The sequence below is a fragment of the Mastigoproctus giganteus genome, chromosome 9 (assembly GCF_048544385.1).
Source record: "Mastigoproctus giganteus isolate SK-2022 chromosome 9, ASM4854438v1, whole genome shotgun sequence".
Taxonomy (NCBI): Eukaryota; Metazoa; Arthropoda; class Arachnida; order Uropygi; family Thelyphonidae; genus Mastigoproctus; species Mastigoproctus giganteus.
In genome coordinates this window covers 101,511,766-102,662,621 of record NC_143583.1, presented here as the reverse complement: position 1 = coordinate 102,662,621, position 1,150,856 = coordinate 101,511,766, and the positions used below count along the sequence as shown (strand labels likewise).

Below are 1,150,856 nucleotides of genomic sequence, written 5' to 3'. Positions count from 1 at the left end.
TTGAAGATCACTCCTGAAAATTAATTCAAGATAAATTTATTATTTAATTTTCAGGTCAATTAATTCCCACTTTGACATGGGGAGATAATTGAAGTCTTTTGCAACATAGCTTTTTTTCTAGAAACTGAAAACCATCTGAGAAAACCTGGAAATAATCTTGTCTTTCCCCTGGAGTGCCAAATATATTTATTGATATTACAAAGAGGTGTAATATCATATAAAAATATTATACCTCTTTGTAATATCATATAAAAATATTAGATCCATTGCCCATTCATCATCTTCCAGTTCTAAATAACTTTTTTTTTTCTTTGTGCAAAATGTTGGAGAGCACTGAACAATAACAATGAGCATGTTAAATTTTGCTTTAAATTAGAAAAACTACAAGTGAGACACATGATCTTAAAATAGCATATGGTAACTCTGCAATGGGTTATATATAAGTTTAAATTGGCATCATAATTTCAAAGAGAGGGAGTCCATCAAAAGTAATCTGCAATCTGGATGGTCTTCAATAAAAGATGGAATCATGTCTCAATGCGCACTTTGCTACAAAATGATCACGTTCGTTTGTGAAAATTTGTTGAAGAAACTTTTATCTCCCTTGGATCATGTCATTCCATTTTAATGAAAATTTTTAATATGACACTTTTGCAAAGTTTACCAACAGCAAGTTGGTAATGCAAAAGTTTATTTTCCGATTTGTTTGAATGTGAAACTAATGAAAAGTATCCTAATTGGAAAGAAATATGGATTTACAGGTATGACTCTAGAACCAAACAGCAGTCATCCCAGTGGAAGACTCACTCACTTCCCCCACCCCTTACTAGACGTTTCTCCAAGATAATGTGCCGTTGCATTTGTTGCTATTTGTAGGGAGTTTTTTTGGTCTGAATTGCTCAAGTCCAAAAACCTGCCAACTTAATGACTAGCCAATATAATATATTTACTCACAGTAAAGAGCAATATAATAGCTCAGCTGCTTCTCCATGATAATGGACCATTGCATTTGTTGCTATTTTTACAGAGTTTTTTTTGGCCTGGATTACTGAAGTCCAGAAAACCCTTGTAATTCAGCCAATTTATGACTAGTCAATATGATGACATATTGACACATATTGATAAATAAATTTTCTGTTTATACTCCGGCACGACAACCAAGTCAGTAGAGTTTACAATAAATCGTCAATACAAATATTTATCGTATTTAGTAGTCACGGGCTTGAACCCCGGTCCACTCAAGGAACGCGTGCTATGCACTGTCGCTCCTGACCACTGGGCTACGTCAGGCCTCATAACATATTTACTCACAGTAAAGAACAATATAATGGCTCAGTTTTGTGATTTCAAAATTGTGTTTCCAGAAATGCTTTCAAGGTGAGAAAATCATTGAGCTAAATCATCTCAGGACACTAATTTGAAGGTGAGGATACTCAGACCCTGTAAGTATTAAGTATACTTACAGGCTGTCAACCCTGTAAATATGCTTAATTTTTAATATATCACAGCAGTCCAGACACTTTTTTGTTTAAACAGATGGCACAGAGGAGACAGCTTGCAAACTGCAGTTTGGTCTGTCCTACAGTTGTTGGTTATATTTTAATATTAAAATGGAAAAAAAAAATGAAATAAGAAAACAGAGAACAACTATGTTGTATCGGATGTTTTTACTCATTACAACATATTTACAAGAATGAATGAAAATACACGTACACGGAAATTTTTCTAAACAAGTGCATGTGATGACAAAACCAATTGTGATTCCAAAATTTTAGCACTTGAGAAACCAGAATGATGCACATGTTGATTGCTGCAAGGAAGTTAGGGAAACAGTGGAGACAAAATTGTTTTATACCATGCAAGTTGGCTCATAATGAAAAGGATGATGTGGGAACTGCAACTTCACCTTTATAAGCAAAATCATTGCTGAGACAAAAGCATTTATTTAAAAAGGCATAATCACTTCCTAATAAAAGGACTTTAACTGATATAGCATCATTTTCTTTTTATATGAAATATATACCTACTATGACAATCCAAATAAAATATAATTTGAATTAACTATTTTTCTATTATCTGGGCTATATTTAAATAAATAAAAAAAAATATATAAATAATAAAATAAAATATCTTTATGGCTCCCTTCTCACTTAAGCGTCTATCCAACTGACCTTTGAATTTCCCCAAGTTATCAGTCTCAACCACCTGTGGAGTAATGTTTTCCGGTAATTAACAACTCACTGGATAAAAGAAAACTTTAAAAACACAACTCTTCCCTCCATTTAGCACACATAATCAGCACTCTACTGTACTATATATGAATGCCACACTAATCTCGGTATTATCTTTGTCACTAATGTTGAATGTGCATGCTGATAAACTCCATCTTGAATGGTTTGCTAAGCAGCAATTGTTAAGACATCAGCAATTCATCTCTGGTAAGAAAGTACATTTACACAATTTTTATTCTTTTATCCTCTTTATGCTTTTGAAATCTGTGCATCAAAGCATTGACCAATGGTAGATAAAAAATTTAAAGTAATTTTTTTTTGTCTGGGCACAAAAAATGAAATCAGGGAGAGTAAAGATGCATAAAAAAGGTCCTTCCATTTCATGTTGACCTAAAAAACCATGGAAAATGCTACTAATTTTTTCCATATTTTTGTAAACTGTTGCAAAATAAAATAAGCCACTGATCATTATCAATAACTGCTTTCATTGTTACAATTTTTTTCTTAACTGCCCAGGACCTACACATAAAGATGTACAAATGTAAGTATATATATAATATAAAACTGACTGGAGAAATCAAGGTCTGAAAAAGGCCTACAGTTTCGCATGAATATGAAAACAAACCACTAAAAAAATCTTAATCAAAAATAAATGACAACTCAATTCTAGATGTTATACAACTTTTTACCTGGTGCCAAAGCAGCCCTGATCATGCCCATGATATGTCTCCTTTTGAGATGTTTGGATTTAAACAAATTAAACACATGCAAGGTAATACCTTCTGATGAAAGATTTGCTGACCTATAAGGAGATAAAGACATGTTTGAATTTAGGGATCCTTCTCTGCACTGCAGCCAAAAACAAGCAGTGTACAACAGAACTTCACCATTCATCTACATGAATAGCAAGACTCAAGATGTATGGAAAAATGGGAATTATATTTCTGGCTTGCAAGGTATCAATATTTTTGTACAGAATATATTTTAGTGCATTAAATCCTGTTACAACAAATACTATTTTGATCAAAATTTCACCATAATGACTTCTTTTATTAACCCTTTCATGAGTGAGCCTTCCAAATGCATCTGAGCTAGAGTGAATTGTTGATAGCAGTGGAGTGAATTTCTTTATGGAATTCTGAACTCTTGTAAAAATGAAACTTTGTATGTAAATACTTTTAGACATTACTTTGTTCTTATTTTAATTGGATTTCCTAACATTAAAATTAATATCAAACACTGAATCAAAAGGAAAAAAAAAAAAAAAAAATGGCCTTATTATTATTTTTTGTAGTAATAATTGTAGTAATTATCTACATATATTTACATTTTGCTTGATTCAATTTCATCAACTTCTGGATCTCAAGTCCAGAGAATTTATTAAATTTCAGCTTTTGTAAGTCTCAAAATCAGACAACTGATACTAATAAAGGCAATTTTTCTCTTCTGATACTCAAAGCTATTTTTGTACAGCTACTTATTAACTGGAAACACATAAGTGATAGCAGCATATCTTGTAAGATTTCATAACAATACATACATAAATGAACATGTTATTTGAAATGACTTTCAAAAACATATACATATGTTCTCTAGAGAGCCCACATATGAAAAGTGTGTGCGTGTATATATACACAAACATACAAGCATGAAAGGATATCTTATTTGAATAAAACAGTTCTGATGAAAAATTCAGTACAATGAATTTATTTTGCAGCAAAGTCCATCTGTCATAAAATCTGTTGGTTAAAAAAAATAGTAATGTTCTGTTTATACTTTGGCATGACTGACTTTTATTCAACAAAAATATTATCATCAACCATATTTAGCATCACATGAAATTTAAACATGGTCATTTTAAATGTTTACTACCGTATATTTCTGTGCAGGAATTAATAAACAATAGTTAGTCAGGTCTGAAACTACTTAAAGCATTGCCAAATATATCTGTTATGTGCATATGGCTAAGGAAAGAAGAAACAAAGAGGTATAAATAGCTTTTCCTCAAAGGGGGAGATGGAAGTTTTAAAAATGTAGCAAATGAATTCAGGACTACAATTTCTACATGTCTGATCGATCCCGTTCAAATCTAAGGCTTTTTTTTTTTTTACCAGTGGTATGCAATGGCGAGCATACCAGTACTGTTTCATAAAAATAAATATATAAAAATTCAGATGCTGTGTGACGATGCAGTCTGTGAAATCACAAATTTACACACTGGTACTTGTGTGCAAAGGTGTAAAACGAAAAAAATACTGCTAAAAAAATAATAATAAACCGATATGGGATCACAATGAGAGAAGCCTGGTGTTTTCATTATATCAAGTCTAAAAACAGACACATTCCTGCAAGTAGTTCATTCACTTATTTTCATTTGGCAAAAAGAAAGCATTAGAATTAGTACAATCCACTTTAACATAATCTGAAATCTCACATTTTAAATAACACTAAAATTTAATTTTTGTATTAGTGCACAACAAATAAAACTAAACACTGAAACAACAAAAAGTAATGTTAATGTAATATGCAAAAGTTAATGATAATTTTTACCAGTGGTATTCAATGGCAAGCATATCCTTTAATAAACTACACAGAGAAGTACTACTTCTCTGTGTGGTTTATTAAAGTTTTATATGCTACTATATTCTTATAAAAAAAAAACATGCTTTTGAAATCATAATTTTTGTAACATATTTACTTTTACTTATTACTGACAATTTTTAAAAGTTGTTATTTAAAGAAAATAAAGCAGCAATTGCTTCTGTATGTTAGAAAAGAAAAAAAAAAAAGAAAAGTAAAACAGAACTATTTGAATAAATAATAGTTGTTTTAAAATAATCTTGAGTAATATTCAGAGAACAAAATGATTCACATTCTTCTTAGAAATCCAAAATGGATGGCATTATAATACTATACGTGTTGTAGTGTAAAATAAAAATATATTTTACAACATAACAAAAAGTGTGGTCATTCATTCACTAAATGAGTGATTAGTAAGCCAAGAATTCATTAAAAAAAAAAAAAAGGCAAGGTAAGGTAGAATTGAACCTGATTGTGATAATAGAAAATGGGTTGAAGTTTATCCAAAAGAGATTGCTGACATGGTGATACTAGGAGAGCGAGATTTGGACTCCTAAATCTAGTGATGCTGGCTTCAGTTGAATTTCATTTATTTCTTTTTAGGAAGGGATTTATCACAGCTCAAAGTATCATTTGAACTTTAGACTCCTCTCCATCCATCTCAAATAGTCTGTTGGTGGATATTTCTGCAAATTGAAGAGCTTTTGACAAAGACTTGGTAGTAAACTTAAGCTGAGATATCCTCTGTTGATGTAATTCACTTTGTTATATTTCTACCAACACTCACTGATGGCTTAAGGATTATGCTCCACTGCATTCAAGATGTGCCGGAAAGTATGTATAGTACAGTTTGAATGTGGTTATCATTTTCTGGTCTAGTGGCAAGAATTAGAGCAAGGTATTGCTCAAAACATCAAAGGCAGATATTGTTGGGATATCAGAGACTTGGTGTCACACAGATATAAGGAATGCAGAACTGGAATTTGGGGAGTACAACGTCTACAGAAAAGATAGACTGGATAGGAAGGGAGGAGGGGTTATGCTATTAGTTAAGAAATACATAAAATCCAAGGAAGTGAAGCCAGTGGACATCGCTGGACAGTGCAGTGTCGAGTCAGTTTGGTGTGACATAAGCATTGGGAGATCAAAATTGAGAGTAGGAGTGTGCTATAGGCCTAATGACTCTGATGAGTATAATAAGAAACTGTACAGGGAAATAGAGTGAGCCAGTAAATCAGATAGTCTTATAATGGGAGATTTTAATTTCCCAGATATTGACTGGAATTTGTGGGCTGGTCACTCACACACTAGCAAGGCTTTTGTGGATTTTTTGGATGATTGTTTTCTACATCAGCATGTTCGGGAGGCAACTAGAGGGAGTAATACTCTTGATTTGATTATCAGTAGTGATTCTTCATGCATTAAGAATCTGCAGATAAATGAACCACTAGGTGGCAGTGATCACAGTGTGCTGAAGTGGGATTTACTCAAAGAGGTAACTACCATTAGGGGTAAAGGGAAGGGTTATTGCTTTCGTAAAGGCGACTACGATGGACTGAGACAGTATTTAAATTCTATACAGTGGGACCAACTGATGATGTTACCAACAGTAAATGCAAAATGGGAAGCATTCAAAGAACTTATCTTGGAAGCTACTAGACTTTACATACCAACTAAGAAATATTGTTCAAGGTTTAGGCCTAAATGGATGTCAGATGAACTGATGAGGCATATGGCAGAGAAGAAACATGTATGGGATACATACAAATTAACACATGACACAGAAGCCTACGATAGATACAAGTTGATCTGTAACCAAGTTACAAAGGAGGTTAGGCAGGCGAAGGCAGATTACGAGAAATCTTTGGCAAGGGATGCAAAGAAAAACAGCAAAGAGTTCTTTACTTATGTAAACTCTAGAAGGAAGGGGATGAATCAGATTGGTCCACTTGATATCGATGGGTCAACTGTTGATGATCCTGCTCAGGTAGCTAACAAACTAAATGAATATTTTGCATCGACATTCACACATGAGGAGTTATTCAGCGAGGGGAAAGCCAGAGGTGTATTCAACTCTAGCAGTAAGCTAGAGAATCTTGTAATAACTGAGAGTAAAGTGGAGGAGAAATTGTTGAAGATAAACACAAGAAAGGCACCTGGGGTGGATGGGATCTATCCAGTTATATTAAAGGAGGCAGCAAAGGAAGTAAGCAAACCCTTAGCCATAATTATGAGAGCTTCCTTGGACTCAGGGGAGGTACCCATAGACTGGAGATGTGCAAATGTGACCCCAATTCACAAAGGAGGATCAAAAGCTGACACAAGCAATTATAGACCTGTGAGTTTAACTTCTGTTCCAGGAAAATTAATGGAGGCACTGGTTAAAGAAGCACTGCAGGATCATTTAGACAAGACTTCAGTTATAGCTCGGACACAGCATGGTTTTGTTAAGGGGAAGTCTTGCCTGACCAATTTGATTGGATACTATGATGCAGTCACAAAGGAACTGGATGCAGGGAATAACTTTGATATTATATACTTGGATCTTAGAAAGGCTTTTGATACTGTTGCATATGGTAGACTGCTGCACAAATTGGAGCAGTGTAACATTGGAGGCAAATTGCTGCTGTGGGTAAAGGGGTGGCTGAGGGGGAGAAGACAGTGGTAATCAACGGACGCTGCTCGTCGTGGACTAATGTTATTAGTGGAGTCCCTCAGGGCTCAGTGTTGGGTCCATTATTGTTTTCTGTATTCATAAATGATATTGATGATGGTATATCAAGCTTAATGTCGAAGTTTGCAGACGATACAAAGGTAGGCAGGGTTGTCAAGGACACTACTGACACTATGCTGCTGCAACAGGATCTGGAAAGGTTGAGCAGATGGGCTGAGAGGTGGCAAATGAAGTTTAACATTGACAAATGTAAAGTACTACACATGGGAAACAGCAACCCCAGAGCAACGTATCAACTCTGTGGTACTACACTGACAGTGGTAGAGAATGAAAGGGACTTGGGGGTGGTTGTGCAGGCAGATATGAAGTTCTCTGAGCAGTACAGACGGGCTGCAAGAGTAGCTCATGGTGTATTGTCAATGATATATAGGAATTTTTCTAGCAGGGATAAGGAGGTGATTATTCCCTTGTATAAGGCAATGGTCAGGCCACACCTAGAGTACTGTATACAGGTCTGGAGGCTTCATTTCAAGAAGGATGTAGAGCTGCTGGAACGAGTACAGAGAAGGGCAACAAGATTAGTGAATGGAACAAAGGGGTGCTCTTACGAAGAAAGGCTTACGATTTGCAAATTACAGTGTCTGGAGACTAGGCACCAGCGAGGTGATCTGATAGAGGTGTATAAAGCATTGAATGGTTTGAGCATGCTCAATGCTGATGAGATTTTTCCTCTAGCTCAGAATAATCACCTGAGAGGGCATAAATTCAAATTGAGGAAAGACAGATGTAGGATAGACGTGCGGAAATTTGCCTTTAGCCAGTGAGTGGTTGGTTGGTGGAACAGACTTCCATCCCTTGTCGTGGAAGTTGATAGCCTAAATAAGTTTAAGGCTCCTATCCCTTGTCGTGGAAGTTGATAGCCTAAATAAGTTTAAGGCTCAGCTGGACAGGTATTTTGAACGAACAGAGGGGTGAAGTGGGAGTGGTTTTTTTTTTGGCTGATGCTGCATAAGCTTGCTTTCTTGCATCAAATGCCTCTACTAATGCTAATGCTAATTACATTTCCTCCAACAGATGAGCATACTGGATGTCCTGGCACATTACTGAAGATAAAGAGTATCCTAAAATCCAAAATTTTTGTTATGTAGTAAAGCTGGACCTCATGCACAAAGAAACAGTTAAACCATTACATAGACAGATGGTCAATGTCTTCTTGGCCCAATTCTTCTTGTTAGCCTTCTTAAAGATTAGCAAAAGTTGCTCATTTTTCCCTTTCAGTGCACAGAGAATAAAGGAGAGACTGATTATGAAGATCCCTGTGCCACCAGAAAAGTTACCCAATCCTTATCCAAATTCATTTTTCACAACAAGCCATGGATCCAGTCTGTAGCCTCCCTTTTTTTCCAACCTTCCAATTGTACTTATATTGAGAAGGTTTAGCAGAAACTCTTCTGCTGCTTCTCACAGTCAACTAGTGTTAATTACTCCTCCGACTGAAGTTAACCTTTTCTTAAAATGATAAAACCACCCTTACTGACACAACGTACTGGCACTACTGACACCTTGTCTGTGATAAATGTTCAGAGAGGAACAAAGCTTTTCATCAAAACATTAACCTACTAAGGGAAACTGATTCTGTGTGATTGGTTCTCCATCCACAAAAGCAAACATGAGCATCTGCTAAAACACTAGTCCTTATTCTATTTTCACCTTTTTTAATGCACCATATAATAAGTTGCATTTAGGGCTAAAGCCTCAAACTGCAAGCAAATTTAGACTATGTATATATTAAGTGCAATTATTGCACTTAATATATGCACCACATACTTAATTTCTTCATGCCAAAATGCCTGCCTACTAGTGCTACAGTCTCAACTTGAAAATATCTAGTAACTACAGGTTTTATGTATCAAAGAAATTACTTTACACTTATTTATGCCAGAATTTAACACTCTCTCCCTCTAAACGTCATGGTTACAAACTTAACAAGGAGACTCACACAATGTATCACTTGTATATACAGACCAAACTTACGTAATGATGACAATACATATGATGGAGCGCGTAGAGCTAATATACATATTATTTAATTGCACATTCCAAATGTTGATTTAGTAGGCAACTAAGGTTGCCTATCTTAATCATGCTAGGAAGGTTACCTAATAATTCTGTACTTATTTTTTTCCAGAAACAACAATTTTGGCTGATTTAGATATGCATTATGCAAGGCATTTCATAATGTGGGCTGTACTTTCAGGACTGATTCAGAACAGTTACAGAGGTATAAAAGCTATGGAGGAGAAAGTAAAATGTATGAAGGTAAAATTTTCACTGTTTAAAATGATTCTAGAACTAGGGACCATAAATTCAAATTACAAGCAAAATTACTTTAATGAAGTCTAAACCTCTTCAGTTTAGACCGGATTATAGGAAGTTTTCTTTTTGCCAGTTAGTTGTTCACTACTGGAATAAGTTACTTTAATGTGGTTGTGGCTGACATCTTGGGAAGATTCAAATGTCAGATTGATAAGTACTTGAGGAGAGATTTGAATGGGTGGTGTGTTTTAATTTATTTAATTTATTATTTATTTTGGCTGGTACCTGGCATCCTTGCACTATACAGCTAATATAATACTATTGCTGTTTGAATTTTAAAAAATGGTCGTGGAGTTTTCAATGGGGGGGAAAAATCACAAACAAGTATCTAGTACGAATAAACATTTTATGTGTATCTGCTTATTCTTAATTATTACCATCGAAAACTCTGTAGCCATTTTGTAAAATTGAAACAACCATAACTGAATTCTGATTCTGAATGTTTACTTTATAACCATTGAGAATCAGACATGTTTATATAAATTTTTTTCATTGCTTTCAGGTTCTAGAATCAATCCTGAAAGTATGGCCCATACATTATGAATCACCCTGTATGTCTCTCTGGAGTGAAATCAGATATTTTGATTTGTATATTTATATTTTCATTATTATATTTATTAATTTTTATTGTGTTTAATATCCAATTTGATTTTATGTTTGAATTTCTCTTTGTTATCATATTTACATAATGTTTTTTTTTTTTAATGAAAACTGGAATTATTTCACCTTTTTTGTGATGTTTTTTCTTGACTTTTAGTTTTTATTATGCTTAAAATGCAAGTTGATTTTCACTAAATGTCAAGGTATGATCTCAAAAGTATCTTTTCTGTAAATGATCGAAGTGTAAATGACAAATTAATGAAAAGAGAGATACTGATATATACTGAACTTGAAATAACAGCAGAATTCTAAAATCTTAAAAATTAAATGTGGGAATTCTCTCCAAAGTAGTTTCAGAATGTGCACTTGATATATCCAAATTCAATATCTTAAAAATAAGCATTGAATACTGTTGTATTTGTACGTATCTGTGTAAGTATTCACTCTTTCTGAGGGCTCTATACAAAAATTTTACATTTAATACCAGTAAGTACAGAATTTAATAGCTGCTTGTATTTATTATTTCATTTTAGTGAAATGAAATGTTTTACTAAAATAAAATTTATTAAACTGTTTTAGCATAGAACAGTGCAATATCTCTCTCAATTCAAAACTATATTTGTAATAAGGGGCTCACATCTAGTGAGTATGGGCTTGGCACACCCAGGTCCTGAGTTGGATATCATCATTCTTCTCTTTCTTGGTGATTCCCTTCTACTTTTGACTCTCTCTCTCTCTCTCTCTCTCTCTCTCTCTCTCTCTCTCTCTCTCTCTCTCTCTCTCTCTCTCTCTCTCAGGGTAACTCGGGAATTTTTTTTTGGCTGGTGCAGCATAAGCCTCAGGCTTCCTTGAACCATATAGCTAATAATAATAATAATAATAATAATAATATAATTTTGAATGATATACATTGACACAAAAAAGAGTCAGTATATAATGTATATATAGTATAACAAAAGTGAAAGGTGTATTTTACATATTTTATGCAATTGTCACATGATTTGCAGTTAAATATGCTTTTTTAAGGTATTAATTAATATAGCCACTAATGTATGTTTTTATTATTGACCAGAATCAACTATGACTGGAAATAAGCAAGCAACACTGCAAAGTTCCAATAAAATTTGATTCTGCTTTTCTATTTTCAGTGTTTCTGCCATATATTACTGATACAGAGAATATAAAGATGTCAGAGATAATTATGTAGAGTTAAAAAGCATTAATGCCTCTTTGTGAACAAAGAAGATATTCCACAATTTATCATAATTCTGCCTATTTTCATTAGATATTACTCACAATCTATAAGCAGGGTGATCTATAAGTCAAAGACAACTTGAGGCCAATAATTCTAATGCACTATTGATGCCAAATTGTTGGTATGTAATTACTCTTATCTAGCTTTCAAATTCTCATTATACTATAATCATTCTTTACATGCTGCTGCCATACATAATGCCACTGCAATGCCCTCCCCACAACCGAAAATACAAAAGTTTTTTTGGGATGCATTCTTGGTAATCAGTAACACCAGTCAAATTCAGAACAAACCTATAACCCACACAAACTGAAGCATTCAAGTTCTTAGAATTTCATTCCACAATTCCTCATTTCTTTTAAAAAATCTGTTTCATAGCACCTCTTCCCCTTTCTGCAGTATCATTGGTCAGCTGGCTAGTTACCAGTTAGTCAAGCCAACTAATGTAATACGATGTCACAAAATGTTTTAAAAAAATAAATAATGTCCCCTCCCAGTCACTAACTGTATGAAATTTTTTTTTGAGCTTGTTTGTCTGATGTGTTAAGTAGCCTCAGGTAGCAAGCTTCTCAATGGGAAACTTGTCTGCAAAACATATAACCTGATACTGTTCATATGATTAATTTAAAAGTGAATAGAAATTGAGAGAGAGAAAAAAACTATTATCAAAGAATTTTTTTAAATATATATATATATTTAAAAAATATAAAATTTATATATATAAAAGTTTTTACTATATAAACACACCAACAGTTAAAAAAGTTATATTTTTAATTGTCTCTTGGCTTTCAGAATTTCTGCTTCACTTTACTGATGTAGAAATTACATGATTTCAAAAGGAAAAAATTAAATTATACATCCTAACGAGCTTTAGCCACATACAGATCACTATGTTAGATGAGACACTGCTGAGTAATGGAAAGCCATGAATTCAAGTTATATGTTCTTCAGTTAAACTTTGATAAATACTAAGCAAACCTTCAGACTTATAGAGAATAAACTTTTTAAAAATAAAATATTGTCAGAAGAAAGACAGTGTGCCATATTTCTGATGACTTGAAAATAACAAATCAGTTCTGTTGCCATTTGTTATAAAGAAATTAAAACTTCAATTATTTAATATAGCAGAAGCTATGTGGCCTAAGAAATAAATTTAGTAACTTGAGGACTTTCTGTCCTATACATTTGGCCAGCAGCCTTTTGAATGCCATAGTTAAACAAAAGATTATCATTATATTACTGTTAACCCCATTTTTATATCAGTGTTTTCAATCATTATTCTGCAGAACTCAACACTGTTGGATAATGGAGAATTGCTCAAGTGTTCTGTGAAAATATTCTACTAAAAATCAGCACCTACCCATTTTGATATACAGTAGAGCATCAGTTATCCGGAATAATTAATGTCAGACCTCTTCCGGATATCAAAATTTTCTGGATAATCAAACATAAGGTAAAATTCAATAAATTTTGTTATAATGTATTAAGGTAAAAGAAAAAGACTTTAAATAGCATGAAAAAAAAAGAATTTAATTTTAAAAATAATAACTTATACATAAAAATTCACACATTTACATATGTATATTCGGATAGGTATTTTAGTGCAAATTTTATGTATAAAAAATTTAAAGTAATTTTTTAAATAATGTTCAATTGTTTTTTGTTTCATTTGTTATAACCTATTTTTTGCTGCTAAATCTCTCAAGTTCCTTAATAATATCGATTTGATTATATTGCATTCTTCCTGGTTTTCTGCCCATTTCAGTGCTGTTTCTTTTTGTTGACATTTTACCATAAAAAAGCTGAGAAAAATAATAAATTACACAGTTTCGGACCGATATTATTCTTACCGAATCTGGAGTAAACTAAACGTAATATGAAATGAAGAGAATAAAATATACCATGGAAAATTGGATTCATGGAAGCAAATGACTAAACTCTATCACTCATGGTTTCTGAGAAAACTAATCCTAACCCACCCAACATTTCACCAGATATACAATGTAAAAAAAAAAAAAAACCAGACAGAAATACTCTTGTAGCATAATTGTCTCAAAACATTTGTCTCAAATACTACCATTACTACCATTTTGCATTCTCCACAGTGCATCTGGTCTACCAGATGCACTGTGGAGAATGCAAAAGCATTATGTCCGACAAAGCAACAGTTATCTACAAACACAAAAGCAATGTCAAGCAAGGAAGGATCACCACCTTAGATCAAGTTCTTTATTTAGTTGAATCCAGGTATCCCACAAAATTTCACCAAAGATGAGGTACAAGCTCTAAAGGAATCATTTCATATGTGGGTCATTCTCAACAGTATCAACAGAAGCAAGGGCCTTCTGATCAGTAATAATCACGTCTGAGCGGGGAAGGGGGGGTCAGGAAACTCAAGCAGAATTACCACAGCCATGCAGTATCTCCCCATCCTGAACTCTAGAGGCAGACAACCAAGCGGCAGAAGTCATTTTAGGACCCCCTTCCTGCAATTCTATGACTGAACTATCCAGATATATCTGCTTTGAACAAGTACACTACTGGAGAAGAACATCACTTCATGAGGCAAACATATGGATGAGTGGACAAAAATATAAGCATTTATTCCCTCAATAAGGCAGTCTCAAAGACATATTACCTCTCCAAAACAAACATATTTAGTCTCCATATAAATCCAGCTAAATCTGCACTAATTATCTTCTTGTTGAAACTGCATGCAACAAAACCTCTCTGGGTGTGATCTTTGATAAGATGTCCTTCTTAAAACACACTGAAAAATTAGCAAGAAAATTTTGTTCTCTCCACATAAAGGATAAAGTCCTTACAAGATATCACACATCTATCCCACCATCCTTCATGGAGCTGAGGGCATCAGCAGACCCAAAAAATATAAAACCGTTCTACATTGCAAAATTCTGGTACCTGAAATGGGCAACTCACAAATTCCTCCTTCCAGCCATCTGAACTACCAATATGGCAGCATGCTTAATATTTCATAGCTGAAGTTCTTCATTCAGGACTGGACTTCGTTTGTGATGCAGATAATGGCAGGACAGATCTCAAATCCAAACAATGAGGGGGGGGGGTTGTCTGGAGGGGTCCCTCTGCCAAGCCTATGCTCGTGATTTTGCCTCTGTACAATAGATATCTACCTAGCTTTAGGAGATTGGTTTCTACTCAAGGAGATGTTACCCATTATAAACACAGTGAATGATGACCCTCTTTGACCTAACCCCAGGGGCTCACATCTGGTGAGTAAGGGCTTGGCACACCCAGGGTCCTGAGCTGGATATCATCATTCTTCTCTCTCTCTTTCTCTTCCCCCCCCCTCCAGGGTAACTCGGAAATTTTTTTTGGCTGGTGTAGCATAAGCCTCAGGCTTCTTTGCACTATATGGCTAGTAATAATAATAATAATAATTAAGGACAAGATGAGGAAATGTCAGCTACTGAGTTCCCTGTATTTCTATGTTTCAGTGGTAGACCTCAGGATGTTGCAATATCCAATTATATGAAATTTTCACAGTTATAAATGATTCTAGAACTAGAGGCCATAAATTTAAGTTATGGGGAGAGATGTTTAGACTGTATTGCAGGAAGTTTTATTTTAGCCAGTGAGTTATAAATTACTGGAATAAGTTACCTACATGGGTGGTAGAGGCTGACAGTTTGGGGAAATTTAAAGGTCAGCTGGATCAGAAATACTTCAAACCTATGGAAGGAGGGAAATTCATAGGTTGTCCTATTTCCTTTTCTCTTATTATTATTTATTATTTTATTTAATAAGTTTTTTGGCTGGTGCAGCATATGTCTTAGACTTCCTTGCACCATATGGCCAGTACTATGTTCTCCAGTTTCTCTCCTGTTCTAAATCAGACTTATCTGTATCCACATTTTTGTTACTTTAGACTTGTAATCATCTGGTATTCCCTTTGCTGTGATGCAACATTGCATATAGTTTTGATGATACAATAAAGATTATTTATTTATATATATTTGTATGAATATTTTTATGAATCCAAGGTTACTGCAAGTAGTAATCTTCAGTAGTTTAGTTATTTGATATTCACTGACACTAGAAAAATTTATGCTCATGATATGTCTGAAGTATCAAATACTTCAGACATGTCATGAAGTATTTAAGATAGTTAAATACTTCAGAAATTCCACTCTTTACCTTCACCAGCAATAAAAAGAATTTTTCAAACACAGAAGACAGCAGCACCTTCATTCTCATTCCCAGTACTTTGAATTTTCGTAGTTGACTTTATAAACATGAAGTGCTCTCATACTAGAAGTTTAATTGACAATGGGGGTTTTCAGGTGTTGCAACAATTATGCCTGCCTACAGGCTGTTAGGGGAATAAAAATTTTCAAAATACAGTACACATAATAAATAGAGCAATTCTGTTTTTTAGTGGTACTGACTACTTATAGCACAAAAATAAAGAAAATAAAAGCAATATCCTAATAATATGAGAGATCAATATCAGGTCATGTACAAAAGGACATTTGTCTTTTTCAGTGAAAAACAGCTGTACTTCTGCTGTATATAAAACAGCAGAAGTAATTCGAATTTTGAAGTAAATCATTTAATGCTCAAAAATTGAAATTACAGAACAATATGTAAACTTTTCATGCTTAATATTTTTAATGCTTTAACTTAGGGCTGTGTCTCCCTAATTTCCTTACAAGTCTTAAATATTAAGAAGGGAAGGGAAAAGGTGCTACTGCTATTTTTAAAAGTTTTAAAAGAGAATTCTTGATTTTTATATAATGAAGACACAAATAAACATCACATAAAAATTAGATAAATTTTCTTATAAGGAATGTGATTTTGTTACTAATGAAAATTTCGCCAGATAGAAATAACCCACTGGCAATTAATTAGTTAACCCTCAGCAGATGAGCGAGAATAGTAGTTATCCCTAATGTTAAAAATACTTTTCTGCACAAAAATTTTGTGTATGATTCCAGAGGAACCTTTTCTATCTTTCAGAGAACACAGTCAGGGTCAAAGATAGTAATAATGTAATTGTGATTTCTGAAATTTGTTCCTCTAAAGGAGCATAATTTCACTTTGATGAAGAGCCAATTACACTATAGCTATTTATATAGTACATTAGCATCTAAGGGCATACTACTGTGTGTATTATGTCAGTTCAAATGTGTGTTAACAGATCCATTCTACCTGTTGTGCAACTGAAAAATCCAGGGCAAAAATGTAGTTCCTCCACAAATCATGCAATAATGTCAGAAACCTTCAAAAGAAAGTCACTCACTGTTCATATTCCAAAGTCCTGACTTAGTGGAAGGTTAATGCAAGAGAGTGAGGTATGTGTTTGTGATTCACCCCAATCCCTCTCCCCCACAGTAAGACAAAGTTGATTCTTGTTCTCATGTTCTAATTAGTTTATAAACAGGAAAATGTATTCTTTGATAAAATTACAGATGTATACTTAGTGAAGAGACAGAGTTTTGATTTTGTGCAAGACTATTAGATTTAGTAATAAATTCAAAGCGCCTCCGTAGCCAGGTGGGAAGGAGCAGCAGTGCATAGCACACGCTTCTTGATTAGACCTGGGTTCAAGCCCGTCACCACCAAATACGGAGAATACGGAAAGGTCAGGGAATGACCACCGCATATCCCGGAGCAATATGGCCTTAGTTGCTAATGCTCCTAAAAACCAAATAACAAACAAACAAACAATAAATTCAAAATATATGGCTGAAACAAACTGTTGGTTTAAGAACAATGCTTACCTTTAACAGGCAGTAACAGAATTATGTGTGTGAGAAGGCAGGGCTTACACAGCACAAGTGAAGAAAGAAAAGCTTAATAAATGATCCTGAGCTGCCAATTGTTTCTCTTTAGTATAACACTTTGGCTTTCAACAGATTATTGTAGTTGGTGAGAGTGAAAGAAAGTGAATACATTCAGTGTGGAAAATCTCTTAAAGGAAAATATAACTGGAATGAATGTAGTAATATATGCAAAAGCTCGACAAAACAACGGTGCATCTCCAGAAGAATCCCCACCTACTACAGATGAGCAATGGTTTGCACTATCCTTAAGTGCATGATTTGTGATGCACTACTTATCCTGAAAAAGCAAATGAGTCTGCCAATAAAAAAAAAAAAGAGTTATATATATATATATATATATATTAAGCACAGAAAAAGAAGGGAACTGAGATACGAGAGGAATATAACTATGAAGAATAGAGGGGGGAAAAAAGTATAATATATAACTAATTATAATGAAGGAATTACACAGAAGGTAGTAAGGTGTAATGGTCTTTGTACACATTACTAGTATTTAGAAAAAGTGTAAGGGAAAAAAGAGGAATAGGAAGAAGGTAAAGAATGAAATAAAAAAAAAAAAAAAAAACTGAAATATTATAATGAAAAGTAAGATAAAATGCAAATTATCATAAAGAATTAGATTCTAGCATTAATGCAAAAGGAAAAAGAGAAATTTAATAAAAACAAAAAGTTTTTATTGAATTGAAAACCACTTCCAAATGATAGAGGATATCTTCAAGTTTTTATTAACCCACCAAGCTATCTATCTACTACAATTTCTGCTATCTACTACAATTTGCACATTGTAGTAGATAGCAGAATCGCAAAACTGTAATTAAGTTGAAATTTACCAACTCCAAGGAGGTGTAGTGCATACTCAATTCAATGAACTGCAGTCTGTCACAGCTGTTATGTATAAATTTTGAACATGGTTTAAAAAGAAGCCACAGAGTAGACCTACAATCCCTGAAATAGAGTACAGAAAATTCATAAAGGATTCTTGTTTGTGCAATCATCCCAGATGAGGTGGTAGCTAAACAAAAGTCAGTGTGGGTGCAGTGGAACTGGTTTGAGGAAGTTTTATGCAAAGCCTAAGGAAATCCATATGACATATCTGTTGTGAGTTAACATGTGAAGGCCAACAGTGTATAATATGTTACATTGCCATATGAGGATGAAACCATAATACAAGTTACAGCACATACAGAAGCTGTCAACAAATGACAAAACCAAGAGGATAAAATTTTGCTGGTAAATTCCACCATGATTACAGTTTGCAATTATGCTGCCATCTACTGCAGTACATACATTTTCTGGTTGGTGAATTGAAGATATCCTCTATCACCTATGCATCAATTACCTTATTCACACAATAACATTTTAGTTTTGTAAAGGAGGTTTGTGGACATGCTATATAAATGTATGTACGTGTGCGGCAGTGGTGTATTCGGGCTGGAATGCACCGGAACAATGATCCGGTACTTTTTTTCTAAATGTCATAATAGAAAATCATTAAATTTATACACCTAATATTATGAAACAATGGCATAATCAAAGGGGAGGGAGAAATATTTATTTTACCCATTGCTACTAAAAATATATATTAATAGTAATCTTTAAAATTAATAGATTTCTTTAAAAATATATTTAAAAACAAAAATATAAATTTTGCAATGAAACTTTGAACGTTTCTTACTAAAGTACAATGTGTTAGATAAAGAGATCCAATGAATGAGATATACTGTGATGCATGTGAATGCTGCATTTTGATTCGCCATGAGCTGAACGCTAGAACTGGTTGTTCTATGAACTGTGAGTCTGAAGTCTGATTCAGTTACTGTACAGTCGATGTGGCGTTATCATATAGACTTCTGTAGAATGAGTGTTCCAGTACTATTTTTTTTAGCAATACACTTCTGGTGTGTGCTCAAGCACACATACACATATATATTTATTCATTGATTCTAATATAAGAGCATTCAAGGCGAATATTTTAGGGACTTTCAAAAAATTTTTTACTTGAAATTGAGATGGGGTCAGGATGTACAGGGGCACGATATATTTGTGCCCCTGTACATCCTGAACAAATACTGAACCACAAGTAAATGATATGGGAACTTAATGTAGGCTGAAATTTTCTATGAAAATTATTCATTTCAATCCATTCTTGCCTGATTTTCAACCAGATAAATATTATTGTTATGAAGTACTGGTTTTGAAAATTTGAAGCCATCAAAAAATCGCAACTAAAATCACATAAGCACATGCACACAAATAAACAGCAAACTATATGATTTTTATGAGACAATAAAGCTGAATCAAAATTGTTTCTTTGCAAAAAAAAAAAATAAATAAATAAAAAGTCATGCAATGATTTTTTTGTAATGTAACAAATTACAAACTTTACAAAGGGTGGACTATTTTATCTTCATTTCAATTGAACTGTGTTTTACAATTTTTGGCAGTTTAGATAGGGCTGGCTCATGGGATAACATAGGCACTATCTAGATTCAGAAAGTGTTAATTTAATGAATTTGTTATATATATTCCAATTATGGTTTGGAAAACTGCTAAAATATCCTTAAAACTTAACTTTAATCATTATGAAAAGTTATGATTAAATTTAAGCTTCATGGCAAGATAATTCTCTACCGGAGGATAAGTAAATATTAAAGTAATTAACAATATACATGAAAGAACAAACTCAAAAAAAAAAAAAAAAAAAACAAGGACAACACTAATTTATAGTACAAAAATCGAAAATTTTGTACAACATATTTCAAATGCATATTGCAAATATCTATCAAAGATTTCAATTGCAAATAATGTTAAAAAATAAGAAAATAAAATAGAGAATTCATTTCATTAAACATTCCTAAACTAAAAATCAATGTAAAAATTCATTTGTTTTTATGTTAATTGATAAGTTAATTACATAATCATGTATAAAAATCTATTATACTTTTTTTTTGTTTTTATCAGTGAACAATTTTACTTTGCCAAGAGTTTTTAATTTTAAAACTGGACTATAAGGGAAAAGAATTATATTTCTCCCTCAACTCCAGGGATACCTAACTCTGAAATATCTCTTTTAGTAGACCAACATAAAGATAACTAAAAGAGATGCTTTTATTCCTATACCATCCAGTTACAATCAATTCAGCGTGTGTGAGTGTGTGTGTGTGTGTGTGTGTGTGTGTGTGTGTGTGTGTGTGTGTGTGTGTGTGTGTGTGTGTGTGTGTGTGTGGAAACTATATTCTTACATGACTAACTTTAGTGCAGTTTTACTGAATGAATGCCTTTATACCTTTCATTATAAAAAGAAACTTTAAGGATAAACTTTTACACCAAAAGAGTCTCAAGAATTTCCTGAGAAATCCCTGCATCTTTCATTCTCAACATCATTCTTTCTTTGTATTCCTGTGTTTCTTCTTCGGTAATGGAAGTTTCCAATTCTTTTTCAGTCTCCTCTTTTTCTACTTTATTCCACTGAACTCCTTTAGCAAATATTTCTTCTGCATCACTCACACTCACTCCTTTCACTCTTGAAATAGCTTTTACAATAGCCTAAAAATCAAGCAATAAGCCATTCAATAAAAACACTGATAAACAGCATAATTTAAAAATCTACTAAAATAAAATTAATTTATTTATTAATTTTGTTATTATTCAGCTTATTAGTTTTATTATGAATAAAAATAACACCATAGTTTGCAACTATTGTTCAATGAATAGATTAATGAATAATATAAGCAGTTTGATCAAATTGTTTAAATGCAAAATAATTAATGTTTTGCAACTTTGCTAATTAATTCATGTGTCACTTTGAATTATGATAGCCACTACAACATCATTTGTTTGAAAAACATACTTGTCTGGGAGATTTTTAAACAACTGCCACTGCATGTTGTTTCAATGGCAGTTGAAATTTTTATTTAAAATTTTAACTGTTTTAGAGAAATTAATATGACATCAATCATAAAAAATTACAAAGAGTATAAAATTAAGGAGAAATTTGTCTTATTCAGGTTCATGGAAAGTCACAGCAAATGAAAAGCAGCAGAGAATTTTGGAATAACCAAGCCTACTGTTAAATTTGTTAAACTACATTTAAATAATCACAATATTAACAATCAGTGAAACATTTTATTCAGAAAAAAAAAAAAAAAAACTCACATGGAAGCATTATAAGCTTCAGCTTGCCAATATTATTAGCATGTATGTCTGAAAATCAGCACTTAACATTATGAAACAAAAATAAAAATTATAATTAATAAAAAATATTTTCAATGAGAAATATGAATTATCTGCAGTGTAAACACTTTAAAATATACATTTTTCACCCCACGTTTCAGACTTTCACACCCACTTGAAGGAGTTAAAGAAGGGCTGAGTACTGGAACTGTTTTGGAAAAATGAATCATTGGAATTTACACAGAGAGAGAGAGAGATATGCATTTTTCTCATCATTAGAAAGATATGCATCTGCAAACAGAATTTGATGAAATGCAAGAGGATTAAAGTAAGAACTGCAGAAAGTAAATTTGAAATTTATTGAAACACTAAATTTATCATATTTTGAAACGTCATCTGGCTGGCTTAAAACCTTCGGAAAAATGGAATAACATATAGAATTTCCAAAAAGGGGATCCATATTAATGTGAAGGTATGCCAAAAGCACTGCAGGTTTGTTTACAGCTAATGCAAAAGGTGAAAACCTTGAATTACCGATTATAGGAAAATCAACAAAATACTTCCATATGCTTTAAACAATTACCTGTAGTATGGATAGCTAAAAATGCATGGATGACCTTGTAACTGTTCACTAAATAGATGTACAACATTAATAACAAAATGAGAAAGCAGAAAAGACATTTTAATAACTGTTTGACAATTGCCTTGTCTACTTATCAATTGACCCTTTGTCAGAAGGTGAAAAACTTGAACCACTGATTGCAAGAAAATTTGTATGCTTTAAAAACTTCCAAATGGACAAATTACCAGTAGTGTGGATAGCTAAAAATGCTATGGCTAGCTAATTTGCATCCATTACCACCATTTTAGTCCAACTTTTGGAACAAAGCATAATAAAAAATTTTTATGTACATGCATTATTTTCAGAAACTGTGGCAAAAGCAAAGGTGAAGTATTAGAAGATGTTTTATTGATAGCAGTAGGAGGTGCATGGGAAAAAGTGATATACAAGAACAAAACTATCACTAAATGCCAGACCATGACAAGACTCATAAGCACTTGATGCAAAAAGGAAATACACCCCTCCCACAAATACAGATAGGCATCAGTGTTAATTTCATTAATACTACCTCCAATTATAAAAATGTCTGAATGCGGCTACTTACAAGATTCCACGATACTATGATCTTGGGGAAACACTTATGGAAATCCAGGATTTTGAGCTATAAGACTACTCAATCCAATTCAGACAATAGCATGCAGTATTGATATAAGAATGATATAGGAATACTTGGAATTTTCCACATAGTTTTGTAGGAGTGTTATCAATAACAGTGTTTTTATTAGGTTCACAAACTATAAATATATAGCAATACAAATAAGATTTTATAAAGTAACTGTATTACACAGTAAGTAATGTAATTTAAAATAGCACAGTTTTTACTACTGTCAAATAAATGAAATTATAGTGTATGTTAAATATAGTGTATGTTATTAGTGTATGTTAATTATAGTGTAAATTAAATTTAGACAAAAATCATACCACAGACTAGTGCTGCAAAGCAAAGAGTTCAAGTAGTGGGAATGTTTTTGTTTGAGGGAGAACTGTCAAAGGGAAAAAAGACAAAAAAAAAACTGCAGCCATTATCAACCCACTGCAGGGTGGAAGCCTCCTCAACAATTCATGCTGAGGGAAATGGACCATAATCTGCTACGCTGGTCCAGTGTGGATTGGCAGATTGACCATATTTAGCAGTCAGGGGCTTGAACCCCGGTCTACTCAGAGCGTGTGCTACTGCACTCCTGCTCCTGACCACTCGGCTATGGAGGCCTAAGGAAGTTCTCCTATAAATCAGGATTATATTATGTGTATTACTTGTTTCCTCTTTGTGATTTAGTGGAACACATGATACAGTGTGTGTGTGTGTGTGTGTGTGTGTGTGTGTGTGTGTGTGTGTGTGTGTGTGTGTGTGTGTGTGTGTGTGTGTGTTGAAAATAAAATGAGAAAGTTAAACACAAATTCAGCATTCAGATGGGCTTATATGAAGGCTTGAAGAATAGGACTGATGCTCTCAAAAGATTAAAAGGGAAGGGCCCATAAGCACTCTGCTGCTGCCCAGCCCAACACTAGTTCATGCTCCAGCATCAGAAAACAAAACAGACAAAAACACTTTCCAAATATTGACTGAAACAACACACACACACACACACACACACACACACACACACACACACACACACACACACACACACACACACACACACACACACACACACACACACACACACACAGAAATTGTCTGGATTTATTGGATGACTTATCTAAACCAGCACGTTAGAAAGGAAGTGAAAGAAAGTATTATTCTTGATCCCACTATCAGCAATGAATCTTCATGCATTTAGAGTCTGCAGATCTTTTAAAATCTTTTTATTGCACTGCAATAATACATTCCTTCATGGCCAATAACCAAGGGGTTTTACATTGAAAATTCAAATAAGGCTAGAGGGCTCACATTGAAATCTTGAGTCTCTAGGCTTGTGTAATTCAAAATACAGGTAGTTCTCGACTTTACGAGTTAATTTGTTCCTAGCATGTGCTCGTAAAGTGAAAACTCATAAAGTGGGAATTAAATCCCATATACACATAATGTTAAAAATAGAGGTTACATTCCCAACATTGAGATTAGTTAGCCAATTAGTTTATGTTTAAACAATGATTGATTTATCCAAAGAAATTAAAATGTAGCCTGTAAAATCAAGCAAATTATAATAATAAAGAAATTATTTATGACTTACAAATTTTAAAGAATGTTTATTCTTCATCATTGACTAAATGCATACTCGTTGATCACTTATTATTGGCTCGGCACTCGTGGGTTTGTTGCACCAGGAGTTGTCTTCTTCAGAAATGCTTCAAGAGACATTTGTTTCCAAGATAATCTTCTATTTTCTTTATAAATTTCAATAGATGCATAAGCATTTTTTTACGTAATGCACAAATTGCAACTAACACAATTTGTGCGGAGTAACAAGTTTACGATGCTTAAAAAAAAAAAAAAAAAAAAGAATGAAGAGACGATTCTGAAAATTTATTTGTTTCTTATATGATTGAAGATCATATAAGAAACAAGTAAAGGGGAAACAAGTTTCACCATAATAACGCAAAAAATCACACAATTCCAGATATCGGCATTTTCGCAAATGCAAAAATATCAAGTTTACTACCCGTTATTAATTAGATGCAATAACAGAAAAGCCCAATAAACTGGAAAGTGCAAATTGTTTTTATTGTTTTATGGCCGTGACCTCCAGAAATGTGCTTTTGAAAAATGTCACAAAGGTGTTTAAAATTGGTTCTTATAACAGAACATATGATAACGATGAAAGTGTAGTGCATTTTAGTGGTTTTAACTGGTAACTAATAGAATTTGCACTATAAAAATGACCTTTTAGAGAGTTATATAGCGAAAATTTGAACTTCCGAGGTCGTTGAACGAATTACCAAAAAACAATGTATTATTCATTGTTTTTTGGTAATTCGTTCTTTTGGTAATTTGGTAAAGCTGGGTACACTGTATTGTATAGCCATGCTCATGGTTTGAAATGTGGTATTTATGAATGTTTAACATTCATTTTTTGTAATTAATGTTAATATTTTCGATTTTGTTTATGCTTGATATGTTGGGGAAAAAAAAAAAAAAAAACCCCTTAAACCCGGGAACTCATAAAGCGAGAACTGCCTGTATTACATAAATTGCAGAGATGAATTAAACAATATATTAAAGAATAAAGTGAGATAAAATTCTGCATCCAGGTTCTGTACAGTCTGAAGCATGCTCATGGGAATGAAGCAGTCAGTTAGGTGGAGCCTATTACAGTTGTGGAAAGAGGGAAAAGTGTTGAGCATTTCATGTGGAATCTTCCAATAGCAAATGTCTCAGAAATCAGGAGAGCTGATATAGCCTATAATCAGTGTTATAATGGTAGTCAGTCAGTTTTATAATGGTAGAGCTGCTGTAATGGTGGTAGTGTGGATGACATTTGTGAAGTTATGTTTATGAGAAAGCCATGTATCATCTAATATTTGTTGGATTGAATGCTGTGGAGTATAGATGTGGAAGTTGAAGCCCTGATCTCTGATATACCAACTAAGAGATAGCAGATCCTGGGTGGCAGTGATCACAGTAAATCCTACATCCACTGATGTGGAATTTACTTAAAGACGCAATTACTATCAGGGGCAAAGAGGGGGACTTTTGCTTTTGTAAAGGTGACTACAGTGGTCACAGGCAGTTTTTAAATTCTATACAGTGGGACCAACTGACAATGTTACAACCAACGGAAAATTCATAAATGGTAAGCAATCAGGGAAGTAATTAGAAACTATTAGGCTTTTTATACCAACTAAGAGATAATGTTTGAGGCTTAGACCTAAATGGATGTCAGATGTACTGATGAAACTAATGTCAGAGAACAAGAATGCTTGAGATGCATATAAATTATCAGGTGATAAAGAAGCATGCAGCAGATATAAACTAGTCTTCAATGAAGTTACAGAGGAAACTAGGTAAACTAAGACAGATTATGGGAAGTCTCTAGCAAAGAATGCAAAGATAAAAGCCAAGACCTCTTTACTTATGATAACTTTAGATTGAAATGCATGAATCAAATTTATACGCTAGATATGAATGGTATAACTGTTGATGATAGTGTTCGGGTTGGTGAGAAACTGAACAGATATACTGCCTCTACATTCACATGCGAGAAATTTTTAAAGAGGGGATGTCAAAGTATGTCAAATTCTAACGGAGCTGAATCATTTTGTGATAACTAAGAGAAAAGTGAAAGAGAAATTTTTGATGCTAAATGGAAAAAAGGCAGCTGGAATGGATGAGATCTATCAATTATAGTAAGGGAGGTAACAAAAGATGTCCCAATGGACTGGAGATGTGCAAATCCTGTCAGCTTATCTGCAGAAAATGGAAATGCTGGTTAAAGAAATAATGCAAGACCATTTAGACAGGAGTGCAGTTATAATGCAGTCAGCAGGGACACAGCAGTACATACAGGCTGCCAGCACAGATCATGGGGTTTTGTCAATGATATACAGGAATTTTGCCAGAAGGGATAAGGAGGTGATTATCCCATTGTACAGAGCAATGGCCACAACTCGAGTACTGCATACAGATCTGAAAGCCTCATTTTAGGAAGGATGTGGATCTGTTAGAATAGGTGTAGAGAAGAGCAACGAGATAAGTGAGGGGAGCAAAGGGTGCTCTTACTAGGAAAGGCTTCAGCTTTGCAAACCAGCATCTGGAGACTAGACACCTGCAAGGAGGTTTTATTGAGGCATTTAAGGCTATGCATGAATCGGGTAAGGTCAACCTGATGGAATCCTCCCTCTTTTTCAGACTATATACACGAGGGGGGGGGGGTATAAATTCAATTTGAGGGAGAATGGTTGCTGAGCAGACATGCAGAAATTTACCTTCAGCTGGCAGGTAGGTGAATGGTTAGATTGAATAAATTCAAGAACTAGATAAACTAATAGAGGGGATGTACAGATGATATCTTAAGTTGTTTTTTTTTTAATTTCTGATGCTGTATAAGCTTTCTTTCTTGCAATTTACCAAAACTAATACTAAATAATTATATTACTACATGTTAATGACTACAACTTTGATGCGAAAATGTTTTTCAGACAGTGACAAAGACATCCAAAACTAAGTTTCAATACACTGCCATACATGAAGCAAAAGCCAAAAATTTCCTCTCCTCTTCTCGATCTTCGATCTTCTCTGGCTTAAAATCTCTCTACCTCATTGGGTCAAATTCATCTGTTGTCTCTACCATTCTCCCAACTCCACTAATCACTTGGAGCTCTTTACCTTCCTCTCTTTGAAACTTGACTTTCTCCAGTCCAACTTTCCTAACAGTGAAGTAATTTTCCTTGGTGATTTTAATGTTCACAACTCTAGCTGGCTTCCGTTTTCTAGTCACACCGACCCAACTGGTTGAGATGCTGAGGCTTTTGCAATTTCTAATGACCTTGCACAGATTGTTCATTTACCTACAAGAATACCGGACAATCCTAACCATGCAGCCAACACGCTTGATCTTTTTCTCACAAACAACCCTTCTAAGTACACTGTCGAAGTGAGTGGTCCTTTAGGTACCTCAGATCACAACTTGGTGATTGTCTCTTCTCCAATGGACCCTTTATCTCATGGCTATTCCCAACCTCGTATGTTTGGCATTACAAGAATGCAAAATGGGATGACCTGTGAGATTTCTTTTCTTCTTTTCCTTGGTCTGATTACTGTTTCAAAACTTCTAATGTCAACGTTTGCTCAGATCGTGTCAGTGAAATTATTCTTGTAGGAATGGAATCCTTTATTCCACAATCTACTTTAACATCTCGTCCTTTATCTAAACCTTGGTTTTCCAATAAATGTGCTAAGACTGTTCAAGAGAAGAATGTTGCATATCGTAATTGGCTTGTTTCCAATTCTCCAGTTTCATTTTCTGACAACACCAAAGCTCGCAACAATTGTAAAGCAGTCATTAATCAGTCCAAACTAGATTTCGAACAGGCTAAGAGAAGAAAACTTGCTTCTTGCCATAATGGTAGCCGAGCATTCTGGTCTCTTGCCAAAGCTATTGGCTGCAACTTTTGCCCATCTCTGCTCTCACCTCTGTCCAAACCAGATGGTTCTGTTGTCACTTCAGCCAAGGATAAAGCTGACCTGCTTAGCATCCCATTTTCCTCCAACTCATGTATTAATGATCTTGGTAAAACACCTCCCACCATTCCCAACAAGCTCCATTTAATGCCTCCTGTGGTCTTCCGTCAAAAGGATATCAGAAGGATTTCGACAAATCTCGATGCTAAGAAAGCTCCAGGTCCTGATGGTATTTCTCCACTTGTTCTCAAAACCTGTGCACCTGAACTTACTCCTGTCCTTTGCTGCCTTTTTTCACTTTCTTATTCCAAAGGTATTTTTCCTTCTGCTTGGAAATTTGCTCATATCTAGCCAGTTCCTAAAAAGGGTGACAAGACCCACCAATCCAATTATCGTCCAATTGCAATTACTTCTACTCTTTCTAAAGTAATGGAGAAATCAATTAACTGGCAAATGTTAAACTACCTAGAAACCTTCCGTCTGATCAACGATCGCCAGTATGGATTCCATCAGGGTCGATCCACTGGTGATATTCGGGCTTATGTTACCCATTTATGGACAAATTCAATGGAAACGTTTGGTGCAACACAATCAGTTGCTCTTGATATCTCAAAGGCTTTCGATCGTGTTTGGCATAAAAGTCTTCTAAACAAGTTTCAATCTTATGGTTTGCCAACTGTTTTTTGTAATTGGTTATCCAGTTTTCTCTGTGATCACTCACTGAGGGTGATGGTGGACGGCTCTCTGTTTTCTAACTTCTCCACTAATGCCGGTTTCCCCCCCAAAATCGAGTTCTTTCCCCCACTCTTTTCCTTTTTTTTTTTTTTTGTTAGTTGTTGGCGCATCGGCTTCTGTGGCCATAACACACCTCCCAAAGTTTTTGCATTTTACTGTGATCCACGCCTGAGGCAGGATTCGAACCCACGACCTTTGGGTTGCCAGGCAGGCACTTTACCCACCTGGCTAGCCAGGTCGGCACTCTTTTCCTCTTGTACATTAATGACCTTCTTACATTGGCTGGAAATCCTATCCATAGCTTTGTTGATGATAGCACATTGCATTCCACTTTCCATTTTCAAAAACCTTGCCCTGCTCAATCAGCTTCAACTTTTCGAATATCTGCTACCAATTCCTTAAATGCTGATCTCCAGGTAATTCTCCAGTGGGGCAAAGCCAATTTAGTTGATTTTAATACTTCTAAAACTCAGTCTTGTCTTATATCTCGCAAAAAGGATTCTTCTGCTCCTATGCTTATCTTTTTGGTGACACTCAGATTTCTAGGCAAAATGATATATCTCTTTTGGGGATTACCCTGACTTCTAATCTCTCTTGGTACAAGCACATTACAAATACTGCTTCCTCTGCATCTAAAAAACTTGGTTTTCTCTTTCGCTCTCGGCGTTACTTTTCTTCCAAACAGCTGTTCACTCTGTACACATCGCAAATCCACCCTACCATGGAATATTGTTCCCACATATGGGGCAGTACCCCCAAAACCTCTCGCAGGCTTCTAGATTCCATTCAGAAGAGGGCAGTTAGGATAATTAATGACTCCTCTCTAACAAAGTCTTTCCTCTTTCTGTCTCATAGATGTACTGTTTCTGCTGCATGCCTTTTTCTACAAATACTTTCACGGGCACTGTTCTTCTGAATTTAGCTTCTATAATTCCCGCTCTCTTTCTTTCTCTCTCTCTCTCTCTCTCTCTCTCTCTCTCTCTCTTTCTCAAAATAGTCTGAACACGTGCCACCACCAGTCAACATCCATTTACTGTCCAACTTCAAACTCACAGAACCAACTTTTCATCTTCCTTGTTCATTCATTCAACTGCCGTTTTCTGGAACTACCTTCATTCATACGTATTTCTTGAAAAATTAGTTTCAGAAGTTCAAGTCCAATGTCAACAAATATCTTCTTTCATCTTCTCAACCTCCAACGCAAGCACGGTACTAAGTACTATAGGTTCTAATACCTCCCGTGTTTGGGGTTTTCATAAAAAAAAAAAAAAAAAATGATTGAAGGGGTCGCCTTAATTCTAATCTAACGGTTCTAACCTCAATGATGTCCATTTCCACTTACAGTCTGCCAAACTGTAAGTTACCAATTGAGTCAACCACTGCTCATCTCAGTTGTCCGAATTATTTGTTGAATGATTCTTTTCACTTCAAAGGTGATACTTGTGCATATGTCCGTTCTGATATTCCCTGGCTTATCAGAATGGACATATGCACAAATACAAGACAGTAATTTGAAATCTCCTCTTTTCGATCTTCTCTGGCTTAAAATCTCTCTACCTCATTCTGTCAAATTTATCTGTTGTCTCTACTGTTGTCCTAACTCCACTAATCACTTGGAGCTCTTTGACTTCCTCTCTTTACAACTTGACTTTCTCCAGTCCAACTTTCCTAACAGGGAGGTAATTTCCCTCGGTGATTTTAATATTCACAACTCCAGCTGGCTTCCGTTTTCTACTCATACAGATCCAGCTGTTCAAGATGCTGAGCCTTTTGCAATTACTAATGACCTTGCACAGATTGTTCATTTACCTACCAGAATACTGGACACTAACCATACAGCCAACACATGATCTTTTTCTCACAAACAACCCTTCTAAGTACATGGTCGAGGTGAGTAGTTCTCTAGGCATCTCAGATCACAACTTAGTAATGGTTTCATCTCCAATGGAGCTTTCTCTCAAGGTCATTCCCAACCTTGTGTTGTTTGGCATTAAAAGATTGAAAAATGGGATGATCTGTGCGATTTCTTTTCTTCTTTCCCTTGGTCGGATTACTTTTTCAAAACTTTTTACATTTGCTCAGATCGTGTCAGTGAAATTATTCGTGTGGTGATGAAATGCTTTATTCCACACTGCACCTTAAAATCTTATTCATTATCTAAACTTGGTTTTCCAACAAATGTTGTTGTTATTTGGTTTTTAGGAGCATTAGCAACTAAGGCCATATTGCTCCGGGATATGCGGTGGTCATTCTCTGACCTTTCCGCATTTTCCGTATTTGGGGGTGACAGGCTCGAACCCCGGTCTAATCAAGAAGCGTGTGCTACGCACTGCTGCTCCTTCCCACCTGGCTACGGAGGCAACCCAACAAATGTACTAAGGCTGTTCAAGAGAAGGATGTTGCATATCGTAATTGGCTCATATCCAAACCTCCAGGTTCATTTCGTGCCTACATCAAAGCTCGCAACAATTGTAAAGCAGTTATTAATCAGTCCAAACTAGATTTTGAACAGAGTAAAAATAGAAAACTTGCTTCTTTTCCAAATGGTAGCCAAGCATTCTGGTCTATTGCCCAAGCTTTGGTCCTTGATGTTGTCACAGACATTCTCTCAGATATGCCAGACAAGCTGTTCTTCCTACCTGGGAGTCTAAAACACTGATGGAATTGATATTAGGGTGACACTTAAGTCAAGTGGACCCAATTTCGGTGAAGTCCAGACGGTCTATGACAGCCAAATCCTCTGCTTGCACCTTCACGATGGTGGGACTGTTAGTAATCCTGGGTATAACCTCCATGCACAAGTACATGGTGGGTGACCACCCAGGTGTGAACCAACGTAAGCAGGGGTCGAGGTGTGGCGCCCACACCACATGGAGGAACACCGCCCCTCTATGTTACCAGGCAGTACTAGGTGGTAGATGACTCTCATCAACCGGTGAAATACCACCACTTTGCTTATTGGAGGCTTGAAGTGGTGGAACCCATGTTTAGTCTCTAGAGCTAAGTTCCGGCCAACCCTTCCCTATCTCTTCCATCATGCAGTATGACTGATGATTTTTGAGGTTATGATGAATGTCGTGGCGAGATCCAATATTCCTTACATTTCGAGGGTACAGCTCTAAAACGGTGTTCACAGGCCGGCTGCTAGATAGTACACCAGACCAAACCTATTGGTAACTCTCTAGGAGGCTTCCGGATCAGGTAGTGTATAATCTTGCTACCTCTACTCTACTACTGGAGGGAGTCCTAGTAGTGTGTATGCGGGGAGCATTGTCGAGGCCACGTTATGTCAAGGATCTGGGTATATTCTTACCACATGTACGCCATATCCAAAAATTTCATTACTTCATACAGCATGTCCCACCCACTTTTTCTTACCATTGAATACACCATGAATTGTCCAAATAATAGAGCAAGCTTATCTGCGAAAAGATCTAAACCTCCCAAGGACTTCCTAATTCATTTCACAAATATACGTGGTCTCAATTCCAATCTCAACGATGTCCATTTCCACTTGCAGTCTTCCAAACCCCATGTACTTTTTCTGACTGAATCTCAGTTATCAGTTGATTCAACTACTTCTCATCTCAGATGTCCAAATTATTTGCTGTGTGATTCCTTTCGCCTCAAAGGTGGTACTTGTGCATATGTCCGTTCTGATATTCCCTGTCAGAGATTTGGCAATTTGGAATCTCCTCTCTTTGATCTTCTCTGGCTTAAAATCTCTCTACCTCATTGTGTCAAATTCATCTGTTGTCTCTACCGTTCTCCCAACTCCACTAATCACTTGGAGCTCTTTGACTTCCTCTCTTTGCAACTTGACTTTCTCCAGTCCAACTTTCCTAACAGTGAGGTAATTTTCCTTGGTGATTTTAATGTTCACAACTCCAGCTGGCTTCCATTTTCTAGTCACACTGACCCAGCAGGTTGAGATGCTGAGGGTTTTGCAATTACTAATGACCTAGCACAGATTGTTCATTTACCTACAAGAATACCGGACAATCCTAATCATACAGCCAATACGCTTGATCTTTTTCTCACAAACAACCCTTCTAAGTACAAGGTCGAAGTGAGAGGTCCTTTAGGCACTTCAGATCACAACTTGGTGATTGTCTTTTCTCCAATGGAACCTTTATCTCATGGCTATTCCCAACCTCGTATTGTTTGGCATTACAAGAATGCAAAATGGGATGACCTGCGATACTTCTTTTCTTCTTTTCCTTGGTCTGATTACTGTTTCAAAACTTCTGATGTCAACGTTTGCTCAGATCGTGTCAGTGAAATTATTCTTGCAGGAATGGAATCCTTTATCCCACACTCCACTTTAAAATCTCGTCCTTTATCTAAACCTTGGTTTTCCAATAAATGTGCTAAGGCTGTCCAAGAGAAGAATGTTGCATATCGTAATTGGCTTGTTTCTAATTCTTCAGTTTCATTTTCTGCCTACACCAAAGCTCGGAACAATTGTAAAGCAGTCATTAATCAGTCCAAACTAGAGTTTGAACAGGCTAAGAGTAGAAAACTTGCTTCTTGCCCTAATGGTAGCCGAGCATTCTGGTCTCTTGCCAAAGCTATTGGCCGCAACTTTTGCCCATCTCTGCTCCCACCTCTGTCCAAACCAGATGGTTCTGTTGTCACTTCAGCCAAGGATAAAGCTGACCTGCTAGCATCCCATTTTTCTTCCAGCTCATGTATTAATGATCTTGGTAAAACACCTCCCACCATTCCTAACACGCTCCATACAATGCCTCCTGTGGTCTTCCGTCAAAAGGATATCAGATGGATTTTGATGAATCTTGATGCTAAGAAAGCTCCAGGTCCTGATGGTATTTCTCCACTTGTTCTCAAAACCTGTGCCCCTGAACTTACTCCTATTCTTTGCCGCCGTTTTTCACTTTCTTATTCCAAAGGTGTTTTTCTTTCTGCTTGGAAATTTGCTCATATCCAGCCAGTTCCTAAAAAGGGTGACAAATCCCTCCCATCCAATTATCGTCCCATTGCAATTACTTCTACTCTTTCTAAAGTAATGGAGAAATCAATTAACCGCAAACTCTTAAACTACCTAGAAACCTTCCGTCTGATCAACGCTCGCCAGTATGGATTCCGTCAGTGTCGATCCACTGGTGATATTCTGGCTTATGTTACCCATTTATGGACTAATTCAATGGAAAGGTTCGGTGAAACACAAGTAGTTGCTCTTGACATCTCAAAGGCTTTTGATTGTGTTTGGCACAAAGGTCTTCTAAATAAGCTTCCATCTTATGGTTTGCCATCTGTTTTTAGTAATTGGTTATCCAGTTTTCTCTCTGATCGCTCACTGAGGGTGATGGTAGATGGCTCTCTGTCTTCTAACTTCTCCACTAATACCGGTGTCCCCCAAGGTTCAGTTCTTTCCCCCACTCTTTTCCTCTTGTATATCAATGACCTTCTTCCATTGATTGGAAATCCTATCCATAGTTTTGCCGATGGTAGCACATTGCATTCAACTTTCCATTTTGAGAAACCTTGTCCTGCTCAATCAGCTTCAAGTTCTCGAAAATCTGCTGCCAATTCCTTAAATGCCGATCTTCAGGTAATTCTCCAGTGGGGCAAAGACAACTTAGTTGATTTCAACCCTTCTAAAACTCAGTCTTGTCTTATATCTCGCAAAAAGGATTCTTCTGCTCCTATGCTTATCTTTAGTGACACTCCGATTTCTAGGCAAAATGATATATCTCTTTTGGGGATTACCCTGACTTCTAATCTCTCTTGGCACAAGCATATTACAAATATTGCTTCCTCTGCATCTAAAAAACTTGGTTTTCTCTTTCGCTCTCGGCGTTACTTTTCTTCCAAACAGCTGCTCACTCTGTATAAATCGCAAATCCGCCCTGCCATGGAATATTGTTCCCACATCCGGGGTGGTGCCCCCAAAACCTCTCTCAGGCTTCTTGATTCCATTCAGAAGAGGGCAGTTAGGTTAATTAATGATTCATCTCTAACAGAGTCTCTCCACTCGCTTTCTCATAGATGTACTGTTTCTGCTGCATGCCTCTTCTACAGATACTTCCATGGGCACTGTTCTTCTGAATTGGCTTCTATAATTCCCGCTCTCTCTTTCAAAACAGTCCGAACACGTGCCGCCACCAGCCAACATCCATTTACTGTCCAACATCAAACCCACAGAACCAACTTTTCATCTTCCTCATTTATTCATTCAACTGCCGTTTTCTGGAACAACCTTCCTTCATACGGATTTCCTGAAACTTACAATCTACAGAAGTTCAAGTCCAATGTCAACAAATATCTTCTTTCATCTTCTCAACCTCCAACCCAAACACGGTACTAAGTACTATTGGTTCTAATACCTCTCGTGTTTGGGGTTCTCATAAAAAAAAAAAAAAAAAAAAAAAACTATTGGCTGAAACTTTTGCCCATCTCTGTTCCCACCTCTGTCTAAACCAAATGGTTCTATTGCCACTTCAGCCAAGGATACAGCTGATCTTCTGGCATCCTATTTTTCTTCCAACTCATGTATTAATGGTCTTGGTAAACCACCTCCCACCATTCCCAGTATGTTTCATTCAATGCCCCCATGGTTTTTTTGCCAAAAGGATGTGAGAAGGATTTTAAACAATCTTGATTCTAAGGAAGCTCCAGGTCCAGATGGTATTTCTCCTCTTGAAAACAAAAGGAGAAATACCAACATTTTGTTCTCAAAACCTATGCTCCTGAACTTACTCCTGTTCTGTGTAGCCTTTTTTCACTTTCTTATTCCAAAGGTGTTTTTCCTTCTGCTTGAAAATTTGCTCATATCCAGTCAGTTCCTAAAAGGGGTGACAAATCTCTGCCATCCAATTATCATTCTATTGTAATCACCTCTACTCTTTCCAAAGTAATGGAGAAAACAATTAACCGCCAACTCAAACTATCTAGAAATGTTCCGTCTGATCAATGATCACCAGTATGGACTCCGTCAATGTCGATCCACTGGTGATATTCTGGCTTATGTTACCATCTTTGGACAAATTCAATGGAAAAGTTTGGCGAAACGCAAGCAATTGCTCATGACATTTCAAATGCTTTTGATCGTTTAGCATAAAGGTCTTCTAAATAAGCTTCCATATTATAGTTTGGCAACTGAATTTTGTAACTGGGCATCCAGTTTTCTCTCTGACCACTCACTACAGGTGATAGTAGATGGCTGTCTGTCTTCTAACTTCTCCACCAAAGCTGATGTTCCCCAAGGTTCAGTTCTTTCTCCCACTCTTTTCCTCTTGTATATTAATGACCTTCCATTGACTGGAAATCCTATCTGTAGTTTTGCTAATCATTGCACATTGCATTCCACCTTACAGTTGAAGAAACCTTGCCCTGCCCAAACAGTTTCAACTTCTCGAATATCCACTACCAATTCCTTAAATGTTGATATCCAAGTAATTCTCTAGTGGGGCAATGATAACTTAGTTGATTTCAATCCTTCAAAAACTCAGTCCTCTCTTATATCTCACAAAAAGAATTCTTCTGCTCCTATGGTTATCTTTGATGACATTCAGATTTCTAGACAAGATCACATATCTCTATTAGGGATTACCCTGACTTCTAATCTCTCTTTGCATAAGCACATTACAAATATTGCTTCCACTGTATCTAAAAAACTGGGTTTTCTTTCACTACCAGCATTACTTTTCTTCCAAACAGCTGCTCACTTTGTACAAATCTCAAATCTGCCCTACCATGGAATATCATTCCTACATCTGGGGCGGGGCCCCCCAAAACCTATCTATGGCTTCTAGATTCCATTCAAAAGAGGGCAGTTTTTAATTAATGACACATCTCTAATAGAGTCTCTCCACTCTCTGTCTTATAGACGTTCTGTTTCTGCTGCATGGCTTTTCTTTAGATACTTCCACGAGCACTGTTCTGAGTTGACTTCTATAATTCCTGCTCTCTCTTTTCCAAACCAGTCCGAACGTACTGCAACCAGTCAGCATCCTCTTACTGTCTGACTTCAAAATCACAGAGCCAACTTTTCTTCTTCTTCATTTATTCCTTCAACTTCAATTTTTTCTGGAACAATCTCTCTTCATATGTATTTTCTGAAAATTATAATCTACTGAAATTCAAGTCTAATGTGAACAAGTATCATCTTTCATCTTCTCAACCCTCCAACCCATGCACAGTAATAAGCACTATAGGTTTTAATACCTCTTGTGTTTAGGGTTTTCAGAAAAAAAACCCTTTTAAGGATCCAATGCTTTAACAAATTATTTGACCAGTTCCCAGCTTAATACAGAGTGGTGCAAGCAAGACTGTCTCAAGGACTCAAGAGAATTTTTACTGCATTATATCTGCCAAGCTGCACCTCAAATCTGGCAGGTCATTCTCTTCTCCTGTAGTGTTGATCTACTGCTCTGTAGTTCTGGAGGCAGAGTAAGTAAGTGAACATAGTGAAACCACCTTTAAAAATCAAAATGAATCCCAGCACTATGAAGCTGCTAGAGTCATCCCATTTGTAATGGTCTTACTTGATATATTCTAACAACTGATTCATACACTGGTGTTCAAAGAAAGTGCATCACCCCTTAAAATTGTAATTGTCATTTGTTTGTTTGTTATTTGGTTTTTAGGAGCATTAGTAACTAAGGCCATATTGCTCCGGGGATAGGCAGTGGTCATTCCCTGACCTTTCCGCATCCTCCGTATTTGGTGGTCACAGGCTCAAACCCCAGTCTAATCAAGAAGCGTGTGCTAAGCACTGCTGCTCCTGCCCACCTGGCTATGGAGGCGCCTGTAATTGTCGTCCGAACAACGCAATTATATGGCAATATTTCTTAGAGATTGCATCAGATAAGACTGACACGTGTAGGTGATGATACAATATTGCATTAGCTGTTACTTTCAGCGCACACTGCAAGAGTTGCGGTCATTCCTTGCTTGTGTCAGGATGGCAAGTTACATGCAGTTGACGACATGAAGAAAAGAGTGCTATTGTTGCTTTATGTGAGGAAGGATGTTCTTCCTGTCATATTGCTTACAGAGTGTCTTGTAATCAGTTGACAGTGAGTAGATTTCTCTCCAAACTCAAAAATACTGAGATAGGAAAAGAGGAACCAGATGCAAACGAGTCTCTATGCCAAAACAGGACCGCATTTTGAAGTGCTTATGCCTTAAAAACCATAAAGCTTCTTCGTCTGAGCTGAAAAGAGAATGGAAACAACATACAGGAGTTGTAGGAAGTGCAGAAACAATCAGAAGACACCTCTTCAAAAATGGACTTGTAGCCCGTCATCATAAGAAGCCCTTCCTCACACAAAAAATGAAAAAAGCCCGATTGGTGTAAGGCGCATGTGAAATGGATCCCTGAGCACTGGAAGTCAGTTATTTTCTCTGATGAGAAGAAATTTAATCTGCATGGCTCTGATGGGAGACAAACGATTCACCGTAGACGTGGTGAAGAATACCATCCAGACTGTACGGTGTCTACAGTGAAATTCCCTACCAGCCAAATGATATGGGGGTGCATTTCTTATCGCAGAGTAGGTCACCTGCAGTTTATAAAAAGTTCCGTAAATGCCAATGGATACCTGGCTACATTGGAAGGCAAATTGCTGTCAACCATTAGAGGCCATTTCAACCTGCCAAGTAACTGCATCTTTCAGGACTTTCAGAACGACTCTGCTCCTTGTCATCGGGCAAAAAGTGTAAGTAGGCACTTTTGTAGTTACTTTAGCTTCATTTCTGCATTAGAGGTTCAACAGTAATGTGTTTACATTTGTTACAGGTGAAAAAAATGGTTGGTAGATAGGCCCATTTCAACTCTTAGCTGGCCAGGAAACAGCCTGGACCTGAATCCTATAGACAACCGGGCATCGCCTGGAATCTGCAGTTGTCAGAAAGAAACCAAAGACCCTTTGTGAACTTCAAGAAGCCATAATTTGTGTTTGGAACCACGAATTATCAGTTGATTATCTTCAGAAATTGATCTTGTCAATGCCTTGATGGTGTGCTGCTGTCATCAGGGCCAGAGGAGGTTCAACTAAATATTACTTTGCACCTGGTGAACTTTTCATTTTGTTTTCCATTTAAAATGATAAACTGAAGCAAACTGAGGGGTTCTGATAACATTTCAGCCATAATTGTTGTGTTTACCAAAACTGTTGTATAAAGGTTACAAATGCTCATTCTGGAATATTTTGAGAGCACCTGTCAAATATTACTTAGCTTTGCCTTAACTATTAATAAATATCTTTTGTTTATATTTCTATTTGTGATGCTAGTCATTAATGTAACATACCATCGTGAAAAAGGGTTAGAAATGTGAATTTCTAGGTGATGCACTTTCTTTGAACACCAATGTATTTCTCTAATTTTTTTAATATGAACAAAGCGTGTAACAGTAATTGAAGGACATATATTCCCAATGGGAAGCAACACTGCTTTCAAACTTTTACTTGAAGTGTTTACAAAAAGATGCTATTATTCTGGATTATGACTAATAACAATTTCTTTATAAAGAACAATGAAATCAAAACAATAGCATAAGGATTCTGCGACAATATAAAACCATGTGTAAGTGACATATCATTTTTTGTACATGGGAGTCCTTCAGCTGGAATCCAGCTGCAAAACTCCCACATACCAGTCCCTCTCTAAGTAATCCAATCCTTGATGATTAGGGAAATGTGGCTCTTTACTTAAACAGGCATCCGAGGTATAATTCCAATTACCTGTTCATATCAACTAGTTCTGCAAGGGATTCCAAATCGGCAGTTCTTCATTTAGTGACACCTGAGCAACAGAGGATATGTTTGGATACACTACGGTTTTTTGATCTGCAAGACTTTTAAATTTTGCCATATACAACCATAAAAATGTAGCAGTCATCATGATGGGTTGTGAGCTCTCTCGAAATTTGAGGTATGGCAACAGGGACATATACTTACAACTACCACAAAATCATCTTCCTATTGTTGACCTGTGACTAGCACAGCACTTCATTTCTGCTGGTAGTTATGGGTCAACCTGTTCTGATATATGCACTGCAAAACTTGGTGCCACCAATGAAGTGCTTCATCTTTCGGACCTATACAATAGCCACAAACAAAGCAGAATGAGTCTGGAGATAAATAACATCTTCATATGATAGAAAAAAAAAATACAGGCTTTTATTTACACTCATGTGATGTGCATAAAGAAAAACATAAAACTTTAAATTTCTTATAAAGACACTAAAGAAAACTGAATGACACTGATGGATTGATTCAGCACACAAAACAAACATAGGAAATAATTATACACAGTTAAACACAACGAACTTTTTTTTTCTTTTTTTTTTTTTACATAGTGTATGTATTTGTTCAAACTTTTAAATGACTGTAACCATCTTAATCTATTGAAAAAAATTTCTGTGAAGAAAACAAATGGAATGCATTATGCATAATATAATCACAATATGGCTTTGGAGGCTAATGAGCTATGAAAATATAACAGTGTAAAATTAAAAAAAGAAAACTTATCAGAGGGTGCATTCAGAACTTTTGTTTATAAACAGTTTAATTAAATACCATAAGAGAAAATAAAATTACAAATTTATTCATTTAATACATAAAGTAAAAAAAGTAAAGTGCAGCCATTATCAACCCACTGCAGGATGAAAGCCTCCTCAACAATTCATGTTGAGGGAAATGGACCATAATCTGCTGCGCTGGTCCAGTGCGGGTTGGCAGATCAATCGTATTCAGCAGTCAGGGGCTTGAACCCCGGTCTACTCAAAGAGCGTATGCTACTGCACTCCCACTCCTGCCCATTTGGCTACATATACTCCATATAATGCATAATTTACACATATAACTGAATTTATTTTACTTTTATTGCAATTATTTTATGTAATAAAAGTTATGTTTCTATTATCCAAGGAAACCTAGTCCCCATTCATCTCAGATAATCAAGGTCCTACTACAATGAAAACATTCAAGATAGCAAGTATAGAGGTGAAGATATACTGCCATTAAAAGAAACTAGAAACCCCAACCTGTACACAGGCAACTTGATTATATTAGCATTAGTAGAGGCATATGATGCAAGAAAGCAAGCTTATGCAGCATCAGTCAAAAAAAAAAAAAAAAAAAACCCACTCCCATTTCACCCCTCCGTTTGTTCAAAATACCTGTCCAGCTGAGGCTTAAATTTATTTAGGCTATCAACTTCCACAACAAGGGATGGAAGTCTGTTCCACCAACCAACTACCCGCTGGCTAAAGGCAAATTTCCGCACATCTATCCTACATCTGTCTTTCCTCAATTTGAATTTATGCCTTCTCAGGTGATTATTCTGAGCAAGAGGAAGAATCCCATCGGCATTGAGCATGCTCAAACCATTCAAGGCTTTATACACCTCTATCAACCTCCGTCCCGGAAGCTGCACAGAGTGATATCACAAGTTAAAGACCCCATATCAATAGAAGTTAGCAATGGGGTGGTATATGAAATTAAGTGCCCGGATTGTGGGGTTTGTTATATTGGTGAGATGGGGCGATGACTCAAAGAACGTCTGGGTGAGCACATGAGTGCTATAAGAATGGCAAATTGTGCAAAGTCGGCTGTGGCGGAGAATTTTTGGGAGAAGCAGCACCAGATCTCCCCTGAAGCTGCGGTCATCACTGACTGGGCTCAAGGGTTCGGGGACCGTAAATGGCTTGAGAGTCTGCGCATCAGGGCGACTAGCGGTAACACCATCAACAGGGATAAGGGTGTCTGTATGCATCCTCTCCTTGAAGCCGTTGTTCTTGAACAAGATGATCGGTTTTTATTGACGCGCTCCCGAGCCATTTCCAGTTCCAGTACACAGGTGGGAAATTCCAACCATATTCCTGTGAAACCATGTGATGACTGCCGTGAGCCTGCTATTTAAGGATGTTGTCTCACAGCAGAAGCGTACTATTGAGAAAGGAGTCTGTCATCTTCGAAAGCTACAATTTTTAGTGTTTTTATTACTATTATATTTTATTATTATTTTAACTTCCATTTTAGTCATATTTTAACCGTCATATTTATTGTAAATATCTGTTTTTACCAGTTTTATTTAATTCATGTATTTTAGTTTGCAGTAAAACTTACAATTCCTGGTTGGTGTGAAGTATAATTTTTCAACATGAATTTTCCTAACCTCGTAGGCCTGTTTGGATGCATTATAGTATACAATCAAATTGGTCAGGCAAGACTTTCCCTTAACAAAACCATGCTGTGTCTGAGCTATAACTGAAGTCTTGTCTAGATGATCCTGCAGTGCTTCTTTAACCAATGCCTCCATCAATCTTCCTGGAACAGAAGTTAAACTCATAGGTCTATAATTACTTGTGTCAGCCTTTGATCCTCCTTTGTGAATTGGGGTCACATTTGCACATCTCCAGTCTATGGGTACCTCCCCTGAGTCCAAAGAAGCTCTCATAATTATGGCTAAGGGTTTACTTATTTCTTTTGCTGCCTCCTTTAATATAACTGGATAGATCCCATCTACCCCGGGTGCCTTTTTTATGTTTATCCTCAACAATTTCTCCTCCACTTTCCTCTCGTTTTTACAAAATCATCTAGCTCACTGCCAGAGTCTACTTCACCTCTGGCATTCCCCTTCCTGAATAACTTCTCATGTGTGAATGTAGATGCAAAATACTTGTTTAGTTTGTTAGCCACCTGAGCAGGATCCTCCACTGTTGAACCATCAATATCCAGTGGACCAATCTGATTCATCCCTTTCCTTCTAGAGTTTACATAGGTAAAGAACTGTTTTCTGTTTTTCTTTGCATCCATTGCCAAGGATTTCTCATAATCTGCCTTTGCCTGCCTAATCTCCTTTGTGACTTGGTTAATCTCCTTGGTTACAGACCAGCTTATATCTATCATAGGCTTCCATGTCACCCATTAATTTATATGTATTCCATGCATTTTTCTTCTCTGCCGTATGTCTCATTAGTTCATCTGACATCCATTTAGGCCTAAACCTTGAACAATATTTCTTAGTTGGCATTTAAAACCTAGTAGCTTCCAAGATAAGTTCTTTGAATGCTCCCCATTTGAATTTGCTGTTGGTAACATCATCAGTTGGTCCCACTGTATAGAATTTAAATACTGTCTCAGACCATCGTAGTCGCCTTTACGAAAGCAAAAACCCTTCCCTTTACTCCCAATGGTAGTTACCTCTTTGAGTAAATTCCACTTCAGCACACTGTGATCACCGCCACCTAGTGGTTCCTTTATCTGCAGATTCTTAATGCATGAAGAATCACTACTGATAATCAGATTAAGAGTATTACTCCCTCTAGTTGCTCTCAAACATGCTGATGTAGAAAACAATCATCCAATAAATCCACAAAAGCCTTGCTAATGTGTGAGTGACCAACTCACAAATTCCAGTCAATATCTGGGAAATTAAAATCCCCATTATAAGGCTCTCTGATTTACTGGCCCACTCTATTACCCTGTAGAGTTTCTTATTATATTCATCAGAGTCATTAGGCCTATAGCACACTCCTACTCTCAATTTTTATCTCCCAATGCTTATGTCACACCAAACTGACTCGACACTGAACTGTCCAGCGATGTCGACTGGCTTCACTTCCTTGGATTTTATGTGTTTCTTAACTAATAGCATAACCCCTCCTCCCTTCCTATCCTGTCTATTCTTTCTGTACACATTGTACTCCCCAAATTCCAGTTCTGCATTCCTTATATCTGTGTGACACCATGTCTCTGATATCCCAACAATATCTGCCTTTGATGTTTTGAGCAATACCTCAAATTCATCAAATTTATTTACCAAACTCCTAGCATTGGTGTACATGCAAGTATATATGCACCTGTTCCTATTCTTAGCTACCCTAACACAACCCATGTGTTTACTTGTACCGCAATGACTCCCAGCAGTCTCTGAAATATCCTGCATCTTGTTTTCCAGGCTGCTGCTCATTCCAATAGAAGCAGTGCAAGAATCACTTTCACCTCTGCCAGTGGATACTGTTAATTTATTAGTCCTTGTATCCCCCAAGCTAGCAGTTTTCCGACCCACCTAACTCTGCCTCGATAGCATCAGCAAATATTCTTGCATCCTTTCTATTTAAGTGTATCCCATCCCTGTAGAAGCAGTCTCATCTGTTAACAAGTACAGACCAGGCTGAAAAAAATTCTACCCCTTGAGCCTTGCACAATCTTTCCAGGGCCGATAAATAACTAAACAATTTGCCAGTCAATCACTTTGATGTGTAATTTTTCACAAGACTCGTTGGGAATATTTTAACCTCATGTGCAAATAAATGAATGACAGGTGAGCCCTGTCAAAATGATTGTTCATTGGAAAAGCATTTTTTTTTTGACAGACCTTCACAGAGTTTTAAATATGAAGTCTCCTTTAATGCTTCTGATCTCAAAAGAACCATTAATAATCTGCTACTCTGTAATGCTACCGGGCTTGATAATATGACTGACTTTGTTATAAAACTTGCTAGTGCTTACATTTTAGAATTATTAGTCTCTTTATTTAGTGGATATTTAAATTAAAAACTTTTTCCTCTCCATCCTGGTGTGTGATTACTCTATATTTCTCATTCCCAAAGTCTGTAACTCTAAACTATTAAAACAATGGCAGACTTCTTATTCCTAGAAGACCACCAATACTGTAAGGAAACTGTTGATACCATTCTATCTTCTAAGCTGTAGTACTGTGTGTGTGTGTGTGTGTGTGTGTGTGTGTGTGTGTGTGTGTGTGTGTGTGTGTGTGTGTGTGTGTGTGTGTGTGTGTGTGTGTGTGTAAAACTTACTCCATCTAAATATGATTCATATCATTATTATTTATGCATTGCTTTTATCCGTTATAAACCCTTCTGACCTTGGCTCTAATGGGTATATTGACACAAGCTAATGGTTACATAATTCTTTGATTCAACAAATAAATATACATTTATGTGTATATAGCCCATGTTGTTCGAAACTATATGCTTGATTTGCTGTATTTCAATTACATTATTTTTCTGTCAATCTTTTTATGTTATATAAATTATGTACTGCTTATTACATTACATATTAAACATATACAACGATATGTCCTATTCTTTTTTTTCTTGGCCATATAACACTTCTAAAATAACTTTTCTGTACGAAAATGAAAAACTGTATAAAGCGACCAATTTTGAGTGGTCCCATGAGTGGTCATTTTATGTATCTCTTACTGCAAATATAAGAAAATAATAATAAAGTGATTTTGAATAAATAGCATCTACTATTATTCTTTTATTACTCTAAAAGCCTTAAATAATACATAAATGATAGCTTACCTCAGGAACCCACACTTCAAAAACATAGGCAACAACATCAAATGTTTCGCTATACTGAACACTGCTCTTGAATAGCTGAAGACAATACTCATAAATTTCTTCTTGCTACAAATACATAAACAAAAATTGTGATATATTAAAAAACAATATTGCAGAATTTGTCAAAAAAAAACAGCATTCATAATGTGAATTTAATTGTGATATTCATCCATCGAAATGTCCTACCCACTATGGATGGATATGCAATATATTATTCTTGGATGTATATGATTCCTAGGCTGTGTAATGAATGAAAATTTCTGTATAAATAAAGATTAGTCTGATTTATTAAGATTGGCTGATTTATATACATTGTCCTCCAGCATGTATTAAGATACGAAATGGAGAGAAAAATTAATACTGAATATGACTCCCAAGCGATTAATTGATATTAGTAACCCTATAGGGAATACTTTTCACAAGCATTTGGCACATGGAGAATAGAATCATTATCTACTCCTCTTATGTTTGGTGCAGAGAGGGTGAAGCAATTAGGCACCAACTCAGGGTGAGCTAATACAACAAGATCAAGGTAAATTGGAAAACTGCTTGATAAGTTGATTACCGCCCAGTTGATTACTGCACATGGGTAGCAGTAATCAACTCAGGGCAGGGGAAAATGAAAGACCTGGAGATAATTGTGCAGTCAGATATGAAAAATTCTCTGAGCAATGCAGACATGCTGTCAGGACAACTCATTGGGTTGGGGGTTTTGTCACTAATATACAGTAACTTTGCTAGCAGGGATAAGGAGATGATTATCCCTTCGTACAAGACCATAAGTAGGTCACATCTTAATTATTGTATACAGGTCTGGAGGCCTCACTTTAGGAAGTGATGTAGATCTGCTGTAACAGGTACAGAGAATGGCAATCACATTGATGAAGGGACCAAATGGGTACTCTTACCTAGAAAGGCTTCAGTTCTGCAAACTGCAGCGGAGACTAGACACCTGTGGAGGTTATCTGATGATTGGATTGAGTAAGCTGATTGTGAATAGCATTCTTCCTTTTGCTGAGACTACACACATCAGCAGGCATAGATTTAAGTTGAGGAAGGATGGTTGCAGGATTGATATGCTCAAGTTTGCCTTCAGCCAGTGGGTGGTTGATTGTAGGAACAGGCTTCCATCTTTTGTTGTGGAGGTGGATAGTTTGAATAAATTCAAGGAAGAACTATAGAAATTCTTGGAGAATATGGATGGGTAAAGTGCATTGTGTGTGTGATTTTTTTTTTTTTTGTCTGATGCTATATAAGCTGGCTTTCTTGCATCACTTGTCACTACTACTACTAACTTAGCATTCTGATGGGCATTTATGGCAGCTTGATTGAAGATTGTGTGGATGCCCTTGAATGAATTAAAATTTGACGACCCTATCTAGCTCTCAGCTGCCCAAATCAATGCCAGAGCTCACACTTCAGCATCAGGCAACACACAGTGGCAACTCCCAAGGCAGGATGCACTGGTGGCCACAGGGGTTAGTTATTGTAGATGACTCCATTGTTAGGGAAATTGTGCAAAAAGATTGGTGGAATAAGAACAGGGTATGTCTGCCAGGGACAAAAGTTGATGAGCTGTACAACAGATATCATTTTTTAAGGGCACAAAAGATGGTACTATTGTCCAAAGGTGGTGGTAATGTTGGCATTAATGACATTAACAGTAGTAGATCTGCGGAATTACTTAATAAGTACAGTCCAATGTTGAAAAAAAGTCATGATTTATAGTTAAATTTGAAAGTGTCTGCAATCTTGCCCAGACACGACAGAAAGGTGTATATGATGAGAGCCTTGTCAATCAATTCGATCTTGGAGAGATTGTGCAAGGCTCCTGAGGAAGAATTTTTCTCAGTGTAGTATGTATGCTTGTTGTATAGAATTTAAAAATTGTCTGAGACCACCGTAGTCCCCTATACAAAAGCAAAACCCCTTCCCTTTATCCTTGATAGTACTTACATTCTTAAGTAAATCCTACAATTAGCACACTGCGATCACTGCCACCTATTGGTTCATTTATCTGAAGATTCTTAATGCATGAATTATCACTGCCGATAATCAGATCAAGAGTATTAGGGCAGAAACACTATTATCACTTCACGAGGCTTCACTCGTATACATATCTAACATCAAATGTGGGGGAGTATTATTTTATTGCTAGGAGATGCAGTGTTGTGATTGGCTGTATTCACAAGATAACACGTCGGGCTTCAAGGGCGAATGACATTGTCAGGAAGTCAGATTTTTCTGTTTGAACAGAAATTTCATTAGGCGTGACTGCACGACAAGAGGAAAATGGAGGAAATGCTAAGAGAAAATTAAATTAGAAGTAAATAATCTGTTTTGAGTGCACAAGTAAGAATATCTGAAAACAAATAACAACATCAAGGACATTGCTCTTGTGTCTATTCTGAAGCAGCCTCCACTTCGACCAGCTACTCAGCATACTCATCGCAAATGTCTAGTCACAGGGACGCTCAAAAATGGCAAAAGTAAAAAAAATAAACCAACAGAATTACAAATTGAGAGGACGAACAAGTCGATCATTTCAATTTGCACAACTCATAACAATTTCTTACAAGTTGAATTTTGTTTTTATTAAATTTCATTAAAAATTTTTGTTTCGTATTTTGACAGAATAAGTCCTTATTCAAAATTAAACTTGCAGTATTTTAACTTTCCTTAAACATATAACTAATTTTTCTTTAGCGCTGATTGAATTTTGAAATTGCATATTTTGCCCTTGAATGTCATCCTTAATTAAAATATACAGTACAAGAAATTAAATTCTTCTTTATTCATCCGTAAGTACATCCTAAAACGATTTTCATCTTCTTCAAGTCCTGCAGTAAATAACGGAATTCGCCTTTTTCTGTTCTCTTCCAGTTGATGTTGTGTATCCATTGCATACTCTTTTGTTTTCTCAGCTATTAAGAAAAGTGCATGCATTTTCTAAATCTTCTTCAAAATCTGAAGAGGAGGATGAACTGTGGCAATTCATTTCGCTTCAGCTTTCCTCAAAGAGAATGACACATACACAACATTACAGGTTGCCAGACGTACCCCTTTTGGAAGTATAATAAAATTTCCAAGATACCCCTTTTTTAACATTTGAAAAAAGCAGAAATCATAAAACCCCCTGTTGAGTTGATTATTTAGGAAGAAAGAATTAACTGACGATAAAGTTGTTGTTGAAATGCACCCTTAATTAAAGACTCAAATACGACATTCTATCCTATTTACAAAGAGAGTTGTAGAATATTTATATTATGTTTACTTTGTAACCTTTTACATTCTACTTGACTTCTTTTTTTATTTCGTTGTAATGTTTTAAGGCTCAGGCAACAAGCTTTTTTTTATTTAAAATTCCCAATATCAATATCGATTTGCTGTATGAAGAATATGTTCTGTTGAAACCATTCCGTAGAAATATTGCAACAAAAGACCTCAAAATACCACAGATGGTTGGATAAAAATTTTAAATGCGTACAAAGTATGTAATACAGAAAAAAATATTAATTTTGTTTTTGCTTTGCCTCAAATGCAATGAATGAGCGAGTATTTAGCTCAATGTTTAACATGTGGAAAAAGGATAGAAATAAGAATGTCGAAGGAGAACTGTTGCAGAGAACCAATCACAATATGTTATGCAAAGAATTTTACACATATGCACTAAAAAATGAAAAACTTAAAGAAAATTCACTCAAATGAAAAGTATTGCTAGGTAAATATTTTCTTTGATATAATAAATCAGGTTTATTGAATATGTATTATTGTAAACAATTATGTAAAACATTTGATGTTAATATTTATAAAAGTTTCCTTTGGTGTTTATAACTTTTGCAATAAAATTTTCCGAATTAAAGCACGGGCTATAATTTGGTTAATTTTATTTAAATTTGACTAATTTTGAATTCCACGAACTTGTAAAATTCAACAAAATATAGAAATAAAATGGTTGTTATTAAAATTGTTCGGATATAATGCGAGTACCCCTAAACGAGGAATGAATACTCCAAACATAAGCATGAGTACTTTGTATTCTTTAGGTCTTCCAGCATTTCATTTCTTGCATGTGGTGATAATACATTCACAGCAATAGCCCTACATTCTGTTTAAGCATAGGTAAATTTTTTGTTTAGAAATGTTTTTAAAAGAGCTGAAGTACAGTTCATTGACTGGAAACTATGGTTGTGTTTGATAGTATGATAAACAAATGTAGTCTCTTTTGCAGCTAGTTCTCTTTCTTCGTCGCCCAGAGTTTTTTTCCCTAAAAATTACATTTATCATTGACTAGAGGATTTTGCAGCCACAGCAGCTTTATGTTTTTTTGTGATGACACAATCAAATATATCTGCCTTTCCTCCATGACCAACACTAAACACAGCATGGAACAAGGAACACACACCACTTTTGAGGAATCACCACTAACACTACTTTCTTTTATAAATGGGAATTGCTCCTTTAAACTGTTTGTAAACATGCATTTTCTCTTTGGCATTTTAAAGAAGGATTATTTTTATATTCAAAATATAAAATTATTTATGTATTCCAAATAATGAAACATTAAAAGTACAACACTGAGAAATCAACATGAACACTGCAGTGCAGACAATGCAAACTGAGAATATCTTGGTACTGGTCATTCCATGTCACCACTATAAAATTAACTGTGGGTATGGGCTACTTTGTTTTAAGATACTTGTATAGTAGAGCTTGCCTCAATATTGCTAGGTGTCAGGTGAAAACGTTCGAGAAACAGTGTTGTTTCTCGATGTTTTGATAAAAAAAAAATGGTACATTTGACATCCCGGGTCGACTTTGTTGGGACACCGACACAGTGATCCGTAAAATCCATAAATCTGGGATGCATGGGATCCCTATTTTTGTGGACTAATAACATTAGTCCACAAAGGGTTTGGTGCTGGGCCTATTGTTGTTTTCTATATTTATTAATGATACTGATGAAACCATATCCTGCTTAATGTTCAAGTTTACACATGATACAATGGTTGGCAGGGTGGTTAATGAAGCAATGACAGTACGCTATTGCAAGAGGATCTAGAAACATTTGTCAGATGAGCCGAGAAATAGCAACTGAAGTTTATCATTGACTACTTTTCATTGACATATGAAAAGTAGTTGATGTTAGTAGTCAATGCTAGTACGTTACTGTGGGTTTACAGCTATCCATATGTAGCCGTAGCCAAGTGGTCAGGCACGGAGTACATAAGTACATGTGCTTTGAGTGTCCAGGGTTTACACCCGTGGCTGCTAAATACAGTGCAGTTTCTTGTATTCTCTCAATCTTATAAACTCCTCTGACCGTGTAATCATCCCAGAGTATAAACAGAAAATTTGTTTATTTATTTACTTTTCATTGACAAATAAAAAGTAGTGCATATGGATAGCAGTAACAGCACAGTAACATACTAACTGTGTGGTATTACACTTGGGTTAGTGGAAAATGAAAAAGACCTCAGGGTACTTGTGCAGTCAGGTTGCCAGGACAGCTCATGAGGTATTCTAAATTATATACTTTTGTCAATGATATTTTGCTAGCAGGGATAAGGAGGTGATTATTCCATTGCATAAGGCAATGGTCAAGCCACACTTTGAGTACTGCATACAAGTCTGGAGGCTTAATTTTTGGAAGGATATAGGGCTGCTGAAGCAGGTACAGAGAAGGGCAATAAGATTGATGAGGGGAATAAAAGGAAAGGTTTCCTTTCCTGCTCTTACCAGGAAACGTTTCAGCTGTTCAAACTGCAGCATCTGGAGACTAGGCACCTTCTGGGTGATCTGATTGAGGTGTGTTTAAGGATTTGAATGGAAAGAATTTCGACAATACACAAATGTACCTTGAGTACAGATAGTTGCATCTATAGTTTCATCGATAACTAGTGGATATATTCAAACCATATAAAGCATGCCTATATCATCACACTACCATAACATTGTTATCACCGAACTTCACTACTGGTATAATACAATCTAGTTTGGCCATATACATCTGATGGCGTATGTCAAAAACCATGCCAATGTACAAATTTTATGCTCAATCTTTGTGGTGCAATTTATCACTATATCAGATTCTGGAAGCTGTCATAAAGGGACTTCTTGACTCATTTCTTCCCTATCTAATGTTGATTAGAGTCCTTTGGTTCAATATTTACATCACGCTTTGATGTATCTCTGTTGCTTGATGAAATAACATTGCTGTTAAAAATAAGCAATTTGTCTACCACACTCTTTGTTTGACTGGATGATCATGTGTGAAAAGGAGGCTTTGAATGGGTTGGAGCAACCGACTCACCTGCAGGAATCCCCCATGTATGGCTGAAAACTGGGCGAACTTAACCTGTATGAATAAACAATCAAAAAATGTGTCATGTCCATACTGAGGTGCTGTGATGAGTGAACAAGAATGTCCTAATTAACTGTTATGAATGTGCACTCCTGGAAAAAAAAATCAATGCAGCTGCAGGTTAAGATGGGCAATTATGATATGAATGAAGTCATATGTATAAACTGTGCAGTGACCAAGTGGATACTATGTGGTCCATTAAAAAAAAAAAAATTGTGTGCGTGTGTTCATATTCAGAATGCAGTGATCCTGTCTGTGCACAAGGTTGAGCAAAATAAGGCAAAATGGTGAGTCCGTATTATCAAGTTACTCATCTCATTATTATATGTGCCCTAGATATACTTCGAGAAAAAATAAATGAATAAAAAAAAGCAATTTGTGTGCTTGTAAGTATAACAGGTGTGTGTACCTTGTTTTGCTGATTGTTTGTCTCCCAAAATTCTCTAGTTGCTAATGTTCCTAGAGAATTTTAGGAGCATTAGCAACTAAGGCCATATTGCTCCGGGGATATGCGGTGGTCATTCCCTGACCTTTCCACATCCTCTGTATTTGGTGGTCATGGGCTCGAACCCCGCTTGTTTTGCTGATAGGTGTCATAGGTACTAGAGGATGCAATCTACCTGGACATACCCCTCATTGCCTGCACTGATGCCATGCTGATTCCTCTTCTTAAACAGCATGGCATGAGATGCTAACACTGGTTGCAGCTGGTCTGATCAGTGGTCCGACAGTCAGAAAGGACTGTCAGACCCTTCTGACTCATTACAGCAAGGATGGCAACCAACCCTCCCACACAGAGTATTCTGGTCTTATGATTTAACTCCCAAACCACTCCCAAGGCATTGCCTATCTTCTTCCCCACCAAACTTTAACCTGGTGGGCTCTAACACCCTAAATACTTTATGCTATTCTTATCAGTCCCCCATGCAGGGGGGGGTTGTCTCAGAAGGGGTGCTCCACTGTCCCCCCCACCATTCAAATTCTTGGTGGAAGTCTTCCAATCACCAACCATCTAAACCTTCACGCCTATCTGATACCCGCATGATGAAAAGTGTCACCCCCATGCACTTTTTCAACAAAAACTTTATTTTCTTTTTCTTTTATTTTTGGCCCTCCCAGCTAAGCTCAGGCAACACCAGGATTTTTCCTGCTAGAGAATCTAATCGCTACTACCTGGACTGGCTCCCTAGCATCTGGTATGGTAAGTAGGTTAGTGGTGCCAGGTAAGAAGACAGACCCTATATTATACCATGCAAACCACATATCACTCACAGTATCTGGCCTTTACAGGGTACTGTATTCAACACATGAGAAGTGATCAAGGAGTTGTGAGATACGATCTGCTGTTAGACCCTCAACACTATGTGCTATGTCATCTTGTTTTCCATATCTAATTTACATCTATTAATTATCACCACAGATTTTGAATAATCTACCAAACAGCTATTCTTAGCAAAAAAGATTTTGTCCCAGGAAAATCAGTGGTCCTTGTGTATGCTTATAGTCAACCACCAAAGTATTTACAGGCAATGTAAATGATTGAAAGCTGATTGAAATTCTGCCACTTCCTTTTTGCTGTTCTTTCTGAAAACATGTTAAGTACAGAAACATGGGCCTTGCCGGGAAATTAACTATCCATCCAGCATTGCATAGAGCCTTTAAAGTTTCCCTATCTATGACTGTGCACCAGTATCAAGCAGAACTATAATCTGCCTATCAGCCACAATGACATCCAAAGTTGTCACAAATGCAGATTTAAGCAACTGACCTGATGACAGATTATAAGAACTGGGATTAAGGGATAGTCTGGTGGAGTGCACTGAGTAAAATCCTTCTGAATGAGCACATAGGTTGATGATGCTTGATCAGACATTCCTACTTCAGCTTTTTTTTTTTTGACAGACTGACTCTGATTCATTTTCACCTTGTTCATTGAATCTTGAAGTCAGATAACAAATACAATACCTTGCATACGTAACAGGGCAGGTATAGTTAACTGTTTCTTAAGCATGTCTAGTGGTTCCTCCCTAACCTATGCACTACTACTTTTTTGAGATGTAAAAGGGCAGCCCCTAGAATATAATGTCATAGCTGATTATAGCTGCTCCCTAAATCTCATTGTACAATTTTATCCCCACCTTTACACTCTCTTCAATCTCTCCCTCCATTCCCACTGGCTCTCTTACTATTATCTAAATGTACAAAGTGAAAAATGTTGGGGAAAGACAACACCTTAGTCACCCTCCTCTACCCATTTCTACTTTCCTTGTATTACCCACACCTGTTCAACATAACCCTCTGACCTCAATGTAGTTCCTATATCAATCTACTATCTCTTAATCATTTTCCATATTCTTCAGTATCTCCATCAACATTTCCATTTTATCCTATCAAATGCTTTCCAAATCCACAAAACAAACATAAATATCAAATAAAATTTGTACACTTCACTGTATTTGTTTTTTGATCATGGGGGATTGTTCTGTTCCTGCTTAAAAAGACTTAAGTCAAATTCTCAACACTAAGACTTGGGCTTACATTCAACTTAGAGACAATGTTATTCACTGTTCTAAGTTACTAATCTTTTTAAATTTTACATCACCTGAATGAGTGAGCTATACATTTAAAAATCTGATACACCACAAAATAGCTAATAAGAAGCTAGTAACTTCAAAAATTTTGGCTCAGGAGGCTATACAAAAAAGGTCCTTTCTAATATGTTTACAGCCTTTAGGTATCAAACATAATCACGATTTATGGGTCAGCGACAGCCACACGTTCAGCAGTCTCTTTTCCTGTCTCCTACTTACCGTGTTTTTCCTCTTCTTACACCACAAGCTACTCCCATCACATGATACTCATCTCTCTACTCCTTTTCCATCCACCCTTTAAAAATATGCAACCACCCACGTCAAAGTGAACCTGCCAAGCTCCCATACTTTTTTTTTTTTGTTTTATGAAAACCCCAAATGAGAGGTATTACAACCTATAGTACTTAGTACCGTGCTTGGATTGGAGGTTGAGAAGACGAAAGAAGGTATTTGTTGACATTAGGCTTGAATTTCTGTAGACTGTAATTTTCAGGAAAGACACGAAGGAAGGTTGTTCCAGACAACGGCAGAAACGAGGAATGTTCAGACTGTTTTGAAAGAGAGAAGGAATTATAGAAGCCAATTCAGAAGAACAGTGACCATGGAAATATCTGTAGAAAAGGCATGCAGCAGAAACAGTACATCTATGAGACAGCAAGTGGAGAGACTCTGTTAGAGAGGAGTCATCAATTACTTAGTACCGTGCTTGGGTTGGAGGTTGAGAAATAGTACGAAAGAAGGTATTTGTTGACATTAGGCTTGAATTTCTGTAGACTGTAATTTTCAGGAAAGACACGAAGGAAGGTTGTTCCAGATAACGGCAGAAACGAGGCATGTTCAGACTGTTTTGAAAGAGAGAAGGAATTATAGAAGCCAATTCAGAAGAACAGTGCCCATGGAAATATCTGTAGAAAAGGCATGCAGCAGAAACAGTATGTCTATGAGACAGCAAGTGGAGAGACTCTGTTAGAGAGGAGTCATTAATTAACCTAACTGCCCCCCCCCTCCCCGAATGGAATCTAGAAGCCTGAGAGAGAGATTTTGGGGGCACCACCCCCAGATGTGGGAACAATATTCCATGGTAGGGTAGACTTGCGATTTGTACAGAGTGAACAGCTGTTTGGAAGAAAAGTAACGCCGAGAGCAAAAGAGAAAACCAAGTGTTTTAGATGCAGAGGAAGCAATATTTGCAATATGCTTGTGCCAAGAGAGATTAGAAGTCAGGGTAATCCCCAAAAGAGATATATCATTTTTTGCTTGCCAAAGATAAGCATAAGAGCAGAAGAATCCTTTTTGTGAGATATAAGACAAGACTGAGTTTTAGAAGGATTGAAATCAACTAAGTTGTCTTTGCCCCACTGGAGAATTACCTGGAGATCGGCATTTAAGGAATTGGTAGCAGATATTTAAGAAGTTGAAGCTGATTGAGCAGGGCAAGGTTTCTCAAAATGGAAAGTGGAACGCAATGTGCTATCATCGGCAAAACTATGGATACTACAGTAAGACGAATATCACCTACCAATATAATGAGACTCGCCTGGATGATAAGTCACTATTATCAAGAGTTTACAATGATTTCTTTTAACACTCATGTTATTTTAAAGTATGATACCATACTCATAAGTATGGTAATTTCTGAAGCTCAAGCTTAAATTTATTGATACATCTTCTATTTAATAAATATGAATCAATAGAAGTTTCAATTCCAGGAAAATCCCTGAAATACAAGCACAGAAAACATGAATAATAAGAGATATTTATTTACTTTATATTTGACACTAAGATTAATCAGAAGATGGAATTAAAAAGTGATCAGTAATTGAAAATGTGCATAATTAGATTACAAAAACTTTTTCTGGAAACTAATCTTACTTGTTCTTCATCATCAATTGGACCAAACCATAGCTGGTGCTTGAGCTGATTTTTTTCAGAAGGTATAGAACTGTTGAACAGCCTATGTCGATCACTGTGTATAGTGCTCCTATATACACCTAATAGATGCGTCTAAAAGAAAAATATAATAAAATGAGTACAAGTAATTGTACAGAATCCTATTCTAGCACTCTTTTTGTTGTTTTTTTGCAATAACCATTTTATATCTTTCTATCTGTAAGAAACAAATGACTTCATTAACTCAGTTGAGCAAACATTAAACTCAAATCAAATTTGTATGCTTTTTTTTTTGCATTCAATTTCAATCATGGGGATATTTTTTGTTCCCATGGCAGAATGTTCTTGACCTTACAGTTGAGCTTACATTCAACTTAAGAAACAAGTACTGTTATTTGCAGTTCTTCATAAGTTGCTAATATCTTTTTAAATTATACACTGAGTGGACAGAAATCATGGGATACCTACCTAGTAATGGGCAGGCCCACCTTTCCCTGGATAAGGGCAGTCACACAGTGAGGCATTGAGTCCACTAGTTCACGAAAGCATTCCACAGGTCCATCCATGCTTGCTGCACCACTGTCCATAATTCCGTCGCATTCCTGGGTGGAAGATCCAAAGCTCGAATGGACCTTTCCACAGCATCCCAAAGATGATCCACAGGGTTCATGTCCAGTGAACGGGGAGGCCATTCCACAGTGGTAAAATCTGCGGAATGCTTTTTGAATTATGTTCTAGTCACCACAGCTCTGTGGGGAGGTGAATTGTCCTGCTGGAAGAGTCCATTGCCCTGTGGGTGCATGATGCCCATGAAGGGATATGGATGGTCTGCAAGGATGGGCACGTAACGTGGACCATTCACAGATGCATCTAGACATACCAGAGGTCCCAACGTGTACCAGTTGAACAAGCCCACGACCATTACCAACCATCCACCTGCCCGAACAGTTCCTTGTTGACATGATGGATGCATAGCTTTGTGCAGTTTCCGCAAGGTATGCACCCTCCTGTCTGCTCGAAATAACTGGAAACCGGGCTCATGGACCAGGAGACCAGCCTCCAATTGTCCAAGATCCAATGCCCATATTCTTTTGCCTAGTTCAGGTGTAGAATCCTGTGCAGTGGTGATAGCAATGGGACTCTGGTGGGTCTGCGGCTCCCATAACCTATTGCGTCTAATGATAGCCCGATGGTCTTGGTGGAGATGTTTCTGGCACCTTCCTTGTTGAAGTCAGCGGTGATTTGTACCACTATTGCTCTCCGGTTGGCTGAAATAATGAGACAAACATCGACAGCCATGTTCATCCACCACCTTTCTCCACCCACAGCACTGTCCATGATGAGATGTTATTCCAGAAATGGCATATTCCCCATACAATCTTGATACTGTTGAAAAAGATAGTGCAATTTCTGTACCACTTCCGTGAGAGAGTAACCGATGCATCAGGCACCCAGTACCATCCCTCTTTCAAAGTCGGTTAACTCACAAAGTTTATCCATACTGAGAGAGAGTAACCGATGCATCAGGCACCCAGTACCATCCCTCTTTCAAAGTCGGTTAACTCACAAAGTTTATCCATACTGACATCAAATTACCATCTATGTTAATGCAGTATACCTATATACCTGCCAAACGGTGGGTTTGTTCACTAGCGAGATGGGTGACAGCATCACGTTGTCCAGGAACCAGGTATCCCACGAATTCTGTCCTTTCAGAGTATAGCATCTGCTAAAAATGAAAATCTAATATACATTTAAAAATCTAAGCTTACTGGCATCTCACAGATGGCAGGTGGCATCTAATAACAAATGTATGCTGAACTGAACTGTACATAATGTACACTGTCTAAGTGAGCAGCTGAGCACCTAACCTATTTCAAGCACAACTTTTACATGTACCTCGAACTCCTAGAACTCTGGTTGTGTTTCCCACACAGTAAAATATTATGGGATAGCTTGATTGATTGATTGATTTTGATTTTTGTGGCGCAAAAACAGCAGGGTTATAGTGCGCCAGGAAAAAGTTAAAATATAAAAAGGTAAGACTGGCAACTTGTAAAAAGCTACTTCGTCTTAAGGTGCATACAGTCATAAAATCAGTACAATGACAAAAGCAAATTGTTTATTTCATATGACTGTATACAAATTGATCGACTTTAAAAATTTAAAAACTGCTGACACATTGTCGTTGTCATTTAAAATCTGACTGAGTGTATACGGATCAGTCAGATGGGTAAAAGCAGTAAGACGAGCATTTATAAAACTAGAACAATCACATAAAATGTGTTCGACGGTTAAAACGGTGTCGCATTGCTCACACATAGGAGGGTCATCAGCCCTCAGCAAAAAGGAGTGTGTCAAATAACAGTGTCCTATGCGGAGCCGAGCAAGAACAACTTCCTCTTTGCGATCCCTGCAAAAGCTGGACCGCCAAGGATGGATCACAGGCTTAATTCGACATAGTTTGTTTGTAGTAATCAGTCGATGCCACGAATCTTGCCACTGAGATTGCAGGTTACTACGGATCACTTGCCTGTAGTCTGTATAGGGGACTAACAGGTCAAGATTATCCGTCAGGGCTGTCGATTTGGCTGCAGTGTCAGCCAAATCATTTCCTCTAATCCCGATGTGACTGGGGATCCAGCAGAAGCGGATATCGAATCCGCTTGCATCGAGGCTGTATATTATCTGCTGAATTCGGGACAGGGTTGGATGATTGGTGTGTGACATCGCTGATAAAGCCTGTAGTGCACTCATTGAATCGGCATATATAATACACCGTTGGTAACGGTGTTTTCTTATGTGATCTAGAGCTAACTCTATGGCATGCAGCTCTGCAGTGTAAATGCTGCAGTTAACAGGTATCTGCTCTGATATGGTTTTATCTGGAAAAACAGCAGCAGATCCTACATATGATTCCGACTTCGAGCCGTCTGTGTAAACTGGCAAGAAGTCAGAATGTTCTGCACGGTGTTTTGAATAGAGCTGAAAGTAGACAGAGGGCGGAGTATTAGACTTCGTCGCAAGTTTGAGCGAGAAGTCACATGCTGGTGTTTGTGCATGCCAGGGTGGAAGGGGCTCCTGTGATGATCGAGCAACCTTGTCTACCGAGATGTTAAGCTCATTGAGTAGCTCTTGAACACGAATGCCGAATGGCCGATTGGCATTGCGTCGTGTGTTATAAAGATTTTCCCATCGTGGCTCGAAAACGGATGTCCACGTGGGGTGGTCCGGCAGGGACTTCAGCTTGAAGGCATATTGCAGAGACAACTGCATTCGCCGAAGCGACAAAGATGGTTCATTTGCTTCGGCGTACAGACTTTGGACAGGCGAAGTTCTAAAAGCACCGGTAGCAATGCGGATGGCTTGATGATGGACGGGGTCAAGCCAACGAACAGCGCTATTTCTGGCAGATGCATATACCTGAGACCCATAGTCCAATTTTGAACGTACAAGTGCACGGTACAGACGTAGAAGAGTGCATCGGTCTGCACCCCAAGAGGTAGAAGAGAGAGAGCGGAGGATGTTAAGCCCTCTCGTACACTTCGTACGTAGCTGACGAATGTGTTGAACAAATGTCAACTTTTTGTCAAAAATGAGTCCCAGGAATTTCGCCTCTGATACAACTGGAATGGTGCTTTGTCCAAGTCGTAATTCAGGCTCAGGGTGGAGGTTACGTTTGCGACAAAAATGGACGCAAACGGTCTTCTCCGGTGAGAACCTGAATCCATTGGCCGTGGCCCAGGTGTTAACGCGGTCAATAGCTTGTTGCAGTTGTCTCTCAATAACCCTCATATTGCATGATTGAGAGAATATGCTGAAGTCATCGACATAGAGTGCACTGTTTATAGTTGGAGGAAGTTGTTCAGAAATAGAATTTATTTTAATGGCAAAAAGCGTAACACTTAAGACAGATCCTTGCGGTACCCCCTCCTCTTGATAAAAAGGCCGTGAAAGGGAGGATCCTACACGAACTTGGAAATAACGGCAGGATAAAAAGTTTTTAATAAAAATGGGAAGGTGGCCTCTCAGACCGAGATTGTAAAGGTCTTTTAAAATACCAAATCTCCAAGTTGTGTCGTACGCTTTTTCCATGTCAAAGAAGATGGACACCAAGTGTTCTCTTTTTAGGAAAGCATCACGGATTGATGTTTCCAGTCTAATTAAGTGGTCCAGTGTGGACCTGTTTCTTCGGAAGCCGCACTGAAAGAGGGAGAGAAGGTCGTTCGATTCTAAATACCATAAGAGACGAGCATTGACCATTCTCTCCAATATTTTGCACAGACAGCTGGTCAGAGCAATAGGACGATAGTTTTTTGGACATTTAGGATCCTTTCCCGGCTTAGCAAAAGCAAGTATAGTTGCCTTGCGCCAGGTATCCGGAAAGTGCTCTTCAAGGAAGATTCTGTTATACATGAAAAGCAAACAGTCCATGGATTCTGGTGAAAGATGTTTGATCATTTCATAATGGATGTTGTCTGGTCCAACAGCGGTAGCCTTTGTATGGGCAAGTGCTGTTTTTAGCTCGTGGATAGTAAATGGCCCATTATATGGGTGGGAACCCTTCGATGTGAATTTAAGGGCCTGATTTTCAGTCTTGCACTTTAAGACCAGAAACTCTGGGGAGTAAGATGACGTTGCAGAGATCTTAGAAAATGTTTCCCCAAGAGCATTGGCTATTGCAGTAGAGTCTGCAATAGTACATCCATTATATTCAAGGACCGATGAGGGGTGTGCTGTGTATTTACCCTTCATTTTCCGGATTTTTTCCCAGACTACCTTAGAGTTGGTAGACTGGTTAATAGATGATGTAAAACGGATCCACGATTCCTTTTGACTCTGACGACGGATGTAGCGTGCTTTGGCTCGTGCACGTTTAAAGGCTATAAGGTTGGTCGTGGTAGGATATCGACGGAATATCCCCCACGCTTTGTTTTGAGCCTTTTTGGCTGCTGTGCATTGTGAATTCCACCATGGTTTGGGAAATGGTGGAAACCGGGCAGATGTTTTTGGAACAGCATTCGCAGCTGCTTGGACAATATTTTCTGTGATGTACTTAACTGCATCATTGATAGGCTCCTGACTGACTGTGCTACGATCAAAATTTGCCTGATGTTGGAAGGCAGTCCAGTCAGCCTGATCAATCTTCCACCGCGGTAACCTGAAGGGAAGACATGGTCTCCCACTGTGTAACAAGGTTATCACAGGGAAGTGATCACTTCCGTATGGATTCTCCTCCACTTCCCAAGTGAGTGAAGGGAGTAGAGAAGGGGAGCAGATAGAGAGATCAATGGCAGAAAAAGTACGGGTAGGCATGTGGAAGAAGGTGTTTGTTCCAGTATTTAGAAGGGAAAGGTCATTGTCATTGAGCATACGCTCTATGACTCGTCCCCTTCCGTTGATGTTAGCACTACCCCACAGGGTATTGTGTCCATTAAAATCCCCGAGAAGTAAGAAAGGGGGAGGCAACTGCGTTAGAAGATCATCAAGGTCTTCCTGGGAGATATCAGTCCCAGGTGGCAAATAAATAGAGCAGACCGTTAATAGAAATCCCACTGTAAGGCGAATTGCAACAGCCTCTATGCTGGTTGTAATTAGCAAGGGCTGAACTGGAGTCTGATTATTCACAAGGATAGCCACTCCTCCATGAGCAGGACCATCCGCAATTCTATCCTTACGAAAGATTGTGATGTTATGCATGGTGGGATCATCATTTGCCTTTAGATAAGTCTCCTGCAAGCAAAAGCAAACTGGCTCGTGCTTTTGCAGGAGGGCCTTGATGTCATCTGTATTTCGCCGGAATCCACGACAATTCCATTGTAGGAATTTAGCCATTATTTTGGCTTGGTGGGTCCATCAGGCGGTTTCCGAGGTGCTGAGGGCTTACTTTTATCAGTCTTGGCTTTATCTTTTTTGGGGAAGAATGGACGCTGTCCGGTGTCCATTTCTTCCTCCACGAAGAGTTGCAAGACTGAATCGTCCGGTACCTCCTTGTCCTCTACATCCATTGATTCTGTTAATTTTGGTTGCTCTTTTTTACCACTTGGTTTTGTTAGTGGTGGGGCACTAGGAGGTACGGATATTGGAGTAGCAGCTGATTGTGTTTTTGTGGTGGGCTTTTGTGAACTCAATAAATAGCGGGCAATCGGCGTGAATGACTCTCTTGGTGGTATAGTCATATCTGTTTGTGTACCGATAGTGCACTTCGCAGAAACCTTCTGAGCATATGAAGGCTTCCCGCTATTTATTGGTTGTATGCGTTTTCTAGCCTCTGGGTAGGAGATGTTAAGCTCCGTTTTTAACTTTTGTATCTCCTTTTCGTCCTTCCACCGCTGGCATGCTCGAGAGTATGCAGGGTGCTCTCCTTGGCAGTTAATACAGTTAGGCTTAGGAGCTATACATTCCTTGCTCTCGTGATCTTTAGCACCACATCGAGCACAGGCAGGGTTACCACGACAAGCTGTTTGTGAGTGGCCGTACTTTTGACATTTAAAACACCTCAGTGGGTTTGGAACATAAATCCTCACTGGGCAGTTTAAGTACCCTGCCTTGATGGAACTTGGAGGCCTTGGGGTGTTGAATGTTAGGATGAGAACTCGGGTAGGGACAAGATTCCCATCCTTACGCATGGATATTCGCTTGACAGCTGTTACTCCTTGTTCTTTTAATTCAGAGCAGATCTCTTCTTCAGAAACATGAAGGAGATCCCACTCTGATATGACACCTCGTGAAGAGTTCAAAGTTTTGTGAGGGGTTACAATAATGGGTATTCCCCCTATAGATGTGGCTTTCAAAATTTTTTCTGCTTGATTTATATTCGATGCTTCAATAAGAATATCTCCAGAACGCAGCCGTTTTACGGATTTGGGTGAACCTGCCATCCCTTCTAATCCTTTCTGGATAAAGAAAGGTGACATTTTCCCTATTGACTGCTCTCCTGTGGAATGGAGAATGAGGAAAAGCGGTGTCACAGATGGTGTTTTCTCCTCAGTTCTGGCTCTTTTAGCAGAATTGCTCTCACTTTCTTCCGACGATCGATTAGGTAGGGGCCTTGTTGGGGCCCCAGAAGAAGAATTTAAATTACTCATAGGAGTAAATATGGGATAGCTAGGAGATTTTTTAACACAGTCAAAATCAAATAAAATTTGCACACTACACTATTCTGCATTCAATTTTGATTATGGAGGATCCTTCTGCCATGGCGCCTCCGTAGCCAGGTGGGAAGGAGCAGCAGTGCGTAGCACACGCTTCTTGATTAGACCGGGGTTCGAGCCCGTCACCACCAAATACGGAGGATGCGGAAAGGTCAGGGAATGACCACCGCACATCCCCGGAGCAATATGGCCTTAGTTGCTAATGCTCCTAAAAAAAAAAACCAAATAACAGATCCTTCTGCCCCAACGAAGATTAAGGACAAGTACTACTAATCACCATTGAATTTTTTTCACTTCAAAAAAATTTTTGCAAAAGCATGGGGAAACTGCTATGGAAATTAGTATTATTAGGACCAGGGTATGTCTGCCAGGGGCAAAGGTTGATGACGTTGTAGAGCGGATATCATCTTTTAAGGGCACAAAAGGTGATATAGTTGTACACGTTGGCACTAATGGTATTAAGAGTAGGAGACCAGCGGAATTACTTAACAAGTACAGGTCACTGATGAAAAAAAGCCATGAATTAGGGTTGAATTTGAAAGTGTCTGCAATTCTGCCCAGACACAATAGGAGGGAGTATATGACGAGAGCCCTGTCGATCAATTTGGCCCTGGAAAGAGTGTGCAGGGCTCAAGGGGTAGAATTTTTTTCAGCCTGGTCTGTACTTGTTAACAGGAGAGACTGCTTCTACAGGGATGGGATACACTTAAATAGAAAGGGTGCAAGAATGTTTGCTGATGCTATCGAGGCAGTGTTAGGTGCTTCGGAAAACTGCTAGATTGGGGGGATACAAGGACTAATAGATTAACAGTAGCCACTGGCAGAGGAGAAAGTGATTCTTGCACTCCTTGTATTGGAATGAGCAGCAGCCTGGAAAATAAGATGCAGGATATTTCAGAGACTGCTGAGAATCATGGGGGTACAAGTGAACACATGGGTTGTGTTAGGGTGGCTAAGAGGAAGAGCAGGTGCACATTATACTTGCATGTACACAATGCTAGGAGTTTAGTAAATAAATTTGATGAATTTGAGGTATTGCTCAAAACATCAAAGGCAGATATTGTTGGGATTTCAGAGACGTGGTGTCACACAAATATAAGGAATGCAGAACTGGAATTTGGGGAGTACAATGTCTACAGAAAGGATAGACAGGATAGGAAGGGAGGAGGGGTTATGCTATTAGTTAAGAAACACATAAAATCCAAGGAAGTGAAGCCAGTCGACATCGCTGGACAGTGCAGTGTCGAGTCAGTTTGGATTCTTCCTCTTGCTCAGAATAATCACCTGAGAGGGCATAAATTCAAATTGAGGAAAGACAGATGTAGGATAGATATGCGGAAATTTGCCTTTAGCCAGCGGGTGGTTGGTAGGTGGAACAGACTTCCATCTCTTGTCGTGGAAGTTGATAGCCTAAATAAGTTTAAGGCTCAGCTGGACAGGTATTTCGAACGAACAGATGAGTGAAGTGGAAGCGGTTATTTTTTATTTATTTATTTTACTTTATTTTTTTTGTTTTTGGCTGATGCTGCATAAGCTTGCTTTCTTGCATCAAATGCCTCTACTAATGCTAATGCTAAATGATCCAAGAAAGCTGCATCAGCCAGACAAAAAATCTACCCACTTTATTTATCTATCCCTTATAACAATTTGTCTAATCCTTTTTTAAATTTATTCAAACTATCAACTTCCATACCAGCAGATGATGGAAGTTTGTTCCAACAATCACTCTCTGGCTGAAAAGAACTTTTCACACATCTATCCTGCAACCATCCTTTTCCAATTTAAATTTATATCCCCTTACATGTGTGTTATCCCATAAAGAATAAGCATCCCATCAGCATTTAATTTACTTAATCCTTAAACACTTCAATCAGATTTCTTCAAAGGTGCATACTTTCCAGATGCTGCAATTTACAGAACTCAAGTCTTCCCTGGTAAGAGTAGCCTTTTGTGCTCCTGATTAATCTTGTTGCTCTCCTCTGCACAAGCTCCAACAGATTCATCCTTCCTAAAATGAGGTTTACACATCTATATGCAGTACTCAATATGCAGCATAGTCATTCCCTTATACAACTGGTTGATAACCTCTTTGTTCTTGCTGGAAAAGGGCTATATAAGGTGATATCAATTTAACTACTGTTGAAATAGAAATATATCTGTGATATCATGGGTTTGAAATCAGACATTACAGACTTTATGCAAACTTCCTTCCTTCCACTTCCTTCTTCATTTCACAAATATACATGGTCTCAGTTTCAATCTCAAGGACGTCCAATTCCATTTACAGTCTGCAATATCCCACATACTTTTTCTAAAAGAATCCCAATTATTGGTTCATTCAACCACTGCTCATCTCAGTTGTCCTAATTATTCACTATATGATTCCTTTTGCTTCAAAGGTGGTACTTGTGCATATGTCTGATATTCCCCGACAGACACTCAGTAATTTGTAATCTCTTCTTTTCAATCTTCTATGGCTAAAAATCTCTCCCCCCCATTCTGTCAAATTGATCTGTTGCCTCTATTGTTCTTCCAACTCCACTAATCACTTGGAATTCTGACTTTTCTTTCTTTGAAACTTGACTTCTCCAGTCCACCTTTCCTAACAGTGGGATAATTTTCCTTTGTGATTTTAATGTCAACAACTCCAGCCAGCTTCCATTGTCAAATCACATGGACCCAGCTAGTTGAGATGCTGTGGCTTATGCAATTACTAATGACCTCACACATTGTTCATTTACCTAACAGAATACCTCACAATATTATTCACACGACCAACACTCTTGATCTTCTCCCAAACAACCCTTTAAGCACATTGTTGAGGTGAGTGGTCCTCCACTCAGGTCACAAATTGGTGATAAACTCTTCTCTGTTGGAGCCTTCCTCTCATGGCTGTTCTCAACCTTGTGTTGTTTGGTATAACAAGAATACAAAATGGGATGATCGAAAAGATTTCTTTTCCTTGGTCAGATTACTGTTTCAAATCTGATGTCAACATTTGCTCAGGTCATGTCAGTGAAATTATTCTTGTAGGGATGAAATCCTTTATTTCACACTCCACCTTAAAACCTTGTCCTTTATCCAAACCTTGGGTTTCCAATAAATGTCTAAGGCTGTTCAAGATAAGAATGTTGCATATCACACTTGGCTTTCATCCAAAATTCCAGATTCATTCTCTGCCTATATGAAAGCTCACACCAATTGTAAATCAGTTATTAATCAGTCCAAACTAGATTTTGAATAGGCTAAGGGTAGAAAAATTGCTTCTTTTCCAAATAGTAGCCGAGCATTCTCTCTCTCTCTCTCTTGCCAAAGCTACTGGCTGCAACTTTTACCCATCTCTTTCCCGCCTCTATCTAAACCAGATGGTTCTATCACCACTTCAGCCAAGAAAATACTGACCTACTAGCATCCTATTTTTTTTCCAACTCATGTATTAATGATTTTGGTAAATCACCTCCATTTCCCAGTACACTCCATTCAATGCCTCCTGTGGTCTTCCATCAAAAGGAGATCAGAAGAATTTCAAATAGCCTTGATGCCAAGAAAGAACCAGGTCCTGATGGTATTTCTCCACTTGTTATGAAAACTTGTTCTCCTGGGCTTACTCCAGTTTCATGTTGTCTTTTGACACCACCTTATTTCACTAGAGTTTTTCCCTTCTGCTTGGAAATTTCTTTGTACTCAGCTGGTTTCTAAAAAGGGTGACAAATCCCTTCCATCCAATTATCGTCCCATTGCACTTACTTTTACTCTTTCTAAAGTAATGAATAAATCTATTAACCACCAACTCCAAAACTATCTAGAAATCTATCATCTGATCAATGATCACCAGTATGAATTCTGTCAGTGTCGATCACTGGCTTTTGTTACCCATTTTTGGAAAAAGTCAATGGAAAGTTTGATGAAACTCAAGCAGTTGATCTTGACACTTCAAAGGCATTTCATGATGTTTGGCATAAAGGCCTCTTAAACAAGCTTTGATCTTATGGTTTGCCAACTGTTTTTTTTTTTTTTTGTAATTAGGTATCCAGTCTTCTCTTTTACTGCTCACTGCAGGTGATGATAGACAGCTCTATGTCTTCTAACTTCTCCACAAATGCAGGTGTTACCCAAAGTTCAGTTCTTTCTCCCATTCTTTTCCTCTTGTATATTAACGATCTTCTTCTGTTAACTTGAAATCCTATCAATAGTTTTGTTGATGATAGCACATTGCATTCCACCTTCCAGTTTGAGAAACCTTGCCCTGCACAAACAGCTTCAACTTCTCAAATATTCACTATCAATTCCCTAAATGCCAATCTCCAGGTTATTCTCCAGTGGGGCAAAGGTAACTTAGTCAATTTCAATCTTTCTAAAACTCGGTCCTGTCTTATATCTCCCAAAAAAAGGTTGTTTCTTCTGCTCCTATGGTTATCTTTGATGACATTCAGATTTCTAGACAAGAACACATATCTCTATTAGAGATTACCCTGACTTCTAATCTCTCTTGGCATAAGCACATCACAAATGTTGCCTCTTCTGCATCCAAAAAACTGGGGTTTCTCTTTCAGTTTTGGCATTACTTTTCTTTCAAACAGCTGCTCACTTTGTACAAACTGCAAATCCAACTTAGCATGGAACATTGTTAAATCTGGGGCAGTGCCCCCAAAACCTGTCTCAGGTTTATAGATTCTATTCAAAGGAAGGCAGTTAGATTAATTAATGACTCATCTCTAACACAGTCTCTCTACTCTCTGTCTCATAGATATTCTGTTTCTGCTGCATGCCTTTTCCATAGATACCTCCATAGGCACTGTTCTTCTGAGTTGTCTTCTATAATTCCTGCTCTCTCTTTTCCAAACCAGTCCGAATGTGCTGTAACCAGTCAGCATCCTCTTACTGTCTGACTTCAAACCCACAGAACCAACTTTAACTTTTCTTCTTCTTCCTCATTTATTCCTTCACCTTCTGTTGATAATGAGGAAGAATCTCTCTCTTCATATGTATTTTCTGAAAATTATAATATACAGAAATTCAAGTCTAAAGTCAGCAAGTACTTTCTTTCATCTTCTCAACTTTCAACCCATGCACAGTACTAAGTACTATTGGTTCTAATACCTCTCATGCTTTAAAAAAAGATGAGAAATTTTTACTCAGACTTAGTTCCTAGTAGAGTTCTAGGTGTGGTGCTGGTCTGAAAGTAAACTGGCATTCCCTTGCATGATTCAGGCATTCTATTAGAATATGCTAGATCGTCAGAGTAGGTCTTCTGAACCAAGAAGATAATTATGTGTAATGTTCATATGTCTTATATGAACATTATATGTTCATATGTACTTCTTGTCTTTTTGGTCTCAGGCTTGCATTCTCTGGTTTAGTCTCTGTGGTTTGTTATTTCCTTGAGTTTGCCGAATTCAATGCCAGTGTTTTATGCGGTGCACTCTCTCTCTCTCTCTCTCTCTCTCTCACTGCCTTTCTGCAGTCGTCACATGGTATGTGTTAGTTGTTTTCAATAGGTGTTGTGACCAAATTGGCTGCTTAGTCTTCTAATTAATTAATTAATTAATTTCTGGAATTTCAGAATTCCTAGAATTCTTAAATTCCAGGAATTTAGTAGGATTGGATACCTTTATTTGCTTCAGTACACATCTTTAAGGTATTCTGGATTTTCAATAATATATATGTGGTAGCCATCAAGAGGATTTCTTAGTGCAAGGCTCACTGAGTCTACTATGACTCAGTAAGCCTTGTAACATATAAATTATTTTATATTTTTCAAGGCGGCCTGTACTGCCTTCAGTTCTCCGAAATATATTCTAAGTTTCCTTAGGAGTTGTGCTATTATGACAACTGGGAAGACAGCAGCAATTCATACTTTCATATCAGTTTTGGAATCATCTGTGTATATGATTCCAAAACTGATATGAAAGGTATAATTTGGGTATTTCACATTAACAGCAGAATGTAATTACAGCCAGGCCTCGCATAATGTGAGTTCGATTAACGCATTTTTCAGTTACTGCTATTTGAAAAAATTATACCACTTTTCACTTTACACGATGCAAATTTCCAGTTAACGTGACCTTTTTTTATGTGATAGTTAAAAAATATTTGAATCGCATTAAGGTTACCGCACATCGGACAGGCAATAAACAAATGTTTGCCTGCTGCCCGCCTCAGTGTGTTCCATCAACCATCGGAAGAAGACGTATTACTTGTTTGTCTCCCGCTAATAAAGTCAATGCAGACTTGCATTTAAAAATTCTAATTTTTAAATGAGCCAGATGAAAATGTTACCACGAAGGAGATAACGGTAAAAGAACTAGATGAAATCTTTCGTATTGCAGAGAACCTTTTGTTCGAGGTTCTCTGCGATATTTATTTCGCTAGGGCCCAGAGAAGGTTGTTGTTGGCTATTGGAAATTGATTGATGAAAAGAGAAAGTCAACACTGTTCAAATATTTCCGTAACAAATTGTTTCTTCATTGTGTACTTTATGTCAGAGGTTCCCAAACTTTCTCGGTTCACAGCTCAGTAATCAGTAATCTTTTCACAGCGCACCTAGACCAAATGAAATACCTAACAGTTCCGTTTATTAAGTAGTTAGATCCAAACAACTTTTTTTTTTCTTTTTTTTATTTGGTTTTTTTTTAGGAGCATTAGCAACTAAGGCCATATTGCTCCGGGATATGCGGTGGTCATTCCGACCTTTCCGCATCCTCCGTATTTGGTGGTGACGGGATCGAACCCCGGTCTAATCAAGAAGAGTGTGCTACACACTGCTGCTCCTTCCCACCTGGCTACGGAGGTGCCTCCAAACAACTTAATAAGAAATGTTGAAACTGTGAACTACCTTGAGCTAGTAGTTTGCATGGTGTCTGACAGATGTTGAGTATCGCTGTGCTTCAGTTGAAAATTTAAAATATTCTGCTGCGCACAATTTGGAAACTGCTGTTTTATGCAATAAACATTTAATTCCATAATTATTTTCATTATCTTTTACATGGTATACAGTTAAAAAGTTATTTTTAAAATTCTTTATGGACAATTCCTGAAGGTCAAGGACCAATTATAATTTTTCCTATTGATTATTATATTCGAATAATGCGTTTCCGTTTTACTCGCAGGACGAATTATCATGTTAATTGAGGTCAGCCTGTATTGGAGATTCTCTTTCAGACTGGATGTTTCATCCAGTCTGAAACATCCAGTCATGTTTATGACAGTCTCTTTAAGCCTTATACCTAAAGGTCAGTTGATATGCAGACGGGCTTTGTGGATATTTCTCCATTGCGGTGCAAAAATTGTTGGCCATATTGAGTGTCTTGACATGGATTTTATTTTCCATGCATAACGTAATACTGATTGTTATCTTTTAATTGACAGTGATAGTTTGTGGGCTTTGGCAGATAAGCTTGGTATTTGTGATGTTTGATATACCTCAAAAGCAGTGAAGATGACATTGTGATGCTTGCTGATGATGTATGAGATCAGCCACTGTATCCTCACATCACGTAAACATTATCAGTAACCGCACATCATCAAAACTATAGTGTTCAGCTTAGAGTAGTTTTGTTTTTAAAGAAATTATTTTTATTATTGTTATTTTTTATTTTTTTAAATTTTTTTAAAGTAGTGCAATATCATGGCAACTCGTCGTGAAGGCAGAGCACAATATGAGAAAGAGCAAATGATGCCTACCACAACTACTTTGTAGCTTATTAAGAGTTATCTATGGTGTATTTAAACACCGATATTATATAGATACCAAAACTCTTAAAGTATTATGCCTTGTGCATTTATTTATTTTAAATATTGACATCTACACCTCTTGGCATCTCTCATATTGTGTGATTAACTTCACATCTGGGTCGTCATGGTTGCATTACCAGGGTACCTGCCCACCCACTGATGATCGGCCAATAGCCGTGAAACAGTGCTGTCTGGGTGGTGGTACTCAACTGAGAATAAGTAACAATAGCCTTCTCTATTAGTGAAGAGTTACTTATTCGAAGTAGTGCAATATCATGGCAACTCGTCGTGAAGGCAGAGCACAATATGAGAAAGAGCAAATGATGCCTACCACAACTACTTTGTAGTTTATTAAGAGTTATCTATGGTGTATTTAAACACCGATATTATATAGATACCAAAACTCTTAAAGTATTATGCCTTGTGCATTTATTTATTTTAAATATTGACATCTACACCTCTTGGCATCTCTCATATTGTGTGATTAACTTCACAACTGGGTCGTCATGGTTGCATTACCAGGGTACCTGCCCACTCACTGATGATCGGCCAATAGCCGTGAAACAGTGCTGTCTGGGTGGTGGTACTCAACTGAGAATAAGTAACAATAGCCTTCTCTATTAGTGAAGAGTTACTTATTCGAAGTAGTGCAATATCATGGCAACTCGTCGTGAAGGCAGAGCACAATATGAGAAAGAGCAAATGATGCCTACCACAACTACTTTGTAGTTTATTAAGAGTTATCTATGGTGTATTTAAACACCGATATTATATAGATACCAAAACTCTTAAAGTATTATGCCTTGTGCATTTATTTATTTTAAATATTGACATCTACACCTCTTGGCATCTCTCATATTGTGTGATTAACTTCACAACTGGGTCGTCATGGTTGCATTACCAGGGTACCTGCCCACCCACTGATGATCGGCCAATAGCCGTGAAACAGTGCTGTCTGGGTGGTGGTACTCAACTGAGAATAAGTAACAATAGCCTTCTCTATTAGTGAAGAGTTACTTATTCGAAGTAGTGCAATATCATGGCAACTCGTCGTGAAGGCAGAGCACAATATGAGAAAGAGCAAATGATGCCTACCACAACTACTTTGTAGTTTATTAAGAGTTATCTATGGTGTATTTAAACACCGATATTATATAGATACCAAAACTCTTAAAGTATTATGCCTTGTGCATTTATTTATTTTAAATTTTTTTTAATGAAAACTTCAAACACAAAACATATTAGGACCTGTACTTAGTATTGCACACAGGTTTAAGGCTGAGAAGACAATAGATACCTGTTAACATTACACTTGAATTTCTGTAGACTGTAATATTTGGGAAATACGCCTCAAGGAAAGTTGTTCCAGAAAAGAGAAGTAGAAGAGATAAATGAGGAAAAGAAAAAGTTGGGTACTGTGAGTTTGGAGCTGGACATGGTATAGCGTTACAGGTCCTGCAGCCCTGGGAATTCCCCAACTAAGCAATGATCTTTTGTGAACCAGCAGAGACTCTGTAAAGGATAGAAAAGTATGGATCACAGTGTAGTGTTGGAGTGTGTTGTATATTGTTCATCTGGCCTCTTTGCCATTGAGTCCTTGGAAAAACCAAGGTTCCATCGTTGCCCATCCTTTACTATATGAAGGGTGGGCCAGGTGTTAGGATTGCATTGGTCTCTAACAGGGTAAACCCTGACATTGCCTAGGCTCTTCAGGGAAAAGCCAAAACCTGGAGCTATATAGTGAATGGATGCTGACTGCTTGTGGAATGTGTTCAGAATATTTTGGAAAAGTGGGGGAATTACAGTTGCCAATTCAGGAAACAGTGCCAATGGAAGTAGCTATAGAAAAGGCAAGTGGTAGAAACGGAATGTCTGTGAAACAGAGTAAATAGACTTTGTAAGAGGTAGGTCATTAATTAATCTGACTACCTCTTTCTGAACAGAGTTTAGAATCTTGAGAGAGGTTTAGAGGGGCACCAGCCCAGATGTGAGAACAATATCCCATGGTACAGTGGGTCTAAGATTTGTACAAAATAGCTTTTATAAGAAAAGTAGTGCCAATAACAAAAATAAAACCCAGTTTTTATTTTAATGCAGAGGAAGCAATAGAAAAGTCAGGGTATTTCCCTAACTTTTAATCCCTATGTGATGTTGTCCACAAATCTGAATGTCAATAGAGATGAGCACAGAAGCAAAAGATTCTTTTTGTTGCAAGAAAAATAAAGGAATCAATTTTAGAACAGTTGAAATGAACTAAGTTTTCTTTGTCCCACTAGAGCATTACCTGGAGAGGTGCATAATTAACTCATACTCTTTGATATGTCTGTTATCAAGTCCTAAAGGAGGTTAGGCAAGTGAAGGCAGATTATGAGAAATCTTTGGCAAAGGATGCAAAGAAAAACAGAAAAGATTTCTTAACTTATATATAATACCATGTCAGAGTATCCAATTTCATTGGATACTATGATGTGGTCACAAAGGAGCTGGATGCAAAAAATAATTTTGATATCATATATTTGGATCTCAGGAAAGCTTTTGATACTGTGCACATTAGCATTAACATTAGTAGAGGCATATGATGCAAGAAAGCAAGCTTATGCAGCATCAGCCAAAAAAAAAAAAAAAAAACACTTCCATTTCTCCCTCCGTTCGTTCGTTCGAAATACCTGTCCAGCTGAGCCTTAAATTTATTTAGGTTATCAACTTCCACAAAAAGGGGATGGAAGTCTGTTCCACCAACCAACCACCCACTGGCTAAAGGCAAATTTCCACACATCTATTCTACATCTGTCTTTCCTCAATCTGAATTTATGCCCTCTCAGGTGATTATTCTGAGCAAGAGAAAGAATCCCATCGGCATTGAGCATGCTCAAACCATTCAAGGCTTTATAAATCTCTACCAGATCACCTCGCTGGTGCCTAATCTCCAGACACTGTAATTTGCAAAACATAAACCTTTCTTCGTAAGAGCAACCCTTTGTTCTATTCACTAATCTTGTTGCCCTTCTCTGTACACATTCCAGCAGCTCTACATAATTCTTGAAATGAGGCCTCCAGACCTGTATACAGTACTCAAGGTGTGGCCTGACCATTGCCTTATACAAGGGAATAATCACCTCCATATCCCTGCTAGAAAAATTCCTGTATATCATTGACAAGACATCATGAGCTACTCTTCCAGCCCGTCTGCATTGCTCAGAGAACTTCATATCTGCCTGCACAATTACTCCCAGGTCCTTTTCATTCTCTACCACTGTCAGTGTAGTACCACAGAGTTGATAAGTTGCTCTGGGGTTGCTGTTTCCCATATGTAGTACTTTACATTTGTCAATGTTAAACTTCATTTGCCACCTCTCAGCCCATCTGCTCAACCTTTCCAGATCCTGTTGCAGCAGCATAGTGTCAGTAGTGTCCTTGACAACCCTGCCAACCTTCGTATCGTCTGCAAACTTGGACATTAAGCTTGATATACCATCATCAATATCATTTTTAAATACAGAAAACAATAAAGGACCCAATACTGAACCCTGAGGAACTCCACTAATAACATTAGTCTACGATGAGCAGTGTCCATTGATTACCACTCTCTGTCTTCTCCATCCATCCCTTTATCCATAGCAGCATCCTCAACCATCCCTTTATCCATAGCAGCAATTTGCCTCCAATGCCACACTGCTCCAATTTGTGCAGCAGTCTTCCATGTGCAACAGTATCAAAAGCCTCTCTAAGATCCAAATATATAATATCAAAGTTATTCCCTGCATCCAGTTCTTTTGTGACTGCATCATAGTATCCAATCAAATTGGTCGGGCAAGACTTTCCCTTCACAAAACCATGCTGTGTCCGAGCTATAACTGAAGTCTTGTCTAGATGATCCTGCAGTGCTTCTTTAACCAGTGCCTCCATTAATTTTCCAGGAACAGAAGTTAAACTCATAGGTCTATAATTACTTGTGTCAGCCTTTGATCCTCCTTTGTGAATTAGGGTCACATTTGCACATCTCCAGTCTATGGGTACCTCCCCTGAGTCCAAGGAAGCTCTCATAATTATGGCTAAGGGTTTGCTTACTTCCTTTGCTGCCTCCTTTAATATAACTGGATAGATCCCAACCACCCCAGGTGCCTTTCTTGTGTTTATCTTCAACAATTTCTCCTCCACTTTACTCACAGTTATTACAAGATTCTCTAGCTTATTGCCAGAGTTGAATACACCTTTGGCATTCCCCTCACTGAATAACTCTTCATGTGTGAATGTTGATGCAAAATATTCATTTAGTTTGTTAGCTACCTGAGCAGGGTCATGAACAGTTGACCCATCGATATCAAGTGGACCAATCTGATTCATCCCCTTCCTTCTAGAGTTTACATAAGTAAAGAACTCTTTGCTGTTTTTCTTCGCATCCCTTGCCAAGGATCTCTCGTAATCTGCCTTCGCCTGCCTAACCTCCTTTGTAACTTGGTTACAGATCAACTTGTATCTATCATAGGCTTCTCTGTCACGTGTTAATTTGTATGTATCCCATGCATTTTTCTTCTCTGCCATATGCCTCATTAGTTCATCTGACATCCATTTAAGCCTAAACCCTGAACAATATTTCTTAGTTGGTATGTAAAGCCTAGTAGCTTCCAAGATAAGTTCTTTGAATGCTTCCCATTTTGAATTTGCTGTTGGTAACATCATCAGTTGATCCCACCGTATAGAATTTAAATACTGTCTCAGTCCATCGTAGTCGCCTTTACGAAGGCAATACCCCTTCCCTTTACCCCTAATGGTAGTTACCTCTTTGAGTAACTCCCACTTCAGAACACTGTGATCACTGCCACCTAGTGGTTCCTTTATCTGCAGATCCTTAATGCATGAAGAATCACTATTGATAATCAGATCAAGAGTATTACTCCCTCTAGTTGCCTCCCGAACATGCTGATGTAGAAAACAATCATCCAATAAATCCACAAAAGCCTTGCTAGTGTGTGAGTGACCAGCCCACAAATTCCAGTCAATATCTGGGAAATTGAAATCCCCCATTATAAGACTTTCTGATTTACTGGCCCACACTCTATTTCCCTGTACAGTTTCTTATTATACTCATCAGAGTCATTAGGCCTATAGCACACTCCTACTCTCAATTTTGATCTCCCAATGCTTATGTCACACCAAACTGACTCGACACTGCACTGTCCAGCGATGTCGACTGGCTTCACTTCCTTGGATTTTATGTGTTTCTTAACTAATAGCATAACCCCTCCTTCCTTCCTATTCTGTCTATCCTTTCTGTAGACATTGTACTCCCCAAATTCCAGTTCTGTATTCCTTATATTTGTGTGACACCACGTCTCTGAAATCCCAACAATATCTGCCTTTGATGTTTTGAGCAATACCTCAAATTCATCAAATTTCTTTATCAAACTTCTAGCATTGGTGTATATGCAAGTATACATGCACCTGTTCCTATTCTTAGCTACCCTAACACAATCCATGTGTTTACTTGTACCGCAATGACTCACAGCAGTCTCTGAAATATCCTGCATCTTGTTTTCCAGGCTGATGCTCATTCCAATAGAAGCAGTGCAAGAATCACTTTCACCTCTGCCAGTGGCTATTGTTAATCTATTAGTCCTTGTATCCCCTCAAGCTAGCAGTTTTCCGATCCAGCTAACACTGCCTCGATAGCATCAGCAAATATTCTTGCACCTTTTCTATTTAAGTGTATCCCATCCCTGTAGAAGCAGTCTCTCCTGTTAACAAGTACAGCCAGGCTGAAAAAAATTCTACCCCTTGAGCCTTGCACAATCTTTCCAGGGCTGAATTGTTCGATAAGGCTCTCATCATATACTCCCTCCTATCGTGTCTGGGCAGAATTGCAGACACTTTCAAATTCAACCCTGCCTGACCGATTTGATTGGATAATGTGATGCAGTCACAAAAGAACTGGATGCAGGGAATAACTTTGATATTATATACTTGGATCTTAGAAAGGCTTTTGATACTGTTGCACAAATTGGAGCAATGTGGCATTGGAGGTAAATTGCTGCTATGGATAAAGGGGTGGTTGAGGGGGAGAAGACAGAGAGTGGTAATCAATGGACACTGCTCATCGTGGACTAATGTTATTAGTGGAGTCCCTCAGGGTTCAGTGTCGGGTCCATTACTGTTTTTTGTATTTATAAATAATATTGATGATTGTATATCAAGCTTAATGTCCAAGTTTGCACACAATAGAAAGGTTGGCAGGGTTGTTAAGGCCACTACTGACACTGCTGCTGCAACAGGATCTGGAAAGGTTGAGCAGATGGGCTGAGAGGTGGCAAATGAAGTTTAACCTTGACAAATGTAAAATACTACATATGGGAAACAGCAACCCCAGAGCAACGCATCAACTCTGTGGTACTACACTGACAGTGGTAGAGAATGAAAAGAACCTGGGGGTAATTGTGCAGGCAGATATGAAGTTCTCTGAGCAGTGCAGATGGGCTGCAAGAGTAGGTCATGGTGTCTTATCAATGATATAAAGGAACTTTTCTAGCAGGGATAAGGAGGTGATTATTCCCTTGTATAAGGCAATGGTCAGGCCACACCTTGAGTATTGTATACAGGTCTGGAGGCCTTTTCAAGAAGGATGTAGAGCTGCTGGAACGAGTACAGAAAAGGGCAACAAGATTAGCAAATGGAACAAAGGGTTGCTCTTATGAAGAAAGGCTTAAGTTTTGCAAATTACAGTGTCTGGAGATTAGGCATCACAGAGGTGATCTGATAGAGGTGTATAAACCTTGAATGGTTTGAGCATGTCAATGCTGATGGGATTCTGCCTCTTGCTCAGAATAATCACCTGAGAGGGCATAAATTCAAATTGAGGAAAGACAGATGTAGGATAGATGTGTGGAAATTAGCCTTTACCCAGCGGATAGTTGGTTGGTGGAACAGACTTCCATCCCTTTTTGTGGAAGTTGATAGCCTAAATAAATTTAAGATTCAGATGGACAGGTATTTCGAACGAACGGTGAAGTGGAATTTTTTTTTTTTTTTTTTTTGGCTGATGCTGCATAAGCTTGCTTTCTTGCATCATATGCCTACCCTAATTCATGGATTTTTTTTCAACAGTGACCTGTACTTGTTAAGTAATTCTGCCGGTTTAAAAGATGATATCTGCTCTACAACGTCATCAACCTTTGCCCCTGGCAGACATACCCTGGTCTTGTTCCACCTATCTTTTTACAACGCATGTTCCCCATTTTCCTGACAATAGAGTCACACATGGAAGACTGCTGTACAAATTGGAGCAGTGTGGCTTTAAGGGTAAGTTGTTACAATGGATAAAAGGATGGTTGAGTGGGAGAAGACAGAGTGGTAATCAATGGACACAGCCCTTCGTGGGCTAATGTTATTAGTGGTACCCCCAAGGTTCAGAGTTGGGTCCATATAAAAGAAAGAGGATGAATCAGATTGGTCCACTTGACATCAATGGTTTGACTGGATGATCATTCTCAGATAGCTTCCAAACAAAATGAGAATTTTGCATCTACATTTACACACGAGGAGTTACTCAAGGAGGAGAGGGCAAGATGTTTATGAAACTCTAAGAGCGAGTTAAATGATTTTGTAATAACTGAGAACGAAGCGGAGGAGAAACTGCTGCAGTGAAATGTAAGAAATGTACCTGGGGTGGATGGGATCTATCCAGTTATATTAAAGGAGGTGGCTAAGGCAACTAAGCAAACCCTGAGCCATAATTATGAGAGCATCCTTGGACTCAGGGGAGGTCCCCATGGACTGGAGATGTGCAAATGTATCCCCAATTCACAAAGGGGATCAAAGGGTGACACGAGTAATTACAGACCTGTTAGTTTGATTTCTGTTCCAGGGAAAATAATGGAGTCACTGGTTAAAGAAGCATTGAAGGATCATCTAGACAAGACTGCATTAATAATTCAAACACAGCATGGGTTTATGAAGGGGAAGCTTTTGTCGGACCAATTTGATTGGATACTACAACATGGTCACAAAGGAGCTGGATGCAAAAAATATATTTGATATCATATATTTGGATTTCAGGCAAGCTTTTGATACTGTTGCACATGGAAGACTACTGTACAAATTGCAGCAGTCTGGCATTAAGGGCAAGTTGTTACAATGGATAAAAGGATGGTTCAGTGGGAAAAGACAGAGAGTGGAAATCAATGGACACAGCTCTTCATGAACTAATGTTATTAGTGGTGTCCCACAGGGTTCAGTGTTGGGCGCATTCTTGTTTTGTATATTTATCAATGATATTGATGTAGGTATATCACGCTTAATGTCAAAGTTTGCAGATAATACAAAGGTTGGCAGAATTGTTAACAGTAATAACAGTATGCTGCTGCAATAGGATCTGGAAAAGTTGGGCAGATGGGCTGAGAAGTGGCAACTGAAGTTTAACATTGACAAATGCAATGTATTGCATATGGGTAACAGTAACCTCAGAGTAAAATACCAACTGGGTGTGTTACACTCAGAGTAGTGGAGAATGAAACAGATCTGGGGGTAATTGTGCAGTCAGATATGAAGTTTTCTGAGCAGTGCAGGCAAGCTGCCAGAGTAGGTCATGGGATTTGTCAATGATATATGGCAATTTTGTAAGCAGGGATAAGGAGGTCATTATTCCCTTGTATAAGGCAATGGTCAGGCCATACCTTGAGTACTGTGACTATAGGTCTGGAAGCTTCATTTTAGGAAGAATGTAGAGTTGCGAACAAGTACAGAGAAGGGCAACAAGACTGGTGAGGGGAACAAAGGGATGCCCCCTAGAAAGAAAGAAAGGCTTAAGTTCTGAAAATTGCAGCGTCTGGAGACTCCTAGTCTCCAGACGCTGCAATTTTCACAAAAGTTGTAAAGATGCTGCAAAGGCACCTGATTGAGGGTATAAGGCCTTTAATGGATTGAGGAGGCTCAATTTTAATAGGATTCTTCCTCTTGCTCAGATTACAAACTTGAGGAAAGACTGTTGTAGAATAGATGTGAGGAAATTTACCTTTAGCCAGTGGGTAGTTGATTGCTGGAACAAACTTCCATCTGTCGTTGTGGAAGTTGAGAGTTTAAACAAATTCAAGGCAGAACTAGACAGACATTTGGAATGAATGGATGGGTGAAATTGGAAGGGTTTTTTTTTTTTTTTTGGCTGATGCTGTACAAGCTTGCTTTCTTGCATTGTATGCCTCTACTAATGCTAATGTTTGAAGAAAACTAATTCTTTGTCAAGTAGAATACTAAGTAAACATAAACTTGACTGTACAGGTATTAATTGTCCATGTAGTTTAAATTCTGGATCAGGATGAAGGGTACGTTTTTTTAAATTTTTAAGAAAAGTTAATGCAAGTCGTTTTCTGTGTAAAATGTTTGTTTACACATGTTGATACCAATTTGATTAAATTGTTTTTTTAATTGTTCACATGTTTTGAGAGTAAAAGGAAATATTGAGGTTGTCAACACACAAAGATTTATCTACTATGACTGTTTTACTGTCATTTAGTGTATAAGCATACAAGTTTTATTATCATGTAGTGGTATCTTATTGTAAGGTACGTAGTGTTATTTTCATGTAGTGGTATCTCATGATAAGGTATGTAGTGGTATTATCATGTAGTGTAATCTCATGGTAAGGTATGTAGTGTTATTATCATGTAGTAGTATCTCATTTTGTCTGGACCTGTTGTATTTTGTCTAGATGCAGCTATGGCTGGTATAGTTTATGCATCATAAACTATACATTGGATGATTATTTTCTACATTAGCATGTTCAGGAGACAACTAGAGGGAGTAATACTTTTGATCTGATTATCAGTAGTGATTCTTCATGCATTAAGAATCTGCAAATAAAGGAACCACCACTAGGTGGCAGTGATCAGTGTGCTCAAGTGGGAGTTACTCAAAGAGTTAACTACCATCAGGGGTAAAGGGAAGGGTTTTTGCTTTCGTAAAGGTGACAATGGAGGTCTGAGACAGTATTTAAATTCTATACGGTGGGAGAAACTGATGATGTTACCAATAGCAAATTCAAAATGGGAAGCATTCAAAGAATTAATCTTGGATCAATCTAAGAATTAATCAAAGAATTAATCTAGGCTTTACATACCAACTAAGAAATACTGTTCAAGGTTTAGGCCTAAATGGATGTCAGATGAACTAATGAGACATGTGGCAGAGGGAAAAAATGTATGGGATAGATATAAATTAATGGGTGATGTGGAAGCCTATGATAGATATAAGCTGGTCTGTAACCAAGACACAAAGGAGATTAGGCAGGCAAAGGCAGATTATGAGAAATCTTTGGCAAAGGATGCAAAGAAAAACAGCAAAGAGTTCTTTACCTATGTAAACTCTAGAAGGAAAGGGATGAATCAGATTGGTCCACTGGATATTGATGGTCCAACTGTTGATGATCCTGATCAAGTGGCTAACAAACTAAATGAGTATTTTGCATCTACATTGACACATGAGGAGTTATTCGGGGAGGGAAATGCCAGAGGTGAATTAAACTCTGGCAGTGAGCTAGATGATTTTGTAATAACTGAGAGGAAAGTGGAGGAGAAATTGTTGAAGATAAACATAAAAAAGGCACCCGGGGGTGGATAGAATCTATCCAGTTATATTAAAGGAGGCAGCAAAGGAAATAAGCAAACCCTTAGCCATAATTATGAGAGATTCCTTGGACTCAGGGGAAGTACCCATGGACTGGAGATGCACAAAGGAGGATCAAAGAGCAACACAAGTAATTATAGACCTGTTAGTTTAACTTCTTTTCCAGGGAAATTAATGGAGGCACTGGTTAAAGAAGCAGTGCAGGATCATCTAGACAAGATTTCCATTATAGCTCGGACACAGCATGGGTTTGTTAAGGGGAAGTCTTGTCTGACAAATTTGATTGCATAGTATGATGTGGTCACAAAGGAACTATTATCTCTAAATAGGCCTACAAGGCTGGGACAATTCATGTTGATGATTAAACTTCACACCAGCCAGAAGATAAATAAATTTTCATTACTGTAACTAAAAACACTTTATTTACAATAAAATAAATATAGAACAGATATATATTTACAATAAAAATAAAAATAAATAACACTGATAAAATATACTAAAAACCTTGAAATTAAAAGCGATAAAATTTGCTGTAGCTTTCAGAGGCAGCAGTCTCCTTCCTCAGCAGCATATGTCTACTGTGCGGCACATCCTTCAATAGCAAATCACATCACACGTCACATGGTTCCACGGTTGGAATTTTCCATTTGGGCACCGGAACTGGAAATGGCTCGGGCATGCGCTAGCTGAAACCATTCATCACGTCCAAGAACGACGGTTTTCAGGAGGGGGTGTAGATGTACACCCCTATCCCTGTTAATAGTATTGCTAGCTGCCCCAATACGTAAGCTCTCAAGCCATTTACGGTTCCAGAACCCCTGTGCATGATCTGTGATGACAGCATCCTCCGGGGAAATTTGGTGTTGTTTCTCCCAGAAATGTTCTGCCACAGCAGACTTCCCATAATTTGCAGACTTTATTGCGTTTACATGCTCCCCCAGCCGGTCTTTCAGTCGCCGCCCCATCTCACCCACATAACACACCCCACAATCCGGGCATTTAATTTTGTACACCACCCCACTGCTGGCTTCTTTGGATATGGGGTCTTTAACTCGAGATATCACTGTGTGCAACCTCTGACCTGGGAGTTGCACACAGCATATCTGACACCCCCCGAACTATTCGTGCAATGTGATCTGAAAGGCCCGGATAGTAGGGAATGTATGCGGTGCTCACAGGTGTGAACTGCTCATTACGGGTGGACTCCATTCCTGTAATGGCTCTGTCTAACACCCTCTGGGGGTAGCCGCACTTCTTGAGGTCTGTTGTGACCCGAACAATTTCATTATCTTTATCCTCTGAGGTGCTGCAGTGGGACCCCACCCTGTCTATTAAAGCCTTGACCACACTGTTTTTGTGTTGGCTGGCTTGTGCCGAGGTATAATGGGTATATTGACCCCGGCCCATCGGCTTTCTAAATACCTTGGACTTAAGCCTACCATCTTCCTTAATTACCAACACGTCAAGGAATGGTAAGGTTCCCTCTGCTTCCACCTCCGAAGCAAATTTGATAAAAGGGGAGAAACTATTAAGTACATTAAGTACCTGATCCTCCCTCCCTCTTTGTATAATGGAGAATGTGTCATCATGGGAAATTCCAAATCCTCAAAAATCCTGACTTCTAACTCTTCCACAGCTAAATTTCCCCTGATGATGCTGTCATCACAGATCATGCACAGGGGTTCTGGGACCGTAAATGGCTTGAGAGCTTACGTATTGGGGCAGCTAGCAATACTATTAATAGGGATAGGGGTGTACGTCTACACCCTCTCCTGGAAACCGTCATTCTTGGACGTGATGAACAGTTTAAGCTAGCACGCTCCCGAGCCATTTCCGGTTCCAGTGCCCAAATGGAAAATTCCAACCGTGGAACCGTGTGACGTGGATCTGCTATTTAAGGATGTGCCGCACAGTAGACATATGCTGCTGAGGAAGGAGACTGCTGCCTCCGAAAGCTACAGCAAATTTTATCGATTTTAATTTCTAGGTTTTTAGTATATTTTATCAGTGTTATTTACTTTTATTTTTATTGTAAATATATATATCTATTCTATATTTATTTTATTGTAAATAAAGTGTTTTTAGTTACAGTAATGAAAATTTATTTATCTTCCGGCTGGTGTGAAGGTTAATCTTCAACACAAAGGAACTGGACGCAGGGAATAACTTTGATATCATACAAAAAATATTTGGATCTTAGAAAGGCTTTTTTCTTTTTTTGGCGCCTCCGTAGCTAGGTGGGCAGGAGCAGTAGTGCATAGCACACGTTTCTTGATTAGACCGGGGTTCGAGCCTGTGACCACCAAATACAGAGGATGGGGAAGGTCAGGGAATGACCACCGCATATCCCCAAAGCAAAATGGCCTTAGTTACTAATGCTCCTAAAAACCAAATAACAAACAACAAAACAGAAAGGCTTTTGATACTGTTGTACATGGAAGACTGCTGCACAAATTGGAGTTGTTGTTGTTGTTGTTTGGTTTTTAGGAGCATTAGCAACTAAGGCCATATTGCTCCGGGGATATGCAGTGGTCATTCCCTGACTTTCTTGCATTATATGCCTCTACTAACGCTAAAACATTAACCGAAGCATCATTCCACCTAAAAAACTGCTCAGTACAGTTCAAGGTTTAGGCCTAAATGGTTATCAAATGAACTAATGAGACTTGTGACAGAGAAGAAAAATGCATGGGATGCATATAAAGTCTCAAGCGACTCAGAAGCCTATGGCAGATATAAGCTAGTCTGTAATCAGGTCATAAAGCAGTTTAGGCAGGCGAAGGCAGATTATGAGAAATCTTTGGCAAAGGATGCTAAGAAAAACAGCAAGGATTTCTTTACTTATATAAACTCTAAAAGGAAGGAGATGAATCTGATTGGTCCACTTATATCAATGGTTCGACTGTTGATGATCCTGCTCAGACAGCAAACAAACTGAATGAGTATTTTGCATCTACATTCACACATTAAGGTTTGAAAATAGCAGAAGGTTATCAAATTGTAGCAGGGTGCTTAATGATTTTGTAATAACTGAAAGCAAAGTGGAGGAGAAATTGTTGAAGTTAAACATAAGAAAAGCAACCAAAAGTTCTGCAAATTGCAGTGGCTGTTGACTTGGCACCTGCACGGTGATCTGACTGAGGTGTATAAGGCCTTAAATGGGTTGAGCACACTGAATTCTGATGGGATCCTTCTACTTGTTCAGATTACGAACCTAAAGGGGTATAAATTCAAATTAAGAAAAGACAGATGTAGAATAGATGTGCGGAAATTTGCCTTTAGCCAGCAGGTGGTTAATTGCTGGATCAAACTTCCATCTGCCGTTGTGGAAGTTGATAGGTTAAATAAAATTAAGGAGGAACTGGACAGGCATTTGGAGGGAATGGTGTGGGTTTTTTTTTTTGGCTGATGCTGCATAAGCTCATGCACTTGCTTTCTTACATCACATGCCACTACTACTACAGTGTACTTTTTTTGAAATTTAATATTAAAAATATTAAAATTAAAACTGATATGAATATATAATGCCCTCTATATTCATATAATGGTAAGAAAAGCTAAATATATTTCAATGAGCTGCCCTCTAACCATGTCATATGCGGGTTAGCTAAAAGTGTACTGAACAATGCATTTCTTACTTGGTGGAATAATTTAATTTGAAAGAATTCATTAAACAACATTTACAAATAAGTAATAACTGATTCCAGCAATAATAACTGCCTTTAAAAATCATAATTACCTCAACTTTCCCATCTTTGATGCAATGCAACAATTTTGCATTTTGATTTCTCCTCCGTTCTTTTCTAAATATTAAAAAAGATAAAATATTGTTTAAATATGCAAAACAATCAAATGAGTTTATGATGTAAAAAATATATATATATATATGTGCCAACTCAGTTCTATTACATATTACATACAAATGAAATGAATAACAATTCATTTCATTTTTTTTTTAAGTCCAAAAAATGACCTAATATATAAAACAAATTCTTCAAAATCACCAAAAACGTCAACTTTGTTATACCCAGTATATGTCTCTGCAAATTTTGTATTAACCATTCTCTATCTTCTCCCACTCAATCACCCCTTTATCCATAACAGTAACTTTCCCTTAATGCCACAATGCTCCAATTTGTGAAGAAGTCTTTTATGCAGAGCAGTAACAAAAGCTTTTCTGAAATCTAAGTATATGATGTCAAAATTATGTTTTACTTTTGGTTACTTAGTATTCACATTAGTAGTGGCAAATGATGCAACAAAGCAAGCTTGTAGGGCATCACCTAAAAAAAAAAAAAAAACCTTTCTGCATCACATGTCCATCTCCTACAACAGTTTATTAAGTTCTTGTTTAAATTTAATCAACCTCTCCATTTCCACAACAACAACTATTCCAACCATAACCGAAATTAGAACGTGAAGCTAGGTTTCCATTTGTGCATTTTTCAAAACCAATTCACTCTTTTCTTTAATAACATTATAGACTACACCTACAGTTAAAAGGCTAGTTAAAAGTAGCAAATTTCACAGATAATGTCGTATTAATTTTGTTTGTAAGAAAAGTTAACTAGATGTGGTGATAAGTTGTGACAATCAATACTTAAAATCACTAGGGTTAATGCTCTTACTAATACATATATGCCCATTACAAAACATATTACAATGCTTTGTAATGAGCATATCTAGAAGTTTTAACAGTATTAAAATGCGAGGAATGTGAAGAAATTAGCACTTACTTTTTGGCCTAAACCATATCCACACATTTGGTTTTTGTTAAAAAGAAAGCTAGTCAAATTTGGCCACTATATTTCATTGTAACAAAATATGCTATCATTGATACATGCTCATTGGCTGTTTTAATTGTCCGTGCCAGCAACCTCAAACTAACAAAGACTCACATGACAGTATAGAAGAGACTATAGTTTCTACGGTAGAGAAATGCATTTGGGATAAACAGCTGTTTTCAGAGGAAGAACATATTGTAAAAAGAGGTTATATAACGTTGTTTAGTAGTGATTTCTCATTGTTTTGATATAAAGTTTTATAAACAGGGTTGGGCAAAAACAACTGACTATTTTAAAAATGAAATGGCTAATGTACAAAACTGAAAAGACATTTATTATAACAGTTTAATAATATACATTAGAGCAGCGGTTCCCAAACTGTGCGCCGCAGGATATTTTAAATTTTCAAGGGAGACACAGCCATACTCGACATCTGTTGGATGCCGTTTGAACTACTAGCTCGAGGTAGTTCACAGTTTCAACATTTCTTATTAAGTTGTTTAACTACTCAATAACTGGAATTGTTAGGCATTTCTTTTGGACTAGGGGGTGCATTGAAAAATTTACTGAGACACTAAGGGCACCATGAACTGAGAAAGTTTGGGAACTTCTGCATTAAAGCATTTATGTTACACTTTTCAGTTTTTGGAAATGATGTCCTTTAAATGGCCACCATCACCACAGTGAACAAATTCCTCTAGTCATATTCTCACATTATCCATTGTTCTCTGTAATGTTTCTGGAGGTATTCTTTCAGTTTCATCACGAATGTTTTGTTCCAATTGTTTAAGTGTCTGTCGATGGTTTACACAGACTTTGGATTTTAAGAATACTCATAAAAAGAAATCACGAACAGATAAGTTTGTTTGTGATTGTGGTGACCAGTTTATTTTACCAAAATGAGGCATAATGCAATTTCAAAACATTATGTCAACAAATTAAACAGAATGCCATAGTGTCATTCTGTTTAAACCAGCCATTTCATTAGTAGCCTCCTTTTTGGTGAAGATTCTTTCTTACAAATTCTTTGCAGAATGTTTATGTATAGATCTAATGTTACTGTGAGAGCTGAACTATTAGCATTTTCATAAAAGCATGGATGATGTTGAAGCCTTTAACCAATGTTTTAATTTTGTTATTGAAAGAAACAAAATCCAAACACTGGTTTTCTTGTTGGGGTGGGGCTAGAATTTTAATTCTCAACATGCACTGTGCTTTTTAACAGGAGAGACTCTTTTTTTTACAAAAAGGGCACATATAAATAGGAGGGCAAGAATATTTTCTGATGTTACAGAGGCAACATTAGAAGTCATAAAACTGCTAGTTTTGTGGAATACACAGACCTAACAGTTTAACAGCAGCCGCAAGCACAGGTAACCACCTGATTCTTGCGTTGATTCTATTGAAACACACAGCAGCCTGGAAAACAAAGGTGTTGGGAATTATAAGGCCTGCTTGTGGGGGGGGGGGAATCAGCATGAGCAGTGTTAATGTTACTAAGAACAAAAAAGAGGTACACATATACATTCTTATGCACTAGTTCTTCCTTGAACTTTTTCAAATTACCCACCTCTGCAACTCTAGATAGGAGTCTGTTCTAACAATTAACCACCCACTAGCTGAATGAAAATTTCTGCATATCTACCCTGCAATCTTCCTTCCTCTATTTAGACCTGGGTTCGAGCCCGTCACCACCAAATACGGAGGATGCGGAAAGGTCAGGGAATGACCACCGCATATTCCCGGAGCAATATGGCCTTAGTTGCTAATGCTCCTAAAAACCAAATAACAAACAAACAACAAACAATCCTTCCTCTATTTAAATTTATGCCCCATGATGTGGGTAGTATAAGCAAGAGGAAACATTCCATCAAGCACTAAGCTTACTCAATCTATTCAAAGCCTTAAATACCTGAATTTCTTGGCAAGTGCCTAGTCTCTTGACATTGAAATTTGCAAAACTGAAGCCTTTCCTGGTGAGAGCACCCATTTGCTTCCCTCACTAAACTCACTTGCCCAGCTGTGCATCCATTTCAATACACATTCTTCCTAAAATGAGGCTTCCAGCATTGCATGCGGGACTGAAAGTTGTGGCCACTGCCTCATACAATGGGATAATCACCTTAAATCCCTTCTGGAAAAATTACTGTACACCACTGACAAAACCCCATGGGCTGTCCTGGCAGCCTGTTTACACCATTAGGAGAACTGTTTGTTTGTTATTTGGTTTATAGGAGCATTAGCAACTAAGGCCATATTGCTCCGGGGATATGCGATGGTCATTCCCTGACCTTTCCACATCTTCCGTATTTGGTGGTCACGGGCTCGAACCCTGGTCTAATCAAGAAGCATGTGCTACGCACTGCTGCTCCTGCCCACCTGGCTACAGAGGTGCCTGTTAGAACTGCATACCTGACTTCACAATTATTCTCAGGTCTTTTTAATTCTCCACTACACTAAACTGAATGCAGTAGCATACAGTTCGTACATTAGTCTGGGATTACTGTTACCCACTTGCAGTACCCTTCAGTTGTCAATATTAAACTTCAATTACCACTTGTCAGCCCATCTGCCTACACTTGTCTACAGTAACATATTCTGATTAACCACCCTACCAACCGTCTTATATCTGTAAAACTTAGACATTAAGCCTGGTATGCCTTCAACAAATATCATTAATAAATATAGAAAATAATAATGGGCACAGCACCAAACCTGGAGGAACTCAACTAATAACATTAGTCCAAGAAAAGCATTCCCATCGTTAACCATTCTCTATCTTCTCCCACTCAACCATCCCTTTATCCATAACAGTAACTTTCCCTTAATGCCACAATGCTCCAATTTGTGAAGAAGTCTTTTATGCAGAGCAGTAACAAAAGCTTTTCTGAAATCTAAGTATATGATGTCAAAATCGTGTTTTACTTTTGGTTACTTAGTGTTCACATTAATAGTGGCAAATGATGCAATAAAGCAAGCTTGTAGGGCATCACCTAAAAAAAAAAAAAACCTTTCTGCATCACATGTCCATCTCCTACAACAGTTTATTAAGTTCTTGTTTAAATTTAATCAACTTCTCCATTTCCACAACAACAACTATATTCCAACCATGACCGAAATTAGAATATGAAGTTGTGCATTTTTCAAAATCAATTTGGAATATAAATATACTGATAATTTCTTTACAATTGCTTGCACACTTTAGTACTTGCATAATGGGATGCACCACTACCATGCATAATCACATGCATGGTAGTGGTGATGTTTTCCATTTTTTAATTGGGACTGTTTCCATTCATTTTTTGGAATTTTTTAATGAACTAAAAAGGAAAATAAAAACATATAAAAAACTTTTAATTGTTTTTTACCTTCTAACAAGAGCTTCAGATTTGGAAGATTCTGAATCATCTATGAGGATTCTACTTTCATTTCTGGAATCATCTTCTTGATTCAATATCGGAGAATTTGAGCGATCACTAGTAATTTCAAAAAAACTCTGTTCATGAACTGACTTGCTTGTTTCAGAAGGTGTACCAGTTGAACTGCACACATCTGACAGGTAATCTGGCAAATCTAAAAATAAGATGACATATGTAGCATTTAAAATTAACCAAAATGTCTGTAATATAAATTAATCATTTTATATACATACCTGCCAACTTTTAGAAATCAAAAAGCAGAACTTTTAACAGAGATTTGGCTTTAGGCTGAACACTTCAGAAATGTGTTCTGACACTGTCAAAATGGCAATTCCAGCCTTTTTTTTTTTTCCCCCCAAATCAATGATAACTAATTAATGTATGTTATATTGTTGCAACAGGTAAATTACGAATGTCCTCATTATTTGTTCTCCTCCTTCTGTTCATAGTATTGGCTAATGCAAAATCTTTACACTCCACAACCATGCTAAGTTGACTACAGCACAGCAACACCACACCACACCACACCACACCACACCAATTTATGCGAAGCAACTATCACAGAGCAGTCACATAATTCAACAATTTCAAACTAACATAATGTCTTTTGTAAATAAATTCAATTAAAAAAATTAAACACTCATATATTTAAATTAATCTAACCAACTATTAACTACTACCTATACATCTATAATCTATCTATACATCCATAAAATGGACCTCATGGCCCTTCAAGAGATCAGATGGACAGGAGAAGGAAATACAAAGAAAGACGATTACATGATTATCTATGGAGGGATCAGATCCAATAAACACAAACTAAGTACTGGATTTGCAGTCAGCAAAAAACTTTGTAACTCTAAAAAATTTTGAAGCCTTAAATGAAAGAATTTGCAAAATTACTCTAAAAACAAATTCATTTAACCTCACTTTAATAAACACATGCATCCACAGAAACTACAGAGGAAGAAGAAAAAGATGAATTCTATGAGGTTCTAGAAGAAATAGTTGATAATATCCCAAAAAATAATATTATTGTACTCCTTGGGGATTTTAATGCAAAAATTGGAAAAGAAGATATTTTCAGGCTGACTACAGGAAAACAAAGCCTACATGAAACATCAAATGGAAATGGTCTCAGACTAATAAATTTGGCAATCTCAAAAAATATGATACTTAGTAGCACAACGTTTATGAGAAAGAACATATATAAACAAACCTGGAAGTCACCAGATGGTCTAACATTCAATCAAATAGATCACGTCCTAATCAATAGAAGACACAGAAATAATATTCAATCCATAAGAAGCTACATAGGAGCAGAGTGTGATACCAACCATTTCTTAGTATCAGCCTTTTTGAAAATCAAGCAAAATAAGTAATTTTTCACTAGAAGTATGAAACAAAAGAGATTTAATATAAATGAACTAGAACAAAATCTTAATACCCAAGGAAATGGAATGGGCCAAGATGTAGAAGAACACTGGAATCATTAAAAGTAGCTGTTTGTTTGTTATTTGGAGCATTAGCAACTAAGACCATATTGCTCCGGGGATATGCGGTGGTCATTTCCTGACCTTTCTGCATCCTCCATATTCGGTGGTCACGGGCTCGAACCCTGGTCTAATCAAGAGGCGTGTGCTATGTACTGCTGCTCCTGCCCACATGGCTACGGAGGCACCATTAAAAGTAGCATCAAAGAAACAGTGGAAAATATCGTTGGAATTCAAAGAAAGCAAAAAAAAAATTAACTGGTTTAACAATATCTGTGAACAAGCTGTGAAGAAAATGAAGGGTGACAGACTAAACTGGCTCTGAAATCCATTAGTTAACGAAGCTGAACAAAGATACAGAGGCAGCTGTAAGGAAACCAGGAAGGTAATTAGACAACAAAAAACACAATTTCAACAAGATCAACTGAAGGAAATTAAAAATCAATATGCTTTAAATAACCAAAGAAAATTCTATCAAGCAGTTAAAAAACAAAAATCAGGAATCCAAATGCCGACTACTATAATTAAGAATAAAAAGAACCAGATACTATCTACTGATGACACAAATGCTGAAAGATGGAGAGAGTATTTTAGTCAACTGCTAAACTCTGAAACACCTACTCTAACCTTTGAGAAGAGCCATATATATACCTGTGATGGAGAAACACCTAAACCTACATTAGAAGAAATACAAGAAAACATAGAACTGCTAAAAAATAATAAAGCTCCAGGCCCGGATGGAATTGCCTCAGAATTAATTAAAATGGATGGAAAACTCTAGCCAAAAAACTATATGAACTAATCATATTAATATGGGGAAAGGAAGAAATACCAGTGGAATGGAAGTACTCACCAATATTACCAATTAATAAAAAAAAGGAGATATAAAGGAGTGCCATAACTATAGAGGAATATCTATACTTTCTTCATGGTACAAAATTCTTTCAAACATTCTACTAAAAAGAATTACTCCATTCGCTGAAGATAACATGGGTGAATACCAAGCAGGATTTTAAAGGAATAGATCTACTATAGACCAAATCTTTATATTAAGACAAATATTGGAAAAGAAATGGGAATGCAACCAACCAGTAGATAACCTTTTTATTGATTTTAAAAAAGCTTATGATAGTATCCATAGAGAAAGTTTATGGAATATACTAAAAGAGTTTGGTATTCCACTAAAATTGATAAATCTGATAAAGATGTGCATGGATGATAGTAAGTGTATTGCACTTTCAAATGGAACCAAATCAGATGCATTCAATATCACAACAGGTTTACGACAGAGTGATGTCCTCTCACCAATTCTTTTTAAGCTTGTTTTAGAGAAATGTATTAGGGGAAACAAACGAAGAGGATACAGATAGAACAATGATCCTAGGATTTGCAGACGACATAGATTAGTTAGTGACAATCCGGAAAATATACAAAATACGTTTAAAAAATTAAGAACAGCCGCTGGAAAAATTGGACTCCAAATTAATCAAGAAAAAAACTAAATATTTAAAAGTTGCAAGAAGTGATAATAACCAAGACAAATTTTATAACTGATAATTTGAACCTTAAAAATGTAACTTCATTCAAATATCTAGGTTCAATGATAAATACTGATAATAATACCAGCATAGAAGTTAAGGCTAGAATCCAGGCAGGAAATAGCATATTTTTCAATTCAGCATCTTCTGTCCTCTAAAATATTATTACATAGACTTAAAATAGAATTATATAAACCTGTATTAGACCCATAGTGCTATACAGAGCAGAAACCTGGAGCCTAACTATCCATGATAATAATATGGTACAATGATTTGAAAACAAAAGACTTAGAAAGATATTTGGGCCCATTAAAGACAATCAAATGGAGGAATGGAGAAGGAGACATAACATAGAACTGTACCAAAATTTTAAATCACCACTGATCGTTTACGAAATGAAGGCGATACGACTTAGATTGTTAGGACATACTGAAAGAATGGAAGACTCCAGTGGAGCCAAACAGACATACCAATATATACCAACTGGTAAAAGACCAAGAGGACGCCCCCATCAATGATGGAAGGACAACGTTCGGCAGGACCTTGAGGAGCTTGGAAAAACAGACTGGACAGATCGAGTGAAGGACATAAAGGAATGGAGGAAGATTGTGCTTGCAGCCAAGAATCTTGGAGGTTCGCCGAGCTGAAGAAGATCTATTAACTACAAAAACAACTACAATATACAACACACACCATGCTAACTGACAACCAGTAACAACAATGGTGCATGAAACTTCATCTGTCATTAATGCTATTTACAAAAAAGTAAATAAATAAAATAAACAAACAAATGTCAAAATTAAAATATAAAATTGTATTAAAAATTATTTCTTTTATTATAAAAATCGGATATGTAAACAGACCTGTCAGAACATGTGGTCACTGTACTTGGGCCTAAAAATGAGCAGAGCCATCTAATATCTGCTTTTAAATGCTTATGAATTCAGTAGGTCCAAAATTTTAAAAATAAGATTTGTACATATGAAAAATAATAAAAACTTGACCATAAACCAGAAGAAAACTATACTTATTGTGAAAGTATATTTTTTACAATAATCAAAAAACAGACCTGATTACTGTAAAAAAATTCAATAAGTCAGAAGAGTTGAACAATATATATACAGTGGATTCCGGTTATTTGGGACACCAGTTAATCGGGGCAGCTGTTTATTTGGGGCAAATCTTAAAAAACAGAAACCAATCGAGAAAATAGCCAGGGTTTACTTCGCTTAATTGGGACAGCATGCCGTCTAATCGGGGCAGGAGACCGCAGCACTGGAGATTACCCTACGATTGTCTCCGACGGTACCACATGGTTCAGTCGAAATTCTGGAGGTCACAACCATAAAACAATAAAAACAGTTAGCAGTTACCTGTTTATTGGGCTTTTCTGTTAGTGCATAAACGGATAGTAAACTCGATCTTATTGAATTTGTGATAATACCGACAGCTGGAATTCTGTGGGTTTTTATGGTGAAATGTGTTTACACTTCCATGGAATCTTCAATCATATAAAAAAATTAATTTTCAGAGTCTTCTCTTCATTCTTATTTTTAAAGCTTTGTAACTCGTTACTCCGTTCTCACTTGCACATATTGTGTTACTTGCAATTTGTGTGTGTGCCGTGTTCTTTGTTATTGAGTGCTTATCTTTTTACTGTTTTCAATTTTAACCCCCACCCAAAAATGTCAACTAGTTTAGTTAGTATGTACATATTACAGTATGTATTAATTATTCCGATTATCATGTATATTCTTCCGATATTCACGTATCATTTAATTTTTTTAATTGGTAAGGTAATAAAGGGTAAATTTGTGCTTAATATATCTTTACTTTTATAGCCTGTGGATAATATTCCTCCTATTTTCTCTAATTAGAATCGCTGTTTAATAGAATTAAAATTCAATTCGTAAAAGTGATCACAACGACCGGCACTTACTACACATCGTATAGTGAATGGTACTTTACTACGGTGAGTTCGTTGTAACATGATTTGATTGTACAGTGAACTATTTGTAAAGGGGGGGGGGGGTGTATGTCGTATTTTTAACTATTTACATGAAACTTCGGATAATTGGGGCAGCCGCTTAATCGGGCCAAAATGCACTAGTCCCAATGTGTCCCAAATAACCGGAATGGACTGTATATATGATGTGTGGCAATAAAGTTCCTGGACTGGTGCAATAAAAAGAACACAGATAAAGTGAAAGAGCTCAAAAATGGTTTTATTTTTATTAAAAGTAATCACCACCTGATTGAATGCAGTTATTATGCCATTCTAAAAGTTTCTGAAAAGAGTCAGTAAAGGCATCTATATAGATGATGTTTAGTTTGGTGGTTATATTTTTCTTTATGTCCTCAACATCCTGAAATCTCTTTCCTTTGAGGCCAGTTTTCACCTTGGGAAAGAGGAAGAAGTCCACTGGTGCTACATCGAGAGAGTACAGTGGATGGCTGATCTGTACAGTGGCATGTTACGTCACAAATGTCTTAACAAAAAGTTCAGAATGGGGGAACGCATTGTCGTGCAAGAAGAACCAGCTTTTTATTCACTTGAAATTGTGGCCTTATCCAGGAAATGTACTTCAATAGTCTATGAAGCACATGTACATAGAATGTAGCATCAAATCTTTTCCTTTCAGGTACAAATTCCTTGTGAATCACATCCAGTTTGTCAAAAAAAAAGATCAGCATCATCTTCATCCTAAAGTTCAAACTTTTTGGGCTTTAGTGATGATTTTGAAGTCCACAGTATGCTCTGATGCTTCATCTCTGGATTGTATTGAAACACCCAACACATCTCCAGTGACAATACTGTCGAGGCAATTAAGATTGTTTTGACAAGTCTGGATGAAGACTTTGCATGATGACATTCTTCGTTGCTCTTCTGCTCATCCATGAGGCTGTGCAGCACAAATTTTGCAGGCCTTCCTTTTACTTAAATCTTCATGCAGAATTTGGCAAATTGTCTCCTTATTCATGCCAACTCATTGGCCATCATTTTGAGGGTTAAAGATGATTTCTTGTCACAATTTCCTGAACTTCTGCAATTCTGCCCTCATTTCAGGTGGTTGATGGATGCCCGCTTCTTGGGTCATCATGAACATCCTCACTTCCATGAACTGCTTACACCATTCAAACACACTGGTATGACTTAAATGTTTCATCACCATAAACAGTTTTTAATAGTTAATGTGTTTCTGTTGCAGATTTTCCCAGTTTAAAGCAAAATTTGATATTCGTTCATAGACCCATTGCAAAATTGTGACTTTAATGCTACTAACAAAAACTGGTTGTTACTTTCAAATTATCAGCCTACTGGACAATCTATGTACCAACATTTGGGGGAAGGAAGTTTGAACTACAATATACCACTTCCATTTATTTTCAAACTCATTGAACATGACTGCAACAGCAACAATCCAGGAACTCTATTGCCACACTTTGTATAAAATAAAACATGGTAATAAATTTATTTACTGTATAATAATTTTTGCAGAAAAATATTTCTTCCCACTTCACTTTAATTTCTTTTATTTTTTCTTAAATTGATGACCTTCCTGATCTATAAATCTCGTCTGCACGTATATGAACAATATAAAAGTCATGACATTCTTCAACAGTGTTATGAAAGGACATTGATTTACAGACTTCAATGTCCAAATAACTATCAAGGTTAAAGTTTAACAAGTTTTGCCACTCTTATCATTAAACATACTTAGTGCTGAAAAAATCAAAACAACTTTTGCTATGTTTTGTACTTTTGATGAATTTCTGTAAAATCGAATTACAGTCAGTCCTCATATAGCACGATAGTTATATTCCTAGAAACCCTCGTGCAATATAAACAACAGACCCTATGGGAAAAATAGGGTTAGGTGCCGACACAAGGTTGAACACACATTTGTAATCAAAACATTACCAAACACAATAAATTATCGTAATAAAACATGTAAGTATTTTATTATGACTATTACGTAATAAAATATTGCTAATGCTTTTGCTTCTATCGTAAGCAAACTTGTTTTTTGTTTGATTTTCTATCGAAACAGATGACAGCCGTTCCATCTCTTCCACTTCTTTGTGTCTTGATCTAATGGATTTTAATTACACTTTGAGTTGTTCCTGCTATGAAAGTTGTTTTTATGCATTTTTCTAATTCTCGGCAATGCCTAATTTAGGCCTGTAGCACGTGCAATATCACATGGTCTTTAATTTCGCTCAAAGCGTTTCACAATTTCATATTTTTTCTTTATCGACAGAGGCGGCATGGCCATAAGCCTTACCGGGGAAACCCCGGTGGGCCAGAGGCTGGTGTGATTTTGGCTATAAACCATAGTATGAGGCCACTACAAATTTTCCCGGGTAAGAATTTTTGACCCAGTTCCGCCTCTGTTTATCGATGTTGCTTTTATTTTTCTCTCTGAATCTGCAGTGTCTCCACCAGGTCGCTTCCTTTTCACACCTTTTAAGTATTTTACTCGTTTTTAGGGAATAAAGCACAATTACAAAATGAGGAGGCACGCTTGATACACATAAACAAAGCTGCGCGCATGTAGCAACTGAATAAACAACACCGTAAAGGCAGAGATACACTACTAACACCTCACATTTTACTAAAGCATATTTCTGGGGGTTACTACCATAAAAAAAAAAAACTATTTCCGGCTGCGTTTCTGATAGCGGAATCTGTTATAAACTAGTAGTAAACTCGATCTAATTGCATTTGCGATAATACCGATAGCTGGAATTGTGTGGGTTTTTACCTTATTATGGTGAAATGTGTTTCCCCTTCACTGATATAAAAAAAACATAAATACATTTTCAGAATCTTCTCTTCATTCTTATAGTGTTGCGTTCACTTGGGGTGATTCCGCGTTCAACTGCCATTTCTTGTAAACACAAAGGCGAACCGTGCATAAGCGAATTCGGTTCGTGTTATATACAATATCATTCCCCTATTTATAAATTGTGTATGATCGAATTCGTGTAGTGTAAACACGTGTTATACGAGGACTGACTGTATTTCAATTTTTAGGCAGAAATTCAAGCATTAGGCCTAGTGGTTTGTTATGGAGTCAAACCATCTCTTTTGAGTCTCCCTACTGATCTCTTTATCACTTTAACAATAAAATAAAATTCTCATTGGTATTCATTTTTTATCCATTCTTTCTAATTTCCAACGACATGCAATAAGTTCTAATATGGTCAAGAACAGGCCAATCATCAGTTCTTGCAATACATCTTGATTATTTTTTTATCTAGAAAAAGAAGTTATGACATAATAGAACAAAGGCCTATTCTTTTTTTTTTTTTTTTTTTTTATGTGAACCCCAAACACGAGAGGTATTAGAACCTATAGTACTTAGTACCGTGCTTGGGTTGGAGGTTGAGAAGATGAAAGAAGATATTTGTTGACATTGGACTTGAACTTCTGTAGATTGTAAGTTTCAGGAAATCCGTATGAAGGAAGGTTGTTCCAGAAAACGGCAGTTGAATGAATAAATGAGGAAGATGAAAGTTGGTTCTGTGGGTTTGATGTTGGACAGTAAATGGATGTTGGCTGGTGGTGGCACGTGTTCGGACTGTTTTGAAAGAGAGAACGGGAATTATAGAAGCCAATTCAGAAGAACAGTGCCCATGGAAGTATCTGTAGAAGAGGCATGCAGCAGAAACAGTGAATCTATGAGACAGCGAGTGGAGAGACCCTGTTAGAGATGAATCATTAATTAACCTAACTGCCCTCTTCTGAATGGAATCAAGAAGCCTGAGAGCCGTTTTGGGGGCACCACCCCAGATGTGGGAACAATATTCCATGGCAGGGCGGATTTGCGATTTATACAGAGTGAGCAGCTGTTTGGAAGAAAAGTAACGCCGAGAGCGAAAACCAAGTTTTTTAGATGCAGAGGAAGCAATATTTGTAATGTGCTTGTGCCAAGAGAGATTAGAAGTCAGGGTAATCCCCAAAAGAGATATAACATTTTGCCTAGAAATCGGAGTGTCATTAAAGATAAGCCTAGGAGCAGAAGAATCCTTTTTGCGAGATATAAGACAAGACTGAGTTTTAGAAGTGTTGAAATCAACTAAGTTGTCTTTGCCCCACTGGAGAATTACCTGAAGATCCGCATTTAAGGAATTGGTAGCAGATTTTCGAGAAGTTGAAGCTGATTGAGCAGGACAAGGTTTCTCAAAATGGAAAGTGGAATGCAATGTGCTATCATCGGCAAAACTATGGATAGGATTTCCAGTCAAAGGAAGAAGGTCATTAATATACAAGAGGAAAAGAGTGGGAGAAAGAACTGAAACTTGGGGGACACCGGAATTAGTGGAGAAGTTAGAAGACAGAGAGCCATCTACCATCACCCTCAGTGAGCGATAAGAGAGAAAACTGGATAACCAATTAATAAAAAGAGTTGGCAAACCATACGATGGAAGCTTGTTTAGAAGACCTTTATGCCAAACATGATCAAAAGCCTTTGAGATGTCAAGAGCAACTACTTGTGTTTCACCGAACCTTTCCATTGAATTGGTCCATAAATGGGTAACATAAGCCAGAATATCACCAGTGGATCGACACTGACGGAATCCATACTGGCGATCGTTGATCAGACGGAAGGAAAAACACCTTTGGAATAAGAAAGTGAAAAAAGGCGGCAAAGAATAGGAGTAAGTTCAGGAGCACAGGTTTTGAGAACAAGTGGAGAAATACCATCAGGACCTGGAGCTTTCTTAGCATCCAGATTCATCAAAATCCTTCTGATATCCTTTTGATGGAAGACCACAGGAGGCATTGAATGGAGCTGTTGGGAATGGTGGGAGGTGTTTTACCAAGCTCATAAATACATGAGCTGGAAGAAAAATGTGATGCTAGCAGGTCAGCTTTATCCTTGGCTGAAGTGACAACAGAACCATCTGGTTTGGACAGAGGTGGGAGCAGAGATGGGCAAAAGTTGCAACCAATAGCTTTGGCAAGAAACCAGAATGCTCGGCTACCATTAGGGCAATAAGCAAGTTTTCTACTCTTAGCCTGTTCAAAATCTAGTTTGGACTGATTAATAACTGCTTTACAATTGTTGCGAGCTTTGGTGTAGGCAGAAAATGAAACTGAAGAATTAGAAACAAGCCAATTGCGATATGCAACGTTCTTCTCTTGAACAGTCTTAGCACATTTATTGGAAAACCAAGTTGAGATAAAGGACGAGATTTTAAATTGGAGTGTGGGATAAAGGATTCCATTCCTGCAAGAATAATTTCACTGACACGATCTGAGCAAACGTTGACATCAGAAATTTTGAAACAGTAATCAGACCAAGGAAAAGAAGAAAAGAAGTCTCGCAGGTCATCCCATTTTGCATTCTTGTAATGCCAAACAACACGAGGTTGGGAATAGCCATGAGATAAAGGTTCCATTGGAGAAGAGACAATCACCACGTTGTGATCTGAAGTGCCTAGAGGACCTCTCACTTCAACCGTGTACTTAGAAGGGTTGTTTGTGAGAAAAAGATCAAGCGTATTGGCTGTATGATTAGGATTGTCCAGTATTCTTGTAGGTAAATGAACAATCTGTGCTAGGTCATTAGTAATTGCAAAAGCCTCAGCATCTCGACCTGCTGTGTCAGTGTGACTAGAAAACGGAAGCCAGCTAGAGTTGTGAACATTAAAATCACCAAGGAAAATTACCTCACTGTTAGGAAAGTTGGACTGGAGAGAGTCCAGTTGCAAAGAGCGGAAGTCAAAGAGCTCCAAGTGATTAGTGGAGTTGGGAGAACGGTAGAGACAACAGATGAATTTGACACAATGAGGTAGAGAGATTTTAAGCCAGAGAAGATCAAAGAGAGGAGATTCCAAATTGCCAAGTCTCTGACAGGGAATATCAGAACGTTCATATGCACAAGTACCGCCTTTGAGGCGAAAGGAATCATACAGCGAATAATTTGGGCATCTGAGATGAGCAGTAGTTGAATCAACCGATAACTGAGATTCAGTCAGAAAAAGTACATGAGATTTGGCAGACTGCAAGTGAAAATGGACATCGTTGAGATTAGAATTGAGACCACATATATTTGTAAAATGAATTAGGAAGTGCTTGGGAGGTTTAGATCTTTTCGCAGATAAGCTTGCTCTATTAGTTTGACAATTCATGGTGTATTCAATAGTAAGAAAAAGTGGGTGGGACATGCTGTATGAAGTAATGAAATTTTTGGATATGGCGTACACGTGGTAAGAATATACCCAGATTCTTGACATAACGTGGCCTCGACAATGCTCCCTGCATACACACTACTCGGACTCCCTCCAGTCACTATCTGGCAGAGTAGAGGTAGCAAGATTATACACTAGCTGATCTGGAAGCCTCCTAGAGAGTTACCAATAGGTTCGGTCCGGTGTACTAACTAGCGGCCGGCCTGCGAACACCGTTTTAGAGCTGTACCTCAAAATGTAAGGAATATTGGATCTCGCCACGACATTCATCATAACCTCAAAAGTCATCTAATCATACCGCATGATGGAAGAGATAGGGAAGGGTTGACCAGAACTTAGCTCTAGAGACTAAAAATGGGTTCCACCACTTCAAGCCTCCAATAAGCAAAGTGGTGGTATTTCACCGGTTGATGAGAGTCATCTACCACCTAGTACTGCCTGGTAACATAGAGGGGCGGCATTCCTCCATGTGGTGTGGGCGCCACACCTCGACCCCTGCTTACGTTTGTTCACACCTGAGTGGTCACCCACCATGTACTTGTGCATGGAGGTTATACTCAGGATTACTAACAGTCCCACCATCGTGAAGGTGCAAGCAGAGGATTTGGCTGTCACAGACCGTCCGGACTTCGCCGAAATTGGGTCCACTTGACTTGAGTGTCACCCGAATATCAGTTCCATCAGCGTTTTAGACTCCCAGGTAGCAAGTACAGCTTGTCTGGCATGTCTGAGAGAATGTCTGTGACAACCTCAAGGGAAAATTATATATATAAAATTACTAAATTAATATGCTCTAAATCAGTGTTGCCCAACCTTTTATGGCACTTTTATATTTGAAACAGAAACGTGTTGTAGTTCATGGCTTTATCTCAAATATAAAAGTAGGCTATAGCTGTATATATTGTTTTAGTATTAGTAGTGGCAAATGATGCAGAAAGCAAATTTATACAGCAACAGCCAAAAAAAAAAAAAAAAAAAATCCCATTTCACCTGTCCATTTCTCCAATAGAATCTAGTTCTTCTTTGAATTTACTTTAAGCTATCCATTTCCACAACAACAACAGATGGAAGTTTGCTCCAGTAATCAACCACATGATGGCTAAAGGCAAGCTTTCACACAATCTGTTCTACAACCATCCTTCCTCCATTTGAATTTATGTTCCCTCACGTGCATAGTCTCAGCAAGAGGAAGAAAGACAACAGCACTGAGCTTGCTCAATCCAGTCAAAGCCTTAAACACCTTAATCAGATCATCTTGGAGGTGCCAAGTCTCCAGATGCTGTAATTTTCAGATATGAAGCCTTTCATTGTAAGAGCAATCCTTTGTTCCCTTTACCAACCTCATGCTCTACTCCAGCCGTTCCCAACATTTTTTGACTCGCGAACCCCTTTCAACGTAATATTTTTTTATCGTGAACCCATTTCAACACAATATTTTTAATGCAAACCACTAAGCATATATTCTATGAAATTGTATAATATTTCTGAATTTTTATTATAAAATATTTCCAGTACTACGTATTTATAAGCAACGTTGTGTAATAATCAAAATTATTATTAAGTATTATTTATACTTAGTTATGGTTGATTTGAGTGTTGGCATTCGAGGTGAGTGGGCACGCTTCATCAGGGCTCTTCAGTTTAGCGGATTGGATTACTGTTGATTATTGCTTTTAAATATTTGATTTATTTAGTATATTGTTGGATTATTTTGTTATAGGTTTTCCTGTAACAGTTTGATTTTTATAATATTATAGATATCATTTTTTAAAGTTTATTTTCATTGATATTTAACTAATTTTATAATGGTATTATAAGATCTTCCTTAAACACGTCACAGGGTGTCGTGACTCACATGGAAATAGCCAATGGCAATTTACGTGTGAGTCATGATTTAATCCGTTGTGGAACCTGTGGAATGTCTTCCACAGTCGACCTGGTGACTAATCATAGCTCACCTGGGTCATTCCCTGACCTTTCTGCATCCTCCGTATTTGGTGGTCACAGGCTCGAACCCCGGTCTAATCAAGAAGCGTGTGCTACGCACTGCCGCTCCTGCTAACCTGGCTACAGAGGCGCCATCTGTATGGTGTGAGATAGTTGGAAACAAAGGTATAATGCGAGTAGGAGTAATCTACAGACCAGGTGATTGTGAAGATTATGACAAAAGCCTCTACATGCAAATGGAATGGGCAAGTAAGCGTCGATGTCTTATTATGGGTGATTTCGATTTGCCTCTAATTGATTGGAGAAAATGGGAAGGAAACTCAACATGGGGAACAAAATTTTTAAATCAACTAGATGACTGTTATTTGTATCAACATATCAGGGAAAGTACTAGAGAAAAGAATATCTTAGACCACATCATTACCCATGAATCAGATGACATAACATTGCTGACAGTAGAGGAACCAGTAGCAGGAAGTGATCACAGAGTTCTATGGTGGATAATGATGAGAGAGGTAGCAGCAGTAAAAGGCAAAGGAATGGGTTTTAATTTCAGAAAAGGAAATTACGATGCCTTAAGGTGCTACATGGCCTCTATTAACTGGGTAGATATCGCACAGAGAACGAATACAATTGAACTGTGGTATGCTTTTAAAACATTAATCACAGACACCTTGAATGCATATTTACCATTAAAAAAACTCCACGAGGGTTCCAAGTTGGATGAATAGTGAAGTTGCCACATTACTTGAGCAGAAAAAGGTGGCATGGAAAAGTTACAGAGCAATAAAAAGTACTGAAGCCTATAACAGCTACAAGATGATCTGTAATAGAGCTACAGAAAAGGTTTGACAGGCAAAGGCAGTTTATGAAAAATCACTAGCAAACAGAGCAAAGAGGGAGGATAAGGAATTCTTCACATATATAAATGCTAAGAAAGACATGACAAACCAGATCAGACCTTTACATAAGGGAAAGGGAATAGTATTAAATACACCAGCTGCCATTGCAGATGAACTCAACAGTTATTTTTCATCAATATTTACAGAAGAAAAACATTTTGTGGCAATGGGAAATTGTGGGAGCGAAGTTGAAAAATATGTAATTAATGATATTGAAATTTCGCAAGATTATTTAATGAAAAAACTTTTGAGCCTACAGGCCAGTAAGGCTCCTGGAGTTGATGGAATAATACCCTATAATCTTAAGGGAGGCGGCAAGTGAGTGCACTGAACGACTGAGGCTAATTATGCGAGCATCACTAGACTCTGGGGAGATTCCGTTGGACAGGAAAAGTGCCAATGTATCTCCCATACATAAGGGTGGTTCTAAGAGTGAAGTGGGAAATTATCGACCTGTCGGTCTGACTTCAGTGGTAGGGAAAATTATGGAGGCAATGATCAAGGGTGGAATTCAGGAGCATTTGGATAGAATTGAAATTCTCAAGGGTACTCAGCATGGTTTTGTAAAGGGAAAATCATGTTTAACAAATCTGGTTCGCTATTTTGAAAGGGTCACTCATGAGCTGGATTTAGGGAATAATTTCGACATTGTTTATTTAGATTTCAGCAAAGCTTTTGACTCAGTCCCACATGAGCGGTTGCTTTATAAGCTGGAACAGGTTGGAATCACTGGGAAAATCCTTAGATGGATAGAAGGATGGCTTCAGGGCAGGAGGCAGAGGGTTGTGATAAATGGCTATTCCTCAGATTGGGTTGATGTAAGAAGTGGGGGTTCCCCAAGGATCAGTATTAGGACCACTATTGTTTTTAATTTTCATAAATGACATTGATGAAGGGATAGAGGGCGTGATGTCTAAATTTGCAGATGACGTTAAAATTGGTAGAGTAGTTAATGATCACTGTCAAGCTGAGCTTCTTCAGAGAGACCTAGATAGACTTCAGGAATGGCCAGAAAAATGGCAGCTATGCTTTAATCCAACAAAGTGTAAGGTATTACACCTGGGAAACAGTAATCCCAAAATAACTTATTCACTTGGTGGAGTTCAATTAAACCCAGTACTGCAGGAAAGGGACTTGGGTGTTACAATACGGTCAGACATGAAATTCTCTGAGCATTGTAAACAGGTTGCAAGGAAGGCCCATGGTATCCTATTGATGATCTAATGAACTTTTGCAAATAGAGATAGGGACGTGATTATCCCATTATATAAGGCTTTTGTTAGACCACACTTGGAATACGGTGTTCAAGTATGGAGACCGCATCTAAAGAGACACATTGAGCTTCTTGAAAAAGTGCAAAGATGGGTAACTCGCCTGGTGAGATTGGCAAAAGGGCGTCCTTATGAAGAAAGACTTTGAATATGTGGATTGCAGAGTTTGGAAACTAGACACCTTAGAGGAGATTTGATTGAGGTGTTTAAGGCTCTGAGAGGCATCAGTAAAATGAATGAGGATGAAATTTTCAAGATTATAAATGATGCTATAACTAGGGGACATCAATTCAAGTTACAGGGGGAGATGTTTAGATTGGGCTGCAGGAAGTTTTATTTTAGCCAGCGAATTATATATTACTGGAATAAGTTGCCTACATGGGTGGTAGAGGCTGACAGTTTGGGGAAATTCAAAGGTCATCTGGATAGTACCTTCAGGTGTGGGAAACGCATAGGATGATAGGTTTAATTTCCTTTTCTTTTATTAATCATTAGTTGGGTTTTTTTTTTTTTTTTTTTTCTGGATGGTGCAGCATAAGCCATAGGCTTTCTTGCAACAATGTGGCCATTACTAATACTAATACTTTGTAAAGCAGTCATTAATCAGTACAAACTAGATTTCAAACAGGCTAAGAGTAGAAAACTCGGTAGCCGAGCATTCTGGTCTCTTGTCAAAGCTATTGGCAGCAATTTTTACCCATCTCTGCTCCCACCTAGGTCAAAACCAGATGGTTCTGCGGCCACATCAGCCAAAGATATAGCTGACCTGCCTTAGCATCCTATTTTTCTTCCAACTCATATATTGATGATCTTGGTAAATCATTTCAATCCTTTTCCAGTACACTCCATTGAAAGCCTCCTGTAATTTTCCATCAACAGGATGTCAGAAGGATTTTGATGAATCTGATGCTAAGAAAGCTCCAGGTCCTGATGGTATTTCTCCACTTGTTCTCAAAACCTGTGCCTGTCCCTGAACTTACTCCTGTTTTGTGTTGTCTTGTTTCACTTTCTTCCAAAGGGATTTTTCCTTCTGCTTGGAAGTTTGATCATATCCAGCCAATTCCCAAAAAGAGTGAAAAATCCCCCCCCCCCATCCAATTATCATCCCATTGCAATTACTTCTACTCTTTCAAAAGTAATGGAGAAATCTATTAACTGCCAACTCTTAAACTATCTGGAAACCTTTCATCTGATCAACGATTGCCAGTATAGATTCCGTCAGTGTTGATCCACTGGTGATATTCTGGCTTATGTTACCCATCTATGTACAAATTCAATGGAAAATTTTGGTGAAACTCAAGCCATTGCTCTTGACACTTCAAAGGCTTTCAATTGTGTTTGGCATAAAGGTCTTCTAAATAAGCTTCCATCCTATGGTTTTCCAGCTGTTCTTTGTAATTGGGTATCCAGTTTTCTCCCTGACCGCCCACTGAGTGTGATGGTAGACGCCTCTCTATCTTCTAACATCTCCACTAATGCTGATGTTCCCCAAGGTTCAGTTCTTTCTCCCACTCTTTTCCTCTTTTATATTAATGACTTTATTCCACACTGACTGGAAATCCTATCCACAGTTTTGCCAATGATAGCACATTGCATTCCATTTTCCATTTTGAGAAACCTTGCCCTGCTCAAACAGCTTCAACTTTTCGAGTATCCACTGCCAATCTTAAATGCTGATTTCAAGGTAATTCGACAGTGGGGCAAAGAAAACTTAATTTTAATCCTTCCAAAACTCAGTCCTATCTTATATCTCGCAAAAAAGGATTCCTCTGCTCTTATGCTTATCTTCTATTACACTCCGATTTCTAGGCAAGATCCTGGGGATTACCCTGACTTCTAATCTCTCCTGTCACAAAACATATTACAAATATTGCTTCTTCTGCATCCAAAAAAACTGAGTTTTCTCTTTCGCTCTCGGTGTTACTTTTCTTCCAAAAAGTAGTTGACTCTGTTTGGAAGAAAAGTCCTCCACAAATCCTCCCTACCATGGAATATTGTTCCCACATCTGTGGCGGTGCCACCAAAACCTCTCTCAGGCTTCTAGATTCCATTCAAAAGAGGGCAGTTAGGTTAATTTATGGCTTATCTGTAACAGCAACGTCTATTAGACAGTCTCTCCACTCTGTCTCATAGATGTTCAGTTTCTATTGCATGCCTTTTCTATAGATTCTTGCATGGGCACTGTTCTTCTGAATTGGCTGTTGTAATTCCCGCTCTCTCGTGCAAAGCAGTCCGAACACGTGCCGCAACCAGTGAACATCGTTTTACTGTCCAAGTTCAATCCCACAGAACCAACATTTCTTCTTCCTCATTTATTCATTCAATTTCTGTTTTTTGGAACAAACATCCTTCAAACGTATTTCCTGAAAATTACAATCTACAGAAGTTTAAGTCTTATGTAAACAAGTATCTTCTTTCATCTTTTCAACCTATGCATGGTACTAAGTAGGTTTTAAAAAAAAAAGTATCCATACATAACAATGACCCTTGAGAATGAAAAAAAAAAATTAGTATGGAAAACATATTTATTTAAAAAAGGTTGTTTATGCATGGGTAATGCACGTCCATCATTTCTACTACCCAGGTAGTATGCATACATCTTTCGATTATATCTCATTGTGAATACCTTCACAGGGAGTTGCCAAGGTATTGCACTTCCTCGAATAAGTAACGCTTTAGCTATGGAGAAGTCTTATTCTATGGAGTTACTTATTCTCAGCAGATACCACCACCCAAACGGCCCTGTTTGAAGAATGGTATGGGATAAGATACTCTGTTATCCACATACTATCCCTATTAGACTTTGGAAAGCAAAAAAGGTGTAGGAAAGTGATAGCAGAAGAGGAAAGGAACAGTTACTCCTCAAACATTCATGAATCCCCCCCGAATAGGCAATGCTTCCCCATTAGGGAATATTGTTGTTACCTATTTGTGGTAATGAAGGCCTCACATCAAGACCTCCCCCCAAAGATGTGCAATAGCGACAACCCTGTTATGAAGTATAACTCCACAATATGAGAGATGCTTGGTGTGTATGATTTAATCTAAAACTATTTCTTGACTAAATATGTAAGAGTATGAAAAAGGTTGTTTATGCATGGGTAATGCACTTTCATCATTTCTACCACCTAGGTATTATGCATGCATCGTTTGATTATATCTCACACTACCCATGCATAAACAACCTTTTTCATACTTTTAGACATTTTGTCAAGAAATATATTTAGATTAAACCATGCACACCATCAAGCATCTGTCATATTGTGGAGTTATATACTTCATAATTGGGTTGTCACTATTGCAACAACAGGGTACCTGCCCACCCACCGATGAGTACGTCAACAAGCTTTGAAACGGTGCCATCTGGGTGGTGGTATCCTCCAAGAATAAGTGACATTAGTCTTCTCCCCAGGTGAAGCGTTTCTTATTCAAAGCAGTACAATACCTCGGCAACTCATTAAGGTATTCATAATATGAGATGTAATCAAACGATGCATGCATACTACCTGGGTAGTAGAAATGATAGAAGTGCAGTACCCATGCAAAAACAACCCTTTTCATACTCTTAGACATTTAGTCGAGAAATAATTTTAGATATCTATTTAACATGATATACTAAGGTAGTAAAGTAATTATAAGGAATTGTGTGAGATGTGGTTTCTTTCCTTGGCAATCCTTTAATTTTTATTTAATTTTATTTTACTTTATTGTTTATTATTAGTTATATTTAGTTGTTTACAATAATATACCTATGTAAATCTAAGCAGACGCCATTACAGAATTTTTAGTGCAAACCCCCTGGAATACTTTCACGAACCACTGGTTGGGAACCGCTGCTCTACTCTATACCAATTATAGCAGCTCTACATCCTTCCTAAAATGAAGCCCTAAACCTGTATGCAGTACTCAAGATGTAGCCTGACCATTGCCTTACACAATGGGATAATCATCTCCTTATCCCTACTAGCAAAATTCCTGTATATCATTCATTCCTGTATCCAGTTTGTCTACACTGCCCCAGATATTTTTCATTTTCCACTGCTCTGAGTGTAGTACAACACAGTTGGTATGTTACTCTGGAGCTGCTGCTGCTGCTGCCCACATGCAAGCACTTTACATTTATCCATGTTAAATTTCAATTGCCATTCCTCAGCCCATTTGGAAACTTATCTAGATCCAGTTGAACACTGTCATTATTGTTATTATCCAAACTTGACATCATCTGCAAACCTGAACATTAATCCTGATATGCCTTCATCAACATCATTAATAAATATAGAAAACACCAATGGACCCAGCACAGAAATGCTGGGTAAATTTGGGGTTTCTGTGCTGGGTCCATTGGTGTTTCCACATTAGCCCACAAAGAGCAGTATCTATTGATAACCGCTGTCTGCCTTCTGTCATTCGACTAGCCTTTTATCTATAGCAGTAACTTGCCTTTAATGCCACACAGCTCTAATTTGTACAGCAGTCTTATGTGCAACAATATCAAAAGCTTTTCTGAAATCCAAGTATATGATATCAATATTATATTTTTTATCCAGTTCCTTTGTTGTTTTTAATTTGTTTTTTAGGAGCATTAGCAACTAAGGCCATATTGCTCTGGGGATATGCGGTGGTCATTCCCTGACCTTTCCGCATTATCCGTATTTGGTGGTCATGGGCTCGAGCCCCAGTCTAATCAAGAAGCGTGTGCTATGCACTGCTGCTCCTGCCCACCTGGCTACGGAGGCGCCCAGTTCCTTTGTATAGAATTAAACTGTATAGAATTAAAAAATGTCTGAGACCACTGTAGTCTCCTTTTTTTGAAAGCAAAAACCCTTCTCTTTTTACCCTTAATGGTAGTTACTTCTTTAAATAAATCCCACATCAATACATTGTGATCACTGCCACCTAATGGTTCTTTTATCTGTAGATTCTTAATGCATGAAGAATCACTGCTGATAATTAGATCAAGAGTATTGCCCTCTCTTGTTGTCTCTCTAACATGCTGCTGTAGAAAACAGTCATCCAATAAATCCACAAAAAATCTTGCTAGTGTGTGAGTGACCAATCCACAAGTTCCAGTTGAGATCTGGAAAGTTAAAATTGTCCATTATAAGACATTCTGATTTACTGGCCTACTATTTTTCTACACAGTTATTCCCATTTGAGTCATTAGGCCTACAACACACTCCTGCTCTCAATTTTGCTTTTCCAGTGCTTATGTGCTTATGTCAACACCAAACTGACTCAACCTTGCACAGGCCACCCATGTCAACTGAATGCACTGCTGCCTTAGATTTTATGTGCTTCTTAACTAAGAACATAACCCTTTCTCTCCTGTCTGTCGTTTCTGTACACACTGTGCTCCCCATATTCAAATTTCACATCCCTTATATCTGAGTGATACTGGGTCTCTGATATCCCAACAATGTCTGTATTTAATGACTTGACCAGCACTTCAAATTAATCAAATTTAATTATTATACTCCTAGCATTGGTGTACATGCAAGGATACATGCATCTGGTTTTACTTTTAGTTACCCTAACATGCCTATGTATTTACTTGTTCCATGATGACTCACAGCAGGCCCAGAAATCCCCAGCACCTTGCTTTCTAGGCTGCTGCATGTTCCGATAGAAGCAGTGGAAGAATCACTTTCACCTCAGCCTGCGTCTATTGTTTCTATTAGTCTGTGTATCCCCAAGCTAGCAGTTTTCTGACACCTAACTAGATAGCATTAGTCTAGATAACATTAGCAAATATTCTTGCACCTTTTCTATTTAAGTGTATCCCATCCCTGTAGAAGCACTCTCTCCGGTTAACAATCACAGACCACATTAAGAAAAATTCTACCCCATGAGCCTTGCACTATCTCTTTGGGCTGATATGATTGATAAGTCTCTCATCGTATACTCCCTCCTATCGTGTCTGGGATGAATTGCAGATACTTTCAAATTTAATCTTAACTCACTTTCTCTTTTTTTTTTTTTAAACACTGCCCTGTACTTTTTAAGTAAGTCTGCAGAAGATTGTTGCCTATATAAAAAAAGTTGTTTTATTATTCAAGTCACAAACCACAGGTTGCAAAACACTGTCTAAATGAACATTATAAAATTACTTATTTCTTCTGCTAAGTAACTATTGATTCCTGTATCCAGTTTAACCATTTAGTGGAAACAGGTAAAAAAAAAAAAAAAGTTATATATATAGCCATGCTGATATATAATACTGATTGACTACCCTAATGGTAGTCAATCAGTATTATTATTATTATTATTTATTTATTTTTTTTTTTGGCGAGGGAAGTGGGCTTCAAAATTTTATTATTTATTCTCACAGTAGACTGAATAATAGATGTAAATAAATATAAGTAAATAATAAAGGCAATCTTGTTATGATAAATAAAAAAAAATAATAAAAAAAAACCAGCACATGTCTGTTTTTTAAAGCAAGGTTAAGGAAACAAAACCAAAACACTACTGAAAATTTTTTACAGTTGTACTTTACCGTATATAAAATAATCAGTGATGCAGAATAACACTGAAAACAAAACTGAAGGAATACTAAAAGTCATGCCAAGGAGGTGATTATTGTATTATAAAATGCAACGGTTAAGGTGGAAACACACTATATCACCTCGTGTAAGCTCACATGTAAACATGTTAAATGTGTGAGAGCTATATTTCCTATTTAATGTATTGGTCGGAGACTATGCACACTTATGTACATAGCTTAACCGATGCTGTAATATATATATATATATATATATATATATATACACTAACTGATATTTCTGTTCACTGACACATTTTTTTTCATCAGTATTATAGCAAATGCAATAAGATCGAGTTTACTACCTGTTATAACAGATTGCTCTAACAGGAATGCCCAATAAACAAGAAACTGCAAACTGTTTTATGGTAGTGACCTCAAGAAACGTGCTCCGCTGCTCACACTATCCCTCTCACGAAATTTCTGATTGAACAGAAAAATGTGAGCTCCTGAAAACGTGAGTCAGCCTTCAATATCACGTGTTATCTTTTTTATTACTATTATTACCTTTATTTCACCCAATTACAGCCATTGATTCAACCACTGATTAGGCTGTATATACATATTCTACTATGCAACAGAAAATAATATTATATACAATTTTACATTATATGTAACAATTGTTACTAAATTATACAATACATGTAGTACAGTACTTATTATCAGAATTATATGATATATGCAATAACTTGTAATCTGCTTAAGACTTGCAACAAAATGAGAAATATAGCTCTCAGACATTTGATATGCTAACATGAGCTCATGTAAGGTGATAACAGTGTGTTTCCACCTTTAGGCTGCATCTTGAGTACAGCATACAGGTCTGCTGGCCTCATTTTAGTAAAGACATAGGTCTCCTGGAATGGGTGCAGAAAAGGGCAATGAGATCGATGAAGGAAATAGAAAAGTGGTCTTACCAAGAAAGGCTTCAGTTCTGCAAAGTGCAGCATCGGGAGACTAAACAACTGTGAGGTGATCTGATTAAAGCATTCAAGGCTTTGAATGGATTGAGCAAGCTCAATGCTCCTCAGAGCATTAGCATCAGTTGAGGCACACAATGCGAGAAAGCAAGCTTATGGCAGCATCAGCCAAAAAACCCTTCCCATTTCACCCATCCACTCACTCCAAATGCCTGTCTAGCTCAGCCTTAAATTTATTCAAGCTATCAATTTCCACAACAAGAGATGGGAGTCCGTTACAACAATCAACTACCTGCTGGCTAAAGGCAAATTTCCACACATCTGTTCTAGAATTGTCTTTCCTAAATTTGAATCTATGCCCGCACAGGTTCTTAATCTGAGCAAAAGAGGAAGAATCCCATCAGCATTGAGCTTGCTCAACCCATTCAAGGGAGCAAAAGAGGAGGAATCCCGTCAGCGTTCAGCTTGCTCAACCTGTTCAAGGGCTTATACACCTCAAACAGATCATCTCGCAGGTGCCTAGTCTTCAGGTGCTACAATTTGCAGAACTTAAGTCTTTCTAGGTAAGAGCACCCTTTTGTTCCCCTCACCGATCTTGCTGCCCTTCTCTGTACTTGATCTAGCAACTCCACATCCTTCCTAAAATGAGGCCTCCAGACCAGTAAACAATATTCAAGGTGTGTCCTGACCATTGTCTTGTTCAATGGGATAATCACCTCCTTGTACCTGCTAGCAAAATTCCTAAATCCATGACTTGCCATGCAGCCCGTCGGCACTGCTCGGCAAACTTCATGTCTGACTGCACAATTATCCCCAAGGTCTTTTTCATTATCCACTACCTGAGTGTAACACCACACAGTTGGTACATTGCTCTGGGGTTACTGTTTATGCAGTACTTTACATTTGTCAGTGTTAAACTTCAGTTGCCACTTCTCAGCCCATTTGCCCAACTTATCTAGATACTGTTGCAATAGCATACTGTCTTTACTGTTGTTAAAAACCCTGCCAACCTTTGTATCATCTGCAAACTTCGACAATAAGCCTGATATACCTCAATCAATATCACTGATGAATACCCAAAACAACAATGGGTGCAGCACTGGACCCTGGGGGACTCCACTAATAACATTAGTCCACGAAGAGCAGTGTCCACTGATTATCACTCTCTGTCGTCTCCCACTCAACCATCCCTTTATCCATTGCAGTAACTTGCCCTTAATGCCATAATGCTCCAAATTATACAGCAGTCTTCCACGTGCAACAATATCAAAAGCTTTCCTGAAATTCAAGTATATGATTTCAAAATTATTTTTTGCATCCAGTTCCTTTGTGACTACATCATAGTATCCAATCACATTGGTCAGACAAGACCTCACTTTAACAAACCCACGCTGTGTCTTAACTATTACTGCAGTCTTGTCTAGATGATCCTGCAATGCTTCTTTAACCAGTGAGTCCATTGTTTTCCCCAGAACACAAGTTAAACTAACAGGTCTATAGTTACTTGTGTCAACTTTTGAACCCTCCTCTGTGAATTGGGGATACATTTGCACATATCCAGTCCATGGGGGCCTCCCCTGAGTCCAAGGAAGCTCTCATAATTATGGATAAGGGTTTGCTTACTTCCTTTGCCGCCTCCTTTAATATAACTGGATAGATTCCATCCACCCCAGGTGCCTTTCCTGCGTTTATCTTCAACAATTTCTCCTCCATTTTACTCTCAGTTATTACAAGATTATCTAGCTTACTGCCAGAGTTGAATACACCTCTGGCATTCCCCTCACTGAATAGGTTTGTTTGTTACACCAAATATTGCATGCATTCAAAGCTATTCCTAGAAGGTCAAAATACTGCCACAGATGATATTTTGTGTGTTATAAGTACAGGGAGAGGAAAGAAATTAAGTGTAAACTCAGTGTTTTGTTGGATGAGACTGGCTGCATGAAGATAAGATTTGAAAAAGCTATGGCCCATCATAAAAAATAAATCAGGGAACTTATCAGACACTAAGTGTTCAACTCACAAGAGGTGACACCCAACAGAAAGCCAGAGCCTTCTCTTGGGTGTCAAGCTGTAGGTAGGGAACACCAGGAGTGAAAAAGCACTGGTCAAACAGAAAGTTGGACAACTTGGATATTCTAGGTGAAAACTATCACAGATACAGTTAATACATTATTTAATAAGGATAGGTGGAATAGGACCATGATATGCCTTAGACACACTAGAGAGATTATGAAAAGTTTTTAGCAAAGAAAAGAAGCTGAGAATTTTTTAATTTATTTAGCAGTGGGGGAAATAAATCAACCACATCAGTCTGCTTGCTTATGGTGACAGTATTGATGATATCAAATTGGTTGCCAACAAGCTGAAAAATATTCTACATCCATATTCACAAGGGAAGAAGTTTTTAAAATTGAGATACCAGTATGATATCTCAATTTTAAAAACTTGGTTTAAAAACTCAATTTTAAAAAGTGGTTGATACTAACTGGGAGCTGAATGATAACTGAAAAGGGACTATAAGCAAAATGACTATAGCAACATACCAGTGGTTGATGGAATCTAATTACATTAATAGAAATAGCAAAAGAGGCCATTAAACCTTTATCTATTATAATGAAAGCCTCCTAGAATTCAGCAAAGTCTATAAAGATTGGAGATGTGGAAATGCACACTTGTTAACTTTTAGAATTTGAAAAATAGAACACTTTTAACAGAGATTCGGCTTTAGCAAGAATGCCCTAGAACTGTGTCCCAGCACTGTCTGAATGGTGTTTCTAGACTTCTCTTACTAATAATATGCTGTATCAGGTAAATTAGGCAAGCTATCATGAATTGCAATAAATTGTATTTTAAATTTCTGTTTCATATATTTATTTATTTTTCATTTCTGTTCAATAACACTGAATTTAATAATGAAAATTCTACGTTCTACATCCTTCTTGAAGCTGACTACAATGTATCAAATCAGCTTTTGTGAATCAATTATTACAGTGCATTCACATCACACAAAGTAATCTAATTTTCTTTTGTAAATAAATTTTTCTTAAAAAATTAAACAACTACATATTTAAACTAGCCCAAACTTCTTTTAACAACAAACAAAAATACAAAACAGAACAAACTACCCAATGATCAGCAACAACAATGGTGCACTAACTACACCTTAGCATTAATGAAATTTAAACAAAAAAAAAAAAAAAAAAACCACCAACCAAAAAAAAAAAAAAAAAAAAAAAACAAATAAAAAAAAATAAACTAATGCCATCTTCTAAATTAAGATACTAAAAGTGAAATCTTTATTTACAAAAATCAAATATGTATGCATATATATACCTGTGAAAACATATGATATACAAAGTCCAGATAAATTTTAAGACCTAGTGATATAAATACACTTATGCTAGTATAAATATGTATTTACAATGTAGGGTGAAAACATTGTTCAAAATTTAGGTTAAGCATAAGCAGAACCCCATACTGTTGGCTATTGAATGCAAATTGTTAAATTCAGCAGATCCATAATTAAAAATAATAACAAAAATTTTAAAAATTTTAAAAATGGAATTTCCATCTTTGAAAAAATAACACAAACACAGCTGAAAACCGGGAGAATACAAAAGTCATTTAACATACAATTATTGGAAAATTCCCAACTAAACTAGAAGAGTTGGCAAGTATGCAAATGTCTCTCCTATTCATAACTATGGCTCAAAAGGTGAAATGAGTAACTACAGACCTGTAAGTTTGACTTCTGTGCCGAGGAACATTATAGAGTCCATAGTTAAGGATGTAATACAAGATCATCTGGAAAGGAATGGAATTATAAGGAAATCACAGCATGACTTTGTTAAGGAGAGATCAAGTCTGACTAGTCTAATTAGCTATTATGAATTTGTCACTAAAGAAATGGACGAACAGATTAATTTTTACATCATTTGTTATAATTCAGTAAAGCTTTTGATATATTTTTGATAGAGCCCCACATGAATGATTATTGTATAACTTGGGCAATATGACATTAGGGGAAAGTTACTATAATAGTTAAAGGAATGGATAAATGCAAAGTTATAACCTGCCACTACTCTTCATGGGATCATGTTGTTGTTGTTATTTGGTTTTTAGGAGCATGAGCAACTAAGGCCATATTGCTCCCTGATATGCGGTGGTCATTCCCTGACCTTTTCCGCATCCTCCGTATTTGGTGGTGACCGGCTCGAACCCCGGTCTAATCAAGATCATGGGATCATGGAGTAATATCATGACTGGTATCTCACAAGGTTCAATACTTGGTAATTTACTGTTTCTGGCATTTCTTAGCAATACTAACAGGTATTTCAAGTTTATATTCCATCATACATATATATATATATATTTATGATGCAAGACTGATTTATATGAGAATTATTATTATAAAAAACATCAATGAAGCAAGAAAAAAAAACAAATGACGAATGTGAGAAATCACTTGAAAAGACAACTATGAATGGGGAGAAGGAGTTCCCCTTGTAAGTGAACACAAAAAAGAAGAGAGTGAATCAGATAATGAAAAAAAAATAGGCTCCATACATGAGTGAAGTGGAAGAATCACAGAAAGTCTTACATAAGTGGCAGGCAGTTGAATAGGTACTTTGCAATATTTACAGTTGAAAAAACATTTGAATCAAGAGGGGTCAAGATTGTTGTAAAATAAGCAATATAATCATTTCAGAAAAAGAGCCTATTAGAAAAGTTAGTGAAGTTGAGGGAAAGTAAAGTTCCAGAGAGAACATTATACATCCTATTATGCTAAAAAATAAATGTCTGCATGCAAGTGCCTCAGCCCAATGTTAATGGAATCAACAGATTCTGGGCAAATCACCTTAGAATTGAAAAATTTCTGTCTCAGCACTCTATAGTGGCAAGTAAGTACATGGTGTGGATAGTTAAGAATACAATACAATATGGCACCATCCCAATACGAATGATATCCTTAATGGATTACAGCATGGTTTTGTGAATAGGAAATCTTGCCTGTCCAATCTGGTTTATTATTATGCATCAATTAATTAGTTATTACCCCGACTTGCATTAACTGGATGCAAAAAAAAAACAACACTGATATTATTTACCTTGACTTCAGTAAAGCTTTTAATATGGTTCTGCATGAAAGGCTATTATATAAACTGAAGTGAATTGGAATTATTGGTAAAATTATTCACTGGATCAGGTACATAATAAAAAATAAGAAACAAAGGGTAGTCATAAGTGAACATTCTACAGAGTGGACTGGCATAGTATGTGAAGTACCTCAGAAATTAGTGCTGGGACCCCTCCTATTTCTAATTTTCCTTAATAATGATAACAAGGAAATATAGGGGAACGATCAAGCTTGCCGATGATTTTTAAGATAGGAAGCATAGCTAATAACCAGAGTAAGACCATGTTGCACTAAAGTGACTTGGACAAATTGCAGATGTAGTCTGCAACTCATCAAAGAATTGGATAGCCACTTTTTGATAACTGGGAAAGTACAAATGATTGGATTAGGTTTTTAATTTATTAGCATTAGTTGAGGCATATAATGCAAGAAACAAGGCTTATACAGCATCAGCCAAAAAAAAAAAAAAATAACATTCCCATTTCACCCATCCAGTCACTCCAAATGTTTGTCTAGTTCAGCCTTAAATTTATTTCAGCTATCAACTTCCACAACAACAGATGAAAGTCTGTTCCAGCAATCAACTACCCGTTGGCTAAAGTCAAACTTCCGCACATCTATTCTACAACTGTCTTTCCACAATTTGAATCTATGCCCCCTCAGGTTCTTAGTCTGAGCAAGTGGAAGTATCCTGTCAGCACTGAGCCTGCTCAAACCATTCAAGGCCTTATACACCTCAATCAGATCACCTCGTAAGGTGCCTAGTCTCCAGACGCTGCAACTTGCAAAATATAAGCCTTTCTTCATGAGCGCACCCCTTTGTTCCTCTCACCAATCTTCTTGCCCTCTTCTGTATTCTTTCTAGCAACTCTACATCCTTCCTAAAATGGGGCCTCCAAACCTGTATACAGTACTCAAGGTGTGACTTGACCATTGCCTTATACAAAGGGATAATCACCTCCTTGTCTCTGCTAGCAAAATTCCTATATATCATTGACAAAACTCCATGACCTGCTCTGGCATCCCATCTGCACAGCTCAGAGAACTTCATATATGACTGAATGATTATGCCCAGGTCTTTTTCATTTGCCACCTCCCTGACTGTAGTACCACAGAGTTGGTACGTTTCTCTCTTGAGTTACTGCTACCCATATGCAGTACTTTGCATTTGTCAATGTTAAACTTCAGTTGCCACTTCTCAGCCCATCTGCTTAACTTTTCTAGATCCTGTTGCAGTAACATACTGTCATCAACAACCCTGCCAACCTTTGTATTGTATGCAAACTTGGACATTAAGCCTGATATGCATTCATCGATATCATTGATAAATACACAAAACAACAATGCGACCAACACCGAACCCTGGGGGACTCCGCTAATAACATTAGTCCAAGTAGAGAAGTGTCCATTTATTATCGCTCTCTGCCATCTCCACTCAACCATCCCTTTATCCACTGCAGTAATTTGCCCTTAATGCCATACTGCTCCAATTTGAACAGCAGTCTTCCAATGTGCAACAGTATCAAAAGCTTTCCTTAAATCCAAGTATATGATATCAAAATTATTTTTTTCATCCAGTTCCTTTGTGACCACATCATAATATCTAACCAGATTGGTCAGACAAGACTTCCCCTTAACAAACCCATGCTGTATCTGAACTATTGCTGCTGTCTTGTCTAGGTGATCGTGTATCACCTCTTTAACCAGTGACTCCATTATTTTTCCAGGAACAGAACTTAAACTAACAGGTCTATAATTATTTGTGTCACTCTTTGAACCCCCCTTTGTGAATTGGGGATACATTTGCACATCTCCAGTCCATGAGGACCTCTCCTGAGTCCAAGTCCAAGGAAGCTTTCATAATTATGGCTAAGGGTTTGCTTACTTCTTTTGCTGCCTCCTTTAATATAACTGGATATATCCCATCCACCCCAGGTGCCTTCCTTATGTTTAACTTCATCAATTTCTCCTCCACTTTGCTCTCAATTATTACAAAATCACTTAGCTCCCTCTTAGAATTGGATAAACTTCTGGCATTCCCCTCTTTGAACAACTCCTCATGTGTGAATGTAGATGCAAAATACTCATTCAGTTTATCAGCTGCTTGAGCAGTATCATCAATAATCGAACCATCTATGTTAAGTGGACCAATCTGATTCATCCCCTTCCTTGTAGAGTAAAGAACTCTTTAAGTAAGGAACTTAAGTAAAGAACTCTTTGCTCTTTTTCTTTGCGTTCTTTACCAAAGATATCTCGTAATCTGCCTTCGCCTGCCTAACCTCCTTTGTGACTTGATTAGAGGCTAACTTATATCTGTCTTAGGCTTCTGTGTCGCCTCATAATTTAGATGCATCAAATGCATTTTTATTCTCTGTCATGAGTCTCATTAATTCATCTGACATCCATTTAGGCCGGAACCTTGAACAGTATTTCTTAGTTGGCATGAAAAACCTAGTAGGCTCCAAGATCCTGAAGTAATGTCCCCGAAATAAGTTCCTGAAGGCTTGCCATTTAGAATTCACCACTGGTAACATCATCATCAGTTGATCTTAATTATAGAATTCAAAAACTGTCTGAGACCTCTGTAGTCACCTTTACAAAAACAAAAACCCTTCCCTTTACCCTTGATCGTAGTTACATCTTTAAGTAAATCCGACATCAGTACACTGTGATCACTGTCACCTAGTGGTTCCCTTATCTGCAAATTCCAAATGTATGCATCATCACTGCTGATAATCAGATCAAGGGTATTACTCCCTCTACTTGCCCCTCGAACATGTTGCTGTAGAAAACAATCCTCCAATAAATCCACAAAAGCCTTTCTACCGTGCGAGTGACCTACCCACAAGTTCAAATCAATATCTGAAAAGTTAAAATCCCCGATTACAAGACATTCTGATTTACTGGCGCATTCTATTTCTCTGCACAACTGTTCATTGTATTCATCAGCGTCATTATGTTTATAACATACTCCTACTCTCATTTTTCCCTTTCCTAGTGTTTATGTCACACCAAACAGACTCAAAATTGCACTGTCCACCCGTGTCGACTGGATGCACTTCCTTAGATTTTGTGTGTTTCTTAACTAACAGCATAATCCCTCTTCCCTTCCTACCCTGTCTGTCCTTTCTGTACACATTGTACTTCCAAAATTTCAATTCTGCACTGCTATATCTGTTATATCTGTGTGACACCATGTCTCTGATTCAAATTCATCAATTTTATTTACTATATTTCCAGCATTAGTGTACATGCAAGTATACATGCACTTGATCTTACTCTTAGTTACCCTTACACAGCCCAAATATTTACTTATTCCATGATGACTCCCAGCAGCTCTTGAAATCCCCAGCAACTTGCTCTCTAGGCTGCTGCTCGTTACAATCGAAACAGTGCAAGAATCACTTTCGCTTCTCCCGGCAGCTACCATTAATCTTTTAGTCTGTGAATCCCCCCAAACTAGCAGTTTTCCGACTCACCTAACACTGCCTCGATAGCATCAGCAAATATTCTTGCACCCTTTCTATTTAAGTGTATCCCATCCCTGTAGAAGCAGTTTCTCCTGTTAGCAAGCCCAGACCATACTGAAAAAAATTCTACCCCGTGAGCCTTGCACAATCTCTCCATGGCCGAGTTGACTGACAAGGCTCTCATCATATACTCCCTCCTATCGTGTCTGGGCAGAATTGCAGACACTTTCGAATTTAACACTAACTGGCAACTTTTTTTCAGAATTGACCTGTACTTGTTAAGTAAATCTGCAGATCTCTTACTCTTAAGGTCATTAGTGCCAATGTGTACAACAATATCACCTTTTGTGCCCTTAAAATATATCTGCTTTGAAACATCAACCTAAGCCCCTGGCAGACATACCCTGGTCCTGTTCCACCTATCCTTTTTGCATTCTATATTCCTTGTCTCCGTGACAATAGAGTCACAGACAATAACTAGTTTCTGTGGGACTAGCACATTCTGCCTTGGACATTGAGGTTGTCACAGACATTCTCTCAGATATGCCAGAATACTTGCTACCTGGGAGTCCAAAACGCTGATGGAACTGATATTCGGGTGACACTCAAGTCAAGTGGACTCAATTTCGGCGAAGTCCGGACGGTCTGTGACAGCCAAATCCTCTGCTTGCACCTTCACAATGATGGGACTGTTAGTAATCCGTGCGAATGACCTCGCACAGATTGTTCATTTACCTACAAGAATACCGGACAATCCTAATCATACAGCCAATACACTTGATCTTTTTCTCACAAACAACCCTTCTAAGTACACGGTCGAAGTGAGAGGTTCTTTAGGCGCTTCAGATCACAACTTGGTGATTGTCTCTTCTCCAATGGAACCTTTATCTCGTGGCTATTCCCAACCTCGTGTTGTTTGGCATTACAAGAATGCAAAATGGGATGACCTGCGAGACTTCTTTTCCTTGGTCAGATTACTGTTTCGAAACTTCTGATGTCAACGTTTGCTCAGATCGTGTAGTGAAATTATTCTTGCAGGAATGGAATCCTTTATCCCACACTCCACTTTAAAATCTCGTCCTTTATCTAAACCTGGGTTTTCCAATAAATGTGCTAAGGCTGTTCAAGAGAAGAATGTTGCATATCGTAATTGGCTTGTTTCTAATTCTTCGGTTTCATTTTCTGCCTACACCAAAGCTCGCAACAATTGTAAAGCAGTCATTAATCAGTCCAAACTAGATTTCGAACAGGCTAAGAGTAGAAAACTTGCTTCTTGCTCTAATGGTAGACGAGCATTCTGGTCTCTTGCCAAAGCTATTGGCTGCAACTTTTGCCCATCTCAGCTCCCACCTCTGTCCAAACCAGATGGTTCTGTTGTCACTTCAGCCAAGGATAAAGCTGACCTGCTAGCATCCCATTTTTCTTCCAGCTCATGTATTAATGATCTTGGTAAAACACCTCCCACCATTCCCAACACGCTCCATTCAATGCCTCCTGTGGTTTTCCTTCAAAAGGATGTCAGAAGGATTTTGACGAATCTTGATGCTAAGAAAGCTCCAGGTCCTGATGGTATTTCTCCACTTGTTCTCAAAACCTGTGCTCCTGAACTTACTCCTATTCTTTGCCGCCTTTTTTCCCTTTCTTATTCCAAAGGTGTTTTTCCTTCTGCTTGGAAATTTGCTCATATCCAGCCAGTTCCTAAAAAGGGTGACAAATCCCTCCCATTCAATTATCGTCCCATTGCAATTACTTCTACTCTTTCTAAAGTAATGGAGAAATCAATTAACCGCCAATTCTTAAACTACCTAGAAACCTTCCGTCTGATCAACGATCGCCAGTATGGATTCCGTCAATGTCGATCCACTGGTGATATTCTGGCTTATGTTACCCATTTATGGACTAATTCAATGGAAAGGTTCAGTGAAACACAAGTAGTTGCTCTTGACATCTCAAAGGCTTTTGATCATGTTTGGCATAAAGGTCTTCTAAACAAGCTTCCATCTTATGGTTTGCCAACTGTTTTTAGTAATTGGTTATCCAGTTTTCTCTCTGATCGCTCACTGAGGGTGATGGTAGATGGCTCTGTCTTCTAACTTCTCCACTAATGCCGGTGTCCCCCAAGGTTCAGTTCTTTCCCCCACTCTTTTCCTCTTGTATATTAATGACCTTCTTCCATTGACTGGAAATCCTATCCATAGTTTTGCCGATGATAGCACATTGCATTCCACTTTCCATTTTGAGAAACCTTGTCCTGCTCAATCAACTTCAACTTTTCAAAAATCTGCTACCAATTCCTTAAATGCTGATCTTCAGGTAATTCTCCAGTGGGGCAAAGACAACTTAGTTGATTTCAATCCTTCTAAAACTCAGTCTTGTCTTATATTTCGCAAAAACGATTCTTCTGCTCCTATGCTTATCTTTAGTGATACTCCGATTTCTAGGCAAAATGGTATATCTCTTTTGGGGATTACCCTGATTTCTAATCTCTCTTGGCACAAGCACCTTACAAACATTGCTTCCTCTGCATCTAAAAAACTTGGCTTTCTCTTTCGCTCTCAGTGAACAGATTTATACTGAGTGAGCAGCTGTTTGGAAGAAAAGTATTTTCTTACAAACAGCTGCTCACTCTGTACAAATCGCAAATCCGCCCTGCCATGGAATATTGTTCCCACATCTGGGGTGGTGCCCCCAAAACGTCTCTTAGGCTTCTTGATTCCATTCAGAAGAGGGCAGTTAAGTTAATTAATGATTCATCTCTAACAGAGTCTCTCCACTCGCTTTCTCACAGACGTACTGTTTCTGCTGCATGCCTCTTCTACAGATACTTCCATGGGTACTGTTCTTCTGAATTGGCTTCTATAATTCCCGCTCTCTCTTTCAAAACAGTCCAAACACGTGCCGCCACCAGCCAACATCCATTTACTGTCCAACTTCAAACCCACAGAACCAACTTTTCATCTTCCTCATTTATTCATTCAACTGCCGTTTTCTGGAACAACCTTCCTTCATACGTATTTCCTGAAAATTACAATCTACAGAAGTTCAAGTCCAATGTCAACAAATATCTTCTTTCATCTTCTCAACCTCCAACCCAAGCACGGTACTAAGTACTATAGGTTCTAATACCTCTCGTGTTTGGGGTTCACATAAAAAAAAAAAAAAACATTGCCGCTGTGTTGCCTGATGCATAGGAGTGAGCTCTGGCGTTGAGTTGGGCAGCTGAGAGTTTGACGGGCCCCTCATATTAATTTCTTCGAGGGCATTTACCCTACACCTCAAACTCTGATATACAACCATCAGAATGGTGAGTTGGCCTAATTTCTTCACAGTCTCTGCACTTAGCACACACAAAGATTATCTTCCTTGGCTAGATCACGTACCATTGTAGACAGGTATCCAAACATTTCACATTGTTTTAGACTGTGATGCATGGGAGAATCAAATAGCCCCCTTTGGTTCTCTTGCAAGCCACAGCACTCTGGCTATTCTGTGAATGCTGCTTTACTGCTCTAGTCTGGGTCATGATTCCGTTTAAGTATAATTTAATTAACAATGAAATTTAATAAGATTAATAAATTTTATTGATAATACTATACTAATCTAACAGATTTCTAATACACTGCTACGTATTTTGCTATCTAGTTTTACATTAAACCTTACTCCATTCTATATCATATAACAAATTATTTTGGCATATGTGGAAAACAATTGCCTCCCTGCATTGTTTTAGCCATTTTAATATTAATATTATACTGACACAAAGGTAGCAGGGGGCATTTAATGACAGTAGTCACAGTATGATACTTCAACAAGACCATAATATACAACAACAACAACTAGAAAAATTATTTGAGCAGGCTGAGAAACAGAATTTGAGGTATAACACTGAAAATGCATGGTCCTTCGTGTGAGTAGCTGTAAAGCTAGAGTATCATACTGCTTGGCTAACATCACACTCAAGATAGTTAGCAGACAATGAAAAGGACTTTGAAATAACTATACAGATTGGTATATAGTTTACTGAGCTCTGTGAAGAGGTTGCTGTGACAGTTCTTGCCATTATTAACAGCATTCAGTAAATTTACAAGTAGAGAAAAAGAGTTGATTATTCCTTATAGGAGGGTTAGCACTACTTATTCCAAACGTATGATACTTGTGAAAAATTCATGATATACATTTTAAATTGTATGCCACTTGGTTTCAAAATACATTGTGTATAACTATAAGAAGCTAGAAGATACACACAAATTAACATGTGATATTTAAGAAGTGACACTTTATTTTAAGCTATAACAGTAAAGAATAAATTGTCAAATAAATAAATCAGAAAATTTTTAAATAAAACAATAAAGTGCATTAGCAACCTTTAACATAGTCTCTGTTCCATGCAGTTTTCACCCAATGATGTGAAAGTTTTAAGATGAAGTTGTAGTGCCAGTGCTGTTAATGTTACACAATTCTCATTGAACAGCCATAATAATTTCACCTTCTGTGAATGCTTTCGGAACAGTTTCTCCATTAGTGTTTTTTTAAATTTGGGGATCAAATCATAGTCACATGCACTAAAGTTTGGGGAACCCACACCACTGCAACAGTGACCTGACCAATTGAGCTGCATGCTTTGCAGAATTGAGTTGCATTGTTGCAGAATGACAGTATTCTCCAACAGTTCCAGCCACTTAATAAATTCTTGACAGTCTGAATAGCATCTCTGTGAATGATATATATGATATGTGCTACCCAGGAATCTGCCTTCTTCTAACAGATTCCTGGGTAGCACACACACACCATAAGCCAGACATCTCCTGCGATAACATTCACACAATAATACTAACAGAATGGCCCACTGCATAAAAAACAGAAGAAGGATCTTAATATGTGAAATAAAGGATTTGAAGAACCTCATGCCAAGGAACTGCACATATACTAAATACAATAACCATGCAGCATCCCAACAAGGTGATTCAAGACATCTGGATAGCAGGACAAATAAGCTATGACTAAAAACTGATTTGCATGGGAAGGAGGAGAAACAGTAATAGTGCATCACAAACCTGCGAGAAATTCAGATTATGACATATATAACAGCATTTGCAATTTTTTCAGAAAATTCATAATGGAGCATAATCATGCCTGGTCAAGACAGTACTATATAATGTGGTTCATATATATATATATAATATAATATATAATGTGGGTTCAGTCTGTGTGTTACACAATTATATGTGGGTTTTTTTTGTTTTTTTTTTTTATTTCTTTTTTGTCATGTAGCATCTAATCATACTTTCTTGTATAAAATGATCGTTTGCTGTACCATCATTTCTATAACTGATGAAGAGGCAAATCCCTCAAATGTTACTAGTGTGTATTATGTTATTTTATCACTTTTAGTCTATTCTTTATGTTTACTTGTTTTTATACTTTTAATTTTATATTTTAATTATATAATTTTTTTGAACAGTTCTAGTTTATTAGTTTTATTTCTGCAGTTTATAGGTGGCAACAAGATTTGTTCATGATAAAAGTGAACATAATCAGAGACTGCTGAGATACTGGAGAAGTGACATCTTTATAAATAACAGACTTCCTATATATAATATAACCCTCAAATAGCACAATCAGGGGCATATTCGGGGGGGGGGGACACAAGGAGATATATGTCTCCATTAACCATGTGTATAAGTGTTTCTAGGTCTATCTAAAAAAAAAAAAAAAAACCACACTCAAAAAACCTGGTCATATTCTTCTTATGTATTTCCTGGAAACTACAATTTAAGGAAATTCAAGTCCAACATATAAAGCATCTTACGTCTTCACAATTCTCAATGTATATACAGTACTATAAGTTCCAATAAACATCCGAGATTACTATATATATATATATATATATATATATATATATATATATTATGTAAGATAAAAGTTAGGCAAAAGTGATAAAAATAAATAAATATGGCTATGTAGCTATCATTAGAGGCAGCAAATGCACATCCTCCACATGATGCCTAATTATATCTGATAATTAAAATAAATATGATATTTAAAATAAAAACATCAGCCAGTAGTACGGCAATAATGCAGAGCGAAACGAAACGTAAAATAATAAAAAATAAACAAACAGGGAAGGGAAAGTAGCGGTAGTAGGACAAAAGGTAGTCGATAATTCCCTGTATAATTTAGTCAATTATGTCATTAAACCCAATTAATAAAACATGATATAAATTTAAAATAATGCCAATTATACATAATTTAGCGGAACCCCCTCGAAAGGTACCATTTCCAAAAGTCGTGAAATATCACCAAAAAAGGGTTAAAGAAACTACCAAAAAACTAAAATATCAAAATAATAGACTGACCATCATGCCCCATATCGACAGAGGACCACGAGGCCAATAATGGTCATGGAATCGCTGCATTTCAATCGTCATACAAATCATTGCAAAGGCGGAAATATCGAAGAACCAAACCACACCTCCATTCTCCGATAGATCAACCAATGCAGAGGATTTGCATGGCGGTGGTCCTTATGCAGCGAAAAATAATCTATAGAACAGACAGCACTCTAGATCAGAGCCACACCACTGACATAATGCAAGCTTAACCAGCTTATATAATAGAAAGGAAAGAAATATATATAGTATATATATTAGCGTATATATATTAGATAGTAGCGGGTTGATATGCTAAATAAGCAGCGCCTGTGCCGCCATCTTTTTCTTTCCTTTCTATTATATAAGCTGGTTAAGCTTGCATTATGTCAGTGGTGTGGCTCTGATCTAGAGTGCTGTCTGTTCTATAGATTATTTTTCGCTGCATAAGGACCACCGCCATGCAAATCCTCTGCATTGGTTGATCTATCGGAGAATGGAGGTGTGGTTTGGTTCTTCGATATTTCCGCCTTTGCGATGATTTGTATGACGATTGAAATGCAGCGATTCCATGACCATTATTGGCCTCGTGGTCCTCTGTCGATATGGGGCATGATGGTCAGTCTATTATTTTGATATTTTAGTTTTTTGGTAGTTTCTTTAACCCTTTTTTGGTGATATTTCACGTCTTTTGGAAATGGTACCTTTCGAGGGGGTTCCGCTAAATTATGTATAATTGGCATTATTTTAAATTTATATCATGTTTTATTAATTGGGTTTAATGACATAATTGACTAAATTATACAGGGAATTATCGACTACCTTTTGTCCTACTACCGCTACTTTCCCTTCCCTGTTTGTTTATTTTTTATTATTTTACGTTTCGTTTCGCTCTGCATTATTGCCGTACTACTGGCTGATGTTTTTATTTTAAATATCATATTTATTTTAATTATCAGATATATATATATATATATATATATATATATATAAAAAAGACATAATAGAGAATAAATACATGTTAAAACTTGACAACAGAAAACTGTTCCTCATCAACCCTTAATAGATAAATATTTTCCATAAGACTATATATCAAGGTCATTAATAATTGATTAATCTGGTGCACTAAACTATTTCTTAAAATGAAGAACAAATTAGTTGATCTCATTTTTAATTATTATGATGACTTTAATAACATTAAGGTACTTATCCTTACCATCAAAACTTTCAAAAAACTGGGCAGCATTAACATTAACACCAAGGCACCGTTTGCGAAGAAAATCTTCTGCCTTCTGTACAGCTTTTACTAATGCTTCACCAAATGATGTTGCTCTCCCTTCTGTCTAAAATTTAATATACAATGAAAAGGAAACCAGCTGCACATTAACAGATGTTCTTATTTATGTAAAAAAGATTTTTAAGAAACTATCTCCAGAACTATAAATGCAGTGCTCAAATGGGTAAATATTAACAAATGGAATGCTAACAGTCAGTAACAAAAGCAAAACGGGATTTGCACAAATGATAACAAACAGAACAATTTTGAAATTAATTTTAAAAGTAAACTCATCAACCAAAATGACATGCTGTCCCAATTTGAGCACTGTATAAATAATGAATACATTTTAAATGGAATGGTATCTTTTAGCAATGATAACAGAACCGAAATATTTACCATCCAGGTGGAGTTTTGCAAAAACTACATAAAAATATTATTTTTTAAACTTTTGTGCTTAATATATAAATCTTTTGATTTACATAATGATTTGGTCAGGGAAATCCACGGAGACTTGAGCAGCAATGAAAAAAGTAACAGTTTTTGATATGTGTTAACAGTTAGTTATCTTTTAAGTACAAGTATTTGTTGTCATTTCGGTTGCCTACAGGTGGCAAAGAATGAATTGCCCAGAGATGAAATCTGGAATTGAAAGTGTCTAGATGGTACAGAAATTAAAGGCACAAAATATTAATTTCTGTTTGAAAACATACCCAGGTGAATCTGCTTTCTGGCATGCAGCCAGAGAACCAACAAACAGCACAGTTTATTTCATCAAGTTAGAGTACGGTATGAGAATGTTACAGGTTACAAAAATAAAGCCACTTGATATGATATCCATTTGTAGTAAATTTGCTGGAAACATAGTACAGTATGGTCAACTGTTACATGGGGCATATCAGAGAGTGCCAGAAACAATGCTTTAACATTTATATAATTCTGGATACGTAGAATTAATATTATAAATGTGTTTATAAATCTATGAAAAACACATAACACATTACACTTCAAATGCATTAGATTTTTATTTCTTAAATTAACTGAATTTTTCTGTAATTAATAGCAGCAAAAGGTAAATAACTAATTATCTTGTTATCAATTACTTACTAATTCATTAACAAAACATATACAAAAGTAATTCTTTCACTTTATTGCATATACCTCCAATATCACTCTATGTTTTGCAATACTTAATAATTGACAGTATATGAAATGCAATATGTATTCAAAGTTCTGTGATTTTATAAATTAAACAATCATACAAGGGGAGGGTATCAAAAAGTTCATACCCTGACCTAGATAAAACATCAGTAGGAAGAAGCTGTTTTTAATATAAGTTGTCTACATATTCAATAACTAACATGTGAAATTTCATTCTGTAGGTGATCGTATAGCAGAGGTGAAGCCTGGAATCTGAGGAAGGACACTACGGTTGACAAAGTGGAGTATTGAACAGTGATCAAGTTCCTGCATTTATAGGGCAAGAGCTCAGGAAATTGACAAAGAAATGAAAGCCGTGTAGGGGCAGAACTGTCCATTCTATGACACTGTAAAAAAGTGGAAATGGGAGTTCCAGTATGGTCGTACAAGTGCCTTTGACGAGCCAAGAGAAGGAAGGCCATCAACATCCACAGACAGTGAGACGGTTGCAAAGGTTGAGCAGCTGGTGCTGAGTGACAGACATGTGACAATTAATTTAATCATAAATGCAGTGGGAATTAGTTATGGTTCTGCCCACAGCATTTTACATGATCATCTGTATGATGGGTTCCAAGATTGTTGATGCCTTTGCAGAAGCAATGTTGAATGCAATGTTCTCATCAACTGTTGGATTTGCGTAATGTGCATGTTGAGAACTTTTCTAGGGTGAGCCTACATTATTCTCCTGACCTAGCACTGTCAGACTTCTTGTTTCGAGAAATGAAGAAACCATTGTGTGGATGCCGCTTTGATTCGTCACAGGAAGTCATCAATGAAGTAGAATTGTGGTTTCAGGCAAAGAGTGCGGACTTCTATGATCAAGGCATTAAACAACTGATCGATAAATGGGAGAAATGTGTTACTATACATGTAGAGTACACAGAAAAGGATTAAAGTTCCTGTGAAGTTTCACCTTTCTAGGGCTATTATTTCTAGGTAAGAGTAAGAACTTTTTAATACCCCCTCATATTTCTTTGGTATCTTACTGAAAGGTATTGTTAATTAGCTTCACACCACAAAGTCAGATGAAGTATCACAGATTAAAGGGAACAGCACTATCATGGTGCACTTCTATTTTGCAACACAGACTATCACAGCACATCTGATAGCCAATTTATTAATATAAATAGAAATCTGAAAATTTTTTAAAAAATCTGATTTTTTAACATAGTTTTATTTTTATTTTTTGAGAGGAAAAAAGAAAGAGAAAAAATTGGGTTTCTACAAAAAGTCAGAGAACTTTCTATTACCAACCATACGATGATAGTGAGATGGAGAAGGGTCGAAACAGTTAAAAAAGATGGACTCTCCATCGCACATGTGGGGAGTGCCATCGTATGCCTCAACTAATGCTAACACCGCACACATTAGCATTAGTTGAGGCATACGATGCAAGAAAGCAAGATTAGGCAGCATCAGCCAAAGAAAAAAAAATATATAGTGTATGTGTGCCAAGCACGCAGAGCAGAAGTTAAATGAAACTTCTTTAGGCAAACATTTACCACTTGACCGAGGATCAAGCATTGCCATATGAATACCGCAGGTGATAAATCTGCATGAATGGGAGCCTCGGAGATATGAGACATTCTGTTACCAAATCTAGTTTCCGCAAGTGTTATGGCATCGGATGATATTTGACTTCAATAGAGCCGGAATCACTTTGTTCTTGAGAGAGCCACGACAGCTGTTACAGGCCGACATTTGACTTACATCCTCATTTGGAAATGCTGTTTGAAGAAGATCTCAGGCCGCTACAATCTTCACATTGTTCTTGAACCAAACACACGGAACAGACTGAACCGAAATCATTATCCTGGAATGTACGTTTAGACTGTTTGGATGCTTCGGTGTTTCTGAAAATCCTGTTGCTGCTCCTGTTGTGTATTACGCCTGCTACTTGTTGAACGATCTGATGGAGTACTCCTGACAGTCAGTTTTGGCTTCTTCACTTTTTGTTTACAACTGGGCTGTTCATCGAGGACTCTTCATCATTTTCAGTTACAGTATCAACTTCGATGATTCCTTTCAAATTCACTTCTAACATTTGTGGGGAGATGTCAGGCTCTAAAGATGTGGAGGGGCTACTCCAGCTTCTTTGTTCAACTCTATCGCATGCTGTAATTTCTTCCGCTTTCGAAATAGCTTAGATCTCTCCTTTATACTCAATGGTGGTGGTTTTGGTGGTTGCTTTGCATGTACACATGCTCTATAGGCCTTACCACATTCACTATTAGTCTTTGGCACATTGAATTATAAATATTTTCCTTCGAAATTTTTTATTAAATACAGTGGAGAATGACGAAAGAAATAGCATGACAATCAGTAGGGGTACTGATTTGGTCATGCATTGCTTGTGCCTGGTACAGAGTGGTACAATAGTAGGGGGGAGGAGATTTATCATTTCATGTCACATTTTCTTGGCCATTTTTGTCAATCCACGGATGCACTCACTGTACGCTTTACAACACTTTCTACAGTGGACCCCCGCTTTACGATTGGTTCACTGTAGAGAGTGTCGCTGTGGTCGCGGAAGTGTACGGACGCATCTGCACGAAGCTCCACTTGATGTAAACGGCGGACGACGATATTGCGCGATCTTCGATTTAGGCAAGTATTAGAACATGGATTTTTCAGGTTTGAAGAGTATCACAGATGAAGGTAAGTAAATTAAGTTGGGCAAGAATAGTTTTTGTGATTGTATTTGCCTATTTTTGCTCTTTTGAGAGTGATTTTGTCCAGCGCGATCGCTACAGCTTCAGCGGTAGCGAGCCCACTGGCATAGCCACTGATTTGAATACGTCTCAAAAGTCGAGAAATTTGAATATATTATACTTGAAACGGCTCGTGATAAGGTTATTTTGTATGGAAAATATAATACTCCTGACAGAATTAACTTATACTTAGCTTATAAAATAGTTTTCTTTGTCTACAGGCGTTTCCCGCCAAAACCTGAAAATCGCGATTTCTGATTTCTAGTGGGCCTACACTGGAAATAAGTACCCCAAACCACTACTTAAAACGTCAGAAAATTGCTAAAAGTGAATTTAATGCAGAAATTATGGCTGAAAAATCAAATAATGACAAAATTCTGGACAATGACCTAAAAGACTCCTCTGAAAATGAAGCTAGAGTGCTCAGGGAGAAAGTCCCTGTTAATGAGGAAAATGGTAACGAACTGGATAGCTGGCCTCCTGGCCCCCTCAGTATTAAGAAGGGCAGGAAAGGAAAAAATCAAGAAACTGTAGAAATTCCAGAGATGCAACAAAAGACAGAAGAAGAACTAAAACTAGACTACCTAACAAATTTGACTGACCCTATCAAACAGGCAAAGGAAACCAGAGTGTATCTAGAAGAATATATGCACAAGCAAACCAACAGGATTACTTCTGCAATTAGGCTGCAGATAGTGAACTATTGGTCACTGCTTGAGCAGCGCCTGATTGAATTAAACACAGAGAACCAAGTGTTAAAATCAAAATTAGAGGTTACAACTGAGGAGAAGAACAACTATAAAACAATGAACACACTAACCTATGCCCAATGTGCAAAGGCTAATAGCAAACAGGACATAACTAAAGCAAAACAAATAGCTACTAAGCAACCTAATATAAACAAGGAAAGCAACATTGTTATTCTGAAAGCAAAAAGTGACTCTACCCATAAAACCAGTGAGGCAGTTAAGGACACAGTGGTAACAAAGCTGAGGCCTCATCTGAGAGAAATAAAGATAAACAACATGCGGAAAATCAGGAATAATGGAGTCCTGATCGAGGTAGCAAGCAAAGAAGATCTAAGAAAAATAGAAAACCATCCTGAAATTGAAAAACTGGGCTTGCTCCCTGAAAAACCAAAAGGGAAAAACCCTAATATTATAATCTTTGATGTACCTGTGTCAGTAATAGAAAAAGAATTCATGATGGATATCTACTTCAAAAACTTTAACAATGAAATGACAATAGATGAATTTGCTGCTGAATTCCTGCTGAAAAGAGCAACAAAAAACAAAAGGAATGGACACTTAGGTGGGTCGGAAAACTGCTAGATTGGGGGGATACAAGGACTAATAGATTAACAGTAGCCACTGGCAGAGGTGAAAGTGATTCTTGCACTGCTTCTATTGGAATGAGCCGCAGCCTGGAAAATAAGATGCAGGATATTTCAGAGACTGCTGGGAATCATTGGGGTACAAGTAAACACATGGGTTGTGTTAGGGTAGCTAAGAAAAAGAACAGGTGCATGTATACTTGTGTGTACACCAATGCTAGGAGTTTAGTAAATAAATTTGATGAATTTGAGGTATTGCTCAAAACATCAAAGGCAGATATTGTGGGGATTTCAGAGACGTGGTGTCACACAGATATAAGAAATGCAGAACTGGAATTTGGGGAGTACAATGTCTACAGAAAGGATAGACAGGATAGGAAGGGAGGAGGGGTTATGCTATTAGTTAAAAAACACATAAAATCCAAGGAAGTGAAGCCAGTTGACATCGCTGGACAGTGCAGTGTCGAGTCAGTTTGGTGTGACATAAGCATTGGGAGATCAAAATTGAGAGTAGGAGTGTGCTATAGGCCTAATGACTCTGATGAGTATAATAAGAAACTGTTCGGAGAAATAGAGTGGGCCAGTAAATCAGAGAGTCTTATAATGGGGGATTTTAATTTCCCAGATATTGACTGGAATTTGGGGGCTGGTCACTCACACAGTAGCAAGGCTTTTGTGGATTTATTGGATGATTGTTTTCTACATCAGCATGTTCGGGAGGCAACTAGAGGGAGTAATACTCTTGATTTGATTATCAGTAGTGATTCTTCATGCATTAAGAATCTGCAGATAAATGAACCACTTGGTGGCAGTGATCACAGTGTGCTGAAGTGGGAGTTACTCAAAGAGGTAACTACCATTAGGGGTAAAGGGAAGGGGTATTGCTTTCGTAAAGGCGACTACAATGGACTGAGACAGTATTTAAATTCTATACAGTGGGATCAACTGATGATATTGCCAACAGCAAATTCAAAATGGGAAGCATTCAAAGAACTTATTGTGGAAGCTACTAGGCTTTACATACCAACTAAGAAATATTGTTCAAGGTTTAGGCCTAAATGGTTGTCAGATGAACTAATGAGGCATATGGCAGAGAAGAAAAATGCATGGGATACATACAAATTAACACGTGACACGGATGCCTATGATAGATACAAGTTGATCTGTAACCAAGTTACAAAGGAGGTTAGGCAGGCGAAGGCAGATTACGAGAGATCCTTGGCAAGGGATGCGAAGAAAAACAGCAAAGAGTTCTTTACTTATGTAAACTCTAGAAGGAAGGGGATGAATCAGATTGGTCCACTTGAGATCGATGGGTCAACTGTTGATGACCCTGCTCGGGTAGCTAACAAACTAAATGAATATTTTGCATCGACATTCACACATGAGGAGTTATTCAGCGAGGGGAATGCCAGAGGTGTATTCAACTCTAGCAGTAAGCTAGAGAATCTTGTAATAACTGAGAGCAAAGTGGAGGAGAAATTGTTGAAGATAAACACAAGAAAGGCACCTGGGGTGGATGGGATCTATCCAGTTATATTAAAGGAGGCAGCAAAGGAGGTAAGCAAACCCTTAGCCATAATTATGAGAGCTTCCTTGGACTCAGGGGAGGTACCCATTGACTGGAGATGTGCAAATGTGACCCCAATTCACAAAGGGGGATCAAAGGCTGACACAAGTAATTATAGACCTGTGAGTTTAACTTCTGTTCCCGGAAAATTAATGGAGGCACTGGTGAAAGAAGCACTGCAGGATCATCTAGACAAGACTTCAGTTATAGCTAGGACACAGCATGGTTTTGTTAAGGGGAAGTCTTGCCTGACCAATTTGATTGGATACTATGATGCAGTCACAAAAGAACTGGATGCAGGGAATAACTTTGATATTATATACTTGGATCTTAGAAAGGCTTTTGATACTGTTGCACATGGAAGACTGCTGCACAAATTGGAGCAGTGTGGCATTGGAGGCAAGTTGCTGCTATGGATAAAGGGGTGGTTGAGGGGGAGAAGACAGAGAGTGGTAATCAATGGACACTGCTCATCGTGGACTAATGTTATTAGTGGAGTCCCTCAGGGTTCAGTATTGGGGCCTTTATTGTTTTCTGTATTTATAAATGATATTGATGATGGTATATCAGGCTTAATGTCCAAGTTTGCAGACGATACGAAGGTTGGCAGGGTTGTCAAGGACACTACTGACACTATGCTGCTGCAACAGGATTTGGAAAGGTTGAGCAGATGGGCTTCGAGGTGGCAAATGAAGTTTAACATTGACAAATGTAAAGTACTACATATGGGAAACAGCAACCCCAGAGCAACGTATCAACTCTGTGGTACTACACTGACAGTGGTAGAGAATGAAAGGGACCTGGGGGTGGTGGTGCAGGCAGATATGAAGTTCTCTGAGCAGTGCAGACGAGCTGCAAGAGTAGCTCATGGTGTATTGTCAATGATATATAGGAATTTTTCTAGCAGGGATAAGGAGGTGATTATTCCCTTGTATAAGGCAATGGTCAGGCCACACCTAGAGTACTGTATACAGGCCTGGAGGCCTCATTTCAGGAAGGATGTAGAGCTGCTGGAACGAGTACAGAGAAGGGCAACTAGATTGGTGAATGGGACAAAGGGGTTCTCTTACGAAGAAAGGCTTAAGTTTTGCAAATTACAGTGTCTGGAAACTAGGCACCAGCGGGGTGATCTGATAGAGGTGTACAAAGCCTTGAATGGTTTGAGCATGCTCAATGCTGATGGGATTCTTCCTCTAGCTCAGAAAAATCACCTGAGAGGGCATAAATTCAAATTGAGGAAAGACAGATGTAGGATAGATGTGCGGAAATTTGCCTTTAGCCAGCGGGTGGTTGGTGGGTGGAACAGACTTCCATCCCTTGTCGTGGAAGTTGATAGCCTAAATAAGTTTAAGGCTCAGCTGGACAGGTATTTCGAACGAACAGAGGGGTGAAGTGGAAGTGGTTATTTTTATTTATTTATGTTACTTTTTTTTTTTTTTTTTTTTGGCTGATGCTGCATAAGCTTGCTTTCTTGCATCAAATGCCTCTACTAATGCTAATGCTAATGCTAACTCAACATAATTGCAGAAATTACACCAAAAATTTGGAAGGTATTGCAGGGACAACAGAGAATCTATGCTGGCTGGACCAGTCATAGATTTAGAGAACATTTCCCTATCCAAAGTTGCTTTAACTGCCATAAATATGGTCACATTGCCAGAGACTGCACTCAGAAAGAACCTGTCTGTGGTCACTGTGCAGTCACTGGCCACGATTACAAAAATTGCAAAAATAAGTCTCAGCAGCCAAAATGTGCTACCTGCAAGGCAGCACGGCTGACTGACTATACACATAGTATCAGGGATGATAAATGCCCCAGTTATAAAAAAATGGCAAAACTTATACAATCTAGGACCAACTATGGGCCAGATTGAAAACATAAATGTGACTAGGGCTCTAAATCTTGTCCAATTGAATGCTCAAAGAGCAAGAGCCGTTGTAGATCAGATCAAACTCAAATTGGAAGAAAATAATATAGATATCTTGGTACTCCAGGAGCCCTACGCACATATGGGTAGAGTTCAGGGATACCCAAGAGACTATAAAATAATAGAATACACCTCAGGTGTCCCTTCCACAGCAATAGTAGTTAAAAATACTGACCTTACAGTCACAAAGGTGGGTCACCTCTGCTCCCCAGTGGGAGTGTGTGCCCATATTACCAGTGCTGTAGGACAGTTTTACATTATTTCACTAGATTCCAGACCAGGTGAAGATATAAATCCAACTATTGAATACCTACACGTAGTCACAAACTTGCTACCTACTGCAAATATCATAGTGTGTGCTGATGTCAACTGCCGGTCAGCCTTATGGCATAGCTGTACAGAAGACAGAGCAGGCACACACAACGGCCAGATACTTTCAGACTATATAGCCACCTCACCCTTTCAAGTGCTAAACCAACCAAATAACCTCCCAACTTTTAGCAGTACCATGTGGGAGAGTGACATTGATATCACTCTTGCCACCAATTCAATAGCTTATAAAATCACAGACTGGTGTGTCCAGCCAGCCTGGACCACATCAGATCACAGAGCCATTTCCTTCAAACTAAACAGGCAATTACAAACAACCCAACACTCTCTGTTGGATATCAAAAGGTATAACCTTAAAAAGGCAAACTGGCAGATTTTTGCAGAACATACAGCAGCTGAGCTGCAAAAACAGGAAAATGAGTGGTCTAGATCAGGCAACTGTAGCCCGGACGAGCAAGCACTGACTATGACAAACATTTTAACAAAAACAGCAACCCTGTCTATCCCACGGAAAAAACCGAGGAAGCAGACAGTTCCCTGGTGGTGCCCCGAACTGACTATACTCAGAAGTAGGGTACACCAGGCACGGAGACATTTTCAAAGAGCCAGAACATCTTGGTCACAAAATGAGGTGGATGCACTGAGAGATTCTTATAAAACTAACAGGAATCAGTATACAGCCCTCATAAGAGATAAGAAAAAGGAATGCTGGAAGCACTTGGTGGGAACTACTGGAAACAATAACCCTTGGGGAGTTGTCTACAGAATAGTGACCAACAAGCTGCCAAGAGGAGATGTCTTAGAAACTACTGTCAAACCAGATGGAACCCCAACCCTATGTTGGGTGGATTCTGTAAATAACATCCTAGACAGTATCATTCAGACTGAAACTGGAAATCATTCCCCCACCCAGCTCGACATTATAAAAGAAAACACTGAATATGACAATGCCAATATTGAACCTCTGTTCACTATACAAGACTTAGAAATAGCACTATCTAAAATCAAAAACAATAAATGCCCAGGTTTTGACCTCTTAGAGGTTGAGATTATCAAAAAATTAGCAGAAATAGCACCAGATAAATTAATAGCACTATATAATAACTGTATGACAGAAGGTATATTCCCAAAAATATGGAAACAAGCTGTGTTAAGGTTAATCCTGAAAAACCCTGAAAAACTCCCTACTGATCCCAAATCATATAGACCAATAGCCCTACTCCCTGTACTAGGGAAAATATACGAAAGATTAATATACAGCAGATTAGCTCAATATTACACAGAAGCAGGCTTGCATTCCAACAATCAGTATGGTTTTAAGCAGGGCAATTCTACGGAGGATGCCATGCACCACCTACTGACAACAGTTAAAAACACAGAGGAGAAATATATGCTGGCAATCTCCATTGACTTTGCTGGGGCATTTGACTCACTGTGGTGGCCTAGTGTCCTTAGGAGACTTCGCCAGGCAAATGCCCCACAAAACCTCTATAAGGTAATAAACAGCTACCTTACAGACAGAAGTGTCTCAGTACGCACAAGGTTCCAGGAATTGACACGCCCTGTGAATAAAGGCTGCCCGCAGGGATCAATCCTTGGCCCTTTCTTTTGGAACATTGTTCTGGATGAATTTCTGGCCTTGGATCTGGGCCCCGTGGAAAGCCTGGCCTTTGCAGATGACATGATTTTCCTTGTAAAAGGCAACTCACGAGTGGTTGTAGAGCAAAGATCAAATGCCGCTCTCTTGCAGCTGCAGGAGTGGGCACAAATGCACATGCTCAAAATATCGCCTGAAAAAACCAAACAAATACTTCTAAAAGGTAATTTGGACATGAGAAGACGTCCACAAATCAAAATTAACACAATCACTATAAAAATGGTAACAGAACTAAAATATCTTGGAGTGGTCTTTGATTCAAAATTAACTTTTTACCCCCATTTGATCTACTTGGCGAAGAAAGTGCGAAATTATGCAGGTATGATTGCCAGGATCAGTCGAGCAGACTGGGGACTCAAAAGAAAGACCTTGGCAATCATATACCGTGCAATGTTCCTGCCTGTTATCACCTATGGAGCCGGTGCGTGGTTCATCCGCTCGGCCATAGTAAGAAATAGGAATAAATTAGAATCGATACAAAGGACAATACTACTCACTATTACCAGAGCATGTCGCACAGTAAGCACACCTGCACTACAGTTGCTGGCCGGAACTCTCCCACTTTACCTGGAAGTAGCCAAAAGAGGCTTATATTATAGATTTAAAAAGGGCATACCCACAGAATTTCTGGGGATAGCCCTTGATACAACCAATACCTTCAATGATGAAAGAAAAAGAATAGCCACAAAGCTCCACGAGCTATGGCAAACAAAGTGGGAGCAGGAAACCAGAGGTCTGGTCACCAAACGGTTTCTGCCACTGGTGTCAATGGTTAGCCCAAAGCCACCTAAGTGGTATGCCCCTGGACTTTTTACAACATTTATATTGACAGGGCACGGCTCCCTAAAGGCGAAACTAACCTCCTTAGGCCTGACCGATGACCCAAACTGCACCTGTGGCGAAAGTGAAGACTGGGCACACATTCTCTATGAATGTATAATATATGACATCCCCAGAACAGAGCTAATAGCACAGATTGGTCCCCTTCCCAGGGGAGAAGAACATCTCTTCATCATAGAAGAGCAAAATTATAAAGCTTTTACATCTTTCACACAGAAAGTTTTCGAAATGCGCAGAGCAATTTCAGCCCCCCAGCAATTAAACAATAATCAATAGTAAAATTGCCCAAGTTTCCCACCACGCCCAGATGATGACTTAAAAACTGTTAGGATAGCAGTATTCTGCACCCTGACATAACAAAACACCCCATGACTACCATGCCATGTGTAAACTGGAACCTGGGGCCCCAAACCAATGTAGGGGAGGGGGATGGGAATGCATGCAGAGAAAGTGAATGGGAGTGAGCAGAAGAGCAAATGTAATTGGCCGAAAGAATACAAAGTTAAAAATAACTTACATTACTTTATATATACTGTACCAACAAACATTTACAAATCACATAAACACTATCACTGCATTCTCCCCTGGCCTGCAAAAAAAAAAAAAAACCTTGCAGCTAGGCCTGCACCACAACTGAAGAATAACAGTAAGTTGCGGTGTCCAGAGAGTGCAGTGCAGAAAGAAAGAGTCGAATAAATGAGATGAGAACTAGAAGAATGAATAAAAGTGCAAGCGTGAGAGAAAAGAACACAAATGCTAAGTACACGCTAACCCTGGTTTTAATTAGTATTTAAATTTACGCTACCCATCACTGCATCCCCTCCTGGTGTGTGAGAAAAAGATGAATGAGTTGAGTGAAAAAAAAAAAAAAAAAAAAAATTATAAAATAAGAAAAAAGTATAAAAAAAAAATAAATAAATAAATAAAAAAATTATAAAATAAGAAAAAAGTATAAAAAAATTATAAAATAAGAAAAAAGTATAAAAAAAAATAAAAAAAAGAATGCAAGTAGAGTGAGAATGCACATTCCGAATGAAGTAAATGTGTGCGTCTCCCCCCTTCACCTGGTAGGTTCCCCACTGCCAGCTAACATATCCCACCCCCAGAGCGGGATGGGCAGCTGGACCTTCATACCGGATTCGACACTCCTTGGACAAGACACCGACGAAGACATTCTGCGGCTTTGCTGCCAACACGCCATATCCGAACTGGGTACTCTAACCTGGTTCCCTTTAAAACCCCATCCCCAGGCAGGGAATGGAGGAGACGGACCTCTGTCTCCTCTCCTCCCTGCCTACCCCCCATATTTCGCCTGGTGGGGCTCGTCTCCACTGACCTCTTTGGGGATGCCTACTCTATCCGTCCCTATTCTTCTATCTGTTTCCTCCCCAGTCTTCAATCTCCCCCCCCCCCTCTCTCACTAAATCGACCGAGTATACCCCTTAACAATGCCGCCAAATTATAACCAACGTCTAAATTTTACCGGTTTTGTGCAAATCTCTAAGATATCTAACACTATCAGCTTTTATCTAGCGTTACATGTCTAAATTTAATAAGATCAAAATTTTGCCCGACCTATTTGGCCTTTAACACATCTCTTTAGTGTTCAACCCTAACCAGCGATTTCCTAACAGCAATCCCATTAAGCATTAATGTCAAATGCATAAACTTTTATTTTATTTTATTTTATTTATATTTTTTTTTTTTTTTTAAATAGGCCCTAGCCACTGAAATCCCAGGAAACTAGGTGGCAGGACCTGCCAGAGCAAATTGTTGTGATACTGGATACACCCGGCTAGCCTCCACGTGGCAGGGTATGGGCAACGTCGGGCCCCACTAGGGGCCTGGCGGCCAATAAGCCGGATAAACAATGGGCACAACATATCACACTGCACAGACACGACCCACACACTTTCAAGTCTCTGGCTTGACAATGTACTGTCCTCGATACAGCGAAACACACGCGGAGATGGGAGAAATCCCAGGTGCCGTCTGACACGAACATACCTTATGTACGATCAAATCACTTTGTGATGGACACTCCATAACAAATTACCGTTCACTATACGATATGTAGTAGTACGTGTCAGTCATTGTGATCATGTTTACAAATTGAATTTTAATTCTATTAACAGATATTTTAGCTTACTGTAATAAGCTAAAATTATCTACAGGCTGTATAAGTAAAGATATAAAGCACAGATTTACACTACCTTACCAATTAACAAAATTAAATGATATATTGAAATCACAAGAATATTTTCCACAGGTTAACAAAAGGAAAAAAATAAAGAAAGGCAAAAAGTCAATTACGCCGTGTATTCTCAGATCTTCTCCCTCCCAATTACTAACCGAGCCTAACGCTGCTTAACTTCGGTATCATATGAGATCGTATGAGAACCGGAGCACTTAGCCTAGTATGATAGTTGGCGGGTCAGAGTGCCTGTAATGCCTTTACTTATGGCAACGGTTGCATTTTTGTTGCATTTTTTGTCAATCCAGGAACACAAGTTACTCCCATCTGAAAATTGCCTAGAGTGTGCCTAAAGAAGTTTCACTAAAAAACCCTCCCATTTCAACCATCCATTCACTCCAAATGCCTGTCCAGCTCACCTTAAATTTATTTAAGCTATGAACTTCCACAACAAGAGATGGAAGTCTGGTACAGCAAACAACTACCTGCTGGCTAAAGGAAAATTTCTGCCCATCTATTCTACAACTGCCTTTCCTCAATTTGAATCTATGTCCCCTCAGAACCGTAATCTGAGCAAGAGAAAGAATCCCATAAGCAATGAGCTTGCTCAACCCATTCAAGGCCTTATACATCTCAATCAGATCACCTCACAAGTGCCTAGTCTCCAGGCACTGCCATTTGCAGGATTTAAGTCTTTCTTGGTAAGAGCGCCCCTTTGTTCCCCTCACCAACATTGTTGCCCTTCTTTGTTCTAGGAGCTCTACATCCTTCCTAAAATGAGGACCCCAAACCAATACACAAGGTGTCTTGTACATGGGATAATCACCACCTTGTCTCTACTAGCAAATTCCTATATATCATTGACAAGACTCCATGATCTGCTCTGGCAGCCCGTCTGCACTGCTCAGAGAACTTCATATCTGATGACAGAACGATCCCCAGGTCTTTTTCATTCTTTACTTCCCTGAGTGTAGTACCACAGAGTCAGTACATTTCTCTTGAGTTATTGCTACTCACATGCAATACTTTGTATTTGTCAAGGTTAAACTTCAGTTGCCAATTGTCAGCCCATTTGCCCAAGTTATCTAGATCCTGTTAGTTTTAGCATTAGTAGGGCATATGATCCAACGAAGCAAGCTTATATAGCATCAGCCAAAAAAAAAAAAAAAAAAAAAAAAAAACACACCCTTCCCATTTCACCCATCTGTTCACTCCAAATGTTTGTCTAGTTCTGCCTTGAACTTTTTTTAAGTTGCTGACCTTCACTACAACAGATGGAAGTTTGTTCCAACTATCAACCACCCACTGGGGCTAAAGGCAAATTTTTGCACATCTATTCTACAATTGCCTTTCCTCAATTTGAATTTATGCCCCCTCAATTGAGTAATCTGATCAAGGGGAAGGATCCCATTAGCACTGAGCTTGCTCAATCAATTCAAAGCCTTATAGACCTCAATTAGATCAGCTTGGTTTGGTTTGTTTGGATTTTACTGACGCATCAGCAATTAGGGCTATAATGCACCAAAACAGCGTCCCATACTAGATAAGTAAAAATTGTAGTGACGTAATTACTTACGTAGTTAGATCAGCTCGCAGGTGCCTAGTCCCCAGAAGATGTAATTTGCAGAACTTAAGCTTTTCTTGGTAAAACAACCCTTTTTCCCTTCACCAATTTCGCTGCTCATCTGTATACTCATTCCAGCAGCTCTACATCTTTCCTAAAATGAGGCCTCCAGACCTGTAAACAGTACTGTAGGTGTCGCCTGACCATTGCCTTATACAAGGGAACAATCACCTCCTTATCCCTGCTAGCAAAATTTCTGTATATCACTGACAAGACACCATGAGTTATCTAGTTCCTGTTAGCTTTAGCATTACTAGGGCATATAATCCAAGCAGCCTTATAGCCTTATTGCACTGCTCAGAAAAATTCATAGCTGACTGCACAATTATCCCCAGGTCCTTTTGATTCTTCAATACCCTGAGTGTAGCACCACCCAGTTGATACATTACCTGGGGTTGCTGCTATCCATATGAAGTACTTTACATTTGTCAATGTTAAACTTCAGTTGCGACATCTCAGCCCATCTGGTCAACTTTTTCAGGTCCTGTTGCAGTAACATACTGTCAACCTTCTATCATCTGCAAACTTAAACATTAACCCTGATACATCTTCATAAATATCATTGATAAATACTGCAAACAACAATGGGCCCAACGCCGAACCATGGAGGACTCCTAATAACTTTAGTCCATGTTGAGCTGTGTCCATTGTCAACCACCCTCTGTTTTCTCCCACACAACCATCCTTTTATCCATTGTAGCAACTTGCCCTTAATGCCATACTGCTCCAATCTGTACAGTATTCTTCCATGTGCTACAGTATCAAAAGCTTTCCTAAAATCCAAATATATGATATCAAAATTATTCTTCACATCCAATACTTTATAAACACATCGTAGTATCCAATACAAATCTCTCAGACAAGAGTTCCCTTTAACAAACCCATGTTGTGTCTGAACTATAACTGCAGTCTTGTCTAAATGATCCTGCATCGCTTCCTTAACCAGTGACTCCATTATTTTCCCTGGAACAGAAGTTAAACTAACACTTCTGTAATTACCCATGTCACCCGTTGATCCCCTTTGTGAATTGGGGACACATTTGCACACCTTCAGTCCATGAGTTCCTCCCCTGAGTCCAAGGCAGCTCTCATAATCATGGTTAGGAGTTTGCTTATTTCCTTTGCTGCCTCCTTTAATATAACTGGATAGATACCATCCACCTCACGTGCCTTCCTAAATGCTTAAATTCAACAATTTCTTCTCCACTTTCCTCTCCAATATTATGAAATCACTTAGCTCCATGTTAGAGTTTGATAAACTTCTAGCATTCTCCTCATTTAATAACTCCTCTCTGTGAATGTTGATGCAAAATACTCATTCAGTTTATCAGCTACCTGAGCATGATCATCAATAGTCAAATCATGTATGTTTTGATGATTTGACTATTGATGCTCAAACCTGAGCTGCTCAAACTGAGTTTGACATGCTCGAACCTGATGGGATTCTTCCTCTCGTTCAGAATAATCACCTGATAGGGCATAAATTCAAATTGAGGAAAGACAGATGTAGGATAGACGTGCGGAAATTTGCCTTTAGCCAGCGGGTGGTTGGTTGGTGGAACATACTTCCACCCCTTGTCGTGGAAGTTGATAGCCTAAATAAGTTTTTAAGGCTCAGCTGGACAGGTATTTTGAACGAACAGAGGGGTGAAGTGGATTCTTTTTTTTTTTTTTTCCTTTGGCTGATGCTGCATAAGCTTGCTTTCTTGCATCAAATGCCTCTACTAATGCTAATGTTAAGTGGACCAATCTCATTCATCCCTTTCCTTCTAGAGTTTACATAAGAAAAGAACTCTTTGCTGTTTTTCTTTGCATCCTTTGCCAAAGATTTATTGCAATCTGCCTTCACCTGCCCAACCGCCTTTGTTCTGTCTTTACTGTCGTTAACAACCTTGCCAACCTTTGTATCATCTGCAAACCTGGACATTAAGCCTGATATACCTTCATTAATAACATTGTTGAATGCACAAAACAACAATGGGCCAAGCACTGAATCCTGGAGAACTCCACTAATAACATAAGTCCACGAAGAGCAGTGTCCACTGATTACCACTCTCTGTCGTCTCCCACTCAACCATCCCTTTATCCATTGTAGCAACTTGCTCTTAATGCCATACAACTCCAATTTGTAAAGCAGTCTTCCACGTGCAACAGTATCAAAAGCTTTTCTGAAATCCAAGAATATGATATCAGAATAATTTTTGCATCCAGTTCCTTGGTGACCACATCATAGTATCCAGTCAAACTGGTCAGACAAGACCTCACTTTAATAAATCCATGCTGTGTCTTAACTATTACTGTAGTGTTGTCTAGATGATCCTGCAATGCTTCTTTAACTAGTGACTACAATATTTTCACCAGAACACAAGTTAAACTAACAGGTCGATAGTTAACTTGTGTCATCCTTGAAACCCACTTTGTGAATTGGGGATACATTTGCACATCTCCAGTCCATGGGGACCTCCCCTGAATCCAAAGAAGCTCTCATAATCATGGCTAAGGGCTTACTTACTTCCTTTTGCTACCTCCTCTAATATAACTGGATAGATACCATCCACCCCACATGCTTCCCTAATGTTTAACTTCAACAATTTATTCTCCACTTTGCTCTCCATTATTACACTTAGCTCCATGTTACTTACTTCCTTTTGCTACCTCCTCTAATATAACTGGATAGATACCATCCACCCCACATGCTTACTTACTTCCTTTTGCTACCTCCTCTAATATAACTGGATAGATACCATCCACCCCACATGCTTCCCTAATGTTTAACTTCAACAATTTATTCTCCACTTTGCTCTCCATTATTACACTTAGCTCCATGTTACTTACTTCCTTTTGCTACCTCCTCTAATATAACTGGATAGATACCATCCACCCCACATGCTTACTTACTTCCTTTTGCTACCTCCTCTAATATAACTGGATAGATACCATCCACCCCACATGCTTCCCTAATGTTTAACTTCAACAATTTATTCTCCACTTTGCTCTCCATTATTACACTTAGCTCCATGTTAGAGTTTGATAAACTTCTGGCATTCCCCTCCTTTAATAACTCCTAATGTGTGAATGTAGAAGCAAAATACTCATTCAGTTTATCAGCTACCTGAGCATGATCATCAATAGTCGATTAATGAGATTGGCCGACCTAATCATTTATGTTAAGTGGACCAATCTGATTCATCTCTTTCCTTCTAGAGTTTTCATAAGTAAAGAACTCTTTGCTGTTTTTCTTGGCCTTCTTTGCCAAAGATTTCTCATAATCTGCCTTAGCCTGCCTAACCTCCTTTGTGACTTGATTACAGACTAGCTTATTTCTGCCATAGGCTTCTGCATCGCCTAATAATTTATATGCATCCCATAAATTTTTCTTCTCTGTCACGAGTCTCATTAATTCATTCGACATCCATTTAGGCCCAAACCTTGAACACTATTTCTTAGTTGGTATGAAGAGCCTTGTAGCCTCCAAGATTAAGTCCTTGAAGGCTTCCCATTTAGAATTCACCATTGGTATCATCAGTTGATCCCACTGTATAGAATTTAAAAACTGTCTGAGACCACTGTAGTCATCTTTATGAAAGCAAAAACCCTTCCCTTTACCCTTTGATGTAGTTACACCTTTACGTAAATCCCACATCGGTGCACTGTGATCACTGTCATCCAGTGGTTCCTTTATCTGTAAACTCTTAATGCATGAATAATCACTGCTGATAATCATATCAAGATTATTACTCCCTCCAGTTGCCTCTGGAACACATTGCTGTAGAAAACGGTCATCCAATAAATGCACAAAAGTCGTGCGAGTGATCAACCCACAAGTCAATATCTGAAAGGTTAAAATCTCCCATTATAAGACATTCTGATTTACTGGCCCCCTCTATTTCTCTGCAGAATTGTTCACTGTACTCATCAGCGTCATTAGGCCTATAACACAAACCTACTCTCAGTTTCCCTTTCTAAGTGCTTATGTCATACCACACTAACTCAACATTGCATTGTCTACCAATGTCAACTGGATGCACTTCCTTAGATTTTGTGTTTGTTGACTAACAGCATAACCCCTCTTCCCTTCCTGTCCTGTCTATCCTTTCTGTACACAATTTACTCCACAAATTTCAATTCTGCATTGTTTATATCTGTGTGACACCGTGTCTCTGATATCCTAACAATATCCACCTTTGATGTCTTTACCAGCACTTCAAACTCATCAAATTTATTAACTATACTTCTAGCATTGGTGTACATGCAAGTATGCATGCACCTGTTCCTACTGTTAGTTACCCTAATACAGCCCATATATTTACTTATTCCACAATCACTCCCAGCACTCCTGGAAATCCCCAACACCTTGCTTTCCAGGCGGCTGCTCATTCTAATAGAATCAATGCAAGAATCACTTTTGCATCTGCCAGGGGCTGCTGTTAATCTTTTAGTGTGTCAATCTCCCCAAGCTAGCAGTTTTCTGACATACCTAACACTGCCGATTTGCTGATAGCATCAGCAATTATTCTTGCACTCTTTCTATTTAAGTGAACTCCATCCCTGTAGAAGCAGTTTCAGCATGGTCTGTTAACAAGCACAGACCACATTGAAAAAAATTCAACCCCATAGATTGTGCAAGTCTTGCACAAATCTCTTCAGGGCCGAACTGATTGACAAGGCTCTCATCATATACTCCCTCCTATTGTGTCTGGGCAGAATTGCAGACACTTTCATATTTAACCCTAACTGGGGGCTTTTTTTCAACATTGAACTGTACGTGTCAAGTAAGTCCGTAGATCTATTCTTAATGTCATTATTGCCAACATGTACAACAATATCGCCTTTTGTGCCCCTAAAAGATGATATCTGCTGTACAATGTCATCAACTTTGTCCCCTGGAAGTCCCCATGGAACTTTGTACCATGGTGTTGTTCCACCTATCCTTTTTGTATAATACATCCCCCATCTCTCTGACAATAGTCACCAACAATAACTAGTTCCTGCGGAAACAGCACATTCTGCCTTGGAGACTGATGCTGTGTTGCCTGATGCACAGGAGTGAATTCTGGCATTGTGTTGGGCAGCTGACAGTTTGATGGGCCCTCATTAATTTCTTCGAGGGCATTTACCTTACACCTTAAACTCTCATAGACCCATCAGAATGTTGAGTTGGCACCTAATTTCTTGATACTCTAGGCGCCTAGCACACACAAAGACATCCTCCTTGGCTAGATCATGTCCTGTTCCAGAAAGATCCGCAAACATTTCATGAGACATGCGTTGGAGAATCGCCCCTTCATTTCTCCCCCGAGCCACAGCACTCCCACTAACCTGTGCACGTTGCTTTGCAGCTGTGGCCTTGGTCATTATTTCCATTTAATACAATTTAATTAACAATGAAATTTAATAAGATTAATAAATTTTACTGATTAATTGATAATACTGTACTAAGCTGACAGATTCCTAATACAGTGCTATGTAGTTTTACGTTATACCTTACACTGTCAGTTTGAGATATACGTTATGCTATTTCATATCGATCTAGTATACTACTAGATCGATATGAAATAACAATGACAGTAAGTTCAACAATATTGGAGCCAACACCGGTACAAGCGGTGAGTCGCAACTTACAAAAATCACTAGTTAAATTTAAAAAAAAAAAAAAAAAACTCTCGAACACCATTAAGCCAAATTTTCTCTGCAGAACACAATGTAATATGTTCCTTAACGAAGAATATGGTAAAAATATCAAAACTACTTATCCGTTTTCAGCAGCTGAAAATCCGCTGTCTGTTCACCTTCGCGACCCCCAACCTCTGCACATGTAACATATGCACAGCTACCTATATAATGTACCTAAAATACATATCTTAAGTTTACAACATAATACAGGCACATTATAGCCATAGCAGCTTATGTGCCATTAAACCTCCATAACAACATAATACATAACTTAAGTTTATAACATTATACATTATTTTGTAACATTTGCATTAGCATTAGTACAAGCATATGATGCAAGAAAGCAAGCTTATACAGTATCAGCCAAAAAAAAAAAAATCCCATTTCACATATCCATTCGCTCCAAAAGTTTGTCCAGTTCTTCCTTGAATTTATTTAAGTTATCAACTTCCACAACAACAGATGGAAGTTTGTTCGAGCAATCAACTACCCACTGGCTAAAGACAAATTTCTGCATATCTATTCTACAGTTTTTCCTCAATTTGAATTTATGCCCCTTCAGGTTAGTAATCTGAGCAAGAGGAAGAATCCCATCAGCATTGAGCCTGCTCAACCCATTCAAGGCCTTACACACCTCAACCAGATCACCTCACAGGTGCCATCTCCAGAAGCTGCAATTTGCAGAACTTAAGCCTTTCTTGGAAGAGGACCCCTTCATTCCTGTTTGTTATGTTGTTTGTTATTTGGTTTTTAGGAGCATAAGCAACTAAGGCCATATTGCTCCGGGGATATGTGGTGGTCATTCTCTGACCTTTCTGCATCCTGTGTATTTGGTGGTCACGGACTCGAACCCCGGTCTAATCAAGAAGCGTGGGCTATGCACTGCTTCTCCTGCCCGGCTGGCTACGGAGGCGCCCCTTCATTCCTCTCACCAATCTTGTTGCCCTTCTCTGTACTCGTTCTAGCAACCCTACATCCTTCCTAAAATGAGGCCTCCAGACCTATACACAGTACTCAAGGCGTGGCCCAAACAATGCCTTATACAAAGGGATAATCACCTCCTTATCCCTACTAGCAAAATTCCTGTATATCACTGACAAGACCCCATGACCTGCTCTGGCCGCCTGCCTGTATTGCTCAGAAAACTTCATAGCTGACTGCACAATTATCCCGAGGTCTTTTTCATTCTCTACCACCCCGAGTGTAGTACCCCACAGATGTTACATTTCCCTGGGGTTACTTCTACCCATATGCAGTACTTTGCATTTGTCAATGTTAAACTTCAGTTGCTGCTTCTCAGCCCATTTGCCCAACTTTTCTAGGTCCTGTTGCAGTAACATACTGTCATTAACAACTCTGCCAACTTTTGTATTGTATGCAAACTTCGACATTAAACCTGATATACCTTAATCGATATCATTGATAAACATACAAAACAACAATGGGCCTAATACCAAACCCTGTGGGACTCCACTAATAACATTAGTCCTTAAAGAGCAGTGTCCCAGTGATTACTCTTCTCCATCTTCTCCCACTCAACCACCCTTTTATCCATTGTAGAAACTTGCCCTTATTGCCATACTGGCCCAACTTGTACAGTAGTTTTCCATGTGCAATAGTATCAAAACGTTTCCTGAACTCCAAGTATATGATATCAAAATTATTTTTTGCATCCATTTCCTCTGTGAGCATATCATAGTATCCAATCAAATTGGTCAGACAAGACTTCCCCTTAACAAACACATGCTGTGTCTGAATTATTACTGCATCTTGTCTAGATAATCCTGCAATTATTCATTAAACAGTGACTCCATTATTTTCCCTGGAACAGAGTTAGTTAGTTATTTGATTTTTAGGAGCATTAGCAACTAAGGCCATATTGCTCCGGCTAATGCGGTGGTCATTCCCTGACCTTTCCGTATCCTCCGTATTTGGTGGTGGTGATGGGCTCGAACCCCGGTCTAATCAAGAAGCATGTGCTATGCACTGCTGCTCGTTCCCACCTGGCTACGGAGGTGTCCCCTGGAACAGAAGTTAAACTAACAGGTCTATAATTCCTTGTGTTATGTGAATACATTTGCACATCTCCAGTTGATGGCAATCTCCCCTGCATCCAACAATGCTCTCAAATTATGGCTAAGGGTTTGCTTACTTCTTTTGCCATCTCCTGTAATATTTCTGGATAGATCCTATCCACCCCAGGTGCCTTTCTTTATATTTAAATTCGACAATTTCTCCTCCTGTTAGTAATAACTGCTCTTAGTTATTACAAAATCATTTAGATCCCTGTTAGAGTTTAATAAGCTTCTGTCCTCCACTTTCCTACAAAATTCCTCATGTGTGAATGTAGATGCAAAATATTCATTAAGTTTGTAAGCTATCTGAGCAGGATCATCAACAGTTAAATCATCGATATCAAGTGGACCAACCTGATTCATCCCCTTCCTTCTGGAGTTCATATAAGTAAACAAATCTCTGCTCTTTTTTTTTTTGCATCCTTTGCCAAAGATTTCTCGTAATCTGCCTTCACTTGCCTAACTTCCTTTGTGATTTGATTACAGACTAGCTTACATCTACCAGAGGCTTCTCTGCCGCCTGATAATTTATATGTATCCCATTCATTTTTCTTCTCTGCCACAAGTGTCATTAGTTCATCTGACATCCATTTACGCCAAAATCTTGAACAATATTTCTTAGCTGGTATGAAAAGCCTTGTAGCTTCCAAGATTAATTCGTTGAATGCTAATAATAATAAATAACTTTATAACAATTACTAAGCTATGAATAAGGGTCTTGTTTTTGAATTTGGTAATTGGTCTTGATGGGCTGGTATTAATCTGCACAATTCAGCTATAGTCTGGATATTTTTTTTTTTTCTCCCCCCAGATCAGATCTTTTATTTATAGAGTAGGCCAGATAAGAGGTACTGTTCTGAAGTATTGCCAGGATGCTTGTCACAACATGTGCAATATAAGATGATTTTTGGATTTTTGCGACTTCCTCAACTGATTCACTGTGCTTCCTTTTTAATGGATTAATGAAGAGGATTGCAGTATATATTGCGATTAGTTATGATACTTTTATTGAAACAATATTAGCTCACTGTATCAACCAATTTGGATGATAAGACATCAATTTTCTGCACTTTTAGGACCAGTGAGGATTATTGAAGCCTTGCATTTGCCTTCACACTCATGTTGACTTTATAAGATCAGTGACTCCTTGTCACGTTTCTTCTTTCACGTTATATGGCTCATTGTGCCATATGCTTTGTCTAGTGGTTCCTTGCACCACAGATTATATTTCTGACTCTATTTCTAATGTCTCATGTGATTTGTCATCTGGACACGTGAATGTTGATTGGGAATGACTACTTGAATTCCCTCGGCTTGTAATTTATGATCATTTGTATATAATGTGTGTAGTAAGTATAGCAGAGTTTATAGTGGAGTTGCCAGTTTCTGGCTATGGGCCACTTTTTAATAAAACATTAAAATATGTAGCAAAAGAACAGAACCATAGAAGGTGACATTGCATGTTTTTGATGTAAAGAGAGTGAAGAAATTAAGCACCAACTGTGTTTTGATGAATCAATTTGAGTGTTTAAAGAAAAAGGTTGCTGCCCTTGAGCAAATTAACACAGGAATACCCATCAAGTACTAAGCTGCTCAAGTCAACCCTAGAGCCCACTCTCAGTCATCAGGCAAGCATGGCAAGATCCCCAAAAAGTAGACTGTGCTATTCCCACATGAGATAACTATTATTGGTAAACCTACTGTCAGGAAAATGCAAATATATTAAGCAAAACGGCTAGGTGAAATGAAAACAGGGCATATCTGCCATTGGCAAAAGTTAATGATATTGCAGAACAGTTATCTTTTAAGGGGCTCAAAAGGTGGTATTGCTGTACATGTTGGTACTAATGACATTAAGTATGGGCAGTCTAAGGGCATTTACTTTATTGTGTGAAGCAGCGTTGAGTAAAAGCGAAGAGTTAGAGTTAAATTTAAAAGTGTCTGGAATTCTTCTCAGACATGCTAGGAGGAAGCATATATGATGAGGGCCAAGTTAACTAACTATGATTTATGGAGATAGTGCAAGGCTCATTTAGTAAAATTTTTCTTAGAATGGCCTATATTTGTTAACAAGGGAAAAACGTTTTATAGGGATATGATAAATCAATGAGAAAGAGTGCAAGAATATTTGAAGTTGCAGTCGAGGAAGTGTCAGGTGATTCAGGAAAAAAAAAAACTTATTTTGGAAAGCAAAGGCTAATAGTTTAATGACAGCCATAAGCAGAGGCAAAATATATAATATTCTTGCAGTGCTTCTATTTAGACATGCAGCAGCTGAGAAAGCAGTGTTGGAGGGAATATACAAGGCCTGCTATGAATCCTCATTGGACAAACAGGAACATATCCACCAAGTGACCACTTTATAAGGTAAACCTACCTAACAGCAAGTAGGACATCCCCTTTGGGTTTCAACCGCATGGATTCATTGTGGACTACACTCAACACAATGTTGAAAGTATGCCACAGGAATGCCGGTCTATGATGACCAACTGCTCCCATAGTTTCTGCAAATTGGATGGCTGAGATCTCTACTTCAAAGAGCTCACTCAATCTCATTGCACAACTAGATTGAGATCTAGTCTGCTGACTGGATAGGCCACTGCAGTAGACTGAATTCATCCTTATGTTCCTGAAGTTCTGCAAAAATCTGGTCTTGTGACATGTTGCATTATCCTGGGCAGGAACTTTTAGTCTATGAAGAGGAGCAGAGGGCATTTATCATATACGCTGTAATGACTGTAATGTGAACTACATCAGTGAGGCGATCCATAGATTGGAGGATCAACTTAAAGATCACCATGATGTAATTAGCTGATTTTGTCCAATCAGCAATAGCCATGCATTACTGGCCAAAGGGGAAGCAGGGGGCGCTAGTGCCTCGATCAGTGCAATCATGCAATAAGTAAGTTCCATTAAAAAAGTTATAATTTTTATGAAAAAACATCGAATTTTGGAAGGCAAATGGTACCAGTTGAAAGAGGAAATTAAACTGGATGTGTAGGTAACTTTTTTTGTGACATTTGAACAGCAATTTTTTGAATTATGACCGTTTTTGTGATCACCTATGTAAACCCATAAACTAACATGATGGCAGTATATATGTAAGCCTATGTAATACTATAGATGCTTTGATTGGAGTGGACCTAGCTTTTGGGAAGCCTCAATAACCCACAAAATAATTCCTAATTATTATCCCTATAAGGTTCAGTAGTTGTGCCACAAAAAAATTATATTTTGAAGTCTAGAGTTATTTTATATGCCTTATTCATGCGGTCCCGATCTGCTACTATTGCAACAATAGCGACGCCATATTGGCTGCCATCTTGGATCGGTTACGAGCAAACTGCTTTAAACCTGCTAAATACTGCATGTTAGGTGATAAAAATTGTCAATAAATATTACTACTGTATTGTTGCTGCATACTTTTACTAATTATTTGTCATGTGTAAAATGAATTACTTAATGAAATCGACGGTACCCTAGAGTCACATGGTCGTAAACCGATGTCTAGAACTATCGTAACGGTAAAAACGTGAGATTTTCGGCATACTTTTTAAAAGGGAAATTATAATCAGAACTTGGATCCTTATACATCGCTTAACAGAGAAAGGTCCCCTCAATTAAACGAACCCTTGATAAATTTTTTTAGACAAATTTTGGAAAGACCAAGAAATGGATAATACAAAGGGTAAAACTTCAAACATAATTTCTGAAACGCCAGAACAACTTCAAACATGGCCTACAGGTGCTGATAAAGATGACTTACTGGTCAACAAACTCACAGACAAGACAGAAGACCCCAAGCTGACCCCTGCCCTGAAAAAAAAAAACTTTAAAGATTTGTTGCTCCAAAACTGATTGGGAAACAAGATCTCAAACGGGGGCAAAGGAACAAGAGGAAATCCAACTTACCCAGACAGAAAACACTGATGAGTCCAGCAAACAATTTGACTCCCCAGAGATTGACCCTGCTCTACCTAAGGGCCCCGTTCTAGACCAAGTTTTGAAACTCAGGATACAACTTGAGAACAAACTTAAGGATTCCACAAATAGGATTACTGCAGCTCTCCGTGGTGACCTGGTTGGACTCTGGACAAAACTGGAAACAATACTCCTGAAGGCCCACTACCAATTGGAGGTAAATGCTGCCAAATTAGATGCATTCATGCAGTGTAGGGGCGAACAAATGCCACATCGTGCCCCTACATACGCAGACGCACTGAGGAAACCAAACCATAAAAACCCAACAAGAGCTAATACTACAACCACGCCAAAAAGGAAGACCCTCCTCCCAAAACCGCATCTGGTCTTGCTTAAACCAATGACTACAGATGCCACCCAAACAAGCGAACTACCAGACCAAGTCACGAGATGGAACCTCAATGAACTGGGTTGTGGAATTGTCACCCAAAGCCTGGCAGCCATAAATCACCAAAGCAGAATATACATAAACTGGGGAGGCCAACGCTTCAAAGAGCACGTGGCTGTTCCCAAATGTTTCAAATGCTGCCGCTTTAGCCACACCAGTCACACGTGCACTCAAAAAAGAGCCCACTTGTGGCTATTGCGCACAAAAAGGCCATGAATTTCACACATGCCCAAATAAATCTGAAGATCCAAAATGTGCAAACTGTACGGCACAAAACATCCAGCACATCCCATAAGGGACAGCAATTGTCCAATTTATCTAAAAGCAAAGAGTCTACACCAGCAAAGGATCAATTATGGAACCACACCATAAACAGCAAATTTAAAACAGAGTATGCTTCCTACAAAATAATGCACAAAGGGCAATTGCAGTTGCTGGCCAACTCTACCGCAAAGCGGAAGAAGAAAATATAGACCTACTACTGATACAAGAAACCTATACCCATGCCAAAGAAGTTAAGGGATACCCCACTACCTATAAGATCGTACAGTGCCTGGTCGCCCCGGCAGCTATATTAGTTTGCAATCCAGATTTCACTACAACCAAAATCAACCATTTCTGCCATTCCTGGGCCGCCTGCGCCCACATTTTTTGGTGAATTCTACGCTGTATCCATATACTCCAGATCTGGGAATGACATCCTTCCGGTTATAAATTATTTCCAGAATCTAACTGCTGAACTACTGAATGCTAGGATACTTGTCAGCGTGGACATGAACTGTTGCTCTCCAACCTGGTATACCAAGTCCAGAAGCAAAGCGGATCCAGAAATGGACAACAACTAGAGGAATATCTGGTCAACAGCCCTTTCACAATATTAAATTGCCCAAACAACCTTGCCACCTACTCAAGCACACTCTGGGGGTCTACTATAGCCATAACTCTGTCAACTAGATCACTCGCTGGGCATATCTCAAACTGGACAGTGCAGGATGGCTGGTCCACTTCTGACCACCATGCCATAACCTTCCAGATGACCAGAGCACTTGATCGCGGTACCCTTCCAAGAATACAACTCCAGAGATTTGCCATCAGTAAAGCAGATTGGCCACTATTCCAAACTAGTATCACTGCCGCGGCCCGAGATTTCCATGCCCAACGTCAACAGATCAAAGAACCCCAACTGGCATCGAAGGGCCGTAACAAGAATCATTACAAATGCAGCCTCCACAGCCATCCCAAGGAAAAAACCTCAGTCAAGAACTGTCCCATGGTGGAACCGAGACCTGCAGAACCTTCAACAAGAGGTGAACGCCAAAATACGAGCGTTCCAATGTGCCCATAGGACACAACCAGAACCAGAAGTTGACGCCCTTAAGCAAAGCTACAGGGAAAAGAGGAAGGAACCAATACACAACATTGATATGGCAAAGGAAAAAACTAGCATGGGAAAACCTAGTCTCTACAGTGGGAAATGATAAACCCTGGGGGGTGGTGTACAAAATCACCACAAACAGACTTCCCAGGGGTGAAGTTATTCACTCCACCAAAACCCAACTAAATCAAACAACCACCAACTGGAGAGAATCCATAAACAACATCCTGAATACTGTTTTTTGCCCAGCAGTAAATCCTTCAACACTGCAGCAAATCCAACTGAAAACTACTTCACAGTTCAGACTGAAGAACCCTTCTCGGAACAGGACTTACACCTCGCCACCCATCTAACAAAAAATAGAAAGACTCCAGGCCTCGACCAATTAGAACCTGAAATCATAAAGAAAGCCATCGAATACGTTCCGCAGCTCTTCTTAAACCTGTTCAACCACTGTCTACGAGAAGGCTGCTTCCCGCTCGACTGGTGTACAGCGAGTGTCCGGCTAATCCTAAAAAATCCATCCAAAAGACACGACTCACCAGAATCTTACCTTCCAATTGCCTTACTATCAGTCATAAGTAAAGTATTTGAATACATGTTGAAACAAAGAATTGAGAAGTATTACTCTGCAGCAAATCTATTCTCTGACAACCAACATGGCTTCAGGAAAGGCAGATCTACTATTGATGCCCTGGATCAAATTATAAATGCATGTGAACAAAAATATTTCCTTGTCATCTCTGTCTACTTTTCCGGGGCGTTTGACACCCTTTGGTGGCCGAGCGTCCTGGCAAGGCTCAGAAGGGCAAATCTCCCTACAAATATCTTTAAATGCATTGCACAGTATCTTTCGCACAGGAAAATCACTGTGATAGCCCCCATATGCTCAAGTCACACGGCAGATGCACAGAGGCTGTCCACAGGGCTCAATTCTCAGCCCCATGTTAAGGAACATGGTACTTGACAAGTTTCTGCAAAAAGACCTAGGAAATGTTACATCTTTGGCTTATGCCAATGACCTGGCCTTGATGCTTGCTGCAGGCAGCAGGACACAACTGGAAGCTTCCGGAAACAGAGCCCTCGAAACACTACAGGAATGGCAACTGAACACAAACTACAAATCTCTGCCGCTAAAACATGCTCAGTCTTACTAAAGGGACATCTGCACCCAAATAGACCACCACAGATAAAGATTCAAAATAAAACAGTGTGAATGGATACCCAGCTTAAATACCTGGGTCTCCTACTGGATAATAACCTTACTTTTAAACCACACCTCAAGTACCTGCAGAGAAAAATTAAAAACTATGCTTCACTGTTTGCCAGGATTACCAGGAAAGACTGGGGGGCTCAAAAGAAGAACCCTCAGTCTATTCTACAAGACGGTCTTTCTACTCGCTATTACATATGCCACTCCAGTCTGGTACAACAAAACCACAATGGTCTCCAATCAACGGAAGCTAGAAACTATCCAGAGGACAATACTACTGACAACTTCTTGAGCCTGCTGCACGGTCAGCACTCACGCCCTGCAGGCCCTGGGGGGGGGGCTCTCCCCCTGGACCTGGAGGTAGTGCGGTCTGGCATCCTAACCAACCTGACCAGAGGAAAGGCTACCACCTTCCGAGACTTCACCTCAAACACAGCAAACAACCACAAAATGGAAACCCGACGTTTGACCGAATACTTACATGGCCTCTGGCAGCAAAGCTGGAATGACAGCACAAAGGGCGCCATTACCAAAAAATTCATTCCAGACCTCAGAAAAACTCATCCAGAAATGCCGGTCTGGCTTTCCCCAGGCCTACTGTCCTCATACCTACTCACTGGGCATGGGGCCATCAGAGGAAAGTTAATAACAATGAGATTAACAGACAACCCCCTATGCTTCTGTGGGCTCCCAGAGACCTGGGAGCACCTAATGTATACTTGCCCAATCTATGAAGACCTAAGATGTGTATTAATTACCAAAATACACTTTAATCCAAAGGACCAAGAGCACTACCTCTTGAAATTAAGCGAAACCTATAATGCCTTTACCAACTTCGCACAGGAACTCTTTTACAGGTGAAGGACCCTCCGACCACCATAATCTTGGCTTATATTACCACTATACATCAGAATGAGGACAGAGCACAATCCCGACAGCGAATACCAACACAAAGGACTCCATATACGAGGACCCTAACATGGGACCCCTGATCCCATGAATGTCACATCGGAACAGACACACGTCTACTGGTGTCTGATGTCAAGCATGCAGGGATGGGCTCCCTCTGGTCCCTCCTCTAAAGACTAAAGAATAAACCATTTTAAAAATCACAATATGAAACCAAAGGTGGGACTTTGTCCCAAAGGAAGGCACAGACAGGACAAGAAACAAATGGCTCACTCCACCAACAAAAACTCCAGCAATGAACTGAAGTACAGAATCCTGTTTTTCCCACGGAATACTGGACTATCTCCGAACCTAACCTCACTACTATTGACTCTCGGATGGGACTCCCCAGTCTCTCCCCCCCAAATGGACAAAACCTGGACATAGATTACTATGGTGGCCTTGATATAGAGACAGCCTATTAGCGACTCTCAATCCGTTCTCTCTTGAGCGGATCTTTCCTTCCAACTCCCCTGGGTGGAAGGAGAGGTTCCCCTCTTCTCGCCTCCCCAAATTTTCACTCTGGTGGGGCATGGGCATGCCCCACTGAAGAAGAAGAAAAAAAGAAAAAAAAACAGGGAATCACCTTCACTATCGACCCCCTTCTTCCTACTTCAACCCCCCAGTCTTCAGTCTCCCCTCCAAATACTTTCTCTTACACAGCATTCGTCCCACATAAATTATGACAAAATTTTGCCCAACCTTTTAGGCTCCTAAAACTTGTCCTTTCGGCGTACAACCCCACGCAGCACTCTTTAAAACGAAATCTTACCTAAATCAACCACGATCACGACAACCTTCTTTTTTTTTTTTAGGTCCTTGCCACTGAAATCCCAGGAAAGTAGGTGGCAGGACCTGCCTGAGTATACTTACTGGTAACACCTGGCTAGCCTCCATGTGGCAGGGTATGGGCAACGTCAGTTCCCAATAGGGGCCCAGCAGCCAATAAGCCAGAGGAACAATGGGCACAACATCTTACACAACCCACGACCCACACACTTTTAAATCTCTGGCTTGACAGTGTTCTGTTTCCGAGACAATGTGCATACGCGGAGATGGGAGAAACCCCAGGTGTCGTTTGACCCGAATATACCTTATCCTGTTGGATGTACCCATTTGCAGATGGATAGACTATGGCCATTAAGGGATGCATCTGATCAGAAGCAACTTTCAGATAACTTGTGACAAATGTTGCTCCACTGCTATCAAGGGCACATTTATGTGCATCACAAAAACATTCCCTTCAACATTACACTGCCACTAGAAGCCTGCACCCTTGACACATGACAGGATGAATACATTCTGATCTTCACATCAGCAAGAAACAGAAGGAACTGAGATTTGTCAAACGAGGCAAAGTTTTTCTAATCCTCCACTGTCCAGTGGTAGGTGTTCTGAGTCCAATTTTAACTATGCCTTCTATTTTGCTAGCAACAGTGAAACTTGCTTTGGCTGTCAGCTGTGATAACCCATCAATCACATGTTACAAGTTGTGCATTATGAAACCACCCTTTTCTTACAAATTGCATTGGATTGTTATTTGGCTGACTATAGTCTTTCTGTTATCCTTCAAAAGTCTTGTTAGCCTTGTTAGCCTCTTGTATCAATGAGTTGTTTCTGATTACAGGATCACTGTTGGTTGGATATTATATGGTTATTGGATACAGAAGAACATGTAATCCCCAGCAACTCTGCAGTTTTTAGATACTAACGCCAGTGCTATCTTGCCAAATTCAGACTAACTTAAATCTTTCACCTTGTCCATTCTTGAAACTGAAATGGATATGCACAACATCCCTAAATACAAAGTACATATCTGTCAACCAGCTATATATCACTTGTTATTAATACATGATACTGTTACTCAAGGAGCACTCTATTTCATGGAAAGACTACATGCATCTAATAAAGCAGCCACTCACTGTGTTTTATTTTATTAATGAAAACCCTAAATGAAAAAGGTATTATGACCTGAGGCATTATCCAACAACAGCAGCACCATCAATGGATTTTCATTGCAGTAGTGATGCACCATTGGACAAAAATTACCTGTATACCAGTCTATGAAGACATCAAATGAAAGTTCTTGAAGGTAACTACTTCTTATTCACCTCCCTCTACAAGTGGCTTGAAGTGCTCAGGATATGCTCTCTGCTTCTTCATCAGCACTGGCAGCCTCATCTGTTAATTTTATATTGTAAATTTGAGTTCGCTGCTTGAAATTAACGAACCAGCCTTTGCTTGCTATGAAAGTTCCGTCATTATCTTCCTTTTCTTTTATCTCATCAAACAAACTCTTTGCTTTATCACAAATAACACTTTGTGTGAGAGAAATGTTTCTTTGATTTAACTCATCAGTCCACAATGAGAGTAACTGTTCCATTTTTTTCAATCACAGGACTACACGAGTATATGTATTGTAGCGGTTTTCCTTCTTGCAGTTTCCATTATCTTTTTAATCTTATCAGCATTTTTCATGATTGTTGTTAGAGTGGAGGGAGTGATATGTAGCTCCCTAGAAACAGTAGGATGTGATTAGCCACCTTTCAATCTTCTAATAACTTCCACCTTTTCTTCTAATGTTATAGATTTGTATGGTCTTTTAGCCACATTTTAACTGGCAGTTGCACTTTTGCTCTAACAAGACATGGTTCCACTTTTACTTTTTATTTTAAAGAACAAATTTATAAAGAATTCTAAAGCACAATATTAAAGTTACACAATAAACCCTGATAAAGTTAGAAAAGATAATTATAAACACAGTATTCAACTTCAGAAACCGAGTTTTATAATAAATTCACTGTTAACTAAAGAGCTACTACCACAAACAACAATGTATAGAGAATGGGTATATGTATACAAATGTATTCCCAAATGCAGCATTGCCATTAATACGTGCCCAGTAGTGCTACGCAGTGACATTTTTAGTGAGGATAACACAGAATAGAAATTTACAGAATATTTGGGAAAACTAAGGAAATTATTAGAAATCTTTCAAACCAACCGATATTCAAATCGGTGTAAATCAAACCATCATAAATCAAGGACCCATTGTACTTGGGTAGGAGCAAATTTAAGGTAGTTCATAAAAAAGGCCCAAGGGTAACTCTAAACGGACATATCCTATGAGCAGTATAGTAAGATTGGTAGGATAACTCATGGGGGTTCTGTCTTATCAATAATATACAGAAATTTTGTCAGTAGGAACAAAGAGATGATATAACTCTTTTTATAAGGCAATGGTTAAGCCATATCTGGAATACTGCATATAGATTTGGAAGCCTCATTTTAGGAAGGATGTAGATCTATCAAAATGGGTGAAGAGAACAAGGAGACTGATCTGGAGTACAAAGGGCACTCCTACTAAGAAAGACCGAGGTATAACTGGGTCTTTCTTAGTAGGGTTTGGAAACTAGGCACCTTCAAGGAGACCTAATCAAAATGTTTACTGCTTTAAATATGTTGAGTAACCTAAGTGCTGATAGCATCCTTACTCTTTTTCAGCTGGTACACATACACAAGGGGACAAATTTAAATTGGAAAAAGATAGTTGCAAGATATGTGGAAATTTGTCATGAGCCAGAGAGTAATTGATTTCTGGAATAAACTTCCATCTGATTTTGTGGAAGTGGTAATTTAAATAAATTTAAAGGAGGATTGAATAAACTAATGACCTGGAAGGGATGGGCAAATAGAAGCAGGTAATTTATTTATTTTTTATTTATTTTTTTTTTTTTTTAGCAAAGCTGTGTAAGCATTGCTACATTACAGCATTTTGTCATTAGTAATAGTAACACGTTATGTGATGCTTTCCTTCAGGCCAGCCAGTGGGTAAATACTGCATTGATATATCCCCTCCTTGAAATAAGTCCATTTCAAAAATTCACAATATTTAAGGTCTGAATAACAAAGTGGTCAACACTGGCAAAATTCTAGAAAATGTAGGCATCATCATCATCCTACATAAAAGTAATAGTGACTAAACATCCTCTCACTCTTCTAGAGCATGTTAGCATTAGTAAAGGCATTTGATGCAAGAAAGCAAGGTTATGCAACATCAGCCAAAAAAAAAAAAAAAAAATTATTATCATCATCACTTAAACAGCACAAGAGCTTGTCACTCATATCTATATGAGTGATTTTTATGTAGAGGTGTATATTTGTGGACTGAGTTGCACATAGTGGGGGGGGGGGCTGAAAAAAATGGAAAACTCACAGGGGTTCCAATGCCCTTTACCAAAGATCAGTACACTACATCCTTAATTAAAGAACTTCAGAAATTCCTCCAGTTGTCAATGGGATCAAACCCATACCTCTCCAAAGGCAAGTAGTGAATCTTGGCAAACAAGTAATCTTTCATGCAGGACTAAATGATTGGTTAAATACAACTTTTCCTTTACAAAATCATGCCGAATGTCCTTCAGAATTCCATTTATATCTAAATAATCCTGATTGCACTCTTAATCATCACTTCCATGATTTTACCTAATTCTGATGTCAGACTGGCCAGTCTATAGTTCCATACTGTCATTATATATTGGTGATACACTAGCACTTCTCCACGTGAGCCTCTCCTGAATTGAGTGATGCCCTCATAATTAAACTTAATGGTTCAATGCATTTTTTGAGGCCACTTAATTACAGCATATATGCTATCAACCCCAGGAGCTTTACTCACCTTTAGGCTCAAAAGTGTTTCTAATTTTCTAATAAATAATCTGAAATTTCAATATCTATAATTTCAGCATAAAGAATCTTTCATCTGTAGACTCTTCATACCAAACTCAACAACATGAAGAGTCTTTCATTCTGTAAATGTTGATACAATGCACCTTCTCAATTCATCAGTAACATCGACTCGATTATCTAAAACTTTCCATATACAGGAATTTTGCTAGCAGGGATAAGGAGGTGATTATCCCCTTGTACAATGCAAAGGTTAGACCACACCTTGAGTACTGCATACAGGTCTGGAGGCCTCATTTTAGGAAGGATGTAGAGCTGCTGGAATGAGTACAGAGAAGGGCAACGAGATTGTTGAGGGGAACAAAGGGTTGCTCTTAACAAGAAAGGCTTAAGTTCTGCAAACTGAAGCATCTCGAGACCAGGCACCTGCGAGGTGATCTGATTGAGGTGTATAAGGCCTGGAATGGTTGGAGCAAGCTCAATACTAATGGGATTCTTTCTCTTGCTCAGATTAAGCACCTGAGGGGGTATAAATTCAAATTGAGCAAAGACAGTCATAGAGTAGATGTGCAGAAATTTACATTTAGCCAACAGGTGGTCGATTGCTGGAACAAATAAATTCAAGGCAGAACTAGAAAAATGTTTGGAGCAAATGAATAGGTAAAATGTGAAGTGGTTTTTTTTTTTTTTTTTTTGGCTAATGCTGTATAAGTTTGCTTTCTTGCATCATATGCCTCTACTAACGCTAACTCCTTGTCCCTGTTTTTTTCTCTCTTAGCCAGTGATTTCTAATAATCTGCCTTCGTCAGACTATGCTTTTCAGTGGTATTATCATAGATCAACTTATAGATGTTATAAGCTTCAATCTTTTTCATTGCTCTGTAACTTTCATATGCCACCTTTTCTGCTCTATTAAAGTGGCTAGCTCATCCTCCTTGTGTCATATTTTCTTGATGGTATGTATATATATATATATGCAGCCAAAGCTTCTGTGACTATAGTTTAAGGCATATCATAATTCTAACATACAGGTAACCCTCGTATAACACGGTACTTCTACAACACGGTTTCGCTCTAACACAATTGATAAACTGCGGAAATCCTCGCACAATGGTGCTTCTAAACAAGGTTTCGCTCTAACACGGATTGAGAATTGCTAGAAATCTCGCATAACATGGTATTTTTGAGCTTTTGTGCTGGGAAAACCCTGCTATTATGTTAGATGTAATTTTAAACGTTTCCATTCCTTTTTGTGAATCTCTGCTGTTGACTCACTAGTTATCATCTTCATAGTATTTTTCTAAAGCACATTTCTGGAGGTCACTACCATAAAACAATAAAAACAATTTGCACTTTCCGGTTTATTGGTCTTTTCTGTTAGCGTAATCAATTATAAACAGGTAGTAAACTCGATCTTCTTGCATTTGCTATAGTACTGATAGCTGGAATTCTGTGGATTTTCATGTTATTATGGTGAAACGTGTTTCCCCTTCTATGAAATATTCAATCATATAAAAAACATAAATAAATTTTCAGAAACTCATTACTCTGTATAGTGTTTGTTGCAATTGTGCATGCCATGTTCTTTGTTAATAACTTCAGTGAACAGAAATATCAATTAGTATCTACATATTACAGTACATATTAATTAAGCTATGTATGTAAGCATAAATTTATTTTTATTTTGCTAACTGGAAAATATTCTTCTGATTTTCACGTATCATTTAAAGCGAGGTCCACTGTATTTTGTTGGAAAATCCTTGGGTTAGGTTGTATGCTATTGAACTTGTGCTTATTTGAGATCATAAAAAATAATTGCGATTTCAAAGAGTGCGGCTTGTGACTTAAATTGAGCAGGAGGTACACAATGCTGCAGAAGAGATTGTGCTTAGCAGCAATGAAGAGGAAGAAAATTAAATGAACATACATTATCCGACATATAAGTATCACAGTTTGTAATGTAAGACGTTTGTTCAGTTATTACTATTTAAGTTATTACTATTATAAAAATAAAGTTAAAATATTAAGATATTACTACTATAAAAATTAAGTTTCTGATAGTTATAAAAAAAATTATGTATTTTTGTTAGCTCTTGGAATGTAACATCCCTTTTTGTACTGGTCCTTAGTCCCATATAACACGGTTTCGCATTACACAAGATTTTGTAGGAACCAAACTACTGTGTTATACGAGGGTTACCTGTATTTGCACTCTGTGGGCTATTTCCCCAGCTGACAGAGTCCATGAAGCATCTTAGGTTGTCATAATCTTGTATCCTGTAATTAAAACTCATTCCTTTGCCTTTAACTGCTATCTCTCATCTCATCATGCAACTTAGAACTTCATGATTACTCTCTGCTGATGGTTCCTGTATTATCAGCCCTAGTATGTTATCTGGTTCACGGGAGATGATCAGATCAAGAATATTCTTTCCCCTAGTACTTTCCCTAACATGCTGATACAAATAAAGAGTCATCTAGTTGATTTCAAAATATTGTTTCCCATGCTGAGTTTTCCTCCTGCTTGCTCCAATCGAACAGGGGCAAACTAAAATTACCCATAATAAGATAGTCACTCTTGCTAACCCATTCCATTTATATGTAGCGACTTTACCCATAATCTTCACAATCTTCTGGACTGTAAATTATTCCTACTCTCATACCACACAAAGTCTAAGCTAGCATGCTAACTTCTGAATCTGCAAAAGCTTTTGACATGCTTAGCTTTTGATAAAAAAACATCTGATCTTCCCCTATTTCCAGGTGACATCTCTGTCAGCATTAGTTGACCTAACAAGGAGTCTGAATTCACTCATTTTATTTACGACACTCCTGAAATTACTGTATATACAATAAAGATTGTATTCATGTATAACTTTCTACCCTGAGATACCTTCTGAAGTTATTTTACGCTTGTTTCCCCTTAACATTAGCTTCTTGTTCATCTGATATGTCACTTCCCTCAGACGATATTGCCAATACTGGCTGTGGTGGCAACATCACTCCCTGAGATGTACGCAAGCATTAATTTGATCCGTATCATCAGATAAATGTGTACCTATATTATCCCCATTTCCTGTGACCTGTAAAATTGATCCCTTCTGCGGGTATTGCCTGTACTGCAAAAGTTATGCCTTCTGCAGGCAGTGTGGAGGCAAAGAGCACTCTTATAAGGAGTGTACAAAATTAATTGGTCCTCCCAGGAGTGCAAACTGCTGCAAGAGGAGGCTCCCCTCAGAACATGTTGCTGTAAGTAGATCATGTCCCAACTTTGAACATATGCTTGATGCAGTCAGAAGGAAGACGGACTTTGCTTAAGGTGCCCTTGGGGGTAAGGTGGCCCGGAATTCCCTCTGGGAGAGGTATTACAGGCTGACTGACATGATTAATGCTGATGTAGTTCTGGTGAGGGTGTTATCTGGCTGGAAATCTAGCCTTGGACTGTTTGTCCTTGTTGTGGGCTGAGTGTTCCCAGCCCTCTACGGAAACTAATTGTTAAGACTTAACAATAATTAGAACTTATGCTACATGCAATTGTGCATAAACAGTTAGTTATTGTGAGAACAGGATAGTAGTAACCTACCTCCTTGTGGGTCTTGTTCTTGCTGCGAGGTGCCAAAGATCGCTCTCTCTGATTGAATCTCTTTTTCTTTCATTTTTGTTTAAACTGGCCCAATGAGTGGGGTCTGTGCTTTGTTGTTTTTAATAAAACTATTGATCTGTTATGTTTTATGCTCTATAAGCAGATGAGGTTCAATTGCATGTGTGTGTGTGTGACAGCACAGGTGGCAACTAGCTTACTGGCCTGTTCAAATGAAATGAAATAAAATGACTGGCAGTTTCCCTGAACCCTTTAGGTATCCTCAATGATACTGGCAAAAACCCTTGCACCACCTTTGTTCAAAAGTATTCTGTTTCTAAAAAACAGATTCCTTCCACTTACAGGTGAAGTAATATGTTGGATCTGACTCTGAAGGAATCTGGTGAAGGCAACACTGATAAAAATTTATTCCCAAAAACCTTGCACAGTCCATCAAGTCTTGAGTTAACCCACAATGCTTTCAGCATATAGTTCCTCAAATCATTCCTGGGCAGAATTGCAGACATTCACATTCTGATCAAACTAGCAGCATTTTCCAGTATGATTCTATATTTATCTAACAAATTTTCAGTTTGCGTGTGCTTAATAGGATTAATCCCCCACATGAATAATAATGCTCTCTTTATTTCCCTTAAAATCCGACAATTTGTTGGTAATATCATCAATTGTTGTCTTAGTAAACAAAAGCTGTTTCCAGTCCACCTCTCCTTATTACAAAAGTGTTATCCATTTCTCTGACATTGGATTCTACCAATAAAACTAAATCCTCTTGAACCAGAGCAGTCTGCACTTCACTATTCTGTTCTGGAACCCAATTCAAGGGTGGTTCATCTGGTATGTCACTAGACACTTGAGTCCCTAATAAGTTCTCAGTTTTATTTGTCTACAGTGACTCAAATTCATTTGTTAATTATAAAAAAGGATTGTATTTTACCTGATTCTCACTTTCTGTGGGGGGGGGGAAGATTTAGTTATGAATCTTCAGTAAGAGCTTTGGACATGGCAATAATCCAATGAACATTGTTTTGATTAAAACTTTTACTTCCAAGCTGAAATTTACACTTCCTGAAGTGCAGTTTTCATTACTGGCACTTTCCCACACTCTCAGATTAACCTCTACTTATACACACTGGCAAAAAAAATACGAACCTTTATTCAGTATCGAATCAGGTCACCTTTTTTCGAATAACAGCAAGTGTGCTGCACAGTACAGATTCTATAAGATGTTTTAGTGCGTTTTAGTCTAATTGTAACCATTCTCCCAGCAAATTATTGCACAGCTACAACAAAGTTGAAGGAAGAGAAGAACTTTGTTGCCGAATAGTTCCCTCCAGCATATCCCATTCTCAATAGGACTGAGTTCAGGCGAATGTGGGAGCCAGGGCAGATGTTGGAAATCCATGTCATGTTCTTTGAACCATTGTTACATGATTCTGGCATGATGCACTGTTATCCATAAAGTAGCTATCACCTTTGAGATAAAAGTGTAATATTACAGGACACAGTATATCTGACAAAATTCAGGTACTCCCTGGATGACATTCAACCTTCCACTGGTATCAACAAATCCAGTCTGTGACAAAAAAAAAATTCCCCACACCATGATACCACCTCCAGATGCTTGGGTTGTTTTAACAACTCGAGCAGGGGGGTGGTCCATTGCTTCGGAAGGTTCTCACCACACCCTCTGCCTACAATTAGTGTAAAACAAAGTGTATCGCAATTCATCAGACCATGTGATTTTCTTCCATTGTTCCACTCTCCAATCACGACGTTCTCAGCACCCAGCAAAAGTGAATTTTTCTGTTCCTTGGAAACAAGTGGTTTCCGAATAGGCAGGTGACTACCAATATCCAATTTTTTCAATTCCCCAACATGGTATGGGTTGAAATAGGACAGTTCAGGGCTTGGTTGAATTTTGGATGTCCTATTTTTGCATACAATTCTGCTTAGAGTACAACAGCTTCACTCTTGAAGTATAATTTTCCTGCCACATTTACACCTTTGAGATTTGGAAAAACCAATTTCATTCCAGTCAACCTTTGAGATGTGGAAAAACTAATTTCATTCCAGTCAACCTTTGAGATGGATGCTGTTGAGAAACCAGTTATGTTTTTAGTTTTTTGAATCATGGCTCGTGCTAAACTTGCATCCATGAAAAATGTTTTTCAGTCTCTTAGATCATATGTTTTCCCCCTTCTGGCTTCAGATTACTGCAGTCAAACAGCCTGTGCAGCTTTATACTCAACAAGGAAACAAGTCATCACAGTTCTCATTTCTCCTGTCCAGTGTGTATATATGAGTTATATATATATATATATATATATATATTTTTTTTTTTGGAAGAAAATTCCCTATGCCCTTACGAGCTATTCATGGCTTGCTGCAAGTGAGCATAAAATGGGCATAACAAATGGAATGAAGCAAAAACATAAGAAACTTCAAAAGGTAAAACGATTATCAAGCTCAGACATTTTTTCAACCTAAAAGAACTTAAAAAGCTTAGTAAATCGAACAAAATTTATAAAAACCTTTGCTCCCCCCTCGTCCCCACAAACTAAAAGCAAGTCTGCATTTACTGAACTAAATTTCTTATCTTTAAAATTTGCAAATTTCACAAAATGATACCATTTACACCAGCTCATTAGTCATTTTTGATGTGAAACATCCTTGAGGGCACCTACAAAAATTTAAACCGAATAAATCTGTTTGGTCATGAAAAATGTGTCACAGAAGTGATTACGTCATCTGTGGCTTCTGCCAGAGGCACTTCCCATGCTCCCATCATACCACGCACTCACTAGTAGTGTGATTAGAGCATGCGGCGCATTTTTCGTGACTGGTATGACATCTCGAGTTCTAGTGAACTAATTTACAAAATTCAAACAGCATTCGTTTGAATTTCGTCAAACTGCATTAGAAGAACACAATTAAAAAAATAATTTAAAAAAAGCACGTGCCTTGTACGCATGAAAGATGTTAGCGAAATCCAAGCCAATTGCCCAATTATCTATTTGACTGTAGCCATTTGTTGAATAGTATGATTTCAACAAAACAAATACTTGAATTTGTATTGTTGAAAACAGCTGGGGAAGTGGGCAGCACATATGAGTGTAACAATACAAATATTCGTCAACAATTTCTTTTTTCATCTCGCATTTTCGTTACATCCCATTGTTAGATGCTGCTATAGATATTTTCATTGCAACAATGTAAAATATTCCATCTAGTAGAAGGTATTTAATGCCTGCTATGGACGGTTGATTCTTATTCATTATCAGTGTGCTCATTCATTTCGTTTTGCTGCTGTACTCAATTCAAGGTGAGGTGCTGTTAAAGAAAGATTTACATAAAATAACCATGATAGTGAGCAGCGATATCAATGTTAATTTCAGATTGAAAGAAACTAAACCATTAATTACTTTCCTGCAAAAAATGTTCAATCTAACTCTAACCACTAATCCCTCAATTTCAACTACAAGATCAGGTACCTCAATATCATAAGTCCATTGTAGGTGTCCCCAAGATGTTTCACATAAAACCACTACCGCACGTGCTCGGCACACATGCCAATTTTTTTTCAACTTAAAAGAACTTAAAAAGCTTGGTAAATCAAATGAAATTTATAAAAACCTTTGCCCCCCCTCCTCCCCATAAACTAAAAGCAAGTCTGCATTTACTGAAATAAATTTCTTATCTTTGGAATTTGCAAATTTCACAAAAGGACAGCACTTACACCAGATGTTCTTAAATCCTGCATCAGAAAGATCAAATACTCACATCCCAAATAAGGAAGTTTTCATGGCAACCAAATCAACTTTATTAAATCAATATTAAATTGAGTATGAAAATGAAAATGCTGATCTATTCAAATTATAGAGAGAGTTTTAAATGAATGTTTAAAAAAAAAAGAGAAAGACATTTAAAATATTCTACTTACCAAGTATTTCTTATTTCTTTCAGCATTGCTGAATGTATGTATCCTTTTCACATTTACTTTTATCCTACAATAATTATAAAATAATAAATTTGTTATAAAGAAAACAAAATAGCACAAACACTGATAAAACATACAGAATTAAAAGGCGATTAATACAGGGGTTACATAAATTGCTTTTTATGCAACCCTACATTAGCACTTCATTCCTCAATTTAAAAAGGAATTTACAAAAGAATCAACACAGTTATTTTTGTCTACCGAGTCCATCAAATTACACCCAACAATCTTTTTTATATCTCTGCTATAATACATGTTATTCCGGGTCCCCCCCCCCATGTATTTTTAATAAATTATGAAGTGTGATCAAAAAGTTCACTTCAGGGACTCACTAATATTTGGAAAATGATGCTAACTGAACATTCAATTCAGATGGATCTCGTTCAAAGTAGCCTCCTTGACACTATACACTGATTCCAATACTTCTGCAACTTCTGAAGGCATTTCTGACAGACTTCTTTTGGAATTGCTAATAGTTCTTGTGTTGCATTCTGATATCTTCAATTGTTGCAAATCTGTGACCTTTCAAGGAGGCTTTATACTGAAAAAAAAACGAAAAAACAGGCAGCTAAATCCAGTGAGTATGGCAGATGGGGAACTACAGTGATGGAAAGTGAAGAGTGCAGATGCATTGTCATGATGACAATAATTCCCTGAAGCCCACTTTCCCCAGCTGTTTTCTCTAAACAGCATCACACAATCATCAACAGGACTGGTTCACATTTCTTGGTTCACTCTTTCACTACCTGGGATAATTTCATAATGAACAATTCCCTGAGTCAAAAGATATGATGAGTATGATCTTCACATTTCAACAAGACTTAAGTCTTCAAATTACATATGCATCTTTTCCAAAAGTTGTTTTTAATATTTTGCAGGTTTCTGTTGCATTGTTCTCAAATTTGAAGCGTATTTGAAGTCTGTCAGTAAAATCACTCATCTTAAAATGTGACAATACACATAAAGCACTGTCTATCCAACATGCATTAATTTAGATTGACTGCAGATATATGGGCATTTACAAGTTACAATGTCTAGTTGGACATGTTGTGGCAAGGTGCAACTTGCAATAACATTGCAATTTCAAGATACAAAGTCACATCCCAAACTTTTTGATTACATCTAGTAACCTATATTGTTTCACAATAACTAATAATATGTGCTGCCTTGCGTTTTTAGCAAAAATTATTCAAGAAGAAAATTTGAATTTGGATCAAATTCACAATTGTGACAAAATGGAGCTAAATTATAAAATGCTCCCATCCAAAACACTTGCAGGAAACTAGAAAAGAAAAATAAGCACCCTGGTTATAAACGAAGCAAGGAGGGAATGATGGTACTGGCATGTTCAAATTCATCAGGAGGCATAAGCTTAAACTAACTCTCTCATTGGAAAGTCAAAGAACCCCCAAGCTTTAAAAAATGTAAAATGTTTGCCTGTTAACTACACAAATCAAAAAAATGCACAGATGGATTTAAGTTTGTTTAAAACATGGTTTCATGAAGAATTTGTCCCTAGCACAAAAAAAATATTTGAATGAAAAGAAACTTCCCCATAGAACAATTTTAATTTTAGACAATTCTCCATCCCATCCAGACAAAAGTGAACTAGTGTTTGGTGACAGAGCTCTGTTTTTGTCACCTAATGTGACATCCCTTCTTCAACCTCTAGATCAAGGGGTTTTGGAGACTTTGAAATGCAACTATAGGCAATGTCTCTTAAAACGTCTGCTTCAAAATCTTGAAACAGGGACCAGCGTTGTTGAGAATCTTAAAAAAATAAATATCAAGGATGTTATTTACTGGTTGGCAGAAGCATGGAACGATATTAAAAAAATCTACTCTTATTAAATACTGGAAAAACATTTTAAGCTCCCAAAATGAAGCCAACAAGAACGAGATGGCAAATAAAAATGAAAGAGGTGAGGAAACCCTTTTAGAACTGACCAATAACCTTCCTGTTTTGGACATTCTTACTACAGAGGATATTAAAGAGTTGATGAATTCTGATGAACATCTGGAAATGACTGATGACATGATTGGAAAGCTTGTTGAAGAAGAAAATGAAGATGATGATGAAGAGTGCACAGAAACTACAAACAAAAATTACACACATGGAAGGTCTAAGAGTCAGCTTTACATTATATTGTACAGCAGGAGGATATACATCCACCAATGTTTTGTTACTTAGGCAGCTACAAAATATAGCAGCTAAAAATTGAGGAGCTTCTATGAAGCAGAAACCCATTAAAGAATTTTTTATATGATATTAAGGTGTAGTGCTAAAACTGTAAGTGTACATTATTCTTGTCCACGACTTGTAATTTTTTTACATGTACTATTTTTTAAAAAAATTTTGTAATAAAACAGTTGTACATAAAATTAAAAGTGTTTTATTGTATAATTTAATATTATCATTAAATTATATGTTCAATAAGCAGGTCTAACCTGAAAATAGTGTACATCATCACATTAATGTATTCAAATCCACCAAACTTTCCATGTTATCTGAGTTTTTGATTATCCGGGTTCGCTCGGTCCACATTACTTCAGATAATCAGGACTCAACTGTGTATGTATGTGTATATACACCGATGAGCCAAAACATTAGGACCAGCGAGTCGTTATGCAAATCGAAGCAACTGCAGGTGAACTACGGCACTTGCGCAGGTCAGGACATGTTATAAAAAACACCGGATACTGAACTCCGTTAATCGGTGTTACTCTTGTTCTTCAGATGGGAAAGACAGTGGACTTAAGTGAGTTTGAAAAAAAGGCCAAACTGTAATGGCCAGATGACTGAGTCAGAGTATATCCATAACGGCACAGCTGGCGGGGTGCTCACGGTCAGCTGTGGTTACTACCTACCAAAAGTGATCCGAGGAGGGAAAGACCACAAACCACCGGTGAGGTGCTGGACGACCAAAGCTCATCGATGCTCGAGGTGAGCAAAGGCTCTCCCTGATGGTACGTGGCAACAGAAGGGTGACTGTGGCACAGCTCGCCGGTAATTGGAATGCTGGTGACGGGGTAATGTGTCACAACACACACACAGTACATCGAACCCTGCTGAAAATGGGGCTGCGTGGCCACAGGCCATTCCGAGTGTCCATGCTAACGCCTATAGCACAGAATCTGTGTAGTGTGAAGTAGTTGGATGCAAGATACACCAGGAACAGGGCCAACAATGGGCGAGCGAGCATTGAAACTGGACCTTGAGTGATTGGAAGGTCATCTGGTCCGATGAATCACATTTCCTGTTGCACCACGTGGACGGCCGGGTATGTGTGTGTCGCTTACCTGGGGAAGTGATGGCACCTGGATGCACCGTGGGATGAAAACAAGCTGATGATGGCATTGTCATGCTTTGGGCGATGTTCTTCTGGGACACCCTGGTTCCAGTCATCCACGTGCCAGACACTCTGATGTCTACTACCTACTTAAACATCATTGCTGACCAGGTACACCCTTTCATGGCAATGGTCTTTCCCTCTGGCAGTGCCATCTTTCAGCAGGATAATGCAACAAATGCCACACCACCCAGATTGTTCAAGACTGGCTTGTGGAACATGAGGAAGACTTCCAGGTATTGGCCTCCAAATTCTCTAGACATCAATCCCATCAAGCATCTGTGGTTTGTGTTGGAACAGCAACTCCAATCTGCGGCATCTCAACCACAGACCTTATAGGAGTTAAAGGATCTGTTGGTTACATGTTGGTACCAGATACCACAAGACACATTTAGAAATCTTGTAGCATCCATGCCTTGCCAGGTACAAGCTGTTTTGGCTGCATGTGGAGGACCAACATCATATTAGGTAGGTGGTCATAATGTTATGGTTCATTGGTGTATATATACAATGCATTTAAGAAAGATAGACAATATAGATGGAGTGGGAATGCTTCTTATCACAAGTGCTGGAATGCAACAAAAGCTTCTTTCTCAGATTCATAATTTATGAATGCTAGTACAGAATCTGTGTAGTGTGAAGTAGTTGGATGCAAATGTAAAAATGAGCATTGGGGTGGGGTAGGATATGGGGTATGCTCCAGACCAGAAGATTGTGAAGAACATTATGAAAGCCTCTGCATGCAGGTGGAACAGGCAAGCGAGTGGGAATGTCTTATTACAGGTGATTTCAATTTGCCCCTTACTGAATTCAGAAAGTGGGAGGGAAAATCACCATATCATTACCCATAAACTAAATAATACCTTAGGGTCACAGTACTCCTAAGAAGTACAAATGTATCAACAATACATAAAGGTGGTTTTAAGAAGTGGGTAACTACAGACAGGATAATCTGACTTCATTGGTTTGAAAAAAATCAGAGGCAATGATAAAGAGTGCAATACAGGAATTAGATAGAAAATAAAATTCTGAAGGCCAACATAACATGGTTTTGTTAAGGGAACATCATGCTTACCTAATCTGATTATTTGACAGTTACTCGTGATCAGATATAGGTAATAATTTCAACACTGTTTATTTGAATTTTTGCAAAGCATTTAACTCAGTCTCTCAAAAACAATAAGATCACAATTGAATCTCTACGATGGATCACAAACCTCTACTGCAGGACAGGCAGTAGAGGTTTGTAATTAACGATTACCCCTGAGATTAACTGATGTTGGAGGTGGGGTTCTCCAAGAATCGGTTCTGGACCATCATTGTTTTTTATTTTCAAAAATTACATCAACGAGGGGAAGAGAATGTGTGACATCAAAATTTGCAGGTGATGTGAAGATTGGGAGAATGCTTGTTCACCCCCACCAAACTCCATCAGGATTACTTTGATAGTCCATGAAGATGGTGAAAAAAGTGGCAACTATGTCTTAGTGCAAGAAAATGCTAGGTCTTATACAGGCATAAGTGATGCAAAATTTGAATACTGTGAGGTGAGTACGTGTGTGCAGAAAGGGCATATAGGGGTTATGGATATGGTTAAGAAGAACAGATTCTAAAATGGTATATTATGTGAAATAGTACAAAGGGTACTAGGAAAGTTTTGCAATATGACGCAACAATGAATCACAGGAAGCTGCTTGTTGCTGCATGTTGAGACATGTTCATACGTGCATAGTAGCCGCCACGCCAAGTCGATGGGCTCAGTTATTCATTAGTAGTGAGAGCGCAAAGTGCTTGCGATGGCATCGTGGTCACGAAATGAGATAAGGACAGTTTTGCGGTATAATTTCGTGCGTGGTTTAACCATAGACCAGTGCTTAGAAGAAATGACTCTTGCACTAGATGATGACTGTCCACATCGTACAACGATATTCAGGTGGTATAGAGAATTCCAAAGGGGAAATTTCACTCTGGAGGATTCTGAGAGGCCGGGAAGGCCACGAACGTCAGTTACGGAGGAAAACGTTACTGCTGTGAGGAAAATGCTTGACGAAAACAGGCGAGTGACCTACCAACAGATAGAGGATACTTTGGGCCTAAATGCACCAGCAATTCGTTCGATTCTGCAAGATCATTTGCACGTGAAGAAACTTTGTTCTCTCTGGGTGCCGCATCAACTGACTGAAGAGCAGATGACACGATGTGTGAGGTGCCGGGAGATGTTAAAAAAGTTTGATAAGGGACAATCTCGGTATGTGAACAACATCGTGACAGGTGACGAGACTTGGCTGTACTATTACGATCTGCCAACCAAGGCTCAAAACAAAGTTTGGGTCTTTGATGATGACGACACACCCATAATTGTCAGAAAATCCCGATCTGTAAAGAAGAAAATGATAGCTGTATTTTTCAAATCGAGTGGAATTGTGGAACGTGTCGTTTTGGACACGCAGAAGACAGTCACAGCTAAGTGGTACACTGAACAATGCCTGCCTAAAGTCATTGGATCTATGAAGAACCTGCGGCCAAAGTCAAGAATGGACACCTGGTACCTCCATCACGATAATGCTGCAGCTCACCGCGCCAAAGCCTGCACCGAATATTTGACCACGACAGGACTGAAACTTCTCGAGCACCCTTCCTACAGTCCAGACCTTGCTCCCTGCGACTTTGCACTGTTCCCGCATGTGAAAATGAAGCTAAAAGGGAGGCGGTTTTCCAGTGATGAGGACCTTCTATGGGCTTGGGACAACGAGTGTGCTTTACTCCCTAGTGAAACTTGGCAGAACTGGTTTAAAGATTGGTTTCGGAGGATGGAGAGGTGTATTGAATGTAGAGGAAATTACTTTGAAAAAATTAAATAAACAAAGCTGTATTGCAAAACTTTCCTAGTAACCTTTGTACATAGTAACATAAACTGGGGAAACAAATAATGAGAATGACAGTATGTTAGTGACAATAACTTATCAGAGCCATTTGGCCAATAATACATGAGGTACCTATGTGAGGAGGGAATCAAATTGGTAGTTTATTTTGTTTCATTTAATCATATCCATTTAATATTTTTGTATGGTTGGTACAGCAAAAGTCTCAGGCTTTCATGCACCATATGACCAATACTACATTCCAATTATCATTCCACTGCAATTACCTCAACTCTTTTCGAAGTAATGGAAACATTTATCAAGTAACAACTCTTTCACCGCAAAACCATCTGATCAATAATTATCAATATGAATACCATCAGTGTCAATCCAGCAGTGATATCATGGCTCATGTTACTCATCTTTGGACAAATTCAATGGAAAAGTTCTGTGAAATTCAAGTAGCTTCCTTCAATATTTCTAGGGTTTTGATCGTGTTTGGCAAAAAGGCTTCCATGTTTCGGTTTGTCTTTTTTTTTTTTTTCAATTGGGTAGCTAATGTTCTCTCTAACCACTCAGTGCAGATGATGATAGATGGCTTTTGCTTTGTCTTCAACCTTTTAAATGCTTGTGTTCTTCAAGGTTCTGTTCTTTCTTCAACTCTTTTCATTCTGTATATTAATAAATGACCTTCTTTCACTGACTAGAAATTCTTTTCATGGTTTGCTGATAGTAGCACAGTACATTCCACCATTCAGTGAGTGAAATCTTACTCTGCACAAATAGCTTCAATTTCTCAGTTATCACCACAAATCCCTTAATGTGGATCTCTAGGTAATCCTTCAATGGATCAAAGAAAACTGAGTTAACTTCGATCCTATTAAAACTCAGTCCTGTCTTATTTCATAGGGAAAAAAAGTCTGCTGCTCCCATGCTCCTCTTTGATTTCTCAGATTTCTAAACATCACATATCTTTATTGTGGTTAACTTTGCTATCCAACCTTCATTAGCAAGGGCTATAACAAATACTGCTTCCTCTGCATAAAAAAAAAAAAACAGAGTGTGTACTCTGTACACTGTTGTTTGATTAGACTGGGGTTCGAGCCCGTGCCCACCAAATATGGAGGATGCGGAAAGGTCAGGGAATGACCACCGCATAGCCCCGGAGCAATATGGCCTTAGTTGCTAATGCTCCTAAAAACCAAATAACAAACAAACTCTGTACACAAAATATGTTTTATTTTATGTGAAAAAATCTTTGGCTTGGACGAGGTTAAAGGGTTGGGCCTTCATAGTAGTTATCATCTGCAGTTGGAAATTCTAAGAAAAGTAATGGATAACTTTCTGGAGGGCACAATTTTACATCATTTTCATACCATAATTGATCACAGATATCACCAACAGCTTCAAATATATTTTTCAGAAATTATCGTTCAAATTCTTTATAGGAGCTATGGTCGTGTTCAATGTTCTTTTAAATGATTTCATGCTCGACTACTGTTGAAACCTGTGGAGAGTCTACAACAAGCAATTGAGCTGAAATATGATTTTGTTTCTTTTTTGGATGATGCTGTTTGTTTGTTTGTTTGTTTGGATTTTTTGGCGCATTAGCAACTAAGGCTACAATGCGCCAAGGCCAGGTAATATCTAAAAATTTAAGCTCTCGGTGACCAAATTAATTAGGCCACCAATGGATGATGCAATCGAAGCTGATTGTTGCAATACACTCTGTCTAGCCGGTTTGGGAATCATTTGAAAATCTTCAGGTAATTCATTTGAACTCAAATCTTCTGGATTGAAATTTTGTGATGTTGACGGCCCACCTTCTTGATGAGAAGTCTATGTAGAAGGTTGGTGTTGACCAAAATCTTGAGAAGCAGATTTTATTAAACTCTGCATTTTTTTCGTCCTCTATGTTTTTGAACTTGTCCTTTTGTCAACATGGAAGGATTCTTCGGTGGCTTTGATCAGCGCCATTTAGGAAGTGACATCATTTCCATCTCTTAGTATGAACGATTTAATGTTTTATTCTCATGTCTGCTACTTACTCTACCAAATCAATGTTAGTGTCTGAGTTACTTCGTTAGTGGCATTTAGGAAGTGACGTCATTTCTGTAAGAAAATTTTGTCACCAAATGGTTTTGCTTCAGTCCAAAAACATAGTAGGTGCTGCCAAAAGTGTTTTCACATCAAAAACCAGGTTCTCTTTTTCACTGCTTTTCTTTCAAACAGTTACTGATTATGTAATACAAATCTAAAATCCACCCTATGGCAGAATATTGCTCCTGCATATTTGGTGGTACCCCAAAAACCTCTGAAGCAACTAGACTCTACCCAAAAGAGGGCAATCAAGTTAATCCAGCGGTTTTCAAATTTTGTGTTGTAAAGCCCTGGGAAGGGTGCCATAATTTACCAGGGGTGTCCCAGATGATGCAATAGTTTATGTAAGATTTTCATGGCAAATATTAAAAATGTATTAAGAATAATTTTTTTTACTATTAGACATCTACTACTACTACTATTATTAGTTTAAATAATTATAGAAAATATTTGGGGTATATTTGACAAATAGAATGCATCGTGTTCTCTGACCATATTCTTGGGATCCAATTACTATGAGTAATTGGTTCAGATTTTTTCGCACGTTAATTTTGACCTTTCACGAGTCTGAATTTTGTAGTAATATTATTAAAAATAAGAAATTGCACAATTACAGATGTTTTACTTCAAGGGAGGTGCTGGGAAAATTTTACAGGTCAAGGGAGGCATGGGCTCAGAAAGTTTGAGAACTGCTGGGTTAATCAGCGACCTATCGCTTACAAACTCTAACCAGTCTGTCACACAATCTTCCACATGCCTTTTCTATAGATATCACCATGTCCACTGCTCTTCTGAACTGGCATCTATCTATCTATCTATCTCTCTCTCTCTCTCTCTCTCTCTCTCTCTCTCTCTCTCTCACACACACTCTTATATACAAGTCTGAACACATTCCTCAACTAGTTAACATTCAATCACTATCGAACTCCAACCTATCAGCACTAATTTTTCCTTTTCTTCATTTGTCCCATCTACTTCCATTCCTTGGAACAACCTTCCTTCACATGTATTTCTTGAAAATTACAACCCACAGAAATTGTCCAATGACAACAAGTTTCTGTCTCTTCAATTTCAAACTCATACACGAAAAATACTACATATAGGATTCTATACATTTCGTATTCATAGTTACCAAAAAAATAAATAAAATAAAAAAGGGTTGGTAGTTAGTGTCTCCACCTTTTCTGCGGAAAACATCACGGATCAGATCAAAACCACACAACATCTCTCAATACATCAATTATCCACAAAGAGCTGAACAGCACTGGATTCAATAGCAGGGCTGATGTGTCTGCCAAACCCCATGTACTTTTTCTAACAGAATCCCACTATCAGTCAATTCAACTACTGCTCATCTTAGTTCTAATTATTCACTGTATAATTTCTTTCAGTTCAAAGGTGATATATATGCATACATCCATGTTGATATTCCTTGTCAGATAATTAGTAATTTGGAATCTCCTCAAAACGATCTTCTCTGGCTTAAAATTTCTCTACCCCATTATGTCAATTCATCCGTTGCCTCTATCATTCTACTAACTCAACTAATCACTTGAAGCTGTGACTTCCTCTCTTTGAAACTTTACTTTCTCCAGAACAACTTTCATAACAGTGAGGTAATAGTCCTTCACATCTCCAGCTGGCTTCTGTTTTCTAGTCACATGGACACAGTTGTGGAATTGTGAAACGCTTTGAGCGAAATGAAAGACCATGTGATATTGCACGTGCTACAGACCTAAATGAGGCAACGGCGAGAATTACAAAGAATGCAGAGAAAATAAAAACAACTTTCATAGCAGGAACAACTCAAAGTGTAATTAAAATCCATTAGATTAAGACACAAAGAATTGGAAGAGATGGAACGGCTGCCATCTGTTTCGATAGAAAATCAAACGAAAAACAAGTTTGCTTACGATAGAAGCAAAAGCATTAGCAATATTTTATTACGTAATAGTCGTAATAAAATACTTACGTATTTTATTATTAAATAATCCTAATAAAATACGTATTTTATTAGGATTATTTATTGTGTTTGGTAATGTTTTGGTTACAAACGTGGGTTCAATCTTGGGTGGTCGGCACCTAACCCTATTTTTCCGATAGGGCCTGTTGTTTATATTGCACGATTTTGCATTGCACGAGGGTTTCTAGGAATACAACTATCGTGCTATATGAGAACTGACTGTACCTCCTAACCAGGCTTAGGCGCCTCCGTAGCCAGGTGGGAAGGAGTAGCAGTGTGTAGCATACGCTTCTTGATTAGACCGGGGTTCGAGCCCGTCACCACCAAATACGGAAAATGCGAAAAGGTCAGGGAATGACCACCGCATATCCCGGAGCAATATGGCCTTAGTTGCTAATGCTCCTAAAAACCAAATAACAAACAAACAAACAAACCTAACCGGGCATGTTCCTTTTGCAGCAAACTGAACCTTCTTGGACTTTCCGACAGTTCCCTTTGCACTTGTGCCGTCCAGGAGACCTGGGACCACTTGATGCATGCCTGCCTTATGATGACACCTTAGATCTTCTCTCATCACACAAATCCATTTCATCCCGAGAGACCAGAAGCAACATCTGGAAGACCAGCATATCTATACAGCCTTTTCTAACTTTGCTCAGGGCCTCTTCACGAGGTGGAAAACTCTGCCACAACCTCAGAATCAGACTCAACCAGACAATGATATGGCCTAACCAGCCGTATCATTATCTGGTTGACACATTACGGCCAGCCGTAATATGTCAAGAGCACTACTTGCTTCAGCATACTGCAAGCCCCAATACAATAATCGTGCATTATAAAGGCACGATTATTGTGCAGCTTTTCAATATGCACAATAATCATGCCTTTAAAATGCAGCCTCAACATCACCTCCATCTAACATGACTACCGCTCCGGCTTCGCCTCCCACCAAGTTGACTCACCACTGAAATGACTCCACTACCTGGACAGGACCTGTCTGTCCCAGGATTGACACTACCTGGATTTGACCCTCTCGGATTGACTCTACCAAATATGACTTCATGCAGCTCAATACTGAAATGACTCCACCACCTGGATGGGACCTGTCTATCCCAGGATTGATACTACTTGAATCTGACATTCTCGGGCTGGGCTCTACCAACTATGACTTCACGCAGCATTGCTGTCAGCACCATGTGGCGATCCTGAACCCGTGCTCCCTTGAATGGCCTTGTTTCTTCCCTTTTCCCCTGGCGGCGGCAAGGGGGTAAGGACAGTCCCCTTGTCTCCTCCTACCCGCCACCCCTCTTTCCTTCTGGCGGGGCATGGGCCTGTCCCACTGATTTTGGGGTCATCTACTCTATTGATCCTATACTTCTGTCTCCTCTCCCAGCCTTCAGTCTCCACTAACTCCCTCTAGCTTTCCAACTAAGGTTCCAACTAGCCCTACACCCAAAATTCTTTATTCCACACTGTATAACTTAAAATTCCTTTGGCCTGACCCATCCTCTAGTGCCCCCCCCCCTATTTTTTTAGGTCCTAGCAACTGAAATGTCAGGAAATTAGGTGGCAGCACCTGCCAGAGTACTTATTTAAAAATACTGGTGTACACTAAGTCTGCCTCCAGGGGACTTAGTGTGGGCAATGTTGGGCTTCAGCAAGGGTCCAGTGGCTAAATGGCCAGATGAACAATGGTACAAGGCACTTCACCCAACAATATCCATACATTTTTAAATCTCTTGCCTTTACAGCATACTGTAACACACAACAATGCAGACTCCGCAAAGATGGTTTTTTTTTTTTTTTTTTTTTTTTTTGGTAGTTGTTGGTGCATCGGCTTCTGTGGCCATAATGCACCTCCCAAGGTTTTTGCAGTACTTTGATCCAAGCCTGAGGTGGGATTCGAACCCGCGACCTTTGGGTTACCCGGCAGGCACTTTACCCACCTGGCTAGCCTGGTCGGCTCCGCAAAGATGGGGGAACCCCTGGTGCCATTAGACCCAAACACATTTTACACTTTTACCACACATGGCACAGGTCCCAAGCAACCTTTACAATAATATCAATAATATTCCCCCCCCCCCACACTGCTGAAAAATAGAAGTGAAAGTACCATACCAACAAATCAGCAGGAACATCCACAGGGGATGCCCCCCAGGGTTCCGTGCTCAGACCACTGCTGTGGAATATAGTATTTGATGACTTTCTGAACACTGGCCTTGGGTAGGTGGTAATCCAGGCATTTGCGGACGATTTAATTCTGACCATGACAACAGATAATAGGGCACAACTTGAGCCCAGGATCATTTTTAACAGCAAGCTCAAATTCTAACCGCATCTCAGGCAACTCAGGACCAAAATTAGGAACTACTTGGCCCTGATTGCATAAGTGTCGCAAGAACTGGGGACTGAATAAACAAACCATGTTCCTGTACTACGAACCACTTTTCTCCCGGCGACACATACACTGCACCAATATGGTACCATAGAACCAGACGGGCCACCAACAAAAGAATACTGGACCCGACACAATGACTAATATTGCTCAAAACAACCCGACCTGCAATACTGAGCATGGAGGTGCTCCAGGTTTTTACTGGATCCTTACCACTAGATTACGAAGTGGTCAGATGTAGATTACTATACTACCTGTCAAAAGGAATCTCTGTGACCTACTCGGGCTTTACGATTGAACCCACAAACACTATAAAAATGGAAAAAGCTCGGCTTTTGACACACCTAAAACAGGAATGGCAAAACAGGTGGACAGACTCAACCAAAGGGGAAGGGGTAACACGACACTTCATACCTGATGTAGACGGGGTTTTCCAGAAACTACCTGCATGGTTCCACCGAGGCCTATATGACACTTACTTATTGAAAGGTCACAGCCCCTTCAATGAGAAACTAACATCTCTGGGCCTCCTCCAAGGCCCGAACTGTTCGTGTGGCAAATCGAAAAATTGGACCCACCTCATGCACGAATGTACAAACTACGAGGCCCTACATGAAAACCTAATAACAAGATTGACCTACCTGCCGCAGGACCAGGAGCATCATCCTTTGGACACAAACGAAGAATATAAGAACCTCACGAGATTCGCACAGGAACTCTTTGCCAGAAGAGCCCATTCTGTGATCAGGAACTAAGGGCACAGTATGCTTTGTAGCAGACATGAAACTTTAATAACCACTGGACTATGAGCAAATACCCCAGCACTGAAACCCAAATTGTCTGAAACAACCAACCTACCTGAATAGGACTCACACCACAGAAATGATGGATCGACTAGATGGAAAAGGTTCTGGACCACCCTCCCTGATGACAGGAACAGGATCAACGGACCAGACCCCTCCGGGATACAAAAGACAATCTACAAGGCACTCTACCCTGGTCAGGCATCTAGCTCATGAACGTGACTGACCTCAACTCACCCAGACAGGCACATGGCCCATGAATGACATGGGGGCACTGGTTTTGACTGCCTCGTTGGACCCATTTTTTTCCCCCATCTTGAACAGCAGATTTGCTGCCAGTGCACCAATTCACGACACGAGCTGGGCACTCTTGCCTGGCTTGCTTTCCACTCCCCTTCCCTGGGAGGGAGAGGAGTAACTGTTCTCTTGTCTCCTCCCTACCCCCATTTTTACCCTCTGATGGGGCATGGGCATGACCTACTGATACCTATTTTGGTTGCCTTCCCTATTGACCCCATATTTAGTCTACCCCTTAATCTATCTGTACACAAGTGAATGCCCTACATGGCCAAATTACTGTTCGCCAATAATTTCGGTCTTTCCAATCCTAGCGTTATCAACCCCATGTGAAAGATCAACTTTTTCTTTTAGGTCCTAGTCGCTGAAATCTCAGTAAATTGGGTGGCAAGACCTGCCAGAGTAAATTTAAAAGCTATTGGATACCTGGTCTGCCTCCAAGGGGCAAAGTGCAGGCAATGTTAAGCCTCAGCAGGGGTCCAGCAGCTTAATGGCCAGAAGAACAACGGTACATAACACTACATGTATATAATATCCATACAATTTTAAATCTCTGTGGCCTTTCCAGTGAACTGGCACACCCACAATAAAAGCAACACAGAGATGGGAAAAAACCCCTGGTGCCACTTGACACCAAACACTATTGCATCCCCCACCGCCCAGTGAAGAAAGAAGGATAAACGAGAAGGGAAAAAAATACAAAAGTTATAACACAGAAAATGTAAAAACAAAAAAAAAAGCACAAAATCAGAATAAAATGTTAAAAAAAAAAAAAAAAAAAAAGAGAGCAGAGAACGAATTACTATTTAGTGGAAAAATTTGCCTGTCACTCCCCTTTCCCTTCCTGGACTGACTGGTGGGCAGATGGACCAGCATGGCTTCCTGTCTGCCAAGCAGAACCACGACATAGCTATTTAGATGGTGTGGTGTGCAATGCAGACACTGGTCTTACCCCTGACCAGTGTAGGAATGAGCAGCAAACAAGTGCAACATAGGGATTCTTTTCCCTGTGAACTTTCTCTTCTACCACCTGGGTTAGTTGTTCTCTCACTCCCCCCAACCCTGATGGCCCCCTTTATGCCTGATGGGTATAATTATATTATTATATTATAATTTATTATAATTATATTATACAGTCGAACTTTGTTATAATGAGCACAGAAGTAACGAGATCATGGCTGTAATGAGCAAAAATCCATAATGATTTTAATTTACAAGTATTCCCATATAATTGCTCACTGTTATAACGGGCGTACCATATGGATATACTATACAAATTTTGGTAACTATGCAAACAGTCTTAAGCCAATTAGCATCCTGTTCATCCCACTTGTGTAGTCGAGAAAAACCAATTCTTGGAATAGACAAAGATGGAAGAGGAGAATTAACTTTTATGACCACCTGCATTGGATTAGGGGCCAGTTTATGACCTTGCCCATTCAGGAACGGTGCCTATACAATAGTGTATTGCTGTTCCATTGGTAATTTCTATGGTCGCATTACCCTACTTACAGATTGTTTTGTATTCACTGGACCATAAATTTATTTCGGGACTTCTAATAATTTTGGAAACAATAATTGTTTGTATGCAGATCACTTTAGCGTCATGTTAAAGTAAAATCAGTTAGAAATGAACCCTTACTTCAGAAACATGTTTACTAACAAAGGAAAGTGTCTCTTGATTCGCGAAAAATTTGAAATTATTTGCGAGTTAGAACGTGGTGCAAAAATGTTGAAGTGTGTAAAAAGTTTTCTTTGTCCTCTTCAACAGTATCGACATTGTGGAACAATAAATATGTTTACATATTAGCACTGAAAAACACCATAACCAAGAAAAAAAAAATTTTTAGAAATTGTGCGGTTACAAATGTCGAGGAAGCACTGCTTCAATGGTTCACTACAATAAAAAGACTAATTGAAATCATGTTTATTATTAATAAGTATTGTTTTTAATTAGCGTTAGCATTAGTAGAGCATATAATGCAAGAAAGAAAGCTTACAGCATCAGACAAAAAAAAAAATTCCCATTTCACCCATCCATTCACTCCAAAAGTTTGTCCAGTTCTTCCTTGAATTTATTTAAACTATCACAACTTCCACAATGACAGATGGAAATTTGCTCCAGCAATGCAATGACTAAAGGCAAATTTCCACACATCTATTCAACAACTGTCTTTCCTCAATTTTAGTTTATACCCCCTCAGGTTTGCAATCTGAGCAAGAGGAAGAATCCCATCAGCATTGAGCCTGCTCAATCATTCAATGCCTTATACACCTCAATTGGATTGCCAAGCAGGTGCCTAGTCTCCAAACACTACAATTTCCAGAACTTAACCCTTTCTTCATAAGAGCACCCCTTTGTTCCCCTCATTCATCTTGTTGCCCTTCTCTGTTCTCATTCTAGCAACTCTACATCCTTCCTAAAACCAGACCTGAACGCAGTACTCCAGGTGTAGGCTGAACATTGCCTTATAAAAGGGGATAATAAACTCTTTGTGGACTAATGTTATTACTGGAGTCCTCCAGGGTTCGGTATTGGACCCCATTGTTGTTTTCGGTATTTATCAATGATATTGATGAAGGTATATCGGGGTTAATGTCTAAGTTTGCAGACTATACAAAGGTTAGCAGGGTTGTTAATGACAGTAATGACAGTACAGTACTGCAACAGGTCTGGAAAAGTTGAGCAGATGGGCTGAGAGATGGCAACTAAAGTTTAACATTGACAAATGTAAAGTACTACATATGGGTAGCAGTAACCCCAGAGTAATGTATCAACTGGGTGGTACTACACTCAGGGTAGTGGAGAATGAAAAAGAATGAATGAAAAAAATGGGGGTAATTGTGCAGTCAGATATGAAGTTTGCTGAGCAGTGCAAACAGACTGCCAGAACAGATAATGGGATTTTTTCAATGATAGACAGGAATTTTGCTGGCAGGGATAAGGAGGTGATTGTCCCCTTGTAAAAGTTAATGGTCAGGCCACACCTTGAGTACTGCATACTGGTCTCAAGACCTCATTTTAGGAAGTAAGTAGAGCTGCTGAAACGAGAACAGCGAAGGGCAAAGAGATTGGTGAGGGGAACTAAGGGTAGGTGTTACCAAAAAAGGCTTAGGTTCTGCAAACTGCAACTTCTGGAGACAAGGCACTGTGAAGTGATCTAATTGAGGTGTATAAAGCCTTCAATGGTTTGAGCAAGCTCAATGCTAATGGGATTCTTTTGCTTGTTCAGATTACTCACCTGAGGGGACATAAATTCAAATTGAGGAAAGACAATTGTACAATTGATATGTGGAAGTTTGCCTTTAGCCAGTGGGTGGTTGGAACAAATTTCCATCTGTTGTAGTGAAGGTCACCAACTGAAATAATTTCAAGGCAGAATTAAACAAACATTTGAAGTGAATGGATGGGGGAAATGGGAAGGTTATTTTTTTTTTTGGCTGATGCTATATAAGCTTGCTTTCTTGCATGATCATATGCCTCTACTAATGCTAATGATCAACTCCTTATCCCTGTTAGCAAAATTCCAATATATAACACTGACAAGACCACATGAGCTGCTCAGGCAGCCTGTCTACACTGCTCAGAAAACTTCATATCTGACTGCACAATTACCCCCAGTTCTCTTTCATTCTCCACTACCCTGAGAGTAACACTACAGAGTTCATTCATTGCTCTGGGGTTACTACTACCCATAAGCAGTATTTTGCATTTGTCGGTGTTAAACTTCAGTTGCCACTTCTCAACTGCACAACTTTTTTATAGATCCTGTTGCAGTAGCATATTGTCATTAACAACCCTGCCAACCTTTGTATCAACTGCAAACTTTGACATTAAGCTTGACATACCTTCATCAATATCACTGATAAATATACAAAACAACAATGCACCCAACACTGAACTTTGGGGGACACCACTAATGACATTAGTCCACAAAGAGCAGAGCAGTATCCACTGATTACCACTCTCTATCTTCTCCCACTCAACCATCCTTTTATTCATTGTAGCAACTTTCCCTTAATGCCATACTGCTCCAAACTGTACAGCAGCCTTCAATGTGCAGTAGTATCAAAAGCTTTCCTTAAATCCAAGTATATGATATTAAAATTATTTTTTGCATCCAGTTCCTTTGTGACCACATCATAGTATCCAATCAAATTGGTCAGACAAGACTTCCCCTTAACAAATCCATACTGTGTCTCAATTATTACTGCAGTCTTGTCCAGATAATCCTGCAAAGCTTCTTTAACCAGTGACTCCATTATATTCCTTAGAACAAAAGTTAAACTAACAGGTTTGTAATTACTCGTGTCACCCTTTGAACTCCCTTTGTGAATTGGAGATACATTTGCACTTTTCCAGTCCATGAGGACCTCTCTTGAGTCGAATGATGCTCTCATAATTATGGCTAAATGTTTGCTTACTTCCATTGCCTCCTCTTTTAATACAACTGGATAAATCCATCCATGCCAGGTGCTTTTCTTATGCTTAACTTCAACAATTTCTCCTCCACTTTGTTCTCAGTTATAACAAAATCATTTAACTCCCTGTTAGAGTTTGATAAACTTCTCGCATTCCCCTCCCTGAATAACACCGCATGCGTGAATGTAGAAGCAAAATACTCATTCAGTTTGGCAACTATCTGAGCAGGATATCTACAGTCAAACCAGCGATATCAATTGGACCAATCTGATTCATCCCCTTCCTTTTAGAGTTTATATAAGTAACGTAAAAGAGTGTAAAAGGCTGTTTTTCTCTGCATCCTTAGCCAAAGAGTTCTCATAATTTGCCTTCACTTGTCTAACCTCCTTTGTGACTTGATTACAGACTATCTTATATCTACCATAGGCTTCTGTGTCGCCTGATAATTTATATGCATCCCATGCATTTTTCTTCTCTGCCATGAGTCTCATTAGTTCATCTGACAACCACTTGGGCCTAAACCTAAAACAGTATTTTAATTGGTATAAAAGTCTAGTAGCATCCAAGGTTAATTCCCTGAATGCTTCCCATTTAGAATTTGCTGTTGGTAATATCATCATTTGGCCCACTGTATAGAATTTAAAAAATCTCTGAGACTGCTGTAGTCACCTGTACGAAACAAAAACCCTTTCCTTTACACATGATGATAGTTAAATCTTTAAGTAAATCCCACATCAATACACTGTGATCACTGCCACCTAGTGTTTCATTTATTTGCAAATTCTTAATGCAGGAATAATCACTACTGATAATCAGATCAAGAGTATTACTCCCTGTGGTTATCTCTTGAACATGCTGCTATAGACAAGAATCATCCAATCACTCCACAAAAGCCTTACTAGTGGGCGAGTGACCAATTCACAAGTTCCAATCAATATTTGGGTAGTTAAAATCCCCCATTATAAAACTTTCTGATTTATTGGCCCATTCTCTCTCTCTCTCTCTCTCTCTCTCTCTCTCTCTCTCTCTCTCTCTCTCTCTCTCTCTCTCTCTCTCTCTAACTGTTCATTGTACTCATCCGAGTAATTAGGCCTATAACAGACTCCTACCTTCATTTTTGCTTTCCCAGTGCTTTTGTCATACCAAACTGACTCAATATTGCACTGTCCATCTATGTCAAATGGATGCAGTTTCCTCAGATTTTCTGTTTCTTAACTAACAGCATAATATCTCTTCCCTTCCTATCCTTTCTGTACACATTGTACTCCCAAAATTCCAATTCTGCATTCCTTATATCTGTGTGACTCCACATCTCTGATATCCAAACAGTAATTTATCAGTAACAGCAATTATCTTTCTTTGATGTCTTGACCAGCACTTCAAATTCATCAAATTTATTTACTATAATCCTAGCATTGGTGTACATGCAAGTATACATGCACCTGTTCTTACTCTTAGTTACTCTAACACAGGCTATGTATTTACTTGTTTCTTGACTCCCATCATTTCCTGAAATCCCCAGCAACTTGCTTTCCAGGCTGCTGCTCATTTCAATAGAAACAGTGCAGGAATCACTTCTAGCTCTACCTCCAGGTACTGTTAATCTATTAGTCTGTGAATCCGCCCCCAAGCTAGCAGTTTTCCGACCCACCTAACACTGCCTCGATAGCATCAATATTAAGTGTATGGTTTTAAAATTACAGACAAATAAATTTGTTTAATATTAAGTTTCTTGTAGTTTATACAAGCATATTAGTACAAATAATATGTATGTATATACTAATATTATTTTTTCTTTGTAATATTTCTTTTGTTTTTTGAATCTTTTTATCAAATTATTGAGAATTAAAAAAAAATAAGAGGTAGATTTAACTCATCATTGATATAGTGAGTAATAGTTATAACAAGTAAATTTTGTTGGTCCCTTGATGCTCATTATAACCAAGTTTGACTGTAATTATATTATATATTATGTCTATAATTATATTATATGCCTACCCTAAATATATATGTTATCTACTATTATTATCCTCAGTATACAAATTATACATATAAATTGATACATGAGTGTAAATATATGAGCACAAGTAATTCTAAATGTGATTATGTGTATATGTTTTTGGATGTGCGTGCGTGCGTGTGTGTGTGTGTGTGTGTGTGTGTGTGTGTGTGTGTGTGCGCGCACGCGCATGTTAATATGCGTGTCTTGTGATGGCAGGAAATGAATCATCTTAACCCCTTAAAAAAAAAAAAAAAAAACTGTGCACGCTGTTCAGGGCACTATATTGAGTGGGACAAGTGTGTGAAAATGGGGAATGAATGAGAATGTCCTATAAGTGTTAATTGCTGTACCCTGAATATGTATATTAAATAAAAAGGGAAAAAAAATGTAAAACGTGTCAACTTGGTAGTTGTTATATTTAGATGGCACCTGTGTCTTGTATTTCTATATAATGATGAATGTAAATTGACAGATATTCATTGTGCTCCTAAATATACATAAATTGTGTAAATGTACATATGACAAGTGTGCAATTGAGCTCTGAGTGCACGTACAGTGTGTATTGTTCTATAAGGCCCCATTTCCTATTAGGAACCTCCCCTACCTTGCAGACGTTGTGCACTCTGAAACATGCCATGGGATATGCTGACACTGGCTTCAGCTGGCCTGACCAGTGTGCGATTACTAACAGAGAAGCACTGCATGTCCTCAATGTAATCTCGTCCCCCACATAGGGTGCCCAGGCCCTATAACTTTACTTCTCTACAATCCCTCTTTCCCTTCCCCACCTCCCAACCCAACCTTTTCACTTAGTGAACTCTACCACCACAAACCTTTCTCTGTTCTTAACAGTCCCTCCCGCAGGAGTGCCCCTCCAGTCCATTAACTTCCCGTTTCCAGGTGAAAAGTCTTCCTATCATCCACTTTCTGTAACTTCATCTGTTCCTCCACTCCTCATCTATCTCTCCCTACTCCCTTTTTCACTTTCTAGAGGGTCCCCCTGAAGCCCTCCCTGGCAAGCTCAGGCATCGCTCAGGGTTCGGACCCACCACAAACCTTTCTATTCCCTATTCCACCCAACCTGCCACCTTGGGACAGCGGACAGACAAAGTTGGGTCCACTAGGGTTCCCCGTGGTTAAATGGCCAGAGGAACAACAGACCAACATTATACTATAGAGACCAACACTAAAACTTACACTTATCTTGCATTTACAGAGCTTGTACTGTACAAAGAGTATACAAATGTGGAGTTGGGTGATCCCACTGCCACTTGACAATCGACATTATACACTACACTATGTTCTTTCTGTAAACATTGTACCATATTCAAATTCTGCATCCCATATATCTATGGCTCCGATAACCCCAAAATGACTGCATTTGTTGACTTGACCAGCATTTCAAATTCATCATATTTATTTACTATGACCTAGCACTAGTGTACATGCAAGTATACAGGGTCCAATCACATTATTATGACCATCTACCTAGTATCCAAAATATGCGCCTTCTGCAGCATGCACTGCATGCCAGCCGCCACGGGAGGGACTCAATAAGTCCGCGGAAGGTTGCTACAAATATCTGTGACCATGCAAACTGCAGTGCACCCCAGAGTTCTTGTAGGTTCCTTGGTGGAGGATCCATCCGTCTGATGTGTCGATCAAGGTGGTCCAATAGATTTTCAATTGGGTTAAGATCCAGGGATTTTGGTGGCCAAGGGAGTAGCTTGAAGGGTTCGTCATGCTCCTCAAACCACTCATGGACAATTCTGGTGACATGGCATGGCACATTGTCTTGCTGATAGATACAATCGATCCCAGGAAACACGGGCAACATGTACTGGTGTACGTGATCGGCGACGATTGATAGGTAACCATTTGCGTTCGGGGTGTATCCAGAGGTATCAGCGGACCCAAGCCATGCCATGAAAACATTCTCCAGACCATAACACCGACCCCACCAGCCTGCCTTCTGCCAATCGTGTCCGGCTGTCTGTTCTCGGAGGTTTCACGCCTAATATGACACCATCCATCCACTCAGTGGAGCAGAAACTATGACTCATTGTAGAAGGCCACCCATTGACACCCGGCCCAGGGTTCAGTGTTGGCATTGCTGTGCAAACTAACAGTGTTGTTTGCGATGAACAGCCGTCAGCATGGGTGCTGTCACCAAGCGTTTTCTCCGGAGCCCAATGCGCAATAGGGTTTGCTCAACTGTCATGTTGGAGACCTTTCTGGTGGCCCACAGTTCATTTGGACAGCCAGTTGAGCAACTGTAGTGCGCTGATCGGTCCTGACCAACCATTTCAGCCAACGTTCACCTTGGGGATCAATGGCGCATGGTACTCCACAATTGGCACGTCGGGTCATCAAAACTGTCCCATTCATCCAGTCTTGATACACTTTCACCTCTGTAGCACATGAGAATTTCACAGAGTCTGCTGTTTCAGAAATGCTAGCACCCCTGGCCTGATAGCCAATGATCATGCCTTTTTCCAGGTCTGATAGATCACGTGATTTGTCCATGACAGAGGCTGTTACTGCATTCACGGATGCTGAACATCAAGCCTTATATGCTTGCGGTGTGTGAACTTGACACGTGCACTGTATGATTCACTAGGCGTGTGTGAAGTCTGCATTGGGGAGTGGTCATAATATTGTGACTGGACTCTGTACATACATTTGTTCTTACTCTTAACAGCTCATTTATTTCCTTGTTCCGTGATGATGACTCATGGCAGGCCTTGAAATCCGGGCTGCTTCAATAGAACATGTAGTCTGTGTATCCCCCCCCAAAGCTAGCAGTTTTCCAACCCACCTATCACTGCCTTGATAGCATCAACAAATATTCTTGCACCCTTTCTATTTAAGCATATCCTCATCCCTGCAGAAGCAGTCTCTCCTGTTAACAAGCACAGACCATGTTGAGAAAAATTCTACCCCACATGCCTTGCACAATCTGATAGGATTGAAGTGACTGACAAGGCTCTCATCACATACTCCCTCCTATCATGTCTGGGCAGAATTGCAGACACTTTCAAATTTAACCCTAAGTCACAACTTTTTTTCAACATTGCTCAGTACTTGTTAAGTAAGTCCTCAGATCTCCTACTGCTAATATCACCTTTTGTGCCTTTAAAAAATGATATCTGCTGTACAGTGTTCTTCAACTTTTGCCACTGGCAGATATACAGGCACTCCTCGACTTATGCACTTAATTGTTTTTTTTTTCATGTATGTAAGTCCAACTTCAGTCTTACAGATACTAAATACATGTACAGTACAACTCACCAAGATTATAACCCCCAACAAACCTCACTAGGCCATATGTATGGTATTGTTTACAGCATTTTACGATTTGTAACCAAGTTAAATGAAGCTGAAAAAACACACAGCGAATAATAATGTAGAACATATAAACAAGATACAATACAAAAAATAAATAAATAAATAAACAAGAATTTTTTTTTTTTTTGTAAACTTTAAAACAGTAAAAAAGATAAGCGATCAATAGCACACACAAATTGCAACTAACACAATGCGTGTAAGTGTGATACAGAGAGTAACAAGTTTACAAAGCTTAAAATGCACTGCACTTTCACCATTAATTGTTCTGGAAACTCTGGTGTTTCGTCTATCAAACATAAAATTGACAACAGAACACGCAATTTACAAACAGTATGCTCCATGCACACTGTCTATGGCCTTAGCCACTGATGCTCCTAAAAAAACCCAACTTCAACACCGTTTATTACTATATGTTTGGTATAAGAATCAATTATGAATTCCTTCATGATATTTTTCTAAAGCACATTTCTGGAGATCAGATATAAACCAATACAAACAATTTGCAGTTTCCATAAACCAATAAACCTAATAAAAACAATTTGCAGTTTCCAGTTTACTGAGCTTTTCTGTCAGTGCAATCTATTATAAACGGGTAGTATACTCAATCTTATTGCATTTGCGTTAATACCAATAGCTGAAATAACAATCGGTTTTCTACATCAGCATGTTCGGGAGGCAACTAGAGGGAGTAATCCTCTTGATTTGATTATCAGTAGTGATTCTTCATGCATTGAGAATCTGCAGATAAAGGAACCACTAGGTGGCAGTGATCACAGTGTGCTGAAGTGCGATTTTACTCAAAGAGGTAACTACCATCAGGGGTAAAGGGAAGGGTTTTTGCTTTTGTAAAGGCGACTATGATGGTCCAAGACTGTATTTAAATTCTATAAAGTGGGACCAACTGATGATGTTACCAACAGCAAATTCAAAATGGGAAGCATTCAAAGAACTTATCTTGGAAGCTACTAGGCTTTACATACCAACTAAGGTTTAGGCCTAAATGGATATCAGATGAACTAATGAGATATATGGCAGAGAAAAAAAATGCATGAGATACATATAAATTAACATGTGACACAGAAGCCTATGATAGATATAAGTTGATCTGTAACCAAGTTACAAAGGAGGTTAGGCAGGCAAAGGCAGATTACGAGAAATCTTTGGCAAAGGATGCAAAGAAAAACAGCAAAGAGTTCTTTACTTATGTAAACTCTAGAAGGAAGGGGATGAATCGGATCGGTCCACTTGATATCGATGGTTCAATTGTTGATGATCCTGCTCAGGTGGATAACAAACTAAATGAATATTTTGCATCGACATTATTCAACGAGGGGAATGCCAGAGGTGTATTCAACTCTGGCAGTAAGCTAGATAATCTTGTAATAACTGAGAGTAAAGTGGAGGAGAAATTGTTGAAGATAAACACAAGAAAGGCACCTGGAGTGGATGGGATCTATCCAATTATATTAAAGGAGGCAGCAAAGGAAGTAAGCAAACCCTTAGCCATAATTATGAGAGCTTCCTTGGACTCAGGGGAGGTACCCACAGACTGGAGATGTGCAAATGTCACCCCAATTCACAAAGGTGTGCAAGTGTGACCCCAATACACAAGTAATTATAGACCTGTGAGTTTAACTTCTGTTCCAGGAAAATTAATGGAGGCACTGGTTAAAGAAGCACTGCAGGATCATCTATTCAAGACTTCAGTTATAGCTCAGACACAGCATGGTTTTGTTAAGGGGAAGTCTTGCCTGACCAACTTGATTGGATACTATGATGCAGTCACAAAAGAACTGGATGCAGGGAATAACTTTGATATTATATACTTGGATCTTAGAAAGGCTTTTGATACTGTTGCACATGGAAGACTGCTGCACAAATTGGAGCAGTGGGGCATTGGAGGCAAATTGCTGCTATGGATAAAGGGGTGGTTGAGGGCTGGGGAGAAGACAGAGAATGGTAATCAATGGACACTGCTCATCGTGGACTAATGTTAGCATTAGTAGAGGCATTTGATGCAAGAAAGCAAGCTTATGCAGCATCAGCCAAAAAAAAAAAAAAAAAAAACACACTTCCACTTCACCCCTCTGTTCGTTCAAAATACCTGTCCAGCTGAGCCTTTAACTTATTTAGGCTATCAACCTCCACCACAAGGGATAGGAGTCTGTTCCACCAACCAACCACCCACTGGCTAAAGGCAAATTTCCGCACGTCTATCCTACATCTGTCTTTCCTCAATTTGAATTTATGCCCTCTCAGGTGATTTTTCTGAGCTAGAGGAAGAATCCCATCAGCATTGAGCATGCTTAAACCATTCAAGGCTTTATACACCTCTATCAGATCACCTCGCTGGTGCCTAGTCTCCAGACTCTGTAATTTGCAAAACTTAAGCCTTTCTTTGTAAGAGCACCTCTTTGTTCCATTCACTAATCTTGTTGCCCTTCTCTGTACTCATTCCAGAAGATCTACATCCTTCTTGAAATGAGGCCTCCAGACCTGTATACAGTACTCTAGGTGTGGCCTGACCATTGCCTTATACAATGGAATAATCACCTCTTATCCCTGCTGGAAAAATTCCTGTATATCATTGACAATACTCCATGAGCTACTCTTGCAGCCCGTCTGCACTGCTCAGAGAACTTCATATCTGCCTGCACAACCACCCCCAAGTCCCTTTCATTCTCTACCACTGTCAGTGTAGTACCACAGAGTTGATACGTTGCTCTGGGGTTGCTGTTTCCCATGTGTAGTACTTTACATTTGTCAATGTTAAACTTCATTTGCCACCTCTCAGCCCATCTGCTCAACCTTTCCAGATCCTGTTGCAGCAGCATAGTGTCAGTAGTGTCCTTGACAACCATGCCAACCTTTGTATCATCTGCAAACTTGGACATTAAGCTTGATATACCATCATCAATATCATTTATAAATACAGAAAACAATAATGGACCCAACACTGAGCCCTGAGGGACTCCACTAATAACATTAGTCCACGATAGGCAGTTTCCATTGATTACCACTCTCTGTCTTCTCCCGCTCAACCACCCCTTTATCCATAGCAGCAATTTGCCTCCAATGTCACACTGCTCCAATTTGTGTAGCAGTCTTCCATGTGCAACAGTATCAAAAGCCTCTCTAAGATCCAAGTATATAATATCAAAGTTATTCCCTGCATCCAGTTCTTTTGTGACTGCATCATAGTATCCAATCAAGTTGGTCAGGCAAGACTTCCCCTTAACAAAACCATGCTGTGTCTGAGCTATAACTGAAGTCTTGTCTAAATGATCCTGCAGTGCTTCTTTAACCAGTGCCTCCATTAATTTTCCTAGAACAAAAGTTAAGCTCACAGGTCTATAATTACTTGTGTCAGCCTTTGATCCTCCTTTGTGAATTGGGGTCACATTTGCACATTTCCAGTCTATGGGTACTCCCCTGAGTCCAAGGAAGCTCTCATAATTATGGCTAAGGGTTTGCTTACTTCATTTGCTGCCTCCTTTAATATAACTGGATAGATCCCATCCACCCCGGGTGCCTTTCTTGTGTTTATCTTCAACAGTTTCTCCTCCACTTTACTCCCAGTTATTTCAAGATTCTGTAGCTTACTGCTAGAGTTGAATACACCTCTGGCATTCCCCTTGCTGAATAACTCCTCATGTGTGAATGTCGATGCAAAATATTCATTTAATTTGTTAGCTACCTGAGCAGGATCATCAACAGTTGACCCATCAATATCAAGTGGACCAATCTGATTCATCCCCTTCCTTCTAGAGTTTACATAAGTAAAGAACTCTTTGCTGTTTTTCTTTGCATCCCTTGCCAAAGATTTCTCGTAATCTGCCTTCGCCTGCCTAACCTCCTTTGTAACTTGGTTGCATATCAACTTGTATCTATCATAGGCTTCTGTGTCATGTGTTAATTTGTAAGTATCCCATGCATTTTTCTTCTCTGCCATATGCCTCATTAGTTCATCTGACATCCATTTTGGTCTAAACCTTGAACAATATTTCTTAGTTGGTATGTAAAGCCTAGTAGCTTCCAAGATAAGTTCTTTGAATGCGTCCCATTTTGAATTTGCTGTTGGTAACATCATTAGTTGGTCCCACTGTATAGAATTTAAATACTGTCTCAGTCCATTGTAGTCGCCTTTACGGAAGCAATAACCCTTCCCTTGACCCCTAATGGTAGTTACCTCTTTGAGTAAATCCCACTTCAGCACACTGTGATCACTGCCACCTAGTGGTTCATTTATCTGCAGATTCTTAACGCATGAAGAATCACTGCTGATAATCAAATCAAGAGTATTCCTCCCTCTAGTTGCCTCCCGAACATGCTGATGTAGAAAACAATCATCCAATAAATCCACAAAAGCCCTGCTAGTGTGTGAGTAACCAGCCCCCAAATTCTAGTCAATATCTGGGATAAAATCTCCCATTATAAGACTCTCTGATTTACTGGCCCACTCTATTTCCCTGTACAGTTCCTTATTATACTCATCAGAGTCATTAGGCCTATAGCACACTCCTACTCTCAATTTTGATCTCACAATGCTTATGTCACACCAAACTGATTCAACACTGCACTGTCCAGTGATGTCGACTGGCTTCACTTCCTTGGTTTTTATGTGTTTTCTTAACTAATAGCATAACCCCTCCCCCTTACTATCCTGTCTATCCTTTCTGTAGACGTTGTACTCCCCAAATTGCAGTTCTGCATCCCTTATATCTGTGTGATACCACGTCTCTGATATCCCAACAATATCTGCCTTTGATGTTTTGAGCAATACCTCAAATTCATCAAATTTATTTACTAAACTCCTAGCATTGGTGTACACGCAAGTATACCTGCACCTGTTTCTATTCTTAGCTACCCTAACACAACCCATGTGTTTACTTGTACCGCAATGGCTCCCAGCAGTCTCTGAAATACCATGCATCTTGTTTTTCAGGCTTCTGCTCATTCTAATAGAAGCAGTGCAAGAATCTCTTTCACCTCTGCTAGTGGCTACTGTCAATCTATTGGTCTTTGTCTCCACCCAAGCTAGCAGTTTTCCGACCCACCTAACACTGCCTCGATAGCATCAACAAATATTCTTGCACCCTTTCTATTTAAGTGTATCCCATTTCTGTAGAAGCAATCTCTCCTGTTAACAAGTACAGTCCAGGCTGAAAAAAATTCTACCCCTTTTGCCTTGCACAATCTTTCCAGGGCCGAATTGATCGACAAGGCTCTCATCATATACTCCCTCCTATCATGTCTGGGCAGAATTGCAGACACTTTCAAATTCAACCCTAATTCTCGGCTTTTGTTCAACAGTGACCTGTGCTTGTTAAGTAATTCTGCCGGTCTCCTACTCTTAATATCATTAGTGCCAACGTGTACAACTATATCACCTTTTGTGCCCTTGAAAGATGATATCCGCTCCACAACGTCATCAACCTTTGCCCCTGGCAGACATACCCTGGTCCTGTTCCACCTATCTTTTTTACAAAGCATGTTCCCCGTTTCCCTGACAATAGAGTCACCAACAACTACTAGTTCCTTCGGGACCAGCGCATTCTGCCTTGGGGGTTGTCTCTGTGTCACGCGATGCCCAAGTGCAAGCTCTGGCGTTGATGTGGGCAGCTGAGAGCTTGATGGGGCCCCTCAATTTAGTTTCTTCGAGGGCATCCACCCTGTCCTTCAAGCTCTCATGTAGGCCCACAAGAACGCCGAGTTGTTTCCTGATATCGATACACTCCTTGCATCGCGCGCACACACAAAGACATCCCCCTTGGCAGTATCATGTCCCGTACCCGATTGCTCTGCAAACATCAAGCAAACAGTGCATTTTATAAGGCTGTGAGCCAGAGGACAACTGCCCCCCTCACTTCTGCTCTGAGCCACAGCACTTCCATTAGCTTGAGCCTTTGCTTTGCTGCTCTGGTCTGAGTCATGATTCTATTAATTAATTATGTTATGTTATTAATTATGTTAAATATAATTAATTATATTATGTTTGTAATCTAAGTCGTTATAGGTATTTATTTAAACGTACAATTTAACTGCTAACGAAGTTCATCTAACGCTATCTAGTACAGTATATAACTATCGTATCACAAAGGCGGGAAAATTACAAACGGTAGCGGAGTTGAAACATGTGGAAACCTTTACCGATACGTTTATGCAATTACAAGGCCGAGTAAAGAATAAATACACCAAATTAATCAGAAAATCACAAAATAATGTTATACTACTAAATTTAAATCAAAAGTTTTAGAAAAACAATAATTTCAAATCGATAAATAAGAAAAATCCACTTAGCGGCTTTGAACACGACCGTCTCTAGTAGCCTCGTCAGCCTTGTTATTAGTAGAGTCCCTCGGGGTTCAGTGTTGGGTCCATTATTGTTCTCTGTATTTATAAATAATATTGATGATGGTATATCAAGCTTAATGTCCATGTTTGCAGATGATACAAAGGTTGGCAGGGTTGTTAAGGACACTACTGATGCTATGCTGCTGCAACAGGATCTGGAAAGGTTGAGCAGATGGGCTGAGAGGTGGCAAATGAAGTTTAACATTGACAAATGTAAAGTACTACATATAGGAAACAGCAACCCCAGAGCAACGTATCAACTCTGTGGTACTACACTGACAGTGGTAGAGAATGAAAAGGACCTGGGGGTAATTGTGCAGGCAGATATGAAGTTCTCTGAGCAGTGCAGACGAGCTGCAAGAGTAGCTCATTGTGCCTTGTCAATGATATACAGGAATTTTTCTAGCAGGGATAAGGAGGTGATTATTCCCTTGTATAAGGCAATGGTCAGGCCACACCTTGAGTACTGTATACAGGTCTGGAGGCCTCATTTCAAGAAGGATGTAGAGCTGCTGGAACGAGTACAGAGAAGGGCAACAAGATTAGTGAATGGAACAAACAGTTGCTGTTACGAAGAAAGGCTTAAATTTTGCAAATTACAGTGTCTGGAGACTAGGCACTGGTGAGGTGTTCTGATAGAGGTGTATAAAGTCTTGAATGGTTTGAGCATGCTCGATGCTGATGGGATGCTTCCTATTTGTCAGAATAATCACCTGAGAGGGCATAAATTTAAATTGAGGAAAGGCAGATGTAGGATAGATGGGTGGAAATTTGCCTTTAACCAGCGGGTAGTTGGTTGGTGGAACAGACTTCCATCCCTTGTTGTGGAAGTTGATAGCCTAAATAAATTTAAGGCTGAGCTGGACAGGTATTTGGGATGAAAGGAGGGGTGAAATGGGAGTGTTTTTTTTTTTTTTTTTTTTTTCTTCCGCTGATGCTGCATAAAGCCTGCTTTCTTTCATCAAATACTAATGCTCATGCTAAAATTCTGTGGTTTTTACATTATTATGATGAAATGTGTTTTACCCTTCACTGAAATCTTTAATCATATAACAAACATAAATAAATTTTCAGAATCTTCCCTTCATTCCTATTTTTTAATGGCTTCGATTGGATTTTTGAAATTTGATTCTATAAAGTGGCTGATTCTAGTGATCATGGTAACTAGCACCTACTTATTTCACAGCTTAACAATTGTCTCTGACGGACCACGTCGTCTTTCTCTCATCCAGTAGCAGCGTTTGTAAACACGTTGGTGAATGTTTTGTTTTTGCATCCTTTAGTTAAGTGATTTTTGTGTTGTGCTTAATTTTATATAAATTTATGTCAAATAATACAAATTCTATTATGTACAAGTTAGTGCATTTGCGTCATTTCTGTACATAGCCAACTACATAAGTAGTTATAAATTGGAATCATTAAGTATATCTCATATTGTGAATACCTTCACAATTGGGTGAGGGTATCCACTGAGAATAAGTAACGATAGTCTTCTCCTGTGGTGAAGCGTTACTTATTCGAGGTAGTGCAATATCAATGCAACTCAATTGTAAAGGTATTCACAATATGAGATATATTTAATGATGCCAATTTATAACTACTTATGTAGTTGGCTATGTACAGAAATGATGCAAATGCACTAACTTGTACATTAGCAATATGGTCTTAGCCACTGATGCTCCTAAAAAAACCCAACTTCAACACCGTTTATTGCTATACGTTTGGTTATAAGAATCAATTATGAATGCCTTCATGATATTTTTCTAAAGCACATTTCTGGAGATCAGAAATAAGTTGAACTATTTATATAACCTGAGGCTTCAGCCCTAAACTACACCGTAATCTAAATTTACATTAGTAATTTACATTTATAATTGATCCCTAAGAGAGATGAATAGCTTAGTTATATAGTGAAAACTTTAACTTCCGAGGTCTTGGAATGAATTACCCAAAAACAATGTGTTATCGGGTTCAAAGTACAATATTTTCACGATACGATGGCGTCTCTGGAATGAATTAATATCATAAAGCGGGGGGTCCACTGCAGCTGATTTTGGCACTTAGTGCACGTGGTTCAAAACTGTCCATATTTTCCAATATACAGCATTTTTATTAATTTTGAGAAGCTTTGTACGTATCTACGAGTTGTATGTAAGTCATTTGTACATAAGTAGAGGAGTGCCTGTACCCTGTTCCTATTCCACCTATCCTTCTTGCACAATATATTTCCTGTTTCCCTGACAATAGCCACATCCTGTGGAACCAGCACATTCTGCCTTGGGGGTTGTTGTTGTGTTGCCTGATGTGCAAGTGAAGTCTTTCAGTTATTCATTGTTAATTGTTTGTAATTTTTTTTGAAATTAGCATTAGCATTAGTAGAGGCATATGATGCAAGAAAGCAAGCTTTTTCAGCATCAGCCAAAAAAAAAAAAAAAAAAAACACACAACCACTACTCCCATTTCACTCCTCCGTTCGTTTGAAATACCTGTCCAGCTGAGCCTTAAATTTGTTTAGGCTATCAACTTCAACAACAAGTGATGGAAGTCTATTCCACAAATCAACTGCCCGCTGGCTAAAGGCAAATTTCCGCACATCTATCCGACATCCGTCCTTTCTCAATTTGAATTTATGCCCTCTCAGGTGATTATTCTGAGCAAGAGGAAGAATCCCATTGGCATTGAGCATGCTCAAGCCATTCGAAGCCTTATACACCTCTATCAGATCACCTCGCCGATGCCTAGTTTCCAGACTCGGTAATTTGCAAAACTTAAGCCTTTCTTCGTAAGAGCAACCCTTTGTTCCATTCACTAATCTTGTTGCCCTTCTCTGTACTCGTTCCAGCAGCTCTACATCCTTCTTGAAATGAGGCCTCCAGACCTGTATACCGTACTCAAGGTGTGGCCTGACCAATGCCTTATACAAGGGAATAATCACATCCCTATCCCTGCTAGAAAAATTCCTGTATATCATTGACAAGACACCATGAGCTACTCTTGCAGCTCGTCTGCACTGCTCAGAGAACTTCATATCTGCCTGCACAATTACCCCCAGGTCCTTTTCATTCTCTACCACTGTCAGCGTAGTACCACAGAGTTGATACATTGATCTGGGGTTACTGTTTCCCATATGTAGTACTTTACATTTGTCAATGTTAAACTTCATTTGCCACCTCTCAGCCCATCTGCTCAACCTTTCCAGATCCTGTTGCAGCAGCATAGCATCAGTAGTGTCCTTAACAACCCTGCCAACCTTTGTATCGTCTGCAAACTTGGACATTAAGCTTGATATACCATCATCAATATCATTTATAAATACAGAAAACAACAATGGACCCAATACTGAACCCTGAGGAACTACACTAATAACATTAGTCCACATTGAGCAGTGTCCACTGATTACCACTCTGTCTTCTGCCACTCAACCATCCCTTTATCCATAGCAGCAATTTGCCTCCAATGCCACACTGCTCCAATTTGTGCAGCAGTCTTCCATGCGCAACAGTATCAAAAGCCTTTCTAAGATCCAAATATATAATATCAAAGTTATTCCCTGCATCCAGTTCTTTTGTGACTACATCATAGTATCCAATCAAATTGGTCAGACAAGACCTGCCCTTAACAAAACCATGCTGTGTCTGAGCTATAACTGAATTCTTGTCTAGATGATCCTGCAGTCCTTCTTTAACCAGTGCCTCCATTTATTTTCCTGGAACTGAAGTTAAACTAACAGGTCTATAATTACTTGTGTCAGCCTTTGATCCTCCTTTGTGAATGGGGGTTACATTTGCACATCTCCAGTCTATGGGTACCTCCCCTGAGATTATTGTGTTTACACAATAATTTCAAAAAAAAAAAAAGAGATATAAATCACATTTCTATACTGTTAACTAACAAAACAGCAACTACATTCAACCATGGCAGAATTGATATTACTATGTTAAACAATAATTATAGAGAAAGCATCGATTGGCATGGTAGGAATTCACTGGCAACAAGTGTGTTAAAAACTTTCAATGTAGTTTCACAATAGAGTCTGGAAGATGGCACAAAATTCCAGGCTAGAAACAGCATTAAGAGAATATTAATGATAAGTGAACGGACAAGAGCTAAACCTTGAATTAAAAAAAATTAAAATTAAAAGACATTTACTAACCCATTTTTATTTGTAGGTGTGTCAACAAACATCACAGATGCCATTTTCTCTTTATGATATATTCTTCGAACCTGTAAATTATATATATATGTTACTGAACATACTGAAACTATAAAGCTTTACATACAAGTATACAAAACATATTTTCAACGAACATTACTCAAGTGTCATGCAGTAATACTTGCCAATGCTGGCCAGTGAAGACGTCTCCATTCAACCCAGACAACATCATCCTCTACAAAGCCGAATTCTGAAATGAAACTATTTCTTCAAATATCACATAAGCTCAACAATGTAAAAGTAAAAACTTAAGAAATACACAGGATAAATCAAAAATGAAATAAAGCGAAAAAGCTACATTAAAAGTTCCACAGAAATTAAGCTATTAAATTCTGATGTGCTGTCCCTGCTTGAGTCAACATAACCAAAAAAATATTGTTCAATCTTTAATCTTGTATATATAAGATAAACATCTGGATCATTATTTTCATTAAAAAACCAAAGCAGAATATGTTGAAAAATATTTTAAAAATATATTTATATTTAATATATTGTAAAGTTACAGACCAATATTAGAAACATGTAATGAATTTAATTCTCATAAAGTTATTTACTAGATGTCATGTGAAATCAATTTAAAAAATTACACACAATATTTAGTAAACACTTCCATGAATAGACTGTAATTTGCCACTGGGAGAGCAGTTTCTTTTGCATTACTTGTTGGTAATCTATATAGAGACTGGTGGGCATGAGTCTTTCAGATTCAGTCACCCAGACTATTTCCCATGATCTCAATGTGGGTGGGAATCCAGCACAAGCAATTATCAAATTGAGATTCAAAATAATGTAGCCTCTGCTGTACCTGGAATAGCACTCTTGAATATATTATTATTAGCCATATGGTGCAAGGAAGCCTGAGGCTTATGCTGCACAAGCCAAAAAAAAATTCCCGAGTTACCCTGAGTGAGTGAGTGAGTGAGTGAGTGAGTGAGTGAGAGAGAGAGTCAGAAGAAGAAGGGAATCACCAAGAAAGAGAAGAATGATGATATCCAGCTCAGGACCCTGGGTGTGCCAAGTCCATACTCACAAGATGTGAGCCCGTGGGATAAAATATGTCCAAGAAATAAAAAAAAACAAAAAAAAACACTTGGTATCCAGGGTGTTATGGCCTGTCTGTACATCTGGGAGGGTGAATGTTGGGCAAAAGGATGCGTAAATAACGTGTTGTCCCTGACTTATATGTGTCCTGGCATTAAAAAAATAAGTGTGCTGTCTGCATGTGGTGGAATAGCCATATGATAGATGAATACGTGTGTGTTGTATACTTGTTAGTGCTCCCCCGTGCAACCACAACTTGAAACGGCTGGTGGGGATGTCAGTTTCACAAAACTGTCATGAAAGTGATCCAATCCCCACACAGGGCACCCTAGCCCTATGACTTTCATCCCCCCTTAAATCTCAAATTTTCCCCCAAACTCTCACCTGGTAGGCCCTACTACCCTAAATACCTTTTGCTATTCTTATCACCCCCCCCCCGATGAAGGGTGGGTTGCATTCACAGGGGTGTTTCCTCTATCCTCTACTTTTCTATTTCCTGATGGAAAACCTTCCTAAAATCCACCTTCTTTCTTTTCACCTTTGACCCAAGCTCAACCTGTCATCCTTATGCTCATTTCCAATAAAAACCTCTCTCTCTCTCTCTCTCTCTCTCTCTCTCTCTCTCTCTCTCTCTCTCATTTTTTTTGTTTATAGTGGGGCCTACCTGGCAAGCCTACAGCAAGCCAGGATTCACCCAACCAGAGACTTACACGACACCTACAGAACCAGTCCACCTCCCCATAGTACTGGACAGACAACATTGGCGCCCAGCAGCTAAGAAGCCAGATGAACAACATATCAACACAACTCAACACTACACGACACAAATCACACAATAACTTATACTCCTCTGGCCTAAACAGCATTTGTACTGCATCTCAAAAGATATAAACACTGAGTTGGGGGGAGACCCAAGTGCCACTTGACTATACCACTATACACTATGTACCTGGGACAAGACTGAATGAGGATTATACCTCATTACTGATAGGACGTTGCTTGATGGAATTCACTTTAATGATTAAAAATGCAACACTTAAAACTGATTCTTGGAGTATTTTCCTATCTTGGCAAAAATACCAAGAAGTTTGGATCCCACACAAACTTGGAATGACTGAAAGGATAAAAAGTTTTTAATAAAAACAGGAAAGTGACCTCTAAGGCTGAGGCTATAAATCTCTTTTAAAATACTGCAAGCTCCAGTCTTTTAAAATCTCTAAGTTGTGTCATATGCTTTTATCAAGTCAGAGAAGACTGACAAAAGGTACTCTCATTTTAGGAAAGCACCTTTGAGACAGATGTTTCCAATATAATTAAATGGTCCAAAGTGACCTTTTCCCTCCGAAGCTGTACTGCACTCTGGAGAGGAGGTCATTTGCCTCCAAATACCATATAAAATAGGTGTGACCATTCTCTCTCCAAGATTTTACACAAACAGCTCATAAAAACAAAGGATGATAATTAGTTGGAACTTGAAGAACCTTTCCTAGCTTAGGCAAGGCAATAACAATTGCCTTATATCAGAAATCCAGAAACTGCTCCTCAAGAAAGATTCTATTATACAGGGTGTTTCAAAAGTGATGGTCAATAATTTAAAGGTGAATTCTACAGACTACAATATGCAAAAAAAGTCTAGTAAACACGGGTCCTTAAGTGAATCGTTTTCGAGATATTGCACATTTCTAGTTGGGATCCACCACTGACAAGGTGAACTGTACAGAGTTGGGATCCACCATTGACTTGTTTGTTTAGGTTAGGTTATGCTCATTCTCTCCCCTCTTTCAATGAGATGTAGCAGGCATACTAGTACCTGTCAAAGAACAGTCAACATGGAAAGAGGTTACAGTAACGATGAGTATGCGGACATGCACTTCATTTATGGTAAAGTCAATGGCAGTGCACTTGAGGCTGCACGTTTGTACCAAGAAGCATTTCCCTGCCGAAGGCAGCCCAACGCACATTCATCAGGGTACATCGACATCATAGAGAACATGGGTGCTTCGCACATGAAGTACGAGCAGGTAGGCCCAGCAGGTAATACCTGATATTGAGAAAAAGGGTATTAGGAAGAACATCCTGTAACATGTAACATCTGTAAAATCCTGTGGTGTTGAAATCAAATGTATTATCTTATGTTTAATAAAACTACCGTTAGCAAAGGATTCACAGCTTTTTGCTAAACTAGTGCTCCCATAATCAGTGGCGGATCTTAACAGAAAATGTGCATTATCTCAAAAATGGTTCATTTGTAGTCAGATGTTCACTGGGACTTTTTTGCTTATTTTAGTTTGTACTTTTCACCTTTAAATTATTGACCATCATTTTTGAAACACCCTGTACATATAGATTTTGGTGAAAGGGCTTAATCATTTCATAAAGGATGCTCAACAGCACTTGCCTTAGTAAGAGTTAGAGCTGTTTTCTTCTAACTATGAATAACCAACTAAAATAATGAAAATCCTTAATTTTGAAGTTAAGTGTCTGCTTTTCATTTTTCTCTTTCAGGACCAAGAACTCTGGGAAGTAAGATGATGATGTAGAAATGTTATAATATGTCTGCTCATGAGCACTGGCTATATGTGAATCTGCAATAATGCATCCATTACATTCCAGGACCAAAGGGTGCAATGTCTTCATTTTCTGGATTTTGTCTCACACTGCCTTAATGCTGTTTGATTGGGTAGTAGTAGTAGTAGTGGCATGTGATGCAAGAAAGCAAGTGTATGAGCTTATGCAGCATCAGCCAAAAAAAAAAAAAACACACCATTCCCTCCAAATGACTGTCCAGTTCTTCCTTAAATTTATTTAACCTGTCAACTTCCACAACGACAGATGGAAGTTTGTTCCAGCAATTAACCATCCGCTGGCTAAAGGCAAATTTCCGTACATCTATTCTACATCTGCTTTTCTTAATTTGAATTTATGCCCCCTTAGGTTCGTAATCTGAACAAGTGGAAGGATCCCATCAGAATTCAGCGTGCTCAACCCATTCAAGGCCTTATATACCTCAATCAGATCACCACACAGGTGCCTAGTCTCCAGCCACTGCAATTTTCAGAACTTAAGCCTCTCTTGGTAAGAGGATCCCTTCATTCCCCTCACCAATCTTGTTGCCCTTCTCTGTACACGCTCAAGTAAATCTACATCCTTCCTAAAATGAGGCCTCCAGACCTGTACGCAGTACTCAAAGCATAGCCTGACCATTGCCTTATACAGAGGGACAATCACCTCCTTCTCCCTGCTAGCAAAATTCCTATATATCATTGACAAAACCCCATGACCTGCCCTGGCAGCCTGTCTGCATTGATCAGAAAACTTCATATCTGACTGCACAATTACTCCCAGGTCTTTTTCATTTTCTACCACCTTAAGTGTAGTACCACACAGTTGGTACGTTTCTCTGGGGTTACTTCTACCCATATGCAATACTTTGCATTTGTCAAGGTTAAACTTCAGTTGCCACTTCTTAGCCCATCTGCCCAAATTATCTAGATCCTGTTGCAGTAGCACACTGCCAATACTGTCATTAACAACCCTGCCAACTTCGACATTAAGCCTGATATACCTTCATCAATATCATTGATAAATATACAAAACAACAGTGGACCTAACACCGAACCCTGTGGGACTCCACTAATAACATTAGTCCACGAAGAGCAGCACCCATTGATTACCACCCTCTGTCTTCTCCCACATAACCATCCTTTTATCCATTGTAGAAAGGGTAACAGAGAATGTAAAGCAGGTCCAGGATTCCTTCTTGTGTTCACTATGGAATAGTGAACATAGCAGTAGTGAACGCAGCAGTTGGCATTTGCACATTTAAAGGCTGAGAGATTAGTCATAGCAGGATACCTTTGGAATATCCCCTAAACTTTGTCTTGAGCCTCTCTGCTGCTGTGCATTTCACATTTCATCATGGATTTGGAATTAATGGAAATGATAACTAACTTGTCAGATAGTCTCTCGACAAGCTGGGACCCAACTTGTGGAGAATTCCTCACGAAGGGTTCACACATTTCTATTACTGGAATACAAATTATTCTTTATATCTGTTAGGAACCATATGTGCAGGAAGACTGGGGAGAACCACAAGTACAAACAATTCAAAGAAATGTTTTCTGAGAAAATGTATCTCCAAACTCTCACTGATAAGTAATTACATTATTTTACTCTCAGCATATAAGAATTATTTTCTGAATGTTTACTCTGTAATTTATAAAATTTGTTAAAACTGTCGAGAATGGTTTTCACAGAGCTAATTTTATATTTGATTAGATTATAATACTAATAACTATTAGATTAAATCTATTTAATATAATAGCTATTAGTTATTTTATCTTTTTTAAATTGTTTATTTTCTAATTGCTGTAAAACTCACACACAATTATTATTATTATTATTATTATTAATGATTATAATCATCATTTAGTTTTGTATGGACCAGCTGCACTAACAACATAAGGTAAGGGTGCAAAGCAATATTCATTCTGCCCACCGAGGAAAAAAATTAGAGAGAACTATTATTAGAGAGTAGGGATGTCAAAGAATATATTAATTCCCATATTTAGAAGGAAGAGGTCACTGTCAGTGAGCATTTTCTTTATGATAAAGTCCCCTTCCATTAATAACAGCACTTCTCCATACTGGGTACTTGCACTGCCTCAATGAGCAGTGCAAGTATCCAGTATGGAGCAGTGCAAGTACCTAGCTGTGATTTAATTAGGAGACATTAATGTACTGAAAGTAAGGATAAGGTTTCTAATGGGGACTAAGTTCCCTATTACTATGGATGAAAATTCATATTGCAACTGTCACTCGAGTTTTTAATTCAGAACAATTTCCTCTTCAGACACTTCAAGAAGATGCCTCAGGATGAATTTAGTGTCTTGTGGGGTGTGAATGATATTGGTATTACCCCAATAGATGTGGCTCAGAAGAGCTGTTTTGAATATTTGTCACTTCTAGTTTCTTAAGGATGTTTTTTGAGTGAAGTCATTTGAATGATTTTGGAGAGGCTGTCAACTCATCCAAACCCATCTGGATAAAGAAGGAGTAACATTTTTCCTATGGGCTTCTCACTAGTAGAGTGAGTTATCAGGAAGCAAGTGCTGGACTTAATATATCTTCAGGCCTCTCTGACTCTTTGTGAAATGACATTATCTCAGTCACTGATTAAGTTTTCTGGTAGGGCCTATGTTGAGGTACCAGAGGAAAGATTCAGATCATCAGAATCTATAGACAATTTTATTTATTTCAATGCCCTGGCTCTCCACCCACCACACACCCAAAGGAGCATTCACTACCCAGTAAGCAATAAATTTGCTCAAGAGCAAAAACCATACCCATGCTACCCCAAATCCTGTTCCTCCATCCATGAGGGCAAGGGTGTGACTAATACAGTTGACAATTGTGGGCAAACCCACTAACTGATTCCAGAACAACCGGTCTGGTCAAAGCAGGGACCAAAGTGGTGCGCAGAAGCTGGGCCCCCTCAACCATTGGGATCCCTCCCACCTTTGAGTTTATGCAGGTCACAGTGAAAACAATGCAATTCCTACAGTATTGGCATGGAACCTAGGCTGACTATGGGTGTTAATACGTGTAGTTGTCCAAGTTGGGAGATGAAAAAATGGAATTACAGTGATGTGTTACATTTAGAATTACTACATTGATTACACACACACACACACATATATATATAATGCTTTACAAATTTCCCAAAAATTTAAAATCTACCTCCATAAATTAGGAGTTTTTTTTGTCATAAGATAATATAAGATATACACTGATGAGCCAAAACATTATGACCAGCGAGTTGTTATGCAAATTGAAGCAACTGCAGGTGAACTACAGCATGTGCATGGGTTGGGACACAGTATAAAAAACACCTGATACTGAGCTCAGTTAATCAGTGTTACTCTTGTTCTTCAGATGGGAAAGGCAGTGGACTTAAACAAGTTTGACAAAGGCAAATTGTAATGGCCAGACGACTGGGTCAGAGCATATCCGAAATGGCACGGTGGGATGCTCACGGTCAGCCATGGTTAGTACCTACCCAAAGTGGTCCGAGGAGGGAAACCCACGAACCCCAGCAAGGTGTTGGACAACCGCAGCTCATCAATGCTTGAGGTGGGCTAAGGCTCTCCCGGATGGTATGTGGCAACAGAAGGGTGACTATGGTGCAACTTGCCGGTGATTGGAATGCTGGTAACGGGAGTAATGTGTCACAGTACATCGAACTCTGCTGAAAATGGGGCTGCATAGCCGCAGGCCGCTCCAAGTGCCCATACTAACCTTGGTTCGCCAGCAACAGAGCCTATAATAGGCACACCAGCAGCATCAAAACTGGACCTTGAGTGATTGGAAGAAGGTCGTCTGGTCTGATGAATCACGTTTCCTGTTGCACCATGTGGACGGCCAGGTATGCGTGTGTTGTTTACCTGGGGAAGTGATGGCGCCTGGTTGCACCGTGAGACAAAAACAAGCTGGTGGCAGCAGTGCCATGCTTTGGGAGATGTTCTGCTAGGATACCCTGGATCCAGTCATCCATGTGCCGGGCACTCTGACATCTACCACCTACCTAAACATCATTGCTGACCAGGTACACTCTTTCATGGCAACGGGCTTCCCTCTGGCAGTGCCGTCTTTCAGCAGGATAATGCGCCATGCCACACCGCCTGGACTGTTCAAGACTGGTTCGTGGAACATGAGGAAGACTTCCGGGTATTGCCCTGGCCTCCAAATTCCCCAGACATCAATCCCATCGAGCATCTGTGATTTGTGTTGGAAGCAACTCCGATCTGCAGCATCTCAACCACGGACCTTACAGGAGTTAAACAATCTGCTGGTTATGTGTTGGTACCAGATACTGCAAGACACATTTAGAAATCTTGTAGCGTCCATGCCTCACCGGATACAAGCTGTTTTGGCTGCATGTGGAGGACCAACATCATATTAGGTAGGTGATCATAATGTTTTGGCTCATCAGTGTATACATCTTATACATATAAGATAAGTTATAAGATATATATATCTTATATATATATTGTTTAAATATAAGATAACTTCTCATATCTTTTTATAAGAAATTTCTTCCCTTGACACTCACATCAAGTTTATCCAGTTAATACATAGTATAAAAAATCTAAGTTTATAAAGCGATATTATCTCCATGCTAAAAGATAGTTAATTTATAAGGGTTTTATAAAACTAATCTTGCATTCAATTCCCAAAGTCTACTTGCTGCCATCAAGGGAGAGCAAAGTGTAGCTGATGCACATCAAACCACCCAAAACTAAACCCACCAGCAATAACAGACTATAAATCGAAGGCAATTGTCAAACTGTGTTAAAATATTCTAGAGTAAACTTCTTTATACGTGACTAGGTTATTTCAGTTACAAACCGTGCTCACAAGAAGCAAAGTGACGCATTTAACAATACCCATGCTCTTATAAATCAAAGTGAATTTAAAATTAGTGTACCGCGACAAGATTATTTTTGTTAACCAATGCGAATATTGCTATTCACACATGCACGTAAAGGTCCATGAGTCCAAAATGGTGTATGGTCTCCATACATTTATAGAATTGGAATTTAACTTAATTTCCAGTGTTTCAGCTATTAAGAGTTTTGTGTATTCATTCTGTATATTAATTATTTTAACATCGTTAAAAATAAAAATATGGTTCGTCTGGACAGCGTGAAAGGATAGTTCAGAAGCACCTGTCCTTTTTTGTTGTAATTGCATCAAAAGATAATTTTGGGTAGAACCAATGTAAAAGGACTTGCATTCTCCGCAAGCAATGTTATTGACTATGTTGGTTCGCTCCATGTTAGAGACTGAGGTTGTCTTCTTCGCCCTCAATATTGTCTGGAGTTTATTTATCGGTTGTGCAACTATTTTAAATTCTGTGTTCAATTTGATTTATAAGAGAGTGGGTATTGTTAAATGCATCACTTTACTTCTTGTGAGCACGGTTCGTAACCGAAATAACCTAGTCACATATAAAGAAGTGTAGTCTAGAATATTTTAACATAGTTTGACAATTGCCTTCGATTTATAGTCTGTTATTGCTGGTGGGTTTAGTTTTGGGTGGTTTGATGTGCATCAGCTACGCTTTGCTCTTCCTTGATGGCAGCAAGTAGACTTTGGGAATTGAATGCAAGATTAGTTTTATAAAACCCGTATAAATTAACTATCTTTTAGTATGGATAATATCGCATTATAAACTTAGATTTTTTATACTATGTATTAACTAAATAAATTTGATGAGAGTGTAGAGTGAAGAAATTTTCTATAAAAAGGTATGAGAAGTTATGTTATATTTAAACAATATTATTAAAAGTAGGAAGAACTTAGCTTCATTATTCATATTTTGAAATCTTATATATATAAGATAAGGTATAAGATATATATGTGTATGCATATACTGTTAGTATTAGTAGTGACAAATGATGTAAGAAAGCAAGCTTATGCAGCATTACCCATCATGTCACCTTTTTCTGGCTCCACGGGAATGGTGACATGTAAGTGCAATATGGGAGAGGGATTCTACAGCCTGCCAACTGGCCCCACAAGCCCTATCATCCATCTAACCACATGAAATAAGAGCTAGGGTAGCAAAAAATTAACTGTAGTTTTTATTAAGTCAATGTATTCGTGGCCAGATAACAGCCAGGTGCCACCTCTAACCCTATGTTGAGACTTTAGTTTAAATGCGTTACCATAATATGATACATGAAGCAAATCCCTCCAACTATGTTTAATTCTCGATGGAGTCAACCAACTCACTCCCTCCATCAACAATTTTTCCACTGCACCAAACTCCTTCCTAATAAGAGGTACATCAATCAACTTTCTAATTATAGGAGATGACAAATATTATAACGTCAAGAGACAACTTCGCCTGTAAATAGGTATCATCCATCAAGAAGGAATAACAAGTGCTCCTTCTAAAACTTTAGCATAAAAATTAGCAGTAACATTTCCATCAGTAACCTAAGCCATAATCATACAACTGACTGAAAATGGAGGTACAATTTCTTCAAACGTGAAACTGTAGTCCTACCAAGTACCAGCTGATGGTTCAGTGCAGGAAGCAGAAATGTCTTATATCAAAAAACGTTGCTGAGGCTTTAATGGTACTCCTTGGATCTGCAGAAAAAAATCAGATTTTGTTTGCAGATCAGTAACCCACCTTGGTACGTCCTTCAGGAGACAATTCTATTTCGAGATATCTCCATAAGAACTCAACTGAACAAGATGTCTTTTTTATGGCCAGAGGGAACCAAAGACAACGTCCATGATTTACTAGGATTAATCACAAGGGCCCCTTCTCAGGAAAAAGGAACTTAATTGATCAAGAAGCTGTTGTAAGCCATATAATTTAAATTTGTTTAAACTACCCACCTCTACAACACCAAATGGGATTGTTCCAACAATCAGCCACCAGATTGATGAAGGCAAATTTCACACATCTGCACTGCAACCATCCTTCCTCAGTTTGAATTTATGGCCCCCTGATATGTCTGGTCTGATCAAGAGGAATAATTCCATCAGCACTGAGCTTATTCAATCAACTCAAAGCCTTGAAACATTTCAATCAGATCTCCTTGTGTGCCTGGCCTCCAGGAACAGCCATTTGCAGAACTGAAGCCTTTCTTGGTAAGAGTCCCCTTTAAAAGTACAAATTCTCTCGCTAATCTCACTGCTCTTCTCTGCACCCATTCCAATGGATCTATGTCCTTCCTAAAATGAGTCCTTCACCCTTCAGACCTGTATGCTATAATCAAGGTGTTCATGGAAGTAACCAAGTGCTCATGGAGGTATCTAGAAAAAATTCATGCAGCTGAAACTGAATGTACTGAATTCTCTACACAGAGAGAGGAGAGAATTTGTAAGAGATGGGTCATTAATTAACTGGACTGCCCTCTTCTGAATGGGATCTGGATGCTTTAGAAAGTTTTGGAGGCACTACCCAGATGTGGGAATAATGTTCCATGACAGGGTGTATTTGAGATTTGTACAAAGTGAGTTATTGTTTAGAAGAAAAGTAACACCGAAAGTAAAAATGAAAGCCCACTTCTTTTTAAAGCAGAGGAAGCAATATTTATGATGTACTTATACCAAGACAGATTAGAAGCAAGGATAATCCCTAACAGAGATATGTAATCTTGTCTAAATAAGCTTCCATCTCATGGATTTCCAACTTTTTTTTTTTTCAATTGGGTATTCAGTTCTCTTTCTGAATGCTTACTGTGAGTGATGGTAGATAACATTCTGTCTTCCAACTTCTCCACTAATGCTGGAGTTCTCCAGTTTCAGTCTTTCTCCCATTCATTTTGTCTTGTATATTAATGACCTTCTTCCACAAACTGTAAATCCTATCCATAGTTTTGCTGATAATAGTACACTACATTTCAGTACCAGTTTGTGAAACTGGAAGGAGCATAGGACCAAGAGCCTCTTTTTTGTGAGATACGAGACAGGACTGAGTTTTAGATGGATTGAAGTTAACTAAGTTTTATTTACTCCACTAGAGAATTATCTGGAGATTGGTATTCAATTAAGGAACTGGTGGTTGATATTTGAGAAGTTGATGATGTTTTAGCAAGGCAGGGTTTCTCAAATTGCAAGCTGGAATGTAGTGTATGCTATCATCAGTAAAATTATGGATAGGATTTCTAGTGGTAGAAGGTCATTAATATACAAGAGGAAAAGAGTGAGAGAAAAACTGATTGGAGAACTTCATCACTAGAAGAGAAGTTAGAAGACAGAGTGCCATCTCCCATCACTAACAGTGAGCATTCAGAGAGAAAACTGAATACTCAATTGCAAAAAATTTGGCAATCTATAAGACAGGAGCTTATTTAGAATACCTTTAAGCCAAGCATGATCAAAGGCTTAGAAGTGATAAGAGCTACTACTAGAAATGCACCACACTGTTCCAGTGAATTTATCCAAAGAAGAGCAACATATGGCAATATACATCAATGGATTGACAACATCAAAATCCATATTAGCAATCACTGATCAGACGGAAAGTTTTAAGATATTTTAAGAGCTGGTTGATGAATTTCTCCACTATTTACAAAAGAGTAGAGGTAAGTGCAATGGGATGATAATTTGAGGAGAGGGATTTACCACCCTTTTTAGGAACTGTCTGGATAAGAGCAAATCCAAGCAGAAAAAAAAACACCAAAGTGTAAAATGGTGAAGTAGAACAAGAGGAAACTCAGAAGCACAAGTTTTGAGAACAAGTGGAGAAATGCCATCAGGACCTGGAACTTTCTTAGCATCAAGAATGCTCAGAATTGTTCTCACACACTTCTGTCAGAAGACCACAGGAAGCAATGAATGGGTGTACTGGATATGTCAGATGATTTCCTAAGATTGTCAATACAAGAGTTAGAAGAAAAGTAGGATGCTAATAAGTTAGCTTCTGAAGATGCAATATCATTCAGGATTGCATCTTCAGATAGATTTATCATTTACTTTTTGTATATGATAAATCTATCATTTGCAAAAAGTAAATGACAGATTATCTGAAGATGCAATATCATCAGGTTGTGGTAAATGCAGAGATAGTAATAGTCAGTGCTTTTTTTGTAAAAAAATAGGTGCCGGTACTCATTCTTTGCTATTATAAAAAAATGAAAATTAAAAGGATATGAAAAGTACTCTAAAAATTTTTTTTTTCCTGATACTGTTACTTTTGTAGTAATGTTTTTGGAATAAGAACAACAAATTTAGTATATTAACACAGTTTATTAAGCATAAATTTATTATTCAAGTATATAAAACAATAAATAAAATGTGAATAAAATACGTAAATATATCGGTCAACTACTGAGTGCCGGACACTCAGGATGAAGGGTCCGTAGTCACAATTGGTCGTTAGTGTAGTATCTCAAATAGAGAGCTTTATGTAACTGAAAAACTAACGAAAATGTTGTCTATTTCAGTCTTTCAGGTTGTTGTGAATGACAAGGTTGGGAGAGAAGCGACTGGCAGTTTAGGACCGTGTAAGACTCCGTGCAGGCGCCTTCCTACCACCGCTGCCTCAACACTGACTCTCTGAGTACTTCCTTGCCGGGACAATTCCAGCTTTGAAAATTGTTAAAAAATACACTTCTCGTCGCAAAATTTATAGATGACCTTTATAGAATTATTAACTAACTATTTGGCAACCTTTTTGTCACCAAAAGGAGAGTTACTTAGTACAAAGAAGTGCGCTATCGAAGTGCAATAGAAAATTGTTTTTTTTTTTTTTTAGATTTTAATACAAAAAGTAAATGATAGATTTCAATCAGAATAGTTTTCCATTGATAAGCATCGAATAACGCATAGCTAATGTGATTTTTAAATTCTTAGCTCCATTACGACGAAATAGGGGGAAGGACACGAAAATTACATTTTCCTGTCTGGCCCCGCCATTTTTAATTTTAAAAATATTTTAAAATTATATTTTAAACATACTTGTTGAGCTTTTTCCAATGGTGTATAATAAGCTATAGGTTGTCGACAACATTTTAACCCCCCTCCATTTCTCAGACAAATTTTTGTCAACAACGATCAATATGGTGTTGGCCCACACAATGTACCAACCCATGCAAAATTTCAAGTCAATGGGTTGAGTGGTTCCAGAGATACAATGCTGTGACAGACAGACAGACAGACAACTGAGTGACATTTTAATGGTCCTTTGTTAGACTATGGCCCCTAAAAATAAGTAAAAATAATTTCATAATAAAGTTTTTGTAGAATATTCCAAATTTTTATTAAGTTCTCATCTGACTCCCTATGCTGACTTCTTTTCTTCCTGTTTGTGTCTCTTGCTGAATGACGTTTCTGAAGCAGCCATGAATCAACATATTTTGCTGGATCGAAGCTGGTCAGCAGTGGGCCTACAATTTTAAGAAATAGTAGTGAAGAAACTGTTTTTGTCATCAACAAAGCTGTGGTTGGGCTGACAATCAGATTCATTTGTCAAAATCCTCATTCACATTCACTCGATGAAACTGGTATCGTACTCAGAGCTTCCATCAAATGCTTCAATTCTTCCGAAACCATCTTTTCAATTTTTCAGGTACCCCTGAAATCCCCGAATTGTATCCCTTGCATTTAACTGTACCTAATTGACAATTTTCTAACTTCATTTTCACCAAATGCCAACATTTCACGTTTGGAAGGTTTAATAAATTTGTTGTCCTCATTTTCCTTCTCTCGTCATCGGTATTTTCACTAGTTCTTAAATTTCAATTTTTTTTTTGAGACTGTCCAAAATGTCGGTGTCATTCGGATATTCAGGTACTGTGACCATGTAAACAGAAATAAGGAAAATTTATGGAAAAATGTGAATAACGCACTTCCACAAAACAACAGATGATTATTTGTCAGGGTAAAAGAAAATAACTTTTCACTTTTCTAATTCTTGAATGGGACTCTCACAGTTGATTTCACAGCAGTGTCCAACTTATGGCCCACACGGAAAGTGAATTAAAACAGCATTTTAAATCTTGTTAATTATCAAAAAAATTCTCATTAAATGTTTTGTTCAGTAAACATAATTGTGTATTGTATTAATAAAATTTACTTTTAGAAGCAACAAGATATGGAAAATGTAACACACTAAAGAAATCAAACTTTGAATATGGCCCCCCGTAATGGAAAAGTCTGGACACCACTGCAATAGAAGGTAGACCAGATTCCATTGGGAATACACCTTGACCTGCTCACTGCTGACCAGCGCGACTTCTCCATATGTGGGACAGGTGGTCAAATAGGTTTTACCAGGTACCACTAAGTTGCAGAATGGTAATCCCTTTAGCTCTCTTAATTCACGCAGCAGCACTAATTGCCTAAATTGTCTGAAGGCCAGAAATGCAAACAGTGCGTTCCGAGTTAACTCTCTCCTAATCCGTTCGTTATATGAAAATTTTCTTGCTCAACGGAAAGTATTTAAATGTAACTTCCAAGAGGAATTCAAAATAATTCGCTATAAAAGGACTTCGTGAAACAGAGGTTCGACTGAGTAATTTAGAATTATAAAAATGGTTATACAGTTTTATATAGAAAATATCTTAACAATTGACAGTGAAAAATGTAAATTTAGTTAAATAACTTTAAGCTTATTTGAATAGTAGATAAACACGTGAAAAAAATTTACGGAATATTACAAATGTGTCCAAAGGTCACACGTCACTGTTAATAAAGGTGCCAGTACACTGTACCATTGCGTACTGTCCCAAAAAAAGCACTGGTAATAGTAATAGTATTTACCACATAGTACAAGGAAGCCACAGACTTTTGTGGAACTTTCAAAAAAAAAAACAAAAAAACCACTAAGTAGACAAGAAAATTAAAAAAGTTATCTGCTTCCCTCCACACACAGATATCCAGTTGCCTTTGAATTCATTCAAACTGTCAGCTTCAACTACCAATGAGGGCAACTTGTTCCAGCAATCAACAACTCACTGGCTAAAAGAAAACCATACAATCTAATCTAAACCTCAACCCTGAATTTATGACCCCTAGTTCTGTAATTCTTTAGAACATAGTGTTGTAAGAGGTTCAAGTCCAACTCCGCATCACGCAATGTGACGAATACAAAACTCTGTAAAGACCAGATTTATGTATGTTAGTGAGTTTTGTGTTGTTCATCCAGCCTCTTAGCCTAGGGGCCCATGTTTTCACACAAAAATCTCTAATTTACCATCTAGCTGCATGAGAAGGCGGGCCAGACAGTAGGGAGTATGAAAAAACTGGGGGCAAACCCTGTGGTAGTCAAAGCTACAAACAGGAAGAGTCCAATAAAAAAAAAAAAAAAAAAGAAAGGTTGAAGGTGATAGCAGGAAGACAGGAAGTGGAAGGGGATTAAAATGGTAGAGAGAAAGAGGTGGGGGCAGCAGTAAAGGTGCCTGCCCAGTTGAAAGGGGGGACAGAAGAGGGTCTCCAGGGGGTAGGAATTGACAGGTGGTCGTGGGGTTACCCACCAGGCAGGGAGGGGAATCACCCAGGTTGGAGAGTAGGGGATGGGGGTGAGAGAACAACCAACCCAGGTGGTAGGAATGAAGGATTATAGGGAAAGGGTCCAATGTTGGAGCACCTAAGTTGGTACTCTATCCCACACTAGCCAAGGAACAAGCCCAGTTGGCCAGTGTCAGCATCTCACACACCATGCCAACTAACTAGTGATGACATGGTGTCTGCTTGGATAGGCAGGGGCCATTATGGCCATCTGCCCATCATCCATCTGGAGGGGAAGGCATACAAATTTTAACCACTCATAATCCTCATTCACTCTCTGCTCTCATTCCGTTTTATAATTTTTCTTACATTTTATACTGTATTGTGCTGTTTTCTAACATTTTCCGTTAGGTTATAATTTTCCCCCCCACACATCCATCTTTTTTCACACTGGGGGGGGGACTTATTATACTAAATATCTAATAATTAAAATTAATTGGCTAAAGACTAAGCTAGTAAATACTTAAATTAATCAATATGTGGTTTGTATCCTTTCACACTTACAGACATACTCTCATTAATTCTGCTGGCATTTGTCTCATTTACTCAGTTCTTTCTTACTGCACTGCTCACCCCGGGCACTTCAACTTATTAATTCTTTTCAGTTAAAGGGCATGCAGTGCCAGCTGCAGATCTTGCAAGCCAGGGAGTCGTAGTGGGTGTGTGTTGTCGCTGTTGTTGTTAGTATATAGTTGAAATTGCATTAGTATTTCTAATAAATATATCATTAACAGTGTATTCTTGTAGCCAATTTCATTAATTTCTTCACTCACTCCCATTTACCATAATGCTCATTCACTCTCTCTTGCTGGATCATTCTCTCTCACCAAAACTAACATTCATTCCCTTTTACCACAATTCCTATTTCACTCTAACATTCAGTGCCTAGCTCATTCACTCAGTCTTTCACACTCTTTCATTCCTTCCTTTCATTCATTATTCTTTCATTCTACATTGCATCCCCTTGCTGCTAGCTTACTAATATTTTTCAGCTAAGCTGCTTCCCTGGCATCCTGTACATCTTCCTCCCCTACATGTTTATTTGTTTGGTGTGGGGACCCCAGGTCCATCACTACAGGCAGAGTAAACCTCGGGGCCCTAGTCAATCCAGTTTAGTCAAATTTGGATATCTGTCAGGGAGCCCAATTCATCTGGGTGTGGCGAGAGACATGGGCACTTTGGCTATGGACTGTTGTTTTGCTGTGGGGACTGTAAGGCTCGTCTCTGGATGTTTCCACACATTTCAAATACTTTTTGAACACTTATTTTCTTCTATTATAAATAACTGTTCTTGTCCCATGGGTAGGCGGCCAATTTCTGCTATTATTTGGGTTCTCAGTATATCATAAATTATACATTCATAGAGAATGTGTGCCTAATCTTCATTTTCTCCACAGGTACAGTTTGGGTCATCAGTCAGCCCTAAGGAGGTTAATTTCACCTTTAGGGAGCCGTGACCTGTCAGCATAAATGTTGTGAAAAGTCCAGGGGCGAACCACTTTGGTGGTTTTGGGCTAACCATTGCCACCTGTGGCAGAAACCTTTTGGTAACCAAACCTCTGGTTTCCTGCTCCCGATTTGTTTGCCATAGTTTATGGAGCTTTGTGGCTATTCTCTTTCATTCAGCCTTGGTGTTGGCTGTCAAGGTCCTCATCGTGAGGACCTTGACAAGTTTTCACGATGAGGAAAAGGTTTTCCTCATCGTGAGTGAGTTTAGTGAGTTTCCCTCCCAATTATTCCAATCATTCTGGGGCAGATTAAAATCACCCATAATCAGACACTCATGCTTGCCCATCCCATCTGCAGGTAAAGACTCGTAATAATCTTCACAATCTTCTGGTCTATAGATTACTCCCACTCTCGTTGTTCCTTTGCTTTTGACAACTCACACCATTTTATTGATTCATACCATTTATACAGCCATTTTATTGATACTCCTGACATTACTGTAGACACAGTTGAGACTAAGTAATCTTCTATAGTTTACTACCCTGACACACTCCTTGAAGTTATTTAGGTTTGTATTCCAAGCTATATCTTCCCTGTCATTTGAAACATTGCTACCCTCAGAATATCTTAACAACATTCATGAATTCATGAATTCAAAAGAATTCATGAGATGAGTACAAGTATTACTTTGATCCATTCATACTTCTTAACAAAATGTCCTATATAAAAACACGAAAAGCTTATCTTTGAGTTAATTTTACAGAAAAAAAAAAAAAAAAACTGAAATCACAGATTCATTTGTGGCTTCTAAGACTTTGCCAGTTACCTTCAAAAACTATCCTATAGTGATAACATCAAATTTCTTATTCGGTCATTATCATCATTAATTTTATTAATAACTTAATCTTAATTACAGTTTCAATTACTTGACTGAAAGCACACTGTAGATTAGTAACACACCATGAGATTGTTATTCACAAATTTATTTTGCTGAAATTCACTTTCTTTTATTAAATTATTATCCCCATAATTTCCAATGCAAGCCTGCCAATTGCAAACAATTCTCCCTCAGCAAACACAGTTTACTACCATCTCCATTTCATGGCATACTTTTTACACTAGGTAATAACAAATCACTATGTACTTAAGAAATTTCTTCCCTTTGTTTTCAACAGCCACTTGCCAATTCTCTGAAAATTTTAACTGACTTTCTTTGTGCTTCTGTATCAACATTCTTAGAAGATGCTTCAAAAATTAAAATTTTCACAAACAGTAAAGTGTGTGGTATCTTCAGTAACATTAAACTTGTGTTCTAATGGAGAGAGAATTACTTCCCAATATTCCAAAACTGAATTTTTATACTGACTGTTAAAGAGCATCACTAAAAACCTTGATCAGATATCCTAGAACAGCAAACATGCAGAAATTTATTTCTGCCTTCATCAAACATTTCAATTTACTTTTAGATATTCCTTGAGTTCATTTTGCTTATCTTATAGTGAACACTCATTCTTCTGCAAATTTATACACTACTAATGCCTCCAGCACTTAAAAACTGGGTAAAGGCATTCTTTCAGTGGGGCAGCCACATTTAGCTCCTGGGGAAGCAGTGAGGTCAATTGTCTAAAGTAAAATGCCATAAAATATGATTTTTCTACTCAATATGTTCTACGTTGATATCAATATTTGTAAAATAATAATAATAGAGTATCATACGGAAGTTTTCTATGTACTACACTGAGAAAAACTTCTCTTATTATTTTACAAATAGCTACTGTATATAATTATCTTCAAGTTTTGAGATACGGTATCAGATGAACTGTAAAATTCAAATTAAATATACACAGAATGATAGTTAAAAAGGTTTTATATAGCAAAAAAAAACCAACAATAATAATACATACTACTTTTTGGTTCATAATCAAAAGCTGATGGAATTTCATCAGAGTCGGTATCTGAGTCAAGAGCATCTCTAAAATATGAAACAAAATATGTAAGATGGAAATCAAATATAAAATCCTAGTTTGAATACTATGAAGCTGTAATTCTGTAGTAATAAAATCACATTCAAATATAAGCAAATTCTATAAAAGTAATAATTACCTTAATTATAAAGAAACAATGTTTACCTCTTTATAACATTTAAGGGAAAAACTAAATGGAGAAGTAAATGCTGAGGTAAAGTAGTGTTGATTAATCAAACTATATATCATAGCTTTTTAACATAATAACATGGGGATTGAAATCAAGAATGAGATCAAATGCATCAAACCAAGGTAGTTTTGAAAAAATGTTCGGGGATTTTAGACAGGAAAGTGAGAATTACTTAATAATCAAACAAATGATTATTCAAATCAATTTTGTAGAAATAATCCTGACAATTCAGCAGAAGAATGAGAGAACAAACAAGAAAACAACAAACATAACAAAGATGATCTGAAAATGGAATGCAGTGTCCGAATTCTGCCTTGAGTACTCTTGTTCCTTCAGTGACAGAAACAAAGCCTTTTAAGAGGTTTGGGTAATACTCATATTAGAGATTTCACCATTATCTACGAGTTGGCCAAAATTGCTAAGTTCTGATAAGGCCATCTATATTAAAATAACGCTAGCAATGTTTAGGTTGGCTTGTGATAACAATGTTATTTCTGATATGAGCATAAGTCTTAAAGGCCAAAGTTGGTCTCTGTTGCTAGAGGGACTAGAGCAGACGTCGGAAACCTTTTTTTGGCTGCGGGTCAAAATCAACCAAAATGTGACTATTAAGAAGATGGTTCGGGTCAATGGGTATTTTCGTTTTAAAACAGTCCATTAGTGAATAATAAGATAAATTTTATTGAGAAAACTATTACAATATGCTTCTAAACTTTTTAAACTAAACATAAAAAAAACAAAATTATAATTCTAATTATTATAAAAACAAATATAACTGTCAAGTTTTAGTTCATTAATAATTTATGAACTTTATTTATAAGCGTTCTCTTCGTTATCAATGGCTCCCCTGATGCTGAATTTGTGACGTCAGTTTAGTCAAGTCCAATTCATACTTAGTCACCTTAAGACGAATACAAGCGTCTGAATTTTCGGTAGTTAATCTGCTCCTGTTCTTACTTAAAATAAATTTCATGTGTGAAAATATTTGCTCACATTTATAAGTAGAACCGAACGCAGACAAAATGGCAAAGCCAATTTTTTTCAAAGATGAAAACTTCATAGAAAGTGATGCCCAACATGATGATATCATGAGAAGATGATTATCTTCCGTGTTTTCTAAATCTTTCCGCAATGTCTTGAATTTGTCCGTCCACAACGTTGAACTTTTAAAATAAATCATTTCTAAACTTAAATTGTCAATTTTAAGATATTCAAAATACTGCAAATCTAAAACATTTTCCTCTATTTTGTCTGGCTGTATTATAAATGTAAACATTTCGCCGTGCTTCTTAAAACTTTAAAATCTACTTTCAAATTCACTTTTAATGTTCAAAATACAACTTTCGAACATATTTAATTGCTTTCATCGATATTTTCTTTCTCATATTGGCTTTTTAGTAAGGGAAAGAAAAGAAATATTTTGGTTTTTATGTCAGTTTCAAATAATATTAATTTCGAACAAAAACTCTTTCCATTCCTCATGCATTTTCAAAATTGTGTGGTTATTTCCTTGGAGTCGTATGTTGAAACCATTATAATGGTTCATTATGTCTTTTAAGAACAAAAGTCTTAAAAACCATTGTTTATCATTGAGTTCGAGATCATTTTCACCGATTTCATAAAGAAATATTTGTATATCATCAAAGCACTCTACAAATCTATTAAGAACTTTGCCTCGCCTTAACCATCGTACTTCAGCATGTAACAGCAAATCTCCGTATTTCGATTCAATTTCCTCCAAAAAAGCTTAGAAGCGCCTGGTGTTAATGCAGATCGTGCTACTATTATGTTTACAATCTTAACAACCTTTTCCATTACATCCTTAAGTTGTTGCATAGATGCCTTTGCAAATAAATTTTCTTCATGTTTGATACAATGGAATGATAAAAGTGGGAGACCAAGTTTATTTTCCATTAGTTCCACAAATCAACATTTTTTCCTCTCATGGCTGGGGCACCATCAGTTGTTATGGCAAACAGTTTACTATTTAAATCCAATATTTTCCCATTTTTGAAATTTGTAAACTCTTGTACTTGACGCAAAATATCAATGCCTTTAGTCGTGTCATTCATTGAAGCAAGAATGCATAGTTCTTCATTGACGTTCGAACTATTTATCGATGCAAATCTAATAATAATTGCCAGCCTAGACATACTATTTACATCGGTACTTTCATCGAGTGCAATGCTAATTACGTCACTAGATAACAAATCATTTTTGACCTGTGCATCAATATTTTTTGCCAATCCTTCAATGCGATGCTGAACTGTTCTGGCCGACAATGGCATTTCTTTAATTCTCTCAACTATTTGTTTTTTATTTGCGAAGTCATTGAATAAGTGTTCGGAACAATTTATGAATGCGTTTTTCAAAAATTCGCTGTCCCTAAACGGTTTTCCGTTGGTACCAATACTAAGAGCTGCAACAAAGCTGGCAGATGTAGCGTAATTGTAGCTGGTACCAACGGAAAAGCGTTGGTACCAGCCACAATTAGCAATGTATTCATATTTTTCATCATTTGGCATTTCACTCACATCTTTATGTTTTGAAGAAAAGTGTCGCTCAATATTGTAAGTCCTGGTGGTAATTATATCTGTACATAAAGTACATATCAATTTGTCACTATTTTCCATACATCCATACCTTTCAGTCCATCCACACATCTTGAAATAATCTCTTTTTTGCTGTTTGTTTGTCCATGGTAATAAAAATAATAATTATTTCGCTTAGATAACTGTTCTCGCGCTTCTGAACTGAATTACTGTTTATTCACGTTAAAGACGAAGTAAACGTAAACAAGAGTAGATGCGTGATCAGCAGGTGGGCAGGGCTCCTAATGGTCGGCTGCAGGTGGCACGCAGTCAGAGCACCCAGCAGACCAACAGAAGTGAATAAACGTTCGTCGAGTAATGATGAGATTCGTTCGGACAATGTCACTGTATTCCGCCTATGTTCATTTCTGCAACTTTTTAATCAAACCAAAATGTTAATCTTATTATTTATATTTTCTCAAAGTGTGTTTCATATTTATGTTTTATAATTTATTTTTATATATTATACTTTATTTGCGGAACTCAAGTGGGTCATAGGTTGCCGACATCTGCACTAGAGTGTTCTCTAGACAGAAAATTCAGAAATAAATACAATTTTCAAACTATTTCATTGAAATATAACTAGGCAACCTTTACTACTTTTAAGGGAATGATGTATAATATTGCATTTTCACCAGAAGTGTGCAAACAAGATCTGCTTTGCTGAAAAAAAAATTAAGTTTTTCCCACTAGCATACTGTTCCTGTTGGCTTAAAACTCAATTGAAACTGAAATGCATTTAGAATCAACAGTTGGAAGAAACACAGCTCTAATCAAAATTTCTGATTATTTTTCTTTGTTTATTTTTTTACTCCCACATGTACTGTATCCTAGAATACATGTTCAATTATTCTTATAATTAATAAACAACATGCATCATTTTGGTCTGCCAGTATGTGTCAATCCACCAATTGCCCACAGATTAAATTTGTAAGTGTCCAGACCATATCATTTTATGATTTTCATTTAATTTTGTCTCCACATTTTCCGAACACTGTGCATTCCACATACACTTCTGGATAAAAATCCATCATTGCTGCATCAACCATAAAAGCCTATACAATAAACAACCTATATCTATTCCTACCATACTCTTTCTACTCACCACCAAAAGATCGAATTCATTTGCCCTTCAAATTTAACTATTCTCAACCATGAGGAAGGCAGTTTTTTCAGTGGTAGGCAATCATATTTTCTAACACTAAAAACCAATGGGTGTAATAAATATATACTCATCTCACATACCAAACAAACTTCCTGAGGTCTAATCTACTGGTTTTCCCTAGTTGCTTGTATTTATGCCGCTAGCTTTTTGTGGCCTATTTCAATATGAAAATTCTACAATCATTCATTTTGCACTCCTTAACACAGTGCCTTAATTTGAAGTTGCTGCAAGTGCATTAATTTGGATTTGCCGAATGATGCAAGGAAGTGAACTCTTTCTGCATCAGCCAAAATTAAATAAATAAAATAATGATAATAAAAAAAAATTCAAATAAAATAGAATATTCATACAATTTCCATTTCCACAAGGTAATCATCCAATTCAGCATTAAACTTAGCTACATTCACTCACTTCACCACATTGTGAGGAAACTTATTCCTACATTTGATAACCAGCCACTCACTGATCAACTTAATGAGATCCAATCCTGTTATTCTCTAAAATCTATATTTGTGTGCCCTGGTTCGTTTCTCACCCACAAGGAAAAATAAACCTTCCTCATTCATTTCACTCGTTCCCTTCGGCCTTATACACTTCATTTAGATCTTTCCTTAGATGTGATCATGGTGTATTGATGTGGAATTTACTCAAGGATGGAACTGCCATTAAGGATCAAGGGAAAGGATTTTACGTTACAGTGGTCTCAGACAGTTTTTAGGTTCTATACAGAGGGACAAACTAATGTTGCCAACAACAAATTCTAAATGGAAAGCATTCAGGGAAATAATCAAGGGAGCTCCTAGGCTCTTCATTATGAAATAGCTAACCTAGGCTTTTCACTATGAAATATCATTCAATGCTTAGACCAGTGTTTCTCAACCTTTTTTTTAATTATCGCCCCCAAAGGGCTTTTTTACAGTTTTTTTCCTAATCGCCCCCAATGAAATTTTAAACAAGAAAATATTTTATATTTTATATTTACTCTTTTTATTCAATGGGATCCCTGAGCCTGATGCTTCTTAGCTAAAAATTCAACGTTCAGTATGATGTTAGTAAGTTTAATTCTAATGTCTCGTCTTGAACATATATCAATTCTGTTTCTTTCCTTTGTTAATATTTTATTTACTGAACTAAATCACTTTCAACCATATAAGATGTTGGAAAACAAAGAAGTACTTTGGCCATTTCAGACCACATTGTTGGATAAAGAAGTTTAGTTGTTTTTGATCCCCACGACTCAGCCATTCCACCTTTTTCAAATTTATATTTGAATTCTTTGTTACATTTTAATTCAATGAGTTCTTCATCAATTTCTTCACTAGCAGACCCAAAATCACATCCAATTGGATCTAACATCCATGGCTTCACTTCAAAATAAAATAAATCTGAAAATCTATTTTTAATTTCATCTTTTAAAGAACACAAATGATCTGAATAATTCTTAAGATCATTCTCTGTGAGAGATTCATTGATATCAGCTAACGCTTGCCTACCATTAAATTGTTTTCTCATTAAATGGCTTTCAAATATTTCCAGTTTTTCCGTGAAGGCTTTTAATACACATTTGCAGTCATCACAGTAATTAATATCTCTTGAAGTTGAAGTAATACTTCAATAAGTTTTCGAAAAATTCAAGCCACATAGTATAAGTTTTTGTGTTTGATGATCTCCTTTGCTAAATCCGTGTCTTCTCCTTCGCTTTCTGAAAAACTAATTATCTTATCAAAAAGGTTTAAAAATCTTTGTTAGACAGTTTCCTTTAGAAAGCCATCTGACTTCTGTATGTAAAAGAAACCTCACACACTGTTCTTCACTATCAACACAAAATTATCTGCAAAGATGATCATATTTACGTGACTTTATTTTATTAAATGGTTTTAATAACTTTACTGAGAGAATGATAAAAAACTGGACTAATATTTTTTGAAACTAGATGATATCGATGCACAATGTATTGCAAGAACTTTGGGACATACTTCCTTTAGGTGGGCTATAAAACCTTTATGTAATCCAACCATGGAGTTAGCCCCATCAGTGGCGCAGGATACTAAATTTTCCAATGGTACTTAATTTTCATCAAGCCATGTTTTTACAGCAGCAAAAATGGATGCTCCAGTACAGACAATTTCTATAGATTTTACAAACAACATCTCTTCTTTCAATTTACAATCATCATTGAAATAACAAATGTATGCCATTAGAAGCCTTATTGTTGGTAACTGGATTCATCAAACTGAATAAAAAATTTTCTAATTTTACTTTGTCAATTATCTGCTCTTCAATGTTAACTGACATCTCATCAATTCATTTTTGAATTGAATCGCTGCTCAGTGACAATACTTTTAAAATACTGGAAGGATTTTGATGCATCACTGTTGAAATTATAGTCTCTAATGCGGGTTGTATAACAGTCTGAGCACTACCAGTTTTTGCAATGATTTCTGCAATTTTATAAGACATAATCATTCCATCGTCATTTGTTTGTGTGTTGTTCTTAATCATTATAAAAAATATGTTGTATATATTGTGATAAAATATCACAAATATACTCCATACACCACTAATTTAAGTCATAAAAATACCAAAATAAATATATTAAGTAGAGTGCTAATAAGTTACCTTAAAATTCCCTAATAAAATTTTAACTGAAATTACAAAAGTATATTCAGTAATATATAATAGTAGTAGTATTGGAAATGATGGAAGAAAGCAAGCTTATATAGCTTCAGCCAAAAAAACTACATGCTTCACCCATCCATACCCTTCAAAAATTTGTCTAGTCCTTCCTTGAATTTATTCAACCCATCTACTTCCATAATAAGAGATGGAAGCCTGTTCCAACAACCAACCACTTGCTGGCTGAATGCAAACATCCACACATCAATCATGCACCATCGTTCCTCAACTTAAATTTATGCCCCCTCGTGTGTTGTCTCAGCAAGAGGAAGAATGTTATTCATATTCAGCTTACTCAATCCATTCATCAGATCACCCAGCAGGTGCCGTCTCCAGATGCTGCAATCTGGAGGTATAAATCCTTATCTGGAGATAAATTCTTATCCCTGCTAGCAAAGTTACTGTATATCATTGACAAAACTCCCATGAGCTGTCCTGACAGCATGTCTGCATTCCTCAGAGAATTTCATATCTGACTGCACAATTACCCCCAGGTCTTTTTCATTTTCCACTACCTTGAGTATAGTACCACAAGTTAAGTTACCCTAGGATTACTGCTGCCAATGTGCAGCGGGCACCTCCGTAGCCAGGAGCAGCAGTGCATAGCACACGCTTCTTGATTAGACCAGGGTTTGCGCCCATGACCACCAAATACGGAGGATGCGGAAAAGTCAAGGAATGACCACCGCATATTCTCGGAGCAATATGGCCTTAGTTGCTAATGCTCCTAAAAACCAAATAACAACAACAACCATGTGCAGCACCTTGCATTTGTCAATGTTAAACTTCAACTCCATTTCTCAGCCGATTCACCCAACTTTCCTAGATTTTGTTGCAGTATCTCACCCTGATTACTGTCATTAACCTCCCTGCCAACCTTTGTATTATCTGTAAACTTAGACATTAAGCCTGATATACCTTCAATATCATTAATAAATATTGAACACAACATGGGCACAATACTGAACCTTGGGGGATTTTACTAATAACATTAGTACACAAAGAGCAGTGCTCATTGATAATCACGCTTGCAACAGAAATGAATGCAAACAGTTTCCTCTAGTGAGAACCTGAAACCATTGGCCATTGCTCAGTGGTTAGGCAATTGATGCTTGTTACAGTTGTCTTTCAATAACCCTTATGTTACATGACTGGGAAAAATATGCTTAAGTGGTCAACAGAGAGAGCACTGGAGGAAGCAGTTCCATAATAAAGTTTACCTTAATGTCAAAAAGTGAACACTTAAAAAACAGATCCTTAATGTACTCCCTCCTCTTGGCAAAAGGACAGAGAGAGAGTGAATCCTATTCAAACTTGGAAAAAAATGACAGGATAAAAAGTTTTTCGTAAAAATGGGAAGGTGACTCTTGGAGTGGGGTTATAAAGATCTTTTAATATCCCAAATCTCCAAGTTGTGTCAATGCTTTTCCCCATGTCAAAGAAGTGGCTACCAGATTCTCACTTTTTAGGAAAGCATCTCAAATAGATATTTTCGTTCTAATTACGTGGTCCAAAATGGACCTTTTCTTTCAGAAGCTAAAATTAAGGGGCATCAGTTTTGTGTTTAAGGATGAGAAACTCTGCAAAGTAAGATGATGATGCTGAGATGTTAGAAAATGTTTCTCCAAGCGTATTTGCTATTGCAGTTGAGTCTGCAATCATCATCAGCCATTTTCAATCCACTACAGGATGAAAGCCTCTCCAGCAACTTTCCAGTTCCTTCTGTTTTGAGCACTGGCCATCCATTTACTACCCACAAACTCATGAATTTCATCTATCCATCTTCGCCTTTGTCTTCCAGGTTTTCTTCTAGCTCCTCTTGGATACCATTCTGATATTTTCTTAGTCCATCTGTCATCATGTCTTCGAGCTATGTGTCCTGCCCATTTTAGTTCTTTAGTTTTGATAAGAATGTCCTTTACTTGAGTCTACTGCCTAATCCATGTGTTTCTCTTCTTATCTAACAGTCTGATTCTCAATATAACTTGTTCCATTCTTCACTGTGTAGTTCTCAGCTTCTATTCCACTCTTTTGGTGAGTGCCCAAGTTTCACTTCCATAAGTCATGGTGGGGAGTATACATTGGTTCATTGTTTTATGTTTCAGACAAACTGGGATATTGCTCTTCAGTATATGACTATATTTCCTGAATGCTACCCATCCAAAGTTTATTCTTCTCTTGACTTCCAGCCATTTATCATTATTACAGCTAATAACTTGTCCCAGATAAGTATATGACTCCACCTTTTCAATTACTGCTCCTTAAATCATTATTTCCCTTTCTGTGGCATACTTGTTTGTCATTACTTTTGTTTTAGCCATATTCATCTTTAGTCCAAAATCCTTACTAACTGTGCATAACTGATTAAGATTTTCCTCTAATTCTTTGGGGTCGTGACTTATGACCACAATGTCATCTGCAAATCGTAAATGGTTTAGGTACTCTCCTTTCACATTGACTCCTTTCTGCGACCAGTCTAATCTTCTGAAAGCTTCCTCAAGGGCAGCAGTAAACAGCTTCAGAGATATTGTGTCTCCTTGTCGAACTCCTTTCTCGATTTTAAATTTCCTACTGTCTTTGTCTAGTCTAATAAAGGAGGTAGCACTCTCATATATTTTCTTCAAAATCATAATATATGGGGTATCTATGCCTTGTCTTTCCAATGCCCAAAACATTGCCTTATGCTGTATGGAGTCAAATGCCTTTTCATAATCCACAAATGCCAGGCATAATGGTGTTTTATATTCATTTGCTTTCTCCATTAGCTGTGATATTACGTGAAGGTGATCCATAGTTGAGAATCCTGTCCTAAAGCCAGCTTGCTCTTTCGGTTGATTCTCATCAAGTATTCTTTCTAATCTGTTAGTAATGACCCTTGTGAACAACTTGTAGATGTGGGATAACAAGCTAATTGGTCTATAATTTCCAATTTCTGATTTATCTCCTTTCTTTTGCAACAAAACTATGATTGCATTATTCCACTGCTTAGGCATAGCACCTTTTCTAATGCACTTTGTGAAGAGCCTTGCCAGTTTTTGTATTATGTCTCTTCCTCCCAATTTTAACAACTCTACAGTAACTTCATCTTCCCCCGGGGCTTTCTGATTCTTCATTTTCTTCAATGCATGTTCTACCTCATCAGGAAGAATATCGGGTATGTCATATGTGTTGCTACTTTGCAATCCATCTTCCCCACTGCTGGCATCATTCACTCGCTCCTTGTATAATTCTCTATAGTAGTCTTCTGCTATTTGAATTATGCCTTCTCTGCTGTTTATAAGTACACCATCGCTATTCTTCAGTTTCAGTATCATTTGTCTTTCTGTATTACTGCTCATGGCTGCTGATTTAAATCCTTTGTTTTCCCTTAATGCTTGTTCTACTTTTCTTGTGTTAAATCTTCTTATGTCTTCTCTGAGTCTCTTTCTAATGGCTTTGCATAACTCAGTATACTCAATTTTCTCCCTGTCAGTGTTTTTCTTGTTCTTCATTTGTCATCTTTGGTTCATCATGACAAGTGTTTCTTGACTAATTTTTTCATCTTCGGATTTCTTTTTCCCTATAGGTTTCTTGGGCTTTATCACTTTCAGAAAGTTGTAATATTCCTCGTCGATATCTTGGTTCTGAGCAGTCTGCAGAAGCTCAAACTTGTTCTTAAATTCCAGTACATACTGCTTTTTCTCCTCCTCTGTTATCTCAAAGACCTTTGTATTATTTACTTGAGTCAGTTTTTTCCTTTCCTTTCCTACATCTGTATCAAGTGTACATCTTACCATTCTGTGATCACTTCCAACATTTACCTTATTCAGGACGATAACATCATTCACAATATATCTTCTGTTAGTGAGGATGAACTTGATTTCATTAGTTGTTAATCCATTTGGACTCTTCCATGTCCACTTTCTGTTCACCCTTTCCTTGAAAAAAAGTGTTCATTACTGACAGTCCTTGAGATTCTGCAAATTCCACAAGTCTTTCACCAATTCCAAAATTTCCTATAGTTCCCCTTTCTGCACTGTTTTGTCTTTTTCCAACCTTAGCATTGAAGTCCCCCATAATAATAGTGTAGTGGGTTTTCTGCTCATCTAGAAGAGTCTCAATTTCTGTGTACATTTCTTCAACCTCTTAATCATCATGGCTCGATGTTGGTGCATAAATCACTATAAGCTTTAGCTTGTACCTCTTAGAAATCTTGAGTATTAGCTTGACACCCTTGGTGATGTACTTTTGAATTCCAAAATGTTGTTTTTAAAATCTTTATGGACCAGAAACCCAATTCCTTCTTCACTCCTTTCACTGTTTCCATTGGTGTACAGCAGATTTCCACTTGATAAACTTATAAGTGATTCATTTCTTCTTGTTTCAGCCAAACCGATGATATTCCAATTCACATTTTCAAACCGATGATATTCCAATTCACATGAGTGATCTTATGTTATAACAGGCCAAGTTCAGTGTCCATGCATGGCGGCCTGATCGTACCCAGAGATTCTTAGCACCCTCTGCTTCCACTCTCGCTGCCGTAAGAGGGGGAGTGAAAGCTGCTGGGGACTGAGGGCCATTTGTTTTGTCGTGCTGTCATATGCTGGAGGGTTTGGTCTTTTCCTCTTCACGCTGACCAGGCATCTTGAAGAGAACCACTCTACACGTTCGTTGCCACCTAAGTGACGTAACAGGGATTACCATCGAGAAGGTGTGCATGAGTGGATTTTAGGGAGGCAGGCCAACCTGTCTGCAATAATGAATCCATCATATACCAGGACCAATGAGGGGTGTACTGCATTTCTCTTCCATTTTCCCAGACCACTTTAGAGCTGGCTGCCCAGGTAATAGAAGATGCAAAACAGATCATCATGTTGTTTGTTCCCACATTTAGAAGGGATAGGTCATTGTCAGTGAGCATATTTCTATGACTTGTCCCCTTCCGCTGATGTTAGCAGCACTACCCCACAGAGTCAGTTGCGGACTAAGGAAAAATCAGGCCCTAGGCAAGATTCTCATTTCGGGCCCCACCTAGGGTTGTCACCTTTCAGAAATTGTAATGGAGGACACAGTTGAATGGCTTAAAAAAGGTCTTCTGTTACTAAATATAAAAATACAGATCTTGTATTATATCTGTCCCTGCACAGGGTGTTATGTCCATTAAAATCACCAAGTAAGAAAGGGAGAGGCAACTGTATTACAAGATCATCAAAGTCTTTCCAGAGGATGCCAGTCCCAGGTAGCAAATAAATAGAGCAGACTGTTAATAAAAATCCCACTGTAAGGCAACTGCTACAGCCTCTATGCTGGTTGTAAGGAGCAAAGGCTGAAATGTGGTCTGGTAAGGATAGCAAGTCCTCCACAAGCAGGGCCATCCACAATCCTATCCTTACAAATAATTGTGATGTTACGCATGGTGGGTCTTGATTTGCTTTTATATAAATTTCCTGTATGCAAAAGCAGGCTGGTTCATGCTTTTGCAGGAGTGCCTTGATGTCTTCTGCATTTTTTCAGAATCCACAACAATTCCATTGTAGGAATTTAGCCATTACTTTGGCTTGGTGGTTCAATCGGTTGGCTTCTGAAGTGCCAAGGGCTTACTTTTCTCAGTCTTGGATTTATCTTTTTTGGGAAAGTGTGGATGCTGTCCTGTATCTATTTCTTCCTCTGCAAAGAGTTCCATGACTGTTGCATCAGGTACCTCCTTGGTTTCAACATCCATTTTTTCTTTTGCTACCATGGGCAGTTGAATTTTCTGCACTGTTACTTTACTGCTCGAATTTTGTAATGCTGGGCACAAGGAGGTATTGATATTGGAGTGGCAGCTGACTTAGTTTTTTGTGCTGGTTTTTCTGAGCTCAGTAAACAGCAGGCAGTGGGAGTAAATGACTCCTTCAGTAGTATAGTCTTTTCCATTTTGAGTTCCAGTGGAACATTCCTTGAAAACCTTTTCGGCCTATGTTGCCTGATTGCTATTTACTGATTTAACTGCTTTTCTGGCCTCCTCGTATGAAATGTTCAGCTCTGCCTTAAGTTGTTCTATTTATTTTTCTTCCTTCTACCTCTGGCATGCTCAGAGTATGCAGGATACTTTCCTTGGCAGTTAATGCAGGTGGGTTTTGCACCTTTATATGATGCAATTTATGATTTATACTTTATATGATGTAATTTTATCATATAAAGCCAAATAGAGCATGTGCAAAGGCACCATGGCAGGTCATTTGTGAATGTCCATATTTCTGGCACTTGAAGCACCTTAATGGGTTTGGCACATATGGACATATTGTGCAGTTCAGATAACCAGCTTTAATCTCATTAGGATATATTGATGTATTAAAAGTGGAAGGATGAGGTTTCCAGTCAGGACTAGATTCCCATTCCTACCTACAAACATTTGCTTTGCAGCTGTCATTCCTTGAGATTTTAGTTCTGAACAGATCTCTTCAGACACTTTCAGAAGATGCCACTCAGAGATCATGCCTCTGGATGAGTTCAGTGTCTTGCGGGGTGTTACTGTAATTGGCATTCCCCCCAATAAAGTTGGCTCAGGGGAGCTGTTCGAAGTTTTATAACACTGTTTCTATGAGGATATCCCCAGAATGCAGCAGTTTTACTGATTTAGGGAAGCCTGCCAACTTTTTTAAACCCTTGTGAATAATGAAGAGCGACATTTTCCCTATAGGCTTCTCTCCAGGAGAATGAATTATCAGGTGTCTAGGTGTTTGACCTGCCATTTCTGTTCTGAGCCTCTTTGCTGAAGTGGTAGTGTCTTTACTCATGTCATTAGCTTCTGGTTGGGACCATGTTGAGGCTACAGAAGAAAAGTTTAGATTATCAGAATTCATAATGGTTTTATTTTTGGTTCAGTGCCCAGGCTCCCCACCCACCATGAAACCCAAATGAGATGCCCACTACCCAGCAAGCAATAAATGTGCTCAGGAGTGGGACACCAAGACTACCCAGGCACCATACCCACACTGCTGCCAGCCTGAATCCTGTGACCATGAGGGCTGGGGCATGGCATTGACATGGTTGACCCTTTCAGGCAAACCCACTAGCTGACTGATCCAGGACTAGCTGTCCCAGGTACACGCATCTTGTCAAAGCAGGGGCCAAAGTGGTGCATGAAGTTATCCTTCAACTACCAGGATAACCCCCTTTCCGAGTCTCCACAGATAGTAATGGTCTGGTGTGTTTATTGGATCCCAGTGATGCTAATTTGGAGAACCAGTAGTGTCACTGGGAGGTCCCCTCACCAAGTACAGGTGCTCACATCAAAGAGGGATAGCTTATATAAATTTAAGGAAGGGTTGGGTATATTTAGATACTTAAATAAAACCTGGTAACCTTTTTATTTTTTATTTTTAAGGCTGATGCTAAATAAAACTGTTATTCTTTGCATCGGCTTGTTTTTATTAATACAGTACTAAGTTTTTATATATTTTTTGGTTCTTATAAAAACATTTTCTGTAAACAGAATTAAAAATTTTGTGATCAAAATCCATCTGCTCATAAAATAAAAAAGTAACTCACTTGTCAAAACTTCTTTTAGTCCTACCACCAAGCACTAAACCTGATTTAGAATTGACATCCTGACATCCTAATAGTCTAAAATCTGCTGTAAAACCATTTTCTTTTGACTCCTCCCCTCGTATTCTTTGCCTCCTGTCCATATCCTCTATTCCCCATTCAAATATATCAGATCCATCAGATAAACATTTTTCTCTATAATGCTGAATAAGATTTTCTACACGACTTGATGTGAATCTACAATTTACACACTGATAATTTCCTACTTTTCTAGGGCTGCTTGGTGTTTGGCATCTGATGCGAATATCACAATGCTTTTCTGGAGTTTTTACTTGTGGGACAGTTTTTGAAAGTTCTTTTAGAGCAGGGAAGTATCTTTCTGAAAATGCCCGTCCATGTTTTCTTCTAACACGTGAAGGTGAATGTTTAGTTGGTGTTCTGAAGACCTCACATTTTGTAGTATGCTGTGGTCCATTCTTCAAGGAATCAAAGTCAACAATATTCGTGTGCCTCCTTGGCCTACCCCTCCTACTATATATAATTGATACTTGGCTTGTTCCTCTAGACCTTTCTTCTAGGCTAATATTATCAGTGATCTGTACATTATCCACATCACCTTCAGGGGTATTTTTTTCCTTCAGAATTAAGTCTGTTAAACTGCAATCTTCTATATTTGAAATCTTCTTCTCTTTCTCATTAGTTTTTTTATCTAATTCCAGTTTTGTTCTTTTTGCATCTTCAATTTCACCCTGCACAACTTCAGCAGTCCTTTTTGACATTTTAATATCTTTAGTAACATGATCAATATTAATACTTATTTGTGAATTATCATCCCATATTTTTTCAGGCAAATCTTTTCTTTCCTTCTTTTGCATGAATGATAAGTTTTCTTCATCGTTAATAGATTTTTGCCTTTTTCTCTTTATTGGTATATCACTACATACAGAAAAGTGTGTATTTTTGGCATTTCCATCAACATTTTTTGGAACAGCCAATGAATCAGCAGAACTCTGTGATACCACCACCATCTTATCACATTTAGGCATACAAGGATCTGAAATTTTGCAATTACTGTTATCTTCTAACCTGATGAGTTCCAAAGATGGAACAATTTCACTTTCAGTGACTATATTTTTTTTGTTAAAAAAAAATGGCTTTTCAAACTGTAATTTTTTTTTTTGAATCAAAGATTGTTCAAGGTTAGTGAGTAAATCTGAACTTTCAGAAGCTAAATTACTTCCAATTGCATTTTTACATTCAGACAAAGCCTCAGCATTGTGAATTAAATTTGAAATTTCAGAATTAAGATGTTCTTTTTCAGCAACAGATTCTACTGTACCTTCAGATGGCTGACCAAGAGATTTTGCAGGTTCCTCAGAATTCAACACTGTTATATTACTATGATCATTAACCCTTGTTCCTTGAACCACATCTGTTTTTTTATACTGTGGAGTTATTCTTATAATGGTAGGTGAAGTTCGTGTTCCATACTTTAAGTGTCTACTTGTCGGTGGAACTTGGGCCCCTACCTGTTTAAAGGTGCACTGGGTAGAGGAAATATGTTTTGAATATGGACTTAAACTGCTCTTCATCTGTCTCTTCTGATATTTGGTTAATGAAGTTTTAGCCTCAGTAAGATCACATTTATTCTGTTGTAAAATGTCAGCTTTCTTATTTATACTTATGTTGTAACTATTCTCACTGTCACTGAACTTTTCGCCCCCATCAACTAAAGAAGCATTCGTGTTGTCATTACTTTCAATGCTAAATGTTTTAAGAATTTCTTTAGAAGTTTTATTTTCACTTATTTTTTCACATTGCTTGGCACTTGATGTATCCTTTTCAGAAATATTTAATTCAATTTCTGTAGCACCAATAAAATGTTTTTCATGGACTTTTTCCAATGTTGAAAGATTTTCATCTGGAACTCCCACTTCATGTGAATCTTCACATGCGACATTCTGGACGGAAGAAGATATATTACTTTTCTGATTTACATCTGGTTCCAAAATTTGGGTTACTGACATATTCACAGCCTTCTGTTTTGTTAGCCAAGTGGTTGTATCATTTATTTTTAATAAACAAGGCTCTGTTTCTTCATTTCCTGATGACTGTGTGCTATGTACATGAAGAGATGATTCAATTTTATGCACTTCATCATTAGATTGATTTCCACTTGCTTGTTTATTAGATAATTTTACATAATCATCACCATGTAAAACACTTTCTTCATTTATACTAATTAAATTTGGCATATTCTTTATATTTTCATCTGAATCTGAAGATTCTAAACAAGTTTCAGAATTAATTTCATCACATAAAGCCTTTTCATTTTCTGATAAATGTTTTGCCTTTTTAACAGAATATGAGGATCCTGGAACACTTTTCTCTTTATGGAAGTTTAAATGTGGTTTAGATTCATTTCCATCTAAACACAAAACTTTACTTTTTTGAAACTCACTCACACTTTCTGCAGACGAAGTACTTGATTCCTGAAATGATACAGTGTTATTACTGTAATTATCATTATTAGAGGAAGTTTTTTCTTCAGAGAGCTTTATTTCAATAAAATCTGAATGTGATGGTATAGGGTTTTCTGGGTTTTCTGCAAAGTCAGAACTTTCCTCCTGCTTTTCTAATGGCTCACCATTGCAATCTTTTAAAATTTGGTATTCACTGCTAATTGTTTTACTGTCTATTGTTCCAAAAGGTTCATGTTTAGAGAAAGTAGTATGTTCCTTCACTTCACTTTCTTCATTCAAAGCCTTTTCATCTGTCTTCGGGTATGAGAACTGACAGCTGTGAGCAACAGATTCTTGGACTTCATTTAAGCATAAAACATCTTTATCAACACTATCAGAAACACAACATTTTGTTTGTTTATGAAGATCTGAATTTGATGAATTTGAATAAGTTCCTGTCTCTGTCAGAAAACCAGAATTTAGTGGATCTGATTTTGGTGTGCTCGAGGCACCATTTCTTTCACATATGACTTTATCATTATCTTCAACTTTTTTTTCAATGCCACTTTTTCCTTCAGACATACTGAATTTTTGGGAAGTAGAATCACAAGTTTCATTAATGTTATTTGCACTAAGATAGGAGTTATTTTCTACATCTGTTGAGATATTCTTCTTTTCTACATCATCACTTTTAAGTGAATTATCATAATTAACATTCAGTGTTTCTATGATAATTGAGTTATGATCTATTTCACTTTCAGAATGTAATTCTGAAGATGAAACAGCAAGCTTTTCTGAAGAATTACTGCGACAGACTACAGGATTTATATTGTGTAAGGAGAAATTATCAGAATTGCACTCCTTCTGAGTTGCAGTTGAGTCTACTAAGTTCTTTCCAATCACATCTGAAGTCATCTCAAAATATTTTTCTTTTCCAGAACAATGCTCTTCAACAGTTTGTGGTAATATATTAACTGTAGAAGAACAATTTTCGGCTTCAGTTTTAGAAGATAACGAAACAGATTCATCTAACACAACATTTGCTTGATTTTCTGTTGATTCAGGATCTGATACAGTTTCTATTACATTTGGATTGTCTTCTAATGTTAGCTGTACTACTTCTAACAAACATATATTCTTTTCTTTCTCTTTTACCACTTCAGTCCTGTGTGATTTTATTAAAGAGGAGTCTTCTTTCACAAGCACAGAACTATCAGATGCACAAACTTCCTGACCAGAATAGTCACTTGATTCTTTCAAACCTAAGGAAAATATGTCTGGAATCTTACTTTCATTTCTTTTAACATGCGATTCAGATACAGCTTGGTCATAGTCATGAAATGAAGTTTCACTTTTAGAAACACTAAATGAATTCTCTGTATTTTCTGGGTGATTCATAATGGATTTTTCACACAAATTAATATTGTTCTCATCATGGTGATTTCTTGAATGTAGTTCTTGTGCTATGCAAGCTAGCTGCATTAGTTTTCTGTCTTTTTCCTTTTCAGATGGAGAAACTAAGAGGGATGTAGGAAGTTCCTTAGATACACTAGCAGCAGATACTGGAATGAAAAGCATTTCTGCCTTTATTTCTTCTTTATTTCCTACTGCTTCTTCTGGCACAGACCAATGGAGACCAGAAGGACTTGCATGCATAGTTCTTCCCATTTGAGAAATTTTGGGTTTTGCAGAAGAAAGATTACTAAAAGGTTTATCTTGATGGTCTAGACAATGAGCACTTTCAGAAGATTGACAATGTTTGACTTCCTGAATAGTAACATCAGTATGCTCTGTAACTGTAGTAGAAGGCATTTGTGAGGTCTGTCTTGAAGGGGTACTCAAAACTTCAATATGTGGAGATGATGGTGAATTACTGAGAAACAATGTGTGACCCTTGTTACCACTTTCTGTTGCAACAACACCAGCGTCCACTATAGCAGTATGTGCAAGCTCAGCTACAGTATGCTCTGAAGGAGATTCCTGATCAGTACTAACAACAACAATAATCTCACCAGCATCATCATCACCTGGAGTTAAAATAAGGTGCTGTCCGTCTATCTCTATCTCCTGTGGTTGTAAATAAATTGTATTATTATCTTGAACAACGTGGAGTTCTGATGGTTGCACTTCCAAATATCCAAGTACTTGTTCACTGATATTGTGATCTGCATTTTGAATATTCTGAGAAGTCAAAGCTTCAAATTTAGCTAGAACAATTTCACCTTGATGTTTGTCTCCTGAATCAGGAGAATCATCAGACATATAATCGCTCTTTTCTGTCGTTTCCATTAGAATATATTTAACTTGCCAATTTCATTTCCAGTATGAGTGAGTGAGAATATCTGGACCTAAAAAAATAACAAAATTAAAATATTCAATTTTAATAATAGTAGAATATTAACATTAAGAGAATAAGTATGTTTAGTGTATAATTAATAAAATGTAATACAACTTTATATGTATTCAATAATAAATCATTAATATAAACTAATAGCTTCAGAACTGAGAATATGTATACCACAGGACTAGACCCCTCCTCCACTAAGAGTAAGTATAGCCAACAAAACTCCCAAATCTGCAAAACTTAGGATGTGATCTTTTCTGGATCTTGGAATTTGCTGCATTTTGAGTTTGATAAAGTCATTCAAAGCCTTAAACACCTCAATCAGATCATCTTGTAGGTGCCTAGTTTCTAGACACTGCAATTTGCAGAACTAAAGCCTTTCTTGGTAAGAGCACCCCTTGTTCCCCTCACTAGTCTCGTTACCCTTCTCTGTACCCATTCCAGCAGTTCTACATCCTTCCTAAAATGAGGCTTATGGCACTTAAGTGAAAATTTCACCCTGTCCAACCAGTTCCAACACATTACTTGGGAAAATGGCCTACCTGAGAATAAATTTGCCATTTCTTGAGTGATTGGCTGGATTTGGCCATTTTCTTTAAAACATTCAAAAAATGAATATGTGATGTTTTATTATAATATGAAAAAGAGGGAATCTACTGATTCATTAACAGGAATTCCACTGTAAACAAATCCCCAATTTAAGGATTTGCAGCATTTTACTGTTCATGTTTTATGGTCCTGATTTAAGTTCCATTTAGGCAACATATTTTTAGCCTCAAACACTGTACAGATAGAACACACCATTGAGCAAATTAAGTTTTCTACTCAAGGTATAAATTTTATATATGGAAGCACTTCACCAAGAGTTGCCATGGTATTGAACTACGTGGTTTAAATAAAAAGCACTAATCTAACAGAAAAGTAAAAGTATACTGCTATTTATTTATAATATGTGCCATTTCCCATACTGCAGTTTCTGCTCTTTCTAGAGCCTTACTGGTGGAAATGTGAGTGCCATAATGCAATATCGAGATAACTCATTGTGAAGTGTCTTTTTGCAGAGATGGGGGAAACCCCCGGTGCCGTCAGACAACTAACACTGTGAGGTGTCTTTGCAATATGAGATCAATACATTCAGTGGCAAACTTAAGTTTGCTCAATACTATATATAAACTGAGGCTATGCCCTATCTGCACAACACTGTTTTATAGCTCTTATAGTCTGAGGCCTAGACCCTAAATCGATAATCTTTTTCCTTCGATTGTGGAAATTAACATTTCCACATTAGCCTTCCCTCAAACAAAAAGTTTTAATTTAACTTAATTCCCAAATGAATCCTATGCTTCAATGTAGCACTGACAGGAATTTTGCTCATCATGATTCCTAGCTGATTACACATCCAGTTGTTCATGATCACAAAAACCTATATATGGCATTGCAGCCGTTTGTCATTGGAAAGCTTTGTCAGTATCAATTGTGTTTCTGATGTTATATATAAACATTAGAAAGAAAGAATTAAACCTCACCAAAACTTACTAATTCACTCAATGAAGGTACAACAGTTGGTCCATAAATAACACCTCTTTGGCCATAAAAGTATAAAGACAACAGATATAAAGTTCAAATTTATATAATTATTGAACAAATGTTGGGAAGCATGCATGCATACATTATTCTATGTATCCACCTTGTTTATCAATACAATTTTCCATCATGCTTTCCCAATCATAAATGCACTGTGGTAAAACAATGTACCCTGTTGTTGAAAAAGCCTATTAGTCTCATTCTCCTCATCATTCAAAAAGTGTTGAACAAACACTGAACAAAGATAGAAAATAAACAGAAAAAAAATCAGACAAAGGCATGTCCAAACTACAGGGTACAGACACATTATTATGACCACCTACCTAGTATCCAGAATATGCACCTTTTGCAGCATGCACCACAGCCAGCCGCCATGGGAGGGACTCAATAAATCCGAGGAAGGTTGCTACGGGTATCTGTGACCATGCAGACTGCAGTGCACCCCGGAGTTCCTGTAGGTTCCTTGGTGGAGGATCCATCTGTCTGATGTGTTGAGTGAGGTGGTCCCATAGATTTTCAAATGCATTAAGATCAAGAGAATTGGTTGGCCAAGGGAGCAGCTTGAAGTCTTCGTCGTGCTCCTCAAACCACTCACAGACAATTTTGGCAACATGACATAGCATATTGTCTTGCTGATAGATACCATGGCCCCCAGGGAACATGGTCAACATGTACGGGTGTAACTGATCAGCGACGACCGATAGGTAACTATTTGCATTCAGGGTGCCCTCCAGAGGTATCAGCGGACCCAAGCTATGCCACGAAAACATTCCCAGACCATAAACACGGCCCCACTAGCCTGCCTTCTGCCAACAATCGTGTCCGGGTGTCTGTTCTTGGAGGTTTCACGCCTAATCCAGTGGAGCAGAAACCGTGACTCATCAGAGAAGGCCACCAGTTGCCACTCAGCTGGGGTCCAGTGTCGGTATTGCCTGTACAAACTGACAGCGTTATTTGAGATAAAGGGCCGCCGCCAGCATGGGTGCTGTCATCAAGCATCTGCTCTGGAGCCCAATGCGCAACAGGGTTCACTGTACTGTCATGTTGGAAACCTTTCTAGTGGCCCCACAGTTCATTTGGACAGCCAGTTGAGCAACAACAGCACACCAATTAGTCCTGACCAACCGTTTCAGCTGACGTTCACCTCTGGGATCAATGGCACATGGGGCTCAACAATTGGCACATCAGGTGGTTAAAACTGTCTCATTTGTCCAGTCTTGATACACTTTCACCACTGCAGCATGTGAGCATTTCACAAAGTCTGCTGTTTTGGAAATTCTGGCACCCCTGGCCCGACTGCCGATGATCATGCCCTTTTCCAGGTCTAACAGGTCGCATGCTTTGCCCATGACAGAGGCTTTTACTGTGTTCATGGATGCCAAGCATTAAGCCTTATATGCTTGCAGTGTGTGAACTTGACACGTGCACTGTATGATTCGCTAGGCGTGTATGATGCCTGCATTGGGGGATGGTCATAATAATGTGACTGGACCCTGTATATGCAGGATAAAGCAAAATTCTCCACCCTAGGTCTGCAATTTTCATCTGACATTAACATTGTTAGATGAAAATTATTTAAATTAACATTATGACTGGTGTTAATTTGCATATTTAAATTTGGTATCCTGTTGGTAGCTTCCTTTTTTGTTTTATAGTCCTATTAAGCTTATCAGATATTTAGACATATCTTTCCTTATTTACAGTCTAAACCTTTCCCCAGAAAAATCAACCAAAATTGTATCTTCTCTGTCCCGAAACACTGTGGCCATAGGCTTTTGTGATGTTCTGGCATTTCAAGGTTTTTTTGATTCACTGGAGATGATGGATGTGTCCATTCAATAGACTGGGATTTAGAATAAAGGTCATAATGAAAGATCCAGGCCTTGTCATCAGGCCTTTAAAAAACTCTTTGGAAGTTACTGCAATCTGCAATAGGCCTTGGCAGATATGCCTGTAGAATTTCATTTCTCTTGTGAACTGTTTGCAACATATTTTCCTATAATCTAAAGTGTCTAAAATGGTTAATACACTTCTCTTTGAGCACCCTAGTGTTTGCATCATTGCATATATGCAATGATGCAAGCACTTGAATCATTTCAACCAAAATGTTAGTGTTTTTTTTTTAATGCACCGATTTTGCCATCTACTTCACATTGCTTTATATCAACAGTGTCTTGTTGGTAGATTTTTCATGAATCAGTTTTTTCCCCGACTTGAAAAGGAACTCCATCACCAACTGTTGGCAGAAACAGACATCAGTCAGTCTCTTCGTAGCTTCAGTAATAGACAAAAACTTTTATTTTAATATGTCTTAATATCTATATTAGCGATATATAAAACCTCATGATCGTAACTCAATTATAAAAAAAAAAAGTGTCACCCATGTGGTGTTACTTATGGATCAACCCTTTACCTCAATTTTAATCTGAATGGAAATCATTTTCACTGATGAACTTTTACATACCAATTAATTTTTTCTAATAGCATCGGAACTAAGTTACATCAACCACTGCTTAATGGTTCCTTTTACTTTAAAAATGATTTTTATCACATGACTGATCTGAAATTCCCTGCAAGAGCTTCCCTAATCTGAAATCCATTTCCCCCCCCATCTCTTTTGGCACAAAATCTCTTCACCATTTATTAAATTCATTAGCTATCTATATTACTCTCCCAGCTCTACAAATCTTAAAATCTTTACTTCCTCCTAACTTTCCTAACAGTGACATTATTTTACTTAGTAACATGCACATTCATAATTCCAGCCCTACTGACTTGGATAACAGAAATTATTAGTATTGGCAAAAAGATGCAAAAAAAAAAAACAACCTATATCATTTATCTATTCCCTCTAACCCTTCATCATCATCATCATCATCAGCCATTTTCAATCCACTGCAGGATGAAGGCCTCTCCAGCAACTTTCCAGTTCCTTCTGTTTTGAGCACTGGCCATCCATTTACTACCCAAAAATTTATGAATTTCATCTATCCATCTCTGCCTTTGTCTTCCAGGTTTTCTTCTAGCTCCTCTTGGGTACCATTCTGTTATTTTCTTAGTCCATCTGTCATCATGTCTTCGAGCTATGTGTCCTGCCCATTTTAGTTCTTTAGTTTTGATAAGAATGTCCTTTACTTGAGTTTGCTGCCTAATCCATGTGTTTCTCTTCTTATCTAACAGTCTGATTCCCAATATAATTCGTTCCATTCTTCGCTGTGTAGTTCTCAGCTTCTATTCCATTCTTTTGGGGAGTGCCCAAGTTTCACTTCCATAAGTCATGGTGGGGAGTATACATTGATTCATTATTTTACGTTTCAGACAAACTGGGATATTGCTCTTCAGTATGTGACTATATTTCCTGAATGCTATCCATCCAAAATTTATTCTTCTCTTGACTTCCAGCCATTTATCATTATTACAGCTAATAACTTGCCCCAGATAAGTATATGACTCTACCTTTTCAATTACTGCTCCTTCAATCATTATTTCCCTTTCCATGGCATACTTGTTCATCATTACTTTTGTTTTAGCCATATTCATCTTTAGTCCAAAATCCTTACTAACTGTGCATAACTGATTAAGATTTTCCTCTAATTCTTTGGGATCGTGGCTTATGACCACAATGTCATCTGCAAATCGTAAATGGTTTAGGTACTCTCCTTTCACATTGACTCCTTTCTGCGACCAGTCTAATCTTCTGAAAGCTTCCTTAAGGGCAGCAGTAAACAGCTTCGGAGATATTGTGTCTCCTTGTCGAACTCCTTTCTCGATTTTAAATTTCCTACTGTCTTTGTCTAGTCTAATAAAGGGGGTAGCACTCTCATATATTTTCTTCAAAATCATAATATATGGGGTATCTATGCCTTGTCTTTCCAATGCCCGAAACATTGCCTTATGCTGTATGGAGTCAAATGCCTTTTCATAATCCACAAATGCCAGGCATAATGGTGCTTTATATTCATTTGCTTTCTCCATTAGCTGTGATATTACGTGAAGGTGATCCATAGTTGAGAATCCTGTCCTAAAGCCAGCTTGCTCTTACGGTTGATTCTCATCAATTATTCTTTCTAATCTGTTAGTAATGACCCTTGTGAACAACTTGTAGATGTGGGATAACAAGCTAATTGGTCTATAATTTCCAATTTCTGATTTATCTCCTTTCTTATGCAGCAAAACTATGATTGCATTATTCCACTGCTTAGGCATCCCACCTTTTCTAATGCACTTTGTGAAGAGCCTTGCCAGTTTCTGTATTATGTCTCTTCCTCCCAATTTTAAGAACTCTACAGTAACTTCATCTTCCCCCGGGGCTTTCCGATTCATCATTTTCTTCAATGCATGTTCTACCTCATCAGGAAGAATATCGGGTATGTCGTATGTGTTGCTACTTTGCAATCCATCTTCCCCACTGCTGGTATCGTTCCCTCGCTCCTTGTATAATTCTCTATAGTAGTCTTCTGCTATTTGAATTATGCCTTCTCTGCTGTTTATAAGTACACCATCGCTATTCTTCAGTTTCAGTATCATTTGTCTTTCTGTATTACTGCTCATGGCTGCTGATTTAAATCCTTTGTTTTCCCTTAATGCTTGTTCTACTTTTCTTGTGTTAAATCTTCTTATGTCTTCTCTGAGTCTCTTTCTAATGGCTTTGCATAACTCAGTATACTCAATTTTTTCCCTGTCAGTGTTTTTCTTGTTCTTCATTTGTCGTCTTCGGTTCATCATGACAAGTGTTTCTTGACTAATTTTTTCTTCTTTGGATTTCTGTTTCCCTATATTTCTTGGGCTTTATCACTTTCAGAAAGTTGTAATATTCCTCATCGATATCTTGGTCCTGAGCAGTCTGCAGAAGCTCAAACTTGTTCTTAAGTTCCAGTACATACTGCTTTTTCTCCTCCTCTGTTATCTCAAAGACCTTCAGTTTTTTCTTTTCCTTTCCTACATCTATATCAAGTGTACATCTTACCATTCTGTGATCACTTCCAACATTTACCTTATTCAGGACGGTAACATCATTCACAATATATCTTCTGTTAGTGAGGATGAAGTCGATTTCATTAGTTGTTAATCCATTTGGACTCGTCCATGTCCACTTTCTGTTCACCCTTTTTTTAAAAAAAAGTGTTCATTACTGACAGTCCTTGAGATTCTGCAAATTCCACAAGTCTTTCACCTCTTTTATTTCTTTCACCAATTCCAAAATTTCCTATAGTTCCTCTTTCTGCGCTGTTTTGCCTTTTTCCAACCTTAGCATTGAAGTCCCCCATAATAATAGTGTAGTGGGTTTTCTGCTCATCTAGAAGACTCTCAATTTCGGTGTACATTTCTTCAACCTCTTCATCATCATGGCTCGATGTTGGTGCATAAATCATTATAATCTTTAGCTTGTACCTCTTAGAAATCTTGAGTATTAGTCTTGACACCCTTGGTGATGTACTTTTGAATTCCAAAATGTTGTTTTTAAAATCTTTATGGACCAGAAACCCAACTCCACCTTCACTCCTTTCACTGTTTCCATTGGTGTACAGCAGATTTCCACTTGATAAACTTATAAGTGATTCATTTCTTCTTGTTGTTTCAGCCAAACTGATGATATTCCAATTCACATTTTCTAATTCCTTTTCCAGCTCTAATATCCTGTCTTCACCGATGAGTGATCGTACGTTATAACAGGCCAAGTTCAGTTTCCGTGCATGGCAGCCTGGTCGTACCCAGAGATTCTTAGCACCCTCTGCTTCCACTGTGATCCTCTCGCTGCCGTAAGAGGGCAAGTGAAAGCTGCTGGGGACTGAGGGCCATTTGTATTGTTGTGCTCTCATATGCTGGAGGGTTTGGTCTTTTCCTCTTCACGCTGACCAGGCATCTTGAAGAGAACCACTCTACACCTCTAACCCTTATTTAAACTTAAACTACCCACTTACACAGCATCAGATGGTAGCTGTTACAACAATCAAGATGTTATCCAGATACATTGGAGGTAAATGTCCACCAAAGCAACTTAAATTTGAAAATATCTATTAAAGTGACATCAATGTGAATTTTAGTATTCGTCATTACTAGTTTCACTTTCAAGCCGTATCAATAATTCTTTTTATAGAAGTTTGGCCATAAAAAATAATAAAAAAAAAAGTTTTCATTAGGCTTGCATGTAAGCATTGTGCTTTAAAGCAAGAAGTTAAAATCAGCATTATTTGCAACATCCAATGAAAGAGAAGAGAGGTAACCTTTAATCTCAAGCAAGTGAATGGAAACTCTTTCTGGCATCACAGGTTGTTTACTTCTCCAGTTACAGAGGCATGCAGGTTTTTCATTTTTCGTTCCTTTCAAGATTTGGTTGCCAGTACGTAAGGTAATCGCGAAATGTAGATATTAAAAAAACAAATGTTATGAAAAGCATGTGTGTAAGGCTCGTCAATGGAGGATTTTATTTTAAAAAATTAATTAAACATCTATTACATGATTGATGTTAGCTGTCCTCCTCTCCCCCCCCCCATCTGGTTAATAACAATAATAATATAATCTGAATTACAGTCAAACCTGCCAAACTGGACAACCTCAGGCCATGATCCTTGCTAGATCTCAAAATAAACCTGATTTTGGGCAGTCATATTACAGTTATAAAATATCTGTGAAAAATATTGCATTTCTATACTGCAACTTGTTGTACATAGTTAAGAGTATGATGTATTTAAGTGGGCAACACAGAAGTGCAGTAGTACTCACATTCTCAGTTGACCCTGGTTTGGGTACACCTGACTACCATGCCACACAATAACCTTAGATGCTGGTGTGCCATAAAACTCCTAACAACCAACCAACCAACCTGACTACTAAATATGGATAACGATAACATTTGTCAAAATGATTACTTATCAACTCCTCTGAAGGAGTTTACTTATGCAGGTGATCGAGCCAGAATTTAACCAGAACATTTATTTATTTACTATATAAGTGTAGCTTCTTTTTTTTTTCGAGAGAAGAAATGTATAGTACAAACCAAATTACAGTATATATTGCATAGCAGAGTAAAGTAAAGTAAAAAATAAAATTATTTTCTCTTTAAAAATATACCTTACAGTATACTGTATATTTAGGAGAGCAAATAGTACAGGTTTCACATAATAATTTTACTGAAGTCTTAATAACAGGTGTCTCTAACAATACAACTGTTCCCACAACAGATATGAACCTGTGTGTTTTGAAAAGCTACCACTCCTGAACTACTCACGTTTTTTTAAAGGTGGCATGTGAAAAAATACAAATTGATGAAAGTTGCTATGTTGACATGGTTTATCAAAATTATTTACTAAACTTTGTTTAGTGAACTGCTGCCTCAGTCTAATGCTTCATGTACAAATCATGAAACTGAATAACTGAGCAATCCATTGCTTATTAACAATACATTGCCAATATTAGTAGGCAAATATTAGTAGGCAATCCCATGACCTGATCAATTTCCTTGTGTGGTTGCAGCATGGTATAAACTTGTGGCATTGAAGTGAAATCTCCACCCCCACACAATCAGCTCTAATATGCTACATTGTTCAATGGCCATGTATTTGAAAAGTTGGACTATATTTTGTACATAGAAATATAGTCCAACTCTTCTCCTTGGCTAGACATTTGTTATAAATTTTCTAATCCAAATTACTTGCTCTGTATCTATGATTATCATACTTGCTTTTTTTTTTTTTTTCATCCCACTCTTTATTCTAAATCTACTAGTGGATGAAAATGAAAGAAGATAGAAGATTAAAAAATGTGTCTTGAAATGCTTATATGTAGCACAGACATTTCTAAATAACTTACACTTAATTTTTTTTTTTTATTTCTTTTTTTCTGGTCAATGCAATGCTTTGCTGTGTAATATTAATACATTATGATCATAACATGTTTTTTTTTTTGTCTGTTTGTTTTAAATTTTGTAATCTAAGTGCTGCTTTTCATATAATATCCTTCAAAAGTATGTGAACAAGTCAAATATTAATTATTATTTGACTAGTTCATTAACAAACTGTTGTGTTCATAGCTACAGTAAGTTTTTGTAAAAATTAAAAACATTTTTGGTAACTACTGTATATGTGTTATTTTCCTACACTTCTAATCATTTCCCTAAAACAATAACTTTCTAATAAAATGGGCAATGCACGCACACAAACTTTGCTAGTAGCAAAGGCTAGCATTTCACTACCACATAAAAACAAAAATCCTTGTAGTTTTTATACATTCTTCATCCCTGTAAGCAATTGCCTATCACTACACGGATCAATGAATATCTCTGATGTGAATGATATTCTACACTCTGGGAAGCCTATTCAACAAAAGTTAAACAAGTGAAAGCAAATCATGCAAGAAGGCATTTGATCATAATTCTGTCCACAGTCAATAAACTTGGTAATAACTCAACACTCAATTTCCTTGTAAGGTACCAGAGTACAGAAGAATCACATAAAATTTTTACATCTCTGCACCCTTTCCAACAGATCTATAACTTTCCTAAAATGAGGTTTCCAACATGTATACAGTATTCTTGATATGGCCTAACAATTGATTTATAAAATGGGACATGCACCTCACTGTACCTGCTGGCAAACTTCCTGTATATTATTAACAGAACCTCATAGGCTGTTCTGGTAGCTTGTTTGTGCTGCTGAAAGAATTTCATGTCAGACTGTACAGTTATCCATAGATCTTTTTCATACTCCAATGCTTTGAGGTTGGTACAACCAAAATTACTACTAAATACAGATTTAGATCTTTTTAGTGAAGAACACATCTCTTTATTGGGATTAACCTGTAATTCTAAATCTTTTTTTTTTGCATATGCATGTCACAAACATTGCTTCCTTTGTATTGCAAAAAATTAGGCCCCCTATATACTCTCAACTTCTTTTAAGAAGCTGCTAATTCTATAAAAATCATAAATCAACCCTACCACAGGCGTTGCTGTTGGAGGCTTTATGGCGTCACATCAATTAAAGGCTATTATACTGTTCTTACATCTCAGGTGCATCCCTGAAACTGCTCTAGAACTATTAAAGCTCTATAGATCCAAAGGACAGAAACCTGAATTTTAACCAATGATTAAACCTGACATTAAATCAAAGCAACATACTGCTTGTATGAACTCTGGTATTCTTGTGAATCACAACAAGCTTGGATTAGAATTAAGCAGTAACATAATTTTTGATACTTGCTTAATTTTTATACCTTGTAGATTTAATTTATGTAATTTTGTAAAGTTATTTTCTTCAATATTTTGTAAAGGTAGCCTTACTCTCTGTAAAGATAAATCTTATAAATTATCCTTTCATTGGGGTGAAGTCAGGAATGTGCTAAGGCAGTTTGGTGGAGGCCTTTTTAAATTTTTGGAAACTATCCAAGCATCTTGTTAAAAGGTCAGTTTGATAAAATTTAACAGACTATTTTATCTAGTGATAGCTACACTGAAAATCTCACTGGGAAAGTCCCTTGTTAACAAACTAGCAGCATACAGTACTAGGTGGAGGGATGATGCTTCTTTTCAAAAGCAGCTTGAGCAACCAAAGCTTTCCCAAAATATAAAAATCCAGGGGCAATTCCAGGTAAATTTGGGAAAACTTTCCCAAAGCTTTCCTAAAACTTATGCATCCAGACAGGAGCGGCTCGTCTATAGGCACTGCAGCACCCCCAGCTATTTAAATCTAGATATACAGTGAATGGATTTATATGAAATTTTGTGAAGAACAATGCAAAGCAATGATAATTTTTATTAACAGGACTCACATATAGTATGCACATCCTCTATTTCCAGTAATCATTTCAATTATAAATGAATAAAAATAGGAAATCGTTTCCAACTTTGAAGTTTAATTAACCGTAGGCCTCACAATGTGCCAGACAGTGACACATTTTGCATTCCAGTGAATATCTGGTAGTTTATATAACCAGCATATTGGCAACTTGCCAATACACATTTTTTATAGGTGAAACGAATCAAAGCTACTGTAAAGCGCACAGTGCAGATTTCATCCTTAACCATGATGGGTGTGTAGCCACAATGTTGGTGTCTTTTTTGTTATTTGCCCAAATTCCCATTAAGTAACTAAATAATATCAGTGTTAAGTAAATACTCAACATTCAACAGTGTAATTATGTGATTACAGCTTAATTGTGAATTGAGCTTGAACTTGGCAAGTTGAAGTTATATTATGAAGTGATGTGCAAGTAAAACATTATTTCTCCGACACACGATTTTGTGAAATTTCATTCGATCATGGTCTCCATGCTTCCCCATGAAGTAATATGCATTGTCATGCATATTACTTCATGGGAAAGCAACTTTGTTTTTCACAATTATCTCTCCAAGAAAAAAATGCAATTAAAAAAGAAGGCCGCCCCACACCAAAGATTCAAATTTTTCAGCGGGGAATAAGAAATAATAAGAAATATATTCGCAGTTTTAAAACTGAATGGTACTAAAGGAAAAGTTTCCTTTGTGGTTGTGAAGTTAAAAATGTATTGTTTTGTTTTCCATGTTTACTGTTCGGAGGTGACTTAAAGTGGAAAAAAAGTGGCTTCATAAACAGAATGAAAGAAAAAACTCTAAAACATGAGAGTTCAAAGAAACCTATTGATAATGTGATTTCACTATCGCTTTTAGGAAGCATAAATATTAAAGAACAGCTTAGTGAGGCCTGCAGACTTTTGATCTGCAAACATAACAGAAAAGTTACCAAGAATCGTGAAGTATTATCTAAAATAATAGACTGCATTAAATTTTGTGGACAGTTTCAAATTCCTTTACATGGACATGACAAAAAAGACGATTCTAAAAATCAGACAATTAATAAATTTCACCTGTACATTAAATTCCAATTTAAAGACCCATTTAGAAAGTAATGCAGCATTTAAAGGCATTTCAAAAACTATTCAGAATTATATCCTTGACTGTTTGCTGCAAATATGACGGGATGAATCAAAAATAGAAATTAAAGAAGCTTCATTTGCAGCTGTCATGGCTGATGACACAACAGATATTTCAGAACATACACAAATGGTAATTGATCTGAGATATGAACTGAATGGAGACATTTTTGAGCGTTTTTTTGAGGTTTTTCACTCCGGAAAACCAAACGGCAGACGGAATATTGAAGTGCATTATATCAATATAGGAATATTGAAGTGCATTCAAGATCAGTTAGACATAATCTTTGAAGGAAATACTCAAAAACTGGTTGCTCAGACATTTGATTGTGCAAATGTGATGAAAGGCAAGAAAGGGGGAGTTCAGGCTAAAATAAAAGAAGGGTACAAAAATGGACATTTTATTCACTGCTATACACACCAATTGAATCTGATGATGAGAAATGCAGCAAGTAGTACCCAAGATTCAAGAATATTCTTTTCAAACCTCATGTCGATACCAACATTTTTCTCGAGTTCACCACAGCATCTCTCTGCTCTCAGAAAGCAGATGGACAGCCTTGTTGCCTGACCTTTCCCTGCAAGATGGAACTTCAATATACCTACCGTGAGCAGCGTTTATGAAAATTTTGAATCCTTAAAAAAGTGCATGGAGGAACTACAAGCGACAGCAAATGCAGATAAGATGATTTCAGAAACAACTGCACATCTTGAGTAATGAAAAATTCGAGTTCTGGTTAGAACTTTTCCATCAGATAATTCCTCACGTGGAAGTTATTTATAATAAAATGCAATCCAAGAAATTGAGGCAGTTAAAATACATGAATATATAGGAAACTTTAAGAATGCCATTCTAAAAATCAGTAATTCAATGTACTGTACTGTGAAAATCCTCCAGAAACACTCATGATTGAAGCAAAGGAAGGATGCGACTCTATAAGTGTTGACATAGGGGAGAGATATTCTTTTACAAAGCAATTAATTGCTGCTAAATTGTCTAACAAGGAGAACTTTGTTATTTTTTGTACAAAAATGTCCATGGAATAGGTACAGGAGACTACTGAGGCATATCCCATGATTGAAAGAGAAAAACTTCTTACCGAATTACAAGTTTTCTATAGCAGACATGATCTACACAATTATTGCAAATTAACTGACTTGCTGAAATTTATCTCAGAAAATAATCTAGCTGAAGTTCTTGGTGAACTTACAAAACTCATAAAAGTTCTTTTGACCGTTCCGATGACTACTTCAGAGCCCAAACGCTGCCATTCGACATTAAAAAGAATAAAAACATTTTTAAGGAGCACTATGAACCAGGAAAGGCTAAATGCTCAAACAATGCTTTTAATAGAGAAATTTATTTGTTGAAAAGCTTGGTCAACAAGTGCACCAAACTTGAATGAAAAAGTCATTAATCTATTTTCAACAAATAAAAACTAAAGAATGGATTTTGTTTTTAAATAAAAGTTAAAGTCTGTTAATGGTAAATGTCTAGTTAATGTTTTGTAGTATTTTTAACTTGCTTATTATTATTACTGTGTATGTCTATATGTCTTATAACCAAGGCGATTTAATGTAACTTTAAGATGTAGTACCCCCAAACATCAGAGTCACGAGCTGCCACTGCATCCAGGGGCAATCCCAGGTAGGATCTAAAGATTAACCCCCCCAACCATGATCCAAGTAATATGGATTATGCTGCCACATGATGATTAACCCTAGAACTCCCACAGGGGTGGGAATTGTCTGCAACTTTTTATTCTTCCTGTATCTCCTAAAGTTTTCATTGAAAATTCTCTAAAATAAGTGTAATTGTCATTTAAGGTATGTATTTCATTGTACTATAACTGCGTTTAAAATAAACTTACTTTTTTTCAGAAAAATAGGTACATATTTTACAGTGGGAAATTTTAAAAACTTAATTATTCCCAGGAATCACTGCTTTATACCCCCTTAAAAAACCATGGGTCTTCCCCTTCGTGTCACCATAGCTGTGTGGCGTGAAGCTAGATGCAAAGGTAAAATGAGGGTGGGGGTAAGTTACTAACCACAAGACTGTGAAAGTATGATGAGAACCTCTACATACACACAGAATAAGCAAGCAAGTGTGATTGTCCTACTATGGGTATTTTTCATAAATGACATCGACGAAGCAATAGAAGGCGTGATATCAAAAGTTGCAGACAACATAAAGATTGGTAGAGTTGTTAAATGATCAGCGCCAAGCAGTGCTCCTTCAGGATGACTTGAGACTTCAAAGATGGTCGGAGAAGTGGCAGTTATGTTTTAATGCAGCTAAATGCAAGGTCTTGCACTTGAAGAATAGCAACCCCCAAATAAATTAGACACTTGATGGGGTTGAATTAAAAACAGTGGAGGAGGAAAGGGATCAGTGCATTACAATATGGACGACTGAACAGGCAACCAGGAAAGTCCATAGTGTCCTATCGATGATTATAGAATGTTAACCTGTAGAGATAGGAAGGTCATGATCCCACTGTACAAGGCAATTGTAAGACCACATTTGGAATACTATATTCAAGTATGGAGACCTCATCTGAAAAAAGACTGAGTTTCTTGAAAGAGTCCAAAGACAAGCAACTTAAATGGTGAGATTGGCAAAAGGACAACCATACAAGGAAAGACTCCGATTATGTGCTACAGAGCTTGGCAACCAGGCACCTCAGAGGTTACCTGATTGAGGTTTATAAGGCATTGAGAGGGATTAATAAAATGAGGATGGAATTTTCACTGTTATAAGAAAACCAGGAAAAACTTTGGCAGATTCTATGTGAAGAAAATATCCCATCCCAACCCAACTCAGGAAAGCGATGCAAAGACTATATAAAAACTCAAAAACTCAAAAGTCTGCATAAAATATTCTAATGGCCAACTATCAGACCCAATTACCACCAATAAAGGAGTCGAACAAGGATGTGGACTATCACCAAATTTATTTAATATCTACATCAATAAAATTATTAAAGAATGGAAACAAACGATTAACAACGGAATACAGTTGAACAACAGGAATATAAATCCAAACTATATTATGTGCTGATGATCAAGTTATAATTTCAAAATCCAAAGATGAACTACAGACAGCAGAAAATGAACTGAATAAAATAGGTAAAAAGTACAAGATGAAAATCTCCACCTCGAAAACAAAATCAATGGGATTATGCGGAAAAAACATACAGAGTCAAAATTGTTATTGATGACAAAATAATAGAACGAATATCTAATTTCACCTATTTGAGAAATTTAATATCAAATGAAGGGAAAGACATCCACACTAAACTACAAAACCATAATAAAATAAAATTAATGGAATGATTAAACGCCACTTCGGAAAACAAATGACAACTGAAACAAAATTACGACTGCGCAACATCACTTCAAAATCAGCCCTCTTCTACAGCTGTGAGACTTGGGTCATAAATAAGAAAGATGCACACAAACTAGAAGTAGCACAAATGAGATTTTTAAGACCATTATTAGGTTTTACAAGACTAGACCACCAAAGAAATTTAGATATCCATGAGAAATTAAAAGCAGATAACATAGTAAATGACAAAACAGTATCAGATAAAATGGATCAGCCACATAGAATGAACCCAGACCGGATCCCATAATTAGCCTTTAACTACAAACCTACAGACAAGAGAGATGTGGGTCGACCAAGACAATGATGGTGAAATAAAGACGACCTCCAAGAGCTACAATGGAACAGGTCTTAAAAGACCTAAGCCAGACCAAGTTCATGATGATAAAGAATTCCAAAACTAGGGGCCATAAATTCAAATTACAGGAGTCAAGATTTAGTACAGATTGTAGAAAGTTTTCTTTTAGCCAGAAAGTCATTTACTGTTGGAACAAGTTGCCTTTGCAGACAGTTTAGGCTGACAATTTGAATAAATTCAAAGGTCAACTGGATAGTCACCTGTATGAAGAATGAAGTGCATAATTTGTATTTTCTTATTTAGTTGGTGGGGTATTTTTTTTGCCAGTGCAGCAAAAGACTGTGGCTTCCTTGCACTATATGGCAAATACTATTACTGCAGCAAGTAGGAGGAAAACTCTCCATGAGACAAAATTTTTAAATAAACTAGATGATCAGGCCCAACGTAACCAAACGCAAGGGTGCAGTAATGCACCCTTGCGTTTGGTTATGTTGGGCCTGATCATTTGAATAGACTGTAGTTCACATTTGAATAGACTGTAGTTCAAGCCTGTCTGGCTGCTAATACAGTTAATGATTGCATTCATTGTCAAAATAATTAACTGTAAGCTCCTCTGACCTAGTGATCATGTTTGAATATAAACATGAACAAATTATAATTTACATAAGCATGTTTAGAGAAAATACTGGGAGTTAAAATATTCTAGACCTAATGATTACCTACAAACCAGACATCATTATTATTATTATTAGACATATGGTGCAAGGAAACCTGAGGCTTATGCTGCACCAACCAAAAAAAAAAAATTCCCGAATTACCCTGAAAGAGAGAGAGAGAGAGAGTAGAAAGGAATCACCAAGGAAGAGAAGAATGATGATATCCAGCTCAGGACCCTGGGTGTGCCAAGCTCATACTCAACAGATATGAGCCCCTCAGGGAACATCTTGAGGACCACAGTACAGGAACCAATATTAGGAAGTGATCACACAATCCTTAGTGGAAGATGAAGAGAGAGAGGTTGCAGTTGTTAAAGCCATAGCGGTTCAATTTCAGAAAAGGAAACTATTAGCTAAAGATGGTTGGGAAGCTAGAAGAAAATTATGGGTGCAGAAAACAAAGTGAAAGGAACAGAAATGAAGATTATCACTATGAAAATTGTTAAAGCCATATGTTGTTTTAGTAATATGGACCAGATGAGGGTTTCATGCCATTTTTTTGACTTAATTAACATATTAAATTGTGCTCAAAAAAATAGTTTAACAATCCTAGTCATGTTTCATTAGCTTATTTTTAAATTTATCTAGGGATTTTGTGAGTTAAAACTTAATATTCAAAGAGCTTTTGTATCAGTGATTTGGCACGAAATCGTATCATATAAGTAGTAGAATAGTGTATAATAGTGGAATTGAAGGAGCTTAAAGGTTCTAATCACATAGGGTGGCACATAATTTTTTGTTTTAGCTGAGAAATTTTATTTCTGGCAAGGCTATAACTAATTTAAAACTCTATGAATGTAACAGTATAGCATAATACATAAAAAAATGGCAAACATGAATTATTGCATTTAGGTATCTATCAGTTTAGTGTAGTATTCTCAAGTTAAATTGAATTTAAATGTAAATCACGTCTCAGACTAGAGCAGCAAAGAAATGGACTCAAAGTGGCAGGAGTGCTATGGCTCAGGGAGACCTGAAGGGGGTAGCTCACCTAAGAATCATGGCCTTACGAAATGTGCTACTTGCAAGATGTTTGCAGATACCTGGAATAGGACTTGATACAGACAAGAGGGTGTATTTGTGAGTTCGGTGCAAACAACACACACAAATACATCTTGAAGAACAGTGGATGCCCTTGAAGGAATTAAAAAATAAGGAGTTCATTAAGAGCTCAGGTGATCAACTCAATACCAGAGCCCTAACTTGTGCATCAAGCAATCCACAAGGCAGAATGTGTTGGTTCCACAGGAGGTAGTTATTGTCGGTGACTCTGTCAGGGAAATAGAAAATATTTTGTGCAAAAAGGATAGGTGAAATGGGACAGGATATGTCTGCCAAGTGGAAAAAGTAAATGATGTTATAGAGCAGATATCATCTTTTAAGGGCAAAAATGCTGTACAAATTGGCACTGTGACATTAATTGAAGATCTGAGGACTTACTTAACTAGTACAGACAATGTTGGGAAAAAGTCACGAGTTAGGATTAAATTTGAAAGTATCTGCAATCCTGTTCAGATATGATGGCATAAAGTATATGTTGAGAGCCTTGTCAATCAATTCAGCACTGGAGAGACTGTGCAAGGCTCATGGGGTAGAATTTTTCCCAGCTTGGTCTGTGCTTGTTAACCAGAGAGACTGTTTTTACAAGGATGGGATACACTTAAATAGAATGGAGAGTAAGAATATTTGCTGATGCTATCGAGACAGTGTTAGGCGAGTTGAAAAACTGGTAGCTTGGAGGAGAGGAGATACACGGACTAATAGATTTACTTGAGCCACAGGCAGAGGTGAAAGCGATTCTTGCACTGCTTCTATTGGAACATGCAGCAGCCTGGAAAGCAAGGTGCCAGGGTTTCAAGCACTGCTATGGTTCATCATGGAAAATGCAAATATAAGACTGTGTTAGGACAACTAAGAATAAGAACAGGTGCATGTACACTAATGCTAGGAGCATAGTAAATAAATCTAATGAATTTAAAGTACTGGTTGTCATCAAATGCAAAAACTATGGGGATACCGGAGACATGGTGTCACTCAGACAGGGAAGCAGAATTTGGTTAGGGAAAGTGCAATGTGTACAGAAAGGATAGGATGGGGTGGAGTTATGCCTTAATTAGGAAGTTTATTAAATCTAAGGCAGAGCGTCCGGTCAATGTGGGTGGCCAATGCAATGTTAAGTCAGTGTGGTGTGACGTAAGCACTGAGAAAACAAAAATGAGAGTAGGAGTGTGTTACAGGCATAATGACTCGGATGAGTATAACAAACAAATAAATTCAGAGAAATAGAGTAGACCATTAAATCAGAATGTCTTTTAAAGGGAGAATTTTAACTTTCCAGATACTGACTGGTACTTGTGGGTTGGTCAATCCCACTCCACCAAGACTGTTGTGCATCTATTGAGTGACTGATTTCTACAGCAGTATGTTAGAGGCAACAAGAGGATGCCATATTCTTGATCTGTTCATCATCAGCAATTCTTCATGTATTAAGAATCTGCAGGTAAAAGACTATCTGGGTGGCAGTGATCACTGTATGCTGAGGGACTTGGATACAAGGTTATTACCATGTTAGCCAAGGTTTTTGCAGCTCCATCAAATGCTAAGTTTTTATTTATATTTAGTTGTTTTATTGACTTAATTGTTTTCTATAAGTAGCTTTATAGTTCTAGTCATGCTCTGTGGTTTATTTTGAATTTAGATAGAAATTTTGAAAGTTAATACTTAGTGTCCGTAGATTTTACGTTCGTAACTTGCCGTCCTTGTTATTAGTATTAGCATTAGCAAAGGCACATGATGCAAGAAAGCAAGCTTATATAGCATCAGCCAAAAAAAAAAAAAAAAAATCCCTTATTTCACCCATCTACTTGCTCCAAATGTTTGTCAAGTTCTGCCTTGAATCTATATAAGCTATCAACTTCTACAACGACAGATGAAAGTTTGTTCCAGCAATCAACTACCCGCTGGCTAAAGGCAAACTTCTGCACATCTATCGTACAACCGTCTTTCCTCAATTTGAATTAATGCCCTCTCAAGTGATTATTCTGAGCAAGAGGAAGAATCCCATCAGCATTGAGCATGCTTAAACCAAACAAGCCTTTATACACCTCAATCAGATCACCTCGTGGGTGCCTAGTCTCCAGGCACTGTAATGTGCAAAATTTAAGCCTTTCTTCATAAGAGCAGCCCTTTGTTCCATTCACTAATCTTGTTGCCCTTCTCTGTACTCATTCCAACAGCTCTACATCCTTCTAAAAATGAGGCCTTCAGACCTGTATAAAGTACTCAAGGTGTGGCCTGACCATTGCCTTATACAAGGGGATAATCACCTCCTTATCCCTGTTAGAAAAGTTCCTGTATATCATTGACAAGACACCATAACCTACTCTTGCAGACTGTCTGCACTGCTGAGAAAACTTCATATCTGCCTGCATAATTACCCCAAGGTCCTTTTCATTTTCTACCACCGTCAGTGTAGTACCATAGAGTTGATACGTTACTCTGGATTTACTGTTTCCCATATGTAGTACTTTACATTTGTCACCTCTCAGCCCATCTGCTCACCTTTTCTAGATCCTGTTGCAGCAGTGTACCGTCATTAGTGTAATTAACAACCCTGCCAACTTTTGTATCATCTGCAAACTTGGACATTAAGCCTGATATACCATCATCAACATCATTTATAAATACAAAAAACAACAATGGGCCCAACACTGGACCCTGAGGGACTCCACTAATAACATTAGTCCACGAAGAGTAGTGTCCATTGATTACCACCCTCAGTCTTCTCCCACTCAACCATCCCTTTATCCATAGCAGCAATTTGCCTCCAATGCCACAATGCTCCAATTTGTGCAGCAGTCTTCCATGTGCACCGATATCAAAGGCTTTTCTAAGATCCAAATATATGATATCAAATTTATTCTTTGCATCCAGTTCCTTTGTGACTACATCATAGTATCCAATCAAATTAGTCAGACAAGAGTTGCTCTTTACAAACCCATGCTGTGTCCGAGCTATAACTGAAGTCTTGTCTAGATGATCCTGCAATGCTTCTTTAACCAGTGCCTCCATTAATTTCCCTGGAACAGAAGTTAAACTAACAGGTCTGTAATTATTTGTGTCGCCCTTTGATCCTAATTTGTGGATTGGGGTCACATTTGCACATCTCCAGTCCATGGGTACCTCCCCTGAGTCCAGGGAAGCTCTCATAATTGTGGCTAAGTGTTTGCTTACTTCCTTTGCCGCCTCCTTTAATATAACTGGATAGATTCCATCCACCCCAGGTGCCTTTCTTGTGTTTATCTTCAACAATTTCTTCTCCACTTTACTCTCAGTTATTAAAGATTATCCAGTTTGCTGCCAGAGTTGAATACACCTCTAGCTTTCCCCTCCCTGAATAACTCCTCATGTGTGAATGTTGATGCAAAATATTCATTTAGTTTGTCAGCTACCTGAGCAGGATCAACAGTTGAACCATCGATATCAAGTGGACCAATCTGATTCATCCCCTTCCTTCTAGATTTTACATAAGTAAAGAATTCTTTGCTGTTTTTCTTTGCATCCTTTGCCAAAGATTTCTCGTAATCTGCCTTCGCCTGCCTAACCTCCTTTGTAACTTGGTTACAGATCAGCTTATATCTACCATAGGCTTCTGTGTCATTTATATGTAATTTATATGTATCCCATGCATTTTTCTTCTCTGTCACATGTCTAATTAGTTCGTCTGACATCCATATAGGCCTAAATCTTGAACAATATTTCTTTGTTGGTATGAAAAACCTAGTAGCTTCCAAGATTAATTCTTTGAATGCTTCCCATTTTGAATTTGCTGTTGGTAACATCATCAGTTGGTCCCACCGTATAGAATTTAAATACTGTCTCAGACCACCGTAGTCACCTTTACAAAAGCAAAAATCCTTCCCTTTACCCTTGATGGTAGTTATTTCTTTGAGTAAATCCCTCTTCAGCACACTGTGATCACCACCACCTAGTGGTTCCTTTATCTGCAGATTCTTGATGCATGAAGAATCACTACTGATAATCATATCAAGAGTATTACTCCCTCTAGTTGCCTCCCGAACATGCTGCTGTAGAAAACAATCATCCAATAAATCCACAAAAGCCTTGCCAGTGTGTGAGTGACCAACCCACAAATTCAGTCAATATCCGGAAAAATAAATCCCTCATTATAAGACACTCTAATTTACTGGCCCACTCTATTTCTCTGCACAACTGCTCATTATACTCATCGGATTCATTAGGCCTATAACACACACCTACTCTCATTTTTCCTTTCCCAGTGCTTATCTCACACCAAACAGACTCAACATTGCATTGTCCACCAACATCAATTGGATGCACTTGTTTAGATTTTATGTGTTTCTTAACTAACAGCATAACCCCCTCCTCCCTTCCTGTCCTGTCTATCCTTTCTGTACACATTGTACTCCCCAAATTCCAGTTCTACACTTCTTATGTCTGTGTGACACCATGTCTCTAATATCCCAACAATATCTGCCTTTTATGTCTTGACTAGCACTTCAAGCTCATCGAATTTATTAACTATACTCCTAGCATTGGTGTACATGCAAGTATACATGCGCCTGTTTCTACTCTTAGTTACCTAATGCATTAAGGGCTTAAGCCTCAAGATGCGAAAGAGATTAGACTATGTGTATTTGAGTGCAATATGAGATGTAACTTAAACAATGCCGCTATTGCAAATTTGCTAATCTATAATTAGCTGTGTATAAATGATGCATTTGCACTAAAATACACATACTCTTAGTTACCCTAACACAGCCCATGTATTTACTTGTTCCACTATGGCTCCCAGCAGTCCTGGAAATTCCCATTGCCTTGCTTTCCAGGCTGCTGCTCAATTGCATTTCAATCTATAAGTCCATGTATCCCCCCCCCAAGCTGGCAGTTTTCCGACCCACCTAACTCTGCCTCAATAGCATCAGCAAATATCTTTGCACCCTTTCTATTTAAGTGTATCCCATCCCTGTAGAAGCAGTCTTTTCTGTTAAGCACAGACCAGGCTGGGAAAAATTCTACCCCTTGAGGCTTGCACAATCTCTCCAAGGCCGAATTGATCGACAAGGCTCTCATCATATACTCCCTCCTATCATGTCTGGGCAGAATTGCAGACACTTTCAAATTCAACTCTAACTCGTGGCTTTTTTTCAGCATTGTCTTGTACTTGTTAAGTAATTCTGCCGGTCTCCTACTCTTAATATCATTAGTGCCAACCTGTACAACAATATCACCCTTTGTGCCCTTAAAGGATGATATCTACCCTACAACGTTATCAACCTTTGCCCCTGGCAGACATACCTGGTCCTGTTCCATCTATCCTTTTTGCACACTATGTTCCCCGTTTCCCTGACAATAGTCACCTACAACAACTAGTTCCTTTGGGACCCGTGCATTCTGCCTTGGGGGTTGCCGCTGTGTTGCGTGATGTTCAAGTGCAAGCTCTGGCATTGATGTGGGCAGCTGAGAGCTTGATGGGCCCCTCAATTTAAATCCTTCAAGGGCATCCACCCTGTCCTTCAAACTCTCATATAAGCCCATAACAATGCCAAGTTGGCACCTGATTTCCTTGCACTCCTTACATCGCGCACACACAAAGACATTCTCCTTGGCAATATCATGTCCCGTTCCTGATTGCTCCATAAACATCAAACAAGCAGTGCATTTCAATAGACTGTGATTCAGAGTACACAGTTCTCCCTGAGTTCTCCCCTGAGCCACAGCACTTCCACTTTTGAGCCTTTTGCTTTGCTGCTCTGGTCTAAGTCATGATTTCTATTCAAGTTCAATAAAATTCCAATACAAAATATAACCCTAAACCTATATCCCAATGCAGTTATAACACTATATATATGTATTTCAGTATCGAATATTATCTCCGAGTTACGTTATATGACTTTCTTATCTCCTGTCAACATATATGTATTAATTTATGTTGTTACGTTTGTAATAACTAGGTCACTATATTTATTTAGTTAAAAAAGTACAATTCAATTGAGTATGAAATTTAATAAGATTAATAAATTTTACTGATTAATTGATACTACTATACTTGCTATCTAGTTTTCCGTTAAACCTTACACTAGCACACATTGTATCGTATCACAATGCGGCAAGTTACAACCGGTTAATCTACAGACACGAGGTATTATTTACTTTCCAAATCGCGCTATCTAAATTCAAAATAAACCACGTGTTATGATGAACCGAAGGCGACAAATGAAGAGCAAGATAAACACTGACAAGGAGAAAATTGAGTATACTGAATTATGCAAAGCCATTAGAAAGAGACTCAGAGAGGACATAAGAAGATTTAACACAAGAAAAGTAGAACAAGCATTAAGGGAAAACAAAGGACTTTAATCAGCAGCCATGAGCAGTAATACAGAAAGACAAATGATACTGAAACTGAAGAATAGCGATGGTGTATTTATAAATAGCAGAGAAGGCATAATTCAAATAGCAGAAGACTACTATAGAGAATTATACAAGAAGCGAGGGAATGATGCCAGCAGTGGGGAAGATGGATTACAAATTAGTAACACATATGACATACCCAATATTCTTCCTGTTGAGGTGGAACATGCATTGAAGAAATAAAGAATCAGAAAGCCCGGGAGGACGATGAAGTTACTGTACAGTTGTTAAAATTGGGAGGAAGAGACATAACACAAAAACTGGCAAGACTCTTCACAAAATGCATTAGAAAAGGTGTGACGCCTAAGGAGTGGAATAATGCAATCAGCACAAGGGTCATTACAAACAGATTGGAAAGAATACTTGATGAGAATCAACCGAAAGAGCAAGCTGGCTTTAGGACAGGATTCTAAACTATGGTTCACCTCCATGTAATATCACAGCTAATGGAGAAAGCAAATGAATATAAAACACCATTATGCCTAGCATTTGTGTATTATGAAAAGGCCTTTGACTCCATACAGCATAAGGCAATGTTTCGGGCACTGGAAAGACAAGGCATAAATACCCCATATATTATGATTTTGAAGAAAATATATGAGAATGCCACCTCCTTTATTAGACCAAACAAAGACAGTAGCAAATTTAAAATTGAGAAAGGAGCTCGACAAGGAGACAATATCTCTGAAGCTGCCTACTGCTGCCCTTGAGGAAGCTTTCAGAAGACTAGACTGGTCGCAGAAAGGAGTCAATGTGAACGGAGAGCACCTAAACCATTTACGATCCGCAGATGACACTATGGCCACAATCCCAAAGAATCAGAGGAAAATCCCAATCAGCCATGCACAGCTAGTAAGGATCCTGGACTAAAGATGAATATGGCTAAAACAAAAGTAATGATGAACAAGTATACGATACGAAATAGCATATTGCAAATCCCGAACTTCATAGCATAAGGTTCAACGTAAAACTAGATAGTGAAATACATAGCACTGTATTAGAAATCTGTTATATTAGTATATGCAACAGGATCTGGAAAGGTTGAGCAGATGGGCTGAGAGGTGGCAAATGAAGTTTAACACTGACAAATGTAAAGTACTACACATGGGAAACAGCAACCCCAGAGCAACGTATCAACTCTGTGGTACTACACTGACAGTGGTAGAGAATGAAAGGGACTTGGGGGTGGTTGTGCAGGCAGATATGAAGTTCTCTGAGCAGTGCAGACAGGCTGCAAGAGTAGCTCATGGAGTATTGTCAATGATATACAGGAATTTTTCCAGCAGGGATAAGGAGGTGATTATTCCATTGTATAAGGCAATGGTCAGGCCACACCTAGAGTACTGTATACAGGTCTGGAGGCCTCATTTCAAGAAGGATGTAGAGCTGCTGGAACGAATACAGAGAAGGGCAACAAGATTAGTGAATGGAACAAAGGGGTGCTCTTATGAAGAAAGGCTTAAGTTTTGCAAATTACAGTGTCTGGAGACTAGGCACCAGCGAGGTGATCTGATAGAGGTATATAAAGCCTTGAATGGTTTAAGCATGCTCAATGCTGATGGGATTCTTCCTCTAGCTCAGAAAAATCACCTGAGAGGGCATAAATTCAAATTGAGGAAAGACAGATGTAGGATAGACGTGCGGAAATTTGCCTTTAGCCAGCTGGTGGTTGGTTGGTGGAACAGACTTCCATCCCTTGTGGTGGAGGTTGATAGCCTAAATAAGTTTAAGGCTCAGCCGGACAGGTATTTTGAACGAACAGAGGGGTGAAGTGGAAGTGGGTTTTTTTTTTTTTTTTTGGCTGATGCTGCATAAGCTTGCTTTCTTGCATCAAATGCCTCTACTAATGCTAATGCTAATAATATCAGATAATCGGTAAAATTTATTAATCTTATTAAATTTCATTGTAAATTAAATTATACTTAAACAGAATCATGACCCAGACTAGAGCAGCAAAGCAAATGGCACAAAGTAACAGGAGTGCTGTGGCTCGGGGAAAAATTAAGGGGGCAATTCTCTAATGCATCACAATCTAAAAAAATGTGTTAAATGTGAAATGTTTGCAAACCTTTCTAGAACAGGACATGATCTAGCCAAGGAGGATGTCTTTGTGTGTGTGTGCTAAGTGTAGAGAATGTGAAGAAATTAGGCACCAACTCAGCGTTCTGATGGGAGTCTGAAAGTTTGAGGTGTGGGGTAGATGCCCTCAAAGAAATTAATATGACGAGCCCATCAAGTTCTCAGCTGCCCAACTCAACGCCAGAGCTCACTCATTTGCATCAGGCAACACAGCAGCAAGCTCCAAAGCAGAATGCGCTGGTCCCACAGGAGCTAGTTATTGTCGGTGATTCTATTGTCAGGGAGACAGGAAATATATTATGCAAAAAAGGATAGGTGGAACAGGACTAGCGTAGGTCTGCCAGGGCCAAAAGTTGATGACTTTGTAGAACAGATATCTTTTAACAGCACAAAAGGTGATATTGTTGTATACGTTGGCATTAATGATCTTAAGACTAAGAGATCTGCAGATTTACTTAACAAGTACAGCTCAATGCTGAAAAAAAGTCGCGAGATAGGGTTAAAATTGAAAGTGTCTGCAATTTGCCCACACATGATAGGAGGGAGTATATGATGAGAGTATTAGTATTAGTAACGGCCGCATGGTGCAAGAAAGCCTATGGCTTATGCTGCACCAGCCAAAAAAAAAAAAAAAAAAAAAAATCCGAACAAAACAATGATAAAAACAAAAAATAAATAAATAAAATAAACTAAATAATAATAATTAATAAATAAAAAAATATAAATAAAAAGGAAATTAAACCTATCATCCTATGCACTTCCCTTACCCGAAAGTACTATCCAGATGACCTTTGAATTTCCCCAAACTGTCGGCCTCTACCACCCATGAAGGCAACTTATTCCAGTAATTTATAACTCGCTGGCTAAAATAAAACTTCCTGCAGTCCAATCTAAACATTTCCCCCCTAGTTCTAGCATCATTTATAATCTTGAAAATTTTGTCCTCATTCATTTTACTGATGCCTCTCAGAGCCTTTAAACACCTCGATCAAATCTCCTCTAAGGTGTCTAGTTTTCAAACTCTGCAACCCACATATTCGAAGTCTTTCTTCATAAGGACGCCCTTTTGCCGATCTCACCAGGTGAGTTACTTTTCTTTGCACCCTTTCAAGAAGCTCGATGTCTTTCTTTAGGTGCGGTCTCCATACTTGAACACAGTATTCCAAGTGTGGTCTAACATAAGCCTTATATAATGGGATTATCACGTCCCTATCTCTACTTGCAAAAGTGCGATAGATCATCGATAGGACACCATGGACCTTCCTTGCAATCTGTTTACAATGCTCAAAGAATTTCATGTCTGACCATATTGTAACACCCAAGTCCCTTTCCTCCAGTACTGGGTTTAGTTGAACTCCACCAAGTGAATAAGTTTTTTTGAGATTACTGTTTCCCAGGTGTAATACCTTACACTTTGTTGGATTAAAGCACAGCTGCCATTTTTCTGACCATTCTTGAAGTCTATCTAGGTCTCTCTGAAGAAGCTCAGCTTGACAGTGATCATTAATTACTCTACCAATTTTAACGTCATCTGCAAATTTAGACATCACGCCCTCTATCCCTTCATCAATGTCATTTATGAAAATTAAAAACAACAGTGGTCCTAATACTGATCCTTGGGGAACCCCACTTCTTACATCAACCCAATCTGAGGAATAGCCATTTATCACAACCCTCTGCCTCCTGCCCTGAAGCCATCCTTCTATCCATCTAAGGATTTTCCCAGTGATTCCAACCTGTTCCAGCTTATAAAGCAACTGCTCATGTGGGACTGAGTCAAAAGCTTTGCTGAAATCTAAATAAACAATGTCGAAATTATTCCCTAAATCCAGCTCGTGAGTGACCCTTTCGAAATAGCGAACCAGATTTGTTAAACATGATTTTCCCTTTACAAAACCATGCTGAGTATCCTTGAGAATTTCAATTCGATCCAAATGATCCTGAATTCCACCCTTGATCATTGCCTCCATGATTTTCCCTACTACTGAAGTCAGACTGACAGGTCGATAATTTCCAACTTCACTTTTAGAGCCACCCTTATGTACGGGAGATACATTTGCACTTTTCCAATCCAAGGGAATCTCCCCAGAGTCTAGTGATGCTCGCATAATTAGCCTCAATGGTTCAATGCACTCGCTTGCTGCCTCTCTTAAGATTATAGGGTATATTCCATCAACTCCAGGAGCCTTACTGGTCTGTAGGCTCGAAGGTTTTTTCATTAAATAATCTTGCGAAATTTCAATATCATTAATTACATATTTTTTAACTTCGCTCCCACAATTTCCCATTGCCACAAAAGGCTTTTCATTTGTAAATATCGATGCAAAATAACTGTTGAGTTCATCTGCAACGGCAGCTGGTGTATTTATTACTATCCCCTTTCCCTTACGTAAAGGTCCGAACTGGTTTGTCCTGCTCTTCTTGGCATTTATATATGTGAAAAATTCGTTATCCCCCCTCTTTGCTCTGTTTGCTAGTGATTTCTCATAAACTGCCTTTGCCTGCGAACCTTTTCTGTGGCTCTATTACAGATCACCTTGTAGCTGTTATAGGCTTCAGTACTTTTTATTGCTCTGTAACCACCACCTTTTTCTGCTCAAGTAATGTGGCAACTTCAGATTGACAAACTGATTGACAAAGAGCTTTGTCAATCAATTCAGCCCAGGAGAGATTGTGCAAGGGTCAAGGGGTAGAATATTTTTCAGAATCGTCTGTGCTTGCTAACAGGAGAGACTGCTTCTACATGGATGAGATACACTTAAATAGAAAGGGTGCAAGAATTTTTGCTGATACTATCGAGGCAGTGTTAGAAAACTGGGTCAGAAAACTGATAGCTTGGGGAATTCACAGAATAAAAGATTAACAGTAGCTGCAGGCAAAGGCAAAAGTGATTCTTAGACTGCTTCTATTGTAATGAGCAGCAGCCTAGAGAGTAAGTTGCTGGGGATTTCAAGGGCTGCTGGGAGTCATCACAGAACAAGTAAATACATGAGCTGTGTTAGGGTAACTAAGAGTAAGAACAGGTGCATATATACTTGCATGTACACCAATGCTAGAAGTATAGTAAATAAATTTTATGAATTTGAAGTGCTGATCAAGACATCAAAGGCAGTATTGTTGGGATATCAGAGACCTGGTCGCACAGAATCATAAGCAGTGCAGAATTGGAATTTGGGGAGTACAATGTGTACAGAAAGGATAGACAGAACAGGAAGGGAGAAGGGATAACAGTGTTAGTTAAGAAATACATAAAATCTAAGGAAGTGCATCCAGTTGACATGGGTGGACAGTGCAATGTTGAGTCTGTCTGGTGTGACATAAACACGGGGAAAGGGAAAATGAGAGTAGACGAGTGTTATAGGCCTAATGACTCTGATGAGTACAACAAACAGTTGTGTAGAGAAATAGAGTGGGCCAGTAAATCAGAATGTCTTGTAATGGGGTAATTTAACTTTCCAGACATTGACTTCAACTTGTGGGTTGGTTACTTGCATGCTAGAAAGGCTTTTGTGGATTTATTGGAAGATTGTTTCTACAACAACATGTTCAAAGGAGCAACCAAAGGGAGTAATACTCTTGATCTGATTATCAGCAGTGATTATTCAAGAATTTGCAGATAAAGGAACCATTAGGTGATAGTGATCACAGTGTGCTGATGTGAGATTTACTTAAAGACGTAACTACCATCAAGGGTAAAGGGAAGGGTTCTTGCTTTCGTAAAGGTGACTACAGTGATCTCAGACAGTTTTTAAATTCTATACAGTGGGATCAACTGATGATGTTACCCATGGTGAATTCTAAATGGGAAGACATCAGTTAATCTTGGCAGCTACTAGGCTTTTCATACCAACTAAGAAATACTGTTCAAGGTTCAGGCCTAAATGGATGTCAGATGAATTAATGAGGCTCATGGCAGAGAAGAAAAATGCATGGGATGCATATAAATTATCAGGTGGCATAGATGCCTAAGGCAGATATAAGCTAGTCTGTAATAAAGTCACAAAGGAGGTTAGGCAGGCAAAGGCAGATTACAAGATATGTTTGGAAAAGGATGCAAAGAAAAGAGCAAAGAGTTCTTTATTTATGTAAACTCCAGAAGGAGGGGGATGAATCATATTTGTCCGTTTAACATAGATAGTTCGACTATTGATGATCCTGCTCAAGTAGCTGACAAACTGAATGAGTATTTTGCATGTACATTTACACATGAGGAGTTATTTAAGGAAGGGAATACCGGAAATTTATCAAACTCTAACAGGGAGCTAAGTGAGTTTGTAATAACTGAGAGCAAAGTAGAGGAGAAATTGCTGAAGTTAAAAATAAAAAAGGCACCTGGGGTAGATAAAATCTATCGTTATAATGAAGGAGGCAGCAATGGAAGTAAGCAAACCCTTAGTCATTATTATTAGAACAGCCTTAAAGTCGGGGGAGATTCCCATAGACTGGAGATTATTATTATTATTATTATTATTATTAGCCATATGATGCAAGGAAGCCTGAGGCTTATGCTGCATCAGCCAAAAAAAATTCCCGAGTTACCCTGAGTGAGAGAGAGAGAGAGAGAGAGAGAGAGAGAGAGAGAGAGAGAGAGAGAGAGAGAGAGAGAGAGAGAGAGAGAGAGAGAGAGAGAACAGAGAGAGAGAAAAAGGAATCACCAAAAAGGAGAAGAATGATGATATCCAGCTCAGGACCCTGGGTGTGCCAAGCTCATACTCACCAGATATGAGCCCCTGGGGGTAAATTGGCAAATGTATCCCCAATTCACAAAAGGGGTGCAAAGGGTGACACAAATAATTATAGACCTGTTAGTTTAACTTCTGTTCCTGGGAAAATAATGGAGTCACTGGTTAAAGAAGTAATACAGGATCTTTTTTTTTTTTTTTTTTTGTTTTGGTAGTTGTTGGCGCATCGGCTTCTGTGGCCATATTGCACCTCCCAAGGTTTTTGCAGTACTTTGATCCAAGCCCGAGGCGGGAATCGAACCCGCGACCTTTGGGTTGCCGGGCAGGTACTTTACCCACTCGGCTAGCCCGGTCGGCCGATACAGGATCACCTAGACAAGACTGCAGTAATAGCTCAAACATGGTATGAGTTTATTAAGGGCAAGCCTTGCCTGACCAATTTGATTGGATACTACGATGTGGTCACAAAGGAACTGGATGCAAAAAAATAATTTTAATATCATATACAGTAAATCCTCGATTTAACAGACCCCGATATAAGGGATTTCGGTATTAAAGGACCGGACAAATAATAATACAGTAACATACATATATGAATCTCGACCATTTTTTTGGGTTATACAAAACCTCAGTGTTATTATTAATTAAAAATTAATAATAATTACCTATTTCCATTATTGTTTTGATAATTACCTACTTTTATTTTTATAATCAAATTCAAGAAATTGTAGTCAGGAAATTGCTTTTTTTTTCTTTCTGAAAATGTGTTCAAATAGCTGTTTTCCCAGATTACAGATAAAAGCAGACAGTGACTTGCAAGCTGAACATAACTCGGGACACTGAACTGCAGGTCTACTGACTCGCTTTGTTTCGGTCTCAGTCTAACTCAAGTTATTGTGCGGTCAAATTGTATACAGAGTGTTTCTGTGATTTCTAAATTGTGACTTTATTTATTAAATAATTTTACAATCCTTACAATTTAAAATGGCATCAAGTGATAGAGGAGTTAAAAGAAAGCATGTGAACTTAAATGTGGCACAGAAATTAGAGCTAATTGAGAAATCAGAACAAGGCATCTCAGTAGCACGTGTTTGTAAAATTTACGGCGTAAAAAAACAAACTGTTTCTGATATCTGTAAATCAAAGGGCAAATTACAACATTTTATATTTACAACAGAATATTACATTGTTATTATTATTAGCCATATAGTGCAAGGAAGCATGAGGCTTATGCTGCACCAGCCAAAAAAAATTTCCAAGTTACCCTGAGAGAGAGAGAGAAAGAGAGAGAAGTAGAAAGAAATCACCAAGAATGATGATATCTAGCTCAGGACCCTGGGTGTGCCAAGCCCATACCAACCAGATGTGAGCCCCCTATAATTTCATATTGTACGGTACTGTCTATTGTATTAAAGCTTTCTTTTAAATTAAGAACAATAAAAAATGTCCCCCCCCACCAGGTTACATTCAATTTAACGGACTTTCGGCATCAATGGACAACCCTTCTCCCCTATTAGTCCGTTAAATCGAGGGTTTATTGTACTTGGATTTCAGGAAAGCTTTTGATACTGTTGCACATGGAAGACTGCTATACAAATTGTTGTTGTTGTTGTTATTTGGTTTTTAGGAGCATTAGCAACTAAGGTCATATTGCTCCGGGATATGCGGTGGTCATTCCCTGACCTTTCCGCATCCTCCGTATTTGGTGGTGACGGGCTCGAACCCGGGTCTAATCAAGAAGCGTGTGCTACGCACTGCTGCTCCTTCCCACCTGGCTGCGGAGGTGCCGCTATACAAATTGGAGCAGTATGGTATTAAGGGCAAGTTGCTGCAATGGATAAAGGGATGGTTGAGTGGTAATAAATGGACACTGTGATCTACGTGGACTAATGTTATTAGAAGAGTCCACCACGGTTCGGTGCTGAGCCCATTGTTGTTTTGTGTATTTATCAATGATATTGATGAAAGAATATCAGGCTTAATGTCCAAATTTGCAGATGATATAAAGGTTGGAAGGATTGTTAGTGACAGTAAAGACAGTATGCCACTGCAACATGACCTAGAAAAGTTAGGCAGACGGCTGAGAAGTGGCAACTGAAGTTTAACATTGACAAATGGAAAGTACTGCATATGGGTAGCAGTAACCCAAGAGAAATGTACCGTGTGGTACTACACTCAGGGAGGTTGAGAATGAAAAAGACCTGGGATTAATTGTGCCGTCCGATATGAAGGTCTCTGAGCAGTGCAGACGGGCTGCCAGAGCATTAGCATTAGTAGAGGCATATGATGCAAGAAAGCAAGCTTATTCAGCATCAGCCAAAAAAAAAAAAAAACACACACACACACACACCACTCCCATTTCACCCCTCCGTTCGTTCGAAATACCTGTCCAGTTGAGCTTTAAATTTGTTTAGGCTATCAACTTCAACAACAAGTGATGGAAGTCGGTTCCACCAACCAACCACCCGCTGGCCAAAGGCAAATTTCCGCACATCTATCCAACATCCGTCCTTCCTCAATTTGAATTTGTGCCCTCTGAGGTGATTATTCTGAGCAAGATGAAGAATCCCATTGGCATTGAGCATGCTCAAACCATTCAAAGCCTTATACACCTCTATCAGATCACCTCGCCGGTGCCTACTCTACAGACTCTGTAATTTGCAAAACTTAAGCCTTTCTTCGTAAGAGCAACCCTTTGTTCCATTCGCTAATCTTGTTGCCCTTCTTTGTACCCGTTCCAGCAGCTCTACATCCTTCTTGAAATGAGTAGAGGCATGTGGCATATACAGTACTGTATACAGTACTCAAGATGTGGCCTAACCATTGCCTTATACAAGGGAATAATCACCTCCTTATCCCTGCTAGAAAAATTCCTGTGTACCATTGACAAGACACCATGAGCTACTCTTGCAGCTCGTCTGCACTGCTCAGAGAACTTCATATCTGCCTGCACAATTACCCCCAGGTCCTTTTCATTCTCCACCACTGTCAGTGTAGTACCGCAGAGTTGATACGTTGCTCTGGGGTTACTGTTTCCCATATGTAGTACTTTACATTTGTCAATGTTAAACTTCATTTGCCACCTCTCAGCCCATCTGTTCAACCTTTCCAGATCCTGTTGCAGCAGCATAGCGTCAGTAGTGTCCTTAACAACCCTGCCAACCAATCTGCAAACTTGGACATTAAACTTGATATCCCATCATCAATATCATTCATAAACACCGAAAACAAAGCAGCATAGCGTCAGTAGTGTCCTTAACAACCCTGCCAACCTTTGTATCATCTGCAAACTTGGACATTAAACTTGATATCCCATCATCAATATCATTCATAAACACCGAAAACAACAATGGACCCAACACTGAACCCTGAGGAACTCCACTAATAACATTAGTCCACATTGAGCAGTGTCCACTAATTGCCACTCTCTGTCTTCTGCCACTCAACCATCCCCTTATCCATAGCAGCAATTTGCATCCAATGCCACACTGCTCCAATTTGTGCAGCAGTCTTCCATGTGCAACAGTATCAAAAGCCTTTCTAAGATCCAAATATATAATATCAAAGTTATTCCCTGCATCCAGTTCTTTTGTGACTACATCATAGTATCCAATCAAATTGGTCAGGCAAGACCTGCCCTTAACAAAACCATGCTGCATCTGAACTATAACTGAATTCTTGTCTAGATGATCCTGCAGTGCTTCTTTAACCAGTGCCTCCATTAATTTACCTGGAACAGAAGTTAAACTAACAGGTCTATAATTACTTGTGTCAGCCTTTGATCCTCCTTTGTGAATTGGGGTTACATTTGCACATTCCAGTCTATGGGTACCTCCCCTGAGTCCAAAGAAGCTCTCATAATTATGGCTAGGGGTTTGCTTACTTCCTTTGCTGCCTCCTTTAATATAACTGGATAGATCCCATCCACCCCAGATGCCTTTTTTTATGTTTATCCTCAACAATCTCTCCTCCACTTTCCTCTCAGTTATTACAAAATCATCCAGCTCACTGCCAATGTTTACTTTACCTACATCATTCTCCTTCCTGAATAACTCCTCATGCATGAATGTAGATGCAAAATACTCGTTTAGATTGTTAGCCACCTGAGCAGGATCCTCAACTGTTGAACCATCAATATCCAGTGGACCAATCTGATTCATCCCTTTCCTTCTTGAGTTTAAATATGTAAAGAACTCTTTTCTGTTTTTCTTTGCATCCTTTGCCAAGGATTTTTCGTAGTCTGCCTTTGCCTGCCTAATCTCCTTTGTGACTTGGTTACAGACCAACTTATATCTATCATAGGCTTCCATGTCACCCATTAATTTGTATGTATCCCATGCATTTTTCTTCTCTGCCACATGTCTCATTAGTTCATCTGACAACCATTTAGGCCTAAACCTTGAACAATATTTCTTAGTTGGTATGTAAAGCCTGGTAGCCTCCAAGATTAGTTCCTTGAATGCTTCCCATTTTGAGTTTGCTGTTGGTAACATCATCAGTTGGTCCCACTGTATAGAATTTAAATACTGTCTCAGACCATCATAGTCGCCTTTACGAAAACAAGCAGGTAATGGAGTTTTGTCAATGATATATAGCTAGCAGAGACAAGGAGGTCATTACCCCTTTGTATAAGGTAATGGTCAGGCCGTACCTTGAGTACTGCGTACAGGTCTGGAGGCCTCATTTTAGGAAGGATGTAGAGTTGCTAGAACGAGTACTGAGAAGAGCAACAAGATTAGTGAGAGGAACAAAGGAGTGCGCTTACGAAGAAAGGCTTAAGTTCTGCAAGTTGCAGCATCGGAGACTAGGCACCTGTGAGGTGATCTGATTGAGGTGTGTAAGGCCTTGAATAGTTTGAGCAGGCTCGATTCTAATGGGATACTTTCGTTTGATCAGATTAAGAACCCGAGAGGGCACAGATTCAAATTGAGGAAAGACAGTTGTAGAATAGATGTGCAGAAGTTTGCCTTTATCCAGAGGATAGTTGATTGCAAACAGACGTCCATCTGTTGTTGTGGAAGTTGATAGCTTAAATAAATTTAAGGCTGAACTAGACAAACATTTGGAGTGACCAGATGGGTGAGATGGGAAGGAGTTTTTTTGGTTTTTTTTAGCTGATGCTGTATTAGCTTGCTTTCTTGCATCATATGCCTCAACTAATGCGGGATTTGCTTAAAGATGTAACTACTGTCAGGATAATGGGAAGGGCTTTTAGTGACAGTTTTTAGCGGTCTCAGACAGTTTTTAAATTCCATACAGTGGGATTATCTGATGATTTACCAACAGCAAATTCTAAATGGAAATCATTCAGAGAAATAATTGTAGAAGGTACGGTACTAAGCTTTTCATACCAACTAAGAAGTACCATTCCAAGCTTAGACTTGGATGTCAAATGAACTGATGAGACTTGTGGGCGAGAGAAAAATGCATGGGAAGAATATAAATTGGGTCGGAAAACTGCTAGCTTGGGGGGAGACAAAGACCAATAGATTGACAGTAGCCACTGGCAGAGGTGAAAGAGATTCTTGCACTGCTTCTATTAGAATGAGCAGAAGCCTGAAAAACAAGATGCATGGTATTTCAGAGACTGCTGGGAGCCATTGCGGCACAAGTAAACACATGGGTTGTGTTAGGGTAGCTAAGAATAGAAACAGGTGCAGGTATACTTGCGTGTACACCAATGCTAGGAGTTTAGTAAATAAATTTGATGAATTTGAGGTATTGCTCAAAACATCGAAGGCAGATATTGTTGGGATATCAGAGACGTGGTGTCACACAGATATAAGGGATGCGGAACTGCAATTTGGGGAGTACAACGTCTACAGAAAGGATAGACAGGATAGGAAGGGGGGAGGTGTTATGCTATTAGTTAAGAAACACATAAAAACCAAGGTAGTGAAGCCAGTCGACATCGCTGGACAGTGCAGTGTGGAGTCAGTTTGGTGTGACATAAACATTGGGAGATCAAAATTGAGAGTAGGAGTGTGCTATAGGCCTAATGACTCTGATGAGTATAATAAGGAACTGTACAGGGAAATAGAGTGGGCCAGTAAATCAGAGTGTCTTATAATGGGAGATTTTAATTTCCCAGATATTGACTGGATTTTGGGGGCTGGTTACTCACACACTAGCACGGCTTTTGTGGATTTATTGGATGATTGTTTTCTACATCAGCAGGTTCGGGAGGCAACTAGAGGGAGTAATACTCTTGATTTGATTATCAGCAGTGATTCTTCATGCATTAAGAATCTGCAGATAAATGAACCACTAGGTGGCAGTGATCACAGTGTGCTGAAGTGGGATTTACTCAAAGAGGTAACTACCATTAGGGGTAAAGGGAAGGGTTATTGCTTTCGTAATGGCGACTACAATAGACTGAGACAGTATTTAAATTCTATACAGTGGGACCAACTGATGATGTTACCAACAGCAAATTCAAAATGGGAAGCATTCAAAGAACTTATCTTGGAAGCTACTAGGCTTTACATACCAACTAAGAAATATTGTTCAAGGTTTAGGCCAAAATGGATGTCAGATGAACTAATGAGGCATATGGCAGAGAAGAAAAATGCATGGGATACATACAAATTAACACATGACACAGAAGCCTATGATAGATACAAGTTGATATGCAACCAAGTTACAAAGGAGGTTAGGCAGGCGAAGGCAGATTACGAGAAATCCTTGGCAAGGGATGCAAAGAAAAACAGCAAAGAGTTCTTTACTTATGTAAACTCTAGAAGGAAGGGGATGAATCAGATTGGTCCACTTGATATTGATGGGTCAACTGTTGATGATCCTGCTCAGGTAGCTAACAAATTAAATGAATATTTTGCATCGACATTCACACATGAGGAGTTATTCAGCAAGGGGAATGCCAGAGGTGTATTCAACTCTAGCAGTAAGCTACAGAATCTTGAAATAACTGGGAGTAAAGTGGAGGAGAAACTGTTGAAGATAAACACAAGAAAGGCACCCGGGGTGGATGGGATCTATCCAGTTATATTAAAGGAGGCAGCAAAGGAAGTAAGCAAACCCTTAGCCATAATTATGAGAGCTTCCTTGGACTCAGGGGAGGTACCCATAGACTGGAAATGTGCAAATGTGACCCCAATTCACAAAGGAGGATCAAAGGCTGACACAAGTAATTATAGACCTGTGAGCTTAACTTCTGTTCCAGGAAAATTAATGGAGGCACTGGTTAAAGAAGCACTGCAGGATCATTTAGAGAAGACTTCAGTTATAGCTCAGACACAGCATGGTTTTGTTAAGGGGAAGTCTTGCCTGACCAACTTGATTGGATACTATGATGCAGTCACAAAAGAACTGGATGCAGGGAATAACTTTGATATTATATACTTGGATCTTAGAAAGGCTTTTGATACTGTTGCACATGGAAGACTGCTACACAAATTGGAGCAGTGTGACATTGGAGGCAAATTGCTGCTAAGGATAAAGGGGTGGTTGAGGGGGAGAAGACAGAGAGTGGTAATCAATGGACACTGCTCATCGTGGACTGATGTTATTAGTGGAGTCCCTCAGGGCTCAGTGTTGGGTCCATTATTGTTTTCTGTATTTATAAATGATATTGATGATGGTATATCGGGCTTAATGTCCAAGTTTGCAGACGATACAAAGGTTGGCAGGGTTGTCAAGGACACTACTGACACTATGCTGCTGCAACAGGATCTGGAAAGGTTGAGCAGATGGGCTGAGAGGTGGCAAATGAAGTTTAACATTGACAAATGTAAAGTACTACACATGGGAAACAGCAACCCCAGAGCAACGTATCAACTCTGTGGTACAACACTGACAGTGGTAGAGAATGAAAGGGACTTGGGGGTGGTTGTGCAGGCAGATATGAAGTTCTCTGAGCAGTGCAGACGGGCTGCAAGAGTAGCTCATGGAGTATTGTCAATGATATACAGGAATTTTTCCAGCAGGGATAAGGAGGTGATTATTCCACTGTATAAGGCGATGGTCAGGCCACACCTAGAGTACTGTATACAGGTCTGGAGGCCTCATTTCAAGAAGGATGTAGAGCTGCTGGAACGAGTACAGAGAAGGGCAACAAGATTAGTGAATGGAACAAAGGGGTGCTCTTACAAAGAAAGGCTTAAGTTTTGCAAATTACAGTGTCTGGAGACTAGGCACCAGCGAGGTGATCTGATAGAGGTGTATAAAGCCTTGAATGGTTTAAGCATGCTCAATGCTGATGGGATTCTTCCTCTAGCTCAGAAAAATCACCTGAGAGGGCATAAATTCAAATTGAGGAAAGACAGATGTAGGATAGACGTGCGGAAATTTGCCTTTAGCCAGTGGGTGGTTGGTTGGTGGAACAGACTTCCATCCCTTGTGGTGGAGGTTGATAGCCTAAATAAGTTTAAGGCTCAGCTGGACAGGTATTTTGAACGAACAGAGGGGTGAAGTGGAAGTGTTTTTTTTTTTTTTTTTTTTTTTGACTGATGCTGCATAAGCTTGCTTTCTTGCATCAAATGCCTCTACTAATGCTAATGCTAATAAATTATCAGGTGATCCTGAAGCCTATGGTAGATATAAACTAGTTTGTAATCAAGTTACAAAGGTTAAGCAAGCTAAACAAGATTATGCAAAGTCTCTGACAAAGTATGCCAAGAAAAGCAGAAAAGACATCTTTACTTATATTAACAGTAGAAGGAAGGGGTTGAATCACATTGGTCCATTTAATGTCGATGGGTTAACTGTTGTTGTTCCTGCTCAGACTAAATAGGTATTTTGCATCTACATTTGCACATGAGCAGTTCTTTAGGGAGGGGAATGGCAGAAGTTAATCAAAATCTAACAGGAAGCTAAATGACTTCGCGATAACAGAGGAAAGTGGAAGAGACATTGTTGAAACTTAACATTAAAAAGGCACATGGGATGGACGGATCTATCCAATTATATTAATGGAGGTACAAAGGAGGTAAGCCAACCCTTAGCCACAATTATGAGAGCAGCTTCAGGGGAGGTCTCTATGGACTGGAGATGTGTGAATGCATCCCCAGTTCACAAAGAGAGATCAAAAGGTGACATGAGTAATTACAGACCTGTCAGCTTAACTTCTGTTCCAGGGAAATTAATGGAGTTTCTGGTTGAAGAGGTAATGCACAACCATCTAGACTTTTTTTTATTAGGTGTAGTTACTCTATAGTTGAATGCAATAGGATTATTGACCCCTATATTACTACAAACAAAAGCAGTGATTTATCAATGATAGGACAGCGTGGGTCTTGCTTATGGCCTGCCTATACTGCTCAGAGACCTTTCTGTCTACCCATATCGTAAACCCCAAATACCTTTCTTCCTCCAATGTTTTTAATTCAATCTCACCAAGTAAATAATTTATTTTATTTTGGGGTTGCTATTCTCCAAGTGTAAGACCTTGCATTTTGCTGCATTAAAAGATAGCTGCCAAGTTTTCTGACTATCCTTGAAGTCCCATATTAAATTTAATGAACAGCACTCCTGAAGGAGCATTACTTAGTGTTTTTCATTAATCAACCTTACATCATCTGCAAATTTTATCCTGCCCTCTATCCCTTCTCGCTCTCATTGATGTCTTTTTATAAATATCAAAAATGGTGGCCCTAGAAGCAATCCTCAGTGGGACTAGACTTCAAACATTAAACCAGTCTGAAGAGTAACCATTAATTAAAACCCTGCATCGTCCCTTTCAGTCACTCTGCAATCCATTTTAGAATCTTACCTGTGATTCCAACATATCACACTCATAGAGTAACCTCTCATGAGGGAATGAGACAAATGGTTTATTAAAATCCAAATATACAATATGAAAATTATTTTCTACCTCTACCTCACAAGTAACTGTGTCAAAGACTATTGTTACTTAATCTCATTGGGCACCACCACACAATGAGAATAAGTAAGTGGTGGTGCCCAATGAGAATAAGTAACAATAGTCTTCTCTATTAGTGAAGTGTTACTTATTCGAGGCATGCAATACATGGTAACTCATTGTGAAGGACAAGCACAATATGATACAGTTGAAATGATGCCCTTTTACACTACTATCGTAGTTTTCATTTAAGAGTTGTCTATGGTGTTTTTACACCGATATTATATAGATTAATAATATGCGCAAGCATCAGATGTAAAAAAAGTACAGCAGTTTGTGAGACCACATCATACTGCTAATAGAACAAAAATGGTACCATACCAGTTAAGAATTAATAATATTCAATTAAAGTATAAATTTATACTCTCTCTCTCTCTCTCTCTCTCTATATATATATATATATATATATATATATATATATATATATATATATATCTGAAGAATTTTCATATTAAACAACCAGAACTCCGAATATGTGAGCTTTATATGTAACGAGTTACATATGTAACTTTATATCCTCAGTGATTAATAATCCCAATGTTCTTGTCCCCATAAAGTCAAGCTACAGTCCCTGCACCACTTTATGGTGGGATGAAGAGGAAGACTGCTTAGCAAACAAAGATCTGTTTGTGTATTTGGTAAATTGGTAAAAGTGTCAAAAAGAGAAATTATATATAGATATGCTATAGTAAAGGTAGTGAAACCTCTTCCCGAGGTTTCACTACCTTTACTTAGGTGATTTTGAATAAAAAAATTGATATGTCATAGCACTAAAATGTTATGTCATAGATATGAGCACTGAAGGTTATACACATTTTTGCTACAAAAACTGGGTAATGAAAAAATAAACCACAAGAATTCAAAAGCATTTCTCAACTGCTGTAAACTATTAAAGTTTACAGAAGGTGACAGTAACTTTTGTTAGACAGCACAATTAGGTATATTTTAGATATGTTTCACAAAAGTTTCACATATTTGTGATCAAAATGGCTGCCACCATTCTCTGTGCACAGCCCTGTTCATTTCCAGACTGTTGCCTTTTGAATACTTTCAGATTTTCTCCCTAAGCAAGTAGAAACCACCACAATTTGCCAAAAAAAGTTCCTTTAATTGATTTTTTTTTTCTGATTTACTGTACTTTTCTTTTCAGTAATCTACTTTTCAGCAACAACCATGCACCTACCTTTAAATACTCAAAACCCTGCAATGCTAGAGAATGAGGTATGTTCACATAATTTTGCGATTCCTGAGAATGGGATACAAGCTCACATAACATAACCTTGAGATGCTTGAATATGGGATACAAGTTCATATAACATTCTCAAATCAAAATAACCTCCTGAACTTTCACTATCATTTTGCAAAACATTGCATATCATCTCTTATAACTCATATAACTATAGACTAAACAGCAAACTAGTTGATATTCGCCACATAAAAAATAATATCGGATCTAAAGTAAGAGAATTTATTCTCTGTCCGGCTAACGTGGCCAGAGGAGACTCATTTTAAGTGTTTTATTACAGCAGAACAGTTGACAATGAACCATACATTATCGTGTGGCAGATATATCCATGTCCAAGTACATAACAGTGGGACCATTGCAAGACCAAATTGTAAGAATGCCAGAAACATTACCTTTTTATACTTGTATTATATAAAAAGTCAGAGATCTGCACAAAAGGTAAAAATGAGATCCTGGGAGAGAAAAATGTCAATGAACAATGAGTTCATTGTGCAATACACAAATAAAATGAGTTCTATACACTGTAGAAATTAGATAATGGAAACAGCGAATATCAGAGTTCAGATAATGCAGGAGATTGGGGTACAGCTGAACACCATTCCCGGTTTCAAAGCTGTTGTGACTGCCTATATTAATATTACTGGAAGTTGGATCAATCTTTTGCATAAATGGGAGTGCATTCAGGGAAGTAATCATATAAGCTACCAAGCTATTTATACCGACAAGAAAAATTTCTTCAATGTTTAGACCTAAATGGATGTCAGATGAACTGATGACTGTAAATTAATGAAATCCTATAGCAAGTACAAACTATAGATTGCAGACGCTAGTCTGCAGTCTGGTCACTGGGGGGGGGGGTTGGCAAGCTACACAGATTATGAGAAACCCTTGGTTAAGAATGCAAAGAAAAGCAGCTAAGAATTCTTTGCTAGAAGAAAAGGGATGAAAAACACTGGCCACTAGATATGAATGGCATAGCTACTGATGAACCTGTACAGGTTGCTGACAAACTAAATAAATATTTTGCATCTATATCCACACATGACATTTTTAGGAAGGGGAATACCAAGTTATTAATGAGAACTAAATGACTGTAATAACTGAAGAGAAAATGGAAGAGAAACTGCTGAAACTAAAAGTAAATAAGGCAATGGGGGCTGATGTAATCAATCCACTTATATTAAAAAAAACAGCATAAGAGATAAGCAAACCCTTGACCATAATTACGAGATTATTCCTGAATTCAGAAGAGATTCCTGTAAACTGGAGGTGTGCAAATGTATCTCCTATTCACAAAGAGGGGATCAAAGGACAACATGAGCAATTATAGAATCTGTAAGATTGACTTCTTCTGTTTCAGAGAAAATAATGGAGTCAGTGGCTAAAGAATATTGCAGGATTATCTTAACGGGAATGAAATTATAGAGAAATCACAGCATGGGTTTGTCGAGGAAGAGAAGGAACTGGATGCAAACATTCAGATTTTAACATCCTATATTTATATTTCAGTAAAGTCTTTGGCAGTGTTGTGCAGGGAAAACTGCTGTACAAATTGGAGCTGTGTGATATTAGGGGCAGGCAAGGTACTGCTATAAATAAAGTTGGATTGGTTGAGTGGTAGAAGATAGAGGGTGATTATAAATGAGCTCTGCTCTTCTTGGACTAATGTTATTAGTGGAATTCCTTCAGGGTTCAGTGCTGGGCCCCATACAGTTTACAACATTTATTAACTATACTGATGAAGGTATATCAAGCTTACTGTCTAAGTTTCCAGATGATGTTTGGCAGAGTGGTTAATGATAGGAATCAAGGCATACTGCTGCAGCATGACCTAAAAAAATTAGACAGATATCTGAGAAACAGCATTTGAGGGTTAACATTGGTATGTGCAAGGTATTGCCATATGGACAGCAATAATCCCAAAATAACATACAAATTAGTTAGTACCATACTCAAGGTGATGGAGAACAAATCAATCTTAGGGGTAACTGTGCAATCCGACATAGCAATTTCTGAGCAGTGCAGAGAGGCTGCTAAAACAGCACATGAGGTTCTTTCAACAACATTTCATTGTATAATAAAATGATTAGTCCATCTCATGAGTAGCATATACAGGTCTCAAAGCCTAATTTTAAGAAAGATGTGGATCTCTTGGAATGGGTGTAGAGAAGAGTAATTATATTAGTCAAGAACACAAAGGGGTACTCTTACCACAGAAGACTTCAGTTCTGTAAATTTATGCAGGTGGGCACACTGCACAACTATATACTAGGCACTTGCGAGGAGACCCGATTGAACTGTTTAAGGTTTTAAATGGATTGAGTAAGCTTAGAGACAACACACACACAGAAGTGGACAAACTTAAATTGAAAAAGAATTCAGATATGCAAAAATTTGATTTTAGCCAGAGAGTAACAGCCTATGATCTGGTATTGCGGAAGTAGGTAGTTTGAATAAATTTAAAGAAGAATCAGACATGTTATTGGAGTAGATGGACAGACGTGGGGGGGGGAGTATTTTTTTGGTGCTATGAATTTGCTTCCTTACATCATTTGTCAACTTGATAACTTACATCATAATAACAAAATAGCTTTTATTATTACTGCTAATAGTAATAATAATAATATATAGTGTCCACCTTGTTGTGAAAGTATATTTCCTCCATTGCTAGACTTCATAAGTAACCACTACTACTTTCTCCTACATGCTCATGCAAATTTAAAGAGCTCATTCTATTTTAAATTAATATTATAAAAGAATCATAAGTTAATAATAAGTGAACCAATTCATTTGCTTTCACATTTCAAGGCATTTTTTGGAATAATTTCTTACGAAACAATTGTTAATTTGTGTGAAGGGCATTTAACAACCTTGTGCATACTTCTGTGTCTGACGTTAAAAATAGCTTTTAAAGAAGACACTGTGTCATTTGAAGATTCACTGAAAATTTACATTTTTAGTTACTGCAGGATCCCACTGGGCCCCAGCAGGGGTCTAGCGGCTAAACAGCCAGATGAACAACAATACAACATTACACATAATCCATACATTTTTAAATCTCTGGCCTTCCCAGCGAACTGGTACACCAACAATGAAAGCAACACAGAAATGGGGGAAACCTCTGGTGCCATTAGACACTAAACACACTTTACACTTTTTCATTTATCACAACTGTGTAAAACTGTTATATTACAAAATTGCAAATAATATGTTTTTTCCTATTAGGCATATCTCTGCAGTGTCCTAATATGGCCTACAATTAGGCTCTTCAGATTTCCAACAGGAAAATTCATACCACTGACAATTTCATCAGTGTGTTCTGTTTGCAAACTCACATGCTTTAAGGCTACTGCTTCCTTTAGGGGGGAAAAAAAACACATGGGAGGGGAAATTCCAGAGAAAATGCCATTCTACCTGTTTGGCTCACTTAACTTGCTTGAAAATGCACCAAATGAATTCCTGGTTATTTATGGGTTTCATAACCAGACCATTCCAGCAGTAACAGATTCCATTCATTCAGGCCATGGAGGCACTAAGATATATACAGTACTATTTTATTGTGGAATGGATCAGTAACAAAAACACCATGCCATCAAGTTTAACACTGCTGGGAAGGGAGCAATGACTGTGGTAAGCTGTTAATGAGGGAGAGGTAAATATTTCAGTAAGTGATTCAGAGATATAAGTCTAAGTTTCCGTAGCAGAGTGGTCAGGAGCGGGAGTGCAGTAGCATATGCTCTTTGAATAGACCGGGGTTCAAGCGCCTAACTGCTAAATATGGTCAATCTGCCAACCCGCACTGGACCAGCATGGCAGATTATGGTCCATTTCCCTCATCATGAATTGTTGAGGAGGCTTCCATTCTGCAGTGGGTTGATAATGGCTGCAGTTTTTTTTTTTGTATAATATACATCATTTTAGAGCAAAAGTATTCATAATAACTGAGATAGGATCACACCAACAGGAAGTAACAAGAGACTGACAGCTTGAGTATAACACTGCACATATAAACCTGCCACAACAAAGGAAGAAATTAAGGAAAAAGAGGTTTTTTGTTATTTGGAAATTCTATTAGGCTTAGGTACATGTGCAAAAAATTCTGCTGATAGTGGAATATCACTAAAGAAATCAACCAACAAAACTGCATTCCCTGCAGTTTCGTGAGTGTTTTGCTCACCCAAACTGGGAATGCCAGCTGGAACCACAAAGCATGAAAATTTCTTTGGTAATTTCAGCCACAGACCAAAACAGTGGGCAACCAGGTGTTAATTTCTTTACCATGCCTTCTCTCAAAAGAATTCATTATAGTGTTTGCCTGCCTTCTACAGAACATTTAAACAAGTGACTGGAATAGCAATACATACAGTTCAGCTGTAATGCAATATATGAATGAATGAATATAAAGTTCTGTAAAACAGGCTGCAAAAATATTTCTTTTCAGTTCACTATATGGGGTTGAATAATATGAAATATTATTCAATCTTAGATGGTGGGATTAGTTGAACTATTTTCACAGCCTATAAACATACATACACTATGTGTACGTATATAAAAGTTTCGGCGATGTATGTGCCAGCCTCATAAAAATGTTTTGCTTGATAAACCATTAATTTCATAAAAATCACGTACAGGTATTAACATTTTTCAGCAAATATATTATTAGGTTATCTTTAAATTTCTATTGCATTACAATTAAGATTGCAATAAAACATTTTCAAAACCGCCACTGGATATGGTTAGTTAAAATTCTCTGAACTTTATATAAGAATGGTAAAAAAAATTACCAAGACTAAGGGATGAGCTTATCAATTTCCAAACACTCGGCAAGCTATCCAGACACGGGTTCCTACGGAGGGTGGGGAATATTTACAAATAATGATTGAAATAACTGGGATTCACAGCCCCTAGATATCTGTCTTACCTGTATAGTTCGCCCCAGCCAAAAATATAATATTTGGTGTTTACTGCTAAATAGTGTTGGGGTATTGACATGACTGTCAAATCTGACAATGGCTGAGTATTTAACTATATGTACCGATATATTTAACTTTAGTTTTTGGATTCTGTTACCAAGCATTATATTTCGACTCCCCCTCCTTTTTTTTATTACACAGCTTTTTAATAACTGTGTATAAACATACGCACAATCTTTCACAAATTTTAATTTCCTCGCTTCTAACAGAAGGGTATAACTGTTGTTGAAGAACAATTAGAAATAACTGATTAAGGTGATTAACATCGTACGACCGCATCGGATTTGAACACAGTTGGATGTTTGAAGCTCCCAAGAAATCTCCATCAGAAACTATCAGGTTAAATTATCAAAGTAACATAGTTTTAAGCCTTACCACTTATAGATGTCCCGCACTGAAATAAACACTGCTAATATAACCTTCCGCAGTGTTCATTCCAAATATATATTAATATTTATAATGTGCATTGTGATCATCGATAGATTTTTATTTGTTTATACAATAAGAACCACAATTCAGCAACTGTATACTTTAGGTGTTGATAATGAAGTGAAATGGGTAATGTTGTTGACGTCACTGCGTTATCACCGTGTTGTAAGCAGCATCGGGACTTACGATGCGAGGTACACGCGTTTGGGTTCTGACTTGTTACTTATTTTTGTTTGTTTGTTTTATATATATGTATATGTGTATATATATATATATTTTTTTTTTTTTTTTAATTCATGGCAGGTCTTTTAAATTGTATTTTTGCGTTCTGGGCATTGAGGGGAGGGAACGATTGGCTCAATAAAGGAACTGAGGAAACGCTTCAATTTAAATATTTCGTGGCACTTTTCTTGCTTTCCAAAACATAAGCAATAGTCACGAGATGGAATGTATCGCGCAACATAATTGTGCTTATTTTGTTTTCGCACCAGAGCAACTAAAATTATGAGAGAGACAGTACTGTTTTGCTGAAGTAAAAAAATAAAATAAAATAAAGAACTAAATTCTTGAGGGGAGACGGACGGCAACCAATTTTTTTTTTTTTTTTTTGTTTGTTTTTTAACAATGTGGCCCGCTTAGTCAGCCTCAAGTGAGGATTAGACGGTTTTTTATTCCGGAAACACTAGTTTTCGTCAAAAAAAAATGGCAACTTACCACACACGAGACGCATTTATAGATACAATATACTAATGGCTCCAGTTATAATTGCATTAGCGCCTAACACACACCTAACATAACCAGTGGTGGGCTCGTGATTCTGATGTTTGGGGTGCTGCGTCTTAAAGTTGGCATTAGCATTAGCATTAGTAGAGGCATTTGATGCAAGAAAGCTAGCTTATGCAGCATCAGCCAAAAAAAAAATAAATAAATAATAATAATAATAAATAAAAAATAACCATTTCCACTTCGCCCCTCTGTTCGTTCGAAATACCTGTCCAGCATAGCCTTAAACTTATTTAGGCTATCAACTTCCACGACAAGGGATGGAAGTCTATTCCACCAACCAACCACCCGCTGGCTAAAGGCAAATTTCCTCACGTCTATCCTACATCTGTCTTTCCTCAATTTGAATTTATGCCCTCTCAGGTGGTCATTCTGAGCAAGAGGAAGAATCCCATCAGCATTGAGCATGCTCAAACCATTCAAGGCTTTATACACATCTATCAGATCACCTTGCTAGTGCCTAGTCTCCAGACACTATAATTTTCAAAACTTAAGCCTTTCTTCGTAAGAGCACCCCATTGTTACATTCACTAATCTTGTTGCCCTTCTCTGTACTCGTTCCAGCAGCTCTAAATCCTTATTGAAATGAGGCCTCCAGGCTTGTATACAGTACTGTAGGTGTGGCCTGACCATTGCCTTATACAAGGGAATAATCACCTTTTTATCCCTGCTAGAAAAATTCCTATATATCATTGACAAAACACCATGAGCTACCCTTGCAGCCGTCTGCACTGCTCAGAGCACTTCATATCTGCCTGCACAACCACCCCCAGGTTCCTTTCATTCTCTACCACTGTCAGTGTAGTACCACAGAGTTGATACGTTGCTCTGGGGTTGCTGTTTCCCAAATGTAGTACTTTACATTTGTTAATGTTAAACTTCATTTGCCACCTCTCAGCCCATCTGCTCAACCTTTCCAGATCCTGTTGCAGCAGCATAGTTTCAGTAGTGACCTTAACAACCCTGCCAACCTTCGTATCGTCTACAAACTTGGACATTAAGCTTGATATACCATCATCACTATCATTTATAAATACAAAAAACAATAATGGACCCAATACTGAACCCTGAGGGACACCAATAATAACATTAGTCCACGATGAGCAGTGTCCAGTGAATACCACTCTCTGTCTTCTCACCCTCAACCACCCCTTTATCCATAGCAGCAATTTGCCTCCAATGCCACACTGCTCCAATTTGTGCAGCAGTCTTCCATGTGCAACAGTATCAAAAGCCTTTCTAAGATCAAAGTATATAATATCAAAGTTATTCCATGCATCCAGTTCTTTTGTGACTGCATCATAGTATCCAATCGAATTGGTCAGGCAAGACCTCCCCTTAACAACACCATGCTGTGTCCGAGCTATAACTGAAGTCTTGTCTGGATGACACTGGAGTGCTTCTTTAACCAGTACCTCCATTAATTTTCCGGGAACAGAAGTTAAACTCACAGGTCTATAATTACTTGTGTCAGCCTTTGATCCTCCTTTGTAAATTGGGGTCACATTTGAACATCTCCAGTCGATGGGTACCTCCCCTGGGTCCAAGGAAGCTCTCATAATTATGGCTAAAGGTTTGCTTACTACCTTTGCTGCTTCCTTTAATATAACTGGATTGATCCCATCCACTCCAGGTACCTTTCTTGTATTTATCTTCAACAATTTCTACTCCACTTTACTCTCAGTTATTACAAGATTCTCTAGCTTACTGCCACAGTTGAATACACCTCTGGCATTCCCCTCGTTGAATAACTCCTCATGTGGGAATGTCGATGCAAAATATTGATTTAGTTTGTTATCTACCTGAGCAGGATCATCAACAGTTGACCCATCGATTTGGTTACAGATCAACTTGTATCTATCATAGACTTCTGTGTCACGTGTTAATTTGTATGTATCCCATGCATTTTTCTTCTCTGCCATATGCCTCATTAGTTCATCTGACATCCATTTAGGCCTAAACCTTGAACAATATTTCTTAGTTGGTATGTAAAGCCTAGTAGTTTCCAAGATAAGTTCTTTGAATGCTTCCCATTTTGAATTTGCTGTTGGTAACATCATCAGTTGATCCCACTGTATAAAATTTAAATACTGTCTCAGTCCATTGTAGTCGCCATTACGAAAGCAAGAACCCTTCCCTTTACCCCTGATGGTAGTTACCTCTTTGAGTAAATCCCACTTCAGCATAGTGTGATCACTGCCACCTAGTGGTTCATTTATCTGCAGATTCTTAATGCATGAAGAATCACTACTGATAATCAAATCAAGAGTATTACTCTCTCTAGTTACCTCCCGAACATGCTGATGTAGAAAACAATCATCCAATAAATCCACAAAAGCCTTGCTAGTGTGTGAGTGACCAGCCCCCAAATTCCAGTCAATATCTGGGAAATTAAAATCCCCCATTATAAGACTCTCTGATTTACTGTCCCACTCTATTTCCCTGTACAATTTCTTATTATACTCATCAGAGTCATTAGGCCTATAGCACATTCCTACTCTCAATTTTGATCTCCCAATGCTTGTGTCACACCAAACTGACTCGACACTGCACTGTCCAGCGATGTCGACTGGCTTCACTTCCTTAGATTTTATGTATTTCTTAACTAATAGCATAACCCCTCCTCCCTTCCTATCCTGTCTATCTTTTCTGTAGACATTGTACTCCCCAAATTCCAGTTCTGCATTCCTTATACCTGTGTGACACCACGTCTCTGAAATCCCAACAATATCTGCCTTTGATGTTTTGAGCAATACCTCAAATTCATCAAATTTATTTACTAAACTCCTAGCATTGGTGTACACGCAAGTATACATGCACCTGTTCTTTTCTTAGATACCCTAACACAACCCATGTGTTTACTTGTACCCCAATGATTCCCAGCAGTCTCTGAAATATCCTGCATCTTATTTTCCAGGCTGCTTCTCATTCCAATACAAGCAGCAAGAATCACTTTCACCTCTGCCAGTGGCTACTGTTAATCTATTAGTCATTGTATCCCCCCAATCTAGCAGTTTTCCGACCCACCTAACAATGCCTCGATAGCATCAGCAAACATTCTTGCACCCTTTCTATTTAAGTGTATCCCATCCCTGTAGAAGCAGTCTCTCCTGTCAACAAGTACAGTCCCGGCTGAAAAAAATTCTACTCCTTAAGCCTTGCACAATCTTTCCAGGGCCGAATTGATCGACAGGTCCTCATCATATACTAGCTCCTATCGTGTCTGGGCAGAACTGCAGACCATTTCAAATTCAACCCTAATTCGCAGCTTTTTTTCAACATGGACCTGTACTTGTTAAGTAATTCCGGTCTCCTACTCTTAATACCATTATTGCCAACGTGTACAACTATATCACCTTTTGTGCCCTTAAAAGATGATATCCGCTCTACAACGTCATCAACCTTTGCCCCCTGCTAGACATACCCTGGTCCTGTTCCACCTATCCTTTTTACAAAGCATGTTTCCCGTTTACCTGACAATAGAGTTACCAACAACTACTAGTTTCTTTGGGACCAGCGCATTCTGCCTTGGGGGCTGCCGCTGTGTTGCATGATGACCAAGTGCAAGCTCTGGCATTGGTGTGGGCAGCTGAGAGCTTGATGGGGCCGCTCACTTTTAATCCTTCGAGGTCATCCACCCTGTCCTTCAAGCTCTCATATACATAACAACGCTGAGTTGTCGCCTGATTTCTTTACACTCCTTGCATCACGCACACACAGACATCCCCCATTGCAATAACATGTCCTGTACCCGACTGCCCCACAAATATCAAGCAAGTAGTGCATTTTAAATGGCTGTGATTCAGAGGGCAACTGTCCCCCTCAGTTCTCCCCTGAGCCACAGCACTCCCATTAGCTTGAGCCTTTTGCTTTGTTGCTCTGGTCTGAGTCATTATTTCGATTTAATTTCAATAAAATTTCAATTTCAGTTCAAAATTTAAACCCTAAACTTGTATCCCAACACAGTTATAACGCTATATTTATGTTTCAGTATCGAGTGTTATCTACGAAATCCCTTTATATAACTTCCGTATTAAGTTAAGTATTAATTATTTATTTTTACTAATTATTTATGTTACATAACTAAGTCGTTATATGTATAGTTAAAAGTACAATTAATTGACAATGAAGTTCAACAAGATTAATAGATTTTACTGATTAATTGACAATATTATGTACTATACTATACTATATTAAGCTTATGCTATCTAGTTCGAGATATTTTGTATCGCGTAACAATGGCGGCAAATTACGGACGGTAAACACGTGGACTTGATACCCTTACCGATACTAAGTAATACCTACAAAATCTCTATCTAAGTTACTTTAAACTAAGTATCGTAAATAGGAATACAAAGCTACTCTAGAACATAAGTTAATATGCCAATTTAAGCTAATAAAACAGAAAATAAATCAGAAAAAACTTCTCTGTTCCAGGAGCGGCAAAAAGCTACGTCCGCACATGCACACATACACAGTAATAATAATAATAAGTAAGTCCAAAATACTACAAAACATAACTAGACATTTACCATTAACAGACTTGAACTTTTATTTAAAAACAAAATCCATTCTTCAGTTTTTATTTATTGAAAATAGATTAATAACTTTTACACTCTACAAGTTTGGTGCACTGCTTATCAAGCTTTTCTCGATTGAAAGAATTGCTTGAGCATTTAGCCTTTCCTGATTCATAGCGCTCCTTAAAAATGTTTTTATTTTTTTATTGTCGAATGGCAGCGTTTGGGCTCTGAAGTAGTAATCGGAATAGTCAAAAAAACTTTCATAAGTTTTGTAAGTTCACCAAGAACTTCAGCTAGATTATTTTCTGAGAAACATTTCAGCAAGTCAGTTAATTTGCAATAATTGTGTAGATCATGTCTGCTATAGAAAACGTGTAATTCGGTAAGAAGTTTTTCTCTTGCAATCATGGGATATACCTCAGTAGCCTCCCGTACCTCTTCCATGGGCATTTTCGTACGAAAAATAACAAAGTTCTCCTTGTTAAACAATTTAGCAGCAATTAATTGCTTTGTAAAAGAATATCTCTCCCCTGTGTCAACACATATAGAGTCGCATCCTTCCTTCGCTTCAATCATGAGTGTTTCTGAAGGATTTTCACAGTACAGTACATTGAATTCCTGATATTTAGAATGGCATTCTTGAAGTTTCCTATATATTCATGTATTTTAACTGTCTCAATTTCTCGAGATTGCATTTGATTATAAATAACTTCCACGTGAGGCATTATCTGATTGAAAAGTTCTAACCAGAACTCGAATTTTTCATTACTCAAGATGCGAAAAATTCCAGTTTCTGAAATCGCCTTATGTGCGTTTGCTGTCGCTTGTGGTTCCTCCGTGTACTTTTTTTAAAGATTCAAAATTTCCATAAACGCTATTCACGGTGTGTATGTTGAAGTTCCAACTTGTAGGGGAAGGTCGGACAACACGGCTGTCCATGCGCTTTCTGAGAAAAGAGAGATGCTGTGGTGATCTCGAGAAAAATGATGGTATCGACATTGAGGATCGAAAAGAATATTCTTGAATCTCAGGTACTACTTGCTGCATTTCTCATCATCAGATTCAATTGGTGTGCATAGCAGTGAATAAAATGTGCATTTTTGTACCCTTCTTTTATTTTACCCTGAACTCCCCCTTTCTTGCCTTTCATCACATTTTCGTAATCAAATGTCTGAGCAACCAGGTTTTGAGTATTTCCTTCGAGGATTATGTCTAACTGATCTTGAATGCACTTCGATATTCCGTCTACCGTTTGGTTTTCTGGAGAGAAAAAACCCCAAAAAACGCTGAAAAATATCTCCATTCAGTTCACATGTCAGAACAATTACCATTTGTATATTTCTGAAACATGTTTTGTGTCATTAGCCATGACACAAAAGCTACGAATGAAACTTCTTTAATTTCTCTTTTTATTTCATCCCGGCAAATATGCAGCAAGCAGTCAAGAATATCATTCTGAATAGTTTTTGAAATACTTTAAATGCTGCATTACTTTCTAAATGGTTCTTAAATTGGAATCTAATGCACAGGCGAAATTTATTAATCCTCTGAATACTTCTGGATTTTTAGAATCGTCTTTTTCGTCGTGTACATGTAAAGGAATTTCAAACTGTCCACAAAATTTAATGCAGTCTATTAATTTGGATAATATCTTACGATTCTTGTTAACTTTTCTGTTATGTTTACAGATCGAAAGTCTGTTCTTTAATATTTACGCTATCTAAAAGCAATAGTGAAATCACATTATCAATATGTTTCTTTGAACTCTCATGTTTTAGAGTTATTTCTTTTTTCTTTCATTCTGTTTATGTTTGTGAAGCCACTTTTTGTCCACGTTAAGTCACTTCCGAACAGTAAACATCGAAAACAAAACAACACATTTTTAACTTCACAACCACAAAACCAACTTTTCCTTTTGTACAATTCAGTTTTAAAACTGCAATATATTTCTTATTATTACTTATTCCTCGCTGAAATATTTTAATCTTTGGTGTGGGGCGGCCTTTTTTTTTAATCGCATTTTTATCTTGGAGAGATAATTGTGAAAAACTAAGTCGCTGAAATTTATTCACTGTCAGGCGATTTACTTCATGGGGAAGCATGGAGACCACGATCGAATGAAATTTCACAAAATCGTGTGTCGTAGAAATAATGTTTTACTTACAAATCACCTCAGAGGCGTAGCTACCATGTAGGCAGGCAAGGAAATTGTCTCAGGGCTCTTTAGGGACCGGGTGCCTTTGGCTGTCTCCTCTTTTTACAATTTTCATTAATTAAGTATGGACCCGAACATGTTCTTTGCATCCGGGCCCGAAAAAGGGTAGCCTACGCTACTGCATCGCCTCATAATATAACTTCAACTTATAAAGTTTAAGCTCAATTCGCAATTAAGCTGCAATCACATAATTACACTTTTGGATGGTAAGTATTGACTTAACACGGATATTATTTAGTTACTTAATGGGAATTCGGGCGAATAACAAAAAGACATCGATATTGTGGCTACACACCCATCATGGTGAACGAATCTGCGCTGCGCGCTTTACAGTGACTTAATTACATTAACATTGTTATTAGCCATATGGTGAAAGCAAGCCTGCTGCACCAAAAAAAAAAAAAAAAAAAAATTTGAGTTAGCCTAAGAGAGAGTAGAAGGAAATCACCAAGAAAAGGAAGAATGATGATATACAGTTCAGGACCCTAGGGGGGCCACACCCATACTCACCAGATGTGAGCCCCTGAGGTTCCGTTCATAAATGCGCGTGAAAGTCCACGAGTCCGAGATAGTATAAGGCCTACGAACATTTATGGAATTTGCGTTTAACCTCATTTCTAGAGCCTCAGCGATCAATAATTTAATATATTCATGTTGCGTATTTAAAACTTTTGCTTCATTAAAAAGAAAAACATGGTATCATTGAAAACATGGAAAGCAAGTTCCGAGGCACATGTCCTTCTTGCCCTGATTGATGTCGCATGTTGTTGTATCCGCATTATAAGACACTTCTGTGTCGAACCAATATACAAGGAACTACATTCGTCGCAAGTAATATTGTAAACTACATTGTGTGAATCTAGAGTTGAAACGGAGTCCATCGATCGCTCTACGTTTCAAAACAGCATGGAGTTTACTAATCGGTTGGGCAACTATCATAAATTCTGTGTTTTTAAGGATATTAACAAATTGTTTGTACCAATACTGAATATATGGAACTTTAATAAAATATTTCTGTTCAGACGTATTGTTCATTATACCCATCTCTAGTTTACGTTTGCTTGTTATCTTATCTTCATAATGGTACCAAATGTGTAACCCCTATTTAAAAATCTTTTCACAAATTCCATAAGTTGATCTAGTAATAACTTCTGAGTAGTGCTATATTTATATGCGTTATAAAACTGATTAAAAATAATATTCCGTTTATATGTGATATATGATAGCTAGAACGGTGTAAGAATTTACAAGTATTTGTCGGTTTCCTATAAATTTTAAATATATAATATCGGTGTAAATACACCATAGTTTACCCATAAATTTAACTACATAAGTAGTGTAACGGCATTGTTTGATTTTATCTCATATTGTGGCTGCTTTCCCAACGAGATATCAGTTATTGTACTACTTCGAATAAACAACGCTTCTCTGACTACTGACTTCGCAAGACTACTGTTATTTATTCTTAGTGGGCACCACCATCCAGACGCATTTCGGAGCTTGTTGGCTCACTCATCGGTGGGCGGGCAGGTACCCTGATAACGCGCATATGCTATCTCGGTTTCAAAGTGATGGCATGTCAAATAGTGATTTCGTTTTCTGAGCTCTTACTTTTACTTTCTCATTTTTTATGATGAGAGCTGTTGTTATGGCATCCATTTGAGTCCATTTATCCATAATAAAGTTTATGGCAGTCATTGTTATGTTATTTGCCTCATTGGTGATATAGGCCACACGTCACGTTTAAGCTGTGATGTGGCTTCATTTATAGATGATAAGGAGTCAGCTGTAATCTCTTCATTAATGTAATCATTATTTTTGTTTATTGTATATTCTGCTTTGTTACAGCAGGTGTGCACTTGGCTGGAGTCATCAGGAGTACACAAATGGTGCTCTGGCAGTTGGAGGCATTCCTGTGTTTCTTTTGCTGATGGGGGATAGTTTGCCTCTCTCTTTCTTGATCAATAATTTCCCTCAGCTCTTCAAGTCCTGGGAATTCCTGATGGTCCAACCTCTCAACTAGCGCCATCGGTCTTCCCTGATCTGATGTTGCACATGTCTATGGGCCATTTCCAGGGGCCTTGAACTTGGGAGTTCCGTTTTGCTTTTGTTGTAGGCGTGTTTTCTTCTGTAAATCACACATGCAACAAAAACAAAAGGAACACCCCAAGGATGTTGACTGGGCCCATGGCCTATTTTTACAGCTGAGGGTATTTTGTTATTGTTTTATATCCTTTGAAAACCCTCTAATGGGATGAAAGACTGATGCAGTTTCAGAGACCTTTTTTTTATTATTAATTTTGATGGTGTGCTCCTACAAGGGTATAGATGGTCTTAATGGAAAGAGGGGATCAAACTGTTGATGGGAGTTCTTAATTCTTGTCCAGAAAAGCAGTTGATGGTGAGGGAAGAACTAAAACTCCTCTCGGTGGTGGTCTGTAACATAGATACTGACAAATTTTGCCTCCAATTTTTGTAAATAAATTTGTTTCTGAGGAAAATGGGGTCCTGTCAGATGTAACAAATACTGCTGATTCTTTTGAGACCTGTCCTAGTTCTGTGGGTGGTGTAGTTTGACAAATCTTTTTGAGAAAAAATTCTATAAGTGTCTCTTAGGTGCATGTATATAAGGCACTGGGGATGTACTTAGATGCTGCTGATCCTGTTGGGATGGATATTTTTTCCCCAGCAGGTCCTGGTGACAAGCTCTAGTTGATTTAATGTGGAAAGCCCATTTTTCAGGGTACTACTGATTAGGCAGGTATTGTCCAATGTGATATTTTGAGAGTAAAGAGTAAGGCAGATTAGTACAAATAAGGATGCTTTTATTTTAAGGGAGGTCCTGATTAGTGTTATGAGCTGTTTATTGTTGAAATCCGTTAAGTATTTGATTAGTTATAGGAGTTTGTGAAGCTGATTACTAACCTCCATAGACTTAGCAATGGGATAGGGGGGACAGAATTTTAGGGAGATGATTATTCCGATTCAGAGAAGCGATCTTCATTTGATGCTGATTCCACTGGTGTAAGATTCGTGACTTATATTGATAGGGTTACAAAGTCTTCGATGTTGGAAGTTACGATATTGTAATTATATCCAAAATGGCAGAGAACAAAGGCAGGTACATTGTTAGGAAATAAGTCTCAAGAAACCCTGAAAATAAATAAATAAATTGTGAAAATGGTCTCAGAAGAAAGTCCAGTCTTTTTAGTCAAGGAGAGTCCCCGACCCAGTAAATCAATCCGGAAATTCAAAGCGGCAGATGATCAAAAGTGATGATACAGGCTGACCAATGTAATGATAATGGCTGACCAATGGTCACCATAGGAACAACGTTAGATTCGATCTAGAAATTTCCAGCTTTCGGGAAGTCAAGATTAAGGCCATGCACCTGACGCATAAAAAATGTGTAATAATAGAAACTGCTTTAGAGGTTGAAACCGCAAAGATTGCTTTGCTCCCTGCAATCTCTGAGATAGAGACCACTGCTCCTCCACCGAAGGACGTTGATCCAACAATATTAACATGTGACGTTGACAAAGAAACATCAAAGTATGTTTTAGAAGATTTGCATATCAGAAATCTGATTGACTTTGGGTTTTCCTGTGAGGAGATCAACAAAGAACTTGTCTTCCGTTTCACCATGAACGTACTGGAAGTCGGTATGAACCAATTTTGCGGGGACGGTACCCAGAAGGAGGCGGGTCCCAACAATATGAACCGATTTTGAGGGGACGGAGGCGGGTCCCGATTTGGCGGCAAGATGGTATTTGGAAATAAAAATGTTTGTTTTTCTCTTAGTAGACGGCGTTAGTTGTAATTTCAGAATTTTATTTTCAATTTATGATTTGTGCCGGGGCACAACCTGGGGTCTGTCTGACTGGCGTTTCCTTGATGCTATGTTGTTTATTGGGAGATTGAGGGTGAAGGTGGTAGTTGAAAGTAGTGGTGTGTGATGTCAAAAAAGTTTGTGAATGTATAATTAGGTTTGCACTTTGAATTGTGGGTCTTAATTGGGGAGGAGTATTCTGGGAAATTTATTTTAGAATGGTTACGCTGTGGGGAGGGCTACCGTCCCACGTCTGCGTCGCAGACGCCGAACCTTGTTTGTTTGCGGGATGGAGAACTTTTTTTTTTACTGAAAGATAAAAATTCCTTGTTGTGCATCTGTTTATTTCCAAAGACATAATGATTTCTGATTGGTTGAAAATGTAACCTGATATTTATTTCCCTTCTTCAGAATGAAATATATTTTTTTTTTCTCCCATTGTCTGTAGCTACCTTTTTGAAAATCTAAACTCATCAAACACCGTTCGCTTTGCTCTTGTAATTCTCATGGGAAAAAGCAGACTCCAGTGTGGCTTTATTTTAAATTTACGACATATTTTTTTCTTTAGTTTATCTTGACAGGCTAATTTCGAAACCACACAAAGCTATTCCCCTTCCAAAGAGCGTACGGATTTAGCCTACACAGCCAGATATTAGCGGCAAAAATCAAAGTGATAATTTCCACCCTTATAATCGCAGAGCATTAAGGCCAACATACATACGTGTGAAAACGATTAAATATGCCTCTTCTTTTTGAATTTAATGGATATATATTTTCTTTGAAATTAAATAGATATTTTCATACTGGAAAAAACTACAGAGAAATTTTTTTCTTTCATACCTGTAGTTTTTTTTTTTTGAAAATCTAAAAATCCACATCGCTATCGGTATTTTCAAAAGTCAGAATTAAAATAACCATGTTATCACGGAAATACAAACGCGACCACGAATTTATTTTTTAAATTTACAATAATATTTTCTTCTTTTTGAATTGAATGGTTAATTTCTTTTTTCTGCTCAGTAGTTGCCTCTTTTGAAAATCTAAAATACACATCCCTGCTTGTACTTTCAAAGTCAGAATTAAAACCAACGAGTTCTCACGAGAAAAGTACAGCACTTATGTTTATTTTCAAATACTGTATACATTATCATCAGCTCACATTTTATACATAAACTTCAATAACAACAGAATACAGAAAAATGAATCGGTGTTCCAAACAGTATACAATCTTCAAACTCGAATTTTAAATGAGTAATCTGTTTTGAGGTGCAAAAGACAGGAAGTAATAACATTTACATCTTAACCCCACACAAATTCGCAGAAAATATAGAGAAATATGGTCTTTTAAAAACCACATACCGCTCGGGCATTGCTGGAACTAGTTCCCGGAGCTGTGACTTTGGAACTGATTATTGTCGAAACTCGGAACTACTATATCACCAACCACGCTGCAACTATCACTCTGGAAATTATGAAAAATCTCTAATTTTAAGAGCAAAATTTCAATGCTAACGGTTCGTTTAACCTACAAAAGGTATACCAATGCTGATGTGAAAACAACAACACACAAAATTTGAAACCCAACACCACGATTTCAAAACCTAAAAGCTATCATTGAAGACACTAAGACCACAATTGAAAACTGACCATTTTTCCGAAATAATTATCATAGCGTGTCTTTGTTGGCTTTTAACAATTCAGGGTAATCTGGACTTTCGTACTTCGCTGTCCGGATTTAAAAGTCAGAATTAATTCACTTATTGTATGTAGCTTAATTCTAAGCGAACAACACTCGCACAGTAGATTGAATCTGGTCAATCGGCGCGCTCGTGTTCACACAACAAATTTAATTCCATTTTAACGGGTATATAGGTTGTCAATAAAACTATGCTTTTGTAAATTTTATGTGTCTGTGTTTCTTTATTTTTAAGTATAAGAAGTGTTGACAGAATAAACTTTAAAATTAACTGCTAAACTTAACTGGTTTGGAGAGATTCAGAAAATAAATTCAGCCTGACTCTAGTTTGACTTTATAGAGATAACATAGTTTGCACGGTGTATCTGTGAACATGACAGTTGTTTGGAATGGATAATAGTGTTCATTTACATTGTTTTCTTTAAATTTACATTTCTTAAAAATTATAATGTCCACACCCGTCATGATAAATTCTAGAAAAATAATACTACTGCCTTTTTTAAAACTAACACTAAAAAGCAAATGGGCCGTTTTGTTTTTGGGAAGAAAATCGTCATTGTTAGTTTTTTGTTCATTCAAAAGTTAAAAGTTTACGTCTTTTTTCCCCAGCTTCCACAGGTTAGAGCTTTCTAATTTTCAATGTGGGGAGGGTGAAATCACATGTTTTCCCCAAAAGTTACTAACAGTAAGCAGAAAAGCGCACATACAAAAGGAATGACGATGCACATGCTCTAACTCTACATCAAAGCAAAATGAGCATTCAAATCGACACTTTATGGCCTAAGACCATTATAGTCCCCATTAAAAAAAGGCAAAATCAAAGTGTTTTTTCGACTTTTATTTCCATGAAATTTTAAAACTGAAACAGTGTTTTTCATTATGTTCAGAGGTATGGTAATTATTTCTACATGTTTACTTGCAAAATGAGTATTCAAATCGACACTCTATATCCTAAGACCATTATAGTCCCCATTAAAAAAAAGGCAAAATCAAAGTGTTTTTTAGACTTTTATTTCCATGAAATTTTAAAACTGAAACAGTGTTTTTCACTATGTTCAGAGGTATGGCAATTATTTCTACATGTTTACTTTCAATCAACGGCTTTAATGTTAAATACAAAACTACATTTTGAGATAATCTTATGTCAGAAGTATCTCTCTCTCTCTCTAGAATTCCACAGGTTTACTCGGGTTGTGAACACAACCGAAGGTTCCACATCAGGTTATTCAAATATAGACACAAAAAGAGTGAATAAAACCCCCACAAAAATAGAGCAATTATGAAATTCGAGTTGCGCAGTAGCAACTTCAGTGACGAAAAGGACACGCGACAGTATCAAAATGGATTTTTCTGATTCGCGGACAGTACAGATCGGTCACATCTGTAAGGGGCAGCGATGTAAAGTAACACTATCACAAAACATGTCCGTTCGTGCCACACACCCAGTAAACTCTACACGCACTACAGCTATGAGTCACTTCAGATCGACAAAACACGACAGCGCCGCCTAGCGGAACAGAAAATAAACAGTGCCAACTAGTGGAACATAATATAAACAGTGCCAACTAGTGTACAGAAAAATTTTCTCCAACCACACGTCTGAATAAAGATGACAAGTCTTCCCCATCTTGAGAGCATTAACTAGGGTGCACTTTAATGATTTTTTTGCCACTGTGCATCCAAACCCAGCATGCACAGAGGAACCGAAGGCGGGTCCCACTTGACCCGAACCGACCAAAAGAACACCTGGCTAGGAGCCTCCAACCATCCCATGCTGCTGCACAGAAGGCCGGTGGGGTTTTTTTCACTCTTTTTGTGTCTATATTTGAACAACATGATGTGGAACCTTCGGTTGTGCTCACAACCCAAGTTAACTTGTGAAAATTCGAGAGAGAGAGATACTTCTGACATAATAGATTTTGTTACCTGTATAAAGTCCAACTAGGGGTATCTCAAAATGTAGTTTTGTGTTTAACATTGTTTGACACTAAAGCCGTCGATTGAAAGTAAACATGTATAAATAATTATCATATTGTAGTTTTAAATGTTTTTCACCAACCTTATGTAGAAATAAAACACAAAGAAAACGAAAACTGGAATCTTGATAACTATGTATTTATAATAAGTTATATTTGTCTGTATTTACAATAAATTATATTTAACTTTACAACTAAAATATATGAAATATACATATAAAATATACATTAAAATATACTGGGTTAAGAACAATAAAATACATTAAAATATACTAAATTAAAATCGATAAAACCAAAGCTTTCGAAGGCTCCTGCCTTCTTCTTCAGCGGTATTTTCTTTGTTCTGCGGTGCGTCTTTAAATACCAGCAGGTTCACGGTACTCATCACGTGTTTCATTCCCACGTGTTCCGTTCTCTTGTGTTACGGAATCGGAAGTGGCTCGAGAGTGGGTCATGTGGAACCGTTCATCTCTTCTGAGGATAGTAGCCTCAAAGAGGGGATGGATCCGCATTCCTCTATCTCTATTAATGTTCACTGTGGAACAGATCCGCAAACTCTCAAGCCACTTCCGGTCCCAGAACTTATTCGCCCGATCGGTGATGATAGCCTCGTCCGAGCACACTAAGGCAATAAGAAGTGCGGACTATGGTAAGTCCGCCGTGGCCGAGCATTTTTGGGAGAAGCAGCACCAGATCTCCCCGGACGATGCTATCATCACCGATCGGGCGCATAAGTTCTGGGACCGCAAGTGGCTCGAGAGTTTGCGGATCTGTTCCACAGTGAACATTAATAGAGATAGAGGAACGCGGATCCATCCCCTCTTTGAGGCCACTATCTTCAGAAGGGATGAACGGTTCCGTATGACCCCCTCTCGAGCCACTTCCTGTTCCATAACACAAGAGAACGGAACACGTGGGAATGAAACACATGATGAGTACCGTGAACCTGCTGGTATTTAAAGACGCACAGCAGAGCAAAGAAAATACCGCTGAAGAAGAAGGCAGGAGCCTTCGAAAGCTTTGGTTTTATCGATTTTAATTTAGTATATTTTAATGTATTTTATTGTTCTTAACCCAGTATATTTTAATGTATATTTCATATATTTTAGTTGTAAAGTTAAATATAATTTATTGTAAATACAGACAAATATAACTTATTATAAATACATAGTTATCAAGATTCCAGTTTTCGTTTTCTTTGTGTTTTATTTCTACATAAGGTTGGTGAAAAACATTTAAAAAATTTACTGAGTTCCTGACCTGCCTCCGTGTGGCAAAATGTGGTAACGGTGGGTCCCAACGGCTAAATGGTCAGAACAACGGTACACACCTTTTCACTTCCCACACGCTTTTTTAAATCTCTGGCCTACACAGAGTGCTGTGCTAAACAGAGTATACAACACAGAGAGGGGGAGAACCCCTGGTGCCGCCTGACAACGAACACACTTTACACTTTACTCAGAAATGTAGTTATTGATCTCGGAAGGGGCACATGATCAATGACTTTCCTGCTAAGGCTAATCCTCCTGCTTGTGCTAATGGTTGAGCTAGAAAACGTGACTCTAAACACTATTAAGGATCCAACCTGCCCTGAAAATCTTCGTGCACTAGAAATGATACGATTGAATTCTACATCTAACTCCTCTGCACAAACTTGTGCGATATTAACAAATAAAATTAGTAACATTAATCTTAATATACTACAGATGAATGTCCAGCATTCCATGCTTGTTGCCAATGGGGTGTGTAAATACCTTGATAATGTTCATTTTGATGTAATCTCACTACAGGAGACAAAGTACCTTGGTGGAAAGGTGCTAGGATACTCGATATTATAAGAGTCATACAATCAGATCATTCTTTATTGATCACAAAATCTTTACTTAAGGCACTATTTACTGATGAGAGTAGATTCAGTCTCAGCAGCGATTCTGGATGTCAGGTGATCTGGCGAGAGGTTGCCAGACGGTATCACACCGCCAACATCACTGAAAGGAATCGATATGGCGGTCGAGATGTTCGCGTCTGGGGAGGCGTTATCTTGGATGGATGTACACAACTCCAGATACTGGAAGGCGGTACTGTAACCGGTGCACGCTACTGTCCTGAGGTATTCCTTCCCCATGTGTCCTTTCCGAGTTGCCATTGGCCCCCGAATTCGTGTTTATCCGATGATAATGCCACACCCCATCGCACTGCAGCTGTGATATGCTTTTGGAAAGTGAGGACATTGTTCGTATGGATTGGCCTGCCCGTTCCTACGATCTAAATCCCATCGAACACATATGGGATGCTCTGGGAAGACACCTAGCGGCATGTCCACACATACCAGAAAAAGGTCACCAGCTGAAGATGGCGCTGACAGAGGAATGGATGTTACCGCAAGAACTTATCAACAGTCTGTGCAACGTCTGCATCGACATTAGGGGTCGCCATATCTCCTACTGAGGACCGCCTCTTCCCTTTGTTCCATCTTTGGCAGTGACATCTCTATCACGGCAGCCAGTGCTGCGTTGCCATTTCAGAATCAAGTCCCTCTGTACCGTTTTATTTCCGTTGTTTCCTTCATCATTTCTATACCTCACGAGGTTCCTTTGGTATGCTTTTCCCATATCCAGGCCACTCCTATGAGAAGCTACAGGTGAAAACCTGACTGATCCTTAAATTTTGCACACCAGTATAATTTCACTAATCAATTTCTGGTCTACATCAATGTTTCGTTAACTGTTCGTTGTATCCCTCTATTGCTCACCCACCTCTGATACTGCTCAGCATCTGCATTACCTGGATCGTGTTTTCTCTTTGTTGGAACTTCTCGTTTAGTAATCATGGCTGTCAGTAATAAATCCAATTTTTTGGTTCTCTGGTGCTGACTCCAAGAATCTTCAGCTAGAAGACTTCTTGTTATCTCATCAACTTGCTGTATTAAACAAACATGCCCTCCACTTTTAGTTCCATAAATGGAGAAAGCAACATTGAGAGTCTGTCTCTTTTCAATACAATTCCTTGCTTGTTGCTGACTAGTCTGGTGTAGTCAAGGAACTTTGCTCTAGTGACCACCCGGCTATCACCTTTTCTATAACCTCTAATGACAATAGAATTAGTCCTCCTCTTCAAGATCTCCAACGCTTCTTGTTAAAGCGGCTGCTGTGGGTTCACTTTGAAGCGTCTAATAATTCTGATTTTCCTTCTGACTCTTTAGGTTTTCTGAACTCTTATTCTGCTACCGATCTCGGATTCCTCTCTATATCATGTCTGTTCCTACGCTGCTAGAAAAAAGGAGCTCTCGAAACATCCTACCCCTTGGTTGAACTTTGAACTAACATTGTGCTCGTAAGACCTTCCAGTGACATTGGAGAAGTTTGCCGTCCTCTGAGGTCGATCGCATTGAGTGGAACTATCAGGAAATAAAAAGACACTATGTTAAAACCATCAGTGACTGTAAAATTAGATCTTAGCAGGAACTTGTTAACACCTCAGATAATCGGGACCCCTGGAGAATGTTTATCGACTAACCCGTTACAAGGTCCATCTACCTGCTGTCTATAGCTCAGCAACTACTGGCTCTACTGAAACCACTACCTGGCATCCCACCTTAATTCTATATTAGATGTTCTCTTGCCTACAGTTAATCCAGATAATGACTTACCTGAGCACTACCAAACCAGACCAGGTGGAAAATGGTTGGAATACTGTCAACGAATGGAAGAATTTTTATGGAGCTTTCACAACATAGCTGTTTGCCAGTCCCAATGAGGATTTCGTGTTTCTTCTCCAGGAAACAGAGTTATTTGTCGAGCACACAGACGAATGAGTGTATCAAGTGATCAAAGGAACTAAGGCGATGAGGCAACAATATATTTTATACATGTAATTTGCGTGTATTCTGTGATTTTCTGAACGAAAAATCCAAGCTTCAAGAGAAACCATGCAACCTTCATCTGAGACAAACAAACTGACCCGCATTGTAAAAAACTCGTAAAAATTCCTTGCATTTTTTATTAACGGAATTTGAACTCTGGCATTTTCCACTCAGTGGAAAGTGTCAGAGGTGTGGTTACGACGTTAATTATCCACGGTGCTATTCGGAAAAGGTAGCAAAGCGGATAACCACCACAAGCATGCAAATCAAACACAGAATACATACAATTTACAGACAAAATATATACTCTCGATTCATAGTTGGAGCTTTAGAAGAATTGAAGTCAACTAAGTTTTCTTTGCTCTATTAGAGAATTACCTGTAAATCGATATTTCAAGAACTGGTGGATATTCGAGAAGTTGATATTGCGCAAGGAAAAGTTTATCGAACTAGAAGATGGTATGTAATTTGCTATCAGAAAAACTGTGGGTAGGATTTCTAATCAGTGGAATGGCATTTATATACAATGCCATTATATAGTGGAAGAAAGGACTGACCCTTAGAAAAATACCAGCATTAGAGAGCTCTCAACCATCACAGCAGTAAGCAGGCGGAAAGAGAACAGGATACCCAATTAAAATTGCCAAAAAAACCCAAAAAACCCGGAAATCCATAAGATGAGGGGTTGGACCTTTTTGCCAAAAACAATCAAAAGTTAAGTGATATTTTTGGTAGAAACCAGACAGTTTAGTTGCCGTCGTGGATAGCATAGTTGGTAGAATTGCCCTCTTCACACTGGGTGGAAAAGACCTGAGTTCGAGTCCCGTCGATGAAATGAGGAATTTTTTTATGGGTCTTCTTTACGTGGCTGAATTAATTTGTCTCAGGTGAGGGTAGCATGGTTTTTCTCCCAGAAATTCGGGTGTTTTGCTCAGCAACAGAAAATAGTCCATGGAGTACACGCAATTTACAGACAATATATATGGAGCAATATACCTTAGTCGATAGTGCGCCTAAAAACAATTACAACCCATTAAAACAGTTTAGTTATAAACATAACCCTCATAAGAAAGTATCAAGTTCCCTATCTCATGGTAATTTTAAAAAAGGTACTGATATTTTTGTAAAAACCGGACAGTTTAGTTATAAACATAACATTTATGATGAAGTATCGGGTTCCCGATCGCATGAGAATTTCAGCCCCTTCTCAGAAATATACCGTTCAGAAGACGAAAATATAGTTTTTAACCCGTTTCCTACAAGCTACAACAAACAGCCAGCAATCTATAAGATGAAAGTCTAATTAGAAGACCTATATGCCAATCGTGGTCAAAAGCCTTAGAAGTGAGAAAAGGAAGTGCTTGAGTTTCAAACTTTTCCACTTAATTTATACAAAAATGAGTAATGTAACTAATAAATAACCAGTAGCTCAACAGTGATAAATTATTATTGGCGATCATTGATCAGGTGGTAAGTTTATTTGGCGATTTTTATTTATTATTGGCGATCATTCATCAGATATAAGGCTTCTGAGATGGTTAAAGGGTTGAAGGTCGAGGATTTCTCCATTACTTTGGAAATAGTAGAGGGGTAATTAATCAATGGTAGAGATTTGTATCATGTTTAGGAACTGATAGATATGAGCAAATTTTCAAGCAGAAGGAAAAATACCAGTAGAACAAGAAACTGTAAGATTGTTTTGAAAACAATTGGAGAAATGCATTCACGACCTACAGCTTTATCGACATCCAGTTCGTTCAGAATCATTCTAACATCCTTCTTTTGGGAGGCCACAATAAGAATCGAGTCGTGTACTAGGTATGGTAGGAGGTGGTTTACCAACGTTGTCGACAAGTCATAAGGAGTAGGATGCCAGTAAATAGGTTCTATCTTTAGTTGAGAATGCAATAAAAGCTTCAAGTTGTAACAGAAATGAGAGTACAGATGAAGAGAAGTTGTGGCCAATAGCTTTTGCAAAGATCAGAACGTTAAACTACCATTTGGACAAGGGGTTTTCAGCACGTGCAGAAAATATCCTTTTCTTTACATCATTTAGCCTCTATTATACTAATACGCTCTTGAATTACTACATACCTATGTATAACTATTTACAAGTTATACATAGCAGAACACGTCCTTTAGTCTTTATATGAATATCGATTTTATTGCAGGAGATCGATCTTTAGATATTTCCTATCTCCCTGGTCCTTAATCTTTTTCCTCTTTCTATCATTTACTCAAGGATACTCTCTTGCAATTTGCTCCTTCTTACTGTCAGGCTTGAGAAATTGAATTTGTGGCATTTTCACATTATACTAATACAGTATTTAAAATGTTAATTTTGTGTTGTGATAATTATTGAAATTCCTGAAGAATGTGCTAACCAGGTTTGGCAGGGTTATGATCCACAATTTGGGAACCATTATCGTAATTCTTTTGAGGTATGTATTTAGTGAAGGTAGAGCCGGTACATTTTTTAAAATAATTATTCATAACCGCAATTGGCGTTTGATAGTATTTATGAAAAGTTTTGAACAAGTAATCCGAAACAGATCTTTCGGCTGGTTTTAATTTCCTCAAAGAAGATATCACTGAATTAAATCTATCAAAACATGAATCAAATCCATTGTACCCAATGTTTACAGTAACAATTTTACAGCTTTACTTAAACTCTTCCGCTTGTAATGTGCCATTTCTACGTCCTCATTACTGGACAGGATTATCAGTAGGCTTTGAAGAGACAGGAACAGCTACTTCCATTGGTATACTTTCTGACTGCACTTCCACTGCTGTCGGAGGAATAATACCATAATTATGTGGATTGATTCGTTCCTGTCCTCTAAGCTTCAGAGCTGTGTCGTAAGTGATAGGATCAGCAAGTGGAGCTTTGAGTTCCCAAATATTGGGTGGCAGTTCTACCCTATACTGAGTAGCATAAGTATGAACCGACATTTCTTTCTCCACTCCAAACATAGACCTAAAACAATAAAGATAATTAATAAATAAATAAAATATTGTATCTGTGTTAATAATTTATCTATATCTGCATCAAAGTTTTGTTCCTAGAGCCAATGAAAGCCAAAATGAACAATTTAACATACTTTTCCACACACACACATGTGTGGGCATGGATGTGCTTACCAAGTTAATTTAGTTTACAATTCGATTTAAATAAAATTTATAGTATACTTGAAGGGCACTAGGTACCCTAATGAAGGTATATTTATTTCGACCTGTCTTTTAAAAACATGATGGCAACAAAATAAAAGTGCCACCCATTTAGAATTATTGTTTGTAATGTGATTGAAAACAAATTCACAGAACATGTAAAGAGTGAGCTCTTTCGCATCCTGAGAAAGTTATTTTTATTTCACTCTGCCACTTAAGCCACGATGACTGCCATCAAATTATAAGCATTGTGCCAATTAAGCAAATTTACAGAACATGGGGGGAGGGGAGATTTCTAGGGTACTGTGGTGGAAGTACGTGTACAGGATTATCCATTTAAAGCGAAACGCTATATGCGGTAGTTAAAATAAAACAAATTTTAAAATGTGTTTTTTTTTTTTTTTACAGAGGTATACCTTAATCGCAAGAAATATTGGTCAAGTCCACCTTGTGCACATAAACATGCATCTGTTTTATCACATTATACACCATTCGGCAAAATATCAGAAAGTGTATGTTTTGGATACCAACTTCACTGTTGGGTTTAGATTTCACAATGACTGGATTATTCATAACACCTTTTGATTTAACATTTTCCCCAAAAATAATCCAGAGGTGGCAAGCACAGAAGTGGAGGGCATAATCTTCTTGAAATAATACACTGATCAACCAATTCTACAAAAAGATTCATAGTCGAATTGAGCCTATGGTGTGGCCACATGTTTTTGGAACCAGCAATATCTTTATCTTCTTCCAACAGTCGGCGAGAGTAGCACAGTGGTTACAATCGCCGTCCTCCCCATATACTGGGTGGCAAAGGCCCGGGTTCGAATGCCATCAATGACGCGAGGAGTTTTTGTGGCCTTTTTTCACTCTGTGGCAGAGTTAATCGGTCTCAGGCGTGCATTGAAGGTTTTTCCTCCTGGAATCTCGGTTTTTTTTCGTTCAGTAAAACAGGCAAACGACAAGAGACACATGAAATTTATGGACATATTACGCATGGGCAGATGAATTAGTTCGCGGGCGGCTAACTCGTATGATGACAATTTTCTTTCAACAAGGCAACAAACTGTGTTTCAATCCTCTGGTATCGTTCAGCATTATTTTTCTTGAAAAACATTAGCCGAAGAATAGGTTTTCGTGATTTAAGACACACTCCACTTTTAACTGGGTGCGCAGGTTCTTCACAAATACAGTAGTATGGAGATTTATAGATCTAGGCAGCTGATTCCATTATGTGAAAAATCACGCAGCTAGCTGCAGGTTCGTATTCGTTCACCTTTGTCTGCTTTTAAATCGAGTGTTAATTTGATATGGGATTTTTCATATAGTCTCTTAATCAGTTGACCTTGGGCGATGGTTGCTTAGTTTTTCCTCGAACCCATAGGTGTAAAGTGTAAAGTGTGTTTAGGGTCAAACGGCACCAGGGGTTTCCCCCATCTCCGCGTTGCTTTCATTGTGAGTGAACCAGTTCGCTGGGAAATGCCAGAGATTTAAAAGTGTATGGATATTGTATATGTGTAATGTCATGTACCGTTGTTCATCTGGTCGTTTAGCCGCTGGACCCCTACTGAGGCCCAACGTTGCCCCACTTTCGCCCCGTGGAGGCAGACCAGGAAACACCAGTAGACTAAGATTTACTCTGGCAGGTCCTGCCGCTGAATTTCCTGAGATTTCGGCGGCTAGGACCTAAAAAAAAAAAAAAAAAAATATATATATATATAAAAATAAAAAATAAAAAAATAATAAAATAAAAAGAGGAAATGAAAGTTAAAAAATAAACTAAGATATATATATATATATATATTTTTTTTTTTTTTTTTTATTTTTATTTTTTTTTATTTTGGTAAATTCTATGGGGAATAACGCTAAATTTTTGAAACGCCGAGTGTATGGGCGAAAAACGTAATTTGGAGATGATTAAATCAATTCCGATGTGTAGGGCATTCGCTTGCCTATGTGCAGGTAGAGTGGGTGGGGAGACTGAAGTCTGGGGGGGAAAAGACAGAAGTATGGAGTCGAGAGAGGAGGCAACTCCAAGTCACAGTGGGGCATGCCCATGTGCCCCACCAGAAGGGAAAGTGGGAATGGTGAGAGGGGGATGAGACAGTAAGACCGTCTCCCCCCCACCGGGGATATGGGTATTAAAGATGAAGGAGGCTAGGGTGCCCTCTTCAATTCGCCAAATGGCGTTTGGCAGCTGTGCTGCGTTAAGTCTCTTTTCTTCAATATTGAGCCGGTTTCAGTCCAGTTGCTCATGGGGTAAGCTCCGTCCTTGTGTTTTTCACTCACTTGTCTCAAGGTTTTTCTCTGTAGTAACTCTGTTGGATAGTATTTTATGGTCTTGTACAGTTTAACTTGTGGTGATATTTCTTCAGACACGATTTATGGTAATTAGCAGTTTTCTCCTCTCGAAGAGGTCCTGCGCATATTGAGAAAGTGCTCTGTATTCCTCTTCTGTGTCAATGAAGTGGGATTCCAGTCCTTTCGGAAGGTAGTGTATCTTTGTGATCAGGATGCCTCTGAGATCTTCGTATTCTGGGCAGTCGTAGACCAAGTGGTTCCAGTTCTCGATCTCCCCACATGTGCAGTTGGGGTCCTCAACAAGGCAGAACCCGAGCAGCTTCTCCTTAAAGGGACCATGACCAGTAAGGAGCGAAGTCAAATGCTTCCCCGGAAAGTACCAGGCTGGTTGCTTGGGATATATTTTGCTGAGGTTGGGAAGGAATTTTCTTGTGATTTCTCCTTTTGTTGTATCGGTCCATCTTTGTTGCCACTCCCGAAGTAGGTAAGCCTGTAATCGGACTTTTTCTGTTTTTGTACTACTCGCTGGGTCAATTATGAAATCCTGGAAGGTGGCAGCAACCCCCCTGGCATGCAGGAAGAGCAAGCCAGCTTTTACAGTCTCCAAATCGAGGGGGAGCGCTCCAGCAAGCACCTGCAACGCTGGTGTGCTTACTGTTCTGCATGCTCGTATGGTTGTTAGTAAAATGGTCCTTTGTATCGTATCCAGAGTTCTCCTATTGACTGCAAGCGTCGTTTTGCTGTACCACACTGCAGCAGCATAAGTTATCGCAGGGATGAAGGTTGCCTTATAATACAACATTAGTGCTGTTTTTTTTAATCCCCAGTCTTTTCTCGTAACCCTCGCCACCAGTGCCGAGTAACGTCTTATCTTCGTCCTTATATATTGTAGGTGAGGTTGAAAGGATAAGTTTTTGTCTAGGATAACTCCTAGATATTTCATTTGGTTGGCAAGTTTAATGGTCACACCTTCTATTTTAATTTGGGGTGGGCGCCGTATTTGCAGGGTTCCTTTTAGTAGAATAGATGTGGTTTTCGTAGGTGAAATTTTTAACTGGTTTCTTGTAGCCCAATTTTGTATTTTCTGCAGAGCTTGGTTTGCGGTAGTTTCCAGTTGGGCTCTTGAGTCAGCCTCAATGGTAAGAATAAGGTCGTCTGCAAAGGCCTGGGCTCCGATCAGCCCCAGGTCCAGGTTCAGGAGCTCGTCGAGAACCATATTCCAAAGGAGTGGCCCCAAGACAGACCCCTGCGGGCAGCCCCTGTATACAGATCTTGTGACTTTTTGGTAGTTGGCATTTATTTCTACTTTCCTGCAAGATAGGTAGTCCTCCATTACCTTGTATAGGTTGATAGGGACTGCAGAACCCATAGGTCGCGGGTTCGAATCCCGCCTCGGGCTTGGATCTGAGTAAAATGCAAAAACTTTGGGAGGTGCATTATGGCTACAGAAGCCGATGCGCCAACAACTAACAAAAAAAAAAAAAAAAAAAATTTTTTCCTCACGGAAAGTTGGCTGCTCATTAATAAAAAAGGTAAACCGAAGAATACTGCACTTCATGCCAACACCTCGTGTCCTTAACTGCCTTGACGCTTAATCAAAAATAAACAGCCCCTGACTGACCTTCATTTCATTTTCATGCATTTCAAAAAATCCCTCGTGTGAATGTAAAAAATAAATATAAAACAAACGGCATAAGGAAAATACAGTAACTATAAATTAATACGTTGTCAAAATTTGTCGTTTATCATAAACTTCGAAACTATTGCTACTTTTTGTCAGAAACAGTGACCTATAGGTCCAGAAATTTGGCTTTATTAATTTTTTTCTTTGTGAGAGTCAATATGATCAGAAAATAAAAACATACCTGACATTTACATCGGGTTCAACAGACAGATTCTTTCCAGTGTATACATGTTGAATGACAAGCTCGGTGTTCACCTGTATTTCGGAAACAGAAACAGAAAAAAAAAAATAAATAAATAAAACGCCCAATTCCTAGACAAAGAGGCAAAACAGACTTAAAATTTTCAATGCATTTAAAACATGGAAAAAATAAAATACATTCAATCTAAACCATATACCACAAATCTCACAAATATTCTTGAAAATTAGACGTTTTAAACTGTACTTATTCACACTGGTGACACCTGTTCAAATCTCTGGTTTAAAATCGTAGTTTCACCTTCCCACCCCTCCCGTAGAAAAGTTCTGTCAATAATGTATGTGCAAAGATTTTGCCAGCAGACAGAAACAGGTAATTAGCCGGTTGTATAAGGCGATAGTTAGGCTACAAACTGAGTATTCCATATAGGTCTGGAAGCTGGCTGTTCCGAGGTTACATGCGAGGATGCAAGTTCACACATTGCAAGAGAAAGCCAGTACGCTGCCGCGAGAAGTGCACGGCCCATTATTAGCTACTGCTGTGTTATATCGGCTGCAATAAACCAATTACAGTACAATGAAGTTATAAATTCTTCTAGCTTCGGCCACGCAAGTGTATAAACAGACATTTACTTTTTATTTAAGGAAGGATATATCTATTGGAAAAGATGCAGAGAAAGACAATGAATTAGTGACGACAAAGATTAGACAAAGGGTACTCTTACCAAGAAAGACTTCAATCATACAAATTGCGGCAGAATCATACAAACATCTGCGCGGCAACCTAAGTGAAGTGCTTAAGGATTTAAATGGATCGAGTAAACTAAATGCTGATGGCAACTTTGCTCTTTCTCGGCCAACCACATAAGATGTAAATTTAAACTGAAAAAGAATGATTGTAGGTGAGATGAGAAAATTTTCTTTTGGTCAGCAGGTAATTGATTGCTGAAACAAACTTCGATCTGGTGTTGTGGAAGTGATTAGGTTGAACAAACATTCGTATGCAATACGCGTGTTTCAAAGCTCTCACGGCGTGCATGTTCTCTTGGTCCTTGGGAAAATTTCAGGTCCAGTTACGATTTCACAGCTCTCGTTCCCTCTCCCTCCCTACAAAAACTGGCATAAATGAAAGTATGTTTTCTCATTAATAGAGAAGAAAAATAGGGATGAAAAACACGATTATTACACTAACCGCGTTTGTTTTTTAAGAATAGTTTTGCTGAGCAACATATTTTGTTTTGAGATAAGAAAATATTCTTACGGGAACGCCCTCGCCTTCCATTTCCATCCGAAACCGTGGATTTTTAAACAATGCTCTCCATAACGTTTGAGGAGTTGCTTCTGACTGCAACAGGACTTCCTGATGTTTTGACCTTCTTGCATATTTATGAACAGTATGATGATCTGAGTGCAGTTTTAGCTGTAAAAAAAAGATAATATCAATTAAAATCAAATTTTATATATGGATAAGCTTTTCAAAAAATAACCACGATACACTTTAACAAACTTCATAAAAATTGAACCAAACAGGTTCAATTTTTATGAAGTATGTTAAAGAAATTTTTTAAAGAAATTTTGTGAAATGGCTGCCGTATCATATCCTAATGTTGTTGTTGTTTAATATTTGCACTCAGTTAACTAAGTGTAGTTTACATATCAGTGTATGCGTCTGTAAATCGCGTGTATTTTATGGTTGCTTTGCCTACTTTTCTGGATGAAAGTTTCGAATTGTCAAAAGGAAAAAAAAGAAAAAAAGTTCAATCCTCACCTGAGACCAAAACTATAATATAAAATATATCACAATATGGGGAAAAAAAAAAAAAAAGCAGCACATAACAGTTCCACACATCTCGACGAGATCAAGGCCTTTCTCACACCGTGTGGCAAGGACTCGTGTTAAAATGGCGTATGACTGCACAATTCAATACCCATAATTAGAATATTATACAATGATCAAAGGTAAATAGATCTGTGTTTGGAAGCGTAAGAGTTTAAGTAATTTTTTGTTTTTCTCAAGCTATACTAAACACGATTCTTAAACATTTTAATGATGAACAGATATTTTTAGGATTGCATTTTTATTGTGAACCAGTGGAATTGCAGATCCCGCATTGCGGGAGGGAGTGTGTCAAGAGAAACTCTGTACAGTTTTATAATATCATAAAATTATTTAAAAAAAAAAGTCATAATTATTTTAAATATAAAATTAAGTGAAATAATAATGAAGTAAATATAAAATGAAATTAATTTTTTTTCCTATTATATTTAAGGAGGGTTCCTCTGGGCAGTGTTTTTGGGAGTTTAAATTAACTCTAGTTCGCGTTAATCTATTGTGCACAACTATAAGTTAAAAACTGCAGTGAATTATCTCAGAAGTACTGCTATAAATGGTGTTAAATAGAAATAAATAAGAAACAAGAGTAATATAAAATCCACAGAATACAGAATAAATTATGGAAGTAGACGTTTTAAAATGTATAATAATTCAGTTTTGCTACTGAAGATAGATTTGGTGATTTTCAAATCTCTCCAAAGGAAAAAAAAAAAAAAAACTTTGTATGAACCCAACGGTAGAGTCAAGCGTTATTTCTTCTATTTGTATTATTTGGAATGTTCTGTAAAACACAGAAAATTCCAAAACATCACAACGGGGAATGCTTGTAAAAGAACATTCCTTTTGATCGATCCCTACCCACCTCAGAATTAGTACATATAATCAGGGCTGGATTTTGGTGTTCGCAGGCCCTAGGCACTTTTATTCAGAAATGTGCTAAAATAGAGGTGGGGGAGGGGGTAAAATGTTTCTTCTATTTTAACACTAACTGCGAATCGCGTCAATTAACGTGACTCAGTTTCAACAATAAATGATAAATCACCTCAAATGACGCAGCCACGATGGTGACGACTTCGATTTTTCTAGTTTCGAGAACAAACGCTAGATGGCGTATGCGTATTGAATTGAAGCTCCTAGAGTCGAATGGGCACATGTTTTCTCAGCTCGTTTTTCGTTAGTCACAGTGAAAAGAGTGAAGCGTTTTTTTTTTTTTTTTTACTCTTAACCTTCCTTCGTAGGCCCGAAAAATTTCGTAGGCACTGTGCCTATGGGAAATACAGCCCTGCATATAATATGGAAAAATTATTACAAGTTATGAAATGTAGTGAAAGAAAACATTTACAATTAGATACAAGAAATTGTACTTACATCTCCTACTCCGTCTACAGTACACAGAATGAACGGTTCACCATACATCAGAGGTAAAGTCATAGAAAATCGTTTGTCGATCCTGAAATAAAAGGAAAATTTTAGAAACTAGCTTAAACTTTTACCTTCAATAATTCAGTTGAAAAAATTCTGCCTTGGTTGTTCATTGAACAACCAAGGCAGAATTTTTTGGGATCGGAGAATTCATTGAACAACCAAGGCAGCATTTTTTAATAATGCATAATTATGAAGCAAAAATATTGTACTTGTATAAATTAGCAGATAATTATTGTTTTAGTGCTTCAGGAAAATCGACAGAAGTACATAATAGTAAGAGTTCTTTTCCACTTAAATTAATAATTATATCTAAAAACTTTCTTCTTGCATTCTAATCAGTATATGGGGGATTTTTTGTTAAACAATAAAAATTAGTTCGAAATTTATTCATTCCAATAAACAAATCTGCTTTGCGAATTCTTTGCTCTCAGAGTCATTCCTTTCGTTACAAAAAGGAATGACTCTGGGATCGGAGAATTCGAGTTTAGATGTCAAGTGGGGGAAACACGTCTTCAAGATTAAAAAAAAAAAAAAAAACTTGAAGCTGTGGCCCTAACTTAACTAACAAAGTGCAGTCAAGTTAGTTTTCAAATATTGCCTAATGATAGAAAACTTTTAATTAAACTTTATTACAAGAATGGCGATAGTGTTATTACAGTCCTCAAAGACAGAAAAATTACTCAAAGCCTCCTTGTTCAAGGACCTTGTTAAATATTGTAAGGTGTTTCGAAGAAGGCTAGTTTACTGCTTGGCCTAGAAGTTGTCGTCCGTCAGCATCACAAGAAGTGTGATTCAAAGAACCAACAAGGTTCAGCAACAATCTCTTTCAAATTTGAAGGACACAGTCCGTTGGTGGGGGCGAGGGGTAGTGAACATCCCATCGAAAATTTTGAAGACAGCTGTAGAGAACAGAACGCCTTGATTGCTTATTAGAAAATATTCAGTACTGTAATGGTGGACGTGGATATTTTATCGTCAATAAAAATTACTGAAAAATTTATCTTTGTGTGTTATTTTTCTAAATTAATCATTTAGCGCCCCCTGCTGGTCAAATTTCGAACATTTTTATTGTTTAAAAAAAACTTCCACATATACTAATTACAATGCTAAAAACTGTTTTTTGATATGGCCTTTTCGAGTGTGAAAGGACTTTGTAGCCACTTTATCGTTATATATATATATATATAATGATAGCCTGAATACTTTTAATCTATCTATTAATATATCATAGCGTAATGGAAAATTTCATTCTACATTTGCGCACTAACATTAAATGGACAACGTTAGGAACTTTATATTGTCGCTTATGAACATATAAATGCATTTTCATATAAATTTCTGTTTTACCCTCTGTGCTATTGGGGCCCCAATGCTACGAGAGTGCTGACATCTCAAAAACACAAAATTGTTCGCAAAGAGGAATTGAAAAAAGAAAGCAAAGTTTAACAGTTTTATTCATTCCACAGGAACATTGTTCTATTACAATTGCAACTTCAGCCTTTTATTGCTCTGGCTCAGTATCGATTTGCTACTGAGCGAGATTGCTAGCACTGGGTAAGCAATAAGTTTTTGTTTTGTTTTTTTTCGTTTTTTTTCTGGGTCTTCGAGAAAAGTTATTTTCTGAGCTGTTTTTTTTTTGGGGGGGGGGGCAGTATCATTGATTGGGGCCCAATGTTTCGGGAGTGCTGACATCTATAGGCATTGCTTTCTGTAAATGTGGGATTTTGTCTTATCTTTTTCTAAGGCAGTACGAGGAGCTGTGGCCCGTCCTCAAAAGGCATGGGTGGTTGTGGAAAGCAGCTTTTCTGTTGATCGCTGCTTCCTGGTAGCAAAGGTCAGAACCAACACTTTACACATTTCTGGCTCTTTTACAGAGCTTAGTATCAGCACAGAAAACCACGAAGAAGTTTAAATAAAGTTCAGGAGCCGTCCTACAAAAGATACATTACACCTCCATTTCTATACATAAATGGAGATGAGCTAGGGGAGCAGCTATACATAATAGAAAACTCTCAAGTTAAGATTGGTGCCAATAATTTCATAGCACAACCTTCTTAGAAATGTGGTCTTGGCGCATTATAGCCTTAGTAGCTAATGCGCCAATAAAACCAAACCAAACCAAACCAAACCAAATCTTAGAAATGACGAATTTATAATTTCTGTTTTACCCTCTGTGCTATTGTAAACGTCTCGATTCCATTCTGGGAATATCAACTATGAAATTGATTGATCTTTATTAATATTTATGGTTTCCGATTGGACAACTGCAGCCAAATGCACAGAAAGTAGGTACTCAGGTACATTATTTAAGGGTCACTCTCATAACTTAAAAAAGAAAAGTCTCTCTCCAAGTACAAAGAATCACTCTTAAAAATTTCCCGTCTGAAGCTATAATTTTCGTAAGAGAGGATTGGAATTAGCACAGCGGCAACTACAATCATGAAGTGCCAGTATGGTATGCCCCTAAATTGCGTGCATTAACGATTTTATTCATGATTTATTGTAAATTCTTCCGACATGATGGTCGTGCCGGAGTATAAACAAGAACTATTTAATCTCATACATCTGAAGGATCCTAAGAAGTGGGTAGACCGTGAGGCCTCGGTGGGGGCCTTTGGTTCCATTCCCTTGCCGTTTTCAACCCTAAGACACAACAGGCACAAATGGTCACTGTAATACAAATGCAATAAAAATTATACTGTCTGAATAAAAAACCATGCTATGAATAATAGAAGATTTCTAACCTTTTCACTACAAAAGCCGTCCTTCCACATGGGTTGTTGTATTTTGTTGCTACAACACTGCAAGGAGACTTGAACTTGTCTATGATCGGATCACTAACTTCAGGAAGGGAGGGATGGGCTGCCAAGTAAAGATCTAGTGACGATTTTAGCATCACAACGTCGCCATCGTGGATATAGCCATCATGATTACGTGTTAACTCCACCTGGTAGAAATAATTTATCAAGTTATTTCCATGAAACCTCTACAAATATATTGTTATTAAAATGCACTATTTTAAACCATCTTTACAATTACAATATTAAAAAAAAAATTAGTGTTAAATTTTTAGTGTTAATTGTTAGTTTAGTGTTAAACAAGTATCAAATATTTTGAATATTGTAATTGTACTAAGTTAGATTAAAACAGTACCTTTTAATATTAACCAACGGCGTTTCTTCTCGAATTGAAACTGCAGTTTTTTGGGATATTCTTGAACCCAGCTAAATCTGCATACATAGTTTTCTCTCTCACGCAATCTTCATTTATCTTGAAATTCATCCTACAGGAATAATGATACTATTCGCCAAAATCTACAATACCTCATAATTGGCCCCAGGTGCTAGGTGATCGTGAAGTTTTCTGTATGAAAATTGTAAACTGCGTTCTTCAGGAGTGCTACGAAGTGCTTGACACTTTCTTTGATTAGAATTCACAAAGGATCCCATTGGCATCGTTCTACCTCTATGGTTAGCGGGCATCACCTGTCTGGCCAAAGAGCTTATAAGATTCTGTAGAGGAGGCAAGAAAAGTATATATGTATATTGGAATTTAAATGAAGCAAATGTTATGGCTTTAACATCTAAGATGACTGTGTGTGTGTGTGTGTGTGTGTGACAGAGAGAGAGAGAGAGAGAGAGAGAGAGAGAGAGAGAGAGAGAGAGAGAGAGAGAGAGAGAGAGAGAGAGAGAGAGAGAGAGAGCCTGCACTCACTCAGTAAAGCACAGCGACATGGAATTCAGCATTTCAACAATAGTGTATCGTCCACTTCTCTATGCTGCAGAGATTTTGGCATCTGCATCTCCTTCTACAACCAAACCAGTGTTCTCATCTGAGTATTGGCTTCTTATTAATGAAAGGAGGCTCGTCACAACAGTCAAACTCATGATCGGTCTCATCTCCTTCCCCTCCTTCTGGGATAACTGTGCATTAAGGATCCCAGTGGTACGTCTACGAGCAACTGTCCAATTATTCCCTCAGTAAAGATGCCTTCACCTGTCGGACCGATTTCTTCCTCAGGAGATGCTATCTCGAGTCCAGGACTTAGATGTCGACTTAAACAAGTTCTGTCAAGATCGACAATATAGGAAAATAATACTCAGTGGGGGGTGGCCAAGGCTACTACTATTATATTCTTAATCCAACCAACTATGTATATAATTATGCACTTCAATATATATCCTTATAGTATGTATTTTTGAAACAAATGGCTTGTACACTCACTTAATGTTCTTTATATGTAGTATACTCAAGTCATTTCTCCATTTTCCTGTACTTTATTTCGCTTATTTATTATTTTATTATTTATTTATTTATGTATTTTTTAGATTATTAAGGTAATAATGTCTCTGTAGTACATTGTTAACCCCTGGCCAATGCCGTGACGAACTGTTGCAATTACTATTATGTAAATTATTATTCTAGGCGTTGCAATAAAAAATTAATAGCACAAAAAGACAATACTTATTAACTTATACTTAGAGTGAAAGAAGGACAAGAATTTTACCTCTGACAAAGCCACATTATACAGATTATTGGTCCTTTGGATTCTCAAGATATTCTCATTTTTCTTTTCTAGAAAGGAAGTGAGTTGGTCCTAGAAAAACCAATCAAGATCTGTAAATACTTACAGATTTACAATTTAGAAAAGAAACATAACAACTGTGTTAAGCCTACTACTATATTAATTCACTTAAATGAATTTCCTTTCTTTTGGAAGGTCACTTCCAAAATCCTGAATGCCTTTTAGTGAAACAACTGCACACTATTTTTATTACAATTTCATTATTTAACCCCTCAAAGATAACACAATGGCTAATCGTTATTTTTGAAAGCCTATGGAACAGGCCTGAGTTCGATTTCAGCGGAGAGGAACCTTTGAGAGCTTTATTATTATTATTATTATTATTATTATTATTAGCCATATGGTGCAAGGAAGTCTGAGGCCTATGCTGCACCAGGCAAAAAAAAAAAATATATATACAGTATATATCTGAATTACCCAAAGAGAGAGAGAGAGAGAGAGAGAGAGAGAGAGGTAGAAGGGAATCACCAAGAAAGAGAAGAATGATGATATCCAGCTCAGGACCCTGGGTGTGCTAAGCCCATACTCACCAGATATGAGCCCCTGGGGGTATTTGAACCATAGCTGAGTATCTCTATCTTGGGTGAAGTGTCCATGGCTTTTCTTCCAGAAGTTTGACTTTTCATTTAATAAACTGACTAAAGAAAACGCAATATACAGACAAATGTACTGAATAAACATGAACCAAGCTGCTTTGGCTTCGTGTTTAATCTAAACAACTCAATCCAACTGACCAGAATTTATATAAATATAAAATTGAAACAGTATTTTCTGCTACAAGAATTTTTATGCCGATTTGAACTTCATTGGAATGGTCAAAAGTGGTGTTTTTCTTAGGGCATGTTCATATTCTGATATTATATTGAGAATATCTGGTCTTTAGGCATGCAACAGAACCAGTGCCGATCCAGTATGGTGCGATCGACACCTCAGAGCCTGAGTAAATTGGAAGAAATACTGTGCGTGTCATGATATTAATTTAACTACTATCAAATACATACACTGAATGATCACTGAATTATGACCACCCTTATGAAAAGTGAATGCCACCCGTTGACCACATGAAGTCGAGAGTGTGCACAGTTAGTCGACCTACATAGCATAGATAAGGTGTCAGTGGTTTAGTGGGTAGTAAAATTTCGAGCGTGAGGGGTAAAAGGAAAAATTCATCGGACTTTGATAAAGGACAGATTGTGGGAGCTCGACGAGCTAGTGCCTCAATTTCCCAAACGGCTGAACTGGTGGGGTATTCGAGAGCAGCCGTAGTTAGTGTACCAGGACTGGCGTCAAAATGGTCAAACAACGACCCGACGGCAAAAACTACAAAGGTCAGCGAAAGGTTGAAGTTAGAGGTGAGCGCCGGGTACGACGACTCGTACAGGTGAACAGGCGCAGCACTGTTCAAGAGTTGACTACCCAATACAACATGGGCCAACCCGGAACAATATCTGCCATGACCATGAGTCGCACGTTCGCACGTATGGGCTATACCAGCAGACGGCCCCTACGGCATCCTCTCCTAACCAAGGTTCATCGGGGTAAAAGACTCGCCTGGTGCAAAGAGAATGCAAGTTGGACGTTAGAAGGCTGGAAGAAGGTGCGCTGGTCGGATGAGTCACGTTATTTACTCCACACCGTGGATGGTCGTGTACGAATTTGGTGTCAACAACAAGAGGCTCTTGATCCATCATACATGGTATCAAAAGTGTAGGCCGGTGGAGGCGGTTGTATGGTGTGGGGCAAGTTTCATTGGCAGGAACTTGGACCCCTGGTGCATGTGGAACAACGTATCGCTGGTATCCGCTATCATCAACTGCTTGCTAACTGTGTACATCCCACTATGTTACACTTTTTCTCGAATGGTGATGATGTCTTCCAAGATGACAATGCGCCGAGCCATCGGGCACTAGTTGTGCAGGAATGGTTTGAGGAACACAGTTCTGACTTCCAGCATATCGATTGGCCTCCGAACTCCACCGATATCAATCCCATAGAGACTTGTGGGATACTATGGAAAGGCATATCAGGCGTCTGGATACACCAATCACCTCCATACCTGCATTGCTGGGCGCATTATACACAAATTGGTTGGCCATACCTCCCGAACGCTTCCGACATCTTGTTGAATCAATGCCACGTCGGATAGCTGCTGTACTGGGGGCAAAAGGAGGACTTAGGAAGTATTAGGTAGGTGGTTATAATTCAGTGATCAGTCAGTGTATATCATCATTTATACAGGGTGATTCGGGAGGAACAGTAAATCTTTTGGGAGGTTCCATTTCGATTATTCTGACTAAAAAAGTTCATATAAACATGCGTCCAATTCTCAATGGATACGGAGATACAACTGTTTGAAACTGGTGCGCACAGCTCCCTGAATCAGATGTGACCAAGAAGCAGTTATAACCTGACGCTATTTGGTGTTAGAAGCGTTGTTAAGAATGCCGCACATGCACATCTTCACACATGCTTAACATGCAGATATGGTGTTTGTCTACAGTTTTTGTGGTGGAAGTGCTACTGCTGCTTGCAGAGAATACCGTCGGCGGTTTCCTAACCGCAGAATACCGGATTCAAGAGCGTGTACTAGTGTTTACACCAAATTCCCAGCGCTCATATTTCTTCTGAATGTGCAAATGAACAAAATGTGGATGAAATAGAACGCATTTTTCAGTCGGTAGAACGTAGTCCTACTATTAGCACACGTAGAATTTCTACGCGTATCGGTGTTCCACAGACATGGCGAACATTACGTGAGCACTGCTTGTATCAAAAAAAAAAAAAACAAAAAACGAAACTATTATTTTTAGGCCACCAGAATAATTAAATTCATCTGCCGTTCTGTGTCTTATGTCTGTTAATTGCGTGTATTCTATGGTCGATTTTTCTGTTTTGATGGACGAAAAAAACACAGTTAAAAAATTAACATAGTGTGATATGGCTACATATTTTTTTCTTGGACGAAATTCGTATAACCCAGTAAATATTTATTAGAAACTGACCCAGAAGGATATTTCTTCCAACATTTCACTGGTTTTTTCTAAACGCGACCGAAAGATGAACATTCCACCAAGGCTGTGACCACATGTCAGGAATAGATATTCCAGACGTTTTGAATCAACTATACCAGCGAATTGCGGGTATAGTTGATTTTTCCCAAATTACAGGGGTTTCTGGATACTTTGAGCAATATAGTGTAATATATACACTCAGTAATTACTAAATTATGTCCATCCCATCCTTAATGGATGAGGTGGTCATAATTCGCAGTATAAAACGCCGAACAGCAGTATAAAAAAGTCGCAGTCACTATACTAATTGGAGATTTATAGTCGATGTCGGAATCGACTCAAGCGGAAATTTGTTTGTGAAGAAAGTGCTTGTGCGCAGAAGCGGTCCAGGTCTATCAGCGCCCTGTGCAAGATTTTTTAGTGCGCCCTCTCCGACTTGAAATTTACAGCATATCAATGAATTTTCGGGAATTTTGCGCCCCTAAATTTTGGTGCCCTGTTCGGGGAACTGCTCGATCGTGCCTTAAGCCAGCCCTGCAACAGTGCGTTCCTCATTGATAGTTTTTACAAGCGACAGCATCACAGCCCAATTATATAACATAACACGAAACGTTCTTGGGGTTGCGCTTTTCTCCCACCATTATCCCGCGAGTGCGCCTACCTTCTCCAAGCGAGTGGCGGACGGCAAGATATAAATAAATAAATTTTTTCTGTTTATACTCCGGGACGACCAAACGGTCAGAGGAGTTCACAAGATAGACAGATTACAAGAAACAGCACCGTATTCAGTAGTCACGGGCTTGAACCCCGGTCACTCAAGGCACGTGTACTTATGCACCCGCGCGCCTGACCACTAGGCTACGGCGGCCTCAATATCGTGCCGACTAAACTGCTACCGAAGACTGGGGAAAGAATACATTAAATAACTTAAAGCTGCTGTCACGCAAACTAAATATGCATATATATACAGTATACCAATAAGTTTAGAAATATGGAACGAAGGGTGAGCCGAGGTGAATGAATAAGGAACTGGCTAGTTTAACAGATAAAAAAAAAAAAAAAAAAAAAGGGAGTGATGACAGACTCCTACTCACAGAATAAGTTATCTAGAAACAGTTTGGCTGGCAAAGGATAACGCAGAAAAATCAATAGCTAAGAGAGGCAAGAAACATCGTGTTTACGACGATCCAATCTTATTTAATGATGAGGGGGAAGTTATTGACAGCTGAACTGATGAACTGAATGGGTACACCGCATTGACCATGACTTTAAAGAAAGGAATACAGAGCGCGATGCCAAAAATTGCAGATGATGTGTGTGGTTAATGAGTAAAATAAAGCAACCCTCCTTTCGGGTGACTTCGATGGGCTTTACAGATGATCAGAAAAGTGGCAACTACGTTTTAATGCTGCAAAATGCAAGGTTTTACGCTTGGACAATAACAACCCGAAAATAATTTATACACTTCGAGCGGTTAAATTAAAAATAGCAGAGGGATAAAGAGGTTTTGGGATTATGATCCATGAAGACCTCTTTGCAGTGCAGACAAGGTGGCAAGGAGGGCCGACCCACGATGTTCTGTTGATGATTTATTAAACAATTACTTGCAGAGATAGGGAGGCTATAACTCCATTACAAAAAAAAAAAAAAAAGGCCATACTAACCGAGTGGTCAAGAGTGAGAGTGTAATAATGAACATGCGTTTGTGCGAACTGTCGTTCAAGCCTGTGTGACTGCTAAACATGGTTGACGATTGTATTCATTGCCAAAATTATAAATTTTTCTGGCCTAATGGTCGTATCGAAGTATAAACAAGATTATTATTATTATTATTATTATGAATATATATACAATTCCACTATTGTGAAACAGCTGTAAACACTATGTGCAAGTATGGAGGCCTCACTTAAAAAAAAAAATAAATAAAGCCAAGCTTCTTGAAAATATCCAAAGACGGGGAACGCGCCCAACGACATTCGCAATTGGACGTCCAAACCAAATGAGACTTCGACTTAGAATATGTGGACTGCAAAATTTAGTAATCAGACACATTAAAGGGGATATGACTGAAGTTTATAAGGCTCTGAGTAGGGTTAGTAAGATTAATGAAGGGAAATTTTTCATGTATTAATGAAGCTTTAACTAGGTGGCATAAATTCTAAGAAGGAAGAATTATATGCTGTGGGACGGTTTACTTTAGAAGGCGAATTTTTAATATACATAAAATCATTTGATGCCATCCAATAAAGTGAGGGTATACGCAAATGTTAGTTTCATATAAAAGAATCTGTCGAGATTGGCAATCGGAATAATCACTGAAATAAGCTGCCTCCATGTAGTTAATATTTTATTATTATTTTCTTTTTTGTTTGTCTGATGTAGCAAAAGGATGGCTTAGTTTTACCGTCAACAAATATTAATACTAATATTGTAATATAACAATTAATGTTCATTAAATTATATATTATTTGTATTAATTAATTAAATAAAGATTTAATAAAAATTTATGAAAATCAAAAGCGCATTATCGATATCTGGCCAAGTACAAACTCAATAATGCTTGCAGCCTGGCATCTTGTAAACAAGTTATTTCAAACCGAGCGGTCAGGAGCGTAAGAAAAGAAAGGAAAAAAACTGACTCGAGTAAATAATACGAAGGTCTTTGAGATAACAGAAGAGGAGGAAAAAGCAGTATGTACTGGAGCTTAAGAACAAGTTTGAGCTTCTGCAGAATGCTCAGGACCAAGATATCGACGAGAAATATTACAACTTTCTGAATATGATAAAGCCCAAGAAACCTATAGGTAAAAAGAAATCCAAAGAAGAAAAAATTAGTCAAGAAACATTTGTCATGACGAACCGAAGACGCCAAATGAAGAACAAGGTAAACACTGACAAGGAGAAAAATTGAGTACTATACTGAGTTATGCAAAGCCATTAGAAAGAGACTCAGGGAGGACATAACAAGATTTAACACAAGAAAAGTAGAACAAGCATTAAGAGAAAACAAAGGACTTAAATCGGAGGACATGAGCAGTAATACAGAAAGACAAATGATATTGAAACTGAAGAATAGCAGAGAAGGCATAATTCAAATAGCAGAAGACTACTACAGTATAGAGAATAATACAAGGAACGAGGGAATGATGCCAGTAGTGGGGAAGATGGATCGCAAATTAGTAACACATATGACATACCCGATATCCTTCCTGATGACGTAGAACATGGGTTGAAGAAAATGAAGAATCAGAAAGCCCCGGGGACAGATGAAGTTACCGTTTAGTTGTTAAAATTGGGAGGAAGAGACATGATACGAAACCTGGCAAGACTCTTCACAAAATGCATTACAAAAGGAGAAAACCTGGAAGACAACAACGGAGATGGACAGATAAAATTCATGAGTTTGTGGGTAGTAAATGGATGGCCATTGCACAAAACAGAAGGAACTGGAAAGTTGCTGGAGAGGCCTTCATCCTGCAGTGAATTGAAAATGGCTGATGATGATGATGATGGTAGGAGCATGAGTGCGGTAACGCGCGCTCTTTGAGTGGATCGGGGTTCGAGTCCGTGACTGCTGAATACGATTAAAGTTTGTATTGATGATTTAATGTAAACTTCTCTGATCTGGTGGTCGTGCCGGAGTATAAACAAGAACATAGCTTTAAATAGTTATCCTCTGAAAGAAGCTGTTCTTCCCCTTAAAGAGGAAGACAGAGAAATAACATCTGTATATCCATAATTGATTCATCAATACAATGGATTAATATATGTTAATAATAATAAAAATTGTCGTAAATTATAATGACTTTTTGTAATTTACGACAATTTTTTAATCTCAGACAGTTTTTAAACTCTGTACAGCGGGACCAACTGATAATGTTACCAACAGCAAATTCTAAGTGGGAAGCATTCAAGGAATTAATAGTATAAGCTACTAAACGTTTCATACCTATTAAGAAATATTGTTCAAGGTTTAGGCCTAAATGGTTGTCAAATGAAGTAATGAGACACGTGGCAGAGAAGAAAAATGCATGGGAGGCATATAAATTATAGAGCGACACAGAAGCCTACGACATATATAAGCTAGTCTGTAATCAAATCACAAAGGAGGTTAGGCAGGCGAAGGCGGATTACGAGAAATACATTTGGCAAAGGATGCTAAGAAAAACAACAAGGATTTCTTTACTTATATGAACTCTAAAAAGAAGGGGATGAATCTGATTGGTCCACTTGATATCGATGGTTGATGATCCTGCTCAGATAGCAAACAAACTGAATGAGTATTTTGCATCTACATTCACACGTGAGGAGTCATTAAGGTTTGAAAATGCCACAAGGTTATCAAATTGTAACAGGGTGCTTAATGATTTTGTAATAACTGAGAGCAAAGTGGAGGAGAAATTGTTGAAGTTAAACGTAAGAAAGGCACCTGGGGTGGATGGGATCTATACAGTTATATTAAAGGAGGCGGAAAAGGAAGTAAGCAAACCCTTAGCCATAATTATGAGAGCATCCTTGAACTCAGGGGAGGTTCCCATGGACTGGAGATGTGCAAATGTGTCCCCAATTCGCAAAGGGGGATCGAAGGGTGACACGAGTAATTACAGACCAGTTAGTTTAACTTCTGTTCCGGGTAAAATAATGGAGTCACTGGTTAAAGATGCATTGCAGGATCATCTAGACAAGACTGCAGCAATAATTCAGACACAGCATGGGTTTGTTAAGGGAAAGTCTTGTCAGACAAATTTGATAGGATATTATGATGTGGTTACAAAGGAACTGGATGCAAAAAATAATTTTGATATCATATAATTGGATTTCAGGAAAGCTTTTGACACTGTTGCGCATGGAAGACTACTGTACAAATTGGAGCAGAATGGTATTAAGGGTAAGTTGCTACAATGGATAAAAGGATGGTTGAGTGAGAGAAGACAGAGGGTGGTAATCAATGGGTGCTGCTCTTTGTGGACTAATGTTATTATTGGAATCCCACAGGGTTCGGTGTTGGGTCCACTATTGTTTTGTATATTTATCAATGATATTGATGAAGGTATATCAGGCTTAGTATCGAAGTTTGCAAATGATACAAAGTGGCAAGGTTGTTAATGACAGTAATGGCAGTGTGTTACTGCAACAGGATATAGAAAACTTGGGCAGATGGGCTGAGAAGTGGCAACTGAAGTTTAACATTGAAAAATGCAAAGTACTGCACATGGGTAGAAGTAACCCCAGAGAAACGTACCAACTGTGTGGTACTACACTTAAGGAGGTAGAAAATGAAAAAGACTTGGGAGTAATTCTGCAGTCAGATATGAAGTTTTCTGAGCAATGCAGATAGGCTGCCAGGGCAAGTCATGGGGTGTTGTCAATGATATACAGGAATTTTGTTAGCAGAGAAAAGGAGGTGATTGTCCCTCTGTATAAGGCAATGGTCAGGCCACGCCTTGAGTACTGCGTGCAGGTCTGGAGGCCTCATTTTGGGAAGGATATTGATTTACTTGAGCGTGTACAGAGAAGGGCAACAAGATTGGTGAGGGGAATGAAGGGATCCTCTTACCAAGAGAGGCTTAAGTTCTGCAAATTGCAGTGCCTGGAGACTAGGCAGCTGCGAGGTGGTCTGATTGAGGTGTATAAGGCCTTGAATGGGTTGAGCACGCTGAATTCTGATGGGATCCTTCCACTTGTTCAGATTACGAACCTAAGGGGGCATAAATTGAAATTGAGGAAGGACAGATGTAAAATAGATGTGCGGAAATTTGCCTTTAGTCAGCGGGTGGTTAATTGCTGGAACAAACTTCCATCTGTCATTGTGGAAGTTGATAGGTTAAATAAATTTAAGGAGGAGCTGGACAAATATTTAGAGGGGAATTGTTTTGTATTTTTTTTTTTTTTTTTTTTTTTGGCTGATGCTGCATAAGCCCATACGCTTGCTTTCTTGCATTACATGCCACTACTACTACTACTACTTAATTAAAATACTGTATAGTTTAACTTTTTCACAGATAGAACTTGTCTTCAGTGGTGTGAACTATTTTATTAATCTGTTAATTCACAAATTAACAAATTTTTAATTAATTACGATTCATGATGTATTAGCGCCATTGTTTAATTACGTAGTCATTTACGTTTAACTTTAAAGAAAATTGAAAATTTACACCACCGATCATACTTTTAACTCAGTAATACAGTATTACAAAGCGGCGCGCACGACCGCACACAAGTACCAAAGACCAAAACAAATGCAGTACAGTACTGTAATACTATAAAAAAAAAAAAAAGACGCAGCGAGAATCTTATTAATTATGCTGTAAAACGCTGAAATGACAGCGGGCCGGCGCGAAAGATAATTACACGTAAATTGGTCAACGAATTATGATTCGGGACGCCAAGGTGGACGGATATAACACTGTGAAAATGTTACCTTTTTGATATTTTACAACAGATGGTATCAAAAATAAATATTCCGAACATAAAAGAAGTTTTATTTCTGTCATTATAATTTACTATGATTTTCTTCACGGAATCTCTCTTGCGAAACAATTTGACATATTCCGTTTCCTGCCCTCTCCCGTCCGTTTTTATTTATTATTATTATTTTTTTATGTAGTTACTGGCATGCTAACCAATTTATGCTGCAGAGAAACTGTGTATAGTTTATGTAAAATGTAGTAGTAGTAGTAGTGGCATGTGATGCAACAAAGCAAATGTATGAGCTTATGCAGCATCAGCCAAAAACAAAAAAAAAAAAAAAAAAATCACACCATCCCCTCCAAATGCCTGTCCAGTTCCTCCTTAAATTTATTCCACCTATCAACTTCCACAACGACAGATGGAAGTTTGTTCCAGCAATTAACCACCCGCTGGCTAAAGGCAAATTTCCGCACATCTATTCTACATCTGTCTTTTCTTAATTTGAATTTATGCCCCCTTAGGTTCGTAATATGAACAAGTGGAAGGATCCCATCAGAATTCAGCGTGCTCAACCCATTCAAGGCCTTATATACCCCAATCAGATCACCGCGCAGGTGCCTAGTCTCCAGCCACTGCAATTTGCAGAACTTAAGCCTCTCTTGGTAAGAGGATCCCTTCATTCAAGTAATATGTCACTGGCTATGTAACATGTAAAATGTCACTGACTATGTAACATGTAAAATGTCACTGACTATGTAACATGTAAAATGTCACTGACAACAAGTAATATGTCACTGACTATGTAACATGTAAAATGTCACTAACTGACAACAATATATATATATAATTACTATGCTTAATATTAAAAATATATTACCTCTTCAAGAAAATGATCCTCATTCCAATTCCCAGTTTTAACAAATGGCGCAAATTTCTGCTTCATGAAGCCAAACCTTTCGTTGTTTTTTTCATTTATATTCATCTTTTCGTTTCAGTTGTAGTATAAACAATTTAGCGGCACAATGGTGACGATCTATATGAGAAACGCTTTTTTAAAATTCAGCTTAAGAGAATGATTATATTCGAAAAAAAAAAAAAAAAGAAAGCACCACAACATATTATTTGAGTGGTCTGAACAGATATTTAGCATGCAATCCAAAGGGGGGGGGGGGCGGAAATGATTGTCTGTTATTAATAGATCATATTATTCGCCGGTTAATTACCTTTGTTCTTTCTGATTCCTCTGCTGTCCTTACATTTACACTGTATGAACCGTTGCGTCAGTCTGGTCACCTAGCAACGCAGTAACTTTCTTCTGTCTACAAAACAGAGCGATACCTAGGAAACTATGAAAAGAATAGCCAGCAATCAATATTTTTATATCTTTAAGGCATAATCATATTTTTATTGTTATATTTTGAAACATCAGAATATTAAAGGGGTTTACACGCTTTCAAAATGAATCCATGCTTCTTAAAATCGAAGTATTGGTCATTCTTAAAATTCTGCATACGCTAATCAAATAATAATTATAGGTCAGTGTGGCAAGGACAGGTGGCGCACTAAGTAAAATTTCTACAATACCAGTATCACTAATTTTCTGTGACCAGTGTCCAACGAAGTGGTTTTTCTTATATAAAATTAGCTTGTCGATGCTGAAGACGTAGGTTTTATATTTATCCTTATATAGTATGTATATTTGTAATAGTTCAGTAAGTGCTTAATACGATATTTAATGTATTGTCATTCGTCATGTGGCTGTTGATAAACATTGATATGTTATTTCGAGGGTACATTGTAAATTGTTTATTACCAATATAATGGCAAACTTTGATATTTGCTTGTGAGTTATGACATTAAAGCGCTTTACCAATATTCACAGAAGAGAGTAATATCTGAACTAATGGAAATGAATTGTTATTTAAATGTAGCCTTTGAGCACACACTGACAATGGTGTTTTAGCCATGTTTTTAAATTAGTTTAGTAAAAGCAAGTCATTTATAGTGATATAGGAATATACTATAGTTATAGTAATATACTATAGATTGTAGAGTTAAAAAAATTGAAAGGGATTTATAACTAAAAGGGATACATAACTATTTGTTCATGGCCAGCTAGAATACACTTAAAAACATTATTTTCTATAATAAAAATATAAATTAGCACAGATATTTGACTTATCGAAAAATTCGATTAACTTATTAAGAGATTATACAATTATCTTATACATATGATCGTCACTTCCTATTTGATCAAATAAACATGATTTTATATAAAATAATTATTTCTTCATAAATTAAATTATAAATATATTATTTATTTAATTATGATATTTATTAGAGTAACACTATAACTAAATTTCCTGAAATGTCTGGTGGTAAAAGTTTTGTGAAATCATTCTTGGCCGGTTGATTTCTTTAGTTTTTTCCAGTTTATACTATTTTGACAAAAGGATATTACTTGGCCGTGAAAGCAATATAGCTTTCATTGATAATCAATAACACTGGTTTGTTATTTAAATTTAGCTTACTATTTATGACTTCAGCTAAGGTATAGCTTATTATTGATGAAGCGAATACAAAGTAAATAAATAATGACTTATTAAGTTAAATTTAAAAAAAAATAATAATAATTTTTGCTTCATAGTGGCGAACGTTCTATTTCATGTATATCATTATGAATTTCCGTTACACGCTAAAACCTATATGATATTAAAATTCTTGATTAATATGGTCCCTATTTGCGTGTATTTTACATGTTTCACAAAAAAAGAACATGTTTTATTTTAATTTGGTTAATGACTACTTGTACACTGGTTTTTAAAAACCTAAGCAACATCACAAAACGAAACACATCGTGGGAATCCCTAGAAATATTCAACTGCAGTTTCTCAAATAGATGGTTGTTAATTAGAATTATAGATTACTAGTAGTAGTAGTAGTAATGGAGGCATGTGATGCAAGAAAGCAAGCGCATGAGCTTATGTTGCAAAAAAAAAAAAAAAAAAAAAAAAAAACAATTTCATACATCCATTCCCTCTAAAAGTTTGTCCAGTTCCTCCTTGAATTTATTTAAGTTATCAACTTCCACAACCACAGATGAAAGTTTGTTCCAGCAATTAACCACCCGCTGGCTAAAGGCAAATTTCCCCTCATCTATTCTACAACTGTCTTTCCTCAATTTGAATTTATGCCCCCTCAGGTTCATAAACTGAGCAAGCGGAAGAATCCCATCAGAATTCAGCATGCTCAATCCATTCAAGGCCTTATACACCTCAATCAGATCACCTCGCAGAACTTAAGCCTTTCTTGGTAAGAGAATCCCTTCGTTCCCCTCACCAATCTTGCTGCCCTTCTCTGTATTAATAAATATTAAATATCTATTAATTTCCTTAATAGATATTTAATGACAAAATTACTATGAATACACATTCACTAGTTATGATGGACAGCATACTGATAAACTGAAAAGTTGATGAAATGTCAGTTGCTGATCAGTAGAGGAGTATATTATACCTGACTCCAGTACAGGACACAGCGGCGTTACATGTACACGGAGCTATCAAGAAGACCAGCTATTAAATGCCTACTGGTTCAAGAGAGCATTTCCTCCTGGAGGGATTAAAAGGTAGCGATATGTTACCAGTAACATCCCGAACTACACCATGCTAATAATAGTATTCACCTCCAGATATCGGTCAACCAGCATTGTGCAATGCGGTAAGGCATTACTGGTCCTTAAGATGAAATTGTGCCTCATTGTCGCTAGGTAACGTTTCACGGAGATAGATGTTATCGTTATATCTTTGTGCAGTTGGTTGTGCTTTCTGGGAGCAGTGAGGTTGGCATGTCCACCCAAAGAGAAATCCTTAGCCATATCAACACACTTTCCCCCCAAAGGAAAAATGTTATTGGGAAAATCTCTGGCTGCTTTCAGATCAGTGTAGAATAAATCTGGACTTATCGGTAAATGATAAACCGCACTATTGGTCTTGCCTATAGATCATCCTCCTGTAATCTCCTTTATGATAGAGGCAGACACAAATTTCCTTGTCCTCGGTCCACCACCACAGGTCTGGTACTAGTCCTCACTCTCAGAACCTCCTGAGTCTGTGGACTGTCTCAATTATCATTGAGCCATCTGGCTACATCTACTTGAGACCGACCAGCCACATGCTTGTCAGTGGCTCTCCAGAGCACGCATTCAGGAAGTCGTTTCCTTTCATTCTTAACACGTTAGAAACTTTAATGTAACTGGTTCATTGAACAAATAATGAGCGTGACTTCATGCATGCCCCCTTGTAAAGTATTGTCTCTGGATAGGCTATCAACGACTGCATCAAAGTGTAGTGAGGCCCAAGAATAGATTTATCGAGGTGCAGTAGCGTATTTGCTCAGAACCCCAAGATCGTGGGGAAGCGCAGAACAATGCAATTACTTGATCCAGGGTTCCGCGACCTTTTTAGGGGCCTCTAAGCTGTGTGCGCCATGGCTCCCTGATTATCGAAATCTGGCATTGGCCACATCAATTTACAAGAGGATGTGAATTGGCTCCATATTTTTGATATATAATAGTCGGTTCATTGCATTCTTATATTATACTGTATGTGGAAAATATGTTCCAAAGTAAATGCGTTGTTTAAGTTTTGGAAAATAATACAGGGTAAGACTGGGAAACGGGCGATTTTAAAACACAATAATTTAAATATATTTGCCAAATTACAAATATGCCATCTTAAAGTATATAGCATGCCGTTTATTTTTTGAAGTTGTTATCCTCGAGGTGACCTCAATTCATGAAGGAATTCTTCTAATCTTCCACACATATTTCCATGTCGCAGTGTAGCATCCCCAAAGAAAATCCGACAATTTCTTCACAAATTCTTTCTTTCAGCTGTTCAAATTGTGGGAGATGAGAGTACACCTTGCTTTTTGAGTGCCATCATAAAATAAAAGTCACATGATGACAGGTCTGAAAACTTTGGGGGCTAATATACAGGGTGTCCCAACAATATTGGTACAAACGTTTAGGGGAGGTAGGTAACATCTAAAGGAATGTGAATCGCATAGGAACCCATAACCGGAAACGTCACGGGAAAGTGGTAGCAGAGGCACATGAAGCAGAAATGACACAAGACAGTAATTAGTGGCAAACATTTATTTGACATAATATTAAGAATGGAGTACGAGATGGATACATTTCATGATGTTACAACAGATGCTCGAAGGTTCCACCATGAGACGCGATGCATGCGTGACACCGACGCAGCGTGGATTGGCGGACACGGTCGAACACACCTGGAATTTCTTTGAGAGTAGCAGCAGCGCAGACGAGTCTCGCCACGAGATCCATTTCCGTCTCCACAGGCGATTCATACACGATCGATTTGAGGACCCCCTCACAAAAAGAAATCAAGGCTCGATAAATCAGGTGAGCGTGGGGGCCAGGCAACGGGTACACCACGGCCAATCCATCAATGCCAAAAACGCCTGTTCAAATGGTCACGAACACACCTTCCATAATGGGCAGGCGCTCCGTCATGTTGAAACCAAATGTTGCGTCTTACATTTGCTGGAACATCGTCAAGTAACCCTGGTAGAACTTGTTCAAGAAAGATCCGCTATTTAGCGGAGTTCATGCGGGATGGTAACAGGTATGGGCCGACTAAGCAGTCACCGACCATACCTGCCCACACATTTATTGCGAAGCGATGTTGTGCTGCATGGGGGCGCACACCGTGCGGGTTGTCGTGAGCCCACACATGAGCATTGTGCTGATTGAATAAGCCTTCCCGAGTGAAATCAGCCTCATCCGTGAACAAAACATAGGCTGGAAAATTCAAGTCTTGAACACTTTCTTGGAGAAACCACTGCACAAAAGCCACATGTGTAGGAGATCTTGGAGGACCAGTAACTGAACTCTTTGGAGATGAAAGGGGGGTAAGGAATCGTGCCAGACACTCTGTACACTGCAACGAGACACTCCTAAGGCAGAGGCAACGGCACGTGTGCTGGTAGTAGGATTATTCTGGACGGCATTCAACATACTTTCTGCCATGGCGGGAGTTCGCGTCGAACGTGGTCTGCCCGCACTACTCCTGTTACCTCTAAATGACCCACTCGCACAAATTTTGATGCATACGCGCAAACAAACGGTGGTCCGGTACATGTCTGTCTGGGAAGCGTTCTCCATAAATTCGTTGAGCGGCTCGTCCATTGTCCTCTGCTAATCCATACACTAGGTGCATGTCTGCCAGCTCACATCGATGTTTATCGATGCATGCTCTTCGTGCTGCGACTACTTCTTGAATGAGTAAACCAGAAATTTTCCCTCTCGCGAACTGAACAGCGCCGTCTACTGACTTACGGTGACGTTTCCGGTTATGGGTTTCTATGTGATTCGCATTCCTTTAGATGTTACCTACTTCCCCTAAACGTTTTTACCAATATTTTTGAGACACCCTGCATATCACTATTCTTGGAAATGATGTGGTTATGCAAAATCAATCGTATGGTGTCCATTAACACCCTGGCGGCATGAGACTTCAACCCATCTTATTGAAGCAAACTGGCTTCGGTAACTTGAGGAATCCTAGTAGCTAGTTCATTATTATTATCATTAGCCATATGGTGCAAGGAAGCCTGAGGCTTATACTGCACCAGCCAAAAAAAAATTTTTTTTAACCCTGAGAGAGAGAGAGAGAGAGAGAGAGAGAGAGAGAGAGAGAGAGAGAGAGAGAGAGAGAACAAGAGTCAGAGGTAAAAGGGAATCACCAAGAAAAAGAAGAATGATGATATCCAGCTCAGGATCCTGGGTGTTCTAAGCCCATACTCGCCAGATGTGAGACCCTGGGGTCGAATCAGTAAAAAAAGTTTTGATCATGTTAGCATAGTGGCCTGGCGTCAGTTTTTACCCTTCCATTATCATCTTCAAAAAATATGGGCCGTAATGCCTTGAGATGAAATTGCATACCGCACTGTTACCTGATCAGTGTGCAATGGTTGTTGATGCAATTGGCGTGGGTTTTCTTCCGAACAATAAGAAGAGTTTTTTAGCATTAGCATTAGTAGAGGCATTTGATGCAAGAAAGCAAGCTTATGCAGCATCAGCCAAAAAAAAAAAAAAAAACACCCACTTCCACTTCACCCCTCTGTTCGTTCAAAATACCTGTCCAGCTGAGCCTTAAACTTATTTAGACCATCAACCTCCACCACAAGGGATAGGAGTCTGTTCCACCAACCAACCACCCGCTGGCTAAAGGCAAATTTCCGCACATCTATCCTACATCTGTCTTTCCTCAATTTGAATTTATGCCCTCTCAGGTGATTTTTCTGAGCTAGAGGAAGAGTCCCATCAGCATTGAGCATGCTTAAACCATTCAAGGCTTTATACACCTCTATCAGATCACCTCGCTGGTGCCTAGTCTCCAGACACTGTAATTTGCAAACTTTAAGCCTTTCTTCGTAAGAGCACCCCTTTGTTCCATTCACTAATCTTGTTGCCCTTCTCTGTACTCGTTCCAGCAGCTCTACATCCTTCTTGAAATGAGGCCTCCAGACCTGTATACAGTACTCTAGGTGTGGCCTGACCATTGCCTTATACAATGGAAAAATCACCTCCTTATCCCTGCTGGAAAAATTCCTGTATATCATTGAGAATACTCCATGAGCTACTCTTGCAGCCCGTCTGCACTGCTCAGAGAACTTCATATCTGCCTGCACAACCACCCCCAAGTCCCTTTCATTCTCTACCACTGTCAGTGTAGTACCACAGAGTTGATACGTTGCTCTGAGGTTGCTGTTTCCCATGTGTAGTACATATACTTTACATTTGTCAATGTTAAGCTTCATTTGCCACCTCTCAGCCCATCTGCTCAACCTTTCCAGATCGTGTTGCAGCAGCATAGTGTCAGTAGTGTCCTTGACAACCCTGCCAACCTTTGTATCATCTGCAAACTTGGACATTAAGCTTGATATACCATCATCAATATTATTTATAAATACAGAAAACAATAATGGACCCAACACTGAGCCCTGAGGGACTCCACTAATAACATTAGTCCACGATGAGCAGTGTCCATTGTTTACCACTCTCTGTCTTCTCCCGCTCAACCACCCCTTTATCCATAGCAGCAATTTGCCTCCAATGTCACACTGCTCCAATTTGTGTAGCAGTCTTCCATGTGCAACAGTATCAAAAGCCTTTCTAAGATCCAAGTATATAATATCAAAGTTATTCCCTGCATCCAGTTCTTTTGTGACTGCATCATAGTATCCAATCAAGTTGGTCAGGCAAGACTTCCCCTTAACAAAACCATGCTGTGTCTGAGCTATAACTGAAGTCTTGAATAGATGATCCTGCAGTGCTTCTTTAACCAGTGCCTCCATTAATTTTCCTGGAACAGAAGTTAAGCTCACAGGTCTATAATTACTTGTGTCAGCCTTTGATCCTCCTTTGTGAATTGGGGTCACATTTGCACATTTCCAGTCTATGGGTACCTCCCCTGAGTCCAAGGAAGCTCTCATAATTATGGCTAAGAGTTTGCTTACTTCCTTTGCTGCCTCCTTTAATATAACTGGATAGATCCCATCCACCCCGGGTGCCTTTCTTGTGTTTATCTTCAACAGTTTCTCCTCCACTTTACTCCCAGTTATTTCAAGATTCTGTAGCTTACTGCTAGAGTTGAATACACCTCTGGCATTCCCCTTGCTGAATAACTCCTCATGTGTGAATGTCGATGCAAAATATTCATTTAGTTTGTTAGCTACCTGAGCAGGATCATCAACAGTTGACCCATCAATATCAAGTGGACCAATCTGATTCATCCCCTTCCTTCTAGAGTTTACATAAGTAAAGAACTCTTTGCTGTTTTTCTTTGCATCCCTTGCCAAAGATTTCTCGTAATCTGCCTTCGCCTGCCTAACCTCCTTTGTAACTTGGTTGCATATCAACTTGTATCTATCATAGGCTTCTGTGTCATGTGTTAATTTGTAAGTATCCCATGCATTTTTCTTCTCTGCCATATGCCTCATTAGTTCATCTGACATCCATTTTGGCCTAAACCTTGAACAATATTTCTTAGTTGGTATGTAAAGCCTAGTAGCTTCCAAGATAAGTTCTTTGAATGCTTCCCATTTTGAATTTGCTGTTGGTAACATCATCAGTTGGTCCCACTGTATAGAATTTAAATACTGTCTCAGTCCATCGTAGTCGCCTTTACGGAAGCAATAACCCTTCCCTTTACCCCTAATGGTAGTTACCTCTTTGAGTAAATCCCACTTCAGCACACTGTGATCACTGCCACCTAGTGGTTCATTTATCTGCAGATTCTTAATGCATGAAGGATCACTGCTGATAATCAAATCAAGAGTATTACTCCCTCTAGTTGCCTCCCGAACATGCTGATGTAGAAAACAATCATCCAATAAATCCACAAAAGCCCTGCTAGTGTGTGAGTAACCAGCCCCCAAATTCCAGTCAATATCTGGGAAATTAAAATCTCCCATTATAAGACTCTCTGATTTACTGGCCCACTCTATTTCCCTGTATAGTTCCTTATTATACTCATCAGAGTCATTAGGCCTATAGCACACTCCTACTCTCAATTTTGATCTTCCAATGCTTATGTCACACCAAACTGACTCAAAACTGCACTGTCCAGCGATGTCGACTGGCTTCACTTCCTTGGTTTTTATGTGTTTCTTAACTAATAGCATAACCCCTCCCCCCTTCCTATCCTGTCTATCCTTTCTGTAGACGTTGTACTCCTCAAATTGCAGTTCTGCATCCCTTATATCTGTGTGACACCACGTCTCTGATATCCCAACAATATCTGCCTTTGATGTTTTGAGCAATTCCTCAAATTCATCAAATTTATTTACCAAACTCCTAGCATTGGTGTACACGCAGGTATACATGCACCTGTTTCTATTCTTAGCTACCCTAACACAACCCATGTGTTTACTTGTACCGCAATGGCTCCCAGCAGTCTCTGAAATACCATGCATCTTGTTTTTCAGGTTTCTGCTCATGCAGAAACCTGAGCAAACCCAAGAAAACCAGAAACCCAAGCAAACTGGCTTCGGTAACTTGAGGAATCCTAGTAGCTAGTTCATTATTATTATCATTAGCCATATGGTGCAAGGAAGCCTGAGGCTTATACTGCACCAGCCAAAAAAAATTTTTTTTTAACCCTGAGAGAGAGAGAGAGAGAGAGAGAGAGAGAGAGAGAGAGAGAGAGAGAGAAGAAAGAGAGAGAGAAAACAAGAGTCAGAGGTAAAAGGGAATCACCAAGAAAAAGAAGAATGATGATATCCAGCTCAGGATCCTGGGTGTTCTAAGCCCATACTCGCCAGATGTGAGACCCTGGGGTCGAATCAGTAAAAAAAGTTTTGATCATGTTAGCATAGTGGCCTGGCGTCAGTTTTTACCCTTCCATTATCATCTTCAAAAAATATGGGCCGTAATGCCTTGAGATGAAATTGCATACCGCACTGTTACCTGATCAGTGTGCAATGGTTGTTGGTGCAATTGGCGTGGGTTTTCTTCCGAACAATAAGAAGAGTTTTGTTTATTAACAAAACCGTTTAGAAGAAAGTCAGCTTCATCAGGCATCCACAAATTGTAAATAAAGTAACCATGATCCATTCCAGTCAGCATATCTGGCAAAAAATGTTTACTGGTAGAAAGATCGCGAGGTTTTAATTCTTGCAGTACTCTATCTTGTAAGGGTGGAAATTTAAGTCTTGGTGCAGTATTCATTGTTCACCCCTATTGGATAATTTCAACGACTGCATGCCAATGTGCAGAACGCTATGGACTCCGTATGAGAGTAGCCCTGACAACTGCCATGTTTTCTGGTCTACCGGTGCTTATTCCACCGGGTACTTTCTTTATGAGAGCAGAACCAGTTTCTTCGATTCAGACTGTACAAGATCTTGATGCATAAGCTTAAAATGAACGCGAAATAAACATTGAGCGGCCTCTTAACTGTGGGTTTTTTTTTTTTTTTTTTGCCGTTGTAAAATGTCTTGACGGCGAAAGCATGTTGTGTACCACTCCACTGTTCCATAATTACCATATGGCAAAATATGGAGAAGGGTATGTCGGGTGACGCAATCTTCCTCACACACCCATAAAACCGATTTTTAAAATCTCCTGTTTCCGTGCCCAACCCTGTACATATAAGACGTATTATCCAAAAACTTTTCAAGGAATGTCACGAGAAAAAGAACAAAAATGCATTTATCAATTCACTGAGGCCAAAAGGGTTCCTAATTTCACTGGACTCAATTATTTGGTTAGCACTTCGAAAGAAAGGTAATTTTGGTGTTGTCAGTAAGTCTTGAGTTCTGCAAATTGCAGCGTCTGGAGACTAGGCACCTGCGAGGTGATCCGACTGATGTGTATAAGGCCTTGAATGGTTTGAGCAAACTCATTGCTGATGGGATTCTTCCTCTTGCTCAGATTACGCACCTCAGGGAACATAAATTCAAATTGAGGAAAGACAGTTATAGAATTGATGTGCGGAAATTTGCCTTTAGCCAGCGGGTGGTTGATTGTTGGAACAAACTTCTATCTGTCGTGGAAATTGATAGCTTAAATAAATTCAAGGAAGAACTGGACAAACTTTTGGAACGAATGGATGGGTGTGGGAAGGTTTTTTTTTTTTTTTTTTTTGTTTGATGCTGCATAAGCTTGCTTTCATGCATCGTATGCTTCTAATTCTAATGCTAATTTGATGGAATATTTGTTCGAGAATATCTCGCCACTAGTGTTTTTCCCATTTCATGGATTCATTCTCTCCAATAGTTTGTCTAGTTCTTCGTTGAATTTATTTTATCAAGCAGATCCCGAAAAGTGTTCTGGCCAGATAACGAGCAAAACGTTTTGAAGTAAGATATTTAATTCATCACCACCTCCACAAAAAAAAAAAAAAAAATAATAAAATAAAATAATAATAATAAATAAATAAATAAAAGGGTCAAGTCAGTCAGCCTGATTGTTAGGCAAGATCATAGCATCTGTCGTTCAGGGTTCAAAAGGGGAATGGTAAATAAGATTCCGAGGGGATAAATAAACGGACAATGCTATGCTAATTTAGTAACTAAATTACGAGATACAGTGAAGTCAAAGAGTCCAGGAAAGCTCACTAAAGGTATTTTATTTTACCAGGATAATGCACCTGTTCACATATCAGCTATTTTCACTGCTGCAATTCATCACAGTGGCTATGAATTGTGGCCTCACCCACTATACTCACCAGTTCTAGTCCTATCTGATTTCTATCTACTCTCGGAACAAAAAACCAACTCTGGGTGGAAATTTGGGTCAAATGAAAAAAAAAAAAAAAATTATTGTTTATACTCCGCCACGATCACCAAAGTTTACAATAAATCATTAATCGTATTTAGCAGTCACGGGCTTGAACCTTGGTTCACTCAAAGAGCGTGTGCTACTGCGTTCACGCTCTGTCCACTCGGTTAACTCCCCGCACACTCATTTCTTCAGGACCTTCAAGAAATTGACTAAAATAGATCATAAATCCTTGGCATCGATGGAAAATGTACATTGATTTAAAGGAGACTGCATTAAAAAATAATGCAAAGTCACCGTCAGAAAATAAACTATGGTACGCAAAAAAATTATCGAAACAAACCTTGTAGCTCCTTGTTACACTTGTAATTTCGTTTATTAATACTTATGTGTACATTTTATCTATTTTGTAGCTTTTTTACATAATATACGTTTTGTGTATGTTTCGTTTATGTTTTGTTTTTATGATTACTTGACATTCTGTTTATATTTTGTATAATTTTACATGTATTGTTGTACATTTTCTTACATCCATGCCCTTTTGTCACATAGAAATATCTCCTGTTTGGAAAATTTTCAGTTTCTGTACGGTGATTTAGCAGTTAAATAACCCTTGTTTGGAATTGAATTTGATTTGTCCACGGCCTCTCTAACTTGGTACATGCAGCTAGTGTGTTCTTATAAAGTAGTTTAACTATCGTGTGACCAAAAAAATTCGTGCACTTTGAAAGTATAAATGACACTTAGTCAGTTTAAGCTTAGCAAGTGTTCAATGAGTATCGGTAAAAATAGTGAAAATTGAAGAAAATACAGCATGTGTGTTCAAATTACAGTTATTCGAGAAATTTTTGTTTGATTATAAACTAGGCACAAACATCCCCTAAAATATGCACGGCATTCTGAGAAGATATAGTGAATAAATACGCAGCCAAAAACATTGAAAAAAGAAAACTTAGATGGTGTATGAGTTACTTGAAAACTCCCCCAATGAGGGGGGGGAACAGCACTGATGACAACGAACTGAAGGCTGCCGTCGCAGTCGGATTCAAGACACACATGCCTGGTACTTGCAGAAGAATTCCGTGTGAACAAGAAAGCTACTTGTTTGCATTGACGTTGATTAGGAAAGGTTTACAAACTGAACAAAAAAAAAAAATAATAATAATAATAATAATAAATAAATATGAGGGCTGCTTGAGAATGAACTTATCTGCCCATGTGTATATGTACATAAATTTTGTGCCTTCTGATCGATTTGCCTGTTTCGGTGAACAAAAACCTCAAATTTCTTGGAGAAAACCTTGCTGTCCATGTCTCAGACCGACTAACTCGGCCACGAAAAGGTAAGGGAAAAAAAAAACCCATAAAACGTCATTGATGGGATTCGAACCAACGTCTTTTACACGGTGTGTAGGGAGGATAGTGATTATAACTACTGTTCTACGAACGCGGATTTACAAAATGAACAGATGTATCCATAATCTTACACCAGAAAACAAAACCTCAGGGGCTCACATCTGGTGAGTATGAGCTTGGCACACCCAGGGTCCTGAGCTGGATATCATCATTCTTCTCTCTCTCTCTCTCTCTCTCTCTCTCTCTCTCTCTCTCTCTCTATCTCTTAGGGTAACTCGGGAATTTTTTTATGGCTGGTGCAGCATAAGCCTCAGGCTTCCTTGCACCATAAGCTGATAATAATAATAATAATAACTCCAGAAACTGTAAATTCTCTTGACGCTATTTTTGCATCACAATAATAACCATGATGAATCGTTGACAGGCAACGAAAAATTGCTTATTTATAGCACACATCGAAGCCCCCATTTCACTAACAAAAGATTTTGTTGTCTGGTAGAATACAGCTGGTATCTTCCATTATGAGCTTCTACACGCCTGAAAATCACTGGGGACGATAAAGTATTTTTGTTAATTTTTTTTATACGCTTTTATATTATATTTTAAAAAAACACCCTTTTTTGAGCACACGTGATTATGATTGCTGTTTTTGGTCCTGGGGGAAGGGGATAAGACCTAGGAAATCATAGATAAGAGAGGATATGATAAAAGAAATGGAGGAAAGAAGGAAGGAAATGGAAATATACTAAGACGGAAGATGGCAGGAGGAGATATAAAGAGATAAAAAATAAGGTTAGACGAGCAATAGATTAAGAGGCAACATACCGTATTCACTACTGTGTACAGGTCTGGAGGCATGATTTAGGAAGGTTGTGGATCTGTTGAAAGAGAAGAGTAACGAGATTAGTGAGGGGAAACAAAAGGGTGCTCTTACTGTCTGGAAACTTAAGACACATGCGAGGACAGTTAATTGAGTTGATTAAAGCTATGAATGGATTGAGTAAGTTAAATGTTGATGGCATCCTTATTCCTGCTTAGACAACACAGAAGGGAGCATAAATTTAAATTGAAGAAGGATAGTTGCAGGATGGATGTGCAGAAATATTTGAAATATTGTGCAGAAATGCAGAATTTTTTTCTATAAGTAGCTTATAGACCTAGTCAGAATCCTTAGTTTATTCTGAATTGAGACAGCGAGATTTGGAAGTTAATTAATACTTAAGTGTCAGTAGATTTACCGTTCGTAACTTGCCGCCATTGTTATACGATACAACGTTATATCCTGAACTAGATAGCGTAAGCTTAGTATAGTATAGTATATAATATAATATTGTCAATCAATGAGTAAAATCTATTAATCTTGTTAAACTTCATTGTCAATTAAATTGTACTTTTTAACTAAATACATATAACGACTTAGATTACAAACGTAAAATAATTAATTAATACATAACTTGATACGGAAGTTATAGAAACGGAACTCGTAGTTAATACTCGATACTGAAAAATATATATAGCGTTATAACTGTGTTGGGATACAAGTTTAGGGTTATAATTTTGTGCGGAAATTGAAATTTTATTGAAATTTTATTGAAATTAAATCGAAATCATGACTCAGACCAGAGCAGCAAAGCAAAAGGCTCAAGCTAATGGGAGTGCTGTGGCTCAGGGGAGAACTGAGGGGGGAGGGGGGCAGTTGCCCTCTGAATCACAGTCTTTTAAAAATGCACTGCTTGCATGATGTTTGTGGAACAATCGGGTACGGGACATGATATTGCCATGGGGGATGTCTTTGTGTGTGCGCGATATAAGGAGTGTAAGGAAATCAGGCGACAACTCAGCGTTGTTATGGGCCTATATGAGAGCTTGAAGGACAGGGTGGATGCCCTTGAAGGATCTAAATTGAGAGGCCCATCAAGCTCTCAGCTGCCCACATCAACACCAGAGTTATAGCTCAGACACAGCATGGTTTTGTTAAGGGGAAGTCTTGCCTGACCAATTTGATTGGATACTATGATGCAGTCACAAAAGAACTGGATGCAGGGAATAACTTTGATATTATATACTTGGACCTTAGAAAGGCTTTCGATACAGTTGCACATGTAAGACTGCTGCACAAATTGGAGCAGTGTGGCATTGGAGGCAAATTGCTGCTATGGATAAAGGGATGGTTGAAGGGGAGAAGACGGAGAGTGGTAATCAATGGACACTGCTCATCGTGGACTAATGTTATTAGTGGAGTCCCTCAGGGTTCAGTGTTGGGTCCATTATTGTTTTCTGTATTCATAAATGATATTGATGATGGTATATCAAGCTTAATGTCCAAGTTTGCAGATGATGCAAAGGTTGGCAGGGTTGTTAAGGACACTACTGACGCTATGTTGCTGCAACAGGATCTGGAAAGGTTGAGCAGATGGGCTGAGAGGTGGAAAATGAAGTTTAACATTGACAAATGTAAAGTTCGTACTACATATGAGAAACAGCAACCCCAGAGCAACGTATCAACTCTGTGGTACTACACTGACAGTGATAGAGAATGAAAAGGACCTGGGGGTAATTGTGCAGGCAGATATGAAGTTCTCTGAGCAGTGCAGACGGGCTGCAAGAGTAGCTCATGGTGTCTTGTCAATGATATACAGGAATTTTTCTAGCAGGGATAAGGAGGTGATTATTCACTTGTATAAGGCAATGGTCAGGCCCCACCTTGAGTACTGTATACAGGTCTGGAGGCATCATTTCAAGAAGGATGTAGAGCTGCTGGAACGAGTACAGAGAAGGGCAACAAGATTAATGAATGGAACAAAGGATTGCTCTTACGAAGAACGGCTTAAGTTTTGCAAATTACAGTGTCTGGAGACTGGGCACTGGCGATGTGATCTGATAGAGGTGTATAAAGCCTTGAATGGTTCGAGCATGCTCAATGCCGATGGGATTCTTCCTCTTGCTTGTTTGTATTTATTTTGCATTTGTGATCGGTATTTTGTAGCCTTTTTGTATGTGTTCGCTTTATTTTGTAGCTATTTGTATTTGTACGTCGTACTTATCTATATGTGAACCCCTGGCGCTCGTTGCCGTGATGGCATATTGTGCTGTAACTCTACTTCACAAAATATTCTGAGCAATTAAATAAAGATTTATTTAATTGCTCAGAATAATCACCTGAGAGGGCATAAATTCAGATTGAGGAAAGACAGATGTAGGGTAGATGTGCGGAAATTTGCCTTTAGCCAGCGGGTAGTTGGTTGACGGAACTGACTCCCATCCCTTGTTGTGGAAGTTGAGAGCCTAAATAAATTTAAGGCTCAGCTGGACAGGTATTTCGAACGAACGGAGGGGTGAAATGGAAGTGTTTTTTTTTTTTTTTTTTTTTTTTTTCTTGGCTGATGCTGCATAAGCTTGCTTTCTTGCATCATATGCCTCTACTAATGCTAAATCTGCTGTGCCAGCGAATAGTTGATTGTTGGAACAAACTTTCAGTTGGTGATGTGGAAGTGGGTAGTTTGAATAAAATTGTGAAAGAACTAGATAAATTATTAGAGGGGATACTAGAAAAATTATTAGAGGGTATGGACAGAATGTGGGAAGTTCTTTTTTTTTTAATTGATGCTGTATGACTTTGCTTCCTTACATCATTTGCCCCTCCTAATATTGAAACAAAGGAAGAATATTGGAATGAGTTTTGTAAGGAATTAGAAGTAGCAGGAAGGTTAGGAAATTACGATTTAATGTATGAAAGAATAAGGAATGTGATCATGAAGAAAAAGAGAAGAGGTCAGCGTGTTATAGAGGGAAGGAAATATAGTTATAATAATGTTATAGGTACTAAGAAAATCAGAGAACATAAGGGAAAGATGGAGTGAACTATTAGATAGTTCTCTTATATGGATCAAACGAGAGGCATGATTTCGATAATGCAAAAATGGTGGACCAAGACTGCTTGTAGCCAGGCTTAATGTAGCAAGAGATAATCGCAGCACTAAAGGATATGAAATGAAATCAGGCAGTAGGTATTTTTAAAATTCCGGTGCAGTTTATAAGGAGGTAATGTGCTTACAGGAATTAATAGAATTTTGTGAATAATGCAGCGTGAGCAAGGGGAATGACCAGAAAACTTGAGAACATGATACCAATGTAAAAGAAAAGCCATGCAGTGAAATTCAAAGATTTTAGAACTATATGTTTGATATATCGCAAGCATCGAAGATAATGCTAAGAATATTACCAGGCTGTTCAATAAAGAATGATCATAATTTTTTTTGACAACATACCTTTATTAATCTTCCATATTTTGATGTTCCTTTTTAAAATAATCCTCATTTAATGGAATGCACTTACTCCAATGTTTCTGCCATTCTTCAAAAACATGGTGGAAGCCATTTTTTGACATGAGTTTGAGGTTTGCCTCCAATGTCTTTACAACCTTCTTCTGACGACTGGTGCAAGGTCAGGGCTGTAGGGCGGTTGAGGAACATATTTGACATTAACGCTGGCTGAGTACTCGATAATGAGTATATGAGCAATGTGAGGTCTCGCATTGTGAAGCAGCATCCACCCACTTGCGTGCAGTTGTGGCCATTTGCGACGAATGTGATCCCGCAAAGTGTGCAGTACAGTTCTGTAGTAAGGTCCCGTAACAGTTGTATGACGTGGCATAACATGCTGGTAAACCAGTCCTTGAATATCAAAAAAAAGAGATGACCAGAAGCCACAACCTTTGCTTTTTTTCAATATTGGCGATGACATCGACTTCCAAAAGCTTTGTTGCTTACTCTCTGGGTCGAAATGATGAAGCCATGTCTCATCCAGTGTTATCACCTTGTGCAGAACCTAGTCTACGCGGTGAGTGCAGTGTATCGTCACCGTCCTCCCCACACCGGGTGAAAAAGGCCCGTGTTCGAATCCCGTCAATGATGCGAGGAACTTTTATGGTCTTTTGTCACTCTGTGGATGAGTTAGTCGATCTCATGAGTAGATAACAAGGTTTCCCCCTACCCGGAAAAACTGGGGGTTTTCGTCCAGCAAAGCATGCAAATTGACCAGAGAACACGCAATTTACAGACACAATACACATGGGTAGTTGAAAGTAGCTTTCCAGGTGACTCTAATATAATACGTTTTTTTTTTTTTTTTTTTTGTGCAGAACCTCACCATCTTCAGTAATCATCCATTGCGGCTCCTGACAGACCTCCATGTGAACTTGCTGTTGCTCGTGTCATATGCAAATGGTCGTGGAGAATACTGTGCGTGCTTCCTATTGATATCTCACCATTTTTTCCATTTGCCTTACTGTTATACAACGATCTTCTCTTACCATTTCAGAAGTAGTGTTTGTTGTTTCTGTGGTGACAGCAGTGGTTGGAGCTCCAGGACTGCTGATTTTTGTGATTGAATCACGTCCATCTTTAAACATTTTAAACCAACTGCGAGCTCTCCTATATGGAAGCGTAGATTCACAATAAGTCTCTTTTAGCATTTCATACGCTTCAGTGAATGTTTTCCTGAGACGGAAACAAAATTATCAGCATACTGTTCCTTGCGTGTCACCTCCACTATTATATAAGCAAAACTGAACAGGCATAATCTTGACCGACTGCCAAGATCACACCGTGCACAAGTCAACTGCGCAGTTGCTAAGTGATGCAGCTTGGTTTGGTCTTAAATTCCGCAGCTCAGCTAGAAATTGTAAGCAGTATGATTGTTCATGAAAAATTATGATTGTTTTTTTATTGAACAGCCCTCATAAATTGAAGGATGATAAGAACGGTAGAGAAAAATGTGGAAAAAGCACAGTTTGATTTCAGGAGGGGAAGGTGAACGAGCAATGCAATAAATGTGACGATAATGTTGACAGAAAGGCATCTGGAAGCGAACGAAGATGTATGTATATGTTTTATAGATTTTTTATATACGTATGGTTTTTGATCGGGTACACTGGGGATTAGATTACTAAATATACTGGAAAGGATGGAGTGGAATAGAAGAGCAGAAGAATGACTAATAGATTATATTGAGGACAAAAGGTAATAGGGTAGGACAAGGTGACACTGAAAGTGAAGGGACAGGAAGAGGCGTGAGACAGGAGTGTTGTCTGTCTGTTCCCGATTTATTTAATATATATGTAGAATAAATTGCTAAAAAGAGACATTTCATAAAGGAGAATTTTATGGGGCGGGGGAAAGGTTAAAAAAATATGAGTGTGTTATATTGCAAATGATATGGCATTTGTGGCAGATTCGGAGGAAGAATTGCAGAAATTGATTAATTATTGGTGGGAATGGACAGATGATGTGGACGTTTTTTTTATTTTTGGCTGATGCCTTATAAGCTTGCTTTATGGCATAATGTGCCACTACTACTACTAATAAAAATGGTTAGAGGAAAGTTTGTGATAGGTTTGTGATGAGAATAAATATTGAAAAAACAAACGTTATGGGAGTAGGGAGAGAAAGTGTGACTTAAATACTGAAATTGTATTGTTGGAGAAGATAAAATAGAACAAGTAGTAGTAGTAGTAGGTAGTAGTAGTAGTGGCATGTGATGCAAGAAAGCAAGTGTATGAGCTTATGCAGCATCAGCCAAAAAAAAAAAAAAAAAAAATCACACCATTCCCTCCAAATGCCTGTCCAGTTCCTCCTTAAATTTATTTAACCTGTCAACTTCCACAACGACAGATGGAAGTTTGTTCCAGCAATTAACCACCCGCTGGCTAAAGGCAAATTTCCGCACATCTATTCTACATCTGTCCTTCCTCAATTTCAATTTATGCCCCCTTAGGTTCGTAATCTGAACAAGTGGAAGGATCCCATCAGAATTCAGCGTGCTCAACCCATTCAAGGCCTTATACACCTCAATCAGATCACCGCGCAGGTGCCTAGTCTCCAGCCACTGCAATTTGCAGAACTTAGCCTCTCTTGGTAAGAGGATCCTTTCATTCCTCTCACCAGTCTTGTTGCCCTTCTCTGTACACGCTCAAGTAAATCTATATCCTTCCTAAAATGAGGCCTCCAGACCTGTACGCAGTACTCAAGGCGTGGCCTGACCATTGCCTTATACAGAGGGACAATTACCTCCTTCTCTCTGCTTGCAAAATTCCTATATATCATTGACAAAACCCCATGACCTGCTCTGGCAGCCTGTCTGCATTGCTCAGAACACTTCATATCTGACTGCACAATTACTCCCAAGTCTTTTTCATTTTCTACCACCTTAAGTGCAGTACCACACAGTTGAACGAGTATAGATATTTGAGACGCCTAATGGTGGAAGAAGCAAACAGCAACAGAGAAATAAAAATAATCCCTAATCTTCCACATAATATTCTTATTGGTTAAGAGAAGAAGAAGAAGAAGAAGAATATTATGCGGAAGTCAAGGAGCGGTTTAAGGAAAAGATTGGTAAGATGTTTGCTATTACGTTTTGTACTTCATGGAGAAGAGACACGGACACTATATCCGTGTCTCTGCTTCATGGAGGGCAATAAAAGATAATAAAATGGAGGGTAATAAAATATTAGAAAGTTTTGGGGTGTATGGAGGATCATGGAAAAGATAAGATTAAGATAAGGAAATACAAAATGAGGAGGCTTCGAGAAGCTTTGAGAAATGAGGAGGAGGAAGAGAAATTGGATTAGATATGTGTTGCGAGGTGAAGGATGTGATAGAAATAAATGTTGAGGAGAAGAGGTCCAGGTGGTGATTGAAAAACACTATGGCAGATGAATCTAGAGCGGATTGTGGAAATGAGGAGTGCTGAGGATAGGGAGATATCTGCCCTTAGCAGAGCACTGATAATGATGACAGACTACACTGCTGTACTTAAAACTGCACTGTTTTGGCAGCTGTTCTGCACTTATAAGAGAGTTGTAGTAACATATACAAGTAACATATACAAAATAGATGAAATTCATGAGTTTTTGAGTAGTAAATGGATGGCCAGTGCTCAAAACAGAAGGAACTGGAAAGTTGCTGGAGAGGCCTTCATCCTGCAGTGGATTGAAAATGGCTGATGATGATGATGATACAAGAAAACCATTTAGGAGCTTCAACCGTCTTGTCTCATAGTGGTGGCATGTTGAAATATTTTTTCTCTTGGTCAACTCTCTTCTGATATCTGCAATTACCAAGTTCTATATTAAAAATCTATATTTTTATGCATATACCTTTGGATAAGGCATGTTTAATTAGGATCACACGATATTCTTAATCATTCATTATACAAAGCAATGCCTGTTTTGTAGTGCTGCATTTTATTTTTACTGCCCACCTTGAGCGTTTATCTTTGTTATCGAATAGTCCAATTTCAGGATCTTTTTTTTTTTTTTTTTTAAACGCGGCTCCGAAATCAGAAGGCTTCTTTTCCGAAGTCCTATATTCAACCTTATTATAAGGAATATACGTTTGAAGGAAAAACTTCACTACCATGTGGAATTAAACAGACAACACCTAAGATGTAGAAACCTTGTTAAAGCACTTTCAGTACTTAAAATTCGTTTAGTTTATCGATTCTTACCGAATCCTACCTTCAGAACATTATGAGGAAGAAGGAAGAAGGTGTATGAAAAATGTGTCCAGCTTACTGGCTTGCACGGAAACACTCGTTTTGTTGAACCCAATATCTGCAACATTGAAGTTTCCTGGGTAAACTGTAGACTTTAAATAAGCTTGAGTTTGCTAACATGTACTTCAGCTAATCGAGTGATACTCTCTCATCTGAATAAATGCCTATTTTCCTTCATCACTTCCACCTGTTAGTAGTTCATGCTTAAACACTCTGTTGACTTTTCTTATTTGCTAGTGAATGTCAGATTTTTGTGAGGTGATATAACGTTAGTACTTAGTATTAACCAGACGGGAAAGAAAGCGCGAAGCTGTTTCTGCACCAGCCAAAAAAGCCCCGTGTTTCCCTCCCATTATAGTTACCATCCAGCCGAACTTTCAATTTTCACTAGCTGTTACCTCAATCATCCAGGAAGAAAACATTTAGGCTTAAAGAAAACCTTGCACAATCAAGTCTAAACCGCTCCCCCTCGTAATTTGAATTTATGGCCCTGGTTATGGAATCATTTATAAGAATGAAAATTTCTTTCTCATTCATTTTACTTCCTCCCCTCATCCTAATAGACCTCAATTATGTCACTTCTAAAGTTTCTAGTTATCATGTTCTTTAACCCACATATTCCAAGTCTTTCCTCATATGGATGCCCTTTTGCTAGTTTCACCAGGCGCACTTCTTGCATTTAGACCCTACCACGTTGTTCGGTGTCTTTTTTTTTTATAGACAACAGGAGAGACTGCTTTTACAGGGATGGAATACATTTGAATAGAAGAGATGTAAGAATATTTGCTGAAGCTATCGAGGTTCAGGTGGTTGTTAGATGGATCGGAAAACTGCTAGCTTAGGGAATAACTCAGACTAATAGATTAACTAGAGCTGCAACCTTGCACTGCTTCCATTGCCACATGCAACAGCCTGGAAAGCTAGTTGTCGGAGATTTCAAGCTTCTCGTCATGCTTCTCGTCATAGAAGAAGTAAATACATGTGCTCTGTTAAGGTAACTAAGAGTAAGAAGAGGTGCATGTACACTGATGCTACAAGCACAGTAAATAAATTTGACGAACTTGTATTACTAAGTAATTCAAGCAGGACCTCTGAGAGGAATTTTATCAAGGGGTACAAAGTTTCTTTCGGGCCCCCTTCCCTTCTCCATTAGTCATCCTGTTTTTATCCACTACGGTTTTATGCCATGAGCCATGAAAAGAGGTACCAAAAGAGGAAATCTAACCTTTAGCCATGATTACGAGAACAGCCTAGGATTGTGTGGAGGTCCATATGGACTGGCAATATTGAATGTATCCCCTTTTCTCTGAGGTATCAGACTAACGGGGATACCATTCAGTATCTAAGGGAAACATGAGCAATTACAGAACTGTTAGCTTGGCTTCTGTTTAGGAAAATAATGGAGTCGCTGTTTAAAGAAATAATGCAGGATCATCTAGAGAGGAATCAGTTATTCTAGAGTCACTGCATGGATTTCTTAAAGGGCGATCTTGTCTGATCCATCAGATTTGAATATTATGATGCAGTAACAAAGGAACTGGATGCAAAACAATTTTGATTTCATATACTTAGATTTCAGGAAAACGTTTGATACTGTTGCACATAAAAGACTGCTGTATAAATTGGAACAGTGTGGAGTTAAGGCCAAGTTACTGCTATGGGTAAATTGATGGTTGAGTGGGAGAAGACAGAGAATGATTATTAATGGACCCTGTTCTTCGTCGACTATTGTTATTAGTGGATTTCTCCAGGGTTTAGTACTGGGCCCATTGTTTTATTCTGTATTTTTTAATGATATTGATGAAGGTATAGCAGGCGTAATGTGTAAGTTTGCAGATGATACCAATTGGGCCGGGTAGTTAATGACAGTAATCCAGGTAAGTTACTGTAATAAGATCATCCAGAAAAATTAGGAAGATGGGCTGAGATATGGCATCTGAAGTTTAACATTGGCAAACGCAAGGTATTACCTATTTTCAGCAGTAATTCCAAATTAACGTACTGACTGTGTCGTACTATACTCAGGGTAGTGGAAAATGAAAAAGACCTGGGAGTAATGCGCAGTTCGATATTAAGTTTTCTGAGCAGTGAGATAGGCTGTGAGAGAGCTCCTGGGGTTTTGTCAATGATATACAGAAACTTCGGTAGCAGTAATAAGAAGGTGATTATCCCATTGTAGAATGATTTGGTTAGGCCGCATCTTGAGTACTGCATATAGGTCTTTTCGTCGTCCTGTTAAGTTTCTCATGCCATCTTTTTCTACTTTGTTAAACTAACTAACAAATTATTCATCCACTTTGGCATTCTTCTCGTAGTAATATTTTCTTAATAAAAGTAAAGTGCAGCCATTATCAACCCACTGCAGGATGGAAGCCTCCTCAACATTTCATGCTGAGGGAAATGGACCATAATCTGCCACGCTGGTCCAGTGCGGGTTTGGTAGATCGACCGTATTCAGCAGTCAGAGGCTTGAACCCCGGTCTACTCAAAGAACGTGTGTTACTACACTCCCGCTCCTGCCCACTCGGCTACGGACCCTTTTCTTAATATATTCTATATAATATTGGTGTAAATACACCATAGAAAACTCTTAAACGAAAAAACTACGGATGTAGTTTGAAAGGGCATCATTTTATCTGTATCTCATATTGTGCTCCTCCTTCACAGCGAGTTGCCATGTATTGCACTACCTGGAATAAGTAACGCTTCACTGAAAGAGAAGACTATTGTTACTTATTCTCGGTAGGCACCACCACCCAGACGGCACCGTTTCAAGGCTTATTGGCCCTTCATCGGTGGGTGGGAAGGCACCCTGGTATTGCAGACATGCAGAATAAGTAATAACAATAGTTTTCTCTTTCAGTGAAGCCTTACTTATTCGAGGTAGTGCAATACATGGCAACTCGTTGTAAAGGAGGAGCACAATATGAGATACAGATAAAATGATGCCCCTTCAAACTACATCCGTAGTTTTTTCGTTTAAGAGTTTTCTATGGTGTATTTACACCAATATTATATAGAATATTTACACTCTTAAACATATGATACTTTGTTGCATCAATCTTTACTTAAATTTTCTTAATGTATGTATATTTACATTCATTACTTCAATGACTATTACTTTAAAGGTATTCCATTAATATTAATGTATTCGACTTCTGTGCTGTCTGCCTAATCGAGAGAGGCCATGTAACACCTTAAGCTATCATAGCCTCCTTGCTTGAAATTAAAACCCATTCCTTTACGTTCATCAACTTTTACTTTCTCTCTGTCCTCCTCTCATCATTCAACTTAAAACTCCATGATCACTTCTTGATAATTGTTCTTGTACTATCAGCCCTGCGATGTCATTTGGTTCGTGAGTTAGGATCATATCTAGAAATTTTTTCCCCTAATATTTTCTCTAACGAGATGAGATAAAAATAATAATCATCTGTTTGGTTTAAAATTTTTGCTCCGTATGGTGGATTTCCTTACCACTTGTTCCAGTGAGTAGGGGGAAAATTTAAAGTGCTCGTAATAAGACATTCGCAGCTATTGTCCATTCGTCTGATGTAAGCTGTCATAATCTTCTGGTATATAGATTACTCACACTCTCATTACACTTTTGCTTCCAAGTAACTCACATCACACAGATTCTATACTATCATGCACAACTTCAGAATGTGCGAAAGCTTTTATCTCGCTGAAGCTGCTTTTGGTTATGATGAGTTTAAACTATGTATACAGTGTATTTAGGAAAGATAGAAGGGGTGGTGGAGTCATGCTTCTTATCAAAAACAGCCTGAACGTAAAAAGAGCTTTCGTAGGTTCAAAGTTTGGCATGCCAGCATAGAACCTGTGTGGTGTGAGTTGTTTGGAAGCAAAAATATAATAAGAGTGTGAGTAATATACAGACCAAAAGATGACGACAGCTTCTACATGAAGACGGAATGAGAAAGTAACGGCAAATGTCTTACACTGTGTGCAAAACTTAAGGACCAACACTATTTCTAAAGGTTACAACCACAAAATCTTTATTTAAGGTACACTTTACTAATGAGAGTAGATTCAGTCTCAGCAGCGATTCTAGACGTCAGCTAATCTGGCGAGAGGTTGGCAACATAGCACTGGCTGTATCATGGCAGCCAGTGCTATTTTGCCATTTTTGAATAAAGTCCCTCTGTACCGTTTTAATAAATAAATAAATTTTCTGTTTATACTCCTGGACGACCAAACGGTCAGAGGAGTTCACAAGATAGATAGAATACAAGAAACAGCACCGTATTCAGTAGTCACGGGCTTGAACCCCGGTCACTCAAGGCACGTGTACTTATGCACCCGCGCGCCTGACCACTAGGCTACGGCGGCCTCAATTTTTTTTTTTTTTTTTTTTTTTTGTTTCCGTTGTTGTGTTGGTGTTGTTTCCTTCATAATTTCTGTACCTCACGAGGTTCCTTTGGTATGTTTTTCCCATATCCAGGCCACTCCTATGAGAAGCTACAGGTCCTGAAAACCTGACTGGTCCTTAAATTTTGCTCATCAGTGTATTACGGATCAGATGACATCACAGGACTTAAAAATAGAGGAACCATTGGCAGATAGTGATCATGTAATCCTTATTTGGAAGATGAAGAAAGATGTTGTAGCAGTTAAAGGTAAAAGAATGGATTTTAATTTGAGAAAAGGGGACAATGACAATTTAGCTACATGGCATCTATTAATTGGGCCAATGTATTAGATTTATGGACTACCTTTAAAGCAATAATCACAGAAGCCTTTGTATAAATACCATTAAGAAAATATAGCATGAGGAGAGGCCTCCTGGGTAGCACGGTTGGTATAATTACTGTCTTCCCCCACACAACGTGCAAATGACCTGAGTTCGAATTCCGTAAATGATTCGAGGAATTTTTATGAGCTGTTTTCAAAACGTAACTGAGTTAGTGGGTTTCAGGCAAGTGTAGCATGGTTTTTTAGTCCAGAAAACAGCAAATTGAGCACAGAACATACGCAATTTGTAAACTTGTAGAAGAATAAGAGAAATTTACCTCAATATGATACGAAGAACTCTTCTACATATCATATTGAGCAACCATATTATATACGGTGTAATTTAGCCTAAGTTGCTGATGCGCCTAAAACTCTACAACAACCAACCGACCAGCACAAGGAGGATGCCGAGATAGATGAATACTGAGGTTGACGGTCTAATAAAGCAGAAAAAATTAGCATGGGAAAGTTTCAGAGAGATGAAATTACTGGAGCCTCCAACAGCTATAAGTTGATCTGTAATAGAACCACATGTAAGATTAGGAAGGCCAAGGCTGATTATGAGACAGCACAGGCTAAGAGAATATAGAATGGGAACAATGAGTTTTTCCATGTATGTGATATACAAAAAAGAAGAAAGCGTATCAGATCGTTCTATTGTGTGCTGGGTGTGGGAAAATTTTACATAGCCAGCTGATGTTGATGATGAAATGAATAGGTACTTCGCATCGGTCTTTACTGAAAAAAGAACCTTCATGCTGAGGAGAGGCTGTGCGGGTAAATCTGACCCATATGAAACTAGTGATTCTTAAATTACAAATGACTGTTTATTAGAAAAACTTTCGAGCCTAAGGCAAGTAAGGCTCCTGGAGTAGATAGCATATACCCAGAAATTTTAAGGGAGCCGACCAGAGGGAGTATTGACTCCATCATTGGACTTGGGGGAAATTCTTCTTGATTAGAGAAGTGTCAACGTATCGGCAATACATAAAAGCCGTCCTAAGAGTGAAGTTGTTGTAGGGTTTTAGGAGCATCAGCGACTAAAGCCGTATTGATTCGTGTATATTATCTGTAAACTGAGGTCGATTTTCTGTTTGCTGGAAGAAAAGCCGGAGTTTCCGGGAGAAAAAGCCACGAGTTAATCTGTCTTAGACGAGGGTAGCATGGTGTTTTCTCCCGGGAACTAGGGTTTTTTGGTCCAATAAACATCAAATTAGCCACAGAACACACTCAACTTATAGGCATATTATATACGACGCAATGGCCTAAGTTACGGATACGCCTTAAAACCTTACAACAAGAAGGAGCTGGATGTATGCAACAATATCGATATAGCTTATTTGAATTTTATTTGACTTAGTTCCTCATGAGAGGTTACTGTGTAAGCTATTGGAATTACTGAAAAAATTTTAAGATGGATTTTAGGGTGGCTGTAGAGCAGAAAGCAGAGGGATGTGATTAATGGATATTCTTCAGATTGGTGTAATGTCAGAAGCGGAATTTCAAGGATCGATTTTTGGATCACTGTTGTTTCTGATTTTCATAAACGACATCGACGAATTTTGTATATGTACAACGGATATGATGTCAAAATTTGCACACAACATAAAGATCGGAAGAGTCGTTAATGATCAGTGCCAAACAATGCACGTTCAGGATGACTCGAACAGGCTTAAAGAATGGTCAGAAAATGGCAGGTATGTTTTAATGCGGCAAAATTTACAATCTTACACTTAGGGAATTTTTTTTATCGTATGATGTGATCAATACACGAAGGAACCAGTTTTTTCCTGCTTCCTTCGTGTATTGTGGCCGTGAGATGCAACCGGATAGTGAGGCACCATTGTGATATCCAAGCCCAAAGCGGGATTCGAACCCGCGACCTTTGGGTTGTCAGTGAGGCACTTTACCCACCCGGCTAGCCCGATCGACACTTAGGGAATAGCAACCCAAAAATAAATTATACACTTTGTGGGATTGAATTAAAAGCAGTTGAGGAAGAAAGGGATCTGGGAGTTGCGATACTGGCGGATATAAAGTTTTTTTTGAGCAGTGTAAGCAGGCGGCCATGAAAGCCCATGGTGTCTTATCGATGATTTATCGAATAATGTCCTATAGATACAGGGAGGTCATAATCTCATTGTATAAGGCAATTGTAAGACCGGAAAAGACATTGAGCTTTTTGAAAGTGGGAAGTTCGTCTTTGGACATTTACAAGAAGTGGGATCGCCAAAACGGTGACTGTACACCGTAAGACTTCGATTATGTGGGCTACAGAGCTTGGCAACCAGGCACCTTAGAGGTAGGGTTACTATCCATACTCTTTTTTTTTTTTTTTTCGGGTGGTAAAACATCATACTCTTACTCTTCACTTATCGAAGCCGAATGTATTCTTTTTGAAACTTTGAAATTATAAAATAAAAAAGACGGTAGAGAAGCGTTAGATAAATCAGATTATCTAACGCTTCTCTTCAACCACATATATTACATAGTACGCAAATTCCACACAACAAATTGCAAGCAGCGGCAAATGTAACGAATAATAACTGTGCGTACCCAGTTTCGCCTTGCGCCGTTACTCGTTTGATTTGAATTGCGCGAAGGCGCCGCCACTGTAGCAATACCCCACCTAGACACATTTCGCTAATAAAAATTATGTTCTACATTTTTATTTGAAATTACCGCCCCCCCTGCTCTTTCCCTGATCTGTACTGTACTCTTTTCTTATGATCCAGGGATGGTAACTCTACTTAGAGGGGATCTGATTGAGGTTTATAAGGCTCTGAGAGGAATTAGTAAAATGAATGAAGGCGCAATTTTCACTGTTATTAAGAATTCCAGAACTAGGTCCATAAATTCAAATTATAGGGGGAGGTTTAGACTAGATTGTAGGAATTTTTTTTAGCCATCGAGTCGTTGATTACTGGAACAAGTTCCCTCCACAGATAGCTGAGGCTGGCAGCTTTAAGAAATTGAAAACTTTCTTACCTACGTGAGGAGGCTTATAATTTGTATTCTCTTATCTACTTTTTCTTTCTAATACTAATACCAATACTAAATGCATTGTACATGTTGCTTAGTGAAACTCCTCTTCCCCTCTGTTTAGTTTTCCCCCGGCGCCTCCGTAGCCAGGTGGGACGGAGCAGCAGTGCTTAGCACACGCTTCTTGATTAGACCGGGATTCGAGCCCGTCACCACCAAATACGGAGGATGCGGAAAGGTCAGGGAATAATCACCGCATATTCCTTGAGCAATATGGCCTTAGTTGCCAATGCTCCTAAAAACCAAATAACAGTTTTCCCCCATGTTTAGTTTTCCTAAACAGAAGTTCGAATTCACTCATTTTATTGACAGCACTCCTGACATCACTTTAGAGTTTAGTTTTTACTTTTACTCTTTTACTCTTACACAGTTAAATTTATATTTACTCTTACACAGTTAAATTTACATTTACTCTTACACAGTTAAAACCAAGTGTGCTCTTATAGTTCACTACCCTGATGCAATTTTGAAGTTATTTGAGCTTGTTGCCCCTAAGGCAGGACCCATTAGGCACTGTGCCTAGGGCCTACGAAGGAAGGGGAAAAAAGTAAAAAAATAGGGATGAAAAGGTTTTCAGATTTAAAAATAATGCGACTATAAATTTGAACATGATACTTGAAATTAAAAGGAAACAAAATCTAAAATATCGTCAATATCTAGATTATTTGTAACATTTCTTAAGATCACAAAAGTTTCTTGCTTCGGCTTCTCGTTGTAGCAGAATCTTTAATAACGTCCTCGAAGCAGTAATAGTAGTAGTAGTAGTAGTGGCATGTGATGCAAGAAAGCAAGTGTATGAGCTTATGTAGCATCAGCCAAAAAAAAAAAAAAAAAAAAAAAATCACACCATTGCCTCCAAATGCCTGTCCAGTTCCTCCTTAAATCCATATGATGAGTAATAATATCATTCTTGATACATTTAAGTGCCAATGACGATAAGAGATCTTGGCTCTAGTTGAGCGTACACAGTTCTTGATCTGCTTAAATTTCGAAAATGAGCGCTCTCCTTCAGCATTCGATCCAATTATGGCTAGATAAATTCTTAAAGCTATGTGCACGTTTGGGAAACTGGTAATCAGTTTATCTTTTATTTGTGCCTTTATTAATTCTGCCACAAACGTTTTGCCCTTGTATAGTGTCGAAAACAATAGGAATTCATCAACGAAGTCTACTTCTAATTCGATCCAATGCCATGGCTTTGGATCGAATTTCTTCTTTTGACATTTATCTGTAAGAAAACTGAAGGTATTATGCAATGTACTGTATTTTTTTTAATGTAAATAATGTATTTACATTATTTTTTCTGTGACTAGTACGTCTAAAATACGATAAAAAAACTTGAATTCGAAGTGTATCTTTTGCACTCAGTTCTGAGTGCAAGAGATGAAACACCAATTCCTCTGGTGTTTCATCAAATAGTTGCTTCCTTTTTCCGCTTTCGGTCTTCATATTGTCTGTACTCAGAATTTGGAACGAATTCCCTTGCCATTTTTTTCAAAATCATTAAATTTATCTTCGTCTAGAACATCAATCAAATAATCCAGAAGAGCATCATATAATTTCACAATTACTCATACTCAGTTCCATGTTCTTGAATTGCTTTATTCGCTTTATATATATATAATTTTTAGAAAGTCTTCCCAAATGACAGTCATTAATGCTATTTCTAACCTGTTCAGTTTATTTATCAAATCTTTTGCTTCATGAACCGCTGCCGGTTTTCGTTCTTCGCATTCTGAGATATCAACGAGTGCTGCACGAATTTTACTGTAATATTTTTTCGATGATCTCGCAGCATTGTAACGTGATGACCATCTTGTGTCTGATAGATTTTTGATCGAGATTGTATTCTCCATCGTACTCAATTTAGACCATCTTTGTGGTGAGGTTGCAAAGAATGTGTAGAGCGACTGTAAAATATCGAAAAAATTAACGGCAGCCAAACAACTTTCTGCAGATGTGATCCCTACTAAATTAAGACTGTGTGAAGCACATGGAGCCCATACTGCTAGTTTGTGGACTTCCTTGAATATGGCTTGGACTTCAGAATACATCCTACTCATATTAGCAGTGTTGTCATGTGGTTGAGATCTGCAATTTGCTACATCTATGCTGTTTTTATGTTTTCCGTATTGACCACTAAGTTCTGGACAACCCAGTATCCTGTCACAGTGGCAGAGGCACTGAACTCTTTTATTAGACACTTACTAGTAATTTACCTTTTCTTACACAATCCATTGCTGGAATTTTGCAGAGTGCTTTTTACACACACACACACACACACACACACACACACACACACACACACACACACACACACACACACACACACACACACACACACACACACACACACACACATTCCATTAAAAAGAAAAAAGATATTATTTCTTTTAAAATTAAAAGAAATAAGATTGATAATTCAGTACCAAGTATTTATTCATTGTCTTTAGATACACAAGATGCTCAGTGCGCTACCAGTGATTTCATGCACAAACAATATATTAATTTGTACACCCGCAAAGAGAAAAAAAAATTTTTCTGGCATTTTCAGCATGAAATTATAACCAAAAATTCTTTTCATGATAGTTTAGATATTTTTTGCTGCCCTACACAAGACTCCTGCAACCTTGATTTGGTTCGCGACCTGTTCGCGACTGTGGCTGGGGAGTCAGTTTGCCAATACGGTTTTATCACACAAACAAGATAAGAAGAGGTCATATGGCTTCAGTTACTATGCCGAATGTCTCGAAAAGCTAATCGCTTACGTATTTATATTTGAATATTGTGCAAAAATTTAAAATACAAGCACCTTCTCATCTGTCTGCAGCGTATGAAATGCATTAATTAGTTATCATTAATTTAGAAGCAGCAGCAATGACTAGGATATTGGAGCCTTATGGCCAAATTTTAAATTTACATTTTTGTTAAATTATTATTTAATAATTAAATAAATGAAATTAAATAATAATTTTATTGAAATAATAAATTATAATTATAATATTGATTAATTAATCATTTATTATTTTATATAGTTAAGAACGGACGTTACGGGATGATTTTCCATGAAATTTCTCTCTCTAAATAACCACTATTATACCACGCGAGTTTTTTTTTAAGTTACTTTATTCAGCCTATTGACTAAATATACTGTACAGTTAGGTAACATTTCGGGAATCTTGTCGGAACACAGCACCAGACCATACTGGTAACAGTACAGCCAAGTATGGTCTGATGATGGGTTCCAATTGTACAGTATATTTTGTCAATAGGCTGAATAAATAAAAACTTAAAAAACACACACGTGGCATAATAGTGGTTATTTGGAGAGATAAATTACATTATAATTAAGTTTAAAATAAAATGAAGTAATTATTATAAAAGTATCATCCTACAGTATTATTCTGAGTTTTACTCAGCTCCATTCGGCACCTATTTCCTGGGTTATATCTGCATACCCCAGTTGCGCCATTACTGACATGTGTTTCTTTTGGTTTCAATGGCGAGTACTGCACGTACAGAAGATAAATATTATCAGTCTGCAATTGTAACAAATTCTGCAGTCTTTCACTTTATATCAGTACTTTGTATATTATTAAGTTATATCTTTGTTTACACAATATTGGCCTATAGAACTCTATTAACGGAGTTTCATATTTTATTTTCCAGTTCTGCGGACACTTTATTTGAACTACGTGGTACGAACAATGAATATATGATGATGGATGGAAAACAAGGATGGGACCTAAGAAATTTTTTTCTTGTCATGAATGTGGTCGGGAGTATGGGTCTTGTTTCCATGCCGATCATGAAACAAAGTGTATGAAGAATGGAAAAATCGCGTTTGACACACTTCCTTTAGACCAACAGTGCAAACCTTCTGTTAAATTCCTTAAAGAAAAGAATGATTTTCATGTGGAAAACAGTACTTTGCTATGCAGTAACACTGAAGAAGTAAATTCATTGCAGAATAAAACAAAAAATATCAACTTAGACGAGGACACACTGGGAACGCACTTTTTAAATGGACCAGTCATTAACAAAAATCATGTCGTTGATGAACCTGGGGAAGAAGAATCATTAAATGAAGTGGTAGACACATTTTTGCCGTCTATTAAAGATTGTAGACAGTTGCCTACGAAAAGTAGTCGACACTTAACTGAAATCGAGAATATACAAATTGCAAATACTGAAGTATCGAATTTACATGCGATTTCTGAGGATCCAGATGATCTGACTACTCCAAATGCAGACACCCCTCCTCCAAGTTTAAAATCTGCAGCAAGTGAAAAGGGAAAACGCTGTAAATTGCCAAAGACGTCTTTAGGAAAGGAGTCAAAGAAAAAAAACAACCAAACTAAAGGAAAAATTCCGAAATCCTTACACTCTGCAAAATATTCAAAAAATACACGTGATACGACAATAAAAAATGTTGAAGAAAAAACAGGCACCGTTCCTCGTGCTGGTAAAGCCTGCGATTTTAGTCCTGAGAAAAAGTATTACCGTCGACCAACTTCTAAAAGAATTCAGATTACAAACCCAAACCAGTTCAGTCCTATAATTGACGAACATTTCAAAGATATCCACAGCTTAATCAAGAATTCTGAATATCAAGGATCAGATTTGGCGGAAATACGTGGCGCTTTTATGTGGACAGCAGCTCGAGTTCCTACAGACGGAAATACTGCAAATAATACAGTTCAAGTAGACATTTCTGGTGCCATTATGAATACAGGAAGTCGCTGGGGTCCACGAACACTAATTTGCTATATTTGTGGAAGACCGTTTGGCACCAAATCGTTATCTATTCATGAACCACACTGCTTAGAAGTAAGTTTTTCTTTACTCTTATAACGTTACTCTTTGTTCAAATGTGTTTAACTAATTTAAGAATGAATTTTAATTAAAGATTTTAGTTGAAGAATTAATAACTAACTAATTATTTAGTAATATTGGTTGATATAATTCAGTTAATTATTAATTAGCAATTTACATTATTTTTATATTATTTTTGTAGTTATATTATTATGAATTATTGTTTAGCAGTGTTGCTCTTAAGTTTTTATTGTTTTGGATCTCATATATATATATAATGGGAAAAAGGCGAGAACAAAAAAAAAAAAATGTTGCTCTTAAGTCACAATACTATATACAAGATAGATTTTCTTCCCACGAATCATTGAAGCATATTTCAAGAATTATGCAAATAAGTTTCAATTCATTAAACAATAATTTAATCAAATACTAAGCCACCGCTTCATATCATTTGCTACTACAATGCATATTGCTGAACTCAAGGACATGAAATGAATAAAACTGAATTAATTTGTGAGCTTAGAATATTAGCACCCACTTTGCATTTCAGAAAAGTTTTGACGCTGTCCGTTGGCAAAGAGAGACCCTTTTCCTTGCATATCATAGGAATTTGACGTTGATGTAACTGACAGACTTCATATTCACAGTGGATCCACAAAACTTGCTTGTTTTATCAATGCACCTGATAGTTTTGTTTCATAAGTAACGATACCTCTGTCAGCGTCGGTCTGTGTCTTCATGTAATAAATTTTAATGAGTAGTGCGCTTTCCGTGGACGGATTTTGACTATATTGATTATATTTGAGTAGAGTTATTGGAGGCTTGAAGTGGTGGAACCCATGTTTAGTCTCCAGAGCTAAGTTCCGGTAAACCCTTCCCCATCTTTTCCATCATGCAGTATGACTGATGACTTTTGAGGTTATGATGAACATCGTGGCGAGATCCAATCTTCCTTACATTTCGAGGGTACAGCTCTAAAACGGTGTTTGCAGGCCGACCGCTAGTTAGTACACCGGACCGAACCTATTAGTAACTCTTTAGGAGGCTTCCCGATCAGCTGGTGTATAATCTTGCTACCTCTACTCTGCCAGAGTGTGACTAGAGGAAGTCCGAGTAGTGTGTATATGGGGGGCATTGTCGAGTCCACGTTATGTCAAGGATCTGAGTATATTCTTACCATGTGTACGCCATATCCAAAAATTTCATTACTTCATACAGCATGTCCCCCCACTTTTTCTTACTATTGAATACACCATGAATTGTCAAACTAATAGAGTAAGCTTATCTGCGAAAATATCTAAATCTCCCAAACATTTCCTAGTTCATTTCACAAAAATATACGTGGTCTCAATTCTAATCTCAACGATGTCCATTTCCACTTGCAGTCTGCCAAACCCCATGTACGTTTTCTGACAGAATCTCAGTTATCGGTTGATTCAACTACTGCTCATCTTAGTTGCCCAAACTATTCGCTGTATGATTCCTTTCTCCTCAAAGGTAGTACTTGTGCATATTTCCGTTCCAATATTCCCTGTCAGAGACTTGGTAATTTGGAATCTCGAGAACAGAGGTGTGAAGTGGAAGTGGTTATTTTTTATTTATTTATTTATTTATTTATATTTTTTTTGGGCTGATGCTGCATAAGCTTGCTTTCTTGCATCAAATGCCTCTACTAATGCTAATGCTAATCTCCTCTTTTCGATCTTCTCTTACTTAAAATCTCTCTACGTCATTCTGTAAAATTCATCTGTTGTCTCTACCATTCTCCCAACTCTGCTAATCACTTGGAGCTCTTTGACTTCCTTTCTTTGCAACTTGACTTTCTCCAGTCCAACTTTCCTAACAGTGAGGTGATTTTCCTTGTTGATTTCAATGTTCGCAACTCCAGCTGGCTTCCGTTTTCTAGTCACACCGACCCTGCAGGTCGAGATGCTGAGGCTTTTGCAATTACCAATGACCTTGCACAGATTGTTCATTTACCTACAAGAATACCGGACAATCCTAACCATACAGTCAATACGCTTGATCTTTTTTCTCACAAACAACCCTTCTAAGTACACGGTCGAAGTGAGTGGTCCTCAGATCAGAACTTGGTGATTGTCTCTTCTCCAATGGAGCCTTTTTCTCATGGCTATTCCCAACCTCGTCTTGTTTTGCATTACAAGAATGCAAAATTGGATGACCTGCGAGATTTATTTTCTTCTTTCCCTTGGTCGGATTACTGTTTCAAAACTTCTGATGTCAACGTTTGCTCAGATCATATCAGCGAAATTATTCTTGTAGGAACGGAATCCTTTATCCCACACTCCACTTTAAAATCTCATCTTTTATCGAACCCTTGGTTTTCCAATAAATGTGCTAAGGCTGTTCAAGAGAAGAATGTTGCATATCATAATTGGCTTGTTTCTAATTCTTCAGTTTCATTTTCTGCCTACACGAAACTCGCAACAATTGAAAAGCAGTTATTAATCAGTCCAAACTAGATTTTGAACAGGCTAAGAGTACAAAACTTGCTTCTTGCCCTAATGGTAGCCGAACATTCTGGTTTCTTGCCAAAGCTATTGGTCGCAACTTTTGCCCATCTCTGCTCCCACCTCTAAAACCAGATGGTTCTGTTGTCACTTCAGCCAAGGATAAAGCTGACCTGCTAGTATCACATTTTTCTTCCAACTCATATATTAATGATCTTTGTAAAACACCTCCCACCATTCCCAACATGCTCCATTCAATGCCTCCTGTGGTCTTCCGTCAAAAGGATGTCAGAAGGATTTTGACGAATCTTGATGCTAAGAAAACTCCAGGTTCCGATGGTATTTCTCCACTTGTTCTCAGAACCTGTGCTCCTGAACTTACTCCTGTTCTTTGCCGCCTTTTGTCACTTTCTTATTCCAAAGGTATTTTTCCTTCTGCTTGGAAATTTGCTTATATCCAGCCAGTACCTAAAAACGGTGACAAATCCCTCCCATCCAATTATCGTCCCATTGCAATTACTTCTCTTATTAAAGTATTGGAGAAATCAATTAACCGCCAACTCTTAAACTACCTAGAAACCTTCCGTCTGATCAACGATCGCCAGTAAGGATTCCGTCAATGTCGATCCACTGGTGATATTCTGGCTTATGTTACCCATTTATGGACAAATTCAATGGAAAAGTTCGGTGAAACACAAGCAGTTGCTCTTGACATCTCAAAGGCTTTCAATCGTGTTTGGCATAAAGGTCTTCTAAACAAGCTTCCATCTTATGGTTTGCCAACTGTTTTTTGTAATTGTTTATCCAGTTTTCTCTCTGATCGCTCACTGAGTGTGATGGTAGATGGCTCTCTGTCTTCGAACTTCTCCACTAATGCTAGTGTCCCCCAAGGTTCAGTTCTTTCCCCCACTCTTTTCCTCTTGTGTATTAATGACCTTCTTCCATTGACTGGAAATGCTATCCGTAGTTTTGTCGATGATAGCACATTGCATTCCACTTTCCATTTTGAGAAACTTGCCCTGCTCAATCAGCTTCAACTTCTCGAATATCCACTACCAATTACTTAAATGCCGATCTCCAGTGTGGCAAAGACAACTTAGTTGATTTCAATCCTTCTAAAACTCAGTCTTCTCTTATATTTCGCATAAAGGATTCTTCTGCTACTATGCTTACCTTTGGTAACACTCCGATTTCTCGGCATAATGATATATCTCTTTTGGGGATTACTCTGACTTTTAATCTCTCTTGGCACAAGCATATTACACATATTGCTTCCTCTGCATCTAAAAAACTTGGTTTTCTCTTTCGCTTTCGGCGTTACTTTTCTTCCAAACAGCTGTTTACTCTGTACAAATCGCAAATCCGCCCTACCATGTGACATTGTTCCCACATCTGGGGCGGTGCCCCCCAAAACCTCTTTCAGGCTTCTAGATTCCATTCAGAAGGGGGCAATTAAGTTAATTAATGACTACTCTCTAACAGAGTCTCTCCACTCGCTGTCTCATAGACGTACTGTTTCTGCTGCTGCATGCCTTTTCTTCTGAATTGGCTTCTATAATTCCAGCTCTCTCTTTCAAAACAGTCCGAACACGTGCCGCCAACCAACATCCATTTACTGTCCAACTTCAAACTCACAGAACCAACTTTTCATCTTCCTCGTTTATTCATTCAACTGCCATTTTATGGAACAACCTTCCTTCGTATGTATTTCCTGAAAATTACGGTCTACAGAAGTTCAAGTCTAATGTCAATAAATATCTTGTTTTGTCTTCTCAACCTCCAACCCAAGCACGGTACTAAATACTATAGATTCTAATACCTCTCGTGTTTGGGGTTTCCATAAAAAAAAAAGAAAAAAAAAAAGACATTGTGCTACCAGTTCATTAGAGAATCCAGGGATGCGATATCTTTACAACTCCCATCATCGGCAAATGAAATAGCTCAGGGAAGTGGTAAGACAGATTTATAAGAAGTGCTGTAGTGCGTTCTGTGGAGTCATTGAAAGTGCACTGACAACCGCAAGAGAGTCATGATCATAAGGTGCTTCTGCGGCAGGAGCACCATTACAGGCAATAGTCAACCTTGCATCGACCCAGACATAGTCCATGGTCTTCAGTAAAGGACTACTGGAAGAAATAGCAAGAAAGAGAAGAATATAAGTTCGAGCTGAATAAGGTATTCCACGACTGGGATCGCAGATGTCTGGCCTATCACGTACGCACGCAAAAAATCGAAAGGCGTCATTGGAGGCAATCACTGAAAAACCTTCAATAGCAGAAGGCGGAGATCAATTTTCACCGACGTGTAACGCTGGTAACTCAGCACATAGCAATCTACAAACAGTTTCGTCTATTTCTCATACACGACGGTGTGTGAGCAAAACATGAAACTGCTTGTAATGGTGTACTGTTCTATCTCAGAAGTAATCTCTTATAACAAAGTAGATTTGTGGTGTGCATTTTTTCCCGACATAATACCGTAAGAACACTGTGCCAGTCAATGCTATCAAATGCTCCAGCAAAACCTACAAAGATACCCAAACAATATTTTGATCTGCATCAGTGTACACTTTCCCATATATCATCAGTCCCTTTTCCTCCGCAAACGCATATTGTTTTTCACGCCACTCACAGTTTTCTCGAACGCTTTCCATAATTCTATCCGCTAACAATCGTTCATAAACCTTCCTTAGTCCTCTCAATAATGCAATAAGACGACATGAGTCTGCCCTTTCTCTCGGTTTCAATAGCGATTTCAGCAGAAGTTTTAAAAGTGCTTCCTTACATGGTGGTGGAAATACTCCGTCTATAAGACATGCGTTAAAAACGTTTAGCAGGTGCTCTGGTATCAATTTCAGACTGTTTTATGAGGTCCATTCCTGGGCAGTTGTTCTTTATTCTTTCTACTGTAGTATCTAACTCATTCATCTGGAAGCTGCGCTCTTCCCCACTGCCTCTGTAACTTTCATTAAGTAATTCACTTCCAAGTACTTTTCTCTACTATCATCAGGGCCCCATTTGCTTTTATGTCACCAAATTAAATCAAACCTACCCTTTCTTCTCATGTACAAGAATTACCATCACTAGCCTGAATTGAATATGTGATATCTCCTTCTGGGTGTTTAATTTTATTAGTACATAATTTGTAAATTAAGCCACAGGGGTCACTGTTTCCACATGTCATTAGAAGTTCTTTCCAGGCATTAAATTTTTCTTTTGCGATCAGACGCGTGTCTCTTTTTCTAAGTCGTTGATACTCACTCCTTAAATGTATTTGAATTCCTTCAGTCTGACGTTTGCTTCTTTGGTATATCTTCCTAGCTCTATTGGTTTCTTTGCGTAGCGCTGTCAACCGTGTAGTCCACCACTTAACAGGCATACGTTTAGTTTGACAACGCCTCATTGCAACTTTAGAGGTGTTGTAGAACCAACCCTGAATTAGCTGAACTGCTGCAGCCCCACCCAAATCGTTTAGCACATGGGCTCACGCTACAGCCTTCTTTTTGCGTAATTCTTCATCATTGTACCTAGTTCGAGAGTAATCTTTTCCGTTATCTCAAACCTGATCACTCTATGATCATTGGAAACCCAGTCAGGCTCAACGTTCCAGCTCGTTATCTGTTTGGACATGCTTAAAGTTTAAAGTGTGATATTAATGTTTGATTCCTCATTCACTGTGAAAAATGTGCTACCTCTGATTATGGATTATGAGATTATTTCGAATGATTGTTTCCTCCAGTAAACATCTTCTGTTATCGGTACCCCTGCTATACCGTGAAGTATTTTTCCAATTGGAGTCCAAGCACAAAATTATTATTTGTCTTTTTTGATATTAACAGACGATCCATTTAATCTAAGTGGGGTTCAATATCTGCACCATGCTGGAAGTGTATCGACCCTAAGTGTATCGATCCTCACTTTCAACCAGACACACGCACAGCTTGAGACTTACAGAACAAATGTAGTGTAGTAACCTCTAAGTTATGATTGAAAATGATGATTGCGGCCTGCAGATTACGTTCATTACCCGATACAAATTTTTTAGACAGAGAACCTTATGAGTTTTCCATCAATTTCGTAAAGTTCCAGAATGCATTCCAGATCAACCTGATCGTGATTGCATGCTATTCTCAACTCAGCCGCTGCAACTTTTAACCGTTGTGCATTCAGCTGGATTATTTTTATATTACTTTTACCATTAATCCGTCAGTTATGATTGCTTCATGTACCATTCTCACATTCACAGTAAATCTGATATGAATTTCTTTGGAACTTCTTACAGGTAGGCTCACCTTTCGCCCCGATAAGGGCAGTTACATAGCGAGGCATTGAGTACACTAGTTCACGAAAGCATTCTATAGGTATTTTCATCCACGCTTGCTTCACCGCTGTCTATAATAACATCGCATTCCTGGGTGGAGGAGCCAAAGCTTGAACTGATCTTTTCACAGCATCCCAAAGAAGCTCCACATGGTTCATGTCCGGTGAACGGGGAAGGCCATTCCATGGTGGTAAAATCTGAGGAAAGCTCTTCGAAACACATTCTAGTCACCACAGCTATGTGGGGATGCGCATTGTCCTGCTGGAAGAGTCGATTGCTTTGTGGGTTCATGATGACCATGAAGGGATGCAGATGGTCTGCAAGGATGGACACATAACCTGGACCATTCAGATATGTGTCTAGACGTACCAGAGGTCCCAACGTGTGCCAGTTTAACACACCCAAGACCATTATCGACCATCCACCTGCCTAAACAGTTCCTTGTTGGCATGACGGGTGCATAGCTTCGTGCGGTTTCCGCTAGATACACACCCTCCCGTCCGCTCGAAATAACTAGAAAGGGGACTCATTGGAGCAGAAGAACCGTCTGCAATCATCCAAGGTCCAGTGCCGATGTTCTTTCGCCCTGTTAGGGTGTAGCGTCCTGTGTTGTGGTGTTAGCAATGGAACTCTGGCGGGTCGGCGGCTCCCATAACCTATTGTGGCTAATGATCGCTTGAGGGCCTTAGTGGAGACATTTCTGGTACCTCCCTCGTTGAAGTCGGCGGTGATTTGTGCCACTGCTGCTCTCCGGTTGGCAGAAACAATGCGAGACAGGCGTCGACGGCCATGTTCATCCACCACCTTTCTCCGCCCACAGCGTGTACACGATGAGATGTTATTCTGGAAACGGCGTATTCCCGATACATCCTTGATGCTGTTGAATGGGGATAGTGCAATTTCTGTACCACCTCCGCGATAGAGTGATCCATGCGTCAGGCATCAACTATCATCCTTCTTTCAAAGTCGGTTAATTCACGACGTTTATCCATATTGACATTGAATTACTGTCTACGTGAATGCAGTGTACCTATATACCTGTCAAGCGATGGTACGTCCACTAGCGCATTGCCCAGGAACCAGGTATCCTATGAATTTTGTTCTTTCAGTGTATTATTTACTTGCAAATTCTCACTCCACATCACCGTATGAAAGGGTAATTTTTGCAACTCACGCACCTGTTCTTCATATGTCGTACTCATCCTTTGAAGAAAAGACACCATCTCCTTCAAAGTTTCATTTTGGACACCGAACTATATGGCTGAATTTCTAACACTCCTCATCTCAACAGAATTCCTGCTATCACAGTTCTGTTTACGCCGTTATTTTCACTTAAGAGGAATTCTTGTAGATTACTTCTAAGCGAACTAGTAAATTGCGTGACTGGACAAAAGTAGTAGAAGAAGAAGAAGAAGAAGAAGAACTCTTTATTGCATACAAAACGCACATGCCGTACACAATACCCTTGTACTTGATCTGTCTTCTCTGGCGATGTATCTTCTTTTCCTTCACCGTCCAATCCATGTCTAGTCTCCTCGGACTCATTTGCTTCAGGCTCAAAGTTTGGGCTAAAATTTTTGTTTTGATCCTCAACTTGTAGAGACATCTGGATCGAGGATACAAGTCTCTTCACACCTCTAACTTCTACAGTAGTAGACAAAAAAAATTGCATCACTTGTGAATTTTGCAAATAATGTGTTTTGCGCTGCACTGTGGGTTGCAGAAATGGTCAAAATGATTTGTTAGATGGGATATATATCTCTGTGAATGAAATCCAATAAAAAGACTCCACCTGATATACTTAATTGCCATAAATATCTTCCCAAAGGGTAAAATGCGTAATTAATGGAAATATGAGAAATCATGCAAATGACAATCGTGACAATCAAACATACATTTTATTCAATTTACGTGTACAAACTTAAATGGCAAGTTAATATAATTGTATTATGTACTGTAAATCAGCAAAATAAGTCCTTAATATTTTATTGTTTCTCCTTGAGCTGCAATTACAGTCTTGCAACGATGTGGCATAGAGAATCAACTTCTGGATATACGGTTGCCCAATTTCATGGTACCACACCCTTACAATGCTCTCTGAGCAATTTTAGACGATAATTCTCGGAAATTCTTCCGAGCAATTTTAGACGACATTATGTATCAGCAATTTTCAATAGGGTTCAAATCTGCACTGTCAGTCCAACACTGTAATGCCAGCATTTCTGAGGTATGACTGCACCTTAAGGGAGAAAAACGAGGGAAAAACATTGGTGTTAGTATGTTTTAAGATTTGTGAGACAAGAAGACAAACTCATTAAATCTAAATAGCATAAAACTTACCAATTTTGATGTGTGGCAAAGTGCTGAGTCCTGTTGAAAAATGCATTTTTGAACGTCTGTGTGATGAACCCTAATAATGAGTTTCAGGCACTCTTCCAAGATAGCAGTGTAGGTTTCTGCATTCACCTTTCTGTTAATAACCTTAATTCGCCCCACCCTTTTGCTTATTATGCATCACCAGACCATCTGACCAGCGGGGAACTTTACAGTCGGTTGTTATGCAGTCAGGATGGTATGCCTCCGATTTTCGTCTTCTGACATATCGCTTCCCATCCGAGCCATGCAAGTTGAATTTCGGTTCGTCAGAAAAGATGATAGTGTCCCATTGCTCTTTTGTCCATGAACATGCGTTTTCTCCCAAGCAAGTCGCTTCTTCCTCATTTGTTGGGTCAACAAAGGCTTCTTCTTATGCCGATAGGCATGCAGACCACATTCCAAAAGCGGTCTTTGGATAGTTCGTACACTTGTTTCAACACCAGAGGCCATCTCTAAGTCCAATTTTAGATTAAGAGCACTAGCATGGCGATTATGAAGGCATAGCCGTTCAAAATATCGATCTTTCGCAGGCGTAGTCACTCTCTTCCAGCTTGTTCCAGGTCTTCTCTTGACATCATCGGTTTCACGCTTTAATTTCGGCACCTGGGACACTGTTGACTGGTGGCAGCCTATTTTATCAGCGATAGCACGCGTAGAAAGTCCTTCCTGGGACAGAGCAACAGCTACACTTTTCTTTCTTGGTGTCAACTGAACATATGGAGCCATGCTTACACCTCTGCAAAACAGGATATTAATGAGCGTGTATACCCTTCCAACGCCGTATTTATAGAAACGGCTGATGCAATACCTTGCAATTACTGTCTGATGTAATAGAAGCGTTATCTGACGCAATACTTTGCTTTGCGACCAACAAAATGACTAATCAACCAATATCTTATACTTTTTACTGCTCTGCAAATGTTACTTTTTTTAAGGTGATGCAGTTTTTTTGTCTGCCATTGTAAGTTAATATCGTGAATTAAATGCCGTTCATCATCCATTGAAGAAAGATCTAAAGCTATATTTTGTTTCACCATTTAAAGTGTCCCAGCCTCATGTGCATGACACATTCTTATTCTGGTCATGCTTCTTGTATTCCTCTTTATAACACGTGGCTTAAGCTAACTCATATAAGGAGTTCCTACCAAACTGTCCTGCCCCGCATTCATCACTTTATTTCTCTTCTTATAAGTCAATCGCTGAGAATCAATGTTACTATCATAGACCGTCTTGAGAAGTCGTTGGACTATAGTCCAGAGCAGCTCCAGAGAATACTTCCCCTCAATCTTTATCTAATACTTGTACTTTAATGTCAGCACTGAGCTCCGATTTGTTCCGTGACTGACCGCCACTTTTTTCAACTAAACCGCTATTCTCGAAATCTTGCTTCGTTTATACTCCAATTTTCTCTTTGCTTTTTTTTTTTCAACGCCTTTTCACTAACCCCTTCTGACTTGCTCTCGACAGTATCAGGAGTTCCCATTGAGCTATCCTGCCCCGCATTCAACAATTTTTTTCCGTTTTCAGAAGTCAATTCTTGAAAATCAACATTGTCATGATCATAGGCTCTGTCTTGAGTAGACAATGGACTGTATTCCAAAGCAGTCCCAGAGACTACTCCCTTCCAATCTTCATACACTTGAATTTTAATATCAGCACTGGGTTCCAATTTCTTTCCAGATTGACCGCCTATTTTTTCCACTGAACGCTATTCCTGAAATCTTACTTCCATTTGTACTGCAATTTTCTCTTTGCTTTTTCCTTTTTTGAGTCCTTTCCTTGACCCCTTATTCTTATTATTTATTCTAGCCATATAGTTCAAGGAAGCCTGAGGCTTATGCTGCACCAGCTAAAATAAATTTCCGGGTTACCCTGAGAGAGAGAGGTAGAAGGGAACCACCAAGAAAGAAAAGAATGGTGATATCCAGCTCAGGACCCTGGGTGTGCCAAGCCCGCACTCAACAGATGTGAGCCCCCTTCCACACTTGTATTTGCGTGCTTAATGTTTATCTGCTGCTCTCCAACTTTTTCATCTTTTTTGGCAAGCAATATCCATACTCCATTGCCCTAATACTGTGTCCATAAACCAGTGATTTTTCTCAGCACACTATAGATTAATACATTTATCAAATTCAGGAGATGCCAAATCACTGATATCCGGAGTTCGCTATTAAAGTTCCAGCTGGCATTGAATAACTTTCCTCTTCATTGCAATTCCGCATTATCAGAAGCAGTTAAATTGGCAGGAGAAATTAGATAATTTGTAATATTTCCTTATTTCTTAAGCAGTAATCATTATCGTTTTCCCCGTTCACATATATTAGTTTTACTGATTTTTTTAGTTCTACATCTTCACAAATGGGGCACATTTAATCAGGTGGCGCCAGTGTGTTCTTCTGGAAGCTATTCGAATTGGTGCGTAATTGTTTTAATTACTTAAAATCAGGTAATAGAATACACCTGAAATAGTCCACTTATAAATGATATTTCACGCCATGGATTAAGTCCCCAGTTGGAAGAAGCTTCGTAAGTAAAATAATTACCGAATGAGATTTCAACGGCAGCTTCCTCCTGTGTTATAGTATAGGAAGCCATTTAAGTCAAATGGCTTTAGACTATTCTAACCGGCTAGTAACAATTTTTACTCTTATTCATTTTATATAGTTACCCAGTGTAATACAAAAATTATCTCTTCAAGTCGAATATTACTGTCTCTCTCTGATCCAACCAAAAAAAGGATCTTCTCTTCCAAGCCTTTAAAAATAACTAATTTATTGTTTAAAACTGGGCACAAAATTATCTACCACAGTTGACTACTATAGCGCCCTCCAAATGTAAGGGATTGGGTTACCACAGAATGTGCCAATAAGAAGAGAGTGGTATTGCAGAGAATTGCGACTCCCTCTCCTCTGCGATCCTCTCTAGACGAGCAGAGGATCTGGTAACCAGTCTGAATAGCACAGGCAAGGAAGTCCCGCCCATTACCAAGCCACGTTTCAGAAATGTAGAGAATATCAAGGGTTTTTGAGAACAGAAGCTGTGCAATAGTGTCTACCTTGTTACAAATACTTCTTCCATTTTGATAGACAATTCGAGTGGTGGTGGCAGGCATAGTAACTGGAGTTCGTACAGGTGGCAAGTCTCTTTTTAGGGTTCACATTGGTGAATCCCGGAAAAAATATCTCCAGTAAAAATATCTCCCAGAAAAAATATCCCATTTTCTTGTTATTATAATAAGATTATTTAAGTAGGTAAAACTCCAGATCAGTGATTGACAGGTGCCAATCTACTTTCCTCGCTCACGGTCCTCCTATGTTGATATGCCTACGGTGTTTTTACCCCTTGACGCTGTTTTTAAATCACGAACTCGTTTACCGATTTTAAAAGAGCGGGATCGGTGGAAAACACCCTACCTCAGCTATGCAATCCCCCTCCTCGATGATACAAATCAATCTGAAAGATTCACAATAATCGCCCAATCACAGAATTCGACCGTAATACTGTAAATCACAGAATTCGACCGAATTACGCACACTGCACGGAGACAAGTGTTACCCAAATAATGGATTTTAGCCTTTAAGGATTATTATTAAGATTATTTAAGTATATTAAGATTAATAGTTAAATAATTAAATAATACTTAAATACTAATTAAAAAATAATAATTAAATAATACTTAACTACTAATTAAACGTTTGATTATAATTTGTATGATTTTTTGCAAATTTTAATTTGTGATTTTTTTATAATCGAAGTGTGATTAAATAAATAAATTTTCTCTTTATACTCCGGGATGACCAAACGGTCAGAGGAGTTTACATACAAGAAACAGCACCGTATTCAGCAATCACAGGTGTGAACCGCGGTCACTCAAGGTATGTGTACTTATGCACCCGCGCGCCTGACCACTAGGCTATTACTCTCACTGATATGGTGTTTGTGAAATAATTGTATACTGTCATTATTTTAGCATTAAAAAATAAATATTTCCTTTGTTTCTTATTGTTTTTTCATATTGTCTTATTACAGTGAAAGATATTACTATTTACTATTATTAGCCATCATCATCAGCCATTTTCAATCCACTGCAGGATGAAGGCCTCTCCAGCAACTTTCCAGTTCCTTCTGTTTTGAGCACTGGCCATCCATTTACTACCCAAAAACTCATGAATTTCATCTATCCATCTCTGCCTTTGTCTTCCAGGTTTTCTTCTAGCTCCTCTTGGGTACCATTCTGTTATTTTCTTAGTCCATCTGTCATCATGTCTTCGAGCTGTGTGTCCTGCCCATTTTAGTTCTTTAGTTTTGATAAGAATGTCCTTTACTTGAGTTTGCTGCCTAATCCATGTGTTTCTCTTCTTATCTAACAGTCTGATTCCCAATATAATTCGTTCCATTCTTCGCTGTGTAGTTCTCAGCTTCTATTCCATTCTTTTGGGGAGTGCCCAAGTTTCACTTCCATAAGTCATGGTGGGGAGTATACATTGATTCATTATTTTACGTTTCAGACAAACTGGGATATTGCTCTTCAGTATGTGACTATATTTCCTGAATGCTATCCATCCAAAATTTATTCTTCTCTTGACTTCCAGCCATTTATCATTATTACAGCTAATAACTTGCCCCAGATAAGTATATGACTCTACCTTTTCAATTACTGCTCCTTCAATCATTATTTCCCTTTCCATGGCATACTTGTTCATCATTACTTTTGTTTTAGCCATATTCATCTTTAGTCCAAAATCCTTACTAACTGTGCATAACTGATTAAGATTTTCCTCTAATTCTTTGGGATCGTGGCTTATGACCACAATGTCATCTGCAAATCGTAAATGGTTTAGGTACTCTCCTTTCACATTGACTCCTTTCTGCGACCAGTCTAATCTTCTGAAAGCTTCCTCAAGGGCAGCAGTAAACAGCTTCGGAGATATTGTGTCTCCTTGTCGAACTCCTTTCTCGATTTTAAATTTCCTACTGTCTTTGTCTAGTCTAATAAAGGGGGTAGCACTCTCATATATTTTCTTCAAAATCATAATATATGGGGTATCTATGCCTTGTCTTTCCAATGCCCGAAACATTGCCTTATGCTGTATGGAGTCAAATGCCTTTTCATAATCCACAAATGCCAGGCATAATGGTGCTTTATATTCATTTGCTTTCTCCATTAGCTGTGATATTACGTGAAGGTGATCCATAGTTGAGAATCCTGTCCTAAAGCCAGCTTGCTCTTACGGTTGATTCTCATCAATTATTCTTTCTAATCTGTTAGTAATGACCCTTGTGAACAACTTGTAGATGTGGGATAACAAGCTAATTGGTCTATAATTTCCAATTTCTGATTTATCTCCTTTCTTATGCAGCAAAACTATGATTGCATTATTCCACTGCTTAGGCATCCCACCTTTTCTAATGCACTTTGTGAAGAGCCTTGCCAGTTTCTGTATTATGTCTCTTCCTCCCAATTTTAAGAACTCTACAGTAACTTCATCTTCCCCCGGGGCTTTCCGATTCATCATTTTCTTCAATGCATGTTCTACCTCATCAGGAAGAATATCGGGTATGTCGTATGTGTTGCTACTTTGCAATCCATCTTCCCCACTGCTGGTATCGTTCCCTTGCTCCTTCTATAATTCTCTATAGTAGTCTTCTGCTATTTGAATTATGCTTTCTCTGCTGTTTATAAGTACACCATCGCTATTCTTCAGTTTCAGTATCATTTGTCTTTCTGTATTACTGCTCATGGCTGCTGATTTAAATCCTTTGTTTTCCCTTAATGCTTGTTCTACTTTTCTTGTGTTAAATCTTCTTATGTCCTCTCTGAGTCTCTTTCTAATGGCTTTGCATAACTCAGTATACTCAATTTTCTCCCTGTCAGTATTTTTCTTGCTCTTCATTTGTCGTCTTCGGTTCATCATGACAAGTGTTTCTTGACTAATTTTTTCTTCTTTGGATTTCTGTTTCCCTATAGGTTGCTTGGGCTTTATCACTTTCAGAAAGTTGTAATATTCCTCGTCGATATCTTGGTCCTGAGCAGTCTGCAGAAGCTCAAACTTGTTTTTAAGTTCCAGTACATACTGCTTTTTCTCCTCCTCTGTTATCTCAAAGACCTTTGTATTATTTACTCGAGTCAGTTTTTTCCTTTCCTTTCCTACATCTATATCAAGTGTACATCTTACCATTCTGTGATCACTTCCAACATTTACCTTATTCAGGACGGTAACATCATTCACAATATATCTTCTGTTACTGAGGATGAAGTCGATTGCATTAGTTGTTAATCCATTTGGACTCGTCCATGTCCACTTTCTGTTCACCCTTTTTTTAAAAAAAAGTGTTCATTACTGACAGTCCTTGAGATTCTGCAAATTCCACAAGTCTTTCACCTCTTTTATTTCTTTCACCAATTCCAAAATTTCCTATAGTTCCTCTTTCTGCGCTGTTTTGCCTTTTTCCAACCTTAGCATTGAAGTCCCCCATAATAATAGTGTAGTGGGTTTTCTGCTCATCTAGAAGACTCAATTTCGGTGTACATTTCTTCAACCTCTTCATCATCATGGCTCGATGTTGGTGCATAAATCATTATTATTAGCCATATGGTGCAATAAAACATGAGGCTTTTGCTGCACCAGCCAAAAAAAAAACAAAAAAAAAAAACAATTCTGCGGTGAAGAGAGAGAGAGAGAGAGCAAAACAAGAGTCAGAAGTAGAAGGGAATCACCACGAAAGAGAAGAATGATGATACCCAGCTTATGACCTTGGGTGTGCCAAACCCATACTCGCCAGATGTCAGCCCCTGGGGTAATATTATTGATAGTGAAGGAGGATCTCGCAGAAAAAGGACGATACCGAAATCTGAAAATGCCGCTTTAGAGAGTGCAATTTATTTGTCGTTTCTTCAGAAAATCATCCAAATCCGTTTAAACATAGTTTATCTTTTCCTTTGTTAGATAATTTCCATATTAAATGGAATAAAATTAAAAAAGTTGAGTAACACAAAATAAAAGTCCTTTGGTTGTAAACGTTATTACAAAAGTATATAGTGTCATGTGCTCAGCTATGGTGGTCATGCGTGGTGAAAACCACGTGATACAGGTGAAGGCAACAATTAGCTGTTGGAAGTAGAAGCTTATTATAATTATAAAACAGGATATTTTTTTCCGGGGGATATTTTTACCGGTTACACACATTGGTCTACCGTGCGCCGTGATGAGTACAGGGATATCCATCACAGGTCTGATGCCCGGGGGATTGGCATTATAATTGGATGAGAGTTGGATTAGCATTAGGATTAGCATTAGCATTAGAATTAGCATTTGATGCAAGAAAGCAAGCTTATGCAGCATCAGCCAAAAAAAAATAAAATAAAATAATAATAATAAAATAAATAAATAAATAAAAAATAACCACTTCCACTTCACCCGTCTGTTCGTTCGAAATACCTGTCCAGCTGAGCTTTAAACTTATTTAGGCTATCAACTTCCGCGACAAGGGATGGAAGTCTGTTCCACCAACCAACTACCCGCTGGCTAAAGGCAAATTGCCGCACGTCTATCCTACATCTGTCTTTCCTCAATTTGAATTTATGCCCTCTCAGGTGATTATTCTGAGCAAGAGGGAGAATCCCATCAGCATTGAGCATGCTCAAACCATTCAAGGCTTTATACACCTCTATCAGATCACCTTGCTGGTGCCTAGTCTCCAGACACTGTAATTTGCAAAACTTAAGCCTTTCTTCCTAAGAGCACCCCTTTGTTCCATCCACTACTCTTGTTGCTCTTCTCTGTTATACAGTACTCAAGGTGTGGTCTGACCATTGCCTTATACAAGGGAATAATCACCTCCTTATCCCTGCTAGAAAAATTCCTATATATCATTGACAATACACCATGAGCTACTCTTGCAGCCCGTCTGCACTGCTCACCGAACTTCATATCTGCCTGCACAACCACCCCGCAGGTCCTTTTCATTCTCTACCACTGTCAGTGTAGTATCACAGAATTGATACGTTGCTATGGGGTTGCTGTTTCCCATATGTAGTACTTTACATTTGTCAATGTTAAACTTCATTTGCCACCTCTCAGCCCATCTGCTCAACCTTTCCAGATCCTGTTGCAGCAGCATAGTGTCAGTAGTGTCCTTGACAACCCTGCCAACCTTCGTATCGTCTGCAAACTTGGACATTAAGCTTGATATACCATCATCAATATCATTGATCAATACAGAAAACAATAATGGACCCAATACTGAACCCTGAGGGACTCCACTAATAACATTAGTCCACGATGAACAGTGTCCATTGATTACCACTCTCTATCTTCTCCCCCTCAACTACCCCTTTATCCATAGCAGCAATTTGCCTCCAATGTCACACTGCTCCAATCTGTGCAGCAGTCTTCCATGTGCAACAGTATCAAAAGCCTTTCTAAGATCCAAGTATATAATATCAAAGTTATTCCCAGCATCCAGTTCTTTTGTGACTTCATCATAGTATCCAATCAGATTGGTCGGGCAAGACATCCCCTTAACAAAACCATGCTGTGTCCGAGCTATAACTGAAGTCTTGTCTAGATTATCCTGCAGTGCTTCTTTAACCAGTGCTTCCATTAATTTTCCGTGAACAGAAGTTAAACTCACAGGTCTATAATTACTTGTGTCAGCCTTTGATTCTCCTTTGTGAATTGGGGTCACATTTGCACATCTCCAGTCCATGGGTACCTCCCCTGAGTCCAAGGAAGCTCTCATAATTATGGCTGAGGGTGTGCTTACTTCCTTTGCTGCCTCCTTTAATATAACTGGATAGATCCCATCCACCCCAGGTGCCTTTCTTGTGTTTATCTTCAACAATTTCTCCTCCACTTTACTCTCAGAAATTACAAGATTCTCTAGCTTACTGCCAGAGTTGAATACACCTCTGGCATTCCCCTCGCTGAATAACTCCTCATGTGTGAATGTCGATGCAAAATATTCATTTAGTTTGTTAGCTACCTGAGCAGGATCATCAACAGTTGACCCATCGATATCCAGTGGACCAATCTGATTCATCCCCTTCCTTCTAGAGTTTACATAAGTAAAGAATCCTTTCCTGTTTTTCTTTGCATCCCTTGCCAAAGATATCTCGTAATCTGCCTTCGCCTGCCTAACCTCCTTTGTAACTTGGTTACGGATCAACTTGTATCTATCATAGGCTTCTGTGTCTCGTGTTAATTTGTATGTATCCCATGCATTTTTCTTCTCTGCCATATGTCTCATTAGTTCATCTGACATCCATTTAGGCCTAAACCTTGAACAATATTTCTTAGTTGGTATGTAAAGCCTAGTAGCTTCCAAGATAAGTTCTTTGAATGCTTCCCATTTTGAATTGGCTGTTGGTAACATCATCAGTTGGTCCCACTGTATAGAATTTAAATACTGTCTCAGTCCATCGTAGTCGCCTTTACGAAAGCAATACCCCTTCCCTTTACCCCTGATGGTAGTTACCTCTTTGAGTAAATCACACTTCAGCACACTGTGATCACTGCCACCTAGTGGTTCATTTATCTGCAGATTCTTAATGCATGAAGAATCACTGCTGATAATCAAATCAAGAGTATTCCTCCCTCTAGTTGCCTCCCGAACATGCTGATGTAGAAAACAATCATCCAATAAATCCACAAAAGCCTTGCTAGTGTGTTTGTGACCAGCCCCCAAATTCCAGTCAATATCTGGGAAATTAAAATCTCCCATTATAAGACTCTCTGATTTACTGGCCCACTCTATTTCCCTGTACAGTTTCTTATTATACTCATCAGAGTCATTAGGCCTATAGCACACTCGTACTCTCAATTTTGATCTCCCAATGCTTATGTCACACCAAACTGCCTCGACACTGCACTGTCCAGCGATGTCGACTGGCTTCACTTCCTTGGATTTTATGTATTTCTTAACTAATAGCATAACCCCTCCTCCCTTCCTATCCTGTCTATCCTTTCTGTAGACATTGTACTCCCCAAATTCCAGTTCTGCATTCCTTATATCTGTGTGACACCGCGTCTCTGAAATCCCAACAATATCTGCCGTTGATGTTTTGAGCAATACCTCAAATTCATCAAATTTATTTACTAAACTCCTAGCATTGGTGTACACGCAAGTATACATACACCTGTTCTTTTTCTTAGCTACCCTAACACAACCCATGTGTTTACTTGTACCCCAATGATTCTCAGCAGTTGATATGTGGACAGTTTGTTTCTTATAGTAAATTTGTTCTCAGTGAAGTTATTTGATTTCTCATGTGTTTTATTGACTTGGAAGTTTGGCGGCTTTAATTGTTATTGCGTTTGATGATGATGATGCTAGTGATTTATTGTGGATCTTGGCTTCCAGTACGAAGATCATCTTCCCTGGTTGGCAGGTAAGGATGAAAGAGGGGAAGTTTGGCTCCATGGTTGTTCTCTGTCTCACATCAATATTGTACTTCTGCAAACATGGCCTTAACGCTGCTTGGTTTAATATTTGGATCCAGTCGAGACACAAAGATTTCCTCACGACCCTGGACCGCTGTGATATTGTATGAATAATTGTATGAATGTGATATTGTACGAATCCAATCTTGTCTGACGAATTTGATTGTATAATACGATGTGGTACCAAAGGAACTGGATGCAAAAAATAATTTTGATATATACTTCGATGTTAGGAAAGCTTTTGATAGTGTTTCACATGGAAGACTACCGTACAAATTGCAGCAGTACAGCATTAAGGGCAAGTTGCTGCTATGGACAAAGGGATGGTTGAGTGGGAGAAGATAGAGAGTGGTAATCAATGGACACTGCTCTTCGTGGACTAATGTTATTAGTGGAGTTCCCCCAGGGTTGAGTGTTGGACCCACTGTTGTTTTTTGTATTTATCAATGGTATTGATGAAGGTATGTCAGGCTTCATGTCAAAGTTTGCAGATGATACAGGTGTTGGCAGGGTTGTTAATTACAGTAATGACAGTATGCTACTGCAACAGGATCTAGAAAAGTTGAGTAGATGTGCTGAGAGGTGGAAATTGAAGTTTAACTTTGAAAAAGGCAGAGTACTGCATATGGGTAGCAGTAACCCCAGAGTAACATGCGAACAGTGTAGTACTTCACTCTCGGAAATGGATAATTAAAAAGACCTGGGCATAATTGTGCAGTCAGATATGAAGTTTTCTATGCAGTGCAAACAGGTTGCAAGAGTAGCTCATGTGTCAATGATATACAGGAAGTTTGCTAGCAGGGATAAGGAGGAGTTATCCTCTTGTATAAGGCAATGTTCAAGACAAACCTTGAATACTGCATATAGGTCTGGAGGCCTCATTTTAGGAAGGATGTACAGCTGCTAGAAAGAGTATAGAGGAGGGTAACGAGAATGGCGAGTGGAACAATGGTTTTCTCTTACCAAGAAAGGCTTAAGATCTGCAAATTGCAGTCCTGACAGCTGCCATGTTTTCTCGTGTACCGGTGCTTCTTATTCAACCGGGTGCTTTCTTAATGAGAGCAGAATCAATTTCTTCAAAATTATGTACCCATTTGTTAATGGCATGAGCAGACAGTACAGGATCTTGATGCATAAACTTAAACTGAACGCGAAATAAACATTGAGCAGCCTCTTAATTGTCGGGTTTTTTTTGTCATAAAGTGTCTTGACGGCCAAATCATGTTGTGCATCCCTCCACTGTTTCTATAATTACTATATGGAAAAATATGGAGAAGGATATGTCGTATGACGCAATCTTCCCTACACACACAGAAAACCGATTTTTAAAATCCCGCGTTTCCGTGCTCAACTATGTACGTATAAGACGTATTATCCGAAAACTTTGCAAGGAGTATCACGAGAAAAAGAACAAACGCATTTATCAATTCACTGACGCCAAAAGGATTCCTGATTTCACTGGACACTATTATTTGGTTAGCACTTCAAAAGAAAGTTAATTTTGGTGTAGTCAGTAAGTCTTCAGTTGTGCAAATTGCAGCGTCTGGAGACTAGGCAACTGCGTGGTGATCCGACTGAGGTGTATGTATAAGGCCTTGAATGGTTTGAGCTAGCATGCTAATGGGATTCTTCCTTTTGCTCAGATTATATGTCTACTACTACTAATGCTAATATGTTGAATATATCATCCGGGTTTCTTTTTAGTGAACCTGTTCGGTGAGAGATGCCTTGAGTAGCGAGTGGATGCCGACTGTAAGCCTTGCTGGTGGGATCTTTTGGATAATTTGAACATCTTTTTTGGCCGGTGCCTACTTGTGCAAATGTGGGTCTTGATGCACCCTTTCGAGTATTGGTTGTCTCCTCCGTTTAGACTACTAAGCATCCTCTTATATTTTAGGTTTGGTATTATTTTGGGCCGGTACTCTGGAGAGGGCCAGCTTTGAGGGGGTCTTTTGAGTGGCTATACCCAGTGATATATGCAGATTTGGAAGAGTTACATTCACCGAGACCTGCATCTTTGCTGTTGAGCTCATTCATATCTCGTTGTGTTACATCCATCATTGGACTAAGGGTAACGGGCGTTTGGGCCATTGCATTATTTATAATTTGACGAATGTAATTCCCTTGAATATTGGAATCATGTATAATTTCTACTTCTTGTGGCTTGTTTTCCGAGGTTCCCTGAGCCACATTAGGTGCAGCGTTGCTGAGTATACTATGTTCATTGAGCGTAAATAAGATTGGTAGTTGACGTGTTTGGTTGGCTAGGAACCCTATTATTTGTTTCTTGTCATTGTTCTGTGCGCGAAGCTGTCGGTTCTTTTACAAGTTTTACTTGTCGCGTGAATCTGACTAAAGTTTGATGTTTGGACGTCTGTTTGTTTATTTTCTATCTCCGAGTCATTATGGATATTCACACATTCCGCTGAATTTGCTCTTTGTTCTTTACTTTCTTTGCAGAATGGACAAATTTACTTTTGAAGTCGCTGCTTGTTGAACTGCTTTATATCGCATTTGGTACAGGTTGCGCAGTAAAATCGTCGACATGACGTACATCGGATAATTGCTTCCCGATCTGCTTTACACCGGAAACACGTGGGGGTAGCTTGTTGAAATTTCTGATTCTGCCATACTTTGCTTTTAATTTGAAATTAGTCCGACTAATTTACTTTTTTGTGAAGCAGTGGGATTCAAGAATTAAAACCACTTGTGTTCTTGACGATGCTTTGCCTAAGGGAGTCGGAATAAGACTGATCATACCTTTGTGGGCACTTCTGAGGATTAAGGATTAGTATTGATATCAGCGCCGGATTAAGATTTTGTAGGCCCCTGGGCTTCAGGTACTGTGAGGCCCCCAGTAATATTTTCAAAAGGAAAAAAAAAGTTAAAGAAAAATTAAATTTATTTTTACAAGGCTAACAACAATTAAAATTCAAACATTTGCGTTGCGTAATTTCTTGGAAACAAATTGTAAGTTCTTGAGAACTTCGTTTTCAGTTGTCATGAGAGTCAGTCTGTTTAGTCGTTCTTGTGCCACTGTGTACATTCTTTAGATGTTTCATCTTGGAGAAACTCCTCTCTCCAGTCGCATTAGTTACCATTAACAAGTAAATCCGTAGTGCTATTTCAAAATTAGGGAATGAAGAAGTTAATCCATTGTTTACTACAATGGTGTAGATATCAGAAGCGTGTAGTGTTTCATGCTTGTGCCTGAACTCATTAAATTGCCCAACAAAGTTCCTGAAATGAAGAATTTCTGGCACAAATCCAGGCTCGATGTCATCTGAGTCAGAATATTCTGAAACTTGGCTGCTGCTGTTGATATGTCTTCATCATTCATTGTTGGAAATTCGATCAGGAAACCAAATAATGAATGAATATTTTATATGCTTCAATGCGATGAAAAGAGCTGAGCATAACTTGTCTATGATGGGTAGATATGTTTCCACCTTAAACTTCTTTATGTTTCCACCTAAATCTTCAGCATTACGTAACATCATTGATTAGTTTTCTTTTCCAATGCTCTCGTTTTTGTTCGTCACAGTATTCCGTATTTTCTACTTTGTCTTTTGCTTTATTTTCAAACATTTCAAACTGATCCTGCTGCGACATCAGAGTTTTAAGAAGTTTAATAGCTGATTGAAGCTCCAGTCTTCAACTTGAATTGATTGAACCTCTCTAGTATGACAGCCCAGAAGTCTGCCAAGAGAACTGTTTCCAACTTTGATAGCTGCTTGAGTATAGTATTTGCTTAATAACGTGTGTCAGCCTTCTGATTTCCATCTTCTGAGATTAACTTCAAAGCTTCTTGAAAACAGCTGCAGCCTTTAGACAAGGCTTTTGTGGCATCGGCCCTTGCAGACCAACTAGTATCTGCTGCTCTTTTAACTACCAATGTAGATTCACTTCCACTTTCAGCTTTAAGGCACTGAAGCAATACTGACCAACTTTGAGTTGAACCAGAAAAGAAATTGTAAAGTTTTTGTATAAGACCAAAGAACGAAACTGCTAAAATGCAGCTTTCCACTGCACATACACCTACCAAATTAAGGGAGTGCAGCACATGGAATGTAATGTGTAAGACGATTGATATTCATAATATGTGCTTGAAGCCCTTTGTAGCATACTGATATGTTCGTTGTCATAAGACTGTCCTCTTAGATTAGCTACATCAATTCCAATTTGTTCAAAGAATTTTAAGACAATGTTGGCAAGAGCTTCTCCAGTGTGACTTGCAGTGAGAATGAAAGTAAGTAAACGTTCAACGCCATTATTATCTGATATTCCAACATAGCGAAGAACTACAGTCAGCTGATTAGCGTGAGAATTGTCGGGTGTTGAATCAACACTTAGAGAAAAGTATTTGGTTTCCTTGATTTCTTCTACAATGGTTTTCAATACTTTTATTCCCACAATCTCTATGACTTCCTCATATATTGTTGAAGATAGATATGAAGCTTTTCCTCGTCCTTGATTACCAAATTTTGCTATATGAGAACTAAGAAAAGGATCATACTCAGCAAGTAATTCAAGTGTCCCAAGGTAGTTGCCATTCTGCTGAGTATTAAGTACTTCTGTATCACCACGAAATGCTAATCCACGATATGAGAGAAACTTCATAGTCGAAACTACTCTTTGCAGTACTTTTGCCGAGTATTGTTTTCCCTTTGTGAATTGGATTTCCAATATTGAATCAATTCGTCCAAGTGCTTTTCGTCTAGAAATCCATGTCATCATAGAGATCCGATGTCCAGAACTGTTCTCATGTTCTGTAATCCGTGTAGAGGCATGTTTCCAGGCTGAAAATCCACCATCGGAAAACTGGGTTTTTGATCCATGTATACCATCAAAGAGAACACAAGCAAAGCAATATACATTTCCTGTTGAGGGAGAATAAATTAGTCATTCCCTTTTAATTTTATCACCAGTTATATGTTTTCAGAATATCAATGAACATGAAACTTTTCTTTTCTGATCAGAGTATTGTCTTTCGGATAAAGAAAAGCATCATCATGGTGCTGGCATTCCACGAGACCTTCTTTACACCAAAAGTCACGTACCACCTTTGTTATATTTGAGTTTGTTCACAAACCAATGGCATCTTGATACTTAGATCCCCGGTCATCTTTTATCTGGTGGACAAACAGCATCAACTCCTGTGGCATTTTCATCATCAGAGACAGTTTGAACTTCTAGTGCCTCAGCCATTTTTCCGTCATTGGATGCATTTGTTGTTTGCTCTGTTCGCTGTTCTGCTGCTGCCTTGCGTTTGAACCCAAGATCAAATAAGTTTGGAGATTAACTGAGCAGTTCTTTATGCTTCTGCGTCTTCTCTTGTTTTCTTTTGCTTGCTCCACTCTCATGATTAATCTGAAAGGGTCAAACAATTGGTAAATATTGATTTAACTGAATTATATTTATTCAACTTACTTGCTGACACGACTCAACGGAACCGACCAGCGGCACAAATAAAAATACAGTTTCTCGAAGCATACAGCTTGGCGAGCTCAGAGAGCCTTTGCCTGAGAGAGGCACTGGTCGAAACCAGAAGAGATGCGGCTCAAAGTAGGCTCTAGCTGAAATCTAACTAGGTCTTTGCCTCTCCCGTCGATGACGCGAGGAACTTTAATGGGCTTTTTTCACTCCGTGGCTGAGTTAGTCGGTCTCAGGCATAGATAGCAAGGTTCTTCTCCCAGTAACTGGGGTTTTTTCGTCCAGCAAAACAGGCAGATCGACCATAGAACATGCGCAATTTACAGACACAAATACGGGTTAATGTATTTAATTACGGGCAACCCTAAAAATAATAATAAAATAGGTCCTTGTCTCAAATCAACGTAGGCAGGCCTTAATTGGCCGAATTATTGAGCCTAATAATACTGATTAAGGAAGGTTAATATTTAATAATACACTGGTAAAATGCACATCATTAATATTAAACTTAATTTAGCCATCAATAAAACATGATAAAATGAAATTGATATAAATTAGTCATTATACTAAAAAGCCTTAGCAAACTGAATAAAGTCTGCCTTATTGGCAACCACTCTTAAATCTCTATAAAAAATTAATCACAACAGTCAACAGTTTATCATATACGTGATATACACTGGTTTACACAACTTAAGGACCAACACTATTTCTAAAGGTTACAACCACAAAATCTTTACTTAAGGTACACTTTACTGATGGGAGTAGACTCAGTCTCAGCAGCGATTCTGGACGTCAGCTAATCTGCCGAGAGCTTGGCACACTTATATCACTCAGCAAACATCACTGAAAGGGATCGATATAGCGGTCGAGGTGTTCTCGTCTGGGGAGGCGTTATCTTGGATGGACATGCACAACTCCAGATACTGGAAGGCGGTATTGTAACTGGTGCACGCTACGGTACTGAGGTAATCCTTCCCCATGCGGGTCTATTCCCAGGTGCAATTGGCCCCTAGTTCGTGTTTATGGATGATAACGCCACATCCCATCGCACTGCAGCTGTTGATATGCTTTGCTTTTGGAAAGTGAGGATATTGTTCATTTGGACTGGCCTGTCCGTTCTGCTTTTCTAAATCCCATCGAACACATATGGGACGCTCTGTACTCTGTATTCTGTTTACCCTCTAAAGATGGCGCTGACAGAGGAATGGACGACGTTACGGCAAGAACTTATTCACCCCAGGGGCTCACATCTGGTGAGTATGGGCATGGCACACCCAGGGTCCTGAGCTGGATATCATGATTCTTCTCTTTCTTGGTGATTCCCTTTTCTCTCTCTCTCTCTCTCTCTCTCTCTCTCTCTCTCTCTCTCTCTCTCTCTCTCTCTCACTCTCTCTCTCTCTCTCTCAGGGTGGCTCAGGATTTTTTTTTTTTTTTTTTTGCTGGTTCGGCATAAGCCTCAGGCTTCCTTGCACCATATAGCTAATACTAATAATAATAATAATAATAATAATAATAACATCGTTATCAGTATGGGCAGGTGGTTCAAAGCCTGCATCGACAATAGGTGTGGCCACATCGTGATGGTTCGACTGTTGATGATCCTGCTCAGATAGCAAACAAACTGAAGAAGTATTTTGCATCTACATTCACACATGAGGAATTATTAAGGTTTGAAAATGGCAGAAGGTTATCAAATTGTAGCAGGATACTTAATGATTTTGTAATAACTGAAAGCAAAGTGGAGGAGAAATTGTTGAAGTTAAACATAAGAAAAGCACCTGGGGTGGATGGGATCTATCCAGTTATATTAAAGGAGGCGGCAAAGCAACAAAGCAAACCCTTAGCCATAATTATGAGAGCATCCTTGGACTCAGGGGAGGTTCCCACGGACTGGAGATGTGCAAATGTATCCCCAATTCACAAAGGAGGATCGAAGGGTGACACGAGTAATTACAGACCAGTTAGTTTAACTTCTGTTCCGGGTAAAATAATGGAGTCACTGGTTAAAGATGTATTGCAGGATCATCTAGACAAGACTGCAGCAATAATTCAGACACAGCATGGGTTTGTAAAGGGAAAGTCTTGTCTGACAAATTTGATAGGATATTATGATGTGGTTACAAAGGAATTGGATGCAAAAAATAATTTTGATATCATATATTTGGATTTCAGGAAAGCTTTTGACACCGTTGCGCATGGAAGACTATTGTACAAATTGGAGCAGAATGGTATTAAGGGTAAGTTGCTACAATGGATAAGAGGATAGTTAAGTGGGAGAAGACAGAGGGTGGTAATCAATGGGTGCTGCTCTTCGTGGACTAATGTTATTAGTGGAGTCCCACAGGGTTCGGTGTTGGGTCCACTGCTGTTTTGTATATTTATCAATGATATTGATGAAGGTGTATCAGGCTTAATGTCGAAGTCTGCAGATGATACAAAGTTGGCAGGGTTGTTAATGACAGTAATGGCAATGTGCTACTGCAACAGGATCTAGATAATTTGGGTAGATGGGCTAAGAAGTGGCAACTGAAGTTTAACCTTGACAAATGCAAAGTACTGCATATGGGTAGAAGTAACCCCAGAGAAACGTACCAACTGTGTGGTGTTACACTTAAGGTGGTAGAAAATGAAAAAGACCTGGGAGTAATTGTGCAGTCAGATATGAAGTTTTCTGAGCAATGCAGACAGGCTGCCAGGGCAGGTCATGGGGTTTTGTCAATGATATATAGGAATTTTGCTAGCAGGGAGAAGGAGGTGATTGTCCCTCTGTATAAGGCAATGGTCAGGCCACACCTTGAGGCCTCCAGACCTGTACGCTGTACAGGTCTGGAGGCCTCATTTTAGGAAGGATATAGATTTACTTGAGCGTGTACAGAGAAGGGCAACAAGATTGGTGAGGGGAATGAAGGGATCCTCTTACCAAGAGAGGCTTAAGTTCTGCAAATTGCAGTGGCTGGAGACTAGGCACCTGCGCGGTGATCTGATTGAGGTGTATAAAGCCTTGAATGGGTTGAGCACGCTGAATTCTGATGGGATCCTTCCACTTGTTCAGATTACGAACCTAAGGGGGCACAAATTCAAATTAAGAAGAGACAGATGTAGAATATATGTGCGGAAATTTGCCTTTAGCCAGCGGGTGGTTAATTGCTGGAACAAACTTCCATCTGTCGTTGTGGAAGTTGACAGGTTAAATAAATTTAAGGAGGAACTGGACATACATTTGGAGGGAATGGTGTGATTTTTTTTGGCTGATGCTGCATAAGCTCATACACTTGCTTTCTTGCATCAAGTGCCACTACTACTACTACTACTACTACTACATCTCCTACTGTCTCCTACTTTGGCAGCGATGCATCTGTATCATGGCAGCCAGTGTATGTTGCCATTTTTTGAATAATGTTCCTCTGTACCGTTTTGTTTCCATTGTTGTGTCGGTGTTGTTTCCTTCATCACATCTGTACCTCACGAGGTTCCTTTGGTATGCTTTTCCCATTCCATGCCACTCCTACGAGAAGCTACAGGTGAAAACCTGAAGGGTTCTTAAATTTTGCACACTAATGTAGTAACATAATATATTTATAAACTTACCGCAGTGATGTAGAAACCAATGTCAGTCTTGTCAAATTTCAAAACAAAAAAATGCCGCAAGAGAGAACGTTTTGCAGGGTTCCAACCAATAAAACAGTCATTCATATTATAAAGTCTGTATGACGTCACAAACCGTCATACAATATATATGTTGTATACATACAGAATGTCCCAAAAATATTGGTACAAACCTTTAGGGGAGGTAGGTAACATTTAAAGGAATGTGAAGCGCATATGAACCCATAACCGGAAATGTCACGGGAAAGTAGTAGCAGAGGCACAAGAAGCAGAAATGACACAAGACAGTAATTAGTGGCAAACATCTATTTGATATAATATTAACAATGGAGTACGAGATGAATGCATTTCATGATGTTACAACAGATGCTCGAAGGTTCCACCACGAGACGCGATGCATCGCGTCCACCAATCCGCAGCATGGATTGGCAGACACGGTCGAACACACATGGATTTTCTTTGACAATAGCAGTAGCGCAGAAGGGTCTCGTCACGAGATCCATTTCCGTCTCCACAGGCGATTCATACACGATAGATTTGAGGGGCTCCCCCCACAGAAAGAAATCAAGGCTCGATAAATCAGGTGAGCGTGGGGGCCAGGCAATCGGTCCACCACGGCCAATCCATCGACGCCCAAAATGCCTGTTCAAATGGTCACGAACACACCTTCCATAATGGGCAGGTGCCCCATCATGTTGAAACCAAATGTTGTATCTGACATTTCCTGGAACATCGTCAAGTAACCCTGGTAGAACTTGTTCAAGAAAGATCTGATATTTAGCCGAGTTCATGCGGCATGGTAACAGGTATGGGCCGACTAAGCAGTCACTGACCATACCTGTCCACACATTTATTGCAAAGCGATGTTGTGCCGCATGGGGGGCTCACACCATGTGGGTTGTCGTGAGCCCACACATGAGCATTGTGCTGATTGAATAAGCCTTTCTGAGAGAAATAAGCCTCATCTGTGAACAAAACATAGGCTAGAAAATCAAGTCTTGAACACTTTCTTGGAGAAACCACTGCGCAAAAGCCACACGTAGAGGATGATCTTGGGGGTGCAGTAACCGAACCCTTTGGAGATGAAAGGGGTGTAAGAAATCGTCGTGCCAGACACTCTGTACACTGCAATGAGGCACTCCTAAGGCAGAGGCAATGCCACGTGTGCTGGTAGTAGGATTATTCTGGACGGCATTCACTACACTTTCTTCCAGGGTGGGATTTCATGTCAAACGTGGTCTGCCCGCACTACTCCTGTTACCTCTAAATGACACATAATCGCACAAATTTTGATGTACACGTGCAAACAAACGATGGTCTGGTACATGTCTGTCTGGGAAGCGTTCTCCATAAATTCGTTGAGCATCTCGTCCATTGCCTTCTGCTAATCCACACACTAAGTGCATGTCTGCCAGCTCACAGTTCGTATATTGATGCATGCTCTTCGTGCGGTGACTACTGCTTGAATGAGTAAACCAGAAAAAATCCCTCTCGCGAACCGAACAGCGCCGTATACCAATTTACGGTGACGTTTCCGGTTATGGGTTCCTATGCGATTCACATTCCTTTAGATGTTAACTACCTCCCCTAGAGTACTCTAGCTACAGTGGTACACCCGGTCAGCCTCCCCGTGGCATGGTCTGGTAACGTCGGGTCCCACTAGGGGCTCGGCGGCTAATAGACCGGAGGAGCAAAGGGCACAACACAATATACAGCACATGGCCCCCACACACTTCAAATCTCTGGCCCCGATACAATGTACACCGGCGGAGATGGGAGAAATCCCAGGAGCCGTTAGACACTAACATACCTTATACCTCCCCTAAACATTTGTACCAATATTTTTGAGACACCCTGTATATATTGTATGACGTATCTATTGTACATAGATATATATATATATATATATATTGTACAGTGTTTCTTTTTGTCATAGTATGTTTACTACAAATATATATACAGTATATTAATTGAACCCTTTTTTAAAATAGATAATTTAGAGTACTTATACTTTGATTGAGCATTCACAAATGAAACTTTTCACTTAATCCCTGGAGGCCCTCCAGCTGGTGGAAACCCCTGGGCTGTAGCCCCTAAAGCCCATGCGTTAATTGGGCCCTGATTGTTATCACGGCATCTCTTCATTTCCGATTGCAAATCACTTCCGATTTAGTCCAAATGGATATGTTTTTTATTTCGAAACCACGGTTGTTCCCAAAAAAAAAAAAAAAAATCTAAGGCAGTTAAGGACAAGAGTAAAGCATATTATGCTTTTCCGATTGGTAGTTTATCCTTCTGATCTTTAACAGGAGAGATTGCTTCTACAGGGATGGGATACACTTAAATAGAAAGGGTGCAAGAATTTTTGCTGATGCTGTCGAGGCAGTGTTAGGTGGGTCGGAAAACTGCTAGTTGGGGGGATACAAGGACTAATAGATTAACAGTAGCCACTGGCAGAGGTGGAAGAGATTCTTGCACTGCTTCTATTGAAACGAGCAGAAACCTGAAAAACAAGATGCAGGATATTTCAGAGACTGCTGGGAGTCATTGCGGTACAAGTAAACACATGGGTTGTGTTAGGGTAGCTAAGAATAGAAACAGGTGCATGTATACCTGCGTGTACACCAATGCTAGGAGTTTGGTAAATAAATTTGATGAATTTGAGGTATTGCTCAAAACATCAAAGGCAGATATTGTTGGGATATCAGAGACGTGGTATCACACAGATATAAGTAATGCGGAACTGGAATTTGGGGAATACAATGTGTATAGAAAGGATAGACAGGACAGGAGGGGAGGAGGGGTTATGCTATTAATTAAGAAACACATAAAGTCCAAGGAAGTGAAGCCAGTCGACATCGATGGCCAGGGCAGTGTCGAGTCAGTTTGGTGTGACATAAGCATAGGGAATTCAAAATTGAGAGTAGGAGTGTGCTATAGGCCTAATGACTCTGATGAGTATAATAAGATATTGTACAGGGAAATAGAGTGGGCCAGTAAATCAGAGAGTCTTATAATGGGGGATTTTAATTTCCCAGATATTGACTGGAATTTGTGGGTTGGTCACTCGCACACTAGCAAGGCTTTTGTGGATTTATTGGATGATTGTTTTCTACATCAGCATGTTCGTGAGGCAACAAGAGGGAGCAATACTCTCATCAACATCGCTGGATAGTGCAGTATCGAGTCACTTTGGTGTGACATAAACATTGGGAGATCAAAATTGAGAGTAGGAGTGTGCTATAGGCCTAATGACTCTGATGAGTATAATAAGAAACTGTACAAGAAAATAGAGTGGGCCAGTAAATTTAGAAACTGTCTGATTTAGAGTCTTATAGTGGAGAATTTATATTTCCCAGATATTGACTGGAATTTGTGGGCTGGTCACTCACACACTAGCAAGGCTTTTGTGGATTTATTAGATGATTGTTTTCTACATCAGCATGTTCGGGAGGCAACTAGAGGGAGTAACACACTCGATTTGATTATCAGTAGTGATTTTTAATGCATTAAGAATCTGCACATAAAGGAACCACTAGGTGGCAGTGATCACAGTGTGCTGAAGTGGGATTTACTCAAAGAGGTAACTACCATTAGGGGTAAAGGGAAGGGTTATTGCTTTCGTAAAGGCGACTACGATGGTCTGAGACAGTATTTAAATTCTATACAGTGGGACCAACTGATGATGTTACCAACAGCGAACTCAAAATGGGAAGCATTCAAGGAACTAATCTTGGAGGCTACCAGGCTTTACATACCAACTAAGAAATATTGTTCAAGGTTTAGGCCTAAATGGTTGTCAGATGAACTAATGAGACATGTGGCAGAGAAGAAAAATGCATGGGATACATACAAATTAATGGGTGACATGGAAGCCTATGATAGATATAAGTTGGTCTGTAACCAAGTCACAAAGGAGATTAGGCAGGCAAAGGCAGACTACGAAAAATCCTTGGCAAAGGAGCCAAGGAAAAATAGAAAAGAGTTCTTTACATATTTAAACTCGAGAAGGAAAGGGATGAATCAGATTGGTCCACTGCATATTGATGGTTCAATAGTTGAGGATCCTGCTCAGGTGGCTAACAATCTAAACGAGTATTTTGCATCTACATTCACGCATGAGGAGTTATTCAGGAAGGAGAATGATGTAGGTAAAGTAAACATTGGCAGTGAGCTGGATGATTTTGTAATAACTGAGAGGAAAGTGGAGGAGAGATTGTTGAGGATAAACATAAAAAAGGCACCTGGGGTGGATGGGATCTATCCAGTTATATTCAAGGAGGCAGCAAAGGAAGTAAGCAAACCCTTAGCTGTAATTATGAGAGCTTCCTTTGACTCCGGGGAGGTACCCATAGACTGGAGATGTGCAAATGTGACCCCAATTCACAAAGGAGGATCAATGGCTGACACAAGTAATTATAGACCTGTGAGTTTAACTTCTGTTCCAGGAAAATTAATGGAGGCACTGGTTAAAGAAGCACTGCAGGATCATCTGGACAAGACTTCAGTTATAGCTCGGACACAGCATGGTTTTGTTAAGGTGATGTCTTGCCCGACCAATTTGATTGGATACTATGATGCAGTCACAAAAGAACTGGATGCAAGGAATAACTTTGATATTATATACTTGGATCTTAGAAAGGCTTTTGATACTGTTGCACATGGAAGATTGCTGCACAAATTGGAGCAGAGTGGCACTGGAGGTAAATTGCTGCTATGAATAAAGAGGTGGTTGAGGGGGAGAAGACAGAGAGTGGTAATCAATGGACACTGCTCATCGTGGACTAATGTTATTAGTGGAGTCCCTCAGGGTTCAGTGTTGGGTCCACTATTGTTTTCTGTATTTATAAATGATATTGATGATGGTATATCAAGCTTAATGTCCAAGTTTGCACACAATAGAAAGGTTGGCAGGGTTGTTAAGACCACTACTGACACTATGCTGCTGTAACAGGATCTGGAAAGGTTGAACAGATGGGCTGAGAGGTGGCAAATGAAGTTTAACATTAACAAATGTAAAGTACTACATATGGGAAACAGTAACCCCAGAGCAACGTATCAACTCTGCGGTACTACACTGACAGTGGTGGAGAATGAAAAGGACCTGGGGGTTATTGTGCAGGCAGATATGAAGTTCTCTGAGCAGTGCAGACGAGCTGGAAGAGTAGCTCATGGTGTCTTGTCAATGATATACAGGAATTTTTCTAGCAGGGATAAGGAGGTGATTATTCCCTTGTATAAGGTAATGGTTAGGCCACATCTTGAGTACTGTATACAGGTCTGGAGGCCTCATTTCAAGAAGGATGTAGAGCTGCTGGAACGGGTACAGAGAAGGGAACAAGATTAGTGAATGGAACAAAGGGTTGCTCTTACGAAGAAAGGCTTAAGTTTTGCAAATTACAGAGTCTGGAGACTAGGCACCGGCGAGGTGATCTGATAGAGGTGTATAAGGCTTTGAATGGTTTGAGCATGCTCAATGCCAATGGGATTCTTCATCTTGCTCAGAATAATCACCTCAGAGGGCATAAATTCAAATTGAGGAAGGACGGATGTCGGATAGATGTGCGGAAATTTGCCTTTGACCAGCGGGTGGTTGGTTGGTGGAACCGACTTCCATCACTTGTTGTTGAAGTTGATAGCCTAAACAAATTTAAAGCTCAACTGGACAGGTATTTCGAACGAACGGAGGGGTGAAATGGGAGTGGTTTTTTTTTTTTTTTTTTTTTTTTTTTTGGCTGATGCTGAATAAGCTTGCTTTCTTGCATCATATGCCTCTACTAATGCTAATGCCAATGCTAATGATCTCTTCTTACAATTATTTTCTACAACTTCTTTGCATTCATAGGTCCTCTGCTGTTCATTCTGGTGGTTTATTGCATCTTCATATAAAGATGGAAGTTAAGTTATTGGCAGTAGTATTGCCCTATTTTTTTTCCAATAGTATTACCCCCCCCCCTTTTACAGTGATTCACTTCAGCTGTTCTTTTATATACAAATATAATAGCAGTAACTTGGTTTTTTTTTTGTATTTATGTATGTATTTGTCTTGGGCAGCACCTGGAACATTAGTTCATCTCCGCCTCGTTTCACTTTTAAATTAGAAGATTCTGCAGAAATGGCCAGAAGTGAACTGGCTGTTTGGCTACCTGGAATCAGCTGGTCGGAAATGCGCCACCATCACCACGGGAAGGTAGAGCAGGGGCAACTAACTGGCGGCAGCAGAAGAGAGGGACGCCAAGAGCCCAACAGAGTACGAGCCAAAAATAGTAAAAAAAAAAAAAAAAAAAAAGGAACTACTGTACACAAGATAACCTCAACAGATTGAGGTGAACACAGATGATACTTTGAGGTTTCAAAGCAAACAATGCAAGTAATCTTTTGCATATTAACATAAATAAGAAAAAAATAAAAATAAAAAACAAGGTCAAAGAAAATAATTAAGGATAACAGTACCATTCAACCGACAAAACTTTACACAAGCATTTTAGCCCAGAAGCAGGCACAAACCTTATAAACAGTTGAGGTTAAATCCAGTACCGGTAAGTCTTGCAGTCATTAGTAGCAAAGTCACAGTCAATCCCCGATAACAAAGTCACAGTCAGTTAACAGCCATCCGAGCAAAGGAGCACAAGAATTTTCATCGCCAAATTGAGTTGTAGTTGTAGGACACTTGTAGAGTTTCAAAAAAAAAAACACAACATTTAAAACAAATAACTTGGTTTTAAATTTATAACAACCGGTCCTTGTGGTCTAGTTCGAATGGACTTGGTAACAGTGCTGTTTATCGGAATTTTATTTTTCCCTCTCGCAATGATGATTTTATATATTTCCTCCTACTATAACGAATCCTATACTGCCTTCCGTTCTATATCCCTTCAATACCTTTTTCGGTTTTCCGAAGGAAATTGATTAGATGAACCTTGAGCAATGCCAAGAAGCCTTCAGGCTCTGATGGCTCATCTAAAGATGAAGTTAAGATGAAACCGATGCTCCAGAGTTAATTGATGTTTGTTGTCATCCTGTTACATTTTCTTATTCTGCCGGTGCTTTCCTTCTGTGTGAAATTTACTTATCATGCACTCAGTTCCTAAACAGGATGGCAAATCACTTCCAATTGTCATCCAATTGTGCTTGCATTGACATGTATTCAACATATTTTAGCAGAATATACTAACAAACGCTTTATACCAGACATTTATATAATGTCACAGCCAGGAAACTATTTCCAACACTGTTATTTAACCTGCCTTGTCAATAATTTAACAGAGCACAGAGAGGAACTCATTTCATCTGTTGCACTGTCCTCACTCAAGGAAGCATTTCACAATGTTGGAAAACATGAATTCAGTGAAATCACTGGACTTGTTTGATGATGTGAGAGCGATGCACATCTGTCCAATTTCGATGGCTGGACTACTCACGATGGCCAACTTTGAAAGCAGTCCGACTGAAATTCCACTTGGAAATGTACATATGGGAGTTTATCTTCCAGGGTGCCATTTCCTGCACTTTTGGTGTTGTCTGGGTAAAGGGTGCTCAGTCAGAAATCAAGAAGCATGTTGAATCCTTTAGGAGGGTCCTCGTGGGTAGCACATTTGGTAGAATCGCCATCCTCCCCACACCAGGTGGAACAGACCTGGTTTTGGGTTTTGTTGATGATGACAGGAATTTTTTTGGGCTCTTTCGACAACATGGCTGAGACAGTCAGTTTCAGGCGAGGGTAGTATGGTTTTTTCTACTAGAAACTGGGGTTTTTCGTCCAGAAAACAGAAAATTGACCACAGAACACATGCAATTTACAGACAGTATACAGAGAGAGAGAGAGAGAGAGAGAGAGAGAGATTTATTGGATGGATATCAGGTACAGTTGTACTTTTTTTGTAATTGTACATCACTTAGAATGCTGGCTTATGGGTGGATTAAACATTTTTCAAGAAGGTCATTAATACACTTGTGTCACACTGCGATCAATGCACAAACTGTCATGTGTTACGTGGTGAACTAGATACAATTGCTACTTTTATTTGCATAACGTATCTGTGTTTTGATACGTAAATAGCATCTAATTTGAATAATTTTTAGTTTCTGAAAATATTATGCAGGTTAGGTGTGGTTTAAGGGCAAAGCAGCGAAAGCTATGAGGTATCAGTATGGTGTGTCTTTAATTACATGTATTCTTTTGTCAGTTTTCTGTTTGTTGCACAAAAAACCAGAGTTTCTGGAAGAAACTTGATGCGACCCTCACCCGAAACTGACCACCTCTGTAACATTGTAGAAAAAAAATTCTTCTTGTCAGTGGTGGGATTCGAACTTCAGCCAGGTTTGGAAAGCCAGTGATTACAACCACTGTGCTACTGTTAGGTAACAAACAAATATATATATATATATATATATATATATATACGGAAGAAAGTGACTTTATTTGGAAAAGTTCTTTCTAACCCTTACAAAAATATGGCTATGAATAACAAGGGAAATGTGAAAAGATCAAAGGTGATGACATTAGCGAATAAAATTGAGTTATTAGATAAAATTTCTAATGGTGAAAGTTTCTCCTCAGTGGCAAAACATTATAAAATCAATGCGTCAACGGTACAATCACTCAAGAAATCGGAAGAAAAAATCACTGTAGTGTCCGTGAAAACGCGCTAATTGCTTCAAAAATCTGCTCTGTAACTCGTGAAGTTAAATTAGCAAAAATGGAAAAAGCTTTAAATCTGTGGATAGAAGACCAAACTCAAAATAAAATTCCATTAAGTTCACTCATCATTCGTGAAAAGGCAAAACTCCTTTATCAACACTTTAGCGAAACTGGTGATAGCACTTCCTTGAATGCTTTCCATTTAGAATTTGCTGTTGGTAATGTCATGATTTGGTCCCATTGTATATAATTTAAAAAATTGTCTCAGATCATCTTAGTCACCTTTATGAAAGCAAAAACCCTTCCCTTTACCTCTGATGGTAGTTACATCTTTGAGTAAATCCCACATCAGCACACTGTGATCACTGCCACCTAGTAGTTCCTTTATCTGGAGATTCTTAATGCATGAAGAATCCCTACTGATAATCAAATCAAGAATACTAAACTCCTAGCATTGGTGTACATGCACGTATACGTGCACCTGTTCTTATTCTTAGCTACCATAACACAGCCCATGTATTTACTTGTTCTTCGATGACTTACAGCAGGCTCTGAAATCCTCAGCACCTTGTTTTCCAGGCTGCTGCTTATATGTATTAAGGTATAACAGTTACGTTTGTAAAATTTAAGTGGTTATATGTATTAAGTTAAAACCTTACGTTTGTAAAATCTAAATAGTTATAATAGATAATAAATTTAATTATCTGTTGCCACCCATGAGGTACGAACTGTAGCACTAGCTGTTTATGGCAAATCACCAATTCTTAAAGCTCTATGAATATTACTGTCGTACTTTACGATCTACATAACAAGGTAAATTATTAAAACACGTAAGTAGTGCTGTAATTTATAGTTTATAATCTTTTGCTGTTACTGCTTACTCTGCTACAAGTTTCATAGAAACTTCTAGTATCTGCTATATCGATATGGAAACAGTGGCTGCAGATTCAAATGCCACTGTCGATGCAATGCCGGCAGAAGTCAACTGTGGTTTCCTATGCAATTACAAGGCCAAGTAAAGAATAAATACACCAACTTAATCAGAAAATGACAAAAAAATACTATACTACTAAATTTAAATCAAAAGTTTTACAAAAACAATAATTTCAAATCAAGAAATAAAAAAGGCCACTTAGCGGCTTTGAACACTTCTGGTTCCTACTAAAAGGGCATCACTGATTGAATTGCTTGATATCAGATACACTCGATACCACAGGAATTGCTTGATATGAGACAAAATACAATAATACAATACAATATTTGTCTGTGATCAGATTTTGAGCTCGAATGCTGACACTAGTTGCAGAGGTGTAACTAGGGTTGCTGGTGCCCAGGGCAAAAAAAAAATGCCATTTGAAAACTGTTCTTTAAAGTTCTGGCTGAATTTTTGCATTTTTTTAACCATAAAAATGGCACCCAAGGGTACATGCCCCACCCTAGTTATGCCACTGCATAGGTGGTAGGTGGGTGCTTGTTTGTCTGTTTTAGTATTAGTGACAAGGCATATTAGGCTGCGAACGTCAATATATAGCATCTGTAAATTGGATGAAAAATCTGGGTTGTTGTTGGGGGGACAGTGGAACACTCAACCAGGAATAACTAACTCAGCAATGAAATTTTTATGGGAAAAAAAGTCCCAAAAAATTTCCCTGCTTGGATGGGATTTGAAGTTATCGTCTTTCCACATGGTGTGAGAGAACAGCAACTGTAACGTGTAGGCTACCACAAGAGAATAATTGGATACCCCATTGTAAGACTTGGTGTTTGATGGAATCACTAATGAGTAATTAATGTACTTATTTTTGTTTTTATTGTTTTTTGTTTTTTAGCGCTGGAAACGAGAAAATGACTTATTACCACTTTACCAAAGGCGATCACCTCCTCAGAAACCAGACCATAATATGACTAATGATAAATTTAATGAAGCATCATGGCAAACTTTCCAGGCACAACTGATTCCATGTCTGAATTGTAACCGGACATTTTTACCAGATCGCTTGACTGTTCATCAACGAAGCTGCAGAAGTCCTGGATCGAAGAATGGAGCTACTGTAACTGAGGTTAGAGTATAAACTTTATCTTTGTTTTAACAAGACTAACTTAATCCAGATTTGTGGATACAATATATTAATACTTTTTGTCAGTAAGTATATTCATGGATTACTGTTAATATTACTTATTCATAGGACGAGAACAACATTGTAGCTATAAATGATTTTGTTAATATCAAAATCATTATAGTTAAACCAGACACTTGTTGAAGCTGAAAACTTTATCAGCATTGACATCCTTAGAGGCCTTTCCCAACTTCAAGGTTAATGTAGAGAAAACGTTACTGCAATTTCATCGACCTGCATATGAAAACATGACTCCTTAGGATTTTCATGAAATTTACTTTACAGTCATTTAGAAAGGTCTGTTAAGTCATTCCAACTTTAAAGGAAATCTAGCCAATGGAAATTCGGTAATTATTTTGTTGTATGTATCTTCGATTTATCTACACGCTACCTTATAGAATTTATTTGGACATTTCAACATTTGAAAAAAACGAGTTTAATGAACAAGTTACAGTGTAGACTCATCTTTTCTCCAAATGACAGCATCGGTCCATTGGAGCACTTCCCAGTTTGTTATAGCAGCAGGAATTTGTGTCTGTTCTTCCTTCTGTGTATTGTTGTTGTTAAGTTTCATGAGCATCGGCAACTAAGGCCATGTTGCTCCATGTATACTGTCTGTAAATTGCATGTGTTCTGAGGTCAATTTTCTGTTTGCTGGACACTGGCTAAAGGCAAATTTCCACACATCTATTCTACAACCATCTTTCTTCAATTTGAATTTAGCATTGAGCTTGCTCAAACACCTCAATCAGATCACCTCACAAGTGCCTAGTCTCCAGGTGCTGCAACCTGCAGAACTTAAGCCTTTCTTGGTAACACCAACCCTTTGTTCCACTCACCAATCTCTTTGCCCTTCTCTGTACTTGTTCCAGCAGCTCTACATCCTTCCTAAAATGAGGCCTCCAGACTTGTATGGAGGCCATATTATAAGAGAGAGTGGGTGGGTGATTGTGGGAACCAACTTCCATCTGTTGTTGTGGAAGTTAACAACTCAAATAAATTCAAGGCAGAATTAGAAAAACTTTTGGAGTGAATGGATGGGTGAAATGGGAAGATTCTTTCTTTTTTTTTTGGTGGATTCTGCATAAGCTTGCTTTCTAGCATCATATGCCTCTATTATTGCTAATGCTAAATCAGCCACATTGTGAAAAAGACCCATAAAAATTCCTCCCACCCTTGATGGATTTGAACTCAGGTCTTTTCCACCCGGTGTGGGGAGGATGGCGATCCTACCAACTATGCTACCCATGAGGGCCCTTCAGTGTAGTTGCCAGTTCAAGTTGCATAGAGGTTTATTGGGTGCACTATGATTAAGTGTTCCAGTTCATCCCAAAGGTATTTAAATTGGATTTGTGTATGAAATCTGGACCTGCCATGGAAGTTAGTAGACTTTGATTTAGTTAAACTAAGGTTTTACTCTGCTAACTATATGGGATGGAGTAGTATCACATTGTAATATGGTGAGGATCCTTTCTATAGAACTGCTAGAGTATGGGCATTGATGGACAAAAAATCTGTCATGCATATTATATGCTCTTATGTGTCATGCTCTAATGTAATGTTCTACCTGGACATCACTCAGATTGCTTTTACTATTTTAACATGGGATTGGCATTTCTATGCCTCTTTTTTCTTTTTTTTGCATATAAATAATAAATAAATTTTCTGTTTATACTCCGGGACGACCAAACGGTCAGAGGAGTTTTACAAGATACACAGAATGCAAGAAACAGCACTGTATTCAGCAGTCACGGGCTTTAACCCCGGTCACTCAAGGCACATGTACTTACGCACCCGCGCGCCTGACCACTAGGCTACGGCGGCCTCACTTGGATAATTCTATCTTAATTTTGAAAATACAGGATGATTATAAAGTCCTTGACCCTTAAAAATTAATAATTAATAATAAAGAATCTCCAGAGAAAAATATGATTTTCAAATGCACATGTCATATTTAAAGGTTTTTTGAGGCAAAAAAAAAGTTACAAATTTTGGTATTGGAAGGCCAAAGTAAGTTATATTTATCAAATCTAATATACGTTGGCTTTTTACATTGGATTTCAAAATGTTCAGTGTGTCCACTATGCTAATCTGTAAATTTAGAATATGTGGCATAGCACTGTTGACTAGTAGTGCATCCAGGAATTTTTTTCCTTTGGGTGGAAAGAAGATCATAGCCTCTGCCTTGATGTAGAGAAGATTCAGTTTTTTTTTTTTTCTGATTGGGTTCCTTTTTTAGTTCCTTTTTTCCCAACAGCAGTGTCTTCCCCCACCCCAAATGTATTGCTGTTCTTCACGCTTGCCTGAAGCATGCCAGAAAAGATGGTGTAAACTTTGTATTGAATGCAAAGTTCTCAATTCCAATTCTGCAGCAATTTGGAAAATTGTATGCAATTATCTTCTCCTCTGTGAATGTCACACGGAGCAGATTCTATGATTAATTTCATAGTCAACTCTGAGTTGTTGTTATAGTATGGTTTTTAGGCCCAGGGACCACTTAGACAGGGTTAAAAAGGGTTTTTTAATCAGGTTTTTTCCTGTATGAAAATTTTGGTATTGGAAGGCCAAAGTAAGTTATATTTATCAAATCTAATATTTTCCAGAAAAAAAACTGTGCTACCACTTGCCTGAGATCAATTAACTCACCCAAGTTGTGAAAAAGGCCCATAAAAATAACTCGCATTATTGACAGGATTAAACTCAGGTCTTTATCACCAGGCGTGGGGAGGATGGTGATTATTCTAACCCCGGGGGCTCACATCTAGTGAGTATGGGCTTGGCAAACCCAGGGTCCTGAGCTGGATATCATCATTCTTCTCTTTCTTGGTGATTCCTTTCTACTTCTCTCTCTCTCTCTCAGGGGGTAACTTGGGAATTTTTTTTTTTTTTTTTGGCTGGTGCAGCATAAGCCTCAGGCTTCCTTGTACCATATGGCTATTAATAATAATAATAATAATAATAATAATAATAATATCAACTGTGCTATCCCATAATGGCTCTACTTTGAATGACTATGCTTATTTTACTATGAAGCTAATAGTGGATACTATAATTTCCTAATGGATGTCAATTTTCGTTGTGGGAGTGAACTAGTAACACTCTGTCTTTTGGATATGTTGTGAAAACAATGCAAAAGTGACAATTCCACATACAATGTTGCTGAAACATTCTCTTACTCACAATTGTCCAGCTCCTGTAGGTAGCACAGTTGGTATAATCGCTGTCCTCCCCCATGCTGCATGAAAAAGACACTGAGACTGAAGCACCAAATATTCTTAAGAAAACAAGATTTATTTTTACAAGTATACAATGTCAATTTTTTTTAATAATTTTCTTATAATTGTACGCAAAATTTTATAATTTTGCATATAATCGCAAAATTGTGCAATTTGCTTGCTACACTACTGTAGTCAAAAATGTTATTGCTGTTTTGCGTATATACAAATTTTATAAATTCAGTGTTCACTGATCTAAGACTTTTTACCAAAAATTTTGTGTACTTAGGTAAAAGATATATCACATTCTGAACGTACACGGATGGTACCTCGCAGTCCTTTCATGACATGCTACATATGTGGGCGAGAATTTGGAAGCAAATCCATTGGTCTCCATGAACCACAATGTTTGAAGAAATGGCATTTGGAAAATGAAAAATTACCTGAACATATGAGAAGACAAGAACCTGAAAAGCCAGTACCAGTCTTTAAAGGTTCGAATTTTGCTTGTTCTTCTATAAATAGACCTATAATGAGTAGTTTTGTTTGCTCTGATTCTTTATTTTTTTACTTTTTGTGTAAGATTGTATTTTTGCAAGGTCTCATTAAACCTTGGGAGTGTGTTCTACTGAACATAGGGATGAAAAGGGTTCATATACACAGAAGTCTGGAAATGCTTCCTTTCCAAGTTATAGCCTATTTTCTTTCTTTTTTTTGTAGAGTGAAGGTAATTATGCCCATCAATAAGTTAGATGACTGATAAATTTTAATCTTTTGCATATCGGATGCCATTGTATATGCATGAAGCTTTTTATATAAATCTATTACTCTTTCTGTATGCAGCAACTGTTTTTAAAGTGAATTTGTTGTCATTGGTTTTCTTGATGTTGTCTTGTAAGTGAATCAGTATTCCTGTCATTATTTTCAGTCTACATTTTATATTTACCATGACCATGAATAATCTATAATGTAATGCTGAAATGGGAGCTGTTCATTTAATTTATGAACAAAAAAAATCTGTCATATTAAAGTTACTTGAGAACAATCCATCCATCTACATTATGTTGATAGATTGCATGTTTTCTCTGGTTTTCCGAGTTTTCTGGATGGAAAACCTAAGTTTCCTGGATAAAAACCTTGCTATCCTCACCTGAGAGTGGCTAACCAAGCCAATAAGTGAAAAAAGCCCATAAAAGTTCCTCGTGTCCTATATGGGATTTGAACCCGGGCCTTTTCCACTTGGTGTGGGGAGGATGTTGATTATAACTACTGTGCTACTTGTGCATTCTTCGTTTGTGGATAAGTGAACAGGAACAGGAACAGGAGTGAAGTTTAGTGTCTCTAGTGGGAAACTTTTCTGCCACAACGATGTTCAACCAAGCATATTTTTGCAACCATCCATCAGCTGCAAAACTCTATTTATATCATGAACAGTGAGTGCAAACACTCTCACAAGATGATTTTCGTACGCTTCATGTTTTGTCAATGACTTCTACAGCAGTACATTAAACCTTCTTTTCTCAAATAAATCACAATTCACAAAGAGATGTCATTAAGAATTTTTACAAGAGTCATCCAGTCTCAGCATTAGCAGCAGTTAAACTGGAACATTTAATTTGGTATCTAAGTGATCATTTTCCCTGTTACCTGTGCTCAATAGCCAAAGTTACATTGATTTCATGGATAAGGAACTACCTGCTGGAAGAAGTTACTTTTGAAACATGAGGGCAGATGTTTCATAACCCCAGGGGCTCTCATCTGGTGAGACCACCACCACCACACAGAGAGAGAGAGAGAGAGAATGTGCAGAAGGGAATCACCAAGAAAAGAATTGATGATATCCAACTCCTCAGGACCCTGGGTGTGCCAAGCCCATACTCGCCTGATGTGAGCCCCTGGGGTTGCACAAGTTTGTCAAGAATGATTGTCAAACAATTCAGAAAACTCTGGGTATGTTTGAACATGTTCTACAATTTACAGGAAGGCACTCTGAGACATGTATTCTTGCTTGTGGAGGCCATTTCAAACACTGGCTGCGATAACGTAAAGGAAAGTTCTCTCTGGTCCTTTATAGTGTGAATTAATTACTTTAATAAAAAAAAAAATTCACTTGACAAGCTTCATTACCTTTACCCTATGATAAAAAAGAAAACAGTCTATAAATTGGAAGGGAAGCATTTCCAAACCTATGTTCATATAAACTTTTTTTGTGAACCTTTCAAAAACACTTTTCTTGTGTAGCATCCATGTTTACTCAGAAAAGAAATGTAAATTTGGAATAACACTATATCAGATTTATTAACAATGTTTAAGTTCATAACAGAACATAACAGTATTAATCTTTGCTACAAGTAAATAAGAAGCTAACAATCACAAAAACTAGAAACTCTCCTCGAGTTAATGAAACTAAGAACCAGATGTAGTCACATATCAACTTCATCCCACCTTTCTTGATACCTCTTCTTCATTGACTGTAAGGCTGGTGGAATCTCTCTACATGCTCTTCACAAGCATTGCCCAGGTGTAGTCTGAAAAAATCCAGATGAGAGTGCAAGAATGCACTTCATTGATGTTTTGCATCCCATTTTTCTGTAATTTTCAACCAACTTGTCAAATAGTTCTTTTATCATTTCATTTTAATGTAACCACCACAAGGTGAAATGACTGCTAGGGTCAAGGAGTATTGAGGGGACCCAATGTGTGCTATGAAAATCCTCCCCAACATCATTATATCTTCATCATCAGCCTGCATTGTTGACATTTGCCAGGATGGATCCATGGATTCATGCCCCCCGTGGTCATTTTTCTTATATAATTTTTTTTGAGGAATATAAAAAAAATATATATCCAAAATAATATATAATTTCATCTGAATTTGCTTCACTTGCACCTAGTGAAGTGAAGTGTTTCTTGCTGAATTGGAATATCAACATCTTGGATAGGTGATAATTCATGTGTTTCAGTTTCTTCATCAATAGTAGTAAAGCTAGAGGAAATCGAAGTCGATGGACCTGGCTGTGGCTGGATGTCCAGAAACCTGGTAATCAAACTTGTTGCTTTTTTATTTGGTCGCTTTTCATTTTTTTCCCCCTTTTTCTGTATTCATAACCAGAGAGTCATTTCCTTCCATCAGACATCTGAGAAATATTGAAAAAAAAGTTTTAAATTAAAAATTCCATATTTGTTAATATGAAATACCACAAAACACATACTTTGCTACATCGAACTTTTAGTATCCTTAGTCTTTGCCGTCTCTTTTAGTGTTTACAGAACACTGGTCTTTACCCACCTCTTCGTCTCTGCCACCGTGGTGCAGTACACCACTTGCATCACCGAGTTGGCACGGCTCTGATATTATCAGTGAGAAACAGCAGGAAGCAGGACTTGTCAGACCAGGAAACTTTTTTCCGCCCTTTGTTGTCCAATGTTGGTGTTACTGAGCCCATTGTAATATTCCTTCTTGTTTTTTGCTGATAGAGTGGAACTCAGTTTGTTAATCCACTGCGATATCCCACCCATGACAAGGTATGATGAATTGTGCATTCTGAAATGCTGTTTTGGTAACTACTGTTGTACTGGGGTGTTATTTGACCAACTGTAGCTTTTCTGTTACTCTGCATAAACAAACCTCATCCTTTGTTTGTCTCTTGTATCAACTAGCTGTTTTTGACCACAGCGGTTAGCTGGATATTATTTGGTTATTGGACCAACCTTGACACGCCCAAGCCTTTGCTGCCTGCTATATATTGCATGGTATTCTGTTTGCTATGTAATGCATGTAATGAATATGTGATGTTGTTAATGAAGGAGTACTCTTATTTCACGAAAAGGTAAGCATACCTTATAAAGTAGCCACGTGCTGTACATATGTTGGCATTCGAGGATTCCAGTGTTGGCATTCGAGGTGAGCGGATGCACTTCGTCAGCACTCCTCAGTTAAGTGGATTGTTGATTAGTGCTTTTAAATATTTGATTTATTTAGATATTGTTGGATTATTTTGTTATAGGTTTTCCTGTAACAGTTTGATTTTAATAATATTATAGATATAATTTTTTAAAGTTAATTTTCATTGTTATTTAGCTAATTTTATAATGGTAGTTACGAGATCTGCCTTAAACATGTCACATGATATCGTGAATCACACGGAAATAGCCGATGGCAATTTACGGGCGAGTCATGATTTAATCCGTTGCGAAACCTGTGGAATGTTTTCCAAGGTCGACCTGGTGACTAATCATAGCTCACCTGGGAATTCTTTTCTTTGTGATTGATGTAAGGAGTGCACCGATCTTAAATTACAATTTGGTGCACTGATGGAACAATTTCAGTCCCTGAAAAAACGGGTGCTTGCCCTCGAGAATAATGCATCTGGGAGCTCGTCAGGGACTCAAGACTCCAGCAATCTACCAAGTGATGCACACTTGATTCGGGCCTCAAAACAGAAAAACCAAGTGCAAACTACTCTGGTTAAAAAGGACATTGTTTTATTAGGAGACTCCATTGTCAGGGAAACGGGGAATATTTTTTGTAATAAGGATAGGTGGAGTAGAACCAGGGTATGTCTGCCGGGAGCAACATTAATGATGTCACCAACAGATTGTCAGATTTTAAGGGGGGGTAAAGAGAATATTATTATTCATGTGGGGACTAATGATATTAAATATACATGATCTGATGATTTGTTGGAAAAATACAGGACTATGCTGAGGAAATGCCGTGAGCTAGGCCACAATGTCTATGTGTCTGCAATTCTGCCCAGACACGATAGGAGGGATTATATGTTAAAAGCCTTGTGGATTAACTCAAGACTTGAAGGACTCTGCAAGGCTTTAGGGGGGAAATTTCTATCAGCTTGGCCCACACTTGTAGGTAGAAGGAATTTGTTTTGTAGAGACGGATACACTTAAACAAAGGTGGCGCAAAAGTTTTTGCCAGTATTATTGAGGATACTTTAAAAGTTCGGGGAAACTGCTAGTTAGGGGGGCTGTGGGTAATACTGACACGCGTTTATCTGATAATATTGGTCAAAGTAACTCTTGCATATACCTCAAGAGTTCTTATCTGTTACCCCAAATGGACATATTATCTAGATGTTCTAGGAACAGAAACGTTTCAAGTGAGCAGGTAGCTAATGCCAGGGAAGAGAGCCTAAAAATCTTCAAGGGTTGTGTTAGGGTTGTTAAATATACAAGAACAGTAAGTCTTAATTGTTTATACAGTAATGTTAGAAGTGTCATCAATAAAACGAGCGAATTGGAACTGCTGGTTAAAACAAGTAACGTGGACATAATAGGGCTTACGGAGACGTGGTGCCACCTGGAAATTGGGGATGATGAGTTTCAGTATGGCTTGTATAATGTATTTAGCAAGGATAGGGTAGATAGAAGGGGTGGTGGGGTAATGCTTCTTATCAGAAGCAGCCTGAGTGCGACAACAGCTTTCCCAGATTCAGACATTTCACATGCTAGGATAGAATCTGTATGGTTTGAGATAGTTGGAAACAAAGGTATAATGCGAGTAGGAGTAATCTACAGACCAGGTGATTGTGAAGATTATGACGAAAGCCTCTACATGCAAATGGAATGGGCAAGTAAGCGTCAATGTCTTATTATGGGTGATTTCAATTTGCCTCTAATTGATTGGAGTAAATGGAAAGGAAATTCGACATGGGGACAATATTTTTAAATCAACTAGATGACTGTTATTTGTATCAACATGTCAGGGAAAGTACTAGAGAAAAGAATATCCTAGACCTCACAATCACCCATGAATCAGATGACATAACAGGGGCGGACAGTAGAGGAACCAGTAGCAGGAAGTAATCACGGAGTTCTACGGTAGAGGATGATGAGAGAGGTAGCAGGAGTAAAAGGCAAAGGAATGGGTTTTAATTTCAGAAAAGGAAATTTTGATGACTTAAGGTACTACATGGCCTCTATTAACTGGGTAGATATTGCGCAGAGAATGAATACAATTGAACTGTGGTGTGCTTTTAAAACATTAATCACAGATGCCTTGAATATGTATATACCATTAAAAAAATACTCCCTGAGGAGGGTTCCAAGTTGGATGAATAGTGAAGTTGCCACATTACTTGAGCAGAAAAAGGTGGCACGGAAAAGTTATAGAGCAATAAAAAGTACTGAAGCCTATAGCAGCTACAAGGTGATCTGTAATAGAGCCCCAGAAAAGGTTCGACAGTCAAAGGCAGTTTATGAGAAATCACTAGCAAACAGAGCAAAGAGGGGGGATAAGGAATTCTTCACATATATAAATGCCAAGAAGAGCAGGACAAACCAGATCGGACCTTTACGTAAAAGAAAGGGGATAGTATTAAATACACCAGCTGCCGTTGCAGATGAACCCAACAGTTATTTTGCATCGATATTTACAAATGAAAAACCTTTTGTGGCAATGGGAAATTTTGGGAGCAAAGTTGAAAAATATGTAATTAATGATATTGAAATTTCGCAGGATTATTTAATGAAAAAAAAAAAAAACTTTCGAGCCTACAGGCCAGTAGGGCTCCTGGAGTTGATGGAATATACCCTATAATTTTAAGGGAGGCGGCAAGTGAGTGCATTGAACCATTGAGGCTAATTATGCGAGCAGCACTAGACTCTGGGGAGATTCCCTTGGATTGGAAAAGTGCCAATGTATCTCCAATACATAAGGGTGGCTCTAAGAGTGAAGTGGGAAATTATCGACCTGTCAGTCTGACTTCAGTGGTAGGGAAAATCATGGAGGCAATGATCAAGGGTGGAATTCATGATCATTTGGATTGAATTGAAATTCTGAAGGATACTCAGCATGGTTTTGTAAGGGGAAAATCATGTTTAACAAATCTGGTTTGCTATTTTGAAAGGGTCACTCACAAGCTGGATTTAGGGAATAATTTCGACATTGTTTATTTAGATTTCAGCAAAGCTTTTGACTCAGTCTCACATGAGCAGTTGCTTTATAAGCTGGAACAATTTGGAATCACTGGGAAAATCCTTAGATGGACAGCAGATTGGTTTCAGGGAATTAGGCAGAGGGTTGTGATAAATGGCTATTCCTCAGATTAGGTTGATGTAAGAAGTGGGGTTCCCCAATGATCAGTATTAGGACCACTGCTGTTTTTAATTTTCATAAACGACATTGATGAAGGGATAGAGGACGTGATGTCTAAATTTGCAGATGATGCTAAAATTGGTAGAGTAGTTAATGATCACTGTCAAGCTGAGCTTCTTCAGAGAGACCTAGATAGACTTCTGGAATGGTCAGGAAAATGGCAGCTATGCTTTAATCCAACAAAGTGTAAGGTATTACACCTGGGAAACAGTAATCCAAAAATAACTTATTCACTTGGTGGAGTTCAACTAAACTCAGTACTGGAGGAAAGGGACTTGTGTGTTACGATATGGTCAGACATGAAATTCTCTGAGCATTGTAAACAGGTTGCAAGGAAGTCCCATGGTGTCCTATTGATGATCTATCGAACTTTTGCAAGTAGAGATAGGGACGTGATAATCCCATTATATAAGGCTTTTGTTAGATCACACTTGGAATACTGTGTTCAAGTATCTAGACCGCACCTAAAGAAAGACATCGAGCTTCTTGAAAGGGTGGAAAGACGGGTAACTCGCCTGTTGAGATCGGCCAAAGGGCGTCCTTATGAAGAAAGACTTCGAATATGTGGGTTGCAGAGTTTGGAAACTAGACACCTTAGAGGATTTAGAAGACACCTTAGATTTGATTGAGATGTTTAAGGCTCTGAGAGGCATCAGTACAATGAATGAGGACAGAATTTTCAAGGTTATAAATTATGCTAGAACTAGGGGACATAAATTCAAGTTACGGGGGGAAATGTTTAGATTGGACTGCAGGAAGTTTTATTTTAGGCAGCGAGTTATAAATTACTGGAATAAGTTGCCTACATGGGTGGTAAAGGCTGACAGTTTGGGGAAATTCAAAGGTCATCTGGATAGTACCTTCTGGTCAGGGTAGCGCATAGGATGATAGGTTTAATTTCCTTTTCTTTTACTAATTATTATTATTTATTTATTATTACTAGACACTTAGAAGTTATAGTATGGCTTAAAGTACTGTTTTATTGGACTAAATTCAAAAAAATAGCAAGGGCTTAATTTTTCAGTACTCACCTTGATCAATCTGCAATTGTTATGGTTTGAAGGGCAAGAAGTGACTAGCTTTAAGGTGATTGGTTTTTAAATTAACTGGTGGATAAATAGTAATTATGATGGAAATGGGATTAAAATATGCGCAAGGAAGTAGAAGTGCACTAACTCCGTCCTTGGTTGTCATTAAATTGGGTTAAATTGGGAATTGGCTTATCCACTATTTAGAGATTCCCAATTTAACCCAATTTAATGACAACCAATGACGGAGTTAGTGCACTTCTACTTCCTTGCGCATATTTTAATTCCATTTCCATCATAATTACCATTTACCCACCCCTTAATTTAAGAACCAATCACCTTAAAGCTAGTCACTTCTTGCCCTTCAAACCATAACAATTGCAGATTGATCAAGGTGAGTACTGAAAAATTAAGCCCTTGCTATTTTTTGAATTTATTATTATTTTTTTATCATTGTTTTATTTATTTATTTATTTTTTTTTTTTTGGCCGGTGCAGCATAAGCCATAGGCTTTCTTGCACCATGCTGCCATTACTAATACTAATACTAATATCCATTTCATGATGAGATAAACTGCAATAATTGAGTTACATTCTTCTAAAACGTGCCATGGTGTATACCTGGCCACCACCAACCATAATGGGGTCAAGCAAAGTCAGAAATGGTGACTCCCTTCTCTGTGTTGGGCATATTGAAGTTAGGTGGTGTAAAACTATAACTATAACTTCTAAGTGTCTAATAAGTGGCAATGCAATTGGGTTGCAAGCTGATATGAAGGGGTTTCAGGTGGGATGCCAACTCTGCAAACACTAGAACTTAGAAAGTGATATCTCCTGCTGGAGGGATATAAATTGCTGAATATCACTTAAGTGGGCACTGAGTTTCACTATCATGGATACTGCTTCATAGAGTGGGAAGTTACCTGATGTGGCATGAACAAAATTAAGTCTGGTATCTTTTATGAGAATGGCTGCTCAATGGATTGAGAAATGGAAAAGAAGCTGAATGGGATTGATCCTGGAATTGGGCTGGCCAGTGCAGATGTTTGATGTATATCTGGTGTACTTCAAACCACTCTTTCACATATGTGGATGGTAGCATTGTCATTTTGAAAGCATCCTGTCTGTAGTGGTAAATAGGTGACACTGCTGGATGTAATTGATCTGCAACGATGTCTAGATATGCTTTGACAGTCACCTTGCTCTCACGTAGAATTGTGGCACCAAGTCTATGCGCTGAAAATATTCCCTAAACCAGCCGCTACTATCAGTACACAAAAAGATGATTTGAGTGACTTGTGTGGTTTCCTCCATATGTGCAGTCTTTTATTGGTGCTGAAAGCTTAAAACAGTACTAGTCATATTGTTTCACTAGTTCAGAACTCTGCATGCAGCTGTAATTTCTAGTTGATGTCTGAGATTTGTGCTTTCCATGGAGGTCTATATCTTTGTAGTGGGAGTCTTCACATGGCATAAGTACTGATGCCTTGTGATGTTTCTTCATTAAATGCAGATGTTAACTGTTCTGTCACTTGGCAATGACTGCACTTGATAAACATTGAGAATGCCACCTCTGTCACCTTATATTTCTATCCACAGCCACATCTGTTCAGGCGCCTCCGTAGCCAGGTGGGAAGGAGCAGCAGTGCGTAGCACACGCTTCTTGATTAGACCGCAGTTCGAGCCCGTGCCCACCAAATACGGAGGATGTGGAAAGTCAGGGAATGACCACCGCATATCCCTGGAGCAATATGGCCTTAGTTGCTAATGCTCCTAAAAACCAAATAACAACAACATAATAACATCTGTTCATGGATGTTTTCTAGGCATATTTCCATGTAAGGACTTAAGTGACACTAGTCTTATAACTTGACAAGTATAATAGCCCTTTCTGCTGTAGAACCTGCTAAACACATATTGACAATACCGAACAATACAATAATTTTTTTTTCAATAAAAATATGGACTTATGCATTTTTAATGTTGATTTTAAATGTGCTGCCTGTTTAATTTTGACATACTTAGATTTTGGTCTATCTGTTCATATTAGTCAGTGTTCTCCCCAGAAAAGTTTTGCCAGTTGGGTGACATTATAAAGTAGCCAGGTGGAGAAGTGTAATACTTTGCAATTTTATAAAATTTTCTGTTATTTATAAATGTGACTTAAGCGATCCAGAGCAAAATTAATTGCCTAATTTAACATTATATGCTCCTGTCGCATTGATCTCAATTGCTTAGTATGTTCAAATTAATATTTGTTGAGATCAGTGAGCAGTACTATATGGTACCACGAGAATCGCTTAAATTTTAGCCAGGTGGTCAGTTAAATTCACTGGGCAGTCTGCCTATTCAATAAGTCCTGGGGAGAACACTGTCAAGAAGTTCTGGAGTCAGGAATTTTCTAGTTCTTGTTGCAATGGTCAGCAGACCTTTTGACCTGATTCTAAACCTTTTAGGTCTACAATCTAGTCATGCAAAGTACTGTTGCTTTTTGTGCAAGCAGTAGTGAAGCCAGAACCCTTGTCTGACATGAGGGCACATGCTTGAAGACTACTGTCTACTGCAAACCAATGTGTGCTGGCCAATTTACCAAATATCGGTCAGCACAGCACACGTGCGCAGCCATCTTCTTGGCACTGCACAGACCTTGTTAACCCATGCCTGGACCCACTCTAGTTCTGTGGATGAGAGGTGCACTGAGATTGCTAAGGTCAAGGCTGCAGACATATGACCACGTAGTGACCAACAGGAACATTCAAGGTAATGACTCCACCGTGAGCACTTTTATCCCATACTACCCAAACATATCACAGCAGATTTCTAGAGTCCTGAAATTACATGGGATAAAGGGTGTACAGCTCCCGGGCAGGAAATTCTAATCCCTCATCTCTAGAGTGAAAACACCGGTTCCCACCTCACTACAAAGTGGACTAGTCTACCGCATTTCTTGCCGTGACTGCACTAGCTGCTACATTGGAGAAACTGGGAGATGGATTGGCAAACGTCTTTCAGAACACGAAAGAGCCATCCACTTAGCGGACACAGAACACTTGGCCATTGCTGATCACTTCTGGTCAACTCGACACGACACTGACCTGCTTCGCGATGTCATGGTTGTCGATCGATCCTGCCATTATGGGCGGCGCACCTGGTTGGAGTAGTTGCACATCACGTGCTCTAATACTTCAGTCAGCAGAAGCGGTGGATGTCGTGTCCACCCTATTATTGAAGAAACCATTCTCATGAGTGACAAACGTTGGGAACATTTGCATACGTCACAACCACAGGCTTCAACATCAAACAGTTAACTATTACATGACGCAATTCACTATACATGACTGGCACTACACGCCCTTATGTTCTATGTTCCTAAACTGTCAGTTTGACTGATGAACATTACCATAATAACCGAAAGGTATTTGTACTGTATGTATTTAATGTATGTGTTTTACAATTTAAAATTAAACTTGCCATTTATTTATTCTGTCTTCCGTTTCACTCGTTTTGTGTAATAACTCACCATAATGAATCCAGAGCACACAGGCCTCTTTAACTATAAATCAGTGTTGTTTGTAGTTTTGTAGCGCAAAAGCTGCTTTGGCTGTATTGTGCCAGTTAAATTGTATTTAAAGGGAAATCATGCCCAAGACTAGAGCAGCAAAGCAATGTGCACAAAGTAGCAGGAGTGCTGTGGCTGGGGGAAAACTGAAGGGCATCACAGCCTAAAGAAATGTGCAACTTGTGAAATGTTTGCAGACCTTTCTGGGATGGGACATGATGTTGCCAAGGGGGATGTCTTTGTGCATGCTCGATGTAAGCGTGATGAAGTTAGGCACCAGCTGTGTTGTTATCGGCCTTTATGAGAGCTTGAAGGACAGGGTGGGTGCCCTCAAAGGACTTAAATTGGGAATCCATCAAGCTCTCAGCTGCACACATCAATGCCAGAGCTTGCACTTGATCATCAGGCAGCACAGCGGCAACCTTCAGGGTAAAATATGCTGGTCCCACAGGAACTAGTTATTGTCGGTGACTCTGTTAGCCGAGTGGGCAGGAGTGGGAGTGCAGTAGCACACGCTCTTTGAGTAGACCGGGGTTCAAGCCCCTGACTGCTGAATATGGTCGATCTGCCAACCCGCACTGGACCAGCGTGGCAGATTATGGTCCATTTCCCTCAGCATGAAAAGTTGATAATGGCTGCACTTTACTTTTTTTTTTTTACTATTGTCATGGAGATGGGAAACATATTGTGCAAAAAAGGATAGGTGGAATAGGACCAGGGTATATCTGCCAGGGGCAAAAGTTGATGACATTGTAGAGCAGATATTATCTTTTAAGGGCACAGGGGGTGATATTATTCTAAACATTGGCACTGATGACATTAAAAGTAGAACTGGGAACTTACTTAACAAGTACAGGTCAATGTTGAAAAAAAAAGTTGTGAGTTACGATTAAATTTGAAAGTGTCTGCAATTCTGCCCGGACATTATAGGATTGAGTATATGATGAGAGTCTTGTCAATAAATTCGGCACTGGAGAGATTGTGCAAGGCTCGTGGGGTAGAATTTTTTGCAGCATGGTCTGTGCTTGTTAACAAGAGAGATTGTTTATACAGGGATGGAATACACTTAAATAGAAAAGGTGCAAGAATATTTGCTGATGCTATTGAGGCAGTGTTAGTTGGTCAGAAAACTGCTAGCTTGGGGGGATTCACAGACTAATAGATTAATGGTAGGCAGAGGTGAGAGTGATTCTTGCACTGCTCCTATTGGAATTAACAGCAGCCTGGAAAATGAGGTACTGGGGATTTCAAGGGCTGTTAGGCATCATCATGGAACAAGCAAATACATGGGTTGTGTTAGGGTAACTAAGAGTAAGAATAGGTGTATGTATACTTGCATGTACTAGGAGTATAGTAAATATAGTATATACTTGCAGTGCTAGGAGTACAGTAAATAAATTTGATGAATTTGAAGTGCTGGTCAAGACATCAAAAGTGGATATTGTTGAGATATCAGAGACAGATATAAACAGTGCAGAATTGGAATTTTGGGAGTACAATGTGTACAGAAAGGATAGGAAGGGAGAAGAGGTTAGGCTGTTAGTAAGAAACACATAAAATCTAAGGAAGTGCATCCAATTGACATTGGTGGATAATGTAATGTAGAGTCAGTGTGGTATGTCACAAGCACTGGTAAAGGGAAAATGAGAGTAGGCATGTCTTATAGGCCTAATACGTCTGATGAGTATAATGAGCAATTGTGCAGAGAAATAAGAGTGGGCCAGTAAATCAGAGAGTCTTATAATGGGGGAATTTATCTTTCCAGATATTGACTGGAACTTGTAGATTGGTCACTTACACACTAGCAAGACATTTATGGATTCATTGGATGACTGTTTTCTACAGCAACATGTTTGAGAAGCAACCAGAGGGAGTAATACTCTAGATCTGATAATCAGCAGTGATTCTTCATGCGTTAAGAATCAGCAGATAAAGGACCAATAGGTGGCAAATGATCACAGTGTACTGATGTGGGATTTACTTAAAGATGTAACTACCATCAGGGGTAAGGGTTTTTGCTTTCGCAAAGGTGAGTACTGTGGTCTCAGAGAGTTTTTCAATTCTATACAGCGGGGTCAACTGATGATGTTACCAAACGTGAATTTTAAATGGGAAGGCTTCAGGGATTTGATCTTCGTGGGTTAGTACCCAGGCTTTTCAAAGCAACTAAGAAATACTGTTTAAGGTTTAGGCCTAAATGGATGTAGTAGTAGTAGTGGCATGTGATGCAAGAACGCAAGTGTATCAGTTTATGCAGCATCAGCCAAAAAAAAAAAAAATAAAAAATCACACTATTCCCTCCAAATGCCTGTCCAGTTCCTCCTTAAATTTATTTAACCTGTCAACTTCCAGAATGACAGATGGAAGTTTGTTCCAGCAATTAACCACCCGCTGGCTAAAGGCAAATTTCCGCACATCTATTCTACATCTGTCTTTTCTTAATTTGAATTTATGCCCCCCTTAGGTTCGTAATCTAAACAAGTGGAAGGATCCCATCAGAATTCAGCGTGCTTAATCCATTCAAGGCCCAAGGCCGTATACACCTCAATCAGATCACCGCACAGGTGCTTAGTCTCCAGCCACTGCAATTTGCAGATCTTAAGCCTCTCTTGGTAAGAGGATCCCTTCATTCCCCTCACCAATCTTGTTGACATTCTCTATACACGCTCAAGCAAATCTACATCCTTCCTAAAATGAGGCCTCCAGACCTGTATACAGTACTCAAGGCGTGGCCTGACCATTGCCTTATACAGAGGGACAATCACCTCCTTTTCCCTGCTAGCAAAATTCCTATATATCATTGACAAAACCCCATGACCTGCCCTGGCAGCCTGTCTGCATTGCTCAGAAAACTTCATATATGACTGCACAATTACTCCCAGGTCTTTTTCATTTTCTACCACCTTAAGTGTAGTAACACACAGTTGGTACGTTTCTCTGGGGTTACTTCTACCCATATGCAGTACTTTGCATTTGTGAAGGTTAAAATTCAGTTGACACTTCTTAGCCCATCTACCCAAATTATCTAGATCCTGTTGCAGTAGCACACTGCCATTAATGTCATTAGCAACCCTGCCAACCTTTGTATCATCTGCAAACTTCGACACTAAGCCTGATATACCTTCATCAATATCATTGATAAATATACAAAACAACAGAGGACCCAACACAGAATCCTGTGGGACTCACTAACATTAGTCCACGAAGAGCAGCACCCATTAATTACAACCCTCTGTCTTCTCCCACTCAAGCATCCTTTTATCCATTGTGGCAACTTACCATTAATACAATTCAGATGAATTAATGAGGCTCATGGCAGAGAAGAGAAATGTAGGGGATGCATATAAATTATCAGGCGACACAGAAGCCTATGGCAGATATAAGCTTGTCTGTAATCAAGTCACAAATGATGTTAGGCAGATTATGAGAAATCTTGGGAAAAAGGATGCAAAGAAAAAGAGCAAGCAATTCTTTACTTATGTAAATTCTAGAAGGAAATAGATGAATCAGATTGTTATTATAATTATTATATTATTAATATAATTAGCCATATGGTGCAAGGAAGCCTGAGGCTTTTGCTGCACCAGCCAAAAAAAAAAAATCTGAGTTACCCCTGAGAGAGAGAGGGAGGGGGGGGGGGTCAGAAATAGAAGGGAATCACCAAGAAAGAGAAGAATGATGATATCCAGCTCAGGACCCTGGGTGTGCCAAGCCCATACTCACCAGATGTGAGTCCCTGATGGTTTGACTATTATGATCATGCTCAGGTGGTTGACAAATTGAATGAGTATTTTGCCTCTACATTCACACATGAGGAGTTATTCAAGGAGGAGAATGCAAAAAGTTTATCAAACTCTAACAGAGAGCTAAGTGATTTTGTAGTAACTGAGAGCAAAGTAGAGGAGAAATTGTTGAAGTTAAACATAAGGAAGGCACCTGGAGGTGGACGGGATCTATCCTGTTATATTAAAGGAGGCAGCAAAGGAAGTAAGCAAACCCTTAGCCATAATTATGAAAGCTTTCTTGGACTCAGGGGAGGTTCCCATAGACTGAAGATGTGCACATGTGTCTTCAATTCACAAAAGGGGATCAAAGGGTGACATGGATAATTACAGACCTGTTAGTCTAACTTCTGTTCCAGGGAAAATAATGGAATCACTGGTTAAGGAAGCGATGCAGGAACATCTAGACAAGACTGCAGTTATACTTCAGACAGAGCATGAGTTTGTTAAGGGGAAGTCTTCTCTGATAAATTTGATTGGGTACTATGATGTGGTCACAAAGGAACTGGATGCAAACAATAATTTTGATATCATATACTTGGATTTTAGGAAAGCTTTTGATACTGTGGCACATGGAAGGCTACTGTACAAATTGGAGCAGTACGGCATTAAGGGCAAGTTGTTACAATGGATAAAAGGATGGTTGAGTGGGAGAAGACAGAGAGTGGTTATCAATGGACACTGCTCTTCGTGGAGTCCCTCAGGTTTCGGTGTTCTGCCCATTGTTGTTTTCGGTATTTATCAATGATATTGATGAAGGTATATCAGGGTTAATGTCTACGTTTGCAGGTGATATGAAGGTTGGCAGGGTTGTAATGACAGTAATGATAGTACGCTACTGCAAAAGGATCTGGAAATTTCAGCAGATGGGCTGAGAGGTGGCAACTACAGTTTAACATTGACAAATGTAAAGTACTGCATATGGGTAGCAGTAACCCCAGAGTAATGTATCAAGTGGGTGGTGCTACACTCGGGTATTGGAGAATGAAAAGGACCTGGGGGTAATTGTGCAGTCAGATACAAAGTTTTCTGAGCAGTGCAAAAAGTCTGCAAGAGTAGCTCATGGTAGCTCACAGTCAATGATATGTAGAAATTTTGCTAGCAGGGATAAGGGGGTGATTGTCCCCTTGTATAAGGCAATGGTTAGGCCATACCTTGGGTACTGTATACAGGTCTGGAGGTCTCATTTTAAGAAAGATGAAGGGCTGCTGGAACGAGTACAGAGAAGTGCAAAGAGATTGGTGAGTGGAAAAGGGTTGTGTTACCAAGAAAGGCTTAAGTTCTGCAAATTGCAGCTTCTGGAGACCAGGCACCTGCAAGGTGATCTAATTGAGGTGTATAAGGCCTTGAATGGATTGAGCAAGCTTAATGGTAATGGGATTCTTCCTTTTGCTTAAATTTCTCACCTGAGTAATCTAAGTTCACTCAGAAAAAAGTTTACTCACTTGAGTAATCTTTTTCCTAAATTCATATTGAGGAAAGACAATTGTAGAATAGATGTGCGGAAATTCACATTTAGCCAGAGGTTGGGTGATAGTTGGAACAAACTTCCATCCGTTGTAGTGGTGGTCAGAAACTCGAATAAGTTCAAGGCAGAACTAGACAAACATTTGGAGTGAATGGATGGATGGGTAAAATGGGAAGGGTTTTTTTTTTTTTTTTTTGGCTGCCATGTAAGCTTCTTTTCTTGCATCATATGCCTCTACTAATGCTAATGCAATAGTAAAAGGAGAATGTTTATTTCTTTATATTCTTTGATGTTTTGTTATATTTTGTCTTTTTCATGTATATTTATTTTATTCACATAAGCATAAATTAATAGCTTTCTTAATTGCATATTAAAAATATACACAGATATGCATGGGCTCAGCTTATTTTCAACCTATTTAAATAGTCGCTTTCCCTTTCAGTCCATCCATGATCTGGGTTGCTTTGGCATTAATTCTAAATTTAACATCACTGTAGGACACTATAACCATACTTTCATCTATTCTGTCTGAAACAGAATGGAATGTTGCAATTTTAATTATTAAATTTTGTTATCTGCTTTTGTTATATGTTTAAGGATTTTGCCCTAAATTTACTTGAGATAATGAAATAATTCAAGTCATTTTGTTTGCATTTTTTCTAGCTGATGGGACAGTAAACTTGGATGCACTTGCCGAAGCAGCCTGGAAAAGTCACTTGAAGCAGTTAGTTCCTTGTGATAAATGTGGACGTACCTTCTTACCTGATCGCTTAATTGTACATAAATACGGTTGTAAAGTCAGCAAGGATAGCAAATCTTTACAGTAATGACATGTTTTGTTTATTTATTTATTTTTTCATGCTAGAGGTGTTTCTAGAGAGAAAATTTTTTTTTTTTTTTGCTGGAGATACAAGTGATTTGAACTTCATCATATAGTATTTTTGAAGCATAAATATATTATAATCATATTAGATATTTCTATATATTAATCATCTGCGAATTAGATGGCAGTCTGTTGTTGAGAAGGAAGTATAAATAAATTACTACTGAGTTGTCAAATGACAGTCTAATTATCCTTTATTATGAAATTAAAGTGCATTAACATACATAAATAGAATTTCTTCAGCAATTTTCAGTAGTGCTAGGAATTTACTAAACATTTTTGCAGCTGAACATTGTGTAGCTGCATTTTTTCTCCAGTGATACTTCTTTAAAAAGAAACATCAATGGAGAATAAAAATACTTTTCCACAAGTATGCAAGAATTTGTATTTATTACATTAGAGTTTCCCCCATTGGGTTGTGCTTCATGGTTTGGGTCAAGTATCTTGTCCATATACAAAACTTGTTGCTCTAACCCACCATACTTTCTTTAGACCTCTGAGATTAATGTTGTTTTGAAGCTCAAGGTCACATTTTCAGGGGTGCAGCTGCTCTGGGGCCCCATATGTTGCTGGGTGGATTTTCTGACCAATTCATTTACTGTTGGTCCAGGGACCCCTGTGACATATTTTAGGACCTCTAAAAATATCCATCTCAGGGGAGCCCATTCTACTTTTACATTTTTTCTATGAAATTTATGGAAACTGTTGAGTGTGTTTCTTTTTACAGAGCTTGATTTTTTACAGATGCAGTCTGCAGTGTTTATTTCTCTATTTTAATTATTAAAATTTTATAATCTCAGAAATTTCACTGACCAGCCACTCTCATCATGTGGGGGTGGGGGAGAGAGAATATTTATTGTAACCTAAGAAAAAGATGGTTAAGGAGAACTTAATATTGGAACTGATATGGCACGCAGGCCAGGGTTTTTTTTTTTGAAAGAATAAGTATTTATCAGGTATATTTTACACATAATATTCAAACACTATATTTTTTGTACTATCTGTGATTCTTCTTATCAAAGTTTGACTAGGTGCCAGGGAAAATAAAGACTTGGAATGTTGCTTCGGTTGTGGCTAATCATCTGTGCTCTCTTGCCATTCCATTATGTGCAAACATTTATTCTCCTTTGAAAATGGACACAACTAATTTCACTAGATTATTAATCTTTAAGACCTTGGAAATGAAGTCATACAATAGTTCCATAATTGTGAGATGTCAGTATCATTTATCTGATTACTAGACATTGGATTATATGCATTAAAAAACAATTAAATATGCAATAAAAATACTAAAATATTACTCATGTCACCCTTAGATCCCCCTTTGTGAATTGGGGATACATTTGCACATCTCCAGTCTGTTGGGACCTCCCCCGAGTCCAAGGATGCTCTCATAATTATTGCTAAGGGTTTGCTTACTTTCTTTGCCATCTCTTTAATATAACTAGATAGATCTCATCCACTCCAGGTGCCTTTCTTATGTTTAACTTCAACAATTTTTCCTCCACTTTGCTCTGTTATTACAAAATCATTAAACATCCTGTTACAATTTGATAAACTTCTGGCATTTTAAAACCTTAATAACTCTTCATGTGTGCATGTAGATGCAGAATACTCATTCAGCTTATCGGCTTTCTGAGCAGGATCATCAACAGTCGAACCATCAATATCAAGTGGACCAATCTCATTCATCCACTTCCTTCTAGAGTTTATGTATATATAGAAGTCCTTGATATTTTTCTAAGCATCCTTTGCCAAAGGTTTCTCGTAATCTGCCTTCGTTTGCCTAAACTCCTTTGTGACTTGATTACAGACTAGCTGATATCTACCATAGGCTTCTGTGTCACCTGATAATTTATGTGCTACCCATGGATTTTTCTTCTCTGCCACAAGTTTCATTAAGTTCATCTGAAATCCATTTGGGCCTAAACCTTGAACAATATTTCTTAATCTGTATGAAAAGCCTAGTAGTTTCCACGATTAGTTCCTTGAATGGTTCCCACTTAGAATTTGCCGTTGGTGACATCATCAGTTGGTTGCACTGTACAGAATTTAAAAACTGTCCAAGACCACTGTAGTTACCTTTATGGAAGCAAAAACCCTTCCCTTTAACCCTGATGGTAATTATATCTTTAAGTAAATCACACATCAGTACACTGTGTTCACTGCTACCTAGGTTTCTTTATCTGCAGAATTCTTTTTCACAAATAATCACTGCTGATAACCAGATCAAGGGTATTACTCTCTCTGGTTGCCTCTTGAACATGCTGGTGCAGAAAACAATCATCGAATAAATCTGCAAAAGTCTTGCTAGTGTGTGAATGACCAACCCACAAGTTTCAGCCAATATCTGGGAAGTAAAAATTCCCCATTATAACACAGTCTGATTTACTGGCACATTCTATTTCTCTGTGCATTTGTTCACTGTACTCATTAGGCCTATAACACACTCCTACTCTCAATTTTGCTTTCCCAGTGCTTGTCACACCAAATTGACTCAGCATTGCACTGTCCATCTATGTCATCTGGATTAGATTTTATGTTTTTCTTAATTAACAGCAGAACCCCTCCTCCCTTCCTATCCTGTCTATCCTTTCTGTACACATTGTACTCCCCAATTGAGGTAGGATGGCTGCAGGATATATGTGCAGAAGTTTGCCTTCAGCCAGCAGGTGGTTGATTGTTAGAAGGAATTTCCATGTGTTGTTGTGGTAGTGGGTAGTTTGAATAAATTCAAGGAACTAGGCAAATTATTGGAGGGGATGGACAGGTGATGTGGGAAGTTTTTTGACCAATGCTTTAAGCTTGCTTTCTTGCATTATTTGCCACTATTAATACTAATTACTAGTGTGCCGCTGTCTGTACGCAGTGATGATGCCTTACTGATGGCTATGAGTGAGCTCATCTTGCAGTGCATTCAAAGGATTATTGGGACTGTGTTCAAGAGGAAGTGCAGTTAACAGAATTTCAGTTGATGAAAACTGCAGCTAGTATTTCTAAAATATGCATCAATAAATTTTATTATTTATTTAGTTTGTGTATTGGCATTAATAAAGGCGTATGATTCAAGAAAGCAAGCTTATGCAGCATCAGTAAAAAAAAAAAAAAAAACCGCATTTCACCCATTTGCTCCAAAAGTCTGTCCAGTTCTTCCTTGAATTTTTTTAAGCTATCAACTTTCACAAGACTTTGTTCCAGCAATCAACTACCACTGGCTAAAGGCAAATTGCTGCACATCTATTTTACAACAGTCGTTCCTCAATTTGAATTTATTTCCCCTCAGGTGCATAATCTGAGCAAGAGGAAGTATCCCATCAGCATTAAGCCTGCTCAACCCATTCAAGGCCCTATACACCTCAATCAGATCACCTTGCAGGAGCCTAGTCTCCAGACACCACAATTTGCAGAATTTAAGAGCACCTCTTTGTTCTCCTCACCAATCTTGTTGCCCTTCTCTGTAGTCGTTCTAGAAACTACATCCTTCCTAAAAGGTCTCCAGACCTGTATGCACTACTCAAGGTCTGACCATTTCCTTATACAAAGGGATAATCACCCTCTTATCCCTGGTAACAAAATTTCTGTATATTATTGACAAGATGCCATGATCTGCTCTGGCAGCCTGTCTGCACTGATCAGAAAACTTCATATTTGACTGCACAAATATCCCCAGGTCTTTTTCATTCTTCACTATTCTGAGTGTAGTAGCACACAGTTGGTATGTTACTCTGGTGTTACTGCTACTCATATGCAGTACTTTTCATTTGTCAATCTATCTTGACACTTTGCTTTCGAGGCTGCTGCATGTACCAATATTAATAATGCAAGAATCACTTTAACTAGTCACAGGCAGAAGTAAAACTATTAGTGTATGTATCCCCTTCAATCCAGCAGTTTTTTGACCCACCTATCACTATCTCAATAGCATCAGCAAATATTCTTGCACCCCTTCTATTCAAGTGTATTCCACCTGTGTAAAAACGGTCATGTTAACAAGCACAGACCACTGAGAAAAATTTGACCCCATGAGCCTTTGCACATTCTCTCTAGGGTCGAACAAGTCTCTCAATATGTACTCCCTCCTATCGTGTCGGGGCAGAATTGCAGGCACTTTCAAATGCAGTCCTGATGCGACTTTTTCCCAACATTGCACTGTGCTTGTTAAGTCCTCAGATCTCTTACTCTTAATATCATTAGTGCCAATGTATACAGCATCACCTTTTGTGCTCTTAAAAGATGATATCTGCTCTATGTCATCTTCTTTTGCCCCTGGCAGACACCCTGGTCCCATTCCACCTATCCTTCCTGTTTCCCTGACAATAGTCTCCAACAATAACTAGCTCAAATAAATAATTTGTAGTTACTGCAGGTTTTTGTATCCCTTGATAATTTATTATCCCTCACATTTTTCTTCTCTGCAACTAGTCTTATCAGTTCATCTTATGTTCATTTAGGTCTAAACCTAAACAACATCCCTTAGTCAGTATAAAAAGCTTAGCAGCTTCTAGATTACTTCTCTGAATGATTCCCACATAGACTGTAAAGTTGCTAATATCATTTGGTCCCACTGAAAATAATTTAAAAACCATCTAAGACCATTCTAGTCGCCTTCTGAAAGCAAAATTCCTTTCCTTACTCTCTACATAAAGTAATGTTTTTATGTAGATCCCACATTGATACATATAATTATTGCTGCCTAGTGGTTCCTGTTCCTGGAGATGTTTACTGCATGAAAAATTGCTACTGATCATCAGGTAAGGAGTACTGTTTTCTCTTGTTGCTTCTTTAATATGCTGGTGTAGAAAACAGTCAGCAAACCTGTGCTACTGTGTGAGGCATCAGCCCACAAGTTCTAGTCAATATCTGAAAGTTAAAATTCCTCATTAAGACATTCTGATTTACTGGCTCATTCTATCTTCTGTATAGCTGTTCATTACACTTACCAGAAACAGTCCCAGATAAGGGGCTACAGCCCCATCACAACAAGTCTTTAGAATCATTAACTTTTTGCCTTGGTAGTGCACTCTTGAGCCAAAACATTATAGCCACCTACCTAATAGTACATTGGACTGCCTTTTGCTGTGATAACTGCTTGCATCTGGCATGGCACCAAAAGCCATGGAAGGTGTTCTCAGGTATCGTGGACCAGCTGGACAGGACATCCTGGAGTTTGGCAACAGGACAAGGCCCTGATGCAGACTGACAAATGCTGTGTTCCACTGGATCCCACAAATATTTTCTGGGATTGATATTGGGAAGAAATATGACAGCCAGGGGAACATCCATAATGCTTGAACAATGATCTTCCAACCATTCCTGCACAATATGGGCCGTATGACATGGTGTATTGTCTTGTTAACAGAGTCCAGTGCCATCTGGATACATGGTCACCGCCGACTGGGCTAGCCGGGTGAGTAAAGTACCTGCCTGGCAACCCAAAAGTCATGGGTTCGAATCCCGCCTCTGGCTTGGATCAGAGTAGTGCAAAAAAACTTTGGGAGGTGCATTATGGCCACAGAAACTGATGCGCTAACAACTAACAAAAAAAAAAAAAAAAAAAAAAAAAAAACATGGTCACCATGTAGGGCATAGTCTAAAACAGTGTCAAGGCAGGATTTGGTAGTGGTGTGTTCAATGGGAGATGAGGGGACCGAGTGATGTCCATCAAAACATCCTTCAAACCATGATACCACCTGCAGTAGCTTAATTTTGTCGAACTGTGAAGTCTGGTTGCAGCCCCTTACTTGCTATCAAATGTGCACCTGTCCATTGGTGCGATGGAGCTGGAAATGGATTTATCAGACCAGGCAACTCTTTTCCAGTCATCCAATTTCCACTGCAGACGGAGGAGTCAATGATGGTTGGTCAACATGGGCACATGAACAGGTTGCCTTTTCTGTAGACCTATCCACAAGAGCATCTGCTGGATGGTGTACGCTCAGAAATGTTTCTCAGTGCAATCTGCTGTTAATTGAGGGATCACAAGGTGCTTTTTGTCCCAGACAGCATGCACCAACTGTGCTCTTTATCTTGACTGTCAACCAGTGGTAGTCTCTCTCTCTCCCTCCCAGCATGTTTAGTGTTCTTCTTCAGACCATTCCTGCTACCCCTTCACTATGGCAGTCCTTGAATAGTGTACAATGTCTGCAATTTCTGGCCCCTGCCTTCCTAGCACCACAAATCATTCCCCATTCAAACTCTATTAGGTCTTTCCCTTTCCTCATTGCACAGGCTTTGTACTGACAGGCACTACTCCAACCATCACTACGTGCTGTACTGAATGGTGACATCACTTCTAGGTTCTGTGGGATGCATCCACTCATAGAGACAGAAGTGGTCATGTTTTGACTCATGAGTGTATATCCTGGTTGCATTCGACCTATCCTATCATTTCCTATTTTGCTATCAACTAAGTCACCATTAATACAACTTCCTGTGGGACTAGTACTTTTTACCTTGGAAGGTTTTCAAAGTGATTAAAAAAAAAAAAGAAAAAAAAAGTGGAAACTCAACACTTTATGTTTTATAACTTTTATTCAGTAAAATAATCAGAAATTATATTAGTAACGAAAGCAGTGAATCAATTACAGGTAAGCCTTGTATAACACGGTAGTTTGATTCCTACAAAATCTTGTGTAATGCGAAACTGTGTTATATGGGACTAAGAACAAGTACAAAAAAGGAGGGTTATGTTCCAAAAGCTAACAAAAATACACCATTTTTTTATAACTATCGGAAACTTAATTTTTATAATAGTAGTAACTTAAATAGTAATAACCGAACAAACATCTTACCTTACAAACAAACTGTGATATATATATATGTCAGATAATGTATGTTTATTTAATTTTCTTCCTCTTCATTGCTGCTAAGCACAATCAAAAGAGAATGTTTTCTTTGTTGCAGAATATCACCTGAACTTTCTTCTGCAGCATCTAGATTTCGTGTATCTTTTGCACTTTAAATCAGTAATTTGGGTTTGTTTGCTTTTGCTTAGTAGATCTTTGTAAATTTCTTGGTATGGCACTAAACATTTTTGAAACTCCCTTTTAAACTTTGTGCTCCATTCAGTAGAAGGATCTGCATTCAAAAAATAAGATTCTAATTGCTCGGCTAAGTTTATGCCTTCCCGTATCTTTTTAGTGTAAAATTTGGAACTTAAGAATTTTCATCTGCACTATCATCCTCTTAATTGATTTGGTTTTCTTCCGATGCCATTTCTGCCAAATCTGCTTCAAAATTCTTGAATGTCTTCAGTAGTCATATCATCAAATCCCTCTCCTCCTACTGACTTAGCAAGTTCTACTATCGCACTGGTCTGAACATATTTCCTGAATGAACTGACTTTGACGTGCATTTAATATTTACAGTTCTACTTCTTTGAATGATAAAACTATGATTCCGATACAGTCCACAATTGAAAAATGTTTCCATGCCTCCATCACTTCAACAGATTCGGAATCAATTTTTTCCAAAATCCACTGTAACGATTTTCTGACATGAGTTTTAAAGGTAGATATAATGCCTTGATCTTATGGCTGAATTAAAGAAGTTGTAGGAACATTACTTCAACGTTTGGATGACTTAAATCTTTTGGATAGCAAGGTGCGTTATCCAATAGTAATAAAACTTTGAAATCTAGATTTTTCTGCTTTAACAAAGAACATGGCACACACAAGTTGCAACAAACACGATATGTGCAAATGAGATACGGAGTAATGAGTTTCTGAAAATTTGTTTTTTATATGATTGAATATTTTATGGAAGGGGAAACACATTTCATCATAATAACGTGAAAACCAACAGAATTCCAGCTATCGGAAATAGTGCAAATGCATTAGCATTAGTAGAGGCATATGATGCAAGAAAGCAAGCTTATGCAGCATCAGCCAAAAAAAAAAACTTCCACTTCACCCCTCCGTTCGTTCGAAATACCTATCCAGCTGAGCCTTAAATTTATTTAGGCTATCAACTTCCACAACAAGGGATGGAAGTCTGTTCCACCAACCAACTACCCGCTGGCTAAAGGAAAATTTCCACACATCTATCCTACACGTCTTTCCTCAATTTGAATTTATGCCCTCTCAGGTGATTATTCTGAGCAAGAGGAAGAATCCATCAACATTGGGGATGCTCAAACCATTCAAGGCTTTATACACCTCTATCAGATCACCTTGCCGGTGCCTAGCCTCCGGCAAGGTGATTGGCAAAACTTAAGCCTTTCTAAGAGCAACCCTTTGTTCCATTCACTAATCTTGTTGTCCTTCTCTGTACTCGTTCCAGCAGCTCTACATCCTTCTTGAAATAAGGCCCCCAGACCTGAATACAGTACTCAAGGTGTGGCCTGACCATTGCCTTATACAAGGGAATAATCACCTCCTTATCCCTGCTAGAAAAATACCTGTATATCATTGACAATATACCATGAGCTACTTTTGCAGTCCGTCTGCATTGCTCAGAGAACTTCATATCTGCCTGAACAATTACCCCCAGGTCCTTTTCATTCTCTACCACTGTCAGTATGCCGACCGGGCTAGCCGAGTGGGTAAAGTACCTGCCCGGCAACCCAAAGGTCGCGGGTTCGATTCCCGCCTCGGGCTTGGATCAAAGTACTGCAAAAACCTTGGGAGGTGCAATATGGCCACAGAAGCCGATGCGCCAACAACTACCAAATCAAAAAAAAAAAAAAAAAAACTGTCAGTATAGTACGACAGAGTTGATACGTTGCTCTGGGGTTGATGTTTCCCATATGTAGTACTTCACATTTGTCAATGTTAAACTTCGTCTGCCACCTCTCAGCCCATCTGCTCAACCTTTCCAGATCCTGTTGCAGCTAGTGTCAGTAGTGTCCTTAACAACCCTACCATCCTTTGTATCGTCTGCAAACTTTGACATTAGGCTTGATATACCATCATCAATATTATTTATAAATACAGAAAACAATAACGGACCCAACACTGAACCCTGATAGACTCCACTAATAACATTAGTTCACGATGAGCAGTGTCCATTGATTACCACTCTCTGTCTTCTCCCCCTCAACCACCCCTTTATCCATAGCAGCAATTTGCCTCCAATGCCACACTGCTCCAATCTGTGCAGCAGTCTTCCATGTGCAACAGTATCAAAAGCCTTTCTAAGATCCAAGTATATAATATCAAAGTTAGTCCCTGCATCCAGTTCTTTTGTGACTGCATCATAGTATCCAATCAAATTGGTCGGGCAAGACATCCCCTTAACAAAACCATGCTGTGTCCGAGCTATAACTGAAGTCTTGTCCAGATGATCCTGCAGTGCTTCTTTAACCAGTGCCTCCATTAATTTTCCTGGAACAGAAGTTAAACTCACAGGTCTATAATTACTTGTGTCAGCCTTTGATCCTCCTTTGTGAATTGGGGTCACATTTGCACATCTCCAGTCTATGGGTACCTCCCCGGAGTCCAAGGAAGCTCTCATAATTACAGCTAAGGGTTTGCTTACTTCCTTTGCTGCCTCCTTTAATATAACTGGATAGATCCCATCCACCCCAGGTGCCTTTCTTGTGTTTATCTTCAACCACTTTACTCTGTTATTACAAGATTATCTAGCTTACTGCCAGAGTTGAATACACCGCTGGCATTCCGCTCACTGAATAACTCCATGTGTGAATGCCGATGCAAAATATTCATTTAGTTTCTTAGCTACCTGAGCAGGATCATGAACAGTTGAACCATCGATATCAAGTGGACCAATCTGATTCATCCCCTTCCTTCTAGAGTTTACATAAGTAAAGAACCCTTTGCTGTTTTTCTTTGCATCCCTTGCCAAAGATTTCTTGTAATCTGCCTTCGCCTGCCTAACCTCCTTTGTAACTTGGTTACAGATCAACTTATATCTATCATAGGCTTCTGTGTCACGTGTTAATTTATATGTATCCCATGCATTTTTCTTCTCTGCCATGTCTCATTAGTTCATCTGACATCCATTTAGGCCTAAACCCTGAACAATATTTCTTAGTTGGTATGTAAAGCCTAGTAACTTCCAAGATAAGTTGTTTGAATGCTTCCCATTTTGGATTTGCTGTTGGTAACATCATCAGTTGGTCCCACTGTATAGAATTTAAATACTGTCTCAGACCATCGTAGTCGCCTTTACGAAAGCAATACCCCTTCCCTTTATCAGCAAAATCACACTTCAGCACACTGTGATCACTGCCACCTAGTGGTTCCTTTATCTGCAGATTCTTATTGCATGAAGAATCACTACTGATGATCAAATCAAGAGTATTACTCCCTCTAGTTGCCTCCCGAACATGTTGATGTAGAAAACAATCATCCAATAAATCCATAAAAGCCTTGCTAGTGTGTGAGTGACAACCCATAAATTCCAGTCAATATCTGGGAAATTAAAATCCCCCACTATAAGACTCTAAATCAGAGAGTTTCTAAATTTACTGGCCCACTCTATTTCCCTGTGCAGTTTCTTATTATACTCATCAGAGTCATTAGGCCTATAGCACACTCCTACTCTCAATTTTGATCTCCCAATGCTTATGTCACACCAAACTGACTCGATACTGCACTGTCCAGCGATGTCGACTGGCTTCACTTCTTTGGATTTTGTGTTTCTTAGCTAATAGCATAACCCCTCTTCCCTTCCTATCCTGTCTATCCTTACTGTAGACGTTGTACTCCCCAAATTCCAGTTCTACATTTCTTATATCTGTGTGACACCACGTCTCTGATATCCCAACAATATCCGCTTTGATGCTTTGAGCAATAACTCAAATTCATCAAATTTATTTACCAAACTCCTAGTATTGGTGTACACGCACCTGTTCCTATTCTTAGCTACCCTAGCACAACCCATGTGTTTACTTGTACCGCAATGACTCCCAGCAGTCTCTGAAATATCCTGCATCTTGTTTTCCAGGCTTCTGCTCATTCCAATAGAAGCAGTGCAAGAATCACTTTCACCTCTGCCAGTGGCTACTGTTAATCTATTAGTTCTTGTATCCCCCCAAGCTAGCAGTTTTCCGACCCACCTAACACTGCCTCGATAGCATCAGCAAATATTCTTGCACCCTTTCTATTTAAGTGTATCCCATCCCTGTAGAAGCAGTCTCTCCTGTTAACAATGCAGTAAGATCGAGTTTACTACCCGATTATAATTGATTGCAGTAACAGAAAAGACCAATAAACCAGGAAGTACAAATTGTTTTGATTGATTTATGGCAGTGACCTCAAATGTGCTTTAGAAAAATACCACAAAAGCTATAATGACTAGCAAGTCAACAGCGGGGATTCATATAGAGTAATGAAAATGTTGAAAAATGACATCTAACCTAATAGCAGGGGTTTACCCAGCACAAAAATACAGTGTTATGCAAAGTTTCCCCGCAATTCTCTAACCGTGTTATGTAAGTAGTGTTGTGCGAGGATTGCTGCAATTTATCAATCATGTTAGAGCGAAACAGTGTTATACAGAGGTTGCCTGTATTATATTTTTAAAATTGTTTTATTTTTGGCAAAAAATGGCATGAAATTTATGGGGACATTTAAGTTCTTGGAGACTGGCTGGATTTGGGACAATCCTGTTGGGCTTATCTAGGAGCATGGTATTCCAATTCAGAGATTCTGGTAAGGAATCCATTTCTAGCAATCAGTCAAAATAAATGATGCAGTGGCAGGCAAAAAAAATTGCATCACTTATGAATTTTGCAAAAAATGTTTTGTGCTGCATTGTGGGTTGCAGAAATGTTCGAAATGGATTTGTTAGATGGGATATATATCTCTGTAAATGAAATCCAATAAAGACTCCACCTGATATACCTAACTGCCATAAATATCTTCCCAAAGGGTAAAATGCATAATTAATGGAATTATGAGAAATCATGCAAATGGCAATAGTGACAACCAAACATACATTTTATTGCATTTACGTATACAAACTGAAATGACAAATTAACTTAATAGTATTATGTACTGTAAATCAACAAACTAAGTCCTCAATATTTTATTGTTCCTCCTTGAGCTGCAATTACAGCCTTGCAACGATCTGGCATAGAGTTAACCAACTTCTGGATATATGGTTGCCCAATTTCATGTTATCATACCCTTATAATGCTCTTCTGTAGCTGAATCTTACTTGTTGGCTTCTTCTGAGCAATTTTAGACATGTTCCAGCAAAATTTTCAACAGGGTTAAAATCTGCACCTTAAGGGAGAAAAATGAGGGAAAACATTGGGGTTTTAAGCTTGTGAGACAAGACAAACTCATCATTAAATCTAAATAGCATAAAACTTACCAATTTTGCTGTGTAGCAAGGTGCTGTCTTGTTCACAAATGCAGTTTTGGATGTCTGTGTGGTGATCCCTGATAATGGGTTTCAGGCACTCCTCCAAGATAGCAGTGTAGGTTTCTGTATATTAATATACTTAATTTTCCTCATCCCCTTTGCTTGTTATGCATCCCCAGACCACCTGATCAGCAGGGAACTTTACAGTTGGTTTTTCATCTTCTGACATATTGCTTCCCATCTTAGCCAAGCAGGTCAAATTTCAATTGATCAGAAAAGATGGTGTCCCACTGCTCTTTTATCTATGAAACATGCGTTTTACCCCAAGCAAGTCGCTTCTTCCTCATTAGTTGGGTCAACAAAGCCCAATAGGCATGCAAACCGCATTCTAAAAGCCATCTTTGGATAGTTTGTGCACTTGTTTCAACACCAGAGTTTTAGATCAGGTCCAGTTTTCAAGTCTAGTTTTAGATTAGGAGCACTAGCATGGCAAATTGATATTTGAAATATTGATCTTGGGAAGGCATAGTCACTCTCTTATAGCCTGATCCAGGTCTTCTCTTCACATCACCGGTTTCACGCTTTAATTTCAGTACTGAGATACTGTTGACAGCCTATTTTATCATTGATAGCACGTGTAGAAAGTCATTCCTGGGACAGAGCAACAGCTAGTTTTTTTTTCTTGGTTTCAACTGAACATATGGAGGCATGCTTACACCTCCGCAAAACAGGTTATCAGTGAGGATGTATACCCTTCCAACACCGTATTTATAGAAACGGCTGATGCAATATGTTGCAATTAATGTCTTATTCAATACCTTTGCTTTGCAACAACCAAAATGATTGTAATCAAACAGTATCTTATATGTTTCACTACAAATGTCTTTTTTTTTAAGGCGATGCAGTTTTTTGTCTGCTACTATATGGGTTGCAAAGCCAGTAAATGTCCGATTCTCAAAACAGGACGGTGTCATGGGAAGTTTTATGAATTTTTTTTTTTGTTTTTATATCGATCAGCACATCACTTTAAAAAAATGTAATTTATATTATTGAAATTGAATGCAGGCAAAAATTTTAAATATGGCTTCTCTGTAAATGCTCATGTTGTCACAATGATATAATTTAAGAACTTCAGATTATGAAAGTATATAGCTGGCTATTCTCAAAAACATTAGAGGGGAAAAAATACAGAATTTAAATCATATATGGCTGGTTTTATTAAACAATTTGGTTAATAGCTACTTTCTATACTGAATCTCATTAGATAGTCACTTCTTACTTTATGCTTGTTTAAATTATGCAAATTTAAAACAACACACTGTAACCATATTTACGAAAAGTGCAACGAAAGGCCAGCACAACAGCCTGCATTTTTCTCATTTTGTTTTGCTGAAGGTTGTCCATTAGTCATATATCGCAAGTGCACAATTTTTTGTGCTTATTTTGTTTTTATTATTAACCATATGGCTAGTAAGCATCCTCGTTCTAGTGGATGTGATCGTAAGCACTCAAGGATTTTGCTTGAGAAAGTGCTTAAGCAGTATGAACAAGATGAGAGCACAGCATGCATTCACTATAAATCCTCTTTTGTTTGTAGTTTTGTAGCGCAAAAGCTGATTCGGCTGTATTGTGCATGTTAAATTGAATTTAAATGGTAATCATGCCCAAGACTAGAGCAGCAAAGCAACGTGCACAAAGTAGTGGGAGTGCTGTGGCTGGGGGAAAACTGAAGGGCGATTCTCCAATGTATCACAGCCTAAAGAAATGTGCAACTTGTGAAATGTTTGCAGACCTTTCTGGGATGGGACATGATGTTGCCAAGGGGGGATGTCTTTGTGAGTGCTCGATGTAAGCAGTGTGATGAAGTTAGGCACCAGCTCAGTGTTGTTATGGACCTTTATGAGAGCCTGAAGGACAGGGTAGGTGCCCTCGAAGGACTTAAATTGGGAATCCATCAAGCTCTCAGCTGCACACATCAATGTCAGAGCTTGCACTTGATCATCAGGCAGCACAGCGGCAACCTTCAGGGTAAAATGTGCTGGTCCCACAGAAACTAGTTATTGTCGGTGACTCTATTGTCAGGGAGATGGGAAACATATTGTGCAAAAAAGGATAGGTGGAATAGGACCAGGGTATATCTGCCAGGAGCAAAAGTTGATGACATTGTAGAGCAGATATTATCTTTTAAGGGCACAGAGGATGATATTATTCTACACATTGGCACTAATGACGTTAAAAGTAGAACTAGGAACTTACTTAACAAGTACAGGTCAATGTAGAAAAAAAGTTGTGTTACGATTAAATTTGAAAGTGTCTACAAAATGTGCCCAGACATTATAGGATTGAGTATATGATAAGTCTTGTCAATAAATTTGGCCCTGGAGAGATTGTGCAAGGCTCGTGGGGTAGACATTTTCGTAGCATGGTCTGTGCTTGTTAACAAGAAGAGATTGTTTATACAGGGATGGAATACACTTAAAGAATACACTTTATAGCATAAGCAAAATATTTTCTTATGCTATAAAGGCAGTGTTAGGTGGGTCGGAAAACTGTTAACTTGGGGGGGGATTCAAGGACTAATAGATTAGCAGTAGCCACTGGCAGAGGTGAAAGTGATTCTTGCACTGTTTCTATTGGAATGAGCAGCAGCCTGGAAAACAAGATGCAGGGTATTTTAGAGACCGCTGGGAGTCACTGAAGTACAAGTATACACATGGGTTGTGTTAGGGTAGCTAAGAATAGGAACAGGTGCATGTATACTTGCATGTACACCAGTGCTAGGAGTTTGGTAAATAAATTTGATGAATTTGAGGTATTGCTCAAAACATCAAAGGCAGATATTGTGGGATATCAGAGACATGGTGCCACACAGATATAAGGAATGCAGAACTGGAATTTGGGGAATACAGTGTGTACAGGAAGGGAGGAGGGGTTATGCTATTAGTTAAGACACACAAAATCCAAGGAAGTGAAGCCAGTCAACATCGCTGGATAGTGCAGTATCGAGTCACTTTGGTGTGACATAAACATTGGGAGATCAAAATTGAGAGTAGGAGTGTGCTATAGGCCTAATGACTCTGATGAGTATAATAAGAAACTGTACAAGAAAATAGAGTGGGCCAGTAAATTTAGAAACTGTCTGATTTAGAGTCTTATAGTGGAGAATTTATATTTCCCAGATATTGACTGGAATTTGTGGGCTGGTCACTCACACACTAGCAAGGCTTTTGTGGATTTATTAGATGATTGTTTTCTACATCAGCATGTTCGGGAGGCAACTAGAGGGAGTAACACACTCGATTTGATTATCAGTAGTGATTTTTAATGCATTAAGAATCTGCACATAAAGGAACCACTAGGTGGCAGTGATCACAGTGTGCTGAAGTGGGATTTACTCAAAGAGGTAACTACCATTAGGGGTAAAGGGAAGGGTTATTGCTTTCGTAAAGGCGACTACGATGGTCTGAGACAGTATTTAAATTCTATACAGTGGGACCATCTAATGATGTTACCAACAGCAAATACAAAATGGAAAACATTCAAACAACTTATCTTGGAAGCTACTAGGCTTTACATACCAACTAAGAAATACTGTTCAGGCCTAAATGGATGTCAGATGAACTAATGAGACATATGGCAGAGAAGAAAAATGCATGGGATACATATAAATTAACATGTGACACTGAAGCCTATGATAGATATAAGTTGATCTGTAACCAAGTTACAAAGGAAGTTAGGCAGGTGAAGGCAGATTACAAGGAATCTTTGGTAAGGGATGCAAAGAAAAACAGCAAAGGGTTCTTTACTTATGTAAACTCTAGAAGGAAGGGGATGAATCAGATTGGTCCACTTGATATCGATGGTTCAACTGTTCATGATCCTGCTCAGGTAGCTAACAAACTAAATGAATATTTTGCATCGGCATTCACACATGAGGAGTTATTCAGCGAGGGGAATGCCAGAGGTGTATTCAACTCTCGCAGTAAGCTAGATAATCTTGTAATAACTGAGAGTAAAGTGGTTGAAGATAAACACAAGAAAGGCACCTGGGGTGGATGGGATCTATCCAGTTATATTCAAGGAGGCAGCAAAGGAAGTAAGCAAACCCTTAGCTGTAATTATGAGAGCTTCCTTGGACTCCGGGGAGGTACCCATAGACTGGAGATGTGCAAATGTGACCCCAATTCACAAAGGAGGATCAAAGGCTGACACAAGTAATTATAGACCTGTGAGTTTAACTTCTGTTCCAGGAAAATTAATGGAGGCACTGGTTAAAGAAGCACTGCAGGATCATCTGGACAAGACTTCAGTTATAGCTCGGACACAGCATGGTTTTGTTAAGGTGATGTCTTGCCCGACCAATTTGATTGGATACTATGATGCAGCCACAAAAGAACTGGATGCAGGGAATAACTCTGATATTATATACTTGGATCTTAGAAAGGCTTTTGATACTGTTGCACATGGAAGATTGCTGCACAAATTGGAGCAGAGTGGCACTGGAGGTAAATTGCTGCTATGAATAAAGAGGTGGTTGAGGGGGAGAAGACAGAGAGTGGTAATCAATGGACACTGCTCATCGTGGACTAATGTTATTAGTGGAGTCCCTCAGGGTTCAGTGTTGGGTCCACTATTGTTTTCTGTATTTATAAATGATATTGATGATGGTATATCAAGCTTAATGTCCAAGTCTGCACACAATAGAAAGGTTGGCAGGGTTGTTAAGACCACTACTGACACTATGCTGCTGCAACAGGATCTGGAAAGGTTGAACAGATGGGCTGAGAGGTGGCAAATGAAGTTTAACATTAACAAATGTAAAGTACTATATATGGGAAACAGTAACCCCAGAGCAACATATCAACTCTGTGGTACTACACTGACAGTGGTAGAGAATGAAAAGGACCTGGGGGTAATTGTGCAGGCAGATATGAAGTTCTCTGAGCAAGGCAGACTGGCTGCAAGAGTAGCTCATGGTGTCTTGTCAATGATATACAGGAATTTTTCTAGCAAGGATAAGGAAGTGATTATTCCTTGTATAAGGCAATGGTCAGGCTACACCTTGAGTACTGTATACAGGTCTGGAGGCCTCATTTCAAGATGGATGTAGAGCTGCTGGAAGAAGAACAGAGAAGGACAACAAGATTAGTGAATGGAACAAAGGGTTGCTCTTAGAAAGGCTTAAGTTTTGCAAATTACAGTGTCCGGAGGCTAGGCACCGGCAAGGTGATCTGATAGAGGTGTATAAAGCCTTGAATGGTTTGAGCATCCCCAATGTTGATGGGATTCTTCCTCTTGCTCAGAATAATCACCTGAGAGGGCATAAATTCAAATTGAGGAAAGACATGTAGGATAGATGTGCGGAAATTTGCCTTTAGCCAGCGGGTACTTGGTTGGTGGAACAGACTTCCATCCCTTGTTGTGGAAGTTGATAGCCTAAATAAATTTAAGGTTCAAGCTGGACAGGTATTTCGAATGAACGGAGGGGTGAAATGGGAGAGGTTTTTTTTTTGGCTGATGCTGCATAAGCTTGCTTTCTTGCATCATATGCCTCTACTAATGCTAGTACATACCCAAACAGATATTGAACCTCTACAAAATAGGTTTATATTGTAAAAAAAAAAAAGAAGCCTGATCGCACTTATATTTCCATTGCTGAAAAGACTGCACCAGGCTTTAACTACAAAAGTCAGCTAACACTTCTTTTGGGTGCTAATATGGAGAGTCATACACTGAAACCTGTATGCATTTACCACTATCAAAACTGTCGTGCCCTTAAAGGGTATGACAGGTCGTACATGCCTAGATTTGAGTTATTTTCATAGGCCCATTATGGCGTTTTTTAGTGATTATTTACATTACTTGTAAATTTAAATTTTGCAAGAAGTTCTGGAACATAACCCTCGCATAAATTAAGAAGTCATTGTACTAAGAAAACAATTTGAAATATTTCATATATTTTTTTTATTATAGGTGCAATTTAAAGACCATATAAAGCAGTTTCTCTCTAAAAGACTAACTGATAGATTAAGGATTTTTCATGCAACGGGAATAAATGTTTATACTGAAAAGATCTAGGGCTAAAGCCTCAACTTATGGAAAATTCATTAAACACAACTTTGATAAAAACGATGCCATTTAAAAATTTTCAGTAATTCACTATGTATAAACATGAGGTTACTGCCCTAACATGTGTTTAACAAAGGTTTAAATTATAAAATGATATTTTACTTTTTTTGGGGCTAACAACAAATTACACAATGCAGTGTAAATATTTTGTATCCACCCTTCCATATTACATAATGCAGTGGTTTTCAACCTTTTTATAATAACAGCACTCCTAGGTAATTTTTTATTTTGCAGCACCCCTACTCAATTTTCTGCCTGTTAGATCCGGTTCTCTCTCTGTATATATATATATAATATTAAAAAATATATGTTATATGATATTTATTACAATAATATAATTATAAAAATTACATTTCATTATATATATAGTATTTGTAAAATAATAAGAGGAGTTTACCTCAATATAGTATGTAGAACACTTCCGAATGATACTCTCCAGAAATTAAAAAAAAAAAAAAAAAAAAAAAACGAAAAACTTACATTAGAGTGAAAAATAATTAAAAACCAATTTAACACAATTAAATCAATTTAATGCAATTAAAAATATTAAAAAGAATCTAACAAAAATATACAAAAGACTTTCCTCCCTGAAGCTGACAACGCTTTTCGACCATATGCCGTGATCACAGGAATGAAAATTCCTGTGATCACAAATACAGAGGTACTAAGTAAACATCAATTATAGATCACCAAAAAATTAAAAAGATACTGTACACCTTTTTATAATGAAATAAACATAAATTAAAAAATAATAATAAGTTTAAGTAACTTAAACCCAAATTAGGTGGCACCCCTGGAATGTTGTTGCAGCACCCCGATTGAAAACCACTGACATAATGAATGCTTTAAGTCCTCCCCCCCTGCTCCCAAATATAACTTTACTCACAGTGTAGGCGTGCATCACTGAGAAATTAACATTTGATAACTAAACAAATGAAATGAATCTGTAAGCAAAACTATTTTATTAACTACTACTTTACAGCCAGAACTTTAGCCCATCTCTATTCGCACCTGTCAAAACAAGATGGTTCAGCTAAAGATAAAGCTGACCAAGCATCCTATTTTTCTTTCAACTCACATATTGATGATCTTGGTAAATCACCTCCCACCATTCCCAGTACACTCCATTCAATGCCTCCTGTGGTCTTCTGTCAAAAGGATTTTGATGAATCTCGATGCTAGTAAATCTCTAGGTCTTGTCACCCTTTTTCACTTTCTTATTCCAAAGGAGTTTCCTTCTGTTAGGAAATTTGATCATATCCAGCCAATTCCTAAAAAGGGCAACAAATCCCTTCCATCCAACTATCGTCCCATTGCGATTACTTCTACTCTTTCTAGAGACATGGAGAAATCTATTAACCACAAATTCTTAAGCTATCTAGAAATCTTCCATCTGATCAATGATCGCCAGTATTGATCCACTGGCTTATGTTACCCATCTATGGACAAATTCAATTGAAAGTTTGGTGAAACTCAAGCAGTTGCTCTTGACATTTCAAAGGCTTTTGATCATGTTTGGCATAAAGGTCTTCTAAATAAACTTCCATCTTATGGTTTGCAAACTGTTTTTATAATTGGGCATCCAGTTTGCTTTGACCGCTCACTGCAGGTGATGGTAGATGCCCTCTGTCTTCTAACTTCTCCACTATTGCTGGTGTTCCCCAAGGTTCAGTTCTTTCTCCCACTCTTTTCCTCTTGTATATTAATGACCTTCTTCCATTGACCGGAAATCCTATCCATGGTTTTGCTGATGATAGTACATTGCATTCTACCTTCCAGATTGAAAAATCTTGCCATGCTCAAACAGCTTCAACTCCTTAAATGCTGAACTCCAGGTAATTCTGCTATGGGGCAAAGATAACTTAGTTGATTTAAACTAAGTTTAAACTCACTGGATTAACCGATGCTCCCCCTCCCTCTTTAAAACATACTATCTGATGCTCCTGGAACAGCAGTGTGCAGTGGGCACTAGTCCAGTATCCTTGTGGCTAGTATAGTACACTACACTACATCCGCCTGTCAAGCTTCAAGAGGTCAACTGTGTTTGTTCCACACCATATATGAACCAGTAAAATTATTTGTTAGTGTAATTACAGTATGTAAATTAACAAAATATGGATGAGAAAAGAAAGAGAACTGTTTCTACAAAAACTAAGTTGGATACTCTGGAAAGACTCTATAAACCTGAATCTCTAAAATATGCTTGCATTAGATGTGGGTGAGACAACTGTAGAGGATTGGAAAAAATATAAGAAATCTAGAAAGATTTTTTACACAGTTTGTTTCACACACATTATTAAGTTTTCCACTCCACTTTAAAGAAACCAAAATGAGAAACAGAAATCAAAACATGAAGAAATTGAATCAAATCCAGGGCCAAGAATTTCCCGTACAGCCTCCAGATTTTTTTTTTTTTTTTTTTATTTATTTGGTAGTTGTTGGCGCATCGCTTCTGTGGCCATATTGCACCTCCCAAAGTTTTTGCAGTACTTTGATCCAAGCCCGAGGCGGGAATCGAACCCGCGACCTTTGGGTTGCCGGGCAGGTACTTTACCCACACACAGCCTCCAGAAACACCCTGAATAGATATAAACAGTATGTCAAACAACAATGTGATTCAAAAGTCAGCAATCTGGTGTTTACAAAAGAGCTGATGTCTTATGCTGCAAAACATCACACTACTTCATCGAAACTTGAAAATTACTGATTTTATGAAAATGAATGTAAACACATTGTTTTACGTGAAAATAAAATTCTTAGGGTACATACTGTATGTATCTTTTTTTAATTTTTTTATGATTCTTCATTTCAACTGACCTTGTCAGTTAACTGACCAACTATCAATCCTGATGACACTGGATAAGAGGGCTTCTACTGTGCAAACCATCCTGATGTAGCCGAGTGAGTGAGAGTGCTGTAGCATACACTCTGAGTGGATCTGGGTTCAAGCCTGCAACTGCTAAATAAAATTAATGTTTGCATTGATGTTTTATTGTAAACTATACTAACATGGTGGTCAATTGAAGTATAACAAAGAACATCCTGTGAATGGTATTACATAAATTTTTAAGCATCATCTTGTCAGTGAGAGCTCATTGTTATTCCATGTAATCAAGCTCAGTAAATCCACCCTTGGATAATTGAGTCTAACTATACTGTAATGACTTTTAATTTTAAATTATATGTTATTTTGCTTATGTAAAAATGGAAGGAGAGAATTGGGATAGGAATAATATTTCAAACTTTTACTTCAAAAATATAGAGAGTAAATGATTTGCCAATAAATAACTATGTATTAGAATTACCTTTGTAATTTAATATCTTTCAATAAACTACACTGACACCAGAAACTAAACAATTTATTGCAAAATAAGGCGCATAAAATACATAGCAATATCATTTTCAAATTATGCAAAAAATGAATCTCATGATGAAATAACTGTTAAAAGCAACAGCTATTTCCATCTGAGTAAATGTCACTTTTGCATCAAGTACATTAATTTCTATTTTAAACAAATTCTGACATCAAATAATCAGAATAGTCACCTAGTTAATGTTAACAAAGAGCAGAACATAGAAGTGTAACTACATATGTAGAACTAATTGCAAAGATTTTAACTTCGTAAAACATAAATGTAACCAACTTTACAGTAGATTAATAATGGTATTATTTTATTAAAAAAAAATAATAAATAAGGGAAGCAAAACAAACAAAAAAGATTGAAGATGCATTTAATTACATTTTAGGAATTTGACATATAACTGGCACATATTTATCAAAAATTTTCCCCAATGTTAGAAAATCCTTTCAAAATTTTTGGAATTAAGTCATATAACAAATACAGAAGGATATATATATACAAAAAGAAGCTATCAACATTTTAAAAAACCTAATTATACATTAAATATAATAATTCAAAGTAATTCTGCACTGTTTTTCAGATACAAATATAAAACTAGAAATCTAAGTTTTAAAATGTGTCAAATTCAAAAGTAATTTAAAAAAAAAACAAAAAAAAAAAAAAAAAACAGAAGACAGAATTATATGCAGTTTTGCGGTTACATTTTTATATTTCCAGATAAGTTTGCAACAAGGGAGTGCTTATTATGTAAGTGCTGTATATCAAAAACATTGGGTTATTCAAATATAACCTAAAATCATTTAAATGGCAGAAGTGAAGAAAAAGTAATATATATATAATGATTATTAACAAAAAAAAAAAGGAATAATTGTTCAATTAAAAATTCTGCCTATTTTAGCAAGTATGTTTTATCAGAGGATTTTATTCAACGTCATATACATTTTCATTTGTACAGCTGATTAGGCAGACAAACTTTTAAGTCAGCTGAAATGTAAAAAAACCATTAATAAGAGGTTGCATACATAAGATTTGCAAAACTTTGCAATGCAACATGATTGAACCAATCAAAATGCCTGAACTATATGTCATGTACTATAGAAGGAAAAGTAATTTTAATGGTCAAACATGATTTCAGAAATGTTTGTAATAAGAGGCCCTTAACAATACAAAGTTTTAAAGCAAAAACCAGTAATTTATGAACATGTGTGTGCACTGAATGCACATATTCACATGTATATATACTCTTATTTCACCCTCCCCAGGACCAGGTTGCTAATTTCTGCAAAATGCAAGAAATGAAAATGCAGACAACAAATATAAATCTGTACAACTTCATCTATTATTAATATACACCTCACATAAGTGGCTGAATTGAAGAAGTTTGTCCTGTTCCCATAAGTCCTGAAGTCTGGATCTTGTTCTTCTCAAACTGTTATCCTATTTATAAATTATGATTTAAATTAGATTAAGTCAGAGCAAATTAAAGTTAATTTCTTATGTAATACATATTAATTTATATAAAGAAGATAGTAAATTTTGTGATCATTATCACAAAATTGACTATCTTCTTTATATGAAATGGTGGTGTAACATCCAAAATAATTAGGTAATAAGATAGTGATAAAAAGAAATGTGACACATTTAAAGATGCCATGAAAATCACTAGCTGAAAAAATTATACCAATACTGCATAAAAGATAGTGAATAATACCATAATTGTTTATTCCATCCACTACATTTCAAATCATTGATTAAAATAAGGACAATGCTTCCACAGCCCAACTTCTAACTTTCAGCAAACTATTACACTTTTAGATTATCTGCATGCTCTAACTTGCTAGCTTATCTCAGTTGTACATATTAAAAATCCTACACAGTTATCTTAAGAATATACACTATTTGGTCCTAATGCTGACATGACAGGGCTATAGAAACATGGTACCACCCAAAAATAGGGGAAGATGAGTTTCATTATGATATGTACAACGTATAGAAGAAAAATCATGTTTAACCAACCTGGTCGGCTGTTTTGAGGGAGTTACTCATGAGCTGGATGTAGAAAATAATTTTGACATTGTAACTTAAATTTCAGCGAACATTTGATTCAGGCCCACACGAGAAGTTACTGTATAAGCTAGAACATGTTGGAACAGGGATGGCTGCAGGGCAGGAGGCACAGGGTTGTTATTAATGGTTATTCTTCAGATTGGGCTATAAATTACAAGCCGATACAGAAGCCTACAGTAAATATAAACTTGTCAGCAATCAAGTCACCAAAATTAAGTCTCTGAAGGAAGCCTTCAGAGACTTAATTTTGGAGGCTACTAGGCTTTTCATTCCAACTAAGAAATACTGTTGAAGGTTTAGGCCTAAATGGATGTCAGATGAATACCTAATTTATATTAGTTATTCATCTAATTTATACTAGTTTATATCTGCCTATGGCAGATATAAACTAGTCTGTAATTAAGCCACAAAGGAGGTTAGGCATGCGAAGGCAGCTTACGAGAAATCTTTGGCAAAGGATGCAAAGAAAAACAGCAAAGAATTCTTTACTTAATGTAAACTCTAGAAGGAAAGGGATGAATCGGATTGGACCACTTAACATAGATAGGTTGACTATTGATGATCATTCTTAGGTAGCTGATAAACAATGAGTATTTTTCATCTACATTCACACATTAGGAGTTATTCAATGAGGGGAGTGCCAGAAGTTTATCGAACTCTAACAGGGAGCTAAGTGATTTTGTAATAACTGAGAGCAAAGTGGAGGAGAAATTGTTGAGGTTAAACATAAAAAAGGCACCTGGGGTGGATGGGATCATCCATTTATATAAAAGGAGGCAGCAAAGGAAGTAAGCAAACCCTTAGCCATAATTATGACAGCTTCCTTGGACTCAGGGGAGGTCCCCATAGACTGGAGGTGTGCAAATTAGCATTAGCATTAGTAGAGGCATTTGATGCAAGAAAGCAAGCTTATGCAGCATCAGCCAAAAAAAAAAAAAAAAACCCACTTCCACTTCACCCCTTTGTTCGTTCAAAATACCTGTCCAGCTGAGCCTTAAACTTATTTAGGCTATCAACCTCCACCACAAAGGATGGCAGTCTGTTCCACCAACCAACCACCCGCTGGCTAAAGGAAAATTACCGCACGTCTATCCTACATCTGTCTTTCCTCAATTTGAATTTATGCCCTCTCAGGTGATTTTTCTGAGCTAGAGGAAGAATCCCATCAGCATTGAGCATGCTTAAACCATTCAAGGCTTTATACACCTCTATCAGATCACCTCGCTGGTGCCTAGTCTCCAGACACTGTAATTTGCAAAACTTAAGCCTTTCTTCGTAAGAGCACCCCTTTGTTCCATTCACTAATCTTGTTGCCCTTCTCTGTACTCGTTCCAGCAGCTCTACATCCTTCTTGAAATGAGGCCTCCAGACCTGTATACAGTACTCTAGGTGTGGCCTGACCATTGCCTTATACAATGGAATAATCACCTCCTTATCCCTGCTGGAAAAATTCCTGTATATCATTGACAATACTCCATGAGCTACTCTTGCAGCCCGTCTGCACTGCTCAGAGAACTTCATATCTGCCTGCACAATCACCCCCAAGTCCCTTTCATTCTCTACCACTGTCAGTGTAGTACCACAGAGTTGATACGTTGCTCTGGGGTTGCTGTTTCCCATGTGTAGTACTTTACATTTGTCAATGTTAAACTTCATTTGCCACCTCTCAGCCCATCTGCTCAACCTTTCCAGATCCTGTTGCAGCAGCATAATGTCAGTAGTGTCCTTGACAACCCTGCCAACCTTTGTATCATCTGCAAACTTGGACATTAAGCTTGATATACCATCATCAATATCATTTATAAATACAGAAAACAATAATGGACCCAACACTGAGCCCTGAGGGACTCCACTAATAACATTAGTCCACGATGAGCAGTGTCCATTGATTACCACTCTCTGTCTTCTCCCCCTCAACCACCCCTTTATCCATAGCAGCAATTTGCCTCCAATGTCACACTGCTCCAATTTGTGTAGCAGTCTTCCATGTGCAACAGTATCAAAAGCCTTTCTAAGATCCAAGTATATAATATCAAAGTTATTCCCTGCATCCAGTTCTTTTGTGACTGCATCATAGTATCCAATCAAGTTGGTCAGGCAAGACTTCCCCTTAACTAAACCATGCTGTGTCTGAGCTATAACTGAAGTCTTGTCTAAATGATCCTGCAGTGCTTCTTTAACCAGTGCCTCCATTAATTTTCCTGGAACAGAAGTTAAGCTCACAGGTCTATAATTACTTGTGTCAGCCTTTGATCCTCCTTTGTGAATTGGGGTCACATTTGCACATTTCCAGTCTATGGGTACCTCCCCTGAGTCCAAGGAAGCTCTCATAATTATGGCTAAGGGTTTGCTTACTTCCTTTGCTGCCTCTTTAATATAACTGGATAGATCCCATCCACCCCGGGTGCCTTTCTTGTGTTTATCTTCAACAGTTTCTCCTCCACTTTACTCCCAGTTAATTTCAAGATTCTGTAGCTTACTGCTAGAGTTGAAAACACCTCTGGCATTCCCCTTGCTGAATAACTCCTCATGTGTGAATGTCGATGCAAAATATTCATTTAGTTTGTTAGCTACCTGAGCAGGATCATCAACAGTTGACCCATCAATATCAAGTGGACCAATCTGATTCATCCCCTTCCTTCTAGAGTTTACATAAGTAAAGAACTCTTTGCTGTTTTTCTTTGCATCCCTTGCCAAGGATTTCTCGTAATCTGCCTTCGCCTGCCTAACCTCCTTTGTAACTTGGTTGCATATCAACTTGTATCTATCATAGGCTTCTGTGTCATGTGTTAATTTGTAAGTATCCCATGCATTTTTCTTCTCTGCCATATGCCTCATTAGTTCATCTGACATACATTTTGGCCTAAACCTTGAACAATATTTCTTAGTTGGTATGTAAAGCCTAGTAGCTTCCAAGATAAGTTCTTTGAATGCTTCCCATTTTGAATTTGCTGTTGGTAACATCATCATCAGTTCGTCCCACTGCACAGAATTTAAATACTGTCTCAGTCCATCGTAGTCGCCTTTACGGAAGCAATAACCCTTCCCTTTACCCCTAATGGTAGTTACCTCTTTGAGTAAATCCCACTTCAGCACACTGATCACTGCCACCTAGTGGTTCATTTATCTGCAGATTCTTAATGCATGAAGAATCACTGCTGATAATCAAATCAAGAGTATTACTCCCTCTAGTTGCCTCCCGAACATGCTGATGTAGAAAACAATCATCCAATAAATCCACAAAAGCCCTGCTAGTGTGTGAGTAACCAGCCCCCAAATTCCAATTGTATCACCAATTCACAAAGGGGGTTCAAAAGATAACACAAGTAACTATAGACCTATTACTTTAATGTGTTCTGAGGAAAATAATGGAATCACTGGTTAAAGAAGCATTGCAGGATCATCTAGACAAGACTGCAGTAATAGTTAAGACACAGCACGGGTTTGTTAAAGGGAGGTCCTGTGTGACCAATATGATTGGATACTATGATGTGGTCACAAAGGAACTGAATGCCAAAAATAATTTTGATATCATATACTTGGATTTCAGGAAAGCTTTTGATACTGTTGCACATGGAAGACAGCTGTACAAATTGGAGAGGTATGGCATTAATGGTAAGTTGCACAAAGGATAAAGGGATGGTTAAGTGGGAGAAGACAGAGAGCGGTAATGAATGGACACTGCTCTTCGTGGACAAATGCTATTACTGGAGTTCCCCAGGGTTCAGTGATGGGCCCTCTTTTGTTTTGTATATTTATCAATAATATTGATGAAGATATATCATGTTTAATGTCGAAGTTTACAGATGATACAATGTTGACAGGATTGTTAACAACAGTAAAGACAGTATGCTACTCCAACTGGATCTAGATAAGTTGGGCAAATGGGCTGAGAAGTGCAACTGAAGTTGAACATTAACAAATGTAAAGTACTGCATATGGGTAGCAACAGCCGAAGAGAAACATACCTAACTATGTGTGGTACTACACTCAGGGAAGTGGAAAGTGAAAACGACCTGGGGGGTACTTGTGCAGTTAAATATGAAGTTTGCTGAACAGTGCAGATGGGCTGCCTGGGCAGGTCATGGAGTTGTCAATGGTATATAGGAATTTTGCTAGCAGGGACAGAGAGGTGATTATCCCATTATACAAGGCAATGGTCAGGCCACACCTAGAGTACAGGTCTGGCGGCCTCATTTTAGAAAATGATTAGAGTTGCTAGAATGAGTACAAAGAGCAACAAGATTAGTGAGAGGAACAAAGGGGTGCTCTTACTAAGAAAGGCTTAAGTTGTGCAAATTACAGCGGTTGGAGAGTAGGTACCTGCGAGGTAATCTGATTGAGGTGTATAAGGCTTTGAATGGGTTGAGCCAGCTGAATGCTGATGGGATGTTCTTCCTCTTTCTCAGATTAAGAACCTGAGGGGGCATAGTTTCAAATCAAAGAAAGACAGTTGTAGAATAGATGTGTGGAAATTTGCCTTTAGCCAGCGGGTAGTTGATTGGTGGAACAGACTTCCATCTTTTGTTGTGGAAGTTGATAGCCTAAATAAATTTAAGGCTGAGCTGGACAGGCATTTGGAACAAATGGAGGGGTGAAACGGGAGATTTTTTTTTTTGGCTGATGCTGCATAAGCTTGCTTTCTTGCATCATATGCCTCTACTTATGCTAATGTTAACTATGGCGCATGCACGAGTCGGAACACAGTATAAAAAACACCTGACACTGAGCTCTTTTAATCAGTGTTACTTCTGTTTTTCAGATGGGAAAGGCAGCGGACTTAGGTGAGTTTGACAAAGGCCAAATTGTAATGGCCAGATGGCTGGGTCAGAGCATATCCGAAATGGCACGGTTCGTGGGGTGCTCACGGTCAGCCATGGTTAGTACCTATCGAAAGTGGTCCGAGGAGGGGGAACCCACGAACTGCCAGCGAGGGGTTAGACAACCACAAATCATCGATGCTCGAGGTGAGTGAAGGCTCTCCCGGATGGTATGTGGCAACAGAAGGGCATCTGTGGCACAACTTGCTGGTAATTGGAATGCTGGTGATGGGAGTAATGTGTCACAACACACAGTACATTGAACCCTGCTGAAAACGGGGCTGCATAACCGCAGGCGACTCCAAGTGCCCATGCCAATCACAGTTCACTGGCGACAGCGCCTACAATGGGCACGTGAGCATCGAAACTGGACATTGAGTGATTGGAAGAAAGTAGTCTGGTCCAATGAATCACGTGTCCTGTTGCACCATGTGGACAGCCGGGTATGTGTGCGTCGTTTACCTGGGGAAGTGATGGTGCTTAGATGCATCATGGGATGAAAACAAGCCGGTGGCAGCAGTGTCATGCTTTGGGCGATGTTCTGCTGGGATAGTCTAGGTCCAGTCATCCATGTGCCGGGCACTCTAACGTCTACCACCTAACAACTAAAGATGCAAATCATGACCAGCCTAAAAGAGGAATTCAAGACAACCAGAATAAAGTTGGTCAGGAAAACTAAAAATGTCGGAGTACTGATAGAGACAGAAACAAGGGAGGAAGCGCAAAAAATTATCACTAATACCAAAATCACTGAGCTGGGGCTCACAGCGACTACCCCTAAAAGAAAAGGGCCCTCAACAGTTATATATGACTGGATAAAGACCTGACCCCGGACCAACTAACAGGGGAAATCTATCAAAGAAACCTGATGTCCGCTCTCCCAGAAGGGACGAACTGCTCACACCAAAATATTCAACCAAGTCCAAGGATGGCACTCAACGAAACTGGATAATTGAACTTGTACCTGCAGCATGGAAAGTATTAAACACCCAGAACAGAGTATATGTAAATTGGGGTAGCCACCGTTTCCGTGAAGATGTGGCTGTACCCAAATGCTTCAGGTGCTGTAAATACGGGCATACAATGCACACCTGCACCCAGACTGACCCCACATGCAGCCACTGCTTGGCAAAAGGCCACACTTACAGGGATTGCCCAAACAAGAGTACTGACCCAATCTGCACCAACTGCAAGAGTCTGAAGCTGGACTGCACCCACTCAATCAGGGATAACAAGTGCCACACCTACCTGAAGGTTAAGAGCTTGTTCCAATCCAGGCTGGATTATGGGAATGCGCCTTAGAGGATACAATACTACAAAGGTAAAATTTCTGCAGATCAACGCACAGAGGGCCAGAGCAGTAGCGGATCAGATCCGTATCAAGTCTGAAGAGGAGAATGTAGATGTCATGATAATACAAGAGCCATACTCACACATGAAGATAGTCAGGAGATACCCCTGACCTACAAGACAGTACAATTAGAGGACGACACCCCTTGGGCCGCAGTCGCGGTCAGAAATCTGGATATTACTGTGACCAAAATCACACAGCTTTGCACAGCCTGGGCTGCATGTGCCCACCTCACCACAGCTCTGGGGGCATTTTATGTTATTGCTCTCTACTGTCGTCGGGGCGAAGACAACCTTTGCCACAAGATACCTCCAACTGGCTGCTGACACCCTTCCCAACGCTGACATTATAGTCGGTGCAGATGTGAACTGCCGGTCACCAATGTAGCACAGTCACACACCAGACAGACATGGCACCAGAAATGGAACTATATTGGAAGAGTTCCTTGCAAATTCAACATTGACAGTGTTAAACCAGCCAAACAATTTGCCCACATTCAGTAATACACTGTGGGGGGGCCACCATAGATGTCTCCTTGGCTTCCAGGAACATCGCTAATAATGCTACCGACTGGTCCGTCCAAGAGGCCTGGACAACGTCCGATCATCAAGCCATTACGTTCCAACTCAACAGATCACTGACTAGGGTACCTGCAGCTAAACAAACCACTCACAGATACTCCATTTCCAAAGCAAACTGGGAACTCTTCCAAAGTACCTTAAAAACCAGCATACAACAGAGACAGAGGGAGTTTGAGCGCCTCGAAGACCCAGATCACCTCCAAAGCAAGATAACAGAGATCATAACGCACACAAGCGACATTGCCATTAAAAAGAAAAATCCAACCCCTGGGGCTGTGCCCCGGTGGAACCTAGAACTGCAACGATTCTGGAAAGAAACACAAACCAGAAGGAACCTTAGCCTGCTGAAAGGCCTTTCAGCAGGCCAATCGCTCCTGGTCGACAGCGGAGGTCGAAGTACTCCGACAACGTTACAAAGAAGCAAGGAACACTTACACAGCCCAAATCAGAAGCTGTAAACAGCAATCTTGGGAGCGCCTGGTCTCCACTACGGGAAACGAGAACCCCTGGGGAATCGTCTACAAACTGACCATGAATAAACTCCCCCGAGGGGAAGTTATTGCTGCCACCATATTGACCCAAGGAGGCATGTCCACAACCTGGGAGCAGACCATTTCCAATATCCTGGACACAGTCTTCCGCCCAACTATACAACCAGAGACAACAGAGCAGATCCAACTCTGCTTAAAAAATGAAAGCGATCAAACAGCAATGACAGAACCTCACTTCGCCGTGGAGCTCAACAGTGCTGTCTCTCTCATTAGGGGAAATAAATGCCCTGGACCAGACCTTTTGGAACCTGAAATCATCAAAAAGACAGTAGAGTGTGTTCCGAACCGGTTGCTCAACCTCTGTTGAAGAGGTTGAGCAACAGGTTCGGAAGCGGCAAGAGGTTGAGCTTTCTTCCACCGACCTCGTGGAAGAAAGCAAACAAACGTCAAACTAATCCTGAAAAATCCAACCAAACCACCACACCTCCCAGAGTCGTACAGTCCGATCGCACTTCTCACAGTTGTAAGTAAACTACTCGAACGCCTCCTCTACGGATGAATACAGCAAAATTATGACAGCAATATTATGATAGGCTGGACTGGCCTCACCCAACCAATTTGGCTTCAGGCAGGGTCGCTCAGCCGTGGACGCCTTAACACACCAACAAGAACAAGCAAGAAGATGCACCAAGAAGTATTTCCCCATGATTGCCGTGGACTTTGCTGGGGCATTCAACTCACTTTGGTGGCCAAGCGTCTTGGCAAGGCTTCGGGTTGCTGGGATCCCAGGCAACCTCTACAGCGTCATCAAGAGCTATCTCACAAACAGATCCATCAGGATTGTTGCTCCCTATGGGACCCTCTCCAAGAATACATTTCGCGGCTGTCCACACAGCTCGGTCCTTGGACCACTACTGTGGAACATAGTAATGGACTCCTTCCTAGCCATAGACCTTGTCGAAGTAAAATCACAGGCCTTTGCTGACGACCCCTTACTAACAGTGTCAGTGGACTTAACTGGAGACATTGGCAAACCAGGCTCTGTCCACCCTTCAGGAATGGGCAAAGCAAAATCAACTTAGAATATCCCCTGCAAAGACAAACTCCATTCTGCTCAAGGGGTGCCTCAACCTCAGGCAGCCTCCACAAATCAAGAATGACCAGAAAACAAATTCTCAAAGCAGCTAAAGTATCTAGGCATGATTCTAGATCCGAATCTATCATTTCAGGAACACCTGAAATACCTGCGCACAAAAGTCAGACGGTACACTGCATTGGTTGCCAGAGTCACTCGCAGAGACTGGGGCCTAGACAGACGGGTGCTATGTCTTTTCTATAAAACCATCTTCACCCCAATAGTCACGTACGCATCTGCGAGTGGTATCACAAGGCCACAACTGTTGTCAATAAATGAATCATTGACTTGATTTACTGATCAATCCTTCTGACCATTACTCATGCTTGCAGCACAGTGAGCACGCATGCCTTGCAAGTCCTTGCTAGTGTCCTTCCACTGGACTTAGAGATCATAAAAAGGGGCCTCACGCACCACCTGGACAAGGGTATCCCACACAGACATGTTTGGGATTCACCACCGACATCATCAATAGCAAGACTATGGAAAAAAAAAGCTGCATGCTCACCTGCTGCAGGTGTGGCAGGATAGATGGGCCACCTCGCAAAAAGGCGAAATCACCAGAAAGTTTCTGCCCAACATTGGCCAAGTTTTTCCGAACTTCCCACCCTGGTTTTCCCCGTGCCTACAAGTAACATACCTACTGACAGGACAGGGAGCTCTGAATGCAAAGCTATTCCTACTCGGAATACAGGAAGATTCCGCCTGCATCTGCGGGGCGCTGGAGAGCTGGCAGCACCTCATGCACGATTTCCAGCTCTATGACGACCTCCACAGTGCATTCATAACCAAAATACAGTATCTACCATACGGCCAGGAGCACCACACCTTGGACACCAGGGAAGAATATCAGGCTTTCTCCAGTTATGCACTGGCCCTGTTCACAAGACAGAGAGCTCTTATCGCAGTGAACCGCAACCAACCACTGACACAATAAGGAAATGAACAAACCTCGAAGGCAATCGTCCCGCAGAAGACGCCTGGAACCCAATGGCCTCCGATAATCAAGGCACTAAACCCTGAAGTGGATCAAAATTCGAATCGAAGAGAAATGACTCTATAAACAACATTGACGCAAACACCACATGGATGGGAAATGAAACAAGAAAGACCCCACAAATGCCGACAAGCAAACCCGGACCTTTTAACTGTAAAGACTGCAGAATGGACGGGAACCACCCCATGAACGATCACGCTTCGGTCTTATCTCTCCTGGGAATGGACTAGGACCACCAGCAGCTCTGCTGCCAAATGCTATATGGCGAGCTGAATGGGGTACCTTAACCCTATTCATCTCCTCTCCTCCCCGGCAGGAGGGAGAGGAGACATGCTCTGTTTCCTCCCTCCCTTGCAGACTTGCGAATGCCATCCAAACTTCCCTCTGGTGTGGCATGGGCATGCCACACTGCCTAGCAGGGGTCATCTCCTCTATTGACCCCTTACTTCTACTTCTACCCACCACTCTTCAGCCTCCCCTCCTTCCCACTATTATCTTTCATCTAACGTGTAGCCCACACGTCTAAATTTAATAACAACAAAATTCTGCCCAACCTATTAGGCCTTTTAACACATCTCTCTAGTGTTCAACCACAACCAGCGATTTGCTAACAGCAATCTTATTAAGAATTAACGTCAAACGCGTATATATATATATATATATATATATATATATACAAAGGGTACTAGGAAAGTTTTGCAATATGACGCAACAATGAATCACAGGAAGCTGCTTGTTGCTGCATGTTCATACAAGCATAGTAGCCGCCGCGCCAAGTCGATGGGCTCAGTTATTCATTAGTAGTGAGAGTGTAAAGTGCTTGCGATGGCATCGTGGTCACGAAATGAGATAAGGACAGTTTTGCGGTATAATTTCGTGCGTGGTTTAACCATAGACCAGTGCTTAGAAGAAATGACTCTTGCACTAGATGATGATTGTCCACATCGTACAACGATATTCAGGTGGTATAGAGAATTCCAAAGGGGAACTTTCACTCTGGAGGATTCTGAGAGGCCGGGAAGGCCACGAACGTCAGTTACGGAGGAAAACGTTACTGCTGTGAGGAAAATGCTTGACGAAAACAGGCGAGTGACCTACCAACAGATAGAGGATACTTTGGGCCTAAATGCACCAGCAATTCGTTCGATTCTGCAAGATCATTTGCACGTGAAGAAACTTTGTTCTCTCTGGGTGCCGCATCAACTGACTGAAGAGCAGATGACACGACGTGTGACTTGGTGCCGGGAGATGTTAAAAAAGTTTGATAAGGGACAATCCCGGTATGTGAACAACATCGTGACAGGTGACGAGACTTGGCTGTACTATTACGATCTGCCGACCAAGGCTCAAAACAAAGTTTGGGTCTTTGATGATAACGACACACCCGTAATTGTCAGAAAATCCCGATCTGTAAAGAAGAAAATGATAGCTGTATTTTTCAAATCGAGTAGAATTGTGGAACGTGTCGTTTTGGACACGCAGAAGACAGTCACAGCTAAGTGGTATACTGAACAATGCCTGCCTAAAGTCATTGGATCTATGAAGAACCTGCGGCCAAAGTCAAGAATGGACACCTGGTACCTCCATCACGATAATGCTCCAGCTCACCGCGCCAAAGCCTGCACCGAATATTTGACAACGACAGGACTGAAACTTCTCGAGCACCCTCCCTACAGTCCAGACCTTGCTCCCTGCGACTTTGCACTGTTCCAGCATGTGAAAATGAAGCTAAAAGGGAGGCGGTTTTCCAGTGATGAGGACCTTCTACGGGCTTGGGACAACGAGTGTGCTTTACTCCCTAGTGAAACTTGACAGAACTGGTTTAAAGATTGGTTTCGGAGGATGGAGAGGTGTATTGAATGTAGAGGAAATTACTTTGAAAAAATTAAATAAACAAAGCTGTATTGCAAAACTTTCCTAGTACCCTTTGTATATATATATATATATATATATATATATATATAAAGGGTAATATAAAGAACCATTAGAATAAGCAAATCAATCCAATAATAATACCATCAGGGACTTAAGAAAACGCAAAAAAAAAAAAAATTTTTTACTTTTTTTTATCAATAATTATAAATATATATATACAAATTTGTATATATATATATATATTTTTTTTTTTTAGGTCCTAGCCACTGAAATCCCAGGAAACTAGGTGGCAGGACCTGCTGGAGCAACTTATCATGATTCTGGACACAGCCGGCTAGCCTCCACGTGGCGAGGTATGGGCAAAGTCAGGCCCCACTGGGGGGGGGCTGGCAGCCAATAAGCCAGACAAACAATGGGCACAACACATCACACTGCATAAACATGGTCCACACACTTTCAAGTCTCTGGCTTGACAGTGTACTGTCCTCGATACAGCGAACACACGCAGAGATGGGAGAAATCCCAGGTGCCATCTGACACGAACATACCTTATATCTAAACATCATTGCTGACCAGATAGACCCTTTTGTGGCAACGGTCTTCCCCTCTGGCAGTGCTGTCTTTCAGCAGGATAATGCAACAAATGTCACATAGTCAGGATTGTTAGGGACTTGTTCACAAAACACTAGGAAGACTTCCGGGTATTGCCCTGGCCTCCAAATTCCCCATACATCAATCCCATCGAGTATCCGTGATTTGTGTTGGAACAGCAGCTCCAATCTGCGGCGTCTCAACCACAGACTTTACAGAAGTTAAAGGATCTGCTGGTTAAGTGTTGGTACCAGATACCAAAAGACACATTTAGAAATCTTGTAGCATCCATGTCTTGCCTGATATGAGCAGTTTTGGCTGCACGTGGAGGACCAACATCATATTAGGTAGGTGGTCATAATGTTTTGGCTCATCGATGTATATTCATAGAAGGAATTTTTTAGGGATGAGGATGCCAGAACTTTATAAAATTCTAAGAGCTAAATGATTTTTTGATAAGTGAGAGGAATGTGGAAGAGAAATTGAATCTAAATATAAAAAAAAGGCACCTGGGATTGTTGGCACCTATCCAATTATATTAAGGGAGGCAGCAAAGGAGATAAGCAAACTTTCAGCCATAATTATGATAGCATCCCTGGAAGGTCACTCTGGACTGGAGATGTGCAAATGCACTCCCAATTCACAAAGGGGGTGGTATCACCAGATGATATGAGTAATTACAGAGCTGCCAGCTTGACTTGTTTCAGGGAAAATAATGAAGCCACTGGTTAAAGAAGTAATGCAGGACTATCTAGACAGGAATGCAGTATACTGCAGTTGCAGCATGCATTTGTCGAGGGCTGATCTTGTCTGACCAATCTGACTGGATACTATGATGCAGTAATAAAGGAACTGGATGCAAAAAATAATTTTTGACACTGTATACATAGATTTCAGAAAAGATTTTGATAGTGTCAGCATTAGTAGATGCATATGATGCAAAAAAGCAAGCTTATATAGCACCAGCCAAAAAAAAAAAAAAAAAAAAAAACTTCTTCCTGTTTCACCTATCCATTCATTCGAAAAGTTTGCCTAGTTCAACCTTGAATTTATTTAAGGTGTCAACTTCCATGACATATGGAAGTTTGTTCCAGCAATCAACCACCCGCTGGCTAAAGGCAAATTTTTGCCTATTCTACAACTGTCTTTCCTCAATTTGAATTTATGCTGTGCTGTACATAAAAAAAAAAAAAAAATGCTGTACATATTGGGAGCAGTGTGGCATTAAAGACAAGTTACTGCTATGGATAAAGGGATAGCTGAGTGGCTGAAGATAGAGTATCAATGGGCAATTCTCTTCTTGAACTAATGTTACTAGTTGAACCACCTAGAGTTCAGTCCTCAATCTGAATTTACACCCCCTCATGTGTAGTCTGAGCAAGAGAAAGAATGCCATCAGCATTAACGAGGGTGGTTCAATAAAGAATTGCCCTCGCCTACTTCCACATATCACAGAGTCATGATATTTTGTGTGTAGCATCATACCTATCTCTGTACTAAACATGTAAAATTTCAGCCCTGTGTCTTAATTTTTTTTTTCTCTTACAGAGCTGAACGTCTGACAAAGTAGCATTATGGACAAAGTTGAAGCCAGAGCTGTAATCCGGTATCTGTTCTTGAAGGGGAAATCTCCTAAAGAAATCCACAAGGAAATGACTACTGTATATAAGGATGAAGCCCCATCCTATGGCATTGTGAAGCACTGGCAGTAGGTGTGGTCAGACATCCATAGAATCTAAGCCAATTCCAGGTTGTCCCCATTCAGCTATTGATGACAGCATGATCAGAAAAGTGGAGTTGTTAATCATGGAAGATTGCCGGATATCTGTGCATGAATTGTCCCAGAAGGTGAAGATTAGTGTGGGCTCTGCTGAAGCAGTCCTTCATGACCAACTCCATTTACGGAAATTGAGTGCAAGATGGATTTTCCGATTATTGACTGGTTTCCAGAAGGCTGATCAACAACAGAAATCACAAGACTTGTTAGCCCTGTGCCAAAAAAATGAGGAAAGACTTTTTCTCTAGTCTAATCACTCAGGATGAAAGTTGAAACCATTTCGACCCTGAAAGTAAAAAGCAGTCCATGGAATGGTGACATCATGATTCCCCCTCCCCAAGAAGGCAAGGGTCCAAGCATCAGCAGGACAGGTCTTGCTGATAGTGTTTTGGGATGAGAAAGGCGTAATAATGACTGATTAATTACCTCCCGAAAGGTAGAACAATTACAGTTGCCTATTATGCCAACTTACTCACAAAATTACGGGAGAAAATAAAAACATAGGCATGATGTCCAAAGGTGTGAGAATGCTTCAAGACAATGCCCCAGTTCACACTTCCGAAATTGCAACAACACAAGCAGCCACTTGTGGATATGAAATACTGCCCCATCCAGCCTACTCACCTGATCTTGCACCATTGGACTTCTTGTTTCTTTCCCTCAAATCATTTCTTTGGGGGGGACCCACTTCCCTGACAATGAGACACTCATGTCTGCAACAGAGTCATGGTTCAAAGTCCAACCTCACCACTTCTACAAAAACGGTAACTGCAGCCTCATCTAAGCCGACTGGGATAGCCGGGTGGATAAAGTGCCTGCCTGGCAACCCAAAGGTCGCGGGTTTGATTCCCGCCTCGGGCTTGGATCAAAGTACTGCAAAATCCTTGGGAGCTGCATTATGGCCACAGAAGCCTATGCGCCAACAACTACCAAAAAAAAAAAAAAAAAAAAAAAAAAAGCAGCAGCCTCATCCATCAATGGGAAAAATGTGTAAATCTGCACGGTGGCTATGTAGAGAAGGACTAAAACCTGTGCCAAGAATCAACAGGCTAGCACCTCTGCAGCTAGGTCAGGGCAATTCTTTATTGAACCACCCTTGTAGCTTACTCAATCCATTCAAAGCCTTAAATACCTCAATGAAATGTCCTCACAAGTGCCTAATCTCCAGGTGCTGTAATTTGCAGAGCTGAAGCCTTTCTTGGTAAGCATACCCTTTTGTTACCCTCACTAATCTCTTGTTATTCTTTTGGAACAACTGAAATTGCCTGACATTATTTAAATATTTTATCACGAAAATGGTTGATTAGTTGGGAATTTTTTGGCATGTTAAGAATTTTGAATAATAATATATTATTGTATAACAGGAGTGGCCAACTTAATTTGTGATGCGATCTACTTTTTTCCTTCAATAGGTGCCGCGATCTACCATCTCAAAAATTTCATTGCACAAATCGAGGGATGACTGTATATTTAAAATTTGTCATGATCGACCGAAATTAAATCCACGATCGACTGGTAGATCGCGATAGACTCGTTGGCTACCCCTGTTGTATAAAAATGGTTGTGTTTAAGCTAACCTACAGAAGGTAACCCCACACTGAAATCACAAAACAGGTACTCACAAGGGTTTGAAAATTAAAAGGAAATTTGTGAATCTGAAGGCTATTACAGGTGTGTACAGTTAAAAAATTCTCTAGCTACTGGGTTATATTAGGCCTCTTGTAGACATGCTTCAGCATTACACTAAGCAATATTGTTTACAGTTATCTTAAAGGATGACTCAATTTAAATTTCTCCAAATCTTCATGTTGACAGTAAGTTTAAGAAAGGAATTATTACCTACAATATTAAAATTAATGATTGTGTTCCGATTAATTAATCAATGTTCACTGTATTTTCCAAAACTGAAATTCTAGTTTTAATTTAAATACTGGATTTATTCAAAATATGTGGAAGCCTTACTTAGCATAGAGTTTTAAAACTACATCCGAGAATTATGCAAGTCTTGATTACCATTACTGCCATTTCAAAGTTGTGTCATTTCTGTTGATATCTTGACTCGTCATTTGCAAATTTCCATCTGGGATCCCAAGGAATAATAAATATTAATGAATAAACTTTAGTACTCTGCAACCTTCCTTTAACATTCTATGGATATGTAGTTTATAGACATTAAATCAAAGTAAGCATTAAATAGAGAGGGAAGGAATAGAGCATACATTTTAATTTGACAATATTTGCATAGACTCATAGGTACACTGGTGTGTGTGAATTTGAGCCCTTAATCAGAGAGTTCTGATATGTGGATGGGTTTCTGCTGGGCGAATAGAGTATAATTAAGAGTGTGGTGGGAGTAAGATTCAAAATGACATCTAGCTGCACATGATATGTTAAAATTACTACAATTAATGCATTAATAATTCATTTTTAAATAATTTAAATTATTTAAATATAATAATTTAAATTTTTGCACTGAATGCACCATATAATCCATGGGGTAGAATTTTCCCATGTAAGCTTCAAATATAAACAAAATTCCAAATATCAGAAATACATTATTTCATATCATAAATAAGTTACAACATTGCTGTACAGACTATAAATAAAATTTATTATACACTATTTAAATTTTTGATCTCCTGAATGATCTTGATTAATAATCTATTTGCTTAAAAACAGCTGCTGAATTTTAGATAGCCTGTGATATGCAAAGGGTTTTCCTATATATGTTTTTGATCATTAAATTGTCTTGTTTAGGTGTGCTTCTTTTAGAAGAATTTTTGGCTTATTTGTCCCCAAAACACATTTTAGACCAACTGCATGAAAATGAAACTACACTGCTCAATAAAATTAAACAGAACACGTAGAAAAAGTGGTGTAACTTGTACAGCTTGCATTGAAGCCGGACAAAATTTGATTTGGTATGGTGGTGTACCATAGAATAATGATGAAATGAGGAGACAGCAAGAAACTTTGGAGAGGTAGAAGGGACATTTATAGGGGTTGCATAAGAATTACCAAAAGATCACATTGCAGAAGTCAATACAAGATGCTTGAAAAGATGGTCATATGATATCATTATGGCATATGATCCTCTCCAACAGCTAAACAGGCCTGACAACAGTGAACCATGCTTGATATAAGGGTGTCTATAAGATCCATTCTTCCACCGGCACAGAACTTAGTTCGGCAAGTGATTGAGGAGTTGGCTGTCGGCATGCATCGCAATACCCAAGGGCATCCCACATGTTCGATCGGATTTAAGTCTGGTGATAATGCTGGCCACAGCAGTCATTGTATATCTCCAGTTTCAAGATATTCCTCCACCACTTTTTTTTTTTTTTTTTTATAAACACGTGAGGTATTGGAACCAAACAGTACCGTGCATGGGCTGAAGGTTGAAAGAAGATACTTGTTGAATTAGACACGAACTTCTGTAGATTGTATTTTTCAGAAAATAGTTATGAAGGGAGGTTGTTCCAGAAAATGGAAATTGAATGAACAAATGAGCAAGGAGAAAAGTTGGTTCTATGTGTTTGAAGTTGGACAGTAAAAGGATGTTAACTAGTTGCAGCACATGTTCGGACTGGTTTGGAAGAGAGAGAGAGTGAGTGCATTATAGAAGCCAATTCAGAAGAATAATGCCCATGGAGGTATCTATAGAAAAGGCATGCAGCAGAAACAGAATGTCTATGAGACAGTGGAAAGAGACTGTTGAAATGAGACAGAGTGGAAAGAGATAAAGAGAGGTTTTGGGGACACCACCCCATACGTGGGATCAATATTTTATGGTATGGCAGATTTGCAATTTACAGTGTCCTGGGTCATCACCTCCAGTATGCTAAGTGCCATATTTCAGGACTTGCATATGGGGATTATACCCAGGGTTACTAACAGTACCACCATTTTGAAATTGCAAGTAGAGGATGGCTGTCACAGGCTGACTGGACTTTGCTGAAATTAGGTCCACTTGATTTGAGTGTCATCAGAATATCAGTTCTATCAGCGTTTTACACTCCTAGGTAGCAAAGCCCAGCTTGGCATACCAGAGAGAATGTCTGTGACAGCCTCAAGGGCCACTTGAGCACCATGTGCAGTGGCACTGTCATGCATAAAAAGAAAATCTGGGCCAACTGCACCCTAAGAAGTCACACATACAGTTTGAGGATCTGTTCTTGGTCCCCCACACAGTTACGGCTCCCCTAGCAAAAATATGAGGAGGGGTGAAGCCTTGATTATTCTGCCCCAATAAGAATACCGCCTCCACCATAAGTGTCCTTATGGTGGAGGCATTAGCAAAGCCCATCTGAACGCCTCCACCATAAGTGTCCTTATGGTGGAGGCATTCAGATCTCTAGATGTGAACTTGTGCAACTTCTGATGGGGTTTTCTTAAGAAAAATTGTTCACAGAAACAATTCATATAAACTGTTTCTGAAAAACTGAATTATTTTAAATCAAACTATATGTTTTCTTTCACATGTCTGATGTAACATATTTATACAGTATATAAAATTATGTTCTTAAAGAAGAAAATTTTGCTGCAAGTTGTTTGCCCTCATTTGTACAAAAATAAAAAAATAATGAATTAGGATGAAATGCAGCAGTTTGATATTCCATGGCAAAAGAGAACAAACTCACTTTATCACACAAATGAATATTCAAGTATAGAAATTCTAATGAATTAGTTTATGATAATTTGCTATTATAAATATTTTATAAAATTACAGCTTGACTAAGGAAATTGCTCTAGTTATTTCACTATTTTCAAAGGTAACTTCTGATATTAGAGGGATTAAAAAGAAGTTTTTTTAATATACAGATAACCTCTGCTTAATTGGGGGGGGGGAAGAATTCCTCACGATATTTTTGCATGAAATTTAAAGTAAAAATACATTACCACTATAATTTATTTACTATTAAAGAAAAAAATAAAATGAAAAAAATGCATCTTAGAAATATCACTTATGAATCAAGAGTGAATTTTTTTTTTTGCTTATTTATGCATGACAAAGTTTGCTTACAGTACTTATTCATTTATCCATAGTGTCACAATCTTGCTCTCACAGCATTTTTTAAAGTTATTACTGTGCTCTACCAACAACTTCATGCACCGACTTGTACTGAAAGCCCTTTTCAATGATTTTGATAATTAAAACTCTCATGGGAGTGGGCTCAGCCTCTTGTGTTTTGTCTAACACAACACAGAGATTAACTGGAAACTCCTCTGATTCTCTCAGTAGCTGCTATGTGATACCTTTAATTATACTGGGTAGCTTATTCAAATGCTGGTTGTCCTATACAACTTCTGGGTAAAGTCACTGTCAGACACTCTTCATCCAAGGTGGAGAGACTTCATTCCAGGCTCATCATGGTTATTGATTGCCTTCATTATGTGGAAATTTTCACACTAGTCCTAAATGCTTTTTCTATCCTAGCCATTATAATGCTTTAATGGAAAAACACTATGTACGAAACTTGTACAGAGGGTGATTTTCAAGACAGCATGAGAGACAACCTCTTGAACTCTACACTGACCAAGAGTGTAATGGCGAATCAACTCACAAGTGTGCATACCTAAATTGGGGTTGATTTGCCCTACCCAGTACTACTTGGCTCCCTGCCAGATATTTTTTACATAAAAAAAAAAAAAAAAAAAACCTAGCTTTTTAATTTTCTGAAATACAAAAAAATTAAAATTGTGTGTTTCTATTATAACTAATATCAGAGTAATGAAATATTTAGTAAAGAAAGCACTTCCTATCCCCTGCTAATTTACTATGTATCTTTATGTATATATGTTTCATTTTAATGAATATCACTATAATGAAAATCAGTTGAATGCAATAATCCATACAGCTACAAAAAAATATAATCACAACAATATGACATACACTTTTTGATCTTTGGTCTTTAGCATCTGGCAATGCTGCAATGATTTCCTAATTGAGCAGTAAATTGCCTATTTGAGATTAGTAGCTTTTGATCTGTCTACCTTCCTTTAAGTCTTACATGAGTAGTTTTGAAAGTGATGTGGTGGCTTATGTAAATTTACATATTTAGTACTGGTATATGAGGTGACAGCTTTGAAAGTATGGTTGTTTAAATTTTACCACCTGATGGTGCATATTATGGTTTTATAAATTTGAAAATGGAAGACTAGTAATATATTTCCCCCCACCCTAGGCAGAATTAATAAAAAGTTTTTGTTGAAAATAAGTGTAGAATACACACTTTTTTCATTTTTCATTAAAAAGTATAAAATTACATTTCAGTAAGTAAGTTTCATTATACGTAATAACTTACTGTTTTGAAATTTTTCTATTTTTACTGTACAAACTGCATTATAACAGATTGAGAGCTAAGAGCCTCATTAAGATGAATTTTATTAGTAATTTAATATGGTAACAGCTTTTCATTCAAATTATATTTCATGATTTTTTTTTTTTTTTGGTTTTACATAATTATTAGTGTCAGTTTCAGAAAATACATTGTTTTATCATACTTCTATCATATGAATGACAGAGAGCCAAAATGGTGTATGTCCAAATTTGGTTATTGTCAACCACAGATATTTAGAGTTCATATTTATTCATAAGAGTGAACTATGCCACTTCATTTTCCTCCTAATATATGGCATTACTTTAGTTCTTTATTAGAAAATTCCTTTATGATTAAAATGAAAGTAAAGTCTATAATCACTTAACACTGTTTAAGGCAGTTTAAGTTTTCATCAAGAAGTGTAACAAATATAAATGTCTGACGATTTACAGTCTGTGGAAGAGAATATTAATGCTGATGCCAATTATACCAACAAGTGTTAGTACTTACATTAAAAAATGGTATGGAAACCTTTATGATAAACCTTGTTAATTAGTACATTAACATTAACATCTTGCTTGCTTGCTTTATTGTTTAGTTGTAAAAGCTTTTCTTTCCAGCTGTAAAATATAGCAATGGTGCAAATACAGCACAAACAAACAGGAAGTGCAATCACAATGAATTAATTAAATGTGACTAAAACTAATTAAACCACATGATTTCCATACGTGAATTTTATTATATAAAATTATTACAAAAAATGAACAAAAAGTTTGTACCCTGACCTACATAAAACAACAGTAGGAAGATGCCATTTTTAATACAAGTTGTCTATATTCAATAACTAACAGGGGAAATTTCATTCCCATAGGTCAGTGGTGTCCAACCTTTTTCTGTACAGGGGCCATATTCAAAGTTAGATTTGTTTGGAGGAACGCATTGAGCAATTTGAGAAAAATTAGTGTATTACATTTTCCATATCTTGTTGCAAAAAGGAAGTTTCTATTTTACCGTTTTTTTATTTTCAGGCTATATATATATATATATAAAAATGAAAATTCCCAACAATTTTATGTGCAACAAATCAGTCAGTTATTTATATTTTTGAATTTATTAAAATTATAAAATTATGACCTACTTTTGTATTTTAAAAAAATACTTCATTTTTTTTTAAAATACCTTACTTTTGCTTTTAAATGGTCACTTCAGAAAATTTACAACCTGAAAAGGATCACTGCTTTTCAATATTAAGATGAAAAAATAAATATGATGGTACACTTAAAATTGAAAATATTTGAAAATTTTCATTTGGTACAAATACACAATATTTACTGAACAAAACAATATTTAATGAGATGAATTTCAAATTTGTGATGTCAATTCTCAACATGGAATGAAGATGCTCATTTGTATTCTGTTTTGTTTTAAATATCTATTTGATTTCATGTGTGAAAAAAATTTTCTTGCAAACATACATTGATTTAAAGAAAAGCCATTTTCATGGTTGCATGGGCTGTATAAAAATTATCCATGGGCCGTATCCAGTCTGCAGGTGATCGTTCACCAGAGGCGGAGCCCGGAATCTGACGAAGGACGCTATGGCTGACAAAGTGGAGTATCAAGCAGTGATCAAGTTCCCACATTTGCAGGACAAGAAAGCTCAGGAAATTGATGAAGAAATGAAAGCTGTGTATGGGCAGAATTATCCATCCTATGCCATTGTAAAAAAGTGGAAATGGGAGTTCCAGTGCGGTTGTACAAGTGTCTTTGACGAACCAAGAGAAGGAAGGCCATCAACATCCACAGACAGTGAGACGGTTGCAAAGGTTGAGCAGCTGGTGCTGAGTGACAGTGTGACAATTCATTTCACGCAAATGCAGTGGGAATTAGTTATGGGTCTGTCCACAGCATTTTACATGACCATCTGCACATCTAAGGTCTATGCATGATGGGTCCTAAGATTGCTGATGCCTTTGCAGAAGCAATGTCAAATGCAGTGTTCTCGCCAACTGTTGGATTTACGCAATACGGATGTTGAGACTTTTTTCATCAGTTGGTGACGAATGCTGAGTGTACAAGTATGATCCGGAGACTAAAGACATGTCAAAACAGTGGAAGCACACCTCTTCCCCACCTCTCAAAAAAGGCAAAGACCACTCCATCTGCAAAGAAGGTGATGTTGTCTGTGTTTTGTGCCAGAAAAGGAGTTATCCTGGCAGATTACATGCCTCGTGGTTCCACACTTACTGGAGAATTCTGTCCAGTGCGGCTTAGAACTACTGCAGCACCAACACTATTCTCCTGACCTAGCACTGTCAGACGACTTTTTGTTTTGAGAAATGAAGAAATCATTGCATGGTCGCCACTTTGATTCGTCTCAGGAAGTCGTCAATTAAGTGGAATCATGGTTTCAGGCAAAAAAAGTCTGGACTATGATCAAGGCATTAAACAACTGATCCATAGATGGGAGAAATGTGTTACTACACATGGAGGGTACATAGAAAAGGATTAAAGTTCCTGTGAAGTTTTGCCTTTTAGATTATTATTTCTAGGTAAGGGTACAAATATTTTGACCCCCCCCCCCGTAATAACATGCATAATTTAATTATTGATGATGTTTCTGGATTCCTTGAGAAATCATGTCATTAGGTTTAAAAAAGAAAGATTTAGTAGCTGTTCCTGACTTCACAGGTGAGGTTCTCACAGACATTCTCTTAGATATGCCAGACAAGCTGTACTTGCTACCTCGGAGTCTAAAACACTAATGGAACTGATATTCGGGTGACATTCAAGTCAAGTGGACCCAATTTCGGCTAAGTCCGGACGGTCTGTGACAGCGAAATCCTCTGCTTGTACCTTCATGATGGTGGGGTTGTTAGTAATCCTGGGTATAACCTCTATGACAAGCACAATGTGGGTGACCACTCAGCTGTGATCCAATGTAAGCAGGGGTCGAGGTGTGGCGCCAACACCACATGGAGGAATGCTGCCTCTCTGTGTTACCAGGCAATACTAGATGGTAGATGACTCTCTTAGTATTAGTAATGGCCGCACAGTGCAAGAAAGCCTATGGCTTATGCTGCACCAGCCAAAAAAAATAAATAAATAAATAAAAAATAAAATAAAATAAATAAATAATAATAATAATAATTAATAAAAGAAAAGGAAATTAAACATATCATCCTATGTGCTTCCCTCACCTGAAGGTACTATCCAGATGACCTTTGAATTTCCCCAAACTGTCAGCATCTACCACCAATGTAGGCAACTTATTCCAGTAATGTATAAATTTCTGGCTAAAATAAAACTTCCCGCAGTCCAATCTAAACATTTCCCCCCCATAACTTGAATTTATGTCCCCTACTTCTAGCATCATTTATAATCTTAAAAATTTCTTCCTCATTCATTTTACTGATGCCTCTCAGAGCCTTAAACATCTCAATCAAATCTCCTCTAAGGTGTCTAGTTTCCAAACTGTGCAACACACATATTTGAAGTCTTTCTTCATAAGGACGCCCTTTTGCTAATCTCACCAGGCGAGTTACCGGTCTTTGCACCCTTTCAAGAAGCTCGATGTCTTTCTTTAGGTGAGGTCTCCATACTTGAACACAGTATTCCAAGTGTGGTTGGTCTAATAAAAGCCTTATAACCTATTCAACCGGTGCAATACCACCACTTTGTTTATTGGAGGCTTGAAGTGGTGCAGCCCATGTTTAGTCTCCAGAGCTAAGTTCCGGTCAACCCTTCACAATCTCTTCCATCATGCAGTGTGACTGATGACTTTTGAGGTTATGATGAACGTCGTGGCGAGATCCAATATTCCTTACATTTCGAGGGTACAGCTCTAGAACGGTGTTCACAGGCCGGCCACTAGTCAGTATACCGGACCGGACCGAACCTATTGGTAACTCTCTAGGAGGCTTCCAGATCAGCTAGTGTATAATCTTGCTACTTCTACTCTGCCAGATAGTGACTGGAAGGAGTCCGAGTAGTGAGTATGCGGGGGGCACTGTCGAGGCCATGTTATGTCAAGGATCTGGGTATATTCTTACCATGTGTACGCCATATCCAAATATTTCATTACAGTAATACCCCGACTTACGCGAACTCGGAGTTACGCGGTTCTTGATTTTTTCGTTTGGCAACACTGCCGCCCACTATCTTCAAGGTTGTTTTTCATATGTTATCGATATACGGTGCGACGGCGGAGAATGAGGGCGAAAGATGAACAAAATTCAACTTTGCTGCGCATGAGCTGCACACATATACAAGAATCTGTATTCCAACTATCGTATTTATATGTATGCGTTCGAATTCGTGCTCAACTTTTGTCGGAAATTACATCGTTTTCACGAGAGAAATGGATCGCGTCGGTCGAGCCGTATACAGTCAGTCCTCGTATAACACCTGTTTACCCTACACGAATTCGATCATACACTATTTATAAATACGGTAACGATATCTTATAATATAACATGAACCGAATTGGCTTATGCACGTTTCACCTTTGTGTTTACAAGAAATGGCAGTCGAACGCAGAATCACTCCAACCGAACGCAACACGATAGGAATGAAGAGAAGATTCAGAAAATGTATTTATGTTTTTTATATCAGTGAAGGGGAAACACATTTCACCATAATAACGTAAAAACCAACACAATTCCAGCTATCGGTATGCAATTAGATTGAGTTTACTACCAGTTTATAACAGATTCCACTAGCAGAAATGCAACTGGATTTTTATTATTTTATGGCAGTAACCCCTAGAAATGTGAGGTGTTAATAGTGTATATCTGCCTTTATGGTGTTGTTTATTCAGTTGCTACATGCGTGCAGCTTTGTTTATGCGTATCAAGCGTGCCTCCTCGTTTTGTAATTGTGCTTTATTCCCTAAAAATGAGTAAAATACTTAAAAGGTGTGAAAAGGAAGCGTACTGGTGAAGACACTGCAGATTCAGAGAGAAAAAGAAAAGCAATTATCGATAAACAGAGGCGGACTGGGTCAAAAATTCTTACCCGGGAAAATTTATAGTGGCCTCATACTATGGTTTATGGCCAAAATCAAACAGGCCCACCGGGGTTTCCCCGGTAAGGCTTATGGCCAGTCTGCCTCTGTCGACAGAGAAAAAATATGAAATTGTGAAACGCTTTGAGCGAAATGAAAGACCATGTGAAATTGCACGTGCTACAGGCCAAAATGAAGCAACGGCGAAAAGCACATGACAATTGCAAACTTGACAGGTTGAAAATTGAAAAGGGCTCAATTGTAAAGGGCTTAAAAATTTTAGAAAACATTAATACATATTTTGTATTAATATGTATAAAGAACTGCAATTTTATTAATATTTTTCTTCTAAACTAGTGTTTTTGTTAGTCCTTGGTTCCAATTAAACAAAATTTATATGTATTTATATGCAAAGTTGTACCCCGACTTACGCGAATTCGACTTAAGCGATTTTCGTCGGACCCACCTATCGCGTAACTTCGGGGTATTACTGTACTTCATATGGCATGTCCCCCCCCCACACTTATTTTTACTATTGAATACACCACAAATTGTCAAACTAATAGAGTAAGCTTATCTACAAAAAGATCTAAACCTCCCAAACACTTCCTAAAAAGTTCATTTCACAAATACACGTGGTCTCAATTCTAATCTCAACGATGTCCATTTCCACTTGCAGTCTGACAAACTCCACATACTTTTTCTGACAGAATCTCAGTTATCGGTTGATTCACTGCTCATCTCAGTTGCCCAAATTATTCGCTGTATGTTTCCTTTTGCCTCAAAGGTGGTACTTGTGCATATGTCCGATATTCCCTGTCAGAGACTTGGTAATTTGGAATCTCCTCTTTTCAATCTTCTCTGGTTTAAAATCTCTCTACCTCATTGTGTCAAATTCATCTGTTGTCTCTACCATTCGTCCAACTCCACTAATCACTTGGAGCTCTTTAGCATTAGCAGAGGCATATGATGCAAGAAAGCAAGCTTATGCAGCACCAGCCAAAAAAAAAAAAAAACCCCTTCCACTTCACCCCTCCGTTCGTTCGAAATACCTGTCCAGCTGAGCCTTAATTTATTTAGGCTATCAACTTCCACATCAAGGGATGGAAGTCTGTTCCACTAACCAACTACCTGCTGACTAAAGGCAAATTTCCGCACATCTGTCTTTCCTCAATTTGAATTTATGCCCTCTCAGGTGTTTATTCTGAGTAAGAGGCAGTATCCCATCAGCATTGAGCATGCTCAAACCATTCAAGGCTTTGTACACCTCTTTCAGATCACCTCGCCGGTGCCTAGTCTCCAGACACTGTAATTTGCAAAACTTAAGCCTTTCTTTGTAAGAGCAACCCTTCGTTCTCTTTGACTTCCTCTCTTTGCAACTTGACTTTCTCCAGTCCAACTTTCCTAATATTGAGATAATTTTCCTTGGTGATTTTAATGTTCACAACTCCAGCTGGCTTCAGTTTTCTAGTCACACCGACCCAGCTGGTCGAGATGTCGAGGCTTTTGCAATTACTAACGACCTTGCACAGATTGTACATTTACCTACAAGATTACCGGATAATCCTAACCATACAGCCAACACGCTTGATCTTTTTTTCACAAACAACCCTTCTAAGTACACGGTCGAAGTGAGTGGTTCTTTAGGCACCTCAGATCACAACCTGGTGATTGTCTCTTCTCCAATGGAGCCTTTATATCATGGCTATTCCCAACTTCTTATTGCTTGGCATTACAAGAATGCAAAATGGGATGACCCAGGAGATTTCTTCTTTTCTTTGGTTGGATTACTGTTTAAAAACTTCTGATGTCAACATTTGCTCAGATCGTGTCAGTGAAATTATTCTTGTAGGAATGGAATCCTTTATTCCACACTCCACTTTAAAATCTCATCCTTTATCTAAACCTTGCTTTTCCAATAAATGTGCTAAGGCTGCTCAAGAGAAGAAAGTTCATATCGTAATTGGCATGTTTCCAATTCTTCAGTTTCATTTTCTGCCTACACGAAAGCTCGCAACAATTGTAAAGCAGTTATTAATCAGTCCAAATTAGATTTTGAACAGGCTAAGAGTAGAAAACTTTCTTCTTGCCCTGATGGCAGCCGAGCATTCTGGTGTCTTGCCAGAGCTATTGGCCACAACTTTTGCCCATCTCTGCTCCCACCTCTGTCAAAACCAGATGGTTCTGTTGTCACTTCAGCCTAGGATAAAGCTGACCTGTTAGCATCCCAACTCATGTATTAGTAAAACATCTTGCACTATTCCCAATATGCTCCATTTAATGCCTCCTGTGGTCTTCCGTCAGAAGGATTTTGACGAATCTTGATGCTAAGAAAGCTCCATGTCCTGATGGTATTTCTCCACTTGTTCTCAAAACCTATGTTCCTGAACTTACTCCTGTTCTTTTCCGCCTTTTTTCACGTTTATTCCAAAGGTGTTTTTTCCTTCTGCTTGGAAATTTGCTCATATCCAGTCAGTTCCTAAAAAGGGTGACAAATCCCTCCCATCCAATTATTGTCCCATTGCAATTACTTCAACTCTTTCTAAAGTACTGGAGAAATCAATTAACTCCCAACTTTTAAACTACCTAGAAACCTGTCTGATCAACGATCGCCATTATGGATTCAGTCAGTGTCGATCCACTGGTGATATTTTTGCTTATGTTACCCATTTATGGACAAATTCAATGGAAAAGTTTCACCAAACTTTTCCATTGAAACTTTTCCAAGCAGTTGCTCTTGATCGTGTTTGGCATAGAGGCCTTCTAAACAAGCTTCTATCTTATGGTTTGCCAACTGTTTTTTGTAATTGGATATCCAGTTTTCTCTCTGATCGCTCACAGAGGGTGATGGTAGATGTCTCAGTCTTCTAACTTCTCCACTAATGCTGGTGTCTCCCAAGGTTCAGTTCTTTCCCCCACTCTTTTCCTCTTGTATATTAATGACCTTCTTCTGTTGAGTGGAAATCCTATTCATAGTTTTGCCGATGATAGCACACTGCATTCCACTTTCCATTTTGAGAAGCCTTGCCCCGCTCAATCAGCCTCAACTTCTTGAATATCCACTACCAATTCCTTAAATGCCAATCTCCAGGTAATTCTCCAGTGGGGGAAAGACAACTTAGTTGATTTCAATCCTTCTAAAACTCAGTCTTGTCTTATATCTCACGAAAGGATTCTTCAGCTCCTATGCTTGTCTTTGTTGACACACTGATTTCGAGGCAAGATGATATATCTCTTTTGGGGATTAACCTGGCTTCTAATCTCCCTTGGTGCAAGCACATTACAAATATTGCTTCCTCTTCTTCTAAAAAACTTAGTTTTCTCTTTCGCTCTTGATATTACTTTTCTTCCATAACAGCTGTTCACTCTGTACAAATCGCAAATCTGCCCTACCATGGAATATTGTTTCCACATCTGCGGCAGTGCCCACAAAACCTCTCTCAGGCTTCTAGATTTCTGATAGAGGGAAGTTAGGTTAATTAATGACTCCTCTCTAACAGAGTCTCTGCACTTGCTGTCTCATTCCCTAGCGGCGAATTATATAGTTATGTTGTGTTTGTGAAGCTCCTCAAAAGTTCGTTCAAATTATGGATTACTTTTGGAATTAGCGATTTTAAAGTAGTGTCGTTGACTCCATATTAGTTGGCGAGTTGGTGCACGTATTTTTGTGGCTAAATTTTAAGTGAGTGAGAAGATATTAACGTTTTTCTAATTTGCATTGTACAGACATGCTACCTCGTTGTTGTTTGTATGTAATGGCCGCTCCCACTGTAGTTCTGCCTATGGTATGTCTTGTAATAATTTCTATAGTGTCAGTTAATACTGTTCCTGCTGCTTGTTAGTTTGATTAACTGTACTTTTGGAACACTGGGGAAATTGTTATTATTTCTATATCATTTATACTCACTACCAAGAAGACTATGGGGTTCTTAGTATTGTTGCCACATTTAGCGATAAATTAATTAGCAAATAGTTGGCCATTGCTTCTTCCGGAAACAAGTCACGTGAACAGTGCTTTCTTCTGTGATTGGTTGCTGGAATTCCTGCATTTGAAAACTGCCATGAACCTATATTTTAATTATGCTGCTGCTTATTTTCTTAAATTTATAATCCCCTTATTTCATAATGTGTTATACAGTATAATGAGTGGAATTAATTCAATTGTCTCCACAATCAGTATAGTTAATTAGTGCTTGGAAACTTGATCAAAACCTTCAGATTGTAACAGCGCGCTATTCGCAGTGCCCCCTAGCAACTTGAGGAGCAAGTTTGCAGCAAGTGCAAATTAAAAATTATCTCCTCAGACAGCCCAACCTCCAGCCCAACAAGCTGCTGGTTTTTGTCAATGCTACATCGCTACACTTGTGCTTTGCTTTTCATCCTGCACTCCCTTCACCTGACATGAGCGGGAGGGAAAGTTCCAGTTCTGCTAGTGAGGAGGAGCCTGAAACAGTTCCAGAGAATCCCCCTCCAACTAGTACCCCGCCAAAGATCCAGCTCAAAAGTGGATATCTCGCGAGGAAAAAAGAAAAGAAAAAGAAGGCCAACAAGAAAACTAAGGAGACCATGGAGACATGGGCTGCTCTCCTCTGCTCGGAATTTGTGACCCAAGATGAGGAGCAACCACTGGCATTGGCCCCTGACCAAAGCCCTGTTGCTGAACCCACTGATGCTGCTCCACCTTCTGGGGCAATAGCCTCCACCCATACAGAGATTAAAAGTGTCTCCCAAACTATCACACCGACAGCCCTTGCCAACGCTATCGCAGTTGGGTTAAAACCCTCTCCTAGACTGGGGATACCTCCTCCATCTAGTGTCCCAGAAGGTGAACCCACTCCAGAGCCAGCTACCCTTCAACAAACAATCTCTCGACTTAGTAGGCAGTTGATCGCATTCCTAAACCACGACTCCAGTCGCTTCACCAGAAGTGCAGGTAACCGTGTGCAGGAGTTGTGGTCCACCCTTGAGTCAATTACAACTGAGCTCCTCATTGACAATGAGAGGCTCAAAGCTGTGAATGAAGAACTTCGATCCAAAACTGATGTCCTGGAAAAGGTCATTGATGCTATTGGCAGGCCCCAAAATTGTACTAATGCTGACCCTGACTATATTGAGACTCCGTGCCCCCCTGAGCCTGCTGCGGATGTCACTTCCTATGCTGATGCAGTGAAGTCGGGACAGGAGCCCCTTGCCCATGGCATGATACAAACTCTCCATGTGCACCACCCAGAGAAGAAGCCACAGCATCTACTACTGTTGAGAGCAAGTGATACCTCAGAGCTCAAGACTAGCAATGACGTCAAAGATCTGGTGCAAAGCACTATAAGGGCTGATTATAAGAATCTAAAAGTGAAATCCCTGAGACCCATTAGGAACAAAGGAGTCCTACTGGAGACCGCAACAAAAGAAGACCTAACAAGTATTGCCACATGTGGTACTCTCACAAATGCAGGAGTGGTCATAGCTCCTCCTAAAAAGTCAAATCCGTCAATCATAGTGTACGATGTTCCAAAGCACAGTTCCAACGACGAATTACTTGAAGATCTGTTCCACAGAAACCTACAGGACCGGGGATTCGCCTGGGAGGAAGTTAAGGCTGAGACCACTTTTAGGTTTGCAACAAAATCAAAATCCAACTCTACAGAACACAAAGTAATCAGCTTCTCTCCACGGATTTATAGAACTGTCCTCTCTACAGATAGATTATTCCTTGGTTGCAGTGCACATCGATTTCGCCCGTTTACAAATGTCACTAGGTGTTTCCTATGTCTGGGATATGGGCATACCTCCCAACGCTGCTCCCACAAATCTCCATCCTGCGGGCATTGTGCCAGGAGTGGGCATGTCCAAGCAGAATGTCCCTACATTGACGAAGAGCCCTCTTGTGTGAATTGTAAAAGGAACAGGCGAGCACATAACCATTCCCTCCGGGATATTTTATGCCCAGAATACCAAAGGGCTCTGGAACTCGTAAGACTAAGGACCGCTGATGCCTAAACCAACAAGAAATCCCAGTTGTGTCCCCGCTCCAGTTCTGCCCACTCTTTCTGGGAGCCTAAGAGGAGCCCCTGTATCTCAAACTAAATACTTGCGAATGATGCAAATAAATGGGCAAAGGTCCCGCACAGTTGCGGATGAAATACGCCAGGCCACTGAGGAGCATTCAATTGATGTTGTTCTGATTCAAGAGCTGTATGCTGCAAGAATACAACCCCATCCAACCTCTAAAATTACTGGCTTTTCCATACACACGCGAGTCATTCAACCTATCCCAGTGGACCCAAAAACATGTATAGCAGTCATAAATAGGGATCTCGATGTCCTGGTTGTCCAGGGCCTCTGCAATCAGTTCTCCACCTGTATCCAGATTACATGTACAGATCAATCATTCTACCTGATGTCACTCTACAGCCCTCCCTCAAGTAACATCAATGAAGCACTAAACTTTTTGGAATTCGCCCTGAATTTTATTGGCTCCAAACAACTCCTGGTTGCATCTGACTTGAACGCAAAATCCCCCTTCTGGCACAGTGCAGTTGCCAATGGCCGTGGCCAGCTTCTTGAGGACTTCATCCTCAGCCAAAATCTTATTATCCATAACCAGCCTAGCCAGTTCACTACTTACTCTAGCTCCACCGGTGAATCTAATATTGATTTAACCCTCTCTATAAAAGACCTACGTCAGTCAGTTAGTTGCTGGAAGGTAACTCCGGATCTGACTGTTAGCGACCATAGAGCCATACTGTTCCATCTTGACTTGGTTCCACCGAGAAACAACAACAGAACAAGGCCAACTGACTTCATTAGATTCTCTTCGAGAAACGTCAATTGGGAAGCATATGACAGCTCCATAGAACTGGACTTTCCAAATCCAGACCCATCACAGATGGACTCGCTAAATGCACAGGACTTGACCACCTTTATCCAGCACTCCATACTCAGAGCCTCATACAGGTCCTCAAGGAAGAAGGTGTTCCGCCCAGCAATCTGCCCATGGTGGACCTGGGAACTTACCATCCTTCGTAAGGCAGTCCACTCTGCGAGCAGGAACTACCAGCGACACCGTGATTGGCCAGCTCCTGATGTCGAACGCCTTCATAGGGATTATATTGCCAAAAAGAATGAGTATACCAAGGCAATTGCAGCCAGAAAGAGAGAAACTTGGGCAAATTTCGTAAAAGAAACCAATCGTACAAATCCATGGGGCCTGGCATATAAGATTTTGAGAGAGAAAACCTTCTCCCCAGAAATATTCAACACTGTTTCAGTAGACGCTCAGGAAACTAAGTGTTGGCAAGATTCTGCCAACCTTATTCTAGACAAACTGTTTCCACCTGATGACATCTCTGAGGATCATCCAGAACACTCAGCAATTAGAGCTGTCAACAGCAATTACATAGCAAAAGAGCAAGCCAACCCATTCACACTAGAAGAACTGGGAGCAGTCCTTAAAAACATTAATGCCAAAAAGTGTCCAGGCCTTGACCTAATAGAATACATCTTCATCATCTGCTTTCACACACTGCGGCCGCACCATCTACTCCTTCTCTTCAATAAATGCTTGGAAGAAGGATGCTTCCCAAAAGAATGGAAATTTGCCCTCATTCGCCTCATCAAGAAGCCTCACAAACCACCAACAGACCCCCCGCAGCTTCCGGCCTATTGCCCTGCTGGCTAACCTTGGTAAGGTCCTTGAGCGACTCATGGCTCTCAGGGTTGTCTCCATGCTACAAATGCACGATTTGGTCTCACCATGCCAGTATGGCTTCACCCGTGGAAGGTCGTGTGAAGAAGCTCTGTTCGATTTGGTTTTACATATTGAAAGTTCTGAAGAAAAATTCGAATTGGCCATCTTCATAGACTTCGAGGGAGCCTTCGATACCGTCTGGTGGGATAGTGCCTTGGCACGCCTTCGAACTGCCGCTTGCCCCCAGCAATTATACAGCCTCTTCCAGAACTATTTTTCCGACCGAGCAGTTATTCTCAAGTCAAAATTCCAGCAAGTCACAAGATCAGTAAATCGAGGTTGTCCCCAAGGGTCAGTCCTAGGACCCCTCATTTGGAACGTAGTCCTCCAAGACTGGCTCTCCCGCACCTTCAGGAATACAAAAATTGTGGCCTTTGCCGACGATCTCACAGTTGTGGTGTCAGGGCATTCACGGAAGGCCATTGAAGAAAATGCAAACCAGGTCCTCGACGATCTCTCAACTTGGGCCGCACTTAATAAGTTGCATATCAACCCAACAAAAACTAAAATGATGCTATTCAAGAATAGACTGGATCTCAGGCGCCCACCGCAGGTAAAGATATGTAATGCTCAACTGCCAATCGTCACCGAAACCAAAGTACTTGGAGTGATTATTGACCACAAACTCAGCTTTCTTCCACATCTTGTTAATTTAAGAAACAAAGTTAAGAGATTCCCAGGAACTATCATACGCATCTCTAAGAATGATTGGGGACTCTCCAAAAGGTCCCTGCAGTTGTATTACAACGCAGTATTTTTACCAATTGTGACCTATGCAGCTGGAGCCTGGTTCCATCGGGTAACTCTTGTAAAGATGCGAGACAAGCTTGGAACCATCCAGAGGTCAATGTTAATGGCAATCTGCCGAGTGTGTAGAACGGTCTCCACTCCTGCCATTCAGGTCATTGCGGGAGCACTTCCGCTCGATCTACATGTCACCTTCCGAGGGCTGTGCTTCCGCATTACGAAAAATATCCCAACAAGGATCCTTGACATTGAGGTTAATCTGGATGCTGACCCCAAGGCTGAGATGACACGTTGCTACAAAGAGCTCTTCAACATTTGGCAAACTCGATGGCATAATTCAACAAAGGGCATTGTCACAAAAAGATTCCTACCTGATGTAACCTACACTGCTACTAAATCTGTACAGTCTTGGTTCACCCCTTCACTAGAAACATCATACCTAATTACCGGACACGAATCCATGAATGAAAAATTACACCATCTGGGTCTCCACCCAACAGATCTCTGCCATTGTGGAGCCAAAGAGAACTGGTGGCATGTACTATTCGAGTGCATTGCGTATGCTGATCTGAGACACAACCTTGTCAGCTGTACACAGATCTCTGGCGAGCATCTAGAGCTCTTCCTACAGAACCCTAACAACCTCCCTGCACTGCAAACCTACTCAGCTGAAGTCTTTAGACGCAGAAGAAGGATTAACAGACCACCAGTGGCAAACATCGATGACCCAGCAATGGACTGAAACCGACCATGTATTTCCCCCTCCCCCCAGCCTGCTGCATGGGCTGTGGAGCTTGTTTCTGCGGCCTGTGTTCAGGAAGGAAAACATCTCTCTCTCTTTCTCTCCCCCCCCCCCTTTTTTTTTTTTTTTTTTTATAGATATATATGCATATATGTTTTTTTTTTTCCTCGCATTCTACAATCAGTCCATGGCTGTTGTTTTTTTTTTTTTATTTTTATTTTAATTTTTTTTTTTAAATTTATTTTATTTCTTTAATTATTATTATTATTATTATTTTATTTATTTAACTTATTTTATTTCTTTAATTATTATTATTATTATTATTTTATTTATTTAACTTATTTTATTTCTTTTATTATTATTATTATTTTATTTATTTAACTTATTTTATTTCTTTTATTATTATTATTTTTTATTTATTTATTATTATTTTTTTCTCTTCGCATTCTAAATCAGTCACATGGTTGGTTTTTTTTTTTTTTTTTTTTTTTTTTGCGTTCTTCAGGGTTGCTGTCACTTTTTTTTTTTTTTTTTTTTTGCGTTTTACAGTGATATTATTTTATTATTATTATTATTATTTATTTTTATTTTTTTTATTTATTTTTTTTTCTTTTGCACCACGGGAAAATCTAAATAAATATATATGTTTTTTTTTTTTTTTTTTTTTTCTCTCCTCTGGAGTGGGCCCCTAGAGGAATCTGGCCCACCTTTTGGCAACATCAGGTGGATCAGAGTCTCATATTGAGACAGTACGTGATTAGCTGAGACTGGCCCACCTTCCCGTGGTGTGGACGAGTACCCAGAATCATCTGTCCAGGTGACTGATGCTTCTGGGTAGCCAAGTGGCCAGAACAGAACAACAGAACACACACATAATACACACAAACCGACGTCACACACATATGTGGCCCATTTGTAGTGATACTGTTCTTCACAGAGATACGAGGCGGAGTTGAACTAACGTTCTAGGAGCCACCCATTACAAAAACACATGTCCACATGCACTTGCTGTCTCATAGACATACTTGTTTCTGCTGCATGCCTTTACTACAGATATTTACATGGGCACTGTTCTTCTGAATTGGCTTCTATAATTCCCACTCTCTCTCTTTCAAAACAGTCCGAACACGTGCCACCACCAGCCAACATCCATTTACTATCCAACTTCAAACTCACAGAACCAACTTTTCATCTTCCTTGTTTATTCATTCAACTGCCGTGTTCTTGAACAACCTTCCTTCATACATATTTCCTGAAAATTGCGGTCTACAGAAGTTCAAGTCTAATGTCAACAAATATCTGCTTTCGTCATCTCAACCTCCAACCCAAGCATGGTACTAAGTACTATAGGTTCTAATACCTCTCATGTTTGCGGTTTTCATAAAAAAAAACAAAAAACCCCCCAAAAAACTAAGTAGTTTGATCATGTGGGAGTTTTTCTTTATATAATACTTTGTACACAATAAAATTCACTTAAACAAATCATGTAGTTTAATTACTTTTATTTACATATAACTAATTCATTATGAACAACACATTACATCCTTCTCTTGACAAATTAAATAAATCATATCTTTTTCCTGCAGATTGGATAAGTACTGAAATGAAAGGCAAAAGAAAGAGGGAAAAAAAAAAAAAAAAAAATCTGTGATGCTTAAATATGCTAGGTATGAATTTTCAATTCACCCCACAGGTTAATATTATTGCAACTATAACTAAAATATCATGAGTTCCGTTTTTTTTTTTTTTTTTTTTAGTAACTGAGGCTACAGTTATAATGACATGAGTACTTATTTATAGGATTTGTTTTTTTTTTTTCTAATGTAAGTTTAAAGTTACAGTTAAATAAAAGATAGGATAAAGTATGGCAGTTAAGTTAAAAGATGTGTGTGTGTGTGTAGGGTAGATTGTAAATCTAAAGTTTTACAAGGCCACTTTACCTTTCTGGGCTAAAGGCATAAAAGAAAGAAAAATATCTAAAAATAAGTTGGTAAAGCTAAAAAATGGTGTCCAAAATAGAAATAATTTTCGAATACAGGCTGGAGGGAAAGCAAAGTAAGTGAGCACTGCTGTTAAATATATATACAAGAGCTTACCTGGTTGCTTGGTAACAGGCTTACAAAATAAGTCACTCAACATACACACGGTGAAAAGCTAGTGATCTCTATAGTCCCCAAAGACAGTGTTCTCTAAATGTTCCTCCTGTTTATTGGTCGAAACTTTGGAGGTCTGATTTTGAAACTGTGGCAGTAGTCATGTGCAAGCCTGTCCTGTTTCAAATTCAAGTTCTTTTCCCCCAAAAAGAGTGGGGGGCACTTTCAGAACATACCCACCCCAGGACTATCAAAATAATCACTAAAATTGCTTGGAACCATTTTCACGCATTTAGGCATATCAACAGATGCCATCCAAAACAACTACATTATATCCCTCTCTCAGCAAATTAAACACAATCACATCTTTTCATATGGAACAGGATGGAAAACCCTCAGCGAAGAGAATTGACACCACATATCATCTGATTTAGTTAAGAAGCACACAAAATGTAGGGCAGTACGACCTAATGGCTGCAGTTTACTTTTTTTATTATTATTGCTGAAGGCATATCAGGGGTAGCTAGTACAATGTTGAGTCCGGTGTGACATAAGCAGTGGGAAGGCAAAAATGAGGAGTGTGATATAGGCCTAATGTCTCTGATGGCAACAATCAACTGTACAGAGAAACAGAGTGGGCTAGTAAATTAGAATGTGTTATAATGGTTATTTTAACTTTGCAGATATTGACTGGAACTTGTGAGTTTGTCACTCACACACTAGCAAGACTTTTGTGGATTCATTGGATGATTGTTTTCTAGAGCAGCATGTTAGACAGGCAACAAGAGAGTAATATTCTTGATCTGATTATCAGCATTGATTATTCATGCATTAAAAATCTGCAGATAAAAGAACCACTAGGTGGCAGTGATCACAGTGACTTTATATGAAATTTACTTAATGATGTAACTACTATCAAAGGTAAAAGCAACAGCTTTTGTAAAGGTAACTACAGTGGTGTCAGGCAGTTTTTAAATTCTATGCAGTGGGTCCAATTGATAATGTTACATTCAGCAAATTCTAAATGGGAAGTGTTCGAGAAATTAATCATAGAACCTACTAGGATTTTCATACCAACTAAGAAATACCGTTTAAGGCTTAGACCTAAATGGATGCAAGATAAAGTAATGAGACGAGCTGCACAGAATTAAAAAGCATGACACGCATATAAATTATCATGTGATACAGAAGCTTATGGTAGATATAAACTAGTAGTAGTGGCATGTGATGCAAGAAAGCAAGTGTATGAGCTTATGCAGCATCAGCCAAAAGAAAAAAAAAAAAAAAAAAAAATGACAAAAACAGTCCCCTATAAATATTTGCCCAGTTCCTCCTTAAATTTATTTAACCTATCAACTTCTACAACAACAGATGGAAGTTTGTTTCAGCAATTAACAACCCGCTGGCTAAAGGCAAATTTCCGCACATCTATTCTACATCTGTCCTTCCTCAATTTCAATTTATACCCCCTTAGGTTCGTAATCTGAACAAGTGGAAGAATTCCATCAGAATTCAGTGTGCTCAACCCATTCAAGTCTGCAATCAAGTCACTAAGGATGTTAGGCAAGCTAAGGCAGATTATGAGAAATCTTTGGCAAAGACTATTTTACTAATGTAAACACTAGAAGGAAGGGGACAAATCACATAGTCCACTTGATATCAATGATTCAACTGCTGATGATCCTGCTCATGTTGCTGACAAGCTGAATAAGTATTTTGCGGCTACATTCGCACATGAGGAATTCTTTAGGGGGAGCAGATGCCAGAAGTTTATCGAACTCTACCACAGAGCTAAATAATTTTCTAATAACTGAGAGGAAAGAGGAAGAGAAAATGCTAAAGTTAAATGAAGAAAGGCAACTGGGGTGGATGGGATCTATCCAATTATATAAAGGAGGAATGCAAATCCGTAGCCATAATTAAGAGAGCATCTTAGGATTCAAGAGAAATCCACATGGACTGGAGATATGCAAATGTATCCCCAATCCAAAGGGTGACATGAGTAATTACAGACCTGTTAGTTCGACTTCTATTCCAGGAAAAATAATGAAGTCACTGATTAAAGAAGTAAAGCAAGACCGCCTAGACAGAAGTGCAGTTATACTTCAGTCACAGCATGGGTTTGTCAAGAGGTGATCTTGTCTGACCATGATGGGATACTATGATGAAGTAATGAAGGAATTGAACACAAAAAAATAATTTTGATATCAGGAAACAGTAGGATTTCAGGAAAGCTTTTGATACTGTTGCTCATAATAGACTGCTATACAAATTGGAGCAGAGTGGCATTAAGGAAAAGTTACGGCTATAGATAAAAGGCTGTTTGAGTGGGAGACGACAGAGCAGTTATCAATGGACACTGCTCTTCATGGACTAATGTTATTAGTGGAGTTCCCTAGAGTTCAGTGTTGGGCCCATTGTTTTTTATATTTATTAATAATATTCCCTCAGCATGAATTGTTGAGGAGGCTTCCATCCTGCAGTGGGTTGATAATGGCTGCAGTTTACTTTTTTTTTTATTATTGCTGAAGGCATATCAGGCTTAATGTCCAAGTTTGCAGATTATACGAAGGTTAGCAGAGTGGTTAATGACAGTAATGGTGTTACGCTACTACAATAGGATCTAAAAAAATAAAAATTAGGTAGATGGGCGTGTGAAATGGCAATCGAAGTTAAACACTGAAAAATGCAAAGTACTGCATATGAGTAGAAGTAACCCTAGAGTAATGTACTGACTATGCGGTATAACCCTCAGGGTAGTGAAAAATAAAAAAGAACTGGCAGTAATTATGCAGTCAGATATTAAGTTCTCTGAGCAGTGCATACAGGTTGCCAGGACATCTCATGAGATTTTGTCAATGATATACATGAATTTTGCTAGCATGGATAAGGTGATTATTCCATTGTATAAAGCAATGGTCGGACTGCATCTTGAGAACTGTATATAGGTCTGGAGGCCTCATTTAAGGATGGATGTAGAGCTGCTGAAAAGGGCACAGGAATGGCAACGAGATTGGAGAAGAGAATAAAGGGGTGCCTCTTACCAAGAAAGGCTTTGGTTCTGCAAATTGCAGCATCTTCTGTTTGTTTGTTATTTGGTTTTTAGGAGCATTAGCAACTAAGGCCGTATCGCTCCGGGATATGCGGTGGTCATTCCCTGACTTTTCCGCATCCTCTGTATTTGGTGGTGACAGGCTCGAACCCCGGTCTAATCAAGAAGCGTGTGCTACACGCTGCTCCTTCCAACCTGGCTACGGAGATGCCTGCAGCATCTTCTGTAGACTAGACAACTGTGAGGCGATTTGATTGAGGTGTTTAAGGCTTTGAATGGATTGAGCAAGCACAATGTCAATGGGATTCTTCCTCTTGTTCAGACTATGCACGTGAAGGGGCATAAATTCAAATAAAGGAAGGATGGTTGCAGAATAGATGTGCAGAAGTTCATCTTTAGCCAGCAGGTTACTGATTGTCGAAACAAACTTTCATCTGATGTTGTGGAAATGGATAGTTTGCATAAAGTCAAGGAATAACTAGACAAACTGAAATGGGAGGTTTTTTTTGTGGATGTTGTTTAAGCTTGCTCTTTTTACATCAAATTTTGCCACTAATAATACATGTTAGGCCTAGGAATTTTGCTGGCACAGATAAGGTGATTATCCCTTTGTATAAGGCAATGGTGAAGCCACACCTTGAGTACAGCATACAGGTCTGGAAGTCTCATTTTAGGAAGGATGTAGAGCTGTTGGAATGAGTACAGAGAAGGGCAACAAGGTTGGAGAGGAGGAAAAAAGTGTTGCTCTCACTAAGAAATCTTAAGTTCTGCAAATTGTAGCATCTGGAAACTAGGCACCCCTGAAGTGTATAAGGCCTTGAATGGTTTGCACAAGCTCAATGCTGATGGGATTCTTCCTCTTGCTGAGATTATGCACCTGAGGGGCATAAATTCAAATTGAGGAAAGACAGTTGTAGAACAGACGTGTAGAAATAATTTGCCTTTAGGCAGCAGGTGGTTGATTGCTGGAACAAACTTCCATCTGTTGTTGTGGAATTGGATAGCTTAAATAAATTCAACGAAGAATTAGACAAACTTTTGGATTGAATTGATGGTGAAATGGGAATTTTTATTCCCCCCCCAGTCCATGGAAACCTCTCCTGAGTCCAAGGAAGCTCTCATAATTATGATTAAGGGTTTGCTTATTTCCTTTGCTGCCTCCTTTAATATAACTGGATAGATCCCATCCACCCCAGGTGCCTTCCTTATGTTTAACTTTAACAATTTCTCTTCCACTTTGCTCTCAGTTATTACAAAATCAATTAGGTCCCCGTTCGAGTTTGATAAACTTCTGGCATTCCCCTCATTGAATAACTCCTCATGTGTGAATGTAGATGCAAAATACTCATTCAGTTTATCAGCTACCTGAGCATGATCATCAATATTCAAGCCATCTATGTTAATTGGTACAATCTGAATCATTCCTTTTCTCTAGAGTTTATATAAGTAAAGAACTCTTTGCAGTTTTTTTTTGCATCCTTTGCCAAAGATTTCTCTAATCTGCCTTAGCCTGCCTAACCTCCTTTGTGATTTGATTACAGACAATCTTATATCTGCCATAGGCTTCTGTGTCACCTGATAATTTATATGCATCCCCTACATTTTTCTTCTCTGCCACGAGCCTCATTAATTCATCTGACGTCATTTAGGCCTGAACCTTCAACAGTATTTCTTAGTAGGAATGAAAAGTCTAGTAGCCTTCAAGATTAAGTCCCTGAAGGCTTTCCATTTAGAATTCAACATTGGTAAAGTCAGTTGATTCCACTGTACAGAATTTAAAAACTGTCTGAGACCCATGTAGTCACCTTTACAAAAGCCCTTCCCTATAGTCTTGACAGTAGTTACATCTTTAAGTAATTCCCATATCAGTACATTGTGATCACTGTCATCCAGTGGTTCTTTTATCTGCAAATTCTTAATGCATGAATAATCAACTGCTGATAATCAGATCAAGAGTATTATTCCCTCTGGTTGCCACATGTGCCATAGAAAACAATCATCCAATAAATCCAAAAAAGTCCTGTTAATGTGTGAGTGACCAACCTACAAGTTCCAGTTAATATCTGGATAGTTAAAATCCACCATTATAAGATATTCGGATTTACTGGCACACTATTTCTCTGCACAACTGCTCATTATACTCATCAGATTCATTAGGCCTATAACACACACATACTCCATTTTTTTCCCCCAGTGCTTATGTCACACCAAACAGACTCAACATTACACTGTCCACAAACATCAACTGGATACACTTCCTTAGATTTTGCTTGTTTCTTAACTAACATCATAAGTCCTCCTCCCTTCCTGTCTTGTCATGTATATATACTTTCTGTACACACTGTACTCCCCAAATTCCAATTCTGCACTGCTTATATCTCTGTGACACCATGCCTCTGATATCCCAACAATATGTCTTTGATGTCTTGACTAGCACTTCAAACTCATCAAATTTATTAACTATACTTCTAGCATTGGTGTACATACACCTATTTCTACTCTTAGTTACCCTAACACAGCCCATGTATTTATTTGTTCCACCATGACTCCCAACAGTCCTGGAAATCTTCATTGCCTTGCCTTCCATGCTGCTGCTCATTCTAATAGAAGCAGTGCAAAAATCCCTTTTGCTCTGCCTGCGGCCACTGTTAACCTTTTAGTCTGTGTATCCCGCCCCCCAAGCTAGCAGTTTTCCGATCCATCTAACACTGCCTTTATAGCATCAGCAAATATTCTTGCCACCTTTATATTTAAGCGTACCCATCCCTGTAGAAGCAGTCTCTCCTGTCAATAAGCACAGATCAGGCTGAAAAAAATTCTACCCCTTGAGCCTTGCACAATCTCAACAGGGCTGATTGATCGACAAGGCTCTCTTCATATACTCCCTCCTATCGTGTCTGGACAGAATTGCAGACACTTTCACATTCAACCCTAAAATGACCGGGAAACCCTATCCATAGTTTTGCGATAATAGCACATTGCATTCCACACTGTCCAGTTTGAGAAATCTTGCCCTGCTCAATCAGCTTCAACTTCTCGAATATCCGCTACCAATTCCTTAAATTCCGATCTTCAGTGGGGCAAAGACAACTTAGTTGATTTCAATCTTTCTAAAACTTGGTCTGTCTTATATCTCGCAAAAAGGATTCTTCTGCTCCTATGCTTATCTTTGGTGACACTCTGATTTCTAGGCAAGATGGTATATCTCTTTTGGGATTACCTTGACTTCTAATCTCTCTTGGCATAAGCACATTACAAATATTGGTTCCTCTGCATCTAAAAAACTTGGTTTTCTGTTTTGCTCTCAGCGTTATTTTTCTTCCAAACAGCTGTTCACGCTGTACAAATCGCAAATCTGCCCTACCATGGAATGTTGTTCCCACATCTGGGGCGGTGCTCCCAAAACCTCTCTCAGGTTTCTAGATTCCATTCAGAAGAGGGCAGTTAGGTTAATTAATGACTCATCTCTAACAGAGTTTCTTCACTCTCTGTCTCATAGATGTACTGTTTCTGATGCATGCTTTTTTACAGATACTTCCATGAGCACTGTTCTTCTGAATTGGTTTCTATAATTCCTGCTCTCTCTTTCAAAACAGTTCGAACAAGTGCTGCCACCAGCCAACATCCATTTATTGTCCAACTTCAAACTCACAGAACCAACTTTTCATCTTATTCGTTTATTCATTCAACTGCCGTTTTCTGGAACAACCTTCCTTCATATATAATTCCTGAAAATTACAGTCTAGTTCAAGTCTAATGTCAACAAATATCTTCTTTCGTCTTCTCAATATCCACCCCAATCAAGGTACTAAGTACTATAGGTTCTAATACCTCTTGTGTTTGGGGTTTTTATAATAAAACAAAACAAACAGAATTCTGGTACGTGTATGACATCATAGCCGTCAGGAATCATGGCACAGATAATTTACAAAAATTCTTTGAAGCCCTCAACAGTCACCACCAAAAAATCAATTTCAAAATGGAAATCGAGAACAACAGCCAAATTCCGTTCCTGGACATCCTTTTTTTCCGAAAGGCTAAAAAACTACATATGGAAGTTTACAAAAAACCCACAGATACCGGCATCATACTAAACTATAAATCCTGCCATCCTTTCTCCACAAAAATAGACTTTCTAAAGTCTTTCATCCGGAGAGCCTACAGTATTTGCAATGAAGATAATATACAACTGGAACTAAATACAATAACCAGGGTTGCCTTAAAGAACAGATACCCAATCCACTTCATCAATAGCGCCACCACAGACACCTCCAAGTCAATTAAACAACCATAACCTAGCATCAACAGAAGAAGCACCTCCATATGTATACTGTACATACCTTCAATCAGCTCTAAAATAGCCAAAGAAGCCAAGAAATTCGGGGTCTTCACCTTTTACAAAAGTTCAGCCTCCATCAAACAGATCATAAAGCTATAGCCCAACTGCCCAGATAATCTTAGAGGTTCTATATATAAGATAGTGTGGATGTAGTGTATATATATAGGGGAATCATACAGATGCCTACAGTGTAGAATAAAAGAGCACAAAAAAGATGAAGAAGAATATGGCAGAATTCATCAATCTGATACTGCTCTCCATGCCTTTCAATGTGGCGACACCTGGAAATTCCGTAACACAAGCATCCTTTCCACACAGAGACGGTACAGATATAACAGAAGATAATTTAAAGAAGCATTTCTTATCAAATTATTTGGATCCTCAGCAATCAACAGAAAACAGTGGGTTGATTTCAACCTTCAGTATATTCATTCTCTTTAAAGAAATAAGGTCCCAGGAAAGAAAAAGAAATGAATCAACCAGAAGAGCATACAGCATACACCTTCTTCCAGACCCCAGAAACAGCCTACACACCTGATGAGCAAATGTCAAGACAGGTATCTTCTACACCGCAGTCTGGAACCAGAGCAAGCAAGAGAACAAAGGTCGGCGCAAAAGAACCCTGGATTCAGGATAGGCAACCAACTCTGTTCTTACTGGCTAACTATATTTTATATAGATACCTTATCTATATAAAAATCTGCTCTTGCCCATTTAGGTCTGAGTGTCAGGCAAGAGGTATCAGTCAGCAGGTAAGAAGTTTATTTAGTTATTTAAAAATAGGTTACACGTAATTGCAACCCAAAATAGCTCATTGCAACATAACTGTAACATAGAATTGTTCCTTCAGATTGTAATCATAACTTAGATATGCTAATTGCTCATTTGTTATTATAAACTAGAACTTTATCTAGTTTTTGTATATTAGAATTGATCATATGTAAATACATCTTGGTTGATTGTTATTTAGATCTGCTCAATGTAAAATATGTTACTTTTGTCTCCCAACAGCAAGGTCTGATGATGGGTATGGGTAAGATACCTGAAACATTACTCATTGTATATTAAATCTTCAAACAGCCTCTGGGGTTAGGAATATTCATGTTCACAATAACTGTACAATCCTACACCAATCGTAACTAAATAAATTAGAGTTGTGTTGTATTAAGATAATAACGATAAAATGAAATGAAATGAAATAAATAGAATGAATAATATAATTACACCAGATAAAACTGATAAAATAAGATACCTGTCTGTACAATAAAAATACAAAATTTTAAAATACAATAAAATAAAATAATGTAGATAAAACACCAGATAAAAGCAATAAAACACCAATAAAAGCGATAAAATACTGAAGCTTTCAGAGGGGTCCGCCTCCTTTTTCAACAGTGAAGCTTTTTGTACAGTACATCCTTAAATATCAGCAGGCTCACGGTTAACAGCATGTGTTTCTACAGGAGCATGGGCAGTATTCTCCCCATGTGCACTGGAACCAGAAATGGCTCGGTGGAACCGTTCATCCCGTACAAGAACCACAGCTTCGAAGAGGGGATGAATGCAGATTTCCCTGTCTCTATTGTGTTGCTCACAGGGCAGCAAATCCGCAAGCTCTAGAGCCACTTGCAATCCCAAAATCTGTGTGCCGGTCGACGATAACAACTTTGTTAGGAGAGATTTGACGGTGCTCCTACAAAAAACGCTCGGCGACAGCACACCTCCCATAACCCGCGCTGATATGCCCCTGTGTGATCTTTAAACCGACATTTTGTTTCGCCAACAATATTCCCCACAATCTGGGAATTTTATCTCTACCCCACTAAAACATTCCACAGGTATGGTGTCCTTAACCTGTGACATAACTGTGTGCAACCTCCCTGGTAGTGGCACACAGTGAGTCTGGCAATCGCACAACACCTGAGTTATATGCTCAGTTAGGTCCAGGTAGTAGGGAATGTACGTGGTAGCAATGGTGCAAACGGCTCTTTACGTCCTTGCCCTGCTTCTCGGATACATTTATCTATGATCCTCTGAGGGTAGCTGCATTTTCTGAGATCTGCTGTGGCACGTTTAATTTCTTATTTTCTATCCTCAGAGGTGCTGCAATGGGACCCAGCCCTACCCAGTAATACCCTAATGATGCTGTTCTTGTGATGGTTAGCTTGTGCTGTATTGTAATGTGTGTATTGGCCCCGGCACATGGGTTTCCTATACACACTGGTTTTCACTCTAGGGCCTTCTCTGTGTACCAACACATTAAGGAAAGGGAGGGTACCCTCTACTTAGGCACCTCCGTAGCCAGGTGGGCAGGAGCAGCAGTGCATAGCACACGCTTCTTGATTAGACCGGGGTTCAAGCCCGTGCCCACTGCATATCCCGGGAGCAATATGGCCTTAGTTGCTAATGCTCCTACAAACCAAATAACAAACAAACCCTCTACTTCCACCTCCGAGGTGAACTGAATAAACGGGGAGAAGCTATTGAGGAAACCAAGCACCTCATCCTCTCTCCCCCTCCGAATAATTGTAAATGTATCGTCAACATATCATTTCGATGCACGCATGCGGAGAAACGACCCATCAGAAATCCTGGATTCCAGCTCCTCCATAGCTAAATTTGCTATGACAGCACTAATAGGGGAGCCCTTTGCTGTGCTATGAACCTACTTATACATTGTAGTTTGAAATTCCATGGTGGTACTCGAGAGACACAGCTCCACCACAATATCCTCCATGCTTAGTGGAATCCTATTCATTCCTTAGGGTGTCATCTTTCTCCAATGCCACACTTGCCCATTTCACCCCATGGTCGATAGGAATGCACGTAAACAAGGATACCACATCAAATGTTACTATGGTCTTGCCTTCTTCTATAACCTGATCCCTTATAAATCGTACAAAGTCTCCACTCTCCCTGATGGTAAAATCAGAACGTATAACAATAAGAGAAATCAGTTTGGCTAAGAACCTGGACAAAGCATGTGTAGGGCTGCCTATAAACAACACAATCGGTATAATTGGTGTAGGATTGTACAGTTATTGCAAACTCATTGTATATTAGTTTAGATAACACCTAAATAAAATACATTAAAACTCCACATGGTAATTTAGATACGAGGGTGGTTCAATAAAGAATCGCCCTTACCTACTTCCACATATCGCAGAGTCATGATATTTTGTGTGTAGCATCATACATATCTCTGTACTAAATGTGTAAAATTTAAGCCCTGTCTTAATTTGTTTTTCTCTTACAGAGCTGAATATGTGACGAAGTAGCATCATGGACAAAATTGAAGCCAGAGCTGTAATCCGGTATCTATTCTTGAAGGGGAAATCTCCTACAGAAATCCACGAGGAGATGACTGCTGTATATAACAATGAAGCCCCATCCTATGGCATTGTGAAGCACTGGCATAGACAATGTAGGTGTGGTCAGACATCCGTAGAATCTAAGCCAATTCCAGATCGTCCCTATTCAGTAATGATGACAGCATGATCAGAAAAGTGGAGTTGTTAATCATGGAAGATTGCCAGATATCAGTGCATGAATTGTCCCAGGAGGTGAAGATTACACAGGCTCTTTTGAAACAGTCCTTCATGACCAACTCCATTTACGGAAACTGATTGCAAGATGGATTCCCCGATTATTGACTCATTTCCAGAAGGCTGATTGACAACAGAAATCACAAGAGTTGTTAGCCCTGTGCCAAAAAATGAGGAAGACTTTTTCTCTCATCTAATCACATGAAAGTTGGATACACCATTTCGACCTTAAAGTAAAAGGCAGTACATGGAATGGTGACATCATGATTCCCCCACCCCCCCAAAAAGGCAAGGGTTCAAGCGTCAGCAGGAAAGATCTTGCTGACAGTGTTTTGGGATGAGAAAGACGTAATAATGACTGATTACCTCTCGAAAGGTAGAACAATTACAGGTGCCTATTATGTCAACTTACTCACAAAATTATGGGAGAAAACCGAAACATGTAGGTGTGGCATGCTGTCCAAAGGTGTGAGAATGCTTCAAGGCAATGCCCAAGTTATTAGCATTAGCATTAGTAGAGGCATATGATGCAAGAAAGCAAGCTCATGCAGCATCAGCCAAAAAAAAAAAAGAGAGAGGGAAAAAAAAAAAAAAAAAAAAAAAAAAACACGCTTCCACTTCACCCCTCCGTTCGTTCGAAATACCTGTCCAGCTGAGCCTTAAATTTATTTAGGCTATCAACTTCCATAACAAGGGATGGAAGTCTGTTCCACCAACCAACTACCCGCTGGCTAAAGGGAAATTTCTGCACATCTATCCTACGTCTGTCTTTCCTCAATGAATTTATGCCCTCTCAGGTGATTATTCTGAGCATCGGCATTGAGCATGCTCAAACCATTCAAGTCTTTATACACCTCTTTCAGATCACCTCAATTTCAGAAGTTCACACTTCTGAAATTGCAACACAAGTGGCTACTTGTGGATATGAAATACTGCCCCATCCAGCCTATTCACCCAATCTTGTACCATTGGACTTGTTTCCTTCCCTCAAATCATTTCTTCGGGGGACCCACTTCCCTGACAACGAGACACTCATGTCTGCAACAGAGTCATGGTTCAAAGCCCAACCTCACCGCTTCTACAAAAATGGTATCCGTAGCCTCATTCATTGATGGGAAAAATGTGTAAATCTGCATGGTGGCTATGTACAGAAGGACTAAAACCTGTGCCAAGAATCAACAGGCTAGCACCTCTGCAGCTAGGTCAGGGTGATTCTTTATTGAACCACCCTCGTATATTATAATTTAAAAACACTGTAACCAAATACTAGGACTCTTGGGACCTTGTCTCAAGCGAAACCACTGCCTTATGATAAGGTAGGGGTTTCGCTTAGGCCGATTGTGTCATTTATAAGTAGGTTCACAGCGCACTATTAGTGCTGTCATAGCAAATTTAGCAATGGAGGAGCTCGAATCCAAGATTTTTGACGCGTCGGTTCTTCCCATGCATACATGGAAACGATATGTCAATGAGATGTTACAATTATTTGGAGGGGAAGAGAGGATGAGGTGCTTGGTTTCCTCAATAGCTTCTCCACATTTATTCAGTTCACCTCGGAGGTGGAAGTAGAGGGTATCCTCTCTTTCCTTTATGTGTTGGTAGATAGGGAAGGCCCTAGAGTGAAAACCAGTGTGTATAGGAAACCCACGTGCCGGGGCCAATACACACATTACAATACAGCACAAGCTAACCATCACAAGAACAGCATCATTAGGGCTGGGTCCATTGCAGCACCTCTGAGGATAGAAAAGAAGAAATTAAAAGTGTCACAGAATATCTCAGAAAATGCGACTACCTCTAGAGGATCATAGATAAATGTATTCGAGAAGCAGGGCACTGACGTAGAGAGCCGTTTACACCCGTTGCCACCACATACATTCCCTACTATACGGGTCTAACTGAGCGTATAACTCGGGTGTTGAGTGATTGCCAGACACGCTGTGTGCAGCTACCAGGGCAGAGGTTGCACACAGTTGTGTCACAAGTTAAGGACCCATTACCCATGGAATGCGTAAGTGGGGTTGTATGTGAGATAAAATGCATGGATTGCGGGAATGTTATGTTGATGAAACAAAGCATCAGTTTAAAGATCGCACGGGGGAACATATCAGCACGATAAAGACCAAGGATTATGGGAGGTCTGCTGTGGCAGAGCACCATCCAATCTTTCCTGACAAAGCTGTTATCGTCAACTGGGCACACAGATTTTGTGACTGCAATTGGTTTGAGAGCTTGCGGGTTTGCTCCTCTGTGAGCAACACTATTAATAGAGACAGGGGAATCCACATTCATTCCCTCTTCAAGGCTGTGGTTCTTGGATGGGATGAATGGTTCCACCTGGCACACTCCCGAGCCATTTCCAGTTCCAGTGCACATGGGGAGAATATTGCCCATAGTCCTCTAGAAACAAGTGCTATGAACTGTGAGCCTGCTGATATTTAAGGATGTACTGTATGATAAGCTTCACTGTTGAAAAAGGAGGAGACCCCTCTGAAAGCTTCAGTATTTTATTGCTTTTATTTGGTGTTTTATCTACATTGTTTTATTTTATTGTATTTTAAAATTTTATATTTTTATTGTACAGACAGGTATCTTATTTTATCAGTTTTATTTGGTGTAATTATATTATTCATTCTATTTATTTCATTTCATTTTTATCATTATTATCTTAATACAACATAACTCTAATTTATTTAATAATGGTTGGTGTAGTATTGTACAGTTATTGTGATCTCATTGTATATTAGTTTAGGTAACACCTAAATAAAATATATTAAAGCTCCACATGGTATAAGAGTGATAATTTAGATATATTAAAATTTAAAAACATTGTAACCAAATACTAGGACTCTTGAGACATTGTCTCTCTCATTCATTCCACTTCACCATACAGAATAGTTTATGTATCTCTGGTTTTACCAGTCTTGGAATATGCTTCCACTACTGAATTGCAAATTTCAGCATGGGGGAGAAAAAAAAAAAAACAAGAAAGCTGTGACACAAATGCTGGGAATAGATGGTGAAATTAATTTTTTTTAAAGCAGTATTCTGTTCACCTCAAGCCATCTAGAAACACGTAGAGGCATTACTCGTTTAAAATTCATTTATATGCCTTATGCATTCTCCTAACTCCAGAGGTCATTTTATTGACAGTGTATTTCCAGTTTCTGTCCAAAGATGTCTGACAACAAAGATTTACAATCAATTTTAAAAGAGCATGATAGATTTAGCCCATTATCACAAATGCTTGAACTCATTAATGATTTTATTTTGGACCCTTTTATAAATTTAATAGCTTCAATCAATGATTATAAAAGCGATAAGCGAATAATTATCGATGTTTTTTTTTGTGTAATCAGTGTTCTGCATAGATTAAACTTATTACTCTATAAATCAAAATGTTTACAACACAACTACTATTTATTAATTATTTAATATAAAGTAAAATTAAATTCCGTATTTCCTGATTTTAATTTTATCTTTATATTAATGTTATAATTTAAACAAAAATTACTTGAAAACAGAAAGGGAGACTTTGCCCACAAAGCTGAGAACAGGTTACAACTGAAGCACATTTGTTATACTTCCATAGACAAAGCCCCCCCCCCACCCACAGACAAAATGCACACTGATAATTATAGAATGAATGAATTTTGACTTTATTTGAAAGGAAACAAGGTTGGCCATCCAGTTAATGAGAAACCAATAAAGTTTTTTTATTTTATAAAATCAGTACTAGTCTTGAAGATGCATAACATCAGCATTGCTAGGCTTACTGCTTCTTATAAAACAATTTCTCTGCTACCACACAGTTCTCCAATACTGTTCATAAGAGATACTGACAATCACAGCTTGACTAAAAATGCCTTTTTTTTTTTTTTTTTTTCATTCTTGGAAATTTTTAAAAACCAGAAGTGCACAGGTAAGAGGAAGAAAGATACACAGTTAACTGGTTATATGCTATTGGTATGACAGACGTCTACAATTCTTCAGAAACCCCAGATTATGAATTTTTCTTTTTCAGTTATTTTATCCAAAGTCGGATGAACATCTCTTCAAAGATATCAAGAACTGTTTCAGTGCAGATGATGTATAAATGATAAAATTAAAAAAAAAAAAAAAAAACACAGGAGGACATTTGATCCTTTCTGGGATAGCTGCTACATTGTGTGCTGCATATTCCCAAAGCTCTTCACAGCAGGTTAGCTTTTGACATAATTTTCAGTTTTTTTTTTTTAATTTTTAATATACTAACTATAGTAAATATATAGTTTGAATTTCTACAGTCATGTAGTTTAGTTTATTTTTGTATTCAGATAAGCATTTGAAAATGCTACAGCTTAATATTCAGATAGCCTTTGCTAGTGATATTTTGGTGGGAATTTTTTTAAAAACTTTCATTGGGTAGTTTAAATTTAATTTCACTAGTGGTTATAAGTTATCTCCTCAGCAGTATAATTTCTGTAATACTTTGTTAATTTAAATTCCATAGTATAATGTAAGTTTAGATTTGTAAAATATTTTGAAAGCTACAGCTTAATATTCAGATAGCCTTTGTTATCGATATTTTGTTAGGAACTTCGTAACTTTTGTTCAGTAGCTTAAATTTAACTTCTTTAGTGGTTAAATTTTTGACAAGAGATTAATTTCTGCAATATTTTTTAACATAAATTGTAATATACTATAAATTTAAATTTTGTAATGTACAAATTTTACTTAAAGAATAGTTGCTACAAAATCCAAGAACATCGGGATTCAGATGGAAATGTCTGCAGGCATTTCTGGTGTGAGCTGCAATTTTGTCGTTTGTATAGCCTGTGGAAAATATTCTAAGCATTCTTTTCTTTGCAATTGATGTAAGGAGTTTATCAATGTCAAATTAGAACTTGGCGCACTATGAAACAAATTTGAGTCGCTGAAGAAATGAGCACTTGCCCTAAGAAATAAATGTAACTGGGAGCTCATCAGACACAGAAGTATCTCCTGACCTGCCAAGTAATGCACCTGATTCCGGTCCCAGAAAAGAATAGTCAAGTGTAGGCTGCTCTGGTTGAAGGTTATCTAGTTTTATTGGAAAACTATTGTCAGAGAATTGGGTAACATTTTTTGTAATTAAGATAGGTGTTCAGAACCAGAGCGTGTTTGTTAGGAGCAACAACTGATGATGTTACTAACAGATTGTCAGATTTTAAGGGAGGTAAACAGGGAATTATTATTCGTGTGGGGACTAATAATACTGAATGTACACAACCTGACCATTTATCTGCTGGATAAATATAGGACTATGCTGAAAAAATGTCATGAGTTAGGTCAGAATGCATATGTGTCTGCAATTCTACCCAGACATGATAGGAGGCATTATATGCTGAAAGCCTTGTGGATTAACTCGAAACTTGAGGGAATCTGCAACACTCTAGGGGAATTTTTTTTTTTTTAAATCAGTGTGGCCTACATTTGTAGGTAGAAGGAATCTGTTCTGTAGAGATGGTATTCATTTGAACAAAGGTGGTGCAAGGATTTTTGTCAGTATCATTCAGGATATCCTAAGGAGTTCAAGGAAACTGCTATTTAGGGGGAGAAAGCGTAATTTAGATCTGTGTTTATCTGATGATATGGTTTAAAGTAATGCTTACCCTCACCTCATGAATTCTTGTTTGATGCCAAAACACCATGAATGTTCCAAGGGTAGCAATGTTTCAAATGAGGGGAAAGATAAAGCTAGGGATATATGTTTCTTTGTTAGTTATTTGGTTTTTAGGAGCATCAGCAACTAAGGCCATATTGCTCCGGGGATATGGCGGTGGTCATTCCCTGACCTTTCTGCATCCTCCGTATTTGGTGGTCACGGGCTCGAACCCCGGTCTAATCAAGAAGCTTGTGCTACGCACTGCTGCTCCTGCCCACCTGGCTACGGAGGCGCCTAGGGATATATAAACCTAAATAACTTCAAGGGGTGTGTCAGGGTAGTAAACTATAGAAGATTACTTAGTCTAAACTGTGCCTACAGTAATGTCAGGAGTGTTGTCAATAAAATGGCTGAATATGAACTACTGGTTAGGACAACTAATGCTGATATAATGGAGCTAACAAAACATGGTGCCACCCAGAAATTGGTGATGAAGAGTTCCACTACAGTATGTATAATGTATTTAGGAAAGATAGGGAAGACAGAAGAGGTGGATAGGTTATGCTTCTTATCAAAAGCAACCTGAGCATGAAAAGAGCTTTTTCTGAGTCTGAAATTGCATCTGCCAGCATAGAATCTGTGTGGTGCGAGTTAGTTGGAAGCAAAGGTATAATGAGAGTGGGAGTAATCTACAGAAGATTGTGAAGAGTATGACAAGACTGTCTTATTATGAGTGACTTTAATTGGCTCCAGACTGACTGGAATAAGCGGGAGGGAACCTTTCACCATTGGGAAAATTTTTTAAAAAATAAATTAGATTATTATTTGTACCAGCATGTTAGAGAACGTACTAGGGGCAAGAATATTCTTGACCTCATTATTTACTAATGGATCAGATGACATCATAGAGCTTAAGTACACAAACTATTTTTAGGATGTAACCATGTAATTGTTAGTAGGAAGATGAAGAAAGATGTTGCAGTAGTTAAAAGTAAAGGCACAGGTTTTACCTTCAGAAGAGACTTGGACAGTTTAAGGAGCTAGATGGTACCTAACTTTTGAATTTTTTTTTAAAATATATATAAAAAAGGACTTGCATCACTTTAGTCCTGCCATCCATGATTAACACAGAACTAGAACAAACATTAAAAAGAATAGTCATCCTTATTAAATTTTATACTATTTAAAGGTAATATTTAAATTATTATAAAATAATTAGCATAATTTTTGGATATCATTCTATTGACTGGTTTTTTTTTTTGGCTACGCCGATGACCATAGCAAAAAAAAAAAAAAACATCAAAACAACAACCACCATACTTCAATAGCGATTACCACTGAAGGTCTGGCTAATGGTTTGGCGAGCAGCTCCAGCAGCTGCATTGGCAGCTGCAGTCTGTACATGTTCATTGCGAAGTACTCCTGTTGCAAATTCTTGTTGGGCTTTTGCAAAACTGGCACCTGTAGTGCGATACATGCGATGAACCTATAAAAATCAGGTTGAAATCATCAAGTGACTTATGAAATCTGATAAGTTTTTAAGTTAAATCCATTGTAATAAATTTATGAGGAGAGTATGAATATTTTCTATCTTGAGTAAAGGGCATAACACTACTTCCACATTAAAAGGTTTAGTTTAAAAAAATTTTGAAAACTTTTTGTATACAGCTGTCAAGTATTTGTTACTCCACGTGTAGTAGAACTTGTTAAACTAATTTGGTATAGGTTACATTTCTGGGTCATCTGGTGTTTGTGTAATCCTATCATCAAGCCAAAAATGAGGTTTAGTTCAGAATATAACAGAGCATTACCCCGTATCAAGACAGCTTTCGTGATATGAAGTCATGATACACTATACTTAAACTGAACACCATATTTGGCCTGATATTGGGATCACACAGATTATCTCGACACACAGCCTATAACAAATTAGCTCAGCAAGTTATTTTACTAGACGTGGAGACATGTATACTTGACTACTATATGAAAATAGTGTCTTCCCTTCATTTATATTTAAATAACAATTCAACTGAAATGAAATTTTGGTTTAATAAGTATTGCTCAAAATTATTTAAAAAAAAAAAACTGTTAAATTCTCATGCACTTTTCTAACATACAAGAAATAGTAATTTCCATTTTATTTTTACTTAAATAACAAGTTTTATAATTCTGAAAGTAGCTGTCATTTATAAGAAACACCACAGCATATAAAATTTAAATAACCTACAGATTTAAAAATATAGTACTCATATAGTAGATATAATGTATGATTAATTTTCTCATATAAATTTTTGTTTTTAATGTTCAATATATTTTTGTGTATTAACGAAAAAATTCAATTATAGTACAGTCTAAAATGTGTATTTCAGGCTAAATATAAATAAGAATTTAATTCTAACACTTTCTGTTTGTTTTTGAGCAATTCTCTATTCTTAATTACACTTCAGTTAACCCTACTAGGTCTGATGATAGCCTTGATTGTGGTCTAATGATTCAGTGTTTGCCATCTCAGAAGAAATCTGCCTTTTTTGATTTTGATCACAAGTCCCCCAGAGCTGTATTTTTCTAGTACTGCTACTCACCTTCAATGTGCTTCTACTACTCAACAATGTACCTTCTTCCTTTCTGCAAAAAGTATGATTTTTCCCCCCTCTTATCCTTTATCTATGTGACTAAATATTCCTCACAGATGTAAGGTTTTGGCTGGTTTGTGCCCAGTTATGACTAAGACTTGTCTTATTTTCACTAATGGCAAAGCATGGTGAAGCTCTGTATTAACTGTTTTATTCAAAGAAAAAATATCTGCCTAAAAACAAAAAAAAAAAAAAAAAAATTACAAACACTTTCAAAAGAACCCAGATAACCAAAACAGGATAAAGGATTTTATCTTAAAGTTTCCTGGTTTTGTCTGAGTCTTTGATTTGCTTTTATGGTCTGATTTTGTTACTCACTAGTTATAAACCTGGATCAGTTGATGGCATGAATACAAAGGGTACTAGGAAAGTTTTGCAATACAGCTTTGTTTATTTAATTTTTTCAAAGTAATTTCCTCTACATTCAATACACCTCTCCATCCTCCGAAACCAATCTTTAAACCAATTCTGCCAAGTTTCACTAGGGAGTAAAGCATACTCGTTGTCCCAAGCCCGTAGAAGGTCCTCATCACTGGAAAACCGCCTCCCTTTTAGCTTCATTTTCACATGCGGGAACAGTGCAAAGTCGCAGGGAGCAAGGTCTGGCCTGTAGGGAGGGTGCTCGAGAAATTTCAGTCCTGTCGTGGTCAAATATTCGGTGCAGGCTTTGGCACGGTGAGCTGGGCATTATCGTGATGGAGGTACCAGGTGTCCATTCTTGACTTTGGCCGCAGGTTCTTCATAGATCCAATGACTTTAGGCAGGCATTGTTCAGTATACCACTTAGCTGTGACTGTCTTCTGTGTGTCCAAAACGACACGTTCCACAATTCCACTCGATTTGAAAAATACAGCTATCATTTTCTTCTTTACAGATCGGGATTTTCTGACAATTACGGGTGTGTCGTCATCATTAAAGACCCAAACTTTGTTTTGAGCATTGGTCGGCAGATCGTAATAGTACAGCCAAGTCTCGTCACCTGTCACGATGTTGTTCACATACCGAGATTGTCCCTTATCAAACTTTTTTAACATCTCCCGGCACCAAGTCACACGTCGTGTCATCTGCTCTTCAGTCAGTTGATGTGGCACCCAGAGAGAACAAAGTTTCTTCACGTGCAAATGATCTTGCAGAATCGAACGAATTGCTGGTGCATTTAGGCCCAAAGTATCCTCTATCTGTTGGTAGGTCACTCGCCTGTTTTCGTCAAGCATTTTCCTCACAGCAGTAACGTTTTCCTCCGTAACTGACGTTCGTGGCCTTCCCGGCCTCTCAGAATCCTCCAGAGTGAAATTTCCCCTTTGGAATTCTCTATACCACCTGAATATCGTTGTATGATGAGGACAATCATCATCTAGTGCAAGAGTCATTTCTTCTAAGCACTGGTCTATGGTTAAACCACGCACGAAATTATACCGCAAAACTCATTTCATTTCGTAACCACGATGCCATCGCAAGCACTTTACACTCTCACTACTAATGAATAACTGAGCCCATCAACTTGGAGCGGCGGCTACTATGCACGTATGAACATGTCTCAACATGCAGCAACAAGCAGCTTCCTGTGATTCATTGTTGCGTCATATTGCAAAACATTCCTAGTACCCTTTGTATATCATCCAGGAAATCTATACGTTTTATAATCTTTCGAATATTCAAATTATCAGGTGTGGCTATTAAAAAATGAGACTATTGCAATAAAATATAATGAAATATTTTGTACCTTACAAATTATCCCCTTGGAAATAATTGCATTGGCCTTGCAGACACTGTTCCATAAGTTTCTTCCAAGCACAGAAAGATTTAGCATTAGCATTAGTTGAGGCATATGATGCAAAAATGCAAGCTTTATGCAGAATCAGCAAAAAAAAAACAAAAAAAACCCCCCCTCCCATTTCACCCATCCATTCACTCCAAATGCCTGTCTAGCTCAGCCTTAAATTTATTTAAGCTATCAACTTCCACAACAACAGATGGAAGTCTGTTCCAGCAATCAACTACCCACTGGCTAAAGGCAAAATTTCCGCACATCTATTCTACAACCATCTTTCCTCTATTTGAATCTGAGCAAGAGGAAGAATCCCATCAGCATTGAGCTTGCTCAGCCCGTTCAAGGCCTTATACACTTCAATCAGATCACCTTGCAGTTGCCTAGTCTCCAGGCACTGCTATTTGCAGACCTTAAGCCTTTCTTGGTAAGAGCACTCCTTTGTCCCCCTCACCAATCTTGTTGCACTTCTTTGTACTCATTTTAGCAACTCTACATCCTTCCTAAAATGAGGCTTCCAGACCTGTACACAGTACTCAAGGTGTGGCCTGACCATTGCCTTGTACAATGGGATAATCACCTTGTTCCTGCTAGCAAAAATTCCTATATATCATTGACAAGACTCCATGACTTGCTCTGGCAGCCCATCCGCACTGCTCAGGGAACGTCATATCTGACTGCACAATTACCCTCAGATCTTTTTCACTCTACTTCCGAGTGTAGTACCACACAGTTGGTACGTTTCTCTTGGATTACTGCTACTTATATGCAGTACTTTGCATTTGTCAATGTTAAACTTCAGTTGCCACTTCTCAGCCCATTTACCTAGATCCTGTTGCAGTAGCAATACTGTCTTTACCGTCGTTAACAACCCTGCCAACCTTTGTATCATCTGCAAACTTGGACATTAAGCTTGATATATCTTCATCAATATCACACTGATGAATACACAAATCAATAATGGGCCCAGCACTGAACTGTGGGGAACTCCACTAATAACATTAGTCCATGAAGAGCAGTGTCCACTGATTACCACTCTCTGTCGTCTGGAAGTCATCTTCTGTAAGCCACTTCAATTGTTTTTTCAGTCCACTTTTCAGTTCAGGGACGAGAAAGAAGTGAAAAGGGGCTAGGTCTTGCAAGTAGGGTGCATGTTCACAAGTAGGGATTTGTTTTTTGGCCAGAAACAGGCAAGCAGAGAGCCCATTGTGTGCTGGAGCATCCAGCCATCCTTAGACAATTCAGCTCTCTTCCTTTGAATTTTTTCAAGCAGCCTTGTCAAAATTCCAATGTAGTATGTTTGACTGACAGTCTGATTTGGTGGGACCACAATAGGCCACAATTTCTTTAATATCAAAGAAAACAAGAAGTGTGGTTTTCATTTTTGATTTTGACATTAGTGCTTTTTTGCTTTTTTTTTTTTTTTTGTCTGGAGACTGCCTTTGTCTATATCCTCTGTTCCTTCTAAAAATTTGTTTTGTTAAAAATTCGAGGTTGATTTGTTGTTTGATTTTATCTGTCATTTTTTCAGCAAACTGCAAAAACACAAGGTAATGAAAACCTGCCTCTCTGCAAGGCAAATGAGCGTGTTGGAACGTGACTAGGCAGACAACTAAGAAAGGGTTCAAGGTCAACTGCTATGCCTTTGTTTCACAGGTAGTGCTTGGTGTGCAATGGCTGTACACGCAGCATCATTATTTAATAGCCACACCTTGTATGTGAATATTTGAAAGCTTATAAATTTCATTTCCAACTTTTTTGCTCTTGGAATAGACAGCACTCTTAACTGTTGTCTCAGGGTAATCAAGTTTCCTCATTTGTGACATCTTATTTTATTTATATAATCAGTCTCTGGTTTCTTCTTTTGTCCACAAGATCTGAAACATACCGAGCTATTCAAGGCTGCAATTATACAAATCCAATCTCTCTCTCTCTCTCTCTCTCTCTCTCTCTCTCTCTCTCTCTCTCTCTCTCTCAGATTATTAACCTATCTCAGTTTATTCTCCATTTCAAGATCTCTGACAAAATTATGCTTGAAGGTTTAGACAGTCATATAATACACTAGTGTTCAAAGAAGGTGCATCGCCCCTTAAAATTGTAATTGTCATCTGAATAACGTAAGTATATGTTAATATTACAGATTGCATCAGATAAATTGACACGCATAGCTGATGTAATATTGCATCAGCTGTTACTTTCAGCTATATAAGCAAGCTCTGCAAGAGTTGCAGTCATTCCTTGCTTGTGTCTGGATGGCGAGTTACGTGCAGTTGACACCACGAAGGAAGAGTGCTATTATTGCTTTATGTGAGGAAGGTTGTTCTTCCCATCATATTGCTTATAGAGCGTCTTGTAATCAGTCGACAATGAGTAGATTTCTTTCCAAACCTCAAGAATACTGGTTCTGCTGATAGGAAAAAAAAGGAACCGGACGCAAATGAGCCTCTATGCCAAAACAGGACCACATTTTGAAGTGCTTATGCCTTAAACTGTAAAGCTTCTTCGTTTGAGCTGAAAAGAGAATGGGAAGAACATACAGGAGTGGTAGCAAGTGCAGTAACAGTCAGAAGATGATTTTTCCAAAAATGAACTTGTAGCCTGTCGTCCTAAGAAGCCCCTCCTCACACAAAAAATGAAAAAGGCCTGATTAATTTGGTGTAAGGAGCATGTCAAACAGACCCCCAAGCAGTGCAAGTCAGTTATTTTCTCGATTGAGAAGAAAGTCAACCTGAATGACTCTAATGGGAGACAAACGATTCACACCGTAGACGTGGTGAAGAATACCATCCAGACAGTTTGGTGTCTACAATGAAATTCCCTACCAGCCAAATGATATGGGGGTGCATTTTGTATTGCAGAGTAGGTTACCTGCAATTTATAAAAGGTTCCATAAATGTCAATGGACACCTGGCTATATTGGAAGGCAAATTGCTGCCAACCATTAGAAACCATTTCAACCTGCTAAGTAACACAAGCAGTTGCTCTTGACATCTCAAAGGCTTTCGATCATGTTTGGCATAAAGGTCTTCTAAACAAGCTTTCATCTTATGGTTTGCCAACTGTTTTTGTAATCGGTTATCCAGTTTTCTCTCTGATCATGCAGTGAAGGTGATGGTAGATGGATCTGTCTCCTAACTTCTCCACTAATGCTGGTGTCACCCAAGGTTCAGTTCTTTCCCCCACTCTTTTTCTCTTGTATATTATCGACCTTCTTCCATTGACTGGAAATCCTACCCATAGTTTTGCCGTTGATAGCACACTGTATTGCACTTTCCAGTTTGAGAAACCCTGCCCTGCTCAATCAGCTTCAACTTCTCGAATATCCGCTACCAATTCCTTAAATGCCAATCTCCAGGTAATTCTCCAATGGGGCAAAGACAACTTAGTTGATTTCAATCCTTCTAAAACTCAGTCTTGTCTTATATCTCGCAAAAAGAATTCTTCTGCTCCTATGCTTATCTTTGGTGACACTCCGATTTCTAGTCAAGATGATATATCTCTTTTGGGGATTACCCTGACTTCTAATCTCTCTTGGCACAAGCACATTACAAATATTGCTTCCTCTGCATCTAAAAAAACTTGGTTTTCTCTTTCACTCTCGGCGTTACTTTTCTTCCAATCAGCTGTTCACTCTGTACAAAATCACAAATCCGCCCTACCATGGAATATTGTTCCCACATCTGGGGCGGCACCTGCAAAACCTCTCTCAGGCTTCTAGATTTCATTCAGAAGAGGGCGGAGGTTAATCAATGACTCCTCTCTAACAGAGTCTCTCTCCACTCAATGTCTCATAGACATTCAGTTTCTACTGCATGCCTTTTCTACAGATACTTCCATGGGCACTGTTCTTCTGAATTGGCTTTTTTGTGTATTGCTTTCATTAAATTTTATAACTAAGTGCAAACTGCTCTTGCTAATTACACTATGTGAGCCAGCAAATAGCTTGATGTTACTTTAGTGGTAGACAGAAAATGCCCAGTGTCTGAGTGTAACTGAAAAAATATAATAGGAGATTTTAATTTCCCAGATATTGACTGGAATTTAGGGGCTGGTCACTCACACACTAGCAAGGCTTTTGTGGATTTATTGGATGATTGTTTTCTACATCAGCATGTTCGGGAGGCAACTAGAGGGAGGAATACTCTTGATTTAATTATCAGCAGTGATTCTTCATGCATTAAGAATCTGCAGAAAATTTGAACCACTAGGTGGCAGTGATCACAGTGTGCTGAAGTGGGATTTACTCAAAGAGGTAACTACCATTAGGGGTAAAGGGAAGGGTTTTTGCTTTTGTAAAGGCGACTACGATGGACTGAGACAGTATTTAAATTCTATACAGTGGGACCAACTGATGTTACCAACAGCAAATGCAAAATGGGAAGCATTCAAAGAACTTATCTTGGAAGCTACTAGGCTTTACATACCAACTAAGAAACATTGTTCAAGGTTTAGGCCTAAATGGATGTCAGATGAACTGATGAGGCATATGTCAGAGAAGAAACATGCATGGGATACATATAAATTAACACATGACAGAGAAGCCTATGATAGATACAAGTTGATCTGTAACCAAGTTACAAAGGAGGTTAGGCAGGCGAAGGCAGATTACGAGAAATCCTTGGCAAGGGATGCAAAGAAAAACAGCAAAGAGTTCTTTACTTATGTAAACTCTAGAAGGAAGGGGATGAATCAGATTGGTCCACTTGATATCGATGGGTCAACTGTTGATGATCCTGCTCAGGTAGCTAACAAACTAAATGAATATTTTGCATCGACATTCACACATGAGGAGTTATTTAGCGAGGGGAAAGCCAGAGGTGTATTCAACTCTGGCAGTAAGCTAGAGAATCTTGTAATAACTGAGAGTAAAGTGGAGGAGAAATTGTTGAAGATAAACACAAGAAAGGCACCCAGGGTGGATGGGATCTATCCAGTTATATTAAAGGAGGCAGCAGAGGAAGTAAGCAAACTCTCAGCCATAATTATGAGAGCTTCCTTGGACTCAGGGGAGGTACCCATAGACTGGAAATGTGCAAATGTGACCCCAATTCACAAAGGAGGATCAAAGGCTGACACAAGCAATTATAGACCTGTGAGTTTAACTTCTGTTCCAGGAAAATTAATGGAGGCACTAGTTAAAGAAGCACTGCAGGATCATTTAGACAAGACTTCAGTTATAGCTCGGACACAGCATGGTTTTGTTAAGGGGAAGTCTTGCCTGACCAATCTGATTGGATACTATGATGCAGTCACAAAGGAACTGGATGCAGGGAATAACTTTGATATTATATACTTGGATCTTAGAAAGGCTTTTGATACTGTTGCACATGGAAGACTGCTGCACAAATTGGAGCAGTGTGACATTGGAGGCAAATTGCTGCTGTGGATAAAGGGGTGGCTGAGGGGGAGAAGACAGAGTGTAATCAATGGACACTGCTCGTCGTGGACTAATGTTATTAGTGGAGTCCCTCAGGGCTCAGTGTTGGGTCCATTATTGTTTTCTGTATTCATAAATGATATTGATGATGGTATATCAAGCTTAATGTCCAAGTTTGCAGATGATACAAAGGTAGGCAGGGTTGTCTAGGACACTACTGACACTATGCTGCTGCAACAGGATCTGGAAAGGTTGAGCAGATGGGCTGAGAGGTGGCAAATGAAGTTTAACATTGACAAATGTAAAGTACTACACATGGGAAACAGCAACCCCAGAGCAACGTATCAACTCTGTGGTACTACACTGACAGTGGTAGAGAATGAAAGGGACCTGGGGGTGGTTGTGCAGGCAGATATGAAGTTCTCTGAGCAGTGCAGACGGGCTGCAAGAGTAGCTCATGGTGTATTGTCAATGATATATAGGAATTTTTCTAGAGGTTAAGGAGGTGATTATTCCCTTGTATAAGGCAATGGTCAGGCCACACCTAGAGTACTGTATACAGGTATGGAGGCCTCATTTCAAGAAGGATGTAGAGCTGCTGGAACGAGTACAGAGAAGGGCAACAAGATTAGTGAATGGAACAAAGGGGTGCTCTTACTAAGAAAGGCTTACGTTTTGCAAATTACAGTGTCTGGAGACTAGGCACCAGCGAGGTGATCTGATAGAGGTGTATAAAGCATTGAATGGTTTGAGAATGCTCAATGCTGATGGGATTCTTCCTCTAGCTCAGAATAATCACCTGAGAGGGCATAAATTCAAATTGAGGAAAGACAGATGTAGGATAGATGTGCAGAAACTTGCCTTTAGCCAGCGAGTGGTTGGTTGGTGGAACAGACTTCCATCCCTTGTCGTGGAAGTTGATAGCCTAAATAAGTTTAAGGCTCAGCTGGACAGGTATTTTGAACGAACAGAGGGGTGAAGTGGAAGTGGTTTTTTTTTTTTTTTTTTGGCTGATGCTGCATAAGCTTGCTTTCTTGCATCAAATGCCTCTACTAATGCTAATGCTTGATTGGAGCTGCAAAATTTTACCTTGGTTGTGGGGAATTAAATCGTTTTCTTTTTTTGTGCAAATAAATAAGCTACTATTTATGGAAGCTGCTTGAAATAAAATATATTATACACAACTATATACTAAAATAAATAATGAAAAAAAAAAAAAATTTTTTTTCAGTACATTAGAACTGTTCAACTTGAATATGGAGGTATGTCATAATTTTTTGTAAAATCCAAATATGTGATACTGCTAAGTACCATGGCAAGTTCAGTTCCTACTAAGCACTGAAAGGACCAGTGATCTGTTATGCCACTGCCCATAGTTTGGTAGCTTGGAGTTTTGTGTTCACTGTTCCTGGTACTTTAGTAGCAAAGTTTTGTTTTCAGGAAACTGAGCAAGTTGGGTAATTTTCAGTCAAGAAAAAAAAACAAAAAAGTGATTATATAAATTCTAATGTTTTTTGTTTGTCGGTTTGCTTTTCATTTCTCTTAAATTTTTATTTATATTTTTTAATGCTGCACTATCCTTTTGGACTGTTGGTCAGAATTCATTGCCATGACAATATAATTATATAAGTCACAGAAAATGCTGCAGCCTAATAGCACACTTGTGCTATTAGGCTGCATTATTTTTTTTCTCTCCAAATGTCCTTGCACAGAGGAACAAAAGCTAAAAAAAAAGGATTCCTCTTATATCACTGGTAAAAATTTGGCACTATTAACTGTTATCACATTGCACTGCAAGAACCTGTTTTCCTGGATGAAAAGATCTTGCTTAAGCTGAAAATCTATACTTTCTGTTTATACAGATAACTTCATAGTTGAGGCTGTGTCAAACTTTAATGTCTGTTGACACTTGTCACACTTGTCTGTTGACACCTGTATTAGTATTAGTAATGGCCGCATGGTGCAAGAAAGCCTATGGCTTATGTTGCACCAGCCAAAAAAAAAAAAAAAAAAAAAAAACACAACGATAAAAAAAAATAATAAAATAAATAATAATAATTAATAAAAGAAAATGAAATTAAACCTATCATCCTATGCGCTTCCCTCACCTGAAGGTACTATCCAGATGACCTTTGAATTTCCCCAAACTGTCAGCCTCTACCACCTATGTAGGCAACTTATTCCAGTAATTCATAACTTGCTGGCTAAAATAAAACTTCCTGCAGTCCAATCTAAACATTCCCCCCCCCCCCGTAACTTGAATTTATGTCCCCTAGTTCTAGCATCATTTATAATCTTGAAAATTTCGTCCTCATTCATTTTACTGATGCCTCTCAGAGCCTTAAACATCTCAATCAAATCTCGTCTAATGTGTCTAGTTTCCAAACTCTGCAACCCCACATATTCGAAGTCTTTCTTCATAAGGACGCCCTTTTGCCAATCTCACCAGGCGAGTTACCCATCTTTGCACCCTTTCAAGAAACTCGATGTCTTTCTTTAGGTGCGGTCCACTTGAACACAGTATTCCAAGTGTGGTCTAACAAAAGCCTTATATAATGGGATTATCACGTCCCTATCTCTACTTGCAAAAGTTCGATAGATCATCGATAGGACACCATGGGACTTCCTTGCAACCTGTTTACAATGCTCAGAGAATTTCATGTCTGACCATATCATAACACCCAAATCCCTTTTCTCCAGTACTGGGTTTAGCTGAACTCCACCAAGTGAATAAGTTATTTTGGGATTACTGTTTCCCAGGTGCAATCCCTTACACTTTGTTGGATTAAAGCATAGCTACCATTTTTCTGACCATTGCTGAAGTCTATCTAGGTCTCTCTGAAGAAGCTCAGCTTGACAGTGATCATTAACTACTCTACCAATTTTAACATCTGCAAATTTAGACATCATGCCCTCTATCCCTTCATCGATGTCGTTTATGAAAATTAAAAACAACAGTGGTCCTAATACTGATCCTCGGGGAACCCCACTTCTTACATCAACTCAAATCTGAGGAATAGCCATTTATCACAACCCTCTGCCTCCTGCCCCGAAGCCATCCTTCTATCCATCTAAGGATTTTCCCAGTGATTCCAACCTATTCCAGCTTATAAAGCAACCGCTCATGTGAGACTGAGTCAAAAGCTTTGCTGAAATCTAAATAAACAATGTTGAAATTATTCCATAAATCCAGCTCTTGAGTGACCCTTTCAAAATAGCGAACCAGATTTGTTAAACATGATTTTCCCTTTACAAAACCATGCTGAGTATCATTGACAATTTCAATTAGATCCAAATGATCTTGAATTCCACCTTTGATCATTGCCTCCATGAGTTTCCCTACCACTGAAGTCAGACTGACAGGTCGATAATTTCCCTCTTCACTCTTAGAGCCACCCTTATGTATAGGAGATACATTGGGGAGATTCCCTTGGATTGGAAAAGTGCCAGAGTCTAGTGATGCTCGCATAATTAGCCTCAATGGTTCAATGGACTCACTTGATGCCTCCCCTTAAGATTATAGGGTATATTCCATCAACTCCAGGAGCCTTACTGGCCTGTAGGCTTAAAAGTTTTTTCATTAAATAATCTTGCGAAATTTCAATATCATTATTTACATATTTTTCAACTTCGCTCCCAAAATTTCCCATTGCCACAAAAGGTTTTTCACTTGTAAATATCAATGAAAAATAACTTTTGAGTTCATCTGCAACGGCAGCTGGTGTATTTAATACTATCCCCTTTCCCTTACGCAAAGGTCTGATCTGGTTTGTCCTGCTCTTCTTGGCATTTATATATGTGAAGAATTCCTTATCACCCCTCTTTGCTCTGTTTACTAGTGATTTCTCATAAACTGCCTTTGCCTGTCAAACCTTTTCTGTGGCTTTATTACAGATCATCTTGTAGCTGTTATAGGCTTCAGTACTTTTTATTGCTCTGTAACCTTTCGATGCCACCTTTTTCTGCTCAAGTAATGTGGCAACTTCACTATTTATCCAACTTGGAACCCTGCTCATGGAGTATTTTTTTAATGGTTAATACGCATTCAAGGCATCTGTGATTAACGTTTTAAAAGCATACTACAGTTCAATTGTATTCATTCTCTGTGCAATATCTACCCAGTTAATAGAGGCCACATAGTACCATAAGGAATCGTAATTTCCTTTTCTGAAATTATACCCCATTCCTTTGCCTTTTACTACTGCTACCTCTCTCTCTTCATCATCCACCGTAGAACTCCATGATCACTTCCTCCTACTGGTTCCTCTACTGTCAGCCCTGTTATGTCATCTGATTCATGGGTGATGATGAGGTCTAGCCTATATTCTTTTCTCTAGTATTTTCCCTGACATGTTGATACAAATAACAGTCGCCTAGTTGATTTAAAAATTTTGTTCCCCATGTCGAGTTTCCTTCCCATTTACTCCAATCAGAGGCAAATTGAAATCACCCATAATAAGACATTGACGCTTACTTGCCCATTCCATTTGCATGTAGAGGCTTTCGTCATAATCTTCACAATCACCTGGTCTGTAGATTACTCCTACTCGCATTATACCTTTGTTTCCAACTATCTCACCATACATATTCTATACTAGCATGTGAAACGTTTGAATCCAGGAAAGCTATCGTCACACTCAGGCTGCTTCTGATAAGAAGCATTACCCCACCACCCCTTTTATCTACCCTATCCTTCCTAAATACATTATACAAGCCGTACTGAAACTCATCATCCCCAATTTCCGGGTGGCACCAAGTATCCGTAAGCCCTATTATGTCCGTGTTACTTGTTTTAACCAGCAGTTCGAATTTGCTCATTTTTTTGACAACGCTTCTAACATTACTATATAAACAATTAAGACTTACTGTGCTTATATATTTAACAACCCTAAAGTTTTTTAGGCTCGCTTCCCTGGCATTAGCTACCTGCTCACTTGAAACGTTTCTGCCCCCAGAACATCTAGATAATATGTCAAGTTGGGGGGAACAGATAAGAATTCTTGAGGTATATGCAAGGGTTACTTTGACCAATATTATCAGATAAACGCGTGTCAGTATTATCCACATTCCCCCCTAACTAGCAGTTTCCCTGAACCTTTAAGGTATCCTCAATAATACTGGCAAAAACTTTTGCACCACCTTTGTTTAAGTGTATCCCATCTCTACAAAACAAATTCCTTCTACCTACAAGTGTGGGCCATGCTGATAGAAATTTCAAGTCTTGAGTTAAGCCACAAAGCTTTTAACATATAATCCCTCCTATCGTGTCTGGTCAGAATTGGAGACACATAGACATTGTGGCCTAGCTCACGGCATTTCCTCAGCATAGTCCTGTATTTTTCCAACAAATCGTCAGATCATGTACATTTAATGTCATTAGCCCCCACATGAATAATAATATTCTCTTTACTCCCCATAAAATCTGACAATCTGTTGGTGACATCATTAATAGTTGCTCCCGGCAGACATACCCCGGTTCTACTCCACCTATCCTTATTACAAAAAATATTCCCCGTTTCCCTGACAATGGAGTCTCCTAATAAAACAATGTCCTTTTTAACCAGAGTAGTTTGCACTTGGTTTTTCTGTTTTGAGGCCCTAATCGGGTGTGCATCACTTGGTAGATTGCTGGAGTCTTGAGTCCCTGATGAGCTCCCAGATACATTATTCTCAAGGGCAGCACCTGTTTTTTCAGTGACTGAAACTGTTCCATCAGTGCACCAAATTGTAATTTAAGATCGGTGCACTCCTTACATCGATCACTAAGAAAAGAATCCCCAGGTGAGCTATGATTAGTCACCAGGTAGGCCTTGGAAAACATTCCACAGGTTCCGCAATGGATTAAATCATGACTCATTCATAAATTGCCATTGGTTATTTCCATGTGAGTCACGACACCCTGTCTTAAGGATGTTCCAAAGATTTATGCTGCATTTGTGCTTTCCAGGCAACAACTGAGGAACATTCCATAGGTTCTATGTAAAATTTATTGCATTCAATAATGCTAGTAGGGTCCTGGTGGTTGCAGCAGAGCACTGATCTCAGAATAGGAATGATGTGAAGTAAGTCTTGATCTGGAGAATGTTGTTAATTCCTTGAGGGCTTTCTGAGAAGAAAGAAAGTTCAGCTGAGCACAAAGTTTTGTGTTAAATAAAATTTAGTATTAAAAGTTTATACTAAAATTTTAACTTTAATATTTTGGAAATGCAGCATAGATACTTAAGAAAATACAGGGAGTCCAAATCAAACCTAGTTTTACTGCAGATTATGTATTATAACAGTCTTCATTTACTGATTTTTTGGATACAAAATAATATAGAAATAAATTTCTATATTATAATATCTATATAATATCTTTATTGCAATCAGCGAAAATAAGTAAATTTTACATGTATGCCTGATGCAATACCCATAACAGCAAAAATGCTAGGGGTTAAATATTATTAATTTATATTAACAATATAAATTAATAATAATACAACTTTTATACTTTAGTTACTAGAAAATACTCCTGAGACTGTTTATTTAGTTGCCCGTGGTGAGTTCAGTTTATTCAGACATGGGACCAGGCCTATCAATCCATTTTTTCTGAATAAGCAGAAAGTTGAATTTATTTTAAATAGCTATACTTCATATTTTCATCTGACAGATCAGCAGAAACTTTTAAACAATTAAAAATGTTCAAGTCCCCCCCTCCTTTTCTCCAACAATAAAAATGACCCGCATTTGGTAAAGTAAACTTCAGACTGCAGAATATTTGTTGATTATGTATGCAAATAGTTCTTTCAGCTGATTTTTTTTTTTTTTTTTTTGTTTACTTACCAAATTACGTATAGCAATGAAACAAGACATCGCCAAAGAAGAAGAGGAAAAGATTGAATTGGAGAAAATTGTGGATATCAACTCTATAGGTGAGGTGGAAAAGGTCACTGCAAGTGTCAAGTACAGAAAAAGCAGCAGATGCAGATGCACGGTATCAATATGTAAAAATGGAAATGAAGTATAAGATGGAAGTTAGTTCCTTAGTTCCATGCATAAAGTGTTAATGGCAATATAGTCATTTTGCTCACCAACAATTAACTTATGATTTTGGAACTCTGGAAATGAAAACAAACTGAAAAGTATGCATGCAGTTTTGTATTATACATGTACATTATAATAAAATTTTCTGTTTAAACTCCTCGACTGCCACACTGAACTGATTTTATTGAACTTTTAAATTCTGAAAAGCAGGCACTGAAAAACTTCAACTATTTTCACATAGGAAGTATATCTAGAATGAAATTCACTAAGATTGGTTCAGAACATTTGAAGAAACTATAATATCCAGAAATATTATATTAATTTATTTTCAAATATTACAGTCAAAAGTTCATTGACTCATGAACACAGGCATCAACTGCATATGCTTTTGTAGAAATCTAAAACTGGCATCAGCCATTCTACGTCTAGATATGTCAATGATCAGCTTATAGCACGGTAGTAACTTCAAGTTCTTCCTTTCATCATTTTGCCCATAGTAATATACAACTGTTTTTCACAATTTAGTTGGAGTTCTGGAAATAGAACAATTACCTTAATTACTAGCAGAATGCTTTTCCCACTTAGCTAAAGACTGAAAATTGTATGAAAAATCTAGGGAAAGACAACTATCATGGATTAAATTCAAAATAAGGCATACATATTCAAAAGTTTCTTCAATGGACTATGTTGTTGTTGTTATTTGGTTTTTAGGAGCATTAGCAACTAAGGCCATATTGCTCCGTGAATATGCGGTGGTCATTCCTGACCTTTCCGCATCCTCCGTGTTTGGTGGTGACGGGCTCGAACCCCGGTCTAATCAAGAAGCGTGTGCTACGCACTGCTGCTCCTTCCCACCTGGCTACGGAGGCGCCGGACTATGTTGTAGGCAGAAGAATATTTCATTAATATCTGTATAAAATCAGGACCTCTGTCTTTTTTCTATGTTTATTTTAGCCTGTAGAATTGCAACTGCATAGGGTCTTTATGTTTTTATCTCACAGAAAAACAAACTAGGCTTTCTTGGTGCTGCACTACTTTCAAACTGATGGCAGTGTGCAGAGGTTATCCTACCATTTGTTTAAAATACAATACACTGCTATGACAGCCTTCTTCATAATTTATTGTTCTCTTATCAGACAGTAGGTGGCCTTTAGTAAACGACTTCAGCTAGTTTAAAAATTTTATTGTCTCCTCACAACAAATAACATACTCTGAAGTAGGAAGCTCAAATTCTTAGAGATCTACCCCGGTACCAATTTCATCTACTTTATCATTTTTGAGGTGTTTCTTCATAACAGCTCACATCAAACAAACCTCTTAAATATTTTGCTTGGGGACTGTCACCAGATGACATCTGCTATCTAATTAGAGACTAGTAAGGTTTGTAACTGGCTATCATAGTAGTGTTTCGTGTTATCTTTTAGACAATGAGAATGATCTCTCTGTAATGCAATTTGTTTGTGAGTAGCATTAGCAAGGCAGCTCACCAAAAAAAGGTGGTATTCCTCCTGCCTGCAAGACACAGCATTTTCCTATTACGTTTATAATTTTTTATGTATATTTATGTGGCACACTGTGAAAAGCATCTGAAGCTTCGTGCTCATGACAGTCATTCTGAAGCACATTCTTCACCATATGGGTATGTAATAATTTCTGCAGGTTGCCAGTCTGTAAATTGTCATACTGAAGAAGCCAAATTAAAATGTTTCACCATGTATAAATTAACAAAACAAATTACAGAACTGATCATCTTGATAGAATTCACTGCAATTAGTTAATTTGTTATATTAATAACAATATTATTCCATTACTCCCATACTGCTTACCTTTACTAACATAAGAAATGACACTACAGCAAAGAAAGTATGAAGAGCTGCCAGGATGAATAAAAGTATGGCAACAGCATTATTACTGTTGATGTAAGTAACAGCCATAATGAAGCCACTAAAATAAAATAGAAAGATCAAAGCAATATCTGTAAAATTTGGGTTATGTTAAAAAAAAAAAGTCAAGTTAAAAGTTATCATAAAAAATGTATAACAAAGTAGAAATTATAAAATTCACAAATTATGAGTGGGCATTTATTCAACATGAAAATAAAGTATAGAGTACAAAAATTAATATAACTGGAATACAAACCTGACAATATTTGAAGAGGCAAAATTACAAGTAGAAAATATATAAATTAATGACTGTACAATATATAAAGAGGATTTTCCATCTGAAGCAGCTAATTTTTCCATCAGAAATTCCATTACAGATGGTGAACTAGCTTATAAAAATTCATATAATGATTGATATAATATATATAAATTAATGGCTGTACAATTCTCCTTTTATACACTGGTGTTCAAAGAAAGTGCATCACCTAAGAATTTCTCGTTTCTAACCCTTTTTGCGATGGTATGTTACATTAATGACTAGCATCACAAAGAGAAATATAAACAAAAGATATTTATTAATAGTTAAGGTAAAGCTAATTAATATTTGACAGGTACTCTCAAAATATTCCAAAATGAGCATTTGCAAGAGAAGCCCTCAGTTTACTTCAGTTTATCATTTTAAATGGAAAACAAAATCAAAAGTTCACCAGGTGCAAACTAATATTTAGTTGAACCGCCTCTGGCCCTGATGACAGCAGCACACCGTCAAGGCATTGACAAGATCAATTTCTGAAGATAATCAACTGATAGTTCTTGGTTCCAAACACTAATTATAACTTCCTGAAGTTCACGAAGGGTCTTTGGTTTCTTTCTGGCAACTGCAGATTCCACATGATGCCAGAATTCTCTATAGGATTCAGGTCCAGGCTGTTTCCTGGTCAGCTAAGAGTTGTAATGGATCATTCTTCCAACCATTTTTTCACCTGTAACAGATGTAAACACATTACTGTCGAACCTGTAGTTTCAAAATGCAGAAATGAAGCTAAAGTAACTACAGAAATGTCTACTTACACTTTTTGCCCAAAGACAAGGAGCAGAGTAGTCCTAAAAGATGCAGTTACTTGGAAGGTTGAAATGGTCTCTAATGGTTGGCAGCAATTTGCATTCCAATATAGCCAGGTATCCTGGTTATATTGGAATGCAAGTGATCTACTTTGCAATACGAAATGCACCCCCCATATCATTTGGTTGGTAGGGAATTTCACTGTAGACACTATACAGTCTGGATGGTATTCTTCACCACATCTATGATGAATCGTTTGTCTCCCATCAGAGCCATGCAGGTTGAATTTCTTCTCATCCGAGAAAATAACTGACTTCCACTGCTCGTTGATCCATTTGGCATGCTCCTCACACCAAATTAATCGGGCCTTTTTCATTTTTTTTGTGAGGACGACGGACTACAAGTCCATTTTTGAAGAGGCGTCTTCTGACTATTAACTGCACTTGCTACCACTCCTGTATGTTCTTCCCATTCTTTTTTCAGCTGAAATGAAGAAGCTTTACAGTTTAAGGCATAAGCACTTCAAAAAGTCGTCCTGTTTTGGTGTAGAGACTCGTTTGTGTCCGGTTCCTTTTTTCCTATCAGCAGAACCAGTATTCTTAAGTTACAAGATGCTCTATAAGCAATATGACGGGAAGAACATCCTTCCTCACGTAAAGCAACAATAGCAATCTTTCTTCGTGTCGTCGACTGCATGTAACTCGCCATCCTGATACAAGCAAGGAATGACTACAGCTCTTGCAGAGCGTGCTTATACAGCTGATGCAATATTATGTCATCACCTACATGTGTCAATCTTATCTGATGGAATCTGTAAGAAATATTGCCATATACTTACGTTATTCGGACAACAATTACAATTTTAAGGAGTGATGCAATTTCTTTGAACACCAGTATATATATATATAAGGAGGATTTTCCATTTGAAACAGCTAATTTTTCCATCAGAAATTGTTACTAACAGTGAACTGGTTTATAAAAATTGATATAATGATGCATTTTGTGACAGAAAAAAAAAAAAAAAAAAAAAGGATCCTTCATGTGGAACCCTCCTCATTTGACTTATTCCGAAGAATCAATATCATATTTTACATCCTTTGGAATAAGTCTAGCAGAATATGTTAAGGGCACTACAACATATATCAGTAAATGAGTTCCAGAAATGTTTCCCATCGTAGCATAACAGAATAACTTCATGAAGAGTAGCCAAAATGAATAGGTTCAAATTTAACAGGTAAAAAGTCATTCCTGCAGGTAGATTGTAATTTAAAATACAAATGGTAATATTACACAGGAAACAATTTGAAACAATGTTCATATGTTTCGATCTGGTTTTTCAAAATTTCTTCTTCAAGTAGCTAAAAACAGAGAAAAGATCTATGCCGACAGTCCCTTTCATGCTTGGTGCATCTCTTGGGTCTGTCTCTATTGGCACCTGAAGGAAACAGTAATATTTCATATTGTTTTCTGCGTAAATACAAAGGTGAACTGAAAAGTAATGCTTCTTAATACAGTAAGCCCCTGCTATTCGCTGTCGCTGATTTAATATAAAATGAAACCAAAAAAAAAAAAAAAAAAATGTGAATTTTAAAGTACCATGAACATTTTCCACCATAAAAAACATGGGCGTGGCTAAAATTATCTTTCCCGGTCAAAACAGCGCTCAGTGGGTGGGGGGTAAAGGGGTGACAAAATCGCAAGCGTGGATGTTTCTCGCTAATCCTTGTTTAGTATGTGTTATGCGCTTGCCATGGAAGGTTTCGTCATTTGCTTTTAATTTATATGCTTATAAATTGAATAAATTTATCAATTTATTAATTGACATGCTTACAAAAGTGATAAATCTACCATTTTGCAGTGTAAAACAGACTTTTTCGAGTATGTTAATGGAAGAAAGTGATTTTATTTGGACAAGTTCTTTCTAACCCGTACAAAAATATGGCTACGAATAACAAGGGAAATTTGAAAATATCAAAGAAGGTGATGACATTGGCGAATAAAACTGAGTTATTAGACAAAATTTCTAATGGTGAAAGTGTCTCCTCAGTGGCAAAACAATATAAAATCAATGAGTCAACGGTACGATCAATCAAAAAATTGGAAGAAAAATCCGCTGTAGTGTCGGTGAAAACGCGCTAATTGCTTCAAAAATTTGCTCTGTAACTTGTGATGCTAAATTAGAAAAAATGGAAAAAGCTTTAAATCTTTGGATAGAAGACCGAACTTTTGAGGTATATAAGGCCTTGAATGGGTTGAGCATGCTGAATTCTGATGGGATCCTTCCACTTGTTCAGATTACGAACCTAAGGGGGCATAAATTCAAATTAAGAAAAGACAGATGTAGAATAGATGTGTGGAAATTTGCCTTTAGCCAGCGGGTGGTTAATTGCTGGAACAAACTTCCATCTGTCGTTGTGGGAGTTGATAGGTTGAATAAATTTAAGGAGGAACTGGACAGGCATTTGGAGGCAATGGTGTGATTTTTTTTTTTTTTTTTTTTTTGGCTGATGCTGCATAAGCTCATACACTTGCTTTCTTGCATCACATGCCACTACTACTACTACTACTACCTTTATCAACACTTTAGCGAAACTGGTGATAGAACTCGCGGAATAAGTTTTTTAGCTAAAGCAAAAGCGCTGGATTGAAAGATTTGTTTGAAATTTCTAATAAATATTAAATTGTTTCTTATTTTCATTTCGATGCCTTATGCTTGCATTTCACTATGTACATAGTCATATTATGAAGGTACATATAATACATACATAGACAAAATTTTAGACTAGTTTTTCTTATATATTTCATACTTTAGATGGAACCACTTTATTACTATGGCAGCCATAACTCAGTATTCGTGGCATTTCTCAGGAACGTAACCCCCCGCTATTCGCGGGGGTTTACTGTACATAACTTTTGAGAGAAGAGAGATAAATGAAAGGAAAAAAAAAAAATTACTTGTAGACAAACATGTCTTTAATTTGATATCATTTTTACTACACATGCCCCACCTAACTTGATACATTTTGTCCAGTGCTTAACAAGCTTTTGAATCCAAATAAAATTCATCCACTTTACCTGAGCAGGTAAAGTATACAAATTTTATTTGATTTCAACTACTGTTTTGAAATACCCTTGCAATCCTATAGTACTATACTGAATAGGGCAAAATGTGGCCCAATCCTAGGCATTACAGATATACATAACAGTTTATAAAGGACAATTTTACTTCCATACATTGTTTGGCTATTCATTTAGACAAAATACATTATTTAGAGTTCAGTGTAGATTTGCCAATACAGACTGAACCAAATGCCAGCCAACAAGAAGCCAGTAACTCTTGAAATAGCTGTCCTGTTGGCACCTCAAATTTTAAAATATACAGTGGATGTACCCTTTTTAATGATATAAACAATTTAAAAGGACATTAGCAACTTAAGAACTGTGGATAATGATGTTTTCTGAAAGCTGATCATCAGCCAAAGCCATACAGTTGAGTACTTGGCCCTCTGTTTTCAACGTGAGAAGACAATCTTTCTTTTCTGTGATTGAAATCGAACACAGGTAAAGAGTATGCATTTCTCTAAGTTGGGGGGGGGGACTAGAGCAAATCAGAGATAATCATCTATTTGACTCCCTCCTCGTGTAGGTGTCTATCCAGCTCAGATCTGAATTTCTCCAAGTTGTCAGTTTCACTCATGGAGGAAATGAATTCTAATGATTAACAACTTGCTGACTAAAAGAAAACTCTGCAATCTATTCTAAATCTTTCTCTCTGTAATTTGAATTTATAGTCCCTAGTTCTAGAATCATTTATAACAATGAAAGTTCTGCCCTCAGTTAATTTTACTTTCACCTCTCAGAAGCCATGTACACCTCAATCAAATCTCTTCTAAGGTAGCCAGTTTCCAAGCTCTCAAATTTCCACATATTTGAAGGCTTTCCATATATGGGTCTCTTTTTGCCAATCTCAACAGGTGTGTTGTTGCCTGCTTTGGACCTTTTCAGTAAGCTAATTTTTTTTTTTTTTTTTTTAGGCGTGGTTTCCATACCCAGACACAGTATTCCAAGTGTGGTCTCTCAATTTCCTTATACAATGGTACTGCAACCTCCTATCTATACAAGCAGATGCTTGATAAATCATCAATAGGACACCACAGGTCCTCCTTGTCACCTGCCTACACTGCTTGAATTTCATGCCCAATCATATGATAACTCCCATATCTTTTTCTTCTTCTACTGTTTTCAGTTAAACCTCACCAAGTGTGCAAGTCATTTTGTGGATGCTATTCCTCAAACGTGAGACCTTGCATTTTACTGCATTAAAAGATAGCTTCCATTTTTCTGACCATCTCTGAAGTCAAAGTCATATGAAAGAAATTGTACTTGGTGCCGATCATTAACTATTCTACCAATCTTGACACCATCTGCAAATTTTGACATCATGCCTCTATCCCTTTGTTTATGTCATTTAAGAAAATCAAAAAAGAGTGGTCCCAGTAATAATCCTTGGGGAACACACACATCTTCAATTACCCCAATCTGAAGAATAACCATTAAATCAAACCCTCTTTCTCCTTCCCTGCAGCCATCCTGCAATCCATCTAAGGATTTTCCCTGAAATTTCAACATGTTCCTACTTATACAGTAACCTCTCACACAGAATGGGGTCTAACATTTCATTTTACTAAAATCTAAGTAAAGAATGTCAAAATTATTTCCACATCCAGCTCATAAGTGGCTATCAAAATAGCTGACCAAGTTTGTTAATTATGATTTTATTTTTACAAAAACCATGCTGTATTTTCTTCAGAATTTCATTTCTATCCAAATGATCCTGTAATCAACTATCCATGTTTTTCCCTACCTAGAGAAAGGATGTGGAACGGCTTCAAATCCCGTTGACGAAACTCTTGTATATCACCAGGCATTACTTGTCTGATTTTTTTTTTTTTTTAACTTGTCTAGTCTCTAATGTACTAGACTGAACTGATTTTTGAAGAATCCTTTTTTTAAAAGGAGTCCCACATTTTTGTCAGTCAGAAACTCATAACAGCATGCTGTTTTTACCTTCAGACAGCGAGCACTTAAACCTCTATTCAGAACACAGGCCTTCAGCTGAGTTCACACTGATGTTCATGTGGAAAAAAATTCCCATATGGCATAAACAGCTATGTTAAATGTTCAAAGATTTTTTTTCATTTAAAACAGTGCAGTTTGTAAATGAGCAACCATGTAAAATCACTACTGTGCATGTACTATTAGAAACTATTAGCTACATGAAGAACCTAGCTGGAACATGCTGCACCATTACTTTTTAGTCTACCTCACATTACTATCCAAATTCTGAACTGTAATATATATAACTGCAAGCAGAGCTCAGAGATGTGATCCTCTATTTTGTTAGTTGAAATTCAACTAATATAGCTGATATAGTTAAATTATAGTTTATATTGTACTTGACATCCATGAAGAGAAATGTTTTTTTTATCAATTCCTTCATAAACATTCCTTCAACACACATCAAGACGTCAGTATGGGTACATGGTCCAGATCCTCAGTGGTAATCGATCTGGCTTTCCTTAAGCAACAAATTTTCAGTTTATTCTCTAGAGCAGGGGTGGGAAACCTCTCGTCCGCAAGCAAAATTTTGCCGTCAGTCAAATTTGAAACTGCCCTCTGACGAAGTCCTCTAAAATGCCATATGAAAAAAAATGGCATAAGCCTTACAAGCAAAACAGTCATTTTCCCTGCTGATTGAATGAATGAAGTTTGTTTATGGATTGTTTTAAGCACTCCATAAACAAATTTCTGTTACCTGTAATGCTTGTCTTGTGACATTAATCATGAGTCAGAATACGTATGAATTGATGATGTAATAGTTATAATATTATTACAACCAATTAGCATTTAGCATTTGTTTCTCCCCCAAAACCATGCTTGATTGCATTGGCTCTGAATTATTCGGTCTTGTTATTGGTGATGGATAGTCAGTGTTGATTTAAGTTTTATCTTCATTGGTTGTGTCATTACATAATTGCAAATTAAGTGCAATAATTTTGAATGCTGGAAACATTTATAGTTAATTTGCTTAGTTCTATTTAAGTGAATATTGTAAAGTGCATAAAAGTAATCCCTTTCTGTAATGACTAGTAATAATAAAAGAAGAGCTGTAAGTTCTTTGTTTGATGAAAACTGGACGAATAATTATTTTTTCAATGAAGTAAATGGTAAGTGTGTGTGTCATTTCTAAAGGATCGAATGCAGTTTATAAAATGTATAATCTTGAACACCACTATTTCATCAAGCATAAGGAATACGAAAAACTGAAAGAGACTGTGTTTAGACAAGCTAATATATTTAAAAGAATCTTTATGCAAACAGCAATCTATTTTCAAAAGACATATTATTCATGAAAATACATCCGTAATGCAAGCAAGTTATGAAGTGTGTGAGCTAATTGTAAAGAAACTGAAACCACACAAAGGCAAGTTTGTTAAAGAGTATATAGTTGCTGTTGCATGAATTTTAACTCCAGAAAAAGTCAGCTTGTTTGAGAATATTAGTTTATCACGGAGGACAGTTTCTGATCGTATAAAAGACATCGCTAACGATATCCTTGAAACAAGCATCATCAGAATTTGTGTTTTATTCCACAGCTGTAGATGAGACAACAGATATAGTAAATACAGCACATTTGGCTATATTTGTACGTGGGATAATGGCAAACTTTACGATACAAGAAGAATTACTTGCTTTAAAATCGATGCACAGGACTACCACAGGTGAAGATCTCTTTTCAGAAGTCAAATCAGCAATAAGTGATTACAATTTACTTTAGGAAAAACTGAGCGGTATAGTTACGGACGGTGTGCCATCTATGGTAGGAGCTCAAAAAGGACTTGGTGCTTTAATTAAAAAAGAATTGGAGAGCCATCAACTGGAACCTAATGTGTTAAATAGTGTGTCACTGTCTTATTCACCAAAAACACCGACTTATTCGCCAACAAAATTTATGTGCACATTCTCTAAGAATAACCAATGTGATGAAAGTAGTAACAAAATGTATTAACTTCCTAAAAAATAAGGGATCGAAGAACAGAGAACTTAAAGAAATGTTAAAGAACCTTGAAGAGGAATATGGTGATTTATTGTACCATTGTGAGGTTCGCTGGCTAAGGGCACATGCTCAAGCGGTTCTAAGAGCTGAAACTCTTCATGGATATTAAAGGCTCCCCGATTATGGAATCAGAAGACCAAAAGTGATTATGTGATTTGGCGTCGATATCACTAGCCACTTAAATGATCTAAATTTCAAATTGCATGGGCGAAATCAGCTTATTACCTCTCTTCTTGTCAATATCAGAACCTTTGAATCAATGGTGCAATTTAAAAATATTTCTTGACTAAATGTCTAAGAGTATGAAAAAGGTTGTTTATGCATGGGTAATGCACTTCCATCATTTTTACTACCCTGGTAGTATGTATGCATCATTTAATTATATCTCATATTGTGAATACCCTCACAACAAGTTGCCGAGGTATTGCATTGCTTTGAATAAATAACGCTTCACTTAAAACTAGTCTACTACCTGGGTAGTAGAAATGATGGAAGTGTATTATCCATGCATAAACAACCTTTTCATACACTTAGACATTTAGTCAAATATTTTTAGATTAAACCACGCACACCAAGCATTTCTCATATTGTGGAGTTATACGACTGAAAAAACACTGCATGGTACATTTTCCAAAACTGAAACTAGAATCAATAGTGGATTATGCTGCAGAGTGTTCCAATTTTTTAAAATCAATTTCAAAACATGTTTCAAGATTTATGAAATCATGAACTCGCACTAAAACTGCAAGAAAATCCTTTTGATGTGATGCCAGATGATTCCTTGAAACTAGAGTTAATTCATTTATAATCGATAATACTTTTAAAACCAAATTTAATTAGTGCATTATTTTGGAATTTTATAAATCCTACGTAGATACTGAAAAATATCCACTTTTGAGGTTTTTTTTGGTTATTTTTTTAGGAGCATTGGCAACTAAGGCTATATTGCTGCTAGGATATGCGGTGGTCATTCCCTGACCTTTCCGCATCTTCCGTATTTGGTGGTCACGGGCTTGAACCCCGGTCTAATCAAGAAGCGTGTGCTACACACCGCTGCTCTTGCCCACCTGGCTATGGAAGTGCCCCACTTTTGAGAAATCATTGAAACTTACATTACTATTTTCTACTACATAACGATGTGAACAGTTTTTCTCAACATTAAATTAAGTCAGAACCACTTGAGTGCTAGACATAAGGATGATAATCTTGCAAATCAACTAAGAATTGCTGCATCATCAGTGCCATCTAACATAAATAAAATCAATAAATAAATTTTCTGTTTATACTCCAGGATGACCATATGGTCAGAAGAGTTTCAGAGCTTTGCTAAGGAAAGCAGGGCCAACTTTCTCATTAAGGTGCGAGATAAAAAGTTTCATTAAAATTAAAACTTTATAATTGTGATGTTTCAGTATTTAAAGCATTATAACATTTTAATTAATACTGCATAACCTATGAATTTGTAAAATTTAATATTCATTATTTTTCTCGGCAAAGATGTGCCCCCACAGGTTCTTATGCACTTGCAATTCGCCCCTGGTACTAAAAAGGTTCCCCACCCATGCTCTAGAGCAGTGGTTCTCAATGTGGGGTATGCCGTGAGAGCTCAAAAGTCGCTATATCCAGCAACAAAGTCGCTAAGTTTGCAACACTGCTACTGATTAATTTCTGAGAACTGAGTGACAAAGCGCAGCACTGTAGTTCATGTCTGTACATGTTTGTCAATTCTCCCTCCCCTTCCCTACCTGAGAGCCGAACCTACCCGAACAGCTGATCTCCCAGTTAAAACAACCATTCTAAGTGAGTGCATGTGCCTTCTTACTGCTCTACGCATTTGTTGTGATTTATTTCACTTGCTCTGCTTAAAGTTATTTTTAGTCTTCAGTTTACTGTGAAGTTAAATGAACGTGTTTCCAAAGTGCCCTGAAACATGGATAATTATGAAGAAAAGCAATGTGGAGCCTGGGCCGACTGCTTCTACATCTACGACTACGTCATCATCCCATGTGAGTAAAGAGGTGGATTCAGCAGTAACTAAAAGAACATTAAAAGTTAAACAATCAAGTGATAAAAAAATTAAAAAACGTAAATATTATGAATCATATTTACAATTTGGCTTTACATGGACAGGAAATTTAGTAGAACCAAATCCACAGTGTGTTGTTTGCTCTGAAGTCCTGTCACAAAATTCTAAGAAACTGTCTCTTTTACGGCGACACTTTGAAACAAAACATGAGCATTAAAAAATAATGCCCTTAAGCAATTTTGAACGTCTTTTGGAAGACTTCAGTAGAAAAATCGTAATTAAGCATTTTTCTGGTGTAGAAGAAAATGCAAGTGCACTTAAAGCGTCTTACAAAGTAAGCCTTCAAATTGCCAAAGCAGGAAAGGCTCACACAATAGGCGAGTTACTCATTCTTCCAGAAGCGGAAGAAATAGTTTCTTGTATGTTTGGTCAAAAAGAGGCAAACCCTGTCAGAACCATTCATTTGCCAAACAACACAGTTTCCAGGAGAATTAAAGAATTAAAGATCCTGTAATATTAAGGACCAACTCATTCAAGCTATTCAATGTAGCCCGTGGTTTGCCATACAAGTGGATGAGTCGACAGACACAGCTGGGCTAGCTCAATTACTTGTTTTTGTGCGTAGAAAATTCCAGGATGCAATATTTGAAGTTATTTTATTTTGTAAGCCTCTCAAAACTTCTACTATGAGTGAGGATATTTTTAATATAATTGATTCATTTTTTGCTGAAAACCTTGAATGGAAAAATTGTATTTCTGTATGTACTGACGGAGCAAAAGCAATGAGTGGTTATATCACAGGACTAGTAGGTCATATAAAACAAGTTGCACCAGAATGTAAGTTCACTCTGTGTTGTTGTCACTGTGTGTTGTTCATGTTGTCGTCTTCACTGTGAAGTGCTGATAGCTAAATTTCTCCCTGATGATTTGAAAAAAGAGTCCTGGATGAAAGTGTACAAATGGTCAATTTCATCAAAACCCGACCATTGAAGTCCTGACTTTTTTCAATTATGTGTGAAGAAATGGGTAGTGTGCATAAGAGATTGCTGCTTCAAACAGAAGTACGTTGGTTGTCACGAGGAAATGTTCTTTGCCCTTTATTTGAACTCCACAATGAAGTATGCCTTTTTTTTTCATGGACCATGAGTTTCGAGACTACAGGACTTAGAATGGCTTCTATGGTTAGCATATTTAGCTGATATTTTTGAAAAAGTGAATATTTGGAACTTATCATTGCAAGGAGACAATTTTGATGTGTTCTATGTTGAGAAGAAAACAGAGGCCATGGTAAAAAAAAATTTCTCTCTGGAAAAACGGAATTGAAAAGAACAGCTGTGACCAATTTCAGCGACTAGATTCATTTCTTAAAGAAAATGAGCAAACGATTGCAGACTTTGAAGACATCAGACAAATAATCGTTCACTTAAGCACTCTTAAAACTCTTATAAGGCATTATTTTCCACTCCCTGATGAAATGCAAGGATGGATTCAAGACCCCTTCACATTTGATTTGGAAAAATGTAAGCTTCCATTGTCCAATAAAGATAAGTTGATTGAGATATCTTATGACAATAGTTTAAAAAGCATTCATTCCAAAAAGCCATTGATTAGTTTTTGGAATGGAGTGGAGAAGGAATATTCGACTTTGTCAAGAATTGCAGTCAAAAATTTGTTACCTTTCACATCACAACTTATTTATGTGAAACTGGTTTTTCGCCTTAAAATGCTATAAAAAATAAATATAGGAACAGGCTGGATGTTGAAGATGACCTGTGACTCTACCTTAGCAAGATAACTCCAACCATCTCACTGATTACCCAGTAAAATGTTTATAATTTTATAAGATTTGTTAAATTGTTTATGTCACTCTTTGTGTTTATCGATATATGTAATTTATGAATACAAAATTTAATGTGTACGTATATACAGTCCATTCCGGTTATTTGGGACACATTGGGACTAGTGCATTTTGGCCCGATTAAGCGGCTGCCCCAATTATCCAAAGTTTCACGTAAATAGCTAAAAATACAATGTATCCCCTCATTTTTTTACAATTGGTTCACAGTACAATAAAATCACGTACTCAACATAGTAAAGTACCGTTCACTACACGATGTGCAGTAAGCTCCAGTCATTGTGATCACGTTTGTGAATTGAATTTTAATTCTATTACACAGCGATTCTAATTAGCGAAAATAGGAGGAATATTATCCACAGGCTATAAAAGCAAAGATATATTAAGCACTTATCCTTTATTACCTTACCAATTAAAAAATACATGAAAATCGGAAGAATATACGTGATAATTGGAATAATTAATACGTACTGTAATATGTACATACGAACTAGTTGACATTTCTGTTCACTGACATTTGTGGGTGGAGGTTAAAATTTAAAACAGCAAAAAGATAAGCAATCAATAACAAAGAACACGGTGCGCGCGCGCGCGCACACACACACACACACACACACACACACACACACACACACACACACACACACACACACACACACACACACACACACACACACACACACACATTGCAAGTAACACGATACGCACGAGAACAGAGCAACGAGTTACAAAGCTTTAAAAATAGGAATGAAGAGAAGATCTGAAAATTAATTTTTTTATTTGATTGAAGATTTCATGGAAGTGTAAACACATTTCACCATAATAACCCACAGAATTCCAGCTGTCGGTATTATCGCAAATTCAATAAGATCGAGTTTACTGTCCATTTATGATAGATTTCACTAACAGAAAAGCCCAATACACAGGTGACTGCTAATTGTTTTTATTGTTTTATGGTTGTGACCTCCAGAATTTCGACCGAACCACATGGTACCGTTGGAGACAATCGTAGGGTAATCTCCAGTGCTGTGGTCTCCTGCCGCGATTAAACGGCATGCTGTCCCAATTAAGCGAAGTAAACCCTGGTTATTTTCTTGATTGGTTTCTGTTTTTTTTAAGATTTGCCCCAAATAAACTGCTGCCCCGATTAATCGGTGGCCCAAATAACTGGAATCCACTGTATATATGTTTTATTTTATTCCCATTGTTATACTATAACTATAGTTTTAGCTATCTATACAAGAGGTAAGCCAGTTACATACCCATTTCCAGGGGGGGGGGGGTACGTGAAGCATAATGGTTGAGAACCACTGCTCTACAGGGTTGAGGTCAGAAGAATTCAGCTTTCCTTTCCTCCCTTATAAGATGCAGAGATAGTGATCTAGTTCTGGGAGATCTTAGAATCAGAAACCGAGTGAAGTTGATCAGGAGTTAGTTATTTATTTGGTTTTTAGGAGCATTAGCAACTAAGGCCATATTGCTCCGGGATATGTGGTGGTCATTCCCTGACCTTTCCGCATCCTCCGTATTTGGTGGTGATGGGGCTGATCAGGACAAATACCATCAATGGAGATGTGTAACTTTTCAAAAGTGTTAGCCAAGTCCTAAGACAGAAGAGGATAATGCTCAATTTTTCAACAAAGATTACACAATTAAAATTGTAATCAATTCCATATGCAAAACACAAACATGTGCAGAACTAAGTGTGTTAGCATTTGGAAGGTGGATGGTTTGAGATGTAATGTATCAACCCACTCACTGCTCAGTTGAAATTAGTCCAAGTGACCACTGTTAAGCCAATTCACACCAACAACAAGCAACTAACAATTTAGTTTGAAATTATTGTTATAATGTTTGGTTATAATTAACCACATCATGAAGTAACAGTTGACACATTACATCTTGGACAAGGACAGTGATGACAAAGGTAGCCAAGTCCTTCTGCTGTATGCTAACCCTATGCTAGATTCACATGCCTAAGACCAGGTAAATCTCCTTCTATCATACTTGGGACATTGGATTCACATGCCCTTGGTTTTCTAAGGAAAGACATTAAAAAAATTCTGAACAACCTGATGCCATTTCTCCACCTGTTCTTAACACCTGCGCTCCAGAGTTAACCCTTGTTTCTTGGCACCTTATTGCACTAATTCCAATGGTGTTTTTCCTTCGGCATGGAAGTTTGTTCATATCCAGATGGTGCTCAAATTACAATTATCATCTTATTGTGCTCAACTCAATTCCTTTCAAAGTAATGGAGAAATTCATTAACTTCTACTGTTATCTTGAAATTTTCCGTCTGACAAATTACTAGCAATATGAATTCCACTGGCAATATCTTGGCTTATGTTAATAATCTCTGGACAAACAAAGTAAAAGTGTAAGTGTGTGAAAACTCAAGCAGTTGCTTTCAACATTTTCCAGGCTTATAAATGTGTTTGGCATAAAGGGCTTTTAAACAGGATCTTATCTTAGGGTCTGCATTAACTTTTAAAAACTATGATCATTGCCATCTAGTGGTTCTTTTATCTGCAGATTCTTAATGTATGAATAATCACTGTTGATAATCAGATCAAGAGTATTACTGCTCATGCTGCTGTAGAAAACAGTTGCAGAATAGATGTGTGGTAATTTGTCCTAAGCCAGTGAGTGGTTGATTGCAGGAACAGACTTCAATCTGTTGTTGTGGAAGTTGATAGCTTAGATAGATTCAAGGAAGAACTAGACAAAGTTTTAGAGCAAATGGATAGGTGAAATGGGAAGTTTTTTTTTTGGCTAATGCTTATAAGCTCATGCACTTGCTTTCTTGCATCATATGCCACTACTAATGCTAGTGAGTGAGTGACCAACCCACAAGTTCCAGTCAATATCTGGAAATTTAAAATCCTCCATCATAAAAGACATTTTGATTTGCTGGCCCACTATTTCCTTGTATAGCTGTTTGGTGTACTCATCACAGTCATTAGGTCTATAACACACTTCTACTCTCAATTTTGTTTTCCCAGTGCTTATATAACAGCAAACTGACTGAACATTGCACATGTCACTTAAGTCAATTGGATGCATTGCCTTAGATTTAATATTCTTCTCAACTAAGAACATAAGCCAACAAGTTCTGTTTGTCCTTTCTGTATACATTGTACTCCCCATATTCAAATTCTGCATCCCTTATATTTGAGTGACACCATGTCTCTGAAATAACTACAATTGTCTGCATTTGATGTCATGACCAGCACTTCAAATTCACCAAATTTATTTACTATACTCCTAGCAATGGTGTATATGCAAGTATACATGTACTTGTTCTTACCCTTAGTTACCCTAACACAGCACATGTATTTACTTGTTCCATGACTTCCAGCAACTTGCTCTCTAAGCTACTGCTCATTACAATAGAAGCAGTGTAAGAATCACTTTCGCCTCTGTCTGCGGACCAGTTAATCTTTTAGTCTGCGAATCACCCCAATCTTGCAGTTTTCCGACCCACCTAACACTGCCTCGATAGCATCAGCAAATATTCTTGCACCCTTTCTATTTAAGTGTATCCCATTCCTGTACTCCTAGCAATGGTGTATATGCAAGCATACATGCAGCTGTTCTTACTCTTGGTTACCCTAACCCATCCCATGTATTTACTTGTTTCATGATGACTCCCAGCAGTTCTTGAAATCCCCAGCACCTTGCTTTCAAGGCTGCTGCTTATTTCAATAGAAACAGTGCAAGAATCAATACACAGACTAAAAGATTAACAATGGCCTGTGGCCATTGTTAATCTATTAGTCTGTGTATCCCCCCAATCTAGCAGTTTACGGCCCCACTTTACACTGTCTCGATAACATCAGCACATATTCTTGAACCCTTTCTATCTAGGTGTATCCCATCCCTATAGAAGCAGTCTCTCCTGTTAACAAGCACAGACCATGTTGAGAAAAATTCTACACCATGAGCCTTGCAATATTTCCAGGACTGAATTGATCAATAAAGCTCTCATCATATACTCCCTCCTATTGTGTCTGGGCAGAATTGCAGGCACTTTCAAATTTAACCCTAACTTGTGACTTTTTTTTTTTTTCCAACAGTGCCCTGTACTTGGTAAGTCTGAAGATTTCCTACTCTTAATGTCGTTAGTGCCAACATGTACAACAATATCACCTTTTGCACCCTTAAAAGATGATATCTGCTCTACAACAACAACTTTTTCCCCTGGCAAACATACCCTGGTCCTATTCCACCTATCCTTTTTGCACAGTATATTTCCTGTATCTCTGATAACAGTCATTGACAACAATGAGATCTTCTGGGACCAGTGCATTCCACCTTGGGGGTTGCTGTTGTGTTGCTGATGATCAAGTGCAAAAGCTCTTGTGTTGACGTAGGCAGCTAAGAGATTGGTGGGCCCCCAATTTAATTCCTTTGAGGGCATCCACCCTGTTCTTCAAGCTTTCATAAAGGCCCATGACAATGCTGAACTGTTACCTAATATCCTCATCCTCACACCCCTTATACTGAGCACACACCATGACATCCCCCTTGGCAATATCATGTCCTATTCCTGATAGCTCCGCAAACATTAAACAAGCCGTACATCTCATAAGGCCATATTCGGTGGACAATGCCCCCTCAGTTCTCTCTAGAGCCATGGCACTCCCACTAGCTTGAACTTTTGTGAATGGGTAGACAATTTTCCCTGTGATGGCATATAGCCTGTGTCTAACTTTTTAATTAAAGCTGGAGTTAAATGAAGTACTATTCTTTCATCTACTCTTTTCCTCCTGTATATTAATGATCTCCTTCCATTGACTGAAAATCCCATCTATAGTTTTGCTGATCACAGGACACTACATTCTACTTGGCAGTTTGACAAACCTTCATCTGTTCAACCTGATGGCTACAACTAGTTTGTGAAATGATTCTCACAAACTCTTCCCTATAAAGGGCATTGCAGCAGCGTGTGGCACACGCTTCTTGATTAGACCAGGGCTCGAGCCCATGACCACTAAATACAGAGGATGCGGAAAGGTTAGAGAATGACCACTGCACATTCCCGGAGCAATATGGCCTTAGTTGCTAATGCTCCTAAAAACCAAACAACAACATAAAGGGCATTCAATTTCTGCTGCATGCCTTTTCCATTGATATTTCTAGTTTTTTTTAAATGATCTCCAGGTAATTCTTCAGTGGGGAATAAAAAAAAGCTTCGTTAAGCTTAGTTATTTTGAAACCTACTAATTTATTTCTCACCTAAGATTTGGCTGCTACTTCTATACTTATCTTCAACAACTCAAAGATCTTCAGAGATCATATTTTTACTGGGGATAACCTTGATTTTTAACTTTTTTTTGGCATAAGCACATCAAAAATATTATTTTTACTGTTCTCTTGGCATCACTTTTTCTTTTAAACAGTTTTTCTGTGCAAATCACAATCCTGCCCTACCGCAGAAATTTATTTTTTCCTGAATCTCAGATGGTGTCCTCAAAATTTCTTTTAAACTCTTAGAATCTGTCCAATGGGGTTGATAAATAATTTTTAATTCTCACTTCATTCCCCATATTTACCCCAGAGGGTCACATCTGGTGAGTATGGGCTTGGCACATCCAGGGTACAGAACTGGATATCATCATTCTCTTTTTTGGTGATTCTCTCTCTCTCTCTCTCTCTCTCTCTCCCCCTCCCCCTCCCCCCTCTCTCTCTCCCCTCTCTCTCTCTCTCTCTCTCCCCTCTGTACTCAAATTTTTTTTTGGCTGGTGCAGCATAAGCCTCAGGCTTCCTTGCACCATATGGCTAATGTCTTTTCTACTGATATTTCTATGGGTACTGTTCTGAATTAGAATTTTCATTCACCACTTTCAAAGTATTCCAAATGTGTGCACCAACTATTGAACATCCATTCTCATTTAGATATCTGTGTTGGGGTCCATAAATGTTGAAGAATTAATCAATATCAATTTATAATTACAGTACAATCTATTTAATTTTATTTTACTATACTCATCTTGAGTGTAGTAAAATAAATAGGTAACATCACCATTTCAACTCCAAACTCTTAACTTTTCTTCATTTATTCTTTCTACTTCTGTTCTTCGGAACAATATTTCTTCATTATGTATTTTCTGAAAATCGTATTCTACAGAAATTAAAGTCCAGTGTCAACATGTATCATGTCTCAACTCTCAAATTGATACGCTGTATTAGATAATTATGATTTTATGAACTTAATGCATTCCTGAGGTTCATTTGTAGGTTGAAAAGTTTGCAAGTTGAATTTGATTCCTGTAGATACCAATTACATTATATGCGCAATGTACTGTATTTTATTGTATATAAACTATTAATATTAGTGACGTTTTGCTTTATGATAAATGATGGTTAACTGGAAGAGGAAGGTGGGGTTAATAGTTGGGGGTCACCGGTATCCGAAGAAACTGTTTATGGACTTCTGAGGACTTTAAAAGTAGTAGAATCTGTTGTAGAGTACTGATTCTGTAGCTACTAGGCTCTTGAAAGTATCATGGGTTATCTGAAGATTTTTTTTTTGCCTCATATACGATCCTGTAGTAGGCAAGAACATCTCAAACACCTGAAGAAACTTTGGAAAGTGTTGAATACAAGGCCTCCTCACAGAGGCTAAAACCATTAGCTATATCTTTGCAACTGAACACATTGGGTATGTTGTGTCATTTCTTTGGAAACTTTGGAAAGTGTTGAACACAAGACCTCCTTCACAGAGGCTAAAACCATTAGCCATATCTTTGCAATTGAACAGATTGGGTTAGCTGTGTCATTTCTTCCACTGACTTCTTGCTGTTTAGACAGAAGTTCCACCAATTCTCAGTTGGTGACCTCCTTTCTTTGGCTATCAATAAATTCCTGAACATCAGCTTCACACATTGCTTTCCACATCACTGTCTCCATGCTTTCTTCCACACTGCATTCATATCTGTTTTTTAATTTCATTCTAGGTATTATCAATGTTCTTTACAGCTTTTAAAATACAGCCTTTCTAAAACTTCTCAAACATTATTCCACTATCCCCTTCTGTTATTCTGAAATATTAGACCTTAAATGTTGCAAAGATGACCTGATCCACAGACTGAATGAGTGATATCGTGTATTAGGCTGGGGGGGGCCTTAATGTTAGGGTGAAGATTATTATGGAAAGGGAGGGGATGCCTGGGGACATTACCAATCACCAAGAAGACCTTGAAAGGCAACTTCTTACAGAATTTCCATAATCCTTTGAAGGCCCTCAGATTCTGAATGGTAGATCAACAAAGATTTAAGTTTGCAACCACCAGCTACATTATAACTCAGCAGGAGTGTTGGAGAGTCTCTAGATATCATAAAATCCAGGCACACGCTTCTCCTCTTTGGTAATATATGCTCTTTCAGGCATCCTTTTCAAATATACATACATTTTGTCTACACTGAAAATGCTATGTACATCATATCCTTCCTGTCCCCCCCCCCTCCCCATTAATTATCTCTGCCAAAGTCTCAGGAAAACCTCTTGTCGCAATGTTGACTGTACTGATCTCACCACTCACAATAATATTATGAAGACTATTTCTAGCCTTAAACCTCATATGTACTAACCATGACTAGTACTAAATATGCCTTCACTAGAACTTTTCCACATTTATCCTTAACATCATCATAGGGACTTAGTCTTTTCCTGAATTAAACTAAAACATATCAGCATTTCTAATTCTGATCCTCCAACCACAAAATTAAAACTTTTCCAATCTAATAATTGTTGCAATAGTTCAACAATTCATACCAAAACTATGGTTATTTTCCATTAGTTTTTTTCCATTATTACATTTAATCATCTTCTCTTCTAATGGTTACAGTACTTTCTAGTTTTAGGTGCATACTTGTTCTAATTTTTTCTTTCTTTCCAGAAATACTGGTGCTATAATGAGCACAAAAACAACACCACAACAGCAACACAATCTATCAATAAATTTTAGTTTTGTGGCTTAGAAATTTTGTAAATGTAAAAATTTTAGTACAACTTTTTGCAGTATTTCAAATTTTGAAAATGAAAGGGCATGTTCATATGTGCAAAATTTAGTATGAGAAAAGAAAAATTTAATAAAAAAATAAATAAGACTGGGTTCCAATCTAGACCAGACTATTTTTCTCCCCCACATGTTCACTTATAAGTGAACACTTATAAGCATAACTATAAGTTATGCCCACATTTAAATGCTTCAAAATCATCTGAATGACTAGAACACGAAGAGTGCTTTAAACTTATTATTAATAATAAACAAACATAAACAAAAATAAACAAATTAAGAATAAAAAGCAGTGTATACACTGCTTTTTATTCTTAATTTGTAGTACATTATTACTGCTTTTTATTCACCATGGTGGCAAAATGTGACTGAGGCCTGTATATGGGCAGACACAGGTTATCTTTTGGATGAATGGGAGATCATATGATATTGGTTTATTGTGGGATGAATTTTTTAAACAGTCCTACCCATATGTACAATGCCAAATGTTTTATTCAAATACACACAGCATAGTTTGTGCAGTTCTAAAAATTCCTTAAAGAAAAGTTCTAGTGGTGGACTTTTCAATAAGTGGACTGATCACAGATTCACATTAGCTAGAAATTATTGCATATATGCAAAAACATGTATATTAAACTCGAGAGAAAGTTACCTGTATACCATTGTTTCTCAATATACTTCCCACTGGTCATAAGAATCAGTTCTTTTTATTTTAAATTTATTAATGTTCTGTCACAAACCAAGAGTCAAGAACAACTCTTGTATATAATCTATCCACAAATTAGCACTCTGACACTCTGAGGTGATGATAATGACAAATTTCTTACTAGAAGGGATTAGATATAAGTTCCTCTTAATTGTCAAGTCCACCACTAGGACTTTTCTTTAAGGAATTTTTAGAACTGTACAAACCATGCTGTATATACAGATAGTTCCCGACTTTACGAGTTAATGCGTTCCTAATGCAAGCCCGTAAAGCGGGAATTTATATCCCATAGACGTATTGTTAAAAACAGGGGTTATATTCTTAAAAAATGAAATTTGACCACAGTAATGTTAAATAAAGTTCAACAAAACAATAGTTTATGCTTAAACAATGATTTATTTATCCAAAGAAATGAAAACATAACCTTTAAAATTAAGCAAATTATAATAATAAATTATTTATGTCATGCAAATGTTAAAGAATGTTTATTTGTCATAATCATCGACTAGTTGGTGGTTCATCACTCATTGTTGGCTTGGCATTTGTTGTTGGAAGCACATGGAGTCGTCATCTTCAGAAATGCTTCAAGAGTCGTTTGTTTCCAAGAGACAGTCTTCTCTTTTCTTTATAAATTTCACAATAGCATGCATAAGCTCACATATTTTGTGAGCTCTCCATTGTGTACTTGAAGCAGATCCGTGACGTCAGTTGAAGAAACCTCAAGCTGTAATTGGTTAGCAACATTTACGACCGCTTCCGTTTCATTTTGTATGATCTCTGCCAATTCTTGAAATCCTTCAAAGTTATCAATAAACTAATGACAGAGTTTATTCCAAACAGGCTTCATGTTCTTCTCTGTAATTTTGTCCCATGCTTATTTTGTTATTTTGAATGCATCTAAAATATGGAAAGTCTTTCCAAAATTCTGTAACAGTTGACATCCCTTCTTATCTACATTTACTTAAGCGTACATTTCTTTGTCTTACAAACAAATGTACGCTTAATAGTACTGTATCGTATAGCTACGTGCATGGTTTGAAATGCTGTATTTATGAATGTTTAGCATTTATTTATTGCAATTAATGTTTGTATTTTCGATTTTGTTGATACTTCAAAAAAAAAAAAAAAAAAAAAAACCCCGTAAAGCGGGAACTACTTGCATTTGAATAAAATACATTTGGCATTGTGCATCTGGGTAGGACTGTTTAAAAGTAATTGTGCAATCAGATATGAAGTTTTCTGAGCAGTGCAGACAGGCTGCCAGAGCAGCTCATGGGGTCTTATCAACGATATACAGGAATTTTACTAGCAGGGATAAACAAGGAGGTGATTATTGCTTTGTATAAGGCAGGAGTGGCCTACTTAATTTATGATGTGATCTACTTTTTTCCTTCAAAATGTGCCGCGATCTACCATCTCAAAATTACATTGCACAAGATGCACAAATCGAGGGATGACTGTATATTTAAAATTTGTTGTGATCGACCGAAATTAAATCCGTGATCGACTGGTAGATCGCGATTGACTTGTTGGCCACCGTTGGTATAAGGCAATGGTCAGGCCACACCCTGAGTACTGCATACAGGTCTGGAGGCTTCATTTTAGGAAGGTTGTAGAGCTGCTGGAATGAGTACAGAGAAGGACAACAGGATCCGTGAAGGGAACAAAGGGTTGCTCTTACCAAGAAAGGCTTCTAATTGAGGTGTACAAGGCCTTGAATGGTTTGAGCAAGCTCAATGCTGATGGGAGTTTCCTCTTGCACAGATTACACACCTGAGGGGCATAAATTCAAATTGAGTAAGGACAGTTGTAGAACAGATGTGTTGAAGTTTGCCTTTAGCCAATAGGTGGTTAATTGCTGGAACAAACCTCCATCTGTTGTTGTGGAAGTTGACAGCTTAAATAAATTCAAGGAAGAGCTGGACACACTTCTGGAGTGAATGGATGGTTAAATGGAATTTTTTTTTTTGGTTGATTCTGTATAAGCTTGCTTTCGTGCATCATATGCCTCTACTAATGCTAATGTCATTAAATATTAGAATTCTCTTCTTGAAGCCTTTCCTGTTTTCAGTGCCATTTATTAATTCAAAAAGAATTAGCCAATTCTGCTTAGTAAACTAACAAGTAAGTAATATTAGTACATGCATAATATTATGGATCATATTTTTTTTAATACTGAGAAATAGTCACTATTGGATAAGTTCTAAATATACAAAGTGAAAATAAAATATTCAAATATCAAGTATTCAAATAAACAAAAAATAAATAACATTAACTTTAAGCAAAGATTAAAACATTACCATGAGCCAAAATTTGGAATGCCTACTGCATAGATCACTGAAAGCACAAATTGGAAAAAAAATACGAAGAAGAACACCATGAAGTTGAAAGAACTGTCACTCCTGCATTGAAAAATAAAACTATTTTTAGTTTCTCTCAGTATGTTCTTAATTTTCAGAAATTTATTTTAACTAAATTTAAAGTGACATTAACACAAAATTACATTTCTCAACTAAAAAAAATTAAATTTAATTAAATTAAATCAAAACTTTTCCAATCTAATAAAAAAAAAAAAAAATGGTGTGTTCAGTTTCATATTGGAAACTGAAAAAAAGTGAATACTATATATGCTCGCATCTACTGTACATACTATTACAGCATTTCCAAGAGGGAAAATTAGCTGTATATTCACTTTGGTATATTCAATACAGAGTAATTTTTGTAAACTGTTGTTTACAAAAATTACTCTAGATTCATCAGAGACTAATTACTATAGACAAACAGTTTCTCCCTCAGCTAGAGATGCAATGCAAGAATATATCAGTGGAAGGCCAATTACAAACAGCTACCGCTGTAGAGGAATACAGCTACCTTTCAAGCGTGTTACATAATGTTGTTTTGTAAACAACAGTATTATGATATTAAACCACTATTGCATTATGATAAATGTGGCTTGGGGTTCGCTGTACTTATCTTTAATATCTTCATAAATACTTGCTTTTGTTTGAATAGCCACTGGACTCAGGGGCACTCGCTTCTGAATCTGATTGACTTTTTTATTATGTAATTAATAGTAAGTAATTATTATGTCGAGTATTATGTAATTAATAGATTTTCCATCTTCAATATAGCACCTGTTTTGTGATCACTGCTGATCTTAAATGTGTTGATCCTTTAACATGTTCTTTTATATGCACACTGTCTCTTAAAATAGTATTCACTATTGAAGCAGCAAGACCTAATTCTGTGCAATAGATGACAAACTTTGTCCTGCCTCGTAATTCTTAATTAATCATCTTCATTTCGAAATGAATTTTGTTTCATTTCCTAGCACTGCCAGCACTTGCACTTTCCGTTGGTCCCTTTCTCTTCATCATTGTAATAAGTAAATAGGAATGAAGAGAAGATTCTGAAAATTTGTTTTTTATGATTGAAGGTTTCAGTGAAGAGGAACTCATTTCACCATAATACCGTAATGTAAAAACCCACAGAATTCCAGTTATCGGGATTATCGCAAATGCAATAAGATCGAGTTTACTAACCATTTATAATAGATTGTGTTAATATAAAAGCCCAATAAATCGGAAACTGCAAATTTCAATAAAATGGTGTTTTAGAAAAATATCACAAAGGCATTAAAAATTTATTCTTATAACAGAACACATGATGACGATGAAAGTGTAGTGAAATTTCCATTATAAAAATGACCTTTTAGAGAGATAAATAGCTTAGTTATATACTGAAAATTTCAACTTCCGAGGTCTTGGAATGAATTACCAAAAAAAAAAAAAAAAAAAAAAGTGTTATTGGGTTCACATTATGATATTTTCACGATACCTCCATTCATTCCTATGGGATGCAAAATATGTTTCCACGATTTTTTTTAAGTTTGCACCGGCCATCAAAAACTTATGTAAAGTTGATTTTCCGTAAGTCAAGTATTACGTAAGTTGGGGAGTGGCTGTAATTGGATATTAAAAAGGCACCCAAAAAGTGTGCATGAAAACTAACAAAAAGAAAATTACTGTGTTACCATGCACAAATAAGACTGGAAATCAAAAGCTAAAGCTATTGTGCATCAATAAAAGACAAAGTCCCTGGTGTTTTATGCACATCACAATAAAAATCACAGATACATCAACATGTACTTGACTTTTAAAACTAGCTCCAAAACTTGGATGAGGAGTGATATTTTTGCTTTAAGGTTTGAAAGTAAGTTAGCACCATTGGCGAGGCATCACTCGCTTTCCAAAAAACTTAAAAGAAAAGGCAATGTTACTGTTGGACCCCTGCCAAGGAATACAACTGCACTAATTTAGCCCACTGATCAAGGGCATTATTCGAGCCTTCAAAGCCTCAAAGGTATATCAGGCTTAGTGAAGTTTGCAGATGATACAAAGGTTGGCAGGGTTGTTAATGACAGTGATGGCAGTGTATTACTGCAACAGGATCTAGAAAATTTGGGCAGATGGGCTGAGAAGTGGCAACTGAAGTTTAACATTGATAAATGCAAAGTACTGCATATGGGTAGAAGTAACCCCAGAGAAACATACCAACTGTGTGGTACTACACTTAAGGAGGTAGAAAACGAAAAAGACCTGGGAGTAATTGTGCAGTCAGATATGAAGTTTTCTGAGTAATGCAGACAGGCTGCCAGGGCAGGTCATGGGGTGTTGTCAATGATATACAGGAATTTTGTTAGCAGGGAAAAGGAGGTGATTGTCCCTCTGTATAAGGCAATGGTCAGGCCATGCCTTGAGTACTGTGTGCAGGTATGGAGGCCTCATTTTAGGAAGGATGTAGATTTGCTTGAGCGTGACAGAGAAGGGCAACAAGATTGGTGCGGGGAATTAAGGGATCCTCTTACCAGGAGAAGTTCTGCAAATTGCAGCAGCTGGAGACTAGGCACCTGCGCAGTGATCTGATTGAGGTGTATAAGGCCTTGAATGGGTTGAGCACATTGAATTCTGATGGGATTCTTCCACTTGCTCAGATTATGAACCTAAGGGGGCATAAATTGAAAGTGAGGAAGGACAGATGTAGAATAGATGTGCAGAAATTTGCCTTTAAGCCAGCGGGTGGTTAATTGCTGGAACAAACTTCCATCTGTCGTTGTGGAAGTTGATAGGTTAAATAAATTTAAGGAGGAACTGGATAAATATTTAGAGGGGATTGGTTTTGAATTTTTTTTTTTTTTTTTTTTGGCTGATGCTACATAAGCTCATACACTTGCTTTCTTGCATCACATGCCACTACTACTACTACTGTTGTGAGTTACTTGCTGATATTGTGAACTCAGAAATTCCATTTCTAGAATTTCTGAAAACATTAACACTAAAAGATGTTGCATACAATATTGGATTAGCATGGGAGAAAGTAAGCTCAACAGCAATTGAAAACTGCTGGAAAATATTTATTGGAAAAGATGAGATTACTAATGATAACCTTGAATTAGCAGCATTTTCAGAACAAGAAGCAAAGACTTCTTGTAATTGTACTTGGTGGCAACCTTGGAGCAAATGACCTGGATGCTTGGATTGTGGTGAATGCAGAAGCTCTAGTTATGCATTACATGAGTGAGGAAGAAATTGCAGCCTCTGTGAACAGTGGAAAGACAATCGATAAATAGAGGGCCAGTGATATAGCATGTGATTCAGAAGATAACATGGAAGACTTGTATAAGGAAATAGCACCAGAAATTAACAAAGTGCTTGAAAACATTAATGAGGTGATGGCATGGGTAGAATGTCAGAGTGACAGTGAACACCTTCATTTATTTCATCTGATCACTATTAAAAATTTTGTACTGAAAAAAAAAAAAAAAAAAAAAAAAAAAAAAAAAAAAGCCGTCATCAGTTCTGTTAAATGAATTACATGAATTGCAGAACAGATGCATAAAATCTAAGTCCATAACAGCATTGTGTGTTATTAGATTGTAAAGAGAATGATATAACCTTTAATACTTAGTCTTTTTGTCTATTCATAAAACATTAGTAAATAAAGTATTTATTTACTAAGTAAAGCGTAATTATGTAAATAAAAAAAGCTGGGGGGGGATAGTAAAAATTTTTCGGCTATGATATGGGTATTAAAGTTGTCACCTAACACCTGTGTTATATCGAGGCTGTACTGTAATTGACTACTGCCCATTATCAGCTTTGTCAATATTATATAGTATTTTTACCAGTAGGGATAAGGAGCTGATTACACTGTTGTATAAGCAATGGTTCAACTGCATCTTGAGGTCTGGAAGCACATAGCTCTGGAAGCCTCATTTTAAGAAGGATGTGGATTTGCTGGAATGGGTGCAGACAGCAACAAAAAGATTGAGAGGAACAAATAGTCCTCTTACCAGGAGAGGCCTCAGTTCTGCAAACTGCAGTATTTGGAGATTTTGACTGAGGTGTTTATAAGGATTTGAATGGATTGAGTAAGCTCAATGCTGATGGAATCTGTCCTCATGCTCAAACTACACACAAGGGAGCATAAATTCAAATTGGGAAAGGATTGTTTTTGGTCAGATGTGCAGAGGTTTTCCTTCAGCCAGCAGGTAGTTTGAATAACTTCAAAGAAAAACAAAAATTATTAGAGGGGACTGCTCTCTTTTTTGCATCCCTACCAACAATTACTAAAATGCATCCAGACCTGTATGTAGTGCTCAAGGTGCAGCCTAAACCACTGCTTCAAACAATGGGATAATCACCTCCTTATCCCTGCTGAAAAAATTTGCGCAAAAAAAAAAAAATAATAAATAAATAAAAAAAAAAAATAAAATAAAATAAATTAGATAGTATGAATCAGAGCTGTAATACTCAATATGTTCTACGTTGATAATAATATTAGTAAAATAATAAGAGGAGTTTACTTCAATATAGTACGTAGAACACTTCCGTATGATACCCTCCAGAAATTAAAATGGAAAAAACGAAAAAAACCGACAACTTACCGGTACATTAAAGTAAAATATAAATAATTAAAATCAATTTAACACAATTCAAAATCAATTTAAAACAATTAAAAATCAAATTAACGCAATAAAAGAATCTAACGAAAATATTCAAAACGATTTTCCTTCCTGAAGCCAACAACGCTTTTCGACCGTATGTTGTGATCACAGGAATGAAAATTACCGAATCGGGTTAAATCTGCAACTTAAATAGTGATTATATGTCTTCGTGCATGCGCGTAAACGTCCACGCTTCAGAGATCAAATATGGCCGCCGAACATTAACAGAATTCTCATGTAATTTAATTTCAAACGTTTCTGCAATTAATAGTCGTGTATAATTACGTTGAACGTTAAGTATTTTGGCCTCGTTAAATAAAAAAGTATGTTTTTCGTTAATGGCATGAAAGGCTAATTCTGACGCTGCTGAACGAGAAGCATGAACTGAGGCTTCGTGTTGATTTACATGAATATCAAGAGAAAACCGCGTCGAACCTTGGTAAGACGAGTCGCAATCATCGCAAGAAATGTTGTATACCAGATCATTAATTTGTGCTGCGAACGCGGAAAGAACCGAGCGATTGTTCAGTATAGTATGTAACTTCCGTATAGGCCTAGCTATAATTTTAAATTCGGTATCTTTAAAGAATCTGTTAAGCTGTTTGTGCCACTGTTCAACACATGGGACAGAAATAAAGTATTTTTTGCTATTACTATTGTTGATTGGTGTAGTATTTTGTATCCTATCCTTAGCTTGTACCCTAATTCGATTTATTGTGGTAATGGAATAACCCCTGTTTAAGAATCTACTAGTTAATATTTGGATTTCTGAGTCCAAAGCAGAAACCGTTGTTGAATATTTATAGGCATTTAGAAATTGATTAAAGATAATCGATCTTTTGTAGGTGAAAGGGTGATAGCTATTATAATGTAGAAGCATACCGGTGTTTGTGGATCTTCGATAGATGCTAAATTGTATTTTATTTGAGTCTTGGGTAAACGTGAAATTTAGAAAATTTAATGACTTTGTATCTGTATCTTCCCTTTCCAATGTAAATTTGAGTCTAGAATGAATATTATTAAACAAATGTAAAATGTCTTGGATAGTACTATTATCGGTAATAACTACAACATCGTCTAAATACCTCCCATAGTATGTGATACGGGGACGAAAAGGTGTCAAATGTATCTGCTCAATCGTTGAGAGATAGATCTCTGACATTAAGCCACTCAGGCTCAAACCCATTGGTAATCCAAAAATTTGTTTGTACACCTTGTCTGGAAAGGTGTTGTAGTTAGCCTCAACTAACAGTTTAATTAAGTGAAAAATTTCCTTAATAGGCAGCTTCGTATAATCTGTGTCGAGTTTTTATTTAACATATCCCAAATAATCTCTAATGTGTATTCAACGTTTACATTCGTATATAATGAGGTAACACCTAGTGAGAATAAATTGTCATTGTCGCCGAGTCTACAGTCTTTAAGATTATTAAATAATGTATCGTAGTTCTTAATCTCAAATTGTATAATCTGTCTAAAAGGTTTTATATTGTTATATACATGTGTGGCTAAGGCTGAAAATGCCGAGTTCCTGTAGGAAACAATAGGTCGAATAGGAAATCCAGTCTTGTGTAATTTTACCTGACCGAAAAGTGCAGGAATATTGTTTGTTCTGGACTTCAATTCCTTCAACTGAACCATAGTAATGTAGTCGTTTTTACGATACGTGGTTAACGCTTTATTGTATTGATTTACCAAATTGGTAAACAGTAAGTTATAAATAAAACTAATAAGCTAATCTTATTAGCTATAAATTAAATTAAATTTAGCTAATAAGAGTTTAGAGCAGAAAGACTCACACTATGTAAAATTTGAACTACGGTATTATTTAGTATAATTGCATCATTATTATAGCATTTCATATTGTGAAATGCTTCACAATGATTGAGTTGCCTTCCTCTTTATACTTCAAATAAGTAACACATCCTCGCTGAGAAGTCTGCTGTTATTTATTCTCTTTTCAGTGGCACCTCCGTAGCCAGGTGGGAAGGAGCAGCAGTGCGTAGCACACGCTCCTTGATTAGACCGGGGTACGAGCCCGTCACTACCAAATATGGAGGATGTGGAAAGGTCAGGGAATGACCACCACATATTCCCGGGGCAATATGGCCTTAGTTGCTAATGCTCCTTAAAAAACCAAACAAATAACAACAATAACTCTTCTCAGTTGAGTACCACCACCCAAATAACATTGTTTCAAAGATATTTATAATAATGATACCTAATGAACAAACTTGTCTTAAAACTCAACTACGTAGTAATGATATAATTGCACTAAATAACATCATAGTTTGAGATTTCCAGTCCAGAAATTTTATTAGTCTAAGAAGAATACCTTTTGACATCTCTCATATTGTGTAAATAAGTCACAACTGGGTTGTCAGCTCATATCTCTGTATACCTACCTGTCCACTGATGAGAGACCAAATAGCTTCGAAATGGTGCCATCTGTATAGTGATAACTCAACTGAGTATATAAATAACAGAAGACTTCGATATGAGATGTTATAATAATGATGCTAACTTAAAAACTTCAGTTTGTCTTAAAATTCAACAATGTAGCAATGCTGCAAATGCACTAAATAATGCCATTAACAGAGCTTTAAAAAACTGATTAATTTTAAGCTTACCTGAATGCTTTGTAAAGGGGTCGAAACCAGCAGACAAATGATAGAGGTGTGAAAAGTAACAGTGCCAAAAGTGACAAGCCAAACACAGTTCCATTTCTTTCAGAAAACAGAAGAGCCATAGCACCAAGCATATTCAAAAACAAAACACATACGTAAACTGGAAAAGAATATTAAAAGAAATTATTTACACATACAGTATAATTTTTAAATTTAACATACAATGACTCACTTTAATGTTGAACTGCCATACCAAAGTGCCAGTACTAGTATTAATATGACAGAATGATGAAAGGAAGGAAGCTTATAGAGTTCATGATAAATAATTTAAAAAAGAGTCACTAGTTATATTTTCACCACATCTATATATTTATTTAATCCCTCTTTAAATCTATATATTGGTAAAACCCCTCCCACCTTTCTCAACACGCTCCATTCAATGCCTCCTGTGGTCTTCCGTCAAAAGGATATCAGAAGGATTTTGAAGAATCTTGATGCTAAGAAACCTCCAGGTCCTGATGGTATTTCTCCACTTGTTCTCAAAACCTGTGCCCCTCAACTTACTTCTATTTTTTGCCACCTTTTTTCACTTTCTTATTCCAAAGGTGTTTTTCCTTCTGCTTGGAAATTTGCTCATATCCAGCCAGTTCCTAAAAAGGGTGACAAATCCCTCCCATCCAATTTATCGTCCCATTGCAATTACTTCTACTCTTTCTAAAAGTAATGGAGAAATCAATTAACTGCCAACTCTTAAACTACCTAGAAACCTTCCATCTGATCAACGATCGCCAGTATGGATTCCGTCAGTGTCGATCCACTGGTGATATTCTGGCTTATGTTACCCATTTATGGACAAATTCAATGGAAAGGTTCGGTGAAACACAAGTAGTTGCTCTTGACATTTCAAAGGCTTTTGATCATGTTTGGCATAAAGGTCTTCTAAACAAGCTTCCATCTTATGGTTTGCCAACTGTTTTTAGTAATTGGTTATCCAGTTTTCTCTCTGATTGCTCACTGAGGGTGATGGTAGATGGCCCTCTGTCTTCTAACTTTTCCACTAATGCCGGTGTCCCCCAAGGTTCAGTTCTTTCCCCCACTCTTTTTCTCTTGCATATTAATGACCTTCTTCCATTGACTGGAAATCCTATCCATAGTTTTGCCGATGATAGCACATTGCATTCCACTTTCCATTTTGAGAAACCTTGTCCTGCTCAATCAGCTTCAACTTCTAGAATATCTGCTACCAATTCCTCAAATGCCGATCTTCAGGTAATTCTCCAGTGGGGCAAAGACAACTTAGTTGATTTCAACCGTTCTAAAACTCAGTCTTGTCTTATATCTTGCAAAAAGGATTCTTCTGCTCCTATGCTTATCTTTAGTGACACTCCGATTTCTAGGCAAAATGATATATCTCTTTTGGGGATTACCCTGACTTCTAATCTCTTTCTCTTGGCACAAGCACATTACAAATATTGCTTCCTCTGCATCTAAAAAACTTGGTTTTCACTTTTTCTCTCGGTGTTACTTTTCTTCCAAACAGCTGCTCACTCTGTATAAATCGCAAATCCGCCCAGCCATGGAATATTGTTCTCACATCTGGGGTGATGCCCCCAAAACCTCTCTCGGGCTTCTTGATTCCATTCAGAAGAGGGCAGTTAGGTTAATTAATGATTCATCTCTAACAGAGTCTCTCCACTCGCTTTCTCATAGACGTACTGTTTCTGCTGCATGCCTCTTCTACAGATACTTCCATGGGCACTGTTCTTCTGAATTGGCTTCTATAATTTCTGCTCTCTCTTTCAAAACAGTCCGAACACGTGCTGCCACCAGCCAACATCCATTTACTGTCCAACATCAAAACACACAGAACCAACTTTTCATCTTCCTCATTTATTCATTCAACTGCCATTTTCTGGAACAACCTTCCTTCATACGTATTTCCTGAAAATTACAATCTACAGAAGTTCAAGTCCAATGTCAACAAATATCTTCTTTCGTCTTCTGAACCTCCAACCCAAGCACGTAAGTACTATAGGTTCTAATACCTCTCGTGTTTGGGGTTCACATAATAAAAAAAAAAAAAAAAAATCTATATAAACTTTCTGATTCTACAAGGCTTAGTGTTAAATTATCTTAATAGTTTATTGCGCATGGAAGACTGCTGTACAAATTGGAGCAGTATGGTATTACGGTAAGTTGTAAATGGATAAAAGGGTGGTTGAGTGGGAGAAGACAGAAGAGTGGTAATCAATGGACGCTGCTCTTCGTGGACTAATATTATTAGTAGAGTCCCCCAGGGTTCAGTGTTGGGCCCACTGTTGTTTTGTATATTTATCAATGACATTGATGAAGGTGTATCAGGCTTAATGTTGAAGTTTGCAGATGATACAAAGGTTGGCAGGATTGTTAATGACAGTAATGGCAGTGTGCTATGCAACAGGATGTAAAAAATTTGGGCAGATGGGCTGAGAAGTGGCAACTGAAGTTTAACATTGACAAATGCAAAGTACTGCATATGGGTAGAAGTAATCCCAGAGAAACGTACCAACTGTGTGGTACTACACTTAGGGAGGTAGAAAATGAAAAAGATCTGGGAGTAATTGTGCAGTCAGATATGGTTTACTGAGCAATGCAGACAGGCTGCCAGAGCAGCTCATGGGGTATTGTTAATGATATACAAGAATTTTGCTAGTAGGAAAAAGGAGGTGATTATCCCTTTATATAAAGCAATGGTTTGGCCATGGCTTGAGTACTGCGTACAGGTCTGGAGGCCTCATTTTAGGAAGGGTGTTGGGTTGCTTGAGCGTGTACAGAGAAGGGCAACAGGATTGGTGAGGGGAATGAGGGGTTCCTCTTACCAAGAAAGGCTTAAGTTCTGCAAATTGCAGCAGCTGGAGACTAGGCACCTGTGAGGTGATCTGATTGAGGTGTATAAGCCCTTGAATGGATTGAGCACGCTGAATTCTGATGGGATTCTTCTGCTTGCTGAGATTACGAACCTGGGGGGGGGGCATAAATTCAAATTGAGGAAAGACTGGTGGAAATTTAACTTTAGCCAGCGGGTGGTTAATTGCTGGAAGAAACTTCCATCTGTTGTTGTGGAAGTTGACAGCTTAAATAAATTCAAGGAGGAAGTGGACAAACTTTTAGATGAATGGATGTGTGAAATTGGTTTTTTTTTGGCTGATGCTACATAAGCTCATACGCTTGCTTTCTTGTATCACATGCCTCCTTTACTACTACTACTACACTTTAACTAGAGGCAACTTTTCTTAAAACAGGTCTACAATTATTTTGCTTTAACTCAGGAGTGGTGGCATGGGAGAAAATTTGCCTTTAGCCAAAAAGTCTGATTTTTACATGTGAACTGGAAAATAAATGACTTAATAACTGACAATTATAACTATTAGATTAAAAAGATTTTATAAACATAAAATTAGCTTTATGAAAACCATTCTTGACAGTTTTAACAAATTTTATAAAATACAGAGGGAACATTCAAAAATTAATCCCCACATGTCCTTTAACAACAGTAAGACAATGTGTAAACCTTCTAGATTATTCTTTTTATTTTGTATTTTAGACTTTGCAGGAAACAAAACAAGTGGCTTGGACAGTCTATAGTTTGCGCTTCAACAAGATTCCAAACTACAGAATTCTATAGTGTATTAGTATTAGCCATATAGTACTAGGAAGAAAGAGTGGGGAAAAAGTAGATAAGAAAATACAAATTATGCATTTCTCTCCTCACACAGTTAATTATCCAAACTGACCTTTGAATTTCTTCAATATGTCAACCTCAACTACATGCAAAGACAACTTGTTCCAATAATCAACCTGTTTTAAGAAAAGTTGCCTCTAGTTAAAGTGTAGTAGTAGTAAAGGAGGCATGTGATACAAGAAAGCAAGCGTATGAGCTTATGTAGAATCAGCCAAAAAAAAACCAATTGGCTAAAAGAAAACTTGCTACAATCTAATTCAAACCTCTGCCCCTGTAATTTGAATTTATGGCCTCTAGTTCTAGAATTCTTTAGAACAGTGAAAATTTTGCCTTCATTCATTTTTATTAACCTCCCCCCCCCCTCTCAGAGCCTTATAAACTTCAATCGGATCTCCTCTAAGGTGCTTGGTTGCCAAACTCTGCAGTTGATATAATTAGTCTTTCCTTGTACAGTTAGTTGTCCTTTTGCTGATTCCACCATGCAAGCCTTTTTTTGGATCCTTTAAAGAAGCTCAATGACTTTTTTCAGTGGGCTCCTAATACTTGGACATGGTATTCCAAATGTGGTCTTAAAATTGCCTTGTACAGTGGGATAATGACCTCCATATCTCTATATGATTTCTGACTTATTGTGTGAAATTTAATCAGTTTATTTGTGTGTGTATATATACTGCTATTTACAGAAGAGAATAACCATGGAAGAAGCTTGAATGGAAAAGATTGATAATAATAATGAACACACGGAAAAGCTTGCAGACTAAAAAAAAAAATATAGCCACAGATATATAGGACATTAGAATTTCCCAGTTTGAATGTAGAGTTATGCAATAAAATTGTTATATCTTTCGTCTTTTAACTTGGTTTAATATAGTACAGTGGATTCCGGTTAATTGGGGCAAATCTTAAAAAATAGAAACCAATCGAGAAAATAGCCAGGGTTTACTTCACTTAATTGGGACAGGAGACCGCAGCACTGGAGATTACCCTATGATTGTCTCCGACGGTACCACATGGTTCAGTTGAAATTCTGGAGGTCACAACCATAAAACAATTAGCAGTCACCTGTTTATTAAGCTTTTCTGTTAGTGAAATCTATCATAAACGGACAGTAAACTCGATCTTACTGAATTTGCGATAATACTGACAGGTGGAATTCTGTGGGTTATTATGGTGAAATGTGTTTACACTTCCATGAAATCTTCAATCATATAAAAAAATTAATTTTCGGATCTTCTCTTCATTCGTATTTTTAAAGCTTTGTAACTCGCTACTCTGTTCTCACTTGTGCATATTGTGTTACTTGCAATTTGTGTGTGCTGTGTTCTTTGTTATTGATTGCTTATCTTTTTACTGTTTTAAATTTTAACCCCCCACCCACAAATGTCAGTGAACAGAAATGTCAACTAGTTCATATGTACATATTACAGCACGTATTAATTATTCCGATTATCATGTATATTCTTCCGATTTTCACGTATCATTTAATTTTTTAATTGGTAAGGTAATAAAGGGTAAATTTGTGCTTAATATATCTTTGCTTTTATAGCCTGTGGATAATATTCCTCCTATTTTCGCTAATTAGAATCGCTGTTTAATAGAATTAAAATTCAATTCACAAACGTGATCACGATGACTGGTGCTTACTTTACTTCGTTTAGTGAACGGTACTTTACTATGCTGAGGTCGTCCTAACGTGATTTGATTGTACAGTGAACTAATTGTAAAGGGGGGGTTACATTGTATTTTTAACTACTTACGTGAAACTTTGGATAATTGAGGCAGCCGCTTAATAGGGCCAAAATGCACTAGTCCCGATGTGTCCCAAATGATCGGAATGGACTGTAGTATTGACAACAAGAGAAAAGCTCCTAAACAGTTTCTGTTGTTAACTGCTTCTCTAAATAGTAACTTAAATTATTTTTTATATGCATAAATTAATTCCACACCCAAGGTAAGATTTACAACTGTAATTCAGCAGTCATTTTTCCAGCTGTACCCACACATTAGGAATATTTTTTATCCTTTATTTTGAGAAATTTACATAGTGTAATTTCCAAGAGCAGAATGTGCCAAGTTTCAACATCACTTTAAATTCATCGAGTAAGCAACAGTGCTAAAAGAGAAAATACCACTTTTTGCATGGATTACGAGTATTAAACAGAAAATAATATCCAAAAACATGCATGCGCTCTCACTCTCTCTCTCTCTGGTAAATACAATTATACATAATAAACAATGAGTTTTTTATGTTAATTTTAATTAAAAACAGTGCAGGAGGAAAGGGATCTGGGAGTTACAATATGGGCAGATATGAAGTCCTCTGAACAATGTAAACAGTCAGCCAGGAAAGCCCATAGTGTCCTATCGATATTTAGAGATAGGGAGGTCATAATCACACTGTATAAAGCAATTGTAAGACCACATTTAGAATACTGTGTTCAAGTACAGAGACTTCATCTGAAAAAAAGACATTAAGCATCTTGAAAGGGTTCAAAGATGGGCAACTCTAATGGTGAAATTAGCTGAAGGACGACCATATGAGGAAAGACTCCGATTGCATGAGTTAGAGTTTGGCGACTAGGCACCTCAGAGGTGATCTGATTGAGGTTTACAAGGCTCTGAGAGGGATCAGTAAAATGAATAAAGGTGGAATTCTCACTGTTATAAAGAATTCAAGAACTACAAATTACAGAGGTTGAGGTTTAGATTAGATTGTAGTAGTTTTTTTAGCCAGAAAGTCGTTGATTGCTGGAACAAGTTGCCCTTGTACATTGTTGAGTCTGACAGTTTGAATAAATTCCAAAGGTCAACTGGATAGTTACCTGTGTGAGGAGGGAAGCATATAATTTGTGTTTTCTTGTCTACATGTTTGTTTTTTTTTTGCCAGTGCAGCAAAAGCCTGTGGCTTCCTTGCACTATATGGCGATTACTATTACAAAGGCAAAAATGAAATCCTGCAGTCTTTCTTATTATGTGTGACAAACTGAGAAATATTTCACATATCTCAATAGCTACTCCCCTCCCCCCTTTTATCTTCTCTTGCAAAAGCATTTTTTTCTCTGAAACGCTTTCATTGTTACTGTCTCTGATATCGATATGATGCACATCATCCATGATGGGAAATCGTGCATTTTGTATCATTAGCAATCAATGTATATTGGTCTGGGTGGTGAGAACAAACTGGATTACATGCACTCCACAGTCCAAATTAGAGGCATGCAAATTCCATGTGATTCATATGCAATTTTCGGGGAGGTAAAAAGAAACATAATATTTGTCTATCTCTTCAAGCAGCTTGTCTAGTTCTTTCTTGAATTTATTCAAACTACTTGCTTCCACAACAATGGAAGTTTGTTCCAACAATCAACCACCTACAGGCTGAAGGCACTCTTACATACATCTATTCAGCAACCAACCTTCAATTTGAATTTATGCCCCCTTGTATGCAGCTGAGCAGGAGGAAGAATACCATCATACAAGGCAATGGTTAGATCTCATCTTGAGTAAGGTTTGAATGGATTGAGTTACTCAATCTATTCAAAGCCTTAAACACATCAATCAGGTCACCTTGCAGGTGTCTAGTCTCCAGACACTGCAATTTGCAGAACTGAAGCCTTTCTTGTTAAGACTACAAATTTGTACCCCTCACAATCTCATTTTCCTTCTCTGCACCTATTCCAGCAGATCTACACCCTTCATTAAACAAGATAACCCGACCTGTATGCAGTACTCAAGATGAGCCTTGTACAATGGGATAATCACTATCTTACCACTGCTATCACAGTTCCTGTATATCAAGGGTTCCCAACTTTTTTTTGCTTGTGGACCCCATGAGTCCTAACTTTACATATGTGGACCCCCATATACGCATATGTAATATTCCTAAATGAAATATTTATTTGTAGGTTAGTAAAAGCTAATAATTAAACAATTCCAATATACAGTAATACCCCGACTTACGCTACCCCAACTTATGCGAACTCTGAGTTACGCGGTTCTTGATTTTTTTCATTTGGCAACACTGCCGCCCACTATCTTCAAGGTCGTTTTTCATATGCTATCAATATATATGGTGTGACGGCGGAGAGTGAGAGCGAAAGATGAACAAAATTAAACTTTTCTGCCGCATGAGCTGCACACATATACAAGAATTTGTATTCCAACTGTCATATTTATATGTGTGCGTTCGAATTCATGCTCAACTTTTGTCGGAAATTACATCGTCTTCACAAGAGAAATGGATTGCATCAGTCGAGCCGTATATCGATGGCATATGAAAAACAACCCTCAGTGTTTCTCTTGCTGTGATATGCATTGGACATGTTTCGCGCGAACTCTACGTGCACAATTACGATTCTACGATCGACGAAAGTTAAGATTGTTTTGTTATACATTTCCTAAACCCTTAAATAAAAACTATGTCGTTCAAACGAAGTAAATCTGATTCTCCTGCACCTAGTAAAAAAAGGAAAACGATATTTTTGGAATGTAAACTTAACATTATCAAGGATTTTGATAGCAGAATGAAAATTTGTGAATTGGCAAAGAAGTTTGAGCTACCGAAATCCACAGTAAGAACAATCATAAAAGATAAAGAAAGAATTCTCGAAGCGGCAAAAAATGCTCAATCCTTGAACTCAAGCATAATTCATAAACATCATGGTATTATTGCTGAGATGGAAACAATGGTGAAATTATGGTGTGATAATACAGTAAAAGTGAAGAATTGTCCAGTCGATCAGAACACTGTGTGCTACCAAGCTAAGCTGATTTTTGAGAGGTTGAAAGAAGAAGCTGGGAAGGCGGGCAAAGATGAAAACTTTGTAGCTAGTAACGGTTGGTTCAACAGATTTAAAACTTGCTGTAACTGGCACAGTATCGCAGAGAGGCGGCAACTGCCGATAAAGAAGCTGCGTCTTCTTTTCCTGAAACACCCAAGGTTATGATAGAAGAAGGTGACTATAGCAGTGAAACTGTATTTAACGTGGATGAGACTGGCCTGTTCTGGAAGATGCCTAAAAGAACTTTTATCGCGCGTGAAGAAAAAAAAAAAAAAAACTTTCCAGGCTTTAAGGTTTCCAAAGACCGATTGACAGTGATGGTTGGTGGGAATGCAGCTGGTGACTGCAAGTTAAAAGCCTCTCTTAATTTATTGCTCTGAAAACCCGAGAGTTTTAAAAAATATATCTAAAATTAGCTTACCAGTGATTTGGAAGTCAAATCATAAAGCTTGGGTGACAGCTTCCGTTTTTGAGGACTGGTTTTGTCACCACTTCATACCTGAAGTCGAACGTTATTGCAAGTCTAAACAGATTCCATTTAAAGTGATGCTTCTTATTGACAATGTACCCAGTCACCCTCCTGCCACCCTAATTAATTTCAACCCACTTATGAAAGTTGTTTTTACCTCCAAACACAACCAGCTTGCTTCAACCGATGGACCAGGGAGTCATCAAAACATTCAAAGCTTACTACACGAGGTATTCGCTTGCACGTCTGAATGAAGCTATGAGACAAAATAGTGAGATATCTGTTAAAGACTTTTGGAAACAATTCAATGTTTTAGATGCCGTAAGAATCATTGAAGAATCTTGGGATGAAATTCACACAAAAACATTGAATGGTGTCTGGAAGAAACTTTGTCCATTTTTTTTCAAAAACGAGACAAAAACACTGCCAGAAACTGATCATGTCGCTCATGTGATAGAAGAAGTTGTTAAATCTTGCCAGGCAATTAGATTTGGAAGTCAATGGTGATGATGTCAACGAGCAGTTGGATTCACATAGTCAGGAGCTGACAATGAATGAGCTCATAGAGATGCATGAGCAAAACGTCACTGAAGTATCCGACACGTCAGACCCAGTTCCACCAGAAAAGCACATGACAATTCCAAGCTCGACAGAAGGTCTCAGCTCAATTGAAAAGGGCTTAAAAATTTTAGAAAACATACACTCCAACGAAGAACACGTTATAGCTACAAAGCAAGGAATAAAAAAATTATTAGCTTGCTACGAAGAAATTCTGCGTGAAAAAAAGAAGGCGTTTTGTGTCGTCAGATGAATTAGTTAGATTTTATGAAGCCGTCGACATCGAAATAACTTTTTTTACGTAACTCATTTATTTTTTTTAATACATATTTTGTATTAATATGTATAAAGAACTGCAATTTTATTAAATATTTTTCTTCTAAACTAGTGTTTTTGTTAGTCCTTGGTCCCAATTAAACAAAATTTATATATATTTATATGCAAAGTTGTATCCCGACTTACGCGAATTTGACTAAAGCGATTTTCGTCGGACCCACCTATCGCGCAACTTCGGGGTATTACTGTAATATAAAAAATGTAAATTACAAATTTTGAAAATTTTAATTGATAAAACTGAAACATATTTTTACTTGTAATGACAGAATTAGTCAAAAAAAATAAAAAAATAAATGAAATACTATTCAAACAATATATATAAATTTACCCCTAAGGCTATTAAATAGGATCCAATTAAATAGGCCCTACTAATGAGATCCTTGTGGCTGATGTTTTGATATTAGCATTTTAATATCTGGTTCCAATTTTGTGAGAGTCAGACGAAGATCACCTCTTTTTACTATATCAAGTCGATTACGATTTTTTGTTAACAACTGTGTTACACGACTAAAGCCAGATTCCACAAGATAAGATGATGGGAAAACAATGACACATTTTAGCTTTCTCCCATAAAAGCGGATATTTACATGCAATGTCACTATTCTTCCATACATCATGCTTTCCTTTTTTGAATAGACTTCGGACTGTCTCATCAGACTGCAATTCAACAAGTTCCTCTTGTACATCAATTTCAACATCAGCAACATTTACCTCAAATGGAATCAGCACCCATCTGGGATGTTCAGTTCTAGCAGGTCCTTGAACCGAACTTGCATGTCTTCATAATTTTTTTTTAAATGCTCAACATACACAACACAATCATCATATTTTAAATCACTGCTAACTGAAGCAAAGTTTGGAAACTGGTCAAACGCACGGCGTGAGATATTAAGACTGTACAATTTGAGCTTTCCTAGGAATGCATTAATGGCTTCTTTGTTAGATATTAAATCACAATTATGTCCTGGCTGCAGCTTATTAAGAGAATTCAGTTTTTCAAACACATCTGAGGTAAATACATCTGAGGTAAAATATGTCTGTTTTCATGGCAACCAACTGTTTTCCAATCTCCTTTTCATTTAGAAATGATACAATACTGTCCCAAAGGATGATGAAGACAATTGCCTTTAGACAACCATCGCACCTCTGTATGCAGCACAAGACATTCAAATCCATTTTCATCACAAAATTTGCGAAAGAGACAATCTTGAAGAGCATTAGCCTTAATGAGGTTGACAGCTTTTATTACAAGAGTTAAGGCTTCATGAAGATGTCCACTCAATCTCTTCGCCACCAGATGTTGGCGGTGAATCACACAATGTATGCAATATACTTTTGGCAATGCATTTTTTAAATTAGTGACAAACCCTCTGTACCTACCGACCATGGAAGGAGCGCCATCAGTAGCACAAGCCATTAAATTTTCGAGTGGAATATTTTTTTCTCAAAAATAAGACTGAACTTCCTTAAATATTGTTTCACCTTTAGTATCTGTTTTGAGGAATCTTGCAAAAAGCATTTCCTCTCCGAGTTGATTATCATCCATACATCTTACATATGCCAATAAAAGTGCTTCATTGCCCATCAAAGTTGATTCATCGAGTTGCATTGCAAACTGTTTCACTCTTAATTGAGCAATAAGTTGATTTTCTACATCTTCAGACATTTCATCAATGCGTCTGGATATTGTGTTATTGCTCAAAGGAAGGTTATCGGTAATTTCAGGTCAATTTTTGTTTACCATTGTTGAAATTACAACTGATATCGAAGGCAAGATGACAGTTTCACCAATGCTATGTGGCTTTCCAGATTTTGCTATTATTTTGCTGATTTAATATGATGCTAATAAACCGCTATCTTTATTGCTTGCTTGTTTACTAAAAATCTGATCCAATTTGTTTCTTCCTTGAAAATTGTCTCGTAGTTTTCGGAAATACTCCACTGATTTATTTTTATTTTCGCTGTGCCTTGTCTCCAAATGGTGACGAAGATTACTTGGCTTCATGCTATCATTAGACATCACAGTCATACATATAAGACACGTTGGTTTTGTGATATTCTCTGGTGATTCAATAAAACCATACAACACATATTCAGTCAAATATTGTCTTGTTTTCTTCTTTGCATGAGACATGGGTAATCTGAAAACAATAATAATATTATTAACCTCAAATATTTAATGTTGGAAATGCTTGTAGGTACTAATGGAAATATAGTTCACTAGAACAATAACGTTCAATAACACAAACAATGGATTTCACCACGACGATGCCGATTACTCACTATAGAATGAAATGACTACCTCTTTCTAGATTAGTAGGGACTTAAATAATGTTTTCTTCTTGGAGAATTTTCTATGGAAAGAAATTTTTTTTTGCGTCAACTAAAGAAGGTTCCAGAAAATACGAGTATCTTCTAACTGCGAATTTCTGGACTTTTCTATCACATTAGTTTATTTTATTATTATTATTTTTATTTAACAAATAATTTTATTTATAATATTTTATCATGAATCCCTTAGCTCATATTATGGACCCCCGAAATACAATTTTTTTTTTCTTGTGGACCCCCTCAAAGCTTTATGGACCCCTGGGGGTCCATGTGGACCTGGTTGGGAAATGCTGCTGTATATGATTTAAAAAAAAAAAAAAAAAAAACACCCCATGAGCTGTCCTGGCAGCCTATCTGCACTGCTCAAAGAATTCCATACCTGATTGAACAATCACTCGCAGGTCTTTTTCAATTTTTCACTACCCCAAGTGCAGTGGAAAATTGAAGAATGGGATTTACAGAATTTACAGAAGAGAATAACCATGGAAGATGACTGCTACGCATCATATGAGTAGCAGTAATCTGGGATTACTCATATGCAGTACGTTGCATTGGTCAACATTAAACTTCAGCTGCCATTTTTCAGTCAATCTGCTTAATTTTTTTAGACATTTTTTTTAGATCAGTAGCTTACCTTGATTACTGTAATTAACCACCCTGCCAACCTTTGTATCATCTGCAAATTTAAACATTAAGCCTGACATATACCTTCATCAATATAATTAATAAACATATAAAACAATAATGATCCAGCAGTGAAGCCTGAGGGACTCCACAAATTACATTAGACCACAAAGAGCAATGCCTATTGATTACCACTCTGTATTCTCTCACTGAACCATCCTTTTAACCATAGCAGCAACCTACTCTTAATGCCACATTGCTCCAATCTGTACAGTGTGCTTTTATGTGCAATGGCATCAAAATCTTTCCTGAAATTTAAGCATATGATATCAAAATTATTTTTTTGCATTCAGTTCCTTTGTGACAACATTGCAGTGTCGAATCAAATTGGTCAAATAAGATTTTCCCTGCTGTGTCTTAGTTATAACTGTGGTCTTGTCTAGATGATCCTGCATTACTTCTTTTATCAGCGATTCCATTATTTTCTCTGGAACAGGAGTTAAACTAACTGGTCTGTAATTACTTGTCATCCATTTATCCCCCCTTTGTGAACTAGGGATAGACTGGCACATCTCGAGACTACCAGGACCTCTGTGGGATCCAAGGATAAGGATTTGCTTATTTCCTTCGCTGCCAACCTTAATATATTCGGATAGATCCCATCCACCCCAGGTGCCTTTCTTATGTTTAACTTCGACAATTTCTCTCCCACTTTCCTCTCAGTTATTACAAAATCATTTAGCAACCTGTTAGAATTTTATAAGCTTCAGGCATCCTTTCCCTAAAGAATTCCTTGTGTGAATGCAGATTCAAAATAATCATTCAGCTTGTTAGCAACCTAGCAGGATCATCAACAATGAAACCACAGATAGCAGACCAATTTGATTCATCCCTTCCTGTTAGTTTTTAAATAAAGAAGTTTTTTCTGTTTTTCTTTGCATCCTTTGCCAAAGATATCTCATAATCTGCCTTTGCTTGCCTAACCTCCTTTGTGACTTGATTATAAACTAGCTTATGTCTCCCATAGGCTTGTTTCGCTCGATTATTTATATGCATCCTATATATTTTTCTTCTCTGCCACAAATTTCATCAGTTCACCTGACATCCATTTAGGACTATACCTTGAAGAGTCTTAGTTGATATGAAAAGCCTAGTAGCTTCTATGATTAATTTCTTGAACGCTTCCCATTTAGAATATGCTGATGGTAACACCATCAGTTGGTCCCACTCTACAGAATTTAAAAACTGTCTGAGACCACTGTAGTCACCTTTACAAAATCACAAATTCCCCATTTATCCTTGATTGTAGTTACATCTTTAAGTAAATCCCAAATCAATACACTGGGATCACTACAACTAGTGCTTCTTTTACCTGCAGATTCTTAATGCATGTGGAATCACTGCTGTTAACCAGATCAAGAGTATTGCTTAATCTTGTTGCCTCTCTAGCATGTTGCTATAGAAAACATGTCATCCAAGAAATCTGCAAAAGTCCTGCTAGTGTGCGAGTGACCAATCCACAAATTTCAGTCTCATCTGCAAAGTCAAAATCCCCCATTATAAGACATTCTGATATACTGTCCCACTATTTTTCTGTATAACTGTTAACTGAACTCAGAGTCATTAGATAAGAATGTCCTTTATTTGTGTTAGTTTTGATAAGAATGTGCCTTATTTGTGTTTGCTGCCTAATCCATGTGTTTCTCTTCTAATCTAACAGTCTGATTACTAATATAATTCGTTCCATTCTTCACTGTGTAGTTTTCAGCTTCTCTTCCATTCTTTTGGTGAGTGCCCAAGTTTCACTTCCATAAGTCATGGTGGGGAGTATACATTGGTTCATTACTTTATGTTTCAGACAAATTGGGATATTGCTCCTCAATATGTGACTACATTTTCTGAATGCTATCCATCTGAAATTTATTCTTCTCTTGACTTCCAGTTATTTATCATTATTACAGATAATGACTTGTCCCAGATAAGTATATGAATCCACTTTTTCAATTACTGCTCCTTCAATCATTATGTCCCTTTCTATGGCATACTTGTTCATCATTACTTTTGTTTTAGCAATATTCATCTTTAGTCCAAAATACTTACTAACTCTGCATAACTGATTAAGGTTTCCTCCAATTCTTTGGGATCGTGGCTTATGACCACAATGTCAACTGCAAATAGTAAATGGTTTAGGGACTCTCCATTCACATTGACTCCTTTCTGCAACCATTCTAATCTTCTGGAAGCTTCTTCAAGGGCAGCAGTAAACAACTTCGGAGATATTGTCTCCTTGTTGAACTCCTTTCTGAATTTTAAATTTGCTACTGTTTTTGTCTAGTCTGATAAAGGAGGTAGCATTCTCATACATTTTCTTCAAAATCATAATGTATGGGGTGTCTATACCTCGTCTTTCCAGTGCCCAAAACATTGCCTTATGCTGTATGCAGCAAAATGCCTTTTCATAATCCACAAATGCTAGGCATAATAGCTACCTATCTATCCCAATTAAAAATTTGAATTCCCCTACCACTCACTATAAAACTATAACAATAGCAGCAAGATTCAAATGATATAAAAGGTTTTATGTATATTAAGCAGTAACCAACAAAATATCTAGCTAAATTAAAAAATAAAATAACTAACAGACTATAAAGCTACTTATAGAGTACAATTTAATATGACAATTAGGTCAATAAAACGGCAAAATTCTTCTAAAACTTATCAATTTCTTGAAGCTGAAAATTCTTTGACTGGTGCGTGGATATACTTGTATTTCTTTTCTTATATTTTTCAGACAAATCATCATCCACACTTTTTTCAACATTGTGGAAAGTCTACTTTTGGCAAATGCCAAAGGAAGTGTATCATTGTGTCAGTCTTGTGCCAACCATCAAACATGGAGGATCAACTATGGTTTGGGCAGCAATATCTTGGTATTCTTTACGTGCTATCATCAACCGGAAAAGGCAAATTACTGCCATTGATTATATTTTCAATTCGGAGTGACCATGTTCAATCCCATGGTGTATTTTCCCCCACAAATGTTTCAAGATGATAATGCTCCAACACATAGCCAGATGTGTCCAATCTTGGTTTAAGGAGCATGAAATTGAGGCTAAGCATCGCCCATGACCTGCATAATCAACAGACTTAAATATTATCAGACTACTGTGGGAACAATTGGAGAGGAGAGTGAGAAGCTGATTTTCTCCATAAATGGTCCAATATTCTTCTTAAGACATTTCAAGATTTTTTTTTTTATTTGAATCTATTCCGTATAGAATACAAGCTGTTTTAAAAGCAAAGGATGGTCCAACACTGTATTAGGGCATACCTCTAACTATATCACGGGTGTTTTCATTATTTTGTCCATCCCCATATACACACACGGCCCTACCATTAATATCCAGACACCCCTTTGTTAATAGCTGGTCATGTCCTACCCCAGGGGTGAGGAAATTGTGGCCTTTTGGGGTACCAGTTGCAGTCTTTTGTCTATTTCTCTCAAATTCAAAATTTGTCTTTTATTTCATGACATAACACCAAAGTCAAAATATTTTAAAGATAAATTTTATCTATTCTCTTTTTTATATATTGTTATTCTCCTTATATAATTTAGTTTACAGTTACATTGTACATTACCAAAAGAAACAAAGGGCATAAAAATATTGGATAGAGCGACAAAACAAAGTGAAAAGGTAAAATTATTTAAATTGATAACTGTGTATTTAGCAAGAGGCCTGTCAATGGCAACTCGGTAATTAGCGAACTAATAACCACTCAGTGATTCGCATCACGGGCATGAGAGCTTCTTAAGAAGAACTGTAACATGTTAAAGAAAATGTATGCTTTAAATAAAATATATGCATTGCCTTTTCTAGTTAAGGCAAATAATAATGAATTATATATTAAAATAAATACAAAATAACGCATTTATTCTAATTCACTAATCTTTACAGAATATTGTTTTCCATTTAGATGATATGGCATCACTTCCACTTGAAACTGAACTTCATTTGGTAATGTTGGAATCGTTACCATAGCTGACTCGTCTTGCTAACTGCTATCAGTATCATTTGACATTCCGGTCATTCTCTCCAGTTCCATCAGCTTGTTTCTTTTAAAATTGAATCCTCAATCAATCTGTGTATTTCATTTTTAATTTTTACTGGTAACCTGATTATGTCAAGAAATAAGAAAAGAGTATTCAATGAAGAATGGGAATTGCAGTATTACATTGTTGCAGTGAACGATAAATTGATGTGTTTGCTCTGTGCCTCAATATTGGCAACAGTGAAGAAATAGAATGCATATCAGCATTATGCGACTCATAAGGACAACAAATATGCTACGCTAGAAGGAGAACCCCGAAGGACTGCACTTAAGAAAAATGAAAGATGGAAAGCAGCAGCAGCAATAATTCAAAACTATGTCAGGACAAGGGACTGACATCACTGAAGCGACATATAAGTAGGATATATATTTGGAAGAAGAAGTAAGCTATTTAGCAATGTGGAAATTATAAAATAATGCATTGTTGAAGTTGTGTGATGTTTAGATTCAGCTAAGGTTAATAAGTACAAACAATTAACTCTTTCAAGGAGGACCATAACTGATTGGCAACATGAATTAGCCCATAATATAACAGAACAGCTTCATGCAATATGCCAAAGCAAAGACATTTATTATTCAATCACCTTGGATGAATCCACTGACACTGCTGACTCGGCACAGGTGCTATAGCTGCAGATTTTCAATGTCACGAGGAGTTACTGGCTTTGGGTACCCTTACTGTCAGGACACACGGAATTGACATCTTCACCATCTTCAAAGAAAAATGCCATGAAGCAAAACTGAATTTATGTAATTTAGTAATTGTATGCAGAGATGGCACACCTTCCATGAGAGGAAAACACGAAGGATTTTTTGTGTTACTACAGAAAGAATTGCCAGATCCAGATATTTTGATTTCCTTTCACTGTATTCTTCATCAGCACAATCTGTGTGCCAAATCTACTGTTTTCAGTGACACATTAAATAAAGTTATAGGTATTGTAAACTACATTCAAGCAAATACATCATGACATCATCAATTTCACAACATGCTTCAGCTTGATGATAAAACATTCAGTGGATCTACCATATTATTCTAAAGTGCATTGGTTGTCCAAAGGACAAATACTTGTCAAACATTTATCTTTGTGGAAACAAATCATAAGCTTTTTTGAGGAACTGAATCAACAGTGTGAATTGTCAAAGGTCGAATTCTGCAGAGATATTGCATTTTTGTGTGATATAATGTCAAAGCAAAATGACTTGAATATTTTTTTTTTTTGCAAGGTAAAACCAAATCTATGATATGTGACTTAAAATACAGGCATTTCGGAAAAAGCAGACCTTTTTCAAAACCTTGTTTACCTGATCACAACTTTCAGCTCAACACTTTCCTGATACAGTGTGCAGGATGCTATCTGATATGGGCTACCACTGTTGTGTAGCCATCCCTAACCACCCTGACTAATGCCAGATGCATGCCATCTAGCTTGGTGTAAGACCCATGATTCTTGGATTGCAGACCAATGGAAAGCTGTGCTTTGCAGCAACGAGTCAAGCACCACACTCAGGCATCATCAGGGATGATGCCGGAGTGTGGTGGATGCCTGGAGAAAGCTGCCTGCTGAGCTATATTCAACCTCTGGGATGAATTAGATTGTCGGATACATGCGGGGAGAGAGCCCAAAAAACAGAGCTGAATTGGTTGCTGCTTTGAAAGGCTGAACAGTGGAAAATATCAGAGGACATTTACTGAAAACTAGAGGCTGTCATAAAGGTTAAAGGCTTCAGTACACATCATTAGTTTGCCTGTAAATAAGTTATATGTAGATATGCAGATGTCTGGATATTAATGGTAGGGCAGTATATATTTTAAAAATTGGGTTGACACAAATAAATAAATATGCTGTATAATAATGAAGTTCAAAAAAAAAAAAAAACCAGCATGGTGAACAGTAAAAGCCGTATTATGAAATGTTTGTTTAACAAACACATTTAAAATAAAATCTTGCTATATATATATATATATATACACCGATGAGGCAAAACATTATGACCACCTAGCTAATATGATGGTCCTCCACATGCAGAAACAGCTCCGTACCTGGCGAGGCAATGGACACTACAAGACTTCTAAACATGTCTTGTGGTATCTGGTACCAACACGTAACCAGCAGATCCTTTAAATCATGTAATGCCTGTTAAGACGCTGCAGATTAGAGTTGCTGTTCCAACACAAACCACAGATGCTCGATGGGATTGATGTCTGGGGAATTTGGAGACCAGGGCAACACCTGAAAGTCTTCCTCATGTTTTGCAAACCAGTCTCGAACAATCCAGGTGGTGTGGCATGGCGCATTATCCTGCTGAAAGACGGCACCGCCAGAGGGGAAGACCGGTGCCATGAAAGGGTGTACCTGGTCAGCAATGATGTTTAGGTAGGTGGTAGACACCAGTGACTGGCACATGGATGACTGGACCTAGGGTATCCCAGCAGAACAACGCTCAAAGCATGACACCACCGCCACTGGCTTGTTTTCGTCCCACGGTGCATCCAGGCACCATCACTTCCCCAGGTACACGATGCACACGTACTCAGTTGTCCACACGGTGCAACAGAAAACGTGATTCATCGGACCAGACAAACTTCTTCCAATCACTCAAGGTCCAGTTTTGATGCTTGCGTGCCCATTGCAGGTGCTGTCGCTGGTGAACCATGGTCAACAAGGGCACTCTGAGCGGCCTGCGGCTACACAGCTCCATTTTCAGCAGGGTTTGATGTACTGTGTGTTGTGACACATTACTCCTGTCACCAGCATTCCAATTACTGGCGAGTTCCCCCACAGTCACCTTTCTGTTGCCACGTACTATCTGGGAGAGCCTTCACTCACCTCGAGCATCGATGAGCTGTGGTTGTCCAACACCTTGCCGGCGGTTTGTGGGTTCCCCCTCCTCAAACCACTTTTGGTAGGTACTAACCATGGCTGACCGTGAGTATCCCACCAGCCATGCCGTTTTGGATATGCTCTGACCTAGTCGTCTGGCCATTACAATTTGGTCTTTGTCAAACCTGCTTAAGTCTGCTGCCTTTCCCATATGAAGAACAAGACTGATTAATGGAGCTCAGTCAGTATCAGGTGTTTTTTGCATCGTGTCCTGTGCAGTAGTTCACCTGCAATTGCTTCGACATATATATTTCAAAGTAATATAATTTTGGTTTGGCTGTTTAGAATAAGCACAGGAGTAAAGCCAAACAATTTCAGTATTTGGGATCTGTAGATTTGTGCATTCTGTGGTTGGTTCCCCCTCCAAAAGGAAAAGTTTTTTTATTTTGGGGGAGGGAGGAAGGAAAACCAGCACAAAAGCATGGCTATAGAAAAAAAAAAAAGTCAACCACAGTTAATTCACACCCAAGTCTTTTCCACGTGGTTTAGAACAGCAACTGTAGCCAATATGATATCACAAGGCCATCAATTAGTGTAGCAAATGGTATGAGGATTTTTTATATTTTTTTCTGGAATGGACAAAGGAGTCACTGTAAAAATGCTGGTGGGGTGGAGGAGCAGGAATTTTTTGTGACACAGCTGGAAATACTGCTTGCTTTCTGTAATCACTTAGCTAACCTATAGAATGCAATGCTAAACAGGCATGATATGGGTCCATTCTGGAAGCATTGGAAAATGGGTTATAAAAAACACAAAAATATGTTTTTTTTGTGTTTTTTGGAGACCATTCAAATCAGATGAATTTGCAAATTTCTACAGTGAACTATATTCTGAAAAAGCTGATCACAGCAGTAAGCTTGATAACACCTCTCCCTCTTCATATTTCAGTGATACCCTGACACAATTTGAAGTCAATATAGAGACTTTATTGAATACCCTCAACAAATTTAAATTAAGTTATGACACAAACACCGGCAGCGTACCCATGGCACTCTGGAAACACTGCTTTGTTGTCTTGCAACAACAACTTATACTTTGTACATCTGATCAAAGCCATTTTCAATAAGGGATCACTCCCTGGAAGATTAAAGGAAACCACTATCACCCCTCTTTTTAAAAAGGGGGCTAAAGACACACCTTCCTCATTTCGACCCATACACAAATCTAGCCGCCTAAGCAAGATCACTGAGAACCTCCTTTACGCGCAACTCTGCTCCTTCATGAAAAATAAATTCAGCCACATTCATCATGGCTTCCTAATGGGCAGATCAACAGTGACCAACCTACTCTCCATAGAATATGACATCAAACTTAGCCTTGATAATAACAATCAGATAGACATTATATACCTGGACCTACAGAAAGCCTTTGACTCAGTACCACACAAGTTGCTTTGCCTCAAATTAAAGCACAGAGGTTTATCAAGTAATGCCTTATCACTTATGTCTAACTTCCTTGACAACAGGAAAAGCAGAGTTCATTTTGAAGGAAGATACTCCTCCACTTTCCATATACAAAGGGGAATCCCACAGGGTTCTCCTCTGGGGCCACTACTCTTTGCTGTATATATTAACGACATACAAGATTGTATGCAACATGTTGACATCAAAAGTGCTCTCATACGCAGATGACTTGAAAATATACAAAACCATCAAAACAACACAAGACTGTGAATCACTGGAAAATGGACTAGACACCATCACCCAATGAATTACAAACAATGGTCTAACACTAAACTTAAACAAATGCTGCACCATGTCTGTCGCAGACTATCACAAAAAACACAAGATTAATTATCCCTATAAAGCTAATAATCATGAGCTATTGAGAATGCATGAGGTTTCAGATTTGGGAGTATGGTTTTCTGAGAAGGGAAACTTCAACACACATGTAAATAAAACTACAGCTAAGGCCTCCAAATCCCCTGGACTGCTTAAAAGGATCTGCTTCGATTTCACCAACGTACAGCTCATAAAAACAGCCTGCATAATGATAATCAACCCAATTCTAGAATATGCCTCACAAATCTGGAATCCTCACACCAAAATTCTTATAAAACAACTGGAATGTATTCAGAAATCCATAGTCAGATTCCTGGTGTACAAATCTAGGTTGGAATTGAACACAAAATCCTACGAAGAATGGTGCATTCACTTCGGGATTGTACCACTCTACCAAAGAAGAGCTGTGGCAGACTGAAAATTTCTAATGCATCTTGTGGCTGGAAAGTTGGATGCCCCCGAGCTGCTCTACCTCATCAACTTCAGCTGTCCTCAAAGAGCCTTGAGAAGACAAAATATGCTGGCACAAGAGCCATTCAGAACTGATCAACTCAGATTCCATTACTTCAACAGAACTGCTAAATTGCTAAATGAATCCAACATTGATATGCTAAATGAAAACATTAATATCAAAAAAGAGCTACAAAGGTTTTACAAACTACTAGAGAATGAAAATAAATGACTAATTTAATAATAATAACAATAATAATACTATAAAGATACGTATAATTAGCTTTAACAAAAAAAAAAAAAATTTTTTTTTTCAATGAACAAAGATAAGAAATAACAATTAGGAAAAAAAAAAATAGGGATAACAATAAGAATAATAACAAAAATCAATCAATGCAACTACTTTTTTTTTTTTTTTTTTTTATGTGAACCCCAAACACGAGAGGTATTAGAACTTATAGTACTTAGTACCATGCTTGGGTTAAAAAAGCATGGGTTGAAGGAGCGTATGAGGAGAGGGGGATGCCGGAAACTTTGCTCTAGAGACTAAACATGGGTTTCACCACTTCAAGCCTCAATGTGAACTATCAAGAAAAGAAAACAACAAAATGCTAAGAAATACAAATCTCTCTGTTACCACAGCTTTGCTCAAATGCAAATCACTTGTAACGTATGATACGCATTGTATATGTTGTAAACTGACCTTGTATATTTGAAATTGTATATGGAGACCTGACATTGTGTACAGATTGTAAATAGAATTATTACTGTATTGCTACTGTCATATTCCTCCTCTGTAAGGCTTCGGCATTAAAAAAAAAAAAAAAAAAAAGAACACACTGAGATCTGAAACAGAGAAACTAATGACTATTTGATCATTACTATACATAAAACTTTTTAAAATGAAAGTAACTTACACATCCATAAATAATACATAGTCTTTACAATTTTCTGAAATTCCAAGGGAATATCGACTGATATATCTTGATAGAAACATGGTCCAACACAACATTTTTCTGGCAGAGGAGGCCAGTTATTTGCTCGAGCTATAACAACAAATAAATAGGAGTTAACATGTGAAAATGAATGAAAACAAAATATATTTGTATTCAAAGTAACATACTTGGGATATCTATATAACGTAGATATCCTGTATTAATCTAACATGTTGATTGAAGAAGGGCATTGTGCAAGTTGCTTATGTAAGAATTAACAAATGACATTAAGTTTAATATCAACAGTACAACCCCCTAACAGAATTCTAAAGAGAAAACTATAAGGGGCATTTAACTTAGTCTCTTAAATTTATATTTCACATGTGTGAAATTTATTGGATGACTCTTCTACAGCAAAATATTAGAGAGGGAGGCAACAAAAGAAAGCAATACTATTGAACTAATTATCAGCAGTGACTCATCACATATTAAGAATATCCAGATAAAGGAACCACTAGGTGGCAATGATCATAATCTACTGATGTGAGACATACTTAAAGATAACTATTGTCAAGAGTTAGGGAAAGGGATTTTGCTTTTGTGAAGGCAAATACAGTGGTCTTAGACAATTTTAAAATTTCTTTCAGTGGACTTTCTGATGATGTTACAACTGAAAATTCTAAATGGGATGCATTCTGGGAAGTAATCATACAAGCTATTTTTATACTAAGAGATGCTGTTCAAGGTTTAGACCTAAATGGATGTCAGGCAAACTGATGAGACTACTTGCAGAGAATAAAAATGTGTAGGATGGTTATAAATTAGCAAGGGACATGGAATCCTACAGCATATATAAAGTAGTCTGCAATTAGGTCACTAAAGCAAGTTAAGGCAAACTGGATATGAATGGCATAATTATTGATCATGTTCAGGTTGCTGACACACTAAATAAATATTTTGCACCTACATTCATGCATGAAGTTTTTAGGAATGGTAACACCAGAAATACACCAAATTATAACTCAGAACTAAATGATTTTGTTATAACTGAGAAGGAAGAAAACTGAATAAAAATTGCCAAGAATGGACTTGGGATAATTTTTCATATTCACGCTTCCCTGTGCACTTGTCAGTTCCCTTACCAAGGACCACTGTACATTAAGCTATATAATAATTTGCTCATGTCATTCTGTCCAGAACTTGAATAACTCAAAAGCTAAACAAGCTTTTGACCTGATTCCTTTTTTCAATAGCAGTGTTCTCCCCAGGACCTATCGAATGGGCACACAGCCTGGTAAATTTAACTGAGTGCGTATAAATACATGCAGTTCCTGCTTTAAGAAATTTTTTTTTTTTTCCCCCCAAGTATCAACAAAATTGAAAATATGAACATTAATTGCAAAAAATGAATGTTAAACGTTCATAAATCCCACATTTCAAACCACGTGCATAGCTATACAATACAGCGCGCCCAGCTTTACGATATTAATCCATTCCAGAGACACCATTTTATCGTGAAAATATCGTAATGTGAACCCAATAACACATTGTTTTTAGTTATTCATTCCAAGACCTTGAAAGTTGAAATTTTTGCTATATAACTAAGCTATTTATCTCTCTAAAATGTCATTTTTATAATGTAAATTGTATTAGTTGCCAATTAAAATCATTAAAATGCACTACACTTTCATCTTTATCATATGTTCTGTTATAAGAATCAATTTTGAACAACTTTGTGATATTTTTCTAAAGCACATTTCTGGTTTATTGGGCTTTTCTGATAGTGCAATCAATTATAAACAGGTAGTAAACTCTATGTTATTGCATTTGCAAAAATACTGATAGCTGAAATTGAGTTTTTATGTTATTATGGTGAAATGTGTTTCCCCTTCACTGCAATCTTCAATTTTATAAAAAACAAATAAATTTTTAGAATCTTCTCTTCATTCCTTTTTTTTTAAAGCTTTGTAAACTTGTTACTCCCCACGAATCGTGTTAGTTGCAATCTCACTTAGTTGCAAATGTGCATGCCATTAAAAAATGCTTATGCATGCTATTGTGAAATTTATAAAGAAAAGAGAAGATCTTGGAAACAAACACATCTTGAAACATTTCTGAAGTAGAAGACTTCTTGTGCAACAAACCAACAATGAGCTCCGACCCATCAATGAGTGATCAACAAGTATGCATTTAGTCGATGATGAAGAATAAACATTAACATTTTAAGTCACAAATAATTTCTTTAAATTATAATTTGCTTGATTTTACAGGCTATGCTTTCATTTCTTCGGATATATCAATCATTGTTTAAACAAACTAATTTCTTTGTTGAGAACATAACCCCTGTTTTTAACATTATGTCTATGGGAATAAATTCCCGATTTATGAGTTTGGTTTATGAGCATGCGCTAGGAACAAATTAACTCTTAAAGTCAGGAACTACCTGTAACAGAAAATTTTATAATATTGCAAAGTATTACACTTCCCCACCTGGCTACTTCATAATGCCAGGATGGCAAAATATTCTGAGGAGAACACTGGCTATTGTTTTACTTGAGAGAGAGAGAGAGAGAGAGAGAGAGAGAGAGAGAGAGAGAGAGAGAGAGAGAGAGAGAGAGAGAGAGAGAGAGAGAATTCCAAAAAAATTTCAGACTGGTTTTCAAATCCTGAGAATTGATTTAGCCCTTACTGAAAGTAATTTGCCATTTACTTTGAAGAGAAGACAATTTCTAAGCTTTTTGTCTTCATAATCAACAAATCTTAGGATCAGACTTTCAATAAAGTTGGCATTTTTACTCATGACAACTTTATGTAGCGGTTTCCACGTCCAGATAATTTATGTGCAATAACTGTAATTTTTTTAAGCCAATACAGTCATACATGGAAAAAATTATCAAGCTGCATTTTTACCCACATCTGTCCTACTGACAACTAGCAGCGAAGGGAGCTAAAGGAAAGGTTATTGTAATTACATCGTTATTAATATTTATTTCTTCTCTGAAACAGTTCTGGCAAAATATTTTCCACGGGTATTCTATTTCTTTCATAATAGCATCTGGCATGTTCTCACACTGACACTGACAGAAATGATCTGCAAAATATGTTTCTTTACCTTAAATGATAATGGGAAGGCTAGAAACTGTTTTAATTTTTTATCAAATTATTTATTTCAATTTTATTCAAAAAAACTTGGTGACCTATAGTGGATCCCCACTTTACGATATTAATTTGTTCCAGAGACACCATCATATCATGAAAATATCGTAATGTGAACCCAATAACACACTGTTTTTGGTAATTTGTTCGGAAGTTGAAATTTTTGCAATATAACTAGTCTATCTCTCTAAAAGGTGGTTTTTATAATGGAAACTGTATTAGTTTTATATAGAATAGTGAATAGCATATTTTACAGTGTATACCACACATCTTTTATTTAAAAAAAGTAGCCCTAAAATTGTGGTGCATCTTATACACTGGAATAAAGATTAGAACACAATACAAATAAAAAAAAAAAAAAAATCTCACATGTTTAAAATGATAATTGATAATTATAAACATTAAAAAACAAAAACTGTAATTTTCATTTAATTTACACCGGAAAAGCTTTTCAATGGTGGTGTGGTGATGGAGTTGATGAAGTTGAAGGAGAATCCTATATCATCAAGATAATCTTCAGGATCTGATGTTCTTTCCGATTGCTGCCTCTTGCTACTTATGGTATAAAAACTGTCCAAAGTGGTTTGTTTTTGGCACTTTCTCTGAAGTGCTCTTGAAATAACACCCGATCTTCAAATTTGCAGGTCATTAATTCAGTGGTTTCAATATCTGTTTTTCTTCTTCTTATTGTTCTCTCTTTACAATGTCCCACGCAACAAACATGTCCTTAATTCCTTGAGTTGTTGCTACATGTTCATCCTCCTCATGTTCCTCAACTCCACTGTCATGCTTACTCATCTGCTCAAATTCCAGGAGCTCTTCTGTTGTCAACTAGACAACCTCAAGAGCTAAGGACTCACTAAGAATGATAATTTCCTGCTCTAGAACATCTTCAGCTTCAAATCTTTCTTCAGTCATGGATGACTGAAGGCCACAAGTTCTTCCAGGCTGCATTGAGGTACTAAGCTGAAATTTCTTTCCAAGAAGTGACAATCATTTTTACACAGTCTAAGATGTTAAACCTGGTCTTCCAGAATTCCTTTAAGGTGATGGCTCTTTCTCCTGAAGTCTCTTCAAAAGCACTTGGTGCTTCTTCATTTACATGAAGAAGCACTTGGCTTCTTCATGTAAATTTTTTTAAAGTAAGCAACCACTTGCTGATCCATCGGCTGAAGCAGAGCGGTGGTATTGCGTGGGAGAAATCTGACAGTAACAAAGCCAAATTGCTCCTCCAGAGATCGGGCAGGTTCAAGATCATGGCCTGGAGCATTATCCAAACGTAAGAGTGCCTTTAAGGGAAGTTTGTTCTTTTCTAAGTAACTTTTGACTGAAGGACAAAACACTTCAAATATCCATTCATCAAAGAGGTGTCTTGTTACACCGTCAGAAGACACCCAACCTGCCTTTGATGACATTTTGTTGTTTAAACACTCTTTTGAGTTCATGAGTGGGAAGCCAACATTGGCACTTAAGTTTAAAATCACCAGAGGCATTGGATCCCAATAGGTAAGCCTTTCCATCATAGACTTATGCCCAGGCAACGAGGCCTCTTATTTTTTGATGTATGTTCACCTGGGCATTCTTTTCCAAAAGAGGCCTGTTTTGTCTATATTAAAGACTTGAGGAAGGTAATCCTCCTTCTCGACGAGCTCTTGAAACTTCACCTTACAAAGTTTTCAGCTGTTTCCTGATCAGAACTGTATGCCTCTCCATGCCTTATGACACTTTTAATATCGGACCGTTTTTTTTTTTTTTTTTTTTTTTTTTGGTTGAACCAATCTTTGCTGGCTTTAAAGTCCCCATACAGCATATCACTAGTTGAAGGTGTTTTGTTTTAACCTTTTTTAAGTCCTCAAAAATCTGCTTTGCACATTCACAAATGTATTGTCCAGGAACTGCATCATCCTTCATATGTTTTTCTTTTATCCACTTTTATCACACCTTTCCATTTGTACAATGAGTCCTGTCTTTTTTGGACTGTGTTAGATTCATCACTTACTTTTTTAAGGTTTTCTTTTTGTTACACTATGGTTGACTGGGAAAAACCATATTCACACACCAATGAACTATTTTTAGCACCATCATCATGTTTTTTCACTATTTCTTGTTTAATTTTGATTTAAAGTTCCTTTTTACTGTGCTCTTTAGGGGCCAAATTATCAGTTTACACAATGTTCAAGAATTCAATACAGCAATTTTATAGAAAGCAAGCACAACACAAAAAATCACTTCAACTAAAGGATACAAAAACAAAACACGTGCCCAACATCTTTACAAATGCTGCTATTGGCCGAGAGAATGGACCATGTGGTCCGGTCAGAACAATCGTAAGCAGGGGTGTGCTGGTGAATTTTTAACAACCAACTCTAAGAAAAAGTAGGAATACCGATGATTTGAACAGATTTTAATTGTGGCCTCCACCACGTCTCCTATGATCCTTTGCACAGGCTGGACTCTGTTATTTATTATTATTTTTTTATTTTAAATTTTGCTGCTGGATGGCACCATATTTTTTTCATAAAAACAAAAATATTACTTGGTGGTGCTCAAACTGAGGTCTACAAACTTCATGGATCAGTGTCTTAACCATGGAGCTAATCAAATATTTACTGATAAGCCTGAAAATGTGGTATTAGAATGTAATATGTAATTATTTTTAAAGTTCTTAATGATTGTTACAAGTAATTCCTGCTTTTACGAATTAATTCGTTCCTAGTGTGTGTGCTCATAAAGTAGGAATATTTTTCCATATATGTAATGTTAAAAATAGGGGTTATATTCTCAACAATGAAATTTGACCTTAGTAATGTTAAATAAAGGTCAACAAAACAATAGTTTATGCTTAAACAATGATTTAATTATCCAAAGAAATGAAAACGGCCTTTAAAATCAAGCAAATTATAAAAATAAAGATATAATTTGTCATACGAATGTTTATTCTTCACCATCATCGACTAAATGCAGACTCTTTGATACATGCGTGGTTTGAAATGCCGTATTTATGAATGTTTAGCATTTATTTATTGAAATTAATGTTCATATTTTCGATACTTGATATTTGAAAAAAAAAAAAAAAAAAAACCCCTTGTTGTTGTTGTTTGGTTTTTAGGAGCATTAGCAACTAAAGCCATATTGCTCCGGGGATATGTGGTGGTCATTCCCTGACCTTTCCACATCCTCCGTATTTGGTGGTCACAGGATCGAACCCTGGTCTAATCAAGAAGCGTGAACTATGCACTGTTGCTCCTGCCCACGGAGGTGCAAAAAAAAAAAAAAAAAAAAAAAAAACCCTTGTAAAGTGGGAACTGCCTATATTTATTTTGAACAAATTTTAATTAATGAATATTAATTTTGAAATTGAGTGGTATTTTACTAAATGAAGGTGTATTGATGAATTTTTAATTTTACATTAGTATTTAATCAGCAAATTAATTATTTTTAATGAACAAAATATTTTTATATTTACCCAACTTTTTAACTTTTTCAATAGAAATTTTTCTCTCCTAATTCTCTAAATCACTAACAGGGTACTTACAGTAGCACCCTGAGAATTTGGGAATACCCCTTGATCTGCTCACTGTTCACCAGTGAGACTTCTTGGTATGTGGGACAAGTGGTCAGATAAGTTTTACTAGTACAGTACTACTAAGTTGTAGAATGGTAATCTCTTTACCTCTCTTAATTCGTGCTTAGCAGCAGTTCTCTTAATTCGTGCTAATTGCCTAAATTGCCTGAAGGCCAGAAGTGCGTACCCTTCTAATCCGTTCGTTATATGAAAATTTTCTTTACTCAAGAGAAACTATTTTAAATGTAATTACCAAGAAGAATTCAAAAAAAAAATTCGCTAAATAGAAAAATTAGCTATAAAGGAGTCCGTTAAACAGAAGTCCGATTAAGTAATTTAAAATTCTAATACCGGTTACAAAGTTTTATATAGCAAATATCTTAAGACTATTTGAATAGTAGGTAAACATGTAAAAAAAAAAAAATTTATAGAATATTACAAATTTCAAAATGTACTGCATCCAAATGTCACACGTCACTATTGATAAAGGTGCCCCTTGTACACAGTATCGTTGCGTACCATCCTCCCAAAAAGCACTGCCTGTACCTATCACTGTGGTATATTTGTATAATTATAGATAGTGAAAACATAACAGTCCAATAAATGAGAAAAGGATATTTTGTATTTGGAGTAGAGAGAAAGTAGAAATTTGATATTGAATGTTAAATTGCATGTAAAGCACATTGTTGCGTGTTAATTAATAGATTTTTCTGAATTTTAAAGTTGGGACAAAAAAGAAAACACTTCTGTTTATGTATATTAAGAGTTTTAATTTTGTAGATAGAATAGAAATTATAGAAATAATTAGTTAATTTCACTATGGTAATTTTCACAACCAGCGGACTAACAACAACATTTGAAAACGAGACGGGACTGAAGAAGGGCGTTTGTTGGAAATAATTTTCCTGTAAAATTGATCACTGAAATAATCCCTACACAGGCTGCTGCATAGGGACGGGGGTGGGGAAAGGAGGGTGCCAAAATAAGCACACCCCTGCTGGATTTTCCATGTCACCATAAACAAGCTTATCAGCGAAATTCCGCTAGCCACTGTGGATTGAAGTGCATGCTGCTCTACAGTTTATAGCCACTGTTGGTTTAACAACAGGCTCGAAAAATTCTTGAAATTCAACAACCAGCTCGCGCAAGCTGTTTCCAGCACACCACTCATCATAAGCCATTGTAAATTGAAATAAGTAGGCACCAGTGATTACTGGTTAGTAGAATCAGCTGCTTTATAGAGTCAAATTTCAAAAAAACAATTGAAATCATTAAGATGCACTACACCTCCACCACACCATTTATTGCTGTTTTGTTATAAGAATCAATTTTGAAAGCATCTGTGATATTTTTCTAAAGCACATTTCTAGACCTCTAGGTCACTACCATAAAACAATTTGCATGTTCTGTTTTATTGGGCTTTCCTATTAGTGCAATCTAATTATAAACAGGTAGTAAACTTGATCTTATTGCATTTGCAATAATACTGATAACTGGAATTGTGTGGGTTTTTATGTTATTATGGTAATATGTGTTTCCCCTTCACAGAAATCATATAAAAAAAAACAAATAAATTTTCAGAATCTTCTCTTTATTCCTATTTTTAAGCTTCATTTAATAGAATTAAAATTAAATTCACAAACGTGATCACAATGTGTCCCACACTTACTACATATCATATATCTTGAAACAGGCCTATGGGGCTGGGAATTTCCATACTATAATAATTAATGATAGACACCAGCCAGGAATTAAACTAAAAATTTACTATACAATGAAATAATATACAATGAAATATGATGCAAATAAAATAAAACACTGATTAAATTATAGTTAAAATATAGTTAAAAACAATAAAATTAATTAAAATAAACTAGGTTAAAAGCGATAAAACATACAATCTGGAGCTTTCGGAGAACTGCCGTCTCCTTCTTCAGCATACTACCAGTGCTACAACACATCCTTAAGTAGCCGGTCCATGGCACTCATGCACGTGATCATCAGACACATGATCTACATTCTCCATGCGCGTATCGGAAATGGAAGTGGCTCGGGAGCGTGTCAAACAGAAACGGTCATCCCTTCTGAGGACAACTGCCTCAAACAGGGGGTGTAAACGGATCCCCCTGTCCCTATTAATAGTATTGTGACTGGATGAACCGATTCGCAAGCTCTCGAGCCACTTGCGTTCCCAAAATCCATGGGCGCGGTCGGTAATGACCGCGTCTTCAGGGGAGATCCGATGCTGCTTTTCCCAGAAATGCTCTGCCACAGCAGACCTCGCATAGTTAGCAGTCTTGATAGCGGTCGTGTGTTCCCCCAGACGGTCCTTTAAACGTCGGCCCGTTTCGCCCACATAACACTCCTCACAATCCGGGCACTTAATCTCGTAGACCACATTGCTAGTATGGTCCTGGGCTACGGGATCTTTAACTTGGGATATCACTGTGTGCAACCTCCGACCCGGAAGTTGCACACAGCGAGTCTGGCACTCCCGCAATGCCCGTACAATACGTTCTGAAAGGCCCGGATAGTAAGGAATGTATGCAGTAGCCACAGGGGCAGGCCACTCCCTACGATTGGACTCAACCCTATGAATATATTTGTCCAAGACCCTCTGGGGGTATCCACATTTCCTGAGGTCTGCCGTGACTTTGCAAATTTCTATTTCCTTTTCTTCAGGGGTACTACAGTGGGTCCCCACCCTATTCAACAATGCCCTGGCTACACTGTTCTTATGATGACAAGCCTGTGCTGAGCTATAATGAACAAATTGGCCACGGCACATAGGCTTTCTATAGATCGTTGTTTTTAATCTAGATCCATCTCTGCTCACCAAGACATCCAGAAACGGGAGGGACCCAGCTTCTTCCACCTCCGAGGTAAATTGTATAAATGTGGAAAAGCTGTTGAGCATATTGAGCACCTCATCTTCCTTTCCCTTTTTTAAAATAGTGAAGGTATCGTCCACATATCTCCTCCACTCGCGCATGGGGAAATTCAACTGATGAAACACCCTAGTTTCCAGTTCCTCCATTGCCAAATTGGCCACAATGGCACTGATGGGGGAACCCATGGCCGTGCCATGGACCTGCTTATACATAACTTTTTGAAACACCATGGTAGTGCTTGCGAGGCAAAATTCCACACCTTTACAAATATCATCAATGCTTAGTAAAGATCTAGCACTAAAGCAATCATCTCGTTCCAAGGCCGATCTTACACAATGCACCCCATGTTCAATGGGGATACATGTGAACAAGGATACCACATCAAACGAAATCATGAGTTCGTCTTCACCTATAGATTGGCTTCTTATAAAGTTCACAAATTCCTTGCTGTTTCTGATTACTAAACTGGAGCGTCCCACTATAGGAGAGATGACTCCAGCTAAAAATCCAGCTAAAGCATAAGTGGGACTACCCACAAATGATACTATAGGTCTCAACGGAATGCCCACCTTGTGCGTCTTTGGGAGGCCATAAAACCGAGGTAATCGACAACCTGAGGCATGAAGAGACCAATAAACTTCTTTGGTTATTTTACCAGCCTTATGCCATCCCTGTATAATGTTGTTGACTTGTCTCTCCAAACCAGCTAACGGATTTCGATGGGTAACTTTATATATGTTGCTGTCCTGTAAAAGATCCAGAGCTTTTGCACAATAATCATCCTTATTCAGTACCACTGTGGATCTGCCTTTGTCGGCAGGTAACATTATGATATCCTCATCTTTTCTGAGTTGTCTTAATGCTCTTTCATGTTTATGACTGAGATTAGAATGTGCTGTCCTGGTCTGACTCAAAATAGCCGCAACCCTAACCCGTATCTCATCAGCTTGGGTAACAGGTAACTTGTTGATGGCTTTTTCCACTCCCATAGCTATCTCTGCAATGGGAGGTCTGGCAGGAACCAAAGCAAACTTTGGACCCAGGCTCAATACTTCCTCCTGTTCTCTAGTAAATTGTTTGCCACTAAGATTATGAATAAAGTTGCCAGTATCCCTGTTACGCACCACCACGGATTCCTCTAACAATCTATTAAATTTGTTGATTTGCCTGCGCTTGTAAACCTCAGCAACCCTAGTTGCTTTATCTGCCACTACTCTCAAGACCAACGCACCATGCACTGGGGTTAAATTGGTACTGATGTATTCCAACTTCAGTCCAATACGACTTCTAATACCTCTCATGTGGGGGAAACGGGCCGACGTTTAAAGGACCGTCTAGGGGAACACACGACCGCTATCAAGACTGCTAACTATGCGAGGTCTGCTGTGGCAGAGCATTTCTGGGAAAAGCAGCATCGGATCTCCCCTGAAGACGCGGTCATTACCGACCGCGCCCATGGATTTTGGGAACGCAAGTGGCTCGAGAGCTTGCGAATCGGTTCATCCAGTCACAATACTATTAATAGGGACAGGGGGATCCGTTTACACCCCCTGTTTGAGGCAGTTGTCCTCAGAAGGGATGACCGTTTCTGTTTGACACGCTCCCGAGCCACTTCCATTTCCGATACGCGCATGGAGAATGTAGATCATGTGTCTGATGATCACGTGCATGAGTGCCATGGACCGGCTACTTAAGGATGTGTTGTAGCACTGGTAGTATGCTGAAGAAGGAGACGGCAGTTCTCCGAAAGCTCCAGATTGTATGTTTTATCGCTTTTAACCTAGTTTATTTTAATTAATTTTATTGTTTTTAACTATATTTTAACTATAATTTAATCAGTGTTTTATTTTATTTGCATCATATTTCATTGTATATTATTTCATTGTATAGTAAATTTTTAGTTTAATTCCTGGCTGGTGTCTATCATTAATTATTATAGTATGGAAATTCCCAGCCCCATAGGCCTGTTTCAAGATATAGTGAATAATTATGGCCATTTGATGCTTCGACACATCCGCGAGTACCAGAAAATTAGCATAGCTGAAGCTAAACAGAAGCAACATCTGAGATTTGCTCATAGGTGCAAAACACATGAGCTGGTTCCACATGGCTTTCGGGTGAGAATGCCTTTCAATGATGACCATCTGGGGAGAGTTACTAAGATCTATCAAAGAAAAGTTCTAAGTATTTGGATTTCTAAATTACATAATGATCTGAGAGGTATTAGAAGTCGTATTGGACTGAAGTTGGAATACATCAGTACCAATTTAACCCCAGTGCATGGTGCGTTGGTCTTGAGAGTAGTGGCAGATAAAGCAACTAGGGTTGCTGAGGTTTACAAGCGCAGGCAAATCAACAAATTTAATAGATTGTTAGAGGAATCCGTGGTGGTGCGTAACAGTGATACTGGCAACTTTATTCATAATCTTAGTGGCAAACAATTTACTAGAGAACAGGAGGAAGTATTGAGCCTGGGTCCAAAGTTTGCTTTGGTTCCTGCCAGACCTCCCATTGCAGAGATAGCTATGGGAGTGGAAAAAGCCATCAACAAGTTACCTGTTACCCAAGCTGATGAGATACGGGTTAGGGTTGCGGCTATTTTGAGTCAGACCAGGACAGCACATTCTAATCTCAGTCATAAACATGAAAGAGCATTAAGACAACTCAGAAAAGATGAGGATATCATAATGTTACCTGCCGACAAAGGCAGATCCACAGTGGTACTGAATAAGGATGATTATTGTGCAAAAGCTCTGGATCTTTTACAGGACAGCAACATATATAAAGTTACCCATCGAAATCCGTTAGCTGGTTTGGAGAGACAAGTCAACAACATTATACAGGGATGGCATAAGGCTGGTAAAATAACCAAAGAAGTTTATTGGTCTCTTCATGCCTCAGGTTGTCGATTACCTCGGTTTTATGGCCTCCCAAAGACGCACAAGGTGGGCATTCCGTTGAGACCTATAGTATCATTTGTGGGTAGTCCCACTTATGCTTTAGCTGGATTTTTAGCTGGAGTCATCTCTCCTATAGTGGGACGCTCCAGTTTAGTAATCAGAAACAGCAAGGAATTTGTGAACTTTATAAGAAGCCAATCTATAGGTGAAGACGAACTCATGATTTCGTTTGATGTGGTATCCTTGTTCACATGTATCCCCATTGAACATGGGGTGCATTGTGTAAGATCGGCCTTGGAACGAGATGATTGCTTTAGTGCTAGATCTTTACTAAGCATTGATGATATTTGTAAAGGTGTGGAATTTTGCCTCGCAAGCACTACCATGGTGTTTCAAAAAGTTATGTATAAGCAGGTCCATGGCACGGCCATGGGTTCCCCCATCAGTGCCATTGTGGCCAATTTGGCAATGGAGGAACTGGAAACTAGGGTGTTTCATCAGTTGAATTTCCCCATGCGCGAGTGGAGGAGATATGTGGACGATACCTTCACTATTTTAAAAAAGGGAAAGGAAGATGAGGTGCTCAATATGCTCAACAGCTTTTCCACATTTATACAATTTACCTCGGAGGTGGAAGAAGCTGGGTCCCTCCCGTTTCTGGATGTCTTGGTGAGCAGAGATGGATCTAGATTAAAAACAACGATCTATAGAAAGCCTATGTGCCGTGGCCAATTTGTTCATTATAGCTCAGCACAGGCTTGTCATCATAAGAACAGTGTAGCCAGGGCATTGTTGAATAGGGTGGGGACCCACTGTAGTACCCCTGAAGAAAAGGAAATAGAAATTTGCAAAGTCACGGCAGACCTCAGGAAATGTGGATACCCCCAGAGGGTCTTGGACAAATATATTCATAGGGTTGAGTCCAATCGTAGGGAGTGGCCTGCCCCTGTGGCTACTGCATACATTCCTTACTATCCGGGCCTTTCAGAACGTATTGTACGGGCATTGCGGGAGTGCCAGACTCGCTGTGTGCAACTTCCGGGTCGGAGGTTGCACACAGTGATATCCCAAGTTAAAGATCCCGTAGCCCAGGACCATACTAGCAATGTGGTCTACGAGATTAAGTGCCCGGATTGTGAGGAGTGTTATGTGGGCGAAACGGGCCGACGTTTAAAGGACCGTCTGGGGGAACACACGACCGCTATCAAGACTGCTAACTATGCGAGGTCTGCTGTGGCAGAGCATTTCTGGGAAAAGCAGCATCGGATCTCCCCTGAAGACGCGGTCATTACCGACCGCGCCCATGGATTTTGGGAACGCAAGTGGCTCGAGAGCTTGCGAATCGGTTCATCCAGTCACAATACTATTAATAGGGACAGGGGGATCCGTTTACACCCCCTGTTTGAGGCAGTTGTCCTCAGAAGGGATGACCGTTTCTGTTTGACACGCTCCCGAGCCACTTCCATTTCCGATACGCGCATGGAGAATGTAGATCATGTGTCTGATGATCACGTGCATGAGTGCCATGGACCGGCTACTTAAGGATGTGTTGTAGCACTGGTAGTATGCTGAAGAAGGAGACGGCAGTTCTCCGAAAGCTCCAGATTGTATGTTTTATCGCTTTTAACCTAGTTTATTTTAATTAATTTTATTGTTTTTAACTATATTTTAACTATAATTTAATCAGTGTTTTATTTTATTTGCATCATATTTCATTGTATATTATTTCATTGTATAGTAAATTTTTAGTTTAATTCCTGGCTGGGTCTATCATTAATTATTATAGTATACATATCATATAGTGAAAGGTATTTTATTACGGAGCATCCATCGTAAAGTGATTTGATCGTACAGTAAACCCATCATAAAGCGGGGGTCCACTGTATTGGCTCCCCAAATATAATTATATTTAAGTTAAAGTTAGATAATATTAAACTTAATGCTTCTGATAACCCAACTGGGCAACTTATCTACAAATCCTGTTTGGAGCCAGAAAAGTTTTGACTGCTGTAAGGAAACAAACTTTGATCTTAGGTCTCAGTCCAAATTCAACATGTATTGTATATGAATTTGTCTCTCACTAATCTTTTGTAGTTGTGAATGACAAGGAAGGTGATGTTTTGGTTAGTATTTCTACTATTGGCAACACCAGTTAGGAGTTGAAACAATTCATTTTCTTTGAAAATAAATCTTTTAATTATATTAGTTTATAATAAACTTTAAGTTCTTTTATTAATCTTGACTGCTTTCTAATTGAGAGAGGGTATTGTCTTATCCCTGTACAATATTGTATATGTTGCATTGGAAATAAGCTAGAGAATTTTTTTATTTATTTATTTTTTTTTTTAAATGGCTAACTGAACAATTAATGGAAACTATTCTCAGGTGTTTATCATGGCTGCATTCAGTAATGAAAAAAAAAAAATTATGATTTTAAAACAGATTCCAATTTCAATGAAAGTGAGGAAAAATGGTGTTTGCAAAAATATGGAGATGCTAAGGTACCATCTCAAGCATGATGGTGAGAGGTAGAAGGGGTCAAATTGAGTCAAAAGGTTGTGAAATTTTTTGTTGTGAAACTGGTTGAAAGATTCTTTTGTTGAAAGAAACTGGCTGAAAGAAAGGTTGAAAAATTCTTTGTTGTGAAACTGGAGAGCAGGTAAAAAAAAAAAATAAAAAAAAAGTAAAGTGCAGCCATTATCAACCCACTGCAGGATGGAAGCCTCCTCAACAATTCATGCTGAGGGAAATGGACAATAATCTGCCACGCTGGTCCAGTGAGTGTTGGCAGATTGACCGTATTCAGCAGTCAGGGGCTTGAACTCCGGTCTACTCAAAGAGTGTGTGCTACTGCACTCCCGCTCCTGCCCACTCGGCTACGGAGAGCAGGTAGCCATGTTTTATGTTATATTTTTGTATTTATGAATTTTCTTTCCAGTTTCTCAAAATTAATTATGATCTAGGAAAGTCTGGGTGGTGTTCTTTGCAATTTAGGCAAAGATGCCTCTTCAACTAGGTATATAGTAGTAGATGCTGTGCAATCTGCTCGAGCATGCTGTTTTGAACTACAAGTGAGAAAAATAGCATCATCTCAAGATGCCTGTTGAGAATGGCCATATTTCTGGCATTAGAAACAACAAAACAAGATTCAGAATATAGGGCTGATTAAATCGTGATTGAAAGTTACATTTCTCAAAAAACCACTTGACCACTGAAATGCTTGGCACCGGGACCTCAAATGCAGGCAAAGCATAAGAATTTTGATTTGTACAGAAACAATTACAGTAAGGCCCTGAAGAGATACATTCCAGAACTTCTTACGTAAATCAAGTTTTACCTAACTAGGGAATGACTAATAATATATTGCTACTATATCCCTGATATGCCAAAATTACAAAAACCACATATCCTGAGAAGAATGAAGAAAAATAGTTATATATATATATAGAAAAATAATTAAAGCGGTGAATTTTAATGTTATTTACCAATCATATCATAATATGCACTGATAAAAATAAGTCTGAAAACGGGGTAAGTATTGACAATTTATAGCTTTTATGGAATCTACCTCTGACTGTTATATGAAAATGTGGATGCTATAGTTCATATTTCTGTTATGTGCCATTTTTTTTTTTTTTCGAAACTTATGTCACTGTTATAGTAGATAAGCTGTACATTATTTTTCTGCATTACCACAAATTAAGCAAAGAATTTTGGGAATGGCAGATATAATGGATTTCATTTTTCAAACAAAACCACTTATTTGAAAAACACTTGCCATCAAAAGGTGCTTTCCGAAGAGCTTCTTCTTTAGCTTCTAACTCTGCAGCCTTTCTTTCTAGTTCCTACATTAAAGAAAGATTATCTTAAATACCACATTAGTTATTTAGGGATAAACAGATTTCAAAAATACAACTTAAACTTCAATTACATCAATTTTTTTGTATTTGTTTTTGTTATCATTTTGAAATTACTAGTTGGCTATGCTGTGGCAGTCCACCAGAAAAAGATTACATACTAAATTACATATAATTTAGATTATTAATAATATGAACCTATATTGTGATGCAAGTACAGAATATTCTTCAGAAAATTATTCTTGGAAAATCTCCAGCACGATGCCATAGATGCTTACACACAGGCCTTAACAAGTTTAAAATACATAAAGCACCACTGTTAAAAGTTGTCAAAACTGTGGTGGTTAGGGAAATATGCAAAAAAAAAAAAAAAACCAATGAGGTGAAAATAATGGTATTTATACCTTTATCTGGTATTAAATTAAATTACTTATTTAAATTAAAATATTAAATTACTTAATGAACCACCAATTTCAAATATAAAATAATATGCTATCTTATATAATATAAAATAATATGAAATATCTTAAAAATGAGTCATTCATTTTAAAATACTGTCATTAAATATAATGCACTATACATGTTCTATTTTCTGAGAAATGTTTGCCACTACCAGTTTTTTTATGTAATCCATTTTGCTTTCCGTTTTAAGAAACCAGTAGCTTTGTTTGTTTGTTTGTTATTTAGTTTTTAGGAGCATTGGCAACTGAGGCCACATTGCTCCGGGATATGCGGTGGTCATTCCCCGACCTTTCCGCATCCTCCGTATTTGGTGGTGACGGGCTCAAACCCCGGTCTAATCAACAAGCGTGTACTACACACTGCTGCTCCTTCCCACCTGGCTACGGAGGCACCTGGGAAACCAGTAGCAATCTCTCATCCTGGTAGTATCCGAGCAATTTTGGTAATACTTTTCAATCATGGATATGTCCTGATGAAATGTTTCCCCCTTACTCATCATTCATATCTCCAAAATTTTGAGGGGAAAAACTGATAGGAATGGAGAAAATGGATTTTCAAAAGGCATTTGGCAACCCATATTCATATAACATTGCAATAAAGTTGACACTAGAGATTCAAAATTATCCTATTTCCTTCTTCCAAGAAATGCATTAGCAAACTGCTTTAAACAATTGTCAAGCTGCTAGTTTGGGATCCTGTAGCTCTGTTTAAAATACATCAACCTTTGAGGACATTTCTTTAAGGCCCAATTAAAATTGCTTTCAGTTTTGCATCTATTAAATTGGGGGAAAAACTTCCCTTAGGCAGTAGGTTCCACTTCCTTCTTTATCCACAGCTTTAACAAAATTCATTAATCCAAGATTTATATACAAAGATGGCAGAAAAACCTCTTTTGGTTCAAATAGTGGAACATACTTTATATTACTTCTCCCCCCTTTTCCGACTGCTGCAAAATGTTTTTTCTATTGCACAACTGTCCCGCAAACATAGAAAACTACATTATTTTGTGAAACTTCCCTGTAGACCAGCAAGTAATGCATCCCATAAGATCACTACAGGCATTACAAGAAAAGTCACGGTACTTTATTGCACTCAGGATCTTGGATATACTTTCATATTTCTTTTAAACCAGCATGAGGTAGAGAACTGATATGGATGCATATTCATCATGCAGCAAAACGACATTTAAACTTAATTTTGAGGCATCAATAAATAGAAGGCATTCATTAAGATGTGTTTAATGCCAATTCATTCAGAACACCACTAATATCTTTACAGAAACACATAGTCTTCCATAAAGCAATATTTTGAAAACACTGTGATGTTTTGAATAAACTATATATTTAGTTCATGCTTACATGCTATTGTAACCTAGAACCAAGGAGTTCAGCTTGCTCTTTAGATAAGCTTATATCATGAACTAAATCATTCAAATTCAACTCTTCTTGCTTAAGTGCAGCACATTATAATTTTCTAGTTGGCAGACCAAACCTGTTGAAGAAGTTTTTTTTTTTTTTTATGAAACCCCCAAACACGAAAGGTATCAGAACCTATAGTACTTAGTACCATGCATGGGTTGAAGGAGAAGTATGGGGGGGGGATGCCGGAAACTTTGCTCTAGAGACTAAACATGGGTTTCACCACTTCAAGCCCCCAATAAGCAAAGTGGTGGTATTTCACCGGTTGATGAAAGTCACCTACCACCTTTGATGGTTTAGCAAAGTTTGCAAAACACAGAATCCTTGCTATATTCATCACCACTTCCTTTTTTCAATGATTTTGGGTGATCTGGTATTGGAAAATCATGATTATGTGTAACAGGCCTTACTGCACACAAAAATTAATAAAAATATTTAAATCACAGTGGTGGCCACATAAATTGTATCACCCTTTTTAAGGTTTAATATTTCCTTAACTTCCTCTATAGGAAAAATTATGGCATCTCCAGACACTGTTAACATCATCTGGTAATATTACTGATATTAGAATGGTATTGCATCCACATGCTGCTATCTACCAATGTTTTCTATTCAGCAGTAGTATGGCTCAGTTAATTCCAAAGTAGAAATGTATAATTATTGCTCTTTATAGGGAGGGTTTTTCTAGTCAACATATAGGCAGAAAAGTTAGCTATACCAAACGTTACCTAAAAAGAAATGTGAAACTGAAAATGTCAAAATAAAATCCGGAATGAAAGACAGAAAAGCATTGCAGCACAGGACAGAGTATTGCAGCATCTATACTTCTGTGATCACTGTGCAAGTTCAACAGACCTAAAAAAAAATAAAAATTCCATCACTTGCATCTACCACAGTATGTTCCTTCCACATACTTGGAAAACGCAAGTAATAGAACTGTCTGACGAAGATCTGATAAGTGGTCTGAAAGAATACAGACCTCTTAAGAAGCCCTTATTGGTAAAATCCACAAGGAAAAAATGACTAACCTGGGCTAAAGAACAAGCTAATTATACAATTGATCAATGAGAATCTATAATAGTCCCTGATGAATCCAAATTTAACCACCAGATTGGATGGTAAATGATATATATATTCAGTGTAGATTTAACGAAGCTTATCACCCTGACTGTATTCAGTGAACAGTAAAAAAGTTTCTGTTAGGCCAGATGGTTTGGGGAAGCATAATGAGCAAAGGAGTGGACAGAATACATTTTGTAAGTGGTACTGTTAATGATTACTACACAAAAATTAAGGAGACTCTTCTGCCCACTCAGTAGAGACCTTTCTTTGAAAGAGGTCTCTGATGTTTTTCAACATGACTCTATACCTGGCATAATGCAGATGGGCGCACCGCCCAGTGAGTTTAACTGACTGGCTGGCTAAAATTTAAGTGATTCTTGTGGTACCATATGGTACTGCTCACTGAACTCGATCATTATTAATTCAAACATACTATGTGATCGAAGTCAATGTGACAGAAATGGACGCCAAAAGATCGGCAGAACTCAGGGTTCCAGTACATAACCTACCTATGTAGTTATAAGACCTCCCACTATTTGACCACCCCTGGAGAATGAAGCAAATTACAAGCTATTCTCTAAATTTGCACAGAGCCTCTACGCCAGACAGCAAACCCTCCCACCACCAGCAAACCCTGAGCAACCAGAACCAATATAGCTCATTGCTTGTACCTGCGGAATAACCAGCACAACAAAAACAGGAGTCTCGAATCACTATTTCCCCATTGTGACTGAATCCAAACATCCCGACTTTCACTCCGGTGCAGGCCATAGGGCCCACAGAGAAACTACGACTACCAAAGACAAGTCCAACCTATAGCGTGTAAATGACTCTACACACCCAGGTTGGGATCAAAGCACAAAAATGAACATGTAAAGACCGCCACTATGATGAGAACACATCCCACAAACAGTGAACTTAAAGATCTGACTCTTTTAACCCACAGCTGGGGTGTTGCCCAATCTATAAAGACTAATGACCAAGCAGCTGTTGCGCTGCACAGACACCAAATGGACATGATTGAACCTTCAACCCTGATGAAAATCTTTCTCAACTGACACACGGATGGGATTCAGTCCCATGAGCGACTCTTACCAAAAGATGAAGAAAATGCACAGTCGTTGTAGGGTCCTGACAAGAAAGCCTGAACGAATGCCATTAGCCCTGGATGGTAGGCCACTAATGATAGACGACCACTTCGCAGCCACAAGCGTTCACACCCTATTGGCAATCTGGGTCAGCTCCCTTGTCTGGCCCACTATTACTCCCCTTCCCTGGTGGGGGAGGGAGACGGCTTGCCGTCTCCTGCAACCCCCACCACCCTTCTCTTCTTTCTGGTGGAGCATGGGCATGCCCCACTGCAAGCTGGAGCTACCTTCCCTATCGGCTCCTTATTTCTGACTATATCCCCCCAATCTTCAGTCTCCCTCCCTCCACTCTAACTATACGCAAGTGAAAGTCCCACACAATCCAAATTTAACCATCAAAATAAATTTCGCCCAAAACTCTCGGCTTCTCATTCTAGTGCCTTCACCACGCGAACTAACCTATACCAATCGATGTGTATGTATATGCATTTTTGTATGTATGTGCACTTTTTTTTTTTTTTAATAGGTCCTAGCCACTGAAATCTCAGGAAATTAGGTGGCAGGACCTGCCAGAGTAAATAATTATAATACTGGCGTACCTGGTCTGCCTCCACGGGACAAAAGTGGGGCCTCAGTGATGAACAATGGTACACGACACTACACATGAACAATATCCATACACTTTTAAATCTCTGGCACATCCATCACAATGTAAACAACGTGGATATGGGAGAAACCCCTGGTGCTGTATGACCCTAAATACACTACACTTTATTTGACCCCCCCCGGATAAAAACTTATACTTTACCCCACATCTCGCCTATCTCCAGAGAAAGATCAGGAACTACTCAGCCCTCATAGCAAGAGTCACACGAAAAGATTGGGGACTAAGGAAAAGGACCCTGTCTCTTTTACAAGGCTTTTTTCATCCCTGCTGTCTCTTACGCTGCAGGTATTTGGTACAACAAAGCAACCATGGCTGTCAACAAAAGGAAATTAGAATCAATACAGTGTAGCATCTTGCTCACCATCACAAGAGCGTGCTGCAGGCCCTGGCGGGATCACTCCCCCTGGACCTGGAAATTATCCGCTGTGGCATGATCTTTCAACTGTCCAGAGGTAAAAGTGTATCCTGCATCAGCTTCGCTACCGATCCAGCCAGCAACAGCAACAAAGAGAAAAAAAACGCCTTATCGACCATCTCTGGCAAACCTGGCAGTCCCGATGGGCAGAATCAACTAAAGGCGCCATAACCCGGAAATTTATCCCGGACGTTACCCAAGTCTACCCACACCAGCCAGCCTGGTTCTCCCCGGGCTCTACATCACCTTCCTTCTAACGGGGCACGGTTCCTTTAATGCCAAACTTTCGACCTTCAGATTAAAAGAATCACCACTATGCCACTGTGGTGAAAATCAGACATGGACACATCTGATGCATGAATGTCCCCTCTTTGAGGATATAAGATGTCACTTTATAACAAAAATATGTTTCAACCCGAAGGATCGGGAACACCTTGTGCTGGGGGAGGAGGAGTACTACAGAGCCCTCTCGCAATTTGCACACGAACTGTTCAGCAGACTACGAATACTACCACAACTTCCCTAGACTCGACACTGGAACTCTGACAACAATGACTAGGACTTTACTGGATGAGATCTAGATCCCATTAGTGACACCATCCCACACTGACATCCTGATTATTGGACCAGCGGTAGACAAATCCTATCCCAACACTGACCAACTATTGGACTGGATACTTTCACAGACCTGACGAACCCACAGCTTTGCTACATACACGCCATGCTGGCGATCTGAGCCGGCTCTCTTGTTCGGCCCTTTCTTCTCCCTCAACCCAGCGGGCGGGGTGGAGGTGAAGGCTTTTCTGTCTCTTCCCCTCCTCGCTGACCCCACTCTTCCCTCTGGTGGGGCATGAGCATGCCTCACTGATTCCATCTGGGGTCGTCTTCCCTATTAACCTCATTCTTCTGTCTTTATCCCCCCAACCTTCATTCTCCCTACCCAAATCAATCTGTATGCAAGCAAATGCCCCACACAACAAAAATAACCGTATCTAAATTACACTGTTTGCCCACCATTTTGGCTTTTCCAATTCTAGCGCAATATCCCCATACAATTTTTTTTTTTTTTTTTTAAGGTCCTAGCCACTGAAATCTCAGGAAACTAGGTGGCAGGACCTGCCAGAGTGAAAATAGTTAAACTAGTGGTTACCTGGTCTGCCTCCACGGGGCAAAGTGCGGGAAACGTTGGGCCTCAGCTGGGGTCCAGCGGCTAAATGGCCAGAGGAACAACGGTACATAACATAACACATTCACACGATCCACACACTTTTAAATCTCTGGCTTTCCCAGTGAACTGGTATACTCACAATGAAAGCAGTGTGGAGATGGGGGAAACCTCTGGTGCTGTTAGACACTTAACACACTTTACACTATTCGAACACCCTTACTCTGTGGTGGAACATGGGCATGCCCCACTGTAAACTGGAGCTGTCTTCTGTATCGGCTCCCCGTCTCTGCCTTTCCCCCCAGTCTTCAATCTACCTCCCACTCTACCTGCACGCAAGTGAATTCCCCACACAATCTAAATTAAACTATCTAAAATCGCCTTTGCCCACTACTTCTGGTGGCCTCTCATTCCTAGCGCCTCTCTGCCACGCGAATGCATAAAGGGTATTTTGCCATACTACTGGCCTATGTTTTATTTTGAATTATCAGATATATATATATATATATATATATATATCTTATCTTTTTTTCTTTTTTTTTTTTTTTTTAAGGTCCTAGCCACTGAAATCTCGGGAAATTAGGTGGCAGGACCTGCCAGAGTAAATCTTAGTCTACTGGTATTTCCTGGTCTGCCTCCACGGGGCAAAAGTGGAGTAACTCTGGGCCTCAGTAGGGGTCCAGCAGCTAAATGACCAGATGAACAACAGTACATGACACTACGCATGCACAATATCTATACACTTTTGAATCTCTGGCATTTCCAGTAAACTGGCACACCCATCAACAATGCAAGCAATGTGGAGATGGGGGGAACCCCTGGTGGTGCTTGACACCAAACACACTTTACACTTTACTTTATTCAACCACCCTGCATCTACGAGCTATTGACAATGTGGGCCAGCTCCCTTGCCTGGCCTACTTTCCTCTACTCCCTGGCAGGGGGGAGTGGAGGAAACCTCCCTACCACCCCTTCTTTTCCCTTTGGTGGGGCCTGGGCATGCCCCACTGTAATCTGGAGTTGCCTTCCCTAGCAGTTCCATATTTCTATTTATCTTCCCCCAGTCTTCTGCCTCCCCCTTACTCTATCTGCTAGCAACGTGAACACCCCACACAATCAAAAGTCAACAATCTAAATTAATTTCACCCAATATTTTTGGCCTCCCCCTAGTGCTTCTCTCTATGCAATCATATATTTTTATTTTTAGGTCCTAGCCACTGAAATCTCAGGAAATTAGGTGCCAGAGTGAACTTTATACTACTGGATACCTGGTCTGGCTCCACAGGGCAAAAGTGGGGCAATGTCGGGGCTTAGTAGGGGTCAGGCGGCTAAAGGACCAGAAGAACAATGGTACATGGCATCATACATATACAAAGTCCACACAATTTTAAATCTCTGGCTTTTCCAGTCAACTGGTTCACCCACAATGTAAACTATGTGGAGATGGGGGAAAACCCCTGGTGCTATTTGACCCTAAACACACTTTACACTTTATTTGACCTTATGACTTTATGTATTCCCAATGGGTTCTGCCCACCTTCTACTGCAGTGGTGTCCAACCTTTTCCCGTACAGGGGCCATATTCAAAAAAATTCAAAGTTAGATTTCTTTAGTGTGTTACATTTTCCATATCTTGTTGCATGTAAAAGTAAAATTGAAAATATTCGAAAATTTTATTAAGTACAATACACAAATTACATTTACTGAACAAAACATTTTTTGTTAATTATCAAAATTTAAAATGCTGTTTTAGTTCACTTTCCTCGGTTGGACACCTGTGTGAATCAACTGTAAGCGCCCTGTTTGAGAATTAAAAAAGTGATTTTCTTTTACCCCGACAAATAATCACCTGTTGTTTCATGGAAGTGCATTATCTACATTTTTCCGTAAACTTTCCTTATCTCTGTCTACATGATCAGAGTACCTGAATATCCAAATGACACCGACATTTTGGACAGTTTCAAAAAAAAGAAAAGAAAAAAATTCAAATTTAAGAACTAGTGACAATACTGATGACGACAGACGGAAAATGAGGACTACGAAGGTATTAATCCTTCTAAACATGAATTGTTGGCATTTGGTGAAAGTGAAGTTAGAAAATTGTCAATTAGGTTACAGTTAAATGAAAGTTGTGGAGTAGTGAATGTCGCATCAAATCTCATTTCCTGCTACTTGAATTTGAAAAGTTGCATCTACACACAGTACACAAGGCAAACATGTCATCTTTTTCACATTTTACAATAAATGGAAAATCTTGCATTTCTTCTGAAATTTTACATTGTATTTCTTTCTTGTCATCTTACAAAAGGACATTGTTAATTAGCTAATATACAACTGAACTACACAATTGAAATAATTGATATAGAATGATTGCACATGTAACACAAAATAACATCATTATGGCACATTTTTATTTTGCAATGTAGACTGGCACAGTACATCTAATGGCCAATTATTTAATGAAAAGAAGCAGAAATTCCAAAAAAATAAATAAATAAATAAAAGAAATAAAAAATTCCATTTTAATTGTAGTGTTATTTATTTTGTGTAAAAAAAAAAAGTCTGTTATAAATCCAAAAAGAGCTGGCAGCTATGTAGTAGTAGTGGCATGTGATGCAAGAAAGCATGTCTATGAGCTTATGCAGCATCAGCCAAAAAAAAAAAAAATATATCACACCATTCCCTCCAAATGCCTGTCCAGTTCCTCCTTAAATTTATTCGACCTATCAACTTCCACAATGACAGATGGAAGTTTGTTGCAGCAATTAACCACCCGCTGGCTAAAGGCAAATTTCTGCACATCTATTCTACATGTCTTTTCTTAATTTGAATTTATGCCCCCTTAGGTTCGTAATCTGAACAAGTGGACAGATCCCATCAGAATTCAGCGTACTCAATCCAATCAAGGCCTTATACACCTCAATCAGATCACCGCGCAGGTGCTTAGTCTCCAGCCACTGCAATTTGCAGAACTTAAGCCTCTCTTGGTAAGAGGATCCCTTCATTCCCCTCACCAATCTTGTTGCCCTTCTCTGTACACGCTCAAGTAAATCTACATCCTTCCTAAAATGAGGCCTCCAGACCTGTACGCAGTACTCAAGGCGTGGCCTGACCATTGCCTTATACAGAGGGATAATCACCTCCTTTTCCCTGCTAGCAAAATTCCTATATATCACTGACAAAACCCCATGATCTGCCCTGGCATGGGGTTTTTGTATTTAATATGTTGCACTTGTCTTTTGGTAAGAAATAAGTTTTTTTTCTTTCTATTTTCTCCTTCAAGAAATCAGTACACCATTTAAAAGTGTATAGGTAATGTGGAGTCAAGTGAAATCAGTAAAGCATTTAAAACTGCATAAGTAATGTAGAGTCAAGTGTACAGTTTTAAACAATTTGAGTATTAATAGCACATAATGCCTTTCACATAGTATATTAATAAATTTAATTATCTTTCCTTTCAAAATAAACAATATTATAATAATTTAAAAGTGGTAAAGCAAAAAGTTTCATTGAATTGTTTTACTGAAGTGTTGAATATCTTTGATAATACAATTGCTACAAATACATAATGACTGTGTGTGTTTTGAAGCACATTCCTCTGGGCTATTTAATTTTCTTTTAGGCGTCATATAGGATAAAAGAAATGGATGTACATTACTGTGTTGATATTATTTACAAACACTAATTTAGAAGTAATAAACACATTCACCAAACAGTAAATGAATTTAGTGAGCTGAGGTAACAGCTTAGCTCTCCATTGGACATAAAAACAAACAAACCAGACTTTAATGGTGCAGTGGCAATATTAAAATTACTGAAGCAGCAGAGGATAACACATTGATGAAATGTATTATTATTATTAGCTATAGGGTGCAAGGAAGCCTGAGACTTATGCTGCACCAGCCAAAAAAAAAAAAAAAAAAATCCCAAATTACCCTGAGAGAGAGAGAAGTAGAAAGGAATCATCAAGAAAGAGAAGAATGATGATATCCAGCTCAGGACTCTGGGTGTGCCAAGCGATTACTCACCAGATCTGAGTCCCTGGGGGTTGTTTCATGCTTTCACTGGTCCTGCCGCCCTCCCTGTTTAGGGATCTGAGCACCACCAAGTTGGGCTGGTGTGCAACAACCCCTTCCCCTGGTTAGGCTGACCGTGCACTGCGCAGCCACTCAGTGCAGGCACCACCAGCACATCCGCACAGGAAGGAGCGTGCTGCTGCACACTACTGCTCCCCCCTCAGTGTAGGCCCTATCAAACTCCCAGCAGATAGCAAAACTAATCTCACCCAGGGAATCCTCCAGATAAGCCCCCCCCACCCCAGGCAGAATACCTTTTCAAGCCGATCACACATTTAAAACCAGCAATCTACACAAAAAATTTGTAGAATACTAATAATAAATGAATTCTCAAAACTTTACACATGAAGTGTTTGTAGTTCAAGTATTTAGTATCAGGTTTGCTACTCAAAGTTTTAGGTGAAAAATTCAATAATGTTAATGTGTTTTATGGACCCTTAAAAATACACATTTTAATCATTCCATTATAAAGATAGATAATCTCCAGTCATACATACTACAAGCAACTAACCTCTTGTTTTCTTTGGAGTTCGGCAGGAGTATAGGTTTGTGCTGCTGAAGGACTGTATGCTGGAGGAGGTTCAGTAATAGGCTGCATTACAGCAGGCTGCACATGAGATTGCTTTGAAGGTAAAGACTGATAATGAGGAGGATTGCTTGCTCCATGACCTTGTGCCTGGAATGAGAACAAAATGTAATGATAAAAAAATAATAATAAATAAAAGTAAGTGCTGAAGAGAATAAAAAAAAGCTAATGGGACATAATACAATGGAACTATTTTGGACACAGTCCTAGTGCTTAGTGATATAATCCCTAATTATATTTATAGCCAAGCTTAAATTAATTTGAAAATCAATGTTACTTAGCACTACTTGCGCATCTGCATAACTGTTTACACCTATTATGTTTACTTTATTCATAACAAAATACATGGAATTCACAACCAAAGTTTCTGCTCAAACAGTAGCTAAAATGAGCAGAGTTTTTTTAGATAGAAAATACGAAATTAATTTTATTTTATTAGTAGTGGCAAATGCAAGAACAATACCGAGCTTATATAGCATCAGCAAAAAAAAAAAAAACCATGCCTTCCCACATCACCTGCCCAAACCCTCTAATAATTTGTCTAGTTCTTTTTGAAATATATTTGAACTATCCACTTCCACAACACCAGATGGAATTTGTTCCCAACAATCAACTGCCCGCTGACTGAAAGCAAATTTCCATACATCTATCCTGCAACCATCCACAATTTAAATTTATGCTCCCCATGTGTTGTCTGAGCAAGAGTAAGGATGCTATCAGCATTTAGCTTACTCAATCCTGTCATAACCTATAAAATATTTAAGGGCAAAAGCCTCAATGCTACAAGGTAGAATGACTAACATATAGGTTAATGCAAAAGCATCATGAGGCCTTTGTTCTTAAATATTTTATAGTCTATATCATTGTACACCATCAGGCATCTCTCATATTGTGAAGTTATACTTCATAACTGGGTTGTCACTATTGCAACACCAGGGTACCTGCCCACCCACCGAGGAGAAGCAACAAGCTTTGAAATGGTGCCTTCTGGGTGGTGGTATCTGCTGAGAATAAGTAACAGTAGTCTTCTTCACTGGTGAAGTGTTATTTATTCGAGGTAGTACAATACCATGGAAACTCATTGCAAAGACATTCACAATATGAGATATAACCAAAATGATGCCAATTTAATTAATTAATTTAACTACTTTGGTGGATGGCTACGTTAAAAATGATGCTTTTGCACTAACCTATATGTATGCTGCCATAGCCTTAAATATCTCAATCAGAGCTCCTTGAGGGTATCTAGTTTCCAATCCTACTTGCTTGTTAAGAGTATTCTTTTGTTTCTGTCACTAACTTCATTGCACTCCTCTCCACTTGTTAAAACACATCCACACAATTCCTAAAATAGGGTCGCCAGACCTGTATGCAGTTCTGAAAGTGTGACCTAACCATTGCCTAATAACAATGGGATAATCACCTTCTTATGCCTGCTGGATAAATTCCTATATATTATTGACAAAATAGTAATTAATGATCATATAATAGTACAAGTAAAAACATTTAAATATTTCGGAAATATGATTTCAGATTTAGGAAATGCAGATATGGAGAGTAAAATAATAAATTTCAACAAAATGAATGCTATTATTATAAGACATTTTGGTAAATATGTCAAGAGATATACAATTATGACTTCATAAAATAATATCAAAGCCTGCCTTAATGTTTGGCTCTAAAACTTAGATCTTGAAGAAAAAAGATGAAAGGATGTTGGAGGCACTACAAATGCTTGTTGAGAGCCCATATCCCAAACCACACCATTAGATAACATCAATGAAGAGTTCCTTCCATTTGGAAGGAACATGTATCTAAAAATTTTGGAAAATATTAAGTATGGGGCAATAACAGTCAAAGTTAACAGTCAAAGCAATAACAGTCAATAAATATTGATCAGTGCCACCTGACCACACAGAGCCCAAAAAAAGTGTGAAATATCACTATGATGCAATAAATCAACCATAAAAGAAAAATATATATAGGATAAAGAAAGCAAGGGAAAAAAATAGATGACTAAACAGCAATATGGGGAAAAAAAAAGATTTTTTTCATATTTCCACACACACGCATACACGCACGCATGCACACGCACGCACGCACGCACAACAGCGTTGAAATTCTAAATGTCAATAATCCGAATGAGCCAGCATTTATTTTTTTTTTTTATGTCAGTGCCATCAAATAATTACAGTAAGTGCTGGTTATTGTGATCACGTTTGCAAATTGAATTTTGATTCTATTAAATGGCAATTATAATAAGTGAAAATCAGAGGACTGTTAATTATCCACAGGCTATAAAAATGAAGATATAAAGCACAAATTTACACCTTTTTTCCCTAACAATTAATAAAATTAAATTACACGTGAAAATCGGAAGAATATTATCCAATGGTTAGCAAAATAAAAATAAATTTAAGCTTACGTAGATAGATTAATTAATATACATACAGTACTAACTAAATATAACACTTTGTAATCTGATATTTTTGGGTGGTTGTAAAAGATAAAACAGTAAAAAAAATAAAAGGAAACAGAAAATTTTAACAACTGAATCAAAGACTGAGATTTGAAACAGACTTTCAAAGAGAGAAAGCAGGTCTTCATTAGAAAAAATTTTAAAGTTGGAATCAAAACTTGATTCAGATGGGACAAAAAAAAAAATAAATAAAATAAAATAAATAAAAAAAAATAAAAAAAATGAGAACAACTAATGACCGGTTGAAGAAACCATTTATTTGTGGTTCATGCAGAAACGAAGTTTAGGAGAATACATATCTGGATCTTTGTCATGTGAAAAGGTGCTGGATTTTAATAAAAAATTAAGCGATCCCTCAGATTTTAAAGTCAGTGTTTTTATTTATATACTTAAACTTTTTTTTTTCAGTCTCCAGAACAGTATTTTTGATAAGTTCGAAAATACGAACAAATCGGAAGTCCGAACTACCCTCGGTTTCAATTTGTTCGGATTATCGATGCTCTACTGCACGCACACAAACTCGCAGTGATCACTGAATTATGATCACCCTATCTGTAATGGACTATGCCACATATCTTTTAGTAAAAAAGCCATACAGCTTCATAAGCTAGAGCACTGGCACTTTGTATCCGATCGTGCAAGTCAAAGAGATATATGGGCCAGCAAAGATATGGAGTTTCAAAGGGTACACCTGTGGGAGCTCTTCAATTGGGTGCTTCCAAATGGGAAACGGCACATCTTGTTGAATGGGTCAAACCACCTCCCACCAATGTAACCGTAAAGGATTATGCAAGGCAGATGTTCACAGTAAACAAAGGGTGCAGTGCAGTGCATTGTATGGGCTCAACGGCAGGTCACTGCGACAATTGACATCATAGTACAGTATAGGGGAATGCAAGAACAATATCCCAAATGATGATGCAATGAACACTCAGACATATCAGGTTCCACAGCAGATGATCCAAGAGACATCCTCTCATCAGTGCTGATCATCGTTGATGGCAAATGCTGTGGTGTCAACAATGCATTGGTTGGACACTGGAGGACTGGAAACGAGTGTGCTGGTCAGATGAGTCAAAATATTTGGCAAAACATGCTGCCAGATGCCTTCGTGTGTGGCAGAAACAACACGAGTTCACAGACACATTGTGCATGGTGCCCACTATCCAGGAAGGTGGCAGTTGGTTGGTTAATATGGGGCCTGTTTTACTGGCAAGAACTAGGACCCTTCTTGCATAATGGACCAAAGTTTCATTGGTGAGGTCTACCGGCAGCTCTTGGGAGTCCACGTACACTCTGCCATACCTTTATCATTTTGGAAGATCCATTGCAGACAGCAATGGATCTTCTAAGACGATAAAGCACCATGTTATGCAGCCTGTACTGTGCATGAGTGGTTCAAGGAACACAGTGAAGATATCACCCATCTTGACTAGACTCCAAATTTGTCTAACCTCAATCCAATTGAACACTTGTGGGATGTTTTGGAATGTTAAGTGCAGTGTATGGACACACAGCCATCATTTATTCTGACACTTTGGTAAGCCATGCAGGCAGCATGGCTGCAGATCACTACAGACATCTTCAGACGTCTAGTGAAGTCAATGTCTAGGTGAATAGCAGTTGTTATCCGTGTGAACGGTAGCCCAATAAAACTATTTTTTTTTTTTTTTTTTATAAATAAACATCAATATATACTAGTTTAACAATAACTGTATTGATTTAAACAAAATTTTCTTTCATATTTTACTCATTTAAGGGTGAATCATCACTGATCTGCATACCAGGAACTTAAAATTTCAGAAGTTAACAGCTTCAGATTCCTGAAAGAATCATCCTTCATGCATTAGAATTGACTGCACCCTCTCTTCTTCTCACTCAGAACTTATAGCAAATGGAGATCAGTAGAAATAAATCTTTGTCACTAAAGGAAGCTTTCTTTGTATTTGAGTTAATGTTGGAAGAAATCTATCAGTGTCAGTTTGTAGTTTCTTCTTTTTCTCTGTCTCTTCATTAAGTAACTCCTCTGAGGCTCTGAATTCATTCAATTGAGCCAGGTTGAGTATTGAGTTTTTTTAGCATGTGCCACCAACAGTTTTTCAGCATTTGGGCTCTAACACAAAACTCAAAAATTTTTTCCTGCATTTTGAGTGTCTACAGGGAAACTGGCAACGCATTCAGGACATAACTTCCGTTGTGTAGTATTCCTGAAGTATGAATTGAGTGCAATTCTCTGTGGTGGTGAAATGCTATCTAAATCTTGACAGTGAAGCATTTCCAAAATTGCCCTACCCTTCCAGCAGCGGTGAGCAACCTACCAAGTCCCACATGAAATGAATCTTTGCAGAAAAATTGATTCAACCTTAATGACTGAAACCTTCTCTACCTTCCTAACTCTAGAAACAGTTTTACTGGATTGGTTTTAGAAGTGAAATTTTATCATTTTCACCAGTGACTGTCAAAATACCTGTCTAGTGCCACTGCTGTTCTTCCAACTATAACTGCTTAGTAGTCACAAGGCTACAAACATTTTTTTAAAAATATTTATTTGTGTGTAATTTTTTTTGTGTCCACACACACACACACACACACACACACACACACACACACACACACACACACACACACACACACACACACTGTAAAAATAATAATTAGTTACAGGTACATAGATGACTTACTGGTAATCAACTACCCCACATTTCTACAGGACTTTGCTAGCATTTACCCTCCAGAACTTACTTTGGAAAGAACAAATAACAATGACTATTCATCTAATTACTTAGACCTGGACATTAAAATCAACAGCCCTCATATAACATATATAACAAAAATATCCTAAAACAAAAGAGTGTGTACAGAGGTTAATCTCTATTTTTTGTATGACATATCCATGTGAGTTTTCATATTCAACACAAATTTATTAAAAATGAGTTATCAGTCTGTTTTGACTGATGAGCATTTAAATGAGCTCATATGTACTGCCCTAACAAGTCGTCAATCAAACTTTTGGTAGCTAACTGCTAAGATGACAACACCCGTAATGCATCGACAAGCAAACCTAAAGTAAATATCTTCTGTGGAGATTCTTCTGTCAGAATTGGTATTTGGAGAAATTTCTCTTTTTTGTTTTTGAAAAAAAAAAAAAAAAAAAATTTGTAACAAGAAATATGCTTACTTAAAAAATAAAGTTATTATTTTTAAACTTTAATCATTGTCATACATAAAATTTTGATATAAATAAAAATCGAAATATATCTGCACTATAGCCACCCCTGCTATAGATCCTAAGATTTTAACTTCTTCAAAGGTCAGCAGCCAAAACCAAAGGAAATACAGCAAGAATTTTTTTTAGGAGCATTAGCAACTAAGGCCATATTGCTCCGGGGATATGCGGTGGTCATTCCTTGACCTTTCCGCATCCTCCGTATTTGATGGTCATGGGCTCAAACCCCGGTCTAATCAAGAAGCGGGTGCTACGCACTGCTGCTCCTGCCCACCTGGCTACGGAGGCGCCTTGAAATATACAAAGGGTACTAGGAAAGTTTTGCAATACAGCTTTGTTTATTTAATTTTTTCAAAGTAATTTCCTCTACATTCAATACACCTCTCCATCCTCCGAAACCAATCTTTAAACCAGTTCTGCCAAGTTTCACTAGGGAGTAAAGCACACTCGTCCCAAGCCCGTAGAAGGCCCTCATCACTTGAAAACCGCCTCCCTTTTAGCTTCATTTTCACATGCGGGAACAGTGCAAAGTCGCAGGGAGCAAGGTCTGGACTGTAGGGAGGGTGCTCGAGAAGTTTCAGTCCTGTCGTGGTCAAATATTCGGTGCAGGCTTTGGCACGGTAAGCTGGAGCATTATCGTGATGGAGGTACCAGGTGTCCATTCTTGACTTTGGCCGCAGGTTCTTCATAGATCCAATGACTTTAGGCAGGCATTGTTCAGTATACCACTTAGCTGTGACTGTCTTCTGCGTGTCCAAAACGACACGTTCCACAATTCCACTCGATTTGAAAAATACAGCTATCATTTTCTTCTTTACAGATCGGGATTTTCTGACAATTACGGGTGTGTCGTCATCATCAAAGACCCAAACTTTGTTTTGAGCCTTGGTCGGCAGATCGTAATAGTACAGCCAAGTCTCGTCACCTGTCACGATGTTGTTCACATACCGAGATTGTCCCTTATCAAACTTTAACATCTCCTGGCACCAAGTCACACGTCGTGTCATCTGCTCTTCAGTCAGTTGATGCGGCAGCCAGAGAGAACAAAGTTTCTTCACGTGCAAATGATCTTGCAGAATCGAACGAATTGCTGGTGCATTTAGGCCCAAAGTATCCTCTATCTGTTGGTAGGTCACTCGCCTGTTTTCGTCAAGCATTTTCCTCACAGCAGTAACGTTTTCCTCCGTAACTGACGTTCGTGGCCTTCCCGGCCTCTCAGAATCCTCCAGAGTGAAATTTCCCCTTTGGAATTCTCTATACCACCTGAATATCGTTGTACGATGTGGACAATCATCATCTAGTGCAAGAGTCATTTCTTCTAAGCACTGGTCTATGGTTAAACCACGCACGAAATTATACCGCAAAACTGTCCTTATCTCATTTCGTGACCACGATGCCATCGAAAGCATTTTACACTCTCACTACTAATGAATAACTGAGCCCATTGAATTGGCGCGGCGACTACTATGCACGTATGAACATGTCTCAACATGCAGCAACAAGCAGCGTCCTGTGATTCATTGTTGCGTCATATTGCAAAACTTTCCTAGTACCCTTTGTATGTAGCAAATGGAAAAAGCAAGCTAACGTACGAGGTGCTACCCAAATGTTCCCAAAATTTGAATGTTGCACAGGAACTGTGTCTAGTATGGACTTGTGGCACTAGGTAACACTGCATGCATCCTTTGTGAATCAGTGTGCCATGTGGCATCAGGCTGGATAGTCACTGAATATTTATACGCAGTTCTTCATCCTCTTGGAGTTCCAGTAGTTCCAACTCTACAGCTGCTGTATCCCCAGCAGGTGGTGGGGAGACCGGACAGGCATTCTTTATAATATCAACAAGAAAAGGATTTTCCAAAAATGCAAATGATGGTTTAAGTGCTCTTAAATCATGAAATCTATCATTAAACACTCAAACACGTGAAATGAGTGAAAGTTTTAGAAACCAGGTCCTTTCTCAAAGAGTTTCAGTTTGTTGTGGAAGCTGAACACACTGTTCTAGATCAGAAATAAAGTTTTCCTTGTCCTTGCAAAGATGCATTTAATTATTGTAAATGCTGAACAACATCTGTGAGAAATGCCATGTCTATTACCACTGGGCATCCTAAAGTTGAGGGAAAGAGTTCCCTTTTTTCTTTGACAAATTGTTTGATTGGCTCCATAAAGTGAAAGAACTTTGTGAGAACACTGCTTACCGAGAGCCACCTTACTAAACAGAACCATGATATGTCATCTAGAAGCTGATCGTTGTTCAAAGCCTTCCTGGTTCTTCCAGGAAGGCTTTGAACTGTAATGTGTTTTGTGCTCGAGCATATGTAGTTAACAATTTTCAGAACTACCTCCATAACATGTTCATATTTAAAATATTAAGCTGTTAGGTGTTCTCTATGAATAATGCAATGGACAGGGATAAAATTGGGAAAAAATGCGTCAGCAGTTAAAAGTCCCATAAACCCTTTATTGACACCTCTCATAACCAGGGCACCAACAGTTGCAACACTGATTATCTTTTTAATCGGTACAGAAGATTTGCCAAGCATAAGATGAAGAGTTCCTTTTATGTCTGAAGCTCGAGTCGTATCCGTCAAAGCAATGAGATCTAATAGTTCTTTAAGGTCTAGATTATTTGTTACAAAATGAACAAATATGGCTAGTTGTGGTTTATCTTCAATGTCTGTAGAATCCTCCAAGGCCAGACTCAGTGCTGAGCAATTCTTTAAACCATGTTGCAAATTATTTATGATAACAGCGCTGATCGCAGAAATTTGTCTTTCCACTGTATGCAGGGATTTGTTCAATCATTTTGTGTTTTCTATTTTCTGGGTCTAAAACAAATTACCTGAGCAATATTTTTCTTAATGAACTTTCCTTCCGTGTAGGGGCACTTTGCCTGAGCGATAATGAAGGCCAAAATAAATCCAGCCTCTGTTGTTACATCTGCCTCTTTAATAAACATTGACATAATCTTGGTTTGACTATTAAATTTTTCTTTTAAAGACAATATTTTAGTTCACCTTAACATGGAACCAGCAGGATATTGTTGGGTGAAAGAACTATGATTCGTTTCATAATGGTGCTTAAGTAAAAACTATAGATAAACATATTCAAGATTAGCTTAACACATTGGTAGTCACATGAAATATATATAAAAATACTTGTCAACGTATTTTCATGCTATTCAATAGAGCACACATTTAGAATTATTTAAGTGGGGAAAAAAGTGGGGATTAAAATGACCCTCCCCCACATGTGATTATCAACAGTTAAAAAAGATTAATGAGGTGCTACCACTATGTTGTGAAACTGCTGAACTATAAATTAAAATAATTTTGTTAGTTTAAAATAAAAAAAATAATTAGTTGGCTACTCACTGGAGGTATCACCTTCTGTTGGTCTGTGAAAGGATTATAATTATCTAAACCTGCCTGTGTTCTACTTATCTGACTTGTCACCTGTGTAATTGCAGGATCCTATGAAGAAGAAGAAATCAATTTTAAAAATGGATATCTGGTTTCATTACAAATTGTACATGAATTCTGCATGCAAGAAAAAAGCATTATTATTTTATGAATAATAATTCGTCAGTTTTACAGAATAAAAACTGTCAGTTTTATATAACAGAAATAATTTTTCAACATATAAAAAATGAATTAATGATAAAAGCCAAGGTTACATATGTGCATTTCCAAAATTTAAAACAGCAAGCTACCAACAACTACAAATGAGAGCTGCCAAATTATTTCATAATTTATATTCATCATCAGATAAGGCTTAACTGAATAACTGCAATATATTATAATCGATCAGGTGACACTGATGTTGTAAGGACACAGATTAAGGGAACACCTGGTGGCAAAGAAGTGAAAGCTCAGTTGCTTGCCACCAGTTCTTTTATCTGTTGTACTTTTCTTTCTAAATATGCCTGTTAAACTAGTTTTTAAGAGACTTTTCCCACCTTGTTTACTATGACAATCTGTTGCAAACTAATATGATCAGCCTTAGCTCTGACTGATGCACAGAGCTTGTCGGGTAATTCCTTTTTTAGCTTTTCTTAAATCAGTATCCTTATATTTGTTTAAACCTTTTAAAAGCGATAATGTAGTTTGGGAACATAAACGAGAAACATAGTTTGAGAAATAAAATGGATCGTTCAGTTAATGTTTTTTCTCATGATTTTAGATTTTTAGCCTATCAAAAGGCTAATTTTGTTATAAATAAAATTAGCCTTTCACTTATTCTGGTTTAGCAGCTTTATTAGTTAAAATATACTTAACCCCTTAATGATTTTTACTGTATTATTTTGCACCCCTCCCAAGTACACAATGAAACAGCAGATAACATTTTTTTTTAATGGTACTTTCCTTTAATAAATGTTAAACAGCAAGTTACCATTATTGATGACATCAATTTAAAATAGTAAAATTTTTTCAGTTTTATGAACTGACTTAGTTTCACAACTGGCTTCTAGCATTAACATTAGTAGAGGCATTTGATGCAAGAAAGCAAGCTTATGCAGCATCAGCCAAAAAAAAAAAAAAAAACCCCACTTCCACTTCACCCTTCTGTTTGTTCAAAATACCTGTCCAGCTGAGCCTTAAACTTATTTAGGCTATCAACCTCCACCACAAGGGATGGAAGTCTGTTCCACCAACCAACCACCCGCTGGCTAAAGGCAAATTTCCGCACGTCTATCCTACATCTGTCTTTCCTCAATTTGAATTTATTCCCTCTCAGGTGATTTTTCTGAGCTAGAGGAAGAATCCCATCAGCATTGAGCATGCTTAAACCATTCAAGGCTTTATACACCTCTATCAGATCACCTCGCTGGTGCCTAGTCTCCAGCACTGTAATTTGCAAAACTTAAGCCTTTCTTCGTAAGAGCAGTCCTTCGTTCCATTCACTAATCTTGTTGCCCTTCTCTGTACTCGTTCCAGCAGCTCTACATCCTTCTTGAAATGAGGCCTCCAGACCTGTATACAGTACTCTAGGTGTGGCCTGACCATTGCCTTATACAATGGAATAATCACCTCCTTATCCCTGCTGGAAAAATTCCTGTATATTATTGACAACACTCCATGAGCTACTCTTGCAGCCCGTCTGCACTGCTCAGAGAACTTCATATCTGCCTGCACAACCACCCCCAAGTCCCTTTCATTCTCTACGACTGTCAGTGTAGTACCACAGAGTTGATACGTTGCTCTGGGGTTGCTGTTTCCCATGTGTAGTACTTTACATTTGTCAATGTTAAACTTCATTTGCCACCTCTCAGCCCATCTGCTCAACCTTTCCAGATCCTGTTGCAGCAGCATAGTGTCAGTAGTGTCCTTGACAACCCTGCCAACCTTTGAATCGTCTGCAAACTTGGACATTAAGCTTGATATACCATCATCAATATCATTTATAAATACAGAAAACAATAATGGACCCAACACTGAGCCCTGAGGGACTCCACTAATAACATTAGTCCACGATGAGCAGTGTCCATTGATTACCACTCTTTGTCTTCTCCCCCTCAACCACCCCTTTATCCATAGCAGCAATTTGCCTCCAATGTCACACTGCTCCAATTTGTGTAGCAGTCTTCCATGTGCAACAGTATCAAAAGCCTTTCTAAGATCCAAGTATATAATATCAAAGTTATTCCCTGCATCCAGTTCTTTTGTGACTGCATCATAGTATCCAATCAAGTTGGTCAGGCAAGACTTCCCCTTAACAAAACCATGCTGTGTCTGAGCTATAACTGAAGTCTTGTCTAAATGATCCTGCAGTGCTTCTTTAACCAGTGCCTCCATTAATTTTCCTGGAACAGAAGTTAAGCTCACAGGTCTATAATTACTTGTGTCAGCCTCTGATCCTCCTTTGTGAATTGGGGTCACATTTGCACATTTCCAGTCTATGGGTACCTCCCCTGAGTCCAAGGAAGCTCTCATAATTATGGCTAAGGGTTTGCTTACTTCCTTTGCTGCCTCCTTTAATATAACTGGATAGATCCCATCCACCCCGGGTGCCTTTCTTGTGTTTATCTTCAACAGTTTCTCCTCCACTTTACTCCCAGTTATTTCAAGATTCTGTAGCTGACTGCTAGAGTTGAATACACCTCTGGCATTCCCCTTACTGAATAACTCCTCATGTGTGAATGTCGATGCAAAATATTCATTTAGTTTGTTAGCTACCTGAGCAGGATCATCAACAGTTGACCCATCAATATCAAGTGGACCAATCTGATTCATCCCCTTCCTTCTAGAGTTTACATAAGTAAAGAACTCTTTGCTGTTTTTCTTTGCATCCCTTGCCAAGGATTTCTCGTAATCTGCCTTCGCCTGCCTAACCTCCTTTGTAACTTGGTTGCATATCAACTTGTATCTATCATAGGCTTCTGTGTCATGTGTTAATTTGTAAGTATCCCATGCATTTTTCTTCTCTGCCATATGCCTCATTAGTTCATCTGACATCCATTTTGGCCTAAACCTTGAACAATATTTCTTAGTTGGTATGTAAAGCCTAGTAGCTTCCAAGATAAGTTCTTTGAATGCTTCCCATTTTGAATTTGCTGTTGGTAACATCATCAGTTGGTCCCACTGTATAGAATTTAAATACTGTCTCAGTCCATTATAGTCGCCTTTACGGAAGCAATAACCCTTCCCTTGACCCCTAATGGTAGTTACCTCTTTGAGTAGATCCCACTTCAGCACACTGTGATCACTGCCACCTAGTGGTTCATTTATCTGCAGATTCTTAATGCATGAAGAATCACTGCTGATAATCAAATCAAGAGTATTACTCCCTCTAGTTGCCTCCCGAACATGCTGATGTAGAAAACAATCATCCAATAAATCCACAAAAGCCCTGCTAGTGCGTGAGTAACCAGCCCCCAAATTCCAGTCAATATCTGAGAAATTAAAATCTCCCATTATAAGACACTCTGATTTACTGGCCCACTCTATTTCCCTGTACAGTTCCTTATTATACTCATCAGAGTCATTAGGCCTATAGCACACTCTATGGAATGCAATTTTGTGTCCTCCCCTCTGACTAGAGGGGGTTCTGTATTTCTGGATAGAATTCTCTCTAATGATACAATTAATTGTCTAATTTTCTGGTCATAGCTCCTTTTTGTCCTTTTTTGGTTGACTTGGTTGTCTCTACCAATCATAACAGAAATGTGGTAACACACAAATCTAACAGAAATGTGGTAACACACACAGAAATTGGGGATGACGAGTTCCACTACGGTATTTATAATGCCTTTAGGAAAGATATAAGGAGTGGTGAGGTCATGCTTCTCATCAAAAGCATGCCTGATTGCAAAAAGAGCATTTGCTGATTCAGAAGGCATAGAATCTGTGTGGTGCAAGTTGGTTGGAAGCAAAGGTATAACGAGAGTGGGAGTAATCTTCAGACCATGGGATTGTGAAGACTATGACAAGAGTCTCTACATGCAGATGGAAAGGGAAAACAAATGTGAGTTCAAATATATACAGCTGACCAGTAAATCAGAAATGTCTCATAATGGGGAACTTCTCAGATAATGACTGTCCTTTGTGGGTTTGTCAATCAAACAGTAAAATTTTAGATTTATTGGATGATTGTTTCCTGCATCAGCATGTCAGAGAGACAACATGAGAAGGTAATACTCTTGATCAGATAATCACGATGACCCAAACTGCATTAAGAATCTGCAGGTAAATGAGACACTGGTTGGCAGAGACCACATATTACTGATGTGGGAATTACTTAAAGATGTAACTACTGTCAAAAGCAAGGGGAAAAGACTATTGCTTTCATAAAGGTGAATACAATGGTCTCAGACAGTCTGTAAATTCTATGCAGTGGCATCAACTGATGAAGTTGCCAACAGAAAATTCTAAATGGGAAGCATTCAGGGATGTTATCATAGAAGCTACTAGGCTTTTTACACCAACTAAGAGACATAGGCATAGACCTAAATGTATGTCAAATAAACTGATGAAACTAGTTGTGGCAGTGAAAAAAACTGTATGGAATGTAAATAAGCATTTGCCTACAGTACACAAACTAGTCCTCAATCAAGTTACAAAAGAAGTTAGGCAAGCTAAGACAGGTTATGAGAAAAGAAAAGCAGTAAAGAGGCCTGATTAACAAGTACAACATATTACACTTTACTAACATTCTTGCATTTCACACTTTTCAGTTTTACATCAATTACTAGGGGCACCATGGACATGAATATACATATAACTAAGAGATACAGGCATAGACTTTATTTAGAGAGCTAAAAGAGGCCTGTAAATAAGCATTTGCCTACAGTACACATAAATCAAGTCACAAAAGAAGTTAGACAAGCTAAGATAGGTTATGAGAAAAGACTCCTCATGACAGGGTTGGGCACCAGAATGCAATGCCCATATGGTGACTGCTTCCTGGTGGCGAAGAGACCTGACTAACAAGTACAACATATTACAGTATACTAACAATCTTGCATTTCACACTTTTCAGGCCCCTTGTAGAAGTTTTACATCAATTACAGAGCACACAGGTGGAGATGAGCAGAAGCCTAGGGCCACTCGACATGAATATACATATAACTAAGAGATACAGGCATAGACCTAAATGTATGTCAAATAAACTGATGAAACTACTTGTGGCAGTGAAGAAAACTATGGAATGAAAATAAGCATTTGCCTACACAAACTAGTCCTTAATCAAGTTACAAAAGAAGTTAGGCAAGCTAAGACAGGTTATGAGAAAAGGAAAGCAGTAAAGACTACATTATTTATATAAACAATAGAAGGATGGAGTTGAAACATATTGGTCCACTAGATATAAAAATATATTAACAGTTGATAATCCTATTCAGGTTTCAGACACTGAATGGGTATTTTGTATCTATATTTACACATGAGGAATTCTTTAGGGACTGGAATGCCAGATATAAATTCTGGCATCCAGTTCCCTTGTGTACTGCAACTGTAGCACTGATTTGTTAAAAGGTGATCTTGTCTAACCAATCTCGTAATAGTAGTAGAGGCATATGATGCAAGAAAGCAAGCTTATATATCATCAGCCAAAAAAAAAAAAAAAAAAAACTCATTTCACACATCCATTCCCTCTAAAAGTTTGTCAAGTTCCTCCTTGAATTTATTTAAGTTATCAACTTCCACAATGACAGATGGAAGTTTGTTCCAGCAATTAACTAACTGCTGGCTAAAGGCAAATTTCCACACATCTATTCTACGAATGTCTTTCCTCAATTTGAATTTATGCCTCCCAGGTTCGTAATCTGAGCAAGAGGAAGAATCCCATCAGAATTGAGCCTGCTCAACCCATTCAAGGCCTTATAGACCTCAATCAGATCACCTCGCAGGTGCCTAGTCTCCAGACATTGCAATTTGCAGAACTTAAGCCTTTCTTGATAAGAGGACCCCTTCGTTCCCCTCACCAATCTTGTTACCCTTCTCTGTATTCACCAAGCAACTCTACATCCTTTCTAAAACGAGGCCTCCAGACCTGTATATTGTACTCAATGTGTGGTCTGACCTTATACAAGGGGATAATCATCTCCTTTTCCCTACTAGCAAAATTCTTATATATCATTGACAATACCCAATGACCTGCTTTGGCAGCCTGTTTGCACTACTCAGAAAACTTCATATCTGACTGCACAATTAATCCCAGGTCTTTTTCATTCTCTACCACCCCTAAGTGTAGTACCACACAGTTGGTACATTTCTTTGGGGTTAACTTCTACCCATATGCAATACTTTGCATTTGTCAATGTTAAAACTTCAGTTGCCACTTCTCCGCCCATCTGCCCAACTTTTCTAAGATCATGTTGCAGTAGCACAATGCCATTACTGTAATTAACAACTCTACCAACCTTTGTACCATCTGCAAACTTTGATATCAGGCCTGATATACCTTCATCAATAACCACTGGTAAATATACCAAACAGTGGGCCCAACACCGAACCCTGGGGAACTCTACTAGTAACATTGGTTCACGAAGAGCAGTGTCCATTTATTACCACTCTCCGTCTTCTCTTACTCAACCACCCTTTTATTCATTGCAGCAACTTGCCCTTAATATCATTCTGCTCCAATTTGTATAGTAGTCTTCCATGTGCAACAGTTAGCATTAGCAGGGGCACACGATGCAAGAAAGCAAGCTTATATAGCATAACCCAAAAAAAACACACACGCACCCTTCTCATTTCATTCATCCATCCACTTGCTCCAAATGTTTGTCTAGTTCTGCCTTGAATATGTTTAAGCTATCAACTTTACAACAGATGGGAGTTTGTTCCAGCAATCAACCACCCGCTGGCTAATGGCAAAACTTCCACCCATCTATCCTACAACTGTCTTTCCTCAATTTGAATTTATTACCTTTCAGGCGATATTCTGAGCAAGAGGAAGAATCTCATCAGCATCAGCAGGTGTATAAAGCTATTCAAGGTTTATACACCTCAATCAGATCACCCCGCAGGTGCCTAGTCTCCAGACACTGTAATTTGCAAAACTTAAGCCTTTCTTTGTAAGAACAACCCTTTGTTCCATTCACTAATCTTGTTGCTCTTTTCTGTACTTGTTCCGACAGCGCTACATCTTTCTTGAAATGAGGCCTCCAGACCTGAATACAGTACTCAAGGTGTGGCCTGACCATTGCCTTATACAAGGGGATAATCACCTCCTTATCCCTGCTAGAAAAATTCCTGTATATCAATGACAAGACACCATGAGCTACTCTTGCATACCGTCTGAACTGTTCAGTAAACTTCATATCTGCCTGCACAATTACCCCCAGGTTCTTTTCACTCTCTACCACTGTCAGTGTAGTATCACACAGTTGATACATTACTCTGGGGTTACTGCTTCCCATATGCAGTACTTTTTTTTTTATTTTTTATCCTCGCCTTTTCCCATTATATATGGGGTCAGCATTTTTATTCTTTTGGCAAGCAATTTTTACGGCTGGATGCCCTTTGTGACGCCAACCCTCACCCTTAGAAATAAAATGCAAATGGTCTGTAACGCATGATATGCATTGTATATGTTGTAAATTGACTTTGTATATTTGAAATTGTATATTGATACCTGACATTGTGTATAGATTGTAAATAGAAGGATTCTATATTTCTACGGTCAAATTCCTCCTCTGTAAGGCTTCGGCTGTTTTGGAGTAATAATAAATAAATAGATCATCAACAGTTGACCCTTTATCCGGGCTGGGAATATGCGGTGGTCATTCCCTGACCTGCCGCATCCTCTGTATTTGGTGGGTACGGGCTCGAACCCCCGGTCTAATCAAGAAGCATGTGCTATGCACTACTGCTCCTGCCCACCTGGCTACGGAGGCACCATATGCAGTACTTTACATTTCTCAATGTTAAACTTCAGTTGCCACCTCACAGCCCATCTGCTCAACTTTTCTGGATCCTGTTGCAGCAGCATACTGTCATTAGTGTCATTAACAACCTTGCCGACCTTCGTATCGTCTGCAAACTTGGACATTAAGCCTGATCTACCATCAATATCATTGATGAATACAGAAAACAACAATGGATCCAACACTGAACCCCGAGGGACTGCACTAATAACATTAGTTCATGAAGAGCAGTGTCCAGTGATTACCACTCTGTCTTCTCCCACTCACCCATTCCTTTATCCATAGCAGCAATTTGCCTCCAATGCCACACTGCTCCAATTTGTGCAGCAGTCTTCCACGTGCAACAGTATCAAAAGCCTTTCTAAGATACAAATATAGGATATCAAAATTATTCTTTGTATCCAGCTCCTTTGTGACTACATCATAGCATCCAATCAAATTGGTCAGATAAAACTTACCCTTAACAAACCCATGCTCTGTCCGAGCTATAACGGAAGTCTTGTATACTATGTGTCATAGTTGTATACTATGTCACAGTAACAAAGGAACTGGATGCACAAAGTAATTTTAACATCATATACTTAGATTTCAGAAAAACTTTTGATACTGTTGCACATAAAAAAAAGAGTGGTATACAAATTGGAGCAGTGTGGCAATGGGCACTACACTTCTTGAATTAATGCTTTTAGTGGATCCCCCAGGGTTTAGTGCTGGGCTTATTGTTGTTTTCTATTTATTAATGATACTAATGGAGGTATATCAGGCTTAATGTCTAAATTTGCAGATGATACAAAGTTTGGCAGGGTAGTTAATCATAGGCTCAGGTGGCTAACAATCTAAACGAGTATTTTGCATCTACATTCACGCATGAGGAGTTATTCAGGAAGGAGAATGATGTAGGTAAAGTAAACATTGGCAGTGAGCTGGGTGATTTTGTAATAACTGAGAGGGAAGTGGAGGAGAGATTGTTGAGGATAAACATAAAAAAGGCACCTGGGGTGGATGGGATCTATCCAGTTATATTAAAGGAGGCAGCAAAGGAAGTAAGCAAACCCTTAGCCATAATTATGAGAGCTTCTTTGGACTCAGGGGAGGTACCCATAGACTGGAGATGTGCAAATGTAACCCCAATTCACAAAGGAGGATCAAAGGCTGACACAAGTAATTATAGAGCTGTTAGTTTAACTTCTGTTCCAGGTAAATTAATGGAGGCACTGGTTAAAGAAGCACTGCAGGATCATCTAGACAAGAATTCAGTTATAGCTCAGACACAGCATGGTTTTGTTAAGGGCAAGTCTTGCCTGACCAATTTGATTGGATACTATGATGTAGTCACAAAAGAACTGGATGCAGGGAATAACTTTGATATTATATATTTGGATCTTAGAAAGGCTTTTGATACTGTTGCACATGGAAGACTGCTGCACAAATTGGAGCAGTGTGGCAGTGGAGGCAAATTGCTGCTATGGATAAGGGGATGGTTGAGTGGCAGAAGACAGAGAGTGGTAATCAATGGACACTGCTCAACGTGGACTAATGTTATTAGTGGAGTTCCTCAGGGTTCAGTGTTGGGTCCGTTGTTGTTTTCGGTGTTTATGAATGATATTGATGATGGTATATCAAGTTTAATGTCCAAGTTTGCAGATGATACAAAGGTTGGCAGGGTTGTTAAGGACACTACTGACGCTATGCTGCTGCAACAGGATCTGGAAAGGTTGAACAGATGGGCTGAGAGGTGGCAAATGAAGTTTAACATTGACAAATGTAAAGTACTACATATGGGAAACAGTAACCCCAGAGCAACGTATCAACTCTGCAGTACTACACTGACAGTGGTGGAGAATGAAAAGGACCTGGGGGTAATTGTGCAGGCAGATATGAAGTTCTCTGAGCAGTGCAGAAGAGCTGCAAGAGTAGTTCATGGTGTCTTGTCAATGATATACAGGAATTTTTCTAGCAGGGATAAGGAGGTGATTATTCCCTTGTATAAGGCAATGGTTAGGCCACATCTTGAGTACTGTATACAGGTCTGGAGGCCTCATTTCAAGAAGGATGTAGAGCTGCTGGAACGAGTACAGAGAAGGGCAACAAGATTAGTGAATGGAACAAAGGGTTGCTCTTACGAAGAAAGGCTTAAGTTTTGCAAATTACAGAGTCTGGAGACTAGGCACCGGCGAGGTGATCTGATAGAGGTGTATAAGGCTTTGAATGGTTTGAGCATGCTCAATGCCAATGGGATTCTTCATCTTGCTCAGAATAATCACCTCAGAGGGCATAAATTCAAATTGAGGAAGGACGGATGTCGGATAGATGTGCGGAAATTTGCTTTTGGCCAGCGGGTGGTTGGTTGGTGGAACCGACTTCCATCACTTGTTGTTGAAGTTGATAGCCTAAACAAATTTAAAGCTCAACTGGACAGGTATTTCGAACGAACGGAGGGGTGAAATGGGAGTGGTGTGTGTTTTTTTTTTTTTTTTTTTTTTTGGCTGATGCTGAATAAGCTTGCTTTCTTGCATCATATGCCTCTACTAATGCTAATAGTAATTAGGGTATGCTACTGCAACAAGATCTAGACAAATTAAGCACACGAGACGAGAAGTGGCAATTGAAGTTTAATATTGACAAATCCAAGGTACTTCATATGAGAAGAAGTAATCCCACATTAATATACCAGCTGTGTGGTATGTAAAGATTGGGAGAGTTGTTATTGATCAATGCCAAGAAACACTCCTTCAGTATGACCTGAACAGGCTTTAAGAATAGTCAGAAAATGTTATGTTTTAATGCAGCAAAATGCAAGGTCTTCCATTTCTGGAATAGCAACCAGAAAATAACTTATAACACTTGGCGGGGTCGACTTAAAAACAGTAGAGGAGAAAAGGGAACTGAGTGTTACAATATGGGCAGATATGTTCTCTGAGCATTGTAAACAGGTGGCCAGCAAAGTCCATGCTGACCTATTGATGATTTATCAAACAATATCCTATAGAGATAGAGGTCAAAATCCCACTGTATAAGGCAGGTGTAAAACTGCATTTGGAATACTGTCTATTTATAGAGACCTCATCTGAAAAATGACTGAGCTTCTTGAAAAGGTCCAAAGATTGGCAAAAGGGAGACTATACGAAGACTGATGTGGGCTGGGCGATAGAGCTTGGCAATCTGGTACTCAAGAGGGTACCCAAAATGAATGAAGGTGGAATTTTCACTGTTATAAAGAATTCCAGAAAATTAGGGGCCATAAATTCAAATTACCAGGGAAGAGGTTTTCTTTTAGCTAGTAAGTTGTTCATTATGGGAACAAGTTATCTCCCACAAGTAGTTGAGGATGACAGTTTGAAGAAATTTCAAAGGTCAACTGGAAAGTTATCTATACCAAGAGATAAGTGCATAATTTGTATTTTCTTGTCAACTTTTTATCTTTATTTTTTTTTTTGTTTTTTGTCTGGTGCAGTAAAAGCCTAAGACTACCTTGCACTATATGGCTAATACTAATTCCTGATTTTGTGGGTGTTAATACCCGTGAAGGAAAATTTGTTTTCTCTGTGTGCCCCAAGTTTAATCTAAACACTGAAGAATTGACTCAACGTGTCATATTTAATGCAGTCTTTTGATTGTGTCAGTGTTATTTTTCCTGAAGAAATTACTACAGTGACTTTTTTTTTTTTCTTGCTGTCCATAGTGTTTATCCATAGTGTCCATAGTGTTAAATCAACGAGAAACATTCATATTTTAGGGTACAAAATTTCTGCAACTTCAGAAATAATCACCCAGGCTGTTTGACACATCTGAAATGCAATTTGACCCTTGTTCATTTGAAGAGCTGCTTCTCTTACAACTATTTTACTGCCAACTTGCTGATTTCACAGTATCTGTAATAGGCAATGAAAGCCACTACTTAAATGAATGGTGCACAATCCAAGAAAATTAAGGAAAAAAAAAAAAAAAAGTTAGGATGTTTCACACACTTCAAAACAACTGAGGTTTAAATACATTCTATATACATTTGGCAAATAGCCAAACATATCATTAATTTATCTTTCTTTTTTTTGCTGTAATGATATGTGATATTCTCATGGCTAATCATTCAAAAATTTAATTATAAAATGGAAAACTTGGTTTCAGTGAGCCTTAAAAATCTAAGGCTCACTGAAACAAAATGATAATTTTGTTGAAAGCAATCTTATTATTATTAGCCATGCGGTGCAAGGGGAAAGAGAGAGAGAGAGAGAGAGAGAGAGAGAGAGAGAGAGAGAGAGAGAGAGAGAGAGAGAGAGAGAAGTAGAAGGGAATCACCAAGAAAGAGAAGCATGATGATATCCAGCTCAGGACCCTGGGTGGCCAAGCACACTCACCAGATGTGAGCCCCTGGGGTTGATTACACAATACTCATAACTTACAATTATAAAAGTTCATAGATACCCAGTCCCCATAAAATTTATTACTATAAATTACTGATGTCCTCATCATTGCCAGAAATTTCTTCATCCTCTATAAAAAATAACTAAATTTTAAAGGAACAAATACATTAATTTATTTAAAGTGGATTACCCAAAATAAAAGAGAATTATTTCAATTTGGTATACTCACTTTGTTGCAATGCTTTTTTTAAAACCATAAAGATTTGCATCTGTACTGATTCATCTAGTTATGGGGCTATTAAAATTACTTTAAAAAATATTTCACAGGGTCTTTCAAAAGTCATGAAACCATTCAGGAAATCAAGTGCTACTGCATATTTCACCACGATTCTTATATTTAACCTTGTGGCGGCTCTGATTTTAACAAAAAGGTTGTACAGCACATGTGAGTTATTCAACTTTGTGTTTTAATTCTGAAGTTTTTAGTTTTTTTGAATTCTACTTCAAGCATAAGAGTGCTTGAGCTTTTACTAATACATCACAATACTTACTAGGTGTGATTTTTTATGAAAAATTTGAAAATTCAAACTTGGACATGTGCATGTATTAATGTTTTATCAAAAAATAATAAATAAGAAAAAAAAAAAAATAAAAATACATTTTGTACAATAACCGAAACAATTTCTGTAGCAAACACAAAATGGGTGAGAAATGTATTTGTGCACATTAGGCTGAAACTGAAAGTAGCACAATGAAGTAGAAAGAAAGCAAAAATAGTAACAAAACAGTCATGCTGGACACCTGTCTGCCGGACAGAATGACTGATCTATCGTGATTTGATACAATCGTTGGGAGGCATGTCAATCAAATACTGAAGCCATGCTTTAACCACTTGCTTTCTTACTAACTCAATCAAATAGTTGGACTTGTGTGCTTTCTTGCATTTTATATGCACAAATAAGGTGCCTGAGACACACATATGGACAATACAGAATTCTGGCAAGCAATGGACCATTGTGTTGACTGAAACAGGCACATTGATTATTTGGCCCAGAATACCGTATTTATCTGCATGCACATCTCAGGCACCTTATTTGCATGAATGGTAAGCAAGGAGAAATAAGCCCCTCTGTCACTAAATCCAACTTCGGTAAATATGATGGAATTTCTGGGTAGACAAAGCTGTTTGAATTAGATAGCGCTGGAATGGTGTTCTTAAGTGATCCTCTGCAGCTATGACACACAATGTAACACCGGGAAATACAGTGCATATCAAAGGTGCATCTTTAGTAGCTGGTTTCTTTCTATATAAATAGTAGTCTGTGTAAAGAAAAGGAGCTTGATCATTTAAACTCATTTGTTCTGCAACTGGAGAATTGTTCCATTTCTCCAGTTATTATTATTATTATTATTAGCCATATGGTGCAAGGAAGCCTGAGGCTTATGCTGCACCAGCCAGTTGCATGAGTGTTCTGTACAGATTAATCTTGACACAATTAATACACACTTTGGGTACAGTATTGTTAATTAAGCGGCATTGCTTGTTGAAGGCAGTGCTAAATCCAATGCTTGATTTTCTGTTTGTCTTTTACGCAATCTCAATAGTCTGTTGTTCTCGCATACTCATTGCTACCGCCATCTTTATTTTGTTAGATTGGCTTGCTCGATACTCGACGACAACACTACATTTGACTTTGGTATTGTTGAACTCAAAGGCTACAGCAGTGTGGCAGTCCCTTTCACTGTTCAGAAAATTATTGATGTGAAAACAACTACAATGGAATGTAACGAAAATGTGGATTGCAACAATACAATTACTTGTATTGTTGTAATCATACTATTCAACAAATGCTACAATCAAATGGGTAATTAGGCTCTTGGCTTGGATTTTGCTAACCTCTTTCAAATGTTAATCCAGCAGAGTAAGTAGCGGGCATGTGCATAAAACATGACATCGTTCATATTAAATATTCCATTTCTTTGCAGAGATCCGTATTACTGACGATGCTTAATATTCCTAGAACCACTTCAAATAATGCCCTTAAATCTATACATTACATATCGTGGAATGCTGTACAAACTAAAGCCGGGCCTTTCGATTACTGTGCATGGCATAACATCTGATCCTGCAAATGATATAAAACACGAAAAGGTTAGAATTTGGAGAGAGCTGACACGAATATGGCAACAAAGATGAGATGAGAGTCAACATGGTCTAACCACAAAGAGATATATTCAACAAGCTGATTACTTAGCATCTCCAGGTATAAATTTATGGTTCACGCCTAAAATGTATACCTCCTATTTGTTAACGGGGAATGGCTCCTTGAGGGCTAAGCTTTTTGAGCGTTGTTGTTACTTGGTTTTTAGGAGCATTAGCAATTAAGGGCATATTGCTCCGGGGATATGTGGTGGTCATTCTTTGACCTTTGTGCATCCTCTATTTGGTGGTCACGGGCTCGAACCCCTGTCTAATCAAGAATCGTGTGCTACGCACTGCTGCTCCTGCCCACCTGGCTATGGAGGCGCCTTTTTGAGCGTGGTTTAGAGCCAGACCCGTTTTGTACTTGTCGAGGTTCTGAGATTTGGGAAGATATTCTCCTGCATTGCCCAGAGTATGTACAATTCAGACACACACTATTGAGTCTGGTTCCAGAATTATCGGAAGAGAATGTCAGTGTTCTTATGGATAATGCTGGCAATTTCAGAGCCTTGCAAGACTTCGCTTCTAATGTCTTTAAAAAGCGGCTTCAACTGAGGGCCTCGGCTGTTCAGGGAACTTGGAAAAAAAGGGGGGGGGGGAGAAGGAAAAGAAACAACGATCCCATATGATTAATTTTTTTAAAAATTATTTATTATTTTTATTTAATTATTTAATTTATTTTTTGCTGGCTCCCAGGTATGGGCAACCTGGGAGCGGGATTGCTGGCACCCATTGGTATTGCACTACCTCTAGTGGTTGCGGGATCTGTGCAAAAAAAGCACATACAGATGATAACAACAGAACTCACTACTCAACACCAAATACCAACACTTTTTCAGACTCACTATACAGTTTCTGTATGATCACAGAGAACAAGGTGGAGATGGACATCTGTCTAGGAGCTACCCCGATACCGGAATACCCCCCCCCCCCCAGGATGGATATATTGAGAATATATATAAAATTGTATATAAATCTTGCATAAATCATGTATATAAATTAATTGTATATTTATCTTGGAATTGTACATAAACTTTGTGTGTGTGTGTGTGTGTGTAAATAAATGAATGAAAAAAATACTAAATATTTCTGACTAAAGTATGACACTAATTTGGTAGAGTAAGTAGTGGGTGTGAGCATAAAACGTTACATTGTTCATGACTTCGGTTCTAGTTGTTCAATTTTAAAACGGTTCTGATTTTCGTAAAAGATGTTTTCATATAAAACATCTTTCATACACACAAGGTACACGCATCTTTTTTTTTTTTTTTTTTAATTTTTATTTTGCTGATTGTTTAAGTTTGCTTCCTTGCATTATTTACCAACACTAACACTAAGTTCTGCTTTTGCTGGTAAGCACTCAATCATTGGAAATAAGTTGCTTTTGTGGGTAGTTAAGGCAGACAGCTTGGGAAAATTAAAAGGCCAGGTTTTATCAGTACCTACAGGACAAGAGAAATTCAAGGATTGGGGTTTTTAATTATAATTTTTTTAGCTGATGCATCAAAAGCCTGGTTTCCTTGTATGATGGACCACTATGAATACTAATAACAATAATTTCATTATATTAGAGCATTATTTAATAACACTAGCCAACACGATTTTTACCTCCAATGACTTAAATGCTATTTTTAACCAATTTTTATGCATAGATTTCAAAAATTACCATGTTAGTTTCACATCATCACAGTTATTAAACAGAGGGAGTTACGTTTTACCAAAATATGCCAATTTCGCATAATCTAGCCAGCAATGCATGACATAATGATTTATTTTAACAGATAAGTAATTCTCTTAATCTTAGCAATCAATTCTGGTCTCAGTTTCCTTGTGATAAACATAATCAGATTTCTACCTATGGTTCTTAGGTTCAAATTCCAAAGCAACAATTTACAATTTGAAGAGAGCACACTTTTTGGTGAGGATTTTTTGTATGCTGTGCCAAGGCTTTCCAAGTATTAACTGATTGTGACATGTTCTCAGGATTATAAATCTTTCCTCCAAACATAAACAGCCTTTTGCAGTCCCTATGGTTTGGCAAGAACCAATTAACCACATTAATGATTGCTACTTCTGTATGACAAATATTTGGTATGTCTAAAAAAAGCAAACAGGCTATAATATACCGTCTGCAATTTGGCCCTTTGCATATAGTGATGATGTACCAGTACTAGTGCTCCCAAAACTTGAGATAACAGTAGTGGGTAAGGTAAGTGATCAAGTTCAAGTTGGATTTCCCAGAAGCCTCCACTTCACAAGATGTTGACTATTAGCCAGTAAGTTCAGGTAGTGAGGTATATTTAATCAAACAAGATGAGTTGAATGATTTGGTTATAGACAAATTTGCAGAAAAAACAAGCTGAACTGTTAGGTTCTAGGTTCCAGCAGTGGTATATACTTGCAGCAAGAACAAAGATTTCAGTGTTTCAAAAAATACACAAAAAGTTTTTGAAATTTTTGATTTGGAGGACAGTGTGTTTTTGCAAAGACATTATTGAACTTCTGAAAGAACTAGGTGTTGTGCATAAGTCAGATGATTGCTGTTTATTCAAAATTAAGTTTAAAAGCAGTTTTGCTTCATAATGGCAACAAATTTCCATCAGTTCCTGTGTTTCATTCAGTTGGACTTAAAGAAAGTCATGAAAACATGTCTAAAGTTCTACATGGTATAAAATACCAGGATTATGGTTGGAACATATGAAGTGATCTTAAGGTTACTGGCTTGTAGGGCAGTTTCACAAAATGTTGTTTTTTGTGTTTGTGGGACAGCCTTGCAATAGATGATCGTTATGTTGTGCAACACTGAGACAAGCATGACGAGTTCATATCAGGACAATGTAATGTAAAATATATTCCTTTAGTGCAATCAAACAAGGTTCTTTTTCCATCCCTACACATCAAACTTAGATTGATGAAAAATTTTGTGAAGGAACTAGATAAAGAAGTTAACAGATTTGCATACTTGAGAAGTGTTTCCTAATTTAACATATGGCAAACTTCGGGAAGGAATTTTTGTAGGACCCTAAATTAGGAAACTCTTGAAAGACAATGTGTTTGAAAGGAGGTTGAAATGGCAGCTTGACGATCGTTTAAGGTGGTAATACATGGTTTTTTGGTAAATAGGAAAGAAAACTATGAAATGTTGGTGTCTAATTCACTGAATGTTACAAAAAACTGGGCTGTCGAATGTTGTTGAAAATTCATTTTCAACGACATTGAGCAAGGTGAGTGGTTTCGTCAAGATATTTCCGCAATGGAAAAGCGGTACAAAGGTTGCTGGGATCCTGTAACGAATGGGGATTACTGCTTGTTCCTTGTGAGGGAGAGTAAGCAGGAATACAAGAGAAAATCCCTTAGTAGCAAGCATTTAAGAACAATTACAGGTATGCTGATTATATATTATTGAAATATAACTATTTTGCTATGATTTTTGATATTTTTTCCAAAGTTAAATGAGTTATAGAGAATGTATAATATTTTTTTACACTTGTATTACAAACTTGAATTATATGTATATATCCCTTTATTTTAACATTAAAAGTTGGTACATCTTTTGATGCAGACGTTTTTATGACTTTTTATTTATAATTTATTTAGAGACTTTTTATGGTAATTTTTGGAATCAGCACATTTATTTCCTCCAGAATCACATATTTTCATTGCGGAGGTATTACAAAAAATATTTTTTGATGGCTAGTGTAATTGAATTAGCTTAGTTAAGTAATTAACTTGAAATTAATGAAAATCAAAGGTGCATTTCTGATATTTGGTTACAGGTACAAAAAATTTAAGTTATGCTTTTGAAATCAAATGAGCTGATTTGCAATCAAGGCAATTTAATGAGATATGAGAAAAAAGTAATGGAAAATATTTGAAACAAACATTTCTCATTAAAATAATTAAACAGGAATTCTGTAATGAGAAACTCATTGAATTACAGGAAAAACAGCAGATTAGACAGCAGGACAAATGTAGGAGATACCTATCAGACCATGAAAAGGTAACCCAACTTATTCCATGGAACCAGAAACAGCCGAAGGAATAAAGGGCTAAAAAATGCCAAAGGAGTTCCCCCCCCCCCCCAAAAAAAGAAATTTTAATCACTCAAGCAGATCAACTCTGAAACCAGGAAAAGAAACACCACGCTCAGTGAAACTGAAAAGCAAAAAACCTGGAAGGCATTTGTCAGTACTGCAGGGAATCAAATCAAAACCCATGAGGGTCTAGTATACACATTCACAACAAAAAATCACTAGGGAAAATGTACAATAATATTCAACAAGAAAATATGGCAGAAACATGGAGAGCATCCCATGAGAAATAATCTCACAGGATGACATAGTAGTAGCAGTAGAGGCATGTGATGCAAAAAAGCAAGCTGATGTAGCATCAGCCAAAAAAAAAAACCAAAGAAAAAAAAAAAAAAAAAAACATTTCACACATTCATTCCCTCTAAATGTTTGTCCAATTCCTCCTTGGATTTATTTTAACTATCAACTTCCACAACGACAGATGGAAGTTTGTTCCAGCAATCAACTACTCACTAACTAAAGAAAAATTTCCACACATCTATTATATAACTCTTTCCTCAATTTGAATTTTTGCCCCCTCAGGTTCGTAATCTGAGCAAGAGGAAGAATCCCATCAGAATTGAGCTTGTTCAATCCATTCACTCCTCAATCAGATCACCTCGCAGATGCCTAGTCTCCGGATGATGCAATTTGCAAAACCTAAGCCTTTATTGGTAAGATGACACCTTCGTTCCCCTTACCAATCTTGTTGCCCTTCTCTGTACTTCTCAAGCAACTCTGTATCCTTCCTAAAATTAGGCCTCCAGACTTGTACACAATACTCAAGGTATGGCCTGATGATTTCCTTATACAAAGGGTTAATTGCCTCCTTTTGCCTACTAGCAAAATTCCTGTATGTCAATGACAATACCCAATGACTTGCTCTGGCAGCCTATCTGCACTGCTCAGAAAATTTCATATCTGACTGCACAATTACTCCCAAGTCTTTTTCATTTTCTATCACCCTAATTGTAGTACCACACAGTTGGTACGTTTCTCTGGGTTACTTCTACCCATATGCAGTACTTTGCATTTGTCAAAGTTGAACTTCAGTTGCCACTTCTCAGCCCATCTGCACAAATTTTCTACATCCTGTTGCATAGCACCCTGCCATTACTATCATTAACAACCCTACCAACCTTTGTATCATCTGAAAATTTGGACATTAAGTCTGATATACCTTCATCAATACCATTGATAAATATACAAAATGACAGTGGGCCCAACACTGAACCCTGTGGAACTCCACTAATAACATTAGTCCACGAAGAGCAGCATCCAATGACTGCCACTCTGTCTTCTCCCACTCAACCACCCTTTTATCCATTGTAGCAACTTGCCCTTAATACCATACTGCTCCAATTTGTACAGTAGTTTCCCATGTGCAATAGTGTCAAAGGCTTTCCTGAAATCCAAGTATATGGTATCAAAATTATTTTTTGCTGGCAGTTCCTTTTTAACCACATCATAGTATCCAATCAAATTTGTCAGACAAGACTTTCCCTTAAGAAACCCATGCTGTGTCTGAATTATTACTGCAGTCTTGCCTACATGATCCTGAAATGCACCTTTAACCAGTGATGCCATTATTTTTCCCAGAACAGAAGTTAGTTTAATAACTGGTCTGTAATTACTCATGTCACCCTTAGGTCCCCCTTTGTGAATTGGGGTTACATTTGCACATCACCAGTTCATGGGGACTACCCCTGAGTCCAAGGATGCTCTCATAATTATGACATTAGTAACAAAAGGAAAAAGAGACAGAGGAAGACCAAAGAAAAGATGGGCAGACCTCTTTGAGATTAGAACAGGCGGATCGCCTAATCCATGAAGGAAGATAAGATAAGTAACAAAAGCCAGAATACCGAAAAATTAGGCAAAGCAATGAGAACTATTTTGCATATGCAAACTAACCAGATATTAACTTATGTGATTGTTAATATTTAGCAAAAACATTAACATAATTTGTTATATATTTACAATGCCTCGGAATGGACCTCATTGATGATGCAGTAATTAAGTGTATTTCATAGTCTAAAACCATAAGTGCTATTACTCTAATATAATAAATGTCATAAATGTCTAGCAGAGGGCCACCACTGTCCATCTTATCCTTGTGCTGGGTAAGGTATATGAAAAAATTCATTGTATATGTTGGGCATAGCCTCTATCTGTCCAAATAATGGGTATCACACCACATCTGGGAAACAAAATAAAACAGGAAAAGAAGAGAATATGGAAATACCCTCCATAGCAATGGTAGACAAGATGAGAGAAGGAAGAACAAAAGGTATTACTCTGAAATTCATACCATGTCACATCTGACTCAAAGACCTTACTATGATTTATATCAGTTCCTGTTTCTTGATACATGCCAAATTGGTTAAACTTAAGACTCATTATTAAGGCAAACTGTGTATGTGGTGATACTGAGGACCGGACACACTGTTTAAAAACCAATTTGCACTGCTCTCAGTCCCGGGGAAGCTTCTTGAGTTGCTTACGCTCTTCCAAGCTACCACCCATTATCATGAAGCCTCTTCTTAACTGACCTAGTGTGAAGTATAATCACTCCTCAGAGTTTATACAAGCAGCCTTTGCTATAAGGTGTACCAATCTGCAGCCTCATCTTCTACACTCCCACCCAGTAACTTAACTTACTTTTGCCTTCATGTGCTGCTAAACATCAACCAAACTAGCACTTCTGTGCCCAAACTGCTCAGCTATCCACCACTATCCTATGGCACACCATCATTATGACAATGGTTCTACTTGCTTAGCGTGGCTTTCCGACCAATTTCCCAAACACTCATGATATGGTAGACCACTTGCTGACATGGGATTCTTGTGCCTCAATGTGGGATCTTACAACCTTTTGCAAGCCTTGATTTGCACAGGATAGGAATACTCATTGTGCAAATGCTAATGATGATGCCAGTGTCCCAATCCCAGCATAGGATAACACAATTGCTAATCCTACTTGCAGGGTGGGAGTCTAGTTAACACTGTGCCTCCTTGTAGCCAAGTGTGGGATTGCCCAACCCAGGGCAAGATTGTGCTGATGCTGGGACTCCTGGCATCACAGCATGGGAAAGCTTTACATATAGCAAAACCCACTTGGGGCAGGAATTTCTTGCTAGAACCAGTAGTACACCAGGCCCAGGCATGTCTCATCCTTCCTCAACATATCTCCTACCAACCCTCATGGTTAACCCCTACTCCTTCCTTCCATGTGCTCCTTTCCCTTTCCCACTTTCTTCTTTTATTATTTTTTTATTTAATTTAAATTTTTATTTGATTTATTTTTTTCTCTTAGGCTTGCTCAAAGAGGAAAACAATTTTGTGTTGTCGTGGTAAGCAGAGGGTCTATATCATCCGTGATTGTTGGAACAAACTATCATCTGGTGTTGTGGAGATGGTTAGTTTGAATAACTTTCAGGAAAATGGACAGATGAGGTGGGTAGTGTTTTTTTTTTTTTTTTTTTGGCTGATGCTGTATAAGTTTGCTTCCTTGCATCATTTGCCAGTACTGTTACTACTAATAATAATGAACAATGACAGATAGCCTGCATCCTCATGACAAAGAATGAGTATCAGGTAGTGGCTCACATTTGTTTATATGATTGCTGCTCTCTGGTAGCTAAGAAATCAGTCATACAACAATACACACCCTTCACCATATATGTTGACTAGCTCTACAGCTATGTATAATCAGAACAGATAGTACATGAAGTTGAAGGAAACTTCTAGTGCTGCCTCAACAATCACGATTCACAAAATACACTGGTTCCCTCTATAAAGTATACAGAAGACAGATGGCCGACCACTTTAACAGTCTTCCTATTGGAAATGAAATCATCTTTATCCAAAATAAAAGAAGCCACTCTCTGCCTTCCATGAACTCACTAACAAAGTCTTTTAAGAAGAGGATAGTACATACAAGGAATGCACAGAAAACAAAAGGAGAACAATCATAAATCCACCATCTACTGAGCACCGTACAGATACATCTACTAACACTACACTGCTATTCAGGGCTCAACACAATGCAACAATAATTATTGTAGGGCCTCAATTAACTGCAGAGAATTTGGGTTTCCACTATAAGCAGTCATCTTACCTGGTGGCCATATTCATAAATTAGTACATCTGTACCAATCATAACTACAAGTACTAATAATTAATATCTAGGCAGAACATTAAAATTACACACAAAACTCTTGTAACTTGCTGAGTTACGTTCCAGAAGATTTGTGAATAATCTTTTTTTTTTTTTTTTTTTTAAAGTGAAATGTGAATAAATATAATTATTATGCATACCTGATACACTAATCCTGTTTGAAAAATTCATTCAAAGAAAGCTGAGACGAGTTGCTTTCTTCACATCAAAAATAATCTTATAGCAAGTGACATCAAAGCCAATGACAATATTAATACTGCTTCAGATTAGGATTGGAATCCTATGAGTCATACTGTCTCTTCCACCTTCATTATGATTTCTTTTAAACATTTGACATTCAAGCTCTTTTAAGGTTTACTGGAGATTATTATTAATCTGGTGCAAGGAAGCCCAAGGCTTATGTTGCACCAGCCAAAAAAAAATTCATTCCTGAATTACCCTAAGAGAGAGAGAGTGAGAGAGAAGTAGAAGGAAATCACCAAGAAAGAGAAGAATGATGATATCCAGCTCAGGACCCTGGGTGTGTCAAGCCCATACTCACCAGATGTGAGCCCTTGATCACAATTTTTTTTTTTTTTTTTTTATGAAACCCCAAGCATGAGAGGTATTAAAACCAATAGTACTTAGTACCATTCATGGGTTCAGAATCATCCCTTACTTGAATTTGCATCTGTGCCTGCAACGCGATCAAGTTGTTGGTTGTGGGGTCTTCTCTACGAGACTCTAGCAACTTATTCGTATCGTCAGTATCCACTTCCAGGTTAAAGTGTTTCACCATATCTAAAATTTCCTTTGTGGCATTTTCTTTTGTTTTTTTGGAATCTTCACAGTCACAGGCAAATCAAAAAAATAACCCTAGCTCGATCAGCTGATTGAACCTGCTCCTGAGTTTGGAGAAAGTTTATGAGCAATTATTGCTCGCAATAAGAGATAGCACATGAAGAATTATACAGTGGACCCCTGCTTTATAATATTAATCCGTTCCAGAGACACCATTGTATTGTGCAAATATCGTAATGTGAACTCAATAACACATTGTTTTTTGGTAATTCATTCCAGGACCACAGAAGTTGAAATTTTCACTATATAACTAAGCTATTTATCTCTCTAAAAGGTGATTTTTAGAATGGAAATTGTAATACTGATTAAAAAAATTAATTAAAACTAATATATTGATTAAAGTACAACACAAAAAATCATTTCAACTAAAGGATGCAAAAACAAAACACACAGCCAAACACATTTACAAAGGCTGCTAGTGGCTGAGAGGAAGGACCACGTGGTCTGGTCAGAGACAATTGTAAGCCAAGCCCATCGTAAAGTGAAATAAGTAGGTGCCTCTTAACATGGTCACCAGTTGGTAAAATCAGCCACTGTATAGAATCAAATTTCAGAAAAACCAATTCAAATCATTAAAATGCACTACACTTTCATCATTATCATATATTTGGCTATAAGAATCAATCAATTTTGAATGTGTCTTTGTGATATTTTTGGAGGTCATGATCACAAAACAATAAAAACAATTTGCAGTTTCCAGTTTATTGGGCTTTTCTGTTAGTGCAAATCTATTATAAATGGGTAGTAAACTCGATCTTATTGAATTTGCAAAAGTACCGACAGCTGGAATTCTGTGGGTTTTTACATTATGCTTTCCCTTCCATGGAATCTTCAATCACATCAAAAACAAATTTTCAGAATTTTCTCTTCATTCCGATTGTTTAATTTTCTTAACCTTATTACTCTGTATCTCACTTGCGTGTATCGTGCTAGTTGCACTTTTATACACGCTGTTTTCTTCATTATTGATTGCTTATCTTTTTGACTTTTTTAAATTTTCAAAGACAAAAAAAGTCAGTGAACAGAAATATCAATTAGTTAGCATGTATTACAATAGTAATTAAGCTATGTACGTAAGCATAAATTTATTTTTATTTTGCTAACCTGTGGAAAATATTCTTCCAATTTTCACATATCATTATATTTGTTAATTGGCAAGGTAATAAAGAATAAATCTATGCTTTATATCTTTACTTTTATAGCCTGTAGATAATATTCCTCCTATTTTTACTTATCAGATTCGCTGTTAAATAGAATTAAAATTCAATTCGCAAACGTGATCACAATTACCAGTGCTTACCACATATCGTATAGTGAAAAGAGTGTCCATTGTAAAGCGATTTGATCATACAGTGACCCAATCGTAAAGTGTGGGAGGGGGGGTCCTGTTGGGTATCTAGATTTTCCTGGGACCTTTAACACAATAGACTTGGAATAGTGTGTTAACGATGTTAAGAATGGCAAAATGTTTGTTTACAATTTATTATATAATTAAGGACTACTTTAGGGATATCCCCAGCCCGGATAAAGGGTGAGGGTTGGAGTCAGGAAGGGCATCCGGCCGTAAAAATTGCATGCCAAAACAATAAAAACGCTGACCCCACATATAATGGGAAAAAGTGAGGGGAAAAAAAAAAGGACTACTTTAGGGAAAGAACTGTAAGAGTGTGATCCACCATGGGAAGCATAGTGCATAAGGTTGTTAAATAGTGTCCATAGTGATCGGTGTTCAGCCCCTTGATATGGAACCTGGTATTAAAAGACTGGTGGCATTGGAATATACCCATCATAATGACTGCACACGACTTCATTATTTTGGTGGAAGGGGCCCATACACACTAGAAACTAAGAGATCAGAAATTCTAATGCAAGATTTGGATCAATAGTGTAAATTGTGGACTAACTACATCCATTCAAAGCTATTATTACTTAGCAAACACTAATCTGCCAGTAGTTAGGTTAAGTGGCATAAGTTTACCTGTAGTACAGCAACTCAAGTATTGTAGGGTACTTTTGGACCACACCCTATCATTCAACAGCCACATTTCGTACGTGGGAAATAAAACTAGGAAATTTATAGCAATGCTATCAAGAATTACAATATTGAAATGGGGATTATGGTAAAGCTTTGCATCATCTGTATGACTGCATTTTTGCACAGACATGTGTGCTCAATTTGATATGAGTGAATAGTGCATGGCAGTGTTGTGGGAGAACTTGGCTAGATACAGAGAGTGATGTTGCTAAGAATTACTATGGCTTGTACAATGGTAGTGTCACAGGCACTTCAGGTAATAGGTGGAAAAATGACTTATTTTCATGTAATCTTCACAGGTGTGTGTGTGTTACTATGTATGTCAGGGTGTTGAACACAGCTTTCAAGGCTCTGATGTAGCCAATGATTCATGGAAAAAGAAAGAAAAGCTTTGGGATTAATTAATGGATAGATAGCAAAGGATTTGGACTGAAAGGACAAATGGTGATATTACTCAGAAAATTTTCACAAATATAAGGAGCATAGCACAGAACAGGACAATATGGTTTAAAGTAATTTACATTATACATTCTTGCTAACTGGACATAGCTCATTTAATGCAAAACTCAATCAGTTGGGTGTTTCTGATAAAACTACATGTTATTATGGACTGGAAGAAACATGGGAGCATGACATGTGCTACTGTACAGGAATCTAAAGCTGTTGTTTGTTTGTTTGGATTTTTTTGGCACATTAGCTACTAAGGCTATAATGTGCCAAGACAAGGAATCTAAAGCAGGAACTGGTATCTGTGGCACCTAGTGTAGCCAGATTTGAAGAATTCTCTGATTGCAGCTGAAACTGATTTCACTGCATTTCTAACTTATGCTAAGTCAGTGTTTCAAAGGCACCATATCCTGTTACGTTACGAGGAATAAATAGATATTCAGAATGGAAATGCAATTCTTGGAGTAAGCATAGATGCGTGGTATATTCCTGAAACTTCGGTGGGAAACTTACTCTGAATGAATGAAGAGTGCCATTCATTCAGAGTAAAGTAAGATGGAAGGCAAAGTTTATAGTGTTGATGAAATTGTTGAATATACCTTGGGCTCCAGAACTTACCACAGTATGCTAAAGCTTTGGGTGGATTACAAACTGCAATATAAACTGCAACTGGATTACAAACTGCAATATAAACTGCAACTGGATTACAAACTGCAATGTTGGCTTTCTTATGAGAAAATTGAGGGTCTCAGCAGTATACTTCCAAGATTTCCTATTTTCTCATAGAACAGCACAGCAAGCTTGGATTCTATCTCTGAGGAAGAGTTTCTCCAAAAATGAATCTTATCAAGTACATGTGCTCCTAAAAATCTCCACGTTATGGGATTTTGCACATTAAAAACAACAGGGCTTATGGGAAAAATGGGGATAGGGGCAGAGCACTTAAAAAAAAAAAAAAATTCAGTGTAGTAAGTAAAACACTAAAAAAGAATTAGAAACCCAATAAAATTGCTAACACTGGTTTAAACATCTTAAATTTCTAATAAATAAATAAATATTACAGTAAATATAACACTGTAATATATACATATTAATTGATATTTCTGTACACCGACATTTTTTTTGGATGTAAAATTTAAAACAGTAAAAAAGATAAGCAATCAATAACGACGAATACAGCATGCACAAATTGCCCAAGTGAGATATCCAGTAACAATTTTGTGCATTAAAAATAGGAAGCTAAAAAAATAGGAATAAACAGAAAATTCTGAAAATTTGTTTATGTTTTTTATATGATTGAAGATTTCGTGGCAGGGGAAACATTTCACCATAATAATGTAAAAACCCACAGAATTCCAAATATCGGTATTATCGCAAATGCAATAAGATCGAGTTTACTACCCGTTTATAATTAGATTGCACTAACAGAAAAGCCCAATATAACAGGACCTGCAAATTGTTTTTATTGTTTAATGGTAGTGACCTCCAGAAATGTACTCCTCTGCTCACACTATCATGCCTCATGAAATTTCTGTTCGAACTGAAAATGTGAGCTCCTGAAAACATGAGTCAGCCTACAATACCTTGTGAGTACAGCGAATGACAATAGTGTGTCTCCGACCAATACAACTACAGTAAATAGGAAATATAGCTCACACACATTTGACTTTTGACATTTTTTAAGCTTATTAAACTTGTATTGCTGCACAGGTTGCTATGTTCAGCTCGGTGCTGGGGTTTTGAGTTCACCTTGTGTTACTTGCAGACAAAATCGATTATGTTACAAGAGGAGGTGGGTGTGGGCATGACATGCAGCAATCAGTTTCTGTATAATGGTGGTTATCTACTTCTACCTTACAGATTTATAAGGGCCTGTAACCAGACTAATCCCCAGCTCCCTTCTGACATGCTAAATCATGACAACTTATATACTGTTATGTGACAAAAGTGTTCCTGTTCGTAGCTTTCTGTGCTGCACTGTGACTACTGATCCTTAATATTTCAAGTGGCATCTACTGCTGTAGGGTCACTCCACGAAGCTTGTGTTGCCACAAGCAAATAAGAATAATTTATAAATTGTTTATGCAACTTTGTGCTGCAATGTGATTAAGGGGAATGAGGATATCTAAGGAGATATCCTTGTGTGGGAGATTTTATGGCTCCAGCAAACAATTGATAAGTTTTTGTTAAACTTTTGCCATTTTCTTGACTTAATTGGCATATTAATTTATTTTCTAGAAATAGATTTATAGTCCTAGTCGAGCTACTTAGTTTATTTTGAATTTATATAGAGATTTTATAGGTTACTACTCAGTATCTGTAGAACCTCGTACCATTTGAAACTTGCCACTATTGTTGTAGTATATTAGATCGATACGGAATAGTGTAACATATATCTCAAATCTGATAAGATTTATAAATCGTATTAATCTTCATTGTTAATTAAATTGTATTTAAATGGAAATCATGCTCCAGACTAGAGCAGCAAAGCAATGTGCACAAAGTAGCAGCAGTGCTGTGGCTCGGGGAAGAACCAAAGGGGGGCAATACTCCAATGCATCACAGTCTAAAAAAATGTGCAAAATGTGAAATGTTTGTGGACTTTCTGGAGTAGGATATGATCTAGCCAAGTAGGATGTTTTTGTGTATGCTAGCTGAAGAGTGTCAAGAAATTAGGCATTAACTCAGCGTTCTGATGGGCGTCTATAAGAGTTTGAGATGTAGGGTAGATGCACTCTAAGTGTACGAGATCTGTGGACTTACTTAAAAAGTACAAGTCAATGTTGAAAAAAGTCAAGAGTTAGGGTTAAATTTGAAAGTGTATGCAATTCTGCCCAGACATAATAGGAGGGAGTATATGATGAGAGGGTTGTCAATCAATTCGGCCCTGGAGAGATTGTGCAAGGTTCATGGAATAGAATTTTTTAGCGTGGTCTGTGCTTGTTAACAGGAGAGATTGCTTCTACAGGGATGGGATACACTTAAATAGAAAGGGTGCAAGAATATTTGTTGATGCTATCGCATCAGTGTTATGTGGGTCGGAAAACTGCTAGCTTGCGAGAGGATTCAAAGACTTAGATTAACAGCAGCTGCAGGCAGAGGTGGAAGTGATTCTTGCAACGCTTCTATTGGAATGAGCAGCAGCCTGGAATGCAAGTTGCTGGGGGTTTTAGGAACTGCTGGGAGTTATTATGAAACAAGTAAATACGAGGTGTGTTAGGATAACTAAGAGAAGAACAGGTGCATGTATACTTACATGTACACCAATGCTAGGAGTATAGTAAATAAATTTGATGAATTTTAAGTGCTGATCAAGACATCAAAGGCAGATATTGTTGGGATATCAGAAATGTGGTGTCACAAAGACATAAGGAATGCAGAATTGGAATTTGTGGAGTACAATGTGTACAGAAAGGATAGACAGGATAGGAAGGGAAGAAGGGGTTAAGCTTTTAGTTAAGAAACTCAAAATCTAAGTCAGTGCATCCAGTTGACATTGGTGGACAGTGCAATGTTGCATCAGTTTTGTGTGAAATAACCAATGGGAAAGTAAAAATGAGGGTAGGAGTGTATTATAGGAAAAAGGACTCTGATGAGTACAATCAACACCTATACAGAGAAATAGAGGGGCAAGTAAATTGGAATGTCTTCTAATGGGGTATTTTAACTTCCCAGTTATTGACTGGAACTTGTGGGTTGGTTACTCGCACACTAACAAGACCTCTGGAGTTACTGGATGATTGCTTTCTACAGCAGCATGTTCGAGAAGCAACCAGAGGGAGTAATACTGTTGATCTGATTATCAGCAGTGATTACAGTGTACTGATGTGGAATTTACTTAAAGATGTAACTAGCACCATCAGGGGTAAAGGGAATGATTTTTCCCTTCGTAAAGATGACTACAGTGGTCTCAGAGATTTTTTAAATTCTATACAGTGGGACCAACAGATGATGTTACCAACAGCAAATTCTAAATGGGAAGCATTCAAGGAATTAATCTTGGAAGCTATTAGGCTTTTTATAAACTAAAAAATATTGTTCTAGGTTTAGGCCCAAATCAATGTCAGCTGAACTAATGAGCCTTGTGGCAGAGAAGAAAAATGCATGGGATGCATATAAATTATCGGGCGACACATAAGTCTATGGTAGATGTAAGCTAGTCTGTAATCAAGCCGCAAAGGAGAATAGGCAAGCGAAGGCAGATTACGAGAAATCTTTGGCAAAGGATGCAAAGAAAAACAGCAAAGACTTCTTTACTTATATAAACCATAGAAGGAAGGGGATGAATCAGATTGGTCCACTTGACATCGATGGTTTGACAAACTGAATGAGTATTTTGCATCTACATTCACACATGAGGAATTCTGCAGGGAAGTGGAGAATTGAAGCTTATTAAACTTTAACAGGCAGCGAAATGATTTTGTAATAACTGGCAAAGTCGAGGAGAAATTGTTGAAGTTGAACATAAGAAAGGTACCTGGGGTGGATGGGATCTATCCAGTTACATTAAAGGATGCAGCAAAGGAAGTAAGCAAACCCTTAGCAATAATTATGAGAGCATCGTTGGACTCAGGAGGTCCCCAGGGACTGGAGATGCGCAAATGTACTTTTTCATACATAGGAGGATCAAAGGGTGACACGAGTAATTACAGACCTGTTAGTTTAACTTATGTTCTAGGGAAAGTAATGGAGTCACTGGTTAAAGATTCATTGCAGGATCATCTAGACAAGTCTGCAGTAATAATTCAGACACAAAATGGGTTTGTTAAGGAGAAGTCGGGTCTGACCAATTTGATTGGATACTATATGGTTAGAAAGGAACTGGATGCAAAAAATAATTCTGATATCATATACTTGGATTTCAGGAAAGATTTTGATACTGTTGCACATGGAAGACCACTGTTCAAATTGGAGCAGTATGGCATCAAGGGTAAGTTGCTACAATGGATAAAAGGATAGTTGAGCATGAGAAGATAGAGTCGTAATCTAAGGACATTGCTCTTCATAGACTAGTTTTATTAGTGGTGTCCCCCAGGGTTCGGCATTGGGCCCATGGTTGTTTTGTATATTTATCAACAATATTGATGAAGGTATATCAGGCTTAATGATGAAGTTTTCAGATGATACCAAGGTTGGCAGGATTGTTAATGACAGTGTGCTGCTGCAACAGGATGTAGAAAAGTTGGGCAGATGGGCTGAGAAGTGGCAACTGAAATTTAACATTGGCAAATGCAAATTTTAGTTTGGTTCATGATGCACCACAAATGCAAAGTACTGCATATGGGTAGCAGTAACCCCAGAGAAATGTACCAACTGTGTCAGGGTATTAAAAAATTAAAAAAGACCTGGGGGTAATTGTGCAGTCTGATATGAAGTTCTCAGAGCAATGTGGAGAGGTTGTCAGGGCAGCTCATGGGGTTTGTCAATGATATATTGGAATTTTTGTGGCAGAAATAAGGAGGTAATTATCCCATTGTATAAGGCAATGGTCAGGCCACATCTTGAGTACTGCGTACAGGTCTAGGTTCTCATTTTAGGAAGGAGTAGAGCTGCTAGAACGAGTACAGAGGGTAACAAGACTGGTGAGGGGAAACAAAGGGGTGCTCTTACCAAGAAAGGCTTAAGTTCTGCAAATTGCAGCATCTGGAGATTAGGCACCTGCAAGGTGATCAGACTGAGGTGTATAAGGCCTTAAATGCTCTAAGCAGGCTCAATGCTGATGGGATTCTTTCTCTTGCTCAGATTACAAACCTGAGGGTGCATTAACTGAAATTGAGGAAAGACAGTTGTAGAATAGATGCAGAAATTTGCCTTTAGCCAGTGGGTAGTTGATGTTGGAACAAACTGCCATCTGTTGCTGTTGATAGCTTGAGTAAATTCAAGGAAGAACTAAAAGTTTTGGAGCGAATGGATGGGTGAAATGGGGAGGTTTTTTTTGGCTGATGCTGTATAAGCTTGCTTTCTTGCATCATATGCTTTTGCTAATGATAATGCTAAAATCTTCTCCTCCTTCACGAAACTGAATTATTTTTCCTTCAAACAGCTCCTACTGCTCTTTCAAGTAACTGCTAGTGTACTGGTTGACTTCTTATAGTTTAAGTGCATCAAGGTTTCTAATGTAGTAAAACAATTACACTGCCAATCCTTCAGACAATTATTAGTACGCCGCCATAGCCGAGTGGTCATGCGCGCGGGTGCATAAGTACACGTGCCTTGAGTTACCCGAGTTCAAGCCCGTGACTGCTGAATACGGTGCTGTTTCTTGTATTCTCTCTACCTTGTGAACTCCTCTGACCGTGTGGTTGTCCTGTAGTATAAACAGAAAATTTATTTTTATTTTTACTACCAGTGGTACTTAAGGGCCCAACTACAGAAATCTGTACAATTCATTGTATTGCACTATAAATGCCACACAATACCTGAACTATTACAATGATGCTTGTGACTACAGTGTTATAATGCAGATCCTTATGCTGCTTGCTGACAACTACTGCACCATCATGGGGCTTCTTGCACTGATGACCAGAGAACAGACTAGGTTACAGCTTTCAGTACAACATGAAAAGAGAACAGACTAGGATAGATCAAGCATCTCCTTCCCTTCTGCAGCTTGTGAATGAGCTACTGCAATATCACGAAGCAACTCATTGTACTATGTTGATCAGAAGCACAACTCATTGCTGTGCTTCTGATCTGCTTTTGGACTGCTAAATTCTCAAACGAAAGTGACCAGATCTGTAACTCTGTCTAGAAGGAGAGGGGCATGTATAACAGCTAATGATACTGTAAATCTCTATCTGTATGATATTATCTATGAAGTAATGTAAACAGATGGCAGGGTTTCCAGAAGTTGGCTGGGGCTTCCTAGTACAAGAAATATATATAAAAAAAGAAGTCTTTTCTGCATACATCACAATCATATTCAAATTTTGTATCCTCAATATTAGAATGGCAGCTTGTTTCTGCTATATTTGTAATGTCAGCTTTTAATGACTTCAATACTTCAAAGTCATCAAATTTATTAACTATACTCATAGTGTTAGTGTACAAGTAAATAAGTATGGGTTTATTTATGTTTTCAGTAACTGATACACAGCTCGTGCAACTGCTAGCCTCATGTAGACCGCAGCAGGCTATATGTAATGTTTGCCCCTTTGCTTTTCAGGTTACTACATGTTTTATATTCAAAGAATCGATTCACAAGAATAAGTGAAGTAAAAATCAAAGATAGTTTTTTTATTGACCAGGGAATCAGAAAATTAATGTGGGACAGCCAATTTGATACCACATTAAACTCAATTTAAAGTGGTGAAGGTTTTCACAGTATGGCCTGCTCTACTTAAAAGAAATTAGTTTTATAAAGATGGAATATTCATCTAAAAAGAGAAGCCCCCCTCTTATGAGTATATTTGTTTCTGACCCATAAAGGCACCTCCGTAGCCAGGTGGGAAGGAGCAGCAGTGCGTAGCACATTCTTCTTGATTAGACCGGGGTTCGAGCCCGTCACCCCAAATACGGAGGATGCGGAAATGTCAGGGAATGACCACCGCATATCCTGGAGCAATATGGTCTTAGTTGCTAATACTCCTAAAAACCAAATAACAACAACTGACCCGTAAATAACTTATGCATAGAAACACGTGCAAAAACCACACACCATTGCAGACTACTGGGGAAAAAAATGTTTAAACAGTTAAAAGGATGCATCAGGCCTATAAAAAGTCATAAAATGCAATAATTTCTCTATATACTAATGCCAGGAGTAATTATCAGGAAACAGCAGAAACCACCAAGGCAAAATGCATTGGTCCCACAGGAGTTGGTTGTTGTTGGTGGCTCTATTGTCAGGGAAACGGGAAATATATTGTGCAAAAAAGATGGCGGAATAGGACCAGGGTATATCTGTTAGGGGCAAAAGGTGATGACGTTGTAGAGTAGATATCTTTTATGGGCACAATAAGTGATATTCTTGCACACATATGTACTAATGACAATAAGGATAGGCAATCTGCAGACTTAAGTACAGGGCAATGTTGAAAAAAAAAAAAAAAAAAAAAAGCACAAGTTAGGGTTAAATTTGAAAGTGTCTGCAATTCTGCCAAGACATGATGAGGGTATATGATGAGAGTCTTGTCAATCAATTCAGCCCTGGATATGCTATAGAGGCAGTGATAGTTGGGTCAGAAAACTGCTAGCTTGGAGAAGCATAAACTAATAGATTAAAATAGCCACAGGCAGGGGTGAAATGATTCTTGCACTACTTCTATTGGAATGGGCAATGGCAGTGAAAAGGAAGGTGCTGGGGATTTAAAAGACTGCTTAGAGTCATCGTGGAACAAGTAAATATATGGGCTGTGCATGTACACCAATGCCAGGAGCATAGTAAATCAATTTGATGAATTTGAAGTGCTGGTCAAGACATCAAATGCAAATATTGGGATATCAGAGATGTGTTATTCAGATATAGGGGATACACAAATTAAATATGGCGAGTACAATATGTACAGAAAGGCCACAGTGTTAGTGTTGATTGTCAAGCGAAACCAGGGGTCCACCCCCCAAATCCACTATACAGAAAAGACAACATAGGAGGGTGGTTATACTCTTAGTTCAGAAGCATATAAAATCTAAGGCCGTGAATCTAGTTGACATGGGTGGCTAGTGCAATGCTGGGTCAGTTTGGTATGACATAATCATTGCAAAAGCAAAACCTTGAGTACTGCGTACAGGTCTGGGGGAGGCCTTATTTTAGGAAGGATGTAGACCTGCTGGAATGAGTACAGAGCAGGGCAACGAGATTGGCAAGGGGAACAAAGGGGTACTTACTCTTACCAAGAAAGGCTTCATGTCTGCAAATTGAAGTGCCTGGAGACTAGGCTCCTGTGAGGTGATCTGAGGCGTTTAAGTCTTTGAATGGGTTGAGCAAGCTCAATGCTAATGGGATTCTTCCTCTTGCTCAGACTCCACACTTGAGGGGGGCATAAATTCAAATCAAGGAAGGATGGTTGCAGTATTGATGTGTGAAAGTCTGCCTTTCAACAGTGGTGGTTGATTCCATCTTTTGTCGTTGCAGAAGTTGATAGCTTAAATAAATTCAAGGAAGGATTAAACAAAATATTGGAGGAAATGGATAGGTGAAATGGGAAGTTTTGGGTTTTTGGCTGATACTGTATAAACTTGCTTTCTTGCATCATTTGCCACTACTAAGCCACAAATGCATTCATTCCAGTGCTGCCAAAGTGGATGATAGAAGCTAACCAGGTTATTGCAAGACAATGATTTATGAGTATTATTGGGGTATTTAACAACATCGTTGTTGGGTTAAGACAGGTGAAAGCAGGATCCGAAACATTACTATTTCTTGGATTGAGCTTTCGATGAATAAAATAAAAAAAAAGTTGACAGTAGGCTCTTTACTTGATCAAAGTGGAAGAATCATAGAGAAATCCCATCAAAAGTGGCAGATGACTAAGTTCAAACACAATTGGTGGTAACTTTTCCACGACAGTAGTGATTTGGGGAATTTTTTTTTTTCTTTTGACAGATGCAGAAAAAATCTGCTTCATTTTACTATTTCAATATTAATAATATTCACTATTAATTTCCTAGGCAATGTTAGGAGAAAAAATACGGTACTATTGTTAAGGGATTGATGAATGCTTATAAAAATGAGCTGTAATATGTCCCTAAAAATATATATCGTGCATTCACATTAAAAATTTTTTTTTTTCATCAATCGGATTTGGTTGGTGCCAGTGATTGATGTGGCGAAAGGTTTCAAAGAGATATAGACAAGGAAAAATGTTACAACGGAAGGTGGAATCCAAACGATAACTTGCATTGGACTTTCACCAAGAAGCTCTAGATAGCAGTTATTAAATGGAGGGGGTGAATATTTTATATTTAATTTGTATAATGATTATTAATATAATCATATTTCATTCATATATAAATCTTTTGGGTAATGCAGAAGAAGGATATTATCAGAATGTAAGTGATGAAAATGAAGTGTCTGAGAGGTGTGTGTGTGGAAAGACCAGGAGCGATAGTAGAAATGTGGCCATTCAGGAGAAAGTGGGAGATGAATGATTACAAGAAAAGATTGAGAGAAACAGGCACTGATGGTTTGGTCACGTAAGACCATGGAGGATAACATACTGCCAAAGGGGATGTTAGTAATGAAAATGGAGGGTAAAAGACTAGGAGGAAGGCCAAGACAATCACAAGAGGTGAAGAGTGATGTGGAGAGAAGATGCATTAGCTTGGAGGAACTGCAGTGAGTGAGTGAGTGAGGGAGGGAGGGAGAGAGAAGAATGGTGGGATGACAGAGCTAAATGGAGAAAACTGGTTTCCTTATCAAACAGGCAAAAAACTGTAACAACAAATAAGAAAATTTTTCATTCTTTTGCCCATGAAAATAAGGTGATACCAAATTTTCGAGCTCAGCTTTAAATTTGGCACACTCAAATTTACAATCGCTTCTCTTTAATTTAAAGGAGGGGAAAAACTTTTCCTTTTGTTGTTCAAAGTAGTTTGATGGCATTACCCATTCTTAAGAATATTCATTTGAACAGGAGCCAAGAAATGTATTCATTTCATATATCATATCATATAATTCTGGTGCAGCCAGATGCTAACTGGTTTCCATTTGGAAGCTATATTTTGAAAAGCGATTTATAAAAAAAAAAACCTTCCTCTATAAACAGCTTATTGAATTACCATTGCTAGTGAAATGTTAAATGTTTCATAAATCGGCTACAAAATCTCTAGCAATCAGTATCTGTTTACTTCAATTAAAACAAACAATTCATTCTCCGTCTGTAATGAACAAATTTTATTTAAAAAGTTATGTAAGATGCTGACTTGCTTAATTAGTATGGGACGTGTTATGCACCTACTACCTTACTGAGTGCAACAGCATGGATGAAAACAATTTTGTGCGCTTCTTACTGGTTTTACTTTTGGAATAATTTTAGATACACTTATATTTTGCCATTAATTATTCATAACTACGAAAGATGCCAACATTATATGCAATTAAAATCAGCATGGGAAATCAAAAGGAATTTGAAAAAAAGTAACTTAAAATGGATAAATCCCAACACAACTTAAAAATACGCTGATGCTAACAAAATTTAAGCCCAGCATATTATACACAATGAACAAGTTTTGAGTATAAATAGCTACATTTCTAATTGTAATCCTTGATGCGGTTTTAAGAAAATAATATATACAGTATTGTATATACACAGGGCTGTCACAAAATGTTTTAAACGTACGTCGCTTAAATAAAACAGCTTACCGCAAATGGATTGCTGTCAGACATGATGAGGAGAAACTAGAATGTCACGAACTCGGTATTATTCTGAAATAAATAGATTAAAGATAAGCTCGAAGGTTATTAATATCTGCTAGTTTTTTCTACATTTAGGAGAATAAGTTCATATTCATAACGTTACTAGCTAAAGCGTATGACCTAAGAACCCAACGTTATATGGTACAATGTCTAATAGGAATCGTAAGATGACAAACGCTTGGGGGCGAGAGTGCAGCTAGAAGCATGTTTAAAAGTTCTTGCTGCAGTGTTTTAATTTTAATAGTTTATTTTTATAATTCGTGACTTTGAATAAAATGATAATGTGGGTGCAGTAAAGTTCATTTTTAATTTCTTAACAGCTGAAAGACTGACAGTTTAGATTCACGTGATCAAAGATGGGTGACTATGATGATGTTGGTTTGATATATGTTACCTGAAATCACCTTTCGAAGTTTGTTTCTTTCGTGTGATTATTTTATAATACGGTACTGTAAAGTTCATATTTGGAAGTGTGAATAATGTCTAGTAACGGAGTATATGCAAATGATCGGCCGCCTTCTTCGATTGAAGTCGAATTTGCTAGTGATCCAGCCGCTGGCGGATTTTTTGCTTCAGACTTCAGGAAGTATGATTAGATTTATATATATTTCTCTATGTTACACTTCTCCTTATTTGTATGCCCCTCCAAACATACATAAGCGAGCAGGTAGTCATAATTTACTTTTTAAGAAAATTAGTATCAGTTTTCATTTGTAAAAGGAAAATGGCTAAGAGGTGCGATTGGCACGGTCTGTCTTGGACACGGCATCCTAATAATGTCTAGTAACGGAGTATATGCAAATGATCGGCCGCCTTCTTCGATTGAATTTGGTCTTCGCATTTCGGTATTCCGCTGAGAGTGTGGCGAAACTACCATGCCTCCAGGTCCGCCACCGCGGGGGTAGGGATTCATTGGTTGGTTTGGCATAGTTGTTAAAGAGCATCGAGAGGGAGGAGGGTTATAATTTATAATTTTGCCTCTGCGTTGAGACCAAACAGGTTGAACCTAAAACCACTGTCAATGCATGCAGTCTTCTACTCAGTAACTGTATGGAATGGTAAATCTTCACGCTTGTAGATTCACATTTTCTATATATAGACCTTAAAACGGGACCACTTTGCTATTTTAGCTTTTGCTTCACCTGTAACTTTTCCAAATGGTATGTAGTGATGCAACTTAAATCAATCAATTTAGGAAGGATGTAGATTTGCTTGAGCATGTACAGAGAAGGGCAACAAGATTGGTGAGGGGAATGAAGGGATCCTCTTACCAAGAGAGGCTTAAGTTCTGCAAATTGCAGTGGCTGGAAACTAGCCACCTGCGTGGTGATCTGATTGAGGTGTATAAGGCCTTGAATGGGTTGAGCACGCTGAATTCTGATGGGATCCTTCCACTCGTTCATATTACGAACCTAAAGGGGCATAAATTCAAATTAAGAAAGGACATGTAGAATAGATGTGCAGAAATTTGCCTTTAGCCAGCGGTTGGTTAATTGCTGCAACAAACTTCCATCTGTCGTTGTGGAAGTTGATAGGTTGAATAAATTTAAGGAGGAACTGGACAGGCATTTGGAGGGAATGGTGTGATTTTTTTTTTTTTTTTTTTTTTTTTGGCTGATGCTGCATAAGCTCATACACTTTCTTTCTTGCATCACATGCTACTACTACTAATCTACTCAGCCAGTGAAACACACAGAGTTCTCAATTATAAAAATATACAAACACATTAAAATTTTTAGGCCATATCAAAACACTACCAACTTTAGCCGAGGTGGGTCCCATTTACTGATGACAGAATTATTGACTGCCAGGTATGCCTTGGCTATTTGTATTCCATAGAATTTCAAAGTGCAACGTAATCTCCTTACTCAAAAAACTGACTGCACAATTACCTCCAGGTTTTTTTCATCCTCCACTACCCTGAGTGTAACACCACCCAGTTGGTATGTTTCTCTGGGGTTACTACCTCGTATGCAGTACTTTTCATTTGTCAATGTTAAACTTCAGTTTCCACTTCTCAGCCCAACTTTTCCAGATCCTGTTGCAGCAGCATACTGTTATTAACAACACTGCCAACCTTTCCTTTGTATCATCTGCAAACTTTGACATTATGCTTGATATATCTTCATAACCCCAGGGGCTCACATCTGGTGATTATGGGCTTGGCGCACCCAGGCTCCCTAGCTGGACATCATCATTCTTCTCTTTCTTGATGATTCCTTTCTACTTCTCTCTCTATTTCAGGGTAACTCGGGGAATTTTTATGGCTGGTGCAGCATAAGCCTCAGGCTTCCTTGCACCATATGGCTAATAATAATAATAATAATAATAATCAGTATCATTGATAAATATACAAAACAACAATGGGCCCAACACTGAACCCTGAGGGATACCACTAATAACATTAGTCCACGTAGAGCAGTATCCATTGATTACCACTCTCTTCTCCCACTCGACATTTCCTTTTATCCATTGTAGCAACTTGCCCTTAATGCCATACTGCTCCAATTTGTACAGTAGTCTTCCATGTGCATTCCTGAAATCCAAGGCGCCTCCGTAGTCAGGTGGGCAGGAGCAGCAGTGCGTAGCACACGCTTCTTGATTAGACCGGGGTTCTAGCCTGTGACCACCAAATACAGATGATGCAGAAAGGTCAGGGAATGACCACCGCATATCCCCGGAGCAATATGGCCTTAGTTCCTAATGCTCCTAAAAAAAAAAAAAAGAAAACCAAACTAACCAACCAACCTGAAATTCAAGTATATGATATAAAAATTATTTTTTGCATCCTGTTCCTTTGTGACCATGTCAGTCAACAAGACTTCCCCTTAACAAACCCATGCTGTGTCTTCATTATTACTGCTATCTCGTCCAGATGATCCTGCAATGCTTCTTTAACCAGTGACTCCATTATTTTCCATGGAACAGAAGTCAAACTAACAGGTTTGTAATTACTCATGTCATCCTTTGATCCCCCTTTGTGAATTGGAGATAAATTTTCACATCTCCAGTCCGTGGGAACCTCCCCCGAGTCCAAGAATGCTCTCATAATTATGGCTAAGGGTTTGCTTACTTCCTTTGCCACCTCCTTTAATATAACTGAATAAATCCTATCTATCCCAGGTGCCTTTCTTATGTTTAACTTCAACAATTTCTTCTCCATTTTGCTCTAAGTTATTACATAATCATTTAACTCTCTGTTAGAGTTTGCACAAAGCTAGGAGTGATATACACATTTAAGATTAAAAATGTATATTTCTAAATGAATTTTTTAAAAATGTTCACTGATGCATTCTGTGTAAGCTATGCACCTTTTGCAATTATATTGTTTTTAATTCTTATATGAATGTTGTCTAAAAACAGCTACAATTAATTTTATTAATTACACGAATGTTCTGGCCAAAGCTTTTTGTGGTAGTATACTAATAATTCAGCCCTAATTCAGCCAATATATTTTATAAAATTTACTTCTAACAGCTTGGTTAATTGCAAAAACATAAAATGGTTAAAAACTGAAACTGTTTCCCCCTCCATTTGTAGGTGCATTGTTACATGGGGCAACTTCCAGAGTTTGCCCTAATATCGATTGCTCATTGATATCGGAGTTTTATTCTTGGAAGGAGTAGCTGGCCTGATGGAACTTGTCGACATGGGTCCGGAAATTTGCAGTTTATCTGTGGATAAAAAATAACCCTAATACATAAATGTATTATTAACCTAGGAAGCTGTAAAGCACAAAATATATGTATAGAACAGTAAGGAATAGGCATTATAATGAATTTTGAGTGGCCTCTTTTTTTTTTAAATGCAGCTATCTGTTAAAATCTTATATATATATTTATATATATATATATATTATAATAATAATTACAATACTCTCAGGTGTGTAGTCTCCACAAAAAAAAAAAAAAAAAAACAACAGCAACAGAATGGCCTTTGTAAATCATTTTCAAGTACTGTCCCAGTTGTCTATTTTCCCAACAATGGGGGGGGAAAAAATTTGGAAATTTAATGCATGTTTTACCCACACTAAGCAAGTGTGTTTACACAGTTCTTAGGGAAATTCAAAAAATCCCTTCAGTATGTAATAAATGGAAATATGCTTGAAAGGTACTAAAAAGTGGGGAAGCTGTGTTATGTCTATGTGTGTGTAAGTTTTACTGTTTTCAAGATTCATTGGATAATTTTTACCCCAGTGTGTGTGCACGCTCAGGTTAAGCTGAAGGCATATTCAAGACTGGCTTACAGCCAGCTCTGATCTCTAATACGGCAAAACTTCAGTAATTCAGACTAATAATGGAGGTAGTTACAGTTATAGACTGTAATGGTATGTAAATATTTTCAAGTTGTACATTAAAATAAGCAAAATTCATTAGAATGGAAGTGTGAAGAAAACAAAAAGGAACTTAAGAAAATTTTATATATGAAACAAAATTGCATATAAAATAGTTTAAATCAAACAGAATAATAATAATATCATTTTATTGTAAACAAAATGCCACAAATTTAAATAGCTTACATACCCTGGATGGCATGCAGGCCAGAGGGGTTAACAGTACAACCATAAACATATTTCAAAAACATTAGCTAAAATACTAAATTATGTTACGTTAAATTAAATACTAAAACTAAGATTAAATCGATAGTACTATACAAAGGACCAACATACAACAATGCACTTAACATATGCCTCATCTGAATATTCTGCAATTAAAAAAAAAATAATTCAAATCCCACTCTAAAATGAGGTTTGCATACCCAGAACCGTCTGACACTTCACATCATTACTAAAAAAAATAGGATCAATATTTAGTTTATTAATTAATTTAATCAATGGGCCAGAAAAATCCTGTCTGTGAACAGAAAATACTTCAGGCCTGGAATGACAACGAAGATCTTCACACCATTTTTCTCGACATGAAATCTGCTTTCGACTCAGTCCAAATAACACCCCTTCTTGCCTTACTTGAGAGATTCCACGGGATATCCGGAAATATGCTCGAGATCCTCAATAATTTGCTATCTAGGAGAATGCTTCACTTCAAAGGCGATGGCATTAAAGTCACTAAAAGCCTTGAAGTAGGGATCCCACAAGGTGGTTGTCTCACAGCCTTGTTATTTGCAGCAATATTTGTTCCACTAATGGATCAAATTCCAGCGTTCCTATCGTATGCTGATGATTTTGTTTGCTACTTGCCATGCAAACGCCATGTTGGTCATTCACAAGAAAGACAAACCGCCTCTGAATCTGTAAACAGCTACCTAAATACATTCTTATAAGTATGCTAAATTTTTTGGCCTGTCAGTCAATCCAGAGAAGTCAAACTGTCTCATCTTTACGCCAAGTCGGATCACTTCTACTGATACTGCATCTTCTCTACTTCCGGAATTGGCAGGAAATGTCCTGACTCCCACAGACAGTGTCAAATTCCTAGGAGTAATCCTTGATGCCAACCTCACCTATAAAAAACAAATCCAAGCTCAGTATTCCAAAGCCCTGAGAGCGTTCTGGGGAATGAAAATTGATCTGTGTAAAACGCAGAATGAGAAAATAATCAAGAAATACCTCACAACTTACTTCTGTAGTGTACTCTCCTATGCCGTAGAAGTTTGGTCGGCGGCACCACCCACCAGCCTCAGGAAACTATGGGGCCTCGAATTCTGGGTGCTGAAGTGGGCCAACTTGTGGTCGCACCAGATCTACACAACATCTAAATCTACTCTCTGCTGCAACCTGCAATATACACCCATAGTCCACAGAGCCCATGTGCTAAAAATAGTCATTCCTTCATCTGTGCTCAGCTAAGCAGGATCACATCAACATCTGGAACATGGTTGGTTGGTTGGTGTTTGCCAGGCAGACATCTCCGTAGTACCCCCTCCTTGTGCTCAAGGCTCCAGCGGTTACAGAATTTCAAGAGACACTTCCCGAATGTGACTCTGGATACTCAACTCGCTCAACATCGACATCGACCTGTGGACTATAGACAAGGCATATCAAGATGGCATCTTGTCCCATCTTGCTGTTTGTAAAGGACATTTATGTAAGTGCCGATCGTAGTAAGTTAACCGATGTCATTTCATGTTCTGCTCAACTTGTAGTCCTTTTTCGCTGTAATTACTACTTCATTTTTACATTTTGATTATCATCTTTGCTTTGATCTATTAATTATTATTTAGTTATTATTATTACCGTATTTCCCCATGTATAAGACACTCCCATGTATAAGACGCACCTTAATATTGGGGCCCGAAATTTGAAAAAAAATGTATTACATAAAGTTATTGAACTTAAGTTTTAGTCATCATAAAATTCATAACTGTCAACACTCCCATCCATTAGCTTGTCCTCATCTGTCTGATGACGAATCCCTGTCTTCATATATTGCCTTGTCCTCAGTTCCATCTATGGCATTTTAAATGCCACACTTCTTAAATGACTTGACAACGATCTCAATCTTGATATCCCAAGATCTTTTCACCCAGGTACAAACTTTTCTTATAGTTGGTTTTCTTCTCTCTTCCTGCTGGTGTCAAATTGTCCCCAGAAGACTTCATCCATTGGTTCCATTTGTCTCTCATGTCAGCTTTGAAGGATTTGTTAATGCTGACATCAAGTGGTTGGAGCTGGGATGTCAAGGTATGATGGCAAGTTTTGTTTTTTGCTCTGCAGCAATCTTCTTTGTATTTTTTGTTGTGTGCCCTGAACTGATCAACCATCAATAGGGCAGGTTTGCGTAAGAGCCCACCTGGTCTCTTGCTCCAAACTTTCTCAAACCAGATCTTCATCCCATCCTGATGCATCCAACCCTTGTCATGAACGTGGACAATCACTCCTCGAGGAATGTCTTCTTTTGTCATTGTTTTGCGTTTGAAAATCAGCATAGGAGGCAGCTTGATTCCGTCGGCACAATAAGCTAGAACAACTCTATAATGGCTCTTTTCATGTCCACTTGTCTTCCCAGTTACAGTTTTCACCCCCTTCTTATCAACAGTCCCCCTTCAATTTGGGACATCAAATTGAAGGGGACTGTCCATATTTGCATTTGCAATCTGTCCCAACTCAAACTGATGCGTCTTCCGACATTGAATGACAAAACGATGAAATTCAAGGACCTTCTGCTCATAGCTTTCAGGCATCTTTTGGGAAAGTCTGGTGCGTCTACGCATGCTTAGTCCATTCCGTTTCATGAACCTGAAGCACCAATTGTGTCCTCCTTTGAAATCAGTAACTTGTTTTTCATCAGCAGTTCTTGCCTCATGCTGAACCATCTTTGTGGACACAGGAATTCCAATTGCCCTTTGCTCCATATCTTCAATTCCCTCTCTAAATCAGGCGATTTTGCTGACTTGCCTCTCATGACCTTCTGCCGTGGCGTTTTCGGTAGGGTTTCTTCTTTCCGTAGCCAGTCTAGGATTGTTTTCTAAGTTGGAGGAGGACCAAACTTACGTTCAGCAGCACGATTTCTATTCACTTTTGCAAACTGGTTCACTTTTAACTTGAATTCAGCACTGTATGAAAATCTTTTCTGAGCCATTTCTGGGCAGAATGTGGTAAAACATAACCTAATATACCGGTAACAAGTGCGAAACAATGAGCACAAAGACAACAAGGGCGAAAAAAGCGGGGAATGCAAGTAAAAAAAAATCTACAACCACTGTATAAGACGCACCCAGTTTTTAGACCCCAAATTTTTCGAAAAAAGGTGCGTCTTATACGTGGGGAAATACGGTATTTTTATTTATTTATTTTTTTTTTTATAAATCAAATCACTTGTATAAACAACTAATTGTAAGATTCCTCTGGCTTTCTGTGTAAGGAATCACTATTGTATAAAATTTATGTTAATAAAGAATCTTATTATTATTATTATTATATAACAGCATAATAGCAGGACCAAGCCAGTTATTCTTGGGATGGGGGGATGTGCTACTCGGTATTCTCCAGAGAATTGATGCAAGCCAAATATTATTGAACAATTTAATAAACAAATTCAGGGACTAAACAATGATTAATTCTGAAACTGTTGAAAATTTCACATTGTTAAGCATTTGCACATTTGCAGAGCATGGTATAGAATAGGAACAACTTGTTTTAACATTTGCCCATTTTAACATATATTCCACTAATAGTATATTTTTGATATTGCAGCTTGCATATAATGACCAGATCCCAGAGGAATAGAAATTTAAAATAGTGAGGAGATAATGTACTTTCTAATTAACTCACAATTGGACACAGCTAAATTTTGTTTTAAAAACCATAATTTACGAATGGAGAGAACTTTTAAAAATTTTTAGATGAGAATGAAAAAGCCATTTATTTTCAATAATAAATCCAAGATTTTTGTGCACACTGACTTGGGGAATAACCATGTTGTCCAGTATATAGGGGAAGATGGGAAGGGATTGTGCTGTTTTGTAACTGAGATATGAACAGTTTTCTCTTCATTTAGTTGAAGGCCAAAATTAGAATGAGTTGAGTGAAATGAATTTTTATTATTTGTGGTTTCCACACAGTTACATGTAATAGATCAGATTTTAAGGTCACCAGCATATGCTCCAACAGTGTTTTAATAAACAAGAGTGGGGGATAATTGCTGGGGAAAGAGTGTTCCATCATGACGTACACCCATAGAAATAGAGCACACCACCACCTTTTGGAAATAGTAACTCTCTATTAATCAATAAAGTTTAGAAGATTCGTTTGAATGCTAAAAAAAAAAAGAACTGAAGTAGAGAGCAGAGCACAAAGGGATTCACTAAATCAAAAGCAGAAGCAAGATCTAAAAAAGACTAAATCTAATTGCCTATTTTGATAAAATGCTTCTATAACTCGAAGATTTATAACCATAGAGACTCATTTCTTCCATAGTGAATATGTTGGAAATGGCATGGAATAATCCGTTTTGTCAGTAGTGGAAGCAGTGTCCTTTGAAACAGTTTAAGAATAGAGGAACAGATAGGTGAATGATTTTTTAAACAATGGATTTTAATTAATGTTCTAATCAGTAACTGCAAATTTATTATTATTATTAGCTGTATGGTGCAAGGAAGCCTGAGGCTTATGCTGCACCAGCCAAAAAAATATTCCCAAGTTATCCTGAGAGAGAGAGAGCCAAAAGGAATCACCAAGAAAGAGAAGAATGATGATATCCAGCTTAGGACCCTGGGTGTGCAAAGCCCATACTCACCAGATGTGAGCCCCTGGGGTTTAATCATATACAGACTGTTCCTTCACTATTGTCGATTTAAGCGCACGTGCACACACGTATTCAGGCATGATACTATTTAATTTTTGGGTTTGCGTTTGTGGTGTAATTTTTATTTTGGGTGGGAGGCATAGCAGGTATTAAGGCCTAACAGACTGACTAGCAATTTGTGTACTAGCAGGTGTTGCCTGTTGCATATATTGCCTATTGATATATACGTGTGTGTGTGTGTGTGTGTGTGTGTGTGTGTGTGTGTATATATATATACATATATATATATATATATTTAATCCCAGGGGCTCACATCTGGTGAGTATGGGCTTGGCACACCCAGGGTCCTGAGCTGGATATCATCATTCTTCTCTTTCTTGGTGATTCCCAGCCAGGTGCGTAGCACATGCTTCTTGATTAGACCGAGGCGGGGTTTGAGCCCGTGGAAGTAGGTGGTTTGGGTAAATTCAAGGTAGAACTAGACAAGCTATTAGAGGGGATGGATAGGTGATATGGGAAGTGTTTTTTTTTTTTTTTTTTTGGTTAATATTGTTTAAGCTTGCTTGTTTTGCATAATTTAGACTATGAATACTAATACTAACTAAAAGCCAAATATCACACACATTTTCGCATTATGTATGTTAGAAATTAAATATCAACTTTATGGGGTGCTCACAGGATATGGCTGCCATTTATAAATCATTGATTACACCTAAGCTTACTATCTATTTTCATAACCCATTCTAAGTTGAAATAGAAAAAAATTAATTTTTAAAATAATACCAAGCACACCTCCCTTTCCTTGCACACTTTTGAAATACCTAATCTTGGTTATTAGAAATTTTTGCATTGGCAATATTTGATGCTGTGCTGGGCTGGTCGTATTCACCCAGCACTCTGTTGTGTATTGCTTTTGGTGCATAACTGTGGACTAAGGTGGAGTGTATACTCCACCTTAGTCCATAGTTTATATGTAGAAGCTTATGAACCATCCCTTACTATCAGAAGCAGCATCTCACATTAGTGTCTTTCATGATGGTATAGCAGTTTTGTCACTCATTTGAAGAGGTCTTTTTCGAATCCTGTTGGATAGAAGAGCAGTTCCTAAAAGACTTCTTCATTTGGGCTGTAGTTAATCAACCTTAGGTTGAGGGAATTGGATTCCCCATGGTTTTTGAGTCTGCACTTAGAAGAATACAAGATGCAAATCATCCCAGTAACCAGTGCCGGATAAGGTACGGGCTAGCAGGGCCCTTGCCCCTGGTGCCATTCTTTAAGTGACATCAAAACCAGAAGAACAATGAGGCCAAAAAAAAATAAAAAATAATAATAATAAATGGGCGCCAAAAATCTCTCTGCCCAGGGTACAGAAATATCTTGGTCTGGCCCTGCCGTTAACTATATTATGTCTGTACACTTGTACAGACTAAATATAATGGCTCACTATGGCCTAAGGTGTTGATATGAGCAGTAATCTTGCATTAAGATAAAAAAAATGAGATCATGGCCAAATCATCTGGGCTGGTCTATACTCTTCCATCCACAATTGGAAATGCTATATAACAATCATGCTGATGTTTTTAAGCCACTCAATGCAAGTCATCAACTATTATTAGCTATAAATATATCTTTCTGTAATATTACATACATACTAACTCCCTCCCCCACCAACTGAAGTTATAACTTACAACTCCAAAATTTAAAATATCATCTGAAAATATTTTTCAGTTCATACTGCTCAGTACATTGATTACACAAGAAGGAGTCAAGAATAGCAATTGCAGGAATAGTAGCCATCTTTCCTAATGGTATAATATCCCTAAAGCTGTTGATTGAATATAGCATATTTACTACAAAGCTAACAGCATAAATATGTAGCACCAAGTGTTACATAAATTCATTCATATGGTCCCACAAAAAATGCTAAAATGCTAAAAGTTCTTAATGAGAGAAAGACCCTCACTTTTGTTGGATCCATGGACATGCTGGTATCCTGGGAAATGAAATGGCAGGTGGCACAATGTCCTATTGCCTTTTGGTATGCTGTTTTGTTCAAAGACAAAACAGGACAATACATGTTCATCACCATTAATTTTCTCAGTGATGAAAACATATTTCAAAAAGATCTTTGAAAGTAGTAATATAATGTATGACTTAGCATATTTCATTGCTTGCTAAGAATTTAAGTGTTAGTTAATAAGTTAAGAAACATTGTTAATTTTAGGAATTGTCAATAAGAAAACATTGTCATCTTTAATTGTAGAAATTATCCTCATCCGAAAATATACATTGAAAGTTCATTGTTCTGAGTATGCCTGTAGTGAAATTTCTACTGTAAAAAGAAGGCTGTTATAATGAACGCTGTTTTAACATAAGTTTAATAATACTAGCCAACATGATTTTTACCTCCAAGAACTTAAATGCTGTTTTTAACCAATTTTTATCAGTAGATTTCGAAAATCGCCATGATAGTTTCATATCACATCACAGTTATTAAATATAGAGTGAGTTATGTTTGACATATTCTCAGGGTTGTAATGATTTGATGAGTTGAATGATTTGGTTTGAGACTTAAATTTGCCAAAAGAACAAGCTGAACTGTTAGGTTCTAGGTTACAGCAGTGGAATATACTTGCAGCAGGAACAAAGATTTCAGTGTTTCAAAAACATGAAAATTTTTGAAAAATTCTGCTATAGACAACAGTATGTGTTTTTGCAAAGACATTATTGGACTTCTGAAAGAACTAGGTGTTGTGGATAAGTCAGATGATTGCTGTTTATTCACAATTAAGTTTAAAAGCAGTTTTGCTTCATAATGGCAACGAATTTCCATCAGTTCCTGTGTTTCATTCAGTTGGACTTAAAGAAAGTCATGAAACATGTCTAAAGTTCTACATGCTATAAAATACCAGGATTATGATTGGAACATATGAAGTGATCTTAAGGTTACTGGCTTCTAGGGCGGTTTCACAAAATGTTTTTTGTGTTTGTGGGACAGCTTTGCAATAGATGATCATTATGTTGTGCAACACTGAGACAAGCATGACGAGTTCATATCAGGACAATGTAATGTAAAATATATTCCTTTAGTGCAATCAAACAAGGTTCTTCTTCCATTCCTGCACATTACACTTGGATTGAAAAATTTTGTGAAAGGACTAGATAAAGAAGGTAATGGATTTGCATACTTGAGAAGTGTTTCCTAATTTTAACATATGCCAAACTTAACTTAAGGAAGGAATTTTATTAGGACCCCAAATTTGGAAACTCCTGAAAGACAACATGTTTGAAACCCAGTTAAAGGCGGTTGAATTGGCAACTTAGTAATCATTTAAGGGGATAGTACATGATATTTTGGGTAATAGGAAAGAAGAAAACTATGAAATGTTGGTGTGTAATTTACTCGACTGCTACAAAAACATGGGCTGTCAAATGTTGTTGAAAATTCATTTTCTTCATTCCCATCTCAATTTTCCTCGAAAATTTGGGAGATGTGAGTGATGAACAAGAGGAGCGGTTTCATCAAGATATTTCCACCACAATGGAAAAGTGATACCAAGGTTGCTGGGATCCTGTAATGATAGGGGATTACTGCTGGTTCCTTGTGTGGGAGAGTAAGCAGGAATAAAAGAGAAAATCCCTTAGTAGCAAACATTTTTAAGGATAATTACAGGTATGCTGATTATGCATTATTGAAATACAACTATTTCGCTATGATCTATGATATTTTATCCGAAGTTTAAATGAGTTATAGAGAATGTATAATATTTTTTTTTACACTTGTATTACAAACTAAAATAAAGGGATATATACCTTTATTTTAACATTAAACGTTGGTAAATCTTTGGATTTAGACACGATAGAGACTTTTTATGATGATTTTCGGAATCAGCGTGTTTATTTCCTCCAGAATGACATATTTTCATTGCGGAGTATGACAAAAAATATTTTTTGTTGGCTTGTGTAATTAAATATAGGGAATTCTATGGTTATGGCAAGTGAAATACAGGTGGTGGACAAAATAATGAAAACATTTGAGTACCATGGCCCAATGACATATGCAAATTAGAGGTGTTCCGAACAAGTGATGGTTACTACTATGGTCAAATTGCCTTCCAGAAATTTCTTAGTTATCGGTATGAAGGGAGGCTGCACCATGAAGCTTGTATTATGAATGAGCATGACTTTGACCAGTCCATATATAACCATCTTTTGGACTTGAGGCATTAAATAAATCATGAGCAGGCATAGCTTGATCCAGGCTGCTCTTCTGCTGATAAACCTCAAACATCAACAACCACACGAGTCAATCTCATTGACTTTGAGTGGGGTATAATCATATGGATGTCTCTTATCATCAACATTGGTGAGGGGAATGAAGGGATCCTCTTACCAAGAGAGGCTTAAGTTCTGCAAATTGCAGTGGCTGGAGACTAGGTACCTGCGCGGTGATCTGATTGAGGTGTATAATGCCTTGAATGGGTTGAGCACGCTGAATTCTGATGGGATCCTTCCAGTTGTTCAGATTACTAACCTAAGGCGGCCTAAATTCAAATTAATAAAGGACAGATGTAGAATAGATGTGCGGAAATTTGTCTTTAGCCAGCGGGTGGTTAATTGCTGGAACAAACTTCCATCTGCCGTTGTTGAAGTTGATAGGTTGAATAAATTTAAGGAGGAACTGGACAGGCATTTGTCGGGAATGGTGTGATTTTTTTTTTTTTTTTTTTTTTGGCTGATGCTGCATAAGCTCATACACTTGCTTTCTTGCATCACATGCTACTACTACTACTACATTAGTGACAAGTGACCTACAAATTACACTACCCGACAAAATTTTTTTTTCGTCATACCTCTGGAACGAAAGTTGGTTATTCTGAATAAAATTAATGTCCTAATTATGAAAATATCGATCTTTTACTTCTGTCATATCTACATCAAAATATATACATTCTTGTTTTTGTACAATATCAGCATACATGGTTATAATTATTACACATAATATATGTTACTCGACATGTTTCCCACTCAATGATTTCTTTTTATACTCCAGATTGCTTTCCTGTTTAAGGAACCAACAGTAATCTCCCATCATGGCAGAGTCCAGCAACCTTGGTATCGTTTGTAAGTTTGTTGTACAAGTAATACAACAGATATGTGGAGCTCAATTTTTTTCTTGGTCACCGTTCTTGCAGCCGAAGTACAATGAACATGCAACTTTTGTGACATTGTATATTTTCTTCCTCGGAGTTTTTGGGGTTAAGTGTCCACAAACAGCAGAAGTTGTCTGGGTGATTGATGCAAGTTCTGTGCTTTGTCTTCTCCATTTTAACAATGCATTAACCTAGCATGCATTTAACAATGCATGAAGTCCTCGGAGTTTTTGGGGTTAAGTGTCCACAAACAGCAGAAGTTGTCTGGGTGATTGATGCAAGTTCTGTGCTTTGTCTTCTCCATTTTAACAATGCATTAACCTAAAAACAGTAAAAGCAATTGGTAAATTTGAAGGTGAATTCTTGTAGTTTAGTTTATTATATTATTATTAATAAAAAGTAACTTTTAGACCAATAAACAAAACCAACCAAAAGTTAATAAGTTTAAAAATTGTATTTCAAACAGTAATGATATCTCTATACAGAATCCAGTTATCGATCTATATCTTAAAACTGAGACATGATAAGAAATTTTTATGATTGATTTTAAATTCTATACATAAAACTTTACCAGAAACAACCATTGATTTGCTGGAGGTAAAAACCATGTTGGGCAGTGTTATTATTGGCACCTCTATAGCCAGGTAGGTAGGAGTGGCAGTGTGTAGCACATGCTTCTTGATTAGATCGGGGTTCGAGCCCGTGACCACCAAATACAGAGGATGCGGAAAGGCCAGGGAATGAGCACTGCATATCCCCAGAGCAATATGGCCTTAGTTGCTAATGCTCCTAAAAACCAAATATCAACAAATATAGTAGTAGTGGCATGTGATGCAAGAAAGCAAGTGTATGAGCTTATGCAGCATCAGCTAAAAAAAAAAAAAAAAAATCACACCATTCCCTGCAAATGCCTGTCCAGTTCCTCCTTAAATTTATTCAACCTATCAACTTCCACAACGACAGATGGAAGTTTGTTCCAGTAATTAACCACCCGCTGGCTAAAGGCAAATTTCCTCACATCTATTCTACATCTGTCTTTTCTTAATTTGAATTTATGCCCCCTTAGGTTTGTAATCTGAACAAGTGGAAGGATCCCATCAGAATTCAGCGTGCTCAACCCATTCAAGGCCTTATACACCTCAATCAGATCACCGCGCAGGTGCCTAGTCTCCAGCCACTGCAATTTGCAGAACTCAAGCCTCTCTTGGTAAGAGGATCCCTTCATTCCCCTCACCAATCTTGTTGCCCTTCTCTGTACATGCTCAAGTAAATCTACATCCTTCCTAAAATGAGGCCTCCATACCTCATTTTAGGAAGGGTAGTGTTATTAATGAATAAAGATTGTGGAACTTGTTAAAATCTCACAAGGAACTGTTTTGAAGGTGATGTTGACATGGGTAAAACGTGGATTGGCATCATCATTGAAATATAATTAGGTCAATAATTCACACTTGCATAGGGATGTCCACTTGTCATTTCAGATTGCAAAACATAACAGACAAACACTGGTGAACTGAATGCAAGTAGAATTCAGTGTGGTGTATGTTTGTCTCTATGATGTCAGAAGGAAGCATAAAATTGAATACCATGTCAGTTATGCATAAATCACTCATTATACTTGCCAATGCTTATCAGTAGTTCTATTTTTTTGGTAGTATCAGTTAAAGTTCCCTGAGGAGTGACTGAAAGTGATATAGTCTGAAAAGTTAACCCTCAATCTTTTTGTGATAACCTGTGTTATCACATTACATGCAGCAACATGTAAAGCATCTGTACCTTCTAGGGTGTCTACATTGAACGGTTCTAACAGTCCATAATGGTACGGTACTTGTTTATCTGTTATTGTCCCAATAGGCAGTCATCTTACTGATATGAGCTTTATGAACATCCTGAGTGATTATCTGCACCCTGAGTTGTATAAAGACCTGGCTGAAAACAAGAAAATGCTGCCCGCCCCCACCCAATCCAAACAGGGTAGGATCTAAGTATTCATACCTCAGATATGAAAAGGTTTGTGCTCATTTGCTGCCTCTGGGAGTTGGAGCTCGAATTTAGCCACTTTCAGGCTTACATGTTTAACATGGCCCTGCCTGTACCCTATAGCATTTCTTCCTCTGGGATAGGGAGTTTCCCAGGATGACAGTGCTACACCTCACATGGCTTACATTGTCAAACAATGGACTGAAGGCCCAAAGGACAAAGTTTCTGCTACTATCTAAGCTGTGTGAATTGGTGACTTTTTTTGTGATGAATGGTACCATATTCCTGTAGGTCAGTTCCTGTCATGAATTCCATGTCATGTTGTGTCAGGGCCATCCTGGAAGCATGCAGTAGTCTGGCATCATACTGACTAACTTTTTATAAGTGTCGTCCTTCCCACTTTTATATATAAATAAGATAGATAAAAAACAGAGCTATGATGCTCAATGAGTTCTACATTTGTACACTAATATATAGAGATAAAGCGAAATTTACCCCAATGCTTTTTTGTAGAATACTTCAACACAACGCACTCCTGAATTCAACGAACATAAAACTATTTTTTTAATGACTTCATTCCCTCAAAGACATATGAATGGTCTGACATATCTGCGATCAATAGCTAAGGTTCCCCCAACCCGACCACCAACGCACACCATTGAGTGCCAGAAGACATTATGTCTAATAATAAAATGACTGCAGCGTATGATAGTTAAAATAATTAAATTAGTTAAATAATTTGAAACAATTTTGAACAACTTCCTTCCTAAAGTGGACCGGGTTTTTCAACGTTATGTCTTGGTCACAGGATAGAAGTAATGCGAAGTAAATTAGTGGGACTTTTTAAAATTAGTGATTATTTAATATCTTGGTGTATACACGCAAATGATTACAAATCCAAGATGAGATATGGGCGACGTTTATTAATGGAATTTTCGTGTAATTTGATTTCCAGGGTTTCAGCGATTTGATAATTTAGTATAGTTCCGCTGTATACTAAGTATTTTGGACTCTTCAAATAAAAAGGTATGATTTTTGTTGACGGTATGAAAAGCTAATTCTGATGCACCTACCCTAGATGCACTTTTTGAGGCTAAATGTTGTTTCACCCTCACATCTATTGAGCCTTGATAAGATAATCACATTCCGTATGTGAAATGTATACATGTCGTTTATGTGTTGAAAATGATGAAAGTATTGATCGATTGCTTAGTTCAATATGTAATTTCTGCATGGGTTTAGACACAATTTTATATTCTGTATCTCTGAAAAGCCTGTTAAGTTGTTTGTTCTGTTGTTCAATGTAAGGAATGGAAATAAAGTATTTCTTGGTATTATTGCTATTGACTAGAGTTCTCACTTGTAACTTATTTTTAGCCTGCATTTTAATTTGGTCAATGATGAAAAGAGAATAGCCTCTATTTAAAAATCTATCAGTTAGTGTTTGGATTTCCGTGGTTAACGATAAATCTGATGTTGAATATGTACTTGTATGCATTCAGAAATTGGTTAAAAATAATAGATCGTTTGTAAGCAAACGGGTGGTAGCTGTTGTAGTGAAGGAACATGCCTGTGTTTGTCGGCTTCCAATAGATACTAAATTAGATACTATTAATGTGATGAGTGAGTGTAAAATTTGAGAAATTTAATGATTTTGTTTCAGAGTTCTCTGTTTTAAGTGTGAAATTCAGTCTAGGGTGGATGTTATTGAATGAATGTAAGATATCCTGAATAGCATTAGTGTCAGTAATACAGAGAACATTGTCCAAGCATCTCCCATAATATCTTACCTGGGTAAAAAAAGAGGTTGTGGAAAGGTAAATTTCTGATAAGCGACTGCTAAGGTTTAAGCCCATAGGTAACCCAAAAATTTGTTTATACACTTTATCACAAAACATAATAAAATTAGCATCAATTAGGAATTTAATAAAATGAAAAATTTCTTTAATGGGAAGTTTGGTATGGTTGATAGGTATAGCGTTATTATTTAACCTATCCCACACCACATCTAATTGTGTATAGAGATGTGACATCCAGGGAGAAAATGTTATTATTGTTGTGTAATTTACAATCCTTCAAACTACTGAATAGAGAATCATAGTTCTTTATGCCAAATTTAGTAGACTGTATAAAGGGTTTGATGATATTATGTAGGTAGGTAGCTAGAGATGTGAAGGCAGAATTGCTGTAAGAAATGGTCGGGCGAATGAGACATCCCATTATATAAAGTTTTACATGACAGAAAAGATATATAAATAAGAAACTTTTCACTATAATGATTGCTTTAAACTACATCAATAATATAATTTTTCCCATGCATGCTTTTGCAAATATGTTTCTCTTATTTAATTTTAATCATTATTGATGTCATTTTGGCATGTGCTGTTGTATTTTCATTCTTCAGTGTTATGGAAAGAAGTTTATGTAATTGCATAAATAGCAGATAGTTGAAGTATTACAGAACTTTACTTACTTCACCCCCCCCAACAGTATATTAGTGGAAAATGATGCAAGCAAGCAAACAAGCTTATAAAGTATCAGCCAAAAAAAAAAAAAAAAAACCCTTCCCACACACCTGTCCATCCCCTCCAATAATTAGCATAATTCTTCCTTGAATTTATTCAAAATTTTGTTCAGTTTTCTCTTCTCTTGAGAAACATAGTTTGGTTAAAAGAAACTGATCTGGCAATTTTTCCTTGCTTGTTCTTTGTATGGCCACAGTGTGTAATGTTGCTTTCACATGTTTGCCAATCTGGAATTGTTTTTCTATATGGAATGTTCTTTTCACAGAAAACACAAGACAGTGCTGCTATCCATAGTGAAATATTTTCTGTGATTTGTGTTATATGATTTAGCAGCAGATTTCATAGGCATCTTGAATGAAAGCTCTAGCTGCCTATTCATAACTTTTTTTATAACAAAACTGAACTGTTATATTACACATTCAAAGAATATACTTTTATCTAATGTCATTGATCAGAATTAAAGCAATACATCACTGACATGTTATGTTGTGAAGTTTTCAATGATTGAAATTGTGGTTACAAATTTAATGTCTGAAAAACTGGTTAAATTAACTAATTTTGCAGTTTTGCTAGTAATATTCATGTTGTGTGTTTTTATAAAACATTGATTGAAACAGCCACAATTTGCATATGCAATTACATATAATATTATGTCCAGTTATTATAATGGATGCAGATTAGAAATGGGCATACAACAGCTTTCCTGAACTTCTTACATTCTTCAGTATTTGTGTACTTCTTAACTAATAATTTTGATATAATGAGAATCCATTTTATTAAGTATTTTTACTTATTTTTTTACAGCTTATAATTGGCTATCATTGTATATTAATTATTTAGTATATCTGTCTTCACATAATTTGAGTTATTTTGAATTTTAACAGACATGAAGATTTAAAGAATATGTTGGATAGCAATAAAGATGGATTGAAGTTGGAAGCAATGAAACGGATAATTGGTGTAAGTGTTTTTTATATATAAATATATAAAACTGTGATATGCAGTTTATAAATATATAAAACTGTGATATAGGGGTGTTTCATAAAATGTGGGTCTGTTATCTCAATATGCAGGTCCTGATTGATTCATGACTTGTAAACACTGAACAAGTTTTCATAAACACATCTTATTTGGAATGGTTATGAAGCTGCAGATGTTTGAATTTTAAAAAGTAGCAATGAAGTTTTCAGAGTAAAAAATAATAAATAATAAGCCAACTCATACCTAGTAAAATGAGTATTCATACTACATCGGCATTTGCCACTATTTATTTTTTATTATTTTTAAATTGGAGACTTTACCATTAAATTCCATAGTCATATTTAGAGACATTTGCATACGTGTAAAGCATGTTTTCACTGTATGTCTGTCTCTCTGCATCTTAAAACTCTGCTGAACAATTTTTATGAACAATTCAACTCTACTATGAACAATTTTTCATGCAATTTTATATTTAATTCATTTTGAAAGATTTCTTGAACCACCTCCCAATTTTCATTAAAATTTAAAAAGTAGCAATGAAGTTTTCAGAGTAAAAAATAATAAATAATAAGCCAACTCATACCTAGTAAAATGAGTACCATAAAATGAAAACCATTCCAAGTTTCATTAAATTTATCCATTTCTGATTGAAGAATGCAATTAGCATGATTTTATTATGTGGTTTCTGGAAACAAACCTTTTTTATTTATTATTTTGGTCTTAATAAGCTTTTTGATCACCATTCTGCACTATCAGCTATTTGAACAAAATCTTTCTAAGCATATAGTTGTCTGAGTTTTCCTTATTACACACACTTTGTTCTACTTTTTTTTTCTTCAAGTCTGGATAACTTTGACCTCATCAATTTCTTATTCACATTTAACTCACTTGCTAGTCAATCATTGACAAATGCAAAATACTGCATATGGGTAGCATATGTAGTACTTTGCATTGAATGTACCAAGTGTGCAGTACTACACTCAGGGTACTGGAGAATGAAAAAAAGCCCTGGGAGTAATTGTGCAGTCATATATGAAGTTTTCTGAGCAGTGCAGACTGGCTGCCAGAGCAGCTCATTGGGTCTTGTCAATGATATACAGGAATTTTGTTGGCAGGCATAAAGAGTTGATTATCCCTTTGTATAAGGCAATGGTCAGGCCCCATGTTGAATACTGCATACAGGTCTGGAGGCTTCATTTTAGGAAGGATGTCTCGCTGCTGGAATGTGTACAGAGGACAACAAGATTGGCAAGAGAAACAAAGGGTTGCTCTTATCAAGAAAAGCTTAAATTCTACAAATTGCAGCATCTGAAGACTAGACACTTGCAAGTTGATTTTATTGAGGCGTATAAGGCCTTGAATGGTTTGAGCAAGCTTAATGCTGATGGGATTCTTCCTCTTGCTCAGATTATGCACCTGAGGGGGTATAAATTCAAATTGAGGAAGGACAGTTGTAGAATAGATTGCTGGAACAAACTTCCATTGACCATTGTGGAAGTTGATGAATAAATTCAAGGAAGAACTGGACAAACTTTTGGAGCGAATGGATGGGTGAAATGGTGAAACTTGTTTTTTTTTTTTTTTTGGCTGATGCTGTATACGTTTGCTTTCCTAATGTGGTCGCAGGATATGAAACGAGTCACTTGATAGTAAATTGTGCATATTGTTTACCAATTCAGAACTGTAGGTTGTTTTCAGTCTTCCACTTTGAGGTTCATCTGCTGTAGATGAACCTCCTTAAAATGCTTAAAACATTAATTTGTGCTCAGGACAGAGCCTCATCCTCATAAGCTGTTTATAGAATTTTGTTTTTTTTTCAGTGGGACTTTTCCCAAGCTGTACTTTCTGCTCTTTGGTTTCTGATGGTGATTTTAGATATGGTGCACAAAGAATGTCCATACAACAAAAAAGCAACTTAAGACTAACTGGCTTTGGGTTGGCATGACTGCCAGTAAATTGCTAGTAAATTTTGCATATTGTTCACCAATCCAGAACTGTAGGTTGTTTACACTTCTGAGCTTCTCTAGAAGTGTGACCGTTTTGAAACAGTCCAACGTGTTTGGACTGTTTTTAAAGAGAGAGCGGGAATTATAGAAGCCAATTCAGAAGAACAGTGCCCATGGAAGTATCTGTAGAAAAGGCATGCAGCAGAAAAAGTACGTCTATGAGACAGCGAGTGGAGAGACTCAGTTAGAGAGGAGTCATTAATTAACCTAACTGCCCTCTTCTGATGGAATCTAGAAGCCTGAAAGAGGTTTTGGGGGTACCGCCCCAGATGTGGGAACAATATTCCATGGTAGGGTGGATTTGTGATTTGTACAGAGTGAACAGCTGTTTGGAAGAAAAATAACCCCAAGAGCGAAAGAGAAAACCAAGTTTTTTAGATGCAGAGGAAGGAATATTTGTAATGTGCTTGAGAGGAATATTTGTAATGTGCCAAGAGAGATTAAAAGTCAGGGTAATCCCCAAAAGAGATGTATCATTTTGCCTAGAAATCGGAGTGTCACCAAAGATAAGCATAGGAGCAGAAGAATCCTTTTTGCGAGATATAAGACAAGACTGAGTTTTAGGACTGAAATCAACTAAGTTGTCTTTGCCCCACTGGAGAATTACCTGGAGATCGGCATTTAAGGAATTGGTAGCAGATATTCGAGAAGTTGAAGCTGATTGAGCAGGGCAAGTTTTCTCAAAATGGAAAGTGGAATGCAATGTGCTATCATTGGCAAAACTACTGTTTTGCTGATGGGATGATCTTTATTTACTGTTGGGATGATCACAGTAGTATGAAAGATTTCCCCCACCCTCCCATGTTTAACTCCATAACCATATACTGCAGTTTCCACATTCAACAGTGGAATGTGGAAACTGCAGTATATGGATATCGTCTTGAATCTCATAAATAGGAACTGGCTTGCATCATGTGATTTTTATTGGATTGAAGTATGAGGTAGAGTATTATTTTGTTTCATAATAACATAGAGGGGAGTGGGAGGGAATCACAATTTTTATAAATTGTTATGGGGATGGTGATCTATTTTGCAAGACAAGTAAAATTCAACCAATTTTTTTATTACGCTTTTTTTCTCCATTTTCCAAACCTTCAAGGGTTATTTTTCTGTGTATGTGTACCATTATACGAGGTAGAATCAGAAAGTTCCAGTACTGAATTTGTTAAGAATATTTTGAGCATCGAATATGAAAACTTTTGAGTTTATTTTGTAACCTAGGCTACTGGCAATTAACATAGGCTGTACAGTAGATGACATTTTGGTTGCACATGTGTAAAGTTTTATTTTTATTTGTTGCTGAAGGTAAGTAACTTTGTAATGTTACTTTTTGAACAAAGGTGTTTTATGAATGCTTTTTGTTGAAAAAAATCAGTCGCAAGAGACTATAAATGATTGTTGAAGCTTACAGTGAAAGTGCTTTGTCGAATGGTAATTGAACAGTTACTTCAAAGATGGATTCAGTATCATTTAGTATGATGCACTGTAGGTGATCTTGCACATTACGAATTTGGAAACTTGTATCCCATATTAAATGCATTATTTGTACTGATTTGTCTGATAAGAATTGAAAGATAGTTTCTCAAGTTGGAATGTTATGTTGTATTTGATATTTTAAGCTTGAAAAAAATGTGAAACTTCTTTTATTCCCAAGTTTTTAATATCAGGTGAGATAGAAACAGGAGTTAAACTTTAAAAAACTGATTGAAATTTACAATCATGATCTACCATTTAGAAAAACAATAATGATAGTAGATTAAATGTGATATTGTCTTTATGACCCGCAAACAGTGTGTGAATTGTCTGAGTGGAAGTCTCCTAGTAGGTAAAAAATTTCAGATTGACAGATCTGTCTTTAAAGTTATTCTAGAGCATTTTTAACTATAACGTACATTTCATTTTGCATTTATATCAAGAAGTCATACTGTTAATAAGATTATGTACTTAAAAAATCATTTAGTATTTGAGAGATGTAGTCAGAAGGAAGGGATTGTAGGCAAGATAAAGTTAAATTACTCCATGACAATTCTCCTCCTCATTACAACTGGGTAATTTCTTCCTAGTTCATTTCACAAATATACATGGTCTCAATTCTAATCTCAACGATGTCCATTTCCACTTGCAGTCTGCCAAACCCCATGTACTTTTTCTGACAGAATCTCAGTTATCGGTTAATTCAACTACTGCTCCTCTCAATTGCCCAAATCATTCACTGTATGATTCCATTCACCTCAAAGGTGGTACTTGTGCATATGTCCATTCTGATATTCCCTGTCAGAGAATTGGTAATTTGGAATCTCCTCTCTTCGATCTTCTTTGGATTAAAATCTCTCTACCTCGTGTAAAATTCATCAGTTGCCTCTACCGTTCTCCCAACTCCACTAATCACTTGGAGCTCTTTGACTTCCTCTCTTTGCAACTTGACTTTCTCCAGTCCAACTTTCCTAACAGTGAGGTAATTTTCCTTGGTGATTTTAATGTTCACAACTCCAGCTGATTTCCGTTTTCTAGTCACACCGACTCAGCTAGTCGAGATGTTGAGGCTTTTGCAATTTCTAATGACCTTGCTCAGATTGTTCATTTACCTACAAGAATACCAGACAATCCTAACCATACAGCCAACATGCTTGATCTTTTTCTCACAAACAACCCTTCTAAGTACACTGTCGAAGTGAGTGGTCCTTTAGGTACCACAGATCACAACTTGGTGCTTGTCTCTTCTCCAATGGAGCCTTTATCTGATGACTATTCCCAACCTCGTATTGTTGGGCATTACAAGAATGCAAAATGGGATGACCTGCGAGACTTCTTTTCTTCTTTTCCTTGGTCGGATTACTGTTTCAAAACTTCTTATGTCAACATTTGCTCAGATCGTGTCAGTGAAATTATTCTTGCATGAATGGAATCCTTTATCCCACACTCCACTTTAAAATCTCGTCCTTTATCTAAACCTTGGTTTTCCAATAAATGTGCTAAAGCTGTTCAAGAGAAGAATTTTGCATATCGTAATTGGTTTGTTTCCATTCCTTCAGTTTCATTTTCTGCCTACACCAAAGCTCGCAACAATTGTAAAGCAGTCATTAATCAGTTCAAACTAGATTTTGAACTGGCTAAGAGTAGAAAACTTGCTTCTTACCCTAATGGTAGCCGAGCATTCTGGTCTCTTGCCAAAGCTATTGGCCGCAACTTTTGCCCATCTCTGCTCCCACTTCTGTCCAAACCAGATGGTTCTGTTGTCACTTCAGCCAAGGATAAAGCTGACCTGCTAGCATCCCATTTTTCTTCCAACTCGTGTATTAATGATCTTGGTAAAACACCTCCCACCATTCCCAACACGATCCATTCAATGCCTCCTGTGGTCTTCCGTCAAAAGGATGTCAGAAGGATTTTGACAAATCTCGATGCTAAGAAAGCTCCAGGTCCTGATGGTATTTCTCCACTTGTTCTCAAAACCTGTGCTCTTGAACTTACTCCTGTTCTTTGCTGCCTTTTTTCACTTTCTTATTCCAAAGGTGTTTTTCCTTTTAGCCTTCTGCTTGGGTGACAAGTCCCTCCCATTCAATTATTGTCTCATTGCAATTACTTCTACTCTTTCTAAAATAATGTAGAAATCAATTAATCACCAACTCTTAAACTACGTAGAAACCTTCCGTCTGATCCACGATCGCCAATATGGATTCCATCAGTGTCGATTCACTGGTGATATTCTGGTTTATGTCACCCATTTATGGACAAATTCGATGGAAAAGTTTGGTGAAACACAAGCAGTTGCTCTTGACATCTCAAAGGCTTTCGATCTTGTTTGGCATAAAGGTCTTCTAAACAAGCTTCCATCCTATGGTTTGCCAACTGTTAATTGGTTATCCAGTTTTTTCTCTAATTGCTCACTGAGGGTGATGTCTCTCTGTCTTCTAACTCCTCAACTAATGCTGGTGTCCCCCAAGGTTCAGTTCTTTCCCTCACTCTTTTCTTATTGTATATTAATGACCTTCTTCTACTGACTGGAAATCCTATCCATAGTTTTGCCGATGATAGCACATTGCATTCCACTTTCCATTTTGAAAAACCTTGCCCTGCTCAATCAGCTTTCTGAATACCTTGCTAAACACCAACACTCTTATAATGACCTTGTTTTTTACACAGTTACTTCCATGATGTGATTTTTACTGTTTTCCTAAACTGAAGAACTCGTTAAAGGACAAAAGTTTTCTTCTGAAAAGAAGTTATGGTAGTTGAGACAAAATCAGTGAAATTTCAAAAGAGGACTTGAAGTTGTTTTTTGCGAATATAGTAACCAATGAGAGAAAGTGGGTAAACAGCTAAGGTCATTATTTTGAAAATTTTGATATATAATTATATATATATTATGTTGGTTAAATAAAAATTCAGTTCTTTAACTTTTTGATTTTACTTTGCATACAAGGATAGTTCACATGAACACAGCAAAAGTTAAACAATTTTTAGCCTAAGACATAAGGAGTAAAGTCTTTCCCCCTTCTAGATTTTTTTTGGCATTCTCAGCATACAAATTGGCCTCTGTACACATTTATAGAGATAATATGTGACAAAGCTAGAGAACTCTAAGAGGTGGTACACTATGGTCTGAATAGCTGTGTGCCAAAAATTCCCCAGGACAAGACAAGAAAAAGTGTTAATCGAGAAATGATTTTATAAAGATAAAACCTAAAAACCCTATAAAGGTTAATTTATCTATATGTGTATACAGTAGAAGCTTATAAAATCTGACATCCTCGAGACCCCGGATGTCAGATTTATGCCATCTTGGGTCCTGAGATGTATCCTGGATTTTCAAAATGTTTTAGAGATTATGCACCTAACCTAAGTATTTAGGCACTAATTCATTATTTTTATTAGGTAATAAAAACAGTGTTCAAAGTGTTGTTTGTAATTAAGGTGGTCTCCAGGGTTTCCCCTATATGCCACTGTGGTATCTGTAAGGCAGAAGCCAATGCCGGCAAATATGTGTTTAGTGTTGAAATGATTGTATATGTGTTGTGTTTTATGCTGAGTGCGTGAACCTGGTGACTTCAGAGTCAGTTCACACTTGGCCCCCTGACTCCCATTCCTGGAGGTGCACCAGGGACTACTATCTGGAAAATTTCACTAACTGAGATTTCCAGACAAGCTGGAAACCTCAAGGAATAAATAAGGAAAGGAGAAGGAACATAGTAGGAGAAGTAGAGGATTTGGTGAGGGAGGAAAGAGATAGAAGTAAGGGAAGAAAGAGACATCCTCAGAAACTAAGTGAGAAGTACAATACAGCAAAAAGAATATAGAATAGAAGATTACTAGTGGAAACAAAACATATATACTGTATACAAATATCCCTATCTGCAGAATCTAGCAGCACATAGAGAGAAAAGAGCAATCAGCTCAACAAAATATAAAGGAGACCTGAGATCAACTTAATCGTAAGACCCACCTACAAATCAAATCATTTAAACTTAGAAGTAGCAACTATCATAGTTACTACTGGATTTACATTCATGAGTTATGAATAGCCCAGAACCCTTCCAGGCCATGTCTAAATGAGCAACCAATCAATACCAGTTAAATCAAATCAGTAACCACAGATCAACATAACCTTGAATTTCTTTTAAGTCACCACAACCTTGGGGTGTAAAAATATCAACATCTAGCATGTAACCTGATCCAGCTGAAAACTTTTCTGTGTACACAATATTTACATAGCTATACAATTTATAACCCGCGATTTGAGAAAAATGATTACATGCTTCACCAGGAATTATCAATTTAAATTTTGGACCATTACATCCAGAACAACACACTATACAAGTACAGCAAATAACACCAAGGAACAAGAGTGTCTGTGTACACACAGTACCATATTTGTCTGTAAGTCCCACAGGATTTATCTTTTTGTATATCCTGCGGATAAGTAAGTTCCAATATTCTTGTAAGGACGAAGCTAGGTATAGCCACAAATAGTTCCGTGTCCTTCTAAATAAAATTCCATTTCAATTGAAAACCACCAGAGTACAACATATAAACGTTCACAAACACTGTCCACCAAGGTAGCAGCACAAACATTTAGATTATTTTGACACAATGGCCTTCAGAATCCCAACCACAAAAAACAAGCATCAGCTTCACAAATTCAATCACATCCATACACTGATAAAAACAGTAGCTGAAGTGTGTAGGGATAATTCATTATTTTTATTAGATAGTACAGTAACTCTCATCCCTATATCTCCACAGAATGATTGTCACCAGCATTATCCAAAATCCTTACCTGTATTTCTGGACTGGTCCAGTGGGTAATATATTTGCCTAAGAAATGAAGGTGACAGGTTTGAATGCTGCCTCTGGTATTGGTGTTGCAATTGTCTAGTATTTTTTAATGTGAGGTATAAATGGTGTGATATAAATTCGGCAATTGAATCACCTTAAAAACTAAAAAAAAATAAATTAAACCCCTGTACCATTAAGCGTTATACTATAAGTATTATAGTATTGAATGTCTTGCAAAATAAATAATTTTATGCATTGAAAATACATCATAACAGTGATGTACAATCTAGGGAATATTATATGTGAAACAGGAAAAAATTGGTGTATGGAAAGTATTAATGGAACATAGTGCATAAATCCTTCACCTGTGGTGAGTTTTTTTTTTTTTTTTAAGCTCGGCTAGCTTATTTTCTCCTCTGCCTTTTGAGATATATTATGAGAAATATTCACAAGTGCCGGATTTTTGAATGCCCAATTTTTTTAGGTTCCTATTGTATTAATAATTAAATATATATTGAAAATTTTAACAGATTTTAATCATTAAAATATATATTAAAAATATTTTAAAGTCATCTTAACTTCTCAGAATCCGCCTGAAATTTCTTCGTAGTCTGACATTGCAGACAAGAATTGTTGGATGCAGCAGAAGTCAACCAAAGTGCAACTGAAAATACAATAGTAGCCTTGATTAATCAGTAGTGTCATATTGCTATTGTTACCAATGATCCGATTCTGCAAACTAAATTACACTGTTTTGAAGCGGGGGGGGGGGATGAGGGTAGAGATGGCACTGTCAGCGTCTTTCCATAATAAATTAAAACTTATTTCCCCCCCCCCCCCAGTAGATTTAACTTCTGGTGGAATGTTTCTCAGCTTCTAACTCTTCTTCATTACTTGAGTGAATAGAAAATTCTTTTGATCCTTCAGAGGCATAATGAAAGTTACATAGATTGTTTTCCTCCCGAATATATATATATATATATATATATATATATATATATATATATATAGACAAATGTATATGATCAGTGTATTGGGTAGGGGTGCTGACCTGGCAAGTGTAATTACAATGGAATAAATTGAGAATGCCTGCAAAGTAAAAGCAGATTACCTGAAATTAAATAAAATTAAGATTAACATAAATCCCCTAGCCTCTGTTGTGTCTCACGGTGTAGAAAACTTGTGCCCATGGATTGGCTAACTAAGGGGTTACTATGTTTTGTTATGCCCTGCTTACTGTTTTGTCATCTTTATTATTATTTTTATTTTCATTTTTATATTTCTTCTCTGACATTGTTCAGACCAGTATTTGTAATAACACTACCATTACTGACTTAAACACGAGGCATATGCCCAGTCCTCCGCCCAGGGATTGACTTTGGTACAGGTTACGCAATCCCGGAAAGCCCAAGCACAACTATATTCCCCTTCTTCCATTTACTGTCAGCTGTTCTCAAATTCTACAACTTATTTCTTGTGCATGATTAGGCTGGCCGAAAGTGATATCGAGATGCTGTTCTTCTGCTGTTGCTTCTTTTTTCGTCTTAAAGTTTAGTGTCTTTTCAACACTACCTTGTTAGTCTTTGATTCTCCCTTTACTGGCGCATTTGCCTCATTTATTTAATTGCTTACTTCCTCATCACATGGGCTCCTTTCACTTTGACCAATTCACACCTCCCCCCCCATACACACACACACACTCTCTGGGTTATTTCAACTGATATAAATATACAGAGAACTATTGGCTAACTTCTTTGGTCTCCGATACAGCCCTGCGTTCACTACAATCAGCTAATTTCACTGACTCCTGTCTGATCCTACAGTAAATTGTCATAACCCGACTTTATTCTTTCATCTTAAAATTACTCTTTCTTTTACTTTGTTTAAATTTCAAACTGGGAAATTTGCCTTCATTAAAAAAAATTTAATACGAACTTTCATTCAGTTTTCCTTTACAGGATTTAATCGGTGTTATTTTAGCATAATTCTGCATTTTGCTTTTATTTATTTTTGAATTTGTAAAAGAATAAGAGAAGTTTATCTCAATATGATATGTAGAACACTTCCATATGATACTCTACAGACACCATAGTTCATGTCGCAGACCTGCTGAGATGTATGTGGTACATATAGATTGTCGGCCATCCTGCAACCACTATAGCTGATGAAGGTGGCCGCTGCTGCCGAAAGCTCCTGTGTTGGTAGTTCTAGTGATTTTAAACAAAATCACTAGAACCACTTTTAATTTTATATATCGCTTTTAATTTTATATATTTTATTGTATTTTATTCTTGTTATGTAACATTTATTTTATTTTATTTCATTTTGTTTTAATATTTTAATATACAGTTATACGATCAGTACGCATGTATTTTATTTTATATTATCATAATAAAGGCATTTTAAAGATTTGAGTCAGTGTTATTTAGTAGCATTGCAGATGAAATACTCTCCAGAAATTAAAATGAAAACAATTAAAAAAAAAATTAAATCTTACATTACAATAAGAAATAATTAACAGTAATTAAAAATCAAACGAACACAATTAAAAATTAGTTTAACGCAATTAAAAATTAAGTAAAAAATTAATTTAAAGAAAAAAAATGTAAAACAATTTTCCTTCCTAACACTGACAATGCTTTTCGACCGCATGTCATGATCACAGCAATGAAAATTACCGAATCGGGGTGAGCATGGAACTTAAATAGGGATTATTTGTCTTCGTGCATGCATGTAAAGGACCAGAAGTCGGAGATTAGATATAGCCGGTGAACGTTAACAGAATTCTTGTGTAATTTAATTTCGATGGTTTCTGCAATTAGTGTTGTATAATTACTTTGGACACTTAAGTATTTTGGCCTCGTTAAATAAAAAGTATGTTTTTCAGTAACAGCATTAGTATTAGTAATGGCCACATGGTGCAAGAAAGCCTATGGCTTATGCTGCACCAGCCAAAAAAAAAAAAAAAAAAACCCGAATAAAACAATGATAAAAAAAATAATAATAAATAAAATATAAATAAATAATAATAATTAATAAAAGAAAAGGAAATTAAACCTATCATCCTATGCGCTTCCCTCACCCGAAGGTACTATCCAGATGACCGTTGAATTTCCCCAAACTGTCAGCCTCTACCACCCACGTAGGCAACTTATGCCAGTAATTTATAACTTGCTGGCTAAAATAAAACTTCCTGCAGTCCAATCTAAACATTTCTCCCCGTAACTTGAATTTATGTCCCTAGTTCTAGCATCATTTATAATCTTGAAAATTTCGCCCTCATTCATTTTACTAATGCCTCTCAGAGCCTTAAACACCTCAATCAAATCTCCTCTAAGGTGTCTGGTTTCCAAACTCTGCAACCCACATATTCGAAGTCTTTCTTCATAAGGATGCCGTTTTGCCGATCTCACCAGGCGAGTTACCCATCTTTCCACCCTTTCAAGAAGCTCTATGTCTTTCTTTAGGTGCGGACTCCATACTTGAACACAGTATTTCAAGTGTGGTCTAACAAAAGCCTTATATAATGGGATTATCATGTCCCTATCTCTACTTGCAAAAGTTTGATAGATCATTGATAGGACACCATGGGCCTTCCTTGCAACCTGTTTACAATGCTCAGAGAATTTCATGTCTCACCATATCGTAACACCCAAATCCCTTTCCTCCAGTACTGGGTTTAGTTGAACTCCACCAAGTGAATAAGTTATTTTGGGATTAATCCAACAAAGTGTAATACCTTACACTTTGTTGGATTAAAGCATAGCTGCCATTTTTCTGACAATTCCTGAAGTCTATCTAGGTCTCTCTGAAGAAGCTCAGCTTGATAGTGATCATTAACTACTCTACCAATTTTAACATCATCTGCAAATTTAGACATCACACCCTCTATCCCTTCATCGATGTCGTTTACGAAAATTAAAAACAACAGTGGTCCTAATACTGATCCTAGGGGAACCCTACTTCTTACATCAACCCAACCTGAGGAATAGCCATTTATCACAACCCTCTGCCTCCTGCCCTGAACCATCCTGCTATCCATCTAAGGATTTTCCCAGCGATTCCAACCTGTTCCAGCTTATAAAGCAACTGCTCATGTGGGACTGAGTCAAAAGCTTTGCTGAAATCTAAATAAACAATGTCGAAATTATTCCCTAAATCCAGCTCGTGAGTGACCCTTTCAATATAGCGCGAAATTTGTTAAACATGATTTTCCCTTTACAAAACAATGCTGAGTATCCTTGAGAATTTCAATTTGATCCAAATGATCCTGAATTCCACCTTTGATCATTGCCTCTATGATTTTCCCACTGAAGTCAGACTGACAGGTCGATAATTACCCACTTCACTCTTAGTGCCACCCTTATGTATGGGAGATACATTGGCACTTTTCCAATCCAAGGGAATCTCCCCAGAGTCTAGTGATGCTTGCATAATTAGCCTCAATGGTTCAATGCACTCACTTGCCGTCTCCCTTAAGATTATAGTGTATATTCCATCAACTCCGGGAGCCTTACTTGCCTGTAGGCTCGAAAGTTTTTTCATTGAATAATCTTGCGAATTTTCAATATCATTAATTACATATTTTTCAACTTCGCTCCCACAATTTACCATTGCCACAAAAGGTTTTTAATTTGTAAATATCGATGCAAAATAATTGAGTTCATCTGCAACAGAAGCTGGTATATTTAATACTATCCCCTTTCCCTTACGTAAAAGTCCGATCTGATTTATCCTGCTCTTCTTGGCATTTATATATGTGAAGAATTCCTTATTTGCTCTTTGCTCTGTTTGCTAGTGATTTCTCATAAACTGCCTTTGCCTGTCGAACCTTTTCTGTGGCTCTATTACAGATCATCTTGTAGCTGTTATAGGCTTCAGTACTTTTTATTGCTCTGTAACCTTTCCATGCCACCTTTTTCTGCTCAAGTAATGTGGCAACTTCACTAGTCATCCAACTTGGAACCCTCCTCACGCAGTATTTTTTTAATGGTAAATACTCATTCAAGGCATCTGTGATTAATGTTTTAAAAGCATACCACAGTTCAATTGTATTCATTCTCTGTGCGATATCTACCCAGTTAATAGAGGCCATGTAGCACCTTAAGGGCATCGTAATTTCCTTTTCTGAAATTAAAACCCATTCCTTTTCCTTTTACTACTGCTGCTACCTCTCTCATCATCCACCGTAGAACTCTGTGATCACTTCCTGCTATTGGTTCCTCTACTGTCAGCCCTGTAATGTCATCTGATTCATAGGTGATGTTGAGGTCTAGGATATTCTTTTCTCTAGTACTTTCCCTGACATGTTGATACAAATAACAGTCATCTAGTTGATTTAAAAATTTTGTTCCCCATGTCGAGTTTCCTTCCCATTTACTCCAATCAATTAGAGGCAAATTGAAATCACCCATAATAAGACATTGACGCTTACTTGCCTATTCCATTTGCATGTAGAGGCTTTCATCATAATCTTCACAATCACCTGGTCTGTAGATCACTCCTACTTGCATTATACCTTTGTTTCCAACTATCTCACACCATACAGATTCTATATTAGCACGTGAAACATCTGAATCCGGGAAAGCTATCGTCGCACTCGGGCTGCTTCTGATAAGAAGCATTACCCTACCACCCCTTCTATCTACCCTACCCTATCCTTCCTAAATACATTATACAAGCCGTACTGAAACTCATCATCCCCAGTTTCTGGGTGGCACCACTTCTCTGTAAGCCCTATCATGTCAACATTACTTGTTTTAACCAGCAGTTTGAATTCGCTTATTTTATTGATGACACTTCTAACATTACTATATAAACAATTAAGACTTACTGTTCTTGTATATTTAACAATCCTTGAAGTTTTTTAGGCTCTCTTCCCTGGCATTAGCTACCCGCTCACTTGAAACGTTTCTGCCCCTAGAACATCTAGATAATATGTCCAGAATTAGCATGAAAGGCTAATTCTGATGCTGCTGAATGAGAAGCAGGAACTGAGGCCTCGTGTTGATTAACACGAAAATTCAGAGGAAACTGCATAGAACCCTGATAAGATGAGTCGCAATCACTGCAAGAAATGTTGTATACTAGGTCATTTATTTGTGTTGTGAACGAGGAAAGGGCTGAGTGATTATTCAGTATAGTGTGTAATTTCTGTATTGGCATGGTACAATTTTAAATTTGTATCTTTAAAGAATCTGTTAAGTTGTTTGTACCACTGTTCAACATATGAGACAGAAATAAAGTATTTTTTGATATTACTATTGTTTGTTGGTGTATTTTTTTTGTATTCTTTCCTTAGCTTGTACCCTAATTTTGTCTATTGTAGCAAGTGGGTAACCCCTGTTTAAGAATCTGCTGGTTAATATTTGTATTTCTGAGCCCAAAGCAGATTCTGTCATTGAATATTTATAAGCATTGAGAAATTGATTAAAGATAATTGGTCTTTTGTAGGTGAACGGGTGATAGCTGTTATAATGCAGAAGCATACCAGTGTTTGTAGGTTTACGATAGATGTTAAATTGGATTTTATTTGCGTCCCGAGTAAGCGTGAAATTTAGAAAATTTAATGACCTAGTATTCGTATTCTCCCTCTCCAATGTAACTTTGAGTCTAGAATGAATATTATTAAATGAATCTAAAATGTCTTGGATAGTGCTACTATCGGTAATGATCGGTAATTAGAACATAGTCTAATTACCTCCCATAGTATGTGATACGGAGTAGAAAAGGCATCAAATGTATATTCAATCGTTGAGAGGTAGATCTCCGATAGTAGGCCGCTCAGGCTTAATCCCATTGGCAAACCAAAATTTGTTTGCATACTTTGTCTCGAAAGGTGATATAGTTGGCTTCAACTAAGAGTTTAATTAAGTGAAAAATTTCCTTAATAGGAAGTTTCGTATAATTAATTGGTATCGAGTTATTATTTAACATATCCCAAAGAATATCTAGTGTGTATTCAATGTTTACATTCGTATATAACGAGGTAACATCTAGTGAGAATAAATTATCATTACCACCAAGTCTACAGTCCTTAAGGTTATTAAATAGTGTGTCGTAGTTCTTAATCCCAAATTATATTGCCTGTCTAAAGGGTTTTATAATGCTATATACATGTGTGGCCAAGGATGAAAATGCCGAGTTTCTGTAGGAAACAATAGGCCGAATAGGAAAGCCAGTCTTATGTAATTTTACCTGACCAAATAGTGCAGGAATATGTTCTGGCCTTCAATTCCTTAAACTGAGCCATAGTAATGTAGTTGTTTTTTCGATACGTGGTTAACATTTTATTGTATTGTTTGACCAAATTGGTAAATAGTGCCGGGTCTAGTTCAAGATAAGTGGAGGTATCTGATACAACTGACTCTAACTTATTAATATAATCAGGTTTATTGAGTATCCATTGTATCTCCTTTGTCAGCTCTCTGAATAATAATGTCTTTATTTTCCCGAAGTTCACGTAAAGCTGAACTGTCATGTATATTCAATTTAGGCAGTCGCGTTTCTTTTACGTTATTCATCACCTGATTAACTTGTTGAATAAATAAATCTTTTTGTGGAACGTTACGAAGTCCAAATTCAATATCAATTATGCACTGTTTTTTAGGTAGTTTTCGAGGTGGTAAATTGTAATTTAATCCTTTTTGTAAAAGTGAAATCTGGTCCTGCGATGGCATATACAAGGAAAGATTTGTAACCTGTTGATATGTCAGTTCGTTGAATGTTGGGTGGGGGGGTGTTCGGGAACTAGCTGAAGTATTCTGCGGTAGACCATTATGTATATGTGGTGGGGGGGATCGTCACACAACTTATATGCATTTGGCCGCAAGCTCGCGACACTGTGTTAGAACTCGTGTGAACATGTCTTGACTCTCCCGATAATGTATTCAATTTGTTAACGTGTGTGTTTTTTATTTCTGAGGCCTGTGCTTCACGTCACAAATCATGTTTGCTGGCCATATTTAATTTCCGACTCGTGGTCCTTTACGTGCATGTGCGAAGGCAAATAATCCCTATTTAAGTTCCATGCTCACCACTCTTCGGTAATTTTCATTCCTGTGATTACGACATACGGTCGAAAAGCATTGTCAGCTTCAAGAAGGAAAATTGTTTTGCAGTACTATTTTATTATTTTTATGTTAATCTTAATTTTATTTAATTTCAAGTAATCTGCTTTTACTTTGCAGGAATTCTCAATTTATTCCATTATAATTACACTTGACAGGTCAGTACTCCTACCCAATACACTGATCATATACATTTGTCTATATTTCATTATGGTTGCGGGTATTTCTGCTATAACTAGTAGTGCCCTGGATCCATAATCCAGTTTAATAAATTAATTTTTTCTTTCAGTTTTGTCATTACACATTATTATTTTTATTTATGTTATATATATGGAGAATATCAGCATATTTTACAATTAGGGCAACCAAAATTAGAGGGTAGAATTGCATTATTAACTGACTGAGCCATGCCAGGACCCCCAGCAAAGTAAAAAATATGAAAAACAATTATAAAAATATTGTAATAAATATTTATGCTTACATAATAATACCTTGGGAGGCTTTTTTTCTTAAGGAAGCATAGAGGGGTAAAAATAAAAAATATGAAAAGCATCTCAGTGTAAACCGAGATGCTTTTCATATTTTGGTAAATTTTTTTCTATGGGGCTTCTATATAAGCCCTATTGGAAAAAATATAGTGTTATGAATGTGAGCAGTAAAAATATGAATAACTTTTATTCTAAAGAATAAACAAGCCACTGTTAGCACACACAAATTCATAAGTAAGGGAGTTGAGGATATCCATTAAAGAAAAAAAATTGATGCCACTGGTTATTCTAAACAGATAACAAAAATGCATTCATTTTGTAGGGTTTTAGAACTAATAAATTAGAAGAAAGGTTGCAGACTCAATTAGAGGGTGTGTATACAAATGACTGTAAATGTGAATTTTAAATGACGTAATCAGTTTGTCAGATATGCTTAAATTTATTAAATTTTCCATGAAATTTAAGTATTGTGTGTGAATTAAAAGTTTGTATTTCAGAATAAATATACTGATGAAAGAGGCATAATGTAAGTTACAGAGATTAGAAGTATAGATTTTAGAATTTATTTTACTTTGGAGTATTGGATGTTGAATTAACAAGATTTTTTTATAACCTGAATATAAATCTTTTGAAGAAGAAAGAATGGAAACTCTGATATATATATATATATATATATATATATATATATATATATATATATATATATAAAGATAATGTTAAACCATTAACATAGTTTGTTTACTATAAATGTTCAATATTAAAAATTGATATGTGGTTCATATATCATAAAAATTATTATTAACTTCTTATTGTATAGCAAATTACCAAGACAAGTAAGGCAGTGTAATTAACTACTGACATTATCTTTTGTTTCAGCAGATGATTGCTAAAGGCAAAAGTGCATCAGACCTTTTTCCTGCTGTTGTTAAAAATGTTGTTTCAAAAAATATTGAGGTAAGTTTGATTACGAAATAATGTACAGGGGCGGGTCAGTAAGTAATGCACAATTACTCGTACAGGCAAGTGTATAAGGAAGAGGGGGAAAGAATTTATGATGTACTATCAATTACCCATTAACACACCTAATATAAGTTCTCTCGTGGTATTTTTGGATCTGAAGATATGATGGATGGACAAAATGACAGCTGTTTCTGGCAACTGTTTGTGCTGGAGGTCCTGTTCAAATTGAGTGATCAGCTGGCCACTCTGTCCATAGAAAACTCTTGTCATCCTACAAAGTTGAAAGATTGAATTTTATGTATGTGAAGTATGGTTACAATATCTCAGATAATAAATTGTTTACAACTTATAGTGTGATATTTATTGACTCACCCTTGCATTTCATTTATTTTGTTAGGGATGGGCTGAATTAGTCACTCAAGCATAGGCATAGACCTATTGTTTTCACTCAAACTCTTTTTAACATGCTACAAACTAACCATAAAACTCAATGTGTTGTATACTCACTGACTTTTCTAGCTTTGTGAGATTTCTCCTAGTCATATCTTTTAGAATTTTACAGAAAGATTATTTTACTTTAGATTTCAGTCAATTTTCAGTATTTTTTTAAATTGTAAACATGTTGAATATATTGATATGAGTTTTAAAGCTTCTGTTAAGTGGCTCTGCTCATAATTATTTCAGATTACAGACTATGTGAATAAATTATCTGTGTGGCTTTGGTTTTTATTGTCAGTTGTAGTAGCATTTCCAGTTTTCTGTGATTATGTTTTCTTCCTCAGAAAAGATGATGGGAATACAAAGCTTTATTATTATTTTTTTAAATGAAAACCCCAAGCATGAGAGGTATTAGAGCCTATAGTTCCTAGTACTGTGCATGGGTTGAATGTTAAGATGAAAGAAGATATTTGTTGACATTAGACTTGAATTTCTGTAGACTGTAATTTTCAGGAATTATGTATGAAGGAGGTCCCTTCATCAGCTGACAATACAGGTGCTTCACTGTTATTAGACTATTTATACTAGACAGTGAAGCATGTGCACGAGGTTGGTGAATGTTATGGAGGCATTTTCCTTGCAATGTGATGAATGTTGGCATGTGTCCCACGTATGCACTCTACATTGTAAACAGCAAGTGTCTGATTCTGGCCAGTAATCCATTTGTGGTCCTTCCATTTAATTCACCAAACTCGTGCACATGCTTCACTGTCTAATACCTGACCACACCCGGCATCATTTGTTGTTCCATTGTAACGTTTTTTGTATATTAATTTCAACCGATGAAGGGACCCATCATCCCGATGTAGTAGAGATATGATTGTAAATAGTTTAATATTTTGTAAATATTTTAGTTTTTTGTAAATATTTTTATAGTTTTGTATTGTATAATGTTATTATTTGTATAATAATAAATTATACTAACATTATAATACACTGATCGAAATCTAATCATGTTATGACCTAGGTAATTATTTACCTGTGCATTTGTAGTGACGTAATTGCTCTGTCCTCTTCTCCCATTGGCTTGAATAAATATCGCTAGGAGGAAAACTTTTTTAATGTATATAGAGTTAATAATAATAAATACCCATGGTTTGTCCCTGGCCTTGCAATAACTTATATGATCAACAAGACATGGACCATTCAGCAACAAATTTCACTCCCTTCAATTAGCTCAACACCCCAACTGCTTATGCAGGAAGGAGTGACTTGGGAGCATATCCTGTACTATTGTATGAACTATGAACTAGCCAGGATTCAACTGATCACAAAGACTGTCCCCTACCAAAGGGTGAAGAATACCTATTTCTAACCAGCAAAGACAGCTACAGACATTTTTTTAACTTTTGTGTCCATGGAGCTATCAAAGATTGAAATAATAGCCAGAGAACTGCCCAGGCACAGAGGGACACTGGGGATCTTCCTACATATTGATAAATTGCAATCACCCTGAAGGGAACCCCCCCTAGCCTTTTTATATAAGATAAGCATATTAGAACTTGATTAAATTGACTGAGAAATCAGTAAGCTACCTGGAATTAGTGATTCCCACTCACTAAATAATTCCTGTTCTAAATAATTCCAGAAGAGACTTGGGAGCATGAGAGGCTGACAGTTTGAATAAATTCAAAGGTCTACTGGATACTTACCTGTGTGATTAGGGAAGCATATAATGTGTTTTCTTATCTACTTAGTTGGGTTTTTTTGCCAGTCAACAAAAGCCTGTGGCTTACTTGCACTATTTGGCTATTACTATTAGTATATTATTTATTTAGCTATTTTTGACTTTTATTTTTATTGTTATAGTACAGTGGATTCCAGTTATTTGGGCAGCTGTTTATTTGGGATGAATCTTAAAGAACAGAGGTTTACTTTGCTTAATTGGGACAACATGCTGTTTAATCGGGGCAGGAGACTGCAGCATTCGAGATAACCCTATGATTGTCTCCGATCATGCCATGTGGTTCGGTCGGATTTCTGGAGGTCACAACCATAAAACAATTAGCAGTCCCCTGTTTATTGGGCTTTTCTGTTACTGCAGTCTATTATAAACGGATAGTAAACTCGATCTTATTGAATTTACAATAATACTGACAGCTGGAATTCTGTGGGTTATTATGGTGAAATGTGTTTACACTTCCATGAAATCTTCAATCATAAAAAAAATAAATTTTCGGAATCTTCCCTTCATTCCTATTTTTTAAGTTTCGTAACTTGCTATTCCGTTCTCACTTGCAATTTGTTTGTGCCTTATTCTTTGTTATTAATTGCTTATCTTTTTTACTGTTTTAAATTTTAACCCCCACCCACAAATGTTAGTGAACACAAATATCAGCTAGTTAGTATGTACATAGTACAGCACATATTAATTAAGCTATGCATGTAAGTGTAAATTTATTTTTATTTTGCTAACCTGTGGAAAATATTCTTCCGATTTTCACTTATCATTTAATTTTTTAATTGGTAAGGTAATAAGTGTAAATCTGTGCTTTATATCTTTACTTTTATAACCTGTGGATAATATTCTTCCTAATTTCGCTTATTAGAATTACTGTTTAATAGAATTAAAATTCAATTCACAAACATCATCATAATGACTGGTACTTACTACATATTGTATAGTGAATGGTACTTTACTATGGTGAGTCCATCGTAACGTGATTTGATTGTGCAGAAAATCAATCGTAAAGCGGGGTTCCACTGTATTTTTAACTATTTAAATAAAACTTCGCATAATTGGGGCAGCCACTTAATTGGACAAAAATGCACTAGTCCCAATGTTGTTGTTGTTATTATTATTAGCCGTATGGTGCAAGGAAGCCTGAGATTTATGCTACACCAGAGAAAAAAAAAAATTCTGAATTACCCTGAGAGAGAGAGAGAGAGAGAGAGAGAGAGAGAGAGAGAGAAGTAAAAGGGAATCACCAAGAAAAAGAAGAATGAGGATTATCCAGCTCAGGACCCTGGGTTGCCATGCCCATACTCACCAAATGTGAGCCTGGGGTTAAATGTGTTCCAAATAACCAGAATCACCTGTAATAGTAAAAAAAAAAAAAAAAAAAGTATTATTCTTCCCCCCCCCAAGGCTTTTTATATAGGCAAAGCATATTAAATTGACTAATAAATCAGTAAGCTACCTTGAATTAGTGATTCCCACCCACTGTCTTCTCTATTTTATTTATTTAGTTATTTTTGACTTAATTATTAACTTTGTACTTAACTATGTATAAATATAGTGCAAGCGCGTCAGAAATACATAGCTATATCTGAATAAATCAGAATATTAGTAAAACGGCATTGTTTTAGGTTATATCTCATATTGTGAATACCTTCACAAGGAGTTGCCATGATATTGCACTACTTCGAATAAGTAACGCTTCACCTAAGGAGAAGACTAATGTTACTTATTCTTAGATGGGTACCACCACCCAGACGGCACCGTTTCAGGGCTGTTTGGCCCTTCTTCGGTGGGTGGGTAGGTACCCGAGTGATGCAATGATGGCAAAACAGTTATGAAGTATAACTCCGCAATTATACCCTAAAGTGTTTAGGGCATAAGCCTCAAGCTATGCCCTAAACGCTTTAGAGTCTAAATACATGATACACCATCAGTCATCTCTCATATTGCAGAGTTATACTTCATAACTGTTTTGCCATCATTGCATCACTTGGGTACCTACCCACCCACCCACCAAAGAAGGGCTAAATAGCCCTGAAACGGTCGGGTACCTACCCACCCACTGAAGAAGAGCCAAATAGCCCTGAAATGGCACCAGGGGGAGCTTGATGATGTCCAGAGTTTCCAAAAATAGGTAACAACATTTTTCCCCACTGGGGGAGCATTGCCTATTCGAGGAGTTTATGAATTTTTGAGTGGTGTGAGTTGAAGGAGTTACTGTCCCTTTCATTCTTCTACACCATTTCTTTTCCTCTTCCACTCCTACTATTACTTTCCTGCTACCTTTTTTTGCTTTTCTTTTAGGGACAAGTGGATATTCGAGTTATTATCCCATACATATACAAAATAGCCCTGAAATGGTGCCGTCTGGGTGGTGATATCCATCTGAGAATAAGTAACATTAGTCTTGTCCTTAGGTGAAGTGTTACTTATTCGAAGTAGTGCAATATCATGGCAACTCATTGTGAAGGTATTCACAATATGAGATATAACCTAAAACCATGCCATTTTACTAATATTCTGATTTATTCAGATACAGCTATGTATTTCTGATGCGCTTGCACTATATTTATACATATCTAGACTCCTCCATAGCTTGAGGCTTATGCCCTAAACGCTTTAGTCTTTGTACTTAACTTAACTGAATTAATAGGGTTTAACAAAAATTTAAATGTTACTTAGTAACAGATAAATTAACTTTTTTTTTTTAATTTACCCATTGTAACTTATTACTTCACTTAGCTCAACATAGCTGAACTTAACTTTTTAATTACCCTAGAATTAATTTCTAATTCTTTTATTTATAAGATGAATAAGATTTATAAAATTAAATTTTTTTTCCCTGCAATTAGCTGTTAACTCTGTCGGTTCTCTAAACACGTCTTAGTCCTTTATCCCTTCTAATAGATTTAGTTTCCTAAACTAAAGGTTTTTTTTGTGGCTGCCTCCTTTCATCCACCTCTTGTTTATTCTGTCCCCTTCCATTCTCCCCTGTTGCTCACACTGGTGAATATGGGCTTGGCACACCCAGGGTCCTGAGCTGGATATCATCATTCTTCTCTGTTTGGTGATTCCCTCCTACTCTTGGCAAAGCTGTTGGCTGAAACTTTTGCCCATCTCTGCTCCCACCTCTGTCAAAACCAGATGATTCTGTTGTCACTTCAGCCAAGGATAAAGCTGACCTGCTAGCATCCCATTTTTCTTCCAACTCGTGTATTAATGATCTTGGTAAAACACCTCCCACCATTTCCAACACACTCCATTCAGTGCCTCCTGTGGTCTTCCATCAAAAGGATGTCAGAAGGATTTTGACGAATCGTGATACTAAGAAAGCGCCAGGTCCTGATGGTATTTCTCCACTTGTTCTCCAAACCTGTGCTTCTGAACTTACTCCTGTTCTTTGCCACCTTTTTTCACTTTCTTGTTCAAAAGGTGTTTTTCCTTCTGCTTGGAAATTTGCTCATATCCAGCCAGTTCCTAAAAAGGGTGACAAATCCCTCCCATACAATTATCGTCCCATTACAATTACTTCTACTCTTTCTAAAGTAATGGAGAAATCAATTAACCGCCAATCCTTAAACTACCTAGAAACTTTCCCTCTGATCAACGATCGCCAGTAAGAATTCCATTAGTGCCAATCCACTGGTGATATTCTGGCTTATGTTACCCATTTATGGACAGATTCAATGGAAAAGTTCGGGGAAACACAAGCAGTTGCACTTGACATCTCAAAGGCTTTCAATCGTGGTTGGCATAAAGGTCTTCTAAACAAGCTTCAATCTTATGGTTTACAAACTGTTTTTTGTAATTGGTTATCCAGTTTTCTCTCTGGTCACTCACTGAGGGTGATGGTAGATGGCTCTCTGTCTTCTAACCTCTCCACTAATGTCGGTGTCCCCCAAGGTTAAGTTCTTTCCCCCACTCTTTTCCTCTTGTATATTAATGACCTTCCATTGACTGGAAATCCTGCTCATAGTTTTGTTGACGATAGCACATTGCATTCCACTTTCCATTTTGAGAAACCTTGTCCTGCTCAATCAGCTTCAACTTCTCGAATATCCTCTACCAATTCCTTAAATGCTGATCTCCAGTGGGGCAAAGCCAACTTAGTTGATTTCAATTCTAAAACTCAGTCTTGTCTTATATCTTGCAAAAAGGATTGTTCTGCTCCTATGCTTATCTTTGGTGACACTCCAATTTCTAGGCAAAATGATATATCTCTTTTGGGGATTACTCTGACTTCTAATCTCTTTTGGCACAAGCACATTACAAATATTGCTTCCTCTGCATCTAAAAAACTGGTTTTCTCTTTCGCTCTCAGCATTACTTTTCTTCCAAACAGCTGTTTACTGTGTACAAGTTGCAAATCCACCCTATCATGGAATATTGCTTCCACATCTGGAGCAGTATTCCCCAAAACCTCTGTCAGGCTTCTAGATTTCATTCAGAAGAGGGCAGTTAGGTTAATTAATGAATCCTCTCTAATAGAGTCTCTCCACTCTGTCTCATAGTCATACCGTTTCTGCTGCATACCTTTTCTACAATGGGCACTGTTCTTCTGAATTGGCTTCTATAATTACTGCTCTCTCTTTCAAAACAGTCTGAACATGTGCCGCTACAAGCCAACATCCATTTACTGTCCAACTTCAAAATCACAGAACCAACTTTTCATCTTCCTCGTTTACTGATGATATATTAAGGAGTTCTTATGTGCTGTGATGTAATGACTAGATCGTAGATATAGCTTAGCTTAATTTTCAGCACTCACCTCTTAGTTATCCGCTTAGTTTGGTGAAAGTTTCAACGTGTACATAGTAGTTATGAAATTTTAAAAACTTAAAGAATTATAAATTTAAAAATTACTTAATTATGAGTTTTAAAAATTTGCCTAAGAAAGGAAAGCGCACCTTCCATTCTATAGTTGTCTACCTGAAATTATATATTAAAATAAATTAAAGTAAGATAAAAAGCTAATAGCCGTGCATGAGCAACTTTTGAAAACTTCTTCAGTTAGCTGTAGTGGGAAGAGAAGAACGCGCGAAGTGTTATGTACTGGTTAAGTTCCCGAAATGCATTTCAGTGCACGTGGAAACTTTATATGTGCTAAATTCCAAATAGGGGAGAAGTTGGTTGGAATCTTTTTGTTTAATATGTTGAACGATGTGTGGCACTTAAACCACTCAATGACAAGGGCTTCATTTTGAAGAATTTTATAACTGGAATTTAGTTTAATTGCTGTAATAGCTGAATCGATGAGTGGGTTATGATTATAAGATTGAACATGTTGTGTTAGTTCTCTACCTGATAAATTAGATTTGAAGCTATTAAAGTGGTAGTACGCACGTGTGTTAGAAATTTTTGAAGTCCCAGATTTAGCTGTTGAACTACCTATGTAACATGCTTGACAATCTGATTGACATCTAATCAAATATATAGTGTTATTATAATCCTGTGTCCCATATTCATATGTTGCCTTGTATGAATTAAATTTAGGACTTAATTTATTATAAGATGTAAATATTAATTTGATATCTGTATTCTTAAAAACCTGTTGAAGTCATCAAGCATATTTTTGACGGTATGGGAGGGCGATAAGGGATTTGTGTATCTTATTCACGTGTTTATTAATGTTGCTAGGGTTATTAGTACTAGTTAGTTAGTTAGTTATTTGGTTTTTAGGAGCATTAGCAACTAAGGCCATATTGCTCCGGGATATGCGGTGGTCATTCCCTGACCTTTCCGCATCATCCATATTTGGTGGTGTATTAGTACTATTATGGACTTTAGTAATGGTTTCTTTTATTAGTTGTAATGGGTATTTCCTGTCGATAAATTTTTTGGTGAAGTATTGCAATTCTACGGATAGGTCTGTTTGTGTGTGACTATATTTGATAGTGTTATATATCTGATTATAAAGAAATGCTCTTTTGATGCATAGAGGATGGTATGAGTAGTAATGTAAGAACTTACCTGTATGTGTGTTCTTTCTGTATATTTTGGTGCCTAAAATTGTACCGATTTTGTATACAGTCAGTCCTCATATAATACGTGTTTGCACTACACGAATTCGATCATACACGATTTATAAATAGGGGAACGATATCTTATATAACACGAACCGAATTCGCTTATGCACGATTCACCTTTGTGTTTACAAGAAATGGCAGTCGAACGCGGAATCACAACAACTGAACGCAACACGATAGGAATGAAGAGAAGATTCTGAAAATGTGTATTTGTTTTTTATATCAGTGAAGGGAAAACACATTTCACCATAATAACGTAAAAACCAACACAATTCCAGCTATCGTATAATCGCAAATGCAATTAGATTGAGTTTACTACCAATTTATAACAGATTCCACTCGCAGAAATGCAACTGGAAATTGTTTTTATTGTTTTATGGTAGTAACCCCTAGAAATGTGCTTTAGTAAAATGTGAAGTATTAATAGTGTATCTCTGCCTTTACGGTGTTGTTTATTCAGTTGCTACACGCACACAGCTTTGTTTATGTGTATCAAGTGTGCCTCCTCGTTTTGTAATTGTGCTTTATTCCCTAAAAATGAGTAAAAGGTGTGAAAAGGAAGCGTCCTGGTGAAGACTCTGCAGATTCAGAGAGAAAAAGAAAAGCAATATCGATAAACAGAGGTGGACTGGATCAAAAATTCTTACCCGGGAAAATTTGTAGTGGCCTCATACTGTGGTTTATGGCCAAAATCACACTGGCCTCTGGCGCACCGGGGTTTGGCGTATGGCCAGTCCTCCTCTGTCGATAGAGAAAAAATATGAAATTGTGAAACGCTTTGAGCGAAATGAAAGACCATGTGATATTGCACGTGCTACAGACCTAAATGAGGCAACGTCGAGAATTACAAAGAATGCAGAGAAAATAAAAACAACTTTCATGGCAGGAACAACTCAAAGTGTAATTAAAATCCATTAGATTAAGACACAAAGAATTGGAAGAGATGGAACGGCTGTCATCTGTTTGGATAGAAAATCAAACAAAAAAGTTTGCTTACAATAGAAGCAAAAACATTAGCAATATTTTATTACATAAGTCATAATAAAATACTTACATATTACTTAAAATACTTAAGTAATTAAAATACTTACATATTACTTAAAATACTTAAGTAATTAAAATACTTACGTATTACGTATTTTATTACGTATAATAATAAATAATCGTAATAAAATACTTACGTATTTTATTACGATTATTTATTGTGTTTGGTAATGTTTTGGTTACAAATATGTGTTCAATCTTGGGTGGTCGGCACCTAACCCTATTTTTCCCATAGGGCCTGTTGTTTATATTGCATGATTTTGCATTGCACGAGGGTTTCTAGGAACACAACTATCGTGCTATACGAGGACTGACTGTATAGTGAGATTTAGAAAATTAATTTTATTATTGGTTTCTACTTCAAGGGTAAATTTGAGTCTCTCATTTGTTGTATTAAATGTGTTAAATAAGGTGTCGATAGTGGTTTTGTTGCCCATTAAAAGGAAGTCATCCGCGTATCTCATATACAATTTAATACCTGGGGGGAATGGTTGAAGTATTTTTTCTTCAATAGAAGTGAGGTAGATTTCGGATAAAGGGGCAGATATACCGAGGCCCATAGGAAGGCTAAAAATTTGTTCATAGATGTTATTTTGAAATTTAAATTGCATGGCATTAAGTAACAGTGACGTGAGCTCTAAATTGTCATTAATGTTTAAGTCAGTATGTTTTGTCAAAGTGTCATCTTTAATTAATAGTTCTTTAAGAGCCAGTAGCATGGTTTCGATGTGCACATTTGTATTTAGGGAGACGATGTCGAAGGACGCGAGAATATCATTTTCAGATATGGTCACGGAAGTTATACGTTCATGTGTCTGCTTAGTATTGTAAACCCTGAACCGAGAAAATCTCATTAAAGGTGAAATAAAGGGGCCTCGGATAAAAGGGACCAACACTACACTGCATAAACTCCTACATCTACACGTATGCAGTTTGGCCTTTACAGTGTTTTAACTGTATGCATCACAGAGGTACTACGTGGAACTGGGGAGACCCTCCCCACCAGTGCTGCAAAGCAAATAAACTATGTTACTACACATATATTCTGTAAAATGGCAGTTGAAGTTTAATTCTGTAAAATTTTGCATAGGAGTGAAAGAAACTTCGGGTGACTTACAGACTGGGGACGTGGAATTAATGTTTGTTCGGGATGAGAAAAATTTAGGGGTTATGATATAAGCAGATATGACATTTTCCTTGAAGCAGGCAATCAGGGGAAAGTCCAGGGTGAACTGTCAATGATCTATAGGACCTTTGCTAGCAGGAAGAAGGATGCTATTATTCTTCCTTATAAAATAATGGTGAACCCACATTCTAGTGAGAATTCAGAGATGGGCAGGCGGATTGTTTGGGATTACTAAGGGTTGTCCCTGTGTGAACTGTAAAGCCTGAAGACTGAAACACCTCAGGGATGAGCTGACTGAGGTGTTTAAGGTTCTTAAAGGACTAAGCTGAATGGGGGGGGGGGGGGGATATATTCACGTTGAAAAGCAAAATTAGAGAAATAGAGCACTAAAAATTTTGGTAAGCAAAAGAGGATTATATCTCATGCAGTTCACTTTGGGCAACATGTTGTTGATCAATGAATGAATTGTCTCCCAAAGTGTTATAGAGTCCGACAAAGTTGAAAGTGGATGGTTAGTTGCTTTTTAGTGATGGGTAAATTGTAGACAAATGTTTTTATTTATTTATTATTTTTTTTTTTTTTTGCAAATGCAGATTAAGTTCACTTGCTTGCATAATTGACCTGATTAATACATGCAACCTGATGATTAGGAGTAACTTATACTAAAGTTTACACTAAAATTATCATTAAAATGTGCTTTTTATAAAGCTTATTTGCACTTTTGTTATTTCTTCTGGCAAAAATCTGATGTGTATATTACAAGGGGGTTAGTGAGAGTGACCGAATGTCCTGGACTTGAGAGGGAACAGTAATTTTGGTTACTTTTTTACAACTTTATTGGGCTGTTGTTGCATGGCATAGGATTAGCTGTAGAGACACCTGGCTCAGATTTTATAGGGGGCAACATTCAGCCTTCAAATTTATCCACTTAAAATTGTAAATAAATGCTAACCAAAATTTCATATTTGTGGGAGTAAACCACCGAACATTTAAACTTGACTGGTTTAATTGTATAACTTGCTGATAGCTGTTACAATTAATTTTGGAATATTTGTATATAACTTAATGTCTCTATATATAGATTTCATGTGGAATCTTTGTCCCTGTGAATTGTTCATTGATATTATCTGTTTATACATTAAAAAGTTTTCTTCTGAGTGATATTTATTCGAAGCCAGTGGGAGAAGAGGGTGAGGCAATTACGTCACTATAGATGCAATTAATTATTGACAACTGTCTCCATAACGTTCACTAACCTAGTGCACATGATTCACTGTCTAAAATTTGATGATGTTCCATTGTAATGTTTTTTTTTTTTTTTATATTAATAAATATTGTATATTTGTAAATATTGTAGTTTAGTATTTTGTAAATATTTCAGTTAAATATTTTAGTCCTGCTTTTTCGGATGCAATAATATTCCTCATGTATTATGGAACTCGAAGAAGAAGGCCTTTTCCTAAGTGACCTATGTAAACGTAGGTAAATAATTACTTAGTGATATTAGCCGAAGTCCAGTATAGTGTACACAGGCAGGTACTTCGATGAAAGCGAGGAAGATGGCAATAATTGACAGGTGAAGGTACCCCCCCCTTTTCTGATTGCTTTGTGTTGTCGAGGAGGGGGGAGAGCTTTGCTTAGGTAGGCTTTTTATCCCCCCATACAGTTGTTTTAAAGCCGACTGGGCTAGCCAGGTGGGTAAAGTGCCTGCCTGGCAACCCAAAGGTCGCGGGTTCGATTCCCGCCTCGGGCTTGGATCAATGTACTGCAAAAACCTTGGGAGGTGCATTATGGCCACAGAAGACTGTGCCAACAACTACCAAAAAAAAAAAGTTGTTTTAAAATGGAAAAACGAGTTCCTGATTTAAAAACAGCAGGAAATGTGGAGAAAAACACCCTAGGTATATGAACCTAGGAGGACAGTGGGCCGAGAAAGCAGTGGCATCTGCCAGTCACTGCTTTGTTCGTGTCCATTTGTCAAAATATGGGAGTCACAACTTGTTAATCACTATTTTCCAGCTGTTTTGCTTGCTGCCATGTTGGAGGGTGTACACTGTTCTGGAGTTTTACTGTGATATTTATTCGACCTTGAGAATGCCGTGCACTACAAATGCACAGGTAAATAGTTACGTAGGTCATAATATTAGATAGATATTGACTGATTAGATATTGACCAGTGCGTTTCGACAGGTGTCTTTTACATAGAAAAGATTTGACTTACTCCGTATACCTCTACATTTTATGTAGAAAAGCGTGGGCGAGCAAAGTGAGCAAGGGGCAAAGCCCCCTAGTTATTATTAATATTATTATTATATACAGTAAGACCCCTGTGTCCGCGGGGGATGCGTTCCAAAACCTATTGTGGATGGCTGAAACTGCGGATATAAGCGAACACCTGCTGACCCCATATTAACATGATTTTCTTGTACATACATATGTATAATAAAATTTAATTGATAAATTAAACACACAGTAAGATATTACTAACATTAAATACGGTAATAATAAAGTACAGCAGACTCTCGATTTACCGGGACACTTCAAGACTCCAAATTAAAAAAAAAAAAAAAAAAAATGAAATCAACCAGAAGTCATAAAATTCAAGTAATAACTAGAATAGGTATAAATAGATATTTTGCAAGTTGTAAATAATCGACAAGAACCGGTGTTATAAGTTGTCATTGGGAGATTAGTGTACCTTGAATGGGTTGAGCACGCTGAATTCTGATGGGATCCTTCCACTTGTTCAGATTACGAACCTAAGGGGGCATAAATTCAAATTAAGAAAAGACAGATGTAGAATGGATGTGCGGAAATTTGCCTTTAGCCAGCGGGTGGTTAATTGCTGGAACAAACTTCCATCTGTCGTTGTGGAAGTTGATAGGTTGAATAAATTTAAGGAGGAACTGGACAGGCATTTGGAGAGAATGGGGTGATTTTTTTTTTTTTTTTTTTTGTTGGCTGATGCTGCATAAGCTCATACATTTGCTTTCTTGCATCACATGCCACTACTATACTACTACCTATTATCTTGCAACCCCTGCTCAAAACAAAAAAAAAAAAAAAAAAAAAAAAAAGGAGACCAAATGTTTAGTTTGTTTTAGTGCGTTGCGTCAATTGTTGTGTTCCATTGCACCGGAAAAGGACAAATTTTGTTTTGTTATTTATTTCAGGGATGTCAGAATTTTTTTGTTTAGGAATCGCGAAAGTGATGTGCAAACGCAAGAGTTGTGCTTTAAAATTAAACAAAAACTTGAAATTATTCAAAAGTTTGAAAACGGTGCATCTGTTAAATCTCTAAAGAACCATTATAATGTTGGTGACCAAACCATATGCGACAAAGGGAAGCTATTCGATTTAAAATCGACATCGTAAAAAATAAAGGGAAGCATCGTATTGGACATGCATATAGTATGTGTTAAGTTTTTTTGTTTTTTTTTTTCCGTGGGTAACTGAATCAGTGGATATGGGGGCACAACTGTATACACCTAATTCTGTTTTTGCACGAACTTTTTTTACACGAATTTGATTTAACACGAATTCAAAATAAATATTTCATTCTCTTTTTACGCGAGTCATTTTGATTTAACACGATTTCTATGAATTTTTTTTGCCTAAATTCTAAGAATTTTTTTTTTTTTATTTGTGGCATATTAGTATCATTTCTATATTACACGCACCAATAGATTAGTGTGATTATCAGCTATTTATTAGTGTGATAGATTAGCTAGTGTGTGCGTTTTGAAATGGGGGCTTTTGTTTACCAATGTGTACGTCTAGGTATCTATGAATCATCAACGTTTTTATTGAATTTTGGTGCACATCTACGGTATTCGTGCATTGTATCTTCGAAAGACATTTAGTAGTAAGTTCTATTTCAAAGTGAAAGAATCTTTAGTGAAATTTGTGCACATATAAATTTATTAATTTTGCCGATAGTCAATAAATTGTAACTTTACAAATTTTTCATACTTTTTTTATTAATTATAACTGCGATATTTTTCGGTAGCCCTTATATAATGTCGAATAATTCGCCTATTACCAAAATGAAAAGGAAAGCGATTTCTTTGGAACTTAAAATTCAAATTTTAGATCGTCTTGCAACTGGACATGGCCTACGTCTGTAAGAAAGCATTTTGGTGTACATGAAGCTACCGTAAGAACTATTAAGAAAAATGAAGCTGCAATTAGGAAGTCGGTATGTTCTGGAACAAAAGTAAGTGTTAATTCATCATCATATACAAGAGATATTGTCAAGGAAAAAATGGAAAAGGCTCTGGTAATATGGATAGAAGATCAGTCACAAAAAAGAGTACCAGTAGATGGAAATGCCATCAAGCAAACAACACTAAGAATTTACAGACAGATTAAAGAAAAGGAGCCAAGCACTTCATCTCAGTTAAACAGAAAGTATGAATTTTCTGCGAGTACAGGTTGGATGATAGGGTTTCTTAAAAGGAATGCTCTTCCTAATATAAAAATTAAAGGTGAAACTGCATCTGCAGATGAATCGGCCACTAAAGTATTCCCGCAGGAACTTGCAAAAATTATTGAAGATGGAGGATACACTCCTGACCAAGTGTGGAATGCAGATGAAACTGGTTTCTTCTGGAAACGAATGCCGAACAGAACGTATGTAGCCAAATCGCAGAAAACTGCTGGTGGTTTTAAGGTAGCTAAGGATCGTGTGACCTTGTTATTTTCCTCCAACACTTCAGGAGATCGTATGTTGAAACCACTGCTGGTAAATCGAGCCCTAAACCCACGTTCAATGAAAGGTGTAGATATCAATAAACTGCCTGTTCACTGGATGTCAAACAAGAAAGCCTGGGTGACCACTGCTCTCTTTACAGAATGGTTCAACAAATGTTTCGCCCCAGAAGTCAGATGTTATATGAATTTGAAAGGTCTCGAATTTAAAGTTCTTCTGATTTCTTGACAATGCACCCGGCCATCCTGTCTTGGAACACCCAAACGTACAAATTTTATTTCTGCCACCTAATACTACATCTTTGATACAACCGCTAGACCAAGGTATAATTGCGACAATTAAAACATACTACGTAAAACAAACATTCCAACACGTTTTGGACAAACTGAATGATGAAACACTAACAGTCATTAATGTGTGGAAGAAATTCTCAATTATGGATTGTATCAATCAAGTTGGATTAGCGTTAACTGAATTAAAACCAGCAACTTTAAATGCGTGTTGGAAAGCAGTTTGGCCACAATGTGTAAAAAGCAAAGATCCCATCATCCCTAATGCGACCGAATTTCCCAACATCATTACAATGGCACACAAAATTGGTGGAGAAGGATTCGATGATCTATCGTTTGAAGATATTGATGAATTGTTAGCCGACAAAGCCCTAAGCGAAGATGAAATATTAGAGGTTGTCCTTGGGACCCCTTATCCCACAGAACGTAGTGATAATGAAGAAAATGATCCTGTTCTAAATGCAGATTTAATAAAAGAAGGTCTGGAACTGGCCAGAAAATTAGGTAATCATTTTGTCAAACATGACCCTAATGAAGAACGCGCTGGGAAGTTTCAACGTGAACTGAAGTTGTTGACAGCCTCTTACAGAGAATTATATAACGGCCTAACCAAAACACGAACACAACGATTAATAACTGAATTCGTTCGTAAAAACCGGTGAAACATCAGCACCAGAGGAGACTCGTGCTGATTTTGCTCAAGAGATCACAGAAAGAATTTCATAATAGAGGAAGAAGACCATGTCCACAACATTTCTAGTGATATTCCAGTCGTACGCAAATGTATGCGCCGTTTATTATCAGAAAGTGAAAATAAATAAAATCTTGTTATGTGTAAAACATTTTTTTTGTTCATGAAGAATTTTTTTCATTTAATATGCATACAAATTTACTTTAATACATTTTCATTACATATTATTACATGTGTATTTTGTTGAAATAAAATAATAAGCTTAAAACAAATATTTTTATGTGTTTTTTTTTTTAATTATTTTTACTGATTTTTTAGATCCGGAACCAATCGTCTTTCCTTCCATAAATACAATGTCTTTTTTTACACGATTTTTTTTTACACGTATTTTTCAGGAACATATCTATCGTGTAAAAACAAAATTAGGTGTATATATATTTTTTTACTTTGGTTGCTGACAGTTGGTCAACCGTTGCTGGTAAAACAATCTCAAAATGTTTGTACTAACTTTATATATTTAGTGATTGTGATATATTTTTCTTAACTGAATGTAATAATTCTTTAAGATATGCAGTGCTATCATTATGCTTATAATTGTGACATTGTATTGACATTTTCTATAACTAGGATATAATTTCTTATTTTAGTTATATTGTTTTATGTTATATCAATGCTTGGGATAAATCTGTTTCAGGTTTCAGTACTACTTCCCAAATATAGGTGCTCGGATTAAAGTAAAACTTTTTGGACATGCTAATTTCAGAGAAACAAAAAAAAAAAAAAAGTAATAATAACAATAATGGATTATAATAATACAGTTTTTCTTGCCTTTACTTTACATTTGTGTATACCTGCAGGGTAATTGGCTTATGTATTGACAAGTTGTGTCACGCTAAGCTTCTGCTGTTCACAAAATCAAAATTAGTGTGTGTATGCTTCATGTAGTCTTACAGTCGCATGCATATGAGACTGCAAGGGTGACAGCTATTGCATTTAGTCTTCCAAAAAATTAAATATTGTGTTTTGCACATTTACTGTATTACTTTAAGATAGCAGAGTGTCACATACAAGTTATATATGTAATAGTGAATGCTAGTCAGCAGTAGTGAGGCTGTTGATTCACTATCACTTTTTATTAAATTAAAAAGGCTCCTGAACATATTATGCAGAAAAGTGAGGTCATGTCTAAGAAGATAAAAAAAAAAAAAAAAAAAAAGAAAGATATCATTTCAGCAAACATTGCTGAAATTATTGTACATGCCTCATGACCTGAAAAATGGAAAAAGCATTGAACATTTGGATGGACTAGCCACAAAAAAAAAAAAAAAAAAAAAAATTGCATTTTGGTATGCATCTCATCTGCAACCATGCCAAACTAATTTATAAGACTTTTGCTGAAAGTTCAGGGATAGATCCTGACAAATTTTAAGCTGGCAAGGGAAGCATTACAGCCTGCATAATGTAATTTTGGTACCATCAACCACTTCATTATTATCAGATCATGAAGTAGCTTCAAGATAGCCAGAGGAACTCAAGAAAATTTTTCAAGAAAAAGGCTATAAATCTTTAATGCTAACAAGATACTATTTATTTTGGAAACACGTGCTTAATTAATATTCTTTTCAAAGGAGAAGAAAACTGCCCAGCACTTTAAAGCAGCAATGGACAGGCTAATCTTTTTTTTTTTTTTTTTTTTTTTTGCCAGTGTTTCAAGAAGTGACTTCATGGTCAAACCCATGCTTTTCTACTGATCCCCAAAACCCAGTTGCTCCTGGGGGGGGATAAGAATCATCTTCCTCTTTTTTTTGTGGCCCAGTAGGAAAGCCTGGGTAATTGCTATTGTTTTTTTGAACTAGTTTTATAATTACTTAATTACTTTGTTTATAAAATAAAATAGTATCTGAAATGCAAAAATATGAATTGCAAGGTGTTGCTATTCTTGACAATGTTATGTCAAGATTACCAGCATTATTTCCAACTCTTCATCACTCCTTTGGCCCATAGGATCAGGGTGTAATCAAAGTGCTATTGAGGAGATAAAATTCAAATCAGACTCTTGTGTATGCAGAACTAGTCTGCATAATGTACTTTTGACCATATTGTAGACTTAATTGAAAATATCTCTGAGCTTCCATTAAAATAAGTGTGGAAAGGATATACCATCACACATGCATTGACTATCAGAAAGCAATCAGTGAATGAGCTCCAAAACTATCCACCTTTAATTCAGCTTGGGAAAGGAGGAATGTGAAGGGAGGTCACGAATGATTTCAGGGATTTCCCTGTGGTTGATTGTAGATTGGCTGAATTCTTTTATCTGTCAGATGTTTGCATGGTGAAGAATTTGACAGTGAGGTCAAATGAAGTTGCTGATCTTCTAGATTCTTATTCTCAGGAGCTAATGGAAGAAGACCTACAAAAGCAAATTTCTATCATTATACACTGGCGATGGTGAAGTAGAATGAGACGGAGGAGCATGGGACTAAAAATGAAGATAATTGTAGCAAATGTGAACATATTAATGGCCATTGCTTCAAACCTGATCAGTAATGGTATGGAAATTGATATCTTCATGGAATGAAGCATGGCCTACAAAAAAGTTCATGGATTTCTTTCAAGGATTCTTTATCATTATTTTTGGACCTCTTGTCTTGACACTATTGTCATTATGCATGACTGTAATAAGGCATAAAGATAACTTTTGAATGGCAAAAACTCTAGTATTCTATTTATTTATGGCGCCTCCGTAGCCAGGTGGGCCGGAGCAGCAGTGCGTAGCACATGCTTCTTGATTAGACTGGGGTTCGAGCCTGTGAGCCACCAAATACGGAGGATGCAGAAAGGTCAGGGAATGACCACTGCATATCCCTGGAGCAATATGGCCTTAGTTGCTAATGCTCCTAAAAACCAAATAACAACAACAACAAGTATTCTATTTATGATTTTTTTTAAAAATCTTTTATTGTAATATTAATTTAAATAAAAGAAAAAGAAATTCAGCAATTAAAAGTATATCCAGACCACTGTTTGTTGCTTTTTCTTTAGGTAAAAAAATTGGTATATGTGTACCTGGTACGTTATGCAGAAGAACAGCAGGATTTAGCACTCTTGTCCATAAGCACATTTCAGAGAGCTTTAAAGGTAAGGCTGTGTTCTGTTATCAGAGTGGGTTGTGGTGGAAAACCTGATTTAGCTGTTTGTTCTTAATGAGATAAGTGGAATATATTCCATTTTCTGACTTACTTTTCCTGTATGTCTAGTTTTTAAACAAGTTATAAGAATATTATTATTATTTTTTTTTAATTAGCATGTAACTAAATTTTCTTTTCTTCATTATTTCTGCAGTTAAATATCATGAAGTTATGATGTAACTTCATTAATATAATAATGGTCTGCATAAAATTCTTGTCAGTCTCTTTTCACAAAAATTGGTATACCCAGGTTATTTAGGTATCGGTCAGCACCTGTTATTATTTAAGCAGTCTGGTTTTTCAGTAGAAATAACTCAGCATCATGAGGTTAAAGATCCACGATATTATGTTTATATTTGTTTCTTTTCTCTTACATTGTTAAGGGCCTGGTTACATTGGCTGCTGTTTGTGACATGTATTGTGAACCTTGTACAGTTTTAGCAAGGAATGTTTGATCAAACTCATGCATATGTCTTCCTCTCTGACAGTGTAGTGGTTCAAATCTTATTGTTGACTGGAGGAATTCTTAAAGGTCTTTCCAGTCAGGTGTGGCTATCTGAGGAGGAGGGGGGGGGATAAGATTTACCTGTGAATTATTCTAGATTTTTCAGTTCCTACCATACAGCATATTAGTCCATATACTGTACTTGTATGGTCTAAAATACTGGAATACCACATAACTAATAACAGTATGTTAATGATCTCTGCTCCGCATTTTTTTTTTTTGTCTCTGTCATTCTGTCCAGGGAAGCTTTATTCCCTCCTTTTCACAGCAAAGAGACTTGAGCTTACGCTCACTCTATAAATTAAATTGCTATCTGTGAGTTTACCTAAAATTACAGATTTTTTTATTGAATAGCATTGCCAAAGAGGCAGAACTACTATTTAATTAAAAATGGAGGCATTACTCTGAGATTTTCTGATCTCTTCACAGTCCTCAGTTAGCTAGCGTCTTTGGGTTGAAGTGGTGAATGACGTATTGAATGCAAACTATCAGCCAAGCAGTGTGTGGGAGAAAAACCTTCTGATTAAATACATTATAAAAGTTATGAGTATATTCTAACCCTAGTCCTGGGCTGAGTTGATCTATTGCAGCAAATTAATGAAAGTTAGCGGTTTTATTTCTGTGTAGGAGTTGAGATAATGTGTTAATAAATATTACTCTGCATTCTGTTTTTCTTCATTCTGTTTCCTCAGATGGAATGACATGAAATGTTTGCCTCCACTGACAGTGACACACTTGGGCTTAAGCTCACTTATTAGGTTGGTTTATTATCCATGAATCAACCTAAAATTACAATTTTTATTTTTAATTTGAATATCATCACCAAAGAGGTGAAACTGCTTTTAATTTAACAGCAAGATACTCCTATTACAGCCTATTTCAAGATCCTGTGTCTTATCAGATGACAGGCAGCCCAGTTAGTAATAATACATGGATTTCATTGCTAATTTTGTATTTCCTTTAAATCTTGCTGGTGACCTCTGAGAAAGGTATTACGATTGGTAGTATGCAACAATACAGTTTGTGTGTATGTTTTGTAAAATAATTACCCATCATACTTATTACTATTTAGTATATGTGTACTCCATAGTCTCACTTGGTTATTTCAAAATAATTGATATTTTTTTCAGGTATGCTATCCCAATCCCGCCTAAAACTTCCTAACTGATTTCACAAATATACATGGTCTTCCATACCTACTTGTCTGCCAGTCTCCACTTACTTTTTCTGACACATTTTCAATTATCAGTTGCTTCAAGCATCTGAATTGTTCTAATTATATATTTACTGTATAATTCCTCTCATTTTAAAGGTGCAATTTGTGCATATGTTCTTTCAGATATTCTTTATTAGAGATTTTCTAATCTCTTTCTCTCTTCCCCCCATCCCTGCTGGTTAATCTTTTCACTCCATTCTGTCAAAGTCATCTGCTGCCTCTATTGTCATAAGTCTGCAAATTACTTAATTTTATTTTGGTGGTTTTAATGTTCACAACTCCAGCTGGCATTAGTTGATTAAAAACCTGAGGCTTTTACAATTACTAGTAAATTTACACAAGATGTTCACTTACCTACTAGAATACCAGAGAGTTTCCCCTCCCCCCCACACACACACAGTTAGTTAGTGGCTCTCTCTCTCTCTCTCTCATGGTCAGTCTCAGCCTCATGTCCTTCAGCATTACAAGAATGCAAAATAAGTTGATCTCTGAGAGTTCTCTTCCTTTGTCCATGGTTGGCTTAGTGTTTTACTATAATCCTAATGTTCTCTCAGGGAAATTATTCTTGTAAGAATGAAATTCTTTATTCCTCATTCCATCTTGAGATCTTGTCCTTTATCTAAACCTTGGATTGGTTAAAGGATAAGATCTCAGGATATGCTGAAGCTGTTCAAGGTAAGAATACAGCATATTGCAATTAGCTTGTATCCAAATCTCTAGCTTAGATTTCGGTCTACATAAAACACAATTGGGATCTTCACTGCTGTGCTACAAAATTACTAAACCGTTCCAGTGCTATTCCTTTTGACTCTATACACTGAAGTTCTTGATTATTGAAATGTTGTTTGTCTCTAGATAAGTTATTATGCCTTTTAAATCCCTCTCCTTGTAGAGATGAAGAACGATAACTTGTTGACCATGTTCCTGTTAACTGGTCGCTGTTGGTCAGCACCTTTGAAATCAGTTCTTTTTTAAATCTTGCAGTGTGTTTTATTTCAAGTATATCACTTTACTTTGATTTATTATTTCAGCCATTTCATTATGTTTTATTAAATTCATTAATTTATTTTCCCCTTAAATTGTTTTTTCATGACAATTGTACTTAGAATATCTTATTTACTTTAATTATTTTAACTATTATGCATGTTGGGAGCATAGCCAGTATGATCAGACTGCTATAACTGTTAATATTAACTAACTCTTATTGAAATACCACATATATGAGTGTTTATTATTTAATTTGAATTGTAGACCAGAGATAGCATGCCTTTTCCAGCCTGTGCACCAAATTTGACAATTTTTGGGTGCCATGGATTTTTCACCCAGTGCTACGTTAATCATTCTTATGCAGGTTTTGTAGTGTATTCTTATTGGGAAACTTCAGTTTTCCACACCATTTTTGGCTCATAGCATAAGTTATTTTAAATATTAAACCATTATCCCCCCCTCACATAAATATCCCCCCCATATAAATGTGTTAGTGGTATTACTTTGACATTGGTTTCCATTTATCTTCCGCCTAAACATCAGTATACTATTCAGGAACTTGAAGATCTTGTTATGCAGTTACCATCACCGTTTTGTTTACTAGGAGACTTTAATGCACATCACCCATTATGGGGTTCCCCCACCTCAGACAGATGAGGTAAGCTTATCGAAACGTTGATCGATAGGCAGAATTTAACATTACTGAATACTGGGTCTCCTACATATGTGCATCTCCCTACTGGCTCAACATCTGCTATAGACCTTTCCATATGTTCCCCAATACTCTTTCCAAGTATAGATTGGATACCTCTGAGTGATCCTTATAGTAGCGACCATTATCCATTAATCTGCAAAATTCAAACATCCTGTTCATACCCAACAGAAAAGTCCAATTAAATGGAAATTTTCAAAGGCTGACTGGGCAAAATACAGATCGCACATCTCATTTGACAACGATATCATTCAGACCGATTCCATCAATAGTGTTACTGAGCACATCATGACTCAAATCCTGGCAGCTGCATCAGTCACCATACCTCAATATCAAGCAAGAAATAGACGAAAAATAAATTACTGGTGGAATGAAGATTGCAATAATGCAAAAAAAGAGAAAAACAAAGCATGGAATCTTTTCCGCAAAAATCCTACCACCCTCAATTTTATTAACTATAAACGGCTCAGAGCTAAAGCTCGCTACATCAGACGCAAAGCAAAAAAAGAAACTTGGATTAAATTCGCCTCATCAGTTAATAAAAATACCGATATCAGATTAATCTGGAGAAAAATAAAATGTTTAAACAATAAATTTCCACCTCTATCCACCCCACTACTAAACTGGAATGGACAAGAACTCTCTAATCCCACAGATATATCAAATGCACTGGGAATTGTATTTTCTCTGTTGTCTTCTTGTAATGCTTATGATCAATCATTCCAAAAACGTAAAACAGTTTCAGAGAGATCCAAACTGAATTACACTGACAATTCTGCTTTATCTTATAATCAGCCATTTACCATGTTCGAGCTACAGCAAGTTCTTACCAACTCAAGAAACAGTGCTGCTGGCCCTGATGGGTTATATTATGTAATGCTTCGAAATCTGGACCAAAGATCACTCATTTCGCTGCTCATATTTTATAATCGAATTTTTTCTGAACATACCTTTCCCAGTTCCTGGAGTCATTCTTATGTAATACCGATTGCAAAACCCGGTAAAGATCATTCGGTTCCTCAAAATTACAGACCGATATCACTCACCAGCTGCCTCAGCAAAACTCTTGAGAAAATGATACATCGCCGTCTCACCTGGTTCCTCGAGTCTCAAAACTTGATAAGTAACAAACAATTTGGATTCCGGAAAAACCGATCTTCATTGGATCTTATGATCAAAGCCGAGACAAATATCAGAAATGCTTTCATCAAAAAGGAACATCTCGTCATGGTCTGTCTTGACGTTGAGAAAGCCTTTGACACTACGTGGCATTTGGGAATCTTAAAGGATCTACATGCTCTTGGCCTGAGAGGTAATTTATCATATTTTATCCAAAATTTTCTTCAGCGGAGATCCTTTCAAGTTCGTTATCAGGGAACCATCTCTAAAATCTTTATCCAAGAAGAAGGAATTCCACAAGGATCTGTTCTCAGCGCTACCTTGTTTGCAATGAGAATGAACTCATTCCGAAAACTGTGGAATCATACCTATTCGCAGATGATCTCTCGATTTCCTGTCATTCCCAAAACATGCATTACATTGAACGTCAACTTCAAATATCAATGAATCGCATCCTGACATGGATGACACAAAATGGTTATAGACTATCCAGCCAGAAATCTACTGCCATACACTTCTGCTCCAGACGAAATATGCATCCTGAACCTGAGCTACACTTGAATAACCATCCTCTTCCCATAGCTAACTTCGTCTACTAGGATTGTTCTTTGACAATAAGTTAAATTTCCAAAAGCACATTGAACATCTCCGCACTACTTGTCAAAAAAAACTGAACATACTAAGAGTCTTATCAGCCACAACATGGGGAGCAGATCGCCAAAGCCTGCTACATTTATATAGATCCATAATCAGATCTCGACTGGACTACGGTGCCCCTGTCTTTGATTCTGCTAGGGAGAGCGCTTTATCTCGCCTCAATCCTATTCAACATTCAGCTCTCAGAACAGCACTAGGTGCGTTCAGAACATCTCCAGTGCAAAGTTTGTATGTTGAAGCTCATGAACCTCCCCTAAATATCAGGAGAAAGATGCTGCTGCTGAATTATGCAACCAAGATCCAAAGCCAGATGACCCATCCTAATTGGGCAATACTCTACAATCCACAGTTTATGACCTTCTATAGAAACACACCACAGACAGTTCGGCCTGCTGGTATTAGGTTAAAACAGCTAGCAGAAGATTGGGATATACACTTCAATAAAATCTTACAAGATCCTATAGATCCTGATCCTCCATGGTCTGTCATCATGCCATCTTGCGACAATTATTTCTACCAGTGGGGTAAACACTCTCTATCAGATATTAACATCCAACAGCTCCACATAGCGCATACTCAACGTTATCCTGACTTCGCTAAAATTTATACAGATGGATCGAAGTCTGAGAGTGGATCAGGCGCAACAGTAGTACTCCCTCATACTATCATTTCTCTATCTCTCCCAACAGAGTGCAGTAGTTACACGACTGAATTATATGCCATAAAGCTTGCTATAGAAAGTATTTTCCATATGTCAATTCAAAAGAGCTTAATTTACACAGACTCGCAGAGTTCCTTATTAGCCTTGCAAAATAACTCCCCATCTACTCACCCTCTATTAAAGCTCATTAGAACAGAGTTGATACGTCTGAGAGAGCGCCAACAAAAGGTTATTTTCTGCTGGATTTTCTGCTGGCCATACTGGAATACCAGGAAATGAAATTGCGGATGATGCTGCCAAACGTCGATCGAGAGCAGCCCCAACAAATTCCTTAGTACCGTTCACAGATTATAAAATGAAGATCCGAAGTATATGTAAAGGTTGATGGACTCTACAATGGCAATCACAAATTCATAATAAACTTTTTCAAATTAAACCTGTACCAAAATTATGGGCTTCTAGCCTCATTGCAAACAGACAAGAAGAAGTAATCCTAACCAGAGCCAGAATCGGTCATACTCATTTAACTCATTTGTTCCTCCTGTCAGGGAATGACCCTCCTCAGTGTAATCATTGTCATACACCACTTACAGTCAAACACATACTTATAGAATGTACTCTGTATCATAATGCTTGACTAGTGTCATTCAGTTCTCTAGCAAGCTTAAAGGTACCTTTGTCACTTAGCCATATCATAGGCGAAAAATCAAACATCGCAGAATTCTTCTCCTTCCTAAAACAAATAGGACTATATAGCCATTTCTAATTGCTTCTACATGAACCAAACAGGCAGTATGAACCACTTTTCTAAGTGCAATATGGCCTAAGTAGCCATTGCACTTAAAACCCCATAAACAACAACAACAACTCCCACCTATGTGTCTTGCACTTTCCTTGCTCCAACTCACCTGGGGGGTAGCCTTCTGCTCTGCCTACCCCTGCTTCCAACTCGCTCCGTTCCTCTAACTTTGCCTCTCTCCTATCTCACTTTGCAGGTGGGGAGAGAGCCCATCAGGTGTTCCTTCTATCTTCCTGGCCCTACTCCTCGTGCTGGTAGATATGCTGAAAGGCTCTTTCCATGATGATCGAGCCTCCCATTCGAACAACACAAACAACAACACGCTACTCACACATAACCCACACTATCCACACTGACTGGCTTTGCAATGCTGTACATCAGAGTACTTAATGTGGATTTGTGGGGAACCACAGGAACTGCTTGACACACTATGTCCACTATGTGTTATCCTAGTAAACAACTTACAGTAATTGCATACTCTTGATTCCTGTGATCGTGGGGAGTATGAACAGAAAATTTATATAATTTATTTATGAGATTAGAATCCAATGCACCTGTATCTTATAAATTCAAAAGTGAAGCTAAAACAAAGGTTGTCATTTTGCTTTCAGTATTGTTTCAGTAGTCTCAAGCATGTAACTGTTCTACCCTGCATGGTTATGCATTTTTAGTTTCAATATTTTTAGTAGAACAATAACACTTGTAGAAGTTCTTTTTACTCCTTCAGCATGTGTTATTGTTTTGTTTTTTGTCGTTCAGATGAGTGAAAAGAGAAAAAGTGAGAATGCCTCTGGATCTGGTGGAGAGAAAAAGAAACGTCTATGCATCAAGTGGTAATTTTCATCTTTTTGTAGTATTATTTGAGAACAACCATGGCTTAGATTATTGCTGCTGCTGCTGACAGGAAGGAAGCAACATCTCTTATGCAGTTTTTTAAGTGGGAATAACATTCCTCATGGCAGTGAGAAACATTGTTGCAAGCTGGAAAGATATTGATATCAAGCAATCTGCTGTGAAGGGTTGTTGGAGAAAATGTTGTCTGCAGTTTGTCCATGACTATGAAGATTTTCAAAAAATGCAAGACAATGTCACAAAGAAAATTTTAGGCATAGCAAAATGCCTTAATCTAGAAGCGAATATTAAAGATATGAATGTATTGCTGGTATATCATAAAGAAGACCTCACAACCAGTTTTTTCATTGAGTTTCAGGCATAAATGCCAATTATAGAAAGGAATGACAGTGAAGATGATGATGGAATCTCCATTACTCCTTCAAAGAGCCTGAACCTCAGTGTTGAAGAGAAATCATGATAAAGGTAGAAGAGACAGTAGAAGCCATAGAGGATTTTGGTCCCAATGTTGAAAGAAGCAGTAATTTTGTCAGAAGCCATCATTATGTTACTGTTTGCTATAAGATTTTTAATGATGAAAAGAAGGCAATTCATCAGCTTTCTTTGAATAAAGATTTCAAACAGGATTAGTTTATCAAATTATATACAGTAATTTTATTTACTCACATTTCGTTTTACAAAAATTAAAATTTGTTCACAAATCTTTGGGAATGCATCTTGGAAAGTTACATGCGTTTATATGAGAATGTAATGTTTGGCTAACATATGGTTTTTCCAAGAAAACATTGAGTGTGTTATTGAGCTTTAGGTGTGTTTGAATTTATTTGCAAATTAATTTTTATCATTTTCAGTAGATTTCAATAGAAAAGTGCATTTTTATATACTTTTATTTATTTTTAATAAACTGTTAAATTTTTGGTAGGATCCAAATCAGTTGATTCGTGCTAGTGCACTACGAGTACTCTCTAGTATCCGTGTAACTGTCATTGTGCCTATTATGATGCTTGCAATTAAGGATGCAGTTAATGATATGTCTCCTTATGTTCGTAAAACAGCTGCTCATGCCATACCCAAGTTATATAGGTTTGTGGTTTATATTTATTATTATTACAGTTAAATTACTTCAGACATGTTTGCATAAGAGGTAAGTTGTTTAAATTTTTTGATCCTGTCAAGGCATATTATCTTTAAGGCATGTTATTTTTGCTGTGTACAAGTTTCATTTATGACAGAGCCCCGTCAATTTCCCGTTTAGGTAAAAGACACAATCCTATTCTAATGAAGAGATTCATGCTTTCATTGTTATGAAGAACCTTGAAAATGTATTCTTGTTATTAAATCCACTTAGAAAGAAAATATTTCATTATTAGCACTGCTCTTTGGGGGACTGTGTTAAGCAGAAAAATGATTGGTAATATTTGTGATATCACATCAACTATAACCATACATATGTATAGAAGATAAAATAACAATAAGCTGAATTTGAGATAATTCATAAAAGCATACATAACAGGATAAAATCCTTGTATCAATATCTGCTTGGTGACGTTGGTCACCAAATATCTGTGTCTTGAAGATACACCGATGAGCCAAAACATTATGACCACCTACTTAATACGATGTTGGTCCCCCACGTGCAGCCAAAACAGCTCGTACCCAGCGAGGCATGAATGCTACAAGATTTCTAAATGTGTCTTGTGTTATCTCGTACCAACACATAACCAGCAGATCCTTTAACTCCTGTAAGGTCCGTGGTTGAGACGCCACAGATTGGAGTGGCTGTTCCAACACAAACCACAGATGCTCGATGCGATTGATGTCTGGGGAATTTGGGGGCCAGGGCAATACCTGGAAGTCTTCCTCATGTTCTGCGAACCAGTCTCAAACAGTCCGGGCAGTGTAGCATGGCGCATTATCCTGCTGAAAGATGGCACCGCCAGAGGGGAAGACCGTCGCCATGAAAGGGTGTACCTGGTCAGCAATGATGTTTAGGTAAGTGGTAGACGTCAGAGTGCCCGGTATATGGATGACTGGACCCAGGGTATCCTATCAGAACATTGCCCAAAGCATGACACTGCCACCATCGGCTTGTTTTTGTCCCACGGTGCATCCAGGTGCCATCACTTCCCCAAGTAAACGATGCACACGTACCCAGCCATCCACATCGTGCAACAGGAAACATGATTCATCGGACCAGACAACCTTCTTCCAATCACTCAAGGTCCAGTTTCGATTCTCGCGTGCTCATTGTAGGCGCTGTTGCTGGTGAACCATGGTTAGCATGGACACTCAGAGAGGCTTGCAGCTAAGCAACTCCATTTTCAGCAGGGTTCAATGTACTGTGTGTTGTGACAAGTTACTCCCGTCACCAGCATTCCACTTACTGGCAAGTTGCACCACAGTCACTCTTCTGTTGCCATATACTATCCAGGAGAGCCTTCGCTCACTTTGAGCATCGGTGAGCCGTGATTGTCCAACACCTCGCCCCTGGACCACTTTCAGTAGGTACTAATCACGGCTGACCGTGAGCACCCCACCAGCTGTGCCATTTCAGGTATGCTCTGACCCAGTCGTCTGGCCATTAAAATTCGGCCTTTGTCAAACTCACTTAAGTCCGGTGCCTTTCCCATCTGAAGAACAAGAGCAACACTGATAAACGGAGCTCAGTATCACATGTTTTTTATACCATGTCCCGACCCGTGCACGCATCATATTCACTTGCAGTTGCTTCATTTTGCATAACGATTCGCTGGTCATAATGTTTTGGCTCATTGGTGTACATGTCACACAGATATTTCTATTTACCCAAAGTTTTACAGGAGAAAATATTCAGTAATGCTGCCTTTCATTGTGCATCAGGCCTCATCATGTCAAGATGCACTTTCTTGGTAATTTATCTTGCATGTGGTGACATTACAGCCTGTTTTAGTAATGGCAAATTATACAAGGAAGCAAGCTTATACAGCATCAGCAAGGAAAAGAAAAAAAAAATATATCAAACCACTCTCCTTCACAACACCAGATAGTAGTTCACTACAACAGTCAGTAACCCTGGCTGAAAGAAAATTCTCATACACTTATCCTGTAGCCACCCTCCCTCAATTAAAATCAGTCTCTTTGTGTGCCTCTTCCAAGAAAGCAAGAATGTCAACAGCACACAGTTCACTGAATCCATTTAAAGCCTTAAACACTTTTAGAATCAGACCTCCTCAAGTGCCTATTTTCTAAGCTCTGCAATTCTCAGAAATGAAGTCCTCTTTGCAAGGCTATCCCTTTGTGTCCCAGACCAATCTGGTTGCTCCTCTCTGCACCCATTCCAAGATATAAATGTTCCAAAGTGAGGCCTCAACACCTGCATGCAGTACTAAAGGTGCAGCCCAACCACTACATCACATAATGGGATAATCACCTCTTTGTCCCTGCTGGCAAAATTCCTGCACATCATTGACAAAACCAAACTCCACCAGCCATCCCAGCAGCCCATCTGCACTGCTCAGAAAACCTCTGTTGGACTTCACAGTCTGCTAAATCTTTCTGTCCACCACCGTGAGTATGACACCACTCAACTATTATGCCATTGAGACCACCACTGTCCAAAAGCAGCACATTACGCTTATCAGTGCTAAACCTCTGCTGCCATTTCCCAGCTCATCTGTCCAATTTCTTTAGGCCTGTTGTTACAGCATGTGTGGTTCCTGTCATTAATCAGCCTGACCGCCATAAGCAGAAGAGGTAGAATTCTTACTTGAAGTGCTTCTATTGTGTCATGTATTAGCATGAATATCAGTAGGGAAGATTGCAAGGACCAATGGAGGGGTCCACATGAAACTACCAATTATATGGGATATGTAAAAATGTTGACTGTCAGGTGTTAACTGGCATGCTGTGCTGTACACCATTTCCTTTATATGTTCCCGAAGAAGTCCATTTTATTAAGGTCAGAAGATCATGGTGACCATGATACAGGACAACCACAACTAGTTCAACTAATGTAAACAGGTGGCAAGGTAGGCATATGGTGTCCTATGAATGATGTATTTGACTTCTTTGCAAGTACTGAGAAGGATGTCACTATTCCTTTATATAAGACTATGGTGAGAATATTTTATTCAGGTCTTCAGGTAGCATCTGAAAAAAAAGAAAACTTCTAGAAATAGTTCAAAGCAGGATGACTTGAGCGTGACTAGATAAGAAGCATTAAATGTTGGTATGAGGAAGATTGTAGGAGGTGTTCTGCAAAAGCTTGAAAACTATATGTGGGTGGGTTGCTTGAGATATATAAATCCCTGAAGAAATCAATGAAATGAACAAGGGTGGTATGTTGCCACTGGAAGATGACACAAATATAGAATCTTAAGAAGTAACAAGACTGGATTTCATAAAATTTATCTTTGGGCAGCATGTTGTAGATAATTGAAATAAATTACCTTCCAAGCTGACTGAGGCAGAGTGTTTGGCAGTGTTCAGTGCAGCAGTGAATGGATACTACCTGTATTAGGAATAATGTAAGTGAATAGGTATGTTTTATTTTTTCTGGCAGATGCAGAATAAGTGCTTATTCTGCATCAGCTATAACCGTACTCCGATAGGTGGAAACACTTATCAGAGTGGAGTGATCTACTAAGTTCATATGTTATACCTTAGAATCTCACATAACCCATCCTGCAATCAAGGGAGTCATGGCTACAAAACTTAACTACTCAGGCCTCCTCATTCCCTTCTTTTTTTCTCTCCTCTTCCCTTCCCCATTTTTTTTCTCATGCTCCTTTTTTTAATTATACTCTTTCCATTTCATGTGTTGAGGATGGTATACTATTCTGATGGTAGTATTTCTATCTTACATGATTCCTGTATACTTATAAGCTGTGCGAGACATCACCAATGAGTTGACAATGAAGTATGCAGCTCCAGAAGCTCTTGTGTTTTTATTTGTTTTCATCTGGTATTTTATTTTATTTACATTTTATGATTTATATATGCATGAAGGTTTTTGTGTGTAAATAGACATTTTATAAATATATAACATTCTTACTGATGCCAACCAAACAGAAAAATGACACTGGAAAAGTAATTTAAACTAGTGTGTCTCTACTTACTGACACATATTTTAATGACTAAAGGCTGATTTAAGGAAATAAATAAAGTCTACTCTGTATAAAGTACTAAAGATAAAGGATAGAAGAAATTTTCAAACATGAAAACTAAAATGTTGGTGGGGCAGATGTCTCCTTTACCAACTTTAACTAGTTATCACAATAAAAATGATGGAGCATCAATAATAGAATCCTCTCTTCTGCCACCTCCTCATGTATTTCATTTCTATTTTGTATAAAATGCACTCCTTCCATTGGTATTTTATTATGCATTGATCTGAATTTATTTCAGAATATGATAGCTTTACGTTAGCAAAGGAGATATGGACATTTTAGAGTTTTTCAAAAGTAAAATTTTTTCCAGTCATCCTTTAGACTTTAGTACTTCATAATATATAAGCAGACTTGATTTATTTATTTTCTTAATCAGCTTTAGCTGTTAAACTCTGTCCTCTGTATAGAGACATACTGTCTTAGTCGACTTTTCCAGTCATTTCTCCTTTTGGTCGGCAAAAACATGTGCTGATTTCATTCCTGATCTCAACAAGGACCTTTTTGGTTTATAGATGTTTTTTGTGTATTAAAATTTAGCATTTTTATATTTCTCTGTTCAGTTGGTGTATGTAATTCATTGAACAACAGCACCACAAATATTCAGTTTGTGACAGCTCTCAGATCCTATCTTATTGAAAGAAAAATTATAATTCCTCAGAGCGGTTTTTTAATTTCAGAATACACATACAAGTACGGTTAATATATAAATATAAAGAGCTTTTGGCTGAGTGGACAGCCTTCTTCAGTTAGAAAATATATTAAAATGGCAGTTGGAATGGAGATGTTAGAAAATATATTAAAATGGCAGTTGGAATGGAGATGTGCACTGCCAAGATGGTGCGTGAGGCACGTGGCTAATTGTTTGAGGTTGAAGTTTGTGGCTGTGACGTATGGTGGTGACGTGGCCAGCGTTTGTCTATGGACAGAATTATTGCTTCTGTGATGGGGTTAACTTGACAACCACTGTTCCTGTTCAAAGAGGTATCCGAGCATTTTATGTTTAACGATTCCAACCAGGTGCGCCTTTAGGTAATGGTGGGACCTGTCCACAACCACGACATCGTGGTGTGGGTCAACGTCATGGTGGGTTGTCCAGACATGCTCGGCGATAGCTGAGTGTTCCACATCTGCCAAACGGATCGCCCTTTTATGTTCTGAGAGACGTTTCTCGAGCCGACGTCCAGTCTCTCCAAAGTAGCAGCTAGTGCAGTCACGGCAAGAGATGCGATAGATCAAACCACTCTGCAGAAGGGTGGGGACAGGTGTTTTCACGTTGGAAATGAGAGAACGCAGTTTCTTGCCTGGGAGTTGGATGCACTTTATCCCATGTGATTTTAGGATTCTACCGATCTGTTGTGACAGATTGGGGTAGTATGGGATAAATGCCCTCGTGGATGACTCGCCACTGTTGGCGTTGCTGTTGGTCATCACGTTGTCGCGTGCCTGTAGCTCACACCTGTCAAGGATGTCGATGGGATAGCCACACCTCGCAAGGTCCACTTTGACCCTGGTGATCTCTGTGCGTCTTTCACCTGCGGAGCTAGAGTGTGTCCAGGCGCGAGTTAGCAAGGTTCGGGCAGTGGTGAGGAGGTGACCCCGTGCATGTGCTGACCGGAAGTTGGTAAATTGGCCAGCACACATAGGTTTACGATAAACTGTCGTCTTCAAGCATGTGTCTTTGCGCCGGACGAGGGTATCTAGGTATGGTATGGTGTTGGACTCCAGCTGCGTATATTTTTCTTGCCAGCTTATTTCTGCTAGGCATTACTTGAAAACTCCAGGTATCATTCACTTTCTTATTATACTTTCGGTTTCTTTTTCGGTTCATTTCTTCGTATGTTTCGATTTACATATTACGCCTGTCTTTTCCTTACATTACAAGCATTTGGTGTTAGCTCCCTTTTATACTAATGCTTACATCAGCCAGAGCCCTTACTATAAGGTTGGGCTTCACAACCCCAGCTAGCTTAGTGTTATTTAATAACTTTGTCTTTGCTTTTTATCTTTCTGCTTTCTATTTCTACCATTCTTCCCGTTCATAAAACTATTAGTGTATATGAGGGTGATATGAACGTTCCTACTATCCTACTTCTATTGCTATTTTTCGTCTTTATTTATTTAAATACTCCTTTTTCACTTCCCTATCCTCAATTTAATACATCACCCTATACCATGTGCCTGTTCCAAATTATTGAATTATAATTAAATTCCAATCTACACAAAATTACAACTTTTAAATCCTACACAAAACTCTGCATATTTATGTTAATCATTTTTTATTCTAACTTGATCCTTATTTTTACCTTAAAAAATGACACTGCATTGGGACTACCTTGTCCATACTGTATTAGAAAGTGCTAATTACTTTTTTGTTGCTTTTTGTCCTTTCACCTTTCTTCTACTACTATGGACAAGTATAGAAATGCAGTTCCTGATACATGGTCAGGTGTAGTCTCCTGGTGAAATTACCCAATCATGTATTTACTTCAGCTGACAGATTCTGCACATTTGCCTTACCTATATTCAACCTTTATCCAAATGTTTTCCCCCCACATCTGATGACAGTTGTACCACTTTTTATTTTTGTTTTATTTGTATTTTACTGTACTAATTTTACTTTACAGTTAGTTCACCCACCTTCTATTGGCTTTGTAATTAATCCCAGAATTTTCTTAATTCATCATAACTTTTAGGATATTAATATTCTTTCACCTTTCACATATCTACTACACTTTCTTTTTTAATCATTTTTTATTCTAACTTGATCCTTATTTTTACCTTAAAAAATGACACTGCATTGGGACTACCTTGTCCATACTGTATTAAAAGTGCTAATTACTTTTTTGTTGCTTTTTGTCCTTTCACCTTTCTTCTACTACTATGGACAAGTATAGAAATGCAGTTCCTGATACATGGTCAGGTGTAGTCTCCTGGTGAAATTACCCAATCATGTATTTACTTCAGCTGACAGATTCTGCACATTTGCCTTACCTATATTTAACCTTTATCCAAATGTTTCCCCCCACATCTGATGACAGTTGTACCACTTTTTATTTTTGTTTTATTTGTATTTTACTGTACTAATTTTACTTTACAGTTAGTTCACCCACCTTCTATTGGCTTTGTAATTAATCCCAGAATTTTCTTAATTCATCATAACTTTTAGGATATTAATATTCTTTCACCTTTCACATATCTACTACACTTTCTTTTTTACTTTCTGGCACTCTGTGTAATTTTCGCATCCATTTATGCATACTTTATTCAAAATATTAATACAAACTTATATACATATAGCACAGTATACTTTTTGCATACGTAACATTCACAGAGTATACCTTCTGCTAATTTTACGACTACAGCACTGCCCACAGGTGTTCAATTGGATTGAGGTCAGGCGAATGTGGAGGCCAATCAAGATGTTTGATATCTTAACTACTGTGTCCCTTGAACCACTTGTGCACAGTGTGGGCCCTATGGCATGGCATGTTATCTTGGGATATCCCATTTCTTTCCAGGAAAAATGCAGCATGGCAGGGTACACACATGGTCTCCGAATAGATTCTGGTAGACCTCACTGGTGAAACATTGGCCCATATTCACAATAAGCCATTAATAAGGCTTAAAATTGAACGGATCCTTGTATATTTATAAGCTATCAGTGACATCACTAGTGAGTTGACAAAGGAGTATGCACCAATGTTCTCATCAATCTTAAGGAAAACAACCATTCAATTTTTTGGTCATTATATCCACAGCCTTTGAAAAACACAATTAAAGCAACAGATAACACTGGAAAACTCACCAGAGGCCCTAGTTCTTGCCAGAAAAACATGCCCCATAATAAATAACCACACGATCTACCTGGATAATGGGCACCAACCACGGTGAGTCCATGGACTTGTGTTGCTTGCACCACACACAGAGGGGTCTGTCAGCATGTTGTGCTAAGTATTTGGACTCATCTGACCGGCACAATTGTTTCCAGTGTCTAACCAGTGTGTTGCTGACACCACAGCATTCACCATCAACAATGATTAGCAGTAAGGAGAGGGTGTCTTTTGGGTTGTCTGCTTTGGAACACCACACTTTTGAGTGTGTGCTGCATTGTCATTTGGGATATTGTTCTTGCATTTCCCATATTGAATTGCAAAGGGAACTGTCACACAGCAACCTGCCATCGAGCCTGTACAGTGTGCTGCACACTTTGCTTACCACAAATATCCACCTTGCATAATCTTTTGCAGTTCTGTTGGTGGGAGGTGGTTTGACTCGTTTGACACTGTTCTTCGTATACCTTAATCACAGTGAGCAACGAGCAACTGACAAGATGTGCTGTTTCTGATATGGAAGCACCTAGTCTTTGTGCTCCCACAATCATGCCCTTTTGTAACTCCATGATATCTTTACTATGTCCCATAACTGCTACTTTATCACTTTTACTTGCTGTTGTTGGGTTTTTTTTTTAGGAGCATTAGCAACTAAGGCCATATTGCTCCGGAGATATGCGGTGGTCATTCCTTGACCTTTCCGCATACTCCGTATTTGGTGGTCACGGGCTCGAACCCCGGTCTAATCAAGAAGCGTGTGCTACGCACTGCTGCTCCTTCCCACCTGGCTACGGAGGCGCCACTTTTACTTGCATGATCATATGCAAATTACCACTACTCTAGTGTACAAAGCTGTTCGGCTTTTCATATTGTGTGTGGCATAGTCCATTACGGATGGGGTCGTCACAGTTCAGCGATCACTGGGTGTATAATGTAATTGTAAATTACTAATTTATATATAAATATAATTTATAATGTAACTTAAGTGAAATTCTGGAAGAAAACATTTTACTTATCTAATGCAGTGTTTTATGTATGTATGTATGTATGTTGTTGTTGTTATTATTTGGTTTTTAGGAGCATTAGCAACTAAGACCATATTGCTCCGCATGTATATATAAATAGCACCATTAGTAAATATGTTGGAATGGAGTGTGATCATTTGAATTACCAGAATGACAGCATCTACACGTGTGTTTCTCAATTTTTTTAAACTTATGCCTGAGTAAGTGTGAAAGCTTTAAGTTAGTATTCCAACATTACTCCTAATTACTCTATCATGTTGGAACCAGAGCATGCCTTCATCTATTAAAAGCTAGGTGTCCACTAGTTGCCGATGTGACATCATAAATACTGCTGGCCATTTTTTTCCACAACAAGAACTAGTAGGTTAGGCTGTTTATTCTGTTTACTGTAATTTACTTTACTGGCATTGTTCCAAGCCTTGGAAGATTACATTGAGTACAGTTAGGTTCAGAACACCAAGATACATTCATATTCAGGTCTGGAGGCCTCATTTCAAGAAGGATGTAGAGCTGCTGGAACGAGTACAGAGAAGGGCAACAAGATTAGTGAATGGAACAAAGGGTTGCTCTTATGAAGAAAGGCTTAAGTTTTGCAAATTACAGTGTCTGGAGACTAGGCACCGGCGAGATGATCTGATAGAGGTGTATAAAGCGTTGAATGGTTTGAGCATGCTTAATGCTGATGGGATTCTTCCTCTTGTACAGAATAATCACCCTAGAGGGCATAAATTCAAATTGAGGGAAGACAGATGTAGGATAGATGTGTGGAAATTTACCTTTAGCCAGCGGGTAGTTGGTTGGTGGAACAGACTTTCATCCCCATGTTGTGGAAGTTGATAGTCTAAATAAATTTAAGGCTCAGCTGGACAGGTATTTCGAACGAATGGAGGGGTGAAGTGAAAGTTTTTTTTGGCTGGTGCTGCATAAGCTTGCTTTCTTGCGTCATATGCCTCTACTAATGCTAATATAATTGATTAAGAAACAGTTTTAAGACAGTTTTAATATGATATAGGTTCACCTTTAGCCAACAATACCGTAGATGGTTTGTGCCCAAAACTCCCACCAAGTTTTGGAAAGTTTCATTGGAAATATTTTACCATTTCTTATGCATGAACTCTTTAATACAACTTGTGAAGTTGACCTTGGTTGATTTTGCACAGATCTCTCTAATCACTCCATAGTATGTAGATTCCTTTACAAATTATGGAGTGAATTGGTGGTAGTGACTTCATCTTCACTTGTGGAAAACATGGTGACAGGTGACTAACTTCAAATATTTGTTTTTTAATAAATATAATATATATTTATTATTATATAAATATTTGAAAGCTGCATGTTTTGTACCTTTAATTTAAAAAAAAAATAATAATAATAATTAATACACAGAAAAAAATAAATGTATAAAGAGATGCACAAAATATTCTGATCCAAAAATATGTATAAATATCTTGTATGTAAAATATAAACGTGAATCAATTTAGTTGCTTCCCTTTTACAGTTTAAAAGATCATTAATGAATTTAATTTCAAACATACACATGTACATCATTTTTGTGGATCAACTGACAGGTGACCAACTTTCTTTTTTAATTTCTGGAAAATGTTTTGTTCTCTTTTGAATTATGCTGCAACATTACAAGTATTTCATCTTTTCTTAATGGATTTAATTATTTATTGTGTCAGTTATTAGTTTTTAATAAAAAAAATTAAATCTTTAAAAATACTGTTTTTTCTACTTTTTTCATAAAAATAAAATATATTAATTCTTCTGAAAATAGCAAAACAAAAAACAAAACTTTTATACATAATATAAACATCAGTTTCTGTTTTTTTCCATTTTTCAGTTTAAAACACTATTGAATACAAAATTTGAAACATGCAATGTGCATATATTTCTGCTTATTACTTATATAAATATTGTTAAAAAATTAAAACACATACTGGATACTATTAGTTACTTCATTTGCAGATTTATTTAAAAACTGATTTAAAATATGTCACATCATGACGTGCAAAATTTAAGAATTGCATGTTTCTGCCTTCCAAGTAGTTGATTAGTCAAATGACTATTGCATTTTGTGTTCTCATCTTTCTTATGCCAAAACAATAATAAATCTTTCAAAAACAACTCCTGTAAGATTGTAGATATGTATAGAAACTTTGGTAAAGCAAGTAATCTTGACCTATAGACAAACACTTAATTCAGAACTTCTTATGTTGTTAGCTAGCTAGCCACAGACTAGCAGTCATCTTGAGTGAATATTCTGTTTCAGTTTCTCATCTTTGTTATGTGAAAAGAATAAAAAAATCTTTCTAAGCAACTCATGTAAGACTGCAAATGCCATAGAACTAGTGGGAAAGGTAAAAGAAGTCAACTTGAACCAACAAACAAAGATACAATTGAAAATTTCGTAACACGATTGATGCCTGTTTGGTGTGTTGCCACTCTCTAACAAAACACCAAATAGTTCCAGACGTGATTTTTAGTGGGATTTGAAGAATGCTAAAAATTTCTTCAAAAAATATTGGAGTAAAAAGTTTGTCTATATTTAGAAAGCCGGTGTTAGACCCATTATTTTTTTGACAGCAGCAGGAACAGAGATGGGGAAAGTTGCAGCCAATAGCTTTGGCAAGAGACTAGAATGCTCAGCTACCATTTTGACAAAAAGCAAGATGTCTACTCTTAGCCTGTTTGAAATATAGTTTGGACAGTTAATTAATGATAACCGACTGATAACTGCTTTACAATTGTTGCGAGCTTTGGTGTAGGCAGAAAATGAACCTGGAGATTTGGAAACAAGCCAATTACGATATGCAACATTCTTCTCTTGAAAGTCTTAACACATTTATTGGAATATTAAGGTTTGGATAAAGGATGAGTTTTTAAGGTGGAGTATGGAAGAAAGGATTCCATCCCTAGGAGAATAATTTCACTCGCAAGGTCTGAGCAAACAGTGACATCAGAAGATTTTAAACAGTAATCCGACCAAGGAAAAGAAATCTCGCAGATCATCCAATATTGCATCCTTGAAATGCCAAACAACACGAAGTTGAGAATGGCGCCATGAGAGAAAGATTCCACTGGAGAAGAAACCATCACCAAGATTTGTGATGCGAGGTGCCTAGAGGACCACTCACCTCAACTGTGTATTTAGAAGGGTTGTTTTAGAGAAAAAGATCAAGTGTGTTGGCTGCATTGTTAGGACAGTAGGTTTCTTGGTTGGTAAATGAACAATCTGTGCAAGGTCATTAGTAATTTTAAAAGCTTCAGCATCTCGACCAGCTGGGTCCATGTGACTAGAAAAAGGAAGCCAGTTGGAGTTATGAACATTAAAATCACGAAGGAAAATTACCTTACTGTTAGGAAAGTTAGACTGGAGAAAGTCAAGTTTCAAAGAGTTCCAAGTGATTAGTAGAGTTGGGAGAATGATAGAGGCAACAGATGAATTTACGGAATGGTGCAGAGAGATTTTAAGCAGAGAAGATCGAAAAGAGAAGATTCCAATTTATTAAGTCTCTGATAGGGAATATTCAGAATGGACATACCTACAAGTAGCACCATTGAAGTGAAAGGAATTGTACATTGAATAATTCGGACTACTGAGGTGAGTAATGGTTGAATCAACCAATAACTAGGATTCTGTCAGAAAGATATACAGGGTTTGGCAGACTGCAAGTGGAAATGGACATCATTGGGATTGGAACCAATACCACTTATATTTGTGAAATGAATGAGGAAGTATTTGAGAGATTTAGACTTTTTTTGCAGATAAGTTTGTTCTGTTAGTTTGACAATTTCTGGTGTATTCATAAGTAAGAAAAGGTAGAGGGGGACATGCTGTGTGAAGTAAGAAAATTTTTGGATATGGCATAATATGCCAGCTTCTTGACATAACATGGCCTCGACCAAGTTGGTTCTATTGCTACTTCAGTCAATCATAAAGCTGACCTGCTAGCACCTTATTTTTTCCCAACTCGTTTATTGATGACCTTGGTAAACCATCTCCTGCCATTCCCAGTACACTTCATTCAATGCCTGCCATGGTCTTCTGTGAAAAGGATGTCAGAAGGATTTTGACGAATCTTGATGCTAAGAAAGCTCCAGGTCCTGATTGTATTTCTAAGCTCCAGGTCCTGATTGTATTTCTCCACTTGTTCTCAAAACCTGTGCTGAACTTACTCCTGTTTTGTGTTACCTTTTTTCACTTTCATATTCCATAGATGTTTTTCCTCCTGCTTGTAAATTTGCTCATATCCAGCCAGATCCTAAAAAGGATGACAAATCCCTCTCATCCAATTATTGTTCCATTACAATTACTTCTACTCTTTCTAAAATAATGGAGAAATCAATTAACTGCCAACTCTTAAACTATTTAGAAAACTTCCATCTGATCAATGATTGCCAGTATAAGATTCCATCAGTGTTAATTGACTGGTGATATTCTGGTTTACATTTTGATGGAGAAGTTTTGTGAAACTCAAGCAGTTGCTCTTGACATTTCAAATGCTTTTGATCAGGTTTGGCATAAAGGTCTTCTAAATAAGCTTCCATCTTATAGTTTTTCCAACTGTTTTTTGTAATTGGCTATCCAGTTTTCTCTCTCTCTCTCTCTCTCTCTCTCTCTCTCTCTCTCTCTCTCTCTCTCTCTCTCTCTCTCTCTCTTCTCGTCTCTCTCTCTCTCTCTCTCTCTCTCTCTCTCTCTCCTCTATCTATCTATCTATCTATCTAGCTTCTACCCTCTAGTCCACGCCGATTGGACACGTGCTTTTGAGCTCCCGCCCTTTTGTCCCTTTCAACGTTTGTCTGCGAGAACCCTCAGTCAAGATATATATATTTCGATTCCTCTTCGGAAGAGCTTTCGAGTAATAATAATTTTGTGTGTGTAGATTTAGCGGAGTTTCAGTTAGGTTAGAAAATAATTTATTAACTTCAGCCATGGAAAGCTGGACATTCCAATAGCGGCTTATTCCACTCCCCGTCCACCCCAGCTATTGCCTCCAGCTATGGCCAGCGAAGGTCAAACAACCCACAGCAACGGAACCTACAGCTACTGCCAGCAGTGACCAAGATACTGGAAACCACACCCTGCGACAACAGGTGAATACTTCAAGGTCCAAAAGGTCAGTAACTGTTAATACTTATGCTAATACCGTATCTAATGGATTATGCTTGACACCAGCAAAAACCTCTCTCTCGCGACCAACAATAGTACATACGCGGTCGAACAACGCTCTTACAAATGAAGCAACCGCTATTACTTCCCGGGAAAATGGAATAGTAATTTTCGCTACCAAGGAAAACACTCCCTTAGAACAGTACCTTACAGCGATTGCGGAGAAAGTACCACCGAAAAATATTACCCACGCATCCCGTGTGGCGGGAACTGTGCAGGTGTATTTCAGCCACCCCTCATGGGCGCAAACTATCCTGCAAAATGGAGTAGACATCGGTCTTCATCACCTAGAAGCGGCGCCAATTGCCTTAGCACCAACGAAAGTCACAATTTCAAACGTCCCACCTGAAATCCCTCATCACTTTCTGAGAGGGATTTTATCCAAATACGGATCAGTTACCGGGAAAATACGCACACTCTCTGCAGCAACCACGAAACCGGAATTTTCGCATATAAAAAGCTTCCGCAGGCAAGCACTTATGCACTTCGCCAACAATGACGCAGCAAACATCCCAAAACTCATCAACACCGATCTAAACGGAATAACTTACACCTTCTATACCTCCATTTCCTCACAATGTTTCTTCTGCCACGAAGAGGGTCACATCAGGAAAAACTGCCCGCATATCTCTAACTCTTCTGAAAGTAATACCGAAATTCAGGCGGCACCAACCTGGGTCAGGCCAGATGCACAAAGCGAGCTGACTGTTGGAGAAAATGGGGATGCTGAAGAAACTGTCAAACAGTCTGAGATGCTCCCCACAACAAACTCTTTAGAAAAAGAAAATTCAAAAACCACAGAAGACCAGGACGCAATCTCTTCAGGAGACCGAAGAGTTTTATCTCAAAAGCAACCCCCAAGGCAGACCACGTCCAAAGCCACAAAACAGAAAAAGACAACGCACACGGCGGCAGGAAAAGAGCAAACCGCAAACAAAAACAACAGGGGCGACGAAAATAAATACAGAACACCACAGAAGATAAACGGCCAGATCTCAAGTAAGTCCATCATACCACCGAGTATGGAAATAAATAAACAGCTACAAACTACTGACGATCCAAATGAAGAAGAACCCGAATTTCTGGGCACTGAAGAAGAGACCAACTGTGATTCTCACTATTCAAGTGCTTCAGAGGACGAGGAAACCGATTTTCCCTACGCTAAAGGTCCTTTAACTGTGGAGAAACTACGATCCTTTCTACGGGAAGTACGCGGCTCGCCACAGAAGCTGGTGACAGCTCTGAAGTTCACCTCTAACATACCCGAGCTGATCTCACAACTTACGGGTCTGCGTTCCAAACTAAAAGGAAAGAAAGACAGAGCAGATGTGAATAGATCCAAACGCCTGTACTACTTGATTAACGGGCTTGAACAGCAATATCATCAATCAGGATGTTAACCGCCCCAAAACTTGCAAAACCCTTATCTTTATCCCTGCAGATAATGCTGACTCTTAGCATGCTATCACTTAATGCAAGAGGATGCTCCTCTGCATCGCGCAATAAGCTGATCCTTCACCAGGTCCAACGACATCATGCCGACCTACTCTTCCTACAAGAAACAAATATTAAAACAGACACAAGGCCATCCTTGAAATGGGCAGATTGGCCATATGTATTTCATCATTCTCCAACACAACAACATCATGGGGCAGGAGTGAGTATCGGCCTTCATCAAAGGTCAGCCTGCAAGCTCAATGTGATAGCAGAGATTGCTGGCTACGCAATTTACGCCCTCCTGGATACACCCCAGAAGGAAACCCTGCACCTTTTTAACATCTACATGCCACAGCAGGACAGACTCGCTATCCAAATAACCAACTTCATACAAAGCCACCTCTCTACCATAGATCAAGAACATATCATTCTTGCTGGCGACTTCAACTGCACTCTTGACCCAAAAATGGACAGAGCACGATGCACTGAGCACCGCACAACATTAATCAATAACCTGCAAGCCTTGATAAACAACAATGAATTGGTCGACGTATTTAGACACCAGCACCCAGAAGAAAAGTCCTACACCTGGAGATCAGCAAATACAGCATCAGCAAGACTACCTTACCAAGCCCGACTGGACAGATACTACATCCCAAAACACACCATCCCCCTGGTCAGAAGCATCACACATTTGCCATCTTATATCTCAGATCACTCCTTTATCAAATTACAGCTCTCTTTCTCACCCAATCACTACAAAAGTAGAGGTGCTTATTGGATGTTCAACAATAGCCTTCTTCAAGACAAGGAATACATTTCTAAGCTGCAAGACCTGATATCCAACCTTGCCCAATCCAAAGACAGATTGGAGCCCATGAACACATGGTGGCCTACATTTAAAAGTAAACTGAAATCATTCTCGCAAACCTACAGCCATCAGAAAAGTCAACAAAAGCGTAATAACCTCTATCAACTTGAGCAAAGGCTGAAAAATCTCCCATCTGAAAGTCAGACCTACCAGTCAACACTACAAGCCATACAAACCCACTTAGAACACTCTGCAAAAGGCGCCCTGCTCCGATCAAGATACACCCACATAAATCTATCTGATGCCCCGACCAAATACTTTTTCTCATTAGAAAGCAGACATCAGAAATCAACCACCATCACTGCCATTCAGCTGCAAAACGGAAACATCACTGAAGACCCAGAGGAAATCTTCTCTGAAGTAACAAGATTTTATAGAGAAATTTACAGTTCTCAAGAAACCTCTACAAAGGCAACGGAGGAAATCCTTTCAGGACTTAAAAAAATCTCCCATACGGCCCATTGCAGCATGGAGAAACAAATCACCCTACAAGAACTAACAGCAGCATGCAAAGGCCTTTCCAAAAATAAATCACCAGGTCTGGACGGACTGACTTCTGAATTCTTCCAAACGTTTTGGGATCAACTCGGAATGCTACTCTTTGAAATGCTTGAAGAAGCTCAGTTCCATGGACTACCAGCTTCGGTCACCACCTCTGTCGCTCGACTGATTCCCAAGAAAGGAAATCGCGCCAATCTACAAAACTGGCGCCCGATTTCCTTAATGAACACGGACTGTAAAATCATTTCCAAAGCCATCGCCAATAGATTAAAAGCCACTCTCCCTGATATCATCGATCACCAACAAACATATTCTGTACCTGGAAGATCGATTCACGACAATCTACATCTGATCCGAGACCTCCTCTCCACTGCAAACAGCCAAAGAGAATTCCTAGCACTAATTAGCCTTGACCAGGAAAAGGCATTCGACAGCGTTGAACACAGCTACCTATTTCAAACCTTGAAAGCCTTTGGATATGGACCTTACATCATCGGAACAATCCATCTGCTATATAAGGAAGCCAAATTCTGCCTGAAACTCAACAACCAGCTCACCTGCCACTTTCCGTATTCCAGAGGGATAAAACAAGGCTGCCCACTCTCTGGACAACTCTATGCAATTGCCATAGAACCATTCCTTAATAAAATTGCCACCAGTATACAATCCCGACGAACGCTGCTACCAGAACCCCACCTAAATATAACCTACTCAGCATACGCAGATGACGTCACAATTGCAATACGACACGAGAGTGAATTTGAAGTCATTCAAAAGGCTCATGATCTTTATGCTCAAGCATCAGGCGCAAAACTCAACCACTGTAAGACCAGCGGCCTGTGGGCTGGCAACTGGAAAACTAGAACCGACTCCCCCATCCAAGGCACATGGTCCAGCGAGGGACAGAAATACCTAGGTGTGTACCTCGGCAATACCCTCCTTTTCTCCCAGAAGAACTGGCCCGAATTGCTGAGTCGTTTCAACAAAGTACTCGGAAGATGGAGAAGCGTGTGCGCCACATCTTCGCTGAGAGGGAGAGTGCTTGTGGTCAATCATATGGCGGCAAGCGTTCTCTGGCACACCTTCAAAATTCTCACTCCACCTGCTGACTTCCTCCACCAAATCCAGGCATCTATCCGAAGCTTCCTTTGGAACAAAACCAACTGGATATCCTGCTCCAAACTTAGCCAACCACTTACTCACGGGGGTCAAGGGTTGGTCTCTTTAGACGACAAAATCACAGCATTCCGGATCACCTTTCTTCTTAAGACGCTGCAAACAAAATACGCACAATCCAACACTACGGATAAACTACTAGCCACAGCCACTAGAGGACTATCCCTTTCAACAATATTGAGAATGGACATGGCACCAGTACCACTCAAACTACCGCCGTTTTATAAAGACGCACTATACCGCTGGAAAAAGCTAAACCTTCACCATAATCTTGAGAGAACATCCCTTCCCGGAATACTTTCAGAACCGCTCTTCTACAATAAAAGAATAATAGACCCTGCAAATGATGATATTCTCTTCTTCCCTACGTGGAACTGGGCAGGAATAAGAACCATAGGCGACCTCCTGACACCAAGCCTTGAATGGAAAGGATCAGAAGATTTGCCCATTAAAACCATTAATGCAAAGCAGCAACACATACATCTAAAATCAGCGATCACACAAGCTCTTCCAGACATCACTACAACTAAAGGGATTGGAAATGTCACTGGATCCTCGCTTACACCAACCTTCGTCATCACATCACCAGAAGACACGGTACCTCTGTCTCCTGCACCCTCCAAAAAAGTCTATCAGCTAATCATGTCTCGCCATGCAACCACGATTTTCCAGTCATCCACCTGCCAAGCTGTCCCTGCACCCCTCTCCACTCACCACAAGCCACCATTAAACTTTCAGTGGAACCTTCCGTACAGGACGAAATGTTCCAAATCGGACGCAGACATCCAGTGGAGACTGTGGCACAACATCCTTCCCACCCCAGTCAAGCTACAAATCTTCGGGTTACGCTCCTCAAACTACTGCCTCTTCTGCGCCACCCCAGGTACCCTGGAACACATATACCTGGCATGCCCTGTGAACAAGGAACTCGTCAAATACGCTTTGGATGCAGCAAAGCTTGCCTGCAACCACGCCCACACTCCGGAGGACTACTGGTACCTACTTCACTCTGAGCAGACAGCACACACCACCTGCAACTTCCTATTCATTGCGGCCAAGGCCGTCATTTACAGCTTCTACTTGAAGCACACAAGAAGCAGTGATGACGCGCCACCTGTCGACACATCGGCGCAACATCTGAAGTGGAGCCTACGGAGGAAGTTGCAGAGCAGACTTCTACTCGAATTCCACTGCAAAAGACCAGAAACTGTGGATCATCTTAACAGCGAATGGAACAGTGGCGGTCACCTCTTCACCATCACTGAACAGTCCATCATCTTCAACGTGTGACACTTAACAGGAGAACGACCCAACCCCAAGAAACTGGTTTTTTTCTTATTTCCTGAAATTAAAATATTGAAACCTTTGTATTTCTTTCTAAAAAGTTTTCTTTATCTTTCTTTTTTGCTTTGTACATAGAATGTAAATACAGTAGTTGTTGTTGAAAATGTATCTACTGTTCACGTTTTAATAAAAAAAAAAAAAAAAAAAAAATATCTATCTATCTATCTATCTATCTATCTATCTATCTATCTATCTATCTATCTATCTATCTATCTATCTATCTATCTATCTATCTATCTATCTATCTATCTATCTATCTATCTATCTATCTATCTATCTATCTATCTATCTATCTATCTATCTATCTATCTATCTATCTATCTATCTATCTATCTATCTATCTATCTATCTATCTATCTATCTATCTATCTATCTATCTATCTATCTATCTATCTATCTATCTATCTATCTATCTATCTATCTATCTATCTATCTATCTATCTATCTATCTATCTATCTATCTATCTATCTATCTATCTATCTATCTATCTATCTATCTATCTATCTATCTATCTATCTATCTATCTATCTATCTATCTATCTATCTATCTATCTATCTATCTATCTATCTATCTATCTATCTATCTATCTATCTATCTATCTATCTATCTATCTATCTATCTATCTATCTATCTATCTATCTATCTATCTATCTATCTATCTATCTATCTATCTATCTATCTATCTATCTATCTATCTATCTATCTATCTATCTATCTATCTATCTATCTATCTATCTATCTATCACTGCTCACTACTGTTGATGGTAGATGACTCTGTCTTCTAACTTTTCCACTAATACTGGTGTTTCCCAAGGTTCAGTTCTTTCTCCCACTCTTTTCCTCTTGTATATTAATGACTTTCTGCCATTGACTGGCAATACCATCCATAGTTTTGCTATTGATAGCACGTTGCATTCCACCATGCAGTTTGAGAAACCTTGCCCTGCACAAACAGTTTCTACTTCTTGAATATCCACTACCAGTTCTTTAAATGCTGATCTCAAGGTACTTCTCCAGTTGGGCAAAGGTAATTTAGTTGATTTCAATCCTTCTAAAACTCAGTTCTGTCTTATATATTTCAAAATAGTTCTTCTGCTCTTATGTTTATCTTCGATGACACTTCGATATCTAGGCAAGATCATATATCTGTAATGGGGATTACCCTGACTTCTAATCTCACTTGGGAGTTCAAGGCAAGGTCATATATCTGTATTGGGGATTACCTTGACTTCTAATCTCACTTGGCATAAGCACATTACAAATATTGCTTCCTCTGCATCTAAAAAACTTTGTTTTCTCTTTCACTCTTCTCCTTTTCTTCCAACAGCTGTTCACCCTGTAAAATCCACCCTAACATGGAATATTGTTCCCTCATCCTGGGGCAATGACCCCAAAACCTCTCTCAGTCATGTAGATTCCATTCAAAAGAGGGCAGTTAGGTTAATTAATGGCTCATCTCTAACAGGGTTTCTCCACTCTCTGTCTCAGAAGTTTCTGCTGCATGTTTTTTCTGTAGATACTTCCATCGGCACTGTTCTTCTGAATTGTCTTCTATAATTCCCACTCTTTCTTCCAAACCATCCGAACACATGCCACAACCAGTCAATGTCCTTTTACTGTCCAATTTAAAACTCACAGAACCAACTTTTCTTCTTTCTCATATTCATTCAACTTATGTTCTCTGGAACAACCTTCCTGCATATGTATTTCCTGAAAATTACAATCTACAGAAGTTCAAATCTAATCTACAGAAGTTCAAGTCAAGTCCACAAATATCTTCTTTCATTTTCTTGGAAATATCATCCATAGTTTTGCTATGATAGTGCATTGTATTCCACCTTGCAGTTAAAGAAACCTTGCCCTCCAAAAACCTTGCCCATGTACGGTACTAAGTACTATAGGTTTTAATACCTCTTGTGTTTGCTGTTTTCATAAAAAAAAAAACAAACACACACAATATTGCTATCTATTTGAAGTCTATGAAACATGTTATCAACATAAAGCATAAAGCAGCAATAAACCCCCCCCCCCATTCTTCTATGTTTTATGCTACATTGCATTGAATTTGCAGGAAACTTTCAAAAGCACTTACAAGAGTACAGAAAGCTTTTTGAGGCTGTCTTATTTATCCTGCAGTTGGCGTTTTTGAAGTTTATAAATTTTATATGAAAACAATGAATAATTAAGAGATAAGATAAAACTTCAATAAGAGATAGCTACAATTTATTTTACTCTGATTATTACCTTTTTTAACAGAATCATATTCCATAACCTTTACCAGTTTCTTTGGCACATGTACCACTTCTCTCAGTGATCAGGATGTTGAGTAAATTAGAGAAGGGAAATGATGTCATAAGAGATTATTTGCACCCCTCTAATAAGAGATTATCTGCCGATCAGAGTACTGTGCTTCTCAATTAGAAAAGCTAGTACTCCCATCCTACTCTGTAAAGATCAGTCCTCTTGTGTTATATACATTGATTTTAATCCCTGAGTTAAAATTTTTATATTCTGTTGCCACATTGATGCATTCATGGTACATCTATCTTTCTTTCTTGTTATTTCTGTTTATCATTATATCTTTAAATTTTCTTTTATATATGCTGCTTCTTTAACTTTTGATACCCCCTTCCTTAATTATTTTGAAATTTTTTTACATTAAAAATGTGAGACCATTCAGAAGGCTATAGAATAAAAGAACATACAGTTTCATCAGAACTACCAACAGCAAAGCACTGATTTTGTTTGGAAGCATAAAAATTCAGAAAAAACAAAGGTACTTCTGTTACGTCCATTGTTAGCAGTAAATACAGTTCAGGGCAAAATTTAGTCAAATTTTATCCACTGAAAAATAATGACTTAAAAAATTTGATTTCATCAACATTTTTAAGAAAGAAAAATTTAATAACACACTGTCATGACGTATGGATGTAGAAGACATTTTTACGAATATTCCAGTGGAAGAAGCAATAAAGATAGTAAATTCTAAAATGAGAGGATGGGAAGTTAAAATTCCACAAATAGAACACTTTTTAATCGGCTTTAGAACCCCTGTATTTTAAATTTGAAAGGAAAATTTACATATAGACATAGGTTAATCATGGGAAAGTCACTCTCACCACTTGTGGTGGACATCTTTATGGAAGATTCTGAAGAGAGCATTGGTTTGTTTTAGAAGATTCTCTAAATAGATCAGATATATGAAATATATTTTTTTAACATGGGGAACAACAACAAAATAAATTTTTGTGTATGTGGACAATAGATCTAAAACTATTAGATTCAAAATGGATCTAAAAGATGGGAAACTATTATTTTTAGATGTCTCTTGGTGGAGAGAGATAACAAAATTAGGTGTATAGAGAAAAGGTGGAACCCTACATTACATTAATTTTAATTTTAACCACCCAATGAATATAAAAAACAGATTGTCAAAACCCTAACATACAGAGTAATAAAAGTCTGTGATGAGAAAAAAAAATTATATGATGAAATTACCCACATTGCCACAACCCTTAACAGTGGATTTCCATGGAGGACAAAACCATATGCAAATGTGGAGAATTACAGGAATGCTACTTCACAGGAAAATTAAAAAAATGCTGACTAGAGATTCTAATCTCTTGCCAAAGCTGTTGGTTGCAACTTCTGTCCATCGGTATTTCCACTTCTGTTACAATTGGATGGTTCTATTTAATCCTCAGTTGAAGATAAAACTGACTTACTAGCAACCTATATTTCTTCTAACTCTTGAATCAGTAATCTTGATAAATCACCTTATACAAGACCCAGTACACTTTGTTATAAAATTCTGAACAATCATGATGCCAGGAAAGTTCCAGGTCCTGATGGAATTTCTCCATTTGGTCTCGAAACCTGTGCTGCTGACTTGCTCTTTTGTGGAAAATTGCTCATATCCAGACAGTTAATAAAAAGGGTGACAAATCCCCCCTTCCAGTTATCACCCCTTTGCATTTACCTCTACTCTTTATGAAGTAATAATGAAATCCATCTGCCAACTCTTAACCCCTTCATGGATTATCCCGAGATATCTCGTTTTTAGTTTAAAAAGTTATTTGGAACTACACGAAATATCTCAGGATACATAGTGGACATAGTGTTTTTTGTTATGCGGTTCCCGTGGTTTCCCACAAATCCGCGTTAAATACTCTGTTAACATAGCAAAGCCAGTCAGTGTGGGTTATGTGTGAGTAGTGTGTTGTTTGTGTTGTTTGACTGGCCTCTTCGTTACTGGGAGGCGCGATCACCAGGAAGGAGCCTCCCAGCATCCGTCCACTGGCACGAGGAGCCGGACCAGGGAGTAAAAGACATCTGACGGGCCGTCCACACTCTTGCAGGAGCGAGAGTGGGGAAAGGCCCAAGGAAAGAGCAGAGAAGAGACAGGAAAGTGGAAGACAGACAAGATAGCGAGGATGACAGAGCGTAGGCATCCTTCCAGGCGAAACGGAGCAGGAAGAGTGCTAGATGCAGTTGTGGGAGTCCTGGAGAAAGACTGTGGGTAGGAAGAAGAGAATAGGTAAAGTTCAAATTAAAGAGTCCAGGATCGTCACAATGGAGAATCACCGAGCGGCGTCGACAGGGCTGTCCGCCATTTGCAGTTTCATGTCTGGAAGTTTCCGGTGCTGGGTATCAGTTGCTGTCTAGAGGAGGTTATCCAGGAGTAGTGTTCGGGAGTTGCAGGTGATGCCAGCGACAACGAAAGACCTCGTTGGCATAACTGGTCAGTGCACGGAAGGCATCATTAGATTCCAATAACTTGGTTTCTGGCCGAAGTGATGTAGTGTGGAGGTCTAGGAGTAGTTGGTTTCTTAGATCTAAGTATACGTTGCATGAGTGCATCACGTGATCCCAGTCTTCAGGTTCTCCGCAGGTACAGAGGGCATCCTCGGACTAGGCCGAACTCTAGAAGGCGTCTCTTGAAGGACCCGTGGCCAGTTAATAGGAAGGAAGCATAGACGTTAGGGAAGAACCAAGTGGAACGTTGCTTGTTGATGTAGGTTACCACAGGAAGGAAAAGTTTAGTAGTTGCACCAGTTGTGGAGTTATTCCAGCGGGTTTGCCATAAGTTTATGAATTGTAGCCACACACGTTTATGTTCCTGTTTGATGTCGGTATCGGTACAGGTTTGAATAGTGAGGAATTCAGCTTCCTTATTCTTCTTGATGGCATGAGAAAGTCCGATAAAAGCGACGTGGAGGTCCAAAGGGAGGCGGCCTGTTAGTAGCTGTAGGGCGGCAGTTGATGTTGTTCTACATGCGCGGGTCATTTGTAGTAGCATAAGTCGTTGAATTTGCTGAATTTTACGTTGAGCATGCACTAAAGTCATTCGGTGGTACCATACTGCAGCTCCATATGTAACAATTGGTATAAATACTGCTGAATATAAAAGGCGTTGAGTTGGTCCTTTAAGACCCCAGTCCTTGCGGGTAAAGCATGCTAACATAGTGATGTAATTTTTTATCTTTTCTTTGATAGCTTGGATATGAGGAATGAAAGTTCTCCTGTCGTCCAAAATTACTCCTAGGTACTTCACCGATCGGTAGTTTTTCAGTGGGCGGCCATTAAAACGTATGGTAGGAGGTCTGGAGAAGTCCAGTTTACCTTTTAATAGGAGGATTTTGCTCTTCTCAGTGGAGACTGAGAGTTTATTTTCCGTGGCCCATACGGACAGAGCAGCGAGAACAACCGTAGCCTGGGTTTCTATGGTGGCGCGGGTGGGGCCCTCAATGATAATAACCATGTCGTCGGCATAAGAAAGCTGAGTAGTGTGTGGGTAGTCCCTCAGGAGCCAGTCGTCGAGTATCATATTCCAGACAGCTGGCCCCAGGATGGAGCCCTGGGGACAGCCTCGGGTTAGATGTCAGGTGATGCAGTGATATTTTGTTTTGATGCTGACCTTGCGGTTAGAGAAGTAGCTTTTGAGGCAGTGGTAGAAATTCCAAGTGCAGTTAGAGACTCTGGCCCTCTGAAGAACGCCCGGCCACCACACTGTGTCAAAAGCTCCTTTGAAGTCAATGAAGATTGCCAGTACATAAGTTGCATCCGACTGTTCTGCAACTTTGAGGGTTTTGGATAGAGCATCAATTGTGGAGCACCCTTGTTTGAATCCAAATTGAAGCAAGGATGCCAAACCACTGGCTTCATATCGGGGTTGGAAGCGGGAGAGCAGCAGTCTCTCAAAAACCTTGCCGAGAATGGGAAGCAGCGCAATCGGGCGATATGCCTTGGAGGTACCTGTGGGATCCTTAGGTAAGAGTCTCAGATTAGCATGCTTCCAACGTGATGGAAAGTTACCCTCATTCAGACAGGTGTTGAAGAGCTGAAGAAGTATCATTGGAGCTATGGCCCAGAGACGTTGCACAGTCTCGCCTTCAATAAAATCCAAACCAGGAGCTTTACCTTTTTTGATTTTTTTAATTGCTGCATCGACTTCTTCCTCAGTGAATGGTTCCTCCATAATATCTGGCTGGAAGCTGGAATTTTGTACTGCTATCTTCCTGTGGATGTCAGTATCAGAGTTGGTGTTGTCCTGATATATTAGTTCATCCAGAATCCGGTTGATTGTATCTTCCCAGTGTGTAGTCTCAGACGAGTCATCAGAGCGGACAGAGTGTATGACATCCGTGGATCCCAGCTTATTCCTCACGAGTTTGTGGACTAAACCCCACGGATTCCGGTTCCCCTCAGTCTCGACAAGGGAACGCCAGGAGCTTTGCTTGGCATGGTAAATTTTGTTAGTATATTCACGGCGGACTGCTTTGAATCGGTCTCTATACTGTTCTGCAATGTGAGCAGGTTCAGTCCTTCTCTTGCGTTGGTATTCTTTCCGAGCGCACTTCAGAGAATTGCGCAGGTTAGTGAGTTCCTGCGACCACCATGGAACAGATCTTGGTTTCCTGGAACATTTTTTCATGGAAGCCTCTGAAGCTTTGAGGAGCAGACTCTGCACAAAGTCTGTTTTCTGCGCACTGTTCATTGATTGGTAGAAGTTGCTAGCCGGGTCATGAAGAGCATCTTGAATTACATTGTCAAACTGGTCCTAGTTCGCTGTTTTAGTAGAGAATCTTACAATATCCTGGATAGGCACTTGACGAGGGAGGGCAGAATCGGTGACACTGTAAGTGATGAGGCGATGGTCGCTAGTAGTGGCTGTGTCATGCACCTGCCAATGGAGGAGTCTATTGCGAAGAGAAGTAGTAGTTAGTGTGATGTCCAGGTTAGACTCTCCAGTTCCCGAAGAGTAGGTGGTTGGTTGTCCTGGTCTGTTGATGATTTCAAGGCTGCGTGAGGCAATGAATTCATCTAACATATCTCCTCTTGCATCGGTAGAGGTGTTGAACCATTGTGTTGACCGGGCATTCGAATCTGCGGCTATGATGACATCAGTGTTCTCCAGGAGGTCAAGAGCTTGTTCTAGTCGAGCTATGTGCGGGAGGATATCTGTACCAAATTGGAAGTATGCTGTTAGGACCGCAATACGGCCGAAGCTGCCTTCTATTGTAGCCCCCGCTAGGTGGGGAGTGCAGAGTGATTCTATCTGTGTTACTACTAAGTCTGGATTGCGGACGATGATATCAGCGAGGCACAATTGGTTTGTCGTCTGGATTTTCCTGAAAGCCAGGGGGTAACCAGAGACCCTTCCATGGACGCAGTATGGTTCCTGAAGGAGAAGAATGTCTAGATTCAACTCGTCCATTAGGGGATGAAGCTGTGTTGCCACTGAGATGGATTTTTGGCCATTGATTTGAGCTATACGAAGTCTGGGAGAGGGGGGGGTTGAGCATCCTATTTTCCATAGTTAGTCTTATTGCGTACTATATCTGCTGCTCTTCTATATACAAGGCACGCTCCATCCCGCACAGAGTGATCGTAGGGTTTGTTAATTGCTTTGCAATTTGAGCATTTAGGAGGTGAGGCTTTGTTGGGACAGTCCTTGTAGAGATGCCCTGCCTCAGCACAATGCCCACATATTGGTTGTTTTTTAAGACACTTAGCAGAGGTGTGCCCATAACCAAGACATTTGTAGCATTTCAGGACTGGTACAAAATCTCTGAATCTGTGGGATGACCAGCCCAGAAAATTCTATCCTGGCTGTGTAGGAATCTCCTTATCCTGGGGGACACTTCTATAACCCAATTAAGTCGACCGCGAGTCCGTGCATTGGTGGAAAATTGAATTTTCATCTCCTTAATGGCTTCTTCTTTGCTCATGGATTCAAAGAGATTTCTATTATATACTTCCTCCAGTAGGTCAACTTTCTGGATTGAGCCATCTACATCAAACACAATTAAACTTGGTCCCCTGAGTTTAGGGGTTTCAAAGGTAAGAGTTAGATCTTCAGCTGTGCCGCAAGACTTGATCTGTTCTAGATCTGACTTAGTGGCTGCTTCCAATATTATCCCTTTGTCGCGAATTTTGCGAATGTTTTTGATTTGGAGATTGTCTAATTTTGGTTTTATCTTCTTTAGGACGGTGTCCTTCACTCCATCGCTATCTGGGATGTCGCACCCTTCTCTAGCTTTTATAATCAGCATATGCTTGTTCTGTGTGGTGGGGATCTGAGGTAGTTTGAGCGTGGCAGCATAAGACAACTGATGCCGAGTATCTTCATCAGAAGCTTGGTTGGAAGGTAGCCCGGTATTCAGAGCTGATATAGTTGGATTTTGAGTTACTTTAGACAGAGTTTTATTAGTTTGTTGGAGTTGGGCATTGGTGGCCTTCAGCTGTTCATTTTCTATAATGACCTCATATAACTTCTTCTCTAAAGAGCCCCAGCAGCGCGAAATTTGTAATGATACGGCCCTGGTGACGTTGCTGTTTTTGCTACTGAGACAGTATTCCATTTTGCGCCTCAGTTTGTGTATACTTTTCAGGTTGGCAAAATCTTTGCTGAATAAATTCGGCATTTCATTCCATTCCTCTTCATCCTCCCATTGTTTAGGGGGGAGTGAACCAGATGCGTCTGGTCTTTTGAGAACCTTTTTCTTGAGGGTAGGAAGTCTCTTCGTGGATGCTGCGGGATCACAATCGCTGTTCACCCCATTACAATCAGCATCGTCGCCGCCGGGAGAGTTGCCCGCGGCAGGTATGCCGTGTTCATTTGCCGCGGAAGCCTGTTGTTTCGCGGTCCGAATTTTGTTTTTAGTCATCGCGATCGAGGAGGGAACCCCCTCCGAGTTTTCTTCCCCCGAGGACTGGTGCGCTTGCCTGCAGGAACGCAGTGAAGCGCTACGATGTGCATTTACTTTTCCAGCCATTATGCAGAGCTATAAGCAGCAGATGACAAATCAAGCATTAATTGGGGAAGGGTAGTCAGTTTACTGTTCTGCAGTAGAGTTGTAGGAAGAACAATAACTTTTAAGTCGATTGGGTTAACTACAGGTGGTCGCGGGCGGGCAACCACTGCCGAAGGCAATATAGCGACCAAAAAGCTACCTTCACACCAGTGACCTTCAGCCGGTCAAGACAATGGCAGTAGTTTGCTTCGGCTTTAACAAAATTGTTCAAACACAAATTAAAATTAAAAGTTACTTATCTGCTATAAGTCCAGTGCCTCCATGACCCGTATGATTGGAAAGCATTTGGCGTCCACTATAAGATGATATCTATCATATTGGGTAATAATCTAGATTTTTTACTAAATTTAAGTTACTTTAGAGAGCACAATTTACCATCAACTTGTACTACCGGCCACCTGGCGGTCTCCGCCTATCTCAGGATACAATAATACCTGAAGCAAACAATAATATCTCCAAAAATTAGGATCAAAACGTATTTTCTCGGGCATTTATCTGGCTAATTTTGCATTAGCCAGATAAATCCTGAGATTTCTCGGGATTTTCTTACATGTGGCAGCAGACGACTGGCTTTCATTTTACTTATATTTACTTATTGTACAACAATGTCAGAAAAGTAGCGTACGTTCCTATGTGTTGCCAGTAAGCAAAATAAAATTTGCTGTCCTAAATGCTGAATACTGATAAGCGTTAACCAATTAGAAAACTATATCAAAAAATATTTCGGCGCCCTCTTGAACTGCCACCTGTAAGCGACTCTTACCTCACCTATCCAGTTGCTGCGGCCGTGTGTCAGAATGTAGTTGGTTCATGATTATTGCTTGTGGTGGGAGGTTACTGCTCGTGTGCTCCACTTGATTTTTTAAATTTATTTCTATAATGAGTAGTGAAGAGGGTTTTTCTGTTTCTTTCATTTTGCTCAAGAGCTAATTTATTAAAAAAAAATCTGTATAATTTGTAAACTTTTTGGCATACAGGAGATAACTCGGTATAGCCCAAATGGGTTAATTTCTCCCATGTATTTGATACTAAAAAATACAAAAAAACTATACAGTGAGTATTCGAGTGATGCATACTTTTAATCTGTAAAATAAAGAAAGTCGATCCGTTATGGCACATTTTCAGGAAAAAAATATTCCGGGAAGGGGGTTAAACTGTCTAGGAATCTTCCATCTAATCACTGACTACCAATATGGAGCCTGTCTGTGTTGACCCACCGTTAATTTAGCATTAGCTGTGTAGTGCAAGGTGAAGGAGGTAACTTGTTCCAGTAATTAACAACTTTCTGGATAAAAGATTTGTTAATTACTAGAATACAACTACCTTCCTTCAGTAGCTGATGTTTACAGTGTGGAGAAATAAAAGGTCTGCCGGTTGGTTACCTACATGAGGAAGGAGCACATAGAGTAGTTCTTTTTTTTTATTTTTTGGCTGATGCAATGAAAGCCTGTGGCTTCAGTGTACTGTATGGTTAATAGTACACTGAGTGGACAGAAATCATGGGATACCTACCTAGTAATGGATAGGCACTGTTCGTCCTGATAAGGGCAATCACATGGCGAGGCATTAAGTCCACTAGTTCACAAAAGTGTTTCACAGTTATTTCCATCTATGCTTGCTGCACTGCTGTCCATAATTCCGTCGCATTCCTGCGTGGAGGATCCAAAGCTCAAACGGATCTTTCCACAGCATCCCAAAGATGCTCTAGAGAGTTCATGTCCGGTGAACAGGGAGACCATTCCATGGTGATAAAATCTGCAGAATGATCTTCGAACCATGTTCTAGTCACCATGGCTCTGTGGGGAGGCGCATTGTCCTGCTGGAAGTGTCCATTGCCCTGTGGGTACATGATGATCATGAGGGGATGCAGATGGTCTGCAAGGATGGACACATAACCTGTACCGTTCAGAGATGCATCTAGACATACCAGAGGTCCCAACGTGTGCCAGCTGAACATGCCCAAAACCATTACTGACCATCCACATGCCTGAACAGTTCCTTGTTGACATGATGGGTGCGTAGCTTCGTGCAGTTTCTGCCAGATACGCACTCTACCGCCTGCCTGCTCGAAATAAGTGGAAACGGTACTCATCGGACCAGGAGACCCGTCTCCAAGGTCCAGTGCCAATGTTCTTTTGCCCAGAGAGGCGTAGAGTCCTGTATTAGTAATGGGACTCTGGTGGGTCAGCGGCTCCCATAACATATTGCGGCTAATGATCGCTTGCTGGAGATGTTTCTGGCAGCTCCTTTGTTGAAGTTGGCAGCGATTTGTGCCACTGTCGCTCTCTGGTTGGCTGAAACATTGTGGGATAGACGATTGCCGCATTCATTCACCACCTTTTTCCACCCACAGCGCTGTCCATGATGAGATGTTATTCCGCAAATGGTGTATTCCCGATACTCTTGATACTGTCGAATGGGGATAGTGCAATTTCTGTACCACCTCTACGATAGAATGACCCATTCGTCGGGTACCCACTATCATCCCTCTTTCAAAGTCGATTAACTCATAATGTTGAATTACCGTTTATGTGAATGCAGTGATGCAGTGGGTTTATATATCTGCCAAGTGGTGGGTTCATCCACTAGCAAGAGGGGTGACAGTGTTGCATTGCCCAGGAATCAGGTATCCCATGAATTCTGTCCTTTCAGTGTAGCACTGATAGAATACATATTTGTGATTGGTCAGATGAAAGGTTTTGAGATAGTTTAATAGTTGCTGGTTTATGGATTTCACCATTACTTTGGTTTGGCTTATGTTCCTCATCTCTGGACAAATTCAGTGGAAAAGTTAAGTGAAAATCAAGTGTTGTTCTGGACATTTCTAAGACTTGATAGCGTTTGGGATAAAGGCTTTCTAAACAAGTTCCTATCTTACGGATTGCTGAGTGTTTTTTGCAGTTGGGTGTTGAGAGAGAGAGCGTGTGCACTCTCTTTTGGCAACAGAATATATATAAAAAAAAAAAAAAAAAATCCCCTCCCCCTTTTTTAGCTCAAAGATTAAATCCATGTATATAATTACAGGGGGACTTATCTTTAGAGGTTAGGTTCTGGATACTGGGCATCTGTGACTGGCCAGTCAAAGGTCACTCATTCTCTTATGATGTCATTTTTCTTCTATTACTTTCCTGGATCTCCTGATCACAGAACTGGCAGAGATTCTGAAATGTTGATACTGGTAACAGTGGTAAATAATTACAGTATAATAGTGTCATAATTTGTAGTTTTCTCTTAATGAAAATAAGCTGTTAAGTAAACAACTTTTGTAGAGGTTTAAAGGCATGATTTGAGAACAATTTTATTTTGTTTTCTTAGAATAAGCTCCCCAATACTTTGTAACTGATGGGGCGGGGGATCCACAAAAACTGGTACCTTCAGAACATGTAAATTAATTAAATAACTTGAAAATATGGTTTAATTTATTTCTTAACGATATACAGTAATACCCCGACTTATGCTACCCCGACTTACGCGAACTTGGAGTTACGCGGTTCTTGATTTTTTCGTTTGGCAACGCTGCCGCCCACTATCTTCAAGGTCGTTTTTCATATGTTATCGATATACGGTGCGACGGCAGAGAATGAGAGCGAAAGATGAACAAAATTCAACTTTGCTGCTTTTATGTTTTTTATATCAGTGAAGGGGAAACACATTTCACCATAATGTAACCTAAAAACCAACACAATTCCAGCTATCGGTATAATCGCAAATGCAATTAGATCGAGTTTACTACCAGTTTATAACAGATTTCACTAGCAGAAACGCAACTGGATTTTTATTGTTTTATGGTAGTAACCCCTAGAAATGTGAGGTGTTAATAGTGTATCTCTGCCTTTATGGTGTTGTTTATTCAGTTGCTACATGTGCGCAGCTTTGTTTATGCGTATCAAGCGTGCCTCCTCGTTTTGTAATTGTGCTTTATTCCCTAAAAAGGAGTAAAATACTTAAAAGGTGTGAAAAGGAAGCCTCCTGGTGAAGACACTGCAGATTCAGAGAGAAAAAGAAAAGCAATATCGATAAACAGAGGCGGACTGGATCAAAAATTCTTACCCGGGGAAAATTTATAGTGGCCTCATACTATGGTTTATGGCCAAAATCACACCGGCCTCCGGCCCACCGGGGTTTCCCCGGTAAGGCTTATGGCCAGTCCGCCTCTGTCGATAGAGAAAAAATATGAAATTGTGAAACGCTTTGAGCGAAATGAAAGACCATGTGATATTGCACGTGCTACAGGCCTAAATGAAGCAACGGCAAAAAGCACATGACAATTGCAAACTTGACAGGTTGAAAATTGAAAAGGGCTTAAAAATTTTAGAAAACATAGACTCCAACGAAGAACGCGTTATAGCTACAAAGCAAGGAATAAAAAAATTATTAGCTTGCTACGAAGAAATTCTGCGTGAAAAAAAGAAGGCGCTGTGTCGTCAGACGAATTTGTTAGATTTTATGAAGCCATCGACATCGAAATAACTTTTTTACGTAAGTCATTTGTTTTTTTTAATACATATTTTGTATTAATATGTATAAAGAACTGCAATTTTATTAATATTTTTCTTCTAAACTAGTGTTTTTGTTAGTCCTTGGTCCCAATTAAGCAAAATTTATATGTATTTATATGCAAAGTTGTACCCCGACTTACGCGATTTTCGTCGGACCCACCTATCGTGTAACTTCGGGGTATTACTGTATATAATTGTATAATTTTCTCTCTGTACTGTATGATACACATTATTTATTAATTTGGAAGAAACATTCAAGAATGCCCTCATGAGTAGCACAGTTGGTATAATTGCTGTTCTCCCACACACTGGCTGTAAAAGACCTAAGTTTGAAGCCTGTTGATGTTATGAGCAAATTTTCTGGATTTTTTCACAACATGGCTGAGTTATTTGGTCTCGAGCAATGGTAGAATGGTCCCTCCATCCAAGAAACTTCTGTTTTTCATCCACCAAACAAATAAATTGATCACAGACACATGCAACTTACAGGAATAATATATATGGTACAATATGGCCTAAGTTGCTTGTTCCCAAAATTCTACCATAACAACAATGTAAGAATGCCATTTCTGTGCATGCAGCAGAATAGTGGATCTGTATTAAAAGAATTCTGATTTATAAATGTTGATATGTATGGGTTTCTTTTTGACTTCTTTGCCTGTGTCATAAATATGTGTGAAGGAATTGCCATGGATGAATTAAAGCAACCCTCTCTTTCCATTGTTAAAATGGCTCTAGAATTAGTATAGTTCACTTGCTGATTTCTGAATAATTTCAATTTGTAAGGTCAGTGAGCATTTCAAAGCAGCTGTGTTAATTTTAATTACACAAAATAAATATATAGGTTTTGAGAGTTTGAACAAAGAGTTTGGCCCCGTTTCTAAATACACATCTGCTTTTTTGGCTGGGAGTGGAAGGGAGATATGAGAGCACAATTGGAGGTGATGCAGTTCAGGAAAGGATAGGATTTCGAAAGTAGTGAGAGTGGAAAATAGAGTTTAAGGTTTGATGGGTGGGAGAAGAAAAGGTTGAGAATTATATTTTTGGATGTTTATGATAGGCCTGATCTTATATTATAATTTGAATTCCAGTGAAATTGTCTGTTCTTTTAAGATTTTGCTTATCCCATGTTTGGGGAAAATTTCAAGCTTAGCAATATCATATTATGATAGAAGCCTTTTCAGTAAAAGATAATGTGTAAAAGATAATTACTCCTGCAGTTAGATTTTTTTTAACAAATTTTTAACTGTGATTCTGAACTACCAATCCATTTTAGTTATTATTCTAGAAGTTGAATTTCAGTTTGAGTGGACCTTTGAAGTGTAGGCTGCTAGGTGCAACACTAAGAACTTTGTGCTTTTCTAATAATTTTTTTATAATATTTTGCCTCTTTCTATTTTTGCTAATATTTTGATGAATCAAGTTGTGTTAAAATATTTCAAAGATTTCAGTTTTAATGCTATATATTTTCAGTTTTAAATGCACTGCTATATAATATCAGAATGTCACAGTTTATGAGAATAAGTTCTGGTATCTGTCTTGCTCACCTTTCAGAATATTGTATGAATTATCATCCTGAACATTCAGTTTTCCTGAATGTTACTTCACTGTTGCAGATATCGGTATGAACGTGGCTAGTCATTTTGTCTATTCACAAATTCAGTATTTATTAAGATACTTTTAAAATAGCTATTTCTACCAATGGGAACAGTCAGAAGCTACTAAATATCTTTTTAAGTGTGCTAAAATTGTAATTTAAAATAATAAAAATGAATTGTTATTATAGTTTTTTTCCCTCTTTTTCTCTTACAGTTTAGATCCAGAACAAAAAGATCAGCTAATTGAGGTCATAGAAAAGCTGTTATCTGATAAAACTACAGTAAGTAACACTATTCTTATAATTTTTGATTAAATATATAGTAGGTTTGAGAGGTTAGTAAAAAGACTAAGTATGTACAAGGTGTACAGTTTTCATAGTTGTCATGTAGCATTGGTCCACAAGGTTGGTTATAAACATTCTTAAGCAGCAATAGCCAAAGATGCTTGAGGATTTTCCTGCCCCTAATTGGACTGCCCCCTGGAAGTCTAAACCAAATTTGCATGAGAGTTCTGTGCAGAAGTGCACAGAACTGTGTGGTCAGTCTCTAGCATTTAAATTCTCTGCCTTGGTAAAAATTTTAGTAACAATCTCTTCTCGTCTGCCATGTAATGGCTCCTCCATAGCCAGGTGGGAAGGAGCAGCAGTGCGTAGCACACGCTTCTTGATTAGACCGGGGTTCGAGCCCGTCACCACCAAATACGAAGGATGCGGAAAGGTCAGGGATTGACCACCGCATATTCCCGGAGCAATATGGCCTTAGTTGCTAATGCTCCGAAAAACTAAAACAAACAAAACTGCCATGTAATAGAAGTTGGGTCATGTCTTTTGTTATTGATAATTGAAGAACCCTCTGAGGTTGGAAATTGGGAACGTATACAACTTCAAAGCAAATATGGACTAATTCAAAAGAAAGCAGCAATAGCCAAAGACAGAATTTATTTTAAATTTAATTATAAAATAAATAAAATATTTTAATTATAAAATAAAAATTTACATAATAAATATAGTTAAAATCCATAAAATCAATTAAAATATACAGAATAAAAGAATTAAAAGTATATTACAATAAAGCTAAAACAGAAATGCATAGAAGCTTTTGGTTACTGTGTGCAGCCTCAATATATGTACAAACATGAGTTATGTTTGTACATATATTGAGGAGAGAGGAGACCTTGTAAGTGCTGAAAAGGAATAGATGAATAAAAGTGAAGTTGGAATAGAGGAAAAGAAGGATCTTGTAAGGGAAGGAGGTAGATGTTAGGGTGCCTGCTGACATTACACAACATCAGAGGCCCAAAAACAGTGCACATGGGTACTGCAGTCTCTGTTAATTGTATCCTTGGTGTTACTAATGTTAGCAGATCCCAACCAGCAGTGGCTCTTAAAGCTATGCATATAATCTTTTACTTGGGCATCACTTGGAAAGGGGTTAAAACCAGTCTGCCAGTGATGTATAGTTACCACTGATTGGCCAAAATTGTCTTTTATTAAGTTGATCCTCCAAACAACAGATAGCCTTACCAATGTAGCTTGCATTACAATCTCTGCAGGGTATACAGTAAATGATACCACTCCTCTGCATAGGTGTTGTGGGTGTTTTCAGTTGAGGGGTATTTGTCTGTAATTTCCTGCCAAGTGTTTGTATAATGATGATATAGTTTTGTAAATCTTGGCTATACTCTGGGATAATGTTGGGTAGAAAGGAATGTGAGTAACACTGTCAAGGCAGGTCTCAGTGTCTGAGGATTGAATGTTGTATGAAGTAACTCTGGTGGTGTGTGCTGTGCTAAAAATAATTCCCAATAATTAAAGGTTTGCTCTGAAAAATTGTAATTAAATGTCTGATTTAATCTTATTAATTTATTTTTGTTTATCAAAAAGAAATTAATAGGATTTAACCAAGGTTTTTGTTTATATTTTTGTGTATCACTTGAATAATGTGACTGTGCTCTATCCATCAATGTTTGGGCAGTACTGTACCGTTGGGTGGCCATATGAAATTAATTGTAATTTGTGTATTGTCTTCTGTATGTGGGTTTATGGTGGACAAATATTAAATGTTGTAGACCCACCCTTTTTATCACAGCAACTAGAAATGGGAGAGCATGGTCCTTCTTGATTTCAATGGTAAATTTTCAAAATTTTGACTTGCTATTAAGGTAATCCAGAATTCTCACCTTGCTGCCTTGGGGTTGGGGGGATATAGTGAAGACATCATCAGTATACCTTCTTCATAGTGTAATGGAGCTAGGAAGGACATCAGATTCAAAATCCTACAAGATTGTTAAGGCACATGTATATTGCTTCACAGATGTCTGGAGCGTTCAGTTCTATTCAAGCTATGGTCAGTTTCAAGTCATTGACACATGCCATTCATGGTAGGTTACGGGAGATGCAAGTATATAAGTAGGTAACATTGTAGGAAATGTGGTCTTGTTCACTAATGTTCTGATTTCCCAGATACTGTATAAACTCTTGACTCAAATTGACTGTAAAGTCTGTTTTTGCCATAAGTGACTTTGAGAGTGGATATGAAACATGCAAGTTCATTGGGCAGATACCAATACCAAATTTAATTGGTCACTGAATAAGCAAACTTTTGGCCATAATAATAAGAGACATTCTTGGATTCAGGGGAGGCACTTATGGATTGGAGATATACAGATGTCTCTCCTGTTTACAAAAGGGGATTAAGGGGTTAAGTGAGTAATCACCTGTAAGCTTGACTTCTGTTCCGGGAAAAATAATGGAGTCAGTAGTTAAAGAAGTATTGCAGAATCATCTTGACAGAGATGCAGTTATATGGAAATTACAGTATGGATTTGCTAAGAGAATATCTTGTCTAACCAATCTGAATCTGAGCTACTATGCTGCAATAGCAAAGGAATTGGATGCAAAAAATTAATTTTGACATCACATACTTAAATTTCAGCCAAACTTTTGACTGTGATCCACATCAAAGACAGCTGTACAAATGGAACTGTGTAGCTTAGGGACAACTTATGATATGGATAAAGGGATGGTTGAGTGGTAGACAGAGTGGTTATAAACAGACAGTTCTTTCCTTGGATTAATGTTATTAGTGGTATTCCTCAGGACTCAGTGCCTGGCCATTACTGTTTTCAGTATTTATTAACAATATTATAGAAGGCATATCAAGCCTATTAAGTGGTTTCCATAGTTGAGTGGTCAGGAGCAGGAGTGCAGTAGCACACGCTCTTTGAGTAGACTGGGGTTCAAATCAGTGACTGCTAAACATGGTTAATTTGCTAACCCACACTGGACCAGCATGGCAGATTATGGTCCATTTCCCTCAGCATGAATTGTTGAGGAGGCTTCCAGTGGATTGATAATGGCTGCAGTTTACCTTTTGTCAAGCCTATTTTCTAAGTTTGCAGGTGATATAAAGGTTGGCAGGGTGGTTATTGATAGAACACAAGGCATACTATTGCAACAAGACCTATAAAAATTAGGCAGATGGGCTGAGAAGTGGTTGTTAAATGCAAGGTACTGCATTTGAACAGCAGTAATCCCAGCATAACATACCAGTTGGGACCAAATTCAAGTTAGAGAGAATGAAAAAGACCTTGGGTAATTGTTCAATCAGATAAGAATCGTACTAAGCAGGGCAGATGGGCTACTAGTACAGCTCGTGGGATTTTGTCAGTGATATATAGGAATTTTTCCACAGGGATAAGGAATTGATTATCTAATTGTATAAAGCAATGGTTAGGCTGCTTCTTGAGTACTGGATACAGGTCTGGAAGCCTCATTTTAAGAAAGAAATGTTGGAACTGTTGGAATTGGTGCAAAGAAGCACAACAAGATTAGTCATGGACATAAAAGGATATTCCTACCATGAAACACTTCGGTGCTGCAATTTGCAGTTGTTTAATGGCATCCTTTTTCTTTCTCAGATCACACACACACACGATTTAAATTGAAAAGGTATGTTGCAGAATAGATGTGCAAAATTTTATTTCAATGAGAGAGTAATTGATTGTTGGATACTCTGTCATCTTTTGTTTTAGAGGTGGATAGTTGGAATAAATTTAAGGAAGCATTAGAAACATTATTAGAGAGTATGGATAGATTGTTTTTTTTTTTTTTTGACTGATACTGTGTAAGCTTGCTTCTTTGCATCATTTGCCAATATTAATACTAAATTAACTAAGGCGCATTTAGGGCTAGAGCCTCAAGCTGCGAACAAATTTGGAAAGTGCTTTAGCATCATAATACACAGCCATTTCTGAATAAACAGAAAATTTTTAAGGCGGCATCGTTTTAGGTTATATTTCATATTGTGAATACCTTCACAACGAGTTTCCATGATATTGCACTACTTCGAATAAGTAATGCTTCACCTAAGGCTCTAGGTGAAGCGTTACTTGAGGCTCTAGCCCTAAATGCACCTTAGTCTAAATACATCATGCACCATCAGGCATCTCTCATATTGTGGAGTTATACTTCATAACTGTTTTTGCCATCATTGCATCACTTGGGTACCTACCCACTCACCAAAGAAGGGCCAAATAGCCCTGAAACGGTGCCGTCTGTGTGGTGGTACCTATCTGAGAATAAGTAACATTAGTCTTCTCCTTAGGTGAAGCGTTACTTATTCAAAGTAGTGCAATATCATGGCAACTCGTTGTGAAGGTATTCACAATATGAGATATAACCTAAAACGATGCCGCCTTAAAAATTTTCTGTTTATTCAGAAATGGCTGTGTATTATGATGCTAAAGCGCTTTATACATACATAGTACTAAATTAACAAAAAAACAGTATGGTAACTAATTTACAGTTATTAACACGTTGAATACCAACTAAGAGTTAATTCGTATTTGCCGATTTGGCCCAGGATGCCGACCACGAGTTAACTCGGACTGGTATGACTTGCCTTTCAGGTGCAGCTACGAGTATATTCGTAGCAAATATGTGCAACTGATGGATGGTTGGCTTCTGGGATAAGAATGAAAAACCAACCATGGTGTCAGAAAACAGAATTTATTCACAAAAATAAATATTTTCGTGACATAAAGAGCCAGCTTCTCTTTGCGCACTGGACAATAATAGCGTGTACCGTGGTGTTTTTTTATTTCTTGTACAAACAAAATTTCTTATTTTTTTCAGTTGGTGTATAGCCAACTGAAATTCTAAATAATGAATTTTACATTCAGACCTAATCTTCTTTGGAATGTTTAGAATTTAAATTTTTCTCCAAAGATTCAATGTAACTTTTCCATCAAGTTACTGGTCCCACCATAAAATGCCGAAATTTAGAGAAACCCTTAACTTGATGGAAAAGGATGTATGCGTTATGCATATATATTTCTATAATATGTAATGCAGTTTTTTTTGGATATCTGATGGTTTTCTCTTAGTGCAGAATAATACGAGAGCGTTTGATCCGATTGATCTATGAACCAGGACTGTACGACTTGTCAAAAAGCTCTTCAAATTCCGAGTCACTCATATTACATAGAGCTCAAGCTCGTCTTCGTTCAGTGGTCTCTCCTTATCCATGTTTTAGGTTCTTTTTAGTACGTAACAAAGTACTAAATACAACGTACACGGCAAAGTCTGTGTCACTGCAGCAGATTAACGCATAGCACAGATTCATATACAGAGAATTCTGCAAGCTACAACATGTCTAATTTAATCGAGTTAACTCGTAGTTGGCTGCTGTGAAGAATTTTCTATTACATGCGCCAACTAGAGATAATTCACGATGCTTTTTTTACAACAATAAGCTTTTTTTTTATGAGTTTTGGCGATGAATATATATTATAATTTAACATGCCTAACTCAAATTGGCGTCAGAGACCAGTTTACCCAAATAAGCCTTGGCAGTCAACGTGTTAAACAGGTACCAAAAATTTATTATGATATTTATTATACTTATATGGAATTATATGAAAGAATATTAAACAGTGTTTATTTCCAGTCTGTGGGTACCTCAGGGGAAGTACCCACAGACTGGAAATGTGCAAATGTGACCCAATTCATAAAGGAGGATCAAATGGTGACACAAGTAATTACAGACCTGTTAGTTTAACTTCTGTTCCTGGGAAAGTAATGGAGGCACTGGTTAGAGAAGCATGGCAGGATCATCTAGATAAGACTTCAGTTATAGTTCAGACACAGCATGGGTTTGTTAAGGGGAAATCTTGTCTGACCAATTTGATTGGATACTATGATGTGGTCACAAAGGAATTGGATGCAAAGAATAATTTTGATATCATATACTTGGATCTTTCGAAGACTTTTGGTACTATTGCACTTGGAAGACAGCTGCACAAATTGGAGCAGTGTGACATTGGAGGCAAATTGCTATGGATAAAGGAATGGTTGAGTGGGAGAAGACAGAGTGGTAATCAATGGACACTGTTCTTCGTGGACTAATATTAGTGGAGTCCTCCAGCGTTCAGTGTTGGGTCCATTGTTGTTTTCTGTATTTGTTAATTAGCATTAGCATTAGTAGAGGCATTTGATGCAAGAAAGCAAGCTTATGCAGCATCAGCCAAAAAAAAAAAATAAATAAATAAAATAAATAAATAAATAAAAAATAACCACTTCCACTTCACCCCTCTGTTCGTTCGAAATACCTGTCCAGCTGAGCCTTAAACTTATTTAGGCTATCAACTTCCACGACAAGGGATGGAAATCTGTTCCACCAACCAACCAACCAACCACCCACCCACTGGCTAAAGGCAAATTTCCGCACATCTATCCTACATCTGTCTTTCCTCCATAAATTTCCATAAATTTCAATTTATGCCCTCTCAGGTGATTATTCTGAGCAAGAGGAAGAATTCCATGAGCATTGAGCATGCTCAAACCATTAAAGGCTTTATACGCTTCTATCAGATCACCTCGCTGGTGCCTAGTCTCCAGACACTGTAATTTGCAAAACTTAAGTCTTTCTTCGTAAGAGCACCCCTTTGTTCCATTCACTAATCTTGTTGCCCTTCTCTGTGCTCGTTCCAGCAGCTCTACATCCTTCTTGAAATGAGGCCTCCAGGCCTATATACAGTACTCTAGGTGTGGCCTGACCATTGCCTTATACAAGGGAATAATCACCTCCTTATCCCTGCTAGAAAAATTCCTATATATCATTGACAATACACCATGAACTACTCTTGCAGCCCATCTACACTGCTCAGAGAACTTCATATCTGCCTGCACAACCACCCCCAGGTTCCTTTCATTCTCTACCACTGTCAGTGTAGTACCACAGAGTTGATACGTTGCTCTGTGGGTGCTGTTTCCCATATGTAGTACTTTACATTTGTCAATGTTAAACTTCATTTGCCACCTCTCAGCCCATCTGCTCAACCTTTCCAGATCCTGTTGCAGCAGCATAGTGTCAGTAGTATCCTTGACAACCCTGCAGACCTTTGTATCGTCTGCAAACTTGGACATTAAGCTTGATATACCATCATCAATATCATTTGTATCATCAATATCATCAATATCACAAAGGAGGATCAAAGGCTGACACAAGTAATTATAGACCTGTGAGCTTAACTTCTGTTCCAGGAAAATTAATGGAGGCACTGGTTAAAGAAGCACTGCAGGATCATTTAGACAAGACTTCAGTTATAGCTCAGACACAGCATGGTTTTGTTAAGGGGAAGTCTTGCCTGACCAACTTGATTGGATACTATGATGCAGTCACAAAAGAACTGGATGCAGGGAATAACTTTGATATTATATACTTGGATCTTAGAAAGGCTTTTGATACTGTTGCACATGGAAGACTGCTACACAAATTGGAGCAGTGTGACATTGGAGGCAAATTGCTGCTATGGATAAAGGGGTGGTTGAGCGGGAGAAGACAGAGAGTGGTAATCAATGGACACTGCTCATCGTGGACTAATGTTATTAGTGGAGTCCCTCAGGGCTCAGTGTTGGGTCCATTATTGTTTTCTGTATTCATAAATGATATTGATGATGGTATATCAAGCTTAATGTCCAAGTTTGCAGATGATACAAAGGTTGGCAGGATTGTCAAGGACACTACTGACACTATGCTGCTGCAACAGGATCTGGAAAGGTTGAGCAGATGGGCTGAGAGGTGGCAAATGAAGTTTAACATTGACAAATGTAAAGTACTACACATGGGAAACAGCAACCCCAGAGCAACGTGTCAACTCTGTGGTACTACACTGACAGTGGTAGAGAATGAAAGGGACTTGGGGGTGGTTGTGCAGGCAGATATGAAGTTCTCTGAGCAGTGCAGATGGGCTGCAAGAGTAGCTCATGGAGTATTGTCAATGATATACAGGAATTTTTCCAGCAGAGATAAGGAGGTGATTATTCCATTGTATAAGGCAATGGTCAGGCCACACCTAGAGTACTGTATACAGGTCTCGAGGCCTCATTTCAAGAAGGATGTAGAGCTGCTGGAACGAGTACAGAGAAGGGCAACAAGATTAGTGAATGGAACAAAGGGGTGCTCTTACGAAGAAAGGCTTAAGTTTTGCAAATTACAGTGTCTGGAGACTAGGCACCAGCGAGGTGATCTGATAGAGGTGTATAAAGCCTTGAATGGTTTAAGCATGCTCAATGCTGATGGGATTCTTCCTCTAGCTCAGAAAAATCACCTGAGAGGGCATAAATTCAAATTGAGGAAAGACAGATGTAGGATAGACGTGCGGAAATTTGCCTTTAGCCAGCGGGTGGTTGGTTGGTTGGTGGAACAGACTCCCATCCCTTGTGGTGGAGGTTGATAGCCTAAATAAGTTTAAGGCTCAGCTGGACAGGTATTTTGAACGAACAGAGGGTTGAAGTGGAAGTGGGTTTTTTTTTTTTTTTGGCTGATGCTGCATAAGCTTGGTTTCTTGCATCAAATGCCTCTACTAATGCTAATGCTAATTTATAAATACAGAAAACAATAATGGACCCAATACTGAACCCTGAGGGACTCCACTAATAACATTAGTCCATGATGAGCAGTGTCCATTGATTACCACTCTCTGTCTTCTCCCCATCAACCACCCCTTTATCCATAGCAGCAGTTTGCCTCCAATTCCACACTGTTCCAATTTGTGCAGCAGTCTTCCATGTGCAACAGTATCAAAAGCCTTTCTAAGATCCAAGTATATAATATCAAAGTTATTCCCTGCATCCAGTTCTTTTGTGACTGCATCATAGTATCCAATCAAATTTGTCAGGGAAGACTTCCCCTTAACAAAACCATGCTGTGTCTGAGCTATAACTGAAGTCTTGTCTGGATGATCCTGCAGTGCTTCTTTAACCAGTGCCTCCATTAATTTTCCAGGAACAGAAGTTAAACTCACAGATCTATAATTACTTGTGTCAGCCTTTGATCCTCCTTTGTGAATTGGGGTCACATTTGCACATCTCCAGTCCATGGGTACCTCCCCTGAGTCCAAGGAAGCTCTCATAATTATGGCTAAGGGTTTGCTTACTTCCTTTGCTGCCTCCTTTAATATAACTGGATAGATCCCATCCGCTCCAGGTGCCTTTCTTGTGTTTATCTTCAAAAATTTCTCCTCCACTTTACTCTCAGTTATTACAAGATTCTCTAGCTTACTGCCAGAGCTGAATAAATATCTGGCATTCCCCTCGCTGAATAACTCCTCATGTGTGAATGTCGATGCAGAATATTCATTTAGTTTGTTAGCTACCCGAGCAGGATCATCAACAGTTGACCCATCGATATCAAGTGGACCAATCTGATTCATCCCCTTCCTTCTAGAGTTTACATAAGTAAAGAAGTCTTTGCTGTTTTTCTTTGCATCCCTTGCCAAAGATTTCTCGTAATCTGCCTTCGCCTGCCTAACCTCCTTTGTAACTTGGTTACAGTTCAACTTGTATCTATCATAGGCTTCTGTGTCACGTGTTAATTTGTATGTATCCCATGCATTTTTCTTCTCTGCCATATGTCTCATTAGTTCATCTGACATCCACTTAGGCCTAAACCTTGAACAATATTTCTTAGTTGGTATGTAAAGCCTTGTAGCTTCCAAGATAAGTTCTTTGAATGTTTCCCATTTTGAATTTGCTGTTGGTAACATCATCAGTTGGTCCCACTGTATAGAATTTAAATACTGTCTCAGTCCATCGTAGTCGCCTTTACGAAAGCAATAACCCTTCCCTTTGCCCCTAATGGTAGTTACCTCTTTGAGTAAACCTACTTCAGCACACTGTGATTACTGCCACCTAGTGGTTCATTTACCTGCAGATTCTTAATGCATGAAGAATCACTACTGATAATCAAATCAAGAGTATTATTCTCTCTAGTTGCTTCCCGAACATGCTGATGTAGAAAACAATCATCCAATAAATCCACAAAAGCCCTGCTAGTGTGTGAGTGACCAGCCCCCAAATTCCAGTCAATATCTGGGAAATTAAAATCCCCCATTATAAGACTCTCTGATTTACTGGCCCGCTCTATTTCCTTGTGCAGTTTCTTATTATACTCATCAGAGTCATTAGGCCTATAGCACACTCCTACTCTCAATTTTGATCTCCCAATGCTTATGTCACACCAAACTGACTCAACACTGCACTGTCCAGCGATGTCGACTGGCTTCGCTTCCTTGGATTTTATGTATTTCTTAACTAATAGCATAACCCCTCCTCCCTTCCTATCCTGTCTATCCTTTCTGTAGATATTGTACTCCCCAAATTCCAGTTCTGCATTCCTTATATCTGTGTGGCACCACATCTCTGAAATCCCAACAATATCTGACAATATCTGCCTTTGATGTTTTGAGCAATACCTCAAATTCATCAAATTTATTTACTAAACTCCTAGCATTGGTGTACACGCAAGTATACATGCACCTGTTCTTTTTCTTAGCTACCCTAACACAACCCATGAGTTTACTTTTACCCCAATGATTCCCAGCAGTCTCTGAAATATTCTGCATCTTATTTTCCAGGCTGCTGCTCATTCCAATAGTAGCAGTGCAAGAATCACTTTCACCTCTGCCAGTGGCTACTATTAATCTATTAGTCCTTGTATCCCTCCAATCTAGCAGTTTTCCGACCCACCTAACACTGCCTCGATAGCATCAGCAAACATTCTTGCACCCTTTCTATTTAAGTCTATCCCATCCCTGCAGAAGCAGTCTCTCCTGTTAACAAGTACAGTCCAGGCTGAAAAAAATTCTACCCCTTGAGCCTTGCACAATCTTTCCAGGGCCGAATTGATCGATAGGGCTCTCATCATATACCCCCTCCTATCATGTCTGGACAGAATTGCAGACACTTTCAAATTCAACCCTAATTCACGGCTTTTTTTCAACAGTGATCTGTACTTCTTAAGTAATTCCGGTGGTCTCCTACTCTTAATATCATTAGTGCCAACGTGTACAACTATATCACCTTTTGTGCCCTTAAAAGATGATATCCGCTCTACAACGTCATGAAACTTTGCCCCTGGCAGACATACCCTGGTCCTGTTCCACCTATCCTTTTTACAAAGCATGTTTCCCGTTTCCCTGACAATAGAGTCACCAACAACTACTAGTTCCTTTGGGACCAGCGCATTCTGCCTTGGGGGTTGACGCTGTGTTGCGTGTTGACCAAGTGTAAGCTCTGGCATTGGTGTGGGCAGCTGAGAGCTTGATGGGCCCTCACTTTTAATCCTTCGAGGGCATCCACCCTGTCCTTCAAGCTCTCATATAGGCCCATAACAACGCTGAGTTGTCGCCTGATTTCCTTACAGTCCTTGCATTGCGCACACACACAGACATCCCCCATAGCAGTATCATGTCCCGTAACCGACTACTCCACAAACATCAAGCAAGTAGTGCATTTTAAAAGGCTGTGATTCAGAGGGCAACTGCCCCCCCTCAGTTCTCCCCTGAGCCACAGCACTCCCATTAGCTTGAGCGCTTTGCTTTGCTGCTCTGGTGATGAAATTGATGATGATATATCAGGCTTAATGTCTAAGTTTGCAGATGATACAAAGGTTGGCAGGGTTGTGAATGACACTAATGACAGTATGCTACTGCAACAGGATCTAGAAATGTTTATTAGATGTGCTGAGAGGTTGCAACTGAAGTTTAACATAGAAAAATATAAAGTACTGCATGTGGGTAGCAGTAACCCCAGAGAAACGTATCAAATGTCCATACTACATTGAGGGTGATAGAGAATGAAAAGAACCTGGGGTAATTGTGCAGTCAGATATGAAGTTTTCTGACCAGTGCAGATGGTCTGCAAGAGTAGCTCATGGTGTCTTGTCAATGATATACAGGAATTTTTATAGGAGGTGATTATCCACTTGTATAAGGCAATGTCCAGGCCACACCTTGAGTACTGTATATGGGACTAGAGTCCCCGTTTTAGGAAGGATGTAGAGCTACTGGAATGAGTACAGAGAAGGGCAAGAAGATTAGTGAATGGAACAAAGGGTTGCTCTTATGAAGAAAGGCTTAAGTTTTGCAAATTACAGCGTCTGGACACTAGGCACCCGCAAGGTGATCTGATTGAAGTGTATGAGGCTTTGAATGGTTTGAGCATGCTTAATGCTGATGGGATTCTTCCTCTTGCCCTGATTAATTTCCTGAGGGGACATAAATTTAAATTGAGAAAGACAGTTGTAGAATAGATGTGTGGAAGTTTGCCTTTAGCCAGTGGGTGGTTGATTGCTGGAACAAACTTCCATCAGTCGTTGTAGAAGTTGACAACTTAAATAAATTTAAGGCAGAACTAGACTAACATTTGGAGTGAATGGATGGGTGAAATGGGAAGGGTTTTTTTTTGGCTGATGCTGTTTGGCTGATAAGCTTGCTTTCTTGCATCATATGCCTCAGCTTATGCTAAGTTACATGCAGCAGTGAGTGACGTGGAAGGCCCCTTCACTGACGAGTGTGATATTGGGGGGGGGGGAATGCACTCAACTGTTTCTTGTCATAAGAAACATAACGAAAAGAATTCCAATGAATTTTTTTTGAAAAATGAAAAGATTGTAATTTCTTTCTTCAATGTGCCTTGCAGCTGCTAACACAAAATGAAGAAAATTCATCTATCAGAAGCCACTCTGGAAACGGAAAAAACTGGTGTAAAACTGATAATACTGCAATGTGAAATGTGCATTTAATAAAAAAAAAGTTTGCTTTATTGTAATTGTTTTTAGGGAACAATATTGGTACATCACATTTTCCGGATGTATATTTTTTCTTCTAACGAAATTTCCAGAAAATATTTCTATTCATAGCTGTGTTATAGACTTTCAAAACTGGTGTCAAAGGAACTTAGCATGAACATTTGTAAAATCAAATGGTAGCAGTGGCGTAACCAGGGTTTTTTGTCAGACATTCACAAAAAAGCACCAATTGCCTAATGCTAATCTACCCATTATTTTTGGTTTTAAATAAGAGGTGCCTGAATATCTGTATTGCAAAAACGTTATATTAAACGTGTAAATAATAACAAACTAATTTATAAATGATTATTTTCTTAATGTATTTAGTATGGTTTTTTTTATTCGTTACATATATATGATATGTTGTGTTAATTATAAGTGTTACATATATATGATATCTTGTGTTAATTATGTGTTAATTATGTTGTAAGTGAGGCACTTGCCACAGGTGCCAGGGCGTTAATAAAATATGCTTTACATTTAACATTCAGTATCAAATTTCTACTTTCTCTCTAACCCAAATACACAATATCTTTTCTTATTTATTGTACTGTTAGGTTTTCACCATCTACAATGATACAAATATACCACAGCTATAGGTACAGTCAGTTCTTTTTTTGGGACGGTAAGGTGTACGGGCATCTTTATTAACAGTGAGGCGCCTCCCTAGCTAGGTGAGCAGGAGCAGCAGTGCGTAGCACACGCTTCTTGATTAGACTGGGGTTTGAGCCCGTGACCACCAAATACGGAGGATGCGGAAAGGTCAGGGAATGACCACCGCATATCCCGGAGCAATATGGCCTTAGTTGCTAATGCTCCTAAAAAAAAAAAAACAAAAAAAAAAAAACACAACCAAGTAACAATTAACAATGACATGTGATATTTGGATGCAATACATTTCGAATTTTGTAATATTCACTAAATTTTTTTCTCACCGTTTACCTACTATTCAAATAAGCTTATAGTTATTTAACTAAATTTGCATTTTTCATTGTCTATTGTTAAGATATTTGCTATATAAAACTTTATAACCGTTTTTAGAATTTTAAATTACTCAATTGACCTCTGTTTAACGAACTCCTTTATAGCTAATTTTTCTATTTAGCGAATTTTTTTGAATTTCCCTTGGTAATTACATTTAAAATAGTTTTTGTTGAGTGAAGAAAATTTTCATATAACAACAGATTAGGAGACAACTGGGTATGTACTGTTTGCATTTCTGGCCTTCAGGCAATTAGTGTTGCTGCTAAGCACGAATTCAGAGAGCTAAAGGGATTACCACTACCTGTAACTTAGTAGTACTTGTAAAACTTATCTGACCACCTGCCCCACATACCAAGAAGTCACGCTGGTGAACAGTCAGCAGATCAGGGGGTATTCCCAAATTCTCTAACAGGGCACTACTGTAAGTGCCCTGTTAGAGAATTTGGAGAGAGTGATTTTTTTTTTGCCCCCAGAAATAACAGTAGCCAACAAAAAATATTTTTTTCATACTTCTGCAATGAAAATATATGATTCTGGAGGAAATAAATGCGCTGATTCCAGAAATCACCATAAAAGGTCTCTATCACATCTACATCAAAAGATGACAACGTTTAATTTTAAAATGAAGGGATATATACATATAATTCAAGTTTGTAATACAAGTGTAAAAAATATTATACGTTCTCTATAACTCATTTAACTTCGAAAAAAATATCATAAATCGTAATGAAATCATATTTCAATAATATATAATCAGCATACCTGTAATTGTCCTTAAAAATGTTTGCTACTAATCGATTTTCTCTTGTATTTCTGCTTACTCTCCCTCACAAGGAACCAGCAGTAATCCCCCATCGTTACAGGATCCCAGTGACCTTGGTACCTCTTTTACATTGTGGAAATATCTTGATGAAACTGCTCCCCTTGTTCATCACTCACATCTCTCAGATTTTCGGGGAAAAATTCGAGATGGGAATGAGGAAAATGAATTTTCAATGACATTTGACAAGTCCATGTTTTTGTAGCACTTGAGTAAATTAAACACCAACATTTCATAGTTTTCTTCTTTCTTGTTACCCAAAAAATCATGTACTACCACCTTATATGATTGCCAAGCTGCCAATTCAACCTCCTTTAACTGGGTTTCAAACACATCGTCTTTCAGGAGTTTCCTAATTTGGTGTCCTACGAAAATTCCTTCCTTAAGTTAAGTTTGGCATATGCTAACTTAGGCAACACTTCTCAAGTATGCAAATCCTTTACCTTCTTTATTTAGTCCCTTCACAAATTTTTCATCAATCCAAGTTTGATGTGGAGGGATGGAAGAAGAACCTTGTTTGATTGCACTAAAGGAATATATTTTGCATTACATTGTCCTAGTGTGAACTCATCCTGCTTTTCCCAAAGTATCACAACATAATGTTCTTCTGTTGCATGGCTGTCCCACAAACACAAAAAACAACAATATTTTGTGAATCCCCCCCCTGCAAACCAACCAGAAAACCATTAATCTTAAGGTCACTGCATATGTTCCAACCATAATCCTGGTATTTTATAGCATGTAGAACCTTAGACATGCTTTCATTACTTCCTTTAAGTCAAACTGAATGAAACATAGTAACTGATGGAAATACATTGCTGTTATGAAGCAAAACTGCTTTTAAACTTAATTTTGAATAAACAGCAATCATCTAACTTATGCACGACACCTAGTTCTTTCAGAAGTCCGATAATGTCTTTGCTAAAAACACCTACTGTCCTCCAAATCAAAAATTTCGAAAACTTTTCATGTCTTTTTCGAAACAAATATTTATTCCTTCTGCGAGTATATTCCACTGCTATAACCTAGAACCTAACGGTTCAGCTTATTCTTTCAGAAAATTTAAGTCTGGAACCAAATCACTCAACTCATTTTGTTTGATTAAATGTATTTCACTACCTGAACTTACTGGCTGATAGTTGACATCTTGTGAAGTGTTATCTTCTGGGGAAATCCTCAACCTGAACTTGATCACTGTTATCTTCCCCACTACTGTTATCCCAAGTTTTGGGGGCACTGGTACTGGCAAATCGTCACTGTGTGGAATGGGTCAAATTGCAGAAGGTATACTTGGATTAATATACCTTCTAGATTATACGAAATTGGCATATTTTGGTAAAACATAGCTCCTATGTTTATAATTGTGACGTGATGTGAAACTATCATGGTGATCTTCAAAATCTATGCATGAAAATTGGTCAAAAACAGCATTTAAGTTCTTGGTGGTAAAAATTGTGTTGGCTAGTGTAATCATTTGTTGTTTTGCAGAAGTGTATCATCCACACTTTCCGTAAATTTTCCCTATCTCTGTTTACAGGTCACAGTACCTGTGTGTGTCCAACCAATACAAATACGGTAAATGGGAGATATAGCTCTCACACATTTTTTAAGCTTTGTAAGCTTGTATGTATTGCTGTGCGGGTCATTACGTTCAGCTTGGTTCTGGGTTTTGTGTTCACCTGGTGTTACTCGCAGATGAAATTGCATTATACTCGCATTGTTCCCTAATATATCAGTCACATTAGAGCAAATTTGCGGTGCGAAAATGTGAGTTATAGCAGAACTGACTGTATGTTAAAACAAATGTGGACTTTTTTTAATGATTTAAAAATCCAGTATACAACAAAAATTATCAAATATTTTTCAAAATAATTCTTAATATTGTACGCATCATGTACATATGAAAAAAAAATCTTATCTTAATTGTTATGTATGAATAAATTATTTTGAAATGTTAGTTAATTTATTTATTCTCACTTCTGATTTATTTACCATCTTTTACTCTATTTCTGAATGTTGAATTATTTTTCATTGTGGTCTGACTTTAGATTTATTTTATTAGGGTTTCTCCCACTTTCGCAGGTGTTCTGTTCATCTAAGAAGTAACACTCATTTCGGTAAACTCGTGTACTTTTTTTTTTACTCCTCCTCTTCCTCCTTTGGAAATTCCATTTCCTAAGGGGTCGTATTGGTTCCCTACTAGTTTTTCTGTGACTTTTCTTACGATGTAAAAGTTTGTTCAACACTAATACCTTTGCATTTGTGCATTTTCAACTTAGACTAGGGTTACCAGATGTCCTTGTTTCCGAGGACATGTTCTAGTTTTTAGGGAGTCCTCTGACGTCCTGTGGGATTTATCACTTGCATCCTAGTTTTTTATAATTTAAAAAAAATCATCTCATAATAAAATGAATTTTCATTAAATATTCTTTGCATTGCACCTTCAGTCAATATAATGAAATAAATAAAAACAATGTGTAGGTTGCATTAAGTGGACTGTATTATCTCAAAATTACACAGATCAAATTATTACTTTGCTACCAAGCCTCTCTCTCTTGAACTCACTGGCACTCCAACTAGATCAGAAACCCTTGTCGTCCTTATCAAACCCAACTTTTTATATATATGCTAATGGAAAGTATGGGACTCATGTCTGACTGTGGGAGGTGGCTTTGTCTGAGTAAACTCAGTAGATATGTAATTGGCCACAGGTGGGTTTCTGTTGAATCACTTTTGTAATTAATAAATATCATGTATAATGGTCTGCTTTTTGAATTTATTTAGTTCAAGAACTAGTAAAAATAATAAATAATAATAAACTTAGTCTTTTATTTGTTGTTTATTAGTGTATTATTTATTTTCAGCTTGTTGTGGGTAGTGCTGTAATGGCATTTGAAGAAGTGTGTCCTGAAAGGATAGATCTGGTGCACAAAAATTATAGAAAATTGTGTAATTTGTTGGTAGATGTTGAAGAATGGGGTCAAGTAGTCATCATCAATATGCTTACACGATATGCCAGGTCACAGTTTATTGATCCCAATAAGCATGTGAGTTATGAGAAAAATTTTATATATTTATAGTTACTATGAACTGCTAAGGTTATGTAATAACACCTTGTTAATTCAAAGTTGAAGTGGCAAAAAATACATCATTTTCAGTTTAAATGGGTTTGAAGTATATGTACAAGTTCAGAACATGTTGGTATTATTAATGAAGAAATTTTTAATCGCTCATTAACACTGCGGAATTTTGTAATTTTCAATTAAAATAGACATTTGTGAAGATTCAGTTAAGATAACATTTGTGCTGTCAAGAAATTCATTGAAATTCTTGCATAATATAATAGTAAGATTGCCAAGTTTTGTTTGCTGTCAATGTTTATACAGTTCACAGTACAAGCTATGCATAAATGTAAACTCTGTTTTGTTTATTATGTATAATTGTTCGTGTGTGTGTGTGTGTGTGTGTGTGTGAGAGAGAGAGAGAGAGAGAGAGAGAGAGAGAGAGAGAGAGAGAGAGAGAGAGAGAGAGAGAGAGAGAGAATTGATATTTTTAGATATTACCTACTCTCTAATATTTGTAATCCAAGCAAAAAAAAGTAACATTTCTCTCTTTTTTTTTTTGTGTTAAATCCTATTACTACACAAGCCATTGATCATATTAGAATAGCCAAAATGCCACTTTAGAACAGCTGAGAGTGGTAGACAAAAAAATGCCCAATGTCTGAGGTGCCTCTGTAGCAAGGTGGGAAGGAGCAGCAGTGTGTAGCACACGCTTCTTGATTAGACCCGGGTTCGAGCCCGTTACCACCAAATACGGAGGATGTGGAAAGGTCATGGAATGACCACCGCATATTCCCGGAGCAATATGGCCTTAGTTGCTAATGCTCCTAAAAACCAAATAACAGCCCAATGTCTGAGTACAGCTTGAAAAATATGTTTGATTACAGTTATGAAATTTTATCTTGGTTGTGGAACTAAATCTGTTTATTTTATTTTTTTATCTCTTTGTGCATGTAAATTAGTCACCATTTACTGAAGAGATTAACCATGGAAGCTGTGTGAAAGGAAAATATTACATACGCAGTTGTGTAATGAAACAAATAACACATAACAAAAAAAAAAAAAAAAAAAGCAGCAGCAAATGCACTCACTCTTCAGGGAACATAGGACAATTCAATTTGGACATAGAGGGTTTTTATATCTTTCATCTTGGCTTGGCATAGTAGCATTGAAAATGAGGGAAAGCCCCTGAAAAGGTTTCATCGTTAATTTCTTCTGTAAATAGCAACTTAATTTACACATAGAAAAATAGATTATAGCTTTACCTACCCACACTGAGTTCTTACTCAGCTGATCTAATATCAAACTAGATGGTTGGTGCAAGTACTCTGACTGGAATACTCACATAGATGAGGTGTGTTACAAATTTTGAAGAATGAATGGTAGTGCCAGAAGAGAGAAAGTGTCATATTTTTTGCATGGATTACAAGTATTAAACAGCAAATAATATCTCAAAATGTATGCATTTACTCTTTAGAGGGTATGTGCAATTATATACAATAAATCAACACAGCATTTGTTTTAATGTCCAGCTCATATACATTGAGCTGCATGTCCATTATACAAGCAAAAATGCAACTAGGCCAACTTTTGTGTGAATAATTGAAAAACATATCACATGCTTTGTTGAATTCCTTAAGAATAATTGTTAATTTTTTTAAATCTTCCAATGGGAAGGTCCTCCCTCCTTGAAGTACATTTATTATCATTCTCTTCATATTGAATGTGTACATTTGTACTTGATTGTTCATTATACCTGAACATGTACAAGTTCAAGTACAATGTTCGAGTACAGTGAAAGTGCTGGAAAATTGCAGGTTTTGTATTTTGTAACATAGCAGGGAGATGTTCCAGTGGAACTCAGACTAAAATGACTGTCCTGCCGAAAGAGTCATTTACTCTAATTGCATGCTATTTACTAACCAAGCCCTCAACAACTCAGGAGCTGACTGACAGATCCATCAAGCCCAAATAAGAGTTAAATTTCTATTGTGGAATTGTTGTGGATTCCAGCAAAATACTGTTAACATCAAGACCATTCTGCAAAAGCATGAAGCAGTTTGTTTGCTTACAGGAAACACACTTCCTTCACCATGTAAGGATAGAACTGGGGATGGGCCTGCTCATGGAGAAGTTGCTATCATTGTGTGCACAAGACCCCATTTCAACTTATACCACTTACTACTACCTTATGGTAGCATTTTTTTTTAACAGTCTGCTCCATATCTTTTCTACCTGGTACTGACATTTCCCAGACTGGTTTTGATGATCTCATTATGCAGCTGCCCACTATTACTTCTTGGGGATTTCACTTGACATACATCTTGTGGGGTAGTGCTGACATTAATGGAAGGGGATGTGTTATAGAGCATATGCTCACTGATAATGACCTCTCTCTTCTAAATGTGGGAATTAACATCTTCTTCTGCATACCTAGATGATGTGTAGGGTAGATGCCCTCGAAGAAATTAATATGAGGGGTCCGTCAAGCTCTCAGCTGCCCAACTCAATGCCAGAGCTCACTCCTGGGCATCAGGCAACACAGCGGCAATCTCCAAGGCAGAATGTGCTGGTCCCACAGGAGTTAGTTATCGTTGGTAACTCTATTGTCAGGGAGATGGGGAATATATTATGTAAAAAGGATAGATGGAATAGGACCAGGGTATGTCTGCCAGGGCCAAAAGTTGATGACGTTGTAAAGCATATATCATCTTTTAAGGGCACAAAGGGTGATATTGTTGTACACGTTGGCACCAATGACATTAAGAGTAGGAGATCTGCAGATCTCCTACTCTTAATGTCAGATAACAAGTACAGGTAAATGTTGCAAAAAAGTTGTGAATTAGGGTTAAATTTGAAAGTGTCTGCAATTCTGCCCAGACACGATAGGAGGGAGTATATGATGAGAGCCTTGTCAATCAGTTCGGCCCTGGAGGAAATGTGCAAGGCTCAAGGGGTAAAATTTTTTTCAGCCTGGTCTGTGCTTGTTCACAGGAGAGACTGCTTCTACAGTGATGGGATACACTTAAATAGAAAGGGTGCAAGAATATTTGCTGATGCTATCGAGGCAGTGTCATGTGGGTCGGAAAACTGATAGCTTGGGGGGGGTGGATTCACAGACTAAAAGGTTAAAAGTAGCTGCAGGCAATTCTTGCCCTACTTCTATTAGAATAAGTAGCGGCGTGGAGTGAGTGGTGTTGGGGGTTTCAGGGACTGATGGCAGTCATTGTGAAACAGGTGGGTATATGGGATGTGTTAGGGTAACTAATAATAAGAATAGGTACATGTATACCAATGCTAGAAGTATAGTAAATAAATTTGATGAATTTGAAGTGTTGGTCAAGACATCAAAAGGATATTGTTGGGATAGCATAGACGTGGTGTCACACAGAATGTATAACTGGAATTTGGGGAGTACAATGTGTACAGAAAGGGTAGGAAGGGAGGAGGTGTTATGCTGTTAATTAAGAAAAACATAAAATCAAAAGAAGTGCATCCAGTTGATATAGATGAACAGTGCACTGTTGAGTCAGTTTGGTGTGACATAAGCACTGCGAAAGCAAAAATAAGAGTAGGAGTGTGTTATAGGCCTAATGAGTACAATGAACAATTGTACAGAGAAATAGAGTGGGCTAATAAATCAGAATGTCTTATAATGGGGGATTTTAATTTCCCAGATATAGACTGGAACTTATGGGTTGGTCACTTGCACACTAGTAAGACTTTTGTGGATTTATTGGATGATTGTTTTCTACAGCAGTATGTTTGAGAGGCAACCAGAGAGGGTAATACTCTTGATCTGGTTATCAGTAGTGATCATTTGTGTATTAAGAATTTGAAGATAAAGGAACCATTAGGTGGCAGTGATCACAGTGTACTGATGTGGGATTTATTTAAAGATATAATTACCATCAGGGGTAAAGGAAGGGGTTTTTGCTTGCGTAAAGGTGACTACAGTGGTCTCAGACAGTTTTTAAATTCTGTACAGTGGGACCAACTGATTATTTTACCAACAACAAATTCTAAGTGGGAAGCATTCAAGGAATTAATAGTGGAAGCTACTAAATGTTTCATACCTATTAAGAAATATTGCTCAAGGTTTAGGCCTAAATGGTTGTCAAATGAACTAATGAGACTCGTGGCAGAGAAGAAAAATGCATGGGATGCATATAAATTATCATGTGACACAGAAGCCTGTGATATATATAAGCTAGTCTGTAATCAAGTCACAAAGGAGGTTAGGCAGGCGAAGGTAGATTACGTGAAATCTTTGGCAAAGGATGCTAAGAAAAACAGCAAGGATTTCTTTACTTATATAAACTCTAAAAGGAAGGGGATGAATCTGATTGGTCCACTTGATATCGATGGTTCAACTGTTGATGATCCTGTTCAGATAGCAAACAAACTGAATGAGTATTTTGCATCTACATTCACACATAAGGAGTTATTAAGGTTTGAAAATGCCACAAGGTTATCAAATTGTAACAGGGTACTTAATGATTTTGTAATAACTAAGAACAAAGTGGAGGAGAAATTGTTGAAGTTAAACATAAGAAAGGCACCTGGGGTGGGTGGGATCTATCCAGTTATATTAAAGGCGGCGGCAAAGGAAGTAAGCAAATCTTAGCCATAATTATGAGAGCATCCTTGAACTCAGGGGAGGTCCCCACGGACTGGAGATGTGCAAATGTGTCCCCAATTCACAAAGGGGATCGAAGGGTGTTATGAGTAATTGCAGACCAGTTAGTTTAACTTCTGTTCTGGATAAAATAATGGAGTCACTGGTTAATGAGGCCCCGAGTGCCAAGCGATAGTTCCCAAGCGATCTTTCTAGTGCGATTTTCTAGCGATTTTCCTAGGGCAAGTACTAGCGCTTTGATAATCCTTCCACCGCTCGCAACGTTACTGCTTCCCTCGCTGAGCAACGTCACTGCTTCACCGCTAGCAACGTTACTGCTAACCCCGCTTGCAACGTCACTGCTATCGCTAGCAACGTAATGCTCTCCTCTTCTGCTGATCGCTTGGTCACTGGTTGGCACCGCTCCTGCCTCCACGTGGCGGGGCCGGTAATCTGGGAGAAGGATTTCCCTCTTCCAGGGCTAAAAGGAGCAACGATGGATTGTAATGAATATCCATCTCTGGAGCCCACAGGTGGCAAAGTTGTTAACTCTGTCTCAGAACACGAGTCCAATCGTCCGAAGAGACTTCGGATGGAAAAACAGATTTCAGATATGCCAGCATTTCTTATAATGCACTCATTGTCCACACAACCTGTCGGCAAGCTATCGCCTTTTCTGATACAGAAATGTTTAGAATCGGTTGTTGGATCCCCTAAAATGGTGAAGCGTCTCCAATCAGGAGACCTTTTAATTGAAACCTCAAAAACATCTCATTCGGAAAAATTGTTAAATTTAACAACATTCAACAATATTCCAGTGTCAGTTACGCCCCATAACACCCTGAACACGTCTAAAGGCGTTATCAGTGAATGGGACCTATTAACTGTTTCTGAAGAAGAAATAGTACAAGAGCTTAGTGAACAAAAGGTGACACATGCACGGAGAATAATGACCAAAAAAGATGGCAACCTAATTCCAACTAGGTCCATTATTTTGATGTTCAGCACTCCGAATCTTCCATCTTCTGTCAAAGCAGGTTATTTAAACTGCAAGATTAGACCTTACATCCCGAATCCCATTCGCTGTTTTAAGTGCCAGAAGTACGGCCATGCACAGACTGCATGCAGAGGCGATGCTGTGTGTCCTATTTGTGGCTCCAAGGAGCATTCCCAAGGAGACTGTACAGCTTCCACTCCCACTTGCCCAAACTGTAAAGGAAGCCACCCTGCATTTTCTAAAGCATGTGACCTCTGGAAAACAGGGAAAAAAATCCAGAAATATAAAGTGGAGCATAAAGTTACATATCCTGAAGCAAGAAAGCAAGTGCTGTTAACCATGCCTAACAGATCATATGCATCAGTGACCAGAAGTAGCCGCTCAATTGCAACACAAACAGATGTCTCCATAGAACCAAGCAGTTCTTTTTCCACCTGGGCCAAAACTGCACTGCTAACATCCAAAAAGAAACTTACAGTCAATGAGACCAACAATACACCAATTAGTATCCCAAGTGATGCTATCTCATCATTGCCAGAAACAGCAAAATCAGCAAATGTTGAAGACCAAGAAAAAGGGAAACAATGCAATAGGAAAATGGAAATTGATATTCAACCAGAGGATGAAGAGTCAGTTTTAGAATTATATGCTAATGATACCATAGAAACAGGACGCCCAACCTTTTCAAAGAATGAAAAATCAAAACAAAGCAGACTGAAACCTTCTCAGAAAAAACAGTCAGATCAATCTTATTCAATCAAATCCAAACAATGAATAAATTCATACAATGGAATTCTAGAGGATTACGTAGTAATTTTGATGACCTGAGTGATTTACTTTTTCAAACAAATGCAGTAGGTGTATGCTTACAGGAAACATTTCTATCATCAAAAGTCTCTCTCAGATTCAAAAATTACACCATGTTTAGACGAGACAGAGATTCTGATGGTCCTGCCCGTGGGGGCGTAGCTGTTCTTGTAAAATCTACTATACCGTCAAAACATCTCCAGCTACAAACTTCCTTAGAAGTTGTTGCAGTTCGGATGGCATTGGGAATATCATTAACGCTTGCATCCATTTATATCTCGCCCAATTATCCTTGCTCCCAGGCTGAACTTGACAATCTAATTGCACAACTGCCGCCTCCTGTCTGCTTATTCGGCGATTTCAACGGCCACCATCCATTGTGGGGATCTTCCACCATGGATAGGAGAGGCCAATTAATTGAATCATTCCTGGATAACCATAACCTGACTGCTGAATTCTGGCTCTCCAACTTATATACAACTACCTACAGGTACTACCTCAGCCATAGACTTGTCCATCTGTTCAGCATCTCTTTTTGCAAGCATGAAATGGTTAGTGTTGAATGATCCATTCCACAGTGACCATTTTCCTATTATCAATTCAATTGAAACCCAGGCTGTGTCATGTCCAAAAGGCCGTACTTCTTGGAATTTTTATAAAGCAGACTGGGTAAACTACTCAGCTTGTGTCCTTCTCGACACTCAATACGTTCAACATCAACATATTGATGACGTAACTGACCACATTACCAGCCAAATCCTATATGCAGCAGAAATTTCCATCCCAAAATCAGACCAATGCAAACATGTACACAAAAACCAGTGGTGGAATACAGATTGCTCTAAAGCAAAAGTAGAAAAAAACCGTGCTTGGAACCGGTTCCGCAAATGCCCAACTACTGCCAACCTAATTTTATACAAAAAACACAGAGCAAAAGCAAGGCAAATTAGGAAGAAAGCAAAACGTGACTCCTGGATAAACTTTGCATCAACTATTAACAAAAATACTGACACACGAATTATATGGAAAAAAATACAAGCTCTCAATGGAAAATTTCCTCCGCAGCAGTCCCCGATAATACAGTGGAATGGGCAGGATCTATCCTCTTCTACTGACATTGCAAATGCTTTAGCAGAATCTTTCTATAACATTTCCGCCTCCTCTTCTTATGTCACCTCCTTTCAACGCATTAAATCTGTTGAGGAACGTCATAAATTTAATTTTTCAACTAGACTCTCACTTCCGTATAATCAACCCTTTTCTATAGCTGAACTCAAAGAATCCTTGAGCAAATCTCCAAATAGTGCAGCAGGACCAGACGGCATTCACTACAGTATGCTGAAGAATCTATGTGAAGCCGATCTCTACATACTATTACTCTTTTATAACCGGATCTTCTCAGAAAATACATATCCTCTCTCATGGCGTCATTCCTACATTTGTGCTATTCTAAAACCAAGTAAAGATCCTTCCATAGTTGAGAATTACAGACCAATATCCTTGACAAGCTGTTTGGGCAAAATCTTTGAAAGGATGGTGCATAAGAGGCTCATGTGGGTGCTAGACTCCCAAAACGTTCTTTCCGATCACCAATATGGCTTCCGTAAAAACAGATCTACCCTAGATTTATTACTCAAAATTGAATCTAACATATGTAACGCTTTTGTCATGAGACAACATCTGGTGATGGTGAACCTAGATATTCAGAAAGCATTTGATACCACTTGGCGTCATGGTATTATTAAAGATATACATCAGTTGGGGTTGAGAGGCTACCTTCCACAATTCATCCAGAACTTTTTAAGGTTACGCACCTTTCAAGTCCGATACCAAAACATGCTATCAGCAACTCACATTCAAGAAGAGGGTGTTCCTCAGGGTTCCATACTGAGTGCTACCCTATTTGCTATTCGGGTCAACCACATATTGGAAGAACTTCCAAAATCCATACAAATATACATGTATGCAGATGACCTCACCATATCCTGCCAGTCACAAAGTATGAATACTGTTGAAAGACAGTTACAAATTGCTCTTTCCAGAATAGAATCGTGGACCTTACGTAATGGATACCGCCTAGCTGAGCAGAAATCCACCACTACTCATTTTTGCAAATTACGGTCACTGCATCCCGATCCTGAGCTAAAGATCAATAACATTTCAATTCCTCTTGTTCACACTGTCCGTGTTCTTGCCCTCGTACTTGATAAGAAACTGAACTTTCAAGCACACGTATCTTATCTTAGAACTATCTGCTTGAAAAAGTTGAATATTCTCCGGTGTGTGTCATCTATGTCATGGGGTGCTGATCGACATACCCTGATCCATCTTTATCGAGCCCTCATCAGATCCCGCTTAGACTATGGCTCTCCAGTGTATGACTCTGCAAGAAGAACTACTTTAGAGCGATTAAACACGATCCAGCACAGTGTGCTGAGAGTTTCTCTAGGAGCTTTCAGAACCTCCCCTGTTCAGAGCCTTTGTATCGATGCTCATGAGCCACCTTTACATCTTCGGAGGAAAACATTACTTTTGATGTTTTCCGCAAAAATTCGCAGTTTTCCCTCCCACCCTAGTTGTAAATATCTGTATAATGCCGAATGGGAGTCATTTTACAACAGTAAGCCAAATGAAAACCGACCTGCTGCACTTAGACTTAGAGAACTCACTCAAGCATGGAATATAGACATCAGCAATATATATCAGGACATGACACCTCCTGATCCGCCTTGGACAAATATTTCTGTTAATTACGACAGTTATTTTCAACAGTGGGGTAAAAACACCTTGTCGCCCTCCAATATTGCACAATTACATGAAACTCACTCTTCTAACTCAGAGGCCTGCAAAATCTATACAGATGGATCAAAAACTGAGACTCAAGTAGGTGCTGCAGCAGTCTTCCCTTCATTCACCATTTCTGTTTCATTACCAACAGAATGCAGTATCTTTACTGCTGAGCTTTATGCTATTAATTTAGCTCTCGACCGGATAACTGAATTTTTAATTACGACCACTTTAATATACACCGACTCACTCAGTGCTGTCACTGCTATAATAAGTGGTAACAACTCTTCTCACCCTGTAATAAAACAGATTCGTTCTAAGCTACTTGTCTGTAAGGAATTAAACCAAACTGTGACATTCTGCTGGATCCCAGGACATTCTGGAATAGCTGGCTATGAAAGAGCGGATCATGCATCCAAACAACCAGAAACCACCACTTCGCAGAATTTTCAAGTTCCATATACAGATTACAAATACATTATCCGTAAAGCATGTTATAACAGTTGGTCATTAATCTGGAAAGGTTATTCAGGAAATAAACTCTACCAAATAAAACCGGAACCAAAGCTATGGCAATCCAGCTTCAGCAAAAACAGGCGAGATGAAATAATTTTAGGAAGGATTTTTTTTTTTTTTTTTTTTTTTGATTTTGGTAGTTGTTGGCGCATCGGCGTCTGTGGCCATATTGCACCTCCCAAGGTTTTTGCAGTACTTTGATCCAAGCCCGAGGCGGGAATCGAACCCGCGACCTTTGGGTTGCCGGGCAGGTACTTTACCCACTCGGCTAGCCCGGTCGGCTTAGGAAGGCTAAGGATTGGGCATACTCACCTCACTCACCTATATCTATTAACTAATGACAGCGCTCCACAATGTACATTCTGTCAAGTACAACTGACCATTCGCCATTTGTTAGTGGACTGTCCCTACTTTCAAAATATCCGCTTAAACACCTTTAAATCAATAGCTAATACACAGTCATCAATAAATTTATTACAGATTCTGGGTGATGATTCTAATGAAAAAGAACTATTTATTTTCCTAAATCGTATAGGAATATACCATAAAATATAGTTATATTCACTATTAGAAAGACACAATATGGCCCTAGCAGCCTATGTGTCGTTAAACACAACAACAACAACTGGTTAATGATGCATTGCAGGATCATCTAGACAAGACTGCAGCAATAATTCAGACACAGCATGGGTTTGTTAAGGGAAAGTCTTGTCTTACAAATTTGATTGGTTATTATGATGTGGTTACAAAGGAACTGGATGCAAAAAATAATTTTGATATCATCTACTTGGATTTCGTGAAAGCTTTTGACACTGTTCCGCATGGAAGACTACTGTACAAATTGGAGCAGAATGGTATTAAGGGTAAGTTGCTGCAATGGATAAAAGGATGGTTGAGTGGGAGAACACAGAGGGTGGTAATCAATTGGTGCTGCACTTCATGGACTAATGTTATTAGTGGTGTCCCACAGGGTTCGGTGTTGGGTCCACTGTTGTTTTGTATATTTATCAATGATATTCATGAAGGTATATCAGGCTTAGTATCGAAATTTGCAGATGATGCAAAGATTGGCAGGGTTGTTAATGACAGTAATAGCAGTGTGTTACTGCAACAGGATCTAGAAAATTTGGGCTGATGGGCTGAGAAGTGGCAACTGAAGTTTAACATTGAAAAATGCAAAGTACTGCATATGGGTAGAAGTAACCCCAGAGAAACGTACCAGCTGTGTGGTACTACACTTAAGGTGGTAGAAAATGAAAAAGACCTGGGAGTAATTGTGCAGTCAGATATGAAGTTTTCTGAGCAATGCAGACAGGCTGCCAGGGCAGGTCATGGGGTGTTGTCAATGATATACAGGAATTTTGATAGCAGGGAAAAGGAGGTGATTGTCCCTCTGTATAAGGTAATCGTCAGGCCACGCCTTGAGCACTGTGTGCAGGTCTGGAGGCCTCATTTAAGGAAGGATATAGATTTGCTTGAGCGTGTACAGAGAAGGGCAACAAGATTGGTGAGGGGAATGAAGGTATCCTCTTACCAGGAGAGGCTTAAGTTCTGCAAATTGCAGCAGCTGGAAACTAGGCATCTGTGAGGTGATCTGATTGAGGTGTATAAGGCCTTGAATGGGTTGAGCACGCTGAATTCTGATGGGTTATTATTGTTAGTTTGTTATTTGGTTTTTTGGAGCATTGGCAACTAAGGCCATTTTGCTCTGGGGATATGCGGTGGTCATTCCCTGACCTTTCCGCATCCTCCGTATTTGGTGGGCATGGGCTCGAACCTCAGTCTAATCAAGAAGCGTGTGCTACGCACTGCTGCTCCTGCCCACCTGGCTATGGAGGCGCCATTCTGATGGGATTCTTCCACTTTTTCAGATTATGAACCTGAGGGGGCATAAATTGAAATTGAGCAAGGAACAGATGTAGAATAGATGTGGGGAAATTTGCCTTTTGCCAGTGGGTGGTGAATTGCTGGAACAAACTTCCATCTGTCATTGTGGAAGTTCATAGGTTAAATAAATTTAAGGAGGAACTGGACAAATATTTAGAGGGGATTGTTTTGTATTTTTTTTTTTTTTTTTGGCTGATGCTGCATAAGCTAATACACTTGCTTTCTTGCATCACATGCCACTACTACCTATTTGGTTTCTGCCCATTGATTTTTCTATTTATTCCCCTTCTCTCTTTCCTTCACTTACTTGGGAGTGGAGGACAAACCATATAGTAGTGATTACTTCTGTGTGATAGAAGTATTCTATCACATAGAAGAAATAACAAAATCACAGATGTAATCTATGTGATAAGTGGTGATTACTTCTATGTGATAAGATATGTGATATTATCATTGTGGAATATTTGATCATGCTGACTGGAATGCTTTCTACCCTCTGGCAGAGTTCAACATTGCTACAGTCAGTCAGGAGCCTATTAATGATGTAGTGGCGTATATATATCACAGAAAACATTGTCCATGCAACTGCAATTACAATTCCGAAAACATCTACATGCTTTCCACCAGTTCTCAAACGTTGGTGGAATGCAGAATGCACAGCAGCAGCAAAAAAGGTTTGGGGGATATTCTGAGGATATTCTGTTATGGCTAATCTCATAGCCTTTAAATGTGCATGAACCAAACCCACTACGTTTGCCCTCAGAGTCAAAAGGAATTGTGGATCCATTTTACTTCATCTCTTATCCATTCAGCCAGCACTAAAGTGGTCTGGAACAAAATCTAGAAAATGAAGGGAAATTGCATATTGCACCCTTCATCAGTCCTAGAACATAATGGATGTGTTATTGCAGACTTACTGCAATAGCTGATACCCTTGTGGCGACTTTTGCTACAATCTCTACAACATCTTCTTACTCCCTAGACTTCTTGGTCCTGTAAGAAATATGAAAAACAGGCGCTTAATTTCAAATCTAAAGACTCTCTCTCTCTCTCTCTCTCTCTCTCTCTCTCTCTCTCTCTCTCTCTCTCTCTCTCTCTCTCCCTCCCTCTCCCTCTCTCTCTCTCTCTCTCTCTCACACACACACACATAATAGGCCATTCACTATAGAAGAGCTAAAAATAGCTGTAACTCTCACCATGGCAAATTCTGCTTGATCAACTGACATCCATTATGAAATGATTGAACACCTGTCACCAAAAACCTTTGACCACCTTCTCTTTCCATATAATAAAATCTTTCTTATTGAGCAATTTCCAGCATAAGGCAATCATCCTTGCCCTTTTTAAACAAGGAAAAGATCCCAAGGTCTCAACAAACTATCATCCTATTGCTCTGACTGGCTGTTTACGTAAAATCCTGGAGAGATTGTCATCTCATATCTTATATGATATTTGGAGGCAAATGACCTCCTCTCTAGTGTGCAGTGTGGCTTCTGAAGAAACACATCCACCTTGGACCATTTAATTTGACAAGATGTTTTCCTAAAATGAGAATACCTGGTGTCCGCATTTTTCGACATGGAAAAAGCTATGACACAACTTGTAAATTTGCCAGTTTAGTTTGCATGGGTATTTTAAAGAGAAAGTTAACAATTTGTTATGGAGAATGGAAATATGATTAAATTGTTTCTGATTAAATAAATAAAAAAAACCCTAAAATGAATACAGCAAAATAATTAATGCTCTTGATAGGGTTATGCTACTTTGCTCCTGTGAACCTTGTCAACCCTATGTCAAAACAAAAAATAAAGAATAAAAATAAACAAAAATCTAAAGAATAAAAATAAAAAGAACCAAAGCAACACTCCTTCCCGGGGTGCAATACATAGACCAGCGATATTCAAACTGGGTTCCACAAAACATTTTCTGAAGTTTCACAAAAATTATAATTTTTGTTTTTTTCATAATTATATTATTTAAAAAATTAAAAACACACTTGGTGTATATAATTAATGTTTCATAATAAAATAATGTTTTTGTAAAGTACATATTATGATTCTAAAAATTTTAAGTAATTTATGTACCTAAAAGTATTAACTGAGTAGGATTCCACAGAAATAATATTTAGAGATAAGAGTTCCGTAGATGTTGAAAGTTTGAAGACCACTGACATAGACCATACCCTGAAGAACAAGTGCTACTAAAATAAAGTACTACCAAAATAAAACCATGACAAACCACAAAGAAGCAAAGAGTTCTCAAGCACTACTTATTCAAGGGACACTAGTACTTGTGAACTCTGAAAAATGGTTGTATTTCAGTCATGATCACCATCTTAGCAAAATATGTGCTCCAGTTATTTTAATAGCATTTGTTTTTTGAGGTGTAGGCATGTGTCTCTTTTAGATGAGGAGTCATGCATTAGCTTCCGGCACCTCCGTAGCCAGGTGGGCAGGAGCAGCAGTGTGTAGCACACGCTTCTTGATTAGACAGGGGTTCGAGCCTGTGACCACCAAATACGGAGGATGCAGAAAGGTCAGGGAATGACCACCGCATGTCCCCGGAGCAATATGGCCTTAGTTGCTAATGCTCCTAAAAACCAAATAACAAACAAACAGCATTAGCTTTCTCTGGGGTGAGTGTTGCTTTAGTTCTTTTACTTTTTATTCTTTAGATATTTGTTTATTTTTATTCTTTATCATTATTTTTTGTTTTGGCATAGATGTGGTGAAGTTTGTAAGAACAAAATAGCCCCTTGCCTTCCTCATCACTCTATCAACAGCATTAATTATTTTGCTGTATTTATTTCTTGCTTTATCTGCATGGGATGGTCATATTTTACACTCCTTTCTGCTGAGGGTTAATGACCCTCCTATGTGCAAGCACAATAACACTATTTTAACCATAAAGCATATGCTTATTGAATATCTTAATTTTTTAAAGGCACAGCTTTTATGCTTTAAATGCTTTTAGCTGTCTGACTGATCCTTATACACTCAAACAAATTTTAACAAAGATATATCGGAAGTCTTTCACTATTTAAAATTTGTATGCACATATATATTAAATTGAGTTTAATAGCCTGTGTGTGTAAAAAGTGTGTGCGCGCGCGCGCACACATACACTTTTTTTACCTGTTTTTACCTAGATTTATTTATTTTTAACTCTTTATATATTTGAGCAGGTAACCTATTTTTAGGTTACTGCTGTTTTTAACATATTTAATTATTGAAATTGGCACACCATGGCCTTAGTGTTCATGCACCAGAAAATCGCAAATTGCTCACTCACTCTTGTGTGTAGTTAGGAGGACTCTCCTGTCCTGTCCAATCACGTTTTTTTTTTTCCATCTAGTACCATATTGAGACCTAGTGATTGCATTTTTCATTTCCATTTTTAAAATTTCTTGGAAGTGTTGGTCATGAGATGGGGCTAGGTTTATATTCTGGGTGTGCATGCACTGTGCCATTTGCTTATGGTTTGGAAATTTTTTGCACTTTTTCTATTTCTGCATGTGTTGGATTGTGTTCATTTCAAATTTCATTTTTTACCATGAATGGTTCCCCACCTTTTGCCAGCTTAATAGTTGCACTTTAATTAAACCTGACCTTTATGTTACTGTTTTAAGGAGATTGGAGCATTACAGAAAAGTTCGGTTTTTAAAGGATTCTGTAGTTGAAAAAAAAAAGTTGAAAAGCACTTTCTTAGGTTATTAGAATATTTTCTTGTATATTTCTAAGTGTGTTTATGTTTGTTATTAAAGGTTTGCTTCCTTTTGTGATCACTAATAGAATAAGAAAGTTTTAATAAATATATTTAGGGATCATAATCAAAATCATAATCTACCTTTTCCCAAACAACTTTTTCAGGAACTAGCTGATGATGGTGATGAAAAGATATTTTATGAATCGGAAGACTCTGGTGTTAAGGAAGATAAAAATAAAAAGCCCTTTGTAATGGATCCAGATCATAAACTGTTATTACGAAATTGCAAACCCCTTTTGCAGAGTAGAAATGCTGCCGTAAGTTTAACTTGAAAATTAAAATGTAAATATCCAAAATTCATTCATGCACAGATATTTAAAGTAATTGAGCTAAAATTTCAGTTATGAAATTATCTTATTGATTTTCACTTTATTAAACATTTACCTCAACAAAAAATCTCAAGGGAGGGAATTTATAAATGGCATTTTTTTATTTCATTACTTGTTACTCTAAATAGCCGTTTAATAAATATTCATTGTAATTAAATATAATTTATGACTTGACCTCAGTCTGTGTCATTAAATATTATTAAGAATATTTGTACTTGTGAATCTTTTGCCTTAATATTGTATAAAATGATTAGACTAAATGATATGGTAGACCAGCCAACTGTACATGTCAAGCAAAGATCACTTGTGGATGCTAAGTTGCTTGCAAATGTCCACCTCGACCTACAATAATCAAATTAAAAGGCGTTGTTCATGAGTTCTGTTAGTTGTGTTATACAATAAAATTCTGATTAGTATCCCCTAATAGTGCTACTCTCAGTTACTGATGTGTTAATATAATAGGGAATAGATATTCCCTATTATATTAACATTGAGCAACCCTCTTTATTGCACAACTTCCTCTAGTTGTTATTTACTGAAGATTTTAGTGGTACTAATGTGATCTGTAAGCATTCAATAAGGTCTGATATGTACCACATGTGTTATAGTATACTGGACTACTAGTGGTACATCAAACATTATATAATGGAAAATATAGAACATACTTTGACATTAATTTTTAGGAAACAGAAGGAAAATAAACTGATAGAGAATATTGCTCCCTTTGTCTAAGCATCCTAGCTCAGGTTAGATTTGAACTCTGGATTCCTTTTTTTCTTTTGAGATTACTCAGAAAATTCATTTATTGTTGGTTACTATGGATGATGGTCTGTATAATTTCAAAATCAATATCGAAGCAACAGTGTGACTATTTAAGTCATTGTCATGTAAGCATAACATTACAATACAATTTTTAATTATTTTGTGCTTTATTTCACTGATGAAGAATGGGCAAAAAGGGCTATATTAAGTTTTGGTGAAAAGAAAGAAGTCTGTGCTTATTACAGACCAATATTCTGTTGCAGAATATTGACCAGTTTTCTGTATTATGGGACAACAACCCAGCTGTCTATGCTGTGTTGCTTTTTGAGAAGAATTTTTCACCAGTGGAATGAAGATAATTTGCAAGTACAGTACTACAAATGTCTCTCTTATTCACAAAGGGCAATCAAAGGGAAAAATGAGTAATTGCAAACTGTAATCATAATTTCTGTGCCAGGAAAAATAATGGAGTCAATGGTTAAAGAAGTAATGCAGTATCATCCTGACAGGAATACAGTTATATGCCAATCACAGCATGGATTTGTTTAGGGGAGATCTTGTTTGACCAATTTGATTAGCTACTATGAGGTATTCACAGATCACCTGGATGCAAAAAATAACTTTGTTATCATATACTGAGATTAAAGCATTTGATACAAACAGTATCAAAAGCTTTACTGGGCCGATTGGGCTAGCCGGGTGGGTAAAGTGCCTGCCTGGCAACCCAAAGGTCGCGGGTTCAAATCCTGCCTCAGGCTTGGATCAAAGTACAGTAATACCCCGACTTACGCTACCCCGACTTACGCGAACTCGGAGTTACGCGGTTCTTGATTTTTCGTTTGGCAACGCTGCCGCCCACTATCTTCAAGGTCGTTTTTCATATGTTATCGATATACGGTGCGACGGCGGAGAATGAGAGCGAAAGATGAACAAAATTCAACTTTGCTGCTTTTATGTTTTTTATATCAGTGAAGGGGAAACACATTTCACCATAATAACGTAAAAACCAACACAATTCCAGCTATCGGTAAAATCGCAAATGCAATTAGACCGAGTTTACTACCAGTTTATAACATATTTCACTAGCAGAAACGCAACTGGATTTTTATTGTTTTATGGTAGTAACCCCTAGAAATGTGAGGGGTTAATAGTGTATCTCTGCCTTTATGGTGTTGTTTATTCAGCTTTGTTTATGCGTATCAAGCGTGCTCCTCGTTTTGTAATTGTGCTTTATTCCCTAAAAATTAGTAAAATTAAAAGGTGTGAAAAGGAAGCGTCCTGGTGAAGAACACTGCAGATTCAGAGAGAAAAAGAAAAGCAATTATCGATAAACAGAGGCGGACTGGGTCAAAAATTCTTACCCGGGAAAATTTGTAGTGGCCTCACACTATGGTTTATGGCCAAAATCACACTGGCCCACCAGGGTTTCCCCGGTAAGGCTTATGGCCAGTCCGCCTCTGTCGATAGAGAAAAAATATAAAATTGTGAAACGCTTTGAGCGAAATGAAAGGCCATGTGATACTGCACGTGCTACAGGCCTAAACGAAGCAACGGCGAAAAGCACATGACAATTGCAAACTTGACAGGTTGAAAATTGAAAAGGGCTTAAAAATTTTAGAAAACATAGACTCCAACGAAGAACGCGTTATAGCTACAAAGCAAGGAATAAAAAAATTATTATCTTGCTACGAAGAAATTCTGCGTGAAAAAAAGAAGTCTCTGTGTCGTCAGACGAATTTGTTAGATTTTATGAAGCCATCGACATCGAAATAACTTTTTTACGTAAGTCATTTGTTTTTTTTAATACATATTTTGTATTAATATGTATAAAGAACTGCAATTTTATTAATATTTTTCTTCCAAACTAGTGTTTTTGTTAGTCCTTGGTCCCAATTAAGCAAAATTTATATGTATTTATATGCAAAGTTGTACCCCGACTTACGCGAATTCGACTTACGCGATTTTCGTCGGACCCACCTATCGCGTAACTTCGGGGTATTACTGTACTGCAAAAAACCTTGGGAGGTGCATTATGGCCACATAAGCCGATGCGCCAACAACTACCAAAAAAAAAAAAAAAAAAAAGCTTTACTAGAAGTAAAGCCTTTGATACTGTTGTTCCACATGAACGATTGCTGTACAAATTAGAGCAGTGGGATATTAAGATCAAGTTACTGCTATGGATAAAGGGATTGTTGAGTGCAGGAGACAGAATGGTTATTAATGGCCACTGCTCTTTGTGTCTAATGTAATTAGTGGCGTCCCTTAGGGCTAAGTGTTGAGAACCTTACCATTTTTGAGTAAGGAGTAGACAGTTGGCCCAGAGAACAGACAAATCACTCATTCCTCTCTCTCTCCTGATGAATTATATTCTAGGGCAGGGGTGGTGAACCTTTTTAAGGGTGCATGCCAAAATTGGCTAAAATGTTTAAAAAAACTACCCTCGTGTGCCGCTCAGAATTTTGCAAAGTACAGTAGAATGTTGATTATCTGAACCTTCAATTATCCAAACCACCGCCCCTTCCCAAATTACAGTATCTATTTTTAGTGCACTGGTTGTTATAATGAAATATTACTCCTGCTGCTTAATGTATTTGAAGGCCCACTTGAGGCCTTCACTGCACTAGAAACTGCAATGGCATGGTGTGAGTAACAGTCTGAATGAAGTTCTATGGAGATACTGCTATTAAATAGGATGAGAGACCTTGCCATGAAATAAAGACAACCTCGCATGGTTTAAAAGAAAGTTCGAGATTAGATATTTTAAAAAATAAACCTTCCCAAGATTCATTATACTCTTATTTGTGTGCAGTTACTTGTGTTTGTTTATTTCTGTTTATGTAAAAAAAAATGTGATTTTTAATTGAAACCGCTTAAAACAATTTGGTAAGTTCAAAATAAATATAACATACATTGATTTTTCAAAACGTTTTGGTTATTGTTTACAAATCATTTCCTAAATCAATTATTTTTTATAATGCTTCATATTTCAAAATACCTTGCATACAATAATTTAATTGTAGGCTTAATTACACTATGTTTCGTATAAACTGGGTATTCTCATGCATGTTTGATTATCTGAACTATTTGATTAACTGAACCAACCTTGGTCCCAATTAGTTCGAATAACCGACGTTCTACTGTATTGTTATTTTTCTCATACACGTTTTACTTGACAAAAGCTTAACAAAAAAAAATATATATTTATATGAAATAAAAGAAAATATATATATATGAAATAAAAGACATTATTTCAAAGATGCTTTAATAAAGGTATTAAAATAAAATCATAACAAAAATGTAACTTTTAGCTTACAGAACAAATTTAATATAAAATGGTAAACCTCTCATATTATAAATATAAAACATCAGTGAGACTTCTGTTGCTGCTATGACCATTGCACCATTGACGATACTTTACATCAGGCTTATACTTTGTAGCTTTTACTAGTTTGATCCCTAGACTTAAAGTTCATCACTGAGAACAACTCACAAGAATATGTTGATGAGAAAATTGTTAGCAATGCTGTTGCCAGATTTTTTAAACAGACAAAAGTTTCAGGAATGGAATTGCAAACTTTTAATACATTTTCTGCAGTTTTGTTTGCTAATCGTTCCCTTTTATATTTTTTCTAAATCAGCTCTGAGGTTGATAAATTTTTGTCTCCAAATTGAGCTGCTCTGAAAATCAATCGATTGCATCTCAAAATCATCCAAATCAATCCACTGAAACATTTTCAGGTTCAGTTTGGCTAGTTTTACACTGTCTGCAAACATTAATGAATTTTGCAGTTTCTTCCAATTCTCAGAACTTGACAAATCTTGAAGAAAACTGTTCGATAGTTGACTCAATTTTTTTGGGATGCTCTGAATTCCGTGTGCCCAAAAAATTTGTATGCGTGCCATAGGTTTGCCACCCATTCTAGGGGATTAGTGGTGTGATAAAGAATTTACTAGATTAATTTTTGATTTTGATTAATACCTTGTAAATTTAATTTATTTTTTCTTCTTCTTCTTCTTCTTCTTCATGGGCTTTGTTACTAAGGAGAAAGCATTTCTGTCTTCTGCTAGTCTGAATAGTTTTTCTACATTTTGTATGTCAGTCCATTGTTGAATGTTATGCAGTCAAGATGTTCGCCTCATACCAATCCCCCCGTTTTCCTTCAATAGTTGACTAAATTTTTTTGGGACATTCTGAATTCTGTGTGCCTTTTATTATCAACTGAGGTAGATTTTTTTATAAATTTAATTTTGGTAATTTTTAAAGTTATTTTCTGATATGTTTTGTAAAGCTAATTCTGGTATTCTTTTTGGTATCTTGTAAGTTTAAGTTCTTAAGTCCAGTAGTTTATAAATTTTTGTTATCTGCTTAATTATTGTAATATTTTATAAATATAATTATTATCTTAATGGTTGCTATGAGATCCACTTTGAATCCTTTTGTAAGAATAATACCAATCTTAAATTACAACCTTGGTGCATTACTAAATGAAATTCAGTCACTGAAGAAATGGATGGATGACCTTGAGACAAATAAAACAGTGACTCATCAGGGACTGAAGTATCTAGTGACCTACCACCCCTGATTCAGGCCAGAGAACAGAACAAATGCATACTGCTATGGTTCAAGAGGATTTAGTTTTATTTGGAGAGTCCAATTTTATATCAGTTGGGATAGCTGATGGGGTTCTGCCAATAATATATAGGAATTTGTCCATCAAGGACAAGATAGTGATTATTCTGTTGTAGTCACTGGAATACTGCATACAGGTCTGGAAGCCTCATTTTAGGAAAGATGTAGACCTGTTGGAATGGGTGCAGCAAAGAGCAACATGATTATTTAGGGACACAAAACGGTACTTTTACCACAGAAGACTTCAGTTTTATGAATTACAGCACTCTGAGACTAGGGATCTGCAAGGTGACCTGATTGAAATGTTTAGGACTTTAAATGGATTGAGTAAACTAAATGCTGATGACATCCTTACTCTTTCTCAGTCAACACACATAAGAGGACATAAACTTAAATTGAAAAAGGATGGTTGCAGGATAGGTGTGCGAAAATTTGTTTCTACCAGAGAGTAACTGATTGTTGGAACGAAACTTCCATCTTTAAATGAGACATTTTATTTGTGGATTTTATCTATCCAGAAATAAACTATTCATACACTTTGTATGCCATAATAAATGAGCATTATGTTACTAACTCTTTGCATAGTTCTTGTTCACGTGCATAACAGGTCAGAACAAGTATTACAAATTGGTCTTTCTCTAATTGCTGATGTCATATTGTATGAGGCATTGCCAATACAGTGTCAGTGCTCTCACAGCCTCACATTTCCTACCAACCTCCCACCATGTTCTGTTAGTCCTTACTTTATTTTACTGTTGAAAAGTGCATTCTGTTCTCCTATATTTTCCCTTTGTTTCTGTTTAAAGTCCCCTGGCTAAATTTCTTAATATAACAGCCTTTTTTTTTTTTTTTTTTTCAGTCTTTTTCCTCTTGCTATATGACTGAATGCATTCCAGTACATGTTCTGCCAATTCTGATTCTGTCATGTTTCCTTTGGCTATATGTCTGTTGCATTGACCTATGTATACTTTGTCACATTTCCACATATTTTTACATGTGCATAGTTCAGGTTGAAACTTGCAATTTGGCAACAGAAAATTGCACTGCATTTATTGACTGCAGCACTGTGTGGCCACTTGATTGATTTTTTTTTTTTTTTTTTCATACAAACTCAAGTGATGTGCTACCTATGTAAATACACATTCTGGTTAATCAGTCAGTGTGTGTGTGCTGTAAAGGCAGAGGTACATGAAATGAAAACTGCTTGACTGCAAAGAACAGTAACAAGAGATTCTTTGTTTATGTTAGCATTAAAAGGAACAGAATCAATAATATTGATCCGCTTAATATCTGATAACAGTATTAATGATTTTGAACTGGTTGCTGATAAACTTAAGTATTTTGCATTCACATTTATAAGTGAGGAATTTTTTTTTTTAACTTAAAGTTAGCAATTGCCTAGCTAATACTAATTGGAATTTGAATGATTTTATAACTGAGAAGTGTTTAGAACGAAAGGTATTTAATTTAAAAGTCAACAAGACATCGAAGTTGATGCTTTGTTCACTGATGGAATCTGTTTATATATATTAAAGGAAATCACAGAAGTTGACAAACCTTTAGTTATTATAATGAGAGCATTAGCAAAGGCACATGATGCAAGAAAGCAAGCTTATATAGCATCAGCCAAAAAAAAAAAAAAAAACCACCCCTTATTTCACCCATCCACTCGCTCCAAATGTTTGTCAAGTTCTGCTTTGAATCTATTTAAGCTATCAACTTCTACAACAACAGATGGAAGTTTGTTCCAGCAATCAACCATCCGCTGGCTAAAGGAAAACTTCCGCACATCAATTCTACAACCCTCTTTCCTCAATTTGAATTTATGCCTTCTCAGGCGATTATTCTGAGCAAGAGGAAGAATCGCATCCGCATTGAGCATGCTCAAACCATTCAAACCTTTATACACCGTAATCAGATCACCTCGCAGTTGCTTAGTCTCCAGACACTGTAATTTGCAAAACTTAAGCCTTTCTTCGTAAGAGCAATTCTTTGTTCCATTCGCTAATCTTGTTGCCCTTCTCTGTACTCGTTCCAACAGCTCTACATCCTTCTTAAAATGAGGCCTCCAGACCTGTACACAGTACTCAAGGTATGGCCTGACCATTGCCTTATACAAGGGAATAATCACCTCCTTATCCCTGTTAGAAAAATTCCTGTATATCATTGACAAGACACTATGAGCTACTCTTGCAGACCATCTGCACTGCTCAAAAAACATCATATCTGCCTGCACAACCACCCCCAGGTCCTTTTTGTTCTCTACCACCGTCAGTGTAGTACCACAGAGTTGATACGTCGCTCTGGGGTTGCTGCTTCCTATATGTATGTAGTACTTTACATTTGTCAATGTTAAACTTCATTTGCCACCTCTCAGCCCATCTGCTCAACTTTTCTAGATCCTGTTGCAGCAGTGTACTGTCATTAGTGTCATTAATAACCCTGCCAATCTTCGTATCGTCTGCAAACTTGGACATTAAGCCTGATATACCATCATCAATATCATTAATAAATAAAGAAAACAACAATGGACCCAACACTGAACCCTGAGGGACTCCACTAATAACATTAGTCCAAGAAGAGCAGTGCCCATTGATTACCACTCATTCTTCTTCCACTCAACCATCCCTTTATCCATAGCAGAAATTTGGCTTCAATGCCACACTGCTCCAATTTGTGCAGAAGTCTTCCATGTGCAACAGTATCAAAGGCTTTTCTAAGATCCAAATATATGATATCAAAGTTATTCTTTGCATCCAGTTGCTTTGTGACTACATCATAGTATCCAATAAAATTAGTCAGACATGACTTCCCCTTAACAAACCCATGCTGTGTCCGAGCTATAATTGAAGTCTTGTCTAGATGAACCAGCAATGCTTCTTTAACCAGTGCCTCCATTAATTTCCCTGGATCAGAAGTTAATCTAACATGTCTGTAATTACTTGTGTCTCCCTTTGATTCTCCTTTGTGGATTGGGGTCATATTTGCACATCTCCAGTCCATGGGTACCTCCCCTGACTCCAGGGAATCTCTCATAATTTTGGCTAACGGTTTGCTTACTTTCTGTGCCGCCTCCTTTAATTTAACTGGATAGATTCCATCCACCCCAGGTGCCTTTCTTGTGTTTATCTTCCACAATTTCTCCTCCACTTTACTCTCAGTTATTACAAGATTATCTAGCTTGCTGCCAGAGTTGAATACACATCTGGCATTCCCCTCCCTGAATAACTCCATGTGTGAATGTCAATGCAGCATATTCATTTAGTTTGTTAGCTACCTGAGCAGGATCAACAGTTGAACCATCAATATCAAGTGGACCAATCTGATTCATCCCCTTCCTTCTAGAGTTTACATAAGTAAAGAACTCTTTGCTGTTTTTCTTTGCATCCTTTGCCAAAGATTTCTCGTAATCTGTCTTCGCCTGCCTAACCTCCTTTGTAACTTGGTTACAGACCAGCTTGTATCTATCATAGGCTTCTGTGTCACATGATAATTTATATGCATCCCATGCATTTTTCTTCTCTGCCACGAGTCTCATTAGTTCATTTGACATCCATTTAGGCCTGAATCCCGAAGAATATTTCTTTGTTGGTATGAAAAGCCTAGTAGCTTCCAAGATTAATTCTTTGAATGCTTCCCATTTTGAATTTGCTGGTGGTAACTTCATCAGTTTGTTCCACCGTATAGAATTTAAATACTGTCTCAGACCACCGTAGTCACCTTTATGAAAGAAAAAAACCCCTTTACCCTTGATGGTAGTTACCTCTTTGAGTAAATCCCAATTCAGCACACTGTGATCACTGCCACCTAGTGGTTCCTTTATCTGCAGATTCTTGATGCATGAAAAATCACTACTGATAATCAGATCAAGAGTATTACTCCCTCTAGTTGACTACCGAACATGCTGCTGTAGAAAACAATCATCCAATAAATCCACAAAAACCTTTCTAGTATGTGAGTGACCAACCCACAAATTCCAGTCAATATCTGGGAAATTAAAATCCACATTATAAGACACTAATTTACTGGCCCACTCTATTTCTCTGCACAATTGGTCATTATACTCATCAGATCCATTAGGCCTATAACACACACCTACTAATTTTTCCTTTCCCAGTGCTTATATCACACTAAACAGACTCAACATTGCATTGTCCACCCACATCAATTGGATGCACTTCCTTAGACTTTGTGTGTTTCTTAACTAACAGCATAACCCAATCTTAGATTCAGGCAAAGTCTTATAGACTGGAGATGTGCAACCATTTCCTGGTATTCACAAAAGTGACTCAAAAGGTGGGATAAGCAACCATAGACCTGTAAATTTGACTTCAGTGCTACAGAAAATTATGGAGTGTATAGTTAAGGATGTAATACAGTATCATCTTGACAGCAATGCAATAATATAAAAATTACAGTATGACTGTTAAATACAGTAAAGCTCAAGTAAAGTACATCAAAAAATATTTAAGGTAATAAGAGCTATTAGATGCTCAATATCTCCTATATTATATTAATTATTACGTAATTAAACAGGGATTACCTTGATTTTTTTTATAAGGAAGCTTCTTATCCAACTCTCCAGGTCCAATGCATAAAATGATTAAAAGGATATTAACTACATCTTAATGTGTTCCATACCGCTAGAGTGAATGCAAATTAATAGTCTGTGATCAACGTCAAGACTCCAACCCGACCCCAAAACCACCAACCACGACACAGCCATCGGCATCGGAAAACGTGTCTAGTACTAAAATGATTTTAAAATATTAAAATTATGTGATGGCATATTTATTCCTCTTTAGGTTGGACCAAACTTTTCGTTGATACATGTTCACAGGACGGAATGAAACTAAAAGACAAGCTGGTGTGTCTGGTTTAAAAGAATATTTTAATCATTATCTCACATGCGTTCATAGGATCAATAAATGTTAATGGAGTTTTTGCATAATTTCATTTCTTGTGTTTCCAAAATGAGTAATTTGCTGTAATTATGTTGAATATTAACGACTTTGGCTTCGTTAAAAAGGAACGAATGAACCTCATTCACAGCATGAAATGCTAATTCAGATGCACTGGCTGAATACCCTTGAACTGAAGCTCCCTGTTGTTTAATGCAAAATTTTAAAACCCCCCTCGTGGAGCCCACGTACGATGAGTCACAGTCTTTGCAAGAAATGCTATAAACTAAGTCATGTATCTGTTGCATTGAAGAAATTGTTGACCATTATCTTAATAAAGTATGCAGTTTGTTAATAGGTTTGGCTATTATTCTCATATCCGTACCTTTACACAAGTCATTCAGCCTGTTAAACCAATATTCTACATATGGCACTGTAATAAAATGTTTTATGTCTATATTTCTTTTCTGGTAGTTATTTCTTATTTTTTCTTGAGCAATCAATTTAATTTTGTTGATAGAAGTAATAGCATAACTCCTGTTAAGAAATATTTTTGTTAATTCATTTATTTCTACCTGAAGTCTACTCTGTGCGGTGGAATATTTAAATGCATTTAAGAACTGGTTTTACATGACCGATTTCTTGTAAGTATACGGGTGGTGGTAACTCTTATAATGTAACAACATACCCTTGTTTGTAGATTTTCTATAAATATTAAAATTTATTATGTCCCCTTCTCTCTAATGTAAAATTGGGAAAGTTTATCGATCTTGTATCATTGTTTTCTGTTTCTCGGATAAATTTTAATCTGGTGTGGATGTTGTTATATACTTGTAGGATGGTGTTTATTGTAGTCTGATTAGTTATAATTAGAACATTATCAAGGTATTTACTGTAATAGAAGATGTCTGCTGTAAATGGGTTTAAATAGGTGTTCTCTATTTTATTTAAATAAAGCTCTGTGATGAGACCACTAATACTAAGGCCCATAGGTAAGCTAAATATCTGTTTATATAATTTATCCTGAAATAAGATGAAATTGGCAGAAACTAATAATTTAATTAGATCAAAGATTATTATATCTTTAGGGCACCTGGTATTATTAATTTTAATATCACTTTTATTAAGTAGGTCCCAAATAATGTCTAACGTGTATGGTACATTGACGTTGGTATATAAGGATGTAATGTCTAACAAGTATAATATATGATCGTACTTAATTTTATAATTTTTCAGTTTTGTAAACAGAGAATCATAGTTTTTTATACTGTATTTTAAACCTTCTCTAAATGGTTTTATGATAGCATAAAGGAATGTTGCTGAAGACGAAAGAGCAGAATTTTTATATGAAACTATTGGACGAATTTTGTTACCTGGTTTATGCAATTTTATCTGACCAAATAGGGTGGGAACATTTATATTTCCTAGCTTTAATCTGTTTAAGTTGTTGCATTGTAATATAATTGTTTTTTCTATATAATGTTAAGGTTTTATTATATCTATTTACTAAAATTGTAGAAGACTGAAGAGTCAACTTCTTGATAAGTTGTATCAGACATAATAGTATATAATTTGTTATAATAATCCTTTTTATTCAGTATTACAACTGTATCCCCTTTATCGATTTTTGTATTATAATGTCTTTTTTTTTCTTAATTTACTCAATGCATCAGCTTCATTTTTATTCAATCTTGGAATAAAAGATTGAATAAAAATGAAAAAATATTTTTAACATTTTAAAATCATTTTAGTACTAGACATTTTTTCCAATGCCAATGGCTGTGTCGCGATTGGCGGTTTTGGGTTCGGGTTGGGGTCTCGACATTGATCCCCGACTGTTAATTTGCATTCACTCTAGCAGTATGGAACACATTAAGATGTAGTTAATATCCTTTTAATCATTTTATGTGTTGGACCTGGAGAGTTGGATAAGAAGCTTCCTTATAAAAGAAATCAAGGTAATCCCTGTTTAATTACATAATCAAAAAACATACACATTTAAAACTGTTGCATATTTTTTGATGATCCTGTACATTAGTATCACTAATAAATATCAGAAACAGTAAGAGGTCCAACACTGAACTCTGTGGGATGCTACTAATGACATTAGTCTATACTGAGTAATTATATAACCACTCTCTGCCACTGAACTATTCATTTATCCATAATAGTAATTTGTCCTTAATGTCAGTGCTGCTATAATTTATAGAATAATCTTTGATATACAACTTATTAAAGCCTTTACTGAAATCTAAGTAAATGACATCAAAATTATTCTTTGAATCCAGTTCTTTAATGACATCTTCACAGTAACTAATTTGTTTAGTCATCTTTGTCTAAAAATTCACTCAACTTCATTTCTCAACCATTTTAAGACTGCATTCAAGTCATCTCACAATAGGTGATTATTCCATTATATAGAGTGATCTTGAATATTGCACAGATGCTTAGAAGACATATTTTACAGAAAAATGGGACAATTAAGCTAGTCTGTAACAAAGGTTTTAAGTTTTTGAGAAATTCTACATTTATTACAGACACTTTATCCAATATCCCTATTGGAAAGATGGGACCTGTTGGAGAAGGTATAGAGAAGAATAATGAGATTGGTTAAGAGCACAAAGGGATATTCTTGAGAGAGAGAGAGAGAGAGAGAGAGAGAGAGAGAGAGACTTGAATTCTGTAAGTTAGCGTTTGAAAATTGCATATCCATGGAATGACGTTTGAGTAAAATGAATGGTGTGGTAATCTGTACTTTTAGTTATATGACAAGCACAAGGGGAAGAGAGCTGCACATTTAAAATGAGAGGAGATAATTGTAGAATAATGTCAAAAAAATTTCCTTCGGTCAAATAGTGAGGTTGTAGGTTTACTCTCTCTCTCTCTGCTGATACTATATAAAGTTTGCTTCTTCCCTTCTTGCTTCCCTTCTTCTTTGAGTTGTTTTGTCTTCTTGCTTCCCTTCTTCATTGAGTTGTTTTGTCAATGCTGATATTATAATAAATCAGGTTACATTACAGCAATGAGTATTTACATTGGCATTCAGAAATAGACACCCTTTTCAGGTTTCTATACATTACTACTGATGAGGAAGCATCTTTATGGTGAAAATATGGGTTTTGATTTGTAAATTTTATATAATTATTCAAAATTGGACAAAACATTTTTTTTGTTTATTAGCTTTCCTTTTATTTGAAATCGCTATTAAAATTTTAATTTCAAAATTTTTATTATATAGGTTGTAATGGCAGTAGCCCAACTCTATTGTTACTTGGCACCAAAAAATGAAGTTATTATCATAGCAAAGGCCCTTATTCGTCTTATTCATAGCCACAGGTATATTACTTTTTTGTCAAAAAAATTTTTTTTTTTTTAAATTTTAATCAAATGTATTTGTACTTCACTTGAACATGTCACTTTTGTTTAATTGAATTTCCAAAAATTTCATCATATAATATTTTTCAGTGGAGTAAATAGTGTGTGGAGAATTTTGAAATTTTCTAAAAATAAAAACTTTGTATGTAAATGCCTTAAAATATTAATATGTTCTTATTTTGACATGATTATTTACCACTAGGTTAAAATTGTTGTCAAAAATCACATCAGAATTTTAAAAAATTGTTAATAAAACCCATTGTTAATTTTTTTGGTGCAGCGTTATTCTCTACACCTATTTATGTATTACTTGAGTTAGATTTATCGAATTCTGGATCTAAATTCCACAGAAATTCTTCAATTTAAGCTTTACTAAACCAATATTGGACACATGCAATCTCAGATTTCAAAACTGTTTTTGTGCTGTCATCTAATATTTTACAATTAGTTGGAAATACAGTTAAGAGATGGCAAACATCCACCAGAAATATTTCTAGACAATTCATATATGTAAGAAACATATTGTCTGAAATGACTTTCAGAACGTTGATCTGTTTACAATACTCCTCAGAACCCACACAAAAAAACATTGATCAGTGTATCTCTGAAAAGGTTAAAGTGAAAATTACCACCTGTTTTATGCTCCAACAGTTTTCCATTGCCTCCACAATCAACAGCAGAGGATGTAGGTAGAAGTTATAAACAGTCTGCAGATAATATTGAATTTAACCAGAATTTGAAATACCTTCCACTTAACAACATTTAATAACACAGACATAAGTAGTGATCGATCTTTTTAGGGACTAGGTTTGTCATTTTTGTCAGAGTTCCTAGGATCCCGATTGCATAGTTAAAATTAGCTGCAACAGTGTACAAATATAACAGCTTATGATAATTAGTAATAGTAATGGAGGCTGTGATGCGTATGAGCTTATGTAGCATCAGTAAAAAAACAAAAACAATTTCACATTCCCTCTAAAAGTTTGTCCAGTTCCTCCTTGAATTTATTTAAGCTATCAACTTCCACAACAACAGATGGAAGCTTGTTCCAGCAATTAACCACCCACTGGCTAAAGGCAAATTTCACACAACTAGTCTACAACTGTCTTTCCTCAATTTGAATTTATGCCCCCTCAAGTTTGTAATCTGAGCAAGCGGAAGAATTCCATCAGAATTCAGCATGCTCAATCCATTCAAAGCCTTATACACCTCAATCAGATCACCTCGCAGGTGCCTAGTCTCCAGCCACTGAAATTTGCAGAACTTAAGCCTTTCTTGCTAAGAGGACCCCTTTGTTTCCCTCACCAATTTTGTTGCCCTTCTCTGTACACGCTCAAAAGCAACTCTACATCCTTGCTAAAATGAGGCCTCTTGACCTGTACACAGCACAGGTCTGGAGGCCTCATTTTAGCAAGGATGTAGAGTTGCCTGACCATTGCCTTATACAAAGGGATAATCACCTCCTTTTCCCTTCTTGCAAAATTACTTTATATCATTGACAATACTCCATGTCCTACTCTGGCACCCTGTCTACATTGCTCAGAAAACTTTATATCTGACTGTACAATTACTCCCAGGTCTCTTTCATTGCATCAACAAATGCAAAAAGTACTTTGCATTTGTCAATGTTAAACTTCAGTTGCCACTTCTCACCCCATTTGCCCAAATTTTCTAGATCCTGTTACAGTAGCACACTGCCATTACTGTCACTAACAACTCTGTCAACTTTTGTATTATCTTCAAACTTCGACGTTATGCCTGATGTACCTTCATCAATATCATTGATAAATATACAAAACAACAGTGGGCCTAATGCCGAACCTTGGGGGATGCCACTAATAACATTAGTCCACAAAGAGCAGTGTCCATTGATTACCACTCTCTGTCTTCTCCCACCCAACCACCCTTTTATCTACTGTAGCAACTTACCCTTAATACCATACTGCTCCAGTTTGTACAGTAGTCTTCCATGTGCAACAATGTCAAATGCTTTCTTGAAATCCAATTAGATGATATCAAAATTATTTTTTGCATCCAGTTCCTTTGTAACCACATCATAGTATCCAATCAAATTTGTCAGACAAGACTTTCCCTTAACAAACCCATGCTGTGTCTGAATTATTGCTGTAGTCTTGTCTAGATGATCCTGCAATGCATCTTTAACCAGTGACTCCATTATTTTCCCTGGAACAGAAGTTAAGTTAACTGGTCTATAATTACTTGTGTCACCCTTAGATCCCATTTGTGAATTGGGGATACATTTGATATCTCCAGTCCATGGGAACTTCTCCTGAGTCCAACAATGCTTTCATAATTATGGCTAATGGTTTGCTTACTTCCCTTGCCACCTCCTTTAATATAACTGGATAGATCCCATCCACCCAGGGTGCCTTCCTTATGTTTAACTTCAGCAATATCTCCTCCACTGTGCTCTCAGTTATTACAAAATCATTAAGCACCCTCATATAGTTTGATACACTTCTGGCATTTTCTTCCCTTAATAAATCATCATGTAGATGCAAAATACTAATTCAGCTTGTCAGCTGTCTGAGCAGGATCATTAACAGTTGAATCATCGATATCTATCAAGTGGACTAATCTCATTCATCCCTTTCCTTCTAGAGTTTATATACCTAAAGAGGTTTTTGCTGTTTCTCTTAGCAACCTTTGCCAAAGATTTTTAGTAATCTGCCTTCGCTTTCCTAATCTCCTTTGATTACAGAACAGCTTATATCTGCCCTCCTCCTTTTTTTCCCCCCTTGTTAGTTGTTGGCGCATCAGCTTCTATGGCCATAATGCACCTCCCAAAGTTTTTGTATTTTACTGTGATCCAAGCCTGAGGCGGGAATCGAACCCGCGACCTTTGGGTTGCCAGGCAGGCACTTTACCTACCTGGCTAGCCCGGTCGGCATATCTGCCCTAGGCTTCTGTGTCTCCTGATAATTTAGATGCATCCCATGCATTTTTCTTCTCTGCCATGAGTTGTATTAGTTCATCTGACATCCATTTAGGCCTAAACCTTGAACAATATTTTTTGATTGGTATGAAAAGCCTAGTAGCTTCCATGACCGGTTCCTTGAATGCTTCCCGCTTAGAATTTGATTTTGGTAATATCATCAGTTGGTCCGACTGTACAGAATTTAAAAACTGAGACCACTGAAGTCATCAATACAGAAGCAAAAACCCTTTTCTTTACCCCTGATGGTAATTATATCTTTAAGTAAATCCCACATCAGTGCACTGTTGTCACTGCCACCCAGTGGTTCCTTTATCTGCAAATCCATAATGCACGAATAATTATTGCTGATAACCAGATCAAGAGTATTTTTTGCATTTTACTGTGATCCAAGCCCGAGGCGGGAATCGAACCCGCAACCCAAAGGTCGCGGGTTCGATTGAAGACACTCTCACCTACTTGAGGTGTGTTAATGGTATTATGAAGACCTTTGGTTATGAATATAACACAGAGGAGTGTAGACAAGGAATTAGCAATGATATATATGTATTCTATCATGCTTGGAAGGATTTCCTAAATTTTTAATGTTTAAGTGGAATATGCAGAGATTTTTATGCTAATTTTGAGAAAAAATGGCATTCCACAAGGAAATAAGTTACTGACTCTTGGTATAGACTCTTTGTTAATGTGTTTAAATTGAGTCTATAGATACTCTTGTTTCACAAAGGAAATATATTTCCATCTGTTCCTGTTAGTATCAGTGATGTAATTCAAGGAAATTGTAGGTGTTTGGTGCTAAAAATAACCCCTCCATACTCTATTTCAATCCTCATTTATGGTGTCAATCCAGCTGACCTTTGAATTTCTCCAAACTGTCAATCTCAACTTTTCATGGAAATAACTTATTAAAGTTGTTAAAATATCACTAACTAAAAGAAAACTTCTATTATTGTGTGTAAATCTCTTTACCTACAATTTGAATTTATGGCCCCTAGTTTTGGAATCATTTATAACTTACCGTTTTGGTGGTACCAAACTGAAGGCAGCGGACAATGAAGCAGACCTAGTGGTAATTGCACAGTCTGACATGAAGTTCTCTGAGTAGTGATTGCAGACAAGCTGTAAGATAACTCATGGTGTTTTTTTTTTTTTTTTTGTGGAAACCCCAAGAATGAGAGGTATTAGAACCTATTACTTAGTACCATGCATGGATTGAGGGTTGACAAGATGAAAGAGATACTTTTTGACATTATACTTGAATTTCTGTACATTGCAGTTTTCAGGAAATAAGTATGAAGGGAGGTTGTTCCACAAAATGGAAGTTGAAGGAATAAATGAGGAAGAAGAAAAGTTGGTTTTGTGAGTTTGAAGTTGGATAGTAAAAGGATGTTGATTGGTCACTGCATGTGTTTGGATTGGTTTGGAAGAGAGAGAGGAGGCATTACAGAAGCCAATTCAGAAGAACAGTGCCCATGGAAGTATCTATAAAAAAAAAATGCATGCAGCAGAAACAGCATGTCTATGACACAGAGAATGGAGAGATGGGTCATTAACCTAACCTAACCAAATTAACCTAATTGTCTTTTTTTCAATGGAATCTAGAAGCCTGATAGAGGTTTTGGAGGCACTGCCCCAGGTGTGGGAACAATATTCCATGGTAGGGTAGATTTGCAATTTCTGCATAGCAAACAGCTGTTTGGAAGAAACGTAACATTGAGAGCGAAAGAGAAAATCCAGTTTTTAGATGCGGAGGAAGCAATATTTGCAATGTGCTTCTACCAAGAGAGATTAGAAGTCTGGGTAATCCTAATAGAGATATGTGATCTTGTCTGGAAATTGGAGTGTTATTGAAGATAAGCATAGGTGCAGAAGAATCCTTTTTGCGAGATATAAGACAAGTCCTAGTTTTAGAAGGAGTGAATTCAACTTAGTTATCTTTGCCTCACTGGAGAATTACCTGGAGATCAGCATTTAAGGAATTGGTAGTGGTTATTCAATAAGCTGAAGTTGTTTGTTTAGGGCAAGGTTTCTGAAACTGGGAAGTGGAATTCAATGTGTCCTCACCAGCAAAACTATGCATGGGATTTCGAGTCAGTGGAAGAAGGTCATTAATATACAAGAGGAAAAGAGTGGGAGAAAGAACTTAACCTTGGGAAACTCCTGCCTTAGTACAGAGGTTAGAAGACAGAGAGCAATCTTGAGCAATCTACCAGCATCCACAATTTGCACTCATTGAGAAAGCTAGATATCCATTTGCAAAAAAATAGTTGGCAGACATTAAGATGGAAGCTTATTTAGAAGACCTTTTTGCCAAATATGATCAAAAGCCTTTGAAATGTCAAGAGCAACTGATTGAGTTTCACCAAACTTTTCCATTGAATTTGTCCATAGTATAGGCAACATAGGCCTGTATATCACCAGTGGATTGACACTGATGAAATCCATGCTGGTGATCAGTGATTGCTCACTCTCAATATCCTCAATCTCAATAAATAATGAAGAAATTCATTACTTTCCAGCTGGTTCACTATTTTGAAACTTTCCAGTTTAAAGGTAGTGGACATTCCATCTAATTAAATGTCACCTATATGAATTTCTTTGGTGTTAATCTACAGTTGATATCTTGACTTTTGTTATGTATCTATAGGCAACTTCCATAGTAATGTTTCGTGACATTCACTTATTTACCCTAACATTGTCACTGATTTTAATTGGTTTTGACATAAAGGCCCTCCAAACAGATTTCCATCCTAAATTCTGATTTTTCAAGTTTTCATTCTAAATCCTGCAATTTTGTAATTTGGTGTGGCCAGTTATTGTGACACTCACTACATGTGATAATAGATAAGTTTTTGTCCCTTTTTTTTTTTTAAATCAGTTATATGGGTTTGAACAATAGTCAGTTCTGATGCCTGCACTACTGCATTTATGCATTGACTACTCAGCTACATGCACCTTTTTCCCAGTGACTGTATGATACTTTGATCATCAGTGATATCAGAAGTTTTGCAGATGATAGGTTTAACATGCTCTTCTCTTCTTAAAAGCACAACTTGTCAGATATGCAACATTAGTTTCAAAAATGCTGATCTTCACAGGGGAGGAAAATGAACTTATTTAACTTCAATTCTTTTAAAATCTAATCTCAGTTTATTACTTATACAAGAAAGAATTTTCTGTGCCTTATTGATTTGATACAACACTCAGATTTCTAGATAAGAACACATCTTTACTGAGATTAACCTTCACTTTAGTTTTTTTCTTGGCATAAGCATATTACTTTCTTTGCTTCCATAAGTAATATATTCTGTTGAGCATATTACTTATGGATACATCAGTATATGCATCAACTGGCCAGTATCTGTTCATGCCATGACTTTTGCCTGTATTTATTTCTTGAAAATTACAATGCACAGAAATTTAATTCTAATGTTAACACATTTATTTCGGCTTTAACTCTTAATGTATTCATGATAACCCCAGGGGGCTCACACCTGATGAGTATGGGCTTGGCAAACCCAGGGTCCTGACCTGGATATCATCATTCTTCTCTTTCTTGGTGATTCCTTTCTACTTCTCTCTCTCTCTCTCAGGGTAACTCAGGAATATTTATTTTTTTTGGCTGGTGCAGCATAAGCCTCAGGCTTCTTTGCACCGTATGGCTAATAATAATAATAATAACAGGATATTATACATTCTGATAATCTTTTTATGTTTAGGATCACTATGAAAAAAAAGTCTTTATTGCTTTGTTTGGATATTTTTGTACCCATGAATTGCTTTCCCACAAAATGGGCAAGCTATTTTTTTAGGTCTAAATTTAACAGTGTTTGAACTATACTTGAGGAGTTTTTGTTTGATTCAGTGAAATTATGTACTGAAAGTGCCTCCTTGATGCTTTTGACAGTCAAATCCTTATTGAATTGGCTCAGACTATTGTGTTTTCACAAAATTAACATGAAAATATAACTCTTGCAGTTTCTTTTTAGTAAGGGACTCACTAACCATGGGTGCTTAGCAACTCTTCTTCATCATCCATACTCAAGTGATCTCTTCTACAGTTTCTATGTGGCTGATGCCTTCAATTGCATTGGGTAGCTTGCCATCAAAGCCATTGGAATACCATACAACTTCTGAGTACAGTCTGTGCTAGACACCCTTGATACTAGACAGGAAGGCTCCATTCCTCATCAGTGTAACTGATGAGGTTAATTATTAATTTAAGGAATTTATGCTGGCAAACAAATTTACATCCACACAGTTGGCATAATACAAAAATATACAGCAAATATACATGATTACATATGAGGAAATTTCAGTATGTGATTTCATTACATGGAAATTTTTCTACCAGTTCACGTGCTTTAATTATCCTAACCATTGGTTATGTTTATTGACGAAACTACTATGTGTAGTAATTTCAAGAGCCTCCTGTCACATGAACAGAGGAAACTTTCTGGCATATTAACTTGATAATGACCAAGGAGTGGTGGTTAACAAGTGTATATACTTAGCTTGGTGTAATTGTCTCTACCTGGTACTACTTGTATGTGGCTCTCTAACAGATATTTTTGCATAAGAAATTTTGTTTTATAATTTTTTGAAATATAAACCACATTGTAATGAATTCCCTTTGACTAGGGACATGCTAAACAGATATTATCTACATTTTCAAAAAAAGCAATAACTCTTGCTCCATTACCAGTGCATTGATAACATACATTAAACAGTATACAGTATTTCTAAGTTCTTTACATGATGGAGATTGTATAGTATACAATCTGTATGACAATTTGGGATCAATGAGGCCATTATGAAATTTTTTAAATGACAGTGATCAATATTCAGTATTATAATTATTTGAATTATATGGAATCATTTTTTTTTCCCTTTAACATACTGTGTAACTTTTAAGCTTTATTTTAAATGTATCCTATTTGAATATTTCCTAACTGAAATATTTAAGTGAAGTGCATTAATTATTCCATTTTTGTTATTTTCAATATCTTATTAATAAAATTTTTTTGTTTTACAAACAAGTTAACTTAATGCATTATTGAGTCAAGGATTAATATAGTATATATCAACTGTGCTGTTATATTTTAACAGAGAAATTCAATCTGTTGTGCTGAGCAATATTGCAACACTCTCCACCAAACGCAAGGTAACTGTTGAGTCTCCTTTTCTTTTATAAATGTGATTCTTATTTTTAAATAGTTTTATATCTGAAATCATTAAATACATATATATCTGATTTTACCTCCTTACCTTTTATATGCATCCTGGATTCTCTAGCAACATGTAAGTTCATATTAGGTTTTGTAATATGATTTTAATTTAATTAGAAAAATTCAGTTTCTAGTTGTTGTCTTTTAAAAAAATATTTTTTTTTTATTAGGGAATGTTTGAGCCATACTTGAAGAGTTTCTTTGTTCGATTCAGTGACCCTACACACATTAAGTTATTAAAAGTAAGTTCTTCAGAATTTCATATACTTAGAAAGATTTTGTAAAGATTTTTAGTTATCTCTTACAATTTTTTAGTTATCTGTTCAGCTGTTTATGATAGCCATGGCATAATTATACAGGGTAATTCATAAATATAAGTCAGTAATTTACTTGATCTGTTCAAAAACACACAAAAAAAAAAAGTCAGAGGCAATTCTGGATTTAATCCGTTCAGTGCCATAGCATAACTATACTCGTGATAACACTAGGATCAAAGTATGCCAAACCTCAGTATACCTATTTCAACAGTGGTATATTTTTTGACTTATGGATATCAATTACTTGTTATAATTGTTGAGCAGAACTGATACCAGATATTTAAATGAAATGAATTCAACTAAGAAATATATCACAGAAACATTTTGATGCATGCACTTTTGCTTAAAATTTCTAAAAGACGTCAAAAGTGAATGTGGTGATCCAAAATGACGAGAAGATGAAAAGAATTGACTTACAAAGTAAGCATCTATTGTTAAATAGATCTTGATAGACCTTGAAGCTCTTTGTGCAGGGCAAGGTTTCTCAAACAGGAAAGTAGAATGCAATGTTCTATCATCAGAAAAACTATCGATGGGAATTCTGGTCAATGGAAGAAGATCATGAATACATAAGAGGAAAAGAGCAGGAGAAAGAACTGAACCTTGGAGAATACTAGCATAAGTGGAGAAGTTAGAAGACAGAAAGCCAACTACAGTCACCTGCAGTGAGCAGTCAGAGAGAAAATTGGATGCTCCATTACAAAAAACAGTTAGAAATCCATAAGGTGGAAGCTTATTTAGAAAACCTCTTTCAAAACATGATCAAAAGCCTTCGAAATGTAGTAGTAGTAGTAGTGGCATGTGATGCAAGAAAGCAAGTGTATGAGCTTATGCAGCATCAGCAAAAAAAAAAAAAATCACACCATTCCCTCCAAATGCCTGTCCAGTTCCTCCTTAAATTTATTCAACCTATCAACTTCCACAACGACAGATGGAAGTTTGTTCCAGCAATTAACCACCCGCTGGCTAAAGGCAAATTTCCGCACATCTATTCTGCCTCTGTCTTTTCTTAATTTGAATTTATGCCCCTTAGGTTTGTAATCTGAACAAGTGGAAGGATCCCATCAGAATTCAGCGTGCTCATCCCAATCAAGGCCTTATACACCTCAATCAGATCACTGCGTAGGTGCCTAGTCTCCAGCCACTGAAATTTGCAGAACTTAAGCCTCTCTTGGTAAGAGGATCCCTTCATTACCCTCACCAATCTTGTTGCCCTTCTCTGTACACGCTCAAGCAAATGTACATCCTTCCTAAAATGAGGCCTCAAGTCATGACCTGACCATTGCCTTATACAGAGGGACAATCACCTCCTTTTCCCCTGCTAGCAAAATTCCTATATATCATTGACAAAACCCCATGACCTGCACTGGCACCCTGTCTGCATTGCTCAGAAAACTTCATATCTGACTGCACAATTACTCCCAGGTCTTTTTCATTTTCTACCACCTTAAGTGTAGTACTACACAGTTGGTACGTTTCTCTGGGGTTACTTCTACCCATATGCAGTACTTTGCATATGCCAAGGTAAAACTTCAGTTGCCACTTCTTAGCCCATCTGCCCAAATTATCTAGATCCTGTTGCAGTAGCACACTGCCATTACTGTCATTAACAACCCTGCCAACCTTTGTATCATCTGCAAACTTCGACACTAAGCCTGATATACCTTCATCAATATCATTGATAAATATACAGAACAACAGAGGACCCAATACCGAACCCTGTGGGACTCCACTAATAACATTAGTCCATGAAGAGCAGCACCCATTAATTACCACCCTCTGTCTTCTCCCGCTCAACCATCCTTTTATCCATTGTAGCAACAGCAACTTACCCTTAACACCATACTGCTCCAATTTGTACAATAGTCGTCCATGCACAACAGTGTCAAAAGCTTTCCTGAAATCCAAATATATGATATCAAAATTAATTTTTGCATCCAGTTCCTTTTGTAATCACATCATAACATCGTATCAAATTTGTCAGACAAGACTTTCCCTTAACAAACCCATGCTGTGTCTGAATTATTGCTGCAGTCTTGTTAAGAGCAATTGCTTGAGTTTTGCAAAATTTGTTCGTAGATAGGTAACATCGGCCAGTATATCACCAATGGATTGACACTGACCATATTGGTAATTGATCAGATGGAAGGTTTCTAGATATTTTAGGAGTTATCAGTTAATGGATTTCTCCATTACTTTAGAAACAGTTCAAGAGTATTGGAATAAGAAAGTGTGTAAAGGTAGTAGTAGTAGCAGTGGCATTTGATGCAAGACAGCAAGTGTATGAGCTTATGCAGCATCAGCCAAAAAAAAAAAAAAAAAAAAATCACACCATTGCCTCCAAATGCCTGTTCAGTTCCTCCTTAAATTTATTCAACCTATCAACTTCCACAACGACAGATGGAAGTTTGTTCCAGCAATTAACCACCCGCTGGCTAAAGGCAAATTTCCGCACATCTAATCTACATCTGTCCTTTCTTAATTTGAATTTATGCCCCCTTAGGTTCGTAATCTGAACAAGTGGAAGGATCCCATCAGAATTCAGCGTGCTCAACCCATTCAAGGCCTTATATACCTCAATCAGATCATCGCACAGGTGCCTAGTCTCCAGCCACTGCAATTTGCAGAACTTAAGCCTCTCTTGGTAAGAGGATCCCTTCATTCCCCTCACCAATCTTGTTTCCCTTCTCTGTACACACTCAAGTAAATCTACATCCTTTCTAAAATGAGGCCTCCAGACCCGTACGCAGTACTCAAGGCATGGCCTGACCATTGCCTTATACAGAGGGATAATCACCTCCTTTTCCCTGCTAGCAAAATTCCTATATATCATTGACAAAACCCCATGACCTGCCCTGGCAGCCTGTCTGCATTGCTCAGAAAACTTCATATCTGCCTGCACAATTACTCCCAGGTCTTTTTCATTTTCTACCACCTTAAGTGTAGTACCACACAGTTGGTACGTTTCTCTGGGGTTACCTCTACCCATATGCAGTACTTTGCATTTGGGTAGAAGAGATTTTCCAAAATTCTTCTGACATCCTTTTGATGGAAGACCACAGGAATCATTGCACGGAGTGTACTGGTAATGGAAGGAGGTGGTTCACCCAGATTATCAATACAAGTGGAAGAAAAGTAAAATGCTTGCAGGTTGAAATTATATGTGGCTTGGGTAGTAATTGAACTAACAGATAGATGGGCAAGAGCTGCAGTCAATAGCTTTGGCAAGAATGCTCAACTACTATTTGGACCATTTGGATATAAAAAAATACTCAAGGCATATACCTAAATACATGTCAGATGAACTAATGAGACATTAGCATTAACATTAGTTGAGGCATATGATGCAAGAAACCAAGCTTGTAAAGCATCAGCCAAAAAAAAAAAAATACCTTCCCATTTCGCCAATCCGGTCACTCCAAATTGTTTGTCTAGTCCATCCTTAAATTTATTTAAGCTATCAACTTCCACAACAACAGATGGAAGTCTCTTCGAGCAATCAACTACCCGCTGGCTAAAGGCAAACTTCCACACATCTATTCTACAACTGTCTTTCCTCAATTTGAATCTACGCCCCCTCAGGTTCTTAATCTGAGCAAGCGGAAGTATCCCGTCAGCATTGAGCCTGCTCAAAGCATTCGAGGCCTTATACACCTCAGTCAGATCACCTCGCAGGTGCCTAGTCTGCAGATGCTTCAACTTGCAGAACTTAAGCCTTTCTTCATAAGCGTACCCCATTATTCCTCTCACCAATCTTATTGCCCTTCTCTGTACTCGTTCTAGCAACTCTACATCCTTCCTAAAATGAGACCTCCAGACCTGTACGCGCAGTAATCAAGGTGTGGCTTGACCACTGCCTTATACAAAGGGATAATCACCTCCTTGTCTCCGCTAGCAAAATTCTTATACAGGTAGGTCCCATTTTACGATGGTCCATTTTACGACGTTCCACATTAACGACTGTTTCAAAATATTACTTGAAAAAATTGAAAATGACAAAAAAAATCGCAACTCAGTAACACATCGCAGCAAAACCTGTGAGTCCAATCACGCACTAGACATTCCTTTTGTTTTTCGTAGTGCATTGTGGATGGAATGATAGTGACGCCTAGAGTTGTTTATGTTCAGTGCGCCATGTTGATTTCATTGTGAATTTTCCCTCAATTGTTAACAGGTTACACAGTGTTATTATAGTGCTATTTCTCATTAATAATGGCGCCTCCGTAGCCAGATAGGCAGGAGCAGCAGTGCGTAACACATGCTTCTTGATTAGACTGGGGTTTGATCCTGTGAGCCACCAAATATGGAGCATGCGGAAAGGTCAGGGAATGACCACCGCATAACCGCGGAGCAATATGGCCTTAGTTGCTAATGATCCTAAAAACCAAATCACAATAACATAACTTATTAATAATAGTAATAATAATTTTTGTGTAACCATGAGCTCTAAGCGTAGGGCAGTATCTGTGCCAATTGGTGGGACAAAAAAGAGCGTGAAATACTAACAATTAGTAGTAGTAGTAGCAGTGGCATTTGATGCAAGAAAGCAAGTGTATCAGCTTATGCAGCATCAGCCAAAAAAAAAAAAAATCACACCATTCCCTCCAAATGCCTGTCCAGTTCCTCCTTAAATTTATTCAAACTATCAACTTCCACAACGACAGATGGAAGTTTGTTCCAGCAATTAACCACCCGCTGGCTAAAGGCAAATTTCCGCACATCTAATCTACATCTGTCTTTTCTTAATTTGAATTTATGCCCCCTTAGGTTCGTAATCTGAACAAGTGGAAGGATCCCATCAGAATTCAGCTTGCTCAACCCATTCAAGGCCTTATACACCTCAATCACATCACTGCGCAGGTGCCTAGTCTCCAGCCACTGCAATTTGCAGAACTTAAGCCTCTCTTGGTAAGAGGATCCCTTCATTACCCTAACCAATCTTGTTGCCCTTCTCTGTACACGCTCAAGTAAATCTACATCCTTCCTAAAATGAGGCCTCCAGACCTGTACGCAGTACTCAAGGCGTGGCCTGACCATTGCCTTATACAGAGCGATAATCACCTCCTTTTCACTGCTAGCAAAATTCCTATATCTCATTGACAAAACCCCATGACCTGCCCTAGCAGCCTGTCTGCATTGCTCAGAAAACTTCATATCTGACTGCACAATTACTCCCAGGTCTATTTCATTTTCTACCACCTTAAGTGTAGTACCACACAGCTGGTACGTTTCTCTGGGGTTACTTCTACCCATATGCAGTACTTTGCATTTGTCAAGGTTAAACTTCAGTTGCCACTTCTTAGCCCATCTGCCCAAATTATCTAGATCCTGTTGCAGTAGCACACTGACATTACTGTCATTAACAACCCTGCCAACCTTTGTATCATCTGCAAACTTCGACATTAAGCCTGATATACCTTCATCAATATCATTGACAAATATACAAAACAACAGTGGACCTAACACCGAACCCTGTGGGACTCCACTAATAACATTAGTCCAAGAAGAGCAGCACCCATTGAGCAGGATACCATTCTGCTCCAATTTGTACAAATAGTCTTCCATGCGCAACAGTGTCAAAAGCTTTCCTGAAATCCAAGTATATGATATCAAAATTATTTTTTGCATCGAGTTCCTTTGTAACCACATCATAATATCGTATCAAATTTGTCAGACAAGACTTTCCCTTAACAAACCCATGCTGTGTCTGAATTATTGCTGCAGTCTTGTCTAGATGATCCTGCAATGCATCTTTAACCAGTGACTCCATTATTTTACCTGGAACAGAAGTTAAACTAACTGGTATGTAATTACTCGTGTCACCCTTCGATCCCCCTTTGTTAATTGGGGATACATTTGCACAACTCCAGTCCGTGGGAACCTCCCCTGAGTCCAAGGACGCTCTCATAATTATGGCTAAGGGTTGGCTTAGTTGCTTTGCCGCCTCCTTTAATATAACTGGATAGATCCCATCCACCCCAGGTGCTTTTCTTATGTTTAACTTCAACAATTTCTCCTCCACTTTGCTCTCAGTTATTACAAAATCATTAAGTATCCTGCTACAATTTGATAACCTTCTGCCATTCTCAAACCTTAATAATTTCTCATGTGTGAATGTAGATGCAAAATACTCATTCAGTTTGTTTGCTATCTGAGCAGGGTCATCAACAGTTGAACCATTGATGTCAAGTGGACCAATCAGATTCATCCCCTTCCTTTTAGAGTTTATATAAGTAAAGAAATCCTTGCTGTTTTTCTTAGCATCTTTTGCCAAGGATTTCTCGTAATCTGCCTTCGCCTGCCTAACCTCCTTTGTCACCTGATTACAGACTAGCTTATATCTGCCATAGGCTTCTGAGTCGCTTGATAATTTATATGCATCCCATGCATTTTTCTTCTCTATTATGAGTCTCATTAGTTCATTAGATAACCATTTAGGCCTAAAACTTGAACAATATTTTTTAATAGGTATGAAACTTTTAGTAGCTTCCACGATTAATTCCTTGAATGCTTCCCACTTAGAATTTACTGTTGGTAACATCGTCAGTTGATCCCACTGTACAGAATTTAAAAACTGTCGGAGACCACTGTACTCACCTTTACGGAAGCAAAAACCCTTTCCTTTATTCCTGATGGTAATTATATCTTTAAATAAATCCCACATCAGTACACTGTGATCACTGCCACCTAGTGGTTCCTTTATCTGCAAATTCTTAATACACGAATGATCACTGCTGATAACCAGATCAAGAGTATTACTTTCTCTGGTTGCCTCTCGAACATGCTGCTGAGAAAACAATCATCCAATAAATCCATAAAAGTCTGACTAGTGTGTGAGTGACTAATCCACAAGTTCCAGTCAATATCTGGGAAGTTAAAATCCCCCATTATAAGACATTCCGATTTACTAGCCCACTCTATTTCTCTGTACAATTGATCATTGTACTCATTCGAGGCATTAGCCCTATAACACACTCCTACTCTTATTTTTGCTTTCGCAGTGCTTATGTCACACCAAACTGACTGAACAGTGCACTGTTCATCTATATCAACTGGATGCACTTCTTCTGATTTTATGTTTTTCTTAATTAACAGCATAACACCTCCTCCCTTTCTATCCTGTCTATCCTTTCTGTACACATTGTACTCCCCAAATTCCAGTTCAGCATTCCTTATATTAGGTAGGAAATGGATGTGATTCATCACATGGAGTCTGGCGAGCATTAGTCAGATGTGTGTGAGGCGTTAAGTTTAGCGCCGTCTACTATATCAATGATTATGAACAATGTTGATAAAATAAAGCGTGCACACACACACAGGGATAATAAGTGTGTCATCCTCCGGAACAACTTATTCACACAGTGAGACAATGGAAAAAATGGAGAAATTGTTAGTGTTGTGGGTTGACTATATGAACCAAAATAACGTCAAAATAACGTTCCTGTTACACAGGCGTTAATTCTGGACAAGGTGCAGTCGTTATTTGATGAAATATGTGAGGAGACCGGCAGAATTACTTAATAAGTTATCAGGTCACTGTTGAAAAAAAGCCGTGAATTAGGGTTGAATTTGAAAGTGTCTGCAATTCTGCATAGACACGATATGAGGGAGTGAAGAGAGCCTTGTCGATCAATTTGGCCCTGGAAAGATTGTGCAAGGTTCAAGGGGAAGAATATTTTTCAGCCTGGACTGTACTTGTTAACAGGAGAGACTGCTTCTACAGGGATGGGACACACTTAAATAGAAAAGGGTGCAAGAATATTTGCTGATGCTATCGAGGCAGTGTTAGGTGGGTCGGAAACTGTTAGCTTGGGGGGAGACAAAGACTAATAGATTAACAGTAGCCACTGGCACAGGTGAAAGAGATTCTTGCACTGCTTCTATTGGAATGAGCAGAAGCCTGAAAAACAAGATGCAGGATATTTCAGAGACTGCTGGGAGTCATTGAGGTACAAGTAAACACATGAGTTGTGTTAGGGTAGCTAAGAATAGAAACAGGTGCATGTATACTTGCATGTACACCAATGCTAGGAGTTTAGTAAATAAATATGATAAATTTGATGTATTGCTCAAAACATCAAAGGCAGATATTGTTGGGGTATCAGAGACGTGGTGTCACACAGATATAAGGAATGCAGAACTGGAATTTGGGGAGTACAACATCTACAGAAAGGATAGACAGGATAGGAAGGAAGGAGGGGTTATGCTATTAGTTAAGAAACACACACACACACAGGGAAAGTGAAGCCAGTCGACATCACCGGACAGTGCAGTGTCGAGTCAGTTTGGTGTGACATAAGCATTTGGAGATCAAAATTGAGAGTAGGAGTGTGCTATAGGCCTAATGACTCTGATGAGTATAATAAGAAATTATACAGGGAAATAGAGTGGGCCAGTAAATCAGTGTCTTATAATGGGGGATTTTAATTTCCCAGATATTGACTGGAATTTGGGGTCTGGTCACTAGCAAGGCTTTTGTGGATTTATTGGATGATTGTTTTCTACATCAGCATGTTCGGGAGGCAACTAGAGGGAGTAATACTCTTGATTTGATTATCAGTAGTGATTCTTCATGCATTAAGAATCTGCAGATAAATGAACCACTAGGTGGCAGTGATCACAGTGTGCTGAAGTGGGATTTACACAAAGAGGTAACTACCATTAGAGGAAAAGTGAAGGGTTATTGCTTTCGTAACGGCGAGTACGATGAACTGAGACAGTATTTAAATTCTATACAGTGGGACCAACTAATGATGTTACCAGCAGCAAATTCAAAATGGGAAGCATTGAAAGAACTTATCTTGGAAGCCTTGGAAGCTACTAGGCTTTACATACCAACTAAGAAATATTGTTCAAGGTTTAGGCCTAAATGGATGTCAGATGAACTAATGAGACATATGGCAGAGAAAAAAAAATGCATGGGATACATACAAATTAACACATGACACAGAAGCCTATGATAGATACAAGTTGATCTGTAATCAAGTTACAAAGGAGGTTAGGCATGTGAAGGCAGATTACGAGAAATCTTTGGCAAGGGATGCAAAGAAAAACAGCGAAGAGTTCTTTACTTATGTAAACTCTAGGAGGAAGGGGATGAATCAGAATGGTCCTCTTAATATCGATGGGTCAACTGTTGATGATCCTGCTCAGGTAGCTAACAAACTAAATGAATATTTTTCATCGACATTCACACATGAGGAGTTATTCAGCGTGGGGAATGCCAGAGGTGTATTCAGCTCTGGCAGTAAGCTAGAGAATCTTGTAATAACTGAGAGTAAAGTGTAGGAGAAATTGTTGAAGATAAACACAAGAAAGGCACCAGGGGTGGATGGGATCTATCCAGTTATATTAAAGGAGGCAGCAAAAGAAGTAAGCAAACCCTTAGCCATAATTATGAGAGCTTCCTTGGACTCCGGGGAGGTACCCACAGACTGGAGATGTGCAAATGTGACCCCAATTCACAAAGGAGGATCAAAGGGTGACACAAATGATTATAGACCTGTTAGTTTAACTTCTGTTCCTGGAAAATTAATGGAGGCACTGGTTGAAGAAGCACTGCAGGATCATCTAGACAAGACTTCAGTCATAGCTCAGATACAGCATGGTTTTGTTAAGGGGAAGTCTTGCCTGACAAATTTGATTGGATACTATGATGCAGTCACAAAAGAACTGGATGCAGGCAATAACTTTGATATTGTATACTTGGATCTTAGAAAGGCTTTTGATACTCTTGCACATGGAAGACTGCTGCACAAATTGGAGCAGTGTGGAATTGGAGGCAAATTGCTGCTATGGATAAAGGGGTGGTTGAGGGAGAGAAGACAGAGATTGGTAATCAATGGACACTGCTCATCGTGGACTAATGTTATTAGTGGAGTCCCTCAGGGCTCAGTGTTGGGTCCATTTATTGTGTTCTGTATTTATAAATGATATTGATGATGGTATATCAAGCTTAATGTCCAAGTTTGCAGATGATACAAAGGTTGGCAGGGTTGTCAAGGACACTACTGACACTATGCTGCTGCAACAGGATCTGGAAAGGTTGAGCAGATGGGCTGAGAGGTGGCAAATGAAGTTTAACATTGACAAATGTAAAGTACTATATATGGGAAACAGCAACCCCAGAGCAACGTATCAACTCCAGTTCCAGGAAAATTAATGGTGGCACTGGTTAAAGAAGCACTGCAGGATCATCTGGACAAGAATTCAGTTATAGCTCAGACACAGCATGGTTTTGTTAAGGGCAGGTCTTGTCTGACCAATTTGATTGGTTACTATGATGTAGTCACAAAAGAACTGGATGCAGGGAATAACTTTGATATTATATATTTGGATCTTAGAAAGGCTTTTGATACTGTTGCGCATGGAAGACTGCTGCACAAATTGGAGAAGTGTGGCATTGGAGGCAAATTGCTGCTATGGCTAAAGGTATGGTTGAGTGGCAGAAGACAGAGAGTGGTAATCAATGGACACTGCTCAACGTGGACTAATGTTATTAGTGGAGTTCCTCATGGTTCAGTGTTGGGTCCATTGTTGTTTTCTGTATTTATAAATGATATTGATGATGGTGTATCAAGCTTAATGTCCAAGTTTGCAGACGATACCAAGGTTGGCAGGGTTGTTAAGGACACCACTGATACTATGCTGCTGCAACAGGATCTGGAAAGGTTGAGCAGATGGGCTGAGAGGTGGCAAATGAAGTTTAACATTGACAAATGTAAAGTACTACATATGGGAAACAGTAACCCCAGATCAAAGTATCAGCTCTGTGGTACTACGCTGACAGTGGTAGAGAATGAAAAGGACCTGGGGGTAATTGTGCAGGCAGATATGAAGTTCTCTGAGCAGTGCAGACGAGCTGCAAGAGTAGCTTATGGTGTCTTGTCAATGATATACAGGAATTTTTCTAGCAGGGATAAGGATGTGATTATTCCCTTGTATAAGGCATTGGTCAGGCCAGACCTTGAGTACTGTATACAGGTCTGGAGGCCTCATTTCAAGAAGGATGTAGAGCTGCTCGAACGAGTACAGAGAAGGGCAACAAGATTAGTGAATGGAACAAAGGGTTGCTCTTACGAAGAAAGGCTTAAGTTTTGCAAATTACAGAGCCTGGAGACTAGGGATCGGCGAGGTGATCTGATAGAGGTGTATAAGGCTTTGAATGGCTTGAGCATGCTCAATGCCGATGGGATTCTTCCTCTTGCTCAGAATAATCACCTGAGAGGGCATAAATTCAAATTGAGGAAGGACGGATGTCGGATAGATGTGCGGAAATTTGCCTTTAGCCAGCGGGCAGTTGATTTGTGGAATAGACTCCCATCGCTTGTTGTTGAAGTTGATAGCCTAAATAAATTTAAGGCTCAGCTGGACAGGTATTTCGAACGAACGGAGGGGTGAAATGGGAGTAGTGGTTGTGTTTTTTTTTTTTTTTTTTTGGCTGATGCTGAATAAGCTTGCTTTCTTGCATCATATGCCTCTACTAATGCTAATGCTAACTCTGTGGTACTACACTGACAGTGGTAGAGAATGAAAGGGACCTAGGGGTGGTGTGCAGGCAGATATGAAGTTTTTTGAGCAGTGCAGACGGTCTGCAAGAGTAGCTCATAGTGTCTTGTCAAAGATATATAGGAATTTTTCTAGCAGGGATAAGGAGGTGATTATTCTCTTGTATAAGGGAATGGTCAGGCTACACCTAGAGTACTGTATACAGGTCTGGAGGCCTCATTTCAAGAAGGATGTAGAGCTGCTGGAATGAGTAGAGTAGGGCAACAAGGTTAGTGAATGGGAGAAAGGGGTGCTCTTACGAAGAAAGGCTTAAGTTTTGCAAATTACAGTGTCTGGAGAATAGGCACCACCGAGGTGATCTGATAGAGGTGTATAAAGCCTTGAATGGTTTGAGCATGCTCAATGCCGATGGTATTGTTCCTGTTTTTTTTTTTTTTTTTATGAAAACCCCAAACACGAAAGGTATCAAAACCTATAGTACTTAGTACCGTGCATGGGTTGAAGGATAAGTATGGGGGGAGGGGGATGCCGGAAACTTTGCTCTAGAGACTAAACATGGGTTTCACCACTTCAAGCCTCCAATAAGCAAAGTGGTGGTATTTCCCCGGTTGATGAAAGTCATCTACCACCTGCTGCTCAGAATAATCACCTGAGAGGGCATAAATTCAAATTGAGGAAAGACAGATGTAGGATAGATGTGCGAAAATTTGCCTTTAGCCGGTGGGTGGTTGGTTGGTGGAACAGATTTCCATCCCTTGCCGTGGAAGTTGATAGCCTAAATAAGTTTAAGACTCAGCTGGACAGGTATTTCGAACGATCAGAGGGGTGAAGTGGTTTTTTTTTTTTTTTTGGCTGATGCTGCATAAGCTTGCTTTCTTGCATCAAATGCCTCTACTAATGCTAATGCTAAGAGTCTTGTAGCACTGAAACATTTACGGCCAGCAAAGGGTGGTTTAATCGGTTTAAAAACCATTCTAAAATTCTCACAATGTGAAAGTGTCTGGTGAGGCTGCTAGTGCTGATATTGCAGTGCCAGAAGAGTATTCTTCCGAATTTAAATGTTTAATAGATGAAGGCAACTACCACCCTGATTTAGTTTTTAATGTGGACGAAACCCGGCTTTATTGGAAAAAAATTGCCAAGTAGGATGTACATCGCCTGTGAGGAGTAGTCTTCCTCTGGTTTCAAGGTTGCAAAAGATTGGTTGACATTATTTCTGTGTGGTAATGCATCGGGAACATTTAAACTGAAACCAATGTTGGTGTACCAACATTGGTTTCAGTTTAAATTTCAGTTCAGAGATGCCTCATGCAATGAAGGGCATGGTCAAGACACGACTTCCTGTGTTTTGGTGCTCTAACAAAAGGCGTGGGTGACTCAGACAATTTTTCGTGAATGGTATATCTTGTACTTTTATCCAGAGGTTGCTCAGTTTTGTGCAGCAAATGGCTTGACTCCCAAAGTCACGTTGGTGCTGGACAATGTTCCAGGACACTCAGCCAACCTCCAAGAAATCCACAATGACCATTTGGTAGTTGAGGTTGTGTATTTGCCTCCCAACACAACTTCACTTTTGCAGCCGATGGACCAGGGTGTAATTGCGACCTTTAAGGCTTGCATACAACTTTCAAAGAGATTGTTGAAGCTGGGCAGTCTGATATTACTATGAGGGACTACTGGAAGTCATGTAACATCCTGAATGCCATCAGAAACGTTGATTCTGCGTGGGAGGAAGTATCACAGTCCTGCATTAATGGCTCTGGGCAGAAATTGTGGTCTGAAGCAGTGATTGATTTTGTACGGATTGAGCCAGTTTTGGAAGTGGCTAAAGATGTTTCTCGCATAGCTAAGGAAGTTGGCATTGACAATATTGATCCAGATGATGTTGACTAGTTGCTGGAGAGTCATGGTGAGCCACTTTCGAGGGAGGAATTGGAGGAACTGACTGTGTGACTTCAACAACATGAGGCTGACACACCAGATGGAGTAGAAGAGTTGGAGCCAATCAGAACATTAAAAACAAAACATAATCAGAGTGTTCTGCCAAAATTCATAGTTCATTTGATGAACTTTGTGTTAATGGTCCTGATTGGGAATGTAGCCATGGCATCCAAAAAGGTGTCAACAGGATGTTGAAGCCCTACTATAACATCTTGGAAGAAAGCAGTAGGAAGTCACGCCAGACGTCAATACTACAGTTCTTGACAAAGAAGGGAAAGGAGCCCTCAGAACCCAATGACCCTCAACAAGGAAACTCCCATTAATGTCGCCCCATTACGCCATTGTCACATAAAATATCAGTGAAGTAAATATGTACTGAAGCGATGACTCCACAGGATCAAAGTAAGTTAAAATTTTATTTTATTAATTGTTTTATGCATAAGTATAAATAAAACATGTGCATTAAATGTTTAAAATATTTAATTATTTATAAAGAACAGAAATATTAGTACATACTTGGGAAGATTTTGGGAATTTTGGAACCTATCTCATTCAATAACATTATAATTTGGTCATGTTTTAAGACTTTTCATTTTACGACCCTGTTTTGCTGGAACATAACTCTGCCGTAAAACGGGTTCTACCTGTATATCATTGACAAAACTCCATGACCTGCTCTGGCAGCCCATCTGCACTGCTCAGAGAACTTCATATCTGACTGCACAATCACCCCCAGGTCTTTTTCATTCTCCACCTTCCTGAGTGTAGTACCACACAGTTGGTACGTTTCTCTTGGGTTACTGCTACCCATATGCAGTACTCTTCATCTGTCAATGTTAAACTTCAGTTGGCACTTTTCATCCCATCTGCCTAACCTTTCTAGATCCAGCTGGAGTAGCATACTGTCTTTACTGTCGTTAACAATAAAGACAGTATGCTGCACCACCAACCTTTGTATCATCTGCAAACTTGGACATTAATCCTGATATACCTTCATCGATATCATTGATAAATACACAAAACAACAATGGGCCCAGCGCCAAACCCTGGGGAACTCCACTAATAACATTAGTCCATGTTGAGCAGTGTCCGTTGATTACCACTCTCTGCCATCTCCCACTCTACCATCCCTTTATCCATTGCAGTAACTTGCTCTTAATGCCATACCGCTGCAATTTGTACAGCAGTCTTCCATGTGCAACAATATATGAAAAGCTTTCCTGAAATCCAAGTACAATGGATTCCGGTTATTTGGGCCACCGGTTAATCGGGGCAGCCGTTTATTTGGGACAAATCTTAAAAAACAGAACCCAATTGAGAAAATAGCCAGGGTTTACTTTGCTTAATTGGGACAACATGCGTTTAATCGAGGCAGGAGACTGCAGCACTCGAGATTACCCTACGATTGTCTCCAACCATACCACGTGGTTCAGTCAGATTTCCAGAGGTCACAACCGTAAAACAATTAGCAGTCACCTGTTTATTGGGCTTTTTTGTTAGTGCAACCTATCATAAACGGATAGTAAACTCAACCTTATTGAATTTGCAATAATACCGACAGCTGGAATTCTGTGGGTTATTATGGTGAAATGTGTTAACACTTCCATGGAATCGTCAATCATATAAAAAAATTAATTTTCAGAATCTTCTTTTCATTCCTATTTTTATAGCTTTGTAACTTGTTACTTCGTTCTCACTTGCGCGTATCATGTTACTTGCAATTTGTGTGTGCCGTGTTCTTTGTTATTGATTGCTTATCTTTTTACTGTTTTAAATTTTAATCCCTACTCACAAATGTCAGTGAACAGAAATGTCAACTAGTTCGTATGTACATATTACAGTACGTATTAATTATTCCGATTATCACATATATTCTTCCGATTATCACATATATTCTTCCGATTTTCACGTATCATTTAATGTTTTAATTGGTAAGGTAATAAAGGAGTAAATTTGTGCTTAATATTTCTTTACATTTATAGCCTCTGGATAATATTCCCTATTTTCGCTAATTATAATCGCTGTTTAATGGAATTAAAATTCAATTCATACACGTGATCACAATCACTGGCGCTTACTACACATTGTATAGTGAACGGTACTTTACTATGGTGACTCTATCATAACATGATTTGATTGTACAGTGATAATCTGCCTTTGCCAGCCTAATCCTTTCAGTGACATTATTACAGATCAATTTGTAGCTGTTTTAGGCTTCAGTATTTTTTATTGCTCTGTAACTTTACAATGCTGTCTTTTTCTGCTCAAGTAATATGGCAACTTCATTATTCATCTCACTTGGAATCCTCATCGTGGAGTATTTTTTTTTTTCTTAATAGTATATACACATTCCAGGCTTCCGTGATTAATGTTTTAAAGGTATACCATAGTTCAATTGTATTCGCGGCGCTTCTGTAGCCAGGTGGGCAGGAGCAGCAGTCCGTAGCACACGCTCTTTGATTAGACCGGGGTTCGAGCCCGTGTACCACCAAGTACGGTGGATGCGGAAAGGTCAGGGAATGACCACTGCATATCCCTGAAGCAATATGGCCTTAGTTGCTAATGCTCCTAAAAAAAAAAAAAAGAAAAAAAACAACCAAAAACCAATTATATTTGCTCTCTGTGAGATATCTACCCAGTTAATAGAGGCCATGAAGCACCTTAAGGCATCGTAATTTCCTTTCCTGAAATTAAAATCCATTCCTTTGCCTTTAACCACTGCTACCTCTCTCTTCATCGTCCACCGTAGAACTCCATGATCACTTCCTGCTACTGGTTCCTGTACTGTCAGCCCTATTATGTCATCTGGTTCATGGGTGATTATGAGGTCTAGAGTATTCTTTTCCCTAATACTTTCCCTGAAATGTTGATACAAATATCAATCATCTAGTTGATTTAAAAATTTTTCCCCCATGTGGAGTTTCCCTGCCATTTGCTTCAGTCAATTAGAGGCAAATTAAAATCGCCCATAATAAGACATTCATGCTTACTTGCCCATTCCATTTGCATTTAGAAGCTCTCATCATAATGTTCACAGTCACCTGGCCTGTAGATTACTCCCATTCTCATTATATGTTAGTATAAATCACATGGTTTTATTCTGATCATAAATACCTAATTTAAACAAAGTAGCATTAGCATTAGCAGAGGCATTTGATGCAAGAAAGCAAGCTTATGCAGCATCAGCCAAAAAAAAAAAAAAAAACCCACCTCCACTTCACCCCTCTGTTCGTTCAAAATACCTGTCCAGCTGAGCCTTAAACTTATTTAGGCTATCAACCTCCACCACAAGGGATGGAAGTCTGTTCCACCAACCAACCACCCGCTGGCTAAAGGCAAATTTTCGCAAGTCTATCCTACATCTGTCTTTCCTCAATTTGAATTTATGCCCTCTCAGGTGATTTTTCTGAGCAAGAGGAAGAATCCCATCAGCATTGAGCATGCTTAAACCATTCAAGGCTTTATACACCTCTATCAGATCACCTCGCTGGTGCCTAGTCTCCAGACACTGTAATTTGCAAAACTTAAGCCTTTCTTTGTAAGAGCACCCCTTTGTTCCATACACTAATCTTGTTGCCCTTCTCTGTACTCGTTCCAGCAGCTCTACATCCTTCTTGAAATGAGGCCTCCAGACCTGTATACAGTACTCTAGGTGTTGCCTGACCATCGCCTTATACAATGGAATAATCACCTCCTTATCCCTGCTGGAAAAATTCCTGTATATCATTGACAATACTCCATGAGCTGCTCTTGCAGCCCGTCTGCACTGCTCAGAGAACTTCATATCTGCCTGCACAACCACCCCCAAGTCCCTTTCATTCTCTACCACTGTCAGTGTAGTACCACAGAGTTGATACGTTGCTCTGGGGTTGCTGTTTCCCATGTGTAGTACTTTACATTTGTCAATGTTAAACTTCATTTGCCACCTCTCAGCCAATCTGCTCAACCTTTCCAGATCCTGTTGCAGCAGCATAGTGTCAGTAGTGTCCTTGACAACCCTGCCAACCTTTGTATCGTCTGCAAACTTGGACATTAAGCTTGATATACCATCATCAATATCATTTATAAATACAGAAAACAATAATGGACCCAACACTGAGCCCTGAGGGACTCCACTAATAACATTAGGCCACGATGAGAAGTGTCCATTGATTACCACTCTCTGTCTTCTCCCCCTCAACCACCCCTTTATCCATAGCAGCAGTTTGCCTCCAATGTCACACTGCTCCAATTTGTGTAGCAGTCTTCCATGTGCAACAGTATCAAAAGCCTTTCTAAGATCCAAGTATATAATATCAAAGTTATTCCCTGCATCCAGTTCTTTTGTGACTGCATCATAGTATCCAATCAAGTTGGTCAGGCAAGACTTCCCCTTAACAAAACCATGCTGTGTCTGAGCTATAACTGAAGTCTTGTCTAAATGATCCTGCAGTGCTTCTTTAACCAGTGCCTCCATTAATTTTCCTGGAACAGAAGTTAAGCTCACAGGTCTATAATTACTTGTGTCAGCCTTTGATCCTCCTTTGTGAATTGGGGTCACATTTGCACATTCCCAGTCTATGGGTACCTCCCCTGAGTCCAAGGAAGCTCTCATAATTATGGCTAAGGGTTTGCTTACTTCCTTTGCTGCTTCCTATAATATAACTGGATAGATCCCATCCACCCCGGGTGCCTTTCTTGTGTTTATCTTCAACAGTTTCTCCTCCACTTTACTCCCAGTTATTTCAAGATTCTGTAGCTTACTGCTAGAGTTGAATACACCTCTGGCATTCCCCTTGCTGAATAACTCCTCATGTGTGAATGTCGATGCAAAATATTCATTTAGTTTGTTAGCTACCTGAGCAGGATCATCAACAGTTGACCCATCAATATCAAGTGGACCAATCTGATTCATCCCCTTCCTTCTAGAGTTTACATAAGTAAAGAACTCTTTGTTGTTTTTCTTTGCATCCCTTGCCAAGGATTTCTCGTAATCTGCCTTCGCCTGCCTAACCTCCTTTGTAACTTGGTTGCATATCAACTTGTATCTATCATAGGCTTCTGTGTCATGTGTTAATTTGTAAGTATCCCATGCATTTTTCTTCTCTGCCATATGCCTCATTAGTTCATCTGACATCCATTTTGGCCTAAACCTTGAAAAATATTTCTTAGTTGGTATGTAAAGCCTAGTAGCTTCCAAGATAAGTTCTTTGAATGCTTCCCATTTGGAATCCGCTGTTGGTAACATCATCAGTTGGTCCCACTGTATAGAATTTAAATACTGTCTCAGTCCATTGTAGTCCCTTTACGGAAGCAATAACCCTTCCCTTTACCCCTAATGGTAGTTACCTCTTTGAGTAAATCCCACTTCAGCACACTGTGATCACTGCCACCTAGTGGTTCATTTATCTGCAGATTCTTAATGCATGAAGAATCACTGCTGATAATCAAATCAAGAGTATTACTCCCTCTAGTTGCCTCCCGAACATGCTGATGTAGAAAGCAATCATCCAATAAATCCACAAAAGCCCTCCTAGTGCATGAGTAACCAGCCCCCAAATTCCAGTCAATATCTGGGAAATTAAAATCTCCCATTATAAGACTCTCTGATTTACTGGCCCACTCTATTTCCCTGTACAGATCCTTATTATACTCATCAGAGTCATTAGGCCTATAGCACACTCCTACTCTCAATTTTGATCTCCCAATGCTTATGTCACACCAAACTGACTCAACACTGCACTGTCCAGCGATGTCGACTGGCTTCACTTCCTTGGTTTTTATGTGTTTCTTAACTAATAGCATAACCCCTCCCCCCTTCCTATCCTGTCTATCCTTTCTGTAGACGTTGTACTCCCCAAATTGCAGTTCTGCATCCCTTATATCTGTGTGACACCACGTCTCTGATATCCCAACAATATCTGCCTTTGATGTTTTGAGCAATACCTCAAATTCATCAAATTTATTTACTAAACTCCTAGCATTGGCGTACACACAAGTATACCTGCACCTGTTTCTGTTCTTAGCTACCCTAACACAACCCATGTGTTTACTTGTACCGCAATGGCTCCCAGCAGTCTCTGAAATACCATGCATCTTGTTTTTCAGGCTTCTGCTCATTCTAATAGAAGCAATGCAAGAATCTCTTTCACCTCTGCTAGTGGGTACTGTCAATGTATTGGTCTTTGTCTCCCCCCAAGCTAGCAGTTTTCCGACCCACCTAACACTGCCTCGATAGCATCAGCAAATATTCTTGCACCCTTTCTATTTAAGTGTTTCCCATCCCTGTAGAAGCAATCTCTCCTGTTAACAAGTAAAACGTAGTTATACAAGTTAAACAAGTAACAAGTAGTTATTTCTCTGTGGAGTTGATATTTTCCTGAAAAGTACTGTATAAATTAAAGCTAATGCACCATAAGAAATTTATTCATATAAAATGTGTTCAATTCAGGCAACCCCCATATAACACAGTACTTCTACAACACAGTTTTGCTCTAACGTGATTGATGAATTGTGGCAATCCTTGCACAACACAGTACTTATATTAGCATTAGTAGAGGCATATGGTGCAAAAAAGCAAACTTATGCAGCATCAGCCAAAAAAAAAAAAAAAAAAACTACTCCCATTTCACCCCTCCATTCATTCCAAATACCTGTCCAGCTCAGCCTTAAATTTATTTAGGCTATCAACTTCCACAACGGAGGATGGAAGTCTGTTTCACCAACCAACTACCCGCTGGCTAAAGGCAAACTTCCGCACATCTATCCTACATCTGTCTTTCCTCAATTTGAATTTAGCATTAGTAGAGGCATATGATGCAAGAAAGCAAGCTTATTCAGCATCAGCCAAAAAAAAACAAAAAAAAAACACAACCACTACTCCCATTTCACCGCTCCGTTTGTTCAAAATACCTGTCCAGCTGAGCCTTAAATTTGTTTAGGCTATCAACTTCAACAACAAGTGATGGAAGTCTATTCCACAAACCAACTGCCCGCTGGCTAAAGGCAAAAATTTATGCCCTCTCAGGTGATTATTCTGAGCAAGAGTAAGAATCCCATCAGCATTGAGCATGCACAAACCATTCAAGGATTTATACACCTCAATCAGATCACCTTGCAGGTGCCTAGTCTCCAGACACTGTAATTTGCAAAATTTAAGCCTTTCTTTGTAAGAGAAACACTTTGTTCCATTCATTAATCTTGTTGCCCAGCTCTGTACTCGTTCCAACAACTCTACATCCTTTTTAAAATGAGGCCTCCAGGCCTGTATACAGTACTCAATGTGTGGCCTGACCATTGCCTTATACAAGGGGATAATCACCTCCTTATCCCTGCTAGAAAAAGTCCTGTATATCATTGACATCACAATCATAATCTTCACAATCACCTGGCCTGGACAAGACACTATGAGCTACTCTTGCAGACCTGTATACAGTACTCAATGTGTGGCCTGACCATTGCCTTATACAAGGGGATAATCACCTCCTTATCCCTGCTAGAAAAAGTCCTGTATATCATTGACATCACAATCATAATCTTCACAATCACCTGGCCTGGACAAGACACTATGAGCTACTCTTGCGGACCGTTTGCACTGCTCAGAAAACTTCATGTTTGCCTGCACAATTACCTGCAGGTCCTTTTCATTCTCGCCGCCTCCGTAGCCAGGTGGGAAGGAGCAGCAGTGCGTAGCACACGCTTCTTGATTAGACCGGGGTTTGAGCCCATCACCACCAAATACGGAGGATGCGGAAAGGTCAGGGAATGACCACCACATATCCCGGAGCAATATGACCTTAGTTGCTAATGCTCATAAAAACCAAATAACAACATAACCTTTTCATTCTCTACCACTGTCAGTGTAGTACCACAGAGTTGATACGTCACTCTGGGGTTACTGCTTCCCATATGTAGTACTTTACATTTGTCAATGTTAAACTTCATTTTCCACCTCTTAGCCCATCTGCTCAACTTTTCTAGATCCTGTTGGAGCAGCGTACTGTCATTAGTGTCTATAACAACCCTGCCAACCTTTGTATCGTATGCAAACTTGACATTAAACTTGATATACCATCATCAGTATCATTTATAAATACAGAAAACAACAATGGACCAAACAATGAACCCTGAGGGACTCCACTAACAACATTAGTCCACGATGAGCAGTGTTCATTGATTACCACTCTCTGTCTTCTCCCACTCAACCCTCCCTTTAACCATAGCAGAAATTTGCCTCCAATGCCACACTGCTCCAATTTGTTCAGCAGTCTTTCATGTGCAATAGTATCAAAAGTCTTGCTAAGATCGAAATATATGATATCAAAGTTATTCCGTGCATCCTGTTCCTTTGTGACCACATCATAGTATCCAATCAAATTGATCAGGCAAGACTTCCCCTTAACAAAACCATTCTGTGTCCGAGCTATATTCTATTAGAATGAGCAGAAGCCTGAAAAACAAGATGCATGGTATTTCAGAGACTGCTGGGAGCCATTGCGGTACAAGTAAACACATGGGTTGTGTTAGGGTAGCGAAGTATACCTGCAGGTATACTTGTGTGTACAGGTGCAGGTATACTTGTGTGTACGCCAATGCTAGGAGTTTAGTAAATAAATTTGATGAATTTGAGGTATTGCTCAAAACATCAAAGGCAGATATTGTTGGGATATCAGAGACGTGGTGTCACACAGATATAAGGGATGCAGAACTGCAATTTGGGGAGTACAACGTCTACAGAAAAGATAGACAGGATAGGAAGGGGGGAGGGGTTATGCTATTAGTTAAGAAACACATAAGAACCAAGCAAGTGAAGCCAGACGACATCGCTGGACAGTGCAGTGTTGAGTCAGTTTGGTGTGACATAAGCATTGGGAGATCAAAATTGAGAGTAGGAGTGTGCTATAGGCCTAATGACTCTGATGAGTATAATAAGGATCTGTACAGGGAAATAGAGTGGGCCAGTAAATCAGAGAGTCTTATAATGGGAGATTTTAATTTCCCAGATATTGACTGAAATTTGGGGGCTGGTTACTCATGCACTAGGAGGGCTTTTGTGGATTTATTGGATGATTGTTTTCTACATCAGCATGTTCGGGAGGCAACTAGAGGGAGTAATACTCTTGATTTGATTATCAGCAGTGATTCTTCATACATTAAGAATCTGCAGATAAATGAACCACTAGGTGGCAGTGATCACAGTGTGCTGAAGTGGGATTTACTCAAAGAGGTAACTACCATTAGGGGTAAAGGGAAGGGTTATTGCTTCCGTAAAGGCGACTAAGATGGACTGAGACATTATTTAATTTCTATACAGTGGAACCAACTGATGATGTTACCAACAGCAAATTCAAAATGGGAAGCATTCAAAGAACTTATCTTGGAAGCTACTAGGCTTTACATACCAACTAAGAAATATTGTTCAAGGTTTAGGCCAAAATGGATGTCAGATGAACTAATGAGGCATATGGCAGAGAAGAAAAATGCATGGGATACTTACAAATTAACACACGACACAGAAGCCTATGATAGATACAAGTTGATATGCAACCAAGTTACAAAGGAGGTTAGGCAGGCGAAGGCAGATTATGAGAAATCCTTGGCAAGGGATGCAAAGAAAAACAGCAAAGAGTTCTTTACTTATGTAAACTCTAGAAGGAAGGGGATGAATCAGATTGGTCCACTTGATATTGATGGGTCAACTGTTGATGATCCTGCTCAGGTAGCTAACAAACTAAATGAATATTTTGCATCGACATTCACACATGAGGAGTTATTCAGCAAGGGGAATGCCAGAGGTGTATTCAACTCTAGCAGTAAGCTACAGAATCTTGAAATAACTGGGAGTAAAGTGGAGGAGAAACTGTTGAAGATAAACACAAGAAAGGCACCCGGGGTGGTTGGGATCTATCCAGTTATATTAAAGGAGGCAGCAAAGGAAGTAAGCAAACCCTTAGCTATAATTATGAGAGCTTCCTTGGACTCAGGGGAGGTACCCATAGACTGGAAATGTGCAAATGTGACGCCAATTCACAAAGGAGGATCAAAGGCTGACACAAGTAATTATAGACCTGTGAGCTTAACTTCTGTTCCAGGAAAATTAATGGAGGCACTGGTTAAAGAAGCACTGCAGGATCATTTAGACAAGACTTCAGTTATAGCTCGGACACAGCATGGTTTTGTTAAGGGGAAGTCTTGCCTGACCAATTTGATTGGATACTATGATGCAGTCACAAAAGAACTGGATGCAGGGAATAACTTTGATATTATATATTTGGATCTTAGAAAGGCCTTTGATACTGTTGCACATGGAAGACTGCTGCACAAATTGGAGCAGTGTGGCATTGGAGGCAAATTGCTGCTATGGATAAGGGGATGGTTGAGTGGCAGAAGACAGAGAGTGGTAATCAATGGACACTGCTCAACGTGGACTAATGTTATTAGTAGAGTTCCTCAGGGTTCAGTGTTGGGTTCGTTGTTGTTTTCGGTGTTTATGAATGATATTGATGATGGTATATCAAGTTTAATGTCCAAGTTTGCAGATGATACAAAGGTTGGCAGGGTTGTCAAGGACACTACTGACACTATGCTGTTGCAAGGATCTGGAAAGTTTGAGCAGATGGGCTGAGAGGTGGCAAATGAAGTTTAACATTGACAAATGTAAAGTACTACACATGGGAAACAGCAACCCCAGAGCAACGTGTCAACTCTGTGGTACTACACTGACAGTGGTAGAGAATGAAAGGGACTTGGGGGTGGTTGTGCAGGCAGATATGAAGTTCTCTGAGCAGTGCAGACGGGCTGCAAGAGTAGCTCATGGAGTATTGTCAATGATATACAGGAACTTTTCCAGCAGGGATAAGGAGGTGATTATTCCATTGTATAAGGCAATGGTCAGGCCACACCTAGAGTACTGTATACAGGTCTGGAGGCCTCATTTCAAGAAGGGTGTAGAGCTGCTGGAACGAGTACAGAGAAGGGCAACAAGATTAGTGAATGGAACAAAGGGGTGCTCTTACGAAGAAAGGCTTAAGTTTTGCAAATTACAGTGTCTGGAGACTAGGCACCAGCGAGGTGATCTGATAGAGGTGTATAAAGCCTTGAATGGTTTAAGCATGCTCAATGCTGATGGGATTCTTCCTCTAGCTCAGAAAAATCACCTGAGAGGGCATAAATTCAAATTGAGGAAAGACAGATGTAGGATAGACGTGCGGAAATTTGCCTTTAGCCAGTGGGTGGTTGGTTGGTGGAACAGATTTCCATCCCTTGTGGTGGAGGTTGATAGCCTAAATAAGTTTAAGGCCCAGCTGGACAGGTATTTTGAACGAACAGAGGGGTGAAGTGGAAGTGGGTTTTTTTTTTTTTTTTTTTGGCTGATGCTGCATAAGCTTGCTTTCTTGCATCACATGCCTCTACTAATGCTAATGCTATAACTGAAGTCTTGTCTAGATGATCTTGCAGTGCTTCTTTAACCAGTGCCTCCATTAATTTTCCTGCAACAGAAGTTAAACTAACAGGTCTATAATTACTTGCGTTGCACTTTGATCCTCCTTTGTGAATTGGGGTCGCATTTGCACATCTCCAGTTCATGGGTATCTTCCCTGACTCCGAAGAAGCTCTCATAATTATGGCTAAGGGTTTGCTTACTTCCTTTGCTGCCTCCTTTAATATAACTGGATAGATCCTGTCCACCCTGGGTGCCTTTTTTATGCTTATCTTCAACAATATCTCCTCCACTTTCCTCTCAGTTAATTACAAAATCATCTAGCTCACTGCTAGAGTTTAACTCACCTCTGGCATTCCCCTCCCTGAATAACTCCTCATGGGTGAATGTAGATGCAAAATACTCATTTAGTTTGTTAGTCACCTGAGCAGGATTATCAACAGTTGAAACATCAATATCCAGTGGACCAATCTGGTTCACATTTTCCTTCTAGAGTTTACATAGGTAAAGAGCTCTTTGTTGTTTTTCTTTGAATCTTTGCCAAGGATTTCTCATCTGCCTTTGCCTGCCTAATCTCCTTTGTGACTTGGTTACAGACCAGCTTATATCTATCATAGGCCTCCATGTTACCCATTAATTTATATGTATCCCACGCATTTTTCTTCTCTGCCACATGTCTCATTAGTTCATCTGAATACCAACTAAGAACAATATTTCGTATTTGGTATGTAAAGCCTAGTAGCTTCCAAGATAAATTCTTTGTATGCTTCCCAATTTGAATTTGCTGTTGGTAACATCATTAGTTGGTCCCACCGTATAGAATTTAAATACTGTCGCAGACCACCGTAGTCTCCTTTACGAAAGCGAAAACCCTTCCCTTTACCCCTGATGGTAGTAACCACATTATGATGTGGTTACAAAGGAACTGGATGCAAAAAATAATTTTGATATCATATATTTGGATTTCAGGAAAGCTTTTGACACTGTTGCGCATTGAAGACTATTGTACAAATTGGAGCAGAATGGTATTAAGGGTAAGTTGCTACAAGGGATAAAAGGATGGTTAAGTGGGAGAAGACAGAGTGTGGTAATCAATGGGTGCTGCTCTTCTTGGACTAATGTTATTAGTGGTGTCCCACAGGGTTCGGTGTTAGGTCCACTGTTGTTTTTTATATTTATCAATGATATTGATGAAGGTATATCAGGCTTAATGTCGAAGTTTGCAGATGATACAAAGGTTGGCAGGGTTGTTAATGACAGTAATGGCAGTGTGCTACTGCAACAGGATCTAGATAATTTGGGCAGATGGGCTAAGAAGTGGTAACTGAAGTTTAACCTTGACAAATGCAAAGTACTGCATATGGGTAGAAGTAACCCCAGAGAAACGTACCAACTGTGTGGTACTACACTTAATGTGGTAGAAAATGAACAAGACCTGGGAGTAGTTGTGCAGGCAGATATCAAGTTTTCTGTGCAATGCAGACAGGCTGCCAGGGCAGGTCATGGGGTTTTGTCAATGATATATAGGAATTTTGCTAGCAGGGAAAAGGAGGTGATTATCCCTCTGTATAAGGCAATGGTCAGGCCATGCCTTGAGTACTGCGTACAGGTCTGGAGGCCTCATTTTAGGAAGGATGTAGATTTACTTGAGCGTGTACAGAGAAGGACAACAAGATTGGTGAGGGGAATGAAGGGATCCTCTTTCCAAGAGAGGCTTAAGTTCTGCAAATTGCAGTGGCTGGAGACTAGGCACCTGCGTGGTGATCTGATTGAGGTATATAAGGCCTTGAATGGGTTGAGCACGCTGAATTCTGATGGGATCCTTCCACTTGTTCAGATTACGAACCTAAGGGGGCATAAATTCAAATTAAGAAAAGACAGATGTAGAATAGATGTGCGGAAATTTGCCTTTAGCCAGCAGGTGGTTAATTGCTGGAACAAACTTCCATCTGTCGTTGTGGAAGTTGATAGGTTGAATAAATTTAAGGAGGAACTGGACAGGCATTTGGAGAGAATGGTGTGATTTTTTTTTTTTTTTTTTTTTTTTTTTGTTGGCTGATGCTGCATAAGCTCATACATTTGCTTTCTTGCCTCACATGCCCCTACTACTACTACTACCTCTTTGAGTAAATCCCACTTCAGCACACTGTGATCACTGCCACCTTGTGGTTCCTTTATCTGCAGATTCTTAATGCATGAAGAATCACTAGTGATAATCAGATCAAGAGTATTACTCCTCTAATTGCCTCCTGAACATGCTGATGTAGAAAACAATCATCCAATAAATCCACAAAAGCCTTGCTAGTGTATGAGTGACCAACCCACAAATTCCAGTTAATATCTGGGAAATTAAAATCCCCCATTATAAGACTCTGATTTACTGGCCCACTCTATTTCCCTGTACAGTTTCTTATTATACTCATCAGAGTCATTACTCCTATAACACACTCCTACTCTCAATTTTGATCTCCCAATGCTTATGTCACACCAGATTGACTCGACCGTGCACTGTCCCGCGGTGTCGACTGGCTTCACTTCCCTGGATTTTATATGTTTCTTAAGTAATAGCATAACCCCTCTTCCTTTCCTATCCTTTCTATTCTTTCTGTACACATTGTACTCCCCAAAATCCAGTTCTGCATTTCTTTTATCTGTGTGACACCACATCTCTGATATCCCAACAATATCTGCTTTTGATGTTTTGAGCAATACCTCAAAAAGGGAGCAAATATTCTTGTTCCCTTTTTATTTAAGTGTATCCCATCCCTGTAGAAGCAATCTCTCCTGTTAACAAGTACAGACCTGCTGAAAAAAAATTCTACCCCTTGATCCTTGCACAATCTTTCTACGGCTGAATTGATCGACAAGGCTCTCATCATATACTCCTATCGTGTCTGGGCAGAATTGCAGACACTTTCAAATTCAACCCTAATTCACGGTTTTTTTTTCAACAGTGACTTGTACTTGTTAAGTAATTCTGCCAGTCTCCTACTCTTAATATCATTAGTGCTGCTGTGTACAGCAATATCACCTTTTGTGCCCTTAAAAGATGATATCTGCTTTACAATGTCATCAATCTTTGCCACTGGCAGTCATATAACAATGTTTCACTCTAACACGGTTAGAGAATTGTGGCAAACTGCGCATAACACAGTATTTTTGAGCTTTTGGATGGGGGAAACCTTGCTATTATGTTGGATGTAATTTTTCAACATTTGCATTCTTTTTTGTGAATCTCTATTGTTGACTCACTAGTTGCTATGCAAAAAAAAAAATAGAATTAATAATAATAATAATAAGAATAAAAATAAAAATAGTTATTGTGAAATCCCCATTTTAGATTCTGTGCTATTGTGCTTGTTGGGGAGCATAAAAATGTTTGACTTTGAAGCATGCAGTTCGTAATTTTGAAGGTTTTTGTATGGTTATTTTGGTTTTTATTTGATTGTTTATAAATTTTTCCGGGTATGTATTACTAAATTTTATTCTTAAGAAGCATATTGGAATAATTTCTTTGTTGTGAATTAAATTCCAGCCCTAAATTATGCGTAAGGAAATTAAGCATAATTTGGGTAACTGCCAAATTTTTTTAAAGAATGGATTCTAAATTGTTTTGTGCCAGCTGTGGAAAACTATTTAAAGCAGAAAAATCTATATTTCAAAGTTTTATTACTATTAGATAATGCATCAGGCCATCCAAAAGATTTAAGTCATCCAAAATGTTGAAGTAATGTTGCTATCACCCAATACAACTTCTTTAATTCAGCCATTAGATCAAGGCAAACTGATTACATCAGAAAATCGTTAAAATGGATTTTGGAAAAAATTGATTCCGAATCTATTGAAGTGATGGAGGCATGGAATAAGAATTTATCGCTCAAAGAAGTAAAACCGTCAACATGTGTGTTGGAAAATTGTATGGCCAGAGTCAGTTCATTCAGAAAAGATTGTCGAACCGGTAGGAAAGAGAATCAGTGCGATAGTAGAACTTGCTAAGTCGGTAGGGGGGGGAAGTTTTGATGATACCACTACTGAAGACCAAGAATTGCTGTTAGAAAAGAGGTTGGCAAAACAGATTTGGTGGAAATGGCATCGGAGGCAAATCAAATAAATTCAGAGGATGATAGTGCAGATGAAAATTCTGAAGTTCCAAATTTTACGCTAAAAAGCATATGGCAAGGCATAAGCTTAGCTGAGCAGCTAAGTTCAAAAGGAGATCTTCAAAAATGCTTAGCTCCATACCATGCAATTTACAAAGATCTATCATGCGAAATCTAACAATCCCAGAGTACTGATATTTTATAGAGAGCAGAAGATACATGAAGACTAGATGCTGCAGAAGAAAGTTCAGAAGATACATGAAGACTAGATGCTGCAGAAGAAAGTTCAGAAGATGAAGATATTCTGCAACAGAGGAAACGTTCTTGTTTGATTGTGCTTAGCAGTGATGAAGAAGAAGAAAATTAACTGACATTATGTATCACAGTTTGTAAGACTTTTATTCAGTTATTACTATTTTTAATAAAAATTAAGTTTCTGATAGTTATAAAAAAAAATGTATTTTTGTTAGCTTTTGGAACATACTCCCCCCCTTTTGGTTCTTAGTCCCATATAACATGGTTTCGCACTGCACAAAATTTATGGGAACCTAACTACCGTGTTATATGAGGGTTACCTCATGTAACACGGTACCATTTAGCATTAATGCTAATGCTAAATGGTACCGTGTTAGCATTAGCATTAGTAGAGGCATATGATGCAAGAAAGCAAGCTTATTCAGCTTCAGCCAAAAAAAAAAAAAAAAAAAACACCACTCCTATTTCACCCCTCCGTTCGTTCGAAATACCTGTCCAGTTGAGCTTTAAATTTGTTTAGGCTATCAACTTCAACAACAAGTGATGGAAGTCGGTTCCACCAACCAACCACCCGCTGGCAAAGGCAAATTTCCGCACATCTATCCGACATCCGTCCTTCCTCGATTTGAATTTATGCCCTCTGAGGTGATTAATCTGAGCAAGTTGAAGAATCCCATTGGCATTGAGCATGCTCAAACCATTCAAAGCCTTATACACCTCTATCAGATCACCTCGCCGGTGCCTAGTTTCCAGACTCTGTAATTTGCAGAACTTAAGCCTTTCTTCGTAAGAGCAACCTTTTGTTCCATTCACTAATCTTGTTGCCCTTCTCTGTACCCGTTCCAGCAGCTCTACATCCTTCTTGAAATGAGGCCTCCAGACCTGTATACAGAACTCAAGATGTGGCCTAACCATTGCCTTATACAAGGGAATAATCACCTCCTTATCCCTGCTAGAAAAATACCTGTATATCATTGACAATATACCATGAGCTACTTTTGCAGTCCGTCTGCATTGCTCAGAGAACTTCATATCTGCCTGCACAATTACCCCCAGGTCCTTTTCATTCTCCACCACTGTCAGTGTAGTACCGCAGAGTTGATACGTTGCTCTGGGGTTACTGTTTCCCATATGTAGTACTTTACATTTGTCAATGTTAAACTTCATTTGCCACCTCTCAGCCCATCTGTTCAACCTTTCCAGATCCTGTTGCAGCAGCATAGCGTCAGTAGTGTCCTTAACAACCCTGCCAACCTTTGTATCATCTGCAAACTTGGACATTAAACTTGATATCCCATCATCAATATCATTCATAAACACCGAAAACAACAACGGACCCAACACTGAACCCTGAGGAACTCCACTAATAACATTAGTCCACGTTGAGCAGTGTCCATTAATTACCACTCTCTGTCTTCTGCCACTCAACCATCCCCTTATCCATAGCAGCAATTTGCCTCCAATGCCACACTGCTCCAATTTGTGCAGCAGTCTTCTATGTGCAACAGTATCAAAAGCCTTTCTAAGATCCAAATATATAATATCAAAGTTATTCCCTGCATCCAGTTCTTTTGTGACTACATCATAGTATCCAATCAAATTGGTCAGGCAAGACCTGCCCTTAACAAAACCATGCTGCGTCTCAGCTATAACTGAATTCTTGTCTAGATGATCCTGCAGTGCTTCTTTAACCAGTGCCTCCATTAATTTACCTGGAACAGAAGTTAAACTAACAGGTCTATAATTACTTGTGTCAGCCTTTGATCCTCCTTTGTGAATTGGGGTTACATTTGCACATCTCCAGTCTATGGGTACCTCCCCTGAGTCCAAAGAAGCTCTCATAATTATGGCTAGGGGTTTGCTTACTTCCTTTGCTGCCTCCTTTAATATAACTGGATAGATCCCATCCACCCCAGGTGCCTTTTTTATGTTTATCCTCAACAATCTCTCCTCCACTTTCTTCTCAGTTATTACAAAATCATCCAGCTCACTGCCAATGTTTACTTTACCTACATCATTCTCCTTCCTGAATAACTCCTCATGCGTGAATGTAGATGCAAAATACTCGTTTAGATTGTTAGCCACCTGAGCAGGATCCTCAACTGTTGAACCATCAATATCCAGTGGACCAATCTGATTCATCCCTTTCCTTCTTGAGTTTAAATATGTAAAGAACTCTTTTCTGTTTTTCTTTGCATCCTTTGCCAAGGATTTTTCGTAGTCTGCCTTTGCCTGCCTAATCTCCTTTGTGACTTGGTTACAGACCAACTTATATCTATCATAGGCTTCCATGTCACCCATTAATTTGTATGTATCCCATGCATTTTTCTTCTCTGCCACCTGTCTCATTAGTTCATCTGACAACCATTTAGGCCTAAACCTTGAACAATATTTCTTAGTTGGTATGTAAAGCCTGCTAGCCTCCAAGATTAGTTCCTTGAATGCTTCCCATTTTGAGTTTGCTGTTGGTAACATCATCAGTTGGTCCCACTGTATAGAATTTAAATACTGTCTCAGACCATCATAGTCGCCTTTACGAAAACAAAAACCCTTCCCTTTACCTCTGATGGTAGTTACCTCCTTGAGTAAATCCCACTTCAACACACTGTGATCACTGCCACCTAGTGGTTCATTTATCTGCAGATTCTTAATGCATGAAGAATCGCTACTGATAATCAGATCAAGAGTATTGCTCCCTCTTGTTGCCTCACGAACATGCTGATGTAGAAAACAATCATCCAATAAATCCACAAAAGCCTTGCTAGTGTGCGAGTGACCAACCCACAAATTCCAGTCAATATCTGGGAAATTAAAATCCCCCATTATAAGACTCTCTGATTTACTGGCCCACTCTATTTCCCTGTACAATATCTTATTATACTCATCAGAGTCATTAGGCCTATAGCACACTCCTACTCTCAATTTTGATTTCCCTATGCTTATGTCACACCAAACTGACTCGACACTGCCCTGTCCATCGATGTCGACTGGCTTCACTTCCTTGGACTTTATGTGTTTCTTAACTAATAGCATAACCCCTCCTCCCCTCCTGTCCTGGCTATCCTTTCTATACACATTGTATTCCCCAAATTCCAGTTCCGCATTACTTATATCTGTGTGACACCACGTCTCCGATATCCCAACAATATCTGCCCTTGATGTTTACCAAATAAGTACCAAAAATATATTTTTATATAGTAAACATTTTTAAATGAATATTAATTGAATGCAGAGTGAATGAGTGAGAGATTGAATGCAAAAGTTACAATACAGATATAATATGTTGTCTTTGATATTTAAGGAATAGTAAAAACTAATATTTAAAAATCAGTCTTTGTCCAGGTGTCATAAATATTTACATAAAATTGCATTGTCTTCTGATGTGCTGTTATTATTAGCTATTAATATTAATAAAGGTAAAATGATGATAGAAAGAATCATTTTAATTATTTAATGTGAACTTTGAAAAAAAAAACAAAAAAAAAACAGAAAAATATCTAATTCCACCCCAGTATCTTTGTGACCCTTCTTTAAAGTTACACAGGCTACTTTTTCACCAAGATCATGTGGTTATTTACTCCAAGGTAATAACCTTTTGGCTGAAAACAGATTTTCTTGTATTCCACAACCACCCTTCTGTAATTTAAATATGTGTTCTCTAGTTTTCACCACCTGAAAAAGACCAAAATAAGACTTTTTTTTTTTTTTTTTATTTCACCCATTTTTAGGTTTTCCAGATCTTTCAAAAGCCTTAAATATCACAATATGATCAAAGTGCACAAGTCTGGTCTGAGGACTTTGCCACACCCCCTCTGTATATACATAGATATATATATATGAAATATAATAAAGGGTTAAAATGTAAAATAGTAGTGGAAAGATAAAAATTTAAAAAAAAAAATAAGATATGAAAAATGCACCTGAGCACGCAAAGCAGCAGTAAAGGAATGCAAAACTTTATATATGTAAGGTTGAATTAATAAGTCAGTTAAGTGTGAACATGGAAATGTAAATTACAGAAAATGCCAAAAGCCAATAGGAAAAGGATAGCAGAAATATGAGAAATTGTAGAGGTGACAAAGAAAGAATGTGAATATCCTATATGTTATAATGAATTAAGTAAAATTATAGGTAGAATTGTAAAGCCAATTAGAGAGGAGTGACCTATAAAGTAAAAATGATTAAGTCAAAATGATTAAATTAATAAAAGTAATAGTAGCCATCATCATATATGGGCGGGCAAATTTGGCTATAAGTCGAAAAAAGGGGGTAGAGCAAATATGCAATCAAATCTGATGTTAAAAAAAGTAAATATTGATAACATGATGAAGTATTTCATCAGAGGACTACACCTGATCATGCATCAAGGACTGCATTTCTACACTTATTTATATCAGTGGAAGAGAAGAAATTTAAGAATAAACCAAGTGGGATAAAAAGGGGAAAGCAGTGTAACTCTCAAAAAATATGGACAAGATAGTCCCAACTCAGTGTATGTTGTTATATAAAATAAATTAAGGTGAATTAAAGTAGGAATAAAAATTAAAAACTAGGTGTTTACAGTGCAAAAAAAAAAAATATATATATATATATATAAAATATATTAATGGAGAATAAAATTCTGGTAGAAAATGCAAATAGAAGTTTAGTGCATATAATTTGTAAGTAGAATTTAGTAGAATATGTAAATACAATTTTGGTGTAGGTAAATGGTAATAAGGCTCGGGAGCAAATTGAGGAAAGGGAAGGGATAAAAGTGTATCTAAATAAATAAAGGTGAAGATACACAAGGTGCCAGTAACTATATAGGTGAGGAAAGTAGAAAAAGATGAGTAGTAGATTGGTGAAAGAATGTTAATATCCTAGAGGTTATGGTGAATTAAGTAAATTATGGGCTGAACTGCCAAGCCAATATAAAATGGGGGAACTGTGAAGTAAAATTAGTACAACAAAATACTAATAAAATGCAAATAAATTAAAATAAAAATGAAAATGGTATAGCTCTTGCATCTTTTAATGCTGCTTTGCACTTTTAGGTGCATCTGTCATACCTAATTTATTAAACTTGCTTTCACTGAAGCAATTTCATCTGCTGTATACCTCTTTTCTGTGTGACTCTAAACTTTTAAAGAGTTACATTGAAAAACTCATATATATATATATATATATATAAATGCCGGCATTTATTATTATTATTATTTATTTTTTTAAAAATTCATATTCTAATTAATTTTTATTGTTATATTTCAAGCGTCATGTAGAGGAATATGCTTTTTGCTTCCTCTGATGTTTGCTTTACCTTTTTTATTTTTATTAGGAAAGATTCAGTTTCCAACTATTTCAAACGTTATTCAAATATATGTATAATTATATCACATGACAGTGTTGGGCGGATTTGCTAACGCTGTAGCTGTGCTGCCATCCATAGTTCATTATTCGTCTATATAATTTGGTTAAGATTACTTTTTGTCAGTGGTGTGGATTTGCATTGCAGTGCTTGTATCTGTTCTATTTTTAATTTTCACTGTATCAGGACCACCACTGAGTAAAATAAGAAACTGTACGGAGAAATAGAGTGGGCCAGTAAATCAGAGAGTCTTATAATGGGGGATTTTAATTTCCCAGATATTGACTGGAATTTGGGGGCTGGTCACTCACACACTAGCAAGGCTTTTGTGGATTTATTGGATGATTGTTTTCTACATCAGCATGTTCGTGAGGCAACAAGAGGGAGCAATACTCTTGATCTGATTATCAGTAGCGATTCTTCATGCATTAAGAATCTGCAGATAAATGAACCACTAGGTGGCAGTGATCACAGTATGTTGAAGTGGGATTTACTCAAGGAGGTAACTACCATCAGAGGTAAAGGGAAGGGTTTTTGTTTTCGTAAAGGCGACTATGATGGTCTGAGACAGTATTTAAATTCTATACAGTGGGACCAACTGATGATGTTACCAACAGCAAACTCAAAATGGGAAGCATTCAAGGAACTAATCTTGGAGGCTAGCAGGCTTTACATACCAACTAAGAAATATTGTTCAAGGTTTAGGCCTAAATGGTTGTCAGATGAACTAATGAGACAGGTGGCAGAGAAGAAAAATGCATGGGATACATACAAATTAATGGGTGACATGGAAGCCTATGATAGATACAAGTTGATCTGTAACCAAATTACAAAGGAGGTTAGGCAGGCGAAGGCAGATTATGAGAGATCCTTGGCAAGGGATGCGAAGAAAAACAGCAAAGAGTTCTTTACTTATGTAAACTCTAGAAGGAAGGGGATGAATCAGATTGGTCCACTTGATATCGATGGGTCAACTGTTGATGACCCTGCTCAGGTAGCTAACAAACTAAATGAATATTTTGCATCGACATTCACACATGAGGAGTTATTCAGCGAGGGGAATGCCAGAGGTGTATTCAACTCTAGCAGTAAGCTAGAGAATCTTGTAATAACTGAGAGTAAAGTGGAGGAGAAATTGTTGAAGATTAACACAAGAAAGGCACCTGGGGTGGATGGGATCTATCCAGTTATATTAAAGGAGGCAGCAAAGGAAGTAAGCAAACCCTTAGCCATAATTATGAGAGCTTCCTTGGACTCAGGGGAGGTACCCATGGACTGGAGATGTGCAAATGTGACCCCAATTCACAAAGGAGGATCAAAGGCTGACACAAGTAATTAGACCTGTGAGTTTAACTTCTGTTCCCGGAAAATTAATGGAGGCACTGGTTAAAGATGCATTGCAGGATCATCTAGACAAGACTTCAGTTATAGCTCGGACACAGCATGGTTTTGTTAAGGGGAAGTCTTGCCTGACCAATTTGATTGGATACTATGATGCAGTCACAAAAGAACTGGATGCAGGGAATAACTTTGATATTATATACTTGGATCTTAGAAAGGCTTTTGATACTGTTGCACATGGAAGACTGCTGCACAAATTGGAGCAGTGTGGCATTGGAGGCAAATTGCTGCTATGGATAAAGGGGTGGTTGAGGGGGAGAAGACAGAGAGTGGTAATCAATGGACACTGCTCATCGTGGACTAATGTTATTAGTGGGGTCTCTCAGGGTTCAGTATTGGGTTCTTTATTGTTTTCTTTATTTATAAATGATATTGATGATGGTATATCAAGCTTAATGTCCAAGTTTGCAGACGATACGAAGGTTGGCAGGGTTGTCAAGGACACTACGGACACTATGCTGCTGCAACAGGATCTGAAAAGGCTGAGCAGATGGGCTTCGAGGTGGCAAATGAAGTTTAACATTGACAAATGTAAAGTACTACATATGGGAAACAGCAACCCCAGAGCAACGTATCAACTCTGTCGTACTACACTGACAGTGGTAGAGAATGAAAGGGACCTGGGGGTGGTTGTGCAGGCAGATATGAAGTTCTCTGAGCAGTGCAGATGGGTTGCAAGAGTAGCTCATGGTGTATTGTCAATGATATATAGGAATTTTTCTAGCAGGGATAAGGAGGTGATTATTCCCTTGTATAAGGCAATGGTCAGGCCACACCTAGAGTACTGTATACAGGCCTGGAGGCCTCATTTCAAGAAGGATGTAGAGCCGCTGGAACAAGTACAGAAAAGGGCAACAAGATTGGTGAATGGAACAAAGGGGTGCTCTTATGAAGAAAGGCTTAAGTTTTGCGAATTACAGTGTCTGGAAACTAGGCACCAGCGAGGTGATCTGATAGAGGTGTACAAAGGCTTGAATGGTTTGAGCATGCTCAATGCTGATGGGATTCTTCCTCTTGCTCAGAATAATCACCTGAGAGGGCATAAATTCAAATTGAGGAAAGACAGATGTAGGATAGATGTGTGGAAATTTGCCTTTAGCCAGCGGGTGGTTGGTAGGCGGAACAGACTTCCATCCCTTGTCGTGGAAGTTGATAGCCTAAATAAGTTTAGGGCTCAGCTGGACAGGTATTTCGAACGAACAGAGGGGTGAAGTGGAAGTGGTTATTTTTTTATTTATTTATGTTACTTTATTTTTTTTTTATTATTTATTTTTTTTTTTTTTGGCTGATGCTGCATAAGCTTGCTTTCTTGCATCAAATGCCTCTACTAATGCTAATGCTAATGCTATTCAAGTCCTCTTCATTGGCGGTTCGAGCTGGGGATCGGGCAGTGAACTGATCTTTCAATCGACTTGCCTTTGCTGCGATTTGTCTAGCGATTTAAATGCAGTGATTCCCTGCCCATTATCGGCCTTGTGGTCCTCTGTTGAGATGGAGCATAATGGTCAGTCTGTTTTTGGTTTATTTTATTGTAGTGGTTTATATCTCTGTTCTTGATATTTCACATAAATTTGGATTTGGTGCCCGTCAAAGGGGGAGCAGTTAAAATTTTAATTGGCATTTGAAATTTAATGGATTATTATTTTTACATTTAGATGTTCTAAATTATCTTAGAGAGTTTCTTCTGCAATATTCTTACTCTTGTTACCTCTCTCTTCCCTCTCTTTGGTTTGATCGTTATATTTAATTTTGACTATTTTCGCTCTTCTGTCTTGCCATGCTGCTGGCATTATTATTATTTTTATTTTATTTCTTTTTTTTTCTAAATTCTTTTTCTAATTTATTTTTATTGTTATATATATATAAATAAATGATGTGTGGTTTGTAGAATAAATAGTGTCTGTGAAAATGGAAATGAAAAGTACACTAGGTGCCAGAACTAAGAGAAGTTTAAGGGAAAGTGGAAGTGAAGTAGTGGTTAAACAGGTGAAAGAATTTGAAAAACCTAGTGTACAAATGAACTGGGACCAAGGGGGGAGGAAAAAAAAAAAGGAATATATAAGTAAATAAATAACACTGTATTCAGATATGGGAGGGCAATTTTAGCAAGAGATCGAATCAGGGGATGGTAAATATGCAGAATCTGAATATAGTACAAAGGGTACTAGGAAAGTTTTGCAATATGACGCAACAATGAATCACAGGAAGCTGCTTGTTGCTGCATGTTGAGACATGTTCATACGTGCATAGTAGCCGCCGCGGCAAGTCGATGGGCTCAGTTATTCATTAGTAGTGAGAGTGTAAAGTGCTTGCGATGGCATCATGGTCACGAAATGAGATAAGGACAGTTTTGCGGTATAATTTCGTGCGTGGTTTAACCATAGACCAGTGCTTAGAAGAAATGACTCTTGCACTAGATGATGATTGTCCACATTGTACAACGATATTCAGGTGGTATAGAGAATTCCAAAGGGGAAATTTCACTCTGGAGGATTCTGAGAGGCCGGGAAGGCCACAAACGTCAGTTACGGAGGAAAACGTTACTACTGTGAGGAAAATGCTTGACGAAAACAGGCGAGTGACCTACCAACAGATAGAGGATACTTTGGGCCTAAATGCACCAGCAATTCGTTCGATTCTGCAAGATCATTTGCACGTGAAGAAACTTTGTTCTCTCTGGGTGCCGCATCAACTGACTGAAGAGCAGATGACACGACGTGTGAGGTGCCGGGAGATGTTAAAAAAGTTTGATAAGGGACAATCTCGGTATGTGAACAATATCGTGACTGGTGACGAGACTTGGCTGTACTATTACGATCTGCCGACCAAGGCTCAAAACAAAGTTTGGGTCTTTGATGATGATGACACACCCGTAATTGTCAGAAAATCCCGATCTGTAAAGAAGAAAATGATAGCTATATTTTTCAAATCGAGTGGAATTGTGGAACGTGTCATTTTGGACACGCAGAAGACAGTCACAGCTAAGTGGTATACTGAACAATGCCTGCCTAAAGTCATTGGATCTATGAAGAACCTGCGGCCAAAGTCAAGAATGGACACCTGGTACCTCCACCACGATAATGCTGCAGCTCACCGCGCCAAAGCCTGCTCCGAATATTTGACCACGACAGGACTGAAACTTCTCGAGCACCCTCCCTACAGTCCAGACCTTGCTCCCTGCGACTTTGCACTGTTCCCGCATGTGAAAACGAAGCTAAAAGGGAGGCGGTTTTCCAGTGATGAGGACCTCCTACGGGCTTGGGACAACGAGTGTGCTTTACTCCCTAGTGAAACTTGGCAGAACTGATTTAAAGATTGGTTTCAGAGGATGGAGAGGTGTATTGAATGTAGAGGAAATTACTTTGAAAAAATTAAATAAACAAAGCTGTATTGCAAAACTTTCCTAGTACCCTTTGTAGATGAAAAAATGATACATAGCCAGGAAATTAGCATTGTAGAGGCATATGATGCAAGAAAGCAAGCGTATGCAGCATCAGCCAAAAAAAAAAAAAACCATTCCCATTTCACCCCTCTGTTCGTTCCAAATACCTGTCCAGCTGAGCCTTAAATTTATTTAGGCTATCAACTTCCACAACAAGGGATGGAAGTCTGTTCCACCAGCCAACTACCTACTGGCTAAAGGCAAATTTCCGTACATCTATCCTACATCTGTCTTTCTTCAATTTGAATTTATGCACTCTCTCTCAGGTGATTTTTCTGAGCAAGAGGAAGAATCCCATCAGCATTGAGCATGCTCAAACCATTCAAGGCTTTATACACCTCTATCTCAGATCACCTCGTTGGTGCTTAGTCTCCAGACACTGTAATTTGCAAAACTTCAGCCTTTCTTCGTAAGTGCAACCCTTTGTTCCATTCACTAATCTTGTTGCCCTTCTCTATACTCGTTCCAGCAGCTCTACATCCTTCTTGAAATGAGGCCTCCAGACCTGTATACAGTACTCAAAGTGTGGCCTGACCATTGCCTTATACATGGGAATAATCACCTCCTTATCCCTGCTAGAAAAATTCCTATATATCATTGACAAGACACCATGTGCTACTCTTGCAGCCTGTCTGCACTGCTCAGAGAACTTCATATCTGCCTGCACAATTACCCCCAGGTCCTTTTCCTTCTCTACCACTGTCAGTGTAGTACCACAGAGTTGATACATTGCTCTGGGGTTACTGTTTCCCATATGTAGTACTTTACATTTGTCAATGTTAAACTTCATTTGCCACCTCTCAGCCCATCTGTTCAACCTTTCCAGATCCTGTTGCAGCAGCATAGTATCAGTAGTGGCCTTAACAACCCTGCCAACCTTTGTATCGTCTGCAAACTTGAACATTAAGCTTGATATACCATCATCAATATCATTTATAAATACAGAAAACAACAATGGACCCAACACTCAACCCTGAGGAACTCCACTAATAACATTAGTCCACGATGAGCAGTGTCCATTGATTACCACTCTCTGTCTTCATCAGGGAACTACTCCTGACCATGTATCAGGCACTGCGTTTCCAAACTTGTCTGTAATATTAGAAAAAGGGGGAAAATATTGGCTTTTATTGTAATACTAGTAGACAAGGTAGTCCCTACGCAGTGTAAAAAATTTAAATTAAAATAAATACAAATATATACAAATTTACAAAAGTGTAATGTGGAACATAATACAAATGTGTGTAAAGTGCATGAGAATTGATTGTCTATACTTTTTCATGCGCGTCACATACATTTGTATTAATTCCCCATTACACTTTTGTAAATTTGTATATATTTGTATTTATTTTACTTTACTTTTTTTACACTGCGTAGGGACTACTTTGTATACTAGTATTACGATAAAAGGCTGCATATTTACCCCCGTTTTTCTAATGCTACAGAAAAGTTTGGAAATACAGTGCCTGATACATGGTCAGGAGTAGTCTTTTGATGAATTTCCTGGCTATGTATAATTTTTTCATTTACTATATTCAGATTCTGCATATTTGCCATCCCCTGAATATAGTGTTATTTATTTATTTATTTACTTGTATATTCCTTTTTTTTTTTTCCCTCAGTCCCAGTTCATTTTTACACTAGATTTTTCAAATTCTCTCACCTGTTTAACCACTACTTCACTTCCACTTTCTACTCTCCCTTAAACTTCTTTTAGTTCTGGCCTCTTGTGTACTTTTCGTTTATATTTTCACAGACACTTTATTTATTCTACAAACCACACATTATTTATATCCTTTTGCTTCCTCTACTGCTGCACTACGTGTTTTGGAGCATTATACATACTATAACTTTTGTTATTTCCTTTTTCTGCTTATTTTGCTTCTTATATATATATATAAATAAATAAATTCACCTTAATTTGTTTTATATAACATACACTTTGTTGGGACTACCTTGTCCATATTTTGGTCAAAATTTCCTGTCCATTATACATGAGACAATAAAACACCACATGCTATTCTTTCAACAGTGCAGGTTGACATTGTGTAGGAACATTCAGCTCGGTTTGTAAAAATACTCCCAAGTCTTTTACTTCCTGCACAGACTAACGTCTTTTTATATTCTAATTCTGCTTGTTTATCTATTACGTTTAGATTTATTTTTTATGTGAATGTGACAGTGGTTAATTTTTTTTTTTAACGCAAAGTTGCGTGATGAAGTATTAATTATAACAAGTTCTCTTTGTTTCATTTTAAATATTTATGATTTACATTCCTTGTTTTAAAATATTTTTATAGTTGGAGATTCTTACAAACTTGGCAACAGGGACAAATATTTCTGTGATACTCCGTGAGTTTCAGGTTAGTAGTAATTGCGTAAAATATTGACTTAATTGAGATAAATATATAAAGGGAGTATGTAATTCACATTTGCGAATTTTGTTTTGTAATTTAAAAAAAAAAAAAAAAAAAAAATACAAAGGCAGGATCTCAGCAATTAAATGGGCATCTTATTTATTTCCTGCAAACTTTGTTATTAATCCTGGGATATTTCCATTTTAATTTTAATACCATAAATTTAAATTTAAATTAATTTTTTTTATACTCCTCATTATTCTTTGATTGGATATTTCTCAATATGAACCACATAGGATAGTAACTAAATGTTGCATATTGAAAAAGCAATCAACAGAGGGAGGACAAATAGTGTTCTCTAACTACAATGTTAGTGAACATTGTAGTTAGAGAACATTGTTAGGGAACAGTAGCATTGCGTTGTTAAAACACGTCAGAAGCATTGTCAAAAAAAAAATTGATTTAACCTGTAAATGCGCAGATAACTGGATAACCTAAATCTGTTTTATATGTTTTTAACTATCCTTAACTGAAAGTGGAGAGCCTTCTCTGATGCTAGTATGCAGAATGAAATAGTTCATTCATCCTGCACCAAAATGATATCTATTGTAATACTCACTAACTTTACCACCTTTGTAATGAGTGTTTAATAATCAAAGTGCATTCACATTGTGCTACTTCAAATAACCAGTAGTTCTTTATTGAGATGATGAGGCTGTTTATTTCAATATTGGGTTCTGTGCTTTTTATGTAAGTTACCTTTATCTTTCTCTACTTTAAGCAGTACCTCCATGATAAAATAAAGTGCTATTTGAACTTCAGTTGAACCTTCGAAATCCAGCAACTTTGGGAACTGGCCCTTACTGAATCTTGGAACTTTCCGTGTTTCAGTAGGTTATATCATAGTCAATAATAATAATAAATAAAATAAAGTATTGCATTTCTACATGGCAACTAATTTAAATATTCTTTATAAAAGTGTATCCTATAGTAAAAGAAATGTAATATACAGTGCATAGAAATGTATAGTAGAGTAAAAATAAAATTATTTCCCCTTCAAAAATATGTTGTGTGCCTGATGAAATAAACTAGAACTTGCTTCACTGAAGTCCTACTGAGTTTCTTTAGCATTGCAACCTTTTCCACAACAAATAATGAACTGCATGTGTGTGTTTTGAATCACCACATTTTTTCCTTTTTGTTTGATTCATAAAACCCATGAATTTGGATTAATCTATCGCTAATGATTTCACTAATCTTGTTCCAGCAATAAAAGCAGTAGAGAAATCTACGAGCTTTTAACAAATTTACTAATGAGGTGGGAGTATGGTAAACATTTTATTGCTCCGAGGTGAAATCTCCACCAAGAAAACCAGCTGAGTTGCTCTGCCTGGATGATTAACCAAACCAAGGATTTAAGTTGCCAATTCTCAGTTTGTCAATTTCCTAGAAACAGCTGGAAAATGAGTGGTGTCATTTTCCAGCTGTTTAGGAAGTTGATGAATGTACCATATGGCAGATCTGTGTGTTTACTAAATCCTCTGCCCCCTGAAAGAAATTAGCATTAGCATTAGTAGAGGCATTTGATGCAAGAAAGCAAGCTTATGCAGCATCAGCCAAAAAAAAAAAAAAAAAAAAAACCCACTTCCACTTCACCCCTCTGTTCGTTCAAAATACCTGTCCAGCTGAGCCTTAAACTTATTTAGGCTATCAACCTCCACCACAAGGGATGGCAGTCTGTTCCACCAACCAACCACCCGCTGGCTAAAGGCAAATTTCCGCACGTCTATCCTACATCTGTCTTTCCTCAATTTGAATTTATGCCCTCTCAGGTGATTTTTCTGAGCTAGAGGAAGAATCCCATCAGCATTGAGCATGCTTAAACCATTCAAGGCTTTATACACCTCTATCAGATCACCTCGCTGGTGCCTAGTCTCCAGACACTGTAATTTTCAAAACTTAAGCCTTTCCTCGTAAGAGCACCCCTTTGTTCCATTCACTAATCTTGTTGCCCTTCTCTGTACTCGTTCCAGCAGCTCTACATCCTTCTTGAAATGAGGCCTCCAGACCTGTATACAGTACTCTAGTTTATCTTTTTTATCAAAATCTTAGTTTATCTTTTGAAGTGTGCTATACATTCTCATTATGATGGTGGAGTAAGCACTGAGAAAAAAAAGAAAGAAAGAAAGAAAAAGATTTTAATGCAAATGGAATAGATCTCCCACAAAGAGGATCTATATGAGAGATATCTCATATGAATCCTCTTTGATCCATATGACATATTTGAAAGAGATATCTGCTATTTACAGTAAAAAGGTTTTTATTTTTTTGATTTGTGAATAAAACATTGGTTTATATTATTAGGATATTTAAATCCTAAATTAGAATAACTATATTTATTCATTAAGATAATATAAAAATGTGCATGCATGCACACACACACACACACATTTATTCCATATTAGAAAAAAACAATGCACTTTGATTGCTAAATAGATAAATTATTATTATCTGGTTACATATGGAATTCTTTCCAAATCCTGTCATCAGACCTTATAGGTTAGATTATGTTAGGTTAAAGATGCATTTGTCAATGTTAAACCTCTAAATTAAAAAAGTCAAACAAAATTTACTAAAGGGAAAATTGCAATTAAAATTATAATAATAATAAAATACATGATGTGGCTCCTATTATGATAAAAAAAAATTTGGTGTTTAGAACATCATTTGACTTTCACAAAACCATTATTCAGAGCACAGATTACTAATTACTTATTGATTTTAAATTGATACACTTTTCTTACACATTAAGTGGCAACTTACACATAACAGCATTAGCATTAGTAGAGACATATGATGCAAGAAAGCAAGCTTATACGGCATTGGCCAAAAAAAAAAAAAAAAAAAAAAAAACACCCTTCTCATTGCACGCAGCCATTTGCCTTGAATTTATTTAAGCTGTCAACTTCCACAATGACAGATGTAAGTTTGTTTTAACAAACAACCACCTGCTGACTAAAGGCAAATTTCCACACATCTTTTCTACAACTGCTTTTCCTCAATTTGAATTTATGCCCCCTCATGTGCATAATCTGAGCAAGAGGAAGAATCCCATCAGCACTGAGCTTGCTCAAACCATTTGAGGCATGTACACCTCAATTAGATCACCTTGCAGATGCCTAGTTTCCAGACTCTGCAATTTGCAGAACTTAAGCCTTTCTTGTTAAGAGCAACACTTTGTTCTCCTCGTCAATCTCATTGCCCTTTTCTATACTCATTCCACCAATAAAAATTTTACACCCATGCCTGATGCAGTATCCATAACAGCAACAATGCTAGAGGTTACAACAGTGCAGCTCTACATCCTTCCAAAATGAGGCCTCCAGACCTGTATGCAATACTCAAGATGTGTTCTGACAATTGCCTTACACAAGGGGATAATCACCTCCTTATCCCTTCTAGCAAAATTCCTGTATATCGTTGACAAGACCCAATGAGCTACTCTTGCAGCTCGTCTGCACTGCTCAGAAAACTTCATATTTGACTGCACAATTACCCCAGGTCTTTTTCATTCTCCACTACACTGAACGTAGTACTGCACAGTTGGTACGTTACTCTAGGGTTACTGCTACCAATATGTGGGAAAATATACATCCCACCCTTCTTCAATCCTAGATTATAATGGATACGCTATTGCAGATCCAACTGCAATAGCCAATGCTCTTGGGGAAACATTCTCTAACATCTCCGCAACATCTTCGTATTCCCCAGAGTTCCTGGTCCTGAAACATAAAATCGAAAAGCAGGCACTTAATTTCAAGTCCAAGGGCCTCTATCCCTACAACGGGGCATTCACTATGCAGGAACTGAAGAGAGCCCTCACTCTTTCTAATGCAAGTGCTGTTGGACCAGATGGCATCCATTATGAAATGATTAAACGGCTTTCACCAAAATCTATGGATTATCTGCTCCTTCTTTATAACAGAATCTTTATTGAAGGGCAGTTTCCGGACTCCTGGCGGAAGGCAATCGTCCTTGCTTTTCCTAAGCCAGGAAAGGATCCAAAAGTCACCACCAATTATCGTCCTATAGCTCTGACTAGCTGTCTGTGCAAAATCCTGGAGAGAATGGTTAATTCTCGTTTAATATGGTACTTAGAAACAAATGACCTTCTCTCCAACATCCAGTGCGGCTTCCGAAGGAACCGGTCCACTTTGGACCATCTTATTAGATTGGAAACATCCATCCGGGATGCTTTCCTAAAACGTGAACACTTGGTGTCGGTGTTCTTTGACATGGAGAAAGCGTATGACACAACTTGGAGATTTGGCATCATAAAAGATCTGCATAGCCTTGGTCTTAGGGGACGACTCCCCATTTTTATTGAAAACTTTTTAGCCGATCGATCTTTCCAAGTTCGTGTGGGATCCTCACTCTCTCGTTCCTTTAGCCAAGAGGAGGGAGTACCACAGGGATCAGTTTTAAGTGTCACGCTTTTCGCCATCAAAGTAAATTCCATCACAGAACAACTTCCTCCAACCGTAAACGGTGCCCTCTATGTTGATGACTTTAGCATATTTTGTCAGTCATGCAACATGAGGGTTATTGAAAGACAACTGCAGAAAGCTATTGATCGCCTCAACTCCTGGGCACTTGAAAATGGTTTCAGGTTCTCGCCGGAGAAGACCGTTTGCGTACACTTTTGTCGTAAGCGTAATCTTCATCCTGAACCTGAATTAAGGCTCGGACAAAATGCTATTCCAGTTGCGGCGGATACAAAATTTCTGGGACTCGTATTTGATAAAAAGTTGACCTTTCTTGATCACATTCGTCAACTCCGCACCAAGTGCACAAGAGGGCTAAATATCCTCCGCTCTCTCTCCTCTACATCTTGGGGAGCAGACCGATGTACCCTCCTTCGGCTTTACCGTGCACTTGTGCGATCCAGACTAGATTACGGGTCCCTGGTATACAATTCGGCCAGAGACAGTGTACTTCGTTGGCTGGATCCTGTCCATCATCTGGCACTCCGTACCGCTATTGGAGCATATCGAACATCTCCAGTCCAGAGCTTATACGTCGAAGCAAACGAACCGCCGTTATCGCTTCGTCGTAAGCAGTTGTCTCTAAACTACGTTTTCAAACTGAAATCCCTGCCAGACCATCCTACGTGGCTATCCGTTTTTGAGCCACGATGGGAAAATTTGTATAACACACGTAAGACTGCCAACCGACCTTTTGGTATTCGTGTCCAAGAGCTACTCAAAGAATTTAATATCAAGGTAGACAAGGTTGCCCAAACACCGAAGCAACCCCTTCCACCCTGGCATGCTCATTTCCCGGCATGTGACTTGTCACTTAGAAATTGGGGAAAGTCGGACACTCCATCGTCTGTCTACCTGCAGCTTTATTCAGCACACCGAGCTGAATATTCTGACTTCGCGCCAGTTTACACAGATGGCTCGAAGTCGGAATCATATGTGGGATCTGCTGCTGTCTTTACAGACAGCATTACATCAGAGCAGATTCCCTCTGAATGCAGCATATTTACTGCAGAGCTGCTCGCTATAGAGTTAGCCTTGGATCACATTAGTAAATGCGAATACCAACGGTTCATTTTGTATACCGACGCTCTCAGCGTGTTACAGGCTTTAATATCTGTGAGATATAATTCTCATCCAGTTCTGTCTAGCATTCAGCAGAAGATTCACTTCCTCCGAGAACGTGAATATGATATCCGCTTCTGCTGGATTCCCAGCCACATTGGGATTAAGGGAAATGATTTGGCTGACAATGCAGCCAAATCAGCAGTTCCCAATAATAATCGCTGCCTGTCAGTCCCTTATACAGACTGCAGGCGAATAATACACAAAAAGATACACTCCCAATGGCAGGATTCGTGGAATAGACAGACTGCGAATAAATTATATCTTATAAAGCCTTTAATTGAACCGTGGCAGTCTAGTCTGCGCAGGGATCGTAAAGAGGAAGTTGTTCTCGCCCGGACCCGCATAGGACATAGTCATTTGACTCATTCGTTTTTGCTGAGGGCTGATGACCCTCCTATGTGTGAGTCCTGTGGCACAATTTTATCAATTAGACACATTTTAGTTGACTGTCCAGATTTTAGCAATATCCGTTTTACCGCTTTTAGCCATCTGGCTGAGCCGTATACACTCAGTCAGATTTTATCTGACAATGACAATGTGTCTGCTATTTTTAGCTTTTTGAAAGCAATAAACGTTTTTAATCGTATTTAAAATTCATGTTATTATTATTTCGTTTATTGATTTATCATTGTAATTAGATCTGGACATAGTGTGCATAGTGTTAGGGTCAGGCGCCACCTGTGATTTCTCACATCTGCGCCATATGTACACTGTGAAGAATACAGAACTACTGTAAATGCCAGAAAAGTGTTGTCTGTTGTATATGACATATTGCGTTAGGTTCTGTTGGGTGTCCTGGCATTTGGCCGCAGGGCCCCTGGTGGGACCTCACGTTGCCCGCACACACCGCTAGGAGGTAGCCAGGCTGCCCATTATTCTCTGGCTAGTCTCCGCCAGGGTCGCCTGAGCGTCCTGGACGAAGACCAAGTTAAAAAAAAAAAAAAAAAAAAAAAAAAAGAGAGAAAGAGAAGAGAAGAGAAGGCCTGGGGAACAAGAGGAAGGGGGGTCTGAATGTGAGGAACAAGCTAAAGTGGACAGATAGAGAAGGCAGTCCACCCGAGTAAGGAGAAATAGGGGATGGGTAGAGGGATCAAAAGTCACAGGGGCAGGCGCCACTGTGCGAGTGCCAAAGGCCAAGCACTCTCTGGGAGTCAGCTTTTCAAGTAGTGCCAACCATGATGATGCCAGCATAGTATTTTAATCTTCAGTCTTACCCTTTTATCAGTTGGGAAAATGCTATCCGACCCCAGTTTGTGTTTGTACATGAGGGTCGTTGTTCTGAGCAGCTCTAAGTTCAGCAAACTTTGCCCGTCTGATGGTAAAGACAGCTTGTGCGTAACTCGTTAAGGCTTTGTATGTTGTTTCATTCTGAAGCAGGTATGTTTCATGGTTACGAGGGTTCTCCTGGATTTCAGTAAAAAATTTGAGCCTACAATCATCGTAAGCAGGGCACTCATACATGAGATGCCCCCATGACTCCTCTTCGCCACAGTGGCAGAATGGATTGCTTTCAATTCCCATTGCTGTCAATTTTTGTTGAAAGGGCCCATGTCCTGTGATCAGGAATGTAACTTGCAGACCAGGTGAAAACCAGGAAGGAGACTTCGGGAAAGTCATGTCAATGGATGGGAGGAATCTTCTGGTAATTTCTCCTTTGGGCGTGGTTTCCCATGAATGCTGCCAAATTCCTTGAAGGTGTGTGAAGATACGTTTTCTTTCTTGTTTCAGGTCATTGGTAAGCTGCAGTTGAAGATTTAACAACTGTGTCGGAATTCCCTTCTTTAATCGATGGTAAAGTCCCCTTTTAATCACCTCAAGATAGAGTGGCAAGCATCCAGTAATAACCTGTAGGGCAGGGGTGCTGACAGTGCGACATGCCCTGCAGATAGATAACATCATGAATCTTTGTATTGAGTCAAGTTTACGCTTGTTCTTTTCCAGGATAGCCTTTGTACACCAAACTGAGGCTCCATAACACACAATTGGGAGAAACGCCACTTTATAGATGAGAGACAAAGCTTTATGCTTCAAACCCCAGTCCGCTCTGCTGACTCTTCTTATCATAGCCGTATACTTTCGGATTTTTGTGGATAAGTACTTCAGATGAGAGTGAAAGGTAAGACCGGTGTCAATGTAGATTCCCAGGTATTTGACTTCTGTGTAGAGACGTATAGGGATGTTATTTAATTTCATTGTTGGAGGCCTGCGTATTTGTAGCTTTCCTTTGAGGAGAATCGATTTTGTTTTCTCACCAGAAATTGAGAGGTTGTGGAGTGCTGCCCAGTTTTGGAGCTTTTCTAGAGCTGTATTTGCTTTTGCTTCCAGTGCCGCTCTTGTGTCACCTTGCACCACCAGAACAAGATCATCAGCGAAGGCTAAGGGTCTGGCTCCACCCAGGTCAAACCCCAGGAACTCGTCCAGAACAATGGACCAGAGGAATGGCCCAAGCACAGAGCCCTGGGGGCAACCCCGGTGAACGCATCTTGTCATAGTCTGGTATTTGTTTACAACTTGTAATTTTCTATTGCTGAGATAGGATTTTAGACTATTGTATAGGTTTTTGGACGTGTTTGCCTGCCGAAGCCTCCGAAGGACACTGGGCCACCACAGTCGATCGAAGGCACCAGCAAAGTCCACCATGATGGCTAGAGTATACTTTGAAGTTGTATGTGTGGCCTGGGTAATCAAGTTGTGTATAGCGTCTTCAGTGCTGGAGCCTGTCTTGAATCCAAACTGACATGGTGAGGTGAGTTGCTTATCGGTATAGCAGATGGAAAGGCGATACAGCAGAAGTCGTTCTAGAAGCTTGGCCAAAACGGAGAGCAGTGCAATTGGTCGGTAGGAAGCAGGAAGTTGGGGCGGTTTATCTGGATTTTTCAGGATCAGCTTGAGAGTAGCAGTCTTCCAGGGTACAGGGAAAGTTCCTTCAGCAGGGCACCTGTTGAGGAGGCTCAAGAGTGTGGTGGGATAGACTTCAGCGAATTTCTTAACTACGTCGACTTCGAGTAAGTCAGCACCTGGCGTTTTGCCATCTTTCATTTTAGCCAGAGCCATATTCATCTCTAACATAGTGAAGGGCGGTTCCGTAGCCACTGGCTGATAAGCTTGATTACTGTCGATGAACTGCTGTTGCTCCAGTGACATCGCTGTAAATTCAGTAGGGTAAATGGAATCAAGAATATTGTTTATTGAGTCAGACCAGGTAAAGGTTGAAGAGCCATCCGGTTTGAGAGTTGTACTAAGAACCTCACCTCTAGGCAGCCTATTGGTGACGATACGGAACACGATGCCCCATGGGTCTTCATTGCCAATAGTAGAGACCAGGGTGTGCCATGATTCCTTCTTACACTTACGAATTTCCTTGGTGTACATGTTTCTAACTACCCGATATGCCTCCCGGGCAGCTTCAACCTCATGTGGGGGAAGATGGGCACGTGCACGTTGGTAAGTTTTCCTGGCTTGTTGCGCCCTCTTTCTTAAGTCCCGAAGGTCTGTATTCCACCAGGGGACAGCATAGCGGTATGGCCTCCTACGCGGAATGGACAGATCACAGGCACTTTTGATGATGGCAGTAATATTGCGTACACAGTGATCTGGGGAGAGTGAAGCCGGTAGAGGAACATCATCCGGTAGCCTTCTGGACAGTTCCACAAAGAAGCGTTGCCAATCCGCTTTTTTGGTGTTATAACGCACAATGTCCTTTGGAATCGATGCGACGCGTTCCACCGAGCGAACAAGGGAGAATGTGATCGCTCTGTGGTCTGAAGTGGTCCAGGACTCCTGGACCGTCCAGCCGGAAAGTTTGTTGGCTAAGTCAGGCGTAGCCATTGTGATATCAATTTCGCTCTCCCAGAGTGGGCCACTGTAAGTGGGTAGATGTCCTGGGCGGTTTAAGATTTGTAAGCCTGATGTGAGGATAAGGTCCTCCAGTCTTGAGCCATTTCCTAGGGCATTCCTATCTGGTGCCTGACTGTGCCAGAGTGGCGAGCGACAGTTTGAGTCCATGCCTATCAGTAGATGCCCACCCGGGAGGAGCTGGAGTGCCATTTCAATCAGAGAGATAGCAGCAGTGATGTCTTCACCTGGATGGCTGTAGAGAGAGAGGATGAACAGTGATCCAAGAGATGTCATGATTTGGGCACAGGCACTGATAGAAGTGCATAGTGGTGTGATCTTGGTTGCTGTGATATCAGGGTTTCTGATGACAATCGCAGCCCATGGTTGGTCATTTGTACAGTGGATAATTTTATATGATGAGGGGTAGCCCATAACCACCCCAGAGCGAACATAGGGCTCCTGGAGCAGGATTAGATCTATTTGTTTTTCCTCAGCCTTTATCTTCAGCTGGTCTGCAACAACTCTTGCTCTCTGTGCATTTAATTGTACAATTCTTATCTCTAGTTGGTAATTGGGAGAAAGAATTCTATCCATAATTTATTCGCATTTGGTAAAGACTCTTTACTTTTAGATAGACAGGGCAGTTGGTATCTCGGATGGAATGTTGGTGTGGAGCCTTTGCAGCCTTGCAATTTGCGCAGCTTGGCGGCTGATCTCTGACAGGACAATCCTTATAGCCGTGTCCCTTTTGGGCACAGTGGCCACATGTGGATTCACGCTGATTGCAAGTATGTGAGGTATGGCCAAAGCGGAGACACCTGTAACATCTGCGGACAGGAATATATTCTTTGAATCTATGGCTGCCCCATCCAATGAATATTCTGTTTTGAGCTCCCAGAATTTGCCATGCTCTGGTTGATAGTTCGATTACCCAGTTTACGTTTGTAGGTGACTTGGTCTTCGTTTTGTATTTCGGAATAATATCATCCACGCTAGCCTCATCTTGCAGGTATATACTCAGATTTTTATTAAAGATCTCGGCTTTGAGCTCCTCTGGTGTTAAGCTCTCGTCCACATCAAAGATCACAACTGAAGGCCCTTTTTTCTTTGGGGCTTCTGCCCTAAGCCCGAAATTTGTCATGTCGGCATTATTCAGGATGGTTTGTGCCTCCTCCCTGGTGTCTGTTTCTATTAAGACTCCTGGATGCCTGGTCTTTCTAATACTCTTTATTTTTACAGTTTTCATCTGCTCCTTGAAGTTTTTTGTGAGTGCTTCCTTGACCGCTTCACTGGTATCTAAATGTGCGTCTTCCACTGGTTTAACCAAAATAACATGTGATTCAGGCTTTCTTACCGCCTTTCGGTTTTGTACTTTTCCTGGTTGGTTAGGCACATATTGAGCTGCATTCCTCAACGCCTCTGAAAAGGAGTGGGGGCGTTGTTGCATTTGTTTTTCCCCCTCCTGTGTGAGAACTTCGATTTTTGCTTTCAGCCTCTCGTGGTCGACGTGCAATTTTTGGACCACTGTCTCCATTTTACTGAAGATCTCTATCACGTCAGTTCTAATGGCAGCAGTAATTCTACTTGATTGCCTAGCCATGTATTTTTCTAGGGTTCCTCTAACGGCAATAATCTGTTCCACTGGAGTCCCAGTCAACGGGGGTTCCTGACTCTTTTTTCCTTCATGCTCAGTTTCCTGACTCTTTTGTTCTTCATGGTCAGATTCGCTGAATGATTCAGTGGCAGCCTCTTCAGAGACTTCCTTCGTTGTTGGGACGTCTGTAGCAGACCTTCTTCTACCCTTCTCTTTCTTCTTGGCCTTGGTCTTTGTAGGTTTATTCATACCTTCCCCAGTTGCCGGGGCCTCATTCCTTGAGCGGATTGGGTAATCCGTCTGTCCCTTAACTATCAGTTCAACTTCAGCGTCGCTCATGTTGTTTTAGTGGGTATCTGGATTAACGAGAGGAATACGGATAAACGATTTTCTACTCGTAGTAAGTTGAAGCAGAGCTCGTTGTAATTGCCAAAAAACCACAAGTAAGTGGTCAAATAGGGGCTGAACTAAGTTGGCGATTTTTTGGAGGCTGACTTCAATGTTTTAGAAAAATATATTTACATACATTGAAAATAAATGATCAAGTAGGGTAAATTTGTAAGCTCTGTAGATAAATTACCTTATTGTATAGCTTGCCCTTCTTAAGTTCAAACAAGTAAACAACAAACACGGTGCACTATTAGCTACTTTCTATTTCCTGAGAAACAAAAGGCAGAGGGTTGGAGCCTTGTTGCTCGAGGCAGGGATTAGCCTAATTGCGAGTACGTGCAGCAGGGTGGCATTCGCTCTAAGTGCTATGATACACGTGCATCCGGTCACTACTGCTAAAGCATATAATTATGTCTATCTAAAATTATCAAAAGTAAGTTTACCTCAAAAATTCGGGGCCGATAGTTGGAACTTTTGTATAGATGACATCTTTAGCTTTCAGGATATCCGAAATAATCTACACTTGGTTGCATAATTGCACTTGAAATTAAAGGAAATGTAAGAGCACAAAATCACTAGACTGACACACTCACCGCCCGATTGGGACACGGTGGCCTAATTAATTAGGTCACTGAGATGTTTAATTTTTATATATTACCTGGTCTTGGCGCATTATAGCCTTAGATGCTAATGCGCCAATAAAACCAAACCAAACCAAACCAAACCAAAGCTACCAATATGCAATACTTTGCAATTATCAATGTTAAACTTCAATTGCTACCTATTAGCCCATCTGCTCAACTTTTCTAGATCCTGTTACAGCAGAGTATTGTCATTACTGTCATTAACAACCCTGCTAACCTTTTTGCATCTGGTTCCTTTGTGATCACATCATAGTATCCGATCAGATTGGTCACACAAGACTTAACAAATCCATGTTGTGTCTGAACTATAACTGCAGTTTTGTCTAGATGATCCTGCAGTTCTTTTTTAACCAGCTACTCCATTATTTTATCTGGAATAGAAGTTAAACTAACAGGTCTGTAATTACCCTTGTAACCGTTTGATCCCCCTTTGTAAATTGGAGATACATTTGCACATCTTCAGTTCATGGGGACCTTCTCTGAGTCCAGGAATGCTGTCGTAACACTAGCCAACAAAAAATATTTTTATCATACCTCTGCAAAGAAAATATGTGATTCTGAAAGAAATAAACGTGCTGATTCCAAAACTCACCATAAAAGTCTCTATCATGTCTACATCAAAAGATATACCAACATTTAATGCTAAAATAAAGGGATATATATATATATATATATATATATATGTATAATTCAAGTTTGTAATACAAGTGTAAAAAAATATATGTTCTCTATAACTCCTTTAATTTCGGAAAAAATATGTCATCTTAAAATAGTTATATTTAAATAATATATAATCAGCATACCCGTAATTGTCTTTAAAAATGTTTGCTTACTAAGGGATTTTCTCTTGTATTCCTGCTTACTCTCTCTCACAAGGAGGCAGCAGTAATCCCCCATTATTACAGGATCCCGGTGACCTTGGTACCACTTTTCCATTGTGGAAATATCTTGAAGAAACCACTCCCCTTATTCATCACTCACATCTCCCAGATTTTTGGGGAAAAATTCGAGATGGGAATGAAGAAAATGAATTTTCATGACATTCGACAGCCCATGTTTTTGTAGCACTTTTCACACCAACATTTCACACCAAATTTCACATCGTCTTTCATAGTATTTCATGGTATTTTCTTTTTTTCTATTACCCAAAAAAACCATGTACTACTGCCTTAAATGATTGCCAAGCCGCCAATTCAACCTCCTTTAACTGGGTTTCAAACACATCGTCTTTCAGGGGTTTCCTAATTTGGTGTCCTACGAAAATTCCTTCCTTACCCCTGCTGGAAAAATTCCTATAGAGGAATTTTTCCAGCAGGGATAAGGAGGTGATTATTCCATTGTATAAGGCGATGGTCAGGCCACACCTAGAGTACTGTATACAGGTCTGGAGGCCTCATTTCAAGAAGGATGTAGAGCTGCTGGAACGAGTACAGAGAAGGGCAACAAGATTAGTGAATGGAACAAAGGGGTGCTCTTACGAAGAAAGGCTTAAGTTTTGCAAATTACAGTGTCTGGAGACTAGGCACCAGCGAGGTGATCTGATAGAGGTGTATAAAGCCTTGAATGGTTTAAGCATGCTCAATGCTGATGGGATTCTTCCTCTAGCTCAGAAAAATCACCTGAGAGGGCATAAATTCAAATTGAGGAAAGACAGATGTAGGATAGACATGCGGAAATTTGCCTTTAGCCAGCGGGTGGTTGGTTGGTGGAACAGACTTCCATCCCTTGTGGTGGAGGTTGATAGCCTAAATAAGTTTAAGGCTCAGCTGGACAGGTATTTTGAACGAACAGAGGGGTGAAGTGGAAGTGGGTTTTTTTTTTTTTTTTTTTTTTGGCTGATGCTGCATAAGCTTGCTTCCTTGCATCAAATGCCTCTACTAATGCTAATGCTAAGTTAAGTTTGGCATATGTTAAATTAGGAAACACTTCTTAAGTATGCATATCCATTACCTGCTTTATTTAGTCCCTTCACAAATTTTTCATCAATCCAAGTTTGATGTGGAGGGGTGGAAGAAGAACCTTGTTTGATTGACTAAAGAAATATATTTTATATTACATTGTCCTGGTATGAACTCGTCGTGCTTTTCCCAGCATTGCACAATATTATGTTCTTCTGTTGCATGGCTGTCCCCACAAACACAAAAAACAACATTTTGTACCCCTCCCCCCCCGCAAACCATTAATCTTATTGCATATGTTCCAACCATAATCCTATGGTTGGAACATATGCTATTTTATATGCCATGGTATTTTATAGCATTTGGACCTTAGACATGCTTTCACGACTTCCTTTAAGTCCAACTGAATGAAACATAGTAACTGATGGAAATTCATTGCCATTATGAAGCAAAACTGCTTTTAAACTTAATTTTGATTCATCCATGAATAAACACCTTTCATCTGCCTTATGCATGACACCTAGTTCTTTCAGAAGTTGAATAACGTCTTTGCAAAAGCACATAATGTTCTCCATAGTAAACCTTTCCTATCGCAAGGGTTGCGGGCTGCACCCTCCAACTCTTGAGGGGCTGTTTATTTTTGGAGGATAGATTTACATCCCTGAGAATATGTGACGATCAGTTAATACTTGTAAAACCTTGGCACTGTCTACAAAAGTGCTCACCAAAAACGCTCAGTGTACTCTCTTCAAATTGTAAATTTTTGGATCGGAATTTGAACCTTTAATTATTTATTATGAGCTTTAAAAAAAACAAAACAAAACAGAATAATATCTAAATCTTCCCAGATATCATTGTGACCCTTCTTTAAAGTTACACAAGCTATCTTGTTCACCAAGGTAGCTTGCGTAATAGGTAGAAGTCTGATTATGTTTATCCCAAGAAAACTGAGGCCAGAATTGATTGCTAAAATTAAGAGAATTAGCTTATATCTGTTAGAAAAAAATCAGTATGTCATACATTATTGGCTAGATTATGTGAAATTGGCATATTTTAGTAAAACGTAACTCTCTCTATATTTAACAAGTGTGGCATGATGTGAACTATTGTGGTGTTTTTCGAAATCTACAAATAAAAATTGGTTAAAAACAACATTTAAATTTTTGGACATAAAAAATTGTGTTGGCTATCGGTTTGCTTATTTCCTTTGCTGCCTCCTTTAATATAACTGGATAGATCCCATTCATCCGAGGTGCCTTTCTTATGTTGAACTTCCACAATTTTTCCTTCTCTTTGCTTTCAGTTATTACAAAATCAATTAGTTCCCTGTTAGAGTTTGATAAGCTCCTGGCCTCCACTTCCCTACAGGCTTCCTCAGACTAGCTTATATCTACCATAAGCTTCTGTGTCTCCTAATAATTTATATGCATCCCATGCATTTTTCTTCTTTGCCACAAGTCTGATTAGTTCATCTGACATCCATTTGGATCCAAACCTTGAACAGTATTTCTTAGTTGGAACAAAAAGCCTAGTAGCTTCTTTGAATGCTTCTCATTTAGAATTTTCTCTTGGTAACATCTAACGTCATCAGTTGGTTCCACTGTATAGACTTTAAAAACTGTGAGACCACTGTAGTCACCTCTATGAAAGCTTAAACCCTTCCCTTTACCATTGATGGTAGTTACCTCTTTAAGTAAATCCCACATCAGTACACTATCACTGCCATCTAGTGGTTCCTTTATCTGCAGCTTCTTAATGCATGAATAATCACTGCTGATAATCAGATCAAGAGTATTACTCCCTCTGGTTGTTTTTCAGACATGCTGCTGTAGAAAGCAATTATCCAAATAAATCCACAAAAGGCTTGCTAGTGTGCAAGTGACCAACCACCAAGTTCCAGTTTATATCTGGGAAGTTAAAATCCCCCATTGTAAGACAATCTGATTTACTGGCCCACTCTGTTTGTCAGTAGAGTTGTTCCTTGTACTCATCAGTTATTTGGTCTATAACACACTCTCACTCTCAATTTTGCTTTCCCAGTGCTTACGTCACACCAAACTGACTCAACATTGCACTGTCCCCCATTTCAACTGGATGCACTTCCTTAGATTTTGTTTCTTAATTAACAGAATAACCCCTCCTCTGTTCCTATCCTTTCTGTACACATTGTACTCCCCAAATTCCAATTCTGCACTGCTTATATCTGTGTGATACCATGTCTCTGATATCCCAATGATATCTGCCTTTGATGTCTTGACCGGCACTTCAAATTCTTCAAATTTATTTACTGTACTCTTCACATTGGTGTACATGTAAGTATATATGCACCTGTTCTTACTGTTAGTTACCCTAACACAGTACATGTATTTATTTGTTCCATGATGACTCCCAGTAGTCCTTGAAATTCCGATCACCTTGTTTCCAGGCTGCTGCTCGTTCGAATAGAACAGGGATGGCGAACCCTTTTAAGGCTGTATGCCAAAATTGGCTAAATTTTTTAAAAAAACTACCTTTGTGTGTGTTCGGAATTTTGCAAAGTACAGTAGAACGTCAATTATCTGAACCGCTGTTGCTCCCCCCCAGCCATAGATGCTGATGTGCCAAATACACCTCCCCCCCAATTACACTGTCTACTTTTACTGTGCTGGTTGTTATGCTGAAATATTACTCCTGCTGCTGCTGCTTAATACATTTGAAGGACCACTCACGCAGAGATCTTCACTGCACTAGAAACTGCAATGGCATGGTGTGAGTAACAGTCTCAGTGCAGTTCTACGGAGATACTTCTATTAAAGAGAATGAGAGATCTCGCCACAAAAAAAAGGATAATCTCGGATGGTTCAAAGAAAAATGCAAGATTACATATTTCAAAAAATAAACTTTCCCAATGTTCATTATACTCCTATTTGTGTGCAGTTACTTGTGTTCATTTATTTCTGTTTATGTAAAAAAAAAGTGTGGTCTGAAACCATGTAAAACAATTAGGTAAGTTCAAAATAAATATAATGTACATTGTTTCTTCAAAACGTTTTGATTATTATTTACAAACCATTTCCTAAATCAATTAATTTTTATATTACTTCATATTTCAAAATACTTTGCTTACAATAATTTAATTTTTAAAAATAACAAAATGCAACAAGGCAAAATACGTTAAGAGTAAGAGTTTAATATCTATCCGTAGCCGAGTGGTCAGGAGCAGGAGTGCAGTAGCACATGCTCTTTGAGTAGACCAGGGTTCAAGCCCCTGACTGCTGCATACAGTCGATCTGCCAACCTGCAATGGACCAGCGTGGCAGATTATGGTCCATTTCCCTCAGCATGAATTGAGGAGGCTTCCATCCTGCAGTGGGTTGATAATATCTGCACTTTACCTTTTTTTTTATCTATATAGTATCGGTGTAGATACACCATAGATAACTCTTAAGAAACTATAATGGTAGTGTGGGAGGCATCATTTGTTCTGTATCTCATATTGTGATCTTCCTTCACAACGAGTTGAAATGGTATTGCACTACCTCAAATAAGTAATGCTTCACTAATAGAGAAGACTATTGTTACTTATTCTCAGTGAGTATCACCACCCAGACGGCACCGTTTCAAAGCTATTGGCCTATCATCGGTGGGTGGGCAGGTACCCTAGTATTGCATCTCTCGTATTGTGCGATTATCTTCACAACTGGGTTGTCATGTCTGCACACTGAGAATAAGTAACAATAGTCTTCTCTATTAGAGAATCTTTACTTATTCGAGGTAGTGCAATACCATGGCAACTTGTTGTGAAGGAAAAGCACAATATGAGATACAGAGCAAATGATGCTTCCCAAACTACCATCGTAGTTTCTTAAGCATTATCTATGTTATTCTATGTTTCTTAAGCATTATCTACCGATATTATATAGGTATTAAACTCTTACTCTTAATGTATTGTGCCTTGTTGCATTTAGTTATTTTTAAATATTATCATATAAACCTTCTGGCATCTTTCATATTGTGTGATTATCTTCACAACTGGGTTGTCATGTCTGCAATACTAGGGTACCTGCCCACCAACTGATGATAGGCCAATAGCTTTGAAATGGTGCAGTCTGGATGGTGGCATTCACCACCCAGACTGCACCAGACTGCATCTGAGCAAGTGGAAGAGAATAAGTAACAATAGTCTTCTCTATTAGTGAAGCGCTACTTATTCGAGGTAGTGCAATACCATGGCAACTCATTGTGAAGGAAGAGCACAATATGAGATTGTTATTGTTTGGTTTTTAGGAGCATTAGCAACTAAGGCCATATTGCTCCGGGATATGCGGTGGTCATTCCCTGACCTTTTCGTATCCTCCGTATTTGGTGGTGACGGGCTCGAACCCCGGTCTAATCAAGAAGTGTGTGCTACGTACTGCTGCTCCTTCCCACCTGGCTACGGAGGCCCAATATGAGATATAGAGCAAATGATGCTTCCCACACTACCATCGTAGTTTCTTAAGAGTTATCTATGGTGTATCTACACTGATATTATATAAATAATTTCATTGTAGACCTAACTACACTATGTTTCGTATAAACTTTGGATAATCAAACATGTATGTTTGATTATCCAAAATATTTGATTAACCGAATCAACCTTGGTCCCAATTAGTTCGGATAATCAACATTCTACTGTATTATTTTTCTCATACACATTTTACTTGACAAAATCGTAACAAATAAAAGAATGAAATAAAAGACATTACTTCAAAAGATGCTTCAATAAAGGTATTAAACTAAAATCCTCCATAACAAAAATGTAACTTTTAGCTTACAGAACAAATTTAATATAAAATGATAAACCTCTCTTATATTATAAATATAAAACATCAGTGAGACTTCTGTTGCTGCACCATTGATGACAGATACTTTACATCAGTCTTATATTTCGTAACTTTTAGAGCTATACATGCACCATTACTTTCATCCGTAAGACTACTCCTACGACTAGACTTACTCTTCTGGGCAAGATGTATTGGGGACTGGCAGATCTTTGTTGTGTGCCGCCAGAGTAACAGAAGATGGACTACAGATTTTAAATCTACAGACTTTTTTAAAGCTTGATAAAGGAGGTTTATTAGTTGGTATTAACAACTTACTAGTGTCTATGATTACTTTCCTTAATGCATCCCATATAGAATTAGTAATAGTAATAGAGGCTTGTGATGCAAGAAAGCAAGCATATGATCTTATGTAGCATCAGCCAAAAAAAAAAATATAATAAAATAAATAAATAAAAAAAATTCACACAATCATTCCCTCTAAAAGTTTGTCCAGTTCCTCCTTGAATTTATTTAAGCTATCAACTTCCAAAACAACAGATGGAAATTTGTTCCAGCAATTAACCATCGCTGGCTAAAGGTAAATTTCTGCACATCTATTCTACAACTGTCTTTCCTCAATTTGAATTTATGACCCCTTAGGTTCGTAATCTGAGCAAGTGGAAGAATCCCATCAGAATTCAGCATGCTCAACCCATTCAAAGTGTTATACACCTCAATCAGATCACCTCATAGGTGCCTAGTCTCTAGCTGCTGCAATTTTCCGAACTTAAGCCTCTCTTGGTAATAAGAGGATCCCTTCATTCCCCTCACCAATCTTGTTGCCCTTCTCTGTAAACGCTCAAGCAAATCTACATCTATAAATCTACAAATAAAATGAGGCCTCCAGACCTGTATGCAGTACTCAAGGCGTGGACTGATCATTGCCTTATTTTTTTTTTAAGAAAACCCCAAACACGAAAGGTATCAAAACCTATAGTACTTAGTACCGTGCATGGGTTGAAGGAGAAGTATGGGGGGAGGGGGATGCTGGAAACTTTGCTCTAGAGACTAAACATGGGTTTCACCACTTCAAGCCTCCAATAAGCAAAGTGGTGGTATTTCACCGGTTGATGAAAGTCATCTACCACCTACGAAATACAAAGGGATAATTACCTCTTTTTCCCTGCTAGCAAAATTCCTGTATATTATTGACAAAACCCCATGACTTGCTCTTGTAGCTTGTCTGCATTGTTCAGAAAACTTCATATCTGACTGCACAATTACTCCTAGGTCTTTTTCATATTCTGCCACCTTAAGTGTAGTACTACACAGTTGGTACGTTCTTCTACCTATATGCAGTACAGTCAGTCCTCATATAGCATGATAGTTGTGTTCCTAGAAACTTTCGTGCAATATAAATAACAGGCACTATGGGGAAAAATAGGGTTAGGTGCCGACCATCCAAGATTGAATATACATTTGTAACCAAAACATTATCAAACACAATAAATAATCATAATAAAATTTTAGTTGTAATAAAGTATGTAAGTATTTTTTTACAACTAAAATATAGTTGGAATAAAATATGTAAATATTTTATTAAGAGCCTTATGACTATTACGTAATAAAATATTGCTAATGCTTTTGTTTCTATCATATGCAAACTTGTTCTTTGTTTGATCTTCTCTCCAAACAGATGACAGCCATTCCATCCCTTCCAATTTTTTCTATCTTGATCAAATGGATTTTGTTATACTTTGAGTTGTTCCTGCTATGAAAGTTGATTTTATTTTCTCTGCATTTTTTCTAATTCTCGGCATTGCCTCATTTAGGCCTGTAGCACATAGTCTTTCATTTCACTCAGTGTTTCACAATATTATATTTTTTCTCTATCGACAGAGGCGGACTGGCCATAAGCCTTACCGGAGAAACCCCGGTGGGCCAGAGACCAGAAGACGCAAGAGGCTGGTGTGATTTTGGCCATAAACGCTAGTATGAGGCCCGTACAAATTTTCCCGGGTAAGAATTTTTGACCCAGTGTGCCTCTGTCTATCGATATTGCTTTTCTTTTTCTCTCTGAATCTGTAGTGTCTTCACCAGGATGCTTCCTAGTAGTAGTAATAGTGGCGAGTGATGAAAGTGCTGCTACTACTACTACTATTTTACTAAAGCACATTTCTGGGGGTTACTACCATGAAACAATAAAAACAATTTCCAGTTGTGTTTCTGTTAGTGGAATCAATTGCATTTGTGATAATACTGATAGCTGGAATTGTGTGGGTTTTTACGTTATTATGGTGAAATGTGTTTCCCCTTCACTGATATAAAAAAAAAAAAAAAAACTTTAATACATTTTCACAATCTTCTCTTCATTCCTATCGCGTTGCCGTTGAGTTGGGGTGATCCCGCATTCGATTGCCATTTCTTATAAATACAAAGGCAAATCGTGCATAAACGAATTCGGTATACAATATTGTGTATGATCGAATTCGTGTAGTGCAAACATGTGTTATGCGATGACTGACTGTACTTTGCATTTGTCAATGTTAAATCAATTTTCTAGATCCTGTTGCAGTAGCACACTGCCATTACTGTCATTAACAACCATGCCAACCTTTGTATCATCTGCAAACTTCGACACTAAGCCTGATATACCTTCATCAATATCATTGATAAATATACAAAACAACAGTGGGTCCAAGACGGAATCCTGTGGGACTAAATAACATTAGTCCACGAAGAGCAGCATCCATTAATTACCACCCTCTGTCTTCTCCCACTCACCCATCCTTTTATCCATTGTAGCAACTTACCCTTAACACCATACTGCTCCAATTTGTACAATAGTCTTCCATGCGCAACAGTGTCAAAAGCTTTCCTGAAATCCAAATATATGATATCAAAATTAATTTTTGCATCCAGTTCCTTTTGTAATCACATCATAACATCGTATCAAATTTGTCAGACAAGACTTTCCCTTAACAAACCCATGCTGTGTCTGAATTATTGCTGCAGTCTTTTCTCGATGATCCTGCAAAGCATCTTTAACCAGTTACTCCATTATTTTACCTGGAACAGAAGTTAAACTAATTGGACTGTAATTACTCGTGTCACCGATCAATTCCCCTTTGTGAATTGGGATACATTTATTATTATTATTATTAGCCCTATGCTGCAAGGAAGCCTGGTGCTTATGCTGCGCCAGCCAAAAAATTCTTGATTTACCCAGAGAGAAAGAGAGAGAAGAAAGGAATCACCAAGAAAGAGAAGAATGATGATATCCAGCTAAGGACCCTGGCACATCTACAGTTCCCTGGGGTCTTCCCCTGAGTCCAAGGATGTTCTCATAATTATGGTTAAATGTTTGCTTAGTTCCTTTGCCGCCTCCTTTAATATAACTGAATAAATCCCATCCACCCCAGATGCCTTTCTTATGTTTAACTTCAACAATTTCTCCTCCACTTTGCTCTCATTTATTACAGAATCACTTAGCTACCTGTTAGAGTTTGATAAACTTCTGGCATTCCCCTCCTTGAATAACTTCTCATGTGTGAATGTAGATGCAAAATACTCATTCAGTTAATCAGTTACCTGAGCAGAATCATCAATAGTCGAACTGTCTATGTCAAGTGGACCAATATGATTCATCCCTTTCCTTCTAGAGTTTACACAAGTAAAAAGCTCTTTGCTGTTTTTCTTTGCATCCTTTGCCAAAGATTTCTCGTAATCTGCGTTCACCTGCCAAACCTACTTTGTGACTTGATTACAGACTAGCTTATATCTGCCATGAGCTTCTGTGTCTCCTGATAATTTCTATGCATCTCATGCATTTTTCTTCTCTACCATGAGTCTCATTGGTTCATTTGATAACCATTTAGGCCCAAACCTTGAACAATATTTCTTAATTGATGTGAAAAGTCTAGTAGCTTCCACGATTAATTTCCTGAATGCTTCTCACTTCGAATTTGCTGTTGGTAACATCATCAGTTAGTCCCACTGTACAGAATTTAAAAACTGTCTGAGACCACTTTAGTCACCTTTACGGAAGCAAAAACCCTTTCCTTTACCCCTGATGGTAATAATATATCTTGAAGTAATTCTCACATCAGTACACTGTGTTTACTTCTTCAGTACACTGCCACCTATGGTTCCTTTATCTGCAAATTCTTAATACACAACAATGATCACTGCTGATAACCAGATCAAGAGTATTACTCTCTCTGGGTGCCTCTCGAACATGCTGCAGCAGAAAACAATCATCCAATAAATCCACAAAAGTCTTGCTAGTGTGCAAGTGACCAACCCCCAAGTTCCAGTCAATATCCTGGAAGTTAAAGTCCCCCATCATAAAACGTTCTGATTTACTAGCCCACTCTATTTCTCTGTACAATTGTTTGTTGTACTCATTCGAGTCATTAGACCTATAACACACTACTACTCTTATTTTTGCTTTCCCACTGCTTATGTTACACAAAACTGACTCAGCATTGCACTGTCCATCTGTGTCAACTGGATGCACTTCCTTTGATTTTATGTTTTTCTTAATTAACAGCATAACAGCAGGAAAACTTTTGACACCGTTGCGCCTGGAAGACTACTGTACAAATTTAAGCAGAATGGTATAAAGGTAAGTTGCTACAATGGATAAAAGGATGGTTGAGTGGGAGAAGACAGAGGGTAGTAATCAATGGGCACTGCTCTTTGTGGACTAATGTTATTAGTGGAATCCCATAGGGTTCGATGTTGGGTCCACTGTTGTTTTGTATATTTATCAATGATATTGATGAGGGTATATCATGATTAGTGTTGAAGTTTGCAGATGATACAAAGGTTGGCAAGGTTGTTAATGACAGTAATGGCAGTGTGCTACTGCAACAGGATCTAGAAAATTTGGGAAGATGGGCGGAGAACTGGCAACTGAAGTTTAACATTGACAAATGCAAAGTACTGCATATGGATAGAAGTAACCCCAGAGGAATGTACAAACTGTGTGGTACTACACTTAAGGTGGTAAAAAATGAAAATGACCTGGGAGTAATTGTGCAGTCAGATATGAAGTTTTCTGAGCAATGCAGACAGGCTGCCAGGGTAGGCCATATAGTTTTGTCAATGATATACAGGAATTTTGCTAGCAGGGAAAAGGAGGTGATCGTACCTCTGTATAAGGCAATGGTCAGGCCATGCCTTGAGTACTGCATACAGGTCTGTTTGTTTGTAGCATTAGCAACTAAAGCCATATTGCTCCGGGAATATGTGGTGGTCATTCCTTGACCTTTCCGCATCCTCTGTATTTGGTGGTGAACTTCTTGATTAGACCGGTCTCGAACCCCGGTCTAATCAAGAAGCGTGTGCTACGCACTGCTGCTCCTTCCCACCTGGCTACGGAGGCACCGTTTATACAGGTCTGGAGGCCTCATTTTAGGAAGGATGTAGATTTGCTTGAGCATGTACAGAGAAGGGCACTTCATTCCCCTCACCAAGATTGGTGAGGGGAATGAATGGGTTGAGCATGCTGAATTATGATGGGATTCTTCCACTTGTTCAGATTACGAACATAAGGGGGCATAAATTCAAATTGAGGAAAGACAGATGTAGAATAGATGTGCAGAAATTTGCCTTTAGCCAGCAGGTGGTTAATTGCTGGAACAAATTTCCATCTGTTGTTGTGGAAGTTGATAAGTTAAATAAATTTAAGGAGGAACTGGACAAACATTTAGAGGGAATGTTTGTGTGAATTTTTTTTTTTTTTTGGCTGATGCTGCATAAGGTCATACGCTTGCTTTCTTGCGTCACATGCAACTATTACTTCTACCCATCCTTCCTTCCTATCATGTCTATCATTCCTGTACACACTGTACTCCCCAAATTCCAATTCTGCATTCCTAATTGCAGAATTGGAATTGCAGTTTGTCCCCACTAAAAATATTTACAAACTGCCTAAAGCTACCTTTACAGGTGTCACCTTAAAACCTCTGTAAATGTAGTCACCTTTACAAAAGCAACATCTCATCCCATTACACTTGACAGTAGTTTTATTTTTAAGTGAATTCCACATCAATGTATTATGAACACTGTTGCCTAGTGTTCCTTTACCTGCAGATTATTAATGCATGAAGCATCGCTGCTGATAATCAGATAAGTATTCTCTTGCTACCGTTCTAACATGCTGGTGTACAAAGCAGTCATCCATACATTCAGAAAAGCTTTGACACTGTGTGTGCCAGTCAGTGGTCCAGTTCAAAGCAGTTATCCATATATTCAGAAAAGCTCCAATACCATGTGTGCCACTCAGTGTCTAGAAAATTAAAATCCCTCTTTATAAGACATTCTGATGTATTATAGCCTAAGTTGCTGATGCACCAACAAATCTAACAACATTAAGACATTCTGTTTTGCATGCCTACTCTGTATAGTTGTTCATTATACTCATCCAGAGTACTATAGTATAGGTCACCTGACCTATACTATAGTACTCTGATTTTTGTTTTCCCAGGACTTAATGTTGAGTCAACTTGGTCTAACATTTAACTGGCTACCCAGGTCAAGTGGTCTGCTGCCTTTTCTCTGTTTTTTTAACTAAAAGCATCACTTTCCCTCTCCTCATTTTCTGTGCTTTGTATAAACATTGTGGCTCCTCAAGTTCAAAATTTGCATTCCCTATGTCTGAGTGGCATTGTGTTGCTCATATCCCTTTTAATATCTACATTTGATATCAGTACTTCCAATTCAACAAATTTATTTGCTATTCTGCAAGCACAAGCCTTCAAGCAAATATATGTGTGCCTGATTTTGCTATTACTAACTCTAATACAGCAATTATGTTTGCTTGTCCCTTGAAAAATATATGGGACTTCCAGCAGACCTTATAATCCTCTTGTAATCTCCTTTGCTTTCCAAACTGCTGCATGTCCCAATTGAAGCAGTACGAGGATTAGTTTTACCTCTACTTGCAGCTGCTGTCCCACACCTTGCATCATCCTCAGTGATATATCCACCTTTGAAGTGCATGTATTCAGATGTCTTTCCTCTTGATAAAGCTTTTTCATTATATGCTGCAGCAGTCATTTTTGTGAGGCTGATTTCTCTTTTAAAAAAGCAACTATCTAATAGATATTTGTTCAGAATGTGACATTTCTTAAAAACAATGCTATGAAAATGCCGTAAACAGCAGGTAAAAGTATTCCTTTGTATAACAAACTGTCACCTTAAAGCGCCTCCGTAGCCAGGTGGGAAGGAGCACCAGTGTGTAGCACACGCTTCTTGATTAGACCGGGGTTCGAGCCCGTCACCACCAAATATGGAGGATGCGGAAAGGTCAGGGAATGACCACCGCACATCCCCGGAACAATATGGCCTTAGTTGCTAATGCTCCTAAAAAAACCAAATAACAACAACCTACTGTTAAAAAATTCTTGACGTTCTAGGTTAAAAATATACTTTTCTTATTTGATGGAACATTTTGTCACAGGACATTTTGAACATGCTGTGTATATCAGAATATAGGAATATATTTTGATGTACTTCCAAGAGTTTTATTGCACCATGACAGTGATGTGCCTTGTATTCCATGAAACAGCTGACATTTTAAAACTTGAATGTGAAATCATAGAACGTTCTTCTAAGTTCTGATCTGTTCCACCACCTTTTTTTTTTTTTCTATAGTACTTAAAGTAATCTTTGAAAGTGCCATCAGTTTTGCTTTAGATTCTTTCTGTGTATTTTATGACTGAAGAAAATATTAAAGTTAATCACTTAAGTCTGAATGCACATGACTAGGATTGTTTTTGTTGGACATTTAGATAAAAGAAAAAAGGAAGAAAGTAAAATAAATTTTTTATGAAAAAAAAAAAAATAGGAGATAGTGACATTTATTCATTTAGTTATTGAGAAAGCTGATAAAATTTTTTATTGGAGTATGTAAAAATGTAATAATCATCCTTTACTGCTGCTGTTATCTGAAACATCAATGTCTGCATGAACCACCTTTATCTTCTCCTGAGTTTAACCTATTGTATAAGTCCTTACTTTCCAGTTTCAAAAAGGGGTAGAGGTTTTTCTTGCATTGATCTTAATGCCTTGTTTGTAGAAGAGCCGAAACTCTATCTCTTTAGGCAATTTGACTTTATTTCTTAGTGCCACAGTACACCAAGCACAAGTGTTGGTATCTCTTACTGAAATTAGTGGACTGGATGAATCGATCTTTAATGTCTTTAATTTTACAACCCCTTTTACCGGTCTTTTAAAGTATGGTTCTACTGCTTGTGTCATATTATATACAAAAGATTGGTGTTTGTTGACAACTTTGAATGGGTTGGGATTAGTATGGCATGACTTCATAATATCATCCCATCCTTCTCGTGTCTCAACCCTTACTTTTCTTTTGTTTTTCTCAATGAAAGATAAGTCCTGGTTGTTAGGAAGAAAAGAGTGCCCTTGAATAGGAAAAAGATACGTTACACTTTTTGAACATCATCTCTGAATGAATCAGCAAGCATAAAAAATAATGCATCACAAAGTTTTCATTCTCATCCAAACATCCATCAGAAATTACCTCAAGTTTCTCCTTCAAATCTATTTTGGTTTTGAAGTAATGGAACAAAAATTATGTAACTTCATTTTGGCCTTTTTTGGCATATCCCCTCATGATATGCATACAATGATGTATTGTTATTTCTCAAGTCATGCACCCCAAAAATGTAATACCACCTTTACACCAAAAAAGCTATGTCAAGTGACAACGGTTGCTTTTGTAAGAAAGAGCTTGGACAAGGGCTGTTTTTGGAGAACCACCAAAATTTCACTGCTGCATAGCACAGGATGTGGGCTGTTTTTGTCACTGACAATGCACCCCAGCTGTCAATATCTTACTTGGCCACCAGAGTGCATTGTTTCATAATTTTTTGACAAGGGCTGTTTTTGATCTAAATCCCTTAAGTGTAATATTTTTGACAACCTGGCTAGAGCTGGAATAAAAATGCTAATTTAACAAACTGTTGCTTGGAAAAGATGGAATTATGTCCAAAACTAATTTTATAGAAATATATATTTTCCCTGTCTAATGTATTGTTTTTTTATTTATTTATTTTTTTATTTGTTAATAGCAAAATGTTTATAACTTTTTTGGATCACACTTGTATAAAGAAACCTTTTTCTCTAAAGTATATATCAGATGATTTATTTCAGAGTTTTCCATAATTAAGTTTTCAAATAATAAGTTGTTATAGTTATTGTACTTAATTTCAGACATACGTATCTAGTTCCGACATGGAATTTGTTGCAGCTACTATTCAAGCAATAGGTCGATGTGCTAGTTTTATTAAAGAGGTTGCTGACACATGCCTTAATGGCTTGGTATCCTTATTGTCCAATCGAAATGGTGAGATAATTTTCTGCAAAATTAAATGTAATATTTACTTCCATGTATTTCTAAGTGTATATAGGCCATGTGTAATGTTAGAATTGGCAGCATGATAGTTGCAAGGAAGCAATATCTATACAGCACAAGCAAAAAAATCAAAAATCAAAAAAGTCCATTTTTCCTTTCCTTTGAATAATTTGTCCAAACCTTTCTTATAAATTTATTCAAATTATCCACAACATTAAATGGAATCAATTCCAAGAATTGATTTGGCTGAATGAAAATTTCCATACCTGTTTCAGTATTAAAGTATATAATGTTTTTAATGATATTAAAGGTTACATGATAGGACTGCTTCTAAATCAATTAAAACTTTATAATCATAATGAAAATACTGTCTATATAATATAAAGATTAAGGAAAGTGAATGAAATATTTAATTGAAATATCAAAGTGAAACTGAAGAGTGCAAAGCAAGTTAGCATTAGTAGAGGCATGTGATGCAAGAAAGAAAGCTTAGGCAGCATCAGCCAAAAAAAAAAAAAAAAACTACTCCCGTTTCACCCCTCCGTTCGTTCGAAATACCTGTCCAGCTGAGTCTTAAATTTATTTAGGCTATCAACTTCCACGACAAGGGATGGAAGTCTATTTCCACTAACCAAATACCCGCTGGCTAAAGGCAAATTTCTGCACATCTATCCTACATCTGTCTTTCCTCAATTTCAATTTATGCCCTCTCAGGTGATTATTCTGAGCAAGAATCCCAATGGCATTGAGCATGCTCAAACCATTCAAGGCTTTATACGCCTCTATCAGATCACCTCACCAGTGTCTAGTCTCTAGACACTCTAATTTGCAAAACTTAAGCCTTTTTTCGTAAGAGCAACCCCTTGTTCCATTCACTAATCTTGTTGCCCTTCTCTGTACTCATTCCAGCAGCTCTACATCCTTCTTGAAATGAGGCCTCCAGACCTGTATACAGTACTCAAGGTGTGGCCTGACCAATGCCTTATACAATGGAATAATCACCTCCTTATCCCTGCTGGAAAAATTCCTGTCTGCACGATTACCCCCAGGTCCTTTTCATTCTCTACCACTGTCAGTGTGGTACCACAGAGTTGATATGTTGCTCTGGGGTTACTGTTTCCCATATGTAGTACTTTACATTTGTCAATGTTAAACTTCATTTGCCACCCCTCAGCCCATCTGCTCAACCTTTACAGATCCTGTTGCAGCAGCATAGCATCAGTAGTGTCTTTAACAACCCTGCCAACCTTTGTATCATCTGAAAAATTGGACATTAAGCTTGATATACCATCATCGATATCATTTATAAATACAGAAAACAATAATGGACCCAACACTGAACCCTGAGGGACTCCACTAATAACATTAGTCCAAGATGAGCAGTGTCTATTGATTACCACTCTCTGTCTTCTCCCCCTCAACCATCCCTTTATCCATAGCAGCAATTTGCTTCCAATGCCACACTGCTCCAATTTGTGCAGCAGTCTTCCATGTGCAACAGTATCAAAAGCCTTTCTAAGATCCAAATATATAATATCAAAGTTATTCCTTGCATCCAGTTCTTTTGCGACTGCATCATAGTATCCAATCAAATTGGTCAGGCAAGACTTTCCCTTAACAAAACCATGCTGTGTCCGAGCTATAACTGAAGTCTTGTCTAGATGATCCTGCAGTGCTTCTTTAACCAGTGCCTCCATTAATTTTCCTGGAACAGAAGTTAAACTCACAGGTCTATAATTACTTGTGTTGGCTTTTGATCCTCCTTTGTGAATTGGGAATCACATTTGCACATCTCCAGTCTATGGGTACCTCCCCTGAGTGCAAAGAAGCTCTCATAATTATGGCTAAGGGTTTGCTTACTTCCTTTGCTGCCTCCTTTAATATAACTGGATAGATCCCATCCACCCTGGGTGCCTTTTTTATGTTTAGCCTCAACAATTTCTTCTCCACTTTCCTCTCAGTTATTACAAAATCATTTAGCTCACTGCCAGAGTTTACTTCACCTCTGGGCACCTTCATAGCCAGGTGGGCAGGAGCAGCAGTGCGTAGCACACGGGGTTCGAACCCGTGACCACTAAATGTGGAGAATGCGGAAAGGTCAGGGAATGACTACCGCATATCCCCGGAGCAATGTGGCCTTAGTTGCTAATGCTCCTAAAAACCAAATAACAAAAAAAAAAAACTTCACCTCTGGCATTCCCCTTCCTGAATAACTCCTCATGTGCGAATGTAGATGCAAATTACTCGTTTAGTTTGTTAGCCACCTGAGCAGGATCCTCAACTATTGAACCATCAATATCCAGTGGACCAATCTGATTCATCCCTTTCCTTCTAGAATTTATATAGGTAAAGAACTCTTTACTGTTTTTCTTTGCATCCTTTGCCAAGGATTTCTCATAATCTGCCTTTGCCTGCCTAATCTCCTTTGTGACTTGGTTACAGACCAGCTTATATCTATCATAGGCTTTCATGTCACCCATTAATTTATATGTAGCCCATGCATTTTTCTTCTCTGCCATATGTCTCATCTGTTTAGGCCTAAACCTTGAACAATATTTCTTAGTTGGTATGTAAAGCCTAGTAGCTTACAAGATAAGTTCTTTGAATGCTTCCCATTTTGAATTTTCTGTTGATAACATCATCAGTTGGTCACACTGTATAGAATTTAAATACTGTCTCAGACCATTTTAGTCACCTTTACGAAAGCAAAAACCCTTCCCTTTACCCCTGGTGGTAGTTACCTCTTTGAGTAAATCCGACTTCAGCACACTGTGATCACTGCCACCTAGTGGTTCCTTTATCTGCAGATTTCTAATGCATGAAGAATCACTACTGATAATCAGATCAAGAGTATTACTCCCTCTAGTTGCCTCCCGAACATGTTGATGTAGAAAACAATCATCCAATAAATCCACAAAAGCCTTGCTAGTGTGTGAGTGACCAACCCACAAATTCCAGTCAGTATCTGGGAAATTAAAATTCCCCATTATAAGACTCTGATTTACTGGCCCACTCTATTTCCCTGTACAGTTTCTTATTATACTCATCAGAGTCATTAGGCCTATAGCACTCTCCTACTCTCAATTTTGATCTCCCAATGCTTATGACACACCAAACTGACTCGACACTGCACTGCCCAGCGATGTCAACTGGCTTCACTTCCTTGGATTTTTTGTGTTTCTTAACTAATAGCATAATCCCTCCTCCCTTCCTAACCTGTCTATCCTTTCTGTACACATTGTACTGCCCAAATTCCAGTTCTGCATTCCTTATATCTGTGTCACACCATGTCTCTGATATCCCAACAATATCTGCCTTTGATGTTTTTAGCAATACCTCAAATTCATTAAAATTATTTACCAAACTCCTAGCATTGGTGTACACGCAAGTATACATGCACCTGTTTCTATTCTTAGCTACCCTAACACAACCCATGTGTTTACTTGGACTGCAATGAATCCCATGAATGCAATTAATCTGCAATGAATGCAGTCTCTGAAATATCCTGCATCTTGTTTTCCAGGCTGCTGCTCATTCCAATAGAAGAAGTGCAAGAATCACTTTCACCTCTGCCAGTGGCTACTGTTAATCTATTAGTCTTTGTCTCCCCCCAAGCTAGCAGTTTTCCGACCGACCTAACACTGGTTCGATAGCATCAGCAAATATTCTTGCACCCTTTCCATTTAAGCGTATCCCATCCCAGTAGAAGCAGTCTCTCCTGTTAACAAGTTAGTAATATGTATTATATAAATCATTGTGAAATACTAAAGTGAAACTATGGAGTACACAGAAGGGAAATAGTAATATGTACAATATAAAATAACTAATTCACAAAAAAAAAAAAAAAAATATATATATATATACAGGGTGTTTCAGTTAAACGTTTCAGAACTTCTAAGAGGGGTAGGGTACATCCTGACAACTCGAAATCATATAGCAATGTGGGGTTGGAAATGCTTTCCTGAAGCGGTGTTGTACACAGAAGCACCATAAAGAAAAGAGACCGTAAGTGAGAAATCGTTTTAATAATACATGAAAAGAAGCAAAAGGTACATGGATTAAAGTAAGTGTTCGAAGTTTCTTCCACGGGCTACAATGCACGCCTCACATCTCCAACGCATGGACATCCAAACATTCTGGAATACTCCAGGCGAATTTCGAATTTCTTCAGCAGCTACTGCGATTCTTGCAACTAGCTCCTCGGCATTGTCAACAGGGGTGTCATAAACTAGCGATTTCATATGACCCCAGAAATAAAAATCAAGACATGATAGGTCGGGTGACCGAGCAGGCCAACACACGGGACCACTACGTCCAATCCACTGTTGACCAAATGTGACATCCAGGTAGTTACGAACATCTCCGCTATAATGGGCAGGGGCTCCATCGTGTTGGAACCACATTGTATGTTGCATCGATGCAGAAATCTGTTCATCTATCAAAAGTTGTGGCAATACTTGCTGCAGAAAGATCAAGTAGATAGGTCCGGTTAGACGACACGGTAACAGGTAAGGTCCGATGAGGTGATCTCCCATAATACCGGTCCATACATTGACCGAAAATCGAATCTGTGCTGCACGACGTCGTATTGCATGCGGGTTCTCGACCGCCCAGATATGGTCGTTATGCGTGTTGAAAATTCCTTCCCTTGTGAAGGATGCCTCATCGGAAAACAACACTTCAGCAGGAAAAAGGGGATTTGTAGCACATTTTCCAAGGTACCACTGTGCGAAAGCAATACGAGGTGCATAATCCTCCGGTTGCTGTGTCTGGACACGCTGCCTGGAGTATTCCAGAATGTTCGGATGTCCGTGCGTCGGAGATGTGAGGCGTGCATTGTAGCCCGTGGAAGAAACTTCAAACACTTACTTTAATCCATGTACCTTTTGCTTCTTTTCATGTATTATTAAAACGATTTCTCACTTACGGTCTCTTTTCTTTTTATGGTGCTTCTGTGTCCAACACCGCTTCAGGAAAGCATTTCCGACCCCACATTGCTATATGATTTCGAGTTGTCAGGATGTACCCTACCCCTCTTAGAAGTTCTGAAACGTTTAACTGAAACACCCTGTATATATATATATATATAAAAGTATACTATATGTATCAAATTAAGAATTTTTAGATTACAAGATATATATAGAGTGATTCATGAAGATGTGGCTTAACTTCCCTAACTGATTTATGATGTGATTTTGAGTTAAAAAGTGCATATGAACATGGGCCTGATTATTTGATTCCAAATTATTACAAATCTTTGACTGTTTTAATCTTATGGGGGTGAAAAGCAATTATGAATGGTATAAAATAAAAATAACAATAAATACGTAAACATAACTAATAAAGTGTTGATTTATTTAATTATTTTTATATAGGAAAGTTACATTTCTGTGTTTACAGATGCATATGCACATTCTCAAAAACACCACCTTCAACTTCAATGCATTTTGCTACTCGTGTGAATCGCATTCATTGCTCACGTAAACTCATTGTGGCTGTCTTTTATGTGGGCCACAGCATTCAATATGTGATCAAATAATCATCTCATGTTTACACTTTTGTTTGGTATACAAGATCTTTCATCTGCCCCACAGGTAAAAATCTAAAAGTTTAGGTCCAGTGACCTAGGTGGCCAATTTTGTGGACTCTAGCCAATCGATTGTCAATGGAATCAGTCATTGATATGTCCAGTAAGATGACCTTAAAAAATAAATGGGCCAATTGACTGATCATAGAGGATTCCACACCACACATTACCACTGAATTGTTTTGAATCGGAAATGAATCCCCATATCCTCAGTAGCATGGGGATTTATTTCCATCCAAACATGGGAACTGTGTGTGTTGTTGACAATAAACATTACATAACTATAAATCTATGAACATTATATAACTCTGTAATTATTCAAATTGGAACTCATGTTCATGTGAACTTTTTTTTTTTTCATTCAGAATTTCCTTATAAATCACCTCCTGAATTTATGTCATATTTTTCTGAATCACCTTAAGGCCTGATGTAGCCAAGTGGTCAGGAGTGAGAGTGCGGTAGTGCGTGCTCTTTGAGTGAACCGGGAGTTCAAACCTGTAACTGCTGAATACGATTAATGTTTGTATTGATAATTTATTTGTTAGCTCTTTTGACCTGGTAGTCGTGCTGGAGTATAAACAAGAACATTTTTTAGGCCTGACGTAGCCGAGTGGTCTGGAGCGTGAGTGCAATAGCACATTCTCTTTGAGTGGACAGTGGTTCAAGCTAGTGACTGCTAAATACAATTAACACTTGTGTCGATGATTTATTGTAAACTCCATTGACCTGGTGGTCATTATTATTATTATTAGCCGTATGATGCAAGGAAGCCTGAGGCTTATTCTGCACCAGGCAAAAAAAAAAAAAAAAATTCTGAATTACCCTGAGAGAGAGGGTGGGAGAGAGAGAGAGAGAGAGGTAGAAGGGAATCATCAAGAAAAAGAAAAATGATGATATTCAGCTCATCATTCTTCTTTTTCTTGATGATTCCCTTCTACTTCTCTAGAGTATAAACAAGAATGTTTTATATATATATACAGGGTAGGCCTTGTGCCAGTTTACTCAGAAGTAAATTACTGAAAACGACTCTTGCAATTTATTTAAATGTCATGAATCACATTAATATCATATAAATGTAATAAAAATGTTAATAAAGCAAAATGGGCACAAGAATTGACTTTAAGTTTTAAATTGTGCAAGTTAAGTGATATTGTGCTTGGTAAAGTGACATTTGGCCTACTCTGTGTATTTTAATAAGTAAATAAATAAAATAAAATAATAGGCAAGCCTATCATGGTCTGGCTATGTGCAGAGATAAACATGCTTGTCAATTGAACATTTCTTCATAGGGATGCTAGTTAGAAAAGAAAAATTGAATTTAGATTAGATTCTGGTAAGACTTTGGAAACACTCCTAATAGCTAAGTCTAGACATCAGGGCCATTGTTATGAATGAAACTTTGACTCAACATTTCTGGAGAGGACAAAGCCCACAACAGTATTTGTTTCGATGTATTCAAAATCAGTTGTCTAATATCCAAACAGAAATCTACAGCAAAAAAGCTTAAATGTGAAAGTCAGAAGTTGGCAGCTATGAAAAAAAAAATAAATAAATAAAATTAAAAAAAAAAAAAGAATAAGCAAATGTGTACATAATATGAATAAAATACTTTATTAGGTGTATGTCTGTTTATTCCTGTTTATTATTTTATTATTTTTAACCATTGAAAACTGTAGCCATTTTTTAAAATTCAAAACTGCATATCTCTGTTCAGGATCAGACACATGTTTATATAAACCTTTTTCATTTTTTCTGTTACTGATTTAATCCTGAATGCAGGATCCACAGATTATGAAACATCCTGTTTATTGCTTTAGAGTTACATGGCTTCAAGAGGTTGTGCTGAGTTAATACAATCTGTGTGCAGGTAACCTACAGTACTCTACAACACGGTTGCGCTCTAACCCGATTGATAAATTGCAGCAATCCTCATGCAACACAGTACTTATATAATACGGTTTCGCTCTATTGTTATTTGGTTTTTAGGAGTATTAGCAACTAAGGCCATATTGCTCCCGGGATATGCGGTGGTCATTCCCTGACCTTTCCGCATCCTCCATATTTGGTTGTCACAGGCTCGAACCCTGGTCTAATCAAGAAGTGTGTGCTACGCACTGCTGCTCCTGCCTGCCTGGCTACGGAGGCGGCGCCAGTTTCGCTCTAACATGGTTAGAGAATTGCAGCAAATCTCACATAACACGGTCTTTTTGAGGTTTTGTTTGGGGGGAACCCTGCTATTCTGTTGGATGATGTAATTTTTTAACATTTCCATTCTTTTTTGTGAATCCCCACTGTTGATGCTCTAGTCTTTATGCGAAAAAATTATTGGGAAATCCCTGTATTTTATTTTGTTGGGAAATCCCCGAGTTAGATTCTGTGCTATTGAACTTGTGCTTATTTGAGACCATAAAAAATTGTGACTTCAAAGCGTGTAGTTCGTGATTTTTAAGGATTTTGTAAAGTAATTTTGGCATTTAGTTTATCGTTTATTAATTTTTCCTGGTATGTATTACTAAACTTTGTTCTTAAGAACTTATTGAGCATTACAGCTCTGATTCATACTATCTAGTTCTTAAGAACTGTATTGGAATAATTTTTTGTTGTGAATTAAATTCCAAACTCTAAATTTATGCTTAAGGAAAGTACAAAAGGACCCCTCAAAAGAAACTATTTTTCTAGTATCAAAGAATACAAATTTTGGATCATCTTAAAAAGAGGAAAGGTATCATACATTGCAAAAAGTTTAAATTTAAACGAAGCAACATTTTTCTTTATGGTCCGGGTTGGACCATAAATAAAAATGAGGATCTTTCATTTCCACAAATATGACAGCTCGTCCCTGAGCGCCAATAATTGAGAAAATGGAAAAAGCACTCAGTATTTGGATTGACAATAACAGTAAAAAATGGATCCCATTAGATGACTATGTAATTAAACAAAAGGCAATAAAAATTTATAACCATTTAAAAGAAAATGAAGAATCTTCTGTTAACCCAGAGTTTGTTGACAGTACAGGTTGATTTGAACAATTTAAAAACTGCTTCTCATTACATAACAACAATTCAAAGGGAGAGTGCATCAGCTGATAATGAAGCTGCCAAGGAGTATGCAGAGGTATTTAAAAAAATTATCAAGTTTTCAAGATTTCAATGCTAATGAGACATGTCTTTGGTGGATAGAAATGCCCAACAGAACATTTATTTCAAAAAAAGAGAAAATTGTACCAGGGTTTATGGCATCAAACGATTGTGTAATGTACCTATGTGCAGTAATGCATCAGGCGATCACATGATAAAACCTATGCTAGTTTAGAGATCCTCTACTCCTCTTGCAATGCAAGTGTAAATAAAAATGCATTACTAGTATATTGGAAAGCAAATAAAAAAGCTTCAACTTATTTACAAAGATTTATCAAGAAAAAGCAAACAAATCCAGATTACTGATTTTTTAAAGAGAGCAGAAGATACACAAAATCTAGATGCAGCAGAAGAGAGTTCAGAAGATGAAGATATTCTGCAACAGAGAGAACATTCTTGTTTGATTGTACTTAGCAGCAGCGATGAAGAGGAAGAAAATTAAATGAACGTATATTATCTATCATGTATCACAGTTTGTACGACGTTTGTTAAGTTATTACTATTTTTAATAAAAATTAAGTTTCCAATAGTTATTAAAAAAATGGTGTATTTTTCTTAGCTTTTGGAATGTAACTCCCCGTTTTGTACTGGTTCTTAGTCCGGTATAACATGGTTTCGCACTACACGAGATTTTATAGGAACATAACTACTGTATATGAGGGTTACCTGTACTTGTAAGCATGAAAACTATATGTTATGTGTTGTGTACAGTCTGATGGGACCTAACCTCCCCCCCTGCCAAGATCATACTTGCTGATGCCATTGTGATTCCTCCATTGTGGCAGCATAGTGTGGGATGCAGACATTGGAAGCAGCTGATCTACCTTCAGTGTGGGATTAACTGCTCAATAAACTGGCCACCACGAGCCAGCAAGAGATCAACCCCACATACGGCACTCTATAACTTCAACCCTACCTATTCATAGGGATTAGTCCCCCCCACCTTACCCAAAACCTTTTGCCTGACAAATCCTACCACTGCACTTTTTACTGTTCTTATCATTCTCCCTTCTGGAGGGTGGGCTCCCTCCATACGGGTGCCTCTTCTGTCTCATGCTCTTCTAATTCCAGGTGTAAGTCTCTCTGCCATCCACCACCTTTACCTTCAACTATACCCCACACTTACAGTGTCACCCATTGTAGATCTGATCATCACCCTCGAAGCAGATGCATCATAGGGTTGAGAGTAGAGGAACTATTAACAGTGAGTGATTATGGAGTTCTAAGTTGTATGAGGAGAAAAGTATCTGTTGTTAAAGGCAAATGAATGAGTTTTAATTTCAGGAAAGATGTTTATGACAGCTTAAGGTAATTCATAGCCTCTGTCAACTGGGGAGATAATTCGTTAGAATTATGGTATACCTTTTAAAGCTATAGTTACAAAAGCCTTGAATGCATGTAGTATGTCATTAAGGAAATGTAGTACAAGGAGGATTCCTAAATGAGGAATAATGAACTAGCCAGTTTAATGGAGCAGAAAAATATTGCTTGGAAAAGTTAGAGCAATAAAAAGTACTAAAGCCTTATAACAGCTACAAGTTGTACCAGATAAGATTAGACTGGCAGAGAAAGGCAGATTATGAGAAATCACTGGCTAAGACAGCAAAGAATAGGGAATAAGTTTTTTATGTAGGCAACAACAGAGAAGAGAAGAACAAATCAGATCACACACTTGTGTAATGGATGCTTTATAGCCTTAGATTACCTGGCTGACATTGCAGATGAATTGCGCAGGTATTTTGCACTGGTATTTATAGACAAAAGACCCATTGTGGTGAGGAGAAACTGTACAAGTGAAGCTAGAAAGCATGAAATTAGCGATACAGTCAGTTCTGTTATAATGCGCATTTTCGCAATACAAATTTGCATCAATGCGACTGATATATTAGGGAACAAGACAATTAATGCGATTTTCGTGTTGGCTCATGCATGATTTCATCTGCGAGTAACACCGGGTGAACACAAAACTCGGCACCAAGCTGAATGTAGCGACTGCAGAAATACAAGTTTACAATGCTTAAAAAATATCAAACGTCAAATGTATGGGAGCTATATTTCGCATTTACTGTAGTTGTATTGGTTGGAGACACACTGTTGTCATTCGCTGTATACACAAGATAACACATGATATTGTAGGCCGATTCATGTTTTCAGGAGCTCACATTTTTCTGTTTGAACAGAAATTTCGTGAGGCAGATAGTATGAGCAGAGGAGCATGTTTCTGGAAGTCACTACCATAAAACAATAAAAAAATTTGCAGTTCCCAGTTTATTGGGCTTTTTAGTTAGCGCAATCTTAATTATAAACGGGTAATAAACTCAATCTTACTGCATATGCGATAATACTGATAGCTGGAATTCTGTGGATTTTACGTTTTTATGCTGAAATGTGTTTCCCCTTCCATGAAATCTTCAATCATACAAAAAACATAAATGAATTTTCAGAATCTTCTCTTCATTCCTATTTTTTAAACTTGTTACTCTGTATCTCACTTGTGCAATTTGTGTATCCCGTATTCGTCATTATTGATTGCTTATCTTTTTTACTGTTTAAAATTTTACAATCCAAAAAAAAAAAAAAAAAAGAATATCAGTAAACAGAAATATCAATCAGGCAAAACATACCTTGTCAAGGTAAAGTGTTATATTTACCGTAATATTTATTTATTTATTAGAAATTTGAGATGTTTAAACCTGTAATGTTTAATCCAATAAAATTTAGCAATTTTATTGGATTTCTAACTTTTTTTGGTGTTTTAACTTACTAGACAAATTTTTTTTGAGTGCTCTGCTCCTATCCCTATTTTTCTCATAAGCCCTGTTGTTTTTAATGTGCGAAATACCATAACGCAGAGATTTTTAGGAACACATGTAGTTAGCATTAGCATTAGTAGAGGCATTTGATGCAAGAAAGCAAGCTTATTCAGCATCAGCAAAAAAAAAAAAAAAACCCACTTCCACTTCACCCCTCTGTTCGTTCAAAATACCTGTCCAGCTGAGCCTTAAACTTATTTATTCTATCAACCTCCACCACAAGGGATGGAAGTCTGTTCCACCAACCAACCACCCGCTGGCTAAAGGCAAATTTCCGCACGTCTATTCTACATCTGTCTTTCCTCAATTTGAATTTATTCCCTCTCAGGTGATTTCTCTGAGCTAGAGGAAGAATCCCATCAGCATTGAGCATGCTTAAACCATTCAAGGCTTTATACACCTCTATCAGATAACCTCGCTGGTGCCTAGTCTCCAGACACTGTAATTTGCAAAACTTAAGCCTTTCTTCGTAAGAGCACCCCTTTGTTCCATTCACTAATCTTGTTGCCCTTCTCTGTACTCGTTCCAGCAGCTCTACATTCTTCTTGAAATGAGGTCTCCAGACCTGTATACAGTACTCTAGGTGTGGCCTGACCATCGCCTTATACAATGGAATAATCACCTCCTTATCCCTGCTGGAAAAATTCCTGTATATCATTGACAATACTCCATGAGCTACTCTTGCAGCCCATCTGCACTGCTCAGAGAACTTCATATCTGCCTGCACAACCACCCCCAAGTCCCTTTCATTCTCTACCACTGTCAGTGTAGTACCACAGAGTTGATACGTTGCTCTGGGGTTGCTGTTTCCCATGTGTAGTACTTTACATTTATCAATGTTAAACTTCATTTGCCACCTCTCAGCCCATCTGCTCAACCTTTCCAGATCCTGTTGCAGCAGCATAGTGTCAGTAGTGTCCTTGACAACCCTGCCAACCTTTGTATCGTCTGCAAACTTGGACATTAAGCCCGATATACCATCATCAATATCATTTATAAATACAGAAAACAATAATGGACCCAACACTGAGCCCTGAGGGACTCCACTAATAACATCAGTCCACGATGAGCAGTGTCCATTGATTACCACTCTCTGTCTTCTCCCCCTCAACCACCCCTTTATCCATAGCAGCAATTTGCCTCCAATGTCACACTGCTCCAATTTGTGTAGCAGTCTTCCATGTGCAACAGTATCAAAAGCCTTTCTAAGATCCAAGTATATAATATCAAAGTTATTCCCTGCATCCAGTTCTTTTGTGACTGCATCATAGTATCCAATCAAGTTGGTCAGGCAAGACTTCCCCTTAACAAAACCATGCTGTGTCTGAGCTATAACTGAAGTCTTGTCTAAATGATCCTGCAGTGCTTCTTTAACCAGTGCCTCCATTAATTTTCCTGGAACAGTAGTTAAGCTCACAGGTCTATAATTACTTGTGTCAGCCTTTGATCCTCCTTTGTGAATTGGGGTCACATTTGCACATTTCCAGTCTATGGGTACCTCCCCTGAGTCCAAGGAAGCTCTCATAATTATGGCTAAAGGTTTGCTTACTTCCTTTGCTGCCTCCTTTAATATAACTGGATAGATCCCATCCACCCCGGGTGCCTTTCTTGTGTTTATCTTCAACAGTTTCTCCTCCACTTTACTCCCAGTTATTTCAAGATTCTGTAGCTTACTGCTAGAGTTGAATACACCTCTGGCATTCCCCTCGCTGAATAACTCCTCATGTGTGAATGTCGATGCAAAATATTCATTTAGTTTGTTAGCTACCAATCTGATTCATCCCCTTCCTTCTAGAGTTTACATAAGTAAAGAACTCTTTGCTGTTTTTCTTTGCATCCCTTGCCAAGGATTTCTCATAATCTGCCTTCGCCTGCCTAACCTCCTTTGTAACTTGGTTGCATATCAACTTGTATCTATCATAGGCTTCTGTGTCATGTGTTAATTTGTATGTATCCCATGCATTTTTCTTCTCTGCCATATGCCTCATTAGTTCATCTGACATCCATTTTGGCCTAAACCTTGAACAATATTTCTTAGTTGGTATGTAAAGCCTAGTAGCTTCCAAGATAAGTTCTTTGAATGCTTCCCATTTTGAATTTGCTGTTGGTAACATCATCAGTTGGTCCCACTGTATAGAATTTAAATACTGTCTCAGTCCATCGTAGTCACCTTTACGGAAGCAATAACCCTTCCCTTTACCCCTAATGGTAGTTACCTCTTTGAGTAAATCCCACTTCAGCACACTGTGATCACTGCCACCTAGTGGTTCATTTATCTGCAGATTCTTAATGCATGAAGAATCACTGCTGATAATCAAATCAAGAGTATTACTCCCTCTAGTTGCCTCCCGAACATGCTGATGTAGAAAACAATCATCCAATAAATCCACAAAAGTCCTGCTAGTGTGTGAGTAACCAGCCCCCAAATTCCAGTCAATATCTGGGAAATTAAAATCTCCCATTATAAGACACTCTGATTTACTGGCCCACTCTATTTCCCTGTACAGTTCCTTATTATACTCATCAGAGTCATTAGGCCTATAGCACACTCCTACTCTCAATTTTGATCTCCCAATGTTTATGTCACACCAAATTGACTCCACACTGCACTGTCCAGCGATGTCGACTGGCTTCACTTCCTTGGTTTTTATGTGTTTCTTAACTAATAACATAACCCCTCCTCCCTTCCTATCCTGTCTATCCTTTCTGTAGACGTTGTACTCCCCAAATTGCAGTTCTGCCTCCCTTATATCTGTGTGACACCACGTCTCTGATATCCCAACAATATCTGCCTTCGATGTTTTGAGCAATACCTCAAATTCATCAAATTTATTTACTAAACTCCTAGCATTGGTGTACACGCAAGTATACCTGCACCTGTTTCTATTCTTAGCTACCCTAACACAACCCATGTGTTTACTTGTACCGCAATGGCTCCCAGCAGTCTCTGAAATACCATGCATCTTGTTTTTCAGGCTTCTGCTCATTCTAATAGAAGCAGTGCAAGAATCTGTTTCACCTCTGCCAGTGGCTACTGTCAATCTATTGGTCTTTGTCTCCCCCCAAGCTAGCAGTTTTCCGACCCACCTAACACTGCCTCGATAGCATCAGGAAATATTCTTGCACCCTTTCTATTTAAGTGTATCCCATCCCTGTAGAAGCAATCTCTCCTGTTAACAAGTACAGTCCAGGCTGAAAAAAATTCTACCCCTTGAGCCTTGCACAATCTTTCCAGGGCCGAATTGATCGACAAGGCTCTCATCATATACTCCCTCCTATCGTGTCTGGGCAGAATTGCAGACACTTTCAAATTCAACCCTAATTCTCGGCTTTTGTTCAACAGTGACCTGTACTTGTTAAGTAATTCTGCCGGTCTCCTACTCTTAATATTATTAGTGCCAACGTGTACAACTATATCACCTTTTGTGCCCTTAAAAGATGATATTCGCTCTACAACGTCATCAACCTTTGCCCCTGGCAGACATACCCTCGTCCTGTTCCACCTACTAGTTCCTTCGGGACCAGCGCATTCTGCCTTAGGGGTTGTCTCTGTGTCACGCGATGCCCAAGTGCAAGCTCTGGCGTTGATGTGGGCAGCTGAGAGCTTGATGGGCCCCTCAATTTAGTTTCTTCGAGGGCATCCACCCTGTCCTTCAAGCTCTCATATAGGCCCACAAGAACGCCGAGTTGTTGCCTGATATCGATACACTCCTTGCATCGCGCACACACAAAGACATCCCCCTTGGCAGTATCATGTCCCGTACCCGATTGCTCTGCAAACATCAAGCAAACAGTGCATTTTATAAGGCTGTGAGTCAGAGGACAACTGCCCCCCTCAGTTCTGCTCTGAGCCACAGCACTTCCATTAGCTTGAGCCTTTTGCTTTGCTGCTCTGGTCTGAGTCATGATTCTATTAATTTATTAATTAATTATGTTATGTTATTAATTATATTACGTTTGTAATCTAAGTCGTTATATGTATTTATTTAAACGTACAATTTAACTGCTAACGAAGTTCAACTAACGCTATCTAGCACGGTATATAACCTACGGTATATCTAGTACGGTATCACAATGGCGGGAAAGTTACTAACGGTAACGGTAGTTACGAACACGTGGAAACCCTTACCGATACTTTTACAAGGCCGAGTAAAGAATAAATACACCAAATTAATCAAAAAATCACAAAATAATGGTATACTACTAAATTTAAATCAAAAGTTTTAGAAAAACAATAATTTCAAATCAATAAATAAGAAAAATGCACTTAGCGGCTTTGAACACGACCGTCACCAGTAGCCTCGTCAGCAGACTCCCTGCTGACGAGGTTATAGCAGTTATAGCAGAACTAACTATTTCTGCTATAACTGCTATAGTTATAGCAGACTAGTTATAGCAGAACTGACTGTACTGAAATTTCAGATTATTTATTGGAAAAACTTTCAAGCCTAAAGGCAAGTAAGTTTCCAGGAGTTGATGGCATATACCCAGTAACTTTGAGAGAGGTTGCAAGACAGTGCCATTAAGGTCACAGAAGTTCAGAGATAAAAGTCACTAATTATGAGGGTATCACTGGACTCAGAAATTCTTTTAAATTTTAGAAGTGCCAGTTTATCACTAATATGTAAGGCAGTTCTAAGAGTGAAGTGGATAACTATCAAACAATCAATCTATCGAATAATCAGGCCTTGGTAGGAAAAATAATGAGACAGTGATCAAAAGTGCAGTACAGAATCATTTAGGTAGAAAGGAAAAATCATGTTTAATCAACCTGGTTAGCCATTTTGACAGAGTCACTGATGAGCCAAACTTAGGAAGTACTTTCAAAATTGTTTACTTGGATTTCAGCAAAGAATTTGACTCAGTCCCACAATAGAGGTTACTGTATAAGCTGTACCATGTTGAAATTGCAGGGAAAATCCTTAGATTGATCACAGGATGGCTGCAGGGCAGATGGCATAAGGTTTTGATTAATGGTTACCCTTCCAATTGGGCTAAGTAAGAAGTGGGGTTTCCCAAGGATTACTATACTGGGACTGCCATTGTTGATTTTCTTAAATGACATCAACAAGGGCACCTCTGTAGCGAGGTGGGCAGGAGCAGCAGTGCGTAGCACACGCTTCTTGATTAGACCGGGGTTTAAACCCGTGCCCACCAAATACAGAGGATGCAGAAAGGTCAGGGAATGACCACCGCATCCCCCCCAGAGCAATATGGCCTTAGTTTGTCTGTTTTGTTATTTGGTTTTTAGGAGCATTAGCAACTAAGGCCATATTGCTCCGGGATATGCGGTGGTCATTCCCTGACCTTTCCGCATCCTCCGTATTTGGTGGTGACGGGCTCGAACCCCGGTCTAATCAAGAAGCGTGTGCTACGCACTGCTGCTCCTTCCCACCTGGCTACGGAGGTGCCTATGGCCTTAGTTGCTAATGCTTCTAAAACCAAATAACAAACAAACAGACATCAACAAAAGGATAGAAGGCACAATGTCAAAATTTGCAAATAATTTATAGATCAGTAGACTAGTTATTAATCAGTGATTTATCAGGCATTTTCTTGTAGAGATATGGAAGTCATAATCCTAATGTATAAGGAAGTTGAATGATCACACTTGGAATTCTGTGTTCAAATATTGAGACTACACCTAAAAAAGGTATCAAGCTTCTTGAAAGGATTCCAAGGTGGGCAATGTGCCTGGTGACATCAACTAAAGGGCATCCATGAAAATCTTTGGATATGTAGACTTATAGCACTTGATTAAGGTGTGTAAGGCTCTGAGAAGAGGAAAAATAAATGAATGAGAGTAAAATTTTCATTTCACTTTCATTCATTTAGAATCATTTATAAAAAATTTCATTATTATAAATGATTCTAGAACTATTCAGTTTTATTTTATCCAGCAAATTGTTGCTTACTGAAATAAGATGCCAATGGGCTGACAGCTTGTGGAAATTCAAAGGTCATGTGGAGGAGGTCAAATAGCTAGTTTATTTTATCTTATTCATTTATTTATGATTAGTTTTTAATTTAGTTATAACAGGGTGTCTCAAAAATACACGGCATAACTTCAGGAATGAGTTCCTCATATGTAGACAATAAAAATATTTTATATCAACATAGTTCCTGAAATGCTTGGTTTCCGAGTTTTGAAGGTCTTTCTATGACACTGAACTGGTCACATCATCTTATAGTAATTGTTCAAAATGTCCACCTTCTGCCTGAATACAGGCCTCACATCGACGTCTCATTTACTCGCAAAGACGATGCCAAATTCCTGGCATGTTTCTTATTGTCTCACAACCTGTCACAATTAGATTATGGAAAGTTTCCACATCAGCTACCAGAGTCGAATACACCAATGACTTTAAATGGCCCCACAAGAAGAAATCTAGTGGGTTTAAATCAGGTGAGCATGGAGGCTGGGCAGTTGTTCCACCCCTCTAGTTCAGGAGTCGTAGATCATAGGTCATCCTCTGTTGGCAGCACAAGGTCCCATGTTCACAAAGGCGGCGATGGATACCATCAGATGTTTTCATGTTTTCCTCTCTGGACATCTTCATTCTGGGAACCTTTCATGGTACAAACGACGAGCATTGCCATCTGCCAAACCTCCTGATTTGAGTAAATGGTCGGAATGGAAAACTACCAGATTCTGTCTGTACCTTGTGATGAAGGAAATCACCTGCAGGAGATAATACATTCTGGTTAATAACTCGGGACCCAAGCATTTCCGGAACTATGTTGATATAAAATATCTTTATTGTCTACATAGGAGGAACTCATTCCTGAAGTTGTGCCCTGTATTTTTGAGACACCCTATATATATATATATACAGATAACCCTTGTATAACACGATAGTTATACATGGGTTATCTGTAAAGGTTATCCTACAAAATCTTGTGTAATGCAAAACTATGTCACACAGGACTACGGACCAGTACAAAAAGGGGGGGGGTTACGTTCCAGTACAAAAAGGGGGGTTACGTTCCAAAAGCTAACAAAAATACGGCATTTGTTTTTATATCTATCAGAAACTTAATTTTTATAGTAGTAATAGCTTAATATTTTAACTATTATTTTTATAATAGTACAAACTTAAGTAGTATTAATTAAACAAATGTCTTATCTTACAAACTGTGATACATTTATGTGAGATAATGTACGTTCATTTAATTTTCTTCCTCTTCATCGCTGCTAAGCACAATCTCTTCTGCAGCAACTAGATTTTGTTTACCTTCTGCTCTCTGTAAAATTCATAAACTGCCCTCTTCGAAGTCACAATTATTTTTTTTTATTTTTTATGGTCTCAAACAAGCACAAGTTCAATAGCACAGAACTCAGGGATCACCCAACAAAATACAGGGGACCCCCTGCTTTAAACGATAATATGTGAAAATTGGAAGAATATTTTCTAGTTAGCAAAAATAAAAATAAATTTATGTTACATACATAGCTTAATTAATAGTACTCTATGCACATACTAATTGATATTTCTGACCACTAATTTTTTTTTTTTTTGGTTGTAAAATTTAAAACAGTAAAAATGGTAAGCAATTAATAACAAAGAAAACCGTACATACAAGTTGCAGCAAACACAATATGGAGTAACGAGTTTCTGAAAATTTATTAATGATTTTTATATGATTGAATATTTCATGGAAGGGGAAACACATTTCACCATAATAAGAAATGTGTAATCAAATGTGCAATCTGTAATCAAGTCGCGAAGGCAGATTACAAGAAATCTTTGGCAAAGGATGCTAAGAAAACAGCAAGGATTTCTTTACTTATATAAACACTAAAAGAAAGGGGATGAATCAGATTGGTCCACTTGATATCGATGGTTCGACCATTGGTGATCCTACTCAGATAGCAAACAAACTGAATGAGTATTTTGCATCTACATTCACACATGAGGAGTTATTAAGGGAGGAAAATGCCAGAAGTTTATTAAACAGTAACAGGGTGCTTAATGATTTTGTAATAACTGAGAGCAAAGTGAAGGAGAAATTGTTGAAATTAAACATAAGAAAGGCTCCTGGGGTGGATGGATCTATCCAGTTATATTAAAGGAGGTGGCAAAGGAACTAAGCGAACCCTTAGCCATAATTATGAGAGCATCCTTGGACTCAGAGGAAGTCCCCGTGGACTGGAGATGTGCAAATGTATTCCCAATTCACAAAAGGGATCTAAGGGTGACATGAGTAATTACAGACCAGTTAGTTTAACTTCTGTTCCTGGTAAAATAATGGAGTCACTGGTTAAAGATGCATTGCAGGATCATCCAGACAAGACTGCAACAATAATTCAGACACAGCATGGGTTTGTTAAGGGAAAGTCTTCTCTGACAAATTTGATTGGATACTATGATGTGGTTACAAAGGAACTGGATGCAAAAAATAATTTGATATCATATACTTGGATTTCAGGAAAGCTTTTGACACTGTTGTGCACGAAAGACTACTGTACAGATTGGAGCAGAATGGTATTAAGGGTAAGTTGCTACAATGGATAAAAGGATGGTTGAGCGGGAGAAGACAGAAGGTGGTAATCAGTGGGCACTGCTCTTCATGGACTAATGTTATTAGTGGAGTTCCACAAGGTTTGGTGTTGGGTTCACTGTTGTTTTGTATATTTATTAATGATATTGATGAAGGTATATCAGGCTTAGTGTCGCGAAGTTTGCAGATGATACAAATGTTGGCAGGGTTGTTAAATTTTAGTAATGGCAGTGTGCTACTGCAACAGGATCTAGAAAATTCAGACAGATGGGCTGAGAAGTGGCAACTGAAGTTTAACATTGACAAATGCAAAGTTATATAGGTAGAAGTAACCCCAGAGGAACCTAAGTGTAGTACCAACTGTTTGGTACTACACATAGGGTGGTAGAAAATGAAAAAGACCTGGGAGTAATTGTGCAGTCAGATATGAAGTTTTCTGAGCAATGCAGACAGGCCGCATGAGCAGGTCATGGGGTTTTGTCAGTGATATACAGGAATTTTGTTACTAAGGAAAAGGAGCTGATTATCCCTTTGTATAAGACAATGGGTCTGGCCACACCTTGAATACTGCGTACAGGTCTGGAAGCCTTATTTTAAGAAGGATGTAGATTTGCTTGAGCGTGTACAGAGAAGGGCACAAGATTGGTGAGGGGAATGAAGGGATCCTCTTACCAAGAGAGGCTCAAGTTCGGAAAATTGCAGCAACTAGAGACTAGGCACCTATGAGGTGATCTGATTGAGGTGTATAACACTTTGAATGGGTTGAGTATGCCGAATTCTGATGGGATTCTTCCACTTGCTCAGATTATGAACCTAAGGGGGCATAAATTCAAATTGAGGAAAGACAGTTGTAGAATAGATGTGCAGAAATTTGCCTTTAGCTAGCGGGTGGTTAATTGCTGGAACAAATTTCCATCTGTCGTGGAAGTTGATAACTTTAATAAATTCAAGGCGGAACTGGGCAAACATTTAGAGGATATGGTTGTGAAAATGTTTTTTTTATTTATTTTATTTTTTTTGCAAGCATATGAGCTACATTAGCTCATATGCTTGCTTTCTTGCATCACATGCCTCTACTGTTACTATAGCATGAAAACTCACAGAATTCCAGCTATTGGTATTATTGCAAATGCAAAATGATCGAGTTTACTACACTTTTATAATTGATTACACTAACAGAAAAGACTAAACTGGAAACTGCAAATTGTTTTTATTGTTTTATGGTAGTGACCTACAGAAATGTCCTTTAGAAAAATATCATGAAGGCAATAGCAACTAGCGAGTCAACAGCAGGGATTCACAAAAAGGAATGGACCGTTGAAAATTACATCTAACATAATAGCAGGGTTTTCCCAGCACAAAAATACTGTGTTATGCGAGATATTCCACAATTCTTAAACTGTAATAAGCAATACCGTGTCGTGCGAGGATTGCTGCAATTTATCAATTGTGTTAGAGCGAAACCATGTTGTTGAAGTACTGTGTTATACGGGGGGGGGGGGTTGCCTGTATATATATATATAATGTGTGGTTTTTAAAATAAATAGTGTCTGTGAAAATGGAAATGAAAAGTACACACGGTGCCTGAACTAAGAGGAGTTTAAGGGATAGTCGAAAGTGGAAGTGAAGTAGTAGTTAAACAGGTGAAAGAATTTGAAAAACTACTACAAAAACGAACTGGCACCGAGGAAGCAAACAAAATACAAAAAAAAAAAAAAAAAAAAGTACAAAAATAAAAATTAAAAATAATAACAAAGAAATAAAAAGTAAATAACACTGTATTCAGATATGGGAGGGCAATTTTAGCAAGAGGTCGAAATAGGAGATGGAAAATATGTAAAATCTGAATATAGTTGATGAAAATATGATACATAGCCAGGAAATTCAACAGGGGACTAATCCTGACCATGTATCAGGCACTGTGTTTCCATACTTGTCTGTAATATTATTAAAAGGGGGAAGCAAATATGCGGCCTTTATCATAATACTATTAGACATGGTAGTCCCAACGCAGTGTAAAATAATGTAAATTAAAATAAATACAAATTTACAAAAGTGTAATGTGAAATATAATACAAATGTATGTGAAGTGCAGAAGGGGTGAACGGTGATTAAATTAATGTTATTAATCACATATTTATATCCTTTTGCTTAATGTTATCTAATCACATAGTTATTTATATCCTTTTTCTTCCTTTACTACTGCACTGCACGTTTTGGAGCATTAGATATATGATTTTTGTTATTTTCCTTTTTCTGCTTGTTTTGCTTCTTAACAGTTTCATATTACTACTCTATATAATATATATATATATATATATAGAATATTATTAGAAAAAGTAAATCAATCCAATAACAAGAATACCATCAGGGACTTAAGAAAACGCAAAAAAAAAAAATAAAATAAAAAAAATATATATATATTATTATCGCTTTTTACCGACAATCTAGATGACTTCAACTGGGGCCAACCACCCAGAATGAAGGCAAAAAACGACAAGAAGTTCTCTGTTTCTGTGATGATCAATATATGCTAAGTAATTTAAATCTAAACCAAATATAATCCAGTTTAGGCCGAATATAAATCGAATATAAATAAATCGAATGAAGATAATTAATTAAGAAAAAATTTTGAAATATTAGAATCAAAGGTAAGAAATATAAGTAAAATATAAATGTAAGCATATATTAATCATCGTTGACCCGACAGAGAACGTAATTTAATGATTAAAATAAGATTAAATATATAATACATACTACATTTGACCGTATCTAGGACATAATGTAATAGTCGTCAAAATAATATGTGGTGCCCCCTATGTGATGGATACGGTAAAAATAAATAAATAATTAAATTAACGCAAAGAGAAACATGCAGATAGTAAGAAGAAAAACTAAAGGAGTAGGAAAAATAGAACCTGAACTCCACAAAGGCGAAAAATAGTGGTATAGATAAGAAATAGTTTCTCCTACGTCCTCGGATTGCCCTAATAATTTCGGAGAAATAAAAATAAAGAGTATAGGACAGCTTAAAGGCATTACAAGATATAAGTTGTGGCTCGGGTATGCCCGGGATCGCAAACCCGTTCCTATAGTAGGACCCTGAGCTGAATTTGCATGTTATCTCAGCGTGAATTTAAGTAAATTTAAATGAATTTAACTATATGTATTAAAAAAAAAAAAAAAAAAAAAATGATACACTGTAATTTGCAAGCCGGTGGGTACAAGTTTTCTACGCCGTAAGACACCAAGAATGCAAAGTGTATCCTATTTACATATATACATGGCACTAAATATAACAATTTAATTGAAAATTATATTGAAACGATAGGTTCAGAAAACAAATTTTTGAAATTAATTATGCTTATTGCTTTCCTGAAGTGATATTTCAGGTAAGCGATAGGGAAATTATTATTAATCAACTTGCCGTACAACGCTGTTAAGCCTGTTGAACAATTTTTACTACTATTGCAGATATAAGCAATCCTTAAACATTGCGATAAAATTATATTAGCATGCACTGATTTTGATACATTAGATTTCCAGTTTGTAAAGCTGACTACGTTAAAATTAAATGCATCTCTTTTATTATATACATTTACGTCTATTTTATTATTATGGAATATTTCTATATGAAGATCCAAGTAATTTGCTATAGTATCGGAACTATTAGTTTTTTCCAATACAAGTTCTACTGGATATAATTTACCGTAATCCTGGACAAAATGTGGACAATTAAAAACACATATATCATCTACGTATCTGTATATAAGTAGGTTATCTTGAAATTCTCTTTCTGTATAATACAGATAAAGGTTTGCGATTATGCTTGATGCTGGACTTCCCATAGGGGTGCCAGTCACTTGTAAGTATAACGAAGTTCCGTCATATACATAATTATTAAAGATGCATAATTTTATTAGAGAATCCCAATAGGTTTAATCAACCTTTATAGCATTTTTATTTTCTAAATATAGTTTCTGGAGGACGACTTTTAAATTATCAAGATTAATACTCATAAATAGACTGTTAAAGTCAAATGTTTGTATTTGATGAATATTGTTATTTTTTATAGCATTTATAATCGGTAAGTTATTATTTATTATAATAGTTTTATTTAAGTTATTTAATATAATTTTAAGTAACTTTTCTAACGTTTTTCCGGGAAATTTAGCATAACTATCTCTACATGATGTTATGAATCTAAAAGCAATGGGTGATTTATGAAATTTGGGTATGCAATATATAAATGGATATTTTAGGTTATTATACTTTAACTTTAATTTTTTATGCAATGCAATTAATTTTTTGATTATTATATTAGAGGAAGATGTTATCTGTTTATATGTACGGCTAGACTGTAGTTCATTTTTTATAATATCTATATAATATGATTTACATATGATTGCATAATTGCAAGCAGCTTTGTCAACGGGAGTTATTATAAAATGTTCATGTATATCTTTGAGCTGCCTATTTATTAATTTGGTATTATATAGATTATCCTGTACGAATTTCAATTGATTATATTTGTTAGATATGATATTAAGCATTGTAAATAACCACATGTGATAAGCTTCAACCGGTATATTATGTTTGTATGCTGATCTTATGCAGTATTTTAGTAAATCTAGATATAACAATTTTTTAAAGTTAGATTTATTAATAGGTGGATTAGGTCGAAATTTAAAACCCAGTGATAAAATATCTCTCTAAGTTCGGGATATGGGATTATATCTAAATTGCCGGTTATAATGTGATTATGGTTAGGATCCACGTATCTATGAAATGAAGGTTTGTGACAAACACATGTATCCTGTCCGATGTTAATATTGTGAAGGTTTGTAGCTATTGTTTTATAGTTACACGCTTTAAGACCAAATGGTTTAGAATATCTAAATCTGATATTAATATGTAAGTTATTAATAGGCAGCAAGTCATTACGTAAATTAATAGTTTTATGTATATCTAAATCATCCATCATTTTAAAAAATATATATATATATTTTTTTTTTTTTTTTTTTGTTGGTGGAGCAGGAACATTTGGTTCCCTGCCCCATATGCTGATACTAATTAAAAAAACAAAAAATAAGAATAAAAATAAATATTGATATTTAAAAAAAAAAATTTTTTTTTTTCAAGTGATATATGTGAGATATAGCATAACTACTAAAGAAGAAAAAATATTGTGCTTCATGTGACAGGTGTTTTCATGCAATTACTCTGAGTGAAGTTACTCTATGTTCATATTAGAGAAGGTAGAGAAAGTTTCAGTCAGTCAATCTGGAACTCACACAGTTTTTTTATTTCTGTGTCTTTCTTTATTTTCAGTGTTAAATTTAGTGAACATTTTTAAATTGCTGTGAATGCTGTGACTGTGAACATTTAAAATTGCTGTGAATGCTATAACTGTGAATATTTTTAAAATGCTGTGAATGCCTAGACTTTATAATTTGTAAGCAGTATTTTAAATTCATTAATATTCTGTTCTTTATATTAATTTGATTTGTACAGCTTTTCTGTATTATCTGTGATAATGGTTTTAGAGCTTGCATATCGTAACTATTTCATGATAAAATTTGTTAGTATTTTTAATCTAGAGATGTTGACTAATGGCTTTCGTAATTAAATTTAATTGATTTTGTTTACAGAAGCAGTAGTTGCAGAAAGTGTTGTAGTTATTAAGAAATTGTTGCAGATGCAGGTATGCATACAATTTTTTAAAATTATTTTCTCCTTTATAAATCATGCATTTTTTCATAAGTAACCATCACTTAAAACTGATCAACTGCTTTATTCTCATAACATAATCTAATGCTCTGAATTTTGTAGCATAATGCTTTCAGAAATTCTTGATGATTGAGTGCATATACTACACAGGCACTGCTAGAAACTGAAACCAATGTCCAAGAGACTGTTTTATGCCAGTCTTTGATTCTATGGATTCTAGTAATGTCTATAAAGTGCCTGTGATCAAAAATTTACAGGGATTTCACATTATTATGATGTGAAATTCTGTATAGTAAACAATGTTACAATGTAGGCAATGTTTTAATTCATGTATGAAAGTGTTCTCAGTGTTACTTTTACTCATTAGTTTCTTGTATGTAGGATGCAGTCGTAATTTCAAGGAATACACGGCTAAGAATATATTAACGATGTATTTTTTTTTTTTTTTTTGAGAAACCAGAAGATTTTGAGTTTGGAAAAATATTCTTTTACTCGTATGTATCCTCAACTTTACTGAACTCATGCCCAAGTATATCACAGTACAATTTCTCTTAAAACTGACTTGCATAGAGTTAAAAATACATTCTCATAGTCAGGGTCACTGTTGCTAAAATTTAAGGGTCAAAATAGAACTTGAGAATGCTGTGAGCTTGACCTTCTAATTTGTAAACAGTATTTATATTTAAATTCATTAATGTTATTCTTTATGCTGTGTTTTCAAAATAATGAGAGGCATTACCTCAATATATGCATGTAGGATGTTTATTCACTAACACTCTACTTGAATTTAATATAAAATAAAAAAATTAAAAAAAATTTATTTCTTTTCTGCCACATGTCTCTTTCTCTGTAGTTTCTCTGTAGAGACCTCTGTAGTTACCCTTACTAGAGCAAAAGCCTTTTCATTTACCCTTGACAGTAATGTCTTTAATTAAATTCCACATTAGTGCACTGTGATCACTGACATCCAGTGGGTCTTTTACCTGCAGATTCTTAATGCATGAAGAATCACTGCTGATAATGCGATCAAGGGTATTGCTTTCTCTTGTTGCCTCTCTAACATGCTGCTGTAGAAAACAATCATCCAATAAATCCACAAAAGTCTTGCTAGTGTGCGAGTGACCAACCCACAAATTCCACTCAACATCTTGAAAGTTAAAATCTGCCATTATTGAGGCATTCCGATTTGCTGGCCCACTCTCTTTCCCTGTATAGCTGTTTGGTATAGTCATCACAGTCATGAAGCCTATTACATACTCCCACTCTCAATTTTGTTTTCCCTGTGCTTAAAGGTAAAGGTAAACTGCAGCCATTATCAACCCACTTCATTCATTGCTGAGGGAAATGGACCATAATTTGCCATGCTGGTTCAGTGCAGGTTGGCAAATTGACTATTTAGCAGTCAGGGGCTTGAACCCCGGTCTACTCAAAGAGCGTGTGCTACTGCACTCCTACTCCTGACCACTTGGCTGCGGAAGCCATTGCTTATATCACGCCAAACTGACTCATCATTGCACTCCTCACCCAAATCAACTCAATGCACTTTAATATTTTTCTTAACTAAGATTATAATCCCTCCACCTCTCCTGTCCTTCCTGTATATATTGTACTCCCTATATTCACATTCAGCATCACTTATGTCTGAGTGAAATCATGTCTCCATTATTCCTACAATGTCTGCATGTGATGACTTAATCAGTACTTCAAATTCATCAAACTTATTTACAGTGCTCCTTGGCATTAGTGTACATGCAAGTATATATGCACATGTTTTTACTCTTAGTTACCCTAACGCAGCCCATGTATTCATTTTTTCCATGATGACCCACAGCAGGTCACTGAAATCCCAGACAGCTTGCTTTCCAGGCTGCTGCATGTACAAACTGTAGCAATGCAAGAATCACTTTTACCTCTGCTTGCAGCTCTAGTTAAACCATTAATTTGTGTATACCTCCAAGCTAGCAGTTTTCCGACCCACCTATCACTCTCTTGATAGCATCAGCAAATATTCTTGCACACCTTCTATTCAGATGTATCCCATCCCTGTGAAAACAGTCTCTCCTGTTAACAAGCACAGACAAAAAAATTCTAAGAAAAAAAATTCTACTCCATGAGCCTTGCACATTCTCTCCAGGTCTGAATCGATTAACAATGCTCTCAACATATACTTCCTCCTATCGTATCTGGGCAGAATTGTATTCACTTTCAAATTTAATCCTAACTCATGACTTTTTTGCCGATATTTCCACCTGTACTTTTTAAGTATGTCCTCAGATCTCCTACTCTTAATATCATTAGTGCCAATGTGTACAACAATATCACCTTTTGTGCCCTTAAAAGGTGATATCTGCTCTACGATGTCACCTACTTTTGTCCCTGGCAGACTGGTCCTGTTCCACCTATCCTTCTTGCACAACATATTTCCCTGTTATTGTTGGTGAATAGAGTCACCAACAATAACAAGCTTCTGTGGGACCTGCACATTCTGCCTTGAAAATTGTCGCTGTGTTGTCTGATGCTCAAGAGTGAGTTCTGGCATTGAGTTGGGCAGCTGAGAATGTAATGGGGGCCCCCTATTTTAATTTCTTCAAGTGCATCTACCATATTACATCTACTCTCATTATACCTTTTTCTTCCAACTAACTTACACCAAAAATTCTGTACTAGCATGCATAACTTCTGAGTCCGGGAAAGCTTTCATGGCACTTGGGATGCTTTCGATAAGAAGCATGCGCCTCCGTAGCCAGGTGGGAAGGAGCAGCAGTGCGTAGCACACGCTTCTTGATTAGACCGGGGTTCGAGCCCTTCACCACCAAATACGGAGGATGCGGAAAGGTCAAGGAATGACCACCGCATATCCCGGAGCAATATGGCCTTAGTTGCTAATGCTCCTAAAAACCAAATAACAAAAACAAAACAAAAAACAGATAAAAAGCATGACGGACCCCATCACCCCTTCTGTTTTCTATAGCCTTCCTTTTTTTTTTTTTTTTTTTTAATTTACCAAGGTTTGAATCCTCAGGACCACAAAATGCAGTTAATCGTAATATTCCCTTCAAATTAATAGTTGAAAACTTCTCTGATCTATGTGACTATAGATAGATTCCCCCCCCCCCCATAGAAATAGGTATAGCTAAACCTTCACTCTTCATAGTTGAAGCCAGTAGTTCTCAAACTTTTTCATCACTGAGCCAATATTGATGAAAATACGATAATAGAACTTGTGGATGGGCCATATATTAGGTTAATGGTTATGTATACATGCATTGCACAACATCCTTATTAGAGAACAGCTTTCTCAATAAATTTCAATATGGTGCACATAAAAAATGCACATAATTAGCAAATTTTCACATGAAACCTTGAATGGTATTTTTTAAATTAAGCAACAAATTTTATGATAATTGTAAAGCAGAATGAAAAACCATTAATTGTAATATTGATCATAAATGTAAATGGTTGAAAATAATACAAAAATATTTATAAATTGTAGTGTTACAAGAAAAAAAAAGTATAAAATTTAAGTTTGTTTTGTAGCATGTGATTTATGGAATTGATTTTTGTTTGAGATTATTTCCATTAGCCTGGGTTCTAAAGATGTTGTGTGGCTATGTAAAACATGTGTGAGATGATTATCTGTTAATTTGGATCTTAATTTAGACTTGTTTATGTTCATAATAGAGAGTGTTTTTTCACAGATATAAGTACTTCCAAATTATGAAGCCATTTGAGTTTAGTACACAAATCTTCTGGTACTCTAGAAATTTTGGACAATAATTTTTTTCACATTTATATGTAAAATCATAACAATGGCTGCGTGCTGCATATAAAATCTTGCAGGCCACAGATGACCTGTGGGCCACACTTTGTGAACTCCTGGTTGACGTGCTCAACATCTTGCAAGAATTGCTTTAATAAATGGAGATGCTATCCCTCATGAGTCAGTATGTATATATATATATATATATATATATATATATATATATAGCATTGATGACATATATGTGCAGGATTACTCACATTTATTCCAAATCTATAATGATGGCCCAGAGTCTGATCCATCCATAAGTGCAGCAGCAGTTTTTGCAACTCATATCACTTTAGTACAGCTGCAACTTGTCTTCTTTAGATCATATATATATTATTTTTATTGTAAGGTTCCTAGGTACACGCAAGTACCCTACCTTTACAAACCCTTCATGGCACTAAGCCAGGGATTGATACTGAATCAAAGTGCAATAGCTACTTTACAGGACAGGACTATTTCTGCTTATGTCATCATTAAAAAAATATAAAAAAAATAATAAAAAACAAAATAAGTAATCTTATGTGAAAGTCATAAATGTAGATGGCAGTAATCCTATACTATTAAATTTCATAATTCAAAACCATTCCATGTTTTGGCAAAAACTAAAGAGTTTAATGCATTCTTTAAAAGTGATACATTCCATAAAATATTCCAGTTTGACTGGATAATTGAAGCCCATATTACTTGATGAAATTTTAACCTCGCCTTGGAAGTCTGAATAACACTAAGTGAGGACTTCTTGTTTATAGTATAGCCCACTCCATTCCAATCCATCAGTATTAATCCACTGGTGATATATTAGTTTATGCTGCTCATCTTTGAACAGATTTAGTTGACAAGTTCAGTGAAATGCAAATGCCATAGTTGCTCTTCACATCTCTGTTGCTTTTGATTGTTTAGCATAAATGGTCTAAACAAGATTCCATTTCACAATTTGCCTTCTGCTTTTTATAATGGGTAGTCACGTTTTTTAGCATTAGCATTAGCATTTTAGCATTAGCAGAGGCATATGTTGCAAGAAAGCAAGCTTATGCAACTTCAGCCACAAAAAAAAAAAAAAAAAACCTTCCACTTCACCCCTCCGTTCGTTCGAAATACCTGTCCAGCTGAGCCTTAAATTTATTTAGGCTATCAACTTCCACAACAAGGGATGGAAGTCTGTTCCACCAACCAACTACCCGCTGGCTAAAGGCAAATTTCTGCACATCTATCCTACATCTGTCTTTCCTCAATTTGAATTGCAAGAGGAAGAATCCCATCGGCATTGAGCATGCTCAAACCATTCAAGGCTTTATACACCTCTGTGAGATCACCTCACCAGCGCCTAGTCTCCAGATACTGTAATTTGCAAAACTGCCTTTATTTGTAAGAGCAACCCTTTGTTCCATTCACTAATCTTGTTTCCGTTCTCTGTACTCGTTCCAGCGGCGCCTCCGTAGCCAGGTGGGAAGGAGCAGCAGTGTGTAGCACACGCTTCTTGATTAGACCGAGGTTCGAGCCCGTCACCACCAAATACGGAAAGGTCAGGAAATGACCACCGCATATTCCCGGAGCAATATGGCCTTAGTTGCTAATGCTCCTAAAAACCAAACAACAACAACAACTCGTTCCAGCAGCGCTACATCCTTCTTGAAATGAGGCCTCTAGAACTTATACAGTACTCAAGGTGTGGCCTGACCATTGCCTTATACAAGGGAATAATCACTTCCTTATCCCTGCTAAAAAAATTCCTGTATATCATTAACAAGATACCATGAGCTACTCTTGCAGCCCTTCTGCACTGCTCAGAGAACTTCATATCTGCCTGCACAATTACCCCAGGTCCTTTTCATTATCTACCACTGTCAGTGTAGTACCACAGAGTTGATACATTGCTCTGAGGTTGCTGTTTCCCATATGTAGTACTATATATTTGTCAATGTTAAACTTCATTTGCCACCTCTCAGCTCATCTGCTCAACCTTTCCAGATCCTGTTGCAGCAGTAGTGTCCTTAACAACCCTGCCAACCGTTGTATCATCTGCAAACTTGGACATTAAGCTTGATATACCATCATCAATATTATTTATAAATACAGAAAACAATAATGGACCCAACACTGAACCCTGAGGGACTCCACTAATAACATTAGTCCCTGATGAGCAGTGTCCATTGATTACCACTCTCTGTCTTCTCCCCCTCAACCACCCCTTTATCCATAGCAGCAATTTGCCTCCAATGCCACACTGCTCCAATTTGTGCAGCAGTCTTCCATGTGCAACAGTATCAAAAGCCTTTCTAAGATCCAAGTATATAATATCAAAGTTATTCCCTGCATCCAGTTCTTTTGTGACTGCATCATAGTATCGAATCAGATTTGTCAGGCAAGACTTCCCCTTAACAAAACCATGCTGTGTCCGAGCTATAACTGAAGTCTTGTCTAGATGATCCTGCAGTGCTTCTTTAACCAGTGCCTCCATTAATTTTCCTGGAACAGAAGTTAAACTCACAGGACTATAATTACTTGTGTCAGCCTTTGATCCTCCTTTGTGAATTGGGGTCACATTTGCACATCTCCAGTCTATGGGTACCTCCCTGAGTCCAAGGAAGCTCTCATAATTATTTCTAAGTGTTTGCTTACTTCCTTTGCTGCCTCCTTTAATATAACTGGATAGATCCCCCCCCCCCAGGTTCCTTTCTTGTGTTTATCTTCAACAATTTCTCCTCCACTTTACTCTCAGTTATTACAAGATTATCTAGCTTACTGCCAGAGTTGAATACACCTCTGGCATTACCCTCGCTGAATAACTCCTCGTGTGTGAATGTCGAAGCAAAATATTCATTTAGTTTGTTAGCTACCTGAGCAGGATCATCAACAGTTGAACCATCGATATCAAGTGGACCAATCTGATTCATCACCTTCCTTCTAGAGTTTACATAAGTAAAGAACTCTTTGCTGTTTTTCTTTGCGTCCTTTGCCAAGGATTTCTCATAATCTGCCTTTGCCTGCCTAATCTCCTTTGTGACTTGGTTACAGACCAGCTTATATTTATCATAGGCTTCTGTGTCACATGTTAATTTATATGTATCCCATGCATTTTTCTTCTCTGCCATGTGTCTCATTAGTTCAACTGACATCCATTTATGCCTAATCCTTTAACAATATTTCTTAGTTGGTATGTAAAGCCTAGTAGCTTCCAAGATAAGTTCTTTGAATGCTTCCCATTTTGAATTTGCTGTTGGTAACATCATCAGTTGGTCCCACTGTATAGAATTTAAATACTGTCTCAGACCATTGTAGTCGCCTTTACGAAAGCAATAACCCTTCCCTTTATCCCTGATGGTAGTTACCTCTTTGAGTAACTACCATCAGGGATAAAGGTAGTTACCTCTTTGAGTAAATCCCACTTCAGCACACTGCAATCACTGCCACCTAGTGGTTCCTTTATCTGCAGATTCTTAATGCATGAAGAATCACTACTGATAATGAAATCAAGAATATTATCCCCTCTAGTTGCCTCCCGAATGGGTATCCAGTTTTCTGTAATTCTGTAATTCTTTTTGTAATGGGTATCCAGTTCTCTTGCCAACTACTTGCTGTGGGTGATGGTTGATGTTTCTCTCTTCTAATTTCTCAAGAAATGGTAGAATTTGCTGGGTTCTATTCTTTCTTTTTTTTTTTTTTTAACTGGTTTTCTTCCTGTAGATTAATGACCTTCCACTGACTAGAAATGTTGCCATAACTCTCCACTTACAATACACCGTGTGCCATTTTCTAGTTTAATAAACTCTGCTCTTTACAAACAGCTACAAATTATTGAATATCCACTATCAGTTCCCTAAATGCTAATTTCCAGGTAATCCTTCAGTGTGATGAAGAAAACATAGTTAATCTCATTCTGTATAGATTAAATGACAGCTGAATACACTGTTATACCATGTGGAAGTATTTTAAAATATGTATTTATGGAAGTGTAACCACATCAGACTACACTTAAAATATTGGCAACATTTCAGGGATCTACTGGATACTTATCCAGCTTCAGCCTGGATAGTTCAGTAGCCCCGGAAATGTTGAGGTGAAGAAAAATGTTAATAACAAATTTTATTAATGAATTGTTAATAAAAATTACAAGTTAAAGCACCTGTAATACTATATAGAATTTATGTTGATGGGAAAGATTAAGGATCACTGATTTTTTAGGATGGATGACATTAGGTAATCATAATTACAGGTATGTTATGTTTTTTCTAAATTTTTATTGTCTTTAATTTAGTAGCTTTAAATTTTGTTTAATTTCTTTTAGGATGCATTTGATGGTTTTATTTTCCATAATCACAAAAAAAAAAAAAAAAAAAGAAGCCTAATATAGGTTGCATTGCAGGTGGTAGATGACTTTCATCAACCGGTGAAATACCACCACTTTGCTTATTGGAGGCTTGAAGTGGTGAAACCCATGTTTAGTCTCTAGAGCAAAGTTTCCAGCATCCCCCTCCCCCCATACTTCTCCTTCAATCCATGCACGGTACTAAGTACTATAGGTTTTGATACCTTTCGTATTTGGGGTTTTCATAAAAAAAAAAAAAAAAATTTGTTATAGTTTGTCTGTACATAGTGGGATCTCAAAAAAAGAAGCATTCTGATTGTTTTCACACAAGATTAAAAACACTGATGTACACCTTTACAAACTTGTTGTCAATATGTAGGACATATTGAACATGTGGTAAAATCAAAGCGTCTTCCAAAAATCTGACCAGGAAAATTCATAATGTTTGTTAACAATATATGAATAAATTGTTACAAACATTGAAATGGGTCAGCATTTCATGTGCCATTAGTTGGAAAGGTTAGATGTGATGTATTTTCTAATATTTGGTTTAAATACAAATTAAAAAAAAAAAAAAATATATATATATATATATATATTTTTTTTATTTTTAAGTAATAGATAATAGATTTACTTTGTTTTTAGTAACTTGGCACCATTAATTTCCATCATTGTGTTGCAGTAGACAAGAGAATAATATACATTGACTGAATTTGGCTTAGTTTATGAAGTTACAAAAGTCAACAAGATACTTTCACATTTGTTAACATCATTTAAGGGAGTGTTCTTGGCTCTTATTTTAGAGATTCATAGAAAAATCCATAGATATTAGCACTAATACAAATTAACTGTCTAAGCTTAAATAGCACAGATGTTATCAACCATGCTTCATTGCTTTCTAATCATATTAAGGAGGAAGTATAGTTAGGGATATTAGCTTTTTCATCTTGCCTCTTTTTTAAAGCTTCGTTTCAGATGTCCAAGATAGTGAACTATAAAGTATTTCAAGTTAGTATGGAATTGTTCGGCCTTAGTAAAATTAACATCTTAATTGATAAATTTATTTAAGAAGCACAGAAAGGCAAATTTTGTTTTTATCCTTTCTTATCCTAATCTTCTTTTAAGCTAATTTTATTAAGTTAAGTTGTATTTTATCTGTTTCAATCCGAAGATTTTTTGCCTTTAAACATACTTTCATTATGTTTTAATAGCCATCTGAACATAAAGATATTATAGTTCACATGTCTCGATTGATGGATTCTATTACTGTTCCAATGGCTCGTGCTTCTATTCTCTGGCTTTTGGGAGAATATGCTGATAGGGTAACCAAAATTGCGCCTGATGTATTGCGAAAAGTTGCCAAGACTTTTATAAATGAGGTACGTATTTGTCCATTATGTAATTTTAGTGTAAATTCATTCTTAGAGGACTGATATGAAACCAAATTTTTTTTTTTTTTGCAAAATATTGCAAAATCACCATAGGTGTTTAGTTATTTGTCTTGATGTTTGATAAACTCCCTGACTTGAAATTACCATTCAGAACTTCCTACAAGGGAACAAAGAACTGGTGATCACACAGAGGAATATTTGGTTCATAAGGAATATGGGAACGAGAGTAGCCTTGTTCAAGAAATGTTTTTATGGCTCTGGCAAACGTTTTTTTATATTTTTGCTGTTTTATTGACTTAAATTGGCATATTAATTTATTTTTTAGAAGTAGCTTTATATTCCTAGTACGATACTTAGTTTAATTTTTAACTTCGATAGAGATTTTGTAGGTTATTACTTAGTATCGGTAAGGGTATCCAATCCACGTGTTTTACAAGTTTTTGCAGCTCCAGAAAACGAGAAGTTTTTAGCTATATTTAGCCACTTTATTGACTTAATTGTTATATTAAATTATTTTCTATAAGTAGCTTATAGACCTAGTCAAGATCCTTGGTTTATTCTGAATTTAGATAGCGAGATTTTGGAAGTTAATTAATACTTAGTGTCCGTAGATTTACCGTTCATACCTTGCTGCCATTGTTGTACAATACGTTATATCCTGTACTAGATAGTGTTAGCTTAGTATAGTATATAGTATTATCGATTAATCAGTAAAATTTATTAATCTTGTTAAACTTCATTATCAATTAAATTGTACTTTTTTAACTAAATACATCTAACAACTTAGATTTTACAAATGTAACATTATTAATTAACACATAACTTGATACGGAAGTTATATAACGAAACTCGGAGATAATACTTGATACTAAAAAAAAAAATATATATATATATAGTGTTATAACTGCATTGGGATATAAGTTTAGGGTTATAATTTTGTACTGAAATTGAATCGAAATCGTGACTCAGACCAGAGCAGCAAAGCAAAAGGTTCAAGCTAATGGGAGTGCTGTGACTCAGGGGAGAAGGGGGGGGGGCAGTTGCCCTCTGAATCACAGCCTTTTAAAATGCACTGCTTGCTTGATGTTTGTGGAGCAATCAGGTACAGGACATGATATTGCCAAGGGGAATGTCTTTGTGTGTGCACGATGTAAGGAGTGTGAGGAAATCAGGCGACAACTCAGCGTTGTTGTGGTCCTATATGAGAGCTTGAAGGACAGGGTGGATGCCCTCGAAGGATCTAAATTGAGGGGCCCATCAAACTCTCAGCTTCCCACATCAACGTAAGAGCTTGCACTTGAACATCATGCAACACAGTGGCAACCCCCAAGGCAGAATACACTGGTCCCACAGAAACTAGTAGTAGTCGGCGACTTTATTGTCAGGGAAACGGGGAACATATTGTGTAAAACGTATAAGTGGAACAGGACCAGGCTGTGTCTGCCAGGGGCAAAGGTTGATGACGTTGTAGGGCAGATATCATCTTTTAAGGGCACAAAAGGTTATAAAGTTGTACAGGTTGGCACTAATGATATTAAGAGTAGGAGAATGGTAGAATTACTTAACAAGTACAGGCAACTGTTGAAAAAAAGCTGCAAATTAGGGTTGAATTTGAAAGTAGTAGTAATAGTAGTAGTATTAGTGGCATGTGATGCAAGAAAGCAAGTGTATGAGCTTATGCAGCATCAGCCAAAAAAATAAATAAATAAAATAATATCACACCATTCCCTCCAAATGCCTGTCCAGTTCCTCAAATTTATTTAACCTATCAACTTCCACAACGACAGATGGAAGTTTGTTCCAGCAATTAACCACCCGCTGGCTAAAGGAAAATTTCCACACATCTATTCTACATCTGTCTTTTCTTAATTTGAATTTATGCCCCCTTAGGTTCGTAACCTGAACAAGTGAAAGGATCCCATTAGAATTCAGCATGCTCAACCCGTTCAAGGCCTTATACACCTCAATCAGATCACCGCGCAGGTGCCTAGTCTCCAACCACTGCAGTTTGCAGAACTTAAGCCTCTCTTGGTAAGAGGATCCCTTCATTTCCCTCACCAATCTTGTTGCCCTTCTCTGTACATGCTCAAGCAAATCTACATCCTTCCTAAAATGAGGCCTGCAGACATGTATGCAGTACTCAAGGCGTGGCCTGACCATTGCCTTATACAGTGGGACAGTCACCTCCTTTTCCCTGCTAGCAAAATCCCTATATATCATTGGGTGCCTCCGTAGCCAGGTGGGAAGGAGTAGCAGTGCGTAGCACATGCTTCTTGATTAGACCGGGGTTTGAGCCTGTCACCACCAAATACGGAGGATGCGGAAATGTCAGGGAATGACCACCGCATATCCCGGAGCAATATGGCCTTAGTTGCTAATGCTCCTAAAAACCAAATAACAAACTAACAAACATATATCATTGACAAAATCCCATGACCTGCCCTGGCAGCCTGTCTGCATTGCTCAGAAAACTTCATATCTGACTGTACAATTACTCCCAGGTCTTTTTCATTTTCTACCACCTTTAGTGTAGCACTTAATGAAGGTATATCAGGTATATCATCTTGTCTGACAAATTTGATAGGATATTATGATGTGGTTACAAAGAAACTGGATGCAAAAAATAATTTTGATATCATATATTTGGATTTCAGGAAAGCTTTTGACACTGTTGCACATGGAAGACAATTGTGCAAATTGGAGCAGAATGGCATTAAAGGTAAGTTGCTACAATGGATAAAAGGATTGTTGAGTGGGAGAAGACAGAGGGTGGTAATCAATGGGTGCTGCTCTTCGTGGACTAATGTTATTAGTGGAGTCCCACAGTGTTCAGTTTATTTACCAAACTCCTAGCATTTGTGTACACGCAAGTATACATGCAACTGTTCCTATTCTTAACCCATGTGTTTCCTTGTACCCCCAATGATCCCCCTTTCTGGGCAGACACGATAGGGAGGAGTATATGATGAGAGCTTTGTTGATCAATTCGGCCCTGGAGAGATTGTGCAAGGCTCAAGGGGTAGAGTTTTTCTCAGCCTGGTCTCTGCTTTTTAACAGGAGAGGCTGCTTCTACAGGGATGGGATACACTTCTGACCATTTGGTCGTCCCGGAGTATAAACAAAAAATTTATTTATTTTTATTTTTAAATAGAAAGGGTGCAAGAACATTTGCTGATGCTATCAAGGCAGTGTTAGGTGGGTCGGAAAACTGCTAGCTTGGGGGGGGGGGGATACACGGAATTATAGATTAACGGTAGCTGCTGGCAGAGGTGAAAGAGATTCTTACACTGCTTCTATTGGAATGAGCAGAAGCCTGGAAAACAAGATGCAGGGGATTTTAGAGGCCGCTGGGAGTCATTGGGGTACACGGAAACACATGGGTTGTGTTAGGGTAGCTAAGAATAGAAACAGGTGCATGTATACTTGCTTGTGGTGCCTCCATAGCCGGCTGGGCAGGAGCAGCAGTGCTTCTTGATTAGACCGGGGTTCGAGCCCGTGACCACCAAATACGGAGGATGTGGAAAGGTCAGGGAATGACCACCGCATACCCCCGGAGCAATATGGCTAATGCTCCTTAAAAAAAACAAAAAAATAAAAATAAATGTATACTTGCGTGTACACCAATGCTAGGAGTTTGGTAAATGAATTTGAGGTGTTGGTCAAAACAGCAAACGCAGATATTGTTGGGATAACAGAGACGTAGTGTCACACAGATATAAGGAATGCAGAACTGGAATTTGGGGAATACAATGTGTACCGGAAGGATATACAGATTAGGAAGGGAGTAGGGGTTATGCTATTAGTTAAGAAACACATAAAATCCAAGCAAGTGAAGCTAGTCGACATCGCTGGACAGTGCAGTGTCGAGTCAGTTTAGTGTGACATAAGCACTGGGAAACCAAAATTGAGAGTAGGTGTGTTTATAGGCCTAATGACTCTGATGAGTATAATCAAAAACTGTACAGGTAAACAGAGTGGGCCAGTAAATCAAAGAGCCTTATAATGGGGGATTGTAATTTCCTGGTTATTGACTGGAATTTGTGGGTTGGTCACTCACACACGAGCAAGGATTTGTGGATTTATTGGATAATTGTTTTCTACATCAGCATGTTCGGAAGGCAACTAGAGGGAGTAATACTCTTGATCTGATTATCAGTAGTGATTCTTCATGCATTAAGAATCTGCAGATAAAGGAACCACTAGGTGGCAGTGATCACAGTGTGCTGAAGTGGGATTTACTCAAAGAGGTAACTACCATCAGGGGTGAAGGGAAAGGTTTTTTGTTTTCATAAAGGCGACTATAGAGGTCTGAGACAGTATTTAAATTCTATATGGTGGGACCAACTGATGTTGTTACCAACAGGAAATTCAAAATCGGTAACATTCAAAGAATTAATCTTGGAAGCTACTAGACTTTACATACCAACTAAGAAATATTGTTCAAGGTTTAGGCCAAAATGGATGTCAGATGAACTAATAAGACATGTGGCAGAGAAGAAAAATGCATGCAATATATATAAATTAATGGGTGACATTGGAAGCCTATGATAGATATAAACTGGTCTGTAACCAAATCACAAAGGAGATTAGGCAGGCAAAGGCAGATTATGAGAAATCCTTGGCAAAGGATGCAAAGAAAAACAACAAAGAGTTCTTTACCTATGTAAACTCTAGAAGGAAAGTGATGAATCAGATTGGTCCACTGGATATTGATGGTTCAACTGGTGATGATCCTGCTCAGGTGACTAACAAACTAAATGAGTATTTTGCATCTACATTCACTCATGATGAGTTATTCATGGAGGGGAATGCCAAAGGTGAGTTAAACTCTAGCAGTGAGCTAGTTGATTTTGTAATAACTGAGAGGAAAGTGGAGGAGAAATTGCTGAAGATAAGCATAAAAAAGGGCACCCGGGGTGGACAGGATCTATCCAGTTATATTAAAGGAGGCAACAAAGGAAGTAAGCAAACCCTTAGCCATAATTATGAGAGCTTCTTCTGACTCAGGGAAGGTACCCATGGACTGGAGATGTGCAAATGTGACTGCAATTCACAAAGGAGGATCAAAGGGCGACACAAGTAATTATAGACCTGCTAGTTTAACTTCTGTTCCAGGGAAATTAATGGAGGCACTGGTTAAAGAAGCACTGCAGGATAATCTAGACAAGACTTCAGTTATAGCTCGGACACAGCATAGGTTTGTTAAGGGGAAGTCTTGTCTGACCAGTTTGATTGGATACTATGATGTGATCACAAAGCAACTGGATGCAGGGATCTTAGAAAGGCGTTGATACTGTTGCACATGGAAGACTGCTGCACAAATTGGAGCAAGTGGCATTGGAGGCAAATTGCTGCTATGGATAAAGGGATGGTTGAGTGGGAGAAGACAGAGAATGGTAATCAATGGGCACTGCTCTTCATGGACTAATGTTATTAGTGGAGTTCCTCAGGGTCAGTGTTGGGGGGCGATTGTTGTTTTCTGTATTTATAAATGATATTGATAATGGTATATCAGGCTTAATGTCCAAGTTTGCAGTCGATATGAAGGTTGGCAGAGTTTCGTTAGTGTAATTAACAAATGACACTAATGACAGTATGCTGCTTGAACAGGATCTAGAAAAGTTGAGCAGATGGGCTGAGAGGTGGCAAATGAAGTTTAGCTTTGACAAATGTAAAGTGCTACATATGGGTAGCAGTAACCCCAGAGTAACATATCAACTTTGTGGTACTACACTGACAGTGGTAGAGAATGAAAAGGACCTGGGGATAATTCTGCAGGCAGATATGAAGTTTTCTGAGCAGTTCAGACGATCTGCAAGAGTAGCTCATTGTGTCTTGTCAATGATATGTAGGAATTTTTCTAGCAGGAATAAGGAGATGATTAACCCCTTGTATAAGGCGATGGTCAGGCCACACCTTAAATACTGTATACAAGTCTGGAGGCCTGTATACAGAAGAATGTAGAACGATTGCAATGAGAGAAGGATGTAGAACTATTGCAATGAGCTTAGTGAATGGAACAAAGGGTTTCTCTTATGAAGAAAGGCCTAAGTTTTGCAGATTACAGTGTTTGGAGACTATGATCACCTCACAGGTGATCATAGTTGAGTTGAGTGTCAAAGCTAAACTTCATTTCACCTCAATCAGATCACCTCACAGGTGCATCCTCAATCAGATGCACCTGTGAGGTGATCTGATTGAGGTGTATAAAGCCTTGAATAGTTTGAGCATGCTCAATGTTTATGGGATTCTTCCTCTTGCTCAGAATAATAACCTGAGAGGGCATAAATTCAAATTGAGGAAAGACAGATGTAGGATATATGTGCAGAAATTTGTGTTTAGCTAGCATGTAGTTAATTGGTGGGACAGACTTCCATCTTTTGTTGTGGAAGTTGATAGCCTAAATAAATTTAAGGCTGAGCTGGATGGGTATTTGGAACGAATGGAGGAGTGAAATCGGAGCATGTTTTTTTTTTTTTTTTTGGCTGATGCTGCAGAAGCTTGCTTTCTTGCATTGTATGCCTCTACTAATGCTAATATATTTTAGCACTTTCCAACAAAATCTATTGTGTGGGAAGGGGGGTGCATGTAAAGCAACATGCACTTAGAATGCCTAGATGCTTTGCTTGTATTGTCTCTTATGAATATAGTGTTTCACCATAGCATTCTGCATTGATCAAAATACTATGTGACAGAAACCGTGAGCAATAGGTCTTTGGTGATCAGATAAAAATAAGCATTTGAGCATTCACATTGCATTTCTCTTTCCCCCCCCCCCCCAAACTGTACCTTCTGTTTTTTTTTTAAAAATGCACATTACCAGCACTGGCACTCAACCTTTTACTCTCTCTCAGAACATTATGCAGTTGCCTACATCTGATCATTCACCTTTACCTGATGCATCATTAATTGGTTTCAGTGCCCTTATTTCATGGGGCCTTCCTCAGTGAACTGACATATTGTTTATGTTGCAAACTGATTCTGTTCTCAAATTGTGTTTCCTGGAGGCTTTCTGAGGTTAGAAATTGCACTGCAGTGCACTATGCTCATTTGGATGAATCCCTCCTATACATCTTTTAATATATACTGTAGAGTTCATTAGATAAAGTTTACATGACCTTTTTAGTGTAACATCTGATTTTAGTGAATACATCTGATCATTCACCTTTACCTGATGCATCATTAATTGGTTTCAGTGCCCTTATTTCATGGGGCCTTCCTCAGTGAACTGACATATTGTTTATGTTGCAAACTGATTCTGTTCTCAAATTGTGTTTCCTGGAGGCTTTCTGAGGTTAGAAATTGCACTGCAGTGCACTATGCTCATTTGGATGAATCCCTCCTATACATCTTTTAATATATACTGTAGAGTTCATTAGATAAAGTTTACATGACCTTTTTAGTGTTATGCTGTTTCTATGTATGCATCTTTAGCATGTGCATACAGTGTATCTGTTTTATCCAAAGTAATTTCTCTCTTGTTCAGTGCTTCTCTATTTCATTTGAGAATTATCTTGTCTGACCAATTTGATTACCTACTATGATACAGTAATGAAGGAACTGGATGTAAAAAATAATGTTGATAACTTAGATTTCAGAAACGATTTTGATACTGTTGCACATGAAAAACTGTTTATACAGATTGGAGTAGTGTGGCATGAAGGGCAAGTTACTGCTATGGATAAAGGAATATTTAAGTGAGAGAGAGAGATTATTAATGGACTGATGTTATTATTGGAGTCAACCATGGTTCACTGCTGGGTCCATTGTTGTTTTCTAAATTTATTAATGAAGGCATATTCAGGCTCAATATCAAAGTTTGCACATGATACAAATGCAGGCAGGGTGGTTAATGACAGTAATGAAGATATGATACTACAACAAGATATATAAAAATTAGGCAGATGGGCTGAGAGATGACAGTTGAGGTTCAACATTGACAAATGCATGGTACTGCATATGGGTGGCAGTAATCTCAGATTAACATACCAACTGTGTGATACCACCCTCAGGGTACTGGAAAATGAAACATTTGGGGGGGGGGGTAATTGTGCAGAATTATGAAGTTCTCTGAGTAGTGCAGACAGTTTGCCAGGACACCTCATGGGATTTTGTCAATGATATACAGGAGAATTTTGCTAGCAGAGATAAGAAGGTGATTATTCCATTTTATAAGGCAATGGTTAGACTGTATCTTGAGTACTGTGTGCAGGTTTGGAGGCCTCATTTTTGGAAGGATATGGCTCTTCTGGAATTGGTGCAGAGAAGGGCAATGAGATTGGTGAGGGGTACAAAAGTTTTTGCTTTTATCAAGAAAGACTTCAGTTTGGCCTTTGAGGTGTTTAAGGCTTTGAATGGATTGGATAAGCTCAGTGCTGGTGTCATCCTTCCTCTTACTCAAGATTACACTTATATGGGAGAATTACTTCAAATTGAGGAAGTAATTATAGGAGAGATGCGCATAAATTAGTCTATAGTCAGCAGGTAGTCGATTGATGGAACAAACTTCCATCTGTTGTGGAAGTGGGTAGCTTGAATAAATTTAAGAAAGAACTAGACAAACTATTGGAGGGGAGAGACAGGTGATGTGGGATATTTTTTTGACTAATACTGTATAAGCTTGCTTGCTTGCATCATTTACCACTACTGATACTAGTACAACTTTTTGCATTACCTTAAATTGTTTACCTGTGTTAATTGGCTACTTTCTTGTAGCACTGCAAGCAGCCAATACATATTCAGGTCTCTCTGCTTCACTGTTATTAAGTGTTACATAAAATTCTTTTCAAGCTGTTTTGATTATTGTTTATTTCACTTAGAGAAATGTATTTTTTTTATAATATTATATTGTTTATAGAGTTTTATGACAAAGAAAAACTTTTAAATATTGTTTTAAAATGCATTATTAGTTTCATACAAAACTAATATTTTACAATTATATCTTTCAGTTTAAAAGAACAGAATGTATTTTATGTTTTTTCAGGAAGATATAGTGAAACTACAGACTTTAAATCTGGCTGCTAAATTATATTTGATCAATGGAAAGCAAACAAAATTGCTAACACAGTATGTTTTCAATTTAGCTAAATATGATCAAAATTATGACATTAGAGACAGGGCTCGATTTCTTCGCCAGTTGATCATGCCTCAAGGAGAGAAAGGCCTTCACTTGGCTAAGCAAGCCAGAAAGATTCTTCTTGCTCTAAAACCTGCTCCAGTCCTCCAGTCAAAATTTAAAGGTAATTACTATTTATTCTTTTATCAAATATGTGGTTTTTTCTTAAATGCCAAATTTGTTAATTCTTTATTAATTCAAACATAAAATGGTTTGCAAATATATACTGTTAATGCTAAAAACATCCAAATGCTTGTTAACTCATATCATACCAATGATGTTTAATCAGTTAAGTATCGTGTACAGGTCTGGAGGCCTCATTTTTGAAAAAGATGTAGAGCTGCCAGAACGAGTACAGAGAAGGGCAATGGGATTAGTGAATGGAACAAAGTGTTGCTCTTATGAAGAAAGGCTTCAGTTCTGCAAATTGCAGTGTCTGGAGACTAGGCACCTGCGAGGGGATCTGATTGATGTGTATATGGCCTTGAATGGTTTGAGTACGCTCAATATTGATGATGGGATTTTTCCTCTTGCCCAGATTAATCTCCTGAGGGGACATAAATTCAAATTGAGGAAAGACAATTGTAGAATAGATGTGCAGAAATTTGCCTTTAGCCAGTGGGTGGTTGATTGCTGGAACAAACTTCCATCTGTCGTTGTGGAAGTTAACAGCTTAAATAAATTCAAGGCAGAACTAAACAAACATTTGGAATGAATGGATGAGTGAAATGGGAAAGTTTTTTTTTGTTTCTTCCGCTGATGCTGTATAAGATTTCTTTCTTGCATCATATGCTTTTACTAATGCTAATGCTAATAGCAGACCCTGACTGGTATGCATGCTGAATAGTTCAATTTACTTTAAGTATTGGGTAATGCCAATATACTTTTCTGGATAACTGAATTTTTAATTTTGAATTGCATTTTAAAGTTAAATAATTAATGCTGATCAGCATTGAGAGATACAAGAGGTGTTTTCCTTAATTGATCCTAGGTGAGCAGAGCATATTATTCCATGTGATTTTTTTTTTTTTTTTTACTGCAGGTCTTATGGCCCAACTCCTGGCTTACTGCTGTGATTTACTGTAGTGTGTGGATATAGTGCCTGAGTGAAGGTCTAGCAGTGTGACTTGATGTACTGGAACTTAAGAACAAGTTTTAGCTTCTGCAGACTGCTCAGGACCAAGATATTGATGAGGAATATTACAACTTTCTGAAAGTGTTAAAGCCCAAAAAACCTATAGGTAAAAAGAAATCCAAAGAAGAAAAAATTAGTCAAGAAACACTTGTCATGATGAACCGAAGACGACAAATGAAGAGCAAGATAAACACTGACAAGGAGAAAATTGAGTATACTGAGTTATGCAAAGCCATTAGAAAGAGACTCAGAGAGGACATATGAAGATTTAACACAAGAAAAGTAGAACAAGCATTAATGGAAAACAAAGGATTTAAATCAGGAGCCATGAGCAGTAATAAAGAAAGACAAATGATATTAAAACTGAAGAATAGTGATGGTGTACTTATAATTAACAGAGAAGACATAATTCAAATAGCAGAAGACTATTATAGAGAATTATACAAGGAGCGAGGGAATGATGCCAGCAGTGGGGAAGATGGATCACAAATTAGTAACACACACGACATACCCGATATCCTTCTTGATGAGGTAGAACATGTGTTGAAGAAAATGAAGAATCAGAAAGCCCCGGGGGAAGATGAAGTTACTGTAGAGTTGTTAAAATTGGGAGGAAGCGACATGGCACAAAAACTGGCAAGACTCTTCACAAAATGTATTAGAAAAGGTGTGATGCCTAAGCTGTGGAATAATGCAATCATAGTTTTGCTGCATAAGAAAGGAGATAAATCAGAAATTTAAAATTATAGGCCAATTGTCTTGTTATCCCAATCATGCCTCAAGTGAAACCCTTGTGAACAAGTTGTTCACAAGGGTCATTACTAACAGATTAGAAAGAATACTTGATGAGAATCAACCGAAAGAGCAAGCTGGCTTTAGGACAGGATTCTCAATTATGGATCACTTTCACGTAATATCACAGCTAATGGAGGAAGAAAATGAATATAAAACACCATTATGCCTGACATTTGTTGATTGTGAAAAGGCATTTGACTCCATACAGCATTGAACTCAGGAGAAGTCCACATGGACTGGAGATGTGCAAATGAATCCCCAATTCACAGAGGCGATTCTAAGGGTGATATGAGTAATTACAGACTGGTTAGTTTAACTTTTGTTCTGGGTAAAATAATGGAGTCACTGGCTAAAGAAGCATTGTAGGATCATCTAGACAAGACTGCAATAATACTTTAGATGCAGCATGGGTTTGTTAAGGGAAAGTCTTGTCTGACAAATTTGATTGGATACTATGATGTGGTTAAAAAGGAACTGAATGGAAAAAAATAATTTGATATCATCTACTTAGATTTCATGAAAGCTTTTGACACTGTTGTGCACGGAAGACAAATTCTGCTCCAATTTGTGTACAAATTGGAGCAGAATGGTATTAAGGGTAAGTTGCTACAATGGATAAAAGGGTGGTTGAGTGGGAGAAGACAGAGGATGGTAATCAGTGGGTGCTGCTCTTTGTGCACTAAAGTTATTAGTGGAGTTCCACAGGGTTTGGTGTTGGGCCCACCGTTGTTTTGTATATTTATCAATGATATTGATGAAGGTATATCAGGCTTAGTGTCGAAGTTTGCAGATGATACAAAGGTTGGCAAGATTGTTAATGACAGTAATGGCAATTCAAACTGCAACAGGATTTAGAAAAGTTGGGCAGATGGGCTGAGAAGTGGCAACTGAAGTTTAACATTGACAAATGCAAAGTACGGCATATGTGTAGAAGTAACCCTAGAGAACCGTACCAACTGTGTGGTACTACATTTATGGTGGTAGAAAATGAAAAAGACATGGGAGGAATTGTGCAGTCATAAACGAAATTTTCAGAGCAGTGCAGACAGGCTGTAAGAGCAGGTCACGGGGTATTGTCAGTGATATATACAGGAATTTTGTTACTAAGGAAAAGGAGCTGATTATCCCTTCGTATAAGGTAGTGGTCAGGCCACGCCTTGAGTACTGCGTACAGGTCTGGAGTCTTCATTTTAGGAAGGATGTAAAGTTGCTTGAGTGAATACAGAGAAGAGGAACGAAAGGGTCCTCTTATCAAGAAAGAAGAAGGCTTAAGTTCTGCAAATTGCAGTGTCTGGAGACTAGGCACCTGCGAGGCGATCTGATTGAGGTGTATAACACCTTGAATGGGTTGAGCCAGCTCAACGCTGATGGGATTCTTCCTCTTGCTCTACAAACCTGAGGGCGCATAAATTCAAATTGAGGGAAGATAGTTATAGAATAGATGTGCAGAGATTGGACAATTATAGAATAGATGTGCAGAGATTTAGTCAGCAGGTAGTTGATTACTGGAACAGACTTCCATCTGTTATTGTGGAGGTTGATAGCTTAAATGAATTCAAGGAAGAACTGGACAAACGAACAGCGAGAATGGATATGTGATTTTTTTTTTTTTTTTTTTTTTTTGGGCTGATGCTACTACATAAGCTTGCTTTCTTGCATCACATACCTCCTCTACTACTACTAGTCTCAAGAGATAGTGCCATTCTAATTTTACTTGTATCTGATTGCTCCTCTGTTTTAACAGTGCATAAATAGCTCATTGCCACTATACATTGCTCACTAATGCATGTGGAAATAGCTAAATGAATAATGCATCTAGTTAGAAGCAATCAAATGGCAATCTAAGCATTTTCCTAGAAAGCAGTCACTCTTTTTAGCATTAGTAGATGCATATGATGCAAGAAAGCAAGCTTATGTAGCATCAGCCAAAAAAAAAAAAAAAAAAAAACCCCTTCCCAATTTCTCCATTCATTCGCTACAAAGATTTGTCTAAGCTCCAAAGGTTCTTCCTTGAACATTCCTCTTCTCCCTTTTCATTTTAGTTTGTTTCAATGTTCCTTCATTTAAAATATAAAGTTCAACAAACTTCAGTCTCATAAGGGGTAAGTTAAATCAGGGAAGAAAAGTCAACTTTCCTTTTATTTTTCTTATTAACTATTCGAACAATCTTAACATTATTCCTGCCTATATTAATATGGAAATTGGATAATTTCTTCAACTTGATAAAGCAGGACCATTTATCGAGGATAGTGATAAACTTAACCGAGACCAGTCACAAATTATAAGATTAAAAAGAGAACTGTGTCAACTGGACCATTAAACTTTCCTTCTCATACACTCCCTCTTATATCTTTCTGTCACTAAGTTAGAGTTGAAGCTCTCTTTATAATGGTCCTCAAGGAATGAGAAAAATGGTTATTGTAGCAAAAGAACATTATATTGACAGTTCATAAAATCAGCAAAAGAACAAAGAAAATTTTCAGCAATTAATATAATTCTTCTAATACAATATATTATAATCCAATATAGAATACATACCCAGGATCAGACAAGAACAGGAGCAAGTTATTCCCAGAGGAGCTAGTAATTGTCAGTGATACTATTGTCAGGGAGACAGGAAATATATAATGGAAAAAAGGATAGGCAGAATAGGACCAGGGTATGTCTGCCGTGGCCAAAGTTGATGGCGTTGTAGAGCAGATATCATCCTTTAAGGGCACAAAGCATGATATTGTTGTGCACATTGGCACTAATGACATTAAGAGTAGGAGATTTGCAGAATTACTTAACAAGTACAGGTCAATGTTGAAAAAAATCACAAGTTAGGGTTAAATTTGAAAGTGTCTGCAATACTACTGAGACACGATAGGAAGGAGTATATGATGAGAACCTTGTCAATCAATTTGGCCCTGGATAGATTGTGCAAGGCTCATGGGGTAGAATTTTTTTTTTTTTTCAGCATGGTCTGTGCTTGTTAACAGGAGAGATTGCTTTTATAGGGATAGGTTAAACTTAAATAGAAAAGGTACAAGAATATTTGCTTATGCTATTGAGGCAGTGTTAGGTGGGTCGGAAAACTGCTAGCTTGAGGGGTGGGATTCACAGACTAATTAACTAATAGTAGTTGCAGGCACAGGTGAAACTGATTCTTGGAAGTTTGGAAGGGTTGTTAATAACAGTAATGACAGTACACTACTGCAACAGGATCTAGAAAAGTTGAGCAGATGGGCTGAGAGGTGGCAACTAAAGTTTAACCTTGTAAAATGTAAAGTATTGCCTATGGGTAGCAGTAACTCCAGAGTAATGTAGCAACTGTATAGTACCACACTCAGAGTAGTGGAGAATGAAAAAGACCTGGGGACAATTGTGCAGTCAGATATGAAGTGTTCTGATCAGTGTAGACAAGTTGCAAGAGTATCTCATGATGCCTAGTCAATAATATACAGGAATTTTGCTAGCAGGGATAAGCAGGTGATTGTTCCCTTATAAAGTTTGCCTTTAGCCAGCGTCAATCAATTTGGTTGTTCCACCACCAACCGGGTGGTTGGTTGGTGGAACAAACTTCCACCCTTTGTTGTGGAAGTTGATAGCCTAAATAAATTTAAGGCTGAGCTGGACAGGTATTTGGAACGAATGGAGGGGTGAAATGGGAGCATGGTTTTTTTTTTTTTTTTTTTTGGCTGATGCTGCATAAGCTTGCTTTCTTGCATCATATGCCTCTACTAATGCTAATAAGGCAATGGTTAGGCCACAGCTTGAATACTGCATACAGGTGTGGAGGTTTCATTTTAAGAAGGATGTAGAGCTGCTGGAACGAGTACAGAGAAGGGCAACTAGATTGGTGAATGGAACAAAGGGTTGCTGTTACCAAGAAAGGCTTAAGTTCTGCAAATTGAAACATCTGGAGACTAGGCATCTGCGAGGTGATCTGTTTGAGGTGTATAAAGCAAGCTCAATGCTGATGGGATTCTTCCTCTTGTTTAGTTTAGGAAGTTTTTAGATCACTTACCTGAGAGGACATAAATTCAAATTGAAAAAAGACAATTGTAGAATAGAAATAGTCTTTCCTGTTAACAAGCACAGACTATGCTGAAAAAAATTCTACGTCACGAGCCTTGCACAATCTCTCCAGGGCTGAATTGATTGACAAAGCCTTCATCATATATCACCTCCTATTGTGTATGGGCAGAATTGCAAACACTTTCAAATTTAACTCTAACTTACAACTTTTTTTTCGACATTGACCTGTACTTGTTAAGTAAATCTGCAGATCTACTTTTAATGTCATTATCACTCTGTTATCTTAGCCTTTCTCAGATCAGGAAAGGATCAGTTAATTTCTCAAAATTATTGACCAATATCCCTCTGTCTAAGTAGAACATAAGAAAGAATGATGCACAAGTGACTTACGTAGATTCTTGAACCCAAATCGGGTTGTGCATTTGTGCCACTGGAGGTGTGAGTGTTGATGAAACATCTGTTGTACAAAAAATGTCAGCACTAAAACATTCAGAATCACTAATGAAACTGTCAACTTTTGCCAGAATACCTGTTAAAGGTTCTTGCCAGCAAAACATGTTTTGCTGGCAAGAAAAGAAGATCCCGTTTCAGACAGAAATGGGATCTTCCAAGGTGATAATACACTGTACCATCAGGCCCACACTGCATACAAGTGGTCAAGGAATACAGTGAAGATATCACCCATCATGATTGGTCTCCAAATTTGCCTGACTTTAATCTATTTTTAACACCTATGAGATATTTTGGAAAGGGAAGTAGGCATATGGACACGCAGCCATCATCTATTCCAACACTGTGAAAAGCCTTCCAGGCAGTATGGCTGCAGATCCTTGTGGATGTCTTCAGACATCTGGTATATTCAGTGCCTAGGCGAATGGTGGCCTAATATGGTATTAATCAGGTGGTCATAATTCAGTGATCACTCAATGTGTGTGTGTCCAAGAAGTTTGTAGATTCCAGTGGTAACAGATTTGGCAGTTGCAATAAACAGCAAACTCTGGAAAATAAAAAAATGAACCACAACTATGGGAATCCAGCTTTTGCCAAAATAGACAAAAAGTGGTAGTATTTTTGCAAACATACAAATAAGTCACTCACCAGACTCATCTGTTTCTGCTCATGATAGGGAAGATCCATCTCTGTGCAATGTCCTTTTAACACATTAACACATTATTTGCACATCATAAATATTAATTTTAGTTTTCTAGAACAACTTCGAGAATCCTTGTAACTTTCTTGAATCATGAGAACACTTTGCCTCTCTTAACAGCTATATAATCTTTTCTGATGTCAAATAAGATCATCTTAGACAATTTTATAATATATGAATGGCAGAATATGGCCTAAGCAGCCCCTGTGCCCCTAAATATTTTTACCACCATGACTTGGAGATTTGGAATTTTAAAGTTCCTTTATAGTTTTTGTCTTGGAAGTTACCTCTCTGTTTTTTATTAAAAAACTTTCTACTTTCTAGCCCATTGGTCATTTCAATTTTGTATAGATCCATGCTCTCACAGTCATTTTGCCAAGAGCAGTTTTTGACCTCAAAGTGAATTCCATCACAGTGCAACTTCCTCCAACTGTAAACAGCACCCTCTATGTCAGTTACTCTAGCACATATTTTCCATCATGCAGCATGAAGGTCATTAAAAAAAGTTATTGATCACATCTACCCTTGGGTATTCTGAGGTTAGTACATGAAGCCATTAATGGCTTCAAGTACTCACCTCAGAAGACTATTTGCATACATTTTTGTTGAAAGCTTAATTTTCACCCTGAACTTGAATTGAGACTTGGACCAAATGCCATTCTAATAGTACCTGAGGCCTAATAGTATTCTAATAGTAGTTCTTCTAATAGTATTGAAGCTCAAATTTCATAAAAAGCTGACTTTTCTTCATAACATCTCTCAATACTATGTATAATGTACATGAGAAGTTTTAACGTCCCCCCCCACCATGCTCTCTCCTCTACTTGGAGTGTAGCCCTTATGTATCTTACTATACTTGTATCATAAAAGTAAATGAGCCATTGTTATCACTTTAACAGAAGCAGCTCTCTCTACAGCATGCTTTAAAACAGAACTCCCTGCTGGTCCATCACATGTGGACATCCATTGTCAAGCCACACTGGGAAAATCTTTATATCACTCCTCACGCTGCCAGCCTTCCATTTGCTATTCATATCCAAAGGCCACTCAAGAGAGCTGTATATCAACGTAGACTTTTTTTTTGCCTGAAACTCCTTCTGCTCTGACTTTCTCATGTACCAATGTGTGCTTTTACCTTAAGAACTGGGTAAAGTCTGTTATTCTGCTATCTGCAAGTCTGTTTGGTACACTGAGCTAAACACTGACTTCTTGCCGGATCATTGATCACTTGTAGTAAAAATTGGGATCTGTAGGATCTGCCACTATCATTCCAGACATTTTAGATATCTATGCAAGTTCCTCTGAATACAGTACATAAACTTCAGAGTTGCATTCTATAGAGCTAACTTTGGATCACATACAAATCTTCTGCCACCAAAACTGTATTATGTATACTGATTTTGTAAAGTGCTGTGCAGGCCCTTTGAGCAATGAAGTATAATCCTCATCCATTTGTCCCAGGTACAGCCGAGGCTGCATTATATCTTTTGTAATCTGATTTTTGCTTTTGCTGCATCCCCAATCACACTGGGATTAGGGGAACTGATTTGGTTGATATTGCAGCCAAATCAACACAGATCCAGAATGACCCATGCCTCTTAATCCCCTATACAGACTACCAGCAAGTCAGAAGTAAACTGTTTTCCCAATGGCAACATTCATGGCATGGGCAGGCTGCAAACAAATTATACAAGATTAAGCTTGTATAATTTGTTTGCGGTTTGTAATTAAACTATGGCAGTCTAGTTTAGTCTGTACCGGAATCGTAAGGAGGAAGTTGTTCTGGCTCAGCTCAGCGGACAGTCATCTTACATGCTCCATTTTGTTGAAGGTTGATTACCCTTCTATGTGCAAGCACTGTGACACCATTTTAACACTTCAGTGTATGCTTATCAAATGTCTCTTTTTTTTAAATGCACACTTTTTATATTTTATCACTTTTAACTGTCTCACCGAGCCTTCTAGAATCAGTCAGATTTTATCTGATAATGTATGAGAAATTTTTCAGTTTTTACAACCTGTAAACCTTTGCATTTTTAATATTTATTTTATACTTTTATTTCATACTTGTTTTTATTAATATTTACTGCCATTTTGTTTTGTATTCATTAACATGGTATTTGTAGATTCCTGTAACTTTTAATGTACAAGGGATTGATCATTTAATTTATGGACTAGTGCAAGATCCTATCTTAATTGTCATCATCTAAATCTTATGTGGATTTCTGCTTGAAATACTCTCCCTTGAACTTTACACACTTTCGTGTAAAGTTTAAGGGATTTCCTGTAAGAAGCATTTAAAGTATTTCTTGTAAGAAGCATTTAAAGTACCCACTCTTTAAATGCGTCTTACAGGCCATTTTTTAAGACTGCAAATTGCTTCCATTGTGGCTCTGTGAGCATTGTTGTCAGGTACTAAATGCTTGCCTGCTAAATCCAGTGAATGAGGGGGATATGCCAGAATCTCAGCACACAATATTAGCCATAATGGGGCCTAGCATTGACTTGATGGAGAAACCACTTCACACCGCAAAGTTTAGTTACACTGAAATATTACAGAGTTAGTTTTGTATTTCAGCACAGTTATACTAGGTGGAGATAGATTATTTCTGGGAGCCACCACAAACAGGGTACATATACACACACCAAAATATGGCCGTCTTACCAAGACACTCATTACTACATGCTTCATTCATCTCTTTAACTGTTTCCAATGCATTTAAGCCCTGTCTGACACAATAACAAATCACATACCGCTGTTCAGTCTGTATGTCCAACATGAAACTTACTTAAATGCTCATCAGTGACACGTGACTAAAAAAAAAACTCTCTTCATGCAACACTTGCTCGACAAGTACTGGCATTCGCACACAGAGTCTTCTTAGTAGCAATCAGGGAGAGTGTCTCTAGCGGCAGTTATGAAAAGTTCGCTCAGTAAAATCTGGCACTAGTCTGCAAATTAAATGATCATCCCTCATATTTAATTTTTGAATCGGTGCATCATGACCTAAGTTGTCAGTGCACTATAAACAATGAAATCAAATAAAAATAAATTTGGAGTAGGAATGGAGTCTGAGATTCCTTCGGAGATTTCTGATTTTATTAGATCTCTTTGATATTAGCTTTTCTAATGGGCTGCAAAATTTCAAACTTTGGGGCATCTCTCTCTCTCTCTCTCTGGTTTATAAGTTGGGGATAAAATGTAATGAGATATCTAAATGGACTAATAGATTCAAAATGAGATATTTCTCTGCACTAGAGCAAACTTTAAGCCTTAAAGATGTTTATTTCTACTGTTGCAAGAACCTTGAGAATAATGTTCAAGAATTGACAATAATAACTATACATCTTGGTAATTTGGAGGATGGGAGAGAGGAAGCAGAACCAAACGTGGAGCTGTGAATGGTGGCAGTTAGCCTGTGCTGTGCTGATTGGTTGTGAAGCATTCTAGTATGTGGCTGTCCCATGTTTTCCTGGCTTGAGCCCTCCTCAGTGCTGGTTTGGTGTGTGTGGTGCAGTAGCAGAGTTCCCAAAAGTAGCTATCAGAGTTGTGTCCTTTGTGGCAGCTTCATAATCATCAGCCATTTTCAATCCACTGCAGGCCTCTCCATCAACTTTCTAGTTCCTTCAGTTTTCTGCAATGGCCACCCATTTACTGCCAATGAACTGATGAATTTCATCTGTCCCTCTCCATTATCTTTCAGGTTTTCTTTTAACTCCTCTCGGGTACCATTCTGTTATTTTCTTAATCTATCTGTTAGGAGCTGTGTCCTGCCCAACTCCATTTCAGTTCTTCAATTTTGATAAGAATATCCTTTACTTGTTTGCTGCCTAAACCACGTGTTTCTCGTCTAATCGAACAGTCTGTTTACTAATATAATTCATTCCATTCTTTGCTGTGTAGTTTTCAGCTTCACTTCCATAAGTCATGGCAGGAAGTATACATTGGTTCATTATTTTACGTTTCAGACAAATTGGGATATTGCTTCCCAGCATGTGACTAGCCAACCGGGCTGGCTGGGTGGGTAAAGTGCCTGTCTGGCAACCCAAAGGTTGTGGTTTCGAATCCCGCCTCGGGCTTGGATATTAAGATGGTGCCGTACTATCCAGTTGGATCTCACGGCCACGATACACGAAGGTAGCAGGGAAAAAACTGGTTCCTTTGTGTATTGCTCACATCATACAATAAAAAAAAAAGAAAGAAAAAAAAAAGTATCTGACAATACTTCTTGAATGCTATTCATTCGAAATTTATTCTTCTCTTGACTTCCTGCCATTTATCATTATTGCAGCTAATGACTTGTCCAAGATAAGTATATGAATCCACATTTTCAATTTCTACTCCTTCAATAATTACATCCCTGTCTGTGGCATACTTGTTCATCGTTACTTTTTTAACTATATTCATCTTTAGTCCAAAACCCTTACTAACTCTGCATTATTGATTCCTGATTAAGATTTTCCTCTAATTGTTCGGGATCATGGCTTATGATCACAATGTTATCTGCAAATGATAAGTGGTTTAGGTACTCCCAATTCATGTTGATTCCTTTCTGCGACCAGCCCAATCTTCTCAAAGCTCCTTCAAGGGCAGCAATAAACAATTTCGGAGATATTGTATCTCCGTTTTGAATGCCTTTCTCAAATTTAAATTTGCTAATGTCTTTATCTAGTCTAATGAAGGAGGTTGCATTCTCATGTATATTCGTCAAAATGATAATGTATGGGGTAGTAGTAGTAGTGGCATGTGATGCAAGAAAGCAAGTATATGAGCTTATGCAGCAAAAAAAAAAAAAAAAAAATCACACCATTCCCTCCAAATGCCTGTCCAGTTCCTCCTTAAATTTATTCAACCTATCAACTTCCACACTGACAGATGGAAGTTTGTTCCAGCAATTAACCACCCGCTGGCTAAAGACAAATTTCTGCACATCTATTCTACATCTGTCCTTTCTTAATTTGAATTTATGCCCCCTTAGGTTCGTAATCTGAACAAGTGGAAGGATCCCATCAGAACTCAGCGTGCTCATCCCATTCAAGGCCTTATACACCTCAATCAGATCACCGCACCTGCCTAGTCTCCAGCCACTGCAATTTGCAGAACTTAAGCCTCTCTTGGTAAGAGGATCCCTTCATTCCCCCTCACCAATCTTGTTGCCCTTCTCTGTACACGCTCAAGAAAATTTACATTCTTCCTAGATTGAGGCGTCCAGACACGCAGTACTCAAGGAGTGGCCTGACCATTGCCTTATACAGAGGGACAATCACCTCCTTTTCCCTGCTAGCAAAATTCCTATATATCATTGACAAAACCCCATTACCTGCCCTGGCAGGCAGTCTGCATTGCTCAGAAAACTTCATATCTGACTGCACAATTACTCCCAGGTCTTTCATTTTCTACCACCTTAATTGTAGTACCACACAGTTGTTACGTTTCTCTGGGTTTACTTCTACCCATATGCAGTACTTTGCATTTGTCAAGGTTAAACATTAGTCCACGAAGTGCAGCACCCATTGATCCTTTTATCCATTGTAACAACTTACCCTTAATACCATTCTGCTCCAATTTGTACAATAGTCTTTCATGCACAACAGTGTCAAAAGCTTTCCTGAAATCCAAATATATGATATCAAAATTATTTTTTGCATCCAGTTCCTTTGTAACCACATCATAGTATCCAATCAAGTTTGTCAGACAAGACTTTCCCTTAACAAACCCATGCTGTGTCTGAATTATTGTTGCAGCCTTGTCTGGATGATCCTGCAATGCATCTTTAACCAGTGACTCCATTATTTTACCCGGAACAGAAGTTAAACTAACTGGTCTGTAATTACTCGTGTCACCCTTCGATCCCCCTTTGTGAATTGGGGGATACATTTGCACATCTCCAGTCCGTGGGAACCTCCCCTGAGTTCAAGGATGCTCTCATAATTATGGCTAAGGGTTTGCTTAGTTGCTTTGCTGCCTCCTTTAATATAACTGGATAGATTCCATCCACCCCAGGTGCTTTTCTTATGTTTAACTTCAACAATTTCTCCTCCACTTTGCTCTCAGTTATTACAAAATCATTAAGTATCCTGCTACAATTTGTTAACCTTCTGCCATTTTCAAACCTTAGTAATTCCTCATGTGTGAATGTAGATGCAAAATATTCATTCAGTTTGTTTGCTATCTGAGCAGGATCATTAATAGTCGAACCATCGATGTCAAGTGGATCAATCAGATTCATCCCCTTCCTTTTAGAGTTTATATAAGTAAAGAAATCCTTGCTGTTTTTCTTTGCATCCCTTGCCAAAGATATCTTGTAATCTGCCTTCGCCTGCCTAAACTCCTTTGTGACCTGATTACAGACTATCTTATATCTGCCGTATACTTCTTAGTCGCTTGATAATTTATATGCATCCCATGCATTTTTCTTCTCTGTTACGAGTCTCATTAGTTCATTTGATAACCATTTAGGCCTAAACCTTGAACAATATTTCTTAATAGGTATGAAACTTCTAGTAGCATCCACGATTAATTCCTTGAATGCTTCCCACTTAGAATTTACTGTTGGTAACAATGTCAGTTGATCCCACTGTACAGAATTTAAAAACTTTCTGAGACCACTGTATGGGCTTAGCACACCTAGGGTCCTGAGCTGGATATCATCATTCTTCTCTCTCTCTCTCTCTCTCTCTCTCTCTCTCTCTCTCTCTCTCTCTCTCTCTCTCTCTCTCTCTCTCTCTCTCTCTCACTGTAATTCAGAAATTTTTTTTTTTTTTTTTTTGCTGGTGCAGCATAAGCCTCAGGCTTCTTTGCACGATAATGCAGTGGATTCTGATTATTTGGGCCAACGGTTAATCGGGGCAGACATTTATTTGGGGAAAATCTTAAAAAACAGAAACCAATCGAGAAAATAGCCAGGGTTTACTTTGCTTAATTGGGACAGCATGCCGTTTAATCGGGGCAGGAGACTGCAGCACTGGAGATTACCCTATGATTGTCTCCGACGGTACCACGTGTTCCAGTCGAAATTCTGGAGGTCACAACCATAAAACAATAAAAACAATTATCAGTCACCTGTTTATTGGGCTTTTCTGTTAGTGAAATCTATCATAAATGGACAGTAAACTCGATCTTACTGAATTTGCGGTAATCCTGACAGCTGGAATTCTGTGGGTTATGCTGAAATGTGTTTACACTTCCATGAAATCTTCAATCATATAAAAAAATTAATTTTCAGATCTTCTCTTCACTCCTATTTTTAGAGCTTTGTAACTTGTTATTCCGTTCTCACTTGTGCATATTGTGTTACTTGCAATTTGTGTGTGCCGTGTTCTTTGTTATTGATTGCTTATCTTTTTACTGTTTTAAATTTTAAGCTCACCCACAAATGTCAGTGAACAGAAACGTCAACTAGTTCGTATGTACATATTACAGTACGTATTAATTATTCCGATTATCACGTATATTCTTCCGATTTTCACTTATCATTTAATTTTTTAATTGGTAAGGTAATAAAGGGTAAATTTGTGCTTAATATATCTTTACTTTTATAGCCTGTGGATAATATTCCTCCTATTTTCTCTAATTTGAATCGCTGTTTAATAGAATTAAAATTCAATTCACAAACGTGATCACAATGACCGGCGCTTACTACACATCGTATAGTGAACGGTACTTTACTATGGTGAGTTCGTCATAATGTGATTTGATTGTACAGTGAAGTAATTGGAAAGGGGGGGGGGGGTACATTGTATTTTTAACTATTTACGTGAAACTTCGGATAATTGGGGGAGCCGCTAAATCAGGCCAAAATGCAATAGTTCCGATGTGTCCCAAATAACCGGAATGGACTGTAATAATAATAATATTGTATGGAGTCAAATAACTTTTCACAATCCACAAATGCCTGGCATAATGGCCTTTACATTTCTTTTACATTTTTACTTCCTTACATTTCGAGGGTACAAAACGGTGTTCGCAGGCCGTCCGCTAGTTAGTATACCGGACCGAACCTATTGGTAACTCTCTAGGAGGCTTCCGGATCAGCTAGTGTGTAATCTTGCTACCTCTACTCTGCCAGATAGTGACTGGAGGGAGTCCGAGTAGTGTGTATGCGGGGAGCATTGTCGAGGCCACGTTATGTCAAGGATCTGGGTATATTCTTACCACGTGTACGCCATATCCAAAAATTTCATTACTTCATACAGCATGTCCCACCCACTTTTTCTTACTATTGAATACACCATGAATTGTCAAAATAATAGAGCAAGCTTATCTGCGAAAAGATCTAAACCTCCCAAGGACTTCCTAATTCATTTCACAAATATACGTGGTCTCAATTCCAATCTCAACGATGTCCATTTCCACTTGCAGTCTTCCAAACCCCATGTACTTTTTCTGACTGAATCTCAGTTATCAGTTGATTCAACTACTGCTCATCTCAGATGTCCAAATTATTTGCTGTATGATTCCTTTCGCCTCAAAGGTGGTACTTGTGCATATGTCCGTTCTGATATTCCCTGTCAGAGACTTGGCAATTTGGAATCTCCTCTCTTTGATCTTCTCTGGCTTAAAATCTCTCTACCTCATTGTGTCAAATTCATCTGTTGTCTCTACCGTTCTCCCAACTCCACTAATCACTTGGAGCTCTTTGACTTCCTCTCTTTGCAACTTGACTTTCTCCAGTCCAACTTTCCTAACAGTGAGGTAATTTTCCTTGGTGATTTTAACTTTCACAACTCCAGCTGGCTTCCGTTTTCTAGTTACACCGACCCAGCAGGTTGAGATGCTGAGGCTTTTGCAATTACTAACGACCTAGCACAGATTGTTCATTTACCTACAAGAATACCGGACAATCCTAATCATACAGCCAATACGCTTGATCTTTTTCTCACAAACAACCCTTCTAAGTACATGGTCAAAGTGAGAGGTCCTTTAGGCACTTCAGATCACAACTTGGTGATTGTCTCTTCTCCAATGGAACCTTTATCTCATGGCTATTCCCAACCTCGTATTGTTTGGCATTACAAGAATGCAAAATGGGATGACTTGCAAGATTTCTTTTCTTCTTTTCCCTGGTCGGATTACTGTTTCAAAACTTCTGATGTCAACGTTTGTTCAGATCGTGTCAGTGAAATTATTCTTGCAGGAATGGAATCCTTTATCCCACACTCCACTTTAAAATCTCGTCCTTTATCTAAACCTTGGTTTTCCAATAAATGTGCTAAGGCTGTCCAAGAGAAGAATGTTGCATATCGTAATTGGCTTGTTTCTAATTCTTCAGTTTCATTTTCTGCCTACACCAAAGCTCGCAACAATTGTAAAGCAGTTATTAATCAGTGCAAACTAGAGTTTGAACAGGCTGAGAGTAGAAAACTTGCTTCTTGCCCTAATTGTAGCCGAGCATTCTGGTCTCTTGCCAAAGCTATTGGCCGCAACTTTTGCCCATCTCTGCTCCCACCTCTGTTCAAACCAGATGGTTCTGTTGTCACTTCAGCCAAGGATAAAGCTGACCTGCTAGCATCCCATTTTTCTTCCAGCTCATGTATTAATGGTCTTGGTAAAACACCTCCCACCATTCCCAACACGCTCCATTCAATGCCTCCTGTGGTCTTCCGTCAAAAGGATATCAGAAGGATTTTGACGAATCTTGATGCTAAGAAAGCTCCAGGTCCTGATGGTATTTCTCCACTTGTTTTCAAAACCTGTGCTCCTGAACTTACTCCTATTCTTTGCCGCCTTTTTTCACTTTTTTATTCCAAAGGTGTTTTTCCTTCTGCTTGGAAATTTGCTCATATCCAGCCAGTTCCTAAAAAGGGTGACAAATGACTCCCATCCAATTATCGTCCCATTGCAATTACTTCTACTCTTTCTAAAGTAATGGAGAAATCAATTAACCAGCAACTCTTAAACTACCTAGAAACCTTCCGTCTGATCAACGATCACCAGTATGGATTCCGTCAGTGTTAATCCACTAGTGATATTCTGGCTTATGTTACCCATTTATGGACTAATTCAATGGAAAGGTTCGGTGAAACAGAAGTAGTTGCTCTTGACATCTCAAAGGCTTTTGATCGTGTTTGGCATAAGTCTTCTAAACAAGCTTCCATCTTATGGTTTGCCAACTGTTTTTAGTAATTGGTTATCCAGTTTTCTCTCTGATTGCTCACTGAGGGTGATGGTAGATGGCTCTCTGTCTTCTAACTTCTCCACTGATGCCGGTTGCCCCCAAGGTTCAGTTCTTTCCCCCACTCTTTTCCTTTTGTATATCAATGACCTTCTTCCATTGACTGGAAATCCTATCCATAGTTTTGCCGATGATAGCACATTGCATTCAACTTTCCATTTTGAGAAACCTTGTCCTGCTCAATCAGCTTCAACTTCTCGAACATCTGCTACCAATTCCTTAAATGCCGATCTTCAGGTAATTCTCCAGTGGGGCAAAAACAACTTAGTTGATTTCAACCCTTCTAAAACTCAGTCTTGTCTTATATCTCGCAAAAAGGATTCTTCTGCTCCTATGCTTATCTTTAGTGACACTCCGATTTCTAGGAAAATTACCCTGACTTCTAATCTCTCTTGGCACAAGCACATTACAAATATTGCTTCCTCTGCATCTAAAAAACTTGGTTTTCTCTCTCGCTCTCGGTGTTACTTTTCTTCCAAACAGCTGCTCACTCTGTATAAATCGCAAATCCGCCCTGCCATGGAATATTGTTCCCACATCTGGGGTGTTGCCCCCAAAACCTCTCTCAGGCTTCTTGATTCCATTCAGAAGAGGGCAGTTAGGTTAATTAATGATTCATCTCTAACAGAGTCTCTCCACTCGCTGTCTCATAGACGCACTGTTTCTGCTGTATGCCTCTTCTACAGATACTTCCATGGGCACTGTTCTTCTGAATTGGCTTCTATAATTCCCGCTCTCTCTTTCAAAACAGTCCGAACACGTGCCGCCACCAGCCAACATCCATTTACTGTCCAACTTCAAACCCACAGAACCAACTTTTCATCTTCCTCATTTTTTCATTCAACTGCTGTTTTCTGGAACAACCTTCCTTCTTATGTATTTCCTGAAAATTACAATCTACAGAAGTTCAAGTCCAGTGTCAACAAATATCTTTCTTTCATCTTCTCAACCTCCAACTCAAGCACGGTACTAAGTACTATAGGTTCTAATTCCTCTCGTGTTTGGGGTTCACATAAAAAAAAAAAAAAAAAACTCTGTAATACATGCATGAGGTTGGTGAACATTATGGAGGCAGCCTTTCAATGGAAGACAACAATGTAATTATTTACCTGTGCATTTGTAGTGATGTTATTGCCCCATCCTCTGCTCCCATTGGCTCAATAAATATCACTAGGGGGAAAACTTTTTTTAATGTATAGAGAGACACTATAATTTCTTTCTTTCATTTTTTTTTTTTTTACCCTTTTTTCTCTTTACTCTTTTATACATTTTTAAATTTCTCTGCTCTCTTTCTTTAATCTTTATTCCATACAAAGGGTACTAGGAAAGTTTTGCAATACAGCTTTGTTTATTTAATTTTTTCAAAGTAATTTCCTCTACATTCAATACACCTCTCCATCCTCCGAAACCAATCTTTAAACCAGTTCTGCCAAGTTTCACTAGGGAGTAAAGCACACTCGTTGTCCCAAGCCCGTAGAAGGTCCTCATCACTGGAAAACCGCCTCCCTTTTGGCTTCATTTTCACATGCGGGAACAGTGCAAAGTCGCAGGGAGCAAGGTCTGGACTGTAGGGAGGGTGCTCGAGAAGTTTCAGTCCTGTCGTGGTCAAATATTCGGTGCAGGCTTTGGCGCGGTGAGCTGCAGCATTATCGTGGTGGAGGTACCAGGTGTCCATTCTTGACTTTGGCCGCAGGTTCTTCATAGATCCAATGACTTTAGGCAGGCATTGTTCAGTATACCACTTAGCTGTGACTGTCTTCTGTGTGTCCAAAACGACACGTTCCACAATTCCACTCGATTTGAAAAATATAGCTATCATTTTCTTCTTTACAGATCGGGATTTTCTGACAATTACGGGTGTGTCGTCATCATCACAGACCCAAACTTTGTTTTGAGCCTTGGTCGGCAGATCGTAATAGTACAGCCAAGTCTCGTCACCTGTCACGATGTTGTTCACATACCGAGATTGTTCCTTATCAAACTTTTTTAACATCTCCCGGCACCAAGTCACACGTCGTGTCATCTGCTCTTCAGTCAGTTGATGCGGCACCCAGAGAGAACAAAGTTTCTTCATGTGCAAATGATCTTGCAGAATCGAACGAATTGCTGGTGCATTTAGGCCCAAAGTATCCTCTATCTGTTGGTAGGTCACTCGCCTGTTTTCGTCAAGCATTTTCCTCACAGCAGTAACGTTTTCCTCCGTAACTGACGTTCGTGGCCTTCCCGGCCTCTCAGAATCCTCCAGAGTGAAATTTCCCCTTTGGAATTCTCTATACCACCTGAATATCGTTGTACGATGTGGATAATCATCATCTAGTGCAAGAGTCATTTCTTCTAAGCACTGGTCTATGGTTAAACCACGCACGAAATTATACTGCAAAACTGTCCTTATCTCATTTCGTGACCACGATGCCATCGCAAGCACTTTACACTCTCACTACTAATGAATAACTGAGCCCATCGACTTGGCGCGGCGGCTACTATGCACGTATGAACATGTCTCAACATGCAGCAACAAGCAGCTTCCTGTGATTCATTGTTGCGTCATATTGCAAAACTTTCCTAGTACCCTTTGTATTTCTTCACTCTTTTAATCCATATTTCCATACTTTTCCATAAATTCCTTAAATAACAAGAAAGAAATATTAATTTAATATTTAATATCAAGAATGAAAAAAAATGTCCAACAAGATCTGATACCAATAAAATAATAATTTGAAATTTTATGCAAAGTTGCCATTAGCAGTGGCAAATGATGCAAGAAAGCAAGCCTATAAAAATCAGCCCAAAAAAAAAAAAAAAAAAAAAACTCAACGCCACCTCCCATTTCGCCTATTCATTCTTTCCACTATTTTGTCTAATTCTTCCTTGAATTTATTTAAGATGTCACCTTCCACAACAACAAATGGAAGTTTGTTCCACCGATCAACCAACCACCCATTGGCTAAAGGCAAACTTCTGCACTTCTGTTCTGTCCTTCCTTAATTTGAATTTATGCCCCCCTTCCCTCATGTGTGGTCTAAGCAAGAAGAACAATCCCATCACCATTGAGCTTGATCAATCCATTCAAAGCCTTAAACACCTCAGTCAGATCATCTTACAGGTGCCTAGTCTCCAGATGCTGCAATTTTCAGAACTGAAGCCTTTCTTAGTAAGAGCACCCCTTTGTTCCACTAACTAATCTTTTTTTTTTTTTTTTTTTTTTTATGAGAACCCCAAACACGAAAGGTATCAAAACCTATAGTACTTAGTACCGTGCATGGGTTGAAGGAGAAGTATGGGGAGAGGGGAGGGGGATGCCGGAAACTTTGCTCTAGAGACTAAACATGGGTTTCACCACTTCAAGCCTCCAATAAGCAAAGTGGTGGTATTTCACCGGTTGATGAAAGTCATCTACCATCTTGTTGCCCTTTTCTGTACTCGTCCCAGCAGCCCAATATCCTTCCTAAAATGAGGCCTCTAGACTTTTATACATTAATCACCTCCTTATTCCTTCTAGCAAAATTCCTGTATATTGTTGGCAAAACCCCGCGAGCTGTCCTGGCAGTCTATTTGCATTTCTTAGAGTACTTCATATCTGACTGCACAATTACCCCCAGGTCTTTTTCATTTTCCACTACCTTGAGTGTAGTACCATACAGTTGGTACGTTTATCTGTGGTTACTGCTACCCATATCCAGTACTTTGCATTTATCCATGTTAAAATTCAATTGCCATTTCTCAGCCCATCTGCCTAACTTTTCTAGATTGTTTACGGTAGCATACTGTCATTAACCACCCTGCTAACCTTTGCATCAATTGCAAACTTGGACATTAAGCCTGATATGTCTTCACCAATATGATTGATAAATATAGAAAACAATAATGTGCTCAACCTTGGAAGACTCCACTATTAACATTATTCCATGAAGAGCAATGTCTATTGAGTACCACTATCTTCTCCCACTCAACCATCCATTTATCCACTGCCTTCAGCAATGAAGGCATGTCCCAACACCGAACCCTGGAAGACTCCACTAATTAACATTAACTTCATGGAATAACATTAATCCACGAAGAGCAGTGTCCATCGAGCACCACTCAATCATCCCTTTATCCATAGTAAACAACTTGCACTTAATACCACATTGCTCCAATTTTTTGCAGCAGTCTTTTATGTGCAACAGTATCAAAGTTTTCCTGAAATCTAAGTTGTATGTGGTTGTAGTAAATCTTATTAGATACCTGAGTATTCATTGCTCTGTTGTGGCAGAAGATTTGTGTTCGTTGATGAGTTTTCTGTTTATAGGCCTTTGGGAGCCAAGTTTTAGTTTATACATTTTAATAGAAACCGAATTTGACTATGAATTTTGGTTTAAATTTGTAAGATCTTATATATTGCGAAAAGGCATTTGTATACAGTGAGCTCTAGAATGAGATAAATAGCACTTCTCATTCCATATCCATAGGTATGTATATAATGAAGAATTTAATTATTTTCAATAACAGTTACACCAAATATCTTCTCTTTTCCTGAGAGAGAGAAAGAGAGAGAGAGAAAGAGACAGACAGAGAGATGTTAGTACATTCCCTCTTTAATTTTTGGTGCATTTCTATAACATTGCTAATGTAATAGTATCTACCATAAAAATGTTCTTTTATTATTTTTTTTACAAGTTTTTTTTTTTTTTTAAATTTAATTTATAGATAGAGACCAGTATCAGTTAGGTTCACTCTCTCACTACATCAATTCTCGGGCGACTGGCTATCATGATTTGCCTGACTTCCCTGAAATTGCACCTGATCAGGCTGTTAGAAATGTTGACATGCCAATGCCTTGGCAGGAATCACGTATGGGAAAGAAAAAGAAGAAAAAGCAGATTGTAAAAAAGAAATCTTTCTATTCTGAAACAGAGACTAGTTCTGGTGAAGAATGTAAGTACTTAAATATTAAAATTTCACTATTATGGAATATACAAGAGCTATTATTTTCAATATTTATATATAACTAAATAAAGTATTTATCTTGCAAATAATGATAAAATGCATGATAATTTGCATTTGAAATTCTGTAATTACTATCTGCAAGTTCATGAATAAATTTAGCTGAGTTTTATGAGGGATTTTACACTGTTATGCAAATAAAAAATAATAATAATAATAAATATAGTGGCTATATATATATATATATTAAATGTAATAAAGAATCATGAGTAGTTTCGGTTGATGGATAAGCAATGTATGACAGTTGCACCAAAACATGCAAAGCAGCAGTAAAGGATGCAAAAGTAAATACATGTATGTAAGAATTGATAAGTATGATAGATTTTGCACAGATGGAAGTGAAATTACAGGGGAAAACTTCTTATCTGGGTTCTACTGTATATATATCAATATATGAGTTCAAAGGGTTCTTGTATATCTGTACCTGGCTTTGATACGGATATTTTGGCTACTGGTAGGAGTACGAGGTCATTATATTAGTCGATACATTGGTTTCTCTTAATTTAGTCCATAGCAGTATTATGGAACTTCAGGATGATAGTAGATTGTTCAGTATGCATATTCTTGTTTAAGGATTTTACCTTAAACTTATCGACATTATTTATTAGGTGGAAAAGGTGTTTAGATTTAAATTCAGATTTGTAGATGAATCTGTGTACGACTTTTAGCGCATTTTGTTTGGTACAGAACAGAAGGTTTTGTATATGCTGTACATATGTGTAGTTACTGTCCCATTCTGCTAATGGGACAAAGATGCCTAATTTGGGTTTATTGCCTATATTCCATTTCTTTGGTTTGTGTTTCTTATTGGGTTTGGATGTGCTAATACCTTTAACTATTTAAAATTTATCATAAATGCAATTATCTTCTATACTATTAGTAATTATTTTATGGTTAAATTTATTGTTAAGGCCATATGGGTAGAGTGTCTTAAATTTTAACATGAATAATTCCTCTTGTCTGGTTCTTAGTTTAAGGTCAGCAGTATGTGCTAATATAGTGATTTAAATATTTGTGAAGCTATGATCCTGGAAATGTTTCTATTCTATTCCTTGTTCATGATTATTTCTGTTTTTGCTGCTATTATAGTTGGTGATATCAGATCAGTGAAGATTAAGCCTTAAATGCAACTTGTTGCTGGTTTGTCTCACATATTTCGTGTTACAAGTACGACAGGTAATAAGGTAGATGACATTGCCGTGTTTACAAAAAAATGGGTTAAGTTGTATTGTCAGTGATATGCTGTGGGTGCACATAAGGACACATAAGACAAAGTCTATCATTACATCTATTAAATTTGAAATTAGACTTGATTGAGTTGGAATAGGAGGCTGTTACTCTAAGGCTATTCAGGATGGAAGCATTAGATACTGAAATATATATATAAAAGGTGTTTCAGTTAAATCATTGGCACCTATCTCATTTGTGCAAAGTGTGGCAATAAAGTTCCTGTATTGGTGCAATAAAAAGAACACAAAGTTAAGGAGCTGAAAAATGGTTTTATTTTTATTCGAATTAATCACTACCTGATTGAATACACTATTATAAAAGTTTTTAAAAAGAGTCAGTGAAGGCATCCAAAGAGATGATGTTCAGTTTGGCAGTTGCATTTTTCTTTATGTCCTCAACATCCTGAATTCTCTTTCCTTTGAGAGCAGTTTTCAGCTTGAGAAGAAGTCCGTATGCACTAGATCAGGGAGTAGGATAGATGGGTGATCTGCACTGTGCCGTGTTTTGTCAGAAACATCTTCACAACAAAACAAGTGCAAAATGGGTAACATCATTGTTGTGCAACAAGATCCAGATGCCTTTCTCTCGAAATATGACCATGAATGTGACCGCAACAGCACTAGTATGGGAACTTTATTGCCATACCTCATATTCAGGTTTAGGCTATTTATCATGTGGATCTTCTTAGTCATATTTGAGCTGAAGAACATTTTCATCTTTAATATCCCAATGCTTTACAATGATCTAAAATCATCAAAATTTTCCTTTTTTACGTGAAGCCATTCTTCACTCCACTCGTAATAATCAAGTCTGAAAAATTTTGACCACAATCCAAGCAACTTCTATTGGTCTCAGAAACTGCCATTGGTTTCATTGGTCTCATAATTGCATGGAAGTTGGTTAACGTCTTTAAAAAAAATCTTGGCTTAGGAAAAATTTTCCAATCACAAGTAGGTTCAGTTAATTAAGTTTGTACCAAGCTTTGTATTAACCATACAAATAATTTATTTCTCATGGCACAAAAATTGACTTTGTAATATATATTTACCAAATTTTTTAATAAATATGTTATGTAGAAAAGGCTTTCCTTTTGGAGGAGAATGATATATGCTTCATATAAGCAAGATCTTTGTATAAAGTGAGTTAGATTTAAATATGGTTCTGTGTACTTAATGCAGTTTCCATATCGCCTGATAATTTATATGCATCCAACATATTTTAATCTCTGCCACTAGTCTGATCAGTTTATCTGACATCCATTTAAGCCTAAGCCTTGAATGGTCTCCTGTAATTTTCTTACAAAGCCTAGTAGCTGCTACGATTATTTCCCTGAATGTTTTCCATTTTGAATTTGTTGGTGGTAGCATTGTCAGTTGGTCCCACTGCATAGAATTTAAAAACTGTCTGAGACCATGTAGCCACTTTTATGAAAGCGAAAACCCTTCCCATTACCCTTGATGGTAGTTACAACTTTTAAGTATATCCCACATCAGTACACTGTGATTACTGCCACCTAGTGGTTCTTTTATCTTGAGATTCCCAATGCATGAAGAGTCACTGCCAATAATCATATCAAGAGTATTGCTTTCCTCTTGTTGATTCTCTCAAATGCCTCTGTAGAAAATAGTCATCCAATAATCCTGAAAAGTCTTGCTGCTGTGTCAATGACCAATCTACAAATTCCAGTCAATATCTATAAAGTTAAAATCCTCTGTTATTATGAGACATGCTGATTTACTGGCCTACTCTATTTCTATATAGTTCATTCTACTTACCACAGTTATCTTGCCTATGACAGATTCCTATTTTCTACAATATTGTTCAGTCCCCTACTAAACCAGACTAGTGACTAGATGATTCAAATTGACACCACTAAATAACCTTTATATACTGGCAGGGATTGCCCTCCCTCTGTCAGAAGAAATGTTAAAAGCATATGAAAGTAGTTGAAAGAAAGAACCAAATAGTTGCTTGATCCCAGATATCCACACTGTAACCAGTAGAGCCATTCTCATCCCACTAAAGCTTCTTGCAGACGACAACAACACTTTCCCCTCTTCCTAAAGTACTAGATTAAGACTCTGGTTAGAAGCTGTTGCTAGACAACAATCTGGAGGTTATTTAGACCAGCCTACCTGGAAAAGCTTGAACAGACTTTGGATCCTTACTAGAAGATCAAAGGTGCCTCCGTAGCCAGGTGGGCAGGAGCAGCAGTGCGTAGCACATACTTCTTGATTAGACTGGGGTTCGAGCCCGTGACCACCAAATACGGAGGATGCGGAAAGGTCAGGGAATGACCACCGCATATCCCCGGAGCAATATGGTCTTAGTTGCTAATGCTCCTCCTAAAAATCAAATAACAAACAATAGAAGATCAAAATTTGATATCACCCTCTCGTGTTACTCAGTCCTGTAGAATGTTCTCTGGCAAAGGACAGTCCACCATTTCTTTGGCTGCCTTTGCCTGTTCCATCATGCTGCACAGAGGACCATGCTTCTTGTTCGAACAATGCTGTGCATCCATTTGACAAATATTTAAAATATGAACTCATATGCTAAATATTTAATTAATATCTCCGTAGCCGAGTGGTCAGGAGTGGGAGTGCAGTAGCACACGCTCTTTGAGTAGACCGGGGGTTCAAGCCCCTGACTGCTGAATACGGTCGATCTGCCAACCTGCACTGGACCAGCGTGGCAGATTATGGTCCGTTTCCCTCAACATGAATTGTTGAGGAGGCTTCCATCCTGCAGTGGGTTGATAATGGCTGCATTTTACTTTTTACTTTTTAACATTTTGTACCTGCTTATGTAGGTTTTATACTTTGCAAGCTTGCAATATTTGAATTTGTTTCAACTTTTTAAAGAAATGTTTCCTTTACATGTCGTTAGCCATTGTTTGTTATTTTTACCATTTTTTTACCATATGACCTGCATGTCTATGGGGTCTTATCTGTGTCTTGAACTCGGAATAAATAATTCGAGGAATGAGTGGATGATGGCATATGCACAAAAAAAAAAAAAAAAAAATGTTCAGGGTTTAAAAATATTCTTATATGAAAGTAGTTGCGTTTTAAGTTTTTCTTTTGTTATCAGTTTAATTAATATATAAATTATGAAGTATTACAATTTGCTTATTATATTACCCATAGCAAGAACTGGAAGTATATGTTATAATTCAACTCTTATTAAAATCTAGTATGAAATAAATTACATTACAAAAAATGTTCACTGCATACTACAGTATAGAGGTATGTGTTGCTATTTTATTATATCACAGAAGATCCGAAATATGTGAAATTTCAATTTTTATTGGGGAAAAAAAAAAAAAAAAAAGATTACAAAAGGTTGAATGAAAATTATTCTGAACTATTTGCAGAAGTGAAAACAACTACTTACTACTTTTGCATATTATTAGCTAATTGTTTCTTAATTAATTGGTAACAAGATAATTAGTTATTTTGTTAGTATTAATAGTAGTAGTATATGATGCAAGAAAGCAAGCTTATAAGGCATTAAAAAAAAACACTTCCTCATCACCTGCCCATCTCCTCTAATTTGTCAAATTATTCCTTGAATTCATTCAAACTGCTCGCTTCCACAACAGACTCCAGGGACTCACATCTGGTGAGTATGGGCTTGGCACACCTAGGGTTCTGAGCTGGATATCATTATTCTTCGCTTTCTTGGTGATTCACTTCTACTTTTACTCTTATTCCTCTTTCTCTCAGGGTAATGCAGAATTTTTATTTTTATTTTTATTTTATTTTTTTTGACTGGTGCAAAAGCCTCAGGCTTCCTTGCACCATATAGCTAAATATAATAATAATAACACATGGAAGTTTGTTCCAACAATCAACAACCCACTCGCTGAAGACAAACTTTCATACATTGATCCTACAACCATCCTTCCTTAATTTGAATTTATGTCCCATCATGTAAAGTCAGAAGAAGAATGCCATCTATTCTTCTTGTGCAATCCATTCAAAGTCTTAAACACATCAATCAGATCACCTCTCAGGTGATTTGATTGAGGTGTTTAAGGCTTTGAATGGATTGTTTAAGGTTTAAGGCTAGTCTCCAGATACTGCAGTTTGCAGAACTGAAGCCTGTTTTGATGAGACCACCCTTTTGTACCCTTCACCAATTTCATTGCCTTCTCTGCACCTGTTCTAGCAGATCTATATCCTTCCTAAAATGAGGCCTTTCAACTCAAATGCAGTGCTCAAGGTGTTGCCTAACCATTGCCTTATACAATGGTATAATCCCTTCCTCATATGGTGCCTCTGTAGCCAGGTGGGCAGGAGCAGCAGTGCGTAGCACACGCTCTTAATTAGACCGGGGTTTGAGCCCGTGACCACCAAATACGGAGGATGTGGAAAGGTCAGAGAATGACCACTGCATATCCCCGGAGCAATATGGCCTTAGTTGCTAATGCTCCTAAAAACCAAATAACAACAACAACCCTCCTCATACTTGCTAGCAAAGTTCCTGCATCATAGTACAAAACCCCATGAGCTGTCCTGGTAGCTTGTCTGCATTGCTCAGAGAACTTCATATGGGACTGCACAATTAACCCCAGGTCTTTTTCATTTTCCACTACCCTGAGTGTAGTACCACACAGTTGGTATATTGATCTGGGATTATGGCTACCCATATGCAGTACCTTGCAGCACCTCCGTAGCCAGGTGGGCAGGAGCAGCAGTGCGTAGTACACACTTCTTGATTAGACCAGGGTTTGAGCCCGTGATCACCAAATACGGAGGATGTGGAAAGGTCAGGGAATGACCGCTGCATATCCCCTGAGCAATATGGCCTTAGTTGCTAATGCTCCTAAAAACCAAATAACAACAACAACCCTCCTCATACTTGCTAGCAAAGTTCCTGCATCATAGTACAAAACCCCATGAGCTGTCCTGGTAGCTTGTCTGCATTGCTCAGAGAACTTCATATGGGACTGCACAATTAACCCTAGGTCTTTTTCATTTTCCACTACTGAGTGTAGTACCACACAGTTGGTATATTGATCTGGGATTATGGCTACCCATATGCAGTACCTTGCGGTGCCTCCGTAGCTAGGTGGGCAGGAGCAGCAGTGCGTAGCACACGCTTCTTGATTAGACCGGGGTTCGAGCCCATGACCACCAAATGCGGAGGATGTGGAAAGGTCAGGGAATGACCACCACATATCCCCAGAGTAATATGGCCTTAGATGCTAATGCTCCTAAAAAAATCAAATAACAATAACAACAATAGCAGTACCTTGCATTTGTCAGTGTTAAAGTTCAGCTGCCATTTCTCCACTGTCTAATTTTTTTAGTTCTTGTTTCAGTAGTTTACCTGATACTGTCATTAACCACCCTGTCAACCTTTATATCATCTGAAAACTTAGACATTAAGCCTAATATACCTTCATCAGTATTATTAATAAATATAGAAAACAACAATGAGCCCAGCACCAAACCATTGGGGAGCTCCACTAGTACATTAGTCCATGACTCCCACTCAGTCATTTACTTTTCACTTCCATTAATCACAGAAAAACGAAAAAAAAAAAATATTAATTTAAGAAAATAAGTATCAAATGCACCAGAAGTGTAATGTAGGTAATTCTTCATTAGGTAATGTACTGTGTGCATTACCTAATGAAGTTTTATTGAAGTTATGTTTTTGTTTAAGTTTTTCATATATGCATTTACTGTCTTTGTAGTACTTTAGTATATAATTATTTTGTTCACACTATATAATTATTCTGCTCTTGGTATATAGTACATAATTATTTACACTTTTAATTAACCCTCATTTTAATATTATGTTATAGTCATATGCCTGAGCATATATAAAATGTATTGGCCTTGTTACTTTGATTCTTTTACACTATAATAATTCTTCATCAAGGTATTTGTGTGTACTATGTGAACTTGTGTATCTGTAGTCTTATAAAAATTCATTGTTAAAATTAATAGTAAAATTATTACATCCAGGATTTATTTTCAGCTTCAGATGAAACCATGAGTTCAGTATCAGCAGCATCGGAAGCTGATGAAAGTGAAGATAGCAAAGATGTGAGTAGTGAGGAAAGTATTTCAAAGAGTGATGCAAGTAAATCTGTTCCAAGTAGTAGTAGTGAAAACAGTGATAGCACTAACAGTAGCAGCAGTAAAGAGAGTGGTCAGTCTGATTCAGAAGAAGAAGAAGAAGAAGAAGAAAAACGAGGGAACAAAACTGTAAAAAGAAAACTTGAGAAGATTAGTAAAGAGGTCACTAGCGAGGAGGAGGATGGTAGCAGTAGTGGGAGCGAGGAATCAACATCTAGTAATGAGGAAAAGAAAAAAGTGAGAAACAAAGTTGTAGTCGTATGTTTAATGGACTGTATAATTAATATTCCTTATTTTTTAAAACATGGCATACTCTGTCCACCATTTGAAAAATGGCTGGGGGGGGTCTAAAATAATTCAAATGAGAAAAATTATTACTTTTATGTTTTACACTTGCAATGCAATTTATATTAATTGTGCATGAATTTTTGTTGTATCCAAATTTTCAGAAAAATTCATCCTAATGAATTTTTCTGAAAATTAGTTTTGAAGAATCATTATTTTTTAAAATAACTTCTACTACACCTTTCTCCTTTACAGAAGTAGTAATTTGTACTTTATTTATATCAATAATAATTAAATAAAGTGCAACCTCAAAAAATAAAAATACAGGTAGTTCTCCACTTTACAAGTTAATTTGTTCCGCTCGTAAAGTGGAAATTTATTTCTCATAGACATAATGTTAAAAATAGAGGTTACGTTATCAACAATGAAATTAGTTAGCTAATTAGTTTGTTTAAATAATGATCGATTTATCCAAAGAAATGAAAATGTAGCCTGTAAAATCAAGCAAATTATAATAATAGAGAAATTATTTATGACTTACAAATGTTAAAGAATTCTTCATCATCATCATCGACTAAATGCACACTCATTGATCATTCATTATTGGCCCAGCACTCATTGGTTTGTTGCACAAGGAGTCATCTTCTTCAGAAATACTTCAAGAGGTGTTTATTTCCAAGATAATCTTCTCTTTTCTTTATAAATTTCAATAGCATGCATAAGCATTTTTTAAAGGAATGCACAAATTGCAAATTTTTTGCTGACACGATTCGCACAGGGAGTAACAAGTTTACGAAGCTTAAAAAAAAAAAAAGGAATGAAGAGGAGATTCTGAAAATTTGTTTTTTATACGATTGAATATTTCAGTAAAGGGCAAACACATTTCACCATAATAACGTAAAAACACACAGAATTCCAGCTATCGGTATTTTCACAAATGCAATAACATCCAGTTTACTTCCCATTTATTTGCAGTAACTTGTTACTGCAAATAAATGGGTAGTAAACTTGTAACTTGTTAACAATGGTTACTGCAAGTAACTATTGTTACTTGCAGTAACAGAAAAGCCCAATAAACTAAAAAGTGCAAATTGTTTTTATTGTTTTATGGTCGTGACTTCCAGAAATGTGCTTTAGAAAAATATCACAAAGCCATTCAAAATTGGTTCTTATAACATATGATAATGATGAAAGTGTAGTGCTTTTAATGATTTGAATTGGTAACTAATACAATTTACACTATAAAAATGACCTTTTAGGGAGTTATATAGCGAAAATTTGAACTTCTGAGGTCGTGGAATGAATTGCCAAAAAAAATGTGTTATTGGGTTCACATTACAATATTTTTGCAATACGATGGTAACAGATTAATATCTTAAAGCAGGGTACACTGTATTGTATAACTATGTGCATGGTTTGAAATGCAGTATTTATGAATGTTTAACATTCAGTTTTTGCAGTTAATGTTCATATTTTTGATTTTGTTGATACTTGGAAAAAAAAAAACTCGTTAACCCGGAAACTTGTAAACCCAGGAACTCGTAAAGCGAGAACTGATTGTATTTGCTAACAGATTATTTTGAAAGCATATTTTTTATAAAGAAATATTGTGTTATATAAAGTTTTAATAAACCACACATTTGGAAATATAGTACAGTTGATATGTTGTAACCTATTGTTGCTTGCTTTTCGTGTCATTAATCCATCACTTTTTTTTTTTTTTTTTTTTTTTGCTGAACAAGTGAACCACTTGTTCTTGTGAAAGATTTTAAATTATGAAAAAATTGAATTGCATCTTACATTATGGCCACATATCTGCTGTTTGTATTTCTTTTATTTGAAAATTTAAAAAAAAAATTTCAAACTTTTTTGCACAAAATTGCAAAATTCTACTTGCAAAAGTTTCTGTGCTTACATTAAGACTAACTTCTTTTTTTTAATTTTTTTTTTTTTTATGTAAACCCCAAACACGAGAGGTATTAGAACCTATAGTATTTAGTACCGTGCTTGGGTTGGAGGTTGAGAAGATGAAAGAAGATATTTGTTGACATTGGACTTGAACTTCTGTAGACTGTAATTTTCAGGAAATACGTATGAAGGAAGGTTGTTCCAGAAAACGGCAGTTGAATGAATAAACGAGGAAGATGAAAAGTTGGTTCTGTGAGTTTGAAGTTGGACAGTAAATGGATGTTGGCTGGTAGCGGCATGTGTTTGGACTGTTTTGAAAGAGAGAGCGGGAATTATAGAAGCCAATTCAGAAGAATAGTGCCGATGGAAATATCTGTAGAAGAGGATGCAGCAGAAACAGTATGTCTATGAGACAGCGAGTGGAGAGAGACTGTTCGAGATGAATCATTAATAAACCTAAATTAACCCTGAATGGAATCAAGAAGCTTGAGAGAGGTTTTGGGGACACCACCCCAGATGTGGGAACAATATTCCATGGTAAGGTCGATTTGCGATTTGCACAGAGTGAACAGCTGTTTGGAAGAAAAGTAACGTCGAGAGTGAAAGAGAAAACCAAGTTTTTTAGATGCAGAGGAAGCAATATTTGTAATGTGCTTGTGCCGAGAGAGATTAGAAGTCAGGGTTATCCCCAAAAGAGATATATCATTTTGCCTAGAAATCAGAGTGTCACCAAAGATAAGCATAGGGGCAGAAGAATCCTTTTTGCGAGATATAAAACAAGACTGAGTTTTAGAAGGAGTGAAATCAGCTAAGTTGTCTTTGCCCCACTGGAGAATTTCTTGGAGATCGGCATTTAGGGAATTGGTAGCAGATTTTTGAGAAGTTGAAGCTGATTCCACTTTCCATTTTGTGAAACCTTGTCCTGATTGAGCAGGACAAGGTTTCACAAAATGGAAAGTGGAATGCAATGTGCTATCATCGGCAAAACTATGGATAGGATTTCCAGTCAATGGAAGAAGGTCATTAATATACAAGAGGAAAAGAGTGAGGGAAAGAACTGAACCTTGGTGGACACCGGCATCAGTGGAGAAGTTAGAAGACAGAAAGCCATCTACCATCACCCTCAGTGAGCGATCAGAGAGAAAACTGGATAACTAAAATTACAAAAAACAGTTGGCAAACCATAAGATGGAAGCTTGTTTAGAAGACCTTTATGCCAAACACGATCGAAAGTCTTTGAGATGTCAAGAGCAACTGCTTGTGTTTCACCAAACTTTTCCAATGAATTAGTCCATAAATGGGTAACATAAGCCAGAATATCACCAGTGGATCGACACTGACGGAATCCATACTGGGAGATCATTGATCAGACGGAAGGTTTCTAGGTAGTTTAAGAGTTGGCAGTTAATTGATTTCTCCATTACTTTAGAAAGAGTAGAAGTAATTGCAATGGGACAAGAATTGAATGGGAGGGATTTGCCACCCTTTTTAGGAACTGGCTGAATATGAGCAAATTTCCAAGCAGAAGGAAAAACGCCTTTGGAATAAGAGAGTGAAAAAAGGCGGCAAAGTACAGGATTAAGTTCAGGAGCACAGGTTTTGAGAACAGGTGGAGAAATACCATTGGGACCTGGTGCTTTCTTAGCATCAAGATTCATCAAAATCCTTTTGACGGAAAATCACAGGAGGCATTGAATGGAACGTGTTGGGAATGGTGGGAAATGTTTTACCAAGATCATTAATACATGAGTTGGAAGAAAAATGGGATGCTAGCAGGTCAGCTTTATCCTTGGCTGAAGTGACAATAGAACCATCTGGTTTGGACAGAGGTGGGAGCAGAGATGGGAAAGGTTGCGGCCAATAGCTTTGGCAAGAGACCAGAAGCTCGGCTACCATTAGGGCAAGAAACAAGTTTTCTACTCTTAGCCTGTTCAAACTCTAGTTTGCACTGATTAATAACTGCTTTACAATTGTTGCGAGCTTTGGTGTAGGCAGAAAATGAAACTGAAGAATTAGAAACAAGCCAATTACAATGTGCAATGTTTTTCTCTTGAACAGCCTTAGCACATTTATTGGAAAATCAAGGTTTAGATTAAGGACAAGATTTTAAAGTGGAGTGTAGGATAAAGGTTTCCATTCCTGCAAGAATAATTTCACTGACATGATCTGAGCAAACGTTAACATCAGAAGTTTTGAAACAGTGATCCGACCAATGAAAAGAAGAAAAGAAATCTCTCAGATCATCCCATTTTGCATTATTGTAATGCCAAACAATACGAGGTTGGGAATAGCCATGAGATAAAAGTTCCATTGGAGAAGAGACAATCACCAAGTTAGGTGCCTCCGTAGCCAGGTGGGTAGGAGCAGCAGTGCATAGCACACACTTCTTGATTAGACCAGGGTTTGAGCCCGTGCCCACCAAATACGGGGGGATGTGGAAAGGTCAGGGAATGACCACCGCATATCCTTGGAGCAATATGGCCTTAGTTGCTAATGCTCCTAAAAACCAAATAACAAACTACATAACAATCACCAAGTTGTGATCTTAGGTGACTAAAGGACCTCTCACTTTGACTGTGTACTTAGATGGGTTGTTTGTGAGAAAAAGATCAAGCGTGTTGGCTGTACGGTTAGGATTGTCTGGTATTCTTGTAGGTAAATGAACAATCTGTGCGAGGTCATTAGTAATTGCAGAAGCCTCATCATCTCGACCAGCTGTGTCTGTGTGACTATTAAAAAGGAAGCCAGCTGGAGTTGTGAACATTAAAATCACCAAGGAATATTACCTCACTGTTAGGAAAGTTGGACTGGAGAAAGTCAAGTTGCAAAGAGAGGAAGTCAAAGAGCTCCAAGTGATTAATGGAGTTGGGAGAACGGTAGAGACAACAGATGAATTTGACACAATGATGTAGAGAGATTTTAAGCCAGAAAAGATCAAAAAGAGGAGATTCCAAATTACCAAGTCTCTGACAGGGAATATCGGAACAGACATATGCACAAGTACCACCTTTCAGGCGAAAGGAATCATACAGCAAATAATTTGGGCATCTGAGATGAGCAGTTGTTGAATCAACCAATAATTGATATTCTGTCAGAAAAAGTACCTGGAGTTTGGCAGACTGCAAGTGGAAATGGGCATCGTTGAGATTAGAATTGAGACCACGTATATTTGTGAAATGAACTAGGAAGTGTTTGAGAGGTTTAGATCTTTTTGCAGATAAGCTTACTCTATTAGTTTGGCAATTCATGGTGTATTCAATAGTAAGAAAAAGTGTGTGGGACATGCTGTATGAAGTAATGAAATTTTTGGATATAGTGTACACATGGTAAGAATATACCCAGATCCTTGACATAACATGGCCTCGACAATGCCCCTCGCATACACACTATATACACACTACTCGGACTCCCTCCTGTCACTATCTGGCAGAGTAGAAGTAGCAAGATTATACGCTAGCTAATCCGGAATGCAACTATAGAGTTACCAATAGGTTCGCTCCAGTGTAACTAGCGGCTGGCCTGTGAATACCGTTTTAGAGCTCTATCCTCGAAATGTGAGGAAGATTGGATTTCGTCATAACCTCAAAAGTTGTCAATCATACCGCATGATGGAAAAGATGGGGAAGGGTTGATCGGAACTTAGTTCTGCAGACTAAACATGGGTTGCACCACTAAAAGCCTCCAATAAGCAAAGTGGTAGTATTACTCTGGTTGATGAGAGTCATCTGCCACCTAGTACTCCCTGGTAACGCAGAGGTGTGGCATTCCTCCATGTGGTGTGGGCGCCATACCTCGACTCCTGATTACGTTGGTTCACACCTGGGTGGTCACCCACCATATGCTTGTGCGTGGAGGTTATACCCAGGATTACTAACAGTCCCACCATCGTGAAGGTGCAAGCAGAGGATTTGGCTATCACAGACCTTCCGGACTTCGCCAAAATTGGGTCCACTTGACTTGAATGTCACCTGAATATCAGTTCCCTCAGCGTTTTAGACTCCCAGGTAGCAAGTACAGCTTGTCTGGCATATCTGAGAGAATGTCTGTGACAACCTCAAGTACGCAAGGACCTTTTACATTTAATTCCAATTAAAAGAAAAGATATGATTGTTTAAATTTTGCTCTCCATGTTGTATTTCAATTTCTATGAAGAGTACATTTGTTAAGTTGTAACAGCTGGCAGTGGTTTTAATTGCTATTCTTTTACTGCTGACACTCAAGCCTCTGGCAGTGGTTCTCTTTCATCTTGAGAATAAATGGAAATTTATAATTTTATTTTGTGAAGTTCAAACAGTTTACTTTTGACAACAGTTACAGTAGACTTCGCTAATCCATTTACAGTTAATCTGGATGTCGGATAATTCGGATCGAAATATCAAAAATTCTGTTCACAGTTGAGCACTGTACAGTTGGTCGTCGACTTACGACCGACTTCTGTTCTGACTGACAGGTCGTAAGTCGATCTGGTCGTATGTCGGCCATATATTTATTAACAGTATTTTTTAACCTTTCTAATCTTTTTATAATTTGTTTTTATAATCTTTTAAATTTTTATCATCTTTTATTTTTCATTTTAAATACAGTAATGCTTTTATCTTTAAAAGATAAAAGGTCTCTCTCTAGGAGGTTAAATTCAAACGCTCTGTACATTTTAATTGGTTTATTATTCATACTGTTTATAAAAAATACAAAACTACGATCTATAATTACCTATACAGTATTGTCATAATTTGAAAAATAATACTGTACATAATGTACTGTAAACACAAAAATACAATCTAAAATTAATGTAAAAATTAATACAAATGAAATTTACAATATCAAATTTTTAATCTTTGCTTGTGCTGGGTTGTGGATCATCAGGGTCATTTTCTTGAGTTGAGGTAGGAGATGTTTTCTTGATGAGGAACATGCTGAGTTTTGTTTGAACAGTTTGTTTATTTTTTTCTTCATATATCTCATGATAGCAACGCACAGCGTCTTGAATGATACGTTCAACCTTTGTAAATCGTTCGACATTAGCGTCCATTGCTTCGAAACTGGCGAGAGCTTTATTTAGTTGCGAAAAAGAATCTGATAAACCCTTTGCAGTGAATTTCTTTTCTGGCTTCTCTTCTTCTTTCTCTTCTTCCTCCCTCGCTTTTTCTTGTGCCACTCTCTGTGCTTCCAATTCAATCAACTCTTCATCCGAAAGTTCTTTTGTCTCACAGGCTAGCAACTCCTCTACGTCTTCTATTTCACATTCTAATTTAAGATTTTTTGCAAGTTTAACTATTTTTTCTGTAATCACTTCCAGCTCCTCTCCTTTTTCAGATCCTTCAAATGTAGTATTCGCATAACATTTTAGACACTTTTTCCAAATTCCCGACATACAATTCTTTGATACACATTCCCATGCAGTCGAAATATTCTTGACACACTGAAGAATGTTGTACTGCTTCCAAAAGTCTCGCAAAGATAAATCAGCATCAGAATCTATCGCATCGATGGCTTGTGCGAATGTCGTTCTGAGATAGTGAGCCTTGAATGCTGAAATAGCACCCTGATCCATGGGTTGAATAAGAGTGGTTGTGTTAGGTGGCATAAAAACCACTCTAACATCATGATGAAGGTCATCCAGATGAGGGGGGTGGCCAGGAGCATTGTCTATAACCAATAAAATCTTGAAAGGGATACCTTTCTCCGCACAATATTCACAAGCTTGGGGAATGAAGCAGTTCATGAACCAGTCTTCGAACAGTGCTTGAGTCATCCAAGCTTTACGGTTTGAACGGTAGTAAATGGGCAGTGTGTGCTTGTTGATGTGCTTAAATGCACGAGGGTTTTCTGAATGATAAATGAGAAAAGGCTTCAGCTTAAAACCCGCGGCATTCCCACCAAGCAACAAAGTTAATCGATCCTTAAAAGCTTTGAATCCTGGCATCCTTTTTGCTTCTTGGTGTATGTACGTACGATTAGGCATGCGTTTCCATTGCAAGCCGGTTTCATCTACGTTGAATATTTGTTCCAGTAGATAACCTTCTTCTTTGATTAAAGAGTCGAAACTATCAACGAATTTTTTGGCTCCATCTTCATCTGCACTTCCTGCTTCTCCTGTGACATGTACATTATGCAAAGCAAATCTTTTTTTAAAACGCTTAAACCACCCAGTACTAGCCTGAAAATCTTGTGCGTAATCGTCTCCGGCGCGTGATTTTAAACTCTGAAACAAACTTCTAGCCTTCGCTTGCACTGTGTGAAGGCTCATGGGTGTATTTTTTTGTATTAAATCTTCCATCCATATAAACAACAATTTCTCCATTTCATGGATGGGTCCCTGTCGTTGTTTGGTTAAAATTGTACACTTAATAGGTGCAGAACCTTTCACAGCTTCCCGAATTCTTTCTTTGTCCTTAAGTATCGTCGATACCGTGGAATGTGATAACTTCAAGTCGCGGGCTATCGTATTCACTTTCTTTCCACCTTCATACTGCTGGATAACTTTCATTTTACGCTCTAAATCAATAGTTTTCCTTAACTTCTTAGCTGGTGTATATGTAGATGAAGGCATTTTCCTTTTACTAAACATTTTATGGGTACAGTATTTCAATAGAATTTGAATTAATACACCACACACAACAGATGCTTGAAAGCGACTGAGTGTATGTGACAGAGGAGTCTAAGAAATTTTATTGCTCGCAATTTACCGCCAGCAATTAATCGCTAGCAGTTTACCGCCGCGTCAGTTTATCGCATAAACAATTTATTGCCTACAAATATCGCCAGGCAATACTGTACATATAAAATTTATTTTTAACTTAAGTAGCATAGCATGTTTTAGGAGAGTGGGGGTAGGGCATGTCGATTAGGGAGGTACTTATAATTATCCCAACGTGACTGATTCTGAAGATTGCATAAACATTCATTTTGAATTTTTGCAGTGTACTATGACATACATAATGTTATAATTAGTTTAGTTTAAAATTAATCAATTGTTATATTGTTTAAATAATGGATTTTTTACTATTTTTGTGATACATGTAACTATGATTTATTATTTATTTATTTTTTTTTTTTTTTTGTGGTCGTAAGTGCGGCCGGTCGTAAGTCGCATAGGTCATAAGTCGACGACCAAGTGTACTTTGAAAGACACATGGGATTTAGGAAGGTAGATGGGTCACTCTGACTGCACACACAGAGAGAGAGAGAGAGAGAGAGAGAGAGAGAGAGAGAGAGAGAGAGAGAGGGGGGGGGGACATATATCAGATTGTCTTGCATGTTGTTCAGTCTTGTTGTTGACTCCGAGTCGGTCAAGTTGTTGCTTATATCACTTCATTTGTGCACTTCTTTATATGTATATATGTACATAAGTTAACATTTTTTATATATTATGGGTTTGTATAATTGTTGGCCAAACTACAACACCAATGTTATAATGGTTCATTAAAGATTTAATGGATGGACAGTTTTCAAACTTTTGAATAATTTCAAGTTTTTGTTCAATTGAAAACAGTTATTTTGCATTTACCATCATTTTTGCAATTTCTAAACAAAAAAAAATATATTTACTATAAAAAAAAAATTTAAACACTCCTGACACAAATAAGGAAACAAAATTTGTCATTTTGTGGTGCAACAGAACATAACAATCCATGTGACACACTAAAACAAACTAAACATTTGTTCTCTTTCCATTGCTTTTTTGAATAGCGGGTGTGAAGACATCAGGGGTTGCAGGATAATAGGTACATCCATCTCCCAATCAGGACTTATAATACCACTTCTTATCACTTATTTATGACTTGCCAAATATCTGTTTATACCCATTCTATTTATTACTTGAATTTTGTGATTTCTGGTTAATATATATTTTTTTTACTTTGGAGTCTTGAATTGTCCCGGTGAAACCGATCCTGGTAAATTGAGAGTCTGCTGTAGAACTTTTGAGTCTTCTACTGATGGATAAATGTATATATGTACATACATATATACATTAATCACTCTACAGTGATTATTATTTTTATTTATTTTCATCAACACTATATCATAAAATTTTCTGTTTATTTGTGTTCTAAGTTTTTTTGTCTTTTAGGAATATCTTTTGCTTCATTAATCCAGTAAATAACTAGACATCTAGTAAATAACTTATTTGTCTGAATAAAATTCATTAAATTTTTCTAATTTTGGTATATGTAACATTGCAATACATTAAATGAAAAGTTTTTAACCTTATGGATCTAATTTTTATTTATATGTTTCATGGTTCTGATCATTTCAGATGTGATATTTATATCAGTATGTTGGAAAAAAAATGTTTATAATTCAGCTGGCAAGAAATTACTAAAGATATATTTCATCTCCCAGGTGGTTTTAGTCGGACAGCCCTAATTGATCTAATTGGTCCAGAAATAAACTTTACACTTCTGTTGTGCAGGTTCCACACAATTTTTTCCAGCATGTCTCTGTAAAATTAAAGTTCCCCACAATAATATATTTATATAAGTTTGTCCACTTGTCTATATAGTCATCCTATTTGTCACAGTCTCTTAGTCTATAGCACACACACTTTGATCTTTGATAGCTGTCTTGTGTGTATACTATGTTCAAATTCCTTTGTATATGAATGGCATCAAGTTTCTGTTATTTTTATTATACAGTATCAGCTTTTGTTGATTTAACCAGTACTTAACTCATTTACTTACTATATCCCTAAAAGTATGCACTACTGTTAAATAAGTATTACTGTATAAACAGGTAATATTCTGTCTTTAATATTTAGGCTACAATGTAGCCAAGTGGTCAGGAGTGCAAGTGCAGTGGCACGTGCCTTTGAGTTGACCAGGGTTCAAGCCCATGACTACTAAATACAATAAATGTTTGAATGACATTGGGTGAAGGAAACACCAAAAATAAAACCAAGAGTGTCAGGCCTGGCCAGCCGGCTGTTAAAAATTAAGCTGGACATACCAACATGGAGGAACGACAAGCATTCCATCCGTGTCACTGACCCCTAACTGGGACAAGCAGCATGGATAATTTTTTAGTCTGTCTTTATTATTTTTATCTTTCTGAAACTATAGTTTCTTTCTCCCTGTTTATCTAAACACAAAATAGCAGTAATCACTTCTTCTACCCTGACTCTCACAGCTGTAATGTATTTTTCGACTAATTACATCGGTGAAAACAATTAGGGTATCACATCCAGTTTGTATATGATGACATTATACCAAATGATGTAGTTTAAGCAACTTGCAATCAACGTATGTAAAAAAAAAACATTCAAAGCATCTCCATAGTCAGCAGTAATGTTGGCTTTATTGAACATGATACATCAGAAACAAAATAATGTAGGAATGCTCTTTATCTGGGGCACCTCCGTAGCCAAGTGGGAAGGAGAAGCAGTGCGTAGCACACGCTTCTTGATTAGACCGGGGTTCAAGCCCGTTACCACCAAATGACCACCGCATATTCCCGGAGCAATATGGCCTTAGTTGCTAATGCTCCTAAAATCCAAATAACAAACAAACAAACAAACAGCTTTTTATCACTATTTTGTATGGCATATGAATGGACAATGATTTTAGTATGGCATATTTGCTCCAGCAGCTGGCAGACATGTTTCACTCCTGCAGTGCATTAAAATCAAGGTATGGATGAATTGTTTCAGAATCAGTCACCACTCTTGTGTAAATACCATCCCCAGATGATGAAATATCACTGATCAGTTTGGAAAAACTGTAGTATGTTTTCCTAGGGTGACCTGAATGTGCTTAATAGGATTCAAGTTGGGGGAGTTGGCTGGCCAGCTCTTATCTTGCATTGTATCATTGACTAGATGTGCCATATGGAGTTTAGTGTTGTTGTTTGTTAGAACAAATTCTTCACCTGAAGTTACTAGCATAGGGAAGGACCATAGGTTTTAGAAGCTCATCTCTGTACCTGCTTACAGTTGGGGTCTCATTCCTGGTGATGTGGAAGTTTGTATGAACACAGACTGATGCCACCTCCTTACCAGCAGTGCAGATTTAATGTGCACAAAAGGTTGTTTTGGGTTCCTCTTTCATTCTGCACTAGGATAGGATGTAACAAGAATTCAACTACAGGCTGTACCTGGACTTACCTGCAAATAGCACATGGCACTATTTCTTTTCAGTCCAATTACTGTTTGAGTGTCCACATTCTTCTGGCACAGAGTAACACACACACACACACACACACACACACACACACACACACACACACACACACACACACACACACACACACACACACACACACACACACCTACCTAACAGGCAGAAAATTGAGTAGGGATGCCACAAAATAAAATAAATTACTTAAGGATGCCGTTATTAAAAAGAAAAGGTGAAAACTACTGGTGTAGACAGACACCCAGGTAGTTTTGGTTGACTTCTGTGTTCTTTTTGCTGCTACAAAGCATCTGAGTAACTGAATAGTATTCGTGTTGATTGGGGAGGGGGGGAGGGGAGAGAGAGAAATAGTGTCATCTCATCATTGCTGATGGTTTAAGATCCTAACTTGGATATTGAAAGATTTGGTTTCCTTAGAACTGATGATGGTATCATCTCATCATTTGCTGATGCAACTTTGTGAAACACCAACCCATTCTGTAACTTTGTGACTGTTCCACATCCAGTTACCCAGTGGCTCCCAAGTGGCACGCATGAAAATCCATCTGAGGTGACATTTCCGATCCTTCACTGCGATATCAATGGGAGTATTTAATGAAATATTTGCATGTTCTAGTCTTGTATTAGAAAATTTAAGGATCAGTTGTTGTGGCCACAATGGCTAATGATACAGTAAATTGCATATCCTTCTAATTGCTTTAGCATTAGTAGAGGTATACGATGCAAGAAAGCAAGCTTATACAGTATAAAAAAAAAAACCCTTCCCATCCATTCATTTCAAATGCTTGTCTAGTTGTGCCTTGGATTTATTTAAGCTATCAACTTCCACAACAGATGGAAGTTTGTTCCAGCAATCAACTACCCACTGGCTAAAGGCAAATTTCCTCACATCTATTTGCAACTGTCTTTCCTCAATTTCAGTTTATTCCCTCCTCAGGTTTGTAATCTGAGAAAGAGGAAGAATCCTATCAGCATTGAGCCTGCTCAATCCATTCAAGGCCTTATACACCTCAATCAGATTGCCTCGCATGTGTGTAGTTTCCAGGGGCTGCAATTTGCAGAACTTAAGCCTTTCTTCATAAGAGCATCCCTTTGTTCCCCTCACCAGCCTTGTTGCCTTTTTCTGTACTCATTTTAGTGACTCTACATCTTTCCTAAAATGAAGCTTCAAGTCCTGTATGCAGTGCTTAAGGTGTGTCCTGACCATTGCGTTATACAAGGGAATAATCATCTCTTATCCCTGCTTGCAAATTTTCTGTATATCATTGACAAAACCCCGTGACCTACTCTGACAGCCTGTTGGCAGTGCTCAGAAAACTTCATATCTGACTGCACAGTTACCTCCAGGAATATCTTTTATTCTCCACTACCCTGAGTGTAACACCACCCAGTTGGTATGTTATGCTAGGGTTACTGCTACTCATATGCAGGACTTTGCATTTGTCTGGCCGACCGGGCTAGCCGAGTGGGTAAAGTACCTGCCCGGCAACCCAAAGGTCGCGGGTTCGATTCCCGCCTCGGGCTTGGATCAAAGTACTGAAAAAACCTTGGGAGGTGCAATATGGCCACAGAAGCCGATGCGCCAACAACTACCAAATCAAAAAAAAAAAAAAAAAAAAAATTTGCATTTGTCAACATTAAACTTCAGTTGCCACTTCTCAGCCCATCTGCCCAACTTTTCCAGATTATGTTGCAGGAGCATACTGTCATTATTGTTATTAACAACCCTGCCAACTTTTGTATCATCAGCAAACTTTGACATTAAGCTTGATATACCTTCATCAATATCATTGATAAATACAATCGAACTTGGTTATAATGAGCATTAAGGGACCAATAAAATTTCCTCATTATAACCGTTAGTCACTATATCAGTGATGAGTTAAATCTACCTCCTATTTTTTTTTAATTCTCAATAACTTGATAAAAAGATAGATTCAGAAAACAAAAGAAATATTAGAGAGAAAAAATAATACAATATTAGTATATACCTACATATTATTTGTATTAATATGCTTGTATTCAGTTTTTAAATTGATCCAGCCAACCATTGTTATATACAGAATCGTAGCATCCAAATTGTTTAGCAAATTTTTGCACTTCAGCCTTCAAGATCAGACCGTCTATTGAAAATCTAACATTTTTTTGTGTGGTGAACCGTTAAAACAATGTTTCCTTGGTGTTTGTAATCTCGCACTTTCTAAATTTTTATTTATTTATTTTTTTTTTTTCGGTTATGTTATTTTTCAGTGCCGATATGTAAGCATGTTTATTCTTCCACAATGTCATTACTGTTGAAGAGGATAAAAAAACTTTTTACACATTTCAAAATTTTTTGCACCCCATTCTAACTCACGAATAATTTCGATTTTTACTCGAATCGAGAGACACTTTCTTTTGTTAGTAGATATGTTTCCGAAGGAAGGGTTCATTTCTAACTGATTTTATTTAAAATAACAGTAAAGTGATCTGCATACAAAGCTCTTAGAAGTCCCGAAATAAATTTATCATTCAGTGAATACAAGGCAATCTGTAAATAGGATTATGTGACAAGAGGAATGCCAGTGCACTATTGTAAAGCCCCCATCCCCGAAAGGACAAGGCCAAAAACTGGCCGCTAATGCGATGCGGTGCAGGTGGTAATAAAAGCTGTCGCCCTTTTCATTTTTATCTGTTCCAAGAATTGGATTTTTTTTTTGACTACCTGAGCAATTAAGAGGGTTTGCATATTTATCAAAATTTGTATGGTATATCCATGTAGTACGCTTGTTATAACAGTGAGCAATTGTATGAGAATATGCATAAATTAAAATCATTATGGCTTTTTGCTCGTTACAGCCTTGATCTCGTTATTTCCGTGCTCATTATAACCAAGTTCGACTGTATACAAGACAACAATGGGCCCAACACTGAACCCTGGGGGACACGATTAATAACATTAGTCCACAAAGAGTTGTGTACATTGATTACCACTCTCTGTCATCTCCCACTCAATCATCCCTTTATCCATTGTAGCAACTTGCCCTTAATGCCATACTGCTCCAATTTGGAGAGTAGTCTTCCATGTGCAACAGTATCAATAGCTTTCCTGAAATCCAAGTGTATGATTGATGTCAGAATTATTTTTTGCATCCAGCTCCTTTGTGACCACATCATAGTATCCAATTAAATTGGTCAGACAAGACTTCCCCTTAACAAACTCAAGCTGTATCTGAATTATTACTGCAGTGCTTCTTTAGCCAGTGACTGCATTAAAACAGAAGTCAAATTTTAACAGGTCTGTAATTACTCATGTCACACTTTGATCCCCTTTTGTGAATTGGAGATGCATTTTTTGCACATTTGCACATCTCCAGTCCAAGGGGACTTCACCCATGTCCAAGGATGCTCTCATAATTATGGCTAAGGGTTTGCTTACTTCCTTTGCCACCTCCTTTAATATAATTGGATAGATCTCAACCATCCCAGGTGCCTTTCTTATGTTTAACTTCAACAACTTCTCCTCCAGTTTGCTCTCAGTTATTACAAACTAATTTAATTCACTGTTAGAGTTTGATGAACATCTGGCCCTCTCCTCTTTCAATAATTCCTCATGTGTGAATGTAGATGCAAAATACTCATTTAATTTGGCGGCTATCTGAGAATAATCATCTGCAGTCAAACCATTGATATCTGAAGTTGACTAATCTGATTCATTCCCTTTCTTTTATAGTTTATATAAGTAAAGAAATCTTTGCTGTTTTTCTTTGCCAAAGATTTCTCATCATCTGCCTTCACTTGCCTAACCTCCTTTCAGACTTGATTACAGACTACCTTATATCTTCCATAGGCTTCTGTGTCACCTGATAATTTATATGCATCCCATGCATTTTTCTTCTCTGCTACCAGTCTCATTAGTTCATCTGACATCCATTTGGGCCTAAACCTTGAGCAGTATTTCTTAGTTGGAATAAAAAGCCTAGTAGTTTCCAAGATTACTTCCTTGAATGTGTTTTGGCCAGCATAGATGATGACTTCTTATATAAATGGGATGAAAGAATATTTTCACTTAGTTCTACTAAGAATTTATCTAACATTTAGAATTTTTATATAAAAAAAACATTACTTAGGCAAATAGACATACATGCATGCATGCATTTATTAAACTGGAATGCAGGAATAATTTTTTTTTAGTTAAAAATCCAAAATGACTGATACATATGCCCTTATATATATAAACTTGCTCTTAATGCCATAATTAATGCCATGATGTTAGCTTTCCTACTATTTTTATTTATTTTTAATATATATTTTTATTAATTTCTGCCTATTTAACTTTTGGATTAATTGGATTATATATATATATATATATTTATATATAAGTTTGTATTAATATATTGAATAAAGTATGCATAAATGGATGTGAAAGTTACACAAAGTGCCAGTAACTAGAAGGGTGGGGATAGTTGAAAAAGAAATGTAGTAGATATATGTGAAAGGTGAAAGAATGTTAATATCCTAAAAGTTATGATGAATTAAGAAAATTATGGGCTAAATTACTAAGCCAATAGAAGATTGGAGAACTGTAAAGAAAAATTAGTATGGCAAAATACCAATAAAACAAAAATAAAGATAGAAATAAAAATAGAAAGTGGTACAGCTGTCATCAGATATGGAGGGAAACGTATTTAGGTAATGGTTGAATATAAGGCAGAAGTGCCTGATCTGATGTCAGCTGCAAAAAATATTGATACACGATCAGGTATACAGGCATGAGGGGACTACACCTGACCATGTATCAGGAACTGCGTTTCTATACTTGTCCACAATAGTAGAAGAAAAGTGAGTGGCCAAAAAGCAATGAAAATAAAATTAGCACTTTCTAATACTGTATGGACAAGGTAGTCCCAACACAGTGTAATTTATTAAAGTAAAAATAAGGATCAAGTTAAAATAAATATGGTTAATATAAATATGTAGAATTTAGTGTAGGATTTCAAGGATATAATTGGAATTTTGTGTAGATTGGAATTCAGTGGTTCAATAAAAAAAATTTGGAACAAGCACATGGTATAGGGTGAGGTATTAAATCTAGGATGGGGAAGGGAAAAAGGAGTATTTTAGATAAATAAAGATGAAAAATAGCAATAGAGGTAGGATAGTAGGAACGTTTGTATCACCCTCATATACACTAACTGTTTTACAAATGGGAAGAATGGTAGAAATAGACAGCAGAAAGATAAAAGCAAAAATAAAAATTATTAAATAACACTGAGCTTGCTGGGGTTGTGAAGCCCAACCTTACAGTAAAGGCTCTGGCTGATGTAAGTGTTAGTATAAAAGGGAGCTAATACCAAATGCTTGTATTGTGAGAAAAAAAATTATGTAGGTTGAAACAAGCCGAGAAATGAATCTGTAATGATACCGAAAGTATAATAAGAAGTGAACGATATCTGGAGTTTTCAAGAAATGCATAGCAAAAATAAGCAGGCGGGAAAAATATACATAGTAGAAGGAAAAGGGTGGGAAGATGAAGTGCGCATATTCAGTAGAGTAGATGATTGCATGCAAACTTCAACCACATTAGCAGTATATATACATAATGAAACAATTTATAACACCGTAATGGACTTAACAGTAAGTTGCGAAGAAATGCAAAACGGTGGGGAAATAGTGACCTCTATTGTCGTATTTAGACCACAAGTGTATGGAGATAATTTAAAATTAGTGTTGGAAAAAGAAATGTGGTTGGAATAGTAGGACTTTACCGTGATAGTCATACAAAATTACAAAAATAAACACACTACCCTTCATAGATAAATAAAAAGTGTTGAACAAGGCGGTGGTAAAAAGAATGAAGATCAGATTTATATACGGTAGACCAAATGATGAGACTACGTTGTACTAAGCTGAATAGTTTTATATAAGGAAATGATCATAAGTATATCAGCGTATAGAAAGCAAGAATCGTGAAACATGTTGAGATAGAGAAAATTAATAATTATAATCTGTAGTCCAAAAAGGTATAGTAAGAATCCAATTTTGAAAGAATCTAATTTTCTTTGTCATTGGATGTATTTTTTCTTTAGCAAGAGAAAATACATCCAATGATAAAGAACTAATTTAAATCCATAGATGAAAGAATGTGATATAATTCCATGGATATAAGTAACATGGTGACTTTAGATCCAATGGTGGTGTAGTTAAGAATCCAAATATAAAAGAACAGGAAATAAGTCCTTGTATATGAAATAATTCCAAGGAAACAAATAAATGGATGTCTATAGACTTAATAGTGGTGTAATTAGGAGACTGTAGAAAGTAATTTTTTAATAAAGATTAGTGGTAAAAGTCAAGTCACTAAAATCCGATGGCAGCTATACAATTTTAGTAGAAATTTCAGAGGTGGATTTTCAAAAGTATAGTATGAAAGAATAGGAAATAATTTCATGTATATGAAATTAGTTGAATCCACAGGTAGTATCAGGTGGGAATTCACTGTTGAAAAAATAGTAAATAAATCCAAGGATAAAGGACTAGTTGACTTTATATCCATTGGTGGTGGCTCTGGCTGTTCAGTTAAGAATCCAATTATGAAAGAACAGGAAACAAGTCTATGGACATGAAACAATTCAATCTTAAGATGGAAGATCATGAAGTAATTCCAAGGAATCAAATAATTGGATGTCTTTATACCTAATAGTGGTGTAGTTAGGAGATTGTATAAAGTGATTTGTTCAAAGATTAGCAGTAAAGACCAAAGTTTCACTAAAATTTGAAGGCAGCTATACAATTTCATTAGAAAATTCAGAGATGGATTTTCAAAGGTATAATATGCGAACACGTTTGAAAAATCCAAGACCTAAAGGAATTATTCAAATTCTACATATAACATAAACCCAGCCTTAAAACAAATCAGTAGAAGTCAATAAAGACTAAACATGGGTAGTGAATTATAAGTAATTTCATTAATGATTATTAAAACTAATCCAATGGATAAATGAGAAAAGTAAAAACTTAACAGTAGAAACTTAGTGAGTAAAGAGACAAAAGTAATCATTCCGAAGAAAATAATTGCATCGGAAATCATGTATAGTTATTATTATTATTACTTAGCTATTATTATAAGTAATAGCTATACATGATTTCTGTTGCAATTATTTTCTTTCGATCATTCCGAAGAAGCTCTCATAATTATGGCTAATTGTTTGCTTACTTACTTTGCTGCCTCCTTTAATATAACTGGATAGATCCCTTCCATCCCAGGTTCCTTTTTTATGTTTATCTTCAACAATTTCTCCTCCACTTTCCTCTCAGTTATTACAAAATCATCTAGCTCACTGCCAGAGTTTAGTTCACCTCTGGCATTCCCTCTCTCCGAATAACTCCTCATGTGTGAATATAGATGCAAAATACTCATTTAGTTTGTTAGCCACCTGAGCAGGATCATCAACAGTTCAACCATCGATATCCAGTGGACCAATCTGATTCATCCTCTTCCTTCTAGAGTTTACATACGTAAAGAACATTGTGTTTTTCTTTGCATCCTTTGCCAAAGATTTCTCATAATCTGCCTTTGCCTGCCTAACCTCCTTTGTAACTTGGTTACAGACCAGCTTATATCTATCATAGGCTTCCATGTCACCCATTAATTTATATGTATCCCATGCATTTTTCTTCTCTGCCACATGTCTCATTAGTTCATCTGACATCCATTTAGGCCTAAACCTTGAACAATATTTCTTAGTTGGTATGTAAAGCCTAGTACAGTGGTTTTCAACCGGGGTGCCATGGCACCTTAGGTGCCGCAACAACATCCAGGGGTGCCATGTAATTTGGGTTTAAGTTACTTAAAATTAATTTTTTTTTTTAAATTTATATGTTTACTTAGTACCTCTATATAAAGAATAAAATTATTATATACTGTATATATATTGTATTATTAAATGTAATCTTTATAACTATATTATTGTAATAACTATCATATAACATATATATTTTTTTAATATTAGATATATACGAGTACACACACACACACACACACACACACATCGGATCTAACAGGCAGAATATTAAGTAGGGGTGCCACAAAATAAAATAAATTACTTAGGAGTGCTGTTATTAAAAAAAGGTCGAAAACCACTGGCCTAGTAGCTTCCAAGATTAATTCTTTGAATGCTTCCCATTTTGAATTTGCTGTTGGTAACATCATCAGTTGATCCCATGTCGACGATATTATTTTTTTTTTAGGTTATACAAAACTTTAGTGTTATTATTAATTTTTAATTAATAATAATTACATATTTCCATTATTGTTTTGATAATTACCTACTTTTATTTTTATAATCAAATTCAGGAAATAGTTTTTTATTTTTTCTGAAAACGTCTTCAAATAGCTGTTTTCCCAGATAACAGATAAGAGCAGGCGGTGACTTGTCAGCTGAACGTGACGCTAAACTGCAGGTCTACCGACTCGCTTTGTTTAGGTTTCAGTCTGCCTCAAGCTATCGTGCAGTCAGATTGTATACAGTGTTTCTGTGATTTCTGAATTGTGACTTTATTTATTAAATAATTTTGCAATGCTTACATTTTAAAATGGCATCAAGTGATAGAGGAGTTAAAAGAAAGTGTATGAACTTAAATGTGATGCAGAAATTAGAGCTAATTGAGAAATTAGAACAAGTTGTCTCAGTAGCACAAATTTGTGAATTTACGGCATAAAAAAACAAACTGTTTCTGATATCCGTAAATCAGAGGCCAAATTGAAACATGATTTTATATTGTACAGTACTGTATATTGTATTAAAGTTGCTTTTTTTTTTTTTTTTTACATTAAGAACAATAAAAAATGCTCCCCCCCCTCCAGGTTACATGCGATTTAATGGACTTTTGGCATTAACGGACACCCCTTCTTCACTATTAGTCCCTTATATCGAGGGTTTACTGTATACATATATATAATACATTCTATTGGCTTAGTAATTTAGCCTATAATTTTCTTAATGCATCATAACTTTTAGGATATTAACATTCTTTCTCATATCTCTACTCTCTGCACTTCTTTTTCAACTATCCTCACCGTTCTTATTACTGGCACTTGTGCAACTTTCACATCCATTTATGTACACTTTATTGAATATATTAATACAAACTTTTATATATATATATATACTTATAGTCAGTAGAAAAAATAGTCTGTTTATATTTAGATTAGTATATATCTACTGTTGGCTTCTGCATCCTGATAATTTATATACATCCAGTGCATATTTTTTCTCTGCCATGAGTCTCATCAGTTCATCTGACATCCATTTAAGTCTAAGCCTTGAAGAGCATCTCTTAGTGGATACTCTTCAAGTATCCACTAAGAGATACACAAAAGCAAAAACCCTTCCTTTGCCCTTGACAGTAGTTACATGTTTAGGTTAATATCACATAATAAACTGTAATCACTGCCACTTAGTGAGCCATCTGCAGATTCTTAATGCATGAAGGGAATGGTCATCCAGTAAACCCACAAAAGTCTTGCTATAGTGTGATTTACAAACCCACAGGGTCCAGTAAACACCTAGAAAGTTAAAGTCACTCATCATAAGACATGCAGATTTACTGGTCCACCCCTTGTGTCTGTACAGCTGTTTGTTATATCTGTTGCAATCATTTGGCCTATAACACACCTATACTCTCATTTTTGTTTTCCCACTGCTTATATCACATCAGGCTGATTCAGTATTGCACTGGCTACTCTTGTTCACTGGATGCACTGCCTTTGATTTTATGTGCTTCTTAGTTAATAAGCACATAAAATCACCTCTTCTATTTAAGTATATCCTATCCCTGTAGAAACAGTCTCTCCTGTTAACAAGCACGCACCATGCTGAGGAATTGTACCCCATGAGCAGAATTGTACCCTTGCAGAATCTCTCCACAGCCAAATTGATTGAGAAGGCTCTCATCATGTACTCCCTCATATCGTGTCTGGGCAGAAATGCAGACACTTTCAATTTTAATCGTAACTCATGGCATTTTTCTCAACATTGCTCTCTACTTGTTAATTAACTCCTCAGATCTCTTACCCTTAATATTATTAGTACCAATGTATACATCATCACCTTTTGTGCCCTTAAAAGATGCTAGCCACTCTACAATGTGAACAACTTTAGCCCCATGGCAGATACTCTGGTACTGTTCCATCTGTCATTTTTGCACAATGTTTCTTGTTTCCCCAACAATTGGGCCATAAACTGTAGCTGCTTCCTGTGTGGATCTCTGCTGCAGAGGATGCCATTCAAACATTGGTGTGGGCTGATTGATGGTCCCTCTCTTTTCATCTGATGGCATCAACCCTATTTTTCAGGCCCTCATAATCCCATCAGAATGCTGAATTTGCACTTAATCTGCTCATGCTCTTTGTAATGAACACATACAAAGGCATCCCTATGGCTGTATCATGTCCTGCTAAAGGTAGCTTTGCCAGAAGGCACAAGTAACACACATAGCATAATCCTTATTGCAGGGAAGAACTACCTTCAAAATTTCTCACCCAAACCAAAGCATTCCTACTACTTTGAGCTCTTTGCTCTGCTGCTCTAGTCTGAGGCATGATTTTATTCTAAATTTAATTTAAAAACTACTCACAAAACTAAGAGATCAAAAAATATTGCACTCCACTAATCCCATTTATTTGATGGCAGTACAAACTATGCTAATTTAGATTATGTTACGTGATATGTGATAGAGTTACATTATAAAACGTTTCTGTTGCCATAAATTTATAGTGTTAACAAAACACTTTTGATACTGATTACACTGCTACAAAACTGTAAAAACCTCCATGTAGGGCCTATATCAATACTATAATGATGGCAGCAGAATTTTGTTTGTTCTTATATTGATACAAAACAGTGGTAGCAGAAGCTGACTTTGTTTTTGTTTTTCAAGCAATTTCAAAGGCCACATAATGAACAAATTCACCAACTTAATTATAGAGTCACAAATAGTAACTACCCTACTAAATTTAGTAGTTAATTAAAAGTTACAAATTTAAAATTAAAAGTTACAAATCCCCCTCCCAAAAGCAATCAAGCAATGAAAAAAGGTTCCACTTAGCAGAACCCTCCCTAAAGTGTTGCACTTCAGCATCTATCAGCTAACTACAGGTTCAGTTGAAGAGAATTTTAGAAATTCCACCATTTGCCAACAGAATTCAAACCTAAACCTCTCCAAATGAGTGAAAATTGGTGAAACCACTATACTGTCATAGAGGATGCCTTTTTAAATATAAGCAAATTTTTACTTTGCATGGTTTTAAAAGTGATTTTTTATGGTTTTCCTAAGAAAACCATAAAAAATCAGTTAGTAACTGAGCTTGAGAACCTTCCAGGTTCCTTGCCAGCCCTTTGTAACTATTTAAAAAGTCAGAGAGCAGCAAAGCACTGCCAATTCTACATAGTTTTGAATTTCACACTGTAGAATTTGTTTACAGTTCAAGCTTACTTGCTTTTCCTCTCCCACTAGTTCTGTAAATATCTGCAGTCTTACATGAGTTGGTGTTGAAAGATTTGTTATTGTTTTTGCATAAGAAAGATGAGAACATGAAATATGATATTCACTCAAGATATCTACAACTCAGTAACACGGTGCATAATTTTAAAATTCCACACACTTTACAGCATACAAAATTTGAAATAAATTTCGAAATAAGCCTGAAACTAGAGGCAACTAATAGTACATGTATATACATGTTTTTTAATTAAAAAAAAAATATAAACATAATTAGAAGAAATATATATACATGCAGATATTTGAAATTTTGTGTGTTTAACAGTGTTTTAGACTAGAAAATGGAAGTCTAAAGAGGCATGTTTGTATTTATTATGACTGGATTTTTTAAAAAAAGTTTTTTTTTAATTTCTTTTAGATATGTTCTTGGTTTTTCCTAGCATATTTAAAAACAAAAAAAAAAAAAACAACAACTCCATTTTGGAAATGAAACTAACAGATTCAGGTTTATATTTTATGTTTGAAATTTGGTTTCAAACCCTTTATATTAAATATCAAATTATTTTTCATAATGAAATATGATGGTCCCATATTTTTTTAGAAATAGAATTTTAGCGGCACTATAATTCCATACATTATGTTGGCATTAATTGAATACGATTAATTAAGTGAATAAGAATAATCTTTAAAACAACGTTTCATTTTTGGTGTATTGCATTAATTTTAGTAATATAATAATATTTGCAGCAGCTTCAAAGGAAATCAAATCAAAATGTGCATAATAGAAAAGAAAAATCCCTTGATTTGCTCTTAGATTTAGATGACTGTGAGTATACATTTTGGATCCAATCTTTGTTTTAGCAGATTGTTTTAATGCTTATTGCAGGAAATAATTTTCATTGCTAAATACAGAGCCTTTAGTAGAAGATAACTGTTTATCTAATTGATGAAACTTGATAACCATTATCATTGTTATTATTTCTTCCTTGTTATTTAATTTTGCTTTTTTATTTCTCATATGACTTTATCTCTACTTATTCCCTGTTAAAGTTACTTTTCAGTTGTGTTCGAATAACTTTAGTCAACAGAATTAGACTTTTTTTTGCCCCATCAAAGATGGAAATACACTTTTCTAAACCAGTTTTGTGCATTGATTTCAAATATGTTCTTGGTTTCTTCCTAGCATACATAGTTTTCATAATATGACTGCTTATAATATCAGTACAAGTTAATTAAAAGTTAATTAATTAGGTCATTAATATACAAGAGGAAAAGAGTGGGGGAAAGAACTGAACCTTAAAGGACACCGGCATTACTGGAGAAGTTAGAAGACAAAGCCATCTACCATCACCCTCAGTGAGTGGTGAGAGAGAAAACTGGATAATCAATTATGAAAAACAGTTGGCAAACCATGAGATGGCAGCTTGTTTAGAAGACCTTTATGTCAAACACAATCAAAAGTCTTTGAGATGTCAAGAGCAACTGCTTACGTTTCACCAAACTTTTTCCATTGAATTTGTCCATAAATGGGTAACATAAGCCAGAATATAACCAGTGGATCGACACTGATGGAATCCATACTGGCGATTGTTGATCAGACGGAAGGTTTCTAGGTAGTTTAACAGTTGGCAGTTAATTGATTTCTCCATTACTTTAGAAAGAGTAGAAGTAATTGCAATGGGACAATAATTGGATGGGAGGGATTTGTCACCCTTTTTAGGAACTGGTTGGATGTGAGCAAATTTTCAGGAGTGCAGGTTTTGAGAACAAGTGGAGAAATACCATTGGGACCTGGAGCTTTCTTCCCATCAAGATTCGTCAAAATCCTTTTGACGGAAAGCCACAGGAGGCATTGAATGGAGCGTGTTGGCAATGGTGGGAGGTGTTTTACCAAGATCATTAATACATGAGTTGGAGAGAAAATGGGATGCTAGCAGGTCAGCTTTGTCATTGGCTGAAGTGACAATAGAACCATCTGGTTTTGACAGAGGTGGGAACGGCCAATAGCTTTGGCAAGAGATCAGAATGCTCAGCTACCATTAGGGCAAGAAGCAAGTTTTCTACTCTTAGCCTGTTCAAAATCTAGTTTGGACTGATTAATAATTGTTTTATAATTGTTGCGAGCTCTTGTGTAGGCAGAAAATGAAACTGAAGAATTGGAAACAAGCCAATTATGATATGCAACATTCTTCTCTTGAACAGCCTTAGCACATTTATTGGAAAACCAAGGTTTAGATAAAGGACAAGATTTTAAGGTGGAGTGTGGAATAAAGGATTCCATTCCTACAATAATAATTTCACTGACACGATCTGAGCAAATGTTGATATCAGAAGTTTTGAAACAGTAATCCGACCAAGGAAAAGAAGAAAAGAAATCTTGCAAGTCATCCCATTTTGCATTCTTTTAATGCCAAACAACACGAGGTTGGGAATATCCATGAGATAAAGGCTCCATTGGAGAAGAGACAATCACCAAGTTGTGATTTAAGGTGCCTAAATGACTACTTAATTTTACCATGTACTTAGAAGGGTTGTTTGTGAGAAAAGGATCAAGCATATTGGCTGTATGGTTAGGATTGTCAGATATTCTGGTAGGTAAATTAACAATCTGTGTGAAGTCATCAGTAATTGCAAAAGTCTCAGCATCTCGACCAGCTGTGTCTGTGTGACTATGAAAAGGAAGCCAGCTGGAGTTCTGAACATTAAAATCACCAAGGAAAATTACCTCACTGTTAGGAAAGCTGGACTGGAGAAAGTAAAGTTGCAAAGAGAGGAAGTCAAAAAGTTTCAAGTGATTAGTGGAGTTGGGAGAAAGGTAGAGACAACAGATGAATTTGATAGAATGAGATAGAGAGATTTTAAGCCAGAGAAGATCGGATTCCAATCTGATCGTCTCTGGAGATTCCAAATTACCAATTCTTTGACAGGGAATATTGGAATGAACGTATGCACAAGTACCATCTTTGAGGTGAAAAGAATCATACAGCGAATAATTGGGCAAATGAGATGAGCAGTGGTTGAATCAACCAATAACTGATATTCTGTCAGAAAAAATGTATGGGTTTTGGCAGACTCTAAGTGGAAATGGACAGCATTGAGATTAGAACCAAGACCACGTATATTTGTCATTGTTGTTTAGGAGCATTAGCAACTAAGGCCATATTGCTCTGGGGATATGCGGTGGTCATTCCCTGACCTTTCCGCATCCTCTGTATTTGGTGACTCACAGGCTCGAACCCCGGTCTAATCAAGAAGCGTGTGCTATGCACTGCTTCTCCTGCCCACCTGGCTATGGAGGCGCCGGCACGTATATTTGTGAAATGAACTAGGAAGTGTTTGGGAGATTTAGATCTTTTCGCAAATAAGTTTCCTCTATTAGTTTGACAATTCATGGTGTATTCAATAGTAAGAAAAAGTGCGTTTGAGGGGACATGCTGTATGAAGTAATGAAATTTTTGGATATGGCGTGCACCTGGTAAGAATATAACGTAGCCAAGTGGTCAGGAGCGAGAGTGCATAGCACACGTTCCTTGAGTGGACCAGGGTTCAAGCCCGTGATTGCTAAATATGATAAATATTTGTATTGACGATTTATTGTAAACTCTACTGACTTGGTTGTCGTGCTGGAGTATAAACAGTCAATTTAGAAAATTTAAAAAATATACTCAGATCCTCGACATAATGTGGCCTCGACAATGTTCTCCCCATACACACTACTCGGACTCCCTCCAGTCACTATCTGGCAGAGTAGAGGTAGCAAGATTATACACTGGCTGATCCAGAAGCCTCCTAGAGAGTTACCAATAGGTTCTATCTGGTGTACTAACTAGCGGCTGGCCTGCGAACACCGTTTTAGAGTTGTACCCTTGAAATATAAGGAAGTTTGGATCGTGCCATGGTGTTCATCATAACCTCAATAGACGTCAGTCATACTTAATGATGGAAGAGATGGGATAGGGTTAACCGGAACTTACACCACTTCGTCTCCAATAAACAAAGTGGTGGTATTGCACCATTTGATGAGAGACATCTACCACCTAGTATTGCCTGGTAACACAGAGGGGCAGCATTCCTCCATGTGAAGTGGGCGCCACACCTTGACCTCTGCTTACATTGGTTCACACCTGGGTTGTCACCCACAGTGTGCTTGTGCATGGGGGTTATACCCAGGATTACTAACAGTCCCACCATCGTGAAGGTGCAAGCAGAGGATTTAGCTTTCACAAACAGTCCAGACTTTGCCGAAATTAGGTCCACTTGACTTGAGTCTCACCCGAACCTCAGTTCCATCAGCGTTTTAGACCCCCAGGTAGCAAGAACAGATTGTCTGGCATATCTGAGAGAATGTCTGCGACAGCCTCAAGTACTGTCTAGAGAATGCTATAAAAGCTGTATACAGGCAACTCTCGGTTTGCCAACATTCACTATAGCGAACATCCCAATCATTCAAAATTTCTTAAAGTCGCCAATAGATAGAGATCTTTATAAAATGAAATGCCAAACATATAGTGAACATGAACATAATTGTAAGATTTAAATAAATAAACTTTTAAAAAATGTATTTATTATAATAATTATCAGGAAATTGTTGAACTGGGCAATAAAAATGGACCTTGACCTTGATGTGACTGATGTGAGAGAGCTTTTGGACTCGCATTTTGAGAAATTAACAACCGATGAAATAATTGAAATAGAGACAAATCTAAATTCTGAAGTAACAGAAGAACCTGACATTCCACAGCCTCCCAGAACATTTACAAGGCAGAAAATGGCTGCAGCTTTTAAATCAATTTCTTAGGGGTTGGCATTCATTGAAGAAGAAGATGCAAATATGGAAAGAATTGCAAAAGTGAAAAGAGGCATTTATGACTGTCTAGCATGCTACAGTGAGATTTTTGAAGAAAAAAAAAAAATCTAACTATGCAATCTTCTATAAAAACAAAAATGTGGAGAACCCAGCTGTTTCTTCATTATCAGACACCCTTCCATCTACCTCATCTGCACCTAATGTCACTTATGTGGAAAATATTGAACTTTGATGAAGATATCGACAAATAAAAGTTGAATATATATGTATGTACAGTGCATATATTATGTTAGTTTTTTTTATTATTTTTATTTTATTTTACATTATGTATCGTATGTGATAAACCATAATGCCTACATACATTATAATAAAACTGTTGTATAGACCATTCGATGTTTAGCACATGGTTTTAATGCTTTAAAATGGCTGCTAATGTATCGTGCTAATGTAAACGCTCAGGAATGCAAGATACACATACCGAACAATGTCTTGGAACGGAACTTGTTCGTAAACCGAGAGTTGCCTGTACTTGGTTCACAGTTTTGTATGTTCTTTGATTATGTTTAAGTTATTTTATCTAGTGTACATTTTCTTTTTGTGGAAAGTACTAAAATTTTTTGAAGATTATTCATGCTGAATTATAATGCAGCATGAATCATCTTCAAAATTTAGTTCGTGAAAACTTCAAACAATTTAGTTTTGTTTTCACAAACTAAAAAATTTTCGTTTGTAAAAACAAAACATTGTCCTTAGTATGTTTACATACACATACAGAATGTGTTCTTGGTGCACCAACTGTGACACACCACTTGGGTCAAAGTTCACAAAATTTAGAAAATCCAGTGGCAGATCCATTTCTATCTCGATAAGTTATAAACATTTCCTTCAAGTTGCTGAGTAGTAGTTGCATTTGCATTTGCATTTTTATTCCATCTGCATTTCTAATGGAAATGTAATCTTTCTTTCCAGGGCATATCCGACTAAATTCATCATCTTCAAAATATTCCATCACCTTTTGCTTTACTTGCTCAGAAAGCTTTTTTCCTAGCTTTTTTCCAGGTATGGCCATGATTCCTTCTGCTTTGTTGTCTAGCTTTCTTGACCATTCTTTCTGAGACACTAAACTCTTCCATTATTTTCTTTATGGACCAACTAACTGGAGCTAGTGTTAATATTTGAAGCATTGACTTGATACCATCAACTTTTCTTTCAATTCTTTCAGCAGCTCATTGTAATCTAAGCAATTTCCACACTGATGACTTGCACTACCAACTTGCATGATGACTTGCATTACCAACCTACGGGGACATAAGTTCAAATTAAGAAAGGACAGATGTAGAATAGATGTGCGGAAATTTGCCTTTAGCCAGCGGGTGGTTAATTGCTGGAACAAACTTCCATCTCTCGTTGTGGAAGTTGATAGGTTAAATAAATTTAAGGAGGAACTGGACAGGCATTTGGAGGGAATGGTGCGATTTTTTTTTTTTTTGGCTGATGCTGCATAAGCTCCTACACTTGCTTTCTTGCATCATGTGCCACTACTTCTACTACTACTACTACTACTACTACTACTTGGCTCCATGATGTCATTTGGATCCAAGCCACCAATAGATGCAATTTTACTGGCTATTATGAGGGTGGTTCAATAAAGAATCACTCTGACCTAGCTGTAGAGGTGCTAGCCTGTTGATTCTTGGCACAGGTTTTAGTCCTTCTCTACATAGCCTCCATGCAGATTTACATATTTTTCCCATCGATGGATGAGGCTACGGATGCCATTTTTGTAGAAGTGGTGAGGTTGGTCTTTGAACCATGACTCTGTTGCAGAAATGAGTGTCTCGTCGTCAGGGAAGTGGGTCCCCCGAAGAAATAATTTGAGGAAAGGAAACAAGAAGTCTGATGGTTCAAGATCGGGTGAGTAGACTGGATGAGGCAGTATTTCATATTCACAAGTGGCCGCTTGTGTTGTTGCAATTTCAGAAGTATGAACTGAGGCATTATCTTGAAACATTCTCACCCCTTTGGACAGCATGTCACGCCTACATGTTTTCATTTTCTCCCGTAATTTTGTGAGTAAGTTGGCATAATAGGCACCTGTAATTGTTCTACCTTTCAGCAGGTAATCAGTCATTATTACGCCTTTTCTTATCCCAAAACACTGTCAGCAAGACCTTTCCTGCTGACGCTTGGACCCTTGCATTTTTAGGTGGTGGGAACTATGATGTCACCATTCCATGGACTGCTTTTTACTTTCAGGGTCGAAATGGTGTATCTAACTTTCAGTCTGAGTGATTAGACGAGAGAAAAAGTCTTCCTCATTTTTTTGGCACAGGGCTAACAACTCTTGTGATTTCTGTTGTTGATCAGTCTTCTGGAAACTAGTCAATAATTGGGGAATCCATCTTGCACTCAATTTCCGTAAATGGAGTTAGTCATGAAGGACTGTTTGAACAGAGCCCACACTAATCTTCACCTCCTAGGACAATTCATGCACAGATATCCAGTGATCTTCCATGATTAACGACTCCCTTTTTGTGATCATGCTGTCATCAATGGCTGAATGGGGACGACTTGGAATGGGCTCAGATTCTACCGATGTCCGACCACACCTAAACTGTCTATGCCAGTGCTTCACAATGCCATGGGATGGGGCTTTGTCCTTATATACAGCAGTAATCTCCTCGTGGATTTCTTTAGGAGATTTCCCCTTCAAGAACAAATACCGGATTGCAGCTTTGGCTTCAACTTTGTCCATGATGCTACTTCATCACACATTCAGCTCTGTAAGAGAAAAACAAATTAAGACACAGGGCTGAAATTTTACACCTTTAGTACAGAGATACATATGATGCTACACACAAAATATCATGATTCTGCGATATGTGGAAGTAGGTGAGGGCAATTCTTTATTGAACCACCCTCGTACATCTTGTACTTGACTTGCCTTCCTTTTAGCATAGCCTTGCTATGCTAAAAGGAAGGCAAGGCAAGGAAGGCTAGCATAGCCTTGCTATGCTAAAAGGAAGCCAAGCCAAGTCTCTCTTAGCCATTTGCTGAAATTTCAGAGGAGAAATACCAATAGCCATCAAACTTGTGTTCAAGCTTTCAGTCACATCCATTTTGTCATCATGGTCTGATCCAGATGAAGTTGATGTTTCTGTTGCTGCTTTTCGGCTGTTAGAATCTTTTCGGCATGATGGGCACAGCTTCTGGACTGGTTTTATGTCTACCGTTGTTAGATCTTTCAGGTAGTCTGCCATTACAACAATTGGTTGTAATCTTTTTTTCACTATATGTTTCTTCTGGAAAGGATTGCAACATGAACGTTTCAAAAATTCGCATTTTGTCAAAAGCAAAGCTTCATGATGTAGACAAATTGTGTCTTCTTCACCCAGTTTTAATCCACAATGTTGACCTATCAGCTGTTTTACTTCAAATTCAAATTCTTTAAATAATTTTAACCCAGTTTTGCATATATAGGATAGTACATGATATTTAGAATCATCCATATGACTGATGGTACATGAATCCAGCTTATCTCCAGCAATATCTTCTGATTCCATGGTTTTCATACTGACTAATAAGTGTGAACATTTCTGCAAGCAATGAAAACTTAATTAACTTTATTACAGTCAAACAATAAAAAATAGAGGAAAAAAAATAAACAAACTGTTCATCATGAAGATAAAACACATTAATAACAGCATGGTTCAAATATCAACTATTTATACTTTTTTGTATGATTCTAGAATATTCCAGAGTTCTAGAATGTTTATCAGTTTTTTTTTTTTTTTTTTTTTTTTAATTCAAGGATATTATAGAATATTCTATAATTCTTGGGCATTCTTCTAGAATATACTCTATTTCTAGATTATTCTAAACCTTAGGCAGGGTTAAGGAAGTGTTCTGCAACAAAAAAGATCTCACAAAATAACAATATGGCACATAAAACTACTTGATGTTTAGGCTTAATTTTAAGGCCTTAAGTGCAAAGACACAAAACAAATAAACCGTGATCCTTGTAGCTGAAACTCTGCTCTTTCCAGTGGTGGAAAAAACGAGAGAATTGAAGGTGTCCCACATTAAGATATTTGTCCCTTAAGATAGGTCAAATTTGACTTTCAAATTTTGAGTCAATTTTTGAGGGAAAATATCTCAGCCAGAAAACAAGTATAGCAGACTCGATTTACCAGGTTCGGTTTAACCTGGCCACTTTAAGACTCCAAAAAAAAAAAAAAAAAAAAAACACCCCAACCAGAATAGGTATAAACAGATGTTTTGCAAGTCATAAATTAGCGACAAGCAGGGCGTTATAAAGTCATCATTGGGATATATTATTATTATCTTGCAACCCCTACGCAAAAAAAAAAAAAAAAAACGTTTACTTTGTTTTAGTGTGTTGCTTTGATTGTTCTGTTTCATTGTACCGCAAAGAGAAAAATTTTGTTTCATTTATGTCAGGGATAACAAAAAAAATTTTTTTTTGTTTAGAAATCGCAAAAATGATGGGTAAACGCAAATGAGTTGCGCTTTCAATTAAACAAAAACTTGAAATTATTCAAAAGTTTGAAAACGGTGCATCCGTTAAATCTCTAAAGAACCGGTATAATGTCGGTGACCAAACCATACCTGACATTGTAAAAAATAAAGGGAAGCATCGTTATTGGACACGCGAGTAGTGCATGGTAAGTTTTTTATCTATCGCCATATTTTTTAAGTAGGTTGCTGAACATTTTTGGATGTACTGTACCCTAGTAAGTCTCCGACTTACGTAACTTCGAACTTACGTTATTTATTTTTTTCTTTTTTAAGATTGTAAAATTTAAAACATAATAATAAGCAATCAATAAAGACGATCACAGCACATGGGATTTGGAACCACAAGCTTAAAAACAGGAATGAAGAGAAAAGATTTTTAACATTTATTTAGGTTTTTTTTTATATGGCTGAAGATTTCAGTGAAGGGGACACAATTTCACCATAATAATGTAAAATCCCACAGAATTCCAGCCATCGGTATTGCAAATGCAATACGATCGAGTTTACTACCCTTTTATAATGAATTGCACTAACAGAAAAGCCCAATAACCCGGAATGTGCAAATTGTTTTATGGTTGTGACCTCCAGAAAGGTGTTTTAGTAAAATGTGAGCTCGTGTGGGGTGATAATAGTGAGTTTTTGCCTTAACCCTGTGAAATTCTTTACATAAAATTTCATTTTGACCATTATCATGGTGCCGACTAAGAGAATAAGTGACAGCGGTACTAGTAAATCTACCAAAAAAAAAAAAGAAAAAAAAAAAAAAAAAAGAAAGCAATCGATTTGGATCAGAAAATTAAAATAAGGATGTTTGAAAATAAGGAAACAAGTATCGCGCGGAATTTAGATTTGTCAGTGTCAACAGTGAACACAATAATAAAGGAAAAAGACAGAATACGAGAAGCGGTGAAGGGATTGGCACCAATGAAGTCAACTATGATAACCAAGGCTACGAAATACATATCAGTTTTTATTGTACAATTTCTTCCTTTAATGTTTTCTTTTCTTATGTGGCACTCCACAACTTCACCACTGTCCCCAGATAAAGTTTTTAATTGAACTAATTAAAAATATATAACTATTTTTCTTCATTCTTCTGAGGATATTATGTGGTTTTTGTAATTTTGGCATATCACAGATTAGGGGCAATATTTTATTGGTCATTCTCTAGTTATGTAAAACTCAACTTTTCACTCGCACATACTAGCAAGAATTTTGTGGACTTATTGGAAACTGATTTCTACAGCAATATGTTAGATAGGCAACAAGAGGAAGCAGTATTCTTGATCTGATTATCAGCAGCCTTTGTGTGCATTAAGAAACTGCAAGTAAAAGGCCTACTGAGTGGTAGTGATCACAGTGTGCTGATATAAGATTTACTTAAAGTCAACTACAGTCGAGAGTAAAAGGAAAGGCTATTACTTTCATAAGGGTGACTACAGTGGTTTCAGACAGTTTTTAAATTCTGTGCAGTGGGACTAACTGATGATATTACCAACAGCAAATTCTAAATGGGAAGCATTCAGATAAGTAATCATAGAAGTGACTAGGCTTTTTATACCAACTAAGAAATAGTCTTCAAATCGTAGACCTAAATGGATGTCACATGAAACTGATGATATTTGTGAAAGAGATGAAAAATGCATGGGATGCGTATAAATTATAAGGTGATACAGACAACTATAGTAGATATAATCTAGTCTGTAATCAAGTCACAAAGTATGTTAGGCAGGCTGATGCAGATTATGAGAAATCTCTGGAATAGATTTGTTTGCTTATGTTTACTGTAGAAGGAAGGGGTTGAGTCACATTTACCGACTTGATGTCGATAGTTTAACTGTTATTGAACTTGCTCAGGTTGTTCAAACGTGAGGAATTCTTTAGGGATTGGGATGCCAGAAGTGTATCAAACTCTAACAGGGAGCTAAAAGGTTTTGTGGTTTTGTAGTAATTGAGATCAAAGTGAAACAGAAATTGTTGATACTAAAATCACCTGGAGTAGATGGATCTATCCAATTATATTAAAGGAGGCAGCAAAGGGGGTAAGCAAATCCTTAGCCATAATTTTCGGGTCACCTTTAAATTCAGTAGAGGTACTTATGGACTGGAGATGTGAAAATGTAACCCCAAGTCTACAAAGGTGGATCAAATGTGACATGAGTAATTACATACCCGTTAGCTTGAATTCTGTACCAGGCAAAATAATGGAGTCACTAGTTAAAGAAGTAATGCAGGGCCATCTAGACAGGATTACAGTTATACTGCAGTGAATAGCATGGATTTGTTAAGTGGTGATTTTGTCTGACCAATTTGATTGGATATTATATGCTTCAGAATGCTTTTGATACTGTTGCACATAAACAACAGTAGAAATTGACATAATGTGGCATTAAGGGTGAGTTACTGCTATGGATAAAGGAATGTAGTTGAGTTGGAGAAGACAGAGAGTGGTTATTAATAGGGCACTGCTCTTCGTGCTCTGCTCTACATAACAGTAGTTATTAGTAGAGTCCCCCAGAGTTCTGTGCTGCCCCCATTGTTGGCACTGCTCTACATAACAGTAGTTATTAGTAGAGTCCCCCAGAGTTCTGTGCTGCCCCCATTGTTGTTTCCTATATTTATTAATGATTATGAATATCAGGCTTAATGTCTAAGTTGGCAGATAATACAAAGGTTGACATGGCGGTTAATGACTGTAATCAGTTTAAGCTACTGCAACAAGATCTAGAAAAATTAGACAGATGGGCTTAGAAATGGCAGTTGTAGTTTGACATTGACAAATGCAAGGTACTGCATATGGGAAGGAATAATTGTAAATTAATGTATGAATTGTGTGGTGTTACAATCTGGGTAGTGGGAAATGAAAAAGTCTTGGTGGTAATTGTGCAGTCAGATATGAAGTTCTCTGAGCAATGCAAACAGGCTGCCAGGACAGCTCATGGGGATTTGTCAGTGCTATACAGGAATTTTGCTAGCAGGAATAAGGAGGTGTTTATCCCATTGTATAAGGCAGTGGTCAGGCCACATTTTGAGTATTGCATACAGGTAGAGTAGAGTGTGTTTAGTTTCAAATGGCACCAGGGGGTTCCCCCATCTCCGCGTAGTATACATTGTGGGTGCAAAACAGAACACTGTCAATGCCAGAGGTTTAAAAGTGTATGGATTTTGTATATGTGTAGTGTCGTGTTACCATTGTTCCTCTGGTCATTTAGCCATTGGGCCCCTAATGGGACCCAACGTTGTCCATACTTTGCCCTGTGGAGGCAGACCAGGTACACCAGTATTATAGTTATTTACTCTGGCAGGTCTTGCCACCCACTTGCATATAGGTCTGGACTATGCTCATGAGGAGGCATAAATTCAATTTGAGAAAGGATAGTTGCAGGTTAGATGTATGTGCAGAAGTTTTCCTTCAGCCAGTGAGTGGGTGATTGTTGGAGCCAAGCTTCCATCTCTTATTGTAGAAGTGGATAGTTTGAAAAAATCCAAGGAAGAACTAGACATTATTATTATTTATTTATTTATTATTTATTTTTTTTTTTGGCTGATGTTTTAAAACTTTTTCTTGCATCATTTGCCACTACTGATACTAATTTGAAATATGAAATAACAAAGATTTAGAAATTGCAAGCTATAGTTGATCTAGTTAATTCCATACTTCATTAATGTTTTTCATATTCACAGTCTTATTGTAATGTTTGATGTCTTTCTAGTTAATGTTACTCCTGTGATTCAACCACCTACAGGCTCTGTTACTCTGACTCCAACTTCAAGCATAATTGAGAAGCCAATGATGACTTCAGTTTTACCTGTAAGTATTACTACTGCCTCTCTTTCAGAATGGTTAAATTCTGCAGTTCACAAAGCACAAGTTTCATTTAGAATTTAGAAACAGTTGATAAACAGGTCAGAAATACTTTGATTTGGGTATTAGGCTGTATGAAAGGTTTAATGTTGACCTGCATTGTAAATTTATATAGGAAAAGACTGAAAGATCTGGATCATTAGAGAAGAATCAGTAGATATATTGTTTTTGTAGAACATTCTTCGAAGAATAGTCTGTATTCTTGCTTGATCTGTTTTAGATTTTACTAAATCCACTAAAAAAAAACAAAAAAAAAAACAGCTCTGTTATTGATTATACATTGGTACTCCCATCCCATAGTAAAGAAAAATGTGGAATTCTAAATTGATGTTAATGTTACTTGTAATGGTTCAGAAATATATATATAAAAATTTAATATAACCAAAATATTAAGAGTTGTAAACCCAGAAATCATAATTAATTTGATAAATGAGCTTAAAAAGTGACTTATAAAAGAATGGATTGTGTGTGTGTGTGTGTGTGTGTGTGGTTGAAATTAGTTTCAAATAAATAAGATTTTATTTGACAGTAAAATTTCTTGTTTATACTCTGACACAATCACTACGTCAGAGGAGTTTACTACTAATTATGATTACTTAAATTAATTACTTTTTATGACTAATTTTGATAATGATTACAATCATTAATCAGATTTACTAGTTGTATGGGCTTGAACCAAGGTCAATTGAAATGAGTGTACTACTGCACTCTTGTATTTGACCATTTGGCTCCTTCAGGCCTACAAAGACGTTCTTGGTTAATTATGTACATTTGAACTTCTTCTATAATGGAGTGCCTAATTTGCCTTAAAAATTTTGTTATAGAGAAATTTTCCTATAGAGGAAAACTAGCTGTTTCCTGCATAATGCACCTTCAGACAGACCCCTCTAAAAATGATAACATAAACAGGAGTACGGTGCATGTAGTGAGCCTCTGACTACTTTTGGATTAGGTAGGAAAGCTTATTAAAATTCTGCACTTTTTAACTAAGAATAATGTATCCAAACATATTATAGAGCTCTCTTCCTTTAAGCATATGTGCTCTATTGTATGTATATGGTATGATATGCATCAAGAGTGAAAAACTTGTGCAAGTGGGAACGTAGGTAGTCATTGGTATAAGTGTGCTTGTAATGAGATTATTCTTATTATTCAATTTTCTATTTCTTCAGTAAAAAGTAAAAATGATAGCTGTTGACATACTAAAATTTACTCTGATGTCACTCAAATAAACAACTGTATTTTAATTGCATTATGTAATATATATATATATATATATATATATATATATATATGTTTTTGAAACTTTACAGGATGATTTACCTGCTTGTGGGTAGGGATTTGTCTTATTTCTCAAGATTTGTTTCCTGTTTTTGTTTTTTTATCACTGCTCTAATTGTGAATCCAGCTAAATTAAATTATGATAGATAGTTTTAGCACCCTACCCAATCTAATTTTTGTAGAATATCCACTATTATTTCTAACAAAAAAATTTTAGTCACATTTTTATATTATTATTCATTTACCACATAGTGCACAATTTGAAGTACCCACTGTGTGGTAAATGAGTAAGAGTACATGAATAAGAGAAAGAATGCAAATAAGCAGTAAGTCATGATCATGGCTGAGTGGTTGAGTCTAAGTATAGAATTGCTCATATTCTATGTTTTAATCCATATAATTTTTTTTTTTTAATGAAAACTTCAAACACAAAAGGTTTTAGAACCTGTCGTAGTTTGTACTATGCATGGGTTGAACATTGAGAAGACAAAATAAGATACTTGTTCACATAAATTTGAAATTTTTAGATTGTAATTTTCAGAAAATACACATGAAGAATGGTTATTCCACAAAATGAAAGTTGAAAGGATAAATAAGGAAGAAGAAAAGTTGGTTTGTGAGATTAAAGTTAGATGGTAAGTGGATGTTGACCGATTGTGCCACACATTTGGACTGGGTTGGAAGAGAGAGGGAGAATTATAGTAGCCAATTCAGAAGAACAGTGACCATGGAATTATCTGTAGAAAAAGCATGCAGCAGAACAATGTATAACACAGTAAGTGGAGAGACTTTGTAAGATATAGATGGTCATTAATTAAGCCAACCGCTCTCTTTTGAATGGAGTTTAAAACTAAGAGAGGTTATGGGTGCATTACCCCAGATGTGGGAACAGTATTCCATGTTAGGGCAGATTTGAAATTTGTATAGAGTGATCAGGATAATCCCTAATAGAGATATGATCTTGTCTAGAAATCTGAGTATCGTAGAAGATGAGCATAGGAGCAGATAATCCTTTTTGCAAGATATAAGACAGGACTGAGTTTCAGATGGATTGAAATTAACTAAGTTACTTTTGTCACACTGGAGAATTTTCTGGAGATCAGCAATTTAAGGAATTGGTAGTGGATATTCGAGAAGTTTAAGCTGTTACTGCAGAGCAATGTTTCTCAAATTGGAGGACAGAATATAATGTACTATCATTAGGAAAACTATGTATAAGATTGCAAGTCAGTGGAAGTAGGTAATTAATATACAGGAGTGAAAGAGGGAGAAAGAATTAAACCTTGAGGAACACCAGCATTAGTGGAGAAGTTAGAAGGCATACAGTCATTTACCATCACTGGATACCTAATTGCAAAAACACAGTCTGTGAAATGGAACTCATTTAGAGAACCTTTATACCAAACACAGTCAAAAGCTTTAGAAATTTCAAGAATGACTGCTTGAGTTTCACCACACTTTTCCATTGAATTTGTATATAGATCGGTAACATAAGGCAGTATATCATCAGTGAATTGACACTTTCAGGATCAGTATTTATTGGCAATTAATGGAAGATCAGATGAAAGGCCTCAAGATAGTATAGGAGTTAGTGATTAATGAGTTTTTCCATTACTTTATAAAGAATACAAGTAAGTGCAGTGAGATGATAATTGCATAGGAGGAGTTTGTCACCTTTTTTTTTAGGAACTGGCTGGATAATTAATACAAGACTTAGAAGAAATGTAGGAGGCTAGTAAATCAGTTTTATGTTTAGTTCAGGTAGCATTAGAACCATCAGGTTGTAACAGAGGTGGAGTACAGAAATCTTTGGCAGGAGACCAGATTGCTTGACTACTGTTTGGACAAGAAACAAGTTTTCTACTCTTATTCATTCAAAATCTAGTTTTGGACTAATTAGTAACTGCTTTATAATTGTTGCGAGCCTTGGTGTAGGCAGAAAATTAACCTGGAGATTTGATGCAAGTTAGTTGCGATATGCAACAGTCTTATCCTGAACAGCCGACTTTAGCACATTTTGAAAAACCAAAGTTTGGTTAAAGGACAAGATTTTATGGTAGAGTGTGGAATATGGAATTTCACCCCTACAAGAATAATTTCACTGACATTGTTCGAGCAAACATTGACATCAGAAGATTTAAAACAGTAATCCAACTAAGGAAAGGAAGAATATAAATTTCACAGTTCAACCCATTTTGCATGCTAGTAATGCCAAACAACATGAGGCTGAGAATGGCTACAAGAGAAAGGCTCCATAAGAGAATATACAAAAAAAACCATCACCAAGATGTGATGTGAGGTGACTAGAGGACCACTCACTTTGGCTGTATACTTGGAAGGCTTGTTCGTTGAAAAAAAGATTGGGTTTGATGTGTAGTTAGGATTATCTGGTATTCTGGTAATAAAATGAACAGTCTGTATGAGAAACAGAATCTTGACCAGCTGGGTCCATGTGACTAGAAAATGGAAGTCAGCTGGAGTTCTGAACATTAAAATCACCAAGGAAAATTACCTCACTGTTAGGAAAGTTGGACTGGATTAAGTCAAGTCTCAAAGAGAGGAAGTCAAAGAATTCCAAGTGCTTAGTGGAGTTTGGGAATGCTAGAGGCAGCAGATGAATTTGGAAGAATGTATTAGAGAGATTTTAAGCCAGAGAAGATTGAGGAGATTCCAAATTACTAAGTCTCTGACAAGGAATATCAGAGCAGACATATGCACAAATACTACCTTTGAAGTGAAAAGAATCATGCAGTGAATAATTAGAACAATTGAGATGAGTAGTGGTTGAATTAACTGATAATTGGGATTCTGTCACAAAAAGTAATTAGAGCTTGGCATACTGTAAGTGTATATGGACATCATTCACATTGGAACTGAAATCACATATATTTGTGAAATGAACAAGGAAGTGTTTGAGCAATTTAGACCTTTTCAAAGATAACGTTATTCTATTAGTTTTAATATTCATGATGCATTCAGTAGTAAGGACCTGTTGTTTGAAGTAATGAAATTTTTGGATGTGGCATATACACGGCAAGAATATATCCAGCTCCTTGACATAATGTGTCCTCGATAATGCTTCCCTGCATACACTCCTCGGACTCCCTCCAGTCACTATCTGACAGAGTAGAGGCAGCGAGATTGTACACTAGCTGGTCTAGAAGCTTCCTAGAGAACTACCAATAGGTTCGGCTCTGTGGACTATCTTTCAAATAGCCTGCAAACAGCATTTTAGAGCTGTACCCTCAAAATGTAAGAAACATTAGATCTTGCTGTCATGCCTGCCATAACTTCAAAAGGTATCAGTCGTACGGCATGATGGAAGAGATCGGGGTTGGCATAGCTTTGCTCTGGAGCTGCCATCTAGCACTACCTTTTAACAATGAGGGGCTGCATTCCTCTGCCCAGTTCAGCTACAGTATTTCATGACCTTCATATAATAGGTGCAGTATTTTGGGACCTTCATTTACATTGGGGTTATAGCCAGGATTACTAATGTTCCAACCATTGTGAAGGTGCAGCCAGAGGATTTGGTTGTCACAGAATGAGTGGACATCACTGAAATTTTTGGTCCACTTGATAAGTGTCACCTGAATATAGGTTCCATCAGCATTTTAGACTCGCAAGTAGTAAATCCTGGCTTGCAATACCTGAGAGAATATCTGAAAGCTTCAAGGACCAATATATAATACTACATAAAATATTTAATATAAATAACTGACCATGTGGTGGTACTAGAGAGTAAATTGAACCACAGCGAAATCTAACATATGGAACTTCGGTATTCACACTGACACATGGCCATAGCTATAATTCTGTTGTATTAAAAATCAGATTTCTTAACAGATATTGTCGTGGCCATAGCCATGTGTCAGCATGGTTATAATGAAATTACTCTACGGGTTCAAACATCAGTAAAACACATTAATGCTATACATACTTAGCGCTATACTAGTGTGTTTTTTTTTTTTTTTTTTTTTTATATGAGAACCCCAAACACTAGAGGTATTAGAACCTATAGTACTTAGTACCGTGCTTGGGTTGGAGGTTGAAAAGACGAAAGAAGATATTTGTTGACATTGGACTTGAACATCTGTAGATTGTAATTTTCAGGAAATACGTATGAAGGAAGGTTGTTCCAGAAAACGGCAGTTGAATGAATAACTGAGGAAGATGAAAAGTTGGTTCTGTGGGTTTGAAGCTGGACAGTAAATGGATGTTGGCTGATGGCGCCACGTGTTCAGACTGTTTTGAAAGAGAGAGCTGGAATTATAGAAGCCAATTCAGAAGAACAGTGCCCATGGAAGTATCTGTAGAAGAGGCATGCAGCAGAAACAGTACGTCTATGAGAAAGCGAGTGGGGAGAGACTGTTAGAGATGAATCATTAATTAACCTAACTGCCCTCTTCTGAATGGAATCAAGAAGCCTGAGAGAGGTTTTGGGGGCACCACCACAGATGTGGGAACAATATTCCATGGCAGGGCGGATTTGCAATTTATACAGAGTGAGCAGCTGTTTGGAAGAAAAGTAACGCCGAGAGCGAAAGAGAAAACCAAGTTTTTTAGATGCAGAGGAAGCAATATTTGTAATGTGCTTGTGCCAAGAGAGATTAGAAGTCAGGGTAATCCTCAAAAGAGATATATCATTTTGCCTAGAAATCGGAGTGTCACTAAAGATAAGCATAGGAGCAGAAGAATCCTTTTTGCGAGATATAAGACAAGACTGAGTTTTAGAAGGGTTGAAATCAACTAAGTTGTCTTTGCCCCACTGGAGAATTACCTGAAGATCGGCATTTAAGGAATTGGCAGCAGATTTTCGAAAACTTGAAGCTGATTGAGCAGGACAAGGTTTCTCAAAATGGATGGAAAGTTGAATGCAATGTGCTATCATCGGCAAAACTATGGATAGGATTTCCAGTCAATGGAAGAAGGTCATTGATATACAAGAGGAAAAGAGTGGGGGAAAGAACTGAACCTTGGGTGACACCGGCATTAGTGGAGAAGTTAGAAGACAGAGAGCCATCTACCATCACCCTTAGTGAGCGATCAGAGAGAAAACTGGATAACCAATTACTAAAAACAGTTGGCAAACCATAAGATGGAAGCTTGTTTAGAAGACCTTTATGCCAAACACGATCAAAAGCCTTTGAGATGTCAAGAGCAACTACTTGTGTTTCACCGAACCTTTCCATTGAATTAGTCCATAAATGGGTAACATAAGCCAGAATATCACCAGTGGATCGACACTGACGGAATCCATACTGGCGATCGTTGATCAGACGGAAGGTTTCTAGGTAGTTTAAGAGTTGCCAGTTAATTGATTTCTCCATTACTTTAGAAAGAGTAGAAGTAATTGCAGTGGGACGATAATTGGATGGGAGGGATTTGTCACCCTTTTTAGGAACTGGCTGGATATGAGCAAATTTCCAAGCAGAAGGAAAAACACCTTTGGAATAAGAAAGTGAAAAAAGGTGGCAAAGAATAGGAGTAAGTTCAGGAGCACAGGTTTTGAGAACAAGGGGAGAAATACCATCAGGACCTGGAGCTTTCTTAGCATCAAGATTCATCAAAATCCTTCTGATATCCTTTTGACGGAAGACCACAGAAGGCATTGAATGGAGCATGTTAGGAATGGTGGGAGGTGTTTTACCAAGATCATTAATACATGAGCTGGAAGAAAAATGGGATGCTAGCAGGTCAGCTTTATCCTTGGCTGAAGTGACAACAGAACCATCTGGTTTGGACAGAGGTGGGAGCAGAGATGGGCAAAAGTTGCGGCCAATAGCTTTGGCAAGAGACCAGAATGCTCGACTACCATTAGGGCAAGAAGCAAGTTTTCTACTCTTAGCCTGTTCAAACTCTAGTTTGGACTGATTAATAACTGCTTTACAATTGTTGCGAGCTTTGGTGTAGGCAGAAAATGAAACTGAAGAATTAGAAACAAGCCAATTACGATATGCAACATTCTTCTCTTGGACAGCCTTAGCACATTTGTTGGAGAACCAAGGTTTAGATAAAGGACGAGATTTTAAAGTGGAGTGTGGGATAAAGGATTCCATTCCTGCAAGAATAATTTCACTGACACGATCTGAGCAAACGTTGACATCAGAAGTTTTGAAACAGTAATCAGACCAAGGAAAAGAAGAAAAGAAATCTTGCAAGTCATCCCATTTTGCATTCTTGTAATGCCAAACAATATGAGGTTGGGAATAGCCATGAGATAAAGGTTCCATTGGAGAAGAGACAATCACCAAGTTGTGATCTGAAGTGCCTAAAGGACCTCTCACTTCGACCTTGTACTTAGAAGGGTTGTTTGTGAGAAAAAGATCAAGCGTATTGGCTGTATGATTAGGATTGTCCGGTATTCTTGTAGGTAAATGAACAATCTGTGCTAGGTCGTTAGTAATTGCAAAAGCCTCAGCATCTCGACCTGCTGGGTCGGTGTAACTAGAAAACGGAAGCTAGCTGGAGTTGTGAACGTTAAAATCACCAAGGAAAATTACCTCACTGTTAGGAAGGTTGGACTGGAGAAAGTCAAGTTGCAAAGAGAGGAAGTCAAAGAGCTCCAAGTGATTAGTGGAGTTGGGAGAACAGTAGAGACAACAGATGAATTTGATACAATGAGGTAGAGAGATTTTAAGCCAGAGAAGATCAAAGAGAGGAGATTCCAAATTGCCAAGTCTCTGACAGGGAATATCAGAACGGACATATGCACAAGTACCACCTTTGAGGCGAAAGGAATCATACAGCAAATAATTTGGACATCTGAGATGAGCAGTAGTTGAATCAACTGATAACTGAGATTCAGTCAGAAAACGTACATGGGGTTTGGAAGACTGCAAGTGGAAATGGACATCGTTGAGATTGGAATTGAGACCACGTATATTTGTGAAATGAATTAGGAAGTCCTTGGGAGGTTTAGATCTTTTCGCAGATAAGCTTGCTCTATTATTTTGACAATTCATGGTGTATTCAATAGTAAGAAAAAGTGGGTGGGACATGCTGTATGAAGTAATGAAATTTTTGGATATGGCGTACATGTGGTAAGAATATACCCAGATCCTTGACATAACGTGGCCTCGACAATGCTCCCCGCATACACACTACTCGGACTCCCTCCAGTCACTATCTGGCAGAGTAGAGGTAGCAAGATTATACACTAGCTGATCCGGAAGCCCCCTAGAGAGTTACCAATAGGTTTGGTCTGGTGTACTATCTAACGGCCGGCCTGCGAACACCGTTTTAGAGCTGTACCCTCGAAATGTAAGGAATATTGGATCTCGCCACGACATTCATCATAACCTCAAAAATCATCAATCATACTGCATGATGCAAGAGATAGGGAAGGGTTGGCCGGAACTTAGCTCTAGAGACTAAACATGGGTTCCACCACTTCAAGCCTCCAATAAGCAAAGTGGTGGTATTTCACCGGTTGATGAGAGTCATCTACCACCTAGTACTGCCTGGTAACATAGAACGGCGGCGTTCCTCCATGTGGCGTGGGTGCCACACCTCGACCCCTGCTTACGTTGGTTCACACCTGGGTGGTCACCCACCATGTACTTGTGCATGGAGGTTATACCCAGGATTACTAACAGTCCCACCATCGTGAAGGTGCAAGCAGAGGATTTGGCTGTCATAGACCATCCGGACTTCGCCGAAATTTGGTCCACTTGACTTAAGTGTCACCCGAATATCAGTTCCATCAGCGTTTTAGACTCTCAGGTAGCAAGAACAGCTTGTCTGGCATATCTGAGAGAATGTCTGTGACAACCTGATAAAATAATTTGATGTTTTTTCCAGGTGCTATGTTTTGCATTTATTTAGGCTATGAATATATGCAATTACTAGAAAAAAAATTATCTAGTAATTGCAGTCCTCTTCCGATTTTATGATTTTATTAAATGCTTGAAACATACGAGTATCATGTTCTGATAGTTTTGGAAAGTCACTTTCATTTTTGCTTTCTTCGTCCTCCTCGCTGACTCGTTAGTTTTTTTTAGGCAGTTAGGTATGTGTCAGTGGGAAAGCTGGATATAGTCACATTGTCACTGCTGAAAAAAACAGCACAGAGAGAGACAGCATAACAAGTGACCTAATCTTTCTCACTCCTGCAGACTCGTCTGTCGAGGAGTCACAATTAGGCGAAACAAATGACCCAGAAAGTGGCAGGAAACAAGACATTGAGACTACAAGAAACAGTGACCCTGTAGAGCTTCAAGAGCAACCAAATACACCTCATGACAATGCTATGGTGCCGGATACAACACTCTCTGATGACCCTATCATGGATAGGGTCATCAGGGGGTCAAAACTTTCTGAAGGGAACTGGAGGACCTTATGACTGACTCCAGTAATCACCTAACTACAGCCCTGAGAGGAAAGATAATTACCATTTGATCAAATATGGAATACTTACTGTTGAATATGCACATCGAATGCAAGAAGGCTGTGGCCAAATTATAGGCTTATATGGAAACCAAATGCAACAGCACCCTCATTCGTATGCAGATGCGCTGAGGACTGCTACCAAGCCGAGAAATGGGGCCACTGGACCGACAACCAAAAGGAAAACACTACTAAAAACCCCAAATTTAGTTATTCTAAAACCTATTTGGCAACCAAGAAATTAAGACTAGCGAGCAAGTGAAGAATACAGTCGTCAATAAACTGAAGGAGAACTTTAAAACTAAAAGAATTAAATCGATCAGGAAGACCCGAAACATTGGGGTACTAATCGAAACTGAAACATCAAAAGGAATAGAAAACATCATAAAAAATCCTGCCATCTTGACACTTGCAGAACAACCGAAGAAAAAAGGCCCCCAGTAGTCATATTTGATGTCAGCAAGGACTCCACACCTATGCAAATTACCGAGGAACTATACTACTGTAACCTGCAAGCGTCTCACCCTGACTCAGCCCCAGAAGAGCTTGTACAGCAGGCCCCCGTTATAACGCGGTTCGCTTTACACTGATTTGCTATAACGCTGTTCTTATATTATAACCCGTATCTGACTATAACGCTGTCACAGATCACTATAACGCTCTTTTACAGATTGCATTTTTGGCATATTTAACGAAATCGTTTCATTTGATGGAGTTGATAGCTTGAAAATGAATACCAAAACAGCATTAAAACTTTTCCCACGCCGACTTGATAAATTTTCTCGCACGCTAATTTAATTGCAGTACAGTGACTTGTTACGTAGTTCCGAGATCAACATTTTAAAAAATGATCAAGTATATTGCTTGTAATATTTGCCTTATATGCATTTATCTGAAGTCTAGTCATCACTTAGTACAGTATTAGACATCGTGCGTAACGGACAGTTTACTCGAACATTGTATCGTCATTAATGCAACCAACGCAGTTACTTTTTAGAAGAGTTAATAATGGCCGATAAGAATGAAAAAGCAACGTCTGAGCGTAGTACGAAGACTATAAATGTAAGAAAAAGACTCAATTTGAAAATTAAATTAGACGTTTTGAAGCGAATTGATTCCCGTCAGCGACAAGCGGGTGTGCCGTAATTTAGGATTTGCAAGTTTAACTGTAAGAACAATTATCAAAAAAAAAATAATAAAGAATTAATTTTAGCAGTGGGAAAGATAGCTGTTCCACTGCAAGCAACTTGGGCTAGCCGACTATTAGGATTGAAATGGAAAAGACTTAACTAATTTTATTGAAGATAATGTCCAAATGCAGGATTCAGTTAAGTTAAATATTATATAAAAAAGAGAGAGAGATTAGCCAATATGATGATTTGAAGAAAACTCATTTAAAAAAAAAAAGAAAGTGGAATCATTTAAAATGGGTGAGGGCTGGTTGAATAGATTTAAAATCCAGGGAGAAGCCGCAAGTGCAGATCAAGGAGCCGAAATTTCAAAAAAGAACTTGTTAAAATTATTGAAGAGGGGTATTATGCGTTATATTTCTCAACAAGTTTTTAACATAGATGAAGCAGGACTTTTGTGGAAATGAATGCCTAAAAGAAGTTTCATATTGAAAGAAGAAAAAAACATGCCAGGTTTCAAAGCGGGGAAGGATTGGTTGACTTTATTGTTGGGTGGTAATTAAACTGTGGGGGATTTAAAATTAATACCCCTTTTAGTTTATTTGGAAGAGGGCCAAAGTTCAACCCAAAATCGACACATTTTTCATGATTAAATTCATCAATTAAATTAAATCAATTTAGATCAATTAAATTCATGATTTTAATTGAAATTGTAAGTTTAATTTTGATACGTAAGTAGTTACCACATAATTATATACGTATGTAATGCAGAATATTTTATATGTACAAATATTTGAATCTTAAATATTTTGACTGACATTTGTGCATCTTTTCACTACTGTTTATTATTGATTAGGAAATATCCTATGGCACCGATCGCAACTTACAAATACATATGTTACCGTATGGGAATGCTGAGCTCGCTTAGCGCGGATTCACTTAGCGCTCTGTTTTTCCGGAACGAATTATCAGCGTTAAGCGGGGGTCACCTGTAGAGCCAAATTTTCATAAAAAGTCTAAGTCAGATAATAATGTCAACTGGTGGTGGAGTTAACTCCCCCCCCCCCCCAGCTTGGAATACAATAAAAAATCAAGAGAGAATATATATATATACATTGGGCCAGCCATCATTTTAAAGAACATGTGGCAGTCCCTAAGTGTTTCAACTGCTGCAGGTTTGGCCATACCACACACATCTGCACTCAGGCTGAGTCAACCTAAGGGCACTGTGAGTCTAGGAAAGTTTATCGCCAGCAATTTACTGCCGCGTCAGTTTATCGCATAAACAATTTACCACCAGCAATTTACCACCGCGTCAGTTTATCGCATAAACAATTTACCACCAGCAATTTACCACCGCGTCAGTTTATCGCATAAACAATTTACCGCCGCGTCAGTTTATCGCATTTTACCGTCTAGAAGCAATGAGATGTGTTTGGTGAAATCATAAAAAAGTTATTTTTTATTTAAGTTTCTACCTTAAGCTATGATTAGCATATTTTTGGAATTCTATGAACTGTGAAGGAATAGTACGGAAATAAAAAAAAAAAAAAAAACACATGTATGGAAATATGTAACTTAATAGGTAGATTATGTATTTTAATAGTTACATGTATTACAAAAATAGTAAAAAATCGATTATTTGAACAATATAACAATTGGTTAATTTTGAACTAAGCTAATTATAACATTATGTATGTCATAGTACACCAAAAATTCAAAATGAATGTTTATGCAATCTTCAGAATCAGTCACGTTGGGATAATTAATTACTAAGAAACTGTAATATTTACAACACAGTATGTACATTATTAATAAGAAATATTAGCATTAGTATTAGTAGAGGCATTTGATGCAAGAAAGCAAGCTTATGCAGCATCAGCCAAAAAAAAAAATAAAAATAATAAAATAAATAAATAAATAAAAAATAACCACTTCCACTTCACCCCTCTGTTCGTTCGAAATACCTGTCCAGCTGAGCCTTAAACTTATTTAGGCTATCAATTTCCACAACAAGGGATGGAAGTTTATTCCACCAACCAACCACCTGCTGGTAAAAGGCAAATTTCCTCACGTCTATCCTACATCTGTCTTTCCTCAATTTGAATTTATGCCCTCTCAGGTGATTATTCTGAGCAAGAGGAAGAATCCCATCAGCATTGAGCATGCTCAAACCATTCAAGGCGTTATACACCTCTATCAGATCACCTCGCCGGTGCCTAGTCTCCAGACACTGTAATTTGCAAAACTTAAGCCTTTCTTTGTAAGAGCACCCCTTTGTTCCATTCACTAATCTTGTTGCCCTTCTCTGTACTCGTTCCAGTATCTCTACATCCTTCTTGAAATGAGGCCTCCAGACCTGTATACAGTACTCTAGGTGTGGTCTGACCATTGCCTTATACAAGAGAATAATCAACTCCTTATCCCTGCTAGAAAAATTCCTATATATCATCGACAATACACCATGAGCTACTCTTGCAGCCCGTCTGCACTGCTCAGAAAACTTCATATCTGCCTGCACAATCACCCCCAGGTTCCTTTCATTCTCTACCACTGTCAGTGTAATACCACAGAGTTGATACGTTGCTCTGGGGTTGCTGTTTCCTATATGTAGTACTTTACATTTGTCAATGTTAAACTTCATTTGCCACCTCGAAGCCCATCTGCTCAACCTTTCCAGATCCTTGCAGTAGCATAGTGTCAGTAGTGTCCTTGACAACCCTGCCAACCTTTGTATCATCGGCAAACTTGAACATTAAGCTTGATATACCATCATCAATATCATTTATAAATACAGAAAAGAATAATGGACCCAATACTGAACCCTGAAGGACTCCACTAATAACATTAGTGCACGATGAGCAGCGTCCATTGATTACCACGCTCTGTCTTCTCCCCCTCAACCACCCCTTTATCCACAGCAGCAATTTGCCTCCAATGCCACACTGCTCCAATTTGTGCAGCAGTCTTCCATGTGCAACAGTATCAAAAGCCTTTCTAAGATCCAAGTATATAATATCAAAGTTATTCCCTGCATCCAGTTCTTTTGTGACTGCATCATAGTATCCAATCAAATTGGTCAGGCAAGACTTCCCCTTAACAAAACCATGCTGTGTCTGAGCTATGGCTGAAGTCTTGTCTAGATGATCCTGCAGTGCTTCTTTAACCAGTGCCTCCATTAATTTTCCTGGAACAGAAGTTAAACTAACAGGTCTATAATTATTTGTGTTGCCCTTTTATCCTCCTTTGTGAATTGGGGTTACATTTGCACATCTCCAGTCCATGGGTATCTCCCCTGAGTCCAAGGAAGCTCTCATAATTATGGCTAAGGGTTCGCTTACTTCCTTCCTGTGCTGTTTCCTTTAATATAACTGGATAAATCCCATCCACCCCAGGTGCCTTTCTTGTATTTATCTTCAACAATTTCTCCTCCACTTTACACTCAGTTATTACAGGATTCTCTAGCTTACTGCCAGAGTTGAATACACCTCTGGCATTCCCCTCGCTGAATAACTCGTCGTGTGTGAATGTCGATGCAAAATATTCATTCAGTTTGTTAGCTACCTGAGCAGGATCATCAACAGTTGACCCATCGATATCAAGTGGACCAATCTGATTCATCCCTTTCCTTCTAGAGTTTACATAAGTAAAGAACTCTTTGCTGTTTTTCTTTGCATCCCTTGCCAAAGATTTCTCATAATCTGCCTTCGCCTGCCTAACCTCCTTTGTAACTTGGTTACAGATCAACTTGTATCTATCATAGGCTTCTGTGTCACGTGTTAATTTGTATGTATCCCATGCATTTTTCTTCTCTGCCATATGTCTCATTAGTTCATCTGACATCCATTTAGTCCTAAACTTTGAACAATATTTCTTAGTTGGTATGTAAAGCCTAGTAGCTGCGAAGATAAATTCTTTGAATGCTTCCCATTTTGAATTTGCTGTTGGTAAAATCATCAGTTGGTCCCACTGTATAGAATTTAAATACTGTCGCAGACCATCGTAGTCGCCTTTACGAAAGCAAAAACCCTTACCTTTACCCCTAATGGTAGTTACCTTCACACTGTGATCACTGCCACCTAGTGGTTCATTTACCTGCAGATTCTTAATGCATGAAGAATCACTACTGATAATCAAATCAAGAGTATTACTCCCTCTAGTTGCTTCCCGAACATGCTGATGTAGAAAACAATCATCCAATAAATCCACAAAAGCCTTGCTAGTGTGTGAGTGACCAGCCGCCAAATTCCAGTCAATATCTGGGAAATTAAAATCCCCCATTATAAGACTCTCTGATTTACTGGCCCATTCTATTTCCCCTTACAGTTTCTTATTATACTCATCAGAGTCATTAGGCGTATAGCACACTTCTACTCTCAATTTTGCTTATGTCACACCAAACTGACTCGACACTGCACTGTCCAGCAATGTCGACTGGCTTCACTTCCTTGGATTTTATGTATTTCTTAACTAGTAGCATAACCCCTCCTCCCTTTCTACCCTGTCTATTCTTTCTGTAGACATTGTACTCCCCAAATTCCAGTTCTGCATTCCTTATATTTGTGTGACACCACGTCTCTGAAATCCCCACAATATTTGCTTTTGATGTTTTGAGCAATACCTCAAATTCATCAAATTTATTAACTAAACTCCTAGCATTGGTGTACATGCAAGTATACATGCACCTGTTCTTTTTCTTAGCTACCCTAACACAACCTATGTGTTTATTTGTACCCCAATGATTCCCAGCAGTCTCTGAACTATCCTGCATCTTATTTTCCAGGCTGCGGCTCATTGCAATAGAAGCAGTGCAAGAATCACTGCCAGTGGCTACTGTTAATCTATTAGTCCTTGTATCCCCCCAATCTAGCAGTTTTCCAACCCACCTAATACTGCCTCGATAGCATCAGCAAACATTCTTGCACCCTTTCTATTTAAGTGTATCCCATTCCTGTAGAAGCAGTCTCCCCTGTTAACAAGTACAGACCAGGCTGAAAAAAATTCTAGCCCTTGAGCCTTGCACAATCCTTTAAGGGCCGAATTGATCGACAGGGCTCTCATCATATACTCCCTCCTATCGTGTCTGGGCAGAATTGTAGACACTCTCAAATTCAACCCTAATTCACGGCTTTTTTTCAACAGTGACCTGTACTTGTTAAGTAATTCCGCCGGTCTCCTACTCTTAATATCATTAGTGCCAATGTGTACAACTATATCACCTTTTGTGCCCTTAAATTATGCGCTATACCTCTTAGATAATCAACAGTATCACCCCATTCATCGTATGCACTAACAAGCCTTTTAATTCGTTCATCACAATCGCGATACTTCTTTTTTTTGTTGCCCGGATCACTTAAATATTGTTCAATGCGCATTTCGTTAATACTTTGTTCTTTTTTAATGCAATCGATAAATTTCCAAATGTTGGGATGATAAGCAGCGACATGTTCCTCAAATCCTCTATGCCACCCTTCAACAGAATTATTCGTTCTTGGTAATCCTTCAAGAACAAGCTGGCATACGTTCCACATTTCATGGGAATACTTTGGTGGTCGACTGGTTGGGCATCCAATCCATGTATCCTCAAAATAATCAACAACTTTTTGCGATTCTGGAGGAAAAACACCATTTTCACACAAATGTTCAGAAACGATTGTCACAATAGGAGGGGGCACAAATGTAATTGCTGCCAAAATTCGCATATTTAAAGCAAAATTAGCATCAGTTTCATAATGTTGTTTCAATCCGTTGTTCTGAATGGAACGAAAAATACATTGTGAAAAAACAACCCTGTTGCGAAGCGTCAGGAAAAACTCTTCTGCAAGCATTCATCGCCGCCGTCTCAAAATCTATAGTTATTGATTGCGGGGACATAGCTGGTTCCAATACTTTTGGCTGCTCTAGTAGAGATACATATGTTTCCTTAGACTTGTTAGGCAATAATGCATAAACTAATGGAAGTGATATTTTGTCCTTGAATCCATGTATCATATACAACTAATAAAAAAGTAAGGGAACAGTTTTGAAAGTCCCATCGGCATACCAGTGTTCACTTCGCTAACAACTGCAACTTTCTTTTCGTACTGAAAATTAACATACGATTGTCCTTGGGTCCAGAATCAAATTGTAGAAACAATTCTCCATTGCATGATGTTTTATATTCTTTTGTAAAAACAATGTCTCTACGATGCGTTGGAAGAACTGTGCCATCAAAATTTCGATTTCTTATATTTCGGATCGTTCGTTTCATTGTATCTACACTTGGAAGCTTAGGGGCTGCTGCTTGGCTACAGATTCTCGAAACATTTGAAATAATACTATGAGGCATATTATTTGTTGTTTCTGCATAAGTTCGAATGGTATCAAAAAGTTGTGCTGCCTCAACTCCTGCTGCACCTCCACAATGATTGGGCTCCTTCCATGTTTTAACGATGGTGTTATATACCGTAGTAACTCGATCTGCACATTTGGTTTTTTGGTAATTTTGGCACTTCCAATGAATTTTTGCTTCATTTTGCCTGTCTTTATAAAACAAATGTCCACTAAAGAACAATTTCGGTTTTCCTTTTTTTGATTTCAAAAATTCCACCGACATGATGCGTTCACAAACTCAAACGGATGAAAAATAAACTCAAAATAAGAAAATGTTGTGATTGTAAGAGATTTTAAATATATAGGTACCTCCCTAATCGGCATGCCCTACCCACCACTCCCCTAAAACATGCTACTTAAGTTAAAGGAATTAAGTAGTTACCTACCTAATTCCAATTTTGGAAAATAACAGGCAATTAAATTAAAGCACCTGCAATGGTATGTATTTCTAGGAAATGTATACCTAGCATATAACTTCCATTTTTAACTGCACTTAATTCTTAAATAACACCTATAGAAAAGCCTTATTTTTAATTTAAAATTACCAATAAATTTATATAAATTATATGTATTGCCTGGCAATAAAATATGCTAGCCATCATTTGTAGGCTATAAATTGTTTATAAATTTAAATTTTTTTAAACTTTCGGCGATAAACTTTCCTAGACTTAGTCTTTCCTAGACTAAGTCTAGGAAAGTTTATTGCCCGCAATTCACCGCCAGCAATTAATCGCTAGCAGTATACTGCCGCGTCAGTTTATCGGATAAACAATTTATAGCCTACAAATATCGCCAGGCAATACATATAATTTATATAAATTTATTTTTAACTTAAGTAGCATGTTTTAGGGGGTGGGGTAGGGCATGCCAATTAGGGAGGTACTTATATATTTATAATCTCTTACAATCACAACATTTTCTTATTTTGAGTTTATTTTTCATCCTTTTGAGTTAAAAATGTCTTTTGAATTGTATTCTTCCAAAATATTGTTTAAAACAATCTCTTTCAAAATGTTGCATTCTCATCATTTACACTAGCACCTTCATGAGAAATTGATTTCAATAAAATTCCATGTCTATTTTTAAATCCATGTAACCAACCTGAACTGGCTTGAAATTCTAGTTGATCCATTTGTTTTGCATATTGCGGAAGTACAAAGAATTGCAATTGTTTTTTGAATTGTCTTGCTGTAAGAAATTCAGGGTTTGAAAAGTTTATTTTTAATGTATACAGTATTTCAGTTTATATTTGTATTGTGGTATTATTATTTGATAATGATAAAAAAGAAACTGTTGTAACCATAATATTAACTAGTCAACTGGCATGAAAATATATGTTGACTCAATAGATTATAAAAAAACAACATTTTGAAAAGATGTATGAAATTAAAATTGCCCACAAAAAAATAAAATGCTTGCGTAGTACAGGTGAGATTAGCTTTTGCTTGTTTAGAGGGTGTTCATATGAGGGATTTAGCAAGGGATTAATAAAAATCCACTGCTTAACAGAGGGCTACTTAAAGCAAGTTTCACTGTATAACCCTACAAGGGGTATATAGTGAAACTTGCTTTAAAAATACAGGGTCAATAACGTCAAAAAAATTACAGGGTCAGGGGAGTATAACCCTACAAGGGTTGTACTCCATTGATCCTGTATTTTTTTATAGGATTTGAATGTTGTTATTATTGGATTATAGTAGTGAACAATAATTTTTTTTTTTTTTTTTTTTAATATAAAGAGTAGTATTTTACACTTCAAGAACTCTTAAGCAGGGGTTCTTAACCTCACAAAAATTGATCACCATGCTTTCTAATAAATTGAGATTTCTTATGCAAGCATGTTTTTGCACTTGGGGATAAATTGAAGCATGCTGATCCAACAGTACTAGTTTAAACTTTAATAACAGGCTGTGAGTTTGAGTGAATATTATTATCAAGTGTTCTGCATGTTTTCTAATACTATTACTAAAAATATTATTTTGTAAAATTACTACCAACTAATAAACTAATTAGTAACCATATTTTAATATTATTTTTTTAACTAACTAGTTTCCTAAGCATTAGTTATATTTTAATAATAATAACACTTAATTTGTAGACAACAGTAAAGTAACTAAAGGAAATACATTAATTCAGAATTTAACTGTGGATTTCAAAGGCAGATTCCCGAACTTAATCTGGATTCCAGCCAAAAAAAGGTTAAGCACTTCTGACTTCAGCTATTTTTAATTGCTTTTACTTAATTCACTCTTTTAATTTTGTTATTATATAGATTTCTACTCCAATGTATATTCCAACGTTGCAACATGAATTATTAAATCGCTATAGTGGTAATGGACTTGTTGTGATGTATCGCTTTACTCGGAGTCCAAATATTTATTCACCAAAAATGATTACTGTGGAACTGTCTCTCACAAACATGACTAAGGATGAAATTAGAAAGGTTAATGTAGCTGACAAGGTATGTGTTTAAAAGATAATGCATTAATTATCTTAAGAGGAATTTATTACTCTCATTTTTACCTTTCTCATTACTTAATGTACCAGTAACTCTCAATCAAGTTCCTCATGTCCCAGATATGTTTAAAAAAGTTGTGAGTTAGAGTTAAATTTGAAAGTGTCTGCAATTCTGTGCAGATAACGAGGTGGCAGTATATGATGAGAGCCTTCTCAATCAATTTGGCACTGGACAGATTATGCCAAAAAGCTCACAGGGTAGAATTTTCCATTCAATATTTAGAATTATTGTTTAATGTAATAGGTAATAGTAATGTAGTGATAGCTGTGAACTCAAATGCAAAGTCTAACTTGTGGCACAGTGGATTTCATGATCAAAGAGGATGTATATTAGAGGATTTCATATTACAGAATAATTTGTGTAGTGAATATACCAGGCCAGCCATATACTTTTCAAAATTTACATGGTAAGTCCAACTTATACTTGACATTGGTGACTCATGGGTTATATAGAAGGATCTGTCATTGGAGTGTACAAACTGACTATACAAATAGTGATCATTGATCATTAGTCTTTCATATAAATTTAGAGGTTTTCAATACTTTTATAAACAGTGAAAATGCATTTAATTAGGTGAAAGTACTTGCTTGTCTAGTAAATTTGGATTCAAAGCATTGCAACAATATTGTGTTGTCGTGTTCAAGAAGGTGAAAACACTGGATTAACCTTGCAATTACGCATTAAGGGTTAATACTGAAGGTTACTGTTTCTTACTGTAGTTTTGTTGATGGGAGGGGATGTAAAAGTTTTTTTGTTGCATTGTTTTGGTTCGTTGATATATTATATATATGCAGGCGACCCCCCGTATAGCACGATACTTCTACAAAATGGCTTAGCTCTAACACGATTGATAAATTGTGGCAGTCCTCTCACAACATGGTACTTATATAACACAGTTTGGGAATTGCTGGAAATCTCGCATAACATGGTATTTTTGAGCTTTTGTGTCGGGGAAACCCTGCTATTATGTTAGATGTAATTTTCAACGTTTCTATTCCTTTTTGTGAATCCCTGCTATTGACTAAACCAGAAATGTGTTTTAGAAAAAATATTTTTTTAAAGCACATTTCTGGAGGTCACAAAACGATGAAATCAATTTGCAGTTTCCGGTTTATTGGTGTTTTCTGTTATTGTAATTAATTATAAACGGGTGGTAAACTTGATCTTCTTGCATTTGCTATAGTACCGATAACTGGAATTCTGTGGGTTTTCACGTTATGGTGAAACGTGTTTCTCCTTCTGTGAAATTTTCAGAAATTCATTACTCCCTATCTCACTTGTGCGTATTGTATTCTTTGTTATTAATTGTTTATCATTTTTACTGTTTTAAATTTTACAACCAAAAAATAAAGTCGGTGAACAGAATTATCAATTAGTTAGTATGTACATATTACAGTACGTATTAATTACACTATGTACATAAATTTATTTTTATTTTGCTAACTGGAAAATATTCTTCCGATTTTCACTTATCATTTAACTTTGTTAATTGGCAAGGTAATAAAGTTAAATTTGTGCTTTATATCTTTAAAATGGGGGTCCACTGTATTTTGTTGGGAGATCCCTGGGTTAGATTTTGTGCTATTGAACTTGTGCTTGTTTGAGACCATAAAAAATTGTGACTTTTAAGAAAGCAGAAGGTACATGAAATCTAGATGCTGCAGAAGAGATTGTGCTTAGTAGCGATGAAGTGGAAGAAAATTAAATGAATGTACATTATCTGACATATAAGTATCACAGTTTGTAAGGTAAGATGTTTGTTCAATTATTACTATTTAAGTTACTACTATAAAAATTAAGTTTATGATAGTTATAAAAAAATGGTGTCTTTTTGTAGCTTCTGGAATGTAACTTCCCTTTTTGTACTGGTTCTTAGTCCCGTATAATAGGCGCCTCCGCAGCCAGGTGGGAAGGAGCAGCAGTGTGTAGCACACGCTTCTTGATTAGACCGGGGTTCGAGCCTGTCACCACCAAATACGGAGGATGCGGAAAGGTCAGGGAATGACCACCGCATATCCCGGAGCAATATGGCCTTAGTTGCTAATGCTCCTAAAAACCAAATAAAAAAACAAACAAACAGTCCGGTATAACCCGATTTTGCATTACACGAGATTTTGTAGCAACCAAACTACCGTGTTATACGAGGGTTATCTGTATATATTTTTTTTTTATGTTTTATTGTAAGTGTATATGTCTGTTTTTTTTTTTTTTTTTGTTTGAGGGTTCCCAGGTTTGGGCAGCCTGGGAGCAGGAGTGCTGGCACTTCACTGGTGGGTGCAGGATGATTGTGTTTAACTGCACAGAATGAGATGGTGAACCCAGTTCTGGCTCCTTGTGCCAGGGTTGGGAGCTGGGTTGTGATTTTCTATTTGATGGCTGTTCCCTGGTGATAGAGAGGTCTAATACCCTTACAGGCCAAGCCAATACGGTTGAGAATTTTATTTTGTTTTTGTATATAGTGAACACAGGTGGAGGTAGGCATAAGCCAAGATTATACATAAACATATATGTGCATGTTAACAGGATAGAGTGCTTCTGCAGGAAAGGCATACACTAAATAGAACAGGTATAAGAATTTTTGCTGAACTCTGTCGAGGCAGTGTTGGGGGGGGGGGATACTAGATTAAAAAGTAGCTGCAGGCAGAGGTGAAAGTGATTCTTTCACTGCTTCTATTGGAATGAGTGTAGCCTTGAAAGCATGTAGCTGGGTATTTCAAACACTGCTGGGAGTCATTATGACACAAGTAAATAGGGCTGTGTTAGGGTAATCAACAGTAAGAACAAGTGCATATATACTTGGAATGTACCCCAATGCTAGGAGTATAGTAAATAAATTTGATGAATTTGAAGTGCTGGTCAAGAAATCAAATGCACACATTGTTGGTAAATCAGACATGGTGTCACTCAGATATAAGGGATACAGAATTTTAATATAGGGAGACAATGTATAGAGAAAGAGCAGGACAGGATAGGAGGGGAGAGAGCGTTATGCCCTTAGTTAAGAAGCACATAGAATCTAAGGCAGTGCATCCAGTTGACATGAGGGGCCAGTTCAATGTTGAGTCAGTTTAGTGTGACATTAGCACTGGGAAAGCAAAAATGAGAGTAGCAGTGTGTTATAGGCCTAATGGCTCTGATGAGTACAATGAATAGCTGTACAGAGAAAGAGTGGGCCAGTAAATCTGAAAGTTTTATAATGGAGGATTTTAACTTCCCAGATATTGACTGGAAATTATGGGTTGGTCACTCACATACTAGCAAGACTTTTGTGGATTTATTGCATGACTGTTTTCTACAGAAGCATGTTAGAGAGGCAACAAGAGAGAGTAACGCTCTTGATATGATTATCAGCAGTGATTATTTATGCATTAAGAATCTGCAGATTAAAGAATCACTAGCTGGCAGTGATCACAGGGTATTGATGCGAGGTTTACAAGATGTAACTACTATCAAGAGTATAGGGAAGGGTTTTTCTTTTGTACAAGCAACCACAGTGTTCTCAAGACTGTTTTTAAATTCTATACAGTGGGACTGACTGATGATGTTGCCAGCAGCAAATTCTAAATGGGAAACATTCAAGGAAATAATCATGGAAACTACTAGACTTTTCTTACTGCTAAGAAAAAGAATTCAAGGGTTACACCTAAATGGGTTTCAATTCAACTAATAAGACTTGTAGCAGAGAAGTAGTGATATGACTTCCTGCAACTTAAGGAGATGTTGCAGGAAGTCATATCACTGTTGAAGAAGGGAGCTGACGCTCCCAAAAGCTTCAGATTTTTAGCGCTTTTAATGTTTTATATTTTAGCAAATTTTATTGTAAATGATCTTTTATTACAGTTTTTAGCATTCCGTAATAGTTTATTGTAAATATTTTTTTTTTTTTTTTTTGTGTAAAGATTGTAGTCATATTAAATTTTAAATTTTATTCAATGGTCGGTGTATGAATTTATATATTCTTAGACATGAGTTTTCCCGACCTCAGAGGCCTCTTTCAGGATAGCAGAGAAGTAAAATGCATAGACTGCTCATAAATTATCGGGCAACACAGAAGCCTCTATTAGATATAAACTAAATCTGTAATCAAGTACAAAGGATGTTAGGCAAGCAAAGGCAGAGTACAAGAAATCTTTGGCGAAGGATGCAAATAAAACCAGCAAAGACTTTACTTATGCAAACACTGAAAGAAGGGGATGAATCAGATTAGTTCACTTAGTATTGATAGTTTGACCATTGATGGCCGGGCTCAGGTTGCTGACAATCTGAACGAGTATGTTGCATCTACGTTAACTCAGGAGGAATTCTTTAGGGAAGGCAATGGCAGAAGTTTATCAAACTCTAACAGGGATTTTGTAATAACTTAGAGGAAAGTGGAAAAGAAATTGTTGAAGTTAAGTATAAGAAAGGCACTTGGGGTGGATGGGATCTATCCAATTATATTAGAAACCAGTGAAGGAAGTAAGCAAACCTTTAGTCACAATTATAAAGAGCATCCTTGGATTCAGGGGAGGTGGGTAGGTCCCCATGGACTGGAGATGTACAAATGTATCCCCAATTCACAAAAGGTGATGCCGACCGGGCTAGCCAAGTGGGTAAAGTACCTGCCCGGCAACCCAAAGGTCGCGGGTTCGATTCCCGCCTCGGGCTTGGATCAAAGTACTGCAAAAACCTTGGGAGGTGCAATATGGCCACAGAAGCCGATGCGCCAACAACTACCAAATCAAAAAAAAAAAAAAAACAAAAGGTGATCAAAGGGTGACACAAGTAATTACAGACCTGTTAGCTTAACTTCTGTTCCAGGGAAAATAATGGAGTCACTGGGAAAAGAAGTAATGCAGGATCATCAAGACAAAGCTGCAATTATACTTCAGACCACAAGCATGGGTTTGTTAAGGGGAGATCTTGTCTTACCACATCATATATTTGGATTTCAGGAAGACCTTTGTTACTGATACATATAAGACTGCTATACAAATGGGAGCACATAAAAGACTGCTGTACAAATGGTAACACATAAAAGACCACCATACAAATGGGAATACATAAAAACTGCTGTACAAATTGGAGCAGTGTGACATTAAGGGAAATTTGCTGCTATGGATAAAGGGATGGTTGAGTGGAATACAGAGAGTGGTAATCAGTGGACATTGCTCTTCATGGACTAATGTTATTAGTGAAGTCCTGGCAAGTTTCAGTGTTCGGCCCATTTTTGTTTTCTGTATTTATTAGTAATATTGATGAAGGCATAATAGGCTTAATGTCGAAGTTTGCAGAGATTGTTAGGGTGGTTAATGATACAAAGATTGTTAGGGTGGTTAATGACAGTATGCTACTGCAGCAAGGTCTAGAAAAGTTAGACAGATGAGCTGAGAAATGCCAATTAAAGTTTAACATTTGACAAATGAAAAATACTGTGTATGGGTAGCAGTAACCCCAGAGTAATGTATCAACCATGTGGTACTAGACTCAGGGTAATGTGAAAATGAAAAAGAACTGGGGTAATTGAGCAATGCAAACACGATGCAAGGATAGCTCATGGGGTTTTGTCAATGATAAACAGGAATTTTGCTAGTGGGGATATAAGGCTATGGTCAAGCCACTTCTTGAGTATTGCATACAGGTATGGAGTCTTCATTTTAGGAAGGTTGTGGAGCTGCTGGAATGAATACAGAGAAGGGCAACAAGATTGGTGAGGGGGAACAAAGGGGTTGCTGTTATCAAGGAAGGTTTCACTTCTGCAAATTTGAGCGTCTGGACACTATGCACCTGTGAGCCGATCTGATTGAGTTGTTTAAAGCTTTAAATGAATTGAACCAGCTCAATGCTGATGGGATTCTTCTTTTTGCACAGACCACACACATGACGGGGCACAAATTCAAATTGAGCAAGGACGGTTGCAGAATTGATATGCAAAGGTTGTCTTTAGCCAGCGGATGGTTGATTGTTGGAACAAATTCTACCTGTTGAGGAAGTTTGATAGCTTAAATAAATTAAAGGAAGAACTAGACAAACTATATGAGTAAATGAATAGGTGAAACGGGAGGTATCTCTTTTTTTTTTTTTTTTGCTGATGCTGTGTATTCTTGCTTTCTTGTATGATTTTCAACTACTAATCCTAATTCTAATATGTTTATGTACATCTGTAATTTTTTTAGGGATTTTTTTTTTTTTTTTTTAAATAAGAAAGTTGTTTTAAGTTAACAGTTTTGTTTTCACGTGATAACTTCTGGTTTTTTTTTTTTTTTTTATGTGAACCCCAAACACTAGGGGTATTAGAACCTATAGTACTTAGTACCGTGCTTGGGTTGGAGGTTGAGAAGATGAAAGAAGATATTTGTTGACACTGGACTTGAACTTCTGTAGATTGTAATTTTCAGGAAATACGTAAGAAGGAAGGTTGTTCCAGAAAATGGCAGTTGAATGAGTAAATGAGGAAGATGAAAAGTTGGTTCTGTGGGTTTGAAGTTGGACAGTAAATGGATGTTGGCTGGTGGCGGCACGTGTTCGGACTGTTTTGAAAGAGAGAGCTGGAATTATAGAAGCCAATTCAGAAGAACAGTGCCCATGGAAGTATCTGTAGAAGAGGCATGCAGCAGAAACAGTACGTCTATGAGACAGCGAGTGGAGAGACTCTGTTAGAGATGTATCATTAATTAACCTAACTGCCCTCTTCTGAATGGAATCAAGAAGCTTGAGAGAGGTTTTGGGGGCACCACCCCAGATGTGGGAACAATATTCCATGGCAGGGCAGATTTGTGATTTATACAGAGTGAGCAGCTGTTTGGAAGAAAAGTAGCGCCGAGAGCGAAAGAGAAAACCAAGTTTTTTAGATGCAGAGGAAGCAATGTTTGTAATGTGCTTGTGCCACGAGAGATTAGAAGTCAGGGTAATCCCCAAAAGAGATATATCATTTTGCCTAGAAATCGGAGTGTCACTAAAGATAAGCATAGGAGCAGAAGAATCCTTTTTGCGAGATATAAGACAAGACTGAGTTTTAGAAGGGTTGAAATCAACTAAGTTGTCTTTGCCCAACCGGAGAATTACCTGAAGATCGGCATTTAAGGAATTGGTAGCAGATTTTCGAGAAGTTGAAGCTGATTGAGCAGGACAAGGTTTCTCAAAATGGAAAGTGGAATGCAATGTGCTATCATCGGCAAAATTATGGATAGGATTTCCAGTCGATGGAAGAAGGTCATTGATATACAAGAGGAAAAGAGTGGGTGAAAGAACTGAACCTTGGGGGACACCGGCATTAGTAGAGAAGTTAGAAGACAGAGAGCCATCTACCATCACCCTCAGTGAGCGATCAGAGAGAAAACTGGATAACCAATTACTAAAAACAGTTGGCAAACCATAAGATGGAAGCTTGTTTAGAAGACCTTTATGCCAAACACGATCAAAAGCTTGGAGATGTCAAGAGCAACTACCTGTGTTTCACCAAACCTTTCCATTGAATTAGTCCATAAATGGGTAACATAAGCCAGAATATCACCAGTGGATCGACACTGACGGAATCCATACTGGTGATCGTTGATCAGACGGAAGGTTTCTAGGCAGTTTAAGAGTTGGCGGTTAATTGATTTCTCCATTACTTTAGAAAGAGTAGAAGTGATTGCAATGGGACGATAATTGGATGGGAGGGATTTGTCACCCTTTTTAGGAACTGGCTGGATATGAGCAAATTTCCAAGCAGAAGGAAAAACACCTTTGGAATAAGAAAGTGAAAAAATTCGGCAAGGTTTAATATATGGAGTAAATTCTTTTATTTCCAAACTTTTACAAAAAGGGGAGGACAATCAAGCAAGCAATATTCTGGTGATGCAGAATCATTAGAAGCATATATATACAAAATTAAAAAAAATAAAAATAAATGTTTTCATTAGTTACTGTACCTGACAAATTCTATATCAGTACAAAATATAAAACAAAGGATCAGTTCAAATATAATTTTTGCAATACCCCTTCAGTGTTTATCATAATAATGCTGCCATGCCAAAGACATGAATTGGTGCTTTCCGTATAATTGTCGTTAATGTGGCAGTGTATTCTCCCATGGTTTTTAATAATTTTTTTTTTTTGTTACTAGGTTCAAGATATAGAAATGTAATTTATCTTTTGCAGTTATAATACTTTGAGTTAAAATTAGTAGTTTAGTAGTGGCAAATGATGCAAGGAAACAACTCCTGGAAATAGAGAAGTTTTTTCTGTTTTATTAGCTTAAATTGGCATATTAACTTATTTTCTAGAGTAGCTTTATATTCCTAGTTATGATACTTAGTTTAAAGTTTAACTTAGATAGAGATTTTGTGGGTTATTATTTAGTATCGGTAAAGGTATCCAATCCACGTGTTACAAGTTTTGCAGCTCCGCTGAATGGAAAGTTTTTTAGCCATATTTATCTGCTTTATTGACCAGTTGTTATATTAAATTATTTTCTATAAGTAGCTTATAGACCTAGATCCTTGGTTTATTCTAGTCAAGATCCTTGGTTTATTCTGAATTGAGACAGCGAGATTTTGGAAATTAATTTAATACTTAAGTGTCCGTAGATTTACTGTTCGTAACTTGCCGCCATTGTTATACGATACAACGTTATATCCTGAACTAGATAGTGTTTGCTTAGTATAGTATAGTATATTATATAATATTGTCAATTAATCAATAAAATCTATTAATCTTGTTAAATTTCATTGTCAATTAAATTGTACTTTTTAACTAAATACATATAATGACTTAAATTTTACAAATGTAACATAATTAATTAATACATAACTTGATACAGAAGTAATATAAACGGAACTCGTAGATAATACTCGATACTGAAAAATATATATAGATATATAGTGTTATAACTGTGTTGGGATACAAGTTTAGGGTTGAAATTTTATTGAAATTAAATCAAAATCATGACTCAGACCAGAGCAGCAAAGCAAAAGGCTCAAGCTCATGGGAGTGCTATGGCTCAGGGGAGAACTGAGGGGGGACATTTGCCTCTGAATCACAGCCTTTTAAAATGCACTGCTTGCTTGATGTTTGTGGAGCAATTGGGTATGGGACATGATATTGCCATGGGGGATGTTTTTGTGTGTGCACGATGTAAGGAGTGTAAGGAAATCAGGCGACATTGTTATGGGCCTATATGAGAGCTTGAAGGACAGGGTGGATGCCCTCGAAGGATTAAAAGTGAGGGCCCATCAAGCTCTCAGCTGCCCACATCGATGCCAGAGCTTGCACTTGATCATCACGCAACACAGTGGCAACCCCCAAGGTAGAATGCACTGGTCCCACAGGAACTAGTAGTTGGGGAGACAAAACGTCGTCTCAAAGATCGTCTGGGGGAACACAAAAAAGCAATAAGAAATGCGGAATATGACAAGTCCGCCGTGGCCGAACATTTTTGGGAGAAGCAGCACCAGATCTCCCCAGACGATGCCACTATCACCGATCGGGCGTATAGGTTCTGGGACCGTAAGTGGCTCGAGAGTTTGCGGATCAGCTCTACAACCAACATTAATAGGGATAGGGGTGTACGGATTCACCCCCTTTTAGAGACTATTATCCTAAAAAAGGATGAACGGTTCCGTACGACTTCCGTTCGAGCCACTTCCGGTTCCACAATGCAAGAGAGCGGAACACGTGAGAATGGAAACATGTGATGCCTACCATTACCCTGCTGATATTTAAAGGTGTACTGAATAATAGAGAGTACTGCTGAAGAAGAAGGCTGGAGCCTTTGAAAGCTACGGGATTTTATCGCTTTTAACTTAGTATATTTTAATGCATTTTAATCTTGTGTTTTAATACTTTTAATATTGTAATACGTATATTAATTTTGTAAATACAGGTTATTGTAAATATAGTTATCAAGATTTGTTTTGTTTTGTTTTATTTTATTTTAATTTTATTTTACTCCATGAAAGGTTGGTGAAAAAACGCTAAGAACGTAATATGAATATACCCAACCTCAGAGGCCTATTTGAGGAGTTATTTCGATGTTACGGCCATCCAATTATGCAGTGCATCAGGGAGTTTCAGAGACATAGTGTCAAGGAGGCTAAACAGGAACAACATTTGAGGTTTGCACACCGATGTAAGACACACAAACTTATACCGCGAGGCTTTCTAACAAAGCTACCTTTTGAGGATGAGCGATTATTTAACGTCGCCAGATGGTATCATAAGAAGATCTTAAATATATGGATTGGAAAATTACATAGGGACTTACATAATATTAGGAAAGAAAAAAGACAGTGCTTTGAAGGAATAAGGGATATATTGACACCGATGCACCTATCAGGTGTGATTAGTGTAGTGACAGCTAAAGTAAAGCATATTTCTGATAGCTATAGACGGAGACAAATAGGGAAGTTTGACAGGCTTAAAGAACAAAGTAAGGTGAGAGGCAATAATGATAATATTACTAAGGATTTTGTAATTAATATGAGTAATAAACAACTAACTAAAGAGCAGTTGGAGGTCCTAAATCTAGGACCAAAATTTGCCATGGTACCGCCCAGAATACCCATTGCAGAAATTGCAATGGGTGTGGAAAGGGCCATAAATAAACTTCCCGTAGATATAGCTAATGAAGCTCGAGTGAAAATAGCAGCCATCCTTAGTCAAGCTAAGAGTGCTCCTTCCAATCTTAATGTGAAGCAAAAACTAGCACTAAGAAACCTTAAACAAGATGATAGTATTATAATTTTACCCGCGGATAAAGGCAAAGCAACGGTGGTTCTTAATAAAGAAGTATATAAGAATAAAGCGTTGAGCTTATTAGAAGATCAGACAACCTATAAGGTTATCCAGAAGAGTCCACTTCTTAGTTTGGAGCGACAAGTGAACGGAATGTTGCAGAGTTGGCTTAAATCTAATAAGATTTCTAAAGAACAATATTGGACACTACATGCTACAGGTAGCCAAATGCCAAGGTTTTATGGCTTACCCAAAATCCACAAAGTAGACGTGCCACTCAGACCCATAGTCTCATTTATAGGTAGTCCGACGTATGCACTTTCGGGTTTCTTAGCCAAACTATTGTCTCCACTAGTAGGACTCTCTGCATATAGTATCAAGGATAGTAAAGAATTTGTGCACTTTATTAGGAGCCAGCGTATAGAAGAGGATGAAATTATGATATCATTTGATGTAAAATCGTTATTCACTTGTATTCCTATTGACCATGGAGTGTGGTGTGCAAACATAGTTTTACAGAGGGATACTACCCTAAATACTAGGACGCAACTTAATCCAGAAGATATTAGGAAGGGTATAGAATTGTGCCTCTCAAGTAACACTATGGTTTTTGATAACATTATATATAAGCAGGTTAATGGTACAGCTATGGGCTCCCCCATTAGCGCAATTATAGCAAATCTAGCTATGGAGGAGCTCGAGACCAGAATATTTAATGCTAGTGTTCTCCCTATGCGCCCCTGGAAAAGGTATGTGGACGATACGTTTACATTTGTTCGGAAGGGGAGTGAAGATCATGTGTTGAATATCTTAAATGGCTTCTCCCAATTCATACAATTTACATCGGAAGTTGAAGATGGAGGAGTTCTGCCGTTCCTGAATGTGTTGGTCTGTAGGGAAGACCAGCAGTTAAAGACAAAAGTCTTTAGAAAAACGATGTGTAAAGGGCAATATACGCATTATAATTCAGCCCTGACCAGCCATCATAGGAACAGTGTGATAAGAACGCTAATTAATAGAGCGAAATCACATTGCAGTAACTCCGATGATAGGAAAGCAGAGTATGAACGTGTCACGGCGGATCTTACTAAATGTGGTTACCCCCAGAGGATTATAGATAAATTTATTAATGAAAATCAGAGGAGAGATGAATCTTTTATACCAGTATCTACTGCATACATTCCCTATTATCCGGGCTTGACGGATTATATAACTAGAGTATTAAGAAAATATCAGACACGCTGTGTGCAGCTTCCGGGACGAAGACTGCGCACAGTTGTGTCTCAAGTTAAGGACCCCATTCAAAAAGAGGATGCTAGTGGGGTCGTATATAATATTAGATGCCCGGATTGTGGGGAATGTTATGTAGGGGAGACAAAACGTCGTCTCAAAGATCGTCTGGGGGAACACAAAAAAGCAATAAGAAATGCGGAATATGACAAGTCCGCCATGGCCGAACATTTTTGGGAGAAGCAGCACCAGATCTCCCCAGACGATGCCACTATCACCGATCGGGAGCATAGGTTCTGGGACCGTAAGTGGCTCGAGAGTTTGCGGATCAGCTCTACAACCAACATTAATAGGGATAGGGGTGTACGGATTCACCCCCTTTTAGAGACTATTATCCTAAAAAAGGATGAACAGTTCCGTACGACTTCCGTTCGAGCCACTTCCCGTTCCACAATGCAAGAGAGCGGAACACGTGAGAATGGAAACATGTGATGCCTACCATTACTCTGCTGATATTTAAAGGTGTACTGAATAATAGAGAGTACTGCTGAAGAAGAAGGCTGGAGCCTTTGAAAGCTACGGGATTTTATCGCTTTTAACTTAGTATATTTTAATGCATTTTAATCTTGTGTTTTAATACTTTTAATATTGTAATACGTATATTAATTTTGTAAATACAGGTTATTGTAAATATAGTTATCAAGATTTGTTTTGTTTTATTTTATTTTAATTTTATTTTACTCCATGAAAGGTTGGTGAAAAAACGCTAAGAACGTAATAGGAACTAGTAGTTGTTGGTGACTCTATTGTCAGGGAAATGGGGAACATGGTATGTAAAAAGGATAGGTGGAACAGGACCAGGGTATGTCTGCCACTGGCAAAGGTTGATGATGTAGTAGAGCGGATATCATCTTTTAAGGGCACAAAAGGTGATATTGTTGTACAAGTTGGCACTAATGATATTAAGAGTAGGAGACTGGCGGAATTACTTAACAAGTACAGGTCACTGTTGAAAAGCCGTGAATTAGGGTTGAATTTGAAAGTGTCTGCAATTCTGCCCAGACGCGATAGGAGGGAGTATATGATGAGAGCCTTGTGGATCAATTCGGCCCTGGAAAGATTGTGCAAGGCTCAAGGGGTAGAATTTTCTTCAGCCTGGTCTGTACTTGTTGACAGGAGAGACTGCTTCTACAGGGATGGGATACACTTAAATAGAAAGGGTGCAAGAATATTTTCTGATGCTATCGAGGCAATGTTAGGTGGGTCGGAAAACTGCTAGATTGGGGGGGATACAAGGACTAATAGATTAACAGTAGCCACTGGCAGAGGTGAAAGTGATTCTTGCACTGCTTCTATTGGAATGAGCAGCAGCCTGGAAAACAAGATGCGGGGTATTTCAGAGACTGGTGGGAGTCATTGCGGTACAAGTAAACACATGGGTTGTGTTAGGGTAGCTAAGAATAGGAACAGGTGCATGTATACTTGCATGTACACCAATGCTAGGAGTTGGGTAAATAAATTTGATGAATTTGAGGTATAGCTCGAAACATCAAAGGTAGATATTGTTGGGATATCAGAGACATGGTGTGACACAGATATAAGGAATGCAGAACTGGAATTTGGGGATTGCAATGTGTACAGAAAGGATAGACAGGATAGGAAGGGAGGAGGGGTTATGCTATTAATTAAGCAATACATAAAATCCAAGGAATTGAAGCCAGTCGACATCGCTGGACAGTGCAGTGTCAAGTCAGTTTGGTGTGACATAAGCAATGGGAGATCAAAATTGAGAGTAGGAGTGTGCTATAGGCCTAATGACTCTGATGAGTATAATAAGAAACTGTACGGGGAAATAGAATGGGCCAGTAAATCAGAGAGTCTTATAATGGGGGATTTTAATTTCCCAGATATTGACTGGAATTTGTGGGTTTGTCACTCACACACTAGCAAGGCTTTTGTGGATTTATTGTATGATTGTTTTCTACATCAGCATGTTCGGGAGGCAACTATAGGGAGTAATACTCTTGATCTGATTATCAGTAGTGATTCTTCATGCATTAAGAATCTGCAGATAAAGGAACCACTAGGTGCAGGTGATCACATTGTGCTGAAGTGGGATTTTCTCAAAGAGGTAACTACCGTCAGGGGTAAAGGTAAGGGTTTTTGCTTTCGTAAAGGCGACTACGATGGTCTGAGACAGTATTTAAATTCTATACAGTGGGACCAACTGATGATTTTACCAACAGCAAATTCATAATGGGAAGCATTCAAAGAATTTATCTTCGCAGCTACTAGGCTTTACATACCAACTAAGAAATATTGTTCAAAGTTTAGGCCTAAATGGATGTCAGATGAACTAATGAGACATATGGCAGAAAAGAAAAATGCATGGGATACATATAAATCAATGGGTGACATGGAAGCCTACGATAGATATAAGCTGGTCTGTAACCAAGACACAAAGGAGATTAGGCAGGCAAAGGGAGATTATAAAAAATTCTTGGCAAAGGATGCAAAGAAAAACAACAAAGAGTTCTTTACCTATGTAAAAAGGAGGAGGATGAATCAGATTGGTCCACTGGATATTGATGGTTCAACTGTTGATGATCCTGCTCTGGTGGATAACAAACTAAATGAGTATTTTGCATCTACATTCACACATGAGGAGTTATTGAGGAAGGGGAATGCCAGAGGTGAAGTAAAACTCTGGCAGTGAGCTAGATAATTTTGAAATAACTGAGAGGAAAGTGGAGGGGAAATTGTTGAAGATAAACATAAAAAAGGCACCTGGGGTAGATGGGATCTATCTAGTTATATTAAAGGAGGCAGCAAAGGAAGTAAGCAAACCCTTAGCCATAATTATGAGAGCTTCTTTGGATTCAGGGGAGGTATCCATAGACTGGAGATGTGCAAATGTGACCCCAATTCACAAAGGAGGATCAAAGGCTGACACAAGTAATTATAGACCTGTGAGTTTAACTTCTGTTTCAGGAAAATTAATGGAGGCACTGGTTAGAGAAGCATTTCAGGATCATCTAGACAAGACTTCAGTTATGGCTCGGCCACAGCATGGTTTTGTTAAGGGAAAGTCTTGCCTGACCAATTTGATTGGACTATGAAGCAGTCACAAAAGAACTGGATGCAGGGAATAACTTTGATATTATATATTTGGATCTTAGAAAGGCTTTTGATATTGTTGGAAGACTGCTGCACAAATTGGAGCAGTTTGGCATTGGAGGCAAATTTTTGCTATAGATAAAGCGATGGTTGAGGGGGAGAAGACAGAGTGTGGTAATCAGTGGACACTGCTCATCGTGGGCTAATGTTATTAGTGGAGTCCCCCAGGGTTCAGTGTTGGATCTATCGTTGTTTTCTGGATTTTATAAATGATATTGATGTTATATCAAGCTGACCGGGCTAGCCGGGTGGGGAAAGTTCCTGCCTGGCAACCCAAAGGTTGCTTGTTCGAATCCCGCCTCGGGCTTGGATCAAAGTATTGCAAAAACCTTGGGAGGTGCATTATGGCCACAGAAGCCGATGCGCCAACAACTACCAAAAAAAAAAAAAAAAAAAAAATGGTATATCAAACTTCATGACCAAGTTTGCAGACGATACAAAGGTTGGCAGGGTTGTTAAGGACACTACTGACAGTATGCTGCTGCAACAGGATCTGGAAAGGGTGTGCAGCTGGGCTGAGAGGTGACAAATGAAGTTTAACATTGTCAAATGTAAAGCACTACATATGGGAAACAGTAACACTAGAGTAACATATCAACTCTGTGGTTCTACACTGACAGTGGTAGTGAATGAAAAGTTAGTTAGTTATTTTGGTTTTTAGGAGCATTAGCAACTAAGGCCATATTGCTCCGGGATATGCGGTGGTCATTCCCTTACCTTTCCGCATCCTCCGTATTTGGTGGTGACGGGCTCGAACACCGGTTAAATCAAGAAGCATGTGCTATGCACTGCTGCTCCTTCCCACCTGGCTACGGAGGCGCTGAGAATGAAAAGGACCTGGGGGTAATTGTGCAGGCAGATATGAAGTTTTCTGAACAGTGCAGACGGGCTGCAAGAGTAACTCATGGTGTCTTGTCAATAATATACAGGAATTTTTCTAGCAGGGATAATGGGAGTTAATTATTCCCTTGTATAAGGCCACACCTTGAGTACTGTATACATTTCTGGAGGCCTCATTTCAAGTGTAGAGCTGCTGGAATGAGTACAGAGAATAGCAACAAGATTAGTGAATAGAACAAAGGTTTGCTCTTACGAAGAAAGGCTTAAGTTTTGCAAATTATAGTCTGGAGACTAGGCACCGGTGAGGTGATCTGATAGAGGTGTATAAAGCCTTAAATGGTTTGAGTATGCTCAATGCTGATGGGATTCTTCCTTCTGCTCAGAATAATCACCTGAGCGGGCATAAATTCAAATTGAGGAAAGACATGTAGGATAGATGTGTGGAAATTTGCCTTTAGCCAGCAGGTAGTTGGTAGTTGGTTGGTGGAACAGACTTCCCATTTTTGTTGTGGAAGTTGATAGCCTAAATAAATTTAAGGCTCAGCTGGACAGGTATTTCAAACGAAAGGGGGGGGGTGAAATGGGAGTGGTGTTTTTTTTTTTTTTTTTTTTTTTGGCTAATGCTGCAAAAGCTTGCTTTCTTGCATCATATGCTAATGCTTTTGTATGGAGATCAAAGGTTTGGCTGTAGTTGCCATATTTGAGACATATTTTTGTCTGTTTCATTAGCCATTTGAAAGTCTATATACCATGCCAAAGGAATCCCTTCAAAATCCTGTTGATCCTTGAAATTGTAACTGGTCATCCTCCCTAAACATCAAGGCTGTTTCTGCCACCAAACATGAACTTAGTGCTGCAACTGCCAAAGCATATTATCTACACATTACATCTGCTGAAGCTATTCAAGCTAAACATAGTATTAGCATGATCTCGAATAGTTATGAAAGGACTGCAATATTTACAATGCAATGAAAACATTGCTGCATTCTGGGATGAGATAAATAAAATGAATATGAATGGTCCATAGAAGAACCTGAACTAAATTTTTCAACAACTTTGAAGGGTTCAAGGATGCAGTTGCCAATCCTGCTCAGCAACTGGATCTTGGGTGGGATGCTGGAGATGTTGAAAATCTTTATTTTTCATAGTGAAGGGCTGATAAACTAAAGATTAGTATAGCTGGTGGCCCAGAGGGTTGTTGAGGAAAGCCAACATGATGATGAAGCGGGTCCACAAAAGTGATTTTCAATGGACATGCCTAAAATATCCAAGGATATTGCCAAAGGAATTTTAGCATTTGAGAGGATGGACCCTGATGCCGTCAGGTTTGCTAAGGTCAGTGGAGGTGTCCAGGATCCTCTATCTTTTTATTTATTATTATTATTATTATTATTAGGTGTATGGTGCAAGAAAGCCAGAAACTTATGCTGCACCAGCCAAAAAAAAAAAGAATTCCCGAGTTACCCTGAGAGAGAGAGAGAGAGAGAGAGAGAGAGAGAGAGAGAGAGAGAGAGAGAGAGAGAGAGAGAGAAGGGAATCACCAAGAAAGAAAAGAATGATGATATCCAGCTCAGGACCCTGGGTGTGCCAAGTCCATACTCACCAGACGTGAGCCCCTGGGGTTGTATAGAGCTGTCTGTGCTGGGAGGGTGGAGGTGAATGACTGTACACAGTTATCACCTTCAATTTAACCTGGTATTAATAAATTATGCAGCATACTAATACTGCACAACCACCACTACCAATTTGTATAAGCAAGCCAGAACTAGAAGTATGTGATGTTCATTTAAAATTATATTTTATAAATTTCTTATTTATGTAAAAATAAAAATGCAGATTACTCAGCCATTAAACTAGTGCTAAAGCCAATGTCTATTTCCATTACTTTATGTGATTCTATATGTAAATCTTAGGGACTGTCTATATTCATAATTTTCTCAGAATTTCCATAGCACTTCATTGGTTATCAAGTCATATATCAATCAAGCATAATTTATTCAGAATTATGCTTGATTGATATATGGCCTCAGAAACGATCTGATTACTCAGATCATTTCTGAGGCCAGGATTTTGCCAAGTTTCTTTTTGCCCTTTTCCACTTGCTTGCTTGCTTTCAGATTTGGTTTCATTACTTGTCACTTATTATTATTATTATTTCTCCCTGATTGGGGGTTCCACCTCATGATGGGTATTGCTACCAAGTACACAGGGTGGTTGTTGTTATGTCTGGTGTTACCGTTGATCGAGGCACTCTCTGACTATCCTACAGGTGTTCAGGATTGTGACTTTCTGGAGTTCCTTGTACGTGTTCGCTGGGAGACCTCTTGCTGCTAAGCTGTTATGTAGGGTCTTTGACCCCATACCTGTGGTTGGCACCTCCGTAGCCAGGTGGGCAGGAGCAGCAGTGCATAGCACATGCTTCTTGATTAGACCGGGGTTTAAGCCTGTGATCACCAAATACGGAGGATGTGGGAAGGTCAGGGAATGACCACCGCATATCCCCAGAGCAATATGGCCTTAGTTGCTAATGCTCCTAAAAACCAAATAACAACAACAACATACCTGTGGTTGACACGATGATCGGGATGGTCGTTACTTGTTGCATATGCCACATCTTTGATCTCCTGTCTTAGGTTTGTGTACTTCCTGATTTTTTCCCCATGGGTTTTCTGCAGGTTGCCAGTGTTGGGTACTGCTATGTCAATCAGATAGGTAGCCTTTTCCTTCTTGTCCACAAGGGTTATGTCCGGTCTGTTGTGCGGGATTGTCCTATCTGTTATTATGTCGCGGTCCCAGTACAGCTCGTGGGTTGGGGTTTATAGTACTGCTTGGAGTTCGTACTTGTAGTATGGTACACTTTCTTTGGCCAACTGGTATTTCCTTGCTAGCTTCTGATGTATTATCCTGGCTACCTGATCGTGTCTGTTAGTGTTAGAAGTTTTATCTGCTCAGTCTGGGTGATCACCTTGCATCCTGCAGTGATGCGTTGGATTGTTTCTGAGGCCAGGTGGCACTCCGGCTTCCTTGGTGATGTATTTTCTATAGTTCATGGTGTTGATTACTTGATCTTGGATGGCGAGCGTGAATCCTTCAGTCTCGGGGAATAGTGTCGTGCTCGTGAGCCATGCATTGGAAGCAATTTTATCTATGTGATCTTGATGGAGATCATTGTAGTGTCTGCCATGGAGTGTCTTCTCTGCTCATCTGTCTAGCTTCATTTGTACCTCCTGGTTGGGGGGGGACTCCTCGCTTAGGTTGAGTGGGTTGTCTATCTTCTTTATGGCCTGGTGGAGTGCTGCTGTGCATTTCTGGAAGTAATCCTTCAGGTTAACTATCACTGTCTTCTGTTGCTCAATGAGGTCTATCAGGCTCCTTCTTCCCGGGCAATTGTCAGTCTCTCCAGGGCAGATCTTGGGTGGTGTTGGCAGCTCTTAGTCATCATTGTCCTTGTCTTTCTCATAATATCCTTCAGATCGGTGTTAGTCCAATCTATGACCCCGAAGGAGTATGTTACCACTGGGACTGCATAAGTGTTTATGGCTTTAACTGCGTTCCCTCCATTCAGCTTTGCTTTCAGCAGGCTTCTGAGTCTCTGATGGTATTTTTCGCTCAGGCAGGCCTTAATTTCCTCGTGCTGTAACTGCTGAGCCTGCATCATCCTCAAGTATTTGTAGGCCTCTCCCTCTGCCATGGCTTCGATCTCTTTACCACTCTGCAGCTGGTAGTTTCAGTTTACTAATTTTCCGTGATGCAATCCATGGGTCTTGCATTTGTTCAGACCAAATTCCATCCAGTAATATCATTACTGAATTCTTCAGTGATCTGGAGTAGTTGCTGAAGGTGCTTCTCGGTTCCCACCTAGACCTTGATGTCATCCATGTACATCAGGTGGGTGAGGGTGTACAGGTTCTTCTTTCCTTCTTTGAGGTTATTATTATTATCAGTAGTAGTAGCCATATGGTGTAAGGAAGCCTGAAGCTTATGTTGCACCAGCCAAAAAGAATTCCCCAGTTTCCCTGGGAGGGGGGGAGAGAGAGAGAGAGAGAGAGAGAGAGAGAGAGAGAGAGAGAGTCATTCAGTCAGTCAGAAGTAGAAAGGAATCACCAAGAAAGAGAAAAATGATGATATCCAGCTCAGGACCCTGGGTGTGCCAAGCCCATACTCACCAGATGTGAGCCCCTGGGATGATTCGCAACAGTCCACGAATGCACTGCGGTATCACCACAGAATCATTTCCAACTGTGTCACAGTTGAGGTGTGCGAGTCTGGCACACCGCAGACTTGTTTGGAGAAGTCTGATTTTGATTCCTCTCAATGACTGGAGGAATTTCTGAAGTCCTCTTCAATTGAGGCTCTTGTTAGCTAACCTTAGGTGGAGGAAGTGAGTTATTACAGTTTTTTTTTCCTTTTTTTCTTTTCCAATCCACTCAAAAACACTCATGAATACATTTTTACAGACATGATACCAATGTCACAGTGTGATTTAGTATTTATATTATTATTTTAATGGCTAAATAATGCAAATAAGCAGACCTTTTCTGCATTTGAGAAAAACAAAACATACACACACACACACACCACTGTGGCAGGTAATTTATTGTAATGATCTACAAGATGCTGCACAAAGTAAACTTCACAAGATCTAGCTTTCTGTTCCTTTTCAAAATTTTATTTGTGTGGCTGATCTAAATAATTTTGAAGCAGAATTAATCACCTTTAAATCATTAAATAGCTTTGACGACTACACCTTCTAAATAATTTTGAAGCAGAATTAATCACCTTTAAATCATTAGATAGCTTTGACGACTTATTCTTTACTCCTTCATCAATGCGATTCATGAAAATATAAGATAAACATGCCCTAACACTGCGAGACTCTGAGGGACTCCATTTGCTACACTGGTCCACTCTGAAGTATATCCATTTATTGATTCTTCTCTCTTTTACCACTGAGAGTACACCTTCCTCATTCATTTTACCAATTCCCTTCAAGGCTTTATAATACCTTTATCAAGCCTTCCCCCCCCCAAAGATGTCTAATTGCCAAACTTCACAGTCCACCCACACATTCTAAGCTGATCTTCATATGGAAATCCAGTAGCATTAGCAGAGGCATAAGATGCAAGAAAGCAAGCTTATGCAGCATCAGCCAACAAAAAAAAAAAAAAAAAAAAAAAAAAGTCCCATTTCACCCCTCCATTCATTCCAAAAGCCTATCCAGCTCAGCCTTAAATTTATTTAGGCTATCAATTTCCACAACAAAAATGGGAAGTCTGTTCCACCAATCAACTACCCGCTGACAAAAGGCAAATTTCAGCACGTCTATTGTACAACTGTCTTTCCTCAATTTGAATTTATGCCCTCTCAGGTGATTATTCTGAGCAAGAGGAAGAATCCCATCGGCATTCAGCTTGCTCAACCCATTCAAGGCCTTATACACCTCAATCAGATTATCTTGCAGGTGCCTACTCTCCAGGCACTGCAATTTGCAGAACTTAAGCCTTTCTTGGTAAGAGCACCCCTTTGTTCCCCTCACCAATCTTGTTACCCGTCTTTGTACTAGTTCTAGAAACTTTACATCCTTCCTAAAATGAGGCCTCCAGACTCCTACACAGTACTCGAGGTGTGGCCTGACCTTTGCCTTGTACAACGGGATAATCACCTCCCTGTCCCTGCTAGCAAAATTCCTATATATCACTGACAAGACTCCATGACCTGCCCTGGCAGCCTGTCTGCAATGCTCAGCGAACTTCATATTTGACTGCACAGTTACCGCCAGGTCTTTTTCACTTTCCACTTCCCTGAGGGTCGTACCACACAGTTGGTACATTTCTCTTGGGTTATTGCTACCCATATGCAGTACTTTGCATTTGTCAATGTTAAACTTCAGTTGCAAATTCTCAGCCCATTTGCCCAACTTATTTAGATCCAGTTGGAGTAGCATACTGTCTTTACTGTTGTTAACAACCCTGCCAACCTTTGTATCATCTGCAAACTTGGACATTAATCCTGATATACTTTCATCGATAACACTGATGCATACACAAAACAACAATGGGCCCAGCACCAAACCCTGGGGAACTCCACTAATAACATTTGTCCACGAAGAGCAGTGTCCATTGATTACACACACTCTCTCTCTCTCTCTCTCTCTCTCTCTCTCTCTCTCTCTCTCTCTCTCTCTCTCTCTCTCTCTCTCTCTCTCTCTCTCTCTCATCTCCCACTCAACCATCCCTTTATCTATTGTAGCAATTTACCCTTAATGCCAATACCTCTCCAATTTATACAGCAGTCTTTCATGTGCAACGGTATCAAAAGCTTTCCTGAAATCCAAGTATGTATATGATATCAAAACTGTTTTTTGCATCCAGTTCCTTTGTCATAGTATCCAATCAAATTGGTCAGACAAGACCTCCCTTTAACAAACCCATGCTGTGTCTTAACTATTACTGCAGTCTTGTCTAGATGATCCTGCAATGCTTCTTTAACTAGTTTGTTAGTCACCTGAGCAGGATCATCAACAGTTGAACCATCAATATCCAGTGGACCAATCTGATTCATCCCCTTCCTTCAAGAGTTTACATAAGTAAAAAACTCTTTGCTGTGTTTCTTTGCATCCTTTGTCAAATATTTCTCATAGTCTGCCTTTGCGACTTGATTACAGGCTACCTTATATCTGCCATAGACTTCTGTGTCACTAGATAATTTATATGCACCCCATACATTTTTCTTCTCTGCCACAAGCTTCATTATTCATCTGACATCCAGTTAGGCCTACACCTTGATCATTTCTAAGAAAGTGCATCAATTGGATTCACTTCCTTAGATTTTATGTGTTTCTTAACTAACAGCATAACCGCTCCTCCCTTCCTGTCCTGTCTATCCTTTCTGTACACATTTTACTTTCCAAATTCCAATTCTGCACTGCTTATATCTGTGTGACACCACTTCTCTGATATCCTAACAATATCTGCCTTTGATTTCTTGACTAGCACTTCAAGCTCATTAAATTTATTAACTATACTTCTAGCATTGGTGTACATGCAAGTATATATGCACCTGCTTCTACTGTTAGTTACCATAACACAGCCCTTGTATTTAATTGTTCCACTATGACTCCAGCATTCCTGGAAATCTCCATGCCTTGCTTTCCAGGCTGCTGCTCATTCACTAGTGCAAGAATCACTTGTGCCTCTGCCTGCAGCCACTGTTATCCTTTTAGTCTGTGCATCCCTCCAAACTAGTAGTTTTCTGATCCACCTAACACTGCCTCGATAGCATCAGCAAATATTCTTGCACCCTTTCTATTTAAGTGTACCCCATCCCTGTAAAAGCAGTCTCTCCTGTCAGCAAGCACAGACCAGGCTTAAAAAAATTCTGCCCCTTGAGCCCTGCACAATCTCTCCAGGTCCGAATTGATCAAAAAGGCTCTCATCATATACTCCTTCCTATCGTGTCTGGCCAGAATTGCAGACACTTTCACATTCAACCCTAACACGCAACGTTTTTTCAACATTGACCTGTACTTATTGAGTAAATCTTCAGATCTCTTACTCTTAATGTCATTATTTCCAACGTGTACAATAACATCACCTTTTATGCCCCTAAAAGATGATATATGCTCTAAAACCCTGGTCCTGTCCCACCTATCCTTTTTGCATAGTATATTCCCCATCTCCCTGACAATAGAGTCACCAACAATAACTATTTCCTGTGGTACAGTGCATTCTGCCTTGGAGATTGCTTCTATGTTGCCTGATGCACAGGAGTGAGCTCTGCCATTGAGCTGGGCAGCTGAGAGTTTGATGGGGTGTTCATATTAATTTCTTACAGGGGCATTTACCCTTCACTACAAGCTCTCGTAGACACATCAGAATGCTGAGTTGGCACCTAATTTCTTGACATTCTAGGCACCTAGCACTCACACAAAAACAGGACATGATCTAGCCTCCTTGGCTAGGTCATGTCCTGTTTTAGAAAGGTCATTTCGCACAAATGTTTTGAGACTGTGATGAATTGGAGAATTGCCCCTTTGTTTCTCCCCCGAGTCACAGCACTCTCGCTAGTCTGTGATCTTTGCTTCGCAACCCTAGTCTGGGTCATGATTTCTGTTTAAATACAACTTAATTAACAATGAAATTTAATAAGATTAATAAATATGTTTGATTAATTGATAATACTATACTAAGCTAACAGATTCCTAATACAGTGCTTTGTATTACGTTATATAGTTTTACATTATACCTTACGCTATCAGTTAGGCGCCTCTGTAGCCAGGTGGGCAGGAGCAGCAGTTCGTAGCACATGCTTCTTGATTAGACCAGGGTTCGAGCCCATGACCACCAAATACGGAGGATGCAGAAAGGTCAGGGAATGACCACCGCATATCCCCGGAGCAATATGGCCTTAGTTGCTAATTCTCCCAAAATAACTAACTAACTAACGCTATCAGTTTCAGTGCCTCCGTATCCAGGTGGGAAGGAGCAGCAGTGCGTAGCACATGCTTCTTAATTAGACCAGGGTTCGAGCCCGTCACCACTAAATATGGAAGATGCGGAAAGGTCAGGGAATGATCACCGCATATCCCGGAGCAATATGACCTTAGTTGCTAATGCTCCTAAAAACCAAATAATTTACATTTTTTTGCTATCAGTTTGAGATGTATACTTTACGCTATTTCTTATCGACTACAATATGGCAACTAGTTCAACAATATTGGCGCCAACACCGGGAGTCGTAACTTCCAAAAATCACTAGTTAAATTCAAAATAAGAAGTTAATGAACGCTACTAAATCTATTTAATATCTTTGTAAAACACAATGTAGTTTGTTAATTAACAGAGAATACGGTAAAAATATCAAAAATACTTATCCCTTTACAGCAGCCAAAAATCCACCGACTGTTCTCTTCCGCGACCTGAGTGCCCCTGAGCCTCCCTTACCAATCTGGTTATCCTTCTTTAAATGCTTTACAGAAGCTAAGTCCTCCTTCAAGTGTGGCATCCAGACCTGAACACAATATTCCGAATAGTCTCACTGTTGTCTTATAACAAAGGGCCAATAACATATTTTTTGCTAGTTGCTAAGGTCCTGTATATCATAGAAAGGGTAGCGTGTGCCTTCCTTACTGCCTGTTTACTCTTTACTGAATTATAGCCCTCAGATTTTTTTCATCCCAAACCACTTTCAACTCCACTCTCCCTAGCATGTAACTTCTGGATTTCTCTTCTTTAGGTGCAAAAACCTTAACATTTAGAAGCATTAAACTTTAGTTGCTATTTTTCAGAACAACTGATCTAGATCGTTCAGAAGCAGAATAGCTAGTTTTGGCCATTAGTCACCCTCAAACCATCAGGAAACTTTGAAACTTACCCTTCACTTTTCATTAATGAAAATATGAAATGAAAGTGGCCCCAACCCTGATCTCCGAGGGACTCCACTTGCTACACTGGCCTGCCCTGAAGTATGTCCATTTATGACTACTCTCAATGCTCTATCTTTTAGCCAGCCTTTGATTCAATGAAGGATCTTATTGTTAATCCCAATGTTCTGCAGTTTTTATAACAGTCTTTCACGGCAGAACCGTATCAAAAGCTTTAATGAAGTCTAGGTAAATAAATGTCAGAGTTGTTTCTTGCATCCAATTGTTTTTTGACTTTGTCATAATAATTAATTGGATTGGTCAGACAAGGCTTCCCCTTTCACAAATGTGTGCTGTGATCCATTAAGGATACCATTCCTATCAAGATGGCCTTGTATTGCATCCTTAATCAGAAACTCCATAACTCCATGATCATTATTCACCACTGAAGTCAAACTCACTGGACTGTAGTTGCCCATCATGTTTTTGCAACTCCTTTGTGGACTGGGGAGATGTTAGCACTCCTCCAGTGCAGAGAGAGATCATTCTGGAGTGTAATGATGATCTCAGTAACATTCCTAATGGATGATCCGCTCATATGCAGCCTTTTTTAGTATAACACAATGTGTACCATCCATTCCTGGAGTACATCCATTATCTTCACTGACATTAATATATTACTTAATTTACAGCATTCTTACTTCTCATTACTGATCCATCATGGTTGAAATTGCCTTTCAATTGTAAATTACCTATTCAACTTGTATTAGTATTAGCCATATTGTTCAAGGAAGCCATAGGCTTTTGCTTAAAAAAAAGTAAATAAGAAAATACAAAATTATGCATTTCCATTCTCATGTAGGTAACTATCTAGTTGACCTTTGAATTTCTTCAAACTCTTAGCCTCAACTATCTGCAAAGGCAACTTTTTCCAGTAATCTGTACAGAGAAGAGCAACAAGTTTGGTGAGGGGAGCAATTTGAGTGCACTTCCCAGGTAAGGCTTCAGTGTGCAAGTTGCAGCATCTGGAGACTAGGCAGCACCTGCGAGGTGGTTACAGAATAGATGTGTAGAAGTTTGCCTTCAGCCAGTGGGTGGTTGATTGTTGGAACAAATTTCCATCTATTGTTGTCCGTTGCGGAACTGGATAGTTTGAATAAATTCAAGAAAGAACTAGACAAACTATTAGAGGGGATAGACTGGTGATGTGGGATTTTTTTTTTGCTAAGGCTGTATAAGATTGCTTTCTTGCATCATTGCTACTGCTAATACCAAATGCGAAGTACTGCATATGGGCAGCAGTAATCCCAGAATAACATACCAATTAGATGGTACCACACTAAGGTGATGGAGAATTAAAGAGATCTAGGGGGGGGGGGTGTAAAGTAAAAGTAAAGTGCAGCCATTATCAACCCACTGCAGGATGGAAGCCTCCTCAACAATTCATGCTGAGGGAAATGGACCATAATCTGCCATGCTGGTCCAGTGCGGGTTGGCAGATCGACCGTATTCAGCAGTCAGGGGCTTGAACCCCGGTCTACTGACAGAGCGTGTGCTACTGCACTCCCGCTCCTGCCCACTCGGCTATGGAGGCAACAATGTGCAATTTGACAAATTTTTCTGAGCAGTGTAGACATGCTTCTGGGACAGCTTATGGGAGTTTAGTCAATAATATACAGGATTTTTTTTAAGTAAAGACAAGGAAGTGATTATCCCATTGTATAAGGTAGTGATTAGGCCACATCTTAAGTACTGCATGTAGGTCTGGAAGCTTCATTTTAAGAAGGATGTGAATCGATTGGAACAAATACTCTTATCATGAAAAACTTCAATCCTGTAAATTGCAGCACTTGGATACTTTGTACTTAGAAGGACACCCATTGATGTCTTCAAGATTTTAAGTGGATTGGTTATACTAAATTCTGATGGCATCTTTACTCTTTTTCAGTCAATACACATAATGGGATATAAATTGAAAGAGGAGATGGCTGCAAGATGCATACAAAAAAATATGCTTTTAGCCAGAGAGCAACTTCAAACAAACTGACATCTGCTGTTGTGTGGAAGTGTGTAGTTTGAATAAAATTATAATAATAATAAAATTCTTTAATAAGCTAAATCGTATATACATTTGTGATTCCATTCACAGAAGAATCTTACAACACGTTAACTATACAAGTGACCAAGCACAGACATACAAAGTTAAGCTACAAAATAACCATTAATAACAAAATATAAGAATAGAGAACAAGACTCCAAATCATATTTTAAGCAAATGTGTCATATTTTCAATGAGCTAATATTAACTCAACTCAAACTCTTAAATTGTAATATAAATAATGATTTTATTGCTTTGTCCACTGAAAATATTAAAAGCATTTTTCTGACTTTGACAAATGGTGGCTAGAAGATAATGTGATATTATTATTATTGTTGTTTGGTTTTTAGGTGCATTAGCAACTAAGGTCATATTGCTCCGGGGATATGCGGTGGTCATTCCCTGACCTTTCCGCATCCTCCGTATTTAGTGGGCATGGGCTCGAACTCTGATCTAATCAAGAAGCATGTGCTACACACTGCTGCTCGATAATCTGATAAAAGCACATAATGACACTTGCGGATTTATGTAATTAAATTTATATTTGTTTTTTGAATGATAAGCAGATATATCTGAAATAGTAGGGCTACTCACCAAATCTATTTTATAAATTTATTTCAGATCTCTGGAAATATTGAGATTAAAGGTTTTCCTGAAGTTGGTATGTCATTATTTTCATAGTCTTTATTTACTTATTAAATAGTTATATAATTCCTATGTATAATTTTGGCAAATGTATTGATTTTTTTAACTCAATAGCTTAAATTACCTATGGCGACTATCAAAGGTAATTTTAAACATTGTTAATGAATATGTGGTTGTAACTGATATATTTATCTTGATATACCTTATGCAGAAAGTTGAAAACCACTACATAACCATTCAGTTACTTCTAGCTAAATAAATTAAATTTAGATTAATATTAGATTATATTCCTTTTTTATGCAGAGTAATAACACTACTCTGCATTGTTTTCAATGTTTGTAAACTAATAGCTGTTTTTAACTCAGTTTTATTTACACTGATTTCAGAAATATTATTCTTTTTTTTCTACATGTACCATTTTTTTCACAAATCACTTAGGTTGACGTCATGAGTTGTATTATTTGAATGCAATAAATGCTAGGAATTTGCAAACTAAATCTTCATATGTTGGCAACACTGCCTTCAGGCATTTTTTTTTACCTTGGGAGCTCCATGCAGCAGTGTTTATCAATGTGAGCTCAGCTTATTTTTTAAGTTATTGTTGTCAAACTTGTGCTGAAAAGTGAGAAAAATGTTTTTGTGAAAGTGTTTGAAAAATCTGAACTAATTTTGTTATATTTGTGGAAGTTATACAGTCCTCAAGCAAAGACAAGATATTATAGAATTTGTAAAAAAAAAAAAAAAAAAAAAGGTGTGACGTGCTGATTTGGGAGGGAAACTCGGTGACCAAGATAAACAGTGTTCTCCACATAAAGTTTTCTGAACCTGTATTGAAGCATTGAGATTGTGGAAAAATGTAAAAAGAAGGCTATGCCATTTGCAATTCCCATGATTCGGTGAGTGCCTACAAACCACTGTGATGACCGTTACTTTTGCTTAGTTAATGTAGCGGAATATATAATGCTAAGAGTAAGAAGACCATTGTGTATCCTAATTTCCATCTGTCATTAGACTATTCCCACATGGAGATAATCTGCCGATTCCATGCCCTCCACACAGTCAAAAAATTTTCTAGCACATGGGATATTTTTCTCCTGGTACAGACACAGAGAACAAGAATAGTCCCCTACTTTTTTGAGGATAATTCTTTTTTTTTTTTTTTTTGCAGTAATATAAGTGACTTGAACTATATAGGAATTAGTTACAGTCCTACACAGTGGAGACATTTTATTGAATCATCAAAGAGGATGGCCCCAAGTGCCAAGCGATAGATCCCAAGCGCTTTTCCTACGGCAAGTACTAGTGCTTTAATAATCCCTCCACTGCTCGCAAAGTTACTGCTTCCCTCGCTGAGCAAGATCACTGCTTCACCGCTAGCAACATTACTGCTAACTCCGCTTGCAACATTACTACTATCGCTAGCAACGTACTGCTCTCCTCTTCTGCTGATCGCTTGGTCACTGGTTGGCACCACTCCTGCCTCCATGTGGTGGGGTCGGTAACCTGGGAGAAGGAATTCCCTCTTCCAGGGCTAAAAGGAGCAGCGATGGATTGCGATGCATATCCATCGCTAGAGCCCACAGGCTCCAGACCTGTGAACTCTGATTCAGAGCATGACTTGAATCGTCCGAAGAGACTATGGACAGAAAAACAAACTACAGACATGCCAGCATTTCTCATAATGCATTCCCTATCCACACACCTGTTGGCAAGCTATTGCCTTTTCTAATACAGAAATGTTTAGAATCGGTTGTTGGATCTCCCAAAATGGTTAAACGTCTCCAATTTGGAGACCTTCTAATTGAAGCTTCTAAGCCAAGTCACTCAGAAAAATTATTAAAATTAACAACTTTTAACAATATTCCTGCGTCAGTAACAGCCCATAACACTCTGAACACCTCTAAAGGAGTTATCAGCAAACGGGACTTACTAAATGTGTCTGAGGAAGAGATCATTCAAGAGCTTAGCTAACAAAAAGTGACTCATGCACGGAGAATTATGACAAAAAAAAATGGCAACCTATTACCAACCAGCTCCATTATTTTGACATTCAGTACTCCGAATCTCCCTTCTTCTGTAAAAGCAAGTTACTTAAACTGCAAGGTTCGACCTTACATCCCAAATCCCATTCACTGCTTTAAATGCCAGAAGTACAGCCATTCTCAGACGGCATTCCGAGGTGATGCTGTGTGCCCTATTTGTGGCTCCAAGCAGCATTCCCAAGGAGACCGTACAGCTTCCACTCCCACTTGCCCAAACTGTAAAGGAAGCCATCCTGCATTTTCTAAAGCGTGTGACCTTTGGAAAACAGGGAAAAAAAATCCAGAAGTATAAAGCGGAGCATAAAGTCACATACCTTGAAGCAAGAAAGCAAATAATGCTAACCATGCCTAGCCGATCATATACATCGGTCACCAAAAATAGCTGCTCAGCTGCAACCCAAACAGATGTCTCCATCGAACCAAATATTTCCTTTGCCACCTGGGCCAAAACTGTGCTAACTTACAATAAGAAAACTACAGTCAGTGAGACCAGCAACACCCCAATCAGCATCCCAACTGATGCTATCTCAACCTTGCCCGAAACAACAACAATCAGCTGCTATTGAAAACCAGAAGAAAGTGAAACCACACATTAGCAACATGGAAATGGAGGTTCAGTCAGAGGATGAAGACACAGTACTAGAGTTACATGCTAATGATACCATAGATACAGGACGCCCAACCTTTCCTAGAAATGAAAAATCAAAACTAAGCAGACAGAAACCTTCCCAGAAAAAACAGTCAGATCAATCTTCCTCAAATAAATCCAACAAATGAATAAATTCCTTCAATGGAACTGTAGAAGATTATGCAGTAATATAGATGTCTTGAATGATTTACTCATACAAACTAAAGCAATAGGTGTATGTTTACAGGAAACCTTTTTATCACCACAAGTTTCTCTGAAAATTAAAAATTATACTATGTTTAGGCGAGACAGGGATTCTGACACTCCTGCTCATGGTGGGGTGGCTATTCTTATCAAAACTAACATACCGTCAAGACACCTCCAACTACAAACCTCTTTAGAAGTTGTAGTGGTTCGCGATAGCAATGGGAATATCGTTAACCCTTGCATCCATTTATATCCCACCGAATTATCCTTTCTCCCAGACTGAACTTGACAATCTTATCACACAACTTCCACCTCCAGTCTGTTTACTCGGTGATTTCAACGGTTACCATCCATTGTGGGGATCTTCCACCATGGATAGGAGAGGCCAGTTAATAGAAATATTCCTGGATAACCATAACCTGACTCTGTTAAATTCTGGCTCTCCAACTCATATCCAACTACCTACAGGTACTACATCAGCCATAGATTTATCCATATGTTCAGCATCTCTTTTTCCAAGCATGGAATGGTTAGTGCTAAATGATCCATTCCACAGCGACCATTTTCCTATCATCAGTTCAATTCAAACACAGATGGTGTCATGTCCTAAAGGCCGTACTTCTTAGAACTTTCATAAAGCAGACTGGAAAACTATTCAACTTGTGTCCTACTTGACAAACTATATGTACAACAAAAACATATTGATGACGTAACTGATCACATTACAAGCCATATATTATCTGCAGCAGAAATTTCCATTCCAAAATCTGATCAGCTCAAGCATGTACACCAAAATCAGTGATGGAATGAAGAATGCTTCAAAGCGAAACGAGAAAAAAACCATGCCTGAAACCAGTTTCGCAAATTTCCAACTACCGCCAACCTAATTATGTACAAAAAACTCAGAGCCAAAGCAAGACAAATTAGGAAGACAGCAAAATGTGACTCCTGGATTAAATTCGCCTCAACTATTAACAAAAATACTGACACTCGAATCATTTGAAAAAAAATTCAAGCTCTCAATGGGAAATTTCTACCTCTGCAATCTCCGATAATACAATGCAATGGACTTATCCTCTCCTACTGACATTGCAAATGCTTTAGCCGAATCTTTTTATAACATTTCTGCCTGTTCCTCTTATGTGATCTTCTTTCAACGCAGTAAAACTGATTCAGAACATCATAAGTTTAATTTCGCAACTAGACTTTCACTTCCGTATAACCAGCTGTTTACTCTATCTGAACTGAGAGAATCTTTGAGTAAATCTCCGAACAGTGCAGCAGGATCAGATGGCATTCACTACAGTATGCTGAAGCATCTGTGTGAAGCTGATCTCGGCACACTACTACTCTTTTATAACCAGATCTTCTCAGAAAATACGTATCCTTTGTCATGGCTTCATTCCTGTATTTGTGCTATTCCAAAACCAGGCAAAGATCCTTCTCTAGTTGAGAATTACAGACCAATATCATTGACAAGCTGTTTGGGCAAAATCTTTGAAAGGATGGTACATAAGAGGCTCACCTGGATTCTAGACTCCAAAAATCTCCTTTCTGATCACCAATATGGCTTCCGTAAAAACAGGTCCACCCTAGATGTACTTGTAAAAATTGAATCCAACATTCATAATGCCTCCGTCAGAAGGAAACATCTAGTGATGGTCAACCTGGATATTCATAAAGCATTTGACACTACATGGCGTCATGGTATTATTAAAGATATGCATCAGTTGGGGCTGAGAGGACATCTCGCTTTAATAATTCAGAATTTTTTAAAATTGCGTACATTTCAGGTCCGATATAAAAACATGCTGTCAACATCTCACATTCAAGAAGAGGGTGTCCCACGGGGTTCCATATTGAGTCCAACCCTATTTGCAATTAGGATCAACAATATTTTGGAAGAACTTCCAAAAATGATTGAAGTATACATGTCCTGCTTGATTGAAGCATGCATGATTGAAGTATACATGTATACATATCCTGCCAATCGCAAAGCATGAATACTATCGAAAGACAGCTACAAATTGCTTTAACAAGAATTCAATCCTGGACCTTACAAAATGGATATCATTTCGCTGAACAGAAAACCACTACCACTCATTTCTGCAAACTTCGGTCACTTCATCCTGATTCAGAGCTAAAGATAAATACCGTGCCAGTTCCTCTTGCTCACACTGTCCGTTTCCTTGGCCTGATACTAGACAGGAAACTGAACTTTCAAGCACATGTGGCCTATCTTCGAACCATCTGCTTGAAGAAATTAAACATCCTCCGGTGTGTGTCATCCATGTCATGGGGCGCTGATCGTCATACCCTCATCCATCTTTATAGAGCTCTCATTAGGTCTTGTTTGGACTATGGCTCTCCAGTATATGATTCAGTGAGGAAAAGTACTTTAGAACGACTAAACACCATCCAGCACTGTGCTTTGAGAGTCGCCCTAGGTGCATTCAGAACCTCACCGGTTCAGAGCCTGTACATCGAAGCTCATGAACCTCCCTTACATCTTCACAGAAAAACATTACTTCTGATGTATGCTGCAAAAATCCGTAGTCTGCCCTCTCATCCTTGTTGGAGATGTCTCTACAATACTGAATAAGAGTCATTTTACATCAGTAAACCTAATGAAAACTGACCTGCTCCATTTAGATTTAAGGAACTGGCTCAATCATGGAATATAGAAATCAGCAATATATTTCAGGACAAAACACCACCAGATCCACCCTAGAAAAATATCTGTGCAATATATGGTGACTACTTTCAACAGTGGGGAAAGAACACGCTGTCTCCTTCCAATATCGCACAGTTACATGCAACTTACACTCTTTCTAATTCAATTCCTCTTGCTCACACTGTCAAAACGCATGTGAAATCTATACAGATGGATCAAAAACCGAGACCCAAGTAGGTGCTGCTGCAATCTTCCCGTCATTTAGCACTTCTGTCTCATTGCCAATAGAATGCAGTATCTTCTCTGCTGAGCTCTATGCTATAAACTTAACTCTGGATCACATTATTGAACATCTAATTGTGTCTGCTTTAATATACACTGACTCACTCGGTGCTGTCTCTGCCATAAATACCAACTCCTCTCACCCTGTAATAAAACAGATTCATTCTAAGTTACTTGCCTGTAAAGAATTGAACGAAACTGTGACATTCTGCTGGATCCCAGGACATTCTGGAATAGCTGGCAATGAAAGAGCAGATCATGCAGCCAAACAACCAGAAACCACTATTTCGCAGACTTTTCAAGTTCCATGTACAGATTACAAACACATCCGTAAAGCATGTTATAACAGCTGGTCATTAATCTGGAAAGGTTATCCAGGAAATAAACTCTACCAAATTAAACCGGAATCAAAGCTGTGGCACTCCAGCTTCCGAAAAAACAGGCGAGATGAAATAATTTTAGGAAGGCTAAGGATTGAGCATACTCACCTCACTCACCTGTATCTATTAACTAATAGATAGAATCTATTAACTGTATCTATTAACAAATAGACAGTGCTCCCAATGTACATCATGTCAAGTACAACTGACCATTCCCCATTTGTTAGTGGACTGTCCCCATTTTCAGAATATTTGCTTAAACAACTTTAAATCAATAGCTAATACACAGTCATCAATAAATTTATTACAGATTCTGGGAGATGATTCTAATGAAAAAGAACTATTTACTTTCCTAAATCGTATAGGAATATACCATAAAATATAGTTATCACAATTAAGCTAATATTTCATATTCACCATTAGAAAGACACAATATGGCCCTAGCAACCTATGTGTCATTAAACTCAACAACAACAATCAAAGAGGAATCGCAAAGATGTGTTGCTCCACAATGGAAATAATTGAGTCAATTCCACTAGCTCACTCTGTGCATTTGAAATAAACATATGAGAACTTGAAATTGTTCACAAATATTAAGTATGAAAAACAAGAATGGTTGTCTGTGCTTACTTTAAAGTTATAGGCATGTTACTTGGACACCAATCTAGTACACAAAAATGTTTTTCTTTTTGTGTGAGTGGGGGAAGAGAGAGAAAGAGAGAAATAGTATGGGATTATTTTTGCAAATAACCACCTACCTATGACTTCATAGATTATAAAAAAGTAAAACTAAAGTTCATCACATTTTATGAAAAATTAAAAACAAATCCTGGATGTGTTTTACTTCTACTATCAATAGAAATATGGATATCACAATTTGGAACAAAATGAAAACAACTAAGTGGCAAATCCTTTTATACATCAATAATATGCTGGAATGTATAAATAATAATTAACACCCAATCTAATTACAAATGCTCTTATGAAAACTTCTGTAATTTTATTAGCAACATCCTCATGTGCAACCCATCTGCAAGTGCAAAGCACTAGTGTGTTAGCTGTCTGATGGCACCAGGGGTTTCTCCATCTCCACACTGTAAGAAAAATGCAAACTGAACTTTAATTCCACCTGCAATTCATGTTATCAGCATTTCACAACATAAGAGTTGCAACAAGCACCAGCCAAGCAGCAAAAAAATTCTGCTGGCCCAAATGGTGTACCCTACCAAATGTCCTGAAAATTAGTGTAAAATCTGTATGCATCTTTAGCACTGTACAGTAGACTCTATATGGAAAACTATCCAGTACATGCAGTACTCAATAGTATGTGTTCCTTTTTGAAACTGGATAAAGATCACTCTAACACTTTAACCCAACTCTACTGACCAGTTGCCCCTGCCAGTTGTATATGAAAAACATTAGGAAAAAATGGCAAACAGTAGGCTATCATGGTTTGTGGATACACAGCAGTTGTTAAGCATTTTGTGAAACTAAATCATCCTTAGATTTTATGATAAAAGCAGATGCAAACATCCATAATGCCTTCCTTTGAAATGAACACCTAGTTATTGATCTGCTTTGACATGACATGTTGTTATGGCATTTTACAATATTCTTATATTTATGGTCTGAGATGCCATTTATCAAAATTAATTAAGAGCTTTCTAAGCCATAGAACTTTTCAAACCGGACATCAGAATATCATATCAAAAACATATGTGATAGAAAAGGGAGTTCCTTGAGGCTTGGTCCTCAGTGTCCCTCTGTTTGCAGTAAGAATCAATTCCATAACTAAAAAAATACCACACAAGTTGAAATATACCTATATTCACATAACTGTGCTATATTGATGTTACCCTTAGAATATGGGTGTCTCTGTCTCATAGACATTCTCTTTCTCCTGCATTCCTTTTCTTTAGGTACTTTCATGGGCACTGTTCTTCTGAATTCACTTCTATAATATTCCCTCTCTTCCAAACCAGTCTGATCATATACCACAACCAGTCAGCATCCTTTTACTGTCCAACGTAAAACTCATAGAACCAACTTTTATTGTTATTTGTTTATCCCTTCAGCTTAATTTTTACTGGAACAGCCTCCTTTCACACACATTTCCTGAAAATGACATTCTACCAAAATTCAAATCTGATGTCAACTCATCAGATTTGAATTTTGGTAGAATGTATTTCAGTATTCATCTTTTCAACCTCCAACCCACACATGGTACTAAGTGCTATAGGTACTAAGTACTATAATACCTTTTTGTGTTTGGGGTTTTCATATATAAATGGACACATTATTTGAAATGGTCTTGACAAAATAGATCTACATATGTACTCTGAGCAGCCCACATGGGGGAAAAAAATAGATCTGAAACATTCTCTCTCTCTCTGTTTTAAAGAGAACAGAATTTCCTCTATATGCAGCACAATCAACACATAATAAATGTAACTAAATATGACACAGCCACTCTCAAAGAACTCTGCTGGTAGCGGTTCTGGCCAGATAGCATGGAAAGCATATTAGTTTCCTTCAGTATGCTTCCTTGTAAATATTTTTTCTATTTTTGAAAAAAGGAAAAAATTACATAATGAGAGGTCAGATGAGCAAGTGGGGGGGATATTATATTTTCATTATTTAGAGAGCTTTTTTTTCCATAGGAAATTAGTCATTATATGTGTGTGGGTGTGTATTGTTGTGCAATGACTTCCACTTTTTTTGCAGCCCGCCATTCTTGATGCTATTGCCAAATTGCCCCTTGCTTCTTAAGGATTGAATTCATAATGCACAAAACCATGATAGCCAAATATATAACTTGCTTCTTGCCCTAATGGTAGCCGAGCATTCTGGTCTCTTGCCAAAGCTATTGGCCGCAACTTTTGCCCATCTTTGCTCCCACCTCTGTCCAAACCAGATGGTTCTGTTGCCACTTCAGCCAAGGATAAAGCTGACCTGCTAGCATCCCATTTTTCTTCCAGCTCATGTATTAATGATCTTGGTAAAACACCTCCCACCATTCCCAACATGCTCCATTCAATGCCTCCTGTGGTCTTCCGTCAAAAGGATATCAGAAGGATTTTGATGAATCTTGATGCTAAGAAAGCTCCAGGTCCTGATGGTATTTCTCCACTTGTTCTCAAAACATGTGCTCCTGAACTTATTCCTATTCTTTGCCGCCTTTTTTCACTTTCTTATTCCAAAGGTGTTTTTCCTTCTGCTTGGAAATTTGCTCATATCCAGCCAGTTCCTAAAAAGGGTGACAAATCCCTCCCATCCAATTATCGTCCCATTGCTATTACTTCTACTCTTTCTAAAGTAATGGAGAAATCAATTAACCGCCAACTCTTAAACTACCTAGAAACCTTCCGTCTGATCAACGATCACCAGTATGGATTCCGTCAGTGTCGATCCACTGGAGATATTCTGGCTTATGTTACCCATTTATGGACTAATTCAATGGAAAGGTTCGGTGAAACACAAGTAGTTGCTCTTGACATCTCAAAGGCTTTTGATCGTGTTTGGCATAAAGGTCTTCTAAACAAGCTTCCATCTTATGGTTTGCCAACTGTTTTTAGTAATTGGTTATCCAGTTTTCTCTCTGATCGCTCACTGAGGGTGATGGTAGATGGCTCTCTGTCTTCTAACTTCTCCGCTAATGCCGGTGTCCCCCAAGGTTCAGTTCTTTCCCCCACTCTTTTCCTCTTGTATATGAATGACCTTCTTCCATTGACTGGAAATCCTATCCATAGTTTTGCCGATGATAGCACATTGCATTCAACTTTCCATTTTGAGAAACCTTGTCCTGCTCAATCAGCTTCAACTTCTCGAAAATTTGCTACCAATTCCTTAAATGCCGATCTTCAGGTAATTCTCCAGTGGGGCAAAGACAACTTAGTTGATTTCAACCCTTCTAAAACTCAGTCTTGTCTTATATCTCGCAAAAAGGATTCTTCTACTCCTATGCTTATCTTTAGTGACACTCCGATTTCTAGGCAAAATGATATATCTCTTTTGGGGATTACCCTGACTTCTAATCTCTCTTGGCACAAGCACATTACAAATATTGCTTCCTCTGCATCTAAAAAACTTGGTTTTCTCTTTCGCTCTCGGCGTTACTTTTCTTCCAAACAGCTTCTCACTCTGTATTAATTGCAAATTCGCCCTGCCATGGAATATTGTTCCCATATCTGGGGTGGTGCCCCCAAAACTTCTCTCCGGCTTCTTGATTCCATTCAGAAGAGGGCAGTTAGGTTAATTAATGATTCATCTCTGACAGAGTCTCTCCACTCGCTTTCTCATAGACGCACTGTTTCTGCTGCATGCCTCTTCTACAGATACTTCCATGGGCACTGTTCTTCTGAATTGGCTTCTATAATTCCTGCTCTCTCTTTCAAAACAGTCTGAACACGTGCCGCCACCAGCCAACATCCATTTACTGTCCAACTTCAAACCCACAGAACCAACTTTTCATCTTCCTCACTTATTCATTCAACTGCCGTTTTCTGGAACAACCTTCCTTCATACGTATTTCCTGAAAATTACAATCTACAGAAGTTCAAGTCCAATGTCAACAAATATCTTCTTTCATCTTCTTAACCTCAAACTCAAGCACGGTACTAAGTACTATAGGTTCTAATACCTCTCGTGTTTGGGGTTCTCATAAAAAAAAATATATATACAGTGGATTCTGGTTATTTGGGCCACCGGTTAATCAGGGCAGCCATTTATTTGGGACAAATCTTAAAGAACAGAACCCTAATCAAGAAAATAGCCAGGGTTTTCTCAGCTTAATTGGGACAACATGCCGTTTAATCAGGGCAGGAGACCACAGCACTTGAGATTACCCTACGATTGTCTTGACCATACCACTTGGTCCGGTCGGATTTCTGGAGATCACAACCATAAGACAATAAAAACAATTAGCAGTTTCAGGTTTATTTGGCTTTTCTGTTAGTGCAATCTTATATAATATATAAAAATTTACTATCCATTTATAAAATATAAATGGATAGTAAACTTGATCTTATTGAATTTGCGATAATACCAACAGCTGGAATTCTGTGGGTTTTTACATTATAATGTGTTTCCCCTTCCATGAAATCTTCAATCATATAAAAAACATAAATAAATTTTCAAAATCTTCTCTTCATTCCTATTTTTTAACTTTTTACTCCATTGTCACTTGCGTGTATTGTGTTAGTTGCAATTTGTGCGGGCCGTGTTCTTTGTTATTGATTGCTTATCTTTTTTACTGTTTTAAATTTTAACCTCTTCCCCAAATGTCAGTGAACAGAAATATCAACTAGTTGCTATGTACATATAACAGTATGTATTAATCAAGCTATGCACTTAGACGTAAATTTATTTTTATTTTGCTAATCTGTGTAAAATATTCTTCTGATTTTCATGTATCATTTAATATTTTAATTGGTAAGGTAATAAAGAATTAATTTGTGCTTAATATATCTTTACTTTTATAGCCTGTGGATAATATTCCTCCTATTTTCGCTTATTAGAATCGCTGTTTAATAAAATTAAAATTCAATTCACAAACATGATCACAATGACTGGCACTTGCTACATATCGTATAGTGATCGGTACTTTAGTATGGTGAGTCCATCGTAACGTGAGTTGATTGTACAGAGAATCAATCATAAAGCGGGGTCCACTGTATTTTTAACTATTTACTGAAACTTCACATAATTGGGGCAACCGCTTAATCGGGCCAAAATGCACTAGTCCCGATGTGTCCCAAATAACTGGAATAAAATCAGATTGATGATTTGTGTGTTGGTTATAGAGCAAAGATTTAAGTGTCATCCCCAGTGATGATGTGTTTTATTGAAAAACAGCTCATTATTAAATACTGTTAATCAGTTTCCGCAAATTTTTATCCATTTGTTGCATTGATCATTGGTAAGTATCTGAGGCACCATACATTAAGTAGCCTAATGCATGTTCTAATCATTGCTTAAAATTCCACGACAGCTTCTCTGTGAAATGTTTAAAACTTCTACAGCTTTATCAATAGTAACACAGCACTTCTGATAAAAGAATTGTCCAGCTGCTATGGATACTCTTGCTTCGTGTTTAAAGCATGCAAGCAGTTAATGAATTTCCAGCACAGCCATTGTCTGCTAAACTTTCTCTTCCCTCTTTGAATCTACAGTGCCATTGAAATATAGTAGTATGAGACAGAGATCCACTCTGCAAACCTCACTCATCATTTTTATTATTTCAGAAGCAGATTTCCCTATGTGTAATGAATGTTTAACAAATTTTTATGTACATGTTGATGCCGGATGAGATTTACAATTTCACAACAGCAAACTGTGCTACATTTATTGACTACAGCACTGCATGGCAGTCCAAGAATTTCTTGATCATACTACGTACATGCAGATAAAAGCTAGTAATCATGTATTCTTTGCGTGCTTTCAGATTCTTTTCTTCTTTTTTTTGTTAATTTACATATTTATTTATTCTTTAAGGAATCTTGGAGCCAAATAAATCAGCTTCTGTGTCACTAGGAATTGATCATAATGAAACTACACAGCCAGCTGTCTTTGAACTGAAAACAGAAAAAAACAGCCATATACTTACTATTAAAACTCCTTTCGGTGAAATGTTGCAGCCTGTTACTATTTCCCCAGATGACTTTCTTCTTTTACAGAGTAAGTAGTATTCATTTATTCATATTGCTTAAGTATTAAATAATTGTTTATTATATATATAACCAACTGAGTTTATTATTGGTTTATTTAGTAAACCAATTGTCTGTTGCTTGTTGAAAAACAAGATATTGCCTATTTAGTATATTGTCTTTTCAGTGTAAAGTGTGTTATGTGTGGGGTGAGCTTCTCAGAAAAAATGAGAAAGTATTTTTTGTTGTTTTAACAACTGCATAGATTCCAGCCAGTGAGTCTTTTCAGGGACATGTTCCTGATATGACAACAAAATAGTGATAAAAAGTCTGATATTTTAATTTCCCTGCTTTGTTCTAATAAATTTTCTAACTCTTAGATATTCTTTAGCCTATCAAAAGAAACAAATCTTTGTTGGAAAGATTTCAGTAATTTTTTCTGTAATATTATAGACGTTTCAGCTTCCCATCCTTTCAGAGTTTCACATGCTTTGTAACATGAGGTGAGCCAAAATCTGGTTGGGAACTTTAATCAGATGTGAAATAAGTATGAGACATGAAGTAAGTATAAGGAAACACTTAATTTCAAGTTTCATGTGCATAAGCTCCCTTAGTTACCATGCAGATGTGTCAGCAATATTCTAATTTTTCTGTTGTGCACTCTTGGATATATCGATTCACATTATTTGTTACTACAATGTGCAGCTGCAACCCTAGGCATCAGCTCTGGGAAACCAGAGCTATGGAATTAGTCTTGCAGATTCAAAACACTTTCCTGGAAATATTGTGCAATGAGAAGAATGGGCTTCTATGTGGAAATATGGCAATGAGCTGTATTATTGAAAACCATGCCATCATCTTTGTGTTGGAGGCTAGGCAGGCAAAGGCAGGTTATGAGAAATCTTTGGCAAAAGAAGCAAAGTAAAACAGCAAAGAGCTCTTTACTTATGTAAACTCTAGAAGGGAAGAGGATGAATCAGATTGGTCCACTTGATATCAATGGTTTGACTGTTGATGATCCTGCTCAGGTAGCTGACAAACTGAATGAGTATTTTGTATCTACATTTATGCATGAGGAGTTATTCAGAGAAGGAAATGCAAGAAGTTTATCAAACTATGGCAGGGAGTTAAATCATTTTGTAATAACTGAGAGCAAAATGGCAGAGAAATTTTTGAAGTTGCACCTGGGGTGGATGGGATCTATCCAGTTATATTAAAGGAAGTAAGCAAACCCTTAGCCGTAATTATGAGAGCTTCCTCAGGCTCAGGGGAGGTCCCCATAAACTGGAGATGTGCAAATATTACCCCAATTCACAAAGGGGGATTGAAGGGTGATACAAGTAATTTCAGACCTGTTAGTTTAACTTCTGTTCCAGGAAAAATAATGGAGTCATTAGTTAAAGAAATACTACAGGATCATCCAGACAAGACTGCAGTTATAGTTCAGACACAGCATGGGTTTGTTTTGGGGAAGTCTTGTCTAACAAATTTGATTGGATGCAATTATGTGGTCACAAAGGAACTAGATTCCAAAAAATAATTTTGATATCATAGACTTGGATTTTGGGAAAGCTTTTGATACTGTTGCACATGGAAGACTACTGTACAAATTGGAGCAGTATTAAGGGCAAATTGCTGCTATAGATAAAGGGATGGTTGAGTGGAAGAAGACAGAGTGGTAATCAGTGGACTAGTGTTATTAGTGGAGTCCCCCAGAGTCAATTGTTGAGTCCATTGTTGTTTTCTGTATTTATTACACTGTGACATGCATTCAGCTCTGTAACAAAAGAAACATAAGAGTTAGAGCAGTGAAACCTCTGGCATATATTACTAGATAAACAACAATACAGTCAATAAAACATAATGTTCATAGAATATACAGACGTTCAGAGGAAAAACTTTTTGATTAACCCTTGTATACTTGGATGTACAGTAATCCTGAGAGCATAGTAAACAAATTTGATGAATTTGTACTGGTTATGTAGTAAAATCCAGACATTGTAGGGATATTGGAGACATGGTTCCACCCAAATAAGGGATGCGGAATTTGAATATATTGAATATATTTGCATGCAGACAGGACAGGAGGAGATTTGTCCTTACTTCAGAAATACATAGAAACTAAGGAAATGCAGTTGATGTGGGTGGCCAGTGCAATGTTGATTCAGGTTGGTGTTCCATAAGCACCAGGAAAACGAAATGTTACTAGGAGGGTGTTTTAGGCCAAATTACTGTAATGAGTATAATAATGAAAGGCGCCTCCATAGCCAGGTGGGCAGGAGCGGCAGTGCGTAGCACACGTTTCTTGATTAGACCGGTGTTCGAGCCCATGACCACCAAATATGGAGGATGCGGAAAGGTCAGGGAATGACCACCGCATGTCCTGGAGCAATATGGCCTTAGTTGCTAATGCTCCTAAAAACCAAATAACAAACAAACACTTCTTGATTAGACCGGGGTTCGAGCCCGTCACCACCAAATATGGAGAATGCGGAAAGGTCATGGAATGACCACCGTATATCCCGGAGCAATATGGCCTTAGTTGCTAATGCTCCTAAAAACCAAATAACAAACAACAACCAACAACAAACAAACAAACATAATAATGAACAACCATATAGATGGATAAAGTGGGTCAATAAATCAGAATGTCTTATAATTGGAGGATTTTAACTTTCCAGATATCAACTGGAAACTTAGTTGCTCACTCACATAGTAACAAGACTTTTCTGGATTTATTGGATGACTTTATTCTGATTATCACCAGTAACTCTTCATGCAGTAGGGATATCTAGATAAATATTCTGTTAGGGGACAGTGATCACAATGTATTGATGTGGGATCTGCTTAAAGATATAACTATTATCAGAGGTAAAGGGGAAGGATTTTGCTTTTGTAAAGATGACTACAGTGGTCTTGGGCAGTTTTTAAATTCTGTTCAGTGGGACCAACTGCAATTTCTAAATGGGAAGAATTTAGGGAAGTCATCATAGAAGTTAATAGTTTTTTTTTTTTTTTTATATATATATACCAACTAAGAGATACTGACTGTTCAAGGCTTAAACCTAAATGGAAGTCAGACAAACTGGTTAGACTAGTGGCAGAGAAGATAAATTTTCAGAAGATGCAGACACTTACAGTGCAATCAAATCACAAAGGGAAGTAGGCAAGCTAAAGCAGATTACAAGAAGTCTCTGGGAAAGAATGCAAGAAAATTAGCAACAACTTCTCTATGCTGACACTAGAATTAAAGGAGTGAATTGCATTGGCCCACTAGATATTAATGGTAAAACAGTTCATGATACTGTTAAGTTTTCTGACAAACTGAATAAATATTTTGCATCTGCATTCACACATGAAGAAATTTATAAGGATAGGGATGCTAGAAGTATGTCATATTCTAACAGGGAGCTAAATGATTTTTTGATATCTGAAAAAAAAATCGTTGAAGTTAAAAGTAAATGATGCAAGAGAGGCAGCAAAAGATATAAAACAAATAAACAAGTCATAAATATGAGAGTATCCTGGGATTCAGAAGAGGTCACTATGAATTGAGATATGTGAATGTCTCCCCAATTTACAATTGGGGGATCAAAGGGTGAAGTGAGAGATTACAGACTTGACTACTGTTCCAGAGAAAATAATGGAGTCCCCTGGTTAAAGAAGCAATGCAGTTCTATCTAAACATTAAGGGAATATCTTGTCTGACCAGTCTGATTAGATAATGTAATACAGTAATTGGATGCAAAAAATAATTTTGACATAATATACTTAGATTTCAGAAAAGATTTTAATATTATTCCATATGAAAGGCTGCTGTGCAAATCGGAATGGTGTGGCATTAGGGTCAGGTTACTGCTATAAAGAAAGGGATGGTTGAGTGTGAGAAGACAGAGTGGTTATCAGTGGGCATGGCTCTTCTTGGACTTTTTTTTTTTTTTTTTGGCTGGTGCAGCCTAAGCCATAGGCTTTCTTGCACCATGCGGCCATTACTAATACTAATGCTATTAGTGGAGTCCCACAGGGTTCATTACTGTGTCATTGTTGTTTTCAGTATTTATTAATGATATGGATGATGGCATAAAAGGTAAACTGCAGCCATTATCAACCCACTGCAGGATGGAAGCCTCCTCAACAATTCATGTTGAGAGAAATGGACCATAATCCACCACACTGGTCCAGTGCGAGTTGGTAGATCAACCTTATTTAGCAGTCAGGAGCTTGAACCCTGGTCTACTCAAGGAGCGTGTACTTGGGCTCCCGCACGCCTGACCCACTAGGCTACGACGGCCTTGCTGGGTAGCACATACTAATCTCAGAATAACATACCAACTGTGTGGTACCACACTCAAGGTAGTAGAGAACAAAAGAGACTTAGGAGTAATTGTGCATTCAGATCTGAAGTTCTTTAAGCCCGTCAGGTTTTGTCAGTAATACAGTGAAACTTCTCCTAACGACACCTCTCGTTAACAGACATCTCTCTACAACGGACATTTTCAAATTCCCAAACTCACCTCTATTGGTTTTAACGTGTTTGCAGCTTCTGTCTAGCGGACATTCTCTGTAACGGACGCGGACATGCAATCTGCACTGTTTCGTTTAGATTAGCACTTAATATGATCTCCCCATAACGGACAGCGGGCGAGCTTACGGCCCTTTTTCTGTGAACTTTTCTTCCACGTATTGCCTCAATCGTGTGTTTATTTCCTACTTCCGATTCTCTGAATTTTATCAAGGTTTATGTCGCGGTTCTAAACCCTTTTTCAAGAATTTTAAGGCACGTGTAAAACTTCTGATGAATTCGGTGTGTGCAGGGGGGGGGGGGGTATGGTCGGTCTTTCGTCTTTTCAGTTTCAGTTTTCAGTTTTGTTCAGTGTCATGTGAAGTGCACAATGCCTTCTCGTAAACATTTAACTTTAAAAGATAAAGTCGAACTCATTAATGCGTATGATCGGCAAAAAAATAGTGTTCGCAATCTCGCTGCAAAATTCAAAATCGGGAAGACGCAGGTAAGCGACATCCTAAAGAAAAAAAAATGAACTGCTCAAACAATTTTGGCAACATGGAAATGATCAGGTTCAAAAATCATTCCCGAAAACTGTTGGACTTCTAATTGACAATGTTACGTATGAGTGGTTTTGTCGCGAACGTGCTAAAAAAATTCCCATTAATGGGCCTATTATTAGGGAAAAGGCTTTGGAAGTTGCGAAATCTATGGGAGTAAATGAGTTCAAAGCTTCTGTGGGATGGCTAGACAAGTTCAAAACTCGGCATAAAATTTCTTGGAAAACCGTAAGTGGTGAAGGTGGATCTGTTGATACTGGGGTTGTAACAGAGTGGATGGTCAAATTGGAAGATTTATGTCGTGATTTTGAAGCTAAGGATATTTACAACTGTGACGAAACAGGGTTGTTTTTTAAAGCTCTTCCTGAAAAAAACAATGAGTCTAAAAAACGAAAAGTGCCAGGGCGGAAAAATTTCTAAGGAACGCTTGACTGTACTATTGTGTACAAATATGCCGGGAGACTTTGAACAACCTCTTGTTATAGGAAAACCACAAAATCCTCGTTGTTTCAAGGGCATAAAGTTGAATCTTTTGAATGTTGACTGGAAGTCTAATAAAAAAGCGTGGATGACACAAGATATCATGAGCGAATGGATAAGTCATTTTAACCAAAACATGATTCGTCAAAACAGAAAAATTATTCTTTTCATGGATAATGCTGCATCTCACCAGCACATTGAATTGTCCAACATTCAAATCGTTTTTCTGCCACCAAAGGCGCCTCCGTAGCCAGGTGGGAAGGAGCAGCAGTGCGTAACACACTCTTCTTGATTAGACCGGGGTTCGAGCCCGTCACCACCAAATATGGAGGATGCGGAAAGATCAGGGAATGACCACCACATATCCCGGAGCAATATGGCCTTAGTTGCTAATGCTCCTAAAAACCAGATAACAAATAACAATAACAATCTGCCACCAAACACATCTGCAGAGTGTCAGCCCTTGGATCAAGGGATAATAAAAATTTTAAACTTCACTACAGAAAATGTGTTTTAAGATATCTCATTGCAAACATGAACGATGTAACATGTGCGAGTGACCTTGCAAAGAAAATCAGCATCCTAGATGCGATTCAGTGGATTTCCTCTTCAGTAAACGCAATTAGAAAACAAACTGTCGTGAACTGTTTTGTAAAGTCTGGCTTCTCAAACGCAAAAATTGAAGTTGTGAACAGCAATGTGGAGCACCAAGAAGAACAAGAACTTCAACATCTATTGATAATGTACGATACTTCAGCTACAAGTGACCCTGGCTACAAAGATATAGACTCGAACCTCACTACAGAAGATGGTGCTATAGATATCAACGACATTATCATCGATATTTTTCAAGAAGTTCCTCATGAGGATGAAGAAATGGAAGGAGGTCATTCTGTAGAAGAACATATTAACGACGAACCACCGATGAAAATAGAAGAAGCGCTCATACAAATAAATCGTTTAAAAATGTTTTTCGCCGCTGAAGAAGATACTGAAGGACTTTCGATGGTTTCTTCACTCCAAACAAGTGTTGAAAACAAAATTATCAGCCGGAAGAAGGTGCAGAAGAAAATAAGTGATTACTGTATGTATTTTTCTTAAGATAAAGTCATAATATGCATAGCACAATTGTATGTATATTATTTACAAAAATATTGTGCAAAATCTGTATATAATTTAATTTAATTTTACATTAAACGTTTAACGATTTTTCTTTATCTCTTGTGTATGTAATTGTATATTATTTACAAAATATTGTTCAAAATCTGTATATATTTTAATTTAATTTTGCATTAAACGTTTAACGATTTTTCTTTCTTTTTTTTTTTTGTCTCCCTCAGACTTCTTGTTAGCGGACACTTCTCTCTAATGGACACATTTTCGTTCCCCATGGCTGTCTGTTAAAGGGAAGTTTCACTGTATATAGGAATTTTGCTAGCATAAGGTAGTAATTATTCTGCTGTATAAGGCATAAATATAAATTGAGGAAGGATGTGGTTGTAGGATAGATAGATTAGGAGAAATTTGCTTTCAGCCATAGAGTAATTGATTGTTTGAACAAACATTTTTTGCTACTGCTAATGTATAAGCTTGCTTGCTTTCGTCATCTGCCACTATTAAAACTAACACTGAATTACTAATTGAAGGAAATATGTTGGGGAAAAAACTGGAATCTTGGATTATTTGCTAGCAGCTGATGGGTAATGGACTCAGCGAGAGGGATTGGAAGATGGAGATGCAGTTGAGTTCTGTCCGTCATGGACTGCCATGTAGCAGAAAACATGTGATAATGTTGATAAGTCCTGTAAGCAGTACATACATTTTCTAATAAATTAGCTTCATAAAAGTGTTTTAATTTTACATCTCACCAACAATTCAAATAGCAGAAGACTACTATACACTAAATATTATATAAGGAGCAAGGGAATGATGCCAGCAGTGGGGAAGATAGATCACATATTTGCAACACATATAACATACCCAATATCCTTCCTAATGAGATAGAACATGCATTGAAGAAAATGAAGAACAAAAAGCCCTGGGTGAAGATTAAGTTACTGTAGAGTTGTTAAAATTGGAAGGAAGAGACATGACACAGAAACTGGCAAGACTCTTCACAAAATACATTAGGAAGGCATGACCCCTAAGGAGTGGAATAATGCAATCATAATTTTGCTGCATAAGAAAGGAGACAAATCAGAAATTGAAAATTATAGACCAATTATCTTGTTATCCCACATCTATAAGTTGTTTACAAGAGTCATCACTAACAGATTAGAAAGAATACTTGATGAGAATCAGCCAAAAGAGCAAGCTGGCTTACATGAAGGTAATCCATAGTTGACGGGATTGTCAACTATGGGTCACCTTCATGTAGTATCACAGCTAATGGAGAAAGCAAATGAATATAAAATGCCACTATGCTTGATATTTATGGATTATGAAAAGGCATTTGACTCCATACAGCATAAGGTATTGTTTTGAGCACTGAAAAGACAAGGTGTAGACACCCCATACATTAATTTTGAAGAAAATATATGAGAATGCTGCCTCCTTTATTAGACTAGACAAAGACAGTAGCAAATTTAAAATTGAGAAAGGAGTTTGAAAAGGGGAGACAATATCTCCAAAATTGTTTACTGCTGCCCTTTAGGAAGCTTTCAGAAGATTGGACTGGTCGCAGAAAGGAGTCAATGTGAACGGAGAGTACCTAAACCATTTGTTATTTGCAGATGACATTGCGATCATCAGCCATGATCCTGAAGACTTAGAGGAAAACCTTAATCAGTTATGCAGAGTTAGTGAGGATTTTGGACTAAAGGTGAATATGGCTAAAACCAAAGTAATGATGAACAAGTATGCCACAGAAAGGGATATAATTGTTGGAGTAGAAATTGAAAAGGTGGATTCATATATGGTGCCTTCCGGATAATGGGACCACAGGATATTAGGACTAAATGAGAAAGAACCGAATAAAATGCATAAATTAACCCTAATTTACTTTGTGTGTTAGGACCAGCGCGTCATTTATTTGAACCAGTAGAACCAATTTGGACTAGGGGAAATAGTAGGGGGGAAAGGGGTGATTTTAAAGTGCTGTTAATTCCGTGCACGTACACTGCATACACCAGTGGCAGCTTATTCAGTAATTGCCTTGACTATTGAAGTGTCCCATCTGTGGTGTAGCGGTAGTGCTTGTTCCAAATTTTTGAGCTCTGCAGACCACCAAAGCAACTCTTCAGACCCCTGTGATAAAATGCATTTCTTACACAGACCTACCTACATATTGTAATGCGGCCTCCGTAGCCGTGTGGTCAGGAGCGGGAGTGCAGTAGCACATGCTCTTTGAGTAGATTGGGGTTCAAGCCCCTGACTGCTGAATACGGTCGATCTGCCAACCCGCACTGGACCAGCGTGGCAGATTATGGTCCATTTCCCTCAGCATGAATTGTTGAGGAGGCTTCCATCCTGCAGTGGGTTGATAATGGCTGCACTTTACTTTACTTTTTACTTTTACTTATTGTAACCTCATTTACTAAAAAAGGAATTATAATTGGACACTAGGTACATTAATCAAGTACATATTGAATACCTGTGATAGTATAAGAATTGATTAACTTTTTCCGAAAAAATTCAACTAGACGTGGTTCATTCTAAGATAATTCTTTTTTTGTTTATAAGCAGGATGTAAAAAAGAAAAGATCTGACATTTGCCAAGAAGATTGCCTTGCTAGACAAGATCAAAAGCCAACCACCTAACAGCACTCAACGGCAACTGGCAGAGACACTTAGAGTGGCAAAACAACAATTGTGTATTTAATTAAGCAACAAGATTAACTACAACATGCTGGGCATCACATGAATGGCAGCAAGGAACTTCACAGAAAAGGAAGCGAGAAGGAAAGGTCCCCGATGTAGAAGAGGCACTAAAAGAATAGTTCTCCATCTTAACTGGAAAAGGCTTACATATCAGTGGCCTAATGCTGAAAAGTAAAGCAGAGGAGCTTGCTAAAAAGCTGGGGTGAAATGATTTCCAAGCGATGGATGGTTGGTTGTCACAGTGGAGAGCTCAACATGAAATTGGGTTCCAGAAAGGACATGGTGAGAAGGGTATTGCAAATTTTGTAAGTGCCGACTGTTGGAAATCAACGATGTTGCCCAATTTGCTTCAGAAATTTTCTGCTGATGACATTTACAATGCCGATGAAACAGGATTGTTTTATCGTTGCATGCTGGATGGTTTATTGGTCTAAATTTGGTTGGTTCAAAAAAAGGCTATGGATTGCATAACTGTATTATGTGGTGCAAACATGTCGGGATCTGATAAACAGAACCTTTTGGTGATTGGAAAAAGAGCAAAGCCGTGATGTTTCAAGGGACTTAGGCTGGATGGGTTCCAGTTATCTACCTTTCTAATAAAAATTCTTGGATGACATCTGAAATTTTTTAGCAATGACTAAAGAATTGGAATGCTGAACTACAGTGGAACTCAAGAAAAATTATGTTGCTTCTTGACAACTGCGCTGCACACCATCACTTTGATTATCTGAACAACATTCAAATGGAATCCTTCCCATCCAGGACAACATCCTTGCTACAACCCATGGATATGGGTATCATAAAGAATCTGAAGGTGACAGATCGCACAAAGCTGGTTAACTATGCACTTGAAGCCATTGACGAAAATCTCTATACAACATTAGCATTAGTAGAGGCATACGATGCAAGAAAGCAAGCTTATGCAGCATCAGCCAAAAAAAAAAAAAAAAAAAAAAAACCTCTTATTCCCATTTCACCCCTCTATTCATTCCAAATGCCTGTCCAGCTCAGCCTTAAATTTATTTAGGCTATCAACTTCCACAACAAAACTTGGAAGTCTGTTCCACCAATCAACTACCAGCTGGCTAAAGGCAAATTTCAGCACATCTATTCTACAACTGTCTTTCCTCAATTTGAATCTGTGCCCCTCAGGTTCTTAATCTGAACAAGAGTAAGATTCCCATCAGCATTCAGCTTGCTCAAGCAATTCAAGGCCTTATACAGTTCAATCAGATCACCTCGCAGGTGCCTACTCTCCAGGTGCTGCCAGAACTTAAGCACCCCTTGGTAAGAGCACCCCTTTGTTCCCCTCACCAATCTTGTTGCCCTTCTTCGTACTTATTCTAGCAACTCTACATCCTTCCTAAAATGAGGCCTCGAGACCTGTACACAGTATTCTAGGTATGGCCTGACCATTGTCTTGTATAACGGGATAATCACATCCCTGTCCCTGCTAGCAAAATTCCTATATATCGTTGACAAGACTCCATGCACTGGCAGCCTCTCTGCACTGCTCAGCAAACTTCATATTTGACTGCACAATTACCCCCAGGTTTTTTTTACTTTCCACTTCCCTGAGTGCAGTACCACACAGTTGGTACGTTTCTCTTCGGTTATTGCTACCCATATGCAGTAGTTTGCATTTGTCAATGTTAAACTTCAGTTGTCAATTTTCAGCCCATTTACCCAACTTATCTAGATCCAGTTGAAGTAGCATACTGTCTTTACTGTCGTTAACAATCTGCCAACCTTTGTATCATCTGCAAACTTGGACATTAAACCTGATATACCTTCATCGATATCATTGATAAATATACAAAACAACAATGGGCCCAACACCGAACCCTGAGGGACTCCACTAATAGCATTTGTCCACGAAGAGCAGTGTCCATTGATTACCACTCTGTCATCTCCCATTCAACTATCCCTTTATCCGTTGTAGCAACTTACCCTTAATGCCATACCTCCCCAATTTGTACAGCAGGCTTTCACGTGCAACAGTATCAAAAGCTTTCCTGAAATCCAAGTATATGATATCAAAATTATTTTTGGCATTCAGTTCCTTTGTGACCATATCATAGTATCCAATCAAGTTGGTCAGACAAGACCTCCCTTTAACAAACCCATGCTGTGTCTTAACTATTACTGCAGACTTGTCTAGATGATCCTGCAATACTTCTTTAACCAGTGATTCCTGGTTAACTATGCACCTGCTTCTTGACAACTGCACTGCACACTGATAATCACTTTGATTATCTGAACAACATTCAAATGGAATTCTTCCCACCCAGCACAACATTCTTGCTACAACCCATGGATATCATAAAGAATCTGAAGACGACAGATTGCACAAAGCTGGGTAACTACTATGAACTTGAAGCCATTGACAAAAATCTCTATACATCATCACGATCAACAGCAAAAGAAATCAATGCAAAGGTGACCATTTTACAAGCAACACAATATGTCACAGATATCTGGTATGAGATCGATTGCAAGATTACCTTTAAGACAATTAAAAACAATTAAAAGAGAGAATTAAAAATGCAAGACAATTAAAAACTGTTTTGCTCACTGTATATTTCAGCATTCAGACATAGAGAATGCTGATACAGCACCAGTCGAAACTGAAACTGTGCTGTCACTGCAGCAAGTTACAAATTTTGAGGAGTTTTTGTGTGTCGAAGAAAATCTGCAGTGTTATGATGAAAATGATCTTGAGGACATTGTTCATCAAATTGTAGCAAAACACCACATGATACTTGGCTAGTGACAAAGATGACATGCCTGAGCAAGTGAAACACAAAGATTCAATAAAATGTATTGCCGACTTATGATGGTTTTTATGTAGGAAGGAAACAAAAACAGTCCCATGTCTGCATTGGATCAATGTTATGATTTTGTTCATATGAAGTCAGTTGAGAGCACACAGCAATCAACTTTGGATAAGTTCATAATTAAATGTAATTGAATATTTTTTTCATTAATTCTAAGTTTGGTATGTTCATAATCAGTTCCATTGTAGTTTAATAAATGAGATTTTGTTTTGAACTTTTTTTTTTTTTTTTTTTTGCATTTCCTTAAGCTACGGTTAATGAGACCAGCTGCATAATAGGATCACATTTCATTTTCCCCATTGTGGTCCCATTATCCAGAATGCACTGTACTTATCTTGGACAAGTCATTAGCTGTAACAATGATAAATGGTTGGAAGTCAAGAGAAGAATAAATTTTGGATGAATATCATTCAGGAAATATAGTCACATACTGAGGAGCAATATCCCAATTTGTCTGAAACATGAAGTAATGAACCAATGTATACTCCCCACCATGTCTTATGGAAGTGAAACTTGGGCACTCACCAAAAGAATGGAAGAGAAGCTGAAAATTACATAGCGAAAAATGGAATTACTTACATTAGGAATCAGATTGTTAGATAAGAAGAGAAACACATGGATTAGGCAGCAAACACAAGTAAAGGACATTCTTATCAAAACTAAAGAACTGAACTGGACTTGGACAGGACACAGCTCGAAGCCATGATGACAAATGGACAAAGAAATTAACGGAATGTTACCCAAGAGTAGCTAAAAGAAAACCTGGAAGACAACAATGGAGATGAACAGATGAAATTCAAGAGTTCGTGGATAGTAAATGGATGGCCATTGCCCAGAACAAAAGGAACTGGAAAGTTGCTGGAGAGACCTTCACCCTGCAGTGGATTGAAAATGGCTGATGATGAACATTTTAATTTTATTGTCAACTGTTTTTATAAAAGTTATGTGACACACACACACACACACACACACACACACACACACACACACACACACACACACACACACACACACACACACACACACACACACACACACACACACACTTTGTTTTTATTTATATTAATGAAATAGGCAGCAGTAAACATTTCATAGTAGAAGTGGTTGGAGCTCACTGGTCTGAATGGCAAATAATCCTAAGGTGGGACTTCAAAATATGAATATGCTACGCTACCACAACATATGAATAAATCTATTCAATCTTTTAAAATAAATATCTTACTGATTAAAATAGTGGAATAAGAAAACCATTAATTGAATGTTTTTCCTGGATCTTGTAAATAGGAGAATGCCCTATCTTTAGTGATGAGGAATGCCATCTCTCATAAGGACTCTTGCCAGATCTAATGAAAAAAAAAAAGTGTGGTTAGTTGAGTTTTTGGTGTCACTGTTGTAACTTATCATTAATTATGCTATTGTAATCAGGTTTAACTTGAATGAAATTCCAAGGAAGAAAACAGCACAAAAGGGAGTTTTTGAGGTTTTGATGCACCATAGCAGTAGTCTTCTGTTATTTGTTGGTCATAGACAATATTATTGAACAGTAATGTATTACTCTGAATTTCTTTTATTCTCTATGAGAAAATGTGATTTCATTAAATTAAAATTTATTGTTTTCACCTTTGTAGGATTTGAATTTTAACAGAGTGAAAAGTTATATTGAGTGTACAGTGTGTAAAGTTGGCTGTACTGTTTCAACAAACAATACAGCCGACTATGGTCTGGTGATGGATTCCAGCAGAGTTCCAGAAACATAACCTAATTGTGTAGTGTTAGTTTATTTAGCCTTATTTAGTCAATAAGGCTAAATAAACTAACGTTTAAAAACCAATGGGCATAAGAGTGAAAAGTCTCAAGCTTGCCTTGCTTTAGATTAAGCCATCATTCAGTTCAGTGATGCTGAAGAACTAATATTATTTACCCTTTGTTATTTTTGTATTTTTTTCAGAAGTAGTTTAGTATTTATTGTGCTAATATCATCACATCTTGTATTGTGAGCATGAATAAATAACCATTATTCTCACATGCCTGTTGGCACTTTAAGTACCCTACTATAAATTCATATTTGAGATCCATGATGTACTTGTACAAATGTGTAAATTATCAATAACCAGCTTTAAGTTTCTAATTGTCTTCTTTCTTTCTTTCAAATTCTCAGTTTATTTTCAATGCTAATATATTTCAGGGTCACAAACTTTGTGTTAAGGGTTACCTTAAAAAATCAAAAATGCATTTCTTTAAATAATTTTATATAAATTTGTAATTACAGGTAAGTTGAAAGGAATGAATGAGAATACTGGTAATATCGACATTCTTAGTGGAGGTGGTGATAACAAAAAAATTGTAACTCGTATTTATGAAGTGGCTAATGTTATGCAAGTTATTGGAAAAGATGATGATTCGGGTATTTTGAGGTATGGCACTAAAATTAAATTTATATTTTTTGTTTGTTCATTGGTTGTAATCTTATTCATAATATTCGTAAAATTTTCAGGCTCTTATTTAAGCCAAATTAAATACACTTCGTACATATACACACATTGAATTGAAGGTAATTTTTTATAGATATGTACAATATCAAATGGCGCCTCTGTAGCCAGGTGGGAAGGAGCAGCAGTGTGTAGCACACGCTTCTTGATTAGACCGGGGTTTGAGCCGGTCACCACCAAATACAGAGGATGCAGAAAGGTCAGGGAATGACCACCGCATATTCCCAGAGCAATATGGCCTTAGTTGCTAATGCTCCTAAAAACTAAATAACAAACAAACAAACAATATCAAATGACAATACAGTTTTTTTTTTTTTTTTTTTAATTTTGTTGTTTCAAATTACTTACTCACTCCATGGTGCTTGAGCTGCAAGGGTCCTTAAACATTTTGACAACCAAATTCCAGAACTCTCTATTATGTGCAAGCTTTCTCCAGTTCACCTCTCCTCCAAAGATTACACTAATATCTTTCTTAATACCATCCTCCCATCTTAGGGGTAATCTGTCAGCTTTCCTTTTCCCAGTTGGGATTCATGTGATAATTTGATTGATGTGTCTTCCGTCATCAATACAAATAGCATGTCAGGCCCATCTCAATTTTATAACTTTTATGATTTGAATTATATTTTTACTTCTGTATTTCTCCTTTAGTTTATTGGCTTCCTTTAATGGTACCTCTGTAGCCAGGTGGGCAGGAGCGGCAGTGCGTAGCACACACTTCTTGATTAGACCGGGGTTCGAGCCCGTGACCCACCAAATACGGAGGATGCGGAAAGTCAGGGAATGGCCACCGCATATCCCCGGAGCAACATGGCCTTAGTTGCTAATGCTCCTATAAACCAAATAACAAATAACAGCTTGCTTTAATTCTTTTGGATTAAAAACTTAAATTCTTAATTCTTTTTTTAAATCATTGGCAGAGACATTTTTTCTTTAAAGACAGCAAAGATCTTATACCTCCATAAAAAAGCCAAGTCTACATTGAAATTAGGCTAAGAGAAAATATCTCCATTGTTTGAGCTCTAATAAAACCTGAACAGGAAGCAAGAATGTAGCAAAACATCAGCTCTCTGTACCAACTTTCATGACCATGTCATTCACCACCCACTAGGATTTAGCATTAGTAAAGGCATATGAACGAAGAAAGCAAACTTATATAGTATCAGCCAAAAAAAAAAAAAAAAAACCTTCCCATTTCACCCATTCATTCAATGCTTGTCCAGTTCTGCCATGAGGTTATTCAAGGTGTCAACATTCCACTACAACGGCTGAAAGTTTGCTCCAACTTTCAACCACCTGCTGGCTACAGGCAAATTTCTGCACATCTATTCTACAATTCTACAATTGTCTTTCCTCGATTTGAATTTATGTCCCCTCAGGTGTGTAATCTGAGCAAGAGGAAGAATCCCATCAGCATTGAGCTTGCTCAAACCATTCAAAGCCTTATACACCTCAGCTAGATCACTTCGCAGGTACCTAGTCTCCAGACACTGCAATTTGCAGAACCTAAGCCTTTCTTGGTAACAGCAACCCTTTGTTCCCATCTCTTTACTCATTCCATCAGCTCTACAACCTTTCTAAAATGAGGCCTCCAGACCTGTATGCAGTACTCAAGGTGTGGCCTGGCCATTGCCTTATACAAGGGGACAATCACCTCCTTATACCTGCTAGCAAAATTCCTGTATATCATTGACAAGGCACCATGAACTACTCTTGCAGACTGTCTGCACTGCTCAGAAAACTTCATATCTGCCTGCACAATTACCCCCAGGTCCTTTTCATTCTCCAATACCCTGAGAGTATTACCAAAAAGTTGATGCATTACTCTGGGGCATATTGCTATCCATATGCAGTATATTACATTACATTTGTTTGTTCGTTCATTGGAAGGTTTTTTTTTTTTTTTTTTGACTGATACTTGAACTTCAGTTTCCACCTCTCAGAACATCTGCTCAACTTTTCCAAGACCTGTTGCGGTAGTGTACTGCCATTACTATCATTAATTACCCTGCCAACTTTCATATCATCCGCAAACATGGACATTAACCCTCATATACCTTCATCAATATCATTGATAAATACAGAAAACAGTAAGGGGCCCAACAGCTAACCTTGGGGAACTTTACTAATAATAATAGTCCACAAAGAGCAGTGTCCATTGATTACCACTCTCTGTCTTCTCCCTCTCAACCATCCCTTTATCCATTGCAGCAACATTTCCTTAATGCCATAATGCTCCAATTTGTACAGTAGTCTTTCATGATAAAGGAACCACTAGGTGACAGTGATCACATTGTACTGATATGGGATTTACTTCAATTTGTAACTACCATCAAGGGTAAAGGGAAGGGTTTTTGCTTCCGTAGAGGTGACTACAGTGGTCTCAGACAGTTTTTAAATTCTATAGGGTGGGATCAACTAATGATGTTACCAATGGTGAATTCTAAATGGGAAGCCTTCAGGGACTTAATCTTGGAGGCTACTAGGCTTTTCATACCAACTAAGAAATACTGTTCAGGCCTAAATGGATGTTAGGCTCGTGGCAGAGAATAAAAATGCAGGGATGCATACAAATTATCAGGCGACATAGAAGCCTATGGTAGATATAAGGAAGTCTGTAATCAAGTCACAAAGGAGATTAGGCAGGCAAAGGCAGATTACGAGAAATCTTTGCCAAAGGATGCAGTGACAAACAGCAAAGAGTTCTTTACTTATGTAAACTCTAGAAGGAAGGGGATCAATCAAATTGGTCCACTTTATTTGATTCAACCATTGATGATCATGCTCAGGTAGCTGATAAACTGAATGAGTATTTTGCATTTACGTTCACACATGAGGAGTTATTCAATGAGGGGAGTGCCAGAAGTTTATCAAACTCTAACAGGAAGCTAAGTGATTTTGTAATAATTGAGAGCAAAGTGGAGGAGAAATTGTTGAAGTTAAACATAAGGAAGGCACCTGGGGCAGACGGGATCTTTCCAGTTATATTAAAGGAGGCAGCAGAGGAAGTAAGCAAACCCTTAGCCATAATTATGAGAGCTTCCTTTGACTGAGGGGAGGTCCCCATGGACTGGAAGTGTGCAAATGTATCACCAATTCACAAAGGGGGTTCAAAAGGTGACACAAGTAACTATAGACCTGTTAGTTTAACTTGTGTTTCGGGAAAATAATGGAGTCACTGATTAAAGAAGCATTGCAGGATCATCTAAACAAGACTGCAGTAATAATTAAAATGCGCCTCCGTAGTCAGGTGGACAGGAGCAGCAGTGCGTAGCACGTGCTTCTTGATTAGACTGGGGTTCGAGCCCGTGACTACCAAATATGGAGGATGCGGAAAGGTCAGGAAATGACCACCGCATATCCCTGGAGCAATATGGCTTTAGTTGCTAATACTCCTAAAAACCAAATAACAACAACAACAATAGTTAAAACACATCATGGGTTTGTTAAAGGGAAGTCTTGTCTGACCAGTTTGATTGAATACTACTATGTAGTCACAAAGGAACTGGTTGTAAAAAATAATTTTGATATCATATACTTGGATTTCAGGAAAGCTTTTGATACTGTTGCACATGGAAGACTGCTGTACAAATTGGAATGGTATGGCATTAAGGGCAAGTTGCTGCAATGGATGAAGGGATGGTTGAGTGGAAGATGGTAGAGAGTGGTAATAAATGGACACTGCTCTATGTGGACTAATGTTATTAGTGGAGTTCACCACGGTTCAGTGCCAGGCCCATTATTATTTTGTGTATTTATCAATGATATCGATTAATGTATATCAAGCTTAATGTCCAAATTTGCAGATGATACAATGGTTGGTAGGGTTGTTAATTCACTAAAGACAGTATGCTACTACAACAGAAGCTAGAAAAGTTAGGCAAATGGGCTGAGAAGTGCCAACTGAAGTTTAACATTGACAAATGCAAAGTATTGCATATGGATACCAGTAACCCATGAAAAACGTACCAACTGTGTGGTACTACACTCAGGGAGGTGGAGAATGAATAAATCCTGGGGTAATTGTTGCAATGAAATATGAAGTTCTCTGAGCAGTGCAGATGGGCTCCAATAGCAGATCATGGAGTTTTGTCAATGATATATAGGAATTTTTATAGCAGAGACAAGGTGATTATCCCTTTGTAAAAGGCAAAGATCAGGCCACACCTTGAGTATTGCACACAGGTCTGTAGGCCTCATTTTAGAAAGAATGCAGAGTTGCTAGAACGAGTACAGAGAAGGGCAACAATATTAGTGAGAGGAACAAAGTGGTGTGCTTACGAAGAAAGGCTTAAGTTCTGCAAGTTGCAGCATCTGGAGACTAGGCACCTGAGAGGTGATCTGATTGAGGTGTATAATACCTTGAATGATTTGATCAGGCTCAATGCTGATGAGATACTTCCGCTTGCTCAGAGGGCATAGATTCAAATTGAGAAAAGACAGTTGTAGAATAGATGTGCAGAAGTTTGCCTTTAGCCAGCAGGTAGTTGATTGCTGGAATAGTCTTCCATCTGTTGTGGACTTTGATAGCTTAAATAAATTTAAGGCTGAACCAGATAAAAATTTGGAGGGACCGGATGAGCAAAATGGGAAGTTTTTTTTTCTTTTTCTTTTTGGCCAATGCTGCATAAGCTTGCTTTCTTGCATCATATGCCTCAACTAATGCTAATGTGCAACAGTATTGAAAGCTTTATTAAATTCCAGTTATATGATATCAAAATTATATTTTGCATCCAGTTCCTTTGTGACCACATCATGGTATCCAATCAAATTTATCAGACAAGACTTCCCTTTAACAAACTCATGCTGTGTCTGAACTATAACTGCAATCTTGTCTGGATGATCCTGCAGTGACTCCATTATTTTCCCTGCAACAGAAGTTAAACTAACAGGTGTGTGATTACTCGTGTCACCCTTTGATCCACCTTTGTGAATTTGAGATACAATTGCACATCTCCAGTCCATGGGGACCTCCCGGAGTCCAAGGTTGCATTCATAGTTATGGCTAAGGGTTTGCTTAATTCTTTGCTGAATCCTTTAATATAACTGGATAGATCCCATATACCCCAGGTGCTCTAGCATTAGTAGAGGCATATGATGCAAGAAAGCAAGCTTATGCAGCATCAGCCAAAAAAAAAACTGCTCCCATTTCACCCCTCCATTCGTTCCAAATACCTGTCCAGTTCAGCCTTAAATTTATTTAGGCTATCAACTTCCACAACAAAAGATGGAAGTCTGTTCCACCAACCAACTACCTACTGGCTAAAGGCGAACTTCCGCACATCTATCCTACAACTGTCTTCCCTCAATTGAATTTATGCCCTCTCAGGTGATTATTCTGAGCAAGAGGAAGAATCCCATCAGCAATGAGCATGTCCAAACCATTCAATTCTTTATACACCTCAGTCAGGTCACTTTGCAGGTGCCTAGTCTCCAGCCTTTCTTATGTTTCACTTCAACAATTTCTCCTCCACTTTGCCCTCAGTTATTACAAAATTATTTAGCTTCCTGTTAGAGTTTGATAAACTTCTGGCATTCCTCTTTTTTGAATAACTCCTCACGTGTGAATGTAGTTGCAAAATACTCATTCAGTTTGTCAGAATCATTAACAATTGAGCCATTGATATCAAGTGGACTATTCTGATTAATCGCCTTCCTTCTAGAGTTTACATAAGTAAAGGAGTCTTTACTGTGTTTCTCTGCATCCTTTGCCAAAGATTTCTCGTAATATTACTTTGCTTGCCTAACCTCCTTTGTGACTTGATTACAGACTATCTTATATCTACCGTAGGCTTCTGTGCCTCCTGATAATTTATATGCATACCATGCATTGTTTTTCTCTGCCACGAGTCTCATTAATTCATCTGACATCCATTTAGGCCTGAACCTTGAACAGTATTTCTTAGTTGGTATGAAAAGCCTAGTAGCTTCCAAGATTAATTCCTTGAATGCTTCCCATTTAGAATTTGCTGTTGGTAAAATCATCAGTTGGTCCCACTGTATAGAATTTAAAACTGTATAAGATCACTGTAGTTACCTTTATGAGAGCAAAAACCCGTCCCTTTACCACTGATGGTTGTTACATCTTTGAATGGATCCAATGTCTGTTGCCTGTGATCCCTGCCGCCTAGTGGTTGCTTTATCTGCAGGTTCTTAATGCATGAATAATCGCTGCTGATAATCAGATCAAGAGTATTACTGCCTCTGGAACATGCTATTATAGAAAACAATCATCCAGTAAATCCTCAAAAGTACTGCTGATGTGTGATATACCAACCCACAAGTTCAAGTCGCTGTCTGGAAGTTAGTCTATATCTGATATGGAAAGCCAAGTAGCTTCCAAAATGACTTCCTTTAGTGCTTCCCATTTAGAATTTTCTATAAAGTAGGACCAACTGATGTTGGTAACATCAGTTGGTCCTACTTTATAGAATTTAAAAACTGTCTGAGTCCACTGTAGTCACCTCTACGAAAGCAAAAACCTTTCCCTTCTGCTGATGTGCCACACATCAGCAGAATTGCCAATTTCAGGCTACACCCTTGAGCAGTGTGTTGCTTATGAGATGTTCAGAGCAAAACCAGAACATCGAAATGAAAGTCAAAAACAGTAAATAATCATGCTGAATTGGACACTCTTTGCATTTTTAATACCAAGTAAACAGTGGCTATGGGCAACGAGATTGGTGGGGAATAAATGGGTGCTATTACCAAGAAAGGCTTCAGTTCTGAAAATTGCAGCATCTGGAGACTAGGCACCTATGAGGTGATCTGATTGAGGTGTTGAAGCTTTTTAATGGGTTGAGCAAGCTCAATGCTGATGGCATTCTTCTTCTTGCTCAGACTAAACACATGAGTGTGCATAAATTCAAATTGAGGAAGGATGGTTGCAGAATAAATCTGTTGAAGTTTGCCTTCAGCTAGTGGGTGGTTGAATGTTGGAACAAACTGCCATCTGTTGTTGTAAAGGCAGGTAGTTTTAATAAATTCAAGGAAGAATTAGACAAATTTCTGGAGGGGATGAACTGGTGATATGGGATTTCCCCTCCCTCCATTTTTTTTTTTTTTTTTGGTCAATGCTGTATAAGTTTTTCATCATTTTCTACTACTAATACTAATATTGATTTTTCACTTTTACAACATCTCAAATAAAATTTTGACTATATCTAGGAAGAAAGGATAATATTCATAATTTTAATCATTAATTAAAGATTAATGTGCAACAAATATTTTTGAAGGTCACTTGTCAAATCCTGCATGATGGCAGAATCCAGAATTTATTTTTTAATTTTGATGTGAACCATATGAGATATGGTAGCACAGTATGTGTGTGTTTAACTCTTGTGTTGTTAGTATGGTTCCATTTTTGTGGGAGTATTTGTATATGTGTGTTTTCATTTATGAAAGAATATTGATGTTACCTCCAAATTTTAGCCATCTTATTGCAATGGATTAATTCAAGGGTTAAGGAGGCTCTGCAAGGCTTTGGGGGAATGGGAATTTCTCTTAGCTTTGCCTTCCTAAGGAAGTACAAGGATCTTTGCTAATGCCACTGGGAGAGCCTTAATAATTGGAAGAGGGTCACTGGAAAGATTCAGTTTAGTGGCATGGACTAAGATTACAGTTAACACCTTCACCAAGAATACTTGTGTGCTACCATGAATTACCATATGCATGGAGAAATAGGTACTTAAATTGCAGAAGACAACTGCATGAACAAACTTGCTTAAGTAATTGTAAGTTGTCTTATGTGTGAATTGCGAATGTGTGATCTTCAGTTATCATATTCTCAGAAATAAATAATGAAACAGGCACTGAAATCACCATCAGACACAGGCCAGAGACAAAACTTGTGTAAGTAACTATAAGTTATACATCAGAATAATAAACAGTAACCAAATACAAAATTTTATTTGTCTCTATATCAGGGCTATTTATTTTAGTGGGTCAGTTCTTTGGGGAGAGATGGGTTTGAAGATCTGGCAGGTCATTACAGCTATATATTTTTTGTATTTAAATATTTAAAAGTATTTATTTGCATAGTTATTAATACATGTAAACTACTTTCATAGATGGGATTAGAAAATGAAACTTAATAATGGATGAATAATGAATAAATTCAATTACTTTAAAGTACATGAAAATGATGAAAATCTTTTTTATTTATATATATAAAATTTAAATATATATATATATATATATATATATTTGCCCGTGGGCCGCTAATTGAATTTTTGTGCTCTATAGTAATGCCAGGGTGTTGTAAACAAGATGAACAAATTTGAAAATCTAGTAGGCCAACTATTGCTGATACTGTAATGCTAACTGAGACAGTACCATCTAGAGATAAAGAACAAAGAATTTTGATATAGCAAATAAAGTGTGTGCACTAGATGTAGAGGAGGGTTTGGTTTTGGTTTTTTTTAGGAGCATTAGCAACTAAGGCCATATTGCTCCGGGATATGCGGTGGTCATTCCCTGACCTTTTCGCATCCTCCGTATTTGGTGGTGATGGGCTCGAACCCCGGTCTAATCAAGAAGCATGTGCTACGCACTGCTGCTGCTGCTCCTTCCCACCAGGCTATGGAGGCGCCTATGTAGAGGAGGGAAAAGAGGTTTGCCTTCTATTAAAAGTTCCCCAGAGGAGATCAGATCATTTCCAGAATTTGATGAAGCCTGATGTGATCTAGTGTGAGATTGCTAATTGGTAAAAGAATGGTGTTAATATGTGTTGATGGTCAAAAAACCTGAAGATCAGTTTACATGAATGGATAAGCTGGTTTGACTGCCTCATTATGGATGACTTCGATTTACCTCTTATAGTGTGTGCCAGTAATTTCCTAGTGGAATCCAATTTTTGATCAAGCTGGATGGCCATTATCTCCGAGTCGGCCATGCACGGTCTTTTGGATCCCAGTTTTTAGCCCTTTTGTACTCTTCAAAGACAAATGTTTCTTTAATTTCTGTATCAGAAATTTAAATTTGGTTCTGCACAAAGGTAATTTGCACTTCATTGAAGAATTGACTTATCCAAAACGTGATACCCAAGAGTCCTTAAAATGGTCCATTGGTCAATCATCTCCACACATCTCTGGGTTAATCATCTCTTATCAGCTTTGTTAATATAGATCTCTTAACTCCCTCATTAGTAGAGAAAAGAAATGGTGCCTTTCCTGTCTGATGGTTATCCCTAACTCCTATTTTCTCAAAAGTTTTCAAGCCCTTATTTTAAGGCTCACACAGATTTCCATACAGTAAAGAGACATGCTTCAATGTTGAATCAGTTTACCAGCATCTTCTCCCTGGTATCATATACTAGTGAGAAAATGAGACCTGGATCATGAAACAAGTTACAAAGTTAAGTAAGAAGTTATTATTTTTGATAAATTTTAACTTAACACGTTCACTGCTTTCTAGCGGAGATATGCTGCATCGGATTTTTAATCCATTTGGAGGGAAAACCACCCTACTTTTAAAACATTTTTTTTCCAGTTTTACAGAAGTAAAACTGGATATTTTTGTCAAGCAACCTTCACCAGAGGCTGATTAATTCAGTCATAGTAAGAAGTAAGCCAAAAAATGTCTCTGCCTTTTCCAATCTTAATCTTATCATTTTCAGTCCCAAGTTAAAAAGTTTGTCAGAGAAGCCAGCAGTGAATGTGTTAACTTATGTTTTTTACCTTACCCAGTAACTTAAGTTGAAAAATTTTTGTAAAAGTATTGAATGTCATGTGAAATTAGTTTAAAAACAATGCTTTTCAATATTTAATTTTTTCTATTAGAAAAATAAATCTAAATGAAAAACTAATAAAAAGAAATTCATTTTCGGACATTTAACTGTTGGAATGTGAATAATCTTATGTACAGATTATATAGGGCCTATATAATCTGCACATAGAGATTTCCAGGATTCCATAATCTAATACGTAACTTTGTTTTCAAAAATTGAAAGTGTTTTATAATATGACCTGTGACTTGTCCTGACTACTGGTCCTTTTTCTAGGAATAACCCTACTGCCCTTTTTTCAGTATAAAATAAGTTTAGTTCTAATTTAGAATCAGCACGCAAAACATTATCAATTTTGAAATTTTAATTTCTTTCATCTTTTTAGATTGTGGGTTTTAATATGAAATAAAACTTTGAAAAAAGTAAAACTTTAAAAGTAAAAAAAAAAAAAAAAAATGAAAATAATCTGAAAACTTGAATGCAAAATATCTTTCACATTAAAGTTTTTGGATATAAATAATGTTAAATGTTTATAATTCTAAGAAAAAAACTGTCCATTTTACCAGTTCCCTTGCAAGGAAAAATAATGTTTTATTATCGTTAATTCTAAACACTACATATTTAGAAAATTTTATGCATTCAATAGAAATAATATTGTGGTATTTTCATGTGAAACTAATATGAAATTTTTATACAAAACTCCCAGAATTTATTTGTATGGAACTTTTAGCTGTTGTGCAAAACATTTTTGTCAACTATTTGAATTGATTTTTGATTAAGATATTAAAAGAAATTATATCTTAATCAAAAAGAGTAAGTCATTAATTTAATATCAAGGCTGGACACAGTCCGTAGTTGTAGATATGGAAGTACTATAAGTGACACTAAGCTGCCATGTGTAAAGATTAAGCTGATTTATAGAAAATATCTCAGTACAAATACTTAAACAGTTTGTTTCACTGTTTTTTCATCATAAAACTACTGGATCTGAGAATTCCAGCAGTTTTCCATTCCACATCAATCCAAGAGCCATTCTACCAGGACGGACAACAAGAAACACTTACTTCTAAAATATCAACAAATTGTTTGTATTATGGTGTTTTTGGTTAACTTTTTAACATTTTCAGTAAAACAGCTTAATGTTGGTGGCTTACTGCACTTCATATCTGTAAGATATGATTAACCACATAATGCCCCTCTGTGAGCTAATTGCTATAGTCATTGGTTTTGAAGAGTTTTTGGTTTTGAGATTGCTATTCACAATACTGTCAGGCGTGGCATGAGACTAATATTACTGGAGGTTTTGTTTAGGTAAAGCTTGGTTCTTAGAATCTATGAATTAGGTTTAACCTGCGAATATAAAAATTTCGAATCAGATCTGATAAAATAGATTATATATTTATTTGGCATTTTGTTTTTGAAAGCAGTGAAGTTTGCACATGCTTTGTAAATGATTTTAAGTCTATAATGTGTAATGGCAAACAACGGATTCATCTTGCCTGATTACTCAGTTTTCATGTATGTGGGTCAGAACACTATCTCTTCCAATTATCTGTTTACAAGCAAGTTGTAATTTTTCAGCTTGTGAAAATAAACACTGCAGAAACTGAAAATAAACCTTTACAAACTATAAATAAGAAAAGTATCCAATTTTTTAATTTCTCTCATTACACAACATTGTAGTTTGCAAGCAACAGACGTTTTTAGAATGCAAATTAGAATAACATTTATGTAATAAAATCACTGTATTTGATTTCAAATATACTTGGTATCTATACAGAATCCATAAGTAATTTTCTGATGATATGTTAAGAAATTTTTTTTCAGTCAACCAAAGAACAACTGCATCACTATTGTGTTTCCAGAAGAAATTAGATGCTTTCTAATTGGGAAAGTGTGCAAATTACAGATAGAATTAAAATTTAAATTCTCCCACTGAGATTAGTGCGGATGGTATTGCACAGACTACATGTGCCAGTGGAGTAAGAGTTGAACTACTGATTCCTGGAATTTTAGTGGAGTTATTCTATGCATCATTTACCACCACTAATAATAATAATAAATCATTGTTGCTTTCTTTGTGTTTTATTTAAGAATTTTTCTTTATTTATTTTTTGTGTGTAAACATCTTTGGCAGCATCTACTAAATTTCGGACAGTAGTAAAATCAATTTGTCATGATTTTGCGATGCAGAAATGATGTCAAATGACATAATTTACATTTCATAACAAAGAAAAACGCAGTCAGGAGAGGAGATCGCACAAAGGATCATGGGAGGTGATCTTGGATGTGCTCTGATCTAGCATAAACCAGCTGGTTGCGGAAAAACGTTTATGATTTGGGGCATACCACTTACGTGACTTGGGGCTAACCATTTCCACCCATCGCAGAAACCTTTTGGTAACCAGAGAAATGGATATCTTGAGAGCAGTGATCTTGGATTTGCTTGGGGCTGGGATAAACCAGCTCTGAGCACATTCAAGGTGTGTGCCCAAAGACCTAGCTAGCCGGGTGGGTAAAGTGCCTGCTTAGCAACCCAAAGGTCGCGGGTTCGAATTCCGCCTCGGGCTTGGATAAAAATACTGCAAAAACCTTGGGAGGTGCATTATGGCCACAGAAGCCGATTCGCCAAGCCCGAGGCGGGATTCAAACCTGCGACCTTTTGCATCAGCCTTACCAGTTGAAGTGCATGACACATATAGTATAGGCGTTACAGTACCCATCTGTATTACTAAAGCATATATTTTCATCAAGAGGTGAATCATAAATGTTTTTCTGCAATCAGCTGGGCCAGTCAAGAATATTTGTATTGGTTCGCGATTGGGAGATAACAGACTCCAAATTACATGTATGAGTAGAATCTTTTGCTTGTCATTGGCCATTCTCATTAAGTTGCAGAAGTCCTTGTTGGTCATCAAGTTTTTACTTTCTTTGCAATTGTGCTGTGTCAGTTGAGCGTGACAAGCTTTAGATCCACATTCATCTCACTGTTTTTAAAAGTTTCGAAAGGAGTCTTCTTCTCACAGTCACAATACAAGGCTATGGGTCATTACCATATGCTTCATCAGGGTCGCTGTTGTCATTGTCTTACATATTTCAATGTTTTTGCGAATGTCCAAGTCCGATTCATACAATTTACGAGCTGGTATGATCTCTTCATTGTCGTTGTAGAGCTTACCATATTTCATCTCTGTTTCCTCATTGTGAAATGGAATGTGCAGCGTTATCATCTCGCACTTGTACTCATTGAGATCCTGAGCCAAGTCATAATTTTGATAGCGTATTATGTGTGGATGCTGTCGTTTCTTGCAGATCTAATAGTGCTGCATGTGTAATTTGCGACAAAGCATGATAGAGTAACATGATAGTATGATTGTAAGAATACAAATACTTCTATTGTTGCAATCATACTATTCAACAAATGGCTACAGTCAAATGGGTAATTAGGCTATTGGTCTAACCTCTTTCAAATGTTGATTCGGTAGAGTGAGCAGCGGGTGTGTGTATCCTATTTATCACTAACATTGATTCAGTAGAGTAAGTAGCATAAATTACATCATTCACAATTTCAGTTCTAGCTGTTCGAAATTTAGTAGGTGTTGTCAAAGATGTTTACACATAAAACATCTTTCGTGTATACAGGGTACACACGCAATTTTTTTTGTTGTGAATATGAATGATTAGTGGCCATGGTGCTTGTAATAAAAAAAATTGCCTGGAGCGTATCCAGAAAATTGAGTTCCCCGTTGAACTTACTGCTACATGTTGAATACAGAGTGTGAGCAAAATGTTTAGGGACTGAACTAATATTTGAGAACTGAAGCTTACCAGCAATTTGCATGAATCTCCTTTGAAGTAGCTGCCTTTGCACTATTTTTTACATTTTTTTTTTTTAAATTTTTTTTATAAAAACCCCAAACACAAAAGTTATTAGAACCTATAGTACTTAGTACCGTGCATGGGTTTGTACATTGAGAAGATGAAAGATACTTGTTGACATTAGACTTGAATTTCTGTAGATTGCAATTTTCAGGAAATACTTGTGAGAGGAAGTTGAAGGGGAGTGAGTAGCTGTTTGGAAGAAAAGTAACGCTGATAGCAAAAGCAAAAACTCAGTTTTTTAGATGCAGAGGAAAAAGAAAAGTTGGTTTTTTGGGTTTGAAGTTGAACAGTAAAAGGATGCTGACTGGTTGCAGCACATGTTTGAACTGATTTGGAACAGAGAGCGGGAATTATAGAAGCCACTTCAGAAGAACGGTGCCCATGGAAATTTCTATAGATAAGGCATGCAGCAGAAAAAGAATGTCTTTGAGAAAAAAGTGGAGAGACTTTGTTAGAGATGGGTCATTAATTAAACTAATTACCCTCTGTTTTGGGGGCACCACCCCAGATGTGGGAACAGTATTCCATGGTAGGACAGATTTGAGATTTGCATAGCTTGGAAGAAAAGTAACACCAAGAAAGAAAGAGAAAACCCACTTTTTTAGATGCAGAGGAAGTAAAATGTGTGATGTGCTTATGCTGAGAGAGAGAGTAAAAGTCGGGGTAATAACTAGTAGAGATAAGTTATCTTGTCTAGAAATCTGAGTGTTGGTGAAGATAAGCATAGGAGCAGAAGAATCCTTTTTATGTGATATAAGATGGACATAGTTTTAGAAAGATTAAAATTAACTAAGTTAATTTTAATCCTTCTAATTTTAAGAGGCTAAAGCCCTTAACGTATTTCAGTCAATTAACTAAGTTATCATGGCTCCACTGGAGAATTACAGGAGATCAGCATTTAAGAAATTGTAGTGGATATTTGAAAAGTTGAAGCTGTGTGTGTAGAGTAAGATTTTTAAAACTGGAAGGTGGAATGCAATGTGCCATCCTCATAAAACTATGGTTAGGATTTCCAGTCAGTGGAAGAAGCTCATTAATATACAAGAGAAAATGAGTGGGAAAAAGAATTGAACATTTGGAAATGCCAGAATTAGCAGAGAAGTAATAGACTGCTGAACAAATTGGAGTAGCATTGCATTTAGGTCTAGTTACTGCTATGGATAAAGGGATGGTTGAGTAGGAGAAGACAGAGAGTTGTTGTCAATGGACACTGCTCTTTGTACTAATGTTGACCATGGAGTTCCCCATGGTTCAATGCTGAGCCCATTGTTGTTTCTGTATTTATTAATAGTATTGATGAAGGTAAATCGGGCTTAATGTCTAAGTTTGCAGATGATATAAAGGTTGGAAGGGTGGTTAATAATGGTATGTGCTACTACAACAAAGATCTAGAAAATTTAGGGATGGGCTGAGAAATGGCAATTGAGTTTTAACATTGACAAATGAAAAGTTCAGCACATAGGAAGTGGTAATTCCAGGATTAATGTATCAACTATGGTACTACACTCAGGGTAATAGAAAATGAAAAGGACCTGGTGGTAATTGGGCAGTCAGATATAAAGTTCTCTGTGCAGTGCAGACAGGACACCAGGACAGCACATGGGGGTTTTGTCAATGATATACAGGAATTTTGCTGGCAGGGATAAGGACGTGATTGTTCCATTGTACAAGGTATGGTCAGGCCACATCTTGAGTACTCTATACAGGTCTGGGGGGCTCATTTTAGGAAGGTTATAGAGCAACTGGGTACAGAGAAGGGCAATGAGATTGGTGAAGAGAACAAAGAGAGGGAGGGAGAGAGAGAGAGAGAGAGAGAGAGAGGGAGAGAGAGGGAGAATCTTTAATACCCTTCACGACCAAAAAGCTAGGGGTTTACATTTTTACAGCCTCCCGAAACTTCCGGGAAAATAGAACAATTAATTTACAAAAACAGGTAATTTTACAAAAGAAAACATATTTTGATACAAAGGAGAGAACTCCTTACGAGAGTTAGGTCTGATTGAGCTGGCTTAACATTGAGATAAGATCACCCAGCTCAATCAGACAGGAACAGATGCAAGGTACACATGTCATTGCTGATTAGTCCTACTAGACATAATTTTTTTCCTGTAAGTCCGGTCAACAGCGAATTTGTTCAGGTCGGCATCAAGTGCCTGTGTTTGCTTGAACATCTGCTGAGGGAGGAACCTGTCCGAGAGATGGAGTCGCGCTGAATGCGAGTAGAGCTCGGGATTGGCCCTAAGGGCAGCAGGGGAATCCTCCAGCCACAGGTATCCCAGAATGAAGGTGTTGCGATTATGCCTGTTATCATCTTGACTGTTGCTAGGAGGCGTTGGTTGTCGACTAAGGTGGGAAGCCGTGGAATCCCGAGAGAGTTGGCAAGCTGCATGGTACGAATCAGAGCTGGAAGGTTGTGCTGCCTGTTGGCCCACTTTAGGAGCCAGAATTCTGTGGCAAAGAATTCTGGTTGAGATGCTGGGCATCTCAACCAGCTGGGCCTATGTGACTAGAAAACAGAAGCCAGCTGGAGTTGTGAAATTAAAATCACCAAGGAAAATTATCTCACTGTAAGTAAAATTGGACTGGAGAAAGTCAAGTTTCAAAGAAACGACTTTCTCCAGTCAAAAGGAGTCAAAGAGTTCCAAATGATTAGTGAAGTTATTATTATTATTATTAGCCATATGGTGCAAAGGAAGCCTGAGACTTATGCTGCACCAGCCAAAAAAATTTCCAAGTTTACCCTGAGAGAGAGAGAGAGAGAGAGAGAGAGAGAGAGAGAAGAGAGAATCACCAAGAAAGAGAAGAATGATGATATCCAGCTCAGGACCCTGGGTGTGCCAAGCCCATACCCACCAGATGTGAGCCCCTGTTGGGAGAACGATAGAGGCAACAGATGAATTTTACAGAATGGGTTAGAGAGATTTTAAACCAGAGAATATGGGGTGTTTCAAAAACAGCTTTACAACTTTGAAAGTGTATATAAATTTATTTAGAAGACGTATACAATATTTTGAAATGTCAGAATGTAGCAAAACACTTCAAGTTTTACCTTGGATATTTACGGTTCAATGTGACTTCCATTTATAATGCGGTAGACATCCCACCTGTAGTCAATTTCTTGCCACAGAACTGTGTTGCATCTCTGGCATCACTTCTGCAACTGCAGTGGTAATTTGATTTCGGAGCTCAGTGACATTTGCAGGTAAGGGTGGTATGTACACTAGATCTTTAACAAATCCCCATAAGAAAAAGTTCATAGGTGTAAGATCTTGAGAACGAGGTGCCCATGCTATCAGCACCCCTTGACCAATGCTGGGAAATGGGTGTTGAGTACTCGCACACTTCTCCAAGGTAATGAGGGGGTGCACCATCTTGCTGGAAGTGAATGCGTCCTTCTTGGTCATCTTCGTCAATTTGTGGAATGAGGAACTGTTGAAGCATGTCTAGATACACGATACTGGTAATGGTCATCTCCATGAAAAAGAAGGGGCCGTACACTTTTTCTTTGCTTAGGGCGCAAAACATGTTCACCTTTGGGCTGTCACAAACATGTTCCATGGAGGCATGTGGATTTTTGGTTCCCCAAATCCTGCAGTTGCAGGTGTTGATCTTACCAGTGACATAAAACATGCTCTCATCACTGAAAATTATGGAGTCTTGAAATCTCTCATCGCCTTCTATCCAATGCAACATTTGCATACAGAATTCCATATGGACCAGCTTATCTGCATTCGTAAGGTGTTGCATGATGGATAATTTGTACACCTTTAAGTGTAAACATTTTCATAACACTCACCACACAGTCACATTTGAAATACCACTTTCCTGAGACGCACATTGCTTTGACTTTTGTGAACTTCGAATGAAGCTATCCCTAACCCTTTCCACAACATTGTCAGGAACACGTGGCTGACCACGTGACTTGGCATAGCACACAGAACATCCAGTCTCAACAAAATTCTTGTGCCATGTGTACATTGTAGGCCTACTGGGAGGTTCCTTGCAGTATTGAGTGCAAAACTTCCTTTGAACTTGTGTAGCAGACTTTGTTTCTTTGAATCAAAACACACAATGAGCCTGCTCTGCACCTGTGAAAGTCGCCATCTTGATCTCAACTGCCTAGGAGCACCCGCAGTGGTGGTATTGGGTACCACAGTCAACATGCATTACACTTGAAGGGTATTGCTACATTCTGACATTTAAAAATATTATGTACATCCTATAAATAAATTTATACACTCTTTCAAAGTTGTAAAGCTGTTTTGAAACACCCTGTATAATAGTGTACATATGCACAAGTACCACCTTCAAAGCAAAAGGAAATCATGCAGTGAATAATTAGGAAAACTGAGATGAGCAGTGTTGAATCGAACGATAACCTATTTCAGTGCTTCCAGAAGTCTGATAGGCTTCCTTTGGAATTTCTAATAGAATGTGTTGCATTTTGAATAATTTTCTTAGATGCTGCAAATCTGTGATCTTTCAAGGAGGCTCTGGTTTTGACCTTGAAAATTTTTTATATGATCTTATTGTCCAGTAAACAAATTGAGAAATTATTTGACATGTAATTGTTTGGTCTGCTCAATTTGTGTAAAATTTGCAACCATTGTTGCTGTTTAGCTAGAACCATATTTTGTAATCTTTGTTATTCTCACCTAGCCACAGTAATAAAGTTTCAGTGAAATTTCAATTTCTTTGGACAATTCAAAACAACAGTTTCTGTACAGTCTGTGTATAATGTACCTCTCAATTGTTTGCATGCAAAAGATGTTTTCTCTATAAAAAATTGATAAAATCTGCACAATCACATTTAAATTTTAAATTGTAAATTACTATTTTTAATAAAGTGTCAATTTAGTTGCATTATATTTTAGATTAGTATTCCTTACTGTATCCTCTTACAATAAGAATATTTGATTGAGTGCTAAGCTTTTGTTATTCTGTTGTATATTTTTGCTGTGCACATGTGCAATGAAAGCTGTATGGTTTTTCTGAGGTCACCCAGTAACCACCTTATTTCTGCCCCCCCCCCCCTTTTTTTTTTTTTCTTTCCCTGGACTGCATTGCCTAGTTTGTAATATTCTGGTTTACTGTTTAATGGGTGAAACAAATTCATGATGAAATGTCCTGAGTCAAAAAAATGATAGGCATGATCTTCACATTTGATCATGATTGCCTTGGTATTTTGAGCCTTGGAGAAGGCTCAAAATACTTGTTAACAGAAGGGACTGCTTCTACAGGGATGGGATACACTTAAATAGAAAGGGTGCAAGAATATTTGCTGATGTTATTATAGACCTGTGAGTTAAACTACAGGTCTATAATTAATGGAGGCACTGGTTAAAGAAGCACTGCAGGATTATCTAGACAAGACTTCAGTTATAGCTCGGACACAGCATAGTTTTGTTAAGGGGAAGTCTTGCCTGACCAATTTGATTGGATACTATGATACAGTCACAAAAGGACTGGATGCAGGGAATAATTTTGATACTGTTGCACATGGAAAACTGCTGCACAAATTGGAGCAGTGTGGCATTGGAGGCAAATTGCTACTATGAATAAAGGGGTGGTTGAGGGGGAGAAGACAGAGAGTGGTAATCAATGGACACTGCTCATTGTGGACTAATGTTATTAGTGGAGTCCCTCAGGGTTCAGTGTTGGGTCCATTATTGTTTTCTGTATTTATAAATGATATTTATGATGGTATATCGAGCTTAATGTCCAAGTTTGCAGACGATACAAAGGTTGGCAGTGTTGTTAAGGACATTACTGACGCTATGCTGCTCCAACAGGATCTGAAAAGGTTGAGCAGATGGGCTGAGGTGGCAAATGAAATTTAACATTGACAAATGTAAAGTACTACATATGGGAAATAGCAACCCCAGAGCAACGTATCAACTCTGTGGTACTACACTGACAGTGGTAGAGAATGAAAAGGACCTGGGGGTAATTGTGCAGGCAGATATGAAGTTCTCTGAGCAGTGCAGACGGGCTGCAAGAGTAGCTCATTGTGTCTTATCAATGATATACAGGAATTTTTCTAGCAGGGATAAGGAGCTGATTATTCCCTTGTATAAGGCAATTGTCAGGCAACACCTTGAGTACTGTATACAGGTCTGGAGGCCTCATTTCAAGAAGGATGTAGAGCTGCTGGAACGAGTACAGAGAAGGGCAATAAGATTAGTGAATGGAACAAAGGGTTGCTCTTATGAAGAAAGGCTTAAGTTTTGCAAATTACAGTGTCTGTAGACTAGGCACTGGTGAGGTGATCTGATAGAGGTGTATAAAGCCTTGAATGGTTTGAGCATGCTCAATGCTGATGGCATTCTGCCTCTTGCTCAGAATAATCACCTGAGAGGGCATAAATTCAAATTGAGGAAAGACAGATGTAGGATAGATATGCGGAAATTTGCCTTTAGCCAGCAAGTAATTGGTTGGTGGAACAGACTTCTATCCCTTGTTGTGGAAGTTGATAGCCTAAATAAATTTAACGCTCAGCTGGACAGGTATTTCGAACGAACGGAAGGGTGAAGTGGTTGTTTTTTTTTTTTTTTTTTTTTGGCTGATGCTGCATAAGCTTGCTTTCTTGCATCATACGCCTCTACTAATGCTAATACAAAAATTTGCAGATAATTCAAAGGTTGGTAGGTTAGCAAGAATCCAGGCATACCACTGCAGCAGGACCTAGATAAATTAATCAGATGGGCTGAGAAGTGGCACTTGAAGTTTAACATTGGTAAATGCAAGGTACTGCACATGGGCAGCAATAATCCTAGAATAACATACTGATTAGGTGGTACCACACTCAAGGTGGTAGAGATTGAAAATGACCTAAGGGTAATCATGCAGTCCATGAAGTGCTCTAAGCAGTGCAAACAGGCATTTGGAAGAGCTCATGGGATTCTGTCAGTGATATACAGGACCTTTGCCATCAGGGACAAGGAGGTAATTATTGCATTTATAAGGCAATGGTTAAGCCAAATATTGAATACTGTGTGCAGGGCTGGAACCTTCATTTTAAGAAAGGTCTGGATCTCTTGGTACAGGTGCAGAGAAGAGCAACTAGATTAGTCAAGAACATACATTTCTGAAAATTTCAGTGCTTGGATATTAAGGCATTTGCAAGGAGGCCTGATTGAAATGTTTGTTAAGTCTTTAAATGGACTGAGTAAAATGTAATAATGATGGTATTCTAACTATTTCTTAGGCAGTGCATGCAAGAGTACATAAACCTAAATTGAAAAAGGATTGTTGTAGTAAGATGTGCAAAAATTTGCTCTCACCCACAGAGTGGTTGTTGAACAAACTGCCTTCCGGTGTAATGGGAATAGGGTTGTTTAAATATATTTAAGGAAGAATTAGATGTTATTAAGAGAGGATGAACAGTTGAGGTGGGCATTGTGGTTTTTTTTTTGGGGGGGGGGGGGGAACTGATTCTCTATATCAGCGTTATTTAATTGGGGATACTTGGGAGCTCCCCAGTGGGTACGCAAGAGGTTAACAAGAAACAAAAATATTTTGGAACAATTGAAATGTATTTTTTACTTTACCATATTCTGTAGTAATTACACTATTGCCATTATTTAGCTAAGTGATGATTCATAAGAATTGATGATTTATCCTATTTTTTACTTAAGCGTGTTTTGTATTGTTGTATATACACTATTGCGACACTTCCTAATTCATTTCACAAATATACATGGTCTCAATTCTAATCTCAGTGATGTCCAATTTCACTTACTATCTGCCAAACCCCATGTACTTTTTCTGACAGAATCTCAGTTATGGGTTGATTCAACTACTGCTCATCTTAGATACCCAAATTATTCGCTGTATGATTCCTTTCGCCTCAAAGGTGGTACTTGTGCATATGTCCGTTCTGGTATTCCCCGTCAGAGACTTGGTAATTTGGAATCTCCTCTCTTCGATCTTCTGAGGGTTAAAATCTCTCTACCTCATTGTGCCAAATTCATCTGTTGTCTCTACTGTTCTCCCAACTCCACTAATCACTTGGAGCTCTTTGACTTTCTCCAGTCCAACTTTCCTAACTGTCAGGTAATTTTCCTTGGTGATACCACACAACTCCAGCTGGCTTCCATTTTCTAGTCACACCGACCCAGCTGGTCGAGATGTTGAGGTTTTGCGATTACTAATGACCTTGCACAGATTGTTCATTTACCTATAGGAATACCAGACAATCCTAATCACACAGTCAACATGCTTGATCTTTTTCTCACAACCCTTCTAAGTACAAGGTCGAAGTGAGAGGTCCTTTAGGCACTTCAGATCACAACTTGGTGATTGTCTCTTCTCCAATGGAGCCTTTATCCCATGGCTATTCCCAACCTCGTGTTGTTTGGCATTACAAGAATGCAAAATGGGATGACCTGCGAGACTTCTTTTCTTTTCCTTTGTCGGATTACTGTTTCAAAACTTCTGATGTCAATGTTTGCTCAGAACGTGTCAGTTAAATTATTCTTGCAGGAATGGAACCCTTTATCCCACACTCCACTTTAAAATCTCGTCCTTTATCTAAACCCTGGTTTTCAAATAAATGTGCTAAGACTGTTCAAGAGAAGAACGTTGCATATCGTAATTGGCTTGTTTCTAATTCTTCAGTTTCATTTTCTGCCTACACCAAGCTCACAACAATTGTAAAGAAGTTATTAATCAGTCCAAACTAGAGTTTGAACAAGCTAAGAGTAGAAAACTTGCTTCTTGCCCTAATGGTAGCTGAGCATTCTGGTCTCTTGCCAAAGCTATTGGCCGCAACTTTTGCCCATCCCTGCTCCCACCTCTGTCCAAACCAGATGGTTCTGTTGTCACTTCAGCCAAGGATAAAGCTGACCTGCTAGCATTCCATTTTTCTTCCAACTCGTGTATTAATGATCTTGGTAAAACTCCTCCCACCATTCCCAGTATGTTCCATTCAATGCTTCCTGTGGTCTTCCGTCAAAAGGATGTCAGAAGGATTTTGACGAATCTTGATGCTAAGAAAGCCCCAGGTCCCAATGGTATTTCTCCACATGCTCTCAAAACCTGTGCTCCTGAACTTACTCCTATTCTCTCCTTCACTTTCTTATTCCAAGAGTGGAAGAGGAAATTTCCAACTTCTCCTTGGAAATTTGCTCATATCCAGCCAGTTCCTAAAAAGGGTGACAAATCCCTCCCATCCAATTATCGTCCCATTGCAATTACTTCTACTATTTCTAACGTAATGGAGAAATCAATTAACCGCCAACTCTTAAACTACCTAGAAACCTTCCGTCTGATCAATGATCGCCAGTATGGATTCCGTCAGTGTCGATCCACTGTTGATATTCTGGCTTATGTTACCCATTTATGAACTAATTCAATGGAAAGGTTCGGTGAAACACGAGTAGTTGCTCTTGACATCTCAAAGGCTTTTGATCGTGTTTGGCATAAAGGTCTTCTAAACAAGCTTCCATCTTATGGGTTGCTAACTGTTTTTTTTAATTGGTTATCCAGTTTTCTCTCTGATCGCTCACTGAGGGTGATGGTAGATGGCTCTGTCTTCTAACTTCTCCACTAATACCTGTGTCCCCCAAAGTTCAGTTCTTTCTCGCACTCTTTTCCTCTTGTATATTAATGACCTTCTTCCATTGACTGGAAATTCTATCCATAGTTTTGCAGATGATAGCACATTGCATTCCACTTTCCATTTTGAGAAACCTTGCCCTGCTCAGTCAGCTTCAATTTCTGGAAAATCTTCTATCAATTCCTTAAATGCCGATTTTCAGGTAATTCTCCAGTGGGGCAAAGACAACTCAGTTGATTTCAATCCTTCTAAAACTCAGTCTTGTCTTATATCTCGCAAAAAGGATTCTTCTGGTCCTATGCTTATCATTGGTGGCACTCCGATTTCTAGGCAAAATGATACATCTCTTTTGGGGATTACCCCGACTTCTAATCTCTCTTGGCATAAGAAGTCGGGGTAATCCCCAAAAGAGATGTATTATCTTTACATTATAAATATTGCTTCCTCTGCATCTAAAAAACTTGGTTTTATCCTCTGCTCTTGGCGTTACTTTTCTTCCAAACAGCTGCTCACTTTGTATAAATCGCAAATCTGCTCTACCATGGAATATTGTTCCCACACCTGGGGTGGTGCCCCCAAAACCTCTCTCAGGCTTCTTGATTCCATTCAGAAGAGGGCAGTTAGGTTAATTAATGATTCATCTCTATCAGAGTCTCTTCACACGCTGTCTCATAGACGTACTGTTTCTGCTTCATGCCTCTTCTTAAGATATTTCCATGGGTGCTGTTCTTCTGAATTGGCTTCTATAATCCCCTCTCTCCCTTTCAAAACAGTCCGAACATGTGCAGCTACCAGCCAACATCCATTTACTGTCCAACTTCAAACTCACAGAACCAACTTTTCATCTTCCTTGTTTATTCATTCAACTGCCGTTTTCTGGAACAACCTTCCTTCATACGTATTTCCTGAAAATTACAGTCTACAGAAGTTCAAGTCCAATGTCAACAAATATCTTCTTTCGTCTTCTCAACCTCCAATCCAAGCACAGTACTAAGTGCTATAGGTTCTAATACCTCTCATTTACATAAAATTTCTAATACCTCTGGGGTTTACATAAAAAAAAAAAAAAAAAAAAAAGTGATGATTCATCTGAAGTGCTGCATTGAAGCGTGTCAAGTATGGCAAAATCCTGTTATACGCACATTCCATTTTTGGATTAATTAAATTTGATTAAAAATTTTTGACATTCTGATTGTGATGATATATATTTTTGAAAAATTTATAAAATAATGATTTTTTAAGACTTTATGGAGATTAATTAACGAAATACATGATTAGATTATCTAATAAAAAAACTAATTTATCTCTATATTTATTTATTACTATTAAGAAAGGCAAAATGATATTTTTAAGTATATATTGATGCTTTATAATTAAATTTTCTTTTTAATTATTGTTAATTTAGTGGTTAAAAAAAAAATTACTACCCCATAATTTGGCAGGTATTAATACACATAATCCAATTTTGTTCTTAATCAAATTTTTTAACCGATTTTAATTAATCCAAAAATGGAATGTGCGTATAATCGGATTTTTCCAGTACTACTGAGTATTTATGAAATCACTCGAACTATGTCTGATGGTTGTTGTATTATCAGCCGTTCACCATCCATTTTGGTTTAGTTCTTCTCTGTAAGCTCGCGGGGACAGTTGTGCGCACACAGTTGCAGTTGTGTTGTGATTTTTCCTGTTAATTCTTCCATGTGATTATTTTAATACCCCATTATGGATAAGTTTATTTTAAAGCAAAAATGTTAATGTGAGAATGGCAGTGTACGTAGTAAAAATAATGAATTGCAAAGATCTAATAAAGTTACACTTGTTACTCCTTCATCTAGACCAAGTGGTGTTGAGAATATCGTTGGAAAATCTACTAAAACTAAATATAATACCTCAAAATCTTTGAAAGCTGAGACTAAACCCAAATATCATTATTATGATGAAAGTTATGTTAATTATGGTTTTATTTCAAACAAATGTGATCCACCTCTTCCAGTCTGTGTAATATGCAATCAAACTTTGTCTAATAATAGCATGAAGCTCTCTCTATTAGAACAACATCTTATAACAAATCATGTCGAATTGAAAGATAAAGCTATTGATTTTTTTAAGAGCAACGCTAACTCTATAATAAAAAATTAAAAAGTTCAAAGTTTTACATCGCAGCCAATGCCAACTTCGAATTCTAAAGATGCTTTAGAAACATCTTATGAATTAGCTTTATTGGTTGCTAAAAATAAAAAGGCACACACAGCAGTTGAAACACTCATCATTCCTGGTGCTCTAATTATTGCTGATAATATGCTAGACAAAAAGCGTTCAAACATAATAAAAAGCATACCAACTTCTGATACTACTTGTAGTTTGCCGAATTTGTAAAATGGCATAAGATGTAATTTTGCTATTGGTGCTATTAAGGACGACGTACTGGGTTGCAAATGGATGCCGGAACTTACAAAGGAAAAAGGTATTTTTCAGACTTTGGACAATTTTGTGAGACTTGAATTACGAATCCAGTGGAAATGGTGTATCAGTATATCCACAGGTGGAGTGGCCTTGATGACTAGACAAAAAAAGTGGCCTTATTGCAAGTATACATGAAATCAATCCTGACGTCGGCTGGCAGCATTATATTATTCATAGACAAGGTTTGGCTGCAAAAAATATGACTCCAGAGTTGCATGAAGTAACGAGTGTTGCTATTAAGGTAGTCACTTTGATCAAGTCTCGAGCACTAAATTCACGGTTTTTTAACACAATGTGCAAAGAGATGGGTTCAGCACACACTTATCTGTTGTTGCATACTGAGGTGAAGTGGATCTCCTGAGGATGTGTTTTAACTCGCCTGTTTTAACTGAGGGAGGAAGTGATATGCTCCCTAGAAAAAATAAAATCTGTCTATGTATCCAACTTCGAAAGCATTGAGTGGCTTTCACAACTTAGTTACTGTGCAGATATTTTCAGCAAGATAAACGAACTTAATCTCCAACCTCAAGAATTCGACTAATATTTTCAAGGTGCATAGTAAAATAAAAGGTTGTTTCTATAATAAATTATTGTTGTTGGGCAAAATTTATCAAGGATGGAAATATCGCAGCTTTTCCAAATCTTAACGAATTCACTGTTCAGAATGGAGTTCCTGTAAGTGTCAGTGTGACTAAAATAATTAAATGTCACTTGATGTATCTCAGTGAAGCCTTCACACAATATTTTCCTCATATCAAGAACGAAGAAAAAATAAACAATTGGGCATTAAATCCTTTCATCACAGCCAATGCCATAACTGCTGACCTGCCAGTCAATTCAAAAGAGAATTTATTATAAATTGCAGCGGATAACTAGCATTAGCATTAGTAGAAGCATATGATGCAAGAAAGAAAGCTTATGCAGCATCAGCCAAAAAAAAAAAAAAAAACTTCCACTTCACCCCTCCGTTCATTCGAAATACCTGTCCAGCTGAGCCTTAAATTTATTTAGGCTATCAACTTCCACAACAAGGGATGGAAGTCTGTTCTACCAACCAACTACCTGCTGGCTAAAGGCAAATTTCTGTACATCTATCCTACATCTGTCTTTCCTCAATTTCAATTTATGCCCTCTCAGGTGATTATCCTGAGCAAGAGGAAGAATCCCATCTGCATTGAGCATGCTCAAACCATTCAAGGCTTTATACACCTCTATCAGATCACCTCGCAGGTGGCTAGTCTCCAGACACTGTAATTTGCAAAACTTAAGCCTTTCTTTGTAAGAGCAACCCTTTGTTCCATTCACTAATCTTGTTGCCCTTCTCTGTACTTGTTCCAGTAGCTCTACATCTTTCTTGAAATGAGGCCTCCAGACCTGTATACAGTACTCAAGGTGTCGCCTGACCATTGCCTTATACAAGGGAATAATCACCTCCTTATTCCTGCTAGAAAAATTTCTGTATATCATTGACAATACACCATGAGCTACTCTTGCAGCCCGTCTGCACTGCTCAGAGAACTTCATATCTGCCTGCACAACCACCCCCAGGTCCCTTTCATTCTCTACCACTGTCAGTGTAGTACCACAGAGTTGATACATTGCTCTGGGGTTACTGTTTCCCATATGTAGTACTTTACATTTGCCAATGTTAAACTTCATTTGCCACCTCTCAGCCCATCTGCTCAATCTTTCCAGATCCTGTTGCAGCAGCATAGTGTCAGTAGTGTCCTTAACAACCCTGCCAACCTTTGTATCGTCTGCAAACTTGGACATTAAGCTCGATATACCATCATAAATATCATTTATAAATACAGAAAACAACAATGGACCTAACACTGAACCCTGGGGAACTCCACTAATAACATTAGTCTACAATGAGCAGTGTCCATTGATTACCACTCTCTGTCTTCTCTCCCTCAACTATCCCTTTATCCATAGCAGCAATTTGCCTCCAATGCCACATGGCTCCAATTTGTGCAGCAGTCTTCCATGTGCAACTGTATGAAAAGCCTTTCTAAGATTCAAATATATAATATCAAAGTTATTCCCTGCATCCAGTTCTTTTGTGACTGCATCATAGTATCCAATCAAATTGGTCAGGCAAGACTTTCCCTTAACAAAACCATGCTGTGTCCGAGCTATAACTGAAGTCTTGTCTAGATGATTCTGCAGTGCTTCTTTAACCAGTGCCTCCATTAATTTTCCTGGAACAGGGGTTAAACTCACAGGTCTATAATTACTTGTGTCAGCCTTTGATCCTCCTTTGTGAATTGGGGTCACATTTGTACATCTCCAGTCTATGGGTACCTCCCCTGAGTCCAAAGAAGCTCTCATAATTATGGCTAAGGGTTTGCTTACTTCCTTTGCTGCCTCCTTTAATATAACTGGATAGATCCCATCCACCCCAGGTGCCTTTTTTATGTTTATCCTTAACAATTTCTCCTCCACTTTCCTCCAAGTTATTACAAAATCATCTAGCTTGCTTCCAGAGTTTACTTCACCTCTGGCATTTTCCTTCCTGAATAACTCCTCATGTGTGAATGTAGATGCAAAATACTCGTTTAGTTTGTTAGCCACCTGAGCAGGATCCTCAACTGTTGTACCATCAATATCCAGTGGACCAATCTGATTTATCCCTTTCCTTCTAGAGTTTACGTAGGTAAAGAACTCTTTTCTGTTTTTCTTTGCATCCTTTGCCAAAGATTTCTCATAATCTGCCTTTACCTGCCTAATCTCCTTTGTGACTTGGTTACAGACCAGATTATATCTATCATAGGCTTCCATGTCACCCATTAATTTGTATGTATCCCATGCATTTTTCTTCTCTGCCATATGTCTCATTAGTTCATCTGACATCCATTTAAGCCTAAACCTTGAACAGTATTTCTTAGTTGGTATGTAAAGCCTTGTAGCTTCCAAGATAAGTTCTTTGATTGCTTCCCATTTTGAATTTGCTGTTGGTAACATCATCAGTTGGGCCCACTGTATAGAATTTAAATACTGTCTCAGACAATCATAGTTGCCTTTACGGAAGCAAAAACCCTTCCCTTTACCCCTGATGGTAGTTACCTCTTTGAGTAAATCCCACTTCAGCACACTGTGATCACTGCCAGATTTGCAGATTCTTAATGCATGAAGAATCACTACTGATAATCAGATCACGAGTATTACTCCCTCTAGTTGCCTCCCGAACATGCTGATGTAGAAAACAATCATCCAATAAATCCACAAAAGCCTTGCTAGTGTGTGAGTGACCAACCCATAAATTCCAGTCAATATCTGGGAAATTAAAATCCCCCATTATAAGACTGTCTGGTTTTCTGGCCCACTCTATTTCCCTGTACAGTTTCTTATTATACTCATCAGAGTCATTAGGCCTATAGCACACTCCTACAGGCGCCTCTGTAGCCAGGTGGGCAGGAGCGGCAGTGTGTAGCACATGCTTCTTGATTAGACCGTGGTTCGAGCCAGTGACCACCAAATACGGAGGATGTGGAAAGGTTAGGGAAAGACCACTGCATATCCTCGGAGCAATATGGCCTTAGTTGCTAATGCTCCTAAAAACCAAATAACAACAACATAACAACAGCACACTCCTCTCAATTTTGTTCTCCCAATGCTATGTCGCACCAAACTGACTCGACACAGCACTGTCCAGCGATGTCGACTGGCTTTACTTCCTCGGATTTTATGTGTTTCTTAACTAATAGCATAACCCCTCCTCCCTTCCTCTCCTGTCTATCCTTTCTGTACACATTGTACTCCCCAAATTCCAGTTCTGCATTCCTTATATCTGTGTGACACAATGTCTCTGATATACCAACAATATCTGCGACAGGGGTGTCACACAGATATAAGGAATGCAGAACTGGAATTTGGGGAGTACAATGTGTACAGAAAGGATAGACAGGACAGGAAGGGAGGAGGGGTTATGCTATAACTCATTGAAAACAATTTTTGAAAGCCTGACAATATGCGATTTTTGGTCGAAAACAGTTCAAAGAAATTTTTTTTTTTTTTTTTTTTATGAAAACCCCAAACACAAAAGGTATCAAAACCTATAGTACTTAGTACCGTGCATGGGTTGAAGGAGAAGTATGGGGGGAGGGGGATGCCGGAAACTTTGCTCTAGAGACTAAACATGGGTTTCACCACTTGAAGCCTCCAATAAGCAAAGTGGTGGTATTTCACCGGTTGATGAAAATCATCTACCACCTGAAACTAGCAATGAAGCTCTTTCAAAGCTTCTAATATTTCCCTCAACTTATTTTTGTGAACACGGCTTCTCTGCATTAATATCAATAAAAGTTAAGTACAGATTAAAAGTTTGAATCCAGAATCAGCAAACATTCTTGCCCTAACTTCTACTTGGCCATGAATTGAACTGCTGGCTTCAACAAAACAAGCTCGACAATCGCACTGAGTTTTTAATATTTGTTATTTATAATGAGAAATATTTGTATTTCTTTTAAACACTGTTTTTGTAGAAGCGATATTATAATGAGAATAAATGTCTGTATTTCGACAATTTGTCGCGCAACACAAAACATGTGCATTAAAGGGGTCTTATCATTTGTTTTACTATATAAGTACAAAAAAGTTAACTGACTGTAAGTACTTAGAATTCAAGTGTAGTGGTTTACTTGTAGTAAAATATAGTAGACATATATATATATGGGGGTACAAAAATAAGAATGTGGTTCTTTGGGGGTACGCGAACAAAAAAGGTTGAGAAACACTGCTCTATATGATTGCTTCCTTGCACTATTTTCCTTGCACTCTGGACAATCTTCATTAATCTCTTGCTCAGATAGCAATAATAATAATGTTCACCCTTACTTACCCATTCTATCTGCATGTAGAGGTTCTCATTATACCTTTGCTTCCAATTAACTTACATCACACAGATTCTATATCTCTGCATAACTTCTTCAGCCATTGTATTCTGCCTTAGCAGTGCTGTAACTTGTTACCTATCACCTTTTGTAGTTACTTTTGGATGATTTACTGGCCTATTTCTTATGTGCCAAGAATTCAGTAACAGTGTGATGCTAGTAATGGGCATTTATGGAGGTAGTCATTTTCTGAATCACCATTTCAGTTAATTGCTTAAACCGTGATATTATGGTTTGTTATGCCCACATGCCAACCAGTATATCTCCTGTTACTCTCACATTACTCAATCAGTGGGGTGCATAATTTTATTGCTCTTATGACATTTAATGTTAATTTTATGCAGCTAACCTGTGAACCATGTACATTACTGAAATAAATCATGTTTAGTTTGCTTCTGAGGCCTTTCTTCATTTTTTCAAATGGCTGTTCAAACACTATTAATTGTTCTTGAATTTCATAGAATGATGCCTAGCTTTTAATTTTTCATTCAACAGAAAGTTTTCTATATGGTATAGGGAGGGTTTTTTTAATCTAGGTGTTTTTTTTATTGATTGTACAATGTTTGTTTCATACATTGAGTTTTAACTTTTGTTTCTCTATGCAGGATATGCTGTTAAAAATTCCCAAATGACTTTCTTATTTTAGTTGAAGCTGTTTTCACATGAAAAAGTTTTCTCCAAGAGAAAATTTTTCTCTTAAAAACTGGCAGTCATTTTCAAGGGTAAAATGAAATGTTTCAAAAATTACATTTAAAAAATAAAACATGTGAAGATATGTTAGAGAAATCACAAAATGGCCAGTTAGTAGAATATATTCAGATTTTTGTATAAATAATCAGCACTGTCATTTCTATCATTATAGTTTCAGATTAATTGCTGGACTGCTCACCAACTGCAGTCATTTGCTCTTTGTTGTTTTGTAGAATGTTATGCTGCTGTCAAGCTCTTTTGTTCTTTGTTTACTTCCATTTGCATATTTCCATCACAGCAATCAGATTTCTCCTGACAAAGCACACATGCTCACCGTTTACCAAGTGCACACATTCTCTCTTTACTGAGTGTGTATAGGGAGAGATGATGGTGGTTTTTGGTCTCTTGCCATTGCTACAGCACGACTTGTGGGAAGGCAGTGTCATTAGCATAATAAAAGACCAGAAAGTTGTGTAATGGGTACAACTAACAGTGCTATGGAATAAATACATATTCCATGATATTCCATGAGCTTTTTATGACAGTTGTTCTAATGAATAATATAAAGGTGAGTCATAAGTCACTTTACCATTTGTTTTTAAAAAACCGGCCTGTGGGCTTAAACCTGCTCAATGTTTTTAACTATTTTATTTTACCTTTGCCTATTCAAAATGGCAGTCTTGTGCCTTGAAACAAAAAGTAAGTCTTTTTTTTTTTTTTTTAATTTGACAGAATTTCGAACATAATTGTCCATCAGCTGCCACAAATTCGTTTGTAGTTATTGTTTTTATCATCTCAATGGAGTTAGGTTTCAGGCATAGACCTTATCTTTTAAATGCCCACACAAAAAATAATCCATGGGCATTAAATATGGATATCACACAGGTGACTCAACTGGGCTACATCTTCCAGTCCATCTGTTTGGGAATTTTCATCCAAAAATCTTGTGACCATTCAGGAAAAGGGGCAGGTGTATCATTCTGCATAAAGTATAAATATTTTATAGAAATTTTTGGCGAGACAAAATCCTTGAGCATTGCAAGATAATGCTCACCTTCAATATTTCTGTCAAAGAAATAAGGCCCTGTGACACCTTCTGAGCAAATTCCACCCCCAGACAATCACTCCAGGCAGGTTCTTGCTCAGTCACAAAATGGGGATTGTCAGTAGCCCAGTAAACATAATTATGCCTATTCACATGACCATTTAATTTAAAAATGGCTTCAATCTGTCCACATGCTTTAATTATTGAAATTTTCATTTTTTTTTTTTTTTTTTTTTACCCATCTTAAGCATCTTCTCTGAAAATTGTAATCTCATGTCTGGATCATCCTCATTTAAAGCACGTAACAACCTAGGGATATAGGTCTTTATATCCAGAAGCCTTTAAAATTCTAATTATTGTGGTCTGAAGGATATTCGGTTCTGGTGATAATCTGTTAGATGATTTTTATGGACTTTTAATACGGATGCTCATACTGAATCACTAGGCACCTCCATAGTCAGGTGGGCAGGAGCAGCAGTTCATAGCACACGCTTTTTGATTAGACCGGGGTTCGAGCCCATGACCACCAAATATGGAGGATGCGGAAAGGTCAGGGAATGACTACCACATATCCCCGGAGCAATATGGCCTTAGTTGCTAATGCTCCTAAAAACCAAATAACAAACAAATAAACAACAGCTGAATCACTATTTGTTGCAGAAACAGGTGAAGTGGGTCTTCCACTACTATAAAGGTCTGAAACACTACCTGATTTTTAAAATTTCTTCATAATGCTATTAACAGTTGGTTTTGAGGGAGGAGTCACTTATGAATGTTTAGCCCATTGATTTCTTAGAGTTGTGTAGCTTCCATGTTGGTAATATAGTTTTACAACTAAAATTCTTTCTTCCAATTTTAAAGGTGATGGTATATGTAAATCTATCTGTCCTGCAACAAAATAATAATTACAGAAATATCTTTTAAATCTTTCAACTTATGAATTTTTAAAATGGTAAAGCGACTTATGACTCACCTACATCTACATGCTTGCAGTTTCAGTCTCTGTACTCCTTGCATAAGCTGTCTTTGGAATTATCAACTTTATAGCTGAATTTGGAAAGAACACTAGAAAGTACTTATTGTGAGAAATATTTTCATTTTATATGAAATTACCCATTAGCATTTATTTTGGTACTTCTGATAAATTTAAAAATTGGAATCATATTAGGAAAATTATTGTAATTTTTAATTTATTACATCAAGAACTTTTTTAATCTTTATTTCAGATTTGCTGCTCAGACCTTGTCATCAAAGACATTAGTTCTAATAACAGTTCATGTTCTGAATAATGGAAGAGCCTTAATTAGTGTAAATTGTGAGAAGATGGTTATTGGTTCAGTGCTTTTAAAAGAGCTGAAAGAAACACTGACTAAATAACAGTGATTTATTATGAATGATATGAGTTTAACTGCAATGAAGCATGCTGCATGTGGTTGTGCTTTTCTCATCTCTGTTTATATGGAGGTGTTATATAGCTAGCCATATTAATACAGAAATTCTTGTGTTTAAAAAAAAAAAAAAAAAAAAAAATCATTCCTGGGTTTAATGTAATGTCAAGAACAAATTCCGTTCCTTGCCATTGTTACCCTAAGTAAGCTGTAATAAATTATTTTTATATGATTTCTGTTGTATTTTTTCTATTAATAAGATATAGAATTGAATCAGAAAAATTACTTGTTATATAATAGAAACTCATTACTTAATTTAATAGTACATTTAATAAAAGATTCCGCTGTTATATATTTTTCTCTTTTACCATTTAACTTATTTTTGTATAGCTGCCTCCACTTTGCCAGCTTGTGACTTGAGGGAGTATATATCCAGGGTAGAGATATGCAAAGATTTCAGGAAGGCTTTTGATACTGTTGAACATAACAGACTGTTGTATAAACTGGAGCAATGTGGCATTAAGGGCAAGAGTTACTGTTATGGATTAAATGATGGTTAAGTGAAAATAGACAGAGTGGTTATCAATGGGCACTGCTGTTTGTGGTCTAATGTTATAAGTTGAGTTTCCCAGGGTTCAGTGCTGGGCCCATTGTTGTTTTCAGTATTTATTAATGATATTAATAAGGGTATATCAGACTTAGTGTCAAAGTTTGAAGATGATAAAAAGGTTGGTAGGATAGTTAACGACAGTAATAACAGTAGGGCACTGTAACAAGATTTAGAAAAATTTCAGTTGATGGGCTGAGAAATGGCAGTTGAAGTTTAACATTGACAAATGCAGGGTACTGCTTATGGGTAGCAGTAATCTCAGAGTAACTTAACTGTGTGGTAGAAAATGAAAAAGACTTGGTGTGAGGTGGAGGGGGGGTAATTGTGCAGTCAGATATGAAGTTCTCTGAGCAGTGCAGATGTGCTGCCAGGCCAGTTCATGGGGTTTTGCCAACGATATACAGAAACTTTGCTAGTAGGGATAAGGATGTGATTATCCCTTTGTACACAGCCATGGTTAATCTGCATCTAAGGTATTTTGTATACTGGAATGGGTGCAGAGAAGGACAATGAGATTGGTGAAGGGAACAAAAGGGTGCTCTTAACTATAGAAAAGCTTGAGTTCTGCAAATTGCAGTGTCTGGAGACTAGGCACCTGCAGGGTGATCTGATTGAGGTGTTTATGGCATTCTTCCTCTTGTTGAGACTACACACATTGAGGGGGTATAAATTTAAGTTGAGGAAGGATGGTTGCAGGATAGATATGTGAAAGTGAATTGTTTGAATAAATTCTAGGAAGAACTAGACAAATTCTTGGAGGGTAATGGGGTGTGTGTGTGTGTGTGTGTGTGTGTATGATGCTATATAAGCTTGCTTTCTTGTATCATTTGCTACTACTACCACTATGAATATATACTCTTATTAATGCACCTAAAAACTGTGATCAATTTATTATTCATTCACTTACTATTTTTTCCCTCACCCCAAAGCACCAGAGAACTCTTACAGTAATCAGTGTTGAAATTAAATAAATAATTTACATTTTTATTTTTTGTATGGCAGGACTAAAGAAGTTTACAATTTCATTATGCATGTTTTATGGTATGTGTAACAATGGGCTATGGAGCCATTGGTGTGCATGCGCAACTTTCTGTTGCACATTCAAGCTTGATCTCACAATTGTACATACCAGAGAGTGTGCATACCCCTCCAGGACCAGCTAGTCAGTTCTCTTATAACATTTATGCCATAGCTACAGATGCAGTTGTAAGAACTGCATACATCTAAAATGGATGGAGGATAGGGTTAAAAGAAGCTTTCACTAACACAAAAATGAAGCTGCAGTGACAACCCAGTTATGAAGTATAACTCCACAATATGACAGATGCTAGATGGTGTATAACAGTTTAAACTGAAAGAGTTTGGTAGGGCTATAGCTTCAACCTATGTAAAGATTTCACTAAATGAAAAGGTTATTGCATCATGTTTTTTCGTAAGTGAATTACCAAATTGGTAAAACAGCATCATTTTTATCATATCTCATATTGTGAATACCCTCACAACAAGTTGCCTGATATTGCACTACCTCAAATATCTCTCAAAAAAAATGGCAGGAAATAATCTGAAACTGTTTCAGATTATTTCCTGCCATACTGAACAAAAATTAGGAGGAGACCTCAGATCACTGATGTTATTCTGCAGAAAATGGATGCATGGAGAAGATTGAAAAGCCTAAATAATGAAGAGGTTCAAAAGAACTATCAAAGATTGAAGAATGAAATTGACAGAGAATGTAGGAAGGCAAAAGAACAGTAGTGGTGGCCAGAGAACTGTCAAGAAGTTGAAATGTTTGAACAAGGATGGATGGACTTGGCACATAGAAAAATCAGAGAGTTCATTGAGAGAGAGTAACGTCTTCTGACACAAGGACATTAGAAGAATTTTGAACAACGCTGATCTTAAGAAGTTTTTTATGGTGGCATTTCTACACTTGTTCAAAAATATTTGTATTACTTAAAGGAGTCTCCTATTTTACTGGTGTTTTGGAACTTGCTGAATATGAGCAAATTTCCATGCAGAATGAAAATCATTCTGTATGGAAATTTGCTCGTATCCAGCAAGTTCCCAAAAACCTGAAATATTTCAAAAGTAATGGAGAAACCCACCAACCCCCAAATCTTAAACTACCTCAAAACCTTCCTTCTGATGAATGATCATCAATATGGATTCTGTTAGTGTAAATCCACTGGTGATTTTTGGCTTATGTTATACTCATATCTGAACAAATTCCACAAAAAAGTTTGTTGAAACTCAAACTTGGAAATGTCAAGTTGTTCTTGACATTTCCATTGCTTTTGGTCATGTTTGGTGTAAAGGGCTTTTAACATGAGCTTCTATTTTATGGTTTATTTTTGATTGTGTAACCAGTGTTTTCTCTTGCTCACTGTAGGTGATGTAGATGGCTCTGTCTTTTACCTACTTTTTTAATGTTGCCATTCCCTGAGGTCAATTTCTCCTACTCTTCATCTTGTATTACAGTGATCTTTCACTGACTGGAAATACTACCCATAGTTTTGCTGATGATAGAATGTCATTCCACCTTACACTTTGAGAAACCTCTCTGCACAAACAGTTTCAACTTCTTAAGTATCCACCACCAGTTCCTTAAATGCCAATCGCCAGGTAATTCTTTAATGGCATGAAGAAAATATCTTCAGTCCTTCTAAAAGTCTGTTTTTTATTTTTCACTGAAAAGAGTGTGCTGTTCCATGCTCATCTTCAATATCATCTTCAATGCTCCTTGTAGACAAGTCAGGAACCTTACACCGTTTCGCCTTGACTCTGCCAACACGGACTTAATGAAGTTCAGTCCACTGAACAGAATCAGCAAATCAGCAAATGACTCTCGCATTGACTTCTTTGACAACTCCCAATCACTGATGAACTCCATCCACAAGTTTGCCTCTTCTCTTAAACTGCAAAGTGACTAGCTCACATCTAATTATTGTAGCTTATTATTTGTTATATTATTTTTCTATTCTCTAACGGATTAATTATTACTTGTTTTACCGGTAACTTAACTTAATACAATCCTCTTTTGTACATATGCTTTTATTGTTTGAATCTATATCAATGTTTATCGTCCTGTTGGATTTCATATTATTGTTATTATGTTTATTGATCTGATCTCAGATACACTGTTAATGGTTACCTGTTGTGTATCTTGTTATTAATAAAATAAAAATAAAATAAAATAAAAATAAAGACAGATTTCCAGATAAGATCACATTTTTAGTGAGGATTATCCTGACATCTAATCTCTCTTGGCATGTAGACATGTAGTAGTATCTTATGTAGGACAGCACCTGAACGTCAGTTCATCTCCACAAATCTCTCTTGGCAATAAGCATATAACAAATATTGCTTCTTTTACTTTGAAAAGGTTGGATTTTCATTTTTGCTCATGGTATTGCTTTTCTTCTAAACAGCTGCTGACCCTACAAATTAAAAATTTGTCCTATCATAAAATATTGTTCCCAGAACTGGGGTAGCCCCCAAAAAAACCCTCTCAAGCTATAGAAACTATCCAAAAGAGAATAGTCAGGTTAATTAATGACTTGTCACTAAAAACTCATTCTCTGGCACAATGCTTAATTTCATTGTTCAATGTTTGCTTTGTGCCTTTTTGTAGATATTTCTGTGTATACTATTCTTTCAAATTGACATCTATTTGTAATTTATTATTTAAAATAAATAAGAATATGGAAACGTGCCTCAAACAGTTAACACCCATTCACTATCCAATTCCACACTCGTCAAACTAATTTTTCCCCATTTATTCCTTCTACCTGTGTTCATTGGATCAACATTTCTTCACATGTATTTTCTGAAAATTACTATCTACAGAAATTCAAGTGTAATGTTAACATGTACCTCCTTGTTTTCTCAGCCTTCAGTATTATGTGGTACTAAATTACTATAGGTTCTTATACCTTTTGCATTTGGGATTATTGGTACAATATGAATACAGGGTGGGTCATACATTAGTTTATTGAGAGAATTTGTACAGCTTAAATCTTGAATGAAAGAACTGGCAAATACGAAATCGTCATGGCTGATGGTGATGTTGGGCCCTGCAGGGGAAGTGACGGCTTTCCAGGTTGTCAACATGTGAAATCCCTGTTGCAGAATCAGGACATGCAACTTACAAACCATGTTGAGATGTGGTAAACTGGAGAGTGTCAAAAGAGAAATGCACAGGAATGGTATTAATGTGCTGGGAGTGGCAGAGACATGATGGAGAGAAGTGGGCAAATTTGCAAGTGGAAATTATAAGTGCACTCTGGAAGTAATGGTGGACAAAGGGGAGAAGCAATAATTATGACAAGAAGATTCATGAGAGCACTGGTTGATGTGGAATTGTTAGGACATAGACTCATCATGGTCAGATTTGTAGCAAAACTGGTAGACTGATTATACAAGCATGTATGCCAACCTCAAATAGTGCAGATGAATTAGTTGAGGAGACGTATGAACAGTTGGAAGAATTTATATGGAAAACTAGATCAAGAGATAACATGGTATGGGAGATTGGAATGCAGTGGTTGGAGAGAGAAGTGAGGAAAAGACTGGGGGACTTTTGTCTACGAGTGTGAAACAGCAGAGGACAACACTTGAAGTTTTCCAAAGAAGAGGGACTAATGGTAGCAAACACATAGTTTAAGGCTCCACTGCGCAGAAGATATACAAGGAAGAATCCTGGTGACATATGAATGTATCAAATAGATTACATTTTAGTAAAACAGAGATATTGTAATCAAGTAAAAAAAGAAATGTCCTTTCCAGGAGCAGATGGAGATTCAGACCACTCACTTGTGAAGATCAATGTGTAACTCAAATCGAAATGACTGAATAAAAGAAAATCGTTCATGAGATGGAACATTGAGAAATTTAGAGAGGAGAAAACAAAAAATGTATTTCAAGAACTGACCAATGAGATTGCTACGGATGATTCAACAAATGATTTATAGCAAAATTGGTCTTTAATCAAGGAGATAACAAGTAAAACTGCATTGGAGACACTGGGGAAGAGTAAAAAAATTAGGAGGAGACCTCGGATCACTGATGTTATTCTGCAGAAAATGGATGCGCGGAGAAGATTGAAAAGCCTAAATAATGAAGAGGTTCAAAAGAACTATCAAAGATTGAAGAATGAAATTGACAGAGAATATAGGACGGCAAAAGAACAATAGTGGTGGCCAGAGAACTGTCAAGAAGTTGAAATGCTTGAACAAGGATGAATGGACTTGGCACACAGAAAAATCAGAGCGTTAACGAGAGAGTAGCGGAATATAAATGACAGCAATACAGGATGAAAAGGGAATGTCAGTACTGAATTTCGAAGAACAAAAGGAAAGCTGGAGGAAGTGCAGTCAGTCCTCGTATAGCACGATAGTTGTGTTCCTAGAAACCTTCATGCAATGCAAAATCGTGCAATATAAGCAACAGGTCCTATGGGAAAATAGGGTTAGGTGCTGACCACCCAAGATTGAATACACATTTGTAACCAAAACATTACCAAACACAATAAAAAATTGTAATAAAATACTTACATATTTTATTACGACTATTACGTAATAAAATATTGCTAATGCTTTTGCTTCTATCGTAAGCAAACTTGTTTTTTGTTTGATTTTCTATCCAAATAGATGACAGCCATTCCATCCCTTCCAATTCTTTGTGTCTTAATCTAATGGATTTTAATTACACTTTGAGTTGTTCCTGCTATGAAAGTTGTTTTTATTTTCTCTGCATTCTTTGTAATTCTCGGCATTGCCTCATTTAGGTCTGTAGCACGTGCAATATCACATGGTCTTTCATTTCGCTCAAAGCGTTTCATATTTTTTTTCTATCGACAGAGGCGGACTGGCCATAAGCCTTACCAGGGAAACCCCGGTGGGCCAGAGGCTGATGTGATTTTGGCCATAAACGCTAGTATGAGGCCACTATAAATTTTCCTGGGTAAGAATTTTTATTTTAAAAATTTATGTTTATCGATATTGCTCTTCTTTGTCTCTCTGAATCTGTAGTGTCTTCACCAGGACACTTCCTTTTCACACCTTTTAAGTATTTTACTCATTTTTAGGGAATAAAGCACAATTACAAACGAGGAGGCACGCTTGATACACATAAACAAAGCTGCGCGGTGTAGCAACTGAATAAACAACACCGTAAAGGCAGAGATACACTATTAACACCTCACGTTTTACTAAAGCACATTTCTAGGGGTTACTACCATAAAACAATAAAAACAATTTCCAGATGCGTTTCTGCTAGTGGAATCTGTTATAAACTGGTAGTAAACTCGATCTAATTGCATTTGCGATTATACAGATAGCTGGATTTGTGTTGGTTTTTACCTTATTATGGTGAAATGTGTTTCCCCTTCACTGATATAAAAAACATAAATACATTTTCAGAATCTGCTCTTCATTCCTATCGTGTTGTGTTCAGTTGGGGTGATTCTGCATTCGACTGCCATTTCTTGTAAACACAAGCGAATCATGCATAAGCGAATTCAGTTCGTGTTATATAAGATATCGTTCCCCTATTTATAAATCGTGTATGATCGAATTCATGTAGTGTAAACACGTGTTATACGAGGACTGACTGTATGTTGAAGAACTGTATGAAGGTTCAATCATATACACATGGAGGAATTTGGCATCAGAAGAACAAGATATGAGGAATGAAATCGCTAAAGAAGAATTCAATGCAGCCTTAAAGTCTTTCTTTTAGAAATAACAAATCACCAGGAACCAACAACATACCTGCAGAGCTTTTAAAATGCAGTGGAGAAAATTTGAAGAAATCTTTATTTGAACTGATGAAATAGATATACAGGGAAGAACGGTGACCAGAGGAATTCTGCACATCAATCGTAATCGCCATACCCAAAAAGATGACACAAATAGTATGCTAAGACTACAGAACTATGTCTTATTACTCGTGCATCCAAGATTCTGCTGAAAGTTTTAAAAATCCGTATTGAGAAACATTGAACAATATCTGGATGACTCGCAGTGCGGCTTTCGCAGAGGCAGATAAAGGAGATATGCTATTGTAACTTTGAAAGTGTTGGGAGAGAAAATGTATAGCAAGGGAAGAAACCTTTTCATGTATTATGAGAAGGCATTTGATAGAGTAATCTGGAGAGAACTGTTTCCGTTGCTTGAGAAAATTGGATGCAAAAAAGATTATTGGACATCTATGATGTATATAGAAGACAAAATGTGAGGATAAGAGAGGAGGTGAACTGACAGAAAAAGCTAAAGTTAAAAAGGGAGTAAGACAAGGTTGCTTACTTCCACCTGGATTGTTCAATGCTTTTGTTGAACTGATAATAAAGGAAGCACTTGAGAGTAAAAAGTGGGGTGTCAAAATATGAGAAAAGATCATGCAGGCTATTAAGTTTGCAGACGATCAGGCCATTCTAGCAAGGTTAGAATGGAAAATGATAAGACAACTACATGGATGGTGGTGTTATATGCTGTTGAGACAGATTCTTACAAAGAGAGACAAAAAGAGACTTTAGGCCTTCAAGGTGTGGTGTTGGTGCAAGATGGAAAAAATTAAATGGACAGGAAAAAGTGTCAAATAAGGTGGTATTAAGATGTGTCCAAGAACGAAGAAAAATACTGGATAGAATTAGATCAGCCAGATTCAGATGGGTGGACACGTGATTCGACATGATGGTTTGCTTCTGGATCCATTGATGAAAGTGTAGAGGGACAATGCCCTAGGGGAAGACCAAAAACTACCTTCATTGGGATGTTACTGGATGAAGCAAGACTTTGAGATGTTGAACAACTTAAACAAACAGTGCAGGAGAGAGAGACAGGTAGAGGTGAAGGCTACTCATCAGAGGAACAGACCAGTCACAAGACTGATTGCTGGATGATGATGAAATTTTGAAGTAAATTTCATGCCTGCTTTATTTTGATATTAGCATTATAATATTAAATTTGAATAATTAAATATCAATATTTAAATTGAAATATTTAAAATAATTAAATTTGAAATAACATGATGTTATTTATCATATTAAAATGAATTATTCAGACTGTTTTTGGCAATTCACTTCTTGATGAATTGCATTTGCTTCTTGCTAAACTGATATGCCCCGCTGTGGATATACGTTTGTGTGTGTGTGTGTGTTTTTATCTGTATTAGTGCTGTCCTATCATTTAGTGACAGGAAAAAATTAGTGTGTAAATATGACATACAGTGGACTATTTGTTAGACTTTTTCTTTATCTTGCAAATTTCTGGGACCTTATATGAATGTTTTGGAGCATAAACAAAAGTTTTATTTTTTTGGTGGGAAAATAAATTCCTTTATTATTTTTCATAGACCCTTCATATAGCCCATAGAATGCAAGAACAAATGATATACCACTGTTTGTACTTCTGTTGGGGTCTCTGAAATTTCTACATCTAGCATTATCAGATGTCTTATTTGTTTCTGAGTTTCCATACTTTGATGCTACAATGAATGCTGTCTTTGATCATTGGCCCACGTAGATTCATGACCCAAAGATCAATTCATGCGAATTCATAATCTCTTTTTCACCTGAAATGTTTTAAAATACTAGTTAATCACCCCATAAACCTCTGAAATAATTGATATCTCAATTTATGCTTTGAAATTGTACAGATAAGGGAAAAAAATGTATAAACAAATCATCAAAGTATGCTAAAAGATACCTAAATATACCTAAATGCTGATACATATAGTTTTTTATAAAAATAATAATTAAAATGCCCATTTCCACTATATACACACAATAAAATTTACATTGGAACCACTGTAATTAACTTAAATTGGCATGCTATTAACAAGTGTTTTGCATGCCACAAGGCACTCTTTGAACATTGCATACCACAATGTGTCTGGTGGCATTCATTAAATCCTATGTCACACAGTTGGAACAGGCCAATGCACAGTGTGATACACAGAAGTATATGGGCTTTTATGATATTCGCATATCAATAATCTAATAAATCTAATCAAATAATTGATATCCCAACATATGCTTTGAAATAACTTATATTGAAATGGAAAAATAATGAACAAACTAGAAATAGATTGACGAGTACTTGAATGTGACTGGTCAAGCACCAATGTACTTATGTATAGTCAATAATTTTTGAAATAATCTTTTAAATGATTATAAAAAAGGTCCGTTTGCATAATACTCACAATAAAATATATTGGAACCATTGCATTGGGTAATCTTGCATGCCTAATTGCCTCACTTACTTCATGGTACTTTTCACACTAACTTGATATTATAGTAGGATCTTGTTTGCAGTGTAACAGAACAACATCAAAGCCAGCTTCTGTTGTAAAAAAGGTTGGTGCAGTTTCAAGTGTGATGTACAAAAATATTTTGTTGTTATTATTATTCTTATTAGCCATATGGTGCAAGGAACCCTGAGGCTTATTCTGTACTAGCCAAAAAAAAAAAAAAAAAAATCTGAATTACACTGAGAGAGAGGAGTCGAGTAGAGAGGAATCATCAAGAAAGAGAAGAATGATGATATCCAGCTGAGTACCCTGGGTGTGCCAAGCCCATACTCACTAGATGTGAACCCTTAGGGTTGATACATACATGTTAAGTAATATGTGTGTATGTATCTATATATACACTGATGAGCCAAAACATTGACTAGCAAATCGAAGCAACTGCAGGTGAACTACGGCACGGGTCGGGACATTGTATGAAAAAAACCTGATACTGAGCTCCTTTATTAATCAGTGGTACTCTTGTTCTTCAGATGGGAAAGGCAGTGGACTTAAGAGAGTTTGACAAAAGTCGAATTGTAATGGCCAGAAGACTGGATCAGAGCATATCCGAAATGGCACGGCTGATGGGGTGCTCACGGTCAGCTGTGGTTAGTACTTACCGAAAGTAGTCTGAGGAGGGGGAACCCACTAACTGCTGACAAGGTGTTGGATGATCATGGCTCATTGATGCTTGAGGTGAACGAAGGCGCTCCCGGATGGTACGTGGCAACAGAAGGGCGACTGGCGCAACTAGCCAGTAATTGGAATGCCTGTGATGGGAGTAATGTATCACAACATACAGTACATTGAACCCTGCTGAAAATAGGGCTGCATACCAGCAGGCCACTCCAAGTGCCCATGCTAACCACGGTTCACTGGCAACAGTGCCTACAATGGGCACGCAAGCATCGAAACTGGACCTTGAGTGATTGGAAGAAGGTCCGATTAATCACATTTCCTGTTGCACCATGTAGATGGCCGGGTAGGTGTGCATTGTTTACCTCGGGAAGTGATGGCGCCTGGATGCAACGTGGACGAAAACAAGCTGGTGGCAGCGGTAACATGCTTTGGGCAATGTTCTGCTGGGATACCCTGGGTTCAGTCATCCATGTGCCGAGCACTCTGACATCTACCACCTACCTAAACATTGCTGACCATACACCCTTTCATGGCAATGGTCTTCCCCCTCTGGTGGTGCTGTCTTTCAGCAGGATAATGCGGCATTCCAACCACCCAGATTGTTCGAGACTGGTTCGCGGAACATGAGGAAGCCTTCCAGGTATTGTCCTGGCCTCAAAATTCCGCAGACATCAATCCCATTGAGCATCCGTGGTTTGTGTTGGAACAGCAACTCCGACCTGTGGCATCTCAACCACGGACCTTACGGGAGTTAAAGGATCTGCTGGTTACGTGTTGTTACCAGATACCACAAGACATTTAGAAATCTTGTAGCATCTATGCCTCACCAGGTATGAGCTGTTTTGGCTGCTTGTGGAGGACCAACATCATATTAGGTAGGTGGTCATAATGTTTTGGCTCATTGGTGTATATATATATATATATTATGTAAAAATAAGTTAGCAGAAAGGAAAGACAAAAAGAAAAGAGAAAATAAAAAGAGTAAGATGACCATGAACTTAAATTGCTGCGTAGCAGTATCAAACAACACGTCATATAACATATAGAAGCAATATATATTGCTTCTATATGTTATATGATGCGAAGTATGATGCCATGTTAGCAAAGAAACAAATAACAAAGATAGAAATGGCAAAACAGAGAGAGAAGAAATACATGGTAGGAATATGTGTTGAAAAAATATTAGGCATAAGACAAATATAGCCAATAAGTTTAGAATGGCACCCACTTGATAATGCTGCTGAGGCTGAAAAATGTGAAATATCACTAAAATGACAATAAATCAACCACAAAAGAAAAATATAGGAAAAACAAAACAAGCAACAAGAATAGACCAATGTATCCAATCTTGTCACAGTGGCCTTGAATGCAACAGCCATTAACAGAATTGCATTTTAAACTCTCTGTTGCAGAGACAGGAGTTCAGTTTGTCTGTCTGTCTCTGCAACAGACGGAGACAGACATTAACTGAAATGCCGTCCTGCCGAAGAAATAAAATTGCATCACGGAAGCCCTAATGCAGTAACAATAAGAGCAGAAAAGCTTAAGCACTCGCTGCTAGACCAGACTACTGCCAAAAAGAAAGAAATGAAGTTGATAACAGAAAATAAAACAGATTACATGGGTAGGCAAAAAAAAAAAAAATTTTTTTTTTGGCTCCCTGTTAAAATTCAGGGTGATTCTTATAGACTTGACATTGCTGAATTCAAATATGGCAACCATATTGCTGTAACACATGCCAGTTTTAAGGAAGAAGGGATTAAAGTCAAAACTAAGTTTCAAGTAAAAAAAAATATTTCATATATCTTAAGAAAATGATATATACAGTACTAAATATTGAACAATGAGTCTATTAATGGGATTCTATTTACAAAAATGTTTATCTGATAACAAAACACTTATTTTGTTGTTTTTCTGCTTTTTATAATCCTCCATTGCTGTTTCCCATATTAGATTCTAACAGTAGTCTGCCAATATATTTGTCCTCCATTTTTCCTGGTATCCTTTTTCGATGTGAGAAATACCTTAGTGAAATCTTTCACTGTGTTCAATGGAGACTGCTCAAAAGTTTTCAGAAAAAAAAGTCTAAATGGGAATGTAGGAAATGACACTTTAATGACATACTGCATCCCAACTCTGTATCCTAAAATTAGCTCATTCACAATTGCACTGTAATTTTGTGATTTCTCATTGCTTAAAACATTCTGGCAGATGTTTTTGAATGCCATCCAGGCTCTTATTTCTGTAGCATTTAATTTTTTTAGTGAATTTCTCATCTTGGAATAGCAGTTTGATTTGAGGACCCACAAAAATTCCCTCTTATCTTGGCCTCACTGTTTCGAGGAAACTTTTGCCTCAAACAAGAACATACTCCTTTTTTTTCTGTTGCTTTCACAAATATTTTTAACAAACCTAGCTTGATGTCCAGTGAAGGTGAATAGATTTTTTAATTATGAAACAAAGGAAGATGTGCTACATTTTTCTGGCCTGGTGTAGTTTCTGAACTGTCTGGCCATTTTTTTACCCTGTAGTGGCTCCTTTCAATCCTTTGCTCAACTGTCCTGGTCACATAAAAAGCAGTGGTATTCAGTGTATTCACCTTGTCAGCAAAGCTACCACTCTTAGGTTGGCACGGATATTCCATTTGTATTCTTGATATCATTTTTTGCAAAAAAAACCTGTAGGTGCTTGTACATTTACTTTCTGTGAACGGCATGGGCCAATGGATACTTATTTCCATTATGGAGTAAAACTGCTTTCAAAACTGACCTCAAACTTTTGCCTCACCCTGCATTCCATGTCTAGTCTCCTTAGGCTCATTTTCTTCAGGCTCATAGTCTGGGCTGAAATTTTTGTTTCCATCTTCAACTTGCGGGGGATGTGCTTATACCTTCAAAGTTGATATTGCTGATTAAACAATAGAAAGATCTAAAGCTACATTTTGCTGCACTCTTTCAGGTGTTCCAGTCTCATGTGAATGATACATCCTTTTTTTGGTGATGCTTCTTGTACTTCCCTTTATCCCTTTTGACTTACTCCTACTAGTGCATTTCTCCACTTAGAAATGTGAGCAAGCAACTAAACTAACCTCTTTTTTGCTTGCAAGCAGCACCATTTTTTTTTTATTTATTTATTTATTTTTTTGAAAGCAGTTTGTGGAAGGTGCCACCGGTGGTTTTCCAAATCTGCACCATAGTCTTTGTGAAGAAGTATGGTATCTCTGTAAAAGCCAGAACAGTGTAATGTCTGGTTTGTTTAAGCACTGTTATGTTCTGTTGTGTCTCTGGTTACTTGGTGGGATCCTGCATTGCCCGCTACCACTGCTGGGAGGTGAGCCAGGCTGTCCATTATACTCTGGCTGGCCTCCACCAGGGTTGCCTGAACTTCCTGGTGGAGAGCAAATTAATAAAAAAAGTTTGAAAGGAGTAGGTAGGTAGGGTTTTAGGAGCATCAGCAACAGGCTATATAGCTCTGTGTATATTGCTGTAAATTGTGTGTTCTGTGGTCGATTTTCTGTTTTGTTGGATGAAAAACCCAAGTTTCTGGGTGTAAACACAATGCTACCATTGCCTGAGAATGACTGACAGCCACGTGAAAAAGGCCCATAAAAATTCCTCACGTCATCGACGGGACACTGAGCTCAGGTCTTTTCCACCCAGTGTGGAGAGAATGGTGATCCTACTAACTGCTACCCATGAGGGCAAGTAAATAGGGATGGAAATAGTGAAGAAAGGTTCGTCAGAATGTGGTTAAATAAGATTAAGCAATGGAGATGAGGACTACTAGAGATGGAAACAGGAAGGAGTGGGGGAAAGGGGCTGTCTCCAGGGTGAAAAGTCATGGGAGGCAGATGCTCCCATGGGAGCACCATATGGGGCCCACATGGCAGATATTAATCTACCCGAGAAGGGGAGTTTGCAGTCTATCCCACCCTGGAAGGGGTCAGCTGCTAAAATTATCCCACAAAGGGTTACTTGGTTCCTACCTTGGCTGGGGTTAGCAAATGGTGTCTGTCACACTGTGAGGATAGTAGATGACATCTCCATCCTGCACTCCAGTGGATTGCCAGCGGGGTGGGGGGGGGGTTGGAAGAGATGATCCCACACTCTGATCAAAGTGTAAGCAAGTTTCACCATTAGGTGAGTAGTACTGTCGTCTCAGAGTCGTCTCAAACTGCACACAAATCCAAACTGGATTTGTGTGCAGTTTGGATATTTCTTTGGTGGGTAGTTTGTCTCCTTTGAAAACCAGATTTAGCATACTCTGTAAGAGATGAGTAGTAGCATTCTTCAATGAGGAATGGGTGTTTAGGGTTATCTTGGATTCTGGTGATGAGTCTGTTCTGGTATGAGTCATATTCAGGGCAGAGGTACACGACGTGCTCCTAGGTCTCGTCTTCACCCCAAGTGCACAAGGGATCATTCTCAACAGCAAGGGTTAACTTGTGTCCTAAGGGCCCATGCCCAATAAGGAGAAACAATATCTGGATACCTCGGGCATACCAGGGAGGAGGCTTTTGGCTAGTAAGAGTCACTGTAGGGATAAATTTTCTGGTTATAGCACCTTTAGCCATAGTGTCCCAGGATTCTTGCTGTGTTGTTTTTAGCTTGTCCAAAATTTGTTTCCTTTCTTGTTTGGGATGTCAGATTCAGTTGGATACCAGCCACCCAATGTTCTGAGTTGGATATTATCATTCTTCTCTTTCTTGGCGATTCCCCTCTCTCTCTCTCTCTCTCAGGGTAACTCGGGAATTTTTTTTGGCTGGTGCAGCATAAGCCTCGGGCTTCCTTGCACCATACGACTAATAAAAATAATAATGTTGGTGGGAAATGCCTATCTTCATTCTGTAGAAGATTCTTTGTTTGATGACCTCAAGGTACAAAGGCATAAACCTAGGTAGGACTTAGAGAGCAGGGATATTTACAATGTCACAAGCTCTTGTGATTGTAAGAAGCTTAAAGCATGTTGAATCAAGTTTTCTTTGATTTCTCTCTAGGGTGGCCATGGTACACCAAACTGCTGCACCATAGAAACTATTAGCAGGAAAATTTCCTAAAATAACACAAATACTCTTCTCTTGAGCCCCCAGTCCGCCCTGCTGATCCGGGAAATCCTAGCCATATACTTCTTTATCTTAGTGGATAAATATACCAGATGTAGGTGAAACGTCTGCTTTATATCTATTAATATGCCAAGTTAATTTGATTTCCGGGTATAATCTGATTGGGGTATACAGAAAGGACATGCAAATGTGTTTATGTTTTTTAGTGGTTTTCAGGATTTCCCCATTAGCTGCTGTATCTCCCATTTAGGTCTGTATCAATGCCATCAGTGTAATGAGTGTAGGTATGTTGAGTGGTGCATTTGTTTTGTTGTGTGTTGTTTTCCAGCACCTGGCGAGCTTGAGGCATAGAACAAGAAGGTTCACTGCCCTCTGCCTCCCATGCGGAGGTGCACCAGGGTCTCCTACCAGAGCACTTGACTGGGCAGCCCAGGAGACTATATCAACAGCATTAGACTGTATATTGAGACACATAGTATTATACGTTTTTTTGCTTGTTCATTCGTCTATGCTAGGCTAGTGCTCGGATGTGTGGCAAAAGTTCTCGATTGCTACTGTTTTCTTGGATAGCTCGATTGCTACTGTTTTCTTGTGTTATAACATTAATTCTTGATAGATTTATTTATTGACGTTGTAGTTAACTAATCCTCAGTTAATAATATTGTTGCGTCTCAGTTAATAATAGTCGGTTGCTTTGAACCGACTATTATATTTAATGGAAGGCAGAATTCATAGTAAGAAGCTTGGTAAAGGAGGGGGGGAAGGAAGAGAAGATTGGAGCTTTCCGCCCACTTCCTTCCAGAGTTCTCACGTTGTACAATACTGATTCTGTAAAGAAGGCTTCTGAGAAATTGTCTAAAGTTAAAAATATTAAAGCAAGTAGTGTTTTAAGTAGTGGAGGTAGTAGTGCAATGAGTACTGTTAGTGTGATTACTAAAGCTGGGACGTCTGGTAATGCTGATTCTCATATTCAGGTAGGTGGTGTGGAAAGCGTAGTTAAAGTTGGCTGCATGGTTGAACAGGGGGTGCAGTTAGAAGAAGATATTGCCGCAACAGATTTCACAAATGATTTTTCAAATGTTAAGATAACTGATTTTCCGGATATTCAGCCTGATAATATGGTTTCTGATGTAGATAGTTTTTATTCGGAATCGGGGAGAAGAAATACAGACACAAATGTGCGTGAGAATGAAATAATTGTTGCTAACATACAGGATCAAAGTCAGAGGTACCCTGACGTGTCTACTATTTTTGAGCTTGTAACAAAGTTGAAGAAAAAAGTTATTGACTACATGACTAGTGAAAATAATAAAGTGACTAAAGCTGCAACTAATTTCTTACTTGACGTATGGATTGACATGGAGACTATATCAACAGCATTAGTCATTGACAATGAACGTCTTAAAACAAGGGTAGAGGAGATGGAGGTGCGTGCCAGTTTATTAGATGACATTGTAAGAGGGCAGCCTTTTCTATCTAATGTTGCAGAACAAAAGGGGACTTATGCGGACAAGGTTAGGGCTGGATTCAGCCAGCCTCAAATAGGTGAACAGTTAATATTAAAAGATATCTGTATAGTGGATAATAACAGGAAGCTGAGCAAAGTGGCAAGATTAAATAATAAGGTTATTTTCAGGGCTGAGGAGTCCTCAGAACAGTATAAGTCAAGTCAGGAAGTTAAAGAGGTTATTGTTAACACATTAAAGGAAAAGTTTCAAGAAATAAAAATTAGAAATCTAAGAGCTATACGAAATAAAGGAGTCTTAGTTGAAACAGATAAGGATTTGGATAAACTCAGTAAGGCAGAGGTATTTTTTAAAAAGGGTATTAATTTGGATAAAGTAAAGTTACAGAACCCTACCATCTTAGTGTATGATGTACCTAAGGAATTAACTCAGGAGGATATTATTAGGGATTTATATAAGAAAAACCTTCAAGATTATGGATATGAGGAGCAAGAGGTCAGAGAGGGCATTGTTTTTAGATTTAGTAACAGTTCCAAGGCAAGGTTTAGTGATTGGGGTAGCCCCTCACATGTTTGAAAATTTGATGTGTAATGACAGGTTGTATTTTGGATATACGTCACACCAATTCAGGCGTTTTACAGTTGTGACTAAATGTTTTAAGTGTTTGGGGTATGGCCACCCTATACAACACTGCACACACAAGACTGTGTCGTGTGGTCATTGTGCTCAGGATGGCCATCTTTCTGTTGATTGCCCAAATAAAAATAAAGATCCATGCTGTGTGAACTGCAAGCGCAGAGGTAGAGCTTATGATCACTCATTAAGGAGTAGTAGTTGTCCTGAGTATAAAAAGGCTCTAGAATTTGCCAATACGCGTACCTATGATGGATAGCTGTAGTACGTTTAATGTGAATGGCAGTTTTCAACATAAAGATGAAGGTAGTGTGCTTAAGTTGGTTCAACTCAACGCCCAAAGATGTCGTGTGGTTACTGATGAAATTAGAATGGTGGCCGTGCATGAAAGTGTTGACATTTTGTGTATGCAGGAGCCGTATGTTGGTTCCTTTGTACATGGACATAAAATTGTTGGTTTTCCTGTTGATGCCAGAGTTATAAGTGTAGTTGATGTGAAACCTAAAACAGCAATTGTGGTCTTTAATAAGTTATTGCAGATAACTGTCCTCTCTGGGCTGTGTAGTCAGAACTCAACATGTGTGAACGTTAGTACTTCTAGGCTGTCTTTTAATTTAATATCTCTTTATTGTCCTCCAAGTCACGAAATTGTTAATTCTATTCATTATATGGAAACAGTTTTCAGTGAAATTGGTTGTAGTAATTTAATTATTGTATTGGATTCCAATGCAAAGTCTAACTTATGGTTTAGCGGCATGACTGATCAGAGAAGTCGCTTAATGGAGGACTTTATTTTAATGAACAATTTGTGTGTAGTCAATATATCTGGTCAGCCTTATACTTTTAATAATGTTCATGGCAGGTCGAACATTGATTTGACTTTAGTTACTCAGGGGTTATCCAGAAGAATCTCATTGGCTTGTGAAAACAGACTATACGAATAGTGATCATAGATCTTTGGTTTTTCATATTAATTTGGCTGATTTAAATACTACTTTAGATTTTGATAATTTTTAATTAACTAGATTTACTTATAAGAAGATTAACTGGTCTAGTTTTGCACGGTCAGTGGCTTTGGATTTTTCAGAAGACAATGTGATTAATTTGAATTTTTTAAATGCTTGTGAGTATGCTGCTTTCGTTCAGTCTTCATTGCTTAGAGCCCTCAGCTGTGCCTCAAGAAGACAACGAGTTAAGAGGCGAGTTGTTAATTGGTGGAATGCGGAATTATCCAGGTTAAGGAAAGAAGTATTTTTATGTAGGAAGACATATCAGAGGTATAGACGGTGGGGACTGAATGAGGCTCACTTTTATCACGCATGTTATAGGAATAAAAAGAAAATTTATTATAGGGCTATTTATGAGAGTAAATTAAAGGCTTGGAAAAATCTAGTTACTAGTGTGGGCAATACAGATCCTTGGGGATTAATTTATAAACTAAGTATGAATAAAGTAAGACCTAGAGAGATAATGAATACCGTAATCGTCAGTGGTGTGGAAACAACTGATTGGATTACAACAGTGCAGGCAATAACATCGGAGTTGTTTCCTCATGAGGAAGAAGGGGGGGGGGAGACAACAGAGCAAGAAGGTATCAAGGACTCTAATGTAACATACCTTGGGTCTGTTGATATTAGCTTATTTACTTTAGAGGAATTGAGAGCCGTTTCTAAGAAAGTTAACATTTCCAAAGCTCCGGGGATCGATTTAGTAGAGAATATCGCTGTTCTTCAAGTGATTGAGCTTTATCCTAACATCTTGTTAAACTTATATAATAAATGCTTACTTCAAGGTACCTTTCCTGGGATCTGGAAAATTGGTTTGATCAAGCTGTTAGTTGAGCCGGGTAAAAAATCAAATGACCCAAGAGTCTATAGACCAATTTCTTATTGGCCAATCTTGGCAAAGTTTTTGAAAGATTGTTATTTTTAAGATTGAACCAAGTCATGGATAAAAATGGTTTGACCCTGCCTTATCAGTATGGTTTCAAGAGAGGGTATTCTACGGAGGATGCCATTAATGATCTCATGAATTTCACCAACCAGGTAGAGGATAAGTATGTGTTAGCCATCTTTATAGATTTTACTGGAGCTTTTGACATGGTGTGGCATGAGAGTATTCTGTCTGCATTAAGGGGTATGCAATGTCCAGACTTATTGTATAGGACGATACAGAGTTATTTGTACAGTAGGAAAATTATACTGAAAGCTAAGCATCTACAGTTTAATAGGAATCTTTCGAGAGGGTGTCCTCAGTGGTCTGTATTGGGCCCACTTTTTTGGAACTTAGTACTTAATTTATGGCTCGAACAATCAGTTGAAAATCTGCATAAGACTGCTTATGCAGATGATTTGGTTTTATGTGTTACTGGTAAATCCAGGTCTGTGCTTGAAATAAGAGTGGCTCAGGTATTAGAAAGTCTAGTGTCATGGGCTGATCTGCATAAACTATTGATATCTACAACTAAAACTGTTATGATGCTTCTTAAGGGGAAACTAAATTATGCGCGACCGCCAAAAGCTTTAATTAAGGGCAGGCAGATTCCCCTAGTATCTGAGGTGAAATATTTAGTATAAGAATTGATGATAGATTATCGTTTTTCCCACATTTAAATTACTTACACGAAAAAGTTAAAAAATTTAGTGCAGCAATAATTCGATTAACTAGGTCAGATTGGGGGTTTGAAAAGGAAAGTTTTAAATTTATACTACAAGGCAGTCTTCTTGCCCATAGTTGCGTACGGAGCATCAGCATGGTACTTCAGAGTTACTAACGTAAAATTTAAACAGAAATTGTTATCGATTCAGCGCTCAATGCTTTATGTTATTTCTAATTTGTGCAGAACAGTCTTAACGAATGCTATGCAGGTTTTGGCCTGGCATTTGCCTCTAGACTTGTACATTGTGTATCGGGTCCTTTGTTATTACTTAAAAAAAGGCATAGTTGTTTCTTTCATGAATATTACATCTGATGTCACTATAGAGATAGCTAAAGCTAAGAAAAATGTTCTAACACAGTTGATTGGTATATGGCAACAGAGATGGGATCTTAGTGTAACTGGGGAGGTGACTAGATTGTTCATTCCAACAGTTACATTTACTTATGATAGTAACAACAAATGGGTTTTTTCCTTCTATGGTAACATCATTTATTTTAACTGGCCATGGGTCATTGAATTTTAAACTACATTACTTTGGTCTAGCCAGCTCTCCTTTATGCACTTGCGGTCAACCTGAGACTTGGAGTCATTTATTATATGATTGTAGTTTGTATGTTGAACATAGAGAAAGGCTAAAAGTTTTTTTTTTTTTTTTTTAGTAGTTGTTGGCGCATCGGCTTCTGTGGCCATATTGCACCTCCCAAGGTTTTTGCAGTACTTTGATCCAAGCCTGAGGCGGGAATCGAACCCGCGACCTTTGGGTTGCCGTGCAGGTACTTTACCCACTCGGCTAGCCCGGTCGGCTGGCTAAAAGTGAAGATTGGTAATTTAGTTAGAGGCTGTAAAAGTGATCTTATTGCTAATCAGGATAAATTTCAAGCACTGCAAGAGTTCTGTGTAACTGTTTTTCAACGGAGAAGACACTGGAATAATCTAATGATTACTAATTAAGATTTGGTTATATACATTTTATCTGTTTTTTTTTTTTTTTTATTTTTAGTTTGTTTATATTTTGTGTGTGTGTATATATGTATATTATTTTATTTTATTTATTTATTTATTATTATTTTTTTTTTTTTTGCTGGCTCTCAGGTGTGGACAGCCTGGGAGTGGGACTGCTGGCACCCACCGGTGTAGCACTACTTCCGGTGGGTGCGGGATTTTTGTACATGAGGCACTTAAAATAGAAGACCAGGCCCAGTACCAAGTGAATATGGGCGGTTATTAGGGTCTCTTCGCCACCGGGGAGCGGCTGTATAGGTGCCAGCTGCTCCCTGGTGGTGACGAGACCTTCCATACAGGTCTATTTTGCAGAGGTTCTGCACAAAGTCAGCTTATCAGGTGGAGATAGACGAAAGTCTATGTGCCACCTTAGACATAATAATAATAATAATGATAATAATAATGGGCAGCCCAGGAGTGGCTCCTCCTTAGAGGGACCATTCCCTGGGCTCCCAAAAAAGAGGATTGTATGTCAGTGGGAGAAGTCAGGTTTCAGGGAGGAGAGGAGACAAAGTTTTAGGCAGCAGGGGATGGAAAAGAGAGGCATCCCCTGAGAAAAGTATAGTTGGGACAGTGGAACCCTTTCAGTGGAATTTAAATCAGGATTCTTCAACTTGGTGTTGTGCTTTGGTGTTTGGCATTGGTCAGTGTCCAAACTGGTGTCCGGGTTCTGTTTACAGTAGTACGTAAACAGAAGTAAGTTGAAGACAGGAGCAAGTTCAACTGTATTTGAAGAGGCCATCAGCAAACGAGGCAAATCTTTTATGAATTGAGATGAGATTTTTAATAGTTTCTTGATCATATACTTAGGTGAGAATTTGTAATAGAGCTCTTGGGTTCTGATAAATGTGGCATTGAAGGTTTAGGTGATTGACTGCTTCTGTTCCACAGGGGCAGAGAAGTGAGTCGGTTAGTATAACTTTGAGTTTATGCTGTTTGACTTTGCTGGAGCATTTGATCGGCTGTGGTGGGCAAGTATTCTCAGAAGACTCCGCCAAGCCAAAGCACCCAAACACCACCCATTGAAGATCAAAATAACTTCCTGGATATGACAGTCTTCTCAGAGAAGAAAAAACCTCCTTCCTTCGTTCATCCCAGGAGTGACACAACCACCAGCACAGCTCAGTTGCTGCCATTAGGCCTCCCTAGCTACGCTCCCTTGCGTGGTCCTTTGCCTCCACTCCCCGGGCGGGAGGGGGAGGTTACCGATGGTCCCCCCTCATCGCCCCTCTTTTTCACTCTGGTGGGGCATGGGCCTGTTCCACTGACTTGGGGTCATCTTCTCTATGGACCCCGTATCTCTATCTTTTACTCCCAGTCTTCAGTCTCCCTCTTTACTGGGCTTCGAACAGACATTTGCAAAAGTGGGCATGCATGGTGACATGTTCAACAGAATTACCTCAACAGTTCAACAGAATTGATAACCTGAACAAATGCTAGACGCCGATTAACATGTTGTAAGGAGCGCTAATCCTGGACTGTAGAGCAGTGGAAAACGAGTCGAGGTTCGCACTCTACCGGTCTGATGGCCGTTCCTGGGTATGGCGAATGCCAGGGGAACAGTTACTTCCTGATTGTATCCTCCCAACAATGAAGTTTGATGGAGGCAGTGTCGTGGTTTGGCTTGGGCCCATTAGTCGTAATCGACAAAACCATTAATGCGTGCAATACCAGTACAGCATGGACAATTATGCACTTCGAACATTATGGCAATACTTCGCGGATGGGCCCATACCTGTATCAGCAAGACAACGCGCCATTCCATATTTCTCGGGTCGTAACAGAGTGGTTTGAGGACACGGGTGTAGAAAAGTTGGATTGGCCATCTGGCCAATCCAACTTTTGATTGGCCAAAGATTGGCCAAAAGTTGGATTAGATTAAAAGCGCTAAAATTCTGCCTTCTTTCTCAACAGTGTTGAGAAAGAAGGCAGAATTTTAGCGCTTTTAATCTAGTATATTTTATTGCATTTTAATTCACTATTTTATTATCATTTTATTTGTACATTCACTGTAGACTACATTTGTTTTATTCTATCTTAATTCAGTATTTTATTATCAGTAACATTTTATTTGTATAATCACATTTATTGTGTTTCATCTACTGTAAATTTATTGTAAATTTAAATATGGGCCCAGGTAAATTTAAATATAGGTTTTCGTTTTTACTTCAATGGTTGGTGAGAAACGCTAAAAATCATAGTACGAATATACCCAACCCCAGAGGCCTATTTTGAAGAAAAGATTGCAGTTATACTTCAGACACAGCATGAGTCGCACATAAAAAACTTCTGTACAAATTGGAGCGTCTTGCATTAAGGGCAAGTTGCTACAGGGTAAAGGTTGGTTGGGCGAAAGAAGGCAGAGAGTGGTAATCAATGGACGCCACTCTTTGTGGAATCTCCCAGGGCTCGGCGTTGGGCCACTGTTGTGCTTTATATTTATCAGTGATATTGATGAAGGCATATCAGGCTTAATGTCCAAGTTTGCTGATGATACAGAGGTTGGCAGGATGGTTAACGACAGTAATGACGGAATGCTACTGCAACATGATCTAGAAAAGTTAATCGGTTTAGTGGAAAAATGGCAAATGAAGTCAGATATGAAGTTCTCTGAGCAGTGTAGACAGGCTGCAAGGACAACCCATGGAGTTTTACAATGTTATAGAGGAATTTTTCTAGCAAAGTTAATGACATGATTATCCTATTATATAAGGCAATAGTGTGGCCAGATTTTGACTACTACATACAGGCATTGAGGCCTCATTTTAAGAAGGATGTAGAGCTTCTGGAACGGGTACAGAGGATGTCAATGATATTGATGACGGGAAAAACGGTGTGTTCTTACCAAGAAAGGCTACCGTTCTCCAAATTGCAATATCTGGAGGCTTGGCACCTGGGAGGTAATCTGATTGAGGAGTTTAAGGCTTTGAATGGATTGAACAAGCACCCTGCTGATGGGATTTTTCCTGTTTCTCAGACTACGCACATTACGGGGCATACATTCGATGAATGGGAAGGTCATTGAGGACTATCTGGAGGAAGCAGTGGGTGAAATATTGTATGAAGGATATCAATGGAAGTAAAACATTTGGTGTCATCAACAAGTAAGACTAGCAGAGGGGAGCTTGTTCCTGATTAATCAGTATACAAGACCACAAGGATCTTGATTTTCAAAAAGACGAATCTAAATTCTTCCAGGACTCAATCTTACAAATAGTAATAGTTTGACATTATGTTTTTAGAGTCTCGCATTTTTCTTTAGGGTTTTCAACGTCAGGAGTAGGCTAGCTTCTCCGATGATATTGATGGTTGCACTATATATTGATGAATTTGGTGCAGAAGGTAGAGAAAGGTTTAGGCTGTACCGAATTTCTTGCTGCTTTATTACTAACCCCAATTAGAGCCTCGTTTAAATAAGTGGCCACTTCAAAAGCAGCAAGGTAGTTAATAAAATACATAATTTCAAGAGAGATGTCAGTGTTTATAGAAATATCAAGCCAGTTCCATAAGATACGTCTTAGAAGATACTTCAAAATCCTTAAAGTGGCAGGCTGGATGTTATGGTGGAAAATGTAACAGAAAGCTAATCGCGCGATGAATATAAGAGCAAATATTAGGATTAATAGTCCAGTCGAAGGAAGAGACAGAAAAAAAAGCGATTAGGTTTTCTATATTTGATTCTCCATTCAAAGTATTAAAGGAACATTGGAACTTTGTTTCATTAAGAACGTTCAATTTAAGTGAAACAAGAAAATCTTCAATGTGGTATTTGATACGGAAACAAAACGGTACAGAGGGACTTTATTCAAAAATGGCAAATTGCACTGGTTGCCATGATAAAGATGCATCACTGCCAAAGATGGAACAAAGGGAAGAGTTGTTGTTTGTTATTTGGTTTTTAGGAGCATTAGCAACTAAGTCCATATTGCTCCAGGGATATGCGGTGGTCATTCTCTGACCTTTCCGCATCCTCCGTATATGGTGGTCACGGGCTCGAACCCCGGTCTAATCAAGAAGCGTGAGCTGCACACTGCTGCTCCTGCCCACCTGGCTACGGAGGCGTCAAAGGGAAGAGGTGGTCCTCATGTCAATGCAGGCTTTACACCGCCTGTCCATACTTAAAACAATGTTGTTGATAAGTTCTTGTGGTAACATCGTCCATTCCTCTGTCAGCGCCATCTTCAGCTGGTGAACATTTTCTGGTGGGTGTGGACGTGCCGCTAGACATCTCCCAAGTTCGTCCCATATGTGTTCGATGGAATTTAGATCGGTGGAACGGGCAGGCCAGTCCTTACGAACAATGTCCTCACTTTCCAAAAGCATATCAATAGCTGCAGTACGATGGGGTGTGGCGGTATCATCCATAAACACGAACTCGGGGCCAATGGCACCTCGGAACAGACGCACATTGGGAAGGATTACCTCAGTACAGTAGCATGCACCAGTTACAGTATCGCCTTTCAGTATCTGGAGTTGTGTACGTCCATCCAAGATAACGCCTCAGACGAGAACACCTCGACCGCCATATCGATCCCTTTCAGTGATGTTTGAGGTGTGATACCGTGTGCCAACCTCTTGCCAGAGGGCGCTGAATCTCTTTAAAAGTTACAGCTGTCAGTTACAGGCTCCGCAAAAACGATAAGTGTTTGCCTTTTATTTACATGATTGTTATTTTATATTGTACTTAATAAGTAGTCATATAGTTATAGTTACGCTGGTTATTTTTTATTTTTAATTTAGATAAAGAGTTTTTGTGGATTTTACTTACGATAGGTAAAACCGTTATTTCGTTCCATTTTTGTAGCCATTGTTTTTGGATATAGTGGTTGGGAATTCAAATTTTTTAATTGAAGTAGCTAGGTAGCTCTAACGCATAATTATATAGTAATACGCTTCACTGTTTCTATTTAATAGTTTCTATTCAAATACTATTGACATTTAATTTATTGATTTTATTAATTTAAACTACCATGCCCCAAACTAGAGCAGCAAAGCAACGGGCACAAAGTGGCAGGAGTGCTGTGACTCGGGGGAGAACTGAGGGGGGCAATTCTCCAACGCATCACAGCCTAAAAAAATGTGCAACTTGTGAAATGTTTGCCGAACTCTCTGGAACGGAACATGATATTGCCATGGGGGATGTCTTTGTGTGTGCGCGATGTAAGGAGTGTAAGGAAATCAGGCGACAACTCAGCGTTGTTATGGGCCTATATGAGAGTTTGAAGGACAGGGTGGATGCTCGCAAAAATCTAAATTGAGGGGCCCATCAGGCTCTCAGCTGCCCACATCAACGCCAGAGCTTGCACTTGGTCATCGCGCAACACAGCGGCAACCCCTAAGGCAGAATGCGCTGGTCCCACAGGAACTAGTAGTTGTTGGTGACTCTATTGTCAGGGAAACGGGGAACATCCTTTGTAAAAAGGATAGGTGGAACAGGACCAGGGTATGTCTGCCAGGGGCAAAGGTTGATGACGTTGTAGAGCGGATATCATCTTTCAAGGGCACAAAAGGTGATATAGTTGTACACGTTGGCACTAATGATATTAAGAGTAGGAGACCGGCGGAATTACTCAACAAGTACAGGTCACTGTTGAAAAAAAGCCGTGAAATAGGGTTGAATTTGAAAGTGTCTGCAATTCTGCCCAGACACGATAGGAGGGAGTACATGATGAGAGCCTTGTCGATCAATTCGGCCCTGGAAAGATTGTGCAAGGCTCAAGGGGTAGAATTTTTTTCAGCCTGGACTGTACTTGTTAACAGGAGAGATTGCTTCTACAGGGATGGGATACACTTAAATAGAAAGGGTGCAAGAATATTTGCTGATGCTATCGAGGCAGTGTTAGGTGGGTCGGAAAACTGCTAGTTTGGGGGGTTACAAAGACTAATAGTTTAACAGTAACCGCAGGCAGAGGTGAAGGTGATTCTTGCACAACTTCTATTAGAATAAGAAGCGACCTGGAGCGAGGGGTGTTGGGGGTTTCAGGGACGGATGGCAGTCATCATGGAATAGTTGGGTATATGGGATGTGTTAGGGTAACAAGGAATAGGCATAGGAGCATGTATGCTTGCATGTATACCAATGCTAGAAGTATAGTAAATAAATTTGATGAATTTGAAGTGTTGGTCAAGACATCAAAGGCGGATATTGTTGGGATAGCAGACACGTGGTGTCACAAAGATATAAGGAATGCAGAACTGGAATTTGGGGAGTACAATGTGTACAGAAAGGATAGACAGGACAGAAAGGGAGGGGGTGTTATGCTGTTAATTAAGAAAAACATAAAATCAAAGGAAGTGCACCCAGTTAATATAGATGAACAGTGCTCTGTTGAGTCAGTTTGGTGTGAGATAAGCACTGCGAAAGGAAAAATAAGAGTAGAAGTGTGTTATAGGCCTAATGACTTGAATGAGTACAATGAACAATTGTACAGAGAAATAGAGTGGGCCAGTAAATCAGAATGTCTTATAATGGAGGATTTTAACTTCCCAGATATTGACTGGAACTTGTGGGTTGGTCACTCACACACTAGTCAGACTTTTGTGGATTTATTGGATGATTGTTTTCTGCAGCAGCATGTTCGAGAGGCAACCAGAGAAAGTAACACTCTTGATCTGGTTATCAGCAGTGATCATTCGTGTATTAAGAATTTGCAGATAAAGGAACCACTAGGTGGCAGTGATCACAGTGTGCTGAAGTGGGATTTACTCAAAGAGGTAACTACCGTCAGGGGTAAAGGAAAGGGTTTTTGCTTCCGTAAAGGGGAGTACAGTGGTCTCAGACAGTTTTTAAATTCTGTACAGTGGGATCAACTGACGATGTTACCAACAGCAAATTCTAAGTGGGAAGCATTCAAGGAATTAATCGTGGAAGCTACTAGACTTTATATACCGATTAAGAAATATCGTTCAAGGTTTAGGCCTAAATGGTTATCAAATGAACTAATGAGACTCGTGACAGAGAAGAAAAATGCATGGGATGCATATAAATTATCAGGTGACGCAGAAGCCTGTGGCCGATATAAGCTAGTCTGTAATCAGGTCACAAAGGAGGTTCGGCAGGCGAAGGCGGATTACGAGAAATCTTTGGCAAAAGATGCTAAGAAAAACAGCAAGGATTTCTTTTCTTATATAAACTCTAAAAGGAAGGGGATGAATATGATTGGTCCACTTGACATCGATGGTTCGACTGTTGATGATCCTGCTCAGATAGCAAACAAACTGAATGAGTATATTGCATCTACATTCACACGTGAGGAATTATTACAGTTTGAAAATGGAAGAAGGTTATCAAATTGTAGCAGTGTGCTTAATGATTTTGTAATGACTAAGAGCAAAGTGGAGGAGAAATTGTTGAAGTTAAACATAAGAAAGGCACCTGGGGTGGATGGGATCTATCCAGTTATTTTAAAGGAGGTGGCAAAGCAACTAAGCAAACCCTTAGCCATAATTATGAGAGCATCCTTGGACTCAGGGGAGGTTCCCACGGACTGGAGATGTGCAAATGTGTCCCCAATTCACAAAGGTGGATCGATGGGTGACACGAGTAATTACAGACCAGTTAGTTTAACTTCTGTTCCGGGTAAAATAATGGAGTCGCTGGTTAAAGATGCATTGCAGGATCATCTAGACAAGACTGCAGCAATAATTCAAACACAGCATGGGTTTGTTAAGGGAAAGTCTTGTCTGACAAATTTGATTGGTTATTATGATGTGGTCACAAAGGAACTGGATGCAAAAAATAATTTTGATATCATATACTTGGATTTCAGGAAAGCTTTTGACACTGTTGCGCATGGAAGACTACTGTACAAATTGGAGCAGAATGGTATTAAGGGTAAGTTGCTACAATGGATAAAAGGATGGTTAACTGGGAGAAGACAGAGGGTGGTAATCAATGGGTGCTGCTCTTCGTGGACTAATGTTATTAGTGGAGTCCCACAGGGTTCGGTGTTGGGTCCACTGTTGTTTTGTGTATTTATCAATGATATTGATGAAGGTATATCAGGCTTAATGTCGAAGTTTGCAGATGACACAAAGGTTGGCAGGGTTGTTAATGACAGTAATGGCAGTGTGCTACTGCAACAGGATCTAGATAATTTGGGCAGATGGGCTAAGAAGTGGCAACTGAAGTTCAACCTTGACAAATGCAAAGTACTGCATATGGGTAGAAGTAACCCCAGAGAAACGTACCAACTGTGTGGTACTACACTTAAGGTGGTAGAAAATGAAAAAGACCTGGGAGTAATTGTGCAGTCAGATATGAAGTTTTCTGAGCAGTGCAGACAGGCTGCTAGGGCGGGTTATGGGGTTTTGTCAATGATATATAGGAATTTTGCTAGCAGGGAAAAGGAGGTAATTATCCCTCTGTATAAGGCAATGGTCAGGCCACGCCTTGAGTACTGCGTTCAGGTCTGGAGGCCTCATTTTAGGAAGGATGTAGATTTGCTTGAGCGTGTACAGAGAAGAGCAACACGATTGGTGAGGGGAATGAAGGGATTCTCTTACCAAGAGAGGCTTAAGTTCTGCAAATTGCAGTGGCTGGAGACTAGGCACCTGCGCGGTGATCTGATTGAGGTCTATAAGGCCTTGAATGGGTTGAGCACGCTGAATTCTGATGGGATCCTTCCACTTGTTCAGATTACGAACCTACGGGGACATAAGTTCAAATTAAGAAAGGACAGATGTAGAATAGATGTGCGGAAATTTGCCTTTAGCCAGCGGGTGGTTAATTGCTGGAACAAACTTCCATCTGTCGTTGTGGAAGTTGATAGGTTAAATAAATTTAAGGAGGAACTGGACAGGCATTTGGAGGGAATGGTGTGATTTTTTTTTTTTTTTTTTTTTTTGGCTGATGCTGCATAAGCTCCTACACTTGCTTTCTTGCATCATGTGCCACTACTACTACTACTACTACTACTGCTATTAGCTAACGTCCAGAATCACTGCTGAGACTGAATCTACTGTTATCAGTAAAGAGTCCCTTACCTCATTGCGCTTCTGTCAAGTCCTTGTGTTCGATGCACCACTGTAAACGGTGTCTCCGATGGGCAGGTGTTAAAGGGAGACAGTGTACTGGCCGTCGGGCAAACAGTCCACCTTTGTGGAGTCCTGGCCACAGTAAATCGCGATATCCTGCGTCCTCTGCTCCTGTGCAGCTGGTTTGCAATGGATCCCGCTGTCTGGTATCGGTTCCTCTTGACCTGTAGGAGTATATAGCGGTCATCATTGGCTTTGTTTTTCGTGGACGACTACCACTGGTCCTTCGAACAGCTGTACCTGTCGTTCTGAAGGCCGACCACGCACGTGAAACGATGCTATGGGCGATATCGAACTCTGTAGCCACACTCCTCACACTTCGACCTTCCTCGAGCTTCCCAATTATTCGACCTCGGGTAAAGTCATCCAGATATTGTCTACTGGCCATTTTGTTGTCTGTTTGACTGTATAAAACCAATCGAACGTCTGTAACAATCGTGCTCACCATTCGGTAATTTGCACATAACTGCTGAACTGCTGTTTTTATCTGTTTATGTGAGCCTTCTCATCACGATTCAAATTTTTGAGTGTGCAACCCCTTTCTACTGAACGGTCACAGTTATGCAAATCGCAACAGGCTGTTTCGTTTGATTTTGTGGTTGTAACCTTTAGGAATAAGTTTTATTCCTAAAGGTTACAACCACAGTTTTGTAACCTTAAGTTTTGCACACCATTGTACTTCAGTGTAGTGCGACTATTAACAACAATCGATACTCCTCCATGATCTGTTAAATCTGTCATTCCATCACGTTTGTAGCTGGAATAATTTTTGATCTTAGGAGAGACTTGACATATTCACATGCACAGTATCTTATGTAGGACGGTACTTGAACCTCAGTGCAACTCTGCCTTGGTAAACTGGTAGACGTAACGCACTGAATTGGTTGGTTCTTGAGGCTGTCGCAGATTTTCTCTCAGATATGCCAATGTGATTGCTAACTGGGAGTCTAAAACGCTAATGAAACTGATATTTGGGTGACATTCAAGTCAAGTGGACCTAATATAGACAAAATCCGGTGGGTCTGGGACAGCCAGATCCTCTGGTTGCACCTTCCCGGTGGTGGGACTTTTAGTAACCCTCATGTGCAAGTCCTGAAATACGGCACCTTGTGCACTTGGGTTGGTGCCCACCCAGGTATGAACCAACGTAAGTAGGAGTCCAGATGGGGCGCCCACACTACACGTATAAATGTCGCCCCTCTGTGTTACCAGGTGGTAAATGACTCCCATTAACCGGTGCCATTCCACCACTTTGATTATTGTAGGCTTGAAGTGGTGGAACCCATGTTTAGTCTCCAGAGCGAAGCTCCGGTCAACCCTCCCCCATCTCTTCCGTCACGCAATATGATTGATGTCTTTTGAGGTTATAATGGACATCATGGCAAGATCTAATCTTCTTTACATTTCGAGGGTACAGCTCTAAAGTGGTGTTCACAAAAGAAATCAAATTATTATTTTAGGGTCACCTGTAATTCATTACATAAACCCGATTTGTCTGTAAATTGCGTGTGTTCTCTGGTCGATTTGACTTTCGCTCGACCAAAAAAAAAAAAAAAAAACGCCTTGTTATTTACGCCTGAGCTCGACTAACTCAGCTACGGAGTGAAAAAGCCATTAAAATTCCTCGCGTCATCGACGGGATTCGAACTCTGGCTTTTTTCACTTGGTGTAGGGTCAACTGTGATGATACCACTGTGCTACATGCGCAGACAAAATGGTGTTCACAGCTCGGCCACTGCTAGATAATCCACCAGACCAAATCTATTGGTAACTCTCTAGAAGGTTTCCGGATCAGCTAGTGTATAATCTCACTTCCTCTACTCTGCCGGATAGTGACTGGAGGGAGTCCGAGTAGTGTGTATGCGACGGCTTTATTGAGGCCACGTTATATCAAGCAGCCCGGTATGTTCTTGCTGTGTATACCATACCCAAAAATTTCATTACTTCTTATAGTGTGCCCCCCCACCTTTTCTTACTACTGAATACACCATAAATTGTCGAACGAATAGAACAAATTTATCTGCGAAAAGATCTAATCCTGCCAAACACTTCCTCGTATGTTTCAAAAATATACGAGGTTTTAGTTCTAATCTCAATGACGTCCATTTCCACGTACAGTCTGCCAAACCACATGCACCTTTTCGGACAGAATGCCAGTTATCGGTTCATTCAACCACTACTCATATCAGTTGTCGGAATTATTCTCTGTGTGATTCCTTTCGCTTCAAAGGTGGTACTTGTGCATATGTCCATTCTGATATTCCCTGTTAGAGACTTAATAATATGGAATCTCCTCCTTTCGATCTACCTGGCTTACATCTCTTTACCACATTATATCGAATTCGTCAGTTGTCTCTATCGTTCTCCCAACTGCGCTAATCACGTGGAACTCTTTGACTTGCTCTCTTTGAAACCTGGCCTTCTCCAGTCCAAGTTTTCTAACAGTGAGGTAATTTTCCTTAGTGATTTTAAAGTTTACAACTCCAGATTGCTTCCGTTTTCTAGTCCCATGGATCCAGCTGCTCGAGATGCTGAGGCTTTTGCAATTACCAGGACCGGTACAAAATAATGCCTCCTATTTTTTTTTGCTTTCAAATTCGACGCCGTTGATCATTTCGCGTGTCACTGAGTGGTCACTAGAGGTCTATAGTTTCACCACACTGAGTGGCGTTGCAGATATACGTATCAAGCAAAGAATGCTGATTGATTTTCTTACCAAGGAAGAAGTTACGCCTATCGAAATACATACACGTCTAAAAAATGTTTCTGGTGGCAATACTATAGATGTGAGTACAGTTAGACGTTGGCTAGGACACTTTAAGAGTGGGGAAAGTAACATTGTTCACAAGCCCCGAAGCGTCCGACCAGTAAAGTCAGTGACAACAGACAACAAGAACTACAATCAACTCAGATCGATATGTGAAAACGTTGAAAAATTTAAAAGTTTGCATCCGTAGAGTACGACCAGACAAACGCTTTAATATGGTTCTTCATCTCCATGACAACGTACGACCCCATACCAGTCTGCGCACGATGGAAGCCATTGCAAAATTGTGATTCACTGTTCTTCCTCACCCCTCTCATAGCCCGGATCTTGCACCTTCCGACTATCATCACTTCGGCCCGCTGAAGGATGCAACCCATTTTGCGGACGACGACCAGCTCAAGCACAATGTTCGCGAAGCCCTCTGAGCAAGAGTAAAGACTTTTACAATCAGGCGGAAGTGCATAGAAAATGACGGCGTCTTTGTAGAAAAATAAGTGTCTTTATTGATGATTAAGGATTAATTTATGTAAATGGCATAATTTTGGGAATTTAATTTTCTGAGTAAAAAAATAAGAAGCATTACTTTCGTACCGCTCCTCGTACTAATGACCTCACTGAGATATTCTTGTACTTACCAGAATACCAGACAAACATAACCACACAACCAAACCCTTGATCTTTTTCTCATAAACAACCCTTCTAAGTATACAGTCAAGGTGAGTGGTTCTCTAAGCAACTCGAATCACAACTTGATGATGGTATCTTCTCCAATTGAGCCTTTCTCTCGTGACCATTCTCAGCCTCGCGCTGTTTGGCGTTAAGAATGCAAAATGGGATGATCTGCAAGAGTTCCTTTCCTCGGTCTGATTATCGTTTCGAAACTTCTGATGTCAAAGATCATGTTAGTGAAATTATACTTGTAGGGATGAAATCCATTATTCCACACACTACAAATCTCTTTTTTTATTTACACCTTAGTTTTCCAAGAAAATGTGCTAAGGCTGTTCAAGAGAAGAATGTTGCATATCGTACTTGGCTTGTTTCCAAATCTCCAGGTTCATTTTCTGCCCACACCAACGTTCGCAAGAATTGCAAAGCAGTTATCAATCAATCCAAACTAGATTTTGAACAGGCTAAGAGTAGAAAACTTGCTTCTTGTACAAATGGTAGCAGAGTATTCTTGGCTCTTGCCAATGCTATTGGCTGCAACTTTTGGCCATCTCTGTTCCCACCTCTGTCATTACCAAATGGTTCTATTGCCACTTCAGATAAAGATAAAGCTGACTTTCTAGCATCCTATTTTTCTTACAACTCGTGTATTGATGATCGTGGTAAACCACCTTCTGGCATTCTCAATACACTCCATTCAGTGCCTCTTGTGATCTTCTGCCAAAAGATTGTTAGAAGAATTTTTCACAATATTGATGCCAAGGAAAAACCAGATCCTAATGATATTTTCCACTTGTTCTTAAACCCCATGCTCCAGAGCATACTCCTATTGTACAGACGAAGAAAATAGCATAAAGGGAAAAAGTGGAGTATGATAAAGGACACTGCTCGACCATGTCTTTTTCGAGTGCTGCCCAATATAATCCACAAGGAGAAGCCCTCAGTTAAACAGTAGCAGTAAAGTTATCCAAAAGAGGTCTTAATGTAAATCTGGAGTAGTATCAGAAGTCACTAGTTGATGGCAGTATTACTGTACAGAGGAGAGATTGAGTTGTGGAGAGTCTTAATAAAGGATGAGAACAAGACAGAAAAATGCAACATCTGTAGAAACCTTCTTGGCCTGTTCTTGAAACACCAGAAAAAATTTATTTTATGAGCTCATCAAGAAGAGAGAAGAGGCAACAGCTTTTGCTTTCCTTTTTGATGTGTTTTCAATTTGATTGCTTGCATTGAGGTTGAAAATATTTCTATGATTAAACGCAGCATTGCAGAAGCTTTGAAGGGCCTGGAAATTATTGATAGATATCAGTGGCTCTTCACATTCAGGAGACACGTTTGGAACCGTTGCCTTAAGAGCAGGTCTTAGGTCGTTGTATATAAAGCATTCACAAAGGACGTCTGAAGAGTCTTCTGGTAGCCCACATCAACAGAAGACAGTATTAGAAATTCTAAATTGGTAAAGTTTTGCATTAAGCAAACCATTTCCAGTTAGTATGTAGGAGGTAAACAGTAAGGGTGAAAAAGATTTTCTGGTGGATAACGGAAGTAGTGTAGTTACATTAGGAATGAATTTTTTGGTCATGGCTTCTTTTTCTGTAGAGTCTTTTCTATTTTGCCAAATGTTGAGTAAAAAATTCCAGCATCTGGATCATTCAGTTTTGGAATCAGCCTGGAGATGGATCGTTCAGTTTTGGAATCAGCCTGGAGATTAACAATGATTCCCTGAAAAGCTATAGAAATGCCTCAGCGGATCTAAAAACAAAGACCTTTAAATACAGCGTTCAGGTCAAGCGGTAAAGCGCCTGCAAGATTCTGTACACAGCTGGAGCTGTGGGGAGCATTGTGTATATAAGTACCCTGCTCCCCACACCTCATGGAAAAAGGGTCGGGTTGGAATCCCCCTCAGTGGAACTTTTATGGGCTTTTTTTCACTTCGTGCCTGAGTTAGTCGGTTTCAGGAGTGGACAATCCCAGGGGCTCACATCTGGTGAGTATGGGTTTGGCACACCTAAGGTCCTGAGCTGGATATCATCATTCTTCTCTTCTTGGTGATTCCCTTTTACTTTTCTCTCTTTCTCTCCCTCTCTCGTAGGGTAACTGGGGAATTTTTTTTTTTTTTGGCTGGTGCAGCATAAGCCTCAGGCTTCCTTGCACCATATAGCTAATAATAATAATAATAATAAAACAAGTTTAGTTTTTTCACCCGGAAACTCAGTTTTTCGTCCAGCAACACAGGCAAATTGACTAGGGCACATATGCAGTTAATGGACGCATGGACAGATGAGATGATTCTCGTGTGGCGCTAGTATCACAGTTTACTTGATGTATATAAGTTGGGTCTTGTGTGGCAGTTGGGTGTGTTTTGGCTGAAGAAACGTGTGTTGTCCTGCGTTAACAGCTACCATAGACTGAACTTGATCTATAGGCTGGTCAACACCTTGGTGCATCCATTAGACAGGAAAAGAGTTGAGTAAAGGTGATAATGTTTTTTTTTTTTTTTCCCCGTCGTGGGTTGTTGGTAGAATTGCCGTCCTCCTAACGCTGCATGGAAAAAACCCGAGTTGGAGTCGCGTTAATGACGTGAGGAATTTTTATGAGGCTTTTCACAACGTAGCTGAGTTAGTCGGTCTCAAGCGAGGGTTGCATGGCTGTTTCGTCCAGAAAACAGAAAATCGATCATAGAATGAACTCAGTTTATTAGAGGAGCAATATGGCCTTAGTCGCTGATGCTCCTAAAATCCTAAAACAAAAATGTTTTTTTTTTTTTATATTTGAATCTGTTTCCATGGTCACATTGAGCGTTGCAAATAGGACTGATTTTGAGGTGGCAAAGAATTTTCTGAGGTAGGATTGGAGAACGGATGACCAAATGGCAGATGTGTAGAAAACAACTGGGTAAGGCATCTTTGTATATAGCGGAGTGCCTTGTACTCCCTAACAGATCTTGTCACATGCTCCTAATGCTGTAAAGGCGTTTACTTTTGAAGTACCGAAATGACTTAGAAATGTAAGATTTTTTCGGCAGGTTAGTTCTGTCTCCGGTCGATGTGTGCTTGCATTTTCTTAATGGACGTATTTTGTGTGGAGAAAGTATTATGTGTTGAAGAATGACATTAAAAGTATTTAATGTCATTCTTCAACATTTTTCTTGTAAAAGACATTTGGGCAGATTTATCATTGTTAATCTCTAGTCCAATCGGCTTTCGAAATTATCTTGACTTTTATTTTCTCCTCCTGGATGGTAGGAATGTTATTTGCACCATCTGATATGACATGACATTTAATATCATCGGCTTAGGATGCAAAGTCGGAATAATTGAATAAGAAGCGTTCTAGTGCAACTGAGAAGAGCAGTGCAGACAAAATGCTTCCTTATGGGATGCCCCTATACAACGTGGACTACTGTCCTGGATAAATTGAAAGATCTGTACGACCCATGTCTTTGTGAAGGAGTCTTTCCGAGCAGGTAGAAGCAGCAATCTAAGGTTACTTCCACAGGTTTCTATAACCATTCCTGCTCGTATTGCATACTGAACCCTAGCTTCCTTTCCATTTTGGGTAAAGTTTTGAAGGACTTCTGAAAATATTACAAACCAGATACCAGGACAAAGGACTAACCGCTCCTAGTCAGTACGGATTTACAGCTGGAAAACCAACTACAGATGCAATTCTACACATTCCCAGAATAGCTGAAGAACCTCCCACAAAATACGTCATTAGGATATTCATAGATTTCAAAGGCACTGTTGACTCACTCTGGTAACCAGTGGTGTAATCGTAAAATTAGCAAAAGGCATACTCTATGAATGTTATTAATGAATGTTATTAATGAATGTTATAATATTAAATATTTTAATAATATTTGTTTTTTTCAAGTCTTTCAAAAACAGCAGGTATACGCTATTCACCTAAAAAAATTCAGAGGATATACAGTGTATACCCTCCATTACAGCACTGCTGGTAATCTAGTATCATCAGGTATTCTCAGGAGCTTTACAGATATATAATTTGGTTACTTTACAAACAGGAAGCTAACCATCTGCAGTAACTTCCACAGTATTACAAGGAATACATCCAGAAGCCGCCCCAAGAGGCCCATCCTAGGCTCATTTATGTGGAACATCATGTTGGCCGAGTAGCTATCCCTCAATTTCCAACAAACCACAATGGTCTGATATGTTGATGAGCTGGTCCTCTTAGTTGGAGGATGAAAGTGGGTCACCGTGGACAAACTTACTTCTTTCTGTTTTCTCTGACTGAGTCAAAATTTGTAACTTAGTCTCAACAATAAAAACCAAGATGTTGCTAATCAATGGCACACTTCATCCCACAGACCCCCTGTCATCAAGTTCAACTAAGGATCCCTGAAAAGACAAGACACTTAAATATTTAGGATTTATGCTAGTCAAAAAGAGGTTTTATACCACATCTGAACTACGTGAAAGAAAAGATCAAAGGTCTGACTGGGGTCATAAAAGAAGTGTTCTTTGGCTGATGTACAAGGCACTGCTCCTAATTATCATCTCGTATGGGACCCAGTCTGCTTCTGCTGTATTACCAAAGTGACAGTCACTGTCAAATCCAACCAAATACAGTGCTTGTTTCTTCTTCAGACAGTGAGAGCTCATTCCATGGCATTCTACATCAGGCATGTCAAACTGGTTTTGCACAACGGGCCATATAAGCTATTTTGCATTAGGCTGAGGGCCACATGCCTTCAATACTCAAAAAATAAACAAAGTACAATTTTTGGAATTACTGTATTTAGTATAAAGATAACCTGTTTTGTATCCTACGTTAGTTTTTAAATTAAAAATACTTTACGATATTTAATAAAAATAAACAATAAAACCACAATTTATTATTATATCATTTTTAGAGGACACTTTGGCATCGCTTTCCACAAAGCAGATCATCAAAATTTGGTTGAATGTCTTGACCTGATGTAATCTTTAAGATTGATGATAGATGGTGATCGGTTAACCTTGTCTTTTCTGGAGTTTTGTTATTTTTCGTCGAAGAAAACAGTTGCTCGCATAAGTATGTGCTCCCGAACAAAGCCAGTATATTCGTAGCGAAAGATAACATTTTTGGAAATCGATCTGCGGGTAAATAAGTGTAAAATGTCTGGAACTCCAACTTCTGTATATTTTTGCTGTAGCAGAGAGTCACATTGGATTTCAATTAATTCCATTTGTAAGCTCTCATCAACAATTTCAATTCAATAGACATAGGCTAAGTAAAAAGACGAAACTGTAATTCACAGTTTTTGAAATCAGAAAATCTTCCATCGAACTCCATTTCTAACAACTTCATTTGGTGCGTATATTCTATAAATTTTAAGTCAGCTGATTTTAACAACAGTGATTGGCAACTTTTAAAATGAGATAAGTTTTCTTTTTCTATTTATTTGCCCCAAAGTAATAATTTTTCGTGGAAAACATTAATATTATCAAATAACATTGTAACAATGTGATGTTTTCCTTGAAGTTTAAGATTAAGTTGGTTAAAATTACTTGTAATGTCAAGCTGAGGCAGTCGCCTATGAAAATCAGATAGTACTGTTTGAACTCCAGGATTATCTAGGACGTCTAGGACTTAAGCTGAATCCTCAGAAAGCAGCTTAGATTACCTTCACAAAAAGGAGGACTATTAATGAAATTATGCTCACAATAAATGGGACCGCCATTAAAAAGGTTCACTTCCACACGGATTTGGGGTTGAAGTGAGATGACGGACTTATTTTCAAAGACCACCTCAAGATGGTCAGGCTAAAAACGCTTGCGGCGTTTTGGCAATCTGGCAGGAATTGGTCGGTCTTAGGCCTTGAGGGTTCCTTTTTGGAATACGTCCGAAGAAACTTAACACCTGTACCGCTCTACGCTTCGGTACCCTGGTCAGGAGCCTCCTCTACTCAACTAAAAAGATTTCTGGGGGTTGAATATCGGCTCCTGAAATGGCTAAACAGGGAGATAGGCTACCCTTTCATCATCTCTAGGAGCATGCTCTATGCAAACCTTGGCATGAAACCCTGGGAAACCATCGTCAAAGAGAGGAATCTACACACCTTGGCACACCTTCTATGGGGCCAAATGAATTCGTCTGACATCTGGGATGTTTCTGCAAACTTTCAGACCTCAGAACGAACCCGGTGCAATTCAACACTTTGTCCACACTCTTCTCTGCAAAACGTGCAATACCTTAGGTCAGTGTTTCTGGCGAATACGTTCGGAATATATAACACCCTGGGAATTGATGCCTCATCTTTCTGCAGCTCAAAGCCCTATAGACAGGACATAGTGAAAGAACTCTATAAACATGAACAATAAGCATTATGTGAAAAGAATTCTCTGCAAAGGCTTCTCTGGATTCACTTGTCTTTTTTATTGTTTGTTATTTATTTATTTTATTTTTTATTATTTTATTTATTGATTTTTATGTTATTGTGTATTTTCAATCTGTTTCGATCTCTTGCAATTCCAATCAATGTAATCAGCTGGAATTTGCAGTTAATTACATTGATTTCTATTCCAGGGGTGCCCACTGATGTGAAAATAAAATAATAATAATAATAATAATTAATCATTCGAATATGTAATCAAAATAATGGAATGATATGAGTATGTATTTGATGTGTTTTTCTCAACAGACCATAGTGTGTCCTCAGAGCGTGACTGACATAGTGTAACCCCTCTTAGCTTTTTGTATAAATTTAAAAAGTCTTCATTATTGTAGAGGGATATATACAGTATATATCCCTTAGAATAAAAGCGGATCTCGTTCCCTGTCACCCAAAGAAGAAAAGGTTCGGTATCCATTATGTATAAAGTACTGTAACTATTCGCAGTTAAAAACAGGTTTCATATTTCGAAACAGCATCTCGTTTTACATGCGTTTTAAGGTAAAATAATAACATTACTATGAACATTAATTTTCACCTTTCATTGAAGTTTCTGTTTTATTATTTAAAGAGAGTTTTTAGGATCTAATACTCATAAGGGAAATATTTCAGGTTGCTCACATCTTGGAAATTCTGACAAATTACTCAAGACGGATATTTTTTCTATAACCGAAGTAGGATGAAAATAGTATCATAAATCACACCGACAACAACGCGGCACTTTCAAACTGTGTCCAAGAGAATTAATTTCATTGTCACAAAGACAATACTTCGGAAGGCAATAGAGGGTGTGGAGAACACCGCACAAAGGCGATGAGGAGATGTCGCAACCTACATATACATTAATCAATCACGTTGTAAAGGGGAACGCCGTCTCCGAGAGCATTCCTGGAAACCCTACGCTACTTATTACAGCAGGTGTCTCTAATTACTCCCCGATCTCTTTCTTCACACTGCTAGAGGAAGTGAAATTTCTCCAGAACTACTCTATTTGAAGTTCTATGGAAAATGTTTTGTTACTAAAGATTATGATATCTGGGGAAGTATGGTAGAATTTCATTGCCTTCGTTTGAAAAGTGCGGGTTCGATTCCAGTATTAAAGCCATCGCGGTGGTTAATTTCGTCGCTAAGGCTGGAAATTCTAAAGAGATTTTCAAGCAGTGGCTGGGTAATCGGTCTCTAAAGGAAGCATTGGATTCCTGCTTCAGGAAAATCGAGTTTTTATTCTGCAAAACAGGCAACCGGCTACAGAATATATACAATTTTCATAACCAAAAAAAAAAAAAATTCCATAAAGAAGAAATCAGCAGTCATCTCCAAGTCGATTAAACGCTGAGACTAGAGATCTGCAACATTGAGCATGATTGCATTTACTATCCGCAGGGAGTAGCACATCTTGTTTTCTATTTCAGCGCTGCAGCTTGCGAAGCCAACAAATCTCCAACGAACTGCAAACGTCGTTTAGGACCGTACGTTACTCATGCTCTTTGCTCTTTACTGAGCGAGGTCTAATGGATGTCCTTCCATCGTGGATTGGAGAATACATAAAAAACATTTTCTGGAGTGTATCGTCCCAAAAATGGAGTTTGTAGAGGTGTTATCGTGGTATAGATTTTCCTCACGGTTTGGACCATTCCAGATACTATTATTATTGGTCACTGTAGAATATGTTCCCTTTATCCCTGTCCAACATTGAAATTTTGGACAATTCTATGAAGAGGTATCTTGCATAAATTCTATTAAGATAGTTCTATTAGGTATATTGAATAAGTTCTATTAAGACAGTTATATGAAGAGGTATCTTGCTTCAACGCCTGCCTCATAAGCATATCTATATTTTTTGGAACGTATTAGTGTAGTGTCCAGACACTTTTGAAAGTTCGGGCTTTCTCTCGATGTTTGACATAAATAATTATTTCCTCATTATTTATTTATAATTATATATTTAAAAGTTGCTTTACCGAAACGTAGACATTTTAAAATACCATTCAGAAACATATGTGCGTATTTTTTGATGGAGTGCCTTTATTTGTATTGTCTGCTGATAAAATAGTTGTTAATTAAAAACAAATCTTTACAGTAATACCTGGATTGATTCTTAGAATAGCATGTCACAAATCGTTTCCATGTTTCAGGCAGCCTTCCGTGATTTTTTATTTTGTAGACGTATTAAAACTATATTTTAACTGAACTGTATGTATTAAACACAGACATGCAGTATTTATTTAATTCGTATTTTCACTGGAAAAACCCACAGCGACTAGGAGGGAGTCGTATTAGATTTATCAGCCATCTTATTTACCAACTACTTCTTTAGAAGTCCATTTGACATGATATTTATAAGAACTGCTTATAAAGGTTAATTTGACATTGATGTATCGGAAGAGCCATCACATAATCAGATAAATACTGTATTTACTGTCAGACATTGTACAGATTTTTTGATAAACATAAATGTTACAAAAGCATTATTATTCTGTAGCTAATTGTTTCATTAATGGTATTTTTTAATATTTTGTGGATTCAAAAATAACTAAGGACTATTTTTACTGATAGAAACTTAAATTCCTTGTTTCATAGTTGGAGAGATGAAAACCGAATGAATAACAGATTATCAATGAAAAATTATGGGTGTGGCTTCATGCATCTGAGACGGAGGAATGCGGCCCACCTATAAAATCGAGTTTGACATCCCTGCCTTATGATGCTAAAATATATATTCGCTAATCTGTGGCTAATAAGGTGGTGTGGTGTGGTGAGTGTGTGTGTGTGTGTGTCAGGCAGCAATGTGATACTGAATGGAATTGTAAAATCTGTTATGGTTTTTTAATAATTTACAGATACGATATGCAACAACAGGGTACTAATTCTGATACCGGGTGTGTTAATTAATAAATATACAGAAAATGCACTTAATAATTGAATCGCTTAATAATATCAGATAAGATATATTAAAATCGGAGGATAAAATTGATAATTATTAGGAACGTACAAAATGATATATAAATGCAATAAATTAAAGTCTAATGTACTATAAAAAGCAAAAGAAATAAATCAATTCTTATATAACAAAAATAGAAAATGTCATCTTTAAAAATAATACAGTAATGGAAACACATTGGAATTTATAGGAAAAAAATAATAATTAATTATCAGTATAACATTTGATTAAACTTTTGAATAAATTTGAATTAACAAATAACATTTTGATTTTATAAGGAAATGTCTGGACTTTTCTGTGTAGGTATTTTTATGTACAGAAAGAGAGAGAGAGAGAATTAAATATAAAATAGAAAAAAAAAAAAAAACAGTACTTATAAAGAGTCTTTAAATTACAAAGTTAAAAAGAACTACAGCATTAAACTACAAATTAATGTCTCTTAAACTGAAATTTTCGTATCATCATCATCCTGAGTGCTGCTGTTATATTTTGTTTCGTTCTGCTTTATGCAGAAGAGCATTGACTCAGTCGATGATAAATTTTGAAGTACAGTACTACACGCGTTTCAATTGACCGTTGTTAGAGACGACATGACCTCTGAATACGACAATGTTCTTGTATTATTTATCTTGTACATTCCTCTGGCCGTATGTGGCCTTCCCCTAGTATAAACATAAAATCTGTTTAATTTATAAGAAACTATAAACTAAATTTTCTGCAATTTGTAGCTGTAACACACGCAGTTCTCCACAGGTCCTACGTTTTGATTTTCTTCACTCGTTGCAAGAAATTAAAATGTCACTTCAACACTAAGTTATAACTGTTGAGTTTGGAGTAGTAGTAAATACACTAGAAAATGCATCTTTATAAGAAGCTAAAAACAAAACGTACATTAATTCTTAGTACTAATGCAAGGAACCATAAATTCCAGCAATGACAAAAGCGAGGGAGAGTCATTTATGTGGTTAAACAATATCGTAAATTAGGAGAACATGACATTGCCTTCTAGAACTTAAAGGAGCTAAACCAAAGCATTCGCAAAGTCATATGTAATCTCTATACTGGAAATCGATAGTATTTCTGGAACACAGAAAAGGGAAGATTGTGTGTTGGGTTTCTTTAAGACGAAGAGTGAGATAAAGCTGCCAAAGGAATAAAATGCAATCACATATTCAATGAATGAAGAAAAGCTGTGTGAACAAGATAATGATAAGTTTATGGCTATTAAAATAAGATGCAATGCATTTAATACAACCCAGTAATTTATCTTCTTGTGAAGCAAACTGGTTAATGTGTTCTGAAGGATGTGGATCGCATCTAAAAATAGCTGATTGAATTCAATAATTCTGCACTTCGCTTGACTTTTAACATCGTATTTTGAAATCAGATTGTGATACAGAACTTAAAGGGTAATTAAACGTAGTTGAATACTTTTAAAACTGTATAATGTTTTTAAAGTTTTATTTTGAAGACATAACTCGGCGCAGTAGCATGTGTCGGAATATTTCAAGTTTACCGTGTACGTATCAATTGGATAGATGCGCGTGATCCAGTACGATGAATGAGTTTCTTCATTTCCAACAAAATGCTCAAGAGGGTTGGGTGGGGTGACATTCTCTTGATGGTGGATTGCTCTCGTACATGGATTTTTTTTTGTGAAGAGGTATAAAAGATGGCGTGTTACTTCACACTACGTAGAGATGCAGTAGTTGTATTTGAAAAAAGACATTGAACTCATCTGAAAATTTTCATTGAGCTTCTTGAAGGGGTCCAACGACGATCAACTCGAATGGTGAGATCGACAGAAGGACAACCGTATGAGGAAAGACACCGATTATGTGGGCTACAGAGCTTGGCGACCAAGCACTTCAGAGGTGACTTGATTGGAGTTATATAAGACGCTGAGAGAGATTAGTAAAATGAAAGAAGGTGGAATTTCGTCCAGGTCATCTGTAAGTACACCTCACTAGTAAACAGTCTCTCGACGCGACTGGGGATTGAAGAAACGAACTCTTTCCATATACTACAGAGTCATCTTCGTACCAATAATCACATACGTAGCAGGAATCTGGTACACGAAGGCCATAACAGAAGTCAATTACAGAAAGCTTGAACCAATACAACGAGCAATGCTACTGACCATCACCAGGGCGATGTGCACGGTCAGCACCCACGCCATTCAGGTGCTGGCCGGTGTGCTACCCCTGGACCTTGAGGCCGTCAGATGCGGGTTGCTATATCACCTCTCTAAAGGCAAATCAGTATCAATCATGAATTACACAACAGACCCAGCTAACACAATTAAAGCAGAGAAAAAACGCCTAGCCCACTACCTACAACAAACCTGGCAATCCAGGTGGACCAACTCCTCTAAAGGAGAGATTAGGAGAAAGTTCATTCCCGACACTACTAGAGTTTATCCGGAAATGCCTCCATGCCATGTTCTTCTTAACTGGCCATGGGCCCATCAAAGGGAAATTACAAGCAGTAGGCATTATTTATGACCCCCTATGCCACTGTGGTTCCTCGGAAAGCTGGAGCCACATAATGTATGACTGCGAGCTCGATGAGGACTTAAGATGTACTCTCTTCACCAAAATGCACTATCTTCCAAAAGACCGAGAACAGCACGTCCTTGATAACTCCAAAGACTACATTGCCTTCACGCACTTTGCTCAAGAATTGTTCACCAGACGTAGGGCGCTTACACGGACACAAACTTGAAAACTGTACAGTACCATCCACAACTCACGACGCAGCTTTGAATCACTGACTGGAGCCTTGATTGAGAGAGAAGTTCCAATAACGCACAGCAGAAGATAAGGAAACTGACACACTCAAACCCCATCAAGTGCCATCTGGCGATTCGAACTAGGTGCCTAACCTAGTTCCCTATAAATCCCCTTTCCTAGGCCGGGGGGAGGATACGGGTTTCTGTCTCCTCCCTTCCCATGGAAATCAACATACACTATCAAAAAATAACAAGAGAAGTGCACAGAGAATGTCCGCAGGGGTCGGTGCTCGGGCCGCTCCTGTGGACAATGGTCCTCGATGAATTCCTGACAACGGACCTAGGTTCTGTGGCAGCCCACGCCTTCGCGGACGACTTGACATTGACGGTAGAGGCGGACTCCAGGGCCCAATTGGAGACGCTGGCAAATCCGGCACTGCAGCGGCTGCAGCAATGGGCATCAAAGAACCAGCTGAAAATATCGTCAGACAAGACTTCGTCGATCCTCCTAAAGGGGGCTCTACAACTACGACGACCCCCGCAAATTAAAATCAACAATGTAACAATCAAATTTGTGAGCCAACTGAAGTATCTGGGCGTTATCCTAGATAAAAACCTGACGTTCCAGTCGCATCTGAAATACATAAGAAGAAAATCAGAGGATACTCTGGACTGGTAACCAGAATCACAAGGAAAGATTTGGGACCCAAGAAAAAAACACTGATGCTTTACTATGAAACAACCTTCCTGCCAGCAATCACCTACGCAGCAGCGGTGTGGTATCCAAAAACGACACTGGTAGTCAACAAAAGAACACGAGAAATGACCCAAAGGACTATACTGCTATCAACAACGCGCGCTTGCAGCACGGTAAGTAGTACCCCAGCATTGCAGGTACTTGCTGGAGCGCTCCCTCTGGACTTGAAGGCAGTTCGGGCGGGGCTGCTGTTTTTGCTGGCCAGGGGAGTGGCCGACATCCACCAAGGATACACGACTGACCCGGCGGGCAACCTAAAAAACGAAAAAATTAGGCTACAGACCCACCTCCTAGACCTTTGGCAGAGAAGGTGGACAGAGACTACAAAAGGCGAAGTAACAAAAAGATTTCTACCAGACCTCCAGAAAATATACCCAAAGCAGCCACCGTGGTACTTCCCAGGGTACCATATGACAACACTATTAACCGGACACGGACCCTACAAGGAGAAGCTGTTTGGCTTCGGACTCGTTGAGGACCCAAACTGTATATGTGGGGAAAGCGAAAGCTGGAGCCACATAGTCTATGATTGTCAACACTATGAAGACCTCAAAGGGCTACTAATAACAAGGTTGAGATGCCTCCCAAAAGGACTGGAGCATCACTTCCTGGACACCGAGGATGAATATAGGGCGCTCTCCCAGTATGCGCAAGACCTATTCACCAGGAGAAAAACATTAATAGCTATCTACAGCAACGTACACAGAGATTGAAAAAAATCGCCGCCAAATGTGACAGAAAACTGAAACCCCGCAGGGGACCAGTACTTGGACAAGAAGAGTGCTGATCACACGGAAAATAAAAGTAAGGAACGGGCTCGCCCCATGTGTGACAAAACAGAACAGAACGCAGTACAGCTGCAAACAGCCTGATGGCGATCTGAAGAGGGCACCCCAGGCCTCTTCACCTATTATTCCCATTTCCTTGGGGGGGGACGTTTTATGTTCCCTCTCCACCACCACGAAACTTCTACTTTGGTGGGGCATGGGCATGCCCCACTGAAAACTGGGACTATCTACTCTGTTGGCCCCATATTTCTGTCTTTCCCCCCTAATCTTCGGTCTCCCTCCCCTCTCTACATTCATCATAGCGAAAGCCCCACACATCAAAACTTTAATATGATAAAATTACATTACCCCCAAAACTCGGCCTAGCAAACCAAAGCGATATTACCCCTACGATAGCGCAGATTTTTATTTATTTTTTTTTCTTTCTTTCTTTATTTTATTTTTATATGTTTTTTATTTTTTATTTTATTTATTTATTTTTTATTTTTTATTTATTTTTTATTTATTATTTTTTATTTTTTTTTTTATTAATTTTTTTAAAATTAATTTATTTATTTTAATAGCATTTCCCAGTGAACTGGTTCATCACAATGAAAACAACGCGGAGATGGGGGAAGCCCCTGGTTCCGTATGACAACAACAACACATACTTACACACTTACACTTACACTCCCCTGCCTCCCCCTTCTTCTCCTGGTAGGATCTGGGCTTGCCCCACTGACTTTTTTTGGGTTGCCTTCTCTATCGTCCCGATACTTCTGTCTTTTACCCCTAGTTTTCAGCTTCTCCTCAGCACTCTGCCTAAACTGTCAGCGTACATCCCACACAATGTCAAAATTCAAAAACGCCCAAAATTAAACCACATTAATATAAACCTCTTTCGGCCTTACTTTTCCAGTGTTTTTTGCCGCCCCCTTTATTTTATTTTCTTTATTTATTTATTATTATTTTATTTATTTATTTATTATTATTTTATTTATTTATTTATTATTATTTTATTTATTTATTTTTTTTTTTATTTATTTATTTATTTTATTTTTATTTTAGTTATTTTATTTTTTTTTTGGTCCTAGCCACTGAAATCTCAGGAAATTAGGTGGCAGGACCTGCCAGAGTGAAAATTTAAAATTACTGGATACCTGGTCTGCCTCCACGAGGCATAGTGTGGACAACGTTGGGCCCCAGCAGGGGTCTAGCGGCTAAATGGCCAGAAGAACAACAATACACAACACTACACTTACAAAATCCATACACTTTTAAATCTCTGGCCTTTACAGTGAAGTTACACCCACAATGAAAGCAACGCGGAAATGGGAGAAACCCAGGTGCTGTTAGACACGAACACACTATGCACTATACAGGTCACCTCTCCACCTTTAGCAGCTCCCTCTGGGAGAGCACAATTGATGTAACTATAGCAACATCTGACATTGAAAGTAAACTGATCAACTGGACTGTTCAAGAGTCATGGGCAACATCAGACCACAGAGCGATCTGTAGTCTGATGTGGAACGTGCACCACCAGTTCCTAGGGACATAGTGAGAGACAACACAAAAAACGCAGATTGGCGCCGCTTCCAAGAGGAATTGGCCAAGTTTCTCCCAGAAGACATTCCACTACTTATAACACTCACACCTGTAGAAAGCGTTACCAAGGTAACAACTGCCATCAGGAGTGCCTGTGATGCTTCCATCCCGCGTAGAAAAAAATAAAGGTACGCAGTCCCCTGGTGGAATGCAAATTTGAGAGATCTGAGAAGAAGAGTCCACCTAGCCATGAAGACATTTCAACGAGCTCGAGTACACCTTCCTCCTTGAGAGGTAGCTGCGCCACGGGAGGCTTACCGTGTGATAAAATACGCAGATGTAAGAAGGAGTCATGGCAAACTCTAGTTTCCACATGGGAAATGGCGATCCATGGGGAATTGTATTCCGGATCATTACAAACAGGCTTCCCAGAGGTGAAATTTCTGCCACCACACTAAGGCCGGATGGAACTTCGATATACTGTTGGTCTGTTTCTCTCAACAACATACTGGACAATATCTACCCAACTGATGACTTGGCACCGACACTGGAGCAACAAGAAATCATTGACAGAAACAGAGCATACATATCAGACACTAGTGAACCGCTCTTCACATCCCTGGAGATGAATTTGGCCCTGGCCAAAACGAAGGAGGGTAAAACCCCAGGCTTGGACTTGCTGGAGGTCGACGTAGTAAACTTAACTCTCTTAAGTTTATTTAATAGATGCCTTGCTGAAGAAACATTTCCTGACTTCTGGAAAATTTCAACACTCAAGTTAATCCTAAAACACCGGAAAAAACCACCTCAAGTCCTGACTTCTTGCCCTGCTTTCAGTTTTGGCCAAACTCCAAGAACGACTTTTGCTCTCCCTTCTCACCAACTACTACACACAGCAACAATTACCATCTCCGCATCAATTTGGATTTAAAACAGGCTGCAGTACAGAAGATGCTATTCACAGATTAATCTCTCTAGCTACCCAGACAGGATCTAAATACTCTCTAGCCATAATGGTGGACTTTGCTTGGGCCTTGATCGACTATGGTGGCCCAGCATACTTCAAAGACTTCGGCAGGCCAAGACATCCAGCAGTCTTTATAACAGTATAAAGTTCTACCTCAGCAATCGAACAGTGCAGGTAACCACCAAATAACAAACAGTCACCAGGAATATACTGCGAGGCTGTTCTCAGGGCTTTGTCTTTGGGTCATTTCTTTGGTCAATTGTCTTGGACGAGTTCCTGGGGATGGATCTAGGGGAGGTCAAGCCCCTGGCCTTTGATCTCGTACTGGTTGTTCATTCTGGTACAAGAGCCACATTGGAAGTACAAGCCAACTTTGCACTGGGAAATCTTCAAGACTGGGCTGCCATGCATAAATTAACAATCTCCAGTGAAAAAACAAACCAGTCCTTCTAAAAAGCAAAGCTCCAAATCCAAAGGCCACCAGTGATGAAAATTAACAACACCCCAATCCGTGTCTACACAGAAATCAAGTGTCTGGGACTGTATCTAGACGCCAACTTATCCTGCCGCCCCTCACTTAAAATACCTGTCCGTTAAAATCCGAAAATACACTGCAATCATAAGGCGGATTAATAGAGCGGATTGGGGCCTAAAGAATAAGCTCTATCATTAATATATAAGGTAGTATATGTTCTAATTGTGTGCTACACAGCCTCCATCTGGTGTGAAAAGGCAATCCTGGAAAGGAACAAGCGCAAGCTTGAATCCATTCAAAGATTTAGTTACTATCGGTTACCAGGGCGTGCTGTACTGTCAGCACC

General features: G+C 37.9%; 4 protein-coding genes and 1 long non-coding RNA gene across 10 annotated transcripts; 2 read left to right on the top strand and 3 right to left on the bottom strand.

The window, feature by feature from the left end:
* Positions 1–20,905: 20,905 nt before the first annotated feature.
* LOC150080600 (uncharacterized) lies at positions 20,906–56,412 on the bottom strand. The gene is made up of 3 exons (XR_016547372.1): positions 56,302–56,412; positions 45,436–45,540; positions 20,906–21,087 (listed from the first exon to the last, which is right to left on the bottom strand). It is a non-coding gene; the product is annotated as an uncharacterized LOC150080600 (long non-coding RNA).
* Positions 56,413–314,171: 257,759 nt separating this feature from the next.
* Positions 314,172–326,632, bottom strand: LOC150080599 (cilia- and flagella-associated protein 161-like). Its single transcript, XM_090380749.1, has 6 exons — positions 326,586–326,632; positions 324,823–325,025; positions 322,022–322,103; positions 320,081–320,239; positions 318,803–318,876; positions 314,172–314,442 (listed from the first exon to the last, which is right to left on the bottom strand). Exons 2-6 carry the CDS (start codon positions 324,972–324,974, stop codon positions 314,172–314,174), a joined length of 738 nt encoding a protein of 245 aa, XP_090236875.1. The 5' UTR covers positions 324,975–325,025; positions 326,586–326,632.
* A 28,858-nt stretch (positions 326,633–355,490) lies between these two features.
* On the top strand, positions 355,491–431,320 carry LOC150080598 (uncharacterized). The gene is made up of 5 exons (XM_090380747.1): positions 355,491–355,634; positions 369,777–370,937; positions 410,041–410,271; positions 413,833–414,037; positions 431,157–431,320. The coding sequence occupies exons 2-5, from the start codon at positions 369,846–369,848 to the stop codon at positions 431,318–431,320; spliced, it is 1,692 nt and encodes a 563-aa protein (XP_090236873.1). The 5' UTR covers positions 355,491–355,634; positions 369,777–369,845.
* A 22,711-nt stretch (positions 431,321–454,031) lies between these two features.
* On the bottom strand, positions 454,032–654,164 carry LOC150080597 (secretory carrier-associated membrane protein 1-like). Of its 4 annotated transcripts, none has more exons than XR_016547416.1 (11): positions 653,950–654,164; positions 616,518–616,616; positions 607,364–607,528; positions 596,421–596,487; positions 580,113–580,241; positions 557,153–557,309; positions 549,817–549,918; positions 526,669–526,786; positions 509,377–509,527; positions 470,788–470,905; positions 454,032–454,577 (listed from the first exon to the last, which is right to left on the bottom strand). XR_016547416.1 is itself a non-coding variant. In XM_090381748.1 (11 exons), exons 1-10 carry the CDS (start codon positions 653,971–653,973, stop codon positions 470,841–470,843), a joined length of 1,077 nt encoding a protein of 358 aa, XP_090237874.1. In that variant the 5' UTR covers positions 653,974–654,164; the 3' UTR covers positions 454,032–454,577; positions 470,839–470,840. The 4 variants fall into 4 exon arrangements, 3 of the variants coding, with proteins under 3 accessions (XP_090237874.1, XP_090237872.1, XP_090237873.1); XM_090381748.1 differs by having other exon boundaries at positions 470,839–470,905; XM_090381746.1 differs by lacking the exon at positions 470,788–470,905 and having other exon boundaries at positions 509,362–509,527.
* A 209-nt stretch (positions 654,165–654,373) lies between these two features.
* Positions 654,374–1,100,205, top strand: rb (adaptor related protein complex 3 subunit ruby). Of its 3 annotated transcripts, none has more exons than XM_090381955.1 (25): positions 654,374–654,589; positions 673,749–673,824; positions 691,561–691,638; positions 710,757–710,852; positions 719,333–719,493; positions 754,545–754,611; positions 772,130–772,312; positions 787,809–787,961; positions 801,568–801,665; positions 809,770–809,824; positions 810,059–810,130; positions 851,919–851,981; positions 880,035–880,167; positions 905,867–905,919; positions 915,271–915,438; positions 924,434–924,689; positions 946,527–946,754; positions 954,048–954,385; positions 978,703–978,778; positions 991,012–991,109; positions 1,010,607–1,010,795; positions 1,038,875–1,038,914; positions 1,051,604–1,051,786; positions 1,066,225–1,066,369; positions 1,099,932–1,100,205. In XM_090381955.1, the coding sequence occupies exons 1-25, from the start codon at positions 654,483–654,485 to the stop codon at positions 1,100,080–1,100,082; spliced, it is 3,267 nt and encodes a 1,088-aa protein (XP_090238081.1). In that variant the 5' UTR covers positions 654,374–654,482; the 3' UTR covers positions 1,100,083–1,100,205. The 3 variants fall into 3 exon arrangements, with proteins under 3 accessions (XP_090238081.1, XP_090238080.1, XP_090238079.1); XM_090381954.1 differs by having other exon boundaries at positions 691,564–691,638; positions 978,700–978,778; positions 1,099,932–1,100,204; XM_090381953.1 differs by having other exon boundaries at positions 978,700–978,778; positions 1,099,932–1,100,204.
* The last annotated feature ends 50,651 nt before the right edge of the window (positions 1,100,206–1,150,856 follow it).

Bases quoted from the DNA above. Each gene is read 5' to 3' on its own strand.
- LOC150080599 (XM_090380749.1), bottom strand. From the start codon at position 324,974: ATGCTAAAATCGTCACTAGATCTTTACTTGGCAGCCCATCCCTCCCTT. The intron at 318,877-320,080 runs GTAAGAATATTT...TCCGAAATACAG, and splicing joins TGGAAGGCGAGGGCGTTCCC to GTGAACACCGAGCTTGTCAT. The intron at 314,443-318,802 runs GTATGTTTTTAT...TTATTGTTTTAG, and splicing joins GAACCCGATGTAAATGTCAG to GTCTATGTTTGGAGTGGAGA.
- LOC150080598 (XM_090380747.1), top strand. From the start codon at position 369,846: ATGGGACCTAAGAAATTTTTTTCTTGTCATGAATGTGGTCGGGAGTAT. The intron at 370,938-410,040 runs GTAAGTTTTTCT...TTTGTTTTTTAG, and splicing joins ATGAACCACACTGCTTAGAA to CGCTGGAAACGAGAAAATGA. The intron at 410,272-413,832 runs GTTAGAGTATAA...TTGTGTACTTAG, and splicing joins ATGGAGCTACTGTAACTGAG to GTAAAAGATATATCACATTC.
- LOC150080597 (XM_090381748.1), bottom strand. From the start codon at position 653,973: ATGTCTGACAGCAATCCATTTGCG. The intron at 596,488-607,363 runs GTTAGTTGCTTG...TCTTTAATGTAG, and splicing joins AACTCCAAAGAAAACAAGAG to GAACTAGAAAGAAAGGCTGC. The intron at 557,310-580,112 runs GTAAGTTACTTT...ATTCTTTTCCAG, and splicing joins TATGTATTATTTATGGATGT to TTTACGTATGTGTTTTGTTT.
- rb (XM_090381953.1), top strand. From the start codon at position 654,483: ATGTCTAGTAACGGAGTATATGCAAATGATCGGCCGCCTTCTTCGATT. The intron at 801,666-809,769 runs GTATATTACTTT...ATATTTTAACAG, and splicing joins CGTCTTATTCATAGCCACAG to AGAAATTCAATCTGTTGTGC. The intron at 1,051,787-1,066,224 runs GTAAGTAGTATT...TTGTAATTACAG, and splicing joins TGACTTTCTTCTTTTACAGA to GTAAGTTGAAAGGAATGAAT.